The sequence below is a fragment of the Chiroxiphia lanceolata genome, chromosome 22, assembly GCF_009829145.1.
Source record: "Chiroxiphia lanceolata isolate bChiLan1 chromosome 22, bChiLan1.pri, whole genome shotgun sequence".
In the NCBI taxonomy this organism is placed as follows: Eukaryota; Metazoa; Chordata; class Aves; order Passeriformes; family Pipridae; genus Chiroxiphia; species Chiroxiphia lanceolata.
Window position 1 is genome coordinate 5,924,107 of NC_045658.1, and position 947,912 is coordinate 6,872,018.

Here is a 947,912-nt window from a genome sequence, read left to right on the forward strand (position 1 = left end):
GATGGCATTTATCCTGAAGCCAAGCTTCTCTAGTCCCAAAGGCTGCTGGCATAAGGGGGAGAACAGGAAAGCTGCAGAGCTGGGAGGGGAGAGGCTCGAGCTGTCACCTGGGTGTTGAGGCTGATGGAAAATCGGCCTCACTCCGGTCTGAATTCCAGGCTGTGAGCAGAGAGCAGAGCTTGGCCAGCTCTCCTGCAGCTGCACTTGAAGTGGGGGCCAGGAGGTCTCTCCTGATAGGAACTCAGCAGCCACCCTCTGCTTCCCTTTCCTGTTGTGGCTGGAGGGGCTGATGGGTGCTCAGAGGCCCATCCATCACTGTCTTTGCCTTGCTTCCCCCCACCCACCACGCTGAGAACTCCCAGAGCCTGGCAAGATTTAGAGAAGCCTCTAAAAATAGAGCACACCTAAAACACAGCTGATGGGAGCAGGAACTCCCCTGGGAGGGGAGTTGCTCTGTTCCTGACCATCAGTGGGTTGTGGCTCCCAGGGCACGAGCTTGGGAGGGGGGAAATAATGCCCTGGTGGCCTCTCCTTATGCCACCACTGCCTGAAAGGTGAGGCAGGGATGGATGAACAGCACTGTTGTCCAAACAAGCTGCTAAAAGTCACGATGGAGTTAACTGAGCCCTCCAAAACCCACCCAGCAGCTCGTCAGAGCTGCAGGGGCACCAGGCTGTAAAACTGCCTCAACAATTACTGCTGGGACTCAAAAGAAATTGGGGACAGAAGGTAAAATAAGCAAAACAGATGACAAAGCAGCCTCCTGGGGAGGGAATCTGATACCCTTTGCTTTGGTTGTTTCTTTACTGGCTCCTCCCTCAGACACCCTGCAGACAAACAAGCTGGGAAAGCTGTCCAAATGCAGAACCTCCTCTGTGCAGGAGGCTTTCTCTGCCACGTCTGGCTCTTGTGTGTGTGTGGACATGCCTGCAGGATGCTCTACATTGTCTCTTCTCTCTCTCCCAGACTGACATGTTAAGAGCCTACAATTCTTGAGAGAGGCTGAGGGTTCACAAGGCTGAGAACTTGCTGTTCAATGGGAAATAGCAGCTTATTGTGTTGGTGGAAATTCCTCAGGAAACCCAGTTCTAAGGAGATTCTCTTAAAACTGGCCTTTCCCAGTTGTCTGGGCTTTCCTAACAGGATAGAGATAAGGGATAAAAGTCAAGCAATAAGGAAAAGGATCCACTCCAAAGAATAGCCTTTGGTTAAAAATTGACCACTACATCCAGACCTCACTTGTACTGCTTAGAAGTGGGTCCAATTCTTGGAGCTATTTGGCTTCCTAGCAGGCAAAGAGAGGCTACAGTTTGGGTCCAGCTGGGAAAAAGGCAGTAAAATCCTGTTTTGTGGAGGAAATGAAGCAGGACTCTGAAGTCTTGGAGAATCTCTGCTAGAGATTCTCAGGGGTAAACATGAGGGTTCCCCCCTGATCAGAGCCATCAAACCCACGTGCCCTGCTAAGCCCAAGGAATTAGGCTTGGACATGCAGTAGGAGCTGCATGGAGAAGGTGGTTCATCAAGGATTTGGGAATCTGTGAGCTGAATCAGTCACTCTTCCCCAAGTCCTCTGTGTGACCAGGCAGCTCTGAAGCATTTAGGACAAGTCTTCCAGTCTTTGGAAGGAGATGTTGGTCCTCAGGACCTGGTGGGTCCCTGCTAGGGACTATCAGGGGCTCATCCAGGTTTGTGCCCTCCCTCCTGTGCAGTTCCTGGCACTGTGGGGTCAGTTCTTTACAAGCAACATCCACCCCCTTATCTATGGCAGCACTGTCATTGCAAAGCAGGGACTGAGAACACTCTGCTGGGAAAACCTCAGGCCCCAGAAGTCAAAGGTTTTTGCCCATCTGTGCCCTCCTCCCCTGGGGCTGGGGTTGGGCTTGTGGTCACTGCACAGACAATGTGTGATTTGGGGGAATCTGTGCTTTGGGACACACCAGGATGGCTCAGCCTGTGTCCTGCCTGTTCCTTTGGGGGATCAATGTTCCCCACCCTGCTCCTCCTCCTCCTCCTCCTGGGCTGAGCTGGAAGCCGAGGATGAAGCAGTGAGGCAAAGGGCTCTGCCAGCTCCTCCTTGGCAGGGAAGCTGATGCCTGTGGACAGCACTGGCATCTCTGCAGAGGGCTGGAGGATCATTCTGACATCCCAACAGCTCTGAACTCAGCCTGCTGCACACCAGGGCAGCCCTCACAGTAACAGGGAGGGACAGGGACAGGCAGCTGGGCTATTTCTGACCTACCTGACAACAGGAGGCATCCAGAAGCCTCTGAAAGAGCAAAGGTCCACGTTGTCTTTTGCTGTTTCTCCTGGTTTACCCCTTCACTGGTTTGCCCTGTGTGGGGTAGCCTGCTCTAACTGTGAGCAGTTAGGATGAGCCAAAGGAATTACAGCAGTTCCAGGCAGGAGAAAATGAAATCTCTGGACTTGGGGTACTCTGAATTTAGGGTTGAGGCACTCTGAATTTAGGGTTGAGAGTCTAGGCTGCTCCTGCTCTTCATCCCAGAATTGGCTGCATTCTTGTGTTGTGTGACATTTTAGGATGCTTTGGGATAAAAGAGATCATCTATAAAGCTAGACCTTACCTCACTGTGGAGTCATTCCTAGGCACTGGTCGACTCCTGAGAAACATAAAACTGGTGAATGCAGCAAGTAAACACATCTATTTTTGTAGTTTGTCTTCCAAGTCGAACAAAAATAAGAGATGACTTGAGGCTGGAGACTCCACCACACACTGTTAACTGAGAAGTGGCAGCATGGGGCCTGATCCTCTGCTGGGAGTCAGGCTGGCATTTCTGGGGTCAGGGAGTTCAAGTTCATGCCCTCTGGCCATGCAGCCTGGAGCTGTGTAGCAGCTGAGTGTGACTTGGGCAGTGGGATGAGCTGTGCCTGGTCATTTTGGGGGGGGGGGGGGGGCCGTGAGATGAGCTGTGCCTGGTCATTTTGGGGGAAAACCTGGAGCTGGCTGGGAATGCTGTTGGTGTTTCAGTTGCTCTCAGCATCCTCTGCTGGGGTCTGGCCTTCCAGCCCAAGACCTGGTGCGTGGATTCCAGTTGGATCCCTGGCTCCTTGGGTATCTCCCCACCTGTGCTGGGCTGCACAAACCTGCCCTGGAGCTCAAGGGGAAGTTTTCACCCCCGTCATCCTCCCGGTGCTTGTGAAGCCGCTCCGCTTCCTTTCCAAATGGGGAATTTCCAAACTGCCATATATAGATTCCCCCAGCAAACAAACCCGCCTATGTGGAGCTGAAACAAGGCTGTGTTCCCAAAAGCCCGTGTTTGTTCCAGCTGCAGTCATTTGTCTCGGAGAGGATGTTGCATCTCTCCAGAAATTGTGGGTTGTTTACATCCCTGGAGTGTCACAGCAGCCACAGCACGACACCAGAACAAGCTGAGGGCTTGTGCTCTATAAAATGTGTGTACCTGCCTGAGCCTCCCTCAGCAACATCACGACCAAAATGTGGTTGGTTGGGGGTGGTGGGGTGGTGGCTTTCATTTGGGGATTTTTTGTTTTTTCCTTCTTGCAGTTGTCAGTTGATCCTGAGCTGTTCTGTGCCTGGATCACCCCTGGGGGGAATTTTGGCCAAGTCCAAGGCAGGTGGAGAACCTGAGCTTAGCAGTGATGGGGAGCTGAGCCTGAGCTGAGATCTGCAGCCAGAGTTTGAGCTCAGTTTATGCAGGAGCAGATCTGGAGTGACACTTCAAGAGTGCAGGATGCATCCAGGAAAGAATCAGTATGAGCAGGCACCAGCCTTACTGGAAACAGGATTTGCCAATTACTGTAAAGTTTAAAAATAAACCCAAACTGTGTAAAGATCTAATTATTTTCCAGGCTGCTTTTTCCTGCTTCCACCTATCCCAGCAGGACCTACAGGGACATAAAGGCTGAAATCCCTCCAGGCTGCAGGGTGTGAGGCTGAATGGCATTCACATTGATAAAATGGCAAAAAAAGGGAATTATTCTAAGATGAGCAACACTTCCTTGGGAAGTGAGTAATGGAAGGAGATCAGATACCCACCAGCCCTGTTCAAGGGGCTCTGGATGTGCATCTGAGAGCCCTGGGAACAAGACCCAGAGCATTTCTAGATCATTTCCTCAGAACAGGACATTGGGGCAGGAGGAGGATGGGGCAGGACTGTCTGGGTTCGATGATGAGAAGCAAATGGTTTGCAGTGGGGCAACACTTGCTTCCTCCAGCTCATCCCTTCGGTATCCCAGGTCCAGAATCCAGCCAGTGTGAGAGCAGCAAGCAGGACACACACACCAGGAGAGAACAAGGATGAGACTGGACAAATCCTGCACTCAGCAGGGGCTTGGAAAGCCTTTTACCTTCTTGGCTGCCACCATGGTCAATGCAGCAGCACCTGAATGGAATGTGAATCTGTGCAAAAGGAGCTGATGAATTTGCTCAGATTGGTGAATTAGACCATGGTGTGATTTGCTTTGCTGTGTAATTTTTCCCTGGAAAAATTCCTTGCCACGTGAGGCTGCAGACTGACAGCTCCTCTGCCACAGTACCTGCTCCTCCTACTGCCTCAGGACCCAGACTGGCACCTTTGAGGGGGTCTCAGGATGAGAGCAGGGGTATCTCCTTCTCTTGAGTACCTGGGATAATGCTTATCCCAGCCCTTAGGAACCAGTGGATGATGCTGTCACTCATACAGGGCCACATGGGACACAGTTATTGCACAGCCTGATACTGCACAGCTCCTGTGTGAGGCACATGGTACCAGGCTGGCAGGGGAACACCAACCAAGTGCTCAATTAGCTGACTGAATCCATGGTCTCTCAATTAGATCCAATTTTTTAGGCCTGTTCTGACTTTCCACTTGGAGGGTGAGTTTGGATACAACTTTTTTCCACCCTGCACACCCCTTGGCCCCTAACCCCTCTTTGCTTTTTTGGCAATCCCCCGGGGTAGAGAAAAATCAAACTGGGGGAAATATTGCTCACTGGTTTCACAAATCCCACAAAATTCTGAGCATTCCTCCTCTGCTGTTTTTCAGCCTGTCCTGTTGGTCAGGCTGAAACACTCCCTGTGTTAAGGAGGTGATGGTTGATGAGTCTCTTCATAATTAGGTGGAACTTTCCAGCTTTTTCCTCTACGAGTAACATCTTGGATCTGTCCAGAAGCAGCCAAAAACCCACAGGGAAAGAGGGAAAGGGGCTGTTGTCACCTGTAGCTGATGAGTAGGAGCCAGAAGCAGATCCATGGAGAGCAGGACAGCCGGGAGAAGGGTAAGGTTTGGTTTGGTTTGTGTTCTGGCTGATTCTCCTGCACAGGAGCATTGAGAGGCTGCAGCCAGTGAAGGCTGACCCTTGGGGGCTTTGGTATTTGCTCTCTGCCAGACTCTGAGCCCCTCCATCCAGCAAGACGTTTGTCACAGGTTTATCTTTAGGCGTGTGAGTCCCCTCTGACTCAGGATCACAGACCCGAGGACGTATTTAACACCACGCCGAGGGAGACGATCCACGGGCGCTCCGCAATTCCCAGGATCGCTCCATGCCCTCTCCCACCCCGGCAGCAGCTCCGTCCTGCAGGCTCTGTGACTGCACCAGCCCTTCCCCAGGGCACAGCAGGTCCGTGTGTCCCCCCGTGAGCCCCCCAGGCAGGGCAGGGACGCGCTGGGCAGCACTAGGACCTGCGGAATGCTCCGTGCCTCCTCCCCGAAGATTAGCCAATATTCCCAGGGCAGGGCAGCTCCCCAGCCTTTCTACTTTTTTCTTTCCTTTATATACGTGTTTCTCCTTCTTCCAGCTCATTCCAGAGCAGAGAGCTTTGGATTTCTCTGAGCTTTTCCCTCCTTTTTTTCCCCCCCTGGCAGCTGGCCCGCTGCCAGTGTCTCGCAGGGCCAAAGTTTTTATCTGCGGGGATATATTTTTCGAACCAGCCCAGCTGCGCTCAGGCTGCAACCGAATCCCCCGCTCCTGGGGCAAAGCTTAACTCGGGGAGAGGAAGAGCAGCAGGGGTGCCGTGTGTGCCTCTCCTCCAGCTATTCCTGTCAAGATGGATTTATGACTCTAAAAGGAGTGGGGGGGGGGAGGAAGGAAAATTGCCTCCAGGAGCCAGAGCTTACACCACAGCCCAGCGAAACACACGGGGAGGAGCAGCCGGATCCCAAGGCATGAGCAGCGTGGAAGTGGCACCCCGGGATCTGGCGTACTATGACTGATCTTAAGCTTTTCATCTGCCTTCACAGAGCCCAGCTGCTGGATTTAAGGTAGTTTGCCCAGGACCAGGCTTTGCTATGTTGGCCAAGGCAGTGCTTTCTCTCGGTCTGTGGCTGCCGTTTGCTGCGGGACAGGACACACCTGAGCGAGGTGAGTGCCTGGAAAGGCGAGGCATTGCCGTGGTGCTTTCCCCCATTTAATACCTCCTGCTCCTCAGAGCTTCTCCCGAAACCTTTTCAGAATAAAAGCTGAGGTTGTATTGATGCTTTAGGTGTATAGTTATACTCGTGTGTTCCTTTGCAAGGACAGAACAAACAAACAAACAAACCTGTCTAAAATCGCCTATTGGAAATGTTGTCCTGTTTGTTTCCAGTAGGGAAAAGGAAACTGTTTCAAAAACTTGCAGAGTTCAGTGTAATCATATGGAAAAAAATCCTTGCTCCTCACTGTTACCTCTGCACTGGAGGACATGCGTTAAGAGAAGTGAAACCAGTGATTAACACTATCCTTGTCTTCTCCTCTTGCTAATCTCTGTAATTCAATTATTACAGTTTCTCTTTAAAATGCTTTCTCTTGGATACTGTTCGTGGAAAACGACTGTGGGTCAGTCCTGCAGAACTGACAGTGGGAAAAGGGATGTGGAGGAGGTGAATGTCTCATTCCTGGTCCCTGCACTGTGGTGCTGGGCAGAGATTCATCCCACACCGTGGTGGCTGAGCTGGTGCAATTCATTTTTGAACTGCCTTTTTCCTCACAAGTAGAAAAGGTTCTGGGGCTGCAGGGGTAGTGCTGGTTGTGTCTGGTTTTCACTGCACCTGGGAAGTGCAATCCAGTGGGAAAGGAGAGTGAACCTCATGTCTCTGTGGACAGGAGGTCCTCGGACTCAGCGAGCAGCTCAGACTGCTGGGGTCTGATTCTGCTTCTGGTACCCAGGGCAGGCTGTGTCTGTGGCTCAGATCTCCTTGCAGGGTGCTGGATTCTGTCCCTCAGTGTCCCAGGCTGGTTCAGGAATGGTGCTGCTGCTTCTGGCATTGCCACAGCGCTCAAAGTCCACGCAGGCAGCCGTCAGTCCTATTGTCCTGCCACTCTGCTGCCCTGGCAGTGTATGTGGCAGCTTCCCAGGGCTAAAAACAATGCTCAGACCTTCAGGGCATGTGACAGAGCAAGCCACGGCATTCCAGAAGGATTGTGCCTCGCTCCAGAGGCAGAGGTGTGTGCTGTGTTACTGCTGGGCTGCCTTTGGCTGCACACTGCTGGGCACCCGCAGGGGAATGAACCTGGGGGGGGGGGAGATGCCCATCCAGCAGCTTTTTGATGTGGAGCCTCCTCAGCTCCTCTGGGTGCTCCCTAAGGCAGCCCCGAGCGAGCAGCTGGCCTGGGAGGGCTCCTGGGAATGGGATGGTGCTTGTCCAGAGGTGTTGGGATGCTGTGCCGTGATCCCACACCGAGAGGGGCTGTTTGAGAGGTCAGGATGTGTGTCCATAACCCTGTTCCCTTGGGACTTGACCGAAGGTGAAGGATTGTGGCTTCATTCCAGCTGCAGTGGGCAAAGGGAAGAAGCTGCTGGACGGCCAGTGGTGCTTCCACACGTTCAGGAATGATTAGATTGTTCAGGGCAGTGGGTATTGATTTCATGCACCAAGGCAGAGAGTCAAGGCAGAGCATCACACGGTTCCACCACTTTCCTCTTTGGGTCCAGATTCAGATCTCTGGTGCATCAGTGTAAAGTGTGACCATTTGATAGTCTGGGCTTTGATAAATGAAATCAGATCGTCATTACTGGGTTACTCTGGACGAGCATCAGCTGAAAATGATGGGGATGTTGCCATCCCTGTGGGGGCAGTGAGGGAAAAATGAAGACTTGGCCCATCCATACCCACTTTGTAGGGAGCCCTTACTGATCTCTGAAGCACAGCTCAGCACCTGCTGTAATTCCACAATTCCAGAACTCTCGAGACTCCAAATAAAAGAGCAGAGATAATGAAACTCCCGAAAAGATCCTAAGAGGTGGCAGCACAGCTTCCTTCCTGCTGTTGGGATTTGTCTGAAGGGCCGTTTCTCAACCCTCAGCCTGAAATCCGTGGCACAGACGAGCTGGAACCTGCACAGGCAGTTTGGGCTTTTAGTCACACAGGTTTATTGTGCTTGGTGGGGCTCAGCTCCTCAATCAGGTGTGTGATCAACCCCTCTCCCCTGGCACAGCCCCCTCTGATGTGGTTTGAAGTGTAAAACCCCTCCTGGGTGGCTCGGTGGGACACCTCTCTGTCTGGGAGAGGTGGTGCCTTTCCCCTCCTGCCTCTCACTGTGATCCAAAGGGGCCACAGGGAAGCAGAGTCCGTGTTCCTCAGCCTCCAAACCTGCCTCCACTCACAGGAGAACTTTTTTTTTCCCTCGCGTGGCCAAACAACGAGATGAGAAGACAAATGTGGAATGTCAAGCACAGTTAACCAAGACAGGACATGATCTTTTCTGGCTGTAATTATGCTCCACGAGCTCCAAGCCCCACGTAAATCAGGCGTGTGGCATGTGTTCAGGTCCCAGCTGAGAGCAGGGGGAGCTCTGGAAGCGGATGTCTCCTGTCAGCATCACAGGGAAGTCTGGCCAGCTGTTTTTCTCCTGGAAAAGCCAACAGGCAGCACCGTGTCTCCATAGTGACGTGTTGCTCCCCTATCAGTCCCTTCCAAACACTTCTCTGCGTGGCTGATCTGAGTTTATTGACCAGGCAGTGACAAGAGGACCCTGCCCTGTGCTCCCTGTGGTTCCCTGGAGTAAAGCAGAGCGCAGGGACCGCAGTGATAAGAGGTGTGCAGAGTTATTCCAAGCGAAGACCTGACAGGGAAGCGCTCATGGATGCCTCTTCCCTCCAAATCCCGCTGGAAGTGAGAGATCCTCACTTGGCACGCTGCCGAACAGCCAATCATCCCTCCGTCTGGAGCGAGGGAACTGCCCGAAAACAGCAGCCGCTTGCGTAAGGCAGGGATTTAGTGGCAACCAACCTCCACAGCCCCACCTCTGGCACGGATGGCATGTTTGGGTTGGATGCGGGACAAGGAGCAGGAGGAAGGATGAGGGGAAGGGCGAGGGGGTGCCCAGTGGCTTTGGAAGCGTTGCCACGCTCCCGGTGTAGCCTTTGTCTCGATTTTTTTTTTATTTTTTTTTTTACGGGTTCTTTCTGCTGCCAAAATCCGAACGGGAGCGATTTGTTTGCCTCTCATGCAGGGCTAAGTGTTAGGTAGATGGCGTTTGTCTGCATGAAGGATGAGGCTTCTGCTCCACCCACAGACAGTCCCTTCAGCTCCAAAATACACCCTGCCCACCAGTGGGTTTAGCTGTTGTGCCCACCAGTGGGTTTAGCTGTTGGTTTTGTTAACCAGTTGTTAATGAGTTGTTGTTAATCAGTGCTTTCTCCCCTGCAGGCAGAACCTTGTGGTGTCAGGCTGTAGCTGTTGCTAATTAACACAGCTATTCCCAGCTATGCTTAAAGGATGGCAGTGTTCTGCCCAGCTCTCTTGGTGCCCCAGACCTGCAGGGTACAGACCAGAGGGCATGGCTGTGACTCTCCTTTGATGTCCTTCTCTTTGAATGGGGTGTTCCACGCTGGTTTTCCCAGGGGTATTCCCTGTGCAGGTAGTTCTGGCAGCAGTGAGATTTCTGCTTGTGTCTGCTCCCTCGAGGTGAACTCCAGACTCCCCTCCCAGGGTTTGTGCATGTGACCCTGTTGTTTACTGCTTGTGAGCAGTGTCCTCTGGCCACTGCCCCCCGCCCTGCCAGGGCCAGGAGCTTTTACAGCTGTTGGTTGCAACATTTGGGAAGTGAGTGACACTCCTCAAACCAGAGAGGAACCACGATGTCCCCAGGGAGGTGACAGCCGTGTTCCAAGATCTCTCCCTGTGTCCTGCCAGCCAAGTCAGTGGCTTGTACTTCTGCCAGCAGAGAGAAAATAATAGAATATGCTGAGTTGGAAGGGACCCATCAGGATCATCCAGTCCAACTCCTGGCCCTGCACAGACACCTCAACAATCCCACCCTGTCCCTCAGAGCATTGTCCAAATGCTCCTGGAGCTCTGGCAGCCTTGGGGCCGTGCCCACCTCCCTGGGGAGCCTGGGCAGTGCCCAACCACCCTCTGGGGGAAGAACCTTTTCCTGGTATCCAGCCTAAACCTCCCCCCCAAAAAAGCAGAGAGCCATGGCTACGTGTGCTTGCCTTGCTCGTGCAGCCAGAAGCCCTAAACAAAGCCCTGCTGGAATGCCAGTAAGAGTTCCAGGAACTAGTGGCAGGGACCTGTGGGTCACAGTTCAGCTCCACTGCGTGATGTGGTGATGAAATGGCAATTGCTGCAGGCACACAGGAAAGCTCACTGGACTTCACTTTCATTTTCTGCTCAGCTCTCAGTGCCAGGTCACTGGAGGGTGTGTCTGTGGCACGGGGCTGAGCTGTGCTGGTCACATGGAACTGGCTGTGATCCAGGTGCATGGCAGGTCTCCTGCCTCCTCCTGGCCTCTCTAGATTAGTCAGAGGATCAAAGAATCACAGGATGGATTTGGAAGGGACCTTAAAGATCATCCATTTCCACCCCCTGCCATGGGCAGGGACACCTTCCACTGTCCCAGGTTGCTCCAAGCCCATCCAACCTGGCCTTGGATGTGTCCAGGGATGGAGCAGCCACAGCTTCTCTGGGCAACCTGTGCCAGGGCCTCCCCACCCTCCCAGGGAAGGATTTCTTCCTAATATCCAATCTAAACCTGTCCTCTGTCAGTTTGAATCCCCCTTGTCCTGTCACCACAGGCTCTTGTAAACAGTCACCTCCAAGTAACTTTAACCTTCTCCATTTCTGAAGGCTCTGCCTGATTTCTCCTGTCATTCCAGGAGGTCTGGGGGAACTCTGCCATCTCAGCAAACACCTCTCACTGAATTCTCAGATTTGGCACAGAACAACCAGGCTTCCCTGGCAGGCTTTGGGTTCACATCCCTCCTCTAACACTCTTCCCTCTCCCTTTCCCTTCCAGGTCCCCGGCCGCCTATTTCCAACACGGAGGGGGACCTCCTCTTCCTGCTGGACAGCTCTGCCAGCGTCTCCCACTATGAGTTCTCCAGGGTCAAGGAGTTCATGTGGGACCTTTTGCAACCTTTCACCTTCGGCCCCAGAGATGTCCAGACCAGCATCATCCACATCAGCACCACTCCCACCATGGAGTTCCCGTTTGACCGGCACCCGTCTGGCGGGAGCCTGCGGCAGGCGATCCGGGACACGCGGCAGCTCATGGGAGACACCAACACGGGCAAAGCTCTGTCCTTTGCCAAGGAAAAGCTCTTCAGCGGCGAGGCTGGAGCCCGGCCAGACGTGCCCAAGGTGCTGGTTTGGGTGACGGATGGTTTCTCCACTGATGACATCTCGGAGCCCATGCAGCTGCTGAAGGACATGGGGGTGACGGTGTTCATCGTCAGCACGGGCCGGGGCAACTACCTGGAGCTCTCTGCTGCTGCCAGCCAGCCCCCAGACAAACACCTGCACTTTGTGGACGTGGATGACCTGCCCATCATCACCAAGGAGCTGCAGGATGGGATCCGAGGTAGGCTGGTGCGGAGTTGTGGTCACTGGGAGTTTGGAACGGGGCTGAAGATGAGTTCAGATGAAAAAACCACATGACAGTGCCAAACAACCCAGAGGGAATCTTTCAAAACACCCGTGTGTGTGGGCAGCAGCACAATCTCTCTCTGCTGGTTGCCCAGATAAGCCCACCACTAATTTATTTAAGTGTTAATGAAGATGAGTTAATGCCTGGCTCTGCAGGGAGAATCCCCCAAAACCAGTGGTCCTCCTGGGGCCCTTGCAAACTATCCACAGTGCTACAGGTCCAAACATAAACCAGAGCTTTTGGGAGGTCTGGGACAAACATCTCTACTCCCCTTGGAATGTTCCGTGACTGAGTGGGACAAATTCCCTCTTGGAGATGTGTTAGTGAGATGAGCTTGTGTTTGTAAGGAGTTGTTTAGTTGGTAATGAAGGAAGGAGGCTCAGGCAGGGTATTCTCTGGATTCCTTAAAAACCCCAGAAGCCTTTGAAGTGAGTCATGCAGGTCAGGCATCTGTACAATCCCAGCAGAGCAGGAAAATGCCCCCACCTGCACAGGCTGTTAACCAAAGGCTTCCCAAACGATTCAACCTCAGCAGGAGGCTGCTGACTGTGGGAGCGAGGTGTCTGAGCCCCTTGAACTTGATTTTCATATTCAGGGTGATTTTTTTTTCCTCTAAAACGTGTGTCTGTCTGGCTCTGTGCCAGCTGACAGAGGTGGAGGACACAAAGGGGTTTCTCTGGGGTTGTGGTCGTTGCTGTGAGAGGGAACAGGCAGCAGGTCAGATTTTTCATCAGTCCAGGTTTTTAAAGCATCCAGGAGGGGGTCTGAGGAGATCCAAAGCCATACTCTGGACCAGAGGACAGGCATTGGGAAGCCAAGGGCAGTATCCCCTGCTGACCTGCATTCTGCACTGCCCATGGGGTGTTCTCTCCACAGCCCATCACTGTGGGACTGCCCTGACTGCAAAGCAGCCTCCCAGGTGCCTCTGGATTTGTTTGGAATGCTGAGGGAGTTACTATGACTTTGCAGACTTTCCATGGATTTTCTGGAGGTTCTCTCTCCATTGGAAATCCTGATTTAATTCCTTATTTGCCTTTTGCTCTGTGAGTTGGTTGGAGCTGGGTTTAGTGTCCCAGTAACCCTTTCCACAGAATCTTCCCTGTGTAGCAATTCCTTCCTGTTTCCAGCTGTGACCATTTAACAAACCACACGCAGGGACTGTGTGTTCTCCCCCAAACACCCACTTCTCTCCTGTGCATGGGGCAGTGCCAACAGCCCCTTTCCTGTACCAGCCACCACACAGACCCCCAGATGTTTTGTTTCAGTGGTTATTTAGTTTCTAGAGCATCCTGGATCCAGATGGTATAAAACAGCACCCCAAAATGAGAAATCTCCTGCAGCACAAGATGGTCTTGAAGATCATAAGGTCTGCAAGGGTAATAACTACCCTGCTGTGCCTGAGGGCAGCATTCTGTGCATCTACCAGATCTAAAAGCTGGTAGTCTGGGATTTTAATGGAAGGTGAGATTCCCACGTGAATCCAGGGGTTGGTGCTTTAAGCAAAATACCAGACATTGGCAACATCACCTGAGTTAACTTTCTAAAGCCACATATGTCCACTCCTCCCTACCTGGAGGAGGCAGCCCTCAATCCCCACCCCTCCTGCTTCTGGCCCCTGGGAGAGCAGGGACAGGCAGGATCCTTGGCAGGCAGAAATTTGGCCTTTCCAACTGTGGAATGGCCCAGACTGGTTTAATTGTCGCTGCTATCTTCATCTTCATCTCTTGCTACTGTTAAAAAACAGTGAAGCCTTTTGTAGAGGCACAAACAGGCTTTGTCAAGAGTTGCTCTCCACCTTCCACCTCCTTTCCAGGAACGGGGTGTTCTGTGCCTGCTCCACAGACACCCCACCACAACGGTCCCTGCCAAGCTGCTGCTGCCTCAGGTGGGCTGAGAACCCTCTGTGGAACAGCTCAGTCTCCACAGAGAGAGACATGGTGGACCTGAAATAGTGCCAGTGATGCTGCTACGTGGAAGGGGTGCAAGGCAGCAGGGACTGTGGATGGCCGTGTGTGTGTTCACACCCTCTCTTTTTCCTTGGCACATGGTCCCGACACAAGTCTGCAGAAGGCAGCTGCCAGCCAGCCTGGCTATGGCACAGCTGGCTCCTTCCAAGTGGGAAGGAAAGGGACTCGGGCTGGGAAGGAGCACAGGCTCTTTCAACTGCATCTTATATATCAGTGTGTACTCAACAGATGGCATTTGGTGCTCTCCTGGGGAAGGACCAACCTTGTGAAACCAGGGCATTCCTCTGAGGTGACACCAGGTTCTGTGCTTGCACCCACTTGCTCTCCACTCAGCCCCTTGAACTGACAGCTGCTGACTTGTTCCATCCTCAGGCTCCACCTTCTGAGCCAAGTTTTGCAGGAGCCCACGTGCCCAGCAGGCACAAAACATCAGCCACTTCCCATGAGTACTCAGGTCAGGGTAACACATTTCTGATCTCAAATGAAGTCCTGGATAACTTCTGGCGCAGTGAAGGCTTCACTCTAAGTCCTCTGATGTCTTCACCTGGAATTGAATATAAGCAGGTGACCAGAGGGAGGGATCTCAGACCTTGAATATCCACCCTGGTAATGGAGGAGTGTATTCCCTCCCTCCCAGAACCAGAATCCTCCCCCATCCATATCAAACCAGAGAACTAAAACCGTGAAGCAGAAGTGGTTTGTCCCAAATCCCTGCAGCAGAGAGGGGACCATGTACCCAGGGCTGGAAAGGTTCACCTGTTGCCCCTCAGGAAAGCAGCAGCATTCCTGCAAGTCTGATCCTGACCTTGCCAGAGTTCAGAGGATGCCAACAAACTTGTGGCTGCAAAATAGTGCTTCAAAGTCACCAAGAGGCAGGAGGTGGAAGGAAAAGTGTGTCATGAGCTGTCTCTGAGTGTTGCTGGATCTAATACAGGTCTAATACAGGAGATTAACTTGCTGCTTCCCTCTGGGAACAAGGTGGTGCTGGGAAGCATGCCATGGACATCTATTTTCTGGGGATTATTGCCCTCTTTATATGCTTAAGGAATCTGTGATCTGGCAAGGAGGGGCAGAGCTGTTTGCCGTGGGCTTCCTGTGCCCTGTCCCTTTGATGTGCCCGACTTATTCACAGTGTCCCTGAGCCTCCAGGCTCACTTATTTCCATTCCCTGAGCTTTTGGCAGGACTTTTGGCACTGAGGCCTTTCCTCTGCTCCCTGTTCCTTCGTGGCTTGGCCACTGGTGTTCTGTGGGGCTCACAGAAGGGTGCAGCATCCCAGGACCTCTGATCCTTCTCCCAGCCTCTCCACGCTCCAAGCGGGTGGAGTGCTGCTGGCTGGCAGCATGTGGATGGGAGGGCAGGGCACGGAGCAGGCAGGGAAATGTTCCTGCCTGCCTGGGAGAGCCAAAGAACAGCTCAGAGGAAAAACTGAGGCTGTTTTACTTGGTATACAGGGGAGTTGGCAGGGACTTGGAGCAGCTCGGAGGAGGAGGAGAAGCTGATCCTCTCCCTGTTAAAGGACAAGTCTGGGAGTGCAAAGTGACCCCATTTTGCAGGTCTGGGCAGACTTTTGTGCCTCCTTTTTCCTCTGTGCAATGGGGAGCCAGACAGAACTACCCACAGGACTCTATGAAGGATTTAGGCATGAGCTGGAGGGTTCTGTCATAATGTTCCAGGATTGACACTGTGCAGAGCAAATGCACTTCTTCAAGGCTCAGGGTGCTTCTAAAAATTCTTTAGAAACAGAAGAGCATCTTTGTGTTTTCATGTGTCACTCCCCTGGAGAAACAAAGTCCTGTGTGTTTCTGCCCCTCTGGAAGACCAGAGAACAGTGGAGTTCTGCCCAAGATGGGCTTGGGAGGCCACGCATGTGGGAAGGGTCAAGAAGCAGAGGAAGCTGGGGGAGCTGTGAGCATCAGAAGAGGTATTTGTGCCTGGCATTTGGGGTCTGAGACTCAAAGGTAGCATGAGCCTTGAAGAGAAGCCTCTGTGCAGGGGCAGGGAGAGGTGAGATGGCACAAGAGGGCTCTGAATGTTGAATGTCACCGAACAACAGAGCTCTGTGAAACCCCGTGGGCAGTGACCTCAGCTGGGGTGAATTCAGCTGGCTCAGCAATGCTGGGCAGTCCCCAGTTCCTGCCCCTTTCTTCCTGGCCACTGGGCACTGGCAGAGAGCAGGAAGAAATGTAGTTCTTCACACTCTGGGCTGCTTCACACACAGGACAGAATTCAGTGGTTTGGCTTGGCTGGGAGGTGGTTCCCACAGGGAGCTCAGGATGAGCCACACCTTGGTGACTTCAGGGATCAGCCAGTGCTGCTGCCAGCTGCATCTCCCACCCAGGAGGGCTGGGATTTCAGATGTTCCATGTTCTGTGTATTGATTCCTGCCCCCGTTTCCCTTGCAGATGTTCTCCAAGCCAATCGGCTCCACGCAGTCGATGTCACCTCAAGCAGCTTCCGTCTGATGTGGCCCAAGCTCCTCTCCCAAGAAACTGGCTACTACACCCTGGAATATGCCCCAACAGATGATCTAGCAAGGAAGAGGACAAAGCAGGTGTCTGGGGCTCACACCAGCCTCGTGCTGAGCAACCTTGCACCAGAAACCACTTATGAGGTGGCCCTCATTCCTGAGTCCAACGTCCACTACTTCCCTCCCCAGACGACGAGGGTTACCACACTGGCAGGTAAAATGTGCGAGGCTGGAGCAGCTGCTCTGGGAACAAGGAGCTCCCTGTCTCCTACCTGGAGGCTGGAGGAGCAGCTGGGGGAGAGGAGGGTGCTGGAAGCAGGTGTATGTGACTGATGGGAACTCTCTGTGTAAGAGGGAAGGAGAGGGGGAACGCTCGGAGCAGGAACCAGTCCCTCTGTGCAGACCAGTCATTTGGGCCAGAGAGTAACTTAGATTTGTGCTGGATGGCAGCGTGCAAAAAGGTGGCACACTGAAAACCTAAGCAAAGCCAAGGTGAACTTGTGTCTGATATTAATTTCTTGTGAACAAGAACAGTTCTGGCTGTGTAATTCTGGCCAGTCTATGCAGCACAGGTAGAGAAACCAGTCTCTTCAGGCTGAGTGGGGTTGTGCTGGCATGGATGACTGTCAACATCCACTTGCTGGGTTGATTTTCTTCCACCTCCTGAAAGCCAAGTACGGTGCAGGTCAATTATGCTCCTCTGACAGCATCCCTATGCCTTGAATTACATCCTCACTCACATCTCTTTTCATTTCTTCCAGAGGAAATAAGCCCGGCTCAGGTTCTCATCTCAGAGTCTGGGCCACGCAGCTTCCACGTGAGCTGGGCTCCCACGCTGGACAGTGTGATGGGCTACCAGGTCCTGTATGGACCCCTCCCAGGGAACTCAGTGAAGGTGCTGGAGGTGGATGGGAGGCACAACAGCACCGTGGTGGAGAATCTGGCACCCAACACCACCTACCTGGTGACAGTGACTGCAATCTACAGGTCGGGGAAGGAGAAATCCCTGTCAGCCAAGGCGTGCACCCAGGAAGGTGAGTGAGCAGCAGGGAACAAGGAGTCAGCACAAGGAGTCTCTGGAGCGTCCCTGTGTCTTTCCCACCTGCCTCTAGGTGAGGCCAGAGAGCTCTGAATCCAGTTACTGGGGTGGGATGGCAAGGGGAAAGCTGCAGCTTCTGATGATGTGCCATCAGGATGCAGCAGATGTGTGAGGACTGAAGAGAATCAGACACACAGAGTACAACAGATGTTACAGGGGGTGCTGATGCTGCTGGTTCAGCACGAGCAGAATAGACATGGATCTCTCTAAAAGAGAAAGAAAACTACCTTTCCCTCCTGTCTCCTGAATGTCTGTTCGTTGTGATTGAGCATTCAAGGAGTAAAAGTTTAACCGGCAGAAGCTTCTCCTTTGAAGAAATACCTGTAAAGGTGTTGCAGGAGGCAAAGTCCAGCTCTTATCAGGGCTCAAGAGTGAGGAGCTCAGGAAATGACAGAGCTGAGGGTGTGGGAGGTCACAGTCAGTGCCTAATGGTGCAAACAAAAGTACTTTGTGCTGGACAAAGTTAAGGACTAATTAGGCTGAGCTCCTCCAGTGTGGAGATGTAGAGTTATGTTGGGTCTGTGCATCTACTGGGTCTAAAAGCTATTAGTCTGGGATTTAATGGAAGGTGGGATTCCCACGTGAATCCAGGGATTGGATGCTTTAAGCAAAATACCAGACATTGGCAACATCACCTGAGTTAACCTTTCTAAAGCCACATATGTCCACTCCTCCCCACCTGGAGGAGGCAGCCCTCAATCCCCATCCCTCCTGCTTCTGGCCCCTGGGAGAGCAGGGACAGGCAGGATCCTTGGCAGGCAGAAATTAGAACTTTCCAACGGTGGAATGGCCCACACACTGGTTTAATTGTCACTGCTATCTTATCCTTCATCTCTTGCTACCGTTAAAAAACAGTGAACAACAGAAAACAAAGCCCAGGCTGGCTGGCAGCCCCTCCTTGGCCGGGGGGGGAATAGACACACAAATGTCCCACAGCAGTGACACGGATCTTCTTTCTCCAGAGGGCTCCAAAGTGAGGCACCTCCGCTTCGAGGACATGGGCCCCAACACCCTGAAAGCCTCCTGGGACTCTGCTGACGGGCAGGTCCTGGGTTACAAGGTCCGGTGCCGGCGGCAGACGGGCCCGTCCTCGGTGCTCAGCGTGTCCCCGCGGGTGCACAGCGTGCTGCTCACAGACCTGGCCTCGGGCACCACCAACAAGGTCTGTGTGAAGCCCGTGTACAGGAGCCAGCCCGGCAGAAGGCTCTGCCGCACGGTGCACATGCAGCCAGGTGAGCTGGGGGGGGCAAGGCACGTCCTGGGGCCCTCAGCCCAGGATCCTGAAGGGCCCTGATGCTCCAAAACCCAACTCCTTAACACCAGTTTGTAGGTGTTAAAAAGGGCGTTGGGAGGAGAGCTCCTCTCAAATGACAGATGGACAGGGCTTTTTATTACACTTTTTATCACACACACTGTTCACGTAGTCATTAGATGGTCTTGCTTACTTAATACATATTCATTAGTTTGCTTTACGTAATCACACCCTTATTGGAAGTCCTTTTTTTGGTCCTTCTGGGTCTCCTTGCTTGTCTTGACCTCAGTTCTTGAACGGCCACAGCATCGTAGTATTTCACCCCCAAAAACTGTAACGTTTGTTCTTTATCTTGTTTGGGTACACAGAGCTTAGTTTATGTGCTGTTTGTTTGAGTTACATCCCTTATCTAATTCTCTAGGGCTTCTCTAAGATTATGTTGTTCCTTATTTGGGCATTCCAGGATACTGTGAGTGAAGTTTCTATTTCTCCTATCAGCCCTGAGGTGCTGGAGAACCAGCACAGAGAGTGCCTAGAATATTCTGTGCTCATCAGCTGGCTTGTCATGGGGCTTCATCACAGCACCAAAGTGACCAAGGATGGGCTCTTTTTCCCTATTTTTCGGAGCAAGACTCCTCCTAGTGGAGCACATGGCAGGCAGGAGGAAAAGTGTACAGTGGAGACAGTCCTGGAACTACTTTGGGATGCCAAGGGTGGGAATACTGCTAAAAGCTGGCATGGGCACTGGAAACACTGTTTAATTTGGAACGTACCCTTCGCTCTCCAACGTGGCTGGGACCAGGTAACTGTTCAAGCCAGTTACTAAGACACAACACATCTTCTTTCTTCCTCCTGCTGCCCAGAAGCCACTTCCTGCCACGGAACAAAAAGGGATTCTGGATAGGATGAAGTAAGAGCTGAACAGAAGCTGTGTGGCTGTGCAGAAGCACAGCCTTTTTCCCAGCAAGGGGCTGGAGGGAGAGTAAAACTGACCACAGGGGCGAGATCTCTGACTCAGTCAAATTTGGAGAAGGGTGGATAAAGCTGACATTGTATTTCTTGTGTTCTTCCAGCTACAGAGGCCCAGGGGTACAGGCACAGACAGAGAGCGTGACGGACTGGAGTGAACTGATTCCCAGCAGAACAAGGGATCCTGCTTGGACAAAGACTTGGATGAAAAGGAGGGGTCAGGGGAAGCTCAGAGATCATCTCCCAGCCTGCACTGTCCCTTGAGGTGTCCTAGTGGTCGAGCCCAAAGGTGTCCTCAGCCAAGTTCTCTGAAATCTTAAAGGTTTGGCTTGGCTGGGTGGAACAACCAACCTGAATAATAGATCCCAAATCCGTACCCTCTTTTATATAAATATGCCCAACAAATAACAAACAGAAGGCAAAGTGGTGAACCCTCACTCTTGCTTGCTTGCTGCCTGTTCTCTATTTATTAAATGTCAATACAGTTTTATTTTTGCAGCTTCTGAGCACGTTCTAGACTTGACTGTTCACTGCCCTGGCCTTTCATTCAGGGCACTCTCAGAAAGATTCCATGTGGCCAAATCCATTCCTGCTCTCAACAGCCACTGAACCTGGAGTCTGAGAGAGCAGGAAACTCAAAACCACGGGAATTTGCTTTCCCAGTAGGTTACTCCAGAGCTCTGAGCCCTCAGCTGAGCTCAAGGAGCAGCAGTGAGTCCAGAAAAGCCAGACAGCAAGACCATCTAGAGCACTTATTTTTGTTTCTCCTTCAAATGCACACCTCCAAACAGCAGTGCAGCCCTGCCTGGATCATCACCACTGCAATCATTTCACCAAACTGGATGTGAGTCCTGCTGTCAGAGCAGCTATATATGGAGATTAATTAGCCTGTTCTGTGACTAATTACAGGCAATAAGTCTCCAGCACTATCATTCCTCTGCACACACCTAGCACATATTTAGTATCTTGTCCTGGGCTTCCACCCAGTGCTAAGCTTGAGCTACACTTCAAAGTCAGTTTTTTAGGGGAGAAGAGTAAATCTGATTCTTTCCTTTCGGCCCCAGGCTTGAATTTGCTGTCACTAAGCTCCTCTGGAAAGCAGAGCTGGAAAAAACCCACAAATTAAATACTTAGTGACGAAGCAACTGGTCTAAAAATTCAGGGCTTAGGGCTGTAAAGAAATGTAAATACTTCTCTGCTAAAACCCAGATCAGTGGGAACACCCTCCCTCAGTAGCACTTGCTCTGTTTTAAATGTATTGCTTATTTGTCCTACACGTGGAACTGGTTTTTTAAAGCCGTGCTGTTCGTTGGAGAGCCCCATCCAGTGTCACAAACCCTCCCTTAGCTCTGCTTTGGACTTCTCAAAACAGCTCCTTTTTGGAGCTGAGAGGAACTTTATCCCTGGCCTTGTCTCCTGAGTGCTGAATTCATCATCTGGAGGTTTATGGAGCATTTTCCATGGTCTGTCTTGCACAGGAGGAAGGGATGGAGGGAGGCGAGTCACTCATTAACTCGATAAGGAGATTTCCTGTGATTTGTGTCCTCCTTTGGAATGTGCATTTGTGACTGATTAATCTCTGTGCTGAAGGGATGATAAAGCCTCTGGAATCTCTCATGCAATAAGATGATCTTGTTCGTTCTTGCTGTAGGACAGAAATTAAGTTTGCACAACTCCCTGCATAGTTTATTAATCCATTAACATGTCACCCACCCCTCCAATTGTAACACACCCTTTTGAAGACAATTAAATATAAATACAAGAGCTATTGAATGATTACTTTGTTCTCGATGGCAATAAGGGAAAATCTCTGGAGTGTAGCTTTTGTTCCAAGGGTTGAAAAGCTGGTGTTCATAGACTCATAAAAAGCTGGGAAAGGCCTCTGAGATCACCAAGCTGAGCTGTTAAATCATCCTAATTTTAAACGGCTGGAAAGTAAGTGTTCTGCCCATGACTTCATAGTCTGGTTTACACAAAACTTCACCCCCATCCCTCAAAAAATGTGCTGGAAATATATAAATAGAAATATATCAATAAAGTCTCAGCTCCACTAAGAATTGTTTTGCAAAGAGCCAAAGAGTAAATGACCCTGAGATCTTGGCAGAACTTGTAAGTATTTGTGAGCTGATTTTTCAGGGAAATCCTGGTTCAGCACACAAGATGGGTTTCCCTCCACTCCCCTTTCCTTTTACACTTTCCCATTCCCAGCAGTTGGAGTAGGAACCAATTTCCGAGGGAAATCCTACTGTTTATCCTGGATAACCACAGAGATGGGTTTCCCTCCACTCTCCTTTTCTTTTACACTTCCCTATCATCTTTCCCATTCCAAGCAGTTGAATTAGGAGCTGATTTTCAGGGAAATACCAGACCAGCACACAGATGGGTTTCCTTCCATTCCCCTTTTCTAAAGGCTTTTGTGTTGTCTCTCCTGTTCCAACCAGTTGGACCAGGAGCCGATTTCCAGGGGAAATCCATCCCTCTGTCCCCAGCGCGCCGTTTCCCTCCCCGCCCTTAGCAACGCGTCAAACTCCCGTTGCTACGCGGAAGCGCCCTTTGCCTTTCCCCGTGGCCCCGCCTCTTCCCCTCGCACGACCAATCAAACCCCGCACGCGGCGCCGTCCCTCCAATCACAGGGCGGCCCGCCCCGCGGAGCGGGCCAATGGGCGGGCGACCCGCCCCCGGCGCGGGCCAATGAGCGGGCGGTCCGCCCCGCTGCGCAGGCGCGCGGCGCGCCGCGTGCAGCCGCCCGCTCTCATGTCGTGGCTGTTCGGGCTGAACCGCGGGGCCGCCCCGGGTGGCGGCGGCGGCGACGGCGCGGCCGGAGGGGCCGGCGGGGGCCCCGGGGCAGGGACCGGCCTCTCCCTGCCCCCGGCCCCCGGCGGTGCCGCTGCTGGAGGCGCCGGGGACCGCCAGACGCCCAAGGACAAATGGAGCAACTTCGACCCCACGGGCCTGGAGCGGGCGGCCAAGGCGGCGCGGGAGCTGGACGCGTCCCGTGCGTGAGGGGACGGGCGGGGAGGGCGTGGGGTGGGGCTGGCGGGCGTCGGTACCTCAGCGGTGCGTGTGAATGCCCAGAGGGAGGGGTCGGCGAGGCACCGGGCTCTACTCGGGGTGTTGCTTGACAGAAACCTCCGAGACCCGTCTGTGAGTTTTAGAAGTCTCGGCATTCTTTATTCGGTCATCGTTTCGCCAGAGTGCATCCCGAGGTGTCTCCACTGCAGCTGATAGGTCAGCATCACGTGGTTGACTTTGAGCTCCCCGCATTCCTGTTACATATTCATTGGTATTTCCCAACAGCTATTAGCATATATGCTTATCCTGTTAACATATATACATATCCCCTCAGAGACCTTATAAGGGGCTTCTTCAGGGGTCTTTGGTGCTCTTCTGTGCCTGAACACCCTATAGTTCTGCCTTATGACCTTGTTCAAGGCAATTCACTTGGTTATACAGCAGCTGAGTATTGCTTTGGTGGCTGCCTCAGTTCCCCTCCTCATTATCTCTTTGCTTTGCTTGGTTAGCCCTTTTAAATCACTTGGCTCATCCAGATGTAGTTTTTAGGGTACATTCCACTTACATCTCCAAACCCCAACATCAGGGTGTGCCCAGAAATGGGACAAGAGGAACAGGCAGGAACTCATGCCTGGGAAGTTCCCCCTGAATATGCGAAAGAACTTCTTTGCTGTGCGGGAACAGATTGCCCAGAGAAGGGTGTGGAGTCTCCCTCACTGGGGATATCCCAGAGCCATCTGGATGCAGTGCTCTGGGATGACTCTGCTGGAGCAGGGAGGTGGGACCAGATGGGACCACTATAGTCCCTTCCAGCCTGAACTATTCTGGAATTCTGTGATAACTCGTGTCCTGTCGGGTCCTGCTTGGCCTGGGGCAGCCTCAGGCTCCTACCCTGCTCACCCAGGGGTGCTGGAATAGAATCAGAGAATCCCAGACTGGTTTGGGTTGCAAGGGACCTTAAAGCTCATCCAGTCCCACCCCCTGCCATGGGCAGGGACACCTTCCACTAAACCTCCAAGCCCCATCCAACCTGGCCTTGGCTGGACCTTCTCTCCTGGTTAAACCTGTTGGCTTCAGGTCATGGGTGTGCTGAGAAGACTCCTGACCATTTTTGCCAGGGAGGGCTGAATGTGCAGCTGCAGAGCTGTGCTCCAGGGAGCCCCAGTGGATTGAATAGTCTGAGCATCATCTTTCCTGAGAAAAGACCTTTCACTGCCCATAATCTCTCCCTGCTGCCCATTACAGGCCATGCCAAAGATGCCCTCAGCCTTGCCCAGATGCAGGAGCAGACCTTGCAGCTGGAACAGCAAACCAAGCTCAAGGTATGTTGGAGCTTTGGAACTCCTCCTGTGTTGTACACCCAGCCCACCTGAGGCAGCTGCCAGGTTTGGAGGGGCAGGAGTTGAAATCTCTGCCCTGCAGAGGATGGTGAGGTTTTCCTGTTACTGTTCAGCTTCAGCATTATTTGCTGAAGTTATTTGCCTTTTTTAAAAAAAAAAGTAATTCTGGAAGGTGAAGTACAAGCTGATTTGGCCTATCCTGGGACATACTTTGTTTAAAACTTGCATTTCCTGAGTGGTTTTGTGACTTCTAAGTCACTTCTAAGTTTTTTTAACTTTCAGAGTGGTTTAGAAGGTCACCACAGTTTTGAGGGAATGACAAGGGTTTTCTATAGGAAACTGTAAAGCAGTTGAGTGAGTACAGACTTATATATATTTTTTAAAGGGATTTAAGGATTATTTGAGTGTTGGTTGGCTTGGTAGTTTGTTTTTGTTTTTTAAATAAATTGTGTTTAATCCTGAAATGGTTAATTATGACATTTCTTACAGTCATATTTTATGATCATATTTTAGCTTTCTGCTGGCACTGGTCACCTTTTAAGGGCACCACTCTGATTACAGATGGATTTCTTGGAATGTAATTGTCAGTAGGGTTTCTCTGTTAAGTTCATTTGTGATAATTTTCCATTTTAACAGGAGTATGAAGCTGCCATAGAGCAACTGAAGAACGAGCAGATCCGGGTACAAGCAGAAGAGAGAAGGAAAACACTCAGTGAAGAAACAAAACAGCATCAAGCAGTAAGGGAATGAGGGGGAAGCCAAGTGATGGGAGACCCTATTTGTGTCTTCCTTCGTGGAAAAGGCAGCAGTGCTTTAATTCCCCCTTTTGGGGTTGGGGGAAAGGGGCTCATGGGCAACCAGAGGTGTGAGGATGTTCACAGGCTGAGCCCATCTTCTATCCTGGCTTTCTAATGTTGAGCTTGATTTGTAGTTCCAGGCAGCTCTGTCCTCTTGAACTTTTGTTGCCAAGTTATTGAACATCCAAAGGAACTGGCAGCAGCACTTTCTCTCATTGTGTGCTCTTTGGAATTTTCCTGAAGGACCTTTCAGGGAAGTGTTGAAGGCTTATCAAGTGTATTTGTTAGTCTGGACAGTGAAATGGCTCTGAAGTTATTTGGATTTCAGTTCTTAAGTACCTTGTAACCCTATTTCTTTCAAGTTTGATCTGTTTGACAGGAAAAAAATATCTTAAGAGGAGAAGGGATGCAAATCTGAGAGTTCCCAGGGGGTCTGTTGTGGAAATGTTAGTGCTTCCTGGTTTCTTTTAGCATGAGTTACTGTAGTGGCAATAATACTGAAACAGGGAAAATTAAACCTGGCCTTTATGCTGATGGCTCATATAGGGTGACTTTTTAATTTGAGAGCACAGGAGATGAGGGAATTGATTAATTCTAATGGGTCACCTAGCTTGGGAAATGAGCTAAAACTGCTTATTTGGCACATGTTGCTTTTATCCTGTCAGGGTTTGGACTTTGGACAGGGCTGGCTCAGGAAGCAGCTGCTCCCTCCAGGGGTTGACTCTTCACCCCCTGCAGCTCACAAGGCATCATTTGAAGTCAGAGCAAACCCAGTCCTGATTTGCTCCTGAAGTGCCATGTTTTACAGTGGCTGAGGAGATAAATTCCAGGCTGTTCTGCCTTCCTTTTGGAATAGGGAATGATTCCATCCCGTGTACAGAGTTCTCCTGGCTGATGGATATGGACCCTCAGACTGCTTCTAGTTCAGTGTAGATGGCTTGGGTTTATTTGCCAGTGGAAAACTGATAGAGAAATTAATGAGGAACAAGTAAATCTATTAAAACCAGAGCCCATGTGACAGGCAGCATATCTTGACAGTTCTGTTGCTTGCAGTCACCAGTCCAAATAATGTGTTTTAGAACACGAAATCTGTGGTTTTCCCAGTGAAGTAAGTAATTTCTGAGTCAAGAAACACTTATTCTGTGTTTTTATTTCTGTAACACCTTAAAATGAAGTCAAACTATGTCGATTTTTCAGCAGAGAGGAGATTTTGATGCTGGCTGCCCTAAATTTTGCCCTGTTCATATTCAAACTCAACATTGGTTTTTTTTTGGGTGGGGTGGTTTCCTCACTTTATTTTGGTTTTGCACATTTCAAACCTCATTTCCCTCAGGACCAGGTTCTCTCTTCACTGCCAAATCTCTGTGTTCTGAATCCTGTTTTCTTTTTTGAAGAGGGCCCAGTACCAGGACAAGCTGGCACGGCAGCGCTACGACGAGCAGATGCGACAGCAGGTAGGGTGGATTCCTCCTCTGATCCAGCTGGGAATTGGGCAGGAGCTCTCTTAAGCCCAAGAGATGATCTGGAGCTGTGCCCTGGCCAAGTGGCTGGTGCTGGGCACAGTTGCTTTCATCTGTACTACCTGCTTGGCATCTGCAGTGCTGGCCAGGCAAATCAAAGGCTGGGAATTAGGGCAGAGCAGCCAGGAGCGTGGGATTAGGAGATAAATCTGGGAGATGGGGAGAGGAAAAATGCACTTCCACCTGAGCACTAGCTTCTTGAAAACATTTGTAGTGCTTGAACTTACACAAATGCCTACTTGATGGAGTTCTTAAAACTTTAACACATCTTCTGCTGTCATCTCTGCCTGTAGCAACTTGCTAATGAGGAGAATCTGAGGAAGCAGGAAGAATCTGTGCAGAAGCAGGAGGCCATGAGGCGTGGTAAGTCATTTTTCTGTGGCTTGTAAGAGTGTGGGGGCATATGAATTCCTTGTACTGATCTTTGACTCTTTGTCCATATTGGTTGATGCTCCATTAATGTCACATTGGCAAGTAACAGGTAAATCCCAGTAGTACCAGAACTACCAGTTGCTTCCAAGATTAGCTTTAGTGGCTGCAGTCCTAAACATTTGCCCTGTGGTGCTTGGGTTTCCCAATGAACCATTGGCATTTTTTGGTACAGCAACTGAAATAGTGATTTTGCACTGGAACAAACTGAAATAGAACCAGTTTTGAGGAGGGAAGAGAAACAAAACAGCTCCTGGGAGGAGTAGTTGAATCTGTGTCACATCATCTCCAGTAAAAGCCAAATAATGAAGTTTTAGTCTGCAACTTACTTTATTACTTTTGGTTGTTGTGCAATTGTCAGAATTACTGGGTTTGCAGAGCTCCAGTGGGATTCCACTGGGGTACAAGCCTTACAGTTGTTAAGGCAATTTGTGTGTGACTCTGTGGGAACAAAAGGTCGGTTTGCTCCAAGCACAGATGTGGACAGCTGTGCTGTCCTCTGCTGGCTGCCAGCTAGTGTGCTCCCAGCAGCTGAGGGAAGTGCTGTAGCATCCATGTAACAAAACTCGGTGGTGAAACCCTGTAGGAGTGTGTTATTTTACTCCTGTAGTGGGTTATTCTACTCCTGTCGTGTCACCCTACTCAGAGGCACCAAATACAAATGTCAGGGTTAGCCCTGCAGTCAGGATTCCTTGTGACCCTGAAGACAGAGGATGCTGGCTATGAAATCCTCATCCCATCTCCTGGGCTGTTCTAGGTTCCTCACTGATGTGAAAGGAGATTTAATCTTAATGTGTCTGTCACAATCCCGGGTGTCCCAAGTAACAAAGCTTCCAAAATCCCGTTGGGGGACCGGCAGCTCCGTTTCGCTTCTCTTCCTTACAAGGATTCTGCTCTCTGGGATTAAGCCAGCCCAAAAGATTGAGCTGTTCTCCTGGTGGGTTTTTTTGGTTTTTTTTTCAAGCTACTGTGGAGAGAGAGATGGAGCTGAGGCACAAGAACGAGATGCTGCGTGTGGAGGCGGAGGCCAGAGCCCGCGCCAAGGCGGAGCGGGAGAACGCGGACATCATCCGGGAGCAGATCCGCCTCAAAGCCGCTGAGCACCGCCAGACCGTGCTGGAGTCCCTCAAGTACGTGCAGGGATGAGCAGCAGGAGGGCACAGCCTGCCTTGTTCCTTTAGCAGAGTTCTCCCATCACGTGGGAAAACTCGTTTATTCCTCAGGGCTCTGAGGAACGTCGGTGTTGTGCCCCTTGCGCTCGGGGGGAATCTCAGGGAAAGGTTCTTCCCCCAGAGGGTGGTTGGCACTGAACAGGCTCCCCAGGGCAGTGGGCACAGCACCAAGGCTGCCAGAACTCCAGGAGCATTTGGATGATCCTCTCAGGCACATGGTGTGACTCTTGGGGATGGGCCTGTGCAGGGCCAGGAGCTGGACTTGATGATCCTTGTGGGTCCCAGCCAACTCAGCATATTTGGTGGTTCTGAACAGCAGGAATTGTGTTAACAAGAACCCTCTCCTTCACTTGTCTCACTACATTGTCACCTGAATGTGAACCAGAGAAGCTATTTGTAGACTTGTGACTTTTCTACAATTTTTCTATCATATTATTTCAAGTTCCATCCTCTAATATTGAGACTCAGTTACTCTGAAACCCCTCAGTACTTTCCCTTTCTGAACATATGCCATAAAGGTAGAAAGCAGTCTGCCTCCAAAGGGGTGGGTATTTAGATTTGGAATTTGTTAATTTTAGGGCCTTTGAAATTTTGAATAACAAAAGAGCTTTAAATACCTTTTATTGCAGTTCAGCACCAATAATGTATTAAAGAAATAAATACATACCATCTTGTGGCCAAATGCTTTTCTGGACTTAATCCCAGATCAGGTGTAGGCATCAGATGATTATAAATGTATTTGTTGTGTTTGTTCATGTTTTAGTTCCGTGGTGAGCCCTCACTTAGCTTGTGATTGGTTCTGAAGAAGATAATTGTAAAATTGTCTTGTAAATTGTTTCAATTCAGTCTTTGAAATCCCTTTTTCTCCTTCTTACTCTGCTGTTTGCTCACCACAGGACAGCTGGGATGCTCTTTGGGGAAGGATTCCGTGCTTTTGTAACAGACTGGGATAAAGTTACAGCCACGGTAAGATTGTGATACCTGCCAGTAACTTCCAGAAAAGTCTGTCTGTAAATGTGTGTTAAATCAGCTCATTGCTTTGGTGTGTTTATAAACTGGAAGCCATGATGATCTAAAACTTATTTTGCTGCTTATGTTACAACTTGATATCTAATTTTGATGTAGCTGAAAGAGCATTTAGAGTACTGTTGTGTCTTAAATAAATCCATTAAAAGCCAGACCAACATCTTTTCACAGGATAAAAGAGCTTCTTAGGGACACAAAGTTGTTTCTCAGTGTACTTCTTACCACAAAACTCCAGTGAAAATATATTTTTGGCAGCGTGGCTGGTTAAAATGGACATTCTGCTTTAAGTCAGGCACCACCATCTGCTCCACCCTCTGATTTTATACACACAGGCTGGTACAAAAGACACTTTGCCTGAGAGCACTGGGGAGAACAAGACATGCTTTTAAATGGATCCTTTTGTCATCTGTACCTGGGGTGCCTCTGTATTCAGAGCCTTGTGCAGATCAGTGCTTGGTGCTTTTAGCTGTGTATTCATTTGACCCAGATACTGATTTCCTGCATTATGGTCATTTTTGCTTCTGACACGCTCTTGTCTTGTGAATTTGGGACATTTAGGTTAAAAAAAAAAATAAAAAGGTAAGTATGTTTTTGGAAAGGGGATAACACAGCTGGAACTCATATTTTCTGTTGCTTTGAAAAATGGCTATAAGGTAAGAACTAGACAGTTATTTTAGGGTTCCTGTGAATGAGGCAGGAATTTTCATCTCTTCCTGCTTATTGTGTTGCTCTTTTCCTACCTCTTCCTATCCAAGCAGCACCCCAGATGTTCTGCTCCAAGTTTTTTGGGGCTTGTTGTGTTTTTTAGTGGAATTCACTTTGTTCCTTCATCAGAGATCCAGTCCTTTGCATGATAACCAGGTGGGCACTGTAATCAGGCTGACTTTTAGAGTTGGCATGGTAGTTGGGTTCTTGTTTTGACACAGAGCTGTCAGTCTTACAGCTCTGTTTCTCTGTATCTTGTAACATGAATGTCAGGGAAGTCCAAAAATCTGAAATACTTATGTCAGATCCATGCAGGGAGAGGTGTGAGCTGTAACTTTGCTCAGGACTGGTGTAAGAGCACATGAGATCAGTGGTATCTTGTTTTTAAAAGGGAGGCAGCTAAAAAGGTGAAGCCTCTTCTGTGTTCTGAGCTGAATCAGGTGTGGAGGTTCCCTTACTCTTTGCATCCCAGAGCTCCCAGTTCTGAACCCTCCATGTTTCCACCCAGAGCAAAAGTGATGTCACCCATTTAAGCAGAGAGAAAGGGAACAGATGGTGTCTCATGGTTTGTTGAGCAGTGCCATCCTTGTTGTCCTTGGGGCTTTTGACCTTGGGCTGTACTTGCAGGAGAAGTCTGCTTACTTTAAAAGCAATTGCTGCAGTTTGCTCTTTTGTCTATTTGGCCTTTCCCTGATATAAATTATTGGCATCAGCTTTAAGCTGACTCCTAAGCCTGGAGTGTTTCTGCTTCACTGGCAGATCGATGGGAATGTTTCATCTTCTGGGGTTTCTGACAGAACAGTCTAATGCAGGGATGGTAATTCCCATGTAATTTCAGTTTTATTCTTCTGGAGCACCTATTTCCCTGGTGTGTTGGGACTGTCACCTTTAGCAGACATTCCCTGGCTAGTTCTTTCTGTTCCCTCCTGTGCACTGCCTTGGTGGCAGCCCCAATTCAGATGTTTATCCTGTCATCTTTAATTCAGCACTCATTGTCTTGCATGGCGAGGGGTGGTCTGGCAGACAGCACCTGTTTGATATGGCTATTTGTCTTCATTACTCAAGTTAATTAAGTCTGAAAAACCCCACACATTTTGTGCATACCTCTGTGTACAGGACTATATCCTGCCCTTGTGCTTCCTCTGCCTTTCACTGTGCAGGAGCAGTGAATGCCCTGTGAGCAGGGAGTGTGAGACCGTGACTGTCTGCACAGGGATAAAACACCTTACCAAAAATAAACCCCTCTTGCTCAGCATTCGTCCTTGAATCTTAATTCCCCACCACGGGGCCTGCTCCACGCAACAGCATTGCCTTGCCAAGTGCTTTTGTCCTAATCCTTCCCCCTTTTCTTTGCAGGTGGCAGGGCTGACCCTGCTGGCAGTGGGTGTTTACTCTGCCAAAAATGCCACAGCAGTAGCAGGGAGATACATTGAGGCCCGTTTGGGCAAACCTTCCCTGGTGAGGGAAACCTCTCGGATCACTGTGCTGGAGGCTTTGAAACATCCTATCAAGGTAAAGCTCAGCTTTGCTTCTCTGTTACCCTCAGCCAGGAGGATGCAAAACTCCTTTTGCAGCTGGGAGCTGTCAGTGGGTCTCTGAATAAACACAGTGTTGGAGGGAGCAGAGGTGGGCTGAGCTCACTGTTGTTTTATGACCTTTTTGTCCAAGCGAGCTGTTAAAAAACTGTGGCTGGTTTTTTTCTGAGTAATTGAATTTGTCCTCTCCAGGTTGGTAAACGTCTCACCAGCAAGGCTCAGGATGCCCTTGAAGGAGTTGTTCTCAGTGTGAGTACTCTGTTTCCCTGCCTTGCTCCGTGAAGGATGGCTTTAGAATCTAAATAAGAAGGGCTGTTTCCTTAAACTCACTTCAAAAGCTGTAATTCCAGCAATTTTGGAGGCATAGCACCCTTGGGGCACTGAGACCATAAATAAGCTCCTGTGTTCAGTGTGACATGCATTAAGCAGTCTGTTAACCTTTTTTCCTCTGTAAAAAGCAGTTGGAAATCGTAGCTCAGTCCTTGCTCTGCTGCAGTTTCTCTCTGTAGTCAGCATGTTAAGATTCACATTCCACTTGTCCCATCTGATCTCTAAGGATTACTGAACCTTCATCTGCTTGTAGGCCAAAAAGTCTTAAGCACTGTGTGCATTTGCCCATCTTTGAATGGTTCTTAACTTGCTAATTCTGTGGCTGCTTCTGTATATTTGCTTCTGAGTTTGATTCCTGGATACATCAGGCAAATTAAGAGCTCCTTGAAGCTGCTGAGAGAAAATGCTCCTGCAGGAATAGCTTTCTCCCAGTATCCACAAATGCAGTAGTGAATATAAACATGACTTATGAAGGAATTAGCACTGCAAAGTGTTGCTTATGTTCTGACTTATCCCTCTCAGGGCATCCAATAGGAAGTGAATATTTAGGTGTTACCTGTAGTGGTTACTATATTATATTTAGGTGTTATCTGTAGTAGTTACTGCACTGCTTCCTGCACTGCTGCTTTTTCTTACAAAAGAATTGTAGCCAAGTGGACAGAAAATGGAGTAAATCCTGACATAGGACAGGAAATGAGCCTGGTCTGGAGTCAGGAGCAGCTGAAGTTAAGACTTAAAAGCTTGAGCCTGTCGGATGCTGCCTCCTTCTTGCAGGTACTGATCTGGGAACCTGGTAGGTGCAGGTCTCTTGGTCCTTTCTGTTCCTTAAGTTTAACTCTTCTCTTGCAGCCCCAGTTAGAAGCTCGAGTGAGAGACATTGCCATAGCAACCAGGAACACAAAAAAGAACAAAAGCCTGTACAGGAACATTCTCATGTACGGTCCCCCTGGCACTGGGAAGACGCTCTTTGCCAAGGTAAAAACCCTGCCAGGGTTGTGCCAACCTGCATGTTGCAAGGTGCTCAGAAAAACCTCAGGGGCTGAGCACCCTCCCTGAGCTGAAACCTCTTACTGGAGTATTGCTCAACATTGTGTTCTGTGTTGGGAAGGGAGGAAAGGGCAGCCAGGCTGCTCCAGCTCTGAATTACTGCAGTCACTTGAGTTTAGTGCTGAGCGTAGGCAGGAGAGCCCTTCCATCTGGGAAAGGCACTGGGACTTGTGGAATCACAACAGCAGCCACCTCATGTCCACCTCTTTGATTTTATGCACTCATCTAAGGAGAGTCTTTCCTTTCTTTGCTTACAATCCCAGAGCAGAGACAGGCATGGCTTCACTGTGCATGTGCACTGCCAGGATTTGAGTCAGAATTTGCATTTTTCCTCGCTCTTCAGTGCTTGTCCACAAGATCTGAGGTTTCACAAACTTGTTTAACAGTGGCAGATTTGACATGCTGATGCAAGTTGGATTTTTTTTCCTCTATCAGTACATTAAACCTCTACCCCAAGAGTTTTCTGACAGCATGCCACCTAGTTTGGATTTTGAAAACAGTAGAGATGGATAGAAATGGAAGAAATAAACAATACACAAGTTGCCACTAAGTGACTAAAGTACTCCCTTCTCTAAGCATACTTACCCTCTGCTAATTAGCACACTGATAGGAGTAAACTAATTTTGTCTCCCTCATGTTCAGTGGCCTTGCAGTGAAAGGAACTCTCTGGTTTTGTTTCCTTCCAGAAATTAGCTGTGCACTCAGGCATGGATTATGCCATCATGACAGGAGGGGACGTGGCCCCCATGGGGCGAGAGGGGGTCACAGCCATGCACAAACTCTTTGACTGGGCCAACACCAGTAGGAGAGGGTAAGTACATGTTCCTCTGGGTCCTGAATCAGGTTCTTGCTCAAAAAAACTCACCACAGCAATTTAGTTACTGTTACTGAACAGTGCTAGTGCACAGAGGAGGTAACACTGACCAAAGGTGATGTCTGAAGTTTTCCTGGAATGGGTAAATTCTTGCTGCTTGGTAATATTTAAAAAGCTGTGAAAGCTTTTGCTCTTCTGTTCCCTCAAACCCTCCTTGTTTACCTCAGATTTTCCAGATCAGTCATAACTGGATTGTCTGCTGATCTCACCAGGCAGGGGGGGAGATATTGCCCACTTGAAAGCTGGGACACATTTCTTTCATGGTGATGAGTGTTCTGACAGAAGTAAGAAGATTTAGCACAAATGGAGGTGCAACCAGTTGTTTACACTCTCTGAATATTATCTTCTCTCCTCTGCTGCTCAGATTATAAACACTGATAGTGTTTACTTTTGAGTCTCAAGCAGAAGCAGTGAATTAAAAGAAATGAGGATAAGGAGGAGACAGATGCTAAAGGCATTGGCATTAGGTGAAAAAGTCACAAGCTGTTGTGCCTTTAAAAGCAAACTTCTATCTGCAAATAAGCATATTCATGTTGAGGCTAAATCTTGACTCCCTGGTTTTGTAAGAGCATGGAGTTAATTTGCTCATCCTAATGCAAATGGATTTGTGCAGTGCAGAGGTAGCTAAGAAGTTGCTTTGTCCAGCCAGGATGTTAAAATTCAATATAGAATTTTCAGTGGGTGTCAGTTTGGGTTTTGTGCTGTCTTGATCTCAGGTCTTCTGTAAATGTGGCTAACCAGTGATTTATGTGTTCTCTGATTGCTTTAGATGGACATTATCTTGCAGTGTCTGTTTTAATCCTTGCTGCATTTGTCACCTAAATGTTTCTGTTTCCTCTTAAACCAAAAAAAAAAGCAGAGAAATGTCCTAAAGATTTAAATTTTTTAAGCTTGTCCTACCCTGAGGAGCTATAGAAGGGAAGGTGTAAGAATTTAAGGGAGCTTAGAAACAGAAGTTGGAAGAGTTGTGAGGATACTCAGCTGGATGAAGACTACTGGATGCTCCCACTAAAGAATTCTTTCACAGCACTGCCTGGGTCTGAATTTCTCTGCCCTGATAAAAACTTCTGTGCATTTGAACTTCATACACCTCAGATAGCCATCTTCTGAAAGTCCTGATCAAAGGTTACATGTGTCCACATCAATATTCTCACCTCCAGTAACACTGAAGGATTTAAGCAGGTTTTGCTCTGAATCTCCACCAGTTTTAGCTGTGAGTAGTGTTGCCTTTATTAGCTGAAAGCTGTTGTGATAAAAGACACTTCTCTGTAGCTGAGAATGTTTTCAGAGAAGCTGGGGTTGAGTAAAAGATGTTAATAGGCCCTGAAATCCCCTGGAAGAAAGCTGGGTTTGAAGCTTGGCAAGAAGGTAATACAAGCTGTGACAGCTTTATGAGCAGCTCGGTTCTGTTATTGATAAACATCTTTACAGGCTTAGTCTCTTGGGAAGAGCACTGCCCTTGGGTTATAAGTGAATTTATTTTTGTGAATAATTCATGGACTTTATTAATTCACTGCTCCACAGGTAGTAAAACCCTTAGTGCTAGTGTGGTTTGGAAGAGAAAAGAACTCCTCTAAACAACAAAGCAAGTTGAGGAGAGGACTCTGGGTTGAGGTTTTCAGAATGGTACAAGGAAGAAAAATGGCAGGAAGGTGCCATTGTCACCAAGACTTCTTCTGTGCTTGTGTGCCTGTCTTGTACCCCTGCACACATTTCTCTAAATAGGAGGGAATGCTAAAATAAGCACTCTCTGCCTTTCAGATGTCTCGTGCAGCTTGGCAGTAACACACCAGCACTGTCAGATACAAGCCCACTGCCAAACCATGCCTGTGATAACTCCTAGATATTTAAAAATCCAGGGGAGTTTAAGGTCGTGGGCCCTAGAACTGCTTCAGTCTTCTTCTGAACAGCAGGAAAAACAACTCCAGAGGCCTGGGGTCAGATTTATGGCCTGAGGTGTCTCAATCCCATCCCTTTCTCAACTGCTGGGCCGGGCCAGGTGCAATGGAAACGTTGCTGCAGCTCAGTGAGAAGCGTTGCCTGAAGAAATGGGTTTGCTTGTGCAATCCTTTGGGTGTTCACCTGGGCACAGCTCTGGGTGCCTGGCAGTGGGGCAGGAGGGTCCTTGGGCTGTCTGAGCCTCACTTACCTGTGTCCTGTTCCTGTGCTTTCCTCTCACAGCCTCCTGCTGTTCGTGGATGAGGCGGACGCGTTCCTGCGGAAAAGGGCCACGGTGAGTGCTCTCTGTGTCTGTCACCAGCCAACAGCCCTGTTCAGTCTCATTAACTGCCTTCCACTGGCAAAAGATGAGAGCTGGCAGGGGCCTCACTGCTCTCCTAATTAACTGATGCAGAGACAAGACACCAGCATCTCGCAGCTCAATGGAATGAGCATCTCCAGACTGGCTGAGAATCCCTCCCTGCAAAGGATGGGTGGGACAGTCTTCAGGGGGGCTTTGCAGGAGGAAGGAAAGAGGCAAATCTTGAAAACAAGAGAAGGTTGCTCTCACTGCAGAGCTGGTGCCCCACAGGGTGTGTGTTTTCTCCCAGCAGATATTTATCTTAGGGGGGGTTTCATGACAAAACTGCTTTTTATCATTGGCAATCATTTTAATCATTAGCAAAGATACATCAGCATCTTCCCCTGTGCAAATAATCTGTGTTTTCAAAGTCAGTCACCACATTGTACAATCAGTCTGGACCTGCTACCTGGACCCCAGTGGTCTATTTAAAGAGCTCTCCCTAGAAAATTACTTTGAGTGTATAAGTGAATTCTTTGCTCTGGCTTATTGTCCTGCATCTTACTGGACTTCCCAGCTAAAATGGTGTTCAGCAGGGAAAGCCACCTGAGCCAATGGCTGGAGCCTTGGGTTTGGAATCAAGAAAATCACTGGATGAGTGTGGATAAATATGTAATCTCTCTACTGGAAGCTTTAGTTCCTAACATTTCTCCCGGGTATATAAATTGATCCTTTTTCCCCAAGGTATTACAGTGCTTTGGATTCTACTGTAATTCAAGTGCTTGACAATAACAGAACTCCCTTTGTCCATAATGCTGCTTAAAGCTGTGACCTGGCTGCAGAGCCCAGCAGTTGATCTTCCTTTGGATTTCATCTTTGCAGGAGAAAATCAGTGAAGATCTCAGAGCAACTTTAAATGCATTCCTGCACAGAACAGGGCAGCACAGCAACAAGTGAGTATCCAGTTCCAGCCCTTACAGCGGTTGGTGTTTCTCTGGATTGAGGAGAGTCTGTAAAGGGTCTGTGGTGTACAAATGAAAGTTGGAAAGGATATGTGCTGCTGAGGGCTTAAAAAAAATCTGCAGAGAATATCCTCTTTTCAGTTTATGTATTGAATGCAGCTCGGAAATCAGAACTATGGAGAAATTGTTTCCTGAAACTGGGATGGTGTTTGGACACCTTGATTAATGTTTTCTTTTTTGATAAGTTGCTGTTTGTACAAGAGCAGTATTGGGCCCGTGAAAATCAATATCACAAAAGAGAACTCACAGTTGATCCTGGCTGGATGCTTCAGGAGCTCTTGAAAAAAATGCCTCAGCGGGTCCTTCTTTGAGCTGCTGCTCCTCTCCAGTGCTTTGGTGACCTCTTTCCATCTTGTGCATGTGTGTGCAGGAACTTTGGGGCAGATGAGTTCAAATCTGACTCCATTTCTTTCGCCTGAGCTGCTCAGAACATCTGTGAGCAGCACTGCTCGTGAATTTAGGGATCCCAGAGCTGTTCCCTTCCTGGATTTGCCAAACATGGGATTGCAGGGCTGAGCTGGCAGATGTCTGTGTGTGTGTGACTGTCACTGTCCATCCATCCATGCTCACCATGTCACATTGATGTCACCTTCCTGCACAGCACTGCTTAGTTTAACAAAACCCCTTTCCTGGCTGTCATAATAGAGAGGTGACCTTTCCTCGACCTTTTTCAAATAATATTTGATTTTTTTTTATGTGTGTGAACTTTACTTAGTTGTTGAACTTGTACAAAGAAATTGAGCCAACAAGAAAAGTTGTCTCTGTCTGTATGTGGGAAAGTGAGTTTCTTGTGATGAATTGTTCCCTTAGTAGTTTTGAAATGAAATACCTGTTACAGTAACCTCCTGACATTGAAATAAATATTCTGGAAGGACAAAAGCAGGGCATTTTCTGTCCTTGGGGTGTCTTGAACTTATTAGAACCAATGCAGCTCTAACTGGTGATTGTTTGTGTGTAGCTTCTCTGTCACAGGGAGGTGCCTGGGAAGATGTGCCTTTCCAAAAAAATGAATAAATTGTTAGAAAGCAAGGTGTTGATCCTGCAGGAACTTTGTTTTTCCCTTTGGGAGGATAGCGAGTCTCTTCTGAAATCATACATAGAATTGCTCTATGAAGCTGAGTTCATTATTATTGGTATTAAATGATATTGTACTTGCTGTTTGCAAGAATAAATACAATAAATCTTTGCACTGCAAGGCAGGGGGTGGCAGGGGGAGGGTTCTTTCTTTCCCCTGATGTTAAATTGCTTTAGCAGAGCTCTGGTTCTGTTTGGGTGCTGTGGATGCTCTGCCTTCCCTCAGAGCAGTTGGGCAGATGTTGAATTCAGCCCTGATTTAAACCATGAGCCATTCTAGGACACTGAACTTGCCCTTTTGTGATTCATGCACTGCTTTTTACTTCTGAACAGCCTTATTGCTGCTTTGGGCAAGGAGGAGTCCTGGATCCATGAATGGGAGTTCACTTGAATAAGTGTAATGGGGCATGTAAATGTGGCAGCTTTGGTGAGACCCTGAGGAGAACTGTTACTTGAGCAGTGAATTGTCAGCAGCATAACTAAGCAATGTGAATTGCTGGCTTAAACCTCCCAAAATCTTCTTGCTGGGTATCTGACTGTGCCAACATCTCTTGCTCATTTGTATCATTGTCATGATAGAAACGAGCAGTGCCTGAGTATCAGGTTGAATGTCAGCCCTATATCCAGGCTGTGTTTCTGCAGCTTGGGGGAAGTCCTTGTTGGTAGAAAAGCCACAGTTTCCTGCCTCTGTGGCTCTTGGGTTGGCAAAGTTATCCTCAGAAATGACAGCAAGGAACACAGCCCCTTGTAGACCGTGATTCAAACAGACAGGAGGAACGTCGATATTCCAATAGCTGTGGTTAAAAGCCCATGGCAAATTATTATGCACTATTAAGCTGGTAACATCAATTAAAGCATTAAAGTATTGGCACAGGGAAGAAGCATCATTGCAAAGCAAAAAAAAAAAAAGGGGTTTCTAGCTTCAAACTGCAGCAGGAGAGAGCAGGACCTGGAAGCAGCACATCCGTACAGTGGAGCAAAGCTTGGTAAAACAAAGCATCTTTGGTTCATAATGTTCATTCTGAATGTCTCTCTCTGCACACATGAGACTGTTCTAAATAGCCCAAACAGCACTGCATTTTAGCATGGGGCTTGAGATGCTGTTACAAAGCTGTTTCTAGGGCATCTTCATCTTCCCAGGTGATGAAATGTCTTTGGTACCGACCGTGGCAGTTCCCGATGTTCAGACGAGTTCATTGATTTTTGTTTTTATGGTTTTTTGAGTCTTCCCCCTGTTGTTTCATCATTCCAGGTTTATGCTTGTTTTAGCAAGCAACCAGCCTGAGCAATTTGATTGGGCTATCAACGATAGGATAGATGAGATGGTGAACTTTGATCTGCCCCGGCTGGAGGAACGGGAGCGGCTCGTCCGGATGTATTTTGATCGGCATGTCCTGAAACCAGCCACAGAGGGCAAACAGTGAGTGTCCCTGCACACCTCCCACCCTGGGGAATTCTCTTCTATTGCTTTTCTTCTTCTCCTTTTCTGTGTATTTTGTATTTTGTCACTTTAACCAAGTTAAGATTTGGAGAGATGCCTCTTCCTGTCACAGGAGGAGATGCCATCCTAGGATTTTGTGCCACAGTTTGTTGTGACCTTAAAATTTAGGAGGCTTCTGCACTGGAGACAATAATGCAAGTAGGAACTCCTGTCATGTGGCTAAATGTCAACTAACCCTGGTCCCTCTGTCTCCCAGGAGGTTGAAGTTGGCCCAGTTTGACTATGGGAAGAAGTGCTCGGAGATCGCCAGGCTGACCGAGGGCATGTCTGGGAGAGAGATCTCCCAGCTTGCTGTGGCATGGCAGGTGAGTGGGGCTTTCACTCTGGGCTCCTTCTCCCTTTCTGGAAGGTTTGAGGGTTTGATTTAGGAGTCTTGGAGCTTGTCTCCCTTTGAAAGCTCCATTATGTCCAAAGGGTGGTCCCAGAACACTTCTGACTCTGAGGTGGGTGTCAGAGCATCAGCACAGTTCCTCATCTCATAAACAGGAACAGTTCTGATCATCATAGAATCATTCAGGTTGGAAAACACCTTCAAGGTCACCAAATCCATCACTGATAGAAGATCCCTTACTGAATTTCAGTAAAGCAGGTGAGTTTGGGATGGGTTGAGACAGATCATGCTGGCCATGACCTGTGGTCCAGCTCAGGAGATGCCTCGTGTTGTTGCCCTCAGGTATTGACAGCATTAGGGCACTAAACCACCCTGCTTCCCTACTTTGTTCTAAACACATTTGTAGTGCAACTGGAGTAATTAAAGAAACAAAACTAACTGGAAATGGAACTGAAAAAAATAGGTATTTCTTCCATTTATTTCTCCCTGTATAGAAATAAAAAATGCAGTCACTTGGAATACAATTATTCACGTGCTTAACAAGCTTAAGCACTTTTTTTTTTTTAAATCAGGCTTTCATCTTGTTTTGTCAGAGCTGCCAGTTTCTTACTGGATTGTGCATTTTCATGAACTAACCTAGAAATATCAATGTAAGGAATGTGCTCCAAATTGTATGTCGTGTAACTTACTCATGTCTGCTCCCTTTCAGGGATTGAATAAACAAAGCAGCTTTTTGTTTAGTTTTTAAATTTTTTATTTAGTTTAGCAGTTCACAAACATTTTACCAAGTTCGTGCATTTCATTCCTCCTGCAACTGTTTTTCTGCCTTTAAAGGTACAGAAAATATTTATCCTTTCTAATCTAAATTAGTTTAAACTGCAGTAGTCACGAGCTGAGGTCCAAAGCTGCTGTTTGAGGGCTGTTATTTTATTCTTTGGTAGCACACAGCTGGTTAATTTTAGCATGTGAATTTTGTGTTACTGAAGCATATTTCAAACTGTGTGCTGACACCTGCCCCGTGTGTGCTAAAGGCTTTGCTGCCAGGTATTTCCAGTAATAAAAAGTTGTGATAAATGATCCTTTGCTTTTTATCACCCCTTCCTTATCTGCAAGCTTGTCATTAATCCCCAGGAATGACCTCAGCTTTTATCATTTATCCTTTAAGTGATCATGAAGGAAGGGGAAGGTGGGAGTGACTAATTCCTTAGTGTTGCCCTGATAGCTTTTTAAAATGTGCCTCATAGTGCCAGGCCTATTAACAAGGTTCAGTGTCAAATTGCAGCAGGAAGTTCTCTCCTCTCTGCCGTCATAAAACACTCAAAGGGCTTAAAAAAAAAACCCTGCAGGAGAGGGTGGGCAAAAATACACAAATTGGTTTGATGTAGAAGCTGCAAGAAGCTTCATCTGTGTCAAAACCAAAGTTGCTGGTGTGCTGGGACAAGGGGCAGGAAGGGAGGTGTGATGTGCCAGGGGTAGGTGCTAAAATAGCCCAGGTGGTGACTGGACACGTGGACACGTTTCCTTGGGAGATGGCTGGTGGGTGCAGCTGTGAGGGCATCCAGAATGGGATCTAGTCTTCAGCACTGCCCTGGGAGCTCCCTGGGAGAGCTGTTGATCCTCAGGGCTTCTGGAAGTGCTTTTTCAGTCACTGGGTCAAGGAATTTGGAGCTGTGACCGACTGGAGCTCGACCAGAGCTTAACAGAAGCTGTGTTTAGGTCTGGCCACTGAGCTTGGACTGTGGCAGTTTGGTTTTGCCTGTGTAAAGCACCAAGGTGTGGCCCTTCAGTAGGTGTGGTTAAAAGCCTCTCTAAGCAGGTATTTTGGGTACTCTAAACCCCAGCTGATCTCCTGAGTGGTGCTGGTGTTTTGGGGCCTGGGTAGCACTAAGAGAGAACTTGCAGGGATGTTCGTAGCTGGTACAGTGCTCTGGGCTATCAGAGCAGGATTAAGGCTGCAGTTTGACAAGCATTCCTGGCAGTGCTATTCCTGCCTTACATTCCTGCCTTCCTGCTCTCCTTCCCGTGGTGCTGGAGCACCCCTGTGTATGGCTGTGCTGTGAACTGGGTCAGGGAGCTGAGCAGAGTTAAAAATAGCCTGGCAAGGCAAGTTAACTGCATAGCTCCAGTGCTCTGGCACGTCCCAGGGAGGGGGTCAAGGGAAGTAGGGGCTGTAGGAACCAGCATCACTGACTCAAAAAGTGTTCATCAGGCTTCCCTCAGCTGGATGGAACAGCTGTAGGGTGGTTGTGTGCTACAGATCCACTGTTAACTCTTGAGCTGTTGGTCTTTTAAACTCCCTGTATAACTGAATTTTGGGTTCAAGGTGCTGCATGCCAAAGATGGCTGATGTGGGGAATAACCTGGTCACAGAATCATTGACTATCCTGAGCTGGGAGGGACCCACAAGGGTCCTCAAAGCCCAGCTCCTGGCCCTGCCCAGGATAAACTCAATAATCCTCCCCTGTGCCTGATGTGAGCAGCACCTTTGTGAGTGCACACTTGAGTTTTAATCATGTACTCAGGGACCTGATGGAGTTGGGAGGTGCCATCAGCTCTTCTGGCTTCCCTGGGATCATCTCTCCTGGCCAGAGCCGAATCTCAGAGATGGTTTGGGGAAGGCTGAAGTTGTGAAGCAGCTGGAGGAGAAACCATCCCAACTGTCAGCTCTTACAGGAGTACCTGGGCAGCAGCAGTGCCACTCTGCTGCCCTGTGGCCTTGCAGTCAGTTCCCATGAAAATATTTTTGGATTCTTCTGCCAATGTTGCCCTTTAACAAAAGCATCTCAGTTAAACTGAGCAATAGCTGCAGCTTTCCTGGGCTTAATTCCACCATAAGCTGGGCTTGAGATGGATTGCCTGTCATTTACACCAAGTTCTAGTTCACTCTTGTTTCAGTCTGGCTTGATTTGTCCTGAATTTACCAACAGAAAAAAAAAAATAAGATGCAGAAAGGCAGAGAGTGTAACCTCTAGCACTGGGAAAAATATTGCTGTCTGGCACAGCTAATAGTCTGCGTGCTAGAAATCCATTTTAATCTCTTCTGCAGGAGACTGAGCATTCCCTTTTGTCCTTGTGCTTTTCCATCCCCCAGATCTAGCCCTTTAGGACTAGAATATGGACTGGATGCATTTATACACTGAAAAATTCCCCTCAGATCTGTTTATGGTTCTACTCACTGTACTTAAACCCCTTGATCTGCTTTAGATAAAATGTCAAAAAAAAAAAAAAATCAACCTTTCACTATTCCAAGCTGCAATCTTGGAAAACTGTTTTGGCAGCACTTCAGGAGAATTCCCAGGAGTTTTATGTCCCAGTGTGAGCTTCCTGTCATTTCCTTGCCTTTTATGGCACTGACATAAATGCCTTTTTGCTCCCTGAACCTTGTTTGTATTTTAAAAATAGTGCTTGTGTGGGTTTTTTTTTTATCATCAGGCTATTTTTATTATAAATGTGATTCAAAGGATACAGATTAGTCTGACCAGGTTAAAATAAACCATGAGTCTTGGCTGAAATGAAACATTAGGTCATCTGGGCTGGGCTTGTCATCTGTTCCTCCCTCTATTTCCCCACCAAACACTTTGTTTTCAGCTTATTTCGGAATTGGATTTGAGCAATAAACCAGGAATAGCTGCACTGGAGAAAATGGGTTAAAATGTGTCCATGCAGGAGGCAGAGGTATGAATATAAATGAGGCTTGGTACCATTTTTGTGTGTGTGCAAGCTACTCCCAGAAGGGGCAGCTGCTTCTCCCATTTGCTTTCTTGACAGCAAGGGCCTAAGGCTTTCTAAAAATAGAAAGTCATTGAGAAAATCAACAGAGCGTGAACTGCACAGCTTTGCAGGAGGTTCCACAGTGGGCTGGATGGGCTGTGCAGTGGCAGGGAGGAGGGGAGGGAAGAAAGACATCCTCTCTCTGTGCTGTGGAGACACATCAGTGCCTCCCAGGAAAGCACCTTGTCCCTTTTCAAACACCCAGTCCTCCTGCCTGGAGGGGCTGCACTGGCAGGTCCTGCAAAAAAAATAATAGAAAAGGGGGGGTGAGTGAAGACAGGTCAGGCTGTGATGGGTGTTGGGTAAATATTTGGCAGGTTGTGGAAGCTGTGCTTTCCTCCTGGTGGTGTGGAAGTGGCAGGCTGGCTGTGCTGAGGATGCCTCCTGCTCTGCCAGGGAAAGCAGGACAAGTGCTTTTAATGCAGAGTGAATTCTCTGTTTGCAGACCTTCTCCTTCCCTGTGGCCACTGTTTACTCCTAATCTCAAGCAGGAGCATTAGCCTAACCTCTCACTGCTGCCTGAAGGAAGGATTGCAAGGGTTTTGCACAGGGAAGGATCTTTGCAAAGGATTTGATGCTTCTTGCAGGAAAAACCGGCACCTGCCAGCTCTGTGGTTTGTGCAGCAAGACCTTTTGTGAGCTAACCAGTTCCCCAAAAAGGGCTGGAAAGTAGGTTAGAGGAGGCTGAGGACCAACTTGGGTGAGCTTTTGCTCATTTCTTGAAATAATTATTCCTCCTCCAGCGAGGTAACACCAATCTAATAGGCAAGTATAACCTACAGTACTGGGATGGTACCAGTACACCAGCTTATCCTGGGGTTTGTCTTCTCCCTGATCATCATCACATGGACAGGGAGTGCAGGAAATGGTCTCACTGGAGTTTGTTTCTGTGGTGCTTTTGCAGTAAACTTCATTTCTTGGTATAACTGACATTTTGCACCATTAATGATTGATGGAGCCTGTGTGTAATACCTTAGAAACACACTTCAGTCTGTCATGAAAGCCCAAGTTAATATTCCTGACTGGGATGTTGCAAACCCTGCAGAGAGAATGTGGCAGTGCAGGATGTGACAGCTCTGTGGAAGGAGGTGTGGACAGAAGTTTGGGGCTGTTTGGGGCAGGCAGTGTGGGTGTGAGAAGCTGGAGGGGGTCCCACCGTGGGTGGTGTCAGGCTCCCTCCTTCCATAGCTGCACAGGGAACAGGACATGGATTTGCTCTCAGGAGCACTTGCAGGGGGAGGAACCAGATTTAGAAATCTGCAGCCTGGGAGTTGCTCTGTTTCCTTGGAGATGGGTGCAGTTAACAGCATAAACATCCTCCCCTTCCTCGGAGGGACTGACTGCACGTTGTCACCTGCAGGAGGATCGGTGCAGTTCCAGCTGCCCTGGGTGTTGGGGACAAGGGGGACAGTCCTCTTGCTGCAGCTGGAGAGGAGTCACACAGCCCTGCTTCCCCTTGGGGGGTGTTTGGCAAAGATGTCAGGAGTTTACAGCCCTTTCTCTGGGGAGCTGTGATCAGATCTGTGCTGCCTGTTGTAGCAGCTACAGGACCAAGTGCTTACCAAGCAGAACTGGAGGGACAGGGACTGTGGGATGAGTGGAGGGGGGACAAAAGGGAAGGTGCTGTGGGCAGATGAGCACAGGGGGAGAGCTGACACATGAGGAAAGCAAGATCAGTGCATGTTAGACATCACTGCAGAGGTACCACCTCGCCCATGTTCACCCCAGCAGTGGTGTTAGTTCTGCTGTGCGGGTGTTCCAGACGTTTCCTGTTGCCTTGGGTGGGCTCATTCAACCCCCATCCTGCCCCTGTTGCTCTTTACCTTGCTGGCTCCCCACGTGCAGGGCTTCTGAGGCAGGAGAGGAAATCTAAGCAGGCCAAGTGTGGCTGCAGCCTGACCATGAGTTCAGCATTGGGAACCCGTGGCTTTCTCTCTCCTGAAAGCAAAGCTCTTGTCTCTCCCAGGAAATCCAGAGGCAGGAGGGCAAAGGATGTCAGTGACTGCTGCGGGTGCCACTGCTGGCTGAGAACCAGGCTGGGGGTTGTGTTGGGGGGGTGTGGGGGAAAGCATGCATGGAGAACAAGAGAGAATTGCCATCCCTGACCTGTCCCTCCTGCCTTTTCCTCCCCAGGCAGCAGCCTATGCCTCCGAGGACGGCGTTCTCACCGAGGCCATGATCGACGCCCGCGTGGCCGACGCTGTGCAGCAGCACAGGCAGAAGATGGAGTGGCTGAAAACAGAAGGTGCTGAAGAAAGCAAAGGGACTGGCAGGAACCCCCTGCTGCCTTTCCCCAAAGGAACCCCGGTGTGAGAAGTCTGCAGGCTTCAGAGCAACGTGTGTGGGGCCGAGGCCCCGGGAGAGAGCTGGGAGGGTCTTGTGGTTTGGTGGGATCGTCTGCTGAGAGAAGTGTGTCCTTTGGTGCAAGGGAGGGGCTGCTGCCTCAGCCTGCCTTGGATCTCGTGGTTTGAAACAGCACCAGAAAACAACATGGTTTAAACGAGGCAGAAGCAACTGAATTAAAGGACCCCCTTGCTGAAATACCACTGACTGTGTTGGTCTGTGTGGCCTCTCCTGCTGGAGGGGCCCAAACCCCAGATCCTCCCAGGGAGAGCCCAGGGCCTGTCCAAGCCTGCTACTCCCATGTATTTAATGTGTAGGGTTTATGTCCAGCAGAGGTATTTCTCACCTTTTTTCCCAGCTCCATGACCTGCCTCCTTGCTCATGTCCCCACATGTGGCATCACTCTCGTGTTGTCCTTCCCAGACTCAGAGCGGGGTTTGTGTTACAGAGGTGGATTTGGTGTGAACTCACCTGGTTAACTCAGAGTCAACACAGGTAGTCTGAGAGCAGCCCCAGGTATTTTTCCCCCAGGTAACTCCCCTTTCTCTTCAGGAGGTGAGCAGGTAGAGCTCAGGAGGTCTCTCTGGCACGAAGGTGTCCAGCACAGTCTCCAGAGATGAAAGGGGCTTGTTTGCTCCCACTGCTGCCCTCGAGCTGCTCTTGCAACAGGAGTCTTCTGCTGCATTTCTGCAACAGCTGAGAACTGTGTCATTGTCAAGTCCTGAACACGAGCCTGTGTTGATGAGCTGACATTCATTCTGCTTGTGTGCATATAAGAGACAGGTCAGAAAATCTCCTGATTTTTTTTTCAGAGTTTGAACTGGATTTGAACCCTGTGCTCTGCTCTGAGGCCCTTTCTGTAACTACATGGTGCAAACATGACCCAAATTTGCGCCCTTGAGTACCTTGCTGAGCTGTTCTCCTCACACAGGAACTGACAGCAGCCTCTTCACTGGTGGTTGTGGCTGAGCTCTGAGGGACTCACCCTGGCAGGAGCTGGTGAGCCCGGGAGCAGAACCAGGCAGGTCACTGGTGTGCCCAGCTCTGCTGCCCACTGAACACCTGGGCCAGGTGCTGTCACTGCTGCTGCTCCTGTGGAGTGGGACAGGAGAGGGAACTCCTGCCTCATCCAAGATTCCAGGGCAGGGCCCTGTCACCTCTGGCAGTCTCACAGGCCAGTCAGCCCCAGGGTGACTGCTGTCCCTGTGGAGGTGGCACCCAGCTATGTGACACTCCCTGTAGGGACAGAGAATGGCAACCCCAGGCTGAGGTGAGCTCCTCTCGTGACACTGAGTGAGTTATGAGCCAGCAGCACTTTATTAAAATGGTATTTTGTGTTGGAGAGCAAATCTCAGAGCAGATGGATTAGCAGGCAATCCATCACTCCCCAGCTTGGCCTGTGCCAGCTCAAACGTGCTCCCTGTGCTCCAGCACTGCAGCTGGGAGGCAGATTTACAGCCTGGTCATCTCTGTCTCCTCCCAGTTGCCATCCATTGAAGTATTTACTTCTGGATGTGATACACTGGGAGCAAAGTCCCACTGTGGAAGCACAAGGGTGTGAACACCGCACGCTGTGGGACTCGGGAAGGTGGGAGTCTCCCCAGGAAGCTTTTCTCTGCCAACCTGTGTCTGTGTTTGGAATGGAGAAGAAACCCTCAGAGTCTTTTATAATCCCTTGTCTTGGGCGTTGGGCTTTATTTACTGCTCTGCCCTCACGTGGAGTCTGCACCGAGCCTGAGATGTGCCCAGACTTGGAGAACAACTCGTGCAGCAGAATCTTTGTGCAGAAGGACTGGGGTCCCACTCAGGGTCAGACCTGCTCTGTTTGTGTGTGTGGTTCTGTTCCAGCAAGGAGCAGACTGAAGGATGGTAAAGGGCTGGGTCATGGTGGCAGATTTTGGTACTGCTAGAATGGGAAATGTTCCCACTTTTCCCTCTCGCTGCCAAAGCCCTGAGTTGCCTCTGCTTTTCCTGCCTTTCTTGCCCGTGCAGGCAACACGAAGAGGCCCAGGCTGCTCTCTGGAGGTAACTTGCACCCAGAATTTAACAGCAAAATATTTATCTTCCTTTAAAATCAGTTCTGGACCTTGGAGCTTCCCTGTGATCCCGGTGAGCAGGAGACAAGCAGGTGAAAATCTGGGACAGCGTCCTGTGATGTCACATAACCTGGGGGAAATCACACAGCCCTTCTTCAGAGATCAGGACAGGCTTTCCCACACCTTTCCAGCCTTGTTTGTACCTTCTCCTCCTCCTCTCTCAAGCCCCTGCCCAAAGGTGCTGCTCTGCAGTGCCCCAGCCCCTGCCCTGGGGGTACCGTGGGGTTCAAAGGGTTGGAAGAAACACTCAGATGCAAAACATGCAAAAAACTATTTTACTGACAAACAGCAAAGGACGGGCTTAGTTCCAGGAGCTGAACTGGTTATATACAAACATCTTATTGAAAGGGAAGGAATGGCTGAAATACACTCACTCGTTGACCCAAATAAAATCACAGTGTGCTTTTTCTATTGCCTCCCCCACCCCAAGCTCTCTCTGCGCCTTCAGCTGCTCCCTCAGCACAGGTTGTCACCCCTCCAGCACAGCCACTGGAGAGCACAAACCCTTGGGTGACATCTGCCTGTGCAAGTATATGGAATTTAAAAAATTAGCCATTATTGCTTTTCAACCACAGTAGAGATTATTCTGTGATCAGACTCGGAGCAGAGTATAATCTCTCTCTCTTAGTCTCGACGTGTGCTGTGCCTCTCCCTGCCTGATGCATGCAAAACTGGTTTGGGTGCAGAAATAAAGAAAAGAAGGATTAACAATCAGGGAAAACAGCACTCCAAGCTTTGTTCTCGTGTTCTCGGTGCAGAGCACCAGTGGAAAAATCTGCCTGGGCTGAGTGCTCTGCCCTGCAAGGGCTTCCCCTGCCTTGGTCAGTGTGAGCTGGGGGCTGAGCCACCCTAGGGTCACCCCTCCTGGGAACCCCAGGGCTCAGCTCCGAGAGGGGACTCCAGCTGGCAACCCCTTTGGAAAAGAAATGAGTGCAAATGGGAGGGAGGCACTGGAGGAGGAACAGGCTCATGCAGTGAACACGTGAGGACACGCGGCGGTGAGCGCACGGACACGCACGGACACACAGCCCGGAGCAGGATCCTGGGGGCCCACCAGGATCCAGCAGACTGGCAGCCCAGCTCCTCCTTACACCTGCCACGCTTTCCCACTCCTCTGCTTCCTTCTTTGCCCCAACAGCCCCCTGCAGAAAGATCGCAGACTTGGCTTTTTTAATTTTTTTTCACTAAATTCTCTTGCTGCTTCACGTTCTCCTGGGCACCCCAGTGAGCTGGGCTGAGAGGACACCCCATCCTAGGGTAGAACCAGCAATCTTGTGTCCCTGCCCCATCTATTCCCTGCCCTACATCCTGTTACCTCTCACTGAAGCACAGATCTGTCCCACCAACATATCCAGGGTGGAAAACGATTGATCCGAGTGTCTGCTTGTACCACACGCTCTAGTGATGGAAGTACTTCTGTTCTTTCCCATCCAGAGGTGCTCTGGGATTTTTTGTTGGCTGTTTGTGCCTTCAAAGCCTCCTGAACCCAGAAGAGGCCTTCATAACCCACACTCTCCATCAGTGCCACACTGAATATTAAATGCTGCTGGGGTGAGAGCTGGAATGAGACTGAGCTCCCTGTGCCACTGATCCCCTGCCAACCTCCCCCTCCTGCAGGGCACTCTGGAAGGTGAACATCCCCCTCTCTTTTCACCATGTGCTTTCTCCCAAGCTGGGGAATGACCTCAGGTCAGGGCTTTCTCCTGCCTGGGCTCACCTAGACCTTATCCAAGGCAAGCAAAGGCTGTTGGTGTTTGTGTCTGCACTGCCTGCTGTGGGCTTCAACCACCAGCTCTGGGTCTCTTCAGCCCCAGCTCCCCTGGCACCTCTTGCATGGCTTTTTTTTTCACAGAATGGTTTGATCTGGAAGGGCCCTCTGTAATTCATTTAGTCCAATTCTCCTGCTCAAGCACAGCCCCCCAGAGCAGGCTGCCTGAGAACCACCTCCAGCTGGCTTTTGACTGTCTCCAAGGACAGAGACTCCACATCATCTCCGGCAACTTGTCCCAGTGCTCAGCCACCCTCCCACTAAAAAAAGAGATACATGATGTTCAAGTAGATCCCCCCATGTTTTGTTTTTTTGCCCACTGCCTGTGGTGCATCACTTAAAAAGCCTGGCTCTGCCTTCTTTGCCTTCTCCCTCCAGGTATTTATGTACCTTCTCTTCCCCAGGCTGAACAGCCCCAGCTTTCCCAGCCTTCCCTCACAGAAGGGATGCTCCAGTCCCTTAATCACCTTAGTGCCTGTGTTTAATACTCCTTTTGATCAGGGATTCTCTTCTCCCAGCTGAGCACAACCAGAAAATGAGGTAGAATAGCAGTGAGAGTAACTAAAACCACCCCACCCTGCTGTCAGAGCCCGGGACACACGTTCCAGGCTCCCTCCTGGTCTTTGACTGATTATGGATAAAGTGCTGCCAGGTACTTCAGCCAGGATGGGCCAATTGATGTGTCCCTGGCTGGCTCAAGGGCTGGCTGAGCAGTAAGAGGGCACAGTGGACAGATGGATGGATGGATGGAATCACAGGAGACACCTTCCCAAACTGTTCCCCAACGAGGAAGGGTCCTTCTTGTTGTTTTTATGGGCAAAAGGGGTTTATTCAGCAGTGCAGGTACTGAGGACAGGATTTGATTTTAAAAAGGAGCTACTGGTTGATGCAATGGATTTCTCAATCCCCTGCTTTTCTCCACCTGTCTTTCCACTCCTCCCCTTTGCAGCAGCTCCCAACCCCCGGCACACACCCATGGGGTGTGCAGGCAGCCAGACCTGGGCTCCTCACACCAAAAACGCAGGAGAACATTCCCAGTGCCAATCCCAGCTCTGGAGGATCGACATACACAGTTTTAAGCTCTGCCTCTGCTCTAAAAATAGCCCCCAAACCCCACCACCACCATCAGAGCCTCCCTCAAAGCATCTGGCGGGTGAGTGCTGCGAGTGGCCCACACTTCCCACTCCCCTGTCCTGCAGATCCCATTCCTGTGTCCCACAGAGCTGCCACCACAGGCACAGCTGCCAGCTCTGCACCCCCTTTTTCTCCCTCCCTGCCCTTGTTTTGTCAACTCCCTGATGCTGAAGTCACTTGCTCCCAACCGAACCCTTTTTTGCCTGGGGTTGTCTCTGGGTTTGGGTGTTTGTTGTTGCTGTTATTGTTGTTATTGTTTCAATCTGTGGTTGGTTTTTTGGTTTGTTATTTTGTGTGTGTGTGTGTGTATGTGAAGACTGGATCAGAGGCAAGAGAACAACAAACAAGTCAACACTAGTACATCTGGGACAATTAAACAAGGAGAAAACACCCCCACAGCAGAGAGAAGCAAAACAGACACATGCACAGAGGAACAGCAGGACCACGGACAACTGAGCTGACAGCAAGAGCAGCGACCTCACGGGGACTGAGGGACAAGAGAGCACACATCAGACAGGGCTGGGAAGACTCCCACTGGAGCAGGATCAGCTGAGAGGGTGGCACAGGGACAGCAGTGATGGTGGCAGGCAGGGAGAGCAGGGGCTGCAGGGCAGTGACAGTGATGGGGTTCTGCGATGCCCAAAAACCTCCCTCACCTTCTGCTTCTCTGGGGGCTTTGTCACCTCGTTCCTCAGAGAGGGGACATGGCAGACACGTGGCTGTGGGGAACAGCCCTTGTCTATCTTTTTTTTGGCCATTAAATATCTGAGCTGCTCCTGTGCAGGGGGTTCTCACTGCTGCAGCCTGACCTGTGAGGGACCTTATCCAGCCCCAAAACAGGCACAGTCCCATCTCTGCTCCATAGGATGGAACCTGTGGGAGGTTATCCAGCCCCAAAACAGGCACATTCCCATCTCTACTCCACAGGATTGAATCTGCGGGAGGTTATCCAGCCCCAAAACAGGCACATTCCCATCTCTACTCCACAGGATTGAATCTGCGGGAGGTTATCCAGCCCCAAAACAGGCACAGTCCCATCTCTGCTCCATAGGCTGGAATCTATGGGACATTATCCAGCCCCACAACAGGCACATTCCAATCTCTGCTCCATAGGCTGGAATCTACAGCAGCTTCCAGGACTCAGAGGAAAACCCACCTCACACCAGGAGCTGCTCAGCTGTTTGAAACCACCCCTGCACAGAAGATGCAGCAGATCTCGTGGGTCAGGAGTAGAATTCCCTCCCTGCATGGGAAGGAATTTTACTCCATGTTTATTAAGGATGAGAATCAAAGATCTTGTAAGTTCCCCACTGGTTTAGTTTGTGCTGGGACACGTCTGGTTTCTGTGCATTGAAGACCAGTAAATAACTCCCAGTAAATTTAATTGCACTGAGATTATCTTTGATTTATTTTTTTTTTGACTGTGTGAACAAGAGAGAGGCTCATGAGGTGAGAGCTACAGGCCCAAATAAAAAAAAATATTCTGTTCTTAAATAATGGGATTATGTATTGTGTGGGATTTTTTTTTTCTCCTTCTTCCAAGAGCCTCAGGCTCTTCTGAAATTTTGCTGTGGATCAGACAGATCAGACTTAATGAGTGAGAGCCATCACTTTACTCTTTCCAGCTGTCCCATATTTAATGATATTTCAACCAAGGTCAGCTGCTAGAGCAGGGTAGAACCAGGCTTTATATTCAGTCTGACTTTAAGTCACTGCCTTAAGTCCCTCTCTTGAGAGGCTCCAAGTGGAAAGATTATTTAAAGTGCTTTTTTTCCCCCCATAACTAGTTCCAGAGATATTCTCCTTACCATGATGGAATTTTCTCCCCTACAAAATGTTGTCCCACCTGAAGACAAGTTGATAACACAGGACCTGCTCTTCCCTGCCACTTCAGTGTGTGCCATGGCACAAGGAGGGTGCAAAGCTCTGTGTCTTGGAAAGGAGCTGCTCCAGGAAAAAGTCATTCCTTAGATCCCAACAGGTGGCTGCAGACATTCCAGCCACAGGGAACCTGGACTGACAGCCAGTCAAACAGACATAAGTATGGACCAGGCAATTATTTAGGCCCAGACAGAAACTGGGGCTCCAAGAAAAGAGGCCCTAGGGAATAGCAAAGGTAGGAATGGCAGAGAAATGGGAATGTTTGGCTCTTGGGGCTTGTAATTAACTGATCTGACCCTGGGCAAAGCAAATCAAAAAAAAAAAAAACAAAGCCCAAGACACAGAAGCTGAAGCAGGGAGGAAAGAGCTGGAGTGATGGTGCCCTTCTCCCTCCACAGATATTGCCATCAAACAACAGGAGGCCACTGCCAGTGTCAAAGAATCCATGGAATAAATCAGCAGTTTCTGCCAATATTCATCCTCTTTTGTCCTGAGGGTTTTCCCCATCTGAGCACAAACCCACTCAATACAAAATGGTGAATGAAGGAGACGTGATTTTGGGGCTACCATCTTAACTTCTTGGGGCATCTCCCTCCTTTATCCCTCTCAACCAATTCTCTCTCTCCCCACCAGCAGAACAGGACCCACTGCAAGGATCAGACACCACCACACAGGGGCTTTGTCAGCTCCTTCAGGCACCTCTGCCTGCAGGGGAAGGAGGTCTCTGGGTGTGGAGGATGGTTTCAAACCCTCGGTCACACTCAGACCCTAAAACCCACACCTGAGATGTGACTGGGGGAAGCAAAGACAAAACCACATCAGAGCATCCTCATGCTTTGATTCAACCATGTGAACGTGGGACATTTGGGACATTTGGCTCTGTAGAGGAGTTTGGTTTTGGGTCCACATCTCTGTGTCCCTCAAGCCAAGCCCGGACCTGTTGCTGTTTCAGCTCAGGGCAGGAGCACGAGAAATAAGTGTTTGTTCATGTGCAGGGGGAGTGAGACTGTTCACAGGACCCTCTCACTGCACTGCCAATGTTTTTGGGGTGGTTTAACCAGGGCCTCGGGCTCTCCCTCCAAAAGAGGGGGAGAGCAGCTCCTTTGCTCCCAGGGAAGGGGTGGGGGGTGTTTATGAGCAGAGGGGTATGATCGGGGTGCAAAGTCAGATCCAACACCATCCACTCCTCCCTCCCTCCCTCCCCTCCAGCTCTAGTGAAGATCAACAGCACTGACACCACCAAGATCCCACCAGAGGGGTGACCCAGGCAGGGCCAGCCCTGCCCCACGGGCTGGCACCTCACGGGGCCGTTCCCCCGGCACTAAAATTCCCTGGATTGCTTAAGGCAGGTTTCAGTGTATACAGCAACTCAAACAACAAAGCACTTACACATTCCCAGGATTTCCTTCCCTCCACAGCGACTCCCCAAAGCATGAACCAAAGCAAAAAGGGACACTGTGCCTTCCCAACCCGCTGGCAGCAGTGCCCATCCAAACCTGTGACCAGCCAAAGCCATTTTAGGAACAGAAGGGACAGGGCAGAGCAAAACCAAGCCAAAGGACCAAAGAAACAGGGGATTTGAGCTCTTGGACGAGACACTCTGCATCTTCTTCGTGCTGTCCCACCTCCATCCCCTCGGCCAACATTCCCCTCAGGGGCAGCTGGATGTGCAGGACAGCCGGGAATGCCGGGGAAAATTCGGGGGTTGGGGGGGGGGGCTTGAAAGTATAATGCAAATCTCTTTTCTCTCTTTCTCTCTCTCTTTTTTTTTTTTGTTTGTTTTAGTTCGTCTGCTTTTTTTTTTTTTTTTTTTTTTTTTTTTACATATGTACACAAGTCTGACAATAAAATGTGGAACACAGTGCAGTGTCTTGGCTGCGTGGCATCCAGGACTGGCTTTAGTTGTGCATCGTGGCGCGTCCCGGGGATATGGATCAGTAAAATCCTCTCCTCGGCTGGGCTTCCATGGAGGAGCAAACCAGAAGCTGCTCTGGTCCGGCTGGAAGAAGAGCAAAGAAGTCCTTTTTTTTGTTGTTTTTTTTGTTTTTTTTTTTTTTAAAAGCTCCCTGCAGTCTCTGGAGGGGGGGAGGTTCCCTCAGAGGTGCCGTGGGCTGGGGTGCCCGTTGTGGTACAGCTTCTGTTTGATGTGCACCATGTTCCCGGTCGCCTCCTCGTACTGCCGGTGGTGACGTTTCCTGAACTCCTTCAAGTTACAAAACTTGGGAATCCAAGACCAGGAGTTGTCTGGAAGAGCAGAAGGGAGAAGGAAGGTGAGGTGTGACGGGAATGGTGAGAGCTGTGCTGTCCCACCAGTCCCAGCCTCAGCGAAGCCACCCTTGAGCTCCTCCCTTCAGGAGGGAACAGGGACGAGGTGGATGTGGCAGCACTGGCTCTGTCCCTCAGCTCGTGCAGCCTGGACAGTGTCATTTTATCCCCCAGTGGTTCAGCTCTGAGCCCCCAGACCTCCCCCTGCCGTCCTGTTCCACCAGAGTTCGGGGTGATTCCCCCCAAAAATCCCACAAAGGGCAGCTGGGAAGCCCCAGAAAACGACAGATCATGTGAAGTTAAACAACTGTGCTGGGAAATGGTTGGACTCGATGATCTCAGGGGTCTTTTCCATCCCAAAGGAGCCTGAGCCCCAGATTGCAGCTGCCATGAGGTGGCTGTGACTGCTCTGACCAGCCACAGCCTGATGTCTGAGCCTCCATAGAATGTTTGCTATTTTGGGCAATCCCTCCCATCAGGAAGGAGCTATAGGTTATTCTAACAGACCACGATTTAAGCTGATCAGGGCCCAATGTGACATTGAGTCACTGCTAAGTGGTGCTCATGTTTTTCAGGGAGGGCTCCTCATCCTGTACCAGCAGAGAATTTGTACTACCCTACCCCTGTCTCGCACTCCCAGGCACCATTTCTCTCTTCAGAAGAAAATTTCAGCTTTATTCCACAAAGAAATAGGATTCCTTTCTGCTTATTGCCTTTAAAATGGCTAATTTGCACAGATGATTTGAATGAATAGGAAATACCTAAAAGAACATTGCACCATTGGCCAAACCCTTCTTAAAGGCTTAGAATAGGCATAGACAGGGAGGAAAAAAAAAAAAAAAGAAACAAAAGAGATCAATTAGCTTAAATACTAAATTAATTACTAAAAATAAAATCCTCTGCGGTCTCCACTCACGAGGGGTGGGTTAGATGGTGATAACACAACTGCAGCTCACAGCTCCAGCTCTGGAGAACGATATTCCCCTGCTCACCACAACATCTCCTGCCAGCCCTGACCTCATGGGCCCCGAGGAGGTCACAGCAAAGGTACTCTGATGGAAAGCAGGGGGGTCAGGGCCCCAGTGTTGGCTCAGCACCTGAGATCCCACTGCAAACCAGTTAGCCTTCTGCTCTGGGAAACAGCAGCACCACAGCCTGGAGGGAGTCCTGACTCAGAGCCTGCTCACACAGGATTTGGGAAGACTAATGGGAAATTAATATCATTTTTATCTGAGTTTTCAGAGCGAGATAGTCCACTTCCCTAATTAGAATTTTGCAGATAAATCTTCCTCTTGCTCGCTCTCCTTCTCCTCTGAGTTGTAATTTCACAGACACCATCAGTCAGAGCTGGAGACACCGAGATTTATGGGTACAGTGTGAGGGAATTTCAAGCCATTCCCTGGATTAATAGTTTTTCTGTCTATTTTTTTTTCCCTTCCAAAGATTAAAGTCCATGGGGTGCCCGTGCTGAGGGAGCAAACTGAGGAGGGGAAGGAACATCTGTTTATCCTTCTGAGGGTGTTAATTCAGGATGCTGAGCTTACTGGTCCAAAGACTAACTAGTCTGCCCCACACTTTTCCCTGTGGGGCTGATGTCACCACATCTGGACACATCTGGACAGCAGTGAGGGTGGGAAACCTCAGGTGACACAGCACAGATGTCTACCACTGTCATCACAGTGTCACAGGTTTGTGCAACCACACAAGGCTGCTCTCCATCAGCATAAGCCTAGTTGTAAATTGGAAAAATCCAGATTTTTTCTAATTTTTTTTTTTTTATATCCAGTTTTTTGAAGTTTGGTCTGACCCGAAAACATTCTGCCTGAATGTGCAGCCACAGAACCCCCATCACCATCCTGCCCCCGGGGAAAGACCTTCCTTTGCATCCCACACCCCTTTGCACCCACACAGACATTACCCTTTCCAAAGCACAGCCCTTGGGGCTGGGATCCTCAGCTGGCTATTCCCACATCAACATTCCTGCTTCTGTCAGACAATCATGGAATCTCCTGAGCTGGAAGGGACCCACGAGGGATCATCGAGCCCAACTCCTGGGGTAAGAAGGGCTGGGATACATCTGGCCAGACTGGTGCCACACCCACGTGGAATAAACGTGGCAGGAGTGTGGATCTCCTCCCTCTCCACCAGCTTCCAAGGGCAGGGGAAGGGGTTTTAGGGCAGAGGAGGAGCCCGTGGGGCTGCACTTACCATACCGTCGGCTGGTTCTCCAGGCTCGCACCGCGTAGTGGAGAACCCCGTCCATCCACACCAGAAACCAGCTTATACAAAAGCCCAGCAAAAGTCCCAGCATCAGGTCAATCTCCTGCTTGGTTACATTGTCAGTCACAAAGTAATTCTCCGAGGAGTCCACCACCGACTGGTCCCCGTCGTACGGGATAACGTAGTGGACATGATGCCTGTGGCGGGGAACACGCACAGGGAGAAGGGTCAGCGCCTCGTCCACCCACTTATGGAGGGTTTGACACCATCCTCCCAGCTCCTGACACCATTCCAGGGATGTGACGTGCTGTCCTGGCTCTTGGTGCTGATGTCAGCGGAGGAACTGGCAGGGAGGAGGGTGGGAAAGCACAGAAACCTGACCCCGGGAGCTCCCCACGGCTGAGTTTTTCCTCATCAAATATTAAGCAGAGCACGAGGTCGGAGCAGCCACCCCCAGGGACACAAAGGTCACAGCTGCCTGTGTTGGAGGCAGAGGTCACTAATGCCTTGTTCCTGTGAGCACACACGGGCTGGGAGCAGCTGTGTGGCCCTGCAAGGGCCACCACCACTCATTCCCCGGCAGGAGGGAGAACTGTCCCCTCCCTGCTCTGCAGGGCAGCCCCAGGGGTGAGCTGTTCTGCTCCATGTCCCAGAGTGAAATGAGACTTCTGTCCTTCCCATATCAGAGCAGAGAGTGTTCATAGCCACGGAGGAGGCTCGTGAAAGCATCCCTGAATTCCTCCTCTGACAGCAGAGGAAGGAATCCCTCCTGCAGACAAGATCCAAGACCACCTCAGGCTCTCCTGCTGCATGACCAAGGCAGTTTGGGGTGTTCCTCAAGGACCAGGCAGCAATTCCTGCCTGTAGGAGATAGAAGAATCCCTCCCAGCACGGGAGCAGTTGGCAACTCCCCTCCCAGGGCCCTGAACACCTCTGGGGTAAGGGAGCATCACTCCCAGCTCCAGAGCTTTCCAAGGCTTCCATCTCTCTCAGGGGTTTGGAGGGGCTGGCCCTGTGCCTCATGCCAGAAGGGGTGACTGGGTTCATTTGTGCAATGAGGTGATGGAGACCGAGTTTGGGGTGAAGCTGAACTGCTTGGAAACCCTTGGTTAACTTGGAAAAAGCAGGAAAATGGCAGGGATGGAGTGAGGGAGTTGTAGAGTAGGAAAAATCAGGCAGGTCTGTGGGGGCTGAATGGGAGGGGATCAGCAGTGACAGGTCCCTGAGAGCTGAGCCTGTGGGGTGGGAGGATCCCAGATGATGGGGGATGCAGGGATGCAAAACAAGCTGCTCTGGAGCCTCTGCCTCTGCTTTCCACAGCCCAGAGCCTTCCCGGGGAGCAGCCAGGAGCCCCGGGGCCGCCCAGGCTCTGTGCTCAGCCCTCCTGCCCCCTCCCTCTGCCTCCCCCAGAGCTGGGCACCGCAGGGCAGGGGCTGTCCCCGCTCCAGGGAGCCCAGGGCACCTCCAGCACTGCGGGCACCGCTGCAGTCCTGGCACTGGGGGCATCACCAGTGCTCCCAGCTCGGGGCAGAGCTGCACGGGCTCTCCCTGTGCTGCCACCAGCATCCCGAGCATCCCCAGCATCCCGAACATCCCCAGCATCCCGAGCATCCCCAGCATCCCCAGCATCCCGAGTATCCTCAGCATCCCGAGCATCCCCAGCATCCCGAGCATCCCGTCCCTCCCCCAGCCACGGCCCCGGCCCCGCTCCCACTCGCAGGAGAGGAGGCAATCGCCGAGGCCTCTGAATATGCATGAGGTGCAGGTTGCTCGATAATCACGCCTGAGAAACGTCCAAATATTTACACAAACAAACCTCCACTCAAAGGAACCTTCTGAAAACAGCCCTAATCTCGGCGACGACTTAATGGGGGCCACCTGCACCAGAGGCACCGGCGCTGGCAGGGCTGGCACAGCCCGGTGCCGTGGCACGGGGGTGGGAAGTGGGAAGCCAGCCCATCCAGCCGTGTCCAGTCCCCGTTTCCATCCAGCAAAGGGACCAAACTGGGATGCAACAAAAGGAGATGCCTCCAGGCCAGCTCTGATGGCAGCTCACAGAGACCTCAGGGGTAAGGGCAGCCCTCATTTGGTTTTTCCCTCATTTGGCTTGAGAAAAACCCAAGGGAGGAGGGTGTGGGAGGGAGGGCTCCTCAAAAGGGAGCTCTTGCCATGACTGGGAGGGTTCCCATGAACACAGCCAGCTTTGCAGGGGGGGGAAAAGAGAAGTCTCACACACTTCCCGTGTTCCACAATTCCCAAATCCCTACACACACACCTGCCATACTCCACACTTCCCAAATCCCTGCACGAACACCAGTCATGTTCCATGCATCCCAAATCCCTGCACACACCCCTCCCGTGTTCCATGACATGGGGCCACCTGGCAGGTCCTTGACTTACTCCCTTTTGCTTCCTGCAACTCAGGCACAGAATCCACAAACATCTCCCAAAACCTGGGCTCTTTGAGGTGATCCAGGGCTGGAACTCCTCAGCAGGACCTGGTGTGTGTCCCCTCTGCACCACAGTGCCACAACCCCCGGGGGGACCAAAAGCATCTCTGAGGCTCAGAGAAGCAAAACTTCACAGGCACATCCAGGACACAGACCCGATCCCAGGAAGTGAGCACAGACCTCTCCCCACACATGAGGTTGTTTTCATGGACAGTCTCAGCCCAGGACCAGAAGAAGAAGGAGGTCCTGGAGTCCCCCCCTTCCCTCTGCCAAACCCCCCAGTGCTGAGGGATGTGACACACACACAGGTCACACACTTGCAGCACAGCCAGCTGTGCTAACACGGGATCCAGGGCTCTCCTCACACACTTCCCAAGGGGTTTTCCCCCCATCCTGCTCCCTGCACAGCCCTTGTTCCCTTGCTGGGCAGAGGGAAGGGACACAGTCACCTCCTCCCTGCCTTGTCCCTGCTCGGTGCAGGCTGACTCTGCACACTGCAGTGGGATCTCCTCCAGCTCTCCTCGCTCCCTGTGCTCATCCCTGGGCTGGGCAGGGGCAGCTGGGAGGGCCTGGCTCTCCTTTCTCAGCTCCCTTTCTTTGTGCTCACTGTTCCCAACACCCCGTGATTCCACAGGCCACGCTCAGAGCTGAAGTCTCCTTTACTTCATGGGAGGCAAAATTCAATAGAGAGTAAAATCTTTGACCTCTCTGGATCTGGCAACTTAATTACCCAAGTATCAGAAATCAAAGCTGGATCCCAAGTGCAAGTTTCCTTAAAAAATAAAGCCTCCTGTCACTAGAGCTCCCTGGAAAAGCAGCTTTTTTGGGAACCCTGAGCTACCAGGATAGTTCCATACAGAGGAGATCCCAGAGCTGCATTTCCACTCTGCAGAGTTTTCTGGAAAGGGTTTAGCAAAGCTCAGGGAAAGTGAATTTTTCCTGTTGGTGCAACAGTTGGGAGAGCTGGGCTGCAGGGAATTCCATCCTTTGTCTTGCCTTACCAGGATTGAGTGGTGCCCCTGGGATGGGGAGGAGAGCAGGGACAGACCCCCCCAAGGTTCCTGTTGCCACTCAAGTCCTTGGGGATGTCATAGGAGTGGTTCAGACACTGTCACACCAGCACAGCACGTTATTAATAGTGCACAAAGGTCCAGGTCCCCACCACATGCCAAGGGGATTGGAAACTGGAACGTGCCCTGGATGGCTCTGGGATGCAGCGAGGGAATGTGTCACCTCTGTGGGTGCAGGAAACCCCCCCCAGCTCCATGCCAGGGCACTTCCAGGGAGGGCAGAGAGTGCTGGAGACCAGGTTCTGGCTCCTCAGAGCAAACACTTTTGGCCAAACCTTGTTTTCAGAACTGTGGGGTCCAAGGCTGTGCCTGTTTCACCAACCAAAGGCCCTTGAGAAGAGTCAAAAAGCTGCCTCAGAGTGGCACCAGCTCAGCCCTCAGTCAGAGGACTGGCACTGGAGTGAGGTCTCTGGGGTCCACAGCCCCTCTGCTGTGACAGAGCTGTCACACGTGGTCCTCAAAAGCCAAACCCACGTTCTGTCCACATTTATTTACAAGAAAAACATGTCCCGAGTGACCCGAGGGCCAATTCCTGGCAGTTCCAGCCGGTATCAGTTGTCACAACAGATCCAGGGCAAATTATTCCGACTGAGTTCATCACGTGCCACCTCCCCTCACACGTCATGCACGTTCAGCCGTGCCCACCCTCGGGGAATCATGGAATATCCCGAGCTGTGTCCACCCTGGGTGTGCTGGAGCTTCCACAGGAAGGCACAGGAATGTCAGCACTTCAGGTCAGACACACTTCAGGAGCAGAAGGGTCTGGTGAGCAGCGAGTGAGAGACTGGATCTGCTGCTCATCCCCGGCCAGGCAGGACCTGGCTCAGGTGACAAACTGGAGCACAGTGTGTGTCTGTACATGTGTGCCCGAGCTGTAGCAGCCCTGTCCCCACTGCCAGGGTGTGACAAAGGGGGAACACCTCCTCTCCTCCCCAGGACGAGCCGGGCAGTGCCGTGGCTGGAGGTTCCAGTGCCGAGCTGCCCCGAGCGCTATTGTCCCTTCCAGTGACCTTGTGTGTGCTCCGGCTGCTGCAGCCACGGCACAGCACAGGAGCCTCTAAAGAATCCACTGATTTGTTTTACAACACAGAGAACTCCTCAGTGCCTCCACAGTTCCCACATCCCCCTCCCGTGGGATGGGGATGGCCATGTGCCGATGGATGCTCCGGCTCGGCTCGGCTCCCTCCTGGGCAGGTGTCTGTCCCTGCCCCTCAGACACGTCACATCTCCCGGGCTCATCCTGCAGCTGCCACATCCTGGCTGGACCAGCCCATTCCCCATCACCAGCTGCAGCAGCATTTGGGGAATGTGCCTTATCCAGCCCCCCCGGAATGACCTGCACATGGCAGTGCTGCCCTGTCCTGCATCCCTGCCTGACCTTGCAGCCATTCCTCAACATTCCAAACAGCCCAGCACCTCTCAGAGCCATTCCCAGCAGGGTCAGTCTGCACACCAGTGTGGAGGTACCACTGCACAGCTGAAAACATCTCCCTGGGACACAGTACACTGTCACAGCTCCCAGAAGCCCAGGGCAGTCCCAACAGTCTCCAGCACAAGGCAATGAGCATTCCCAGCCTCCCAGCACATCCACAGAGGGGCTGCAGGCAGAGAGGTGTAATGACTTTTCCAGAGTGGCTGGGAAAGGAGGAAACAGAGCAGGAATGTTCCCCATGACAGCAGTGCCACCCTCACCAGTGATCCCAGCATCAGGGCAGGGATCCTGGGATCACCAGCGATCACCAGCATCCCAGCCAGCAGCCTCCTCACACATCCCACATTCCACCCCGTGCCCAGCTGCTCTCCCAGGAAACAGCCCATTGCATGGCAGGGTCTCCATGCACATCAGTCACTCAGGAGAGGTCCAGCATAGCCTTTCCCTCCTGGATCAGGGCCCAGGTAGAGCAGGGCTGAAGTATCCCCGGGACAGGAAGAGCTGACTCGAGGCTGGCCAGGCCCCCAGCTCTGCTGCAGGGTGTTGGCACTCAGGTAGTTCTGACCCTCCTCCTGCTCCTTTCCAACCCTGCTCACGGGAGACACTTTGCCTGGGAGGGAAAGACTCATCCAAGGTCACTCAGAAGGTCAGTGGCAAGGAGAACACAAGCCAGAGCTGCTGAGGTCCCTGTCCTTTCCAGACAAGGGCCTTGCAAGCCCCCCAGGCTGTTTTGCTCCATGCAGGTGTCATCTGTTCCCTCCAGCTCACTCTGCCTCCACGGACGCCCTTTGGTGTTTTTCCTTTGCATGACATCACCCAGCTCCTGATCTGCTGCCAGCTCTCTGCTTCCAGAGAGGACCCTTTGCTGGCTGGGACGGAGAAATTCGGACACCTCTGCAGTCCTGCCCAGCCCTGCTCTGCCCTGGCAACATCCACATCCCAAGGGGGTAGGGCCAGAGCCTGCTTTGCAAGGAGGACCCACCGCGGTGATTTGGACAGCCTGGATGCTCCACATGCCGAGGACAGAGAGTGCCAACTCCCCCAGGGATCTGCTCCAGCAGCCACATTCCTGCACGGCGTCAACAGGAGCCAGCAGGAGTGTAAATGTGGCTGTCACCCCTCCCTCCCGCAGCCAGGAGGCAGATGTTAGGAGAGGAACAGTCCCTGTCACACCCTGCCTGCCTGTGCAGGCTCAGCACCAGCAGCAGGTGCCAGGGCCAGCCCCGTCTCTCTCTGCTGACGTCCTCGCTCCATGCACCACCATCCCTACACCAGCTTCCCTTCCCAAGCAACTGGCAGGACTGTTTTCCCAGTGAACAGCTGTGGATGCTCCCTGCTGGCCCCGGGGGTGCTGGCAGCCCTGCCCTCCTTGGCTCTGTGGCTCTTGGTGGAGCAGCCCCGCAGGTCCAGCCCGGTGGTGACAGCCCACCCGCACGAGGAGAACATCTGCCACCCCTCACAGCCCGTGGGAACATCCATGCCAGCCATCAGAGCAGGAACACTCCCGTGGCAAAGGCACACCCAGCCCAGGCTCGCTCAGAAATAGTGGCTCGGTGGACATTGTCACTCAAAAGACTGCAAACATGAGCCAGCCTTGGCCATGTTTCTGTGCACTGGGCAGGGGAGCAGGGCAGCAAGAGCAGCCCAGGGCAGCATTACCCCAGCACCCCACACCCTCGGTCTCCAGTCCCTGCAGCCTCCAACAGTCACTGAAACTTTGCACGGCACAGGTATCACCAGCTCCCTCTTGGTTCTCCACAAAGAACAGCCACAGCTCCCACCCAATATCACAGACCCAAAAAGCACCTCCCAGGGCCCAGAGAGGTCATCAAATTGCTTCCCTGCTTCTGGCATAAAGTGATGAGCAACACCTTCAGCCTCCAACAGCCCCAGTGGCCCTGATTCCACGGGGATGGGCATGGCAAAGGTTGGGATCAGCCCCCCAGCAGTGCCAAGTATTCAGCCTCCAGCAGCACCTGAAGATGGGGCTTGTTTTCTTCCCCAAATATTTTGACCCTAATGACACTCTCCAGCCACTGCAAACACACAGAGTGCTCATGAACGTGGAAAAAAACCCATATAGCACTCCTTCCACTTGACCTGGGACCTTCTTGCTGGTCAGTGCCCCATGGAGAGGAGAACAGAGTCCAGGGAAAGGCACATCGCTGCCCATGAGGACAGACCCCAGCACAGCCTCCATGAGCTCTTTGAGGAGGCAGTCAGAGCAGACAATGACCCCAGAGCCCCCAAAACATGGACAGAGCCTGGGGCACCCCTGGGTACAATTCATGCTGCTACCTGCCAGCCTCCCACCACAGACCAACACCATGTCCCAGCACCCCTCCTCAGGGAGCAGAAAGTGTGGACAGGGACAAGTGACTCCTCAGCTGGAACTGCAAACACAGCCAGGCCCCATCCCACTGCCAGGGCAGTGGGGATCCAGGCTGTGGATGCTGCAATGGCAGCCTGGCACAGCACAGAGCCCCACATCCCCTGGCACACATCAGCTGGCACGTGGGACACACACAGAGCCAGCCCTCTCTGCCCACAGCCACCCCCAGCCCAGAACAGCTCCCAGCCCCTCACAGGGACAGCAGCTCAGTGCAGATTCCAGTTCCTCCTGGAGAGCACGTCCTGCTGTACACTGGATGCCCAGTGCCAGGTCTGCAGTCCACCCTGGGACATGGCAGACCATTCCTGGGGAAGGGGTCCCCTCTGACACCCCAAGGAAGGGTGCAACCAGGGGAGGAGAGCGGAAGGAAAGCATTTCTGAATGAGTTATTTGGTCTGACTGACACCACGACCCAGGCCAGGGCAGGAGGGAAAACCTTAATTGCAGCAGCTCAGCCCACTGCACATCAATCTTCATTTGTTCCAATTCCTCCTTCCCTTCCATTTCTGCAACATTTACTTATTTTCCCCATTCCTCCCTGCAACACACTGAACTGCAGCCAGCTCCCTCCTCCAAGGACTCCCTTTGGTTATTGGCAAATTAAGTTCTTCATCAAGCCCCGGTACCGCCACTGACAACGCGCTCCAGGACACGGCCCTGCCTGGTGCGAGGCAGAGCTGCTGACGGCTCCCTGCACCCAGGGCCCATGCCCAGAGCACTTGGAGAGCTGACAGCAAGGACAGGGCACATCCAGCACCACCTGCCTTCAAATCAGAGGACCCAAAACACTGGCGTTGGGGCAGCAGGTCACAGGGAGCAGAGGGGATCACACCCCAAACCTGAGCACGAGGCCACACAAGGTCCCACAGCTCAGGGGTGCTTCTCCTGCATCGGGGTATGAGCATGTGGGAGCCGATGCTCAGGAGCAGAGATTGGTGTGATGTCTCTCTTGGCAAGAGCCACTGCTTCTACATACCTGAGGCAACTGGTAAACTTTGCTTGTTGCCTCCTCTCAGATCCACGCTCGACAATTTGGAAGCTGTTTTGGGCACTTTCGAAGAAATGACCTAACGATGTCTGGGGAGAGTGCCATGGCTAATTTATCTGCCTCCACAGCATCTCTGCAGACAGAGAGTTAAGAGTCCCCCTGCCACCTTCTCAGGCTTGGGCAGGACACTCTGCCAAACCACCAGTGAGACCTGACCCTCCTCAGCCCCTCCAGACAACATTAAAGTCTGTTGCCAGCAGCCAATTTTCACCACCACTGAACCAAGCTGTGACGAGGAAGAGGCAGAGGAAAAAACCTAAACTAGCAAAAAACATCAAGAGGACTCAAAAAAAATTAGCTAAGAGAAAGCTAATCCTTGCCAAAACCAAGCCAAAAATGCTGTGGATGTTTCTTGCCCCCAGCCTTCTCAATTGACCTTAACAGGGAGACGCCTGAGGTGCCCGAGGAGCACCAGGTATTTAGGGTCTGTTACTGTATCATCCAGGGCCCTGCTGAATTTGGCCCTGGGGGTGCTGCCTGTACCTTTCTCTGCTGTTCTGCCATGGGAGTCTGGGGAGAAAGGTACCGATCACCTTCGGTGCCTGAAGCAGGAAGGGCAAAGCAGCTTCTCTTCATTAAGCGAAGCACATCCCAGCTCCAGCTCAGCTCCCACACCAGGGACACCAGAGGGATGTGACGCCTGGGAGACAGGATGCAGCTGGTTCCAGAGGCAGCTCAAAGAGGAGTAAAGCTCAGTTTAAACGTTGAATGTGACAAGGGAGGGCTCCCCCAGCATGTCCTTTAGCTGGCACAGCCTCACGCTGCTTCACTCCCCCACAGACAAGAAACTCTCCTGCAGGCTGTGAGTAACCAGGCACAGGAGGGGAGCGAGGCCTCCAGGAGTGCAGGACAAGGATCACTGACAGCAGTCCCACAAGGAAGGGAGAAATTCACCTCCCCAAAACTCAGCCCCCGGGCCCAAACACAGGGAGCAGCCAGATCCCAGCTCCGAGCTGAGCGTTTCAGTGATCACACACGACGTAAGAGTGACGTTGTTTAGGGGAATTCAGCATTCCCAACAGCCATGGGGAGAGCCAGGGATTTGTCCAGTCATAAACTTGTGCACAGCAAAGGCATCACTCCTGGCACAGCATCCACCTGGCTCACAGAACGCTCCACAAAACCACAGCCCAGCCTCCTCGGGGTGCTGTGTCCAGCAGCATCACAACTCTCAGGAGGAAAAGCCACAGGGAATTAAAATCCGATCAAAGATTGCAAAGCCTCAAAGTGACACTGTCCTACACAGCCACACTCCAGCCTGGGCACGGATCCTCTCTGTTCTCCAAACCCCATTTCATTTCAGCCACACGACTGCAAGACCCAGACCACAAACAGGCTGAGGACCATCACGGCCCAGAGACAACAAAGGCAAAATGACAAACGTTTAAATCGAAGTTACTCACTTGGGCAGGGCTGGCGGGTGCACCTACACAAACACGCACACAAAGGAGAATGGACTTCCAAGCCCACAGAAAACTCTTCTTCCGGAAAAAACCAAATCCCCCCCCTCCCTGTGTTCATGCAGGAGCTGGTGAGGAAGGTGAGACACAGCCAGAATGCAAAGATGGTAGCCCAGCCAGCAGCGCCCCGGCCACCACCTCCCCTGTGCCTCCCCAGTGAGACGAGGTGGGAAGGGGCTGGGGGGGCAGGGGGGGGGGAAGATCCTCTGCAGGTGAACTTACCTTCCACAGTTGCAGTGACAAACTCGGTCTTCCCCTCTCAGATGCGGTAAGATGTAATTGTGAAATCTGTCCAACAACGCATTCATGTCCATCAAGCAAGCTATTGCCTGTAAGAGCCCACAACCAAGGCATCTGGTCAACTCTGGATGATGGAATAAAACATTGACTCTAGTTTGATTGCCAAAGACTGAAGCAGTCATAAAGAAAATAATCTTTGGTGTTTACCGGGGCGCACACACATGCACACACACGCACACACACACACGGAGGTGCTCAGGCTGAGGGACGGTGCGGGGGGTGGGGGGGGAGGGAAGGGGAAGGGAGGTGGGGGGGGATGATGGAGGGGAGGGAGATAAGCAAAATCTCTTACCATAACGATAGAGGCGCCCAGGATCATGAAAATCATGGTGTTTGCATTCATGGACATCAATAGGGGATGGCCAGCGGTCGGGTCCGTGCGCCCCAAGCCCGCGGAGGGCGAGCGGCGGCCGCGCTATTCCGCAGAGCCGAGCGCGGGGCGCATCGCGCTCGCTGCCCGCACGCTGCGGTGCGGCGGGGGGCGGCGGGGCGGCGGGGCGCCCCCCGCGCACACACACGCACTCCCCCGTGCCGGGGATGCCTCGGGCTCCCGCGCCCCTGCCCCCTTTTTTTTTTATTTTTTTATTTTTCTAGGACGAACGTGACAGGTAAAAAAAAAATATATATATATAAAAATAATAAAAAAATAAATAATAATAATAATAATAAAAAAATTGGCGCTCCCCCCGTTCGTTGGCCCCCGGCTCCCCCCCGGCCGCGGCCGCCGCGGCGGGTGCGCGGCTCCGGGAGCGGGCACCCGCCGCCACAAGCACAGCCTTCATGCAGCAACTGGGAAGCGAGGCAGCCAAACCCGGGGTGCGGGGGGGGGGAGGCTGGAGGAGGAGGAGGCAGGCTGCAAAAAAATCACCCACTCCGGGGGAGCCTCATTGCATCCTCTCCCCCGACCCTCCCCAAAATCATCCCCGCTCCGGAGCGCTGCGAAACGGAACTGAAAATAAAATATACCCCCAGCCCCCAAAATCAGCGCGCCCACCCGCCCCAAAAATAAGCCCCCGCAAACCCTCCCGGCTCGGGGCTGCGTGTCCCCGCCGCTCGCTCCGTGCCGGCAGCCCCCGGCCCAGCCCCTCCCGGGCGCGGGTGGCTCCGCGCCGCCGGCCGGCCCCGCACGGGGGGAGGGATGCGGGATGCAGGGGAGGGATGCGGGATGCAGCGGGGAGATGCGCCCAGGCAGCGCCGGCCGCCCCCTCCCCACCCCGGGCATTTACCTACGTGGGGAGGCGCTGCTCCGGGAGCGGCTCATGGCGAGCGGCGGCGGCAGCTCTGCGGGCCGGCCCTGCGGGGCTCCCCCCGCCCCGCAGCCGCACGCGGAGCCCCGGCAGCGGCGCTTGGCCGCGTTTCGAGTCCCACACGCCATCCTCACCCCGCCCTTCCTCCGCCCGGGGTCGGCCCCGGCCCCTCTCGCCTCCCGGGGAGGGGGATGCGGGACCGGCCGCATCCCGCGCCGGGGCCCCGCCGGGACCCCCCGCCCGCCCGCCCGGGGGTCCGGGCACGGCCCGTGCGGTGGGTGCGAGCCCCGGGCTCCGCCGCGCACACGCCTTCCCTCGGCACCTCCCTCCGCCCGCTGCTGCCCGCACGGAGAGCGGCCCTTTTGGGGAGGGGGGGTCCCGGCCCCGCGCCCCCCGCCCCGGGGAAAGCGCCCAAAAGGGCACCGGAGGAAGGCTGAGGGTGCCCTGCCCTGCCCCGAGCACACTGAGCACAGCCCACCTCCCTGCAGTCGGCCCCTGAGGAAAGCTGGGATGGTGCAGACATAGGAGACCCCTCTCGCTTTTGGGACACGAATATAAAAAACTTTGTCCCGTCTGTCAAGCCCCAGATGGAAGGGCCAAGGAAGAGGTTGTGCTTCGGGTTCTCCACGGCTTTATTTCACCGCGGTGTCGGTCAGTCCAGCTCAAGCCACGTACAGGAGCTTCCGGGGAAATTAAAAGAAAATAAGTGGCCAGCCAGTAACTTTTTGCTTGTTTGGTTGTTGCTCCTTTTCCTGTGAGCCAGGATGAAGGGAAGCGATTCCGGCCACCACGTGGGAAATGCGTGGTAGCACAGGGCTGGATGGCTGGAGTGTCCTGCAGTGCCTTCACCTCCCCGTCCTCACAGCCCTCCTCAAGGTGAGCTTCACCTTGCTACAGCCCAGGTATTTATTTTTTTAGGCTTCTCAGGGCTGTCAAAGCAGAGTTTCCTGGTGCTGGGTTTTGCATTTTTGCATATTTGTTTTCCTCCTGCTCCTCAGGCCACAATCAGCCTTCTTATGTAATGACTTGTGTTATATAAACTCCATTCTTCAAGGAACAGTCATTAACCTACTACTGGGTATTGAAAATACCAAAATACTGTCACACAATTAAAACCACTAAATGGTGTCCTCAAATTAGAGCACAGATTGCATTGCAGATGATTTTTTTGATTTTTTTTTTTTGATTTTTAATTTAAACCACACACATGAAACGTTTGACGAGCCAGGCACTTCATGCCTAGGAAGGCATCTCTTGCCACACCCTGTCCAACTCCTGAGAGTTCTCTCCTCAACAACCCTCTGCCCTCAGCTACTTCCACTTCTTATTGAGCTCAGAAGTGGATTCTACCACTGATTTGCAGAGCTCAGAAGGACTAATGTGGAGAGAATGCAGCTGGTTACTCTGCTGGTTGCAGAAAACAGAAGCATTTTTGAAGTAACAGCCAAATCAAATCACAGGAGAGAGCAGAGAACCTGAAGACAAGTCCCAAGGAATTGCATGGAAGTGAAGTTTTGCCTGGCTACCAGCCCATGTTCCTCGTCTCTGAGCCATCCCCACGAATTAGGCATTTTAAAGCCACCTCTCCTGGCCTTAGGGGAGCTGGGAGAATATCCCAGATATTTTTCCCATTTTCTTTAAACCAAAGTTTCTCTTGAAATCTTTTGACACAGAAAACAGCTTCGACCCTGTGTTTAGCCACAGTTTTATACCTATACATACATACTTCGTGTACCTCAAACAAGACTAGGACACCATAAAATTCCTGAACAAACTGAGCTTTTAAAATGAGAGGATTTCAACGCAAATGAAGCGTGTGGAGACAAAGTAACTACATAAATGCATAGATTTTTCAAGTTAAATGAGAAGTAACGTGTCAGAGTATGAACAGCTTTAGCTGAAGAACAAGTTATGCTCACAGAAAGCTGAAATACTGACTGTGGATCATTCAGAATACTGACTTCTCCTTCCAGATCATCCATCCATCCATCCTTCTGCACACTGGTAAATAAACAGGTGACAAATGACCAGCTCCAAGTGCTGCTTTGCCTTATGAGCAGAATGTTTAGGATGGAAAGAACTGTTCTGCAACATCCTGTACACTCTATTATGGTTTTAGGCTTCTTAGTTAAGAGATGCATTGAAGTTCTAATTATTCCACACTTAGCACTACAGCAGCCAGAATTCTCTGCCAACCACACACACGAGAAGTGCAACCTTTCTGTAATAAAGAGGACTCTGCTGTGAATCTCCATATACACACAAAACTTGGGTTAAAACATCCTGTGTGGGTTTTTCCTGCCTTCCTGTGAGATAACAACAAAGAGCTCTGTTTATTACGAACGAAGTTGAAAGCAAAACCATTTTTCAAACACTCCCCAGGTTTCACCTTGCCAAGAGCAGAACTCGGTGCTGGTACCGCATGGGGAAGGAAAACTCTGCTCAAAATGCTCAGCACTGTGCCTGCTTGGAATGCCTTTTTAAAGAGATTCAAAGTAAAGCAGTTCAGTCCTCACAGAACCATCTCCTTCCCTTGGCTGTAAATATCCCCATGGTAACAGAGATGGTATCAGACAGACAAACGAGGAGGAGCAGAGGAGGCCAAGGAAATCCATCAAACACAGAGTCTCCAGGAACAAAATGGGACAGGACAAGCCAATTGGAAAACACACACCCTGCAAACCTTATCACAGCTGCTGCTCCAGCTCCCCAGCCCCTATTTGTTCCCTCCACAACATTTTTAAGTATTTTTAACAGACAGGCAAAACAGCACAGGTAATTCAGGGATATTAAACGCTCCCAGGACCCGAGGATGATGCACTGACCCATTTGGACACTGTCCAGGACACGGATTGAGCTGGCAGAGGTCTAAGTTTTACCACAAAGCAGTTGAAACCACAGCCAACCCCCAAGATCCCAGGAGCAGTGAGGTGTAAGGTTTCTTTGGGAGCCTGACTGAGACTTCGGGATTTGCAGCTGCCAAGAAGTTATTTTCCAACAGGGACTTGCAGTTCTCAGGTGTGGAACCCGAAATGCTGCTCTTTAACACCTGTGTGTTCACAGACAGAGGTTAAGCAGCATCACCTCATGATTTACTGCCACACAGACAAAGCTGTCTGCACAGAGGGGTGACACTGACCTGAGCTGAAAGTACTTGCACCAAACCCCTGCATGTGCAAAACAGTTAACAAGGAAAATGAGGTAATTCCTGCAAGCTGCCAGAGGTTGGTGATGGAATGGGAGAAACCAGGAGCACAAACCCCACTTGATGCTGCTTCACTTTGTTTGTTGTCCTCAGCTACCCCAGAAGAGCCTCGTTTGCTCCAAGTTGTTCACAGGTTCCTTTAACAAAACAACTTTTAAGATCCTCTCTTGCCTGTAAGCAACAATGCTCTCTCTACCAGTCACACTTTGAATGTGCAATAATTTGGTCTCACTTTTATCAGTTTGAGCAGACACTTGCTCTGTTTGTGCACACGTACCCACTTTCTGGATTTTGAGCCATAACAACCACATTTACTGTTGCTGTAAGGGAGGAAAATGCTTCTATTCAAAATTGCTTTGGTTAAAAAAAAAAAACCACCCAAATTTAAATTATTTCTGTTGACAGTGGAGTTTGCCATTTCTCCCCACCTTCCTCACACATCGGGCCCTGACTGCTACAGCTACAGCCTCTCAGTTTATTCATCTCACACAGATACTTTGTGTTTTACCTCAAAAAGAACAGACACTTCCTCAGCTGCTACTTTGAAAACAGACAAACTTAGAGGTTTTTCATTTTTATTGGATGCTTCCAACTTTATAGCTAATAATATACAGATACTCAGTTATTTAATTGTTCCATTCATATCCTCAGCCATTCTGTCACATTAAATTTAAAAAAAAAAAAAAAGCCAAAAAAAAAAAGCACAACTGAAATAAAATAAATTTGTAAGCTGGAAAAATACATTATAAACTTATATTCAAGAAACATTCTCTTTATAATTAAAAACCTACTTGTAATAATTAAAGTAGGATTTAGAAAAGAACTTGAATTTCATTTTTAAATAGGTGGCCTTTGTGTATACTTTTCATCATTTCATATGTACAAGCCCAACCAGTACCTCTGCCTACCTGTGACAGAACACCTGAAACAAAAAGACACTGAAAAGGAGTTTTTAAACAAACAAACAAACAAACAAAAAAAGATCAATATTCATTTTCCAGGAAAATACAGTATAATCAGAAATTTAAACACATGCTTCCCTCATCTGTATTAAGGCCTAAGAGACAGATGTGCTTTAATAAAAGCAGACAGTATGAAGAAAAGTCCTTCCACTTTTCTCTTCAAATTCCTGTAACAGCTCATCTATTTCATTTTCCATGTCTTCTGTGTGCTGTATCTAGAAGAGAAAAAAGACTAAGCAACCAGACTCCAAGGATATGATGCTGTTTAGAAAACTCTAAGAATCCCAGGCTTTTGGCTCCCTGGGAAATCTAACCCAGCAGAGGCTGTGCCCAACAGTGCAGCCCTTGGGTGCTTTATTGACATTGCCAGCACTCCCAAATGCACAGATATTCTGCTTTATGTTTATCTGCAGATCCTTCCTTCCCCAACCCACCCAACTGGCACTTCACTAGCACTTTGTTGAGTAGGCAACATCCCTCCCCACCAGCTAAGAACCCTCCAGAATAGCTCCAGGCACACACTGAACAGATGGCTAAAATTTCAAGTCCTTGAACCCTCTTAGGCTTTTTGAATCTGGAAAGGATTTGAGACCAAAATAGACCACACAGGCTGGAGTTAAAAAAAAGAAAGCCTGTTGCCACCCTGGAATAGGTGAACTCCTCAACCTGGGCAGTGTAAAAGGACACAGGTCCTTCCTCTGCTCTCAGTTCCGTTGTCTGAGTGCAGCTCATTTCAGTCTTACACCAAGGGCTGGGGCACCAGTGTTTTGTTCCACATCACACACACAGCCCTGGGGTGCTATGAAACACACCTATAAAGGGATTTTTTTTCAAGAATACCAGGATTCAGAATGCAACTCTGACGTTTAAATCCCACCTAATTCAAATTGTTTCACTTTGGAAACCACGAACCCGTGGTTAAGTTCATCTATTTGCCCAAGAGCTCTGAAAATAACCAGGAGAATCTGGGAACTTACAATCCTTGACATGGATTTTACTGTCCCCTCTTCTGCAATATGCAGCACCTTTCAGGAGCACTAAGCAAAGCCCTGCCCCCTGTGCAGTCCCAGGCACCCCCAGGCAAGGAGCCCTCTCTACTTACACACTGGCAGAGCTCACAGATAAGGAAAGCACCCAGAGTGGCCTCCTCGTGGTTATCCTGAATGTCCACATTGATCACATGGACTGGCTGACACGTCTCCTGCTCTCTGGAATTTAAATCTATTTGAAAACAAAACACACGTAACAGCAAAACTCGGGGTGGAACTGTATCGTGTTTTACACACAAAGTATTAACAAGGTTTTTAAAAATGCACAGGCAATGTCACATCAGTCTTTCCCAAACCAGTTTTTAGAATATTTTTTTATTTAACATTGTCTTACACATTGTCCCTTTCATTTCAAAAACGAGAAATGGATTTTGGACACAGAATAATTCAGATTTGTGGAAGGGTCACGCCAGTTTATTTGCCCTGCTCAAGGAAGGTTACTGCTCACTCTAAAGACCACAATCAGGAGTCTCAAAAATCAAGAAGGATGTTGGGCTTCCTCACCTGGAGGGTTTTAATTGCTCCTTTTTTAAAAAAAACCACTGTTCATCCAGCACTCTGAATGTGACACTGCAAGGTGAACTCCTACAAGTCACATTAAAAAATTCTAGCTTTAATGTGTCCACTTATTAACAGGGGGTGGAGGGGGAAAAAAACCCTCCATCCTTTTCCTACTAGTGGGCCCTTGTACTATTGCTGTGCCTCTCTAACACCCTTCCTACTTGACATAAAAGTTCTCTCCCATCCCCATCCTGCACCTTCATTTTGGCAAACCCGTTGAGGCCTCCACGGGTTTCACACCCAGAGCCATTTGGGCTGATTGTGAAGGGCATTATTACCATGAAGGGAGAGAGATGCACAACTGGAAAATCAGCAAGGGGTTGATCTTCCCCTCCCTTCCTCAGGATACTCACCTAAAACAGAGGGAAAGCCACTTTCTACATGAGGCATGCTGCACTTGCTGAAGGCTCCCTCAAGTGCCAGAGCTGCCCTCAGAACTCACTCACACATTTCAACCCTTCCCTTAAGCATTCAGAACACTGACCCCTTGCTTTGCAGGAGCCCAAATGTGCCCTGCACTGCCTGTGACGTGACCACTGAGGATGGAAAAGCCAAGGCAACAGCCCTCTAAGTTGTGTGTATGATACTAATTGAGCTGGCTGGTCTTTCAGGGTGAAAGGAACCCCTTAAATCCTGTATCCAGCATTTCCAGAGGCAGACAAGGTTTTTCAGCCCAGGAACTGAGTCACTGCTGAGAGCCCAAGGTTTTGGGTGAGTTCACATGGAGCCTGTGCACTGAGATCACGTGGCACCCAACCCCCAGCCCAGATGCTTCTGGCACATCTCACTTTGACTCATTCAAGGCAAAGCCATGCCACGTTTGCACAGTGTTAACAACACTCAGGAGCAGCTTCTCCACCTGTACAAGAGGTATTTAATGTGGATAAACTGCTCAGTAGGTCACAGGAAGCCTTCTGCAGGGAAGGGAAGTTGCATAAGGAAGAGATCTTAAGCCTCCATCAACCCAGAGTGGAAAAATGCTCATCTCATACAACTTGTTGGGTTTTGAGATCCATGGGCATTTCCAAACCAAACATGTTACCTGAGTTTCTACAGATTTCCTTATGTCAGCCCTTAATATTGCTACACATACACACTCCCTGTAGCTGCCAACATCTTTTAGAAACAAGTGCTCATCCATCCCAGGTCTGGTACACAAAGTCTACATCAATGACTGCAAGCTCTTGTCCCCACTGGTGTTCCAGCAGCAGCAGTTGGAGGAGACAGAGGTGGTTCCAGATTTGTGGAGGACTTCAGGGAGGAGGGAGGGGAAAAAAGCACCCAAAGTTAACTTGGTTTATCAGTTCAAGGTCCTTACCTTCTACTACTTGATCATAGACTCTTTCTTCACACGTTAGGATCAAATCAAAAACATCTTTGCAGTTCTGGAATCTCTCTGGTCGTGGCTTGATTCTCTTATTTCTGTCCAACATGTGTAAAATTCCATTCTGTGTGTATCTGAAGTCGCTTGAGTTAAGTACCTTCACTTTAAGACAAGTCACGTTTTTGAGCAAATGACCAGTACAAGTTAAATTATTACTGTATCTTTAAAATAAGATTCTTTCTGTTTGCAAATATAAAGTTCAAAGACCATTAAAGAGACTCCCAAGATGACAGTGTGACCCCCATCAGGGTAATTCATGCAGAGACCTGTCACTGTCACCAGTGCAATGGCAGGACAGCTTTAGGAGGCCCTCAGAAGAGCTCAGAAGGACAACTTTTCTTGGGCAACTATTTTTGTATCCCTAATGTTTAGAACACACAGCCTGCCCTGTTTGCATAAGCACAATGTCCTACATTCACTCCAGGGGCCTCCCTCTTCAAAGGTAATCCCAGGGTGTCTGTGGTGTCACCTGCACAAAGCCCCACCTGGGCCTTGGGTTTATGCAACTGAACTCCCAAAGAAAGTCAAGGAAATAACAGAAGCACATCCCTTAAAAATATCCCAAGATACATTCCCATTTAGGGAATAAGAAAAACACTGACTTTATGCCTGTCAGAGCCTCATCACCGTGTGAAAGGAATCTGTTATGCTGCCTGGGAGCTATATTTGTGCTGCTACTGTAACCTTGAGGTTTAACAACCTGCATCCCCCTTTCAGGCAGGATTCACCAATCCCACCGTTTCCTGAGCCTTCTGGGACACACAGTTCCACCAGGAGCACTCCAGGGTTGACTGTCACACGAATCTACTCGCCTGAGTAAAACCAAACTCCCTCTGAAGGCCAAGCTTTATGGGCAAATCAGGAATGCCAGGAAAGGTTTGAATGGAGAAAGCCTGGAGGCAGATGCACCTCTTCCTTACTTTGACACTGCTGTATTTTTAGCCATCTAAGTAGGTATTTTTACATTCAAATAGCAGCCTATAATTTCTTGAGGTAACAGGATTCTGAGAAAAAAAAAAATCATTAGTAGCAGTACGTGAGGGGTCATCTTGGTTTATTTCCTTGTTGAAAAGGTCACATAAATGTATTTCTTTTCAGAGAACAGTCCTAATATTTTTGTAACAAAAGACCAACAACTTTCTGCCTACCTTTTTGCAGTTGCCCTCTGATAGCTCAAGTTCTACTCCCCCTTGGTAGCCAGATGTGCACCATGTGCTCCAAGGTGTTCTTGAACAGTCTTCAAGCAAACAGCCTCCAAAGCTTTCAAATATTTCAAGTGTTTAAGCTCTGTCAAGAACTGAACCCATCTTTCTACCTATTAGATCTACTTTATGTTGCAAATATACTGGGTTCTTTTGTGTCTGCACCACTGCACTTCAACTACTTCAGATTTCAATTCTGCACCACAAATGGAATGATAAGCTGTTTATCACAAATATATGTCGTCAATTCTCTCTCTCAACCAACTGACTTGGACCACACTTCTTTTCTCCAGGTCGCTCCCAAGCCTTTTACCACTCTTCTTTCCCGAAAGATTTCTCCTTATATTATTAAAGAATTGTCCTTCATAGCCCAAAGCTTTCTCACAAGCAGCTCCTGCACACCAGCACCCACTGCTTCCTCCCAGCACCCCTGTAAACTCTCCTTGGGTTTGTCATGCTTGGGAAAAAAAAAAACCAAACAACACTTTGATGAAGCCATTTCAGACCTCTGGTTATTTCTAGAGCATTTTGAAAATTACTGCATTTTCAAAATACCTGTCAACATCTGGCTGTGCTGCTTTGTTCTGTTGGAAGGGGAGCCCTTTCTGGGCTCCGTGGTCCTTGTTTCTACATCATGCAGTTCAAGGGGAAAAAAAAAAAAAATCCACAACATCCCACACACTTTTTTGGGTTCTCTTTTTTCCCTTTCTAGGATAAAATGTTGCTGGCATCTGTCCCCTAGCTTTCCTGACTGAGCCTGGAGACAGAATTACGCATATTCCAAAAACCCACACAAGCTTTCTGCCTCACAGCCGAGCTTTCTGCTGCCAACTTACAGCTATTTTTTTTTTTTCCTCCAAGGGTCCATCTGCCTATAAAAGGAGACTGAAATAAGCAGTTAAAAGATTCATGACACTTTCATATTTGGTTGCCTGAAATCTTTTTCACCTGGCAGAAAGGAGCACAGCACCCCCCAAGCAGGCAGAGGGATGTGGACTGCCCCCAGTGCATAATCACAACCCAGCTTCCTTCTCTTTGTGAGCTCAGGTGAATGCAGATCCTACAACTCATTAATGGTTTCCACTACACTGCCAGATGTGGAATCACTGAAGTCAGGCTCTGCTTTCCTTCCAACAGATTTTAACTCCATGCTCACCTATCCCGTGCATCTCTGCTCTTTCTCTTCAGCAGCCACTTCTTCAGCAGGTCCTCCCAAGATTTCCACCTGCCTTTCCCTGCTGTCACACCTTCCCTGCCATGCTCACACTCAACAGAACATGCCTGCATTTCTCTAAGAGGCCTTCACCTCCTGCAATCGACTGGCATAGTAAATCCATCACATTTTTACAGGGAGTCCAGCTCAGAGTTCACCTTTACTGCAGTGACTGTGCTAAACAGATCCACAGTGATGAAATCCCTGCCTGACAGCTCAGCAATGGAAAGACTTGATGTAAAAAGGAGATGGTGCAATACAAGTTGGGTTTTTGCAATAGATGCACCAGTGTTGCTCATTCTTATGGACATGGCCAGACCCACCTATTTCTATTGTTTCTGACTGTGCATTCTCTCCTTTTAGCTAAGGACACCCCATAATAATCTAGTGATGAAGATATACAAGTATTTAAAAAAAGGAATTACGTGTGTGTTTGGATAAACCCCTAAAGCTTTCACAGCTTCTGCCACCCAAATTTAAAATTCCTGTCCTAGACACCAGAAATGCCTTTTACCAAACATCCCTCACCCCTCCAACCACTTTATCAATAATTTGTGTCACTGACAGGGTGAACACTTTTAGCCATGAGCATAAAGTCTCTAATCCTGTATGATAACAGAAAAGTGATCTTACTGATCCAAGTATTCAGTAACTTTCATTTTAACTCCCACGTGAAGCTGAAGCTCCCAAGTGATCTGAGCTGAAAAGTTTTGGGGTATATAAATTAATTACATAGTCATCTAAAATCCCCATCCCTGGAAGTTGGTTGGATGGGGCTTGGAACAACCTGGGCTACTGGGAGGTGTCCCTGCCTATGGAGAGAGGTTGGAAGGAGATGATCTTTAAGGTCCCTTCCAACCCAGGCCATTCTGCAAAAATACACTAGAGGCCACTTCATTAAATGTAATTGGGCAAAGAACATTTGCTAAAATGTATACATACTTTTTAGTGCATGGAGGGGGAAATCTTTAAATTAATGGTTGGCACCCAAAGTTTCTACATCTTCAAAAAAAGCTGACATGCTGATTATTCCCTGTGGTGCAGCTGCCACCATATTCAAACATTGCTGTTCTTCTTTGGGAAAACCAGCAGCAGAGCAGAATGCTTCTCACACTTCCATTTGCAGGTCTCTTTTCTACACCATCTAAATTTATTTATTACTACCTGCATTATAAACACCTCACATTGTGTTAAACCCTGCTTGGCAATTTGTCTAGGAAGTAGATATTTCCTTAAAGGATGTGTGTGGGGAGGGTGAGGCTGCCCAACCTTCTTCCACCTTCAGCATCAGCTCCTTTCACAGGGAATGAAAGCCTGAAAATGGGCCTGGGCACTACAAATCTACTTTCCAAGCTCGGTGATTATGGTTGCAAGAACTGCCTTCACTCCACAGCCAGAGCACAAACTGCCTTTCACTTGAACTGAAACTGGGTTGGGTTTAGTACAAACCAGTTTGGTCACAAGTCTTTCATGGTACTCTAAACACTGAACCATTCTATGATTCTACTGGATTCAAAACGAAAAGAGAGTAGGTTTAGGTGGATATTGGGGAGAAATTGTTCCCTGTGAGGGTGGGGAGGCCCTGGCACAGGTTGCCCAGAGAAGCTGTGGCTGCCCCATCCCTGGAAGTGTCCAAGGCCAGGTTGGAGCAACCTGGGACAGTGGAAGGTGTCCCTGCCCATGGCAGGGGGTGGAAATGGGTGATCTTGAAGGTCCCTTCCAACCCAAACCATTCTGTGATTCTTCGATTCTAAAATAGGCCATTCCAAACCATAACAAACATACTAAGCTGGGTTAAGTAACATTTCTGGTAACATCTGTGCCTGCATTAATGACCTGCAAAGAACTGAGCTTGTTTTTCCTTGTGAAGGACAACTACCTGGGATTTTTAAGCTACAAACTGCACTGAGAAGTCCAGCTGAGCCCGCTCAAAGCAGCTGGTCCAAATACAACCACGTGCCAGCCCTGCTCACTCCCTCAAGCCTGGCTGAGCCCCAAAGCTGAGGGTACCTACCCAAACATCAGCAGAAGCAGGAAACATCTTGAGTTTAAGCCCAGTGCTCAAATGCCAATGACTTGTTGGTGCTGAACAGCTGAAACAGTATTTGGAGATGAAAGTGGAGAGAAACAAGTTGTCAAAGGGGAAAAGAAATGGAGCAATGGGAAAACCAAAGACCTGGAGAAGGGATGGCACAGATCTACTGAAGGGACTAAAGGAAGATAAGGATACCAGAGACAGACCACAAGATGACTTTGAAGATGTGTGGCACGTCTGCCCACATCACCCAACAGCTGCACCTCAGCCAAGTGTGAACTTCAAGAGGAGTTTGGATTGCTGGAATGTCCAGTGTTTGATCACTTGGCTTAAACTCCTGCCAAGCTCAGTAAGTGACAGGGACATGTAAAAAAGGAATACAACAGTCACTCAAAACCAGTGGGCAAGAAAGTTCAGAAGTGTCACCCATGACTTTCAGATGCTCTTCTCAGGTTTGGAAAACACTGCCAGGTTCCAGAGGATGAGCAGCAAATGTCGTAGGACTGGGCTGAAGGGGGGGAAGAGCTTTGAGGAAGCTGTGAGGAGAGAGAGAGGTCTGTGAGAGAGAAAGAGTCACCCCATTTAACGTCTCAGGGAAGCAGGGGCTGCAACAGCCCTTCTCAAATTGCCTTCTGCTGCTCTCACTGCTTTGTGCCGTGAAACTCAAAGGTAATTTTCAGCTACCTGGAGTTAGAGCTGGAGAGGGAACCTCAGATAAAGCAAACCACAAGCATTACAACCCCTAAATCAATTAAGCCGTTTCATTTAAGGCATCTGGGAAACCTGAGAACACAATCACAAAGACAGCAGGGCCACTCTGGAACAGCAGCATGCAGGGGAAGCAGCACGCTGGATGAGTCTGCAGGAGACAGTCCTCAGTGCAACACTGGCTTGCAATCAATGCCAGTTTAAGAAATTACAGTCACTACCATGAAAATGGATTTGGAATTATTGTAAGGAAAAGAAGGCATAAGCAACCCTTATGCTGGCACAGAAGTTTTGTGGTAATGGGAGGTAAAGTCTTCAATGCTCCCCTCCTTCAAGTCATGATGAAACTGCCAAACCTGGGCCAATAAATGAAATCATTTCAATTCTAAATGGATTTTACAAGAGTCCTCAGCCTCAGATAGGATCCTGCAGTCAGAATTCCTTAGAGCATCTGTTCAGGACTCACCTTGGCTAAGGAAATAAACCTTCCAAAGACTAGCTGGCAGACTGACAGCATGGCAGAGATGTTTTAGATGCTGAAAAGCACTTAATATTAGATTGGAGTCTGCAGTTTCTACTGTGTCCCTAAGTTCAAACACAAGGGAAATAAAATTTAAATAATATATTTCTGGTTTATATATTTTTAATAATTTGATATCTTTCCTTTTTAATGTAAATGAAGCCAAGATTAAAGGCATTCTGATCAGAAGTCAGACTAAAAAGTACTGAAAAATGCTGCGTTTGAAAGGCCTGGGACTTTGTGAAGTGTGTTGGTCTTATGGAGAAAAAGGGATTGGAATTCAGCTATGGCTGGAAGCATATTGATTCACACAAATGTGCCTCTTAGAAGCCTCTTCAAATCCAGTTTAAACACTGCTTTCCACCCTCATTCCTTCCCTCTATTTCTAGGAGCACTGAAGTACTTTGAAAGACACGTTAAGGAAGAAAATGAGACTTGTACTGCACTGGCTTTGGAAGAATTTTGCCACTGACAGGTAGGCCATGACTTCAACTATTTTTAGCTCTTGGAAGGTCAGGCTTCAAAAAAACCAGAGAAGAATAAAACAAACCCAACCTTAAAAAAACCCCCAAAACCCAATCCTAAACATATCTAAAATAAACCACCCCAGAGTGGTCTCCAGACACAGAAGCTATCCTGCTGACCACTGCAATGACAGCTCAGAACAGAAGCTGACAACTGCTTATCAGCTCAAAATCCATGAGAAAACCTGATAAAATGTAAGACAAATACATGCATGAAGAGCTTACCTGAAGTAGAATTAAATAAGTTACTGCTCAAGACTGAGCTACAAGGCAATACCACATGGGCATCCACCTTCAACATGGAGTTCACAGAGAAGAACCAGATCCCAATCACCAAGATCATCACTACCTTTTTTTTTTTGACAGAAAAGAATCAATATGTCTTCAAGTGAGATGTACCAAGCCAGTTTTTCTTCTTCACTTCTGAAATTTTCCTTCTAACAAGCACACCTTTAGGAACTTCTTGAGGACACCTTTTCCACCCTCCCCTCAATTTTATATCCTCATGTAACTAAGGAGCTAAAACTGGAATCCTATCTACAGTTACAGAGCAGGTCACATTAAAAGAGGAGGTAAAACACAGGGAAGAGAGCAAGAGGCCAGGTTTGCAGGTTAGATGTAGGCTGCCTAGAAATCCTAATTAAAAATGCCCACCTATCTAAGGAAATCATTTGGCATCTTTTAATGTGAGGGTCACAGATACACCAGTGTTGAGAAACAGTCAGGGAGTTAGTCAGCATTGATAAAGGACCCAGGAGCTACTGCTGCAGAATTTTGGTCAAATTTCCATTTGAACAGTTCCTATCCCTGGGCATAAAAGCACCTCCTGATGAAGATTTAAACTGGTGTTTAGCAAGTTTCATCCTTGATTAATTTTTGAGTTCACCTGAAGGCAGGGCTCACCAGTTTTGCTCTATTTTTGCTTCATCTTTAAAGTCACCACCATATAATTAGAATTGAGTCCTCAAACCCCCTCACACAGTTGTAAGGAGCAAGTAATCATGATCTTGGAAAGGTGGATCACACGTGCAAGTACAAGGTGGTGTATCTGTACTACACACACAGCCCCAGAGGTGCTGCCTGGCCATGTCTCCTCCAGATTAGCAGCAGAATCTTTCTCTACTGTTGTCCTAGAAACAACAGAAGAATATTTTAAAAAAGCAACCAAAAGCCACATTCAGAACAGCTTTAAATGGTTTTGTCACAGCCCTCTATTAGGGCTCAGGGAATTTAAATGCTATATTCTCCAAATGCAATGGGAGATGTGGGTACTTATTTTAACTATAAGTTTTAACTACCACATCTTAAAAGGCTTTGAAGTACTTCCATTTTAGAGACACTGTAACCACCTACTCAACCGAATCTCTTACTCCTGTGCTTCTTAAATGCAACATATGCCTTCAAGGTATGTGAGCCTGTGCTCTATATTTCGCTAATTAACTATAATGAAGGTGCTTTTAGTCTCTGTAGAGTGGGTTTTTAATAGTTGTCCCCCCTTTCCACAAGTGAAAGGAGAGGTTCAGTGGATCTTCTTTCTAACACAGTTTTAACCTTGCTCTGAGGGAGGTCCAACACTGCAGCAGCTCTTTGCTGTTTGAAACCACTGCTTTCTGAAACTGGGGACATTTCCTTGGGCAGGGAATGTTCCCTGTCCCTTACAGCCACAATTTCACTGAGTATCTGGTGTGCAGAGTGCCTGGGGTCCCTGCTGGCACGTGGGACTGGATGGAGATCACTCCCCAGTGAGGCAGAACTGGATGCTGAGCCCTCACACTTCCCGTGGCTCCTCGCTGCCATATGGGAATGTCCCCAGGACACACCATGTCAGACCACAGGGAAAGGCTACAGGTGAGAGTCATGTCCACTGAGCTGATGAAAGCAAGGCTGGGGAACAGAACAAGCAGCTCAATCATATGGAAACACAGCTCCTTTTGTTTCCCCACCCCAATCCAAGCCCAGGAGAAGAGCAGGCCCTCCCCCCCCACAGGCCATGTCCCCATGCCCACCACCCCTAGGAATTAAGGCTCACCCAAAAGGACTGAGGTCCCTGGGACCCTGGTTCACAAAAAACCTATTCCACACCTCGCTGATGAGAGTAGCTCTGCTTTTGGCTAAAGTCTTTACCCTCAAAACCCATTTCTGGGAATGGAGTTGATTTCTGTGCTGAGTCTTCAGTCTGAAAACCTCAAATTAGCCGAGAATCAAAAAAGCAAAGTCACAGAGGCAATTGCTCCTGCCCTATTTCCCTTGAAATGGCTGTTGTTTAAACCTGCTTTCCTTCATCCTGAGAAAAGGTTTAACTGTGACACTGCAGATACATTTGGGGAACACAGCAACTGTGTCCAGCATGGAGCAGAACCAGGATGGTAACTCCTACACATGCTGAACGGGGGGGCTGGGCAGGCTTTCTGTTGTTTGGGGTTTTTTTTTAAGTACTGCCATACTCAGGACAGCAGCAATGAAGGATGCAAAAAGGAAATCACAAGTCGCTAGTGCTTGTTAAAATTAATTCTCAATTCAAGTTATTTTCTTTTGAAGCAGTTCTTTTAATCAAGATATGGATATGACATACCTCATTATGTTGGGTTTGCAAGATTTGCCTTTTTCTCTATAGGCAGAGGGATTAAAAAAAAAAAACACCAACAAATAAACCAGCACATCACATGTGATACAGTAAGACTATATCCTACATTTTGATTTTTTTTTTTTTTTAAAAAGATCTTTGTTGAAAAAAAGAGTATCTAGAGTGAGTGCCCCAATTTTGTAGGTTTGTGGGTTTTCCTAAAAAAAAAAAAATCAACTTTAAATATAGATATTTTAAAATCATGCAGTTTGACATTAGTCATGGGTTTTAGCAGTGTGCCTAACCCTGATCACCTCTGCTCTCCAGGATTAAATACGTTATTGGGCTCTCCTATGTCCATTTTTTATAATACACTATAGGGTTATTTTTTTCTTGGTGCACAGATCATGTACCACGAAATCCTCAGTGAGAAGGGTGAGCTCTTTAATGAAAGGTATCCTCTCTCCCAGAGAAAGTATCTGTAAACCTTACCTGGCAGTTTGTCTGAGCTAAATACAACATTAATGTCGAGGTGGTCGCTCTTCCCAGATCCATTATCAGGACAGTCTTTGCACTGAGAGCGTGTGATCCACAGTGCAGTGCAGGCAATGGACAATCTGTGAGTACTGATGTGCTTTCATTCAAGAGCTAAACATGTTAACACACTACAAAAGAGCATTTGGGATGTGTGCATTGTAACTCAGCAATTTACAAGGGAGCATTAGAGGCCCATTGTAAAAAACAAAAAAACCTATAAACTGAAATCATTTTAAGTTGCCAGTCAAGTAACTCTGTTCCTAATGCATAATGCCAAGTAATGAATTACACCTTTCAAGGATGAACCACACCGGATTTTTTAAAGAGGCCATGCCAACAGGGATACAGTTCTTTGTCTTTCCTAAGCAGATCATTGTACATCTGATCATATGTTGTTTTGAAGTCATAAACATTTGGCTTGTCCGGGGCTGGTCCTGGCAGTTTCACGTGAGTCCCTGTGCCAAAGGAGCGAACGCTGAATCCTCGTTTGCTGCAAGACAGAAGGGAAGGGGAGAGGGAAGGCAGTTAGACTGGATGATTTCCAACAGGAAAAGCGCTCAAGAACACAGTGAATTTTAAAAACACCTCTCAGCAATCAGCCAAATCACAACCCAACAGTTCAGCAACCAAAGTGGCAATCTGTGTACAGGTTTCCTTGCAGTTACAACCCAAACTCACACACCATTTCTAAAGGAGCACCTGTATTTGATAGGGATTTTCTTACAATTATGGTACACAGCTTTTTGGATGTTTCTTTTGTGCTTTCAGACATCCTGGATTTGCAAGAAAGCATGTGTCTTGTATTCACTTCTCAACAGTACAGTAGAGGCAGAGACGTTTTTCTCTTCATATAAGAAAGTAAGTAAAACTACCAACTGATCAATACTTAAATGTTCTGCTAAAGTCTCTGTGATAACTACATTCTTCTCACTCTGCTGCCCAAACTACCTCTGGTGTAATTTAATTAGCCCAGGACAAACATTTGTGTGCCTGACACTTTGCTCAAGTGCACTGCAAACCATCCAGTGTAATTACATTTACACAAGGGGGGAGATATTCTGCTGGCTGGTGCCTAAAACTGTGGGGCAAATCAGGGGTTGCTCCATTCCATTCTTATGGACAACCACTTGTTTAATAGTTCTAAGTAAAATAAAAAAGGGAGGCAAGAACCTGCTTATCTTTAGGGGTAATGTCAAAATATTCTTTCTGATTAACTGAAATATTTGTACTTGAACCTCAATACATCCTTCAGTAATATTAACAAACATGACAATATATTTGTTGAATAACAGGACCAAAAATAGATTGTTTTCTGGTGGTCTAATGGACACAGTTACATGGTAAGATACTGTTGCTGTTGTTCAGAAGTCCTGAAACATTTGGGTCTATAATGACAGTGTAACTTCAAACAGCGCAAGACCATGACTTAATCTGTTTTTTAAGGACTCCCACTCCCACCTTCAATGATTTTAGCAGAGGCTGAATGGAGTGAACAATGTTAAAACAAAACAGGCAAACAACCCAATGCCTGTGCCTTCCCACTCCCCACAAACAAACCCAAATTTGTAGAGTTTGCCCCTGAGAACAGTGAACAGGAGACTGGGGACCAGTGCAAGAGTCACCCCTTGGTCAGCAAGGAAATCCAGGAGAAGACACCGATTCAAGTTGCCTGTTTGCTTCAAATGGTGCCTTCAAAGTGATCCAAAAATGCTTCTGTGCACAGACTACTGTGATCAAGTTCTGCCCCAAGCTCAGGCACTGCTCTGCAACTATCAACACTTATTTCCTCTCATTCCTCCTATAAGGACACAGCCCCTCCTTTCTCTTTTCTTGCTTCCCTACTTTTTCCTCCAGCAGCTATTTATAGGTCCCTATTTCTGTAAACAGACAGGATACATGATGATTTTTTGCTTCTTTCTGCAGGACTAATGACTGAAAACGGATGCAAGTGGAAAAAAGTGCAATTCTTTGCCCCTCCCAGCCCTCCATCACATGTAACTGGTGCAGTTATGAGTCACTGGTAATTTATTTTCCCTGCAACACTTCCAGACCCATGTTTTTATTCTGCTGCTTCTACTGGACACAAAGTGAGCCATAATATGTATAGAAGAAACTGCAACGCTAAGGAAATAATTTAGTTTCAAATTGATTGTTTTCTTCTATGGTTTCCTCCTAACTTATATTTTTTTTCTTTTAATACTACTCTTTGAAAGAGGTCTGTTTGCATCACAGGCATCAAAACCCCCCGCTGGAAGTGTCCCTGAAGTTTGGGTGATCTCATATAAAACAAAGCAGAAATCTTCATTTTGCCTTCCACACATTAAAAATTTGTGCCTCCAAGGCCCGTGACCCACTGAAAATTACTTCCTTGAATAGCTGGAATAGGTGTTCCTCACGTGGAATTTCATGCTTTGCACCTTGGCAACTGGTAGTGTCAACTTTTACACTGTTTACACACCAGGTAAAACTGCTACGAAATATTCTGGAAGTGTTTCAACACATTTCTTGCAACAACTGGGGCACAGGGGAGGGAAGGATGCCTGCACAGAGTCTTTATTCACCAGCCTGCTTTTCTTAAACAGCTGGAGAGATGCAGTGTGCTCCTGTGGCACAGCCTTTTCAGGATGCACAACTCCTACAAGACAATGTGTATCCAATATTTGTTCTTGGCCTGGCAAAACTACCCAGGAGATGGAAAATAATGAGCTTCAGCTCTGTCATGAACAGCAAAGGGTAAGGCAGACTAACACACTATCCTAGCACTGATTTCTGGAAACGTGGAGCTTAAACATGAACAAAACTATAAATGGTGCCAAATTTCAGGAAGTTGTTTCTATTAATAGCATCGAGACTGACGTAGATAAACTACCAGGATATTAAGGACAAAGTGAGTCAGTGTATGGATTCATTTTCTGCTCACCTCAGTCCGAGTCCAGAGCTCATGACAATGAGTTCACGTGCACTACTCATGTGCCTGTGAGCATTTCCCTCCACAAACCCTCAGAGCTCCCTGCAAATATCCCCTGTCACCAGGAGACAACTGCTGCTGAGAGCAACACAGCACTGCACCAACAGAGCACTCACACACCACAGGGTTGGTACCACTCAGCTTCAGGTACTGACAGGAGAAATATTAATCTGTGCAGACTGAGGTGTGAGCTTCTGTCCACACCTTTCTTCTATTTCGTTGTTATTTCGAGATGTCCCACGTTCTTATAAAGGTATTTTTTCAGCTTTCTGTACAGTCAGAACAGCACAGCTTCTCTTTACAGTGGCCAGTAGTGAGTATTACTAAACTTAAAGCAAATGCAATGAATGCTGCAGTGCCACTGCAGCTGGTAGTGGTGAGGATTTTCAGGGGACCAATCACTGATTTTAACACAACCCTTTCCACAACATGTAGCAGGAAAATAAATACCAACAGTGCCCTCCTCGTAGGCTGCTTAAAAAGCATACTATGCCATTCAACCAACCTAAAAAACCCACCCCCCAAACAACCCCACACTGCTAAAAGCAGGACAAAAGCATTGGTAACTAACTTTGAATACTACCAACTTGCTGTAATTTGCATTATCACTAACAAGATGTCAAATGAAGTGCTTTAATCTAAAAATCTGAGAACATTTCCTTCTTCTTGAGGGCTTACTAATACAGTTTAAGTAGGAAATATAAATGCCAATATCTCACTGTGTTTAGGTGCTGACAGATGAAGCCAGGAGAGAAGCTGTGACTAACAACTCACACAAACAGCACTGGTGTTCTCTCACAGGGTCAATATTGAACTACAAGTCTTACCATCAATATGAAATTTAAGTTTTAGTTACTGTGGTTTCGATATTTAAAACTCTCCACTGCCACTAAGACACTCCTAATTTCCCAAGACTTTGTTTCCCAAAACAAAGGAATATGTGGCTTAAGTGTGTATCAGCATCCTACAGGTTTTCATTACCAGTAGAACAGAGACTCTGAACTCAGTAACTTCTTTTCAAGGTACTACCAAGCAAATACACACAAACAGAAATGTGGAAGTTGCTGCATAAAAATATTTGGTTACAAGAGAAGAGTTAACTCTTCTGCCTCCCTCCTCTGTGTTTGAGGGAGAACCACAGCCTGCCTACATGATCTGTGGTAACAAAAGACAAAAGAAGGAAAATAAAAGTCAAAAAGACCTACAGAACGTGCTGGGTTTGGCTGGGTTAATTTTCTTCACGGTGGCTTTTGTGTTGGTAACAGAGGGATATTTGTTATTGCTGAGCAGTGCTTACACAGCACCAAGGCCTGTTGTGCTGCTCACCCCACCCCAGCGGGCTGAGGGTGCACATCACATGTGATAAATAATGCAGGATGAGTAAGATGTGACCCGGGGACTGGTTACACACACCCAGTCTGACAAGGAGGAGCGTGTCCTCCTGCACAGCCCTTACTGCTGTTCCTGTTTCCCCTTTGCTTCCATGGCCCAACACACCCCTGTGGTGATGGCTCTTATCCTACCAACAAACTTCACACAGACCTCCAGTCTGACTTCTGTTGGAAAATTAGAACAAAGTGTTTTAAACCTGGTTGATCACAAAATACACAAGCACACACTGAAGGCTGGACCCCAGACTCTGTTTTCTGATAGTCCCCTGCACTTCTGATAGAATTTATATCCTTTAAAGTCTTATAATCCACTAACGACATACTTTAAAGTTTCATAATTCCTCAGTTTCTTCCTCTTTTAATCACGGGTTCTTTCCAACTGCAGTGCAACACACAGCAAGACACTGCCTGAACTGGTGAGGCAGGTGGGCTCTGAGCCAACACAGACGTTTTCCTGACGTTTAGTGGCAAATCACCATCCTCATTCCATGGGGCAGTTACTTCCTTATCTTTATTTTGCCGTTTATACAACTACCGACGTAATTACATAAAATTAAACACTTTCCGAACAAACACGTTTTGTTACGTTTTAATTCAAATTTTTAAGGGAGAACAGACTTTAAAAAAAAAAAAAAACAAACAAAACCCGGAACGTTCCCCTGCCACATTTGCCAACCCTCGGTCACACCGGAAGGGATTTATTTCTTCTGCAAAAACGCGACAGGAAGGAAAAGGCCTGACGCTGGAAGCAAATTTAACTTCGTCATTAGCACTCAGGTTGCAATTACAACTCAGTTTCAGCATCATCAGCAGAAAAAACAGCATCATGTTTTCACGGGTAACATCTGATGCCAAGATTAAGCCTTAAAAGCACGAAATGCTGCTGCTCACAGTAAGATGGCTGCCAGAACCAGATGCTTCTATTATTTATTCCTTCGAAGGCCATTGTTTTTTATTTAAATGTAGCACACAGCCTGCAGATAGTTGTTCGGCTTCTTATGCCAGCTACGTGTATTTCTAATGTGAATGTTTCTTTGCAGAACTTTAACAAAATAAAACCCAACCACCTTCGTCATGTTCCTGCAGTGCAAAGGGAAGATTTAGGGACATGATTTCAGGCAGATCAGGTCTCCTCCTGTCCATCAGTGCATCCTCAGTCTCCCATCCCCCCTCTTGAATTCAGCCAAGCTGAAAACACCTGGAGTCCTAAATAGATTAACACTTATAATCTCAAAGACATTTAACGTTCTGAACCAAACACCTGGCCTGGTTTCCCTGCAAGAGGAAAGGGCTCCCTTTCAGGGCATGGAGTGGTTCCAGTCTTCATAGGATGTTACAGGGTTGGGATGGACCTCAAATGTCGTTTTGTCCCACCCCCTGCCATGGGCAGGGACACTTTCCACTAGACCAGGTTGCTCAAGGCCTTGCCCAACCTGGCTTTGAACATTTCCAGGGCAGGGGCAGCCACAACCTCTCTGGGCATCCCCTGCCAGTGCCCCACCACCCTTCTTCCTAACATCTAACCTAGAAATTTCCCCTCTTTCAATTTGTATTCCTTGTCCCTGTTACTACCCCAGCTCGTGACAGAAAGTCAGTCCCTCTCCGGCTTCCCCGTGGGCCCCCTTCATGTGAAGTGGAAAAAAAAAAAAAAAAAAGTGGGGGGAAAAAAAAGGGGAAAAAATAAAAATAAATAAATAAAAACCTAAAATAAATAAATAAATAATTTTTTAAAAAGGGAGCATTTAAGCTTTTCAGACGTCGAGACGCGGGCCCCGTTTTGGGCCTGTCGAAGGGGCCCAGCCCGCGTTTTCAACGCCGGCTCCAGAGGGTCCATCACAGGGAGGGCAGAAACAGCCGCCACCGCCCCGGGACCCCCGAGCCCGTCCCGGGGATGCGAACAGGACGGTGTCCCCAGCCCTGGCACCGAGCAGGGCCCGCCGTGACAGCGGAGCGGCCCAGGCGCGGCCCAGGCCGGGAAGGGAAGTATCCGGCCGGCAGCCTCTCCCCCCGCTCCCGCTTACCTGAGGATGTTGTGCGCCTCCATGCTGCGGTTCTGGTTGCTGGAGCACACCACGGCCACGCGGAGCGGCGCGGAAGGCATGGCAGCAGCAGCGGCGGGGACAAGGGGGGGGGGAACAGGCAGACGAGCGGCTGCTGCCCGCGGCTGCCGGCCGCGGCTCGCACAAAATGGCGGCGCAGCGCGGCGGGCGGGGACGGGACGCGTCAGCAGGGCCGGGCCGCGGGGGCCCCGAGCGGGGGCGGGCGGCGGGGAGGCGGAGCGGCGGCCGCCGCTCCGCCTCCCCGCCGCCCGCCCCCGCTCGGGGCCCCCGCGGCCCGGTGGCTTGTGCGGTTGCTGGGGGGGACACTGCCAGGAATTCGGGGTCTCAGTCCCTGGCAAGTTTTATATGTGGGTCTCCACCGTGCCCCTCAGGCGCGACATGGAGAGGACGGGGTAGTCCCTCCCCTGCTCTGCCGGGCTTGAACATACTTGTGCGTGAGGGTTTGGGGGGGGCAATGAAGAGTATTAAAACAGCGTATCTTAAAGAAAAAAAGGCATTAAGCTGTTAGAGAGCGGGCGAAGGAGGGTGGTGAGGGGTCTTGAGGGGCGGCTGAGGGCACTCGGGTTCTGTTCGGCTCGGAGAAAAGGAGATTGAGGGGAGACCCCATGGCAGCCTACGGCTTCTTCCTGAGGGGAAGTGGAAGGAGTAGACGGTGATGCCTCTGGCGATCAGTGACAGGACCCGAGGGAATGCCCCTGAGGTTGTGCCAGGGGAGGGTCAGGTTGGATATAAGCATAAAAGGTTCTTTTCACGGCCCCAAGGCTGCCACAGCTCCAGAGGCGTTTGGACAACACCCTCAGGGACAGGGTGGGATTGTTGGGATGTCTGTGCAGGGCCAGGGGTTGGACTGATGGTCCTTGCGGGTCATGAATTCCTCAATCTTGCTGCCTCCTTGGGCTGTGAAATTAAAAACACCCACTTGCCACAAAAAGCAAGGGGTTTGGATAGTTTTCTGTCTCGGCACTAGGTGGCAGCCAAATGTCAGCAGTGGGGCAGCTGGGCTGGGGACATGGAAAGATCCCGAGGGGAAGCGTTCGGATGGAGAATTGAGTCATCCCGAGGAAGAAAATTGGGTCCGACACCCTGGATAATCCCACCGCCATGGCTGTGCCCAGAGCGCTCTGTGCTGAGGGATCTGAAGTGAACATAATACAGACACATGCTTGCTGTTACGATTAATCATGGAATTAGGAGTAAACGCTTGGGCTTTTGCTGAAAACTGCACAAATAAGAGTGCCCCAAAACCAGGGGTTATTTATGTACCCACTGCCTTGTAAAAGGCACGGATTTCAGAATTGTTTTCACGCAGACAGGTCAAAATTATCACGACGCTCCTTGCTCAGCCCAGCCCAATTCCATTTTTCCCTGAGGCTTTCATCATCTTTTCCCCCTTCCACCTCACCCTGCTTTTCCACCGTGGTTTACTTGCACTGTTTCAATGTCAGAAGCAGGTAACAGAGAGCAAGAGAAATACAAGATAAACCAGGACATCAAACAAACAAATCTATTCCCCAGCCCACCTGAACTTCACCAGCAAGCCAGTGCTCTCTCTCCTCAGTGCTTTCTAAAAATATGTTCTGCCATCCCATTGGTATTGTCTTCCTTTGTGCTTTCTGAGGAATTTTTTCTGCACTATCACCTCAGCACTTCCAGTGGAGCCTTTTCCCACCTTTCAGCACCTTCATCACCTGCTCCCACAACCCGCCACTCTCCTCTCTCCTTGTGCAAAAGCCTCGTCCTCCCTCAGCGCATCCATGTAAAACCCTTCATCTAGTTTTTTCCACTAAAAAACCACCCTTTTGTCACTATTCTCTCGATTTTCCCAAAGAAATCCTCCCTTCTCCCCTCAACTGCTCCCTTCTCCTCAGATCTTCCCTCTCACGCAGCCGTTTTGTCACCCAGCGTTTCCAGCCTAAACGTGTCCCCTCAGAGCTTCCTCGGCTCTTCCTGCAAAACCCTCTTCCTCTGGGTGTCTGCTCAGCCATTCCTAATAACCCTGCCTGCTGTTTTCTTAATTCTTACTCTGCAAAGGCACCCTGGAAATCATCTGGTGGTTCTGGGATACCTGGTTAAGTGAATTATTGGAGATGTAGCAACCAGAGCTACGATAAAGCAACACCAGTCTCAGGGTGTGTTTGCTTAGCCTAAAACTGCCAAAGACCTCGTCCAAGCATCACTGCTGTAATTCCAAGCCTTTAACAGGAATGTGACCCTGTTATCTGCCACTTTTTCTACTTTCAGCCCACTCTTCCCAGCCTTTCTTTCAGAAGATCCTGGTGAAATACAGCAGCAGTTTGCTGTCTTGTAAGACTACAACTCCAGGTCTCCATGGAAGCAAAATAGCAGCTTTCACTTGCACCTCCAAATAAAGCCAATCAGCCTTTCCTTTTATGTACCACAAAAAATATCATAATGCAATTAAAAGAGATTCTTTGCCTGAGGCACAGACTGGTTCCTCCAGAAGATTCAAAGCTGGGGTCAGGCTGGGCTTTGAGCTGCTCACATTTAAGCAGTAGCTTTCCTCACATTTAGCACAAGGCAAGGAAAAAAAAGGTTGTTAATGAGCATGTGATTCTCCATTTTAACTCCTGCAGAAATGGGTATGGCCTGATATTTGTACTGGAAATTACTGGATAAATGCAGGATAATGTAACACCTAATGTACCACACGTATGGTACGTGTATGGTATATGGGAGGAAAAAACCCACAGTTATCAGGGGTCAGCAGATGTTTTGCTTGATGTCACATAAAATGAAGCAGGGAATACCCTGATTTTTGTTTCCATACACCAAGATGTGTTCAATTAAAACTTAACCCCCTGAAAATGAATGAGAAACTGAGATATTGTTCTCCCCATCCCATTTATAATGCACGGAATGGAAAAAGAATTAAAAATAAGCCTTTAGAGAATTAGATAGTTTCTTCTATCAGGATTTATATTCTTGTTCTACATATTTTAGTCTTGTGTACCCTCTGCCCAGCATGCTGTTGCATACCTTAATGTTGTCATAATTTTACAGTAGGCCACGGAATCCCATTATGACCAATGTTTGGGCAGATTTTCCCACCTTCAGTCAAACAAGATCTCGAACCATTAAATATTTACGAAGTCTTCATTTCTTTTCATTATTCTCTTAATTTATTAAGTTCAATGCCAAGGTGGTACAAGGCTCATTGTTCCTACAGTTTGATTTTCACATCTGGCAATTCGTGACGAGATGAAGAACAAAACAGTAACACTGGTTGACAGAAGCTGACAGAGATGTACAAAATCAGGGGCACTCTCATGGGCCTGTGCAGAACTGGCTACAGGAAAGGCTGACTTGAAACCTTCAAAAGATCTTTGACCAAAATTTGTCTCAATGCTCTTAAAAACTGATTGCCTTTTCTTTGCCAGGCTGCTAAAATCAAGTATACAGGCAAGGTAATAAACAGAGAACACTTAAACTGAGTCAGCTGCATGTGAGAAAGAAAACAAAGCAAGAATAACAAATAAAAGGTATTTCTGCCTGATGAAATACAGACCTTCAGTTTCTCAGCCACTCCCAAGTTATTGAAGGGATTATGATCAGTACAAATACTGTGTATTATTAAGGATTCCATATACTGTCTATACTTACCCTCTACTACCAAGTTGATACTTCACAAACTACTTTCACAAAGAAAAGCAAACGGGTCATTGACCAGTGCTAAACATTTACACAAACAGATCACACGTGAACGTGACGTGTTTTAACAGCAACACCCCTTTACAGAAGAGTCATTCCCCTACTTTTTTTTGCTTAGGTGCTCAGTTTCTAAGTGATATAAATTAATTCTGTGTTACAGCAGTCAACTACATACAAACAACACGAACTAAAAACTAGCTCACTAAATAAATACCTGACGGTAACTATTTTGTGTATCTATAGTAAAGTTCAAGTAATGATCAGCCCAAGTTTGTTTTTTCTTAAGAAAACAAACAACCAAACAGACAAGACCAACAACCACCAGCTTCAGAGACAAGACCACGAGGGAGATACACTTGTCTATGAGGACTACAGGAACAGATATACCAATAAAATGGGACAAATTCTTAGCACTAAGGCACAATAGAATTAATACTAGAGTATGGCTAAAACCTTACTTACTACAGCATCGAGTGAGTAGTTAATGAGGAGTGTTCCTATGCTCAAAATGCTTGGCTACATTAGTGAGTTCTGTGTTCAAGAAGCGTCTACCTTAGTGTAGCTGCACACAGCATTGCTAAAAGAGGGGATTTCAGAGAGGGACGGTGCTCACTCACATTGTACTTATTTTATAACTAAGGATTGGTTTGTACTTGCTCGACAAAATGGAGTTTTCATACTCAATTTGTCCCTTTGCCATCGCTCTTTGTGGAACTACCAAGATGACAGTTCTAATGGGAGAAAAGCGGGTGTCAGATGTTGATGCTCCCTCGAGCTGACCAGAAACCCCCACTGCTTTGGACAGGCCCCAAAAATTTGTGACCAGCGTAAGGTGGGACACAAAACCCACTTAAGTCACGAGATTTAAGTGGGCCTTGGATCAAACACACACTTAGCTACGGGGTTGGTGGTTCCAGCCGTCTATTCTCCTGAACTTCAAACAACTTTCGCCCACAGGAAAAAAATCTAGCACAGGTCTAAGAGCAGGAGGGTTTAGGTATAGGTTTAAAATAAGGGTTTTCTGGAGAGTCTTCTCAAACAGGCCCTTGTAAGATCTGCCGCTTGCCCTTAAAAACAGACAATTTCTGGCACTTGTGGACCTCTGCCATTGTTTTTTAATCCGCTGAGATCCCATGAGTTCAGTAACCACACACAGCTCTGGCTGAAAAGCCAGCCTAGGAGGAAGAAGAGCTCCAAGCACCGAGGGAAACCCAAATCCTCGAAGTTTAGGAGTGGCAAACCCACGGCTGCGAGAACAGTCTGGAAAACCTCTTCCCTCTCCGGAACGCGCTGGAAGGACGGCGGCGGGCGTGGTGAACCCCTAATCCTGGAAGTTCGGGAACGGCTGCGAGAAGAGCCTGGAAAAACCTCTTCCCTTCCCGGAACGCGGGGAGAACCGGGAGCCGCGGCGCAGCGGGACCTGGGGGTCGCAGCATCCCCCGTTACGCGCGGCGCGGAGCCGCGGCGGCGGCGCGGGCCAGCGCGGGGCTCATGAGGTTCTCGGTGATGTAGGCCACGAGCAGGCAGATGAAGACGAGCATCACGCAGATGGATCCCCCCACGGCCGTCATGGCCACGACGATGTCCCGCATGGCCGCGGGCTCCACGCGGAACTCCACGCACTGCGCGGGCGGCGCGGGGCGCGGCGGGGCGTAGCGCGGGCGCAGGCACAGGCGGTACCGCACGCTGCCGTGCGCCTCGGGCAGCAGGTAGTCGCGACATGCGGCGCCCAGCTCCACGCTGTCGCAGGGGAAGCGCGTGTAGGTGCCGTCCCAGGAGCAGTTGAGCGCGAAGCCGCGCAGGGCGGCGGCGGCGGGCGGGCGAGGCGGCCCCCAGTGCCGCAGCCCCCACTGCAGCAGCACGCTGCCGTTCCGCAGCACGTTGGCCACCAGCGCGCCGCCCGCGGAGCGGTGGGCGCGGCACCCGCGGGCCGCGCACTGGAAGCCGCGGGCCGGCGGGCGGAAGCACAGCCGCGCCCCCTCCGCGCCATCCGCGCCCACCTTGTAGGGGCACCACGGCTCGTCGGGCTCGGGGTCGCGCTCGGGGTCGCGCTCGGGGTCGGCCCCCCGCGCCCCCAGGCAGAGCAGGGCGAGCAGCGGCGGCAGCAGGCTGGGCATGCCGGGCATGCCGGCGGCCGCCGCATGGAGCCCGGGCCGCGGAGCGGGGCGGACGCGGCGCGTTATAAGCGCGGGGCTCCCGCAGCCGCTGCGGGGCCGCCAATGGAGAGGCGGCGCCGCCGTTAACTCTCGCTGGGCTGCGGAGCACCCGCCGCGCCGCCTCTGACCGCCCGGACGCGGGGCTGCGGGGCTGGACACCGCCCCCGGCACCGCTCCGGAGCCCCGCGGGGCCGCAGCCCCCCCGGCTCGGGGTGTCCCGAGGGATGAGACCCCCCCCAAGGGCCGGCGCGGGGGATGCTCGGCCGCCGCCCTCCCTCCCCCGGGCTCTGCGGGCTCTGTTGCGTCCGCTGCCGCTGCCCGGGGCTGCGTCCCCGAGGGGCTGGGGAGCGCGGCTCCAAGCGCTGCTCACTCCTGCCTCTTCCGAGTTGCAGATTTCGTTCCACACCGAGAAAATATGTAGGTTTTGTTTGTTGGCTTCCTCGGGGGGGGTTGCCTTTTTCTGTGTGTGTGTGTTTTGATCAGGTTTTACATAGGATCCTCTTTCAGTTTTTATAGCAGAACATAAGCATTTGTCGATATCTAACTCTGAGAAATGCAATAATTATCACCATTACATGGCTAAACCCCCCCAGAAACGTGCACGTGGATGGTTGGGAGGTGCCTCTGCCCCCTCACCCCCCCCCAGGGGCTCACACCAGGAGGGATGCAGATCCACGGCAGGGCTGTGGGAAGTGGCAGGCTCCCCTCCAGCTGATGCAAAGCTTGCTCAAAGAAACGGGGGTTACACAGACTTTTTTTTTTTTTTTTTTTTTTAATGGTTATACCTTCCAATCCAGGCTACTTTAACCTCTTGGCACTGGAAATTTAAATAAACTCGTCACGGATGTAATACAGAGAGAAAGACACCTCAGGACGTCAGCTGAGAGCAGTGATAACGCTCTGGGTCTTAGTGCACAATGGGAGAGCGAAGGAAAAAGGAGACTCCTCTTCCTCCTGTCTTCTGCCAAATGCCATTTCCTCTCTCTGCAGCAGGACCAAACCCAATCTATCCCTTGGATCTGGAGCCAGCAAGCTGATTGTGCAGCACAGCAGGAGACAGCAGTGTTCCATCCCAGCATTACACCGTAATTAATGCTCTCAGAACGACCTTGAAAGATGTACACGAGCGTATAGGCTTGTCTAAATATGGAAACCAAAGCATTCTAAGGAAACATTGATAAAAATACAGATTTAAGCAGTGTTGGAAGAACCTTTCAACAGTTAAATTGGTAAAAGTTCCTTTAAATCCTGTCTTTTCCAAGTTGCAGGGGGGAAAAAGTGGCATTTCTTTTTGTTTGTATCTTGATGGGGTTTTACACAGGGTCCTGTTCCAGACTGTATAGCAAAATGTAAACATTTGTCTATATTGAACTTGTAAAACAGAATAATTATCATATTGCTTGGTTAAAACTCTCAGAAATGTGCCTAAACGCATTGCTGTGGTTCTTCACTGTGTTACCTGTTTGGAAACATGAGATCTGCAGATTAACTATGTAAGTTTTCTCTTGAAGTGTTTATTAGTTTACATAAGTCAAAAATATAACAAAAAACAACGTTCCAAAGCCTATTTTTATTTCACAGCCTAAACGAAAAACCAGACCCCAATCACACACCTTGCACTTCATGGAAGGTGTTACTTTGCATATAAAGTGTTATTTGTAGCAATGTGGAACTTGTTTAAATAGTTTCATTTTCTGATGCACTGAACAACAACGTAACTCAAGGATCTGGACATCAGGACCCCCTTTTCTGACAGAAAGACTGTCCTTTTAAAATATATAGTCCTTAATGAACTCTTTAATTTAACAATACCAAGTATTATAAGTTATTTCCACATCTAGTTTTTATCCAAATTTAATGGGGGTGCCTGCTAGCCCTTAAAAAGTTGTTAGAAATCTCTTTTAATACCAAGAGCTATCAATCAAAAATTAGGATCAGCACAGAAAAGGATGCTGAAGTTGTAGTTATGGCTGCTCTCCTTGGAAAACACTGCTATCAGAGCAATAGGAGGTGCTGTGCTGCTGAAGGCACTTCTTGGTGGCTGAGGCAAACTTACCTGTGGAATCCCAGCTGGATGCAAAACTGAAGACCTGAAAGCCCTTCCAGAGAAATGTGTTCAGGAAATGGCTGGAGCCAAACCAAGCAAGTTTTGCCTCCTTCAACTTTGTGTGCTTCTCCCAACTACCATGGAGAGCAGATCGCCCTCCAGAGCTGTTACCACTTCCATGACCAGGGAAGAGACCTGGCACCAGCCTCTGAGGGGGCTTATGAGGGTGCTTTGCAGTTCACTTTGAGTTGTGGTGAGAGATCCAAGAGTCTGGCACGTGGTACGGCGAAGGAAAATAGTTGGCACAGCAATGGAAACCCTGAACCCACCAAAAAATTTGTACCAGCACTACAGGTTAACTGCCCCTTCTGCCCCGTGTCCTTCGGCCCTGCACTGTGTCTCTGGGCATAAAACAATTATTTATGCAGGAGCCAAGCAAACCCACATGCTTTGGCTTGGTCAGTCTGCCTGTGCTGGCTTCATATGAACCTTTTGTCTCATTGTTTGTTCTCTTAGTAATCCAGCTGCTTCCCAAGCCCTTCTTCCGTGCCCTAGCCTGCAATAAAACTCAGCCTGGACTTCTCATGTCATCACTTCAAGAGTTCACTGCTCAGGCAAAACACCAGGGTTTGCTGTAAGCAGTGAAGCCCCGGCAGCACATCAAAACCAGCAGCATCCCAACTTGCTTTGTAGGCCTTCAGACAGACCCAGCACCACGGGGTTTCAGCTTTTCTGGTTCTCCTTCGCTGGGTTTATTGTCTCCTGTTAGAAGAAACAGTGAACTAGTATGAAAATGGGGGCAACTTGCTGTAGGCCAGGCAAGGAAGCACCAACCAGCCACAGCTCACAATTTATGCAACACTCTTGCTAATTTTAGTCTTGGATATGGCCAGGGCAGACAATCCCCAGAGCAGAGATGCTCAGCTCTCAGCTAAGGGCAGCATATGACATATGGTTGCTAAAGCATCCTCCTAGCAGGGAGCTTTACATTCAGGCCTGAGTTGCTGCAGTTCCCTCCAAGTCATAACTTCGAGGATTACTCATCCTAGACATGCAAACGCAGAGAATCTGCCTCCTAATCCAGAGAGCTCCTGCAGTCTGAATCAGTGTGCAGCCTCTCCCCCACTGGGCTTCTATTTCCAGTGCTTGATTCACTTCCAGCAGGGGCTGAACTTACGTGCTCTGACAGTCACAGGCCACGGGGAGCACGTGAGAGGAGCGAATGAGCTGCAGCAGGCACAGAGCTGCACTAAATACCTCGCTGGGGCAGCCTGGGCACGAAGGTTTGGCACCCAGGCCACGGTCTGTGGGGTCATGGATCCTGCACTGAGCTGTGAAACAATGACATCTCGGCAGCCCAGCTGAGAACTGGAGGTATTTCTGGTCAGGATGCTCTGAACCAGTAACTGCAAGTCCAGCTAATCTGTTCTGAATGTGCTATTTATAGCAGGCACTGGGGGCCCAGCAGTGTTGCATCATACAGCAGGGCTGGCATAGAAAGGACCAAGGCAGCATTAACCATTTCAAGGCATTTTGGACATCTTAAATGCCCCTGTAGCTTTGCAGTGAGCTCCTCAGTGGGCTACATGGGTGGCACTTGGCTAATAGATCATTTCCTAGACTCCCTGGAGCTGCCACTGACTGCTCTTCTGCCTCTGGCACCTTTGCTTATTCTGACCACTCCACTCTACCCCAGAGCTGGAATTGCAAAGCTGATCATGCTGCTGGGAAACACAAGCAGAAAAAAACCTGAAGAACCAAAAAGACCTATGAAGTGTAAATTTCAAGCTCCATTACAACCAGCGGAAGGAAAAAAATAAAATCAATACTGTCAGAATGAAAAAGACTGAGCTTATTGGGAAATAAATACTCTTTTCCCAAGTGTCTAAAAGTGCTTACCAAATATGCCCCAAACAAGGGATTAAAAAAAGCTTAACTAATCCAAATAGAGAACAAAGATCTCTCCTCTGATCTTTTACCAGGTGACCACATTCAAACCACTGATTTGGTGAGTGATGTCCCAGAGTCCAGGACTTCTGAGTGGGGATGAGAAAGCAGGAGACAGCTCAGACACATAGTTCTTGCACAAGGCAGGGAATGTGACAGTTCTGCCCTGGTAGGATGACTAAAACAGGTCCTGGGCACTGAGATATCATGATTAAGCCCACTCTCCTTTCAGCTGCCTCCTTAAATCCCAGGGACTCCAGCTGACTCATTCCTTCCTTCTACCTGAGATCAGGGAAGATGTCTTTTGGAGATCAGGTAAAGCACCACAGATTTCAATCTACTGCATCAACAGAACACTAGAAATACCCAACTTGCTGATTAAAACCCGTACAGAAGGCGCAAAATTGATCTTAGCTCCCTGTCAAGTGCTGGGAGACTGGAAATGAGCTGAACAGGATGGAATTGCATTAGCTAGGCTGTAAATAGTCCTTCTTTCCCATTTCTTTGCATGGCAGTCCCTGGCACCACCACAGAAGAGCCTGTCTTAGTGCAGGCCAGCCCACACACCTTCAGGAACCCAGGGAGCAGCAGCTCTACCAGGCCAGGATGCACAGCATTAGATGGGGAGGCTCCAAGCCCAGCAGGACAGTCATGGCTCAAATCCAAGGAAAGGAGAACTCCACAGGGTTCTCCTCTGAGTCACTGGGAGGTCTCTGCACCAGGAAGAGGATCCAGCTGTTCACACACACACACACACACACACACACACACACACACACACACACACACACTGCTGGTACTGGAGCTCAGGGTTGGTTATCACCCCTGCACTGCTCCACACAAAGAGCAGGATAATTTCCTCTGACTCCCTTCCCACCTTACTCTGAGGGGAGCAAAAAGGCTGTGTTAAAGAAACACCACTGAGCAAAATGTTTTATGAAGAGAGATTCCTTTGTATTAGCAATCAGTTGAGTAAGTCCAGGGACCGGTTCAGGCACCCCTCTGCTGCCCAGGGGGGTAAAATACCCCCAAAACCCAACAAAAAACCCCCTCTCCAGCTGTGGAGGGGATATGGAAAACAAGAAGGTGAAGAACACAGTAAATCAAAAAGTGCTTCTAAGAAAAGCAGCAGGATAAAATCGTTCCTACAGTCTGGGAGCACTTCCATGCCATCGACCGGAGAGCCAACGGCCCCCACACAGAGATGTAATGCACGTCTGCAAGGCCCCTGCTCAGGGCCTGCAAGAGTTACCTCCTCCTGCCTTTGTTCTGGGCAGTGTTTAAGACAGGAGCCAGTTCCCAGGAGGAGTTCCCGTCCCCTCATTCCGAGAGTATCCCGTTTTCCTTCAGCATCTCTCAGTAGTAGTCGTCCTTCTTGCCACCAGCTCCCTGCAGGCCCGCACGGTCCTTCCGCTCTTGGACAAGCTCCAGGTCATCATTGTCGTCCACCTCACCTCCATGATCCTCCTGGGTGCAGAGGGAACAGCCAGGAGGGGAAAATCAGCAAAACCTGGAAAAGGAGACCCCGACTGGCAGCACACTGTGCTGCTTCCCAGTACAGCTGAGCTACCACACTAGCCCAGCTCAGAAACTTGGGAAAACAGGGAAGAATCCACCTCTGCCAGGTGTGATTGGCAAGTCACTTAGCCAAGACAGAGGCGTTGCCATGATCAGCCTGTTTGTTTTAAGCACATTTAATGTCTTGGCATTCCAATGCAACTTTAACATCTCAGCCTGCTGCCACTGTAGAAGATACCCTACATTCACCACATGGAAAACTGTGTCCCAAATCCCACCTGTGATAAGCAGCAGCCAGCACAGCCTCCAGGGACACTTTTAGGTCCAACTATCCGGTGTAGAGCCTACAAGAGGCCTGGATACACACAGGAAAAGGAAACCTCCTGACACCAACTCTGCTCTGCCCACCCCTCATTTCCCCACTCTCTTCATTCCCAGCAGGCAGCCCAAGCCCTCAGTTCCTCAGCAATCATGTTGAAACTGCAGGAAAAAACTCCAAAGGAGCCACTCGAAAAAGGGCAAAGAGGGGATGAATGAGACTGGAAGAGGACCCCTCATTTCTCTCTACATGAACCAGATGCCTTCTGGGTGATCCTCTCCAGCTCATGCTTGGAGAAACACGGAGATCTTGCCCTGTGGCACTGGCACAACCTGTAATTCCCCTTAGCTCCTGTTTGGGAAGCATCCCACAGCCTGGATGCAGACAGAAATGAGGAGGGGAGACAACATAAAGGGTACTCTGAACCCTTGAAAAAGGGAGCAGAGGTAGGTGGGCCCCAGAGTTGTTCTGGAGATCCACCTCACTGGGCAGGCAGAGGCAAACCTGAAGCCAGTGCTCACATCTGGCTCCCTAAAAGCCGAATCCTCCCCAGCTCCTGGCTCCCAACACTCCCAGGTAACAACCACACCAGAGAGGGAAAGGGGGAGAACCTTGGGGTCGTACAATTTCTTGCTCCTGATCTTCTTGATAGTCATCCATTGGGTCTTCCCTGGGCTTGGCAGGTCTGCCAGCATCCTGAAAAATACAGTCAGACACTGTTGAGAGTGCCCCAGCCTGCTCCCATTCCCTGCCAGGGACACAGCTCTCTGGCATTGGAGCCCTAGGTCTGGAAGACTGAGCTGCGCCAGGAATCAGGGGGAGCAAAGAGACAGTCAGGCAACACAAACCCCAGCTCCTTCCACTGTGGAGAGAGGTTTCTCCTGCAGCAGGAGGGTCCCAGGGCCATTGCCTCAAGTCCCAGGGCTGCAGGAATCTGTGAGTTATTTAGGGAACACAGCACAGCCCCATCTGAGAGCCAGGTATTGATGTCACTAATTCTTTCCACATTTTCACTAATCTCAAGGTGTTACTCTCTCGGTGCCAGCATCTCTCTCTTGTTTGATTTCATTGGCCTAGAGGTCTCTTCTTTTTTTTTCCTTAATCTCACTATTAATCATGATTTTAAAGCCTGACAGAAAAAAACACTCCTTTTTAAAACAAGCAACACTCAGCTGCTTGTCAAAACAAGCCAAGTCTGGCTTCAGGCAGCAAGAAACACTTTGGGAAGTAAATGGATTCCATCTGCAAGGAGGCAAACAAGGAGGCAGAGCTCTCTTGTGTTGTCACTGCTGCCAGGAGCCTGAAACAGGCAGGGCTGCACCGACCAGAAAAGCAGAGACTCATTATTGTCTCTGGCTTTGGTCTCGAGTGCATGAAAAGCCACAGCCCCTGTGCAGGAGCAGCTGTGAGTGAGCCATCCCCTATTCCATGTCTCTGCATCCATGCAGGTGTTGCAAATGCCAGGGGTGACTTCAACAAGTAGAGAGGACAGAGCCAGAACAAGCTCTGGGACTGACCAGCCTGCCAGTTCTCACTCAGAAAGAGGTTTCTCCTGCTTGCCACGTCCTGGCAGTGGGATTATGGATCCATCCAGGAACATGACGTTTTCCTTTGAGTCTTTAAGCCCTCTGCCTCCCTCCATCCACAGCTGGGGGTCCCCCCCTGGCCCTGCTGGTTGCCCTCATGTCAGTCACCTTCAGTGGCTTCTCCTTTGGCTCTTCTTTCACACTGGGCTCCTTGAACTTCTCCAAACCTCCTGCCTTCTCTTCGAAGTCAGGTCTCTCCAGCTCAGCTTCCTCAAACTCATCCTCACCTTGGTTATTGGGATCCTGGGCAGGATCTGCAGCATCATCTGGCATCTGGACAAGAAAAGCCTCCTGTGAGTACCTGGCAGGATATCCCCTCAGGAGGCAGAAGGCTTGATGCCTTCCCAGCAAGCAGAGTGCTGGCTTGCAGCACTTAGGCTGGGAGTTTTGTTTTTACAAACACTACCAGGCTTGGGGAGGGATGACTTTGTTGTCCCTCTGAATCCCTCCAGATCCTGGGTGTTTGGAGTTCCACGTTATAGAAACTTCTGGGTAATTATTGACTTACTGGACTCTCATTCCAAGCTGGAATTGCATCCAGATGACAAGTGGCACCACTATTTTCCAAGGTCAGGTGGGATGGGGCCCTGAGTAACCTGGTCTAGTGGAAGGTGTCCCTGCCCACAGCAGGGGATTGGAATGAGATGATCTTTAAGGTCCCTCCCAACCTAAACCACCCTGTGATTTTATCACTCTACCATTCCTTACCATTGGTTCCTGGACAACAGTCTCCTTCTGAGGGTGCAAGTTCTCTTCCCTCTCAATCACTCCTGCATCTGCAAGGAACAGGCACAGTCAGTGGTGTCTCAGACTCAGTGTCACCAGTGTCTTAACTTTGTGCCAAGCAGGGATCTGAGGCAGCCAACGCTCTGTGTTTGCAGAGAAATGCTCCTCCAGTGCCATGAGGGAAACCATACCCATTTCCAGCTCTTCCTCATCCATCCTCTCCTTCTCTCCTCCCTGCTCAGCTCTGTGATGCTCTTCCCCTCTCCCCTGGCTGGGGGCCTGGGAGCTGCCCCTCTGCACCTCCTGCCCAGGCTGGGGCTCAAACTGGAGGTTCTTTGGGTAACCACGTGCTTGTTCTTCGTCCATCTGGGCATTCACCTTGTTCACTATGTCTTTCCAGCTGCAATGAGGGTATGGAACAAAACATGAACCCCCTGCCTCAGTGCACCAGGAGATATTTCATAAAGCTATTTCACAATGGCAAGCAGAGAAAAAAAAAATACTCCAACACACGCAGAATTTTGTCGTAATTTAACCTTTTGACAAAACTGGCAGATTGTATTAATTGCTGTGATATCTGCTTGAAAGAGAACATTTAACATGCCACGTAGCACAAAAGCAGTTATGCTTCATAAACACAATTTATTGTGAGCTCTCTTACTATTATTCATATGATACAATAACATCTACATGGCAACAAACTCCAGTTCTAAACAGATTCTTAGTCATGCCTCACACATACCCAAATAAACAAATCTAAGGGTTTAGAAAATATCAAAACCGTAAGTGGTCTTTATTGTTCCAACTTAATTGAAAATCGAGATGCTGCTGAAGTAAAACTGTAGAATTTTGGCTACAAGGAGAAAAAAAAACCTCTTTCAAAATAAAGAGGAAAACTGCAACACAAAGCTTTGCAACTGGGATGGATATTTTAACCGGCACCTGTTCATAAAACTCTTGCATAGGATGCATCTGCCCCTGTGCAAACCCAAACAGTGAAAATGTTCCATTTCCACTGCATGGAAAGTAGTTTGAGATCAAAGCAAAAAAATTGAATATCTTCATATTAATTTGAGTGAATCCCTGGGAAAGCCCAGAAGGCAGGGCTGTCTCACAAGGAATGATTTCTTACCAAATATCCAAATATCCTTCCTCAGGGACAGCTTCAGAAGCAAAGAAGGGTAGAGGAAGGGATGAAGTCCCAGTAATAGGGACTCTGAAACATGACTGAACAAAATCTTTTAACCTGGGTGAGTTACAGCAGTCCCTGCCTGGTTTAGCTTGTCCTCTGCATGAGATTTAAAAGTCTGCTTAAGAATATTTCTGTGTTGAAAAGCTGAGAAAGGACAAGTGGCCTTGGCTTTAGCAGCTTTTTAAGCCAGCACACAAAACCTTCAGTAAGTAAAATCCTAACCCAGCCCTCAGCTCAGATTCCCCCCCTTATAAAACCACCAAAATGCAAACTGCCCCTCAAGGGCTCACGTGGAACCTCAGCCACACAAGGCAGCAGTTCCTGGCCTTGGATCTGTGGGCTCTTTGTGCTGTCCTGAGGTCCCTTATTGCTCTTGGCATGGACAAGGTTGGGTTATGTGCTGCTTATCACAGATCTCCCACAGTGCAAACAACAGCCTCCAGCTGCTCTGTAATTCCTTGATGATAGATCCAGGAAAAGCAAAGCACACCAAACACGCCAGGACCTCTGTCCTCACCGAAAAAGCACTTGCCAAACAAGTCAGTGTTTGCATTTTCAGTCTCACAGAGTGATGGTAACCTGGCTGGGCTCTGCATGGCTGAGGAAAGGCCATTGTGCCACCACCACCTCACCCTCAGTGACACCCACACCAGTCCCTCCCTGAACGAGCAGAACATCCCCTGGGTACAACTCCTGTGTCTGCCACAGCAGCCTGGGGAGGACACTGCCATTTGAAGGAGGAAGAAAAGCACAATCCCTGCCCTGGGAAGGTTACAGGTTAAGTGAACAAACAAAAAATAGAAGAGCAGAAAGGGCCAGGCTGAATCTAGAATGAAATCCAGAAGCTTCCTCTACAGATAAAACAGACATGAAATCCTGTTTGCTCCGGTAAACTGAACAGATAGGACCTGGACACAGACAGGAGATAAATAAGTTAAAGGAGGAAGCACTATTTTCAGAGTCCCTTTTTGGATTATGGCCAGACTTTGATGAATTGCAGCTGCAGAGAGACATTTTTTTCCTTTTGCAAAACAAACCAGTCTCCTGCAAGTGCTGCTGAGACAGTGAACAGTCTCCCCAGTGCCTCGCAGCATCCAGTACAACAGGATCCTGACCAGACAACACCAGTAACACCCCAAGGAAAGGTTGTTCCTTCAACCACCTTTCAGGTAGACCCACAATAAACACAAGAAGAGAGAGACCAGGGGTGTCCCTGTTTGGAACCTTCAGCCTAAACTTTGAGAGCAGAAGGGAGTTGTGTGCCACCAACCTTTGCATTTGCCCCTGTCTGTTCCCTGGGGAGAGGTGGTTGTCTGGAACTGCAGGTTTTCCTGCTGCAGAGGGTTGTCTGGGACCAGGCAGGGCCAGCCCAGGAGCTTGGCTTTCCTCGTGGCTCCTCACCTGGATGCGCATCACCATCTTCACGTCCTGGAGAGGAGACAACTTGGGATGTGCACAAGAGCCTAATCTCATCACACACCCCTAGATCTTGCATTTGGGCAGGTTTATGGGCCAGAAAATCCCTTATCAGAGAACAAAGATTCAGAAGTGCTCCAGAACAAACCTACAGCCCTGTCCAGCCTGCAGTAGAACAGGTCCTTCTCCTTCCAAGACAAAAGGAACTAATTTAGGTCCTGTTTGAGCTGGGCCTGTCTCAGGTAGGTGAATCTCCAAGGAAAGAGGAACAAAATCACCTCTAAACCCCCCACCTCACATCCTTATAATAGTTACTGCAATTATAGTCTAGCCACACTGCAATTTATTGTCTTTTTTTAGATATTTACTGTCCTGAAGTCACTCTCAATCAGCCCGGGAGGCAGGGGGGAGCTGATTTTATGATTTACTCTTTGCAGCTCTGGCAGAAGAACTTCATCCCACTCCCCTGAGCCTGGTGGCGAAACCACAAGTGCACAGGAGTCTGAAAGCACCCCAGGGCTGTGGGATTCACACACACACAGAGCACTGCAGCTGTCTGAGTCCTGAGCTTCCCAAGCAAAGCCCCAGGAACGTACGGGGTTCCCGTTTGGGAGGCTGTTCATGGTCCGGGTGAACCTCACCACGTGCCCGTCCCCACGGCGAGCTGGCCAGGCTGGCACAGCCTCTGGCAGCGAGTTGGCATCCTGGGGTGGGGTGGGGTGGGTTAAGGGCACGTTTGGCTGTGGCCTCGGGCCGTCCTTGCTGTAGGAGTTCTGTCCCTGCAGCACCGGGACTTCCGCCGGCCTCTGGAACCCCGAGACCGGGGATGCCAGAGGGACCCCGTTCTCTGGATTGACTGGAAAACCCTGCAAGGAAGAAAGGACAAAGGCAGACTCTGAGCTGGAGGGAACTGGGCTTGTTCCCTGTGCTGGAAACCCACAGGAGCCCTGCAGAACACTCCTACCAGGGTTTTCCTGGGAATACCACACCTTCTGCCTCCCCAGCTGCAGCTGGCTGTGGGCTGGCACCACGGGCTGCTGCCCCTTCCCACCTCCTCCTCCTCCTCCTCTGAAACCTGGCATCTTCTGTAGAGCTTCCTTGAGCTGCCTGAACTCTTCCATCTGGGCCTGAAGGGGTGAGAAGGACACGGAGAAACCTCTCACAGTAACAGGGTTAAGCACCTCCTTGCTGGGAGCAGCCACCCTTTGTGGCCGTCTGTCTGGCACAGATGGACTCTAAAGAGATGTGTTTTATACATAGGAAAGGCTGGAGAAAACACACAACCATTAATGACAAGCTTGTTTTCAGCTTTCCCTCCAGATTTCATGGATATTCTGTATTTCCCCTTTGCCAGTCTTGCATCTTATTGGACTTTTACCCTGGAAAGTGCTGAGCTGTGACACTGCTCCTTTTCCTGATGCTGTTCAGTGCATGAGCCACTGCTGTAACTCCTGCCTTGGCACAAGAATTGTACCCTGGGTCTTAGTTGTGCCTCCCTCTCCTCCTGTGCCTCACACTCACATACCTCCAGGTCAACTTATTTCCTTCCAGTCGCAGCATTTCTCCCTGGATGTGCTCATCTCAGCAGGCCTGGCAATAATTGGCATAATCCAACCTGACAATCCAATTTACTTTGCAAGACAAATGAAAAATCAATTCTCCTGGACTGGTAAGCAAAGGCAACACTTTTTCTCTCTCTCCTGCAGCTTATTTCTTTCAGCTCCAACCCTGAAAAGTAGGGCTTGAAAAAGCCACTCAGGAAAAGCTCCCCACTTCCACCCCGGTTATTTATAGAAAAGTGAGGGGGGAGAGCTTTTCATGTGCTTGCCAGGGTACCTGGAAATGGACCAAATTAGGGACAGGGCTGAGTAGGAAAGCTTCCAAGCAGCAAGGAAAGTTTAGCAGGAAATTAATTCCTGAGCGGGCTCTGTTGATTTCAGTTCCTCCCCCTGAAATCTGACCTTAAAATTAACATTTAAAACAACAAAACAAACCCCGACAGCGCAGCTAATGTAAAAGGAATGAGAAGAAGGTAGCCAAGAGCAGTTCCTGGGATATGAACTTGTAGGATGCTGCTCCCAGTGAGAACAACTCAGATGGATGCAAAGCTCGTGCTCATCCAAAGCCTGTTAAGGGAGTCAGCAAACCAGGCAAGGCCCCTCTGAGCTGCTGTTTCTCTCTGCAATTAATTTAATAGGCTTAAACAAAGACAATCCACCGTCATTTGGAAGTGCTTGAGATGTGTGGAGGTGACAGGAGGCATTCCAGGGTTGGGAATACACTGGTTCATGCTACCTTGAACCCCAGGGACTTGTGCAACATCACCTGTGTTTTCAGCTGCTGGGACAGACTCCAGGCTGGAAAATTTTACTTGTATGGATCTACATTACCAACACCTGTCAGCAGCGGAATACAGCTGATAAGATTTAATAATTAGAGAATATTTGATGTGCATGCAGAGCCCAGGGTCCCCCAAACAGCCCCTGGTGGGTTACCTGGGCATTAAGGAGCTGGGAATGAACCTCCTGGTGGGCCTTCCGAAGGAGTTTGCTCTCCTCCCTGAGTTTAAACACTGTATCTGCAGGAGGAGAAGAAATTTGATTGAAAGAGCTATTTTTGCCAGTGTAGTATCTCCCTTTCTCACTGTAAATTAGCCTGGACCTCACAGATCTCTCCAAGCCCAGGAATTACAGCAAAGCACGAGCCAGAGATGGACAAACCCGATCCATCATTCCTTCCAGCACTCCAAGGAACACCCTTCTCTCCAGAGCCTCTGCTAACCACTGCTCTCAGGGTCAGGCTCTCCCTGTGCTTGCTTCAAGAGCAAGATATTTGCTTCCTCATTTCTCACCCCCCTTGCAGCTGAAGAGCAGCACTCACTGGCCCTGCCTGTGGTGACTGGAAGGTTAAGAAACAACCACAGGGGAGGTCTCTCAGGTCTCCTGAACCCCCAAGATGTGATAAGGAGCTTCCCTCCTCCTTCAGAGAGAAGCTGCCTCTTGATGGCACGAACAAAATACCCACGGCCCACTCACAGAAAGCAATCATGGCACAGCTCTGCCCTCAGGCGTGGCTATTCCTGGGATTTTAAGTAACATTGTGCCCTGAAGCCCCCTGGGGTTGAGCTTTTTCAAGTTCTTTGCACACTCCTGAGTGCTTCAGCGACAAGACACGCCATGTACTGACATTTCACTGCCTTGGACATAATCCTGCACCCTCCAGTGTGAAACAAAGACTGTGTCCGAAAATGTCAGTCCTGTTTCTGTTCCTGAATCTCTCTTAAATCATCACCAGAACATCATGCACTGGGATTTCTCTGCAAACACAGCTGCACCTGCCACCATGGACTGGGAAGGGATTCAGCCCTTTGTTGTGGGCTGAGTTGCACACAAGGTTTCAGCTCAATATTAGAGATATTTCTGATTACAGTGGTATATCTTTTCTTTGTAATGCTCAGCCCTGGGACAGGACATTCTGCCACTGAGGTTGGGTGCTGTGCCCCTGCCTTGCAGCGAAGGTTGACATCAAACTGAGAAGGGAAGGCTCTGTCTTTCCTGCAGCCAGAAGGAAATATGGAATCATGTCCTGTGGGACTCCAGCTTTACCTGTTACCTTGTGTTTGCAGGCAGCTGGTCCAGGCCAGGTGACAACAAGCACAGATGCTGCTGCCAAGACCTCTGACCATGACAGACAGTCCCCCAAAAGAGCCTCCAAAAGAGCCAATCTAGCAAAAAATCCCTCCATTCCACTCTGGCAGCCCTGAGCGGTGGGGGCTGAGGATTTCAGGAACAGAGACAATCAAATATTTAGGTTTCACTTATTTGTCCTCAATTTCCTCCCTTCTAGCCCAGGAGTGCTCATCAGATACTCCAGTGGGCTTTGTTGACCAGAGGAAAAAAAAACAAACAAGACATCATCAGATTTCACTCTTCCAGACCTAATCAAGTAAGAACAGATGCAAACCTTAAAAGCCCCACGATGTAATTAAACAGCAGACTAAACAGAAACCACTCTTTGGGAATTAAAGGGATCAGCATTGTCTACCACACTTGCACCATTAAAGGCATTTTATAGACCCACAACATCAATTGCAAAAAGTGTGTTTGATTTGCTCCCAGGCTCAAATACCAGGATTTGCAGGTTGTTCCTGCACCACAGCTCAGGGCAGGACAATGCTCCAGCTGAGGTCCAGAAGGGCTGCCCACTGTCACACAGGGACATCCCCGGGGTGTTCACAGACCCCTTTGGGGACCTGCAGAGGAAACCTCTGCCCTGCCCTGAGCTCAGCCCTTCAGCCTGGTGCTCCCCCAGCACGCTCACCCTGCAGGCTGGTGACCTCGCTGTCCTTCTCCTGCTGCAGCTGGGCGTATTTCTGGCTGTGGCTCTCCAGTGTCTTGCGGTGTTCCAGCTTCAGGCTGTTGTGCTGCACCTGCAGGTCAAGCAGCTGCTTCTTGACATCGTCGTGCTGGTTCTGGGTACGAGAGAAGCGACAGAGTCAGCACAGGGAGAGCAGTGATTCAGCTGCTGCCCTGAGTGCCCCTGTCTAACAAGTTGCCTGGGGAGGCAGGAGATGTTTGTTCTCAGAAATCCCAGGCACAGGCAGGTATTCCCTGTGTCCAGTGGTTCAGGGGGGGATGTGAAATGCCAGTTAAGCTCCACCTCGGGAAGTGGTTTGGGAGGTCTCCTTGGAAGCCACTAAACTGGAAGTGGAATGTTATGGCAAGTCCACTCCTGCCTGGAAGAGGTGGAGGCTCTGGACACAGGAACTACTCGTGCTCCTTCCCAGCCTCCCTGCACACCCTGCCCTGAGAGCACACGGGCTGTGATATTTGCTGACATCAGACCAAATCCCTGTGGAATACTTCACAAATCCAAGGTCCTCTCCAGAACCCCAGACATGCTGAAGGACTTTACCTGCAAGGATAGTTCCCATGGAGCAGGGAGAGCTTGTGGAAGGACACCACATCCTCTGACAGGGACTGGAGAGAACCCCCATTCCCCTCAGTAACACGAGGATCACAGGCATCGAATTCCAGGATAACAAGACTCTCCCAAGACCACAGCCTGTTTCAAGCAGGCCAAGAACTCAGCAGACAGAGGTGGGCTGAAAAGCTGTTCCCTTCTCCCCTCCCCTCTTGCAGGGCCCAAGAACAAAACATGCAGAAACATCCTTTTGCTCGGACCCGTTGAACCAGAATTCACCTCCTTTTTTTTTTCTTTTGTTTGTTCCCATGGTAACCCTGAGAGATTCCTTCCACATTCAGTTTGTCAACACCAATTATGTATGCAGATTGACTGGCTCTCAGGTGAACCCTGGCCCTGCCACACAACCCCCCCCTCCCCTCAGGGATCCAGACAGTCATTTCAATCAGCCTTCCTGGGAAAAAAAAAATAAATCTTTTCTCTTTTTTTTTTGTTTTCTAAAAACCCCAAACCTCTAAATGCTATTGATGATTGCATTTATCCCCAGGAAAACAAAGTGTCTGTGGCCCAGGCATTCCCTCTGAAGCAATTATCCTCCACTAAAAAGAGATATAGCTGTGCTCCAAAAATACACGTGATGCAGAGGAAAAGGCTGTTGGTGCAGAGGGGTCCCAGAGCCAGGATAAAGAAGAGACACAAGGATGTCAGGTTAATCAGATCACAAGATCTAGAGGGGGAAATAAAGAGCACAGAAGATTCCTGCTTTGATTTTCACAGGCATTAGGCACTTGCAGTTCTCATCAGAGCCCCTGGCAGAAAGCTCTGCAGAGGAACCACTTCCTTAAAATCATTTTGATACTAAACACATCAGAAACCACCAACAGTAGCAACTGAGGATTGATTTGAACAAGAAACTCTTGAGAAATTCAAGGAATTTTAAGTCCTCATCAGCTCAGGTCAATTAATTCCTAACCCATATTCTGCCTGGAAGGTGATGTGCATAATGTGTGTCCCCAGACTGCTCCCAGGCAGGAAAAAGGGAGGGAATGTTCATCCTCTGACAGCAGCAGGAAGCTGGAGAGGGAGATGAGTGCCTTGCCCAAGGTCACAGGCAGCACCTGAGGCTGCCTCCTTGTTGAGCACATGGAGCATCCTCCCTCTCAGCTGCTTTCTGAGCATGGTGGGACCAGTGTGCGCAGACCTGAGGAGGAATCCAAAGATGCCTTTGTGTTATTTGCAGGCAGGAAGTCTGGAACACACTAAACTGTTTTTCAGGGAAGCAATTCAATTACCTGTGGGCAGAACATTCCTGACCCAGGCAGTTCCACCAAGGCCAGGTATCCTGAGGAACCCAGGAACCTCTGCTGTCTTCCCACCTGGCTGCAATGTCATTCCCTCCTCTCCCTCACAGTTCTGCTGTTCTACTCAGGCAGGCAGAAACCACAGGACAGAGCACATGGGTGTTGTGCAGATCATGCCCAGAGGCAGCTGGGCTGAGGGAGTACAGAGACCACGTTGTCGTGGCTTTTCTCTGGTGCTCACACTACAATATGGGGAAATCTTATCACTCAGAAGTCAGATCATCCTCCAAAAAGTGGGAGTTCTTCAGCTCAGCTGCAGGAACTCGGGGCAGCAGGTTCTCTCATCCCACCTTCCCTTTGTTGTTCAGGCAACAGGTAGTGCCCAAATGTGCCAGATCTGTGGCACTGAGGTTTCTGGGGAATGGGCAGGTGAAGGGGGAGAAGAAAAGAACAGTCCCTCAAACCCAGGTATTCCTGCCAGGATTCAAAAGCAGCTCTGTGGACAGCACTGTACAAAGTGGAATCAGTAAGTGGATGCCTTAACCCACAAGCAAAGGAAGGGCACAGCTCGTTGCCAGTTTTCATGTCCCAGCAGTTTCAGGAAGTTCATGTCAAAAATTCCTTTGTTTGAAGCCACCCCCTCCTTGCCTGCCTGCTCCAGTGAATGCCAGGATGCACTCTGCAGAGTGAGGGGAGCAAAACACTTTCATCTCCACTCAAGAGGGAGAAAGGAATTGTGAGACAAAGTCTGGCCCCAGCAGGAATCCAGACAACACAGGCAATGATCACAACTGCTATTTTTGGACCAAGTCAAGGCCCTTGCCCCTCTCTGAGCTGCTGTGCCAGCTCCAGATGTAAATCAGCCAGAGAGGATTCCAGTGCAGGTCAGGAGAAGAGCAGAGGCCAGGGACACCAAAGCCAGATGTGCTGTGGCTTCATGGAACCCTTTGGGACCTGCAGCTTAGCAGAGTTAGTTGCTTCTGTTCAGCATGACATGTCCTCTTCCTAAGGAACGATATCCTGGCAGCAATCTTCCTCCTGAGGAAGCCAATTCCAGTGGGAAGCGTTTTAGCCTGGGCTCCAGTAACAGAAGTGTTGCTCACAGGCTCATAACTAGCAGAAGCTGGGCTAAATGCTGCTTTTTCAGGGTGTGGGGGGGTTGAAATCTCCCACTCTGCAGCCCCAAGGGCTGGTCTGTCTTTCAGCAGCTGTAAATGTAGTTTAAAAAAAAAAAATAGGGTGGTTTGTTTTTTTTCCCCACCCCTCCAATAAAAGGAAGCAAGAGAAAGGGAGCCAGGATGAAATGCTCTCCCTGTCCCCTCGAGAGCAGCAAACCAGAGCATTCTGCTCAGCCTCAGCAGTTGCTATGAGGAGGAATGTTGCTATTGTAAAGCGTTCCCAGAGTCCACAGTGCTGGATAATACCCAAGAGACAGAACTGTACTTCCCTTTTCCCGAAGTTTGAATCCAAAAGCCAGGCAGCTGGAGGTCCAGCTCTGCTCAGGAAATACAACCCAGCGGTGCTAAGGGCTGCTGGAACCCAGCCCTCCTTCTGCAGCCCAGAATTAAATTACCATTTCTCTGCCAAAGCTCCAAGTAAAAACCTTTAAAAACCACCATTGCCAGCCCCGGTTGTGTTGCTCTAACAACAGGAAAATTTAACATCAAGATATGCTCCAGGTAGGGCACGTGATAAGCTATAAAATGCTATAAGCTGCCCTGCTCTGAGCTTCTCACATGGGCTGGAATATGTTGTATTAGCCCAAAAGGCAAGCTACAATGAATAGACCCATTTTCACACTAAGGGACCCAGAAAGGAGCAGGCTGAACAGCAGAATCCTGTGTGATAAAGTGCACAAAGGCTGCCATTGAATGGAGGTGTAGGTGAAAGCTGTAACCTGATACAGAATAAATAGGAAACTCCCCTGGACCTGAACAGTCAGGAAGGAATGTAGATCAACACGGAGTGGTCTCCTCCCTCCCTGCTGGCACTGACTTCAGGAAGCCCTGGGTCCCTGCTAGGACTCTCCTTCCCAGGAGCATCCTTTAATGTGCAGCAGATGGTCAGTCCATGACCCAGCCTCCTCCCTTACCTTCAGGATCTTGTGCTGGGAGCTCAGGGCCCCGTATCTGTTCATGGAGTCTTGCTGGGGAAAAAAAAGGAAAAAAAAAAAAAAAGAGATTCAACAGTGCCACTAGATTCCAGAAAAACCCAAGGCAGGGAGGAAAACCCACCAGAGCACCTGCTCAGCCACTTCACACACACAGGTGGGGACGGGGACCAGCAGAATGTGCAGGGCTGGAAAAGAACCTTTTCCCACCAGCTCATTAACTGCACTCTTAATTCCCATTCAGAGCAGTTTTTCCCAGCCCTCAGCTCTGTATCTAGGCCAGGCCCAGCACTGAAGGAACTGAGCACAGTGAACCCCCTTCCCTGAAGGCTGAGCTCTGCTGGCAGCAGCTGAGGGGGAGGCAGAGAGCAGCAGAGCTGAGCCTGTCGCCTACACACCAAAATTGCACCATTTAACAAAAAATGGATCACTAGGCAATTGAGGGAGCCTAAAGCAAGCTCTGTAACTAGGGTACAGCAGCCAGACTAGGCTCAGCTGGCACAAACCAGCAGTGGAGAGGGATTTATGTGTGCTCACAGAGGGGTCTGGACCAGTTCAGTGGCTCTGCTCATGCAGAACCTGAGGGTCAGGTTCTTCCCCTGTGTCCCCAGGGTTCCACTCTTCACCACAGCACCAACATCTTCTCACAGCAGGGGTGGAAGTCACCACCCCCTGTGCCCAAAGGCTTTGTCCCCAGGGCAGCAGTGGCACCTGAGGGGGCTGCAGCTTGTCCCAGGACATGCAGGGTTACAAACATCCACTGGGACCCACGTCTGGGGACCTTAAAGCAACGTGGCTGATCCACGAAGCAGCACTGTGGAAGTGCAAACTAACCCCCAATTCAATTTATATGATAAATACTCAATATGGAATGAAATATCACCAGCAAATGAGCACAGATTAAAAAAATTCAGATATTCATGGCTGACTTTTTCTGTAACAGGCTGACAGTGACCCACAGATGAAGGGGCTAAAAGCGATTCCCCTTCCCCAGCATCTCATCAGCAGATGCTCTGGGAAAGGAACAAACCCAGCCTTATAACCTAAGTGAATGTGACAGACTGTATCCCAGGGATGCATTTCTTCCCAACCCTCACTGAAGAGTCCTTTTCCCTGCTGAATGAGGAGTCCACAGGCAAGTGAAAATCATTTGACAATCCCTGGAGACAGGAAACAATGGATATGCTTTTCCCCACACCACGTGGTCTTTCTTCTCCGTGTTCCCCGTGGTGTGCCTTGAATTCAGTTTCTCCAGGGCTCTTCTGTGCCATGGAGCAGCAATTCTCCCCTCAGGCTGCAGCACAGGGCTCCCTGCCCCAGCAGGAGCTGGGAATCGTCTCCTGGGCTGTCACACACGGGAGAATGGGGAGAGCAGCTCGAGAACTGCGCAGCCTTTCCCTCAGATGAAGTAAATCCTCACCCACCAGCAGCCTTGCCCAGTGGAGTCAGCCAAAGTTCACCCTGCACCGTGCACACCCCCCCCCCTTAGTGCCTCCAGGCAGCAGCCCTGGCCCCCCCAACCCCGAGGAAATATTTACCAGCATCACACAGACACCCTGAGGAACGAACCTCACCTACCTTCTCCTTGTTGAGAGCTTCCTGAGCTTCTAACTTGTACACTAAAAAATCTGGAAGTGGAAGAAGAGAAGGCGATTTAACGAGCTGGAATTTAACGAGGATCTGGTTTGTATTTTGGGACGGGGTGGGGAGGGGGGGAAGGGGAAAATCAGCCCCTTGCTGAGCAAAAGGCTGCAAGTCAATAAGCTGGAATGCAGATGCTACCAGGAGACCATTCAATGCCCTTGGAAAGATGGGAGTATTTTCCATGAGAGCTGTCCACCCAGCTAGACTGGCCCAAATGTCTTTGCCACTCTATACTCTAGTATTTCCCACTCTATATTCAAGTGCCTCAGTGATTTCCTACTTCAGCACATAAACGGCTACAGTTTGATGTCTCTGAGGCTGCAGGAGGATTTGGGGTGCTCTGAAGTGAAAAGACTTTGGAAAAGAGAAACCAAAGCTTCTGTGAGACCAAAAGGGATGAATCTGCTGATCTCATCTGCACCACCTTCTTAAAATGGGCAGGTCCCATGACTAGATAACACATATAAGGATATATTTGCTCAGTCAGTCCCCACCAAATAGATCAGAGGTGGCAGAAATGCAGCTTCTCCCTCAGTGATGCAGCCAAGCCTGGATGCTGCATGGCAGCACTTCCAGAAACCCAGAGCACGCCGGAGTGAGGAGCACTGGTGCTACTCCACACACCAGTTTTGGAGATAAAAGCCAAGTTATTAAGTTGCCAGCAACAATCAGGTGCAGAGGGGCCTGACATCCAAGCACAGCACTCCACTGAAGGGCTAAACTGTTGGCTTTCTGTTTCCTGTTGGATTTCATGGTCTTAAAATATCCTGCACGTTTATATCTACTTATGTACATCAGCTCTAAAGGATCTGACAGTCTGCATTGTCCATGTGTTGTGGAGGGCAGTGATGCTGATATCATTAAGCACTTGTAGAGCTCAGCATCTTCAAATCACTTTTAGAGGAAAGTTGACATATTTCCAAGAAAAAAAGCATGGTCCAGTGCCAGGTTTAGCCACCACTTAAAGTGCTCAAACAGCACATCCTGGGCACTGTTACTCACAGATTGCACTGAGGACATGAGTGGGAGTGTGAGAGAACAGAACCTCCCTCCCAGCACCTGCCCACGGACAATAAACACATGAGTTCACTCTTCCCCGGGTACAAAGCGGGGCTGAGCTCACCTGGGGGCACTCAGGGACAGCCACACACGGCCCTGAGGCAGGGAAGGCTTTGGGCACAGCACACACCTCTCCCCCAGGACAGCTGGGGGCTTTTCTGGCCACTGCTGGGACACCCCTGCAAGGGACTCACCTTCCTTTGTCTTCTTGTGCTCCCCTCGCTCCTTCTGCAGGGACCGTTCCAGCCGGGACCTGTGCTCGTACACCACTGGGGAGCAGAGAGAGGCAACAGGGTGAGAAACCTCACAGTCCTTCACACACACTTTTTTCCCCCCACATATTTCCTCTCCTGTCTGGAGCAGGGAGGGCACAGCTGGGCTGGAAACCGTGGATATTCACGATACAACAGATACAACACACTGGCCTGGCGCTGTGAGTATTTGCCCTCAGGTTTCGCTTTGGAGCCCAAGTTGTGATGCCCAAGAGCTGCTTTAGTGGCCAAGGGCTAAGCTATGTCTTTGTGGACCAAGTGCCCAGCCAGGGTTAAGGCAGCCAGAGCCTTCCAGGTCACGAGCTGCATGCAGGAGAGACATTTTCTCCCATTCCACTGACTGGCCCTCATGCCAGTGAGGAAAAGAGAACCAGGCAGCTCCCTGACCCATCCCACCCAAAACAGCCCCTGCACTGTGCACAGGAGCAGAGGAGGGACGGGGATGAGGCTGCTTCGTGCAGTAGCCACGTGACAAATCAAAGCACCGTGGAAGCTTCCTGATGGGTGGTGATTTTAATGCCCTCTGACAGCTGAATGCAAACCAAGAGCTCTCCCTGAGCTGGAACAGGCTCCTCATCCCCCTGGCACAGATGGACACCGGGCCAGAACAGCACTGGGCAGCAAGTCAGAGGGGAGAGGTGATAAAAGAAACCTGCTCCCAGAGCCAAGATCCCCCCAGAGCCAAGACCTTTGGGGGCAAGTCGTGCCATAACACACAATCTCCAGGAAAATGAACTAACTAGGGTGATGTTTTTATGCATAAAAGAAGTGGTAATCCATTCCTTGGTGAAATCTTGTCAAGGCAAGAGTCCCAAGAGACTCATGCTCTCGCTCCAAGTGGATCTGTAGAGCCTGCCAGCTCCACTTGGGCCATAATGGAGCAGCAAAGCTCACCTAAATCCTTGATCACTTCGTGGTCCCTCAGAGAGCAGGAAGGACCAGTGCCCTAGGTCTGGAATTCCCACTGTCACCAGCCACTTTATCTCCTTCCTTCTCTTTGTTACCATCCCCAGACAACACAGACAGACTCCAATGGTGAAGATGCTTCCCTTGGACTGAGCCACTGCCTTAAGATTTTCCTCTGGAGCAAGGAGACTCCCACATTCTTCAAACCATTACAGCAGAAATATGTGGTTTCCATCTGGATGGAGGTTTCCCTTGCAGAGCACCGCTGCTAAAGCCATCACTGCAGCTGTCCAAGTGTCTCCTTCATGACAGCTTTATTTTTAGAAACACTTTTCCCAACAGACTACTCAGATGTCACCCCGAGGGCTTCCCCAGCTGAGCACACCCTGGGTGCTCCTTCATGACCTGTTCAAGGAAGTTGTCACCTTGAGAACATCAGCCACTTCCCCAAGGATCTGGGAGCTCTGGGCACTCACGTTTCTACCAGAAGCATCTCACTTCCTTGCAGTCTTATGTAGCAGAGCCTCCTGAGGGCAAGTCTTTGATGTGATGGGAACCTCATACCAGCAATGAAAAGCATCTGTAGCGATGGGCTCATGCAGATACCCAAAGCCACAGATCCTAATGCTCCATCCCAGAGCAGAGGGTTGTAATCTCTCCTGCCATTCCCCCAGGTGTCCAGAGCCCAGAGCAGAGGGGTCCAGCTCTGCAGAGAGCACTGCACACAGTGGTGTCTCTGCTCTCAGGGCCAGGAGCTGGACTTTGATGATCCCTGTGGGTCCTTTCCAACTCAGGATATTCTATAATTCTGTGATTCTCTATTCTATACTTATCTTCGTGGTGGAACAATAGCAACTCATCCAACCAACCTGGCACTTTACAGCTTTGCAGGCCAGGGAGCCAGGAAGTCTTTAACAATTTGCTATTGTGAGGGAGAATGGAGGGTGGTGAGGATCTAAATCCTGGGATTCAGCCAGAACTCAGCACTAAGGAACAGTCACCTGCTGCCAGATGAGCCAGAACGTGGGATTTGAGGTGCTGGAACAATGAAGTTTCTGGCAGTGCCTTGCTGAAAAGACAGAACGAGGTGCAGAAGACACAGGAATTAAAACCAAGGCTCAGGAATTATAAAGTCATCCAACAAGTGAGCCCAGGGCAGGGAGGGAGCCCAGAGCCCCAACTCTGCTGTGCCCAGCACCACAGAGCTGCAGGGAGAGCACAGACACCAGAGCCATGGCCAGATGAGCCAGACAGCCCTGCACTGCAAACCTTCCATGAACTGGCTCCTCTCTGCCAGCCACCAGGATTCTCCCACCAGCCAAATCCAAAAAGAAGCCTTGCCTTTGTTAAATTTGTTGGACCAGCAAGTGTCTTCTCAAAATAAAAAGGGGTAGCCATGGCAACAACTGTATTTAGGAATAGGAGGGGGGACAGAAACCCCAGCAACAGGCTACAGCTCTGCCATTCAGGCATATTTGGGTGGAAAAAATATAAGCCTGGCTCAGCTGTTGGCTTGAGCCTGTTGTTGCCAAAACTGGGGTTCCCTGAGGCTACCGCTGTCATCTTAGTCTCTGAAGAACCAGCCCCTCTCTCCAAGAGGAGCATGAGATGCTGACACACCAGAAAGGAATGTGGGTTAACTTCTGCCCTGCTGATCTTTGCATCTCCCAAACCCAGGATGCAGGTGGAAATCGTGGCTGGGACTGAGCAACACGTGAGGTGTTTGACTGATAGAAGGGATGGAAACAAGCCATAATAGCAGTGAACCAAAACACACATCAGATCCCTTTCCAAGACTGATTGGTTTTTTAAAGCATGTTTCCTGGAGAGGAACACACCACGCTCTGCTCTGGCTGTTTACAAACAGAAATACACAGCCCTGGGCTCGAGCAGCCCTTGGAGGATGTCACATTTGCATTGCAACACTGCACACAGAACCACCAGAGGAGATTTAACCCTAAAAGACATAAACGTCGAGTCACAGATGTGCAGAATTCCTCAGCACTACAGACTCTGGAAACAGTATCGCTGGATGGGTCCACAGAGGTCATGATGGATACTCTGTATTTGATTTAAGCCTGAGGAAGAGCTCTAACATAAACACTGCGATCTAAACCGACTTGTTAGAGAAAAAAAAAAAGGGTTAAATGCATCTCCTGACCTTGAGTGGAACCACAGCAAACAATATTTTGTGCACATAAAATTCATTCTGTGGGCACCCAGACCCGGCCCGTCCTCCAGCACTGCACACCCAACTGCTGGCTCCCCAGGGTGGATTCCCACCAAACCTCTCCACAGGGAGCTCAGCAAATCCCTCTGGAGACTCCAGATCTGGAGACAGCTGCTGGAAACGTCGCTCTGGCAGATGCACTAAGGCTGGGATGACAGACTAGGCAAAGGAGGGAAGAGTTCAGGGATGGAGTAACGTGTGTCCTCAGCCTTCCCTGCCGAGACCTCCCCGTGGGCTGAAGTGCCATTTTCCCACAGTTAGGCATTTGTGGAAGGAGGACAACTGAGGGGAGAAAGGGGGAGGAGGAATACACACACTGCGTTCGCCTTCCGCTCCCCGGCAGCTCCTGCCAGAGGAGCCCAGTGCTGGTCAGCGGGCTCAGAAAAGCCAATTCTTACTCCTCCTCCTCCTCCTTCTCCCCCCTCTATAGGGAGCTGTGTGCCGCGGCATCCATCAGCCCCAAGCATGCCGGCAAGACCTTTCTAGTCACGGATCAGCCTCTTGAGAGGAAGGTGGGCTTGTTTCCTTGCAATGGGCAGCACAGTGTGACAACAAACTTTACCGAAGGATCCCTTCCCTCTCCCTTCACTTCCCGGACAGACACAGGGTAGAGAGCGGAGCCACATCTCGGAGCCTGCCCAGCCAGCCCCTGCGAGCCCTGTCTGCGCTGGTGCTGCTTCACAGAGGTTTAATTTTTACAGCCAAAGGGAGAAGAAATGGAATAGGCGTGACGCAGCTGAACTCGCCCATCCGACACGCTCCGCTCCCCTCGCTGCGAGCAGCGATTCGGACTCACGGCTGTTCCAATTCCAGACAGCCACGGGGGGAAGGAAACGGGCACAACATCTCAGAGCTCTCTAAAGCCAAAGGCTGAACATGCCCGAGGCACCTCGCTTGTGGCTGGGCAGCAAAGCCAGCGGCAGGTAACGAGGGGAGCGAGGGAAGTTCAGGCAGAGCGTGCACACACAGACACACACACAGGGCAGGTCACTCACCTTGGAGCTGCGCTGACAGCGCTTCCTGCTGCTGTTTGTATTTCTGGGCCAGGGCTTCTGCGTTCCGCACCTTCTGCTGCAAGTGGTTGTAGAGGAAAACTCCGGAGCCCAGGCACGCCACGGTGACCAGGCAGAAGGCGGTCTGCAGGAGCCCCTTCTGCCTCCTGGAGCACATGCCGGTGCCCATGGTGGGGCCGGAGCACAGCGATGCGGCGCTGCCTCGCCGGCGCTGCTAAACCATCTGATTAAATTTGCCCAACAGCCCCTTTCCTCCGCAAATTCGTAGATCCCTCTGGAAGACGCGATTCGAGCAGCGGGAGAGGCTCCAGCCGCGCTCTATTCCCGGCTGTCCATCGCGGAGCGGCGCAGCTCCCGGCCGGGGTCCGAGCGGAGCGGCCGCGGGAGCATCCTCGGGATGCGGGGCCCGGGGGGCGGCCCGGGGGGGCTGCGGGGCGAGGGCAGCCGGCGGAGGGGAGAGAGCAGGAGCAGGAGAGGCAGGAGGAGCGGCGGGAGGAGGAGGAAAACTTTTGCTTCCCATGTGCTGCAGCGGCCGGGGGGGCGGGAAGGGGGTACCGCCGCCTTTGGCTCTTCCCACCTCCCCCGCTGGAGCAGCGGCCGGAAAAAATAACCCGGCGGGAGGAGAAGCCCTTGGGCCCCCTCCCCGCGGCTCCCGGGAGGAAGCGGCGGCACCGGGAGCCGGGAGCAGGGCCAGGAAAGCGGCGGCGGTGGCATCCGGGCTGCGGCGGCATCCGGGCTGCGGCGGCGGCGAGTCCGCCCTCCGAGGCGGGAGGGGCCGGGGGGGGACCGGGGGGAACCGCAGCGCCCCGAGCCCCTGGGGACACCCAGGGACACCCGTGGGGGACCCGCAGCCCCTGCCCTGGTGGTGCAGGGGGGTCCCACCCGCCTTCCTGCGCAGAGGAAGCGGCATCGCCGCCCCCAGCCCAACCTCGAGCCCCCGACCTCTCCCACGGGCGGGTATTCCCCTCCCTGATCCAAAGGAGCGGCCACACCCACTGCCGGCACCTGTTGGGAACGGGAGGTGGGTGAGGGACACGGGAGGACATCCTCACGTGAGTACTTTAAGACCCGCAGGGTTTTAAGAGCTGCGGTTTCTTCTCGCTAAAATATGAGCTGATAAAGGCATGAGAACAGCACGAGGAGAAGGGGGTGAGTGGCTTTTTCTTACAGTCACAGAATGGTTTGAGTCGGAAGGGACCTTAAAACTCACCCTGTTCTACCCCCTGGGACACCTTCAACTATCCCAGGTTGCTCCAAGCCCCAACCAGCCCGGCCTTGGACACTTCCAGGGATGGGGGATTCCAAGGTCAGCGTTGAATTTTGGGGAGCAGAATGCCAACCTAAGTGCAGGGCTCCTGCAAGTGAGATTCCTCCTGCAGGAGATTCCTCCAAGACAAAAGGTGCCAGCACAGGAAGCTCAAGCTGCCCAGGGAGTGCCAAGAGTGGCTCACCAACTGCACTTGGGAGACAGAAGGTCAGGGCTTTCTTTCCTGGGTGGAAGGGCAGTTGTTTGCTTGCAGGAGCGCTGTGCTGGAATTGGGAGGTTCCACCCAGGAAAGAAAGCCTCACGTGCAGTTGTTGGGCCACTCTTGGCACTCCATGGATAGGCTTTTTGTGCTGGCACCTTCTGTCTGGGAGGAATCTTCGTGTTCCTGGCAGCTGAGCCTCTCCCAAGCACATGCCTTTGAAGTGGGCTGTTCTCTCCTGGCAGAACCCAAAACCTGCTTTATCAAGGTGTGTGATGCACAAGGTGACCAGATGGTCCCTAAAGGTCCCTTCCAATCCAAACCATTCCATGATTCTGCACTTCATGGCACAGCCAAAGCCTTGCCCATGCTCTGAGCTCAGGTCTAGTTAAGACCCCTGTGTTTATAATGACTCCTGCCTGCACCAACAGTCTGACTGTTAGGTTGGCTCACCTCTCAGCTCACAAGGATTTTTCCCCTGGAATCCTGCCAAGTTCCATATTTCGGGCATCTGGGGAATAAGCAACAATCATAACAATTCTTCATCAGCAATTCCCCTCTGAGAATCACGTGTGGTTTTATAAATGGCAATCAAATGAGCTTTACAGCACTGCAGGGAATCAGCTGAGTGGCATTTCTGGCACCCTAATGTGTCGATGGGAAACCTGAGGCACAGCAGTTCCTGTAAGGTTATGATTTATCCAAAGTAACTTTTTTATGGTGGGGATTTTCCCCTGATGTCTTTGAAGTGGATTTGAGGTGTCTGCCAGACCCTGGGTGAGACTCAGCCTGCTGGAGAAGGGATGATCTGGCTGGTGGTCCTGGCTCTGGGTACAGCTCCCAGAGAACATTACAGACCTTCCTTAATGAATTATCTGATTATTTCAGGGTTACTGCTCAGCCCTTTCTTTCAGAATAGCACTGATGGGATGTTCCATGGGGATTTTGTCTCCCATGGATCACCTGCATGTAAGACCAGGGATAACCTGCTTCACATCTCTCAGTTCCAGACACTTCACCTACCCTGTATCTGCCAGTCTTCCTGTCCCACTGTGTCTTTACACAGAAGTCCTGGGGGGATTGTTGGATGCTCCAGCATCTCTTCAGGCTGTTTGTCAGGAGCTGGAATGTCTTTTGTCTGCATCCTGAGGACTGAGCAGGCAGCCCATGGGATGAGGGCTTTGAGTCTCAGTTTTGCCTCTATTCAGCACATTCTTCTTCTTTTTTTTTTTTTCTCCTGCTCTCATTAATTAGTTCCTGATGTGCTGGTTCCTGCCTGAGAAACACTGGGGATTTCTGAGGCTTTGACAGAGAGGAGTCTGGAAAAGGTTAAAATCCTGAATTAGGGAATGTTTATCTGAGAAAGATTTGATTGACAGAATTTCTGGGATCAAGTACTTTTCTACACTGCAATAAAGGCAGTTATAGATTTAATTCTGTCTTTCTGCACCAGCTCTAGGGTCAGATGAATTGTACAGCCATGGTTAAAGCCAAAGGCTTTGCTTCTTGTTCGTGCTTTGCCAGTATTTGTGTGATTCAGAGGATTCTTCCTTGTGCAAATTACTACAACATCCCACATCTCCACAGGTCTACTGCCACCAGACAAGAGCATTTTTAGGATGATACAGAGGAGGGAGAACCCTGAGCTGAACAAATGGGCCATAGGTGAGAGAGCTCCCTTCAAATCCAACTCGAAATGCTTTGTGCCTCGGGAGATTATCTGATCATCTCCTTTTGCTCCCTCTAATCCAGTGGGTGATCACATCTGCTGACAGCTTTAAAATAATAATCTGAGCAGAACAAGCAATTCCCATGGGAAAGCTCTGACTGTACGTGCTTGTAAAGAAAAATGCCACTCTTTCCCCTTGTAGAACAAACCATGAGTATTAACCATCTGTGCAAGTATTGCAGTCCTGGAGAGCTCCATCCTTTTAATGGGAGCTTTGGATTTCATAGCAGGCGTTTAATCGGCTGGGGGAGTGTTTTCAGCCAGGTTATGTAAATGCTGTCAAGAAACCATGTGTCTGGAAAAGATGGATGTAAGGAATGTGCTAGCAGGAGGCAGAGGGGAGGCTGGATTGTTTCGGGGTTGCAGTTTCACAGCAGTGTTTTGTAAACCTGCTGATCAAACTGGCAACATCCACAACCCTTGGAAACAGGCCGAGCAGGACACTGTCACCCTACAGACCTGATGGGGCTTGGATGTGCATTCCAGGGAGATCCACTGTGGGAATCCAGTGCATAAATGTGGGAGGGAATAGGCTGAGCAGGAGAGGAGTTTGAGGCAGGAGTCCAGAGAATGAGAAATGGCAGGCACAAATGTTTGAAAGATAAAGTGTTCTCAAGTGGGTATCTGTATGTGCATGAATTTAGAGCATAGAAGAACTTGCCAGCACTCCTGGAGGTACCTGCCCTTTCCCCACACAGAAATTCCCAAAGAATTTCTTGCAGGAGTGAAAACGCTCTAAATTAAACCATTCCTAGGGACAGACCTCATCCCTGTGTCTCCAAGGTTTAGAGGTGGGAAAGCTGAACCATTCCTTCCTTCCCATAATGAGGAGAGACAGCTTCTAATTAGGATTCATTAGAGCTGCCCCAGGAAGCCGATGGGACCATTTTTCAGGATTCCTTGTTGGAATTATTTTTCGTCTCATGATGCCCTGTTGGCTCAGAGCTCTCCATTCTCTTCCCCAGGGCCTAGGGATGTGCTTTGAGTCATCTCAGTGCTGTGCCTAAAAGTGGGGATATGGGATCTTGAGAAGCCTTGGTGCTCTCACAGCCCTGGCACACCTCGGGGACAAGCACTGAGCAAACTGTGGGCATGGCCATGACACAGGAGAATGGGAACAAGGGAGCAAAATGAGCATAAACCTTGTCTTTTTGATGAGGTTCTAGGGTCAAACTCATCATCTAGAAGAGTACTAGAAACTGGAGTGCAAGGGGAATTGTCTTACATCCACAATTACCAGAAGAGGTCTGGATATTTTGGTGTGTTACTTGGTACTTGCCTTGAAACATCAGCTCCCAGAGTCAAAGTATTACGAGAGAAACTCATTATTCTTTCAAAAACCAATCTTTATTCCAAGAACTTACAGTGCAGGAAACCTCCACCATATGAGCTTAATTCCTTTGGAAAAAGAAAGCATCTTTCCCTTTTAATTCCACCTCATCTTTCACACTTTGGACTGGAAATCTTCCTGCAGAGGATATTTTGCCTCGAGTCCTGAACCGGTCTGTGGTTTGGGTTAGTTTTAATCCAAAGCAATGAGAATTGGATTCAAAGGGACAAAACCAAACAAGAAGGAGCAAAGAACATATTCTGCATGGAAAAGGCACCACAGCACAGCAACAGCCCTGTGACTCCACTGCCTGTTTGCTTTCAGTGTCACTCACGGAGCCGTTTAAAGGGAAGCCAATGCCCTTTAAACATGTGCAAAGCCTTTACTGCCTTTCCAAGGAACAGACATTTTTATTAGAGCCAGGGAACATTCCAGCTTCCAAAGGTAATAAAAATGCACTGTGCCAGAAAACAATAGCAAACTAGCAAGGGGGGGGGTTGCCTTGTTGAACTGAAGGGCCCTGAAGGATTCTGACCCCACACTCTGCTCAGCCCTGAAGCATCAGGCAGTCAAGTCCAGGGTGGCAGGGACTCCTCTTCTTCCACTGGATCCTTTTGTCTCCGTGTCAGGTTAAAGGCAGAGGTGCCAGGAGAAGTCTTTGCACGTGGTTAACATGGATAAAGCCTCAACTGTCCATTCCAGAGAAGCATTAGTGGAAAGAGGTGGTTGCACTGGAGGGGAGCCAGTGAGGCAGTGGGTGCAGCCCTGCCCACAGGAGAAGAGCTTGGCAGGGCTAATCACAGCCTGCTAGGCTCACCCCCAGATATGAGCCTTCCTCATATCCAAGAGAGAAGGACTTTATCTCCAGTTTCCTTCTCTTCCTCATGGGCTCTGTTCTACGCAGAGAGAAATTGTGCCACAGAGAGAACACTGGCACTCACACTGAAGTTTTTCTTCCTGCACGACCACTGAGCTTTGTGAAGTCCAGTGTTACTATTCAATGAATAACATCTGCTCAAACTCCCTGTGTTCAACTCACCTGCTGTAACACGGGCTGGGGAAGGACTCCAGACATGAGTATGACCAAGACAGCACATCATTCTGCAAGTCTTTCCAACACCTTTGTGTTGCTGGGCTTTATTTCTTCCTTTTCATAAACTAACCCAGCAAGGCATTACCCTACACACCACAAAACATTACTCCCTGCATTTATCTTGCAATATATATTCCAGGAAGTCTGCATCAGCCACAGCATTCTGGATCATCCAACAGTTTCTCTCACCTGTGCCTGGAAGTACAGACATTTTTTCCTTGCTGTGGGTGATTTGTCACTGTGTTCTTGCAGAGGAATTGCTGGGAAAAGCAGAGAACCTTTTAATTGTATTCCCATGTGAGTGGTTGGCTCAGCCAAGGCCGAGCAGGGAGAACACTTCTCAGAGAAAGAGGTGATGGTGGGAGGAGAAACCCTCAGCATGGAGCTGATACAGAACACTCAGCGGCGGATCTGCATGTTCTGCTTCCTCCTCCAGGATTTTCTGCTCTGCCATGTGGCATCCTGGGGTGACACAGAGACGTGAATTCCTCATGATCTCACTCCAGTGTTTTTCTGGGGGAAGCTTCATGCCTGCACAAGCGTTCCCTTGGAATGAGCCAGCCTCCTCAGTTGGACACAGGGCTGCTTTGTTTCACTTCGGGTTTGGTTTTGTGCTATTCAGATAAATGCGTGATACATCGAGCTGGAAAGATCATTTATGAGCAGCTTCAGCTGCCATCCCTGCTTGTGAGGTGTCAGCCAGGGGGATTTCAGGCTGGTTTTTAACACCCCCATAAGCCAAGAGCTGAAGTCATCTCTGCTTTGTCACTGTGTGTGTTAACTGTAGCCATCGACAGATTTATGGTGAGATTTTATATACTGCTTAATCATTGCTGATTTTAAATAGAGTAGACTTTCCTGAATCATGTAGTTGGTTCTGCAGATTTCATTCAGCATTTTTTCTGCACACAGATAAGGGGAACACAGTCTAAATGTATTTACCACAGAGATGTTGAATCTGAGGTCTGCAAACATCTGTTTTGCAGAACAAGAGGATCTCATCTACCACTCAGACTATCTGGGAATCCTCCTAAGGTCTTCAGGAGCCTCCTTCCAAGTGTACACCTACCTCCATGGCAGGGAAGGGATATGTTTAATAGTAAGACTTCAACAGAGAGAACAACATGGAGCTATAAAAATGGAAATCAGCTCCTGTTCTACAGCAACCTGTCAGAAATTCTCTCTGTGGCCAACAGTCAAGTTGAGAACAAGCTAATTACAGAGAGGCCTCTGCATACGAGAGGTTGTTACCTGCCTGTATTTCCAGCTCTGCGTGTCTGACCAGCCCAGAAGTGTTTGAGCACATTGTTCATTTGCCCCCCTGCACTCCTACCAGAGGCTGTATTTGGAGCTAAAATCTGCAGAAGTGCCTGTGACTCTCAGATCCTGTGGCTGGAGGCACAGGCAGCCAATTTGGCTTGCAGGCCCTCAGCTCCTGCACAAAAATGCACGTCCTGGCCAGCGCTGCCTGCAAAGTCAACCTCAAGGAGCACAAACTCTGCTTCTTACATAACACCAAATAATGAACCTTGTGCAAAGGGACTCACCCAGCCCTCTTCGTATCATTTAGACAGGAAAAAAGCCCCTTTAGGGCAAAGTAATTCAAGCCCCTCTCCTGCAGATGATGAGTTGATGGTCAGTGCTCTGCCTGTTAGGTTCAGTCCTTCAGTGCACTGACAAACACCCTGAGGAATGAGGCACAGGACAATTCTGCTGATGTTCCAGCTTTTTCACTGCCAGTTACTCCCCTCTTTCTCTGCTCTTTTTTTTATTTACCATTGGCACGTCCTCCCTACCCTCCAGTTCAGCACAAAGGGACACTGCAGTGTCTCACCTTCCCCGCTGCAGTTTCCTCCCACCAGATTTCACATCTGGGGTGTGGATAGAAAAGAGTGAGGTGAGCCCTTGGAATCTCCTTCCCTGGGCACCACAGGGACAGTCAGGAGCAGGGACTGGGCTCTGGTAGGGGAATGAGGGGATGACCAGCATTACAATGTCTCCTTCCCACACAGTCCTGCAGCAAAGATGGGATGTCCCTTCTGAGACCTTCAGTGCCAGGATTTCATGGTCCAGGTTTTCAGCTGCTGCAGGAGCTGCTGTTTGCAGAGATCTCCAACCCTGGGTGTACAAGGGGCTCGGGGTTCACTGAGGACTGGAAGGGTGGGGCTGTGGGGTGCGGGTTCACTTTTAAAAATTAACTCAGTTTTAAGACAGGACCTGGCAACATTTACAGCACAAGCACCACTCATAAAATCGGGTTGTGTGCTCAGTGCAGCCAGGGAGGCACAAGGACCTAATTCCCCTTGGTGCAGGGAGGAATGAAGCCAAACATTCATTACAGAACTTGACCTCAGGTACGTGAGTAAGTTGTGTGAAACAGTGCAGGAGCAGGGGAAAAAAGGAGGATTAGTTTCCTTGTGTACTCTGGGGCTGGGACCAGGTTCAGCTCTGGTGTAATCCCACTGATTTCAGTGCAGTCACACTTGGGATCACTTTGGGATTTTGAAGGATACTGCACTCACAGGCTTCCCCAAGCATTAGCATTCCAAGGTGGTAGAAATTCATCCCATAATACAGTGCTGAGAATTTTAAAATAATAAAGAAGCCAAGATGCCTGCTGTCACCATTGCCAGCTAATTATAGCAGCACGGACAGGCTTCCCTTGCAGAATTCCATATGCTGTATTCCTCCAGCACAAGAAATACACCATATTAAAGAGGGGCAGGCTGGGAAGACATTTCTGATTTTGAAATCCTTTAACCATGAAGTTAGAAACAGATGAAGTCATTGAATGGAAATTTGCCTATTATTTTTTTATTTTACATATAGCTTTTTTCTCAAGTCTCTAGATGTGCTTCAGTGGAAATGGGCAGAGGGCAGGGGGAGAACTTGATATTTAGCAATTTATTAGGAGTTTCCTTACTAGATTTCTGCACTCAACTCTGGGCTTTAGGCACAGCCACCCCAGAATTCAGGTAGTTTTCCACCTGGCACTACTTGGACACTCAGCAAAGGCCAGAAGTCTGGAGAAAACAGATTGATCCAGTTTTCCTGTTTTTCAGTGATGCTGAGCATTGGATGGATCCTGTCTTAGACATTGTCTGGAGCAGCCATGGTGGGAAGAGGGGACTCCAAATTCACTTCAAACAGCAGAACTGGTGGTACAGGTGATTATCTCACACAGGGAGGTTCTCTGTCATCCCCACCTGCTACAAGTGCTCTTAATTATTCTTCTTGGTACATTTTCCAGTTGTTTTACAGCGCTAAAAACTGTTGGAAACGAATAAAGAGGAATTTCCCTTGGGTTTGGATTCTATTAAGCCGTGGTTCCATTTGCTTCAGAGGAGAGACCTAAATCTGAATTTAGGTCTGAATTGCTGAATTCAGTCTGAACTGAATTTCCTCAAAATTAATTCCCAAAGCTGGGCACTGGATGTAGGTCACTCTCCTTTGTTCTGAGACTCAGCTGAGCTATAAATACCACTCATTTTTTGCTAAAAAGTGGAAGCACACACATCCCTGCTGTTCTATCCAGGTCAGTGCCTCTGAAGGCAGTGCCACAAGGTGTAACTGTGTGACATCCGTGCGGGATCCAGGGAAAGCTGCTGCTTCCAGGCTCTGCTTTCAAGGAGAGAATTCTCTGGACCACTTTGTCCACATACAAATTCCTGTATTAAGCATGCAAAACAGCACTTAGGGACAGTTCTTAGGGAACAGTACAGTTCTTAGGGAAAGTGTCCTTCTATACATGACCCAAAGACACATTTTGGACAACATGGTTTTTTTTCCACGGACAGTTCACCTTCCAAGAACATCACTCTGTTCCTGCTGCTGGTGTTGCCATCACACAGGGCCAACCTTGGCGGCCCAAGTTCTCCCTGTGCCGTGTCAGGAAGCTGAAAAATGTCAAGGAGGCTTCCTTTGGGGAAAAAAAAGGCAGGTTAACAGGGCTAAATCCGCATGGCCTGGCTGACCCTGCAGTGGCCGATAGAAGGTGCTGAACAGGAAGCCTAAGAAATAGTCGGTGGATATTTCTGTGTAACAGCGGCATCCAGTGGGCAAAGAAGGATTCCTGGTAATGTCTTTGAAAAAACCAGGATAGGGCCACGAAAGAGCAGAGGTTTCTCTCCCATATCCAGGGCTGTGCCACCACAGCCCGTTGCAGCAAAACATCACAATGTCCGAGTTTTCCCTTACGCCCAACCTGAGTTTTCATTGCTGCATTTTAACCTATTAATTTTGGGCTGCTGATGGCTGAGAAAGTCCCTTCACAGACAGTCTTAACACATTTTTCCAATTATTTATTTATTTATTTATTTTTTAAGAAAGAGAGATTAGCTGGACAAAAAAAAACCCAAAGAAACAACCTGACACAACTCAGAGCCTGGGCGTGCAAGTTCACCTTTACAACAAGGGCCAGCAGAAGGAAGGCCTAAGTTACCTCTGTATTTATTGAGTGAACCCAAAAGCATGTGGTCCAGATGTGAATGGATCTTGTCAGACAACTGATGCTGGCTGCACTCACCTGTCTCCAATGTATTGCTATATTTACACTAACAAAAATCCTCCTGGACAGAAGCACGCTGAGGGAGGGAAACACCAGTGCATGCTCAGATCCACTTACCACCTTCCTAAATCCTTCCCAGCACTCAGTCTTCACCTCCTTGTCAAAGGGTGGCCTAAAATGCAGTTGTGGTCAGGGCCAGGGCAGATCAATTCATCATTTCACATGTTCACAGTCAGCCCAACGTGTTTAACTGGCCTGGTCAACATCGCTTGTACGCAACCCAGAGGACAAGGGACACCGAGTCCTCCTGCTTGGCTTGATCAAATGGCAGTGACAAGCTTGTTTTTGGACAGGTCCTTTGTACCCTGTAGGCATCAAACTTACAGTAACAGCTACTGTGCTGTGGCACTGTCTCAGAAATTTGCCCTCTTCACTCTCCATAAGCTCCAGGCAACGCTGCTGCCTGATGTCTCTGTTTCCTCTGAGTTTTAGGGTTCTGATCGTGTTCCTGATGGGCAGGATGGGATGGCATATGTGATTTTTCTTTATGACCTTGCTGCCATATTCCTGTTGTGATTGCAGGGTGTTACACTGGCAAGGTCTTACCTCACTTAGCCAGCATGTTTTCAAGGTGTCTCTGACCTCAGCAGGGGTACAGTCAGTTAGTTGACTATATGTGTCCTACCCCAGATAGGAGAGGTTTACATGGATACTGTCATCAGTATCGTCATCAGAGACGTGACACAAACTTGGAAATTGACTCTGAAAGTCAATATAAACACAGTAGTAATTGTGCTTTTGGGTTCAAGGACAGGCTAGAGGGAGCTCTGAGCAATCTGGTCTAGTGGAAGGTGTCCCTGCCCATAGCACGGGGTGGAACTGGATGATCTTTAAGGTCCCTTCCAACCCAAAGCATTCCATGATTCTACAGTACAGGTGTTCAGATTCCTGTGTGGTGGCACTTAATCTCATCCAGGCAGAAGGTTGGAGGCAGGCAGTGGGAAGGGGATCTCAAAGCCCTCCTGGCCACCTGCCAAACAAGGACACAAATCTCCCTTAGAGTTCACACCCTCATGGAATGGTTTGGGTTGGAAGGAACCTTAAAGGTCATCCAGTTCCACCCCCTGCTATGGGCAGGGACATCTTCCACCATCCCAGGTTGCTCCAACCTGGCCTTGGACATTTCTAGGGATGGGGCAGCCACAGCTTCTCTGGGCAACGTGTGCCAAGGCCTCCCCACCCTCACAGCCAAGAATTCCTTCCTGATATCCAATTCTCCTAACACCCAATTTTCCTAACGTCCTATTCCTTCCTTTCTTTCCTAATACCCCACTTCCTTCCTAATACCCCATTCCCTCCTTAACATCCAATCTAAACCCGTTCCCTTTCACCTCGAGCCCACCAAACCCAGGACCTACTGGACTAAGCCATCCTAAAAACGGCCCAAAAAACCCGCAATCCCTCGTTTCGCGCTCACACACACACACACATACACACACACACAGTGCGGTTCGCGCATCCCTCCCGGGGCCGCTCCTGCATCCCGGGAGCATCCTGCATCCCACCACCCCCCCGCATCCTCCGCCGCGCCGGGCGGTGCCCGCGGCTCCCCGGGGCCTCCCGGGAGTTGTAGTCGGCGGTGCCCGGAGCCGGTCGGGGTGGAACTACGGCTCCCGTCGTGCCGCCGGAGGGCGGGCGGGCGGAGCGGGCGGGGCGGCCCCGGGGTCGAGCGGCGCCGCTGCGGCAGCAGCTCCGCGGGGCCACGGCCCGGCCGCTTCCCGGCGCTTCGGCGGGGCTTTGGGAGGAGCCCCCGGGTGCTGCCGAGGGTGCCCCTGGGTGCTGCCGAGGGTGCCGGTGCCCAGCTCGCCGCCGGGGGGTCCCGGGGGGCTCAGCCCGCCCCGCGCTCGGGGCGCTCCCGCTGTTCCGCCACCTGAGCCCCGCCGCTCTCCCCCCGCCCGGGCCGCGCTGGAGCAGCTGCTGCTGCTCCGAGGATGAAGGAGGGAAGGGAGGCAGGGCAGCCGCTGGAGAAGGGCTCTCGGGGTTCTCCGCTCTCCCCGCGCTCTCAGGTAGGTGTGTGGGTTTCCCCCCGGTTTCCCCGCTGGGCTGAGCCGGGATCGGCGCTGCCCGCCCGGAGCGCGGCCGGGGCTGCCCTTGCCGCCTTTAGGCGGGGCTGGGGCCGCCGGTGGGGCGAGTCCGCTGGCTCCTGCTCCATTTTCCTTTCTCCTGGCTGCCCTGGGGGATGTGAGCACACATCCTGCTCCCGAACAGGTACTGCAGGTAAGTCCTCGCTCGCCAAGGTGAGACCTGAAAGGCGGGCGGGGGTTCCTCGGGGGCGTTTCGCGTCCCCGCGGCTGTGCCGGCTCCAACTCGGCACTGAAGCACATGTGGCTTTTTCTTCCCCTCTCCCGTGTTTCCGTGATATTTGCGGTCTTCCCGATCTGACAAGAGGCATGGAAGCAAGGGCCGGACTTAAACCCGGAGAAGTTGATACAGCTGCACTGGAAGCACTAAATGTGTTTGCTCTGATTTCCCTGCAGGCGCTCGGCTGCAGAATTACTTTCTGAATGTAACAAATTCCAATTTCTGCCTCGCTGAGAAACAAGTGAGCCCTGGCTCACCTTCATGGAGGTCACTTGAGCTTGGCTTTACTGCTCAACCTTCTCTCTTTTTGGCTAAGAGCCTTATTACATCCTCTGCACTCCTCTGTTGCTATAGCAGGAGTTTATTTGGCTCGAATGAGATACCATTTTTATTTCTTCTCTCTTTAGTAGCTCCTTGGTCTCCTAAAACTGCTTCCTATGACGAATGATGCAGTTGTTCATCCTTCTAGGACCTTCCTCTGTACTTGATTACCTGTTGAATTTTTCATTCATGGTTTCAGAGTGTAGATGAGTGAATTGTCAAAGGATGCAGTTACTGTAAATAACCCACATTACCCACATTGTTTTGAGTGGAATGATGCTGTGTGACATGTTGATAATGGAAATTGGAAAGGGAAAGCTTCAGTAGCTTTGGCAGAGCTAGAGAAGGTCTTGCCCCCTTTTGAGCTTCGCTTTCTTCTCTGAGTTGTAGCTGTCTAGGTTTGAGTCTGGAGCAGGTAACTTCTGTTGAGCAGGTGATGGTTCCCTTCAAGAAGGTCTTTTCCAACTAACAGGGCAGTAGATGGGGTGTCCCAGCTCTACCACTGGTGTATTTTCAGTACCTTATGCCTGTTTTCTGTACTGATCTCATCTGTTTCTGTGGTGGAAGGATGTAAATTCCTTTAGAACCAAAGTGTGGCTGCAGCACATTAACAGTTTCTCTTTTTTAGGCTTCACAAAGGTAAATGTGTTTGCAATCCCTTCCTCTTTGCACAGCACAGCTCTCTGAGTCACTGACACGAGGAGAATCTTCATACTTGTGTGATATTTGGCTTGGTTCAATTCTCTGCTTATTCTGATATTGCTGTATAGCATCATATGTTTTGACATTTATTTTGAGTGCATGTTTGAAGCTCTGTGGCTGTGAAAATCCTGTGCCAAATTCATCAATAAAGAGTCTGTTATTTTCCTGCTTTGGTCTGCAGTGGCCACTGATCCACTGCTGGGATTGTCTGGAAGAGCTGGGAGGCCATGCACGGCCCCTTGCCACTGTAATGTCTTGGAAAACCTGTGGAAGTGCTGCAAGTGTGGTGGTTGCAGTTGTCTCCTTCCATTTTTACATGGAAAGGGGGATGTGCATGGCCTTCTAAGCTGCCTTGATGAAGAAGTGGGTGGCTACAGACCCCCATGGGCTGCTCAGAGAGCAGTTGTCTCTGGAACAAGCTTGTCTTGTGCCTTGTGTTTGTGTACCAGTGGTATTATCAGCAGTCCTGGTTGCTCACAGAGCCCAGTCCTGGTCTCTCTGAAGTTGAAGGCTTTCTCCAGCCTCATTCAGCCTCAGTTGCTCTGAGGTCGTGTTGTCCCTGCCTGTTCCCATCAAATCTGTTTGCCTTGCTCATCATCTCTGCTGCAGAGCTGCTCCTGGGCTCTGGCAGGACTCAGGGATGAATGTCACCGTACCTCTCACAGCAGCACTGATCATGCCCTTTCATTTTCAGTTGCTGTTTTCCGGGGATCCAGGAATAGAATGGAAAGTCCTGGGAGCAGACAATTTGAGTTCTGGTTGGTTTTCAGGGATTCTCTACATTCATGGCTTATCAAGGTCATTTTTGGAGGGGCCAAAGTGTTGTAATACAATGTGCTCAGAGGGAGACCACCACACTTTTCAATACACTCTCACTAAAAGCTCTGATGGGAGAGAGATCATTGGATACTCTTCTCTTCTTAAGCAAAGAGAAGGTGGAGTTTCTCATTTCTTGAGAGACTTAGAGGATTTAAATATTTCTTTTCTCTCTGTGATGAGAGTTGTGGTGGTGGTTGAAATTTCCAGGAACACAGAAATAGTCTTCCAGCACTTAGACTGGAAAACCAGTGAAGTTACATGTGTGTGAGCAGGAGAGTCAATGGCTTGATCTTACTCATCCACATTCCCTGATGTGACCCCAAGGAATGCAGGGATGCATCCTGGATCATGGGTTTGTGCTCCCTTCTTTCCAGAGACTGGTATGGGCCAGGCTGTGGAGAACAGAACTTGGAGCTGGGATATGTGAGCTTCGTTCCTGGCTCTGCCACCAGTTCCTTGGAGAACTGTGGCTCCATTTCCCCTCTGTGGAGTGTTCCTGTGTTCTTTAAAATGCTCAGAGCAAAAAGATGGCATCTGTAATTGTAAAATGTACAAACCTGTAAGTGAATTGTGTACGTGCTGACCCTCAAACCTTCACTGAGTCCCAGGGAGGGAAGCAACAGCTACTGCTCAATTCCTTCTGCTCCTACGCAGCCAGCATCTCTCTGGCCAAAGGCATGTCAGGGTAGATTAGACTTAAACCTTTTGATCTGCTTTCAGAGCACAGAAAGGGCAAGTTCCAGGCTGGAAACGGGCAGGAGTGCAGTGTTGCCCCTTCTGAAAGCCTGCAGGGGATCTGAAGTCAGTAGGATGAGCTCCAGGGGCTCATCAGAGTCCAGCAGGTTTTCTGCTCAGCTCGCTCTGTACCAGTCTGAGGTAACTACTCTTCATCTGCAAGAGCTGGAGGATGTTGTGTTTGTTCCTAACTCAGAGGATTTGTAATCCCATTGTACCTCCACTGCTGAGGGCACCAGGCTCTAAACCCCTCTGAGCAGCCCCAGCACTGCCTTTTCTCAGCCCACTGTTCAACCACCTCCCTTCTTGCAGGACTTCAGAATTAATTCCTCTTGATTTTTCCACTCCTGCAGTAAGTTAGTCTTTTGATTTTTGCACAACCCGTGGGGATACTTCCTGCCTTCCTGGACAGACAGGGCAATTGTGGGATTAGATTGGAGGTTCATGAACTTTGAAGTGATTTAAGTCGGGTTTTAAGGGTAAATAGGAGTTGATAGCTGGTGTGAGAGAGCTGCAGACCTGAGCCTTACCAGGGCTCAACACCATCAGCTCTGGGCCAGATGGTCTTGCCTCTGAGAAATACATTAGAGCAATGTCAAGTAAGAGCACAGTTGAAATCCGCTGCCAAGACAGATTTCTCACTGTTGGAATATGTTTCTGTCTGATCCTCTATTTCTAGATGATTGAAAATAGTTCTGGAAGGGATTTTGCTGAGGCCACCTAGTCCATCCTTTCCCACAAGGCATGATAAATACACTGAAACCCTTCCTGAAGGGTCTGTTAAGCTTGTTCTTTAAGTAATGGAGATGTTCTAGCTGCCCTGGATGACTTGTATTTGACTTTATTAAGCTCTTTTTTTATATATTATGGCTTTTGTCAGTGTTCTGAGCACAGAAAGACCTGCAAGGGATGCAGGTGGTTGAGTATTGACCTCTTAATGCCAAGGGCCAGAAAATTGATGGTGGTTCTTGGCAGGAGATGGGATGCAATGCTGCTGGATTTTTGTTTTCCTTCTGCCACAGGGATCTTCCATGGGAAAGTTAAAAGACCATTCTCCCGTTTTTTTCTGTGTAAAGTGAAAAAGACCTTGATTCAAACTTAGCAAATAATGTTGTTTGTTTGGGTTTTTTTTTTCCTTAAACAACATTACCTAGTGGTCCCGTGTGTGGGCAGGGAGGGGTGTGTGTTTGTTTGTACTGTAATGCAGTGTAAATTTAACTCTGAAACCCGCTCTTGAGGAAAAAGTGGATTCTCATCAGCCCCAGCTACTGAGCTTTTCTGGGCTGGAGGCAACAATCTGCAAACTGTCGGGTCCAATTAAAGCAAATGGCTGGAGCTGTTTTTTCTCCCTCCTGGAGAGAACACAGTTCATCAAAAGCCAGAAGGAAATTTCATCGGGCTCATGAGCAATTATCTCGTGGGATGTAATAAGAGCCATCCACTAGATGCCCAGTGTGAACTTTCACTTATAATCACTTTTAATTCTCCAGTGGGCAGATGAGCACTGATCTCAGCAATTTGAAGCCTGGAGTTGTTGTGTTCGATAGAAGCTGGTAGAGGGAACTTGTTCTTCTGTGGGGTTTGACTTAGAAATCTGAATTTTGAACGTCCCTGACCTGGCAAAAGGTATTCTGCCTTTTTGTGTGTGGTGGGTTGACCCTGGTGGGCAGCTGAGCTGCTTCCTCACTTCCATCCCCTGGGATAGGGAAGGGGCTGCAGGGGTCAAGTTGAGAAAGCAGGATTTCATTAGTTACAAGGGTTGCTTTGGAAGGCAAAGACTGACTCCAAACATCCCCCCCTTCCTGTTTCTTCCCCATTTTTTATTCCTGAGCACCATGTCATGGTGGTTATCCCTTTGGTCACTTGGGGTCAGCTGTCCTGGCTCTGTTCCCTCCTGAATTCCTGTGCTCTCTCAGCCCCTCACTGGCAGGGCAGTGTGAGGAACAGGAAAGGCTTTGGTGCTGTGTGAGCTCTGTTCAGCACCAGCTAAAACACCCCTGCGTTACCAACCCTGGTTTGGTCCCAGATCCAAACCAGAGCACCATCCAAGCTGCTGTGAAGAGAATGAAGTGAACCCCAGCCCAAACCAGTGCTCTGTGGTGCACCACAACCTCTCCTGGTGGAAGCCCGTGACAGATGTTTATTTTTGTCACGCTGGTGGTGTTTCCCAAAGGTAATGTTTGCTTTTTTATGGTTTAAAGCAAATATTGACCATTGTGCAATCCAGTGAATTTCCTGGTCTGGTCCATTGGTTAGCAGGGAGCTGGTTCATGAAAAGTGCTGTGCTCCTGGGGGATCGTCTGCCTCAGACTGGCACTTTCTTTTTGGCTGATTTTGTTACTCGTGGCTGACAGAAATCCCTTTTCTGTCCGTGGAGCTTGGTGACAAAACCAGTTTGGACTGAGGCTGTGCAGATTAGGGCTCAGTTTTTGAAGCATGTTCACTTCTCTGGGTCTGTTGTCATCGCAGGGGGGTTGAAGTTTGAGCGAAGTGAGAACTGGAGGTTCAAGGTCAGCTCAGTTCAGTCCTGAGTTGAGTCCTGCCATATTTGTCCATAATGAACCCAAAATGTAAGATAGGCAACTTCTCTATAACTTCTTCCATTTTTAGGATCTATTCTGAGCTTGTTTGCCGTTTTTCAGGAAACCAGAATGCTGGGATCAAGCTTCTCAGAAAGGTTTGCCCAAAACTACCGGTCCTGAGTATTAATAAATTTGCCAGTGCTTCCTTTAGGCCTCCATCCTTTAACAAGGTGAAAGAATAGCTGGTAAACCAGCATGATAACCTCTGAAACATTGCTGCTACAGCTTGCAAGGGAAGGGAACGTTCCCCCTCTCACCATAACAACTCGGGTGCTAGAACACAATCGGTGTAAATGGAATGTGAAATTCAGTGTAGGCAAAACAGATCAATGGGCTGGCATTTGCAGAGGACAAGTGTTGATTGCAGAGATAAAATGCTCTCGGTGGGACTCTGAGCAGAGTGCCTGGCTTGGTATTTTTAGCCTTTCCTCCCTCTGTGTGCCAGTGTTTGAGGATGTTGGGATGTGTCCCTGACGCTGGAATGACAAGATATTAATCCCTGAGCAAAGGCGTATTAATCACCTGCTTTATTCTGTTTATGTAATGCAGTTAAATATACTTGGGGAGCAGGTGAGGTTTGGGACATTGAAATTATTTAACCTCACAGGCTTTTTTGGTTTTTCTTGATTGATTGGTTTTACCAGTGGCAGCTGCCCCATTTCTGATTTTCCCCCCCCCCGTTTTTCAGCTGAGACTAATTTATCAGGAGAATGGCTTCGTTTATCTGCTGTTGATATTTAAGCCACAAAAACATCATCTGCTCTTCTCTCTCCCTCCCCTGTGCCAGAGATGGCATTTTGCAAAATTTAGACTAAACAGAATTCCTGACTGCACATGGGAAAGGGAAGGAAAGGATCACTGAGGTCTTGTGGCTCTGCAGTGGAATATCACAGGATCTCAGAAGGATTTGGGTTGGAAGGGACCTTAAAGGTCATCCAGTCCCACCCTCTGCCATGGACAGGGACACCTTCCACTAGACCAGGTTGTTCCAAGGTTCTTGGGCACTTCCAGGGATGGGGCAGCCACAGCTTCTCTGGGCAACCCATGCCAGGGCCTCGGCACTCTCACAGGGAAGAATTTCTTCCCTGTATCCCATCTAAACCTCCTCTCTGTCAGTTTGAAGCCATTCCCACTTGTTCTGTCACTCCAGGCTCTTTTAAATAGCCTATTAAATAATATTAAACTGTTCACTTCGGCCAATTCTGCAAATCCTTTTGCTGGGCTGCAGGGGGGTCAGAGTAGACAAGGAGAGAGATTTACGAGTGGCAGAGCTGGCTGTTGAACTGGTGTGGGTTGTAGGTGAGGTAATAAAATGCTTGGCAAAAGTCTCCAGAGTGGAAACTACTGGAAAATGGAGCTGGGAATGCCAGGGTTCAGGTGTGGTGGGAGGCAGGGAGGGTCTCTCTGGGCTTGGAAGTGCCCAAGGCAGCACACCTGGGTCAGGGCTGGGGAATTCTGGCCTCACCCAGGAGGTGCAAGGCAATGTTTGGATGGTGGTGGGTCCAGAAGGGTTGTTTGCTGTGTGTTTTGCTGGTTTCCTGCTCAGTTTTCATTCACTAGTGATTATATTTGTGGGAGTTGTGTGTATCCTTGAGAGCAACTGCACTGCACCCTGTTAGTGAGAGCTCGTGTGTGTGTTTGCTGTGCTCTCGCTGTGCTGAGGAGAAGGAAGAGTGAAAGGTAAGGCTGCATTTGAGCTTTTTTTTTGCATGGATATTAACTTTGGTAATTAACTGAGCAGCTTTGAGCCTTGGGCTCCAAGGGCTATTTGCTGGTTGTTTGCTGTTATTAAAGAATATGAAAGTATTAGTGGGGGAGGTTGGAGATTTCAGGCTCGAGTGAGCTGCTGTGAAGAGACCCTGTAATAGGAGTTCTGCTACAGCCACCCCCACATGTGTTCAGAAATGATGTGCAGAAATGAGGGAAGTGTCCAAGTCTGAGCCTGTGCTGCTCTTTTGGAAATTTACAATTGCCTAGGGAAGCATCCTCTGGATAGGCAAATCTCTGTAGGGTGGAATAATTCACCTGAGAAGACAATTCAAACTGCAAAATGTGTGTAAGGAAGAGAGAGAAAAAAACCTGCTTTTTTTTTTTGTTGTTGTTGTTGTTGGTTTAAACACTTCCTCTGTTTGCCTTGCTGTTCAAATAATGTGATCCCCGAGTTGCATGCACTGATTCTGCCAACTGTTTACACCACTCCTGGATTATGTTTGCTTTGTATCCAGAGCAGCAGCAACCTTTGTCTCCTGTGAGATGGATATTGGGTTGTTTCTAGAGCACCTTCTGCCTCCAGAGCAGTTGAACATTGGCAGAAATTTGCCACAGTTATTGCAACTGAAGGTGCTGACGTGTTTTCCCTTTGTTCCAGTAAAGTATTATTGGGATTTCCTAGGAATGGACTCACAGATATGCCTGGGCTGCTCTTTCCTGTGTCACAGCAGACAAGGTCAGAATGTTACCTCAGGATTCAGAAATATGCTTGTGTCTTATAATGGATTATTTGTTCATAGTTGCTTTAAATTCCCATGGGGAAACTGATGTTTTCTCTGTGAATCATTTCTGGCAGCTGTACCTATCCTTCCCTGGAATAATTATGACCTAGACAGCATCAAGAGAGGAGTATTTGCTTCAGTGAGTGAAACATTTCCACTTAGGAAGTAAATAATGCTGCTCTGGCAAGGTTCAGCCTGCAAGAGCACTGTAATTCATCTCATAAAGGTTTTGAACAGCCCTTTATTCTTGTTATGCATCTCCCCTGCAGAGCAGATGGGAATGCAGAATGCATTTGGTGCATTCTTGTGTGGAAAATGGAATATTCACATTAGGAAGACGGCCTTGGATCAGCCAGCAAGGGGTTGGTGGGGTCTTTGCAGCCCAGACAACCCTGTTAACTGGAATTCAGCATCACAGGAGCACATTGAGCTAGAGCAGCATCCAGGGGTGGTGGGAAGGGGCACAATGTGGGGGTTTGCCCTGTCTGTAGGTCCCACCTTTCTGGGCCAAGGTTGGTGCTGAGCTCCTGGACTGCTCTGTTCAGGTCACCAGCTGTCACGTGCCAGCCTGCCCTGCTCTTTCCAGGTGGCAAGGGATTATCCTCCTTTGTACTGCAGAGACTTCAATTTTGTGGGTTTGTGGCACAGCCTGGAATGTTCTTTTGTGATGGATAATTGCTGGAACTGGCACTTCCTTCCTGGAAATGCTGGGAGTTGTGATGGAGCCTGTGCTGTTTCATTCATTCATTCATTCATTCATTCCTGGGGAGAGGAAGAAGAAGGTCCAGTGAAATGGCATAAAACCCTTTAGGCTGGGAAGTGTCACTCTGTCCTCATGGAAGATATCTTGTGATATTCATTGTTTCCTTCCCTAAGCATGCAATTCCTTTTCCCTCTGTTATTACCTACCCCACCTTCCTCCTGTTCACTCGGACGAAAACAGGAAGGATGGTGGTGGTTGATTTTAAGGAAAAGGCCTGTAGGAATAACTGAACTACGTTTCTCTTGCACCTTTGCATTGTTGGGTGCTCCCATTTGTTTTCTCAGGCTCTCGACTGGTTCACAGCAGCCTTTAAAAAAAGCAGTTCTGCCTTTTAGTTGAAGGAATAAATAGTCCACTGATCTGGAGGAAGAGGGGATCACACAAATCTCATTAGGCCCTGCAATGCTTTCTGAAAAGGATATTCTTTGATGATTCCTGCTTTCATAAAGGCAGTAAACCCTTGTGCACCTTCAGCTCAGCAATGTTACATCCACCTCCACTGCTCTCAGTGGAAGAGTCGCCCGAGGCATCTTTTGGTGATGATTAGAACGAGAGATGACGGGAGGTTCACGAGGACATTGGGGTTTGATGTTGCTGTCGTGTGACAGGTGTCTGGATGTCACAGGAAAAGTCTGAAGCTGCAGAGGTGCTGAAGCTGAGCAGGAATCGGCCTCTCCCTGCACGCCAGGAACATGATTTTGCATCAGACGACTCCCCCGCACGTTCAGTCGGGGCTCTGGGGCTGAGGAAGGGCTTAGTTTTAGGTTCTTGGTGGTTTCAGTTGCTTTATTGGGGGGGGGGGGGGCATCGACAACACGTCACAGGGCCCGGAGCTGCTCCTCTTGCTGTGTCTGAGCACATCCCTGAGCGGGGCCAGGATTGTCCCCCTGACACTTGTCACCCCGGGCTGAGCTGCTCTGTGTCGTGGTGGTGGGTGAGGTTTGCTTTTGGCACCTGCTCTCTCTGGCCCTTGGCCTTCTGTTGGGTCTCGATTTTCAAATTTTTGAGACAATATTGGATATTAAGGAGGTGGACCCAGGGATGCCACAGTAGATTTTTTCCGGGTCCTAAATGTTGAAAGCCACGCTCTTCTCCTCTGTCTTGCTGTTGTGGTAAAGAGAGAAAGCAGGGTTTGATGATCTGATTCAAATCAAAATTGAGGATGTGATGCATCTGTGTGGTATTCACCTCATTTACCCATTGCCATGGCAACAGTTGGAAAGGCTATCCCAAGCTTTAACTGATCCCAGCACAAAATCTGCTCTGCTTATTGCAGGTAAGCAATAATAGCCCTTCCCTGTTCCTGCTCATTGATAAACAGCAGGGAAAGACTGAAATTTATCTGACGTTGGCAATGTTTTTAAAAACCGCAGGGAAAACAGACAAACGTTTCTTTCAAGCGCAGTTTTCAAACTTCCTGTGTCCCCAAACCGAAACCAAAACTAACTTTGAGGGCGAGTGAAACTCCCCCCTGCAGGGTTAAGGGATGAAGTGCAGTGTTAAGTGATGAGGTGCATATGAAGGGTCTTCCTGAAAAATAGGTGGGTATTGAATTTTTATTGCTGAAATCACAGGGCTGGTGCTTTCCTGGACATTTATTCCAACTCCCTTTACTGGGTTTTTTTGTTTCTGCTGTCGGTGGCTGTTGCATTTATTCCTGAGTTTGGAGTCAAGGGCTGGTACTGGGGTGTGTAAAGACTCCTTGCCCAGTTCTCTTCCCTCATCCACAGAGCTCTGGAAGAAGCTTTTGGATGTTGTTACAGATGATTATGTGCCTTGGAAGTCTGGCTAGTTTGTGTATCATTCCCACCTGTGCTAAAGCTGTGAGGATCCCTGCTTTTAATAAAGTACATTTACTTGAATCTTATCTTTTAAATATTACTTAACTAAAGCAAGAAAGTATTTAAATATTTTACGGATAATCCAAATAATTATTTTAAAGCAAATATTATTTAAATCATCTTAATATAAATAGTTTAAATAATTCTTTAAAAATATTATATTTGAATAAAGTAAGTGTATGTAGCCAGCAGGTCAGGCTTGTCCTGTTCCAGGTTGTTCTGGGAGGGGGGATGTGATGTGCTGGGTGTTACCCACGTGTGGATCCCTGTTTTTAATAAAGTACATTTATTTGAATCTTATCTTTTAAATATTACTTAACTAAAGCAAAACAGTATTTAAATATTTTACAAACAATCCAAATAATTATTTTAAACTGTTCTACTGAAGCAAATGTTATTTAAGTTGCCTTAATGTAAATAGTTTAAATAACTCTTTAAAAATATTACAGTTGAATAAAGTAAATGTGTGTAGTTGGTGGGTCAGGCCTGTCCTGTGCCAGGTTGTTCTGGGAGGGGGGATGTGACGTGCTGGGCATTACCCACGTGTGGATCCCTGTTTTTAATAAAGTACATTTGCTTGAGTCTTATCTTTTAAATATTACTTAACTAAAGTGAAACAGCATTTAGATATTTTTACAAACGATCCAAATAATTATTTTAAAGCGTTCTGCTAAAGCAAATATTATTTAAGTCGTCTTAATATAAATAGTTTAAATAACTCTTTAAAAATATTACAGTTGAATAAAGTAAGTGTATGTAGTTGGTGGGTCAGGCCTGTCCTGTGCCAGGTCATTCTGGGAGGGGGGACGTGACGTGCTGGGCATTACCCACGTGTGGATCCCTGTTTTTAATAAAGTACATTTATTTGAATCTTATCTTTTAAATATTACTTAACTAAAGCAAAACAACATTTAAATATTTTACGAACAATCCAAATAATTATTTTACAGCGTTCTACTAAAGCAAATGTTATTTAAGTCGTCTTAATATAAATAGTTTAAATAATTCTTTAAAACCATTAACTGAATAAAGTAAATGTGTGTAGTTGGCGGGTCAGGCTTGTCCTGTGTCAGGTTGTTCTGGGAGGGGGGATGTGATGTTCTGGGAGGGGGGACGTGATGTTCTGGGAGGGGGGACGTGATGTTCTGGGAGGGGGGGACGTGATGTTCTGGGAGGGGGGGACGTGATGTTCTGGGAGGGGGGGACGTGATGTTCTGGGAGGGGGGGACGTGATGTTCTGGGAGGGGGGGATGTGATGTTCTGGGAGGAGGGGATGTGATGTTCTGGGAGGGGGGGATGTGATGTTCTGGGAGGGGGGCTGTGATGTTCTGGGAGGGGGGCTGTGATGTTCTGGGAGGAGGGGATGTGATGTTCTGGGAGGGGGGGATGTGATGTCCTGGGAGGGGGGGATGTGATGTCCTGGGAGGGGGGGATGTGATGTCCTGGGAGGGGGGGATGTGATGTCCTGGGAGGGGGGGCTGTGATGTTCTGGGAGGGGGGCTGTGATGTTCTGGGAGGGGGGCTGTGATGTTCTGGGAGGGGGGACGTGATGTTCTGGGAGGGGGGACGTGATGTTCTGGGAGGGGGGACGTGATGTTCTGGGAGGGGGGCTGTGATGTTCTGGGAGGGGGGATGTGACGTTCTGGGCGTTACCCACGTGTGCCACGCTGTGTTCCAGGCGTGCTGACCATGCTGCTGCCCGTGCCCGAGCCCCGCCGAGGGGCAGAGCTGTAGGGGTTGCCGAGCACATCCATGGACGTGGAGCCCTGTGCCAGCATGCAGGTGGGCATGCGGGTGGTGCGCGGCGTGGACTGGAAGTGGGGCAGCCAGGACAGCGGCGAGGGCAACGTGGGCACCGTGGTGGAGATCGGCCGCGCCGGCAGCCCCACCACCCCCGACAAGACCGTGGTGGTGCAGTGGGACCAGGGCAACAGGACCAACTACCGCACGGGCTTCCAGGGGGCCTACGACCTGCTGCTCTATGACAACGCCCAGATCGGTGAGTAGGGCGAGGGCAGGGGGGGTAGGGACTTCTGCTTTATGGCAGCACCCAAATTGAGGAGTGTGGCATGGGCTGGGGGCTTAGGAACTCCTGCTCTGTGGCAACACCTAAATTGAGGAGTGTGGCAAGGAAAGGGGGATTATGATCTCCTCCTTTATGGCAACACCCAAATTGATGAGTATGGATGGCAAGGACAGGGGGTTTATGATCTCCTTTATGGCAACACCTAAATTGATGAGTATGGCAAGGACAGGGGGCTTATGATGATCTGCTCTACAGCAACACCCAAATTGAGGAGTATAGCATGGACAGGAGGCTTAGGAACTCCTGCTCTACAGCAACACCCAAATTGATGAGTATGGATGGCAAAGACAGGGGGATTATGATCTCCTCCTTTATGGCAGCAGCCAAATTGATGAGTATGGCATGGGCAGGGGGCTTAGGAACTCCTGCTCTGACAACACCCAAATTGATGAGTATGGCAAGGGCAGGGGGGTTATGATCTCCTACTCCGTGGCAACACCCACATTTATGAGCATGGCAAGGACAGGGGGTTTATGATCTCCTCCTTTATGGCAACACCCAAATTTATGAGCATGGCAAGGACAGGGGGATTATGATCTCCTCCTTTATGGCAACACCCAAATTGATGATTATGGCAAGGACAGGAGGCTTAAGAACTCCTGCTCTATGGCAACACCCAAAATGAGGAGTATGGATGGCAAGGAAGGGGGGATTGTGATCTCCTACTCTGTGGCAACACCCAAATTGAGGAGTATAGCAAGGACAGGGGGTTTATGATCTCCTACTCTACAGCAACACCCAAATTGAGGAGTATGGCATGGACAGGGAGCACAGACCTTGGCAAACCCATCTCCTGCCTTAAGTTTGTGTAGCATTTCCCATCTGTGAGGATCCCCGTTCTTAATAAATTATTTGAATTTTATTTTTTAAATATTATTTGACTGAAGCAAATATGATTTACTTGAAATAAAAGCCTGGCTGGAAGTGTCGGGTGCAGGGACAGGAGTTGAACTCAGTGATCCTGCTGGGTCCCTTCCAGCTCAGCAGATTCCATCACTGTGTGATTCTAAGGGTCAGCCTTTTGCTCCTGCAGAAGTGAGGAGTGAGGCTGAGCAGCAGCAGCAGCAGCAGAGCACACACTGAGCCAGTTCATGGTGAGGAAATTCCTGTTTGCCCCTGTGCAAAGGCTTTTCTTTCCTCCTTTTTCTGAGTTTTGCTGACTTTGCCATTCTGTTGGAGCCTGACCTGACTTTAGGATGAGAGTCCCTCAAGCCAGGAAATGGAGACTTCGTATTACAGGACCCCAGAATGTCCTGAGTTGAAAGGGACCCACAAGGATGATCCAGTCCAACCCCTGGCCCTGCACAGACACCCCAACAATCCCACCCTGTCCCTGAGGGTGTTCTCCAAACCCTCCTGGAGCTCTGGCAGCCTTGGGGCCGTGCCCACTGCCCTGGGGAGCCTGTTCAGTGCCAACCACCCTCTGGGGAAGAACCTTTTATACTGATACCCAACCCAGCCCTTCCCTGGCACAACTTCAGGCCATTCCCTGGGGTCCTGTCACTGCCCAGCACGGAGACACATCACACGTGTTGTACATACACAGGTCACACATATCACTCACATTCTATTACTGCATCACCTTCAACACTCACACAGTCCATGAGTTTTCCCTTTGAGAAAGGTCCTGAGAGCCGGTTTCTCTGGATTTGGGGTGAATCCCACATTCCTGTGCCCTTGTGCTCTCCCAGGTGTCCGTCACCCCAACATCATCTGCGACTGCTGCAAGAAGCACGGCATCCGTGGCATGAGGTGGAAGTGCAAGATGTGCTTTGACTACGACCTGTGCACCCAGTGCTACATGAACAACAAACACGACCTGTCCCACTCCTTCGAGCGCTACGAGACAGCACATTCCCAGCCGTGAGTCCTGGCCCCCGGGGGGGGCTTTGGGGGGGCTCCAAAATGGGGTTTGGACCCCCCAGGGGTGTGCAAACCCATCTGCCAAAGTGCAGGGATGATGCACAGCACCTGACTAGTACGTGTCTCTGTCATTTAGAAATCAATGTATTTCGGCATAATTTATATAGAAATCAATGTATTTCGGCATAATTTATGCAGAAATAAATGTATTTCTATATAATTTGTATAGAATACATATTTCTATGTAATTTACGTAGAAATAAATATTATATGTAATTTATGTAGAAATATTTCTATGTAATTCACGTAGAAATAAATATTTCTGTGTAATTTACGTAGAAATAAATATTTCTATATAATTTATGCAGAAATAAATGTATTTCTATATAATTTATATAGAATAAATATTTCTATGTGATTTACGTAGAAATAAATGTATTTCAGTATAATTTATGGAAATAAATGTATTTCTATGTAATTTACGTAGAAATAAATATTTCTGTGTAATTCATGTAGAAGTAAATATTTGTATGGAATTCATGTAGAAATAAATATTTCTATGGAATTCATGTAGAAATAAATATTTCCATGTAATTTACATAGAAATAAATGTGTTTGTATGTAATTTATATAGAAATAAATATTTCTACGTAATTTATATAGAAATAAATGTAGTTCTGTGCAACTTAATAGAAATAAATGTAGTTCTATGTAATTTATGCAGAAATAAATATTTCTATGTAATTTACGTAGAAATAAATATTTCTATATAATTTATGCAGAAATAAATGTATTTCTATATAATTTATATAGAATAAATATTTCTATGTGATTTACGTAGAAATAAATGTATTTCAGTATAATTTATGGAAATAAATGTATTTCTATGTAATTTATGTAGAAATAAATATTTCTAGGTAATTTACGTAGAAATAAATGTATTTGTATGTAATTTATATAGAAATAAATATTTCTATGTAGTTTATATAGAAATAAATATTTCTATGTAATTTATATAGAAATAAATGTATTTCTGTGTAACTTATATAGAAATAAATGTATTTCTATATAAATGTAAAATATATTCATATAAAAATGTATCTATATTTATACATAAAACAAGATTTTACATCTAAATGTATGTACGTTTATTTTTACATTTATATAGAAATGCATTTATACGTCAAATTAATTTGATATGTAAATGTCTGTTTATATTTTATGTATTTATATAGAAATGTATTTGTATTTTTATATAAATGCATTTTTATATAAATAAACGTGTATTGGGGAGCGCTCAAAATGTTTTTACTTGCTGTATTTCATGATCAAAAAGGTGTGGGGGCTCTGTCCTACAGAACAGTGTAAGGCTGGATTGGGCACTTTTATGAAGCTGCTTGAGAAAAATACAGCAAATAGAAATCAGAATTTTTCTGGGAAGTTTGATTAAGGTGAAAATTAAAAATATTTATCTGCTCTGGTTTTACTTTTCCTCCCTCCCCCTCCAATTAAACAATTTTAGCCGTGGTTTGCTGTTCTCAGATAACCGAGTGGAGGGTGACACTCCCAAATTGCTGGGTCTGAACTGTCCTCTGAAGAACAACAGCTTCTCATTTACCCTTGCACTGCTGCCTCTGGAACAGCATCTGTAATTCTCTGCTCGTTCCTGATCCCTCCTCCTGCCCCGAGGAAGAACTCAAAAATAGTCTCCCCAGTAGTTTTATTTGCACCAAGATGAATCTTTTAATCCTCTTGCCTTCAGGAGAAGTCATGAGAAATCAGCTTGTCTCTGTCGTTGATTTTCCTTTTTGTTTTTTTTGCCTCCCTTTGAAAATATCCCAGTGCTTCACATCTGCCCGTGGAATGGAAAGTGTAATTACTGTGCTAAAGGCAGCGGGGTGGGATTTGCAGCTGCTTTTCCTGCCTTATGGGAAGCTCTCCATGGAGTTAATTACCAGAGCTGTGCCGGTGTGGTTGGGCCAGAATTCCGAGTGCAAGCCAAGGGATGGATGTTTGTCCAGAGAATCAAACCTCGGAGCTTTGGGGCTTGTGTTTATCCACCAGATTAGGATGGTTCTGGAGCTTGTGTTAATTATGACAAGCCAGGCAGATCCTGCTTGGAAATGAGCTCCATGATTTCAGTGTGTGTATATATATATATATATATATATAAAAATAGGCATGTGGGGTTTTTTCTCTTTCTATTAATATTATAATTATCTCCAAGTAGTTACTCAGGGATGCCTGACTCTGTCTTTTCTTTGAGCTGAAGGTACATAATCCTACTCACATTTAAAGAAAAAAGAGAAAAATAAAAAAAAGGTAGGCAGCAGTTGCTGTGAGAGGCTGCAGAGCCCAAATTTTCTTCCCTGGGCATGGGATCTCCCAGCCCTGCAGAGCTGAATTCCCTTGGGAACACCCCAATCAAAAGGCAGATTTTTAAGGCAGTTTCTCCCCAGGACTCAGGGAAGGATGTACCAAGGGCAGTTTTTCCTTTCAGGGCTTGTCCCCACCCTGTGCCCGGACTCTGCTGCTGGAATTGGGCAGGCTGGAATTGGGCAGGCTGGAATTGGGCAGGCTGGAATTGGGCAGGCTGGAATTGGGCAGGCTGGAATTGGGCAGGCTGGAATTGGGCAGGCTGGAATTGGGCAGGCTGGAATTGGGCAGGCTGGAATTGGGCACTCTGGTGGTTGCTGTCAGGGAGAAAAGGGAGCCTGGAGGGTGGCCAGGAGAGCTGCCAGACCCAGTGCTGTCCTGGGTGAGTTGTTTGACTTTCCCAGAGCACTGCAGCACTGCTCTGGAATGTGCTGGAAGCACTGGAGGACTCTTTGGAGGTAGATGCCCATTGTAGCAAAAATCTGATGGTGCTTTGGTGGTTGTTGGGTTGGGTTGTTTTTTTCCTAAATTACTTTGCTTTTTTTTTTTTCTTTCTGTGAGTGTGGCTCATTTTTTTTTCTGTGAATGTGGCTCACTGAGTGGTTTTAGAGAAGATGTGATATAAATTAACTTTATTTGATAAAAAGAAGTCTAGACATGGGCCAGAATGTGACACCCAGTCTTTGTTAAAGTAGCACTATTCTGATTTATGTCACTGTGTGTTAGCAGGAGCAATGACCTTAATGCCAAGCAGCAAAGAAAAAAAAAGAAGGAAAAAAGGAAAAGGGGTGTGTGTGTGACTTCAGGGACACAGCATGAGCCTGTCAGATGTGACAGTGGCTTCTGGGAGCCTCAGTAAGGGGTAAGGGTAAAGCAGCAATAGTTGTAATTGGATAATAAAACACCTCTCTTGCTGTTCTGTGTGGCAGGTACTGCTTCCAGCTGAGCTTAGGGATGGAGAGGAATTAGAAATCCTCAAGGAAGAAGCTTCCAGCTGTGGGAAGCTGCAGTTTTAAAGATGAATGAAGAGTGCATATTGTGGTCCTTAGGAGTCACTCAGCTGTTGGAGCAAACGGGTCAGGAGTGGGTTTTGTTCCAGGCATTTGGCTGAGCTGGATGACACAGTGCAATGAGTGTTTTGTGCAGGAGCTTTTGTACAGGGAGCTGGCAAATTAAATTCCCCAGAAATGCCTTTCAGTGCAGGAACAAGGAAGAAGCAGGAACATCTTTGCTTTAATGCAGATGCAATCCTGTGATTTGTTGCTCTGGTGTTCCAGAGGTTGCTCTGCATTAAGAATTGAATGTCCCCGTATAAGAAATAAAAAATAAGTGAAACAAAGGGCCTGGATCACCTTTGAACAATGCCACAGAAAGGATTTCTTTGGAATAAGTGAGGTCTGAGCTGTACAGACACTGCCTCAGGCAATGCACAGTCCTTTTCGAAGAACAGGAATTGCATGGCTCATGACTCACTGCACTGTTGCTTGGAGCACTCATCTCTCTCTTTTATTTTTATTTTTTTTTTGCTAAATAAAGTAGAAGATAAAACCTTTGGCAGTTCCCTAAGGCCCCCCAAAAATCTGTGTATTTAAAAAAGATACACAGGTAAATGCTGTGTGGGTTTGGGGTTTGCTGTTGAGTGGCTGTGAAACGCAGGATGAGTCTCCTTTGGAGACCAAGGTTGTCCCTCTTCCTTTCTCTGGCAGGGACTGGGGATCTTTTGGTTCTTCAAAAGGAGCCTCAGGAGTGTGTTGGTCTCAGGATCCAGGGAAAGTGCTGTGAAGAGCCCTCAGGAGTGTTAATTAGTCAGAAAGCTGAAGGGGAGTGGATGGAGAGACATCCCAACAAGTTTGACAGCATCCCATAATCTTGGGTTTGAAGAATGAAGTTGGGGTTGTTTACACAGTCCTTGGGTTGCCACTGGTGAGACCAAATGTAGGACTGTGGGATGGAGCTCTCACATCAACTCTTTCTTGAACCAGAGATGAAAGGCTGGGAGTTTCCAGTCCCTCAAGGCCAACACGCTGCTCCTTGTAGCAGGTCACTAATCCTGGGATTTAGGAGGATTTAACCCCAGACAGACGCTGCAGAGGGTTCCCAATCAGTTTTCCAAAGAGGCTTTGAAGACTCCTTTACCTGAAGGCTATTTCAGGTTTTAAAATGACCTGAGTTTGAACCTCTGGTGGCAGGAAGTACTGTTGGGGTTTTTTTTTAAATTTGCTATTAGAGGTAATCTCTTCCTGACCTCTTCCAGTTGTTTTTATATTTTACTGGTCTTCTTTGGTTTGAGTTTTGTGGCTACTGTGGGAGAAGCTCTCATCCTTGGCTTAGAAGGATGAACAGCTGAGTTTTACTGAAGAGCTTTTTTTTCCAGATTTGTGTATCCGTTTGGTGAATATGTGCTTGGTAATTGGAAGATAAATCAGTGTCTGGGAGCAGGGCAGCAAAGCAAAACTCATCAAGTTTATTTTAGGGCTGCAATAGTCAGGCATGCTCCGGTGATTCTGCAAATAATCTACCTCTCATACAAAATATTAGTGTTATTATATCCCAGTGCAAAAGCAGCATTGGAATTTTGCTTGGATCACCTGCTCGGGGATGGGGCTGAGCTGAATTTCAGCAGGGGATGTTTTACCCAGGCTGTTTTCTAGGCTTCACTCACCAATAAATCACAACAATTTTTCACAAGTCCTGGTTTTTTCTTCCCTGGCCAACAATGGAGTTGGAGGAGCCAGCAAACCACACAGGGAAATATCCTGTGTAATCAAGCGTAAGAAATACAAATATTTTCTCACATTGTGTTTTATCCTGTAGTCAAAACAGAGAGTGCAGTTATTTTCAGCCCTAATTCTTAAACCAGCTCTGTCTAGCCTGGTTACCAGCTGGATTTGGAAATCAGATACAGGAACAAGTGCATGCTCTGGTTTGGGTTTGCCAGTGCAGTGCAGACCCATTCAAGGCAGTTTTAATAATCCAGCCTTCCATCTGGGGCTGCTTGGACTGTGAACCTGGACTAATCCAGCAGCTGAGTGACAACTGCTGGGTGTTTGATTACTGGGCAATAAAGGGGATGCAGGTTTATTTACATAGTAACCTCTTCAGCATGTGTTATTTATGCAATGGCAGTTTAAGCTGTCACTCAGAAGTTTTGGTGGCTGTTGACTCAAATCTGACTCTTCTGTGATGATGTATTTGTTTCCTAACCCGTAAAAAATATTAATATCTTAATGTCAAATTATGTATTAATTTGTTCTATCAGTGAATTAATATAATTTTACTCTAAAAAAAAATCATTATTTGCCAGAAAAAATACCAAAATGTCACATCATGTCATGTCATCATGGCAAGGCTTGCCTCCTTGTGCATTGCAGAACACCATTGCATATCCCCACATTAGGGCTTCCCTTGTTCATTTTGGAATATTCTGTTGGATTTGTAGGGCAGGGGTTGCATTTTAATGACATATTTTATCTTTACCTTTTGTGGAATTACACGATCCAAACTGAAAGCAAGAGAAATCTTCACTAAAACATCCTTAGCCTGTGTTTTGAACTGATAGTCATGTTTAAAGGATGAGGACAAGGCATTTTTTTCACTTTGTGTGCTCAGGGGTTCTTCTGTGTTGGTCTGAAACCCTGAGTCTGGTCTGAGCTTTGGAGGTCACCCAAAAAAGACTGAGCTTTTAGCCCAACCCAGACCCGAGTTATAAAGGCACGGCTGGTTTTGTGAAGAACTGCTGCCTTGTCAAGGAAGGACAGGATTGAAAAGGAAGAATCTTGGTAAAGACAGTTCCTGAAATAGGTTTCCGTGATCCTGATCCCTCACCAGCGCCCTTGTCTTAGTCTGGTTCATGCTTGAGCAACCAGCAGCCCCTGCCATCTGTCAGAATTGCCTTCCTTTATCCTCTGCTGGAAGTGCTTCAGGAAAAGCTTTGCTGGGGGGAGGGATTAGAGAATCTAGAATTTCTTGCATTGAGGTCAGTTTTATCTGTGGTTTCTGCAAGGTCTCTGGGTTGATTTTCTTGAGTTCACCCTGTGGAAATCTTTGCACATCCTGGAAGGGATGTGGGTTTTGTGTCTGCTGTGGGTTTGTGTCTGCCCTGAGCTGAAAGTCTTGTTTACAGCTGTGCCTTTCTGAAGGGATGAACGTGGTATTTATGGCCTGCTGCCTTTCAGGGTGTCCATCTCTTCTGCTCTCCAGCCCTGTGCACTGTGCTTGTCTTCTTGGGATAAGAACTTCCTGCAGTGGAAAAGTCTCTTATCTTGCAAAATACTTCAGCCGTGCGTGGTGTGAAGGGTCTCTGACTCCTGCAGGGTCTCAGGTCGTTACTGCAAGTTAAAAGCAGTCTGTTTAAACTTCTCCAGGTCAGTTCATTTGGGTCCCACATCCCTGCAAAGCCAGGGTGACGCTGCTGTTGGAGCTGTGTGGAGCAGAGCTCCCAGGGATGTGAAAAGCTGTGTAAGCACCTCGGTGAAACTTGAGCACAGGCAGAATATCCCCAGGGAGTGGTTCCCAGCCTGCTGGAGAGAGGCATAACTTCATTCTGTGCAGTACACGCTCCCAAGTGTTTTCTGGACTCTACAGTAATTTAATATCGTTGGAATTTGTAGGGCAGAAATGGCTGCAGACTTTGGCTGTCATAATTAACGTCGTTATTAAAGGCAGCATCGCGGTGATTAAATTTATCCCCAGGGTATTTTAGCATCACACGAATGACTTCGGTTGTTACCCAGTGTTTGGAGCAAAACATGTTGAATTAGATTAAAATCTAAGACACATTGGCTCAGGACATGAGGTTCTTACATCGTTCCTGGGTGCTGGTCAGCAGGGTGGTTCAAGGCAGGGTCATTGTTTTTGGGAGGCTGGGGAAAGAAGGTTTTTCTGGTGGGTTTGTCTCCAGCAAGAGGTGGAGTTTCTTAACATTTTTCTTCCTTTCTGAAGTTGGCTTTGTTTTCTTGGTCTCCAGCCACATATTTCACCGAAAGTGGCAGGTTAATGTGAGGGCTGTTGAGATGGGAAATGACTCCTGTTGTGTGACTACACAAAAAGGGAACTTCTGCTAGGAATAGAATGAGTCGTGGTGGCTTTGCTCTTTAAACATCTTGCTTAAGCTTAGCTCAGTGCTTTATTTTACTATCACTGAGGATCTTTGCATCAAAAGCTCCCTTGAGAGAGTAGGGTTTGCAGGAGAGAAGTATATTTTTATCACTCAGTCAGGGCTTGACTGAGAGATCTTTGAATTGTTAGAAAAACATGCAACAAAATACAGTGAAAACAGTGTTGTAGCTGAGCTGTTTCAGACACAGTGCCCAAATCCATGCTGGTTTTTGAAGCTGGTCTCTAGTGCCTGACACAGAGCAGTAAAATGAATGCTGATCAGCATCTCTTTTTAGCTGAGCTTTTCCCTATCCCACTCTCATTATCTCCTTTCATAACAACATCCAGCCTTGCTGGTGCTTAAACCAGGCAAAATCCCAGCCATCAAAATAAAGGGTCTTCCTCTTGCTCCTGTTGAGCTGCAGTGTGGACAATGAACATTCCACCATTATAAGAGCCTGTGTAAATAATCTCTCCCTCTTTTTAAACACATTAGGTTGTAAACCAGAGGTGGGAGATCCGTCAGCAGGTTAAGAAAGGTAAAAGACTTAAGCATTTGGTGGATAAGTAAACAGTAAGTTCAGGCCTAAGCTTTTTATCCTTCTGAGTCTCCACCTTCTCTCTGTAGGTATTAGATGGAAAATAAATACAGTGTTCTGAGGTCAGCCCTACCCCCAATAAGCTTCCCCTCCCCTTGCCCTGTGGAACAGCTGCTGAACTTGGTTTGCTCTGTCTGCTCTGGGAGTTGCCAAGAGCCTGTCAGGCTCCAGGGGTATGGATTGGGGCACCTTGGCAGTCGCCTCGAAAAGTGGATTGTACCCCGGCTGAGCAGCCCAAACAGCCCCCTGAGGATTTTGGTGGCTTGGTAACTCATGAGAAGGCTTTCTGCTGGGGAACAGAGAGGGCAGAGCACGCACAGAGCCAGCAGAGGAGCTGCTGTGACACTATGGGAATTGGAAGCTGCTTTAACAGGACATCAGACCCCCTGTTCACTATCACGTAGGTACCTTCCCTTTGTCCGTGAGCTGGAGGAGGGGGGTGTCTGGAGTGTGGAGTGCAGGGCACATGGAAAGGGTTGGGAGATCCTGGGAATGGTGTAGCCATGGTCTGATCTGCTCTGCTTTTCAGCAGGTGAACTGTGCTGTGCAGGTCAGGGCATGGGATGTGCTGAACTCCTTGTGACTCCAAAGCATTAATGCAGTGGGCACCCCAGTGAAGTCCATCAGCATCCCCTTAAAATGAGGGATAGTCCTCATATGACAGACCTCAGTTGGATCTGAGCTTTATGCAGTGTCAATAATAACAATAAATTCATTTGTTTTCTCTTATTTGATTTTTTTTCCAGAGTCCTGGTGAGTCCTCGACAGAATTTGACTCGCATCACCTTAAAAGGGACTTTCCAGGGGGCTAAAGTGGTCCGTGGCCCTGACTGGGAGTGGGGTAACCAGGATGGTAAGCTGCTTTTAGGATGTCCTGTAAAACACACCATTGGATTTGTTTTTAAACATAAATTACATGAAATTTTATTTTTTCTTTTTGGCAAGTTGAAAGTGCATGTGCTGAGCAGCAGCTTCTGGGGAGCTGCTCGGAGGATGGAGGTTGCTGTTGTTTAGAGTATTAAATATTCCTTGTTTTCTTGGATTGGTTATTTGTCACATATCTGTGACATAAACCATATGCATTCATTGAGGGTGTGGGAGGGAAGTTTTGCTGCTCCTGTTTCACAGATATGAAATCCCCCCCGGGAACCACCCTGGAAGTTCTTGTATAAAACTGTAAGTGTACATGATGATAAACAAAGACCCATCTTTTCCTGAAAAAGCTTTCATTTACAGTGGGAGTAAGGGTTGTCTGACTTTGTGTACAGTACTCCTTTCTGCTCTGGAGTTCTGTGGAATATCCTTATTTGGACACTTTTAAGAACAGTGAGGAGAAATGCTCCAAGGATGGTTTCCCATGGAACATTAATGAACTGTTTGCTGTGGTTACTGGAGAATGGTTTCTTCTTTCAGTAGGATTTGTAACTTCAGGCTGAAAATGCAGAGGGACAAAAATGCCTTTTTTAGAGCTGTTCTTGGGTGTAATGACTGTACTTAATTCACTGATACCAATTTCTGCTAGTGCTGCAGGGTTCAGGAAGCTGTACTGTCCGTTCCTATTCCAGAGCCCCGTTCACACTGTAATGTTTACAGCTCCTTTTGTCCCTTAAGAATTAAGTCAGAAGTTCAAAGGTTTCCAAAGTTGACTCTGCCATTTATTGCAGCTCTGGGTTCAGTGGAGGACATGGATACTTGCAGGGTCTGAGAGCAAAAGCAGCTTATGCTCAATACAGCTCATCCATCCTGTTGAGATCAGATGGACATTTACATGTCTGAGACTCGCGTTGCTTACGATGGTGGTGACCTGAAACCAGTTACACCAGCAAGACCAGTGGGAAGAACCCTAAAAACCCTAAATCCAGCCCCCCAGGTGGTCTCTGAGCAGCACTGCCCTGGTTTTGGTGGAGCTGCCCCCGCCCACAGCAGTTTGCTCCTCCTGTCACTGATAGGACTGGCACGAAAGCCCCCTGGTTTGTGTTGTGCTTTTTAGTCAGATGTGCAGTTAGATGAGGAATTAAACTCCTTTAAGCTGCTAAATTTCAAGACTTTAGAGGTAATTAGAAGCTCTTTGTCCACTCAGACAGGTGTTGCTGTCCCCATTTGGGACTTGCCCAAGTGACTTGGCAGCAGAGTTGGGTTGGGAATCTGCAAACTCTGACTTCCTTCATGAGGTTCAGTGTTCATAAACTGTTGTCTCTTGGATGACAGCATGTCCCATGTGCCCAGCCAGACTTATCTCCACACACATATCCTCCTGTTCTGGGTTTCTCCAGTGTACTGCTCCTTGCTTGGGCAGGTGAAGAGAAGTACCAGAACAAACCTTATTTGCTGCTCTTCCACCTGGCTGGTGTTGGGGAGAAATTAAAGATCTTGGGTGGGTTTTACATCACTGTTTTTTGTCTTGCCACAGTGTGGTGCCGTGACACTGTGTGTTCCCTAACCTAGGCCACGCACACCAGGAGGAATTCTACACAGAATTCAACTTTTTTTCCACATCTGTATTCCAAAGTAGATGGCTGGCTGGCTCTCAGTGAGTTTAACACACTCCTAGCTGGCCAAACCGAGTCGTGTCACGATTTAACTTTCCTGATTTTTCCCTTTTCCCCCCTCAGGTGGTGAAGGTAAAACCGGCCGCGTGGTCGATATCCGCGGCTGGGACGTGGAGACCGGGCGCAGCGTGGCCAGCGTGACGTGGTCTGACGGGACCACCAACGTCTACAGGGTGGGGCACAAGGGGAAGGTGGACCTGAAATGCACCGTGGAGGCTTCTGGGGGCTTCTACTACAAGGAGCATCTCCCAAAATTAGGTGTGTAGAGACAAGTCGCCCGCTGGGAAGTTTGGATGCTGTCAGGAGACACTAAAGCCATTTTGCTTGGAAGGCAGAAAAGCAGCAGGTGGTTTTGTAAAGTTCCTACACAGTGTGTGCCATTGAAGCTGAACATGAACCAGAGTGTGCCCAGGTGACCAAGAAGGCCACCTGATCTTGGCCTGGATCAGGAACAGTGTGGCCAACAGGGCCAGGGAAGTGATTCTTCCCCTGGACTCAGTGCTGGTGAGGCCACCCCTGGAGTGCTGTGTCCAGTTCTGGGCCCTCAGCTCAGGAAGGACATTGAGGTCCTGGAGCAGGTCCAGAGAAGAGCAACGAGGCTGGGGAAGGGACTGGAGCACAAGTGCTGTGAGGAGAGGCTGAGGGAGCTGGGGCTGTTCAGCCTGGAGAAGAGGAGGCTCAGGGGAGACCTCCTCACTCTCTCCAGCTCCCTGACAGGAGGGGGGAGCCAGGGGGGGGTTGGTCTCTTTTCCCAGGCAACCATCAGCAAGACAAGAGGGCTCGGTCTTCAGCTGTACCAGGGGAGGTTTAGGTTGGATATTAGAAAGAATTTCTTTGCAGAGAGGGTGCTCAGCCATTGGAATGGGCTGCCCAGGGAAGTGGTGGATTCTCCATCCATCTCCATCTGGTTTTTAAGCAGAGACTGGATGTGGCATCAGTGCCATGGGCTGGGAACCACAGCGGGGTTGGATCAAGGGTTGGACTTGATGATCTCAGAGGTCCCTTCCAACCCAACTGATTCTGTGATTGATTCTATGAAGAGAAGTGGCTTGTGTGTGAACCTACTGCTGGATTTCAGAGTGGTTAATGAAACAGTGCTGTGGTAAAACCATGAGGTGCCCACAGCCGTGTCCCAGAGAGGGATCTTCTGCCAAGGCAACTCCCTGCTGGAAATGCAGGGAACTCCCACTCTGTCATGGAGAGTTCAACCCAGTGTCAGTTCTGTTAACCCAGAGCTTTTAGTTCTTCAGGCAGGCAGTGGTTCAGCTGGTGTTCACTGTGCTTTTACAGAGCAAATATCATTGCTCTGGTGGACCCAAAAGTGTGTTGGAGGGGACGTGACCAAAGGGAGAGTTCTGAGAATGGAGCTGCCAAATACTTGCCTGGGAGAGAGAGATTAGAAAAAGTGACTGGAAAAGGTGATGTCTGTGTTGGCAACATGCTGCAATTCACATTTAACTCTGATGAAAGGAGACTATTTGTGCTTTTGGACTTGCAGCTTTTCTTTACCAATGCATAATTTAGTTGTGTTTATTTTAATGAGTTGCAGGGTCCATCTTTTGCTCCCCTGAAAGAAAACAATAGGGGGTCTGTTCCCGTGTTTGCAGCAGCAGGATCAGGCCTTTCTCATTCTTTCCTCTCCCTGAGCAGCTTGACAAGAGCACAAGGGAAGGGGAAGGGTTGGATGGGGAGTTTATCCCAGTGGTACAGCCTCCCTCTGCATGGGAAGGGTAGGAGGGGAAGGCACTCCTCAAAGCAAGTTATGTGTCTGCCTGTGGAAGAGAACTTATTTTGGGTGCTGAGTGGGTGTGTCTGCTGAACACCAGTTGTGGGTGACTGAGCTGCTAAGAACAGCTCCTGATGTCTGCCATGACATGAGAGGCATCCTTCAAAGGCATTCCCCGCTCTGGGAAGGGACAGCTTGTCTTGTTAGAGCTGCCTCATATTTAATTCATAGAATTAGAGCTAAATCCTCTTGATTTCTCCACCTAAGGCATTCCCCAAATAGAAAAGGGGTGGTTTTGCACCATTCTACCCCAATTAATGTTAATTTGCGGCCCTTGTTACAAAGCCAGTGAGGCACAAAGGTGTATTATTGCCTCCTGCATGTCTGTGGGTGGTGTTATTCTCCCCAGGAAAACCAGCTGAGCTGCAGAGGAAGGAGAGCACAGACAGACACCCATTCCAGCACGGGGACAAGGTGAAGTGCCTGCTGGACATCGACATCCTGAGGGAGATGCAGGAGGGCCATGGAGGCTGGAACCCCAAAATGGCAGAGGTATGAGGCTGGTAACTCCTCTGGGTAAAGTATCAGTCACTGTCTCAGCCTGCACAGGTAGGCACTGGTTAGGAAGTTACCAGAACATCTTTGTGTAACATGGTACCTCCTGCATTTATATTGAGTTAACTGAAGCCTAAAACCAGATTTTTTTAGTGGTAGGACACTGGAGTCAGATTTATTTTTAGGCTCGGATTTGTGTGACAGTTGCCTTGTGGAGCCCTGCACAAGAGTTGCTCAGAAGACTTGGGAGCAAAAAAATAATGGCAGGTTTGTCTGTTTTTAAATGAGCCATGGACCTTTTCTGGTTTCTGGAATGGTTCTGGATCCATTCCTTACTTGGCTTCTTTGCTAATGGAAGTTATGTGTTCTGTCAACAGTGGGCTCTGTCCCTGGCCAGGGCTAAAATTTCTCAGCCCATATGATATTCTTGGAGCTTAGCCTGTTGTCTTGTCTTTAGATTGAAGAGCTCTCACTCTGCTGTCACCTGTTATCTAAAAAAACCCAGATAGCAGAGGAAGTAAAGATAGAAGTGACACCTATTACTGTGGAACGGCATGAAGCAGTGCTATAAAATTATAAAAGTCACTTTATATATGTATCCTGGCCCAACCTGCCCTGTAGGTGAGCAGCCTTTTTGAAATCAGGCTTTAAAATGTCGAGACAAACTGTGTCATTTCAGTTTCCATGTGGAAGTCTGTTAACTGAGCATCAGCCTCCTGGTTTTCTTCAGCCTGGCAGGCAGGGACTTGGCATCTTCTGGCAGGAAGGCTGCCAGTGGAGCCAGGAATTTTTTATTCCATCCCCAAAGCTGTAGTTTTTGAATGCTGCTCTGTGGTTCCCGTTGTCTGTTGGTTGTTAAAACCTCTGTGCTCCTGAATTCCTGTTGTTGGTGAATGCAGGTGTAGAGAGGGGGATATTAAACAGAGATTTTTACGAGATGTAAAACAGTAACTTCCTGTCATTTCAGAAATTGGTCCTTTTTGCCTCCTTCTAAACTATGAACTTCTCAGGACCTGCCAGAACCAACAATTCTAGAGCACTGCACTACACAACTATACTTTATTTTGTCTCCTCTACCATGCCCCTTTTTTTTCCCTCTCAGGATGTGCTTTGCTGGTATTATAATGCAGAACAATGTTGTGATCTCTGCCCACCTTTGTCATTTGGGAAGAGGACAATTTGTGCTGCATTTTCCAGGATTTTTTTGCACTTTGTATTCCTACCCCCTTCCTCCCCCAATATGCTGCTACTTTAAAGGAGCTTCTTCAGGAGCCTTTCCCTGCTTTTGTAGACAAACAATGGCTGCGTCTCGTGTGAAGCAGGTTTGGGAGCTCTGTTAGTCTGTGGATTGGAAATGCTGGGTAATTTAGCCACCTATGCCTGCTTTCCCCACTATTAAGCAATGTGATTTATTTAGGGGCTTTCCCCTACTTTTTTTTCCCCCCTATCAAAAGTTCATTGGCCAGACAGGGACCGTGCACAGGATCACGGACAGAGGGGACGTGAGGGTCCAGTTCAACAGCGAAACCCGCTGGACTTTCCATCCTGGAGCCCTGACCAAGGTATGTGCTGGGCTGGGCCAGGGCTGGGAATGCTGCAGGGAAGAGCTGCCCTTCAACCTGCTGTGCTGGGACATGGTGTGGCACAAGCAAGTGCTGAAGGGATGCCCTGCTGGGCCAAACACAGTGGGTTTGGGCAGAGCTCCCTGCAGCCCAGCAGAGCTCAGGCAGATGGTTGCAGGCAGTGGGAGTTGGGCTGCTGGGCTGGCCAGTTTGATGAACTTCTGCATTTCAAATGTAATTTCTTCAGGTAAATTCCATTTCTTCATTCCTACTTCTTTGATATGACAGTTTACCTACAGTAGCTCATCCTTCTGCAGCTGCCTTTCAACCTTTTTCCACATAGTTGCCATTTTCTTTTCTTTCCTTTAATTTCGTTTTCTTTCCTTTTGATTTCGTTTTCTTCCTTTTGATTTCGTTTTCTTTCCTTTTGATTTCGTTTTCTTTCCTTTTGATTTCGTTTTCTTCCTTTTGATTTCGTTTTCTTCCTTGTTCCCGTGTTATTCTCCTTTTTTTGCACCTTTGTCTCACTTCTCTTTGATTCTTCTGGATGACCTGAGTCTCTAATCCAGCTCTTCTAATTTTGTGTCTGCATTTCTAAAGCTCATAGCTCTGGCCTTCCCCAGAGGTTTGAAATGTGGATGATTAGAAACAGAGATAATTAGATATAGAAGAAGCTGCTGGAAGACCACAAAATTCTGAAAGACCTGAACAAGGTCACAATGCTAAAAACTCCAGAATCAAGGGAAAATGCAGTGTCAGACTGTTTTGCACAGAACTAGTCTGCTTTGAAAAGTGTGTTTCGACAGTGCTCCCTTCTTAGCTCAGTGAGCAGAGGGAACATCTGGCATATTACCAGAGCAGATAAACTCTGGTTTCCCTTTTCTCTTTTAAATAAAAAACAGATTTAACTCCCTTATTAAAGTGAATTAAAATCTCCAGTGCCAGGTCAGGTGTAGTGAGGAGATGGACCGAGGAAAGCCCCACAGTTTTATACTGGCATTAATTATAAATGGCTTGAAGAAGAACAAAAAGTTAGAAAACTGTCTGTTGCAAATTATTTCCCTACTTAAATGTGCACTTGGCTTAAAAGAGAGTTACCCCAGCCCTTGGACTGTGTTTCTTTGGCAGTGCAGTGATTACAGTTTTACTAATGGTTTGCAGTGCCTTGTTTTCTGAGTCAGTGGGTGTTTTTTGAGTCGACGGGCGTCGTGTTTGGTTGGGTTTCTGGGGTTGTTTTGGGGGTTTTTTTTGTGGCTTCACTCCCCAGAAGCTTATGACTTTCTTTTTCTTGTAGCTCAATACCTTCTGGGTGGGTGATGTGGTCCGGGTGATCGATGACATGGAGACAGTGAAGCGGTTCCAGCCCGGCCACGGCGAGTGGACGGACGAGATGGCCCCTGTGAGTGCCCCCCAGCCCCAGGAGTTTGCCCAAGCAATCAGTGAGAGTGATGGGCTTGCACTGCCCCCCCAGACACTCCTGCTGGTCACTGAGTGCCCAGACCTTGCTGGGGCCCTGCAGAGTCCCTGTTCCCTCCTGCTGCTGGCTCCTGGTGACCCAGTCGTGTTGCAGCACCCAAAGCAAACAGGGACAGGGCAAGTCTGACCAAGGGTTTGGCTGCCACCAGCTCAGATAAGAGGTTTTGCTGACCAAAGTAAACAAGTCCTCTTACGCCCTCCCTAATTCTCTGGAATGAGGCAGGGAAGTGTCCAAGTGGAAGAATGGTCTGATCAGACCAGTGTGGCTAAAAAGTGGGATACAGGTTAATTGCTCCTCCAGGAGCAATTAAACACCCAGAGGAAACCTTTCCTAGTCCCACTTTGGTCAGTTCTCTGTGTTCTTCAAACCACATTTTGTTGTTTCACCACCTCCTTCCCCAGACATTTATAAGGTGTCTGGGAAACCCTCCTGGGTAAAACTGGTGAGAACCCTCTGCTGCCCTCGAAGTGGGAGCTGCCTGTGAGTGTGTCCCTGTCCAGTTCTCCTCACACAGCAGGACTGCAGTTTGGGGAAGCCCTCTTAGAAAACATTGCTTTGGGGCTGAGACCTTTGAGAAACCCCCTTCTCTTTCCTTGCAGACCCTGGGGCACATCGGGAAGGTGATCAAGGTCTACGGGGACGGAGATCTGCGCGTGTCGGTGGGAGGGCAGTCCTGGACCTTCAACCCTGCCTGCCTGACAGCCTACCAGAGGGAGGAGGAGGCAAACCTCATGACCACAGAGAGTGCAAAGGAGTCAAAGAGTGAGAGAGATGTCTGACCCTTCAGGGACCTGGGAACTCTTTGCTGCAGCTCTTTGGGTGGTGTTAAACTCCAGCTGTTCTTCCCCGGACAGAGCTCCAAGACCCAGCTGTGCCTTACTGGGCAAGCCAAGCTGGCCTTAACAGGAAAATACAGAATAAAACCCAGCTGTGCCTTACTGGGCAAGCCAAGCTGGCCAGCTGTGCCTTACTGGGCAAGCAAAGCTGGCCTTAACAGGAAAATACAGAATTTAGGACTCGGAAGTGCTGACCACAGCCTTGCCCTGGGTTCAGCGTTTACCTTGTTCTGTCTCAGTTTCCTGGTCCATCCTGTTTCCTGTACTAGGATACTAATTGTTGAAGGCTTGTGAAATAGTCCCAGGACCGTGTGTGGAAGTGTTGTGAAATCCACAATTATTTTGCCCGATCCGCCCTGAAATTGAATTTGGGATCACATGATGTGGAGAGGGGTCTTTTGGTCTGTTTTGCACATCTGCTCATAAATTTTTTTCGTGGCCTCACCATACTTACATCCTTTAGATGTCAGGATCATGTGGGAGAGAGGACAGACTTGCCAGGGTTGTTTTGTTTTGCTTTGTAGATGGAGCTTGCACTCAAGATAGACTTCAAGGACAACTTGATACGAGCCCAGACTTTTTCACTTTGCTCTGTTTGGAGAACTGTAACACCTCTGTCCTCTCAGGCACCCAAAATTGTGAAGTTACAGGTCCTTTCTGTTCCTCATTCAGGTACTTTGGTGGCTGTTCTGGAGAAGCTGCTGTCCCAGAAGACAGAGTCAGAGCATGCTGGGTGCCTGGTCATTTGTGCAGCCCTCAACAACACAGCCAAGGTCCGGGAGCTCCTGCAGAAATACCCGGACAAGGCAAGTTCTGGAGACATCCTGAATGGCTGTTTTTTGTTGCTTTTCTGTCATAAAATTTTGTGGTCCACTGGGGAGAAGGATGGGAGAAAAACAATAGATTTTTCAGACCTGTTAATATCTCCTAACAGCTGGAAGGTTATTTTGCTTCATTTTAGGGTTAAATGTGCGTATTTTTTTGCCTCTAGTTTGTGGCATTAAATCTGAACTAGAGTTAAGTCCTTACAGCACATTTCCAGAGCTGGCTTTTCCCAGATTTCCTGTGTGGACACTGCACCTGCAGAATGAGGAGGAGAGGGGTTTATCTGTATGAAAACAGGAGGAGATACCCGAGTCTCTGTTGGAAAAGGAAGCCATGGGCTGTGTCTGACTGTGTCCGTCCTTAGATGACCTTGCAAAATCATATTGTTGGAATCAGGAAAGAGAAAAGCTGCCCAGATCTGTGCAGTGTCTTATCTCATGTCTGACTGGAGCAGAGAACTGGGCTTGACTTGTTGCTGAACAATTTTCTGTGCTTGCAGTTTGCCAAACTCAGGATCACATCTCCTGAAATCCGTGCTCTGTCAGGCTCCTTCAGGGAGGGGTTCAGGCTTTATAAACAGATAAAAAAAGAACCACCAGAGAACAAAGTATTTCAGCAGTGTCCTTGGAAACCATTGGTAACAAAAAGAAGTTTTATTGAGGCTGTGTCTGTATGGCTGGAGGGAGCAGCTGGATGTGTGAACCAGCAAAAGTGGGATCAATTGTGAAGGAACCCCTGTGAAGCTGATTTAGTGGATAGTTGTCTGGTGTTTATTATAGTTCTTTGTTTTACAAAGTTAATGGGGCTTCTGGAGATGGGAAGAATAGACAAATACCTGCACTTGTCAAATTGATCCCAGATAAGGAAGTGCCAGGAGTAAGGAATCCATTATGTGATTAGTTACTTTTATTAGATCTCTGTTTCTATTCTGATACTCATATTAACAAATTAGTTATTTCTCTTAGAGTGTTATACCCAGCAAGAGGGGGCTGGATTTGAGGCTCACTTAGTGCAGGTTGGAGTTGCTTGCCAAGGCCTCTCCAGCTTATCAGCATTGTCTGTTGTGTGCAAATGGAAGAAAAGCACAGTGGCCTCCTTGTCTAAATGACTCTCCCATCATTTGGGTGTTCCAAGGGAAGTCCTGCCTGTCCTGCCCTGGCTGCTGCATAGAACCAGCTGCAGGAGAAGAAAAAAAAAAAACTTGTTCATTAGCTTGTTCTCCCTGCCAGTCTGCTGAGGTTTTGTAGCTCCTTCATCTCCTCTCCTTAGCCTCCCACTGGTTTCAATAGCTGCTTTTCCCTTTTTTTCCTTTGCCTTTCACACAGGCTCTCCTTGCTCTTCAGTCTCTTTAATTCTCAACAAATCTCACTGCAGCACTTGAGCTCTGTGATATTCCTTCCAGCCATTGCTCCCAGTGAAGTACCTGCAGCAGCACAGAACAATGGGGGACTTGGCACCTTCAGAGCCTTATGCAAAGCTAATTTGATTTCCTCACACATTTTCCTATTGGGAGAGGAATTGTTGGCAGAGGTGTCAAGAAGTGTTGTGCTTGCAGGCACAGAGTGATTTGGCAAGAGAGCTGCAATTAGAGCCCTGGCTCCTGGCTCTGTTCTCTCACTTCTCCCCTCTCGCCTCCATGTGCTGTCCCCTTCCCCTTCAGAAACGTTCTGGGACAAGGTCAGCTTGGAGTTGGTGCCCGGGGAGTGGAGCCAGCGGGGCCCAGATCCCGCCTGGCAGTTGGGAACCTGCAGCTGTTCCGCAGCCGCTCCGGCCCCGGCACGAGGTCATTCCTCATCTGCTCTGCCTCTGCCCTTCCCACAGGTCGATGCCAAGAACCAGGGCAGGACTGCCCTGCAAATTGCCTCCTACCAGGGGCACCTGGAGGTGGTGAAGGCTTTGCTGCAGGCACATGCCAGCGTCAACCTGCGGGACGACGAGGGGGACACGGCGCTGCACTACGCGGCTTTCGGGTAGGATGCCTGACTCCTTGTGCCTCTGGTGCAGGATCTGAAGGGCTGCAGAATTTATGTTCTGGATATAAATGGACAGTCTGTGGGAAGGATGTGTGGCTGGTGGAGGCTTTTCTCTGATTTTACCCTGCATTAGAAATTGGTGTTTGAGATTAAACCCCCCAGGAACATTTCTTAGCGCACTCCTTTGTCCTCCACAGCAAGGTTTCCATGCTGGGAATTTTGGAGGGGGGAATCAGAACAAGAGGTTTTGGTGAATCAGAAAGAGAGCTTTTGGTGATTAGATATTTTTCAAGGGGTTGGGGGGAGATGATTTGGTTGGTTTGAGATCACTTTGGTTGGTTGGTTGGTTCCTGTAAGTGCATGTGTTTTCCCAAGCAAGACGGGATTTTTAATTGTTTTTTGTCTGTCGCCGGGGAAGAATTCATCAATAAAAGTGGGAAATTCCTGTTGATTTAGAACAGAGGGAGCAGATTCTAGAGCACAAGTTAGGAAGGTTTTGTTGTGTGTGGGGTTTTTTTGATACTAATAAGAAGTGGGATGAAGCCGCAGGGATACAAAACCCGAGAAGCTCAGTTGCTTTTCGAGGAGGAAGAATTTACTGTCACAGGATCAGCTCTAACCTGCTTTGCTCCTTGCTTTTAAATCAGAAACCAAGCTGAGGTTGCCCGTGTGCTCATTGGCAAAGGAGCCAGCGCAGACCTGTTGAACAATGCCAAGTGCACGGCGCTGTACGTGGCTGTGAGCCAGGGCTTCACCGACGTGGTGAGGGCCCTCTGTGAGCTCAACTGTGATGTCAACCTCCCGGTGAGTTTGGGGCTCAGGGGGGGATTTGGGGTAGAGGGGTGTTTGAGGGGTTTTTTTTTCCTTGTGGGTTTTTTTTTTTGAGGTGGGGAGGTGCTTCTTTATGTGTTAAACCGCTTGGTGCTTTGTAGGGTTTGAAAGTCGTTCTCCTAAAATGCACTGCTGTGCGTTGCACAGGAAGTATTCCTTTAAATAGGATTATTTACACTGAAGTATTCCTTCAGTGCTCTGGAATTCCAGGTTTGGGTCTGCCCAGCTCAGTGCAGTGACAGTCTCTGTGCTGGACTCAGGCTCCCAGTGAGAGCTGACCTGCTGTTAGTGGGTGGTGTTGTTGCAACACTCCTGTTGCCAGCAATAAGGAGGGCTGAGATTTTGAAGACAGGCAGTGGTGGTGGCTTGGACCCAGCCCATTTTTAGGCTGTGCTTGTGTGGTTCTGGGGCTGGACTGTGCTGGGTCAGTGTCTCAAAGCTAGCTGGGAATGTCAGCAGCTCTTAGGTGGTTTCCCTTGGCTTCCTGAGGTTGGGTAACCTGTGTTCTGCTTGGCTGTCCATGTGCAGGATTCCCAGGGAGACACCCCCCTGCATTATGCCATCACTCTTGATTACAAAGTGGTTATTGAGATTCTCACTGAAGTACCCAACATAGACTTCACTGTCCAGAATGGCCAAGGCTTCAACCTGCTCCACTATTCTGCTCTGAAAGGCAACAAGCTGTGAGTGACCTTTTTTTTCATTTTTATGGCTTTTGCAGATCTTAGCTCATGCTTGTCTCAGCAGTAACAGGGTGGCAGATGTAGTTCTGGATAGATGGGAAGAAAATAGATATGGCTGGGTATAGCTGTTGCCCTCCTTCTTGCCTTCACAGCAAACTCCTGCCTGCTTTCCCCATCCCATCTCTCTCCTACCTCCCTAGCTTGGCTTGAAAATGTCTGCTTAGTTTCCTTAAGTGTTTGGGTTCACACTTGGAAGGGCAGGAGAAGGTCTGTAGTAAAGACTGTGTCTAACTGAGAGCCTCTGGAACTCTTCCAAGGATAAATCTGCTCATTATTTCCAAAGCAGTGTGACTTTACCCTTTATTACTTTATTAAATGATAACTGAGGGCTTTTGTTATATTCCTGTAATTCAATCTGTGAGTTAGAGGGACTGCTCTGCATCACCAGTGTCAGCTCGTGGTGCTGCCTATTAAAATATGAACATCCATAACCCCTTTTTCCCTGATAAAGTAACTCTTCCCTCTCTGTTAACCTCCAACACTCCAGAGCCATAAAGAAGATTCTGGCAAGAGCTCGGCAGCTGGTTGACTCCAAGAAGGAAGATGGTTTCACTGCCCTGCACCTTGCTGCTCTCAACAATCACATGGAAGTGGCAGAAATTCTCATCAAAGAGGTAAGGAAAAAAAGCAAAACAAACCCACCACGAACAAAAGGCTCCCATCTGCCCCACTCCATCTGCCCAACTCCCAGCACCCCACATTTCTGCTGGGACTCACAGAAATGTCTCTCTGAAGAGCTGGCATCGTTTGCCAGACTGAAGAAGAAGGGTTGGCATTCCCAGAGGTGTTTTCCTTTGGCACTGGCAGAGAGGAGAAGGGTATCTTGGCCAGAACAAAGCGGGTTGGAACTGGAGCCTGCTGGAAAATGTTTGGTGAAGACGGACTCGAGGTTCGGGACCTCGCTGGGCTGTTGTGCAGCCAAACCCAGCAGCCCCAGCTCACTGGGGTGCAATCCCTTCCCTTCCAGGGCCGCTGCGACGTGAACCTCAAAAACAACCGGAACCAGACCCCTCTGCACCTGGCAGTGATCCAGGGCCACGTGGGGATGGTGCAGCTGCTGGTGGGCGAGGGCAGCGACGTCAACGCCGAGGACGAGGACGGGGACACGGCCATGCACATCGCCCTGGAGCGCCAGCAGCTCACGGCCCTGGCCATGGAGAAGCGCGAGGGGGACATGGGGCCCTCCCTCCTTGCCAAGGTGGGCTGGGAGCAGGAGAAATTCCAGCACCCAGGGCAGGAGAACGCTCGCTGTGGGAATGTCAGCGGGATCCGAGGGGGCGAAGGAAGGCGGGGAAACTGTGGCAAGCCAGTCCAGATGGGGAGCATAGAAACAAATGGGAACAAACCTTCCTGCTTGTGGGAAAGCAAATAGGTCCTCTGAGGGGGTGCTTGAATTTATAGCATGGAACTCAACATAGCCAGACAACAATTCATCCCGTCTCCCCCGATATTTTTATTAGCATTGTGCTTCTTTCCTGACATGGGAAAGGTCACGAATCCACTTGCAGAGCCAAGAGTCCTGGGTTTAATTCATGCCCCAGGACCACAGCAATTCATTTCTGTCTGATGGCATGGAAAATATGAGGACAGCAAACCACAGCCACCCCAGTTATCTGCGGGAGGACAGCAGTGTGTGAGAGGTGAGGTGGATCGGGCTGAAGGATAAAGACAGAGTTGTTACAAAGCCTGAACTGGATTTCCCTGTGCTGTTCTCTATTCATGGATATAAAGACCTTGGTTCTAGAAATCAGTGCAGCACATGCCAAGGAGTGGGTGCACTGGAAAATCCAGCATGGATTCATTTATTTATTTATTTATTTATTTATTTATTTTCAAATGATCAGAATAAGCAAAACCATCCATTCCTCCTTTCTAACTGTTGGTGCTTGGAAAAACCCAGTGCATTGGTCATCCATTCTGCTCATTGCCAAACTGCCATTCTTGTGGTAGCAAGAGCTGATGGCTCAAGTGTGTGGCCAAAGGCAGCCAACAGCCAGTCCTGGATGCAGGAAATCTTAAAGAGGGATCTGTGTGTGTCATTCCCAATGTTATTTACAGTAACATCATATCTAGACACTGTAGGGTCCTTCATGTCCAATTTTATTTGCCCTGACCTACACACTCTGGTCTTTTAAGTCATTGGGAAACGTTTGTTGGCTTTAATTTGGGTCATGTACATAAAAATTTTGCTTTTTAAATAGATGTCACTTAAGGCTCTGTGGGCCAGCTTTTCATCAACTGGTGTGTGCTGTGGTGTCTTCACCTGCTTCCTTTTCACCACCTGAAGAAGTGAATGCCCATTACTATGATTTGTATTGATTATCACCAGTTAGGACCAGCCTTATGTACTCCTGTCCCTGGAATGTAAATTTGAATCTGCTGGTTAGGTGCTGAAGGATCTTTTTGTGTTTTCAAAAACTAATGCTAAGTTGCACTTTCAAACTGTAAGTACAGGGTGTAAGACTTTGTTTAGAATTTGATACAGGTCATGTCCATGTAACAGAAACTTTTTGTGCTAACAGAGTGTGTTCCTCCACATGTTTTAGCTGCAGGCTTCTGGCTTTCTTGGAAACGTAGAGCTGAATGTGGGGACTGCAATTGCCTGCTACCTAGCACAGGAAGGAGCAGATATCAATTATGCAAACCACAGAGGAAAATCTCCTTTAGACCTCATTACAGATGGGAGGATTGTCCAGATTGTTAAAGACTTCTCACAGAAATTCAGGTAAACCCTGTGCTCAAGCCAGTGACACTAAAACTCCCCTGCAAACCACAGAGTGCTCCCTCCAGCTCTTCCAGGAGGGATGGAGCATCTCTGGAACACTTGGGGTGTCAGTCTGAGCACCTCCTGTCTCTTCTGGAGCTGGTTGCTGCCCTGTGTTTCTGGAGGGATTATGTGAGGCTGGGTGCTGCCATTGGAAAGTGTTGGGAAAAGCAGATTAATGTTGCTCAGTGCAAACTCAGCCTCCTGACTTCACAGAGAGCCCTGAGGCAACCTGAGGAGTCTGGCCACTGAAGCCAAGAGCAACTTTGCAGAGTCCTTCTGGGTTCTGTTTTACTTTCATTTGATTCTGCAGTTGCAGGTATTTAAAGTCTAAGCAGAGAGGAAGTGCAGCAAAAGGGTGGCCACCAGAACCCACAGAATTCGTTCCAGAGCCGGATAAATGCTTGTTTTTCAGCTGATAAGAGAAATAGCTGAGAAAAGGGAGAGTATAGCCAGTCAAAGATGGCTTTATCTCGGGTTCTGAGAAAACATCTGTTTGCATTTTGACTTTGCAAACATGAAAGCAGAGTTTGATCTGAGGGCACAGACTCGGTCCTGTTACTACTGGAGGAGGAACCACACAGCAGTGCTGTAACTGGCCATGCCTCTGGTCCACTGTGGAAAAAAAAGGTGAAATGTGTCCCTTTAAACATCTAGCATGGGAATTTTGTCAGTGGAGCATATGTTGGATTGAGGCTTTTTTTTGCTTAAAGAATGTCATTTCTTTCAGACTGACATTTCTCAGAACAGCATGCTGGTTTCAGCAGGTGATTGTGCTGTCAGTACCTCACTGCTGCCCTCCAAAAGGGCATTTTCAACCTGTGTAAATATGAGCCATCCTTGCTCTTTTCTTTTTAGGCAGAACCAGTCAGGATCCCAGCTGAGCCGGTCCCAATAGGGCCAGTGAGGGATCACAAGTTTATGCCACTGAGTGTTTGCCAGGGATCAGCACAAAGCTGCTGAAGGAGGATCTGGGGTGTGTGGCTCACGTTTTGTGCTGCTCCTGCTTTCAGGGAACAGCAGGTTTCTTCGGAGAGCTCCACCATCACCTGCAGCCTTCGCCGTGTGCACACCACGCCCAACACCATGACCAACCTCAGCGTGTCCAGCGTGGCCGTGCCCACAGAGTGCCTGGTCTGCTCAGAGCTGGCCTTGCTCATCCACTTCTTCCCGTGCCAGCACAGTATTGTGTGTGAAGGTGAGTCCTTCCCCCTGTTCCTTCCCCTCTTTCCATGTTTTTCTTTCCCGTTCCACCGCCCAGCCTCCTTAGCTGGGCTCCCATAAATCAGGCTCTGTGTGGACACAGAGTGAGCCATTGTGCTGTTTGTGTCCTGAAACAACCCCAGCATGATTTCAGCAGCTTGGGCAGGACATCCAAAGTTATCTGTGAAAAGCACAGAATGTTCTGCCCACCTGCTGGTTGGGACCCAAGGCAGCTTTACTTGTTCTGGTAGATGCCTGCACGATTGAGAAGGAAAGGCAGGTGCCTCAGTTCCACCTGTCAGTGCTTTATCCATCAAAAACCTCCTGAGAAGGATTTCCCTCTTCTCTGGCTTTCACTGCTGTTTGCATTTCAGTTGTTTTAATGGCAGCCTGCTCAAAGATGTCAGCAAGTTTGTTATCTCACAAGGCACTCACAGTCTGACCCCAGGGAATTTGGGATTTTTGTGTACCAGAGCTGCTCCCTTTTCCCCCAGAGCTGTTTGGATCCACAGTGCAGCAGTGCCAGTGCCACAGAGCATCAAGGACTTAAAGGTGTTGTGTTTGCTGCTGACCTAGGAAAGATTAAACCAGGAAACTTAAGGCACAAAAAGCAGGTTGTGGCCTCGTTCCGTGCAGAAACAATCTCTTAATCACCCAGGGAGGCCTCAGGTTGTTCAAAGCTGATGTTCTTGAGTCCGTTGCTTTCCTCTCTGTTCTGACATCAGGGGGCTTAACTGTGATCTCTTCTCGTGTCATTTGTGCTAGAATGCTCCAGGAGGATGAAGAAGTGCATCAAATGTCAAGTGACAATAACCAAAAAGCTGAAACAAGGTAATGTTTGCTGTGAGTGCTGTGGGAGGGGTCCTGTACAGGGTGGGTTTGAGGAGCATTGATGATTTTCAGTGGAATAGCAAAGAGAGTTAATTTGTTTTGGCTTGTGTGTGTGTGTGTGTGCCTATTGCCTTGCCCACCTTTAGAGGGAAAAAAGAACATCATCTCAGGTGTCACAGGCCAAGCTCAACCTGCACACACAGGACATTTAAGGAAGCTTTGCCTGGGTCTGGCTTATTCTGTGCATTGAAAGCAAATATCAGGCTCTCCAGTCTGTTTTCTTATGTGGTGGCTTAACAGTGAAAATTTATGAGAAAGGAAAAATTGCATTTTGTGCAAGCCTTGCCTGTGCCTTGGCTGAAATCACAGTGCAGGGCTGGCATTACCCAGCTCTCCAGGAATCCCTGGGCTGGATTGTTTCAATAAGGCTCTTCAGCTCAGTTCCAGATGAGACATTTGCATGCAGATTTTTGCTGGAGGAGGAAAATCGAGGTCTCCAAAAATACCAGCTGGATTTCCCTGTCACTGATGTCTTCAGTGCTTTGTCCCCAAACCCGCTTCACCTTCATGGATTTGAAACCACTCCTTGCACCACTGATGTGCAAGTGGCCCCAGAATGCTGAGGAAAGGGGCATCTATATTGAATTGTAGAGCTCCCTAATCAAAGGTTAGAGGAGCAGAACATGAGCAGTGGGGCTGAATTAAGCTGAAACCGGGAGGAGTGTGTTTACCTAAGCTGGCATTTGGGGTTCTTTCATTTCACAGAGTTGACAGAGTGACCCTATTTGTGTAAAAGTCAAGATAGGTGATGTCAAGTGGTTTCTTCTTGTTTGACCATGTGTGCCCTGAATTGGCTTGACCAGAAATTTGAGTGCCAGATGTGAACAGGGAGAACGCTGGAAGGATTCCTGGGCTGGCGTGGCAGAACATCCCGCCCAGCTCTGAGCGTTCTCATGTTCCAGAGCACCAAGGCAGGACATCTCAGCCAACATTTTGTTTCCTTTAAAACAAAAAAAAACAAAACACAACCACCTCAAACCCACCCACACACACACACAAACCAGAAGGGAGGAAAGCAGCACTTTCTGGCCAAGTCTGAAAAGCATCCCCCGGGCTTTTAGTTGAGGAATCCCTGGATAAGGCTCAGTGAGGAGAGTTTAGGGGCGGAGTGTGACCCTGACTAACCCTCCCTGGTGCCCCGCAGACAGCACGGAGGTGGAGTGCAGCCCCAGCTCGGAATCCACGGACCAGAGGAAGCTCATGGAGGAGCTGCAGAGCCGCTACCGGCAGATGGAGGAGAGGATCACCTGCCCCATCTGCATCGACGACCAGATCAAGCTGGTGTTCCAGTGCGGGCACGGCTCCTGCCCCGACTGCAGCACGGCCCTCACCGTGTGCCCCATCTGCCGCCAGGCCATCCGAGAGAGGATCCCCATCTTCGTCTAGGGGTGCCCCCAGCCCTGCCTTCCCCCTCTGCCCCCTCCTTGGTTGCGTTTTGGGGGTTTGGCTCCTCCCTGGAGGAGAGGGAGGTGTCACACACACAGCTGGTGTCGGAGGTGGCCCCTTGGCACCCCCTCCCCCTGTGCTGCTCCTCCATCATAAACGACTCTGACCCGTCTGCCCGGGGTAAAAGAGCCCTTTTGGAGCAGAGACACGGACAGAATTCCACATGGAGATGTTCCCCACTGGCATCCAGCTCCAGGACTGCACCACAGCCAGTGCCCTGCAGGGTGGGATTCCCTGGACTGCCCTGGAAGGAGAGGCTGGAGCAGGATGTTCCTCATCCCGTGGCAGGTGGAGCAGGATGTTCCTCACCCCTCATCCCTTGGCAGGTGGAGCAGGATGTTCCTCACCCCTCATCCCGTGGCAGGTGGAGCAGGACGTTCCTCACCCCTCATCCCGTGGCAGGTGGAGCAGGATGTTCCTCACCCCTCATCCCTTGGCAGGTGGAGCAGGATGTTCCTCACCCCTCATCCTGTGGCAGGTGGAGCAGGATGTTCCTCACTCCTCATCCCCATGGCAGGTGGAGCAGGATGTTCCTCACTCCTCATCCCCATGGCAGGTGGAGCAGGATGTTCCTCACCCCTCATCCCGTGGCAGGAGGTGGCAGAGCACACGCTGCACTTCCCCTGAGGAGATCCCAGCTCTCCCAGCTGCCTGCCAGGGGTAGGGAGGGATGTCCTGAGAGTGTCCTCTCTCAACCAGAACCTGTGGACTCCGCCAGAACAGAGGCAAACTGGATGTAATAAGGTCCTAAAGACAGAGCATGTGCCTTAGAGATAAAGTAGTGAACACTGATTGAAGAAAATATGTTGTTACAACAAATATTTCTAACCTCTAAGTGACACTCTTCTTCCATATTTTATTTTATTTTTTTTTTTTTGGCACAACTGTGTGTTCAGAGACTCCTGAGCTTTCTATCCATAATGCCAAAGGCAGGTGTTAAATACTCCAATCAAAGTGTAAAGAAAATAAATAGTTAATAATTAAGAGACGAGAGAAGAGAAGATTAAAAAAAAAAAAAAGGGGGTTTCATTTTTGTTTCTTTGTTTTGCAGCAAAACTTAATAAAATAAAGTATATATTTTCCTGAGCATTAAAATGAATGTACAAACAGTAGCTGAAATGTGGATCCAGCTGTATTGTGTTTTCCAACTGAGTGAAGAAATATTATCCACTGAGTCATCCTGTTAAGTAGCTGTTGGTGGAAGTGTGGCTCGTGTGCCACACGTGTGTGTCTGTGCACATACGTGTTTGTGTGGGGTGTTTTCTCTCTGATGACACAATCATGCCCAAACACACTGTTTGTTACGTATTTGGAGCAATATTTAAACCAAGCAAAAAACCTCCTGTGTTCCTCTGCTCTCTTTGTTCCTTTTGCAAAGAGGTGGCAAAGCTTCTAAAGGAATTTTTTAGCTCCGTGGAGTGGGTGGCAGTTACAGGGATGTTTATTAACTTTACAACCCAGGGGTGTGTTGAGAGAGTTATTTCACAAATTCTGGACTCCTGTAGGTTGTATTCAGCAGGATGGTTCACTTGAGGTTGTTACAGTTTCAGCAGGTTTTTTTTGGGGGGGGCTGTGAAAATGGATCAGATTTAACCCCTAAATTCTCTGCTCAGGTCGGATTTAACACCCAAATAACCTGAAGCTGAGTTGCAGAATCAGCTTTGGTGTGAAATCAGGGGTGGAAATTCTCGTTTCCTTGTATCCTGGAAGTTCGTGTTCATGGAAATTCCTTTGGAGCAAGTCAGAAACTTCCCCAGAACGTTTGCTGTGTTGGGGAGGAGGGGCAGCAACACCAAAGTGCACAAGTGTAAAAGTACAAATCTGAGCCATTTTTATCATCCAGGAGCTGCTTTAACCACTATTTGATGCAAGTGAATAATTTCCCAGGCTATACATTACCCCAGCCCCATGCTAAGAGTTTCTTTTTTGAACACATTTCTTTTACAAGCCTCTGCATAAATCCAAAACTTGTGCTCTGCATAAATCCAAAAGCACTTTGCTAAAGGTAAAAACTGCTGCTGGTCCATCATGTGTGTTGAATGTGGGGAGAGGGGACAGAGGTGGCAAAGTGTTCAGTATCAGCCCAAAGGTGTCATTTTATTCAGGAAAAACAACATGAAGTATCTGCTTCTTTTTTCTTTTTTTTTTTTTTTAATAGTTTCTTTGGGTGCTGAATGAAGAGAGGCTTCCAAGTGATTATTTTCCCTAAAGGAAAAAAAAAAAAAACCCTAGGACAACTGGAGCCTTTGACTTGGGAGCTGTGCAGCTGTTGCAGAAAATTGAGGTGGTTTAAAAATTATCTTTTTTTTTTTCTCTCGTCCTGTCTAATGAAAAGACATTTTTGTAGGGAAAGAAGAGCTCCCCTCAGTTTTGTGATGTGACTTTTTGCAGAACTCAAGCTCCATTTTAAGGTCTCCTGAGCTTGTTTTCATGTCTGAAATTCGCCAAGCTGGGAGTTTTGCACAGCAAAAAAAAAAACTGCTTAAGAGCTACAGAAATGGTTTGTATAAATGTTGTGTTTGTTTTGGGAGTATATTCTTTTATTTTCTGTTATTTTTACGTGTTCTCTCTTATTTTCCTGAATTTTCCTGCTGTGGTTGCTTCTGAGGAAGCACCATTTTAACCCTTTCATTTTCCCAGTAAGAAGAAGGGGAATTTCTGCACCCACCAGAGAAGAACCAGGATGGTCAGTGGAGCCCCAGGAACAGATCACAGGAGGAGGAGCCCCTTTGTACCAAGTATGTTTTTGGCAAACTTTGCCCCCCTACACCAGGCTCAGCTCCATGGGAGGGGGAGGCTTTGCAGGAGGGAAGGAACTCCTGCTCTTTTATCTTCCTTGATGAGCCTGAATCCAATTTAGCTGGAGAATATAAGGCAGGAAAAGTGGGGGAAGATGCTCCTCCTCTCTCTCCCTTTGCTCCTGGTTGGTTTTCTTGCTGGTTTGAGGAGCAGGGAGGCTGTTCCTGCTGCTGAAGGGAGGCAAAGGGGTGCCAGAGCAGGAGCAAATGCTCCTTTGAAGGCAAATATTGTCATTATTTAACTGGTGTGGACAGTGAGCAGCTTTTCTGCTGGATGTTTATCACCAGTTGCTCTCCCACAAACAAACTAGGGAGCTCCTGGTTTTCACTGGACCTTCTGTCATCTCCTGCATGCAGCTCTGTGCCTTAGATATTCCCGAGGTTTTCAGGTGTACAGCTTTAGTTACGAGGTGTCAGCTGGTCTCATGCTTGGCACAGGGGTTTCTAAAGCTCTTCCTTTGGAAGTGTGGCCAAAAATCCACGTTTTACAGACCATGTGAGGCTGAGGGAGTAGAGAGGGAGATTGCTGAAAGGCAGAGTCAGGTAAAGAGCCCATCTCTCCTTCAATTCTGTTCCCACTGGTCCGTGCTGCTCCCAGGATTTCGGGAGGATTGGTCCATCCACGAGTGGATTACAGGTCATTGATAACAGCCCCAACCACAAAACCATCCCCACCCAGGGAAGCAATTCTTCCTCCGTTGTGGATGCACTTTGTTATCTTTGTGATTTGAGGAAAAATTTCTCCCTCATTTCTGAATTTCTCCCTCTTTTTCATTCCTGAAATCCTGCGTGGCCCTGGCTGAGCTCCCGCCTGGGGTCAGGGCTCTCTGGTCACACGAGGTCAGGCCAGTGCAGGCACCTCTGTGAGCTGCAGCTCCAACTGACAGTCAAGCAAAATATTCCATTTTCTTTGCCAGCTGGAGCGAGCCCTTGTTTTCAGCTCATTTGTTATTCATCAGACCGTGGACTTTTCTAGGAACATCAGCAGATGCTGATCACGAGGGGCTGCACGACAGAAAGCGGGAGAATGTTTGGGGGCTGAAGAGCATCATTATTGTTCTCCCCCTCCCTGGGGAAAGCTGCTCCCTGTTGCAGCACGTACAATCCTTTTTTTAGTGGCTGACCCACTGAAAAAGCACAAATTTGAACTGCCATTCCCACAGGAACCCCGGGCAGGAATGTTGGGTTGTTGGGTTGTTTTCCCCACCCCCCCCAGGTTGTGAGCTGCAGGGCTAAATCTGTGAGTGCTTTTAAAAGTAAGAGCTATATGAGGGTTTCCTAATTCTTTTCACATGGGCCACCAAGGAGCTGATCTGTGGTAAATCACATTCACCCCTGTGCTTTCCCCCTTCCTGGCCTGGGGCTGGGTTTGGACCAGTGCCCTGGAGATGAGATGTTGATCCTCGTGCCTTGAGCCATCAGACAGGGGCAGAGATCAGGTTCTTCTTCTTTCCCACCTCCCTGTAGAACTCTCAATCCACAACAGGGGAAGCTGATGGGGGTGGTTTGTTTTAATCCTGAATAATGGGCTCTTATCCATGAATAAACAAGAGGTTTCGTGAGAGGTGAGATTCCCTTGGGACAGTCAGGCAGCTGCAGTTCTAGCTCTGATGGTTGTTCTCTCTGTGGCATCTCTTAGCACAAGTTTGTTGTTGTGGATTGTTGTAATACTTGTTGTAAGGGATTGTTCCTGTGCTGTTTTGGGGACTTGAGTGAAGCAGTGCCAGTGTCCTCCCTGGCCTGGGTACCAGGGCTGGCTTTGCTCTGGGATGGGGCAGAGATGCTGGAAATAGTGCTGAAAATAACATTTAATGTTAACAGTGCTGAATAAAGGAAAGGGGAGAAATACTAAGAATAATCCACAGAAGTGAAAAAGTATTTCTATTTGAGCTGAAGCTTGCCCTGGGGAATGGAGCCATATGTTGTGCATTACACAGCAGCCCCCCTTTAAACTGAACATTTCAGCAATTAAGTGAAAAGAGCAAAGCCAGGCTGAGGTGATTGAACAAGGAAAGCGTGTTGTGCTGTGCAAATGATCCAGGGCTTTATGTTTTCCATAGTCTCTAGTTGGGCATTGTGGGTTTTATGCAACATTCCACATAAACATTCCTTCCCTCCTGACAGCTGGTCAGAGCCTGCTGCTCCAGGGACATTTAGTGCATGCAGGGATCTCGGGATATGCATCCCTGACTGTTTGCTTGGACAATCCCAGCTCCCTCCAAAAGATATCCAGGTCCTGGGCACTGCCAAGAGCATGAAGACAAAGCAAAGTCAGTTCTGTGCCTGCCTCCCTTCCCTTTCCCCATCCCACCATATGGGTTCCCTCAGTGTAATGTGTTCCACTGCTTTCAGACACTGTGCAGAAACCAAAGCCAGGAATGTTTTTCTGTCCAAATATAGTCAGGATGACAGTCCTTGCCTGGAGTCCAAACCAAATATCCTCGCTCCAGAACCTGAGACCTCTGGAGCTCAGCAGAACTCTGAGGCTGCAGCAGCTCCCTCAGAGCTGAGTGTGGGGAATACTTTCACCAGTGACACTGGGAATTCTGGCCAGAGCTGGTGCCCTGGTGGATCCAGGTGCACAGAGGCTTTCTCAGGAGTGGTGTTTGTGCACAGCAGTGGGTTCACGTGTCTCCCTTGGCTCCACGAGCTCCATCTGTGAGCCCTGAATGCCTCAGCACAGGAGCACAAGAGCTCTCCCCACCTCTCACTGCCCCGAAAACTGGGCTTTGTCCTGGCCTTGCTGCTGAGGTGCTTTCTCAGCAAATATTTGGCTTGAACTTGAGGAGTTTTTAGAGCATCCTGCAGCCAGTGGCTTGGTGGGCTTGGATGCACAGGCACTGGATTTCTGGGTGAATGGGCACAGAGCATTCCCAGCACGGGGGGGAAGTGAACTAAGGGCAGGGAAGCAGGATCCTAAATGTCACAGAGGTTGTGAGTCGTCTCTGCAGGTAAAGATTCCCATTCAGCCACTGCATGTGGCACAAGATAAGTGGCTCACAGGCAGTATGGTCCCTTCCCATCCAGAATATTCCAGTAACTCCTGGGAAAAGGGCTGTCTTGGCTGTGCTAACCTTTAGTAACTGCATGAATAAGTATTCAGAAACAATGAGGTCCTAAGAATGCACTGTTACTAAAGCTCTGTACAGTAACTCTGCAAGGTTCTGTGCTGGGAAGTATTTTACAAAAACTTTCTTTACAGTGGGACAAAGGAAATTCCCGGTTCCCTCGGGCTGTGGTTGTGCGAGTTCCCAATCTGTGCTTTAAAGCTCAGGTTCCTGTGCTCCTCTTCACAGAAACAAGGCCCTGACTGTGTGCTTAGAAGATTTCAGGTTGCTCTTCTTCAAGATTCCACCCTCTGCCTCAGGCAAGTCTTTCTCCTGCCCGGTGCCGTGGGTCTCACCCTGCAAGGTGCAGGTTCAGTGCAGTCAGGACTGGTGTGAGATCCCCTGCTCTGAGGAGGTGGATGTGCAGTGCATAAGTTGATTTTCAAGCACTGCTGACTCTTCCTGGCTGGGTGAAAGGCAGAGGCACTTGAAGCTCTTGCGCAGTTCTGTGACCGAAACTCAGTGTTCTTCCAGCACTCTTTGATAGCAATATTTTTCTTTTCAAGCCAGTGCTGTTTTACTGGAGAAGAGCTCTTGGCTGAAGGTTCTGAGCCCCATTCCAAGGCAGTTTTTCGTTCAAGACTCCCTTCTCAATCAGTCTTTGTAGGTGTGTTCTCACCTACAGAAAGCAGCTTGTTCAGGGGGACTCGAGGCATTGATCCTTCAGGAGTTTGTTGTTCCCACTTTCTCACTTGGTGCTTTGATCTGCAGCTCAAACCACAAACGGAGCTGCATTTGCATCTCTCTTTGGAGCTCCAAACAAAGGGCTTTTTCAGAGGGTTCATGCACAGGCACGTTCCTTCTGCCAACTGTGCTACTGGGGAGGGAGGAACCATCCCTAGAAAGCTGCAGCAGCAGCTGAGGTGAGCCAATTCCATGGGAGGTAGAGCCCTGCACCCTGGCTTTCTGCTTTTCATCACAGTTCCAGCTTCCCTTTGTAATTCTATCCATAGCTTCCTTCCATGTTACCCCTTATTCTGTCCTTCTGGTATCTGAACAACTGCTGCACGTTGTCCTCTCTCTGCAGAAAACATGGGTTTTCTCCAGGGGAGAGCTTGGTGGGAATGGAAAGGGAAAATTTTCGTGCAATTGTACACACAGACTCATTGGTCTTATTTATTCTGAGTTGTTTGAAAAGCTCCAGGCCAGCTTTAGTCTGAAAATACATGAAAATTATGAAACGTTGCAAGCTCATGAACTAGGGGGAAAAAATGCAAATGAAACAATTGTTCTTTATTACGATTACAAGAATTTTCTGAAACCTTTCAAATGCCTCAGATACCCCCAAGGAATGTTTTATATGGGCTGGCAACAGACCTACCCCCCCTCCTCCCTGGCATTTGCTTGTGAAACTGGGAGCTTGCAGAGTTCCTTTTCCTCTGGCTGGGCAGAACTGGAGCTGAGGTCACTCCCCCCCTCAGGACCAGGGGGTGACCCCACAGGAAAGTGCAGCTGTCTCTGAAAACCTGAGAATTTCTGAGTAAGCTTTTTAAAAAAGTCCTGAACCAATTCAAGTCTGGAGCCTGGAGATGCCTCCAGGAACCTCCCAGCTCAAGACAAAGTAGCCACTTCCCCAAGTCAGTCTGTGTGACCCCAAAATCAGTACGGTTCTGAAAATACTCATCTTCCTCAGTGTGATCACCCAAGTACACCAGAAACTTGCAGATCCCTTGCTGAGCTTGATGGGAGAGGGAGCTGATGTTTACTTTTCTGTGAGTTTGTAAACTCCTCGAGCAGTTTCCCAAGCAGAGAAAGCCCTGCCTGCTCTCACTGCATCTTGTTTCTCTCTCTCCTCCTGAAGACAAGCCCTTGACAAATGACAGCTCTCCAGCGTTCAGCATCCCTAATGAAACATTCCAAGGGCATGATGCTGGCTGCTGGATTCCCTGTGCTGCCCCCTCCCCCAATTCTTTCATTACATAAAGCTGACAACTGCAGATTTGTCCCCTGTTGATTACACAGTTAAAGAAAGGAGTTCATGTCCAGCCCAGCTTGTTTCACTTTGCTGCTGTTCCTCCGCCAGCCCAAATTTCAGCTGCAGTAACATGATCCCACTTGGCAGAGCCTGAGAGAATCTCTGGCACATTGGGAAGAGGCTTAATGTAAAGTCTAGTTGGTTTTTTTTTTTTTTCCTTTTTTTCTTTTTTTTTTTTTTAATTTTTTGAGAGCTTTTTTTGAAGCTCTGGTGGTTCTGCACAGCTTTGGCAGGAGCTGCAACGGGCTCCTCGCAGATGCTCCAAATGTGAGCACAAGATGAGCTCAGTGCAGGGGATGTCTTAGTGCCTGTCCCAGCTCCCTCCAAAAACTATTAAAGAGAGACATGGACCAAGCAGAAGGACTTTGTGCAGACAGCAGGAAAGGCTTCCCCTCACTGGACAAAAAAAAGAGCAGTGGCTGGAGAACCGTGGTGGGATTTTTGTGCCTGTTCCCTGTGGTGGCTCTGCTGGCGGTTGTGGAATATCCAGCTGGAGCTGCAGTTCAGGAAAGTCAGGTAGGAGAAGGGATCTGATTCTCAAATGCCTGGAAGGGGTGTGGGGTATCAAATACCTGTATATTCTGTTTGGAAGGTGGATGCATTCAGGGAGAAATCTGAATACAGAGAGAGATATCTGATCTAAATAGAGAAATATCTCGTAGGGTAACAAGGTGTGTTTAGGGCTGGTTGAGTCCCTTTTGGCAAAGGATCCCTAAAGGTGATGGTGCATCCCAGTGGAGTCAGGTTGTCAGAGGTGTTTGCAGTCTGGGGTAACCAAACAGTGGAGGCACAAAAAATTTGGGTTGTTTTCCCCCGGAGCTTTGGCTGTTCCTGTGAATCCTCTGCTCTCCCAGCCTGGGATGATGTGGCATTGCATGTCCTGGGATTTCTGGAGCAGCTGAGCTTTCCTAGGAACTCAGGGCTTGTGTAGGACCTAAACTGGGTCCTACAGAACTCTTGGCTGGTATTTACTCTCATTCAAGGTCCATCCATTATTAAGACGTGCTGGGAGAATCTGAATCCAGGGGGAACTCTGGTAAGGCTCTGGGACTTTCAGGAGCTGATCTTTATTTTTGCTTTTAGCTTAAATTTGGCTTTTAAATTTATATTTAAAAAAAAAAATCTTTAAGTGCATCTTCTCCTGGGTTTTTTTTTGTGTTTATGAAGCTCTTGGCACTGGCCCCCCTTGTTTGCATCACATGCTCAAGGCTGTTATTAATTGGTCCTGATTCAGAGTTATGTTATTGTGTGGTTTGAGAGGGGAACTGCGTGGCCAGGAGGGAGAAGGGAATTAATTACAGTCGTTACAGCTCAGTGAAGTAACTTACTGGAGGTCTGACTGCAAGGGGGAATAATGCAGAGCAGGGATGTTGGCCAGTGTCTGCCTTTATATTTATATATATATATATGTCTCATATATATTTGAGATTATATATATAATTTCAACAACAACTATGTGTGTTGTTGAGAGGGAGAACTGAACACCTGCCCTTCTAGTACCTCCCAAGCATTTTGGAGTTTTTGAGACCTTAACCCACAGCTGAATGAGTTTCTTCCTGGGAGTATCTGACCTCTTCAGTTCTTTGTATTCCCAAAGTCTTGGATCTCTGGCACCTGGACAGATCCTTTGATGGAAGTTATACTGTGAATTTTTAACGAGGTCACTCCATTTCTGTCAGAACCCCACGTCTGAGCTGTGCTCTGGGCGCTTCCCTACCCTCCCCCAATTCATTCTGCAAGGCTTTTCTTAATTAAAAGCATTTTGTTGCACCAGTGGTGGGTAGAACTGAGCCTAAAGGAGAACAGAGACAGGCAGAAGTTTTGAGCAAGAGAACTCAGCCTCTGCACCTCTTTTGGTCCAGTGGGTCCCATTCATGTCTCAGGGGTTGATGCTGGGCCTGGGTCACCCTCAGTTTGATTTGGATTTTGAGGATAAGTTCACTAGTGACACATTATTTTAATTGTTTCCCTTTGCCTGTTCAGCACTAATGAATGGCCTGAGGGTTTTGAGCTCAATGGCTGTAGAAAAGACAATCATTTTTCTCCCTTGGGGCTGCAGGAGAGAGCAAATTCAGTGTTCTGGCTTTGCTCAGGAGCAGGAGCATCCAGCACAGGGACAGAGAGCTGCTCACCCCAGTGTGAGTTAACAAATCTCCTGAGCTGGAGTCCAGAGACTGACAGAATTCCCAGTAATCCTGGGCTCTTCCTGACTGATGCCAGATTACATTAATAATGTAATCAACCCCAATACTGGCACGGGATTGCAGAGAAAACAACAAAGACAGAAAGGATTTGCATAATGCTCCACTGCTTGAAAGAACTGCAAAAAAAAATAAAAGGGGAAGATAACTTATTATCCTGTAATTATGAGCTAATCTTCTCCAGGCTTCTCTTGCAGCTCCAACAGACCCTTCACCTTGTCTGTGCTGCTCAAAAGGATGCGAAATTTTCCTTTCATATGGAGGGAAAGTGGCATTCTCAGAGTAGAAGCCACTGGAAGTGAAGGGAGAGAGACAACAGCCACTGCACCCACATCACCTGTGCCTGGGGAGGAAGGGGCAGGGCCTTGAGCTGAGTGACCCAAAGCTGTGATCCAACCCCCTGCCAAAGCCTTTCAGCTCGGGGGGCAGTGCTGGTTCCACCTCTGCTCTCCGGGGTGTCCCTCGAGTTCCTTGTGGGCAAAGACTGTGCTGGGCTCTGATGGTGAGTCAGAGCCAGGGCTGAGCTGCAGGAAAGGCTGAAAACTGCCCTCCTGGGAAAGAAAGAGGCTGAGATTAGATCAGGGTGGAAGGAAGAGTGGCAGTGAGACATGAGAAAGGAGGCTGGTTTGCTGTTGGGATGGAATCCCTCAGGATGGTAAGTGCTGGTGCTCCGGGCACATCTGGCAGCCGTCGCTTCAGGGCTCTTGTCCTCCCCTGCCACTGCCTCACTGTGACACCAGGGACGTGCTGCTTTGGCTCTCAGAGCCTTGGTTCTTCCATGAGGAAAATGAGGACAGCTCTTATTTCCTGTGGAATGTGCTGTGAGGCTGAACAGACTCGAGCTGGTGCAGCTTTTGTACCACAGCTGCCATACCTGTCACTTGGGAAGTGTCCTGGTGCCTCTGGAGCAAAGATGGCTCACAGATATTCAGTGTCTTAGTCCTGGAAAGGGGAGACAGAGCAGGAAGCCATCCAGAAAACCATGTTGGGTCCCATTCTTTTACCTCCACTGCTCAGGATGAAAAGGCTTTTCTAATTGGAGTCAGACGTGTCACTAAATTTGATGTCTTTTACTGTTCGATGGTTTAAATCCTCTCCAGGGTTTCCAGGGCTGCTGTTTACTTTGAAGGCATTTCAGATCCACAGCACAGCTCTTATAAAGAGCTCTCTGCACAAAGAGCTGCCTGTTTTAGTCATTTTTCCAGCTTTACATTTCTTCTGTGGCGAGGCTGGAGAGCAACAGGAAAGCGAAAAGGAAATGAAAACTTTCCAGGCAGAGCTGCAGCACTTGCCGTGGCCAGAAGCCTCCTGAAGCTTCATTTCTGCTCCATCTGTGCCACAATCCAAGAGGAGGGTGGCTGCAGTGCCCTGGGGTGGGATGGTGCAGCCAGACAGGACCATCTTGTCTCCTGGACACCCCCAAGGCAGCTCCAGTTGTGCTCCCCAGCCTGCAGATGTCCTGTACTGGTCTTTTTTACTGCACACTGTTCAGGCCTGGGGTGTCTCCCGTCCCTTCCAACCTACTGCTTTGTCTTTAAGGAAGATGCCACATCCCCTGGCCTGCACAGAGAGGGTTCCTCAGCTTTGCAAAGCCCAGCTTTCCCTCGTCCTCCAGCGCGGAGAAAACGCTACACGATCACCCCGGGGCACTTGAGATGGGACCACTTCAACCTGACCTACAAGTAAGAGGGATCCTGGGGCCTGAGTTCTTCCTGCCACGGGTTTGGGTATTGCCCATGTGGTTATTGCTCAGCCCTGTGCAGGGAGAGCTGCTAAAGCCACTCTGAAATAGGAATAATCCTACAAATGCTGCACCTCTCACTTCAGTGAAACCCTTCAGGGCAGATTCAGGCTTCCTGAGCAGGGACCTCCCTCAGAAGGTGGTGACTGGAGGACTAACTCTGTCATGCTGATGTTTTTAACAGTTCTGTTTGAACCTAAACCATCCCCGAGGGAAATCCCTGTTGGGATTTCGAGATCTCTCTGATTTCAGGAGGACAGAGCTCTTGGTGCTTTTAGGAATCTCTCTCCCTGTTGTCTTTGGGAAAGGATTTCAGCTCTTGGATTATTAGTAAACAGTAAAAAGCCCTTGACAATCCTGGGGTGAGGGAATGCTGTGCTCCTTTACAGGAGCATCCCAAACAGGCTCAGCCTCACCAGAGCCTTAATTGTCCAGGTTTCCCCTCATTAACAGCCTGGCTTGATACGAAACCTTCTGCTCCCTTTAGGGTGTGCTGGGACGAAGGGAGAACATAATCAGCATAGCTAAAAAACAACCAGAGGGGATAGAGAATATACCCAACTTTTCCCCATTGAGGCAATTCCCTGAATGCAGATCTTCCCGTGGGCCAAGGTAAGTTTCCAGGAGCCATCTGTGCATTCCCATGGTACAAACAGGGCCTGCACCAGTTGTCCCCCAGCTCGCCCCGTAGCCTAACCAAAAACCTCTCTTGGGTCTCTCTCCCATGGGATTTAGAGCTTTTTTCCAAAGGAAATAACTTGATAGGAATACAAGTCTGATATTCTTTGGGGCTCTCTTTCAGAAGTTCTACCTGGGAGTATTTTACACCATTGTTCACATCCATGGTAGCCCAAGTGTCAGGAGCAGGAGTTCCCTGCTACTGGAATGCAGTTGTTTCCTCTTCCAGCAACCCTGCACAGCAGACTGGGAGACATCAGGATAAAAACAGTTATCTGAGAGAACCTTGTCTTAAGTGCTGTGCTTGAGAGGAGGAGCAAAAGCTGTAGTGCAGAGCACGTGGTTGTAGAGAACACCAGCTCTTTATTCATCCCCGTGGGGGTTCATTAAACGTGGGTAACATCCAGTACAGACAACACCCGATTTGAACCTGTTGGAGTGAACAGAAATCCTTGTCTGTCTGACAGCGGCCTCCAGCCGGTGTTTGAGGAGGGGAGGGTGTTTTTCCTGAAGCTGTCGTGTGTCCCTGCAGAATCCTGTCCTTCCCGAGGAACCTGCTGAGCGCCAGGGACACGCGCCGGGGGCTGGCGGCCGCGTTCCGCATGTGGAGCGAGGTGTCCCCCTTCAGCTTCAGGGAGGTCCCCCGGCACCTCCCCAGCGACCTCAAAATCGGTGAGTCCCCGAGGGATCCAGGGATTGACTTCCAGTGTGTAAAGCAGGGGGTGGGAGGCAGGAGATGTTCCTCCTGTGCCAGGCGGGCTCGGCCTCTTGGAGGAGGGTTGGGGCGTCCTTTAGTCAGGCAGAGAAACTGCTTTTAGCTTTTATTGCTTATAATTTTCAGAGAAACTACTTTTAGCTTTTAATACTTATTATTTTAGCTTTTATTACTTATTATTTTAGCTTTTATTGCTTTTTAATTTTTATTGATTTTTATTAAAATTCCTTGTTAATATTTAGGAAATCATCATCATCATCATGATTAACGCTTTCTGTGAACCTTGTGGTCAGGAAGCTTTAGGGATTTGCTAAGAATTAACACTCTGCCACTGGGACAGATGGGGAAATCCACAGATTCCTGTCCCAGAAATGCAGAAATCCCCAGATTTGTATTCCACAAATGGGGAAATCCAGAGATTCCTATTCCACAAATGGGGAATTTTGCAGAAGAATAAGAATCTGTAGATTCTTGTCCTGCAGATTGGGAATCTGATTGTTGGAAGGTGAAGTGCCATGCCCAGGGTCACACAGAGCCAGGGCAGGAGACGGATTCCAGTTGTTCCTGGGTTTAGTCTCCCTTTTGTTGATCCCACTGGAGCACTGCCTTGGCTCCCTCCCCTCCCTCCTGCCCCTCTCTTGCTCTGTAGTTGTTCTGGAGTTCCTGGGACCTGGAAAAACATCAGTGCTGAAGTTTTTCTGCTCAACCTCAACCTCAGATGTAAATCCTTCCTGGGATTTATGGTCTGTGTGAGATCCTGATTTCCTGTGCATGTGGCAGCAGGACTGAGACAACCAGCAGACTCCCCATCATTTCGCAACTGGCTCTGGTGCTGCAGGACCCTGCTCAGAGCACATGATGTGCTTCCAGGGGTCTGTCCTGCTCCCTGTGAGCTCCAGGTCCCCAGTTCCAGGGGATGCAGGATGCACTGTGATCCTGCTGTGGTGCTGACAAAGAGATGGGGAGCAGCTCTCACTGTAACTCTACCCCTGCTTATTGGCATTTAAAATAGAACAGTTCCGTCCCGGGGTTATCAGTTCAGCTTCTCTCTTAAAAAAAATCATTTCCACGTGATGTTGCAAGACAAGCTCAGCATTCCCTGCTGGGAAGTAAACTTATTTGTGTCCACTGGGAACAGCTCTAAATCCAGGGGCAGCACGTGGCCATCAGTTACTTTGCATTTGTCTTTGCTTTTGTGGCTCTGGAGGTCGGAAAACACGTGGGATCCCATCAGAGACCTTTTTAGTGACTCAGGAGTTCACTGACCCTGCCAGATCCACTCAATCTGCTGCTTTTTCTTTTTCCACAGGCTTCTACTCCATCAACCACACGGACTGTCTGGAGTCCCTCACCCACCACTGCTTCGATGGCACCACGGGGGAACTGGCCCACGCCTTCTTCCCACCCCACGGAGAAATCCACTTCGATGACCACGAGTACTGGATCCTGGGGAACACCAGGTTCAGCTGGAAGAAAGGTAACAGGGAGTGCCTGGGATTTAGCTTTCAATCTGGGGTTTATCTGACGTGGGAAAGGGGCAACAGAGCCAACTGTGGTTTTGTGGGGGTTTGGAAGCTGCTCCTCTGCCCCGTGACTCAGCTGGGCCAAGGGACCCTGTGGGGTGGCAGGGCTGTTTCTGGCTCAATTATTCCATGGAATTACCCCATAGTTCAGTCTTAGCCTTCAGTTAAAATCCACCCCTGCTGGATGCAGGGTTCAGGATGCTGCCAAGAGGCTTGAGTTTGTCCTGTGGGCTGAGGGGGATGCAGAGCTCAGTGGAGGCCCTTTCAGACTGGAATATTCCTGCTAAAAACCCCATTTCCAGTTCCAGCCCAGGGCTGTAGGAACCTGACAAGAGTGAGTGTTGCACAGGGACAGGCCTTCAAACATTGCTCCTTTGGAGTCTGGCACTGCTCTGTGTCCTGCTGCTGGAAATTAGGAGCATGTGGAAATAATTGGCTTTATTTGGACCCAACAAAGAAGATGAAACTGGGGCAACCTTTGACAGGACCATGCTAGTGCTAAACTATTTCCTCTGGGTTTAGGATTAGCAAACACACTTTACCACACAATTCCAGCTGGTTTTCCCTTCCTTCCAGGTGTTTGGCTGACAGACCTGGTCCATGTAGCAGCTCATGAAATAGGCCACGCCTTGGGCCTGATGCACTCCCTGAACCCCAACGCCCTCATGCACATCAACGCCACCCTGACTGGGAAAAAGACCATCTCCCAGGATGAAGTGTGGGGAATCCACAGGCTTTATGGTGAGGAACCAGGGCTCTAGATCCTGTGGAGCTCTTGTGGTGTCAGATCCCAGCTCTGTTTGTGCTCCTCCTTTAGATTCTTCCCTGTCCCAGCTCCCCCATTTACACTCAGGGATCTGATTAAGTGAAGTGTTGGTTTGTTTCTCAGAAGGAACTCCCTCCCCCAGCCCCTCTAATGCCCATTTCTCCTCCTGTTTCAGGCTGTAAAGACAGATTATTTATGTGCCCAGCATGGGCAAAAAAAGGCTTCTGTGAGAAGCGCAGGAAGCTGATGAAGAAGCACTGCCCATCCACCTGTGACTTCTGCTACGGTATCCAAGGTTTCTTCTGGGATTTGGGGAGGGGTTTTACGTAGAGGGAGGAGGTAGAAGTTATTTAGGGAGAGGCAGGATCTTAATTTCACACTAGAGATCAGTGGGTGCAAGTGATGCAGCTCTAGGCAGCACAACAGAGATGGGGTCTCAGGTATTTAAGGTGAAGGCCTGGAATTAGGGGGCAGCTTTTATGTTTAAACATTAAACTGTCTCATTCCTCTCTAGTTTAACTGAACCAGTGACAGGGGACAAATACCACAGGCAGGGAGAGGGAAGGGCTGCAGGGCAGTTCCTGAGGCAGGGAGGGGACAGAAACACAAGGGGTGTCTCAAGCACAGCTGGGCTTGAGCTGCTCCCAGAAAAGGAAATAAAGGATGTTAATCGTGATCCAGCCTCTCAGTTTTACTGATCCAGATAAGGGACTAATGCAGGATCAGGCCAAGTTGCTGCAGCTGTGGAATTAACTTCAGACAAATAACTGGCCTTAAGATGTACCATGGAACTGGTACCTCTTTCTCCAGCACAGCACTGGGGTTTTTTTAGGCCAGATTAATGGAGAGATGCAATCAATTATAAACTCATATATGAGTTTGTATAACACTTTTGGGACTGTTCATATCCTCTTCCATAGCTGTGGACTAGTTGATTTTTATCCATCTCAGTTTACACATCACAAAGTAAGTTTTTATCTTTGCATGTAAATCATGTTACGTGTCCATCCAAGAACCGCTCGTTTTCAAATTCATACTTTCAAGGCTCCTTAAATGACAGCCTAATTCTGTGCAAGTGTTTTGGAAGGACCAAACTTGCTGATGAGAGCTGCTCACTAACTGCTGCCACTTCCCTCTCTCCTCTCTGGGGGGGACAGAATTCCCATTTCCAACGGTGCCCCCGACTCTGCCCCCGCCAAGGACCAAGACCAAGACGGTTTCTGAGGGCAGGAACGTCACCTTCCGCTGCGGGCAGAAGATCATCCATAAAAAAGGCAAAGTCTAGTAAGTGCCCCATCCCTCCTCCCAGTCCTTGGGAGCCTCTGCAGCTTGCACACGGAAAGGATGAGGGAGGATGGCAAACCTGGGTGACTGGGAATGGAGTTGTTTATAATCTGGAGGGTGTCACTGGCTCCTTCCAGAGTTGGAAGAGTGATTGATCAGAACGTTGCAGAGCTTTTCTTTGGCCTGAAAGCAGAGCTCTCAGAAACCACCAGGAGGTCAAAAAAGGATAAAATCCCATTCTCATACAGAGCACAAAGCTAATTCCTACAATCAAGCCAAATTCCCTGACCCATATTCTGAAAAAACAGAAAAAAAACCTTAAATTGTTTTAGTTCACTGTTATTGAGCTGTTACTAAAACACAAGCATGTTATTTAAAGCTGAGAGATTGGCCCATGAGTTGGTTTAGACTGAGGACCCAAATTCCCATTAACTTTTCCCATTAACTTTTCCCATTAACTTTTAGTGAGATTCAAGCTCCACAATTACTCAGGATTGTGCCCTGTTGCACCTGAAATACAGAGTAAAACTCAACTGTGTTTTCCTGAAGTCCCATCTCTGCTCTGCACTTAAAAATTTATTGGGAGAAAGAACAACTAACACACACGTTGAACTGTGCTAGACATTTGTAGTTTTAATTTCTGTTGTTTTTCTTATGACAGCTGGTATAAGGATAAGGAGCTTCTGGAATACTCATATCCAGGTTATTTATCCTTAAATGAAGATCACATGAGCATCATTGCAAATGCAATTAATGAAGGAACTTACACTTGTATAGTGAAGAAAAAAGAAAGGATCCTGACTACTTATTCCTGGAGAATCAGACTGAAGCACTGACAAGGCCCTGGAATGAGCTCCTTCAGTTCCTGCTAGTTCTGTTTCAAATTGTTTCTTTGGCATTTTTTTATATTTAATTTCCAGTAGTGCAACTGAACTTCTCCATCAGCTGCTTCCTCACCCTGGGCAACAGAGACTCTGAGACTGGTTACTGGAATGTAAAAAACTCTTCCAAATTAGTTTTAATGACAAAGAATTTATCAAGTATGTGCTGTACAGAGAATTAAAAAAAAAAAAATTTTTTTTTTTTTAAAGAAAAGCGTCAGATGGTGCAGTTGAACTGTGTGGATCCCTGGGAACTGCTGGAAAACAGGAGCAGAACTCCATCAGCCACCAGGATGGCTCAGCTGGGCTGCACTGGAGGCAGACTGGGGAAGGAAGAAGGAGCAGTTTAATACTCTGGAAGTGTTTCTGCCCTTGTTTTAGATCCTGGTGCTCTGCAACACAAGAAGTTCTACACAAGCCTAAACCCCAGGAGGAGGGTGTGGGGCACAGCAGCCCTGCCTCACTCAACTCCACAGTCCATCAAGTATCCCCAGAACATCTTTTCCCCCCAAATACCCTTCCCAGGGTTTGTATTTATTACTTTGATCCCAACAGGCCCCGAGTGCTCAGAGCTTGTCCCTCAGGTGTCCGAGCCACAAGCAGACAAGTGATTTCCATCCCTGTCCTCCCCCAGGATGAGGGAAATGTGCCACATCCAGCTGGAAGAGAGCACGAGGAGTGGTTGGCAAAGCTGGGGTAGCAGTGCAGGGAAGCTGGGAAGGGAATAATTCCATGTCAGATACAAACTCTGCAGTCACTCATGGTTTAATCCTTGAGTTCACACAGGCTCTGCTTCCGCGGACTTCTACTTTTCAAAAGGTTACTGAGCTCCCTCTCCAAGGAATCTTCTGGAATCGGGAATGTTTCAGTGACAGACTGGTGACAGAGCTGTTTCTCCTTCAGAAACAGAAACATTCCTGCACAGGGAAAACAACTCAGCTGCTTCCAAACCTCACCCCAACTTCAGCACCTCCTCCTTCCAGCTCCAAGGCCTTTACCCTCAGAAAAACTCTTCAAAATGTACTGAGAGGGATAGAATGTTTATGATTTCTGTTAATCCTGTTCCTGGCCTGGGGCCCAGTTCTGACTGCTTGAAAATTTGGTGTTTTCCAAACCTCCCTTGTTCCCAGAACAGAGTGAGCCCATTACAAATCAACAACTGCAAGGGATGTGATATTCCAACACAGTTCCTCCTCTGGTCTTTCCTGAGATGTGGCATTACACAATCACTACACAAGCTCTTCTTTTGATGGGAAAAGGGCATATTAAAAGAACTTCTGCAGAAAATAAAGTTTCAAGTCTCCATATTGCATCTTTTTTGATTTATAAAACAACAGAGGAACTTCTTTTGCACCACTGGAAATACATGGACAGAACAAAGCAAACAGTTTTCAGCTCAGCAGTGCACCCCAGGCTTCTTCTCTCAAAGGTAACAGGAAAGAAACCTCATAACTGGCACTTTTTTTCTGCCCCAAATATATTCAGACACAAGCAATTCCCTTAAAATAAAAAATAAACTCTATTTACTGTCACCAACATCCAATTTTGCTGCAGGTGAAGCAATGAAATCCTTCACACTGTTAAACAATTGAAAATGTATTTTAATTCTACAAATTTACAAGGAGAACAAAAAAAAAAAATCCAACCCAAAACAAACCCAACAAAACAAACAAACAAACAAAAAAAAACCTAAATAGAAACCAGAAACTGTTCCAGGACTGTAGTTCAAGTTGTCCTTTGTCACAGTTTGTGATGATCCTGGGGTTTTCAGGTAACTCCAGTCCTCTAATGGAATGCAGCAGTTATACTCCACGTGGATTTAGAAAACAGAGCCTTGGAATCTGTGATAAGGTTTGAGTTTTTCACAGGGAAAAAAAACCAAACACATCTCGTCCCCCTGACATGAAGAACAGAACTGGGGCACTCAAATCCACTCACATGAATGGTGCTTCTTTTTCTCTGTGGGTTTTTTTTTCCCCCTCCCTCTTTCACGTTGAGTTTAAAACTTGAGGCTGAAGCCAGGTCCTGCAGCAGATGCTCCCTGGTTGGTGGTGGTCAGATGAAATCCTGTGTCTTTTAGATCATCATCACCCTGGGAAAAGCAAGCACAGGTCACTGATCAGTGGCTGGTTTTTACCTCTCCAGCACAAAAATCTCAACAACAACAACAAAAAATAAAGTATCTCTAAAAGAGAAACAAATGTTTGCTGTCGTGGCATCACAGCTCAGGTTCTGGGCAGGGTTATTTGTAATCTTTAAACATTGCTAGTTCAAAAGTTGGCTTTGCTAAAGGCAGCTCGAGTGTTCCTGGTTCTTGCACCTGCTTTTGACTGCATGGAAAAGATAAAAAAATTGGTAACACACTCTATAAATAAGTGTGAACTGCACTTAGTGAGCATCTGATCAAACACACGCTGCATTTGCACCATGACAATTTTTATACCCCAACAAATCAAGGCTAAATAACCTTTTCAGCTTCCTTAAACTGTTAAATTGGTCACAAAATTGTACAACTTTGCTGAGACATGGAACTGGAATTAAGGCACCTGAGACTCTGAACATGCCAGACTTACATGGGCAGCACAGTCCCATGGATACCCCAAAGGACAGACAGAACACGAGCCTGGCCTTTTCTGAATTCCCCAAATATTGGAATAAATTGGGGATATTTCTACCCCCAAGACCTGTATAACTCACCAGGGATATTTCTACCCCCAAGACCTGTATAACTCTCCAGGGATATTTCTATCCCTGAGACCTGTATAACTCTCCAGGGATATTTTTACCCCCCAGACCTGTATAACTCACCAGGGATATTTTTACCCCCAAGACCTGTATAACTCACCAGGGATATTTCTACCCCCAAGACCTGTATAACTCACCAGGGATATTTCTACCCCCAAGACCTGTATAACTCACCAGGCTGCAGACTTACTTCCCAAACAAATTTGAAGGCTTAGTTGGAAGTGTAAAACAAGGTACACTAAAAAGAGAGTGTTCTGCACTGGGATATAACCAGGCCTGGTTGTGTCCTGGACACAGCAGTGATGGATTTGCCCTTTGGGAAGGCACGGAGGGAAAAGCTGGACTTTCAAAAGGCGAGTCCCAGGCTCCCTCCTAACGAGGCACCCCAGCTTTCCATGGCTCACCAGCTGGCTGTAGCCCAGCCCTCCCTCGGGGGGCCGGGGGCTCGTGCCCCTCTTGACACGCTGCTGCTCGCTCTTGGCCGGCCAGGTGGGGAACATGGAGGGGTCGATGGGCAGGGGGGTCTCCCGGAAGTACTCGTGCTTCAGCCCGTCCTCCGCCGTGATCCGCCGAGCGGGGTAGTACGTCAGGAAGCTGGGGACAGTTGGGAAGGGATCTGAGCCCCCAAAACTAGAAATTTGTCCAGAACACAACTGAGAGTTTTCTGGTGTTCAACAAAGAATCCGAGGACTGGGGATTGGGTTTCATTCTATTAATTTGGTATCATTCCATGACTGGGTATCGGGTTTAATTCTATAAATTGGTTATAATTCTATGACGGGGTATTGGGTACAGTTCTATTAATTGGTTATAATTCTATGATTGTGTATTGGGTTTAATTCTATTTATTTGGTATAATTCCATGACTGGGTATTGGGTTTAATTCTATAAGTTGGTTATAATTCTATGACTGGGTATTGGGTTTAATTCTATTAATTTGGTATCATCTATGATGGGGTATTGGGTACAGTTCCATTAATTGCTTATAATTCTATGATTGCGTATCAGGTTTAATTCTATTAATTGGTTATAATTCTATGACTGGGTACTGGGTTTAATTCTATTAATTGCTTATAATTCTATGACGGGGTATTGGGTACAGTTCTATAAATTGGTTATGATTCTATGACTGGGTATTGGGTTTAATTCTATTAATTGCTTATAATTCTATGACTGGGTATTGGGTTTAATTCTATTAACTGGTTACAATTCCATGACTGGGTATTGGGTACAGTTCTACTAATTGGTTATAATTCAGCCTGGGGCTGACTGTTTCCAACCTTTCACAAGCCAGGAACAAGCTCCACTGCCCACCCACTCCCCAGGAGCCCCTGGAAGCTGCACTCACTTGTTCATGAGGTCGAAGCCCTGGTCGGAGAGCAGAGCCCCGAATCTCTTGCGCAGGTTGTTGTAGGGGTACTCTGTGAAGGTCATTTTCTTCACTGCTGGCAGCTCGTTGTACCCAGGCCAGATTTTTTCACTTGGAGTACCCAGATCCTATAAATTAAAGTATCTCCTTAATAAACTCAAGAGTGCAACCCTTTACTTAGGAGTTGGGAAGTATCCAAAGAAAACAGACAACACACAGATCGTGGTTTTGGTCTGCTCTGAGTAATGAGCCTTTTATTAAGGCTGAATCTCTGTCACAGAGCAACAAGCACTTTTAATTCCTTACTACTCGTCTCTAAAACCAGTCAGAATCCAAAAAACATTAAAAAAATTACCTTAAAAACTTTGTTGATCTGGTCAATCTCTGACTTCCCTGGGAACAGCGGCTTCTGCGTCAGCAGCTCCCCAAAGATACACCCCACTGACCACATGTCTATGGCTGTGGAATATTCCTGGAAAGAAGGAAAATAAAATTATGCCTTATAAAATCAGTGACATACTTTCACTGTTTGGAGGGGAGTGTTGTGGTTTGGGGTTTTATTTGTTTTGGAGGTTTTTTTAAGGATTCTACACTCTGACCAGAACACACACACAATCATTCCCACAGCCCAGGCCCAGGTCTCAAATGTATTTATTTAAAGGTTGTAATTCCTGTGAATTATGAGCAATAGCCATGTACACAAATACTTCAGGATAAAAGGGGAAGGTCTCCACACTGATGCCTCTCTTTTCCACACACAATCAAAGCAGCACAGCTGATACAGCAGGATTTTTTCTGGCATGGCTCTTGTCACTGAACCCGACTGATTTCACCCAGATTTCACTTAATCAGCAGGGAACATTGCCAGGACCTTGTTCTGCTCTCAGGTGTCACAGATTTTAGATTAGTTTAAGAAAAAAAATTAAAATCCCAACTGCCAGTTTGCCCCAATCCATGAGAAGTCCAACGGCACTGACCACATCATCATTCCAAAGGAGGAAAACCCTGTCTGTCACCCACCCTCTGTCTGGGGAAGATGGAAGGTTTTTAGCTGTGTTTTTAGGAGGAATAATACTGAATATTCAGAATTTCCAGCTCTGAATCAACACAAAGAACCAAGCATGCTCATCCTTTGTTCATGATTTATAAAATCCAGTCAGGCTGAAGGGGAGGAACCAACCTTGGCTCCAAGCAGCAGCTCTGGAGCCCTGTACCACAGAGTCACCACCACGGGGGTGTAGGGCTTCAGGGGAGACCCATATTCCCGGGCTAACCCAAAATCTCCAACCTAGAAGGAAAATAAATGGCAATCAGAAACATTTCCAGCACTGGCCATTCACTGTCAGTGCCTTTCTGGCCACTGTGTGGCTTCAGCCTTCAGAAACAGCCACACACAACACACAGTTCCTCAGCTCTTGCCATAATTATGACACAGTGTAATCCTGCAGCACAAACTCTTCCCTAAGTGTGGTATTTTCCATGGAATTCTTACTTTTAAAATGCCTGAATGACTGAGCAGCAGGTTGGAGGTTTTCAGGTCTCTGTGCAGGATCCAGTTGTCGTGAAGGTGTTTGACCCCTCGCAGTAACTGAATCATCAAGGTTTTCACTTCGCCTGGAATGACAAAAAGAAGCCAAATGCATTTATGAGAATAAATGTGCCTTTCATTTTTGTTTCATTTGGAGAACAGGGAAGGAGGCAGGAAGGGGTGTCAAGTTAAAAGCACAGTATAACTTGTACAATAAAAACATGTCACAGAACAAGAGCAGTTAAACCCAGAGTGCTGCCAATAAGGCAAAATCCATTTGGGTAGCTGGAATGCACCCAAATTATGCTCAGAAATTATTGCCTCTCATAGGAAGCAGCCAAAATTCAAGCCCAGTGTTACTTTTCAGTGTAGCACAGGGGAAATTCCCTCAGTTCCCCCTCTGAACACCTCCACACTGGATTCATCAGCCAAACATCACCAGGAGTATCAGCACTCCCATTCAATCTTAATCTGTGCCAGTTTTTACAGCACTAACAGAAAATGCAGGGAATGCTCTGTTCCAAGGAACATGGGACATTAAAGAGCACCACATGTGCTTGTACAAAGCCATTCCCTGACGTCAGAACTGCCATTTGTGTGGGCCAGTTTGGAGGATTTCAGGAGACTGGGGCAAACAGTACCTGGCAGAAAGGGCTGTTTCATTGTTTCCATCAGGCTCTTGAGGTCGTGTTCTACATAATTCATGACAATATAGATTTTATCCATATTACTGCCCACAACGATTTCCTACAACACAGAAACAGACCATCAAAGCCAGCACGTGGTGTTTAAAAAGCACCCAAAAATCAATGTTTTAAATTGATCCCGGCAAGAGGATGGAGGCTGCCACTGGTAAAATCCATGGAAAATGTACTCTTCTATTAAAAAAGCACCTTATTTTTGCAAAACATCGGGTTATGGAGACTGTAATGGCTATACAGTCTTGTGAGGAGCACACAACTGCCCATGAGCTCTGCAAGGATTGCTAACATCTTATAAGGCATTTAAAAGTTGAGGCAATATTTCAAGAACAGAAATACTTGTGAGAAAGAAGATTGTAGCCTTACTCTGACAGTGACAATGTTCAGATGCTGTGCTTTCAGAATAGTATTTATTTCCCTCAGAGAAGTAATGGGAAAGCCTTCCTTCTCCTTTTCCATCTTCAGTCGCTTCAGAGCCACAATTTCATCTGCAAAGAGAACACATTTCCCATCACACAGCTAATTAATACACATTAAGGGCTCTCCCAGCATTCTGCTGTTTAATATTTAATTTACTGTGCTATGTTTTGCCTTAAAATGACCTGCTTGCTGGTAAAGAAGTGTTTTAAACAGATTTTGTTCCTCAATGAAAAATGCAGAGCCATAATTTGCACACAAGTGCAGCCCTCAAATCCCCTGAAGGGAACAGGAGAGCACTGATACCAACCAGTCTTCTTGTCCTTTGCTCTGTACACCACCCCATATGTTCCTTCTTCAATCCTGTTCAAACACTGGAATTCCTCCACACTGCGACACCCCTGAAAAAAAATCAGGGACAACATTTACCCCTCCAGCATCTGGGGGAGAGTTTTGCTTGGGTTTTTTAAAAAGGCACCCAGCAAACTTCAGCAACTTCACAGCTTAGATTTACCAAGAGAATTCATCATTATGGCTACACCATCTTTGGGGGTTATTTTTTTACAGGATTTCTAATGGAATCCTGGACAGAGTCTGTCTTTCAGCAGATTAACTAAATTATTACTAAATTATTAACTAAATTATTTCATTAAATCTTCACTCCTTCACTTTTGCACAGAATGATCTGAAATTTCTGTCACAATGGCAAAGGCAGCAACTTGGCACCTCACACTGATACCTTTCACATAACTCAATTATTAAAAATCTGCTTTTTATTCATATTTCTCCACTTTGCTGTTGGCTACATAAAGAATAACCACCCATCAGACTCCTGTTCACCATAACAGAACTCCTCTCTCACAGGGACCTATTTTCAGGTAGCAATACCAAGGTAACAGAGCATCAATTATATTATGGCATTCTTATCTACATTTAAAAGAGTTCTCCCCTACCTGAAGTGCAGGAAGGTACTTGGGAAGCTCCTGTTTCAGTTCAATGGGAGAGGAAGCTGGGGAGTCAGGAATATAGTCCCCTTCTGTCATGGCATTGGAATGAGGGGATCCCTCCCCTACCTCCTCCTCCTCCACTTCACTTCCCGCTGAATCTCGGTCGAACCTCGACTCTGTAACTTTAAAAGTCAGAATCAGTGGTGGAAAGAGGAGCTGTCTGGAATAATTACATTCAGATTGAGCCAAATGAGGGGAGTTAGACACTGATCACTGCTGAGAAGCCCAATCTCTCCTCTTTGCAGAGGTGATGCTTTCAAGGACTCATTTACAGCCACAGACACACAATTTCCAGTGTCAGAAAAATAAAAACTTTACACTGGAATGAAAGAGAAAACTGACTCAGGATATCTCACTGTGATTTTTGAGGAGAGGACAGGACAAGAGGCCCAAAATGAAAAAGAAGGAAACATCAGCTCATTAGACAAGGATCTGATTGCCTCTAAGCCTTGGAACAGATTTCAAGGAATTTCTGATTCTGACACAAGAATGGCCTTAAAATGCCAAGTATATGATGCCTTAGAATAGTGGCAAAACTGCAACAAGAACTAAATTTAAAATATTTAAAATACTTGTAGAAATAGACTGATTTGGCTGCAAAAACAGTCGGGATTTGCACTGTACCAACTGGGATGTGGTTTCCATTCTCCCGCTCCTCCTCTTCACTCATTTCCTCTTCGCTCACCTCTTCTGCAAAACAGAATCGAGTTCAGCTGCATCCACCCCACGTTCCTGCAGCACCTCGGGAGGCAAATCACTGCTGAGATGCTTTTCCACCTCACCTCTGCACTGCCTCTTACTGGCCAAGCACTCCTGCTTCACTTGGACAGCAAATGCTTCCAAGAGGGAACACAATTCTTACCAGTGATCTGGGCATTTGGGGATGGATTATGAATATTTGCTTATTAATTGTAACTGATTTTAAAGAAAAATACCCAGCCTGTTGTGCCTTTTCAGTAATGACCAGAATGCCTGTATGCAGGCTTCTTTACTGCATTTTTGGTATCATGTTCATTTACTTGTACTGGGATGAAGAATAAATCTGAAATTTGCAACTGAAAATAATTCGAAATCACAGAAACATTTGTATTTCACCACCCCCCAAAGAAGTGCAGAACTGTTCTCTGCAGAATATTTGATGTGTTAGAAGAGCACTTAATCTGTTGGCCTTACACCAGTTAGGAAGACAAAAATGGCTTTCAGGTTTCTGATCTGGCTTCTTAGATGAAGAATTGGTATTACCTCTATACAAAAGGATAGAAAAATGACTTGTACTTGGTTTTTTTCTTTCTAGTTATCTTGACCTGTGAGGTCTCAGCCTACCCTAGACTAAGAGAAAAGGAAAATGTTCAAATAAAACAGCACAGAATGAGAAACAAAGTCATCACAGCCCCTTGTGGGCCCTGCTTTGTGCTGCTCACCTGCTGATTGCTCAGACACTTCCTCAGAATTGCTTCCTGTCTCCTCCTCCTCCTCCTCCTCTTCCTCTCCTTCCTCCTCAGAACCTTCACTGCTGGACTCTTCTTCCTCCTCTTCTGAGCCTGATCCAGATTCTGTTGAGGAATAATCAAACACAGAACTAAGCAGGGACACACCAACGACAGTGTTTCCTCAGCAGAAAAATTAATTACACTTGTACAATTAATTACATCTGCATTTAATCACCTGAGGAAGACTCTGCTGAGCTGGTTTTTCTCTCACTGTCACTGATGTCTTGCAAGTCAGAAAGAGGATCTCTCTCTTCTGGTTTCTCTTCTTTCACTGCTGAAACCACAAAAATTAAGAACAGGGTGCTGACTGAGCATCAGTTTAACACTCTGAACACCCAGGTGAGTGCTGCACTTTCAGCTGGTATTAAATCAGTGCTGAACGTTCTGCACTGGAAATTCAGAGCACTAAAAACAAAATCATTCCATGCTCTGCTCAGTGACAAACAGCTTTTCTGAACTGCAGTGGTGCAGGATCAGCTGCCAAAAATATGGAATATCGGCCTTTTGGTTTTTAAACATGATATAATCCTGAAATTAATTAAAAAAAAAAAAAAGGAAAAAAAAAGGGGGAAAACACCCTGGTAACAAGGAGTGTCCCTAATGTGTGTCCAGATGTGGCGACTGTCAGGGCTCACTGTGCAGACTCTGCTCACCATGACATAGCCCATGTCAATCACTGATGGTTCATTAGGCAGGAGTTTCCAAGGACTTGCTGCCTCCACCTGGAATTCCAGCTGATTCCATTCTGAAATCAGCTTGCTTTGAATGGATACACTTATTTTCACAGCTGCACATGTTAACAGGGCAGACACAGAGCTTTTCTTCTTCAAACAAAGACATTTTTATGTCAATTGTGTAAATTTTCTACCCCTAGTTAGAACCTTCCAGGCACAGGAAGGACCATTTTCTGACTTAGAAATCAAAATTCCCCATGCAACCAGAACACTGCCTTATGCATTTATTTGCTTCTACAAGATGACAATATCAGTGATGTTTAAACTACACTGATCCCTGTAAGGTAAGTTGTTAAGGTAGCTTAGCTCCTAATAAAACAAATCCATCCTTTTTCCATCTGCAAGGGAATTAAACTACCAGATTTTAAAAATTCAGTCAGCTGCTTCTTTCACCACTGAATGAAGTCACTCGCTTTGGAACTTTTTAAACTACTCCTACTACTAAAAAAGGAAAGATTCATTCCTTTTGTCACTTGGCACAATTCCTGCAAAAACCAGCATTGCTTCAGAAACCAGTACAAGTGTTTATGGATGTTCCAGGGTCATGCCACCGTGGCTGAGGTGAGTTTTTAACTGAGTACCTGGGATATATGTTTGACACTAAAAGTTAAACACTACCCCAGCCCAGCTCCTGCTGCCCCCAAGGCAAAGACATTGTAGAGTGGCAGGTTCTACCTGGTTTCCTGCTCTCTCCTTGCTCAAGCTTCTCTCTCTGCTGGCGTAAAGGGCTGCGACTCCAGGGTCTCATTTTTACTTTGTCTCCATATTCTTCCCTCACTGTTCTATGGTGAGCAGAAACTAGGGAAAACAAAACCACAAGAAATTGTTACACCTCCCTGCCCTGCTGAGAATATTCCTGCCTGCCACAGTCACCTGCTTGGAATGCTTTTTGTTTTTCCTTACAAACTAAAGGGTAACAGGGAGGAGCAGAGCTTAACTGGATGTGGGAGAATAAAGGACTGTGATTTACCTCAAATAAAATAATATGGGTTTGTGCTACTTAGAGAAAGCTGCTGCCACGCTTGGAAAACAGAAGCAAGATGCCCTGTATGCTGCACAGTAAACACCCTGACACTAAAGCATCAATGCCAGAGAAGGAAGTGGAAGATTTGCAAAAGAATGAAACCAGCTGAGGTTTAGAAGGAGCTGACAGAACATTTAGAGCAATAAAACCAATCAAATGAAAGGCTATGTAGACTGAGCACTGCCAGCACAAAGCCAAGCACAAAAAGGAGCTGTTTGGTATGAGCTGAGCTAGAAAGCAAAGCAAAAATATGTTTTTTTAATGCTACTCTTGAACAATCTTTGTCACTTGTTTACAGGAATAGGCTCTGATTTTTACCTCTGAAAGCTGAGACAAACAGATTCTTCAGCCAAAAATGATCTGAACTTAAGGCTGCAAGCACCTGACATGCTAAGCAAGTGAGGTTCATGTGTAGAAGTTCAACTGCTCAGTTACCATATCTTCCCCACCTGACTCCCACTACCACATCTTCCATGGGTGAAATACTTACATGACCTCTCCCTCCCTTTGCAATTTATTTCCCCAAAATCCTTAAAACATTGAATTCTGAGCTTTCAGTTTCTATCAAACTGTGTTAGACTCTGATGGATACACACAGAAACACAGTGTCACTGACAGAAACCTTGTTTCTACAGGAAACCAGACTGACAGAGAGGCTGATCAACCTGCCAGGATGTTTAAGGCTATAACTTTATAACCTTGTTTTATCTCCCCTTGCAGAACCTGCATTTCCTTTCCCCTCCCACATAAATGGCCCCCTCACTTTAATTTTTTTTTAAATTCCGGCACTGCCCTAAGTAAAGGAAGTTTTCTATCCCTCCATTCCACCACTGAGTCAGCAGGGAGTAAAGTGATGGTGAGCAGGAAGAACATTTCTGCAGAGCCAGTCACCTTCTCTCCTGGCTTCCCGCTCCTTCCGCCTCTCCTCCGCTCGCCTCTCCCGCTCCTTCTGCTCCCGCTGTTCCTTCTGCTGCTCCCGGATTTTCCTCTCCCTTTCTCTCTCCAGTTGCTCCAGACGGTCTCTGGAAAATAATTATTGTTTGTTACCAATTCAGCCCACGAAGGGAGGGAAAGCTGGTTTGCTGTTACGAACCACTGAGCTCAGTTTCATTATCAACAGCACCACTTGTTGTTCACCAGGCAAAAAAAAAAAAAAAAAAAAAAGATGGAGCTTCTCAGCTGATCCTTTATCCTTTAAAAAACGTGTTTCAAAGACCATGAGTTCTGCATCCCTAGCAGGATTTCAACAGACATTAAGCAAGTTCAGGTCATTAATCCCCCAATGTGCAAATCCAGTTTCCACCTTCCCCCCCACCCCCCCGAATAATTTAGGTTGGAAAAGACCTCGAAGATCATCAAGTCCAACCTTTCAATTATGGTGAAACACCAGCAGTGAATTCACCTCGGAATGTCCCTTGCAATGAAGCACTTAAAAAGTAATTAAAGCCAAGAACCCATTCCATGGACACCACATTCCCAGGAAATACTGGCACCGGGCAAGTTTTCCCTCTGGATTTTTTTTTTTGTCCTTTCAGAGCAATGGTTAGAGATAGATTAGAGGAGGCAGCTGTTCATGTCTGTGCTGGGTGGCCACAGGGGAGGCAGGGATAGCTGTACCTCTCCCTCCTGGAATGCTCCCTTGCCATCTCTCTCCGTTTCTGTCTCTCCCATTCACGACGGGCTTTATCCTGCTCTTCTCTATGTCTCTTCCTACGCTCATGCTCCCGTTCTTTCTCTTTCACTCTGGCATGTTTCCCTAAACAAACAAAAGTTAATTTTGGAGTGTTACTCGTCAGAGTAGTCAGTGCTCCCATTTTTACCAAGCAAAACTAGAGAGGATGAAACCTATGGGAACCTATTTCCATGTTCTCTGTCGTTTTCTCAGTGGGAAAATCCTGTTCTGAAAGGGGGGTCGGAGAATCCAAAGATTAGAAGATCTTGCACAAATACTTGCATTAAAGCAGAAAATGGCTGTTAGTAGCAGGAAGACAAGGTGAATGTTTCTGGAAAGGGTATGCTTTTCCTTTGTAGACAGGTACAAAGATCAGAGCTCAGCCCACTCCCTCAGTGAAGCCAGGAGGAGGCTTATCAGACTGGAAGGAGTAAAAGTGAACTCAGTGTCCCTGTCCCAGAGTGATTCCTGTCCTCTCAACCACAGTTATATCCCTGTCATTGCCATAAGGGCACTAAACATAGGCAAAGAAATAATAAAAGTTTAAATTCCTTTGTCTTATCCACCTTTCTTTAGTCTGTACTTATTGGTATTTACTCTACATGGAGCCTACTTGGCTTCCCCTTGGGAAGCTCCCAGAAACCAGAAGCTTCCAAGTGCAGCAACAACCACCTTCTGCAGAGTGACTTCGGTGCCTGCGTTTCTCTTTCCTCTTCTCATCTTTCCTATGGTGGGTTTTTTCTTTCCGGGACATTTGCTGGGGTGGTTTTATGGCCAAGGAATCATCTTCTTCTCCCCTAAAACACAGCACACAAATAAACTCAGGGAGGTGACAGGTACTGTCAGACTGTGAGTTATTTCCTCTTTTCCCCATTTGGAAAAGATCCCTGGTTTTATTATTTTATGTTCAAGTTGATTTCCATAATAGCCCTGAACCAAAACTGGAACACAACACACTGTTAAGCCTCAACCACTGCTTCAAAAAGTTACCCTGGAGTTGGCCCATCTGCATGCTAAAAAATTAGAATTTTCCCTTCAGATATTTTAAACCCTCTTCCTAAAAGTTCACTGCAGTAACTCCTTCTCAGGTAACAAGGTGATTTTCTCATTCTTACCTGTCTTCCATGGAGTCCTCCCTCCTGTAAGGTGAGTTTCTGATGGTTATTTCCATGCGATGGTCTCTCAGCTCCCCCTCTTCAAGAGAATCCCGCTTGGAATCCCTGTCATCTGACTGATGGGAACACAGGGAAGGGAAAAATGCAATTAAACTTTGTGTCACAGAATGAAAAAAAATTTAAATATTACTTAAATCTTCCATTGCTGGCTCAAAATCCATCCCCAACTAGTTGCCCCCACTCATCTATAAACCACATCCATACTGTAACCAGGCAAATGCAGTTGGACTGCAATTAAAGCTGAACTGCTTTAATTCAACATAATTAACACTGATTAAGGTGGATTGCATTAACTATTACGTAGGCTTTTTTTCCCAGAAGAATTATTTTCTACATAGTCGTACAAATAATAACATAAAAGTTATTCAAATTCATTTTAACCCCGTCCTTCTATACTTTCCTATACTCTTCTATTTTTTGAAAGGCTGTTCCTTGAACTGCAACTTCCAGTTAATCACATCAATTTATTTACCTTTTCTGACCAAAAACTACAAACAAAGCACAGTATAAAATGTAAGGCCAACGAAAATGCAGTTTTCCACTAATACAGGCGCCAGTTCTTACATTTTTCATACGTTTTATCTCTGCCTTCTCCTCTTGCTCCTTCCTTCGCTTCTTCTCCTGGAGAATTTCATCTAAAGTTTTCACTTTCCAAGAATCCTTTTCATCACCCATTTGAGTTGAAAAAACAAAGTCTGAAAAAGAAGGAGACGTCAACAAAACCCACACAAACCACACAGCCCAGCACAGATAAATCTGTTTTACACTGATTTTTTTTTTTTCAGTGCAAACACTCGATGTTCCATCTTCGAGCAAAGCCAAGTGGGGGTTGACTTGTGCTGAACCAAAACCGCCTGGTTTAAACCCAGAAAGTTTAAACCCAGAAGAATGAACACAGAGTTGTTGGAGAGCACAAAAAACGTGGTTTGTGGCCATGGTTTGGTGTCATGTTCTTCAATGATCTCAGACCCGGGGTGGAGGGGGACTAACAAAGCTTGGGACTAAAGGATGTGCCAGTGGACACAAAGGAAGAATTTATGGGACAGAACTGCCAAAATAAGGAAAAAACTAACAAACCCAACACAGCAGCTGTGCTGAAATGAACCCTGAGCGGGTAAAAGGTAGTAAAAATAACAAGTAATTCTAATTCGGCAGGGGGAAAGAGACAACCAAGTCAGAGACCACTGAGCCGAGAAACCCACCGACCCAAAAGAGAGACTGAACGTGGCCATAATTAGCATGAGAAGTGAGAGAATCGTCAAGCAGCACAAGAGAGAATACTAATTTACGAGAGAACTATGCGACTCATAGCAAATAAACGCTAATTCCTTTTGTTGCTACGATGCCTGAACAGCACAAGTTGTGGTAGTTGTGGGGCTCGATTTATGGAACAGCACCGGGCTCGGAAATAAATAATCAATGTGCCAATCGAGCGTGCCATTACTGGCCTGTCTTAGAGCGGGGAATGGACCCGATTTTTGCGGAAAACACCGCAGAATAAACAAACCCCCGGGGGGGGGTTCAGGGCCGGGGCCGGGGGGGTCCAACAGGCCCTCACGGAGCGGTGTCACCCGCGGGCGCGGCCGCTGCCCGCTCCCCCTCAGCCCCCCCGGTGCTCCCTGTCCCCCTCAGCCCCACAGGACCCCCCAGACCTCCCCGTGTCCCCCCTTGTCCCCTCAGGGTTCCTTCAAGCCCCCCGGCCCCACTCACCGCCGCCGCCACCGGGCACTGCGACCAGCGCGGCTCTAACGCGTCACTTCCGTGGCGGGCGCGGCGATGACGCCCGGGAAGTAATTAACCAAAAAAAAAAATAAAAATCTCTAATGAGACGTTAATTGAGCGGTTCCTGCAGCGGCAGTGCGGTGATTAACCGCCCGGCTCTGCCCGTGGGTACTGACCCGGCACACAGAGGCGGGAGTGCAGGCGCCGTCACCGCAGGCGTCCGTTAGTTACCCGTAAACAGGTTAAATTTCGAATAAAGAGCGATGTCAAACAAGTCACATGAGGGGAACGGCCAGCACAACAATGTCGAGGCAGCGTGAGGGAGAAGCGACGTGAACTGAGCGCAAACGCAGCGGTTCTAAATAGGGGAGTTCATGAGGGGGAGCCACAGGAAGGGGCTGAAGGCAGCGCAGGGAAACTCATTATGTGCCGCCCCTTAATTATGAATCCCTCGCTTCGGCTGGGAAACGGTGACATTTGGGACACAGTAACACCTTAGTTACGTTTAAATTTAAATTCACGTTTAAAGGAATTCACATTCAGGGTGCTGTTCCTCTGTATTCGACAGAGGTAAAGCAAATAACCCTCACGGCTCCTCATCGCTGCCTGGGTGTGGCCGCGAGAAACGAAGTGAAAGAAACCCTAAAAATGTCCCGAAAGAGGATTTTTTCCGGCAGAAACGGAACTGCTGCCATCACAAACCGGGGTGCGACACTTGCCGTGGATTCTTAACAAAGAGAAAAAAAATGCTCCTTGTTTACACAGCCAGCAAAGGAGATTTACTGGTATGACTGTGGAGGAAGGAAAGGCCTTAAAAGTGGGCAGACAAGAGGTGGGTTTGTTTAATCTAATAAAAACAGAGGACAGAGAAAAGCACCCAAGGTCAACAAACCCCAAGGAGAACAGGATTGTTGTGCTGCCACTCCGGCATTAAAATGACAAGTTCCAAAATCCTCCCAGGGCTGGGTTTGGGTCACTCAAAGTTTTTTCAGCACTAGAAAAAGCTGGGGTTTAAAATGAAGCTCAAGCAGGTGGTGGTGGGATTTACAGCAGAACAGAGCTGGGATTTCTGTCTGCAGAAATATGATGCAAACCACACTTTTTTTTTTTTTTTGGTAGTTATACTTTCAAAAATCTCAGTGTATTTGGCAGAAAACAAACAAACAAAAAAAAACCCCACAGAGCTCCACGCCACAGTCCACAGCTTTTATAAAAGTGACAAGAGTACAAAAGAAACAAAATACCACAGACACATCACATACAGAATGAGGAAAACCTGGCATTTTTAGGGGAATATGCCCCAGGCAACCAGTCAGGTGTGGGAATGCAAACTGAAGTGAGCATTGGCACCAAACAAGCACAAACTACTGAAACAGGGACAGCTGCTCCAGAGAGGCTCTTGGACACATCTTTGCTCTCTGCAGGAACAGCTCACTAAAGCCAGTGGAATTCCTCACAAGTGGAAATGTAACCATGAGCCTAAATTTCACAGGAACTCTACTGGAAACTTCCTATTCGCAATTATTTTTACCACTATATCCACGCTACAGTCTTCCAGAAGAGTGGCAAGTGTTAAAATCCGCTCATTTGAACTGTTAGTTATGTTCCCAAAAAGTCCATTTGAATGCTTTTGTAGCTACTTGTGCTTTTTTTGCCAAAACTAATTACTAGTCTTGAGAACTTCAAAAAGGAAAGTTAGGATTTAATCTTTGACCTACCACAAAACAGAATCTCCTTTAAAAAAAAAAAAAGAAAACTTAAGAGCAGCAGAAATAAAGATTTGCCTCAGTTTATGGTTAATGTTCCTCCCTTCAGTGACCTCTGTTCCAGATACCTCAGATTATTTACATAATCAGAAATTACACAAATACTTTTACACACAGGTCAGAATCATAACCCTGAGTTTCTAAAAGGCAGCGTTTCGTTGCGCTCTTAGAAATAATACAAAAACCCACCCACTTATTTCCTCATAACAGAAATGCATAATAAAATGCAAGAAATTAAAATGGTTTCTCAGAGAAATACGGAGCTCCTGCTTCCTTTATCACCGAAGTTTTCAGTGTTTTTTACCTCTAAGCAACTGTAAGTATTTAATTCACCACTCCACATATGTGTGTGTGTGAATACTTGCATTTCAGTTTTGTCAATGCATGATCAGAATGAAATTTTAGGAGAAAAATCAGTTTTTATCCGTAGATTTGTCGTTGGAAATAGCTGCTCACCACTGCTCTGGGGCACAGACTCATTCCCAGCGTTTGCTCCAACTAAACAGACACCAGAGTAAGTTTTTATGGGAGAGAGAGGGGTGGTTCCCTCTCCGAATCACAGAATATCCTGAGCTGGAAAGGATCATCACTCCAACTCCTGGCCCTGCACAGGACACCCCAAAATCCCACCCTGTCCCTGAGAGCGTTGTCCAAACGCTCCTTGAGCTCTGGCAGGTTTTGGTGCCCAAAATGCAGGAAATGTGGAGTAACAACCGGGAATTTCAGTTACGCCCCAATTCCATCCCACTGCCAGCAGAACACAGCAAGGGGCCCACGTTTTCACATTACTTTGATGGGGAGGGAGGCAGGAATTGCTTTCCCACGAGCCACTGAAGTTCTTTCACTAATACAGGCTCGGTCATTATTTGCAGTCAAGGAGAGACACTAAAGCCCACGTTTAGCACGTTCCAGGACACCAGGTCCTGGCTGGGGTATCAGTTGGTCAGTACATCAAGGCTTACTGGATCCTCCCCAGGTCCTTCCTGCTGAAGGTCCCGGGATCAAGGGGAGCAAGGCTTGCTGGATCCTTCCAGGTCCCGGGCTCGACCTGAACTCCAAGGAACCCAACGGCATCAGCAGCTGGAGCAACAACCCCCTTTGGGATGAGTTCCTTTGAGTTACACTCGGTCGGAAGAACAAATGGCCATATTAATCATAGGGTTCCAAATCCTTGGGAATCAGTGGCTCTTTGTCCTCAGTGGGACCCTGTGTGGGCTGTGGGGGGGTGGCCAGGTTGTGCAGGGTCTCCTGCTGATGCTGCTTTGCTTTGTTGTAGAGCAGGACCCCGATGGTCACCAGGACGGTGCCGATGGCCGAGAGGCTGGTGATCTTGTTCCCAAACACGATGATGCTGAGCCAGATGGACAGGGCGTGTTTCACAGTGCTGGCAACGCTGCAAGGCAATTAAAAACCAAGGTCAGAAAAAAAAAAACCTTTGTCAGATCCCACACACAACCTCTGTTTTCCTTTCTTTTCAAACACCAACTCAAACTCCACTTCCAACCCCAACCGTTCCATGATTTACCTCCTTCGATTCTTTGCACACCCTCTCCTGCCCAGTGCTCAAGCAGAAATACTGAGCAAGGAGAAAAGGATGTGAAATGGTGCTCCTAGTTTTACCTGAAAGTCACAGGAGAAATTTTTCCCATCAAGGCATAGGCTGTAACACTTTGGAGGTGGAACAAGACTCCATCTATCAAGAGAAGTATGACAATATCCTGGTTGTAGCTGAAGCTTCTCCCACTTTTCCCAATCACAGGCACATCCTAAACAGCAAAAAAAAAAAAAAAAAAAATTTGAAGAGTTTTACATTTAAACTTCAGCAAAACAAAACCTAAAACATACAAGACAGATAATATAAATTTTCCCCTAAAATATATCAGAAAAGCAGCTCTCATCTGACTGAACTTCCCAGTGTGTTCGGCCTGTTTTCTTTTTTGAACACTGATGCACAGCAATAAAATGCCACCATTTAAAGGATACATATTCAACCTGCTTTATTATACTCACTTTAGCTTAATTTTATTTTCAAAGAGTTAATGTTCCTGTACACCATGTGAATATCGACAAAAAGCCAAAAAATATGTAAGATTTTGTTTTCAAGTCTTTATCTAAAACTTCAAATGCACTTGGACAACATTTGTCTCAAAAATCCTGAGATAAACTCGGGCATTTTGAATCAACTCTTGTCTGTATTACATTATTCATTGAAAATCTTCTCTTTTTTACTCCCCCAATCCCTTGCAAAAGGTGAATTCAAATTACCATGAAAAAGATCCAAGCTGGAATAAGCATAACCACTGCAGCAGCACTTGTGTAGAACTGAAGCTCTGGGGCTCTACAAAGGAGAAAAAAACCACTAATTAAAATGATTAAAAGCTTCCTTTTTCAAAGCAAAGAGAGGGGTTTGCCTTTTGTGCTGGCTGAGAGGGCAAATATTTTCAAGACCAAAACCTGCATTTTATCCCATGGTAAAACATATATATATATATATATATAGCTAAAGGTGTTTTTTTAGCACTTTACCCCTGGTTTATGTTTCGTAGTTAAAACATCAGTTTAGTTCTGGAGTTGCTTTCTGCATGCCTAATAATATTAAGGGATGGTTTCTGATTGCAGAATAAGGACTAGTTTCTGTGAAAATGTGATTTTTTGGGAGTTATGCTGGGAGTTGTAGCTGATTATGAAACTCCAGCTGCAGTGGGAGCACAGGGAGTTTCCTTTCCCCAAAAAAATGATTTTAGTGAAGGCTGTCTGCAAACAGTCTGGTGCAATGCAATCATAAATACATGCAGCCCAAACTCCATCCATAATCAAACCTGAAATATTTTTAATACTTACGAAAATCTGTATTTATCTCCGCTGAGAAGTTTTTTGGAAAAGACGTTTTGCAAACTGAAAAAAAAAAAAATTTTTGAAAAAAATCACCATTTACCTGGATTTTAGTTAGGAAAAAAATCAATCAATCCCTGATAATGACAGTTTTTTCCTTCAGGTGAGGAAATGCATTTTCTACAACTAAAGAAAGGAGTTTGGTCTTTTTTAACTAATGGGATCATACTATTTAATCTCATTAATGCTCGTGGATATGAGAGAGAAATTGTATCACCTGTTAAAAATGCCTTTTAAATACCAACATTTAAATGCAGTGTACAGAACTAACTACAAGAAACACTAAAGAAAATCCCTTTATTCCACACACACGGCTCTCCTTATCCCTTACCAGTCCATGATATTGGTGGATAAAGCTGCTGAGAACCCCAGAATGTTGAAGCTGATTTCAGTGGCTGTACACAGAGCCAGCCCTCCCATCACAGGGATGAGGGAGAGATTCACCAGCAATCCTGCAAAGGAAAAGGGGAAAACTCAGCTTAATTCCTGCATTTCCAGCATGTCAGGTACTCTTGATAGGCAGGTACTACTGCCTTTAACTGGAGGAAGGAACAACTGTCATGTGAAAGGATTTAAAAGCAGAGAGGTACCTCAGACAACAGCAGGAGAGTCTTGAAAACAACATGGAAATAAACTCAGTGATAAAATATCTCCTCTGGGAAGGAAAATGCACCAGAGACTGTCTTGGTTTCATATTTTTCTGGTGAATATGAAAATATGAAAATGCCAGAAGAAAGTTCTGCTCTCTCTGTTCACTCTGTGACTGAATTACTTTCCTTCCTCTGCCTTATTCCAGCCTCAAAGCCACCTGAACTGTGTCACCCCTCTGGGAACAAGCAAAACCTCTCCAAGCAAACAGCAAGAGGTTGCACTGGAGTCACAGGGAAATCACACTGGGCTGGGGCCTTTTTTTGGTGGTTGTTTTTAAATCAGAGTGAAGAAGAATTTTAAATTGTCTTTAAAAGGAGTAACACACTGAACTTCAGTTATTTAAGGGCATAATAATGTTTTCTTGACAGAAAAATTACTTCACACCGCATTAAAACAAACCCTTTTTTACTCCCATATACTCTGCTTATTGAGCTCAGAATGATTCTTCCAGCTGCATTTCTTACATTCTGGTGGGCTTTCCTTCTCTGTGGCCAAAAAAAAAATAAATCAGAGTAACTAAATCCCATTGCAACAGTGAAGTGCTCACCAGTGTATTCCCCCAGAATCATCCGAGACATGATGACAGTGAAAATGGGAGCAGAGCTTTTCACCGTTTCTGCAAAGGAAACTGCCACGTTCTTCAAGCTCACAAGGCCCAGGACAACTGTTGCAAACCTGCAGGAGAAGAACAGGAGAAGAAATGAAGAAAAAAAAAAAAACCCTAAGAAATCAATTAGAACGTCAGAAGAAGCGAAGCAGGAAATAAAATAATGCTTTAAGAGCTCCTCAGACACCCAGAATAGAAAGAACTGCACTATAATTCTAAAGTCTTCAATTAGGCTCAGTAGAAAAAGTAAAAATCTGCTGATAAACAGTAATTCACCACGGAAATTTTATCTCCAGTTATCCATCTTTAGTGTAAATTAGATATGCTGCATATTTACCACAGTTTAAATCATTAAATTAATCTAATTTGTCGCTTATTTGATTATTCTTTATCAGTTTTGCAGTGTAAAGGAAACAAAATCATTTATTCTTATTCTCTCCTAGACCACAAACTGATAGTACCCCAGCACACAGCAAATATTGACTTTTGAAAGATAAATATTAATAGCCTGGATCACTTTTGAGGCAAAAAGCTGGTAAATACCAGTGCACTAAACAAACATCAGCCTCAAAAGAGAAGGAGAAGAAAGTAAATGGGAAGAGAAGTGTGTTCTGAAAGAAGGTAAATGTGGTGGGAGGCCAAGGTAGCCAAAAATGTGATTTTTGTGGGTGGGGGGAAATTCTCCAAACACTTTTTAATCAAGAATAAAAAGGCAGAGAGCCATGAAAATACAGCTTCTGTTCAGAAAAAAAAAATCACAAATATTAGTATAGGAAATTTTAGCAACTACAGTGCAGGAAATATTTACCCATTTACCTCATCAATCCAACAAAGAGCATTATCATGATGAAATTGGGGGGGTAAGAGATGCGGGTCTTGTGCTGGTACAAACAGCAGGGAACAAACATTTTTATACAGCCAATGAAGGTGGTTGAAAGCATTTGAACAGCACCTAAAGAGGATGAGAGGGGGGAAAAAATCAGTCAGAAGGTGGTGGGACACAACAAATCAAGCAACCTCAGAAAATTTGTCAGACAAACTCCTGTAGGACTTTAATCTACGACCAAAGTTTCATCTTTCAGCATGTGGAGGAAAGAACAGTGTCAGAAACCCCTTTAAAGAACATAATCACAGCTCACGAGTTCCCAGCCCCAAGATCTCTCCCCACATCTCCCAGCCAGGCCTTTTTCACTTCAGTTGAACCACTCTGTCCCTCAACTTCATACAAGAGGATCTGGTTCTATCAAATCATAGAATATCCTGAGTTGGAAGGGACCCACAAGGATCATCACCTCCTGGCCCTGCCCAGGATCCCAACAATCCTCGTGCCTGTGGAGCCTGCTCCAGCCAAATAAATCTTACATAAATATCTTCCTGGCATTCGAGTGCAAAGGAAAGGAGTACCTAACATGCTGGGCTCTCCTTCCAGCAAGGAGAGGATGTATTTGTTAAGAAAAAGAGTGCAAAAGCTGAAGAAGAACCACAAGGTGAGGTAGATGAGAGCGTGGGAGTTCCAGATGCCCAGGTCGGACTCGATGACCGTGGTCTCCGTGATGGTGATTTTGAGGACGTTCTCCTCGGGCACACTGTCGCTGCGAGCTATCACAAACTTCTCACTCCTGTGAGCAAAGAGGGAGCCCAGGTGGAACAGGGATTTTCCCTTTGGCTTCTCTTCCAGGGGCGAAGGACTCGGTGCCTCCGGAGTCTGAGCGCTTGCCACGGTCGACATGATGACTTTAAGGAATTAATGTTTGTCCTCAGCACGAATCAACATTGACTTAGCACAGCACTTGACTTAACAAAAATATCATGTGATTAATGCTTCATCTCCCATGGCCTGGAAAGGACCTGCACTTGGTCCTCCAAAGAACATCTTGCCCAAAAATAAACTCTGTGCGCTTCTTCATGTGGCCTGTTCCATGTTTTCTGCCTAAGAGGGAGAGAAGGAAAAAGCGTGTATGCTCTGAATGACATTTTAACTCCCTAATGCAGCAAAGATATCACATTTCTCCTGCACTTTGTCAAAGAGAAAAAGACTTGTGTAGTCTTTCAAGACTGGATTTTGAACTCCTCATATCGTGATACCAAGATTAGGCACCAAGAATTTATCTAAGGGAGGTTTCTTTAATTCTAAAATAGCACGTACACACACACACCAGACTTCATGTGGGTTTAAGTTCTTTCTCCTTTAAAGCACATCAACACAGCCTTTCCACTTATAACTAACTCCTCTTCCAGATTCTCCAGTGTCTTTGATCTCAGTCTAAGGTCTTCTTTAACCACTCCACAGAAAAATATTCCCAACCCAGCAAATCCAGGCAGGAGCCTGTACCCTTAATACTGTTATCAACCCGAGTCAAATAAGCAATCAATAATCAAGGACTGTAACTCCCAGTAATCACAAACACAATTATCCTGGTAAATGTGAATTCCTAGGTGAACAAATTAGGAAAATATATCCAAGAGCTTTCCAAACAGACTTGTTCTCTATTTAATTACTTGTAAATAATGCAACATCACTTATTTTGCCACGCAGAACTGCTGTACCTTGCAATTCAATATCAGTACTTGCAATAATTCTTAAAGCCTTTTTTATTAGATCTGACAGAAAAAAGGCAATGAATCATTTGCAATGAAGAGCTTTCTCCTTTTACAGATGGCACAAAATGTGCCAAGTTACAGTTGCAGAATCCAGAGAGCACCAAAACCCCCCCTGTGACCTTCATCCCTCCCCAGCCAGGCAGGGTCAGCCAGTGCCACTCAGGGGTTCAAAGTCTGTGTTGAGAAACAAAGAAACTGCACCTGAGCAGCTGATCTGCAACATCAAAACACACTTTGAATTTATCCCTTTTATTTCTGCAGCCTTTGTCTTACGAGCAAGTGAAAATTGGATGAATCAGATGCAGATGAATTGAGGGACTGGAGCTCTTTTGTTCCTCAGTGAACAAGCACTCGGGGAAATTACATTTTAAATGCTTGTCTCCAGAAGCACATTTAGTGGACAGACAAGACAATGGGCCTTAAAAAGGGATTCTTGTGGGGGAAGTTAATTACTGGACATCTTGGAAAAGCCATCTGAAATGAGATCATAACACTACAGTGCATCAAACAACAGCAGCACAACCAACATTCAATGGCAAGAGAAATACAACAGCTGTACCAAGAGCTACTGCACCTGCCCTGATTCTGGGAGCATGTGAACAGGTGAACAGGACACATTCTTTTCTTCAGGGTTTTTTTTTTGCCCAATGTGGCATCTCAAATGAATCATAAAGAGGTACTAAAGAGTTAAATATCTCCTGTCAGTCTCAATATCCTACAGAGCAGCTGCTTTACAGTGAAATTTTCCATTCCTCACATTCTCTGGTTCTGTTGTTACAGCCAAGCACTGAAGATTTCCATCCCCGTTCCTTTATTTCTTTCCATTTTCCCAGGAAATCATGACAGCAGCAAACCAAGGTATGAGACCCTCCAACACCCTCGTGTTAAACCCCATGCTTGTGTTAACCAGGTTCAACACAAAACTTTGAAGGAGGAGACACGTTCTCCAAGAGAATTTGGTAAGAAAAATGGATTCTTGGCTCCTCCTCCTTTTTCAGGTCTTAAAAAAATGCCCCTCTACATTCAAAATAGTTACCTCAGCTTTTTCAGTATCTTTTCTGTTTATACAAGTCAATTAAAATCAAAAGCAATCAAGCACCATGAAACTCCCACCCTCGGCAGCATTGGGATATCAGGTTTGATATCACTGATTCCACACATGGCAGGAAGCAGAACGGCAAATAAGAACAGAACTACTCCCCTAAATTACTGACCTGCTGGCTTAAATCATCTGGAAAGCCTAAATGGGCTGAAAGAGTTCTCCATCTGGAACTAATTCAGCCTTCCTCCCTCAAGGCCAACCAGCAGCTGATGTTTACCAACAGCTGAAAACGTGGCAGTGGTTGGCAGTTGTTTCTCTTGGATTACACACAAAGCCTCAGTCGTCCAGCTCAAAAGAACCAGCACCATGCACACTGCCTTTTCCTTGTATCTCCTCCAACCTTTAAGTACCCTGCCAGTAACAACGTCGTGTCAAGGTGGAAAGCACATCCACAAAGAACTCTCTGAAGTCAGCTTTACTCAAGAAAAACTAAAGCTCAATTATGCTGCAAGTGCTTAAGGCCAATATGACAGTGAAAAAACAGACTTGTGTCCGTGACCCTTCATGTGTTACACAAGAGGTCACCCAAACATTGCCCCCAGCACAGCAAACAGCGCAGAATTCAGCAAGTTGTGGCTATTAACAGCTTCACTATATTGTAACGATAAACACAGGCTGTAAGCACAATACCAAAACTATTAACAGCTCCCACACGGAGACGATGCCGAAAGATTGCAATAGCTTCAGGACTTTTCTCGCATTCCAACGCTGTTTCTGGTCACCCACTCCTAGAGCCTTCCCTGCCCATTCCGAACCAGCCCCACGCAGGCAACTCCCGCTCGCCTTCCAGTCCCCGCAGAGCATCCCGAGCATCCCCGGCACAGGAGCTGCACCGCGGCCTTTCCGCCCGCCCCTCCGGGCCCAAGGGCTTTCCAGAGACCGCCAGCACCCACATTCCCCTTCCCAGGGCCGGCCGGGGATGCTGCTCTCCATCAGCGCCCGCTCTGCCCTCCCTCCCTCCCTCCCTCAGCGCATCCCGCCCGGCACCTGCGGGCTCCCCGCACGCCGCCGCCGCTCCCGCGGCTCCGGCAAACCCGGGATGCGGCTCCCCGGGGGATGCGGCTCCCGGGATGCGGCCATCCCCCATCCCATCTCATCCCGTCCCTTCCCGTGCCGCGCCCGGAGCGCCGGGCGGGGAGGCGGGTCCGGCCCCGCACCGCCCCGCCGGGGCTGCACCGGGCACCGGCCCCTCGGGGCGGAGAAGCGCCCCGGGCTCGCCCCTTTGTCACCGCGGCCGTTCGGGGGAGGCCATTTTACCGAACCCACGAGGAAACGACCCAAAGGAGCGGGGCGGGGGGTCACGGGGGACACGCACAGCGAGAACCGCGCCGAGCCCCCGCCGCGCCGAGCCCTCCATGGCCCGCGGGGGCGGACGGGGCGGGGACGCCCCTCGGGACCCTCGGGAGCCCTCCCCGGCCGTGCCGGGGAAGTGACGTGCGGGGTGTCCCCCGGAAGCGCTGCGGGGGCCCCTCCGCAGCCATGTAGGTCCCGTCAGAGCGGGGCGGGAGCGCGGCCGCGGCCATGGACGGCAGGTACGGGCGGCACCACGCGCGGCGCGGGGGGGGCCCCGCCGCGCTGCCCACGGCGGGGCAGTGCCGGGGGTGGGGAGGGCGCGGGCGGCCCCCCCCCCCCGCGGGTGCGTGGTGCGGCCCCGTGACCGTCCCGTTGTGTCCCCGCAGCGGCGCCGCGGGCCCGGCGGGGCCGAGCCTGCCCAGCCTGCCCAACCTCACCCCGCGACACCGGCAGCTCATCCCCACGCCCTGCGGGCCCGTGAGTACCGACACCCCGCGGGATCGCACACACCCCCGCGGCTCTTGTCGTGGCGCTCGGCCCAGCCCCGGGTGGCTCTCCCGCCCCTCTCACCGGCATCTCCGCGGAGCCCGTCCCTCCCGGGGATACAGGGTCCCTCCGTCCCTCCTGGAGATTACAGGGTCCCTCCATCCCTCCCAGGGATACAGGGTCTCTCCGTCCCTCCCGGGGATTACAGGGTCCCTGTGTCCGCGTTGTTACCTTGCCTGGGAGGAATGGGAAATGGAATGGGAATGGGAAAAAGTGCCTCTAATCCGTGCCCGTATTAAGGTGGACTGGGGAGTTCAGGTGTCTGCCCTCCAAGGCTTGTCACAGAACGAGCATCTCCTGATAGAGAGTGATAGAATTATGGAATGTCCTGAGTCGGAAGGGACCCCCAGGGATCAGCCAGTCCAACCCCTGGCCCTGCCCAGGACACCCCAACAATCCCACCCTGTCCCTCAGAGCGTTGTCCAAATGCTCCTTGAGCTTTGGCAGCCTTGGGAAGTGACCATTCCTTGGGAAGTGACCATTCCATGGGAAGTGACCATTCCATGGGAGGCCTGTTCCAGTGCCCAACCACCCTCTGGGGGAAGAACCTTCTTTCCTGAGATCAGCCTAACCCTGCCCTGCTGCAGCTCCAGCCATTCCCTCGGGTCCTGTCCCTGGAACAGGGATGGGAGCAGAGTCATCTCTCTGTGTTGAGTTCCTGCAAGGATGTTGCTTCACCTGAAGTATTTCAGTGAAAGAAAATAAGGACCTCACCTCACTGAGAACCCCGAGCCTGTATTTACAGTTCTCTAAAACTGAAAGTCTGGGAATGTGTTGCCTGCTGGACACCCCCGTGCTCTGACAGGGGTACGTGTGGGCACTGACAGTCTCCAGGCCAGGAGATGGGATTATAATGCCATGACCTCTGTGAGGCAGAAAGGCTGGAGGTATAAACCAGGGCAGTCTAGGCTGAGATTAATTACACAATAAAGTTAGACTTCTCCCTTCCTCAGCAATTTTGGACTTTCAGTTCAGTTGGTGGGTTTCTCTTCCTTTTCCCAAGGGAAAACCCTGCACTGCCTCATTTACCCAACTTGCCCTAATGTGTTTTTTTTTAGGAACAGCAACGAGTTTATTCTGCGTTATGTGTTCAGAAATGTTCTTCCTTTCCAGATAAAGCCATGTTCAGAGCTCTCATTCCCTGTGAAGATCTACTTCTGTGTCACTATTTTGTCTCTGCTGAGTGTCATAGGACTCACCATAGAGACACTGGTCCGGCAGACCGAGGAGGATTTCACCATTTCCTTTATCCAGTTGGTTGGAGTTGGTAAGAAACTGTTGGGATTCTGAAACAAATACATTTTTTTCCCCCAAGGTATAATGAAGCAGCAACTGAAGTTTCTTATGTGAGAGGTGCTGAATGTTCAGCTGTGCCAGAAAAGCTTCCAGTTCCCATTTTAATGTCTGATCTCAAACAAGAAAATGTGAAGTCACCTCTCTGTGCTAAGTTCCTGCAAGGATGTTGCTTCACCTGAAGTATTTTATTAAAATAAGAACCTCATTTTTAAAAAAAATCCCTTTTTTGTCTAATATTTTTCCCCCACTGGAAGATCCAAACTTCCTTGGATATTTCCAGTGAGAGCTTCAACAGAAACTTATTTTTGTATTCTTGGGTCCATTTGTCTCAAATAGAAATTACCATGAAAATAATAAACTATTTCAGGAAGTGGCTTTAGCAGGTCTTGGCTGCCAAAACAGTGTGAAAAAGGAGAGATTGTGGGTGTAACACAGTCCTTGCCTTCCAGCTCTCACCCAGAGGGAACAAAGACAATAGCTTTGTTCCAGATTCTATAATTAGACAAATCCCAACAATGCTTTAATTCCAAACCTCTGATTTAATGAGCAGCTCTTCACACAGGGCTCACAAAGCTGCAGTGTTAGAACAGCCTGAAGAACCTGCATATTAAATCAGTCACAGACCTGGGAAGTTGAAGCCACACTTGCCCATCTGTTTTTCCCCCAAACCATGTTTTCTGTGTGGTAGACAAAGACTGACAGGACAGGTGTTTCCTTAAAGAAAAATAGATGCCCTGGCAGTAACAATCTCTTGGGTTTACAATTAGATATTTAATTTAAGGGGGGCTGGGGATTTAATCTGTTGGGAAATATTCATCCCCAAAACCAAGGGGGTGTCCTGTATTTCAGAAATGTGCATATGCCACCTCTGCAAAAAGCTTGATAATCAGAGCTTATTTTCAAATTATCTTTGCAAAATTTCTTCTGATTGAGCAGCTGAATTTGCAAAACAAGGAAATGCTACCTTAAGTCTTTGAGGTCTTCCTGAGGTCAAGAGCATGTCCAAAAAATCCCGTGATTCACTCTGTAATTTGCCAATCATTTTCCACTCTCTCAGTCCCTGTTAAGAGCAGTGGAAAAGGAAGTTCAGTCACTGAAGGTTTGTTTAGACACTCAAGTTACTGTGTTCCTTTGAAGACTTGGACAGCACTTTGTCCCCATGTCCCAGCCTTGCAAAAGTGGAGGGGATTTTACGTGTGGGATCCAGGAAGCAGCACTCTGGAAAAAGAAACCTATTGTTACTTTGGCTGTGGGAAGAAGGACCCAGTGTTTGCAGGAGCATCCTATAAAAGAACAAAGCCTTTTCCTTATTTAAGCTTTGCCAGAACAGCACAGAGTTCACGGTGACAGGTGACTGGGGGGGGTTGATGTGTTTTATAAAAGCAGAACTCAGTTATTTTGCAGGGTGGGGTGTTTCAAAATTTCCACAGTAAAAGTAAACTGAATCCAGTCTGTCCAAGTTCAGCTCAACACACAAACCATGTGCAGTGGCCAGACAACACTGCAGAAGGGTGTGTGTGAGAGTAGTAAACTGCTTGTTAGTCACCTGAATTACTCTCCCTGGGAAGATGATGTCATTTCAGTTCTTTAATAAAAATGGTGCTGCTTCATTTAATTCAAATATTCAGTTGGACATGATCAATGTAGTGCTCGTAGATTAACACAGCCCAGCTGCCAGTTTGGGTGGCTGATACACTGCCATTTGCAAAGAGTTACTTCACAAGGAATTTAAAAATCTAACTGATTATTTAATTTCCTGGGGAGAGTGTTTTAAGTTTCTAGTTCAGGCTCCTTGGTAGGAGCAAAGGCGCTCCGGGCCGAGCAGCCTCAGCTCTGTGGTTCTGCTCAGGTTTTTGGCACCCAGATGCAGCACAGTGGGAAGTTTTGCTGGTGTTCAGTGTGTCCTCACCTGGCACTGGCCTTGCCTTGTCCCCCCAGTGTTCTGTGTGTACTATGTGAGCCGGGGGATCCTGCAGGAGAACCGCCAGGAGCTCATCGTCTTCGTGCTCTCCATCCTGCTCGTGATGCTGCGCTCCATCACCAACTTCACTGTCCTCCCTGCTGAGCAAAAGCCAAAGCTCCTGGTCAGTCTCTCCTGGTTTCCATTCGTTTTTCCTTTCCCCACATGTTGGGTGTGAAAACCCATCGTTAGAAAGGCAGGATGTCTGTGGTGAGGGCACTGCTGACAGAAATGTCGGTTAATCTGAGTTAGTTCCTGTTGAACAACAGGGTGTGCACGTCCACAGCTGCAGGTCTGCTCCTCTGAGCTCTTCCCTGGGTTTCTTTGTGGCAGAATCTGGAAGTAACATAAATATCAAAGGATTACACAGGGTTACTGCAGAAAACACCCTTCACTTCACCTGCTCTGCTTCACATCTGGCCTAAAGTCACATAAATTTAACCTGTGGATAGAACTGGAATCTCCAGTCCATAGGCAAGGACACAGCTCCACAAACACAGCCTTGTGTTTTTATGGGATTTATGGGAACCTGCTGCAGGGAAACAAAGATACAACAGGCTGGGGGAAGATACTGCCACAAGATAACCTGCCACAGGTTATCTTGTTTGCATTCATAGCAATTAAATGTGATACAAAGACTGTATTCTGTGCCTTACTGAGATCTGTAGTTAAACTTCCCCTTGCTGTGCTTCCCAGAAGTCCTTCCTTTTTAATCATGTCACAAATGGGAGAAGGAAGTTCCTTGCTGTGAAGTCACCCAAAAAATTATTCTTCAATAGGAGAGGTGGCAACCAAACTAGGAAGCTGGAGCAGAGGAGGATTTTCCAATTTAGTTTATGTATCAATTGTACATATCATTAAACAGGCTTATCTGCAGCAAATTGGGTTGTTTGTTTGGGTCAATAAGGAACAGGCATCAAAGGGGTGCAGGTTCCTTTAAGATGTGCAGCCAAGTCATCAGCTTATATATTAAACAAGAACCTCAAAGTAAAGCCTGCTGTGGAAGATGTGAAGAGAACTATTAAGGAAGGACTGGCTTTTTTACCAGTCTAACAGTAACTTGAATTACTGTAACTCCTGCTTCCTGAGCAGGAATCATTTCTAGTGTAAATATTCTCTCATCAGTGTAATTGTGAAGGGTGTTTTGCCACTTCAGCCACCTTTAAAGCAGCAGAGGTTTAGTGTGAATGAATGCCAGCAAGGTAAATACAGCCCAGACAAAACCTGTGTCTCCTGGAATTTAACAGGTTATTGGGAATAACCCACTGGAATCAGGGGGGAAGGTTCCCCCCGGTTGGTTTATGCCAACAGGAGGCCTAGAACCAGTCTGGCAGCCTGGTTTCCTTACTCCTGCACTCCTTTATTCCCAGTCAGAAGATCCCAGGTCACCCCCTGTCCCTGTTTTGCCGTGGGCAGTCACAGCCCTGTCTCTGTCCCCCCAGGCCCGCTTTGTGCTGATCCTGCTGGTTGGTTCCTTCGACGTGGTCTGTGCCATCATCCTCATCCAGAGCCAGAGCATGATGGCATTCCGGGTGGGGGGTGCCCTGGAGAGCCTTCAGTCCCAGTACTTCATGCTCAACCTCTGCTTCTCCATGCTCACTTTTGATCTCCAGGCACAGGTAAACAGCTCTGCCCCCCCCCACCTTCCCTTTTTTTTTCCCTCTTATTAGTAATAAGTTAGACAAGCTGAGCTAATTATTAACTCCCCAGAGCAATCTTGCCTCTGTCTTACCTTATAATAATGGTCATATCTCCAGGTTTCTATAGGGAAGCTCAGGTAAAATCCATAAAAATGAATCAACACATGTTTTATCACTGTCCTGCACTAAAGGAGAACTGAAACTTACTTTTGGGAAGTTTCTCCATAAAAACAGTAACATCCAGAAGCTCCAGCCCACCCACAGCCTCCTAAAACAGGAAAGGTTATTCCTGCACAACATCCCAGCTGTGTCCTACCCTTGGGGAAGTGATCCTGGGGTGGGAGAGGGGAACCTGCCCCACAGGGCAGTGGAGTGAGGTAACAACTGGAGTTATAGACAGACATGGGAAGTGAACCCCAAGTTTGTTCACAAAGTCTGCACTTCTGTCCACTACCCTTCATTCTTTACCACTGTGTTACCTTATGCTTTATCTGCCTTATCTTTGCTTCATCTTTGTTGTTGGTATCATGGCACACAGGGGAGTTCCTCTGTCCTGGTTTCCCATTCCATAAGGAAAGATTTTGCCCGACTTTCTGCTGCTGGGGATTTGTGCCAGGTGTTTTTTTCAGTGGCTGCAGGCTCTCAAAGCCGTGATTTTTCCCCATCTCTGCCCCTTCCAGCTTTGCCTGTGTATCCTGCTGATCAGCCTGCACAAGATCACCCTGGTGCACAACATCATCTCAGCCACGGGGGCCCTGTGGGGCTGCCTGAAGGTCACCATCGGCATCATCGCAGTGAGTGTTCAGCTGAGACCCAGGGAAACAACCCCTGAGCCTGCAGGGTCTCACCCTGAGCTCTCCCCCCAGCCTGGGGAGCCACAGCCACCCCCTTCCACACCCCTCTGCCAAGGGAAGGGAGCCAGGATGGAGAAAACCAGAGCCCCAACACCACTTCTAAATCTGTGCCTCACCTGAGAGGGTGAAACAGTCACATCATCATTCATTCTGTCTGAGGGACACAGTTTTATTCTCAGTCCTTGATCAGCTACTTAAGTGAAACCTGTAGGATCACACTTCCATGTTTGGACCTCTCTGACAAGGCTGGGTGAAACTGGGAACAGTCCTCCAAGTTACTGGGGTTGTACAGACACAGAGAGACTTCACAGGCCTCAAATCCTTAGGAAACCACACCAAAAAGGTTGGGTGGTCCTTTATGGGGGCAGCTTCTTCAAAATTCAGGGACAACATCCAGGTTAAAATGAGGATTTGTGAACTTGAAATGTCATTTTTCACATCAGTCAGACTGAACCTCCTCTGAAATCTTGAGACTGTTCCAAGAGTGATTGCAGAATCAGGGCCAGAGTACATCAGATATGTGAGTCTTTTATGACCAGGAAGGAGTTTAGGGGATTTTTGGGGGGGGTGAATGTTTTTTTTTAGGCTCCTTGGCTGTTTGCTTCGACATTCACACGAATTCCTGGCAGCTGAAATGCAGCTTTCCAATTGTTTTGATGGCTTTCCTTGCTAAAAATGGAGGTAGCACCAAGCAAGTGCTACCAAGCTAGCTAACCAAGCTAGTTACCAAGTGCTTTTAAAACACTTTGGTAACTCAGGTAACACAGAATCACCTTTCTCCTAATCAGAGTGATGCCTGATTTCCTGATGGGATTAAAAATGTAAAAAACCTTTCAGCTACTTTCCCCTCACCATCAGAAACAAAGTTCATCTGGGCAGTTGCTGCTCACAGATTACAAGTTCTTTGCTACTCCTGGAGTTGCCTTTAGGCACTAAAAGAGGCTCTGTCCTTGTAAGAAAGGAAAGAGTTGCTCCAGTTAGGTGGCCTCATGTCTTTACATGACTGGCTGGCAGTTCCTTCCCTCTTTCCCAAGTCCCAAGGTGAATTGGGAAACAGAATTCTGACAGTGAAATCCTCTTGCTTCTCCCAGGTTTTAGTGGGACATTTCAGTCCTCAGTGCCTGCACTGCCCTGAAGTAGAAACAAAGGTAGGGAAAAAAGCCACAGGGAGCTTTCAGGCTGTTAACATTCCTTTGTTTTAGAGAAAAACCTGAGCATACCCAAAGAAAAACACCATCACTCCTGGCCCAGCTCAGTGGAAAGCAGAGACTATATTTCCTGCTTAAAAAAAACACCTGGGAGGGCAAAATTACAGCTGAGAACTCAGCCTGACCAACACTTGAAACACCACTGAAAAATCAGCTGTTTGTAGCTTTTACAGAGTATATAACAACGAGTTATAGAGCTGTATGTGTGTCTTGTCTTATTTTACAGATTTTGAAAGAGCTGAAACCCCTGGTGTGGATTTTTCTGATCCAGAATGTCCCTGAAGTGGTGTATCTCATCTACCTGCTGTACACGGTAACGCAGCAAACTCACCTGGTTGGGAACAGCAAGGCTGGAGGGCTCCTCTTCCCTACTGGATCCTCGGGCCCAAAACATCCTCCTGTTGGATCTAAAGAGAGCAGCAGGCACATCCTGCCTCTTCAGGATCCATTTTTCAGGACAGGAACCATTTCAGCTTGATCTTGGACTGATTAGTCACAGGGAGAGGCTCTGGAAGTCTCTGGCAAGGTGTCCAGAATAATTAGGGAAAAATGCAACACAATCTTCCAGTACAAGACACAGAGCTCCTCAAAAATGCCTCCCTTCCTTCACGAGGTCTCAAGTGGTGCCAGAGCATTTGACCAGGGCCTCACCTGTTATGTTTTAAAGGATTTCTTAGGCAGCACCCCCAGCTGTTGATCCTGATGTAGCCAAAACAAGCCCACCCAAGTCCAGTGCTGGGTGTTACTTTGTGATAAAGCCTTTCCCTGTGGGGCTCCAGCACCTCCCACAAGATGTGAAAGGAGCAGGGAGAGAGAAGGGCAAGGGCAGAGCAGACTGTTCACCATGGGAAGGGCTGGAATGCTGACAGTGGCCAGGGTTTCTCCTGCTCCACATCCACAGTCTCCAGACATCGATAATAAAAGTCCCGGGGCTGCAGCCACCCCCATCCTTGGGGTTCTGTTCATCACAGTGTGCAGGCAAACCAGGCCCTTCCCATTACTCCAGGCCTGTTTGATCTGGCACAGCACAGCAGGACACTTTACCCTCCATCATCTAAACAGGAAATTAAGTTTAAAAGCAACCAGTTTGGGTTTTTTCTTCCCCCAAATTCCGCTTCTTTCAGAAATTCAGTGCTCCATTGCATCTTGTGGCTTCCAGGTTTTGGGTGTTGATTGCTTTATGTCTCCCTTTTCCTGCAGGTGATAAGGGAGTGGGGCAAAGGGAATTCCTACACTCTGGAAGCTGCTTTCATTACTGGCTCCTGCATTTCTGTTGCCATTAAATCTGTCCTGTTCTGGGCCCTGCTCCACGTGTACCGCAGCTTTGGGCAGGGGCTGAGAGAGAGAAGTAAGTACCTCAAAAACTTACCTGGGAAGGTTGGGGCCCGTTGTATCACAGTGGAGAGCCAGGAAAATAGGGATAGTCCCAGGAAAAGGCACATCCCTGAGGACCTCAGGCACTTCTGCAGCCTCAGGGTTTACTGGGTTGACCAAGCTCAGAAGCTTGAGTGGAATATGTGTGGTTCCTCCCCAAGGAAAGCTGACACTTGTTACAGTTCCTGCCAACTTTGCCAGGAATCCTGGTACCCAAAAAAATCAGGCCTGTGTGGAAGAATCTCTCAGCTACCTGTGATTTCTCTTACCATGCTGTATAATAACAGAGACACAGGATAAAGGGACCCAGAGAGCTCCTAATCCTAAACAACCCAGACCTCCTTTGGCAGGAAGGGCACTGCTGAGCATTGCTTTGGTGCTGACTGACCTTCCTCTCTGCCCACAGTGTTTTCTTCCTATGGAAGGATCGACTCCTGAGCCCCCCCCCGTGCTCCCCCTGCAGCTCTCACCGAGTGAAGGCACAGCAGGGGCAGCTCTGACCAAGCACCTGATCCTGAGTGGTAAATTAAGGGGCCACTTCCACGGGGGCTGGGGACAACACCACACATTCCTGGATGGTGCTGGAGAGCCACAGCAGGGCAGCTGGGGAGGGCTTGGAGAGCAGAGCAGCACTCAGTGCTCTCACCCCGGGGAGTTCTGGCAGGACAGAGCATCTCCCACTCCTCGTTTTCCTGCTCTTTGTAACCACGGGAGGTTCACAATGTACACATGAGTGTTGCTGCTGTAAAGGTGTTTTCCTGGGCCAGCACAGCCCCAGTGACAGAGCAGAGTGTTGCTGCTGTAAAGGTGTTTTCCTGGGCCAGCACAGCCCCAGTGACAGAGCAGAGTGTTGCTGCTGTAAAGGTGTTTTCCTGGGCCAGCACAGCCCCAGTGACAGTGACTTTGCACCCCCCATACCCCAGGTCTGGGTGTCTCTGTCCTGCCATCGCTGCTCAGCTCAGATTTTACAGTGGAAAGGCCGAGCCCTGCTGGTGTTTGGTGACAGCTCTTCCCTGCCTGGGGCTCTTCTTCCTCCTCTGACTTCAGAACATTTCAGTTCCTTGTTTTTCAGTCCCAGCTACACCCGAGAGCAGCTCACTCTGATCTCCTGTTCCCTCCAGTGTCTCTAACCAACGTGCCATCCCACGCCAGGGGAACTGTTACAAGCCTTTAATACTGTAATTTAAAGTTTGCTATTTTATTGACTGCAACCTTTAACTACTGGCTATTTTTAAATAAAGTACAAGCACAGTGTGTGTGTGTGTGTGTCTAATTATTTCACTTACAACAGCACGAATTCAATGGGAAATCTCACAAGCCAAGCAGGGAAGGGGCTGGAATTCACATGTGCTGTGACCATCAGAGTCCTCCTCAGGCACATCTTTATCTTGTACACTGCACAAAGCAGTTCAAAAATGGATTGCAGCTGATTAGGGAAATCTGCAAGGATTATATCAAAAACTATTAAAAAGCCCTATACAAAATTAAAAAATAATATAAAACATATGTAAAACAAATGTAAATATAAAATTAAATAAATTAAATATGTAAGTATATATTATAATTCTTATAAATACAAATACAAAATAAATTCAGAAGCCCTATTAAAAAAGTTGTATTTTTCTCATCCCAGTCTCCTAAACCTGAATCAAATCTACTTTCCAGGAGGCCCAAGGGGGGCATGAAGGGGTTGGATTGTGTGGCCCCACCTGCCAGAGCAGCAGCTGATGGCTGTGACTTCACTGCACAAGTCGGGGGGACTGTGAATTGTTGCTGAAATGGAGAAACACAATCAAGCACATTCAGGCCTTTTGTGCAGCAGGGCCTGCCCAGAGCAGGACCAGCAAGGGAAGGCTCTGACCTTGCAGAAAGCCTGGACTTGGCCAAAATTAGGTGAAAAAGTGTGTTTTATGCAATAAATAGAGTAATAAATAGCTTTGTGTCATACTGAGTGTCACTGTCCCAGCAATGGGGGTTACTGCTCTGGCCAGGGACAGCAGGAGTTTGTCACCAGCCAGGCAGGAGAAGATGGAAAATCCTTTCTGGAGTGCCCTGTAAAACAAATGAACTCCAAAGCAGCTCCATTACCTGCCCAAGGTGTCTCCTCACACTTATCCAGCACCTGCAGGAGCTGCTGGAAGGGGTGACACGTTAATGAGGAAACCAAAGGACTCTTAAACACAATTAGTCAGAAGTTCTATGAAGGAAGGGTCTGCAACTTGGTCAGAACGTGCAAAGGCAAGGACACAACAGGCAATAAAAGTGCATTTTCAATCTTCATCTTGCTATCCAAATTATCAGAGGTTATTTGATATCACTGCCCTTGTATTTCTATCCCTGGGCCTTCAAAAACACAGTTAATGTAGCCCAGCTACTCAAACACAAGATTTGTTTCAACTTGCACAGCAAATCCAACATTTATTTTGAAACTCTTGAGCCAAGGTTGTTATCAGACAGGTACCCTCAGAAAAGCCCTGGGTGTATTTTAGTAAAACAGATGCCCCTGTTCCATGTCAAAGCCCACCCTGGACATTTGCCCTCCAAACAACTAACTGTGTGTGTGTGTTTTTAATTTGATATTCTCCCCCAGTCAAAGTGCTGCTCGACAAATGCAACTTTACAAAAAGATTTTATTGAAAGGATTGAAAAATATTCGTTTTCAACAATATCCAAAACGAGTTCTCAATGTGTTAACAATATGTAACAGGATTTTTTTTCAGCTTTTAAAAATTCAGTACACTGCTTTATTCCGTGCTACACAGTTGTTAATGACTTCAATTTCTACTAGAGGATAACTTCTTAAAAAAAACCAAATTCATTTCCCAGCTTCCATTTTGGCCCTTTGTAGACTGGAAAGGATCTGCAGGGTACAGGGACACCCACAAACCCCTTGTTTTAGAAACTCCTAATCAGCAAAACCCTATTTTTTTTTTTTTTTTAGTACAGTTTCAACGAGTTAATTCGAATGAGCTACATCAGCAGAACGAGGTTTTATTGCCAACAAACTGAGTGTGCATTTACAGCCTTTTTTTTTTTTTTTTTCTGGTTCAGCTCTGAGCAAAAAATTCACCCACGTGACAGCAGCTGAGTATGAAAATCCCAGTTGCTGCTCAGCCTCCCTTCTCCTGCTTGGGAATTACAGTTTGGGAATTACAGCTCGTGGATTAAAAGCCTTGCCAAGGGACTTTGTACACTCAGATAAGTCTGAGATGCCTGAGCACAGCCTGGGCTGTGCTTGGACACAGAGCAGTTGGGATAAACTGGGATCAAGGCAGCTTTTGGAAGGAAAAATCAAGCCCCAAGTCAGCCCTGCCTGGGGTGGGTGATGCAGCTCTGCCTCGGCTGAGCAGACACCCAAAAACCTCCTCAGCAGGAAGAACCCTCCCCAAGCAAAACTGCAGCAGCCTCAGAGCCAGCAGTGCAGCTGCAGTGGGTGATAAACTGAAAGAATAAATTCAAAGCCAACCCCTAAGGTAGATCTAAAGTAGTTCAGTACACTTTGATTACAGATTCCATGACCTGTGCACTCTGAAAATCAAAAGTCCGGCCACTGAGTCAAGAATAGCTTTACTATTATAAAAAGCATAAATAAAAAGTGCTGAATATAGTTTTATCTTTAAAAAAATACTAGATAAGGCTCATAAATCATTTCACCTTGCCTCTGCAAAATGATTCCCACTTCCTAGTGTGCCTAGAACTCCACTCCTTTTCCACCTCACCAGACTTTTCCCCATACCCTGTTCCTTCTCTCAATTATTGCATGTTTAAATAAAATAGTTTCAAAGCAAAAAAGCCTGACACTTCTACAGTTCAAAAAGTAAACAGTTATCAAATAACTGGATACTCCACCCAGCAAACCCGTAAGCAGCTTCAAAAACAGTGATAAAACAATTACTGCAGATTCAAGTGAAAGAGAAATCCCAAAAGCTTACCTGGATATTCTCCCAGGTACCACAAAATCTGCCTGTTTAGACCAAATCAAACCAATATTCTATTTTACAGCATTTACAAACCGAGTGTTTGTTTCTACCAACACATTTCCACTGTGATTTGAATCGTTAACCAAGAGTTTGCTTCTCTTTTATGGCAAAGTGCTCTCACCTGGATTTAATGAACTCAGACTAGGGCAGCACCCAGAATGGATGAGACATTATTCAGAACATCAGAGGACAAGAGGCCAGGCAGGGTCTGGGAATGAACACACTTCCCATCTCCACTTTGGACCACAGAAACAACGTAAGACGATCAGGGAAAGTTCACCAGAGCTCCTCACTCCCTTTCCAAGGAAATCCCACCTCAACCAGGAAACTAATTCCACTGCAAGACTCAAACTGCAACAGCTCCTGCCCACTCCTTCACCAGCTGATGCAGCAAGACTGAAAAATGCTAAAGTTTGGGTAATTAATGATCATGAGACTGCACCACAGAGAACATAAATGTAAACATTATCCTGGGGTTTGCTGGTTCTCAGGTAAAGTACAGGGCAAACCCTTTTTTTATTTTTTTTTTCCCCCCCAACCAGTTCTTCCGTTGGGTTTTTTTGTTTTTGTTCTTTCAGAAAAAAAAGCACAGACGATAAAATATGTACAGAGAGAAGTTAGAAACCTCTGAAAGCATCTTAGAAAAGGAAAAACACGAGACTCAGAATAATCTTGAGCGCTGAAGGCACCGTTGCTACTCCACTGGGAATGTGTCCTCTCCAATTCTCCAGCCTCCAGAGCAGTATCCCATCCTGTTTTACTCAGCACCAAGAGCTGGGAGGTACATCCATGGAAGTTGAGGGCATTACAGGATATTTTCCTCAAGACAGTAGTGGAACTAGACAATGTTGTAGCAATTGAAGTCCAGATTCTTCCTGAACACTTGGAGGACATTTTTTTTGGTGGTCTCTAATGCTGTTCCAGGGAATCAAACAAAAAGAATTAGAAAAACACAACACGTGGATGATTCCCAGCAGCAGGAACTGCAGAGCTCTAAAAGCAGCTCAGCTAAAAAACCAGAGATACCTGCAATAAGTAATAATATTCGTGGGTATTTCCACAGTGCTGACAGCCAAGGGTCAGCCACTGTTCAAATGGGCACAAGAGACAGAAATGTATACATAAAAAATAGATACTTTTTTGTGCTAGTTCCATCTATCAATAAAAAACATCCTCCAGGGGTGTTTCTTCAGCATTTCACATCTGAGAGCAAGAGAATGTTTTCTGGGCCAGATGTATTTAAGCTAATAAAGAGGAGAGATTATCTTTTTTCTTAAGAAAACTTCTTAAAGCCTTTATATTTGTAGCAGTGTTCAATGGAATTACAAATATACTGAATAAAAGAGGCTGTTTGAATGCCACTCTCCTGGGGTGCATCTACATTCATGCCCTGGGTAAGGGAGAGGCTACAATCAAAGCCGCAGATGTGGTTGTCACTCTCAGTCAGAAAGAATCCAGTTTCCAGAAGGAAATTCACCCTGGACTACAACAACCAGAGCCCAGTTTCTTCCATCCCTACCCTTGGTTGCACAGGAAGCAGTAACACAATTCCCAGCCACGGGATCTCACAGATATAAAAACCACAACCACAGTGCAGGTCCTCGCTGGCAGCCAAAGGCTCCAAAATCCAAGCAGACAGAGGGGGATACTGCCACACTCCATTCCCACGGGTCTGGGGAGATGCAGACACTCAAAATTCTTCTTCCTCCACAGCAAAGTTGTTTTGCTTCTTCCTCACGTTCCAGTGCAAACACTCGGCCAGGCTCTCGAACCAGTCGCTCACGGGGTCTCGGAAGCAGATGGAAGGAAGGGGGTAGCAAGAGGTAGTGATGCTAATACTGCAATAACACAGGACACCTGTCAGGCAGGGCAGCAAACAGCACTCTGGGCAAAACCAAACCTACTCCTGAGCTAACACAGCCCCACAGCCACCAACCTGGGAGAACAAGAGCTCCCACAGCCCAGCCGTGACCAGGACTAGGGCTCAGCTCAGCAGAGCAAAGCCAGGGCTGGGAACAGCTCCCAGCTGCACTGTGGGCACCTTCTGGCACTGTGAGAACACTGAATACAGCCCAGGACACCCTGCAGCCCCTCTGCTGCTCTTCACATCAACCCCACGGTGACACAGGAACACCCAAGTGACAACCTTGGCCCTTAAGTTTCAAGTTTTAACTATAAGCAACAGCACTGAGAGTCCAGAACCTAAACCAGGGCCAAACGTCGTGTCTGAAACCTTCCTGCTCTCCTGAAACACTCTGAAGATGTTTCTATATTCTATAGAACTACTTTAAAGATGTTTCAGCCTCAGAGGAAACACCAGCAGTTCAGGATGGAGTTATGCCAGCTCATACATTTTCCTTCCTGGCAACTTGTCTGGGCCAAGGGGACAAAACTCCTCCTGAATGGCAAATGCACCAGTGACCTCCCCACAGCTGCCTTAAACCCCTGAAATCCCCTCCCATGAGGATGAGCCACCACACACTGCCCATAAAACCTGAGGGACCCTCACACTCTGTGTTCTGCTCACTCAAGGCAGGAGCAAGTGAGCACAAGCATTTCCCAGGTTAACACAGCTTAAACCACGTGGAGATTTTCAGCACCACTGTTTACAGGCAGCTCCTGCTGATTTACATCTGCTAGAACTCCCAAGATTTATCTTGAAGTTAAAATTTATAGATTATTTTTAAAGGCATGCCCATCTCCCTTGCCAAGCATGCAATGTTCACATGCTTCTGTCTGAACGTTTCACTTGCTTTAATGGGAAGATATAAAGAAATTGAACCCTTTTAGTGCTGTTTGTGCTGTAAGAGGTTTATAAAAGTTTGTTTCTTCACCCTTTTAGCAGATGTCAGAGAATGAGGGAACTGCAGGGATCAGGATTTTCTACACTTAGAGATATTACAACCAAAAAAAAAAAGGCTTGACCTGTCTCCATGGCATATTTCCTGCCTCTTCCTTCCATCAAAGGAAACCCAGGCTGTGTTCCTGGCATCAGGGGAGAGCATGATCTGAAAGAGAGAAAGGAACTCAATCCCAGGTCCAGAGCATTCCCCAACCCCCCCCTGCTTCGTTCCCACTCCCCTGGGTTGTTCCTTTACTGCCCACAACATCTATATATTTACCACAACATGTTTACATTTGATGTTTTTAGTTTACAGAGAGAAATCGGAGCGAAGGAGCCGACCTTGAGTTCCACCCCAGCAGGAACCACGATGGGCCTGAAGGACAGGGAGTGTGGGCAGATGGGGGTGATCATGATGGCAGGAACGTTGGGGTGGATCATGGAGGCTCCTGCTGCAGCTGCATACGCCGTGCTGCCCGTGGGGGTGGACACAATGACCCCTGGGGGGGACAGACAGCGAGTTTGGGACTGCATCAGCACCACAGTGGGAGACACAAATCACACAGTCATGAAAATCAAGCAGAGAGCTCGTCCCTCCCAGCAGAACTGCAGCCTGGCACACACACACAGGGAGAAACTCCCTCCTAGTCCCACCTGCCCTGCGGTTTTAGGGGAGTTGCACAAAGTTCTGCAGCTCGGGTTACAGGGTTTTGTAACAGTGACTCTCACTTTTTTTAAGGGTGAGAGCTCTGCAGATTAACTCCTGCAGCCCTCGAGCTGAGGTTGTTGGGAGCTCAGGTTGTTGGGAGCTCAGGTTGTTGGGAGCTCAGGTTGTTGGGAGCTCAGGTTGTTTGCCTCCGGCAAATTCCAGCTGTCCAAGCCAATCCTTTCTGAGCTCTTTCTTGCCTTTAGCCCAAACATGTGACACCCAAAGAAACTGTCCCTTGCCTCCACAAGCCCACAAACAAAGCTTACAACACCTAGTTTGTTCACTAACCAATCAACAAGCACACCTATTTCTGCACACTCATCTTTGCTGCCACAGGGGAACTGAAGCTTGAGATTTTGTTTCCAGGTGAGGGAATCCTGCAGTTAAATAACCCCAGAGCCCAGCTGGAGAGGGGAGGGATGGAGCCCCAGACTCACCATCTCCCTGCACCGTGGTTATCAGGTGTCCATTCAGAAACACATCCACGTTGGACAGGTAGGAGGAAGGACCACGATCCACCACGACCTCGTTCAGGACCTGCCACGACACCAAATGTTACCCCAGCCTGGCACTGCTGCCCTGGCAAGGTGATAAAGGACAAAGGGAAACAAGTTTTCCAGACCTGCAAAAAATTCAGGCTGATTAACAGTTAGTTCCAGAAGCTGGTCACTAGTGGTTTCTCTTTTCATTTATTAAAAAAAAAAAAATAAAAAAAAAATCTTCGCTGTATCTCACTTTAGAGCTGCTACTTCTGTTTTCAAAACAGAAGGAAGGTTGGACTCCATCCTGGAGGTCTTTTCCAACCTAAGCAATTCTGTGATTTCTGTGAAATTATTGCCAAAGCAAAGCACAGCAGCAGCAGAAATGGGCACCACTTCCCCCTCATTCAGTGCCCACCCTGAGTTAGAGCAGCACAGATCAGTCCCACAGCGCTGGGCTAACGAGAGTCAGCTAAAGAAAAGGGGAGAGTCTTAATAAAACAAGCACAAAGCAGTTCAAAAGCAGCATTTAGTTCTTCTGCTTGCTCTGCCCTCTGACCTGATATTGCATAATTTGCTTGCCCACTTCTTTCTCCAGGTTTGCAGACACGACTCCGTTCTCCTCGATCCCGTTCTGGACCGTCATCTTCTCCCTGTGCTCCTTCACCACCTTCACCTTGAGCCTGCTCCTGAGAACCAGAGCTGCATTGCCTGGGGGAGGAACACACACAAAAACATGTTAAATGCAGCAAATCCCCCCCCAGCAACGACCAGCAAACTGTATGAAATGCCAGCCCTGTATTCCTGAGCTTCCAACATTCCCAGTTTCATTCCCGAGGTAACTGGCCACACTTGGTTAGAGCTCAAAACTGATTTTTTAGCAGCAACGAGCAAAATTAAAGTCAAATTTTAACCCAGTCCCTTCCCACTCTCCTCATTATGTGAAATTTGATTTTATAGGGACGTGATCAAGACTGGAAAACGCTGCTGGGCTCGTGTGATCCTCACTGAGACAAAAGCTAAGCTTAAGGAAAATCAGAGCAGCAGAAACATGTATTTAAAAGGCAACATTCTAGAAATGTGGGGATTTTATACATCTTCTCAGGAATCTACTTTGGATACAACTCAATCTCATATTGAAGAAATAAAAGTATTTATTTCCTTAAATATTCTATATTTGCCTGACTTCTCTGTTTTTAAGCACTGCACTGCTAAGAGAACCAGCACAGAGGCTTCAGAGCTAAACTCTATTTCTATGTTTAGCTGCCATTAAACGTGAGTTCTGCATCATCTTGGACTTGTTTGCTCCACAAAGTTATTTCTGAGCCGTTTTCCTTCACAGAACAGCAGCACTGGAAGGGTCAATGCAGTGCAATACTTCTGTTAATTTAATACATGTTTCCCCAGTCTCAATCTTAAGGGAGAACCCAAATGAGTTAAGAAAATTTAATTCATCTTGGGAAAAAGGTACAGGAAAAATGTAACAAATAGAAACACCCCACACCTTGTCCCCTTAAATTTACCTTCTATAACCTGAGTGACTTGGGACTGAAAATTCTCAAAATTAAACGGAGTAAGAAATCCAAGGGATCCCAGATGAAAAGCCATAACTGGAGGGACACTACCCTATCAATAAAGAAAGGAATTTTAAAGCCACTGAATCAAAGCAATTCACACTTCAACTCGTTGCCTGTAAATATTTTGACTTTTAAATTTATTTTTAATATTAATTTAATGTAACTTCAATATGTAAAGTTACTTACTGTAACTTTAATATTAATTTAATGTAACTTCAATATGTAAAGTTACTTACTGTAACTTTAATATTAATTTAATGTAACTTCAATATGTAAAGTTACTTACTGTAACTTTAATATTAATTTAATGTAATTTCAACTGTGCTTAACAAAACCAACACATTTTACATCATTTTCAGAAGGTGAAACAGGAACAAACAGCAAAGGACAAATGCTGAATTCAGTAGCAAAGGGGGAAAAACCACTTTCAAATGCTTCAAAAAGAAAAGGTTTACAGGTTTATTTCTCACAGGGACCAACCTGGAAGAGTGAAGAAGCATAAAGCAAGGTCCCATCTCCTCCCAGGCAAATGATAAAGTCTATCTGATTGGAGATATCATCATAATCTGGAAGCAACATTGAAACACAAGCTTTGAGTTAAGTTGTAGCAACACTCTTCATTTCCCAACTAAAACCAGGGAGAAAAATTCCAAGCTGCAGCACCACAACGTTCCCTCACAAACATTAAAAACCCCACAGCTGGGATGGAACAACAAATGTTTGCAAAAGACACTTTGGTTTGACAAACCCAACCCAACAAAACAATCAAGACAAAAAGCAATAATTGTACCCTCAGGGAATCACTTCCATACCTTCTCTGAAGGTGCAAAATTTCTTCTTCACTGGTCCAAAATTCTCATCATTAGCTATGGCAGGGTCTTCCAACACCTTTTTTTCTACATACACTATCATATTGTTCTCCTTGAGAGAGAGACAATAAGCTCGTTATTAACATCTTAAAAAGCCAACATGTTTGACTCTCCCCACAATCTGCATTAGTTTAAAACATTTAAGTAATATTATAATGCAATATATTATATTTATCATATTACATTATAATATTATAATATTGTTATATTATTTAAAATTATATTATATTTATATTTATAATAATATTTTATGGGAGTGCTCTGCATTTCTTGGTTGTTTTTCCATGTGTGGTTTCTAATTCTCATGAGAATTTTGCAGCGTGCACAGACCCATCTAATAAATTAAACTACAGCCTGGAACACAGATTACAATGGTGCAGTACCACTGCTGTGTTTGTTCAGGGCTTCCAGCTTTTTAAATATCCCATTCCCTGTATTTTGGGACTGCAGAAGGAAGTTTTTACTTCAGTTTTTTGGTTTTTAGCCTGAAGTACTTCAGCACTGATCTTGAGCTCTGAAACGGATTTTACTACATCCAGTGGCAATGGGTGTGAATATTTATATTTATATATTAGATATATATTTATAATTCTGCACATTAAACAGACTCAGGAATTCAAAGAGGTTTAGATGTACATTTTTTTTTATGGTAAAACTGGATTTTCCATCTCGTTACCTCGGTCAGGTACACGCAAAGCTCCTTGAAAGGCTGCAGCAAACTGGCATCACGGATCTTCTTGATCACAAGGACACTCTTGGGGGGTTTGTTCCACGTCAACCGCTGGCTGGCTGGATCCTGGATGTGCCTGGAGAACAAAAACCCCCCAGTGTCACCCTGACCTGCTCTGACCTGCCCAGAACACACCCAGCCCTCAGCACAACTGCCAGGAGAGGCAGGAAAACGCAGTAATTCCCATTGTAATGATGCTCCTGAAACCAAGCAGTGCTTTGATGCAGGAAGATAACCCAGGATTAAAGTGCTGTAGAGCTCCTGGCCCTGCTGCCACGAGGGCAAACAGGGATGGGAACAGCAGCCCCACAAAAGCTCTTGGATCAAACCCTTCCACTGACACCCCCCCTGCTCCCCTCCAGCCTGTTCCAGTGCTCTGCCCTCTTCAGCCCACTCAAAACAAGGAGAAACACTCAATCAGAGGATCAGAAAAAAGCTACAGCGTTATTTTTTCCCTCGTTGAACACTGTAAGTCAAACAGCTTAATGTAAATTTAAAATTCATTTTAATGCCTATATTCAATATACAAGTACAGTAGAAACTAGGTTAATGCAGGAGTCTAATATCAACAAACCTGACAAGAACTGAAGTTTGCAGCACTGATTTCACTGACTAAGCCCAGAACCAGTTCCAACTTCATTCAGACAGAAGCCACTCTGCCTGCTTTCAGCTATACTCACCAGTTCCACGGAGTTCTACTAAATGGAACATTACTCCTAACACACTTTAAGATCTTCATGTTTCACTCCAGGAGTCAGGCAAATGCAACAGCTCCAAAAAAGTCAAAGGCTGAGGCTTTTATCACTTAATTAATAAACTGTGACCTCAGAAGAAAACATTTTTCTCTGAAAAACGTTTCCCCCTATTGAAGTGTTGCAATCAGTCCCAATAAAAAGCAGTGAGGCTTCACAGAAAAATCCCCTGTAAAACAGTTTATTCCGGATCTTCAGAGGCAAGATTTCATCAGGAAAACCCCGTTTCAAAAAAGAGCTTTAAAAGTAGGTATTTGACTTCCCCTTTCTCTCAAAGAGCACAACCACCTGATCCTTTTTTCACTGAGTGTTCACTCAGTTCATCGTAACAGCCTTCAGAAAGCAGGTTTGCAAGCTCTGGTGCTGATGGTCATGTTGAGAGAGACACCAAGACCTTCACTGACTTCTGCCTGTACTTAAAAACTATAATTTTCTGTTAAAAAATCCCTCCCAGCGAAGGGAGTTTAACAATATTATTGATTACACAAGAGAAAAAAACAAAACAAAACAAAACAAAAAAAGTTTTTCTTGTTTTTAGAAGATCCAACAAAACCTCGGGTGCGGTAAGAAAAGGAAATTCACAGTTTGGTCCTCAAACAGTTCCTCAGTTCAGGCACCTTTGCTCCCCAGCTCTCCTGCCCAGGCAGCTTTTCCCTGGCACGTGTCACCCGCAGGCTCTGCAGCCCAGGGCTCCTGTCCCTGGCCTTATATCCCTTATCCTGGGCCAGCCCCTGGGGAGGAGCTGCTCCCCCACAGCCAGGTGAGGAAACACAGCCCAGGCGGGGTTTCAGCTGAACTCAGCTCTGCAGGGCACCTTTTACACCACACAGGAATGAGGAAGCTCAGGGTGCCCTCACCTGAGCCACACCTGCCTGGGGAGGGTTTGGGTGCCACCAGTGTTCTGAGGAACATCACTGTCTACTGAGGGAAAGGTTTGGGTGCCACTAATGTTCTGAGGAACATCACTATCTACTGAGGGAAAGGTTTGGGTACCACCAGTGTTCTGAGGAACATCACTGTCTACTGAGAGGAAAGGCTTGGGCAGGTAAATATTGACTGAAATACCTCACACTTAATGGAGAGAGCAAAGAAATAAAACCTTTTAAAAGGACAAAAATCACGGGATGGCAGAATGGTTTGGGTTGGGAGGGAACTTAGAGGTCACCCAGTTCCCTTTTCCCATGGGCAGGGGCAACTCCCACCAGCCCAGGTTGCTCAAACCCTGCCTTGGACACTCCCAGGGATGGGGCAGCCACAGCTTCTCTGGGCAGCCTGTGCCAGGGCCTCCCCACCCCAAAACCAGGGACTCCTGCCTTGGTCAAACCCTGACATTCCTCGTTTGACCAAGACACCATTTCCTGAGTATATAACACATGGTGTAAAAAGCAACACTTGATACCACCCAACCTACAAAATTAAAATGATTAGTTGCCCACTCAGCAGACACCAACCCTTCCTTTCACACTGATAAGCAGCCTGAAAGCAAGCTTGCCCTAACAATATTCATCCAGAGAAAGTGCCAGAGATCAAACACAAAAACCTCAAACTACCCATTCAAACATCATCACCGAGGGAGGGAGAAGCCTTTCCTGAGATCCCACAGCACACAGAACAATTCCTCTCCCTTTCCTCGAGCTGTCCTGAAGGATTTTTGTTCCCTCGAGTTTGCAGTGATTAAAGTTGCCATTATTGACCCCAAACTGTGGGTTGCAGATCGTGCCAGTCTGGCAGAGCAGCCCCAGGACGGCAAGGAAGCGACACGAAAACCTCCAATCAGGTAAAAACACACACACAGCACTGGTTAGGGGGTGAGGAGTGGGAAAGCAAACTTCTCTTTGCCCCAGAATGAGCACTTACATAATGGTTTTAGGGTTTTGCAGCATACAGGCCTTTGGTCCAAACGTGGTCACTGGGCATGGTCCGTGCAGGGAGCGCGTTCTCCTGAAGGGACAAAAAAAAAAAAAAACAACCAGTGAGTAAAAGAAATCTGGGCACATTTGGCTCCACAGCCACCAAAACCACTTCTCTGGAACAGCTGCACTAAGAAATACAGGGCAAAGTGCATTTCTTAACCCTACATTTATTGTTACCATTCCATTTTGCAGGTATTAACTCTCACATTTCAGGTGTCTGCACCAGCTTGGCTGCTGCAGGCACAGCAACAATACTTCTTTTCCTCTCTTCCTTGAAGATGCACATCTTACCTAAAAGCACACATCTTCAGAATGACTAAACCTGGTGTAAATGCACAGAAAATGGCTCGGTGAGGGCTCTTAATCTCAAAAATGTCCATGCATTAGGTCTCCCAGAGTGTGCCCTGACAAGCATTTACAGCGAGATCTCCAACGCCAAGGCAACTCCTTCAAACTCTTTTGCCACAGTGATGCATGTCCTGGTTATTTAAACACCTTTTTGTTGTTTAAATCCTGGCACTCAATAAATTAATGAAATGCAAACCCTTCAGTTCTGCACGGAGATATCTGCAGTACCAGGCTACAGTTTTGAACAGATTGAAAAAAAAGCTTTTTTTCCCCCCCTATTTATTTATCTCATGTGATCTTTGCCTTCAAACAAACAGGAGCTCTGAGGTGTCATTTATGCTCAAAATGAAGACAGGAGAACACAGGGTTACTCCTGGCTCCAGGATGGGATTATCTGGAGCAAGTCAGAACTCACCTCCCTCCCACCTCCCTCAGCAAATCTGGAAAGGGGAGCAAAACTTGATCATGGAACTGCTGAAACGTTCTGTGAGTGCTCCCAGAATTATTCCATTAAAAAGAAGGGGGAAACATGCCTTTCCTGTGCTTAATTCACTTACCCCACTGCTTGGCAGCCACCATCATTACTGCACTGCCTTCTATTGTGTGTGTTATAAAGCAGCTCAGGCCAGCCCTGTGACTCACTCTTAGAGCTAAAAAAAACCCTCAGAAATCTAATAAAAATCAAAACCAGATCACAGGTTACAAATACATATAATTAAGGAACAAGAGCAACATCTTACTTGTTCCACGTCTAACAAAATGTGAGCGCCCAAGATCCGACTTCCCACCGTGAAAACAGAAATTACATTCGTTTCTCAGATAATTTTTTTTCCATCTGTAAGGCCAGGCATGACTAACCCAGTCAGATAAGAGTATTACTAAGTGTTTTATAAAGTTTGCCTTATCTGCATTAAAGCAGAAAAATGAGCAAGGACTGACATAACGAGGGATCAACGTGTGTGCCAACACGGGCAAGGGAATGATAAATCTCCATCCACTCGTGAGCAATTACACCTGAAATCAGGAGAGTTAAATAACACCCTGGCACAACATCACCTCCCACTTCTTGCCCCACTCAAGCTTCTCCCAGATAACTGTCATTTTTTGCCTTCTTTCAACACAGGTTGAAAGAATTCCAGGCCCCTCCCAGTAACTGGAATTCTGTTCCCACATGAGGCATCAAATATCCACGTCCGACCTTCAGGACGTTCCAGTAATGAATCAATACCTGGTGTAACTTCTCATTGAGGTTTCACTTGGGTTTATTATTTACTCAATAAGATGCCTGCACTGAATTTAAAGTTATTTGTAGTCGGTCTTTGCTAGGAATGAGCAGCAGTGCCCTGAAAATTATACGTCTTTTAGGAAAATCTGCCTGTCAGTTCAGGGCAGATGGGTGACTCCCTCCATCTGAGCACTCCAGAGGAAGCCTGACAGCACTTCCTGGCAGTCTTGTGACAATTTAGCCCTAAATTGAAGACAGTGAATGACTGCAGAGCATCTTAATGAAGAAAAATCTCGGAAGCAACTATCCCAACCCAAAGCACAATGCACAGGGGCCCACGAAGGTCTCTCCTAGCTGAAAAAGCAGTCATTTAGCCAGAAGATAACACACAAAAATTTGGACCACATGGTCTTTTACACAGGTTGACTGAAGTCTATGTCCACAGAGGTTTAAGTGGAGCAAAGGAAGCCCCCCAGTTTTACAGGATGATTTAAAGTCTTATTTATTGACTACACACACACCACCATAGCCAGGATGGAACAGACAGAGCAGAGCCCTCAGCAACCCCCTTCTAGAAGCATTAAACACCCTGAACTACACACACAGAGGGTATTTTCCTAACCCTGCAGCCTCTCCAGACCGAGGCTCTCAGTTTGCCTCCCTGCACCCTGTGATGTGCAGCCTCACCCACCCGTGCTCTGCCTCCCAAGGACATTCCTACCAGCAAAGCAGGAACTCTGGATGACATTCCATGGGCTGGGAAACTCCTCTGTGGCTTTGGCCATGCTTGAGAGGCTCACAGGGCAAGGAAGGTGAAGTTCTGCTGTGCCTCCCATCAGAGCAGACCCACTGCTGCCCCAGCACTGCTCAATATTTGCAGTGGGTCCAAAGATCACGGAATCAGAGGTTCCATCACTGTCCACATGACAAGGGCCTTGCAGTGAGAGTGGAAACTTGGCTCAAAGGAACAACTGGAACCTTCTCAAGGCTGGGGAAGTGTCTGCAAACACAAACTGACTGTGCTGCCTCACACAGAACCTAAACACTCATCACACAGGTTTTAACACAGCCCTAGAGCTCTGCCTAGTGGAAATAAAAGCAGCACTAGAGCATTTGTAAAGATTTGCAGGAGTGTCTCTGCTGTTGATTTGTGCTTTTTTTTTTTGAGACTATGAACTCTCAGACACCTGTTTTGACAGCCAGGCCACTTTTAATAATTATTATTAATTACATTATTATATTATTTTTCTTAGTTTACCCCCCAACCTTCAACCTCCTGCCTTCGCTTTGGAACGCCGACCTCCTGAGGTGCGTTTTAGGGTTATACAAAAGGAGTGAAAACTAAAATCCAGCTAAATTGATCTATTTTAGCAGGAAGAGGAAGAAGCAGGAGCTCGTACCGGAATTCTTTGGTGCTTCCCAGGGCTGGTGAAGCCGACAGACTTCGTGACTTGGACCGTCCCCGGCTGGTGTTGCCCCACTCCTCGTCGTCGTGACAGGCTGAGCAGTGATAGCCAGAGTCTGAGCTGCCCTCAGCCTTGCTGGCACACAGCTTCTCCCGACTCATCTCCATCCTGGAAGCGAAGGAGCCTCAGCCAGAGAGAAATTTGATCCCTGGGGAAAAAAACAGAGGGAGAAGAAAAAAAAAATAAAATCTCGGTATTAGCAAAGCTAACGGGGCTTCCCTTCAAATTCAGATCACTGCTTTAACCCCTGGCTCGGCTGGTACAGACCCAAGGCGCCCTCTTCTCTCAGCAGATTAAGTGCTGGACACCAAAAAATTATTGGAGTTGTGCTTAACATCAAAAAGTGACTGGAACTGCCCCTGCTGCCAAGATGAGCCGTGTGGTTTGGGTGATTTCCCTGCTTTCTGCAGCTCCTGCTCCGTGCTCGGCATCACTCACCGAGAAGTGCTTCAGGTGGGGTCTTCCCAGTGCCCCCACAGTGGTTTTTTAATTGGTTTTTAGCAACTAAAGGGCTTTAAAGCTTCTGCAAGAGGAGCTGGGAGGTACATGAAACACTGAGTTCACACCCACTGACAAACACTTCCCCGAAGGATCCCAATTGGGAAGTTCTTCAAGGTAATCAGGAGACACTGGAATTAAAAATGACCAGTATGTTCCCAGATTTAGAACAGGCTTAGCACAAAGTTGTTTCAAGACCAGCACAGATTCATGTCTTCAGTTACACAAGGGATAAAATGAATTTATTTTTGATACAGAAGAGGAAGGAAAGCTTTAAATATGTGCCAAGGAATGAAGACTCGGGAAAAACTATAAAGTCTCCCATTAGGTGTGTAGTGGTTTGGACACATAAAACCAGAACACTCTAAGACAGAGCATAAAAAAATACCCCAGATAATGAAATAGAAATAACCATAATAAACCTCAGCTCTTCACAAAAATGAGCTTAACTCCAAGCTGAGAAGAGAGAAAAACAAGCTGGAGGACAAGTTGGAAGAAAGTTCTTAACTCATTTGTGACAAAATGTGTCCAAAACAAACACGACAAAACAAGGACAAATGTGAAGTATTTCACTTCCAGCAATAAGCAGCACAAACAGAAGACAAACAGCTGGTTAAAGCCCAGCTTTGCAGAAGTAAACCAAACCAAAACCCAAACTTGAAATAACTGCAGAAGTTCCAGAAATCTCGTATGTAAGTTCTCATTACTTGAAGCGAACAGAACCAGCCTTATCAGAATATAAATAGAAACCAACTTTCAGGGTATGGACAAACACCAAACTATAAACAAATAGTATCCAAGGAGAGCAGCCCAGAGGAACAGCACATTCCTCAAGGCACTGCATTCCGAGACGGGGAAAAAAGTTGGTTCATTAAAAACCTGCAGATGTTTTTCCAACGGTTCCGTCCCTTTGGATGCACTTCCCACTTTGTCCTGTGCAGAGGGGAACTGAGCACCCCCGAAACCTTTAAAGTGGGCTGTGGCTCTGGAAAACAGTCACAGAATGATGATGTTTGGCTGTAAAATCCCCAGAGGATGACATGCTCCACAGTTTCCCAGCATCCCAACTTCCAGGCAACAAAACCATCGATAAAACGCAGCTGGAATTTCAGACCCAGCACTGGCTCATTACTGAATGAGACAGAACCACCAACTAATCAAATTAAAAAGGACTTTTGCTCCTGCTGCAGCTCAGTCACCCCCACAGACAGGTACAATTACTGCCCCCATCAATAATTTATAACATCCTGCACTTGCAGAGGCATCAAAGTTTAGCTGTGGGTTACTCATTGTTCAGCGTCACCCGTGACCAGCACTTGGGAAATCCTCATTTCAACATATTCATAACTCCTTATAACTTAAGACTGGGGAAAAATGTACCTCTATTTTGAGACAATTTAAGCTCAATGTAAAGTTTGTGCCAGTTAGGTGACTAAGGGGGGAGGGCAGAGAACAATAATTTATATAATAAGCAATAAGCAAGGAGTGTTTCCATGTGACTTTGATTGAATTATGTTCATCTGACAGATGCTGACAGTAAAGAAAATCAGATTAGCACAAAAGTGGAAGTAAGAAGGTGCACAGACCTACTAAATACAGCCTAAGAACTCCCTCCATGTAATACTTTCCAATTCAGGCTGTTTTAACTACAGCTTGCACCGTGCACTGTTTAATTAACGTTCCCTCACAAGACCTTTATTAAATAAGCAGACTTGACATAAGGACAAAACTATCACTGAACAGCTTCCAGGACTGGATCCAAAGACTTTTAAACACATGTTAACAAAGCAATGAAAAGGCTGCTCTGCTTTAAATCATGTCCAGAATTTAAAAAGTTTAAGAAAAAAAAAAAACAACTAAGGAAAACAACATTGCAGAATGAAGGACAATTGAGGAACTGTCAACATTCAGTATTAAATATCTGTGATGGTGACACAGGAACCAGGTGAATCACCTCTCACATGGATCCAACTGCAGTTTTACTGTAGTTTCCCATCTCAAATTTCTCTGCCTCTGTGAATTAACACTCCCATGAAGAGGTTTCATCAAATCATCTTTATATAGAGGGACACAATGCCATCACATCCCCAAAAGGAGCATAAGGCTGCAAATCACCAGGGGACTTAATTTTATTTTTTAATGACCTGGGAGCTGTTATTTCTTAACAAACTCTCCCTGTCAAAGGCTCTGCCCCGGGTGATCCTGGTTACAGGATCAGTGCAGGTCCATCCCCACCAGATCCTCACACACCTTCAAGGCTGCAGCATTTCTGATTTCCTGGACACTGAACAGGTATTCAAAACACCTTGTTTTGTACCTTGTATTAGGGCAAAAGAGGACAATGTTCCATCCAAAACTGGTACCACTCACCCCACTGCTACAGAACCCTGTTTGCTGGATCGCTTAGTTCTGTGGAGGTTTCTTTTATGTTATATTTGGCTGAAGGAAGCACTGCAAGAGAGGTTTACCTGCCTTTGACTCTTTCCCCAGGGCACTAAACCCCCTCTCACACGCAGAAAAAGGAACAAGTGTATCAGACAGCCAAAACTTCCTCTCGGTTTGGTTTAGAACTTCGCATTTTCGTGGGTCTGAACAAGCCCAATCCCTCTCTGACAGCAGCTGCAATTCATCCGCCCGGGTTTTGATTACACACCCAAATGCTATTTCTACCAAAAACCAGACGGTGTGACCATCACGTGTGCGACACCCGGGCAAAACAAGCCCGTTTGTTAACCCTTCCACCCCAAAACACCCCCCGGCAGCACCACGGGCTGGGCATTAACACCCCGAGCCCACCGCCCCGCTCTGAGCCGGACCCGCACCTCCGGGATGAGCTGTTATCCCTGCGGGATGAGCTGTTATCCGTTCGGGATGAGCTCTTATCCCTGAGGAATGAGCTGCTGTTCCTCCGGGATGAGCTGTTATCCCTGTGGGAAGTGTCCCGCCCCGGGGCTCCCGGTGGGGAGCCCTCCTGGGTCTGGCCGGAGCTCCCGGGGAGCCCGAGAGGGATGCGGGATGGGGATGCAGGCACGTGGGATGGAGATCCGAGTGGTCCCGGCGGGGACCCGCACCGGGGACACTCACGGGGGGGAGAGAGGGACACGCACCGGGGCAGGACAGGCACCGTGGGGACAGGACACGCACTGGGGAGCCGCACCGGGGGGACAGAGGGACACGCACCGGGAGGACAGACGCCCATGGCGGGGACACACGGACACCGGGACACACCCGGGGGAAAAGAGAGACACGCACAAGGGACACGCGAGCGCCGGGGGGACAGAGGGACACGCGCACCAGGGGGACCCACGGACACCAGGGACACACGGACACCGGGGGGACAGGGGGACCGCACCGGGGGGGACAGGAGGACCGCACAAGGGGGGACAGAGGGACCCGCACCAGGGGGTACAGAGGGACGCGCCCCCTCCTCCCGGCCCGGCCGCGCTCCTGCGCGGGTGGGCGTGCGCGGGCCGGACTCACCGCGGGCGGTGTCTCAGCGGCGGTGCGGGCTGTGCGGGCGGTGCTGAGCGCCGTGCCGGGCGCTGTGCCGGGCGCTGTGCCGGGCGCGGGGCGGTCTGTGCGGGGCGCGGGCCCGGCGCTCCCTGCGCGCCTCCATCGTCCCGTCCCCGCCTCCCCGCGCGCAGGCGCGGAGCCACCCGGGCCCTGTGCGCAGGCGCGGCCGCGGCGGCTGCGCGGAGTCGCCCCCCCAAGTCCCTCATGGCTGGTTAATCGCCCAGATATTTATTAATTAATTAATCGGGGATGGACGGGTTTGTATAGTGGCCAACAGTGCGATCCCGCGTGGGTGCGGGTACACGCGGGAGAGGTGCAGGGTGTGGGACATGGGGCAGCTCCCCTCCGACCACCCCACCACCTCCAGCCATCATCTCCTCAGACCATCTCCCCTCCAGCCATCATCTCCTCAGACCATCTCCCCTCCAGCCATCATCTCCTCAGACCATCTCCCCTCCAGCCATCATCTCCTCAGACCATCTCCCCTCCAACCATCATCTCCTCCAACCATCTCATTTCCAACTATCTCCCTTCTGACCATCTCCTCTCTGACCATTCCACCTCTACCCATCTCCCCTCTGACCCTCTCACCCCGGACCATCTCCCCTCCAACCATCACCTCCTCCAACCACCCCACCTCTAACCATCATCTCCTCCGACCCCCTCACCTCTACCCATCTCGCCTCCAACCATCATCTCCCCTCTGACCATCTCCCCTTGAACCATCATCTCCTCCAACCCTCTCCCCTCAGTCACAGACTCCTGTCCATCCCCCCATGTCCCCCCTACCTGCACTCCCAGGACAGGCACATTGTGCACACCCACTTATCTCCCTGTGTCCTGCGCCCTCCAGCTCCCACCACGCCTTCCCCTCCCTTTGCCAAGGGTGTAGCTGTTGGCACAGCTCACCCACGCCCTCCTCACATCTCCCACAATACCTGTCCTGAACTTTTACCCTCATCTGGCCTGACATCATCAGTTAAATTCTCTTTCTGGTACAAACCCTCTGTTTGACAACACACATTACTGTGTCAGAGTCACTCAAATACAGGCAGCAGGTGCTGAAATGGAGGAAACCATTTTCCAGTCTGTACTTGATCTGGAAAAACAAAAGGCATCTAGATTCAGTTCCTTGAAATCACCAGGAGCTTTGTCACAGAAAAACAGATCCTCCAACAGAGGCAGGATCAAGCCCCTGTATAGATGCCAACAGTAAAAGACTCCTTCAGTTGTGAAACCCAGGCAGGTTTTCTAATTCCTAAATAGCACCTCAAATCAATAGTACTTTAAAGAGATCACAGACTCACTGGATAAATCACATCAGGACAAAGCCACAAAGCGAGAACAAGTCACCCCATGTGAGAATGTGGCAACTGGGGATTTTGTTTTCTCCTTCATGTAGGAGTTTGTTTTCGAGAAACTGGAAGCTGTAAACAACTGACAGTCAGTAAATGCTGAGACAAACTTGAAAAAGAGGAAGCAGTTGCTACATGTGGGAAAATTCCATCGGCCAGGTTACATCACTTGTGAAAGTCCAGGGCTTTGAGTTAAAATGTCACTTCAGTCCTTCTTGCCACAGCCCAGTCTGCAAGGAATTAAGGCAACAATCCACAGTTCTACAGAGTTAATGATGTCTCGGGGTCTCAAATGTCTTTAATGCACTGAAAGAGACTCCCAAACTGTGAAGGGACACGAGAACATGATACTGGGCAGGAATTCAGTGCTCAGTTTTACAGGGTCAAAGCATTAACCTGAAGCCTGCAGTGAAACATTCCAGGTGAGAGGAGCTTGGACACCTCTGTGAGCCACATCTGTCCACACCCAGCTACTGCCCAAGGAGTACACTGTCATCTGAGCTGGCTCTTGGCATGGATTTTCCCAAATTCATTAAGAAGAAAGTAATAAATCCCCACTAGAGCCATTTTCCACACCAATATACAGTGGCTGTTAAAAACCACACATTTCCAGTGGCAGGTTCCTTTTCCCCACACACACAGTAACCTCCCACAGTTACTCAACACTTTGTAAGAGGGATGAACTCTGCAGCACTGAGCACTTATCCCTGGTAATTGGTGGAGATAAGTCTGCTAAGCAGCTGAGCTGGGCCTATTTATAAAAGAGCTACAGCTAAAACAGCAGCTCTGAGCTGGGTAGGTCCAGCCCCGACCTTGGGAGCTCTGCTTGGGAGGCAGGAGGGATGTCCCAGGTTGATATACCAGCTCTTCCCTCCACAGACTGAAGGGCCATAAGAAACAGAAATTTTAGGTCCCTTTTAAGCTTGTCCTCCCCAACACCACCACCAGAGCAGTGTAGCTCAGCTCTCTAATCCAGGTTGTGTTCCCTCTCTCCCAGGGAAAATAAAGAGAAATTTTGGCAGCAACTTGAGAAAAATGAGCATAAAAACATTCTGCTTTTTTTTTTTTTTTTTCTAACGTGGCTCTCAGTTCTTGGAAATATAATTTGACTGGCTTTAGATTAACAAGAAAGATAATTTAACAAAACCGCTGTTGTTTGACAACTTGCACAGAAGATGTGCCTGACACAGAGAGGCTCTGTTCAGTCTCCACCTACACCCCAAACCTGCCTTCAGCAGGAGGTGTTTCCACAGAGCAGGAAACAATTAGCAAATTGTCTCTATTAACACCCAGCAGGGCTGAAGAACACAGTTCTTACCTCTCAGCCTCAATTTCAAACAGTCTCTGATGACTCAGAATTCCTGAGGAATCACGAGAAACAAAACTGTGCCACAAAGTTTTAAATTCTCTTGAAAATGGTGGCACGTGAGTGTGACAAACAAGTTATTTCTCAGTGGTCACCCAGTGACACAAAGGCAGAGAAATGTCCCCAGCATTGCATTCATTGTTCAGGGTGATCACCAACACCTCCAGTCATTACATAAATGTCATTATCCCGATTTTAGGACTGAACTGGATTAATGGACTTGCACAAGGGTTAATAAACCTGTGTCCCAGCTGAGATAAGCAATGGGGAATGTTGCCCTGTAGCCCCACACTCGACCCACTGATGACAGAGATCTCCTTTGATAGCATCAGGGGAGGATTGAGAGCTGCTGGCAGCCAGGAAAGAAGGGTTAGGTAACACAAGTAGAGAGGTTCTGGAGAAATCCAACATGTGGAGGATCAAAAGAGGCAACCAGGACTTACCTCCTGTGTCCCAGCAGGATGTGGAGAAGAGACAGAGCTGTGGAGAACAGCTTGAGATCCAGCTCAGGGGTTTGGGGAGGTGCTCTGTCTCTCCTCGTGTGACTAATGGAGTCTGGGTTTGTGCCTTCAAAACAGATAAAAACAATGACTTTCCTCTTGATCCATTTTGTCAGGGCTGTAATCTCACTGGCACAGGAAGCTGTGTGTGCCTGAGAAGCAAGAATTCTGCAGTTTATAGGTTTCCTACTCTACTAAAAAGAATTCAAAAACTGGTCTGCTTATCACACCATTTCACTGTTCACAGGAAAACTGGGGATTCTCCTAAGGAGGGACCTTGACTCTTTTCAGGAAAGCAGCTCGATTAACTAGAAAATGTAAAAGCTTCCAGTTGCTACAGTTTCCCAGATGATTCTATAGGCAAACTACTGCAGCACTGCATTTTAAACCCGGTTTCCAGTCTGGTCTACAGGCCAGAGGGATGAATTCTGTTTTCTGTAGGACCCCTCTGAAGTCCAACACCCCTTAAACCTGCTAAACTTTCACACTGGCAAAGTCAACATCATCTGCAATTTCAAGTGGGGAGACCAAAGGCAACTCCAGGGAAAACCTGCTCTTGGTTTTCTGTAAAACCCCTTGTCTGGGGAGGTCTGGGAATTGCAGTTGCTTCCTGCCCCCAGGCCAGCAGTGCTTCCAGCATTTATGACAGGAATACAGGAGAGGGGTTGGGATCTCTCCTTACAGAATTCTGGCTCTCAGGGTTTCCAGGCTGATGCTGTATTTGTATGCCCTGGACTGTCATGGGAACACACCCCAGAACAAACTGCTAAAAGATACTGAAGTTGCCATTTCAGCCACCAGCTGGCCCTTGATGGGAGGGCTGATGGTGGTTCTGGGGCTTTTCCTTGCCAGAACTCACCCAAGTCCAGGGAGGAAGATAAACACCCTGTTGTCAGACTGGAGGAAGTTGGGTCACGAGTTCCATGACTGCCCAAACCTTGCAAACAGCCCGATGAGAGACAACAAAACAGTGAAATGGCTCCTCTGCCTTCGATTCCTCCTCGTTACAGTGTCCCCAGTGCCACTGACAGACCCTTCTGCAGCCCTGCAGAGAGCTGAAAGGAGAGGCAAGAATTCCAAGTGGAATGGCCAAACCCTGTTCTCCCACTGCCAAGGGGGAGCAAGGGAGGGAATTGTCCCTGCAGGCCCTTCCTAAGTGCTGTGCTGGGGTGAACTCCTCATGTTCAAAGGGAAGGGAGATGGAAGGAGATGGAAGGAGAGGGAAGGAGAGAGAAGGCTCCTTCTTTTGCCTGGGTCACCACAACAAAGCCTTATCACAACCTGGCTGGTTGCAGCGAGTCCCACTCCCTGTGCACTGCAAACACACCTTCCAGCTGCAGGGGCTGATCCCTGTGAACTCACCCTGAGTTAACACAAACCTCTGCCCTCAGAGTCACCCGGGAGCCCATCTGCAGCTTGGTCATTAACAAAGATTTCCTTGCAGCCCTCAGACACTGCAGTTCTAAGTTCAAGAGCTGTGTTCTCCACAATCAGCAAAGTCACTGACATCATTTTCCTTGGAAGTCACCGCTCCATTGCAGTCCTTGGCTTATCAAACAGAGCCTAATCTTGTATTAAACACTGGTAAAAAACCACCACAAAACAGTCCCTGCATTAAAAAAGTTGCTCTTCCTCTGTTATTTTTTCTTGTAATTGAGGCTTTTTGTTCCTTTGACCTTCGGGTTTGTGCTGCCCTATGAGTTATTTACCAGCACAAAAAAGAGTTCTAAGCAGTGACTTGGGATCACTGTGGGTTTTTTTATTATTATTTACTTATTTTTCCTTAAGAAACCTGAAATCTCGATGGAATAACTTCAAAAGTAAGTGCCTGGACCCCGATTTGCTGCTGAGGGTCACATGGAGCCATCCTGCTTTGCCACATTAAGGCCAATGCCAGCACAACGTGGACCTGAAGAGACAGAATTAATGCTTGGAAAAAAAATTCTGTGCAAAGGGAAAACTTAAATATAATCCTGAAAGCAGGAACATCAAATCAGTCAATGTGATCAGAACAACACAAATGCAGAGGAAATCAGTCTGGAATCCAGAAGCTTCAATGCAAGGTAGGATTAATTCTGAATATAAGCCTTGCATCACACTCTTGTGACTGTCAAAAGCAGACATGAAAAGAGACTGGTCTCTGCCAACTTCTGGTTCATTTGCATCAGAATTCTCTATAGCCCAGCAGTTATTAACTTCTTCTTTTCATGTATTCAACTGCCTTGTATTCTGCAGATGCTCAGATCACAGATGCATTTGAAAACCTCCCCACTCAGCCCCTTTGTTCTAGTGCTCAGAAAGGTGCTGCAGATATCCTTTGCCTTTGCACAAGAGGAAACACACCTGACCAAACACCCCTCACCAAAGAACAGCCCACACTGGAGTTAAATGATCCTTTTCTTCCTCGGGGTAATTTTACAGATAAAAGAATGACACATTCAGACCTGCACCTGCTTTTCCAATGGGTGAAACCCCTGGTCCTGCTCCCTCCTGAGAGTGACCATGGCCCCAGGGGAAACCTCTCCTTTCCTCAAAATATTGCACTGCAAAAAGGACCAGAAAAAAGCCCTGCTCTGCTCCTGGAGGGCTGATTTGTTCTCATGGTTACTGACTGGCTTCACTGAGGCACCAATTTATTTTCCCTCTTCGTTCACAGATGATTTTCCTAATTAGATGTCCAGGCAGCTATTTACAAAAAAAACCCCAGCAAAATCATCAGAGTATCATCCAAAATAACATGGGTGTGTATTGCCCTCTCCCACCAGACCTGTCTGCACCTCATTCCCCCAGGTAACCACTTCTCAGTGTTTCTTTTTGAACCCAGCAGATTCGGTTTTAGTTTCCTGCAAATCCCAATTTCTTCCTGTACAAACTTTCCAGTCCTGGCAGCATCCCCCACTCACCATCACAGATCCCAGGGCTGGTCCCAAATCCTGCCTTCCCTTCCTGTTCTGTCCCTGAGCATTCATTCACCTGCTGGGAGACAGCAGGGCAGTTATTCAGAGAACACTCAGGTTAGTGCTCACAGATCTGGGACTGAACAACTCCAAGGCATGGGAAAGGAGCACTTGGTGATGGGTCAGGGGGTCACACACTGCTCTGCCCCAAGGCAGGGGGGGGTTATCCATGGCATGGCCAGCAGACACCCCTCAGGGCTGGTCAGAGGTGCCACAGCCCAAGGAAGGCACACACAGCCCTTGGGATGGGGGACTTCAGGACAGGACAGGACAAGCTGTGTCTGTCCCCAGGCCAGGGGCACCCAAATCAGGTAGAAGATGCAACTGCTGCTCCTGCTGCACCCCTTAACTCTGCTCCAAACCCCACCCAGACCCGGGCAGTTCTTGGGGGGTCCTGTGCAGGGCCAGGAGCTGGACTCGATGGTCCTGATGGGTCCCTCCCAGCTCGGGCACACTGTGTGATTCCCTGATCCCCTGGAAACCAGGGCAGAGCTGCTGTAAGAACTGCAGCAGTGCCCTCTAGTGCTCCTGGCACCGGGCAAAGCTCATAACTGAACGTTTTAATGAAGCCCAGAAGGTTTTCAAGCCCCAAAGGGGAACCTTCCCGAGCTCAGTAACTCTGCTCCCCCCAGCCCTGGGGCCCCCCAGCCAGCTCAGCTCAGCTTTGTCTTTCCCAGTCAAGTTCCCTGCAGGTAACTTTGAGGTCAGTCTCCTTTGGAGCACACAGAAGGTTGGGTTTACTACTCCTTTACACACTGGTTGTAAAGATTGAGTAGCACAGAATAGTAGCTCCTCCTCATCCTTCATGTCTGTAAATAAGTGAAGGTTCAGGACAGCAGCACATTTCACCAGGCACTGATGAGGGACATGGCAGGAGTTTGTATTGAAGGTTTTACAAAAATATTGTCAATAACACTATTCCCTAAAAACAGCAGCTGTAAATCCCCAAACCCCTGTAAAATACCAGGTGCTCTGGGGGGAATATTCCTCGATACAATTGGGAAAATCAGGGTGTTTCCTGCCCAGCTTTCATCAAACTGGCCTCTTACCACATGCTCTGACCTACTACACATCATAAAACCACTGAAGACCAGCTGCCCTTCCCGTATTTTGGTGCCTCCTTTGCCCTTGGGCCACACCTTGGCATTGCAAAGCATTTGGGATCACTGGGACCAGTCCCCAGGCTAAACTGGGCACCAGCACCAGGTGGCAGCAGAAGCCAAACCTGGTTCTCTGGAGCCTCCAGACACGTTGGGCTCCCTGCAAACACAAGGTTTGCTCCATTATCCAGCACCACAGCAGACTGGGGGCCGTTCTCATGCTCCTCGTGGGAAAATATCATGCAAAAGGAGGCAAATCCATCAGTTATTGATTGGTTATCCATGTTCCCCACTCTGTACTGTGTGTGTAAAAACGTGCCAGCACACACAAAATCCACAGCTAAAAAGCTCCTGCTGAACTTTAGGGACTTGCTCCCTACATCTCATATTTTATAAAATATTATTCTGTTAAAATATATATAATTTTATATATTATTTTATAAAAAACCTCATAAAATACACCTGGAAGTTCAAGCACATTCTGTCAAACATCAGTTATCGTCAGTGACCAGAAATCAAACTACTTAGATGTCATTAACCTGATAAGTCATTACACAGTTGTGACTACAGGGCCAGAAGTCAGACCCCAAACCTCCTCCAAGCCCAGGAAAAGCAGGATTTCATGTTCACACATGGCAGAGGCTCCAATTCCCAGCAGCTGAAGAGTCTGGGCCTGAGCACTCATGCAAGGAAAGCTCCTGAATAATGCACAGCACTCCTGTGAGTTAGTGCTGAAGGCACAGGCTCTGTCAGCATCCCCAGGGGTTGGATTCCAGCAGCAGCAGTGCAGGGAGCTGTCCTGGCAGGCTGGAATACAAATTAGAGTCACTTCAGACTGTTTCAACAGCTCTGGGTTAATAATGGGAGTTGCTGGCTTTGTGACATGGAGAAGGAGGGGAGCAGGGGAGAGATCCAAGCCACTCTCAGATGGGATGCAGCTGCCCAGTTACGTAATTTTTCAGAGCCCAGACAATCATTTTATGGCCTGGCCTCCCTCCAGAGCTGGGTGTCCACACTGCACAGCATTAAAGCCTCCCAAACAACCCCAAACTGGCTTAGAGATCCCTGGGATGTGAGTGCAGAGGATGAACTCGGCCAAACACAGCTCTAAGATCATCCCTCTTCCAGAATAAACTGTAAAATTAGGGATATTTGTGCTCCCTCTGGCTCACACCCAAAGGCACCACAGTTAAGGCTTCCTCCCCTTCCTCCCACAGTGTGTCCTGCTCACCCCACCCTGACCCTGCTGCCATCACCTCCTGGGCTGCCTGGGGTGGTTCTGCAGATGATGGGAACTGCCCAAATCCCTCGGATGTGGGGCAGGAAGGGAAAGGCAAAGGAATCCACGTGTCCCTCACACAGAGCTGCAGCTCAGGGGCTCTCACTCACCAGCACAGGACAAGGGGAAATCCCAGCAAAGTGGAGGAAACTCCTTCCCCACAGGAGTGTGATGAAATCCTTGGGGAGCTTTTGCCTTTTTAGCTGGAGAGACAAGCAAGCACTGAATGATCAAGGTGGCAAAGGGCACGCAGAGGTTCGACATGGAGATGGTTCAGATCAAGAGGCTTCTTTGCAAACCTCACCCTGCAAAAACAAGTGAACTGCTGCTCCTGCTTGCCCTTCAAAACACGAAGGGCAGGGAGGCACTAGAAATATGGCATTAATAAGTTAAACTGTTCAGAATCAGCACGAGAACAGGGAGGTTTTGCAGTTCTTAGCAGTTGTACCACTCACCTTAACTGCCTGTTTTCCACACAAACTGTACTTGAGGAGGCTGGTGGAAGGGCAGAGACCTGACAGAGTAATTTGGGCTCTGAGGGCAAGGGGGATGCAGCTGATACACTGCAAAACAGGCCCGAGGGTTTTAATTTATATTTTTCAGTGGAGAGTGAGAAATCAGCCCTGTTAGTTCAGGCTCTACAGCTTGGAGAGGAACTTCCACTTGCAGAGGATCAGAGCTGAGGTCAGGGGCTGCCTGGCTCCCATCTGGCATTTCTGGTGAAGTTACTCCTGGTGCACAGAGCTGTGACAGGCTTCAAAGAACAGGAATGATCCTTTTGCTTATGAAAGTTTAACCTCCAATTCTGATAAGCTGTTCCTTGAAGTCTATCTGTAATTGCTCCATTTCCTGCCAGCACGTCTGATGCTATCACTTGATTGAAGGAAGCCATGGGAGGAGGGAGATAGAACAGCTCGACAGAGTCAGTTTTTAATTCCAGCATCACTTTTTAGAGCTGCCACTGAACCAGCCTGGCCAATGCATCTCCCTCATTTTCCACCATCTGAGTGTTCTTGGCTCTTTGGCCTCCCTTTAGAACTCAGTCATAACTCATTCCCTGGGCAACTCTCACCCACTTCCTGACAGCAGGAACCTGGGACAAGACTGGCCAAGCTTTTCAGGATGCAGTGGGTTAAACACATGCCTGATGTAAGAGGCAGATGAAATATAGAATTGTTCAATTAAGTGCTGCAGTCATCCTTGGCAAGGCTCCCAGATCTCTCATTAGTGCAAACTGGTGTCCATCACTCCCAGAGCTGTCACTCCTTGAATACTCATTGTTCATTCAAGGCTCAGATCCCCAGCAGGCAAAGAACAGCAGCTATTTCATCACTTAAACAGCTCCTGTGCTCCAAAAGAAAACCTGTGGGGGCCTGAAGGGCCCAGAGGAAACGTGGTGCTCTTAAGGGGAGCTCAATGTCTCACCTTAGGACTCCTCCCTCACCTGATTTTTGTTGCTTTCAGAAAGAAACCAGTGCTAAATTCTCAAACACAAGAAAACCGAAGGCTGAATTCTCAGTGGCTCCAGGAGGTGGATGGCCTTCAGCTCCAGCAATCCACCAACTGTCACTTTAATTCTTCTACTGCCACAGGGTAGGATGAACTTTGTCCCCTCAAGCCCTTCTGAAGAAGGTAAGGTGAGGTGAAAGACCCTCTGGGTATTCTGAGCACCTTCAGTGCACAAGAGAACACAGAGCAAAAAAACCTTGCAGTTATAAAGCCTGAGGAATTTTAACTGTCAGATGTTGTCAACCATTTATTCTAAATTTTGTCTCACTCTTCCCATGGGATTAAGCAACAGTTTGAGGGAGCCAAGGATCAAATGTGATTATTCCCATTGGACCTTGTTTCAGTTTTGCTTATAATATCACAGAAAGTAAATCAATAAAACAAAGATAAGGAATCTATGGTAGAAAATCCATGGAAGGTGAGAAAAATACATGCAGTTACGTGTCATTCCAGTGTGACTCACTGTGCCAAGCACCAGCCAGGGGAGAGAAGGAGCTGCTGCTGCTGCTGCTCCTCACTCACCAGGAATCCTTTTTGTGCAAAGGAGACAAAACCTACATATTAGAATTCTACAGATCTTAAAATACATCTGTTTTTATAAACGAGGACTTGGGATTTCTGTGCTGGTTCTCTCCCACACCACAGTGTGGATCAGGGCAGCCCTCATTCCCATGCAGGAAGGCAGAGGTGCTTCCCTGCTGGACAGCACTGGGATCACAGAGATCTCAGCATGAACACCCTGTCCATCAAAATACCTTCATTAGCAACTCCAGATCCCAATTCCTACTTAGAGCAGAGGAGGAAGGCTGGGAAGAGCAAGGAGTTGGGATCAGAGCTGTGAGAGCGTGTCAGAAATACTGAGAGGGAGCTCAGAAATATTGGGGGAGGCAAGCAGGGAATTACTGGGGCTCTTCATCATCTCCATCCACTACCTCCTAACCAAGAGCTGGATTTGAAGCTGTCCAGCAGACCCTGCTCCAGGCACCAGTGGCTATTTTTAACCTCTCCATCCCCACCCACTCAAGTTCCTACACGAAACACTAGATAAGAAAATCCCTGTTAAAAGTAAACAGGAGGAAAAGCTTGGTTTGTTTGCAAGGCTTTATGGAAAAACCACAACATCCTCAGTGGGCTCTGGAGACACAGGGAGGGGGGGTTTCCATGGACCAGGAACTCAGCCCAGGCTGCTCTGTCACGCCCGTTTTCTCTGCTCTGAGAAACCATTTCCCGGGGTTTTCCATGTTTTCCACCACCAGATGGAGCTGCCCTGTGTGTGCTCCCAGAGACCTCAGCGTGTCACCACCTCCATCCCTTTCGGCCAGACTTTCCCCTCCCTTATCTCCTCTGCCGTTTGAAAAACCTGTGACATCTCCTTTGGGCACTCCCAGCTCCCCAGATGACTCCCCACCTCTCGGGGTCAATCACGTCTCACTGCACTCAGCTCCAGCAAATGGCCTGATGAATAATTGAGGGAGGAAGATTCTCTTTGTTCTATTTTATGACAAAAACTGTCTTGGGTTGAGGCAGGAATTACTTGAATGAGCGTCGTGCAGGGCCTGTGTTTCCAGAGGGCGAGTTTTCAGCAGCCAGCTCTGAGCAATCAGAAGCTCACCCAGGTTTTATTCACATTTCTGTTTTTCCCAGCTAAGTGGTAATTTTACAAACACTGACTAACTATCTCATACATGCTTTAAAAGTACTCCCTGGAGACCTTTTAGCATTGACATTTGAAGAAAAAGCTGAGTAGGCAGTTGCAGAATAATTCAGCTTGGTTTTCCTTTAATGAGCATATTTTGAATGGGCCCAGATTATTAAAAGAGAACATCAACTCCTGATCTGGGATCCCACAGTTTGTTAATATTTGAAGCTTTCCTGCTTCCACTGAAATTATTTAAGCCCCAGAGCAAGTGGTACATGAGGAAACGTCCCTGGTCTGCATGAAACATGCCCAGGGCACAGGCTCAGCAGGCAGCAAAGCACAGCTCCAACCCCGTGGGCAGGCCAGGAATGTGCCAGGGCTGCTCCAGCCCCTGCCAGGAACTGCACATTGTCCCAGCAGCTTCCTGGAGAGAGGCTTTAACCAGAGCAGTCAAGCCTGGAACTGCATCCAGCCACCAATGGGGGGGGGGTCCCAGGAGTTTGGAGATGCTTTTCAGCCCAATTTGGGGGTTCCTGGGGACCCTTTTATCACCCCAATTTGAGGATCCTTGGTGGGGAAGGACACGACCCTTTCCACTCCGAATTTGGGGGTCCCAGGGGTGTTTTCTGTTTTGGGGGTCCAAGATGTTGGGGTGAAAAGGGTCCCCCAAAACACCTTGGACCCCAAAACTGAAGGTGAAAATGGTCCCCAACAGCCCCTGAGACCCCAAACCTGGGTGTGAAGGTCAGGATCAAAGCCCTCATTCTCTCACCCCAGTGACTGATGGAACATTCTGATTTACCAGTGGAAACCTGGATACAGGGAATTCCCATGGGACAGGGCCATTTGGGGCAGGAGGGACAGGGAATGCACTACAGCCTTCCCCTTTCTAGAAGAGTGAAACTGAAATCTATGGTTTAATTTTTCCAAACTTTCTCCTACAGCCCCAACACAGAAAAAACTCAACTTTTCACATCCTTTGGAATTATGACACAGTGGAGTGTAAATCCAGCTCAGATCCACTGGGTATCCTGATGTTTAAGTCACAGGCAGACTCTGAGGATGATATGAAGAGAAGGAACACAGACCATCATTGTGCAGAAACAGCCAGCTGCCGCTGCAGCTTGTTCACCAGTCCCTCCTTTTCTTCTGTCCCCTCTAACCTGAACTCATGGTTACACCTCCACTACAAAGTGTTAATCACAAAACCACACAGGATCCTGACTTGCCTCAGACCAAGTCCCACAGAACTCAGCATGGGTGACAGGTTTTATTATTCTTTATTTACTCTGCCACTTCCCAGAACCCAGATTATTCTATTTTTAGCTCTTACAGGGCATGATTCAATCAGTCACTTTAAGTGTGTCTCACAGCTGATTTCAAACACTCAGGGCACTCAATGCACAAAAGGAAGAATGTCCAACTCACTTTTTTTTCCCCCCTACTCGCAGTAGAACTTCAGATCTTTTAAAATACATTTAATTCACTAAGAAATTAAAGGCCACGTTGGGCACAGAAAATATTTTAAGTCCTAACTCTGGGTACTGAGGTTGAGAACTCTGTTCTCTCTTCCTCCACTCCTCCTTCCCTGCAGCTCCATGAGAGGATTCCAGCCCCATGGAAGTCCACTATGTTACCAGGACCAGGCAACTGTGAATCCCTTTTTAAATCACAAAGTTTCACGTGTAACAGAACCCTCTCTGTAATAAGAGCCAGCTGCAACTGTTTGCATTTCAAATAAATCACAAAGGGCTCCACAAGGCACAAGGAATCACTGTCTTGGTAGGTATTTTATGGCCAGCACGGGCAGGACACAGTGATGTAACACATGGATTTAGACAGACCATGCCTTCATTGATTTTATTACAGCCCAGACAAAGTCACACGTGAGACGTCTGTTGGAATAAAAATATTCCACACGAGTGGGGAAAAAAACCCCCAGTTATACCATTTGGAATTGGAAAAGACAGAACTGGAATTCCCAAATTTAAGCATTTCCAGCCATGAGCTACTTACCAGTGTGTGCAGTCCAAGGGCCCAAGGCTGGCAGTCCATGGCTGCTGGTTAAGTCATGTCACCATCATATTTTCCATACCCACAGCTTTTCAAAGCTTCTCCACTGAGGCTGAGAATTTCCATGTTTGGTATGAAACCAAGCCATGGCACTGGAATTTCTCTTGGTCGATGCGAAAGGAGGGAAAATACACTTTTGTTTGGGTCAGAACAGGAGACTTTACTCACTGAAAATGCAAAACAAACCCCTCAAGTCGACCAGCGCCACGCTGTTAAACCAACCGCTTTTCAACACCTCGTGTCAGGAACCTGCTCCTCTGGGTATGAAATCCTTCCTTAAAAGAATTATTTTAGATAAAATTCTGCCCTGAGCATGAAAATGGCACTGACTTACCCTGCTCAACACCTACAGCAAGGACAACTGAGCTGCTGGGGCCAGATCCTCACAGGGCAATAACAAGATTTCCACTCAACTCTCTTCCTATTAAAGGACACAAAAGTTTTAAGAGAAGTTACCGAGCATTTTGCTTTGATCTCCTCCTTCAGGTGTTGCACCCACATCCCACAAGGGATTTTTGGGATGGGTACCACATGAACCACAGTGGCCACTTGCATTTGGAGTTACCTGCACGAACCATTAACAATCCAAGCCACTTAAAAACACCAAACCATCTGCTTGGGGACATCACTCCCTCCTCTTGCACGTTTAATCTCACAACTCCAATCCTGCCACAGAAGCTGTTTTGTGGGTTGAACAATAAGCTGCAAAACAGATCAGTCAAAACTCATGTCAAACTGCTTTATTACATCTTAAATAACATTACATTTTAATATAGTATCTATCTTGCATCCAGCTTTCTTGAAGTACACTGACTTTAAAATTAAATACAAAAGGTGAAGAGGGATACAGGGCGTGGAGAAAGCTCTACAGAGTAGTTTCATGAAAGAGAGTAAGAGGGAATTCATCTTTTATGCCAAATCCAGGCCTAACGCACAATTACAGCACATTTTTGTACAGAATGTTGCAGAAAAAACAAAATGGAGAAAAGCTACTACTGCTGCTAGGAAGGAGCATTTCTGGATACAGTGAGAAGATAGGAAAGTTTAACAGAACAATCTGCTGTCCAAACACTGCTGCTTTTAACATTTTATTTGAAAAGAAAGCTAGGAAAACCTGCTCATTACAAAAATGACTCTGATCAGATGCAAAGGACTCATCCTGCAAGAGGAACTGGCTGTGAGGAACTGATTTTAGAAAGAAGATGGTCAAGGTTCCCTCCTCCCACTCCCCAGAATCTTTTGTTGACAGCGATTGTTTGAACAGGCTGTTTTGTTTTTTTTTGTTTTCTTTTTCTAAAAAAAAAAAAAAAAAAAAAAAGGAAAAAAAAAAAAAGAAAAAAAAAAAAAAATTACTTTATAACGCTACTCCAAAACGTGCATAGCTTTGTACTGGAGTTCTTCAGAGATTTATGCACAGAGTAGCAACAAGAAATGAATACAGCGACAATGGTTACAGTTTTTAAACAGGTTATTTCTTCAAAGAAAAAACATCTAAGGACTTTAGTCCAATATGCACTTTTTAGCATTTCTACAGCATGCGATTCTAAGAGTAAACCCACCCAATATGGCAAACAATCAAAAAAGGTTTTTTTTTTTCTGTTTAACTTAGAAAGTTCAAGATCATTATTTTCAAAACATTGATTTGTACATCATTTCATACACAAAGAATTGACTCAATACCCAAGTGTAGGATAGGTCTCTTTTGAAAACAGAGATTCCTGGTTGTTGAGACTTATAGGATAGTGTTAGGATATATAAACTGCCCTTTCAAGTGGACAAAACCAAAATAGATTAAAAAAATCAGTGTGGTGAAAAAAGGAGGGGGCAGGAGGGACCAAGGATTGCATTTGTTATCCATAAAAGGTGAAAGGATTCTTTAAACAAGCATTCATTACCTTTTACAGCATGTGCTTGGTTACCTTACTGCTTAACATTATCCTATATATGCCAAGTTTTGTGCAACAATTATCTGTGATACTAGAAAATAAAATAAAAAAAAAATTAGGGACTAAATTTACAGCGTTAACAACCCCCAGATGCTCTGGGCTAGGACTCCCTTGTTTTGCTCAATTAAATACATAAAAGAAATGTATTTAAAAAGGAAACTTGAAAAAAATCCTGCTACAAACATGACTTTTAAAATTTGCAAGTGTGTGAGATAAAAGTCCTTAACTTCAACTTGGAAACTACAGTGAAAGCTAAACTGTTTTCACAATTATGCTCAAGTTTATTTTCTGGTCATGCTTTTATGATAGTGTTTCATTTTTAAATTCTCAAGACAAAAAAAAAAAAAAAGAAAAAAAAGAAAAAAAAAAAAGTGGTCCCAAAAGGAATGCACAATTTCATTTTGCTTACAACACAGAAATTCTTCTTGGAAAGGTAATTGTGCTCTTCATTTCAGCAACAGGAGACGGAGAAGATCTTGCCCTTTGAGTTGGGGAGGATGGGGGTCCGAGTTAGTATGGTTGGATTGGATATGCTATCGTGTTTAATTTTGTTGGGAACTTCTTCCAGTCGTGGAGTCCTCGAGTTCTGCCACACACACACACACACACACACACAAACATTTATTTATTAGGAGCTGCTCTTGGATAAACTGCAATCAAGTTTCCAGCTCTGCTCTGGCTCCCACTGACGCACCCAGCCATTATCTCCCCATTCCACAACGCCACTTATTTACCAACCCGGGCCCAGGAAACAGCACAGGAGAATAAAGGATGGCAAAAACAGGCCAGCAGAGAAATGTCATTGCATACATTAAAGCAATAGCCTTCTAAAAAACCCAACTGGTTGGTTTTTTTTTTCCCCTCAGTGCCTTTCCTAATGTGAATGCTAAGCTGCAGCCCCAGTGACACAGCACTGGCTGGGGCTGGCATAAAGCTCTCTGGACCCCCTAAGGAGGCCAAGCCCTCAGGAATTAATTGGATACCCACCTACTTCAGTTCCAGATCTTGAGGAAGCTGTCCCATGATCCTGTTGCCACTGCCATGCCATCATCAGTCACACCTAAGCAGCTGACACGGTTATCGTGACCGGCGAGGACACCTGGGGACGGGGAACATTATTTGGGAATGTGGAACATTATTTGGGAATGCATTCCTGGCTGACTCCCTGCTTCAGTTGGAGCCACACTGGGGCACGTTTGGATCAGCCAACCCATACAGTCAAAAATCCTGAACAAACACGGCTGGAATGGTTGGTTTTAGGAGCACAAACCCAGGGAAAACCGGGTGTGCTCACAAGGGGGTCATTCACTAAAGGCATTACTCCAAAATCTTCCCTGGATATTCCCCTCTTTCTGACCTTCCCTGGTCTCTGGTGAGTTGGGAAATCACAGCCCTGAAGATTCTGACAAAGTTACACTGCACAGCTCTTGCCATTTCTTCTCCATAAGGATAAAGATCAGTTACATTTTGCAGAGTTTTCACACGTGTAAAACCAGAAGTTAAACTGGATTATGTTATGAACTTAAAGCATTTTTCATCCAATTTAATCTTGCTACCTTTGCAAGCACTTACAAGACAGACTCCTACATCCAATCTATTTGTCAATATGGAGATGTGCTACAATTCAATTATAGCACCATCAAAAAAAGAATTGAGACATTAAACAGAAAAATTAAGGGAGGCAACATTTTCCTCTCTCCCCTTCAATTTAACAGTTTCAAGGAGGTAAAAAGAAAACCTAATTAGGTTCAAGCTCTTCCCAGTCCACAGCACTGAGCCAAGATTTTCTTGACAGACTTGAAATTAATGTTACATGAATTTGACTGTTCACAGGACTCTCCTTGTTCTACCACCAACAGTAAGTGCAGCAATTTGGTAAAACAAAAACAGCACCACGAAGTCTTATAAACTTGTACTAAAAACAGAACCACAAAGGTGTTTAATGGACAATCAGGTATGATACAAGTGCCAAATCTGCCTGGCCAGCTGAAGCCTCAGAACATTTAAATACACATTATATTTGTTCTCATCCCATGTTCTCTGATGAAAATAATGAAACATTTGCAGCCTGATTTGTATCTTTCTTCCTTTTTTCTAATAAAAGTTTTCATTTTAAAGAACTGAAGCTGAATTATCTTATTCTCTGGACCATAAATTTCACATTCATTTCCTCAAAAGATAAACTCAACAGTCTCTCTTGTTCTGCTGGTTGTCTCTACAACTACTGCTACAAACACCAGGAAAAAAATTCCTGTGTATAAAACCAGCAACATTAATGTTGAATTGCTTTGAATAGTTAACACATAAACAAAGCCATAAAGTCTTAAAAAAAAAAAAAATCCCTCCACCCCAACCCCTTGCTTTTAATGGCAAGGGGTTCCAAAGCATCCATCCTTGAGCAGTGTTGTATTTGTTAACAGCCTAAAACAGGTTATCAGAGAGTTCTGAAGGTGAGACACCATCCTTGAGCATATTCCAGTGTATTTGTTAACCACTGTATTTGTTAACTAACCACTGGTCAGCTCAAAACAGGTTATCAGAGAGTTCTGAAGGTGAGACACCATCCTTGAGCAGTGTTGTATTTGTTAATGTCACTGGTCACCCTAAACAGGTTATCAGAGTTCTGGAGGTGAGACACCATCCTTAAGCATATTCCAGTGTATTTGTTAACATCACTGGTCACCCTAAAACAGGTTATCAGAGTTCTGAAGGTGAGACACACCATCCTTGAGCATATTCCAGTGTATTTGTTAACATCACTGGTCACCCTAAAACAGGTTATCAGAGTTCTGAAGGTGAGACTGTGAGTTCTGAGAGGTCTTTGCACAGGACTCAATTCACACATTCAGCATCACAGAATCATCAGGGTTGGAAAAGACCTCTGAGATCATCAAGTCTTTGACTGATCATCCCCTTGGATGCCCTCAGTGACTCCCCCAGCTCCCTGCACAGCCTGTTCCAGTAAGACATCACCCCATGCAACCCCAAAGCCTCACCTGCTCTATCAGCTTTCAGCGTGTCCCACACGTTGCAGTTGAAGTCGTCATACCCAGCTAGGAGCAGACGGCCGCTCTTGGAAAATGCTACAGAGGTGATGCCACAGATGATGTTGTCGTGTGAATAGACCATCAGCTCCTGGTCGGCCCGCAGGTCGAAGAGCCGGCACGTGGCGTCGTCCGAGCCCGTGGCAAACGCGTTGCCGTTGGGGAAGAACTGAGGTGGGGAGGGAAAGAACACACGGGATTGCAGGTTTGGTTCCTCTGTCTCACCCAACACACTGTTTTGTACATACATGAGTGGGAAAAGGAAGCAGCACATGAGAGGACATGACTCTCCACTAGTGGGACATGGGCAAAACCAGTGAGGAATCATAGAATCAGCTGGGTTGGAAGGGACCTCCAAGATCATCAAGTCCAACCCTTGATCCAACCCCACTGTGGTTCCCAGCCCATGGCACTGATGCCACATCCAGTCTCTTCTTAAAAACCTCCAGGGATGGAGAATCCACCCCTTCCCTGGGCAGCCCATTCCAATGGCTGAGCACCCTCTCTGCAAAGAAATTCTTTCTTATCTCCAACCTAAACCTCCCCTGGCACAGCTGAAGACCCAGCCCTCTTGTCTTGCTGATGGTTGCCTGGGAAAAGAGACCAACCCCCCCTCTTCTCCAGGTTGAACAGCCCCAGCTCCCTCAGCCTCTCCTCACAGCACTTGTGCTCCAGTCCCTTCCCCAGTCTTGTTGCTCTCCTCTGGACCTGCTCCAGCCCCTCAATGTCCTTCCTGAGCTGAGGGCCCAGAACTGGACACAGCACTCCAGGGGTGGCCTCACCAGCACTGAAGTCCAGGGGCAGAATCACTTCCTTGGACCTGTTGGCCACACTGTTCCTGAGCCAGGCCAGGAAATAAGGAGCATGGAAGAGCAGCCAGTTTCCACTCACCACCTCAAGCTCCAGAACTATTGTTTAGGAAAACCTGGGAACACCACCCCACAGAGCACATGCTCAGGAGCTGAAATGCCCCCCAGGTGGTCAGTGGTACGCACACAGATGGCGTTGATGTCCGACTCGTGGCCGGTGAAGGTTTGCCGGCACATTCCTTCTCTCACGTCCCACAGTTTGGCAGAGGCGTCGCAGGCACCAGAAACGAAACACCGGGCGTCGGGGGCGAGGGACAAGCTCATCACGTCTCCAGTGTGCCCAGTAAATGTGGTTGTCTGCTGACCAGTTTCTATGTCCCAGAGAGCGCTGGAAAGAAGGGTTCAAAAGGCAAAAGTCAACCCGTCTGTGCTCCCTCAGAAGGTGAGAGAGCAATCCTTCCCTGAACCTGTTCATCTACAGCAGTGCTGAAGCAGAACTCCCTAAAGTATCAACAGGATTGATACTGACTGCAGAAATAAACACTTTTTTGTTGAACTATTTGGCTGTTCCAGGATAACTGTGCATAGAAGACCTTAAAGCCATATTCAATTTTATAATATTGGGGGGTTTAAATTAAAAAACAGTGCAAAAAACTAATGACTGACACTCACCACTGTTCATACACAGAGCTCTTGTGCCATGCAATGACTTGCCCAGTATTACCACAGCTTCATATAAAACAGCAGTGGTAAGGCTACAGCAAGAGCTGAGTCAGCATTTCTCATTTTTATAGACCCACTGAGGATGTGTAATTCTGTGAATTATGTCTGATCTTAAAGTTGCAAGTCAGCAAAATCACCACTACAGTGATAATTAAAGAGCATAAAGGGATGAAACAACACAACCACCTCCTTACAGGCGGTCCAAGCCCTTAAGAAGAGTCAGGCTTTTTAATTTCTGTGATTTCTCAGTAAACCAGACCCATCAGTGGCAGGTTTGCACCAGGCAAACAAGAGCTGACTCCACTCTGATACTGTGCTTTGAAGCTGGGCTGAATTCAAGTGATGTCAAGGACAAAGTGTTATCCAGGCAACTCTAGAATTACAATGATAACTCCTGAAGCAGCTGCTTTCACTTTTAAAGAGTGTAATTTTAACAAAGCCTTTTTGGTTCGCTTTTTTTTTTTGTTTGGTTGGTTGTGGTTTTGTTGTTTGTTTTTTTTTTTAAACACCAACACATATTTAGAAACATATTTTAACCCCATATATATTCCATACTCAGAATCAGTGAACTGATACACATTAGGCATTCAAAGAGACTGACACTGTGTAGGAGAGGTATTTATTAGACAACCTTGGCTTTAAGAGCTGCTGCCTGGGAGAACTGCAATGCTTTTAAGAATTAGATATAATAAAGACACCTATGAAAAAAGATGGAGGCCTTTTATAGTTCAGAAGCCAGTATTTATGAAGACATACACCTACATTCTCCTCAGAAACCCCAGCTACTGTCATTGCAGAATATTTTCTAGGAGCTCTTCCAAACAACAAGAAACCAAATTCTGCATTAGAAAAATCCAAATATGACTTTTGAAGTAACAAATACTGAATACAAAAAGAGCATGAGGAAAGTCGTTAGTTTAATACAGTTAGTTCTGAAAGCCAAACAGTTGTATTAAGAAAGAAAAAAATTGCAATAGCACTTTAACTCCAGTGAAATCACATCCAACTGTCACACTCACCAAGTGGTGTCGCCAGAGCTGGTGACGATTTGATTATCATCCAGGAAACGACAGCAGGACAAGTAGCCTGGGAACAGAATAAAAGGGGCACAAAGAAGGCCTGGGATTACTCTCCCTGTTGCAAACTGGCTGGGTTATGTGCTGCTCCCTCCTCTCCTGAAGCCCAGAATGCAACAGGCAATGTTTGTGTTGGAACCTCCAATGTTCTGGACAAAACGTGGTTTGGTTCTTCACAGATCACACCCAGCCCAGCCAGGGGAAGGGGGACAGGGGGGTGGAATCCACTGGCCAAGCTGGGGAGAGGGGCAGCTGAGCCTGCACTGCACACAGAAACTAAGGAACTGAGTCTGCAAGGGTGTCACTGCACCAGGAGCAACAAATGCTGATAAACCTCAACTGTGCCACGCAACTACTGGGGGAAATTAAACTACATTCCTGGTCAGCACAAAGGCCAGAGCATGGACGTTGGATGTTTCCCAACAGTGGCATCAAAGAACTTCATCTGAATGCTCTGAAGCATTTGTACTCCAGTCCCACCTGCCCAGCCATCAATGACAAAAATCAGCGCCAGCCACCTCCACTTCACACAGCACAAACATCTGAAAATCCCAACTACAGCAAAACAGGAAAACCTGCAAGCATCAGCTTCCAGCTGTGGGGTTTGTTCAATTCTGCAGCAGGAAAACGGTTTAAAAACATTTAAAACCCAGGCAGTTTGCAGCTGAGGTCCTGCCTGAGGAAGGAAGCGTGTCTTTTGAACTGGTAAACTGGATTTGAGAGAGAATTTTTTTTAATTTTCCCCAGGTAAGCTGGAGCCCCCTGAGCAGCACTCACCTGTGTGCCCGGCGAGCTCCCGGCTCACACGTACATTCCCTTCACGAGTTTTCAAGTTATAGATGGAGCAGATGTTGTCCAGCCCACCACAAGCCACGTAATTCCCAGAGGGAGCGTATGCACAAGTCATGACCCAGGAGGAGCGCAGGGGGATGGCGTGCACCTGGAACACACACCCACCATTCATCCACAACCCAGCAGGAAGGTTCTCACCTGTCCCTCAACACACCCTTCTCTTTTTGGCAGAAGGGCAAGAAGGAAGCAGCTGTTGGAGCATCAGAACTATTTTGAGGGTAAACTTGCAGCTATCGCTCGTCAGACTGAGTGATGATGTAATCAAACCTCAGATTTGCCTTCCCTGAATCCAGTTGGATCAGCGATTTTGGTAAAAAGTAAAATTATTTCGTTTCAGCCCTCTGATTACTATTGGTTTATTATAGGTTCAGGAAAATATTGACTTCCAAGCACAGTCAGCAGAAGTGCCAATTCCAGGCTGAGCTGCTGTGAATGAACAAGCAAGGAAATCGCTGCTTCCACTGCCATTTAAATCCTGCTTTGGAAACCCACTGCAGGCAATCAAGCTTCATAGTTAAATAACTACTCCATGTTTCCTTGTCATTCTGTGCTCAAAGAACTTTTTTTAGATAATTATGGAAGCTAAACCTGTTCTGTCTTGTTAACTCATTGTGTTCACCCCTCAAACTTGCTTTAAGAAAGGGCTGATAACCCTTAAAAATATGGTGGTACTTCCTGCAATATTAACAATCTTCCTGAATTCCTTAAGTAGAGATTTCTGTAGCAGCAGAGGAACAGGCAGTGATCAGTGAACCTGCAACAATCAGCAGTTAAAAAAACCCCACCCCCTGTACTAAAACCACAACCAGCTTCCATTTTTGGAATTCTTCTATCAAGGAACTGGTGGGAATATTCACCTTGAGCCATTTTATTTTATCATTAGGGAATGATCATATTTATGACAACACTGTGTTACTTCCAGTGTGTGCTGGAACTGCCAAAAATATTGCATGGATTAATGAACACAGATACAAGAAGTGAAGACACTAATACAGAAATCATGGTGTACAGTGATTATTTTACCTTTTTTTAGTTGGTACAGTAATTTAGATGCAGGCTGAGGCCAGAGGAGGAGGATGAAGGCAAAGGGAGAGGGTTTATTTTTAATTTGCAAACTATATTATTATTCTTTACTTAAGTTATGGATTCATTAGTTTTACAGCTGGGGTTCAACAATAATCCCAGCCTCAGGAGCTGCTGCTGCAGTTGTTTGCTTCTCTCTCCTCTGTAGCACATCATTTGCTCCAGTGCATTGGCAAAATTGGTTTTAATGCCATGAAAATGCATTTGAAATAAAGCCAGTCCCACGGTCCTGTGCAGCACAGACTGGGGCAGCTCCGTCAGCCCAACTCCAAGGGGTGAGGAGAACTGTTGCCAGCCCTGGTAACAGTGCCCATCACCAGCAAACACCAACCACTGTCAAATAAAAGTAAAAGTAGCCCTGAACTGCATCATGTGACTGCACACCCAGAGTGATGACTCACTGGGGATGGCAGGTCTCGCAGCACTGGACTGCAGACAACAAATTATTAGGGCTATGCCTAAATCTCTGACCCCTCTGGTGCAACCTGCTCATTACTGCTTGCACTCTGGTCATCACTTTATCTGCAGCATCAAAACACATCCAAACTTTCTCTGGAATTCAGTCTTTCCCTGTTCTCCATCTGTGGTGCACAGTTCCACACACACTGCACTGAGGGCACTGCTCTGCTCTTTACGTGGGAATTTGTTTGCTCTGGAGAATTCAAAATCTGGACTTTGGTCTGGGAAAGCAATACAGCCAAAATCATGACAAAAAAAAAAAATCCTTTTTTTGCATTTACAAATGAATTACACAGCAATGTATCAGCTGGCCTTACCTTGTTTGTAGTATAGCTGTCCCAAATTATAAGTTTGCCATCCTGGGAGGCACTAACTAGAAGCCTAGAGAGGAAACAAGAGGGAAACACAATCACTGTGGGCAGGCAAGGAGGAACACCTTTGTGATGAACATTTTAAGGGAAAGAGGATGAAAGCAGTTGATATCAGTGCCAATGAGCTTAAGTGAACATCAGCAGTTATCAGGAAAAAAGACAAATGATAATGGAATCTACTCTATTTCCACAGTTCCTCAGAATTCATGTGGTACCATAACTTTGTTTTTCAGGCAAGCAGACAAGGAGTGGCACTTTGGCTTTGAATTTCGAGTTGGGTTACAAAAACATGGACATCAGGAGGGAAACTGTGGCATTCAGTGCTCCTGAATTCTCTTGGCCGTCCGAGTTCTCTTAGAACTGGTGATTCCCAGCGGTACCAAGTCCTGGGCACTCAACTGCCCAAGGAACAGTGAAGCCCCACGAGCTGATCTGTACCCCCAGCACCCACCTGGAATCAGTCCCCCAGTGCATTGCATAAATTTTGGCCAGGTGTCCCCGGAGCGTTCTCCTGGTGCGCATCTGAATCCTCCCCACGGGGTCGATGTTGGCTGTGATCTGAAACAGCAACAGGGGCACTTCACTGCATGTCCCCTGCTCCACAAGCATCACCTCACACACAGTTACACCTGAACAAGCAGCCCAGTGCAGACCATAGTCCCACACTCTCAAAATCAACTGAGCTCTTTAAAACTGCCCAATCCAAAGTTATGTCGTTCTGCGCCGCGGGTTTTGCTCACACGGACAGAGCAGCCCTGCTGCATTTACACACTCCCAGAAATTACTTTGCTGAGGTCGAATCTTCTTAGACTTCTAGGATTTCAGACCTTTGATCCGGGTTTTATGCCCCTGTACAGATAAATGTGGCAGACATTTAACCTCAGCAGGCCCCATGGCTCAGATTATCAGGGTTAACACAACAGCACTGCTGCCACATCCACAGCAGAGCATTATTTTCCATTAAGCAGCAGCAATGTGCCCTGAGTCACTCAAAGAAACCACTGCTCAAGGCCACTGCTCTCAGAAACTGGACAAACACGTACTTATTTCTGGAAGAAAACATCCAAGGGCAAAATAAAAAACTTGCTAAAGGAGGCAAAAAAGGATTCCCTCGCATTTACCTCTTAAACCATACTTTCCTTTTGTAAAGGAGACAAATTTTCCTAATTGCTGCTAAACTCTGAAATGCTTACCTGAGCCAGGGTGGCATCTGCACATGCTTTCCTAGCATCCTGCAAGAGAAGGAAATGAGAGAAATTGGAGGAAATTCTGTACATTTATTCATCTCTGTCGAGTTGATGAGCCCCCACTCAAAGCAAGGTTCAGAGAGCATTTCTGCCTGTCACCCAGACAGGACCCTGCAGCATTAACATAATGCACTGCCTGCTGTCACAACACACCGAGCACTTGACTTTGAAACCTCTTCTTCTTTTGGGAGAAAGGTGACAGGATTGTCACCACAAAGACAGCCAAGACCACAAAGACAGGCAGGCTCTGCAGTCTCCAGCCTTGGAGGTTTTCAAGACCTAACTGGACAAAGCCCTGACTAACCTTATCACTGACCTTATTTTAAGCAGCAGGTTTCTTAACATTAGTCATGGTCTGGCTCAGAAAATCTTCAGCAAACACTCCTTTTGATCTAAACAATTCTGTGCATTGTTTACGTAGCTATTATTTTCCAAACCATATCCAAGACCAAAAAGTAATTTTCTAAAGCAGTTACATGTGCCTGTCCCTTCCTTCATTAACTCTGACACTCTGGACTCATTTAATGCATCATCTCTGTCCATCTCTGGCCCCCTGAGGACACAAAATGACCCCTCATTTGTGCTGAGGACACAATACATACTCTGATTTGGTTTTTCAGTTGCTCGGCCTCCTGGCGTAACTGGTCCAGCTCACTCATTTTCCTGTGCTAAAGGTGTGCTCCACTGCCACCTCGGGAACAGCCAGAAAGCTGAAAGACAGGAGGCAATCAGCACAATTAGCAGAAGCCATAATTTGATATTGCAGGAGTAGACAAGTCATTTCAAACAGCACTTTGATTTCACCTGGAATACAGGCGAAAACACATCTCACACCTCAGTGTGTGACCATCCCAAATGTGCTCAGCTCCCCATCACAGGGAATAAAACATAATTTGGACTTATTTTCTTCCTCCAGCCCCTCTTTTTCTTCTTTTTGCATTAGTGTGTTTCTGATTCAGTTTTGTATAAACTCAAGTTTCTCCATGGGGAACGAGCAGATAACACCAACATCAGACAGGAAAGTCAGACCTTCCCCGTAGGTCTTAGATCAGAGTAAGGAATCCTCCTAGCAAAGAATAAGCACCTCAAAAGTATTTACAGCACTTGCAAACTGCTGTAAAAAGCATTACAAACCCTGTCTGTAACACGGTGGTTATGAAAAATGTTGTTCTGATACCTGGATAAAAGGAGATCAGGCACAAACACTGCTCAGGATTTTACTTGATAACTGCTGGAAAGTCCCTGAGACATCCAGAATGGAGGTCAGAGAAAACATGTTGTCAGAGAAAAAAAAACGGGGTTTTTTGAATGTTAGGGTGAGGGGAGGAGTTTCAGAAATCACTTCCCACAGACATTCCTCCCCTGCTTTCCTGGTGTCCATCAGCAGCAGGTTACCCACATCTCTCCCTGTCTGCCAGCCAGTCAGGCCCTACAAACCATCACTACCCCTGAACCATCCTCAGATTTTCTCAGCCACTGGATTGTCTCCCAGCACAACAACCACACAGATACTTCCCCCTGAGCACTCAACCTCTCCTGAAAAGTCTCTGCTCCACAAAGACATCGCTGGCATTTTCCCTGGCATTCCACGCCTCAAACTCAGCTGCTCTGAAACTTTTTGTTTCAAAATCTGTGCAGCTTGACAGCAACAGAAGATGCTGGAGAAACGTGCTGATCAAGTTTATCTTTTATTGCAGCACAGGATGACTGGTTCCAATTTCAAATACTACACGGAGCACCTGTTTATAAATAAACATGGGCACTGTGTTTTTTAGAACATTTTATTAGCCAGAATTGACCCTTTGCTATTAAATAAAGCAAATGCTTTGCTAGCAGCTTTCCATATTATTCTGTTAAGATTTAATCAGCTTAGTTATCTTTGCAAGCATGAGGGTTTTGTTTTCCTCCTAAAGCCCTTCCCAAGGAGAAAGATGAGGATAACTTCCAAGTTTTTATCCTGTCACAGTAACAGAGAACATACTGTCAAGGCAAATTAGAGCAGTGGAACAAACACCACTGCCAGAAGAAGTTTCAAAATAGTTAAGACTTCAGCATTGCCTAAATATTGCCATCCCCCATAACCACACTCATCTCTCTCCAGATTAGTTGTTATTCCAAACTGAGGATCTCAAGGAACAAATGCCAGATCTTGTCACAGCATCATTTACAAGTTTTATACTATTCTCTGAAGCCAACAACATTTTAGAAAAGGAATTTTACTTGGCTTCACTCCCGAAACCTCCCCTCACACAACTTCAAGGCCCTTTCACTCCCCTGTGAAATTAGGTCTCCTCTTTCTCTCTTCTGGTTCCAGGGTCATCCCTAAGCCCCTTTGAGACTGCTTGTTCAGCTCAGTCCAAAATCCAGTTAAGACAAAGCCCATCCCGGGTGTTTTATTATCCTCCTTCTCTTCTGAATGCTCTTTTGTTCCTCAAGATGTTTTGTTCATGCTACACCTCCCACAAACACCCCGTGGGTCTCTCCACCCTTTCAGCACACCTGCAGTTCACACACCTGGTGGAACAGGAATACACTACCCTTATCATCATAAAGAAACTCTAAAGGCTGTTTTTAAGAATAAACTGCATTTTCTCAGATATTTCAGCTTTTGGATATCCAGTTCTACTTCTGCCATTCTCCAGGTTAATATATAAGCCCATTTCCTACTAAGCAAATACTGACCTTCCCAGACAAAGAATTCAGAGATGGTATCATTCCTATTTCAGAGCAAGAAATTACAATCCAAGACTTAAGTGCTCTGCTCAAGGTCACAGCAATTCACTGATGGGATCATGATAAAGATCCAGGACACCAGAATTCCAGCTGCAGGTACAGGGAGCTTCACTGAAGATTTTTACAAGCAGCTTTATTTAAAAATACAATAGGAGGAATAATCTCACGTCAGTCAAAGCAGACACACTCTCCTTAAAATAGTGCCAATTTATTTCTGCAGGTTTTGTGCACTATGTAATAGAATTCTCTTGCATTTAAATGCAACAAAGCTTCCTTGCATGGAACAGGGAGAGGCCTTGGGAGATGAACCCTTATCCTGGGAAAAAAAACCACATTAAGAAAGTTCACTTCAGAAACCGAGTCCTGTAGTTGCATTCTGGATTATTTAGGCAGAAGAGAGCTTAAAACAAATCATACAAGATCATTTCATGCTTGTGCCTTACTGCTTGGCACAGCCTGCACCCCTCCTGTGCAGCTGAGCTCCCAAAAACGCCCGACTGGGAACTCCAGTGAGTTTGAAGGAAAGCTGATTTTTAATGAACAGCCCCAGCCTGGTGCAGCAACACCCCAGAAAGCTTCCCAGCTCTGTGCAGAACCAGCTCCATCATCCCAGGCAGCACGGAGTTGAAGGAATTTAACAACTGCTCTTGTTCCAGCAGCTCCTGTGGATCCTGCCCCTCAGTCCCCTGCTCATTTCAACGTTCTCTGTGTGACAATCAGGAGCTGAACACACACAGCCCTCCACGGCTTTCCCATCTGCAACACCACAGATCCACGGAAGTTCCTATCCTGGAGTTGGATACACTTTCAGAGTTCCAAGTCAGCCCCTCTGCATTCCAAGCAACTCCAAAAACTCTGAGCTGCCTTTCTGTCAGCATCCATAGGAATTGTTTAAACCACATTTCCACATTCCCTTTGTAGTCTTTGTTGTTTCAACATCAACAGGAAGTTCTAATTCCTGCCAACATGACTGAACTCACTCACACTCAGGAAACGAAAATCCTAACCCAGCCAAGGGCATTAAAATATAGGGAGTTCTCTGAAGAAGACTGCAAAATTTATGGGACAAACAGCAAACTAGCTTGGCTGTTCTTCTATTTCTTTTATACTCAGCCTTAGACAATTAAATTTATGGTAGAAATATGAGTTCCATGGGGGAAAAAAAAGGGCTGCATCCTCCTGTGTCCTTTTTAGCTGTGCTGTAAATCACAGCTTACCAGTATCCTGTATTGAAAAAAATAACTTTAGAAGACCAAGGACAACAGGTAAGGTCAGGGAACTGTATGGGAACACAAAATACTTTTGTCTCTTCTCACTCCTGGTACATAGGAAGTTTTTACACAGATTTATTCCTATTACAGGCAGAGATCATATATTAAATAGTCTCTGCTCTTACTTCTCTGCTCATTGCAAACAAACACAATCAATTATCATTAAGTAACAGATTTTTGTTTCTTGGCATTTAACTCCATCTTAAAAAAAGGTTTCTAGAAGAACCTACAGATGATGATTCTACTCCTGGAGTTTTGAAAGAAGTTACTGAGCTTCTCAATCAAACCAACCTCACAAAAAAAATCCCTCCTCCAGTTCCACAGCCCTTTTTCCCAAAGAAACAGGCAGCAGCCAAACCCATGCTTACCTCTCTCTTTTTTGACTGTGTTGGTGTGTTCCTGAAGGCAGCTGCTCAGCAATAACACACTCACTTTCCCCAGCTCACTGGAGACCTTTCCAGAGGCTGAAGTGCTTAAGTGTCTCTGCTCTAAGCCTAATTCCCCTAATCCTGTTGACCAGCCTATACCTTGTAGGTAATTCTCCTCTTGCTGGGATAACAATCTGGGCACTCTGGAGGCAGTTCCCTGTTCCTCCTGCTCCGAGTGCCCCAAGGCTCTAATCCCTTTTCACAGGTTACTCAGGGAAGAGTCACTTTGTTCCTCTGCTTCCCACATGGGAAAATCAACTCCTGCCTTGGCCCTGATTTGTTACATTCCGTGGGATTATTCAAATCACTCACCTCAAAGGAGCAGCTCTGGGTTTGCTCCTCTAACCTGCACCAGCTATTTTCCTGTGTAAGGGGAAGAGTTATGGAAGCCCAGGCAGTCAGCTGAGTGTCTAAACAACTTGGCACCAGCTTTCTGAACTGCAAAAAGCCTTCTGGAATCTACAGAACTTCCACATATTTCCTGCAAATGGAGATATATTTAGGAGCCTGGGATAATATTCTTATTTAAAGGTAAAGCTCACTGCTCAGAAAACAGTGACAGAAAAATTCCAAGGCTAAGGAAGAACTCCAATTCCCTCATTTCACTGTAACAACTCCAATGTCCTTTCCCCAGCTCAAGCTGCTTATCCAATTAGGTCCAGTTACTGAACCCAAGGTATCATTAATACTGTCACACTTATTTGTAGCCTGATGCTCGAGAAGTGGGCAGAGTATATAAACCCAGACATATATTCCCTGGTTAAATATTATTCCTCTCTAAAACTACCTGGTAAGAGCAATGAGGCTGTGCTTACTGAACACTGTATTTCATTTTCTCACATATAAAAAGAATACAAAAAGAATAAAAAAAGGAGGGAGTCTTCTATCCTCTCCTGTGAATAATCTCTACAGATTAAAAGAAAAAACAGATTTGAAAGCAAAGCTATCATTAAGTCAAATGCTTAGAACTTCTATCCCCTGATGGCCAAACTTTGCTTGCCACAAGATATTTTTAGTACACATCACCACTACCAAAAAGTAACATAATCCCACCGAGCCATTGTTGATGCAAAGTCTGGTAACGTCGAGGGTTTAAAGCTAATTTTTTGTGTATTACCCAAGCACAGTAATTTCCTAAGCAGGTCTGGCAAAATCCCCTTTCTCCTGTGAGCAGCCTGGCTGATGTTTGTTCCCTCCACCTCTCCTCTGCCAACACACATCACACCCCAAGGGGGCTGAGAAGCCAAACCCACCCCAATTGCAGCAGCAGAGCCCCAGTGCCGAGCTGAGGGCAGGGCCAGCAGACAGCTCAGAGCAGGGCATCTGATTAAATGGAGCTGTGCTAATCTAGGAGATACCACAAATCCTATTAGCAACAGGCACAGCAGCAGCTTGGGCATTTTCACAATGACAAAGGAATTACACACAACTCGCTGCCAGCGGTTCCACCTCACGTTGGCTCGGAAAAGCTGAGGGGCTGTTTTTTGTTTGCACAAGTGTATATTGATTTTGTGTTTCGTTTTCAGTCGGGAGAAAATACAGCAAGATCAGAATTGCTCGTGGAACAGACCTGAGGTGTTCTCTCCCGCATTTATATAATCCAAAATAGAAGGGAAAAAAATTCAGGGTGCCTTCAGATCCTGAAGCACACACATCTCCAGAGGGAGATATGGGTAGAGAAGTAAAGCTTGCTGCCTGTTTTTTGAAAAACAGGTAAATATCTAGTAATTGAAACAGATTTCACTGAGCAAATGCTTGGCCAATTAGCAACGTTCCTTCCAGACTCAGGAGCTCCACAGAAACTGAAGTTATGGCCTGGAAGGTAATGAAGATTTCACTGTTCCAAGAGCATTAGTAATAATTACAATTACACAGAATATAAACTCTGAAACTTTTAGGTTCTGTTGAAATAATACTGACACGCTGAAAAGAACATTCTGACAAGAGCCACTTTGCTCAAAAGAAATGTGGCCTTCTTTTGTCAAACATGGTGCAGAAGTAATTTTTCATTCATGAGGGAATGACTGTTCTCATCACTTTATTTATTACAGTTCCCTGCCCCACTGAGATGAAACAGTTTCATCTGTGGTCTCCCTCTGCTGTGCCAGTTCCCTCTCTGACAGAAGGCAGGCAGTAACATCTATTATTTAGCAGGTCTCCTGGCCATTTTAAAATCCTTCCTGTTGACATAAGGATACACATACTAAGGGAGAAAACAGGGACTTTTTGGGCTTGCACGGATCAGCAGCCAAAAATCTGAAGTTAGCCACTTTTTAAAAAGAGCACGTTTCTCAAGCACTAAAAAAAAAAAAAAAAAAAAGAAGTTACCTTCTTTCTGTACTTACATTTTCTCTCACTACAGTAGAAAGGCAACTTCTGCTGTCAAACATGTAAATTCTGCAAAAAAACCACACCAAACCCAGAATTAATACGATTATCAAGAAGGAGCACCGATTGCTGAGAAATTCAGCAGAAATTAAAACCCTATCAAAGCCCAGACTAATTCTGTTAGCTCCCAAACAGCTGGCCTGTCTTCAGGAAGGGAACACAACCAGAAGACTCGCTCGTGTCGAGAAGCTTTTAACACTCTTCTCCCAAGAAAACTCCTGCCATGCTCAGACCATTAATTCCCTTCCGCTGGCCATACAGAAGCCCAGGCCAGCAGAGAGTTTAGGATTGTAACAAAATATTGTGTCACTCCTACAAGACTGTGATTTTCACTGCTCTACAAAGTGCCCTGTCCCCCCAAAAACCAGCATTTGCAAAGCACTGAAATTATTTCTGCTCAGTCCTGTTCCTGAGGTGCATTTGCCTTCTGAGCACAGTTAAATATGAAGATACCTATTTTATCAGAAGTTACATAAACCTCCCACTAAGGAGCTCCAGTGAGAGCACACTGCTCCAAAAGAGTAGAGAAAGTACAAATTGCCACATTAAGGAAATCACACACCTGCAGTCTGGGCCCAGATAATGGTTTAACACACACACACTGGGCTTTGTAGCAAGGTCAATAAAAGGGATTTTGGAACAATTTTGTCCTCTGGCAGCACGAAGTACTATTACAGCTCCCCCCCCAAGATGTGAAACACTGACAATCACTCACACGTGGAAACACGGGGACCTGCCCCTGTCACAGCAGGACAGGGCTGGGGGGATGTCAGGGCACACCCGAGTGCTCCTGTTCAAAGCCACTGTGTCAGGACAGGGGGACTTTATTCCAAGCACAAAGCAGGAAGGTTCTGAAGCAAAATAATCTTAAATCAGAAAGCCAGCCTACAGTTCCACGTCCTTCAAACTGAAATTCTCACATTTCGGATTTTACAGTTCGCTATTAGCTGGAAAATTCACTTCAGTGTCTGGAATGGAGGTTAAGCTACTTAGGATATGGATCATCCTCATCCAAGCTCATTTGTAGATGAACAGTTTAATGCTGTGATTATGAAACCATCACAGTGTAAGCAGGTTTGTTTGTTACTGCCAGAACAACAGAGAAAACAGTAACTCATGCTCAGAACCAAACCCCACTCCCCCAGGCACAAATACAGGACCATGGCCAGCTGAAGTGCTGAAAAAAAGAGCAATTTGGGGCAACTTTCAGAAGTCTTGAGAGAACAAACTTTGCCCACCCTGCAGAGACAATGGAACCTAATGAAATTCTGAAAGGATTACCTGCAATGTAAACAAGTAAATTTATGCTGGCACATAAGAATACACAACAGCAAAGGCCAAACCACACACCATTATTGTCCTGTGCTGCACCCTCATTAATGCAGGAGAGGTGTTGCAGATTTCATCTGCCTTCTGCAAAAAAAAAGAAAAACAAACCAAAAAAAACCCCCAAAAAAGCTACTTTAGCCAGCCTGTAAGGAGAGGAAGGAAGCACAACAGCAAACTTTTCCACAGAGTTGGGTTTTCAGCTGGGGATGCTGAAAGCACCCTGTGATACCCACAGAATGCAGTCCTGGCAACGAGATATTTGCAATTCTATGGTAAAGATGGAGCTCATTTAAGAAAAAAACATAGACAAGCTACTTCTGGGGGGAAAAAAAAAAAAATCTGCATGGCCACAAGCTTCCATTTTTAGCTAAAATGCAGCCTGGTAAAAGCAACATGAAAATTAGAGGCCAGTTCATTCCACACACCACAGCACTGGCTCAGCAAAGAGAGTTCTTGTAAGGAGCTCCACCATTGCCCTGAGCAGCCCTTCCAGCCCTGCTGAGCCCAGAGCTGGGGTTCCTCAGCACCAGGAACGGGGGTTCCAAAACCAGGAGAGAACAAAAGGTCCCCCAGAGCACCTGGAGCATGGTCCAAGTGGTTAAAGCAGCCCCAGAGGTGGTTGGTGTCACCAGTGTCCCCACATCCTCCTGCCCCAGGTAAAGAAGCACCACAGCAGCCTGGACTAAAAAACAACAGGCAAAAGCATCAGCATTGCTGGGTAAAGCTTCTCCACTACAGGGACTCGCTGACTGCTCTCAGCCCAACAGCCTTTCTTCTCTAAAGACACTTCAGTAGTTACTCTGAGTGACAACACAGCCTAAAAATTTATCTCCACTCCAACACGCACCAGAGTACAGGTCCTACACATGAAGACTCTTCTGCAGAAGAGACTATGACTTTTTTCACGAGCTTGGGGAAAGCAGGGAGGAAAACTGGGAATAAAAGGGGCTTGGAAGAGTATGGAAGGCATTTAGAAGTATTTTACTTTTAACACCATAGGAAACCTGAGCAACCCTTCAAAATTAAGCAACTTCCTAAGAAGATTAAACACACTCCGTGCCCCCTCTCCAAAGCCATTAGCTGCATAAACACATTTTATTTCTTGACCTATGGATTCAATGAGAGACTTTAAACCCAAATATTCTGGATGATAATTCCAACCTTCTTAAAAAGACTGCTTTACACACACACTGACTGGGTGCCAAGGCTAATATTTGGACTGCTGCAAAGGCATTCTAGCTGCTTAGAACACACCACCAGCGCAGGCATAACCCCATGTGGGGCCAGGCACCAGACATGTACCCCCCACATCACCACACCTGGGGTCTGGCTCAGCCCCTGGGACAAGGTCTGAGCAGGATTAAGGGACTGGAGCACCTCTTGTAGGAGGAGCAGCAGAGATGTGTTCAGCAGGGGATATAATCACTGTGGGCAGCCTTCTGCAGACACATGTATTTTGGGCTGACATGGATCTCACCCAACACTACTACAAACTAGTTTCCATGACCATTACACCACTTGAATCTTAAAAATGTCTTGCATAACACATCCTCCTACAAAAGTGGCACATAAGGTTGTTTTATTCGGAGCGCTCAACCAGAAACAATTTCACTGGAAAAACCACCCAAAAAACCTACTAGTAAACCTCAATATTACTACTGAGGTAAAGCAGTGATTTCAAATGGAGTTGCTTTGCTGCTCTGGTCTCTCTTCCTCATGAACAGCATCCCACACCCAGCAGGGCTGGCTGCATGTGGGCAGGCAGTTCCTAATTTAGCCTGCAGAAGCTCCTGCTCAGGTACCAACCCCACTCTGACATATAACCTGCAGGGTAGGGAGAAGGTCTGTGGAACCAGCAACTGCAAGTTAGGTTATTAAAATTATTTCTCACAGCCTCCACAGCTGATTATTGCCACAGAACAGTATCTTGATGCCCGAGAGATCACGTGGCCTTGCCAGATCACTGCCAACATCATGAAATGTCAACATGCCACCAGGCAACAGGGATTAGAAGTCTCAAATTTAAAGCTTCAAGGCTATTCTGTATAAAAAAAAAGCTCCCAAACAAACCCCATCCTCAGTCTGATGGCTGGGTTCCTAACTAACAACATAAACAGCTCCAGCAGGCAGCTGGAAACTGGAAGGATGTTTTGGTATCCTCCTGTGTATGTGCTTCTCCAAGAGTTAATTCCCACTTTCCTTGGGGAGTGCAGATCTGTGGTCCAGAAAGCCAAGTCTCTGCTGCCACCTCCTACAAGGGCAGCTTTGAAGCACAACCTATAGAAGCATAAAATAATAATTACAGATTCATAAACCCAAATAGGCTCGAGTGAAAGGATACGACTCCTTCTCATTAATTTGATGTCTTCCTTCTGGGAATCATCTGCCACGTCTGTGATTTCCAGGCACATCAGCACTGAAAAGCAAGCAATACCTTACTGGCAGGTTTGCCAAAACCTGGTGGGGACAGTGCTGGATTGTACAACTCCTCCAAAAGCTTCCTGAAAGCTCTTGTGCCATGCAGGGCCAGCAGGGCTGAGTGTGCTGTGGGAGGTACTGGCTGCTTCTGGTGCTGAGGAATTGCCAAGTTCCCAGCTGGAGCAGTCGCTGTGCTCAGCAGACATTTTTCCCATATATTAGTGTGAAGTACACACAAAACAAGCATCAGGTCCATAACTTAATGCTCATCTTGCAAGAGCCACACTGGCTGCTTAGAGAGCTCACAGATTCCCATTTCCAATACAGTGTGCAAGTAAAATAATAATTACACAGGCTAAAAATACCTGCAGCTTAGCAACCAGATTTCACAAATGCTTCATTATTACCTATAGCTCAATATGGAATTACAGGTCCCATTTCAATCAGGCAGCTTCCTCCAAGGGTCACTGGTGGGGAGATTTTAGGAGCTTTTGTGCTTTTTGGGGAAATGCTTTTCCTCCTGAAGAACCTCGTGCACTTTTCCTGCTCTGCTTGATGTATCTGCAAGAGTCTATTAGGAAAAAAAACCCTTCTCGTGGCTGCACAGAGCACAGGAAAATTGCTGGCTAAAGAATAAAGGTCAGTTCTAGGGTCCTTCCAAAGTTCTGGCCACATTCCTTCATGCTGCAGCCTCATTCACACAAAACAGCAGGAAAAACCAGGCACAGCAGATCTCCATGGAACAGCCCCAAATCAGCCAGCACGGCCTTCCAGCAACCTGCCTTCAGAGAAGCAGTGAGGCAGTTCAGACAAGTCCCTCACTGCTTCCTTTTAGCACTTCAGAATCAAAAAACCCCACAAAAATAACAACAACAAAAGCCCCAGACCAAACCCATCCACCTCAAATAGCTGCCGGGGGGGAAGAAAAAAAAAAAAAGGGAAAAAAATAATTAAAGCTTTTATTTCATAAAATTCGGGGAAGAAACAAAATATTAACAAATCTGGAAACCTTGAAAGACCTTGCAAAACCCAAATTCAGCAAGGCAGTTTCACATTCAAAGTCCCAAATTGGAAAACCAGTGTCTCAGAGGAACACTGCATTTCTGTCTCCTCCAGAGCTGTTACAGAACATGAATAATTCACCCTAAAAAAGTTGATTCCTCAATATGCCAGAGGTTATTACCACCCAGTCACACAACACCTACTGAAAAAAATCACCAAACTGGCTGCCCACTTTGGCTTGCATGCCCAGATTTTCCAAGGCCTGGGGAGCCATCCCTCCCTCCCTGTGTTTAACAAGCCCTTGAAAATAAACCTTTTGGATAGTTTGCCACTCCTCCCGGGCAGACAACAACGCTGGGATCGTGGCAGGACAACAGCTCTGATGTGAAGTGGCTCCTTGGGCCACCACCCCTGAAGAACCCCCAGCTTGCCCCCATGGCACACAGCATCCAACACTCACATTCCCTGGTGCTAATCCCATGACCTACATCCAAGATGGGATCATCCCCATGCAACGTTTAAGAGTAAAAATCTGGACTCTAACAGGTCACTTCATTAATCCTCCCGAAAGGCATCTGTGAGCCATGTGTGCTATTGTTAAAAAAAATAATAAAATCATCTTAATTCTAGGTACAGCAGAGAATTTCTGTAAAAAAAAAAAAATAAAAGAACTGATATTACGAGTTTAACAGATGCCTAAAGCCAAATGCTTAAAATAACCTCTTTTAAAAAGAAGGGTCTTCAGAGATCTTTGAAGTAGTTCAGGAATATTAATAACTGTTGGCACTTCAGCGACCCAAGTCCAAAGATTTCCTAACTACATCCCTTCCATTCTGCCTTGCTCTGAAAGAAATTCCCATTTAAGAGCATCTCAACACTTCCTGGTAAGTGGAAGGCATGGGAAGCTAACTTATTTTAAGAATAAAAATCACTGGCATTTAGTGTAAGTTTTCAATGAACTTCTATTTATTAAATCAAAATAACCCAATATTCTGGGGTTTACTCCTTAGTTCTAATTTATCTACATGCAATTGCTCCTTCTGAAGAATAACACATCTATTGATAATCTCATCAATTTTATCCAACTGGCCAGTGATGTTTTTGTCTTCTTTCCTGACAAATAAAAAAAAACAAAAAAAATTAAAGAAAATCCCCCTAACAAAACAACCACAGTAAGTCATAAAAACTTAGAAACCTGCTTGTGCATAAATTTCTAGGTACACTTATCAAAAAAATACATCCTAAAGAATCCCCTTCTCCAAAGCCAAGCAGTTTTGCTGTCACATACTATGAGACATCTCCCTTCAGACTGGAAAACAAAAGGCAGGTCTGAAGGAGAATATATTACTATTAATTAACCAACAGAGAAATGACTAAGCATTTATTACTAGATGCTTCTATCTGCAGAGCCCCACAGTAACTCAACAGTTGTTTCTGCCTTCCACTGTCATTTTTCACTGCTTCCTTCAACTCTTCTACCCTTAACCTCCAGTTCTGACTGATGTTTCCACTCCATTTGCAGAGCCACCAAAGTGTGTGTTTACCCAAGCAGGGCAGAGCACACACCCCACAGGAATATTGCAGTCTCACTTTAATAATTAATAATTAAAGCCAGGCTGTGATATTGCTGTGATATCACAGAGCAGGGCCACAGGACCAGGATATTATCCCTTCAGAGAACGTGGGATCCCTCGTGTCTATCAGCTCAATCTGCAGGTTTGGGGGAGTTCACAGGGCAAGCTGTGCAGAGCACACTTCCTCCTAGCAGCTGGAAATGGAAGCTCCCACATCATCCCCCTGTGACAAATCAGTGACAGAACCATTACACAGCAAATGAAAACAGTCACACACCTAAATACACAGACTTGTTCCTTTTTAGTACGAGTCAACATTAAAAACACATTTATTCAGGTATCAAACCCAGTTTGTAATCCACAATTTAACAACATGCTTACAGAGCGCTGCAATCCTATTAAGAAACATAATTCTTGACAATTCCCATTAAGTTTACAAATACTGCCTTGTAAAAGTCACTTTTGGGCAAACCAATTCTCCAGCAGGTCTTCAGTTCATTTTCTGTGTCTGAATATGCTCGGGAGTCCTCCCAAAGGTTGCTGTCTCTCTCTCTCTCTCCCCCGAGGATGTTGTGCTCCAGCTCTCTCCAGTCTGTCCCAGTGGGCAGTGACTGGATCCCACTGCTCCCAGTTCTCGGGCACAGGGATGGAGAGATGCAAAACCTGGTGATTACAGCACCCCCTGTTCCCAAAATCCACCAGATTACAATGAAATCCATCAGGTGGATCAACTGCCACTGTCAGGGATTAAAGTGGGAGGGAACAAGTAGGTTCCAGCAGCCTGGATGGGATTTTCTCTCGGCTCTTGCCAACACATCTGTCTTGCCTTGATCTTCACCTTGTTAAAAAATCACGTGCTGGTTCGGATCTCACCAGCACAGTGACATCAGCAGGTACACTGAGATCTTCACTACAATATTTATTATATTAGAGGAGGAAATGGGCGATGTGATCACCTACTTACAACACAAAAACCAGAAACAAAAACAGCGAAATAAACACTAAAACGCTACTAAGAAAAAAATTGGCGAGGCTCTGTGCATAAGCCCAGAAAATTAGCACAAATTCCCATTATTGTGTTTTATATTTCCATAAATTCTAGCCTGACTATTTCAGCAACAGAGGCTGAATCACCCCTTTCGTTCCACGTATGCCAGCTAGTAAAGAGTCAACTGAGTCAAAGGAGAATCAGCTGCTTCCCTAAGGAAAAACCCCACCAACTTCCAGAATGCCACAGTTAGCAACCATGCTTTACACATCCTTCTAAGCAAAACCATTTAAAAATAGGCAGAAACTGCCAATCAAACCAGCACACCCTTGCTCTTGAGCTAAGGGAGGCATTTTCAGCTACAAGGTGATCTTTTCTGGACCACTTTGCCTCCCAACAGCATCTCCCTGGCCCCAGCACGTAGGCACAGTGAGGAGCTCACGTGCTGCCATGTCTCACTGCACCTCCCAACACTAATGAGGAACACACTGTGTGCTTCCAGAGGCAGCCTGGGCTCCAGCAAACCTCAGCTGGGCTTTGCCATATGGATCAGGAGTTCCACCCAAAACGCCTTTCATGGTTAGGATTGAATCCCCAAAGCGCTTCAGCAACGTGGATTCTTCCTTCTGCTCTGGCTTAGAGCAACTTGGTGAAAGAAATCAAGCTTTTACTGTATTTATGAAGTAAAAATACTAATTAAAAAAAATCCAGCAGAAGCAACAAAGGTAACCCCATCTTAGAGCCAGGCTGGACATGACTTCATAAATACCTTCTCAGTACAGCTGCTGTCACATCTGCCCCAACAAAAACAGGGAGTTAAGACACTGGAACAAACCATCTGCTCCTTTGTGCCTCTGCTACACAGGCTGCACAAAGCCTCAGAGATCATCTAAAGGAAAAATATTCACTCTTTACTACTGTGTTAGAGATCTTTATCCAAGCTTCAGCTAACTAATAAACAGAATACATTTAATTCACTGAAATAAGGATGTAGGGGTTCAAACAGCACACTGATCTTCAGTGAGAGATTAACAGAGCACTGTTAGAATAAGTTAAGCTACACCATGAAACAGCTGCTTCCCAGCACCAGTCTGAAGATAAAAAGCATTTCAGTGGACCTTAAAAATCAACAAAATGTATTATATGCATATAGCAGATAAAAGATACTCAGTAGAGATTAAAATATGGCATGAATTCTCTAATCTTTTCACCCAAAATAGACTGAGCAATACTTTGTTCTCTAGCCCCACAATCAACATAGTCCATCTTTAATCAATGTGCAAGCAGCTCCATTAGTTTTGATAGCAATGATTTATACCCCAGCAGCTCATTGATTTCTCCCAGCAATTGCTGCATTTTGATATGTACTGTTTGTACAAAATAAGGTACAGAAGAACAAGAAAAGCAAGGGTGAGACTGAGAAGTCGAGTAGCACAGGAGACCTTGGAGCCATCAGAGTGAGCAGTGGGGTCTGGGAACAGAGGAGGCAACAATGGCCAGTGCTGGCAGGGAAGGGCAGCCCAGGGCCAGGGCACAGCACAGAGGCACAGCAGGAAACCCTCCCTTTCACCCTGGATGTTCTTCCCAGAACACTGCACTGACCCTCCTAAAACCCCTGGCAATAATCTTTGAGTATCACCTCCTTAGGTGATCAAAACACAGAGGAAACATCTTAAATAGAAAAAAAATTAAACAGCAGCAGGGTTAAGAGCCAGGGTGGGAATGAACTAAGGAAGATAAAACTGAACACACCAGAAAGCAATCCCATCTGTTTTATGGACAGGAATCCATGCAGAGTGAAGGTAAGAAGGCCAAGTGTGTTTAACCACAGCAGCAGCCTGGCTGACCTTCCAGGTCAGCTGAAACCTGGAACTGCTGAGGCTCTGCCCTGGCCCTGGATTAAGCCAGCACAGCCCCTCCACCAAGCACCACTCCATGGGTTTTTGGAGCCCCTAAACGCTCCCACCTGGGAACTACTGAGCCCAGGCAGGTTCTGCACAAGTTCCATCTCCCCCCCACCAGCACTGAATCTTTTTGTAGGGCAAACCAAAGTATTTCCTGAAATGCTGAAGCTTCACTATTGTTTATAGTCAGAAGAATAACAAATTTAAGTCAAACTGACCAATTTGACCTCACTGTCCAAAGCTTCCATGGTATTTGAGTTTTCATACCTGAAAAAACACTTCCCCAGCTTCTCCAGGCATCTCTTGAAGACCCACAACTCTGCCAAGATTTTAAATCTGTTCAATTGTTCCTGTTCAATACTGCTCTCTGTGAGTGCTCTCCAGCACTTTAACCACAGCACTGCACAGATAATATCTGACAGCTGCAGTGAAAGCCAGGGCCAGGGAACCTGCAGCACAATTAAACTGCCATGAGCATCAAGCAACCTGTTCTTGATCTTTGTACAGACACCACCTTTGTTACACAGACAGCAGTACCTCCAGTGTCCTGCCACTTCCCAGAGAACGTGCAGCAGGAATAGCAGACATATGTTCCAGCAAAGACAGCTCCTTAATTAGTGCAGCATCATCTTATTTTGAGCACCCAAGGTTTCAGCAGACTATCACATTTACTTTGCTTTTCTAGACAAACAGTGAAAATTACCGCACCAGCCTCCCAGAATGTTTGTTAGGCTATCTGAAAACAAATAAAAATTAAAATATACAGTTTTGGGAACTAATAAAATCCAAGAGGGTCACAAACAGGTTTCTTCTCAGCATCCTGACGCACACAGGCCTGCTTTGTTTAGCACTCTTACTTCATTTACTGGAAACAAAACATATACAAAGTTTTGAATTATGCAGTAATAACTCGTGGTATTTTATACACTGAAACCTAAGTTTACTCTTTTTTCTGTTCTGAGATCCAAGCATTGTTATGTTCAACACGTACCCTGAGCCACGAGGTGTTAACCAAGATGTATCAGCTCCAACACCCAGCTGAAGTTAAATGGAACAGAACTGCACACACATGACCAAACCACACTCACTGGGCTTCACCACAAAGACCTTACTAGAAAATATTAGTGTTGCACACGTGTCAAACTAAGAAATAAGCTCAGGGGCTCGTGCTCAGTGCTGTTCACAGAGTGAACAGATTTCACTCCTGAAGATAACCCAGCATTAACTTTTAAGATCTCTGCATCAATAAAAGAGGCACATTTATACCATCCTGGGTATGGTTTTAACCTTGCAGCTCTGACCCACCTCCTATCCCTCAATTGTCTCGGTAAATCCCTCAAATCCCTGCAAAACTCCCAACAGCTGGACTGCATACAGAGTGTTCTGGCTGTAAAAGGGTGTCCAGGGCAGTCCAACTCCTGCCATTCCAGATGAAAGCCATATTTCCCACAAATTACAGGAGGGCAGCAACACCTCGGGCAGTAGCTTGCAAGGCACAACATCTGGACAGACACAGACACGGCCCGTGATCTCCAAAAACATTCCTCAGCCCCACAGCCTGCCCTGTAACCCTCAGGAAAAGGAAATCTGGGAAAATATCCCCTGTGTTAGCACAGGTGGGAATGAGAGAGTCCTCACAGGAAGGCACAGGCCATTAAATACCGGGCACGTGCATCCCAGTTTCCATGGAAGTCAAAACTCCCAATCTGAAGTGCACAATTTCTGTCAGAGCAAGTGCTGGAAATTCGTTTCGACGTTTCACAGAAATAAAACAAAACCCACTCAGCTTGTCAAGTAACTTCGTGGTTTTGCAAGTAATTTTAGATAACCTCTACTTATTGACAGATTTTAATAAACCCTGAAATGTCAGGATAAACACAAAGCACGTGTTCCTGAAAACACTTTTAAGATGGTTCCCTAAATCTAGGCCAAGACAGGCAAGGCCAGAAAAGCAGTGAGAAAATAGAGATGTATAGAATTAACAGCCCACCTGTAACAGCTAAGCAGGAACACTCTTTATTTCTTACAAACAGAGAAAATAAGCTGGATCAGCTGCAGTAATTAAGGTCACTGTGACAGAAGAGAAAACAAGGCATCGCTTTCCTGTCAGTGATGGTAACTGTGGGGGTTGGCCTTTCTCAAAGGCACACAGAAAGCCTTGCAAAATATCTTAATTTAGTCCCCCATACTCAACACAGTTGGATTCTGTACTAAAGATGAGGAAAATCATCACTGACACCTGACCTGGTAAAATATTCCCACCTCCTCTGACACACAGCTCGCAGGAGTTTGGATGGAGCTCTGAGTTTCCAGAGAGAAGTATTTTGGTTTTACTTCCCCCCCCCCCCTCCCTTTGCTGAGGGAAAAAAAGAGTGAGCTGAAAATAGTGACAAAAATCTATACATAGCTTTTAATATAGGACCATGTTACATAAAGCTACAAAAAAAAAATTATCTAATCTATCTAATTACAGATAATTAATATTTTCTTTTTGGGGGGAGGGCTGGCAGGCATTGCTGTGGTTTTCAAGAAGGCATAAAAAATATTCTCATCTGAGAAAAACATGATAGACAGAACTGGCATGAAATTTTATACAAACCTTCCCCAGATCAAGGTAGAAATACAGAAAAGAAATATTTGGTTATCCCCAGTTCAATTAATCCTTATAATATCTAGAAGATATTTCTCTTCTCCATACAGAACCTTTGGAAACTGCAGTGATCTGACAAGCTGAAATTCCACCTCACAAATTATTATACATATTTTTAATGAAGCAGTTTCAGGCAATGAACTACATTTCACATTAAAATGGCAACTAGATTTTTAATCACTCTCTTTCCCTTCCCTGTATTATCTGCTGCTAATTTTTCCCACGCCAAGTTCTAAATGCAATCTATGAAAATAAAGATTTAGCCTATCTTCACCACCTTCAGTTAGAGCCACCTTATACCTTGTCTCCTTTAAGCTCCCTCAGATCACCTTCCTCAGGTCTTCAGCCTCATTTTCACTTATCCATTATTAGGATTCCAAAATAGACACGGCACAGGAAGATCAAATTTTAACCCTTCAGTGCCACCAAATAAGAATTAACTACAGCTCTTCCCTTAATTAGCATATGGCAAGTGACAAAACCACCTTGTTTTCAAGAATTCCTAATTACCATGGAAGATGTGACAGAGGGGATCCTATTCATTAATCCAAGGCCAGGCATCCTAAACACCTCCAGTACTTTCTAAAGCATTTCTGTTTTAAACCTGCTGGAGGTATTGGTATTTTATTTCAAAAAGACTTAAGTCCAGCAATACCTCAACAATCTGCTTTGTAACTGCTTTCTCAAGCCTTTATTCCTGTGTCCTGTCACCCCCCTCAGTGATTTAAAATATCAATAACCAGGTCAAGGTGGAACAACTGGATGGATCCTTATTTTCCACCACTTCAGGCCAAGGCTGAAAATCCTGGAGAGAATTTTAAAGGGATGATTTCCATGGCTCCCCTACAAGTTGCACTTCCATAATGTCCCCAGAAATATATATATTTTTTTTTGGCTAACACGTAAAAGACTTCCCATGTAGGCATCTAATTGCAGCACCCCCACTACCACAGAGTAAGATGTAAGATATACATAGCAGGCGACACCACAGCCCTGCTCCTTCCAGATGGCACCCAGGAATATTGTCATTACTCCCTGGCTGGGTTCAAGACAGAAAATTCCTGCTTTTTTAAGAATATCCCAGGGAAGGCAAACATCACCCCCTGTAACCAGGACCCTCCAAGTTCCCAGGGCAGCCTCCCAGACAGGCAGAAATATTCCAGAGGCTGATAAATCATAACATGTCCTGTGCCACTCCAACAAATGCAATGGGCAAGCCCTTAATACAAATTGGTAAGTCTTACGAGGTATTAATTGCAAAGAACATGTTTTAGAATGTCAGCTGTTAAAAAAAAAACAAAAAAACAGGGCAAGAAGATCTGATCTTAATGTCCACAAAAATACTTTTAAGTGTTCATTTTTACTCCCAGGCTGATCATCTCCTTTCTCTCTGCTCAGAAATCCTCCAGTGCTTTAATAAAAATGCAGAATTCTGCCTCAAAACCTATCTCGAGAGTGTCCCTGTTTTTGTAGTAGGAAGCCTTGCACAGTAATTTACGTTGATTATTTTGGCATCCAAAGCAAAGGTACTGCTCATAGCCAGCTCAAAGCTTTTAAAAACCTCTTAATGTTCTGCTCAACTACCAGTTGGCTCAAGTATCTATGGATTGTGCATACATTTGTGTTTGGTGAAAAACAAATCCACGCTCACAGAATCCCCAGCACACTGGACACCCTGTGAAGAAATAATAAATGGAGACACTATGTTAAATAGAAACAGAGGGGGCTTGGGGGTATTTTTGTTTTTTATCACGACCTTGGCTAACACTGATTCCAAAACTTTATCAGTGGGGAGAAAAAAAACATTTTGAATGGAGCATGGAGTCTGCACTTGGAGCATCCAAGAGACTCCCTTCAAAACATGTCCCCTTTATCTCCAATCACATGCTTCAGAAACATTTCACTAACACAGCCTGGCTGCTTTCAAGGTTATGCTTTTTTTTTTTTTTTCCCCCTGCAGCATAACCGGTAAAACACCATAAAAAAGGACCCCACCTCTAATTCTGGCACTGCCACAGGCACTGGAGGCTCCAAAGACAACTCACCCAGGCCCAGCTCAACCACCTGAAGGCACAAGTGCCCACCTCCCCCCGGCGGGAAGGCGGCAGCGCTGCCCGCGCCTCCCGGAGCAATACGCTGTGCCATATGGCTCCAAAATGGATATTAAAATTGAGAATATCAATTACCAAGCCACTAATGCTGAGAGCCAAAAGCCAGGGACAGTAAGAATTTAATCCAATTCAGCGCCCAGGACACGAGCCGGGCCCGACGGGCGGGAGGCAAATCCGGCGGCGGCTCCGCGGAGCGCAACCGACTCCCAGTTTTTTATGGCAGGAACCATAAAAGCAGCTCAGTGTAACACTGGCTTAACATCCCTCCCCACGGCCCCAGGGACCTCGCAGGGACCCACAGCAGCAGCCCCAGCTTCAGGGGAACTGGCATCTGCTTTGGCAGGGATTGAGAAACCATAACTAAGTGACTGTTTAAGAAGCAGCAGTTTGGTTGTTTTCCACATGAGCAAACCCAAGGCTCCAGAGCACCAGGAAGTTGTCACACAGCTGCAGCCAACATCTTGCTTAATGTCAGGAAAAGGCACCCTAGAAACACAAATATATATATATATATTTCTACTGCAATTAAATTAATTGCATTAGTTGAAGGATTTTCTTATTCTAAGTAAACTAGTTTAATGGTTCCAGTTTTAAAATTCTTCATAGCTGGAGAGTATTTCTTCTTGGATGGTATCAAGGGTTTCTTCTTGGATGGTATCAAGGGTTTCTTCTTGGATGGTATCAAGGGTTTCTTCTTGGATGGTATCAAGGGTTTCTTCTTGCATGATATTAAGAATAAGGCTCCACAAAATTCTGCACACTCCCTAATTGTACAAAACTTCATTGATTACTTACACAAAGAAGAATTCTCATTAAGTCCAAATGCAACATCTTCAGATTTCCATGAGGCATGGAGGTGATTTAAAAACTGTTCTGCTAAGGTTTCCTGTGGAATTTTAATTTACCATGTTGTCAAAGATTTCATGGTAGGATGCTTGCTACGTACTGACTGAGCAGCTGCAAGGACTCAACAAGGATAAATGTAATTTATCTTACCCAAAACAGAATCCCACTTCACCCTGCTCCTTTCTGATCCTGTACTGAAAGGCCAAAGGAGCAGTAACAAAAAAAAAACTGCCCAAAAATTTCGAGTTCAACAGCACATTAACATCAAATAGATGTTTACGTGCACAGTATTCTCATTTAAAAAACTGTTCCTGAAAAACTAGAGGAATAAAATGCCCTCTGCTAATTTCAGCTTTTTTTTTTTTTAATTTAAAAAATCACCACCACCACAAGCCTGAACTGAAAATCAGCTCTTCTGCTTCCCAGCTTTCTTCTGCACGAACTACAGCTGGGCTACCACAATAAACTAACAAACAACTGATTATACATTAAGTCATAGATAAACAGTACTAAAAAGGTTGATACTACCAAAGGTTTGGAGGTCATTTGAATACGGGAGACATAACAAGTATTTCTTATTTTTCTTGCTGGGAAGTGTATTGTTTTAAGCCTGAGTCCAGTCTATCAAACACTAACCAAGCTATTTTATTTAGGCTACCAAAGCTAAGGAGTTTGGCACTAGAGTGAAATACCACAGAAGTTGCAAATCGAAAGTCCTTTTTTCTTAAAAGATACTGAAAAACACACACAAAAGGCTTTAGAAATTTGCAATGTCATTTTAAAACAGAGCACTTGACAGACACAGAACTGTCTTTTAATACCCCCTAAACCTTTCTTATTCTTGCCCATTAAAAGGACAGTTACCTAGAGGATGGCAATAATTCTGGGTCAAAAGCAGCCTTAAGAGCCTCCAGCTCTGAATTCTGGAGCAGGTGGGAGACTGTCCTTTGTTACAGAAGGATACCTGTGTGCACGGGGGCTCATCTGATGGTCACCTGGTGACAGAGACCCAGCCCCAGCACACAGCCCGGCAGGGCCTTTGGATGCCTGTGCTCCAGGCTTAAAAACTGCTTTTCCAGCAACAGGCTTGACAAAAGCCAGGAGCATTTTGATGGCATTAAGCAGGCACCGCGAGGTAGGAACGAAAATCGTGTCACCCCTTTATCCAGCGAGAGCCTCCGTGAACATTTCAATAAAACTATTTACTCCTCCCACCTAGTTCCTATCTGGAGAAGCTCACAAAAAATTAAGGGGAAAAAAAAAAAAACCACCCAGATTTCTCGCAGCGATCTTCCAAAACGCCCTCCCTACCCCCCCCCCCCCCCCCCAGCCCAGAACAGAAGAAGGCAAAGAGAACGAGAAAGTAAAAAATCTAAAACACAATTACGAAATAAGATCCAGTCTGGCAAAGCTGTGGTGAGGAGGAGTTGAAAAATGAGAGCTGCCTTGCTGCAAACGCCATCTTGTTGCAGCTACTGGGCCCAGGCACAGAGAGATCCATTCATTCACAGCGAAAAAGAGAAATCAAACACACACCCTCGGCTAATCTGCGGCCACCAAAACAACTACACTATTATCGCCCCTTCCCCTTCTCCTCTCCTGGAGCACGCCAGGGAAGGAGAGGAACTCCGAGCCATTACATTTAGAACGAATTTAGGTATTAACGGATCGTCTTCGTTTCCTCTCACGCATTTCACAGGCACACCGACAGCGTTTTGCCTTGACTCACATCCTTCTGTCCACATCAGCTTTTAAAATACGGGATAAAACTCTCACGACTGGGTGTGGATATTCTACGGCAGCAAAATGTGCGATTTTTCAGTCTTAAATCACCTCCCCAAGTTGAGGCAACTATTCTCAAAAGCTGTTTCAATAATCACTTAAGCCTTACATTTACAGCCCTTTCCTCCTATTTCCTCCTGTGGAGACAATACATAATAACGTGGCAGTCGGCATCCTAGAAAGGATGCCTGCCTTAAAACAACGAGTCCCGACCGTGACTTTGTTAGAGAATAATGAAATATCGCATTCGTTAAAATTTCAGTTCGTCTTCAGCAATGATAAATCGACATCTTACAACCTCTACATCATTCTGATTTTCTCCCGGACAGGATTTTTTTGTTAATAAAGCGCCCTGTCTCTCTCGCATTTACATGCAAGGCTTTACACATCTTCCTTCCCCACAAAGCTGTAGGATCAAAAAACCCACACGTTCCATGCCCCTTGCGCGGATTAAAAAAAAAAAAAAAAAAAATTAACGCCGAAAATCCTTACAACAAAAAGCAGGGAACCGAAACGATATTTTAAACAGCATTTTCCGAGGAGGAAACTCCATCTTCCTATTGTAGCAAACACCCTCCATGATCTTCGTTACCGCTGCTACGGGCACACAAAAATATGCAGCGCCGTAATACGGGGGGGGGGGGGACGGGGACAACAAATATGCGGTCTAAATCCATCCTGGGTTGTGATTTTAGCGAGAACAAACCCTTCCCCACCCCTCCCTCGCCCAGCACACCCCATCTGCGAGCCCCGGGCTGGCTCGGGGTGCCGGGAGCTGCCTTACCCTGTTTGTCTCACCCCCGGCTCCTCTTAATCAGTTTTCCACCATTACAGCAGCCACACCATTGCTTCTTCTTCTTTTTTTTTTCTTTTTTTTTTTTCTTTTAACACCCCCCCCCCTCCTTGAATCTCTCTCCAAATATTCCCTCTGCCGGCTGGATCGCTCGGGAAACTCGCCTTTTGTGCCTTTATAAGAAAAGACCCCCCCACACACTCCTCCCCTCCCCAAAACCGTCTGGCGGGGACCACCACCACGGCGTAATTACAATTAAAAATGGAACCCCGCAAGATCCGAGGTCTCCTCCCTTTTCGCCTGGGAGCCTTCGGGAGGCGAATCAGTCCCACCACCACCTTTTCCCCCCCCCCCCCCCCTCCTCCTCCAGCTACAAACACACTTCTTTTTTAGAGGAGGCTGGAGCCCCGGGGAGGGGGGGGGCGACTCCCAGCCCCGCCACGGGCGGGGGGCTCGGAGGGAGAAGGTGGCCCAGGGCCCCCTCCCCGGTGCGGCGGCGGAAGGGGAGGACGGGGGGGAAAAGGAGAGGGAGAAAGGAGAAGTGCGGCAGGAGAAGGAGGAAGCGCGGGGGAGGGGAAGGCGCGGGGCTGAGGGGGAGCCGAGCGAAGATGGCCCCGGGGTGGGGCCGGCCGGGGCTCGGCGGGCGGGAGGCGCCGCTCCGAGGGGACCCCCGCCCTCCTTCCCCTCACACACACGGTTACCTGCCCTGCCGGCCGCTGCTCATGAACCGGGCCGGTCCGTCCGCCGCCCGCGGTCCTGCCCGCGTCCCGCCGGCCTGGGGAAGGGAAGGGAAGGGGGGGCGGAGGAGGAGGCGGCGGAGGAGGAGCGGGGGGAGCCGCCCGCGCTGCGCCCGGCGGGTCCCGGGGAAGGCGGCAGAGCCGGGCGGGAAGGAGGGATCCGCGGCAAGGAAGGGGGGTGTCGCTGGGGCTCGGCTCCTCCTCAGCCCGCTCAGCTCCCCGCAGCCATCGGGCAGCGGCAGCCTGGGCGCGGCGAACCTCCCTCCTCCTCCTCCTCCCTCCGCCCCGCCCGTGCTGCCCGCCCGGGAAACCCCGGCTCGGCTCCCGCCCCGCCCCGGCCCCGCCGCCCCTCTCGCCGAAGCCTCTCACCGGAGGCTCCGCCGGCCCCGCGCAGCCCCCGGCGCGTTCCCTCCAGCCGAGCCTCTCACCGGAGGCTCCGCCGCCTCCACCGGGCACCCGCCCAGCGCGGCCGGGGCGGGCGGGAGGGGCGGGCGGGCGGTGCGCGCGCTCCCGTGCGCCTCGCGGTGTGTGTATGTGTGTGTGTGTGTGCGCGCTCCCGGCCGGGCAACGCCCTTCGGCCCCTCGGGCGGGGCGGCGGCGCCGCACGCGCGCGCGCTCTCGCTCTCCCTCGCGCTCCCGCTTCCCGCCCTGCGCGCGCGCTCCCGCCCCCTCAGCGCGAACAAAGGGCGCGGGCGGGCGGAGCGAGGAGGGTTCGCGGCCGCCCCGCCGGCCCTGCAGGCCGGGAAGGGAGAAAAAAAAAAAAAAAAGAAAAAAAAAGGCTGCGAGAGCCTGGTGGGTAACAAAAAAAAAAAAAAAAAAAAAAAAAAATAAAAAAGGCACGGAACAGCCCCGCGGATGGTGGTGCGGGAGCGGAGGGCTGGCACGGAGCGCAGGGCAGGCAGAGACACGGGGCTCCTTCAGCGTGTGGAACGGGAGGGCTCGGGGCTGCCCAGGGTTCCCACAAGGGTGGGAAGGGAGGGCCACAGGCCTTCAAATGCTGCTCGCAGAGGGCTGGAAAGCAATAAATACCTTGGTATCCCATCCTGTGAGGGAAGGCTGTGGGAGTCGGGCCTGGTTAGTCCAGAGAAGAGAAGGCTGAGAGGGGATCTGAGCAATCCATACAAATATCTCCAAGGCGGGTGGTGCCAGACTGTTCAGTGGTGCCCAAGGACAGGATGAGGAGCAATGGCCATAAAATAAAACACAACAAGTTCCGCCTCAGCACGAGGCAGAACTTCTTTCCATGGAGGTGGCCCCTTCTGGAGACATCCCAAATTCCCCTGGATGTGTCCCTGTGTCCCCTGCTCCAGCTGACCCTGCCTGGGCAGAGGGGTTGGACTGGAGGATCTCCAAAGGTCCCTTCCAACCCCAACTATTCCACAATTCTGTGATCTTTCCCTCAGGAACTTGATGAGTGGCAATCCCGTAGCTTAGAACTTCTCTTTTCCCAGTGTTGGCAATAAAGGTGCTCTCGCAGCCAAAGCTTCCAGAGCCTGCTTTTCATATTCTCCTCACAACATCCATCACTGGTCTGGAAGGGTTTGCACAGAAGAGAAAGTAGAGAAAATTAATTAGCATTAAAAAAAAAATTGCAATTTCTGTCTTACAGACTGGGCCTCACATAAACCAGGCAGGAGAGATGTTTCCAAGATGGGATCATTTCACACCACAACTCATATACTGAAACCCTAATTAATATTGAAAAGTAAGTATTCATACAGTATTGCATCACTTTTCCTCTTCCAACAGGGTAAATCTGGGGGGGGGGGGTGTCCCCCCTTATTTATTTATACCTTGTTAAAGAGTTGACATTACCTGGCTGCTTTTCCTGCAAACTCTCCCCCTAGAAGATTCTTGCTTCTTCAGAATTTAAACCAAACTGTTCCTTGCTGTCGTGCTTTCTGAAGGGAGGTGTGGTTACCTGTAATTAGTAAGGGAAAGAGCAGGTTTGCCAATTAAACTCTAGGAAAGTGGGTTGGCTATTATTCAGGTTGTCTGTTATGAAAAACTGTTAGATCCTGGTGTGGTTAAACCTTGGTTTTGCAATAATCAAATGTTTGTTTTTAAGTAACATTTTTGATGCACCAAAGCTTTAATTTGTCACCCTGAGATTTACAAATAGCAAAACAAGAAGTTTCCTGACATTAGAATAAATTATTCTTGAATTATTGTCCCAAATTGCTTGTATTCCATCAGTAACCGTGGGGAAATAACTTCTCTTCCACCCCTGAAAGAAATACATGTACATGTGCATTGTGGACAGGAATTATCCCACTAAAATCTGTGGAACCACATGTATGCAGATGGGAATGTCAATGTTCTTGAGGCCAGAGATTCATCCAGCACTCCCATCTGGAAAACACTGATTAAATCTCAGTGCTTAAGAAACACCACAAGTTAATTAGATATTTGCAAAGTTTTCTGGAGATTTTAAAAGCAGTTACACACAACATTTAAGTCATAAAATCTCAGGGAGATTTATAGGAGGCAAGTTGCATGATTTTTTTTTTAAGTTAGAGATTGCTTTTAGGCTTAGCAGAGATTGAAATACCCTCTTGGGAATACACCACAATTTGTGAGGAAAAGAATGACCACTTGCTACATCAGGGAAAAAAAATTATATACACAAAGGATTGAAAAAAAAAGGAAGAGAGGAAGAGAAAAATCCCTGTTTTGCAAAGGAAAATTCATGTGTCTTATCAGATTTTGTGGAAAATCTTTACCTGATGCTGGATCATACAGAAAAAAAATCTGTGTAGTGAACAACAATAACATTCTGAGGTTCATAACAAAGAGAAAATCACATTTTGTTACTTCTAGAAAGTGGTCGCACTGAGATTTTGTTAGAAGAATTGTTGTGTGAATTAATTATATAATAAATTATGTCATTATAAAGTATAATGTCATTATAAAGTATACCATTAAAAACTAATGCATGCTTTTTTCTCATTGCACATTCCTTATCATACAAATACTTACTGCTTTTCTTCCTTATATTTCCCTTCCTTATATTTCCCTTACATGCTTTTAGTAGTTGGACAATTATAGTACCTAAATACAGGGATTTTTTTAAAAATAAACCACCCATTCAGACCTTATCCTCTCCTAGGAATCTCTCATTTTCTTGCATCCCAATTTTTGTGCATTCTCTGTTTTCTGAGAGCTGACAGGTGTTTCTGCCCCACAGGTCTGTGCTCTGCCATGCCCTCAAATCCATGGAATTTGGGTAAGGAAACCGAACTATCCAAAGTGTTTCTCCCACACGTACACAGAGCTAATGCTTCCACCACACCTCTCCTTTTGTAAAAACACAACTGTTGCAACAGTTCCTGTTTCTGATGCAGTGACTCAGTTATATCTTGTTCTCCAGTGAAAATGTTGATTGATACACAGTTATCCTGCTATTCGGGAGCGGGATTATGAGGACTGGAAGTGGTTGTTTGCAGAGGGGAGGGTTGTTCCACGTGGGCTGGGTGGGGTTTGCTTTGCAAATCTCACTGGACAAATCAGTTTTGCTGCGTTTTAAAATCTGTCAGAAGAGCCTCACATTGCAGTGGTTTGTTCTGATGCCCTCACACGGCCCTGTGCTGTGCATTATCTTTATTTTTTTTAAATTTCTTTTTAATTTTTAACCTTCCTTTCCTTGCACGTGCACACAGGTCCATAAACTGCCCTGGTTTGTAGTTCAGTGGACAAGTGTGCAGGTCACCAGAAATAAATGGACTGTATGACTTGCTCTGCTTCTGCATACTACAAAAATACTGTTTGTAACTAAAATTCTAGCTGAAAAGATCTGCTAAAACCTGAAGATCTAGTACAGACAACTAACTGACAAACCCAAATATTATGGTTTTTTTGTTGGGCCACTTGGCAGCTGGTGTAGCCAAAGCAAATCAAAACACCTGAAATAAAGGTAACTCGCAGAATTTCACCAAATGGTGACATTTCTCAAACCTGGGGCTTCCACACGGGCCAGGACTGGGTCAGCTCACACAAAAATAGCAGTTTTTCTCCTGAAGCTTGGGTGAGATGTAAAGAAGCTCTGTGAGCAGGTTGCTCCATAGTCCTCGGTTGCAAAATTTCTTGCCCCTTTTTCTCAATCAGCTGCTGTTATTAACCCCTTTGTAGGGAGCATCCTGAGTGAGGTGAATCTTCAGGCAGTCCCACTTTATAAATTGGTTTTTTGCATGCAAATAGCATTGTTGCCATAAAAAAATTTACATATTGTTGTTGTATTGCAATGTATTGCATGGTTCTTATGGTAACTCAAGATGCTCCTGATCTCTGAAGGACTGTCACCATTAGGGTGTACATTATGCTCTGTAAAGAAAAGGTGAAAGATCAGCACTTCTCAAAATTCCATAACTCCTCAGGTGGATTAAGAATACTGCTGAAGTAATAAATAATTATGTTTTCCCTCTTTCTTTCTCTATTTGTGACTTCAGGTAAGTGTTTCTAATAGACTTGCTCAAAATAATAATTCCAAGGACCAGCTCATATCCCAGAATCACACCAGCACTGTCTCCCCTTCCATAATAATTTACCTGCCTGTGTGTCCTTTGATTGCTGTGGTGTGCATTCTGTTAAACCTGGAGAGATCCACAGGGACATTCCCGTGAGTTTGATCCAGTTTGCAGTTCTCCATTTGGTCCCAAAAGCAATGCAGAGCCCTCGTTTCTCCCGACTTCCCACCCAAATTAAATGAAGCTTTTACAATGTTTAAATTTCAGCTTCCTTCCCGAGTCTGTTCAGAACTCTTTTTTCTTAACCATCGTTTTATTTTTCAAACCCTGGTTCAGAACTGTTCCAACCTGCTGTTATTTGCCAGTTCTTTAACAGCTGAATGACAACCATGGCTGCTCCTTCCCGAGGAAGGACCCAGGTAGCAGAATATCAAGATGGTTCATTAAAGGAAATAAATCAGTACAAGCACACTGAACAGAAATGCTCAGGGAGGGCAGGCAGAGCAAAAAGTAGGAGTAGCTCAGTCTCCTTAGTTACATTCTGCATTCTCACAGTTTCTTTCGCTTTCCCTGTTATTATGGAACAAAAGAGTTATTTTAAACGACTTCTGAGAACATCACATAAAATTAGCAAAACTGTTGGAGTCTGAGGAGAATATAATTGACAGCGTTTTAAGGTGAGGGGAACTGCTTCTGAGAGGCTGCATGTAATTCAGGACACAAAGGCAGCAGAGTCCATACACCTGAGTTCCTAACTAATGATCATCAGGGAGATGATCCTGAACTTCTTACCTGTGGTGAGGATTGGGATGGTTGATCTCAGGTGGGTTCAAGGACAGTTGGCTCAGAATTGCTGAGAGACTTTGCGAGTCACTCCATGGGAACTGAGGGACAATGATGTGAAATTACTGAGCCACTAACCCTGGGCAGCTGGTGGAAAGAAGGGAGATGAAATGCTGGGGTTGGTGGAACCTGGATCTAGTTTCCCTTGCAGTCAGCACCAGAATTTTATACTGTGCTAAATTCCTACAGCATGGTACAAATATGCAGGTTTGTGATCAATATGAATATTTGTTCAACAAAATGCAGAACTCTGCTGGGAGCCAGCTCTGCTCTGATCCTTTATTTGTTCTTCATCTTCTAACCTTGAAACATATACAGGTGCCTTAAGGTTGGTCCAAGCCTGTTTGTACACTTCCCAGCCACCAATTCTCCTTTTTTCCCCCTTTTCTTTATGCAAACCCACATTGGGAGAGCCAGAAGATTTGGGGTTTGGGTGGGTTTTTTTTCCCCTACAATCAGAATTGTATCAGAGCTCTCCTCCCTGTGCTGGTTCTTCTAGTACTCAGGTGTGTGTTACGGGTTTACATTTGGTGCTGTACCATTAAATTTGCAAGCTGTAGCTTGGCTTTTAAAAGTGCTCCTGGGAAATAATGTGATAGCAACAATAACGTTATAATAATCCTAGAAATCAGGTTCTACAGTTCTGCAAACACACACATGTGCACCCAGCCAGCTGCACACGTGTAGGTCACCCTCTAAGTCATCTGGTAAGGAACATTTCAGTTGCATGGATGCTGATTAAGCAGTTGGAGTGAAAGCTTAAAGCCTGATATTTCCCCATTTAAAGGGGCTTTCCTCAAGGGGTTAATTGTCTTACTGAGCAACTAACAGAAAAACAACTGGCACCCAGGAGATGCTGAGTTTAAAATCCACCCTGAGAATTCAGCCTGGCTGCTGAACTTTCCATGGTGCCAGGCACACCAGAGCAGTGCTGAAGGTGAAACACACCTTCAGACACAGAAAGGATTTGCTTACCCAGCTACGTGTCAGGTTCCCAGAGAACATTCTTCCATCCCTGCCAGCAGCTTTGGAAAGCAGGTGTATGTCCTGGGGAAGCTGCTCCCAAACACTGGAATTACTGAGGAGAGCACTGCTCTCTGAGAGCCTTACCTGCAGCTGAGGGAGAGAATCCAGGCAACAAAAACTGCATTCATGAAGCAAAAATATTTAGGGTCAGGAGACTTGTACCACAGTCCCTGGAGAATCTCTGTTTAGTCAAACAAAGCCTAATTGCAGCAAAGAAAAGGGATAAGGGGTCCTTAGAAAGTTCAATAGTTATTAATTTAATTGCAATAGCTAGTAATGTAAGATTCAGTAATAGTTACATCCTGTACTCCAAGAGAAAGTATTTATTTGGGAAAATGTACTGGGACTGAGCAAAATACAGTTCAGAAGGAAAGAACTTGCAGCCAAGCTCGACACTCCTGGGGAAGTTCATGTCCCTTGAACAAGGGGAGGGTGGGTCGTTCTGAGTTACAAAAAGAGAACTTTCATGGGACCTCTGGGATTCTGGTACAGCAAATATCCCAAATCCCAGACAATATCCCAAATACAGACAATATCCCAAATCCCGGACACTTGTCAGCAAAGATCCTAATTCTGCAAACCCCTTTCTTGTGAGCACCTGCTAGAAAGAACGTGCTTATAAAATTCATGTTTCCAAACAGCAAATACAGGACAAGAAAAGTTGGAATCTTTCTTGGGTATTTTCCAGGATGTGGAAATATCTGTGTGTGTTTCAGCCAGTGGGAAGTTTCTTGGGAAAAATTAATGTATTAGTAATTAAACAACATGAAAAACTGAGTCTTTATACAAAGACAATTCGATGTGCTGGAAAAAATTAAGCCCCTCTACATGTATATTTTTGCTTAGTCGAGCCAAAACATTTATTGGAGAAATAATTTTGATGGGAAATATTTTGGTAAACCTTAAAACACAAACAGGTTTGGACTAAGAATTTCAAAAGGGTCAAGGGATACATTAAAAAATAGTCAAAGTAACATTAGCCACCCCCTTTCCCCAATGGTCACATGTCACCATGAATGAGCACAAAACATGGGGACAATTTTGAATAAGTGAACTTACAGCAGTATTTTGAACAGCTTAGGTTACTGGATAGTGCTTCAGAGAATAGATTTGTTTCCTCTGAATTTAATATTTTGAAACAGTAATTGAATGGTTTCATTTCTCCACATTCCTACCTTTTATTTAATTTTTTTTTTCCCTATGGATTGTGGGCTGCTGTCATAACGTACCTACAGATAATTTGGTTTGCAAAAGGATTTAAAAAGAACACCTTAGAGAAAAAAAACAACCTTGAAAAACAGGTCATATCAGTACCACCTTACAGTACTAGAAATATAATAACACAAATGTGCTTCTCACCGTTTAAAACGTGAGCTTCTGTTTAAGGTTTCATTTATTTTTATGATCAGATGAGTCCATTTCAATTCTTGCATCTCCCCATAGCTCCATATCGGGGTTTAAATCCTCGTAACAAATGCAGTAGGAATAGAGATGAATGACATTTTCAGTGCTTTTAATAAAACCTCTTTCCAGTGCCAAAATTAATGTCGGGGTGGAAGCTAAAAGCACTCTGTGGTTTACCAATATGCCCCAGTCAGCAGAACTGCATCCAGATACAGCATCCCCCTTTGGCACTGGTAATTGATGCTGCTCCTATTTATTATTTATTAATCTCCTGCTCACTGCAGCTCAGTGACCCTCCTGGTTCCTCTCTCTGGTGTGAATAATGTGGGTGTTCAGCCCTCCCTGCTGCCCCAGGCCAGCCCTTGCACTGGGCACCGAGGTGACTGCCCTGGCTGTGCCTCCAGGTTGGATGTTTTTCCAGCCTGGTGGGAGGCTGGGCGCTGGGAACACGTGTCTCCCGGGAAAGCTGTCAGATGGGATCCAAGGGCACGCTCTGCCCTGGCTGGAGAGACAGGGGAGGTTATTTCCAGTAATGGCTTTGCTGAGCCTGTGCTGCAGCTGAACCCGGCTCTGGGCACTTGTGTGCAGCAGGGAGAGGAGATCTTGGGAACAGAAACACTCCATCCAGGGGACTGACAGAGCTGTAGCTCCCTGCCTGTCCTCTTCCCAGCCCAGAATAGCCCGTGTTGTGGCTCGGGGCAAGGATGAGCTGTGCAGGCTCCCCCTCACGCTGCAGCTCCACGGGGGCTGCTCCAGCTGTGCTGGGGACAGGGACAGGAGCAGGGGCTGCCTCTGCTCTTTTCCCCCAGTATGGCACATTCTGTTCAGGAGATGGGCTGGTGATGGAATAAACTCTGCTTGGAGGAGCTTAGTCACACACACTCTGCCAGTACAGCACGCTGGGTTTGTCAGAGTAGGAGGGAATTTTTGTAGGGAACGTGTACACCGTGCACTGGAGCTCTGGTAGCACAGCCACACATCCCAGAGACAGCTCCACAGGCAGATTCCAAAACTGGAAGCATAGAGAGCTGCACCAGTGCCTTGCCAGCTCAGTTCAGCTCTAGTGAGGGCTTCACTCTGTGGAGATACTGCTGCTGAGATCCCCCTGAGGGCTTTGCACGGGCACAGACACACAGCTCAGGGCCTGTTTCTGCACACTGAGGTTTCTAACACACTCAGGCATCACCATTCTCCCAAACTTAACACCAGCCTCCAGCTATAGTGCCATTCACAGATTTCCTGCCTGTTTTAGTTTGAGGCTCAAGCTTGACCCCGAGATGAGCTCAGTTGGTTCAAACTCACGGGTTCAGTCCCCTATATGAGCCATTCACTTGACCTGGACTCAGTGATCCTTGTGGGTCCCTTCCAACCCAGAATGTTCTGGGATTCTGTGACAACTGGACTGCCTGGCCCTTGGCCTGGTGTGTAGCAAGCTGTTTTTAAAGGACACCAAAGCCTAGATAAAAATCTAAGAAGTGAATTTAGCCCTTTAAAATTCGTGATATCTTAGGCATTGACATGATCCATACCTGGCTTTCCATAGTTTTTCTTGCATTTGTAACGAATTTACATTATGGGCAAATTCCCCACTGCCACGGATAACAGCTTTACCCAATTCCCTGTGGAAATGGGATGGATGTCACCCAGAGTCACCTGTACCCACAGTGATCATCTGTGATTATGGACTGGGGGCAGCTTTGGGTGCAGTTCCAAACCACAGCTCAGCAGCTGAGGAGGTTTTGGGGACACGGTGTTGGCACCAAGAACCCCTGGTCTGTGCTGCCCCCCTGGGACACTCCAGCTGAAGGTGTTGGCTCCAAACTCCCACTGCTCTGCAGCCTCAAGAGCTCTCAAGGCCCGGCGAGGCTCCAGTGTGTTCCCTGCTGCTCTGCATGTAAGGAGGTGGAGGAAGGAAATCTGGAGAGGAAGCTGAACTTCCTGTGACAGAGATTTTAGGCTGGAACCTTCCCTGAGTTCAAGACAATGCAGCAACAGCTTTGGATGTGAATCACTGGAACTCAGACATGCAAGATTTGAAGACAGACCCTTCTACATCCACACCTGTGACTAGAGATTCACGTGCTGCTGTGAAGCCCAGGAACCACCTGACTGATTTTTGGACCTGGCTGTTGCCTCTTCCACCCCCCACCCTGTCTCCTGTCTGCTCAGAAACTCCTCCTTTTTTAGTTTCATTTCTCTGAATGTTGTTTCAGACTCAAAGTAGCCAGTTGGGGTGTGAGGATTAGTCACGGGGCCGTGGGTGAGTGACCCCACAAACCGAGGTACAAAGAGAAGGAGCTCCTCGTGGCCACCTGGAAGGACAAGGTGTGAGCACAGAAAGGGAAGAGAGGTCAGAAGGGCTGTGTAACAGAGCCATCAGCTGATTAGACACATGTACACACTTGCAGTTTTATGTTTTCTAATTATAAATGGATGAAGAAGTCACCAAACTAATCCCACAGATGCTCAAGTTATCCTGGTTTTTTTCTGTTCTCTAATTCTGTTGGCGCGTGTTGCCAGCATCTTGCACGTCAATTAAAGATTAAAGCTTGGAGATTGTGGGGCATAGGTTTTGTACCTAAAATAGCAGGATATGTTAGGAAATCAAGAGGTAGGAATCAATCAGAAACTTCGATTCTTCTTCATTATTATTCCAGCACAGCACTGGGTTTACAGTATCACTGGCTACAATTCACACAAGAAAACAAGGGCAAGTATTTTTCATCAGTGACCATTTTGATTGAAACCCGTGGGAGCAAGGCCATGCTCTGATGAAATACAGTTTTCTTGTTGGTGACAATAAAACTAGAGAAAGGAAGGGAAATAGGTCTTCCTTTTCTGTCCTGGAAGAGCATTATTCCTTACGTTCTTTTTTTTTAATCCAGGCAATTTCCTGTGCTTCTAAAGCACAATGTCCCACAGGAGGGGGATTTACAGAGCACCTTCCACCCCAAAGCACCGGGCAAAGCAGGAGGAAGGTTGCATTTATTTTCCCTGCTTCCCAGCAGCTGCTCCATTTGTGATCACACAGTTCCTGTGGGTGCATCTCCCCTCTCTCCTCTGCTCTCTCTGATTTCATCTTGCCGGTTTTCTCCCCTCTGGGACACAGCTGAGCAGCACCCAGAGGTGGCTGCTGGAATGGCTCGTGGCCAGCTCTGGCTGTGGGAGATGATGCAAGGTCAGGGTGAGCAGTGCAGTAACCCACAGCCCCAGGGGACAGGCACAGGGACCCAGCTCTGCTCCCTGCAGGGCTTTCCTCTGGGCCCACATTCCGTGGGTGAAATTAAGGGGAAATTCCTGAATGACTGAGAGAAGTTGGAGAAAAGATGTGGTTAAATATTCTGATGGTTAAGGGGTTGAAGCATCCGATGTACAAGGAGAGGATGAGCAAGCTGGGGGTCCTGGGCCTCAAGATGAGGTGGTTCAGGAGGGATCTATCAACCAACTGCCAGGGTGAGGAGCAGTGGGAACAACCTAAAATACAGGAAATCCCGTTCAGAAGGCTCCTTTCACTCTAAGGGTGGTCAGAAGTAGAACAGGTTGCCCCGAGGGGCAGTGAGATCCGAATCCTTGGGGAATTCAGAGCTGGAGCAGGCAGGGCTCTGCTGAGCAAGCTGCCCTGCTGAGCAGGGGGCTGGGTTAGAGGATGGCCAAAGGTCCCTTCCAACCCCTGTGATCCCAGAAGTGTTTGCCAATGGAAACTAGAGGCAGAGACATTGAAATTGGTGCAGATCTGGATGCCCAGGATATCAGTGGCAGGGCTGGAGTCTGTCACACTCCAGGATGTTTCTTGATTGAAAGAGAGCCCTACTCATTACTACAGATTTTTCCCCTGATTATTACAGTGGAAAATAACAGAATATATATCCCAGATGGCCCAAACTGGTACTTTACAGCAGGTACAGGGCCTTTTATCAAGGTGAAAAAGCCTTTAAGTGAAATAAGTGTGGAACAAGCCGACCTTCCCACGGCCACTCCGGCTCACTGCCCCCATCTGCTGGGAACAGCCAGAGGGAAACCTTCCCCAAATACACCCGGCGTGTTTGTTTTCGTGGCCGTCTGGTTTCCTGGCTCCTCGCAGCCCTCTTGCCTTCCAGCCCAGCCGGAGTGACCTGGTGTGGGGGCAGAACAGCCCCGCTCTGCCTCCTGCCCTGGGGGTGTCTGACAGCTCCCTCCCGCAGGAGCTGCTGGGTTAAAAGGACACTGCTCAGGGGGGAAAGGACGTTTCTTGCCCCATGGAGCTGAACAAAGCTTCCTGCTCCTCTCCCCTCGGCGAGGAATGTTGTGGTGATGTCTGGATTAGGCACCTGAAGTCCAGGGGCTCTTTCTAAATCTCACACTCAGCCCTGGGTTCTTCTCTGGATCTCCCCCCTTAAGAGGGGGAGGGAGTGGGGAGGTTTTTTCCCTGCACTTCATGTCCCACACAAAGTTCATCATGCTCTGACTGTACCTGTAGTTCATTATGACAGCCCTGCCCACGCTCCAAGTATTCATCCTCAAAATTCCCTGCAGGAAAAGGCAGTGCCACAGTCCCTGTTTCCAGACCAGTGGCACACTGGGGGTCCCAGGGCAGTACCTGGACCTTGGCACTGCCCTTCCTCCCTTGTGGGTGGAAGGAAGGAGGTTCTGCCATAAACTGGAAAGGGAAAAAGCAATGCACACATGGGAACTCAACATCAGGCCCTTCTTTTTTTTGCCTCCTTTTTGAGCTACTTGGGAAAGCACAGTAAAAACTGAGTAAAAAAATCAAACTCCGTAATGCAGATTCAGGAATTTCTACGTTCAAAATAGAAATGGATTTTTTCCTCTCTCCAAGTGCCCAAGGTGTTATTCTAAAAAAAAAAACCAAACAACAAAAAAACCCCAACAACCAAAACCCTTTTAAAGTCTGTGTTCTTTTCTACAGGCCCTTCTTTCCTCCCAGGAAGATTAAAAAGAGCTCTGGCATTTTGTATTCTAAATTTTGACTGACCAGAACAAAATGTTTTCCCAGCAACGTGGTTTTGCGCCTCAGCCTTTTTTGTTCATTGACCTTAGGATGCAGAATTTCATAAAACATTCATTGTCTTCTCCAGTTTTTAGAGCACAATTCCCCTGTGATACCTTGTTCTCATCGTCTGCTCTGAGTAGGATTCCAAGGCTTCTCTCACAGTTTGAATTTTAATTGTGGGTGAAGGGAAGAACCTCTGCTATTTGCAGCAAAATTAGTCAGTGCCCTCCCTAAGCGAAAAGGGCTCCACCAGGTAAAGATGGTTAGAATGAGAGCCAGGAGACAGCCAAGAACCCGCAAAGTGATCGGGGAGAGGTGTTTTGTCCCCAAGTGAGCAGGTTTTGCCCGTGTGTCCCAGTGTCCCACCCTCAGCACTGGCACAGCTGAGGGATCCTTTTCCCTCAAAAAACTGCAGCTGGTAAAGATGAAATGCAGCTCAAAACCAACCCAACCAAACCTTCCTCTGAGCTATTTGAGGACAGCCAGACAAAGAAATGGGTTTTCTCTGACTCTCCCTGTGCCCAGCCCCTGCTGATGCCTCGCTCTGGATGCTGCAGGTTTACCACTTAATGCTCTCCAAAGATCATAATGCATCAATTAGAAAAGCCATTGCAGAGGTACCACTTTCCTTGGATGGTTAACGAGCTTGGCCATAAAGGGATTTGCAACCCGAATTTCATGACAGAGCCAAGGTATAATTTGCTCTGGGCTATAAAGCCCATGAATTATTGAGGCAATTTACTTCCACGTCTGCGTTTCCTTTCAGAGCACAAGTGCTCGTGCTGGGAGTGTGTGTGTGAGAGGAGAGGCAGGGCTGGAGGCTCCAACCCCTCCAGCAGCCCAGCTCCCCAGCACAGGCCCTGTCACACAGCCAGCAAAGGACAACAGAAAGCAACTGGCAAAATGATCATTTTGGGCACACGAGAGGAGAAAAACTGCACGTGAACAGTGCCAGACTGAGGAGCAAACACAAACCACGATGGAAAATGCACTTTGGGTACTCACAGAGAGGGGCTTTTCCCTTCGAGGTGGCACGAAGCTGGTGTGGATATGGTGAGGCCTGAAGAGATCCAGGGATGGAGAAAACCAGCAGCCTGACAAATCAGAACTCTTAGACCCTCCACCCAGCTGAGCCTATAACCTGCTGGGGGACCAACCTCCCACTTGGTGTTCTTTTTAAACCTGCTTCCTTGTGGAAGTGAGGCTTTGGAATCAGTCAAATCCGTGTCCTGCCTCCCCTCCTTCCCCTCTGCACACCCAGCTACAGGCATGAACAACAAGGAACTCTCTCTGACTTATCCAATTAAACAGAAACAGCCCAGGTGATCACTTTTCCATCCTAATTCCTGCTATTTAGCCTTATGTAAGGCAGCTGGGAGCAACATTTTCCAGCTGTGTAGACGAGGATTCAGGAGAGCAGCCTTTCCATCCTCTGTTCTGACATCAGTTCCTTCAGGGGTCCTCTGCTCTCGCTGTTCCCCCATGGGACAGTGGTTCTAACTGATGGACTGGGTTTCCTACACAAAAATAAACCATTCTCAGGGTGGGGAGAGTTCTGTGTTTGCTGCAGGGATTCAAAGAGAATTTGTAAATCCCCTCGTCGTGATCTTTCTGTCTGGAGGGAGGTGACCTCTGCAGTGCTTTGGGCTGAGGGAACTTGTGAAGGTGTAAATAATGACCATGGTGGGGGGATCTGCCCCCAAGGCTGTGATCCCACCCCGTGAGGGGTCAGATGGCTGAGATAAAGGGCTGAGCCATCACTGAGGAAAACACTGAGCTGCTTGTGGTGTGCAGAGAAAGGCTGTGTCCCCACGGGCTGACGGGGGCAGGAGTGATGTGAACAAAGCTCCTGTTTGAGGTAATGAACCACGTTATAAAGCAAGAGCCTGGGCAAGACACGAGGCTGTTCCTTAGGTGGAGAGAAAACCCCAGATTATGCCCTTATTCCTGGGAAGTCAGGGGCATTTGGGGTTTGGTTGGGGTTTTCCATCCCCCCAAAGCAAAGGGACACAGTTTGGCGCACCCCAAAGCAGGAGCGCTGTGCAGGGGAGGGCCGGGAAATCAAACCGTGGGGTTATTCCCATCCTCCCGCAGCAGGATCATCCCTTCCCGAGCCGCTGCTCCCACCGAGCAGGGAGGGACTGCCCTCTTGTGTCAGTCACTGCGGCTCCCTCTGCCTGCTTTCACGTTCCGTTTGTGGGTGAGCTCAGCCATTTCCCTCCAACACATATTCCTGCTCTGGAAAGGCAGAGGCTTTGTTCCTGAGTATTATCCTGGTGGAAAAGTTCCACAAATAGAAACACATCTGCCGTATTTGTGCCCTGCAGACACCCAGGGCTGGGCATGTGTTGCCCTCCCAGCCAGAGACACCCAGACAGTTCCCCTGGGTCATGCCCAGTCTCCATCTTGACACAGGAAAAGAAGACAGGAGAAAGAATAAAACAGGAGAAATATAATTAAGAATGACAGAGAGGAGACACAAGAGAAGCAGATTTGTTACACCAATCAGCCCTCGTAGTAAGGGACATGCAAGTTAAATATAGAGCTGACCCTTCCCCGGGGAGCCACGGGCAGCTCACACACACCAGCGTGGCTGGCAGAGACCTTCAGTCTTAAATCATCAGTGCTCATTTCCAGAGCAGTTCTTGCAGAAATGGTTGGCAGAGAATAACAGGCTTCTAAAAGCTGTGCAGGCTTTTGTGCCCACCACTTCTACTGCTGGTTAATGGCAGACACTGGGGTTTGTGCTCCAGTCATGAACAGCACCAATGCTCAGGCTTTCCTTCCTGCTCCCATCCCACAGAGAATCCCAGAGCAAGGAGCCACCCTGGGCATTGCTCGTGTTCTTAAAGGCAGCCAAGTTAGCACCTTGCTAAAGTGGAATCAATAAATCTCTACTCAGGAGTGGGCAGAATTCCTACCACTTGGAATAGGGAAGGGCAGGCAAGGGAAGGAGCTGGCATTTAAAAACAGCCTCTCACAGCCCTTGTTTTTACCTGGGCTGTGACTGCTGTAACCAGCTCCAAGCTCCCAGGTTTAAAATGATGCCCAGCAGGTATCCTTCTGTCAGTACTTCCCAAAGGACCATCCCTAGGAGTAACTTCTTTGGGCTGTTGCTCAGCCTGTACGGTGGGATTTGTACCCACAGCTTATTCTGGCTGTTTTGTGCCACCCTGCTCCTTCCTGAGCTCATCCATATCCTGAACTGGGGAAAGCTGGCAGGAATCAGGGATTTTCTGTCCTGTGCTGACTGAGACCCTGACACCTGAGCAGATAACAAAGGATAAAGGCATCTTTGAAATGCTTATGGGTGACACTGAACCATGTGTGCAAGTGCCTCTTTGTGACTAACTTGCATTTCATCTGGAGAAAACAAATAGTGAAAGGATCCCCCCCACAAGGCAGCTCTTCTCAAAGACAGGAATTTAAAGATTTACAAAACCTCAACAACAATCCCTTTGGGTCTCCTGACCAACAACCACCAGGTAGTGTCTTTTCTCCTCTGCCTCTTTGTCTGTAGTTGGGAAGCACAAGGAAGGCATTTCCCTCCACACACTCTCCTGTCCCTGCTTGGCATCTCCAGGCTCAGGAGGAACAGGAGCCTTTATGCAGCAGTTTGTGCTCAGCAGTTTTCTGGACAGTTGATGTTCTCAAAAGAAGAGAAGCTGCAGAGGCTGTTCAGTGGGACTTGTGGGGATTCCCCCTTCAGCTCCAGCTTGGGAAACTTCTGTTCTGGAACAACAGCTTCCTGCTTGTGCTGTTCTGAGTGTGTATTCCCAAGGTGGCAGAATTCTCCAGACCTTTCTTATTGCTGGACACAAGGAGTATTTTTTTTATCAGGAGATGAACAAGCATTCACGTCCCACTTCTACAGGCATTTTTAAACTGCTGCCCTTTTACCTCGTTTCATATCCTTGAAGCAGCTTTACCAGGGGATTACAGAAGTCACAGAAAACATTTCTTCTGACAGATCATTGCAAGGGCACGAGAGGAAACATCTTCCCACCACAACCTACTTATAAACCCAAACTCTTCATGTCCTCTTCGATTCTTACAGTCCTTCCCTTCCTGTACTCCCCATCTGAAGTGAGTCACATCTGTGGCTGTTCTTTTGTGGCACCTCCTGAAGTCTCTGAATTTGCCTGTGTTGCTGGATCTCTGGTCACTGTGTCAGGTGGGTCCTGGCTGGGGCTCAGCCCCCCTGGTGTCCCCTGCTCAGGGATGTCCCTGAGTTTCCAGGCCACCTCAGCCCCCTGCTTCCCCATCTGCACGGCTTCGTCATAGGAGGGTGGCAAGTCCAGTGCATAGACACTGTAGGCTGGGGGGGACACAGTGTTCTTATCCATGTCCACAAACACTGCAGGGATCTGCACACTTGGAGGGTACTGCCATGAGCTGTATGCTGGGAAGGAAAAGAATGGAAAATAGAAATAAAACACCTGCGAGGAGCACTGATAAATAACGGGCTGATCCTGCTTTTCTCCAAGATATTATGGGCTCGTTTTTGTGGTGTCAGACACATCACTGTGCATTTAAGCTGTCAGGAGAGAATCCCCCCTGGTGGAGGCTGTGCATTCCCCCAAAGGAAGCAGCCAGGAGAGGAACATCTCTGCATCCCAGTGCCAGTGACTGCTGTGAGACACCTGACCCAGCACAGGGGAACACAGGGGGCTCAGCTGGGTTGGGACAGGAACAGCTGGGAACCCTCACAGCAGAGAGAACTTCGGCTGGAATAGTCCCTCAGGAAAAAATGAGGGAATGGGGAGAAGAACAGGTGGGGGAGAGGTCTTGTAAGAGGTTAACCCACCATGGACTTCATTCTAATCTCTGAAGCATCACATCCTCGTCTCCTGCACCCACTCCCTGTGTCACCCTGGTGACCTCCCTGCATCTCCTGCCCACCCTGTGGGGCTGGAAGTTGTTCTGGGAGTGCCCTGGGAAGCTCCTGTTGTTGCAGGGGCCGGGCTCAGGATTGCAGGCACATGGGGGATCCCCGGGTACTCACAGGTGACGGTGCTGTGGGCGGTGCTGTCGCTGTCGATGCCGATCCCTGCCAGCTCACAGGGGTGCCGAGGGAACGTCTCCGCCGGGAGCCTCTTCCTGCGGCAGCAGAACCTGACGCAGCTCGCTGAGAGCCCGCAGAGCAGGAGCAGGAACACCGTGAGCAGGATCAGCCTGCGGGGAGCAGCGTCACTGCAGGGCTGTGCCTCACTGCCCCGGAGCTGAGGGGATCCCCCTGAACGGCTGCAAGGCAGGCCCAGCCTCCCGGGTTTAGTTCCCAATGGGCCCTGGATCCCGAGTTAGAAAGTTGGATCCCAGACCCTGAATGCCAAGTTGAAGCACTGCTGCCCATGGGGATAATCCGTCCTGGCTCGTGGATGCCACACCTTTGGGTTGTTCTGGCAGTGGGAATGGCTCTGCTTCCCACAGGAACAGAGGGTTTGTGCTTGGAGCGAAATACAAGCACAAACTTTCACAAGTCTGGGGCCCACATTTATAAAGGAGCACAGAAATTATATTATATTAAGTTATATTTATGCCTTGAAAACGCAGTTCTACCTGTAGCCATTGTTTAAGGCTGCAGAGTTCTTTAACAATCTGCAGTGTCCCCAGGGTGATGTCCCAGTGTTTTGGGTCCTCCTCTGCTCTGAAACTCCACCTTCCTGTCCCCCAGTTTCCCAAACAAACCCACTCTTCCCATGGAGGTTTTTAGAAGCCTTCTCAAGCTCTTCTGCATAACTGTGTCTTTTTAAACAGTTCTGTGTATCAGCATGTGCTAAGAAAGCAGAGTATCAACCAAAATGAGTCCAGACTGAAGGACGGGTAAAAGTCCCCAAGTCACTCTGTGTGCTGCCACCTAAGTTAATGTATGGACAGAATGCAAACTGTAAAATGATGTTTGAATGTCTGTAATGCTCGTGTTAGGCAAGAGATGAAGCCACTTGTGACCAGAGCTTCTTCCCCTGCTGATCTTTATTTCCCCCTTTCAGTCACTCCAACAGTTCCCAGGTGTGAGTTCAGAGAGCAAACCCAGCACTGAGGTGGCACCTCGAGCCCAGGATGGTGCCCGGGGCAATGCCAAGACCCAACAAGTCTGTGCTGTGCAAACAGCCCAGAGCCAGCCAAGCTCTGGCTATTTAGGAACAACAAGGAGCCCTGCAGTCCAACTGTAGTGCTCTCAGAAAGGAAAGATGACACAGCCCTGCACGAACGCTGGGCCTGACACCCTATCTGCCCTGGGCTCAGCTAATCCACTCCTCTGGCAGCTCCCAGAAAACAGGAGAAGCCCTTCCCTCCATCCCACCCCGAGAAGTGTTTCCACTCCCCTGCTGCAAGTGCTGCTCCAAACAGCTCCCGATGGCTGCGGGTCAGCGAGCTCAGTGACCAACTCACCAGACGTACCACAGGCTGGTCCAGTCAGACATGATCCCAGGGCATCTGGGAGGGAAGGCACACGAGCCAGGGGGTCAGTAGTTCCAGGGGGGTCAGTAGCTCCAGTCAAACAACGCCTGTGTGACAGGGAATACAATTCCCAGGATTTCTGAGGTGGAAAAGGGAAAGCAGTCAGTAAGAGTATGGAGCAAAACCCCTTTAGGTTTACTTTCAGAGAACTGTTCTTTGTAGCTGTAAAATTACTCCAGCTGAGAACATTCGGACAATCCCTCTGTACAAATTGGCTTCTGAGCCAACAAATGTTTTTACCAAGTGGTGCTTTACTCTTCTTGGGAGAAAGACAGACACGTGCAGGATTCCCAAAAACCAGATCAGAGTGTTGTTTGAAGGTAGCTGAGAGGAGGTGCCTCGTGGCACAGACCTGCCTGACACTGCCAGCCCAGACAATGCTGTGTCAAAGTTACTTTTCCCCAGCTCCGGTGCAGCCAGAGATGTTTTCAGCTCTGTTACAGTACAAGAGGAGAACAGTTTGTGTCACACTTGAGCAGCACAGCTGCCACACTGTACGTCCTGAACCTCCTGCCATGGATTTCAGGCACCAGAACAAAGGTTTTGGCCACGGGGGAGGATCTGGAGTTCACAAGTTGACACTTTCAGAGTCGTTTTGGGAGAGGATCATTCACCTCAGTCTACAGAGCAAGGGCAGCCAAGTCAAATTTGTGAGCTGCTGAGCATCTGAGAGATCCAAATGCAGCTGTAAGGAGTGGCCATCAGCAGGTCACCACTCTGACCTGGTCACGTCCCTGGATCCCGGTGGGAGAGGGTCGGGCAGTGGGTTACTCACCGGTCAGAGCTCTCGCACTTCTCCCAGAAGAGCAGAGCGATGCCCGGGAAGGGCGGGAGCCGGGCCGGGAGCAGCCCCGGCCGGAGGAGGAGCACCCCGAGCACTGATCCCTCTGCTGAGCAGGGTCCGCGCTTCAGTGTCCGCGCTCCGGGGCTGAGCCGGGACAGCGACAGCCGCGTCCTCAAGGACACGAGCTGGGCTGAAAGGAGACACCAAACCCGCGAGGAGCCGGGGGCACATCGGAATAAATAACCGGCATCGGCATCAGCGGGTGGGGAGGGCCGGGCGGGGCAGGGGCAGGACCAGGACCAGGACCGCCCCCTGCCCCATTCCCAGCCCAAATCCCTGCCCCAATCCCTGCCCCAGCCCCAATCCCTGCCCCATTCCCAGGGGTGGGGATACGGAGGGACAGAGCTCGGCTTTCAGAGATCTCCCTGGAGCAGTTTGGGGATAACTCACCCTGTGCCTGCTCTGTGTAAGGAGAAATAAAGGAACGGGAAACCTGGCATGAGAAATGTGAGTCCGAAACAACCGTCTGGAAAAGCAGAGCATTTCCCGGCTTAAAAACAGTCTCGTTAAAACACATGAAACAGAACTGAGAAGGTACCACTGCTCTCTGAAGGTCAGTTTGCTCCAAACTAATTTAACTACATTTCACATGTACAAATTCCTGATCTCCACCCATGAGCCTTTCATTTGATGTTCTCTGCCATCCCACCACACCACCGGGGACCCACACCATGGGAGCACCCAGGGACACAATGCCAGGGAAGCACCAGGTGGTATTCCCTGCTTTTGCTCTGTAAGGCCCAATGGCAGGGAGTCCAGGCCCAGCAGTGATTCCAGGCCCAGCAGTGATTCCAGGCCCAGCAGTGATTCCAGGCCCAGCAGTGGCACAGGGCAGACTGAGCCCAGTGTTTTCCTCCAGGGCTGCTCAGGGTCACGGGGCTGTTGCTCACCCAGGAAAACCTGTGCTCATACGTGTGAAGCAATTGCTGAAGTCACTTCTGGAGAAGCAGACCATGAATTATTCATATGTGTGTGACACTGGTGCTTATTCTTTTACTTTCTGCGTCAGAAATGAGCTGGGTTTGCCTTTTAAGGATTATAAAGACCATCCATGGATGTGAATTGCTTATTAAACCAGAGCTGCATCAGCACGGGATGCAGTTTATGATTTTAGATCCAAATGGGAAAACACAAGTCTTGTGTCCAGTGACCCAGGAGTGATCACAGTTGCAAAAACTCAGTCTGAAAGCAGAATGATCACAAGTGCAGAAAACTTAAGCTTCTAGGAAATGTAGACATATTCCTGAGGTCACACTTTCCATGTTGTCCTCACAAGGGCTCCATCCCTACCGGGGTCCTGTAAGATGGACCCAGTGGCACGTTTAGAATCTCCTGGTGGTTTTAATGCCTGAAGTGCTCTGACTGTGATAACCTGCTTTGGAAGCACAGAATGGAACAGGATCCTGGGCCTGTTCAAGAGCTGAACTTGCAGGAAGACCGTGGCTGCTGTGCTGAGCTCCTGCTGGGAGCTGGCACTGATCCCTACCCAGAGAACACACCAGTGCTCCCAGCTCTGGAATCATGGAATCACCTACAAACCCACCACTTCTGGTCCAGCTCGTCTGTCTGAACTATGAGGGGAATTGTTTCCAGTCACCAGCCATCCCAGCCAATTGTCTGCTTCCAAAGGATCCAAATTATGTGCCTGGAATAACCCTTTGACTCCCACCCGCTGTGCCCTCCCTTGCTCTCTGGGAACTCCCCTCTCCCGGGTCCCTGTCCCCCGGGCAGCTCCACGTGCAGCAGTTTTCCGTGATGGAGTGGGATTTACTGGCCCTTCTCCGGCTGTGGGAGAACCAGCACACAAAATCCATTGTCCCCACCTCCAGCCCAGCTGTGCCAGGGCTCCAGCGAGGGCAGAGCTGTCTCTGGCTGGCACTGCCACCCCCAGCTCCTGCCCCTCCCCTCCCTGATGCTGCAGCATCTGCAGTCTTTAGACTGAAGAGTTAAGTGACTCCACGGCCACTCGATCCATTATTAAATGGGAACAGGTCTCAATGGATCGAACAACTGGCTGGAAAAACAAGGAACCCCCTCATCACTCACACAAGCTTCCTCTGTCACAGGGGGAAGACCAGTTGGAGTATTTCTCGTGACAGTGGCTTTGCTGCTGCTCCTGCACCCCCACAGGAATATTTACAAACAGGGTTTCCATTCTGGGATTGCCTCACCCAGACCGGTGATTTAACAGCCACAGGGGGCAAAGGGCAACACACCCTCGGAGTGGGGGGAGGGAACTTTGTCACAGCTTTACAGTGACTCAGGACAGAGCTGACACAAGATGTCAAAGATTATCCATGTTTCCAGTGCTGACTCCCCGCTCCCTCCACTCCCCACCCTGGGCTGCCTCTGCACTTTTCCCTGAACCAGCTGCTGCTTCCTGACACAAGTTACACCTGCAGGGCCCTCCCTGGAGAGAGGCAGCGATCTCCTCTTAGAATTCAGAGAAAAGCAAACACAGAAACCCAGAGTTCCTGGACAGCCAGGATGTAGGGCAAGGATGTCTGATCACACCCAGGGAGCAGCACAGGCACTGCTCCCCCAACCACATCTCAGCAGGCAGGTTGCACAGGGCACTGTAAGAGTGACTGCCCAGATGGGCTGGAGGAGCCTTGGATATGAAACTTTATTCTGGTCTTAAAAGAGAAAAAGTCAAGGATTTTCCAAATCCTATAAAAAGCATCTGAAATTGGAAAAAGAGACCTTGTTTGAAACTCACCCATGTGGATGTAAACCAAGCACTCCTCCTGGTGGAATGCCCACCTTTGGGAGACACTGGGATTAACAGCAGGTGTAGCTACTTGGGCCCCTCATTAATTCCTTCTTCTACCACCAGATTATTGTCCCAGAGCCAGCTGGAAAATGACACTGGTGGCACCAGAGTTTATGGAGAACTCTGGGGGAAACAGAGCAGAAATATTACATGTCCCTTCCCTCCTGCCTCCCTGCTCCCCTCAGGTACTTGCAACAATCCCCGATGTCCCCACGTTTCCCCAGAGATCCAGTGAATTCCCAGCAATATCAGCCTCCATCTTCCTCTCCGTGGGCAGGGAGCCCTCAGGGGGTGGGAGCACAGGCAGACACAACTCGAGCCATGAACAGGACTCGGTAACACTCCGTGATGTCCCCCTTCAGGGTCAGCAGGGCTGTCACCAGGGGAGGGTCACTGACCTACAAGAAACCACAGAAACCCCCCCTGGTTTCTGTCCCAGAGCAGGGGAGTGGGTCAGGCTGTGTGGTACCAGCCCTGGGCACAGGTTTCCTCCCTCCCCCTGTGGTGGCTCTGCTGTTCCCAGCACGGCTCGTGCAGGCAGGGGGGGTCTGGCAGTGACTGGGCCTCTGTCCCCAGAGTGCCCCTGACTGTGACACTGTCACAGCAAGAGCAGAGCACTGGGCAGGAAACGAGTCCTGTCAGCCCCCAGTGAGTGCTGCAGCTTGTGTAAGAGCCAGGGCTTACCAAGAGGCACAGTGTCAACCTGTCACCCCTGCCAGGAACCCCAGAGCCCCTCTGTGCATGTGACACCAGCAATCGCCTAATTTTGGAACAAGCTGCTCATCCTGCCATCCCACACATCCCACTCAGCTCTTCCAGTCCCCATGGGTGCCCCGGGAGGTGAATCAGAAGGGGCAGTCACGGCCCTGTGGAGATGTTGGGACCTCAGACCAGGCTCTGGGATACAAAAAGGCAGGAACAGCCAGGGAACTGGGGCTGCTAAAGTGGGAAATCAAAAGGCCCCACTGACTTCCAGGAATGTGCCAAAGGAAAGGCAGCCCAGAGAAATGTGAGCAGTGTTGCAGAGTGACCCATGGAAACCCAGCTGTGCCAGGGGGATGCAGCAGTTCCCTCTCGGGGTCACTCAGGGACTCGGAGCTGTCCCAAAACAGCAGCAGCACTTTGGCTCTCGGTGCTCTGTGACAGTGGCCTGGAAGGAGTTATCCCACAAAGGGTGGCCCTGTGTCCCCCCAGGGTGTCCCTGTGTGTGTGTCCCCCAGGGTGTCCCTGTGTGTGTCCCAGGATGTCCCTGTGTGTGTCCCAGGATGTCCCTGTGTGTGTCCCCCAGGATGTCCCTGTGTGTGTCCCCCAGGATGTCCCTGTGTGTGTCCCCCAGGATGTCCCTGTGTGTGTCCCCCAGGATGTCCCTGTGTGTGTCCCCCAGGATGTCCCTGTGTGTGTCCCCCAGGATATCCCTGTGTGTGTCCCCCAGGATGTCCCTGTGTGTGTCCCCCAGGATGTCCCTGTGTGTGTCCCCCAGGGTGTCCCTGTGTGTGTCCCCCAGGATATCCCTGTGTGTGTCCCCCAGGATGTCCCTGTGTCCCCCAGGGTGTCCCCGTGTCCCCCCGTGTCCCCGTGGCTGTCACTCACCCTGAGCTCTGCAGGTGGCGCCCATGACACGCGGACGCTCCGCTCCTGCCCGCGCTCCAGCGCTCCCCGGGGCTCCTCCACAGCGATCCCCGCCCGCTCCAGCTCCGGGAGCGAGTCCAGGCTGAACTCCACGGCCTGGGAACACACAGCACATCCTGCACTGCCCTTTGCCGAACTGCTCCTGCCCCTCGAAACCCCGAGGATCCACCTCGTTCGTGGTTGTCACAAAATACTGTCACAAAATCTAATTCTGGGCTCAAATTCTGTCTTTCATTATTAGGGAAGCAAAGTGCTGCATTAATTATGTTGCTGACTTATTCCTCCTATATCTGCCCCCCAAAAAGAATCTTTTCAACCACGGATGCTTTCATGGTGTAAAGTTTATCACAAACCCTGAAAGTTGCGTTTTGTCATTTACAGAGTAAGTTTTGGACAGAAGGCAGCAGCAGCCACCTGTACCCTGCCAGTATTGCCCACAGCATAAACCTGCAGGTTTCCTCTCCCTCACCTTCTTGGCTGCCAGCAGAGGTGTGTCCACAGCCCCCACCCTCAGCTCTGCCCTGGCTGGCTCTGCAGGGCCCCCTCCATCCACGGATTCCAGCAGCAGGAGAAGGGACCTCACTGGCTCCTGTGGCTCTGAACAGAGACAGTCAAACCTGAGCCATTTCAGCTCAGAACGAGCAGAAATTGCACCAGGATGGGTTTAAAACAAGTGGTGTTGTGGCAAACTCCTGAGCTGGCACTGACAGGGAGATCCTTCTGACAGAGCCAGGTAGGAGTTCAGGAAAAGGAGGTTTTGCATAATTTGCAATTGCAAGCTGCAGTTGTTGCTTGTTTATCAAGTTCCACGCTGGTTTTCCAGCCCATGGCACACACTCTGTGTACCATATTCCATAAGTGTGCATGTGCTTTGACTTATTTTTACCTCAGGAGTCAGGGGTTGCTCACACCCTGACCCTGGACACAGATCTGTCCACAGAAGTCAAGGAAGGATCACTTCAAACCCCTGAAAGTGTGTCTGTTTTGTAACAGGATGAATGGGAGAGTCCAGGATATCTGGTTATACATGAAATAATTTTCTAGACACTTAATACACACCAGAGAACCGCAGAGAGCAAACACATCTTAATAACTTTGTAGCAGTGTTACATTATAATCCTTTTTTGCAAGTAAGTTGCAGAGGTGGACGATCATCATTAAGATACAACTGCATTAAAATGAAGAGAGACCTTTCCTTAAGAGAAAGTTTCCTGCATTTTTGTGTGTGTTACAAACACAGGCTGTACCAAAATGCTCACTTGTTCTGATTCTGGGAAAATTGTCTTCTAATTGCCTTTTTCTTAAAGGAATGGGAGCATTCCCATGTCTCATCACTCCCTGCTCTGTGACAAGGTGTCAGTGGTGGCACTTTACCTGCTCCCAGTGCTTCCTGTGATGCCACAGACGATGTTACAGCCAAGGACTCCACGGGCACGTCCAGGGGAAGCCCCCCCTCCACAAACATGGGGTGTTCCCGCGCCGCTCCCCGCAGGGGGATCTCGTGGGCTGTTTGCTGGGGGGACACAGAGCTTGGGATGCAGGTGCCAGCTCAGTGGAGTGACAGCTCCATGCCACAGCAGCATCAGGGGCATGGAAATCTTGGCACCCCTCCTATGGAATGATCCAGGCCAAGAGGATCCCCAGGGCAGGAGCCCTGCCCTGCCCACTCTGGGCACTGTGCCCCAGGAGGGGCTGCACAAACTCTTTATACAAACGCCACCAAACAGGGCAAAACTTCTCTGTGACAATGCCCAAGGTCTCTGGAGACACAAAGCCCGCAGAGAGGAGCAGTCCCTGCCAGCCCTGCCCTGTCTGCAGTGCTGCTGCCGGGCATTAGTGGTCACTCTGCCCTCGCTGTTGGCCCCCGTGTCCTGGCAGGGCTCGGGTGCCCGCGGTGCCTCCACCTGCCCCTCCGGAGGTGCATCCCGGGCTGCTCCGCGGATGGACCCTCGGCCCTGGCCGCCGCTCCGGCCGCTCCCTGGGGCTCCCTGGGGCTCCCTGCACCTGCCAGCCCTGCCAGCTCTGCCTGCCCCTGCCATGGACCGTCCTGCAGGGACCTGCTCGGAGCTGTGCCCAGAGCTGTGCCCGGAGCTGTGCCCGGAGCTCATCCCCCACTGCAGTGGGGAGGGGACGGGGCCAAACCCCAAGTTGCTGTTGTTGTCAATGAGTGACTGAATAACCAAACCTGAGAAGGGTCAGTGGGCCCCAGACCCGCCCTCCCCTCCCTACACCAGGTCAGGAACATTCAGACTTTGCTCCCATAACCCAGAGGTCTCACCTTGCCAAAGAGCACAACCCGGAGGCGGTCGGAGTAGTACAGACTCTCATGGTCAGGACTGAAGGTAACAACAAACTCCTGGCTCTTCCCAGCCTCGATTTCCCCCTCTGTTGGAAAGACACTGAACACACTTAAGCCACTGTAGTTCTGTGCTCCTGGTAAACAAAAATGAGGGTACAGATAAGACAGGAGGACAGCTCCATCTTACTTCTTCATAAATTTTAAACCCATTTAATTTTTGTTGGAACAGCGAATACATAAGAGCAGATACATGGCTTTGCAGCAAAACAGGGTGTTAGAAACACCAGATAACTCCATCCATCAGTTTGATAAATTCACCTCCAGAGGAACTGAAGCAGCATCATCAAATCCTTCCTATATTCTGACGTGTTTTCACAGAGATGGACATCCCTAAGTATAATCTGTAATAGGCAATTACTGTGTGGGTTTATTCAATATCCCCTTCCTTGTGGGTATTTGCTGAGGCTGCATAAATTTACAGCTGCCCATACTGAATGAATCAGTACAGCTCCTGCTGGGGAGCAAAATGAGGTCTTTAATTTCAATGCTGTGATGCCCCAGGTCTGACAGGGGCAGATCCACCAGGACAGAGCAGTGCTGCTTTACACTGCCTGTGTCTTCAGCAAAGGGAAAAGAGGAAAGAAAGACCCAAGTTACCAACAAACTCTGTTCTCTGCCCAGAGGAGCTGAGGAAGGCCGGGATGTTCTGCCGGTCCCTGTCCCGGGTGGGTGACAGCGAGTCCAGCTGGGTGCAGTAGGGCAGGGCCAGGCTGGAAGTGTTCTGCACCTGGGGACATCCATTCACACAGCAGCATTGGCATCAAGGAGATGGATTCTCAGGCCTGGAGGGTCCATAGCTGGCAAACTGGCTGAACTGATGTTGCTGCATTGCTGCAGCTCTGTGTCCCCCAGTGCCACTGAGGACACACATCAGTGCTGCCCAAAACGTGTCACACCAACCCCACCCCCAGCAGGACCAGGCTCCTCTGAAGTGTCTTCCATCAATGCCTTTGGTCATTGCCAGACTTGGACAAAATCTGAGAGGAGACAATTCATGTCCACTTCCTCCCTGTTCCTGACGTGCTTCCCAGTTTGGCACAGAGGGACTCACCTGGAATGTGGAAGTCACCTGTTCCCCAGCCATGACATATCCCATGTCCAGCACTCCTTCCACAGAGCAGACAGTGCCTGGCACCACCCCGTGCCCAGACAGGCTCAGGCTGAGGGTGGAATTGGCCACCCTGATGTCCAGGGTCTCACAGAACTGTCAGGAGGAATGTCTGGGTTATTCCATCTGCTGAAGGAAAGCCCCCACCCCTCCAACAGACCCCCTCCCACAAATGGGCCATTACAGAACTCCTGGGGTGAGTGCACAGACACTAAACCCAAATGTTGGGAGGGGCAGCAAAGGTTTTCTCATTATTTAGAGTCTCATCCTGGTTGGTAACACGTGAGTTACACACCCCTCATATCTCTCTCCTCCTTCCCCCCATTGCAGTTGTATCTCCTACTCACCCATTTATCCTCCTCTGGACAAAAGGAGATGACCAGGGCTTTACTTTCACCTGGCTCAAGCATTCTAACTGCTCTCACCAACAGGAAGGGGCCGTTGGGATTCAGAGCTGAGAATCCCAGCTAAAAGGGTGCAACTCAAGGAAAAACATTCATAAAGATTGAGCAAAAATATGTAAGAACAGACTCTACACATTGCCTATGTGTCTTCAGTCTGAACTAACCATCTCTGAGCTTCTGAGAGATCAGTAACTCAGAGAAGATGAAGCTGATGCTTCAGTGTCCAACAGGTCCCCTGCAGAGGAAGAGGATGAGGCTGGATGGCAGGGGGGCTCCATGTCCCACACAAGGATACCCCCACCCTCCCTGGGGAGATGTTCTGCAGGGTGATTCGCTTCATGGTCCTGTGGCCTGTCAGGAATGAAAACAGCTCCAGAAGTGATGATGCTCAGTCCTGCCCTCCCATTCCTCCTCTCACTCCTGCTCCTCCCCGGGCCAGACACTCATTCCCTGTCCTTGGCTGAGGCACCAGGCAAAGCTCACCAAAATGCTTTCAAAGTTGTTGAGCTTCCAATTCCCTGCCTGAGACCAAGGCTGCTGTTTCCTGGGCCTCAGCTGCCCAGACAGGCTCCTCATTTTCCACCCAAGTGCCCACTAAGGGCTAATTTCTATCCTGACTTTCAAAAACCCAAAACTATGCTCAGAGGACCCTCCTGTCAGACAGAACCCTCTCAGCACTGGAATTCAGCCTCCATACCTATGGCAATGGCTCCAAAACCGACCGTGTTGTCCCCGCTGTCTGAAGTGACCAGAACAGGAGGGGCCACAGCTGGACAGTGCAGCTCCAGGTACAACGTGTTGTAAGGGCTGGAGAGAGAGGAAAGGGAGCCAGGGAGTAGAAGGGCAGAGCTCTTGGATGGCTGAGAAATAAGAACTACTGCCAGAAATCAGCTCATCTCCCAGGCTGTGACTGCAGGGCTGTGACAGCACCACACGTGACTGGTGCTCACTCTGTGCCCAAGTAGAGCCATGAACTATCTGGCTTCAAGTTCTCACACAATTATTCTTTGAGCTGCTTTGATATTTGTGTCTTTGATTCTTATCCAACTGGTGGGCTGTGAGCACGAGCTTCTACCACTGAGCTATGAAGTCATCAAGATCAGAAAACAAACTTCTCCCCCAAGGGAATAAATCACCACCATTTCCCCCCAGCATTTCTGGACTATCAGTTGCAATACCTGCAGCTCAGGTGTCCAGAGCCCTTCTCTCCAGCAGCCTGTCCACTTGCAACAAAGCAAGGAATGATGTATTTCTTAAAACTCCCACTGAAACTCCTCATCAGGGAGGCCTGGGCTGCCCTGTAAGCATCAGAACTAGAGAATCCACGAATAAGAATCATCTCAGTGAGTGAGAGAGCAAGAAAAACATCAAATAAATATCTACTGAGCTGTTTGTGATTATTGTTTCTTAGTCACACATTCAAAATTGGATGTAACAGTGAAACCAAATGACTGTCAGTAATGGACCCACCCTACAAAGTGGTTGGCTTTTGCTGCCAAAAGAGAATAAAAACTATAAACTCAGATAGCAGATGTTATACTAAAGGTTGCAAAATCCTCAATACAGTTTCCTTTGCTTGAATACATCAAGTATTCCAGTGTCTTCCAGTCCTTCTATGTCACCTCAATGACATGGAAACACACAGGATCACATCCCTCTAGTCCAATATGTGAGCAATACTTTTAAACAGGAATTTTGTTTTATGACCTCTACTGAAAGTATTTAAAAACTATAATTATTGGATTGCAATCAACAGGGGATTTTAGTCAAAAATATCAACACATCCAGTACAGCCAAATCCCTGGTGCTTCAGTATGTATTTACTTCCAAATTCCTCAGATTAGGCAGAAATGTGGCTCTGACAAGTTGAATTATTTGCTGAACCAGGGACTTCAAGTATCAGATTTTGCATCTAAGAACCCAAATTTGCAGGCAGCACATGCTGCCAGTGCTCACTGAGGTGCACACCCGGGACAGTGACTGTCCCAGAGCACATTTCCCAGCAGCATTTCTCTGATGGAGATGACTGTGACTGATGGCACGGGCTCTGCAAACCCTCCACTAAACCCAGCAGTGCTCCAGGCTGCATTTGGGCCATCAGATGGCTCTGTGAGGTCTGTTCACAGAAGGAGTACTGGTGGCAGTTTCTGTGGGTCACTCAGTCCAGCTCTGCAGTTGCCCTTTAAATAAACCCTGGTAGGCTCAGCCCAATCCACGCTCAGCCCCAGCTCCTGCTCCCTGACAGATTCTTTGAAGTCTTCAATCCTTCTGATGCATAAAGGGATTCTTTGCCTCACATGAGAGGGTACAGCTGTGTGGCTCTCAAGCAGCACTAATTTTGGAAACAGCCTCTGCAACACAGCTAAAGCTGCTCCCTCTCCAGTTTGCTTTCTTGTCTACCTACAGCTTTAGTAGATTTATTAAACTACTTATAAAGAGAATGTTGTCTGTGTAGTACAAGATGCTTTTGCTGACTTACTCAGGCTTTAACTCTTCAGGTTTTGGCTCTCCAGTCAGGCTTTTCCTGCCTCCATTATCCCCAGGTTGTTTGGGGATGGAAATGCTCAGTTTCTTTCCCTCTCTCTCTTCATTTTTCTTCTCTTTGTCCATCAGACCCTGAGGGTCATCACTGGGAATCTGGGAATCACGAGTTAACAAAGACACAGCCCAAGGCCACAGAGCCAAGGAGGTGACAGAGGGCACAGAACAAGGGACAGCAGGACTATGGTGACAGCCCACAGACATGGTAGATTTACAGACATTTCCAATAATGTAAAATTAAGTTAAAATGGACATATTTTACCCACTCTTAAGAGAGGAGTTCTGTATCTTATGGGAATTTTACCCATTTATCTCATAACTAAAGACAACCACAGGGGGTCACAAAAGAACTGACCCAAGGGTTGCACATAAAGCCCCAGGATGCTGTAAATCTGCAAGCAGTGTAGAAGCCTTTTTTTTTTTTTTTTTTTTTTTTAAGAGCATTGCAGTTGGCATTTGCCATAAAATCCTCTAGGAATGCTTTGGAAATGGTTAGCAGGAAATGAAATTGCTGCTCAGTGACCTGGCTGCACGTTCAGTGCCACAGCACAGTCCCACCCTCGTCCTCTGCAGGCAGGTCCTGCCCGGACCACGAGCCTGGGCCTCATTAATATGCAAATAATTTTATGATAAAAATACCACCCAGAGAAACAAATCTCTGGAAGTGCCAGACCAGCAGCATGTGCTGTTCTTAGCATTCCTTACTTGAATTCCTGCCTCTGGCACAGCTGCTCTGCTCAGCCTCCGAGCTGCCTCCTCCCTGACGAGCTGCTCCGGCAGCGCGGGGCTGAAGGACACTCGGATGGAGCTTTTCTGGGAATGGGAGAGCACAGCAGGGGTGGGGGCACAGCCCAGCCCTCACCACAGAGCCCCACAGAGCACACACACAGCACAACAGTCACACACAAAATACACTCTTCCCCCTGGGTGAATCAGAGGATCCTTGGGATCAGGTCACTCACAGCTTTTTTGGGAGTCCAGGATGTCACAGTGGGCTGGGTTTACATGACCAGTACCTTTGATATTTAAACATTCTTCAAATAAATCCCAGTGACAAGACTGGGGAAATGTGAACACTCCCATAAAGCATTAGCCAGATTTGGTGGTTCACTCTTGGGTCTGATTTAAAACATTATTTCAAACAATACAAAATATTCCAGCTATTCTAATAATAATTCATGTTTTGAGCTTCATTTATGAGTGACAGCCCTTGTGGAGATGTGATGATCAAAGATTTGGCAGAGCACTTGACATTTAAAGTGAATTTACCTGCCCAGGCAGCACAGTTCCCACAGAAGGTGTAATTGTCACGGGACAATCCTCTGGCACATGGAATTCAAAGGAAGTGGGTCCAACTGGGGCAGGTTCCCCCGTGCCAATCCGAGGGACAGCGTGGATGAGGCTGTTCCCACTCACGTGGGGATTCAGCACGTCCAGGGTGGCTTCAGACACAGAGTTCAGAGCTGTTGCAGCAAACTGAACCAAGGAATGAGACAATTCAAGAGGTGGGTGGACTCCAACTGCTTTGCATGACAGCTTGAATTGTCTAAAAATAAACACATGATAAATTGTCTCAGCATAAAATAGTGTCTTAATCAGCCCGGAAAATAGGGAGCTAATCCTGTAGTCCCTATTTAAGCAGAATTTCAAGCTTGCAATGGGAATTTTGCCTAAAGATGAACAATAATACTATCTATTTTTAATGCACAATTGGCCAGAGTCCCTGCTTGAATTCTTCCTCTGTGAACTTCTGGAAACACATCCAGTCAAATCAAAGTTTATGCCATAGTTATTGCAGCAGCACGAGCTTAATGCACGAAGCATTTGTACAAAACAGAATTCCTTCAGTGGTTCTGCAGGTTGGGCTGACCTGGGAGCTTGGAAATTGGACAAGGATAAACTTGAGGAGGTGTAGGGAAAGCCACCTCAGTAAAGACAAATGTGTCAGCCAAGGAGGAAACCAACAGGCACCGAGCAACTGGAGAATTCCCACTGCTTATCCCAGACTTTCCTCCTCAAAGCAGGCAGGGCTCTAATTTCTGGAGCAGCTTAACGGTGGAAATCCATTGTGATTTAGATTTCCACATCACCTGTATTCAGTCTCTTCACATACCTGTTAATCTCTGTTGTGCAGGTGAGGTCAAAGCTGTACTCTTTTGCCTTGGTAGCTTTAAAGATTATGTCCAATGTCAGGCTCTCCAGGGGAAGAATAACTCCAAATCCATCGTTGGGTTGAACTTCAACAAACTTCAAAATGGCAGAATAAGAAGTTATTAGTTAAATTATCAGTTTATTAATAAATTAAAATGAGACATTACTGGTAAGATTAAGAAAATTTTGTTACTATATGTGGAAGTGGCAAGAAAAGAGAAACCTTCTAGAGAGAAGCTTTGATCTGAGTTCCTGATGAATCTGATTGAAATGCAGATTTCTCATCTCAGTAACTCAAAAGGGATTAAATCCATTAACTCAAGACTTCAGGAGAATCCCTTCCCCAGCTTCTTCCCATCTATGGTAATCACCCTTCTCTAGTGTTTATTTACTCTTCAGAGACAACTGAATGAAATCTGATAAAAATCTCAGCAGTTCCTCCTGTCTGTAAGAGCTGATCCCTGTTTGAGGAGCAGATTCCCCAGTGACAGGGCCAGTTTAATTCCCACACTTGTACAGTGGTTTGTGTTTGAGTTGATGATGATTCAAGAATGTCTCCCCATCACACTTTAAGCTCACCAGGAAACACACACTGTGAAGCAAAGCTTTCACAGAGCTGAAGTTAACAATTTCCTTCAGTTCCCTCCTTGATTTTAATCCCTAAACCAGCAGAGAACAGGAGAATGCCTAATTAAATGTCAGGTTCCTCTAACTCTGATGCCAATGTGCCAAACCATTTCACACTGTGATCATCCTGCTATTATGGAGCTTGAACAGCCAACTTTGTGCAAAAAATACTTCAGCAGACCCAGCCCACACGAACCCAGCAGCTCCTGTGATTAATTTGGCTTCCACATCCACTTACAGTCAGTCAGAAAGTGCCCAGGAGTGGCTCAGGATTGTTCCCAAGGGGTGGTCTGGGCATGGCTTAAAAGCCATCCTGCTTTAAAGACAAAGCCTTTGGGCATTTGGGTGCCAGTTGGGCACATTCCTCAGCCTCAAGGGCACAGCCACATCCCCAGGCCTGTTCTACATGTGCCCCATGAGCACCAGGTGCTCTGTTAGGAGCCTTCTTGGTGTGAAAAACCAGATGTTCTAGTAAAGCAACAGTCAAACCTCCTCCCAGGTGTTTACACTGCTTGGAAAAGGCAGGGGTGTAACACAGTGGGATTCACCCAAACCAGCCCAGAACCAGCCCAGGGGTTTCCATGGTGTTTGCACCCACCAGTCCTGATTTATTTACTCTCCCATTGACACACGTTCCCAGGATCCTGAAATCTCTTTGACAGCAGAGGAGGAGTGTGTGGGATAAACACATACCTCTGGCAGCCCCACAAATCCAAACTCCTGTGGCAAGATGCATTTGTTTGTCACTGTGACATTGGCCTGCACAGCTTCATAGATGGTGCAGTGCCCAAAGTTGATCTCTGCTGGACTGATTTCCAGATCAGAAGTAGAGACAATGGCATGGACAGTAAAATTGACTGTTCTAGCCTGAAACAAATGCAAGAGCACAAGATGAAAACCTCCACCTGTGGGGTGTAAGGACAGGATTTAAGTGAAATGTCATCCAAAAGGATAACTGCAAAACAGTTCTTCTGCTCTGTTCCTTGCCAGTGCCAAGTGAGAGGAGCACTGACAAGGCAGGATTTGACTTTCTGTGTTGCAACCACGTGACAAGAAGCCACTATCAAATCTCTTTTAGCACTTTGAGCATCTTTTACTGTTATCAAACTTCAAGTAGTAAAGAACCAATGTAAGGTTAGGTAGGGTTAAGTGACCCTTCACTAGAATAATTGACATTCACTGCCAGCCTGACAAGCAGCATCACAAACAGCACCTTGTCCACGATCACTATTGTCACTGGGACCTCCAGGATTCTTGTCTCTGCATCAAAATAGTTCCCTGCATCTTCAGGAAGAGACTGCCTGAAAACCCAAAAGTACAGTCAGTGTCATTAAAATATTGTGGTTATTTTCTCACTAAGGGGAATAAGAAACTTTTGATGGATTATTTCTCAACAGAAAGGAAAACAAACCCAAACCTGTTACTTAAGGTCTAAAAGTTTTATTATTCACAATTTTTAATCTTAGCTTAATCTTAATTTAATCCTACTCAAATCCTCCTGTGTAGGGAAGTCTAATTAAAATCTTGCATGGAAGATATGTGCAAGCATTAAGGAAAGTGAAAGAAGAATAGTAGAAGAAAATTCCAATCAAAAATTAGTGAGCTCTGAAGTCCCACCTTCTGACCAAGACAATGAGGATGCAGTCAGGTCAGGAATGCTCTGGACTTGTCCCAGATTTCCTACAGACTGGCACCCACACTGAGCAGGAGTGCAGGGGCTGAAAGGTGGCTGCCAGGGACATCAGATGGATTGACCTTGTACAGTAACACTGGGGTTTTTTGATTTTAAAGACAGGATTTTGGACATACAGGATTTTAAAGGAGGTCACTGAGGTCAGCATCCATTTATCCTTTTTTTTTAAAAAGCCATCCAGTCATTTAAAATTCTGAAAAATTAAAAGCTTACTCTCTAATCAGAATATAAAGCCTCTGCATCTTTGCTGCAGGCTCAGGGTGTGCCCAGCCCAAGCAGGCAGGGTTTCCTGTGGACAATGCTGCCAGTGACCAGCCTGGCTGAGGCACAGCCACTTGTACAGCCCAGAGAAATAAAGGGAGCTCATTTGGAGCCCAGCAGGGCCTGGTTACAGACCAGAGCAGGAGGTTCTAAGGAACATGCAGGTTTTCTGTAGGTGAAGCATCTTGCTCTCACAAGCTCCATTTCAGAGCTCCAAGCCAAGACAATACAAACCTGGGGCATTTTTAGCTCTGCTGCTCTATTTATAGTGACTCACAGCACCAGAGTGAGTTGTTTCCTGTTCTTGGGTCTCCACAATGCTCATGTTCTACTACTACTCATGGAATTACATGCAATTCTTTGATGTATTGTTAAAGAATAGGTAATGAATAAAAATAACACCCACTCATCACCATGGTGATCCAAAATCTCGCTGCTGTTATTTTGCAATAAGGGTGATGTTCAAAGGTATTGGTAAATTATTTACAGATGGGAACTGGGGTTAAATACCAGCTTCCACTTTGTCACGGGGCATTGGAAGAGCAGGAGAAATCAACCTATTTCAAAATAATCCAGAGGGGGGGAAAATAATCGTGACTGTACAGACACAGGAGTGGACTCTCAATTAGCTGCTGTGCCCTGGGGAAAAGGGCCTGGAATCCTTCAGACAGTTCTCTGAAATGGCATGGAACTTGCCTAAACAGAAAATGCTGGCTTCAAACCCCCAGAGAGGTGAGTATTGGAACACCTGCCTGAGCAGGTCCCTGTGCACAGAACACTGGGGAGAACTTCCCAAGCCTCCAGCCAGCTGTGTGCTGCTGGCACTGCTGAGTGGGGGTTTCTCTCTACTTTGGTGTCACTTTTAATGCAGCTGTTCTATTAATAGAGCTCATAATGCCAAATCACTGAGGAGGCCTCACGGAAATGTGTCACTGGCTCAGTCCTTCCCCAGCTCATCGTGCTCCCCACGCACGCACTTCCTCCCTGCATTAGGTCTTTAACTGATCTGTCCCCTCAAACAGCCAGATACTTATTTTGTGTGTCAGAAATGCCTTAATCTCATCAAATCTCCTTTCTGAAGCTTCTCTGTTTTTTAAAGGAAGATTAAGGTTCTAAATCCAAGCCCTGGTTCTATCCACTCCGAGGGGGTAACGGTGCTTAGAGCAGATGAAGTTGAGGAACTCAAATATGTCATCATGTTACAGTTGTTGTAATCTGATGGGATTTGAGATGTTGGGAGAACTGTAAATACTTTTAGTTCTTTGAATACTAACCTGGTGAAAATTTTGAAATCAGTGATTAGACTCTCAATGCAGAACCCAGAAATGCTGAGCACATCACTGAGAATCCAAAATACATCAATGGGACTGGAAAACCTACATCAAAGCAGCAGCAGGTTTGCAGCAGCAATCACTGCCAAAGCTGCTGAAGTATTTGGCTGTACACCAGAATTAATTCCATTTTTCATTTACATTTCTATGTGAAAAGAAATGTCCCACTAAATTCTTTAGGATGGCAATGATGAGGTAAATAAAATTAAAAGTGGTTAACAAAAGCTCTTGTCTTTAAATTTTTAAAAACTGGAATTCCTTGTTTCCTGTCACTGAGTGATGGCTGTATATGTAGATGTGCCATGAAATGGAGAAGAGAAACTTGCTGGGATAAAGCTTTTAGCATTAGGAGATGTTACATAAAACGTCACGTGAAATTCAAGATCAATACCTTCATCTTTTGGAGTAAAATGTGCATGGGGAGGAGAGAGATGGACAGGAAGCCCAACCATTCTTACCTTAATTAGCAAGCACAGGAGTTGCTGTCCAGAAATTATTTAACCAGTGATCCATGAAGCAGCCACCTGCCTCAATAAGCTCTCTCCTGGCTCAGAATAACTTCCCACAGAAGCAGGAGCAGCCCACCAGGAATGCGACTGCTCCGCTTCTCCCACTGCTGCCCCCCAGGGGAGGCACTGCCTCCCGGGATGGGAGCCAAGCTCATTTCCTCCCGGAGCATCTGGCAGCTTTTGGGGGCAGAGAGGGGAGCCCAGGCCTGCAGTGACCCAGCAGTGGGAGTCCAGCCTGCTCAGGGGGAAGGGACAGCTACTCTGCTCAGCTTTGCCACTGGCACCGCCTGAAACCCGGGAAGGTTCCTGTTGGGGTTGGTGTTGGTTACCTGGGCAGGAACTTGAGCTGTGCACTGAAGGCTGACTGAGCCTGGATGTAGCCTGTCCTTGGGAGCAGCTCCAGGTGCTTGCTCAGTTCTTTGCACACTTCAAACTTGAAATGCAGCGTGGTGCTTGCTCTGCAAACAGATCAGACGTACCTGGGGGGCTCTGGGGCCACCTCAGCAACACCCCCTGCATCTCCACACTGTGATCAGAACAATCCCAAGCTCCCTTTGAAAATGAAGGGCATGGAAAACTGCTACAGCAAGTTCACATAGTCGTGTTTCTCTTTTAAGTAGGGAAAACAAGGTTTGGGAAGTACTGTAACAAAGCCAGCTGCAAACAGCACACACAGCTGATCCAAACTGAACCATCACAGCTCAGCACAGTGGTAACTCAGGTCAGGGGGGAGTCAAAGCCAAGTTACTGTGAAATATCAGCTAATTATTTGCTCCTAACACACACTGGCTCTATCTGGATCAACAGGATGACTGGAACCCTGGTGACTCCTTTAAACAGATGTGAATTCACGGATCTCTTGTAACCTCTCCTTTAACAGCAGAGATCCTGCAGGGCTGGAAGTCACAGCATGAGCTGGTCCTGCCAGCTCCTCTGCTAAACCTGGGGATCAATTTGCCCCAGCAGTGGCACACTGGAAGCAGGAAACCTCTCCCTGTTTCCTGAATCGTGGCTGTATCCCAGCCCAGCGACAGCCACGGCCCAGCCCCTGTTTGGAATTTGATGCCTAAGTGCAAAATTGCCGAGCAATTTACAAATATTCCAGCCTGTCATTCTCCTTCCCTGGACTGCTTTCCAAGCTGTCAGGCCAGATGGTCTCCTCTAAATCAACAGCTCCAGCATGTGGGACTGGGAGCCTGCAATGATTTCTGACTGTTGACAATCTAAGAGAATTATATACTACTTCATTAAATCAGTGCAGATTATAACCTGCCGAAGAAATTACTTTTCAAAGTGATTTCTATTGAACAGGATTCTGATAAGGCACTTTCACCCTTTGTGCTGCTTGATTACTGGGGTCTATATGACCAGAGAAAAAAGCCCTAAAAGCCCAGAACAAAACCAGTATTAACAAATAATTTGCAATCCACCAGAGCTTGCTGGGGCACTCCAGTGCCAGAGGTATCTGAGTCCCTTGGAAACTTCATCTTCCAGTTCTGCCATGGATGACAATGTTACAGACAGTGAGATCCAGGCAGGAACCTCCTCCTGGTGCCACAGCAAAGTGTCAACGGCTACGAGAGGGAGGAACTCCTCAGGCCCAACAGAACGATGAAATCTGCCCACTTTTGCAGGATAAAAAGTTGATACATGACATTTCTGCACATAAAGTACATGGAATTTCATCCCAGCTGACTGTACAACAGACAATGTTATACACATACTGTTTGTGTGACTGTACAACAGACAGTCTTTCCTAATGAGGGAGAACTGGGTGATAAATCAAAGCCTTGACTTGCCAAGGTGCCCAGGACAGGATACTACATATTAAATGCTCTTCATTTAGTGAAACTTGGCACAGGATCAGCAGGATTTTTGCCTCAGTTAAGAAGTTTTGCCCTAAGCAATTTGACAGCTTCTATCTTTGGGATCCCCTCGAAATCTTCGGTTTTATTAGGAGAGTATTCTGCTTCTACACTTATAAGTTTTATCCCTGGGTTATCTAGACCAAGTAAAATCACTTACATAACAACCTGTGCTTGTCATATCTGTAAGCTGAATTTCTGAGATAACAGCTTTACTCATTTCTTTCCAACTGTGAAGAATCTCTGCAGTCTGTAATTCTGGTAAGAGGTTTAGCATGGATGCCTTCCCACAGAACCGATCTCTCCCCCACCCTCCCACAAACCCACCCCAAGCCTATTGAAATAGACTCTAAGAAATGCAAATTGTTAAAATAAGAATTCCACAGTGACTGTGCTGGGCTGGGGGAAGACACCCAGCACCTGAAGACAAAGAAATGTTCATGTAACCACTCTAATAATCTCTGGAAGCCAAGGAGCTGGAACATTCTCTTTGTATCACAGTGCAAACAGAACCAGCCCTCAGACATGACTGGCTTGGGCTCAGAGACACTCAGATATTTTCCCCCTGTAAGGCAGTATTTGGTCACTGTCTAACCAGGGGTTCTGTCAGTCCAGGGCACTGCTGAAGGCCTGTAGGGGTCAGGAAAAGCTGAACCCTTCCCATTTTAGAGTAAATGCAAAAGGACTGACATGATTTATCCAACATCGCATCCCAAGCCTGGAAAGACTCTCAGTCTCCTAAGGCTCTCAGGGACTTTAATTAAGGGTAAAATAGCTGAGAAACAACAAAATAGTACTTTATAAAATTTCCTGACTGACTCAACTATACCCAAAGTGCACTTAGTTTTAGACACATTTATCTCCCTAATGTTTAGGGAGCAAATTCCACGTGATGGGACTGTGGGGCTGCTATTCCCTGGGGACTTCACAGCTACACCACAGAACAGGAACAACACAGGGAATCCTATAGGGGTGGGAAGGTGTGTATTGACTCCATAGCTACGGCTGGTCTCGGGAATCTGGGATAGCAGGACAGCAAAGTGCAATCTCCAGCAGTGTGGGACTCAGAGGGCTGTGCCCCTGGAATGCCAAGGCCATGCCCAGGCACTCACCTGCTCCGCAGGGTCACACAGTCCTGGTACAGCCGGTCGTACAGGCAGATCCTGAGGTCCACGTCGGGGTTGGGCACCCAGAGGGGCACGTCCACGGACACCCCCACGGCACTGAAGCACAGCTGGCAGGGCACAGACCACAGTGGGGTTAGTTCTGGGAGCCCCAGATCCTCACTGACCTACACACAGCTACAAACCACAGCTGAGCAAAATACTCTGTTATTCATATTGCAACAGGTTCTTTAATGAGGCACATCTACAGAAATCATCTGAAAAGGAAACCTGAGATGGGAGGGTGTCCAGCAGAAAAAAGGAATTATAGTTTGGTTTGGACTCTTTGACAAAGAACATGAAGGGAGAGCATCTGCCCTGGATACTGAAATGTTTGAAGTGCACTTAGCTGGAGTGAACTGGCCATAATCCAGCACCCCTGGGACTGCAGCTCCTTCAGCCAGCAAAGCAGTGCAGTGACAGCAGCCCAGGGCTGGGCTTACTGAGTGCCCACAGAGCCCAGACCTGCACAACGTGAGCCTGGAGGAGGAGGTGCCCATGGGAGCCTCAGCAGGAATCTGCAGCTCCTTCTGCAGACTGAGGGGAGAGCCAAGGTTGGCTACTGAGCTGCTGGGAAGTTTGTCTTTATTTTTTGGCAAGCTTCTGTGAACTGTTCCAAGCAGAATTTGGCTTCCAATGAAACTTAGAATCAAAATATGATGAAGTGGTAACTAAAGTTGTCATCTCTTCCAGCTTTCACACATCAGCTTCACTACTGCCTGCTAAATAATTCCAATATACCAGAAAGAAAATAAACTACATGTATTGGGAATAGGGGAGAACACTTCCACATTTGTTTCCAGGACATGAGGTGTTTTCCAATATGATGTCTGATAAAATGGGAATATCAGGATTATTTGCATAGAAATTTAAGAAATGAGGAGGTATCATGAGCATCCTGCATCAGAAAGAAGGGTAGGACTTACAAAGTTACCTCCCATCAAACCACATATTACATAATTCCTGGGAAAAGCACAGATCAGAAGATTTTCAACTCTTTTCACACAGTGTTTTGAAGCAAGTCTTTCACAAAATCACTCACTGGTTTGCAGTCTGGGTTGTCAAACACGATCACAAACTCTGCCCTCACGTCCCCAGGGACAGCTGGGACAAACAGCACCGGGACTTTCACCGAGCTGAAGGGTCCAACCTCCCCCTCAGTGACCTGAACAACAAGGACATGCCTTTAATGAACATGGAGAAATTGAAACAAGGAGGCTGTGCATGCTCACACTATACACACACCTTCCTACACCCAGTTTGTAACTAAACTGAACACACTGTGCACAGAAAACATGGGGATCAGAAGATTGTGTAATATGGTTCAGATCTGACCTTTCCCAGACATTCCTCCTGCCCCATCTTGTGTGCTGTCACCACACTTGGTTTAACCACAGAACCACACAGCAGAAAACCAGAGTTAAATTGTGGGAAATGTGGAAGTAAACAGGATCTTTCAGCTCAAAGAAGTCTTTACAGATCCAAAGCAAGGGGAAATGTGTCCTGGGATTTCACTGTAAAAATTCACTGTGATGGAGTGAGGTCCAGTGGGCTTGAAATGACCATGACCTTCAGCATTTCTCACCAGAGCAATTTATCTGATGGAGGCTTAGACTAGTGAAATCTTGTCTGAATCTCAGGACATTCATTACCTTTCCAAGCATAATTTCAACTGGTGTTTCTTCAGGAGACAGTTCCACTGAATCCCGTGCATTGTCTGTGTCCAGGTCTGATCTCACACTCAACACTTCTTGATCAAGTTGTTCTGGGGGGAAAATAAAACAAACACAAAACACAACAAAATGCTGGATGTTTGCATCAATTCACCAAGAAAAATATCCAACAGAGTAGAAGTACATTCCTTGGGGTCAATATTGCAAATCCAGGATTGTACAGCAGTGATGGGGAAATAGGAATGTCTAGAAGGAAATGTCTGCTTGGCCATCCAGCTTTAGTCTAGTCTGGAATTCCACCTTGGACCTTTCATTACAGAACAACTGTTAATGTTTCAGTGAGTTAAAAGATGGAGATGTTACATCCAGAAATGCAAACTCAGATGGAAGTGTGAACTGGCTTCAAGAGCAGTTTTAGTGGGACAAAGCAATGCAGCCAGGAAGACCTGGAAAAACCACCCACAACCTTTGCATGGAACTTTTGGCTTCCTGAAACTGGAATGCTCAATATTGGGAAGAAATGTTAAAGAACACAGATAATAAAGAAATTAAGAATGTCTTTCTTCTACAAGATTGGATTTTATTAAGCACATAGTAAACATTAGGAATGAGATGGAAAATGTCTGAGGAGGTTCATCTTTCTGCTTCCTTGTTCCTAGAATTACAGACTGTAAAAATAAACCTGTCATGTGGATTGCTATTCTGAGAAGTGGGGATTCAGTTGCTGAGACAAGGATGATGTTAACAATTTTGCAATTTCTGAGGCTGGTTGGGTTCTGTGTTCTGGGACTGAATTCTTGATCACTAATGAGAAGTGAGGATCTCTGCTGCTTTTGATATAATGGTGTCAGGACATTATTTTTAGTCATCTTCTGTGAGGCAACACACAAAGAAATATAACGTTACTACCAGAATGATGAACTACTTATTTACTGAGTAACTTTGCAAACAGAACTGCAGAGTTCATTCCAGGAAACTGCAGATGGACAATGCCTGGCCTGGGAAGCTGCAGGGCCAGTGTCCCAAACCAGTCCCCTCACCTGTGGCACTGCTGCTCTGGGGTCCCTGTGGCTCCTGGGCTGCACAGGGGGTCACATCCTCGCCGGGCTCAGCACAAATCCGGACCTGCTTTCCCAGCCCAGCTGTCCCAGGACTGCTGCTCCCCTCCTCTTCAGGGTCACAGCCACTGGAATGTCGAGGGACCTATTGGAAAACACGTATTTTCTCCTGTGGTTGTTTCTTTAAGTTGCACCTGCTCCAATTTAACAAGCTGTTGCAAGTCAGACTTGTTCTTTCTTGCAACTGTTGCATGTTATAGACGGAGAAATATGCTGCACTTTCCAAGAACTGCACGTGCTTTTAGAGCTTTATCAATGAACAGATTTGATTTTTGCTGGCTGCCCCAAGCAGGTAAATAACATAACAGGAGCAATACAATACACTGTCAGTTATTTTGCAAATGACAGAACTAACATTTTTCCAGTGGAAACACAGGCAGTTCTATGTCAAAACTAAGTCTGCTGAAACTAGACTTCTCCTCATCACACCCCTTACTTTACTGCTAGTTTTGCACCAGTCAGCATTTTTCTGAAGTCCAGGAGTTGGGATTTTTAACTACTTTGTCAGAATCTCCTCTTTTAACTATTTTTTCATAATTGTCACGAATGTGGAGAAAATAGGAACCACGCCATAAATTACTAAAATACTTAAAAAATTAGCATTGTTGTTTTCCCCTCTCCTCACAAAATAACAGTTTTTAATTTTATCTTCTGATATTTGGGTCTAACAGATTATAATTGTACCAACTCAAATATACTACAGTTGGGCCGGATGATTTTCCGAGTCCCTTCCGGCCTGAGCTGCTCTGTGACCCTGTGCAGCTCCACCACACCCCACAAAACAGTTTCTGCTCATTCAGGAAATGTTTTTGAACCCACCATCCTTCCAGGGGCAGGTTTTACTGTCGCTCTGTGTGTGCTCCTGTCCCCTGCTGACGCCTGAACTCTGAATCTGGTGCCCAGAGCTCCGCTGTTTGTCAGGCTGATGGGCCGGGAAATCGTCTCTCCCACCACGTGGCTGCCGAAGTCAATGAGCTCTTTATCCAGAGCCAGCTGTGAGAAGATAAACCATTAATTACTCCTGTCCTACATAGCCAGGAATGTCAATTAAACGAGCACCCGCCTTTTCTGATAATAATTATATTATCCACAAGCTTCCCAGAGTCACTCACAACGCAGCTCTTGACTGTACATTGCAGTGGGACAGAAAAGGAACCTGTCTGTGCCACAAACATGACTTCTCCTGCCAGACTTTCATTTATCTAGAAAACAACAACAAAAAAACCCCCATAAATAATTCCCAAAGGTTTAGCCTATGTAGTGGGATGAAAAGCATTTTCATTCATTCTTTGAGTACCATGTTAAAATGTATTTTTACTGAGTCTACATTTCCAGTGTAAAACAGCCTTTGGTAACAGCCTGGATAACTTGATTATAACTATTTAGAAACTTGTTCTCTTTTGGAGGCATTTTTCCCAAATCTACCCTCAGAATATGCCACATTTCAACTTATCAATGCACACAGTTGTCCATGGACAACAGCAGCTTTTCTAGGATGCAGCTTGTTTCCTTGTTAACAGTTAGGAACTTCACTGAATGATGTTTTTAATCAGTGGGTAACAGTAGGATTCTTCTCACTGTGCACTTACCATTGGCTTGAAGGTTACCACAAATTCACAGGACATTCCAGAAGACATTTTGCCAGGTGGATCAAAACTATGGAGATAATGAACATGAAACTCCAAATTAAAGCTGTGTATCAAACCTCCAGCTCCTGCCCTGGTAACAATGGCAGGTGTTTTTTATTTTTTCCCCCTCCCTCACTTGGACTAATTATCACAAAAGTCAGAATGAGTGACAGGTTAAGGGAGGGCTACAGAACCCTGCTGCAACTGTGAGACTTCCTTTTGTTTATTTATAAACAGTGAGATAAAATTATCAATGTAGTTAAACTGAGATTAATTTGCAGTCTCCCAAGCAGAGACAGTGCTTCATTACATAACCTGTCAGCAGGATTACAGGAATAGATTGATGGGAAAGACCACAAGATTGCAATTCCGGCGCTCTGTGCTCCCAGATTGATTTCCTCTGTTTCCTCAGCTTTTTTCCCTCCCTTTCCTGTCCAATTAAACTGTGTTTAACTCAACCCACGAGTTTTACTTTTTCCCCCCAGTTCTCTCCCCTGTCCCACGGGAGAGGGAAGTGAGGAGCTGCTGTGTGGAGTTTATCAGGGTTCACCCCTGACAAGCAGGAATTCCTATTGCTGCAGAATTGGGTTCCAGCTCCTGCACAGGTACAAAGGGAGAACAAGCAGGATGTTCACAGTTAATTTACTTACTGAACACTGATGAAGTCCTTGAGGCACTCACTGATCCCCACCAGCCTGCAGTAATTAACACTGTAGGAGGCATTGGTCAAAATTATCTTCTTTTTGTAGGTTTGACCAACATCAAAATCCTTGGAATGCCAAACATAGCAGGTGAATGTCAGTCATTACCTCACGTTCATGGTCTAACAGAGTCATTAACAGTTTTGTTAACTAACTGAAATTTTAACTGCATGGGAGCCACCACTTCTTTAAGGACATTATTTTACAGTAATAACACATTTACAAACAATACACAGGTAACAGTCATGCTGCCCTTTAAAAAACACAGAACACAGTCTAACAAGGGGTTTCATCATCTCCTCACCTTTCTGACAGGATTTAAACTCCCCTGAGGACATATTTTATAATTTAGGCCCAAGTAGTAAAACTAAGTAGTTTATTTAATCTGACTATAACTCTACTATGAGATTGTTAGTGAAAAAGGCAGGTGCTGTTCCAAATGTCACATAAAGACATATTAAAGGCTGCAACAGAATTTTGATCAAGACACTGGGATACACCTACAGCAGATCCATGTTTATAATCCCCCAGGGAATGGGCACTGACCTTGAAATGAATGCAGCTGGGCTTGCTGTGGAAAGCACAGCCCCTGTGTTCACGACCAGGCACTGTTTGCTTGGCCAAACTTCCAGTTTGGAATTCCTCCATTTTGTTCTCAGACACCTCTTTTTTCAGTGCCCTGATAGCCAGCTGTGTTGGATCCACCTCTTCCTCGGGTATCTGAGAGGGAACAAGCAGAAAAAACAGCAGGGCTGTGTGTGATCACAGAATCTGCAGCTCAAAGCAGGAGAGTCTGCAAAAGGAAGCTTTCAGTACCTGACCAGCCACTGCCAGGCTCTCTCCAGGTCAAACTCAGCCTCCCAACTCCTCCAGGAACAATTTAATTTATTTTTTATTCTGTGCTGTAGCTTCTCATCACCCAACACTATGACATGGCAGTATCAGCTTTTCTGCACCTTAAGAGTTTGTTTCCCCTCAACTTCTTAAACAAATACTCAGAAAAAAACCCATCTGACTTCTCTGGAATGTTGCAGTTCTGGTCCAGGGCTTCTCCATGCAAGGAAAGGAATATATACTGATATGATTTTTTTTCTGACTGAATTTCAAGTTGTTTTAAACTCAAACAATTAAACATCATGTGATGTGTGTCTTCACAGATCTCTGAACTAAGTATTGTTTTCCCTTTTAGACAATAAACTCCTCCAGAATATTGTCAAACAGTAATGACTGACATCTGAATCTCTGCACCTATGTAATAATGTAAAGGCTGCATTTGAACTGCAAAACAGATAATCAGTGGCTCTAAACAAGGTTCTTTTCTATTTGTAACAAGAGATATCACAACATTTACCTTGTGCAAGTCATATTCCTGGCCCCAAAGTCCTGGGAACTCTGGTTCTAAGAGGGTCTTTTCCTTCTCTTTCTCATCATCCCCACTTTCCCAGAGCACATCCTGGGCTGTGTCCTCAGGATTCCCTCCCTCGGGAGCAGTTCCCTCACCAGCCAAGGAAGGAGGTGATGGAGAGAGCCAGGACTCCTGTGAAAGAACAGAAGTTTGGAGGATACAGTTACCAACAGTTACCAGAGGAGATCTTTTATACAAAAATGATGGGTCTACAAAGCTCAGAGGCCAAAGATCTAAAAATCTGAAGGCAGTTGATTCTTAGGCCTTTGCTTACCTGTGCTGTGGCTCCACCTGCACGTGTGCAGGTCTCCTCCCTGCAGGGCCAGGCTTCCTTTCTCTGCACTGAAGGGTCCTCAACTCTACCCCGAGCCTTAGGTGCCCTAAGACGGGGCTGACTTTCTTTCTGCTTGTGAAAAGAAGCTTCTTCTTTCAGAATTCGAGATACAATCTCAATCTTTCTTGATTTCTGCAGTTCTCTGAAAGCTCTGTAATCCAATGTTGTAAGAAATATTAACCCAACCATGGCTGTTTACTAATAATATTATCTACAGCCCAGTTACTTTTGAGCCTTTGAGCTAAACAGCCACGTTGGGTGCAGTGATCATTTGTGTCAAGACAGCAGATTCAGAAGTTATTTACACATTTTTGCACATGAAATATCCTCAACTGCAGTGTTGTAGAAGGCTAATATAGACTTTCAGAGTGTTCAGGAAAGGCAGGAGGACAATTACTCCAGGTATCCATGGAGGGTCACTGAGTTTCCCTCCTGGAGCAGCTGATCTTTGCACTGCTCACACAACACTCACACACCTTTGGGGCTCTGAACAACAGCCCTAAACCAGTGCTCATGTCCTGCAGGACAGACTGTCCAACTGTCCCACACACAGAGGGAGAGGGAGTTCACTCAGACATGGTCTGTTTTCAGAATCTAACTGAGCTCCACCACATTCCTGAGGAGCCCCAGGAAGCAGGTGACAGTTTGATATGGATATGCCACTTACTGTTCCTCTTTTTCGTGCTTTAGCTGTCGTTTATGGAGGAAAATTTCCTGGACAACATTGCCTCCTTCTGCTAGGATGGCTTCCCTCATTTTCATCTCCTCCTTCTTTGCCTCCAAGGCCTTTGCTTTGTTCAAAACCTGGAGAGTCTGGAGCTTTTCCTGTGAAGTCATACAAACCAGTCACATATTTGATTCACATAATAAAGAATATAAAACAGAGAATCTAGTGTTGGTCCCCTTATCCAAGTATAAATTAGTGGTGGGTGTCTCTGAAGCAGAAGCCAATTGTTTTTTATATTCTCTGTAGTCTGTAGGGCTGCTGAGGTGCAGAAAGCTCTGCCTAGGGCCAGGCTCCTCCTCTACCCTTCCAGCCTGCCCTTGGAATGCTGCTCAATGAAGGAATGTGAAAAGATACAATTCTAAACAAATCAGGATTAAATTAAGATCATTCCCTCAGATTCTCTAGAACATAAATAGAAGAGCAAAGCAGCATAGCTCAGAAATTCCTAATTTACATTATTGAAATTCTAAAATAACTGTTTTTCTTCCATATGTTTTCTCCATGTGGGGTATTTCTGCACTGGGATCCAAATAACTGGAAATCCTTCTGGCTGGATTTGCAGAGGACTTATTTGTAGTATGCATTATTTTCCAGAGAGTTCCCTTCCCAGAACAACTAGACTGTTGACAGAATCAGATCCATCAGCACCAGTGCCAAAACCTGCCCGTACAGATCTCCCTCTCCAATAGTTTAACTGGCCCCAGTCTCACGAGGTTTGGTCAGTGATCTGATCAAAAACCACCCCACAGCTCTGCCAGGAGAACTGCAGTTCCTTGCACTAACCCCCAGCAGTGTCACAAGGCAGTGACTTCACTGCCATCCCAGCCCAGCAGCAGTACCCTGTTGGAAGTGATGCTGGTTTTCAGGGAAAGCACAGCTTGTATCCTTCTCTCCATATGCTCCCGAGTTTTCTCTTCTTCCTTTGCAATTTTGTCATGAATTCTGTAAGCAAAGTAAGATCTTTCAGGCTGACATCCTGGAAAGCTTCTGGCTTTTTTCAGAATGTTTAAGCTGACAAGCAGAAATTGCCAGTGTCACCAGTCATTTTTCTGCAAAGCCTCTGTTTGCTGGGACAGTGGCTCTGGGTGCAGGGGGACAGCCAGAGACTCCCAACACAGCACCAAGTGCCAACAGGCTTTCAAATAGTTTGCTCAACAGCTTTATTTTTTTTTTTAAATTTCAATGTCAATGTTCCATGTCATGACATTCACTAGTTGCTAAAATAAAGTAAGAATTTAGGTGTTCACATAACCAATATCTAAACAATTACATAGTGAACTTTATACAAGCCCAGCACATGTACCCAACCCAGAAACACTAAAAGTTAGAAATATGTGGGCATGAATCAAACCTGGGAGTACTGCAGTTAATATAATGGTAAACTAGAAAAAATTAGTAAGATTGATATATTTGATACATTTGTCAGGAAAAGAAACCTTTTTGTTTGTTCTTCTTAATTAGGACCAATTTGCACATGTCATCTAATGAAAAACAAACCAGCACAGAAACAGCACAATTGTTTCCATCATTTTGTAATTAAGTCCTAATATTTGTATATTAGGATTTATTTGTATATAAGTAAAAATAAGTAACAAATGTTTCTTTAGTAGCAAAAGAATTCAACGTCTCAGTAACTACATAAACACAAACCTATTAAGAGAACATTTAATTCACCATGAAGCAGAGCAGGAATCCAAAGTCAGTCCATTTACCTGAGAGCAAGATGCTTTTTTAATACATTTCTGAGGGGATATAGAACAGCAGAGGGCAAGTTTCAAACCTGGATTCTGGTTATACTGCTTCAAACTACTTCAGCTAATGACACACACACACATAAAGAAGTGCTCCAAATGATTATTAATGCCTACAAGTGGTCAGAGCCCTCTGCATCTCATCAACAAGACAGTCCCTTCCCTCCAGGGAATCTGAAGGCCATACTGGGACAGGGAGTGGGTTTTCTGCTTTGCAGGTCCTTTTGTGCCATGTGAGATGTGAATGTTTCCCCACACTGTACCTGTGGCACAAGATTTCCAGGTGTAGCACAAGATACACCTGGCAGAAAAAGCCTGATTTTTCAGTGCCTGAAGTACTGTAGAGCAGAGAAAGGAGTGAAGCCCAACCTTGCTGTGCTTTGCTTCAGGAAGCAGGCTGCTTTCTCGTGGTTCCTTTTGGCATCCTCAAATATTTTTTTCTTTCTTTCTTCATGTTCTTTCTGGGCTTTCTCCTCTTTTCTGCAAAACACAGGCAAGAGTTGCAGCAGGACTAAACCTTGACTCCAACACAATGACACCTAAGGGTGGGGCTGGGGAGTTTAAGGAAATGAGGACATTAGTCTGCACCCCCCACATTACAAAGATAAACTTCACAAAAGCTACAGACAGGCTGACACAGGTGTCTGCTTTCTCTCCAGGAAATCTCGAAGGGCTTGACCATAAGTTCAGAAGGTCCTGGGACCAACAGCACTGCAGCCACATGCACTTAGTCTGACCTAATAAACTTCATTTCCTTCCACACGAGGCACTCACAGCTCTTGTCATTAACAAGTTTATTCTCAGAGATCAGAAATCTTTACCTGCAGGACTGCAAGGCCGCGGCCAGTTCTTATTTTAACTCCAATTCCTCATTGCTGAACCAACACCCAGCTAAGAAACCCAACAAATCCTAATGTTTGAAGTAGCCCCTGTCAGCTCCTGCAGTGTGAGCTGGCTCACAGTACCCCAGGAAGGCAGCACAGCCTGGCTGAGAGGCCCTTACTGCTCCCGGGAGCGGCGCTTCTTTTCTGCTTGCAGGGCTGTTCTTTTCTCCTTCCGAATCCGCCCTTCCCTCTGCTCCTGGTAGTGCTTCTGGAGCTGCTCCTCCTCTTGCTGAAGTTTGTCACGGATCACCTCGTATTTTCCCTGCTCGATTTCTATCTGCCACATCTCCAGCCTTTTAAAACAAAATGTGAGGTGTTTGCACTGAAATATTGGCACTCTTTCACTTGCTGAAGGTGGTGTGTTGAGTAGGGAAGGCTCTGTGGTGAAAATGAACATCTAGCTGTGTTTTGTTTCATTTTTTTTTTAAATGCATTGTAAATCAAACCCTGTTACTGAAAAGCTGTTTCAGACTAAGGTTCATATAGCACATCCCATTTTAAAGACATCAAAATTACTGGTCAAAAAAAAAAAAGAAGGTAAAAAAATAAACCTCAGGGCTCTATTTCTCACATTTACCCAGAAGAAAATACTAAACCCAAGAAAAATTAGAAAACCAGCTTTTTCTTCAACAGTAAGTAACTTCAGAGACAGGCCATAGCTTTTATCCTTCTATGCTCTGCTGAAGGAATTCAGATGTGACAGGGATGACTACATTAATCTGTTCTGTGTACTGCTAATCACACAATAAACAAGGCAAGCATTTTACAGCTATTACACAACACTGCAGCAAACACACTGTATCCTGGAACCACTTGGCTAATCCCAGCTACAAGCTCGTGCCTGTGTTCTTCCTTTGATGGAGTGGCACCTCTGGTACCAAAATACAAACACACTCACCTGTTGCCTTCTGCAAAGGGCAGTTTCACTCTGCCTTCTACAAGTAAATAATTTATAATGTGTGAACAATCAGTTGCAGGCAGCAATATTAGCTCAGCATGAAAATACACAGCACTGCTACAATGTCTTCCTCTCATTCAATTCCAGTCCTGTCCTTTATGCCCCATAAAAACACTACAAGGCATAAATTAGAAGTCTTTATGCTCATGCAGGGATCAGTATCACAGACAGGTTTACCTGAGTCCAGCTTATTTTCCATTTAAAATGAGACCTGTTTAAGTCCACAACTGATGCACAACTCCAAATAAAATCAGAACTTCATTTTTGTGTGCAAAACTAACTCAGGGCTGAGCCACAGCAAGAAATTTCCTAAGGGATGAACCTCCAGACTCAAAGTTGCTCTCCAGATGCTTTGCCTTGCAATCCATGACCTCCAGTGACGTAGCTCAGTATTTACAAGCAACTTCTGTATTGATTCACTTTTGAATCCGTTCAACAGCACATGAAGAAGGTAATAAATACTGGCTCCCTTCACACCCCTTTCTCATTCCCTCACTCACTTGTCTTGGTTTAGTTTCATATCAATTATCAGCTCTGATTCCTTCTCCCTCTCCAGCTCCGAGCGCAGCCGGCGGCTCACGGCCCCCAGGCGGGACAGGGCTGGGCTGGAAACGTGGAGAAGAAACAATCAGAAAGAGATTTCAACTAATAAAAGTTAAAAAAAGCATAGCTTGGAGGCTGAGGAGTTATGTATTAGAGTGCCATTAATTTATACAGTGTCTTATTTAACCTTTCAGGTGTCCATTCTTCACCCAGAGGCAGAGCTTTCTTCATGCTCTCACACATTGGTTGAAATGAAAAGATGAGAATTTTTTCTTAGCTTAATGCAACTATTAATTTCTCATACTGATAAAAGTAGCATTACTACTGAAGATGAGCTCAGGTGAACCTAGAGAACCCAGACTGATTTTGCTTTTAAAATGGCATCACAATATTCCATGTAATTGTCTATAATGGCAGCATTCCCACACAGTTATTTTTCTTCTGTACCCAGGAAAACCAACAGACTGTGCTACAGGATCCACAGTGACCTGACTACATTGAACACAAACTCCCATCCTCTAAATGAAAGTTGGACCTTCTACCTGCAGTTCTCCTCTAACTCCAGCACTGGGAGTACTAATGGCAGGCAGGATTTCCATTATTGCTAAAACACGATGCCTCTGAGCTTCATAAGCCAGAAATCCATCCAGTCTTCTTTCTCCACTAGTCACTTGCTAAATGCAAGAGATTGAGAGAATTGCTTTTTTTTTACGTATCTAGGCCTCCCAATGTGACCCATCATAAGGATAAACACTCCACACTGCTTCTCTGTCTTTGCTGGGTTTTGTTCCTGTCTCTGAGATCCCACTTGCACCACCCCAGGAGGCTCATTTGCATTCAGCTCCTCAGTTCTGCTTAAGCAGCTCTCCCATTTTGGCAGTTCACCTGCCTTTCTCTCTTTCCCTCAGGGAAGCACTAACCTGGAGATCAGCACAGGTTATAAATGCAGCTGCGAAGTTTGGTCACAATACTCTGGTTCCTGGTACACAAGCCACCCACTGCTTTCTATTTAAACCAAATGTGAAGAGTACAGTAAATTGCCTCCCACTTGAGGGAGCAGCACAAGTGTTTCAGAGCAGCTCCTGTATGCAGAGCTACTCCTGAAAGGCATTCCTGCCTTCCACAACACAACAGGAAAAAGAAATGGCATATATAAGTCTGTACATATGGATATATATATATATATCTAAATCCTGACTGAATTGTCACCATGACAAGAGAAAAAGCCATGACCAAAGAACTGCCACAGCACCCTGATTCATCAGACTGAATAGAAGATTGAGACTCTGGCATAGACAGTTGATAGCAGTGGGCTAGGCTGATTTAATACCTGTTGTTACATCTTAAAATATGCCTCTTTCCTACCCATTCCCAAGCTTCCACCTCTTTCTGCACTGGTCTCATTAACTGCACACAGATGAACACAGTGGATGCCTGTGATCCCTGGTATCCAGAAATACTCTCTACCTACACATTGCCAGCCTCCTTCTCTCTCTCTATTTCCATGTCTACACGATCCAGCTGCTTTGCCAGCATCTTGATCCGCAGCTGACAGGCACACAGCTTCTGTCTGCAAGAAACAAACAGAGCACTCACATTTTCTAAGTTCTTTACTCTCTCCAATGAAACTCTTCCTCCTGAGGGCAAGATTCACAGCTAGGATTCCCACAGGATATGGTTTATAGTTCTATAAACTGTAACACTTATTACTGATACAGTATCCCAGTACTTGTCCGTGGTTTATGCTGAGGGATTATGTTCAGTTAAACACTAACCCGGTTTTTTGGACCACCACTTTCTTCTCCTTGACCATGTCATCAAGCAATTTTATGTTCCTCTGTACAGCTGCTATGTGAATTCTCTCTTCAGCCAGCAGAGCCTGAGTGTTGCTAATGTCACCCAGAGAGTGCTTCAAGCTTTCCCTTGGAATTCAAACACACAATTAACAACGAAACATAATGAAAACCTGAAAAGTTACCTGAGGTTTGTTCCATCCTTGTTTTCTCTTTTATTCTAGCAGAACTGTTACAAATACAACCAGTATAAATAATGAAACACGTGAACCCAAACTGCACAAGAAGTTTGCATGCATGCACTTAAGCCAGGATTTCTAGACTTGGATATCTAATGCTGAACATTTACACCCTCATTTAATACATTAATTATCTGTCTTTGTGTTGAAATGCCTGTGTCTCCTCTTGATCCCAACTAGGGTTTGCAATTCTAATGTTCCTCAACAATAGCTTAGAACTTTAATGGGAACATTCTAAAATAGTTTAAAACTTATTTTATACAGCTGGTCAGTTCAACACGACAAAGGAAATTCCTGTTAGAACTGGAACAAGGTATTTACATGCTGGAATCAGACTGGTCTCCAACATCTCCAGAAGTGTCCTTGGTTCCCATCTTGCCACCACCAAACAACTTTTCTTCCAGCTCCTTTTCTAACAGATATTGAAACAACAGCTTAATAAAGAGACTCTGAACTCTAAAATGCAAATTTTTATACACTTGTTGTCAAGTCACACCACGAAGAATCAGAGATGACATTTTATAACATTAAATGTTTATCTTACATGAACTTTACATTAATGTCAGGATTTTTTGAGTTATCAAAACAAGTCATCATTTTCACCTTCCCAGGGTCCTTCCACATCACTGAACTGACCAGCTGCACCTTCTTCTTCTTCCTCTTCCAGAAATGGTTGAGGAGATATTTGCTGCTCTCCCTCACTGTAAGTGAGCTCATGATCTTCCATGCTGACAGGTCTTGCCAAACAACCAGGCTAAGAAAGAGAAGGATGTGTTTAATACATCTAATCTCCACCAACCTGCAACAGCTGTGACTGTCTCCAGAGGTGAAGTCACAGCTCTCAGTAAATACCTAATGCATCTGAAATAACTGGATACAACCATACACCTCCGTGCCAGTCACACTCTGAGTATCAACTTTAATAAATCTCCTACAGAAAAGCAAGGACACTGCCGCTTTTTTTTTTTTTTTAATATAACAATCAGCTCAGTAATAAAACAAACAACCTTCTGAATGTATTTTATCCACTTAGGCCACCACTTTACCCCAAATGATCCAGGCACAACTCCAACAAACACTGCTTGCTCTTGAGTCTTATGCAGTTCTCTCATGTGAACTAAACTGTTCCCAAATGTTGATACAATTTATTAGAATTAAGTAAATTCTGTATGTCATCTAGAATGAGTTATCACCACATGGCTGAGCACTTCACATCTTACTCACCCAGACTCGTACATATGATTAATCTTAACGAAGGTGGCTCAGCTTTGAGTGCATTTATGTAAATCCTTCTGCAGAACTCAAAAAACATAAACTGTAGGAGAGTATCTATTTCCTCTAGTTAAGGAGCAGAGAAAACACGCGCTGGAGTACAGGAGTAAACTTACTAAATTATAGGAACTACCTTGAAGCCAAGCAGGTTTCTCAGACTGGGTTACGCCCGATTTAAGACGTTGGTGGCACCAAGAAGTGGCGCAAACATAAAAATGCAGCAGGGCCCCAGTGCTCTCGTTGTGAGGCTGCAGCTCCAACTCCAGGATAACAAAGTTTTGGTAGAACCGGGCCGAAATGCCCAGCAGGGCCCAGACCCCCCCACAGCCCCGGGCGCTGCCACGGCAACGGCGCCAACCACCGCGCGGGGGGGGGGCCGCGCCCGGAGCGGTTCCCCGGGACACCCCCCCCCCGTGCCCGCGGGGTGGTACGGCCCGCGCCGTGGGTCCGTGTCCGTGGGTCGGTCCGGCCCGGGAATTACTGGGATTTGGGGCAGCTGAGCCTTTCCCTCCTGGATGGATTGATTGCTTGTATTGACTCTCAGCAGTGTGGGTTAATCAGAGGCATCCCCACTGAACTTTCAGCTCTACGCACGTTCATAAATTTTAAGCAAGTTGCGGGCATTATGATTAAATGAAACCTTTCTTGTGAATTCAGCTGACCTTCTGCAATGCAAAGTCCTGTGGATTTGGGGCTGGAGCACACACATTTTAGAGTACTGAAGGTTTCCAAGTTAATTTGCTGGGTTTCCTTTCCGTTCTATTCCTTCTACTACCTCGATGAAGCCCAGGACCAGCTCGGTGGATCCACAGCAGAGCACATCCCTGTTCCCTCACTCTTGGCACTCCACGACATGCTGGAGAAACCCAGCTATTCAAAGATTCACAGGGATTCAGTTGTGAAAACACTGGGACATCATCCACACCAAAATACACCCTGATCTGTACATAGAGACAGATGCATTCTCAGATTTATTTAGTTGAAACTGTTCCTTAATTGTAAGCAATATTTCTGTCATTGTTGGAGTTGCTGTGAGAGTAAGGTCTGGTTTTTGATCCCATGCATATGAGAACATGCTGCTAATCTGAGCATTTATTTCCACTGGCACCCACAGTATAAATTACTCACAGTGACCAGTTTTTTGTCCCACACTTATGCTGTAGGTCCTCATTCTTGAGAAATATATGGACATTCTTAGCTCTATAAATGGTGGAATCTTGATTTCATGGCATCTATTCATATTACATAAAACAAATTACATACAGACATTTGCAGGATTAAAGCTACAAGATGTAGGCTAAAAATATGCAGTGATTAACTGTATAGCTCTCTCTGCAGATCTGGAATAGATATAACTGTGTTAACTCTGAACCTGCCAGTTCCCACACTCCCAGAGCTGGGATGCAAAAGATCCAATATGGATTTTCCCCTCAAGAAAACTCTCGGAAGAACACCTGGAAATATCACTGATTATCGGTTTCTTGTCATATTTTTATGCAGGGTATTTATTTCGTCCCAGTTTACGACTATTTGGACAATTTTCATAACAACAACAACAAAAAATGGTCATGATTTTGTGTCAGTTGAATAACTTGTCTGTAGGGAAGGGCAATATAGATTTTTATCTTCCATATAAATGGGACAAGAGAGAACATATTCAGTTCCTCCTCTCCAGCCAAGTGTGTCCAATTCAAGCCAGTGAACCTAAAGCTTTAAGCTCCAGGAAATGTGCAAAAAGGCTCTGGTTGATGCAACTCTTGCAGATTTTTAAGGCTCTGACCCCCAGTGATCCATCTCGGAGAAAATGGGTAACAAAGTGAGGAGGAATAAATTAAAACCCTGCTGTTTTCTTACTGTGAGGTTAAATTTAGAGGCATTTGTGTGAAGTTCCTTTGGTGCCACCTCAGGATGAACTGGGAAGGGGGCAGGACTGGGCAGTGCAGTTTGCTGGGTGGCTGCACACTGTGCTCCCACAGAGTTGGCATTTCTCTCCCGAACGTTTCCAAGGTGACAGCAGCTCATATATGGAGCTTTCTGGCTTTTAGGCAGGAAGACATGCCAATAATGGAATCTGCATTTTGGCACCGTGGCTCCTATCAATTACATAAGCCAACTTCCCTGCCCCTATGGATCAGTGTTGGACTGTAAACAATGGCAAACACTGATTTGTTGGGCTGTAAACAATGGCAAACATTGATAAGCATCTTCCCAGTGACTCATCCCTACAGATGGATGGACAAGGAATGAGAGGGGCATTTGCTCTCAGAGCATCTCAGGGAGGAATGGCCTGGGATGGCACCAGCTGGGAATGCACCCCTGAGATCAACCCATCTGGGGTAAGGCAGCCATCCCAGAGCTGGAACTAGCCCTGGCTAGTGGGGATTTCATCCCAAATTGGTTGCACAAAGGAAAGGAAAGGAGGGCAGAGTGTCTGGCTGCACTGTGCTTCACGATTATAAAATTATACAGGCTGGGGGAGGAACTGGATGTTCTGCAGAACGTTTGGAGACAGATAAAAACTGGATTCCTTTAGGTGAAAGGGGAATTAATATTGTGGTTCTCCTGATGCTGATAAAACACAGACACACTTGTGTTGGGGCTGTGGGACATTCCCACAGTGCAAGCACAGCACAACCTCCGAAATGAGCTCAATATTCCTGCCGTGTGATTGCTGCTGATATTCCCAAATCTCATTTATAAAAATAGGCATATGTGTGTAATTTGTATATCTGGAGACATTTGGTGATGTTGCCACAACAGTCTTTCACGAGCTGCTTAGGTGGAATCATGGGAGAGGGAAACTAATTAGCCCTGTGGTACAGTTTTTGCCTCAAAATTATATGTGACAATATGACATCTTTATTTTGCTGGCAGCAAAACCACCTGTTCTATTTAGAAAATAATCTATTAAGAATACCAGGTAATGCAGTGCCAGTGCAAAATAAACTGAAATAATGTCCTTCTGATAAGGTTTTAAAATCCTGAGGTAATAAATGACTGTGAAAACTTGTTATTTGGCCCAAATGACTGAGCATGTTTCTCCTCAATCCCATCAAATTGTGCCCTCCAATAAATTGCTTTATGGTAGCAGCTACAAAGTACAGATGACTGTGATCAGGGAAAAACCTGTTGCATGTTCCAGAAGAAAAATACTTGACGGATATTGAAATCTGGGTTTCAATTATAGTAAACATGCTTCAAAGTTGTGACCTTTGCTTACTACTTGAATGGGGTAAATACTTCAAAAATTAGTAATTGTTAATATAGTGATAATAACAACTAAGGATAATAATGTTTAAACTACATTTACTTGTAAAGTTGTCCAGAGGTGGGTGCAGAACATCAGCATTTGACAGCATGAGCCCAACGTTCAAGGTCAGATCACAGGATTTCCATAAAAGCTGGTGCCTGCAGACACAGAGATTGGGGAGAGGCAGGAGTTTAGCACAGTGACAAAAAGGCTCAGGAAACATTTAGTATCATGGGCCATCTTTTTAAGACTATTTGACAGTTCCAAGCCAGGAGCTAAAGCTAAAGGAAAGCTTTAATTATTTTCAAGAGGATTAGATGAGAAAGATTTGGGGAGCTTATTTATTTTGTTTTGTTTTGATGTTTTAATAGCAATTTTAATTGTTTCTTAATCTATGTCTTAGCAATTTTAATCTGTCATTCACTGTAAAGAGGTTGGGATACTCTGCTGAAATTGTAGGAAATTAAATATATTGTCGATCATTATTATTATTTTATCCTCTCTCTTCCCTTTGGCAATGGGAGTTGTTTGAGTGGGTGTGCACATATATATGTGTATATATATATATGTACCAGCCTATTGTTTAAATATGTATTTGTACACAAAACTAACTAAACCCAAGGCTGAATGTCCTTCTTCTGCATAATGTGGGGGAACAATTAAGGTCAGTATAGATCAAATCTAATTCATTTATCTGAGAGAAGTTCCACATGTATTTTAGGATTGCCATTGTATTTTTACTTGTGCTCATGGTCACGTTTGTGGCAGGGTCTGTCCCTTCACAGCACATGTTGTTGCCATGATGTGCTCACAATGACACACACACACACTCACACGTGTGTTCTACACATGTAACACACACAGACACCCTGAACAAAGGGGATTTCCTTGCTGGTTTTACAGATGTATGCTGAAGACATAGGAAACTGTTCTTTTTTACTGGTAAATTAGATGGCAGCTATGTGGCCAGAGAAAAACACCACCAAGGAATTCTCGGCGTACGCAGCCCATGGGAACACCAGCCTTAAAGGTGGGGAAAATGTGAAAAAATCTCAGCTGACAGGATCCCAAAAGTTGTAAATGTGTTCTGTTATACAGAGAGGCAACATGATTCTGTTCTGTGTGTCACTGGGCAAATACCATTAAAAACCTTTTTGTTTCCCTCCTCAAAAGAAAAAAAGCAATTTTCATGCAACAATCCAACTCCTTGAGTTTAAATTTGTGTCTTTTCCTCCCTAGCTGCAGGGGTGGCTATGGAAATGGGCAGAAGGAGGAAAAGATCAGGACAAAAATAGCCCCCCCCATCCTTCTTACACGTTTATGACATGACCTTATATTTGTTGTATTGCATTTGTGTGTGTGCATTGTGTACATCTGTTCCCCTGGGCTGTTATTTCCCCTCACCTACCACCCCTTGGTTGCCACTTGAAATATTGGTACTAAATAATAATACAGAATTAAGTAGATGAAAAGATAAACCCCACACTTTACCCCCAGTGCCTCCTTTCATTTGCTTAAGGTACCTGCACATTCTTTTTTTTTTTTTTTCTTTATGAATATAATTTCTTGAAAATGTCTCCTTCGCACGGTTTCCTTCTGTGGGTTGGTTTTAAAATTGTCATTCGAGATTGAACAGCACCAAGGAGCCGAGGAGGCGGAGGAGGAGAGAAGGAAAGAGCGAATATGGAGGAGAAAACGGAGTTTGACCTGCAAGTGCAGCCGAACCCGGGTCCCGAGGAGCCCCCGGAGCAGCGCAGGGGCCGGGAGTTCGCGAGGCACGGGCGGTGGAAGGCGGACGGTGCCAGCCCGGGATGGAGCCGCGCCAGGGCAGTGTCTCAGTGTAGAGAAGCCCCCGAGGAGCCCACGGGCGGCGAGGCAGAAGTTGGTGGCCCCGGGCGTGCCCCTCCCGATGGTCCCGCGGGCCCGGGACAGCGCGTAAGCGGCGGGGAGGCGGCGGTTTCCCTGAGCACAGCCCCCGGCTCCATTCCCGGTTTCCCGGAGGGATGCTGGAAGCCGGGCTGCAGCTGCGGTGCCCGGGTGCCGCCGGGATGTGCCGGGGGGGCGGCGGGGGGCGGCCGTGCCCGCCGCTCACATGTGGTGGCTCCGCGTCCCCGAGCGCGCCCGGCCCGGCCGCCCCTGCCCTCGGAGCTCCTCCTGCTCCTCCCCGGCACGATGCGCGCAGGACACGAGCGGCTCCGGAGCACTTTGAGTTGCTCCCACCCCGCTCCGTGGGATTAATCCATCCTTTCGGAGGTTATTTTCGGCAGGCAGGCTCGCGGGCGGGCAGGGCGGCCGGAGGAAGAGCCCGCGGCAGGGGAGGGATGCGGGAGCAGGGCAGCGGAGCCGGGCGGGACTGAGCCACCCGCAGAGCAGAGGAGGAGAGCGGAGCGGAGCTGCCCTGCTCCCTGCTCCCGTGCCGGGCTGCCCGCATGGCTCCCGGGCACTGTGGAGATTGTGGGGGCTGCTGCTGCTGAGCAACCATCCATCGCTTTAAACTCAGCCTCAACTTAGCGCAGCAGGCAAGGATGGCAACGCCACTGGAGCTTCGGAGCTGCCAGGAGAGCCGGGGAACCTGGGTTTTGGTCGCCGCTGTCTAATAAATGGGAGTAAAATGGAATTTCTTACTTGGGTTTTTCCTGCCTTGGTTCTACTGTGCACCCAACAGCACAGGTGTATCAGGTAAGAAAACATCTTATCGTTCTTTCTCAGCCTGGCCTCGGGCAGCCGTTCCCTCGGTCGGGGTGAGTGGTGCCAGGGCTGGCTGGGGCTCCCACTCTTGCCCAGGGATGCTCTGTGCACTCCCGGGCCAGGACTGCTTGGAGAGAGCGTGCAGGAGAAAAGGGCTCTCGATTCAAGAGTTTCTTTAATGTGCCTCCTCTGTTTGGTTTTTTTTTTCTTTCTTCATTTCCTTGCTGAGGGTGCACTTCTGCCAACTGAGCAGCACTTTCTTGGGTTAATCAAGGGCTGTGTGTTTAACAGGATGCCCCTGGAATGCTTTTCCCGAGGGCGCTCACTCTAAATTGGGGGCAATCACTTTTTGTTGCACATCCCAGCACGGCCTCAGCCCCTCCAGCAGCTCTGTAGGGGCCTGTTTGAACTCGAGCCTCTTCCATAAAGCCAGCACAACCAGAGGGGTACGAGCTGAATAGCTTTGCTTGGGGCCTCCATAGGCACCCTTAAAACCCGAAAATACAGCCATGCCTTTCCGGTGGGTTCATTAAGTCTGCTGAACTCAGGATGACAGGAAGAGGCTGTCAGAGATCTTAGGGGGGAAAAAAACGTTTGGAGAACGCCAACCATTTCTTAAAATGCTGAATTGTAAAGAAGGATGTATGTCAGAAGGATGTATGTGTGCGGCTCAGCCCCATTTCCTCCGAAGGTGTTAGCTAGGCAACCAGCCACGGGCTCCAGAGATTCTCTCCAGATCTGGAGGCTGGATGTGGAGAAAGCTTGCCATGATTACGCAATGAAAATAGAAGGGGGTGTAAAAAAGAACTTGCTGCATGTAAAAACATGCCCACACCCCCCCCAGAGCAGAGGGGGCTGTGGCATTAAAGGGGTCCTACAGCTTCTGCTTCCCAGACATCGTTCGTACCTTCAGAGGAGTGGAAGAGGCAAAGTGGTAACCGGAGTGAGACAGAACATTGCTGTTACACTTTCTGGAATTAATCAGTGAGATCTGATTTTTTCACCGGGAAGGAAGAGGATCTTGCTTAGAGGAAGCATCAAGTCAACTGCTCTTAGCCAGGACTGACATGATGATTTATCCCGTGACCTTGAGTCTGTTATCCAGGGTCAGACCCTGACATCCTCGTGCTCCAAAGCAATCCAGTATTGCAGTGAAGGCAGAGAAAATGCTGCTTATGACCGAAGGGCACCAAGACCTTGTCCTTGATTTCAATGATCCTGTTTCTCCCTCTGCACTTGGGCCAGCATCGAGGCTTTGGGTTGAAAAGTGATGTTTGAGTACAAAAGAAGAAAAAAATAGAATTTTAAAGAAGAGTCTTCTCAGCCTCTGTCTTTCGAGGTCTGCTCCCGGGCACAGCCACTGCCAGGATGTGTGCAACCTATAATTTGTTGGATACATTATTTTGTATTTGGATTAATTCCCTGGTTACTTGACTTTCTTCCTCCAGTTACACAATAGCGATGAGTTGTTTGTTAAAAATACATCTACTCGTGGCAGAGGGGCAGGCAAGGCAAATTCTAACTTCTGAAATTCCAACTGCTCAGTTTGTAGTTTTCCAAACATGCCAGAGTGTGAGACATTCCATGGTCAAGGGAAGCTGCTCTGTTCGGCACAACAGTTTTCTGCAGATTCAGGATTTAGTGTGGCTGTGGCAGGACACTGTTTAATCCTGTGAAAGAGGAGTAGCCTTGCTCACATGTGTAATTGGGATCTGTTAAATGGAACTAGAGCAAAATTTTATCCTTGCATCAGTAAAAATATTTTTGGTACGAGATGCTTTTATGAAAAGCAGTGTAATTATGGGCAAAACTGCCATTTTAAGGCTCTGATTTTGTTTTCTAAATGCAATGTGACTTGCAGTTATGATGACAGAGGCCATCCAAACCCCCTGAATTCTCTGCTTGTGAGTTCTGTGCACTGTAAATCGCCAGGTGTAAGAAAAACATATTCCAAAAAGGAAGAAGAGTTTGGTGATTTTGGAATGCAGTGGTCGGACACAGGACTTCCCAAAGGCAAAGCTACCACTGAAATTACTGTCCTGGTTCGGCACAGGAGGGAAGGGGGACACACACACAGGGAAATGCTGTTCCCTCACAGCAGTTGGGAATATCCTTCCAGGGTGCTTTAGCTGTGTTTGGAGCCATTCCTCTGTCATGTGTGCTGTCTGACTGAAGGGAATGAGCCAAATTCAACCTAAGGCAGCACATTTTTTTCAGGTAAAAAAAGTAGTAATTTTTTGTCTTCTCGAGACAGTGATTAGTGGCAAGAAATTTGCCATTTATATGATTGACAGGTCTTTGAGGAAAAGACTGTGGCTTCCATTATTTTATCAGGGCTTGATATGCTGTGGATGCTGGAAGAAGAAATGTACCACAGGGCACGAGATCATCTGCAGAGAGACACTTGGGGAATTATTCTTTCATTTGCCTGGGGAAGGAGCACCGTTGATGGGAGTTTGAGGGTCCATGTCCATACTTTGTAATTCTTTATCAAAACAGATTTTAATTCTCTAATTAAAAATAGGTGTATCTTTTATATTTAAGACTCTTCTATGTTAAGTGACATTTCTATACATTTGAATTAATTGTCCTTCTGCTGTGTGTCTCCCTAAACCTTTTACTTATATTCGTGGAAGCAGAGCAGCTTTAACACGTGAATATTTGCAAAGAATGGTCCATTTTCTGTAGCTTAAAACTCACAGAGAGGCTTTGATGTTCTAGAGGTTGCCACGAATTAAGCCTAATGCCTTTTCAATTACATTTCAAAATACAAAACATATTTACAGTGAGCTTCACTTAAAGTCAGGAATGGCAGATGGGAAGGACACACATACTGCTCTGGATAATCCTGGAGTTTGACAGAGGCCAGATTGTTCTCTGACCTTGCAGGATATTCCTTGTCTTTTTCCCAAGAAAAAGTTTTCTTCAGTGGCAATGACACCTGGGACATTTGCCCCCAAATGTTTACTTCACAGAAAATGAAATGTTCTCCACCCCAGTCCTTCAGTCAAACTGGTTTTTCCATCTACCAGGATAAATGATTCCTATAACAACTATGTCACAGTCCCCAGAAGAATCAGGTTAGCAGATTCAAAGGAGAAACAGAAGATGCAAAGAGTGATTTTCCACATCCCTCTGCTCTGTGTGTTTGTCAGAAGGTCAGAGCACCCTCCCTGCAAGTGTGACCCCAAATCTATGCCTCATTGGCCACTGACTTAAAGATGCTGCTGAGCTTCTTGCACTGCTCCCAGAGATTTAGGCACTGCTGTGCAAAAATAATATTGCCAGTGTCATGCCTGGTTCATTCAGCTGCTGTAGTGCCCTCATGGAACCCACAGATTGCCTCTTGCTTGGTGTGATTTGGGGCTCAGACATTTCCTGGTGATAGTGATACACTTCCAGCACCCGTTTTCAAGCAGTGCTCTGGCAGAGAGCAGAGACAGGTCGGTGCCTCACTTCTCTGACAAGCCCCTTCGAGACGTGCTGCCCAAGTGCATTGAGGCTTCTCCTCCAGATCCCTCCACATTAGTGGGATGCAATGGTGCTGCAGCAGCTGGGGGAAGATGTCAGCTCAGACAGACAGGATTTTGGGATATGTGAACTTTTTGTTCTAGAACTGATTGCACTTAGCTCTGAAGGAGATGCATTTCTTTGCTCTGTCATTTGACATTCAGTGCTTAGAGTTGCTTTCCCTAAATGGTGTCAAGAGCAGCTTTATTAGGGAAAGGAGAACTCCATAGGTTTTCCCAGTTTATCTATGGGATTTCCTTTTCCCTTTATCTAATGGACAAGAGAACTCACTGTTACTTTCATCATTTAAACAGCAGTAATCTATTTTCTGCTGCTAACAACGAGCTCGGTCGAAGTTCTCCCAGTGCTTAAATTCCAGATATGAGCATATGCAAATAAATTTTCCAAAATATCTGCTTGAAATGAGATGTGTACACAGCCAGAGTGTGGGAGAAAACCCATCTCCTTCAGCTTTAGCTTTGGGGATGACTTCCAGAGTGACAGGAGTCCACACGACTGCTGCCATTCAGTCAGAGCTCCCCACGCTGGCCCGGTGCAAACTGCAGATAAACTTTTGAGGAGCTCTTTTACCCCTTGGATTTGGCAAATCACTACCTTAATTTCACAAAGTCCTTTTCCTACTAAAACAAGCTTTACAGCAGCTTACGTGGGGAAGGGAATTTGCTGAATCAACTAAGGGGAGTTTCCTTTCTTTTCATCTCTCCTGCTTACTCTATGAAAACTTAATCCCTTCCAATGCATCTTTTCTGTGCTGGCCTTCCTTTTTCAGGTACAATAGTGAATCATATTTTAGGCCATATATAATCCTGGCTGCTTATCAAGGATGAATGAAACTCTCCCACCGTCCCCCCTGTAACTTTAAAGCCCTGGGTGTGGTGTCCAGGAGTCCAGAGGAGTGGCTGGAAGGAGTTATCACAACGTTGTAAATCTGGCCATAGAGTTATTTCAGATGTAATACTTTAATAGCCCCCCTGGTATTAAGTGCACATAGCTCCACTAACTTCAGCACATTTGTCACACTGATGATCTGACCCTAAGGCTTCATTAATAATAGAAACAAGATTTATTTTAATTGTGTCATGGATATTTAAGTAAAACTCCCTCTAGATTGTAATCTGCTTAAAACACATGGCAGGCTACAGCCCACGGTTTCTAACCCGGCTCTCAGCATTTTAACTCCCTTTTAGCTCCTTAATGCCACTAAAATGGAGCCCTGACAGGGGAGCTGCTGCACACCAAGTGCTTTGTCAAAACAGATGAGCAGGCACACGGGGGAGATCACTCCGGGGCACTCACCTTCTGACTCGAGCTCTGTTTGCAAAACACTTCCCAGAACTGGCGGCAGTTTTAGCAACAGGAGCTGCAAAGCACCATCTTCTGCTGAAAAGGCAAAGAGATCTGAGGCAGATGTAATAATTCAAGCATATTGGAGTTATTTGCTCTCATTAGGAAAAGACAGAAAGCACCATTCCTTACCTGGGAAAGGAGCTCAGACGTTTTGCTGGTTAGGAACACCATTCCATACCTGTGGCTGAGACTTACAAGTTACGATTAAGTACATTTTTAAACAAATTTGCCATGGATTAAGAAACTATAATTTCATTTAAGTAAATACTGACAGTTGGATGACTGAAAGACCAGCACATAGAGAAGAGCAGTCTGATAGAAAGAAGTGTTGATATAGTTGATGAGACCAAATAAGGAAGGAAAGAACCTCTGTCAACATTTGTTATAAATCTCCAAAGCCCTTGTCTAAATCAATTATGTTATTCCAATTTATGCAGCTGAAAATGTGGCTCTGATCCTTCCTCAGAAGAGCTACAGGAACCTGAGAAGTGCCTGGGATAGTCATTTGAGATGAACATACAGCACTGTGCTCATGGCAAGGAAATATTATGAACGCAATTTAATATAACATTTTGCTGGGAAGTAATGAAGTTTCCCTTGGAGCAGTGTCCCTGTGCTGTAAGGTCACCAACAGCTTTGACAGCTCCACTAATGCAAGCTTTCAGTGTCTCTGCTGCTCAGAACTCACATTTATACATTGTAATCCCAGAACTCCTTCCTTATATAATTGACTCCGTACATGAGACAAGAATTTTCTGACCAGGGCAATTGAAGATCTTTCTCTCAGTCCCCTGTGGGAGGAGGAGCTGGGCACTGCAGGAGACTCTGCTCCCCTGCTGGAAATAACTGTCCATGCTGAGCTGAGTGCCCGGGCTGGCATATTTTGGGGAGAAAACCCATGTGCTTTATGTGGGTCACTGTCACATGAACAGCCCAGGTTGTGTGAGTGCCAAGGCAGGGTGTGTTTGTGGTGTCTCCCTCTGCAGCCCCTCAGGGGTGTTCAGCCAGTTCCTCTCCCGTTAGGACTCAGATGTATCCCTCAAATGCCACATTTATTGCTGGGCTCGGTGGAAGGTGCTGAGCCAGTGCTCAGGCAGCTTGGATGCAGTACTTGCATTCAGGCCCTCTCAAACCACTGGCAATTCTTCTCTTTGCAAACAGTTGTGACAGATGTTGTCCCAGCCCCTCATTTCTCTCCCCCTGTGCTGTCAGTCACGGCGCTGGCGAGAGGAGTGATGTGAGCAGGCACAGAGCTGCAGATGAAGTCTGCCAGCTCACTTTAAACAGATAATGGGAATGAGATAATCTTGCTTCTGTTTGTAAGAGGTGGTGGAATATCCACACAACTGCTTGGACCGGGGCTGAGGGGCTGCCAGGAGGTGGAAAATGGCAACAAGAACCTGGGCTAAAGTCTTGCAGGAGCAGCACTGGGCCAGCAAGAAGCACCTGCCTGGCAGTTGGGAGATGGTGGTGCTGGGAGGGGGCTGAGGCACGAGCACAAACCCCACAGCAACACAGCACCTCGCAGCCAAAGCCTGCTGCCTGTTCCCCTCGTTCCAGATGTGCAGTTCCTGCTGTGTTCCCCTCCCGTTTGACCGTCCCCCAGCCTCCCTGAGCTCAGCTGTTCCCTGGTTCACTGGGAGCTGGCACAGCTGCATTCCAGCAGCCACAGATGCATTTTAGGCAGCACACAAAGTGTCTTGGTTTTCCTCACGTTTTCTCTAAGTTTCTGAATCTATTTTTCCTACTTTTTTTTAAAAAGGAGAAAACTTCCAAAAGTATGTACTTGTAACTCAGAAAGAGGCCATAGTCTTGCCTGAAGTATGTTTTGATTTAAACAGAAATATCTGAAATTGTTTTCCTGCCTATATACAGTATTTTCTCAGTAAATTTCCAGCATAGCTGATTATACCATATGTGGTCTCCGATGTGAGAGAAGTCACTCTTCCATTTTCTGTTGGTTTTCTGTTTGTAAACGTGGGCAAGTTTCAAAGGACACTTCTTTCCTCTTCCCAGAGCTATGAGTGACATTGGAGACTACATTGGTTCCAACATAGAAATCTCCTGGCTGCCCAACCTGGATGATTTAATGAAAGGCTACGCACGGAATTTCAGGCCTGGCATTGGAGGTGAGGCTTGGATGATAATGTCTCTTTTGTTCTTGCAATCCCTCTACCCTCTGATGCTCGTGTGAACTTCATCCTTTACATGATTAAAAGGTTATGATTATCTTTTACTTGGATTCTGGGAAAAAATAACCATCAACAATTCGGATGGTTTTGACAGGAGACAGACTGTACAACAGCAACACGGGCTTCTGATGCAGTTCTTAGATCACTGACATTTAAGTTGAAGGAATTTTGTATTGCATTATACGGTGATGATTCCTGCACTGCTTGAAGTCATGCTGTCTTAAACTTGGTAGCGTGATTTCCAGAAAGGATTCCATAATTTTTAGTAGCTGTGATTGTATCTCGTGCCCTTTATCACTGAAGTGAGGCTGGAAATTGAGGTAAAAATCAGTAAAAGATTTAAATCTCTTGCTTTAGGGTAGGTTTTGCTTGGAGAGTGTACTTTATAATGGAAAGCACTTTTGTGAACTCTCTGAAAGAATTGAAATCTTGGGTCATTTATATTTTTGTAGGTCCTATGATGATGTCAATGACCCCATTCAACCCTTTTCCCCAGGTCCCCCCGTTAACGTTGCTCTGGCCATCGAAGTAGCCAGCATTGACCACATCTCAGAGGTGAACATGGTACGGTATCAGAGTCTTCAGTTTTGCTTTAAAATACGTTCAAACCCAAAAGTTGTACTGTTCTTTTTTGAGACATACACGGCTCTTGCAACATGTTACATGTAACACTGATGTTGAACCACTTTTTGATAATTTGAGTTTATCTGTGGTAGAAGCACGGTAGAAATTCAAATGCTTGGGCAGCTCTCTGGTTGACTGAGTATAAAAATACTTATTTGCACTGGAAGCAGATCATGTATTTCCAGGCTGATACAATGATTTTTGGCCAAGTCCCAAGACATTACCATTGTGTTTGTTCAGCATCACTTCTTACTTGGGCTTTCTCCTGTCACAGGAATACACCATGACAGTGTTTCTGCACCAGAGCTGGCGAGACGACCGTCTGTCTTACAACCACACCAACGAGACTCTGGGCTTAGACAGCAGGTTTGTGGACAAGCTCTGGTTGCCAGATACTTTCATAGTCAATGCCAAGTCTGCCTGGTTCCATGATGTGACTGTGGAAAACAAACTTATCAGGCTCCAGCCAGATGGAGTCATTTTATACAGCATCAGGTGAGTGAGAAAGAGAGCAAGTGTTCTCTGTTGTGTGCTAACTTCTGGAACAGGCTGTGAAGTAACCACTGTTTTCCTAGGATGGTTTCATAAAATAGTTGTTAATTTAATATGGAAGAAAATCTCCTGTCAGAGACCCCTTTGCTTTCCAAGGATGACAGTGCCAGGAAGGTCTCTTTGGCAACACTGACACACTGTGCAGTGCAGAGTCACTGACCATGTTCAGAATGTCCTCCAAGTGTCTCGGAGCTGTTTGGCAAAGATTCTGCTCTCCACTCTCTATTTTCCTATTCTCTTTTCTATTTCACTGTTTTCCAAGGGGACTATGAGCCTGGTTTAGGCTCAACTTTCCCATCTCTCAGACAGAGAAAGTGTCATTTCCTCACCTTGGAAGAGTGCTGTGGCTGGAACTCAGTAACTGTACTGGAAGTTAATTGTGTAATGTTCTACAAAATGAATGTGCACCCTTGAAATTGTAAGCCCAAAATTCCTTTAAGGTATTGGTAGAAATCTTGGGGACAGTGAAGGTGGTAGATGGAATCAGAGAATTCCTTGTCATTGTGAGAAGTAGCTGAAGTGTCCTCTGAGATTAAAGTCATTTGACTTTTCTTCAGTTCCCTGTCCTTGGGTTTCCCACACTCTCAGTAAAGGCAACGGCCATAAGGGCTTTGAAAAGAATTCCCTTCGTTGCTTTGAAGGTTTCAAAGTTTTCCGTTCAGTGTTTCGAGTTCAGAGGAAAAAGCTCTGTCTGAATGTGACTAACTGGTGTTCCTGTTGCCTGGAACAGGATTACCTCAACAGTGGCCTGCGACATGGACCTCTCCAAGTACCCCATGGACGAGCAGGAATGCATGTTGGATTTGGAGAGCTGTAAGGGCTGAGTACACCTGTGTTTTCTGTAAAGCCTGGGCACGTGGGACTGGGATACTGGAGTGAGCTGGGATGGCTCTGCTTTGGGCAATGAAATGTAAGGGCTGCCTTGAGATTCAGAACAAACAGGAATCCCTTCATTCCCTGTGCTGGGCATTACACAATGGACTTTTCAATGCCCCAGTCCTAAACTCTAGGATTTAATGTAGTGATGATGAGCAATGAACAGTCCTGTTACAAATGTCTGGAACTCTGAGCTTGATGTGAAACCTCGTGCAGTTGTGATAGTCACTGGCATTACTGAGCTTTGCATCAAATCCAGGGAGAACAAGTAGAGAAGCCCACAGGCAAAATTTCATGTGCTGTGTTTTCTTTATAAGAAGAACAAAAAAGAAAGAATTCCCTGCTTTTAATGAAAGCCATTGTGAGTAACCTTTACAGAGCTGTTGAGCTTGCCTTGGCATTCCTGTATCCATGACCCAGAAATCCATCAGAATACTGCATGGATTGCCTTAATTTCTTTGCACTCACAAAGGAGGGTGAAGAATGGGTTTATATTTTGTCCAGCCTGTAGTTTATCTACGATCAGTGTGTAAATCCCACGAGCACGAATAGTTCTGAATGAAAACCACCACAGACACAAGCTGGGGCCACCCAGTTGGTGGCAATGAATCTGGTTTTTAGATCAAGGAGTCCACAGGTCCTGAGGGCTCCAGAGATTTGGGAGCAGCAGTTTTTGAGCAGATCCCCATGCCTGTTAATGCCAGTTTCTCTTTTTCTTTTTTAGCACCGACTTTGTTTTCTAGGCAATTAGCCACAATACCACTTTGTCCTGTCAAAAATAGCAATCTACAGTTTCACTTATGTAATCACCAAGTGCAGAGGCAGCAGGCAGTGCCCCAGCAATCCGTTCTCTCTCCCAGCAAGTTCTGCAGGGAGTTTTTCTGGGGGGTTGAATGCTTGAATTGAATTGGAGGGGTTTGATTTCAGTGAAGCAAACAGCCTCTTTAAACAAATGAATGCTCTAGGAGCAAGTTGTCCACTAACAGCAAAACTAGCAAAGATTGATTGCATCTCACAAAAATCCCCTCACACACATCCCCCCTCTGTCATGTCCCTGGTGTCCTGCATCTCTCCCAGGCAGAATTATCCGGGCTGAATCCCAGCAATGGGTCTGATGGAATTCAGCATAGCAGGAGTTAGAGAACTTCCGCTGTGAGTCCTCTAAGCTCTTAATTTCTGCCTCCAACTTGTTGTTTATTCAGCTTTCTTTTGGCAGATGGCTACTCCTCGGAGGACATCGTGTACCACTGGTCAGAGAACCAGGAGGAGATCCACGGGCTGGACAAGCTGCAGCTCGCCCAGTTCACCATCACCAACTACCAGTTCACAACAGAAATTATGAACTTCAAATCTGGTAACAGAATCTCTCCTCGGTTCAGGGACAATATCTGACTTTTTCCAGCACAGGGAAACCTGCTGTATCTGTAACAGAAAATCCTTCTTCTTAGGTAACTAATTTAAGAACCTGTCAGGTGTCTGATAAGAGTTTTCTTCAGCTTACACTTGTGAAAAGTGCCATCCTTTGCTGAGCCTCCAGGTAGCCACTGTAGCACGTTATGTCCTTCAGCTCTCTCTGCCTGACAAAACACTGTGTGGAGTAGCCAGACAGCACTTGATAAAGAAAACTTGAGGTATAGCTCACATTTTCTTGACCTAATTTGCGACGTCAGATCACGAAAAATTTCCATTAGCCCTGATGTTATGAAGCTTATGACGTACAGTCAGATCAGTCTAATTCTACCCAGCAGAAGTCAGTGGTGTGTGTACGTCTATCACTGGGCTTATTGCAATGTTTGTACAAGATTGGAGTCATTTCTTTCCTGCTGATTTTTCATCCTCTTTCATGTATTCAGATTCTCATTTATGCTGCACATCTCCTCTAAGCTCTTTTTTGAGTTTGAAATTAACTTGGCCTTTTAAAAAATCTAAATTTAGTATCTGGAGGACTTTCTACAGCAGATGATAAGACAGTACACATTTTGAAGCAATACTGTTATTTGAGAAGACTCATGATTTTATTTTCAGATCTGGCATTGATATGACCTGAGACAGATCATTTGACCTATTCTTAGCTGATGAAGCTGCAGCACCTCGTGCAGGGTTTATGGGGACTGATCGAACACCATTCAGGAAAGCGTTCTGTGATCCCTGTCCAAAAGCTGTCACGGCTCTGTGTCATTGTAGAAATGTCATTTTGAGTATCAGTTTGACTGTAATTCACGCAGCCAGAGCCTTCTCTGCCTGCTCTTTTTTCCAGCAGGGCAGTTTCCCAGGCTCAGTCTCCACTTCCACCTGCGGCGGAATCGAGGAGTTTACATCATCCAGTCCTACGTCCCCTCCATCCTCCTGGTGGCCATGTCGTGGGTGTCCTTCTGGATCAGCCAGTCAGCTGTGCCTGCCAGGGTGTCCTTAGGTAAAGCAGGGCCCTTGGGGGAAGGCAGGGAAGGCAACGCCCAGGTTGGAATTCTGCTCTCTGATAATCCTTATTTTAGATGAAAGTGCATTTATGACCACTCCTTTTACTTTTGCAGAAGACATGGTCCTTTAGAAGGCTTCTTTCCTGTTTTAATTTCTGTCATGTTATCAGAGCAGCTGCCTCAGGAAAGAACAGCAAATAACCCCCTAAAGAGGGTTAAAAGCAGTAATGACTGTGAGGCAGATCTATGAAAGAATTCATTTGAAGGAACTGGGACAGTGGCAAAAAAATATTCCTGGTGCTTGTGGATCTGTTTGTCTGAGTAAGGGTTGCCAGTCCAGATGCAAAAGCGTTTGAGGGTTAAGTCTTTGGGTTTGGTTTGTTCTGATCTAGAACAAAACCAAGGATAATTTGTTCAAAGCTGCCTTATACAAATGCAGGTTTTTTACAAGCTTCTCTGCTTTGAAAATCAGGAGCCACAGTATTTGTACTGTGAAAATATCCTCAGCTTCAGATTAGTAAAAGTCTCCATGTATAATACATCGGTAAATCCATTTCCTCTCCTGCTCCCTGCAGGAATAACCACTGTCCTCACCATGACCACGCTGATGGTCAGTGCCCGCTCCTCCCTCCCTCGAGCCTCTGCCATCAAGGCCCTGGACGTTTACTTCTGGATCTGCTACGTGTTCGTGTTCGCCGCGCTGGTGGAATACGCCTTCGCTCACTTCAACGCTGACTACATGAAAAAGCAGAAGAACAAGATCAAGGCGAGGAGGCAGAGTGCAGAGGTCAGTGAGTGTGGTATGGGAGTGACTTTGGCACAGCAGTGCCCCTGCAGCATGGCCTGGCACTGCCTTTGCCCTGTATTCCCCGGGTAATCCCAGTTCCTGAGGCCTTTCACTGCATCCTCTGTGAAATTCCTGTGATGATGCTGATTTCTTACCTATGTCTTTGAATGTTACAGAAAAAAAAAACCTTCAGGAGAGGCAGAAACTCCATTATTCTCCTCTTTCCCTTGCAGATCAATGTGAAGAATGCCATTGTTCTGTTTTCCCTTTCCATAGCTGGTGTGAACCAGGAACTGGCTATTTCCAACAGGCAGCACCGAATTCCCAGGAGCCTGCCCGGCTCGTATGGCACAATAGAAATAGAAACTGGAGAGACCAAGCAGCAGCCAGGCATGAAACTGGATAAAAAGACTGGCCTGAAGTCCCTGTTCAAGCCCATCGACGCCGACACCATCGACATTTACGCCCGAGCCGTGTTCCCAGCAGCCTTTGCAGCAGTCAATGTCATCTACTGGGTCGCTTACACGATGTAAAAACCCAAAAAAGGGATGTTCATGGCCAGAGCTACAAACTCAACAACACTCATGGATTAAAGAGCCCTTGCTGAGACTGAATCGAGCCATTTCTTCTCAAAATGTTTTCCAACGAGCTCAAGACACTTCTAAAGTCGAGAAAGTCCTGCTATGAATTCCCAGAAAAAGCAGCAATTTATTGCTGCTCTGATTTGATACAGTAAGAACTGTGCTGTGCCAGACCATCCCAGCTCCTTCCTTCCTCTAATACCATGAGACGATTTTTCATATGTACATATTTGTAGCAAAAGTTTAACTCTTAAATGACCATGGTTTTCCTCCCCTTTAAGGGTTGATCAGCAATGAAGATTTGGCTTTTCACACTCAGATAATTACCTTTTTTTGTAACGAAAGAGTTAATTCCTCACTTCTGGCCTTCTGTGGGATGGTCTAGGTTTAACAGTAGTGGGAAAGTTGGAGTTTTTAATCAGAAAAATCTCATGAACAAAGTAAAAAGGAATAGAGGGGAGTGGAGGTTTTTCTTAAAATATTATTTGTCTTGGATAAAATATTGAAAAAATTCAGTGCTCTTAGTCACAGCATGAAATAAAATATACTACATCAAATTCTACTGAATTGTTAATAATGACTGTATTACATTTCAGATCTAAGCTAATGAAAGTTTAAACACTTAAACACAGAAATGTTTATTAGTTTAATAGGCCCCAAACATACAAAAATGATTTAGAAACAGAGGGAAAGCTCAGGCTTCCTATGTTGGATTGGGAAAAAATTTAAAGGTGCTTCATAAGGAAGAAACTCTGACTCCATTTTCAGGAAGGACTTTAGAATTTGTTCTGTTGATTGTCAGTGAGATTCTACCATGTGTGCCTCTGAAAATATCCTTTTTGAATCTGTCCCTAAATAGCTGAATGAAGTACAAAAAAGAATTCGTAACTGGCTTCAAGTTACTCGGTTGCTTTGGATATTTTTGCCATTTTTGTTCCAGGTTGACCTGATCCATTAGGGCTCTTCTCTTCCCTTATTCAGCAGGGAAATCTGTAGGTCCTCATACACACTCCCTAAGTCAGGACTTGATCCTCTTGCCCAACTCATGCAAAATAGCACTTTGTTCTGTAAATAATTCCAGTGAACTCAGCAAATGAACACAGTATTCACAACAAACAAGCTCCACAACTAATCTCTAAAATCTCCACAGTAAATATATTGGAATATGGATTAAACCCACTGAAATATTGTTCGTGCAGGAAGCCAATGTGAGACGCTACAAAAGGGAAATTTATTTTGAAGATTTTGTTGCCTTGAAAGTGAGAGGTTGTTTTTAAATATAGAGACTGACACAAAAGCAAATATGAAATGAGAGAGAGAGGGAAAGAAGGAGGCAAAGCAAGGGGCTGAAATCTGCGATGGAAGGGAGAGTGAGATTTGTTCAGTATCAGTGAAGTAAGAGAATGCTTTGAAGAAAAACCAATGATCTAGAGCTGAGCTGTAACAGCAAATATGCTCCACTGTCAGTCAGGTTTAGGTTCACCTCCATCTTTAGTTTCTGTTATCATGGAAAAGCTGTCAGCCAACAGTGTGCTGGAAAGCCTAAACTGCCATCAAGCTGTAACTGTTCCACAGAGTCCTCCCCAAGCCAACCCTGGACTGAGACACCCGGATTCTGCTCCAGGATCTCACCACTGACTTGCTGAGGAACCCCAGTTAAGACCTTGCACTGCATCACCTCCAAAATTGCTTTAATGATGCTGATTTCTTTGAGTTTTACAGAAGACAAACCCTTCAGGAGAGGCAGAAACTCTCATCCTCCAAATGGGTAAGTGCATCCAACTGGTGCTTCCGTGGTGGTATTTGCCACAGTTTCTGAGACTCTCACACACTGAATTAAAGCAAAGTATCACTCTACTTCCACCTTATCCAGAACGCTAATGGAAATCTGCATCTCCTTCAATAATCAGGTAATCAGGCTTCTTTTTCTTCCTCCTGCTTCTCCTCTTTCTAATTTATTTTTCTTGCTGTTTGTTCCTGATGTTGATGCAATGCTACATTACAGAAATACACTATTTTTTTTTCCTAAGTGCGTTTTTGGTCATAATCACTTTCTCCCCCAAGAAATTCAACCTCTCCTGCTCCCTTCTGAATCATTCTTACTGTTTTATATAATGATTAAGTGCAGAGTGGAATAAAACCAGCAGAAGCATGACTTTACCATGCCTTTGTTGCTTTGCCCCTGATCCATCCCCACAACAGCACTACACCCTTTAGAAAGGCCAGAGGACTCATTGTTCTCTGTTACACTTGCATAAATCAGAAATAATCTTGGGTTTAAGTCCAGCCTTTCTGTACCCTGCTGGTTCCTCCAGCTATTAGTTTATTATGTTGCCTGTCAGGGTCAGTGTCTTCTGCTAAGAGTGAAGTTATTGACTGAATCCAGCTAAAGAAATATTCACAGCAAGTTCCTGCAGAGTGGAAATCATAGGAAAAGAATCCGTGATTTTGGAATTAAAGTTATTAAAGAGCAGAGAGCAAAGCCTGGCCCCAGTCCCTCCAGTGAGCAGTGGCTGGTTATTTGGAGTAATTAGCAAGAAGGTGGCTGCAGATATTATAAAGGCAATGTCTAATCTAATTACTTCTGCAGTAATAGTTTGTAATTGTGCACCTGACATAACTCCTTACACTGCAGCCAACTGACTGATCACATGGGGTTATTGGACAAAATTAGTTGCTTCTCCATCTGGGAGACAGTCACAGGCTGCATGTCCTGCTGACTGCTCCAGAAGATTTATTCAGGGAGGTTTTTCTGCACTTTCACTGCAGATCTTCAAGGTGCACAGCTCAGTGTGACTGATCAAAGGCAGAGGTGGCAGCGATCTCCTCAGAAAACCCCAAAGCCAGAATGCCAGACTGTCCCAGTGATGCTCACAGAAGCACAAACAAGAGGACAGAAATATCCCAGGAGGTTGCAGGCAGTCAGGAAAGTGCCCTGTGAGCCACAGATGGCAACGTGTCCATCCCAGGAACGAGGTGGTCAGAGGGGAGAACAGGATTTTGGGTACTGGAACTGCACTTGCATGAGTAGCACAAGACAAAACACCTCCCTCATCAAGAGTGGGATTTTCTAAAATCTGTTTCCAGAGCCAGAAACAGAAAACTCAGATGCCATTCAAACTTTTAAGGAGACATTTCAGTACAGGAGTATGGTGAGTTGATTGGAGTTTTGCATAAATTTGAATCTTCTATATTTTTTTTCACTTAAAATCATCACATTTAAAAATCCTCAGACATTATTACTTTAGATCTATTAACATCTAAAGGCAATTCCCTATTCAACTCTAATTTCATGATGCCCTTAGTAAAGTTAATAAGCCAAACCTGATGTCAGTTGAATGCTGACTGTGGATGGGTTTTACTAGTGTCATAAAAAAAAGTATGTGACAAATCAGAAGGCACCTGAAAGCATTTGTGTTCCTTTCAGCAATTTATAGTTCTGCTCTATGGACTGGCATGTCTGTGAGAAAAGGAGTGGGCTATGTGTTAATGTAATCATTCTAAATGTGAAGTGTTAATAAAATGTACATATACAGAAATTGGAGCCTCTGTAAACTGCCAAACCAGACGTTCCAACTATTGAACTGGAAGATGAAACACATTAGAAAGGCAAATCAAAATAACCCCAGAGATTTCATCCCATAATGCCATCCTGCCTGTTCAGGGCCCAAGGGCTTGTAAAACTCTCCCCTGGCCTTGCCAGCAGGGGAGGAAGTGCCGTTGTGAGCTCAGGAGAGCTTTCTGGGGGGCACTTCTGCAAACTGCTGTGCTGATGGCAGAAAGGGCTGCTGCTGCCTCAAGAGGCTGGAAGGAATCAGAAAGCACGAGATGACAGACGAAGAAATGCATGATGTGTTTGAAAGCAATGCTGGCAGCGAGAGCTCTATTAAGAGGTTAAAATACAGAGATGTCTGTCCTGTGTCTGGGTAGCACTGAGAGCATTTATCCCACTTAAAGGAAAAGCTCTCCCATCAGTTCCTAACTGGTTTGCTAATCCAACAGATAATGTAGCGAAACCAATTTAACTCAGTGAGGCTTCTGCTGCTGGGACAACAAAACGCTTAATACGATTGCTCTGGTTTGAAATACTCCCAGTCATTAACCTAAAAAAGCACTTCCCATCAGGAGGAAAACAGCACCCTGAATGTTCGTCTCTGAAGCAGAATAGATAACAAAAAGCTTATTGAAAGTTTCTGAGAATATTTTTGTTAAAAGAAAAAAAGCTGAAGCAATTCCCTCCTGCCCTCTTTATTACAGCAGCTCAAACCACTTGCAGTGGTTGAAAGCCCGTTGGATACTAAAATAACACTGCCTGCAATGTATGTTACAGACAGAGCTAATTGTTCTTAATGAAAACTGAATAAAAATTTGGCAACGAACAGGTGTTTTTGGGTGGATTTGGTAGCTGAGATGAGGAAGGCACCGTGTCCTAAATGAGATGAACTGGAGATCTAAGCCCCTCGTTATGTAAGGCACCAGGGATCTGCTCCCTCCTTGGACCAGCCTGGTGTCACTGCTGTGCCTTTTGCAAACTCCTGCAGAGCAAAAACAAATCTGAGAGGACAGTCAAGGCCAGGCTGTCACAAAATATAGCACCAACAGGACTAATCAGATGTTATTGGGAGGTCATTGTTCCGTGAAAAGATTGGTCCAAATAAATAAACCCAAATATCCCTCATTTCTGAGACACCAGAAGCCTCTGGAAATGTATCCCTTTCTTTAACTCTCGCAGTACTTCAACTTCTCTTGATCCTCAGTTCTCTTTCCCTTTTTTCCCCACTTGAAAAGGGAAAGAAAAAGAGGAAATTTTCGTTCTCTTTGGCACGAGGACATATTAGGCAAAACCAATATACTCTTGTCCCACAGGTATGAAAAACAGTGAGATTGAAAGTCCTCATTTACAAACCTTTGTACCTTCCAAGGAGTGTTACATAAAAGGCAAGAAACTCAGCCCTGTGATAATTACCCAGCACACTCCCACACAAACAGTCTCCCTGTTCCATTCTCTTGCACTGCACTCTGCAAACCCTTACATGCAAAAAAAGACAGTTTGAGTCAGTCCTCAAATTCTCCACACTCTGAAGGAAACCTTTCTCCATCATTTTGGCCCAAACATCTTTACCACAGTTAGTGGGTAACAGAAGTCACTAACAAATGCAGGGTGCATTATCTGCTCCTTGGGTGAGTCTCTGGGTGAGAGCAGCACAAGTGTCACCAAACTCTCAGTGTTCATTCATGGGGGCACCAGCTGGGGCAGGGAGGACGTTTTCCATTCCCCAGGAGTGGATAACTGGCCAGCTTTGGCCAATTGGAACAGGCATAGCTGCAAGTAGCAAAATAATATATGGGCCATTGAGCTATTCCAGCACTACAATTGCTACAGCCTTAAGATTAAACAAAGGCTGAGTGATGAAATACAGAGTAATCTGTAAAACATCTGGTATAATGCTCCATCCAGGCTGTTCTTCCTTTATTGCTACGTTTCTTTCAGCTTCAGACTAATACAAAAGATCTATTTCTGTACATCTTAAACTTACCATGTTTTTACAGATATACTTAAGATTATCCTACCCTTATCTTCGTGGGTGCAACTTTTACAAATACAAGCTTGTAGGTGCATATATAGAAAAGACAGGAGGGATCTATAATTTTTTAATAAATTACAGTGCATATAGTATTGTTAAATTGAACAGGTTGTTTAAATATCCTGGAAAAAACACACACACACACACAAAACCACAGAGGTTTGATTTTATTTGCTTTTGAAGATATGTAGCTTGGGCTACTCATAGAATTCTTTATCTTCCTGGCTAATGAGGTGTCAACAAGTGAGTTAACTTCTGGTTGCTTCTATCTTATATAAGACAGACAAGTAAGGGAGGTGTTGGTTTAAAATAGCCTTGAAACATTATTCATTTTGTCTATTTTAACATGGGCTGGAAAAACACTAATATTCAAGCCAGCAAGAAAATCTACTAAGAATTACCATGGTGATTTCTGATGTTATGTAGGATATATGCTTTACTCCAGTTTATGTTAAAATATATTAATGCTTTGCCTTATTATTTTCGCCCAAAACTTAATGGCATTTGGCCCAAAGTCATTCCCACTGAACTGAGGTGAAACTAGTACTGGTTGCCCCTTTTTCTCAACAATTGTCTTTAAGAACTGGTTGCCATAATGATTCTTCTTGGGGCATTTAGGAGGGAGAAAAGGAGTTTTTTTGGTCAGCTTTGTCAGAGACAAACAAGTACTTTGTGTCTGATGGCTCAGGCAGTACTTTGGATTAATGCTATCATATCTCTTTCCCCTTAAACTAATTTTTAAGGGACAGTTCTCAGCAGCCTGCAGCACTGAAATAAAGCACTAGGACTTGGAAGCTTTGTCTGCACAACGGTGGTTCCCAGAGAGTTGCCTGGGAATCTCTTGCCATCTGCTGGAAACGTGCAGATGTACATCCGTGAAGGAATTCAGCCTCAAGAGTTCCTGCCAGAGCCAGGGGTGCCACGAAATAATGAAGAATGGCTGGAAAGCAGCACCAGGGATGTTCCTCACTTTTAGTCAAACCCACAATTCCAGAACGAGCTAACTCAGGCTCCCAGCAGCTGAAATACCAGCAGCAGATTCCTGATGATTAAGGTGATTCCTTAATAAATCACCTTCTCCACTGCTATGATAAATCTGTGCCATGACTGGGTGCTGAGGATGAATGTAGAATTATAGACTTATTTTCAAAACAGAACTGGAATATTTGGAAAAAAACCCTCTTTTTTTTAAGCTTTCTCTTTCTCAAACACATCAGTTCACTTCATAGTCTGCTCTTCAGAATAAAAGATCTGATCTCAAGAGATAACAATAATAATAATTCTTAAATGAGCTAAAATTTTAGATGCAGCAAATATCTAATTTAAACCTGGAATAAAATTAAATTACCTGTAGGAGCCTGTCAGCTCTTCAAATCTAGGTGTAGTAGGCAGCAACAGCACAACTTTTCATTAAGGTGAGGATGGCTCAATAGAAAACAAAAGTGCAATGCCTGCCATCTGGAAAAAAAAAAAGGGAAAACAAAAAGCTTAGGAATACACTCAGGATTTACAGCTTGTTGTGTTTTCAAACCAGTTACAACCTTGTTAGCTACTGCACAGAGCAAAGCCAACATCCTCTCCAAAAAACACCATCTGCCCAGAAGTGAGAAGCATCTATTAGGAAATTCAACTGTTTAAACAATTTTGTAATATAAGAAAATACAAACCAACCCCAAAATAAGACTTACAAAATAACAGCATGAGTACTAAGAGAACAACTACAAAATATCTCTGCAAGATGTAAAAATATTATGGTTCAGATTTTCATCAAGCCCTGAAAATGCACCCAAGCTTTTCTCCTTGGTAAGTTGTGCTGGAAAAAAAACCCCAGAACAACCAGGAATAAACCCCACAAAACCTCAAATCACAGTTCTGAAGAACCTTTTATCTCCCAATCCAACAGCTCAAGGAGCTGGAGATCAAAGTGTAGCTTGACCTGAAAGAATTATGTTTATAGTCATATCTTACATAATGTTCTCCATTTTAAGCAGAGAAATTTGGAACACATGAAGATTTAAGGGCCAACTTTGAAACCATATTGACAGTTCCCACTAAGATAAAATTAGCAGAGGCTACACAAATAATTCAGATTGAAGACTGATAGATGAGACCATTTGGTGCATTTCCCTGGTGTCAGAGAAAACGTCTAGACTGATGGGAATTAATTTCCCCACTTTACTTCTACTTAAACTAATGTCAGCTATTATTTATTTGTGTTTTGGAAGATTGAAGAAACACCAAAAGGAGGTTCAGAGCTACAGTGCAAAGAGCTACAGTTGCAAACTCAACACAAACACACCCAAAAGCCCAGAGAGATACTGAGAAAGTGCTAAATGGGGCCTGAAAAGAACTTGAGACTAAGGACTGAATTTTTTCCCATTTCAAAATACCAATTATGACAGCTCAACTCCAGGTAGCCAAAAAAAAAAAATCTAATAGTTGTGACTCCTCCTTTTGGTTTGTTTTTGAAATGTGGTGGGTTGTGTTGCCCAAAGGTGAATATGAACAGATCAAGAAAGGCCCCAAAGAAAACTTTCACTTGGATGGCTTGTTTGCCTGGAAAAGTTTTAAATTGCACAAGGAAATCAGGGCAGGGTAAGCAGTATTTCCACTAGAGGACTCTCTGAGTTCACCATCCCAGCCTTCAGCGGAGGAACAGGCAAAGCTCTGATCTCCTGCACACGGGAGATGTTCCTGCTTCAGTCACAGAGGATTCACGGTTTGGAAACGAAAGATCAAAGGAGCATTAGGGAAAAACACCCAAACCCAGCTTTACAAAGCTAAGGGCATTAACCACCTCACAGACTGGCTCTTGTGAGACCGTGGTTACTCCAACAGCACCAACACAACTCTGCTGTTTTTCTCTCTCCCTCTGCTCTGGCCGCTCTAATACTGTTATTTTATTACCTCTTTATGATAACTGGCTGTGGTTTCCCTGTTCCCACCGCTGGCAGGTGCTGGATGGGCGCTCACAGGGCATCCCACTGCTGGGCTTCTGGGAAACCTCCGGGGAAGCAGCTCTGACAGCTTGGGGGGGGCACACAGGGCCTGTCCCCTCACACCTCTCACCTGTCCCCTCAGCGCTGTCCCCCCATCTGTCACCTGTCCCCTCTCACCTCTCACCTGTCCCCTCAGCGCTGTCCCCCTCACCTCTCATCTGTCCCCTCACACCTCTCATCTGTCCCCTCAGCACTGTCCCCCCATCTGTCATCTGTCCCCTCACACCTCTCACCTGTTCCCTCAGCGCTGTCCCCCTCACCTGTCACCTGTCTCCTCACATCTGTCCCCCTCCCTCTGTCCCCTCACACCTCTCCCTCCTTACTGTTCCCTCACACTTGACCCCCCTCACTGTCCCCTCACTTGTCCCCCCTCACTGTCTCCTCAGCCCTGTCCCCCCTCACTGTCCCCTCTGCCCTGTCCCTCCTCTCTGTCCCCTCAGCCTTGTCTCTCCTCTCTGTCCCCTCACACCTCTCCCCCCTCACTGTCCCCTCAGCCCTGTCCCCCCTCACTGTTCCCTCACACCTCTCCCCCCTCACTGTCCCCTCACTGTCCCCTCACGGTCCCCTCAGCCCGGTCCCCTCACGGCCCCTCCCTGCCGCGCCGCGCTCCCATTGGCCGCAGGTGTTCCCCCCGCGGGCTCTGGTTGGCCGGGACGCTCCGGTCTCCCCAGGTAACGGTTCCCGCGCCGCGATTGGCGGCGGGGGGGCGGGACGCGGGCGGGGATTGGCTCCCCATTGGCCGCCGCTCCCGCCCTCAGGCCGCCATGTTGCCGCGGGCGGGGGCGGGCGCGGGGCGCTGAGGCGGGACCGCGGCTGGGGGGGACGGGGGCACCGGAGGGGCTCTGAGAGGAGACCTGAGAGGAGACCTGAGGAAGAACCTGAGGGGCTCCGGGGGTTCCGCCGCCGCCGCTGCTCCCCGCCGGGGCCCCGCCGGCAGCGAGGCGAAGTCCGCCGCGAAACTTCCTCGCGGGACTTTGAGCAACTTGAGGCCGCGGAAGGTGTTGCCGAGCGCCGCGCAGGGAGCGGCCCCTGCTTACCCCGGTGCGTGGGGCGGGACCCCCGCGGTCGGAGCAGGTAAGAGGACGGGCACGGGCACAGCCCGCTGTGCCCGGGATAGTGCCGGCACCGCCTCGTCCCGAGCGGCGGTGTCGCCTCCCGGTGTCGCAGGCCGGGGCTGAGGGGCCGCGTGTCCCCCTGAGCCCCCCGGGACAGGAGCGTCTGGAATTCTGCGGGTCTCCCCTCCCCGGTACCTGTGGCCAGGCTCGCCCGGACAGCGGGGTCAGGGAGGTGTCTGGGAACACACAGAAGTGTGTGAGGCGGTGCTTTGGAATAAACAGGATGTTTGTCACCTTCCGATCGTAAAGGTGAGTTAAAGTTGCCCCGTGGAGTTCCCCTCCTGCTTCTCTTGGGTGAATTTATAACCGACGTCAATTGACTTCAGTGTTCTATGTATATAAAAACTATTTCTAGTTACTCTGTTCTATGGAAGAAAAGAGCCAGACGCTGTGTTGATGAATAAGTAAAGATTTTCCTGGAGTATTTTCGGCCGAGAGGGAGCTGTTGGATGTTTTGGTTTTTTTTAAGCAAACATCCTCAAACGCTTGGGATATTTCTGTAAAACTAAATTGCACAGGGTATTTTTAATCAATCTCGTTTAATTTCTGTGCAGGTCAGTGGTCTTATACATTTTTCTTTTTGATTTCTTGCTGCTCCATGTAAAGCTATTTGTGTTTCTAAAATTTGACACAACTCATTTGTTTAGCACAGTGTGTGTATATTCATCAAGATTCTGTTTGTTTTTTCATATGCAGCTGGATTGGGAGTCATCTGGAGCAGAAACTCACACTTCACATGTGAAGCTCTTCACTTCAGAATTAGTTATCTGTCTTGAATGAACTTATTTCTACATATTTATAGTTTCGTTTAGACTGCTAAATACAGACCATGCCTAGCAGAATGGGCTCAAAAATTGATTTGAACAAAGACTTCATCAAAGTAAAAACACACTACAGTGGGTAAGTCAGCATGTCCTTTCCTCTGTGTTGTGCCCTGTCTATTTTTGAAGCATATTGAGCAGGAGTTCGTGGTCTGACCTAGTGATAAAGTAACCAGGGCATTGGTGGATTTGTAATTAATGTCAGATCAGGCAGGTAGACTTCTGGGCTATTAAAATACCTTTCAGAGTCCTGCAGCAGGTGATCAGGAAGGAAAGTTAATTTATTCTTCTCTCAGAAGGGGGGAAAATGTGCATAACTGGCATGCAGTTATTCTGGGTGATGGATTATTGATTCCCATGGTCACAGGCAGGTCTAGCTCCATCTCCTGCATCCAGATGCAGTTATTACATTTCATCTGTAATAAAAATGTCACAGCCCTTTATAACTTCACTCAGTTGTCAGTAGAGTCAGGAAGGTTTTATTACTGCAACATGAAATCTGGATTTTCAGGTATGTTTAATTCATTTGCTGCCTCTGTGAGGACCTTGTAAAATAAGGTTGCTTTGGTCTCTGTCTTCCTTCAAGGCCTAAGTTGAAATTGTTTGAGGAGTTAAATATTTGACCTGAGTAGATCCTTAAACTTGAAGTATTTAGACTGAACTTGCTGGCATTTGGTAAATGACTTGAGTGATCTTTTGTGATGTTTTACTGCTTTGTAAGTAAGTGTTGCTACTGCTGTGGTTGTTCTTAAACTTATCTACCAGGTCAGTGCCAAGTAGTCTGAGGTCCTGAGTTTAGAATCCCAGAGCAATTGTATTAGTTTGGTAATGCCAGTTTTCTCATAAATTGCTGTGAAAATGTGTCTGCTTTTACTTTATCTGACTTCAGCTTCCAGCTGTGCCACTGACTTTCAGTTATTTCCTTATGCTTAGTCATTTGATTTTTTTTTTTATGTCTTCATTTTGCTACCTGTAAATTGAAAGTGTAGTAGAATCTGTTAATTTGCAGCTCATTTATCTACAGATTAAACTTTCATAGAAGATTTCCTTAGTAAAAACACTGATAAGGTTTTAGTGGTGGGAATCCATGTCAAACTTAGGTCTTAAAATGTAGAAATTTGCTACTTGAAGGAAAATTTACTTTACAGGAAGTCCATGCAGTAGGAGAGCTGCCTTAGCTCTGTAAGGGAAGGCACTATAAACACCAGTAGAACTGGGTGTAAGTAATTTGGAATAGTTTGCTGGCAAGCAGTGTTGATGTAAAGTCATTCAGTCATTTCCATTAGCTGAGAAGTCTGTAGTGTGTCAGTTTACAAACGAGTTCCAAGCTCCCTGGATTTTGCTTTTGTCCTATTGATCAAATTCTCTGAGTTCAGACTAACTGGTTTTGGCATTATGACCTGTGTCACTGTCATCTCCCTGTCCCCAGTCCAGTACTGCACTCAGCTTTTGAACTAATTTGACTGCAGCAAATCACTGATGCTGGACAGCTTCAGAATTAGGGACAAGCTCCCTCAGGTAGCTGCTAAAATGAAAATAACAGTGCAAATACCATCTTGAAATCCCAGTTAAAGAGCACGAGGAAGTTGTAAAACAGGCGAGTGTCGAGTGGGTCTCTGGAGTCTGAGCATCTCAGGTATTCGTGACTCTGGGTGTGACAGAGTTCCTGACATAGCACAGTGTAAATAACTGCCTGAGCAGATTGCAGAAGGAAGGCAACTTGTGCAATTCTTATTTTGTTATTGCAGTTACTTGATTTATCTGTTTTACACCTGGTTATTTGAAATCACTTCAGTAGATGCAGCTTTGTTTGCTGCATGTTACCTTGGCTCTGAGTGGTGACACACACTGTCTGTCAGTGGGAATGATGATTCTCTTGCTGGGACTGCTGTTACAGAACTCACTGGTCCTTAGCTCTTCATTTAACTATGTAGTGTCCACTTCTAAATATCTTTTCAAAAAGGTCCTGTGGGGTTCTTTAGTGTTAAACAATGAGTGATTTCCACTTATCTGAGCCCTGCCCGATGTGCCTGTAGAGACATTAAGAAGGAACATGGACATCATGAATGTGGTCGTTAATTTACCTGTAGAATGGCACCTGTTACAATAATGTTAGCAATTCAAGGCTGATTAGTATTTGCCAGCCTTGGTTGGAGGTTGTAGTGTGTGTGGCAGTGTTGTCTCACTCTGTATTTTCAGGTTTAAAGTGTGATTGTCCAGTTTCCACAGGCCTACAGCTGCTTGATTGCATGAGTAGCTTGTGGTGGCACTGCATTAAACAATGAGCTGCATTTGTTAGTGACCTTGTCTGGGGGCAAGGCATTGCACCAGCCCTCAAACACTGCTGCGAGAACCAGTTTGGTCTCTTACTTTCCTAAATGCATAAAACATGACTTCTTTGACAGGGAAACGCTCTTAAACTGAGCCTCACCTGACAGCTCTCAGTACTGTAGATAATATGGGGTTACAGGTGTGCAGGTGGTGTATGTATGGCTTCTGCTGTTGTTGTTATGAAGAATTATTAAGTTGCTGTTCTTTGAGAGCCTTACAAAGTGTAGATTAAAGTTACACTTGAAAAGGTAGCAGTGCTTTTAATCTGAATTTGGAACAGTGCAGTTCTTTAAAGTGATTGTCTTAGAGCTTTGCTTGTAATTTTTCTCAGCAAAGGCAAAATGGAAAGTTATTAATGCATATAATTTAAAATGTAAGTTGTGGAATTTAAGTTTCTTAGTTCAGCGTAGTACTGTTCAACTGCTGGCTGAAACACATAAGTAGGCAGAATATGTCATTTAACATTTTTGCTAAAATGACTTGTCACACAGTATGGAAATAGGCAAGTTATCTCAGTCATATTGGGCAACTTCTGCTGATTTGCTGTATTAGACTAAGAGGTGAAAGAATTACACAGGCCAGTAGCCATTAACTACAGAACACTCTCCTAATTATCCCCTGGAAGGTTTTGAAGGCAGCAAAATGACTTAAGTTCATCTACTGTTTCTTCTTGCACTTGTTTTTCCATTGGTTTCCCATAGTCGTTTGAAAAGTATTTTAAAAATAGGAGAAAGTCTAGTTTGTATTGTGAGATTTTGTTCTGCATAATCTCTTTTCCTTTTTTAACCTCTGACCTGCTTTGACAGTCCTGTGTGGGCTTTCATTGTATCAAGAGTTACTGTCCCAAATGCCTGAGATACTGAGGGTTTCCATCAGCCCAGTTCAGCACTGGGCCCACCTTCTCTGAGCACTGTCAAAGTAGAGCACAAGGTGCAGAATTTGAGTCAGATTTTATCTGAATTGTCTTGTAATTACATCTTGTGAGAATTCACCTAATCAAAGCTTCCTCTCCAGCAATGTAGTGGATGTGAGGAAAAGCCCACTGTTTAAAAGGATTTTACAATAATGGAGATTTTACTTATCTCCTGATGGAAGAATTACCTGGATTAAAAAAATTAATTTTTATGAAAGCTTCTCTTTTTTTCTAACAACACTTCAAAGGCTGATAATTATAATAAGGGAACTTTGCTCACCCAGGTAAACATGCATTAAAAATAGGTGATTAACACAATTATTTCCTCCGTACTAAAGTTTTTTTTTTTTTTGAAGTTAAACACTGAGAGATGTAATCCTGGTGACATAGTGGGAGCATTTTATGTGAGGAACACTCATTCTCTAAGTGTGATTCTGCAGTTTAGTGTCCACAGCTGGAACTGTTGGGATGTGCAGGCCAGTGCAGGTGATTTTCTGATGAAACCTGGTGTGTTCCTCTCCTGCAGGGACATCCTGATAACAAACTTGGATGCCTCAATGAGCTACGATGAACTCTGTGATGAGGTGCACGAGATGTGCAACCTGCAGCAGGAGCAGCCAATTACCCTCAAGTGGATTGATGATGAAGGTATGGGGCTGAAGTACTGCTTGGGCATTCTTGGGTTTGTTGTTCATTGTGGGACAGAGAAGGGGCATTGAGGAAACTTGTACAAACAGATATCATATTGTGGAGCTGGTGGTCATTTCTAAATATCTAAGTACAGAGCCCTGTCTTACAAAGCAGGGAGAAATGAGCCTCAAGACATCAGGTTTGCTCACAGTAGCACTTGAATTCACTTCTGGAGAAGTGAAGGCTTTGTATATAACCCATCTGCACCTTGGCAATGCCATGGTCTGCACAACTCCTAGAACTGAATACAGAAAGATGAAAAAATACTAAATTGGTTTGGCTGACGTTTGTAACTTTGTGTTTTGGTTTCTCTGACAGTAGCCTGTACTGCTCTCTTAGCTGTGGAGTGTTTGAGTGAATCGAATTTTAAAGTAATGTCTGGGGAAGGAGGTAGCCTATAGTCAAAGAAGAGTCAGTCCTTTTTAAGATATCAAGGAGTAATTTCAATTATTTTTAAATTTACTCTTCTGATTACCAAGAAAGACAGAGGCAACTCTGCTAACCTGTTTTCTAACCCTCATTTTCGTGGTGGTGTAATAGAAAGTAACCTGATCAGAAGGGCATGGAGGATAATTACCTTGCCTGTGCTCAGCTGTTTGAGCTGCATCCCTGTTAATAAAGGGAGATTATTGCAGGGAAGAAGAAAACCTCAGGAGTTTTGTGTTGGAGGATTTTAAGACATGAGTGCTGCTATCTGTTGCATTGGCTTCTTGAGGCTTACTTAAATTAAAACAACAAATCTCCTCAGTTGCAGTTCTAATAACTATTTTCCTCCAGCCTTGGTTAAATCCATACCTGTACAACCCTTCTTCTAATTCCTGGCTCTGAGCTGTTGAGTTCCAGCCAATCTGCTGTTTTGGCTGCCCCCAGTCCTCCCGGGTTTTGGGAGTTATCCTGTGTCTGCATACGAGTGTTTCCACTTCTTGCCACATGGAATTGAAGTTCGTTTGTCTGATGGCACAAACAGATGTTCTCTTTGAACCAACTAAAAGCAAACAATTGCCGATGGCTTAATGAATAAAGAAAACCTACCAAGAGCTGAAGAAAACAGACTTTCTGTTGGGCTTTTGTAGTGTTTCTTTGTTTTTGACAAGATTCAAAATGTTTAAGCTATGAAAAGCTCACTCATAGTAAAATCCCATAAACACATAATTGAATGTGGATTGTTGATTTGCAGTACAAATAATTCCAATGTCTTTCATGTTGCATTATTGCAGTATTTATAGAGCAGCAGCAGCAGTGGCCTTCAAAGAGGGGTAAATGGGCCCTGGATGTGTCATTTCATAAGTGATTTATAAAATAGTTTTTTAAAAATATGAGATCAAACATAAAATGTGGATGGGCACTGGTGTCATCACCTGGCCTGTCTGTCCCAAGGCCACGTGTCACCCAGGGTGTGCTCAGGAGGGGGCTGTTCCCAGGGGGTCAGGGTGACACCCTTGCTGTTTTCCCTGGCCACTGTGACATACTGTACTTTACGTGTGTCTGCTTAAGGGGATTTGTGGATTAATTACTGAGTTTTAGCAAAAATAACCCTCACAAGGTAATGCTGATAACGTGACCACAAGCAGACAGGAAAACAAGGGGGTCTTTAAGTACAGCTGTTACCTTTTATGTTGTGTTGTCCTGTTGCAAACCAATGTAGTGCAGTTCTATCTACTCAGTGTCAATAAAGTTGGGAGGAATAATTCTGTTACTCTAGTTTGGCTTTGATTGAAGTGCCAGCTTAGTAACAAGTGATTCAAAGAAAGGCAATCCTTGAGGCTGGTGCATTTTTTTTTACTGACTAATTGAAATTCTCCACTGAATTCCTGCCTGTTAAAGCTGCCTGGACCTTTCTTGTCCCTTTAGGTGACCCCTGTACCATCTCATCTCAGATGGAGCTGGAGGAAGCCTTTCGTTTGTACTGCCAGAACAGGGACGAGGGGCTCATCATCCATGGCAAGTATTGCACAGCTCAGGAACCTCTCTGGGATAATCCCAACAGCTGCTCAAGGGGGAGCTGGAGCTGGAGCAGCTCCTCTGCCTGCCCAGTAACATTCCTGGTGTAGCTGGTGCCCTGCAGTTTGCTGTAAGAAGAAAGTGGAGCCCAAAGCTGAACCACAGCAGGCTTTGAGGGGGCTTTGAGTTTAGCTGCACAGATTTAGTAATGCTTTACTCCAGTGTAAGATCCTGCCAGTCTGGAACCAAATTCTGATTACATCATTTCTCAGGCAGAATTATTTAAAGGCTTCCAGAAACTGTCTCTGTGTAAATATACTCAAAAATCATGGAAAAAGGACTACTGAGAATATTTTACCTTAAAAATCTAATGTTTTTGTTTTAGTTTTCCCAAGTATTCCAGAGAAGCCCGGCATGCCTTGTCCAGGAGAAGATAGTGAGTACTAAAATGTTATCAAATTTTAGCTAACTATTTTGCAGTCATGTGGAAAAAAAATACATTAAAAGATTTTCATAATCTAGCATTACAGTTGTGTATCTGTTCTGTTTTCTTAAAAGAATGTAAAATCTTTAATATTTTGTCAAGAGAAGTTACATAAATCAATGTTGTAGCAGTGTTTCAATGTTTCTGAGCATTAATACTGGTTTCCAGTAGTTGATATATTGGGAGAAGGAGAATTTTAGATGCATATTTGAACATGGGCATTTACTTTTGTGGTTCTTTTGGGATTTTAACTTGCAGGGAAAAGAAGGGATGTACTAAAGAGGGAGATACAGCCATTTCAATAAAAAGGTTATTAATCTCTGTAAAAATAATCCTGTGAAAGGTAGATAAAGCTCCAGAGGAAGGACACATAATTGATAAGGTTTACCTGTATTTTAGTGGCCTGAGCTGCACAGGGATAAAAGGATTAAATGGCTGTAGAGTCACTTTTCATTATGGGGGGATGGCATCAGGACATTAGTTCATATCTTGGTAAATGTTAAGGAAAGGAATGGGAATAATTGGGTGCCAGAGGTACCAGCTGATGCTCTCAGGAGCGTGAGGAAAAGCTGACTGAAGAACTTGAAGGACCTTTGCTCTTCTCTTTGGAAAATAGAAGAGGGGATAAAACTAATTGGTGATAAAAGCAAGTAATGCATACTAGAGAAGAGTACTTGATTGACCAGGATTTAACTGACAGACTGGCTAAAAATGAGTGATGCAGTGGTAATAGTTGTGAATATTTTTAATTAGAGAATTAATACTCATAATTGCTCTATTGAGGACTTTCACACAGATGGAGTGAGGTGAAATAAATACCAAAATATTACAGTTCAAATACGATTTTTCACATCTGAACTGCAGTAGGTGAAAGGTTAAATGTAAAAACTAGACAAGTTTTCATGTTCACCAGGTTATTAAAGTTGTCTTTTAGAAAGAAAGAAATGTGCAACACTGTCTGCTGTCCTTGTTCAGCCAATTAGAGAAAACAAAGACTTTTCTACGCTGATTAGAAGAGTTAAAGAAATTTTCCCTGAGACACCTAATTTAATGAACTCATTAAAGGTGTAGATATTCCAGTAGAAAGGCTTTTTGGGTTAATTTGCTGGAAGTTTCAGTTCTCTCCAGCCATGAGCTGAGCTCCAGCAGCCACAGCTGAGTGTGGCTCAGCTGACCTGGTTATTCTGTCTGTAGGGTATTTCTCTGCATTGCACTTGGACTGGATGGAAATGGGATTGATATTGGTGAGATAAAGGACTATTTATTTTGTCAGGAGTAAAATACTGTCCTTTGTTCAGAAAATATTCATCCTGTTTCGAATTCTTACTTTGTGTCCTTATCACTGTAGTTATGTTCATAGGAAACACTTTTAGAAGTGAGAATATTATGTTTGCACTTTTCTAGAGCATCATGTTTGCACTATAAAGGAGCTTGTGAGTTTGCCTCAGGTTTTTTCCAGAGACAAATAAACAGTGAAGCAGTTGCTCTGTCCAAAATGGGCCTCTACTTAAATTAGCAGTGTCTGAGTGTGGACTGTTGGTTCGTTACAGAGCTACAGACAGTTTGAAATGGAGTTTTGAAATAAAACTATTCAATTGTGAAATAATTCCATTTGCAATCCATTGCTCAGACGTGTTCCTATTAGGTCGTGGAGTGACTCTTTCCAGTAGTATGTGATCTTCTGAATTGCAAATCTTTTGTAGTGGATTTCCGTAGAATTGTAGGGTTTTCTTTCCAGCTCCTTCAGAACAACAGTGCTTTGGAAGAGTGCAGAAATACATGCTGAATGGTTTCAATTTATGTTGAAATTTAATGGTACAGCTGCCAGCTGTCCTCACCTTTGTTAAACTGATACGGGTTTGAGATTGTACCAGCCAGCAAAGCTTGAAATAAAATCATGTAATCCATTAATGGAATAAACCATGGGACTAATACTTCAATTCTATTTGCATGACTTAAGAAAAGTTATTTTCGTGCTTGAAGAACCTTTTTTTCTTATACTGATGTGGTGCTGTCTGGGAGACAGAATTTGCTCAGTCTCCGGCATCTGCACTTGAGTTGTCTCAGGGTTCCTTTGGTCCTGAATTTTTGCACTTTTCTGTTGGCACCAGCCCCAGATCCCGCTGTGAATGCACAGCTGCTGGTGTACAACCAGCACGTTTCCCTTCGGCTCCGCTGTGCCCACGGGCTGGGCCGGCAGTGCTGCTGTGCCGAGGTGACAGGACGGCTGAAACCTCTCCCAGCTCTTCCCAGACACTCCATGTGACCCCTGCCAGGCGCTCCCAGCATCTGCTGGACTGGAGCCTTGGTGCTTGAGCAGTGCTTCCTGGGAAAGATGGCAGACTCTGAGACCGCTCTTGGATTTATGGATACTTTCACTTTTCCAGCAGATTAGCTGTTCTTTTGGGACCGGTCTGGAGCGAGGCTGTCGGAGGTGTTTGGTTCCTGTTCCCCGAAGCCGCAGCCCTGATGATCCCGCGCTGTGGATCCCAGCAGCTGATGGGCACTTTTATAACTTAGTTATTGTGGTCTCAGCTTCTTTCTGCTGCCAGCCCTTGCTGTGATTTATCACTCCTGGTGCTGCAGTCATTGTGTAACGCAGCACGTTCAGCCCAACAATTCCATCGATTTGTAGGACTTCCCTAACGGAATTGCCGGTTTTATCAGAAATGCTTGTTTTGGTGACATCAGCTCCTTGACATCCATGCCATGTTTTAGTTTGTGCCTCAGCTGCTCGCTACAGCCTCTCAAGGGAGCCAGTACCACCCGTGCCTGGATACATGAGGCAGAGATGTGAAAGGGAGAGACGGGGGTAACCAGTCTTCCATTAAATATTTGCTCTTAATGTTCGAGCTGATCCTGCCTATTGTCCTTGGTGTCTAATGGTATTCACACAGCAGCATCCGTGGAGTAAAGGGAAAATGTTTCATTTCATACCTACTACCCTGTAAAGAATTCCATGCTGAAGAGGCTAAAGAATAGAATCCAGTGAGTAATGCATGTTTCTGTGTGGGCTCGGCGTGCCGGGGGTGCCGAGGGGGCCGGGGCCGTGGCTGTGTGTGCGTGTGCTGCAGGAGAGAACAGAACTCAGCGTTTCGGGGCTGGTCCAGGCGCCCTCCCTGCCACCCTCCTGTGCAGCCATGGACTGTTACAAATGCAGACATTCCTGCTGCCTCTGAGCGTAGGGATGGGGCTCAGAGACCTCTCGGAATTGCTGGTAAAATTGCTTTGAAAGGACCCCTGGGGAATGTATTTTAGGAGGAAAGGAACGGAAGAGTGAGTGATGCTGCTGCTGCTAATATTGGAGATTAATGAAAGAAATGTATCCAAAAAACCCTGATGGTATGTGCTCAGGGCCTGCTTATTGTAAGATTGCTGATGTACAGACTAATGATTTAGAAGCATCATTTTCTGAGGCCTTTTTGTTGAATTGTGCTTAGTGGATTGTCATAGACGGATGTTTTTTAATTGTGAAATACTTGTTTTGAATTAAGGTTTACTTATTTTTTTAATGTTGTCAGAAAAAACTGTGCTAGTTTACTTCTGCTTAACAAATAGATCTGTGTATTTAGTATTAAAATTCAGCTTAGATTTGGGTAGCTAGTGCTAGCAAATTCTAGGGTTGTTTTGCTGTTGGCTTCGTTAAATAGAGGAATGCAGACTAGGAAACCTTTAAATTAATTAACTAAAGAGAATGAATATGTTTTTAATGTAGCATGACTGTTTTTATTATCTAATATTTCCGGCTGATTTTGCTGCCTTGTTTTTTTGGTAATGATTACACTGTGTTGTGCATGTCTCTGATGCTCTTTGTTTATCTGCTCAGTATTTTAGCATTAGGTGTTTGGACTTCATTTTCCCCCGAGCCATCCTTCTTGAAAATTTCATCATAGGCTTGAGTAAAGGTATCTTAGGACCCTAATTGCTGTTGTGAGCTTTTTATTTTAGGTATAGATACCGGATTTTGCTTTATGTTCTGCCCGATACTATGAAATAGCACTAAAAGGCTTCTTGCTGGAGTAGTGTGGCCTGTAAATATTTTTCTAGCTCCTAAGGCAGATTTTTCCCTTCATTTGTTACTGTATTGGCAGCAGTGATTAGGTTATTCAGAGCACGTGAACCAATTTAATCCCCCAATGAAGAAAGGAACTATTGCCACCATAGAGACTGTTCTGAAGACGTCGATTGGATTGCACGGGATAATTGGGCAATTTGGAATCTCTAGTAACCCTCTCCTGCTTTTTGTAATTGAACTGGGGAGGGGGGAATTCTGCTCTTTCAGTGTGAGATATTCTTGCTTAGGATTTGAAAACAGCTGTGTCATAGTTTCTCAAGAATACCTGAAATCTCCTCTTCTGCCTTTGCTGTGCTCCACGTCTGTGTCATACGTGACAGATGTGAAAAACACACAGACTGTGAGGCAGCACAAGTTCCTGAGAACAGAATTGCAGTTAAAGGCCTGCTTTGCTTATAGTCATTGCATGGTTTTAATTCTAAAACAATTCCAACATCTCTCTTTGCTGTGAAACCTCCGATGAAGAATAAAGGGCCAGGCCTCCCTTTGGACAATTGATGCATAAGATTATAAAGCACAGGTCTGATGGTGAGGTTTGAGATCTGCCCTTAATTAAAGGTACTGCATGTCTTAGCAGATGTTTATATACCAATTTTTCAACTATAAACTAAAAATACAGTGGAATAAGGAATGGTTGGGCTAGTTTTTAAGGTGTCATAGCAAATAGCCTGTGTTCTTTATTTATTCTACACCCCCCCCATAGCTGTTGCTCAGAATGTAGTATAATCATGCAGAAAGGATGTCACCTGGCTTTAGAAAACTTCTCTTTGATGTAATGTCTAGATCCACTCCCTGTGTAATCTCTCATGTTTTCTCCTAAGCTGGTAAATCCACTGTCGATAGATATACAGGCATTTTGGGAAACTAAATGGGCAAGAAGGGGATGAAGCTTTTTGGTTTTGTTGGCATTAGTGAACAGCTGTGAGCCTGTTAAGCCTTAGTTAGGCCTGTGAGTTTCAGTAGCTTGGAAGAGCTATTTAATATGTAACCTCCTAAATTATATGGTCATGGTTAATTATATGTCATTATACTTGGGTTCTGTGTAATACTTTTTGAAATCAGTTGCTCTATGCAAGTTCTGTTTTTTAATGTGTGGCTGAGCCCCAGGACAGCAGCAGAGGCCTGCAGGGCAGGTAAATGTGCTCTTCTGTGTTCAGCTCCTGGATTGTGAGAACCCAGATTTTGGGTGAGACCTCGGGTGCTGCTCCTTTGGAATGGGGAGCACTGGGAGGGAAGCCTTGGCACACTGGAAGCCTTGGCACACTCGGTGTGGTGGCAGCTGTGCAGCCACCAAGGGCCTGCTGGGCCACAGGAATGGATGGGAAATAAAGCAAAAAGGGTGTGCTTGAGGGGTGCTGGAAGGAGAGGCACAGCCAGATCACTGCCAGGGAGAGGGAAGGGTGAGCAGACTGTGCAGTTCATCCTCAAACCACACGGGGAAGGCAGGGACTGGGGCAGTGGAAAAGGGAAAAACTGAGTGGCTCAGTATTGACCAGCAGGTGCCTCATTTGTGACTCTGGAGTCCCACTGCTGTTTCTTCTGCATCTGTAAGGGCTTGTCCTCAAATTGTGAGCTGGGGAGATATTTAAAAGGAAACCAGAAACTATTTGAAGACAATACTTCAAGATTTTAGTATGATCCTCTTGACTTTTCCAGTAACATCCTCATTATAATAATAATAATAATGCTATTCTATGCTTCTTCCAGTCATTTAGGTCATCTTATGTTCTTCAGTAAAGCAGTACAGATGCCCTGTGACTGGCACAGGATTCCCTGTTCTTTACTTTGTCAACTCTGATAAAAAGCTAATTAACTTGAATTTCAATTTCGTTCTAAGCACAGGTTCTGGAAACTTTTGGTAGTTCTGTGATGATCAGCTTCATGTGCAATAGCTCCAAATAGAGTTGCACAGGTAACTGTGAAATAAGGGGGAATTTGGGTGTACAGGCCAGGCCACAGCCAGGGGAGAGTATCAGTGCAAGGAGGCAAGGCTGGGACTTCTACTTGGAAAAAGAGAACTGCTGAAATATGGTACAATTAATGTAAAAATCCTGACTGGCGTGGATTAAGTTAAATCAGGCAACAGTTTCCTACAGGACAAGAAGTGGAGAAAGTTGGGTTGCTCCTCACTTCTTTGGTTGCCTTCTTCAGTAATTCCAGGGTGTGTAGAAGACAGAGGCTTTCTGTTACCAGGTTTTTATTTAGAAGAGAAAGTATTGCTATATGTATGTACTAACACACAGAAGTTTGTTTCAAGAAAACAAAGTGGCCTGCAAAGTGGATGCAGATGCCACAGATAACTTAAATGTTCAGAACTTCAGTTTGATCTACTTCAGTACTAAGTTAAATTAAAGGATTAGATAATTTCAATAAGTACTGGTTCAGTATCTTTCAGCTTGGTTAAATGTTTTGATGCAGCTCTTCAAGGATCTTAATAGAACGTTAAATTCCGTTTTCATTGTAGTAAATCTTTTAATGAAAGTGATTTTTATTTTGGGAGAATAAATGCTGCAGTCACCAAAAGAAGTCTGTGGACTTTCATTAACACTGCAGTGCCAGTTTGGGTTTGGGGTGCACGTGACCACTGGGACTTTGTAACCAGAGGAGCCAACTCCACGTCATGGAAAGGGGTGAATGTCAAATTGCAGGGAAGGTCCAGAAGGGAAAATGGGAAGTTTTTTTTCTTTCCTAAACAAAGATGCTCATCACCTTCCAAGTGTGGATCTGGCACCGGTTGTCTCCTGGCCCTTTTCATAACATGTTCTTTTGAATCAGAGCAACAGCTAGAGCAGCATTTTATGCTGTGCTTGGGACAGCCTTGGAACTGCAGCAGGAGGGGCTGGAAGGACACCCAGAGGTTGTGGTCCCTGACAGGCTCAGAACCAGGACAGTGTCACTGCTGGGGCACATCAGTGACTGAACTCACTGAGGGTTTCTTGCCTAACACTTGCAATACTTTGTTATTTTCAAGTACATCTGATAAATCTCCCATGAAGTCATCGAGCTCTGAGTCAGAGCCTTGCTCCAAGTGAGCTGTTAGCTGTGTTTTATTTGTGGCATTGTGTCTGTAACGTGACTTGTCACCTTGCGGTGCCACGGAGCCATTTTAGCAGCAGGATGGGAGTGTGAGCATCCAGGAGGAACAGGTATTCCAGGAGTGCAGCTGGGACTCCACTGACCCCTTGGCAGTCAGTGGGGAAGGACATTCACAGTGTTGCAGTAAATGCTGGGTAAATATTCCTGTTCTGTGAGACAGATTTGTGTCCTCGTTGGTTCTCTGCCGGTGCTGTTGGTCCTGCACTTCCTTGGTCACCGTTGCTGTCTTAATTGTGCTTTTTTTTTAATAGAGGTTGATCTGACTTTGTAGTTAATTTTGGTGTCTGTAGGAAAAGGAGGATGGGGAGATGGCTTCCCAACTGCAAATCAGTCTTAAATTAAATTAAAAAAAAAAAAAAAAGAAGCTCTCTTCTGACCATTTAATGTTTGCAATAACTGCAAGAGGTCAGAGCACTTAATACCTATATATTAAGGATACTCTTCATTTTCTAACTTCAATTGTACATAGAAGTTTATTCATAATAAAAAGAAGGGCCAGTTAACCCATCCCAAGAATGTCTTTTACATTCTTCAGAAAGCAATTTTATTGTTTCAGTTTAACTATTTGCAAAAAATTACGTAACAGATGAGAAGCAGTATGCTCTCAAACCCTCCAGAATTTACCTTCCCAAACTGGGTTCTGTCTTTGCATGGAATTCCTTTATCAAATCCAGGCTCTCTGAAATACCAATATCAATTTCCCCCTTGTAATTCCGGAGTTGTTTTTGAAAGAATGCTCACTTGTGTGCTCAGCACAACATTAACAGAACAAAACAAAAACTGGGCATTCTGGCAGTGTCCAGCTGGCAGGGCGGGTAATTGGCCTGTAAACAAGTTGTATTAATCTCTGAGAAATGATTTGCAGCAATAGCAAATTACCTCTGTGCTCAGGATGGGAACAGGCTTCATTAGAGCTGCAGCACGGCAAAGCAGAGCCTGGGACTGCAGAGGGGATCATTTCTGGGGCCATCCATTGCTGTGAACCAAGTATGCTGTCATTTGGAAAATAATTGTGCTGCCTTCTATTTGTCCCCACTTTTCCAGGTTCCATTTCCAAAGGCAAGGGTCCCATCCTTTCTGGGGAGGTCACTGTGGAATCGGGGGGGTATCTTCTGTAGATGAGTTAATTTGGAGAGCACACTGAACAACAGATGAATTGCTCATCTATTTATATCCACAATTAAATAGTATTTATTTGAAATTTTGTGAAAAGAACCCCAAGCCTAGGGAATGTCACTGGAAAGCCAATATTAAATGTATTCCCGAGGTTCCCTGTGCATCACTGGCAGTGATGTAGTTGCACAGCTTGACAACAGAGGGAAGAATTGCACAGCAGCAACAGCCAGTTGTTTCACATTGCTTTTTAAGTATTTTGGTTTGGGTATTTTTATTTCTCTTGTAATCTTAACTTGAAATTTTTTTTTTCCCATCTTGGAAGTAGATAAAATTCAGTATGTTCTTTGTCATTAGAATATATATCTGTACCCCAATAAAAATTTGTTATCCCTGTTAACACTTAAAATATATTTTGATTTTTCCTCCAAATCTCTTCACATACAAAATGAGGATTCAGAAGATTTTTTTTTTATTTTTTTCTTAGGAAAAGTCTTGTGTTTAATATTCATCAGAGAGGAAAGATTATTTAATTAGGGGTATGATATCTCCTTCAGCCTGCAAGCAGCTAACTCCAACTCCTTAATGAGTTAACTGATGTGTGCTGTGAAATAAATTAAAAAGTAGCCCTTTTCATTAAGCACAGTAATTAAATAGTCAGGCTTTTGTGGTGGCATTCCTCTGTCTAGGTGGCTGGGATCAGTCCTGGCTATAAAAGCTTGGTTTAGTTATCAAGAATCCCTATTTGTTTTATTCTAAAGTGTTCTGGAAACATGTTCCAAAACATTTTGTTTGGGTTCAAAAGTATCCTTTTCCCTGTGAGATGCAAACGGAGATCAGAGCTTTGTTCACACATCACAGAACACTGAGAGCAAATTGGTTCTTAATTCAAGGAGTACATGTACTGCCATTTATGAATCTGGTTCCTTAGATCTGGTATAGCCCTAGTGAGGGTTTCTGTGGCTGATTGATATTGAAACCCCCAACTCCTTATTATATCCCTGTGGGAATTCCTAGGGAAAGTGGCCTCTTTCCTGGGGTTCCTGCCTGCTCAGTTTTCCAGGGGTTGAGGTCTCTCCAGCAGCACAGCCATGTGGTGGATCAGCCACTTGTCCCAGTTTTGTATCCTCGGTGAGCAAGAATGTTTTGTTCTGTCATACAAATTCAGTTTTATTGTGTACTAATAACAGAATGTGGGATGTAAAGGTGTGTCTCAAAGTGCTCCCAGTTTTCTCGTTTCTCACCTTGGCCCCTTTTGGGGGGGGGGAAGTGGGGATTGATTTGCCTCACGGGGTAAATTGTAGAGGTTCCTACTTTCTAAAGCTATTCTATATTAAGCTCAGTTTTTGTTAGACTGTTGCCTCACAAGTACGTGATATAAAATCCTGCCTTTGATTTAATATTTATCATTAATTAGGGAGGTGACTTGCTCCTTTATTTACAGACGGCATCAGCACAAGCTGCTTGTTAACTTATCATTCCCTTAATATTCCTCATGTCAGTGATAAGCTCATGTTCAGATCACAGATGTATTACGTTGCCTCCATATGGTGCTTTGTCTAATGAATTAATTAACTATTTTGGAAAAAAAAAAATCCCTTGTGAAGATTTTTCCTCCTGGTGAAAAGTCACCCTACAAACGGTGGAAGGGTTTTTTCACTGGTGTTTGTGTTTGGACATATTTTTAGTTAAAAATTGTTACCAATCCATTTAATAGTGCAATATGTGTTTCAGATGCTTGCACAGTAAACATTTGCACATGTAAATAGAGTAGGTATGAATGTTTGGGGATTTGGCACTGCAGAGTTGTGGAGTCACAGGAACTTCCATGCTTTTATGTGTCTTGCTTTGGAAGGACAAAAATAGAGTATCTAAAATCAGCCCCAGTATTGCAGTCAGTGTTCACACATGGTGTGTCAGTAGCCTGTGAGTTTTGGCTTGCTCCATATAATTTAGAATAATTTCTCCACAAAGAAACTTTTTACTACTTGCATTATCATTTGACAGCGAAAATGTCAGGGTTTTTTTCTGTTTAAAAAAAGGCTTCATCTTGGATAAGGTGGATGTTTAAAACTTGAAAGTAACATTAAAGGTGAAAAGTTAATTGCATTAATTTCTGAGGATTATAAATGTACAGTTTGATGCTTTGTGAGGGTGTTTATTGATGAAGTCTCTCAGAGTCTTTACAGCCCCCTGTACCCCCTCAGTGCCCACCTGGATCTGCTGTGGGAAGCTCCTGCTCCAGGTTGTGTGTTAGGGATTGGTTGTGTCACCAGCTCCAATGTGGCACCACACTTAATATTAATTATCAAACTCTAATTAGCCAGTCACACAAAAAGTGCCTGTTTGCACGTAAACAGTGACAACAAAAGTAACTCGGAGTAAATGCTGGGTACTGTCGTGTTTGACCTCTTGAAAAGCCAGGCTTAAACAGATTAAATGATTCCTTGTTATGTTTAGAGTGTATTAAAAATAATTGTAGACCTGTACTTGAACTGCCCGAACAGAAGAAATATTTTGGGTAGTGTCTAATGCAAGATAAAAAGGAGGTCAAATAATGTAACTGCAGCTTTGTAACATGTTTAATGTTGTGTATCTGGAGCGTTATTGGCACCAAGGATCCTTTGTGTGTCCATGGGAAGGGGACAGTGAGAGCAGCAGCGTCACTTCCCTGAGGAAGCTGTTTCTTTAACAGCTCTGTCCCTCTCACCTGAGCTGGAGCAGCCACGGAGCTGTAACGGGATTATGATCATGTGAGGAAAAGGAGACAGGGCTGGAGGAAAGGGAGAGGCAGCGGGGAGAGCACATCCTGCCCGGGCTGTCACTCACGGCCGCCTTAACACCCCCCAATCCCCGGGCACGGAGCTGTGCGTTGAGATTTAGGGAAGCAAGATTGTCCTCGGGCACAACTTGCTTGGCACGGGCTGCGGGTGCTGCTGAGCTGCCATGCTGCTGCTTTACACCTTTCTGGTCTCTTCCCTAGAATCCATCTACCGCCGGGGCGCCCGAAGATGGAGGAAGCTGTACCGAGTGAATGGGCATTTGTTCCAAGCCAAGCGCTTTAACAGGGTGAGTACTGGGGGGGGCTGCCCGGGCTGGGCATTGTCTGACCCTGCTGTGCCGGGTGTTGGACAGGGAGGGACAGCCCAGACGCCCCTGGGTGTGATGGTTCTCTCTGTGCACTGTTATTCAGGTCACACCGAGCAGGGGAGCTGGGAAGGGTTTGAATCTGGGATGGAGTTCCTGCGGGATTGGTGGAAAATATTTATTTTTAAAGTCTCTCTGAAAGGACTGGGTTTGTGACTGTTCACTGTGGTGCATCCTTGGAGCAGCAGTCCCCTCTCCTCTCCCTGCGTGACTTTGATTGCTCTTCTGCATAATCTTGTACCTTCAGGACTTCTTGTCATTCTTAAAAGTCACAGCTCTTGATCTGAGCTTTAACTGTTTGGAATCTGGGGTACTGCATCATCTAAGAGTTAAAAGTCTGGTTTATTGAGCTAAAATACAGCTGCCTAGGGAGAATCTGGCTTGAGCCACATAAGCAAGTGAATGTAGCTTTAAGGCTGAGACCCCTCCTTCACTTATCCTGTTATGCCTGCGTATTGCAGTATATATACAAATGTGCACTTTGGGGAATTCCACTAAAAACTGAGTGTGCTGAGGACAGTTAACTCTTTCATTCGGCAGTGATTTTAAAAAAAAAAAATAAAATTAGCATTTTTTCTTAATGTTCCCCACCTCAAAACTGCACTGAAAGCAAGAAAAGCCCCTTAAAACTCAGTACCTTATCACCAGATAAGTGAAAAATCTGTGTCATGTGTCTGAATTGTCACATGCATTTGTATAATGTGCTGTGGCAACCCATTTTTTTTAATTTATAGTATGAAAATATACTTCTGTTTGTTTGCTACATCGTTCAAACGTATTTCTTTGAAACACTGTGTGAATGCACACCTGCCACATTAATAATGCAGAATGTTATAGATGATGATGGTTTAATTGAAATTAGGCCAGTAGTGAATATACACGTGGAGATTTTGATGCCTTGTTATGATGCTCAAGTGTCACAATCCTACCCAGGACTGCTTTTGTATCTGCATACAAATGACATCAGACAAGTGACATCAGACAAAGACAAAACATCCATTAAGAGAAGGCTGCATTTGGCTGAACTCTGAGGGTGAAGTGTAACCTTCAGTTATTGGGGAAACCCTGGATGTTCAGAAATTATCATTATTGAACCCCTGCTAGGTGCCTAGGAGGGGTTCTTGCTGCTGGGTGAGTCCTGCCCTCCCGAGGGGGATTGGTGCTGGAGTTGCTGATGGAGCTGCTGCTCTCCCTGTCCTTGCAGAGAGCGTACTGTGGCCAGTGCAGTGAAAGGATATGGGGGCTCGGAAGGCAAGGCTACAAGTGTATCAACTGCAAGCTGTTGGTCCATAAACGTTGTCACATCCTTGTCCCACTGACCTGCAAAAGGCATATGGTGAGTTTGCAGCCTGTACAGAGCTGAGGTGGTTTGGTTCACCCTGGCCTGTGCTGGTAGGTGTGTGTCCTGGGTCATTAAATGCTGTAGATTTATAACCCTTGGCAGGGTTTGGGTTTCAGTCTCTCAGGTGTCTGTGGAGGACGAGCCTTTGGGTTGAGAGCAGAGACAAGTGAGGAAAGAAAACTCACGATGCGACTCGAGTGCGCTCAAGCTTGAATTTGACTTCTCCACGAGACATTTGGTATTTTACAGATAGACAGAGTTGTCACTGACAATCTCAGCAGTTGTTCCTTGTAGCCTGTGGGAATGTTTGAAGAGCCAAGGCACTGGTGTGGATTTTGCACTGCTCTTTGCAAAAGGGCTTGGTGCTTTCCTGTTCTTGCCCTCTCAGTTTCTCCAGTTCTGTTCTCGTGTATTCCAGTGGCAATGCTGGTGTCTTCCCTAGGCTTTAAACAGCTGTATCCCTGAATTTTAGCCCTTTCCCATACTCACCCCCAGTGTTTCACTGGTGGTTGTGTGGTTTTCTAACTCAAGACTTAAACCAGTATTTTTCTTTAGTGGTATTGCCTGTGACCTGCCTTGGCATTACTAATTCTTTGCCAATTAATTTATGCCTGTTGCTGCCCCTCCTGGAATAGTCCCACGTGTCTCATGAATGAGACCAGTGTCCACATGCAATGTAAAACTATCTGGTGCTGTGATCTTTACCAATTTATGCAATGCCCTTGCATAATGAGTAACAATTCATGTTTTTATGAAGCAGGAAGGGAACATGCCAGTGCTCTAAATGCAGTCTGTAACATCATGCTCAAGTGTTTACTTTGTTGTAGTTCCATGTGAAGCAGACTCACAAGTCTGAAATAGGAAAAAAGTTTGAATTTGCAGTAAAATAGACCCCTCTTTCTTTTAGAAGACAGCTAAACATCTGTTGCAGTTGCAGAGAATGGCTGATGGAGCATTAAGTGTTTGGCAGGCTGGTGTTATCATGCATTACAAAATGGTAACATTCAGAGATGTTACGATTCAGAAACACTTCCTACAAACCCCAGCTTTCATCCTGGAAGGTGCAGGTGGGAGGTTCTCACTGAGCTGTAGCTGAAAGGCAAGGCAGGGTCACCTGGCAGGGGCTGCATAACCAGTGTGCTTCTCTTTGCCCTGTGTCCCTGTGCTCCCCAAGGATTCGGTCATGCCTTCCCAGGAGCCTCGGATAGGTGAGAAAAACGATGAAGTTGATCTCCCTTCAGAAGACACTGATGGAAGTGAGTACTTTGCTGCCCTGGAATCCCTCTTTCCCCATCTGGAGGCCCAGTTTTCACTCTTCCCAGTTACAAGGAGAAAGTGGAAGCATTTGGTCAACTGTCCAGTGGTATTTAAAGCAAACTGAGCCTAAGCTACTAAATCATCTTTCTGTTTATCAGTCTGTAAGATTATTTCTAAGGAAGGCCTCTGTAACAAAACTACTTTGTTTTTTTTTCCAGTTCCCTACATTCCTTCAAACAGGAAACATGACACCATTAAAGATGACTCTGAGGTATGTTTTTAAAACAGCTTTGTAATTCATACTTACATTCTCTTAATCATTCAGCTTTTTATAAAATAGCTGATTATTTGTCCTGTTTTTTCTGCTACCTTTTGAAAAAGTCTGGGGTTTTTTTTTCTGAATTTTTATTGAATTTTTTCAGATTTCTTCTGTATTTAGCTTTTGTCAGCCCAGTAATGATCCAAGATACTTTTTTTTTTTCTTCCTCCCTTTCATTTGTGCTGGAATAACAGTGATTTAGCAGCAGGTTTGACTTTATTGGTCCTTGCAACAAATGGTGGCTTTGACATTGCCTTGTGTGCTGGCCCTAATGGATGTGCACCCTTTGTCACCCTCAGGCTGTTGGTTCATCTGATAATACATTAACTATCCAGCCCTCTGGGAGGTTTCATATAAATAATACCCAATAATTTATAGGCAGCTCCTGTGGAAATACAAGTGGAAAAACATACACTTGAACTCATTTTTGTTTTCAGCTCTTTTATAGAAGGTCTGACACAGTCTCTGCACATCAAGGATGTCTGAAAAATCCCAGTATGCTTCATTTCTAAAGGGCTTTAAGACATTTCCTTTAAAAGGGTCTGATATGCCCCTCTGAGCAAGGCTGCACCTTTTTCCTTTCCCTCCACTACAATGCCTGTCACTACCACTCCTTTCTCCCTTGAGTAGTTCTGCTCTGGGGTGACTGCCTTATTTTCAGTCATGTCTTTAGAGTTTATCTCAAATTCAGGGATGGAAGGGTATAAATTAACAACCCATCAGAGGGTTTTAACTGCTGCCTGCTGCCGTGGTCAGTGCTCAGGGTGTGTGCAGATATTGAGAGGTGCTGTTTGCTCACCTGCCCTGAGTTCTGCTGCTCTCCTTGTCCCACCTGGCTTTGGAGCTGCACTGAAATCATCTCAGGTATCTGCAGAGAGGAACTGGCATTCTGGGAGCCTTGCCTAGAATCTTTAAGCTTAGAGCAATCTCTTCTAATAGCAGTCAATCCTAGATCAAGATCCTTTATATAAATACTTTCCATGGTTCCACAGAATGCTGATCTGTCTCCAAGTACAGTAGTGTGAGGTCAGATAAAAATAGGCCACCAAAGTGTGTCAAAGCCTTGGATAGATGGGTAAAACCAGAGATGTCCTGGGTACCTGCTGCATTTGGCTGGTTCAGCTGCTCCATCTTCAGTCCCACATTTTCATAACTAGTTCCAGCAAGCAGTCAGGAGGAGGAAATTTATCTTTTTTTAAATAATGAATTTAAAAATAACGTTCCCGAAAGTGTAATATTTCCTGCAGATTCTCACACTTGAGAAATTGAGGTCTGCTTCTGTATGTTCCCTGTTAGGAATCTTCATTTTCATTAAAACTGTAGAGATTTGAACACAGAAACTGAACCCAAGGCAGGTAATATTCATTAGCAAATCAGTGTTCCCTACATTTGGATAGCCTTTATTCATTTGTACTGCAGTACCTGTCAGGATTGAAGGGTGCTCTTCACTTAGAAACAAAGGAAAATTCCACATGGCTTGAGGTGCAAGGGTTTGAATCAAAGCCCATTTCTCGAGGCATTGCCTTCTGCCTTCCAGGAGGGAATGTGAAAATGCTTCACTGGATGAACTAATGCCCTGAAAAACCAGTAACTGTTAGTAAGAGCAAAACCAACAGAAACCAAACACTTGTAAAAAAAAATGTTACAATCAGCATTCAGACCTGTGTCCAGGGCCAAGCAACCTCAGCAGATTCTGCCCCGTGCTGAAAGTTCTCTCTGCTTTAATAGTTACTTGCTATGGAAATGTTTTCTGTTTCCAGCATCTGTTTCTTTTTATGCAGGATATCAAACCAGTCATTGATGGAATGGATGGAATTAAGATTTCTCAGGGGCTTGGACTCCAGGACTTTGATTTAATCCGAGTTATCGGCCGTGGAAGTTACGCCAAAGTCCTGCTGGTTCGGTTAAAGAAGAACGATCAGATCTATGCCATGAAAGTGGTGAAAAAGGAACTGGTCCATGATGATGAGGTAAAACTCTGGGTTAATTGCATTCTGTTACATGTTATAAAAACTTGGGATGCTTTAACAGAAAACATTCAGCTGAGCAAGCAGCTCGTGGGTCAGACTCTTCTGTCGTAGTTTTTCTGACTTTGGAACTCATTTGTCCTCAGCTTGTCTGAGTGAAGCAGCAGGAGGAAATCTGAGAGAAATGTCCCTTATTTGAATAACAGTTATTAATAGTTTTAGTAGAAATTATGTATTAAATATTCCAACCTGGACGTACTGATCTGTAAGTGACGAGATAAATGGGGAATTTGTGCATTTAATTTTGAAAGAAAACAAAGATGTTTTCCAAGGCAAAAGCATTGTCTGTGTGTCAGAAAAGGAGCTGGAAGTGTGTTCTTACAGGCCTGGTGGTGGAGCTTATGTGCAAGAGGCACAGTACTCTGGGATGTTTTTTCCATGACTTCAGAAATGATGATGCTGCCATTTGAGGTCTCTGGTTTTTCTGCTTGCCACAGAAATGCACTGCATTTCTCAATTCTTTTCAAAATCCGGTTAAAATTGTTTTAATACAAGATCTCAAATGCACAAGTTTGGGGGGAAAAAGAAAAATTCAAAAGGGGGGAAAAAAACCCCCTCAACAACCCTTCATCTTTTCCCTGTAATATTCACACTTTTTTGAAAGTAGGATGCTGGGGGAAAAAAGCCCAAACCACTGTTTTAAGTACTATTTGTGTTGGTAGTTGCTCTGGCTGTCATGTTTGCCATTATTCCAGAGGCTGGGATCAGTTCTTCTAAAATCCTCTGGCTTGCTCTTTGTGCTGTTTCCCTTTCTGAACAAAGCTCAGGCTGCTGTGTGGTTCCCTCACCCTTTCCTTTTGCCCTGTGTTTCCAAGAAGGCAGAAGCTGAAGTGCTGTTCCCTGGGTTATGCAGCAGCTTCTGAGAACCAGAGGTAGATGAGAAAAGGCTTTCTTGAATAGTGGCTCTCATAATTACACAGAAGATTGAGCTAATTGGCTTTTCTTTTCTCTGAGATAGTCTGCATAATGAAATTCTGGGGGTTGATAGGAAATTCTCTGAATTCTGGGAGCGCGTGAGATATTGCAAGTAATGGAAATTTCACCTTGTAAGTGTTTCATGGGGAAAGAAAAATCAATTACATAGCAAGGATCAGCGTGTTTCAATTGGCTTGTGCTTTCCAGGGAATGGTTGATAGTGGAGAGAAGTGAGACAGAAGCAAATCAAATACCTGGGCTTCTGCTGTGAAATTTTCCTGTGCTGAGTTTTGTTAACAGTGGTGCCCTAGTACAGTACTAATGCATGAGTACACAAGTGCACTGATTAATTAACTAACTGGGGCTAATTTAAAGAGAAGCTCATTCAGTAAACCCAAAAGGAAGTGGACATATTTATTGCCTTATTCAAAGTAGGATGTTTGGCTCTTGTTTGGATCCAGCTTTACCCTTCCAAGGGGTTGTATCTCCTTGAGTGTCTGAACACAAAACCCAACAGATTTATTTACTTTGATAGTAACATTTCTTGGTTTCCTTTGAGACTTGAGTTTCTCTGGCCATCCCTGCCAGGAAGGCCTGATTTCTCACTCTCTGTATTTGTCTCCACATTGGTTGGAGAGCTGGAAGTATCCAGGAGGATTTTTAGAATAATTATATTTCTAGTGTATTGGCAGGGTGACACATGAGCAGTGCATTGCAGGAGGAGTGAACTTCTACTGCTAAAACTGCCTGGAAGGTTTCAGTTGTGTGGTTACATGGAATAGTGCTTAAATACTTTGTTATCAGGCATCTGAGTTTGCAGCACATTCAGGCTTTGGTAGGTTTTTATGATGTGGTTTTGCACTGGGTATTCAGGACTTGCCCTGTTGAAGGATTAAAGGTATCTGTGATGCTTTTCATGATTTTGACTGGACCAACTGAGCAGGTTTTGGTAGTTTCATTGAATTAAATTTGAATTTCAGATGAGAAGATGAAGTTCAGTTTATGTGAACCTTTTAAAAACTGCAGATTCTCACTGCTTGTGTCACTGGCATGAGTTGCTTCAGCAGCTTTGGGATCAGTTATCTAAGAACTGAATTTATTTCCATGCAGCACAGTGAGCAGTGTATAAAATCCTGCAGATGTCTGATATTTGTAAGGGCTTCAATTCTGTGCAGAACTTTCTCAAATGGTTAAGAAACTTCTCCCTGTGTAGCCAAATGCCAATGTTTAATAACTTCCTCCAGGTTTTTAGGGGGTGTTGTCTTTCTGAAGAGCGTGTGACAGTGCTGGTGTGTGTGAGGCAGCACAGATGCTCAGTGTTGTTCTGGGAATACCCCCAGTGGTTATCCAGCAGGAGTTCTGATTGTTCAATTACTCTATTTCAGGATATTGATTGGGTACAGACAGAGAAACATGTGTTTGAACAGGCATCCAGTAACCCATTCCTAGTTGGTTTACACTCATGCTTTCAAACAACGAGTCGGTAAGAAAGATCTGAAAATTCTTTTGTTTTGCACCCCGTGGTCGTTGTGCTGAACTGCTCCTCCCCCAGCACAGTTCCTGCCATCCCCAGCCGGGGATGTGGGGAGGAAGCACCAGCTGTCCCAGGGATCCTCTGCTCAGCACAGCACAGGGGGGCAGCTCAACCAGGGCAGGGCTGGGGCAGGGCTGGAGGGAGAGCAGGAACAGGGGGAGAACTGAGCTTCCCAAGGAACAGCTCCTGACAATCTGCTGAGGAGGGGCCAGGGCAGTGCTCAGGAGTCTGCTGGAGAGTTCCCTTGGAATCCATTAATTGTGTTATATACTTTCAGATTGTTTCTTGTCATAGAGTATGTGAATGGGGGAGACCTCATGTTCCATATGCAACGGCAGAGGAAGCTTCCTGAAGAACATGCAAGGTACTTCCTACCCCACACCAAGGGCTTGGCTTGGGGTGGTTTGATGTTTGCATACTTAACAAAATGTATTCCATTAAAAAAAAAAAAAAAAAGAATGCAAGCTTGATTCTTAAGTTTAGAACATCCTGCCCTGGGAAAATATGTTAATTTAATTTTTTGAAGGGCTTTTTGAACTAGAGCAAGCAGTTAAGTAGTAGCAGTTATTCCTATTTACTCCTCTTTATTGCTTCATATTTAGGTAATGCCTCTTTGATCTGTTGATAGAAGGTGCAACTATTCTACTTAATTTGGTCTTATGTTGAATTAATATAGTGTTGGCAGGAGAAGATGAAAAATCCATTTTGCACTGCCCTGTGCTACACAAAGTCTCACTGTCACTCTTTTTAAGCTAAAAACACAGATCTTCCTTCCCATGCTTGGAATTTTCAGCAAAAGATAAAAGATAAAGAGCAAATATTTTCTTACTTAGAATAAAAAAAATAATTTCTCATATTTAATTTAAGGAATGGTCTTATAAGAGATCAGTGTCCTTATGAATAAGCATAGCTTGGTTTTGTTATGCTGTTGAAAGATAAAAGTTGACTGTAAAGTGATGCTCCAAGAACAGACATTTAAATTGCACCAGCTTTTGTACCACCTTGATGCTAATGTGGATTTTCTCCTTTTTAATTTCAGGTTTTATGCTGCTGAAATTTGTATAGCTCTAAACTTCCTCCATGAAAGAGGCATCATCTACAGAGATCTAAAACTGGACAATGTTCTCTTAGATGCAGAGGGTCACATCAAATTAACAGACTATGGCATGTGCAAGGTGGGGTTTTCTTTGTGTTTCTCTGTCTCTCTGTCCCTCAGCTGTAGATCTCTCTGATGCTGCATCCAGTGATGTTTAGAGAGCACTGAGAAAATGTATCTTTATCTCCACTCTGGTGTTACTGAGCCCAGAACTTGGCTGTGGAATGGGAAGTTTACTCTGAAAAAAAATACTGTTGAGTAGAACCACATTTGGAACTGGATGTGAGAGAAGGGTTTTTCCCCAACATCCATTTGAAAAGGACTTCCACACTGTTCAACTGATTTTTCTTTTTAAATGTATCAGTAAATAGTGAGCAAAATGTTGTTACATACGTGTTGTGACTCAGTTTTAATCAGCTGCTTTGCTCAGATAAGCTGTGGAGTCATATCCAGTTTTGATACTATGAGTATTTATTTTGTGCAAGGAGGCTCTTTAGACTCCCTCATAACTTGGCTTTTTAAATCTAATGAAGGGAAATTCCCAGAAAAGGGGATCAGCTTTTAATTTATGAAATGATTTCTGCACGTAGGAAGGTTTGGGCCCTGGTGACACTACAAGCACTTTCTGTGGGACACCAAATTATATTGCACCAGAGATCCTCAGAGGAGAAGAATATGGTGAGTTTTGACTACACAACTTATCATTACTGGAGTTGTGGCTTGTTTCAAATACAACCCTTTTTAGATTTCTACATTTCTGTGCTATTATATATTGAGAAAATTGAATGCATATTGTACAGCTTAATTTTTTCCTGAAATAAGAGGGTTTTTTTCTCTTGCAATCACTCACTTCAGCTTCTTTGTAAATCATACAAAACCAATGTGAACATAGCTTAAATCCCCTGGATTTCCACTGCAGCACTGTTGTCTGCAGGCACCTCTGGGGGTTCCCCCACAGGTTACCTTTGTAATCCCAGCTCAGCAAACTCGAACTCCCCCAGTGACAGTGACAGTGACAGTGTGCATGGAGTGAAAGCACAGAGTGTCGGGACTGTAAACCCGGCCATTAATCTTGGTTCTGGGAGCCTTAACACCCACTAATCTTGGCTCCTGGGAGTGTTCCCACCCCCTGGAGAGCTGGCTCAGACTGGGGGGGGGGGGGTGTGGGTGTGTTTGTGCACAGGGTTCAGCATGGACTGGTGTGCACTGGGGTGCTGTTGTTGGAGATGATGGGGTGTTTGTGCACAGAGTTCAGTGTGGACTGATGTTTGAGGTGATGGTGTGTGTAGGGTTGTGTGTGTGTGCAGGGTGGTGTGTGTGTGTGTGTGCAGGGTTCAGTGTGTGTGTTTGTGCACAGGGTTCAGTGCGGACTGATGTTTGAGGTGATGGTGTGTGTTTGTGTGTGTGCAGGGTTCAGAGTGTGTTTGTGCACAGGGTTCAGCGTGGACTGGTGTGCACTGGGGTGCTCTTGTTGGAGATGATGGGGTGTTTGTGCACAGGGTTCAGTGCGGACTGATGTTTGAGGTGATGGTGTGTGTTTGTGTGTGTGCAGGGTTCAGAGTGTGTTTGTGCACAGGGTTCAGCGTGGACTGGTGGGCCCTGGGGTGCTGATGTTGGAGATGATGGGTTGTGTGTGTGCCAGGGTTCAGAGTGTGTGTGCAGGGTTCAGAGTGTGTTTGTGCACAGGGTTCAGTGTGGACTGATGTTTGAGGTGATGGGGTGTGTGTGTGCAGGGTTCAGAGTGTGTTTGTGCACAGGGTTCAGTGTGGACTGATGTTTGAGGTGATGGGGTGTGTGTGTGCAGGGTTCAGAGTGTGTTTGTGCACAGGGTTCAGCGTGGACTGGTGGGCCCTGGGCGTGCTGATGTTCGAGATGATGGCGGGACGGTCCCCGTTCGACATCATCACTGACAATCCCGACATGAACACTGAAGATTACCTCTTCCAAGGTACAGCCCTTCGGGGTCTGGGGGGAGGGAGGAGGAAAATGGCACTTTGAATGGGGGAGGAGGCTTTCCCATCCCATTGTTATCCCACACTGCTCCATTGGGGAGTTGGGAAGCTGCCCACTCCTTAACAGGCAAAACCTTCTTTACACCAGTTACTGCAGTTCTGTAACATAGTCTGGCATGGTGTTTAATTCATATTAAATTAAATGCTGTTTAAAAACACCCTTTCCTATATACTGAGGACACTGAAAGTTTTATTTCCTGTTTACACACAGTAGCAAAAGATAATGAAGTTAACATGTCTCTTAGGAAATCTTCAAATGTCAGTATAACAGTGCCTTGAATTACTGTAGCTCTTTTTGTTTGCATTGTTTTAAATAATTACCTTCCCATTTCCCAGCTGGTACCACATTGAAATAATAACAGTGTTTGTATTGAAATCATGGTCAGTGTCACAGACCAAAAAACAATATTGCTGTTTTTTAACCTGTAACAGTTATTCTTGAGAAGCCAATCCGGATTCCAAGGTTTCTTTCTGTCAAGGCTTCCCATGTGTTGAAAGGATTTTTAAACAAGGTAAATAACATTCTCTTATTTTTAGCATCTGAGAGCTGGAAGTCAGAGCTTCCTGTTGAAAGCGATACAGTTAAGAAGTTAATCTGCTTACCATTAAGAAAATCTGTAAAACCTTGGTATCCTCCATGTTAAAAACCCCATTTCTTACTTGCAAATTTACTGAGGGAATTCCACAGCACAGACTTGATTTGAAAGCCTGCACTTAGTTGGGAAAAAGATAACTGTAGGTTTGCTTATAAACTCTTTTCTGTAATACTTATTGCTCATTTAATTAAGCTGCTTGAAATCTGTAGGACTATTATCATTAATGGAGAAGAGGACAGGAATTAAGCATTACTGAATAAATCTCTTTTATATTTTGAGAATTTGTAAAGTATCATTTAAAAATTAATTTTCCAAGAAACTTTTATTTAAAAAAAAAAAAAAAAAAGGAATGAGAATCCCTTGCTGGCTGTGATATATTCATCCCAGCAGCAGTTTGCACAGTCATGGGAATGCTGGAGTTGTGCATGTGGGCTTTGGGAAGGGTGGACTGCAGTGGCCTGCAGTGTGTAACAGGAGTGTGTCCCACAGGATCCCAAAGAAAGGCTTGGCTGTCAGCCCCAGACAGGATTTGCTGATATCAAGTCCCACACGTTTTTCCGCAGCATCGACTGGGATCTGGTAAAAACCACTGCTTGTGTTCTGGGCTGTTCCAGGGGAAGAGGCTCTTTCCTTTATTCACTGTGTGCGTGTGAACAACCCCACTGCAGCAGGGGGATTGAACTCCACAAGTGTAAAAGCTGCTCTGCTTTCCCTGGGTGGTGGAGAGCCAAGCTTTCCTTCATCACCACCATGGAAACAGCTTCATTCCACAACCAAAAATCTGCCTGTGCTTCCCAGCTCTCAGAAGGGTTAGACTTGGGGGGGTATAATTTCTGAAATATGAGTTTTAGGCAACACTTGAAAGCACTGGTGGAACCATTTGTTCCCTGGGTGCTGTTTGCAGGTTCTGCTGCTGTAAAATGTTCCCCACGTCCTCCCGGGTTCCTGCAGGTGTGGGAACAGGGAAGGACTGTCTGGGTTTGTGCCACAGTTCAGTGCCCCACTGTTGTGGGGGTTCATGTCCCACAGTCCTGCTGGCAAACATCCCAAGCCCCACTGAAGGAGGAAGTGTGGCCTGGCAAAGCCAGCCCTTTGCAATGCTGTCCCAGCACCTCATTGCTCCCAGGGATTAGAAACCTCCTCTGCCTTGCCAGGGAGGTTTGTAGGTGATTGACACAACCCCCAGACGGGGTCAAATGCCTTGAAATGCCTGAGGTACAACCCTGGGAGAGTTTGTCATCTGAAGTGTTTGTGATCTGCCTGTAGTACATTGAAATAAAAAGACTGAGTTTGCCAGTTCCATAACTCCTACAGTCAGTGGGGTCACTCAGGGTTTAGTGACCTGAGCAGGTGTGAGCAGCACCAGTCCCTTTGTTCAGGACGTGGTCTGTGAGCAGCAGGGTTGGTTAGGAAGGGTCTCTCTTGCTCTCAGGTTTTCTTTGGTAGTGCTGGTGTGAGGGAGGTGCTTGGATCCTGGTGGAGCAGATGACTTGCATTTCAGTGGGTTTGCAAGCATAAAATTGTATTGAAATTGGTTTTTTTTAATCTGCTGCTACTTGGTAATTGTGTTCCTTCTGTCTTCAGCATGGAAAGCATCCCAGAAGTGACATCCTAATGTTTGTTGGCACTTGAGCAATAAAACTGCTCGGTCAGGAGCACTTCCCTGTCAGCATTACATTTTTAATACCTAGCTAACAGTTGAAAAGGAGGGATGTAGTATTTCCACAGTCCTGGGGAGCACAGGAAGAGGCAGCAGTGCTGCAAGGACATGAAAGGTTCAGGGGAGAAAAAGCTGCACAGCTTCATCTCCCTTTGAAGCTGCTGCTCTGAACTTGGCTGCAGCTCTGCAGAGAACACACTGACTGCAGAAAGAGCTGAAAACCCCTGGTGTTTGCAGAACTGCTCCTGCAGGGAGGGCTGGCTGTGATTTTGTCAGCCATCCCTTGCTTTGTGTTCCCTCTAAAAGCCCAGTGTGATTTTTTTTTTTTTGGTTGGTACCTCTTGGTACACCAGGTACTGCAGCTTCTGTTCTGCTTTGCAGGGTTTTGAGGGAAATAGAGAAGACTGTTGCATTTGTATTTTGGTTATTGGTCTAAGAAATTCTTAAATACAGCTGGTACTTCTTGGTCACCATTTATGCTGATTGAATTTTTATATTTTCTAAGCTGTTTTTTTGTCTGAAAGCTTTCATATTAAATACCTATTTTTTAAAGAAACTGGGAAGATTGAGGTGATCTGTTCTGTGATATGATTAGGAGAGTGCTGCTCGGGAGGATCAACATGTCAGATAAATTTAAAGCTAAACTTCAAGTAAGTGCTGGGAAATACATTCAGGAGAAAATTAAAAAATATTTGGAAAGTGTTGTCAGTTATTAGAATCTTGTACTCACCCCCTCCATTTCAAAGAAAAAAATTTGACTTAAAAGCTTTTCCAACTCTTTTCAAGTTGAGACAGAAGGAAAGGAGTCTAATGCTGACTGAAAACTCCTTCTGTGAAGCTTGAGCTACATGGAAAAATAAATACAGGGAAAGGGAACACACAGAGCAGGAACATTTTTGCTGGTTTAGTCACCAGAGCTGTGTGTGGAGCTCAGGCTCCTCACTCTGCTCTCTGTGCTCAGGATGGCTCAGGGCTGCTGAGTGCACTCCTGAGTGCAGCCTCCCAGCTCAGGAGAGAATGAAATGGTTGGATTCTTTGGGGTTTCTCTTTTCAAGCACAGAGCCCGGGTTGGGTTGGGGTGTGTTACCTGGCCTGTTCCTCACGTTACCTGGGCATTCTGACACTGCTCTCCAGTAGCACTTAATGCAGTTGGGTTTGTTCTTGGGGGATTTTGTGACTATTCCATATCCTGATTTTCCCTTTCCCATGGAACGTTTGGCAGCTGGAGAAGAAGCAGACGACCCCTCCGTTCCAGCCGCAGATCACGGACGATTACGGGTTGGACAACTTCGACACGCAGTTCACCAGCGAGCCCGTGCAGCTCACCCCGGACGATGAGTACGTGCTGCTCCCCCACCCGCTGCTCAGCAACCACTTAACACAGAAACTGTGTCAAAGTCGCTGCAGAGAGGCTGTGCTTGGTTAGGGCATGGCTGTGCTACAGTAAATTACATTGTACCCTCCCTATCTTGCATAACTCACAGGCTGTTCCCATGAACTAAACCACTGCTTCCCTTTGTTTTTCAGAGATATCATAAAGCGAATAGATCAGTCAGAATTTGAAGGATTTGAATATATTAATCCATTGTTGCTGTCAACAGAAGAAACAGTATGAAGGGATGAGCTGGTTGGGGACAGTGTGACTGACATTAATTTATCCTTAACTCCAGTATATGCATGCGAGGCTGGGACTGCTCACTCGGGATGGAGACCAATGATCTAAAAACAAATGTGCTGCTGAAAATCAAAGAAGAGAAGAACGGTTTTGGTGGGTGTCCTCTGCCACTTAGTGATTCTTGAGTTCTGGGCACTGACACGACTGGCTTCGTTAATGAAGGAATTTGCATTTTGTGCCTGTTTCATGAAGGATTCAAACGTTCATTGCATCCCTGCAAAAGGAGATCATGAGAAACTTTTGAGATCCACACACTTTCTACAAACACTCGATGCAATGAGCTCCCAGTTGAAGAGTATTCCAGTGTAACATCCTGAAGAATAAAATATATTACGGTGGTGTTGAAGCTTATTTTTGATGCCTTTTTTCACAAGTGGTACCTGTCTAAAACGTCTCAGATATATTTAAAAGGAGTTGTGTTTTATTAGCAATCAAAACATAAATTTGGGTACAAGATTTAAGTGCCTAAATGGATAAACTGCATTGAAGGATTATTGCATATTTGGAACGTTCTTACACCTGGTAAGTTCTGCTTGTTAATATTAAGTAACCATTTCCATCTGAAACATACAGTTCACAGCTGCAGCCTGGGGTTTAGTTGCATTTTTACAGAATTTGGAATGCAGAGTGACTCCGTGAGATTAATTCCAAATTAGAATTTACAGTATCGGTTTCCAAATCTGTGGTCTTAAAACTCCAAATTTACCAAAACGTAGAGATTGAAGAGAACTAAATTTGCACACAAAGGATTTCTAAACATACTTAAGCAGTGCCTACACCTACAATGATCTTGTGTTGTATATTAGATTTTTGAAAAGTATTTTTATCAACAGTACAAATATTCAGAAGTAGAGCAAAAGCATAATAAAGCATAGCCTTAAAGTTTAAGTAGTAAATCTAGAATAACCATAAGATAAAATCCATTTTTCCTGATAAAGCACACCTCCTACTTCTATAGACTGTCTGCTTTCCTCAGTGTCCATTAATAACTAACCATTCTGTGTCAGGGAGTGGGATGGTTCCAGAAGTGAGTTTGCATCAAAGTGGGAAATTCCTTTACTGGAAGAAAAACAAACGCCTAAGAAATTGGAAAAAGCAAAAGACAACTATCCAGTCCCCTCTGGGGGAGAGGGGGGTGTCAGGGCAAAGGGCTGCTGCTCCCCCAGGGTGCAGGACTGAGCTCGGGGAGGGTCCGAGGGGAGCCCCCGGGGCTGGGCTGTCCCTGCTGCCCCGGGCTGGCTGGGGGGTCACACTGGGGGCTGGAGAGCCAGGGGGAAACCAGCTCTGTGGGCAGGAAAGGCAAGGGAAACCCTGGGCCCTGGCATCTCCTGAGGGGTGGCAAAGGCAGGACAAATTGGGACACTTTCACTTTGTTTCCATTAACCTCTGGTTTTCTCAGGGTACAGCATTGCATTAGGTGCTGAACATGACATCTTTGGGATTCACATCCGAGTCATGAGGTGCTAGGACCAGACTGCCAAAACATTGTTTGAAGTAATTAATCACTGATTAACAATCTGTTTTGTATCCCCTCATTAGCCACAATTATGCAGACCTGTGGTTGTTGAGTTCTAGGAATCCCATTCAGGTTTCAGTTGTGGGTTTCTCTGTTGGACTGTAGCTTTTCATATTAAGCAAGATGCGTTTTAATCAGCACTAAATAATTTAACTAGTAGGAAATATTTGCCTCAAATGCCTGGACTTTAGATACTTTATTATCTACTAAAGGCAACATTACCTTTTAAATGTAATCTGACATTTAATTACTCCCTTTTCCCCTTCTCCCTCTTTTATTTTATTTACCCTGAATAACTTTTCTTTCAGTGTTTTCAACTCCCCTGGTACTAGAGGTGATCAGGAGTGATCAGAGTGACTGCAGGCAGCTCATGAGTGCAAATGGGGCAGGTTAAGCTGTCCTTTGACATGCCAGGGCATGGACCTTGAAACTGGAAATATTAAGAAACGTGGGTTGGGGGTTTTTTTTAACCTTTTTTTCTAGGTTTCAGAACATTTTGGGAGGGAGGGAAGGAAGAACAGGAAGACACATTTTGCTAAACAAACATTGTAAAGACTACTTGATTTTTATTTAAGAATTTACAGGCATTTACAATGTTGCTGTGTTGCCAAATAGTTTGCTGGGTACAAGTTTGGTTGCTCATGTGCAAGTGTTTGAATAATGTTCTGTTCATGATGAAGGGGAAATTTTTTATATAAAGTACTTGTTTTATAAATAAAAGAAAATGAAGGATGTAATTAAATGTGTGGTTTGGAAAAAAAAATCCTAATATATTACAAATGGATCTGGTAATGATATATAGTTGTCTTATTTGAAATAGTAAATGAAATTCTAGCTAATTTAATGATTGTAAAACAGTAAATATGTTCTTGTAGTTTTGTATAATTAATTAGTTGGGATCTTTGCTGACCAGTTTTAATTGTGCAGAAGATGGTATACTAATCCATAACAGCTGAGATCATTTATATTCTTGCACATCTATTAAAGACTTTAATGAAAAAGTGAACAGACTGTTATTATTTATCAGTAAACTGGGCTGTGTCCAAGGTCTGAAGGAGACCCCCCTGTGAATGGAATCCAAGGAGCCTCCCTGTGTGTTGGTCCTGGATCTGTGTCCTGTACCTGCATCCCAGCTGGGCTGGAGGTTCTGAGCCCCGGGCAGGGGCAGTGACCTGGGGCAGGGTGTTGCTCCTGGACTCTCACCAGCCCTCAGGGCAGGGGGTGCCTTTCCCAGCCTTGCAGTTCCCAGGACAGCAGCTGAGCCTCCTGAGCCCCCTCCAGCCCCCCAGGCTCGGGGTGTCCCCTGTGCCACCCCGGGGTGTCCGGGGCTGTGTGGGACTGACACAAACCAGCTCTTGGCTCCGGGACTGCCTGGACCTCCCTGAGCAGTTCAGGAGACTGGCACAAGAGTTCTCTCTGCAGCTTAATTAGAGCAGTCACGTTAATCACTTGATTAACACCGATACTGACTTAGAAACCTACCCAGAAGGGTGTGAATTCAGCTGGGCTCCTTCGGAGACATGGAACCCACACCCCTTTCTGTGGTTTGGGGGGTGTTTAACAGGGCCACACCCACAGAATCAACGGTACAATTACACTTTCTTACTAAAATAATGAAAAATTCTAAGCTCAAATGACTTTTTAATTAAATTGATTTTCACAGATTACTGGCATTCTTTTCTAAGCAGGTAAACTTTTGGATGAGGGTAACAGTTGTCTCTCTTCTGCACTGAGAGCTTCCAAGCTCTGGTGCATCAGCCCCAGCAGGGGCTCCAGGGATTTCCAGCAGGACACTTTCTCAGGAGCACCAACCCTGATTTCCCTGGGGGTCTCCCCAGAGCACCATTTGCAGAACTAGAACTACTTTGTGTGCGTTTGAGAGGATTTAAAATAAAAAGACCCTCGGCACTTGACCTTCTGCTGAGTTACTGGTTTGTGATCCCAAAGTGTGAGCCGAGGATGTGCTTCCTTGACACATTTTCCCTTTTCCTTCGAGAAAGGTTCATCCTTGGCCTTGTTCCTTTGCTCCCCGTTCTCCTGGATTTACCACATGACGTCTTCTGCACTTTCAGACAAGCACCTGGCCAGGTGCCCATCGATGTCCAGCTGGGAGAGCCTGCAGAGACAGGGTTGGTGCAGTGAGAAACAGTCACAGCCCTTTACTGACGCTTCTTTCCCCTCCCTCTCCCACGTGTCCTTAGTGGGGGGTCACTGCTGTGCCCAGCAGAGCTGCGATCCCTGAGAAACTGCCCTTGCTGGTACCTGCTGCTGAAGGTTTTAAGGGTTAGAAGACCTGCCCCAAAGCACTTTTTTGGCAACTCTGACAGCCTAAGCACTGTGCCATGTGCTGACTGCAGGAGACAGCACAGTTCCTGCTGCAGAGCAGGTACTCAAGGTGTGAACTGGATTAAAGCAGGGAATTCTGACAGATAAGAAGAACTTTGCAGTAGAAGTTTTGTCTATTTTCATTATTTTGTAAATAGGGAATGCATCCAGAGCCAGGTGGGGGGTTGTTTACTGGGAAGTTATGAAAACACCCACAAAACAGAAAACCCCAAACAACTCACGTTCCACTGAACTGCATCAGGCACATGGGACAACTGTCAAGAGCTGAAGATCCTCCACTCTGGTTTTCCACCTTCTCCTCGCAGCTCCCGGCCCCAGGAAGGCTCCCAGGAGGCTCCTCCGCAGGCACAGCTCTGTCCTGCCCCGCTGGAACCTTCCCCTCCTGCGGCTGGAGCTCCTTCCCACCCTTCTCTCTCCTGCCTCCCCTGCTCTGTGCAGCCCCTGCCCGGTGCTGCCGAGGGCTGGAAGCTCTCCCAGAGCCCTGTGCCAAGGGCTGTGCAGAGCTCGTGTGTCCAGGGAGCTGACGTGGCTCGGGACTCGCTCCCAGGTCGGAAATGCCTTTTGTGCCTCCCCCAGCTGCAGTTTTGCCTCGATCTGTGCTGGTTCCCCTGCAGGTTTCCTCAGCTGTGGGTGACACACTGGGAAGTTTATCCGCTTGGCCCCATCCTGTATGTGACTCGTTGCTCTGGGAGCTGAAATCCTTGGGGTTCAGACATTGTTCTGTGTGAAAAGGTGGGAATGGTACCCACGGAAAGTCTCTCATTCCAGCTGTGAAGACCTCCTGCTGTGCTGGACTCCCCTCCTCAGCACCCTGCAGCACACACACCGTGACTCAAACAGATGCAGCTCAATCAATACACAAGGTGAACACACTGCAAATACTGAGAAGGCCGAGCTACAGCGAAGAAAAGAACATTTTATTTACGTCCCTCTCCAGCACCTGTAAAGCAATCAAGAGCTTCCTGGAGCTGATGGAATATGTGTCTTCCCTTAACATTTCTAACTGGGTACAGTGGGGACTCAGTATGTTTCAGAGACACTAAAGATAAAAACAACCACCTCAAAAACAAAAAGTACTTTGTAAGGGCTGATTTCTGCGTTGTGACCTTGCCCAACACTACGGGGCAACGTCAGGGTGGTTCCTGTGTCATTAACCCTCTGTTACAGGCTGCCTTTCCCACTTCCATTCCTCAGGAGGATCCTGGTGCTCGTGGCAGTCACCACCCTTACACAGGTCCCCTCTTCCCAGTGAAATGTTGGAAAGGTTTGCCATGCTGTGCCACATCCTTACATGTGAGATTAAAGAGCTGAAACCTCACAGCTCTGAAGGCTCCTTCAGGTGGTTTCCTCATCATCCAGGGCTGCCACTGCTGGACACGGGACACAAAGTGCAAAAACCAAGGATACAGCACTCTACCTTTTCCAAGAACTCCGGAAGGCTGGGCACTGTGTCCCAGTTTGTGCAGTGCAGATCCTGACTGATGTCTTTCAGTAACAAAACCCAGGTTTTTTCACGCTCATTTAAGTCTTCCTTTTCAAACCAGGGACGTCTGTCAGCTGACGTCCTGGAAAGACAGGCACAGTAGTTTGAGGGTGGGAGAGAGGGAAGAAAATGCTCTGCACTGGTATTAGTTTGCCTCTATTTTTCTGGAACACAAAGACATTATTTAACCTGTAAACTAATTTTCACAGCTTCCTAAGACTTATATAACTTGTGCTGCAATTAAAAAAAAAATCCAATTTTTTTAAAAATGACTGTATAAACATCCTCTTTTCTCCTTGTAACAAATGAGCTGTGGATATTTATTACTGTCTTCACTTCCAAGTGAAACAGTGAAGTGTAGATACTGGTTTTTTTTCTCAAATACTGAACTTGACACCTGCTGAGCACAGAAATCATGGAAATGTTTGCACTGAGGGTGGCAATTGCATTGGTTCCTGCATACTCCTGGCCATTCCCATACTGCCATTTGAAATTCTCTTTCCAAACGACTTGACTTAATGGATCCTAGGAAGGCTTTAGAAAGTTTAACTACAAGCATTAAAAGGGTTTTATGAGAGTAATGCCATAGAAAGACAATTCCAAAAGAAGGATGGATTGTTAATGTCACAATTCTGTTTCCAGCATTCCCACTTCTTCCTGATGTGTTTTCTCGGATCAGTGTCCAGGAATGAAGCTGCACTGGGAAGAAATTAGAAGAACTTAGAAAGTACAAGCCCTCAAAGAGCGGAGTGATGAACTCCCACAGCCTCTGTGGAGGGGACACGGCTTCAAACAAGAACCCAACCCCTCACTGCCTTCAGTCTGCAGGCCCGGGGCCCGCTGTGCTTTATGCTGCAGTTTTGTGTCTGTTTTTTAAAGGCGCTACAGGGGGTGTTTTATGAAATAACCTTTAACACAGTCAGTAATGAGATAATGAGACCCTGATCTGAGGGCTGGGGGTCGGGGGGGCCTGTGCAGGCCCGGCCCGGCCCGGGCGAGGCGCTCCAGGCCCCGGAGCCGATCCGATCCCGTCCGACCCCCCCCGGGCCGATCCCATTCGATCCCTTCCGATCCCCACGGTGTTTTTTGACCCGACCCGGTCCGATCCCCCCCGGGCCGATCCCATCCGATCCCCGCGGTGTTTTTTGACCCGACCCGCTCCGATCCCCCCCGGCCCGGACTCACGGCCGGCGCGGGGGTGTCTCGGGGCCGCGGGCGGGCGGCGCCGCGCGGGGCTTCAGGCGCAGCTTGGCCGCTCCTTCCTCCCCCATGGCCGGGGCTCCCCGCGCCTCGCCGGGGGACGACGCTGCGGGCGGCGAGGTCTCTTCCTCCCTCCTCCTGGCCCGCTGCCACGGCCGCGGCTCTCCGCCCTCAGAGCCGCCCTGACGGCGCGGGGCGGGGGTGGCTCTGAGGGCGCCCTGAGGGGAGGGCGCCCTGAGGGGAGGGCGCCCTGAGGGGAGGGCGCCCGCCCGCCCGTCCGCTCGCAGCCCCCGCCCCCAGCCGTGGAGCTGGGGGCTGGTCTGCCGCGGAAACAGCCCTTTTTGTGTTGGTTTTGCCCCTCGCGCTGTCTGTATTTGCAGCGGTTTGGTGCGCTCGGGAGTGCGGGCTCGGGGCGCTGCAGCCCCGGGCGCTGAGGGCACAAGATGGCGGCGGGGTCAGCGCTGGCCGCCATGGCCCCGCCGAGCCGCGGCCTGGGCCCGGTGCCGCCGCTGTTCACACAAATAATAAAGATTGGGAGCCACCGCTGGCCCAGCTTATCTTTCAGGAAAGAATCTGAAGTGATGCGGTTTGACGTTGCTGGCGGGAATGTCGCTGGGTGGCTCGAAATAAAGAGCGTGTTAGGGGTGGGTTTAAACGCTCGTCTGGCCTTCTCAAACACACGTCAGAGAAATGGTGACACACACTTCGTCCTCCAACAGTAGATGAAGGGATCACAAAGTGACTCTGCTGTTTAAATTCTTCACAGTCGATATGAGAATAACTGTACAAGGTAATAAAAAGTCCTGTTTGATAACAGGTGTTTATGAGGGAGAGCGGGGTACAAAGCGCTCCTCTTTTCCATAAAACCAGTTTATTATTGGTAAAAAAAATGAATCCAAGGTCACATTCCTTTTCTGCAACTGAATTTGTGCACCGCTGGGTGTCTGTGGGCTGTTTCATCCTTGAATTCTTCAGAGCGAACAGGAGGCATCACTATTGACTGTACTAAAGCCACACCTGTGAATTATCGTGTTGATCACACAGCCCAGCAAAAAATTATTCCTTTAACAGCTGACCTGACTTAAAACACGCCTCGAGCAGATCTGAACCTTGAAAGTGGCATTTTGGGAGTCAGAGTTCGAGATTCACATTTCACCTGGACTGGTGGATTCAACCTGAGCAGTGACAGCTCCAGCCAGACATTGGAAACCACATCCAGTGGTTTTCCAGCTGCAGATGATCCCGTCAGTGGAGCCCAAGATCCAGGAGGCTCAGCCCAGCTTTCACCTTTCCCATATTAACTCAGGTACTTCGTGTTTCTGTGAGTTCATCACATCTTTGACTCTATGTAATAACTAATTTCTTAACGCTATAGGAGCATTAATGGGTTTCCTTTTCGTGTGAGAGTGAGGATAAAGATGTTGGAAGTGGGAAGTGTTTGGTTACTGCTGGGATTTGTGTCAGTTTGTACAACAGACAGCCCAGCTGAAAAATAAAAATAATAACAAATAGTCACAGTAGAGTGCCAGCATTTCAGCTGTGTGACGGGTAGACTAAAATGAGAATGAAAATAGGAAAGAAATGACAGTGGAAAAGCCAATTGCTGTCACAGAGACTAACATTTTCCCACTTTAATATCTGTTACAGCTCCTGCAGTGCCAAGGGAACACCAGGACAGTCACAGTGTTCTGCCTGTCATTTTTGTCGCCATTTAGAAGCTGCTTCCCAGTGTGTGCAATGAAATTCCAGGAAATATGTCCTCCTCTCCTTATTTATCGGGAAAGGCGTTCTCCCAGAAGCTGCAGGTGGAACCAGGTAAGCTGAACAGGGGCAAGGGGTGAGTTTGGATCTGAGGGTGTTGGGCCTGCTGCGGAGAGGAAGGTGATGGCAGCAGAGATGGAGCAAAGAACGGCAAGAGGAGGGGTGTGTAAATAAAGCAAAAGTGGAGATTGGAGAGGGGATCAGCCATGGGAGTGGTGGGAAATGAGACAGAGGAGGGGTAGAAATTTGATTTCACAACTAGTTGAAGAAGTGTTTCTTGGGGGTTTTTTCTCAAGATCGCTGTGAATCGTGGCCCAGCGCTGACTGTGGCCACGTGGAGGCAGCAAACTATGCAGAAATGGGGATTTAACGAAATCCGAGGGCAGTGAAAGCGCTTGGATGGAGCCTCCAAACACACTTGTTAGGTGTACCTGTGTTAATGACTGGTTGTGCCACAGGGCTGCTTTTATTCCTGTGATACTTTTATTCCTGTGATCCTGTGTTTTATCTTATGACCCCTGGGATACCACCGTGACAATGCTCTGCTCCTAAACCTCGTGTTGTATCCACAGGTTGATGCTGTTAGGTATGACTTCTCCCAAACCAGCCCTCAGGAGTGCAGCCTGTTCTTCAGGCTGGAGGGGTTTGCTGTGTGGTGCTCTGTAGCATTTCCAAAAGCTGTAATATGGGTGAACATAAAAGTTGGTTATTGTGCAGTAAGGGCCACAAATGAAAGAATATAATAAAAGGAATAGTGAAAATTATTACTGCAGCTTCTGGTTGTAAAAAGCAGAAGGGAAAACCTTGCTTCTGTAGCAGCTGTACTTTGTAGGTGGGTTTGTATTTTGTAGGTTTAACTGAAAATTGTTAGATTTTTTTTGTTATCTGTTTAATGCATACCCATTGTAACCTGTGAGGGCAGGCATGCCATGAATGTTCTCATTCTTGCTCTACCTGTGGATTTCCAACTAGCATTCTAGAAATCTTTGACCATTAAGGGTGCTCAGTATTTTTTATCTGCATCATTCCAGAATTAAGAATACTAAGAATAAGAAGTGTAGACTGGGACCTGTTCTTGGTTTTGCCACTTTGCATAAGGTTGTATCTACTGTTTCTTCCACTGCATGGGAATCCTGTTACTTCTTGCTTGACCTTGGGTCTTGCGTAATTTAATAATTAGAATGTTTTAGGAAAAAAAGTTCTCCTAGGAATGCAGAGAGTAGTCTTTACCATAATCAGCCTTGGCTGGATTTGAGCCAGTGGTCAAGGGATTTGAGCCTGTGGAAGCCAGAATGCTCCTACAGATTATCTGCAGGGATTTCCTTGTAAATGGAGTGCCAGCATGTGCAGTTATCTCTTCCCCGTTGAGTCTCATCAAGCTGCACACGCTTAATCTTTACTTACATGGTCCCTGGTTCTTGCTCTAAAGTGGGCCTCAGTTTTAACTTTTGCTCTCAGGAAGAAGGGGCTATTATAACAAATTCTAATCCTTTTGCAACTCCACAATCACTAAAGCCTATAAATTGCCTGCCAAACAAACCAAGTGATCTTTTCCTGGGCCGAGGGAAAGCGGAGAGTGTAAAACGCAGGTGCCAGCATTTGCTGGGGAAGAACTGGTACATTATCAGCTAATCCGCCTTCTGCTATTTCTGATTTCCTCCCCAACAGCTGCAGCATTGAATGAGAGCTTCTGCATTTGGGAAGAATTAGAAAGCCTGGTAATGCAGGGTCTCTATTACAGATACAGCAGCTCACAGACAGGGAGGAGATTTTTGCTGCCAGTGTAGAATTTGGAGTGCTTGGCATTTTATAGCCTGGAAAAATCGTAATTTTCAGCTGTTGTTATGGAGTAATCAATGAAGTAGAGATACCATAGTTTCTGCTGGGTTTCTCTCAGAGCCTGATGTCACTGCATGCAGGAGCTATTATTTTTTTTAATGTACCACTCTGAGGCTGAAGCACATGGAGGTTTTATTAAAACTTTTTTTTTTGTGGTGACTGATGCTCACAGATAGCTTTAGTCCTTCTGCAATATCTTTGGGTCTGTACTGATAGCTCCTGGGTCTGACAAAGATGTTTGGAATAAATTGTGCCTTACTAGAAAATTGAAACGTTATTATGTTTTAATTATTTTATCTAATCAATGCTTGGGGTAGGAGTACACGTTGATCGTTTTTTGTCCTTGTCAAGCAGTCTGTGACTTCACTCAAGGGTGAGCGTGTCCATTCTGCTAAATGTGATAAAGGACAAAGCCCCAAAGAGACCACAGCCCTCAGAGCAGAGCAGCAGGAGAGCTGCTGCAGCAAATGGGCTTTATGGTGTGTGTCCTGACAGCCCAGTGCCAGCAAATGCAGCCCTGGGAAGAGTCACTTAGTCCAGTGCTAATCACTGTCTGCACTGCAATGGGAAAGGCTGGCTCTCCTCATTAATATGATGTATTACAATTCCAGCCACAGGATGAGGAAAACTGTGTAAGGCTTCCTCTGGCACAGTCAGGAGAAGGAGGATGACGTGCAGTTTCAGTTGGAGAAGTGCAGGCTCATTGCTGTTTCCAGAGCAAGTCACTTGAGTGGAGACAGTTCTGTAGGCTCTCCCTAATTTTAGTTGTAGGAGACATTCTCTTTTCCATGAGGAGTCACTGCCTTCGAAACCTGCTCCCTCTGGGAGCTCAGCAGAGCTGGATTTGTCAACGTGCAGCGTCCAGTGCACGACTCATCCCTTCAGCTCAGCCCTCCCTTGCCACGTGTGAGGACACATCAGTACCTCTGTGGCTGGGGATGGAAAACCCAGCCTTGTGACATTTATATGCCAAGATGGGAAGACCTAAAAAGAGGACTAGGGAGACTAGCATGGCATTTGCGGGTACCAGGTTGCCAAGGAGGCATATTGTATTGAAACAGTTGCCTGGGAAACATTTAAAAATACATTGAATGGAAAAGCATATGTGATGTGCCCACAAGTGTTCTGTGTGAATGAAATGCCATGGCTGATGATGGCACCAAGAGACTGTTACTATTACATGTAAAAATGCTGCAAGTGATGTGTGTTTTTTTCCTCCTGTGGTTTTTTTTCCTGCCCTGTTTGCAGGAGGTGCACCGAGGGAAGGTTGTTTTGCTCTTGGCTGATGGATTAAAGTGGCTGTGGGGAAGGTGGAACGTGCAGGCAGCAGCAGCAGCTGGGGATGGTGAGAGCAATTTGGCTTCATTTAGGCAACCTAAACCAATTGACAAGGAGCCTGCACAATTCCCCCTCAAAAGTAATAACAGCACTGCTCAAACTCCTACAGTATAAAGAGAAATGGTTCTCTGAGCATTACCCTTTAATGGCTGCTAAAATGGGATTGGGAGGCTCTGACGTCATTGCAAGAGGATTTATGTGTAAACATCATGTAAAATGCAGTTTATGATCAAAGCAGGTTGGCAGCTTGTATGAAAAAGTTTCTCACTGGCCTAAGTTTTTGTTTGGGGCACTGAAACAGAGAGAGAAGGAGGGAGAGATTTTCAGAAGATGGCTAACTGCTCTAGTCCTTCCTCAGATCAGTCTCAGTTATTGAGAGATGGTGCTGACAACAAAGAATGATGTCAACAGAACTAAAATAAACAGTCATATCCACTCTTTGTCTCACAGAAAGAAAACTTTCTTCCTATGCAGCCAAGAAACAAGGGAGATGGCAACTATAGTCTGATATCCCTGGGCAAAGGGGTTCATCTGAGAGTAATTTCCAGATTCTAAAATGCATCTCTCCTTCACTAAGAAATGAGTGGCAGGTGTGAGGCTGGGTAGGATTATGGTCACCCTGCCTAATCCTCCTTTGGAGATTTAGAAACAAATATCCTACTCTTGATTTGTGGGAGGCTTAGGATGCCTGTTTGGGAGCCAGTAGGTTTTCCTTGGTCAGGCTTTGTGTGGTACAGAGAGACAGGCGATGTTTAGGAAGGGAGATGCAGCAGAGGAGCTCAGCTGGGTGAGCAGGAAGGTCTAGAGCCCTTGTTGTTGGCAGAAGCTCTGCAAAGATAAGCTGTCTTCAGGGGAAGGCCCCAGGGACTCAGCTCCTGGGAGATGGTTTGTGTTGGGAGTGGGAAGTTGCTGTCTGTTGGGTGGGGGGTGTGTGTGACAGCACACTCTGCTGACTGTGCTGTCAGTGTGGCCAGCCAGGAGATGCTTTGGGGCTGGATACCTCATTTGGGCACAATCTGCTCGGGGTCTGAGGTGATCCAATGATTCCTTTGGAAAACCATGAACTCCTGTGTGTGTCAGTCCAGTCCTGGGATCACTCTGCCCCAGTGTGTGTTTGGTTAAATCAAGTCCTGATGTTTGCAGGCCCCGGGGTGAGTGTAAGCGAGGAGGAGAGGCTGCCTTTCATCCTCCCCTCAGGATTTTGCAATGTGACTGCAGACTGTTGGGGAGGATGTTTCAGATCTCAAACAAAGATGAGCTTTGATGACATGAACCCGTGGGTCCTGTGGGCCAGCCCAGAGCTCCGCTGAGGGAGTCGTATCATCTCCCCTTTTAAAGGAGTTAGACTCCAAGTTTAGGATCAAATATGGCTTGAGGTTTTTGTATTTATTTCTTGCTTGCTTTCTTGTTTGCTTTTTTGTTCTTTGGTTTTTATTTAATTTTAAGTGTATCTCCCAAATTATAGCCTATAGCAGTTTGAGCTCCTCTTGTTTGCTGTGTATCATTCTTTCATTTGAAACCAACACACTGAAGAGCTCCACAAAAAAAAAAAAAAAAAAAAAAAGAAAATCCATAAATCAAAGCTGTGGTAATTACAGAAAATCACCTGACCTGTTTGTGGGTATGAAACCACAGAACAGTGGTGCAAAATTTCCAGTACTAGTGAAGGTGCTGTGATTTTATCCAGAACTAGAATGGTGTACATAATCAACTTAAAATAGAATGTAATTCAACAGATGAGTATGTATTTATTACTTCAACAAAATGTGGATAGGAGGTTTAGTTAGTTTTGCCATTTTTTAAGGACTAACCAGTGTTTTAGAAAGAAAAATCTAGTAAATCTGAAGGAATAATCAAAGCTGTGGAGGCAAGTGTAAATCTTTTCACTGAGAAGGGTGTATTTATTTTCATATTCATTCTCCCTTTGTTCGTCATTAGTGTTTTGATAAAAGAAATACAAAATGAGGCTCTGAGAGAGATGTGCAGTAGCTGACACAACCTGCTGTGATCTGGCTGAGGGCAGGAAGCACGTTTAGTTAGTGAAGTCCTCGCTCTGGTTTGTACCACAGTCTGGTTCCAGCATTAGCCTGTTTTTAGGAGTGTGTCCTGCCATGCTGGAATCAGTTGTTGTGTCACAACACTGGGAGGAAAAGCAGCAGCTTCCCAGCTCTCCGTGGCTGGGCTGTGCCCTGCACAAAAGGAGTGGGTTAACTTATATCCACACCCCAGAGTCACCACCACAGCGAGCTGCCAAAAACCTGGCACCAGGAAACCTTAGTGCCAAAGGAGGGGATGAATCCCAAGAAGCTGTTTGGGCCTAATTGGATTGGCTGGACATGATGAGATACAATCTATGTCCAGTGCAGCTCTGTAGGCAGAAATGTCAAATGTAGATGCTTTTAAGTGACAGCTGCCTCCTGTTCCCCCTCCAGCCACGTGGGATTTGGAGGATCCTGCTCTGCAGGGCTGGGCAGGGCTCAGGCCAGGAGGGATCTGCAGGGAACTGTCCTCAGTGCTTCTGGGGCTGGGGTTTGCTTTCTGTAATTACAGAGAAACCAGAACTGACACCCCCATTTGCTGGTCCCCTCTATTTAGTAAGGGATGTTGTTTTTTCTGAAGTGTTTATCTGTTCAGTGATGATTTAATTTAGGAATTAATGCAGGGAATTTCTGCTGCCTGTGGTGTGATGCAGTAAGTCAGAATACTTAATTACAATGGGCCCTTCTGGCCTTGAAGTAGCCCTTTCTTACCTTATTTCCTACTGATACCTGTTTATGAGATGGAGCACAGGTGCACAGAAATGAAGGATATTGCCTGTGATAACCCAAGACCTGGGAACTGATCTCTGGCCTGTTCACTGGGTCTTAGCACAGGCATAGGACTGATCTTCTTTTCGAGCACTGTTTTACTCCCAAGGGCTTTCAACACAGTGTCTTTCATCAGCTTTGAGTTCCCTAGAAAAAATAAAAAGCTGGGACATCTTTCTGAAAGTCTCTTCCAGAGTACTGATAAACACCAGGGCAAATGCTCGGTCTCCTGTGCCCCAGAGACGTGCTCTGGCTTCAGCACCACACTTAATGACAAACATCCACCTAGTTTACCATGTGCATTCTTTTATCTTAGCTGTTCCCCGTGCACGTTAGGAGATTTATTTCGGCTCCTAATGTATTTCATGTGTGCTAGCTGTAAATATTGTGCTCATAAATCAGCCTGGAGCATCCAGCCCCGAGGCTGGAGACAGCTCACAATAGGTCTGTCTGCCTCACATGGGGAGGCTGAGCCGCTTCTCTGCTTTTTCCATCGCCTGCCTCTGCGAGTGGCGTGTTGCCAGTCTCCTGTCTCACATTAACAGGAATATTATATATTGCTGAATTCAAAGTGTTTTTCCTTCAGGACTGGAGGAATGTAATGGAGCATGCAGCTGGCAGCAGGACGTTATTCCTGGGGAGTGCAGGGAGTTGTCCCTGCCCTCCCCCAGCCTGGGGACACGGCGTGGCAGGGGTGGCACACACAGACACAGCCTGCAATGAAAAACTCACCCTGCTCCCTTCCCTTCACCAGATTCTCTACATTAAACACCACAAAAGTAGCAAGTCTGGAGCATAATCCCAGAACTCCTTTTTTTTTTTTTTATTTTTTTTCATCCCACTTCTAGAACCAGCTCCATCTGTATTCACACCTTCTGACCTCACTTCTTTCATCTGGGAGATGGAAAGTTGTTTTACTCACCTCAAAAGATGTTTTTTGGAGAATTTATTATATACATGAGGACATGTCAGTGCTACAGAAATATGCATTGAATTGCCCCAAAACTAGGGTAGTTACTCCTCATTTTTGGATAGTTTCATTTGGCCTCCTCTCCATCTGTCCTCTTGTTGGAAAGCTTGTCTGCTTGGCAGGAACTGCAAGTAGTTTTTGCAGTGCTCCTGGTAAATTATTGTCCTTTTTACTGATTTTAAGGATCTTGTGCTCTTAAAACTCCTGTGTTTGCATGAAACAAGGCTGCATTACATTGCATGGTCTAAAGCAATCCATATTCAATAAGCTTTTGGTATTTTAATTGGCCTGTTTTTGGAAGTCTGAAATGGGCTGAGCTGCAGGACTAAAACTAAACAGAGTCTGTCACACCAGAAATACTCTGCAGGAGTGTATTTCTTCATGGTGGTACAGCTGAAAACACCACATTTACTGTAATTAGTGCATCTCACCCTTGTGAGCTAATTTATACATATTCAAATGTGTTTCTAGGTGTCTGATTCTTGGACACCATGTTAAACCAGTGTCTCCTGTTGTTTGGTCTGGTCTAATAAACTCTTGATTTGCCTCACGCAGCACATCCCAAAACCATAACCCTTGATTTGCCTCATGCAGCACATCCCAAAACTATAACCCTGCAGAAAAAGCCCTGCTCCCCAGAACAGTCTGTGAGTGTGATGCACATGATGCATGTCAGGAGAGCTGGAAAGGAGAATGGTGTCATCACCTGAGGGGAAACACAAAGCAGAAAGAAACGAGGAGGGGAAATTTTGGTGCTTATTTTTAGACTCCGTGGGTGAGTATTATTTTCAGCTTTGTCTCTATTAATTTCTGCAGAACACAGTGTTAAGGTGTGATTAGGCTTCCTACACAGAAGGTATTGTAGTTTCTAGCTGAGGCTGAAGTGATCACTCCCTGACAATCCCTGGAGAGTCAATACACCCGTTTGTACCGGGATCAGGCAGCGAAGACGTGACTCCAGACAGTGTGGATATATCTGAGACAGCTCCCAGCTGGCCAGTTGGGAAATAAACCTTACACAGGCATTGATGCTCCCTGAATTCACAAAACATTGCCCATGACACCGGGTCAGTGCTCCCTGTAGCTGAGGATCCTCCTCTGGGGAGTTAGTTTAAAGCTGTATTTTGATACGTTTCTGTGGAGCTGTTCTCACACTCATCATCACATACCTTCAGCATCTTCTGTATTTAGCACACGACTACACACTCTGAGTTTCATTGAAGAACATGCTGCCTGTTAATCAGCACTTTATTGTCTCAGTGTGCTTAAAATAAGCATTTTGTCACATTGAAGGAGAAGAAACTTTATTGGTTTGCGTTCTGGCACCGTGCTCCGTGCTGTCAAGTGCTGTCAGTTGGCTTCTTTCTGCAACTTATGAGATTGAAACATTCTGGTAGCAATTTTCACCAGATACATATTGGATGTGTTAGAGAACTACCTCTGAGGTTCCAGAGCACAGGAGACTCGGTGGGTAACAGTCAGATCTGGTGTGCTGGAGAGGTCCCTTCAGAGCCTCTGCCTGCCCTGTGGGACAGGGACAAGAGCTGCAGTCCCCCTGCTGAACAGCGAGTGGGGAGAGGAAGGAAGGAAGACAACATCTTATCAAGGGATCTTCTGGTTTCCTTTATGAACAGCTCAGGAGCAGCTTTGCCCCTTCCCTCACTCGGCATTAAGCGAAGGACTGTGAGAGCACAGGCCGAGCAGAGCTGGGGCTGAGCCTGTGCCTGTGTGCAAGTACCAATCACAGCCAGGGCTGCCTTCAGGCCACATGTTTCTAGTTAGGCTGCAATGTTGTCTTTTAATTTGATGTGGAGGCAGAAGGGTAAATGGGGCCTGATGTTTGCTTTGAGAAACCTGCCAGTGGCCCTGACACCTCTCACCCAGCGCTGAGCCAGTCCAGCTCTGCAGCCCCCCAAACTCAGCAGCACCAGCACTGGTGGCAGGGCTGTGCCTCACACAGGGCCTGTTTGACAGGATGACACATGAAATGTAGTAATTTCCAGAAATGGACAGCCAGGATGTCCTCACTGAGGAGCAAGTGCCACAGACATGTTAAAGCTGCATTTGAAATGGAGCATCAGAAAGGGCAGCAGAGGAGGCCTGAGAATGGACAGGAAGAGCCAAACCCTGAAGTGATGAACTAGTAATTCCCAGACCAGTCTGTGGAACCATGAAGCATATTAATTCCTAAATTCCAGTAATCTCTGAAAAGCTCTGAGGCTTGACTGTGGCAAGAGAGCACAGAAGTGGAGGAAGAATGGAGCTGAGCGATGTATCTCCTCTGCAGAAGATCACACACAGCTTTTGACATAGGCCTGTGTGAGCCTGTTCAATCTGCTTGGGTTCCTGCAGATCTCCTGCTGTAAATAGAGAGGGTTGGGGGCCTTATTGAAGGCCATATGTAAGAACATTTAATGATGGGTGTATACTTCAGTCTGTTATAGAACACATCCCGTTGCACCTCTTTAAAAAAAAAAAAAAATTGAAAAGTTTCTTAAGGCAGGTGAACACAAAATATATGCACGAGATTCTTGTCTTGGAGAATGCAGCAGATTGTAGCTAATCTTGAACTCTCTTCTTAGAAAATAAAGCTCTGAGAATTTAACAAAATGCTACGGAGAGTTATCCACATTTCCAATTCTTTGGGGTTATTTACTGGATTTTATTGTGCAGCAGCTTTTTCAGAAATTGTGGGAGCCAGGAGCATACCATTAAGTCTTGTTTTGAATCACCCAACTGAGAACAAAATGTAGAAAAAAGAAATTATTTGGATTACAAAATGTCAGAAGCATATTGATATAATTATCCCTAAAAGGAGATACTCTAGGAAATAGGATGGATTTAGTTATTACACACATTCATGGAGTAAAAACACTATTAAAGCATTACAAGAGTCAAACAACCAGTGAACCAAAAGTGTAAAAACAACGCTTTGGAAATGAATATTTTCCCAAGAAAACTTTCCAGTAAGAACCTGGGAAACTGGACTTTTTCTTGTGGGGGAGAAAAAGAGTCACATTCCAACTTTAAAGAGACAGTGCTTCTGGAGGACTTACACACTCAGGATGGACCCTGTCTCCTTAAAAACTGTGAAAAAAGAGTGTAAGGACTTCATCTGGGTTTTTTGCCCAGCGTGTGCCTGTTAGGCTTTTTGTGTGTTTTTCCATGTGGACGGTAAAAGTAGATGGGACGATTTCACAACTGCTTCCATTGCTGTCCCTGACTCCTGGCTCCTCGTGGCACTGGTGCCAGTGGAAAATCAGAACCCCCCCTCTGGGAGCAGAGTGCCCGGCACTGGGGACATCCCTGAGCGTGGGGGTGACCCTGTGCTGCCCCTGGCCCTGAGCTGGCTCTGGTGAGGGCTGGGCAGCTCTGCACACACTGCTGATGGAATCAGGAATGCCACTGCCTCCCCAGGCCAGGCTGTGCAGGAGCAGCTCGGGGGCTGTTCTCTGGAGGCTTATTTTTAAGTGGCCCATAAATAAGCAGTGACATGGGCTCTGATGTGTTCCAGCCCCACTGACGAATGCAATTGGGCTTAATTGGTTTCCTTGGTAGTTCTCAGAAAGGGCTCTCAGAGAGAACCTTGATTAGTTAGTTAGTCTTAATATTGCTCATTCCCGACTTCTGCCGGTGGTTCCTGGAAGTTTCTCAAGGCCTTGTTGATTGGAATATAGTGTTGAAGCTGTGCATGGGTGAAGTCCCACCCTCCTGCAGACAAGAACTGGACCTTTTGTGCAGACAAAGGGCTGCAGGCTCCAGGGCTGTCATGTCTGATATCCTTCACTGGGAGCAAATGCACAGGGAAAGGGAGAGTGCAGGAACAGACCCTTCCTGCTCCAGCTCCCTTTCCAGGTGGAAGCACAGACCTGAGCTTGTAACGTACCATGAAGCAGAAATACATATACATATATATATATATATTTATATATTTAACTGTGTACTGCTGGCTGTGCAGCTGAGAGTGTGGAAGGATTCAGGAATGATGGGATGTTTGTATGGCTCAAGAACACCCAGATTTGTTACAGTAATGACCTTTAAAACAAAGTACAGCAACATCAGAGAGGAAACAAGAAAACCTTTTTTAACTCTTGGTGGTGAAGGAGTGACTTCTTTTTTGGATTGGTACCTCTTGAAGTGGGTTAAACTTTTGTGTGAAGCAGCCAGCCATGGCCAATGTCAGGAAAAGGACCATGGGCACAGTATGGGATCCACTGCAGCAATTCCTGTGCTGGAAATATCACCAGCAACATTTGATGTCAAGAAGGCTTGATCCCAAAATTATTGTGGATCAGATGAGTAAGCTTTTGAGAATGGGGGAAAAGGAAAAAAAAGGAAAATAAGGCCTGATTAAAGACTTTTAAAAATGTTTCCCCCTGTGGGATTTTTGACATTCTATCAGCATAAATCAATTCTAATCCAGCAGTGACCATCCTCCTTGCCTGCCTTTTTCTTTTTTGTTTGTTTTTTTGGCTTAGCTAACTGCACAAATTACTCAGTTTTCCTGTGTAGAAATTCAAACAGAGAGAAAATAATCCAATCCCTGGATTTCTAAATTCAAGCAGCTTTCAAACCAGAACTAGTTTTGAGGCAAGAACAATAATCTTTCTGGTAGTGGGTGGCATAAAGAGACTGTTTTTTCCATTTGAGGCTCTTTCTTTTAAACGTATTTGATTTAGATTGATTTAGCTTGGTGTGGGAATTGAAAGTCTGACTGAAACTTCCTGTTCTGAGCTGTGGCTTGAGTGAGTAGCTGGGTGAATGTGTCTTACCAGTCCTGCATCCTCTGTCTTGCATAATGATCCCTGGTTCTCAGGAGTTTCCGACGCCCGCGTGGGCAGCGCGCTCACGGCTGGTTAGAGCACAGGAAATCTGTGCTTCTCTCCAGACCTCCTCTGTTTGCTGAGAGAATTACTTCATCCTTTTCTTCTGCCTCCGTTTCTCAGTGCAGTGTCACTTCTATAAGTGCTCTGAAACCCTGTGGAGGGCTCGTTGAAGCCCTTAAGCAGAGGTTGTACGCTGTGTTCTACAGGTGCTTCTCCGCTGAGGTGCTCGATAACCTCAGAGCTGCCAGTGGGAATAGTCCAACTTGCCTTTCATCCTCAGAACCCACCTCACTGTTCTTTCACTAAATTGGTACTTCTCCTGTTTCCCATGCCTGTTTCAGGATTCTGTGGAATGTTGTGAGGTGTCTGTGACGGTTCAGCCCCGCTCCTTCCCTGGGAGCTGAGCCACATCAGCCAGGTTGGCACCACAGGTCTCTGCCCAGTGAGGGCACATGGGAAGCAGTTCTGTCTTTCCAGGCTCTGCAGGGAAAACCTTCAAGTTACAGCAGCACCCACAGGTGTTTCCCCTCGGTGCTGACTCCTGGTGTCAGCAGCACGTGGCCAATATGCAGAGTGGCTCCCAAGCTGCAAATCCTGCAGGCAGTGTGGGAATGGCAGGGCTGGGAGTGCTGGGGATCACCAGGGCAGGGAAAGGGTCCTGGAACTTCATCCACATGGATGCACTGTCCAGCCTGTGCGTGGTCTGGCTGTTGTGAGCCCATTCACACAGGGCATGTTGTGTCCAGCCATCCTGGTTTAGAGGTGGGTCACCTGATGCCCTGGATATGTGGGATGTGGGGCCATATGGCACCAAACCCTCCCAGAACAGCTCAGACTCTTCAGAGGAATAGCACAGATCCATGCACAGGATCTGGGATACAGGGATACAGGGATACAGAGATACAGGGATACAGGGACTTTGTGTTGATTGGGTGATCCCATTCATGACAAGCTGTGTGTTGAAGTCCATGTCCTAAACACTTCTAGATTTTTTTAAATGCTCAACTAATTCCTTGTTTACACTGAACAGTTACTGCTTTCTTATGTTTTTAGGAAATTTTCCCCTTCTTTTCCTGAATCAATTAATATAAACTGGAGGTCAGAGCAGCTCTTCATGATGAAAATGTGCTGGGTTTTATCTGTTCTCTGACTCAGTTTTTTTGTGAAGAAAATAAAGAAGGAAAGAGTCTTTGAATCTTTTTAGTATAATGAAAAGTATAAAAAACCCGATTCCTTGATGTGCTTGAGTGTGTGATGTTTTCAAGGTCCTCTTTTTGCAGAAAGCTTTCAGGATATTACTGATTATATTGACCTGCTGGATTTCTTCCTGCACTTTAGATCTCTAGTGAGTGATATGTGGAAGCACTAAGCTGAAAACCTATTAAAGCAGATCTTTATGCTTTTCAAATAGCATAACTTGTTACCCAAACCCAGTGTGTCTGGAACATCATCTTAAAAATTCAAATGTTAATAAAGACAATTAGCATGGGTTTGGTGAGCCCAAAATGGAACTTTGCAAGACAAAGCTGGTGACCTTTGACTTACCACTGAGCTTGAGCCACAGGGCCCCCTGTGCTGAGACCTGAGGCCTCTGTGCCAGGCCCTGCCAACACAAATGCCAAGGACAAGTGTGAGGGGTTGGCTGTTCTGTGTCCAGTGCAGCAATCCCTTGGATTTAGCTGCCCAGCAGCCCTGTGCCAGTGCCATGTTTGCAGGGATTGTACATTCCCTCTGAGCATGCTGTTCCCAACCAGTCAGTCGTTTTGCTCCTCAGCTCTCCTTCCCTGACTCTGTGAAATATTTGCAAACCCGTATTTCACGACTGGCCCAGTTACTGATTTATCTCCTCTACTGTTTATCCCACTGGGATCATGTTATTTTTTCAGAGCTGACCTCCCTTGCTCACAAACCACAGCTAATTTGGGTTCATTTCCCTCCCTGCCCCCTCCCCCTGACATGCCAACAGCCATTCCAACTGGCTGTTCACTTCCACCCTGGAGTTGTCACGAGGTCTTTCCAAATTAAATCTCGCAAATGGAAAGCAGAATACGCTTGGCAGTGCCTGCAGTTGGAGATGCAGTGCTGCCCTTTAGGAGGTGATGGTCATTACCAAATGTCAGCTCTGGGGAGATCCAGCAGATGGAAATGCTCTGATTTGGGTTATTTGTTCAGACAGATTCGGGGGCCTTTGGAAGCCACAGCCCTGCAAAGGGAGGGAGACACAGAGCTGTGAGGAGGTGTTTGAGCTGCCCACAAAATCCATTACAAATAAACCTGGATGGCCATGCCCTCAGGGGGCTGAGGCCAGTGCCCAGAGCTCAGCTCAGCCCCCAGCTCAGGACACCACAGGCCTTGTGCTCCCCAGGTCACTGCGGGACCTCTGTGGGAACCAAGTGTCAGCGACAGTAGCTGAAGCTTTTTAGAGGCAATTTTCCCTTGCTTGCTTTTCCTAGAACTGAAATAAAATGAGAACAGGGTCTCTGGCCTGGCCTGTCTCCAGAGGAATGTCATGGATTTTATTAATCAATTATATAAGGAAAATCATTGGGTAATGGGCAGAAGTGACAAAGCATCTCTGTGAACTCGCTGAGTTTTTGTAGCCAGCCCTTTTAAGGACCTCATTGTTTTTGCTGCTGAGGGACAAGAGTCTCTCTGCTCAGAGGCAGTTTAAGTGAGTAGCTCCTTGTGATAAGAGGGAATAAAATCATGGCACGAAAACTTGCTTTAGGCAGGTAACACAGAGCAGGTCATGACAAAATTGTCTTATTTCTGTGCTAAACATGAACCACTCCACTGTTTCCTCTTGTAACACACAGCTCTTGGTATGGCCCATGTCCAGCTCTAATAAACAGTCTTGTAAATAAATATTTCCCCTTTATGGGAGAAGGAGGGGTGACCTGACTTGCTGAAAATGGCCTTGCCAACCTAGGGAAGAACCCAAGAGTCAGTTCTGAAGTTTCCAAAGTCCATCATGCCACGTGTCTGTGTAACTGCAGCTGATCCCAATGTCAGTGATCCCAGGAAAGCAGGGAAAGGCGTGAAAAAGATTAAATATGGATAAGCTGCAGGTGAATCCTGAACACACACAACTCCAGTGTGGGTAAGAATGGACATTTAAAAGCAAGCATTATTATTATTATTATTGATATTGTTCGTTATGGAGCTCTTTTCAGTATGAACAAAAAATGAAAGGCAGCACAAACCTGTGTCACATCCCTCTCATTTGCACATCTTCTGTAACCTGGATGTGCTCCCCATGGAGCTTCTGCAGGCCAGCCCAAACTAATCTGCATGGATCCAAACAGCCTGTTCATTGCTGTGGGTAAGAAGACTGAACGTGGCATTTCTGGATCTTACTAAGCTTTTCTTTTTAGGCTTAAACACAGGAAAGACTTCAAACCTAATTTCTCAGCCTATCGTGCAAATATTATTCCGAATCTTGCAGGATCATAACTGTTTGTATAAAGCTTTCCAGCTGTTTTCTGTTGATAAAAGACTTTAGCTGGGCACCAGGAGATAAGACTGTGGGACTGAGAAATTGCTGACTTAGTCTTGTAATCTTCCCACACTGCATTCCCATAGGGAAGTTATGGATAGGTGTAACTCTGTACAAGTTAATGTTCTAATCCTTGAATCCCATTCAGTGGCTCAGCCACTGAATTTGATGGAAATTCTGGGCACCTGACACATGACAGGATTGTTTGTAGAGAGACTTCCAGTTCCTGGCAGATGTCAGTGCAGAGCTCACACTGATCAGCTGTTCCTCTGGATTTGAGAATGTGGTGTTCTGAGAGCAAACCTGGCTGGAAACTCGGGGACACCCTTTGGAAGGATTCTGAACCTCAGGATCCACGTGGGGAAGAGTGTCAGGACCAAATGTGATTTATGGCATCAAAGCCTTCCTGTGGCATTGCCAGCAGGGATGGCTCTGGAGTTTGGGATGGCCTAGAGCTCATGATCTTTGTTTCCAAGCTGTCCATCCCTCTGCTGGGATAAAGGCCTGTCTTGATGTTCCAGATAACTCTCATTATATAGACAGAGAGAGAAAATTTAAACAGATCCATTGAAAATGGAAAATTAGTTAGACAAATGGAAAAAATGCTTACAGATGGTTTAGGAACACCTCAAATCCCACGTGGTGCAGTGACTGCTAAGTCAGCCAGCAATATTTTATGAATGAGAATTCTAATAAGGAGGGGAAAACGGTTAAAATTTGCCCTGGAGCAACTGTGACTTCCACACCTCTTTTTCTTTTTTGTTCATAAACACCTCTGTCTCCTGCAAAAATACTTGTGAAGATGCTTTTTAATATGGTTTGCTAAGTTTTGTTGCTTGACTTCATTGTTCCTGCAAATCAGCAAATGAATTCCATTTGCAGCTCCCTTTTTTTTTCTGAGACAAGGAATGTTCCTGCCAGGTTGCTGCTCCTCAAGGCTCACCCAGCACTGGAGCCTCTGCCTTGCAGGAACACACAAGTGCAGGATCCCTGAGGACAGAGCTCAGAGGGCCAGACTGTGACAGGTACCTTGTAGAGCTGATCCATGTAAGAACTGCAGACACATTCACCCAACAATCATTCTCTTCCTTTCACTGTAGCTGTCCTGTGGCTGATTTATACCCAACACAGCAGATAGGGCTCTCCCAGAGGGATTTGAGTCAGATCATCCCAGTTTGATGCTGATGGAAGACAAAACTGGGTGTTTCAAGTCGGATTTTTTTCCTGCAGTAGGGAAGAAGAGAAGGGGTTTTCCTCACCTTTGTTTGCTTGTTTATGCAGAAGTTTGTGACTTCTTCATATTCCACACCGTAGAGGACAGTGCTGATGTGAAGCACATGGAGCAAATAAGAAGCCTAGAGTAGAAAAAGCCTAAAACTCAGAGAAGGCTTTGGAGCTGCTGAGAAAATGAGAGGTGACATGAGATCAGGAAGGAAAGGGGAAGGTTATGTCATTAGAGACTGGAATTCAATGTTTTGATGAAACTCCATGGATACAGGAAGGAGCAGGGCGGGTAAAAATAGCTAAATGAAAATGGTATGAGTTCCAAGAATTCAACTCTGAAAAGAAAGAAAGAAAGAAATATATGTTGTTGCTTAAGACCAGGCAGAAGAAGTTACGTGTTTTTATGAAGCATTAGAAAGAATGAAGAGAAAGGAAAGGGGCAAAATTTGCTGACTGCAATTTCTTTTTTTTTTTTTTCCTCGGGCCAAAACTTGGAATTTGGTGTCATGACACACATTTCATCCCAATGCTCAGTGGGTTGGTTCCCAGGGGAGGGGACACTCTGTCAGGAAAGTCATCTCATCCAAACACCGGAGGGTTCTTGGGCTGGGCACATGCTGATGCCCACAGACCCAAAATCCCTCCCTGACTGATACAAACACTGATCCCTGTAGGAGGGGAAGGCCATCACAGAGAGAACACCTTCCATCTGCACAAAGCCAGCAAGCAATTACCTCAAAGTCTCTGGTTTTTTGTACGGAATTGTTTGTGCTCCCCCCCCCCCTTGGAGATCCACGTCTTATCTACAGAACAGAAAGCTCTTACTACAAGAAAAAGAAAGAAAGAAAATCAACCCATTTGCTCCCTTTGATTTTGGTTTTGTTAATTTCTGAACAGATGGTTACACACCACAATGGAAGTTTTATAAAAATTTCCATCTTTTAACTGAGTGCAGGCCTGAAATTTTTCCCTGGTGAAAAAGCAGAGTGTGAGTCATTAACCAGGCTCTGTGTGTCTGCCTGGGATTTTCACTCACTGCAGGCAGAAGAGTCAGAAAGCCCTTCCATTACAGTAACTGCCTTTTTTTCCCCCTCCACCTGGGCAAAAGGCCAATTCCATCATCTCAGCATGAACAAGGAAGGTACAGTCTGAGGAGGGATGGAGTGCACAGACAGGGGGAGAGGCCTTGCTGAGGCCAAGAGTCCAGTCCTGGAGCTTCAACAATTGTCAGAAGGAGTGGCCTGTTAGGATTTCTCCACTCCAGTCTGAATTCACTAATTGCACAGTTCTGGCCTGGGTTTACAAGTGAGAGGTTCTGCTGCCTGCAGAGTGCTCAGCACCTACTGAGTCTTGGCCCCAAATTATCGTTGTGGAGATAGAGAGCCTAAACTTAATCTTTGTTTGGACTCCATTGGAAATCTGGCACTGATTGCTGTGGGACAAACAAGGCCCAGAGATGCTGAGTGTTCTTTTCTGCAGGTCTAGTGATGTGACCTTGGAGGGCCAGAGGACTGCAAGCTCCAGTCTCCAGCACTGCTCATCTTAGTGAAGTTACAGAACTTTGCTGGGGTGGGGGGAAATAAAAGAGATTTTTACCTTGGGATGGATGGATGGATGGATGGATGGATGGATGGATGGATATATCAACTTTCAAGGCCTCTGTCATTCAGGAAAAGATGAGTTAATTATTCTCAGTCTTTGTGACACTTAATGACACGTAGAAAAGATGTGAATGGCATCTTGTTGGATGGCAAGGGTAACACAGAACACAATTTCCCCTGAAGAAATCGCTCACATACCTTATATAATGAATGAGCTCATTTTGCCTGTGTTTTCCAGAAACAATAAAAGTTAGAAAATGTCCCAGTAATTAGAATAAAGTGTTACCCAGATTTATGGTGAGAAATGTGAAATGTCAGGCAATTGAGTGCAGCTCCACACTCACAAATAAGCTTCACATTCGTTAGAACAGGTTGCATTCATTAGGAGGAACAGTGTGGGTCCAGTGCTGGCCCCAGAAGGCAGGGAATGGTTTCTCCTGTGCAGGGAAGGAAAGCAGAGGGGAGGGCAAGGTGCCAGCTGGCACGTTCCCTGATGGATCCTGGTCCTGGTGGTAATGCTGCAGCTTGCACAGCACAGACACCATCATTGCTTCAAGATGGGCCTGGGGTTATGGGAGGGGTGGGAGGGAGAAGGGGGAGAGCACCACTCCCAGCCTGCCACGTGCAGGGCACAGAGCTGGTCAGACACTTGGGAAGGGTGGAGATGGAAAAGGGGATCTGAGCCAGCCTTCCCTGCAGGCCTCCCTCTCACAGTCACTGGCCATTCCTTCAGCACAAGGGCTGTGCCCACGTACACCTAGCACAGAGGTGTATAAATCTGGGCTCATCTCTTGCCTGATTACTCTGCACCCCGTTCTTGTGTCAGAGGAGCACAGAATGAAGTGGGTTTAACCTCCAGAAGTGCTGTGCATACAGACACAGGGGATATTGAAAGTGTAGGGCTGGTGGAAACAGAATTGACACTCCCTGAAAGTCCAGGGTCAGCTCATTTGGGCACTGAAACACCCCCACTGCCCCTGCCTGTGGAGCTGGAGGAGGGCAGGCCATGGGAATGTCCTTCTGATGGGAGGGGACACTGAGAACCTGCTGCCTCTTGTGCTCCTCTCTTCTGACACAGCTCCTTAAAAACTGAGGAATTGAAATGAGAGTGCTTTACATAAAAACTAGTCTGACAGGTGAAGCTGCCTAGGAATGAGAATGTTCAGTGTCTTTTTCCTGAAGAAGAGAACCAGACACTTCAGTGAGTACGAATCTTGTGGGGGACCTTCACTGCCTGCTGCTACCAGACTGCAGGTGTGTGAAGTGGCTGATTCAAAACAGCCTGTCTTGCCCACTGGAGTATGGAACAGGTCTTATAGACAAACCAAAACTCAAACAAACCCCAAACCCCCTCTGTCTTTCAGTGTTGGATTCTCTTCTTGCATAAATTTGATTTGGGTGCAGTTCTAGGAATACCAGTGGAGTTTTGTAAGGAAAAACCCCAGTTTTTAAGTTAAAAGCAGTTGCTTTTAACTTGGTAAAATATTTGGATTGTGATAAAGATCTGCAGGGTGGCCTTAAGCCAGTTGTACATCCTCTCTGTTCTGCAGTTCCACATCTGTAAAATGACAGAATGAATTTGTTTCGTTTTCATTACAAGCTTGTAGGAAAAATCTCATTATGCTAATGAGGTGTGCTTGTGCTTTAATCACAGGTTCATTCAGAAAGCCCATAAATGAAATAAATATGAGATCAACGCAGAAGAATTTGTGAGAAAGGAGTAGAAATCCCAGATTTTCAGGACAGCACATCCCGAATGACTGAAGGGATGATGCCAGCAGTGATCTCCAGAGAGCCCTGGTGCTCTGGGGGTTATTTGTGGCAGACACAGGTCCCCACAGCAACCCCGAGCTCACCTGTCAGCCCAGCAGACAGGATTGCTGCACAGCAAGGGGCAGAGCTCAGCAGTGTCAGACCATGGGGCTCATTCCCTGCTGAGATTGTGGATCTTAAGCTGCTGTGAAGTCCCAAAGGACGTGAGAACAGAGAGCAGGAGCAGAGCCTTGGGGATAACCCAGTGATGAGAGGCTTTCCAGCAAAGGGGCACTTAAACACATCAACATGATTTGTAAATGTGGGTCCCATGAGATGAGAAATGATCTCAGAGAGGTTACAGCAGGGATGTGAGAATTCCCTGGAGTTTGTGAGAGGCTACTGGGGAAGGGAATGTTGGGCCTTACAGCTGCACGTGGGTTCCAGGTGAAGTGGGAGCTGTTTCCAGGGAAAAGCTTTGGCTTGGTGTTCCTGTCCCGTCCTCTGCTGGACGTGGATGCTCTGCCTTGTTTGCAGTGTGGGAAATGAGCCATTCGGTGTTGATACAACTGGCACAAAGTCTGTGCAGCCCTGGGTCCCTGCAGGCCTGTTCTGAGGGCTCCTCTGGGAATCCCAGGAGTTCCAGCTTTATTCCCTTCTCTGACTCGGACTTTTCCCAGTAAATTAATTTTTTTATTGGCGGTACCAAGCATGGTTTTTTGATTTTTTTTTCCCAATGAGGTGTTTGGCAGCATCCACTGGGACATGTAGGTGCAGAGTGTGTGGGAGGGAGGGGCAGCCCTGAGCAACATACCAGGCAACTTGGGACGAAAGAATTCCAGGAGATGGAGAGCTCTTTCATGTGCTTTTAACAACCCCTCACCCCCTGTATTTGCTAGGATGCCTGATGATTTCCTGCAAACTGAATGTGAATTTTAGGTGAGACCAAGCCATGCAGGTCATGTGTCTGCTATGTATATTCACTGTGGAGGTTCTGTACTTTGGAAAGATATAAAAGATACATTGTGGGGCTGGGCTGGACAGAACCAAGAACTGGGGAAGGGTTAAGAAAATATTGATGAATTCTGAATCTCTTCTTAGTGGTGAATACAGTAAAATAAAATGAGTTAGCTGAACCAAAGCCATCAAATACAGCCTGGCTGTCACTGCTGATATGTTCCAGCCACCTCAGGAGATCTTTGCCCCTGAAAGGTGTGCTGTTAAAAAAAAAAAAAAAAAAAAGAATATTTTTGTTGACACGAGTCCATTTCTGACCTTCTCAGACAGTGAAAATTTTTGTTTGGTTCATCTTAAGTAAGACCGATTCATAATCTTTTTTTCTTGTGACTTTTTAGATGTTTTAAATTCACATATTTTGGTACCTATCTCAGAGAAATACGTACCAAAAAAAAGAAAGTGGTCTCTTTAAAAAGAAACGTTTCAAAATTTGTTATGGCCAAAAAAGATAAGTTGGTTCCCTTTTGTGAAATAATTTTCTGTAAGTGGAATCTGCGTGAAATGTTTGATTGAAAAAGATCACCTGACTCTCAGATGATCCTTTTCAACAGAGAGTTTGAAACCTTGTTCCACAGGTTCGGGATAGTTTGGCATTCCCCAGTTTCACTGTCAATGAACTGATCAATGAAAACGATGACCTTGATAAATGAAAACCTCTAAAGGAAAAGAGGGAAGGAAATATCCTGGTCGTGCAGGAATGCTTTAGTTCAGTCCCAGAAAGTCACAGTCAGGACCAAGAGTGTGTGCCACAGCCATGGAGAAGCTGGATACTGGCTGCTCCAAGGAATGTACAGTCTGATGGGAGCTGCAGCAGGAATTCTGACGTGTGGCATTCGCACCCACGCTCCCCCTTCCCTCCTCACAACCTGCACAATAGGCCCTTCCCAAACGTTCTGTCAGAGAGCTGCAATCTGCAGCACAGCCCTCGATAATCCCCAGCTCCTCCTGAGCAGGCAGGCTCTGGAAACCAGGGAGGGCTGGGGGGAATCCACTTGGAATATGCTTTTCCTACGTCTGTGTAAACACACACACAAATAACGCCCTCAGCCTGGGGAGGGTGGGGAAGGTGGGACACGGTGCTGGGGAGAGGCACCGAGTTCTGCGAGGGAAGGCGCTGGGGAGGGAAGAGAATTGCCTGTTAAATATGGAAAATGGAGTCTGCTTTTTGTTCGGGGCCTTTGGAATCTGTGGGTGGATTGGAACTGGCAGGCAGGGAGCAAACACCCACCCACCATAGGGCTGTGTGGTTCAGAAGTTTACAAGAGTGTTTGTGTTCCAGGAGCTGTTGGCCTTGAAGCCAATGGAGAGGGGGAGGAGAAGAGGGAGAGAGTGAGAAAAACACTGTGGTGTTAGGGCCCTTCCTTGGAGATATTCTCCCCCTCTCCTTTCTCCAGCTAGAGGGCTTTGGAACTGGAGCAAGACAAACAGTTACTGGGGGAAAGATTAATGTGATTTTAAGATGTGCAGCGCTCACAGTCCGTCATGGGGAGGCAGAGACCTCAGAAGGCACTGCCACCTTAATCCCACATGACAGCTCCCATCGCTCCCCCTGCTCCTGCCTCAGTTCTGAGGAGTCTGGGGGATGTAAGGACGGGCAGGTTTTGCTGTGTTGTTCCTGCAGGAGTGAGAGTTTGTTCCTGTCCCATCATGGATCTCGGTGCAGGAGCTGCCACTCTCGTTGCTCACCGTCTGGGGATTGCAGAGACAGAAACTGAGGCACAGAGAGACTGAACAACTTGCCCAAGGCAACAGGAAGTCTGTGGGAGATCTGGGAATAGACCCCAGATGTCCTGAGTTTTCTGTCTTAACCACAAGCCCATCCTTCCTGTCTTTTTGGTAGTCCCCTCTGCTTCAGGAATTCCGTTTATGAATTCCACCCATAAACAATCTGTTGCACGATCCAGTGATTTACTTGCATTAAAAAGTCATTTGGAAGAGAACATGGCACCTCTCTTAAAATGAGCTACAGCAGCTACTGCTGTCCTTTCTTTCTAAGGGGTAAGCTTCCAGAGCTGAGAAGTTTCCAAACATCCTGCAAGCAATAGTTTGGTTCTTTAAAAGAACCAGGAACTCCATAAGTGATGTTTGAGTATATCTAGCCCTTTATATTTTAGTGGATTAAAAAAAAAAAAGTCTGCAACTGCACTAAATCCATCTAGGGAATGATCCTGCTGCTGCTCACCACTGTATTGGGTGTCTTTGAAGACAGTCTGGTCGACTGCCACATCCCTGCTGGAATTCACTGGGTGTCTGGTGCTTCTCCCTTGTCATAGTCAGAACCTCTCTAAGACAGGACTGAATGGTGGGAAGGGTTTTCATTCTAATAAATCACATCCTTCAGTTTGAAAATGATGCAATGGATAGATGTCTCTCCCCCATATTATCAAAGGTACCAACACGTAATTTCTGAAGAATATTATTAAAAAGTTATTCTTAACTAAAGCCTTTAAATTAAGGTTACTCAGTGAAGAATATTCCAGTCCTGCTGTCTCTTAATGTGGTAACTTTAGCATCAGGAATCAACAGGGACTGGATGGCCTAGACAGTTGGATCATGGCTTTAGACCTTGGTATTGTGGTAACATCTAACAATTCCACTTGTGGATCACTAAATCCATGTGCATTGTAGAAATAGAGGGGTCCTTCTTGCCACCAACGACTTTCTGTTCATTCTGTTCACAATTTGGTGAAGATTCTCCAAGTGTCTTCTCTGGGTACATGAAGACACAACTGCTGACTTGGCCCAACGGGTTTGGTTCCTGCCTTCTCTGAGCCCCTTCAATACTTCAAGGCTTGATGGCCAAGTTGGGTATGTGAGAGTGGGTTCCTCCCTGGGGAAATCCTGGCTCACAGGCAAGATGGAAGCTCTTATGCAACTCTGACACCTTTGTCCTTTGCTCTGAATTGGGATTTCAGAATCTAAAAGTACAGATTAACAGGAGAGCTCGGTGTGTTCCCTGCCCCATTACACTGACAGTGAATCACAGTGGTGGTGTTTGCTCATTGCTCTCCTCCTCCTCTGTCCTGATGTGTTTTCTCTCTGTTACCCTGCCCTGGGGAACTGTTCCAGAGGAGACTGTCTGAGTGCTTGGTGTCTGTGTCACACGTTCTATAGATGAGCAGTGCTTCAAGTCACTGCTGCATTACAAACAGTACTAACAATTGTCCTGGTGTGAAAGTGCTCTCCAGCCCTTTTTGGCACACAAATCTGACAGAGCTCAGAGATAACAGCTGAAACCTTTTCAGCTTGTTCCTCGTGGTGGTGCTTAGCGCTGGTTGAAATGTTTGTTAGAATTCTGGGGGTGCAGCCCCAGGGAGAAGCCACAGTTTTTTGCTTTGACATTTGACATTGATAGAAAGTAAGAGTATCCCACTGCTGATCTGGATAATAAATCCATAATGGACTTGGCAGTGCTGCTGGGCAGGGGTGTAGATACCAGTGGGCAGTGGGTGTCCGTGCCCTGGTCAGAGGTGTCTGTGTGTCTGTGTCCTGGTCAGAGGTGTCTGTGTGTCTGTGCCCTGGTCAGAAGTGTCCATGCCCAGGTCAGAGGTGTCCATGTGTTGTGCCCTGGTCGGAGGTGTCCGTGTGTCCGTGCCATGGTCAGAGGTGTCTGTGCCCTGGTCAGAGGTGTCTGTGTGTCCATGCTCTGGTCAGAGGTGTTTGTTTGTCCGTGCCCTGGTCAGAGGTGTCTGTGTGTCCGTGCCCTGGTCAGAGGTGTCTGTGTGTCCATGCTCTGGTCAGAGGTGTCTGTGTGTCCGTGCCCTGGTCAGAGGTGTCCGTGTGTCCGTGCCCCGCTCTCTCGGCGCTGAGCCGGTCGGTCGGTAGAGGGAGCCCGGCCCCGGAGTGTGGCGGGGCGGGGGGGGCAGCCGGTGCCCCCGGACAGACTGACAGACAGAGCCGGACAGACGGGACAGACCCGCACTGACCCGGAGGGCCCCGGCGCCGCGGGCGGGGCTCGAGGAACCGACCCCAAGTGCCCGCCCCTGGCTCAGGCTCCCGCGGGGCTCTGCCCACTCAGCCACGCGTGAACGAGCCTGTGACGTGTGTGAGAGCGGGAGCACATGTGTGTGACAGCGGGGGGCATATGTGTGAGCAGGGGGCACATGTGTGTGAGAGCGGGGGGCACATATGTGTGAGCGGGGGGCACGCGTGTGCCGAGCCCAGGGAAGCACACGTGTGTGGATCGCTGTGCCCGCAGCGCTGGGTGGGCTCGGCGGCCCCGGCGGTCCCGGCCCGCGCAGTTCTCGCCCGTCCATCGCGCTCTGCCGCCCGCGATCGCGGGGTGCGCGGGGCGTGTGCCCGCAGCGGAGCGGGCAGGGCTGTGGCAGGGCTGTGGCAGGGCTCACACACACGCTCCGTGCCCGTGCGAGCGCCGCTCCATTTCCCCGCTGCCAGAGATCCAGCGGCGAGAGGAAAAGCCGTCGCCCTCCCGGCCCTCCTTGGCGGCGCGGCGGTCCGTGAACCCAGCAGTTTATCCTCCCTCCCTCCTCCTCCCTCCCTCGCCGGCGCCGCCGCCGGGGCCGCGCCGCGCGCCCGCCCGTGCAGCGGCTCGGCTGGGCCCGGCTCGGCTCGGCTGGGCTCGGTTCGGCTCGGTTCGGCCAAGTTCGGCAGGCCTTAGCTCGGTTCGGCTAAACTCGATAGGGCTCGGCTCGGTTCGGCTCGGTTCGGCTCGGTTCGATGGCTCGGCTTGGCTCGGCTCGGTTCCGCTCGGTTCCGCTCGGCTGAGCTCGGCTCGGCTCGGCTCGGCTGGACTCGGTTCGGCTGGACTCGGCACGGCCCGGCTCGGCACATCCCGGCTGGTGTCGGCGCAGAGCGAGGGGGGAGGCGGGCGCTGTTCCTGGAAGAGCCCGGCCTGGGGAGTTGGTCACATTCTTGGCCGGGATTCAATGACTGAGGCAGACACCAACAAACAGAGGGGGGGAGGCGCAGGGCGGGAGGCTGAGCCCGCCTGCATTAGCTCAGCTCGCAGGCACTCTCAGTCACTGCTGGCGAGAGGAGCGGCGAGGATGTGCGCGCTCTCCCCGCGGCTCCCCACGGCACGCCGACAGCGCCGGCAGCACTAGGGGCAGGGAGGCGACCCCAGGGACGAGGAGCCGTCCCCGGCCGAGCAGAGGGACCCCGAGGGGCAGCGGAGCCGCTCATCGCCCGTGCGGAGCCCCCGCGGCAGCGCCGGAGAGCGGGGCCTTTCCTCCTGCGTTGTTCTCGCGCAGACCGAGCCTTCTGCCGCCTCCTGCTTTCTGCTTTCCTCCCCCGCGCCTTCCTCCGGTGGATATGGACAGAAGGGGGATCACTGCAGAGAAGCAGCAGCCGCCAGAACATATTTGAGCCCCGGGTGCTCGGAGCGTGGCACAGACTTTTTGTGTTTCCGTGGGTGGTGTGTGTGTGTGTGTGAGTGAGTGTGTGAGTGTCGGAGGTGTGGGAGGAGGGATCGGTTTGCCTGGGGGCTGGCTGAGGGGGTGAGTGCTCGGATGAAGACCTCTTTTTGCCGTGATTCTCTGCTCCATCGGGGCAGCTTGGAGACTTGGAGGGTTTGAAATTGTAACGAACCAAGAGGAAAGAAGAGAGAGACACGCATACAAAAGGATTTATTTCCTCTCCGTTAGTGGATTGCTGAGTGGGAAGGAGAAAAAAAACAAGGGTGGGTTTGTTTTATTTTGTTCATATTTTTTTCCTTAAAAAAAAAATCCCTTGAGTGGATTTGTACCAGGGTGGAAGATAACTGGGGATTTTTGTTGTTTGTTTTGGGAATAGAAACTAAAAAATGGAGACTGTAAGTAGAAGCAGCTTCCAGCCTCATCCAGGACTGCAGAAGACCTTGGAACAGTTTCATCTGAGCTCTATGAGCTCCCTGGGTGGCCCTGCTGCTTTCTCAGCACGATGGGCACAGGAGATGTACAAGAAAGACAATGGCAAAGACCCCGCGGAACCTGTACTGCATCTGCCCCCAATCCAGCCTCCTCCGGTCATGCCCGGTCCCTTCTTCATGCCCTCGGACAGATCCACGGAGAGGTGCGAGACCATCCTGGAAGGGGAAACCATCTCCTGCTTCGTGGTGGGTGGAGAGAAGCGGCTTTGCTTGCCCCAAATCCTGAACTCGGTGCTCAGGGACTTCTCCCTGCAGCAGATTAATTCGGTGTGTGATGAGCTGCATATTTACTGCTCCAGATGCACTGCTGACCAGCTGGAAATCCTCAAAGTCATGGGCATCCTGCCCTTCTCCGCTCCTTCCTGCGGGCTCATCACGAAAACTGACGCTGAGAGGCTTTGTAACGCCTTGCTTTATGGTGGCACCTATCCCCCCCACTGCAAGAAGGAATTCTCGAGCACAATTGAGCTGGAGCTCACGGAGAAGAGCTTCAAGGTGTATCATGAGTGCTTTGGGAAGTGTAAGGGACTCCTGGTGCCAGAGCTTTACAGTAACCCCAGCGCAGCCTGCATCCAGTGCTTGGACTGCAGGCTCATGTACCCACCTCACAAATTTGTGGTCCACTCTCACAAATCGCTGGAAAACAGGACTTGCCACTGGGGCTTTGACTCTGCAAACTGGAGATCCTATATCCTCCTCAGCCAGGATTATACTGGGAAAGAGGAGAAAGCTAGACTGGGCCAGCTCTTAGATGAAATGAAAGAAAAATTTGACTATAACAACAAATACAAGAGGAAAGCCCCCCGGGTAAGTGATGCCTGCAGTTTTAAAGGAGGTTGGGGGGAATTTCGGTAACATTCACCGATATACCCGATTTGTTACCAGCTGCTTTTCCGTGGAGTCATTTAGCAATTTTAATCGTGTTCTCCATTCTCCCTGCATGTGCCGTGCTCGAGATGGCACCTTTATTTCTCTGGTTGTGTTCTGAACACGGTGGTCGGAGTTTGTTTAAATTCCGTATGCGTGTTTGTATATTTTACTATACGTGGACCCTGATCTTCGAAGCCCCCCACACTGCCCCAGACTTTATCTGGAAGTACGTGATATTTGGGTCTCAAGGGCTTCATTCAGGGGTCAAGGCAAGGAAGAAGCCAGAAAAAAGGAGCGGGTACTGATGGCTCCAGACACGAGTACATTCACTTTTCTGATCGATTGCGTGTCGCCAGGGAGGGAGGTGGGGGCTCAGTGCCCTAAATGCTCGTATGGAAATGAAATGTGGCTGTTGAGAAAATAATTGTGACAGTAATGCAGGTCACTGGTTTTCATATTAAGTGTGTGGAACGTGAACGGAGAAGTCCCCGGTTTTAGAGTATCCCCGTGGAGCCTGAATTTCCCCACCAGCCTGGCTTTTGTATATTGGATTATGCATGCATCCACAAATGGCTCTGTCCAGGGCCAGCTGCAGCAGCTCCCCAAGCTCTGCCGTGCCGTGCTGAGCCAGACAGCTAAAGCACATTTTTTTTAGGTGTCTCTTGTTTTTCTTTCAGTCTGAGCTGCCTTTAGATCCCAGAATCCCTGGTGTGTGGGTGGGAGGCTGCCTTGGCATCTGGCAGCGGTCCTGCTCCGCGGGCAGCAGTGCCACAGGCCTTGAGGACTCACAGACACCGGGCTGTCTGTCTGGCTCCTGGCGATGGTGCAACCGGCTGGGGATGAGCAGCTCCCTCCCGCTCCTTCCCCCGTGCGAGGGGAAAGCAAACTCCTGCTGCAGGATTGCTGCTTGGGTTCTGCCCCACTGCCAGAGCTTCCCCAACTTGGCTTTGGGTTTCCGTGTCTGGAGTGGAAGGGCGATGCACAAGCCTCGAAAAGAGAAGCGATGTTTAAAGCCCACCGCGAATGTTCAGTAGAATTCTCAATTACCTTACCAAATACCTGTTTAAAGGGGCAGACGTACGCTCTGACTGAAGCAGAGTTTTTGTTTCCAAAAAAATGCAACAAAAAATACCCAGGCAAACGCAAGGATTTTTAAAATTCCACAGCCAGTCTAGGAGGCCTAGAGAGCCCATTGCACTGGATTAAGGAGCAGAGTCCCACTCCTCCAGTCCCAGTTTCTCTCCTGCCCCCGGCTCAGTCGTTGTCCTCACCCCTCCTTTTCCTCCCCGGAGTGTCAGGACGCCGTGACAAAGCTGGGCTGTAATGAGGCACATTATCCCCGTGGTTGGAGGTGGATGTGTTTTTAATGGCTTGTCTATTCTCTGTCAGTCATGTGCCGAGATGGAATGGTGGGACAGATGAACGTGGATGAGAGAGGAGAACATGGCTCTCCAAGTGGAGACATTTTTCATGTTGGAAAAGGAATTTTCTAGGGTGTGCTTCATTTGGGAAGCAGAATTAAGAAATTTCCACGTTCTTGCTCCCGGAGGGTCCTGTGTCCCTGGCTTGGTCATTTTCAGAGTCTAATTAAAATGAATGTTAGTAGTGGAGTGCTTTCCTTTTTCACAAGGCTTTTTGGGTGTTCTCTTCAGTTGTGTGGTTTATCCAACACCCCAGGTGAGGTTGAAGGTGGAGAACAAGAAAAAGATTATTAAATCTTGGCTTTGCCTCAGTTTTTTTTGTGATCTTTTCATAGATCCCAGTTCAGAATAAGAGAAGCACCCTTCTCCCTCCCTCGAAATCTGCATGGAGTGCAGCACTTCTTGCAGAGGGAGTTCAACACACCTGGCAGTGAATGCCAAAAATTCTGTAAGGAAATGGTGGCCATCTATTTTTTTGGAAAATTTTGCCAGAAATCCATCATCATAAAATGTCAAGTCTCCTGCACAGGTTTATTTGGGAGGTGGCAAAGAGTCCGGTGGGGAAGAACAGAGGGGCAAGTGTGTGCTCAGATGATGGGGTACAGAAAACAGAACATTTTATCACATCCTGGGCAGAACTGGGCTTAAGTTTCAAGGCTTCTGAACTGGCCTCAGGGCTCCTATTATTTCAGTGCAGTCCTGAGGAGACCCTGACAGCGCTGGCAGAGTTTTGTACGCTTATCCTTCCTTTTCCTGAAGTCTTTTTCCATTGGGCTCAGCCAAGGGATATCATATGCTAAGGTCATTTGTGTTGTAGCAGTGCGTGCGGGTAATTACGGAGAGATTTAATCAGGCTCCAAGGCTGGGAGGCTGTGGCCAGGGGCAAGGAACGGAGTAAAGTTGAGGTGCTGAGTGAGGAAATGACAGGATGGTCCCATTCTGTGTGTATTCCTGTGGGCTCTGTGAGGCTGTGGGGCTCTGGGTCTGGCTGTCTCCGGGGATGAAAGGGTGAAGCACATGTGTCTTTGTGGTGGGCTTCCTTTTTGATGTAGATCTTTGCTTTGTTCTGTTTTGTACAGAGAGGTGTTTGTGTGCATGGTGTGCCATAAGCTGCTGTGTCAGATTTTGGGTTTTCTGCTCTCAGGAGTGGCCTTTTTGTCAGTTTTTTAAATTTCTTCCTTTCTCTGTGTGTAGACACATTGCTTTGTGTGCTGTGTCTCCCTGGGGCTCTGGTAGGATTTTGGTAGCATGGGATGCATATGACCATTTTTATGGCTGTTCAAGCAGCAGTGAGTTCTTTGACCTTTTCGTGTGTCTTCATGAGGTTTCTGTGATGAGGTCTGTAGATTTCTGCCAGCACAGCTCTGCCTTTTAAGGGTCTGACTTAAATGGAGGAGCTGGGTTGGCACAAGCCCCTGTTGCAGATTCAGCGTAGTGGCAGAACTGCCTTTTTTCCTCTCTCTCTCTCTCTCTCTCTCTCTCTCTCTTTTTTTTTCCCCTTTTTTCCTTGGTGTGGTTTTAAAGCTGTGCTACAAGGCGTAGCTTTTCCTAGATATTTCATTCCCTATGCATATTTCTGTATGCATCAAGTATCTGCTGTGCATATCCCTCCATCTGTACTGGGAGAGGGATGTGTGGATGTCGATATCTCGTCTCTGGGTCAGCCGGGTGGGTTGAACAACTCCTGGTGCCTGGTCTTGCCACTTGCAGAAGCTTTTGTCTGGATCTGTGTGAAGTCAGCAAAGGGTCTTAACCAAAAACTGGAGGGAGTTGTGACAACTGGAGTCCCCAGTACAGCAGGAACCGTAGAGGCCTCAATCGCTTTTCTTACCTTCTTCTAAGGTTTTGATTTTTATATCCTCCCTATTCATGCTTGGATGAGTGATTGACCTCCCATAAGGTCTTTCACCTTCCTGCCACTTCCCAAAGCTCTTTCTTGTCTTGAGTCACATGATAATTTCTCCATTTGGCTTATTTTGTTTCCTTCACTGGGTTTTCCACCTTCTTGCATGCTCATGCAGGTGTTCTGCTCTGCTTTCTCTCTGGTCCTTCAGAGCCTCCCTGCACCAATGTGGCTTTTACTCGTGTGGGTGTCCTGTCTCCCTACCTGTCTCTCATTTCATCCACCACTACTGGCGTGGAGCACAACCACTCCATTCTGGGGTATTTCTAGAAATCTAAAATGTGAATAACTTGACAGGGTTGCAAAACAGGGTCCTAGAAATTCCCCGTCAGTGCCAAAGCCTTTGTGTTGAGCTCAGTAGCTGGTGCTTGGTGAGTGTGTTGTTGTGGGGTAGATCTGGCCTTGGAGTGTCCCTCCCGTGTGACAGACAGCTCCGTGCTGGCTTCACACCGGGATGCTGCCCTCGCCCTGAATTAGTTCAGACACAGCCCTGAAGGCTCTGCTGGCTGCTGTTCCCAGAGCAGGAGGGTGGGTTTGACTCTGTGTCTTTTGAAGCCCCTTCTCCCAGCACTGCCCCGAGCGCCGCTGGCCGGCACGTGGAGCTTCCCCGGCCGGTGCCAGACCCGGCAGAGCTGTGTGTGAGCAGGGCCCGGGGAGGGGGAGCTGTCCCTGCACACCCACACGGCAGCAGCGCCCCGTTCCCACGGTTCCAGTCCCAGCAGCACTTCTATGAAGGAGCTGGAAGCCAGGAGCAGCACTCTGGGTACTGACACACAAATGAGCACAGGAGGCCTCCCACTGTATTTCACAACCCGGCGCTGCCACAACACGCAGCTCGCTCAGCTGGGGAAGGTTTAGCCAGGTCAAGTGTGCAGCTCAATCAAAGGACCAAAATTGCTGCAAGTGGAAAAGCGCAGTGGAGGCGGGCTGTGGGCTTTTAGGTGTTGCCCAGGGGTTGCTGTGCTATGCTTTATGGCCACCTGAAAGGCTGCAGGAGTAGAGCTGGGATGTGTGTCTTGTCCTAGAGTCCTGCCTCCTGGCAGTAGTAATCTTTATTTGTTAATAGGATCTGTCCTACAGTAGCTGTAGCAGAGACATTCTGAGTTTATTCACTGGCAGTGGTGGTCAGATTGCAAGATGGGTTTAATGGATTTATTCGTCTTGGTACAAAGCCACTGGATAAATATTCTTCAAAAATTTTTGCCCAGGGACTGAGGGTTTAGTTGTTTTCTGATGGAGTGCTGAAGTCATGTGTTCTCTTACCCCCTGTTCAAGAGTTATTTTAGAGATTCTCCAGTAAAAATTTTCAAGTCCCTAAAGCAAAGGCGCTGATGGTTTGGGGCAGTAGTTTAGTTCAGAAGCCTTTTACAGCATAAAAGCTGAACTTCAAAAGCAATACCACGCTGAAATGAAATCCCGTGTACCCGAGGAGGTGTCAGTCTTGGAGCAAACATCAGCATTTTTTCCCAAGCATGCAAACAGTTCTACAGATGTTGTGGGCCGAGAACAAAGCAGCAGGTACGTGCATGTGTGTTGGACAGAGAGTGTGCCGCACATGATCTAATGGTGTTGAGTCAACCACGGTTCTCTCTTGCTCCAGAACAGTTCCCGACTTCCTCAAGTCAGTTCTCTTGCATTAGGGAGGGAATTATATGCAATCTCTGCTTTTGAAAATCACTGCCTAAAATATTTAAACCTCTGCCTCTCCCTTCATTGTCTGGGCCGTCTCGCCTCTCCATTTCTGTGGTTTCGGGCTTGGCCGTGTGTTCTGCCCAAACAGTAGCGAGCTTTGAAGCCGCGTGTAAACACAGTTGATGTTTTGGATGTGTCGGGAGCCCGACACCTGGTCCGTGCCAGGCCCTGGGCCCGGTTATCTCGGGGCTGGCTGACCCGCCGGGCTGTGTTTGCACTTGCCAGAGGCGCGTTGGGATCCGTGTTGTCAGAGCATCTGGAGGCGTCTGCGCGAGCGTGTCCGGGCAGCGCGGCGGGCGCAGCCCTGAGCCCTCAGCCTTATCTGCACCTTCCTGCAGCACTGCTGGGGCTCTGGGGCACAGCCAGGGGGTGAGCCCAGCAGGGCTCGGCTGCCTGAAGAGCTGCACTGTCCATTCTCAGTGAGATCTCAGTTATTTCCACCTGTGGAGGGATCTGCATGGACTGAGGGCAGCGAGCAGTGGGCTGGGGATGGCTGGGGATGGAGTTCACAGTGCTGGCTCAGCTGGCCAAACTCCTTTACTGTGGCAGGAAGAACTGTCTCCACGTGTCCATTCTTAGACACACAAGTTTTTTTAAAATTTGGTTTGATTTGCTTGTCTTGGTTTGTTTTTTTTAAAGCACACTTTGGACTTGGCACTGGAATTCCCATTGAGAGGGAACTGTCATGGAGCAGTGGCACTAAATCCAACAGGGGTTCTTGGAAAGAAAGTAGAGCTTAGGCAAAAGTGATTTGGACTGGATTGTGGAGAATCTATTGATAGAATCCTGTCAATTACTAGGCTGATCTATTTTGGCTGAGTGGCCATAGAGCACTTAATTCAAATTGATCTTCACATACAGGAAGCATTACTTTAAAATGTAGTAATATAGCATGTTTTTGTTTTAAATCTGTCAGTTAGAGTATGTGTGTTAATGATACATTTTATTAGGTAATATCTACTTTGTTTACATAAGTTTTATGAATCTAGGTAATGTGTAATATAAATTAATAAATCAGCACCAACTTTTTAATGCTATTTCACTCTATCTGTCTCTAGTATAGGCAGTTTGTATTCTTGGAGAACAATTTCAGAGAAGCAAGTTTGCTCTGAAAAGATGTGCTCTGGTCCCTTACCTTCTCTGTTTTCACTTTGTGTAGTCTTGTATGTCTTACATTTCATTGCCAGTGTAGAGATTCAGGCTCAGATTGTTACTGAGATCACCTGCTCCTGGATTTTCTGGAACACACGAGGTTAATCCCCGGGTTTGGGGCCGGTTCTGCAGCTCTCACTCCAGCAATCAGCCCATAGTAATTGGAACCAGTTCACCCACAAACCACAGCACTCCTGTGTGTCTCAGGCTCCTGCCTGTGTGTTCACTGGCACCAGAGACCAGGGGCAGATTCTGAACCAGAACGTGCCAGTGTTGAGGCAAAGGGGCTTCACAGGGTTTATGGCCTGACCTGGTATTTGCAGGACTGTGCTGAGTCTGAGAACCTGCAGTTCTGCTGCTGCAGTGTTTTCATTTTGCTCATTAGCAAGGATTAATAACCAAGTTTGGTGCTCTGATCCCGGCAGATCTCACTGAATGGGGCAGCACTTTCTCCAGCTGGGAGCTGCACTCAGACTGAGAGGGTTTTGTCTGCTGGTCACTGTGTACAAGACTGGCTTTGAAGGTTTTGGTACAGATCTAACAGGGGCAGTTCTCCCCTTCCCGTATTTAAGATCTGTCCATTTTTGTTTATTTTATTTTTTTTACCAGTGAGGAAATATGTCTGTAGTTGGGATAAGGGCCAGCCTTTTTCTCTGATACAAATTCAAGGCCCATAAACTTGGCCTCAGAGCCGTGTCAGGTGCAGTTGTTGAGCAGTGGATCTCGGTGCTGGGCAGTCCTGGATGACAGGGACTGGCTGTGCTTTGACTTCTGGTTGGATGAGGTGACAAAAGCACTGGCACTAATTTGAGCTCTGATCCTGTCAGAGTGTGAGGGACAGACAGTGCTCCTCTGGAAGCCAGCGGGAATTCCCATGTGTGGAGCTCTTATCAGCTCCATCTCTGATTTGGTTGCTATCACATAAAACTGGGCTTCTCCAGCAGTGGATGCATATTTAACACAACCTGATAAGCTGCATATTCATATGTTCTGGGAAATGAGACAGGTCCTGCCACCCCGGTGTTAGGCAGCCTTTACTCGTTCTAACAGTCCTGTTTAAAGGGTCAGGGAGGATGTACATGAGGCTTGAGATTGTGTGTGTGTGAAAATTGCAGCATCATTCTGTATGCTGGAGGTAAACAGCAAAGGGGCTAATCAATAACTTGGGTTCTGGCTCTGTTGTTTATTGATTTATGTGTGGTTACCTTTGCACATGCTTTGTAGAAAATGTGACTTTTATGTTTGGTTTTCTGTTTGTTTTTTTTTTTTTTTTTGAAAATAGAAATGGAAACAGTTTCTGTTCTGATATGAGAAGCAGTGGCACTGGGAGCACAAGGACTGCTTAGGCTTTAAGGATTAAAAGACCAGCAGCAACATTAACAAAATCAAATCCAGCCTAGTGTTTGCCTTTTCCTCGGGAAGGTTTCAGTGAGGGATTTGGGGGACCCTGTGCTTTGTTCCTCACCCGCCTCCAGTCAGTGGTATCGTTTTAGAGAATAAGGTCATTGACTTGGATTGCTTCTTGGTTTCTCAACCCTTTTCACCAGCCAGTTTGTGTAATGTCTGTCTGAAACATTGAGTAAGGGCATTGAAATAGCAGACAGGATATCAAGTGTTCGGAAGTCTGGGTTAAGTGTAACAGACAGTTCTGGCTGGTGAAAGGGGAGCAGCCCCTGGAGCTCCGGCACAGCTCAGTCTCTGTGGAAACCACACACTCGGGGCTCTGCATCCCTGTCCCAGCTTCTCCCCTCTGTTCCCTCCACACCCAGGTAATTAATCGTGTGTGGGTGAACCTCTTTTCTAGAGATGTCTTCCTCGTTTCTTAGTGGCACAGAATTGTATGTAATAATGTCTCTTTCTAAGGATTACATAAGTTGAAGATGATTTCTCCACTGGGAGAATTATGCAAGTTTAAACTGAAATGTATTTAGAAAGCTTTTATGTGTGTGTTTTCTGACTCGCAATGCAGAGGGTGATTTATTTGCATCCTTAATTGAACAACATCTGTTAGGGTTGGAAGAAAAACCATTTCGAGTGTTTTCACTGCCATATCCTGCATTTTGATGCAGTCCTTTACCCACATTACCTACGTTACAGGTGCTGGTTCTTCTTGCCCAGGTACTGCTGGGCACTCGAGTTGCATGTTCTGGGCTCTGCAGAATTGCTGATGCACACCTGCAGTGGTGTTTCCTTTGAATTGTCAGATGTCACAGAACCACTGGGGTCGGAGAAGACCTCCCAGATCATCGAGTCCAACCTCTGACAGATCCCTACCTTGTCAACCAGCCCAGAGCATTAAGGGCTATTTAAGAAGTCGTTGCCTTTGCTACCATTAAAAAGCCTCAAATACTCCAGCAGTGCTGCTCTTGGGAATCTCTGACCATTCAGTGAGAATGTTCCTGCTGCCCTTCAGCAAACCTGGGCTGGTTTGTGTCACACAGGAGGAGACAGTTCTGCAGTCGGGAGCGTTCACTGAACTGGAAGGGGCCAAAAGAACTTGTTCCCACGGGAATTTCTGTTTGTGTGGCTGTGTCCTGCCCCCCAGAACCTGCCCTCTTCCCCTTCCCGAGGGTGCACAGGTCTGGAGGGCTGTCCCTGCATTTCCAGTGGCACAAGTGGCATTGGGATGGTCATTGTCCTTCCATCCCTCCATAATCCCGGAGTGCTGGGACTTCACACAGGTGCTGGTTTCAGGATCTAGCTCACAAAATTAGTTCTGCTGACTATTAAAAAATACAGGTTGTGCAGGGATCCTGCTGCTTCCTCAGGCAGAGGTTGCAGTAGCACCAATTAGAAGCAGTGAATTACTTTAAATAATTAAAAAACTCTGTAAGTATTAAATTTCTCTGGGTTCTATGTTTTTTCGCAAGTGCCTTTAAAAAGAAAGAAACCCCAACAAAATCCTCAAGATTGTCCACATTTACATATTTATAGTGGTAAAATAGGTTTTATAGCTTTTATACAGAGTAGTGGACTAAAAAGGCAGAAAATACACAGTATTAAGGCTAAGATGTGGTTTGGTTTCGGTAACCTTTGCTGATGTAATGGTTTTCAGATTTACACTTTCCATTTTAGGAATTTTTCATGAAATTACACGTTAAACACGAGTTTCTGAAGCACCATCATTCCACAGCTGGAAAACTCACCTGGCTTGAAAGATAAATGTCATTCCAAAAAAAAAGAAAATAAAAAGAGTTGTCGTTCATAACTCTCCACTGGCAGTTTCAGTTTACTAAGTGAATTCTCTCACCTGTGCTGGTGTGATTTAGAAATACTCCTTTGAAATAACTGTGCTGAGAGTGGTGCTGGGAAAAGTTAATCAGGCTCAGGAGCCCAAACTGCAGCATTAGGCCCCTCATTGATACTCCTTTGTTCCTGTTCAGTCACTAATAAGGAACATGCCATGCAGTGAGTGCTCGCATTAATATAGCCAAAGATTTAGTTTTATTTGGCTTTCTGCCCTTTTTTTGCCACAACAGTGTAGTTCTTTGTAAGACCAGTGGAGCCAGATAACCTTTGGGCCATATTCAGTGGCAGACAGTGATAAAAGTGGTGTAAAGTGCTCTATTTTGCTATCAGTGAATGTGCAGAACTGCTGCTCAAAGGCCTTGGCCTGCAGATGAGGTGTTCCTTTTCTGACACCTTAATGTCTGCAAACATTTCTGTGAAAATCTTTTTTTATTATGGATTCATTGATCCTTCTTTTGCCCTGTTGATTCTGGAGCAAAGATTGTGTGTAAGACTACTGAGTTCTGAGGGGAATTATATTTTTATTATTATATAATTTTATGATTTTATTACATAAAGTTATGAATACAAAGAAAAATAAATTAGTGATTCGTAGGGGAAAAGAGTTAGAGAGAGTCAGCAGTGCTGTAACTACTATTTCCTTATATTTGTTGTATGACTTGCATTCATTATATGTAGCAATAACTTACTCATGTCTTTTAAGTAAATTTGGTCTTTTTGCAGTTTTTTAACAATTAACCCAGCCCTGATGAGGCCTGAATGAATATCATCTGCACACCTGTTTAATATTAAAGATGAGGCATTCAGTGCTTTGTGGCTTTAGCTTGAAATTCAAGTTGCTTTGAGTCATCCCTTTAGTCTTTTGTTTGGGTGGAAAAAAGGAGTGGCAGCGAAGGGCCTGCAGCTAAGAAATGAAAGAGTTGAATTAGGTTTTAGAAATGTTAGTCTTGGCATTTGGGACATTTGCATTTGTACAGATCGTCAGGCTTCGCTCGGTGGATGGAGCAGCTCCGTGCTGGGGGTGACAAATGTGCCCGTCCCAGTCACCCCAGTCACCCCACACCGGGACACTGCACTGGGAGGGTGGCACAGAGCTGGGCTGGGGGGCTCTGGAGCTGCTCTAGGGGCTCTGGAGCTGGGCTGGGGGCTCTGGAGCTGCACTGGGGGCTCTGGAACTGGGCTGGGGGCTCTGGAGCTGCTCTAGGGGCTCTGGAACTGGGCTGGGGGCTCTGGAGCTGGGCTGGGGGCTCTGGAGCTGCTCTAGGGGCTCTGGAGCTGCTCTAGGGGCTCTGGAGCTGGGCGGGGGGGGCTCTGGAGCTGCTCTAGGGGCTCTGGAGCTGCTCTAGGGGCTCTGGAGCTGGGCTGGGGGGGCTCTGGAGCTGGGCTGGGGGCTCTGTGCTCTCGTCTCCACCAGCTCCCTGGCCGTGGGTCACTGTCCCACCTGTATTTCCATGCTGTGGGGCACAGCTGACCTGGTTTTTTTTCCTGCCAGCAGCTCATTCTCAGAACCAGAGAACTCCACTGAAGGCAGATGGAGTCATTGGGACTGAAACTGCTGCAGAAGAATTGCAGTGCTCTCCTGGTTTACTTGTTCTGGCTTAGTTTGTGAAGCTTCATCGGGTCAGGAGAAGCTCCAGTGACACAGAGGGGATGGTGCACGGGGATGTTCCCAGCAGGAACATCTTCCCTGGGATCAGGGCTGGCGCCAGCTGGTGTTCCATCACTGCACTGCTTTGGTGTGTTTATGGTGAGGGTGAACTCCTGCCATCACAGAAAAGAGACAATACTGGAAATGTCTTTGAGGTCCAGACCCCGAGGGTCTCCCCCCAGCTCTCCTGGCCTGGATGCCGTGGGGATGATCCACGAGCAGGAGCTGATGCAGGGAAAGGGGACAACCAGGAGCTGCCCTGGAGCCCTGAGTGCCCCCAGTGGCTCAGCTCAGGGCAGGCTGTGTTTGACTCCACTGAGCCAACTTCTCAGAATGGGCCTCGGAGTGGAAATCACTTCCAGGGTACCCAGTTCTCCTCACTGGTGATAATCTGAGGGCCAAATTCTGCTGAGATTTTACAAGTGACTGTTTGAGTAATTAATGGGATTTCAGTGGAGAAGTCTTATCTCTACATCTGAATTCCACTCTTACAAATTTACACGCAAATTTATAATTTAGGTTTCTAAAAAATTTATCAAATTTGCCCTCGTTAGCTGGACTAATTTATTGGCGCAGTTTTCTCTTATTATAACTTGATTTGATTTCAGTAGAGTCACACAAAACTCCACATATTTCTTTGTTTCTAAGAGGGATGCTCATTCATGTGCTTGTAAAAGAGCAGCTGGATCCCATCTCGGCAGATGTGAAACCCATACATTGAAGTTGCTGTATTTTTTGTATGTGGGTTCTTTTCCTTGAAAAAATTCTCTTTTATTAATTAGACCTCCCCTCCCTTTTGAACTTTTTTGCTCTCTCAGTCAAAATCATAATTCCCTGTGACATCAGAATTAATTGCTGTAGACAGTTTGATGTCACAAAGTGAGTATTTGGTCTCAGAGAAGAGAAATACGGAGACACACAGATCCCGTTTCAGACAAATTTCTTAACTCAGAAAAGGTTGCTTGGTTTTTGTTGTCATTCCAAAAGTTTGTGAAGCCCAGCCTGGCAGGGCCATGGCCTGGAGGAGGGGTTTGCAGAAGTAGGTTCATCATTCCCAGCTCCGTGGCTCCTCTTCCTGCTGCTTTGGACACACTGGTGGTGCTGCTTTTTCTTCTTTCTTTTTTTTTGGGTTGTTTTTGTTTGTTGGTTTGGTTTTTCTCCCCAAGCTCCTTCTCTCGGCTCGGTGCCCGAGAGCATCTCGGGATTTCCCTTTTGCTGAATGAGCTGCTTGTTGGAGAGGGAGGAAGTAAGGTCCCTTCTGGAATAGGAGGGGGTGGAGGGTGGGGAAATGTCCTGTTTCATATGCAAAGCACACTGAACTGAAAAAAACCCCACATGAAACCCCTTTAACAAAACCACCCATGTCACAGACTGGCAGAGCAGCTGCTGGCTTTGTTAGGGAGAATATTAATGTTTCGAAGTCTCACAGAACCTTTTAAAAATGAGATGAAGAATGAGCTTTATTCTTTTTTTAAGACAGAAGCTGAGGTAAAAAAAAATTATCTCCTTATCAATATCTGTGAATGGAATGTGTACACAACTGATGTGACACCAACGTGCACAACAAAGTCAGGAGCTGGGTGAGATGTTGTTACAATCTCAGCTCTTCTTTTGGAGCCTGGAATGTAAGAGTGGCCCTGATCCTTCACTTCTCATAAACTATTGCAGTGGTGAAAGAACTCTCACTGAAAAAGCTGATCATTAAGAGGAACAACTCCTGGAACTGGCCTTTTTTACAGTGTGGGGAAGTTGTGTTCTTGACTCTGAGTCCTCACCCACTTAAAAAAAAATCACCATCTGACATCCTTGGAGCAGAACTTCTGCCAGGCTGGTCTCATCCTGCACCCTTTGGGTCATTTGGGAATGGCAGAGCTGGCAGATAGTTGCCCCTTTTCCTTGGCTGGATGATCTAAGAGTCAAAGCGTTTCTTTCTTCCCTGCTGCAGGTTGGAAAGTTTGCTCAAACCTTCCCTTAAACCCGCACCAAGTTCAGTGGCAGAGAGGGACAGGCATTGATAACTTTTTCTGCTACAGTTACAGAAATTTCTGCAGTTATAGAAAGGAAGGTATTTGGGTTTTTCGAGTAGAAACGGATTCTATTGGATATAAACCCATTTCTGAGAGTTACTGGGAGCTGTGTAGGTGAGCAGATTTATCACAGGTTAAACGTGGCTGGAAAACCTTTGCTGTAGTTCTGAATATTCCTGGGGGAATAGTGGCTGACTGCAGTGGGTTCTGTTCTGGTGTTCCTCACGAGAACATGTTGAAAATTCCTGTTTCATTCAGAAACTTGTGTTGCCTTTTCTTATTACCCTTAGTTTATGTTGCTGAGCTGCCTCCTGCACAAGGAAGTGCTTGTGTAATGCCCAAGCCATTCCCATTCCTCACTGAATGATATGCAAATCTAGTCAATTAAGCAGGGGGGATTTAATTAGCAGTTTAAGTTCATGTGTGAAGTGTCTTGCCTTAATTACTTAACAGTTTTGTTGCAAATTTGCTAAGGTTTTTTTTTTTTTTCCCACAGAACTATCAAAACTGTGATTTTATTTATTTATTTATTTTATTTTTTTGGTAGCATTTTCAAATACTGAGCATTGTCCAGTGCATTTAACCTTTGTATGTGTGTGTCCCTCTCTTTATACAGCTCTTTTCAAGACTGGGGGGACAAAGCAAAACTGTGGTCATTGTCTCAGAGCAGAACAATACATTAAGGAAAAAGAGGAAGGAATTTTGGAGTGAAAGGCCATTTATTTGTTGTTTTTTTAACCAGATGACAGCATTATGGCAGAATCTGTGTAAGGGCCCCAGTATGGTTGTCATGATTATAATAAATGGTGGCTTTTATTTCATGTTCTCTCTGGCCAAGGTGCTTTTCTCTGTCAGTCTGTGGCTGTGTCAGGGGCTTGCAGTGACAGAAGTAACTCAATATTAACACAAACAGGACTTTTTGTGCTGATGTCCAACCGGGTGGGTTTTCATCTCCCATCTCCTCCTTTGGACTCTCTGAGCACGTGGGGGTGGCACCACTGAATGTGGGGATGAGCAGATCCCTGCTGGTCTCGCTTCTTTCAGAAGGCCCAGGAGTGTGTGCTCAGTGATCCCACTAAAGGATCTCAGGCTCCTTACAGCCAACCTTGTTCCTGGAGTGTGGAGATGACACCACAGGACCTCTGGGGAAGCTGGGAAGGAGGGAGCTGGGTGACAGGATGATGCTGAGCGGGATTTGCCCAGAGGAGCCCTCAGGAGCACATCTGGTCTCTGTGGCTTCTCCAGAGGCCCCTGAGTGTGGTGGTGCTGTGGTTTTAGGTGGGAGGGTTTGACTGCAGCCTCACTCCAGGCTGTGGATGGAGCCTCCTGAACCCTGATCCACAGAAGAGCCTTTCTGGGCTGGGCTGGCAGTGTCCATCTGTTGGTGTCCCGTGGCAATGCTGACTGGGGTTCCTTTTAGTGCCCCTTGGCTCCAGGGCCCATCAGGGATGTGCAGGCACGGGGAGAGGCTGGCAAGGAACAACAGCAGCTTCCAGAACAGTGATCCCCAGGGGTACAGGTGTGATGGCTTTGAAGGAGCTCTTCTTTAGGATCTGACAGAACTTCTTCATTTCCCATCAGCACAGTGGGAAGTTTTGCTTATTTGTTTCCCACAAGGCACAAACCACCTTTGACTTTTCTGTGGTGTAGCAGTGACATCCTTCAGTTTAAAGCTTTCAGGCCTGAAAACGGGGCGGGAGTTTGAGGCACAAGGACAGGAAAGCACTGCATTAGTTCTAGTGGCTGGTTCTCACATCTGGGCATCCTGGAGAGGACAGATTGTAAATAATTCAGGGCCCAGATTGAACTGTCTGCAGCAGCAGCGTTGTTACAGTCCCTTTGGTCAGCAGACACCCAGTCTGGGCAAAAGGCTGGGGTGCTCATGTTTCCTGCAGGTCCTTGGGTTAAAGGATCCTGTTTAAAGATTTACTGTAGCCCCTGATGATGGGAAATTCACCCTATTAATAATTCCTTTGATGAAAACAGAAGAAACGTGTCCGAACTCCTCCTTTCGTTTATCTGCTCATTGTAAATCGCTTTTGTGAAGCAAAGCGGTGTTAGAAAGAATGAAAATACTGAATAAAGAATAAAAATACTGCCCTTCTTCCAAGCAGGCACTGAAATGCAAAGTTACCTCCCCCACCCCAACCCCCAGTGCTAGTGGAAATGGTGCAGAATACTGGAATACAAAGTACTTCTCCCTCTCCATGGACTTGCAGTGCATTTTATATCAGCCTGTTCAGGTCTTACCTCCTGAGCACAATGGAAGGGGCTCAAGAAAACAAAAGTTATCAAAAAACATGGGGTGGCCTGACCTGTTTGGTTTCCAAACAGAAGTGAAAAATGCTGGGACTCAGAATTTTCATGTTGCTTTTAAAATTTCGTACCACTTCTAAAAATGTGATAGTATAAAATATCCACTTTTAGCTGGATGTGTTCACTCTTCAGTTTTTGTGTGCTTTTCCACGCTGTGTTCTGGGGGCGTTTTCTGCGAATTTATTGTTATTATTATTAATCTTATTAAGATCCTGCCTCGGTGCCAGGATATTTTTAAAGAGAATTTCTTTCCAGTTCAGCCAGGGCAGCCCCTTTTGTTGAACCTCCTTTTGGATGGTGTTCCCATGTGCTGCAAAGGCGCTGACACATGACCTCGTTACACATAGAAAATCCTAAATGTCCTGCCCCTTGCCAAACCTATCACAAAACTACCCATCACCCCCTTTTCAGGATCCCAGATGGTAAATAGCAGCAGGAGGTGAAAGGGGAGCTTTGTCTCCATTCTGAGGCCTGTTTTAAGTATTCTGTGTCTGTCTGTATCCCTCTGCTTTTCCCACTCTGCCCATAAATTAGCAAGCCAGCTTTCCTGACAAGGGAAGACAAAATGTCCATAAGCTGCAGTAACATCACCTACTCAAGAGGACGTTTTTGAACAGTTTCATTTATTTGATTGTGAGCTCTTTCCTTTGGGCAGAACTGCCTGCCCTGCTCGCTGCAGCACGGAGGGAGAGGCAGCTCTTCCCAAATCCCACAGTGTCTGTGGCTCATGGAGATTTACCTACAGACAGAAAAGAACAAACCAAAAAAAACTAAAAAGAACTGCTTGTCGGGTTCTGGTGTTTTCATAAAGCCAAAGTTGCAGGAGAAGCAGCAGTTCCTGCCGGAGGGGGAGTGCTGGGAGCAGCTGGGAGCTGAGTTAGGAAGGGATTTATCAGGCAGGCAGTGAGGGGAGCTGGGATATGGGCAGTGAGGGGAGCTGGGATATGGGCAGTGAGGAGCTGGGATATGGGCAGTGAGGGGAGCTGGGATATGGGCAGTGAGGGGAGCAGGGATATGGGCAATGAGGAGCAGGGATATGGGCAGTGAGGGGAGCAGGGATATGGGCAGTGAGGAGCAGGGATATGGGCAGTGAGGGGAGCTGGGATATGGGCAGTGAGGAGCAGGGATATGGGCAGTGAGGAGCAGGGATATGGGCAATGAGGAGCAGGGATATGGGCAGTGAGGAGCAGGGATATGGGCAATGAGGAGCAGGGATATGGGCAGTGAGGAGCAGGGATATGGGCAGTGAGGAGCAGGGATATGGGCAGTGAGGAGCAGGGATATGGGCAGTGAGGAGCAGGGATATGGGCAGTGAGGGGAGCAGGGATATGGGCAGTGAGGAGCAGGGATATGGGCAGTGAGGAGAGCAGGGATGGGCAGTGGATTCAGCAGCACAGACAGAGCTGCTGTGCAAATCCATGACTGTTTTTAGAACTGGGATGCAGCAGGCAGGATATTGTCTCTGCACACTTCCCATGGAGTTCCCCTCGCTGGCAGCAATTTCCTCTTCCCTTAGTGCAGGAAAGGTGACGTTGGCTTTTGTGCAGGGGGGGATTCTGCAGGGTGAGGTGCCTCTGGAACAGTCTGGGCAGTATCTGTATGGAAGCAATAGCTGGGAAGGGGGAAGGACGTGGAATTTATACATGAGCATCTCTAAAAACCAGGTATCAAACCCACCTAAACATGCAAGAATAGGTCCCTGCCCTGCCCAGGAGAAGCCCTCTGTGGCTTCTCCTCAAAACACTGATCTGTGCTGCCTGCCTGTGTGTCCTTGTTTGTTGGCACAGGTTGGTTGGTTTTCCTTAATTAAGATACTGCATTCTCCTTATTCTCCCTTATAATTCCCAAACCAGGCTGCATTCATCCTGAACCTGAAATCTGGCAGCTTTTGTCACTCTGAGATTAGTCTTCCCTCTGACCTGGGCTGTAGCTGAAGTAATGACTTTCCATCTTCAGCTGACTGGAAATCAGAGACTGGTGAACTGAAATACTGAAGGCTTAATGAATTCCCTGGATTCCCTGGTGGTTTTTTGGTACATCTTTATTTTAAACTGTTGAATATTAATAAGGAAAGGGGAGTGGGAGTGCAGGGCCTGTTTACTGTCTAGTACTTGAAAGGGATATTCTCTTTTATTTGTTTGTTTCATTTTATGTAGCAAATATTGTTGTAGAAATGCTGTGTGTTTGCCAAGTCCCTACCTAGCCTTTGGATGCCAAGTGGTTGTCAGCTGGGAAGCTGCTGGGAGGGATTTAAAGCAATATTACCTCTTTTGCAAATGTGGCTCTCAAACCAAGAGTGAACCTACTTTTGACCATTTTTTAAGGAGCCTTCAGTTTTAAGTAATGAGAAAGATGATGGAAATGAGTGAGAAGAGCTCATGTGGCCTTTGCTCTTTTTTTCTGGGTGAGAATACTCCGTTTTCCACATTGTAACTTAATTAGCAAAGGTTTTTTCCTCTAAGATCTCCCATGTTTCTCCTGACCTGTAATTCTATGTATAGTCATCATATAAACTAGATCTGATGGGCTCAGTTCTGACATGTTGTGTTTTGACAGCACATTTTGTTCATACTGAGTCAATACTTTTGAAGCTGTAGTTGCTTGGTCACTTTAATTTGACATCTACTCTACTTGCTGCCAAAAGTCCTTTTGGCTTCTGCCCTCACACCAGCCTCCTGCTCCTGTCACCTTCTCTGACTGTCACTGGTGCTTTTATGGCTGCACAATGTGCAACAACTCACCAGGGAATTAATCTGCCTGAAAATGAATTGTTATATAAGGGAGAGCCACAAAACCAAACTGCACAAATGTGCTGGGGAGTGCACAGAGCACACTGGGGTTGGGTGGTTGGGCCACTGGTGGTGGGTGTTACTGCTGGAGATGGACAAATGAAACCTTCACACTTTGGGCAATGCTGATGGTTTATCCTTTGTCCTAAACCCCCAAAATGTAAGGAACAGACCAACAGTGGTGGAAGCCTTGGACAGAACCAAATAATACTTCCAGAAGTACTTGTGTAATTAGTGAACCTCTTGTGCAGGAGCTGTGGTGGGTAAAGCTCAGGTCAGTATCTTTAACACTTGACTGGGCTGTTGCTCTAAACCATGAGCTTCTGGGAATGCATTTTTCAATTTATTTATTTTTTTTTTTAGAAAGGCTTTTGATGGATGAAGCTGTAAAATGAATAGAAATAGTGTCTCCCTCTTCCTTTTCCCTCCTACTCAACGCTCACACACAGTCAGCCCTGGGGTCTTTTCTTTCTGTGTGGTTGGCAGAACAGAGGCAGGGAGAGGGAGCAGGAGACTGTCTGGGCCCCTGGTGCTGTCAGGAGAAGAATGGCCGTGCTGTTCCCGCGGAATCCGAGGGGACAGCCCGGGCTGTGTGTCTGCAGCAGCCAGCGGGCTGAATTAGTGCCATTTAGGCACTGCTAAGAGGCTAATTGAGTCACTGGTACTTGCTGATTAAAACAGCAAATCCAATAATGGATGGATGTGCGTGTTTGGGTTGGGTTCTGTGCTCTCTGGAAGATAAGTGTGTTTGCTGGAACCCTTTCCATTTTGGTCAAGTTATTCAGTAGCTTAAGGAACATCAAAATGTCCCCGTGAATGTTTTGGGGGAGAGCTGCCTGGATGCCCCTCCCTCCCTCCTGCTCTGTGCAGTGGGGCTGGAGGAGAAGGCATTGAAACAGTTCCATTGCCAGTGGCTGAACTCCACCAGTTTTTAAAACGCCTCCTTGAGCGAGCCTTTGGTTTGACGTGGGATAATCGGAATTGTGGGGTGACAGAAGGTAAGGAGCTGAAGCCTTCCCTGGTGGGCGATGCATCTGTGGCACGTGGGGATGACAAACAAAGCCTGCCTTGGAATTTTGGTTGGCATCTCTCTCCAGCCCCCCCACCTTCCAGGGCTGTGTTAGTGATGCACAAGTGGTGCTTGCACTCACTGTATGATAATGGGCATTATCATGTGGGGAAGGAGGATTCTTGTTCTCAGTGGGCTGTGAGGGGAGCACATGGAGAGTCTGTAACGCCGACCTAAACTTTAACACACCCTTGCAATATGTTTTCTCGCCCGGTGCCACTCCTGAAATGTGCCCACAGGCAGGCCCTGCTTCGCCTTTGCTCACAGAGGTTGTTTTAATGATTGTGGCTTGACTGACTTCAGAGGAATTATTGCTAATTTACAGCACTCTGATGGGAGAGCAGGATGAGATCCCTGTGTTTGCCTTTGAAGTGTGCTCGGCTCTCAGGGAGGCTGTTGTGTTGAGGGCACATCGCTTTCAGTGATCCTTTTTAATTTCGCTTTTAGCATTTAAGAAGAATAAGACGCCTCTCAATCTAAACCAGAAGGACTCGTATGAAAAAATAGTGAGACTCAGAGGCGAATGGTGGGTTCAGAACCTTGTGAGTCACTGCGGGGAGATTGACAGTTTGGGAACACGCACGCGGGGGAGTGAGGACGGGCTGCTCAGGGGCTGATGAGATAAGGGAGTCTCTGGGGTGTCGGCAGAGGGGTCAGCAGCAGCGTGCATCTCATTCCAGAGTTAAACTCAGGCGTTGGGAAATGGCATTCCTTGATGGCAAACACAATCTGACAGTTCTCAGCTAGCTACAGTATTCACCTCCTCCTCCTCCCCCCAGCCACGCAGTGGGTGCTGTGGAGATCGTGTCTGTTCTTGCCTTCAAAGCGGCAACGAGAAAATATTTAAAGCCACAAGCACACCTTGGAGGCTGCGCAGGGTAAGTCAGGTTAGCAAGGCATTTATGCACTTTAAAAATCGGGTCCCTGTTGAGGCAGCTCTGTCCTTGGGGCAGCCAGGCTGTTCCAGCTCCTGCTCAGGGATTATGGAGCCTTACCCTGTGCTTCACTTCTGTCTCTTTTCCTCATCTTTCCTTCTTTCTTTCTTTCTTTCTTTCTTCTTCCTGCGTGTGTGAAAGAATTTCCCTCTGTTCGTGGGCAGGCCTGAACTGGATCAGCTCCTGGAATTAACTACACAGGAGTTCATTCATCCCTCCTCTGGAATTACTTGGTGTTTGCTCGGTCTGACTTGTTCATGGGTGGTGTTATTGTTATTCCCAGAGGTGCAGGGAGGTAATGCTGGCTCCCTGGGTAGGGCAGAACACTGAGGCAAGAGACGGTTTTTATAGTCCCAGCTCCTGACAGCACTGAGCTGGGTGACCTTGGGCAGTGACTCCACTGCACCTTGTCCCACTTCTCCGGGAAGCAGCACTTGGAGTATTTACCTCCCTGCCCAGCACGGGTCTTGGGAGGAATTCTGTGGAGCATTTTACATGTACACAGGAGCGTGTTACTGCTGAGAACTGTTGTTTCTCTATGAATATGTATGAAAGGTGCCAAGACGTTACCTCACCTTGGCTTTCACACGTAACTCATTACAGGCTTGTGGTTGCTCTGAATTTAGGCAGTGGCAGAGACAAGGAGTGTTGTCCTCAGAGGCTGTTGACGTACTCAGAAGAGAAAGTGCCAAACAATTTCTCCTTCTCTAATTAGCACCGTGTTAGAAGAAAAATGTGTTTATTGTGAATACGGAACCCTCCTGGTGGCATTTTGGGGATGGGGCCTAGGAAGGCTCCTGCCAAACTCAGTCTGCATCATTTTTCTGTAGACCTTTTTGTGGGGTCCTGCAGGGCAACTCTTTCTGCTGAGGGAGGGGGAGAGATGATGGTGAAACCTTGTGCTGTAGTTTTATTTTTGATTCTCTGACGGGGAGGTTGCACAAGCGCCGTCTCCAGGGTGTCACTCCTCTGGTGTCAAGGAAAACTTCCTCTTTTTAACCAATTCCCCAGTGCAGCTGTGCTGCCTGGAAGGGTGCTCAGAGCTGGGAGGGCTCCCAGGCTGGGAGGGGAAGAAGGATGTGCTCCTCACCTCATTTGATCTCTCGGGCAGAGTGGGAAAGGGGCAGGACCAGTGTGAAGGAGCCCAGATCTGTGATGTGCAGGAGAGTGTTCTGTGGCAGAAAGGAGGAAATCCAGCCATGTGAGGTGGTGCTGGTGCCCATACAGTCAAACCTGCTTATTTTATCATATATGGATACTCCCAGTGCCACGGGAAGAATGTGTGAATTAATTTTTCAGATTCTTTGGATGTTGAGCTCTGCCCGTATTCCATTCTCCTTCCGTTGTCCTGTCTATTAAAAAGAAAAACTAAGGGAAAAAAATAGCCTTTTTGGTGGAGTTGCCAGAGGACTTCCCATCTGGGGTGAAGCTGTTGTAAGGCAGAGGGATGTGAGGCCCAGGTGTTTGTACTGGATGTCCCAGCCCTGCAGCCCAGAGGTCTTCTCAGGTGATGTGAGTCAATGGCATAATGACAGCTGTGAGATAACATCTGTCCCTGCTCAGAGCCAGCAATCTTAGATTGAGTCTACTGTGCTGGCAAGGCAGGTTTAGGTCAGATAGAAACTTGAATAAAGAACTGTGCCTCCTCCTCTTCTGACAACTCTTAGTTGGGGCTTTTTGGCCAGGGCCTTAACCCTCATCTCTAAAATCTCCTTGTATTCACTCCACATCGAGATATAATGAGTTAAGAAGTGAAGGTGTGCTGTCCTCCCCCTCCAACTTGTTGGTAGTTTGAAAAGAATAGGTTTGAAAATTATTTAATTCACTTAGAAATGGAGTTCTCAGTAGGCTTGGGGGGGATTGGTGTAAATCAGAACTTTCCATGGCAGTAAAAAAGTTCCAGGTAAAGCAAATCCTTTGTTTCCTGGGTTGACACACACGGGCACTGACTGGCACCTCCTCTGGGGTTGTGGCTCAGTTCACCTTGTCACGCTGTGCCCAGCCAGAGGTGTCACTTGGCACCTGACTGCCCCGTGCAAAGGGCACAGGCTTTCATCAGAGGGACCTTTTTGTGCTGTACCAGAGACACTGCCCAGTACACTCACCTTTCGTGGCACCTGTGCCTTCCCTTCGACTCAGGGGACAAAGAGGGTTTCGTGTAAATGAGAAATAGGAGTAATATTGCCTGGAAAGCACCACTCAGACCAGTGCAGATGTTTGCTGGAAAGATCTCCTGGTTTGAGGTTAGAATTCTTCCCTTTGAAAGCAAGAGGGGAATCTGAATATGGGCAATTACTCTATATTAAATGTGTTTTCCTAATTTGTGAAGCACCTGGAAGATGCACTGACACGAATGGGGCTGTGAAAGGGTGAGTCTGTGGCAAGAAAAAAGGAATTTTGCAAATATCTGTTGTGAGCGAGGGCTGGTTGTACTGGTATGGAATTGTTCAGTTGAAATGGTTCTTGTTTGAGAAAATTAGAAGGGCTTCATTCCTGACATAACAGAATTGGGTCACTGTCTTTAACTGGGTCATAGGAGTTTCCAGCATGGGAGGCCTCTTACCATGTTTGATGAGGGTAAAGTATTAAACAGCCCACTCCTCTTAACTCTTCCTGCGAGGTGCTGTGCTTTCTGCCTGAAGGAGGGAGGGGAAACTCCCTGCCCTCAGAAATGCCAGGGACTGCCTTTACAGGTGTTTTCTGGGAACTCAGCTGGGAGCCAGGTTTTGGCTTCTGTTGTGGCCAGAGGCTCTCACGCCTTTCACTGGGGGAGAGGGAAAATGCAGAGATATGGAGCTGTGACCCCAGTGCTGGGGCTCCCACCGAATCCTGCCTTAAAAGCATTTGTTGGAGTGGCACTGTGGGAGTCTGGGAAGGGAGTACTGGAGTAAACCCCCTCTCATTAGGGAAAGAGAGAGAGAGTCTCCCCGTTTGTCTGCTTGCTGTGAAAGGAGGCAGTGTCTGCAAACCCAAACAAAACTCCTGGAGCACAACAACTGGCCTCCTTCCATGAGCCAGCCCTGCTCCAGCCTGTCCCTGCTCCATGAGCCAGCCCTGCTCCATGAGCCAGCCCTGCTCCATGAGCCAGCCCTGCTCCAGCCTGTCCCTGCTGCAGCCTGTCCCTGCTCCAGCCTGTCCTCCGGGTACCAGGGGCAGGGCTGTCAGTGAGAGGCTGCTCTTGTGTGTCCGTGAAGCCTGTGATTTGTGCTGCAGCCGGGAGGCTCCTCCAGTTCAGCTCGGCTGGAACACGATGTTCAAGACAATGCTGTGGGATCCAGCTGGAGCTTCAGCGTCGGTGCAGCGTCAGCCAGATGGAAATGAGGGAGAGAGGGCTGTGGGGGATGGGGAATCCCTTCCCTTTGCAGGGAGGAGAAAACAATAGTGACTCTGAAATCCATATTCACATGGATGTCCAGGGTTAAGGGCTGTCTCTGAGGGGCATGTTGGCAGTCAGCTGTGCCAGGGAGGTGTCACTTGTGCTTTGTGTGGGATTGATACGGGAAACAGGGCAGACTGTGGCTCCTCTGGGTCTGGATGGACACTGGCAGAGCTGGAGCATAGTTTGCTCAGTGCCTGTGATCTTCAGAGGCCCCCGTGAGCCTGTGTGTGCAGCTGGACACGCCTGGTGTCAGCCCCACGTTCACAAAGTGCCACACGTGCACATTCTGAAGTTGCCCATCCTGAAGGGCACAGGTGACTCTTGCAAAACTTCAGAATCACTTCTCGGGGCACCAGGCAGTGGGTGAGCAGTGAGAGCCCGGATTTGTCCTTTCTGACACCTCTGATTCCTGCCGATGGAAATGGATGTGCTGATGGATAGCTGAGCACAGAGCTGGGTCCAAGTTCTTCCTCCTGTTTCACGGGATCACTTTGTTCTTTGCAATGGCTGTGATGGGATAAAGCATCGTCTGTTTGGATGAGAGTGAAATGAAGCTTCCAGTTCCTATTTGTGCATGTCGATGCAGTTGGAGTTTCAGATCTCTCTTTGCACTTGATGCCAAAATTTGCTATGATGAAAGTAATTTCACATTAGTAGTTCCTTTGAAGAAAAATCTGTTCTGTTTCATCTCTCACTTGCCTTACAAGGCTGGAGATTGTAAACTCCAGTGAGCCTCTGGAAAATCTGTGTGACTGTGGAGAAACTGAGAGCATCGAGTTCGTGTTTCCATGGAGAGGACAGGGTAACTTCCTACTGCTCCCTGTTCCCAGTCACAACAGCCTTCTGCTGCTCTCCTGAGAGAAAGCACATTCAGCAACCCACTGTCCTTCATATCTTGCTTTAAGTGAACCAATATCCATGGAGTTCATCTGAGGAGAGTTGAAGGAGCTTGGTAGGTGGCTTTTCATTGGAGGCCCAGAATTGCTTGTCTCTCCATTTTCTATGAATTTTCCATCTGAACTGAGCAAAAGCAGAACTACCTGAATGCAGATTCAAAGAGCCAGTTCTGCTTTTACAGAAATAGGATTTAACAAGAAGGAATCTCTCCTCTCCTTCTTACATCGGTTTATTTTGCTCTTTCCTCTTTAAGAGGGGGGGGTCAGCAGGTTCCAGGGAACTCTTCTTGAAAAGACTGAGAAATACTTCATGGCCCCGTTCCTGGTTCAGCAGTGACTTTCAGAACATCTCTAAACCATGTTTCAGGGCCCTCTGAGTAACATCAAGTATTAATTTAACATCACAGAGCCTGGATGGGCAGTGGGACAGCCTGGCTTCTGGTCCTCTGAGGAGCATCACTGGGGAGAGAACATTTCATTCATATAATAAGGGAAACTTTTAAAGTAAGAAAAAGAGGGAGGAGAGGAAGCACAGTGGTGTCACACTTAATGACCTTGTCTGCAAACAGCCAGTAAGCCAGAGGAGATGAATTCTCTCTCCTGGAATAATCCTGGGTCATTCTCCAAGGGGATCAAGACTGGCAGTATCAGAGTTGGCTGCAGTCTTGTATTGGATGCTGAACTGTTAATTAAATTACCCACAGCACAGGTCCCTGGCTAAAGCCTTTAAAAGTGTTCAGCACTCTTTGATCTGAGCCCGAGTATCTTCTGGGAGCAGCTTGCAATTGAAGTCAGATCCTGATGCAAACTGGAGGCTCTCAAGCAGGGCCATACGGGTGGCAGTAAAAAGCCAGTGAACTCAGTGATTTACTGGTCGGGGGTCAGTGCTGGGAAAGCCCCTGCCCCTTCTTTAGAAGTCCCTTTTAAAGTTCTCCCAAACATGCAGTTCCCAGGCTCCCATTCAGGACTCATTCAGAGAAGGAATGTCTCTCTCCCCCTCTCCTGCATGTTCCTGTGGTCCATGTGATCATAAGATGTGTTGCTGTGCTCCATTTTCCCCTGCCTGTGGCTTCTGGGCTTTTGTGTGACTTCTTTAGAATTTCACAAGTACATCACAAGATGCTATTTTGGGTCTCTAGAGGATAAAGAGTGTTTAAGATCTTCAGGATGCCCTTTGCCACTCCCCATTAAGACTGTGGAGAGACTCAGAAAACAACATGAATAAACCAAACCTCTTGGTAAATCTTGGTCCAGCCTGTTCACTTACTTGCATAGATGAGTTCAAAAGGTGTTGCTTCTTTTTTCCCCCGGAGTTTATTTTGATCCTGGCACACAGTTTTCCAGACAGATAGCTCTGCTCCCGGAGTCAGAGGCAGTGCTTCCTCAGCCACAGAACTGGAGCATGTGCCTCAGCCCCCCATTCCTTACCCACCATCCTGGGGCAAAGGAGCAGGAATAAACACTCTGCAGGTGCTTCTGTTCTGTCTGGGGGCTCCTGATGCCCGACTGAGGGATCCTGGGATGTGTCTGAACATTCCCTGGGCTGTATTTGTCGTGGTGTAGCTCCTCAGGTCTCCCACACGGAAGAGTCTGTGCTTCACTCCTCCATGGAACGTGTCCCTTCCTACCCTTGTGGTGCCGCCTGCTCCCGGGATTTGGGTGCCCAGTGGATGACTGTGTTGCTGTGAAGGGCAGGGCCACAGCCCTGCTCTATGTTGGAGAAATTCCTGCCTGGGATGGGCTCGAAGGGCCCCGCTGGCCCCTGCATTCCCTTCCCTTCCCTTCCCTCCTGCCGCATTCCCGGCGCTTCCCGCTCCTGCTCCGGGCTTATGTAACCAAGCGAGGCTGGAGAGGGGTCACCTCAGGTGGCTGTTCTGAGCCGGCAGCGTCTCCTCTCCAGCGCTGTCTGGAAGGATTTGTTGGAGCTGTTTCCAGCAGGGCAGCCCGGCCCTGCTGCGCTTTGGCACCTGCAGCCGGAGCTGCCGCGCTGGGATTGAGGGCACAGGGAGCCAGGGCAGGGACAGGAGGCTGAGCAGGGTCACAGCCCTTTCACAGGGCTCTGCTGCTGCATTTAAAGAAACCTGTGTGTGACATCCCGGGCTGGGGGGCTGCAGCTCCAGCAGCTCCACCAGGAGCCTTTGCCTTCCCTGTTAGTTTGCCAGAGACCATTGGACACTTCCATGTGTCAAAGAGCCCTGGGACAAAGAGTTTCTTTTTCTCTGCCCCTTGGAGGAGTGAGCTGAGATAGAGAACAACCCCGTGGCTTGGCTGTGGCCACACAAGAAGTTACCTGGTGAACCTGCAAACAGAACCCTCTGGTCTGGCTCTGCTGCATCCTGGTGACTTGATGAGCTTTTCCTGCTGGCACAGCCCAGGACCAGGAATTTTTCCCTCCAGTGTGGAATTCTGACCTCCCTGCTGGATCTCCAGACCTGAGGATAAAAGCTGGGTGTGGTGACTGCCCGGCTGTGAGTGCTCAGAGGAAGCTGTGTGGTCAGTGAGGAGGATGCCCTGCCAGCTTCCATGGATCCCCTGCAGCCTGGGATTAACCAAGGGGAGACCTGGGAGCTGCCTGTATGGAGAAAATCCCTGTGCTGCCTTTGGCCTGGTGAGATCTTGGAAACACTCATTGCTGCCCTTTGTACACAGAAAAAAACTAAGCAGGATCCTGTTTGGTAACACGGGGCCTCTTTGAAGAAGTAGAAAATCCAGAAACCAACCTCAGTGTTGGAGGAGAAAGATAAAAGTTTGGATGATTATCAAAATGCCCTGAGCTGAGTTCAAAGCAGAGTTTCTTACCAGTGTAAATAGCAGGGGGTGGTTTAAATACCACCATCTCAGTGCTCCCTCCCATCCTCAGAGCTGCTCTGGAAAACAGAAATCACGTTTAGCTTTGGGTTTCCCCCTAAAATGCGTTGCACTTTTTTGTGGGAGAAGGACCTGGATGGCACAGCATGTCAGGGGAGCTCCCTGCAGAAACACACTTTGCAAACCAGGATTTACTTCAAGGATGGTGTGTTACTTCATGGAGAAGATGCTGAAGGAGCTACTTAACTGTTTACCTAAACCTCTTAATTACAGCAAGAATTGACTGTAAATAAACTCAAACTTTACAAGTCTTGCTGTACAGTGAGCCTGGAATTCCTGTCCCTTCCCTCTGGCTCAGCTGTACGAGGTTGGACTGGCTCGTGGCTGTTCTGGGTTGAGCTGCTCTGGGCTCATTTGTCACTTTGCTAAGGAAAAATAAGGGCTGTATTGGTAAATTCTTATTTTTTTTTTTTAAAGACAGTGAGTCCAGTTGTGTTCAGGCGCCACTATAAAAGGTATCCACATTCAACACTCCCTTTTCTCAAAATGTTCCCCAGCCCTGTGTTAATTAATAAAACCCCCCTCTTTTTTCCCTCCATGTTAACTCATTTATGGGCAAAGTGCATGTTAAATTCAGTAAATAACTTCCTGTGTTTTTATAGGTATTTTAAGAGTATCAGAGTCTCTGGCAGTGCTGGAAGGATTCATGTGGTCTGTGTTTAGTGTTGGGATGTGAGTTACATGCATGCAGTAAATAAGAGGGTGGATCAGCCCTTCTGCTGACCAGATGTTACACGAAGAGACAAACAAAATACAAAATCCTAAAGCAAAAATGGCAGGAGAAAGGTGTGCTGAGAATTTGCTTTTCAGCCCAAGGTAGATTTCACAACGAAGAGCAGGAGAAGTCATTATGGCCAAAATAATGTGTGCTTTGTCCCAGGAGTGAGTAAGGAGAACTCCCTCATGGGAACAGGATTAGAAACCCTTCTCTTGTACTGGAAGCAGGGAAAGGGGAAGAGCCAACAAAGATGAAGCTGAATTTCCCAAAGAAATTCTTCCTTCCAGAACAATGTGTACCTCTAAGGCAAGACATGAGCAAACTGAATCATCCCCAAGTGGGACAGTTGGGAAATCGTGTTCATATTCCTTGGTTCTGGTCACTGCAGAAAATTGGACTACCTTAACCATTATATTCATTTCTTTTGGGGGCTCAATAATGAGTTATTTACAGTTATATACATTTATACATATTGCATGTGTGCGTGTATACATATATATATATATATGCAGTTATGAAGTGTGTTTGAAGTTGTCTAATCCAACATACTGTGTTGGTTTTGTTGCACTCTGGGTTACTTGTGATCCCTGGAAACCTTTGGGTTTGTTATTTAGAAAGAGTAAGAACAGGAAGGATCACAAAGGAAAGGGAAATAATGAGCATTGCAAAGTCTTCTGCAGAAAACTGTATCAGACCAGGATGAATCCATACTTCAGTGATGCCTGAACCTGAACAATCCGCATGGAAATAGGAAATTCTCCCTAAAGCAACCCAAAGTCCCCATTTTTCACGTGTGACTGTGGTTTCCTCCCAGCACTGGTGAGTCTGTGCTCTGTGTGAGGATCTCGCACTGGACACCCCAATTGAAGAGAACACCTCAGGCAGCAGAGGAGCAATAAAATCCAACTGAAGTATGTGAGAGGAGAATCAATTCCCTAATTAAATCTGGGTGATAAAAATTAAGATACCTTCCGAGTTCCTGTCTGTAAAGTTCACCAGAAGTTAAAGATGTGCATAATTGAGAAGCACGGAGTTGAGGCTTTCTCTGCGTTTGAAAGGCTGAATTCTTTTCTTTTTCGCTTTCTTTCTTTCTCCCCCTTCTCTGCTCATTAAAAAGGTGCTATTTGTGGTCATTAGGAGGCACCGAGAGCAATTAGGTCCGAGTGACCTTCGTGATAGCTATTCAAGACAGAAGCTGAGGCAGGATTGTGTTGTAAACAACCCCAGAAAGGGGGGCACACTAAACTTTATGGCGTGTTGGTATGTCGGGGGGAGATTAGAGGATGATGCAGTCAGCATCCCTGTAAATCTTATTTATCACTCGTGTGGGGGAGGATGCCGCATCTGAGGGGAATCCTAGGACAGCGAGGTTGTGAACTTTGGGGTTTTAGCAGTTAAAATGGCAGAGGGAGTAAGGGCAGAAACAACAGAGTAAGGCCAAGTGACTCAGCTCTGAGTGCGAACTGGAAGTCAGAAATGAGTTAGAAGTTAAAAAACGCCTCATCAGCTGTGGTACGAGAGGGTGACCAGTGTGCACATCCACGGGCTCAGCTGGATGTGTGTCCTGGCCCGGGAGAGGACGGAGGAAGGTGTGGAGTGACTGCAGAGATGCTCCCCCAGCACGGACTCGGTCCCTAGGGGTGACTGCAGAGATGCTCCCCCAGCATGGACCCTGATCCTCAGGAGTGATTGCAGAGATGCTCCCCGAGAACAGACCCTGGTCCCGAGGGGTGACTGCAGAGATGTTCCCCCAGTTGGGTCCCGAGGGGTGACCCCAGAGATGCTCCCCCAGCACAGACCCGGTCCCGAGGGGTGACCCCAGAGATGCTCCCCCGGTCCCGCGGGGCTCGGGGGCTCCCCCGCGCCGGGAGGGGAGGAACAGGGGGGGAACAGGCCCGGCCCCTCGGGTTTTATGTGGGGTCAGGGCAGTCACAGGGCACTCTCAGCAGAATCCACCATCTGGCAATCATAAAACGAGTCATCACCATTCCTGCGAGGAGGATGGTGAGGAAACAAGCTGCAGACGATTGTCGTGGGTGCCGGCCCCGCACAGACACCTTTATGGCCCGGCCCTGCCCGGGCTGGGTGTCTGCGCCGCGGGTCAAAAGTTCAGCCCGGCCTCTCCCCCTGCTTTCTTCTTCCAAAGATGGGAATTAGGCAGCGGGCTGGAATGCCGAGAGACTGTAAAATGGCTTGTGCTCCGAGCCCCTCCTACCCGGCCGTGGGCTCCGTGCGCCGGGAGGAGGTTGGGCAGCGCAGGCTCAGAGTGCCGGGATCGGGATTAGACACGAGCCCGGCTTTGGGGAGGGAACACGGGAACTAAACGTGAGCCCGGCTTTGGGGAGGGAATACGGGAACTAAACGTGAGCCTGGCTTTGGGGAGGAAAGACGGGAATGAAACGCGGCTCCGATTTAGTCAGGGAATTCAGGAATTAAACGTGAGCTCCAGCTTTGTCAGAGAATTCAGGAATAAAGCACAGCTCCAACTGTGTCAGGAAATGCAGGAGTTAAACACAGGTCCGGCTTTGTCAGGGAATTCAGGAATTAAACCCGTCTTGGAAGGAGTGAGCAGGCAGCTCTCGAACAATGAGCTGGTTGGGTACTCCTCTCTTTTTTTCCTGAACACAGTTAGTAGGTTATAAAAGTTGTTCTGCTGCTGTAGAGACCTTGGAGGAAAACTGGAAGGTGAGGATTTGGGGTCTGCTGTTCAGAGCAGGACATGAAATCCTTCCAGAAGGTGTGTTGTCAGCAGAAGTTCTGGGCAATCCTGTCACAGCAGCAGGTGACACTAAGGGGGAAACACGTCAGTGATTCAGCAGATCTGGTACTTCTTAGAATTCTACCGTAGGAAAGTAAAACTCGGAATAACTATATAAGGAGTCCTCTTGTGCTGACTTGCACTTTGTGTACAGTCAGAGCTCCTCCCACTGAGCTCCTCACCCTGCTCGGACACCCTCACTGCAGGAGCAGAATTCCAGCTTGGATACCTTCACTGCAGGGGCAGAATTCCAGCCTGGACACCCTCACTGCAGGGACAGAATTCCAGCCTGGACACCCTCACTGCAGGGACAGAATTCCAGCCTGGACACCCTCACTGCAGGGACAGAATTCCAGCTGCCAGATGTGACAGGAGTAACATCTGTCTGACAGAGACACTTTGAGCATGACCTGAATGCCACAGTGGTTCTGATTCTCCTGCTCCTGGTGAAAACAAGGAGCACAAGGAGCTGCCTTGGAGCGGGCAGGGCAGGGGCAGGATGGGGCTCAAGGCATTAAAACAACTACATCTCAATTCAGAGAGCAGTGTCTGAAACCAGGAATGAGTAGAAAATACAAGGGAGGTTAAACTGTGAACGTGGAGTATTTTTAAGGTGATGGATGATAAAAGAGAGATAGATGATAAAAGATCTCTTTTCCTAAAGAAGAGAACTTGATTAATTTCTTTGTCTGAGTAATAAAGAGCATTTTAAACCGGCCATACCTGGTTAATATGAATCATTCTATAAACTGTTTTTTCCTCCCACACAGCACAGAACCTCCAGATTAACAAATATGCTGGAATGCAGGAGGCACATCTGGTCTGCATTACTGTGGGCCCGGCTGCAATCACATGAGAAAGCTACCTTGGGTTTTTATGTAGAAATGTTTGTATTACACAAACCCCTGTTGCCAGGCAATTTTTATTAAAACAGCCAGTTTATGCTCAATATAGTGTCCTGCTGAGGAGCTCGGAATGCCGTGAAAATCCACGCACAGCTCCCATTGTTCCAGCTCCAGGGGCTGAGGGTGACCAGAGGGGTGATGGGAGGAAGGCTGAGCTTTGTCTGCACTGACACCTCACGTTTTGGAAGCTCCAGTTGTTGCTGCCTTGCCTGTCGCAGTCATAGTGGGTTGCTGAGGAAGCTGGGATTGTAACCACCATTTTGCCTGGATACTGCAGGTTCTAATGACATGGAAATGAAAATATCACTGCCCAGGCTAAGCTGGTGCTCCAGGTGGGCCTCGATTCCAGAAGTGGGGAATGAAACCAAAATGAATAGTAGCCAAGGGGAACATGGCAGGGTTGGTTTTGAGGGCTGGAGGGTTTCTAATGATGCATGGAAGATTAGAAATGCTTACTTTGAAATCCCAATTCTCAGGACATAATTTTAGAAGTTGCTTAGGATAATTCTCTTAGGGACTTAAAATGATTAAGATTTACCATGTGCTTTAAAGATGCTTCACATTGGAATACTGATCTGACCTGACTAGCAGTGCTTCCCAGAACTTGAGTCTAAAAGTGTTACTCTAAATCCAGAAGTTTGGCTTGGTGAAGTTTGGGTAAATAAATAAATAAATAAATAAATAAAACTTCCTCCCGTGCAAAGCACGTTCATGCAGACACACTGGGGAAGTGTCTGGTGAAGCTGGAAATAATACTGGCAAAACTGTTCTTTCATCCTGCAAGAGTCAGAACAGTTGGTACTCGTGGCAGATCAGGAAAACTTCCCCAGCATCTCCCAAGAGCTGAGTCTCCAGAGCTCGGGATGGTTTTTTGCCTCTCTAACTGAGGGTGTGCTGCAGAAACTCTTACCCACAGTAAAAACCTGAACAAGTGGCACCAAAGGTCATGAGACAGGAAGGGGAAGGAGGAGGTTCCTTGGGTTGTGTCAGTCACAACTGTCTGCAGGAAACCACAGAAACCTGCCCCAGTCTGGGGACGTCCAGTCACAACACGTGGCCTTGGCCAAGTGGTTCCTTCCTGTCCGGCAGCTCTGGACAGAGAACTCTCTTCTCTTCCCCCCACGGGGAGCTCTGGGAGCTCTCACACATTCCTGTCCTGCCCTGGCAGAAATGGTCCTGTTTCAGTTGGTTTGAGAGTGCTGTTTCCTAGAGAAGCAGAGACTGATGGATGGAGTGGCTCCAGGTTGTTCCTCCCCTTCCAGTGCCCTGCCCTGCATTCCACAAAAGGGACATATTTGCATGGGGATGGCAGTTCCTGTCTGGACTGGCCAGGAGAAGTTGAATGTTGGGTTTGCTTTTTTATTTTTCAAATAAATACGACAGTCCTTGATGCTTTTTGTCCTCATCAGGTGGAGAGCAGTTTGTAGAATTGGATCCTAAGATTTTACACATCTGGGATCCACAGCATGCTGTGTTCACATGGAAAATCTGCATAATTTAACCTAATGGGCGAATTTAAAGTCCTGCAGCTAAGTCAGTGCAGCTGTACTTGGAATGTGTGCAAACAGACTTGATAAGAATGGTCTTTTTGTTCGGATTTGTCAGTTAGGAACATTTTAAAATTAAGTATAACACCCACAAAGGGCGAGCCTGTTGCTGTTGACACCGGTCTGGTTTGACACTGGTGCAGCTTTTCGGTGTGGGGATGATGTTGGTGTTCCTTTCCTCACCAGCAGTTTAATTGCTCCCCTTTACAGAGGAGGTTTAAATCTCCAGTGCAGTGTGTGCCAGGCTCCTGACACGCATGACAATTGAACTGTGTCTTTTCCTGCCCGCTATTTAACACCACCACTGGCATTTAAAATCACTTAGGTTGAATGACTTGGCCCAGCTGAAAGCGGTGTTAGGTGCAGAGATAAAACTGAGGTAATGAAGTTGTCTTGTTGGCACAGAACTGAATTTTGCCCTTATTGCAGTGATAATTAAAAAACCCACCAGCCCTGTCCTGTAGCAGGCCTTGTACAGCTTATTAAATCCATATACAGCCCTGCAGTGAGGTGGTACTTTATTTATACTGAACATGCTCATTATATTTAATTTTTTAGTGCAGGAGCCCTGTTAGAGCTATAGATGTACCACCTTTTTTGAACACATTTTCTTGGCACAAATTGGTGTGTTTTGTTGGTCTGTCACATCAAGCAATATCCTTGTCAGTGCCAACTAATTGCTATCAATCAACTGCTGAGCACAGAGGCTGGTCTGAACGTTTATTAAAGCCTGTTAGAAAGCACAGGACACATGATTCCTGCTCAGCTAGGAGGATGGGAGGGTGGATCTGGAGGAAATAGGCTGACACATCCACGTCCCGCGTTTCGGGTGGGTAGATGGAGCAGGCGGGAGTGATTTATGTCAGGATTTAGTGCCTGTCACTTGGGAGCGAGTGTGAAAGCGGTCAGGAAGAAACCAGCCCTCCCTGATTGCTGCAGGGACCATCAGGGACCATCTGCTGGCTCACAGGCTGCTGGCAGAGCTGCTCCTGGGGGGATGCTGGTGCAGGGCAGCGAGGAGGGCAGGTGATGTTCACACAGCGCAGCTGAAACCATCCCCGAGCATCCAGCCCGGGGAATTCAGGGCATAACTGACTCCAGCCTGAATTTCTCCCTCTGGTTAATTCATTTGCTTGCAGGCTGTTCAGTTCGGGGTGTGCTGCTCTTGGGTTGTCTTGGCATCCACCCTGGTGTTTAAATGGCATACAATTTATTAGGATAACGGTATTTGTAGCCCTGTTGTCCGGAGCTGTGCCTTTCCTCATCTGCCTCGTGTGCTGCTTCAAACCCGGGGGTCTCTTGAGAGGCCCCGAGTGGGGAACTCCCAGTTGTGCCCAGCACCTCCAGGGTGTCGATGCAGGGCTCCAAAGGTCACAGCTCTTGTGTGTGTGAGCGTTTATTGCCCTCCAGTCGGTTCTCAGGAGTCCCATTTCACCACCATCATCAGCCCTGGCCGGGGCATCAGGCAGGTCAGGGGTGTTTTATCTCTCTCTTTATGACTCCCTGTGTTTTTTTAGGAGGAGCAGTTCATTCCTTCTCTTTCTCACAAGCTCAGTTGAAAGTTCTGGAAATAACGTTGGCTGTCGATGTCTGAAGCGTTTTTATTCGTTAAGAGCAGCTGAGTGTTCACCTTAATTTTAAAACAAGACATAAAGCTCAGAGCCCAAAGCAATTGCAGGACTGCCCAGCTGTGTGGAATAGCAGCAAACGAGCAGGGCTGCAAATGAGGGACAAACAGCTGTGCCTCGTTTGGGCCTCTTTTCTAACAACAGGAGCCCTTTTTTCAGTGAAAGCCTTTGTAGGCTCCAGTTTACTGGTGCTCAAGACATTCATAAACCATCTCAAGGGCCCTCAGGATTTTTATTTTTTTTCCCCCATTGAAAATATGAGACATAATTCTGGGAAATGTGACTTGCTGTGACAAGAGGCACAAAGAAAATACACCTGAGTTGTGAGGAGGAATGAACAGGTTTGGGGAGAAGGAGGAAGAGTCACACTCCCCCTCCCCCTTTCTCTTCTCTGTCTGTGCTGGATGGTGGAGTTGGGTGAGTAACACATATTTTGTGTCTTGTATTTAAATTGTGAGGGTAGCTTGGGGAGGTTTTTCCCAGATAAATGTCTTGATTTCCAACTGGAAGATGTGTTTTGTCCTTGCTGTTCTGTTCTAGAATTCTAGTTCTAGATACTGGCACCTCTCTGCTGTTGTTTCTGGGATCTGGAAATTCTTATCTGGGATTTCTTGTGCTTTGGGGACTTCGTTTTATAATAGAAGTTTATTTAAAGTAAGCAAACAAACAGAAAGTGGACAAATCATCATGAAAGCACTTGAACGGCAGAGCTGTGGATTATTCCCTCTTGGCAGAAGACATCTGTCTTACCATTCCTATGCATTGTCATCAGATTGCAGTTTAATTTCCTTGTAAACAGTATAGGAAAATGTTTTCCAAGTGTATTCCTGGGGGGCTTTGCTGATAACAGACAGTAAGAGGGCATTTTCCTGCGAAAGCTGCTGTTGTGCAGTGCAGAATTGGGATGGATCTGCAGAGAAATATCCAAGAGCACTGATTGCTTTGCCCAGGTGGACTGTTAGAGGAGTGCACGTTCCCCAGCTGCATATTAACTTTCATAATTCGCTGGTATCTTTCCTAATCCATCACATTTGCCTTCTGAGAAAATCCCTGAGAAGTTTCTAGAAAGAGAGCTGGGATTTTGCTGATGGAGCCCAACTGGATCCACGACAGAACAGAGCCAAAATATTGAAATAGGGCTTTAAATTTCAGATAGTGCTTTACAAACAGGCTGTTGCTTTGGGATAGTGGCTTTTCCTTTAAAATTAAGCAATACAAGACCCCAAAAGAAGCATTTGCTCATTAAAATATGAAGGCTGTGAACAGGCAAAAAAAAAAAAAAGAAGATGTGTTTAATCAAGATAAGGATCTCCATAGGAAAATCAGGGGGGTTGTAACACATACCTTAATTTCTGTGTTCCCTTCTCGTGCTTCCAGGGAATCCTTGGTTGTCCTGGCTGGAGAGGTTGGGTTTCTTGTTCAGAGGAGCTGGGTTTGCACGTGGTGTTGGAAGGAGAGGCTTTGCTGAGGGGCTGTTTGAGAGCAGCCCCAGGAGGGAGGAGGCCCAGGCTGTTGGTCCAGGCAGGGGCAGTGCCGTGGGATTTGGGTTCTTCTGGAAATGTGGTTTCCAGGCAATTGGCTGCAGAGCACAGGGCCCAGGGGGCTCTGCAGGGGTTTGCACTGCCAGGTGAGGCTTTGTTTGCTGCAGGCTTGAATTTCATCATTTTCAAGGCATTAATTCAGAAGCATTTCAAATATGCATTTTCTCCCTCCTCCCCAATTAAAACAAGACCAGCTCAAAGTTTGTCAGATCTTGGCTTTCCCCCCTAAGCCTTCCCTTCATCTGTAGGCCCAGAGCTGAGCTGGACCTGTCCTGGGGCTCCCCAGCTGCTCCTTGGGGGTGTCCAGTGCAGTGGGTTGTTCACTATCAAAGTTCAGCACCTTGGCCTCTATTGAACTTTTCCCTTTTTGTCACGAAATACTGAAAGCGAGGAAGTGAATATTTGTTTTTGGTTGTCCAAACCAAAGCCACCTCAAAAGGGTTCAGTTTCTGGGAAGCAGCGAGCCCTGTGTAGGTTTGTAGGTATGTCATAGAGTGTTCCACAAAGTGTTATTCAATCCTGGTGTGTATTTTTAGTCACAGTTTATTTGTATTGTGGTAGAAATTGGAGGTAGTAAAAACAGAATAGATGTTCCCACTGGTGGGAAGTTTAGTACACGAGCCCAGAGCAAACTAATTGGGTGCAGTAGGTGGGTGGGTGAAGAAAACCAAACCCCCCCAGCGAGCAGTGGGAGATGTGTCCTAAAAGCAACCCCAAACCCTCGCCAGATCCCCCTGGCTTGGTTCTCAGGCCAGAGCGATTTCTGGGCTGCAGAAAGCAGCAGTGCCATTGTGTCCCAGGAAATAATGATCCTGCAGCATTCCCATCCCACCAGAGCTGCCTGTCACCCTTTGAATGTGGAACAGATCCATGCCCAGCTGCACTTCCAGAGGAAATCTGGACAAGGTCGGGTCATGGGGAGGTGTCCCTTGGCTGGGGAACCAGGTACAAAATTATTTGCTTTTTTTATTTTTTGGTGTACCCAGTGACAAGAGCCTGGTCTCTATTTGTACACAACTTGAAAGCAGAATGATTTGCATTCGGTGGCACAGACACCAGAATGGACATATGGATTGTTTTGAAGGAAGTGAAAGTTGTTTTGTTTCTGCAAACTGGAGCGGTTAAAAATACCTTGTCAAAAAAACCTCCCAAACCTGCTTTTCCTTCAGGCAGTTCTGTGAGGGCTTGTTCAGGGGTTAACATTGCAGGCTGGAGTGACTGGGAGTTGTAAGAACCCTTGGAATGTGTAAAGAGGGGAAGGATTCTGTAGATAAGGCTGAACTCTGAACTCGGGGCACAATCCAGTTTATGGTTAATCTCCCCCAATAAAAGCAGCATCAGCTGTGTGCCCGAGCCAGGACAGCAGCACCTCCTTCCCCTGGGCAGAGAAAGGAGGCTCTTGCACTGGGGAGAGGGCACAGACTGTTCAGGCTCATGGAAGCCAAAGCCTCTTGCAGGGGAATTGGGTTTTGAGGGTGGGTGGGTTTTTTTCCCTCTGACACCCCCACGATCCCCCTGCCCATTTCTGTTCCTGTGTCACTGGGAGCTCTCCCAGGGACTGTTGTGCAGCCATGGAAGCAACAAATTTGGAGTTATCTGTTTCTGTACAGGCAGGGAAGAGGGGAAGAGAGACATCCAGAGGCATCCATTGCAGCTGTGCCTTCATTCAGAAATGTTTCAAAGTGGTAAAAATCTGACTTGGACATGACTCCAAGTCCAATATTTTATCAGGAGAGATCTGTTACTTAGTTTGCGTCTCAGTGTGCTCTCCTTTTTGGGATTGTTGTGGTTCCCTCCTGACTTCTGAAGGTTCTGAAGAAGTAAAAGTAGAAGAGCTTGAGAAGGAGTAGGTTTGTGTGACTCTTGTTTCCTCAGACACAACCCTTTGGTTCTGTGGCAGTCAGTCCTGTTTGTGTGTTCAGCCTTAAGTATTTTATGTGAGGATAACCTGAGTTGATTCTAGAACACAGGAAAAATGGTTCATGAGTCTAACACAGAAGTAGGATGAGATTATTTCTGGGTCACAGTTAATCTTGATTACAATGGTCATGGAGTGAACCTGAGGGTGTTTGAAATGTGGGCCTAGAGCTGTTTGAAAATCTGCAAGGGAAAAAAAAAGTTACATAAACTTTAAATCCAGGCATTTGCATTCTTTTCCAAAAGTTGCTGGTGAGTTTGGCTGGACTGCCCAAGGCAGCCTGAGCCCCTGGTTGTTAGACAGCAAGGACTGGGCAGCTGGGGACAATCAGGGCTCTTTATCTTGATTTTAGCACCTGATGTTCATTGAACTTGACTCCTGCTCCCTCCAAAATGAAGGCACTAAACCCACAGTGTTACCTAAACCTTAAACCAGTCCCACAGGCACAGCAAACTGGGATTTGGTCATACCTGGAGCAACATCCCATCACCTTCCTGAAAGCAGGAGATTGCTGTGTCATTCTGATTCTCATTTACTCAATCTCTTCCCTTTGTCCATCATTCCAGGTGATTTCCTGACCTGGGACGTGATTTCTTTTCTGACAGTCAGAACATATCAGGGTGTGGGCCTGGCCTGGACAGTTGGTTTCCATTCTGGGTTGCTGCTGAGTGATGGCCTCGAAATCCTTGTCTCTGTTAACCTGTCTGCAGAAAGGGAGATAAGGCTGCTCACAGGCTCAGCTGAAGCACTTAGAGGGTTATCTCTTGTGATAGGCTGCTTGTTAGGGGAGGATAAAATGGCTTGAGAGCTTGTGCCAAAACCAGACTGCACTGAACATTTGGAGAAAATGATTTTAATTTAAATTTTCGCTCTTGCTGCTGGTGGGAGCCAGAAGGGAAGGAGCACTTCAAAAAGCAAGCCTTGCTTTTCCCTTCCCAGCCTCGGGGAAGGCAGGAGTGCAGCAGTGCCCATGGCAGGGGTGCAGCCCATGGTTCTGATGGCTGAGGTGGGGGGATCACTGACAAGGCTGCATCTTATTTAAACCGAGTTTCAAACCCTGCTCCTGGTGTTAAAGAGCACAGTCCTGTGAGTGCAAAAAATACTCTGCCATTGCTTTTCAAACGGGGCCCTGCTGATCTGAGCCGAGGCTCTTGCTTGGAAGATTCCTGAGGAAAGGATTGGACTTTGAAATAGAGGAAAAAACACCCATAGGACTCTAAATTATACAGTACCTTGAAAGAATATAGGGCAGGGATGGCAGAGCTTGTTGTGGTTGGATGGGAAATTTATCATTAAGGGATCATCCCTGGTCATCCCAGCTCAGTTCCAGTGCCAGGCTGGGTGGTGGTGTCAGGGATTGAGGGAATCCTTGGGAGAAGACTCCTGGGCTGCTCAGGAACCCAGCCCTTCTCCCCTGCCCCTGTGGGCACTGCCCAGGGTTCAGAGTGCTGGCTCTGAGTCACTGCCCCAGTAGGACCTTCCAGAGGGAAACAAAGGCTGGATGCTGAGCTGGAAATGCTGTCCCCGAGGTTTGTCTGCACTCACAGCACTGCTCACACTCTGCTCTTCAAAGGGGCTCTATTTTCACCCCAGTTTATGCCCCCTCCTCTCCCCCCCATTTTTTTAAGCCACCATTTTCTTGCTCTCTAGGTTTTTGTGGGGTTTTTTGTCATTTTTTGTCATTATATCATATTTCTCGGTGGAGATGCTTTTTTTTTCCTTCAAAAAAAAAAAAAAGAAAAGAAAAAAAAAGAAAAGAAAAGCAGCCTCTCATCAGAGGAATGTGCAAGCAGAGTACATTTAAGAGCCACATTCTGTGCTGCCATGGCAACCAGAGTTTTAAAAATGATACCGTCGGTGTTCCAAAATGATGCAACCTACAATGAACATCAGGAATAATTAAGAAAAGTCGTGTGTGCTCCACGCTCAGAAGAAATGATGAGGGGACCATTTCTCTGTGGGTGTTTTTTGCCCCCCTCCAAGTGATGTTTGCTGTTGTTTGGGGTGTTTTTTGCACTGTGAGTTCTCTCACAGGGCTCAGTGGCAGGTTTGAGAGACACCTCCCCATTTTTTTTTTTTTCCCCTGAGGGGTTTTCTGAGGTTTTCCCCTGCCGAATCCATTTAGTTATTTACTTCAGTAACTGCAGAGCTGGGATGGAGCTCTGGGATGAAGGTCCTGTCCAGCCAGTGCTGATATCCCCAGCCAGGGATTCCTGTCACAGCCTGCAGGCTCTGCCATCACAGAAAGGCCCTGCATTTATTATTATCCCTTTTTATGCTTCATCCCCATTTTCACTGTGCTGCCAGCAGTGGAGAGGGAGCAGTAAAACCTGGGAGTCCCAGGGGGGGATGATGGTGCACGGAGGAGTCAAGAGGGCTTGCAGATGGCAGAGGTCACGAGTTCAGACCCTTCAGTGAGGGGCAGAGGAGTCTGAACTTGTTAATGACATGACTGGGATTTTTGGTGTGGGTAGGGAGAGTGAGGGGCTGGGACAGAACAGCAGCCCAGGCTTCCTGAGAAGTCTCGTGAAGCTGAAATGTGACTGTTTTGCTGCTAATCCCATGAACTGGATACCTTCTCCTGCCTCATCTTTTCCCAACCCAAAAATTAGCTTTTTTTTCTAAATAAACTGTTCAGTCTGTTTAGGAGAATAAGATTGAATCCCGCTGCTTGCCAGACACCAAAGAAGAAACTATATCTGCTAATTAAATTACCCAACCCAAAGAGCCATTCAGGTTCCAGACAGGACTGCTGCTCTGGGGTGAGCTGGTGCATCTCCAGTTTGAGGAGAAACATTCCTTTAGTGGGCAGTGGAAGGTTCTGCTCTTTTGCTGGTTCCTCAGATCTTTGTTATCAGCCAAACTAAGTGTCTCAGACATAGGTTTGTGCATGAAGGTGGTTGTAAAACACCAAAATTAGCCCTGAATTCCACTTCCTGAAAAGCTGTTAAGTTTGTCTTTCCTTTTCCTGCTCTGCATGTGTCTGCTCCGTGTGCCCAGACCCAGAGCAGCCTCGAGAAGCAGGTTCTGCGTTTCAGGGCTGTTTAGTGAGGATCAAATAATAATAATAATAATAAAAGGAGAAGCCAAACGACAAACCCAAAGCAGGCAGGGGCAGGTGGCACGAGGGCAGCTCCCTCCCATCTGCTGGAGAGGGGTGGGATGGCACATCCCAGCAGTGCCTCCACACCCCACACATCCTCCCCCTCCTTCCAGCACCCACCCCACCCGGGCAGGCAGGAGGAAGCAGCTCTGTGGTAACGTGGGGTTCCTTGTTCCCGACTGCTGGGGGGGAGCCTGCAAGAGAACACGGAGTTCATGCCCCAACCACTTCCCTAGAGTCTGGTATTATAAGAATCTGATTTCTTTCCTCTTTTGCTGACGAGACAGATTGAAAGTGTATTTTACGGGCACACCCTTTCAGGTTTCTCTATCTCCTCGCCTGCATTAATTTTTAATCACTTCCTCCAGTTGACATGCAACAACGCCTCTGAGGGCTGGCTGCATTTACTCACAGGCAAGTGCTGCTCAGCCTTTATCAAAAAATCTGAGGTGACGTGACCTTAAAAACTTCAGCCAATGGATTCTGGTTCCAGCCCCACTGGAGTGCAGGGGCTGCAGGGGAGCAGCACCAGCCCCCCACCATGGGGTCTGTCCATGGGAACTCCCCTTCCCTGGGGAGCAAATCCGGGCTGCTGGGCTGTCCTGGGTGCCTGCTAGCAGAGGGTTCCTTGTGCAGTTACGGAGTGGAATATGGAATAATGACACGGGGTGATAATGGAATCATGGAATTGCTGCCCAGTTCTCAGGCAGGAATGGTCCTGCTGGGTCATTAACCCCGCTCTGAAGTTTTAAACTGCCCTTAGTTCAACAGGCAAAGTGAATAATCCGGAGGATGCCAGTGTCTGGATGTGGATATGTAGTCAAAAGGTCTCCATGAAATGCTCTGTAGATGATTAGAGATGCAGTTTGATTTCCCAGGTGATGTGCCAAATTCATTCCAATTAGGACATGTAACTAGAAAACCAACATGGGGGAAGGGTGTGTTGGGTGTGAGTGACCTTCCCATGTGAAATGTGTGCCCGGTGTCTCGAGGAGCAGCCGGCCCTGTGTTCATGGGCTCTCTCTGTCACACCGTGTTCCAGGCTCGGGGGGCAGCCCTTGGTGCCAGGCCCTTGCTCTCTGACAGCCTTTGCTGCTCCCTCAGGGACTGAGAATTTGGGTCAGAACCCTGAAAGAGGCTCCAGGTGACGCTGGGGGTGGAGCAGGGGACACCCAGAGAGCAGCACAGCCCGTGTCCCTCCCCAGATGCTCCCGTAACCCGCTGCCGGGGCTGCCTGGCCCGGAGGCACGGCAGGAAGTCATGCGGTGCTGCTGAATGGATTTGCCTTGGACATCGTCCCAGCCAGGGAAATTGTGTGACAATTTTAGGGCAAAGGTTCCCCTTGGGTGACATTCGACAGTATTTCAAATATCCCGTGTGCGTTCCCGAGCCCGTCCCTCCTCCGCCTCGGGACAGATCGGGCTGTGGGGAATTACCGAGCGCTTGGCTGGGGGTGACCTGCAGTGACAAAGGAGTGGCTGGGCCGTGTCTGCAGCGGCTGCACCTGGCTGGGGAGGAGGGACAGGAGGGTGAACTGGGCTGGGGAGGCACAGGCAGGTGCCTTTATGGGACCCGTGTGCAGGGACCTGCATGGAGTGGGATGCAGAGGCCAGGGATGGAGCAGGGCTCCCCCCGGTTCCTCAGGGATGGAGCAGGGCTCCCCCGGTTCCTCAGGGATGGAGCAGGGCTCCCCCGGTTCCTCAGGGATGGAGCAGGGCTCCCCCGGTTCCTCAGGGATGGAGCAGGGCTCCCCCGGTTCCTCAGGGATGGAGCAGGGCTCCCCCGGTTCCTCAGGGATGGAGCAGGGCTCCCCCGGTTCCTCAGGGATGGAGCAGGGCTCCCCCGGTTCCTCAGGGATGGAGCAGGGCTCCCCCGGTTCCTCAGGGATGGAGCAGGGCTCCCCCGGTTCCTCAGGGATGGAGCAGGGCTCCCCTGGCTCTTCCAGGGATGCAGAGTCCAGGGATGGAGCAGAGCTTCCCCAGCTCCTGCAGGGATGGAGCAGAGCCTCCCTCCCAGCTCCTGCAGGGATGCAGGGGCCAGGGCAGAGCTGGAGCAGAGCTCCCGGGATGCAGGGGCCAGGGCAGAGCTGCCCTGTTCCCCCGGGCTGGAGCAGAGCTCCCGGGATGCAGGGGCAGGACGGAGCTGGAGCAGAGCTCCCGGGATGCAGGGGCAGGACGGAGCTGGAGCAGAGCTCCCGGGATGCCTGCGGGATGTGTCAGCGGCGGCAGCCGGGGCGGCGGGCGCAGGGCGGAACAGCCGCAGTCTGGGCTCCAGCCCCGGCTAGACTGGAGAAACTTATAATTGAGTTCCTGAGCCTGCCCTCCCCTCCCTGCAGCTCAGCTGAAAAACACCCTGGCTCCCAGCCATGCCCTTTCACAGTGACCTTGCCTGCAAATAGCGCGCAGGAATTTTTACAGGCGCTGTGCACTTGGAAAAAGGGCTGGGGGGCAGGGGGGGACCCGGGGAGGGGGTGCTGGTCCCGCTGGTTTAAAAACCAAATCCATCAGCCTCCCTTGTCAGCCTCGCCCCCTAAAAAAAACCCCACTGAGCCCATGAATTGCAAATTTCGTTTCATTGTGCTTCCTCCTTTTTACAGTGCTATAGATTAATTTCTCTCTCTCTGATGGTATGACAGATTTTAAGTCTCTACAGATTGATGGAGCTGATTGGTTTAAAGGGAATTGTTTTACGTGGTGGCAGGGTGATATACACTGCATGCTTAGGTTCCTTGCACATAGAATTATTCTTTGACATGTATGTAAAAAATATGTACTTAAAATACAGGGAGAGTGAGTGTGTGTGTGTGTATGAATGTATAAAAATGTTCCTCCATCCAGTTATGCATGAACATAATGTAAAATGATCCTGGTAATGGCTGTCTCCTTAGTGTATATACATAAAAAGCAGCAGCAACCACTGGCTAAAAATAACCCCAAATTCTTCTCTCAGATTACATCAATTAAGCTCAGAACATTTGATGTAAAAAGTTGGGCAGTTCAGTTCTGTTTAAGAATCACAGGTTCTGGTGGGACACGGGGATGGGGACTGAGAAACCCCCTGGGCAGGGACACGGGGCCACCCTTGGCCCCTCCACCTTTTGCCACCGGGATTAACTCAAATGATGAACTTTTCTGGGAGGGACAGTATGCCCGTGTCAGCACAGGTGTCACGGGAGATATTCTTGCTGGAGCTGCTCGTGCAGCCTCTCGGGTTTGAGGGTGTTCAGCACTTTGCAGGATCCTGCTGTTCACACGTTGCCACCTTGTTCTCCGTGCCCGGGTCGCCTCGTGTAACGTGTCACTGGTATCACCCTCTTCAGGCGTGTGTTCAGACCTCACCACACAAAAGGGAAAATTGATAATCTAGAAGTGGCTTCAATTAAAACTTGTTTTTCTCGTTTGCTCTCCCCGTGTTTGTGTCTGGGGCAGCCCCGCTCCCTGTAGTCAGCAGAGCTGCTTTTCACTGCTCTCAGAAGTTCAACTGTTGCAATCAAAGGTAATTTTGTTTGTGCAAGATACTCATCTCCAAAGGAAGGGCCAAGAATAGGGGTGAAAGAGAGGACAGCAGGCTGATGACTTAAGTGTTCCTGTCAGGCCTTTCTGACAACCCCAATAATTCTTTAATGGCTTCCTAATAAAGGGTAACATCATTATGTCTGAGAGGTTTTTTGGATCGCTTTTCTCCTCATTTGCTAAAGGGGATGAACAAGAAGTGGTCAGAACCAGCAGACCTCTACCTGTGTCTCCACGCTGTGCTGAGATGTTGCTTCAACAGTGTCTGAGATGTTTTTAGCTCTTATACAGAAAGGGAGTCACAGACTACATGTCATTGCACCTAAATCGACTGCAGGATTCACCAGGACATGTTATGCTCCTGGCACCTTCTGTGTAAGCACCCCGGAGTCTCCCCAGAGGGTTTTGATACCTGAGGGATCAAAAAAAAAAAATAAAGAAAGAAAAGGATTCTTCTGTTGCAAGATAGAATTTGCTTGGTGTGACTCTCTGAGACATATGGTGCAGCAGCACCTGTTTTGTAAGTATGATCTCAGTGCAGAGAGAGCAGATCCTCGAGAATAGAGGAAATTTCAGCTCTCCTTCCCAGAATTCCACCTGGCTGCCACCTGCTCCCACATTTAATTGGCCTTAGTCCCTTGGCTCCCCACTCCGACCGCAGGGTAGGCAGGAGGAAGCGGAGACAGACAGGGAGTGTGCAAAGTGTTGTGGGGAAACAAAAGGGACTTGGAAAGAGCAGCTCGGGGAGGAGCTGGGCTGGGTGTGTGAGTCTCAGTCCCCAGGGGACAGGGGCTGTCACAGCTCCTGGTCCTCCTGGGCCAAATAACCTCGGTAACTGGGTGTGGAACATGTGGCACCTCTGCAGGATCCGTTGCCCCTGTGTGGCTCCGAAGGTTCCATCCTTCCAGTTCTGTAGCACAAAATAGTGGTGATAACAGCTGGGAGTATCCAACTGTGGCTGGCAGTGATTTCCACCCACCAGGGATAAACATCCCGACAAAACTGAAGTGTTTATTTGCATGTGGATGTCGCTGCTTGGTAAATCCCAACACATCTGGTTATCACCACTGAGATTTGCCAGTAAAAAGGAGGGTGTTTTGCCTCGTTTTTCCCAGAACAAAGTGAGCGTGGCTGCTCCTGGAGGGGAGGTCTGGGAAGCTGATACTCAACGGATCTCATTCCTCCTTGGCTGGGTTCACCCCCACCCCTGCCGAGTTCAACCACCTTTTTTCACTGACTGAGTGTGACCACAAATATTTAACCACGGGTTCTGAACTCGCTCTAACCACACTGGTAGCCGTGGTGAAGACGAGCAGCTTCGGAAGGAAAAGGTGGTGGTGACACATGAACCTGGGCGGGTCTGTGAGCTGAGCACTTGTTTGGAGCACTTTGTCTCTCTGTCTCCCTTTCACGTGTGAACCCTGGACAGCCAGCTGGGGTGAGGGGCTCAGAACACTTGAAATGAGAACTTTATATGGGCCTTGGGTCATGGGCAGAGCTGGTGAGGCTCAAGTGAATTCTTGGTGAGGCCAAGATTCTTATCAGTGCTGTGCTGTGAAGTGAGCAAGCTTTCCCTTCTGAATGAGGCCTGCAACTGCTTATTGTCCTCCAGCCATCTCTGAAGTGCTCTGCATCCATTTCTGCCACTGAAAACACGCAGCTCTGAACTATTCTGAGCTCCCTGAGCCCAGAATTCCACTGACATGTGTTGGGAGAGGCTTCTCAAATAGCTCAGGGAAGCCTTTTTCCATCGCCTGGTTTCGCTGTGCAGCAGAGCTCTGGGTGTCATTGCAGCACCTGGTTGGTGGGTGGTGGGTGGACACCTTGTCCCTCTGCACCTGCAGGAAGAGGGAGCAGAGGGATGTCCAGAGGAGGGACCTGGCTGTGGTGTGGGGACTGCAGAGAGTTTGCTGGGGAGCACTGGGGCCAGGGAGGCACCCGGGTACTGGGAGGGGCTCTGGCTGACCTGCAGCACTGAGTTAAGGTTCTTTCTGTGTTACTGCACTTTCACTTCCTTGTCTAGAAAAGCAGCAAACTGCAGCTGAGCACTCCTGTTATTGCCCTGTAGGCCCCGTGTGCAGCAGTGGGGAGAGTCTGTGCATGGAGGAGATAAGGGAACCACCTCAGCTGAGTGAGAATTAATTGCTTTTGCTTTGGGTCTTGAACATTCTTTTCCTGTGTATAAGACTGTAATGGTTACTTTAATATGTAGAGGAATATATGAAGTTGTCTTTTACCTTGTGCTCTGTTAAATTTTGTTTAACACCTATGGGAGATGGCAGGAAAGGCAGGAACCAGGCCTGAGCTCTCCCATAGTTTGTGCTGCCTATAGGAGGGAATATGTGCAGTTCTTAGGGTCTGTCCCACAGTTTGTGGGTACAGCCATGACCTGGAAGGCTGCAAACACACCCCCACCCCCCTGTTACACCTGTGCTGGGGCTGGAGCAGAACCTGCTCCTTTACAGAAACCATTTGGATAAAATCTATCCCTGCAGGGCCTTTTTGTTTACTCTGAGACTCCTTTATGCTGCTGTAAAGAGGTTTTAGTGCAGTTTGGAAGGCGCTGCACAGCCCGTCACCAGCTCCCGAGCACACAAATGGGGACAGTGCCAGCTGTTCTCCAGCAGCTCAGATCCCAAGGCCCAGCTCTCCCCCGGGAATGGAGCACAGGGATGATGCTGAAATGCAGGAGCAGAACAGAGTGGGGGAAAATCACGTCCCAGTCAAACAGCATTAAACATTCCCAGTGCCAAGTGTGTGTTATCCAGGGCTCCGAGCAGGGCAGAGAAGGAAAGACCAGAGCCTCGGAGGAGCAGGGGGTGTTCACAGAGGTGTCTGAGCCCACTCAGAGAGTCCTGCAGGGTCTGTTTCTCTGCCTTGTTTTTATATTTAGGGACAGTCCAGCTGCAGGTGCAACATCTCTGACTCTGCACTGAGGCAGCCGGGCAGTGTTGGGTGTTGTGGTGGCCTGGACAGGGTGCTGGGTGTTTGTGTCTTCCCGGGATCCAGATTCCCATGTGCTCCATGGGATGTTGTAGTGAGGAGTCTCACAGTTGCTCGAGTGGAAGCTGGGACTAAGGATATGTAAATTTAATTCCTTAGCCACATAAATCCTCTGTAAGTATGATCTAAATCGTGTTAATCCAGATCTGTAAAAAGGGGCCTTTCTTTTCCTTTTCTTTGGATTTAAACTCTTTGCAACAGGAACTGCTTGTGTGTGTGTGTGTGTGTGTGTGTGTTCGCAGCACAGGTCTGTGAAAACTTCTGCAGTGTTCCTGCTGAAGGAATGGGACCCACTGGAGGTTGTTACAGAGAGAGCAAGGTCTCGTCAGGGGACTGAGAATTCCTCCTCCTGCCAAGGAGGAAGCCAGGGTAGAGATTGCCTGGTGCTGTGTTTGATTGCAGAACAAAGAAGGAAGTCATTAGGCCACACCCTTTCTGTGTTCCCTTCCCCTGCACGGATGTGAATTTGGGACTGAGACCTTCAGAATCCTAAAGGTTGGGGGTACTCCTTCCCTGGAAGAACCAGAGGGGATGGTGCAGAGCCCTCAGAGCTCCCGTGCACCAACAGGACCCGGGTTTGCTGCCAGCTGAAACAAGAAGTTCCGTACGAGTCTGGTTTTCTCCTTCCCATATTTCTTTTTTCCATTAGCTTTAGAGTCAGTTAATGTTTATACAGACTGAGTCACTCATCCCTACCCAGCCACCAAAGAATGCATTTAATTCACAGCTCAAGAAGCAAACTGAATGTTTAAATTGACTCAACCTTTGAGGAGGCTTTGATCCGCTCTGGAGCAGTGACTAAGTGAAACCAGGGGAAGTCAGACTGCAGTGCCCAGCTCACGGCTGGGCTGGGGACCCTTGGCACAAAGAGCCCTGAATGTCACAGCAGCTGGGGAGTGGCACTGGGGGCTTTCTGCAGGGCACCACAGTGCAGAATGGCTGGGCAGCAGCCAAGGGAACACCACGGCCGGGCCTCTGCAGGGTGGTTTTGGAACTGCCAGCCCCTTCCAGGGCTCGGATTTGGATACCTTGGAGGGATTTAATTTTCACAAAGTGCTGAACACACACGTTCTGAAAAGAAACAGGGCACTGGAAACTTGTCCTGTGCGAAGCCTCAGTTGTTGCTTTTTTCAGGGCATGTGCTCCTTGGTCAGATTTTCAAATGTCAAACCAGTGGTATTGAAAGAAAAGTCAATCAGATGTGGCCAAAGACCAAGGCATTAAAACGAGCCTTTTCTGTGCTGTGCCCATCCCATTTGTCTGTTGTCCATCCCTCTCTCCCGTTGTTCCTTGCACCTCTGGAGCACTGAGGGCTTTTACTGCAGCTGGATTGAAGGTGTAAATAACTGAGCTGTGTGTGGCTGGCTGTGGGAAGTATCCTTGATCTCTCCTCTGGGACTCTGCAGAGTGTGGAATGTGTCCTTTCTGGGCTGTAGTGCCCCGCTCGTGTCTCTGCCCACCATTCCATACTGAACCAAGGGCTCCAGAGCCTTGCAGAAGGGGGGGAAATTGTCTCTTTTGAGCCGTGCAATTCCTGTTGTAGGTTTTCTGGGGAGCAGCCAGAAATCCCTGCACACTGCCTCTCTCTTCTCCCTCTTATGCACACTCTGTCTCTCTAGCTTTTCCCTTGCCTTTTGTGCCAAGAATGTGGTGGGGGAAGGGGGAACCGCACAGGAAATGCCTCTTCTTTTCTCTAACGACATTTCCAGCTGCATTTGGATGGGAGAATTCGAGGAGGGGGAGAGCATCAAATCAGTGGAAAGTTGTTCGGCTGCCAAGTCAAACTGGTACATTTTAGCTCTGGAGACAGTGGAGCCTTTTCTCCTGAATTTTGGCCCATTTTTAAAGTTCCGTTTTTGGAAAAGCAGGGGGAAAAGAAGTTAGTGACATCAGCGCTCCTGGTTTTTATTTATATGCGTATTTTTTCAGCAAAAGTAGAGCTAAATTGTAGCTTTACTTTTAAAGGTTGAAAGTGCAGCGGGTTTAGGAAAGCTCGAGCAGGGTGATGCCTTTTTCTTTCACAGCGAGGAGTGTCTCCCTGCCTCTCCATCTTTTATCCTCCTTTATCCACCCACCCACCCACCAGCAGTGCCAGAACCTCCTGCTCTGGGCCTCCCACCCTTCTCCTCGGTGTTGGTGTTCAGTAACTCTGCTGTCACACCTGGGGCAGGAGCTGAAGCAACACCCTGCACTGCAGGATCAGCCCTTTCCCAGCAGCTGTGGATTGATCCGTGCAGGGAGAGCCCCACAACTGATGAGGTGCCAAGGAAGCAGAGGGGGCAGTTGCAGAGTAGAGGAGTGGGAGGGATGCAGATGGGACAGGAGATGAAAGGTGCTGCAGCCAGACAGCAGGGTTTCTTCTCTTCATCTTGGTCCAAGGAGGAGGAGGAGTTCTCCCCGAGCTGTCTGAAGTGTTGCAGGAGATGGGCTCTGCCTGTGGCAGGCTAAATTTGGAGTTTATCTCTCTCCTTGGTTCGGTGCCCAGCATCCTGAGATCTTTTGTTCAACTCATGTTCAAACAGTCTCCTTTTTGTGGCTTGTGAGAGTAAAACTTGTGGTGGCCCTAACAGGAGTGTAGGGAAGCACCAGAGTCCTTCCACTGGTGACTGTGACAGTTTTAACTCTCGAGCACCGTGGATTTTGCAATTGTTTGCCTTATAAACTGTGTTTCTTTGAGTAAGGTGCAGTGAGACATCAAAGCTCTGCAGCAGCTTTACCTTCTGAAAAAAAAAGTATATAAAAGGAGGAGGAAAGAGGGGGGGGGGAAAGCAGCTTGTTATTAGCAGCCTGGTTGTCTGCATTTAGAAAACCTATTAAAAATGCATCATGCTGAGGAGACAGTCTGCACAGTGTGTAAAAAAGATGGGTTGCAATAATTCTGTCTCGGTGTTTTGAACCACAGCCTCAGACAAAATACACAGGATGGGGAAGGGGGGGGGGAGTTGGGAATGAAATTCTAAGAAAAGTTGTTTATTGCAGTGCAGAGTGTCCTGGAGTGGAACCAAATGCGTGACTGTGTGAGGGCAGGAAAAGGGGACAGGGAGGATGGGGGTGCAGGAGATGCCCCTGTGAGACTGAGATGATCCCCTGGTGAGGGTACAGTAGAGCTGGAGTGGAGCTCAGCTGGATTGATCCCCGTCTCCCTTGGGCTGGGGTCAATCAGAGCTGGCTTTCTGGAAGTCACATGGCAGGGCATTGATGGGAATCTCCAATATGATTTAACTGGAACACAGGAGTTGTTTGATTCTCCTTCTGTGTGTTTGTTGAGGTTAACAGGGTGCACAGAGGGAGCAGAATGTCTACAGGAAGTGGGGGGGATGGAGAGTCCAGCCTGTGAATTCTCTGTGCCTGAGGGACTCTGCTCTGGGTCCTGGAAAGGCCCTGGCACAGAGTTCAGGTCACCCCCAGCAGGGAGGGGGGATCAGTCACCTGCAGGAGCATCCTCGTGCTGCACAGGAGGGCCCTGGTGCCCCTCAGGGACTCACACCCTGTGTTCAGGTGTCCACAGGCCTGGCTGGTCACACCCCCAACGTGCAGCATCCACAGCTGTGGGTCCCAGGGGTTTTCCCCCAAATGTGCAAGTTGCTGCCCGTCCCCCACGACTGTTCTCTCTGGCAGCACGGCCGAGCAGATGGGCTCTGCTGTGGTGCCAACTTCCCTGGTGCTGCTCCACAGCCTTCTGTCTCTGCTTCCAGAGAGGAGAGGGGAGGGAGTGCTGGAACTTCCTCCTTTCCAGGGGTGAATCCCCCTTTGCCCCGAGGGACCCCACAAAGCCAGAGGCACCAAACTTGCCCAGCACGTGCCGTGTGTTTTTTCACAGCCTTCAGGGCGATGCCCTTGGCTGTGAGCAGCCTCTGCCCTGTTTCTTCTCCTCTCCAAAACGCTGCATTCCTTTATCTTTCTGCTCCCAAGCCTCTGGGGCCTGTTGTGTTGTCCCTCTGTGCTTTCCAAGTGCACGGGGGAGGCTCAGCTGTGTTTCCTGCAGATTGGGAGGGAAGGAGCAACGAGGGAGCTCTGAGCCTGCCCCTTCTGATAGCAGGAATTGTTTTCACTTGGCATTTCCATATTCTGTAGCTGTGCTGTTTTTCTTACCTAACACTGAAGAAAAACTCCTAGTACTGCAGTACTGGGAGTTCACTGGTTCTGACCTTTGGGAAATCTTTTTATTCAAAGGTTTGAGGTACCTTGTGTTTGTTTGAAGGCAAACAAAAAAAAAAAACCAACACTGCAGAAAGCCCTAAACTGTGATAAATAATTTCTTCCATTTATTACTTTTTCCTTGTTCTCTCTTTGCATCAGTTTGTTGTATGAAGATTTTTCTTTGCTGAAATGCAGTAATGGAACAAATTAGTGTCCAGCAAGGTGTTTTCTCACAGCCTCTCCCCTCAGAATTTCATTTTAATATTGGAAGCAGTCTCCTGCTCTTGCAAGTATAACTCCCTGTGGCTTAGGTAAAGAACTGTCTGATGGCTGCACTTGGTTTTGGACACACAGCTGAGCTGGTCCTGCACGCCAGCTCAGGGTGCAGGCCTCAACTGGGGAAGAGTTGGGTTTTGCTCTTACTGTGCTGGCTTTTTGTGGCAGTTTATTGTGTCCTCTCGTGCCTGTTTCTCCAGCTGCAGACAGTGAGTTACAGACGTGTTTAATTTGTGTGCATTCCCACGTCCCAGGTGACGTGTGTGGGGATGCTCTGAACTGTCCTGACAAACTCAGGGCCATTCTGGGCACATTATTTCTTCTGCTGGACTTGAATTGGTCCCTGATGATCTGTGCTGGGCACTGTCTCATGGTGCCACTCTGCTGGTTTGATGTGTGCAGGGAGGCTGCTGTGGAGCAGGGTGTGGATCCCAGCCCTGGATCCATGGGACTGTGCCTTTATCCCGAGCAGTACCTTGAGGGATCAGATGTGCCTGGCAGCCCCTGGCTATCCTGGACATTTCTTTCCATGTCTCCGTGCTTCTCCCCAGCCTGCCTCGGGCCAGGCTGTGTTTGTGGAGCTGGAGGTTGGCTCAAAGTCGCTGTTATGGCGGTTTCTATGGAGGAAAAAAAACACAGGGGTTGCCAGACCTGGAAGAGTATTAAAAAAGGAGAAGAAGGAAGTGGAGGGAGGGTGGTGAGGGGAGTGTGGGGTGGAGGAGAAATGTGATCCTCTTGTGCTCCAAAGGTAGAAGAATCTTGGTTTCACTCCCCTCTCCCCATCTTTGAATCCTCAGTGGTGGGGTTTGACTTCCCGGGCTCGCAGAGTCAGGCTGAACTCTGGGTGTGATTCCAGCAGGGATGGGTTCTGCCCACGGAGCCAGTTCAGGGGTGTGGGGACCCGGTTGGGGTTCAGCCATAGGGGATCCCAGCTGTGCTTTAGGTTCCTTCCTATCAGAGCCCCTGGTGCAGAATTGGGTGATAACAGAGCGAGTGTTTCATCCAGGAGGTTCCAAACCCTCCCTTGCCTTCCTTAGGTTTTTAAGTCAGTCCCGACTGTGCTGTGTTAGGAGCAGTTCCAAACTGCTCCCCCTCCCTTGCCACCTCCCCTGTGAGCTGGATTTCAGGAGGTGTGTTCCAGGTGTCCCAGCAGAGCCTCTGGCAGGGATGAGAGCCCTGCCCCGTTGTGTTCCTGGCAGGGAGCGGGTTGGGCATCCCACTCTCCCTCTGCCTGCTGCAGGACACGTCTCTCCAGGTCCTGACTCTGGGGAGTTCTTGCAGGTTCCTGTAGAGCAGGAGGCCTGACGTGTGCTGAGAGGGGTGCAGAGGGACCAGAGCAAAGCAAGGAGAGATCATCTGCCCTCAGATTCATCCCTGGCCTCCAGCCTCCTGACAGATGTCAGTGTTAAATGTGTCACTTTGTAGCTGTGGTTTTGGGTGATTCTGAGGCTGGTTTGGGTGATTTTGTAGCTTTGTGCTGCTGTCTCCCTAGAGATGAGACCCCCACCCTCAGCTCCCTCACTGAGCCCAAGGCAGCCCTGAACAAGGGCTGGTGGTGTCTCTGCAGGGTCCCAGACCTCAGCCCAGCAGGAAATTCCGGGGTCTTCAGGTGCCATGATAATAATTCAGGCCTGGGCTGAGATCCTTGAGATTTGGAAACTTGTTGTGTGACCAGACCCGGAGCTGGTTCCAGGGAAGCTGGGAGCAATTTATGGTTTTGTGCAGAAACCAGACAGAATTTCTGTGGTTTTTTTTCCCCTGAGTTTTGGTTTTATTGGCCTCAGAAATAGTCATAGGACGTATACAGGCATATAGAGCTGAAGTGAAAAAACCCTCAGTGCAGTTTCTCACGGTAGAATATTCAGTTGTTCCTCATTATAAGGAATATTCCCCCTTTCTGAGACTCAAAGGTACCTCTCAGAAATGCTGAGTCACAGAACTTTGGTATTTTTGCCTTTAAAAGAAATCCCCAGCTCTGGTTTGTTTAAACTTTCCTGTGTTGATAAAAGTCACATTTTGGGCTCTTCTTTCTTCCACATTTTACATTAGAAATCAAGACAAATCAAGGAACCAATTCTGTACTCCCTGGACATAATTATTTTCACCTTAGGGCTCAGTATAATTGCTTTTACAGGTAGATAGAGAATATTCTCAGAAATACTCAAAAAGCATGATCTATTTTATATATTTTACAGAGAAAAGATTGGGTTTTTTTTAAAAAAAGGAATAAACTCACCAGAATCTTCTACATTAACAGTGAACTTAAGATAAATGTGTGTTTGCTTCAGACAGCCCAGTGTGTCTTTTCTTTTTTGCTAAATAGAGGTGATTTTATTTTCCAACAGTGTTGTAGCTGTTTGTTCTATGCTGTTGTGATTTTATTTTCCAACAGTGTTGTATCTGTTTGTTCTCTGCTGGTGTGTTTACCTGGGGATGGGGCAGGTGGAGGCATGAGACAGACAGACAGACACATATATATATATTTAAAAAAAAAACAACAACACAACAAACAAACAGGGATCATCCCCTGGCTGACAGAGGGAGGGAGTTTTGTGCTAAGAAGAGATGGACTCCCAAGGGATTTTGGTGTTGGTTGAAGTGTCCACACCTCTCCTTTAGACCCTGGCTGTTCCCATTGCATGTCCTGGTGTCCTGTGGGGTGTCCTACCATTTCCCCCGCGTCAGTGGGAAGAGCATTTCAGCTGCAGCCCAAAGGTCGGTGTGGAGAGGAGCCTGGGAAAGGAGGAGCTGCTGCCCACGGTGGTTGGGTTGAGAACAAAGCCTGGAGCACTCAGCCACATTCCCCCTGTTATTTTGACAGTTCAGACACCGAACCGCAGGAAGGGCCGCTCCAAACATCGGGATTGCAGCGTGGTCTGGAGGGTGAGCCTGGAGGGTGAGCTGTTCCCGCTGGAATCCTGCTCTCAGCAGCCCTGCTTGCTGAGCTGGGAGAGGGTCCCTGCTCTGAAATGGGGGGTGTGCAGGGGGGCACAGCCAGGGAACCTGCTGGAACTGCTCCACCCAACAATCCCCGTGGTCCCGAGCTCTGCCCTCAGCAAACACCGGCCCCAGCTGGCAACTAAAGCTGGGCAAGAGTTTATTTTTATTTCTTGGAATTCGGTAGACCCTGAAATCTCTGTTAAATGTTAACTTTCAGAAGACACACACATCAGCACTCTGAGCCACCGCTGGTGGAGAGAAGAAGAGATTATAGGGAACAGAAAACAAGCCAGACTGTGGCCTTTCCCAGCCCTCTGTCCTCCCTCCTCTCGTGCCATGTCTGGGTGACCTGCAGAGGAATCTGCAGACAACTGTGCCCCATCATGGAACCACGATGGTTCCCTGCTAACTGGGTTAAGGAGAAGCTGTGCTGGTGAGGATCCGATCCCATTCCCTCTTCTTTTCGGAGTGTTTTCGTTTCAGGGAGTGTGGTGGTTGCCATAGGAGAAGCCCAGCAGTTCGGGATCGGTTGCTGGAGTGTTGACTCATAGATCGAGTGCTAAAGAGGTGTTGGAGTCTGTGGAACTGTTATCAGGAATGGCACAAAATGTCTCTCTTGACTCAGTTTGTAAACTGCTTGTGTTTAGAATGAACAAAGAGACCTTGTTAAATAGGTAATTTTTACCTCAGAAAGGAAAAAAAACCTATCCAGAATTCTAGTTTAAGTTTAAGGAGTTTCTCATTCAGATGAAGCTTCTTCCTGTAAAGACCTGAGAGAAGAAATGTCTCCCTATTGCATTAATTTTAGGAGTTTCAGCTAGTCATTTTAATATTTCTTTCCTCTTTCTCCCCAACAACAATTTGGAATTATTCCAGGTTCATGTCAAACTAGGACGTTGGATGACAATTGAAAGAACTGAATTTATGTTGAATCTTCTCCCTCTTTCTGAGTAGTTGTGGCTGAGGAGGATGATCTGTGCAAGGGAATGGTCTGAATTCCCCTCCCACCCCCCAAGTTTCAGATTTGATTTTCTGTGATGGTTCTGCAAATCTGGAATGACTCCACTGACATCATCTTGGCATTCATTTGTTGACTTTTGTTTCTCCCTGTGCTAATAGTAGTCGGTCCCTCTCTGATCCCACGCTGTGATTACAGGCTCCATTTCACAGCAACACCAGCACCAGATTCATTATTATTCGTGCTGGAGTAGAGGCTGGAAACCAGAGTCACGACCTCCTGTGCCTCGTGCTCTGTGAATGCACCGACAGGCAGCGGCTTCCTCCTTGAAATCTAATTTAGCAGAAAATGAAGCAAATGAATGAGGCTGTCGAGGGGAGGACAAAGGTAACGAGTAGGTGCAGCAGAGTGGAGGTGGCTGTTGTGCAACCTGATTGTTTTATTGTAATGCCAAATACAGGGATATCAGAGCAATCCACACCAACTTCCTTCACTTGGCTCGGCCTCTCAGTTCACCAGGATCAGCCCCTGCAGGGATCCTTCCATGGGCTGGGAGATTGTGCCCCAAACATCTTCTGCAATAGATACTTCATAAAACCAGGTTGTTCCTATTTGGGAAAGAAGAGAAGTGACGGCACAGCCGCATTTCTGGAGTCTGGATTTTTTTTTTATTCCTGCTGCTTGTTTTAAAGATGAATTCCAAAGCACCTCAGCTATGCAGTAGAAATAATAATAATATCTGCTCTGCTCTGCCCTCTCCCCGTTCCCACGTGAGCTGTACACTCCTTTCCTCCAGCTGGGCACGTTGGGCTGGGGCAGAAACATTGGCTTCTCCCAAAGCCTGGTTCTAGAAGCCTTTGCTACCCTGCTGTAATTGGGAACACTTGAAACTGTGACTGGTCCCAGCAGCTCGGGGAGCTCTGCTGGGAGTGTTTATAGAGCATCCTGGAGTCTCAAGTGAGGCTCCTCTGGCTCCTAGGATCCGTTTTAATTTACACAGATGTTTCTTCATCGTCTATTCTTTTCAGGCCGTTGGAATGATCAACAATTTAGTCTAATTGTGCAGGCTGTTTGGGCTGTGGGGCTGTTTATTTTGTCTGTATGTCTGGAATAGTCACTCTTTCAAGGACTTGATTCCACTCCACAGACCTCACATGATTTAAGAGGAATGGGCTGTGTTTGCTAAACCCTTGCAGTGATGTGCCCTTGCTGGGTTTCCTGGCCCTGCTGGGCCAGGTTCTCCCTCCTGGGCTGGGGTGGGACAGGCAGTGCTGACAACTATTACCTGGAAAGGGCTGAGACAGGGCTCTCACTCTGCTCACAGAGAACCATTTCCCTTTTCTGGAGATGCCTGCAGTCAGTTCCTACATTACTGTGTCTTATTTTAGCCTCCAGAATTCTCTGTGTGTCTTTGGGACAGCCCTTGCAGAGGCTGTGGGTCAGAGCACCCAGCTCCAGTGCCCCCAGTGTGTGCCAGCCTGGATTCCAGGGCCCTTTCAGTTCAGGGATGTTTTCCCAGTCCAGGAGTTGCTTTCATTGAGTTTCCATTGCCTGGTAAATAACAAAGGTGGGTTTTGTTGTGGTTTGCCTTCTAAAAATATAAACTATTGGTAGTATGATGTTGGTTTGTTTGTTTGTTTATTTGTTTTCATAATTAAGGTATTGATTATAAACAAATATTTCTGGCAGATCCCGAGGCTGGCAAAGAACCAGCTCAGTGGGGTGGATCCTTGGGGAATCCAGCCTGGGACACCTCAGTCAGTGGAGATCCTGCCCTGTGCCCATGATCCCTGATAAAAATGGGGGTTCTTGTGACTGAGGGAGAGTGAAGAGAAACTAAAAAAGCAGTGGAGTAATGATTCCCTTTTTAACAAATCTGATGGAACTTTAATAGCTGTAGTCAAACAACCCTTCCTCACCTCCCGTGATCATGATAGATAATCAATTGTCTGGGGCAACTGATGTGTAATAAAATACCAGTTAGTGCAAGAAAACCCAATGCATGGACAAAGAGTGAGCCCTTAATGACTATAAGACTATTATTTAATCCCTGTATGTTCCCTTGAGAGTTGGAGTTTATAGAAATGTCCCAGACTACAATACATTAGGTTTGCAATTCACAGCTGGTTTTCACTGGCTAGAAGTGTTTATAAAATGACTCAAGTATTGCTTTTTAACACAAGCAGTGAATTTATGTGTGTGTGGCATCAGGAGGTGTCCTGGCCATGGAGCTGCTCGTGTCTGGAGAGTGCTCTCAGCTGCACTGCTGGAGATGGGGCAGAGGGGGGCAAAATTAACTTTCTTTTTTTGGGAGTGCAGCCTTGAACTTCTCCCCCCAGACACCACGACTTTATTCAGAAAAAGTGTTAGTTTTCCTTATTACCTATTTGAAAGCCTGCAGACCACCTGATGGAGGCCTTTTATGGAGTAACATTTGAAATATATAAAGTTGGTGGGTTGGTTTGTCACTTACTGTGTTTTTCCCCAGCCAGATGTGGGACTTTGGGGGCTTTTGGGAAGATTGCTCTGTGTGTGTGTGTGTGTCTGTGCTTCCCACCACACAGCTGGGCAGTGCCCACGTTTGCCCAGTTATTCCCAGTGTGGATGCATTGCTCTGGGCTGTGTTTTAGTCCTTAGCCTGAATTTTCCTGGTGATGCTGTGCTTGGGATGGGAGGTGTCAGTCAGGCCTGGGGGCTGGAGCACAGGGGGAGTTGTGTATCCCATATTTACTGTTGGGATGTGGAGCCAAGGTGGGCTGGGAACACCAAGAGCGACCAGAAATGGGACCTGACCTTTTCAGGACCAAGCATTATTCCAGCTGAACATTCCCAGGCAGCACAGGACTGGGATCAGGAATGGGGAAGGTGTGTGATCCCAGAGCAATAATCAGTGCTTTTCTGGAATTCCAGTGCCACAGCCCCCCCTGACTATCAGCTGTAGATTTGGGGAGCTGGCAGCTGCTGTTGGCTTTTGTCATTCCATGAACTGTTACGTGGATTGAGCTGATTTTTAGGTAAAACTCTGTTTGAACAGAGGCACTGAACCACTCTGAAGACAGGCTGTAAAAATGGGATTTCTCTCTGTTAAATATTCAGTGACCTGCAGGCTGAGCAAGGCTGAGGGTGCGTTTTGATGGCTGAGGGCTGATGTTGTACCTCTGAAATATTCCCTATTCTGTTTTATTTCACTTTTCTCCTACAACTGTGGGCAGTAGCATGTCCTACCCCTTCCCAGCCTTCCAAAAGTTCCTTGAGTTCCCTTTTCTTGTTGCTTTACCCAATGTTCTCTTCCTCCTCTCCTCCCGATTTTCATCTCTCCTTGATGTATTTCATCATAATCCAGCTGTTATGTACAAGTCATCATCCTGTCCCAAACCATGAACCTTTTACCTGGGGAGAGAGGAGAGGGAAGTTTGAAGGAGTAGGTGCTGCGAAGGTTTTATTTTGCATGGTTTGGTGTGCCAGCTCCCAGCCACAGCCAGCACTGGGCTGGCTTTGCACAGGGGGTGATTTAAAGAGATCCCCTCTTGCTGGACACACTGGAACTTGTTTCCTTCTTGTGACTCCTTCTCCTTTATCACCTCCCAGTTGGGGTACTTTGCACCAGATTGCTCTTCCTGACATTCCTCCTGCCAGTCTTTAGGGTCATTGGCTGGTGGGAAGAGCTCTTTCCTGTGGCTCTGCAGAGGGTGCTTTGCAATCCTGTCCCAGCTCTGGGGACACTTGGCACAGAGGTGTTAATGATGGGCTCCTCCTGGGGGGTTCAGTGGGTTTTTCCAGTGAGAAATTCATGGCTCTGCTCTGGATTTAAGCCCTGATCCCTCTGTGCTGAGGCACCTCCAGTGCTGGGAATGGAGCTGGGGAAGGGGAGGGTCAGGTTGGACATCGGGAGGAATTTCCTTATGGAAAGGGTGGTCAGGCCTTGGCAGGGGCTGCCCAGGGAGGTTTGGAGTCCCCACCCCTGGAGGTGTCCAAGGAAGGCCTGGCCATGGCACTCAGTGCTCTGGGATGGGGGACAAGGTGGGCATCGGGCACAGGGAGGATCCATGGGCTGGGAGGGCTTTTCCCACCTCAGTTATTCTGGGATTCATAGTCCAGTCTTCACAGGCCTGTGTGGTACCCAGGGTTTGTCCCTCTGCTGTTGTGGGTGGCTGCTGAAGTCAGAAGTGTTAGTCCTGTCACAGCTGAACGTGGTCCATCTGCAGCCAGTCTGCAGGATCAGCATTCCATGGGAATGTGGCCAGCTGTCCTGGAGCACAGGGATATCAGCCCTCGGGATGGACAGTGTGCACGGGGCCTTAATGTGCTCAGGGGGACTCCTCTGGTCCTGAGGGTGCTGCAGGACAGAACCCACATCCCTGGGTTTAGATCTCTCAGCTTTTCCCTGTTGGTCTCCCAGAACTCTGACATGGCTTGGGTTAAAAATGTTTTGAAGGCCCCTCATGTATTTTGTTTCACTGAAGGTGGGAAAATGTCCAGGCAGTGATTGATGGTTTTTTGGAACTTGTTCAGGTATTTTACTTCACTGGGATGGAGAGGGTTCCTCCACTGGAATTGGATCCAGCCTTCCCTGTGCTGCAAATCTCCTGCTGGCTCTGCACTGACTTTTTGCTCTTACATTTATAAAAGGAGAAAGAGAAAAAGCAGCAAAAAGCGCAGCAGACCTGAAATAATTCTCTTGATTCTGTGTTGAAGATGAAATTTAAAATGAAAATGCAGCCAAACAGGTGAGTTAAATATGAGCAGTCAGCGTTCGAGGACGATTCCTTCTGGGAAGTTTTCAGTGAAAATTAGAAAACTTCCCAAGTTCAGGATTTCTGAGGGCCCTGGTGAACCATATTCTGAAGGTTGTACTGAATGCTAAGCCTGAACTGGGATCTCATCCCAGGAAAAAAGAGATGTGAACATCCCTGAGGGGGTTTGGGACAGGCGTGTCCCAAAAGCAGCAGATTTGCAGCAGCAGAAATGATGGCAAAAGCCCTCCTGCTCTCTGTGCAGAACTTACAGTGCAGGCCTGGAGCATCCTTAATGCTGGAGCAGCTTTCAGGCAGCTCTGTAATTTGGAATGTGAGTGACGTCAGTTCTCCTGGCCATCTGGTTAGAAAATCTAGTTGTAACTGAAAATATCCAGCCCTTTTTTTCTCCATTGCTAGGTGGTGACTACACACTTATGTAATGTCACAGCTCGGATTCCTTCCCATCCTGGTGATCTCTTCCCAGAGCTGTAACAGGGGAGGGGGCTCAGCAGCTCCTCACCCCCAGGCTGGGGGTTGGGAATGGGATCCTCTTCCCTCTGGTCCTGTTTAGGGGGTGACCTTGGACAAGTGAGTTCTGATTTTCCTACCTCAGTGTCCCCCAGTTGTTGATGACACTTCCCATCTCCCAGGCATTGTTGGGATCTCTGAGTCACGCCAGGAACACTTGGCGAGGCACAAGGCATTGTTAGAATGTGCCTGTGCCTCCCTGCTCATCCCCTGCCTCCCCCCTCACACATCCAAACATCCCATTTTAGTGCTGTTCCTTAAATACCCGGGGATGTGCTCCCCCTGCACAGGTTGTAGACTGGGTTAGAAAACTGGATTGATGGGAACTGTGCATCAAAATGCACTTTGTGGCACGTCTGGCAAATAAAGGGAGCAGAGCTGTCAGCCATTTCCTACAGCAGAGCTCACAGGAGCCCCCAGTACTGCAAACACTGCTCTGCAAACTTAATATTCACATTAAACATCCCATTTTTATTCACTCAGATTCCCAGTAAATAGATTTTTCAAGCAGAATAACCATAACACCCCGTGATTCACATTTGTTTGGTGTTTCCTCTAAGTTTTAGGGAAAAGTAAAATCTTTTTGTGTCACTGATCCTTAATGCCAGCAGAGTCCTGGACCAGGCATCCCCTTAGTTCCCCCCAGTGCAGCAGTGCCCAGGAAAAGAGAACTGATACCACTGGGGACAAATATGATGGAGAATTTGCCAGGAGGAGCTGGAGTTCTAGCATCTAGGGGGAGAAAAAGGGATTTTTTGCATATTCTTTTTAGATTCTCAGGCCATGCATATTAAAATTTAACTTGGAACGGAAGGAACTGCTCCATTCTGTTATTCCAAAGGAGTGTGTGAAGGGGAAAAACAAATGATAAATAAAACAGAAAACAGCTTGCTCCGTGGAGTTAGGAACTGATGACTTGTTCTGCCCCCTCCCCTTTTTTTTTTTAAAGCAAACACATTACTGGAAATGGCAAAAAGGTAAAATGGGGTTTGAATTTGCCTTTGATAAAAGGGCAACTTGCTTTGATAAAAGACTTTCAGCTCCTGTAAATACAGTAGTGGTGAAGGGAAAGTTGTGTCACTGAATGCAGAGGTACCCAGGGTTTACTCTGCCCTTACAGGAATAGATGTCTGTGCTCTGTGTGCCCCCTGACATATTTGCTCATGTGCCACCACTCCTGTGCTCCCAGGAAATAAATTAGGAAATAAATCAGTCGTCAGCGGATAAATAACAGCGAGGAAAAACTCCCAGTGCTAAGGAAGGTTGTGATAGGCAGGAAATGTGCTCATTTGTGTGATAACAGAGCCAGTCACTATAACAATAATTTATTTTTTTCCCCCTGGAAGCTTTTCCACCTGTCATGCATAGCTGAAAACTTCGCAGTGGCTGTTCAGCTGGTTCCAGCACCCGCTCCTGAAACAGTAAATCTTTGTGTGGCATCTCCCCTTACAAGGCACCATTTTGGGACATTAATACTGAGCTGGAGCTCCAGAGCTTACATTTATTTTCCTAAAGCCCTAGAAAGAATGATTTCATATTGGGGGGGGGGGGGGGGGAAGGAGTTGGAATTACTCAGTCGTTGGGTTTAATTGTTCTGAACACTTCCAGTGCTTCATGAGCAAATGTGCTGAGGAGATGAGCAGTGCAGTGGGAAATGTGATGGAAAGGTATAATTTGACCACCTACCACCAGCAGCTGAAAAGCAGTTCCAGGGGCTGCCTGTCTGTCAGGATTAATCACCGGCTCATTACGGAGGATCCTCGGTGTTCACTCTGCAGTCCTTCGGGAGGGGCTCCAGCCATCCCCAGGGGTTTGCAGGGACAGCCCAGCTCTGGGTGCACAACAGCACCTTTGGTTTGCTGCAGTTTCGGGGCCTTCTGCTGTGGGAGCTGCCCTGGAATGGGGAGGAGGGCTGGGAGGGCTGGAGGAGCCCCCCCTGCCCAGCAGCACGTCCCCAGACAGTTTATGGCCCCCCTGTCTCGTCCTTTACCTCCAGCTGAACTCTGCCGGTGGACGTGGCCAAGTATTTCATTTGGACAAGAAAAAAAGGAGCATTATTGAAAGGGACTGACCTTTCCATCACCCTCCTCTGTCGTCATGGTGCTTTTATAGCATTTCTCTCGACCAACCCCTTCCCTTTTCTAGACCACAATAATTCCCCTCCTCCTCTCAGCCCATCCTCCCTGGGGACCTGGTGGTTTCTCTTTATTTCCACAGACACCTGCCCCGCTCTGCTCCTTCCTTAAAATCCTCTGGGCTCCTGGCAGAAGCCAAAGTGATCAGCTTTGGTCCATCAGCAGGGCTGGGTTTCACTCTGCTGGTGCTGAGCAGGCTCAGGAGAGGAGCAGGACCCGAGGAGCCTTTGCTTGGGAAGAGGATTGAGGGGATTTGTGGCACTTGTGCTCCTGGAGTGTTTCTTTTATAGGTGGAGTGGCTTTTGGTTGGTGGAGCAGGGAGTTTAGTGCCTTTCCTCTGATCTACAGTCCATTTTGGAAGTGGGAAATAATCCCTTTGAGCCTGAGAACTGACTGATAACAGCCCAGGGCTGGCACTGAGGGATAATTCAGGCAGAGCAGGTTTGTGCCGGACACGTGTCCGGAGGTGAGGGATGGAGAGGGAACGTGTGGCCACGGGAAATGTGTGTGTTGTTCTGAGAAGTGCAGCCTGAAAATGAGATTCCTGACTGACCCTGGGCACATAGGAGACACACTTGTGTCAGTGCAGTGGTGACAGTGAAAACATCAGTTTATTGTATCTCATTTTTATTTTCCATACAAAAACTCCTGGCCAGCCGAGAAGTTGAACAGCCCTCGTTTAAAATGACAGATTTACACAGTGTTTGGGAAGGTGGGGTGATTCCATGAGTTTGTGTTGATTTTCAGGGGAAAATGAGGTGCACTGGGCGTGGCACCGAAGAGTTCTGGTTGTCGCTGGGTTTCAGGGATTACAGGATATTCTGCAGGAAAGAATTTTACTTGTCCTGCTTCAGCATGTTTTGCCCAATTGGGACCTTTTGACTGTCGTAGTTTCACATGGACCCAGCAGGAATCTGTGCATGATTCCAGGTGATCCTTTGTGTTGCTGCTCTTATTATTGGACAGTCAGTGTGTCCTGAGACTATAACTCTGAGAGACCTGACTAGTCCTGTGGATACAAACCCTTTCTCCTTTGCACTGATTCTTTAGTCTCACATGATTTTAGTGTGGAATTGAAGCTTTACAGTTCCCACAAGATTCAAGCCAAGCTCAGGCTCAGAGAGGGGTGCATGTTTAAATACTGATCAAATGTTTCTGCTTAAAAAACCTGGCAGGAATCCTGTGGTAAAGTAAGAATTCAGTGAAAGCATCACACCTGTGCATTCCTTCAGCAAAGATTCGTCTCTGTGTGCTTGGAGAGGTAAAAACTAGGTTTTGCTCTGATTTCCAATGAACGTTACAATTCAGTAATACACAGCTGGCAGTGACCTAGGGCTGGAATCAACTAACAGCTCTGTCCAGGGCCTCTCTGGCCATTGGAAATGTTTTTATTGCAGATCAAATGTGCTTCTGGAATCATAAGAAGGGGTTAACATTGTTCAGTCCCTGGGGTGACACCTTGACAGGTGAGAGCCGAGTCCTCGGCCAGCCTGTGTTCCTGCTGGGTTTATTTTGCACCTCTGCAAGTTTTAATCTCTGCAGTGATCACTCTTCCTGAACATGAGGCTTGAGTAGGAGCCAGGGAGAGGCAGAAAGGAGGCAAAGTGCTGCCAGGTTACTCCACCAGCCGTGTCACTGGTTATTGATGGCCCATGGGCCGGGAGCCAGGATTCCCCGGCCTCTCCCACATCCAGGGGATGGAAAAGGGGGAGAGAGCCAGACAGGAACATTGATTGTTCCTTCAGCGTGATCTGACATCAGAGCAAGGGGGAAAACTGCAAGCTCAGCGCTCCACTGGGGGCACTGGGACTCCATGGAATGTACTGGTGGCCTCCTTCCCTCCCAGAGACGAGTCTGTGGAATCCTTTCCAGGGATGAACAAGGGAATGTGTGTGAGTGGTTCAGTTGCTCAGTGTCCCAGCAGGGCTGTGTGTGCAAAGGTGACATTAGTCAGCCTGTTGATGATTCCTGAGCATTGTAATCTCCTCTTAATAATGCTGTAAATAAACCCCTCAGAACGGGAAAATCGCAGTGAAATGATTCAGGCGTGTGGTTGGAGGGTGAAACCTTGAGGGCTGTGATAGGGGATGATGGCTCAGCCACCTGTACACAGCTTGGTTTATTTATAACCTGCATTTTGGGGGCAGTTTTGGGCATTTACAGGTAAAACACCTCTGCCCACGGGAAGGAGTTGCCTGATCCCACCCCAGGGCTTTCCATGTCCTGGGAGAAACATCCATTGGTTCCCTTGTGGTCCTGAACCAGGACACCGTTTTTGTCCAGCTGAAAAATGTAATCATTGAAAGGGAGCTGTTCATTAAAGTGATTCTTCAGCCTCATTGTTTTGTGTGGAGGAGAAAACGCCACAGAAATAAATCACTTTTATGCACGAGGCATGAAAGTGTTGTCTGAGATGTGAACAGATCTCAGTCAGCCGACGTGAGCGAGCTGGGAGGAAAGATGCTGAAACATTGTCCCTCTGAACAGGGACCAGGCTGGTGCTGGGGCTGTGAACGGGTTTCTGAGGATGTTTTTTACATCATCTACTTCAGGACGAGTTGCAGTCCAAAAGTGCCTTTCTGTCACTGCAGGGGTGTCGGGACAGGTGTCCCAAATACAGACAACTCCCTGTAAACCTCTACAGTCAGGTGATACCTGTGGGGATCCCAGCTTTAAACAGCCACATTCCACATGTGCTCGGGTTAGAGCCTGGCACATGCACTGACTCTGAGAACGTGGATGTGTGAGATGTGTCAGGGAAAGGAGCAAAGAAAGAGCAGCTCTTTTGGAATGTCCAGTTTTGGAGAAACACTGTCACAACTTCAGTCCCCTTTTTAATTGAGCTCCGTGTTGAGGAAGGTGAGCTGAGCCCTTTGGAGTTTCCACAACTGCAGCTGTTTGGAAGCTGCAGAAAAAGGTTTGGAAACTGAATGTTCAACACGTAGAAGACAAAACTCTTGAGCTCCATCTTGAATTGTTTCCCAGCTGGAATTAATAGTGTTTAACCCTATTAAAGAATTAGGAAAATTAGGTTCTTTGGGGTTTGTTTTCTATGAAAACATGAGTCTTATTTCTGTAGCACTTTCTGCTGGAAAATGCCAGAGCCCTTTAGGAATTGTGATCCTGTTTACAGGAGTGTTTACATTTGATTTACCTAAAGCCTTTCAAATAACATCACTAGCAGAGCCAGGAATAAAATACAGTAGTGCTTGACCTTCAGGCCTGTGTGTGACTGTCACTGCTGCCCTAAAGCTGAGAGACACATCAGTCTCCAAATGTCACAACAGGGGCAAGGGGAGGTGCTCTTATTTTATTTTAGTTTTTTTTCCTAGGAAAACAAGGAGTTATTGGAAATATCCACAAGAAGGGCACGTGCCCTTCACATCAGCCAGGGTGAGGTGAAAGCAGGTAGAACCAGTGGGGTTTGCACAAAACCTGGGCCTGTGACCCTGGGTTTAAAAGACCTGTGCCTGCTTTAATTCAGTAGATCCTAAAATTGGGCTGTTGGCATTTCTTTGTTCAGTGCCCTCACTCCCACCAGTGCTCGAGGGCCACGTCATCACCCCTTGTTAGGAATTCTGGGTCTAGACTGATACACAAATTAAATAAGGTGATTATAAAAGGAGCAAAGTTGAGGTTTGAGGGTTTTGGTGGATTTTTGGCCAGCTTTAAAAAGGGTGAGAGAGAGCACAGTATCGTGACTGTTTTTCCCCCATCTGAGAGCTGCCTTGGCTTTCCTTGCACACGGGTCTGGCTCTGCCAGCACATGATTTTAGTACCTAATTCTATTAGTCATGACCCAGATCAGCTTTAAAATGGTTAAAGGCATAGAAGAGGAGTAGGAGTAGAGTGTCAAGAATAGCTTGGAAGAAGATGTTATCCCACATACCAAGGAGTTGGTATCTCAAAGGTGTCACAGAGATGGAAGTGAGGAGAGGACTGAGCTGCCAAGTTGGCTTAACAAATAAATACTGACTTCCAATGGCACAGGAACTTCCAGGGATGGAAAATGCCCCTTGGTGCCCCTGGTGCAGAGCTCCATGGAGCTCAGGAGCAGCTGTTCCTGTGCTGCACCCCTGGAAACAATTCCCACCAGCAGCACCAGTGTTTGCCACGTTCAGAGAACAGGCTCTAGAGCCAGAATCCAGCATCCTCCATCCTCAGCTCCAGCACTGAGTGAGTCACTTGGCTGCTTTTGTTGTGCAGTTGGAAGATGGGAACAGGGCTCATGGATTTGATGCACAGCTCGTTGGCTCTTCATACAGGTCACGATTGAAGTCCCTGTAAAATTAGGCCTAATTTCTGAGGCTAATTGTCACTAAAAAGGCGTTTTTGGCCTTGGTGTTTGGTTCGCTCCGTGTGGAGCTGTGGAAATGCTGCTCCATTTACATTTTTTATAATCCTGTTTCTCACCACTCCAAACATGCCATCGTGCTGTCTTTGGATGGATGAGAGGAACCACAGACCTACAAAGCAGCAAGAGGAAAACTGTAGGAAAGAATGTCAGGAGCGCTGACGGGGTCTGAGGGAGCTGGAGGTGCTGGGGGTTTACAGTGGATGTGTTGGAGCGAAGTGAGTGTCAGAAAACCCACCTTGCAGGGTGGCTGGGGGGTGTTAATGCATTCACATGAAGTGCAGCCTTTAATTCATTTGCATCTCTGAGTTTCTTGGTGCTTACCGGGAGCTTCTCACCCTGTTGAGAGGAAAGGTGACCCGGGAGGAGCAGATTTTCGAGATGTTTTGAAAGCACACATTTGCCAGAGTTAGATTCTGCTCCACTTTGGGTTTTCCAGGGGGCAGAGCTCCGTGTTGGAGCTCTCCCTTTAAGGCTCGTGGTTACAGCCCCTGCTTTAATCGCCACTTGGATCTGATTAAATCCTCAGCCACAGAGAAATCAGCTTAGAGGAACATGTCTCCTGTTGAACCTGAGAGCAGCAGCAGTTCAGAGAACCAAGCCAAGCCAAATACCATTAGAAACAAATGAGAGCTTCAGCTCTGGTGACGTGGAGATCACTGAGCTCTGCTCTGCCCCGGGGCACTGCAGCCTCTGAGGGGGGGATTCCAAACTGCTGGGGGGGCACCTCTGCTGCAACCACGGGAAACCTGTCCCAGACAGGAAGGGAAACCTGCTTTGGGCTGGGATTTTCATTCTTGTGCCTGCTGCCTCTTCACAGTGTCGGGAGTCAGGTGTGTGTAGGATGGAGAACAGGGAGGAGTTATTGTGCTTTCCCTGGGAGTTGGGGATCAAATGAGTTTTAATCTTCTTTCAATCTGTCTGTCGCCTTATTACGCTCAATCTCCTTTCAAGATGTTATTCAAATCCATATGTGGGTCTCCTTACCAAGATTATAACACAAGAAGTATCCCATTAAACAATTCCAATGGCACCCTACAAAAATCCTTAATCTGTGGATCAATATTAAAGCTGTATAGAGAAAAAAAGGGAGGCAAACATCACTTAAAACAAGAAATGTGTCTCTCTGATCTTAGATGTACCCTAATATTATTCTCAGTTTAGGTTTCAGCAGGTTCTGTGTTCATCCTTACTAGTACAGGCAGGGAATGTCTATCACTGGCTGCTAATCTTAAATTAAATTTACTACATTTTTTATATTGATTCACCCAATCATTTGAGTCAGCAGGACTACAACACTTCATCCTAGAGTGAAGATTAGGACCTGTTTCTCTCCACCCTCACATGAAGTGGGAGTCAGGATCTGTGAGTCTTGGTTAGAAAAATTCTGCAAGAAAGGTCAGTCAGGGAAAGCCAGAATTCCAACAGGTTTGTCCCAGGAGAGAAATTCAACAGAGGAGAGGGATCGGAGAAAATGAATTTCACTGGGTTGCCTCAGTTTTGAGCTGAGTTTCTGCCCCTTGCTGCACCTTAAAGCCTCCAAGTGCCTCCTGGTCAGCTGGGGGCACTGGCAGAGGTGCAGGGGGGTCAGACCCAGGAATGTGGAGGAGCTGGAGGTGTCGCTTTGCCTGTGAAGTTCTGGAGCTGCAGGGGAGGAAAGGCCTGTCCAGGCCCAGCCCCGGAGCTGCCCCAGCCCGGGCGCCTGTTCTGGGCAGGCAGCAGCTCCCAGAGCCACGAGAGAGGCAAGGAGACAGAGGGCCCCAACCTATTGTTCCCCCTCTTCATTCCAAATAATCGTGACTTCCATGACCTCCTGGCTCCTTCCCTCCGAGGAGGATTTGGGCACAGCTGCTGCCCTGGACAGCTGAGCCAGGCGTTAGTTATTCCCCAGCTCCCTCCTCCTGCTCCCACAGCAGCAGTGGCAACGACAAACTCCCTCACAGAATTAATCTGTATTGATTAATAAAGGTTTGGGATGCTGTTCAGTGTTTCAAACACTTGCTGCTTCCCTCCTCCTGCCGTTTGCTGCTGCACCATTCCCTGTTCCATGTGCAGCTGCTCCTGTTTCTGAGGAAAGCTGGCTAAGCCTGGCCTTGCTGAGCACAGGTTTGCCAGAGGGGCTGGATTTGCAGTCTGGTTCAGTTCTTCTCCCTCCTCACGAGTCTTGCTGTCACGGTTGGAGGAACCTGCACGAATTTCTTGGACAATAATCCCCCAGCTGCACGTGTGGAGCAGCTTTGATGGCTGCAAAGGATTTTTGCCTTAACGTGTTTGAGGCCTTTGAAGCTTTTGGCTGTTCCACCACATAAGTTTAGTTTATGTCTCCCTAAAGGTGATAGTTTTTGTTTCCATTGCTGGCTGGCAAGACTCTCCTTGAGGTGAACTTTGATTTTCTCAGCCTCAGTAGTGTTCAGGTGAAATGTCAGCTTCCCTCTGCTTCACACTTTCAACGCTGAATTTACACCACAGACTGTATTTATACCTGCAGGCTGTGTGGTTTTTCCTTGGGAAGACAAAAATCTACCCTGTCTGGGGTCATCCCTCCACCAAACCCATCTCATCCCCTTCTGCTGATGGACATGTGTACCTTGCATGAGGAGATGAGGGATTTTTAGCCAGCCAGTGACCCCTTGTCCCGCTGGGACAGTGACCAGTGTGACACTTCACTGCTTTTCCACTGCAGGGCTTGGGCTTCACTTGACATGGATGTGTCCCATTCCCCCTCTAGGTTAAGCTGTTTGGGGTATTTTTATGTTCTGTCTCAGAAAAAAACAGAACAGAGAGATCCTTAATATGAGCTAGGTAAGGGTTCAGGGATTGGAACTGGTGATGTACAGTCTCAAGGTAAAGCAGGCAATAAATGAAATTAAATTCAATGCCACCTTCTAACAGTAATGTCTGACCCATGACTTTGGCTGTCCAGGCTCTCCTTTTTCTGTTGGGTTGCACAGGTGTGGGGGGTCAGTCTGATCTCAGATTGTTCTTTGCTGTTTGGTTTGTGCCCTCTTTTGGTGTTCCAGTCCAACAGGACACAGCAGTATAGTCTGTAAATACGTGAAGTCCTTACACCAGTTTGTTCTCAGAGCTCTGTGTTTCTTTAGATGTCCTTTAAGGCAAGTGAAGCTCTGGCAGTGTAAGAATGGTTAAATTATCCTTATGGGGATCTTCAGAGATCAAAGCAGACCCCGGGATTACCCAGCCCCCAGCACTGCATTGTAGTTTGGTCCTTCCCGAGGATGTGACGGATCGCGCTGGCACCGGCAGTGACACCGCCGTGGATGCTGTGCTTGGATTTTCCCTCAGCCTTCCTGGGACATGTCAGGCCATTTTTCCACGCAGTCATCTTCCTGCTCTTCGTCCTTGTCCCTGCCCAAGTGCAGGCACTGCCAGAGCCCAGCTCTGCTCCCTGTGGTGCCCACACGGACGGAACGGCCCAGGAACACACACTGTCCTGCCCAGCCCCCTGTGCCCAAACCTGTCCTCTTGGGAGTGGCTGGTTTGCCCTTCCTTCCTTCCTTCCTCCCTTCCAGGGGCAGAGAAGCGTGTGTCTGTGTGCAGGTATTTGGCAGTTCTCATGCCAACCCCTTCATCCCCGTGATCCCCGTTTCCCACGGACCCAGCCTGGGGTTACTGAGTCCCTGCTGTGCATGATCCACCCTCACTTCAGCTGCTGCCATCAGAGATCTCCTGTCCCTGCTCTGGAGGTGGTGTGAGCTCTGTAGAACCTGTTGCATGCTGGATGTTTGAAGAGGGCACTGAAATGCAGGGCCTGGACCCGTGTGTGTCCCTGAGCAGTGACATTCTCTTCCCACACACCTCATCTTCCTCCTTCAGCTCACACCGACCTTACACCGTTTTTTTTCATGGATCAGGGCCTGATTCAGGCTTTTCCTTGACCCAAGGCTTTTAGCTCAGGCATCTATTGCCAGTTTATACTACAGGTTCTACTCTGCCCAGGACATGGAAGGCCACAAAGCTCTACTTCTGTAAAGTCTTGCTTTGTTTTGGGGTGGCTTTAACCCCACAGCACTTCTCAAAGCCCTGTGTGAGTCAGGCACTCACTGCATTGAAGGCTGCTTTAGAAAAGTTCAGCCCAAGTGCTCTTGAAGTACCAGACAAAACAAGAAAATAAAACACGAGACCTTGAGGCCTTTGTGGTGCCAGGGCTGAGCTCAGCCCCGTGCTGGTCCCCGTGGTGGGTTTGGTGCAGTGTCGGTGTTGTGACAGCAGAACTCAGGAGCAGAAGGATAGAAAGGCAGATCAGACTGACCCCTTGGACATCTTGCTCACTTTGCAGTCTATGAGTCGCTCGTGTTGACAATAAGGAATAAAAGATCCATCCCGTGGTGTGGGGGAAGGGACCTTGGGGTTTGGAACTCCAAACTTTCTCTCAGCTCCTTTCTTTGTGTGTCTGATCCCAGGCTGCAGTCCAGATTCCATGGTGGTTTGTAATTAAACCCAAATTTCGAAGGTTCTGTGGAGTTCTCGTTGCCTACCAGGTCAAACCAAGTCTGGTTTCTATCACGGAATATTTCAGTTCACTTACCCCTTGAGGAAGTCTGGGAACAGACAGGCCATTCATGTTGAACAGATGACCCAGGCCTAAAAAAAACCCCTTTTTGTCTGTTAAGCTTATGGCTGAGATATTATGAAAACGGCTTAATAATGTGCCCTAACATTTATACCACACTATTTTCTTACTTTAATTTTCCAGGCAATTAAAAATAATTGAAAGTTACTGCCAAACCCCCTGAAGATATACTTTTTCTTTCAAATAAGCTTATTTTCATACTTGTGAGGTCACCAGATATTTATTTGACCATCTTTATAGGGGTCAGGCACGTTACACACACAGAATGGGGACGTGGAATAGAACTTGCATTGTAACAAGAAAATGAGAGGTGGGAGCCAAAACCAGCACAGGCCGTGCCCGGGGAGGGTCGTGTTTATTGCTGGGGCACCACAAACACACCGGCCCTGGGCCTGCATTGTGCAGGTCAGGACTAAAAGCTGGGTCTGTGTTTGAAGCCTGTTAATGCTGGAGAGGTGCAGCAGAGGATTGAGGGCTCTGTCAGACACCAGGGATGAACTGGGGCCAGGGAGGGCTCAGCCGAGCAAGGGCTGGCCTCTAATGGCTCCTTCTGGGGGCTCTGGGCATCCTGACAGCCCACATGGGGTGTGTGGGGGCAGAAGGCAGGATGGTGTTGGTGGATTTGGTGTGTGCAGCCAACCCTCCCTGGTGTCTCCTGCTAACAGAGCTGTGGCAGACACGGCCCTGTGGCTGCACGGTCACTGCTCTCACTCACTGCTGCTCAGCCACTTCTCCCCCTAAAGGCTTAAAATCTGTCACTGCTACGAGAACTGAAAGCCTTCTTGTAGTGTCCCAGATTTCCTCCTCCTGTCTGTCCTGTTCCCCTTCCCCTTTTCCCTTCACATTATCTTTTGCTGCCTCGTTGGATGTTACACAGAGCGGGTTTTTGGAACGTTGTGTCTCTCTCTCCCCCCGTATTCCCATACACTCCGTGGGCATTTCCTCTGAGATCCCTCACCTGGCGTGCAAAGGGGAGTTTGTGCTGTGAAAAGGGAAGGAAATGGGTGGGCTTTGTGTCCAAACTGTGTCTGTTGGGTGAGACAGTTTGCCAAAGGCTTCTTCAGTGTTGATGTTCACGTCGATCTTCCCCGTGTAGAGAACAACATTTCCACAGAACCACAGAATGCCCTGGGCTGGAAGGGACCCACAAGGGTCACCAAATCCAACCCCCGGCCATGCACAGGACACCCCCAAGAATCCCACCGTGGGATTTTGCTCAGTTATTTCAATTTTTTTGGTAACCCTTGGAATGGTTTCTCTTCTCTCACCGTTACCAGCCCTTTCAAAGGACAAAAGTCCTTTTCTGAACGTGTCACTCCTGCACTGGTGGATGGCGCGGCTAAAATTAGTTCTGTTTAGACAAGTCACTCGCTGGAACATAAAAGGTTCTTCCAAAGCAAACCCTTTCTGACAGAGCAGAGCTGCTCTGCTGCTCGGGTGTGCCAGAAAGGCTGAACTCAAGGGCCCTCTCCTCTGCTTCCTCCCTCCTCCTCCTCCTCCTCCTCCTCCTCCTCCCTCCCCTCTTAAACCACCCCTAACCCCCCCCTTAACTCAGTGTCTGGTGGAAAGAGCATGTGATGCTTATTTCTAAAGGCAGCAAAATAAGCTTTGGAAGTCTAAGACTGTAATTGGTTGTCTGCCTTTATCCCGGGAGCTCTGGGGACAGTTCACAAGTAATAACTGTTACTTAAAGTAGATGAGCTTCTTGTGGCTTTCTTGGAACTGGAGAGCGCGTTAGTTCTCGGGTGCTTAGGGAAGCATCTGCCTGTCTGGAGCTTTCAAAACATTTTGTAAGCAAGGAATTTGGGTTTTTCCTCTCTTCTGTGTCCGGATGGTGAGAAGTTACTCCCCAGAAAGTGGGTTTTTACAGCAGTGGCCTCGACTGAAAACCGAGTTTTTCAGATACTAAATTGGCTCAGTAACTTAAAGCCACTGGCACCTAAAATATCCATAAGTATGTGGTTACTGCTCTTCTCCTTCAATCATCCTCTGGTAAAAGGGCTCCAGGTGGTGATTCCCCTGAGGCCTGGCTGCATTTTGCTTCCTTGGGTGGGGGTTTTCCGTGGCAGTGTTGTAACCTTAATAGGATTTGTAACTATTAATCCATGATCAATGTATCGACTTTCACTGATACATATGTGAAGCAGTCTTGGGTTTAAAAACTGCGTTGTCTGTTGGTTAGAGCAGAAGATTCAGACTCTGGTGATGTGTTATGGTGACTGTGAATATATTTGAGCTCATGGCAGTTGTTTCTCTGCACCTCATTGTAGCTGGGCTTCAAGGCAGAGAGCCTGGCTCCTGGTCCTCTCCTTGGACACAGAAACTGCACCTTCCAGAATGCTCTCAGGCTTCCCTGTGGTCACCTCAAGTACATTAAATGCCAGTGAAAAACAAGTGTGGGGCAGCCCCAGGGCAGCGCTGCCTTTCTGCAGCCCCAGGATCTCGGTTGTTCTGGGGTGTTGTTGGTGCCCAGGATGGCACCACAGCCCAGCCAGATGTGCTGACAGACTGTCTGTGCAGGGAGGGGAGATGGGGCTGCAGGGCAGGCTGGCAGGGACAGCCCTGGCAGCAGTGCAGGTGATTTTGGGTCACGGTGGGGTTTGCTGAGCTCACTGGCTCTCCAGCTTTGGAGTAATTCCTGGGGATGTCCTGAGGCTCTTGTCCCAGGCTTAGGCTGACCAAAGGCTCTGTCCCTTGCCCTCACCCTCGGTGTCACACGCTCACACACATGTGCCAGCCCGGGAGAACCAGCCTGGCACAAACAGGGGATTAGGGGATGAGGGAAGAGGGGGGTGAGGGGCTGTGGCCTCATTTTGCAGCCAAATTGGGAGAGGTTGTTAAAGCAGGGCTGCTCACTGACTGGGCTGTTTTCTGTGCTGCTGTCCTTTCCTCCCATAACTAACAGAGCTGGGTAGTGGTGGCTCTGCAGCTGAATCAGGAGCAGGCTCTGTGCCCCAGGCAGCAGAGACCCCAAATCAGGGCAGGCTGGAGCTTGGCAGCTCCATGCCCAGGTACTGCAGGAGGGATGGACAGAAGAACACCAAAGGCCCATCAGTTTGGTCAATTTTAGAGCCCCCTGTCCCCTTTCTTGGCTTCATGAACTGGCTGGTTGCTGAGTTGGTGCTCAGAGAAGAACACTGGGTGGAAATCACAGAGGGAATACTTGTCCTTTTATGTAGCATTTGAGACTAAACTGAGATTCTTGGCTGGCAGAGTGGACGTGTCCCCACAGCACAGGAGGAGATGCCTCAGAGAGAGTTTGGAGCTGGAACTTCAGTGCAGTTACAGCAGGAGGGCCTTGGTTGCCCTGCACAGAAAATGTGAGGAGAAAACTGTGTCCACAAATGGCTTTTTAATGCCCAGAACTGTGACCCCACAAACAATTCAGCGGCAACTGGGCAAAGCAGATCTGGTCACAGAGGAAATTTTGGTTCTTCTTGATGAATCTGGTGGCATCACTGCCCCCCCCTTGGTTCCTCCCCACTGCCAAACACGCTCCCTCTTTCCCTGGAACACCCATCCCCGTGTGTGCAGTGCAGATCCCAGTTGTTTTCCTCGGTCCCTCTCCTTCCCCTGGTACTGACAGGGCATCCCAGAGTTCCCAGGCAGCTGCTGCCAAGAAAAACGACCCGAGGAAAAGGGACCATTCTTTCTGCTCAGCCCCTCTGACCTGGTTTGTGCTGCTCTCCAGCCCTGGCTCTGCTCAGACGCTGGGAAGTGTGAGTTGAACTGTTTTGTTTTGTTTCAAACCACAGGGCAGGGAATTCTTTTCAAGCTGCAACTTTTAGTTTCCACTGGAAGGGCAAAACAGCCTCTTAGCCAGTGGAAAAGAGACTTCCAGTGGCATCAGCCAAGAGCCAAAAGGCAAGTACATGGTGTAACAAATGATCAGCTCCTTTCAGATGCTGCTTTAAAAGAAGAAGGCAAAGGATCAGGGGGTGCTTTATTTGAGGGGTGTCACTCTGGCACTGGGGGAGCTCTGACAGCCACGTTCACACGTGGCTTTCACTTTATTTCTGGCTTATCCCAGTGTTCCCATCCGTGCAGGGGCTTCTCCCCACGGTGGGTTTGTGCTTGTGCTGCTCCCTGGCACAGGGAAGAATCACTTTACACAGGAAAAACTGGTTGTGTTGAGCCACCACTGAAGATTCATAGACTTTTGAGACCCAGAGAATGGCTGTTAAAAAGTCACTGTAGGAGATGTGGAGAGTTTTACGGGTTTATAGGATGAGATCTGTATCAGAGAAGGATTTTGCATGATAGATGTACAAGGAGGACAGCAAATTAAAAGAATTGTTGTTGAGATCAGGGATTGAACAGCCAGGTGGGTGTTTTTTGTCAGTGCAAGTTTCCAGCACGAGCTGCATCCTCGTGATGTCCCAACTTCACTGAGACTGGACTTGGGAAAAAGGTCACAAGTTGCAGTGAAGTCCCAGAGGATCCCAGAAGCTTCACCAGTCTGTGAGAAATAGAAAAGGGGTGAGGTTTGCCTTTCTTCCCTCCATTTCCAAATGCAGTTTGTGGATCTGGGGTCTGCCTGGGAGGTGGTTGCTGGCTTTGCTCTTGCAGAGCTCACTAGAACTGTGTCAGTGTTTGCTCCCAAGGATAAGTGCAGTCATCAGATGTCATCTGGCCTAATTTTTGTACTAAAAGAATAAAAGGAAAGAAATACTGAGACAGGAGAGAAAAGGTTTTTTTCTCTCTTTTATGCTAGCCAAGGAGCTTTGCAAGTGGATGATGACTTATGCCAGGGGCTGTGCAGAGTGTTATAGAAAATAATTCCAATTTGCCTGTGCAAGATGAATTCATCAAAGAGGACTTGTAGGACTTTGCTTTAAGCTGAGATGGTGTCTGAAATAAAACAGTCCAGTCTCTTTTCACTTCTTCTGTTGCAAATTTTGGATGTGTTTCCATAGAAATTAAAAGATTTTCACACAGGTGTGAGAAAAACTCGGCTCCCGGTTTTTTAGCTGGACTGACAGAGCCATTACCCCTTTCCCTGGAGTTCTTCTGGAGCAACTGGGAAGATGTGTTTACTCTGCAGCAGGGAGGGGACATCAGACCCTTGCACAGGCAGGAGATCCCTCAGGAGGAGGCAAAGGGAGCCCTCGAGGCTCTTCCACAGGCAGGGGCAGCTCCAGGAGGGATTTTTTTCCCCAGCTCTGCTCTCCAGTGTGGTTTGTGAAGATTCCCCACGGGTCAGACTGGGGGGACACACTGGCAGCCAACATGTGCTGTGAAGGCAGGAATAGAAAGCAAATACTTCCCGTAATCACACGTCCCAAAATGACAGGGTAAAACGAGTGCTTTGTGCTTCCACCAGAGCAGCGAAAAATGGGAAGATGGAAAGCCTGGATTCCTGCCCAATGGAACCAAAATTGTAAGGAAAAGAAAAATAAAACAAATGCTCCATACGCTCCCTGGCAGTGACACTGCAGTGTGGTGGGTTTTCTCTCTTTTGAATGCCTGCAGGAGACAAGCAGTAAATCTTCTTACAGCACAGCTTTATTTTTAGCTCTTTTTTTATTATCGGGACAACCCTCCCCAGCTTTCAATCTGTACCTGAATATATTTATTCCTTTAATCCACGTGAAAGTGCAGTCCTTACAGAGACCTCTAATACCTTATTAATCACTTCTGGACCGCGTCACAAAGAGGCTTTGGGAAGCAAGTGCTCTGGCCACCCGTCGACGTGCTCCTGGAGGCTTAAAGGATGGGCATGAAGGGCCCCTTTCCCACATGGAAGATGCCTCCTTTGTGCATTTTTAAATTTGATTTGAACTGGAGATCTGAAAGAAACCTCAAGGCAGCCAGAACACCCTCCCCTCCTCAGCCTGTTCTTAGAGAGACTCAGGCCCACGAGTTGTGAAGGCACCACATGGAGAATTCCAAGGTCAGTTCCCAAGTTCTGGAATTTTGTGGTCTTGGAAGCCTCCTGAAGTAGCTTTTGAATCCTTGGCACTTCTGAAACACCATTTACAGAGCTGTGTAACATAAAGATCCTTGTGGAGCAGGAGCCTGGAAAGCCTGACCTGGGTGCTGCTGAAGGAAGAGCTGGGACTGACCTGGGCTTAAAATGAGTCTTTGCATCCTTTCACTGCCAGTAAGAGCAGGAGGTGAATGTCCCAGCACCCTTTAAACATGGGCACGGGGTGTTTCCCATCTTACATCAGCTGCTCAGCAGTGTCAGACACCGCTCTGTGTCACCAGCAAACCGGGAAAAGCCCCTGGAACAGACCCTGGAAGTTTCTAAGGATGCCACACAGGATGCCGTGATTCCTGCTGGTCTGGTGTCCGTGTTTCCCGTCCCTCCTCAAAAGGACTGGACAGGGCCAAGGGATGGATTCCCAGCCCTCATCCAAGCACTGCAGAGCAGCTCTGTCCCTTTAGCTGAGGGTCCCTGCACCTGCTCCCAAGGCTCTTGGATGCTCTTGGAGCTGCAGGAAGAGCTGCTGCATCTCCAGGGCCGGGCAGCAGAGCCAGCAGTTCCCATTCCTGCACTCACCCCATGGAAGAGCATCACAGCTGGCCTGGGAACGGGGACCAGCACAGAGACACGGGCCACTCACCAGCTCTGTGTTTGCAGTGAGGTCTTGGAATTCAGTGCCAGACTCAGAGCCAGTTACAGGGAGGTTTTGCTGACAGGGGGGAGATCAGGATTTGGAGATGGGCTGATTTCTGGAAGTATATTCCTAAGCTGAAAGTTCCACAGGCTTGCAGGCCTCCTAAACATTTTCAACTCGTTTCATGTAATGTTTTCACTCTCAACAAGGCCAAAGGAGCCCTGTTTTCACTGCCATGTGCAGCCCCACACGTGACACAGCCCCGTTTTTGGGCACGGCAGGGCCAAGGATGAGGAGGGAACAGAAGCCTTTGCTCAACCCAGTAGAGAAAAGAAAGTGAATTCCCTCAGGAGATGTATTTGGGTAGATGTTCAGGCACCAGGAATCATATCTGTGAGCACTCCCACACCTTAAAACGTCAGAATTTCTTCTGGGCCCATTTTCTGTCGTGGTTGCAGGAAGAGTTGCACGTTCGGGTGCCCGACCTGGACCTGCTGGTTCTGCAGAGCACCGGGCACGGTTTGTCTTTCTGAGAGGGGGAGAGGGTCAGAAATTCTTTCCACTGGTCTCATGGTCTGTTACTGTAATACTTAATTGAAGTAGAAAATTTGATCTGACATGTCAAATGTGGCCCTGGTTGGCTGGAGGCCAAACTGAGCCGCCTAATTTGGGTTTGCCTTAAAATGGCTGACATTATTCATGGGCCCCAATCTCCCACTGCAGTGGACTCCTGACATCTTTTTTTAGCAGCTTTGTAAATCCCTCTGTATCTCTTTTTCCTTGAAACTTGTTTGCTTCAGAAAGCAGCAGTCCCAAAGCTTAAGAAAACGTTTCCTGCAGCGTTTCTGGGCCCATTTGTGTCCTGAAGTTTCTCGTGGCTGTGGAGTGGAGAAAATGTACATTCACAAGTGGGTGTGCCCAGCACGGGGCCCATTTGAGAGCAGATTGTTAAGTTGCCTCCAATGGAAGAAAAAAAATGAACAGGAAATCAGGAAATACTTATTTCAGTCTCCCAGAGTTTGTGTTCAAGGGTTTCATAAATCATATGTGAAGATGGCAAAAAAGTTACATCAGATTTTCAGTATTTCTTTTGCAACTCTGTGCATTTCGTTATTTGGCAAAGAGAAGAAATGGAATCAAATCATGCCCATTTGAGCCAGTACCAAGGTTTGCTGGCTGCTGGGGCCAGAGGAGTGTTGGAGTGGGGTATCTTGGTGCCTGGAATCTGTCCTGGAGTGGGATGTAATGGCTGAGTCACCTGGAGAGGAGATTTTGTGTTCAGTGACTCGTCTTGTTCCACATCCGAGTATCTTCCTGTAGTTGAGAGCAAATTCCCTCCCGCCTCCTCCAGAGTCAGAGCCTGCAAAATTGGAATCCAATGGCTCCAGGCTGTGGCCAGAAGGGTGGTTCTGGGTCCGGAGTTTCAGGGGGAACCTCCATTTCTTGACTAAAATCAACATGCAGTGACTCGGTATTTCACAGACCAGGGGGAAGCTGCTGGAATTATTACATTTGTACACTGCTAAGGTGGGGTTTTTGAAGCAGCTCCCAAGAGGCAGCTCCTGTCTCAGCCAGCAGCTGATCCTTGTGAGCACAACGGGACAGTGGGTGGAGAGACACCGGTGGAGGTGTCACAGCAGCTCCAAACCCACATTGGCAGCAGCCCTTTTTTGGGCTGCACCACATCAGGCAGCCCTGGTTTGGCAGGATACAGGAGTCCCGTGGTGGGAGATGACTTAAGTTAGAAAACCCTGCAGGCCCTGCTTAGCACCTCCTTTCCTCTCCCATTTCCATGTCTCTGGGGGAGGTAGACCTGTTTCCCCCCGTGCACACACCTCCTTCACTGCTTTCTCCCGAGCTGCAGCTCCTGTTTTCAGATCAATACGGGCTCCTGGCAACGAGGTTAAGGATCATTTCCCAGGTCTGCTGACAGGTTTTGTGCTCAGAGCCCTCCTGGCCCTTGGTGTCAGCCTGGATTTAGAGGGGAAGGAAGGGGGGGAGTGGAGAAAGCTGGAGATGAGCAAAGGAGATCGTTCTGTTGGAACATCTCCCCTGCAGCCTTTAGGGAATGGACTCTTGCTCCTGGAGATGGGTGTCCCGTGTGCCGTGGTGTCCAGAGCGGGGATGGCCCCAGTGTGTGGAGCAGGGATGGCCCCAGTGTCCGGGTGGGAATGGTCCCCTGTCTGTCCCCCCCGGCCGGCACAGAATGTCCTGCGGGCGGATGGCCGGGGGAGGGACGGGCTCCGTGCTGAGTCCTGCCACCTGTTGCCTTTTCCATTCCAAGCCCCCCTTCCTCCCCACCCTCCACCCCGACTCCCCTCCCCACACAGCTCAGCATCCCCAGTGGATAGGGCTGGGATCAGTGGGCACTTGCCAAATACCTTTCTCGTGCTGTCACTGATTCTGCACAGGCAGCATCTCCGAGAGCAGGAACAAACCTCCTCCAGTGCATTGTCCTGCTCTGCAGAAAGTGTTCCAGAGTGGGAATGCCTCTTCCTAGCTGGGTCTGAGCAGCCCTGGGGAAGCCTGAGGCCGTGCCCAAAGAATCCACTGCAAATCCCTTGGAGTTGGCATCTGGCTCTGGCACGGGCTGGTTGTAACTGGGGGTCACACCCCCCCTCCCCGTGGGATCCTTGCTCATCTGCTGTGCCCTCAGTGCCAGGGAATGTTGTGCTGAGCCCTCTGGGCACGGTGTGATGACGTTCCTGGGCACGCTGGGCAGGGTGGGTGTGTGCCAGAGGGACTGGCAGGAGCTGGGCAGCCACGGGCTGCAGCCACAGCTCAGGCTCCTGCCCTGCTCCTGTGGGAGCTGCAGGCTGGGCACGGGCTTGGGGCTGTGATTTCCTCCTGATCAAGGTGTGCAAAGGGGTGGGATGGCTGGAGTTACAGAGCTGCTGGGTTGGGACTCTGTAGAAGGGCACTTGGACAGTTCCTCAGGTACAAGGTTCAGTAATCCCCTGGAGAAGCAGCCCCTGAGTTCCCAGCTGAAGGTGCCTGGAGGGGACTGATTTTCAGAACACAGGACGTTGGCAAATGAGACCCTTTCCATCACTGGCCAGGAGACCTGAATTTGGAGCACTTCAGGCTCCCAGGATGTTGCCATCTCTGTGTTTTACACTCACCTGTATCAATGCTTGTTTGCCCACAGAAACCACAGAGGGGTGTAAGGAAGAAAAAAATTAATGCAAAATTGAGGCTTTAGCAGTTCCTGCAGCGTGGTTCTGCCACCTCACTGGGAGCCAGGGCAGGGGAACATGGAAAGGTGGAGAGTTTGGAGCTGCAAAAAGACAGAAGGAGGGACAGAAATGGAGGTGGAACGTTTCTTTTATTATATCTGGTCATGATGCAGCACAGGGTCCAGAACCTTCTCCCTCCCTGCCCGTGGAGGTGTTTGTGCTGGCAGGGCTTCCAGCTGGGATCCCCAGAGCACCAGTTAAACCAGTAGTTACCAATTTTTTTGCAAGCCACGCTGGGACTATAGGAATTTTATTCCTTCACGGTGTTGAAGGAAAGGGGGTTTGCTTGCCAAAGGGCTTTCTTGTGCTTGAGGATGATTTATGGGCCAAGCTGAGCCACTTGTGGAAAAGGCAAAGCAGCTCTTGGCAGCACCCCCAGAATCCACTGCAGCTGTGGGGTAGTGAAGTCATCGGCATAACAACCACTGCAAACAGAATAACAAAGTCTGGTCTGTTCTCGTTTAAAATAATCTTTCCAGTTCAGCAACCACATTAAACTTACCTTTCTGCACACAAAAATCATAAAGGGCCGACAGTTGTGTGCAGTGTCTCCCTCAGGTCACTGCCCCTGTCTCCTGCACCCTCCACACTGCCCTGGAGGATCTCGAGGGAAGAGATGAGCTCTGTTATGTCACAGCTGGTGTCTGCCCCTTGTTTTCACTCCTTTGTTTGGCCTTACAGGACAACACCCAAGGTTTCTTCCTTTTAAATACAAATTTGGCTTTTGCCTTATAACCTGTTTCTAAGCTGATTGCAAAGTGAGGAATTCTGACTTTGGTTTTTCCTGCCTGTCTTTGTTTCAGGTCTCTTCAGATCCTCCTGCTTCCAAAAAGCCCAAAACAGATGACTCTGCTTCCCAATCTCCAGCTTCTTCTGAGAAGGAAAAACAGTCCAGTTGGTTACGGTCCTTATCCAGTTCATCCAACAAGGTGATTGTTGAATATTTTGTAATTGAAAGATCAAATTAGCACATGGCATCACTTCATGGAGTGGGGAAATGAGGAGAAAACGAGAGAACCAACCTGCCCAGGTTTTCTACATTAGCACCATTTCCATCCTTCTCCTGGTCAGCATTGAGCTGCACAGTCCCCCCGTGTCCCTGCCACCCTCCTGTGCCCACTGACCCGGACTGGGACAGGGAAGTGAGGAATTCCCTCCTGCATTTGAGGTGCAGGAATCCTGCAGGACTCAGGAGCTGTTTGTGGTCCCTGTGACCTGCACAGAACTCGTTGGCCCAGAGCACACACGAGGTTTTCCTGGCGGGAGCAGGGCCTGGCCGTGGGGGTGGTTGTGGGGACGGTGGGGTGACCCTGGGGACCCAGGTGTGACCCTGGGGACTTGGGTGTGGCCCTGGGGACCGGGGTGTCCCCGTGCTGTGACATGAAGGACTGTGTGTGTCACTCCTGTCCCCAGAGCATCGGGTGTGTGCACCCCCGGCAGCGGCTCTCGGCGTTCCGGCCCTGGTCCCCCGCGGTGTCGGCCGGCGAGAAGGAGCTCTCGGGCCACCTCCCCGCCCTCATCCGGGACAGGTAAGGACACATCGAGGGGCAGCTTCCTTCTGGGTGGATGGCTTTGTCCCTCCCTCACTGCACCACCATCAGTGGTGGGATTGGTGGAAGGGAAACCAGGAGAAGTGTTGGTGGTCTCTGTGTTCATTAAATGAATTTTCTGGGGTGAGACCTGCTGTGAAAATGTGAAAATGCTGTGTGTCCCCTCTGGGGACAGTCACTGAAGTTCTTGGGCTTTCATCTAAAGGCAGTGGAGTCACTGTGTCAGGCAGGTGGTCAGGGAGCATCCATCCATTCCCATCCATTCCCATCCATTCCCATCCATTCCATGGGCGCTGCAGCAGCTCCCTGACACAGGCTGTGTTCCCAGCACAGCTCCATTCTTAGCAGGTTCAGGAGGAATTTTAACACATAACTGAAGGCACATGGTGTAGGAGATGCTGGATCAAAGATACAAAGTCTTGGCTGTTCTTTTTGCAAAATCCTACGAATTTGATGTTGCAGTATCACTGCTCTTTACCACAGGTGTGCTGGTTGTTCCACCTCTGGTTTTACACAGGGGCACTTGGGTGCTGTGTCCAAATCACAGACACACCAAAGGCTCTCTGGCACTCCATGGCTTTCCTTTGGGAAGTGCTGGTTTGAGCTCTCAGAATGTTTGTGGATGGACACAAGTGCAGGGTGCAGCTGGGCAAAACAACAGTGCAGGAGGAGCAGGAGGGGACAGTTGTGACTTGCGGGCTCTGGGAGGTCCCATCCCTTTCGTGCCCTTGGGATACATGGCACTGGGAATGTGATCCCTTCCCAGCTGGGTGCTCGGGGTGTCCCTCATCTCCAGGTTTAATGAGAGCAAACACTGGCAAGTGCAGGTTCTCAGCTGGTGTGAATCAGGGCTGGAGATACAGCAGGTTCTCAGCTGATGTGAATCAGTGAACTCACCATCATTCCAGTGCCACACACGGCCTGGGAATCATTCTAAAGCCTAGAACCTGACCCTTTTCTCCTTCCTTTTGCCTCCTGCTCTGAACCAGCTTCTACTCCTACAAGAGCTTCGAGAGCGCCGTGGCCCCCAACGTGGCCCTGGCCCCCCCAGCCCAGCAGAAGATCGTGAGCAACCCCCCCTGTGCCACCGTGGTGTCCCGGGGCAGCGACTCCCTGAGCTCTGCCCAGCCCAGGAAAAGGAAACACGTGGAACACGTGGCTGCTCCCGAGGCCACGGCCCCGGCCCCCGAGGAGGACAAGGAGTCAGAAGCAGAAATTGAAGTAGAAACCAGGGAAGAATGTGAGTGGTGGTCGTACCTGCCTTTGTTTTAGTGTCTTTGGGCTGGATCTTTCACTGTGCAGCTTTTTGGGTGTTCAAATGGAATTCTGGAAGCCTGAAGCCTCAACGGTGACGTGACTTGCACGGTCACAATTCAGACAAATTGCGAGTTGGTCCCTTGAGTCAGGGCTGCTTTTGTGTCATATTTCAAGTATCACAGTATAAAACAAGCCAGGTTTTATTGTCTTTCTTTTTTTTTTTTAATTGAATATTGATAGTGTCTGTATAAAAGGGCCTCAGCATCTTTTGAGCTATACAATATATATATATATATATATAAAATATATATCTCAGAATATGCTGAGTGGGAAGGGACCCACAAGGATCATTGAGTCCAGCTCTTAAATATGAGTAATATATGAGCTGTATGTAATACATGTATTGATTTTAGACATTTTTAAATTAATGTTTCCATGTTTCTTTTTTCCAGTCACCTCCTCCTTATCCTCGCTCTCCTCCCCATCCTTCACTTCATCCAGCTCTGCCAAGGACATGAGCTCCCCTGGGATGCAGCCCCCGGTGCCCGTCAACAGCTCCTACGAGGTGGCAGCACACCCTGACTCCCACAGCAGCGGCTTGGAAGCTGAGCTGGAGCACCTCAGGCAGGCCCTGGACAGTGGCCTGGACACAAAAGAAGCCAAAGAGAAATTCCTGCACGAGGTGGTGAAGATGAGGGTGAAGCAGGAGGAGAAGCTGAACGCGGCCCTGCAGGCCAAGCGCAGCCTGCACCAGGTACTGCCACCCCTCCTACCCTGCCCTGCTCAGGGGCTCCTCAGGGGCACTGGGGACCCTCCTGGGAAAAGGGAATTGCCTCACTTATCCCAAATAGCAACAGCCTTTGCCAGGGCTCTGTTTGTAAATCCAGCCGGGAAACCAAAGCACAGGGACCATTCCTCCACCTTTAAGCTTTCCACCTGTTTTTCCTTGGGTTATAAATCCATGGTTACCAAAATCAACATCTTTTCATTACTTGAAAAAGTCTCCTAGTCCAGCAGTTTATTTTGTTTTCATCTCACTGAACAGGAAACATTTCTGGAGGCTTTAGCTGGAGTTTTAAAAGCTTTGTGAAAACCCTGCCATGTCCCAGCTGAGGGAGGGTGTTCCTGGGGCTTGGCCACAGCTGAACTGAGGTCTTTGTCAGGCATCCCACTGGCTTCAGTCAGGGAAGCAGCTCCTTATTTCTGGAAATCCTGGACACAGGGGTTGTATGAGTGATCAGACAGAGCTGCAGGTCAGTGCTGGCCATGAGCTGAGCTCAGTGGTGGCTGAACTGGTTTTTGTTTGGGCTGGGACAGAAGTAGTGCAGAGAAACAGAAGATACAGCCAAGGCAGGAGATTTGTGTGTCCTCTCTGAGTATTCTGTGGAGCTGTTCCCAAGCTGGGACAAATCCATGGGATGGTGCAGATAGAGCATGGGAGACACATAACCAGCACTGGGGCTCTTTGGCTTGTTCTTAGTTACCCTGAGCAAATCACTTCATTCCCTTGTGTTTCAGTAAATCTGTGTTTTATTTTATGTATTTAAAAGTAAACTTTTATGAGTGATATATATTTAAAGCTAATTTTAAAATATCTAAACTAAATAGTGGGTACTTAAAGCGGGAGTTAGAGGAAGCAGTTGCTGCAGCAGAATTGAGTGGTGAGGTGTTAAGTGTCTCTCCCCATGTCAGGGGGAGAGGGTCTCTGGTGTCTGGGCACCGTTTTCCCTTTGGGAAGCTGTGGGTTCCCAGTCCCACACACAGAAGGTCCATGTGTGTGTGTTTCCAGGGGCTCTGTGTGCCCTTCCAGAGGCAGGGCCGTGCTAACAATGGCCTGGCTGGGAAGTGAGATTGTCAGAGTGCATTTCCCATGCCCTGCCTGCACTGTTACTGCACAGAAACCAGGGCTGGACAGGGAGGAAATGCTGCTGCTGGGGGAAAATAGATCCTCAGTTTCTAATTTAACCATTTAGGAGACAGACCTGCGAGCCACAGCTCTGTGCTTATGATGAACATGGACTTTAACAACTTAGGAGTTGCTTCCTGTGTACCTTGAGGTTCCTTATCCCTCTCCCATGGATTTAGATTCCAAGGCAGCAGCTCCTGTTGAGATCCTGGATGGTGGGAGGGGCAGTGCCCAGGGCAGAGTGTGGGTTCAGTTCAGCTCCAGGGAGCCTGGAGTTCTCCAGCTGTTGTGACAGGGCAGTCCATGGGCTGGTTGCCAGAAGACTTGGAGCTCACACCAGTCATTCACAGCACCCAGGGTTAGAACACACACAGTTTGTGTTTTGAACTTGCCTTGAGCGGATTTTTGGGGGGTTTGGTACAATGGAGCTGCTGCTGGTTGTGAACTTCCCTCTTGAGCTTTGCTGGACACAAAGGACACTCACAACCTGCACTTACCATGTTGTGCATCTCCAGTGCCTCCAGTTCCAGCCCGGCCTTTGCGGTTGGGGGGTTTGGAACGCGGAGCCGGAGCAGAGCACGTTGCTGGGAGCTCTCTCCAACAGCACTTCATCTTTATTCAGGCCCAGATGGTCGCAGCCATTCTGCTTGACAAAGCAAAACGTGGCTGCACCCTCGAGCTTTTTGTTATCCAGGACTTCAGGGAGGCTGGAGTGCAGGAACCCCAGAGGATTTAAAGGAAAAGAGCTTGTACGAGGGTCAGAGCGGGGTCCCGGCCGGCGGGAGGTGGGGATGGGGTTTGGATCCCAGGGCTCTGCTCCCCCTGCTCACACCTCCCTCCTCTGTGCCCAGGAGCTGGAGTTCCTGAGGGTGGCCAAGAAGGAGAAGCTGCGGGAAGCCACCGAGGCCAAGCGCAACCTGCGGAAGGAGATCGAGCGCCTGCGGGCGGAGAACGAGAAGAAGATGAAGGAGGCGAACGAGTCGCGGGTGCGGCTGAAGCGGGAGCTGGAGCAGGCGCGGCAGATCCGCGTGTGCGACAAGGGCTGCGAGGCCGGGCGGCTCCGAGCAAAGTACTCGGCCCAGGTGAGGCCCCCCGAGCTGGGACAGCCCTCCCCTGTCCCTGTCCCTGTGCCTGTGCCTGTCCCTGTCCCTGTCCCTGCCAGAGCGCGGCTCCACCGCCCTCCCAGGGACAGCCGGGGGAAAGCGCGTCAGGAAAGGGCAGGACTCCCAAAAACGGGGCACAGGGACCAACTTAAACTCTTTGAGTTTAAACTCACCCCCACGGCCCTGCCACACACGGGTCACCCTCGGCAGGCTCTGCCTCCCAGGGGACATTGAGCTGCTGCCAGAGGAGCTCTGGGAGCAGGGGGGTGCTGGGCAGGGTGTTGTCAGACACAGGAGCTCCTTGGAGCCGGTGCTGGGCCTCAGGTGGGAGCTGCAGGTATTTGGTGTGGCGGCTTTAAGGGAGGAGGGGAAGAGGAAAAGCAGAGCCCTGGCAATCAGAGGCTCTCTGATAACGGGAAGGGGAGTGGCCCCTGTGCTGCTGAGACACGTCTGAGCAGGAGCAGGAAATGATGTGGGGCTTCCTCTCCAGCATCACAGGATGTCTCACTGATAAGGGGTGTCCAGACTAAACAGAGCCACGCCGGGAGCTGCTGCCCTGGGCGTGCCTGGCTGTTCCCAGAGCACACAACCCAGGCAGCAGCAGGGCAGGTGAACCCCTGGGCTGGGCTGGGTGTGCTCCAGCTCTGTCCAGCCGGGCACTGGGGCTGCTCCAGAGCCTGTGACAACAGGGAATTTCAGTCTCCTAAAACATCCCCTCCTTGGGAAGGAATAAATGACGTTTCCCAAGCTAAAAGGCTAAAATCACCACAAAAAGAACTCAAGTAGCAGAATGTTCTGCAGGTTTATCTTTTCTGAAGCCAGGACTGCCAGGTTGGCAGCATCCCCTGGTGTTTGATTCCAGCCCTGTCACGGCCCCCCCGAGCCCCCCAGGCCCTCCAGCTGTGCCAGAGCTGTCTCTACCTCAAGAAGTGACAGGGATGGTGTAAGGAGTGACCAGAGTTCTGTTGCATTAAGGAATTCTTAGGCTATGTCTTAACTCTGCTGGCTTTCACCTCCCTTGCTGGAGCTGGAGTCACTGGGAAGTTTCAAAGCTCAGCAGCCCCTTCAGGGAAAAAAGTACAGAAAAGAGAATTCCTTCCTTGCCTCAATCCTGATAGTCTTACCCCTGAAGTGCACGGTTTTGTCCCTCCTCTCAGCCTGTGCAGAGCTCTGTGGTGCAGTGCAGGCTCCTGAGGCATCCCCCTGTCTGCTCTGCCCCCAGATCGAGGACCTGCAGGTGAAGCTGCAGCACGCCGAGGCCGACCGGGAGCAGCTCCGCGCTGACCTCCTGCACGAGCGGGAGGCCCGGGAACACTTGGAGAAGGTGGTCAAGGAACTTCAGGAACAACTGTGGCCTAAGTCGAGCAGCCAGCCCAGCAGCGAGAGCACCTCGAGCCTCATGGAGAACTGAGCCCAGAGCAGGGCAGGGCGGGAGCGGCGCCGGCAGGGCGGGCGCGGGGGGTGTGATGTGTGAGGTGTCCTGGCACCGGCGGGAACACGGACTCGCAGCAGTTGGAAGGCAAACGTTGTTACCCTCTAGAACAGAAGCACTGAATTCTGCCTCTTTTTTTTTTTGGTTTTTTTTCCTCCTTCCCGATCCATATAGCACAACATCTTACTGTGCCTAGAAAACACAAAGTGTTTGTAAAACAAAATACTTTTAAGTCCACAGCGAGAATTTTCTACTGACAAACTCGGAGCAAGTGGCGGCGTCCAGCTGAACCCAGAGTCCAAGGCGAGCAGGGCAGGGGGGTTGTGTTCTCCTGCCCGTTGGAACATTTTGGAATTGACAAAGCAAACCAACTTTTCTTATAAGCTATTTAAAATAATTCATTACACAGACTTGGTATTAAAAAAAAAAATTAACACGATTTTTTATAATGAACGTTTAAAAGCAAAACAAAACAAACAAAAAAAACAACAAACCTTCGATGCACAATTTTTAATGACTTTATAGGCTTTGGGATTCTTTGTGCAGAAGCCCCTCTCTGGTGATGGTGCCATGTCAGGAGCAGTTTTCCAGCCATCTCGGAAGCCAGCGCGGTTCCATCCCGTCACGTGGGGGTGGGGGAAGTTTAGAGTGCTTTTCCAAGTTGATTTTTTTTTTTTTTTCCTTAGAAAGAATTATCTTGATTTCCTGCCCTAAACACAAGAAGAAGGGAAGATGCAGGAGCGTGCAGGGGGTGGGGAAGGAGGTGGTGTTGGACTGAGAGCCCCACGGGCCCCGCGTGTGCAGCCCACGCCAGCACCTTGGTGTGTGCAGAGACTTCATCCAGGAGCACTTGAGCTTTGGGAAAGGGAAGAAAGAAAGGGAGGAAGGAAATGGATGATCAGTTGGTAGAGGAACAAAGCAGAGACATCTGTGTGTTGAAGTCATTCTGAAATCTTCAGCTTTCAGTTTTCTGGAAAACTCATCTCGTTGCACCATCTCGCCGTGAGTTCAGTATTTCCCTGCCCATCCCAAGCTGCCCGTCAGGATTCCTGTGCCCTGGGAAGTGCAGGATTCCCATGCCCAGGGAGGTGCAGGATTCCTGTGCCCAGGAAGTGCAGGATTCCCGCGCCCTGGGAAGTGCAGGATTCCTATGCCCAGGGAGGTGCAGCCTCGGACACCACAGACCACACCACCAACGGTTTTGCTGCTGTGAATAAGCCACATGGGTTTTTTTTAAAAACCTTTTTGTTTTTAACAAGAAGCTCACGTTCATGTTGGGGTCCAAGCCGCAGCCCCGGGACACGACGCAGCCATCACTGCCCTGGGGGTGGTGCTGAGTTTTTTTTATATTTTTTTTTTTTTTTAAACCTGCACTTTGTCAGAATCTTACTCTGCATTTTATTCCCTGTTTCTGAAACCAAGCATTCTAGATTCTGCCCTGAGAGCTGTGCAAACCATGAACCCAACCTGCCAGCACTGCCACCTCCCATCAGCATCTCCACTCCACAGAGGAGGATCCAGCAGGTCCAGAACATCCCAAGCAGGAATTCACCAGACCAGGGAACTGGTTTTGTGGCTGTATCTGACCCAAGCTGAGGATCAGCTGAGATGCTCCCAAAAGTGCTTAACAAATAAAGCTGGTGCTTTACTGATCAAGAGAAAAGTTATTTTCACCCCTAAACTCTCACCTCTGACACACTCAAACGTGAAAATGTGATCTGGGGCTGCAGATGTGCCTTCCAGCTCATTTATCCTCTCAGCATCTTCTCTAGGCAATGCTGACACTTTTTTACCTTAAAAGAATAAAAAGAAAAGAAATAAAAAAAAAAAGAAAAAAAAGAGAACCCCCCTATGCATCATCATACCCAGAAGTTATTCTAAACAAAGGAACATATTTCCAGTAATCTTTATTTGCTTTTGGACATTAATGCAAACTATGTAAGCTTCAAAATTATTTCCCAGTAGACAGAAAGCGGCTTCCAATCCTAAAATTATGGTATTTACTTACAGTACATTAGAGAGATTTTTTTTTTTTTTTAAACAAGAGCTGTTTGCTTGAAACCATTATAATAACCATTATAATAACTGTGAGCATTAACAAAGAAGTTCATATATATGTTTTAGGTACAAAAAAAAGAAGAAATACGAAAGGAGTGGAATTACTGAGACAATGTAAAACTGTTGGGGGCAAGAAACAGTCACACCAAGTCCATGACCTGAACCTGTCTGTGGATACAGGGGTTGGCCCTTGTGTGTTTGGGAGGCTGGAGACTGGCTCTAGGTGCAGATCTCCTTCTAAAGTGCAATGCAAAAGGAATTTTGATTATGCTTGAGCAGGTTTGTTTTTGTTTTTTTTTATGTGGGGTTTTATTTTCTTTGTATGTTTTTTTTTTCTGCGATTATTAAATCATATGCATGGATTAAACTCTGCCATATAGTCATTAATGGGCATTATTACTGTCTTATGTAAAGGGGTTCTTTTGTTATGCAGTATGCAGAAAAATGTTCTCAGCCTTATGATTTCCAGAGCTGTATTATCCACTTATTTCTTCAAGGGAAACTAAACAGTTGTGTCTGTCGTTACCATTCTGTGCATCTCCAGTCCCTCGTGCTCTGCTTTGCTGCCCTGCTGGGAATTACACAGAGAACAGCCCTGGCCTTGCAAATTCAGTCTGTTTGGGTTTCCCCTGATCTCTGATAGTGTCTCTCCCCTTATAATTCAAGAAAAAAAAGGCAGCCTGTCCATCTCCAGGTGTTTTTTCCCAGGAAAAGCCACTCTCTTACCTGTGGGTTCCTTTCCGTGTCCAGGGGAGCTCTGTGGCTCCCAGGGCTGGAGGCTCCCACCCTCCTGAAGGAAGGGAACCTGCAGGATTTTCAGAGGAGAAACCAGAACAGTGTCACCAACAGCCAGTCACCCCAGGCAGCCTCCCCTGGGCTCAGAGGGGCAGGAAAAGGCTCCAGAACAAAATTCCAACTGGGGGTTTCCTGTTCTGCCCCGGGTTGGTCACTCCAGGAGGGCAGGACCTGCAGGGGACTCACCCTGCCCCAGTTAAGACTCCACAATATTTGGTCCTTGGGAGTGAAAAGCCATTTCCATAAGTTAAGGTTTGAAATCAGTGAGATAATTAAAGGTGCAAGAAAGGTGGGGACAAACATTGTCCAGCAGCAGCCAAACCCCAGGAGGGGCTCACAGGGAACGGCTTAAACTGTTGGGAATCTCCTGAACACATTTAACAGTTAAATTGTTATTTCTGCAGAGTGTGTAACGTGTTTCTGATTCAGAATAATTAGAACTGTCCCTGTGGCAGCCCCAGAGACACTGATGTGGGGAGGGGGCTCTGCAGAGACAGCCCCGTGTGTGAAGGTGCTGGAGGAGAGGGAGCTCTCTGTGTAATTTCTGAGGCTGCAGCACCTCAGTCAATCCCACTCACATGGAATTCTTTCCCTGCTGCACTCCCAGGGCTCCCCAGCCCCGAGTGCAGGAGCTGCCACATCTCTCACTTCATCTGTGCTTTAGTTTCCTTTAAGAAGTTCAAAGGGAGAAGAGGTGTTTCATACAGGCTGTTGACTCTCCCTGTACTTACAAATATATTACTACTTGTATATTCAGTTTAATTACTCCTTGTTTCTATTACTGAACGAAGACTTAACGAAGGGAATAAAAACCAACAGCAATAACATTCATATCTATGGAGCAGCTAACTCTATACATAATATTCTGCTTTTCAAACAGAACTAGCCAATGTAAAAAAAAACATTAAAAGTAAATTCAACATGTAAATACTTTTTTTCATTTTACACTGTTGTATTATAAGTGTATATGGTGTTTACTTTTTCAAAACTCTTTCTTACCTGGTAGTTGTCTTGTTTTATGAGTTGTGTTTTTAACTGAGAAGAACCTTTGCTGTCTGTTAGGAAAAAAAAACAAAACAAAACAAAATCTTTTTGCAAGTTTTCAATGTGGGTTACAACCTTTCTCCATCATTTGCATTTTACTTGTCCTTATTTTCACTGTAAAGTATTTTATTACCAAAAGGTTGATTTTGTTCCATTTTGCCCTCTCAGCAGTCATGTGTTTTAGAGAGAAGTTTTTTTTTGTTTTTTTTTTTTTTTTTGTTGGCTTGGTTGTTGTTTTGTTTTTGGTTTTCTTTTTTTTTTTTTTTAAATCAAAAGAACTCACAGAAATGACATTTTTTCAATTGAAGAAAAATAAATCTTTACATTTATAATAGCCAATAGCATTTCAGCACATTTTTGTTATCCTGGTCTCTCCTATGCTGCTGCTAATGACAATATTATGACTTACTCTACTATTCTAGAACTATTTTTATGTAAGTAATGTATGCTTTCTTGTTTATAAATGCCTGATTTAAAAAAAAATAAGAAAAAAGCTTGGCATATTTATCTATTTCGCTGTGTACCTTGATAGTCCTTTTCCACCCCCTTTTCCACATCCCCTCCCCCCCAATGCAGATAATATTGTAAAATAAAGGACTTTATGAGATTATGTATGAAAATAGCTATGCTTATATACCACAGTGACTGAATGTACAGTGTATAGACGCATTACCGAAAATAAAATTGTTTGTCCAGAAAACACTGACGGGCTCTGGGCTGTTCTTGGGGTGTCCCGGGCTCAGCCCCCAGATGTGCTGAGGCAGCCCCTGGTCCTGCTCAGGGAAAGAACCTTCCCCAGATCCTCTGCAGGGACACTCCTGGAAGGAGGCTGGAACCGAACTGGGAATCCTGCATTCCACCGCCCGGGGAAACTGGGACACGGGAGTGAAATGTCCTTGGGACAGTGAGAATTGGGAGCACAGAGGGGTTTGTTCCAGGCCAAAGAAAGAGAAATGCAAGAGGGGAAAATGCAAAAAGCAGAAGATGGAAACATATGTGAGAGTAATTCTCTCCTGGGTTTCTGAGAAGTGGCTGCAGAATTTCCACAGCCCCGGGACGTTTCTGAGATGCCCTCAAAGAGCACTGGAAAAGCCAGAGAATGAGCAAAGGGCTTGAAAAATAAACCTCTGCTTCTTATTTGTGCCTCAGCCAGCCCTGCTCTCCAGGGGTGGGTGCATGTCCCAAACACAGGCCCACGTCATTCCCTTGGGAAAGGCTCCTGGGCCCCAGATCCCACCCACTGCTCCTGGGAGTTTGAGTTCTAAAATTCAAAGTTCATTGACAGTTACCTTCTGCACAGCTGACACATCTTAAGGTTCCTGATGTTCTTCAGCAACACACTCAGAGGAACTTGGTTCCACAGGCTCCCCACACAAGGAATACAATTTCCATAGGAATTCCTCTGCCCTCTATTCCATGGGATCCCTCAGCGTTTGGGATCACTGGAGGAGCTGGTGCAGGGCAGGACTTGGCCCTGAAGGAACAAGCTGGTCCTTCCCCTGCTGGTCCTTCCCAGAGAATTCCTTCCCATGGAATTCCTTCCCATGGAATTCCTGCTACAAAACAGGAATTACCAACCAGATTTGGGTTGGTAACAGCGGAGGCTGCAAACATCATTCTGTGCTCCATCCCCAAGGACCTCTGAGTGCAACCCCACAAACTGGGAAAGCCCAGGCCAGCTGTTGGGTGTTTGTGGTTAAGGGGGTAACTGGGTTTTGAAAATTACTAGTTTATTGATTTCCTAACTAAAATTATCTATTTAAAATTTTAGTAACAATAATTTAATTACTATCTGCCAGAATAACTTCAATTTACTCAATATAACACCCAGAACATTGGGAATGAGACCTGAACCTCCTGCAAGGAAGGGACAAAGGCGTGGAAAATGCCGGGAATCAGGGAGGCAGCAGAAGCCCCGGAGTGTTCCCGGTGATCTCAGGGAGCTCCAGGCACTGCCAGGGAAGAGCAGAATCCAACCAACCCCAGCTGGGTGACGTACACGCCCCTGGAATTTTTATGAGCTGGCTTATGTGCACTCCAGCCTACCTGACTGCACTGCAAATTCCCACACACTTTTATTTGGGAGGGAACAGTTTCCACAGCTCCCTGGGCTGGGCTGAGGGAGCAGAACTGTCCTGCACAGCATCTGGGGGGTCTCTGGCTCAGGGTCTGCAATTCACTCCTGTGTTTGTTGAGTCAGCTCCTCAAGGTGGAACCTGGAGAACTTCATGCTTTGAGTGCTTCCCCAGAGCCATCCTGGCCCAGCTCTCCCAGTCCTCTGGTTCCTCCACCTCCCACCCCAAGGTTCTTCCCTCTCCCTTACCTGTGACCTGCTGGAGAAAAACTGCACAGAACAAGAGGAAACCTGCAGGGCTCAAAGGAAAATGAGGTTTTCCAGCCTCAAAGGAGGTCAGATTTGCAGTGTCCCCAGTGACACTGTCCCTGCTGGGGCCTCCGTGGATCCACATCCCTGTTTGCTCATGGTCCAAGCAGGAATCACCCACCAAACCTCTCCACAGAGGCACTGGGGGCCTTTGCAGTGTCAGCAGAGGCAAAGTGTCACTTCCCAGGCAGTGAAGCTGTTCAGAATTCCTAAACCCAGCTCCTGGATTTCAACATTGCTTTGTGAGAAGAGTGACCAGTTCCTTTAGTTACCTCTCCAACCCACGAGGGGAGTGCAGGAGCAGAGGGACTGATGAGGGGGAGGTACCAAATCCTCCCTGTTACATTCCCTTGCATGTTAAACCCAAACCCTGTGCCCCAAATTCCAGCCCCTGCCTGGCAGCAGCTCCAGGATTGCCCTGCAGTGCCAAGGGATTCATCACACAGGGCAGTTTTAAGCAGTGGAGCTTTCCTAGTCCTGGCTCTGCAGTGGGCAGTTCCTGCAGCTGTGCTGATGTCAGCCCTGCTGCTTCCCCTGCAACCCTCTGCATGGAAAAACCGGGATGGGATTCCAGCTACACCAAGGAAAGGACGTGGGATGGGATGTGAGGCCGTGAGCAGACACAGGGATCTGTTGGAGAAAAGGTTCCCTGTGGGAATTTCTGAACTCCTCGTGCCCACCCCAGTCCCGCTGCTGTGGGTGGATTCCCAGGAAGTTTCCAGGGAGCAGCAGCTCCCACTGCCCTGCCCAGCCCGGGGCACAGCACACACAGCCCCTGTGCCCAGCCCAGGATCCCACACTGCTCCATTCCCAGGGCAAACACCCCTGGGGGAGGCACTGACTCCCTCCCTGCACTCCCTCCTTCCCTCCCATCCCTTTTCCCACATCAGCTGCCACCTGTGGCTCAGGCCCTGCTGGTGATGGATCCCTTGTAATTGCTCTGAATGGATTATCCCAGCCCTGGAGAGGCATTCCCAGTGCACAGCTGGAATCAGGAGCACTCACACCCGGGGAAGGACTCGAGCAAGAGACAGCTGGCTCTGGCCCCTGCCTTGTCTCTCTGCTCTTATATTAAGCCTAACTCGATTTATTTATATTTTTAATACAATAATATCTAGGACAGCCACTGAAATCAGGGTCCAGATGGGCTCAGTGCCATCCCAACCCCCAGAACCAAACTGTGCCTCTGACAGCAAAGAGCACAACTCAGGACTCAAGAGGATTGACCTCCCACCCTGCTCAGACCTTGCGTTTAGCCAAGTAAAAACCCACTCCTTTCAGTGGGTAACAGTACCCAAAAACTGGGAAATCAATTCATGCATATTCTGGCAATTACTGGTTAAAAGAGATTAGATGGAATGCTTCTCTCCTTACCTTACTGCTGCCTTCCTCCCTCTGCCAGCAGTTTGTTTACCAAGACCCCAGTGACACTCTAATTTGTATGGCTGGGGGGAGAAAAAACATGAATAAACAAGTGTGAGACAGATTGTTACACAGGAACAAAATACAGCAACTGTACTGCTGTACATTAATTTTTGCAATTTTCTGTAGCAGCCCCAGTACCGAGGGGCAGCAGATCCACATCCACGGGGCTTAAACTGGAAATGGGACCAACATCAAAGTGTTTTGCCCTGCAAACTTTCACTGGGGTAACATGAGGAATAAAGGGAAACAGCAGTGCCCTGACAGGACCCAGCAGGGCAAAGCTGACCCTGTTCCATGTTTTCTGCCACTGCAAGGTCTCAGTTGCTGGGGTTTCCAGTTTTCCTCTAGGATTCCTACACTATACACAGACCATGGATTGTCCTCAAGGAGCCAGGACTCAGGTGCTCTCACCCCCTTCAGTCTGGTGCTGGTGCCACCCTGGATTTCATTCCTGCAGCACCACACTTTGCTCAGCCTGGTCAGGACACTCCCGTGGGCAATGGCACCTCCACGGGACAGGTTTGGTATGAACCGTGCAAACTTCACACTTCCAACCTTCAATCCAACCAAAACCCAAATCCCACTCTGAAACAAGTTCCATCCAACACCACATTCCAGCCCAAAGCTCCCTCTGCAATCTCTGACAGCAAAGTGAAATCCTGGAGCTGAGGAGGAGCTGCTGTTGGTGCTGGGCCAGCAGTGGGACCCTCCTGCTCACCCCACACTCCCTGGCCAGCACATCCCCTGAGGTGATGCCCAACCCCCAGAACTCCAGGGAATGGTGCCCCAGGATGTTCCCTACTGGTTTGTTGTCTCGGCAGAAATGGACAACTATAAAAAAGAAGCTTTTTTTAAAAATCATCCGACACGAACCCTCCTCCCATTTTTGCACCCCAAAAGCAGCCCGTGGGCAGGGGAGAGGGGACAGTGGGTTTGGGAGCCACAGTGACACCCTGGGCTCGTGCAGCTGGGAGATAACGTGCTGTGCAGGTCACTGGCTCTTAAGCACTGTGTTATCTGCCTGTAACACACACCTTGTTGTGTCTCACTGCTTAATTACAGCTGATACACAGGCCATAATATCGCTTATCATTAGCCAGAGGATGACAATTACAATTTAAGATTAAACTGCTTCCTTTTTTCCTTCAGCCAAGTCTCTGTGACACTTCCCTGCCCAAGAAAGGACTTGCACATGCAGAACAAATCCACATGTTAATTGGTGATGTGGCCTCACAAGGATGTGTCATTTTGGGAGCACAAACTGCACGTGAACACCACGAGCACTGACAGAGCCCTGAACCTGCAGGGGCAGCAGGGCAGGCCTGGGGAGCCCCAAGGCAGCAATAAAACAGTGAAATCCCGGGATGTGCAGGTTCCAGCCTGGGCACTGCCTGGAGCAGTGTCTCAGCCTGCAGCCAGCCCAGTCCTCCCCTTCAGCCACCCCTTCTCCAGCCACCCTGCACTCCCTCAGCCTCACCCCTCCATCCCTCTCCCTGGCTCTGGAAGGGCTGTCCCAGTGCTCTGGGTGACCCAGGCAGAGCACCCACCCTGCCCCTGCCCCTCTCCTGCACTGCTGCAGAAACCGGGCCCTGGCTCACACTTGATGTGAAAAAAAGGTTTCCTGGAATTTCTGAGGGCTTTTGTCAAGAGCCTTTGTCAGGGCTCCTGTTTCAGAAATGGACACAGCTGACAGAGATCCCGGAGCTGGAAGCAGTTTGGACTATTAAAGGATCAGCAAAAAACGCTGAGTCTGCACAAGCTGAACTGTCATTAAGTAGCTTCTCCCTCCCCACAGAGCAGGGCTGTGTTACTGTGCACAAACACCACGAGCACGCAGAGACTGCTGGAAAATATTCTGCATTAAAACCCACAGAGGCCTGAGAGCAGGTTTAACTACTGATCACCACCAATAAAGCTTAAAGACTGAACAGGGACTGCATTTCTGCACCCCTGCTGAGCATCTGAGGTGCCCCCAGAGCAAAGCCTTCCCCAGCTGAACACAACTGTGATCACACAGGGTTGGGATGCCTCGGGATGTCAGAGGGCAATGGTTTAAATCTTGTGCCCTGTATTTTGTCAACTCCCATTTATCCCACCCAGCACAGGGGTATGACACATAAATCTTCCAAAAATGTGTTCTGATCTTTCACCTACAGTAGATTAAAAATAGCCCCAAGCAAGAGCTTTCAGCATTTTGTCATAGCAATTTCTCCATCAAATAAGATAAATCACCAGCTCCATGGGGAAGGAATGAACCCACCCAGAGACCTGATAATGAAGGAGGCTGAGTTCTACCTCCAAGAAGTAGGAGTTGTGCTCCTGCTGGAAATCCCCACTGAGCTCACGTTGCAGCCCAGGACACGTCAGGCCCATCCAGGGAGGCTTTTCTTTCCTCCCTGCACATCTTCCATTTAAGCCTCAGAACAGTTTGGGGAGCCCAAGCAAAAGCCTCGAGCCCTGTTTTGGGTTTTGCAGTCCCCTAACACGGCTTTGGGCAGAATGCCCATCGCCAGTTTCATTGAGACAACAACAACACTAAATGAAAGATGAGCAAACAAAGGAAAACTTGCTCATCACAATCATACTGAGAGATATCTGTGATTTCTGTCACTCATCTTTTGGTATATTGTTGGTTATTCACATTTGGGTAGAACTTGGAGGATGGAAGGGAGTGTGAGGTTCAGCCCCAGCCCCAAGTGTTTTGTGACACACCAGGGGTGTCAAGGGAAGAGAAGGGCATTGGGAGGGACTGACTCCTCCACCCCACACAAGTAGGTTATGGGAACACAGCACATCTCCCAGAGCCCTTCCAGCACTGGAACAGGCAGCATTCCCCCTTTCCTTCCAGCTGCCAGTCACCACAAGCCCATCTTATCTGTATTCTCAGGATAAATCCCGGAGGCATTAGGGACCAAAGGGCTCTGACACAGAGGGGGACATCCAGGCACAGAGGGGGATTTCTCCCTCTGCTCATGGAGCTGTGCAGGATCTCCCATCCCTCCCACAGCACGAGGATCCAGTGGATCTCAATAAGAGGCCCAATGTCCTGCCTGTCCCTCTGTCCCTGCCTGTCCCTCTGTCCCTGTCCTCAGCCCCACACCACGTTTCCAGGTATCAGCAGTTTATATGGAGGCAATGAACTATTCTCAGGCGTTATAAACGTTTTACAGGTCGGGGCACAACACAATCATTTACTAAAGCAGCTTTTAATCATTGACCAGCTGGGGCTGAATGGGGCTGGGTGTGACCCCAAGGCCTGGCATCGTGGCTGCCCCACTGGAGACCGGCCCAGGGATCCCACAGTCCAAGGATTAACCACACACCCGAGGGCAGGGACAGCCAAGGTTCCCAGCCAGGAGCTGTGACAGGTCAGAGTCACAGAACCACAGTCAGAAGAGGGAAGTTCACTCAACCTCCTGATTTCGTGAGCCAAATGTCTCAGATCTGACTGTTCATTATCTCCAGTTCCAATGATGGAAGCAATGGGATGATAAACATTGGTAGGGATATCAGGGATCACAACAAAGCTCCTGGTATGGTGCTGCAATCTTTAAGTCCCCTGAATTTCAGGCATCCTGGTGCTTTTCTTGAAAACCCAGGAGTGTTTCCTGCCCTCTCTGGAAGGACACAAAGGAACAGCTTTATTTCCTTGGCACTTTTAGTGGGATGAGTAAGAAAATCCTAGGTGAGCTCAAACTGCTGAATGTCCTGGTATTTTCAGACAGCTCAAATGCTTCTACAACACAAGAACATTACGGAATATAAAACATCTCTTTACTGTAAAACCGACGCCTTTTTGCCCTGGCAACAACCTGCCCATTGATGGAGTTTTTCCATGGATTTCTTTTCCCCTCAGCATGAATTCCAGTCCTGTGCCCTTATGCCATATTTCAATTATCCATTACACAAGTGATCTTCCTGCGTTAAATCTGATTTAGGGGAGTTCACAACAAGGGGGATCTGCACAAGAGCCCTCCCTGCAGCAACCCATCTTCCCCTGCCAGTTTTTCCCAAGCTTCAGGACCCCTCGGGATTTGCTCTCCCATCTCCTCCCGTAGCAGGTGGGTGTTTCCCTCACGGAGCTGTGCAGCAGCAGAGCCCATTTCCACCCCGACCATCTTCTGTCCTGCAGATTCATACTTAGGTGATAAATCAGCCACCCTCCAGCTCTGATCTTGGAGCTGACAGAGCCCAAGGGTTGCTGCACACCCGCTGAAGGGACTGTTCTCTCACTCAAGCACGTGCTGGAACACTTCCCTGAGTGGAGAGGGGTGACCCCTGGGCAGGCTGGCCCTCAGGGTGACCCTGGAGGTACCACAAGTGTCTGGGCTGTGTTTGTGCAGCCTGATAAGCTCTAATCTGATCGAGACTTCCCCCCACGGGTTGCCTGCGTCAGCCAGGGGATATTCCAAGGGTGCTGCTTATCTGGCTGAGCACAAATGGAAACTCATTCAGGGAACTCAGAGATAAAGCTGGGGAGGGACACAGGAGATGAGGTTATCACAGACACAGGCAGGCCTGGAAAACCCCACCTCGTCATTAGAGGGGCAATTAGAAGATAAAGTCATGATAGACCTTCAAAAGTTGGACAGGTGTCTCATTCCAGTTTGAGCCATTGAATGTAAAGCACTGATGAATCCTCAGAAATTTGGGTCCTAATGGCACTGATTTCAAAGTGCAATCAAATTTGTGTTATGCTCTTCTAAGAAATTGTTCCCATTCATTCTTTATGAGTTGTTGGAACAAATGAATCTGCAAATTTAGGTTATAAAGTGAAGAACCATGAGGGAAGGACTATCCATATTTCATATTGTGAAGGAACACCAGTTCCCAGAAGGATCCCAGCACCAAAAATGAGCCCTTCAGTTTGGGGTGGGACAACAGTTAAGGCACCTTTGTTCACTCCCCATACAGTGAACACTCCTGTCCCTCTCCAGCTGACTCAGTGACTGCTCTGGGGACTCACTGCCTCCAAAAACGTCTCTCTAAATTAAGCCACTGCTGACTAGCAATGAAACTTCAAACAAAAATATTTCCCTTCTCAAGACACGCCAGGGCTAAAGGAAATCTAAAACAACTCTTTCTTCTTCCTGTATCTTGAGAACTCCCCTGCAGCAGAGCCCCAGCCCTGCAGGAGGGGCTGTGTGAGACCCAGCCCAGGGCACTTTCATTTCCCCAGCACTCAAACGCTCCCATTCCCTCCCTCCCAGCAGAGCTGGGCTCGGCTCAGCCCCTCTCTCGGTTCTCAGAGGGTTTGTTTCCCACAGCTGCTCTTCGGCCAAGCTGTGAACGAACCTGAAAATTCATTTGAAAGCCCCTCTCTGGTTTCTTATGCTTTCACAGTCACAGAACAGCTCCTTCCTCAACACTTGCACCCCCCTGCAGGGAATTCCCCCAGCCCAGGGGGAGAGTTACCAGGAAGGCTGGGAGACCCTGAGAAGGGTTTCATCTCCAGCGAGGCACAGAGTGGTTCCCAGTGAGGCTGGGACATGCTCTTTTCCAAGATCTGGGACTGTTGTGGAAGTTTGGACTTGCAGAGTTTGGTGCCCTGGCTCTGGAGCCCCTGGGAAGGGCCCTCTCTGATGAGTTCTGGGCTCTGGTACAGGGTTAAGGTTCTACCAGAACCTCACACAGACTCAGCCCCCAAGTTCACACCCCAGATCCCCCAGGGGAGCTCTCATTTTTAATTCATTTTGACAAAGCACACAAACTTCAAATTGCTCCGAATGTGCATGTGAAATCTGGATGATCATCTTATTATAATTATGTGCTATTTGTAAATATATATTGTCTAGAAATCCAACTACTTATATCAAGGTAATAATTAGAAAAAACCCTGTAAAATGAAAACCCACAGTAACTGTTGGTTTCTGATGAACCCACAGGAAAAAAAGGATGCCTCCATTCTGCATATTGAGCTCATGCCCGTTTCATTTTTACAACTTATTTCACATTGGCCACTGCCCTGCTTTTCCTGGACCCTCAAATAAACAAAGAGGTGAACCTAAGACACTTCTTTGTAGATTAGCTCTCAAAACTGTCGTGTTTTGGGGACAGGAACCTCCCCCAACACATGAATACAGCTCTAGAGCAGCACATCTTTGATCTTCCCTTATAGCCAGCACATCACAAAATAATTAATATTGTTCAGAAGTTCCTTACACATTCACACACTCTGCTGCATAAGAGTTCATGCCCGTGAACCCCTTTTTTTAAATCAGTATTTCTGAGTGATCAAAGGAAATCACTGACACAGAGGCAGCTCCAACGACACTCACAGGAGCATAATTTAAATAAACACCGTGTAAACAACCTCCTGAGACATGTTCCCCTCCTTCTGGGGAAAGGAAAGGTGACAGGAAAGGCAGAGGGGGGAGGGCTCAGCCAGATTTTAGCTTCGTGCAGCAGATACTCAGCAGGGCATTAAATGTGCACAGGAATGGCCCCAAACATCCAGGGCAGCTGACACAAAACTGTGTGAGAAACCTCTCGGGTCTCTGAATCCGGGGGACTGGATATAAAACTACTTCTTGGGAACAGTCTCCAACTCCAGTCCCTACCTGGGAGCAGTTGAGAAAAATATCAGCTTGCGTTGGCCAAAATTCTGCCAAGCAACATTCCAGCACTTCAGCAGTACAGTATCATGTTCCACGTTTGAGGAACATTCCCGGGAACATTCCCAGGCATCCTTGACTTTACTAGTGTGGACACAGCCTGAGATTTCCAGATGCTCACTAGAATGAAGTTTTGGTACTTGGACACTGTCATCTGAACAGAGAACCCAGGCAAACAAACAAAAGGGATTTATTATGGCAGAACTGAATGTTGGAGTTAACAGCACTTCCTAGGAGGGATTCCAGGGCCGGTCTGGAAGCAGCTCCAGGGAGCACTGGCCAGAAAGCCATGAACTCGTGAGACTTTCACTTCTTTACTCCACCCCCTCACTCCAGCACTGCCCTGGAACAAACAGGGACAGCAGCACCTGCAGATCCCACTCCAACACCTCCAGGGCAACATTCACCCGGGAATCAGAGAGGGATCTCCCAGCAGGAACCCCCACAGCTGAGATGGGAAATCAGACGTGTCTCTGCCAGTGAAAGCACACACAAAGCAGAGGTTCCTGCCCACAGACCTGAGGTTTCCCTTCTCACCTCCCTCACCCTCCGAGTCCCCTTTGATCAGCACAACCACTGTGTCACTTTAACACAGACAGACACCAACTCCAGCTGCACCTTTGGGCTGTGACAAAAAATTCCACGAAAACAAAAATACTCCATGATGTTCAGAAAGGCAAACAGAACTGGAAAAGGTGCAGAAAGTGGAGAGAAGGATTGGGAAAGACACAGAACAAACTCAGTGAAGGAAACTGCAACAGACGCTGAAGGTGAAATAATTTGACAAACAGGAGAAAAAACATCAACAAATCCTACATAAAAAGGTAACTCTCGAGCACAGGACCCTGAGCCCTGGAGGTGGGAACCTGCACTGGGGAGGGATCACTGTGCATTCCATTTGTTCTCCTCATCCCTGGGCACAGCACACGGAATTCTCGTGGACAAACCTGCCTGGCACTGTGTCTGCTGTCATGCTGGTTGGGTTTATCCAGCCTGGAGAGGAGCAGTGGGAAGGAGCTGGGACCACGGGATTCCTGCCATCCCTCCCACAGGGGGCCTGTTCCCAGCCTGCCCTTCATCCAGAGCTGCTCCAATGGATTGGGCTCCAACCATTCCTGGGCTCCCCAGCTCAGCTCAGGCACATCAAGGTCACACAGTTCCCTGCACACTTCCAGGGAGTTTGACCACAGTCCAGTGAAGGAAACATCACTGTCACTCACTGCACAGCAGAAAATCACAGTGGTTTTGGTTTTGTGTTTTTCCTGCATGTTTTTAACATTCCTGAAATAATCTGGTTCACAAAACATTCGTTTCCAACTCAGGCAAAAAAAGCACTGTCAGAGGGATGTATTCAGAATAATTAATCGGATTGGACAACATTTTCATATAGAAATACTTTTAAATGCCTGAAAAATCTTGAGAGTCATTTGAAACAAGAAAACAGAACTTTCATCTGCTTCCTTTGATTTCTAATTCCTGATGTTCTTGGATCACGTTTCCAAGAGGTTTTTTCCTCCTCCAACTTCAAAAGCCACAGAAAACTCAGCTCTTTAAACACAAGCCCAGGAGTCCTGTGACATGAATGTAGAGGTGGGCTTGACAAAAACTCCCAAGTACCACAATGTTAAAAACCAAGGAGTTGGCAAAATACCTCAGATTTGAGGAGGTGAAGAAATATGAGTGGCACTAGACGGACTCGAACAGCTGTACACATTGCAACCCAAGATTTTAAAATTTCTGTCAAAATATTGCAGTGCAAAACCAACATTCTCCGTGGAAAGCAGCTATTTTCGGTGAAAATGCTATTTTATCAAAACTCTATTTTCCATTAAACACAGTTTTGACAGAAACTTTTCGACTCTCCTTATTCAGTGTTATGCTCTGTAGCTGGAACTGTTAGCAGCTTTTAGGCTGTTCTCTACAACTGCAAAGATTTAGAGGGACTTGGCAAAGGCGGAAAACAGAAAAAAAAAATCTGATTTAAGACTCACATCTCTGTCCCTCCGTATCACACATCCCTGGAAATTATTTCCATTGAAGTTTAATAGGATACACGACAGGCACAGAACAGCAATGCTACTTCAAAGCTATTAATACTTCCTTTCTTGACTTTTTTTCCCCCTCTAAAATGTATTGGCAAAGCCTCTCTCCTCTATGAGCCCTGGATATTTCCATTTTGGCTTAATGGCCTGGGGGGGCATTTGTTACCCAGTCAGGTGCTGGCACCACTGGTCAGGGTGTTGATTTGGGGAGTTCTGGGGGTGGAGTTGCCCCCTCCTGTCCTGTGGGATTTGTGGGCTCTGCTGGAATTCCTCAGCGCTCCCAGGCTGCTGCTCCCTGGGACAGCATCTACAGCTCAGTCTGAACCAAAACTGGGGGGAAACAGGGAGTCAGGGGGTGCCAAACAGCTCCTTGGAAAATCAGAACCCACTGTGGGAGAGGAGGAAAAAGAAGGACCAGAGAGCTCTTGAGTATCATGTGTTGCAGAACTTTTTTCTTTTTTTAAGCTTTTTTTTTAAGAGTCAGGCAGAGCCCAGGCACAGAACACCCCAGACCCAAGGGAATGAAAAAGCCAAAAAGAAAACCAAGCCTGAAGTGGATGCAGGGGAAGGATCTTCCACACTGCATCCCTGCCTGACTGGCCAGTAAAGGATGCAGGGCAGCAGAGGCTGTGTCCAGCCAGGGCTGTGTCCAGCCAGGGCTGTGCACATGAGGACACTCAGCAGGTCCTGCTCACTGTCCCTGTGGAGCCCCTCAATACCCACAGCATCATTAGAATCCTTCCTTCCTGCAAGGCAGCATTCCCAGCCCCTTCCAGCTCCCACTGCCCCCACACCAATGACAGACTGACTCCGAGCTCCCACCTGCATAAATCTCCTACAGACAGCCACAAATATTTTAGCTATGCTGATTTATGGGAGCCCGAGCAAGACCAAACCAGGGGATCCATCCTGTGTGCTCAGGGACTGATGGCTCCCTGCAAAGCTTCCATTTAAAGCACTGTCACTTCTGCAGTTCCAGAGAGAGAGAGAGAGAGAGAGAGAGAGAAAAGAGGAATAAAATAAGATGCAATAATGCAACTTATAGCAGCTCCTGGGGGAAAAAAAACCCCAAACATTTGTGCAACCTGATTTCTTCCAAGTTTTCCTGCATAAAATCCTTGCTACTAATGGAAGAAATTGTCTCTGCTGAGAGAGGGTGTGAAAAAGCTGCAGGACCCTCGAGCCCTCCTCCTCTCCCCATCCCATTTTCTGACTTCAGCTGGCCATGGCAACCCTGATTCCCAGCCAAAGGAAGTTGCCTTTTTAACCAGTTCTTTGTGGCTGATGTTTTGCTGTCCATGGATTGAGAGAATGAATGAATATGGGGATTCCCTACTCAGGTTTAACTCCATCAGTAAACAAAGTCAGGCTGTAGCTCCTGGTTCCAGAGCTGTTCATGGCAAAGACCAAGCCAAATTCAGTGGGATAAGCTTTGGAGGCCCCCAGGCTCAGGAAACTCCCCTTGAGCTCAGAGAACAGTCAGCACAGATGGGATGGGTCCAACAAGGACGGGAGAGGGACTGTTGAGTTTCCTCATGGGAGATAAACAGAAAGAGCCAAAGAGTGCCCAGCAAGAGCCAAGGTGTGCCCAGCAAGAGCCAAAGTGTGCCCAGCAAGAGCCAAAGAGAGCCCAGTAAGAGCCCCGCCAGGTCTGGCTCAGTCTCCACGCTGGGAAATGGCCCCACAGAGGAGCCTGAACTCATTTTGGGGCTCTGAGAAAAGTTGTTTTGGGGTTTGTGCTTTGCTCAGGGACACCAGCAGGGAAGAAAGAGAAAGAAAGAGGCATAGCTGGTTAAAGAGAGCAGCAAGAGATATTTTATCTCTCTGGAATGCAGAGCAGGACAGGCATAGCTGAGCTGCAATGGGTATTTCAGGGTATGTTATATTGTCTACATGGTCTATTATACAGAACCCTGGGCTCAATTTCCTCTCTAGGGCCTCTGAATAATCACTTCCTTTCTCTAGCCCTTAACTTCCTCAGTCAATAAAATGGAGAAAATTAAATCTCCTCTCCTTAGAAATGCATTTAATGACAAACCTTTGTGTAAGAGCTAATTGTGCAGTATCATTAATAAAGGAGAGGAGCAGCTGCCAAGTACCCTGGGATTTTCTATCCATATCAGTGACAAAGTTATACACATTTTCTTTAAGTTTTGCATCCAATAATCACCAGTGAAACTTAAGAATACCTGTTCTAACAGGAAACCTTGCTATGATTAAGAAAAAAAAAAAAGAAACAAAACAGTGGCAACATTCTGTACTTGTTTTTATCAGCCTGCCAATCCAACTCAAAGATGTGAAAAGAAAATCCTGATTTGAGAAGGAAATAAAAAACCCCAGAACTCAGTGAGAGCCACCCCAGTCAGGCCCAGGTGACTCTCCTGGACCTCAGGGTTCCCCAAGGTAAAAAACCTGAAATGTGGTCCCACAACTTGCACGATCTGTTCAAAGACATGATACAACCCCCAGAAAACCACGGGAAAGGCAGAGAACGGGGTGAGAAGGATCAGTGACAAAGAGCTGGATGGAAAGCAGGCTGGGCTGGGCAGATCATCCCACCCAGGGCTTTGGTGGTCGCAGCTCTGAGCCCCTCAGCTCAGTGCCCAGGCAGGGGAACGAGGTGGGATCTCTTCCCTGCATCCTGGAGGCAGGAATGGGAAATAAAGGAGGGGTGCAGGGAGTCCTGGCAGTCCCCAGAGCTGACCTGCCTCAAAGCAGCCCCGGGCAGGGCAGGGGCAGGGTCGTGCTGGGAAGAAATTGTTGCTGCTCCAAGCCAGCCCGGCAGGGCAGGGCTGCTGCTGGGAGGTCACCTGAGCAGATCCACTGCAGAGCTCAAAGCCCCAGAGTGACCTACTTCACATCTGACAATGAAATGAGATGCTGGGAATGGTTTCCAGAGAAGTGCCAGGTCCCTGACTGCAGGGAAATCTCAGTGTAGTCAGCACAGCCCTCTCTGCAACTGCCTGCAACCGTTTGGGTCAGAAACCTGCTAAAAATACATTTTAACCCATTGTTTGTTGAGGTGAGAGACTCACAAAGCACACGGAACCAGAGAGAAACCACACCAGGAGAAACGTCATTGGGATCACTTTCTGATCTCAAACTTCTGGAAGTAATTCCTGAATGAGAACAATTTAAACCAGAAATTAAACCAGGGTGTGTTTGTACAACTGAATAACTGATGAACAGCCACCTAAAATAACGGTTTGGGAGGGAGATTTCAATAAATGCCATAAAAAAGCCATGGCCAGCCTGGAGGGAAGGGTGAACTACTCTGGACGTCCTAACAAATGAAATGATTTAATAACATCAGCTAGAGCAGCTCACTCACCAAAACTTTCATAAGCTTTAGCACTTTATTTTATTCACTTGAGGATTCCTGACAGCTGCTAAGATGCTTCCCAGCTACCCAATTAGGGCAGAGGAATGGTACAACTCCAACCATTATTTTCAGCATTTGTCAGAAAATTAAAGAAAATGATCGTGACTTTTTTTTTCTTTTTTAAAGGAAAAGGTGTGATAGCTGGCACTGAAATGCTTCCTGAGCAGTGGGGCTAAGGAAGTGTTTGCACGTGGCAGACAGGCTGAAATGTGGGTAAGAAGAAACCCCTGGTGGTTCACAGGGCTGAGGGAATCACTTCTCCAGACAGCCACGGACAACTGGGAAGGTCTGTTGCAGGTTTTACCTCTGGCTTGGTTAAATGTGAGATGTAAGATTATCAGATGTACTGCAGGGAGATAAAACAGTACAGAACAGAGACAAGTCTGGGCTGTTTAATGAAACACCTTCTGTTAAAAATTCATCTGCATGAAAGGGCTGTGCCTGCAGAGCAGAGGGTCTGACAGCAGCCTGGGGTTGGTACTGACTGAGGAGTTCACCCAAGTACAGATCTCTCCCATCTCTGGATGAGAGACAGAGATGAGTGTCCTCTGGAGAGGACACACTACACCAAAACCTGGGCAAAACAGGGCCCACCCCTCTGTCCTGCTGCCCGGGGCACTCCATGGCTTGGCTTTATGACCAACCTCCAGCCCGGCTCCGCACAACCAACACCGGGCACCAGGCACGGGGCCAGGACTCAAAAAACATCAAAACCAGACAGCTGGGGGGAAAATGGGATGTGCTGAGCCTCATCCTTAACTCTGGAATCCCAGAGGCTGATGTGGTGCTCCCAGCCAAGCTGCTGGTCCGTGTGTGGTGCTCAGCAGAGCCAGGGCAGGGGGTGGGTGCAGGGCAGGCCCCGGGCAGTGCTGGGGGTGCTGGGACAGGGAGTGTGTTACTGCCCCGTGCAGACAGACAGAGCTGCTGCAGCAGGGCAGCAAACCCCACCCAAGGGCTCTCTGTGAGCTTGGCACCTCTACACAGATCCTCACCCCCCCCTACCAGTGCTCCTGGAGCTGGGAGATGGCAACAGCTCCGGGGCTTGTCCAGCGGGACACGGAACAAAAGGCTGGAGCAAAACCACCCCGGGTGGGAGCTGCTGGTGCTGCCTGAGGGGTGAACTCAGCCACCTTTGACACCTCAGCTGCTCTGTGAGGCCGAGGCACTGCCTCTCACTCACCCTGAAAGGGAAGAAGGGGCATTCTAGAGGAAGAGCCAGGAGATCTCAAGCCCAGGGACGTGTTCTGAAAGGCTGGGCCGAGTGGCAGATGCCCGTCCGGTAATTCCTCCTGCCTTCATCTTCTGAGCTGTGCAATAGCTGTGACTAATATCAGTCCTCCCACTTCTCCAGCCTAGTCATTTCACTGATATTTTAGAGTGTACCACACTGTGCTGACATGCCTCCACCCTCTGCGAGCTTTCCTGTTCTAGAGAGAGACACAGAGAGAATGACTCACGCAGCTCTCCTACTATCCCAGCCTTTTGAGCAAATTCAAAGGAAAGTTTTAAAGGTGCTCTCTTGATTTGGGAATGCCTGGGTGGGGTTTTCTTTTTCTGCGTGCGCTTGTTTTGTCAAACTACATGTAATTTTCCAGCCTCTGTGATGCTGAGACATTTTAATAATTCATGAACCTTCCTGACACCGTCAAATTGCAATTTGGAAATGTCAGAGGTACCCACTGGTAGAGGCATTTGTGAATGCTGCAGGAAAGGAAATGGAAAAGGAGAAGGATGGTAGAATTAGGTTGCTAAATGCCACGTCTGGCTTGTGCTCTGTCTGACAGCCATAATTAAGAGCTGAGGTGGTGGAAAGAGGAAAGTGAAAAACCTGAAAGCAAACGGTATAAAAAAGCCTGATACCAATGCTAATTGGTTACTTTGGAACATTCCGAGGAAAAAAGAAGTGCTGGAGGTCGTTATTGAACTTTCAGGATATTTATGCCACATTTCAGTGCAGAGTATTTTACCACCAACCCCGGGGGCTTTGAGGCGACCTACTTGTGACCTGCAGGGTCCTGGAAGAAAGATAGAGAGGGGCTGTTGGCAAGGGCCTGGAGTGCCAGGACAAGGCAGGGAATGGCAGGGAATGGCTCTGGGTGTCTCCAAACTCGGGGCTGTTCGGGAGGAGCGGGCTGGGCTGTGCCAAGGGGGCAGCCCCTGCCCAGAGCTCTCCATCCCAGAGCTCTCCATCCCTCCATCCCAGAGCTCTCCATCCCTCCATCCCAGAGCTCTCCATCCCTCCATCCCAGAGCTCTCCATCCCTCCATCCCAGAGCTCTCCATCCCTCCATCCCAGAGCTCTCCATCCCTCCATCCCGGAGCTCTGGGACTCTCTGTGTGGCTGTCAGCGATGGATTCCCCGCTGGTTTTTCCAAATCCGTGGATTTTGCCCCGTCAAACCCCCCGGACCCCACAGCCCCCCGAGCCGGGTCAGAGTGTCCGGGATGGGAACCGCGGTCCCTGAGCGCAGCCCTCGAGTCCCCGCTCCCAGCCCCGAGCGCGGCTGCGGGGGGAGCACAAAAGCTCTGCTGCAGAACCACAACAAACTTCCCCAAAAGCCCTTGGCGGGTACAGCGGGTGAAAAGCCGGGAAAGCCTTTCCGGTGCGTTTTTCCTTCCCGCAGCCCCCCGGAGCCGGGCACACGCACGGTCCGTGTCGGCAGCGCCCAGGAGTGGCGTCTGTCCCGGTGGGACTCCGGGCCGACATATGCCAGTGACTCACCCGAGCGCCTGCCAGATCATTAGAGCATGAATGCTACTTAAAAAGGGAAGAAAAAAAAAAAAAAAGGCAGCCTAATAGAAGCTTCTGGGGGGAAAAAAAAAAAAAAGAAGGGACACCAGCAAACAGCATCAACAGTCGCAGCCAGCCCCCTCCTCCTCACAGCCGGACTGTTTGTCTGACCCGGGAGGCAGCATTTTATCACTTAGAGATTGCGAGTTCGATTGCAGAGTCTAGGCTGCTGGCTGGCTGGATAATTTGTCTCTCAGCTCGGAGAGAAATGATGGAAGTCAATTTGACAGCTGCGAGGCTCCCCAAGGATTCCAGACCCAAAGTGCACAGAGCGGTGACAGACACGACGATGCACTGAATATCAATGAGGCTCTGCCTGGGAATAGTGCTGAGGCAACACAAATTGCACATGTTCAGCTGGAAGGTTATCACTATCATTAGAGTTATTAATTATTGTTATTATTACTTCTATTATTAAGACATAAGAGAAGCCAGAAGCTCCTCTTGATCTCACAGGAAGCAGATGAGTTCCCAGCTCTGACCCACACGCTGCCCTTCAGGTCATGCAGCCACACAGATGGAATCCCAGGATCACTGAGGTTGGGAAAGCCCTCCCAGCCCATGGATCCCCCCTGTGCCCAATGCCCCCCTTGTCCCCCAGCCCAGGGCACTCAGTGCCATGGCCAGGCCTTCCTGGGGCACCTCCAGGGGTGGGGACTCCAAACATCCCTGGGCAGCCTCTGCTAAGGCCTGACCACCCTTTCCAGGAAGAAACTCTTCCTGCTGTCCAACCTGACCCTCCCCTGGCACAGCTGGAGGCCGTTCCCTCTCCTCCTGTCCCTTGTTCCCTGGGAGTAGAGCCCGACCCCCCCGGCTCCCCCCTCCTGTCAGGGGGTTGCAGAGAGCAAGGAAGTGGAGCTCCAGAGGGTTAAGGAGATCCTGCACCAGGAACAGCTACAGAGCTTTCCACCAGCTAGAGAAGCAAAAGTCCTTGGCCTGAGGTCAGGGAAGAAACTGAGTCACTTGGCCCCAGCTCTGCTGGGAGTGGAAGCTCCAGTGCCTTCCCTTCTCACGGGGCTGGAGCTGCCCCAGGATCCAGGGAGGGTCCGACTGGAGGCACAGCCAGGGAAGGCAGAACCAACGGGCGAGAACAAAAGTATTTGTGGCTCTGGTGTGTGTTCAGACCAACACCACAGACCTGCTGAGCTGGGAAGTGCAGAACCTGCAGCAGGATTTGGCCCTCAGTGCCATCCCACTGCAGTTTATGAGCTTAAAATAAGAACACACAAGTCCCTCTCGCTTGGTTTCTGGGATGGGTGGCAATAAAACTGAACATCCTCTGCTGCCACTTGCAAACACAGGTGTTCTCATGTGAAAGCCAATTTAGATTCTTTGCTTATTCTGACTTCCCTGGCAAGCCTTGGGCAGTTGGCTCAAAAATCTTTAAATCTGAAGTCAAATGCAGCATTAAAAAAAAAAAAAAAAAGAGAGAAAGAAAAAACCCACCTCTAAGCATAATGTCTTTTGTGCTCATATTCAAAACTATCCTTTTTTTGCCATTGGAGAGAAGAGGGGTCAATTAAAGCAATATACCATAACCTGCTTACGTAGCAAATTTATTCCTGAAAAACAGATTTACAAGGGAAACTCAGCTCAGTGGCAACACCATCAATTCAGTCAGGAGCAGCACGATTGTTTGGCTAAAACTATGGCAACTGCACAGACACTAACATGCGATCCTGCTTTATTAAATCAAACCTCCAGTGAATCTGTTATCACCATAGTAACACTTAGTTATTACATGGAAACATGTGGGACTACAGTTGGATATTGGCATCTGGTTCACATCTGCACAGCCTCTCCTTCACATCACTAAAATCATAATCCAGGCAGCAAAAAAAACTTAAGTAAAACTACTTTAAAGCCAAGTCCTGGTCTCAGGTGCATTATATTTAGTGTCCAGGTCTGTGGTACGTACCCTGTGTCTGGGTTTGTAATTAGGGCTTGGTGTGGTGTTTGGAGGTTAGTTTATGTATCTCCTAGGATGCAAGTGCACACGGTGTCAGTTGGAATAACATCCATGCAAAAACTGCAAAACCATCTGATAATTGCCACTGCCCCTCTGCCAGGGGCTCTCCAGGGCAGGTCTGCAGGGGCTGCCTCGAGCCCCCCCCAGCTCTGAGCGCTCCCAAACAGGGCTGGTTTGAATCTTATTTATTTTAAGCCACCTGCCACAACATTTTTCCTGTCTTCTGCCTCCCACACAAAGTGTGGCACTTTGTATCCCGACCAGTGGCATTTTGTGAATAAAGCCCAGAATTCTGCAGCCTGAGGGGAGGGGGAGGCTCAGGGCCCCCAGATCTACACATGGTCGGGATGAGAAGTGGCTCAGTTGTGTCACTAGAAAGATATTCCTGGGCTAAAAATAATAGGAAAAAAGGAAAACTAGTGGTTTTCTTTGGGGCTAATAATAGACTATGATACAGGTCTTTTTTCCCCCCCTTTGCCACTGAAGCCCACACACTTCAACTCCCAGTAATCAGCTTCCTAGATTTGTAGTGAAAAGATGGAAACTAGTAAATACTCTTCCACTCATTTAAACATAATTTCTTCCTTTTTTGCAGGATGTAGAAAAATAAGATGGAACAAAGTATTGCACACCATTCAAAATAAGCCTGTCCTTGCCTGAGCAGAGGAAGGAACAGTTTCAAGCACACTAAAATTTTAGGGAAGTCGGTAAATTGAGACTTGTATATCCTTGATGAGTCTTTAACTGCTACCACAGACAGTCTGAGGGAGGTTGTGGGTCACAAAGAGACAGGAGAACTCTCGAATCCATGAAATGTAACAGCCATGAAGCTTCTCACCTTTCCAGAGGTGCCCAGGTATAAACACAGCCCACAAAATACCTGCCCAGCCCCAAGTGCCGGGGCTGTGGCAGCCACAGAGAGCCCAAAGGGCCTGGTGGGATCACAGATAACCAGCCTGGAGAGACCTCTGAGGGCACTGAGCCCCCTCTGCTCCACCCCCAGGTGAAGCAGATCCACCCCCAGGTGAAGCAGATCCACCCCCAGGTGAAGCAGATCACCTGGAATTAGTGCCCATCAAGGGGCTCCTCTCCCCAGCTGTGTGAGGGAACACCACCCGGGGAAGGTCTGAACTGCAGAGCTCCCCGAGCAGGTGAAGCAATGCTGGCACTGTTCTGGCACGAGATGAACATCTCTGGTGTTTTACACACACTCACTCTCTGCAGCCTACAACAAAAAGCACTATTTTGGCTCAAAGCACTGCCACAATCTGACATTCAGAGCAAGAGGCCCTCCAGTTCCCAGGTGCAGGCACAGACCAACATCCACTGCACCCTGCTAGTCTGCAACTGTGCCTTTGGGTTAGAAAAAAGGGCCAGTACCCAATCAAAGAGTTGGCATAACACACAGCACCACTGAGGGTGGACAGCAGAGAGAACAACAATGGGGAGAGGGGTTCAAATCTGCAGCTTTTTTTGTGCTTTTAGTCACGTGTTGGATTTATAGATACTTTTTCTCTTTTAACATAAGATCTGTAAATCCCTCCTGCCTCCCACAAAAAGCAACAGGCTGCAGCCAGTCGGAGACACGATCCCTCTGCTCTCTGGACAAACCCAAAGTTACAGCAGTGAGAATCCAACCCGAGCCAGGGCAGACCCTGGGGGTTACTCAGGAGCCCTTGGGCACCTCGAGCTCCACTTGCCCAACACACACACTGCAAGGAAAACCCTTCTGGCTCCCTCGAGGTGACCCAGGCGAGGGCAGGGACCTCCCAGGGCTGCCCCTGCCCTCCCAGCACGGCTCAAGTGCTGTGTGTCCACTGGGCTTTCCTCAGCACAGCTCACACACAGTGCCTACTTTAAGGTTCCTTCTTGCTTATCCTTTTTTTTTTTTTTTCCCTTTTTACAGAGCAAGAGAGGCTCAGCAAAGGTTCACAGTGAGCAACCCCACCTCTGAAAGTAAAAAAAAACCTTGTACATACCCCTGCTAAAGCCAAAGGCAGCACCACACCAGGACTGGTCCTGTGCTGCTCCTCTCCCTCTGATCTCTGGTGCTCCCTTCCTCACTACTCAGTTCACCTTCCAGGAGAACCTGCTGCTTCCTAATGGCAGTTTCGTAAGCACCTGTGAGAGAACTTAATTGGAACTAATTATCTGTTGGTTGTCTGGGACCTGAGGAGTCACAGCAATTACTTCAGTCAAGAAACAACCTGGGGGAGGGCGTTGCTTCTTTTCAGCAAAACGAACTGAGCTACTCCATGAAGGAAAGTTCTTAAAGAGATGGAACCTGTCAAGTGTAAGTTAAACACAAGTCAGTGAAATCACACCAGCCAGTGATTTATTATTGCCATAAATACACACATCTCTAACAGGAACCTGTCTGTGCTCATCAAAAACAGGTCTTCTCCTGCCAGTTCTGGTGTGATTACAGAGTTGTTTGTTACCAACACAGACGAGGCAGACGCTGCCATGAAGATACACAAGCAAAGGGAATAAGATGAGAGAAAGCAATCTGGCATAATTTTGGGCATGGGTCTAATTGGGAGTTATTGGTCTACACTGAGAAAAAAGGAGAGGCAGAAGGGAGAGGTTAAAGAAAGAAGTTCAGTAGAAAAGGCTGCGAGTTGGAAGAAATAGTTGTGAGCCTAAAGCAGAAAGAATTCAATGAACACCACAGAAAACTCTCCGGTGATTTACAGCTGTACAGTTCTCATTCTATGAAATAATGGTAACTGAAATTAAGTCCTCTTTCAACACTACAGGACATTTCCTTTGTGAGGGAGATGGATCCTGTAAGAGCCCCAGTGAAATATTGCTGTGTTCAGTGCTGTGTTCAGCCCAGGGAGCAGCAGCAGCAGGGTCTGTGTGCCTGTGTAGCACAGGTGCATCTGAACCCAGGCTCCCAGGAGAGCTGCCTGAGGCCAGGCTGGTGTTGCATGAAAAGAAGAGAAAAGAAATATGTTTAAGTCAAAGCAAAGGTAAATTTGGCTGGACTGCTGCCTAATGGGAGGAAGAAGGAATAACACAGCTCTTTAGGAGCAGCTCTCCAGTGGTTGGACTCCCCTGCAGCACACGTGCTGGGGGAGATGCAAGCCAGGTATTTGTTTCCAGTTCTGTTGAAATGCAGAAAGAGAAGGCAGCCCTCCTGGAAGCAGAAATAAGTAGTTCAGGACAAAGCAAGGAAGTTTACAGAGGAGCTGTTTTAGGAGCAGCCAAGGTGGAGACGGTAAGGGGATGATATCAAGAAACATTAATGCAGTATTTACACATTCTTAAACCAATTTAGCTCTGACTTCAGTGTCTGTGGAATCAAGCAGAAGGTGACCAAAGGAGGAGACAGTGATGGTATTCAGTGATGGAAAAAAAATGCCAGTGGAAGGATTAAAACTATGATTACACTTCTAGGGCAGGACTTGTTTTGCTGGAGGATGCCTGTGTCAGTGTTGGATGGATGACAACAGGCAAGATTCTCTTCAGAACCAAAATATTATTATTAGATTTTCTTAGAAATCAGCAGTGTCCCCTTGGCAACGGCTCTGGGCAGTTCCTGAGCTCTGGCTCCCAGCACACGGCCTGAGCACCCCGAGGGTCTCAGCCTTGCCCTGCCCTCCCAGGCCCTTCCAGCCACTCTCCACCAGCCCTGGGGACTCCCTGGGACTCCCTCAGCTGGGACAGCCAACACTTGGACTTTCAGGTAGCTCAGACTCTGCTGGATAAGACCCTTCATGCGTGAAATCCAAGAGCACAGCCGTGTTTCAGGGCAAACTGCACCCGTAAAATCTTTATCGTGCCCCTGTCTGCTGGGGAATCTCCATTAAACTCGATAAAAACTTTTGATAAAACCCACACTGAGAGCAAAGAACAATGAGGGGGAGGAGAAAAGGCCAATTTTAACAGCTTCTATACGACTTCCCATAAAATCCATGGTTTTCCTTTCTGCATAATTTACACAAAGACCTCGGAGATGATAAATCAGAGGAGAGGGAATAAAAGTTTATTTGCATAAAATGGAAACCGAAAAAATAGAACTACACAGAATACATTATATTCTACTCCAAGGAAAGTCACAGACCTGTTTCTATAATCTTGGGAAGGAAGCCAGGAGGACTGGAAATACACACAGAAAGCTTTAAACAATTGATCTTCCTGGGAGGTTCCACTGGTACCTTTTATCCTCCTGGTATCCAGATGTTTCAGAAGAGACCCAGAAGTGAAACACTTGTAGGTTTCTAAGGAATGAGGTGGAGAATCATTCCCTTCTTCCCCTCCCATCCTGCTACCAAGGCACCTCCCTGGCCTCCAGGGTGAGCTCCCTGCAGCTCCTGCCCCCGGGGTTGGTCCCAGCTCTTCCCGAAGCCTCGAGGGTGGATGGAGCTGGCAGGGAAAGGAGCTTCCTGAGGCAGAGCTGTGGGCTCTGAGCTGGAGGACAGGAGGGGCAGGGGCTGCTCTGGGCACCGCTGGGGCTTCCAGAGGAGGGAGAGGAGAACATTTGGACAATGTGCACTGCGAGTTCCTTGGGATGCCTTTTAACCCCGTGCTTTGATCCAGAGCTGCTGGACGTGGCTGCACCTCAGGGAGGGCTGAGGTGGTGCCTTCACAGACCCGAACCTCCAGTCCCACACACAACACCCCTGCTCCAGCCCTGCCCTCAGGAACGTGCCTGCAGTGCCCCCAGTGCTGCAGCCCCCGGGCTGGAAGGCATCAGAACCACCCCCAGAAATTATTTAACTGTGACTGCTGAGAGGTCAGGGTGACTCTGTGACTCTCCCCCATTAGCTGCAGCCTGAGGTGCTTTCCCAAGAAACATCTCAGGGAAGAAAAACCCTCTGACAGCCCCCGCCCCCTGCCAACAGGAAAACTGGAGCATGGCTCTTTAAAAGTAGCCTATTTAGGCCACAGATGCTAAATGAATTCAGCAGACAGACGGAGTAATGGAATGTCAGTGTTCCAGTCTGCTGCCTTGAAGCAATAGGGGTTTTTTATTATTAATTTCTCCTCTCATTTTCCAATGCTGCCTCTGGGCTCCATGCTTTAGATGCAGTATTCTTGTCAGTCTCGCTAACCCAATTTGGATATAATTAAATTTTAAAATATTAAAGGGATTATAAATACTTCCCACCCCACTTCCCCCGCCCCTTTCCCTTTTATGCTGTCCCTCTAAAACTGCTGAATTTTGCTTCAGGACTTAAAATGTTGCAGAATCTGATTTGTTACTGCAGTTTCCTTTGCAAAGGCTGGAGAATATCTGAAGGGAAAAAAGCCCAGAGTTAATTCCAGTGAAAGGTGCCCAGGAGCTTTATGAGATGAAGAGCTTCCTGCCATCCTGACATCTTGGAACCCGATCTCACTCCCACTTAAAATCAATGTTAATACTCTCAAATTTTTAGAATGGGAGAAGTTTTGAGTCCCATTTGGGTTCCTCCTAATGATGCAAACAAGGTGTGGTTTATCCCAGAATCACTGAGGTTGGGTTCCTCTAGTCCAGCAGGTTCAGCTGCAGGAGTTTGCTGAGGGCCACGTCCAGTTGGATTTTGAATATATCCAAGGCTGGAGATTCCACAACCTGCCTGAGCAACCTGCTCCAGTGTTTGACCACGCAGGAAAAAGCTGAATTTAACAAGGGGTAGTGAACTTTGGCATTTAGTGATGATGCCAACCTTTTCAAGCTGGCTTAGCACCTATGCCATGAAGCAGAATCCAAACCCCTGGGTTTTCTTCTCAACAGCTGGGAGAAGCATCCAGATTTGCCAAAGCTCAAACCCAAGTTTCTCTTGCTGAGAACAATGTGTAACATCCCCTCATTACACCCTGTCTTGAGAACAACACAACTCCCTGTTCCCCTCGTGCTCGTGGATGGAGGCGGAAGCTGCTGCTTGCTGAATGTCTGGACACTTACACAGGATTGTAGATTTTTATGGCTGGGCAGAGCCATCTTGTGTAGCCCACCTCAGACACCAGCATCAGGTATTTTCTCCTTTTTCTGTGCCCCAGAAATAGACTGTAAAGCTTTAGAAGTCCTGGATTATTCTGATAGCACTCCTCCAGCTCTGACTGTTGAGATCTTTAACAGAGAGCTCCCCAGGTTTGGGGAGACAAAGGCCCAACATGAGTACCCCAGTAGAAGATTTCCTAATTCCCGGCCTTGCCCTTTTGTGGGTCCAATGTGCTGCTGTTATTTTAAGGCTCCATCTGGAACAGAGCCCACAAAAGAAAAGATGAGACCGTTATCAGCTCGTCTCTACCGTCTTAGTCCCACATTTCCATCTTGAAAGGATCAAGTTCAGCCTCAGATCTTTCAGGGTCACCAGTGGTTTGTTTCAACAACTGTTCTCCAGACCTCAGGGAGACTCCACCAGGCAGTTTTGTTTATGGCTTCTATTTCCTGTATATTCTTCCCATTGATTGCATTTCCCAGTTCCTGCCACGGCTCGGGAGGAAAATCAGCAGTTGAGGTTACCAAAGGGAGTGCAGTGTGTCACACAGAGGGGATGCAGTGTGTCACACAGAGGGGATGCAGTGTGTCACACAAGGGGATGCAGTGTGTCACACAAAGGGAGTGCAGTGTGTCACACAGAGGGGATGCAGTGTGTCACACAAAGGGAGTGCAGTGTGTCACACAAAGGGAGTGCAGTGTGTCACACAGAGGGGATGCAGTGTGTCACACAAAGTGGATGCAGTGTGTCACACAGAGGGAGTGCAGTGTGTCACACAGAGGGAGTGCAGTGTGTCACACAGAGGAGATGCAGTGTGTCACACAGAGGGAGTGCAGTGTGTCACACAGAGGGAGTGCAGTGTGTCACACAGAGGGGATGCAGTGTGTCACACAGAGGGGATGCAGTGTGTCACACAGAGGGGATGCAGTGTGTCACACAAAGTGGATGCAGTGTGTCACACAAAGGGAGTGCAGTGTGTCACACAAAGGGAGTGCAGTGTGTCACACAAAGGGAGTGCAGTGTGTCACACAGAGGGAGTGCAGTGTGTCACACAAAGGGAGTGCAGTGTGTCACACAAAGTGGACGCAGTGTGTCACACAAAGGGAGTGCAGTGTGTCACACAGAGGGGATGCAGTGTGTCACACAAAGGGAGTGCAGTGTGTCACACAAAGTGGATGCAGTGTGTGACACAGAGGGGATGCAGTGTGTCACACAGAGGGAGTGCAGTGTGTCACACAGAGGGGATGCAGTGTGTCACACAAAGGGGATGCAGTGTGTCACACAGAGGGAGTGCAGTGTGTCACACAGAGGGGATGCAGTGTGTCACACAGAGGGGATGCAGTGTGTCACACAGAGGGGATGCAGTGTGTCACACAGAGGGAGTGCAGTGTGTCACACAGAGGGGATGCAGTGTGTCACACAGAGGGAGTGCAGTGTGTCACACAGAGGGGATGCAGTGTGTCACACAGAGGGGATGCAGTGTGTCACACAGAGGGAGTGCAGTGTGTCACACAGAGGGAGTGCAGTGTGTCACACAGAGGGAGTGCAGTGTGTCACACAAAGGGAGTGCAGTGTGTCACACAAAGTGGACGCAGTGTGTCACACAAAGGGAGTGCAGTGTGTCACACAGAGGGGATGCAGTGTGTCACACAGAGGGAGTGCAGTGTGTCACACAGAGGGAGTGCAGTGTGTCACACAGAGGGGATGCAGTGTGTCACACAGAGGGGATGCAGTGTGTCACACAGAGGGGATGCAGTGTGTCACACAGAGGGGATGCAGTGTGTCACACGGAGGGGATGCAGTGTGTCACACAGAGGGGATGCAGTGTGTCACACAGAGGGGATGCAGTGTGTCACACAGAGGGGATGCAGTGTGTCACACGGAGGGGATGCAGTGTGTCACACAGAGGGGATGCAGTGTGTCACACAGAGGGGATGCAGTGTGTCACACAGAGGGGATGCAGTGTGTCACACACATTGTGTGGAACACATGAGCTGGGCTTCATCAGAGCCCAGGGATGGCTCTCTGGGAACCTGGACTTACTTCAGCCTGGAAGGAGTCAGCACATCCCAACCTAACCCAACCTTATGTACTGACTGAGATGGAAAGTCCTGACACCACTAAGAAAACCCCAAACAACCAACAAACCAGGCCGCTGGACCACTTCAAAGGCTCTGGGGACACATGAAAGAGGGCAGATTTGTGCTTTTTCATATCCAGAAAATATAGAATGTGGAAATAGTTCTGTGTTGAACAGGGGCAGGGCTTAGTGACCTGGGTGCTTCTGACAACACACCAGTGAAAATGTCCCTGAGGACTGGTACAGAAAAAGATTGGCACATGATGATTTTATCTGAACCTGAATTACAGTGATTTACAGCTTGTAGTTTACTGGAGCAAAACCTATTCGATTTTTTTGCTCTGTTCTACAATATTAAGGGAAGTAGTTTGTTTGGGGCACCCGAACTCAGAAGAATGTAGTTCTGACCCTTATTCAAGCGAAATCAGTAGGTACTGCTGGGCAAGTGACCCAAGTATCCTGCACTGCTGGAAAAACCAGACACTGGTGTGCACCCTGGAATAGCTGGAAATGTCTATCCAGCACTTCTGAAGATGGTGCTTCTGTTAGTCCATGAAATAGCTGCTGTTCTGTGAGAGGACACAGAGATATGTGCCTTCGATTCCTTGAAGTTCTCAGTTCTCACAGAATCAGTGACTGTGTATGAACCACCCGTTGTACTGAATATTTAGGTCAGACAAAAGCATGCAAATTGGCAACATGGTATGGAAAATCGGGGCCATTCTACAGATTTCTCTGTGGCAGGAAGACTCCTCTCCATTACTGTGGGATTATACAGTTGTACAAGCACGAGAGCCTGTCTGGAACCAGGGCTCTCCCGGCTCCCAGTCCCCGGCTGGGGGGTGGCAGAGCCCTGGTCTTTGTGCATCAGGCACAAAGGGATCCATAACACAGGGAGCTAAACTTGGGCTGAGGAAAAAAGCTCCTCAGAGCTCGCAAGTGCTGCCATACGTTTTCATTCTGGAGCACGCTAAGCACAGATCTGGGGAGTCAGCTCCCACCAACCATCTGGAGAGAGAAGTCACTCAAATCCAAGTGCTGAACCTGCTGTGGTAGACAATCGGTGCCAGTGAACCACTCACTTACTCTCCCCCTGTCTGTTTTCCTGCCTTTTGCTGCAATAGAGCCTTAAAATAAAATAATCTGGCTACCACTTTCCAAACACCCGCTTCCAAACACCCCAGCTCCCATCTGCAGAGTGCACTCCATTCACTGGGCAATGTGGGCCACTGCCACAGGAGCAGCTCTGCTGAAGGGCTGACCAGAAGGGAGATGCATAAAAGGGAAATAACACGTGGAGAAATTGCCTTTTCTTTGCCGAGCTTCCTATGGCCCCGTGTTAAACCCTAATTTCTGTTTCCTGTCTCCCCAGTTCCTCCCCTGTGCTTAATGTCTCTTCTGACTCCTATTAAAGGCTTCCTGGGGCTGAGATCCTGGGAACCCAGCAAGCTCACTGGGTCTGCCTTATGAAAAGTGACTTTAAGTGCCAGGGAGGGTTTAGCAGCTTTGAAATCAAAGGAACTTTCAGCCACGTTGCCACGAATTGCTTTGTTGCCTGTAGTCAGCAAGAATCAGTTTGAAGATTTCTGGAGCCTGAGGGTATCAATTGCTTTGTTTTTTGCCTCTATCAAATCCATCCTCCAGTGCCTTGTGTTACTCTGCAGGCTGCTCCGGGACGCTCAGCAGATGCTAAATGGGGCACAAGAGACACATCAAGCCCCTTGGCATGTATATATTTTTAAATCAAATAGGCAGACATGGGCAAAGGAATCTGTGATGGTGAATCAAATGTTCCTGGCTTGCTGTGCTGTACAGAGTCATCCCTCCTCCCCGCAGGACCAGGCAGTAACTGAGTGACTAAAGCCTAAATAGCTTGGGATAAGTGCTCTGGGCCTTACTCATGTGAGTACCAGTTCCAGTGGGCTCACTGGGACAGCTGCTGCTGTAGCAGGTCATTTCATGGTTGAAGACATATGGAAAAGATTTGTAGGTGGGAGTAATCTAATGAGAACAGAATACAGATTATCTCAATTACAGAAACAATTGGGTGCACATCAGCTGGGCAGAACAGACAACCAGGATCTGGAGTGCTCTTTCCACAATGGCAGCTCCTGAACAGGAGCAGGAATACTGAGCAATTTAATAACACTGGGATGCCCCTGCAGACAAATCATCTGCCCAGAACTCCTCTGAAGTCAGAACAGATTTACGAAATAGCGACCCTAAAATACCAGTTCTTAGTAAATAAATTCCTGCTTGGAACAACTCCATGACAACTCCTTGTTCCCTTCCATGACATCCTGCTTGCAGGGCAGTGACTGGCCCGTTCTGGTGGTAAATCACTGGGTGACAGCAGCAGGAGCCAGCCCTGATGCTGCTGCAGGGCCTGCCTGGCCCCAGGCTCAGGGACATGCACAGCCCCTGTGAGTGAAGCCTGTCAGTGTGTCCTGGTGGAACAGGGCCAAGCTGCTCCATCCCTCCGTTCCCTCGTTTCTCCCGCAGCTCTCGCCCTCCAAAGAGGAACAAAGCTCTCCCCTGCCTGGCCTTGCTGGCTGTGGAAAGGGGCTGCTCATTACTCAGTAGGTCCCTTTGATGAGGGCAGCACGTTGGGAAGCCTCTTGCATGACCACTGACCCAGCCCTTCCTCCCTCTTCCTCTTCCCACAGGATATTCCTGCGGGGACAGCCTTGGCTCTGCTGGGAACCAGGAATGAGCCAGGATGACAGACCCAGGGGCTGGGCTCCTGCAGGCAGGTTGGGAGAGCAGTTGTGCTCAGCCCTGGGAGCACAGGGCTGGGGGATGCCCAGGAAAAGCAGTCCCAGTTACACTGTGGGGTCTGTGCTGCTGTCACAGACCCAGCTCTGAATGCTGGATCTCGGCTCTTCAGAACATGGAAAGTTTAAGTGGAAAGAGAAACTGTGAAAAGTTTACAGGAAATGGGAACACGGGGATGTTCAGTGATTAGGGGGGAATGAGCTGGGAAAGTCCAGAGACTGCAAGTTATGGACAATTAAAGCCTTTCCTCATTGTTTGCTCAGGCAAATGTCCCAGAGAAGTCAAGGCAATTCTGCCTTAGCAAAGAAGAAAGAACTCTGCCTTCCACCAATGACACCACCCTTTTGTAGGGACCTTTCCTAGAGGAGAGAAGCCAGCACAGCAATAGTGGCAGCAGTGGTGGCAGTGAATCTCTCCAGTGCCAGCCCTGCCTGGCTCTGTGCCTCCCTCAGACACGAGGGTTCAGTCCCAGGGGCCTTCAGAGCCCTGGGCTCTGTCCCTGGCAGTGCTGGGAGCAGAACATGCCCGGTGCAGCCTGTGCTCCAGGCTCATTTCCCCTCCTTCACTGACAGGAGCATCAAGTGCACTTGTGCTCTGAGGTCTGTGCTGTATAAATATCCCCAGGAAATAAATAAATGCCAGTGCACTTGTGCATTTCCCTCAGATATTCTTCTCCCCAGCTGCTGTGCTGACAGTGCTTACCAGGAATCAGGCATTTCATTCTGGCTCACTGTTCTGCTGGAGAGAGATGGGAACAAGATGCTCCTGAGGCAGGGGAGGGGAGGGTACAATCCAGAATGCTGGTTTGTTTATTTATAGATGCACACACACAGACCTATGGAGGAAATTGGAAAATAATTCCTCACCCTGCAGCTGAAGGGGAGAGCTGAAGACTGGAATTCTATTCAGTAGAAGACTTGAGAGAGAGTAGAGGGGAGAGTTTAGGATGAGGGTTTAGCACCTGGCAGCACAGCAGGCTTGACTTTTTTTTGGATCCTTAGTTTATATTCTGGTGTTGTTAACAATTAAATGAAACCTATAGGATGGAATCACCTCATTTATTCTCTTACATCAGTCTGTGCATTCATGTCTGTGGTGTGTGATCCCTGGCCCCACCTTGCAGTAAAACTGATTTTCATGCCCAGAACTGTCCAAAACTGAACACACAACATCTGTTTGGCTACATTTATCTGCAGAGCCACCAAATTCTTGGGGCCTGACCCAGAGCTCTACAAATGCCCTTAAAATTATAATTAGTTAATTAGGTATTTCTGAACATCACCAGAAGACACAAAGTCAGGCTTCTATTCTGCACTTTTATGTCTTAGGTAACTGTGTCACCTTTGGATGCCCTGGTGACCTACCTAGAGAATAAGGATGCTCACCCACCCTCCTGGAGACTGTGAATTAAATATTGAAATGCAGTGGCATCCTGTGAGTCCTTTGGAGCAGAGACACTGAGGATAGAAACATCGGGCTCGTGCATCCCAGAGGAGCTGTGCTGCTGTGCCAGGGCAGCCACTGCTGCCCAGAGCAGCCCAGAGCCTTTACCCTGAGCCCAGCAGTGCCCACGGGCACATGAGGCTTGGCTGGGCTTGGCTTGGTGTCCACACGTAGGGCTGAGCCAAGGGAAAGCCTGGCCAATGTGCCTGCTCTGGCACTGCCCCACAGCCAGTCACAAGTGACCTTGCAGTGCAGGTTGTCTCCTGGAACACGGGCATTCCTGCTCTTTCCCTGGAGACCCTGCCTGGGCAGCCGTGGAGTCACGTCCCACCCAGTTCTCCCCCCGGTTTGGGGGTGAAATGTTTGGGGATTAGAAGGTTCTCTACTATGCAGGGGGTGCAGGATTGGGTGAGCAGAGCTGGGGTTTGGGGCTGGTTCCCCAAAGGGAGACAAAGCTCCTCCACCCAGCTCTCATCCGTTACTGTCAGGTCATCTGGTTCAATCCCTGATAACAGCAGACACACACTACTCATTTCCCTGGCAATCTGGATTCTGCTCTTGACATCAAGTTCACTTGCCAGTGCTTCTCCCTCCCCATGGCCCTCGGACTGGGCTGAGTTGCCATTTTAGCTGGAAAATATCCAATAAATCTGAATTGATGGAGACTAGTCCATAAAACATCCACAGCTGGGGTCTGCAGCACCTTCTATTCACTGTTCTCCTTGTTGCAGAACTTAACTAGAGGGTTATTCGTGACAAATGAGTGCTGCATTTGTTATTTTTTTTCAGTTTTGTCCATGAGATACACCCAGGATTGGAATGAAGTTGTGCACAGACATCAGTTTATGGAAACAGGAGATTCTCATACTGGCTTTGGATCAGATGGAACCAGCCCACCCCTCCTGCATCGACTCCTTGCTGTCCCTTGCACTCACCCCCAAAGCATTCAAAGAGAGCACCTCTTTTGATTTTTTTTTTTTTATGTTGTCTTAAATGGATGAAAAATGTAGCATGAAACATGGGTACATCCTCTGTGATGGGATGTGTATCCACAGGATTGCCTTGACCTGACACAAGGATTTTTGCCAGACGATCCCACTCCAGCACCTGAACTGCAGCACAGGATTCCCTTCCCTTTTCCCCGTTATCCTTTCACCCCGAGCCCAGGCGTGTCCTCCGGGCCCGGCTCAAGGACGGGCTGCCGGGCTGAGCTCAGCCCTGACCTCCCCTCCTCCCGAGCCCGGCTTTGCGCGGGGCTCTGTGTGTTTTGTCTGGTGCTAATGAGCCGGCCTGTGTTATCTCCAGTGTCATTTTAAAATTAAATTAACCCCAGACTGTGGGTGTGTGTTTGCATGGCGATAGGAATTCTCTGGGAAGGAGGATGCCTTGGGCGCACACACGGAACCTGCAAAGCTTCTCCGGCGGCTCTGGCTGCTGTGCTGGCTGGCACCACCCCAGGGAGAGTGTGCCCATGCATCACAAATCTGCTTTTTGGTTCCCCTTCCACCCACCCCTGAGCTGAGCTCTCTGCCAACTCAGCTTCTGTATAAATCAAAGGGAAATATTCTCCCCCTCCTGTTTTTTTCTTTTCCTGAACAGATTGGATGTCATTATGTGCAGCTGAGCTCGCCGGGGCTGGCGGGGGAGGAGGGACAGGAGGAGGGATGGGGAGAAGAGACGGTTTTAGACAAAATGCTCACAGTCCATCAGAGGGGGAAAACAGCCTCCAGCTACAAGTAACCAGCACTTCACACACACACTGATTTACTGGGGAAACCCAGAGAGCCTTAATATTTAAAAATAAAATAGGGAGGGAGGGAAAAAAGAACTAGAAGGGAAGGATGTTATCGCTGGGGATGGAGCTGGGATGGAGGAGCTGGATGGCACAACACCTTCTCCAGCCCTCTGACTTATTGGGGTGCTCAGATGGGCATTTGTAGAGCCCATGGAATCCTACAGCATCATGGAGAAAGGCTTCTAGATCATCCTTTAGGTGGTGAAAAGCACCCTCTTCCTCCTCCCAGCCCAGTTGTTCACTGTGCAGTGCAGGCAGTTTCCCTTCATTACTGAGGGATCACCTGGTGAGAAAAAGGGAAAAGAAAGGGAAAGGGAGAAGGGAAAAGGGAGGAAGAGAGAAGGGGAGAACAGGAGGAAAAAGGGGAAAGGGGACAGGAAAAGGAGAGAGGGGGAAAAAAAGAGGAGTTAGAGGGGGAGAGAGGGAGAGAAATAGGAGGGAAGGGAGGGCAAAGAGAGGAAGAGAGAGAGAGAGAGAGACAGACAGAGAGGAAAGGAGGAGTGTGAGCCAAATGCATGGCATTCAAAAGAAGCAGCTTTCAAAAGCTTTGGCTGGGATGCAGATTTGCAGAATCTCTGGACCCATAATTCCCTGGCACACAAAGCTTGCTGGAGGCATCAATGTGCCCAAAAGGGGCTTGCAGAATAAACAGCAGATAAAAAAAACTAACACCCACAACAAGCCTATGAATTAGAGATGAAGGCAGGGGGAACAGCTGTACTTCCAAGCTGCAGGTGACCTCATTGTGGAAGCTGTGCCACAGCAAGGCTTGTCCGTGTCCAGTGGTTCTGAAATAATAGGTATGGACAATAATAGCTGGGGGGGAGAACACATTCCCTGGCTGTATTAAAGAGCAGGTAATTGCCCATCTCTCCTGCCAGCTATAGTTTAATCCAGAACTAAATTACTCTGAACATTCTTACAAAGTTCTCTGTTCCAGCATCTCCCAAAGCCTCCGTTGACACTCCGAGGCCCAGATTTTTCCTTCTCCCTGGTGCCTGCAAAGAATATCACCCAGGGACTGGGGGATCCAAACCAAAACACTGGAACTTTCCACTCAAAGGACCCTGAAATGTTTCACAAAGTGCTGAGCCCACTCTGGGGGACAGAAGGGGAGATGATGCGAGAACTGCCACATCTCCACAGCTGTAGATAAGAGAAAGTGGTAACTTCTAATATCTCAAAACCTCAGTCTTCTGTCATTTACTATGAGAGGAAATGATTCCACAAGGAACCAACATGGATCAAGGATAGCAGCCCACATCCTTGTGAGGTGGCTGCACTGCACAGACAGGGTGAGGGAAGCAGAGCTATGGCAATAGATTTCCAACTGTTCTTTCCTGCTGGATGTAGGAATGCCTCAAAATGCACTAATATTCAATAATCACCATCTTCCCAAACACATGCTATGCCATGACCAGCTTTGCCATGAAACAAGGCAAGTTTTTAGAAAGCTGGCTCCTTTACTAATGAGCAATGGAGGATCAAAGTCTGCTCGATTTTTGGAGAAGAAAATGACAAAGTATAAAAAACCCACGTGGGAATATGAAACAAAAGCATTCATTAAACATTGCTTCTGAATTGGTAGTTTTTTGTTAGAGGGAGATAATTCCAGGGCTATTTGAAAAAAAAAAATCAATTCCAACTGCAGTTGGTGTTTGTTGTGCAGAGAATGGGAATGGTCTGGCTATAAAAGGGGCCCTGGTTCCTTCCGAAAATGACCGTACAAGTCCACGCTCAGCTCTGCCACAGGGCCATTAAAAATAGTCAGGGATCACGTACACCAAGTCACAGTAATTTGCTGCTACCAAAATAGTTTACAGTATTTAAAAAAAGCTTAATCTAGAGACCGTTCTCTTGGCAGCAGAAATCTTCCCCGTGCCAAGAGAAAAATAATTTGCATCCTTGGTGTCAGTGGTGACACTGCCACGGTGCCTGAGCGCCCCGGGAGAGGCAGCCAGCCCAGCCCCGCTCCCCGAGACAGAATCCCTGAAAATAACAGGGAGAAGGAAAGAAATCCTCCTTGCAGTGGCACCAGGGCTGAACGTGACATCAGCAGGTGGTGACTCACCCCTCAGCTGCAGCGTTTGTCTGATGGAACACAACGCTGGGTTTGGGGCTGGGCTCCTTCCCCCTCCATCTCCATCTGTGGCGAATGGGCCACGAAGAGTTAAGTTTTCAGGGCTATGGTTGCCTTGGTATTATGCTCTCAGCTGTGATCAGCAATATGTAACAAAAAAACAGTACTTAAGTGGTTTTTCTTTTAAGTATTCCCCACTGTAAATGTGTAATTAATTAGCCTTCCCCTTCCCCCTTGCTCACACATCCAGCCCCGCGGGGACCCTCCCCTCTCCTTCCTATCAAATTCAGACAGTGACTGGGAGCTGAATTATTCATTCAGCTGTAGGTGTAACACAGCCATTTAAGTGATTTAAAGTTCAAGCAGTCTTGCTGATGTTCAGCAACACACACACACACACACAAAAGTTTAAAGGGAAAAGCAGAGCCCAAGTTCTCTTTTCTTAACCCACTTGTTTGGTTACACAAACAGGGCACGGTTTTGTGAATCAACCTATTGAATGAAAAAGGGATTTGTGAGAACGTCACATCAACCAGAGCACCTGTCACTCATTAAGAAAATACCACAATTATAAGCATCAGTTGAAGCTTTTGTTCCAATATGTCTCGTTGAATATTCTCTGCTGTGATAGTTAATTTTATGCACACTTTGCTGGAAATAGATGGCAAGTGAAGTTCATACTGACAATCACAGAAATCACATTAAGATCCCTGTTTAGTCCTCATTATCATTGTATCAGAGAACCTCATGCTAAAAATTACGTACAGCCAAAGAACAAATTAACCATAATTAACGACACTTCGGAGCACTTCTGATTAGATCTCAAACTGCTTCAAAGTCTTTAATTTTCTGAACATTTCTGCAATATCAGGCAGTGTTTTCAGTCCTATTTTAAAGCTGGGGTTGTGAATAACAGCACATGAACCTTGTTAATTCTGGGGGATTTGGGAAAGTTCCTTCCTGCCCCAGGAGGAGATCCAGCCCCCTGTGTCCATAACCCCGCTCTGGGATCAAGATGTGCCTCCCAGCGTCCTGCACTTGGGGTTGAACGTTGGTTTTCCTCGAGGCAACACCCAAAGTCCACGGCAAAGAGCACAGTCAGACCCAAACTGTGTCACCAGCTTGGTGTCCCCATCCCTGGGGGGCCAGCAGGTCCCAGAGTGGGCTGTGCCAGGAGTGCTGCCTGCAGTGGGATGTGTCAGTCCCGAGGGATTCCAGCAGTGGGTGCCAGTCTTGAGGCCTGGGATTGCATGAAGTGTTGCCAGTACTTACAATTTTATTAGCAGCACCCTAATATGTGCTGTTTCTCTTGAAGATGCAGCTGCTTGAATGTCATCTGAATACCTCAGCCTTTATGAGAAAGTGTTCTATTTTTACAGCCATAATTATGCCACTCAGGATTTTGAAGTACAGGCTTATGCCTTTATTAGTATAAGATTGGCAACGCTGAACTTAAAAAAAGCCCAAAGCCTGAAATACCTGGAGGTATTTTAGGCAAAGGGAAAGCTTGAAAGAAATGGGTGTCGGGATTGTTGCCCTGACTCCTGCTCTGCAGAGTCCTTCACACACAGAGTCAGGAGTGAAGGGAGGGGATGTTGGAGGAGCACCAGGAAACAGCAAAAGCCTTCAGGAATTCTGGGGGAGGGTCATAACTTGGGGCTACTTTAAGTTAAGCAACAATTCAAGGCTGCCCAAATAGGTGCTCTGGGTTCTGGAATGCAGGATGGATCAGAAAACTGAGTGAAGTCACTGTATTACCACCAATCTTTAGGAGAGCTGGAGGTTGCAAAGTGCTGACCCACATCAGCCAGGAGCCAACAGAGCTGAGGAGCCCCTGGCAGGGCTCAGTCCTGGTCTGCACCACCTCAGCTCCCTCTGGGATCCCACCCTGCAGCTGCTCCTGCCCACACAGACTGCACTGGGGAACAAGTCTCTTATTTCTGTGCCTCCTTTCTGCTCTAGATTTGAGTGGCACCATCCCTTGACTAGAAGTCCCACTTGCTCAGAGTGGAGTTTTCCTGATAGTTTTCTTTCTATGAATTGCTCCATCACAGGACTGTCATAACAGACTGTTTGCCAATTTGAAATCCAACAGTTTGTCTGGTGTAAGTGTTAAAAATGTTGTCTTGGCAGTTGGTTTTTTTTTTTTTTTTAGTTTTTTGGATTTTTTTTTTTTCTTTGCATTAAGTGACTTGATTTTTTTTTCCCTATTCACTTCAACAGTATGTCAGGGAATTGGATCATTTTAGTAGCCTGCTTTCTTTCTTTCACTTCAAATAAAACTCAACACTTAACCTATGAATTCAGAGTAATTTTATTTTAACTATATAAGCTCTGCAAGACTCAGCAAGTTTTTTTTCGCTGGAACTTATAGTCATAGCTGGCAAAATATAGTGAATTGTTTTGAAGTGGAATTAAAACCAAAAGCAAGATAGACACGTGTTCTGTGCACTGAGAATGGAAGATCTGAGGCTAAGACTTCCCCTAGACTTTGGGCTGAGATGAGAATCCTCTGTGATGACTCAAGTCAGGTTCTTTTTAAATGATCTTTTACCAGACTAAAGCTTTACAATCTGATTATGATGAAGGAACCCCTTCATGCCTGTGGTCTCTAAACCCCCTCAAACCCACTGACCTGGCTGTCTCTGATGGCCCAGCCTGGTCCTGACTGTGATTCATAGTCTCATTACTTCTGGTGAAAGGGTCCCTCGTGGCCCAGGGTGGTGCTGAATGAGAATTTCCACAGAGTTTGACATGGGGTGAATTTCGTGAAATTATCAGAGAAAATATCAGATAGGCCACGACAGAAATTCAAAATTAGTAATTGCAATTAACCCCCTGCTAACAAAGGGGGAAAACCACTTTACAATCTCCTGGGAGGTCTGAGTAACTCGATGTCCAGGAGAAAGCACTGAGGTGAGAAGAAAGCCAAAGGATACCTGCACAGGCTGCAGGGACAGGAACTCCAGACACACCTCAGGACAAAAAACAAGGTCCAGAAACCCAGAACTTTAAATTCTTCCCTTAAGGATAGATGAAAGAATCAGCTTTTAATATCCTAAGCTTTTGGAAGGAGAGAGCCACAGAACCACTGATTTCAGTGACCCATTTTTATCAGGGCTCACTGTTTCATCCAGCCCAGAGCACAGGGACACACAATCATCTGAGGGCATCAGTGTGTCTGTGAACTGCACCATCCTGCTGCCAGGGGAAACACTTACTGGTTCAAAACCAGAGCAATATGAGACAAGAGCAATTCTGCTGAAGAGCAAGCAGGCAGTAAGTGTGCCAGAGAAAACTGCTGACCCTGCATTGTCAAAGATACCCAGAACATCCTGAGCTGGAAGGGACCCACAAGGATCATCAATATCCAGCTCCTGGCCCTGCACAGGACGCCCCAGGAATCCCACCCTGTACCTGAGAGCATTGTCCAAACACTCCTTGAACTGTTACCGGTAAGTAAGAGCATAAATCAGTAAATAAGAGTGTATATCAATTATTATCAGTAAATAAGAGCCATGAGACCCCGCTGCTCTCAGTTTATCTCTGGTTTTGAGTGTAAATCACTGAAGTCACACCAGTGTTAAAGTCAGGAGAGTGAAGAATTAGGGCTCCAGAGGAGATGTGAAAGACACACCAAACATCACCAGAAGAGGGTTCTCTCCACTCCTGGGAGCGTGGAGGGGGTGCTCCAGCCCAGGGGATGTGGCAGCAGAGTCTGTGTGTATCGTACCTGTCCAAACCCCACACCTGCCAGGGCTGTGGGGAGAAATGATGTCAAAAGATAGGTCACAGAAGCCCTAATTTCAAGTTATGAGGAGGGTTTGTGAGAGAAGGTGCCTGCCCTGACTTCCCAAAGCTCTTGCCTTCCCTCTCCCCTGCCCTGGGCCGTGGCCCTGAGCTCTCACCCGCCGGCAGCCCTGGGAGCGGTGACGCTCCTGCTGCTCTCACAGTGAGCCCTGTGTGCGCTGTTTCTTCTCCAATGATTCATGACTCCCACTTCTCACTTCATCTGCCTTTGTTTTCCTGTGCAGGGAATGTGTCTGGTACATGGCACAACGTGCTGTGCTCCCGCCAGCGCCGTGACGGCTCCACGCGAGTGTCAAGGTAACGACGGCGGCACACACACGGCTCAGGGTGGAAATGGGCTGCTCAGGGCTTGGTTCCACTCCTCTGGCCTTGTAAAATCACACAGAGCAGCAGCACAAACACTCTCCCCACTGAATCACTTTTTCTTTTACTTATTGCGCCCCTGAACTCATCTTCAGCAAAAGGCCTCCCCGGTACTTCACCAAAAGCCTCCTCCCTGTGACAGTAAAATCCAGACATCAACCAGTATTTTTTCTACACCAGCTTCCAAAAGTCTTTACGAAGAAACAATGAGACTCTATAAGGATGGAAAAACTGAAGCACGGAATCAGATAATACCTTGGCTAAGAGCAGTCAGCAGGCTGCTGGAGGAGCTAAGAATAAAATCCTGATTTCCTGATGTTTAGTCTGATCCTCAGTGAATGGGACTCCCTCACGCTGAGAAGGTGCTCAACGATGAACTTTATTTATATATTTACTATTCAGATATGGCATGTTCTCACATCTCTTTATTTTCATGTTAATCGTGTTGTGGATCTTCTCCACCCACCTCCCATTTCCTTTGGTACATTTGTTCTGTAGCTATTTGTGTAGAAACCAAGCAATTTCTGCTCCACCTGCTCATAAACACAATGAGAGAGAGAACACAGTGTTACAGCACAGCCACTGCCTTAGCAACAGATTACAGCATCCCTGGGAAGGAACAGGGACCTTCTGGAGAGGAGGAGTGCCCTTCATCTCTCTGAAAAGCTACCGCAGGCAAGTTCTGCCTTTAATTATATCTCCAGCCAGCCCCCCCCTTAGCTGTAAGCACTCAGTGGTTGTAAAGAAAGAACACAAAAGCTGAGCAGAGTTTGCTCCTCGCACTCAGGAAAGCCCAAGTGGGGTTGGTGAAAGCTTGTGAGCAGACTGGCTCCCACAGAACATGCAGACACATATTTGAGCACTCAGTCACGGCGGGTGTAAATAATTCATTCTGCCGAGATCCCAACCCCCTGGTAGCTCCCTGTCTGGCAGGACAGCTCTCCTAGGGATGTACAAAAGGCAAGTAAAGCACAGCCCACAGCCCTTGGCTGTCAGACTGCAGGCAGCTCATGGATCTGGAATTGAAGTCAGGAACCCTCCACCCTACGGGAAGCTGCTGAAAAACCTCAGCCAGAAGTTATTGGCCATGGTGGGATGTGCAAGGGCTGGTCTGGCAGGGGATGTCTGACAGGCAGGCCACCCTTGATACATCCTGTCAGAAAAGTAATCATGACTTGGTGGACCCGTGATCTCAGTGCCACCTTGAAGTATTTTTAGAAAGGCCAATATTTGTGTGAAAGCAAAGCTGTTTGATTTTAGCCCTCTCCCAGTCCATCCCAGGAGGTCACACGTGTTTGACTGGGAGCTCTCCAGCAGCAAGGGTGATGTTCCTGGGTTTGCATTAACAGAGTCCTGATCCTGGGAGGAGTCTCCAGGCAGAACAGAGACAGAAGATATAAAGACTACAGTAATAACTTGCAGATATAGACGGGAAGAGGGGTCACCTACATTGTTAAAAGGATGAGATTTGGGCAGCTTGACCCATAAGGGAGACACAAGTCAGAGAACCACATCTTCCACCTTGGATCCCAGAGCCCTGAACTGACACACGGGAACGATGATATAATGGTGGGTTATATAAAAGGTCAGTAGTGACATATAACAAAAAACAGACAAAAAAAATCTTCTTTTTCATTGTCTGGGGATTAGCTATTTCATTAAGCTGTCTGCCCATATTAGAGAATTAAGCCTATTATCTGCTGAAGGATTTTGATGCCGAAAAAAAGAGGTCTGGGCTTAGAGCTCATCTAATCATTTTATGACTGGAAATATGAAGCAAAACACGGATGAGGTAAGAGGAGATACAGAAAACCTCTGGCCCAAAGGCAGGACTGAAAAGGTTGTGGGAGAGCAGTAAACTTGTGTGCAGAAGATGTTTAGTGCTCTCAGTGGGCATCTCACTCAACACAGGGGCCCTGAAGCTGCAAAAGACACAACCAAAGGCTTTCTGAAGTCCGGGCATGACACCTTCTGCGGTCACCTGGAGCTGGTTTGGGCAGTGCCAGCCCTGGTTTGGGGCAGTGCCAGCCCTGGTTTGGGCAGTGCCAGCCCCGAGTTTGGGCAGTGCCAGCCCCGGTTTGGGCAGTGCCCTCCTGTGAGTGGCACGGAGCCGGCTCCCAGGGCCCGGGGGCTGTCTCTCGAGGAGGGAGGTGTCACCCGGGGGAGGGTTTGCACGGGCAGCCCCCGGAACGCAGCGAGTGCCGCCGTGCTGGAGGAAGTCCCTCCTCTGACGCACTGACACCACCTGTCTCTTTACACTTGATGGCATCTGTTGGCATTTTTTATGTGCCAAGGCATTAATACCAGAGCGGAGCAGGGGAGGCAGATACCGAGTTCTTGGGGACCTGGAGTGGCAAAACCACCTCAGCTGTGCTGGGTCAGGGGATGGGGCTGCTCATGGGTATCACCCCCGGCAGCAAAACACAGCAGGTCGTGTGTTTGTCTCCTCTGCTTGAGGTACCACTTAATAAAACATAAGTGATGGGGGATTAAAATGCGTTGTCAGGGAGTAAGACAAATTATCTTAAAAATAATAAAGACTTTAGTGCCAGGATCAGGTACCAGATGGGTTGTAGAGCAATCCTTGACTTGTCCCCAAGAAAGGTAAAGCAGACAAGCTTTCCTGACATTGCTCAGTCAGCCATGAGGCACCACCAAGAAGAGGCAGATGGTCATTCCATCTCTGAAACTATCTGGTCCTCGGCCTCTGCTGGGAATATGTGTTGAGGTGCCAATTACCAGCACTTTGAGTAGTGCCTTTTGTGATCCAGCCATTAATTTAACCCTGTAACAAGATCTATAAAACTCGTTTCACAAAGAATGGCAAAGAAGGCAGGATACCAACAGGTTTTGATAAACATCCAAAATAAATAGCTATAAAACCCAGCCAAAGGCATCAAAAATAAATCAAGAAAAAAAAGTGGAACAAATTGGTGCCATGTTGCTGACAAGCAGCTCCACTGAAGATCACATGAATCTCCTTTTAATAAGAGGAAACAGTTCAGAAACCCCTAATGAACCTCTAACCAGAGAAAATAATTTGAAGAGACAAGTGTGTTCTCACTCCCACAAAACATCATTGAGAAGAGGGAATGCTCAGCCAGGACCATCAGCAGCCAGGTAAAGCCTGCACTGCCCTTCCCTGAGTCTGTTTTACAGATCAGTGCAGGAGTGCAGCCTCTAGTGCTGGCAATATGGTTCCTTTCAAAATCCACTGAAGTTTGCAAAGGACTAATGAAGGGATCCCAACAGAGCTCCCCTTCTGGTGGCACCTGTCAAGCCTGTCCTTGTGTGAAAGTGCTGAATAAGTCAGGCCTGCCTGGGCTCCCTCAGCAGGGAGGCACATTGTAGAGTGCTGTGCTCTCTGGGGACTGGGGCTGCCACCCCACAGCCTGGGCACTCCCAGATCCCCACGGCAGCCTATGGAGTTACCTGTGGCTTTGGCAGTCTGGTTGGGACCAACAGTGTGCAGAGAATCCTCCTGTGCCCTTCCTGGGGAGATCCTGTCTCCTCTTTTGGGGTGTCACTCTCTGGGGGGATCCATCCTCCTCCAAGGCCCAAGGAGGAGGTGCTGGATGCCCTGTTTGCACTGGGATGAGGGTGTAGCTCCTCACCTGGGCAGTTTTAGAAGGTGCAGGGCAGTGCAGGAGCAGCAGTGCTGCTGTGCCCTCACTGCTGTCCATGTTTGGGGCTCAGGGTGGGTGTACAGGACAGGTTAGAGCAGAGACAACAGGACTGCCCCAGTGGGGAGCATTTCAACTGATGGACCAGGATGAGGGCTCCTGATAAGGAGAAGAAGAATCTAAATCCCAGTGCTCTGGGGTTTCCATTATCTATTTAAAGCACAAATAATGGCAAATAACAGCCTGTCTCCTATCAGGTTTTACAGGTAGTTTGACACCAGGTTTAATCTCACAGGACAAGCAACAACACTTGGGAAGATGCAAACATTTCAGCTTCTGTGCAGTGAGGCCATCTGACCACACACTGGGGGTTCTGCTCAGGTTTTTACAGCCCACGCTGAAGTCTCTGTCCCTGGATGTCAGCTGTGCTTGATGTTATTACAACAGCATGTAATACAATTGTACCTGCCTGCCATGACAAATGCCTAGTGATAACTGAAAAAGAAATGGCAATGCTGGTCTGTGTACGAGGTATTCTCCCATAAATGGTAAAAAGGAAGAACATAGATTTACTGGTCAAGATTTTTCTCTCACTCATTCTGGGTATCAAGAAAGTAATAATGTCATGACTGGAGAACCTACTGTGATGGAAGGAGGAGTACAGCCATATTAAAGTTCAGAGAGGCACAAAAATTCGGTAATACAGAGGGCACAGTGATGGAGAAACATTTGCAAGGAGAGTGGAGGAGAAAACCAACTGCACCTACTGAGTTATCAAACCCAGAGTGACCATTAGCAGTGTAACAGGAAAATCAAGTTGCTTTACAAAACAGCATAAATTCAGTCTGAACAGGACTCTGTAACTTCTGCAAAGACACAGGGAATATATTAATTAATGGCTTTAGTCATAGCACTGTTGTTGGTAGAAGATGTTGAGAAAAATGTGTAAACAAAGGAGCCTTGGGAATGTCACAGTAATTTAAAGTACATAAACCTTCAAAGCACTGCCTGTGATAGAGTGATACATTGTCTTATAATTGGGCAATTGCTTTCATTCCATGATATAATTAGCACACAATTATGGTTATGTGAAAAATCACTCCATCTCCCTCCCTTCCAATTTGTGCTGTTTAATCTAAGCAGAGAATGTCTCTTTTTTGCTGTGGTACCAGTGGGTAACTCCATCCCCACTGCCCAGCTGCAATGGCAGAGCCTCTTGCCTGACTGATGGAAGGGTCAAATATTCCAGAGGGGAACTGAAATCAAGTTATTTGGATAAAATATTTGCTCTTAATACTTTTTTGCACATCCTAAAAAGACACCCACTGCTGCCACAGCCTGAAGTTCAGCACGAGCCCCTGTAACCAAGGAAGCCAAACCTGCAGCAGAGTTTAGGTGCCCCCAGTGCCCGTGCTCTGCTCAGGGCTGTGCTGAGGGAGCCAGTTTGGGCTGCAGCCCCTTTTCTGAGGGCCAGTGTTCAGCCAGCACCACAGAACCACGGGGTCACTGGGGCTGGGAGAGACCTCCAAGGTCACCGAGTTCAACCTGTGACTGACCCCTCCTCGTCACCCAGAGCAGAACACTGAGTGCCACAGCTCTGCAAGGTCATCTGCCCTCCAGAACGCAAATGTTTTGATGAACCTCGTGAAAAACGTGGTTTTCAATGCGCAGGCTCTGCTCGAGCTGCAGCACATGCGTTAGACCCTTGTTCCTACACGTGTTCTGTTGTGTCTGGGGATGAGTTGTCTCTGCTCTTGACTCCTTCCCTCCCAACGTGCTCCTGGTGAGGGTTGCTCCGTGTCCCTGTGCCCAGCAGAGGCTCAGGGCTCTCTGCACACTCGGACAGCACCCGGTGCAGGAAACAATCCCGGCCATTGCCAGAGTTACCATCATTTCCTGCAGCTGAGAGTCCTTCCCCGGGTGAACTCACCTCTGCAACTGCCTCAGAAGGAGTTTTAATCTTTAGTAGAACTGTCTGGATCACCTTCAGCGAGATCTTAAAGAGCAGAATTCCTGGGGTGCTTGTTTATACCCCAGAAGAGATCAGTGCTGCCTTCACACTGCCCATGGGCACACACCAGTCTTTCTCCCCAGATATTCCCCAGACCCGCCCTTCTCCCCACAAACACACATGTACCTATCACCAGATGCTCCTTCTTTCCCAGAGCAGTCACTTCCCACGTGTACCCATAAAGAGGGGCAGGCACGTACAGAAATTTAAGGGAGGGGAGAAATGCATTTCAGATGGAAAAGAACAACAACAACAACAATAAGAACAACCTCTCACACTCTCTGTACTCACTCCTGTGGGAGATATTTATCCATGGGAAAAGCTTTACAAATTCTAAGTAAACGAAAAAAAAAATTATATTTTCATAACATTTGGGAGGAAATGCATCTTAATGGAAAATAGCTAGAGAAAAATAATAGCAGCTAGTGAGCTGAAGGAACTATATTCTCCCTGACATGCAACAACAATAGAAGCTAATGCGAGTCATTTGCAGAAGGAAAAGTGAATAGCTGTGGCATATTTGCAAAGAATATATGGCAGTTTACCAGAGGCAAAGCTCCAAAGAATACCAGCTGGGACATAAGAAGGGAGCTATCAAAGGAGGAGGGAGGTATAACGGCATCATGGGATGGCTGGCACCGGTCCCATGGAGCGTTTCATGGAATGAGGCAGAGCTGAGCAGAGCTGGTGAACCAAGGTGGGGGTGTCACTCACAGTGGCTCATGGCAGGGGGCCAAGGAAGGCACCAAAAACACGCATGTGGGGCTTTGGAGCATGTCTGCAGTTGGCAAATTTACCAGCTATTAAACCCCAGTCGTGAATTGGATTTTATTAATAACTAGTCTCCTATTTCCATCAGAAAACATTTACTTCAAATAGGATTTAAAAATCAAACCCTTCTAATTAGAACACTTGTAACTTGTGGAAAATGACATCCTACTGGCTTTGCACTTTGACCTTATTACCAGCAGACCAGGATGACCCATTGCTTTGTGCCCCAGCCTGGCACCTCAGCAACACAGAGCCTGGGGAATGAGGAGGCATCCAAAATGCCACAGTAACATCCCATTTGTCTGGATGCTGCCAAAAAGTTGATTTCCACGTTTGGATATGTCTAAGTGAGGAAGCTGCCTCTGCAGTAGAAGAAAAGTGCATCCTAAATTTTGGGAAAAAAAAGGTGGATAAACTTATTTCTGGCTGAATGCAGATTTTAAGCAACGCGAAAAAACTGTGCGTGATCCCCACATTCCAAACAGCATTAATTTTCAATCCCTCAGTATTTTGTTTTCTCCACGAGATAACTACAGCAGTTATTAATAATTTAGGCTTTGAAAAGGGAGCTGTCTGGGTTTGCAAGAGAAATTTCTCATTCATTTATGCACAAGGTAAAATCGGGGCAAAATATTGGGTAACGGTTCAGAGCCAGGTGATTTCAGCTCCAGCTTCTCTCTGCAGCGAACGGGCTGTCCCAGGGAGAGGAGAGCCCTTGGACTCCTGCCTGTGCTCCTGGAGGCCACTTTGTCCAGGTTTGATGGAGCACCTGGGAATTGAGAAGGTGCTGGAGGACAGGTCTGAGGGGTTGGGGCCCCTGACTGTGGAAGAGCCCCTGAACTGAATTTCGAGGCAGGAATGAGCTGTGTGACAGTGAATCCACTGCCCTGCACGGCTGCAGCTTCCCCTCAGAGCAGCACAGAGCTGGCCCAGGGACAGCAGCTGCCAGAACTCAAATTATGACACACTCCAATCCACTTCCAGAAGTACTGAGGGCCTGGGTTTTATTCTCCAGGATATTAGTGACAGTATATTTTGTCACTTCTTAAAGAACATTTGGCTGCAGCTCTAGGATTCCTCTTTTTTAGGATTTCACTGAGGGGCTCAAGAATTACAACAAATAGCTTGGAAAAGACAAAAAAGAATCCTGTCACTCTACTGACTGTAGTTAGGGTGCAGTTCACTGCAGTGTGGTGGTTGGTGTCCCAGAAATCATTCCTCAAGTTCATACTGTGATATAGCAGGAAATAAATCTGAGCCAACCATACAGTTCCCATTCCAGTGTGCTGCCATCAACCGGTACGTTAATCCCATCAAAATGAGCTTCTTGGGAAGAACAGAAGTTACACTGGTGGGGGGAAAAAGGAGGGGGTAAGTTTCTAAGTGTTAGTAGAACCCACTTCCCACTCACATCCCCAGCTCCCTAAATTACAGATACAAGATCTGTGTTCGAATTACTGACAAGGTTACCAGCTGGAACTTTACACTCAATTCAATTATTTTATATTGTACCTTCAGGCTCCATTCCAGAGTGACTCTTAAAGAATAATCAGACTTATTCAATAGGCAATCAAAATGAAATTACTTTGTGTAAGTACAACGAGGTTACACACTTGGTGCAGTCTGTAAGTTATGTGCTGCTGATTTTCAGGGCTCTAAGATTTTGACTCTGATTATCTGTGATGTGCAGGACAGAATCTCCTCACAGCTTCAGCTTAACCTTTTTATTGTCTCCACCACACCTTGGATAAATAGGGAGAAGCCAACAGTGCAAACAAATTACAAAGCAGCTGAAAGTGGTGCTTTGTATTGGAACTACTCCTAGAAGCAGCCCTTGATGGAGTGGCCTCCTCCAGGCATTACCAAACCTAACTCACACCTCAGAGTAATGGTTCTTTAGCTTGAACTTCCAGATACTGCAATAATTTGAACCAAAATATAAGATTATATTGATTTTCATGCAAAATTAGGGTTCTCAGCTCTGTATTTTCTAGCCCAGAAATTTGTCTCTTGGAAACACAACAACTCTCCACTTGGAGATGACACCAACCCCAACCCCACAGTTGGACTTGAGCCCCACTGAGCTCGAGAGGTTGGGAACGTGTCCAGAATTTAAAAGGTATCACTGGGGATGTCTGAGCCGAGAGCACCCGAGGAGCAATCTGCAGGAAATGGTCAGGAATTTCGGCGGAGGAGCTTTGTGGGATCGCACTCAGTGGTCCTGCAGCTTTCCTTCCAGGAATGTAAACAGCTCTCCCTGCAATGTCTCTGTTATGTCTCTGCTCCGTTACAATTTCCTGACCAGGGCAGCTGCCAAGAGCACGGGAATGGAGCCATTGGGAGGAGCAGCTCCATCCCTGGGATCTGAGCAGGCTCTGGGAGTGCAGGATCACCAACCCTGCAGGACTTGTACCACTGCTGGAGACACAATGAGGGCGTTTCGTTATTCCCACTCCAATTTATGTAAAGACTGGGAGGTTGAGCTCTCAGGCTGGTGATTCTTCAACACAGGCACAGACTTCTTTAGGTGAGACAGAGCATCCCTGTGGATGTGGCAAGTCCTGTGTTCCATGGGAGAGGTGCTGGCACAGCCTGGCCCCCTGCCCTGCCCTCAGCTCCCCGTGGGCACTGCCCAGGGCCCAGAGCTCTGTGAGAGGAGCAGATCTGCTTTGCTGGGCCGCCACAAGTAGGTGGTTGCACAGTGTTTGGCTTTGCATTTTGCTTCAGTGTTTTCAATTGCGCAAAAGGGACACAAGAAATTGGTAATAAAAATGGGAGTTTATATCAGAAGTGGTATTTTGCATTTAATTTGACTAAAAAATAGGACTACACAAGATATGGTATAAAAATTGCTCTTTGTTTGTGGATTAGTGAGATTAGAGGTCGGAATTTTTGAGAGTTTAAATGCACTGTAAAATTACAATATAACATTTGATTAAATCCACAAAGCTTTACTAAAGCTCTCATGGCACTGAGACACAACTATTGCCTTGGAAGGCCCCAGGATGTGCAAACCCAGAGCTTGATGTGGTTGTTACTTCCAACCAAACTACAAGGATAATGACAAATTATTAATTGTGTATCATTTTGATAAAAAATCATTAATCTGACTTTGACAGTGGCCATAAATAGGCTGAGCAGTTTTCAAAGACTTTGCCTGTCCTCCTACATAGTGCTTTCCTTCATGACAGCAGCTGAAAAAAAAACAAACTCATTTTCTTAATACATTTAGAGTTTGGAAATGCATTTTCAGTGAAGTAGCTCATCCTTCCTCTTGGGCCATTGGTAATGAAGTTTCCTGGCAGTGGAAGGTCCCCTTTTCCACCCAGCTGGTTGCCTGCAAGGGGATGGATGAAGGTGGGTCAGTGAGCTGCAGAGTCTGAGCCTTGGTCTGAGGGAAGGAAGAGGATTTGCCTGGGGCTGATGTTGCAGAGAAGGTTTGGCTGAGGTGACGCTGAGGCTTCCCTGGGGAAAGGGGGAAGCAGGCACAGCATCAGCTGTTCCCTTTGTTTGCAGGGCAGCTGGGAATGAGAAGGGGGAAAACCACCTTGGAGCACTCGATTTAATGGAAAGAAGAGACAAAAGTACAGAATAATGAAAAAAACTGGCTGAAATAAAATGTCCCATGGTCTTCATTCTTGTCTCCATTTTGTTGTTCCTTCCTTGGCCTCACAAGGTTTGTTCCAGCTTTACATCACTTGGAGAAGTTGCTCTGGCTCTCCTTGTTTTCCACTTGGTACAAATTCAAATCAGTTCCCTGTCCTCTCGTCCCAAATCATTTGGCTGCTTGTTCTGACTGTAATCCTGACTAAAGATAGGCAGGAACCAGAGAGCTGAAAGATAGTTCTCCTTAGAGACCTCACTTCTCTCTTTTAGCAGCTCTCTCAGAACTCTATCCTTTGCCATTTAGCCACCTCCACAAAACAAGAAGTTAATGGCAACAACTTTTAAAATTGTGGATTTTATGATTTTATGTATGCAAGCTGATGTAGCAGGAGAATAGCAACAAATGAGAAATGGCAATTAACACTCCCGGAGTAAAGCCTGCTATTTCTCCTGTTCCTCAGCCTTTCTCTCACAAAATGCTTTCAGAAAGAAGGCAGCTGATTCTAGCAAGCAAGAATACACATTTCATAATTCCACTCCATTGCTTTTCCAAAACCAAAAATATGTAGGAAGAACATTTCAGTATAACTAATTAGCAGGCTCTGTGTCCTCATCCCTGTTAAATCAAGGGACATCTCTACAAGACTCCTCATCCACGTCTACTTCAGGTAATGAAATAACAATATTTAAAAGATTAAATTGCTCTTTTTTTCCCCACAAAATCAGAGTCAAAACGATTCTGGAAAATGAGCACATGTTCCTAGGGAACACAATTCTCTGCAACTGTTTCCTTCCCCAGAAGTGGCAGAAGTGATTTCTTTTTCTGTGTGTGCTGTCTGACTCGTGCCCTCCTGCCCTGGCAGGGGCTGAGGGCTCCCTGTGCTGGTTCAGTCATCTTTGGCTGCTCACACAGACCCACCGTGTACAGGGAGTTTTGATAAGATCCAAAGGAGCTTCGTTGTTGTGGGAGCTCCTCCAAATCAATTATTTGGAAATTTCAAACCTTTTGAAACTTGCCCATCATTAATCTCTGAGATAACATGGCATGGAATAATATCTGCTCCACGTAGATCACACAAACAGGGGAAACATCTGGGGCCCTGTGCCTGAATAGGCTTTGTTCACTGCTACTTTGAACAGAGCTATGAACACATTTGAGTAGGAAAGAAGAGCTTGATTTAATGAAAAAGAAACTCTTTGGTAATGCAGAGAATCCCTCTAAACTCCAAATCACTGGAGAGTTCTGGGGCCATTGCTGTTCACTGTCCATGGAGCCAGACCCTCCTGTCTGTGTGGAGTTCAGCCCTGCTGCCATAGGCAGGCCAGCCACCAGATGCTCAGAAATACTCATTCCTCTGCAAATTAGTTCACCTCATTCCGTGGCCAAATCACTCACTTGTCAATCCCCCTTTGGCCTTTGCAGTTAATGGGATCTGCTCTCCGTCGCTCTGCGGGGATTTCTTACTCCCATTATGAAAGAGAAAACCCCTCTCTGAATTCAAGTGGAATTCATTTTCCTAAATATACAACCACAAGTTGCCTCTCTTTTGTTTTAGAGTGGTAGATTGGGGAGTGTTTTGCATTGATTACGAATGAAAGATGCCTTTAAAACTCGGAATGAAAAATGTGCTGCTTTTCATTCAAGTACATCCTGAAATGAAACACCTCCTGGATTTTTCTCAGTATTTTCTCTGTTTACCTCTCCCTTCTATATCCATGGTTAAAAAGGTGGTTTTAACCCTGGGTATTCTACAGCTAGAAGTGCAAATGGATGTTTACAGGCATTTTGCAAAGAGCAGACCTGACATGAGTCCCCCTGCCATGGCCTGGGCTGAGCCCAGAGCACCATCAACACAAACACCTTGAGGGAGTTACTCCAGAGCACTGAAAGAGCCACTGACACAGGTTCCTTCTCCTTCACTCTGTTGAGAAGCTCTGCTACAAACTGTGGCCAAGAGACCCATCCATTTTATACTTTAAACACGTGCTTCTGAGCTCCTTCCCGGGTTGGGCCCAACGTTCCATGCCAGGCCTCCTGCCATGTGCCTCATGTAGTTTATAGGAACCTCCAGGGCTGGCTTTAATCTGCTTTCCCAGAGTCCCTGCGTTCAAAAACGTGTGCACCAGGAAGAGAGGGGAGGAAAGAGAGACGAGAAATCAAAGCACAAGGAGAGCTCACTTATGTAAATGTGAGTGAACCCTGATGTGAGGGCTCGTCTCGCTCTCAGGCCTCAGCCCTTCACCTCAGGTGCTGGATGAGGGGGGACCGTTTTCCCCTCTGGATTGCGTAAATGAGGAAGCTGTTCCCTCCGTGGTCCTGGAAAGACATATGTGCTTCATTATCTGGATTCCTTGTATTGTTTCAGCTTGTCGTTGCTGGCTGGGAACACGCAGCCTTGAGCTGTTCCCATTTTTAAAATGCACTTTTTTCTGCCCCGGATTCTTGCCAAGTGGAGATTTAAGTGCACTATTACTTTTATAGAAGACTATTAAGAGTTATTAGATCCCATTAGGGCAGACTATGCTCTTTTTTTAAAAAAAAAAAAAGAATCCTTTCCTTTATTTTTGAACAACCATTTATACTCATTTAAATCTGACAGAATGTTTGTATCAGTGCAAACACAGTTAATTATATCTTAGATCTGTGAGAACCTTTTTTGTTTATTTTTTTTTTTAAATGTTTTACTAGTCTCCCCTAAAGACTGTGTTTGACTTGTGTGGCTTTAAGGCAAGTCTGAACCATCATGGGTGCGAGGTGCACTGGGTGTTCTGGCATGGATGGCAGTAGAAGAGTTGGAGAGAAGCGATGGAAGGTGAATCACAGCCTGATCTGTGTCCATGTTCTCCCCAGGTCCAGATGAATCCTCAGCTCATGGACACCGAAACTTCAAAGGCAATCTTTGCATCAGGAGAAGTGGGATCAGACCCTCCATGACAGGGGGAATGTGAGCTGGTGTTACTGGCAGAAGCCACCACTCTAAGAACTGCACAAATCCCCCTTCCTGGGTGGTGGTGCTGTTGTAAGGACAGGATTAATGCCTGGATTAATTGCTTGTCTCTTCCAAGTTGACTTCATGCCTCCTCCTTTCCTTGCAGTTTACACCCAGTTCTCCAGATTTCTCTGCGTTGCTTCTTTGTCTCAAGCCAATTTCAAATGAAATGAGTCAAAAACGTCTCAGAGGAGTAAGGAATTAGATGTGCTGACACTGTGTTTTCCGAAAGCCGTCTGGGAGCTGAGCTCTGACGTTCTCCCTCCCCTCATGGCAGCATTTGCTGTATGGAACGTTCTCGGTAGCCCGGCCCTAAGGGTTTGATCTGCTTCAACTCTAATTTGTATAACCCACTTTGGGAAGAATGATATGTGTTCCTGGAAAACATTCCCTTTCCCTTCTCATCCCTTCCCTTCTCGAAGACACACTGTGAGGAGATGACTAAATGCTGCCACAGGAGGGAGAAAAACAAACAGGAAAGAATTAAAAGGGCCTCGGATAGGGCATAAATTATTCAGCTTTTCCCCTCCCTGAACTCTCCTGCAGCCAGCACATGCACAGCACCTCCCTCTGGATGAGCCTTTGGCAGGAGCAGCAGATCCATTAACTCTCCAGCACTTGGCCATGAGGAGGATCCTCCCTCCAGAAAACTTTGCAGGAACTTTTGCTGCACGGCTGGAGTAGGCAGAGGAGGGAGAGAGTGGGAGGGGGAAAACATCCTGGTTCTGTGAGGAATCATGTTTGAAATGGCTTCTCAGAGCATAAAGCAGGTCCAGGATTAGCAGTCATTGTTTAAAAATGTATATGCTCCTGGACCTGAAGAGTTGGTGCAGGAAGAAAATGTGGTTCTACTTTTGATTTCATTTCAAAGATTGGCTTAACAAACCAATCAGCCACGTGAAGCAGCAAAGAGCACAGTTCTCACAGATGCTGGTTGGCTTTTTTCTTTGTTGCTCTTAAGACATGCTCTGAGGAAGGCAGTGGGAGCACAGTAGTTCTGTCTTGCCTCAGCTTGGGCCTGTCTTAACCTGGTCCTCTCTACTTGGGTTGTAAAGCCCTTTGGTTTTGTCTAGACCAGGAAAAAGGGGTTTCTTTCAAGAACTACAGCTTGGTTGAACTTGTTTAACTAAACAGAAGCCAACACTTGACCAGCATTGGGATCGCAGTGGAGCAGCTTTAGCCCAGTTCAGGAGATGGAATAAAACCAAATTAGGTCAACTGAACCAACTGCTTCAACTTTTTTCTTAAGCAGTCAGGCTTTGGAAGTTTGCTACAAGTGACAGACTGAAAACCTTGGGAAACTTCTGAGCATGGATCAGGCTGAGCATTCCCAGGTTTCTTCCACCTGGTTCCACCTGGAAGAACAGGAGAAGAGGGGAAGCTCCACCTTAGTGGACCATTCAGCCTTAACTTACCCTTCAATCTGCCTTGAAATTTGGCTTTTCTTTGGCATTTGGGCATTGCCTGGCTGAAAGGCCATGGAGGAAGTGATAATATGTTCTAGATTACAAAATATGGTGGTAACAGGGCTGAGACCCACTTGACTTCTGCTCTGCTGGAGTCTTGGATGAGGGAATCATTCCATTCTTCCCACAAGGAGGGACAATGCCATAGGATTAGCCTCTCCCCTGCTGCTCTTTTTTGTTTTGAAATCTTCTTTCAGAAAATGTACAGAGTAGATGATAAATTATTCTTCCTACGCCAGGAATTTTCCATTTTGAGTTTTATCTGTTGTTGGGTTTTGGCACCATTAAACCGTTAAGGATAAATTTAAAAGTAATTGAGAATCTGGCTCCCTGGATTGTAGTTTGGGGCTTTCCTGCAGAACAGGAAAGGTTTGGGATTCAGGAAAGCTCTTTGATTTTTGATGAAGCTCGGGAGTATCTGTTGTCTTTGCAGATAACTCACTTTACCTGGGCACTGATTGTCTTTCCTCTGCCTTTCCCCCTCTGCACTCTGTGAGTTTTCCAGTAAGGCTGATGAGCTTCAGAAAGGCAGAGAAGAATTAACATAACATGGAAAACAGTTTGAGGAGAAGGAAACCAGCAAGGAGCCCTCAGCATTCTGCTGAAAATCCTGCAACCGAAGTCGGGAAGCAAAGGGATGTTAATCAGAGGACATGTAGCAACCAAGTTGAAAAGCTGTTGGAGAAGAAAGAGAGCAAGGATTTAACACAGAGGTCAAGAATTAGATTTGGGAGAGTCACAGGACCTGGAAAGAATGTTGGATGAAGTGGAAAGCAATTTAAAATTGTTTATTTTATATTCTAACGGGGTCTGGAAGTGAATATATCACAGTGAGATGGGGTGCATGCATGTGACAAGGAAATCGGGTTTGCTTCAGGAAAGATTAAAGAACTATCATCTAATATCAGACCACAGGAAGACAAAACAAGCTATTACAGAAATCCAGCAGGGAAATACTCTGGCTGTGAGGCAGGTCCCACTGCTGTCCTCTGTCCCCCAGACTGTACAGGATGGATTTTTAAAGAGTTTACACCTCCTCCTCTTTGCTTTCCTGACTGGTCTGTGTGAGCTGGAAGGAACACCATCTGGACAGGTCAGTGCAGCAGCAGTGGTAGTTTACAGAAGCTGGAACAAATATTGGAATTATAGTTGTTCTTTTTTTCCAAGGGAAGGAGAGGAATGGAAATGGAAAAATGTTGGTGAAAAAAACCCATGCAGGGCCCAAACTTCAGAGCTGAGGAAGTCTGCAATGGAGAATGTCGTTGAGACAGCTGTGCTGGGCCTTACCTAACCTGGGGCTGACCAAGGCACTTCCATGAGGTCATTCCATTAGCCTGTTGCTCCAGCCCTTGCTCCTGACACCTATTAAATCTGCAGAGCTGGAGTTTGGGGTTGTCAGGGCAGCACTGCATGGGACACAACAGAACCCGTGGGCACGTGGGGCAGGGACACAGACCCTGCCCAGAAGCAATTTGTTCTTTTCTTGGCTGTCTTTTCAGGATATTTCCTTCTATGCACATTTCAGGGTTGGTCTAGAGAACCAAAGGAATAATTTACTCTCTGTTTGTGCTGGTTTATGCCAGGTGAAAGCAGAAAAGGTGGTTTCAGGGCTTGCAGGAAATATCCCTCTTGGTTTCAAAAGAATAGAGAAAGGATTAATTCATATTCATGGTAGTCACAGGATCTTGCAAGTTTCTGGTGTCTTGTCCCAAAGGAACCCAGAGTTACCTGCTCTACATTTGCACTGTAGACAACAAAGACCTTACATAACATTTTATGTTGATTATCCTCAAAAAAGTTTTCTTTGGGACATCCTCTGAATATCTCTCAATGTCCCTCCTTTCTAGTCCTCAAGGGAACAGTTTCCCACTCCCTTCTGTTTGGTCCTTCCCAAAAACATGAGTTCAGCATGAGGCACCTGTCCCACACCCTCCTTCATCTGCCACCAATCCCAAAATCTGCATCCAGGAACTGCCTCCTCTGCTGCCTCCTGTGGCTGGAGAAGCAGAGATGCATCCTGCCATGGTCATCCTTCCTGACAAAGGGCAATCATTTTGAGTGAGTCTTTTATTGAAGTAAAACCTGACTGGCAACTAAGAGACTGGCTAATAAGCTGCTTCTCACTTCCACCAGGAGCCTTGAAGTGCAGGACAGAATCCAGGAGAGATTTTCTGGAAAACGAAGAGAGGCCCAGTAAAGTCTCTAAGCCTGGGCAAGTCAATAAACTGTCACAGTTGCCCAGAAGGAATTGGCTTGTCTTAGATAAACTTACGAAAGGCCCTGAAAAAACAGAACTTTTTTAAATGGCAGAGATTAATTTTCTGACTTCAAAGTCGTATTAATGCAGAGTTTGGCTGAGGTTTCCTGTGCAAGCAGTTTCCCCCCGAGCAATGATTTCAGAATCCGCCTTGTTTCAAGGCTGGCATTTGCTGCAGCTGCAGACCTGGAGTATTTTCGATCCCCTCTGAGTGCTGGAACAGTATCCAACAATTAAACCACAACCCAAAAACAATCAAACATCTGTTTGGAGGCTGCTCAGTGACTGACGTTCTCCTGCCAGCAAAAACACTGGAGCTGCTGAGTGATTCCTGTCTTGTGTGTGTGGATGTGCTGCCTGTGTGGATGTGCTGCCTGTGTGGGGTTTTGTTCCTCCCAGCAGTGACACTGGGTGTGTGGAAATATGCTGAGGAGCATTTTTACTGCAATACATGGATGTGCCCCTGAGTTTATTTGTGGAAGTATTTTTTGTTGATATGAGCACACATGTTTGAGTATCAGCTGGGGACTGGTGTGCTGGAGGTGGCTTTGGAGGAAGCAAAGGAGGATGAGGACTGTGAGCCTGGGCTCAGGTATGTGTTCATGGAATGCTCTAGGTTGGTGTGTGCTTATTTACAGGTATCTACAGTTTTTATTTGGGGGCAAAATTAGGGTTGTGGCTGTATGTAGTTTCAGGTAGAGACAAGTATTTTGGAGAGTGGACATGTGTGTGTGGAGGGGATATGTATGTGCACATGTGGGACTGGGTCTGTGCTTTTTGGTGGGTCCTGCACCTTTGAGATCTGCCATTGAGCTGATCAGCTCCTTGGGCCAGAGGAGTTGATGTCCTTCACTGCAGGCCCAGGGAGGGGATCTCAAACTGCTGGCAGCACTTCAGAACTGGGTTCAAGGGAAGAACCAGGGCTGTCCCTGATGGGATCTCAGACTCTCTACATCAAACCCCCCTGATTTCAAGAAGTCTTGGGGCTACAGCAGAGGCTCTGGGGATGGTTCGACTCCAGGGCTTTGGGAACAGGCATAGGGTAAAGAAATTATGTCTGTCTGCTTAGAGGACAAATTCCTCTCCTTCCTAAAAGCACTTCCAGACTCCATGCAGGTAGCTGCTTTTGTCCTATTTTATTTATAGCCTTCAAATAACCACGGGCTGTTGAAAGCACCATGCAAATGGCATTTATTCCCAACAGGAACTCCCACCCTATAAAACTAAGACCAGCCTTTGGAAAAGGCAATTATTCCCACTGCCAGCCAAATGACAGCTTGTGCTGCTCCTACCAGCTCCCCCCGGGATGCCCAGGCTGCTCTTTGCCATTTGTGGTGGCTCCCTGTCCCTCTGTCCCTGAGTCACTGCAGTGGGTGCACGAGGAAGCATCAGCCCCTCGAGTGACAGACCCTGGGCCACCCACGGCCTGTATTTCGGGAGCATTCCGCTGTCTGGGAGGGAGCAGCTGGAGATTTTTGCTTTAGCCCATTTCTCAAATATCCTCTCGCTGAAGTATAAGAACAGGTTGTTACAGGAAGGAAGGATTTGATGATCTTCCCACCGTGAGCCCCACAGCTTAACTTATTGCTATAGCCACCTATTCTTCTGTACCAGCACTATTTTTCTTTTTACCAGTTTAAGCTGAGAAAGTTCACCAGAAAAGAGCTTTGCCTCAGAAATCAGAGGAAGTTCTGCTGCTCACAGAGTACAGGGGGCAGCAGTAAAGCACAGAGAATTAGCAGTTTCTGTTGTGGCTGCTGCCCAGGTGCTGGAGAACACAAAAGCAAATTTATCTTTGGTCAACAAAATTTTGTCATCCATCAAATGGGGAAAGGATTTACTGTGGTGGGAGAGAGGCTCATGCAACATCCTGTCTCCCACTTTGAGACACGTGAACTCGAGTGACAGAAGGACACTCGTGCTGCCCCACAGGGTGCTGCCTCCAGGGCTGGCAGTGGCAGAGGAGGCAGGTGCTGTCCACCACGGAGCAGAGAGACTCCTCTGTAATGCACAATGTGATTCTCACTCCTCCTTTTCCAACACAAGACCCCTCACCAGGGTATAAAATGAGGATCCTGACAAGAGGCCTTTCGTCAACATCAGCAGCTGCTCAACTTCTAACTCTTGGTTTCCCACAAACTCCAGCTCCAGAAAAATATGAAGTGCAACTTTAGGAAGCTCTCAGCTGTCTACCACTTCACTCATTTCCATAACAGATGTGAAATAAATTTTGGTCTCTCTTCTATTCCTGTCTTGTCTGTCTCTAAATTTTGAGACCCTGGAACTTTGAAGTGTTCCCTTAAAATTCATTCCTTTTTTGTTGCAGGAGTTTTGAGTGATACTTGAAGCTCTTTTACTTTGTCAATTAATACCCTCCCACTAATTAGTCCAAACCTCAGAAAGCCCCAAACTTTAAATTTTGGCTCAGTATTCAGCCAACCAATAAATAATGTGAGAATGTGAAAACAAACAGTAAGAAACAAACTTACTATGGATGTGATGTCCAAAAGATAAAGGTGTGGTGTTGCTCAGTGAAAACATAACAGGATGAATTTAGGAGCAATGAAATGAAACAAAGCAACAGGAAATCTCAGGATGACTACTGAGAATAATGTGTTTGAAGCTGGTGGAATAGTCACCCCTTGGAAAGCACAAAGAACTGCCACAGGTATGGACGAACCAAGGAATGCTGGAAATGGGCCAGCTGTGTGCAGATGTTACTGTCACAAACATGGGCTGGACTTGTCCAGGGCGGTTCCTGCAGTCACAGAAAACCACATGGAAGTTCCCTGAGCTGCCAGCCCTTGGCTTGTCACCCCCCTGCTCTGTGCCCCCATCCCCAGCCACACTGTTGGCATTGTCCTGGCCCTGTGACACAACAGTCCTCTTGTTACGGCAATAACCTGGATCAAAAATCCAGCATTCCCTTTGGGAATGATACAAAAGAGCACCTGAGCGTCTCCTTGAGGAGGTGGAGGTTATTCAGACCTGGAGAGGTACTTGCCATGCAAAGGCTCATCCAGGCTGAGAGGAGCAGCTTCCCATGGTCTGTCCCGGGGGAGCAGGGGTGTCAAATCCCCACATCTGCTGTGAGCTGTTCAGGGAGAGCCATCCCTGCCTGCCCAGCTGCCCTCCCATTCACTGGCACTCCACAAGGAGCTGCTTCACAGTCCTTACTGGAAACAATGGGACCTTTCAGGGATGAAATCAGATCTTGACTCTGATAGGAAGGCAGCTGGGAGACACAGGAAAGCTTCTGCTCGCTGTCTCTTCCTTGTCTCAGGAGGTTTGGATTCAAGGAATCCCAGTCAAACACCCACAGCCCCTTCAGAGAGGTCAGTGTTGCAGAGGAGGCTCTAAATGCACAGTCCCCTGCAGGAAAATATGTAGGGAGAGGATAAATAGCTCACGGTTTTGATGGATAGAGGAGGGATATGAGTATACACAGCAATGGATGATAGAATATAAAAAGAAAGAACCATAGAAGAGCACTGAATTCCACTGCTTCTTCCATCCCTAGAGCAGCCCCCCTGCTTTGTGAATGTCAGGTCTATAGAGGAAAAAATGGTTTTCATGGTATTCAAGCACAAGACCTGCACTCAGGTGTCACTGCACTCACCTGGACAGTGAGGCAATAACTAAATCTGTGTTTGGTTCCTCTGGCTACAGTTCATCCTACAGAAGGACTGCACAGCAGTGACTCATCTGGGCTCTTCACAGGCACCCCGAGACTGAGGGACATGAGGAGCTGCTCCCCCGATGGGTGAGTGAAGAACTGCAGGGCAGGATGGCTCAATAAAGGGCCATGCTGGGGGTGCAAACATCCCCCCTGACAAACTGCCTAAACACGACTTTCAGTTGGGATAAAACCCCTGCAGTCCCATTGACATGAGCTGGCCTTGTTTATTCACCCCCTGAAACTGTTCAGTTGTCAGTGGGTGCAGATTTGCCTCCCTGACTCACATGGTGGGATTTGGGCGGTGGGATGTTACTGACAGGTGAAGCTAGAAAGACCAAAACGTTTTATTTGCAAAAAAAAGGGCAGGAGGGAGATGTGAAAGTGAAATTCTTTCAATCCCATACAAAAGAAAAAATTCCCCTTAATCTGAGAAAGCTGACTGTTTCCTTATAGCAGAGGAAAAAATGTTCCTGTAAGACTTAGGTTTGGGGTTTTTTTCCCTAAACCACAAAGTGCAATGACTCCTAAGCTTTTCAGCCTCACTCCCAGAGCAGAAGTGGCCTCCCCAGGAGCCCAGCCTTGCCTGCAGTCAGCTCCTCTGGCCCTGATCGCTGGGCTGGCTGAACAAGACACGGGTCAGGTTGTAACACACCATCCTACGATTGTTTTATTGTGCTTTCAGCTTCCTGGAAGGCTTCCAGCAGTACCAGGCAAGGAAATGAAATCTTCATCCCAAGGAAAAGATCCCTTTCCAAAACTGTTAATCTTTCCTTATGACATAGTTTGGAACACAAACATCTCCAGAGGGGGTTTGTTCGTGTCGGGGACCAAAGTGGGGTTGTTACACTGGTACACGTGTTAACAATAACTCAGGCTTTTATTTGCCCTGTTTCACCAGCACAGCTGCTCTTGGTTTTCCTGATGGCCCCACCCAGGGACACTTGGAACACGAGCAGACACACGTATGTATTACAGGGAGTGATGCTTTCCATCGTTATTGAATCTGGGCTTCCCTTAGCATGCAATATTATCATAACAAACTCATGACTACACGCTTTCTGTCACTGTATAAACTCCATTTATGCTGCAATCAGCAGAATTAGAAGGCAGATTTGGTTTCTACATATCACTTCTGATTAATTTTTGCATTACAGAGACTGAAGACAATTCCAGAGCCTCTGGATGATCCAGATTCCAGCCATTTGCAGGTCAGTCCACCAGCACGTTCAGTGAAGCCATTTCAGTGTTCCAAAGAAATGAATGCATGGAGAAGCAAAGGCAACAGAGACTTAGTAAGTTTAATTTTAAGTGTTTTGTGAGTGATGAGTGTTTTCTGAAAAAAAATCCAAGAAGTGAGATACAACACAAAGAACTAAAACAGGGTGAAATTATTGGAGGTCTGGAGAAATTTGCTTTTACTAAGATAACTATTAGTCCAAGAAAGTTATTTAATATCTCAAAAAGATGACTGACAAGTGACTTAAATAGATCATGCAAGATGGAAAGATTAGACATCAGCTGACTCTTGATTCTAGGAAGAAGCAATGGCTTTAAGAGGAAGCCAGGAAAATTTAAAATCGGAAATGCAGTGTTTGGATGAAGCCCTTGGGAGCTCCCCTGTTCCCCACAGAGATCCTGTCTGTCTTACCCACAGTCCTGTGTATTCCCCTGGCACACTGATGAATGTGCTTCAGGAAAGTCCTACCCTTCACAAAGGCCACCCAAAACTCTATCAGCCCAACATCACAACTTTGCACCTTAAAATCAGAACTGCACGAGGACAAGTGACACATGACCGGCCCTGCAAGGAAATCGGATGGAAGGATCCACTTCTCGCCCGGATTCCTGTTTATCCAACATCTTCCTGACTGATTCTGAGCTCGGGGTAAATCTCCAGCCTGGGCTCTGCAGGAAGTCAGAGCAGATGATGGCAAATGGGTCCTGTAGGTACAGATCTGAATTTCAGAGCCACATTTGGCAGGTGGTAATTAATGTACAGAGGGCAAACTGTGTCTGTCTGCACTGTCTGAGCACAGTGACAGCCCAGGGGAAGAGGCAGCACCACCCCTTCCAGTGAAGAAACCCTGGATGTCAGTCCGAAGGCAGGAGCAGAGTTTGGTGGGTCAGATGGAGGCAAGTTCATCTGAAGCATTTCCAGAAGGATCCACACGGAGCCTGTAGCCTGTCTGACAACATCTGAAGGGCTGCAAACACAGCCAGTGGCTGCAAGAGCTCTGAGACAGGAGCCCCTCTGGGTCTGGACAAAATCCTTACAAATGAGGAGAGCAATGTTTGTGTAGAGGAAAGGACGGGATCCATTAGATCAGCGACAGTTCATGCTCCTGACAGTCAGGAACCAGCAGAACGGGGGTTGGTTTGTTCCTTCCTTTACTAGAGAGATCTTACAGCAAAATAAACACTGCAAACTGAAAAATAGTTTACAGTGATGAACTCTGCTAAATCCAGCCTCTTTTACAAGGGAATACCAAAGCAGATTTTAAACATTTGGCAGCTTATCAGAAGCCAGAGGAAGATTAACTGTGTGAGTGAAAAATCAGGCTGAGAAACCAAAACCAGCTTTTCACAACGAAGGAGAGCCAAGGAGGAACAGAGTCTAAAAAGCATTTGGAAAGAAATGTTAAGATCATCACACTCTTAGGAAACAGATCATGGAAGCAAGAGGGATTTGAATTCCTTTTGGAAGTGTGCAGGTATTTTTTTTAGGTGAGACTTAGCCTGTGTGGCAGCACAGGGTCACTCAGAAACAACAAGCGCACGGGTGCTCGCAGGGGTCCCTGGTGGGGTTGTGCACAGACAGCACAGGGACATGAGGTGCTTTGTGTCAAAGTCACCACCATGGAATGCCTGACACTCCCAGACTCCCTGGCTGGTTTGGCACATCCCTGCTGCTGCTCCAAACCTCTCCCTGGCTGGGGAATGCCACACTCACAGGACCCTGGGTTAGGAAAGGCTTCCTTCTGGGTGCAACAAAACACAGAATTCATTACCGCTCCATGGTATTAAAGAACAACATGAAAAGTTTGGGTTTCCAGCTCAGTGTTCAATTCCAAATACAACAAACATATTCCACTTCCTACATTCCCATGGAAATTCCAAAGCCTACAGACTCTTCACTTGTTTTTAAACATTTGTGTTTGAAGTTAAAAAGCTTTGCCTCCCCTTTCAGAGGTGCACGATCCCTGCATACCTCTCTTACACTTCCCTAGAGGAATTGGGACTCCTAAGTGGAATTCACAACACACTTTGTGCCTTCAGCTCTGAATTGCCACAGACACTGAACTGTCTCCCTGTGTCCCTGAGGCTGTGGTGGAACAGCTCTGAGAGTCCCAAAGATAAACAAAGGTTCCCAGTAAAACCTCCAACTTGCTGTATTCCTTTTAAGGAACTTTAATTTTTCCAGTGCAGTTAGACAAGGCATTACACACATTTCAGACACACTTCTTCACTTGCTAGAAAAAAGAGAGAGAAGGGAAGGGGAGCCAAAACCTCTCTGACTTTTTTCTGGCTGATCTCAGCCGTAGGAATTCCCCAATCACGAAAATGCTCGGCTCTAGCTGAGGAAATGCTGTTGATTAGGAAAAATGTTCCAGATGTTAAGTGAAAGCAATTTCAAGAGGAAGGGAAAGTGGAAGAGAGAGAAGGCATGTGAGGTGACCCCACCCTGGGCAGGGAGCACAGCAGGGCCCTGTCCCCTCTCTGGGCTGGGGTGCAGCTCTCACACACTCATCCCGGGCTGTTCCTCCCCCTCCTGCAGCAGTCAGAGCTCCATTCAACCCCAGCAGCTCTTTGGAGCCTTCCTGATTTGCATTATGAGGTAAACACACAAATAAATCAGAATTCAAGTTTTATAGGAATTTTTATACAGAATTTTATGTCAAAAATACATAGAATGTTTCCTCACAATTCCCATGCAACTTCTTCTGCATGTCCTTACAGGACAGTCCCTGACAGATCCAGAGGGATCTCCAAGGGCATGGATGGAGTTGGAACAGCAAGTTCTTCAAGAGAAGACACTGCAGTCAGAGTGAAGACAAATGTCTTAGTTCTTTGTGAATTTAGTTAATGTGATTTAACTCTTGTGGGGTTTGAGGAATGGCCAAACCAAAGCAGTTCATGTCCATGGGGTGAACCCCCAGTGCTCACGGAGGGTCCTTCGAGTCACCAGGTCTGGAGCTTGGGGCCTGTCAGAACAGTGCTGCTTCCACTGGATAGTCAGGGACAAGGAAGGAAAGAGAATTAAAGCACTCAGCCATCCCAAGGGCCTTCCTTTCCTTTTTCTAGAAACCTAAAGGAAACTTCTGAAATCAAGCTCAGAGTGGCAATGACTCGTTTTCATGATGAGACCGAAGTGTGAAAACCATGTGCTGAGGGTGTCATTCTCTCTGAACCCCAAATTTTAACCTAGGACTCAGCCACAGTATTTTTCAGAAACACAATCTGCCCCTGCCATGTAAAACTAAGGCCAGGCAAGGGAAAGAATCCTGGGAAAGGCTTTGGAGTCCCTGCAAAGGAACTGTCCAGAACTGAGCTCAGCAGCTCACTGGAGAACGTCCTGCAGGGAGGCAGTTGGAGCTGGCAGAGCCCATGGACAGGATGACCTCATAGGATTTTTCCACCTCTGATGTCTGTGATTACGTAATCCCACCTCGATATGGGACCGGAGGAGTTGACAGTTACATCTGCAGCTTCTTTTAAAAAGTTATTGACTCTGCCCATGGAACAGACCAAAAATTCAGGGGAAAAGCACCAGATGAGCATTAGGAAATGAGGGTGTGTATCAAATTCACGTTAATAATACTTCTTAAAAGCCGTAAGTGGGAATGAAGATGCAATGAAAGCAAAGGTTGGTCTCGGTTTAAGAGCCCAGTGAAGATGTGACCAGATGATGCTGAGCAGAAAGATGCTCATTACGTAAGGTTTAGCACTTCCACAGAGCCAGGAATAAAGGGCTTGAAATTTTGGGTTTTCTTCAGCACATAAAAGAAAACGTCCCTTTCCAAAGCAGAACTGGTTTCCAGAATTTCAGAACTCCTCTGCTCCTGCAGGTGTCCTTGTGTAATATATTTTCTAACGCATTTTTAAAATTAAAAATAATAAAAACTCTAATGGTGCTTTCTTGGCCATGGAAATCAGAGCAGTTATGAAAAAGCAATAAAGCAGCCTTTCTCTTGTAGCTGCCAACAACGCCAGAAACATGTTTGCTGGAACTCTGACCCCTTACATAGAAAACATTAAAACAACTGCAACTTGATACAATTAACTGGTATTAGATTCAAAGTTTGTGAGGCCAACTGGCTTTTATGATATATTTCTTGGTACTTACATACTAATGGAAAAACTCCAAACTTTTGAAAAATATATTCCAGATAGGCTGACTGTTAACTTATTTTTTTAAAGCAAATGCTTTAGCAACTGCTCATCCTGCCTGCAAAGGAGGGAAAGCAGAGACACAGAGAATTTCTCCTGCTGTACACCCAAGCAGCTTTTCTGTCTCCTTCAGAATGCATTAACAATGGCAATATTTGAGGTGTTATGGATAAAGCTTTCACTGCACTTCTCAACGTACCTGTACCACAGTTGTAGCGTTTCCCAATCCTTCCCTTCATTCCCCAGCTGAATATGGAGACAGGTCCATAAACCTCATTCCACATCACAGAATGCCAGACTGGTTTGGGTGGGAAGGGACCTCAAAGCCCATCCAGTTCCACCCCCTGCCATGGCAGGGACACCTCCCACTGTCCCAGGTGGCTCCAAGCCCTGTCCTGCCTGCCCTGGGACACTCCCAGGGATCCAGGGGCAGCCACAGCTTCTCTGGGCAGCTGTAACTCCTGTGCATTCCTTCCACCCGTGTCAGGAAACAAGGAATGGTGCAGCAGCTCTGAAGGAAGTGTTTTTAAGGTGCTGCCTGTATTTCACTGACACTGGAAAGCAAACCCCACTGATCTGTCCCTGAGCCTGGGGCTCCTCACATGCAAATCCTCAGAGACCCTTCAGCTGCAGCTCTTGGTGCTCCTCTGAGTTACGAGCAGCAAAGGCATTTCCTATGGAACCTGTGAACCTGGAGGGTGCCAAGGAAAGCAATCCAACATCTCCTAAAACTCAGCTTTTCCTGCCTGTGTTACGTGTTCCTTTGCTTGGCTCTGGGCATGCAAAAAGGACCAGAGCAGGGGGGATTTGCTGTGCCCCCGGTGGAAAATACCTGCCAGCTGCTCCACCCCTGGGGCTCTGCAGCCACAGGAAAGGCTCTTTAAATATCTCTGCTCCGTGGGCAGTGTGGCTCTTGGCCCACCACGTGTTCTGTGGATTCTGGAGAGATAACCAGGGCTGCAGGTTGGTTGTTCTCCAGTGCTTTTACAGAGAACAGTAATTTACCTTTTTAATCTGAACAGCTTCTAATCGCTGGGTTGTTGATTCTTCTGTTTGACTGTGTGTTGGATCATTTATTTATTTTAAGAGTGGAAAAGCTCCTATAACTGCTAACTAGACAGACAAAAAGAAATTAGGATGCCCCAGATCAGATAAAAACATTTTAAGCCCTTGAAGAAGTAAAACCGAATGGATTTATGAACAAATTACTCCAGCTCTCTGAGTAATCAATTCCAATCACTATTAATAATATAACTTTTCCTTCAAAGAATTACTTTCACCTTATAAAGTCAAAGCTTGAAATCTCCTTAATCTTTAATAGAGCCTGCAACAATTACTACAATGCAGAGAGGACCTACAAATTGGGAGCCCTGTGTGATTATCTCCTTCTCCAACCAACTCTTTTGACGACCATAAATAACAGTAAAATTACCATAAAAATTAATAGTACTACAGTTAAAGAAAATCATTATGTAAAGGTTTATGAATTTTGCAGCCATTAATAGGCATAAGTTAATGAGCCATAGGCTTTCCAGAATAGGAGATCAGAGACTTTTTCACCAATGAAACTTTCAGAGTTCCAAATCCTTCAGAGGTCACCAACTTCAAAAATGGAACAGAAAGTTACTGTTTGATACTAATGTGAGTAAAAATGAAACAGAAGCATTAGAGCAAGTACCATTCATGGAATTTGAAGAGTCTAATAGAGCAAGGTCAGGAAATCTACTGTGTCAACAACTTGGAATGAAGAAAGATGAAACTAAAATATCCAAGATGAATAAGAAGCATTTTGAATACTCTGTGTGTTTAAAATTCAACTTGTATCCATTGTTTTATCATTGAAAAAGTATTGGCAATTAATAGATTTTGATCCTAGAAGGGAAAGCCTCAAGACTGTTCTATAACAAATGGTATGAGATAGTATAAGGATGGCATTTAAAAAAATAATAAATCAATTTGAGATCTACTATTGAATGTAGGTGGTAAGAATCATACCCAAGCAAACATAAAATGGTTTATATGTCCTAGTTATCTTGTTACACTTTGAATTACAATTACAAAACATCAGATACCACATCCTAAACGTCCTTAGACATTCAAATTTTACATGTACATTTTTTATGGTAAAACACAACAGACAAAAGATAAAAATGACTTCGCTTTAAAGCAGGGGGAAAAAAACCAACCCACCCAAAAACCCACCCCACACGTCCCAAGAGTCAAGTTAAAGATTCAGAAGTCAGGGCTAGGAGGGAAAAGGAAGATAAATAATTTAGCACTAAGCATAACTAAAGCCTGTCAGTCTGCCAGCTTTAAGAGAAATAAAAAGGTTTACAAGGATCCTGAGAGTTTTTACAGAACCTCTGGGGGTTTGAAAAAATAAATCCAGAACAAGCAAAGAGTTCTGAAGTATTCTGCATAAACAGATTTTAAAGACACTGCAAGAATAAAGGCAGGGAAAGGTTCCTTTAGCTCGGGCTGGGGCTGTGCCCTGGTGTTTGCTCTCCTCCATCATCCCAACCTGCACCATCTTCACATTATTTCCTTTTACTTTAATGTTTTCTTCTCTCATTGCTTTCTTTTTTTTTTGCAAGAAGAATCTCCAGCGAGGGCCTTTGAATCACATAGACCCAGGGTTAAACTGCAAAACCTGCGTGTAAAAACCTCAATTCCATCTCATCATCGTGTTTTACTTCAAACCAAGCTGTAACCTTGTACTTCACTGCTCAGACAATGTTAACTGGAGGAGAATCACGGAAAGGAACCACGTTCATTTAAGACATAAAGCAATTTTGAATTGCATTGATTACAGTGATCAGTCTATCACTTTAATGTCATCTCAGCTGGCATTTATTAAAAAGACATACATGTGACAACCCATTGATCCTTAACACTGCAGCTGAGATAAAAAGTCTATTTGCAAAGGAAAATTACTTCTTTAATTAGAAATGGAGTATCATTTTCTCTTTTCTTTGTTAGAACTTCAGCAGCCACGGATCAAATACAGCAGGGGAGGGGCTCAGAACCTGCCACTCGTTTGATTTAAAAGTCTTCAGAGTTAATCACTCAAAATTGTACAAATGAGCACTTGAGCTGGGAAAGAAAACAGGTTTATTCCTCCTGTATGAAGGCACTTCCAACTCACTGCTGCTTGGGAAAGCTCTCAAAGGAGAGCTTTACTTCTGGGTGGACTTTGCCCCTGGGTCACTCCTGCTCTACACGTGGAGCAAAGCAGCAAATGAAGTGTTCCACACGCTGCCTGTAGGGTTTCAGTGAGTTAACTATGGCTGAACATCCCCCTCTCCCAGGGACAAACTGCTGAGAGAGAACCCAGCAAACATGGCCAAAGGATATGCTGTAGAAATCACTGAATCTTGCCAGTCACTGAATGTACATGGAAAAAACAAACCTCAGTCCCCCAGGAGATGCTCCACGAGCAGACAAAATGATGGATGTGTGCGGGGCTCTGGGGATGACACGCTGCTCTGAACATTCCAGGAGCATTCCTTGTTGGTGAAAGGAGCTGTGAGGCCAAGTAATTTAATCTGTGGACCTATGAAATCCTATTTTTAACATCGTTCTCTCTTTGTACAAATCCAAAGTTACATTTCCTACAGTGTTTCTTTGGTTCCAGGGTTGGACTGCCTGATTCTCCTCAGAGAACTGCCTTTTATAATGAATGATTTCCTATCAGTCCCCCTCAGACAGGCAGGGACATCTCCACACTCTACAGATGCACAAACCATCCTCCTGCTCTTCTGGCAGCTGGATTTTACACTCCACTTGAAAAACACGGAATTCAACAGAGAGGGGTTTAATTTTTTTAAGTTTTCAGGGTGAAAACCACAAACTCATACTGACTACACAAGTAAATCTCCACATTCTTGTGGATGGAGACATTTTATATGCAGTGGCATTAATTCTGGGTAATTAACTCACACTCCATTTCCCCTATCAAATAAAGTCAGGAAAAATCAATGCACTGCTTATTTCTTAGCTGAATCCAGAGTCTATATGGTAAAAAAATGCCCAGACTAAATGATTATTTACAACAAAGGTCTCCAGATTCTTCAGATTCTTTTGTGCAGTATGTAACCTTTCAGATCTGCTTAAATTGCTGCCTACAAATAAACTACAAGTAACTTATCATCTAGCCATTAAAATAACTTAATTGGATTGCTATTGGATATTTAATTGGCTTCTCAATGTTGGTACAGTATCTGCCTATAAAACTTTAGATAATATTGCCTTAATTCCTCTGAGTAAACTATCAGTTCTCTTACAACAATAGACAAAAATCTCCATTCCAGTTTTAACCTTCCCTTGGGTACAGATTAAAACGTTCAGGTGGCAGATCTTTATTTTGCTATAAACCCTCCAAATACTTCAGAAGTATGAAAAAGCTTCTGTTCAGGAGGGTGGAATGATTCGAGCTGAGTGATTTTTATATCCTTGGTTTATGAAAGGGAAATTATTCCCAGGAGCCTGGAACCACAAAGCAAGAGCCTCAGCACCCAGAGCTGCTCTGAACACAGGGCACAGTCGTGTGCCCAAAGAGTGACTGAGGTGAGGAAATCACCGCCTGGAATTCATCTGCTCCCATTCCAGAGCCTTGTGTGGGATGATGCAAATCTAATCTAATAATATCAGGATCAAAGATGAGTGGAATAAAACTTCCAATTTTAGATGCTCTTTCTCTGCAGGTGTGAATGTATAATGACTCCTCACCACTGGCAGGAATCCCGTGATTTTGTGCTCCATGGCAGCACTTTCCACCATTCCCTTTGGGCACAACCTGCCCGGAGGGTACAGCAGAACCATGGGGGGCCAGGACGCTCCTCTGCATCACCTGCTTTGCCAGACAGCTCCCAGGAGTGACCCTGATGGAGCTCAGCAAACTCTGGGAATGGAATAACACGAAGCAAAGAACCCACAGATCATTTACCCAAGTGCTGTCTCTGACATCCTCCTGTGTGTCCACGCCCCGGGATTCATCCCAACATTCAGAGCATTTTAAGCCCAGGTTAAACAGAAAACCATTACTGGGTAGGGTAGAATTGCACTGTGGCTATTTTTGAATCCTGCTGTCTCAGACAAATGTAATGAATCAGTTGATGTCACCTCAATTACCATGTTAGCTCTAATCAACAGAATTGCTCTTCCCATCCACTCCTTGTATGGAACTCTCTGAATTAGATTTTCCAGTGGACAAACCCACCCTCTGGCAGACTGCAAGGGTCAGGATTTGACAGAATAAGGCTGGATGACTCTATTTTAATCGAATATCAGATCATTTTAATGGTACAGGAGGCATTTCACAGCAATTCATAGTGATGGTTCAGTGTTTAATTGGGAAGAAGTGTTTATGTGCAAAAGCTACACCAAACACGGGGAGGGGATCATTAGACAGCTCCAGAAATACTGCCTGGAATTAAGGTACATTCCAGTTGCAGCACAAATTTCCAAAGGTTTCTAGTTTTGTCATCTTAGCCCGACATTCCTTGCTGCACACCCCAAGAACTGGTGGATGAGGATGAGCAGAATGCCTTGAGAAGGGTTCCTGAGTACACATGGACAGGGCAAAGGCAGCGTGGAGAGGGTTTGTTCCCTCCTCCTCCCTGGGTCTAGGAACCCTTCCATATGCTGTGTTCTATTTATTATTTCTGCATTGCATCAGGAGGGAAATATTCACACTGAGCCACAGGGATTAAAGACTGAAGCTCTAGAGCAGTCGGATCACATCCGTCATATCCAGCTGTTTTCAATTCCAACACCTCACACCTGCTTTTATTTATTATTCCTGGGCTAGACAAGACAGGGCTCATTTTTCAGTCCTTACAAGCTTTCTTAGGAAAGACACAAATCAGTCTATTCCTTCCCCTTGTGCCTCTGCAAGAGAACATTAAAGCAAAGCCCTGACACGGCGAGGACCTGACCCACGGGAGCCACTCACACCCCAGGCTGGACAGCTCCGTGTCCTCTCCTATGGGGACAACATCCCAGTGGAACAGGAACACCATCAGCCACAAAACTCTGTGTCAGCACAGCCCTGAACCCCCCTCACTCCCACAGATTTCAGCTGCCTTGTCTTCACTTGCCCTGGAAGTGGAGAGGTTTGGGTGCTGAGGAATCCTTCATGCAATACTTTAAGCAGCAGGTTCCCACTTTTGCTCACTTCCAGCTTCCATTCCAAGGAGCCTGTTTGCTGAATTGCCTTCCTGTTCCCTGTCAGGAGATCACACTGCCTGAGCATTTCATTGTCCTTTATTATGGAGTAATTTTTCGAGAAAGGGACCCAGAAGTTGTTCCTTTTGCACCCCTCTCTCGTGCCACAGGCCAGTCCTACATTAGGAACTTTCTAATTAACTGCACTTAACTTACCAGGCTTCCTTGTACTTCCTGCACAAACACTTCCCTGAGTGCTTCCTCTCCCACCCCTGGCACAGCAGGTTATTGTTTGATGGAGCAAACTTGCATCTTGTTTGCAATTCACTCACCTCGTCTTTTGCGTCAGCCAAGCGCACAGAAAGTCTTCCCACACCAGATCAAAACAGGCCCTTAAGTTCATCAAACATTTGAAATTCTTGCACGAAATTTAGCACTGAAGCACAAAGCGTTATCATAATAAAACACATTAGGAGATGCTGAACACAGTTGCTTTAAAAGGCAACTCTGCCACGTTGCTCTTTAAAAAATCAAGGGTACTCCACAAGAAGAACAACTGTCAGTCCGAATCCAAACCCAGAGGGATTCACTGAAATTTGGACAGCATGGAACAGGACATACCTAGAGCTGCCACAGTACCCACGTGCTGCACAGCTCCCCAGTTTTGGGAGGAGTAATGCCACTCCCCAGACAGACACCGAGGCAATTGCCCATGATACAATGTTAAAAAAAAAATAGCTTGTACGTTTTGCAGTAGCATCAAGTCTCTATTCAAGTGTAAAAAAATTAATTGACTCCATCTGTATTGGCCTAATGACTGATTAAATGACTAATCACGGAAGTCTTAATTAAAATCATTTTTCTGTACAGAAGAGGATGGAGGGAGGAAGGCAATCATTAATGTGTTCTAATGCATGTCACATTCCATTTGTGCCTGTTCCTAACAGCCAGCAGATGAGTAATCACTCACAAGGTCATCCTGCAAACTTTCTGCTCACATCCCACTGATGGCAGCAGGCTCGGCTGGGCTCTGCTCCTTCCCAATCACAAGACAGGTAATTAATGTTGCTCAGCACAAATAACACAGGGAGCTGACATTTCCAGCCCAGACCCACACAGCACTTCCATGTTCCTCGTGGATTGACAGGGATCTCCCTCACACCGAAATTCCACAATATGCCAGGAATTTTTCCTGCATGAATAAAATGACCAGGCAAATAAAAGAATCCTTTTTAAGTAAAGCAGGATGGCAGTGGGACACTTATTTTAAGTTTTATTTGCCAGCCACCTGACGACCCTGATGCATAGTGACCTCTGCTATGGAAAAACAACAAGAGCTGCTTCCACCTCAACAGCTGAGAGGGAGCTATTTAAAACAATGTATTAAAATGTCTAGGAATAAAGAAGTGTGTCTTGAGGTCAGAGGAACCACTGCTTTCCACTGGCATGTAACTCATCCACAGCACCTCCACTTTGTGATGAAACATTGCACATGAAATATTAAAGTCCATTAAAGTCCAAATGTTTTTTTTGCTGCCTGCTGTCCTGAAATTGTAGAAATCTTTATTTGCAGCCACGGCAGGTCTGTGTGGCATTGGCTGCAGCAGCTTGGCATGTCCCAGGTGACAACACACTATCATGTATAAAACAAGGCTTTTTATAAAGCTAAAATCAAATGTTTCAATGGGGAAAAGGAAGATGGTAGAGCCCTGCCATATATCAACAAATGCCCAATTCTACAACTTTCCTGTCCTTCAAATTCCTGAATTCAAATCTGCAGCACTGGTGTGAGCTGCAGTTCACAATTAGGGGCCAAGGAAGTTCCAGTCCTTCTAAAATAATGGAACCAACTTTTAGTACTGACTAAGACCCTTCAATTACTGCTTTTCCTAACCAGAAGCATTCTCAGTAACAATCCTGGTAAGGAGATCTCTGCAGTGACAGTGAAAATTCACATCCTCCTGTGTTATCCTGCTTTAACAAGCACCCAGCTGACTGAAAATAGGGCTCAGAATATGGAGGGACAAAAAGGACAAAAAAGATGGAAAGAATCTTAAATCCTTACATGACTCTGTAATGTCCATTTTCCCCTTTTGGCCTCATTAAGTACTACCCTGGCTAAACCAGTCAAAGTCACAGAAAAATAGATCTATATCAACCAGCTTCATCCAGATTTCAGTTACATACAAATTTCAACTATTCTGAATTAATCATAACACAATCTTGACCCTACTTACCACATAACAGAAGAAAACAAAAATATGTGACAACAAATCTCTGCTTGCAGTAACTGTCAGTGTCACATATGAAAGAAGTTCATTTTACTAATAAAGGAAATGGAATTGAGTGATAGATTTAAAATTAAATTCAGCTATTCTATAAATGTCACTCAGAGTTTTAAGGTGGCTCTCAGGGCTTAAAACCAGCACTGAGACTCAAATGTGCCACTCTCTGGGCTTCTGGGGAATTAATGGAGCTCAGTTTTATCTTCATTTGAAGACACATACATTTAAAACAACCACAAAATCCATCACCACGGCACCAGAACACGCCAAAACAAACAACATACAGATGGCACAGGAAATCTTTCAAAACCTGAAGATATTTTAATGGAATAATTCAACACAATCTGCACTACTCTGCTAATGCAAATGAAAACTTGCACAACTACCTAAATTACAGGGTGGTGTGCCATTCTTAATCTTCTCAGAAATGTAGGAGTTCCTGTTTCAATCATTTCTATTGTTTGAAATACACACTGTGATAATGGAGCCACTGCAGGCAGGGGCTGATTGGGGGTGAAGCTAATTAATAACTCGGTGTGTGCCCTGCTGTGGGTTGGAGGGATCAGCAGAGGTGAGATCCACGGTGAGACACCTGCCAGTGACCTGTCTGAGACTCAGCACTGGGCTTTTCCTGCACACATCGAGCATTTCGGTTGTTCCTGGTCTTTAATGGGAGAAAATACATAAAAGTCAAGTACTTCTAGAGCCTCCTGGGTACCTGAACCCTCCTCAGCACACAAGGACATACCCTTCACATCACAGGATGGAAGTCCATCTAAAAATTAGGATCTTGAAGAAAGACAGACTTTGGACTTCTTTGTGTTTCTTCAAGCACTAAAACAAGCACTAAAATGTCTTATGCCCAAAGACAGACCACACAAGATGATATTTTATATGAAGGCATCTTCAGCTATTCTAGATCCATAAATCTGGGAATTTGCAACTCCTTAGGCCACTTAGTAGGATAAGCAAACCAGGTTCAGACTGAGGGGTTGGAATGCAGCCACGTGAGGCCATTCCAGTTAAAAAACCCCCCAGTCTACACTGGATTGCCTGGTCACACTGCAAGAGTGAGGGACACACTTGCTGCATGTGGTGAATGGAGCTTCTTTTGATGTGCTTTAAATAGTTCATAAATCACAGACTGGTTTAGGTTGGAAGGGATCTTAAAGCCCATCCAGTTCCACCCCCCTGCCATGGGCAGGGACACCTCCCATTAGCCTGGGTTCCACACCTCTGATTTCTGTGGTCAGCCAGTGCATATTGTCCTGTCTGCTGTGGCCTGAACATGACTTCTCATAGTGGTTGAAGGTGAGAAAACATCTTGTCTGCTCCAGAGAAACTACTGCACCTCAGCGGGGCCAACGTGACCAGCCCCCGGGATCACCGTGTCTGCTCAGGGCAGCGAGTCCCACCATCATGGTTTGATGCTTTGCTGAACCAGTGACAAAGGTGACAATCAGTCACCAGGGCAGACCTGCTCAAGGCAGCATTTTAAGAGCTTGTAACTATTGTGCAGCAAAGAAATTAAAGCAAACACTGAACAAGTTTCCAGTAATAACAGGCTGTAGTAAAAGTCACGTTCATCACAACCCAAATAATGGGAAAGTTAAACAACACCTTTCTCTGAACTGCTGCATCTCCCACCCGTGTCAGAGGATCTCCACCTCCCTGCTCACTGTGTCAGCTGAGAAATGCAAATGAGCCCTACCCTATTCCTCTGTTTGTTTTGTACAGTGAGCACAATTTCTGCCTGAGTCCAACTGTATTTCCTCTTTGTGCCACACAAACCTCATTTACCAGTCATTCTTCTCCCCGTGAAGAGATCCATAATGAGGAGTCTTTCTGCCATTGCCCTGCTCCTCTGAGTCAGGAGTTTTCATTTCCCCCCAGTCCTTGCTGCTGTGGCTGCAGTTTCATTGCCTGCCATCTCCCACCACAGCCCTGCTGGGAGCACATCTGGGGCTGGGGCAGGGAAGGAGCCAGGATTGCTCCCGGAGCTGTTCATCGATTAAACAGTTACTGAAAACCAGAGGCTTTATTTACTGTGCTCTCAGATGGCACTCATAAAAAGGAAGGTTTATTCACTCCAACTTGAAATGACAGTTTACTCTCGTTAGTTTATCCAGTTAGTTAATTCTTGCCTATCAAACAGAAAAACTGTAACACTGGTGTTGTTTTCAAACAGTGAAAGCACATCAGTGACACCACTGAAAACCTACAGCTGGGGGTAACCCTCACCACAGAGGGTCAGAATATACTTTCAACACCTAATTCCACCCCAGACTTTCAGTAAACTCAGACTGGTGTTTTTTGGTGGTTTATTTTTGCAGAGAGCAGAGATTTTCTGTGCTTGCATAAACAATAATTATTGCATTGCCATAGCTCAACCCACCATTTCAAAATTTGACTAACACAGTAAGCAGAGAAGTTTTTCCTCTCTAGGTAATTATTTTCTTTTTAACTGTGTGCATCCTATGAAATGCAATTATGGAGGTTTGTTTAAACACAGCAGTCTCCAAGTGGCAACTTTGGATGTAATGGCAAGGTTAGGTGTAGTCATCAGAGCAGACTGCAAAACTTGGCTGGAAAAGTTTTCCTACCTGAAAAACCAGGCAAAGTAGATCTGATGGCAATTGTAAAAGTGTAGTGAGCCCCCCCATACCTACATCATTAGAAAGATCTAATAACACAAAAAAAGCACTTCAAAAAGCTATCCAACCACCAAAACCCCACCACCAACCACTCTCCAAAGTGAAGGGCTGAAAACCGTCCTTGCAAGCACAAGCCAAGGTTATGAAGGAACAAAAGGTGTATTGGCATAAAATGTGAAGGGCAGTGTGAGAAAAGAGGGGTCAGGGAACCAAAAAGCAGGGTCCTTGTCCAGGAGGGCCCCCCCAGCCAGAAGTGGGGGATTGCAGGGCTCAAACCTGCCCTGGGCAGGAGCAGCCCCCAGCTGAGCAGCACAGTCCTGGTTCACACGTACCTGCTGCCTTCCCTCCTCCCCTGCCAGACTGTCATCCTCAGCTTTCTCAGCAGATCTCCTGCCACTTGGCTTTTTGCCTCCTTTCTGCAGGGGAAAAAAAAAAAAAAAGACGTACTTCTGTAGAGCTTCGGGAAAGTGCCAAAACTGGTGTAATTTATGATGTGCTAGTGTTTTCCTTTGCATTTGTAACTTAAGAACAAATGCAAAATCATCAGCACTTGACTATGCTGGGGTTTGATTTACATATATTAAGATTCTCTCGTGATTTCCTATTATTTATTTCTGTAAGCAAAATTGGATCCTGGTCACTAAACTATCAGCATCCCCTGCAGTGAAAAGACAAAAGCCAGAATGTACAACTCAACAGTCAAAAGAATTTGAAACCAGAAGCTGGAACAAATTGTCTGATCTGAAGCTCTCATCTGCTCTTCCCTTTTGGAACATTCTCACTGGGAGTGAAGCAAATAGTTATCTATAAATAGTAAACAGTTATCTGTACCTGAACTTTGGGAATGGGCACATCCTACTTTCTCAGTTCAAACAATAGGATCTAGGCTTTTCCCCAGAATTTTCCCAATACAGCTTCAGTTTGTAGAACAGGTTATTTTCTGGATTATTTCCTGGAATTCAATGCCTACATCATTGTTTTCCTCATTTTAATGTATTGTATCCATGCAAATATGGCATTTTACATTAAGGCTGAAGAGTGAAAAGAAGGGTTGTGTTCCCCCTGCAATGCTTTATCCCACCTAGGAGACCTTAAATAAGGACTTTCCAGCTGGGAATGCTGCAGTTCTCTCCACAGGGCTGTAACTTTATCATTATAAGGTGTGATAAAAGTTAAGTCTTTGCCTCTGCAAGGACATTAAATAACATCTTTCTCTCCATTAGCTTTTGCTGTAGTAGCAGTATTTATTCTCTGGGCAATGAGTGAGAACCACACTCCTTCCAGGATAACTCCAGGCTCTTAATGCACCAACAGTTTCAGAAAGGTTCCTGTGTCACTAAATTTAATGTGGGTTTAATATTATTATGTTGTTAATTGATAGCTCTTGTGCCACACAGTTTCAAAGGAAATGTTTAAGAGCCTCTTAAACATCAGTGAAGTCCTACATTTGGATAATCCATTTACTGAAAGAATTCTTCATGCCAATCTTCAGCTGAAATAATCTCACAATAAGCAGCTGTTCAAAGAGTTGTGTTTAAAATCAATGGTTTCAAGGTGCCTGACAGGGTTTCACATCAGCCATCTCAAATTTACACACCTACAGTGGTATTTCTGTGCTCCCACATTACTGGTAACGTGGCACAGGGAGGTTTAGGAAGCAAATGGCACAGCCTTGTGCCAGGCATTAAAATAAATTCCCGTTTCACAAGCTTTCAAGAGAAGCTAAAGCATCTAAATCAGAGAATCACTCCTTAAGTCCCCCCTTCATGTTAATTTTAATTACAACAATTACTGCTGCTGGCAAGACAAAGCTCCTGTGCCCCCTCTGAGGGCTGAGTGCCAGCACAACGACTCCTTCCATAACCACCCTTCAGGAGAGGGCAGCTTGACCTCTCTGGGAGTGAAATATCAATTAATTATCTTTTTACAGCCGATTCAATTACAGCACACGAGTCACTTGTGCAGGACATCAAGCCCGGAGTTGGGGGTGGGTGGGGGAAGGAAGGAGAAGGCACTGGCAGGGAAGAGCCCTCAGAAAGGCTGGGGGGCAGTGACCCCACAGAGGCAGGGAAGTGTTTGTTCACATCCCACAAAGAGTTATTCTCTGGCTGTAGCAGGGGAAATGCTGCAAGATCATCCTCGTTTAACTGAAGTTTTTTAAAAATACAGGGTTATTGGTCCTAAGGGGGGATAGACATTTCATTTAAAGGTGACCAGACACACTGCATTAGTCTTTAATGCTGGAGTCAATTCACCAAAGAGATTTGTTCATTAAGGAGGGGGGGGGGGAAGGAGATAAAAGATGATCTATTCAGCAGAAAACAAAATATATTTAACTTTTGTTAAATAAAGTACTGCTGAGGACTATTTCACTACTGGACTGATGCCAAAGAAAATTATCAAGTGTGATACATCCCAATAATGCACTCAGCAGAACAGTGGTATAGAAGCAAACATGCTCTAATTTATGATCCCATTAGCATTGCTGCAGAGGCCAAACTTCTGAGAGCACAAATAAACACATCAGGACAAGCAAAAAGTGCAAGAGTGTGCATGCAAACAAACCCCAAACGTGACTCTATTTCATTTATAGCTTTGGCAAAGTGAAAAGGGGAGGTGGGTGTCAGGCCCTTCTTGCAGGCCACAAGGGACAGGACGAGAGGAAACGGCCTCGAGTTGGGCCAGGGGGAGTGTTGATACAATCCTTGGAAATTAAAATTGAATTCGACTGGTTTTGAGTAAAAAAAAAATTATTTTACAGTGAAGATTATAAGAATCTTCTATTTTTGACCCTAAATTTCCCTTTTTCCTCTGTATAGTAACTTCAGTTCACCAAAGATTTTTCTTGTGAGAATGACTCTCATCCATATTAAAGCATTCTGTGGAAACAAAGACTTCACTCAGGGGGAGGGTTCATCAAACCCACTAAAATTATAATCATTTAATAAATGTAATGACTGCTCTGTATTTAAAATATTTTCCCAGGCAGCACTTTAGCATATTGTGTATTCCAAACAAACTGCTGTTGCATAATCATTAACTCTGCCCCACGTAGATCTTACAAAGAGTATAATGAAGATTCCAGCAAAGTGAAGGATGCTGAGTTTTCCTGTGGATGGCAAACACACCCATGTGCCCACTGAGATCCCAGGATGGTTTGGTTGGAGTTGCTGGAAGGACAAGCAGTGCTGTTGTCTCATCCTGAGGACAGCAGGGCTGAAGGCAGCAACGTGTCCAGTGTCACTCACAGGATCTGGGCTCGGAGCACAAACCCTCCTTTTCCCTCCATTCCCACGTCATATCCACTGGGTGGGGATGTTCCACCAAACAACTTCCAGGGACTACCAGACTAGAATTCCCACAAACACCCAAACCCAAAGGGACTTCTCAAAACTGCACAGTAACTCTTGAATCAGAATCTGCCCAGTGAGGAGTGATTTAAACTGTGAGTCTGGAAAACTCCCCTGGAAATGAGGGGAAGAATTCTCCCACCTCTTTTCTTTATTGCAGATATGATGTCAGGTTATCTTTGGTTCCCAGATTTATGGTTTTGAGTGTTCTCCAGTGCAGTTTGAAGGGAATTGCCTGAGCCATCCCTGCTGCCCAGAGACAATTCCAGAGCTGCAATTCCAGCACCTGCACTGCATTCACTGCACTGACATTCCCAAGGGGCTGGGGCAGATTCCCCACTGACAACAATTAGCATCAAAATGTTCCCCAGTGCAGAGCTGTGGGTGGGAATTACAAAAGGTTAACAGACTAAATATAAAAATCTTTTTGAATATAAAATCAATGCGCTTTGTTACCGAAATCTGGGTACTGTAATTTAACCAAAATAGGGATTAGAGTCCCTGGCAATCTTCCACGTGTGTGAGCTGGGCTTTTCTTTGAGCAAAATGCTAAACAGTCAGTCTGAAAGTCTGAAACAAAACAACCCAAAGACCCAAAAGAAAGCATTCTATACTTCTTTTTCTTTAAAATTTTCTTAAGCTCAGCACCAAAAGGAACCCCACACCTATCAGGGCTCACAGTGGTCCTGTTATATGGGCAGACTCAACGACTCTGTGATTCCCTTTGCCCTCACCCAGCAGAACATATGAAATGTCAGATTAAAAGTAATCTGATTTTGCAGCAATTCTTTATCACTGCCCGCAGGACAGAGGGGGCAGAGGCAAAACCTTTTTTTCAGCAGAATATTTGTCTGTAGTGGAAATTACTACCAAGTCTTCAAAGAAGACTCTGATGATCCTCAGGCTACTTCTAGTGATGATGTCAAGAGTTTTAGCACCAAGGGCTTCAGTGGAGATGCAGGAAACACGTCTGGGGAAGTGGCTTTGAAGTTGGCTCAGAGGGGCTGACACAAAATACAAAATAAATCATGTTAAGGCTTGATCAGGCAAACGCAGATGTCAAAGGTAAAACTCCTACACTTCAGCCATGAGCAGGTTCAGGTCCTCAACAACGAACCAAAGAAAAGTAAAAGCAGCAATTCTAACAGAAAAAAAGAGTGGTCCCCAATATGTTTGGAAAATCCAGTACTCGGGACTTCTCATTTTGTTTTTAAATGTACTTATTTGCTGTTGCTTCCAATTATGGACATGATCATCTAAGAAGCACAGTCTTATTTCTGGTACCAAATCCTTATTTGAGGAAGAACCCCCCCATCATTCCTGGCACCCATGAAAACAATGTTCCTGCCCATTCCCTGGCAGCACAAACACGCACGGGACTGACCTGTGGCATTCTCCTTTAAGATGTTCTCCCTCTTGGAAACACAAGTGGTGAGTCAGTTGTTATGGTAACTATTTTCCTTTTTTTTTGACTAACATATGACAGCCTGTGTGTCATCTGATGCTGTTCCTGAATTCAATTACACATCCACTTTTGTCAAATAGTCTAAAAAGGGCTTCTTGGATGAAGAAATAGCGGGGACAAAACAGGACATTTTCACCCAGGCACGCGGTTTTAATCCATTAAAATACTGATTATGTGATTAAATTTATGGGTCCAGTCAACTTTTTGTTAGCTCAGAGCTACGACATGGTGATGTGAAGAGCAGCCCGTTTTTGTTCCCTTTTTTGTCAAACAAACTGCCTGCAATTCCATGAGCTCCACTCTGGGAAATGCAGCCTGGTGTGCCTTGAGTCCTGCTCAGCCAGTGATTTTAAGGTGGGTCTGTCTGAGCTGTTGGTCCTTCTGCTTCAATGATCAACTAAAAGGAGCAGTTGCTGCATCCCCTGAGTGGGTTTGGTTCCCCACTCAGGTCCAGTGTTACCAGTTATAAACCCTGATATTACAGCATATAACTGATATTGGGATCCTCACAACTGTGGGAGGAGGGAATCCATTCCCTGGGAATGGACCCTCGCAGCAGGACCTCAATGAGATGAATTTTTAGGGAAACTTGGTGAAGTCAGCGGGTGAAGGATGAAAAAGCACCAAATAGTGATCATTTGGAATTAGATGGTGGAACACTTAAGGCCAAGCACTTGAACCTAAAAACAGGAGGAGCCAAACCCTGAACTTTTTACAGCTCCAGCCTTCTGCACGGGGACCCAGGGAAATGTTTGAGTTGGCCTCATCCCCCAGCTCCGTGCGCTCCCAGCCCTGGTTTCAATTGAAACCTTGTTCCTGAGTCCTGTAAATTCCCCTCAATTTAAGACCTGTTGGACAATAACGTTCCTCAGTCCAGAAATATGAAAAATATTTCAGCTGATGCAGTAGAAATGTGATGATACAGAGCAAATGGAAACCAGAGGCATTACAGAGATCTGGACCAGCAGCAACATTATGTCACTGCTATCAGTGCCCAGGAATTGTTTTCTTTATTGCACTGGGATATCTTGTAATAACATCAGGAATATGGAGGAGAACGTTCCCCCCCAGGCACGCACTGCTTCCATCAGAGGGGCAAACTGAAGCAACCGAGGGGAAACTGCTGCTCTGAGTCCATCTAATCCTACTTTAGGCAGTCCTTAATACCTTTTCTAAAAGGTCTTGGAGAATAATTAATACCTTAACAAAAAAGTCCTAATGCTTAAAGCAAATCATATTTTCTACATTTTCTCTGCAATGTCATCTTTCCAAAAACACCAAAATGCCTCCTCCTGAAGTGCTCTTTTTCTGTTGCAACATATGGTGCCCCATCCAGAGAGCCACAAGATATTTTGCTTCTAATTGATTAAATTCATGAGTCACAGACAGGATTTGCACAGGGATTGCAAAAGCAACGCCTTGTTTTTCCCTGATTTCCCACAGTCACACAGGTGGGACAGTCACCTCTGCAGCCCCGGCCACCAAAACCTTCCTCAGGAGCCTCAAATTTGGAACTTCACATCCAAGTCACCAACTCTTCTCATTTTCTTACATGGCCAGGAGTATTTGGGGTTTTTTTCTTAAAGCTCTTGCTGCAGTCAGGGCACCAAGAGAACGTGTGTTATGGACACAGAGACTCTGTGAATTCCCGTGTTCCCAAACTCACAACAGAAGTGAACAGAAGCCAAACCCACCACCTTTAGAATCTTCACTGAACAAGGCAAATCAGGTGTTTCTGGAGGGAAAATGGGGGGTTGACACTCAGCTTCTCCCTGCTCAGAGTGGCAGTGCTGGAACTTGTCACTCCAGCACCAAAGGACTTCCCAGCTCAAAGCAGCTGCTCAACCACCACAAATCAGACAGAGCATTAAGTCAGGAAAAAAAGAAACATTTCTGCCTCCACCATCGGCTTGAATCCTTTGTAAAATGGGGAAATGGCTTTGTGTGGTCATAAAAGCCTGCGTGCCTGAATATTCCCAATTTTCCCTGAAACCAGCACTCCCACAGTTTGAGATCCTGGAGCTGCTGTATTTCTGGGACCAGCCTCACATGTCAAAGTTGTTACTGGAAGTTTGTGAAGTACCAGCAGTGTTTCTGAACATCAGTGAAGGGTATAAAGTCTGGGCTCCAGATTCAAATTTTAGTCCCTATTTCATTCTTGGTAAAAGAATTAAGACTGTAGAAATTATTAACTTAAACTCTTTTGATCTTACTGCACACCACTATGCTTTACTTGATGAAAATAACTGAAAAGAAACCCCAGGAGGGAAAGATTTCTCTTATAAAATAGAATAAATGTCCTAAAATTATTTTGTTTGTATTTTTTATGAGAAACTCAGCACTTTGCTAAAAAAAAAAAAAAATCACTAAGAAGCTGCCTGTTTGTATTACAAAGGTTGTCTCTTATATTCCTGAGTTATTTTACTGCTGTGCAAAGATATTTTTTCCTTTCTCAGTTAACTAAAAAGCTGAGCAGCCAACTAATCCATTATCTTTACTCCCCATGCTGGCTGCTCCAAGCATCTCCTGCTCTACACTGGGTGTCAGATCCAGATCCTGGCTCTGTCTCCCTCTGGGAATGGCAAATCAGCCACTGCAAATCCAGAATTGACAGAAACAGGAGATTTCGGTTCCCGGCTTCCAGATGCAACACATGTCAAAAGACAGATTATACACCCAGAGCCAGGGAGAGAAAGGAGTTCTGACAATTTTGTTTGTTTGTGCTGATAGGTTTGAAATCTTAGTTAAGTCCAAATATATGGAAGAAATCACCATGACCCCATTAGGTGCTCAGTATATTGAATTTACAGCTGGGAATCCAGCAGAAAACATACATTAAGCATCATATTGAAAACTACCTCTCCAACAACTTAAGTCTATTAGATTGTGTCGGACTGGAGATGGAGTTGACAAATGGGGGGTTTAGAATTCATTTAAATTACTCCTTGTGTTTTCCAAGTCTTTTGAAATGCTGTACAAAGTTAAAGCAGTGACTTTCCTAATAAACAAAGAATCAAGTTTCACAGCTTCAAAGAAATATTTCACTGTAGGGTCTATTTCATCTGGTTCTGCACTTCGAATAATTATTGTGGAGTATTTACAATTCTGACATCAGCTATTATCCTTGACAAAGAAAAAAAGAACAATGTTGCTGTAAAAATATAGAGAGAAACCAAATGCTGGGTGAGATTTTTGAAACAAGTTTCAGTGAGATTTAAAGGTTTTTGGCTTCTTAGAAGTACTAACACAGTCAGCAGCTTCCAGAGACTTCAATACTTCAGAAACCAATTATTAATTTAGGATTACAAATCAGTATTTAGAAGGATGATTTTTATGGTCCTAGTTTTTGTAGACAGAACTTGCTGTACCCTCCTTGAATAGTCAGGAGCCACCAGGTGGGGCAAGGGAGGGCAGTGAAGAGCTTGCACTCTTTTTAAAGGCTGAATATTGTATTACAAAATTATATTTGACAATCACAAAAACTCCCCAGCATCTCAAAAAGGTATTTGCCACTATTTTAGGGAGTAACACTTGCACATTTGCTGTAATTTATGAGGCCTGGTTTTGGGTTACTCTACACACATGTTACTCAAGGCAAATAGAATGAAGTTGTCTCTGCCCCACTGCTCGAGCACGGGAGTTAAAAGCACTGCTCTCTTCTGGCTCTTCCAAGGAACTCAAGGTTGGTTGCAGACCTGGATGGGATTGGGTGGTTTCTGATGCCAGCCCCGATTTCCACACCATGTTTATTCACAGCTGATCACCAACAGAGCAACAAACAAACAGTGAGTATGTCCCAACTATCTCCGAATTACCTCTCACTGTTACTGTGGCACAACATCACGGACTCAGGTAAAGTTTCTGAGTATAAAACCTCATCCCTGCACTCCCAGCTCCTGTCCCTCCCCGCTCAGGGGTCGGGGGCTGAGGGATGGGGGTTGTGGTGGGTCCAGGACATCCCCTCCCTGGTGCTGCTCCCTCCTCAGGTGTTCCCCTGTCCAGCAAAGCTCCTCCACAACCCACAGCTCCTGGTGGGAGAAGCTGCTCCTGCCTGGGCTTTCCATGGGCAGCAGTTCCCCCTGGGAACATCCCCCCGCCCTGCTGTGGGGCCCTCCATGGGATTATTTCTTGCATTCCTTTCCCCCACTCCTCACTCCTGGGCAGTGGCAAAGCAAACTTGCCTTCCCAGAGGGATGGGAAGAAGATAAATTCACTCCCTTTAATGAAGGCACTTCCTTCCCCAAAGCCAAGCTATCATTCTGCCTGCAATGCTTATCTAGATGTTTAAACTGAAGTCCTGTGAATAACCTCAAAAAGGCATTTTAAAAAGATTTAAAAAACAATTAAGTTTTTGCAATAAACAGGAATATCGTGCTTTCTTAGTGCAGAATGTAAATGATTGCACTGCCGAGAAAAGGGAAAATTAAGTCTTCTAAGTACCCAATGAACAGGAGAGGAACAAATTTCCTCTCTTCAAATATATCCTTATAGTAATCTGAAGAGAATACTCCCATGATTGTGTAGCGATTTCTTCAAGACCTATTCAATTCCTTATTGTTCAGCTCACAGTGCCAGAAAAAAGGGCCTGTTAAAGTTAACATCTGCTAACTAATCATGGAACAGACCATCCCCACATTCCAGAGGGTTTGAACATTGCTATGAATTTTGATTACTATCAACTTTGGCTGGATTAAAGAAGCACTTTACTGTGAGACTCCTGAAACCTACAGAAAGTTATTCCTTTACAGGAAATGCTTCTGAAACCAAACATTTTTATTCTGGGTTCAGAAAATGTGACCTAGAATCACAAGCATGTCTAGTATTAAAGGTAGAAATAAATCAATCAGGTGCATTATATTCCTCTGATTTTTGTTATTAAATATTTAATTTTGGGAGTGTTAACATCCCACAGCAGAGATTCTGAAGTGCAAATATTCTTTAGATGGGCTGTGCTGCTGCACAGATCTGTCCTTCTGAGTTCCATTCCATATGTTTTGCTGCCTGACACCAAGAGTGCATGCACACATGCTGGATTTCAAGTGTTTTGGATCATTTCCTTTGAGGTGATACATTCATATCTGAGTGAGGCAATCCAAAAATGTACTTGTGAGCCCCTCTTGACCAGCTGTGCTCGGGTTGGAACCGCGTGTGCTGTGCCAACAGTCCCCTCACACAGGAGTCAATTGGATTAGACAAGCTCTCCCTGCAGCTGGGGAGTCCATGGCTCTGCAGTGGGATGGGATTTGTTCCTGCTCTGTGCTTATCAAACCAGAACCTGCTGAGCAATTCTTTACTGTTTGCAGTGACAGAATTTACACTGACTGGGATGACTCTCTCATACACACACAGGCCGTGCACACACACTCACAGCTTGTTCTTTTCCTGTCCTTCCAGCTTCTTAATTCCAAAATGCTTTCAGTTTAAAATTAAAAATCCACATTATTAAACCCAAAAAACCCCACTCTCTCATCACAGGAATAAAAATCCATTACAAGAAGACTGGACTGTAGCTCTGCATTTCCTTTGAACGAGCAGCTCCCTCGCTCCAGGAAAGGTCTCTGTCCCTCCTGCTCCAGAGAGGGAGCTGTTCTGGGAGAGCTGAGAACTCAGAGGGTGCTGAACACTACAGTCAGATCATACTCATCACAAGAGGGACAACCAAGGCATTATGTCCAAGTCCTGTTAATAACTGGAGGGCACAATGAAGGTCTGAGCCAGCCTTTGAGCCCCAGCCCATCACAGGTGTCACCACGACAATTGGCCACCGCTCCCTGTCCATCCAGGACGTCATTTCCCCACTGCCCCTTTAAACAGAAACCCACATGGAACTGAAATTTCGACAACACCACAGCTAAATTATAAAGAAGGGATTATTTCAGCCAAATTTCAATAGCAAAGTGGGTGGTCCTCGAGGCTTTTTATAAATACCCTTCCAACATTTTTGTGAAAAGTTGAATAGGGGACCACACAACAACCAAGGATTATGTGGCACTCCTCAAAAGGGGAAAGGGAGGAGAATCAAACATTTCTTGCCCAAGGTTTGTTACTGTGGGATACTATTATGTGAAGCCCTTCAGTTCATATAGAACATCGTATTAAATTACATGGCAAGAATGAATAACTGCTTTGTCACATACAGAATCACACATTATTTTGCTTTTAAAGGTTGTGAAAAGTGAAATAGTGTACCAAATTCAATTCAAAAAAGCCTTGGTTATTTAAATCCAGTCTGCATTTCACCCAAGGTATTCCCTTTGCAGAAAAGTTTAAAGACTCCTAAGGCAGCAGAGCCAAATACCAGGGAATCTTAGGAATGAGCCAATTAAAGTCTCCAGCAACATTAACCTTGCCCACGTAACTGCAACCCAGTGTGATGTCATGAGGAAGGTGCAGTGTCTCCAGGGTCCCCTTTGCCACCCAACACGACCTTCAGGTGATTAGTTGACAGCCCCCATTTCAGTGCCATGGACTGACACAGGGTCAGGCAGCAGAGGGCACGGCAGGAGCACAGGTTTCATTCCAGGAGGAGCAAGTGTAGGATTGCACATTGTGGTCCACAGCTCTGTTCCAAAGTATGTGTAAAAACCACCCTGCAGCACAGAGCTGGCACTGAACCTTAGTGTGGGTTGTTCCATATCATTGGGAGAGTTCAGAGTCACAACTGGCACAGAAATAATCAGACAGTGGGCAAAGTGCAGTCAAAAGTCCAGGTATGGGAAGTAAAACAACTCAGTAACAAACCTCACTGGTTTTGTGTGGTGCTAAATCCTGCTCAGCTGTCAGGCAACATTCTTCCAATGTTAGAGTGCATAGGGAACCAGAGAAGGGGAATTTTTAAATCTGCAGTGGTCATTCTTCTACAAAGTTGGATATTTGGCTTTTTGTGTGGTAACAGCAGAGGTACCAAAAAAGTGCTCCTATAATTCTCTAATGTGTGTGAACCCAGCTGAAGCTCCAGATGGATTTAGTCAAAATTCTGTTTGCACCTTTAGCACTTACAGGTGTGCTGGAAGATGACACCAAAGACAGAATATCCTTCTGACACCACGTGCTCTGGTCTATCCCTTCCATCCCCTCAAACCATCCCCAGCAGTTATCCCAGGGGAGCAGGGCTGTTGGGAACTAATGTGCACAAGCTCCACATTCCACTGGCATTCCACAACCTCCTCTGCCTCAGTGGAAGGGACCTTCAAGCAGCAGGCAGTCAGTTATCCAGGGTGTACAAAACAACTGGAAGAGGGTTTAGAAGAGACTCAGTGTCACTGGAGCTCCATCTAAACTATCCATGAAATCACAGGGGCCTTCACTGGGCATCAGCGCTGGGGTTCAGCTCCCTGCAGGGAGGGGAAAGGACAGGGGGTATAAAAGATGCCACCTTTCCCAGAGGTTCCTTCTCACTACCTGGGAAGCACTGTGCCTGCTCTCAATCACTTCTGCTGATTGCCTGCTATTAATGTCACTCATCCTCCCAAGTAATTAAGCCACCTCTTTCTTACATGTGCCTTTGTCTCTCCCTGGCACATTTCCTCGTCTAATCCTCTTTTCCAGATGGCATAAGGACACGGGAGAAGTGTTGCTAAAAGTTGCTTAGCAATGCAACACATGCAAGGGTTGGAAATGCTGACGTCCACACAAGCACCATCTCCCCATCACACATTTCTGCAGAGAGACAAAGGCGTGAACACCCGCAGAGACACCGGGGCCTCCAGGAAAAGAGCCACCGGTGCCCAGAGGGAGCAGGAACGGGGCAAAGGGGAAAGGCCCCAGGCTCCCAGGGATGGGCTGAGTTATGCTGAGGGGGGGGTTGTTTGTGTTGGGGTTTGATTTTCAATGAGAACTGGAAATTCTGCTTTAAACACACCCAAATCCTCGTGTTTTAGCGAGGTCCTGTGTTTTCTGTGATTCCCAGACACAGGATGCCACAGACACAGAGCCACTGCAAATTACTGAGAGAGACAAACCAGAAAGGGATGTCCCACCCCTGGGAGTGTCCCAGGCCAGGTTGGATGGGGCTTGGAGCAACCTGGGACAGTGGAAGGTGTCCCTGCCCACAGCAGGGGGTGGGACTGGATGAGCTTTAAGGTCCCTTCCCACCCAAACCATTTTGGATTCTATGAAGAGTTCATGACAAACAGGAACTGATGAAGGCAAAGCTGTTTATCATCAGCTCAGTATCAACCCCAGAAATCCTCCTCTCCTAGGAATCAGTGATAGGGAATTTGTTCCTGTAACTGCACAGTGTAATTGTGGATTGTTTCTGAACTCCACAGTAAATGTGTTTATATGGAATTTATTTAAACTACAATTAAATGTTATGGGTAATAAATAAGAACATTTAGTACGTGAACAGTAGTAATTTCACAGAGTCACATTATCATATTAATTCATTTCTGCAGCAGCCTATGAAAACAGGTTGGCATGAATCACTTTGTGTTTGAAAAACCTGAGATGTTACAGATTTATTCATCTGAAACAACTACTTCTAAGAAAACAAATAAACAGTAGTAAATGAAGTACAGAAATTCACACGCAGCTGTACTCAGGGTAGTCTCTTACTAAACAGAATTTAGTGGTGCCCTCCACAAGCAATTAAAATAGTGCTCAACACTTACTAGTGGGGAGACTCATTCAAGGCCCTTATATCAGCAACAGCATTATTTATATTTTTATAACATACATCATTGTATTGCAAATATAATCAGGACCCAGACTTATTGTATCTTCAGATTTCATATTATCCACTCGCATCCAGCATAATTCAGAGCAACCGAAATGCCAGAAATTTAAATGATTTGCACCAGAACTGAACCTGTTAACAGGTGCATCCCACAGCAGGGCTCCCTCTGGGGAGGGGGAGCAGCAAACACAGCCAGAACACAGCCAGGGACAGGGGGGAACACGGCATCTGCTTCCTGGGAGGTGAGGAGACATCACAGAGAGGAAACCCTTTCATGGCAGAAATGAGTGTTTTGCTTCATTAACCTCTGCAAACTTCATTCACGTGTCATTGTTCCCTTTCATTCTCAAATGTGTGCACATACAAATGCAGGAAAACCAGACAGGCCACCACAGGTCACTGGGGTTTGTTCATTTATTTATTTTTAAAAGCAGCTTTCAGGCACTTTGTGTTGTTTCATGTCCCCTACTGTTCAGCTGTAGTTTGTATCTTGCACCTCTTCACAACATTTTTGCCCAATGTGAAATCAGCTTTATGGTTAAGCAGGAGATAAATCAGAGCTGTTTGTTATTATTGGGACTCCTCTGTTGACAGCTGTAATTATTGCTTGTTTACTGGACATTTCATCAACCTGAACCTCTGAAGGCTCCCAGACTACAGCGTGCTATTAACTGACAGCATCCACTCATTAAAAATTGCCACTTGCCAGACTGATCTAAAAATCCAGCCCTGACACTGCTGCAGCTAAAACAGGACAAATTCAGCATTAATGCCATGGTTCAGTGTGCTCTGTACCCCACAGCAGTAATGCTGGGGTACCCTGGGGCTCGAAATATTTGCCCGTGTTCTCTTTGTTCCAGCAGATTACTTCAGGATGGCCAAGGTACTGTTTCAGTAAAGGTAGAAAAAAAACCCCAAAACAGAACAACCAACCCAGATTTTTTCCAAAATTCCTACAGTTTTACACAGTTTTCGAGCATAGAGCTATTTGTAAGATGTCTGGGTACACTGACTGACCAGCAATAGCATCTGACATTCTGACCAGCGAGACGGATTTCAAAATCTCACGTTCAAAGCCTCACGTGGACGAAGCTGACAGAATTCTCAGATCCTTCACTTGAAAATCTGCCCTTTTCTGGGCTACAAACCCAGGTTTACCATTTGTGTTATGACCAGGTTTGCGTCCCCTGCGCTGCCCAGACATAATTCCTCTAATGACGAGCTTTAAGGTCCCTTCCAACCCAAACCATTCCAGGATTCCCTGACTCTAATGAGCTCTCACATATTTCCAGTTTATTCCACACTATGTGGGCTCATGTTTTGCTGGAAGTGTGCCCTGATTTTTGGTGGACTGCAGTGTGCACTGATCCATTACCCCAACGGGTGAGAACTGGTGTTTATCAAATCCTGTGCACACAAACCCCCAGATTGACTGATCACATAGTTTTTATCAGGTTTTCATTGACAACAGCTCATCAAAGCAGGGGAAAGGTTAAAATTGCAGAATCCCATGGCTGAATCACTCACCTGCGAGGTGCAGGTTTGTCTTAGATCCTCCCCAGAAGGCTGGTCAGCTCTTCCATAAACCTATGGGAACAGGTTAAATAATAAGTAAGTAAGTAAATAAATAAATAAATAATTAAATCTAATGAGGTTAAAAGGGAACTTTAACCTGTTATTTTGCCTGGAAATAAAAAATATTCATATGTTTTTATTGTTTCATGTTATGCCATATAATTTGAAAGCAGTATGTGATGAGGAATCACTTGCATCAAGGGGGTGTCTTTTAAGTCATATATAATAATATATATATATACACATATACACGTAAATATATAATATGTGTAAATAGATAAATATGTATTTATTATATATACCTATGAATATATTATATATATTCTGTATATTTTTATTAGCATATATATAGGAGTATATGATTTATTTATCTATATATTGATATATCTACATATTTATATATTTATATATAAGTGTAAAATTAATATATGTACTAAATAAATAAATAAATATACACCTATATTTACATAACATAAATACTAGATCAACATTCAGGAGTGTCAGGACATTTTGTTGTCACTTTTGAGCACATATTGAGTGTAAACTTTAGTCCCAAGTGCTGCAGTGCCAGAGCAGCCACCGAGCCTGAAGAATTTACCGATTCAGCCCCAAAAGAGGTGCTGGGGAGACGCCCAGTGGTGCCCAGGGGAGGTACAGAACTGTACAGACCAGCCCGTGATCAGTGAGAGGGGAATAAATGAGGATAAACTGTAATAAATTCGAGGGCCCCCCCCGTTTGTTTGTCAGTGTTTCTGTGGCACCGGGACAAACCCACCACAGCGCGTGTGGGGACTTTGTGTCACCTCTGTTTCTAACGACTGTTTCTCATCTTATCCTACTGATTTTCATTCCTAAGCGTTCACGTGTTCATGGAATAACACACTGAAATCCTTAAAACTTTAAAATCCCTTAAACACCTTTTCGCCTCATTTCGTGAGGCGGCTCTGCTCGGACCCCCTCAGGTCGGGCTCGGCTCTGTTCGGCTCTGCTCGGCCCCGCTCGGGTCGGGCTCGGCTCTGTTCGTCTCTGTTCGGGTTCCGCTCGGGTCGGGCTCCGTTCGGCTGAGCTCGGCTGGGCTCGGTTCAGGTTCGGCCCCATTCGGCTCAGTTCGGCTAAATTCGGCTGGACTCGGTTTGGGATCGGCTCCGTTCGGGCTCGGCCCTGCCCCGCCCCGCCCTCAGCCCCGCCCCCCCGCCCGCCGCCGTCCCGCCATTGGCCGCGTGCCCGCGCCCGTCCTCAGGGGCCGCTTCCCATTGGCTGCGCCGGCGCGGGGGGCGGGGCCGGGTGCCCCCTCAGGGCAGCGGGGCGGGCCCGGTCGGCGCTCGGTCCCCGCCGGTGCCGCCCCGCCCGCTCCCGCCCGCCCTCACGGCCCGCACCGCTCTCCCGCCTCCCCGCCGGGACCGCCCCGCTGCCCCCGGGGCCAACTGCGGGGCCGCACTCGGGCTCGTCCCGCCCCAGCCCCGGAAGCGGAAGCGCGTCCCGACGGTGCCGCCATATCGGGTGTGTGGAGGGGCGGGAGCGGAGGAAGGACCGGCCCGGCCGCCTGTGAGTACTGGGGCCGCCCGGGGCTGAGCGGGGCCGCGGGCGGGCACTGCGGGACAGGACACCCCTGGGCGGGGGGGCGGAGCCCGGGGCGAGCGGCCCCTCCGGGGTGCGGGGGCTGCGCGGGCTCGGGGCCTCCGGGGGCCTCCCGGGCCGTGTCCCCGCTGTGCCGGCCCCGCTCCAGCCGCTCCCCGCTCGTTGGACCGGGCTGAGCCCAGCCCAGGCCGGGGAAGTCCCCGAGAGCCGCTCGGGGTGCTGCTCGGCTGCTGCCGGAACGGATAAAATGAAACAGTGTCTTTTTTTAGCGTGAAAAACCCAACCTGTGCCACCGGCCTGGTCGTGCCCCGTGGTTGTCCATTCACCCTGTTGCAGTAAATCACTCCAGTGTGTTGCTCTTCGAAGGTGTTTCCTCTACGAGATAAGGAAGGCTGTGCGAGCAGGAGTGTGGGTTTGCTGCCGATGTCCTCCGTTTGTATTTTAACTTCAAGAAAAACCTGTCTCATAATCAGAGCTCTCTGGAAATTCGGCACGTCTGTGTGTCACCGCAGAAAGTGAATGTTTTTACTGCCCCAGGTTCTGGTTTTGAGCACTCAGCGGTCATGTTTGTAGCGACATTACCATAACAATTGTGGTGAAAAGGGCATCTATTAAGGTCCTGCCTTCACCTGCTGGTGTTTTCAGCAGAAGAAACTGCTTTAACATGGTTTAGTTTTAGCAGCAGCCTCAGTTCGTTTGTTGTATTAATGTGAGTGTGACTTTCTGATTGTTGGCTGTGCTGAACAGTGAATTTATGTTACATCTGTGAGAAAGATGGAGAGAGGCTTTGGACGAGGGCCTGGAGGGACAGGACAAGGGGGAACGGCTTCAAACTGCCAGAGGACAGGGAGAGAGGGGATGTTGGGAAGGAATCCTGCCCTGGGAGGGTGGGGAGGCCCTGGCACAGGTTGCCCAGAGAAGCTGTGGCTGCCCCATCCCTGGGAGTGTCCAAGGCCAGGCTGGACAGGGCTTGGAGCAACCTGGGCTGGTGGGAGGTGTCCCTGCCCAGGGCAAGGGGTGGAATGGAATGAGATGGTCTTTAAGGTCCCTTCCCACCCAAACCATTCCATGATTACAAAAGAGGGATTGCAACTGGTTATATTAATTATTCCCTTAAACCAATAAAACCCCAGTGTTCTTAACTGTAGAGAGCCCCTCTGCAGTAGAACAGTGTCAGCTGGTTGTGTTTCTTGGGCTGCTCTGGAAGAACTGTGTATATGAGAAACAGTCATACATAATCACATATAAAGTAATTTTTTTTCACCCAGCAAAATCCCTGCTGCAGCAGGAAGCCTTCAGGAGCCTCACATCTTGATCCTCCACTTGCTCTGCACAGGGTGGCATTTACAACACTGTCACCCTAGGTCTGCTTGTAGCCCATATTTGCTATATTTGGATGTATCTGGACAATTAATTTTGAGAATGTGAGAGTTTTCATTGGTCTCTGGTCAGTAGGCTGAATATCTTTTGGTTACAGTCTTTGATACTTCAGGACTTCTAAAAAAAAAAAGAAAAACCAGAATAAAGCACAAAATGGTGCTCAGCTGAGCATCTTCTGAGTAACTTCTGCCCTGCAGAGAGTGGGGAGAGGAATAATCACTTCCTTTTGCCTGTAGTGGAAAAATCTGTATATTGTATGAATTTCTGTTTGATTCTTTTTTTTCTTTTCAGCTCTACCTTGAATTAAAGTGGACTCAGCTCCTGGAGCCTCCTGATGAAACCCCCTTAGATTTTGAAGTGTAGCAGGACTCCTTTTTTTCGACTTCCTAATGATTCCATAGGATGTAGTTTTCGGATGTTTACAGGAAAAACACACAACTTTAAGTTTTTGTGCCTCCCCAGATTGTCCTTGGTCCCAAATTTGCTGCAGCAGTCACTTGTATTGCAGCATCTAAGATGACTTACTGGTTTTTTTATTTATTTATGTTCCACGCAGCTTTGTTATCCTCTGAGGCTCTTGAGCAGGGCTGAAAGTGCTCCCAGTATCCCAGGGTTACATAGTCCCACCCACAAATGAGGATTCCAGGAAGTAATGTCAGGGATTGCTTTCGGTGATGTGGCAAAACGTTTCTGTTTGGAATCGAGTTTATTTGGCCTGTACCTTGAAGTTTGCTGTGAAACCCAGTTAAACTTAACTGATAAGGAAAAGAAAGCTCTTAAATCGGTGGCAGAAGCGTGGACTGAAAAATACCCCCCTTGGTTAATGGTTTTACTCGAGTTCAGGCCCTTTGACTGCTCAGTTTTGCTCCTGCAGAAAATTTTCCTGCTACTGCTCAGCTCGTAATGCTCAAAAGACAGAGAAACTCGTTGCCTCCTTTCTACTGTGAGCAAAGTTCTGAGTTTGGTGCCTTGGCAGAGTCTGAAAGCACTGATGTGCAGTCCTGAACTTCCTTGTTCACTGTCTGGTTACTGAGCATTTAAAATCCAAAGCAGCTTTAAAAAAAAAATATATATATATATTTATTTTGGTTTTGTTCTTTGCCTTTAGAGACTGAGGGGGCAGGAGGGAGGTGCTGCAGGTCGTGTCTCACCATTTAGATGTTGTAACTCAGCCCCTGCCTTAGCAAAGGGATGTCCAACCAGGCTCCTTCCTGCATTTCTCTATGGGTTTCTTTATTTCCCTCCCAGAATGAACTGCACCCTGTCTTGCCTTTGTAAAACACCCTGTTCTTTGCTGTCTTGGACAACTACTTTAGAAAATTTAATTCATTTTTGCATAGATGTCCCCTCTTTGAGAACACTTCGTTCAAAATGCTTGTTTGGAACAGTGCAAGCCAAAAGAATATTGTGTGTAAATGCTGGTGCAGAGAATGTGCTTTAAAGCTTCCTGAGCTCAGATTTTGGGTCTCAGTGTTCCCTGTGTCCCACGTTTTGTTTCCACAGCCACCATGTCAGAAGGGGACAGCATTGGGGAGTCTGTGCATGGAAAACCCTCCGTGGTCTACAGGTTTTTCTCAAGACTTGGACAGGTTGGTTTGGGGAAGGATTTTTCTGACTGCTTTGGGAGTAAATCTCACTGTGGCTCCTTAAGCTCATTACTTTTTGGGTGAGTTGTTAAAATGCTAAAATCTTCAGATTTCTTCTGAAGCCTTTAAAAGCTGATAAATATTATTACAAGTAGCTTACTGGAATGTTGAAGGGGTGCATGTGTGAGACTGCACAGTGAAAATATGTGTTGTCAAAAACAAGGAGTGGCTTCAGATTTCAGGTCAAATTCATCTTAAGGAAGGTAACTTGCATGAGATACAGAAATGTTAAATTGCTTTACAATGCCCCAAGCATTAGGGGTTTCATAAAAACATGGAACTTTTCAAAGTACAGTTATGTGTGATTCAGTTTATTAATGAAGAACACAGATATTTCACGTTACTGTGCTCATTGTGCCTCCTGTGTTTCTCATGTCCCTTTGTTTCCTCCCAGATCTACCAGTCCTGGTTAGACAAATCCACCCCCTACACCGCCGTGCGATGGATTGTAACGCTGGGGCTGAGCTTTATCTACATGATTAGAGTTTATTTACTGCAGGTGAGCACTGCGCTTACTGCCAAGGGATTTTTACTTATCACTCCTGGCCTGTGTTTCCTGCTAAGAGCATTTTTGAAGCGTGGTGTTACTTCAGAACCACGTGTGGTGTCCTTTAGCTCATGGTAGAAGGTAAATTGGATAACCTGGAGAGAGAGCAGCTCTTGTGTACATGAGGGATTTGCACTCCTCTTGTGTTCTAAGACTTGTTTTGATAGGTGAGAATTGTTAATGTTTTTATGTAATATTGTTAATATTGTCAGAATTGTTAACATTTTTATTTTTATGTTGTTAATATTCTAGTCCAGAAACCTTTCAGTTAAGGTGAGGATGTAGAAAAGCTTCTCAAGGAAGCAAAGAACCCAGTTTATTAAAAAAGAAGTATCAGCAGATGTCTTTCAGGAAGACTTTAACCGTGGCTGTTCCTCCCTCCCTGTGCAGGGTTGGTACATTGTGACATATGCCTTGGGAATCTACCACCTAAACCTCTTCATAGCTTTCCTGTCGCCAAAGGTAGACCCCTCTCTAATGGAAGACTCAGGTATGATGGAAAGTTCATTTTGCCACAGTTCAGAACTTAGTCAAACTTCCAGATCCCTGATGAAGTCTGTAAAGATGTGCAATGTCAGCAGGACATTGTACTTCTTAGACTTGCAAAAAATCTGTGCAGCTTCACATCAAGAGTTACCATAAAATTTGTCCTCTCTTATGTGGGACTTGAACATATTCCATATTGTATTAGTTTTCTGTGTTCTGAAAGGAGGTTTATGTGACTTAAATTCTCCCCATAGTGACCTGGCACTCATCTCTGTTCCTTATTTTCTTTTGGGGAATCAGTGCTTAGTTAAACTGTAACTGGGATCTAAGTGTAACAGTGGAAACTGGGTGTGGATTCATTCTGTGATTTTTTTTTTTTTTTAGTTTTTTTTTTAAGATAAAAAGTAAAAAAAAAACCCAGGAGTCTAAATAGTGTGGAAAGCTACTGTGAGGGGGTTTGTGGTTTGGTTTTTTCCCTGTTATTTTCAGATGATGGTCCTTCCTTACCTACAAGGCAAAACGAAGAATTTCGGCCTTTCATTAGAAGGCTCCCAGAATTCAAATTCTGGTGAGTGGATCCGTCTGCCCGTGCTCTGGCTTTGAAAAATACAAATATCTGCCTCTCATGGGTGGTAGCTGGGCTGGAAGGATTGACTGTGGCTGTTGTTTTCCAGGCACTCTGCCACTAAAGGAATCCTGGTTGCCATGGCGTGTACGTTCTTCGAGGCTTTCAACGTGCCTGTGTTCTGGCCCATCCTGGTGATGTACTTCATCATGCTCTTCTGCATCACTATGAAGAGGCAAATCAAGGTAACTCCCCAGCAGCAGGGAGCAGCTTTTGTGGGGGCAGGAGGTGCAGCTTTGTTCCAGCCTGGCCATGCCCTTGGCCGTTCAGGTGGGAAATGTGCTGCACACACTTCTGGCACTGCAGCAACTCCAGCAGCCAGCACCTGGACATGAGTTGTTTGTGTTGTACATCTGCAGCACTGAGCAGCTTTTATTCTCACTTTCAAAAGGTTTTGATTTTAGAATGCAAGATCAGGTCTTTATGCAGATTCTCATCCACTTCCTGTCCTAACTGTGGCTATTTTTAATGAAGAGGTGTGGTACCATCTCTGGTGGGTGAAAAGGGAAGTTCTGACGAGTTGGTGCAAGAAAGTAGGTGAGGGAAAGAGGAAGCAGAACAGAGAGACAACTCATCCTGACCATCTTAACAAGTTACTTACGATTTGTTGGCATTTTAAAAAGCTATTTTTTTCCCCCAGACATTCAGAATTTTGGATAGGAACTGTGATTTGAGTGGGAAATTTAAGATTAAAGTGTAGTAAAGAATTAGTTCCTCTCTGCTCTGTCCAGTTTCCTGTGGTCCCTCAGTCAGTGACCTTCACTGTACTGTATGAGTTGTTGGGTACACCCAAATTTGAGATTTTTGAGGCTGATCTCATACACCTGTTTAGATTTAAACTGGTGTAGGACTAGGTATTTCATTACCTTTACTAAGAACTGCCTTTCTAGGGGACGATGTGCATTATAGAACATTTTGTCTAAATATTCCCCAAGTTTCTTGCCTCAACACTTGATGTTTTCTCTTTGCAGCACATGATAAAGTACAGATATATACCCTTCACACATGGCAAGAGGAAATACAAAGGGAAGGAGGATGTGGGGAAGACCTTTGCCAGCTAGAGGGAGCAACACCCTGTTGACCAGTTCTACTGCTCACTAAAGGAACGATTTTGAGCCATTGTAACAATGCCTTTTTTCTTCATAAAATGATTAACAGAGTGGTGACAAAGCAGTTGAATTTTCATTTTACGAGGATCTTGCTATTTTTATCTGAAGTATCAGCTCAGTTTCTTGAGGAAACTGGCATTCTAACCAAATTGCATTGAGTTTATTCTCTTTTTGGAAGAAGTTGGAGAAACTTTGGATAATCCCACGGATCTGGGATAACGTATTCCTTTCAAGATCCATTGCACTGGAGAGGTTAATGGCCTAGAGCTGGATGTTTTTACGTAGTTCTCCTGCTCACCATCACCCTGAAGTGCTGTGCACATCTGTGGAGGAAAGTGTAAGCTGGCACACGTGAGGCTGTTTTCTGCTTCGGGGCCGTGTGCTGTTCTCATAGAAACCTTCAGTAGACTTAAATAGCTGCAGAACTTAAGCCAGTTTCCTAAATGCATGGTATTACTGAGTTATAACCCAATAGGTAGGAATAAGAAATCTACTAAATTATGGGTTTGCAGTAGGGGAAAAAAAAAAACTCATTTAGCTTCTAAAGCAACTCGTTTGTGTTGGGTTTCAATGCCAGTTTCACTGTTCCATCTCCGAGCAGATGCTAAAATTGGGCTCTTTCGTGATGACTCAGAACTTTGTTCAAACTCTATCACAATTTCCTTTGAGGACCTGGAATTATAAAAATATATATTTTAATTGTTCTTAGTTGGAGTTTCTTTCGTACTTAATGGTTTCATGAATAATTTAAGCTGACTTCCTGCAGCTCCACAGCAAGTACCCAAACTGGCCAGGACAGACAGTGGTGGGGGTTTTAACACAGATTTTCATTTTCTATGGGGGGGGGGGAAATAAGACATAAATGACCTGCATGTAAACTTTTTCATGTGATACGACTGCAGTTTTATTAAGTGACTTTTTAATTCCAAAATTTATTAAAAGACAGTGTTCCCCTTTACTTGTTCTCTATCTTTATATACATCTATTGATCTAACAGCATTTATGGCTCCTTTCCAGTAATGGTTACCCTCAACTTACCTTCATGCAATGCCTTTTCCAACTCCTCAGGGACCATTCACTTGCAGAAGGTAGGAAAAGATGAGCTTTTTGAAGATTCTGAGTGGAGAACAGTGGCAGCTTCAACAGACACCTAATTGGGAAATAGATGTAGGCACCTTTTCCTCTGGTTTTGTCAAGTGAAGTCTTTGTGGAGCTCTGGAATTCAGCAGTCCTGGGAATATGACAGGTAGTTTTAGCTCACATTGACCCGTTGCTTTCTGTTTGTTTGCATGTGTTTGTTTTATTAGCAGTGTGGAAACTAGGAATGTAAACACTTAAAATTATGGAAACAGGATCCAGAACAGGCCTTATAGAAGCACCAGTCGTGGATGTGGTTTGTTGCCTAAAAATGTGAAAGCCCTGACTTGGAGAAGCTGTTTTCAGGCTTGCTGGAGTTTCTGAATAATATGGACCAATCAGGGAGAAAACCAGGATGTTTATTAGTATTAAAATTCCCAACTGGGATGACTCCTTCTGAACAGCTGAGTGTTAACAACACTTTTTAGAAACATATTTTTAATATGGTCAGGAACCGTGTCCAAAGAGACGAAAGGGTAGAGGCAGAGAGGGCTTTATTTGCAACCCAGGACTGAAGTGCCACCTTGCATGGGCATTTCCAGTTCCTTGAAGCCTTTCCCTGGCCCAGCTGGGGCTGTGTGGCAAGTACAGAGTGGGAGCTGAGGCCTTGTCAGGGCCCAGGACGGGTCTGTCCTTCACAGCTGGTAGTGCCGTAGGTAGATCAGCTTCTGGGGATGGAACTTCTCTCTGCACAGTGGGCACTCTGCCTGCAGAAAAGAGATCAGATACAGGACAGACTGAATAGTTCTGCTGAAAAGTTTAAAGACATCCAAATATAACTTCAGCTACTTTTAGAAAATAATCAGCATCCAAACTTCACAAACCGTTTTTTCAGTCCCGTTTGTGGTACAAGCTTTTGCCACATAAAGCACTCTGAGCTGGCCCAGTTTAAGCTGCTCAGCTTATTTATATATTATTTAAATGTATTTATAAATATATTTTATATATTTATAAATATAATTCCCCTATTTATAAATGTTTACATGTAACATTCACAATGTAATGTTGGTCGTTCTGTTTCAGTAAATATGTCCTGGTAACTCTGGGTGCCTCAGTGAGGGAAGGGGTTCGACCAGCCAGGCTGAGGGGTGTTTTCAGGTGGGATTTCAGCAGTGTGTGCCTGTCCCTGCACTCACCCTGGTGTTGCACCAGGCAGTGATGCACTCCCAGCAGAAGAGGTGCCCACAGGGGGTGGCTGTGCTGTGCCTCCTCTCCTCCAGGCACAGGGTGCAGCGGGACTGGCGCCCAGGGGCCTTGTCCTTGCTCGTGTTTCTAATGAACAGAGTCACAGGTTAATGATGCAGCCTGCCTGGAAGAGAGATTTGGTAACACCATCCTAAAGTAACCACCATCTTCAAGTATTAACCCTTGCTCAGAACCACCAAAGCATGAAAACTAAGAGATGTTTCAAACAGCTAGGAATTAACTTTGCTAATGAATTAAACATAACATCAAGTTCTAACCTAAATGAGTTTGTCAGTCCCGTGTTCCCCCTGTCCATGGCAGCTCTGCCATTCCCACCACTGCTCCCCCCTCTTTCCCAGTAAGTAAAAACCACCTCTCACTTCTGGTGGGCGAGGTTGCGGTGCAGCTTCCACTCCTGCCTCGCCCTCTGCTTCTGTTTGAAGCTGTACACCTGAACTCCGATGGTCAGCAGGAGATGGAAGAGGGAAATTATTCCAAGGAGCTTGTAACTTGTCCGGACACTCTGATCTTCTCCCTGCAGTCCTCCAAAATGCAGCTGTGGGATTCACAGAAACAGAGATGTGGTTTTATGAAACTATTCCTCCCCCCCTTTCAATAAACTTGATTTGGGATTCTCATTTGTGTCCAAAAAATTGACATGTTTGTAGGGCTTCTCAAGCTGCTGTGTCTGAGGAGGTCTGATCACCTTCAGTCAGCCTGGACTTAGCTGCTGTCTATGCAGGATCAGTTGTCTGTCTGTCCATCAAAACAGCAGCTTTGCTTGTTTTGATTTTCTTGTGTCACTGAGTAAACAGTCAGACACCTCTTTTCCACACCAGCACTGGGAATTGTTGAGGAGTCTTGTGCCTATAGGCATTTCTGGGCCAGTGCCTGATGGTTTTTTTTGCAAAGATACAAAATTAAGCTCTTCTTATAGAAAACTGCTCTATAAATGTGCACTGGTTTTTGTTCAGAACTATATTTCAGTGTTTCCTGTGGATTTATTAAGTCCCTTCTCACTTTTGGTGTATTTGTGGCAGACACACTGAAGTTACACAGGGTCAGAACTTACAGCTTCTGACATTCACATTTATTACCTGTAACCTCTCGACTGCAGGGATGCAAAAAACTTCCCTCCCGTTATAATCCCCCAGAGCCAAATCCCTATCCCTGTTACACACGTGGCATCCCAGGAGAGGCCACAGCAGGGCCATGGACACCAGGCAAGGAACACGTCACTCACATATGAGACAAGGAACATGTCACTGACACATGAGACATGAAACATGTCACTGACACGTGAGACATGGAACATGTCACTCATATACAAGACATGGAACACGTCACTCACATATGAGACCAGGAACACGTCACTCACACATGAGACATGGAACACGTCACTGACACGTGAGACATGGAACACGTCACTGACACGTGAGACATGGAACACGTCACTGACACGTGAGACAAGGAACACGTCACACGTGAGACAAGGAACACGTCACACGTGAGACAAGGAACACGTCACACGTGAGACAAGGAACACGTCACACGTGAGACAAGGAACACGTCACTGACACACGAGACATGGAACACGTCACTCACACATGAGACAAGGAACACGTCACTCACACGTGAGACACGGAACACGTCACTCACACGAGACATGAAACATGTCACTGACACATGAGACATGGAACACGTCACTCACACATGAGACATGAAACATGTCACTGACACATGAGACGTGGAACACGTCACTCACATACGAGATGCCCGCGACCCTTTTCGAGAGGTGGTAGAAGGTGCCGTGGATGTAGAACAGGGCCAGGTGGAGCCGGTGCAGCAGGGGGATGGATTGTTTCAGGACATACACAGCCTGGGAGGCAGTTTTCCTCTGCTGCTCCGGGAGCTGCCGCAGCCACCTGCGGATCCAGCTGCGCAGGAAGGTCCTGCTGGGCAGGGCCGGTGCTGGGCCGCTCCCGGGGCTCCGGGACTCCTCACCCTCCTCCTGCAGCTCGTGCTCCAGGTGCAGCAGGGCCTTCTCCAGGCAGTAGGGCACCACGGTGTGCAGGGAGATGAAGGCGGCCCGGCGGAGCAGAGAAGGCACCTTCTTCCTGCTGGGGTCGACCTGAATGATGTTCACGTACTCCTCGCCCAGAGTCTGATACCCTGGATAAACGTGCAACAGAGAGCAGGGTGAGATGGCAACTACAGGATCCGCCTGTGGGGACAGGCTGCTCAGCTCTCACAGCTCAGCAGGCTTTGCACTCGGAGAAATAATTGCATTTTTTCGTGTTGAACAAGTGTTTTGGTTACATCAGCGTCTGCAGCATCGGTATCAGCAGCGGATGGAGGACTAAAGCGGGGTACCTGTCAGGGTGTCAGACAGCCCTTTTGTAAAAAGCTTTTGCTTTCAGAAGAATGTGACTCTGTGCTGATAAAGTGCTGTATTTGAAGCCAAACTTGGGCAGTTTAGTGGTTTCATGTTTAATAAAAGGTGTTTAAACAAACCCCCTCTTTAAAAAGAACCGTGGAGCAGCCTCAGCAGGTGATCCCCAGCACAGCCGCTGTCACGTATTGGGAGAAACGAGAGAGAAATGATAAAAACTGGTAGCAAAGGTTACCTGAGAGCGTGGTGAGCACGAAATAGGCCACATCGGAGAGCAGCTCCACCTCCCGCCGCCACTGCAGCCACGGCCGGGCACCTGCGGGACGGGGCCGCTGTCACCGCACCCGTGCGACCCGGGCGCTGCACCAGCCCCCTCGCCCCCTCCGCCCCCCCGGGCATTACCCGCCAGCCCCCGCAGCGCGGTGCCGGCCCCGCTGCGCAGCCCGGCCCGGTACAGCTCGTCCTTCTGCCCGCCCCGCACCAGCCGCGCCGGGCCCGCCGCCGCCATCGCCATCGCCCCCCCGCGCGGACGGACACGGCGCGCGGCCCGAGCGGCGGCGGCACCGCGGCACCCCCGGCACGGGCGGAGCGCCCGCGCGCCGCGCAGGGATATCGCGTCACCGCGGCGGCGTGAGGGGGCGGGAAAAGGGCGGGAAAAGGGGAGGGGAAAAGGGGGAAAAGGGAGGGGAAAGGGAGGGGAAAAGGGAAAAGGGGAGGGGAAGAGGGAAAAGGGGAGGGGAAAAGGGGGAAAGGGGAGTGGAAAGGGGAAAAGGGGAGGGGAAAGGCGAAAAGGGAAAAGGGGAGGGGAAAAGGGAAAAGGGGAGGGGAAAGGGGAGGGGAAAAGGGGGAAAGAGGGGAAAGGGAGGGGAAAAGGGAAAAGGAGAGGGGGAAAGGAGGGGAAAGAGGAGGGGAAAAGGGAGGGGAAAAGGGAAAAGGAGGGGAAATGGGAGGGAAAAAGGGGAGGGGGAAAGGGAAAAGGGAAAGGGAAGGGAAGGGAAGGGGCACCGGGGCCACCTAACACAGTGCAAGGGCAGGGTGGGGTGTTTGGTGTCTCACAGCTCCCAAGGGCTCCCGGGCGGGCGCAGAACGCCCCGGTCCCGCACGAACACTCCCGCTGGCAGCGGGGGCGGCACGGACGGCGCTGGGGATGGTTCCCTCCGAGCTGGGGAGGGTTCCCTCCGAGCTGGGGATGGTTCCCTCCGAGCTGTAGGAGCGATGGAATTAAGGGGAAGCGCTGGGGCGTTTTATGTACCGCAACAATAGAGGGCGCGCCTGCCTAAGGAAAAACCCCGCAGGAAAGGGGCTCCGGAATGGGACCTTCCCACATTAACTTTTGAGGATCTGCCGCGTCCCAAAGTAAGAGACTTGAAGCTGCCACCCTAAACGACAACATTAAAAAAAAACAAACCAACCCAAACCAGAATTAAAACTAGTGACCAATCCTTGAATAATTTCGTTCGGAATTCCAATTCGTTCCCAGGTGTTTCGGTGTTTGTGGTTTCCACGGTGCCTCTCACGTGTCTCAATTGCTGAAAAAAACACCAAACATGGGAAGAGAGTGACTGAAATTAGAGCACTCGATAACTTTTCTCACCACAAAGATATTGGTTGCTATTTCGACAGGCAGAACAACAAGTGCATCCTGACTATAGTTTCATTTTGCTGCTGACTTAGCTTAGGGCTAGATCCAGGTTGTGAACATTTGTTAGAGGAGTCAACCCTCGTGCTAGACATTTGTTCTCTGTATGAGAGAGAGGTGTTTTATTAAGTGGGCAGGGTACATATTTATTGCTGTTTTATTTAGGTGAGTGAATACTGTGTTCTCATTTCATAGGTCAAGAAAGCAAAGAAGAGCTTGAGAGCTTTTTTTCCAAAGCTGAAATCCTGGCTAATGACCACTTAACTATTAGATTGGAAACCATTTATGAAGCTGAAGACAAGTTCAGGCATCTGAAGGTCAGATTTTCACTCCTTAAAAGTTTGTTATTTGGGGGGGATTGTGTGGTAAATGACACTCTATTTCTTGCTGGTGGAGTTAGTTATTTTTAACAGCACAGTCGAAGTGTGGTTTCTGTGCAGACTTAATTTCCATGGGATGCTTCTCTGCTTTTCCTTCTAACAGACCCGACAGGGGAGTGAGTTGCTGCACCGACGTTACCACAAGGAAGTCCAAAATGTAAAACAAACTCGGTGCACAGCAATGATTAACTTTTCCTCCCACAGGCTGCTTGTCTGTGCATTATAAAATATGATTTTACCTCCGCAGACCTGTTAGGAGAGAAGAGGTTCGGAGTGCAGCTTTCAAACAGGGCAGCAGGCAGATGTTTCAGTTCCCAACCTGAAGAACAGGTTCTGCAGATGGAAAGGGAACGAAACGTCTGTGCAGGATTGTTACCACCCTCCGGTCCCTTCTGCCTCCTCCCACTTTGAACTTGTTACCCTGGAGCTGAACTGTTTGAACAGGGGCTGTAAAGCCGCTTTGTGATCAGAGAGCTGAGAGCCCTCAACATGTAAAACCGGGGCGGGATTTCGCTCCCTCCCCGCAGGTCCCTCCTCCCGTTTTCGTGCCGGGGATGAAGGTCCCGGTGTTCCGCGCACAGGAGCCGGGACAGCCCGTCCGCCCAGGAGAGACAGAGGTGTGTGCTTGGGGTTTGCTTGGCTACTTTCTCTTCCAGCGAGCATTTTGTGTAGTTTTAACACTTTTCCTCACTCTTGGGCGTTAGGAACAAAGTTTCTAAGGGGCTACCGCAGGAATTGTCCAGCCTTGGGCTTGCAAGAGTTTGCTACTACTTTTGCTTTTGTCTCTTGTTTTTTTTTAAGGAAGAGAGAGAATGGAAAGAGCATCATGTCTAATGCTTGTTTTATTCTGGTCCTTGGAATTCTGTTAGTCCTAGGTTTTTAGACTCTCTGAGCTTGTAGGGATGAAGCAAACTTCATTTGTGATTCAGGTTTAGACTTTTCTAACTGGAGAAATGCATTTTTCTGGTGTGAGAAACCAGTGCATTCACTCTGAAGTGATAACCTGAGCCCTGAGCTTTCACAGGTGTGCTGAGCCAGAACGAAAAGTGACTTGGATAGGAGAGGTTGGATGTAAAAGAAACTTCAGGTATTTAAATAAAATACTGGTTAAGCAATATAACGTGGCTGGTTCTGTGACTGAACAGCAAAGTCTTAACTTGGAAGGAAAGACATGCACAACACTTTGAAAGAGTATGCATTTCTTTTTCTCTTTTTTTTTTTTTTGGCATTCTTTTGGGCTATGGAGAAACATTTTTATGGCAGGAAAGAACAGAAAATTCCGGGTTACAATTGCAGAGATGTGGCAAACAGTGAGGATGGATGGATTGCCAGTGCTGTGTCTGCTTCCAGTGCCTCGGGCTCCAGAGTTTAGATGTAGGTCTGAAACATACCCCGAATCCTCAGGGTGATAATTTCTACAGTCATGTTTTGTTTCATGGCAGAGGTGGGTTAACTGCTAAAAAATAACCTAGAAGTAAAGTATGATTCACTCCTGGCTGTGGTTAGTCTGAGATAGGAAGCTGATGCCATGTTCAGAATGTAGCTCAAAGTTAACTCGCTTCTTTATTGTTCAAAAGAATGTGGTCAAAGTTTTGTCTATTAAGAGAGCTTTTTCTGTCCTTACTGAGCAGGAAGATACTTCAGCTGGGGAGAATTGTCTTTTGCCCGGTAAGATTAGCTGTGGGGAACAGTGTAGTGCAAATGAAGGACAGGGTTTGTGAGGGAAGGTCGGTGAGGGCCGAGGAAATGTGAGTTATCTCATTGCAGGCCAGGCTGTGGGGGGCTCCTGCCTTCCGAGGACCTCAGGGCCAGTGTGAGGGACAGGGAGGAGTGTTCCTGGGCTCTGAGCTCCTCAGCAGGACCACTGCCTGGTACAGGTTCTGCTCTGGGGCACTGAGGGCTCACTGTGTAAAGAACTGAGGGCATGACCAGGTACAGACACGTTTGACACAGCAGAGCAGTTAACAGGGGCTTCTTTATTTAACAAACTCTCCTACCAGAACTACCTCTGTCACAGAGAATATATAAACCTGTACAACTGAACCATGAAACACTAGGGGCCTGCTGACTCTTATCTTCAATGACTGTGTTGGGAAGATGTGCTCCTGTATTTTGATCATTCTCGGCTCAAAAAATCTACCATTCTGATCATTAGTTTGTCTAATCTTTGTTAGTCTTGGAAAGTTTTTTTTTTTTGTCCTCCCAGCTTATGGAGATTCTCCTCTTATAGAGCCACAAGTCTTCTAGGGCCACAGACACATGGATTTTTTTGTTAACTCATGCCTTGTTATTGGTAAGTAAAAAAGACTTTTCAAGGGAATATCTTGCCTGCAAATTTTGGTGAAAACCATTAAATTCATGCCCTAGAGACCACTGCAAAATTTTTAGTCATGCGTTGCTTCTGGTTGCTTTTTGTTCTGGCCTTGCAAAAAAATGATGACAATGTTCTAGTTTATGGCCAAGCTCCTTCTACATTATCTGAAAAGGCTTTTGTTTTTTCTTTATGTGGCCTTCACCATTTCTGTAATTTAGCTGAATTAAAAGCTACTCCACACTCACCCTAAAATGTCTGAGAGCACCTTAGTGAATGGTGCTGCAGGAACAATAAAGCATTAAAACATATAGAGTGTAGGGTTCTGTACTTTTGATTTCAGAACCCCACAATGTCACTTTGGTTTTGAAATAAATTGCACAGAGCCCTCAGTTCCTAGATATATTTTGAAGGGGCCAAATTGTTTGTGAATATCACTGGAACTTGTTCTTGTTCATTTGTCCAGAGCTGAGAAAATGGCTGTATAAATGAACTTGAGTGGGTAATAGGATGAGACTGAAGAGATTTTTTGGTAAAGACAGTCTCTCAGTTACTGAGGATCAGCTGAACTGACTGCAACACAATTTTCCTGCACCCAGATATCTCAGTTCTGTGTTGGTTATCTCCAAAATGACCCACTTCTTCCCATGATGAGCTTAAATTAATCTGATCTTACGATTGAAATAGAGCTTGGAAGAAGAAAGAATCTTCTTCCCCTTACTTCCATTGTCCTGACCTTGCCTGGGAGTTCATCTCTGCTCCCACGGCTCCCCCAGGCTCTGTGGATGGTGGCAAACCCTCCCATCCCTCTCTGGGGTAATTCCTGAGGGCAGCTGTGGAAGGAGCAGCAGGAACAGGCCAGGTTGGAGCAGCTGGTGGAGAGGAAAGCCCTGTGTGACAGGAGCCAAGCCCTGTGCCAAGGGGACAGCTGTTAGTGACCACCTGGGAGAACATCTCAGCCCGGGGTTTGCTGCAAGTCACTATGGAATTCTGGTCTCCACTGTCTCTGAATCCACGGGGAATTTCCAAACCTCTTCTTCATTGTTTAATCTGCCTCTGGGGGTGGAGCACTTCCCCTCAGCCCAGTGGGTGCACAGCAGAGTCATTGGAGCAGTGCAGGCTGTGACAGATCTTTACACAAGCTTAGGCAGAGTTCTGAGTTTCCTGCCTCCCGTTTTTCTGTGCCTCACTGTCTGTCAGGCACATGAGGCTGGCTGAGGGGACTCCTGGGTGCAGACAGCAGGGCAAGCACGACCTGAGCGAGGTTTGCAGGTCCATCTGCATCAGAAACACAGCATGAAAGTTGAGAGACTGATTTTTGTGTACCTGGTCCTGAGCTGGCCCCACAGTTTTTATTGTTTATCACAGCCTCACTTGTTTCCAGTTAATTAGGGAATGGCTCCTGGAGACTCTTCTGACATCTTCACAGTTGTCAGGGAGCTCTGGATTGCCTCAGGAATTACAAGGGAAATCAGGTGGGAAGGTGAAGGAGCTTTCCATGTTGCCATTGCTGGGAGAGACTGAGGTGCTGCAGAGCCTGAGCAGTTCCCATCCCCTCGGCTGTGTTTGCCAAGGGCCGTTATGCACAAACTTGCAACTCTGCTTTTTGTGTTGAATCTGGTGTTCAGAGATGTCTCTTCCCAGCTCTCCCTGCAGGACTGCTTACCATAAGGTAACTTAAAAGAAGCTCCTCCTTGCCCCTTCTCCCCTTCAATGTGCCTCCCCCCCCAAGCTTGTTATTCCAGATTTCCCGGTGCCCTTAGATGCTGGAATGTATTTTCTGGAAGTTTTCTCTGCCTTTGACTGAAAACATGTAATTCGTGTTCTATTTAATTAAACAAGAGCAGAGCAAGGAATGGAGCCTGAGGAAACAATGGCAGCTGCAGTTGAGGTGCCTGGAAGAAGCTTTTATTGCCTGCAGAGGAGAACCTCAAAAACACAACTTTGAGATGTGTTATGATGATGTTGTTTAGTGGGATTGCTGCAAGAACGAAGTGAGATGTTTTCTAGTTGGTTTGGTGTGTCAAGGATGTGACCACACTGGGTTGTAGGAGGCAGGTGGCTCTGAGGGGAGGGAGAGGGGCTCTCAGGTGGCTGGAAGTGCCAGGAAGACTCTCATGAACTGCCTTGGCTTGGGAGTGAGCCTTGGCTAAAGGTGGGGTTTCCCAACTGTTGCACTGCCCACTTAGAGCTGCCCTCTGCCCTGGGCATGTGGGCTCTGGGTGTTCTGTTTGCAGAACACTGAGTGGGTTTGGAGCTCTGTGCCTTGGGCAGTGAGATTGCAGTCTGTGGGTTTGGGTTTGGATCCTCTGTTAAATAACTTTATAGGCTTTTTGTCTCCTACAGTGACCTGTCCTACTTCTGTGGGCTTAGACAGGTTCTGAGGGAGATGAGGTTATGGGAGTAATGTTATTTATTGACTAACGAGGTACTGAAGTCCGTGATAAGGTGGTGAGCAAAGCAGAGCTGGACTTTGACATTTATCGGACCAGGACTTGCTACCTTGTATTTCCCATTTGTTCACGTCTCTGTTTGGCAAAATGAGAATGGACTGAGTGGTTCCCAGACCCCTTCCTGCTAATGAAAAAGGAGATTCATTAATTTAAGAAATTAGTTTGGATGGTTGGCAAAAGAAAACATTTAAAAAATGCAGCCTCCTCGTGAGGTTGCCAAGTGTGAGCATGTGTTTCTTGTCTGCAGTGTTGGGGTCTGGCCCTACCAGGCACCCTCAGAAAGCTGATTGTTTGCCACTGACTTATGAAAGGGACACAAGTTGCCACCTTCATTCTAAGTCCCCCAGCACAAGTTATTCTTTAATATCAGTGCAGCAATAAACTGCTGCATGGAACTAAAGCACTTTGGTTAAAGCTCATAGGCATTATTCTTAAAAGAAATTCCTGCTCCTTTAGATGAGTTTGAAGAAAAAAAAATAATAATAAAAAAATCAGTCTTCTGGACAGTGACCAAGACTGGCAGCATAATTGACAGCAGGAACATTATCAGAATTATAGATCACTTGATTACAAATGGCATTGGAGCCATAGTCTATCTCCTCCTCAGCATGACTCACAAATTCCCAAGTGAGCAGAGCCATTTCCAGAGTATCATTTCCCATCTGTCTCCAAACAAGGAGATCTTCCTCTCCCCATTTCTCCTCTGAGGCTGTTCGTTTTTTGTGGTCTGTAGTACAAAACCTGTATTTTCAAAGTACTTTTGACTCAAGCTATTGGGTGAGATTCAGAGCTTTGCTTAATGAGTTCCTTTGCTCTTCTAGTAGAAATTTCCAGTCTTCCCTTGCTAATATGAAATGTAAATGTTCCTCAGAAGCAAGAGGCTGTTGTGTGCTGTTTCCTTTGTCACTTCAGACAGTCTGGGAGCTGGTGAGTGATAAATAATGCTGGTGAAACCGAGAGAGGTTTTGGCAATTTGGGATAAATAGAGAAGGGGATCAGAAACAAGTCCATCCCCTATATATAGAAATTGTTGCAAATGCCACGTTTTGTTTCATAAAGTCATATGGCACAGTCTCTGTGAACCTGAAATCAAGAATTTGGGTTTAATAATGTCTCCTTCCTTGCATAAGGAATATTCAGTTACATCATTCAACAAAAATGCAGGGCTCTCTGGCATGTGCAGCTCCAGCTCGGGCTGCAAGGGGCGGGTGAGGAAAAGCTGACAAATGTTGAGAGTTCCTTTCAAGTGGGATGACTCTGTTCTGGGTGAAGGTGAACCCATCAGGCTGCCAGCAAGGTATTCCCAAGTCCTCTTTTCCTGACTGCCTTTTCCCTGCTTTCCCCTTCCATTTCTGACTGAGTCCTTTGCCAGAGGACTCGGTGGCATGTCAGGGTGTTCTGTGTGTGCTCTGTCCCTTGGGAAAAGCAGTGTTGGCTCACACCCTGAGGTGTGGGCTCACCCCCGTTCCATAGGACTGCACCAGACTCCTTTCATTTGGCTGCTCCCCGGCTGTGCAGTGACACGCCCGGGCGTGCAGGTTATCTGGGATGGAATTGCCCGGGAAAGGAGCCGCATTCCTCCAAACGAGCAACGTGGCAGAGGGAACCGCAGCGCAGCTTAAAAGCAAACCCGGCTCTCACATTTAAACGCTCTAAAGTAGTTTCTTTCCTCTCCCATTTGGTAACACTTTGATCTTTTATCCACTGATCTGCTTCCTGATCAAACCGTTCAGGTTGAAGTGCCTCAGTTTGTGTTTCATCCCCGCTATCAGGGTGTCTGCTCTGGGAGGATATCAGAGCTTGTCTGAGTGCTGGGGGATGCCACACAAAACCTCCCTGAACAAAAGCAGGTCTTGTGGGGTTAAGCTTTAATACTGCAGTGATATAAAAATGGCTAGAGGATTATTGTGGCATACACAACTTCTTTTGTCTGTAAGTGATATGTATCCTGCCTCTAGGGCTCAAGTCCCTTTTTTCCAGGGGAATACAGAACCTCACACAATAACACTCAGGTAGGGCTCTTAGCCTGAGCAGGGTTTAAATCTTGTTGGTGTGGTCTGAACAGATAGAGTTGCTCTCTTTTGGCTATTTGATGTCTGCTGTCAATGAGCAGTGCTGTTCTCAGAGCCAGAGTGCTTCCCAGTGTAACAAAGATCAAATATTTTCAGAGAATGTAACTGATATTTTCCATTAGACAATCTTCACAAGAAATTTTCCAGGGAAGCCAACTGAGCTCCTTTCATTTACTTTAATAGGAAGTCTGGCCCCTGAATCTTGTTCTGAGATACCAGTTTGTATTTTTAAGGATTAATGGTGTGCTTTTCCATTGGCACATGGGGACATTCAGTTTGCTGATTTTTTTGTAACAATACAGGTATTCTGAACAGAGAGGGAGGGGAAGAAGGGAACTCTGAGGACCTGTAATAAGCTGTAAAAGGCAGGGCTGAGTGAAGAAAGAACACCTTTTGTATGAAAACAGATGTTCAGAGATCAGCTGCCTGAAGTAGCTTCACTTTCACAGCAGAAAAAAAAGAGTAAAGAACATGAATTTGATGTAACTCAAGGCAGTAAAATATTTAAAGAGCCACAGAACCGTAAAGCACTGCAGCTCATCTGCTTTCACTGAAATGGTGCCAGTCCATGCCAGCAGGAACATCCGTGCCCAGTCACTCTTCCTCACCCTCATGGATATGTTCTTTGGTGTATAATGAGTCACAGTGATTGAACTTCCAGCACAGGAAACGACCCTCCAAAAAACCCCTGAAGCAAAGAGGTGAGAGAGTCTGACAAAGTAACTACCCCCCAGTTCAACTCTCTGAGAAGGACACGGGCTGATCTTGTCTTGTATTAAAGCAGTTCCATCTGCCCTGGGAGCTGTGGCTTCCTGCACTCACCTCAGGGTTAAACACCCAGTGCACACGTGCCAGAAATGGCCCTCTGTGGCCAGTGGCTATGGAATTGGGGCTGGGAGCTGCCCAGAGCAGAGGATCCCTCACAGGCTGTGGGACAGTGACTGCCCAGAGCTGCAGTGGAGCAGCTCCACAAGTGCTGTCGAGTGCAGTTTTGGCTTTTGCAGTGGACACAGCTGATTTAAATTCTGAGATGCCATCTAATATCTAGTTTTGGTTCTGTTCTAAAAAAACAACTCAGCTCTGTGTGAGTAAATGTATTTTTGATGTTGATTCAAGGATTAGTTTAAAGGAAAAAAAACCCCACAAACATTTATTTGGGGATGTGCAAAATGAGTGCATGGAAATGTCTGAATTGCTTTTGTTCAGCCTAAAGCAGCATGTTTGCTCTGTATTCCTTTAACCAATTATGTATGTGTCAGAGAATGATGAAGGGGTACAATTACAGATGACAGCACATACAAGGGTATCTTTGATAATCTACTACCTCCAGTCAGTTTGTGAAATCTGCCCTAAGTTTATAATCTTGGTTTTGGTGACTCCAGAATAAACACATTCTTCACCAAATGAATGTCATCCTCTGATATGCCCAAAACTCTTTCAGGGCCACGGGGATGCCCCCCCTGAGCTATTTGCCATTTAAATGTGGAAACAAATGATTTTACTGACACTGAATTCCTCCAGGACTAATCTTGCTAAGCACTGCTGTGCCGTGGATGAATTTCCATGCATTTGGCTCCACACGTGGGTGTTACTTCACTGACTGACATGTTCCCTTTCAACAGAGGAGGTTTGGACAACACAGAGCATGGAGAAGGTGGGGCTTGGTGGAAAGATAATGGCAGGGAGGAGGTGACTTCCCAAAGAAGCTGAATGAGGGACCAAAGACAGGACAAGAGGTACAGCTTCAAACAGGCAGGTGCTCCACCAGGGACATCTCTTACTCAGGGTTTGCTACAAATATCTCAAACCCCCTCCTCTATTTCTGCTCACTGTAAATTAATAGTGAGCCTCATGGCCCTCTCTCTTTAAAATAATGTCAAACTGGATCTGTGCTTTCACAACACAACATGTTAGGGCAATGTTTCAGAGCTCAGCTTGTAATTACAAACTGAAGGAGACTCCCAGAGATTCAAACAGTTACCAGCACCAGGTAGGATCCCAGGTCTCTGTCTGGTGTTTTGGAGTGAGCCTTCTTTGACCTTCTTTCTCTGAGGAAGGTATCCACTGAGAGTTTGGGAAAGCTGAGTCTCCTGTATCCAGTGGGCAGAAGATAGGTGGGAAAGGGGAAGGAGAATGCCAGGCAATGGCAGAGGATGCAGTGCTAAAACAGCAGGTAAGAGGAGAAAGCAGCTTTAGGGGTGAGAGATGAGTGAAGAAGCCAACACCACACAGAGCCCTCAGAGCTGTCCTTTGGGAATACAGCTGAGACAGTCACTTGTTATGCAGAATGACTGGGTCAGGTGTATGTGTATCTGTTATATATATGTGTGTGTGTGTATAAAACGAGCAGTTTGGCTTCTGGAGAAGCTGCTGCTGGAAGAGCAGAGGTTTCTGTGACTACAGAAAATACTGGTGGGAGGGAAAGAAGAGTTCTGTCTGCTGGGGTCAGTCCATTGTAAGTTATCCAGCTGTGTTCCTGCAGTAAATATTGTACAATAAACACTTAAAGTAAGTTTCACTATTTACAAAAATTGTCTTCTCCAGGTTAGCAACATGCAGGAGGTGCTGGGAAGGTACAGGGAATGCTGGTGACTCCTGTGCTCCTGGGAAAGGCCATCGCACCCCTCCCGTCAGGGCTGAGCTCGCTGGTTCTTCCTCCACTCTGATACCATAAACTCTGTTCAATGCATGGAATATGTGGCAGCAGGATTGAAGCAGGACAGTCTCCTGAATGTGGAATTCCAGGGAAGACACTCACTGTCCCTTCCAAAGCAAGTCGGCAACATCCTGAAATTGTTGCTTTTTCTGGGATATTTTTATTCCTCGCCTGACTCTCTGCAGATATCTGCCCCGAGTTACTTTGTTTGCTGGGAGCAGGCTCTGTTGCTCTGAGAGCTGGAGATGGCTCTGCCTTCTCCAAAACCTGCAGCAGGGGATTTGACACAGAGGGAAGACTCCACGCTCCACGACAGGAACTGCTTCCGTTTCCTCTCTGCAAACAGCCTCACGGGAGGTAAGTGGAAGGTTCCTGTTCCCTCATCTGAGAGTTTGGTACTGAGAAGAGATTCTTTTCTTTTCCTTCAAATCGACTTTTATTGAACTGAGATTTCATCTGGGACTTCTAGTTCTCTTTAAATTGGAGGGAACTGTGCTTGTGTGTTCCTCAGTCCCTTTTTTTCTGTGTGGTTGGTATGGTGACTAAAATTTGTGTAAAGTGTGTTAAAAAGGCAACCACTGCCTTGTACACTAAGGATATCTTGGAATCAATCTTTCTTCTGTCCTTGCTTGTGCACTCTGTGAAGTTTCAGTCACATGAAGGGACCCTCATCTGTAGAGTTCCTAAAATTTGAAAAAAAGGAGTAAATTAGTGTAGGCTGAGACTGTCAAGAGATTGCAACTTTTTTCCTTGATTCTTTCAAGTGCTTCTGGAAAATCTTTCTTGGAGTTGATGAGACTGGGATTTACAGTGCCTCAGGTTGTGGCTCTGTGCCATGAGGTCTGATCTGAGCTGAGAGAGGCAGGGCCCAAAGAATAACTATTGTTGGCTGTTGCTCTTTTTTCAGTGTTGACAGCTCGGCAGAGGAAAATGAGCTCTTCTCTTAGGAAGCTCTGGAGATTACAGATGTGATTGTGCACATCAAGTGCAGACTGGAGATGGGTAGGAGGGAGGGAATTGTGTAACTGATGTCTGTGGCAGATGAATCTGTGCTATGGGAGAGATCTGAGAGAGGAGGAGCTGTTTTTTTGCATTTAAAATAAAAAAAAAGAGGTGATTTAGCTCAATATTTAAATCAGAACTTCATTTATTCAACACAGGACTCATTTGCTGTAAATGCATTTCATTTACTGCTTACAGTCATGAAGTAGACAACACTAAAAGTTTTGGCTCACAGGAACTAACTTCACAATCTTGGTTAAATTTCCAGCAATTGTGAGATCAGTTTAGCTTTCTGCTGGCTTACAGTTTGGGCTGATAAGTATATTTTTTACTAGCTGAATATATCCGTATGTATCTTTAATACAGGTGTATTAAAAATAGCCTGTCAATGAAATATAATCCATGATTAACTGTCATTACACTACTTCTTATCTTTCTTATACCTTTAGTATTTTTCCCTGGTGGAGGTAGCCATTGTGTTTTATCATTGTCTGAACGTGCTTCTTTCCATGAATCGATTTGCAAGAGGTTTGGAAAAGGGAAGTGAAGAAATGTAGAGGTGCAGTAGGTGCATTGCACCCCTGGCACTGCAGCAGTGAGATGGTGTGTCCCAGCTGTTGCTGTATCACATGGGCTGGCTTTTAGGGAACTCATTTTTTATTTGTGGTTTGTTGACTGTGCATTCCATACTCCTGCACATAAAGCTCTGCCAGTGTGCAAACCTGGGACAAAGTGCAAAGAAACGGCAGGAAGAGCTGGAGGGAGAGAAAGTCTGCATTGTGCACAGGCAGCACTTCCAGCATTCCAGTGCCAGTGGGTCTGGACCTGAACAAAAGCTGGTGTGGGCTCAGGAATCCCTTTGCAGGCTGGGTCAGAGCACCCACTGGAGCTTGGCCTCACCCCCCCATTAACTCTTTCCAGGACTTGTTTGAGTGCAGGGACAGCTCTGATTTCCCTCCCTTTGCACTGGAACCAATGCTGAGCAACCTGCCCAGACTGACCTGGCCCTGCTGAGCTGCTGCTGGGGCAGCTGGGCCCTCACAAATAACAGCCTCCCACATGGGATGCTTTCCTTTGCTTGCTTGGGTGAGTTTATCTGCAGGAAAACTTAGGAAATGATGGAGCTGGAGAGTAAAATCACTGCTTGGAGTAAATCCAATGCAGTTAAATAAAAGCTCCTCAATTGATCATTTGGCCCCAGAGTTTCATAGCTACCTGCAATCTACTTCTGTACTTACTCCTCTTAGAGGGCTTGGAGCTCTTGGCACTCTTGTGCAGCTTTGAGATGTTTTATCAGTTGAGACAGTTTTCAAAACTTCTTGCCTTTTTTTTTTTTTTTGGAGTAAAAACCTCTCTTGTCTGCGTAGGTTGTATATGGATGAGGCAGAAGATTGCTATGTAAAAAGGAAATCTGAGTGGAATGCAATTAACTTTTACATAATTTGATTATATATAATGTCATTAAACATTATTACAGCAGCATTGGGAGAGTCCAGAATCCAGGAGGTATATGGCAAATTCGGTAATCCTCTATTTTTCAAATACGCTCTGACATGTCTAGACTCACTCTTCCCTTGTAATCTGATGAAAGAGTGCTGTGCACAGACATGCAAAATCCTGTTTGCTCAGATATGTGGTACCAGATTAGCCTGGAAAAGGACTGGAGCTGGCCCTCAGCTGGGGCTGGAACATCTGCCTGCCTGGGAGAGCTGCTGCCCTGGCAGGGCTGGCACTGGGGGACCTGCAGAGGTCCTGCCAGCCCAAACCTGGTACAGGCTGAGCTGAGGAACAGACACAGGGGATGTTACTGAACTGGCACCAGCTGTCTGAAAGTCACTTGAATTCAATGGAGATTTCTGTGAAACTGCCCATCAGTTAAAATAAAGTGTGACCTGATACTGTGGCTCTACCAGTTCTGCTTGTCCGAGTGAGTGAGTGAGGAACAGCACCTGCTCTGGGTTTGGGTTTTGGTGGAGCAGCTTGAATCCAGTCTGAACACTCTTTGGTGTTTGAACTCGTGATTCCCCTCGATTTGTTACAGCACAGACAGTGGGTGCTACAAAACTGTGACCCCGAGTCCTGAAGTTTTTGCACAGTCTCCACTTGGTTGTGTTTTCCACCTTTTCTGCTCCCTGAATGCAGGGTAAGGCTGTAGTGGAACAAGCACTGCCAGCTGCTGTTTGTCCTCCTTTTCCCTGCAGAGGCAGAAATGCACAAGTGAGGTTTGCAGAATGCACCATTGTTTCCCTTGTTGGCAATGTCAGCTTATACTGATTTATGTTAATGAGCCTACGGACTGTTGTAATAGAGATATAAGTCTAAGGATACAATCCTGGGCTGCTCAGCAGACCCACATTCTGGTTCTGATTCTGTTACTGACTTCTTGTTTGTCTGCTTTTGTAACTTCACCCTTCTGTTGTCTCTTATTTTGATTATAAATGGGAATTGCACAACAGACACTTCCCAGTCATGTTTGGGTCTTTATTACCTATTCTGAAATACAAATAATAATAATAATGTTCAACCTCAGCCATTCAGGACTGAAATAACTATGGTAAGGTCTGCTAAGCTTTGGTGTCTTGTCTTTCAGCTGATGTGACTCATATATTCCTGTTTTCTGGCATTGAGGAATGTATATTTGTTTCCTTAATGAGATTAGTTTGAATCAAATGAGCTTTTTAAGATTTGTCATTTAGCCCAAATAGACTCAACAGGCAATGAAAATCTATCGGGCTTTCTAGATTAATTTCTTCCTTAGTTTTGTTTGGTTGGGGTTTTTGTTTGCCTGGTTTTTTTAGTGAAGTGTATTGTAATGTAGGTTTTGGAGGCTCTGTGCCAAGATGCCTGAAGGTGTTTAGTCTCCTGACTCCTGCGGGGGCACAGACATTCCCAGTGCAATCTGTTGGGGGGCAGGAGCCTGCTGGTGAATTGACACCTGCAATGGGGCACTTTGTCTGCAGTTCACACAGCCTTTGGCCCTGGAGAGGGATTTTGGTTTAGAGTCATGAAATACTGACAGCCACCTTCGTGGAGTTCTGTTGGGATGAATGTGTGGAAGGTTGTGAATCTGTGGATCTGTCCTTCAGACACTGCTTTGGTCGTGCTCCATTGGTGGTGGGAATGTTGCAGTTGGGCCTCACCTTTCTTTGCTCTGTGCTGGTCAGTCGTGAGACTGTAATAAAAAGGGGAGTGTTACCTGCATACTCAGTTTATAAGGCAGCTCTGCTGCTGTGGTAAAAGTTAACTATGAAATGAGATAACAGGCACTGACTGGACTCTGCTGCAGCATCGGTGTTTTTTCTGGATTAGAAACTACATCACCTGTTACCTTCTGTTTCTTCTTCCACCTCCAGCAAAATCTCCCCCCTCAAGCATTCCCGCTGTCCCTCTCACGCATCTGCTGCTGCCTGTACAGGCTGTGGGATCGTGTCGTGGGACAAACCCCGCCGGAGGAGCAGCCCGGTTGGCACACGCGGTCCCGAGCCCGGGCTGTCGCTCGTCCCTGGGCTGTGTCTCTGTTGCCATCTGCTGGGGGAGCGTGTGCTCCGAACCGCCCCTGCCTCTGCCCGAACCTCTGCGGGGCTGCAGAGGTTCCCCTGCCTCGGAACCCGCTCTCCGGGTGCTGCTATTCCTGCCAGCACTCGCGGGGTTTTACCCAGAGGAACAGCTCCTGTGTTCCCTCAAAACCGCTGCGAGGCAGAATAGAAGTTCTTCCCAGGTGGATCTGGTAGTGGGGAAGTTAAGTTTCTTTATGGTTTGATTCTTTGAAACTAGTGAAATACGTAAAAGCAGTGCTCACTCAGGTGGTTGGAATAAGTACAGTATGTTTAGAGGTGGTAAACTAAGTTCTGGATCGACTGAACCAGTGCAGGAACAATTAAAAATACAAATATGTTCCTTTATTCATTCAGATGGGCCCTCAGCCCGTGTGCTGTCAGAGGTGGGAGGGGAGCAATTCCAGTCTCCTCTAAGGGAGTGCAGCTATACTGGCATTACCTGTGGGCAGCTCTGGAGACACTGCCATGAGCTGTGAATGAGCCTGTCAGTCAGAGCTGCTCAGGAGATGCTGCTCTGGGAGGCACCCTAAGCACAGCTCAGTCTCTCCCTCTTTCTCACAGGTAAATTATTTGTATCTGATGATAGCTGTGGTAAAACTAACCCCCCAAAGTCACTGAATGCAAATACAGGTGACTCTCAGCCTGTGGGTCCTACAGCCTGCACTGTTACAGGCTGGCTTTGATTTGCACTGTCAGTTGGGCAGAGAGTGTTTTAAAACCCAGACCATCCCTGGCTGTGATACCATGAAACCTGCCTGGCTCCCAGGATTGCTCAGCTCCCAGAGCATTTCAGTGCCCTTCATCTCCAAGCACTTTTCTATTTATCTCCACATCAGACTCTTATCTGCCAGTTCGATCTGAGGTTAAAGGCTTCATCAGGGAGAGGAATGCTTTGTTTCTCCAGAGAACAAATAACTGCAGTTGTCTTCTGAAGCAAATCACAGTGGTTTTATACAGTTATCAAACTGTGAGGAACTGCCTGATGGGTGGCTGCTGCCTTCTCCCAGGCAAAGCCAGGAGTCTTCACTGGCTCTAGGGTGAGGAAATGAGAATGCTCTTAGCTCATGAGCTCAGAGCTACAAACCATGAGGTCAACCTGTGAAAAGAAGCTGTTCCATTACGGACCTTCTATGCTGAAAAAGCTCTGCACAAAACAGAAGAGCTGTGAAGAGTTTAGACAAGAGTCAATGAGATCATTTTTGGCAATATCAGAACCGTGATATTTCCCCGAAGTAATAATCTTTTCCCTCCTGAAGTGCTGAAGTTCCAGGCAATTGGCTCAGTGAAGAAGACAAAAGATTTTAAACCTGTTTAGAGACTGTTCTAATCCCCTTAAAACTGCTGTATCTCCTACTGAACTGAAAGGGGGGGTGTCTATTCCCACTAGGCCAGCAGGGTTTGTGATTGGATCTAAGGAAGAGGAAACTCCAGGGTTGTGTCACAGTGAATGAACTGTGTTTACATAGGCAGGTACTTGGAATGTGTGAGACCATTAGTGAAAGTCAGAGGAAAATTGTTCCAAGAAAGTGTCCTCCAGCACCAGGCAAGTCTTTGTAAGAGTGGCAGATGTAGGAGCTGGGTTGCTGTCAAGATAATGCTTAAAAATCCAGAAATGAAGCTTAATGAAAGTTCAAAGTGCTCATTTGCTGGAATGAAATATGAAAATATAAATAGAAATATGTTAGAAGCCCTGGCATTCAGATCCATGATTGCAGAACAGGTTTTGTTCTCATTTACTAGCAGAAATAAGGAATAGATGGATGACAAAGTACTGTTTGAAGGAGGGGGATAAAAAGATCTGTGCTTTAGCCAGCATGCTGTCCTTCAGAGGAAAATGGTTAATGAGGAAAATCTAGTTCATTTGATTCATTTTTCTCATGGAGCTCTAAGTAAAAAGTTGCATCAGAGAAGTTTTACTGTGAGCAGGGATTAAAAAGTTAAAACTCTCAAGAGATGCAAATATCTACAGTGTTTATAAATATATATATATATATATAGAGAGAGAGAGAGAGTAGTTCTCCCAGGAAAACACTAAACCTGTGGAAAGCTTTGCAGTCCTGGTTGATTGTGGAGCTGGCTCTGGGGTGTTGTTACTCAACTGTGCTGCTTTATTAGAACAGGGGATTGAGGAAGTGCAACAGGATGGTCCATTTTCACCTGCCTGTAAATTCCCATCAAAGGAATGCCCAGGATTCTCTTCTGCTGCCTCGAGGATCCAAGTGTCTGGGGGGAAAGGGAATGTGTACAGGTGCACCCACATTTCATTTTTCTAGCAGCAGTGCATTTGTGTTCTTTGCAAATAATTTTGTTCAGTTTTGGATGTCCAGGGTCAGAGGCTTTAAAAAGAAGTGAGCATTAGTTGGTGGAGAATAAATCTCTGTTAGAGATCTTTCTGAGTTTTAGAAGCTGTTAGTGACTGGGCAACACAGTAGACTTAAAAAGTTCACAGGATTTGTGGTCCAGAGTCACTTTGGCATATTTGAAAAGGGGCACCTCGTGTGGTTGTAGGAAATCACGGCTGTGGCAGTGTCTGACTGTGGTTCCTAGTCAAGCACTGGAAGAGAAAAGCAGAGAAAACCTTAAAAGGAGGAACAGGAGCATTAAACAGCTGTCATAAAGAATTCCCTGGTGACACATTTCAGTGTCAACTGGCACGAGAGATCCCAGGAAGGAGATGTCAGTCAGGGAAGAGTTAATTGTTCCAGCAAAAAGTAGTTTAGATCAGATCCTACCTCTTCTCTCCCCCGCTGCCTCGGTGTTGTGCTCAGTGAAGGAGCTTGTACCATCACAGCACTGACAGTGACTCCTCAGTGACTGAGCTAATAAATGGGATGAAACTTCAACTGCCTTCTCACACGAACACACAGAGGGACTTGCAGAAGAGGGAGCAAGGCGGAGGGAAAATGCAGAGTATGTTTATGTTCTAACACAGGCAATTGAGAAAAATACTCTTATTTCTCCAAGACGATGGATTTAGGAAGCCCATCGCAGAAGCACAGTAGGTGGATTTACTCTTTTTATTGCATACACTGGAATTTTAGCTAGAGGATAAATTGCACTCGTGCTTGTGGGCTCAGTTGTTGTTTAGTAGTACTTTGATACCATCACATTACTCTTCCTTTTTTCTCACTTGCTCAGAGATATTTAGCTGTTTGACCCTGTTTGTAAGAGGGTAATATTTTTCAGATCTTATCAGCACACTGTCATTCCAAAAGCTCTTTTATCTTTAGGGAGGCATGTTTTATTAATTATGGCCATAGTATCTAGATGAGTGTGAAGACTGTTAAGTAAATGAAAATCCACCCCACTTACAGCAAAGGAAACGTGCACTGCTCCAGAGGAACGGGAATGCTGGAGACACAGCAATTCCCAGCTGTTCACTCACGGCAGCTCCAGCAGCTGCAAACACTGCATGTGAGTGTGCCTGGCAAAGTTTGCTGATGGAGGAGAGGAAGGATGGCTTTTAATAAGAGGCTGCAGCAGAGTGCCCTGTGCTGGCCTCTCCCCATCACTCCCTAACACCATCCACCACTGCTCCTGGAGCAGGCACACGGGGCCGAGCTACCTGTGCTCTCAGGGGTTACAGGAGTTCTGCTGAGCAGACTGTGCACTCACTCTTATCTTTGCCTGTGGTGCACAGTTCATCAGGGCCATTAACGTGTGTAGATGTCAGATATTCTGCAGTGGGGTGTGTATTTCTGGGGCTCTGTGTGTTTGTCAGCTCATGCCTGTGCAGAGGGGGGTGTTCTCCTGCCTGTCTGTCGGAGGCTCACATCCCCAGTGAGGGTTGTAACACTTCAGCTCTCCCGTGTGATGAGCCGTTCTGAGGAGATAATTAATCAGCCAAATGACTGACAAGTAAATTACAGCCAGCACAGGCAATGCATCTCCTGGCAGAAGCACCTGCAGGCACTCAGGTGCTGTGCAAGCAGGTCTGCAGTTCTATTCTTGCATTTTTCTTCTCTCTGTGGGCTTTATATAACCTTCCCCACTCATCTCACATGCACTTGCACAGTCCTACTGGGATGATTAATCCTCCTCGGGAAGAGCTTTTTAAATAGTGCAATACCCGATATTAGATTCAAGCTTCTTACAGGCTGGGTAGGGATAAAGTCTGGATTCTGTGCACTGGGAATCGTGGTCATGCCATCCCATAAATGAAGTTGTGGTGTGGCAGCGACTTTGCCAATGCCTGTCACGGGCAGTGGGTGCTGGGTTCCTTGCTGGGTTCCTTGCTGGCTGTGCAGCCCCCGGCTCTCCTTCCCTGGGGGCTCAGGGCAGTGTCTGTGCTGGGAGCTTTGCTGGGCACTGCTCGGGGCAAGGCAGGGCTGACTGCGGGCACCACCCGAGCTGGGCACGGCTCCCTCCTCGGGCAGAGCAAGGCTTGGCTTAATGGTCAGTTCTTCGTGTGAGGAGCTGTGGAGGTCCCACTCTCCCTCTTCATTGGGGAAGGTGCATAAGTCGGTGATTTCGGGACGAGACAGCGCAGCCACGGGCTGAGCTTCCCCGCCACGCGCGGTCCGTGCGCCCGCAGCGCATCCCGCTGGCAGCGGGGACAGAGCGGGGGGACAGAGCGGGGGGCCGGCCCTGTGCCCTCCTCGGCATCAGCGCTGCCTCCAGCTCTGCCTCCCCAGCACACCGCAGGTTTCCAGCTCGAGATCCAGCAGCGTTCGAGGGCACGTTCCTGCTCCGGAGCCTGTGATCACAAAGCTGCTCATAAACTTAGAGACTCCCTTCAGCAGCCCTTCATCTTTTTTTTTTTTTTTTTTTCCACATTTGCAGGCTTTGTATTTTCAAACTGCATCAGTTCTTGTGAACCAGAACTCTGTCTTTGTTGGTTGGAATTAACGGTGTATTTCTGGTGAAAATTATCAATTCGCTGGTGACCTTCACTCCCAGCTCAGCCTGGCACAAGGTAGCAAAGACCTTTGGTAGTCATGTTCTTCTAGCAAGTTTTTCATCTGGGGTTTCATTCTTTCCCTGCATTTCTGGGCCAGCTTTCATGCCACGTCCCTGCTGTTTGGCCATTCATGTTCCTAAGAGGTTGGTTCTAACCCTTTTAAAAATAAACCCCAGCTGAGGTCAAGCCTGGCAGCACAGCTTTGATGCTTGCTGCTGGAGCACAGGATTCAAAGTTGAGTCCCCCACAGTTCTCTCCTCCCAGCGCAGTCTCTTCATTTATTCATCCATTATTAACTGGTGATTTGAGTACCAGATGCGTTTGGGGGCATCCATAATTCATCACCGAGAAGGAACAAACCGTGGCCTGTGGACAGTGAGGACTGAGCTAAATTCACTGGGTGTTGGGGGCAGGGGTTTCCCTTAAAGAGAGAGCAGTGCCAGGGCTTGGCCACCTGTAAGGATTTGGATCCTGGGAATTCCTGAGGGCTGTGCCTGAACATGAGAGGGCAAACCTAAGGTGGGTCTGGGTGTCACTGAGAACACTGAAGCTGCTGCTGGCAGGTTGTGGTTTTGGAGCTCAGGCTGCCTGATCAAATCAGCTGAATTCTGTGCTCTCATTTCATCAGAAGGGAATGGCTGAGAGGGGTGACAGCAGTTGGAATTTGGCAGTGATGAGCAGAGATCTGTGTAGGGACTTGACTCGCAGCAAGTTCCTGCGCTGAGCATGAGCTGCATCAGCTGGGTGCTATTTGTAATCTGTACTCCATGAGGTGCATCTCATCTACAGTGTATATATAAGAAATATATACTGTATACTAGCTCAGAAGTAATATATACTGTACACTAGCTCATGTGCTTTTTCAGTCAGTAACTGTTTCGATGAAACAAAACATTTTGGTCCAAAATACATGTATTATTTTGGGAACTTTCCTTTGTGGAAGTGCTGAAAGAAAGCCTTTCCAATTCTTTTCACTGTTCTCTGCTGCAAAGCTGAGAACACTGATGTTTCTGGCACCTGAAAGAAATCTGAGCAAATATAGTTCTTAGAAGACACAAACTGAGACTTGTAACTGGTGTAGAATAAATATAATCACTAAAAGAAAGACGGGGAGTTTTGGACCAAAACTTTCCAGTCCCATCTGCTTTAATCCCGCCTGTGCTGGTCTGTGTTTGTCAGGCTGAGTCCCTGGTTCCTTGAGGAGGAGAAGCAAAGGGAGGCTTTGGCACATTTGCTGCTCCTTGGAAAGGAACTGTAGTTTCGGTCCTGAGTCTCTCCCCTGTCTCACTGCAGGCCCATCTGGGAGGGAGCAGCGTTCTGCTGGAGGTTTTGCAGCACAGCTCTGCCCCACTGCTGGTGTTTTAGAGCAGAACACTTCACTGGTGGCACTGGAGGAACTGAGGCACCATCAGTCCTTTGATGCATTTTCTTAGTGACCAGCACAGATCAACACATCCCTTCTGGTTGTGTTCTCGGGGTGGTGTGTGGCCACAACAACGTGTCACTGCAGTTCTGCTCTGGAATTAGCACAGTCCTGAGGGGAGGGAAACACTGCCCATGGAGGTGCAGCCCTCCCAGTGCTGTCTGGGAGCACAGTGGGAATGACCTGTGAAGGAGATGGATCTGGGCCTTCCCAGGCTCCTGTGGAAGGTGCCGTGGAGCTGCCTATGGATGACAGGACAAAGGAATGCAATTGCTTTCTACAATAAATGGGCTTTGTATTTTTTGTAGTAGTCTCTGACTGCCAGCTGGGAGGAGGGGGAAGGGAAGGTGAGCTGGCTCACAGGTATGAAGCAGAGCTCAGGATTTTAGCTGTGTAACGCAGTTTCAGTTCCACATCTCCCTGCATCTTGCAGAGGAACCTAATTTTTTTAAATCTCCACAGGCTTCTCGGAGACAGAAGATGCTAATTTTAGAAATGTGGCAGCTCGTCTTCTTCCCCACCCCCTTCCATTTGCTGCCAGAATGCTTAACAATCCAGTAAACAAGCTGTAGGAAAAAGGGGAATAACCTCAAGAGCTGAGGGTGGTGGCCTCTTGTCAGTGGCATTTTTGGGGCAGGACTTGCCCCCTGCCCGTGGGTCTTGAGTTGGGGGCCAGTTTAAAAATAGCAGAGTAACAGTTGAACTGACAGCAAAAAGGAGTATTTAAAGGTGCAGTGATCGTGGCTGGCAGTCCCTCCACTGACCTGATTAATTCTGCACCAGTACTCAGGATAGTCTAAATTAAAGCGTTGCGTAAGAACAGTGCTGGGAAGTAAAGGAACAAGCCCAAAATTTTCCAGTGGAGCTTGGATATGTCTTGGTGGGTGTTTGTCTGTACCAAAAACCTGAGGCGGGAATTGCACCTTTCTCACAGGGAGTTCATCATAATTACAAAATGCAAAGTACATTGGAACAACTTCTGATTTGAGATACCTTTTCACTGTGCAAAAAGGTGTTGCTGCACCTGAATAAGAACCCAGAGCCCAAATCAGTGCAGACAGTGAACCATGATTCCCACACTCTGTGCTGCTCTCCTTGTGTCACTGCACCTTTATCCTCTGCTCTCACCTCATGTGTGAGAGCAAAGTTTGGAAAACATCAATCCAAACTCAAATGCATCAGGGTTGCAGCTCTCTGAATATCAGGCCTTACGGGTTTGTCCTCACTTTTGCAACAGGTGGAGTGGTCTGAGTGTGTTTGGTTGAATTTTCACAATGGGACTGTTTATTTAAGAACTTCCCATGCAAAGCACCCAAAATCGTTTTGGCTTACAGAGGCCTGGCACTTTTGGAAGCCTTTTGTTGTACCTGCTCTTGTGGGCACTTGAAACTGTGTGTGCAGAGATATGTAGGAAAACATTTAAAATTAGGCATTTGTTGCTACTTCAGAGCATCTCTGTGACTAAAGGTTTTCTGTCAGACCTACACAACACACACGTGTGTGTTCAGTTTAGAAAATTGGCTATTTTTAAAGTAGGAAATGTGAGGCAGTGAAGTGTTCATTACATTCAGAACACGTGGATAATAAATCTGCTTAAATTTAACATGCATCCTAATTTTGAAACACCCTCGAGTGTCTGGAAAGTTTAACAAAGCATGAATGCCTCATCTCCTTCGTGCCTGCACAGAGCAATGCATTTATCCTTCCCAATTTGTTTGGAACAATGGAGCAGAGTGCAGCACAGCTGCTTCTTGTGGCTGCAGCCATATGTGTCTGCTATTGCTAATTAGTAATCGATTCCACCTCGCCCTGCCCTCTCCGTGTCTGAGAGCTGTGTCTGTGCTCAGGAATCCGTGTCACAGCTGTGACTGAATGAATTGCGAGTTTTGATGTCGGGGAGAGAATTAGCTCAGGAGATTTTGTCATATGTGTCAGATGTTCTGAGTGCTGTCTGCTGAAAAATGAAATGATTAACTCATTTCTTTGCTCCGTTCCCATCCTTGGGTGTCTCTCGTCTCCAGCACACAGCAAAGATGCAATTTCCTGAGAGCAGGTTTTTACCTGTTTCCAAGGACCATTTATACAGTTCAGGCAGCTGTGATTCTCTGCTGGTTGTGGTTGTCTTGTGCCTTTTGCTCAGCTCTCCCTCAGTGCTGACACGGCTTCTTGGCGGCAGCAGAGCTCTGCAGACAAGGGGCTGGAGGGCAGGAACCTGTCAAAAGCTCAGAGTGTGAGTGTGCTCCCTGCACTGCCAACAGCAGAGACATGGAATAAAGCAGATGTGCTGGGCTGCACTCAGGCAGGAGTAGTGATGCATTTCTGTTTTTAAGGGGAGAAAAAAGACTGTGTGGAGAAATAAAGGGGTCTGAGGTGATTTAACATTGATCTCCGAGGGCCCTGTCTCTGTTGCTTGGATGCCTCTGTGATAATCAGGCCACTGTAGGTTTAACACCTCACTGGAGGAACTGGCAAAACTAAGTGGAAAAGACAGGGAAAGTGTTGGGAGGTGAGAACAGCAGTGACAGGGAAGGGAAATGATCCTCAGGATCACAACTCCTTCCTGGGATACCTGTAAGATCTGCCTGGTTCCCGAGGGCAGGCAGGTGTTTGCCTGAGGACTCTGGTTGTACAGACCTCCTCATTTTGGGGGAGCAGTGGCTGGAGGTGAGGCCTCGGCAGAGCCACAGTCACTGTCCCAGGTGGGGTTGGCTTTGTGTCCAGGCTGGTTGTGGTTTGTTGGACGTTTAAAGGTGCAACGGAGAGAGCAGCTGTACAGCCAGGGATAACACAGCATTTCACTTGCCACCTGTAGAACCTGAAGGGACAAAGGGGACCAGCAAACCAAGGGCTTTTTTTTTCACATTTTCCCTTTAATGACCTGCAAAGAAGCAGCACGAATTCCAGCAGCAAACACGTGTCTGTCAGCAGCTGTCGCTGCAGCAGCTGCAGATTTTATCACCTGCAGACAATGTAAACTACTTACTGCTGAAGTGTTTGTACTTAAACAAAGTGGCCCAGACAATACTGTTTCTCTCATTTTCAGATACTTAGTCAGAAGTTTACAAACACGTTGGAAACTTGTTTATAAAGCACCACAGGAAATAGAAATGCAGCATAAAGGCTCACGGTGTCTGTGGGGCTGGGGTTGTGGCACTGGGGGTTGTTCTTGTCACTGAAGTGGTTGAGAACTCAGGACTAGTTCAGTGTGTGGGTACTTGAGCTTTAGTTCTAAAGGCTTTCTAAGACCCCAAAATCTATTTGAAACTGTCTTTCCCTTCTTTCTTCATTGCCTTCCCCCCTTCTCTGCTAGACACGAGCATCTTCCCATCTTATGTGACACAGATTTGCTGGGAAGAATGTGTGTTCCCTGAAAACCTTGAACAGCCCGAATGGGCCTTCACAGGAAACATGACACCAAAACGCTTAAGTTCTTCCAATCTCTGAATTAGAGAAAGATCTAAGACTGAAATAACAAAGAATGCATGTTGTCTGTTCAGAAATGCTGTGGTGAAAAAATTACCCAGCACCACGGCACCTCACTGCACAGGAGGGCACAGAACTTACTTATGCAAAGCATCTTCCTGGGATGTGCAGCACATCCAGAGCCAGTCACTCTGCCCCCTGTTTGAGCTGAAACTGGAGAAGGTGTCACTTGCAAGCTGTGAGAGTTTTGATAGCAACCTTCAAGGAAATTGTTGTTTTGGTTGAACAGACTGTTGGTGGTTGGTTTTACTGTTTCTACCCCACAAAGATAATTTTGTTTGGAGAAGCCTGTCTTGTACACAGTGTGCTGGGCTTCTCCTCTTCTCTGCAGAAGGCACATGTGAAGGTAGCTCAGGCAACTGGGGAGAATTTCAAATTGCAGAAAAGAAGAGGAAACTATTTCTGCACTAGACTGTGCATCCCCCTGGCATCATCTGGTGCAGGACCGGAAATCCATCCTTCTGCTGGATGTTGTGGAATTTACTGTCAGCTCAGGATCGAATGTATGGAAGGATCCTGTAGTTTTCTAATCTGGTTGTGTTAGTCTCGGTAACTGTCTGTAAACATTTGGCAATCAAACCTTAATTTGAAACTTCCCAACTCTTCATATGTTAAGAGAATGGTGATTTTGTTCTGTGTCTTGCCACCTGCTGTTCTCTTCTGTGGCAAAGCACATTGGTAACTATGGGAACAAAAACTTAAGAGCAGACACCCACATGTGTTGAAGTTGATTTATAGAAGGTCTTGAAGTGATGCCACGGATTGTGAGACAGGGAAGTATCTGGATGGAGTTTGATGGCTTTCAGTGAGGGCTCAGGGTTTGGCTTTCCCGAGTTGTTCACGACGTCCCTGGAGCTGTGGATGTTCCACTGCCCACTTTGTCTCTCCTGTGCTGGAACGTGCCTGTGCTGCAGTTCCCATTTGTCCCCAGCAGTGCTAACACTCCTCCCCTGGGCTGGGCAACAAGATGTACTCTTTTATCAGGAAATAAGTCTTAAGAGTGTGATCAAATGTGGCAGCTGGAGCCTTGGGATGAAGGATGTGTGTGTAGGTGAGTGTGTAGTTAGGTGACAGTGCAGCCCCAGAGCGTGTGGCACTGTCACCAGGCAGAGCTGGGGGAGCAGTTGGAGCTTAGGGAGTTTGTGCTCCTGCCCTGGAAGTGCTCCATTCCTTCCCAGTGGGATGGTGCTGTGGCAGTGATCTGTGGCAGTGATCTGTGGCAGTGATCTGTGAGGGACCTGTGTCCTCTCTGGATTGGGGATCTGGAGCTGCCAGTGGGTCACACCGTGGGATGAAGCTGCACCCCAGTGAGTGTTGGGGACACTGATGGGTCTGGCTGTGACTTCCAGGGGCATCCCCACAGCAAGAGCAGAGCTCTGGCACATCGTGGCTCAGCTCTTCCAACATCACATCCTGCTTTCTCTGCATAGCTGGGAAAGTAGGAATTGAGAGAATTCCTGGCCCCTTTTAGTCCCTTCTTAGGACTTAAATCTTTGTGATGTGACAGCACCACACCACAAGTCGCTCTTCTGCTCTGGTTGGTAGAACCAGAGAGCTGGGAATGGGCAGTGAAGGAATTGGGGCATGCTATGCTCTGGATAATATGGATCTGACAACGGTGGAGGTTTGTTCTTGCTCTCCAAACTGGAGTGCTGTGACCTTTCCCTGCCACTTATGCACTTCTGGTGTGAATTTGAGTCCACAAAGGGCAGATCAAAGTTTGCCATTGATTTCAAGAGTCAGCACATTGGCTTCTCATAGGGAAATCTCCTGTGGTTTAAACTACTTGTTACTTGGAGTGAGAGATTCTTTTAATGTGAACTGCTTTGGTCTCTGTGATAACTCAGTCTGTGTTCTCCTTACTTCAGAAAATTTGCATGTGCTGTGAATGCCTTCAAATGTTTCTCTGGCACTTGTTCTGTGACCCTGTTCTAACTGCACAGCAGAAAACTACCAGAGAAATAAAACCTTTTATTTTATGAAATTGATGTCACACATTACCCAGATACTGGTGCTGAATCTCTTATAGTCTCACAAGTGAATATATTTTTCTTTTTAAAGGAAGTATAACCTGGTAAAGCTTTGCTCAGTTTGAGGGGCTAATCAGTGAATTAGTTGATCAGCTTTAGCTGTTATCTTTGCATTTGCTGTGTCTCTTGATCAAGTTTTAAGGAATAGATGGTGGTGGAGATTTGTCTCCAGGCAGTGTATTGAATCTAGCCTGCAGTGGGAAGGCTTCCTGTCCCAGTATTCCCCAGAGATGTTGTCTTGGAGGCATTTTCTGGGCCTTGGTACTTGCCCTTTCGAAGTGAGGCAGTGATGTGGTGATAACCTGCACTTCCTCCAGGAGATGAGAACAGTGGCACAGAAAGGGAGTTACTTTTAGGATAAACCTGCAGTATTGGCCCCGATAAGCTGACTCTGAAGTGCAGTGGATGCAGGAGGAATAGCCCAAATGGAATGTGGTGTAAATATATGATGCCCCAGAGGCTCCTGGAATAAGTGCTCCTGGATGGGTTGCTCAGGAGATGAGATCAGAGCTAATGCTGGAAACCACTAAACAAATGGAATAATGTTTTATTGAAAGTAGACCTGAGCCAAATCCTGAAATCATTCCTAAGATGGGAAGGACCATGGCATTCGTGTCTAAATGAAAATTGTAGGGGGGTTGTGTTGGATCTTGCAAAGATCTTGATCTTTCTGGAATTCTGATGGTATAGAGTGAAAACAGCAGGACAATCCAGCTGTAACAGAGGAGAGAATAATTTTTTTCCAGTCCTTTATCAATCCTGTTTATTTAGATTTCAAATGCTCAAAGGCATAAATTCTTTTACCCTTTGTATTTCAGTGGCACGCAGGACAGGCAGGAACTGTTCCTGGTTGGAAATTCTGGGCAGCACCATCATATAAATGTTGAAAATCTTCTGCAGAATGTAGACAGAACTCAAAGGTCTGTGTCTGCCTCCTCGTGTGTTGTGTTTTGGGACACAGGGTACAATAATGGGTATTGTTTCCCAGACGTTTCCCATTCATTCTGTGTTAATATTTCCTTGCAAGTTAAAAAAGGAGGGAAATACATGGTCTTTGCCAAGAAAAGAAATCAGAGAGAAGCCCAAAGAGAACAGCTTGCCTATTTTTATCAGCAACTGTAGACTTGCTTTCTAAACTTGAGAGAGTCTGGGAGGATCCCATAAGTGTGTATCATGCTGGAGGGACACAGGGGAGGCATTAATAAAAAAAGAAAAAATTATTTTCTTTTCCTTCTTAAATGAAGCAGCACCCCACTGGTGTTTGCTGCCTGCTCAATGCAATGCACTCCAGAGGAGTTAAAAGCGAGTTATCCTTTATTTCCTGACATCCACAAGTTTTACCTCGAGTTCTTTTTTTGAGGGAGTAAAGCAAAAGACATCCCTGCATCCTGCCTGAGAGCAGGGAAGCAAGGAGTTAACAGCCGGTTATCCCAGGTGGCTGAACACTTGGGTTGCAGGGAAGGGCTGGGAACACTCGCTGAGCTCCTGCGCTGCTCTCTACCTGTCAGCAGCTCCTGATCCACTACTGAACGGGGAATAAGGGATGAGCCTGCTCAGCCCAGAGGCAGGAAGCTTCCCTGGGAACCTCGGGATGCTGCATTAGAGACACACGGGCAGTGCTCCCCTCCTCATTCTCTCAAAGAGTCTTTTGAGATCCCAGGGATGTGCATATGGTCTGTGCTGCTTCCTCTGGTGTCTTCACTTGAATCTCTCACTGGAATATGGATGATGCAAGCACAATTAAATGCCTCAGCCCAGAGAAAGGTAAGGGAAAATGTTTATTTGAATCACCCTTTTCGAGGGAAATTAGTTTTGCTGTGGAGAAAAGTGCAGTTTACAAAGCTTTTTTGGGCACTTGTCTTGTCTTATTCAAACTTAAATGCTTGAAACAAACTGAGCAGTTTCTTAAGGGAGCCTTTGCTGTACCTTTGCCTCCTATCACCACAAAGCTTAAATAATGAATGTATCTCTAATGGCTGCTTCTTCCTGCGTGAAAAGTGCAGCCAAGGAGCACACCAGGTATGTTCATGTTCCTTCTCTGCTCCCACCAGAAGAAAGGCTTTCTATTTTTAACCAGAGACCTTCTGCTACCCACATGGGGAGAGAGGCAAGAGACACTCCAGTGCTGTTGTGAAGTCAGATGTATTGTTTTAATTTTTAAAAGCAGGTGATTTGCTGCTCATTAGGTGTAGTTTCTTTACACCCATCCAGCAAGAGAGCACAGAGTCAGTCGGGGTTGAAGTTGTCCCTGGCGGGCTCAAGGCAGGGCTGAAGTCCGAGGATGCTGGAGCTGGAGCACTGTGCTGCAGTGTCCTGCATGCTCAACTTGGAGCTCAGACCTGCACTGATGGATGCCTGAGCAATCCTAGGGATTCAGGACCGAGTCTCAAAAGCCCAGGTTTTATTTTTAAAAGCTTTATTTCCTCGTTGATTTCTTGAGTAAAAGCCTAGAGAGAGAAACCCTTCCCTGTGATGTATTTTAATTGACTCAAATGCCCAGCTTGTCTCTGTGCATTTTGTATCTTGTGCCTGTTAGGCATGTGGTTTTACAGGAGTTATGCAACAAGTAAAGAGGGCTGTGTTCAGCTCTGTGTGTTCAGAAAAGCCGCTCTGGGTGCTCTGGGTCCTGCTCTGACACCCCCTGTGTCTGTGGGGAGGCAGAGCAGGAGCCTCACTCCCTGTGTTTGCAGCTGTAGAATACTCACTCCCACATTCCTGGATCCCTTGCTGTATCTTTTGAGGGACACACTCATTAAAGTTCTCTTTCCTTTCCTAAAAATGTTTTCTAGGTGAAAACATCACATAGAAAAAGCTCCAGTTGTGCGTGGAAATGGCCATTATTTTTTCTGTGTTCTGTGACCATATTGGAAATTATTTTATATATTGATAAAAATAATATTAAATCCAATAATATTTCTAGTCTGTGACGTATTTAATGATTCTGAGAACTATGCAAACCATTCAGGTAATTAATCAAAGGGTCCCAGTCTGCATCAGAACAACAGGAAAATGTTAACCAATATTTTCCTCTGAGACTTGTTAAGAACGAAGCAGAGATGATGAGATGCATTTGGGCATTGTCAATATTTATTTAAATAGCAAAAAAGCAGATTTTAAAGCTTGGCAGAAGAGTTTATTTACTTGTGCCATATTGCTGGAGTAGAGGCTGGAGATTTGGAAGCATGGAAGCTTTAATTGAACTGGATGCTAAATAGAGAGAATGGGGAGAAACTATTTCCTGTGTGCAAGAACTTTTCTTGTTCCAGTGAAAGAGGGTGATTTTCTTAAATCTTCAGAACCTGGAAATTCCCAGGTTTTGGACTGAGTTAATCAAAATGGTACATTTAACATGGAATCACAGATGGTTTGAGTTGGGAAGGACCTTAGAGCTCATCTGGTTCCACCCCTGCCATGGGCAGGGACACCTCCCACCAGCCCAGGTTGCTCCCAGCCCCATCCAACCTGGCCTTGGACACTCCCAGGGATGGAGCAGCCACAGCTTCTCTGGGCAACCTGTGCCAGGGCCTCACCACCCTCCCAGGGAAGGATTTCTTCCCAATATCCAATGTGAACCCAGTGTCTGTCAGTTTGAATCCATTAACATACTTCTGTTGATTGCATTTTCCAACTGAAGTGTTTCAGGGCTGGAAACTGAAATAGTTTGGTTTTGAAAATGTCGGGATGGGACACTGAGTATTCCTCATCTAATTATTGTTCTCTGAAACGTGGTGTACCAGTGTTGGATCCATTTGCACTTTAAACAGACAGTGTCCTCAGGGAAGGTGTGATGGAGCAGGAACTGTGTCACCCAAAGTCCTTTTGGCTTCTCACTGCTGGGTTCAGCTTCCAGCTTCTGGGAACAGGTCGGAGAGAGAGGGGCTGTCCCTGAGGGTGCCCCTGGAGGACCATCCCTGGAGCAGTTACTCAGGTTTGTTCCTTGCTGCAGTCAGGGAGGCTGAGAAGGGCTCAGTGTGTGTGGTTACACCAGCCCAGGGGCTCTGCCAGACGGTGTCCTCCTAAGCCAGGGAATGGAGGCACCTGGAAAACCAGGGGGGAACTTCCAAGGACGAAGGCTCCATGAACTGCAGCTGCAGGCAGGGAGCTGAATGAAGGTTCTTTTTGAGGGCTCCACCTTCTTGCTGTCATCTGTAGCATTAAAAGGAAATGGGATTCTCCTCTGACTTAAACCAGTGGTGATGCAACTGGAGCCAGTGATTCCATAGGATATGAAAGCCCCTGGAAGTCGTTTGTTAAACTATTAAAACATTCCTAGTGAGAGGCACCAACACCCTGGGTCTCAACACTTCAGTGTTCTGGAGACTTGCCACTCTCCTTTTCTAAGGGGTTCTGGCTACCTAGAAGCTGAATAGTCATGGATGATGATCCAAACAATGACTTACTCCCAGCGATTCTGGAATGTTCATCTATCACTAAAGAGACGTTGGATACTGTCAGTGCCACTGGGAGAAGGACAGGCCGTGCCCTGAGTGAAGCATCTTGTCTGGGAAAGTCCTTCAGGAATGTGACAGCTGGCAAACACCTTCCAGTGGAACAGCTCACGAGCTGGAGCAGCAGAATTTCAGCCTCCAAACTGCAACAGGCTTTGGGAAAGATCAACACCCAGGAGTTCTCTGCTTCCCCAGCATCACAGCCACTCTTCCTGCCTTGTCACTGATGATGCCCTCACTGGGTCTGCTGGTCTAACCCTCAGATAGAGGTGGGTTCCAGATGTCTCGTCTTCAGTTGGATTAAAAAAAAAGGGAGAGAAGCATTGCAAAGAAAATGTCACGTTATTGTGAAGTGGCCAACTTAAAATTAACTGATACCGTATGGGCTGATTCCTGTGATTCAAATCCCTTCTGTCCCTGACAATCATTTGCAGGGGGAATGTGAATTCAGTTACCTAAAAGGGAAAGCTTTCCCATTACAGGGAATTGCAGAAGGAGGGATAATCAGTATTGGCCTCTGCAGGTCTAAAGACATTATGTGGCAGAGAGAAACTAAATTTTCTGGCGTGACATGGCCTGACATGGAGTGAACATGGACCAGCCCACACTGAACAAAGTCCAGAACTGTTAGATGTGGATCTCTGTGGGATGTTTTCTGGAGAGCCCATTTTCCCAGTCTAGCCAGTGAGCTGACTCTTTCATATCAGCCTTCAATTCCTGCTTATCTTCTGCTCTGATCCCTGGGGGGAAATGAATCTGTCAGGCTGCTTTGTTTCAAACTGAGGTGGATATTGGAGGCCGCAGCAGAAGATAGAAATACATTTCCTGGAGGAGCCCAGGAGCAATTACTTCACTTCCTGAGTGTTTACCTGAACCACACTGGATCCAAGACCAAATAAAATTGGGCAATAAGCTCCAGTCCCTGACCCTGCTGTGGGCTCAGCTCAGCAGCTGCCCTCACTGTGCAACTGTGCTTCTGTTGTTGGTAATCTCCCCTCTCAGGGGTTACAGCAGGGGGTTCCTGCCTGAAGAAAACCACAATTATGGTCATCTTTCAAGCTTACAAAAGGAGCTGCCATTGGTTTCTAAGATTTACAGATGCTGGGTTCTGTAGAGTGATATATCTTTGAAGGGAAAATTGACAGTAGAGCCTCATAAGGCTGTCTCCTGGATGCCACAGAAGCTGAGAAAGGCACTGAATGAAGATGGAGCCTGGCTTGTTCCTAGAGCCAGTGCAGCTCCTTTCTTCCCATCTTTCATGAAACTGGAATATATTTGAAGAAGAGTCTGTCACCTGTTTTAAAATGTACATGGCACAAAAGGGAGGTCTAGAAAAGTTCTGAATTTTTACAGATAGATTATATTAAAGCTCACCCCAAATAAGGACAAAAAATTTTGGGGTAAAATCAATCTATGGTGATACATTTCAGCCTCAGGTGTCTTTTCTGAACATCTTTCACCTGTCTGGTTCCTGTACCCCTTTTGCCTTGGATTCTTGAATTCTTAGAGCTGTTTTCCTAGAAGGTGTGCAATCACACTGATGGATCTGTTCCCTCCCAACCTGCCCTAATCTCCCTCTCTGTGTTTATGGCCCATGTCACTGAACAGATGGTCAAGTGCTGAAAGATCTTTAAATGTAAAGAGTTTAGGTTCTTATTTCAATTAAGTGTGTAGGGACATTGTCTTTTACAAGCCAGAGGTTGGAGACAAGGTGACCTTAGAGCAACATTTATAGTCTTAAAACCTTTGTTTTATGCTGACGTTTTCTACAATCAGCAAAATTTCATTATTGCAGCTTTGCAAGGAGAAGAGTTCAACAGCTCAAAACACAAGGCCTGTCCTCACTTAATTAAAATAATTGCATCATTTTTTCCAGATGAGCCCAAGAGAGCTAACCATCACGGCAGAAGGCAGAGTAATTGTTGTCATTACACTGGTGCTGCCAGTGGGTCCCAGTTCCACAAATATTCCTCCATGTGAATGAAGTCATTTAAGGGATTTTGCAATCAGTTCATTTTATAATAATGCAGCTTATTAAACAGTTTTGGGAAGGCCTGGGAATGCTCATGGCTGTGGTTGTCTAAAGCAGCTGCCTCAGGCCTTGGCCATTGAGAATTCCAGTATGGAAAGGATGCACGAGGACATGGCTGGCACAGCCACTGCTGCTTGTCCCAGTGGAATTAGGGGCCCTGCAAACTGATGGACACTGCAGACAGATGCATTTCAGTCCAACTGAGTCACTTGAGGAGTATATTCCGAGCCAGTGCACAAATATTGAGCTTTGGAGCACGGTGGGTGAGGCAGAGAAGCCTCATGCAGGGAATAACCTGCATTCCACTTGCTGCGGGCAAGATGTGCAGCTCTAATCTGGAGGGTGGATTACTGTGCTTAGAGGTGCTGTCCAGATGGCTGGGAATAGCCTGCAGCTCTGCCTGTGGCCAGGTCAGAGGGCAGGGGAGTGGAGCTGTGCTGGAATTAGGGAAAAGGCAGCTTATGCACAGTTGGGATGAGGTTGTGTCCCAGCGGGTGCTCTGGCAGTGGGGATGGTAAGAGCAAGTGAGAGGGAGAGTACAGATAACTGACCATGTGCCAGATGGCACTGAAACCTTCTGCTTCCTCCTTGTACTTGGTGACTTCTGCTGTGAGTTGCCAATTATTATTTTTTTTTCTACAGCCATTAGGAGTTAGATTTCCCTGGATGGGAAATAGGGATACCTGTATTCCAGTTCATGTGTGTATCACTGACACCTGTGTTACAGTTCATGAGTGTATCACTAATAGCTGTGTTACAGTTCATGTGTGTATCACTGACACCTGTGTTACAGTTCATGAGTGTGTCACTAATACCTGTATTACAGTTCATGAGTGTATCACTAATAGCTGCCCAGGAGTATTTTAGAATCAGCCTCTTGTGCCGGGGTCACTCTGTTAATCTGGTGAACTGGGTCTCTAGTGTGTCCAAGGAAGGGTGAAGGGAGTGCATGGCTGTGAAGGTACAAGTCTAATCCTTGTGGATTTACAGGGCAAATACACCATCAGCTCTGTAATATTTAATGTCCCTGGCAATCAGGATACTGAAGTTTTTAGTTTTGGTTTCTCCACTTTGAGGGCTGCAGCTGTTTCCCCTCGTATTCCAGAACTGTTAGCCCTTCTCCCATCCCTTGGCGGTGAAGTGTACATGTTGGAAAGGAATCCCTCCCTCCTGGTGGATGGCATTAATGAGAACCCCACTGGTTTCAGGAGGATCTCCATTTTGCTCCTTTTCTCCACCTCCCAAACCATGTGTGTGTTGTGCTCCTGTGTCTCCTGCAGATGCTCAGTGTGGGCTGGAGTCTGGCTCCTCTGGCATTCTTGAGGCGAAGCTCTTCTTTGGCGAGACTCTGACATCCCAGCATTGTTCAAGTGTTCCCAGTTCCATTTTTAGCTGAGCCACAGGCCAGCCTGCAGGCTCAGGCACTGCTGGTTTTCAAACCTTTTCTTGTGGCATGAAAAGCCTTTGTTACACTCAGACAATAATAAGTTCCTGAAGCACTGTGGAAAGAAGTCTTTAATCTCCATGTTGTGTCAGGTGAGCAAGATTTCTCTGAGGATGTCAAGTGAGGCAAGAATAGAAACCCATTTCAGTAGGCTTAGGTCCTAAGTCCTCAGCTCAGTGTGCTTAAGAGTTAGGAGAGGGATTGTGTCCCATTTAACCCTTTGTTGTTTCCTGTGGCTTTTCCACACTGTTGTCCAGGATCCATCACAGTCAATAAACAGAGGAGCTTTCCAGAAGATTTTATTTCTCTCTGCTTGCATGATCATTTTCTTGGGAGGCCTGAAGGATGGATTGATAGTGTCAACTAAAAGGATTTTAAATTAACCTTTCTAATTTTAACATTGAAATAGTTCTTCTTTTCTGGTGCTAGAAATCCCTGGCATTTCTCTGTACTGGCATAAAACCGAACTCACATTTGAAGTCCTGCTTGTGTAGAATTCTAATTCTAATCTGTAAACTAATATCTTGGGCAATGCTGCAGTGGGAGTTACATTTCACTCTTTTTCTCCCTCTCCCGTGTCCCCAGGCTGGTAACACATCAATGGTTAATGCAGGCTCTAGGATGTCCTGGCAGAACGAATATTTGAATTTATTTAGCAAATCCAGAGAAGTATGTGATGGAGCAGGCGATGAAGCTCACAGGTCTCAGGTCCCATGCTGCCCCTGCTCCATCTGAAGAAAGGACCAGGATCTTTGGAATGAAGCTTCCTGGGTTCCCCCTCCGGGGCAGCAGTTTTCTGTGGGATGGATGTGTGCTTGTGAGCATTTACAGGCTCTTCCCCTGATGACAGTTTGCAGTCATTGCAATAAATTACTCTTGAAAGGTGCCTCGGGAGGATGGAAGGCTGTGGCTGAAGAGTTGGAATAAATTGTGGCAAGAGTGTCCGTGGCATTACTGGCACTGCTGAGCCCTGGTGCAGACCCAGCCTGGTGTTCTTCGGAATTAATCTGTGGTTAAACTCAGAGTCCAGCCTAATATAAGAAATCTGGGCATAGGTGGTGAAATAAACAACTTCTAATTGAGAGTGAATCATCTCTAGAATTAACTACTCTGAAGCTTTTTCAAACTCTGAAAGGAGGAGTAGGAAGCACTTAATGAATGTGTTTTTAAACGGGCAATTTGTGTTCAGCTCATCAGGGTAGAAGCGTGTGAGGCTCCTTGTACAGATCCCAGATGGCAGCAGCGATTGTCTATTGTGCTTAAAACTTAATGTAGCTTAAGAGGTTGTGATAACCTGAGTGACAGATTGCTGTATTTGGAGTTTGATGGATGCATTTCAAATGGGACGAGGTAATGACTTGGTGCTTTCTAGAAATTAATCCTTACCTGCTTTATCTGCCAGTTTTGGAGCCCCTCACTGCTCCTGGCTCTGGTGCAGCAGTTTCTCTGAGCAGTGGAGCTGCCTGGCTGTGCCCTAAACAGCTTCTTCCACGGGCTGTGTCAGCTGGCAAAGACATTCCTAAATAGGCTGTGAGATGGAAAGATGCTTCTAACAAAGGCAGAGAAGGAGGAGAAGGAGAAAAAGAAAAAGAAGAAGAAGGAAGCATTTTTTTATACCTTTTTTTTTTTTTCCTCCAGCTGTACCGTGTCACCTAAATCCCCTGACTGGATAGGGCAGGAGCACAGCTTTAGGATTAGTGCGTATGATGGATTTAGGATTTGAAGCAAACATGTGTTGCTGTGTTTCCATCGTATCTGGTTTTTGCTGCCTGGAGAGAAATGTTCTCTCTTTTATCAGGCATGGCCATTAAAACACTGAGGAGACCCTTCAGAGAAAAGAGGAGGACTGGTACAATGATACCTTGAAGAGCTGTATGAGAAGAAGATGTGATTGTTCTTTTATTTCCGGACCTGGAAAGAGACTGAAGAGCTCATGCACCTGGTGGGATTCCCAGTGAAAGGCAGGGGTGGCTCAGGAAGGCAGAGAGGGGAATGGCCTGTGCTATTAACTTTGCACTTATTTACTGCAATGGATGCTGTTGGCTGGATTTGAAGAGCAGGTAGACACTCAGGAGGTGGGACTTGCAGATCTGTTGGAAATCAAACAGAGAGAAGGGTCATCTCTGTTAGGAATCGCTGTCGGGAGGAGGAAGCGGCTGGAGGAGCCACAACTCTAACTTGCTGTAATGTCCTGATGGATGCAGCTGGGAAAGTACCAGAGGAAAAAGAGTATCAGCAGGAGGCCTTGCTGTCCAGAAATGGATTCATCTACATGCCAAACTGCCTCATGGCCCTGCCCGTGCCCATCATGTGTCTTCTTTAAACGCTTGAACTGAAACCCCCCCAGTCCTCCGGAGCAGACACAGAGGTACGTCCCACGGAATACAAAGGATTTTGCTGGGATTTTAATATTCTAAGTCTGGAGCACGAAGGAGGTCTAAATTTACTGTGAAACTGTTCTGTAACAACCTGAAAAATACCACTGGATTTTGGAAATCACCTGTCATTTTGGTTTTTTTCCCCAATAACATTTTGATGCTGTTACATGGAAAACGTGTGCTACAGAACCTTGATACCTCCCAAGGCCGTCGGTGCTTGTTGTCAGCTCATCTCAGGCATGGATGTCTCAAGGTCTCCCTTGCTGTGGAATAAGTTCTCAGACAGGGATGTCTCCAGGTCTCCCTTGCTGCAGAATAAGTTCTCAGATAAGGATGTCCCAAAGTCTCCCTTGCTCCGGAATAAATTCTCAGAGAGGGATGTCTCCAGGTCTCCTCTGCTCCGGAATAAGTTCTCAGACAAGGATGTCTCCAGGTCTCCTCTGCTCCACAATAAGTTCTCGGTGGCCCGTCTGGCCGAAGACTTTTTCTGGGTCGGTGGCAGCATCGTGGCTTCCCCGAGGTGGAAGATTGGCCACTTTGGTAAGGTGCAGGCTGGGCCCGGGCACTTCAGTGAACTCTTTGGAAGCTTTCCCGTTTAAATCTGACGTAGTGACACCTTTTTTCAGCAGCAGAGTGGGGAAGTGGAAAAGGAGGAAGGACGTGAGGCAGCCCCAGTGCAATGTTGTGTTTTGTGGCTGGTAGTGCAGCTCTTTCTGTCCTCAGCAACCCCTCATTTATAACTTCATTACTGATTTCTTCCTGTTCCTCAGGAAAAGCTAAAGCAAAGTTGTACATTCTGACAGGTGCAGGCCTTTGGAAATTTTCTGTTGCATAGAATCTGTCTCCCTCTCCTTACCCACAGGGAGTTAGGTTTGTTCTCTGCCAGGCCTCGTACACCTCTTAGCACATTGATTTTTCATGCAGTATTTGTAGTTTAGAGTTTTTTTAATGAGTGTTTAGAAGTATCTCTGCTGTATTGTCCCACGGCAGGTCAGTGGGCTCTTGGGAGGTTGTTCTCTGAATCCTGATTCACAAAATTCTCAAGCTCTCTGGCTCTCTCTCCTGTTTGGGTCCCCTCCTAGCAGCCTTTTGTTTAAATAGGTAACAAACCCAGCAAACCTGATTGGAGGTGGCTGGAGAAAAGCACTTTAATAACAGTCTTCTTGAGCCACTCATGCACGTGCAGTGAGGAGATCTGAGCAGCCTTGACCAGAGCCACCTGTTCCTCTGGAGCCCTCTTTTGTCCCACTCATCTCTCAGCTTCACCAGTCACAGATTGTCCTTAGCAAGGAAGTTGCAGGTATGGATAGCTTAGAAACACCTGGGAATTATAGCAGAAGTCGAGAAACCCCATCCTACTGTGCTTGTGCACTTCGCTGGGCCCAGATGGCTGCTGGAGTCTGAGCTGAGGGCTGGAGAGCTGACAGCCTGCCCTCCAATTAAGCACCCTAATTTCCACAGGATTAGGAGCATCTCTTCTCCCATTAACATCTCATTTATTAGGGATTGTGCGCCTTAGGGATGGATTTGGTCTCCCATTATCTCCTGTACACTGTGAACACTGTCCCAGCCATTGCTGGCAGAATTATACAGAAATTTTCTTTTCCAAAGACACTTCCAGATTTTTTTGGCCAGTGAACAGCAGAGAGTCCTGGCATTCAGTGAGGCTTGAGCCAGTGAGAGCCAATAAGGGGGAGAAAATTCTTACACTAGGAATAGGATGGTTGGTTTAAAAGGTGAGAGGGACCTGCTTACAAGGCTGGAGGAGTGCAGAATGAGAGAAATGAAGATTAATGGGGTTGGATGGGACCTATTTTTAATTGGATCCAGTGTAATGATGCGAGTCAGCCTGGTGTACCTGGGCCAGGAACACCACAGACAGGTCACCTGCAGCCTTGGCAAAACATCTTCCTGACTGTTCAGTGAACAGGATTCCCAACACCCTGTACTGGATATGTGATATAGATGTATAGATTAGACATATGTGTATTACATATTTGATGTGCTTTCGTATTCTTATATTTATGTATTTATTTTCATGAATATTTGATGCCTCCTACCTAAAGTGAAGCTGATATTCCTGGCAGGAATAGCTGGACCAGCCAGCTCTGGGGTTTATGTCCCAATGAACCGCTTACGGCTGCAAAACCATTTCCAGCGAGACTTTTGAAAAATGGGGCAATTATTATCTCCTCAATGGATTCTCAGTGCTGAATGTGTGACAAGTGTGGGAGTCCTCTGTCTGTGTGTGGGAAGGCTGTTTTGGTTTGGGGATATTTTAAGGGGACAACTTGCCCGTCCGGTGCTCGTGTACCACGGGGGTTTCTCTGGGCTCTGTCGCAGCCTCGGGGGGCCCCGAGGAGGAAGGGGTCCCTCAAACCTGACTTTCTCTCCTTGCATTGTTTAGGAGAGGGGTTGTTGTGAAGCACACAGGGGTGCATCCCCCCAGGGTGTGTTCTGGGACAGAGCCCACGGGGTGTTTGGTGCTGCCCTCTCCCTGTTCCTGGGGCCAAGGTGTGTTGGGCACAGCGCGGGGCCGCTCGGACCTGGGACGTGACTCTTTTGACAAAGCTGGTCCGTGTACAAAAATACTCAGTGACTCAATCCTTCTGACTTCTTTCCATCCCCACATGCTAAAATACTCCCACTCCTTCACACATTTTACATCAAACCCAGAAACCTCCTAGAAGACAATACTGCTACTGAACCATAAATAATCAGTTTGCAGACATTAGAACATCTTTCTAACAATAGGCAGGGAGTTGGTCTCTTTTCGCCCCTTGTTTCAGGACAAATTGTAGGGATTTGTGGTTTGAGTAGTTTTGTTATTTATTGCTACTTTAAAACTTTGTGTGGTAACTATAGCTGGTACTAAGAAGTATGAAGAGTCCCTGTGCATGTTCTTGCTGCATCAGTCCCGTGTGGAACCGGGTGTTCCACGTTTCTGTTCCCTGCTCTGCTCTCTCAGTGCTCTTTGCTGCAGTACAGAGATCCATCTTCTCTCCACGCCTGTTTTGTCCAGATGCAAATTGAGGCAACTCATTAGAAGAGAACTGAACATAAGCTGAATTCTGAAAAAAAAAAAAAGGTACTAATGAAGTGGAAAACAGAAAAACCTTAATTAAAGATAGATAGGAGCCATTTCTTCCAAAAAAAATGATTCATTGCAAGACTGGGGGATTTTTATTTGAAGAGTAGAAATGGATCCTTACAGAAGGAATCTGAACAATGGTGAGGAGAAGCAGTTCAGCTTGTGTTCTCAGCAGTGTGCTCTTCTCATTTACATGCTGGGAAGGATCTCAGAAAAAAACAGGTGATTTTCTGTTTGATGTAAGCACCACTAGGATTTTATTTCTTTTCTGCTCTGAACTTTCAGCGCTGCAGACAGGGGAGGGGGTGGAAGGCTCTGTTTCCCTGCTCCACCTCAGTCTCCTTGGTCTGGCTGCCCAGCAGACACCTCTGCATCCCCTCCTGGGTTCTGCTCCCCACTGTGTCGGGAGGAGCCTGAAAAGCTGCTGCTCTGACACAGCAGGAAGAGATTTCTTGTGCTTTCCTTTGTCACCAACCCCCAGAAGATCACAACAGATACTGGAGCATTGGGTCTGACCATTCAGGCAGGACCAGGGACCAGACCTGGGCTCAGGGTGTCCCCAAACCTTCGCTCCCATCGAGGATCAGCAAAGCCCAGCCCAGAGTGCAGCTGAGCTGGAGCTGCAGGAGGGCAGCTGGGAGGGGCTGGGGGCTTGGGGTGGCTTTGGGTGACAAATCCTGCCACAGAATGAACAGCTGCAGTGGAAAAGCAGTCCAAGGATGCTTATTAAAATTTTAACAGCAAGGAGCATATTCTGACTTCATGTGAAAGCAAAGCAAATGTGTGTTACATAAAGTATGCTTCTATTTTGGTGCTTTATTATTTTCTGCTTTGTACCAGGTGTGATCTTTGATACTTCTCCCTCATTTCTTCAAATAAGATTATTTATTGCTATAATTTCCAAAGAAGAAGTTGGACATTTAATGTGATTTTGAAGTCTGTGTGATTAGTGTTAAGAGAAATTCTTTTATTAGCTATTTTGACCATTTTCCCCCCCCAAAACCCTGTAGACCTTGTGAAATAAGTTTAAGTTTTCCATGATTATTATCTCAGTAAATTTGAGAAATATTTATCTTCTGAATTGGAAGGAAAGCAGGTGTTGGACACTTTGAAATGTCTGGGAGAGGGTTGGGCTGAGTTTGGGTCCGAGGTTACAGTGAACCCCAGAGGTGTTTCTGGCCCGGCACTGGCTTTATGACTAATTCCTGCTGACCACAGTGATTTGTCTGAGGGCAGCTCTGATTGAAGCCAAGGGATCAGCTTTAAGAAATATAAAATGTTAAACGAGGGATTATCTTGTTCTTAATTCCACACCTTCTCTCCATAAATATTTTATTAACATAAACAATATACTCTACAGAACTGTGGCTTTAAATTTAAATTTTCTTTTATTACAGTGACCTGCTTTCAAATCAAAATGTTGAACCTTCTTTTCTGGAGTAAATTAATTGACCTTGTCTGAACACGAGCTCTAGAGCACAGCAATGTCAGTGCTTTTCCCCATTTCTTTTTACTCTACCTTGCTTCTCTTGGATGCATTTGATTTTGCCTGAGAGGTGGACTTGAACCAAAGAATTGTGTTGGTTTTGATGCATTTTGGAATACATGGAAGGAGTGTTTTAATTTGGACACTGTTTCATCTTTAATCTTGATGACAAGATTGATAAAAGAGAGCTGACCTCAGAATCTCCTTGTATTTACTTATTTATAAATCTGGACTCACTAGAATGTGTATTACATGTATTAGTTTTCATTCTTCTATCCAGCATCTCAGTAGTAATTTACACTTCTCATCTCTGGGTCTGAAAAAAAAAGACAAAACCAACATTGGACACGGTAATAGTTTTAATTTTACTTAAACAGATCAGGCAGAAAAGCCACGGGAAAATCGGGTCACAGGCTCTGCTCTGTCACTATGGGAAATAAATGGGAGACTTGGCAGAAAATATGAGTCTGCATTTCTTCTGGGACAGAGCCAGTCGCTCGCAGTTGGCACTGAAGCTGAGCTCAGTCCTTGCAGCAGCTGGAGAGCAGAAAGAAGCCCCAGCCCTGGCTCAGCCCCAGGCCCGCTCCTGGGGCTTCGCCTGCAGGAGCCTCAGCTCTGCAGCAGCTCCCACGGAGGGCAGGGACCCCCAGGGCAGAGCAGAGCCCCTGGAGGAGCTGCCCCTTCACTGGGGTCTTTGAAGGCCACTGCACTGTCTGTGGTGCTGCCAAAGCTCCAGGAATGGGAAGGTTTGATGTCCAAAGCACAGTACAGGTGAAAGGCCCCTGCCAGGACAGGGGGGGTCTGAGTGACGGGGAAGAAGAAAAATCTGTCAGGTTCTTGCCACTGCATCTGGAAGCACATCTGTAGGATCAGTGACTTAATCCATAGGAACCATGGGACCTTGCTGGCCAAGGATTCCAGTGTCCAGGTGAAACTGTGTCCATCACAAGGTTTACATGTTGTAGGAGCTCAGATGAAGCATTTGAGATGCTCGAGAAGGGCACATTCCTTGTGCTGGCTCCAACATATGGACATTCCATGTCAATTAATATGGGAGTGAAAACTTCCACATTTACAGGTAAGTCCACAGTTGCCAAGAATCTCCCTGGCTCTTTGATGGTACACCTGACTTCTTAGTGCAGGAAACCTTGTCCTGTGGCTTGAACTGTTCATTTGGCAGCTGCTTGAGGTGTTTTCTTCCTGTAAAGGCAATCTGAAGGGAGCAAGGCCTGACTCAGAGCTCTCTCTTCCCTTCTCTCCTCAGTGGAAAGATGTATGAGCTCCATGCAGGCAGGCACCCAGATGATCAAGCTCCGTGGGGGATCCAAAGGGCTGGTCCGCTTCTATTACCTGGATGAGCACAGGTCCTGCATCCGCTGGAGACCCTCCCGCAAGAATGAGAAAGCCAAAAGTGAGTGTCAGCCACAGAGCCCCCCCTTCTCATCCCTCCTGGGGTCTTGCCCTCCTGGCAGAACAACAAGCATGAAGGATTTGGCAGTTGGAAGTTGATCATTGGCAGGTGATCAAGAAGAGTGTTGTCGCTGAATTTAAAGGGCAGTGAATGATTTTGTGATGAATGATTTCTGAGGGTTAAGTTGCTGTTGCTGGCTGTGCAGGTTGCAGGGGTGTAGGATGTTGTAAATGAGCAGAAGGCAGCCCCCGTGTGAACTGGGGCCCTTGAGGTGAGATTTGGGGTTTCTCTGTGGGATTTCTGTGCAGGGTGACCCATCCTGGCTGCCCCAGGGGCACTCACACAGCCATTAACAGGCTCCGTGCTTTGGTCATTCCAGTCTCCATCGACTCCATCCAGGAGGTGTGTGAGGGGAAGCAGTCGGAGATCTTCCAGCGCTATGCTGACGGCAGCTTCGACCCCAACTGCTGCTTCAGCATCTACCACGGGGACCACATGGAATCCCTGGACCTGGTGTCCTCCAGCGCCGAGGAGGCCCGGACCTGGATCACGGGGCTGAAGTACCTGATGGCAGGGATCAGTGACGAGGACAGCCTGTCCAAACGCCAACGGACCAGGGACCAATATCCTTCCTGTGCTGCCTGGGGGGGTTCCCCAGGACAGGAGAGCTGTGGATAGCACTGGCATTCCTTACAGCTTTGCCACAGGTAAGCACTAGGCTCACAGCTTCAGAGCAGTTCCCATTGTACTCCCTGTTTCCAGAGGCAGAGGAGTCCTTGGAGAGGACTGTTGTGGGCAGGGTTTGGAGATGAATGCCTGGAGTGGACTGAGAACCGTGCAGGTGTGTTCCTTCATCTCTGACTCCCGGTGTAAAAACGTCCATTTGGTTTGGTTTTAGGGGACAAAGTGAGATGTAAAATTGAGATTCACTCAGTGTGTTCTGTTGTGCTGTGCAATGGCCACAGAGCACAGCCTGTCTAGAAACCGTAACTGAACTAACATGAGTAGAGTTAAATATTATCTTGAACTTTCTTTCATTTCCAGTCTCGTTTACAGTGTTTCCTAATGTGAAAAAAATCATGTGAAAAAAATCAGTAATATCCCTCAATATTCCACGCTGTTCCTTAACCCCTGTTCAATGTGGTTGAAGCAGACCTTTGATGAGGCAGATAAAAATGGTGATGGCAGTCTGAGCATTAGTGAAGTGCTCCAGCTCATGCACAAACTGAATGTGAACCTGCCCCGACAGAAAGTCAAGCAAATGTTTAAGGTAAGAAATGGAAACATTTGTGTTTGTTTTTTTTCCTGAAAGAACAAGGATTTAACACGAAACCCAGCAGGAGAGATTGCAAATACTTCAGCAGCTGGGTTGTTTCCACTCTGCTGAGAGATACTACACAGGCCATTTGGTAGATTGAGAAGAGCTCCAGAAACACGTCATAGATAAATTGTTATGCACAGATAAATTGTTATACACCAGGTACCTCCTGGTGTTACACAACATGGACACACACAGTAGTACCAAGATTGCTTTTTTTGCTGTACTTTTTGATCAGAAACTCAGTCACGTTTCCTCCTCTGATTATGTTCTCTGTAATAAATATTATCCAGTAAAGTATCCAATATCCTACAATAATAAAATACCCAGCATGAAAATTTCTGTATCTGTCATATTTTTGCACTGCTAAGAGCTGTTTGTTTGACATTTCATTCTGCTGACCTTGACCCAATTTAGTGGGCAGCTGAACAATGGAGATGTGGTGCTTTTGTCATCACAAAGTCTCTCCAGGGACCAGGAAGCCTTTATGTGAAATCCCTGATGATTTTTTAATTTTCTTGCAAAACTAGTATTCTTCCAGGTATTATCAGTTTATGGCTGTGGATTTAACAGATATCCCCTCAAAACCTGGATATAAAATTGGTTTCCAGGTGATGGGGGTCCCAGTGATCTCCTCAAGAAGGTGTGGGTGGTGATTCTGGCAGACACGTGCACGCTGTGTGCTGTGCTGCAGGGTGCACTGCCCTGCTCCATTGCCATGGATAGCAGAGATCCTCCAGAGGGTTCCCTGGGGAACAGGAAAGACCCTAACCCTTGTTTCTTGGCTCCTGCACTAATGTGTGAAGGCAAAGCTGTGCAAAGCATTCGCATGACAGCTCAGCCCGTTCCAGCAGGCCGGGCAGGGACAGCACCGACCTGCTGCTGGTCTGGGGTTTGTCCTCATGCAGGGGTTCGTCTGTGCAAAGGGGGTGCTGGCAGCTGGGTTCCTGACTGCCCTGTTGCTGTGTGTGCAGGAGGCTGACACGGATGCCAACCAGGGCACGCTGGACTTCGAGGAGTTCTGTGCCTTCTACAAGATGATGTCGACGCGCCGCGACCTGTACCTGCTGCTGCTGACCTACAGCAACCACAAGGACTACCTGGACAGCGACGACCTGAGGCGCTTCCTGGAGACTGAGCAGAAGGTGGGCCCGAGCCAGGGGGAGCAGTCCAGTGTGCTGCCCTTCTGCTTTGCCTTTCAAACAGGGAGGGAACTTCAGCGTTGTGCATGTGAAAAAACAGGCAGCTGAATGTCTCTTGATTTTCACCTTGTAGGCTGGCATGACTATTTCTTCAATCTTCTTGCTCTCACTACCTTTTTTTTTCCCTGTAGGCTCTTTTGTTGTGCCCCTAAATATAATCTCTACAGTTTCTTTCTTTTTTCACGTGTTCTCTTAGAAAAATTCCATCAGCATCTGTCTGTTCCCAGTGTTCAGTGTCCTGGAGCGAAGCCGGTGCTTCTGTCTCTACCTGGGACTTAGTGCACAGTCCGTGATGAAACACTGAATGGCTTTGTCACACTATCTCAGCTTGTAAAGTTTTTGTTTTTCAAGAGCTGTTGAGAGAATGATTAATGTATGGAAAGTTTTTTAAATACTCTGTAGTCCTAAGAAGTTGTCTCTGAGTGCTTTAACTCCAGTGCTGCAGGAACAAATGCACTGACTGGTGTTTGCCTTTTCCCATCCCTGATCTCTGCTGAAGCTGCATCCCCGTGGGTCAGAAATGCCCATCAGCTTCAAACATTGCCTAAGAAGTGAATGCCTAAAAAAGCCACCTCTCTGGCAGTTTTTCTTTTTGGATAAGTGGGGTGTGTTTCCATGTCATTGGTCTATTGATCCTCCAGATGGTGAGAGGAAAATGAACACTCGCCACAGGACACAAATCAGCTCAGCTAATTACTGACATGGACAAATCCTGCCTGGGGGGCTCCTCTCCCTTGCCTTCCTCACACAACATGTTCACTCCATGCCAGAAGAGCCTTATCTTTTGAACCCAGCAAATGGATCGTGTATCTTCAAACCCAGAGTCAGAGGCTTCTTAATTCCTCTTCTTCTACTTCTATTTATTAGGTTTTAAATCACCCCCAGAAAAGGCACTGATCTGGTGGCAGATGTGCTGGTGGTTTCACTTCCCCGTGTTGCCAAAACAGTCCCCAGTGTGGTCACTCCATTGCAGTCCCCTCTGGTGACAAGGGCTGTGTTTCCATGTCATGGACAGCATCTCACAGAGAGGATTTGCTGGACCACTCAGGACAGGAATGGGAAATAATAGCATGGAGAGAATAAATCAACAGTAGATAGCAGGAATATGAATTAATAGTGTTAATAGCTCAACAAAAATGGCCCTGTTTTTATAAATGACAACATTTCCAGACAGCATTTCCAGACATATATTCCCCTTTGTACTCTTTTCTTTTTTAGTTGAGAATGCAAAGCAACCTTGAAGTTAGCAGATTCTTCCTGAGAACATTATGTCCTGAATCTCTGTTTCCCTGCTAGTAACAGATTTTTCTGTCTGCTGCATAAAGATGAACCTTTTTTTTGCTTTATTTTAAAGTAAAAAAACCCTTTGATAATGCAAACTAATCCTTTAATCCTACAGGAGAAAAAATCCCATTGGTTTGTGACAAAGCTTGTTCTGTTTGGATGCTCTGTGGTGCCTAATAACAGATCTGACCTACAAAGCAGGACTCTGTGATCAGGCAGCTGCCAATGGCACAGAACTGCTCCCAAAGTGCTGCCTCTCTGATCTGCCCTGACACTGATTGACAGGAGTGAGAATCCTGCTGGGAACTGGAAATCCCAGGTCCCACTCGGGATAATCTACCCAGTGGTTGGACTGTGTGCAGAGGGAAGGGCTGAGAGAGGCTCTGATTAATAGTTAACACTTGGGTTTTGCTGCTGTTCCAGATGACAAATGTGACTAAAGAGCATTGCCTGGAGATCATCAACAAGTTTGAGCCGTGCCTGGAGAACAAGAAGGAGGGAGCCCTGGGGATTGATGGTAAGCTGCTGGTGCAGGGAAAAGACAGCTGCTTCAATGCTTAGGAGAATATTGCTTTTGCTTGCATAATACATAGTCATAGATTTTGTCATGTTGTGCAGTGTGCTTCCAGTCTTTTTGGTTTCTTAGTATCTATTATTTGCTGAGGAACCTAAAGGGAAGTTGGAGCTCTGTGGAAGAGTTTTGACAAGTACATAAGATGAAGCAGCAATCACTGAAGGTCCAGATGGAACTGGATGAGTCTTTATTTGTGCTTTTGGAAAATATAGAAATACAGTAGAATTCAGTTGCATCATTCCTGCAGGTATTTTTGGAAATCCATTAAGTGTTACTAAGAGGAGTGATGTGCTCCAGAGTAAATGTGTGAAGTGGGATGATGGATTGGAATCTGTGGGGGTCATGCCTTCCTGCCCTTTGCTGCTGAAGTCTTCACTGTGAATATATCCACACTGTACCATCGGGGGGGGAAGCTGTTATTTTGGGGACTGACTTTTCCCTAAATAGTAAATCTTCTGCCAGATCTTACTGAATCCAAGGAAAGAGTACATTCCTCAGGCATTAGCTTCTGTGCAAAAGTTCTGGGACCTCTGGAAAGTTAGTCCTGCCCATTTCTGTGGGTGTGTTGTCATCCTGAAAAGTGGCAAAACACAGGTTGTTTGATTTCCTGCATGAAGGAGTGGGTAGTTTCTGGTATAGAGTGTAAAGTGGGGTTTTTTTTCAAGAAATGATGGTTGCTTAGGATGGATTCAGGTCTGTTCTACTTCCAGACTAAACTTTCAATTTACTTTAAAGCTTATTCTAATTCCAGTGAGGGAGCAGTGGATCTTCACTCCCTCCTGTGTCTTCCTCCTAGGACTGACAGATGCAGTGGGTGTGAGCTCACCATAACAGTCATGAGCTCACATGTTGACAGGTGTTTAGAGCAAATCACAGTGGGTTTTCAGCAGCTGCCCTGGCTGAGTGGGATTGACTGAGGAGCAGCCGCTGGCTTTGCAGGGAGAGGAGCTGATGCCCTTCCCCTCGTGGCTGTTTGCTGGCACACACTGTGCTCTCTCCCCTTGCCATGGCAGCTGCTCTCCCTTGGTTGCTCCCCTGTTTTCCCCCTGGCTGTGTCACTGCTTTGCTCGTTGATTGTGGGGCCTCAAGAGCCTGGAATATTTGTCTGAGCCGAGTTCCCTGCACTGTGTCCCCGTGCATTGTTCAAAGAGCTTTGGCTGCTATTTGTGTTTATCAGCTCTTTTCCTTTAATAAAACTTTCATCAGCACAAAATGTATAGCCTAGAAGAACCATCATAAAGGTGACATTTTATCTTGTCACAGTCAAAGGAAGTGCGCTGAGCCCTTCAGAAGTTTGGCAGGATTTTACACGGGCACTGTTTTATTTATGGAATGAGTGAAATGTCAGGAGCATTAGCAGTCTGGAAGCAGAGACCTGTCGAATAAAGGCTGGCAGCAAAGCCACGGTGGGAATGGGAATTTGAATCTTTCCTTGGTGGTGAATGGAAAATATCTGGGGGCTGCTTGAAGTGGCAGTGACAGTGTTTAATGTTAGCCTGAACTGTGGCAGTGTCTGTGTGTGTGTGCACGAATGTGCACTGGGGGTCTGAGAGCAGCAGTTTCACACGAAGATAAAATCAGAACTTGCTAAAACTTTGCTTCTCACCAGCAGTGGTGATTGCAGTACACAAATGGTCCAGGTGCTGCTGTCTGCAGGCTTTGCAAGCCTCCCACTGCTTTGGAAAAACATTCCTCTGGTCCATCACTGAAAGTCCTGCAGTTAATTGATATTTTGGTGTCAAGCCTGGAGTGAACTTTGGTGTCTAAAGTGACATTAATGCAGTTCTGCAGATCTCCCCCTGCACATACATGTTTGTGCATGAGCTGTCGTGTCCAAATTCCAGGGAGTAGCTTGTACAAGGCAATGTGTGTTGACATTCTTCTGGTATTTTCAGGAGAAAGAGGGGAGAGGAAAGTACCTCCCTTGTCTCAGACTGTGTTGGGCCACCAGAGCTGTCTCCAGGCAGTACAATACCACAGACCTTACAACACTTCACTGAGGAGCAATACCAGGATATGACTGCAGATCTCTGGGGGCTTTTATGTGCCATGTGATTTGACGCCCCAGCAGAATCTTTTGACACAAATTGTAAGCCTGAAGAGGAAAGGCAGAGCAGGGAAAGCGTGCAAAGCAACTGGAGATTTCTTGAAAAGCAGCAACCACGCTTGGTCGTGGTGACAGCTGGAGTGTAGTGATGCTGTTTCTTTATCTTACATGTTCATGAATGTGTTGGTGAACATAGGGATGAATTTTTAGGCTGGTTTCAGGACTGTTACAGCCACAAAAAGGACAAAGCTGTGTTACTGACAGTGCTGTTTGTTCGCAGGATTCACCAATTACATGCGGAGCCCGTCAGGGGACATCTTCAACCCCGAGCACTACCACGTGAACCAGGACATGAGCTACCCCCTGAGTCACTACTTCATTACCTCCTCACACAACACCTACCTCATGGGAGACCAGTTGATGTCCCAGTCCCGGGTGGACATGTATGCCTGGGTGCTGCAGGCCGGCTGTCGCTGCGTGGAAGGTAAAGGGTGAAAGGGAACAGTCAGTAGGATCTGTTGGTTTGTTCCTCTGCAAAGGAAGAGTCCTGATTTCTGCAGGAGACATGGTGATATTGGGTAGAGGGAAAAGCCAGGGAAACGGTGTCTTCCCTTCATAAAGAACAGCAAAACTGTGCTGTGATATATTGGACAAATTTTCTTGAGCCTGGAAATAAGGCAGAGGTCTGGGGAGTGTGTCCTGTCACAATACTCCTCAGCACTGCTTAAGTGGAGTTTTTTTGCTTGGGGCTTTCTCAAACATCTGGTCACAGGAGACATCAAGACCAGGGAGTTCCTGCTGAGGGTGTTCAGCACAGTGGGGAGGGAGGTTCAGCTGGGGGTGGGAGGGAGCCTGGCCCCTGCTCTGGCTGGTTGCTGCAGGGAATTGCAGGGTCTCAGTGTTCCACAGCTGGTGGCCCCAGTGTGCCCTGTCTGATGGGGGCTCTTGTTTCTGTCCTACAGTTGACTGCTGGGATGGGCCGGACGGGGAGCCGATTGTCCACCATGGATACACTCTGACTTCCAAAATCCTCTTCAAAGATGTGATTGAAACTATCAACAAATATGCCTTTATCAAGAACGAGTATGTATCCATTGTGCCAACCTCTGAGTCCCAGGGCTGTGAACGGGGGTGTTCCCTGGCATCCTTGTACAGGCAATGAGTGCAGATCCAACCTGCAGAATTCCTGGCAGAATTCTGGGTTGTTTTCTGAGGGGAAAGCCCTCAGAAAGCAGGAACAAGGCAAGGCTGAGTAGGGCGTTCTGCACAGAGGGGTGGGGCTGGTTTTACTGCCGCTGTAGAAGGTAAATTAATTTATCTCTGTAAAAAAGTTTCCAGTAGCTTCCCCAAAGCAGCCCATCTGCCTTTATGAATAGAACTAAACTTACACTTAACTTTCAGACCAGGTGAACTTATTCCGAGCCTGAAATTTTGCAGTTTACCTGAAGACAGGGTAAAGAAATCAAAGGAGGGCTGCCAGCAGAATGTATGGCAATACTTCTGAAATTGTTCCATTCTTAAAACCTTTGCAGAAAGGTTACCTGGGACCACGTCATCAGCTGGGACAGTTGTGTCCTGCAGACATTGGCTGGCTGAAAGCCTTATTTTTCCTGATGAGGAGCTAACGAGGGCCAGATGTCAGGATAGACATAATTGGTTTTTAGTTAATGAATCCCTGATAATTCATCCCTACAAAACTGCATTGTGCACCAGCTTTTGTGTTTATCCTAGAAACTGCATCATCTCTAAGCAGAAATCCATCTTCAGAGTGGTTTTATGTGGCACCAGCCACACTGGAGTAGATGTTTCACAAATCTTACTTTGATCTTCCCTTTCAAACAACCAGGCATTGTTGTTCCTTGGCCTCAGCCTGAGAATCAACAATAAATGACAGCAGTAAAACTGAGTCTAGAAATTATCTCACTGTCTTTGTAGCAGAGGCTTTGTCTGCAGGCTTGCTTGTGTAACACTGCTCTGTTGCTGATTAGAAAAGTATTCATGGAAGAACTGACACAACAGGTTCATCACTTGGTTGTTGGAAGTGGGAAGGTGAAGACAAAGCCCCTTTGGGGATCTTTTCAGTTCTTGTAGCTTTTATTTACTTTTCTGTGTGCAAGTACAAAAGGGCTGAAGCACCAGCTGAAGAGGAGAGCTGATGGCACTGGCTGTTTGGGTTTTCCTTGTGAATAGCTTGCTGGATCTCTGGTAGGAAGTGGAGGTCAGGACTGAGCAGTGTAGGAAGGTGACAAATGTGCTCTGGTAAAAAAATGCATCAGATCAGGTTGCAGAAGTTTAATTTTCCTGTGCCTGTCAGAAAATCAGCCATTCAGTTTGGAGGGAGCAGTCGGGTATCAGTGCCATTCCCACAGGGATTTATCTCCCCTGTGGGTGTCACTGGTGGTGCTGTCACAACAATGCCCAGGCAGCAGTGACCCTTCTGTCCGTGCTGTGAGAGCTGAGTTTGCAGCTGGGGTGGCTCTGTCTGTGCCAGGTACCCTGTTATCCTGTCCATTGAGAACCACTGCAGCATCCTGCAGCAGAAGAAGATGGCTCAGTACCTTGTAGAAATCCTGGGAGACAAACTGGACCTGTCCTCTGTGCACAACGACGACTCCACAAAGCTCCCTTCGCCAGCAAGTCTTAAAGGAAAGATCCTGGTCAAGGTGAGCACCTGCTGCACTTGTGCTGTCCCTCCTTCTGTTTGTGGGGATGGTGATTCCTGCCTGGCTGTCCCTTACACCCCAACTGCAACCCTGCCACAAAAAGCAGTCCTTGAGAACTGGTACTTAAGGTTCTGAACAGATGTCTTCTCCATCAGTAAGAGCCTGGTTGTGTGCTTTGAATAATTTCTATTAATTTTTTTGAAAGGTGTGATAGCAAGAGCTGCATGAAAACCTGCCTGTGTGTGATGGTTTTATTTTGTAGGGCAAGAAACTTCCAGCCAACATCAGTGATGATGCAGAGGAAGGAGAAGTTTCTGATGAGGACAGTGCTGATGAGATTGATGATGACTGTAAACTAATGAATGGAGATGTAAGTTAAGCTGAATGTAAATGGTCATCAAGGTTTCCCATCCCAGTGAGAAGAAATCTTGTTTTCTGGAATGAGGATGTGGTCTATCTTTGGGGTTCATCACAAGTGTTTTGGGTTCTAAACCTTCATGGGGACTGATTGGACAAAAGCAGCAGTTCATGTGGTTATGTTCCAGGTCTGGAATTTTAAATAGTCATATCTCATGATTCTTCATTGCATCATGGTGTTCTATCCCTCAAATGCAAAAAAGAAACAAAGATATTCCACTTACAACTGTGGTCATTGTTACAGAGCATCCCTTTGCTTAATGCTGGGCTTAGCTGATTTTTACTGTAAAGAGGTGTTAAGAAGGGAGAATACTTTAATCTCTGCTTGCTTCAATCTCAAAATCCCTTGTTTCTTCATCCTTTTCAAAAGGGTTTTTTTTTGTTTGCTTGTTTTCTCCCTTTAATCTTCTGGCAAGTGCCATTGCACCTCACAGAAACAACATAAATACACAGCAAAACCATTTAATAACATAAACCAGATTGCCTTGGAGAGAGATTGCATTCTCAGTCCTCTCTCCCTCAGGCTGTTTCCTCATTTTGTATTATGGATTTGATCCTTTTCATCTCAAACTAGAAGAGAAACTTCTCCTTCACGACTTCTTTGAGAAGAAGACTGCCAAAGGAGAGAAATAATGGCTTTGTTTTTTTCAAGTTATTACATTTTAGCATATCACTTTTCAGTCATTTACAGCATTGTCTCTGTTGCTGCAAGGTTTACTGATGCTTCAAATCTGAGATTTTCTACACCTGGTTTGCTTTCCAAACCAGATTTTGAAGAGCTCAGGAAATCAGAGCTTGTTTCATGGCAAATGTAACTGGGAATTCTTAAGGCCCACTGAGAAAACACAATCTGTTACCCCTCAAAAGCACTGGGATTGGGAGTGGAAAAGAAAACTCTGGATTTCTATTTTTGTTTCCCCCACTTCCTCACATGGGCCATGATGTAACTATGAATTTTCCATGAAAAAAGGGGCTGATGGAACAGAGCAGAGATTTGACTCAATAGGTGCTACTGTATGTCAGTCCAGTGCAGTCTGGGGATCACCTCAGTAATAATTATTTCTGGGTTAGCACATGCCTGGTTTGGAACAGACATTACCTCTGAATAGCTCTGCTGAGGGTCAGTCTTGCTTTAATTAGAACTGTTTTAATTACTTTTTTTTAAATGACTTTTTTCATCACTACCTGGTTTAATGATTCTGTTCTGTCTGTAGGCATCTGCTAATAGGAAGAGAGTGGAGAATATAGCAAAGAAAAAGCTTGACTCACTGATAAAAGAATCCAAAATCCGTGACTGTGAAGATCCAAACAATTTTACAGTTTCCACTCTGCCATCATCAGGAAAGGCTGGGCTGAAATCCGAGAGTAAGAAGGTGAGCATGTTTTATTGTACTTGTGTTTATTAGTTTACTGAATCCATACATTATTGACTTCAGCTTCCTAGCTGAATTCCTGCAGTTGATAATGATGCCAGGTGAACATCACTGTCAGATACACAAACTTTTTTTTCTTGCTCACACAGCAACTGGAGCATGAAATGTACACGTGAAAGGACTTCTCAGCAGAAGGACTTTGATTTTCCATTATAAAAACTGCATATGAAAGTTGAGCTTTATTTTTTCCCTTGGCTGTCTATGTTCCCTGCATTTACATTTGTATCTTAATTTTATATTAATGCTAATTTGTAAAAATGCACCCGGCCCGCAGACTACACTTCATGAATCTGAGGCATTTTCATTTTAGGCTTTGTAATAAGCCACAAAAAGCTTAAGAAGATTGTTCCATGCAAATGAAAAGCAGTGGAGGTCTGCCAGTAATAAGCAGGTGTAATAACCAGGGATTAAAACTAAAATAAGGATGAGAACTAAAAATCAGCTTCCCAAAACATTCTATGGCTCGAGTTTTGTATGTAGTTTAAACATAATGATTTACAGGATCTCTCAGTTATTTTTGTAAGAGCCACTGCGGGACCTGGAGAGTCCTTTAGCCCAGTGCTGTGTGTGTTAAAATCGCCTCTCTGCTGGTGTTCAGCTGCCCTGCCTGCAGCACTCAGTCTGATCTGCTGTGTTCTTCTGCCTTTGCTGCTGCAGAGCAAATTGGAGGATGATGTGGAGCCTGGGGAGGATTTCAGCACCCACAAGAGGCACAGCCGCTCCCTGATGGGCAGCTTTTCCAAGCGCAAGGTGAGCCCTGCCCCAAGCACTGGTTTCTGCAAGGTGAGCTCTGCCCCAAACCCTGATCTCTGCAGGGTGAGCCCTGCCCCAAACCCTGATCTCTGAGCCCTGCCCCAAGCACTGATCTCTGCAGGGTGAGCCCTGCCCCAAACCCTGATCTCTGCAGGGTGAGCTCTGCCCCAAACCCTGATCTCTGCAGGGTGAGCTCTGCCCCAAACCCGGATCTCTGCAGGGTGAGCCCTGCCCCAAACCCTGATCTCTGCAGGGTGAGCCCTGCCCCAAGCACTGATTTCTGGGAGGTGAGCCCTGCCCCAAACCCTGATCTCTGAGCCCTGCCCCAAACCCTGATTTCTGCAGGGTGAGCCCTGCCCCAAGCACTGATCTCTGCAAGGTGAGCCCTGCCCCAAACCCTGATTTCTTGGAGGGGTTTTTTCTTTGCACACAATGGAGAGGAATGTCACTGCTGCACTGCTTGCAGCACCTGGCTCTCATGCTGCTCTCTGAGCACACAGGCTGGGGAACTGCTTAGCATGGTGCATAACACACAGTTCCAATTTCCATGAGGGTCTGAAAGCATCCACGGTCCAACTGAAAAAACCAGGAAAATTCAATTGGACCTAACTGAAAAAAAAACCCACAGAAATTCATTTGCATCTTTCATCTGAGGATTTGTGCTTCCTTCATAACGAATCTCAGACCTTGGGCTGAGTTGTCCCCATGTGCTGCAGTACCAAGTGTTACAAAAGCTGTCATTTTTCATTTTCTGTAAGTAACACACTCATTGGCATAACAAAGCAGAAATGTATCCAGCTGCTCAAACCTTGATCACACAGTTATGATATTACAGTTTTATTTCCCTCTGGCACAGAAAAAAGGAAGCAAATTGAAAAAAGCATCGAGTCTGGAAGAGGGTGAAGACGACTCGGATTCTCAAGGGAATTTAGCCAGGAGCTCTGTACACTACAGCAGGTTTGTTAACAAGTGATTGGACAGTTTTGTTTCTAAAAAAGATAACTTACATAATTGCACCACTAAATAGGTTTGCTTCAGGTCAAGATGCCAATTTGTTGGAGGCTGCAGGCATCTGGTGTATGGGTAGAGAAGAATCTGGTGTATGGGTAGACACAACACCATCAGAAGGATCTCTTGGTGCAGTTCAGACTAATTAGCAAAGCACAGTGGACCTTTTATGCATTTTGAGCTCTTAGTAGCTCATATATTTCTTTGCCCTGATTTATTTTAAAATACAAAAGATGACATTTATCCCTTAATTAGTGGGAAATTAATTAGTCTTATCTTTCTAGGATAAACCGGCAGAAGAAAACAATGAAGCTGTCCAGGGCCCTGTCTGACCTGGTGAAGTACACAAAGTCTGTTGGCATCCATGATGTTGAAAGTGAAAGTAGGTTGAACTAAAAGTCTGCTGAAAATAATTGCTACACAAAGAAATTGAAATGTTTTTACATATCTGCTTATTAAAAGAAGACTCCTTAATGAAGATTCAGGTCATTCAGCTTCATTTTCCCAACCATAACTGCTCCAATAAGCACAGCATTTTGCTGTGATACCAGGAAAGCACAGTTCCCTCTGAGTGACATGCACTCAAATGATGCCTGATGGTTAAAAGGAACAAGCCCCATGTAGTTTTGCAAGCTTTATCTGGATAATAAATAAATAAACAAGGAGATTAGCTCTAATCCCCTCCTCTCTCCCCTGCAGTCTCTTCCAGCTGGCAGGTCTCATCTTTCAGTGAAACCAAGGCCCACCAGATCCTGCAGCAGAAGCCAGCTCAGTACCTGCGCTTCAACCAGCACCAGCTGTCCCGCATCTACCCGTCCTCGTACCGCGTGGACTCCAGCAACTACAACCCCCAGCCCTTCTGGAACGCGGGCTGCCAGCTGGGTGAGCAGGGCACGGCTGGGGGGGTTCTGCCTGGGGGGGTGTTCCAACAGGAGCTCCAGAGCCACCTCTCAGAACGCTCAGAGTGCTCTGCTCGTCCCGCCTCACTGGCCGCTGGGTCCGCCCTGCTGCTGTCTCTGTTGTCCCCTGGATCCCCTCAAACACGTGTGCTACATCCAACTAGCTGTGTGATAAATGGAAACAAGTGAACTTCTCAGGTGCAGGAGGACCTCAGAGCTGAGCTCTTTTGGAGAGCTCCTCTCCCTGAAGATGTGCTATATGTCACGAGAGAATTCTTTTCCATAAGGCACTCGAGTTTTTGCATCTGAGAAGTCAAATCTGAATCTGAATTTATTTTTTTTTTAACAGTTGCACTGAACTATCAGTCAGAGGGGAGAATGCTGCAACTGAACCGGGCCAAATTTAGTGCCAATGGGAACTGTGGCTACGTCCTCAAACCAAACTGCATGTGTCAAGGTAAGGCAGACGAGCCAAAGCAGTGGATCACTCGCTGCAGGAGAAGATTGGGTGTGGGCCCTTGTTAGAATTTGTTTATAAATGCCTTTGTGATGCTAGAAGCAAATGAGCCAGAAGGTATCTGTAGCAGAAGTCATGTTGCACTTCTTTCTCTTTATGTGACTTCCCATTCTTACAGGTGTCTTTAATCCAAATTCTGAAGACCCACTGCCTGGTCAGTTGAAGAAACAGTTGGTTCTAAGAATTATCAGTGGTCAACAACTCCCCAAACCACGTGATTCCATGTTGGGAGACAGAGGAGAGGTACTAGACAATCGGTTCTTGTGTTGCATAAGGTTTATTTCCATATTGCCTGGGCTAAGGGTAAGGATTTCACCTCTGCAGTTATCTATCAGGAGTCACAGAACATGAGTAAATTGGGTCATTGCCATCCTTAGAAGTGAAGTTTTCTTCACTTCTAAGCAGTGGTTTGATGTTTTTCCTCCAACTGTCAACACAGTGTATCCAGGAGAAACAAAAACCAGAGAGAATCTTATCAACATCATGAACAATTACAGATGGCTCAGGACCAGTAATTACTGAGACAATAAAGTACAATGCCCACAATGTAAAAGCCACGTGTTTGAGTTTCATCTTTGTCACTCATTTTTTTCAATATTTGTTACGTTTTGTTTTTCAGATCATAGATCCATTTGTTGAAGTAGAAGTTATAGGCTTGCCTGTGGATTGCTTCAAAGAACAAACCAGAGTAGTTGATGACAATGGTAAGATTATCTGGGGTTTCATTTTTTTAATGGCTGAAACTTCCTCTTTCAGGCAAGTTTTGTCCATAAGGATTGGAGTAGATGGGGTTTGGTGCCTATTACGACAAAGCACTGACAATTAGATTTAAGCGTTTTTTATGTTGATTAGACTTGGATCTTGAATTGTTTGACTAAGTTGGTAAAATGTACTGAAGGTCTTGGTGTAAACCAAGTCATTTATCTTCTCACTGGGTATGAGAGAAGAGTGTTTTGAGCTTGCTGTGGTCAAAAGTAAGTCAGTTTGTCCAAACCCCTGCTGAAAGCAAGACCAAATTCCGATAAGATCCAGCTCTGTTCCTTGCAAATTGTTGTTGTGTCTCCTGCTGGGTCCAGGGGCAGTGCTGGGTTCTGCAAGAACACGATCAATCTTTTGGGAGAACTAGAATGGCACTGCACTTTGGGCATTCCTTAGGTAGGCAGCCTTCTCTCTTCTTGTTCTTGTGACCGAAATCCCTGAAAGCTGATCCTTCACTCCCAGGTTTTAACCCCATGTGGGAGGAGACGCTGGTGTTCACAGTGCACATGCCAGAGATTGCCCTGATCCGGTTCCTGGTGTGGGACCACGATCCCATCGGGCGGGATTTCATCGGGCAGAGGACAATAGCATTCAGCAGTATGATGCCAGGTAAGAGAGGGGGGGAAAATCCCAAATTAAAGAGCTGGGACTTTTATCCTGGGGTAGCTGAAGGTGCAAATGCTGGATTAAATTGTGTGTGTGTGTCTGCTGCAGAAGTTTCTAGTTAGAACAGGAGAGTGGAGTGAACAGGAGAGTGGAGTTTGGACCCTGAGTCCTCTGCCTTGGTCCACCACTGACTTACATGGGGATGAAGACTGAATCAATTAACTCCAGACTTTTGGGACTAGATTTTCAAAAATTCTCTTAAGCAGGGTGGCTAAACACTGTGGGCTCAGCAGGCTACCACAGAGCATCTTTATTGCAGTTACCTAATACTGCTTTTTCCTCCATTTCTTTGCACCAGTTTTTGAAAACTACCAGAGTTCTCATTGCTCTTATGACTATTAGTAACAGTTTAATACAGAACATATAGTTACCCATTCTAATGATGGGATCCATGTTATTAAATGCCATTTTCTGACAGTTTCCCATTTCTGTTTTCAGTCCAGTCTTATTTCATGTTAAAGCTTCTGTGTCTATTTTTCTTTCCTTCCAAAGTAAAGAAAAAAGTTTGTGTTTAAGATTTAAAGCAAACATCCAGTCTCAATAAACTGACCTTGGACGAAATGTTTACACTCTTAAAAATGGACTCTAAGTCCCCAGGAGAGAATGTGGTAAAGTTTAAATCATGGATTGACAGCAGCAATAACAGAGCCTGGATAAAACAGGACATGGGGGTTTTTTTATGAAATCAAAGGGGCAAGAAGAAACAGCAGTGAAGTTTGTCAGTGGTGTGACTCAGGTACCTGAGTGTGGCAAGGGGGTGCACAGCCTGGATGCTTCTTGTGAGGAGGGGCTGGAAAAAACCTGCTTGCCTTCTCCTGCTGTTTGCAAAAGGAGAGTCTCCAGGTGCTCCTCCTGCCCCCTGTTCCCACTCAGCTCTGCCCACTCTGTTCCAGGTTACAGACACGTGTACCTGGAAGGCATAGAAGAGGCTTCCATCTTTGTGCATGTGGCCATCAATGACATCTGTGGTAAGGTGAGTGCCTCTGGGAGGTGTGGCACAGCTTGGGCACCGGAGGGAGCTCATGGGGGTCTGTAGCACACTGGGGAAGCCCAGGGGGTGAAGCTCCAAGCCAACAGATTTGTTCACTCAGAGTAAACTTCATCTCTGTGCTTGACACGGTGAGACCCTTCTGAACATCCACGGAGATGAAGGAAAATCATGGGGAAGGTTCCACCAGAGATTCCTGCAGTGCCTTTTTGGGGAGGCCGTGGAGGAAGGTTATTTCCTTGCAGCACACACACATTTATCTAAACCAGTCTGGTTGTGGCCAGCCCTGGAGGTGCACCTTGCTGAGCCAAAGCTGCACACCTGAACCCTCAGTGCTTGGTGCCTGCAAAGCTTGTGCTAAAAAGGCTCTGCCTGATGCTTTCGCATTTTAAATTTAATTAAATTCTTCAGGGTTGTTTGCTTGCGTTTTTTTCCATAACAACACTTAAAATGCAGAGGAAAAGTGATCCTTGTAATAGTTGTTGGGCGTATTTACGCTCTTTGTCTGTTATTAAGAGTGTGTTTGCTTCACATGCAGGAAAAATACAACTCAGGGTTCCATATCTAAATTCCCATGAAGGTAAAGCCCTGACTTCAAATTTTTCCTAGGCCAGCTAAAAACGAGAGAGCTTCTGTGCTCGCAGAGCACTGCATTTAGTGCCTTCTGTGGTATCAAAGTCAATGAAATTCAGGCAACAAAGCATCTTGCAGAGCCTTGAGCAGCCCAAACCGAGCTGACCCCGCAGCACAGCCCGAGCTCCCCGCGGTACCGAGGTGCAATTCCAGCACCGAGACTGCAGGAGGAGGCATCCAACAGGCTGGGAATGCCCAGCTCCTCCTCGGGACGGGCGTTAGAGCGGTTCTTAAAAAGGAGAACAGCTTTCTGAGCTGCCAAATTTCAATCCCCGGTTAGTTAACTGCAGCTGCCAAGTCACTGCTCGTGACAGCAGCGTTGGATGGAAGGGGCAATGCTCATAATCTTTGTGAATGTTTTAAGTGTTTTCAAGTCAAATCTTCTTTGGCAATATTGCAAGGCATTCTCTCTCCTTTTATCCTGACTTTGCTGAGCCTTTCATAATTATTTGCTCTGAGTGGCTTCTTCGTGAGCCACTGGCTGGTGATAAAGTTTGCAGTAGTGTGACCTGCCCATTTAAACTTGGGCAGCTATTTTGAGGACATAGGATTTTCTTGGTAGTGTTTAAACAACCAAAAGGCCCTTGTGTGTCACGGTGTCTCCTCCCTGTCCTTACCCATTACCCTCCAAACTACTGCACTGATCTGTTTTTCCAATTGCTTTACTCCCCTTTCATGTTCTGTTAGACATCCCTTATTGCTTCTCATTATCACTGCAGTCTCTTTGGGTTGGCTGGTTTTAAGAACCTGGTCCTTTGCACTGACATAATTAAAATATAGAGATTTGGAAGGAAAGCTGGTATATAGTTGTGTTTTTTTAATTTATAATTTTTAATAAAAACTACTGAAAATGTGGGACAAACATTACACAGCCCTTTCTGCTTTGGTCTCTCTCAGTCACTTTCTGCTTTGATTTTTGGTTAACAGAGTTCTGTCAAAACTAGAATTATTTCTTTGTTTCCCCTCTCTTAATTATGGGCCAGTTAAAAATCAGCCCAGTTATCAGCCTGGTTTTACCCCTCCTTTATTAATCCAGAGACTCTAATGCAAACAGTAACCTTTTGGGGCGTTTTTATAAATGGAGATATTCCACCAGCTCAGAAGCTTGATATTACTAAAGCAGAGTCTTCAGTTTTTTCTCACCTTCACTTGTGTGTAACTGGAATCTCTTCCAAGATTGCTCTGTTTCCTGCAGAGGCTTTTCTCTGTTTCTGTCTCTTCTGTGGTCTGTTCATGTATTGCAGAATTTTGGTGGTTTTCTAGGTGTGCCTATCTCTGAGATCCTCCCTCACTGTTATTTTGCCTTTGCTCTGTCTGTTTGTGATTTCAGTGGGCTTCTCTATGTCAAAAAAGTCTCCTTTTAGAAGCAGAGCGTTTTTAGACGCCTCGAAGGTACCCCCTCCTGTCCGGGGAGGTGCAGTGACACCACCACACACCTGCATGCCTTAATTGGTAGCTTCATTAGCATCGATGTTCCTTATTAGCATTTTCAAGCTCTCCAACCCGCGGAACATGAGTTGTGACATTTGACTTGGTCAGTTCTGTTGGGTCCTTGGCAGCCAGAGAGCCCTCCCTGTGTGAGGCAGATCCAGGATAAAAGTCCCTCCATCCCTCTCTCATTTGTCTGAGTGTCTCCCTCTCCTGCCTTTTCTCTCGAGTGCAACAACTCAAACCCCCCCTTTCCCATGGAAAAGAACATTAACACTGAACGTTTCTAAATTGTGGAAAAGCCTCTTGTGCTGGTTTTCAAGTCTCCTGTGGAGAATGACACAGCCCTGCAGCAGCTGGGCTGGAAGCTGCAAGCACAGTGTCCTGGATCTCCCTCACAACTGCTCTCTTTTTGGTTTTTTCCTTAGTTTAAAACTTTTTTCCCCTAAGTTAACCGAATTTGCCTTTGGATTCTTGAATCACTGCACTGATTCAAGCAATAGTGTCCAGCTTAACAAAGCTGCACCAAACAAGCCAGAATGAACCTGGGGCCCTGCACTGCGTGTCACCCATTCCATCAGTGCTTTCCTTTTCTTTTTGGTGAATATTATTTGTGTGTGTGCTTGTGTGACAATTTTTTCTGGGTTTTGCAAATATTGTCTGATTTTTATAGCAAAAATTCATGTACTTGCCAACTTGTCTCACAGTAAGCACAGTAATCCAAGCAGACTGTTCAATAACCTGGCTCTCACAGAAGGTTTCCCAATATTTAAATTACAATTTCTTTGCCTTGTATGGGAAAAATCAATCCCAACCTTCTTTATCTTATCCTGAGGGCCATTATAGGTCTCTTTTTAATCACGTGCTACTCACACTGGAGATTGGCACGTGGTAACTAAACTTCAGTCAATTGTAAAAGTAATATTGTGAATGCTCTCACTGGGCCGGGTGTCAGCAAACAAACCTCGATGCCACATGGCAGGTAGGGCAGGACATGGGGGGATAAAAGCAGCTTTTAGCCCGGGCTCTCTGCACAGGGCAGCCAGTGCCTGTCCATTAAGTCCTGCAAGGCAGAATTGGAAATGCAGGAACATGCACTCAAATATTTATTTGGGGGTGAGAGACCATTGTAATTTAAACGAGACATTTCTGTGCCATTGTTTGGCACCGCAGAAATGTGACCTCACACGACATCCCCGGGCACACACTGAACTGGCAGGGGTGCCAGCGGGGCCGGGGTGCTGAGCAGGTCCTGCCACGGGGCTCTGACAGTGCCTCTCAATCCCTGGCTGATGCACCCGGGGTTATCCAGCTGCTAAAGAGAGTCGGATCTAACCGGGCAACAAAGAGAGCAGAGGAGGAGCAGGTTAGCAGGGAAATACCTTTGTCTGCTGTGAGGGATTTGTGTGTTCGAGGCTGTGCCTGCAGAGCTCCCAACACTGCTCCCAACATTGACCTCTCGCTGTAAAAGTTGGCAAGTGCACCTGGAATGCTCACAGGAATGCTGACACTGCTCCACTGACATGTCAATCACCTGTATGATGGTGGGAGATTCATGATGGTGAATTTGTATGTTTAGTGCTTTAATAAGTACTGAAGAATATGAAGAACTGTATTGTTACACTGACTAACTTCCCTTGTTTATGGTGTGTTTCCTCAGTGATGAAAACATACTCGAGTGTCTTTGGATAAGTGTTGTATGGTAGGAAATTACCACAGAAATTGAAATATTTGGTGATCATTTGCCTGCATATAGTTAGCTGCTCTTCATGATAGTGCTCAATTCAATTGAAGGGTAAATCTCCTTTAGACTGAAAAAATATTCTATATTATGGCCAGTGTTTATTTCCCAGCAGTTCCTAGAGAATTCATTTCCAGCTTGTAATTTAAATGCATATGTTTTGGGTGAAACTGAGAAACTCTTCAGCTTTCAGAATGAGATCCTTGTAGACAGAAGTAATTCCTTTTTTATTGCTTTGTCTTTTCAATATCTCTCATGTTTATGCAGATGTTGCAAGTAGCTACATGCTAGTAAGGGAACGATGGCAAATACAGAGATAAGTGTGGTTGGAAAATGTTATCTAAAAACATAACTGCCAAAAAAAAAAGAGATGCGATGTTTTGCAAAGCTGGTGTTAGTGATTTTTTCCGTTTTCAGTCCCTGTCCTATTTCTGGTTTAGTTCTCATGCTGATGGCAGGAATATGGCAGGAGACTCTCTGTGTGGATGATGGTTTGTTCATGAGCTCCAGTGCCCAAGGGCAGAGAGTTGTGTTAGCGCGAAGGACTCTATATCAGTCCCTCTGTATTTGTCTTGCAGGCCAAACCAGCTCTAGGTCTAAAAGGGCTGTTTCTCAGAAGTCCAAAGCAGGCCTCTCTGGACAGTCATGCTGCTGGGCAGCTGCACCGCAGACCTTCCTTTAGCAGCCACCTGCTGCGGCGCACGGCCAGCGCCCCCACCAAGAGCCAGAAGAAGAACAAGAAGGGCTTCCCCGAGATCGCTTTTGACACCAAGGACACCGGCTGGGACGGGGCCGGGGAGGACCGGGAAGGGGACGCCGCCTCCCAGCCCCGCTTTGTGCAAGAGCCAGAAAGTGCTTCTCCATCCCCAGCTCCCCGAGACGGTGCCGGCGGGGAGGCGCCCGGCCAGGGGGGGAAAGGTAAGGCCCAAGGGTCTGGCAAGGGCCAGAGCCAGAGCTGTGCCCGGGCTGCCCTCAGCGAGCCCCTGCCCCGGGCGCGGCGGGTGCGGCCGCAGGAGCCCCCGGGCGAGAAGCAGAGCGTGTTCGCCCGCTGCGCCATCAACAGCTCGGGCAGGATCGGCGTGGCCACCAACTGCATGAGGTGCATGATCGGCTCCAGGGACGGCCCCGACCTGGAGGGCCCGTGGGCAGAGCCCTCTGCCAGGCCCGCTGCCCACGGGCAGGGTGGCAGTGCCGCTGCAGAGGAGAGGGTCGAGCTCAGGACCTGGGTGGTGAGAGCCCAGCCCAGGCCCCAGGCAGACCTGCAGCCCCGCGGCAGCCCCGGCCCTGCCGACGACCCCGCCGGCAGCACCCAGCCTCTGGTGACCCCAGGGAAGAGGAGTGTTGACTCTAAATGTCACGGAATTAAGGCTCACTCCCGGCAGCGCTGGCAGGGCCAGTCAGGTGGCAAGTATGGAAGCACTGTCAACCTGGTTGCAGCCAGCAATGGCTCTATATCCTCCAACTCCAGCAGTCTAGAAAGCCTTGGAAGCCCAGAATTCCCCAGGCACTGGTCTGAACCTTCTCGAAGGCAAGTGGGCACCCTACAGAGGGAAATGAACGCCTTGTTCGTTCAAAAGTTGGAGGAAATTCGAAGTAAATCCCCTATATTCTTTACTGGTAAGACCAGATTTTCTTCACCCTTCCCCACTGTAGATCACGTCGTCGTCTCAGCTTCTGCATTAGCATCTTTACTTAGAGGCTCCTCTGTGTTGTTTGGCTGTCAAGAGCTCTTTTTTTTTTATTTTTTTAATTTTGGCAATGACAGAAAAAAAAAATCTGCATAAATATTTTTCTTTTATTTTTTGTAGACATGTCTGGTCTAGATCAGTCCTTTCCATGCCTAGTGAACCATCTGCAGTAGTAACACTGTCAGTAGTCCATGAGTGTTTGGGTTGTCTGTTCAGGGTTTTTTGTTTCCTTGCTTTTCTTAGTGAATGTGGTATGATACTAAGTCAATTTTAAGATCCAAACCAGAGCATTGAGTGAGATTGAATATGGGAAACCCATATCAGCAAACAATATTTCCACTGTCAGTCTTTGTGTTTCACTGGGGGATGACCACACCAGGAATGAGATGTAACCTGTTCCTTCCTCAAAGAACTTGCAGAAGTACTGCCATGAATTCAGGGACTCCTGGATGGAATTCCCTGCTCTGGGTTATTCAGGAGATCCCATTTAATAAGCACAGCAGCCCATTCTGATCCTAGATGTGTAAATTCCCAGCATACAAACATTTATGGATTCACTCAGTGCTCCACAGGTGCTCTGCCCGTGACCTGAGGGCACAGTTGCACAGCACAAAGCAGAGTGTGAGCTGATGTTCCCTGACATCAGCCAGCCTGGGCCACTCTTGGCATCTCCCATTGCAAAGCAAAATGTGTCCAGTTAGGGCAAAGCTGCTAAAACTGCCCCGTTCGATAGTTGTTTCAAGGCAGAAATAGGTCTGTGGTCACTGGGACCGTGAACTGTGTGTTTGTAAAGATGGAAAATGGAGCAGAGACTATCAAAATATGAATTGGAAAATGGCTTTTTTTTCTCCTGATTTGGCAGGAAGGAGAGAGAAGGGAAGAGATTTTGACAGGAGTTTTCTGTTTCATAGAATTGTAAAGAGGAAGTAAAGAAATGGAGCTTTTGGCTGTGACTCTGAGAGCTTCTCTTCAAATCCCTCCCCCTTGTCCTTAATTGTCCAAGGAATTTGGGCACTGATGGTTCCATTTTCAGGAACAGGGAAGTGACTTTGGTGTTTCTTAAGATGTAATTCTTCTCTTAGTAACAGATTCTGAGTGGGCTTCTTTGAAAACCCCATCCAGAAATTTAAGATATTTTATTTGTTTGATCAGTTCAGTCTGGTTGGGTGTCCACAATTTTTCTTCTGGTTTTTTTTATAGCTTTTTTTTTTTAGTGTATTTTTCCATTATCTGCTCTGAGCTTTTAGGAAAATACCAGGACAATGGGAGGGGAGATGTTTGCCGCTTCCCGTGACTTGCACTTAATCCAAAGCAGCAGAGCTCTTTCTGTGCCTAAATTATTGGCATCAGGCTTTTCACAGGCTCTGAGTGGTGTGACATATGAAACCATTTCCCATTATCAGTGCCAGCTCCCCCGCCAGCCCCCCGAGCCACTAAACAAATATTGTGATATGCTTGAAATTTGATTAAATCCATCTGACTTCCCAAGCATGGAATCAGCAAACCCTCCAAATGGTGAAATGGTGCCTTGGCCTGGGTGCTGCTGGTGCAGTGACAACCCCTCTGTTCACACAAACAGCTCCCTTCCCATCCTGCAAGGCCGTGCCTTGGGCCAGGAAACCAAGGAAACAGCCCCTGGAGCGGGGTTGCACTTCGGAATCAACATTCTGCTGCTGGGAAGTGCCCCCAGGACAGGACAGGAAACTCGAGTCTCTCCTTCTGCCTTTATGGCACAGCATTCCATTTTCCAGGGTTTTGCCTTCCAAGTGTGCCTCAGTCTGTGCTGGATGGGGAAAAGGGGGCTCATTAGTCTGATCAGCTCTGGGCTTTTCCTCACACTCCTCCAGATACTGGGAATCTGGGAATGTTGAATTTTGCTTATGGGCACGTGTTCCTTCTTCCCTTCTGACACTCCCACCTGATGCCATACAGGGGACAGTCTTTTCCTGTCACTGAGCTTCTGGTCGCTGTGCCGGGCTGGAAATCCTGGTGCTGAAGGAGAGGCAGGGATTTCCTGGGCATTTTTTTGGTAGTGCAGGTGATTGTTTTTCCAAAGCAATTGGAGAGGGCTTTGTAGAAGAGGAGATCAGGTTCGTCTGAGCAACCTGCTCTGGTGGAAGGTGTCCTTGCCTGTGTCAGGGGGGCTGAAACTAGATGGTTTCTGAGGTCCCTTCCAAGCCAAACCATTCTGTGATTCCATGACTCCATTCCCCAGTCCAGTGAAGTGCATTTCTTCAACACTAACAAAAATTGTTTGTCTTCTTCTAAGACAAAATGATGGACTTAATACTGTCCATTTATGGATTCCATTGAGTGCTCTGGTTGGTCAGAAATTCTTAGGATCCTACAGACATGTGTGAATATTCCTGTGTGTCTCCTTTCCCTCCCTCAGCACTAATTTATCCTGTTATCTGCACCTGCCTTCCCTACATTAACTGGATTTTTCCTCTGTTCTGTCCTATTATTCGACATGCACACTCTCTCTCTCTAGTTAAGAACTGAAAGGACAAGCAAGTCAAAGGTAACTGTCTGCTGAGTGTCCCTGGTTCGAGCCCCTTGTTGCCTGTTTTCCTGGTTTGTGTTTGTTCCCTGCCCTGTAACTCCCTGCTCCTGTGTTCCTGAGGTGTTGTCTGGCTCCGTGGTGCTTTGTGAGCTCTGGAATGCATGGCTGCCCCGTGGTTTGGAGGTGTGGGAAGTGGTGTGTTTGGCATGGTTGCTTTGGCCCTTAGGGTACAGCCCATAAATATTGCAGGGGGATGGAGCATTTCCTCCAGGGAATTGGTGGCTGCAGTGATTCCTCAGGGCTGTACTGTCAGCCTGCTGTTCGTGAACCCTCTGTCTGTAGAGCTTTTGAAAAAGGAGTTGCCAAGTTTTTTTTTAGGAGAACAAAGTCTGTTTAAAGTTTTTGGTTTGTTTTTAAAAGTCCCATTGCCAACATTCCACTGTGTCATCCGGGTCATTTGTAATCTGCTCCACGAGTCCTGTGCTGCTTCTCTTCCTGAGTAATTGGTCATTGGGATCGTGTCTGGTGGTTGGGCACTGGTGTTCTGATTGTTGTCCATGGGCTGGTTGGGATCTGATACACTGACCTCTGTGAGAACTGGAAGGAAGGGAAAGAGCCGTTCAAGTGGTGCTGGATAGTGGAGGAAGGAAACTTAGTTTACAAAAGGGGACACAGAGGACACAAGTTGCTGGGTACTGTTGTTGTTTGATAAGAAAACCAGAACAGTCATATGGTGCTGCTGTGCATGGACTGAGATTCCTGAAACAACAGGGCTTTGGGCAGCTAAAACCGAATGATCAAAGATTTTTGCTGCCTTTAGCCTGGCGTTTGAATTCATAAGTTATTTTGAGAATCATGATTAATATACACAATTACTACCTTGAAAACAAAATGACAGCGCAGAAAAAATAAACCTGAGCATGAACTGTGATTTGTGAGAGGTAATTAACCCCTGTATCTCTGTTTCTTTCTTTTTCCTCTCTTTCCATGCTTCCCAAGCAGACGTCTGCCGTTTCTCCATGCAGAGGTCAGTCACTTCTTTGTGCAGCCTAGAAACCATCACAGAGGAGCCAGTTCTTGCCAATGAAACCCATCACTGCAGCCTTGTCTTCCCTCTGCCCGTTACTCCTTACAGTGACTCTGAAGAAGGGTCTGTGTCTGACCATTCCACCGAGGCTCGATCAGAAGGAAGCAGCACATCCAACCAGCCTCAGGAATCTCCACTCACCAGAGAACAAAGGACAAACCTGGCTGCAGAAGACCAAGTGCAGGTTGTCCCAAGAGCAGCTGACACAAGTTTAGTAGCCCAGGAAGATGAGAGGACTAGCATGGCAGGACGTGTCTCAGAAGAAAGTGGCTGGACACGGGTGTGCAGTAAAGCTGAAGGTCAGTGTGGGTTGGCAGCACGTCCCCAGGAAGCCAGGCTGGCAGTGGCAGCAGATCACAGTGCTGGCCAACCTGCTGGAAACTACCAGGGGGAAAACCACCAACCAGGGCAGGTATTAACGGACAGGAAAAGCACCTCTGAGTCCACAGGGCAACAACTGGGGGCAGCGGCTGTTCTACCACAGCAGAGCAATGGCACGAACAGCACACAGGCAGACACTCCCCAGAGGGGCCGGGCTGCACAGGCTCTGCCTGTCCCTGTTCCTCAGCTGAGCTCTTCCATGACAGCCAGGAGGGCCAGGAGCGCCGGCCCGAAGGCGTCAGAGCCCTCAGGGCCGGCCCAGCCTGCGGGCAGCCCGTCCCCAGCAGCAGAGGTGTACTGCGATGCCACCCTCAACGACCGCATCTGGAGCAAGCTGGACGGCAGCAGCCACCGGGACAGCCTGTCCTCGTCCTCCAGCATGTCCTCCAACGACACCGTCATCGACCTGTCCCTCCCCAACCTGGCCCGCAAGAGCCTCCCCGACCTCGGCCTCCGCCAGGACCCCCTGGAGCCCTTGGCCCTCAGGAGGGGGCTGCGCCCACGCTCGGCCACCTCCTGCAGCCACGAGATGCCCATGGTGAGCAAGAGCAAGTCCAACCCCAACCTGAGGTCCGGGCAGCTGCCGGCAGATGAACTGTGCCCTCGGCCTCTGGCCAGGAGCCCTCAGGACGCCTTCTCGTCCATCCCCAGAAGGCACACCTGGAGCAGGCTGTACATGGAGAGCCTCAGACAGTCTTCTAACAGATCCAAAGCACGTGATACGGTTGGGAACAACCAGGCAAAATCCAAGAGCCTGGGAGACCTCACCTCGGATGACATAGTGTGCACTTTTGAGAGCAAGTACCGCAGCATCAGCAGGAGCTTCGTCACGCGCTCCATGCGGGAGCAGCGCCGCTCCTCGGGCCTGAGGGCCCCCGCCAGATCCCGGGACGAGCTGACGGAGCAGCTGAGGAAGCTGACAGCCTTCCAGCAGGAGAACGACATCACGTCCCCCATCAGCGTGGAGCCCAGCGAGTCGGAGGAGGAGGGGGAGAGCGTGGGGCTGCTGCGCCGCTCGTCCTCGCGCAGCCAGAGCCGCGTGCGCTACATCGCCAACAGGGCCCGGCAGGCCCAGGAGAGGCAGCGGCTGCAGGGGCTGGGGCAGCTCGGGGGGAGCCCCATCGAGGAGAGGGGCAACCCCGAGGGGGCCTGCAGCGTGGCCAGGGCTGTGTGCATGGACGTGGCTGCTCCCCCCGTGCTCCCGGCCCAGCCCAAGGCCCAGCCCGACTGCAGCGCGGACACCGAGGTGTTCTTCATGCTCAAACTGTGACCCGGGGGCACCCAGCAAGGCAATGTTTACACTCCTGTCACAGCAGAACACAGCCCCGAGGGGCACAGAGCAGCCTCCCATGGCCCAGTGCTTCCTGGCCTTCCCTCGCCTCCAAGGGTGCTTAATATCAGGACTCCAAAAGAATAGATGAGTATTCTTTTTTTAATTACACCTTTGCCAGCCTCCAGTTTGGCCTCCTTTGCGTGTGACCACTTCTTGCATCTGCAGTTTGCTCTGTGCAAATCTCCTGGTCTTTACTAATTTCAGTAATTCTTCTTACAATGGGTAACCTTGATGTTTAATAGCTCGATGTGATGCTAACGACAGCTAAGGTAAATTTTGGTCTTACAAACTGTGGATCCATGAAAGGAGGCTGGACTTCAAATCATGTTCCCTGTTCTATTTTCTGGAAGAGTCTGAGGCCTCTGAGGGTGTCTTCTCTGGAAAATAGTCAGAATTGCAGTGGAATTAATAATGTAGTAGATAAAGTCCGTCTTCCACCATGGACCTGCTTATTTCAGTGAAAATCCATATTTTCTCTTTGAAGAAGAGCTCTCTTGTTCCAAAGCAATGCTTTTTTAAACCCAGCTTGTTTATATATATAAATATATATATATATATATATATAGATCTGTATGTCTGCACATGTGTGGGCACATGCACACCCTGAACCTGAACTGTGGCTGGTCTTTGTCCCAAGGCATCATCTGAGGGAATGAGACAGGAGAGAGAAGGGAATGGGGAAAACTAGACAGGAAATACCTTCTGCCTGGACTTCAGGCATGGCTGAGGAGCATGCTGGTCTCCTCTTGGAACAGCACTGTCCCTTCTGATGGTATTTTACCAATGCTGCTGTACATAGCACTTTTGGGATAAATTTTACTATTTCTGTATTGCACTGCCATGCAAAATTTTCAATGATATGTTTAAAAAAGAGAGATATTTAATTTTTTTAGATGGACATATTTAGAATTAAATAACAGCCTAAACAGAGTAATAATTTTCCCTCCCCACTTTTTTTTACTTCTTATTTTTAATGTTGTCGTGTCCCCCCCCCCAATTACGATGTCATTTATTACAGATGTACATTTTATCAGTAATGGAGAGCAGTGTTTACTGAGATGCATTTAAAGAGAAACAGAGGTTTAATTTTATTTCAGGCTGCATAGAGTCCCTATTATTGAGAGGATATTTTACCTTTGTAATGATTCTTTTGCGTATATTGCAAAATCTAAAGATTTGTTTGTAAACCCACCCTTACACTACTAAAATAAACATATTTAACCTTCCAGCTGTTGACTCCTTAGCTGTAACCAAACACTGCGGTTTGTGATACACAAACACGGTTAATTTCACCTGCTTTGTTTGAAAACTTCCTCTGTGGTTGACATTTCGTTTCCCTCTTTTTCAGAGCGGTAGCCAGTTCAGACCCAGCTCAGGTTTTCTCAGGTCCAGCAGAACATGTGCAAGTCTTGGCAGGGACTGACCTCCTGTTGTGTGAGCCTGGCTGGGAGGAGGGAGATTCCAGGGGAGCTCTGTAATTAGCAGCCAAACAGAGAGAATCCAAGGAGCCAAAGGATTCTCTGACAGCTGTGCCAGTGGCACTGGTGGCCCCGTTGCATCACTGAGGAGCTTTGAAGTCTGGCTGGAAATGCTGCAGCCAAGTTTTGCTCTTCACTTGTCTCACTCAGAGCTCACTTCTGTTCCTGTCGCAGCAAAGTGCACAGTGCTGGCTGTTCCTCAGCTCACACTCCCCCTGGGAGGGCTGTCACTTCCCTGGGGGCTGAGAGGAGTTCTTGGCTCTAATTTTAGTATCATTTGACACTTCCAGCATTTAAACCCTGAGATATCACAAAATAAGGTAACTTTGTGGTATCACTGGTGTGGAAGAGGGCTGGAGGGGTTTAATTCTCTGACTAAACCTTTTCAGATGGTCTTCAGTATGTTTTGCTTAAAGATGTTCCCTCAGTTTTCCACCCTGGCTCAGATCTTCACTGCTTGTCTGCAGGATTTAGATGAGAGGCCCTTGAAGTTTGTGCAGCACAGGTTTTGGAAAGGTGCCCTGAGGTGACCCCACAGTATCACAGCAGTCCCTGAAGGAAAGGAGGTACATGTGCAGCAGAATGTGTGATCTGCCCAGACGAGCCTCACACTGTGTCTGAACACAAAGCAAACCTCATTAACATTCTCCAGACAAAAAGTCACTCATGTAAAACTTCAGCTTTGGGCTGAAAAGCTGCAGGGAGTTGCTCTTTTTTTTTTTATTATTTTTATTTTTAATGCTTTTTTAACTTTAATGTCGAGTACATGCAGCTCACCAGCTTTAGGAAGATAATGTTCCAAAGGCCCAGGTGCCCCCTCAGCCCGGGCTGGTCCTGCAGAAGCCACTCCTCCTCTCCCAGCTATTTAAACCAGCACGGGATGCCTGGGATCTGAGCTTGTCCTGTGCCCTGGCATCGAGCTGCTGCTGCCCACAGCCGGACAGACGGACCAGGAGAGGCCGAAGGAGCTGCTGTAGGTGAGAAACTGCCTCCAGTTTGTGCTCTGGGTCACCTGGAAGGGTCAAACCTGGTGCCCCGGGCTCCTTCCCGGCTGAGGGGTGTTCATCCCTCCCGCTGTGCCTGCTGCCTTCCTCCAGTGCTGCTCTCAGGGACTGACAGGGACCTTTTGGGTGCATTTTGAAAGGCTGAAAACCTGAGGAGTGAGAGCTGACTCCAGCAAAGTGACTTCTAAAATCCCTTGGTTTTGCTGTAGAACAGGAGAGACCTTTGTGCCTGCTCAGGTGGGTGTGAGGGATGTGCAGTGGTTCATTTAAGCACTTCCATTAAGTGGAAGGAGCTCTTTACACCCTGGGAGCAAATTAACCCCCTCTGCCCTCCCAGTTTTCTCCCCAGCTGATTCTTTTTGTTAAATGGTTCTGGTACTAAATTAGAACTCGGGATGTGCAAAAAAATCTTTTTTACAGGTTTACACTGCACTTGTTCTTTCAGCTAGTCAGCAGCCAGCGTGTTAACAGCTCTTTCCTTTCAAGGTGATGCCAGCAATGTATTACCAGCTCTAAGTTTTGTTTTTTGAAGGAGGCCACTTGAAAGAAAGGTGATCTTGGAGCACGTACCAAATTGTAAGGGAAAAGGAGCAATAATTTAGGTTAAATCTCCCAGGAGAAGTGCAGTCCCTCCCTGCCCGGAGATGCTGCTACGTTTCCTTTCCCTGCCTGGCTGGGTGATGAACCTGCTCAGGTTTTGTGCTGCCATGAGTAGCAACCACTTTTTGGAAAATGTTGGCTGGTCCACAGCTCCTTTGCTCTGGTCCTTTCACAAGGATTGAAATACTCCCACCTGGAAGGGGTTTTTTTTACAGCAACAACAAAATCAGCACTGAAATTTAACCCAGAAAAAAAAAAATTCTTGTGTGTAGGTTTTATTAATTTCTCTCATTAGGTGGAAAATATAGAGAAAATGAGTGAGGGAAAGTACTGAGTTGTAATGGCAACAGTTTTCACAGGAGTGCAGGTTTGGGGATGTTTCCTAAAATCTTATGAGGTGACATAACTGGAGCCAGTGTTTCTGAGCATCAGGCAGAAATAAATAATCCCACATGTAGGATTTTTTTGTCTTTATACTCTCATATATGGTACGTTTTCTTGGGCACTTTTGTTTTTTACAGTTTCTGGGGAAATGATGTCCTGAACCTTGTTTGACACTATGGCAACAAATACAACCAAGAATATTGGAGTGTTTTTAGGCTTAGTACAACCTGGCATTGGTTGGGTTTGCTCACTCTGCTGCTGATTTACAATGTACAGTTATTTGAAGCCCTGCAGAAAGTTTGTTGCGGAATTTGAGATTTTAAAAAAGTTAATAAAAGGGCCTGATTTCACCCAGGGATGAGGAACTGCAGGACCAGCTTTGACTGCTTGCCTTTCGCCCCCAGCAGGAAGGTTCCTGTAGGCAGGAGGAATTTCTGCTCCGATGGACAAAGGTCTTCCCTTCACCATCCGTGTGGTTACAGCCCTGCTGCTCCTGAGGGAATCGAGCCAGGCAGGTGAGGAAGGTGATCCAGAAGGGTTGGCTGCACCCACAGCTGGTTTGGTTCTTCTTTAGAGTGTTAATTCTTGCAGTCTTTAACTCCCTGTGCTTGCAGGATTCTGTCCTAACCTAAGGGTTTGCTTTATTGGTTATTGTGAGATCCCCAGGGCTCACCCTGTGCCAGCCTCTGACTGGCACCTCACCCCCTTGTGAGTGCTGCTGCCAATGTCCCTGCTGCTGAGCATCAGCTGGCAGAGACCAGGGGCATGAAAAGGCCAGAAAAGGGTGGTTGGGTGTCCCTGAACACTGTTGCTGTGGGTAAACTGCACTTCTGGGAGCCGACTGTCCCTCCAGCTGCAGCAGGATGAGCTGAGGATGGGGAGGAAATCGAGGTGAGGGGCCAGTTCTGAGCAGTCCTGCAGCCTTTTCCCAGGATAAATCTCCCCCTGGAAGGCTGGGCATGCCCAGGGTACGAGGGGCAAGGGAAAGGCAGAGCTCTGCAGCCACAGTCAGTTCCTGCAGCCAAGAATGGAGGGATGAGCTCCTCTCCTTGTGCTTCTGTTCCCCTCCCAGCGAGGCCTCGGCTGTGGGAGGTGTCCCTGCCATGAGCTCGGGGTTGGTGCTGCAGTTTGGTCCCTCCTGGGCCTTTCAGGAGGTCTCACAAAGGGGCTTTGAGCAGCTGCACCCCTGGGGGAGCTGCAGCCCTCAGAACACACTGTTTTCTTCCAAGAAACCCCACAGGTCTTCAAAAAGGGGCCTCAGAAAGCTGTTACTGGCTTTAATAAGTTTCTAAAGGGAGACAAGAGAACTCCTTTGTGAAGATTTCCAGCTCCCATGGAGAACTGTGGTGGAGAGGGGAAAAACAGGTTTTGTTTTGCAATAATGTAGAGTTCAGCACGAGGCCAGAAAATGCAAACCCAAATGAGGAATAGTAAATACATAATGAATGAATATGCTGTTATATTTAATGAAAACCTCATAGCTTTTACTTGAAACAGTGAAAATACCCTACATGGTTTTTTTTATCTTGAGGGATTTTTGGCTTTTGCACTGTGAATTCTTTGATTCCAAGGAGCAATGCTAAGCATATTCTAGAAAAATCATCCTGGGTAATTAATGAGCCATATATTGACAAAATTGTGGCTTTAATTGTGCATCTCAGATGCAGAACCTGTCACTAGTAGGGGAAGGGAGGAGTGTCTTGGAACTGGGTGGTGAGGAGCTTCTGGTTGTTCATGGGGCTTTTCCTCAGGGGATGGGCACTGCAGGAATGGGGGGAATCAGCTGTGTGAGGAAGCAGCAGAGCTGGTGCTTCCCCTCCTCAGGGATGGCAGTAGGGAAACAAATGGACTGTGCAGGATCCATTCCCCAGGGGTGGGTGACAATCAGAACCTCCTGCAGCCCCACTCGAGCTGTTCTGTCTCTGCTTCCCTTTGTGCTGTGGAGGAGGAGTCAAACTCAGGAGCCTGTGAGTCAAGGGTGAATGTTCTCTTTATTGAAGTGCACTATGAAATGGGGGTGTGAAATGTCACTTTCTGTAAATAAAAGCCTGGCAAGAATCTGATTTTGTTGTGGTGTTTTTCCAGGAGCTGGGAGGAATGATGATGCTGTGAGTAAGGTATGTGTAAGTTCATTGGTGCAGAGCTACTAATGAAGGTGTAGGTGCCAAAGGTCTTAATTCAGAAATAGATGTGGTCATGTTTTAAATACACTGTTCATGGATGGCTGTGTGTCTATGCTTTTTTTTTGTGTCTTGAGCTCAGTGTTCACACAGAAGTGAATCCATGTTTCCTTGCCTCCTGTTCTCAGGTTTCCTACTGTTCTGTGTCTCCTGGAATTGCACTCTAATGAGACCCTAATTGGCTGCTAACTCTTGTCTGCAACGTGAATTTGTCTCTTGGGAAGGCTCTACCGCTATCTGAAGAATTGTGACAACATTTAAAGTGATTTTTTATTCGGACCAGGCACTGAAGTGCAAGGCCTGTGACTTGTTGCTGCCGGGGAGCAGCGGTGTGAGGTCACTGCAGCTCAGGGGCAGGTTCAGAGCTGGCTGAACTCACACACCCCTGACACCCCCGGGCTGTCAATTAAGCCCCAGCCTGGTGGGGCCATGTCTGGGCTTTTGAAATCCAACTGTTCCTTCCTTTTTTTTTTGATTTGCAGGGCGTTGACTCAAGGGGACAAACTGAGGGGCTTCCCACGCTGACTGTCACCACGATCCTGGTAAGGCAGTGACACACAGGCAGGGGCAGAGCTGGGATTGCACTGGGCCCTTTTTTCCCCCCCCATATATTTACAGGTGTTTTTTTGGGCTGGCTTTGACACTTATGTCCCTGTGTGGGGGTGTTTCGTGGCTGTGAGGGGGTGTTTCGTGGTTGTGAGGGGGTGTTTTGTGGCTGTGGGGGGGTGTTTTGTGGCTGTGGGGGGGTGTTTTGTGGCTGGGGGGGGTGTTTTGTGGCTGTGGGGGGGTGTTTTGTGGCTGTGAGGGGGTGTTTTGTGGCTGTGAGGGGGTGTTTTGTGGCTGTGGGGGGGTGTTTTGTGGCTGTGGGGGGGTGTTTTGTGGCTGTGAGGGGGTGTTTTGTGGCTGTGGGGGTGTTTTGTGGCTGTGAGGGGGTGTTTCGTGGCTGTGGGGGGGTGTTTTGTGGCTGTGAGGGGGTGTTTTGTGGCTGTGAGGGGGTGTTTTGGGGCTGGGGGGGGTGTTTTGTGGCTGGGGGGGTGTTGCAGCTCCGTGTGTCCCCCTGCACAGGAGGATCCCTACGTGATGGTGCGGGGGGCAGAGCTGGAGGGGTACTGCATGGACCTGCTGGGGGCCCTGGCGGGGATGCTGCGCTTCCAGTACCGTGTGAAGGTGGTGGGGGACGGGCAGTACGGGGCCGTGTCCGCCGGCGGGAACTGGACCGGGATGATCGGGGAGATCCTCAGGAAGGTAACGGCCCCTCTGTGCTCCTGACCAGCTGCAGCTCTTGGGCTTTCTTAGTTTGCTCAGAGTTATCCTGCCTGTGGTGCAGGACGAATGGCCAGCCAGGCTTGGAGCTGGGTTTGGCCCAAAACACAGATTTGGAAACTGAGGCACAAGGAGACAGTGGCCAGGGCAGGAAATGGTTGTTGCACCAGGACACTCCCAGTGCAGTGCTCGTCTGCCTGAGGGGCTGCCTGGCTGTCCCTGCACTCTGGGAGATCTCAGGCATCTTGGCAAAACTTACCTTGGACTTGGTCCCAGGGTGAGACTTGTGCCTCGCAGGATGGCAAAAACGCCTCAGGCTCTTCCAGGAAGGAAGAGTTACCCTATGAGTTACCCCCTGAGGTGCCATTCCCTGTGGCTGATGTTCTGCCATCTGCGGGTGGCCCTTCAATTAAACCTCTGTGCCCCTCTGCCCTCCCTCTGTGCCCCTCTGCCCTCCCTCCCTCTGTGCCCAGCCCCGAGCCATGCCAGGGGAGCAGCTGTTTGAGGGGCAGAGCTGCTCGCTGGGCTGGAGGGTTGATTCTCTTCTCTCTCCTCCTCCAGGAAGCTGACATTGCAGTGGCCCCACTGACAGTCACCTCAGCCAGGGAAGAAGTGGTTTCCTTCACCACCCCCTTCCTGCAGACTGGCATTGGAATCCTGCTTCGGAAGGACACTGTCTCTCAGGAGATGTCCTTCTTCCACTTCCTGTCTCCTTTCAGCAAGGAGACCTGGACAGGCCTTTTATTTGCTTACCTGCTGACGTGCTGCTGCCTCTTTCTTGTCGCCAGGTATAAATTGTTTCACAGAGTTTGTTCAAGTCAGGGGCTTTCTCAGCTATCAAGAGATTAGTTTTTAAGAAAGCACCAGGAAGCATTTTGCTTTGAGGAACCTTCTGTACGGGTACAGTACCAGGGCTCACAAAGCTTGAGTCCTGTCAGATTAAGCCAACAGTAGGAGTAGGAGCTCCCCAGGAGGAACACCAGGTCCCTTGATGTGGATTATTTATATTTTTTCCCCGTGAATGTCTGGGTTTATCCTGTCATTTTCCCCCAGACTGAGCCCCTGTGAATGGAACGAGCCAAAGAACGAAGAGAACCACTTCACCTTCCTGAACAGCCTCTGGTTTGGAGCAGGAGCACTCGCCCTGCAAGGTGAGCTGGGAGGGTGAAGCAGCTCTGGGTGCCTCTCCCTCCACACGTCCCCTCCCCGTGATTCCTGTCTCCCTGTGGTGCAGGAGTGACCCCCCGGCCCCAGGCGCTCTCGGTGCGGGTCGTGGCCGTGGTATGGTGGCTCTTCACCCTGGCCCTGCTCGCCGCCTACATCGCCAACTTCACCGCCCTGCTGAGCTCGGGCAGTGAGCAGCTCCCCATCCAGACCTTCGAGGACCTCGTGAAGCAAAGGAACCTGGAGTTTGGGACTCTGGAGGGCTCCTCTACCTTCTACTTCTTCAAGGTGCAGAGAATCTCCTTGTGCACACACGCGGGGGCTGAGCTGCCCAGCTCGTGCCTTAGAACACCCTCGTCACTCTGTGTTTTCCTGGAACACTTCCAATAATAGGATTGTTGTTCTGTTCATCTCTCCTTCCCCCTTTTCTCACAGAAATGCAGGCAGAGAGCTCTATTTTTGTTGTATGTTCTCCTTTAGAAAGCACCTCTGCCCTTCAGGGGCTGTCCCCGTGAGCTTTGACCAGGAGGTGCTGCCTGTACCCATGCCCTGTAATGCTGTGTCAGGGACAGCCTGTGCTCACCAGGGCTCACAGGGGGCTCAAGGGGCAGTGCTTTAAGTGCTCTTGTTCTCCAGATTGTTTTACAACCCCTGCACACTCATGCACTTTTTTGGGTGACCGTTTCCCACCTCGGTTTGACACCTGGTCTTTTGGGCTGCAGAACTCCAAGAACCCCATCCACCAGATGATCTACGAGTACATGGAGAAGAGGAGGGAGCACGTGCTGGTCAAGACCTACCAGGAGGCCGTTCAGCGCGTGATGGACTCGAACTACGCCTTCATCGGGGAGTCCATCTCGCAGGACCTGGCGGCCGCCCGGCACTGCAACCTCATCCGGGCCCCCGAGGTCATCGGGGCACGAGGCTTCGGCATCGCCACCACCCAGGGTGAGTCCTGTGCCCCACAGCCCCTGCCCACGGGGTCAGGCTCTGCAGCCCCACACGGGCAGAGCAGAAGGCCTGGGGTAGCCAAGGCCTGAGCCTGTGCTGACACAGTGCAGGGGATGGACAGACAGAACCATGGCTTGGCAGGGGCACCGGCAGGGAATTCTCACTGGCACCCAGTGACTCTTCCTCTGAACTGTAATTAGCAAATGCTCCCCTCTCCCTGGGGTGTCCTGGGTTCCTGTGGGTGTTTGCTTCTGCCTTGTCCCAGGAGTGCCGAGCTCCCACTGCAGGGAGCAGTGCACAGGTTGCTCCTGTGGGGCCTGACTGCTGATCCTTCCCAAAGTTCCCCCACCTGTGGCCAGGAGGGGGTGGTTGGTAGTTGTGTTCAGTGAACACCTGCACACGGGCTGGCCCCGCTGGTGGTGGAGCAGCCAGGGTGACAGTGGCTGGGATCTCCCCCATCTCTCTCTCCCTCTCCCTTCCAGCCTCCCCCTGGACCAAGCCCCTGTCCATTGCCGTGCTCAAGCTGCGGGAGCTGGGGGACCTGGACTACCTGCGGAACAAGTGGTGGGAGAGCAGCTGCCTGCGGCAGAGCCGGGACCGCTGGAGCCCCCTGGAGCCGCCGGCGCTGGGGGGGCTCTTCCTGGCCCTGGGCGTGGGCCTCGCCCTCGGCGTCCTGGCAGCCCTGGCCGAGCTCTCCAACAGCAGCCGCCTCACGGCCGGGCACGCCAAGGTGGGTGTGGGTGTGCCTGTCCTGCCAGTCCTGTCCCTCCAGGGCTGCACCTCCATCCTGCTCCTGCTCTTCCTGAGGGGGAAGGAGGCCGTGCCGTGTGTTTATCCCTTAAAGCACCAACATTTCATAGCTGGGGCTCTGGGATGGTTTTGTAGCCTGAACAGGACAACAATTAAAAACAGCTCCCCATATCCCCCCCCAAAACTGAGTAGAAACATTACCTGCAGTCCCAAGACAGCCAAACTCATTCCGATGTGCTGGTGTAACAGAGGACAGCAATGATCAGTAACAAGTTTATTCTCAGTTATGGCTGTTCTTAAGTCATTTGACAAGCAGGAAAAGACACATAATGGAACTGCACCAGTGTCTGAGTGTGCCCCTTGGTGCTCCTGTTCCCCATCCATCCCAAGGGCTGGGCTGTGCACATGGAAAAGGGGGATCCCGTGACAGAGAACAACCCACCCACCCCCTTCTCCCCTCCTTCTGTCTTTCAGAAATCTTGTTGCTCTGTTTTCATAGAAGAGATCTGCACCCGTCTACGTATAAAAGAAAAGGCCAGACCCAGCCAGGAGACGTCAGGAAAGGCAAATGCTTAGGAATGTTTTGCTGAAGGGATGGGCCTGTGTTAGGGTTGTACCATGTTCATGTCCTAGGAGCTGTGTCAGTGTAGAAAGATGTTTTTCTGCTAGTCTAGAGTAGTGGTTTTCTAATTACACACAGAGCACTTCTGGAGTGGTGGTGGAGCTGGATACAGAACGAAATCAAGGGGCTTGGAAGAATTTTAAATTGACAGGGGACAGAGTGGAACTGTGACAGACAAGGGAGTGAAGGGCGTGGTAGAACAGAGCTGAGCTGGCCAGTGGTGGATCCATGTCTAGGTTAGGAGTTTACCCTGTAAGTCCATAAATGCCTGTAGGAGTAAGTGACTGGGGACAGGTTAATGGGAAGCCTCTGCTACTAATTAGTGTGTGAGGTGCAATCTGGGAACATTAAAGCTCTTGTCTGACTGTTGTGATCAGGAACAACAGCTTAAGCATTTCAGCTATAAATAGCCTGTGTTCCCTCTCTGAGCAGGAGATGCTGGTTGTTGGGAAGGTCATTCCTGAATCAGAGCTGACAGTGCTGTTGTGTAACCCCAAACAGGCCTTCCCTGCATCCCAACCCCAGGAAGGGGAGCCCCTGCCACTAAGGAACCACTGGAGTTAAGGAATTCCAGACGTGGGCTTGTCCTTTGTCCCTTCCCAGCACAGGAGAAGGGTCACTGTCTGGTGACAGTGTTTTGTTCCAGTTAACCAAGTACTGAGGATGAGGGTTGACAGTGGAAATCCAACAAGACTAGAGCAGGGGGTCCCCACCTGGGAACAGACAGGGAGTTCCCAGTGCTGGGAAATGAGGGCTGGTCGTTATCCCAGCCCAGGACAGCTCCAGCTCAGACACAGCCTGAGCAACATCTATGGGGGAGAAGGTGGATCAGTCCTTCCATCAACTGAACTGCACAGAGCAGGAGAGATTTAGGTAAGTTTAAAAGCTGAAAATGCAATGTCAGGTTCACTTAGCACTTAAAATCTATTTGGTGCGTGCCACGTCACTGCTGGCAGAGTAGGCAGAGATGTATAAAAAAGGTTTCATTGACATTTAAATATATTTCTATATGAATGTCTCACAGAACAAAAAAATAAAGTCTTTTCATCACAAATACTGCAGCATTAAAATAAACACTTACCAAAATAAACAATGAGTGATATACATATATATGTATTTGAGTGTGTAGACTATAGAGTGAATCATATTGTTGCTTTTTAAGTCACAAAAGCACAATATAAATACGGAATTTCCTGTGAACTCTTTTTCCCCTGTTGTAATAAAAATACATTCTTTACAGTTAAAGTAAAACTAGTGCAAGTCCATCCTCTGCTGCTCCCAGCCCATCATTTACATGGCACTTCGTACTTGAAGATGACACTGAAGATCTTGCCCCCCAGGCGGTCGGCGAGCCAGGAGTTCTTGATGACGGCCAGTTTGAGGCTCTCGCACCTCAGGGCCGCGTAGTAGTTGGTGTGGATGGCCCTGCCCATGCCCTCGATCACCACCAGGTCCGTCTGGCGCTCCCGCACCAGCGCTGCCAGCCCCGCGTCCAGGCGGCTGCAACGAGGGGGGGTCAGGGCTGCACCCCCCAAACCCCCCCTGCCCCTCCTCCTGCACTCCAGGGGCTGCTCCAGGGGCTGCTCCACGCACAGAGCGTGGCACAGGGAGGGCTGGGTGGGATTATTGATGCCCTTGAACGGGGTCGCTTTAAATCGAAGGGAGGTGACTGAGGTGTCACAGGATCACTGGATACCCTGAGCTGGAAGGGACCCACAAGGATTGTCCAGTCCAACTGCTGGCCCTGCACAGGACCAGCCCCCAGAGCCCCACCCTGTGCCTGAGAGCACTGTCCCAACACTTCCTGAGCTCTGTCGGGCTTGGTGCTCTGACCACTGCCCCGGGCAGCCTGCTCCCCTCATTTTAAAGCTGCATTAAATGCATCAGAATTGGGATTTTTCCAGAGCACACAGGTAAGTTCTGTCTCCAATAGAAAAACTAACCAAAAGTAAATAGGTTAATGTGAAATGCTGCTCATTGCCAGGGGATTTTTGGTCACTGCAGGACCTGCCATCGGCCATAACCTGACCAGCTGCTGAGGGACCCAACAACGTGAACACAGACACCTCCTTAGGGCCTGGTCAGTGTTACAGCTCTGTAAATCCACACTAAACAACTCCTCATGGGTGTGTGAGTGACTGCCATCAGGAAAGGGGGCTGGGATGCTCCAGAGCCAATCCCTGGCCATCCTGCAGCTGAGGGAGACAAACAACAACCCTGCACTTTGCCCACCTACCTCAGATCCAGGCACGGAGAGCTGGAGCCTGTCTGAACCAAGAGCAGCTTCTCATCCCTCAGGGCAGAGCTGTTTGTTAAAAAAACAGACAAAACCTTTCAGCAGGGTGGTGCACATCTGGGAATGAGCCAGTCCTTTCCTGCTGGGACTCTGCTGGGAAACACCAGCCAGTGTCCCAGGGATACTGTGTGTGTGTGACATGGATGGGTTTGCCTCTATTAACACAGACAATTTTTGGTTTAGTAGCTTGAGCACTTCTCAGGGAAGACACAGACAAGAAATACGATTATGGGTGGCCAGGAAAGATCCAATTTCTAAATTTTTCACCTCAATGAAAGCAAACCCTGTGCCCTTGGCTTTTGTCCAGGCTGCAGGTTTCAGGCCCTATGAAACCCAGCTCACTGTGGGCTCAGTGAGTGCCAGGGGCTCTGTTTCCCCCCCTGCATGACCCCATTCCCTTCTTACTGGATCACGGGGTCCATGGCTGCGATGCGCTCGGTCACGATCAGGGACTCGCTGTAGGTGACGTCGTTGAGGGCAGGGCCAGAGTTACAGGCCAAAATAACCTGAGGGAAGGTGGCAGGAGAGTTCACAGTGAGCCCCTGGAGTGCCAGGTATTTGAGTTATTCCCGATTTGGCACAGAAGAGCCAAACTGAAGTGTCCTGCTGGAAAGGCAGCTCCACCTTCCAGCAGTTCCCAGAGCTCCACTGCACAGGAATTCCCGAGGAAAACCACTCACCTCTGTCCCTCTAGAAAGGAGCTCTCGGACAAAAGGAAAGACTCCTAAAATTATGTCTATTCCACTGTTATCTGCGAAAATTAAGGCACATTTATGAGGAGGACCCTCCTGCAAGAGAAAACCAACGCATTCAGGATGGAGCACAAGTCACTGCAGGGAACAGTCTGTTATGTACAACTACTGGCTCCAAGAGCCCACACTTGTACCCTCAAACACTGGAGCCTCTGGGTCTCTGTAGCAGCAAAGTCCCAGCACAGCCTGTGACAAACAGGAGGAACTGGGGCCCTGCTGGTGTCTAAAACACCTCGAGTTCCTCTGCTGTGCCTGGAACAGGGCTCTCAAACTGCAGCAGTCAAACCTCCACCTGCCACTTGGGCCAGGCCCAGCCCCAGGGTCAGGCTCTGCTGTCCCTGCAGGTCCCACTCTGGTGGGCAGCAGTGCCCAGAGCGCGCTGGGGGTCAGGACCTACCTTGGTGGGTGCTCAAAGCCAGCCTGGTGCTGGCTGAACAGGATTCCCTTCTGCCAGGAAAGGGCAGGATGGACTGCTGGGGGCAGTGACATCCTAAAATGAAAAGATATTGCCTACTCTCCATTAACCTCTTAATTTATCCTCAATCTGATGCTATGAAACTTAGTTCACAGCAGCAGCATAAGTGAAAAACACTTAATTCCTAATAAAAAACTGACAGGACAGTGCTCGAGGTTCCTCAATTATCCCCGTGACACCAGATTAGCTGATGCTTTGCTTTAGGATGTAACACACAATGATTTGCCACAGTCTGCTCATCCCAAACCTTTGGGCTGCCATTTCCAACTGAGAGATTTACACAGAGACACAAGAGTGTTTCAGTTAACCTTAATTAAACAGTAATAGAGATCACATGGGGAAAAAAGCTTTGCTAATTGATAAGATAATTATTTCCAACAAGCTCCTGCATTAATGACAGTTTAGATTGCCTGCTCAGGGGCAGGAACAACCCAAATGCTACATTTGGCCCCAGGTTTTCGAACTCAGGGGTCTGGTTGTACAGAAATAAGTCCCTTGTAAGGAGAGGACACACTGTGGTGTCTCTGGAGCAGCTCCAGGGGCAGCTGGGCTCCAGTTCCTGTGGGAACTCAGGGAACCACCTCACTAAGTAACCAAGTGTCAGACTAATCCCTTTATTCCTTTCTTTAGGGTGAATTACTGGGACTGTGTTACCAGGGTTTGTTTTGCATTGTCTGAACAGTTTGTTAGATGTGTTAAACCCCCAGGATCAATCAGGTGGTTTGATGATGAAGTATTTAATGTGTGGATTAAGTGGTGTCATACCTTCAGTCTCTGCAGCCACTGGCTGTAGGAATCTTCCAACCAGGGACGTTCTGTGGCACAGACAGAGTTGGGTCAGCATTTCCTACAGGCACTGATCCTTACAAACAGCAGTTCTGCACATTGTCAAAGCAGGAGGTTCACTCTACATGTACTGAAGCTTTAAATCATTTGAGCTCAGGTTTCGAATGTTAAATGTTTAGATCCAAAGAGTTCCTGGGCTCTTAGTTGTGGGAATGGCTCAGTGAGAGCAGCCCTGAAATGGAATTTCATCCTAAAGCACTGGAGCCTCTGAAATGGCTCATCCTGGACTGGGGGTGTTGGACCTCCCAGGGCACTGTCCCCTGACAGGGACAGAGCTCTCTGTGCTGAGGCTCCTGCTCAAGGGGGGGAGGTTTGCAGGATTTAATTCCTTTGGAACACAAACAGGAACATTCCACCCAAACTCTGGATCTGTATTTCGATAACCCTAACAAGTACTAATGGCTCCTTGTCATGTGGGCAGCAGAACTGCCAGAACAAACATTCCCACTCTCTTCTGCTCCCTCATTTACACAACATCCAGCTCCAACCACCACCTGGATCCCCCTGTACCTTGTAGCTTTGACTTGGCTTCTTCAAATCCAAACTGTGGCTCAGACTCCAGGACACTGCACCAGGAGAGAAACAAAGGGGCCACAGTTACACACCTTCACCTCACACAGCTGTAATTCAAACATTTCTACAGCGGGTGCTCAGCAATTTTACTGCACTGGTTATTCTGGGGGGGTCCCAGGACTGGGAAACAGAAACTTTGTGCCCATGTTAAAGACAAAAGGCTCAGCTGGACGTTAAATTTGAGTTCTGATGCTAAAAGAGAAACGTTCAGCTGTCTGCCAGAGGCACAGGGTGGAAATGGAAACTTCCCCTCACACAACACTTGGGAGCAAACATCCAACGCTTGACTAAGGTGAAACACAAACTACAGTTACAGCTGGATTGGTGCACTTCAAAAAAACCCAAACAAACCCACAACTGGACATTCTGTAGCTTAAAAGGTGCTGTTAAAGGATGCAACACCTACTCTGCGACTGCCTTTGCTCCCCAGTCGAAGACATTCCCTGCCAGGAGTCCTTTCACCAGAGCAAACTGCCTCTCCTCCCAGCCCAGGGAATCCAGGGACTCTATCACACTCTGGAAACACTTTAAGGCTATTCCATTTTCTTTCTGCTTTACCTGTAAGACAGACATGAAATGCTGGTTTATATCAAAAGTTTCACACCCATCCTTGGCTGTCTCAGTCCCAAGAAGGTGCTCAAGCATCTCGTCTACACTTGTGGTCTCTCATGGACCGACAAGTTACAATTATCAGTGTGCTTAGGATCAGGGAAAACCTTGCCTGGAATTCTAATAAAGATCTTCATTAGAGCCAGGATATGATCCAGGATATGTGTTGTCCAGCCTGTGAGGCAAGAACTCACCTTGGAATAGGGATCTGGAAAATTGAACTCGTTTAAACAGTGTTCCCTTGTATCCAAGAGACTCCTCACTGTCAAGGTACCATATGCACTGGAATAAGGGAGAAAAACAGATCAACTACTTCAAACAGGAAAAGTTCTTCTTCTCTGTTTCCTCCCTAAGTCACAGCACCTCACACAAGCACTAAAGCTAAAAGTCTCATGTGCTAAACCCTTGCCCTAAGGGGTAAATCTACGATACAGATTATTTAAGTACAGGGAGAGAGGATGTCCAGAGCAAGGCCAGATACTTGAATTAACCTGCTGCCCTTTTTAATAACCACGTACAAATTTTTAATAATGAATTTTCTGCCAAGGCACAATTTTTCTGTTCAATTCCAACACATGAAATCCAAAAGCTCTGTGCAGAGAACCCGAGGTTTGACACAGCAACTTGCTGCAGCCTTCAGCCTGCTTGGCTTTCAGTCCTCTCAGCTCCACACCCTGCTTTGCTTCGGGTGTGCTGCCTCAGAGGAAGCAGCAAGTGATGCCAAAGGGAAGGTAAAGGCACTTACAAGGGCTGCTGCCTCAGTGTCTGGAGCTTGTTCCAGTATTTCTGTCGGAACTTCTCCGCTCTCTCCTGAGCATCCACGGAGTCTGGCTGACTGGCTGCAGCTCGCTTTGCCACCTGGGACACAAATGGGGCAGCACTGGAGTTACCAAATTAATTCTTCCTCCGTGTGACTGCTCTGAAGTTCAGCCTGAGAAATAACCCCTCCATCTGCCACCCTGTTCAGTGCCTGGGGCCCGTCTGCTCCCTCCCACTCAGCACCTCCCAGCTTCCCTTCCCTGCAGCCACCAAAGGGCACTTTTAATGCCTCTTTTCCCAAAAGATTTCAAAGTTTATTTTCCAGACTGTACTTTCAGAAATTAAACACAAGTTCTAACTGCTCATAGGAGGGGAAAACATCAAATGCACACACACACACACAGAAGGAGAAACAGGCAGAGCTGTTGGTCCACATCGACCCCTTGTGTTCTCTCCTTGTTTACTGCAGGGACTGACTGAACCAGCCTGAGAGCAGAAAAAAGAACTCATGTCTGAGTCAGTCGTGCTCTCCCCATGGAAGAGTGGCTGTGAGGCAGCAGGACTGTCCCCAGAGCAGGAACAATCCAGGGATCTCTGGCCTTTGGTTGTATAACTGCCCTGCTTGCAGCTCTGTACAGAGAGGTGCAGGTGCTATCAAAGTGAGAAAATGCTTTGAAAACACCTGAAAAGCAGCACCACAGGAGAGGAACACTTCTGCCTTTGAAGGTGCCAAGCACTTCCTTAGGAGCCTGGGACAAAGTCAGGTGCCTCTGCTGCAGGAAGAGGGGCTGCACTTACAGAGGGGTGACACAGCAGCAGTATTTTGCAGGATAAACATGTTGGTTCACAGATTTATTTGCCAAATACCTGTGTCAGCCACAGGACTGTTGTGTGACACTCACCCCATCCAGGGCCTCCTCGAAGCAGGTGAGCCAGTATTTTCTGGCCATGGCATCATCTGTGAGGTCAACAGTGTCTGGGATGTAGGTGGAAGGATCTTTCAGCAGTGGCAGGTTCACAAGTGGTCTCTCCAACCTGTCCATTTCCAGCATGTCAAACTAGGTGACAAAGGGAAGGGATTGATTACAACTCATTCAGAAGTGGATTCAGAGCAAGTTAAACAAGTACAAGGGCTGTAAAAGTCCAGCCACAGTTAAGACTGACAGAGTTGCAGACAATTTATATTATTTATCCATGCCCACCCTACAGGCAGGAATTATCAAGTTTTATGCCAGTTTTCCTGTGAAATCAGAATTACTGTACTGTCAGTGTGTTTGAGAGATGACTGAGCTTGTGCTCTTCTGTCCCATCATATATTTGTCTTCTCACAGGAAGTGAATCAACCCTCCTTAAAGACAGTGGAACATCAGATTCCAAACTCTGAAGTGTTTCAGCTGTAGCAAAATCCAGCTGCTTCAGAGAAAGGGCAGGAGACAAACGTTCCCCCCTGGTTTGGTGAAGGAGAATAAGACCAAGTTGGTGAAGGAGAGTGAGACAAAGTAGCAGCCACAGTCTGTTCTATGAGAGGACATCAAACACCACACAAGACACAAGACAACATCACAGGACTCAAGACACCAGGTCAGTCACTTCTCTGGGCAAGCAGGTCCCAGGGCTGGAGAACAATGACCTATTCCCACACCACCACTGCTAAGAGAACACACAGCTCTAGGAAGGACCCCACATACTGTACCACTCCGTGTTCTCTGCATGGGGTAAACATCAGGGGATGTGCTCATAAGACCAGAACTCCCAGCATAATTCTCTCCCCAGCTGTACTGGTTTGGATCTAGAAAAGAGAAAGACAGAGACACACATAATCTGAAAATAAAACTGGAAATACTCCTGTGAGTGAGTCTAGAGCCAGCACCCCTTCTGAGCAGCTGCCTCACTACACAAGCCAGCTCCCCTTGTCTTTAACAGCAAACAGCATTTTTCCCTCTAACCCCCAAAAGAAATGTTTCAACCACTCAGTGAATTACCTGCTCCAGAGAGCTTCAACCTGAATGAGACAGGAGACAATTTAAGTTCTACAATCATTATTTTTTACCCCCTTTCCTTGTCATCAACCAGCATGCCTTCAAAGCACTATCACTGAGCACAGTTTCCTACTTCTAAATCTAGATCCATTATTGACAAAACAGAATTACAGAACTCTCAAAGCACAATATAAGTTTCATAGAAACACTGAAGTTACTTCTAGATTTGTTTGAGAAAAAGTTTAATGAGCTCAGGTGTACAGTACATGCTGCAGAAGCAATGTCTCTAATTCCTCAGTAGCTGTTTCCTTGCCCATCCCTAGGAAATGGGTATGAACAGAACTCCACATCCATTACTCTGAGGTGTATCTGATACTACAACTGAGTACCATGAACAGCCTCACTCTCTGTCCCACTATAACTAAGGCACTGCCTGGCTTTGCCATTGACAAGGGAAAAAGGAAACTCAAATGGCAGAATTCCAGCAAAGCCCCCTGTATCCAGGGAGTGCTGGACAGGAGGGTCTCATCTGGGAGGCTTCTCACTCTCAAACAAACACAGTTTGGAGATGCTGGTCTTCCTCAGTACATTCACTGAATTCAGAAGTGGCTTCTTAAAGAGGGGGAAAGTTCTCCAAAACCACATTTCCCCGGTGGATTTAGAGTTCTGACTGCTCTTGGCAGAAGTGCAGAGAAGAGAAGAGCCCAATCCTGCTGCCTTCTCAAAGGTGAGCAGGAAATCCAGTGAGAAATTAGGATGTCCCTGCCAGAATGTATAAACCCAAAAGCCCAGCATCTGTGTTTAGTAGTGCCAAATGTATTTATTTAGGCAACAGCTTACATGCAGCCTCTCAAGAGAAACTTGGACAGTACACTGACATTTCAGAACACAGCATATACAGAACAGAGCAGTGCTGTACTTACTGTCTTGTTCAGCTCCTTTTAAAAATGCCCCAATGGCTCCCAGGTAGCCTTCATGTCTCAGGAACAATGCCTGAACCTCTCCCTGCCACAATATGAAACATTGCAATTGGATGGTCCCTGAGGGCTAACAGGCACTTCTTTGTCACTAGTTTTACACTTAAATTTAATAGAAACAACTAGAAGATGGCAATATTCATTTGTGCTACATTCTCACACATTCAGTAACTTTAAGTGGTGCTGCTGACTCGGCTCGAGGAGGAGCTGCTCTCACACATCACTGCACAGCTCCTGCACAGGGTGGGGTGTGCCAGGGCTGCCCACCAGAGCACGGGGAGCCAGTGCCTGCACTGCACCAGCCATGAATATTCAACTCCTCTTGCTTGGACAGGCTGGAAATCCAAGGGGGTGTGATTCCCAGGCTCAGCGTGTGCATCCAACACATTTGAGACATTGCTCACTACCCTTATTTCACTGTTCAGCCACATGCAGACACAGTGTATTGTCCCTAGGCAAGAGCTCCCCCATCCAAACAGTTTAATTGTTAATATAAAACCCGGGAATGCTGGGGAGAAGGACACCCTCCATCCTGCAGCAGGGCCCCTCAGCTTTCCCAGGCTGGGTGAGACACGGCCTTCTCCAAGGAGGTCAGCAGGGACTGTGGGAACAGCTCACCTGAGGGGAGCTGCAGGAGAACAGCAGCTCACAGGGGGATTTGGACTGGACACAGAGCTGCTGATTAAGTGACTCTTACAAGAACCTAAAGCTGCAGTTTTGCAATAGTTTTCTTGGAACCCAAAGTTTTGCAGAAAGGGACCACAATGGTGAAACAAAAGGGAAAAAAGCAGCATACAGGAGTCTCTTGCCTGAAGCACTGAGATGGGAAAAATGGTGTCATCTACTCTACAAAATTCCAAAAGTGCAGGAGCTCATCTACCTGTAATAGTCATTAATGAGCTTTTGGGCTTGACCTTTTTTCTACTGAAAAATCGTCAGTATTTTCCACAGCTTCAAAACCTGCAAAGAACTTCAGCTTGGTTGATTTGGGGTTTGATTATTTTTAACAACAAACAACAAAACCCCACTGATGCCAACTGCTGTCTGGGCAGAACGAGCCCACGCTGCAGGGCCTGAGGGTGGGAAGGTGCAAGTCAGCAAGAGGAATTGAATAATGATGGTGGCTATCTAAGAACACAGTGAAAACTCATCACTGGGCAGCTACGAGACACTGTCAATCAAAAATAATAACAGAGGGAGGGAGAAAAAGGGTTGGACACAACTCCCAGGCACTTCACAGTGATTTTACCCCTCCCACAACACAGCCCTGCCTCAGTTACCTAAAGAGCAGCCCTCTGAGCTTTACTTCATGTGCAAATCCACTTATTAAAGCACCTAAACATCCTAGAGAAACGACTAAACACGTGCCTTTGCTACAGAACAGTCTGTGTTCCCCTCACCTTGGAGAAGAAGTTGATGCTGTAGGTTATTGTGCGCATGGTGACGGGGTGGCCCCGGATGAAGAACCCTCCAAAGTAGATCTTATCCAGGTTGTGCAGTTTGGCATAGAGGCAGGCCAGCTGGCCAATGTCATTGCTGATCATGTGCAGTAAACTTTTTGCCATATCTTCTTTGGAAAACTCTTAAAGGGAAGGAATAGTAAAGCAAATGAAACGCGGCTGAGGGAGCTCACACGGACCGTGCTTTCCTAACCAAGAGCCTACAGCTGGGGAAAGGAAAACACAGGTACTTCAAACATGGAGGAGGGTGCAACTGGCTGAAGGCATCAGGGAAAACAAACTCAGTCTCTGTGAAATGTTTCTGGGAAAAAAAAACCTGCTGGAAAGGCCAACAGGAAATGGCAAGAATCCGTTTCTTCTCTCTAGGAACCACGGACCATCAGCCTCGACCTGAGAGGCACTGCAGGCATTTCACTGTAACACTGAAAAGAAACTGCAAATTACAGCAAACCCCTGCCACAGGGCCTTTTTGGAGCCCAGAGAGCCACATCTCTGTCCCACAGGAATTAATCAACCCTGGACTAACCAGACTCCTTTTTTTCCCTTTTCCCTAGACAGGCAGTCCCAAACTGAAAATCCAAGTGTCTGCTTGTAAAGCAGCACCAGATATTTCTAATAAAATGCAGACAAAACACAAGGTCATGAGAAGGAGTGTGATTGTTCTCAGCTCTGCTCGTTTGAGCTCTACAAAGACAATTCCAGGGGCCAGGGGGGGTGGCTGGGCAGTTGTTGCACCCCAGTACCTTTGTCTGCTGTCGTGGACTTCCCAAAGCTGCTGGCTATGAGATTCCCACTGAGCCCCAGGGTCTGGTAGGCACCTCCATACACATCCTTCACCAGCATGTCCACGTTGGTGTGCTGGCCCTTGGAGGCCAGTTGCAGCAACTCATCAAACTTCTGAGGACGAGAAGCAGAGTTAGCACAGCTTTCCTGGACAGCCAGAGAACCTTGCTCAGAAACCCGGGGTATTTTTATTGACCAAAACCAGGGGGTTTGGCTCGCCTTATAATCAACCCTGCCAGTAAAAGATAGATTATTTCTAATTACAAGGATTATCTAGAGTCTGTGTCTGATCAGACAGACTGATCTTGAGCAGAGCTCCTTTAATCTCCCTTCTTATCTGCAAATCTTTTGTTGAATTTCCCCTGAAAACTAGGGATGGGTCTGCACACATATAACAGCCAGAAGCCTCGTGCATCTCATATCTTGGAATGAAGTCAGAAACACAGTAACTAAGAGGAAACAGAAGTATGTTTCCTTGAAACATGAGAGAAAAACAAAAACTTTGAGAAGAAGAGCCTCAGTGTGCTTTTACTGTTGCAGAATGTGTTGATGTCCCTGAAATTAAACTTGCAGGCAAGCTGCATTATCCCAATACTTAATTTATAACTCTGCTACCTTGAATTTCTTCTACAAAATCAAGACAGAACTAAGAGCAGGCACTGTCATGTTGTAAGATTCCTTCTTTAAGAGCATCAAACAAAAAGCACAGAGAAGCTGTGTCCTTCCTTTGACATTTCCTTATCTGGTGCACATGGAACTGCACCTTTTCCTACACTGCTGCCATTCAGCACACTCATGTGAGGCACGTGGCTCTTTGGGACAGGAAAGACCAGCATGATGCAAGAGCTGAGGAGGGCAGCACCAATTCAGTCCTTGTCCTGGTAGATCACCAGCCTGGGATTTAAGTGAGGAACCCCTGAAACTGTACACTGTGACAAAAGAGGCAAAATTCCTGCTCTCTGCTCCCAGACACTGGGCAGTAATTGGGTGTTCTCTGCTTTGTTTCTGCAGACACTGCTGCAGAAACTGCTTTCCTACACAAACTGCTTAAAATAGCTATTTCTCCCTATTCAGAGTTTGGCATTCCAACATTCCAAGCCTCCTCTGAGCACTCATTTAATCCCATTTAAAACAGACACTTGGATACCTTTGTTTTGGTGAGCAGTGCTCCAAGACCCCAGAAGGTTCCACCTCCAATTGAGCTCCCTCCAATCCACTCGAATTTGTCTTCTGTTTCTACCTGTCAATCAAACAAGGCAGATTTCTCTGGAAAGCCCTGGGATAACTCTGAACACACAGACTGACATGGGAGTGCAGGGTTTGGAACAGTGGAATTAGTGTAACTGTTTAACTGTGTCAGCAGCAGGTTTACACATATTTACACCACAAACAGTTTTTGAAATCTCTGTATTTAATTCTTGGCCACTAATCCTAAATGTAGATATTAAATAGGGTCTCATCAACAGTGTGCCAAAACAGACATTAAAAAGAAAAAAATCACTTTGATCTGACAGCCTTTGTCCTCATCAGGTAATTTAAGAACTTCTCTAAACACCAAATTAAATGTGATTAAAAAGAAATTATGGTAGTGACATGGAAAAGCATTCATAAGGCTGTAATAGAAATAAATGAATTTTTTTAAAAGCATTATTTTGTTTCCAAACCTTGCATTACCCAAAAAGAAACAGTGAGATGTTTGAGATTTGCCTTTATCAAATTCCCCAATAAATCCCTTCAGCAACCACTCACCTTCACTATGGAAACCCCCGAGCCAATATTCACCAGCAAATAAGGGAAAATGTTCGGGTGGTTTGTCTGGAAGCGGAATTCTGTGTCCGAGTCCTTCTGGTAGGCAAACACTTCGTGGGGGATGTTCCTCAGCACAAAGTTGCACCCCTTAATTAGGCAGGTCATTACATCTTCCTTATCAACCCTGAGGGGGAGGAAGAGCCTGGCATCAGTGTCCCAGCCCTGCTGATAACCCACTCTGCTTCTCCAGCAGCAGTTTACACAGAGCTCACAAACAGAGGCTTTCACACCACGTGGCAAAGGTCCAGCTCCCTGGAAAGGGGAACCCTCCCCATGCACATGTCCCAGGGCTCCCTCTGTGCCAGCCTGGAGTTGTGTGACACAGGAATGTCACTCATGCTGTCACTGCAAACAGTCCTGCCCCCTCTCTGGCTCCTGTCCTCCCTCCTGCCCTGTCCCTGCACTGCTGCCACAAAGTAGGTCAGGAAGCTGAGCTGGACATTAAGCTAAGGAAACAATTCCCCATCATGGAATAATTGTCTATTGCTCTTCCCCTGCCTTCTGATAAAGGACAAAAGGCCTCCTCAACATTTCAGCACCTGTTTATGACAGATCCAAGGGACTGTGAGGAGCCTACAGCTGGGATTAGCAACAAGAGGAAAAGAGACTTGTCACAAGAATAGCAGGATTGACAACAGGACATATCCTGAGCCAGGAATCTGGGAAGGTGATATGTGGTTTAGATAAGATGAATGATAAGTCAGCTACCACTTACTGACTTCTGTTGACATCTGTGTCTATGTACTGTCACTGATTCATGGGAAATTCTTACATGAAACACCACAAACCTTGTGGAAAACACACAAACACAGCTCGGTGACTACAGAATGCTTCATGTGTGCCAGGGTGGAGAAGGTGCTGCTGCCTGGGGACCAACTGACAATGTCATGACCAAATGAAAACCAAAAGCGGCTGCACCACATAAGAGGGGATATTGCCTCCTTGTCTGGATTAATTGATCCTTGTCTTGAATAACTGCTACTCAGTAACAGCCAATAATGTACTGATGTGGGCTGCTGTGAAACAGAAGTTACCAGAACCCCAGCTATCAGAAGAAAGCAGTTTGCAAAGGCAGCAGGGAAGCAGCTGAGCACAGACCTTGAGAGGCTGAGGGATGTACTGCACAGAATCCCAGCCTTGAAGTTCTCCACAGCAACACCAGGTAATCTTTAGTATTGGGGTAAATTAATGACTTTTTGCTATAATTGCAGTAGATTTTTAGCTTATGGTGTTTGATAATGAAGTTTGAACAGTAAATTTCTGATCTGTGAATTCGTGGGGCTGCCCTTTTGTCTCCTGCAAGCCTGTGCATGGAGTTTAGGTAGGAGGTATCTAGTGACTGTATCACATTAGTTAATTCTGAGCATGCCCAGGAAAATGTTGGAAGCTTTTGGAGTGGGAGTAAGTTAAATCCTTCACAGGAAAGAGCTGTGATAATGCCCTGCTTTCCTCTCTTCCCTGCCCCCCTGTGCTGGCTCAGCTCCTGTGCTCCCTCTGTCAGCCCCTGATATTGTTATCTCTGGGACAGGCACTGCTGGGTGTGGGTGGCAAAGGGAAGGGTGGCCTCTAAAACCTCAAAGGAGAAGTACATTCCTGTAACTGAGTTTAAACGGTTCCACTTACTTCAACCCCAGCTTCTTCTCAATAAGATCTTTGAATTTATAGGCACCACCACCTGTGGCTTTGATGACTTTTGTCTCTGTATTAACAAGATGGTCTTTGATGAAATCTAGGCAGGTTTCAATGTAAGTGTTCTCAAATTTAATGAAGTGAAGTCGAGCTGTGATCTCTTCCTGAACAGATATTTCATACAAGGGCTCATTTTCTATATCCTTTAAAAGAGAAAAGAATTTCTTACAGATCTCTCTTTGAGAAACAAGGTTAAATGCTAAACTACTGAACAGCAATACTTGTGCTTTTTTTTCCCTTGAAACTGTATTAATGCCATTAAACATGACACCTGAAGCTCTGTCAAAGAAGGTTAGAGTTTCACAGGTCTTAATTCTCCTTAAGCTGAGATAATCAATTGTCCCATGCACCAGACATGCATGAAACCTCTCTGGATGACAAAAGTTATGTCTGTGTAGGAGAAGGGTTTTTTTACAAAAGTACCACTCTTACCTGTCTTGAAAATAACTATTTCAAACACTACCTGGCAGTACAAACACCTCCAAAAAGTTTTATATAGAACAAGTTATTAAATGGGTTTTGGATAAAATTTCTGTTCTCCCCCTGAGAAGCCAGCCCAGCACCTCACTCTTGTGAGTCAACCCCCTGCAGCTGATCCCTGCTGGAATTCTCACCTTTCCAGAGTGATCAAAGGATCTCACTCGTGCCACTTTGTGCTGCACAGTTGAATAATAAGCCAACTTGGTTAATGAGCCACCTGTTCGTAAAGAGATGACAAGTTATGATTAATGCCTCACCTTAAACCACAGAACTCATGCTCATGCCAGAGTTCTTGGCTCTCCAGGTCTCCTCAGGTAAAGCCAGACACAATTAAGGGAAATGCAGTGAGCCAAGGAAGCCTTGGCCTGGTTAACCCCCAGTGCCCCACAGAGGGAAAAGCTCCACCAGCTGAGCTTGTGCCCAGTGCTGGGGGCTGACTGAAGGTGAGCAGTGCAAGTTCTTAATTAGCCAGGCTGATGCATGTAATGCTGTTATTAACCTCGTCTGGAAACTTTCTGGAACCCCCCAAATCTGTTGCCTGTAAGAGGATTTTCTCACTGGTTTTGCCACAGCCAAGCAATGAACCCTTGTGCACAATCAGTGTTTCAGCAGCACCACTTAAATAATGTTCCTGATAATACTCTTAACCCAGGACAAGTCTGCAATTTGTGGCTGGTTAGAAGGTGACTCTGTGCACTGAGTAACTATTTCACAAGGTTCTTCTTGGCTTTGGGGTAAACAATGCTCAGAATGGTGTTTCTCAAGCCCAGAAGTGCAAGTCTGAGCAGAGCAGCCTCCTCACCCTCTTCAGGCCTTGAGTCTGCTCATGGCAATAAAACTTTCAACTCTCCTCTGGAAACAGAACTCAACCCCTTGACCTGTCTTTGCATCTGACCTGTAAAACTGAATTTTTGAAGTTACACTGAAAAACTTCAGTGTTTTCCACCACATTGCTGAGTGCTCCAGGCCTGAGGGTAACTATGACCAACTTCTGGGTTAATGTTAAAGTCCTGAAAGTAAATAAAAGCCTGGCAATGTCAGATCTTAAATAATGGCTAAATATGGTGTCACTGCACTCTGTGCCTTATAATAATCAGGAACCAAACGACAATCCCTTGTGCTGATGGCTTTGCCTTCATAACAGCACTGTCAGCTCTTCCTCAGTGCTCTAATATTTTTATTGGGAAAATATTTGCAACATGTAGCCTGTGGGGTTTTCTTTCCTGACAACTTGAAGTGAGGCCAATGTAGAGTGATCGTGACAGACACTTATAGTTGCAACACCAATAAAACTTCCCTGACCTGGGATCTGATTTCAGTGTCCCAGCCAATGCTTTAGAGCTTCTGATAAACAAAATCCACAGTCTGTTCTGCTGGTGAGGGTGCTCTGAGCTTCCCTCCACCCCTCTGAACTGAGGAATCACGAAGCTTGTGTTGGAATGCCACGTTTGTACAACACTGACAATGACACAAATGCTCCACCAGCTCACTCATCACCAGATGCATGGTCTGCAGAGCCATGCTTTATACATTATCCCCTTCCTCTCCCAGTTTTTAAAGACTTAAATCCATGCAGAACACCAGCTGAGACACGAAGCCAGGTTTTATAACTAATCCCACAACTCTAATTCCACTCTGACCCGCAGAAAGGGCCAGTTCCAGCTGTTATTTTAACAGCCCTGAAACCAGCAGTTTCTGAAGGAGCGAAGCAGAGCAGACAGGTGACACGACGAGGTTGTTTATTGTGGTGCAGGTTTCCTTCCCACCCCGCAGTGAGTCTCCAGCACACGGAGCAGTGTTAACCTGAGGAGTATTGCCTTTTTTTTGGGTTTTTTTTCCCCCCCTGGCTTTTCTCCTAAATAGTTCGACTGACCTTGTAGCTGTAAAACAGAAGCAAAACGTGTGACCTGGCACTCGTGTGGGTGTGCACGGAATGGCCGCTAATCCCTGCCCGGGTGAGCTGTCCCCGGGCTCGGCGGTGTCCCCGCTGTGGCACTCAGGTGTCACCTGCCGTGTGTCCCCGTCCCTCGGTCCGGGATGTGTAAATCGGGGCCGTTGTGTGCTCGGGGTTAGCACGGGGCTTTTGGGGTGCCTGAGGCAGCCCCTGCCCCCCGCCAAGCCCCGCAGCCACCCTGCCCTGCCCGGGCCGTGTCACCGCCGCCCTCCACGGCCCTTTTCGTCTCTTCCAGGCTCTGGGCCGGGCTTGGGCCGGGGGGCTCCGCACTCGGGCCTGGGGCGCTCTGAGGGGGAGCAGCCGCCGCCCCCCAGTCCGGCCGAGCCCCCCCTCCGGTCCCGGTGCCCCGAGCGGGTCCGGCCGAGCTCTCCCCGGTCCCGCCGCCCCCCGGTCGGTCCGGCCGAGCCCCCCCAGGCTCTCCCGGTGCCCCCCTGCCCGCCAAGGGCAGCCCCGGCCGGGCCGCCCTGCCCGAGGCCCGTTACCCGCGCGGGGCCGGCCGGGAGCTGTAGTTCCGCTCCCCGGACTGCTCCGCGCCGACAGCGGACAGCGGGAATACAACTCCCGTGGTGCTCCGCGCCGACAGCCCCGCCGCGCGGCCCGCCGGGAGCTGTAGTGCCCTTCCCGCGCCCCGCCACAACCCGCGGGCCGTCAGTGACTTCAAATCCCAGCATGCCCCGCGCACACCACTTCGGCGGGTCCCCTCGGCGGGGCCGCAGCCGCCGCCCGTCCCCCGCCGCCCCCTCCTCTGTGCCTCCAGCCTCCCCGCCCGCCGTCCGGTTACCGATGTCAATGGCGAAGCGCTTGGCGTTCTCCAGGTTGCGGAAGATCTCGTCGGGCGGGAGGGTGATGCTCTTGTCCAGGCTGCCGTGGCCGTGGCCGCCGCCGCCGCTGCCGCGCCCGCCGCGCTCCGCCATTTTGAACGCGACCCGCTCCCTCCCTCCCCGCGGCCTCATCTGATATGCAAATGTATGCGCATAAATCTGCATAATATGAGGCCAGGGTGCGCGGGGCCCCGCCCACCACGAGGGGGCGGGGCCAGAGGGAGAGCGGGGGGGGCACAGGGGGAACTGGGGGGGGTAGAGAGACCCCGGGATGGGGGGGACACACAGACACGGAGAGACCCCGGGATAGGGGGGACACACAGACACGGAGAGACCCCCGGGATGGGGGGGACACACAGACACGGAGAGACCCCGGGGTGGGGGGGACACACAGACACGGAGAGACCCCGGGATAGGGGGGACACACAGACACGGAGAGACCCCCGGGATGGGGATCTGGAGGAGCGGGAGGTGGTGAGACCCCCGGGGTGGGGGCAGAGACACTCCTCGGGGTGAGGGAGGGTGGGGAATGGGTGCAGAGACCCCCGGGGGGCTCTGGGAGGGCCGGGAGACTGCTGGACACGCACAGATATGGAGCAGCTCCACACGTATCCCCTTCAGCCAACCCCCCTAATTTTAATTAAGGGGTTTTAATCCACCGCATTTCCGAGTGTTCTGTGGCTTGGGCTTGTCCCCAGGAACGTGGAATGTGCCATGGAGTGCCTTGGAAAACTCCATCTCTTAACCAGAAGCCCTCTCTGTGTTTGGTGTCCCTGCCTGTGACAAGGGGTCAGAACTAGGTGGTCTCTGAGGTCCCTCCCAACCCGAACCATTTCATGATTTTGGGAGTCAGGCATGAGTTCACCCTTGCAGTGACCTTTCTTGGCTCTGAATTCCCGAGGAATTGGCTGCACGGGCGTGCTGCTATTTTTGTCTGGCATTGAGGGAGCTGGGGTTGGATATTCCCAAGCTGTGGATCCTCTGCTGTGGAAAACAGCATTGCAGGGGCTCCTGATGGACACAGAACTGGTGGGAAAATTCAGTGGCAATGTCTTTGCTTTCACTGAAATCTGCCTTGTGTCCACTGACCACAGGGAAAGCAGCTGTAAAAACTACTCAAAAAAAGAATAACTTCGAATTTATTTAACAGGTTTTTATTTATTTTTGAGCGTTAAAATTTTCTGCAGTTTCTGAAGTTCAACATAACTCTGACACAGGTTTATACATTGGTGCAGCTCGCACAGAACATGTCACAGCATCCTCCAAGGACAGTAAGGAATTCCCATTTTCCCCTGGTAAAAGGGTACCCAAGAGTAAATATAATTTATACACCTGCCTTTCACGGAAGACTTTGATAAATATTCCTTGTAAGCTCGGCAGCACGGCCGTAACTTTCTCTCCTATAAGGACATAAAAAGGAGCTTCAGCCTTTACAAAAGGCACACACACACACATCCTGAACCTCACAAACAGCCCTGGTCTGTGAGCAAGACATCCCGAGGAATTTCCTCTACATGGTTTGGGTTATGGTTTAACCATTTCCAGAGCACGCCCAGCACAGACTATAAATGTTATAGAACCCCTGATGGCACCGTGGGAAGGGCACATTCCCAAATGTGTCCAGTGAGTTGCTCTGAGATCCCCCCCCCCATCTCCAGCCACACTCAGGTGTGGATACCCTGGGACACCGGGGGGGAGTCTCAGAGGAAAAGGCTCCTCCTGAACGGACACTTTTGGGAATTCTGTCCTGCCCACCTCAGCTTTCCCAGAAGATATACACGGACAACCTCACAGAGGTTAAGAACAGCCGTCGTTCCTCTCCGAACGACCGTTCCCAGCCCTCCCAGCGGGAGGATACAGCTCACATTCCCTCGGAACCACTCGCTCTCCACGCGATGGGATCATCCCGGTCCTTCTGGAAGAAGGGAAGCAACACATCCGAGCAGAGCAGTGCTCTGCGAAAGGGAAACATTCTTCCCTACTCGTGAGAGGAGTGGGGGGACCTGTCCAGCAAGTCACGGGCTCCTCTGGAATACCAGCAAATGTCCAGGGATCATGGAAGTGGGATGGTGAACTGCCAAGGCCTCCGGAGGCTGCGGGAGGGATTCGGTGCTGTGGGATCGGCAGGGGGGGAACCAGAGTCCTCAGGTGCCGGTTGTGACCTCCGGAGGGGGCAGCTCGGCTCCATCCCTGTTTCCGTGCTGCTGGAACGGGCAGACGGGGATCGCGGGGCTGCCCTGAGGCTCTGGGTGCGATGATCCCGCCGCGGGCTCGTGCCGGGTGCTGGAAGGGCAGAGGGGAAGGGTTACAGAAGGGGAAGGGTTACAGAAGGGAAGGGTTACAGAAGGGAAGGGTTACAGAAGGGAAGGGTTACGGGGGAGGCTCCGGCCGGAGTTCTGCCCGACCCTAAAGGCGCTGGGTGTGCCGGGGGTACTCACCTCGCCCCCCCCGGGACGGCTCCTTTCTCCAGCTCGGAGTCGGGCCGGTGCCTCCGACCCCCTGCTCCAGGAGCAGCCCCAGCTGCCCGAGGCTGTGTAAATCCCGTGCCCGGGCGGTGCCCGGCGCCGTTCCCGAGCTGTAACACAGGAGGGGAAGGGGCCGTGAGCAGCGAGGCTCCCCCTCCCCAGCTCCTGCCCCCGGCCCTGCTCGGTGTGAGCGGATACTCACTCTGTGCTTCCCTCGGGGCCTCGGGATTCCCGGGGAGAGCGCCCCGCTATCCCAAGCGCTGGTTCAGCTCGGGCTGGAGCACGGAGCCGGGATCTCCCCTATTTATACGCGGGGGCCGCATACAAATGTCTGGGTCCGGAGCGACTCGCAGGTTCCCACAGTCCGCAGCCAATCCCCGCGCGGGCGGGACAATGGGAAAGCATCCATTACAGCATGGCAAATCGGCTGTGAATCGCCTGGGGATAATACCCTGCTCCCGGAGGAGCAGGTGGGCTGGGGAGCGTGGGACACAAAGGGGGCTTGGCACCGCTGGGGAGGGAACGTGGGAAAGCGTTGGCCGGCATTATCACCCAGCTCCCGCCTGATGACACCGCGCTGAGCCGCCCGTTCCCAGGCCGGGCTGGAATAAGGCACGGAAAACTGATCCCGGGAAGAGATAATGCTCGGTGCCCAAAGGAGAGGTTGAAAAGGAAAAGATGCAGAATTAGAGGGACTAAAGCCTTTCACTGGCATTAAACCGTGCTTACATGAATACAGTACCAGATAATTTTCAGGGCAACGAGGGACTAAAATCGAGGGGAAGAACCCTTCAAACAGTTTGTGCTAAGTAGTTAGCCTGAAATATTTTCCTCTCCATTGTTTAAAGTCCCTCTCTAAGTTATATCAAGAGCTCTTCCTTGCTTTTGTTCGGGTAATCTGGGCTTTCCTACAGCAGCCCGTGACATGTAGTGATTAGGATGCCTTTCCCAAACATGTCCTGTTTGATTTCATGCCACTTTGTAAAAGCCTCACTGTTCCCTTGGTCCTGAGTCTCCAACTAAATATATTTCTCCCTTTACAGACAGCTGAGGTGGAGTGAAAAGTCAGTTCTTGTCCATTGCTTTGCTGTATTCTCCCCTTGCAGAACATGGCACAGGCATGAGGCCACCCTGTGCCTCTCTTCAGTCCTGGCCTTGCTCATCTCTGTGCCACGTGTGTTCAGTGTTCAGGCAATGAAGGGGAAAGGACTGGGCAGGGTCCTGGACTGAAGCTCCCTTGCTGAGATATTTTTTTTCCAGGTTATGTGTCCCGCTCCGGTCTGCTGCCCCCTCCCAGCACCACCCAGTACAAAGCCAGTCACCTTCCAGATCTGTCAGTCAGGTGTGTGAGGCCTCATGTAGTTTTTGAATGCCTGTTTCTTACCACTACAACATTGATGAAAACTCTACTTATTTCCTGTGTCAAAAACCAGAAGGGAAACCTCTCATTTCCCTGTCAGCCACAGTCAGCCTGTTCCACCTGCCCTCAGCAGCCTCTGGATAACCCAAACCTGGCTCTGTGGGTACATGGACAAGAACATGTTCCAGCACACAGAGGGTTGTTGGATAAAAAGATATGGTCCTGCAAAGGATGATCCTGTAACTAATTATCAACCTGAAGCTTTCAAAGACCCTTTTTACTGCCTGGCTTCTTGTGGAATTCCATGGGTCAGCTGTTCTCCCTTCCCAGCCCAACAGCATTTTAGGTGGATCACTTTGGGTACAACAATTTTAATTCTTGTCAATCAACTACAATCGATCAAGGACTGTGAGTACTATTCAAAATCAGTTCCTTCAATTATTTTGCCAGCTTGTAATCAGCATTATTCCTTGGAGCCAGGGCAATCCCTGCATGCTCCTTGCTGTTGCTGGAGCTGGAAGTGCAGCACGGGGCTTTCTGGATCCCTCCCGGGGCCACGTGGGCTGGAAGGGCCAGCAGGTCCCACATTCCCCCTCTGGGAAGGAGCAGGTTTGCAGGGAGGGAGGCTCTGACCCAATTTTCAGCGCTGGAAATACGGAGTGAGCGGTTTTAAATAATGCCACGCTGTCCCCAGCACAATGGCGTGGCCTCCAAAGGGCTAAACCAGCTCCGGTGATTAAAGCCTGATCCCTGCCTTGCAGGGCCGGGCAGATGGTGCCGCGGGCTGTCCCCGACCCTCCAGGCACACGCCTTTTGTCGGCAGTTTAACTCCCTCAATGGGCGACGTGGGAAATCCCGGGAGCTGTGGGCTCGCACCATCTGATGGGGATGGGGAACCAGGCACACACAGCAGCCCTCTGGGCTCCCCACATCCCAGCTTCCCCCTCTCTCTGTCCCTTGGAAAGGTGCCACTAACCTTCCACCCCCCTGTGCCTGCCTCACCTACCCTCTGACACTGCTGGGGGGTGAGAGGAATTCCCTGTTTAGTAAGACCTGAAAACTCAATGCAATGATATTTCCCAACTGATGCTTCAGAATAATAAACTGTCCAGCCTTAGGCTGTCCCTACAGGATATTCCTTACGGGGCTGGGTGCAGTAGGCACTTCCTGCAAGGATTTCAGGAAGGAAGATTTATGCTGTGCTGCAGTCCAGTCTCTTTTTGTTAAAAGCCTGTAACTAGTTTGCTCAGTTTGGGCTTTTTTAAAACTTCTGCTCTTACAGCAACAGTCTGTCCCACTGGAACACGTTTGTGGTCCAAATCCTTGTCACTGTGCTCCATGTCTGTGGGAGGAGTTTGTGTCTCTCGGGCTGTTGCTGCAGAGCCAGAAAGATGGACTGTCTGGGGCTGGTTCAGGGTTTTTCCTGTTTGGGGAATGCAGGATTAAAAGAGACAAATCCCCAGAACTTCCCAACGTGGAGTTGACTAAGGAATGTGACACAATAATTCCCTTCTCTGGAGGGTGGTGTGAGGTCTGGAGCTGCTCCTCAGAGAGGACAGCAGTGCCCTGAGCCTGTGGGGATCTGGGAGCCAGGGATTGCTGTGAGCTGAGGAAGAACCACTCCAAAACTGTCCTCATAGGCATGGCAGTCCACAAATCAAAGCAGCTGGAGGGCCCCTAGCCTGAGGAACTGGTACTTTGGGCCTTTCTGCTCCTGGTTTGTAGGTGGTGATTTCAGCCCAGGTGTACACTTGCTGCACAGACTCTACACAAAAGCTGCTCCCAGTTTAACACCACTTGGCAGCTTTCTTAGCCCATCTGATCCATGGCTTTCTGTGGAGACAAACCCAGCATGTTGCAATGCAGCAACAGGTCTGGAGGGAGGTGAACTGTCAGGAAAGAGCACAGAAACCCAGAATTTCATTGTCTCTATTATGCAGATTTTAAAATCAGTGTCCTGTACCTCCGCGGCTGTGCTTCCAGCTTGTACCAATTTCAGAGCATTTTTACTTTAGACCATTTCCTACATTCATGTCAGCCTGTCTCCCAGATGCTATTGATGGCGTTTTTAAAGAAATAATTACGATTTTTACGTGGTGTTTTTTTTTTTCTCTGCCTTCCTTAAATGGTTTAAAATCTTTCTGACAGCCCCTCTCGAGACACCTATTTAGTGTCAAAGAGCATAACGTTCCCAAGTTTTAAAAGGGCCCTCGAATAATACTGATCGATCAATGTGCTCCTTGGGAAAATAGCTCTCCAGATGGTCCATCGGGACAGGAATTGCTGGTCGGCACAATGCGGAGCCAAAGAGCGGCACTAATGCGGGCTGTTGTGAGGCACACGCTGCCTTTGTGCCCCTCTGAATGCCCCAAACGGGGAGGAAAGTGTGGGAAACTCCGAGAAACTCAGGCCCACACTCTGAGGTTAATAGGGGCTTTGTCAGGAGAGTATTCCTGAGCTGTGGGATCAGCATAATAAACAACATCTTCCCTAAGGGTGGGAATGTGTTGGAGCAGGGGAGGGTCGCCCCAGGGGACGGGGTGGGGAGCCATAAGAAGCTTTGAGTTCAATTATGAGAAGTGATAATAATTAATAAATTGTAAACAGACCCTTTGCCGGGCTGGGGAAGCCCGAGGTCTGGCTTTTAGCTCGGGGGTAATTGGTAAACTAAAGCCCAGGGGGGGCAAGTCTGTGGCTGGTGAAAAGCAGAAGGGGAGCGTTTGCCCCAGGGTGGATCTGAGTCCCCGGAGCAAAGGGAGCCTTCCCGGCGGGGTTTGGTCCCTTCCCACTGCCCAGGAGGAGGCTCTTGCTGTTCCTCTCCCCTCCACCGTGGTTTAAGGCACTGCAGAGGTGCTGCCGCGGGGACACTCACACAGGGGGGGTTTGGGTGGAATCCCATCCCCAGGAGGGCAGCGGCCTCTCCGTGCCACGTGTGACCCTATTCTGTGGGGCACAGTCAGGATGTGATGGGCTTTGGGGCACATGGCATCCCAGCTGAGTCTGAACTCCCCCAAACCGCCCTAATTAGGCTTGATTTAAAAACCCCCAGGCATGGACAACAGCTGGAGTTTTGCTGGAACTCAGAAGCTTGTACTAATTGACAACGACAAGTTGAGCACAGTGAGGCAAAGTGACTTTTTCAAGCTCGCTAAGCAACCACATAATCTAAAAATATCTCTCCTGAATTATTTAGCACTTCATTAGGAAGAAGAAGCTACCTGCAGCATTGGTAGAGACCTGTACCAAAGCCCACCTTGCACTGTGTTGGCAGAGAGGTGAGGAGCACTCGACCAGCTTGTGCTTTGGGGGCAAAGGAAGAACCAAAATGATCCCTGAACCGTAATGAGGCAGAGCAGCACGTTCCTGACCCAGCTGTCTGGCTTTTTTGGGGGTTTTCTGTGTGAGTAAGAGAGGGTTTCATCACAAGCCAAACAAGGACTGGCCAGGCCCAGCCAGCAGTGTTGGGATGTGTTTGGTTGTGTCCCCTCAGCAGATCTGAGGTTGCTCCCAGCTTAACTGAGCAGCTTTGGCAAGATCAGGTGTTCAATGTTTCCTTTTATTTGGGAAAAAACCCCTTATTCTGGAAATGAAGCTTTTCAAGGGCACCTCTCTCAGGGAATCTGAGGGGAGTTGAATTGTTGAGCAGTGGTGTTTCCCGCTGTTCCTGTATCTCTGTACAATGAGAAGGTTCCCTGTCATGTACCCAAATCTGTGTGTTCCTGTGGTTAGAGAGTGGCTTTGTGAACTGATTATTTGTGCAGATTTGTTCTACTTTGAAGAGAAGGGAAAATAAAAGGAAATAACTTAGGAGAGGAAATGCTTTTCAGTCTCTGCTGTCTAATTATGGAGACTTCCAGCCTCATGTGGGCACATTTCACTTCAGTAAAGGGAACAATTTTGTTATTGCCCAGCAGAATTTGTGTCATAAAATTAAAAGACAACACAAACTAGTTCACCCCAGTGCAGGTGGTTCAAAGGGGGGAAGATGCCCAAGCAGAGGCAAGTGCCAAACTCTTTGGAAGTTATTGGGAGATTTCCCTGAAGCTCCCTCACAAATGGGCAGAAAGCACAAGACTGAGCTTGGTGGGCAAATTAACGGGGGAAGTGAAGTGGCTGTGAAATTAGGGGTTTGTTTAAGGCTGAATGGGTTTCTGTTAAGTCTGAAAGGTTGACACCTCTCAGCACCTCACTTCAGCTTCACCTCCATTTCGATTTTTGATAATTTTCCCAGAGGTTGCTGCTCTACAGGATCTGCAATCCTGCTCTGCTGAAGGAATTTTGCAGATATAAAGTATGTCCTGGAGTGAAGAGCTCAGCACTGTGACACCTCCTGATGGCTTCCCCACTGCAGGGGAGTCTGCATGCACCCAGTCCAGCAGGATGAGCCTTTTGAATCATTTCAAACCAAAGGATTAATGACTAAACCCATTTTTATTGTATTGTACAGTGAAGACACACAAGTTGGACATCACACAGGATGAATACATCATAACTTTATAAAAGCTTTTTAAGCTCCTTAGCATGTTCAGTGAATGATTACAAAGTACTTATTGCCTCCCTTCCTCCCCCTTCTCCTTAAGGTATAGCTCAGGTATTTTCCTTTACAAAAGGCATCAATTATCCCTCAACTGAGAGCAGCACAAAGTGACATGAAGAGAATTTTCCCCAGAGCTGTCTGTGATCAGCACAACTCCCTGAGGACACTAAAAATAGCAGAGGAGCTTCAGAAGAATCAGCATTTCTTAATAACATCTTTCACTCAAAAGGTAAAGGTTCAGTCCTCTCTTTATGATACAAAATACATTCTCCAAAGGGCTCCTTCTTGAGGAAGGTCAATACATCACCAAGAGACAATGGAGCACTTGAACCAGTGACCCGGGGAGTCAGCCCAAGGATTCCCACTGCCAGCCACGGGCTCAGCAGCCTCTGATGGAACCTGAAGGGCATTTGCTCTCTGAGATCACCACAGAACTTGGTCCTGTCTTTGGCCAGGAGCCACCAATAAAAGCAACAAATTTGCTGCAAGATACACCCACAGTCCTTCACTATGAAGGGAAACCACCCAGCGACCCTCATTTCTGGTGACAGAAAAACAATAATCCCCCCCTCCCACCTTTGGAAAGCAACGTTTCCTACTTTAAAGAGGAACTAATAAACCACAGGTCCCTCTAGTTTTTGTAGCAAAACATGGGAACAGAGTTCAGCAGGTCTACCAGGGCCTCCAGATGGTGGGAGCAGCAGGCAGGCTCTTCTGGGCAGGCTGTTTTCTGGGGAGCACACAGGGAGACAGGGGGGAGCTGCGCAGGGCCGGGGAGTACGAGGGCTCTGAGCCCAGCTGGGCTTTGCAGAAGTGCTTGATGAGCTGGACCTGGGTCTCCTTCTTGGGCTCGTAGTAGGACAGAAAGTGCATGGCCTCCTTGAGGCACCGCAGGTACCCGCTGTTAAAGTCCTGCTCGGGGCTCTTGGGGGCGAATGCTGGAAGAGAAGGAAAGAAGCAAAGGCAGTGGGTTAAGACCATGACCAAAACACGGGACAGTGGTGATTTGAGCAGTGAATTTCTTTCAGGAGTGCCCGAGCCTTGCTCGTGTGCCTGGAGCTGGGGTGTCCCAGCCCTGGGGAGCAGGGTCAGGCCTGTGGTACCTGCTCTGCACTCACTTTGCTCCTGCAGCTGGCTCTGCTGCTTCAGGTAGCTGACAGCCACCTCCAGGATGTCGGCTTTCTCCAGCTTGGAGTTGGGCTGGTGCCTCTGGAACTCCTTCTCCAGGAGCAGTTTCAGCTGCTCGATGCTGCTGTTAATCCGGTCCCGGCGCATTTTCTCCACCACCGGCTTCCTCAGCTGGGAGAGAGGGAGCACATCCTTAGGGATTCTGTGAGGCCTGACCCGATGTCCCCCCTGTGCCCTGACACACATGCTCAAAGATGCTTTCATCTGGTAGAAGAGCTGTGAGATGCTGCCTACCCATTCCCTACTCCATTTAATTTTTTAAAATAATTATAATCTTCTTTATCTCTCTTTAACCTATTTGCCTTCCCCCAGACCACTTTCTCCCTCCTATCCCACCTTTTCTCATGTCATATTTACTTGCCAGGGGCAAGCCAGCCTTTCCAGTCCTCTCAAGGGCTCCACTTACTTTATTCTTTTCCTTTGGCAGCAGTTTCTCCTCCATGTGGATCATGAGGGTGTTGCTGGGAGCCATCCCGGGCGCTCTCAGCTGGGCACAGACCCCGCTCAGCTGCTGTGCCGAGCACGAGGGGATGCTTTGGCAGCTCCCGAGTGCTGTATTTATAGCCGGGGTGCCGGGGCAGATACGTGAGTGTCGGGATCGCCGGTGTTTCCCACAGCCCCGCAGCCAATCCCGGCAGGCGGCGGGACAATAGGGGAAGCATCCATTAGTGCACGGTCCATTGGCTGCCAATGCCCCGGGGAGAATAACCTTCTGCCCACGCTGCTGGTGGAGTGTGCGGGCGTGGGGAGCTGGGAAAGCACCGACCCTCCAGCTGGTTGTCTGGGATCAATGGCATTCCCGAGGCCCCGCATGTGCCGGGTGCAGGGGTGGCGTGGAGGAGGCACACTTTTGGGGCAAGGCGGGAAAAGGCCACGAGGAGCCCTGGTAGGGATAAAAATCAACATCACCAAGGACATCCCTGCCCTCCCCAGCCGGAGTGTGTGTGGGAGGTGTGTCCATACAGCCACTGCACGTCAGTGGGTGACCCAAAGTGTGACCAGTGTGGAGCCCCGGGTTTGTCTGCAGCACATTTTTAATGCTGGGGAGAAGTGACAGTCAGGGTGGAGGGGTGTTGGATGGATGGGATGAATAACTAGGGAATGGGAAGCAGTGGGAATAGTAACCTCAGTTTCGCTCTTCCCCTTAACACAGCGGGCTCTGTGAGTGTTCCCAGTGCCCCCAGTAAGGAAGCCCACCCCTCCCAGCAGAGCTGGGCTATGCCCAGTCACCCCATAGCTCTTGCTTTCCCCTTTCCTCCTCTCTCTTTCATACAGACATTTGTAGGGATGATGGTTAAATGGGTTGAGGAATAGCACCAGATTCAGCCTGGAATCCTGGGAAGTCTTTGGAAACCAGAGGTGTGTCATGAATGGGATTTAGCAGCTGAGGCCCATCTTTGGCCCTCAGCAAGGAGGTCAGTTGTGCTTCTTGCCTGAGGTTCCTGATGTGCTCTGTTCTGCCCTTGGACCTGCTGCAGTGCTGAACATCAGGTCTCAGAGACCAGCCTCTGCCTCCCTGTGTAAACCTTCCTGTGTCATTCCCACTCCATTTTCTAACGTGGAAAATGGGAACAGAGCTGCTTGCTTGCATTGGCATGGAGATGTCGGTGTGAATTAAGCAAACATTTCTTTTGTGACAAAGGCAAGGGAAAGAATGAAGCTGTGAGGGCACTGGAGGTCAGTTCTGATTTTGTCTTATGAGAAAAATCTCTGCCTGGATACAGTCCTTGAGGCAGCACTGAAAATAACCCAGAACCTACCTGGGAAAAGCTGTGCTGCACCTGCCATCTGTGGGTCCAGCCCCAGGCAGAGGCGTGTGCTCCTCCTGCTCCTCCTGCTCCTCCTGCTCCCAGCACTCCACTGTGCACGGAGCGTGGCCGAGCATCTGGGCACGGAAAGGGAGCAGGGAAGTGTGCAGGGAGGTGAGAAAGCCAAAGAGTTTCTTACTTGGAAATCCTGAAGTGAAGCCCGAGGGCAATGGGCAGTTGACAGGAAGGAGGGAGGTGTCACTGGAAGAGCCAGGGATTCATTGTGCTGACCTGAATGGGCTCAGCGCTTTGTGAAGGGCAGATGTTGTCCTTGGAGCCCTTTATTCCCTGTGTTGTGGGAAAGCCAGGAGACAAGACATCTCATGAACACTTTGAAGCAGTCAAAGGATTATGATACAAAATAAGATACAGCTCAAAGACCATGGCCCAGCTCCTGCCAGCTCTAATGAGGTGTTGCCTGTTTTCCTGTGCTCTTTGGCTGGCCTTCCTCCAGGAGCTGGTATCCCGTGTTATCCTTTTCCTAGCAAGGGAGAAATGATGGCCTTGCAGGCAGGAGCTGACAGGTAGGCATGGACCAAGCTGGTTGAAGAGACTCTTCAGTGTCAAAACCCATCTTTTTCCCAGCTCCTGAGAAGCAGCCCTGACCTTTACTGCTGTGTTAGAACTGATAGCCAGATGGTCTTTTGGGAGTTGGATTCTTTCCCTTTAAATCATTCAGGCTCAAGCACCGTCACTAATGTCGGGAGTAGTTGCAAGGCACACTTCTATTGTCCCAGCAAGAAGTGTTATCAATGGGGGAAGAGTATGGGAAAGGCAGAGAAATCCAAACCCACACAGCCTGGCGCTAATGACTCCTTTGTGGAGCTGCTGCTGTGGGGGCACCATGAACTCTGTGGCTTTTTCACCCAGGAAGGCTGAAACACGCCTGTTTCTCCATCCAGGGGCTTCTCCAAGCTCTGTGTGTACCAGGAGAAAGGGGTGGCAAGGGGCAAGGGGCAGGGACAGTGGGTCACATGCAGGGGTGGCTGCAGGAACGCCGAGCTGAGCTGCAGCACGAGCTGTCCCAGGGCTGCTGGTTTGCTCCACTGTCCCTCGGTTTGCTCTCCTGGGACATGGGGGAACTTTCCCACAGAGCCCAGTTGGAACTGGGAGCTGCCCTGTGTCTGTGGTGGGAGGCAGGGACAGGGCTGAAGTGGTTCTTGTTCTTTTCTGGCATCACCTGGGGACAGTGCTGGGCACCTTTGGGAACGAAGAGGAGGAGCAGGGCTGGGCTCTGCTCCTTGGCTCTGGAAGTGCTCAGGTGGCCCCTTCTCCCTGTCTTGCAGAGGAGTTTCTTTTCTCCCCTCCTGTTGGGAGCATTCCTGGGAAGGCTTGTTCCCCCAGGAAAAGGGAAGGGTTGTTAGGATCAAGCCAGCTCTGATCTCACTTGAAGGGTAATGTGCTGGTGGCAGCAGCACTGAGGGGGAAGAGCAGCAAAGAGAACACCTGCCAGGGTCCCAGGCACACACACCTGAGTGGGAATTGTTATCTTTGAATGCCTGAGGCACTGTTGGGTCTGTATGTCACTGCTGGGTGGACCTATCCTAATGTTTAAGACTCCTGGATTTCAGCAGCACAAATCCCTGCAGTATTACCATATCCCTTCCTCATCCTCATGCTCTTCCAACTGGCTCTGTGGAGGTTCTTGGCTAAGGTGTGAAAAGACAGGGCTCTCTCTATTTGAGTGACCCCTAATGATCCTCTGATAGTTTTTAATTTAGGGGCCAGTGCTTCCTTTGGTGTCTGAGATGAAGATCCCTTTCCAGCCCCGCTGTACACACAACCCTGCCTCCCATGGTCTGCTCAGGGTCCTTCAGTGACGTGACATTCTACACACTGAATAGTTTAAAAATTGTTTGCCTGGAAGGCCATATATAAAGAAATTATCATGTAAAACTTGCTATTCAGGATTGGCTTCTGTTCCCACAAGACAAGCATAACTCTGTGTGTGAACCGACAGAGTGGGAGTGCAGGGAAATCTGCCCTTCCAGGGGAAAAGGTTATGTTGTTATTGCACCCATTGTGTAAAATATTCCATTAAATGTCATTAGCATGGCATTATCTTGCCTCCTTTAGACATCAGAACCCCCTCAAAAAGGGGTCTTAGTACTATAAAGTACATTCTTCACAGGTTTAACCTTTTTTAATTAGTTTTTCTTCAGATCCAGAATATTTAATATGCTGCCGTTCCCAGGTGCATGGGTGAAGGAAAGAGGACTTTGATCATTAAGAAACGTCTGAGACAATTTGATCTGCGTTTTTAGGGTTGTTGGAGGTAAAAGCAATTTCTATAGCTGCTTGTGTGGTGACCCCCAAACAGTCATGCACCAATGACATAGTCCTTCTACAGTGAGTATCACAAATAATTAAAAAATAAGGAGAATTTATTATTTTTCTGCCCAGCTGAAATTCCCACAAGTCACCTCTCGGCATATTCAAGAGTGCACAAGAGGGATTTATTATTTCCTGGTATATTGACTCTGAAAGGTCTGGGGATTACAGCTGCTTTGCACATGAATAGCTGGAGTGTGTTGTACAAAAGGCATGGTCTGTGGGATAATGGGGTTGGATGTGGGAAAGCGCTGACCCTGGGGGAGAGCAGGCTGGTGCCTGATGGCAGGAATCAATTATGGCTCAAAGGAACACATTGCCCCGGGAGCAGGCTTGGCGGGAGCCACCATGTTCGGTGTTTACCACCCTCCTCCTCCGGGCCCGGATAAAACAACCGCGGGGTATATCCTGCCCTCCTGCCCGGCCCCGGGGGCTGAGCTGGTGATGGCTTTGGGAATGGCACCATTCCCCACCTCAGGAGCAGGGCTGGCACCCAGCAAGGATCTCACACGTGCTGCCAGATGGGTCTGAGGTTTCTCTCCAGCACCTCAGATCCCGAGTTGACCACCGGGAGCACACGCTGCCCAAAGTGCCCCGGAATTCCCCATCAGTCACCTCCTGTGCCCTGGCCAGGGAGGGACAGCCTGTCCCTGACAATGCCGAGCAGGGAGCAAACAGAAGCTGCTGGGTTCGTGCCCTTCCCGCATTGTTTTGGGGGGGATTTTTGGAAGACGGTGGCATTCAGCTCTGACAATGGGCTCTGCATCTCCGGGTGTCTGGCACTGCTGCCAGCCTTTCAAATGTCAAATCTGGGCTTTGAGGAACCAAGAAATGGGCTGAGTGTCATAGGAATTTAACAAAAATGTTTGATGTTTCTAATAAAAATAAAAGGATTTTGATGGGAGAGGGTTTACTTACATTTTGGTTATTTTATTGAGTATTTAGGCTTTGGACCAACATCGTTAATTTTTGGTCTTTATAGAATTATGAGGCTTGGACGTGATGTCCTGCTGAAGGCCATAAGTATTTTGAGCCTCCTGATAAAAGTCACAAGACTGAGCAAACAGTGCTGCCAAGCTTTTGGCAGGGAGCAGGTATCCTGCAGGGAGGATATTTCAGCAGAGCAGGTTGAGAACCGGGAATGTGGCTCCTGAGGTCTGGCCCCAGCAACCACTTGCTGTCCTTGACAGGATGGGAATGGTGTGTCCGTGCCAGAGGGGAGGGCAGCACCTCTCCCCGGGCAGGAGCAGCAATTAATCCCATCTGCATGTGGCAGATATTTAATCACTCAGACTCCAGCCAGGGCAGCGTTTGGGTGGGGGAGATAACAGGCACAGGCTTCCCGGGTGTCCCCCGAGCCTCTCTGATTGTCCCCGATTGAGGTTTGTGACCTGAAGCTGACTCTCCCTTATGCCCCAGTGGATTTCTCCCCTTCCCTCGAGCTCAGCCTGAGTTTTGGGGTGAGTTTTGGGGTGAGTTTTGGGCTGTAAGCTCCTGTCAGTCCCCATCTGTGGAGCACAGCAGACCTGTGTCTGGGGACAGTGTCCTGGGGCTCGTGGCAGGTCCTGCCCTGCCAGGCAGGTGGGTCTGGGAGGCCTGAGGAGCACCTTTGCCATGCTCAGCTGGCAGCAGAATGAAGAGATGGTGTCTGATAAAAGCAGGCACCCACCCTGCGCTCAGGAGGTGGGAAAGCTGGTTCTGAGCAGGCAGGGGACTGGCAGAGGGACACTCACAGGAGCTGCCAGGCCCTGGTGCTCACAGGGCAGGGCTGGGTGCCCTCATCACCACCCACAGGGCAAGGTGTGCTGTCAGATTCCCTTATAAACTCAGGAGGCCTTGTAATTGAGGGCACACTGAATCCCCTCCTCCAGGGAGGGCCCAGCCCAGGATAACCAGAACTGCTGGGAGCAGAATTCCATGGTGCTGACAGACAGACTGTCCTGACCAAGGACAGCTCTGGCTTTGGCAGGTCTGCAGGAGCACAAAGAAATTAAAACTTCTTTTACTCTCTAGAGAGATGAAGTTATTTTCTGTTGAACACATCATTAAGTATTTCCTGCTCAGGGATTTGAGAGCATCTTCCTCTCCAGCCATTTCATGGGCTTAAAGAAATTATACTAAATAACATTTTCAAACTCCACTGCTGAACTTGAAGGCAAAGAACTTTGGTGTCTGTTTATCTAAGTGGTGTGTGGCTGTGAGTGTGGTCCAGGCTGGTATCCCAAATTCTCCCAACAAACAAGGGAGCTGGTTCCTTTCAGAGATCCAAAGCTAATTAAAACAAAAGTGGGTGCTGAGCACCTTTGCAAAACAGATGTCTCAAACAGCCACTTGAGAAGCCCCGTGACCTGCAGGCTGCTTGAAAGCCTGAAACCTTGGTTTTCTCCTCTCTGCCTCATTTTCCTGCCTTTGTAAAACATGGCTAATAATACATCCTCATCTCGCCGAGGAGGTCGCTGAGAATTCATTAGCTGGTATTTGTAAAGCACTTTGAAAATGCAAAGCCAGTGCATTATTCCTACTCTTCTGGATGCTTTCCATGTTATTAAAATCAGGATTTCAGAAAGGCTTATCGGGGATCAAAACAGCATCCCAAACTTGAAAGGAAGCACGACTGTTAAACCATCAACTGTCGCCTCCCCCTCCAGCCAGATGTTAAGCCCCAAAGAACTGAAGTGGCACAAGGAATTACTTTCCCAAGTTCCCCCAGCTGGGCTGACAGGCCTTGATCAATGGTTTTCTCCACGGTGAGGGCTATGCAGATGGTGTGCCCAGAGCAAGGTTTCTGTGGAGCACAAAGGGAAGTCAAACACCATTTCTAATTCAGCTTGTAGCATGGCACACTTCCTTTATCCTCCTCCTGAATGCCCTGAATGGGAGAGCAGTGTGGGAAACTGGAGGGAACTCCACACTCACCGCGTCCCCCGGGCTGGGAGACACCCCTGTCCCCAAAGCACATCTGCCTGTGACAGCCAGGGGGGAGAGGAGTGACAGATCGAAAAATCAGATTATAAAACATGCACGGAGGGAAAGCAAACCCCGAGGAAAAGGAAAAAAGGGAAGGAAGATGTGCAGGCAGGAGGAAATTGCACCAGCCCAGGAGCAGGGAAGGGGTGGGAGGGAAAGCAGTGAAGGGCAAGGAGGAAAAGCAGGGAAGGGTTAGGGGGAAATGACAGGGAAGTGTCAAGAGAAAATGCAGGGAAGGGCAGGAAAGAAGTGCCATGGAAGGGAGCTGCAGAGCAGAATTTTGCCCATCCAGCACTCAGGCCAAAGGCTCAGGTGGTTTAGATCTGCTCTGAGGCTTCTGAGCCACATCCCCTGCTTGCTTCTTCAATCCCTTTGATTTGTTCAATATATCCTGGCAAACAAGGTGATTCCTATGGACCATGAGGGACCCAGATGGAGCTAAGGGAGCTGGGCCTGGCTTTTAAGAAAATTAGACCAGGTTTTACCCCAGCAATACTAGGGGGAGGGTCTTCTTTTCATTAATACTCCTGAACTACTCTGTGTTGCTTGGGTGAAAAAAATGGGTCAGACCCGGGTCTGGTCTTGGTATTTGGCAGGAGAAAATTCAGCCTCAAATTTTGCTGGCTGGGTTTTGGCAAATCTGCTGTAGGTGTAGAGGTAATTTGTATTTACAAGTTTACAGAGATCAGGAAATAGCTCCAGAGGTACAAAAGCTGCAGGGCAAATCTTGGAGCCCAAATTCTCTGTTGGCCTCAGTGGGGATCCCAGCTTGGGATTGGACCCATTTTATTTTCGACTCCAGGACTGTAGGACTCAGCATGAACTAAATACCTTATATTTTGTCTTTCCCATTCCCAGTTCACCTCTGTCCCTGCTCCCAAGCCTTTCACCTCTCCAGGTGACTTACTAACATAGGGCTGTGGAAGTTCTCGTACTCCGGAGTTTCCCACACCATTCCCTAACCACATTCCCTCCCGTCACAAAGGAAGTGTGCCCGACTACAAACCACATTAGCAACGGTGCTTGGCTCTGTTTTGTGTTCAGTGGGAAACCCTGCTCCCAAAAGGCCATCTGGGCAGCACTGCAGGAAGCACTGGGAGCAGGGAGCATCTTTGAGGGACTTGGGAAAGCAGCAGCATCTTTAAGTCTTCCTCAAGGGATAACATCTGGCAGGGATGCTGGGGGAAGGCTGATTGCTGATGCCCTATTTCAAACATCCAGATGCAGTATTTTGGGATCCTGATGAGTTTTCTGTGCAATGCTGTGTGTGTTTGGAACCGCAGTAGGAGGAGTGTAAGTCCAAATTCGTTCTCCTTAGTGCAAAGTCCATGGATTCTGCAAACTTTATAATAGGGAGAAATTCTTATTATCACTTTCTTTAGGATTTCCAACCAAAGTACAGCATCTATTTTGGGTAATTGAGCATCTAATTTGAGTAGCTCTTCCAAGATGGTCTAATTTTTCCCCTCACAGATTGTGAAACAAAAGAGAAAATAAAAAGTATATGTTTTTATTTCATATGCTTTAAAATTTGTTTCTGACACAGAGTGAGGGAGTAGGAGCCTCAATAGATTTACCATGCAAGGGAGATTTTGCTACATTCACCTCCCAATATTACATTGAATATTGTAATTTTTATTATCACATGCAATGTAAATATGTGGGACCTCCAGCCTCCATAGTTAAAGGGAACTTCTCAAGGCCACAGAAGATTATCTGACATTCATCCTGCTCAGTTGCAGGCTCTGAGTTGGTTTGGATCTGAAAGGAGAGGAAATCTTGAGCACTGACCCCTTGACTGTGCCAGTGCACAACCACTACCAAGAGCAAGGAGGGTAAGGTTGGCATGACTGTTCCCATGGAGTTAGTGTAGTAATTATGCAGGAATTGAGTGGAGAAATAAGAGGAAAACAGCAACTGTCTGTAGCAAAACTGCCAGTGGCCCTGCAGATCACGGGACTGGCACTTTTCTTCCTCATGTGCTCAATTAACGAGCTCAAGAAATGAGTTCCAGCTCCAGAGTTTCTGTGTCAGGGAATCTCCCCAAGAGGGACGTGCAGAGAACAGGATTGGTTTCAGAGGTGGCATTACACGGGCTCAAAGACAATCCACAGGCTTTGAGGAGAACATGTGAAATGGTGTCACAAAAGCTTTCCCACAACTTGACATAAAGGCTGGGGAGCTCAACAGCTGCTGCTCTGAAGGGAGAGAAGGAGCCCATTCAGGGCAGCACAATGGGGCTGGGATGGCAGAGCCTGGAGGAGCTGCTTTAAACCTTACCTGGGCCTGCAGGAATGAGCTGCAGAGGGAGAGAATGTGCCTGTGTGCTCTGTGTGTGAGCTCACACTGACAGACATGAGTGACCACACACGTGTAGTGATGTACAGAGGAACACACATGTATTAATGTCAACACAAGCAGCATTTACTGCTGCAGGAAGAGCTCCCCAAATATCAGCCCTGACATTACTTGGCAGATGAATTGCTGGCAGATCTGGTTCAAGTTTTCCAACAGGAATCCCTGGCTCTGTGTTTATCAGACACAAACAGTGACACTGTCAGCTCTTCCCACTGCAGACACCCCCTGAGCACCTCTGTGTGGAAACTGGCCCTGTGGAGAATAATGAGGAATCAGGAATTCGATTTCTCATAAGTTTGTGGGGATATAAATTTCTTCTGCAGCCAATCTTCCTTAGTGCATAGACTAAAAGAAAATAATTAGAGAAAAATGTGTTTTGTGGAGGAAGTGAGAAGCAGCACACGAGACTGAGCTGATCCCCAGACATCCTAAGACCCTTCTTCACACATATTTATCTTGCAGGTATTTGGAAACAGAAACATAAAATGCCTGTAACATGTCTTCAGAGTTTTCTAAAGGGCTGCATGAGGTACTGAGGGAAGAGAGCAAAGACCAAACCAGAAAATGTTTTCAGTAATTGCGTGTACTTAACATGAAATGTATTTATTTGCAGTAAGCCAAAGCGGAAAAGCTGTTTTCTGTTTCCCATGGGCAAAGCTGGTGCCTGAGTCACCTGTGGGAGAACCACTCCTTTGGCTCATGGAGGAAACCAGGTGAGTGGATTTGAGGGATTTCTGCTCCTTCTCTCAGAGTGCTGGGAGCTGCTCATGTGTGCATGTGCCTTGTCCCTGCTCCATGTGCCTTGTCCCTGCTCCATGTGCCTTGTCCCTGCTCCATGTGCCATGTTTCTGCTCCATGTGCCATATCCCTGCTCCATGTGCCTTGTCCCTGCTCCATGTGCCTTGTCCCTGCTCCATGTGCCATATCCCTGCTCCATGTGCCATATCCCTGCTCCATGTGCCATATCCCTGCTCCATGTGCCTTGTCCCTGCTCCATGTGCCTTGTCCCTGCTCCATGTGCCATGTCCCTGCTCCATGTGCCTTGTCCCTGCTCCATGTGCCACATCCCTGCTCCATGTGCCATGGCCCTGCTCCAGCGTGTGCCTCAGTGCATTCCCAGGGGCAGTGCAGCCTTCCCGCCATCAGCAGCTGACCTCCTCCTCCTCCTCCTCCTCCTCCTCCTTCCTCCTGCCTGTGAACCCCAGGCTGCCCCTGGAATGCTATTGATCCATGGCATTAGTCAGCAGCCTTTCCCATTGAAGGCCAGCTCTTTCCCAGCTCCTGACACGTAACTCTGATCCCAGGCTTTCACGTAGCACACACTCCCCACCTGCTCATCTGGGAGAAGGTCATTATCCGCAGGCTATTCACTGCCACTGGAGCATGCAAGAATAGCTGCTTCTCCCATTGTGCTTCCCACCTCCCGGATTGGCTGCGGACTGTGGGAAACGCCACCGAGCCGCAGACCCACAGACTCGCCCTGAGCTTGGGCAGTATAAATACCAGGCAGAGGCAGCTTCCAGCAACACGTTTCTCCTGGATTCCACTCCGAGAGCTCCCTTCCCTTCTCAGGACAGATGGCTCCCAGCACCGTTTTCTTGGAGCCCGACAACCTGCTGACACCAAAGGAGAAAAACAAAGTAAGTCCTGGCACAGCCTGGCAGCGCTCTCGGCTGCTCCTGGAGCATTGACACCAGCTGAGAACCCGCCCCACACGGCTTAGGAGCAGGGATGGGCACCAAACAGCCCTGAGGGGTGACAGACAGAGGATCCTTTAATAACAGGTGTCTTTTCCTTTGCTTTTTACAGCTGAGGAAGCCGGTGGTGGAGAAAATGCGCCGGGACCGGATTAACAGCAGCATTGAGCAGCTGAAACTGCTCCTGGAGAAGGAGTTCCAGAGGCACCAGCCCAACTCCAAGCTGGAGAAAGCCGACATCCTGGAGATGACTGTCAGCTACCTGAAGCAGCAGAGCCAGCTGCAGATGAAGAGTGAGTATTGAATTTTGTTTCATTCTCCATCTTACTGCAAATCTGTAACAGTTGTATTAATCCTAAGCCATGAACAACTGCTTAAACTAGTCTTTCTTCCCTCTCCCTCTCTTCTTCCCTTCTCTAGCTGCAGGATCCTTCCATAAAAGCTCCCAGTTTGACTTCAGAGAGGGCTATTCCAGGTGCTTGCAAGAAGCTTTCCACTTCCTCTCTCTCCATAAAGTCCGAACTGAAACCCAGACCAAACTTTTAAGCCATTTCCAGAAGAGCCAGTCGGCTGCTCCGGAGCTCTCCTGCTGCCCTGGGAACGCCAGCCCCCTGAAACAAGTGTCTCCAAAGGACACCTGCCCTCTCTGGAGGCCCTGGTAGTCGAGGAGTCCTCTCTGCAGGGACCTGTGACAGTCCAGAGGAAGGATCTGACTGCATCAGATAGTCCAGCTCTGATCCTCTCTGCTGTAGGGAATTTTATTTCCCCCTGTATTTTGTTTATGTGTGAAAGAATGACACACTTTTGACTTTTTTGGGATCCTTTGGCAAAAGTTGTGGTGTTCTGTTTGGTGTGGAAGCTGTGTAGGCACTGCTGCAGTGCTGCCCAGGCAGGGGCAACGTCTTCAGAATGAAGGAGGGTGTTTGTAAATGTTACAGTTGTGATGGACAGCAATTGCTGTAGGAGATTTTCTCTAATATTCCCTGTAACAGCCACCAGCTTTGCTCTGGCTTGACAAGTGACTTGGGTTGGCTCACTCACTCCAGAGGAGAAATTTATTCCCTTTGCTCCATGCAGACTTGGTTAAAGTCCATTTCCCACTGTTTGCTTATCAATTGTGCAGCATCAAAAACGGGTTTGGTTTTAGTTTGGATTTCTCCCCCATGGCCCTTTCATTGTTCTGTATATCCAGTGGGAGGGATGACCAGGAGTTAGGAAACTATGTGGAATATTTCTACTCTTTGATGCTTTTTTCAATTTAGAAAAAGAGTATGTTCCTGCTTTATGTTAAAGAAAAGGTAGTAAGTAACAGGCTTGATTTGTCAATGTTATACATTCTGGGTGTAAGCTATGCTTTTTTAGCATTTTCATTATAATAATGATTTTTATCTGTATTGAGTAGTTGAATTCCTGGTGGATGGTGTTTCTCCCAGTGCTGGGACTGCCCTATGGCTCACGTGCATACTGTGTATGCGTCTCTGTGTGTGTAGAGAGCAATAAAATGCATTTGTGTGCAAGCCGTGTGTGGTTCTGTCCCTCTGAGGGATGTGCAGCTGCTCGCACCCCTGGGAAAGGTTAATGTCAGCCTTCTGAAGAAATGGTTATTTTTGTGAAGCTCAAGGAACTCCCATTCGTGTCTACTCTGTATTCTCGTGAGTCCCCCCTCACCCCAAGGAGTAAGAAGTTCTCCTGGCACCCAGATTCCCTCAGCTGAGTCCTGCTGAGCATTTCCCTGGTCATGACCCCTCACCTGAGCAGGAGGGCCTCGCACCTGCCCAGTATCCTCCCTCCTTCCACACGAGTTTCTCACAATGAGCCCCCTAAGCTGGGGTTTGAGGGGTTGTTTGCCACGATTTGAGGGGCTCGTTTTGGGGTTTGAGGGGTTGGTTTGCTGGGGTTTGAGGGGTTTGTACCACGACCGGAGGGGTTTGCTCCAGGTTTTGAGGGGTCTGTGGGTCAGGATTCGAGGCGTTTGTGGATCAGGATTTGAAGGGTTGGTTTGCCAGGATTTGAGGGGTTTGTACCACAACTCGAGGGGTTTGTTCCAGGTTTTAAGGGGTTTGTGTGCCAGGATTTGAGGGGTTTGTTCCAGGTTTTAAGGGGTTTGTGTGCCAGCATTTGAGGGGTTTGTTCCAGATTTTAAAGGGTTTTTGTGCCAGGACTTGAGGGGTTTGCTCCAGGCTTTGAGAGCTGGGTTTGTTTGCCAGGTTTTCAGGTGTTTGTGTTAGGTTTTCAGGAGTTGGTTTGCCACGATTTGAGGGGCTTGTTGCAGGTTTTGAGAGTCCGTTTTGTCGCAATTTGAGGTATTTTACTGACTTTCGGTCCAGCTCTCTCCCCGCGGAACTCGGTGGGGAGAGGGGGAAGCCACGGGACCGCCATGGGCGGCACGACGGGGCGGCGGCTTCTCCTCTTCCGTTCGCTTCATGTCGACCTTTCGCTTTCGATTTCTCCGGGCCGCCTTGGGGGACGGGTCCCGTCCCGCATGGGGCAGGGGCCGCGGGGCAGGATCCCGCCCGGGACACCATGAGGCTGGTGAGGGGGGCCGGGGACACCCGCCGGGAACCGCCCCGCGGGCCGGGGGTGACCCCGAGGGAGCCGCCCCACACCGGCCGGGCGGCCCCGGTTCTCGGGGGGTAACCTGCGATATCCTTGTGTTGCCCCGAGGTCCTCGCCATGGTGCTGGTCACGCAGCTGGAGCGCTCGGACTCCGCGGGCTGTGAGCCGGGCGAGTACCCCAGTGGCACCGAGTGCTGCCCCATGTGTGCTGCGGGTACGTACCGGGCTGCCTGCCCCGCCTGCGCTGCCTGCTCTGTCTGCTCAGCACCTCGGCTTGGGGTGGCTCCCTCTGCCTCAGGGACCACGGGCTGACCTACATCAGTGGGCACTGGCCATGACTTGCCCCACGTCCGTGGCCATGGGCATCCACCTCAACAGGCAGTGGCTATGGGGTGACCCACCTCAGTGGACAGTGGCCATGGGGACCCGCCACCGCTGCCGTGCCCGCTGTGCCCTGACAGGAACCAGGCAGCCCATGGCTGTGAGTGTCACCCCAGGGTATCCTCTGCCGCCAGCTCTCAGCCCTCACCCAGTGCCGGGCCCTGTCCCTCCCTTGGGAGCCTCCAGAGTGGCCGTAACAATCAATAATCTCTGCTGGGGTGGTTGGTAAAGTCACAGTTTCCAAGGACCTTCGTTTTGTGCCCCGGTTTCTGTTTTGGGTTATGTCCTTGCTCTTAGGATATTTCTGAGGTCCTTAATAGTTCATCTGTAGTATTTAGATGTGGTTGGGTGCCAGTGTCAGTCCCTGGCCACGTGAGCTTTGCTAACGGAGCTGTTTCTTTGGGGATGGTTTATGGTTTTTAGGATGGCGGGTTTTCAAGCACTGCACTGCCAGATCCAGCACAACGTGCATACCTTGTGTGGAGGGGACCTACACGGATCACCCCAATGGTTTAACACGCTGCAGGACATGCAAACTGTGTGATGAAGGTAAGGAGGATGCTCAAGAACCAGTTTAAATGGATTTTTCATGCCTTTCCATGGATACATTCTTCCTTCTCCTTTCTTGCCTCATTTGCTTGACAATCAGTCAATGTGAAGAACAGGCTCGTGTCACTCTGCAGACATGAGAGTGCTGTGAGCTGTGGGATGGAAGGGAAAAACTGACAGGGAGCTTCAACTGGCACCACTGAAAGTTTGATCTGCAGCCTCTCTCTTACATTATAGCCTCTCTAGATTATAGTGAGGTGTCTTGGAGTACTGGGATAAGGTAGGCCTGGAAGAACTTGACTAGGACAGCTAATTTAAAAACATCTGAGCTGGGAGTATTTTGCTTTTGCTGTGCAACATTTATGACAGATGTAAATGTGAGCCAAGGTGCTGCCTGAGTGAGGAATGGGGCCTCTTTCCACATCCAGAGTTCTGGTGCTCTTCAGCAGTGCATCAGGACAAGGCTAAATGTTGTCTTTTGCTTTGGGTTGTGTTTCCCCGTGTCAACGCCGTGGCTCTGTGTGTGTGGATTTCTCTCAGGGGCCAACCTGGTGACAGCAGCAGCCTGTACCTACACAAAGAACACAGTGTGTGGTTGTCGACCAGAGCACTTCTGCAGCTCCTCTGGGCCTGAAGGCTGTGAGCTGTGCCAGCCCTACACTGTCTGTGTGCCTGGCACTATGGTCAAAGAATGGGGTAAGCCAGCAGGGCGTCAGTGCCACCAGCAGCAGAGCTTCCCTAGGGAATGCCTTTGGAGTTTGGTGTGCTGTGGCCAAGAGCACTTTGTGCTCTTTGGTGGTGTGCAAAGGCCACAGAAGGGTGTGAGCTGTTGTGTGTGGGGAAGGGTCTCTGCAGTGATGGCTGGGTCACTTCCAAAGGCCACGCTGAACTGAACTCTCCTTAGGCAGAGGCTGAGGGGGAAATCCTGGGGGCTTCTTCCTTCTAGGTACAGCCACCAAGGACCATGTGTGTGAAGTCTGTCCTCCTGGCACCTTCTCTTCAGCCAACATGTCTGTGGCCTGCACACAATGGCCCAGGTAAGCAGCTCTGACTCCTTGTGGGTGAGTGGCTGTTCTCTAACAGCTGGTCCTGCATTTGGGTGTGTTCCAAACAGCAGTGTCCTCCTTGCAGTAAGGCAGCAAGTGTGGAATGCTGTTCCTGTGTCTCACTCTTCACTGGGAACAACTTAACTCCTGTCTTTATAGACTCCTTACCGTGACAGGTTTCAGGCTGTGATCTGAACTTGTCAGTGCAGAGGAGCCCCTTGGGCAGGTCTAGCAGAGCTGGATCTGCAGCCATGGAGAGCAGCAGCCTCCTGGTACTGGGGTTTCAGCTGGCACATCCCTTAGCTAGAGTAGAAGAGGTGAGAGTTTGCTTCTGAGGAGAATCCTTTTGCAGTTAGAGGCATTAAAGCAAAGAGGTAAGAGTGAGGTGCCATCTGGATTAGCCAGCAAGTCAGCAAGAGCCTTGGGAATGGTGCTGGCTGTGGAGGTGTGATGTTAAAACCAGGGCAGCAGTTCCAGAGCAGGGTCTGCTGGCGGGTTGTATCATCACAATTATTTCTTTCCTCACATCAGACTTAAGGAGCAGGACTCTTACCCAGCAATCATAGCAATCGTCCTTGTTGTGATTGTGGTGGCTGGTGCAGCTGCTCTCGCACATAACTGGCAAAGGAGGAAAAGGAAAAGTTATGCACCACGTAAGTACAAAGAGTGTGACTGTAAAGGGGTAGTTTTGTACCATTACTCTGAAGAAGGATCTTGGCTGTTCAGCTGAAAACTGAGCAGCCAGTCAGAGGAGGCTGTGAGGCAGCTGCAGTGTGTCTGTGTCACAGTTCACCGGTGTGAGGGGCCTCCCATGGGGCTGTGCCTGTGCCCAGAGTGACCCTCAGTGCTGCCCCCCTGCCTGGCACAGTGTGGGTAGGAAAGGGCATTAGTAGGAGGTTCCCCTTCCTGCTTGTTGATGGGACTGTTTGCTTTCCTTTGCAGCGGTGCAGGAGTCCGAGGTGAGTATGTGTCTCCTTGCTTTCTCTTTGTGGGGAATGTGTTGAAGTGTGATTTGAGAGGGGCCCAGCAGTGGCTCTTGGCCTTAAGGAAGAAGCCCAGGTGTGTGTGGTAGTAGTGGAAGGAGCAGGAACTGCTGCTAAAAGCTGCTAAAACCTGACTGTTCATACTCTGTGTTTTCCTCTGATGTGTCCTAAAGCATGAACAGCGTGGTCAGGCTTTGAGGTTCATGGAGGAGAAAGGGGCTCAAACAACTGTTCCTGTGCAGGAAGTCGGTGCTGACCCTGAAGAAACCAAGCCTGAATCAGAGAGTCTTGTTTCAGCCACAGCAGACAATGGGGATGGTTAAAAACAACCAAGCACAAACCCTTTTTTTCTGAAACTCTGTGAAGGAAAAGTCAGGCTGGAAATGAAAAGGTGATTTTGCAAAGAGGGTCCTGAAATATCCCAGTGGCATCTTGTGAAACATCAAGTCCTGTACAAGCTGAGTGATCAAGGGAGTGTCATGAGCGGCTGGAAATCTCTTCCCTTTTCCATCCCCTTCACGGAGCAATGGGCTGTGTGGAATGCCTGCAGTTCTCTTTTTCTTCCCCCATGGACAGCTGACACTTGGTACATATTAATTATTCCATTATTGGGGGAATATTCTATTCTATTATTGTTGGGGGGGGAAAAACGGCGCTTTTTTCCCTTTTAAGCTTACTGCATACATAACAGACTTTTCAAAAGCATTTCGTCCACACTTTTGTTTTATAGCTGGGAAAAGGAACTGGGCACAGCACGAAGCATATATGTTTTAATAAAGAAAGTTAATATCCTATGTGACCACTGTGTTTTTAAATAAAGTTTTTATTGATGAGAACCCCTTCTCTCCAATACCAATGAATTTGGGCTTGTCAAACCCATCCCAGGGCAAGAAGAGGTGAGCTCAGACCTTCCTGTCACATGAGCAGCAGTTGTCCTTTGTCAGAGGAGTGTGGGCCCACCAAGGAGGGTTTGAATAATCCTGGCAACAGCTGGGTTTCATTGCTGCCTGTGCTTTTGGTAACCCGAACATCTTCTGGGGGGTCTGAGTGCAACTGGGTCAAGCAGTGGCAGTGCTGGGAGGACAGGAGGAGCTGTGAGCAGTCCTGGTGGGCTGGGGCGCTTGGTTTTGGGTCAGGTAGTGCCAGTTGGGCCTCCCTGACATCTTCCTTCAGCCATGGGGTGTTTGCTGGTTAGTCCTGTGTGTGTGTGTGTGTATGAGTGAGCAGGATTTTGTGGATAGAGACAAAGGTGGCCCCTGAAGTGGGCTTTGAGGGTTTGGTATGCCATGATCTGGGGGTTTGTTCCATGATTTGAGAGGCTGTTTTGTTTGCCAGGAGGTTTGTTTGAGAGGTTTGCCAGGTTTGGAGGGGTTGCTTTGCCGCAATTTGAGGTATTTTCCTGCCTTTGGGCCTAGGCCCTGCCAAAGCCTCCCCTGCGGTAGCGGGCCAGGAGAGCAGGGAATGGTGTGACCGTTACGGGCCCCCTGAGAGGACTGGAGGCACAGGTGCCCTGCCCTGCCCTTCCTGCAAGTCAGTTCCTTTCTCTTGGGCATCAAGTGGGGCCAGAGCCCGTCCCACCCTGTCCCACATGTGGCAGCAGTTGCGGGCTGCGGGGAGGCCTCTGAGATGGCGGCAGCAGCCTGGGCAGGGTCCCATCTGTCTGGTGAGTGTGGCCATGAGGGAACAGCCTCGGTGATCGTGAGGGAACAGTCTTGGTGGCCATGAGGGAACAGGCTCTGTGGCCCGGAGGCAGAACCCGGTTCTCGAGGGATAACTTGGTCCTTGTGTTGCCCTGAGGTCCTCGCCATGGTGCTGGTCACGCAGCTGGAGCGCTCGGATGCCGCGGGCTGTGAGATGGGCGAGTACCCCAATGGCACTGAGTGCTGCCCAACGTGTGCTGTAGGTACGTACCAAGCTGCCTGCCCTGCCTGCCCTGCCTGCCCTGTCTGCCCTTCCTGCTCTGTCTGCTCTGTCTGCTCAGCACCTCAGCTTGGGGTGGCTCCCTCTGCCAGTGGCTGTGGGGTGACCTGCCTCAACGGGCAGTGGCTATGAGGTGACCCATCTCAGTGGACAGTGGCCATGGGGACCCGCCACTGCTACCGTGACCACTGTGCCCTGACAAGAGCCGAGGTGCCCATGGCTTTGAGTGTCACCCCAGGGTATCCTCTGCAGCCAGCACTCAACCCTCACCCAGTGCCGGGCCCTGTCCCTTCCTTGGGAGCCTCCGGAGTGGCTGTAACAATCAGCAGAGTCTGTAGGATGTACACATCCAAAGCTCTGGTGCTGTTCAGCAGTACATCAGGACAAGGCTAAATGTTGTCTTTTGCTTTGGGTTGTGTTTCCCCGTGTCAACGCCGTGGCTCTGTGTGTGTGGATTTCTCTCAGGGGCCAACCTGGTGACAGCAGCAGCCTGTACCTACACGAAGAGTGCAGCGTGTGGCTGTCGGCCAGGACACTTCTGCAGCTCCCCTGGGCCTGAAGTCTGTGCAGTGTGCCAGCCCTACACTGTCTGTGTGCCTGGCACTATGGTCAAAGAATGGGGTAAGCCAGCAGGGCGTCAGTGCCACCAGCAGAGCTTTCCTAGGGAATACCTTTGGAGTTTGGTGTGCTGTGGCCAAGAGCACTTTGTGCTTTTTGATGGTGTGCAAAGGCCACAGAAGGGTGTGAGCTGTTGTGTGTGGGGAAGGGTCTCTGCAGTGATGGCTGGGTCACTTCCAAAGGCCACGCTGAACTGAACTCTCCTTAGGCAGAGGCTGAGGGGGAAATCCTGGGGGCTTCTTCCTTCTAGGTACAGCCACCAAGGACCATGTGTGTGAAGTCTGTCCTCCTGGCACCTTCTCTTCAGCCAACATGTCTGTGGCCTGCACACCAGGGCCCAGGTAAGCAGCTCTGACTCCTTGTGGGTGACAGCAGTGTCCTCCTTGCAGTAAGGCAGCAAGCGTGGAACCCTGTTCCTATGTCCCACTCTTTACTGGGAACAACTTAACTCCTGTCTTTATAAACTCCTTACCATGACAGGTTTCAGGCTGTGATCTGAATTTGTCAGTGCAGAGGAGCCCGTTGGGCAGGTCTAGTAGAGCTGGATCTGCAGTCATGGAGAGCAGCAGCCTCCTGGTACTGGGGTTTCAGCTGGCACATTTCTTAGCTAGAGTAGAAGAGGTGAGAGTTTGCTTCTGAGGAGAATCCTTTTGCAGTTAGAGGCATTAAAGCAAAGAGGTAAGAGTGAGGTGCCATCTGGATTAGCCAGCAAGTCAGCAAGAGCCTTGGGAATGGTGCTGGCTGTGGAGGTGTGATGTTAAAACCAGGGCAGCAGTTCCAGAGCAGGGTCTGCTGGTGGGTTGTATCATCACGATTATTTCTTTCCTCACATCAGACGTAAGAAGCAGGACCTACTCCTATTCACAGCAATCCTTGTCTGTGTTATGGTGGTGTTGACTGCTGCAGCTGCCTTCATGGAAGCCTGTCAAGGGCTTCGAAGGAAAATGAGAAGTCGTGTGCCACGTAAGTACAAAGAGTGTGACTGTAAAGGGGTAGTTTTGTACCATTACTCTGAAGAAGGGTCTTGGCTGTTCAGCTGAAAACTGAGCAGCCAGTCAGAGGAGGCTGTGAGGCAGCTGCAGTGTGTCTGTGTCACAGTTCACCGGTGTGAGGGGCCTCCCATGGGGCTGTGCCTGTGCCCAGAGTGACCCTCAGTGCTGCCCCCCTGCCTGGCACAGTGTGGGTAGGAAAGGGCATTAGTAGGAGGTTCCCCTTCCTGCTTGTTGATGGGACTGTTTGCTTTCCTTTGCAGCGGTGCAGGAGTCCGAGGTGAGTATGTGTCTCCTTGCTTTCTCTTTGTGGGGAATGTGTTGAAGTGTGATTTGAGGGGGGCCCAGCAGTGGCTCTTGGCCTTAAGGAAGAAGCCCAGGTGTGTGTGGTAGTAGTGGAAAGAGCAGGAATTGCTGATAAAAGCTGCTAAAACCTGCTGTTCATACTCTGTGTTTTCCTCTGATGTGTCTTAAAGCTTTAAGAGCACGGTCAGGCTTTGAGGTCCATGGAGGAGAAAGGGGCTCAAACAACTGTTCCTGTGCAAGAAGTTGGTGGTGACCCTGAAGAAACCAAGCCTGAATCAGAGAGTCTTGTTTCAGCCACAGCAGACAATGGGGATGGTTAAAAACAACCAAGCACAAACCCTTTTTTCCTAAAAGTTTGTGAAGGGAAAGTCTGTTTAGAAATTCTTTCGTGTCTGCTGAGAATTGGTTTTACTTTTGGTGGTCAAATAAGAGACAAGTCAAGAAGACAGTTCTGACATTTCCTTCTGAAAACTCCAGGAGCACCCAGCAAATCCACTACTGGTTTTCTGTTTGCTGTTTTGTGGCTGGTCTGACTGTGTCATAATGATCAGTAAAGAGAGGAACTGCGAAAGTACCAATTTTTTTTCCTGACTTTTTTTTCCTCTTTGGTAAGTTCTTTAGTAGCTGGTTAATGTTTCATTAACATTGGATATTTTCCAACATTTCCAACTGTAGAAACTGGTAATTGTTAACTCCTTCTTGTCTCTCTGCAATGCCTGTGCATGGAGGGTCCATTGTCAATAAAAAAAGCTTTTTGAGCAAACTTTCGAGATAAAACCACATCCCCAAGTGGAGAAAGTTCAGAGAACAATGACAGGGCACCTTCAGCCATCTCTGTACTACAACCAACCTTCTGCTAAGTTGTGTTTTAAGGGTTTTTTTATTGTCTAATGACTTATCTTGTTGCTGAAGGCCCTCTGTCATCCTACTGCTGCACCTGCACCTCTGTGACCTGTGGCTTTTACAGGCTGTGTCATTTTTGAATTGTTCTGTTGGAACCCTCTGGATCTTGAGGTGTTTGATGTTACTGTTTTACTGAGGTGAATCAGCTGATAATAAATTTGTTAATAAAGTGATAATAAATTTACTGAGGTAAATAAACAGCTGTGAAAACAGGTGAAGATCTTGAGGAGGGAAAGGAGTTCAGTATTACTCTTGTTCAGTAAGTTTATCATTAGGAGGAGGGATTTATTAGTGTTGAGGCAGCAATTGCTCCAAAGATGCTTTTACAAAGAAATATCTGTCCTCCAGCCCCATAATTACGTGACTTCCAGTGACTTCACTTGCAGGTAGAAGCTGCTGTAGGTGAGCTGCGAGCTCTGCACAGCCAGGTAAGGAGGTGCAGCACCAACCAGGGCCACCCATCCACCAGCTAGAAATGAAATGTTTGGGTGCTCCCATAGCAGGGTGTTTAATGTCTGCACCAAGAGTGTGTTCCACGGAGCCTGAAAAAACACTGCTCCTGTTGGATGTGTCTTTTGGTGTGTTTTGGAAGCCGGGTTTGTCGCCAGGTGGCAGCATGAGAGAAGGAAAGGCTTGATGGTCCTCGTTCTGGAAACCACCGGGATCGTCCTCCTTTTCCTAAAGGTGTAATAAAGCTTCCCTGGTGCCTAATTGCCCGCAAGTCTAAAATGCAGCGAAACACCTCTGGGTACAGGATTTCCCACTAGGCTGAAGTGTTTTATGATTATGAAAAAGTAACGCGGTGGTCAAGAGTAGTTCAGTGCCCTTTCCTGGGCATTTGGAGCCTGTCTCCTCTCTCCAGTCCTGGTTCACCGCGGTCATCAGCGGCTGCTGGGAGGTGGGGCTGTGATGGGGAGGGGAGTGGGAGGGCAGAGGGGGTACAACAGCGGAGGAGGGGGGCTGTGAGGGGAGGTTGGAGTTCTGTGCACTTGGCACTGACACAAACTACAGCTGGGAGGAGCCTTCTGCAGGTGGGAGGTGGGATAAACTCAGATGAAAAAATGAAGAAACTTCCGTGTGCTGTGATGATCACTTGGAACAAACCCTCCCAGGCACATGTTAATTATCCTTTACCAGGTGATGTGCCAGAACCCCAGTGGCCTGTCTTCAGAGCCAAATGATTCTGCAGAGTCAGGACACTGGCCCTGTGACCTCCTGCCCCTGAGCCCCAGGGCTCTGAGCCCCTTCCTGTGCCTGGCACACACACCCTGCTGTCCCTCGCCCCAGTTCCCTCCTGAGGGGCAGTGACCCCTTCCCAGTCCGGGGCTGGGCAGTTTCTCAGTCCCTCTGCTGAGACTTGAGTGAACAAACGTGAAGAAGGCAATTCCCAAGGCCAAATCTGGTGTATGAACATGGTAACAAAGCACAACAACTTGTATTTTAGAGGTGGGCTCTGTGCCAATCTGACTTTACAGGATCAAACCTTTTGCCAGTGGGGTGCTGAGATCTGGGAAGCAAAGGAATAGTGTGATTTAGCACTTTGGAAGCACTAGAAACACGGAATATCCTGAGCTGGAAGGGACCCACAAGGACCATCATGTCCAACCTGTGGCCCTGCACAGGACACCCCAGGAATCCCACCATGACTTCACACAAGCAGTTACTGCCTTGCTTTCCAGGGATTTCTGTGCTAGAAAGAAAAGCATTTGCTGAAAGAGTATTTAAAATTCACTTGAAAGTTTAAAATATCCACATTATGGTAGGATGTTTACCAAGGAAAGCCACCCAACCCTCTCCGTGGGGAAATCCTTGCTGAATTGGCCACTGTGATTTTTTTTCTTTTAAATTTTATTAAAAATTAATGCATGTTACATTTTCAAGTGTAAATACTGAAAAATAGCCTATGGCAAAATGAAAAGGCACAGGATTAAAACCAGCTTAATTGTTTCCATGGATACATGTTTTGCTATTTGGCAAAAAGTATTTTATACACTTTCTACAAGAATAAGCATAATTTTAAATATATCTTTGAAGGGTGGGACCCTGTAATTTTACCATGAAGACAGAATTTGTACTCCTAAAATGTGATAATTCTAGTGATATGTCACTTGAAGGTTGTTCTTTGGAGCAGAGGAACTCAAGTGCAGGAGGAGAGTGCAACAGGCATCTCGACACGGGGCTCACTGCGTGACATGTCATGACAAATAGCGATCTCTGACAGCAAAGCAAAGTGCAGGGGTACACACAGCACAGTTTACAGCAGCTCTAACCTGATTTGGGGAAGAATGCACCAGAAAGTGGATCAGAACACTGGGAACAGATCAGTGAAACACCTCAGACAGGTTTGCTGAGCCTCAGAAGGCGGAGCTGGCATATTAAAATTATTGTTCCTTTCTGAAAAATAGACTTGTGGCTGTTTGTTGGTTTTGTTTTCCCTTAAGCATTAGTCCTTGTAGCCCTGATGCAGTGTCTTGATAACAGTCGGGATGTCGTTGGAAACAGTCGCTCTGGCCGGGAACACCCCGTGGGCTCCGGCCCAGCCCCGGCTCCCTGCGATCCCCGGGTGCTGCCCAGGGGGACTGGGACAGCTCAGTGCTCTGGGTCCAGGGTTCCCACTCCAGCAGCTGCCCCGTCAGCCCTGGCTGGGGCTGAGCAGGAGAACACCAGGCACGTCCCTGCCACGAGCCGTGTGTGGTGGCCCCGGAGCGGGTGACCCTCCCTGTGCCTGGGTTACCACACCCGGCATTTCCCTGCGGGGTGCATGGCTGTGCCCTTCTTACAGTGGAACACCTCGGAGAAGGCTTCAAAGTTCTGCAAGGATCCCATCACCCTAAACAAAGGGAAGACACTTGTCACCATGGAGGCCCAGTGCATGTGCTCTCCAGCCATGGCAGAAATCCTGAAAGCTAGTCTGGATTTATCTGCTGTGTTATAAAACTCTCCTTCTGGGCTGTCTTGGTGCAAGGGGGTGAATGAAGTGAGTTAGGAGTCAGTAAAACCCACCTGTACTTCAGAGGGCTGTGCACATCTGTCTTTATGGACTGGCTGGCATATTCTGGTCTGTAGGAGCCACACCAAACCTGGACAGGGAGCATTAATAATCAGTGGGTCAGGGTTTCAGGGAGTTCATTTTGGGAACATTCTCACTGGTTTTCAAAGTTTTCCTAAGAGCCATCCCAGTTTGTTATGATATCACTGGAGTATGTTTTATAGAGAGGTAGAATAGATACAAATATTTACTAATTAGGTTTTGTTTTTCAAGGTCTCGGATCAAGATCTCATGCTTTGGGATCAATCTATCAGCAGGTGGTTTCACCAGGTGTTTCCTTTCTCACATGAACTGAAATCTGAGAGCCTGGGGCACCACCCTGACTGTTCTTACCTGGGCAAAATTGAGGAAGAAAAGCTGTTTGTGGGACAGGTTCAGTCCAGGAAGCTTTGGCTCCTTCCCTTCCCGCTCCAGCCACTTCAAATAGGCCTGGAAATGATCATAAATCCAACTCAGAGGAGCAGCAGGAGGGGGATATTGAGTGTTTTATTGGGGTGGCTTTAGCCACAATATAAATGAACCCAACACGTTTCCCTTCTGTACTTCTGTGGGTTTTCTCTCTCTAATACAAATAGTAAAGAGAATTTTATGACAAAGCTGTCAGCATAAGCTCTGTTGACTTCATTGACTCTTTCCACAGGAATTTGTATCTGGAAATAAAGTGTTAAGTCTCCTTCACAGCTCTAGAGTGATGACTTTTCTCTCTTCAGGTAACTGCTCATAAAATAGCAGATATCAACCTTGCTCAATGTTAAATCCATTACCTCTTATTGTTACACAGTAATTGGCCAATTTGCCTTTTTTAGCTATATTGACATGATGGAGACAAGTTAATGTGTCCTCACGCTGGTTAATTCCCAGTGTTCTGTTTCTGCAGCCTCTCTGTTGCTGAGATAGTCCCAAAGCACATGAAACAAAAGGGAGAGCTGAGGGTATAAATAGATCCAGCACCACAGAACATCCCAGGATTCTGTAAGCAGGCAGTTTGTGTCATCCCACTCTGCTCCTGCATACCTGTAATGGCTTTTGAAACAATTCTAACAAAGTCATTGATTGGAATGTTGTCCCTCAGGGTCAGAAATGTCAGTTAAGATTTCTGAAAATCCAGGGCGGGCTATGAGCACCCTTAACTGGTGCCATACTCAAAACACCAGAGATAAAAAAGTTGCACCAGGACATCTGTAGGGGCTATTTGTAGGGGAGAACTTTCCCTGCTCACCCTGGAGCTCCACCTTTGGGCTGCTCCTGGGTCCAGGAATGGCAGGTCCTACTCTGATTGGATCCATGGGGACAGAAGCTTCTAGACATATAACTGAAGCTTTAGCTTTTTGCACGTGGTAATAGCATGTTAAGTGTCATTTTCTTTTTAGGACAGAATGGGTTACCCCACTGCTGGGTCCCAGGTAAGGTTAACTCACAGTGTGTTTGAGTTACCTTGTAGGCCTGTCGGACTCCTCCGTTATCTGCAATGTTTTCTCCCAGTGTGCTGATGCCACTGACCTGTGAAAAACAATCATTTATTTACTCCATAGCCAGTAAAATCAGCAACTCTGAGAACCACAGGCTGAAGCACAGTCGTACAACACAGACAAACAATGGCTTTGTACTGGGGCAAGACAGGAGAGAATAAAAATTTAAAAAATCACAGGGAAAAAGCTGTAGATTAGAGACCATCTGTATGAATGTACCACGAACAGGAGCTGGGCTGGTGCTGGGCAGAACCTCCCTGCACACAGCCTGGGCTTGCTGGGCTGCTGTTGTGCCTTGTTCCCAGAACAGCCAGCTGTAGTGTTTGGGGGGTGTGCTCTGCAGGGATTCCCTGTTCCCAGCCATGAGGAGAGGGGGTGGTTGTTACTCACGTTCTGCCCCCCCGCCAGCTCCCAGGTGTAGTTCCCGTACTGGTGCACCATGCACAGGGACTGCTCCTTGAAGTGCAGCGCTGAGAAGTTGCTCCACCAGTCCAGCATGTTCCCATCTTTATCAAAATTCCTTCCTGCAGGGAAATCCAAGTTAAAAAGCAAATTTCTCAGTGAGAATATGTTGGAGCCACTGTTCCTCCAGGGCAGCACCTGGGATGTCAGAGCTGGGCCCTCCCTCCTCCCTCCTTTGGTTTGGATGCTCAGGAATGTTTGTGGCACAGCTGATCCCCTTTGTCATGAGGGAATGGACAAGATCAGCTATGATCTCTGTTTTTCCATGATTTCCCATTCAGTCAGCAGCCCTGACTTCAGCTATACCACTAAGGCCTGGTTTTATTTCCAGCTGGATTATGCATCATGGAACAAAACTTCCCCCACCTTTGAGGTAACTGAGGTGCTTGTTCTGTGTGTCCACGTGACATAACTGAGGTTCAGGGAGAACTAAAAGCTGGAATTGCAGTTCTGGAGTTTGTTTTCTCAACTCTCTGTCTAGAGCAAGGGTTTTGTCTGCTCTAGAACTCGATTTCTGAGGCTGTGTTGTGTGCTTATGTGTCATCTGCACAAGATTAATTACCATAAAAAACCCAACTTGAAGAAAACCCATGTGTAAAAAAAAACACTGACTTATGGAATCAGAAGCAAGTTTCTGCCCCAAACATTTTTACATGGCATTCAAGAAAGATAATAAAGTCAATTTATTTCAAGCATTCGTGTTGAAAAACAAAATCTCCTGGGATTTCAAGACACTACTGAAAACTCTTCTGTCCCAAGAACATTATTCCCTGATTTCCTTGTGCTCTGGGAGCCTGTGCATCTGCTTGCTTTGTGTTTCTGATCTGATGATGCTGTAAGAGTAACAGTTTTTCCTGAGAATTGCCATTGCCTGAATTTATCTTTGACATCTGCTCGTTTCCTTTGTGCCCTGCTTTGCCCGTGGAACATTCCCTGCAGAGCCATCCCTGGGGTGTTCCCGCTGTGCCTGAACTGCTCCCGGGCAGGGCTGTGACTGTGTGTGCAGGGACCTGCAGTCCCAGCAGTCTGTCTCTGTAATTCCCGACAGGGGAAGGGGTTTGAGCTGGAATAATCCCCTTTCCCAGGAGTTTGAGCTGAAATAAACCCCTTTCCCAGGTCTCTCCTCACCGTTGTCGTCGAAGCCGTGGGTGATCTCGTGCCCGATGACCATCCCGATGCCCCCGAAGTTCAGGGCCTGTGGTTGGTGTTTGCTGAAGAAGGGGGGCTGGAGGATCCCAGCAGGAAAAACTGCAAAGAGGGAGAGAGAGGGGGAGATGCCATGAGGTGGCTTTATTTTTGCATCCTTGGCAGACAGCTTGTTTGCTTGGTGTAAGGGTCAGGAAGGAACACAAAATATAAAGTGATTAGAAACAAGCTCATGCCTCCTGTGAAATTGTTTCTCTCTTGATAAATGGAAAATGACAAGTTAATAAAGGTTTAATTTGGCACATCTGCAGCTACAGTATCTCCCTGTTTGAGGCCCAAGCATCATTTGCATTAAGTTTAGCCTAATTTGGTGCATAATGTTTGCTGCAGTGAGTCAAGAACAGAATGTTTAGGAGCTGTCTTTTGGAGACAGGCACAGTTTGTGTGCAAGAGCCATTTTATAGGGGAACTAATGGATGTGTTATTGCTTTATTTGGGTTAAGGAAACGTTAGAAATCATCTGCTGGTACCAACAAGAGCTGGGGTGTAAAACATGCCCAGGAGGGATTCCTACAGACACCAAGGGCACTCGATGCCAGTTGAGCCCACAGCTCTGCAAAAACCCACCCAGCTGCTGTGTCAGCTGAGGGCTTTGCCCAGCTTTGCCTCTGGATGCAGAGCTGCACTGCTGTGGGGCTAAAAATGCTGAATTAGTTCCATGCAGCAGTTTAAAGCCATTTGAACCTACCTATCTGGTTCCTGTTGGGGGAATAGAATGCATTGACCACTGCAGCTCCGATTATCCATCTAAAAACAAACGTTGCACACAGTGAGTAGTGATTTTTATTTTTTTTTTAGTCATTCTTTTAATTTAATTATTGTTAAAAAAGTGTGTATAGAAAAGGATGGTAAGGAAATAATCCTTATTTGGATTATATATGTGTATATAAAATATATATTATAAGGAATATATATATATGGATATATAATCCCTACAAGTATTATATATATATATATATATATATACACACATATATATACGGACATATAATCCTTGTAAGGCTTATATATATAGTATAAGGAGTATATATAAGGATATATAAAGAAATATAATTTGCTGATAAGGAAAATCCCTCTAAGGAAATTGTATAAAGAAAGGATTAATGTAGGGAAGAAGGGTGCATTGAGCACAGCTGGAAAGAAATCCTGATACCAGGAAATACCTGCTGGCCTGTTTATGGGCACCTCTCATCCAAAATAATTCCCAGGTAAAGTGAGAGATGCTTTTCCCCTGGAATGCTGAGCAGCCACACTGGTGTGGAAGGTGGTGACTGGTACCAGCTCTTCCTGACACTGTCTGGGATGGAGAATTTCCATGACACTGTTTCCCTGCTCCCCTCCTTGCTGGGCTGTCAAAAAGGTCTGGCACTGCTCTCCTGTGCAGTATTTCAGTGCCATTTCTGAATGTGAAACATCTTGAGGAAGGACTGGATGGATTGCTGCTGCCAGAGTCAGTGAAGAACCTGCTTAATTCCCTGACTGCCTCAGCCCCAAGCGCTCTCAGCTGCCCACAGCACGACCTACACACCCTCCCCATTAATCCAGAACTTGGACTGAGGCTGTAAAATGCTGGCTGGGAACTCACATGTCTTGGTCAACTCTTTCTCGAAGTTTTTTCAAGCTCTTCTGGGCTCCAGCTCGCAGGTTTTCCAGGATGTTTTCAAAGTAATTGTGTTCACTGAAGTTTAACTAAAGAAACAGAGCTCCAGGTGCATTAGTAAGCTGTGCAGAAAGAGGGACTCCTCATACCACTGGATGTATCCTCTGCAAGATGTTTTTTGATTGCATGGTATCAACCAAAAGTTGGCTCCCTGCATGCATTTATTTATTAATATGTTCTTTTTACTGTCCTTGGAAAGGACAGTTGTACAGGTATAAGAATTCCAAGTGGCAAGAAAACAAGTGGAGGCTTTTATCTTGAGATACTTGGTGAGGTGTACACAGGATACTTACATTGGCATATTCCTGATCCAATTTGTCATTCTGATCTTCCAAAATGTAATCTGGATAGCCAATTTGTTCTTTGATTGCCATTGCCTAGAAGAAAAGAATTTAGTGTTTCCCTTTAACTGTGGTTTTTGTCAGTGTGTGGTGGATTTTCTATGAAGTTTCAATACTTTATTGAATAGAATAGTTTAGTTGGTTTTTTTTTTCCCTTGCTATTGGAATGGTGCTGATGGTCCTAAGGTCAATTAAATGTTTTCCCTGGGGGATTGCATTGTATCCAATTGCCATTCTAGTTGATGTGGGCTAACAAAGGATTAAAAGGAAAGGACAATGTGATAAGATAATGGAATAATGAACATTGAAGTATTTTCCTCCATTTTGTAGAGGAACTGGAAATAGAGATACTACAAAATTCCAGATATTTCATATTCATAAGGGAATCCTGAAGTTCCCTGTTATCTCTGACCTTCTCCCTGGCTTTCTCCTTGGATGCCTCATCCATCCACTGTAACTCATCCAAGGTCTCCACGAACACTTCGCGGATCTTCTCTATCAAATCTCGCACCTAAAAGAGAACCAGTGAGACACGAATCACTCACATGATTTACATCTCCCCAGGCAGAGCTAAGGAGGGGTGAAAAGCTTCCTGCTGAAGCCTGTTGTCCCCAGATTCTCTGCTCTAAACCACAGTGCTCAGCATTCCAAAGAGCATCATAACCGAGCTCTCCTTCCTTCCCACTCTTGGCGTGGGGGGGGATCTTGCACAGGCAAAACATTTTGGGGGCTCAGACGGGAGGGAAGGGGCTCTGTGGGCACGGTGGAGGTACAGTAGTACGAAGGGTATAAACTACATACCATCCTCTTGCTCTCACCAGCAAAAGTCTCCCGGACATACATCGCTCCCACCGCGCTCTCCATGTTGTTGTTGACGTAACTCACGCACTCCCTCCACCGTGCCTCCTCCAGCGTCGTCCCGTAGAGAGCCTGCAGCACCAAGCACAGCTTTGGCCCTGCCTGTGCACCTCCAGATCCTCCCCTAACCAGCAGCTTAGCCTAAGGCAAAGGTTTCCATTGCCACCCCGGGGTTTGTTTGGGGATTACGTGACTTAACCGCGGCATCGCGGGATGGTTTGGGTTGGAAGGGACCTCAGAGCTCATTTAATTCCACCCCCCTGCCATGGTCGTGTTGACAAGGACTTGCTCTGGAGCTGCTGGGCTCTCCTCCAGCCCAGCTGTCCAGGCAGGGAGGAAATACCTTCCTGTAGCTGGCCCGGGCGTCCTTGAAGCGCCGGCTCAGGCTGCTGACGCGGTCGATCACCAGGCGCCAGATGAGGTAGTTCTGGATGGTGCTGTGTGGGAAAGCAGAGCTGAGCTTAATCCCCTGCAAAAACCAACACCAGTGCAGCCAGCCAGAGGGGGAGCTCAATTTTGGATGGAGATAAGGAAGCAAATGACTGCTGCCAGTCCTGGGTTTCATGGCATCTGCAGGGGACTGTTCTCATTTCACTGGGGTTGCCCAGCCCGAGGACTGGACTGTCCTGTGTGCTCAGGGATTCATTTCCTATTGGTTTTCCTTCTGGAATGTAACGAGACCTAAGCCTGTGATGTACTTTTTGCTTCCCATTTGACCTCTTCTAAGCAAGCAGCAGGTGAGACACTTGGTGCTGAAGTGCTCTGAGGCTCCAAGACCTTCAAAGACATTTCCCATATTTTACAGGGGTGTCATTTTCCTTGGAGAAGCTCTGGCAGAACTAGAAAGGGGGCCCAATGATTGACATATCCACAATATTTCTGTGAGTTTTGATGGCATATTCTCCAGTTTTTTACCTTGCTGAGTACTTGGAGATGATTGCCTTCAGCTCTTGCAGGTAGGGCATGCCATAGACAACCACCTCCTCCTCTGGGTCAACCTGGACACTTACTGAAGACATGACACCTTGGATGAAGAAGGTCCAGTTAAATTCCTAGGCAGACAGAGAGACATGCCAATGGTGGGTGTTTAAGTGCCTCAGTAACTGGGCTTTCTACAGTTTTATGGCCTTGAATGTAACTGTAGTGTTGTTCAGTAGAAAGAAGCTTTTTAAGAGACTGAAGACAAGATTAAGAATGGGATTGATTTTATACCTCTTTGTTGAGTCACTGACAAATTCATGAAACCATTTCCATTGGAATTAAGAGACTGAAAGTATGAGACTGCTCATTGGGCACTTACATTCAATGCAAACTTTTCCTGTAGCTCTGTTAAGGTCATTTTGTTGTACAACAAGGTCACATCGTGCCTCTCCTCTGCTGGGGTCGTTGCCTGAAGACATTCACAAGGTTATTACTGGACTCAACTGGCAGAAATATCAGTGGCTGAAATCACATGCATGTGCACAAATACACACTCCAATAACACCCAAATAAACCATTTTTCTGGGGAGAAAGGAAGCTCATTTGATGGTGTCCAGTGCTGCTCTCTAAATTTCAGTGCAGGAACTCTGGTCCCTGCTATTCAATAATATTTTAGTGACATGCTGAGCCAAGTGGTTCCCTCTGTCCTCTAGAATGGCAGAGGAAGCTCTGGGAGATTTTCAGGGGGCTGAAGGATTTTTAAGGATTTTTTTAAGGATGCAAGGGAATGAGCCCTGGTGTTCTCACAGTGTGTGTTTAGCAGAAGATGAGTTATCCTGCTTTAGAAGAGTTCCAAACATAAACACAGCTAGGACTGGAGCAGCACAGCAGTGTACTCAGCAGACAGTTATAGACACAGAGACACTGATTTCTGGGCTGTTCATGGCACAAAAAAAGTCTTCTTCCCCTGTTTTTTGGGCCATAGGTTTTGTGTTGGGTTGAAAGCTGCTGCACAAACAGCAAGAGATCTGCCCCCCTCATCCCTCACCCCCCTGGCATCCTGAGCTCTGGAGCTCTGTACTCACATTTGCAATCTCTGTTTCAAGCTCCATCACCTTTGTCATCTCCTCTTGGACAAAGGAGTCGTCTCTAGACACGTTCTGGTCCTCCCGGATCATTTTGGCCACGGTGATCATGAACTGCAGATAAGCCTCTCTCACCTGCACAGGACACAGGGGGTGTGGACAGTATTGAGGGTTGTTTTTTCCCTATAGTAGATACCACTGCCACACCTTGGAGCTCAGTTGAGCCTGGAATACCCTGCAGGGCAGTTCCCAGCCTCAAAACACACTTCCTGCTTCCCTGTGCAGGGCAGCCCTGGCACTCTGAGTTAGAATTGCTGAGAAGGCTCCGTGAGTTGAGTTACTCTGTGGGAACAGTGATCCCCACCAGCCAAAATCCCAGAGTAAATGTGGAAGGTTTGAGTTCTCTGAAAGCAATACCATAAATCTTCTCAACTCTGGTTTCACTGTCTGAGACAAAAGCTCTGTCTCAGACAGTTCCAGTGATACCTTTGCTTTATTTCTGGAGGGAGGTTCTGGCTGATTCATGCCCCAGAAAGGGCTTTGAAAAGATATTTGGCTGCTGAAGGAGTACTGACCCCTGATGCAGGAAAACTTAATGTTACCTGTTCTTCTTGCACACTTTTCTTCCTCCAGAGACCTTGGAAACCAGTTAAACACAGTAACTGTTGTGAAGTTGTGTCTGGGCACTTACAGGATGATGATTTGTGGATTTAGGCTGAGCCCTTAATCAGGCCAGACTCCCCCAGGGCTCAGGAGGAGCTTTGCCAAAGGATGCTGGACTAAGCACAGGGGGAGTTTGGGTCATCAGAGTTGGGTCATTGTCTGGGGGCAGCGAGCTGGTAAATAGCAAATAAAAAGGGGTTGTGTCTCCTCCTTAGTCATTAGGATTAAAGACACAGCCTTGCCCACGCTGGTTTATGGCTTCAAATTAAAGCTGTATCGAGTAGAGATGGTTTTCTTTTGCTAATCTGGGATGGTCTCTGCCCTGTACCTGATTTTCTATCTCCTACAAGTCAATCTATGTCTGACCTTCCTGCACCAGTGCATCAACACCCCTCTTTCCTGCTGTGACTGCTCTGTCCAGGTGACACTGGCAGGACAGACTCCTGGTTCAGCAGCTCCCAGCACAGCTCCCAGGAGGTTGTTCTGGATCAGGAGTTGGCAGCTTGTAAAGGTGCCCAGAAGGTGCAGAAACAATCTCTTACAACCTCACAGGGCTGTATTTAAGCTGTATTATGTGTGAGAATATAGTCAAATACACCGAAGCAAGAAGCAAACTCTTCCCACTGATGTTTTCATCTGCCCTTACAACCACGAGACAAAAGAGTCTCAAATGCTGATTGTTGTCCCTCTGTTTTCCCTTCCATTCTTGTTAGGAAAATTGGTTTGATGTTGGGCTGCAAATACTCTTTGTTAGCATGACATAATTGAGGGAAATACAATGTACTAAAGCAGAATTTTCATCTTGGAAACAGATAAATTATCTGGCTCTGTTTGCAACATCTTTCTGTGTATTTACAGAAACAGTGTTTTTGCACAATCAGTGCTTTTGCCCCGAGCATTGGCAGAGAAAAACAGCCAGAAAATCATCTCTCACAGTTTTCCTGTAACTCTGGGGAAAGGGGAGAGTAGGTGGCAGCAGATTCTTACTAGCTGAGTATCAGTGGATTTACAGGAAGATAGAAGGGAATCCAAGACAACCTGCACTGAAAATGTGAACCCTGTCCTTCAGAATTAGAGACTGTTTAATGATTTTATTTTCCCATAATATTCTTTATGGTTGGCCAGTTCTGGGGAGGCTTGATATTTATACAGTTGTTCAGTCCTTTTGTAAATGTGACAAAATTTTGTCATAATTAGGAAAAAACGTAGAAATGAATGTCACAGTCTAACTCTGACTGTTACATGCCCTGAAGATTCATATATTTGAATTTTCCAAAGCACAGGGATAAGTAATAAAGTTGTTTTAGTGGTGCATGGTAAACAAATTACAAGGAACACTCACCCTTTGATAGTTGCCCCCATTGAAGTAGTAATCCCTGGATGGCATTCCCAAGCTTGGCTGGTCAATCTGAAGGAAAACACATTTCTCTGGTTAGTGATGAACAGGAACTGGGGTTGTCCAAAGGAATCCTTGAGAGGCAACATGAGATGCTGTTCCATCCTTCCAGTGCTGGAATGACACTGCAGCCAAACAGCCAGAGAACTGCAGCTCTCCAGGGACTGGGGGGAGATGGAAGGTACAACTTTGGTCTCTGGATTTTCAGGTAAGGACAGGATGGATCTTAGTGTGAGTTACTGAGCAAAATCTTTCACTCCCCATTGAGATCCAAGAATAGATTTGGGCAACTTTTCTAAGTTGCTTGACTTGAGGGCTGGACTTGCTGCATGAACAAACTCTGAAATAATATTGACATATTTTAGACTCATGGTTTCCTGCTACATGTTAAACCTCACCATAATTTTGTAAGTCACAAGAATTTACAGCCCTTAAATGCTGTAAATCAGCAAAGTTCCATTGATTTTTATTTCTTTTACTGAAAAAAAAAAAAAAGCTGCCATAGAACCTTTCCCAATATTTCTTTGAGACAGGTCTGTCACTTGGGGTACAGAGCTGTTCCCTGCACTTGGCCAGTGCTGTGCTGTGGGAAGCTCATCTGTCTGCAGTGTGAACAACTCTCCACTGTGATTCTGGGATGTAAATAATGCCCTGTAATTTTTGGCTCACGTAGATGATGTGCCTGCTGGAGTCCCGGTCGTCGTTCCACACGAACATGTCGATGAGGACACGTTTGTTAAACCTGGAGTTCATTATGGACAGTTTTTCTTCCATGCTCCAGCTTGGCTCTGGGGGATAAAAGGGAGAACAAACACCATTTATCCACCTGTGTCAGGACTGATTGAAGTTGTGCAGTTTGCTGTGCTAAAATTGTTTAGATCTAATTCTCTATATATTTATATGTGTGTGTTAAATACGTGTGACCCCCTGACTCTTGTTGATGAAGAAAAAGTGAAAATGGGGGATTTAATTCAGTGACAGTGGCCTCCCTAGTGCAGGAAATGATTCTGACTGCTCATCATTGAACCCTTTCAGGCTCAGCATTACCTTTGGTCTTATTCCAGTCTGCAGAAGCCACTGGCCAGTCTCCAACCATCCTTAAGGCCTCCAGCAGAGGCAAAGAATCTCGCTGCTCTATAAGGCCTGAGAGAGGAAAGACAAATGCTGTGTTGTTTTCACAGAAAAACAGGTAATGGGCCTGACAGTTTAAATCTGAAACTGAATTTGTCACAGTCCAAAAGAAGAGACACCATGAAACCACCTGTCCCCTGCATCAACCTTCAGAAAAGCAATGAAAACACTTCTGAGGCTCCAGTGCTGACTGCTACTGGACTGGTTTGGGAAGGATGGACTGGGACAGGTTTGTGCATTCTGAAGGGAAGGTTTTGCTTCCTCCCCAGGGGCAGGTACCCAGCCTCCATCCTTTCCCCATCCCAAATGTGCACATTAGGCCTTAGTGATGCACCCAGGCACCTTCACCCATCTGGAGATGAGCTTTCCAGGCAGGTCCACAGAGGTTAGACAGGTATTGGCTGGACTGAACAGAACATTGGTGCTTCTGTACACTCAGTATGGAACCTGGGAATCAATGGAACAAGAAGAGACTCACTCTCATTCATGCATGACTTGTAAAGGATTTTGGCTTTCTGAAATGCCTCTCTGTCCCCTTGATCTGAAGTCTCCAGCACACCTGGGGAAGGAACCATTGCCATGAGATCTGTGCCCTGGAGAGCTTTGATCATTTCACAGAAATCCCTGAGAATTCAGGGCTATGATAAGCACTTGTTTCTGTAGCCTGCAATTACTGTGAGACTGGAGAGCCCTTTAGAGGAGCTATTAATGGCAAAAGTGTCAGGAGGAAGGATGTGCAGGCTCGTCCTGCTCCTTTTGAAGTTAGTACCAAATCACCTCTGGCTAATTTTTAGTGGGAACAGGATGTTCCTACAAAATGGGGGCAGTAAGGGATGTTAGAGATTAAAGGACTAGAGAGAAAAAACCACACTCCACACTTCTCTCTGCAGGGTTATTTCTCTGTGTGATGTGCAGCCAATAACCCCTGACACCAGACACGAGTGTGTGAGGATGGAGTCGCCTCGTTCCCACCTTTCAGGATGATCTCCAGCTCGTCCCTCAGGATGTCGAAGATGCTGTACCTGGAGCTGGTCTCTGGGATGACATGCCTGCTCAGCCAGCCCCCACAGGCGTACTGGTAGAAATCCTGGCACGGGTCAGCTGCGGGGTCCATGTTCTGGATTATTCTGGCAGCTGGGGACCAGAATTGGAGAGCTGAATCCCACAGGCTGCCCAGTGACCTCTGGCACTGCCAAAGCCTGTCAAGGAGCTGCTTGGCAAGAGTCATTCCCATGTATTAGGACTTGAAGGATCCTATTTTCTGCTTAAAAATGCCTGGGAGCCTCTGAGAGGCAGAATAGCTCTCCCAGAGCACAGTGCCCTGCAGGCATGGGGTGCTGCCCAGGGCTCCCCTGTCTCCAGCTCAGGTACTGCCTAAAAAAACAGTGTTCCAGGGGGGAATTGGGAACACCCCTGCTGAAGCCTCACCTCTCCTGAGCTGTAGATGCCAAAAATAAGAAGGTGAATACCCCATGTATAGAATGCACTCACAGAGAAAATTCATTCTAAAGGGATTCTTCCCATCCCAAGGCACAGACTGTTGGCCAGTCCATGTCCCTGGGGCTCAGGCCAGAGGGCTCTTGGCCACACTGGCAATTTTCCTGTACTGCTTCCTTATGGATGATGCCCCTTGGCCAAGGGGAAATCTTGTTCCTTTTCAACTTCTTCAGCCTTAAAGCCTGAATTACCTTTTATTCAGGTTCAGCACCAGCACATAAAACGCCCCCTGTGCAATAATCCCTCCCAGGGACCCCCTCACCTGCCGTGACACAGCCAGGGGTGGTGCATATGTTGCCTGAGTTGGTGCCATAGTGAGTTCCTGCAGGGAGAGGAGTGAGAAAGGACATGGAATTAGTTGTTTAGGAAGGAAATTGCCACCGAGGCCACTCTGCCAGAGCCCAGCCTGTGGCAGCTCTGTTGGTTTGAGAGTGAGTGAACATCAGTGCCAAGGACATTGAATGACAACTGCAAGGAAATCTTTTATCTGGAGATTTATGAGGAAAATTTATTGGCAGCAGCATTGTAACAGCATAGACAGTGAGTTTTAACTCTCCTGGAAGGAGAATGAGACCATTTTTTTCTACCTGCTGCCTCCACAGACTTTCTGATGCAAACTCAAACTACCAGATCCCTTTCTAGGCAATCTGTTGAGATGCTTTGAGCATCTGAGCTCTCATGATCTTCAAAGTCACCGTGATCAAGAGATTTAAACAGGGGGTAAAAAGCCCAGAGCTGCATTACTGCCTTCCCACTGCTCTGAGCCACCAAGATCAAATTAGGAAAAAGAAATTATTTTTATTTCTTGAAGTGTCTGTGTATGCTGGGGAGTGGAGGAGTGACAGACTCGTATCTGGGGTATCTGAGCCCCCCAGACTGAGGAGTGGCCTTGGTCCTGGGAGAAGAAAATGAATTCTGATGGCTTAATTTCCCATTTGTGAAACTGGATCAGCTTGATATCCACTTATGTTAAACAGAGAACTACTTGGTTCCACACTGGAAAACAAAAGTTGATACTTTTCAACAGGATTAGACATTTTTTAAACTTCCTTTTTTGATCCTTGCACTGGGATGTTTGCAGTAAAGAGTTACTAGAGAATTTCTGTCAATGAAAGCAAGTGCTTTACATGAGAGCAAACAAGATTACAGTAATTCAGAGAGAAATGAAACAGTGGGGGAGAAAAAAGGGCTTTGAAGTTCATCAGTGGGAGCCACACAAAAAGCCCCCAGCTGAGCACATCTGCATGAGAATAACTGTGTGTCTGGTGTTGGGGTCTGGCAACCTCAACATGGGATGAGCAAAATATGGGTAAAAATGTGAAGCTTCACATACATGGTTTAGCTTTTTTTGGTTTTGGGGTTTTTTTTTGGTGTTTCTGTCAGGGGTTTTGGGGTTTTTTTGTGCTGGATGAAGCTAAGAGCAGTTTTTGGAGTTTCCTAAATTCTCTATTAATTAAACAATTAGCAAAATCTAACCTAAAAGCCCAGGGTATTTTCAAGGAAAAAAAAATAAGAGTTTTGAGAAAAGAAACGAGTAGTTCAAAGGCAGAGGGAAATTCTCTGTAAAGGAGCAAAGGTGAGACAGAAATACCTGTTCTACAAGATCTCTGTGCTTCTCATTGTTTCTCAGGGACCAGGCAGGACTCAAGTGAAGCCTTTTTTCTTTTATATTTATTTTTTTTTTTTTAGTCAAAGCTCCTCTCTTTGATGTAACCTGACAATGTCTAACTCCAGTTTCTGGAACCCAGCTGCTTTCAACAAGGTTCAGACTCCCCCCTTCCCAAAGCCCTGGGGACTGGGAAGCTGTAACTGAGCTGGATAACCAGGGGAGCCAGAGCTGGGTTGGACACTCAGGGCTCTGAAACTCTGCCATGAAACCAGATCATGAGGAACAGCTGGTGAGGGGCTTGGAAAGTGTCTCCTTTGTCCTTCTCTCAGTTATGTCCTTTATTCCTCAGCCCCTTTCCTGGCACAGACCCCACCTGACCTGTGAGAGGTGACCAGCACTGCCCTGTCTGGCTTTGCAGGGGGTTTGTCAGGTCTTTGCTCACTCCACTGAGCCTCTGTCACCTGCACCTTCAAACAGCTGCAGTCAAACAAAAAAGTGCACCTTCTGCAGCCTCAGCCAGCCAGCTCTGCACTTCATTTTGTCAGAGCCCTTTGCTAAAACAAGAGCCCAACTTTTCAGTACAAATACAGACAATTCTCTGTATTTTTCTCCCCGGTCAGACGGTGCTGACAGGTTGAGTTACAGTGACATGGAGGCTCCTGCTCTGACATCCCTTTCAGTCTGACACAGCATCATCAGAGAATTGATCAGGGAAAAGAAGCTTTAATGGAGCCAAATAAAATGACCTTGGCTGTGGGACTACTGAAAATGGAAGAAAATGAGGGAAATGAAGCAGCTCCAGATGCTCCTTGGGAGGTGAGCGGCTCACCTGAGAGATGGCAGAGCTGGGACGAGCTTCAGACCCCTCTGGGCTCACTGTGGAGAATTTTACTGTCTTAATTTGCCTTTACAAGAAGCCACTGAGCACTGTCACGTTCCCTGGCCAGCAGCAGGAGGTGGGGATGACTCCTGAGAGCTGTGGAGCCCTGCAGGCCCCTTCAGCAGCTCAGCTTTGGAAGGGCAGTTATTTTTTTTTTAAGTACAAGTTGCTTTTCACAGCCTGACTGAAGCTCCCTGTCAGACAACAAAAGCAAAGCAAATCGCTGCGTGGGGCTCTGGAGCTCACAGCTTGTGTTTAGTGTTTCCCCACAGCACGTTTGGAGGAGCACAGATGGCTGGGGATGGCACACACGGGAACAATTAGAGCCACAGTTGTCACCATGTGGGAGCTTTACCTCCCAGCACCTTCCCTGTTCCCCAGAACTCCTCTGCAGAAGTGCTGTTGGCACTGCAACCTGCTCTTTTTGCTGTCAAACCAGCGGATTTTTCGCAGCAAACAACACAATTGCCAAATTCAGGTTTTCTTTGTCGGAGAGGGTGGTCTGTACTGGCTGTCAGGATCTTCAAATGGAGCCCAGAACACAGGTGTTTGGTTTTATTCCACCTTCCTTAGGATTTCTGACCTACAGGCAGGGCTGAGCCAGGATTTGTGTCAGACTCAGTGAAGAGTGTTTGCAGCCCTGCATGTCCTGTCACCCCACAGTGACACACCCATGGAGCTCCCTCTGACTTTGACTGAGAAGGGTCTTGCCACCCAAATATCACCACGACTTGTGTGTTAGCTTGTGTTAGCTGCCACTTCTTTAAATTCCTCATCTGCTCTGAGTAGCTGCTTTTAATTAATGAACATTCATCTGGGCATCAGTGCAGGAGAGGAGCAGAGCTCAGCCACAGCCCCCTCTCACAGTGCCAGTGACCAGTTCAGATATTGCTCCTGGTCAGCAGGTTTGTGTAAATCTGTTATTCAAGTGTGCAAAAACCACATTCACAGCATAGAAAATGCAGGAGAAAAATGTGGTTTTTTGGAAACCCCCGGGGCGAGGTGTTGCTTAGACCAAGGGTTGGATTCTTCTCTGTTTATAACCTAAGAGGACAGAGCAGAGCACGACCTTGAGCTTCCCAACAGCCAACAGGGACAACCTGAGGGGATGCAGGCACACAGAAATAAATATCTGTGAGTCTGGCTTCTGGGAAGGGAACTTGGAAGCCAGAAAGTGAATAAAATGTCAGTGAAACAAGACATTATGGGACCAGCAGTTGGGTGAGGATGGAAGGGGTTGGTAACTAGGTTGCCTGAAGAAGTTGCTGACTGATTTGATGTGTCAGCTACAATAAGTGCTGAAATATTCTTCAGACTGTAGCCTTTCCAACAAGTGCTGAGATCTGGAGTTTGGTAAATATTTGTGGAAGGGAGTTGGGAGGGAGCTGTGGAAAGGCTCAGAGCTGAACGTGTGGGTGTGATGGAAAGACTGAGAGTGTGGAGTGTTCAGGTCCAAACCCAGTGACTTCAGTCCTGTCTGCTTCCCTTGCTGTGATCACCCAAATATTACTCTGTTCTTCCTATATTTTCCTTTAGCTTGTTCAGATAAGTTTTTTTGGGCATGAAAACTTCCTTGGATGTCGAGCATCCCCAGGCTGCCTCTAGGACTGTAGAACTGCACTGCTGTGAGAGCTCCAGTGTTTGTGTTGGCTGGGAATAGAGATAAAAATCCCAGTCAGCTTTAACAGAACTACAGGAATTACTGCTGTACCCAGGGGCCTGTTTCATGCACCACAATGCTCCTCTGTGAGCTCTGTGCAAGCAGAACAGAAATAGTCTTCCTGAACCACAAAGCCCATATATGCCTTTCTGTATAAAAAAAAGAGACAATGTAAGGCAGGACAGGTAATCCATCTATCTTTCTAATTTAATTCTCTAATTTAATTTCTACTTACTAGCTAAACAGAATTATTTGTTAGAGGCTGGGTAGTGCCAGCGTGGTCAGGGATGTACAGAGATGAAGTGGCAGATCTGAATCTGCTCTTAGTGGACAATCCAGTGTCCTGTTCTCACCTCAAAATCGACATTTGAGTGAAATTAGAAACAGAACAACCCCAGGATAACACTCTGGGTTCTATCACATGAAAGCTGCTCGGCTACACTGGTTTTCTCCTGTTGCTGTGTGGGATTTATGTTGCACAGCTTTGAGCCACAACTGCTTTTCCCCTGGTGAGTCTGAGGCTTCAGGCTTTTGGCTGAGCTTTGGGAATGGGCCCCGGGGGTGACAGCAAAACAGGGCCAAGGGGAGCACTGGGACAAAACTTTTCAAGACAAAAAGACAAATGTTTCTCCTGTAGGAACAGCCTGAAGAGCTCTTTGTGCCCCGGCTTTAGACCCAAACAGGGCACACAGACACCCACTAAAAGGTGACGTTTCTCCTGCTCGGTTCCTACCTGGAACTTCCTAAAGCTGGTGGCTGCTCCAGGGTGAGCCCACCCCGGGGTGTCCCCTGGTGCAGGAGATGAGCTCTGTGTGCTCAGGGGGAGCAGAGGCACAGAGGGACTCTGGGTCAAACCCCCTCCATCCAGCTGGGAGGAACCAGCCCAGGACAGGCAGCACATCAGCTCTGCAGTGCCTGGCTCTCCTGCTGCCCAGGAATGTCTGAATCTGGGAAACACCTCCAGGGAGAGTTTAACTGGTGATACAAGAATGCAAAATATTTACATTTTAGTCTTGTTTTCTCCCAGAGAAGCTTTCCAGCAAACAAACATAGTTAGCACTGGCTCCCCCCCGTGTGTTTGGGTGAGACCAATGTGTGGCCAAATATTAACACCTGAATTATTCAGGCAGTGAAACCCTGCAGAGCTCAATATTTGATACAGAAACTCCTCCTCTAGTACCTTTCCTGGGGGAATTTCTTTCCTCCCATCTCCTGAGCTGGTAGAACAAACTTTCTGATGAACTTCACGAATACCAAACACTCAGATTTCACCTGACATTCAGTGGCTGGTAGCAAAAGGAGTGAACAATAAAAAGGCTTTTCCCAGGAGTTATTGCCCAGAATTGTGCAGTGTTTCCCTTACAAGTGCTGAAAATGCAGTTCCCTGCAGCGGAGGATGCAGAGACAGGGGAAGGACACAGCAGAGCCTTGCTCCAGGTTTGCTATTCCTGCTTTGGTTCTGTTCTCCAGCGTTTTAGCTGAGATGTGAATCCCAGAGGCTTTAATGGGAATGACAAACACAGACATTTGATGCTTCACAGGATTTTAAAGCAGGTGTGCTGGTGGGAAAAAACTTCAGCTTTAGTTCGTGTGCTCTGCAGCTGAAATATTCAGGCAGAACACCTCAAAATAAGGTGCCTCAATGTCAGCAAGACGTTTGCACTAAAGTCACTGAATCAAATCACACTCAGAGATCCAACTGCCTGCTGGAATATTTAAAAAGTCTCTTCTTTCCTCAGCAGAAAGTGGCACTGTTTTTTAAAGCTTTCACATTGTAATAAGCAATTTCCCCTTTAGAGAGGTTGTTTTAAAAAGTGTTTTAAAGCAGCTGCTCCTTTAAAAACCCTGACAATGATGACTCTTGGCTTGTGCTTCTATAAAATAAGGAACTATCAATCCTTACACACAGACACACACCCTCCCCCTGAAACAGCGCAGCATCTTTCTCAAAACAATGCTGAATTCAACAAAATGCATGGAATTCATTGAAAACACAGAATCTTACATCACATAATTTAAAAATTAAGTAAAATCCAGCACAATCTCTATGCACAAGCTGGGAACAAGGCAGAGACAGCCACATCCCTCACAGAGGTGACTTTACTGTCCCCCTTGGAATTTTATTTTTATTTATCTCTGAAATAAAAAAAAAAAGAAGAAAAAGACTTGTATGCTGTTTGCAGAGGGAAGAGGAGAATCATTCCCAGGTTCTTACCTCTGCTGCTGGCGTAGAGGATCACCAGGGCGACGGCGGCACAAGTCATGAGGAGCAGCAGGACAGCCAGACCCAGTGCCACAAAGCTCCAGGGCTTCTTCCCAGATTTCGTCGATTTTTCTACAATATCCATTTGGCTTTCTGATTTCCCCATTATTGTAACTCTAAAGCGGGGAGGGTGAAAAAAAAAAAAGAATTAACGGCGCGGCTAAATCAGCGCAAGGGTAAAAGCAGGAGAAAGCAGGGAGGAAAAGGAAGCAGAATAAAAGCAAAGGGAGAGAGGAAAGTTCCAAATTATTACATGTATTTGTCCATTTGATTGTCCACAGATTTGCCAACCTCATTCTCCATCTCCCGGGCCGTGTGTGCCCTCGGCGGGGCTGCGCTGGACTGGCTGCTCCGGGCTCCCAGTGCTGCAGCGCCAGAACTTCAGGAGCCTCTTTGGGAAGTGTGGAAGAGTCTCATGACCAGGTTGGGCAGCTCCTTTCTCCCGAACGGGGAAGGAGGGGGAAAACTGCCGCCTTCCACTCCCCACTTTGGAAGTCTCTCGCTGTTTTGAGGAATCCCTTCCGTGGCTCCTTCTGTGGCTCCGTTACCAGCCGGGGAATCCACCCCCGGATCCTTCCCGGTGCCTCCGAGCGGGGTCTCCGGCGCGGGCGGAGGGTCTGGAGGGTGGGAAGCTCCCGGGACACGCGTGGGCTCCCGGGTGTGCAGGAGGCTGTGCCCGGCAGCCCCTCGGAGCCCCCCGAGCCATGCTCGGAGTGGGAGCTCAGCCCTGCGCCCGTCCCGGCTCCAGGGAAATGGAAAAGATCCCAAGCCCGGGCAGCCGCGGGAGGAGGGGTTGGAGCGGAGCGGGGCCGGAGCTGCTGCGGCTTCTCCCGAGAGTCCCCCCGGCTTCCCGCAAATCCCTGCCAGCCCTGAAGGGCCACAGGGGAGGGGGCAACCCAGCGAAACCCTCCGGCTGCGCGGCTTTGGGCTGTGTGGGAACGGCTTGGGTTTGGGAACAGGATTTCTGGGCTGTTGTGGGCAGCGCACCCTGGTCCCTTGTGCTGCCGCCGGGGAATCCGTCTGCTTACAACCGGGAAAGATAAAAGGGCAGGGAAGGCATGTGATTCCCCTGGGTTTGGTTTTGTTCTTCCCCAGAACTGGCTCTGGAGCGAGGGAGAAGCGGGTCGGTGTTTGGGGGTTTTGTCACCGAGCTGCCCGAGTTCACAGTGGATAAATGGTCAGGTTGTGCCTCTCCCGACCTGCGCTCCCAGCCCCGCGTGTGCTCGGGAGGAGGTGCCGAGGGCAGAGCAGGGATTCCTTTGTGGCAGCCCTGATTTGGGAATGTACACACAGTGTTCCAAGGGTAGGAAACAATGAACACCAGTTTCTTCTGCCAGGAGTCCAAGTCTCCTCTCCCAGTCAGGATTCTGCCTCAAAATCCCTGTGAGAATTTGCCTTTTTTTTTTTTTTTTTCCGGAGTCATGTTATCTCAGGCTTCTGTCGAGTGTGAAGGCAGCTATTCTCATCCCACCAGCTGAGGAGGAGGATGAGAACACAGGGATCTGAAAGGCACGTGCAGATCCTGGGTGTCCATATGGGAGAAAAAGCTGCAGAAGGCAGGGTCGCTCCTGGGGACAAAACTACGCATTTAACGAAGATTTAAATCATCCCTCATTTCTGTTTGCAGAAAGCTCTACAGCTAAAAAATACTTGTTTCCTGTGTATGTGGGTCTTCCTCACTGCTGAGCAGTTTTACTGGTGGCTCTGAGGAGGGTCCTCCTGGTTGAGGTTCATAGCACTGCAACAGGCAGCTGTCTCAGGATTTAATGGAGTTATTTTTTGAGATTTAAGGTAGTTATTCTTGTACCATGGCTATAAAGTACTGCAGGGTATTATTTTGCCCATTTTGGAGTTGCAGAGTCGAGATGCCAAGAATCCAAGAGCCTTATTCCTGCTGCTGGGCTGTAAGGAAGTAAAAAAAAACCACAAAACCCAAACAAAACAACCCAAAAAACCCCACAACCCTTCTGTGTGAGGAGAAGCAGCAGTAACTGTAAAGGACATATTTGCAGAATCATTAATTTTGATTGTCTTGAGCAACTTTGTGTGGTCACTGGAACAGGGCAATCCATCATCCTGACAGTGCAGCAAGGTCCCTGTTCTGCTCCCTGCTTCCAAGGGGACAGACCTGTTTTGGTTTCTGACACTCTCAGCATCACCTTGTAGCCCCTGTGGCAAAGGAGACTTGATGCTGCAAAGTGGAATGGGGTTGTTTTGTTATTTACTTTTTCCTAAATCTCACATTCAGCTGAATTATTCCCCATTGAATCACTACCTGCAGGAATTTCCATGTGCTGGTCTCTCACCTGCTACTCGACTCCACAGTCCATCAGCCCCTCATTTTACCAAGCAGCTTAAAAAACATCATCTCTCTTGCAGTACAGAGAAGGTGAACACTGATCTGGGGAATTTTTCTTGCAGAAATTGAGGAACAGTGGGGGTTTTCCGTTCTTGGAAAACATCCTCTTTCCCCAAAGCAGTGTGGACTCAAAACATCTGAAGCAATGAGGCGTTTGCTGTTTGGGTTGGGCTGCTTTGAAAGGATTTTTCCCTTTTTGCTTACTTTGTAACTTTGTGAAGGAGGTTCTCCTGTTACTGGAATTTGGATGTGTAAAGAGCTCTCAGTTACAGTTTGGAAAAAGCCTCGAATCAGAGATTTTTACACTTGGATCCTGGACGGATGGGGCTGGAGCAGCCAGGCTGGATGGCTGCCTGCTTTTAGGATGTGTTCACTGCGAACTTCAGGACTCCACATAGGAATATTCACTGAAAAGGTGCTTCCTCAGACATAAGCCTTCCCCAGCCACACAGAACTCCCGTGGTTCCTGCAGAGAGACAGGGAGCTGCTCTGCAGTTTTATGCAATGCTTTTCTCCTTGGGAAAAATTCTCAAGTCTGGGAGGAATTTCAGGTCAAAGTGTTCCAGCCCTGGACAGCAAATAGTTGAGCTGGTGCCTCACTTGCCTGGGAGGCTGTATTTGAATATTTTTCTTTTCATATTTCCCCTGGAGAATCTGGAATAACCGTGGCTATACCTGGGACACTGCACTGGGAGGAGATAGGAGTCAAGGATAAGATAATACTACCTTGCTCAGGAATTTGGCTGTTGTGCCTTAGTTCCCACAATGTCAAGCTGACCTGCAGCTCTTCCTTTAGAAGGAATTGATTCTGGAGATAAAAATTGTGAAAAGCTGTTCATTTTTCTTCCTCTGTGTCTTTGCTTTACCATCAGAGGTTGGGCCTCAAAAGCTCTGTGCTTATGAGGATATATTACCCAATATTCTTATAATATATATATCTGATATTTGTCCATGAGGATATATTACCTCATTCAGTTCCCTGCCATCCAGAGGTTTTGCACAGTCTTTAGTCTTAGTATTGATGTAATTGAATGTTCTGGGCCATCTGAACAGCTGATCCCGTGGCTGCTGCTCCCTGAATGCTCCCAGAAATCCAGGGATGCCCAGCAGGGCAGTGATTTCCCAGCCAGAGCTCTGGGCTTCTCCTGCAGGTATTGAACAGCTCCATCAAAGGTACCAACAGCTCAGTGTCCTAAAGCAGCCAAAGGACGTGGTAGCATCTTCAGTGTGATGTGTCTTAAGTGTTGTTACCATGGAAACAAGGTTTCCATCTCTCTGTGTTACACTCCTTGCAGACTGATCCACACGGAGATGTGAGGGGAAATCACACACCTTTGGATGTCAGGGGTTGTAGTTTGCTCTGAATCCTTTGCCTGTGCAAAAAAAGTCCCCTATAAATAGGTTTTAGGCAGTCCTGTGTCAGGGGAAGTGCAAAACCAACTCTGCAATCACTTCCATGTGAACTGCAGGTTCCAGATGACCAGCGAGTGTGAGAGGCAGAGGGATTGAGAGTAGCTCTGAAACTCCTCAGAGACTGCTCAAAACCTCTTTTATTGTTTACCTCTTTGGTTTTAGTACAATAAAGAACCACGAGTGTGGAAAGAGAGCTCTAATCTGTCGTGATCTGTGTTTCGATGTTCAGGTTACACAAAGGTGTATTTCTTCTGCTTGTATGAATTAATCTAAATAGGAAAACTCACCTGAACCAGGATTTATAACACATGGTCAGATTCACTCTCAGCATCCCTGGTTTTGTTCAGGAACCAGAGCAGTGTCACTATTCCATAGTCAGATTTAAATGAGTCTGGAATATGCATTTACCTTAAAGATGGGAGAGAATCTGAAGCTCTGGGGTGACATTAAAACAAAAAGCCCAAGCAAACAGCCTGGCCCCAGTAAATCAGCACCACGCCTGGCTCCAGGACAATGGCTGGATGTTCCCTGTGATTTATTGGAGCAGGGCTGCCGAGCACAGAGGATAACTCATTGTGCTCAGACATAATGGGTCTGTCTTCGGGAGCCGGTGTAACCCTGTCATCTGTCAAGCAGCATAAAAGAAATAAAACCCAGCACTGAAATATCTTCTTGGAGCTGGTTGGCTCCCAGCTGTGCATGGTGGAAATAAGTCCTGGTAGAGGCACAGCTGAAACAGGTTAGAATTGGGAAAACCTGGAAGTTTAGGTGATGTTTCAAAACTCTTCTCTCACCCTCCTTTTAAAGATGAGCATCTTTGGAACATCATCAGAGCAAAAAAAACCAGCAGACATTAGTGCTGTTGGGTGTGCAAGGTAAGCAAGGATTTCTGCCCTGAATTTCTCAATTCATGCACTTTGCAGAGACAAGCAGGAAAAAGGGGAAGGTGTCTTACCTTGGTCTGGTGGAGGATGTTCCTCAGCCGCAGAGCTCAGGTGGCTCGGGTAGTTTCTGGGGTGGAATTGAGGTGTTTGTGCTTTCTGGCAGCCAGAAATAAATGCTTATTCATGTTCTCAGCATTGATGCCTCTACCAGTGATGGAATTGCAAAGTGCTGTGCCTAAATCTCCCTCTCTTTCCGTTGAACACTCACTCACTCACAGGTGCCTTCCAATGCCCAATGAATTAAATGCTGAGGCTTCTCAGGGAGATTAACCCTTTCCATATTGGAAATCACTTCATTTTACATCCAGACTGGAAAACAGGTTGTGTAGCAGGCACAAGCCCTGCTGCCTCTAAGTGGACAAGGTGACTTCCTGGCTTATTAGCATTTATTGCTTATTAGCATTAGCAAAGTCTCTTCTATTACAGCAATTAATCTTTAGGAAAGTCCTCATTTTCCACCATGTGCTTTACTTTTTCCCCCAAGAAGTTTTTCAGGTACCTATGGCAGGAAGACTTCTGGAATGCAGTGTCTCCTTTCCACACTTAATTTCAGTGCAGTGATGAGTATTGCAATTACATTCTTAATACATTAATAGTACAATTATATGCACGTGACTTAAAGGGTGTATTTTTTTGCCTTGTTTTGCTGTGCAGGAAGACAGATCACAAACAAAATGAAGATATTTTACTTTGTTTTCATTGACTGAGCACGTAGAAGTTTTAGCTGTTCCATTAAATGCACTGTTTAGGTCCTTTAAAATGACAGAAAGAATTCCTGTTTCCAAGGAAATATATTGTTGTGTTTTAGTTTGTGGCCATCACTCCTGGAAATTGGGATTAGGAGTGGGTGCTGGGTCTGGAGATGCAGAGAGGAATCTGGCTGCCCAGCAGGGAGGGATTTGGATTCCAGGTGCCCCTCTGTGGTTGGAGTTTTCAGTCAGGGACTGGTTGGGGTGTGTGTGGTTCCCTCAGGGCTCAAGGACGTGTGTATTCCTTGTCCAGCAGAGGCTCTGGGGCTCAGAGAGGCAGGGCCCTGCCTGTCCAAGGTGCCTGAATGTCTTTATTATTCCCTAACCCTTGCCATTGCCACCAGAGCAGAGCTATGCAGGCAGTGGGTGTGTGGGATGTTCCCTTGTCCCTGCCCAGGGTCTGTGCCAGGGGAGCTGCACAGACACACGAGTGGGTGAGGGCACAGGGCAGGGGGTGACCTTCACCAGCAGCCCCCACTGAGACAGGGGCTGGGGACAATCTGCAGCTCTGTCACAATCCTGTAAAATGTACAAATAATGTCAACTTCAAAGCACTCTGTACCCAGAGCTACGAGGGGCTGACAAGCGTCTGAAAGAGAGCATTATCCCCATTTTACAGATGAAAGGGAGTCACACAGAGAATCAAAGTCAAGATTAGATTAATAGGCATTGATGCCAGAGGAGCTATTATGTCTTGTCTGGCATCTGGCAGAACAGAGCAGAGAATTTCACACAGACTGCTCCATTAAATCCCCAACCTCTGTTTGGGCTTAGAAAGAGACCCCCAGAGCTGACACAAAGACACTGCACCATCTTCAAGCAAGTTGTTTGTGGGGCACTAGTGGAAGTTCACATCATTTCCCAGTATGAGTTTATTTAACTTCCTGCTGCCTCATTTAGTTTTGTTTGAATAATATTATCAAGAGGCCCACACATCACCTAAAATTTCCTTTGCACTTCTGCTCCCCAGAGACAATTATCAAGCTGATGCTTCTCCAGCTGCACAGGGAAGACAAGGGGCAAAAGGTGCAAGTTGCACTGGGAGAAGTTTCATCTTGATATGAAAAAGAATTGTTTTTTTGACTCAGTGAGAATAATCAATCACTGGAGCAGTGGCAGAGTCCCCAGCCCTGGAGGTTTACAGGATTTACCTGGGCAGGGCTCTGGGTCATCTCATCTGGGCTCCCTTTCCCACAAGATGTTGGCTCATGAGATCTTTTGAGGTCCCTTCCAACCTGGGCTGTTCTGTGATTCTATCAAAAATGTTTAGTGGAGAGAAATTGGCTTAAAGGGTGTGTTGGGTCAGGTCTTGGAGACCAACTCCAGCACCAGTTAGAGTTGATTTTCCCAGTTTCCCTGTTGAGAAGTGATTTGGATCTTTCAAAGTGACACAGTCTATTCTAAACTGTCAGTTTTGTGGCATTTTCCCCTACATCTCTGCTTGATGTGTGATTATATTGCAGTTCATCAGTCAGGTTTATTAGTGGACTTAATTGGATTGCATTAGCTGGCATTTAAGCCATCCAAACCAGTTGAGAATGCAATCAATTAAAACATCCAAACACATTAATAGTGCAGACACGGGGTAATTTATGTAGATGGCTAATTACCTGTTTACTTCAGTAAGCAGGTTTTATTGCCCAAGAATGGACAAATGATGCATGAGAAGAAAAGAAACAACATTGCAAGAATACTGTTGGCAAGGCTGCAAAAAATAAGAAAATGGCAGGGTATAATTGTCCCTATTGTTAAACTCTGCAGTGAAAGAACAAACCCTACACCGTGACAGGCACTCAGAGGTGTTCCTAATCATTTAGGATTTTAATGGGAGTTCTAGAGAACACAGTGAGTGTATTACCAGGGTTGGAATGTCTCATAATGGGACATCTGAGCTTTCTAAGCAATCAAGATGCTCAGTGAGATGGTCATTTTAAGTGGGAAAATACTAATCCCTGTCAGTTTTTCATTTCATCCACTACTGATCTGGATCCAAACCCGGGGCTCCCTCGTGGCTGGAGGTCCCTGTCCCTCACACTGGGTGAGGTGTGGTTGGTGTCTGGTGCTGGGCACCTGCAGCACTGACCTGGAGAGGGAAGCACAACTGAGGGGCACAACAAAATGGAAAGCAAGGACTGGAATGGGATCATTAACATCCTCCTGTGCTTCCTGCTCCCTCCTACAACCCCCCTCTGGCTTTGCAGCTACATTTTCTCATTGACTGTGACACAGCTCAGAACGAGCCCCACAAACTGATTATCAGACGCTGCTCTTCATTTCCTTTACAGTCCCCGGGGAAATTCCTGTGCTCGTTTATTCTCTGCAGCTCCTGGCTTTTTGGGATTGTGCAGGGAGCACACAGACACAGAAATGATTGGGTTGGGTGGTGAGCCGACCCCAAAGCCACAGCTGAGGTGGCAGGGTTTGCTCTGCACACAGGACAGGTCCTCAGGGGCTGTCAGGAACACGGGGTGGGCTTGCCAGAGCCTCAGGGAGGTTTTGGCCACGCATCACATGCCCAAGATAAACTCTGGAAGGGAAGAGAACTGAAAATGAAATGGTTACAAGTGTCTCAGGTGTGTAGGTTCCACACTTGACCCGAGGTGTGGTACCCATGGGGTCGGTGGCACCAGGCTGTGACACCAGGGAGGACCAGGACTGGCCTTTGTCCCTCTCTCAGTGAGAAACCAAAAATAACATCACTAATCATGGCTGGTTTTTCCACTCTCTGCTGCCATACTTTGGGACTGGCTCATGTTCTCTAACCTCACCATTTGGGTGGCAATTCCTTCCTCCCCTGCCCTCATACATCCCCACCTTCTGAGTGCCACAGCCACCAATATCAGCTGTCTGCCTTCCACCCTCCAGGCACTTTTGGGAGCAAATAAACCAATGCTCCTCTGCTTGGGGTGTCAGAGTTGCACACAGGTGAGCTCTGCAGCATTCCTTGGCATCCTGCAGAAAAAGTCACTCCTGGAACATGCAGCAGGAGCGGGAGGAGAAAGAGTCTTCTGAATCCCACAGTTTTGGGATGCTGTGCCTGCTAAATAATGAGTCATTTTTCTTCAGGTGCCACTGAGAAATGGCCAACTGAACCAGCAGATTCCAGCACAGACCAGTTTATCTGAAACACAGCTGAAATAGCCAAGGCTGCAAAGGCAGAACACCCTGGCAGTGATAATTCCATGTCACACATCAAATTGATGGTGGCAGCGGCTCCTCGGAGCTCTGGCAAATTGGAAATGGCTCAGTGCAGCAGCAGGGCCATGATAACACAGTCCATCTTCTGCAGGGAAATGATAGTGAAAGAAATGGCTTTTGGATTAGCTGTCATTAAAGTGAAACATCTCCCTCTGCAAGTGGAGTGCAGTGTCCTCACCCGGGCACCGGGAAGCTCATTAACAGCCCTGGGTTTGCTTGGCCCGAGCCAGGGCCACACTTCCACAGGGCTGGGGAGCACAAGGGCTCAGGCTGAAAGTCAGGAAGACGAATTCCCAGGAGATGTGTCAGCTTCTAAAGCAGTTGCAGAAGTTGGCTGATTGTTCAGACTCTCTCAGCACCCGGGAGCACATAACCAAGTGAGATGGGAAAAATAAACGGGAGCGACAGGATTTTAGAGGAAATGAAACCTTTCGAGGTCACAAAAGCTCAAAGTTTAGCTCTGCCTGAACTCGAGGAACAGCTTCCAGTCGAACAGTTGATTCCAAACACTTTGCCATCATTTCTAAGCTGTTCTTTGCCTGCTGGACTGCAGAGCATGAGGTCAGGAAACTTTACTCATCTGACTGTGTGATGCAAATATTCTCACACTTGATTTTCCTTTTCTGTGCTTAGAAGGAATGTTGGATACTTCAGAGAGGCAGAACTGGCAGGTAGCTGTTTGTGTAGGAGCATTCTGAGCCATGGTTTCAGTTTTCTTTCGTTATTCATTACCTGGTGACGATGCACAACGAAGTCCTCTGTGTTTTAAGGTTGCAGGATACTTTAAAGGAACAAAATTCATGGAGAGAGAAGAATTATTTGTTAGTGTCTGTATAGAGGTCTGAGTTGAATAAGCTACAGGTATTTAACCTTTCCTTGGGATGGCTGTAGCTTCAAGCTGGATTGCAAACAGGTATCCAGTTTCACTAGTTGTTAGGCTGCAGTCTCTTCCTGATTACATTCGTCTTGATTCACATAAATATATTTGAATTCTTCACAGTTTTGTAGCATTTACAGCACCAAGCCATAAGGGTATGTCCTAAAGCACTAAAGAGACTCTCTATATAGATTCCCTCTTTGAAGTATTCAGCCATGGGCTGCATGCACAGAGTGAGGGACAGATCTCAAAGCAGTTGGAAGCAGCTCCACAATCTCCACGAATTGCAGCTTAACATTAAAGAAACCTACAGAAATGATCAATGCAGGGTTTTTTAGCCAGATTCTTCAATCAGAAAGAAGTGGAAACAATAGCATCTTGCTGCCAAACAGGGGGAAAAGTACTCATCAGTGTCACTGGGATTAAAATCAAAGTAACTCTTCTTGAATTTGAAGGGAAAGAAGCCCAGTCTCAGCTGTGCTCTTAGGGCAGAAAAGGAACATGCAGAGAGGGAAAATGAGAAGGGAGATGGAAGGTTACAGATGATGTCAGTGCTCTGGGGTTGATTGCATGGCTGCCGAATGAAGTTTCACTGGATTGTTGCCCTTGAGACAACAATATAAATAAAAAGAAAAGGCTCACTCTCCCTTTCATCCCAATCAAAGCAGGAGAGCAGTTCTCAGCAGTGCTTTGATCTTTGTTTTCAATAGTAGTTTCTGTTTTTCTCCGTGGTCCTATTATCACACTCCAAAAACATCAGGAGAAGTCACTCGGAGAAGCCAAAACAAACAGAGGAGGTGGTTGTTTTGGGTCCCACCTTGTTTCCTCTGTGGGAACCCTCCTGAGCTGAGGGTCCCCCTCGCACAGGTGAACCCCCTGGATGTGCCAGCACTAAATTTGGGGTGCTCCCAAGTCCACCTGTGACGAAACCAGACACATGACAGCAGGCAACCCCCTTCTGAGCATTCCAGAGGCTGATTCCTGTGCTGTTCCCTGTGGATGGGGAGGGATGGGGGAGTGCTGCAGCACTGAGAGCAGTCCCAGCAGCAGCACCTTGGCTGCTGCCCCCAGCCCCAGCTCCTGCTGCACATGGACCATTCCTGGTGAGTTCATGCTCCAGCTTTGGTGCTTGAATATCCAGGAGTGTGAAGGATGGTGTTTAGCACCTCTGGCAAACACCTCTACAGAGAGATTATTCCCATTATCTACTCTGGCAAACAGAGACACAGGATCTGGCAGGCCCAGGTGAAGTCTGGAGTCTGGCTGCCTGTGTGCCCCAGATAACAGGGCAGCACTCCCAGGACTGGATATCTCATCTCTGTTGAGTCTCATCCTTCATATTATCTATTGCTTTACTGTTCTCTGGGCCAGTAAAACAGTTTACTTGGCATCTGTGCTGCTCCACTGCCCAATATTGGTGCTGATCAGTGCAAATCCACTGCACTTTGACAAGGGCAGAGCCTTCCATCCAGGAGTGGGTCAGGAGAGGGGTGTTACACACATGGTCCTCCACAAACACATGACAAAAGTTATTTTTGACTGATCTTTTTGACTGGCTTGTAAAAATAAAGCCACTTAACTGAATAGTATGTGTTAGAGCTAATCAGATGTCATGGAAATACATGATTATTCATAAGCTGCAAGCCATTTGAATGATTTCCTTCACTAGGACTGGAACACCTGTGTTAGAGTTAGTTCAGTTTAGCCAGAAGAAAGCTTTCTTCCCAAAGGGGAGTTTGCATAACGCACAATAAATAATTTTAAAGAACTATGAATACTGCAACTCCCTTTTCCCCCCATGGCTCTCTTGGTCAGTTTTGCTTCACCACCTGAAACTTTCTATTTCTCTCATCCTGCTCGGCGTCACATCTGTCACATATTTATCACGAGCTCCTCGTCTTTCCCTCGCTCCTGCAGCCTCACAAACAAACCACGCAGCAACCGGAGAGCGGAAAATCCCCGAGCAGGGAGATCAGTGGATGCTGCAGCCCGACGCCTCCCGCCTCAGCCTCGCCCTCAGCCTCTGCAGCTCGGGGTTTTTATCAATCTGCAGCCCGCAGTCGGTGACCTCCCAGGCCTGTTGGTAGCGCCGCGTTTGGAAGCTGTGCTGGGCGATGCTGAGGAAGGCCCTGGCCAAGGCCTGGCTGCCGGGGCGCTCCGCGATGCTGCCCAGGGCCGCGGGCCGGTCCAGCTGCAGGGCCTGCACGTACTGCTGCACTGCCGCCTCCTCCCGCCCCGCGGCCAGCAGCAGCAGGCCCCTGGAGCACAGATCCCGCGCTCGTGTCCTCGGGCTGTGCCCGCCGTGCCCCCGGATCACGGTGTCCATGTCTGCCAGGGCCCGCTGGTGCTGCCCCAGCAGCCCGAGGCACTTGGCCCTGCGGCGCAGGGAGCGCGGGCAGGCCCCGCCGGCCACCACGGCCAGGGACAGGAACCCCAGGGCCTTCTCGTACTGCTGCCCTTCCACCAGCACCTGGCCCTGCTGGGCAGCCACCTGTGGGCACAAAAAGACTTCGGGTTAGCTACAGAGTGGAAAAAAACCAGGGAAACATCCGGGCTGGATGGGTCACACACACAGACACCGAAAAAGCTTGGGTGTTTTTCAAAAGTTGAATCATAGAATCATAGAATCAGCTGGGTTGGAAGGGACCTCCGAGATCATCAAGTCCAACCCTTGATCCAACTCTGCTGTGGTTCCCAGCCCATGGCACTGATGCCACATCCAGTCTGTCCTTAAACACCTCCAGGGATGGAGAATCCACCACTTCCCTGGGCAGCCCATTCCAATGGCTGATCACCCTCTCTGGAAAGAATTTCTTCCTAATATCCAACCTAAACCTCCCCTGGCACAGCTGAAGACTGAGCCCTCTTGTCTTAGTGATCACTGCCTGGGAGAAGAGACCAACCCCCACCTGGCTACAAGCTCCTTTTAGGTAGTTGTAGAGAGTAGTTGCATCCAGTTGCAGAACTAACTCCATTCTCTGGTTTTGCCTGCAGGTGTAAAACTCTTGGATCACTTGCTGTTATCTCAGGAGTTTCTGAACCCCCACTCCTCTTTCTTCCTGCATGTTTGCTTAAAAGTTTGTCAGAATTTCTTCTGAATTCGTTGGCATTCCTCAGGAATGATGAACAAAAAGCTGAAGGGACCAACCTCCCCACAAATGTCTTCATGTGCTAATAACAAAGGTTTTGGTCTCTACCGAAGTTTACCCAAGCTGGAGGATAAAAAGGCCAGCTGATGTCTGTGCTAATCGTTAATCTCGACTGCAAGTGAATTCTCTGCCCCTGTCTGAAGGGAAAAACAACAACAGGAAAATAGAGAAGGCAGAAAGAGCCACATAATTTTTAGGTTCAGGGAGGTCAATAAAGAAAACTCCATTAGAACTATTTGCCTCAAATGGATTTCTCATTATTTCCCTTTATTGGTAATAAATAAAGCTTTTAAGGTGCTGCAGCAGAGTGAATATTTAAGTTATAAACAAGGCTGCCACCAGCAGTGGGGTCTTACAAAAGGCTGAGCCAAACAGCAAAGGATAAATATTTTCATCTCTCTCATTTTGTGGGATAACACTCCCTTTTGGATGCTTGTGGCCCCCCAGAACCCAGCTAGCCCAGCCACTGTCTCAGGAGCCCCAGTGGACAGCCAGGTCAGGCCTCTCAGTCTCTTTATGTGCCTTTTTATTTTGGTTGACTTTGATTAGAATTGATTGTTGTTGAGCAGGACTGAGGAAAACAGCTCTGGATGAGAGGGGTCAGTGTTGCAGGGCAGGTCTGAGCACCTCGAGTGAGAGCAGTGCCAGGAATACTTTAGCCACTCCTAATGGTTTGTGAGGAATTTCACCCCAGTCATTTTGTTACAATGTATAGAATATATATAAATAATATACATATGTTTTGCTATTTTGCTATATAAATGTAAAATTCTTTATATAATAATATTTATTAGAGGGTCTCTCAGCTTCCACATGTGGAAATAGCAGTGGGACCTCTCCCCAGTCAGTGTGAATCCCTGGCTTTAACAATTCTGGCTGTAAATTGTGAGGCAGCCTGTCCAAACCTGCCTCAGATGTCTGTACATACATTTAAAGAGCAGCAAGCTTAGTTTGTGCTTTGAAATGTATTTAAGACAACCAGTCAGTGCAAGTGTTTCCTCAGTGGCAGGGTTTTAACAAGGGGTCAAGGTGGAATTGCAGCTGGCAACAGAAGATGTTTTTTTCCCCTAGAAATTCCAAAGTTCTAGATCGCATTGTTCCAGAGAACACAGTGCAATTCCTCAAAATACCTTGTGTTTGTGTAGTTAAATTGTCACTTGCAGCGTTTAAAGTGCATTTGTTGTCTCAAAGGCAGAAGAAAATACAATTTTTGTTGTTCTGCTGGGTGACTAACCTAATGCTGAAGGTTTCAGCAGCATTTTGGGTTACTGTACCCATACAATATTGCATTTTTTAACTGAGCCACTGCTTCCATTTCTTCACATTTCCCTGGGAGTCCCCAAAGTGTGAGCAAGCCACAGGATTCTGCATTTCTTGCTGGACTTGGGGGGAAAAAATTATTCAAACTTGTCACTAAATGTTTGATTGTGGCTTCCAGAGTGGAATAATTCTGGTCCCAGCTGGAAAGGGCTCTGTGTGAGCCTGGTGACTGGGCTTCCTGGGTCAGGTCTCTGTGTCCTTTTCTTCCATCTCTTTACCTCATCGAGTGATAAAGGACTGAAAATACACATATTTTGGGGCCATTTTTGGTTCCAGTCCCCAGTGACTGATCTTGTGCTGCAGGTGACCAAGGTCCAATTCCTCAGAAAGAAAAGGAGTGAGGAGTTTCATGGAAATGGAATTATGGCCAAGGGTTAGTCCCTGAGCAGCAAATCCCACAAGATGGATTGATGAACACAGAGCTTTGGGAGAGGGCTGGATACTTTCAGAGCAGTCTGGAGTAAGTCCTTCCTTCTTCACCTGCACATTCCCTGAAGGAATGTGAAATGATAACTTCACCTTGGGCTAAGGCCCTAATTCCATCACAGACCATACAGTTTTAGAAACCATTTTTGTAGGGGTCTGGGTATCCTCTGGCATGTCCACAGCTCAGAGGATCCAGTGAGGAGTTGGGAACCTCTGACTTAGGAAACCAAAGGGTTGAAGCTGCACCACCAGCAGCAAACTCCCTTCCTGTGACCTTTTGCAGCTTAATAAATCTTTCAGATTCCTATTCCCATGGGGCTCTCCCAGTTGTTTACAAATTTCTTTGCGTGGGACCCCTTAGACTATAAATAAATGGGAGAATTTTCTTGCTTTGTTTTTCATGAAAAAAACTGAGAACATCAAGGAGCTCTCTCCTTCCTCCACCCTTTCCTATTCAGCTTATGGGGGATTATTTTTAGCCCTTCAGACCAGACTCCAGGGTAATGATGACACGTTTCTAGAACCTCCAAACACTCTAAAACAATGTGGCAGAAATGCTGCTGTGCTGGAGTGCTGAGACTGAGGGCTGGGTGTTAAACCACTCCACTCTGCTTTGCTGGGGGTGACAGAAAGAACAGCCTCTCCCAGGGTGTGGCTGGGAGCCATGGCAGAGCAAGGCCATCGTTTTGGCACTAATTCTGCCTGTAAATGTATTTTTTCTTTTACTGAGATCTTCCTTTCGCTCCCAAACTGGAATAACCTCGCAGGCAAAAGGAAGTGCTGCTGGGAGGGGCTTTGAGACACCAGGCAGGTGAATGAACCAATTCCTTCCCCACCCCAGAAAGTAAACACTTATTGTCACAAAATACATAGAAAAAGACCCAGATGCTTGAGCTCAAATGTTTACTCAGTTGAGCAAAAGCAGAATATAAAAGAGACTAATGTTTTCTTTTCAAACTTCTAACACTGGTATCGAGTTCCAGTTTTGAAATCAGTCCTGTTCACCCCTTTTCTCTCAAGTTTGCAGAGAAATCTTTCATTTCTCTGTTTCAAGACAGAGACAAAGAGCCTCTCCCATTTTAAAGGCTTCACTCACCCGTGGCACCAGTGGGTTCTGACACAGCAGTGCAGTTTAAGCTATAGAAAAAGCAGTTTGGGTGTTGGGGTTTTTTTGTTTTTCTCCTTCTCTTTCTTCTTCTCTTATTGACAGCACAAGAATTTCCCTCCTGTGTTGTCTCACAGAGCAGCATGGGTGGATTTAGCTGAGAGACTTCCCCACAGAAGAATGATGTGGCAGCAAGGGAAATTCAGCTGTAAAATGCATCTTCATTTACAGACACCTCCTCAGGGCCTCCACAGTCACAGTCTCAGCTGTACCTTTATCAGCTTTCCAAAGTGGAAGATTGCAAATTGGCTCCGAAACCTTCCAACTCTCCCCCATAAGACTGAACTTTTTACATTATTCAGGAGAGAGAGGCTCTTTTCTCTGTAATGGGGCACGTCTGGGGACTGGTAAATTAATACTTGTTTACTTATATCCTCCTGCTGTTTTGTTAAAATACATCCCAAGTACTCCCCTCGATGCATTAAGTGTGTCAGCATGTTGTTTGTTTTATAACCTGGGAGAGAGCATAACAATATAAGTTCTCACTAGGGTGCACACCAGCCCCAAATTGAATCAAAGGAAGCAAACTGCTTCTCAGAGCACAGAGCTTCTGGGTAATCAGAATTGCAGATGCTTGACTGAGTGTTAAAACTCCTCACCATCAATCTCAACTTCTCCTGTCTTATTACTGGAGATTCTTTCTTGGAGCTGGGTGATCTTTGGGGGAGAAATTTGAAAAAAAATGCCTGATTATACATATTTGGGTGGACTGGAGCAATATGGGTGGACTGGAGCAATATCATTGCTGTACCCAATAGTTTTAGCTAAGAAAACCGACCTCAAAGGCCAGTAATGTTATACAAATGTGAATATAAAGGTCTTCCCCCACACTTCTGCTCACAACAAGGCAGGAAATAATCTCTACAGCCTGATTTTGCCTCCCATTTCTTTCCCCACAGGTGTGGATCAAGAAGAGGGTTGTACCTGAGCGAGCTGCTGCTGCTGCTTGGTGTCCACGAAGCTCAGGAGAAATTCCAGCTCCCTTTCATCTCTCTGGGCCAGGGCACTGAGTGAGTGAGCTGCTCCTGCCACGTTGCTCCTCTTCAGCTGCAGCACAGCCAGTCGTGCCCTGGCAGAGTCCTCAGTGGGGCAGTGGCCAAAGGCTGCCTGGAGGTGGGTCAGGGCCTCCTCACACCTCCCTGTGGGGTGACACCAGCACAAGCTGCATAACCCATTCCTTGGGGGGAGAGACACCAAGGAAATTCCCTAAAGCAGGATTTAGGAAGCCTGTCCACAGCCCACACCTAAAGGTGTTAATTACTTTAAACTCCTTCCCAGAACATTTCCAAGCTTCTCTTGAGAAGTGCTGCCCAGAACACACTTGGCCACTGAACATCCACTTCCTTTCAACTCACTGCTCACTCAGCTGTGCCAAAGGGTTGGAACTCACCACTTGCAATCAGAACATCTGTGTAGAAGATGTGATATTGTGCAGCCTTGCAGATTCTGATCAGTGCTCTTGCAATCACCAGGAGGTCCCTGAGGGTTTCTCCCTTTGAGGTGTCTCTGGTGGCCACGAGCTGGGTCAGCGCAGCCCTGCCGTGCTGGAGGAGCCACCCAGTGAGCAGCTCTTGGGCTTCACCCTTCAGGGACAGGATTGCTGGGATCACTGCTCCTGCCTCCACCTTCAGTGCTGAGATCAGATCTTGCACTGCCTCCTGTGGAAAAACAACACCAAGAAATGAAACGGAAGCAATAACTAAACATTGGTCATTTGTTCCTTCAGGTGCTTTCAGTTCTCTGCTGTCCCACAGAAACTCTTTGCTCTGCCCTGTCCTTGTCCTGCATCTTTTCCATTTGCAAAGCTGGTAGAAGGGCAGAGAGTCAGGTTTGGATGACTGTTTGCAAAGTGTTTGGAACTCCTTGGGTTATCACTGAAAATCATGACTAAGGTTTAGCTTTCCTCCCTCTACTTGGGAAAACAGATCAGTGATGTCAGGTGGGCTGCTTGTACACCCAGCCAAAATCAGGGTCTTTCACTGCCCAAATTCCGTGAGAAACTTGAATTCATGACGAACTCTGGGATGCTTTACACTGATGCTGTTTAACACCCTCAGAATAACCCCCAGGAAATCAGCACAGTGGAAGTACCTTCTGCTGCCTCAGAGCGAGGAACACGAACCCTCGGCCGCTCAGAGCCTGCACGTTCCTGGGATCCTCCTTCAGGATGGCATTGAAGTCAAAAATAGCAGTTTTCATCTGCCCCAGGCGCCCATAGCACCGAGCCCTGCTGAGGAGACAATCCCCAGCACCACCACCTGCAGGACAGGGATGCAGCCACAGTCACTCAGGGATACCCACAGGAAGCCAGAGAAAAATTCCACTTTGCCTGAGGATACTTGAGGAAGTGCAATGAGAGGGCTTAAGTGGAAGTTTCCTTTATTTTTGTTGCAGGTGGAATTCTTATCTCATATTATCACTTCTGAGTTGAAAGGGAAAAATAATCCTTGTGGGGTTGGAATAGGAGCTGCACAAATGAGAGGAAAAGCTTCCAAGGAGGAGATCTGTGGGGATGGGAAAGTGGAGGCACAAAGCCATTTGGCTGCTTTAATGGAGTCAGAATCACAGAATAGTTTGGGTTGGAAGGGACCTTAAAGAGTCCAACCCCCTGCCATGGGCAGGGAAGGTACACTTTGTTTGGGATAAATGAGTAATCCAGATGGGACCGACTAATTCCCTGCAGAATTAATATGCACTGGGATTTGGGATACTAAGCTTTTTTTTTTTTCTTTTTTTTTTCCTCTGCTTTCACATAAGTGCTGCCCAAATAAACACATAGAGCTGACAGTGAAAATCCTGGTCCATCCACTCCCTGGCTGCAGAGCATTTATCTTCCTGCCATCCACATGCCCCTTCATTTCAAGGCAATTTCGATAAGGATCTTAACATGCCCAGGGTTGCAATCCATAACTGTGGCGTCCCAATACTGCATGATAAATCATCAGTGCCACTGGAAATATGTTTTCATAGGAAGGTCAGCAAACGCAGCTGCCTGCAGAGATGAGCCAGCAGACAGGCTCCAAGCAATTCTGTTACAGTAATGAGCCTTTTTCTCCCTCCTGATATGCTCCAAAACTCCTGTACCAAAGGTTATTATCACTCTGGAGCTCGACCAGTTGGCTCCTATAAAGACAATCTCTATTTCTCAACAAGCATCTGTTCCAGCAGGTGGGGAGCTGATAAGCTGGAACGCAGGGGCTGTGAAATGGAACCATCTCCAAGCAATTAACAGGGTTTTTTCCATTTTCATGAGCCAGTCTCTCTTCCCCTCAGTGCTGCTGTCATAACATTTGCTCAGAGTGAAAGGCAGATTTCCATACAAACATGGTTTCACTTGGAACACGCCAGAAGCATTCCCGCCTCAGCCTGAGCTCTCTCCTCGGGAAAAGCTGGGACAGGGATCCCATGTAAGTGGCTGCACTCACTCTTTGCACTGGAACTGCACAGGCTGGGCTTTCTGGCAGGTGGAGAAGAGGGGCTGACGTCCCTGCAGAACTGAACTGAACACTTGCAACCCACTCCAAGGAACTCACAGATTGTTCACTTATTATTTATTGTTTTACTGCACCTTTCCATGGTGCAGATGACCCTGCTGTTCCAGACTTCTCACTGGGGAGATGGCAGATGAGAACTGGCTGGACATTCTGTCCCACCCACTGGTCTGATTTCCCCTAGAAGTCCATCTCCATTGGTACCCTGATGCCCTACCTGCAGCAATAATTGCACAGGACAGGTAGGCAATGGCCTCTTTGATGTGAACATCCTCCTGTTGGCTCTCCAGGATGGCCAGTGCTTGGAAATGGCAGTGGGTTTGCATCAGCTTCCTGTCCTCAGCCTGGAAAATGTCCATGATGGGCAGGAGGCAGGAGGTATCTCCAGTCCTGATCACTCTCTGTAGCAGCTTAACAATGGAAGAGAGAAAGGCAGCAGAGGAAGACTTGCATGAGGAGATGTGAAGTTGTGTTAAACCACCTGGTGAGACCAGTTTGCTCCCACCCAGCGCTTCCCCACCTTCCCCTGGGGCTTCTCCCAGCCACGGTCCAGCCAAGGACAGGAATCTCCTATTTAACTCCTCAGCTGGCTCTGGTGTAAATGCATGGGGGAGAAAACATCAGTTCTTGTCTTTTCTCTCCACCACTCCAGCTGTGGAAACAACTGTGGGGAAATGCCTGGTGCTGCCTGGTTTGCTTTGGGCAGCATCTGCTCCAGACTGGCAGGGAAGTGTTTGTGTAAATGCAGGTGAACCACGGGAGGGTTGCCCCAAAAATAGAACCTTTCTGTGGCACAGAAGGATTCCAGTGACCCCCTTTGACTGTAAAATCAAAACTAGTGAGTTAATGGAAGGTCAGGGAAGTGCTGTGCCTTTTTTTGGTGTTGTTATTGGGAATCTGGGAAAAGTATGGATTCAAATCCACAAAGTGTTTTCCTCCTGGAAAAGAATCTTGCCTGACTTGTGGTATCTTTGCCTCCATTTACTGCAGTGAGATTCATAAGCAAGGTTTTACTGCATTTCCTGTGGAAATGAATCAAAAAATGTTTTCTACAGCAACCAGCAGGTACTGGATATTCAAATCTGAGCCAGGGAAGCCAGGACAAGAACAAAGTTATCCTGATGCACCAGACACATCCATTGAAAGTTATTACTTTCTCTTTTTATTAATAGATAAAAGTGTTTGGCTTCCCACAGGCAGGTGGGATGAAAACATTTTGAAGAGAAAAATTTCTGGTGACGTGTGTCCCCATGCAGAACTTGCAGCAGAAGCTGCAGATAGGAATCTGACTTCCAGGGGCAGCACATGGACTCCAATAAAGCCATGTCGCTCATTGATAGCCTTCCCGAAGGCAGCAAATCACACCAAACTTTTACTTTTCACGGGGAGTAGAGAAGCGGTAACGGTAAAACCTTTCTCTTTAGGGTTAGCGTTTATGTGGCACTTTAAAAAATGCAATAGTTCCCTCTGATGGCAGAACCCGGGAATTCAGCTTTGCAATCCCCGGTAGGAGGATGAAACACGCTGGAATGTCTTCCAGGGTTTCAAGCACGAGCATTAAAGGAAGAAAACTGCAGACTGGTATTGGAGGTTTTGAGCCTTTCCCCGCCCTCCTCTCCAGGGCTTCGTTGGGATAATCAGTGGGGTGGCACTGCTGCCTCCTTTTCTCTGGGGGAAAATCACCAAGCCCACAATATTGTCCCTGGGGACAGGATGCTCAGCCATGCTCTGCCTGCTTAAAGTCTCTGCTGAAAAGAGCCATGAGAGGAATGGGCTGGATTTAGCTGAGTCCTTGTGTGTCCTGTGCTGCAGACAGAAAGTCCTGTGATTCTGATGCATCTCAGGCCTGTATTTAGATCTTAAAACTTTTGCTAGAGGTTGCATCACCTAAACCTCATGTGGGCTCCAAATTCCACCGTGTCAACAGCTCTCCCTCTTGCTGTTCCTGGAGCTTCTAACAGCAAAAAGTTTAGTTATAAAAGGACAATGCACACAAACCACCGAGCAAGAGGATTAATCTGTAATTTCACTGAGGTCTGGGACAGGCAGGACCAAGCCAGACAAATGTTCAGGAGGGAATGACCCTGAAGGGGAAGCTTTTCCAGGTGCTCCTTACCTGGTTTCCATCACACACAAACCCTTTCTTCAGCTGCAGCAGTGCCAGCCTGGCCAGGACAGGAGCCCTTTGGGGGTTTCTGGAGAGGGCCAGCGAGAGCAGCCTGTGGGCTTCTTCTGCACGGCCCATCTGGTACAGGGCGTCAGCACAGAGGATCCTGGAGGCCTCATCAGCAGTGTCCAGCTCCACCAAGAGACAGGCCAGCTGGAAAACCCCAGGGGCATCTCTGGAGGGGAAAAAAATGACACAACAAGCCATCTTCAAGGTCAGGAGTCTGCCCAGCGCTGTTTGTTTCTCTGAAAATGAACTGAACTGCCCCCTGGGTACCTCTTCTTCTGGAGCATCCTCTGTCCTTCCTCTTGGAGAACTTTCAGCAGCAGTCCCCTTTGGTTCCATGGCACATAGGACTTGATGGTGAAGATGGTTTCTTCCAGCTTTAACTGGCAGGCTGTGATGTAATCCAGGGCTGTCAGGTAAGAGCTGCCACCAGCAATGCGGACGAGCCCACGGCCACACAAGGCTTTAATGCAGCTGTTGGGATGTGGGGAATCGTGCTCAATGACCTTCTGAAAGTCCTGCAGGGCCTGCTGGTGGTCCTGGGCGTGCAGGGAGCAGAACCCTCGCAGTGCCAGCAGGGTGTTGTGGTAAGTTCTCTGCTCCGCTGCCAGGAGCTGGTCACAGATGCCCAGGGCAGCCTCGGGGTGGCCCTGCAGGAGCTGGCAGTCTGCCAGCCGGACACTGAGCTCCCTCTGGGACCCCGGGCAGAGCTGCAGGAGGAGCTGGATCATCTGGATAACAGGAGGGAGCAGTTCAGCCCCACGATTGCCCCTGAGCTCGGTGCGAGCACGCACGGCCTCCCTGTACGCTGCAAACTTCCCCTCCAGGACAGTTCTAGCCTGCTCTTCAATCTTCTCGGTGTCACAGGGCGAGAAAAGCTCTTCAAAGTGTCTCCTGGCCTGGGCAGGGTTTGCAGCAAAGGCTTCTGCTAAATCCTGCATCATTTCCTGCATCCATCCACCCAGGGAGCAATAGGCAGCAGCCCGTTCCAAGAGCAGACCCAAAACCGCCTCATCTCTGAGCTGACCAGCTGAGAAGCCCTTGAGGGCCTTGGTACAAAAGGCCACACACTCCTGGAATTTGCCCTGTTTTAGGAGGTGAGCTGCCTGCAGCCTGCACACCCAGACATCCCCCGGTGCCACCGCAGCCAGGAAGCCATAGCAGCTGCCCAGCCACTGCTCCAAGGAGCTGCAGTCTGGGCTTTCCTTCTGGCATGTCGAGAGGTAGCTGGAGAAGGCCTGGATGACCCGTGGCAGGTGCTCCCCTTGCCTGCTGCACACATGGGCCGCCGCCTCAGCCCCATGAAGCTCAAAGGCTTGGACGTACCCTGCCACCCCCTCCCTGAGCCCTGTCCCCGACAGCACTGATGCCAGGGCCCTGAGCAGCAGCAGCTCCATGGGGCACCCCCGGCCAGCCTGGAGCAGGACATCACATCTCCTGAGCACCTCCTCCGAGCACCCTCGCCGCAGCAGGGCCTCCAGCTCGTACAGAGAGGACACCACGTTGTTGGGGCTCAGGGCGGAGAGGAAGATGGCGGCTATTCCCACACTGAGGGACACGACGGCCAGGTTCCTGCTCTGGATCCTGGGAATCTGCCCCTTGCCTCGGCACCAGGTCTCCAGAGTGGCAATCACCTGCTCCCGGAGCCTGCTGTCCATGCAGGTCACCCTCTGCTCTGCTGTGGGGGCACAGCAGCTGAAGGCAGCCAGGTAGAAGGCAGTGGCTGTGGGCAGGTCCTGCTGGGCCAGGTGCTGGTCCCCTTCCCCACAGAGCAGGGCAGCGAGCTCCTCGGGGGACATGCTCTGCCCCCTCACTGGGCAGCATCACACTTGTGACAGGGCTGGAGCCTGTAAAACAGGAATCATAGAATCATAGAATCACAGAATCAGCTGGGTTGGAAGGGACCTCCGAGATCATCAAGTCCAACCCTTGATCCAACCCCGCTGTGGTTCCCAGCCCATGGCACTGATGCCACATCCAGTCTCTTCTTAAAAACCTCCAGGGATGGAGAATCCACCACTTCCCTGGGCAGCCCATTCCAATGGCTGATCACCCTCTCTGGAAAGAATTTCTTCCTAATATCCAACCTAAACCTCCCCTGGCACAACTTGAGACCATGCCCTCTTGTCTTACTGATGGTTGCCTGGGAAAAGAGACCAACCCCCACCTGGCTCCCCCCTCCTGTCAGGGAGTTGGAGAGAGTTCAGGGTGAGGGGCTGCAGAGCACAGGTGCTTCTACTTTACCTCCTCCCAGCTGAGGGACATGATTGCTCATGTCCCTCCAGGTGCTGTGAAAAGCCAGGGGTTGGGCACTGAGAGGTTTCTTGAGGAGAAGCAGCACGGAGGTTCTTAGTCTCCAGCCAGGTGAGGTTGGCTGGGAAGCAGCCACACAGCCTGGGCAGTGCTCCCTGCCCATGGAACATCCAGGACGAGTCCGGGCTCCCACTGGGCTGTGCCCTCCCTGGCTGAGACCCCCCCCTGTGATGAACCTTTAACCATCGCGCCGGCACGGGGGAGACGGGACCGCTCCTTGATGCTTCACCCCCCGCTTACCTTTTCCCCTCGCCTCGGCAAAGGAGAAGCGAACTCGCAGCGGGAAGGACGAGGCTCCTGCGGCTCATCCCTCACCTGTGCAGGTGAGGGGCCCTCAGGGGACGAGCCTGGGGGTGCGGTGGGTCCTGGAGAGCGGAGCTGGGGTGGCTTGGGCTGAGCTGAGGTGCGACGAGGCGGGGAGGGAGGGAGGGCAGGAGCGGGCGCTCTGTTGCCTGGAGACCGCAAACACAGCCCGGTCCGTGCGGGGATGGGCTCGGGGACGGTGCCCGAGCTTCTCCTGCCCCCTCCCGGGACACTGGGATGTGCAGGGAAAGGAGCCCGAGGGAGAGGACTCCCCTGTCTTAGGGACAAGCAGCTCCTCCCCTCAGGGAGGGTAACCCAGGCTGTGACCCTCAGCAAGACAAGATACAGGGAATTACACAAACTGGTGAACTGTGGTGTAGCCTACACATTTAACTTTATTGTTTAATGAGAAACCATATTTTTAAATAATAACCCTTATGTTTGATTAACAACAGTGGTTTTTAGCAGTAAATCAACTATGTTTTTAGGAGTATCCAGCCTGGCAATGTCACTTTAAGCCAGGGCCACTCTGGAGCCCAACTCTTTCCTTCTCCATGTTCCTTGACATTCAAAAGAGGAAAAAAACCCCTCTATGATGGATGGAGATTTTTTTGACATTTTATTAAGAGTTTGCTCATTATGTTGATTTGATTACTTTCACTTTAATTACCCTAATTAGCCATCAAGATATAATATAGCATTGCTGTCACATCGGGCCACAGGTGATATTGCCAAAAAAGACTCGAGGGCATCAAAAGAGCCAGTTCTGAAATAGAAATCACATTAAAGGGAGCTGGGCTGATCAAACACCTCTGCCCCTCCCTGCTGGGGTTCAGGAATTGAGCTTGTGGGAATAAAACCGAGACCGGAGCCTCCGATGGATCGTGGTCCAGGCTGCAAAAATCATTACCCATAATTTGACTTTGCTGCATGACTGAGTGGTCTGGAAGTTGCTTCCAGCCATGTTTTGCCTTGTAGATCCAAAGAACGTGAGGATTGCAGTGTCCCCCATCCATCATTTCCAGCAGAAAGAGTCCTGGTTGGGTTTAAGAGTCCCCTGTGTTCCCTGCTATACACAGGTGGTTTAGGGGATGCTGTTACAACCTGTGGGGAGGCATTGTTCTGTTGTCTTAGGGTTTTAGAGCAGGTGGTACAAATACAACCAATTGTATGTTGTGTATCAAACTTCAGCTGAAATTAATTTAGGTTCCTAACTTTGGTCCTTGAATGAGTAAGAGGAACAGCATCTAAGGAGCTTGGTGCAGATGGAAAAATAGTATTTTCCTGAGGAGTGTGAGTGGAGCCCAGTGTGAAAACCTGTTGTTGTAAGTGGTGGAACCAGGGCTGTGACTTAAAGGCTCTACAGGTTCTTCTCAAGCCATCAGACAATTTGCTGTTTGTTGTCCTGTGGGGTAGGTGTGACAAGCTCCTTTTCCAGGATCACAGAAGCACAAGGAGGGGGAAAAGTGGGGAGATGTTTATGCAAACATTAAATATTGAGTATGCTGCACACTCATCAAATAGTAAGTATGCCACAATAGCTCCCTGTGGTGTCTCTGATTACAGATAAATTTTTAAAGGGAGGTGTGTGTGTGGAGGGGAGTAAACACAGCACAAGTTTGCAAATTTTGCTTTTTCCTGCTTTGCAGAGCAGTAGCTGCACTGACATGTGTGTGCAGCAACCTGTGTCAGAGACACAGGGCTGAGAAATCTTGCACTTCTTTCTTTTGAAGGCTCTTGGTGCCTCCAGTGTGTGTAACAAATCCCTTCCCTCAGGCTTTTAAGTGTCAGGTGTAGCTGGGGCTGCAGGTGAGAAACCAGTAATTTGGTATTGAAAATTTGTCTTAAAAGAGGAAGAGAATGAATTTTCTTTGACAGAAAGGAGTGTAATGGTGTGGGGCAATCTTTGATTTATCTGAGTGTCATTCTTCACTCTGAGCTGTGCCTGGGTTGGAGAGCAGACACCAGATCCTGCCCTCCTTCAGGCTGAGGATTCAGGCTGGGGAATGAAGGTGGTTTGTACTGAATGAGGCAGTGCCCACAGCTCTGGTGATGTGTGAAACCACGGGGTGAAATTTCACCCCCAGGCACATTCAGTTCCACACCCATGGTCTGCCCCGAGGGTTGGGCTGCCTGTGGCTCCAGGGTCAAACAGAGCCGGGATATTCTTCTCTCCTGAAGGAAATTTGCACCCCTGGCACCGTGTTCCCCCCAGCTCTGCTTTCCTTTGGGTTAGAACAGCAGATCTCACATGGAAACTGAGCTTTGCATTGGCAGATCTGCTTCCTGATGGGATCTGCTGGGAAAGGGGACATGGAACAGTTGTGTTCAGGACATTCTCAGCCAGCTGTCTGTTCCACAGACATTCTCAGTGCTGTTCTGTACCACAGAAGCATTTAGGCCTTGGAAAAGACCTCCAAGATCATGGAGTCCAACCTTCACCTTTTCAACTAGACCAGAGCACTCTGGATCTGGTTGGTCATTACCAAATTTACCCCTTTGCTCAAGCTTCTCAGCAACACCTTGAGGAGTGAGTGCCAGTCTTGGCTTTTCACTTGGCTTTCCAGGCTTAAATGTCAATGTGGCAACACATGAAGCACCCTGGTGCTCTCTGGGTGCACAAAGGTGAAGGTGTGTGGACACAGAAAGTCCAAACCATCTCTTTATGCACTGGACTGTCTTGATCTGGGCTCACCCAGTAGGACTGATGATGCAAAGGACTGCAGGGCTCCTGGAGAAGGAGCAGGATTAAGATGCACTTGAGTGAGATTACGAGAAAAGCGTGGTTGTTCCATTAGAGAAAGAAATAATCCCTTTGTTTATATTCTGGAGATTAAAGCAGCAGCAGCACAAAGCACCCAGAGGTCACCACACACACAGACTCTGCTGCCTGAGTTGTCTGTGCTGGAACTGTGGGATTCAGCTGTGCAGCTGCATAATTTAATGTGTTGTCCCTGTGCTGGGAGTCCTGCAGTGGCTCCATGAGAGGCAGGGAAGTGGATCTGCTTATTCCACAGCCAGGTGGATGTGCTTGACTTTGAACAGAAATGAGTGGGGTGAGTGAAGGAGGTTCCCCTATAAGGTTTATGGTGTTTCCTTACTGTGTTCATGGACCTGCCTCCCCTCTGATGCCACATCCCCTGATACAAAGGCTGGAGGGTAGAAATTTCTGGCTGAAATCACAATCAGTTTGGAAAAGACCTCCAAGATCGAGTCCAACCTTTGACTGGTCACCACCTTGTCAACCAGATCATGGCACTAAGTGCCATGTCCAAGTCTTTAGTGCCACATCCAGACATTAATTTGGTGCTTGTAAAGAGCTCTGAGACCTGTGGGTGGAAGGTGGCAGAGGCCAGAGAAGTTCTTAGCTTGGTCATTTTATAGTCTGACCCCGTGAGTCTGGATCTGGGTATTACAGAATATACCCCCTGTAATCCTGTGATTTCCTGCTCTGAGTTCTTCCACTGCCATTTCCCAGCCCAGACCTGCAAGTACAAGATTTTCTAGATGGAAACTGCTGAGATTGAGAGCAGCTGGGCCACGTGTAACCAGGAAGCAGGACTAACCTCTGGAGAGCCAAACTCTTCCACTTCCCAGATTTCACACCTCTCTCACCCAAATAATCAGCCTGGCCAGGCTGATTTTCCAACCAGCTCAGCACATCTGTGTCCTGTGAGGGTGTTTGGAACAGGTTCACTTGAACAAAGTCCTCAATATGCCAGGCAAGTGACAGTCCCCCCAAAATGAATGCCCTCTGCTCCCATTCTTCCCAGTGCCAGTGGCCAGTGTCACCTTTCTGTTGTGTATCCCATGTTTATTTGGGATATAAGCACTGGGAGCCAAGGATGGTGCCTGGTGTGATGAGTGTGATGGGCTGAGTCTCAGAAGGCACCCCCAGCACTGCTGTAACATGTGTTAACCAGCCCACTTTATTCCTCCTCTGTTAATATTGAGGCTTGACTGCTCTTCTCTCCTCTCATTCCTTCCCTCCCTTACACACAGACAGGGCTAAGGAGACCTTGTTAAGGGATAACTTGCCTGGTTATGCTGTTTCCAACTCGTGGGTTTGGAGTAGGTTTATCAACCAGCCATGGAAACATTAATCACCCAGAAAAATAGCACACACTGAAATGACTTTTCAAAATGTCGTTGGTGTAATTATCATCTTGGCCATTACATTAAATGCCACCATTTATAACTGTTATGTTTAAGTATGCAAACAGTAATTAACTTGGTAATGAACTGAGGACCCCTGTGCCTCTCTTCCCTCGGCTAATTTGCATGTTAATTATCATTAGCAACCAGGGAAACAAGTTATAAACAGCTTAATTAGCAGCTTAATCATTTTTACAAGAAAACGTGCTGCACTTTGATACACGAGCAAGGGTTGGATTAATGAAGTCAGGGGAGTGTGTTCAGTGCTGGGCCTGTTCTGGGACAACGTGGGGCCCCAGAAATGTCCTTGCACACCCACGAGCACACCTGGGCTCAGGGCTCTGCAGGAGGAGGCTCTGCCTGGTTACTGTCTGCTTGAGGAGTTCTGAAGTTTGGAAGAAAAAACAATTTCCCTTTTTTTTTTCCATTTTGTTTCCTTTTCACCAGAAATTTTCTGATGATTACGTGAGAAATTTAGGTACAACTTGACTATTTGGTTGTTGTGGTTTTTTTGTACAGGTGGTTATACTTCCATTCCCCAGTTACAGTATAAATAAAAGGTAACTCACATGCTTTTTGAAGATGGTTTTTGCTTCTTTTCAAGACTTTTTAATTACATTCAGGTGTTAAGAGGAGAGGTGGAATTGGGTCTTATTCCTACAAAGGGCATAATCATTAAAGGAAGGCAAATCCTAATAGGAAGGAGGAATGCAAACTGGAGGTTATAGGTGGTGCTGCCCAGCGTGTCTGAGGTGGTGGATTTGGATTTCTGTGCCTATTCTGACACCCTGGGTGGGTAAAATATGTCAATGAAGCTCACCCTGTTCTCTTAGAGCAGATGAAGTGCCCCTCTGGGAATTATCCCCCACCAGCCTGCCAAGAGCACTTCTCCTTTGGTCCAGGGTCAATCGTTTGATGAGCAGCAATAGGAATTTTGCCACAGCGTGAGAACACGTTGTCTAGGGAGGTTGTGGAATGTCTGTCACCAGAGATTTTGGGAATGGGGCAGATGAACATCTGCACGGGATGGTTTGCCGTGAGCGGTCCTCGGCAGCAGGGGGGGCCAGTGCACCGCCCGGGAGGGCCGAAAATGGGCACTTCTGGGAACTTTTTATTATCATCATTATTATTATTTATTTTCATTTGGTGTGATTAACCGGGGCTAACACAAAAGCAGGAAGCTGATACCTTGTGAGGCTTCAGCACACAGAACTTGCAGAATTCACAGCCACAGTGAAAGAGTTAATGTTGTGTGTGGGGGGGGCATCAATGTGTTTACTTTTCCTGTTTTTTGTGGGTTTGTTTGTTTGTTTGGGTTTTTTCCCCAGACAGAAATATTTTTATTTTTTTGACATTTGAATTTGTCTGCTGGTGTATCACTGGCCCTTGCCGATTCAAGATAGCTTGTAAGGATGGGTGAAAATCTGAATGCTCCCAGCTCAGGCAGGTTGAGAGTTGCTGTGCTGGCAAGTGAAGAAGGCACAGCTCAGAATCCACAGTCCTTGTAGGTTATTGTGTAATTATACCAAAGAAAACATGGGAAATGCTGAAAGGGGAATGAATTGTTGCAGGAGCCAAGGGTGGCAAGTCTGGAGTGCTCCAGCTCCAGAGCCCAGCAGTGGCTGATTTACACCAGCTGAGGATCAGCCCTGTGCACTTTATCTGCTCTGCCACTGCCCCGTGGAAAGGCAGCCAGCAAAGGGAGGGCTTCCTGTGCTATGTTCCATAAATCCTTTATCAGGCCTGTAATCAGAGAGCAGGGCTGGATGTTGGTTTGGTTACGGTACCTGGAGCGAATCTCTATATGTTAATTTAAAGCCATAAAACTGCAGCTTTGGGTTTCGGCGCCCTAATTGAAACTTCCTCGTCTTGGAGGCATTCCTTCCACCACAGAGGGGTAACAGTCATCGTGGAAAAGAGAGAGGTAGATAACATGAAAGTGCAGTGTTTCAAGTAACCCATAAAGCCAGGAGAGCTCTGACACCTCGTGCCAAGCTGAAGGATCCCCAGTGGACTTTCTGCTGACTTTTACAGGCAGTCCAGTACCAGCTCCACAAGGAAATCCGTGTCAGAAATGTGGTGTTCAGTGTCTTTTTTTTTTGTCAGAGAATGTCCTCATTTGCACTGTTGCTGTGAGGGGCACACAGAGCTGGGCACAGCAGGGCCCATGGCACGGTTGTGGCATTTCATTGTCCCTTTGATATTTGGCTCTTCTGCCGTGGAGGTGCTGCTGAGAGCAACAAAAGAACTGAAAAGCGGGATATTTGTGCTCAGAGTGTTAGATCTGGATCCTGGAAAGTGTCAAGGCAGGCACTGACAGCTGCAGATTTTGTCCTTAAAGTCTCCAACTCGTTAGCCAGTGTGGGCCAGGGCAGCATCCTCTGGAGGTCAGGGAAGGAGGGTGGGCAGGAGGTCCAGGCTGGGCACTTGGCTCCCTCCTGTCGGTCTGCACTTCCCTCAAGCTCAAGGTGTAAGTTCTGCTCTTCTACACTCACCAACCCCCTGGTCCTGTCTCCAAAAAACACCAATAATGCTTGGGCAGGGTGTGGGACCTCGTGTTTGGAAGCGAAGCAGGAAGGATAAGACAGCAACAGCTGCCAGACTGTGATCCAAGGGCTGCAACAGATCAAAGGGAAAACTAAATTATAGATTGATAGATGCCTTCGGTTTATAAGTTATTAAGCACCAGGTAACAGGTTAGATTAATATTGTGCCTGGAGGTTTCTTTTTGCTTCTTTTTTTTTTCTTCTCTCTCTCCTTTTTTAAAAATCGGAGAAAACAAAATATTTTTCTAATTAAGTAAATCTACAGTGCTTGCTAATGGGGCCCGTCTGTGTGCTTGTCAGGGCGCGGGGAGAGCTGGAATAATGATTTTATTTTTTCATTAAATAGAATTATAGGCAGTTACTCAAAGCAACTGTGAGTCTAATTGAAAGAAAACCATTTCTTCTTAATTTACTTTCACGGTTCTGGATGATAAAAGAGTGCGTTCGCTGGAAAATTAAATAAAAAACACCACATGAGGAAGCTCGAAATAACATTGCTCAGGCACAGGTGGGCAGAGGGAGCACGGGAGTTTCCCTGCTGGTTGTCAGTTCAGATACTGGTGCTTCCTGGAGCACCCAAAAGGTGCATTTCTTCCCTCTCGGGGCTCTTCCCGTGTTTTCCTTTCACTTCCAGGACATCCCTTTGTTTTCCAGTTGGATCATCCATCATGTTAGGCTGGACCCTTCCTGCAGGGTTAGATTTTGCCCCCATGGATGGCAGCAGTCAGGTATCAGTGCTCAGCCCAGTGATTCCTGACTGTTTTGGGCACCGGGATCCCCAGGATCAGCAGGACAGGAGGGATGTGAGCAGGCTGAGTGCAGGACTGGCTGGAGCACTAACCCAGCCCAGGACAGTGTTGCCCAAGCCCAGAAAAACATCACTAAATGTGAGTTTGAGAGGAGCCAGGTAGGAAAGTCAGCTTGGGTGCTGAAGCAGAGCTGCTCCAGGAATTATTCCTGGTGCCGTGTGGGAGGGGAAGCCTGAGGACAAGGACCAGAGACAGGGTGTGAAGTGTCCATCAGAGACCTGGGGCTCTGAACTGCAGCCAGGGCTTGGCAAACACGGTGCTCAGGTGAAAAGCCCAGGCCAGGGCAGTGGGATTTGCTTCCCTGGTTAGAATTCCCTTGGTTCCAAGCCCTGAGCTCGTGGCTGCACCTTTGGACCGGGCTCCAGGGGCACCTCAGACCTGCCAGAACCTCCCGTGTTGGTTGGGTCCCTGTTCTCCTGCCGTGAGCAGGGCAGGTTTGCCCGGGTCTGTCTCAGCCCTGAGGGACCCCAGGAACCCCCAGGCAGAGCCCAGTGCCCTGGTACAGGCACGGGAGGGGTTAAGAAAATGGGAACTGATTAATTCCATGGCCAGGGTCCTTCCCTGGCCCTGGTGCTGCCACATCTGGAAGGGTCACAGCATCAAGGCAGGGCTGCAGTGCTGAGGAAAGGGTCTGTTTCCACTAACCATTTCTGCTACTTCTTACACTAAGTACTTCCTAAAAAAGGCCCGGGATAATGTTTCACTGGGGCTGCCGTTAGATTTACGGGGATCCCATTTGCTCCAGCCCTTGGATTCACTCAGCCTGGGACAAGATGAAAACCAACCCTTCCATTTCCTTTTTTTTTTTTCTTTAGGAAATTAACTGTGGCTTTTCTGCTAATGAAAGTCCAGAGACACTGAACTTATTGGGGCTCTCTGCTGGCTCTGTGTGTGTGTTTGATGTGTCTTCAAGGTGCACCTGAAGGAAACAAGGAGTTAAGGCAGCTATTGGCAATTAGCACTGAACATTATTCTCTGCCTCTTATAAATGCTTGTGTATACAAGGAAGCCAGGGCAGGGCTTGGAATTGTCACTTTGGGAAATGCTCAGTCTTTTCTGTTTGAAAATAGGATAAAGAAAAAGGCAGTGAAAACTTTCTGTGAAACAAAAAATATTTTGATTCGTGTCTGTAGATGTTTTCTCTACCTATAAATGTGATCCTGTGACACCAAAAAATCTGTTTCATTCTGGTTTCATCTTTATTTCTTCACATTGTACAATACTAAACCAAAGAAGTCATTTCAGAAGAAAACTGGAGTCTCCTTGTTCCACTGAAATATTTCTAAGAAATTGTGTTTGCAATTAGCTTTATTTGGGAGGAGCTTTTCCTTACAAACTGTTCTGCTGCTGATGCCATGAGATGTTCTGGGCAAAGAACTTCCCTGTGATGCTCCTTGATCAGCTGTCTTGGGTCAGGACAGGGCAGTCAGTCAGGATGATTCAGAGCAATGGGACAAGATATTTATATTTTTCCCATCAGCAGATTTAGTTAGGAATTTTCTGACAAAAAGGGTTTTCACTGCAAAGTGCTGGCTCAGCCAAAATTATTTTTCTTCCATCTCATTCCCAGAAAACACTACCTTCTTTGTTTCCTCCTGCTGCTGGAGAATCTGGGCCTCTGGGATCAATGGTTCCAGTGCTGTCCCAGCACAAGCATTTTCCCCCCTTTGGAAAATGTGAAGCCTTCCAGGTAGGCTGGAGAACTGGACACCAGGAAAATCCCCACGGAGGCAAAGTGAGCTCTGAGTCTGGGATCCTGCTGAACTCTGCCTTGAGCTTGATTTGCAAAGAACTTACCAGAAGAAGGGAGTCCTTTTGTTTATTTTTCAGCAGTGTCTGAAGGGATGGGGTTGGGTAGAGAGAATTCCCAGTCAATGGGCTCACTGTGCTTTTCTGCTGGTTACAACTGGGAGGAAGAGATCACCAAGCCCTTGGAATTAGGTCTGGTTTTAGGTTTGGAAACACACTTCCAGTGCATTTTGTTGAGATGAACTGAAGTGGTGTTGCTGACTCTCCTGTTCTTATTAATGTAGAGGCTCCCCCCCTTTTGCACATCCTGTTGAAGTGCTGTGAGGAATAACCAACGTCCTGGGAACCACCTGATAAATGCTTCTTTCAAAAGAAAGATTTTTTTTTTTTCCCCCCAAACTCCTTAATACTTTCATAATCTGAAGGATAATTTTTCTCCTCTATAATCACTACATTAAAACTTAATACCAAGTATTAATATAACAATACTTAATGGCAACCTGCACATTATTCTAAACGTACCTGCACTGCAAAAGAGCTCTGTGAGCAGGAGAGGATTTAACTCTTTCCCAGGCCCTTGGGGAATAGCAAAGGTGGAGTTGCTGCCTCAAAGAGCAGTTTGGCTCTTTTTTTTTATTTGCCTAATTGGCTTAAAACCACGAGGCTACTGTTGAAAGTTATTGTTTTAAATTTTGGATTTCGAAGGTTTACATTTCTAATATTCAACCGGTGGTCCCATAACATAAAGAGGGAGCACCTGGCTGTAAGGGAAAACTCAGTCTGTGAACACAGACAGGCAAAAGCTCTGGCTTGATAGAGTGCTGAAACTCAGGATAAAATCTGTGTGGCTGAGAAATCCATAAAACCTCAGGTCCACTTAGAGGAAAGAACACAGGAAACAAATATTTCCAGGCAGGTTTGGTGCTGTGGGTGCCTGACTGGCTTGTTTGAGTGTGTCCTGAGGAACTAAAAATGGTTAAGAGCCAGTTCTTTCACAATGTACTTTTAATAGAATCACTAGGTGAAATATTCTCACCTGGAAAGGAGCCTGTGCTGAGACGGAGGGAGGGGAAAGAAATTAGAAAAAGAAAATAAAGCAGCAGGCAGTGGGTGGCAAAAGGGAGCGAGGGACACAGCGGTGAGTGTGAAGGATGACTTGGAAAGGAGAGAGATGCTATTGAGGAACAGCAGTAGGAAGGAAAAGGGGGGGGGAGGGGAAAAGCAGGAGACATGGTAAGTTAAGTAAATTCACATTTATTTCTGCGAGCATTTGCTCCAAAGGCTCTTCCTGCCCTGGCTGGGCAGGGGGTGCTTGGCCACCCTCCACCCCCGGACACAGAGCGGCTCTGTGGGAGCGCGGGGTGAGCGCCCGGTCACGGCTCCGGGGGCTCCTCCAAAGGCTGCCCACGGGCTGCACTGGGAAACCCAACCCCACTGCTGACTGAGGGTCATCCCCAAAATCCCGACAGGAGCTGCTCCTGGCCCTGGGCAGCCGTGCTCAGGGGGGGTTTGTCAGCGCCGTCCCGCCAGTGTCTCGGTGCAGAAAGGACAGGGCAGAGCATCCAGCTGAAATCCCACCCTGCCCTGCCAGGGGGATGTGCCCCGAGCTGGGTCCTGTTTAAATCAGGGCCCTAAATATCAGTGCCAGTGAAAGGCTTTTCAGCACCAGGGAGGACAGGAGGGTTTTCACCCCGAGCTCCCCTCCCTGTTCCCTGCACAGAGAGCAGATACCTTCCAGCTCCTTGGGACTACAACCAGCCCATTGTTCTGGTCCAGTGGGAGCCGAGGGGAACAACAGGAGACATTGTTGGGGATGTGGTGCTGGAGCTTTTTAAATGTGTATTGTGCTGAGAAGGCCCTGGGCATCTGCAGAGTCACTGTGGTGATGTTACTGCACAGCCCTGAGGAGGCTCCTGTACACACAAATCTCTCTGTTTTAACAAGGACTTCCCATTTCCCATGGAATCCTACATGATCTCAGCTCTTGGGGCTTCTTGAGGCAATAGCTGTAGTATTTTAATGATAATGATCTGTTGTATTTTACCTGCTGTGGACTCCAGTCTTTGGTGTCTTTCATGGCAGTTGGTGTTGGCATATTCCACAGGCAAACAGTATTAGCACTATATATAATATATAAAATATATAACATTTCTTATTATAACTGGCATGGTTGTTCTGGTCCAGTCTCATTCATCTCTCACTCGTGTGTAAGATCTTCTTTGCTTCTGAAGTGTAATGGTATTTAAGAGAAGAGCTGATCCACTTTCTGTGTCCATTAAGAAATACATTTACTACCATATAACCTTTGGTCTTTCATGCAGGATGTCTGTAATTTTAAAGAAATTTTGGAGATTTCACTTGAAATCCCCTGCAGAATTTATTTGGCTTTATCACCTGGCTTTGACATATAAATAGTAAGCTGCTTTCTGAGGTGGGGAACACCTTCCCCACCATGTGAGTGAGCTGCAAGGAAATATCTCAAATATAGCAAACCTAGTACTCCATTCAGTCCAAGTCTTGGTTCCTTGAACAGGCAGGTAACTCCCTCCTTCCAATGGGCAGCTCCTCCCTTTGGGATGTAGGATGTGCTGGATTTTTGGGCAGGTGCTCTCACCCTGCACCTCTGGAATTGGCAATAATGCCAAGCCAGGAGTACAAAAGTTTGCTAGGAGAGGTCAGTCCCTCTGAGAGCTCCAGAACCAGGGAAGAGGTTTTAGAATATGATGGAGGTGGTTTTAGGATTTATTTTTTTCTGGTGTTGAAGTTTCATGTGGTTTGGTTGAAAGTTTTTTGAAAGGGCTGTTGACTTATACAGGTTTCCCACTGACAGAGGCTCCTCTAGCCAGGATGCTCTAAAAGAACTAGTAGGAAATTAGAGCTTGATACCTAAATTTCATTGATTAATTATCAGTTACTGCAGGTGGAAGAGGCTGAAACAAGAGGTGCCTCTTATGCCAGTCATCTGTAAAGTTGCTGGTGAGCCCTGAAGCCCTGATGGTGACACAGAGCTTCCAGCTGGATGACATTTTACGCACGTTTAGGGTGTCCTGCAGGATGTTCTCCAATCGGTCACCATCACTCACAATGTGCTGCACATATTAGCACACAGTTTACAGTCAGGCACAGGAACACAATTGCAGAGCAGCTGCTCTCAGTGAGACACAAAGGTTATGGCTCTGTGTACACAAGCAAGCTGTGAAAGTTCCAGCCATCCAGCTCCTTCACCCTCTCGTGCTTTTAAAAGCCAACAGAAGCAGAAACAAATAGTGAGTTCGCCTCTCGTTTCAGCCCTGGAAAAACATTTGAAAGCGTGGAGTGAAAGGAGGGATTTTGTTTTTCTAATTTGATTCCCATTGCTGCAGCTGCAGCCAAAACCTTTGGATTCTGGAAAAAGTTCAGAAAGTGCTGCTTTTTGGAAGAGGTCGTGTTTATTGGAAAATTACATCTTGCCCAGTAAAAACTGACAGTGTAAGTACTCCAGTCTATTAAAAGCTACAGAAGACACAGTTCAGGGTTTATTTAATGATTGCTGCAGATGGGGTTTGGGAACTTGGAGCCTGGCATTGGTGTATTGGTTTTGAGATTGTGCTCTGGGAACACAGAAACCATCACTGTTTTATTAGTGATCCCTCTCATCCACCCTCATGGTTAAACTAGAACTGCCTGGCACAAGTGGGCTCTGCCCAGTAACTGGTAACTAGTTTTTCCTGAAGAAAAAGGTATCAGAGGTCAACACAGCAGCTTAGTGAGATCAGTGAGACACCACAACTGAGGGAGCCCACAGCTGGCAGGGCTGGGATCCTGTTCTGGAAGTAGACTCTGGCTCAGACTCGGGCATGACCCCGTGAAGTTTCCTGGAAGTCTTTGGATTATGGAACAAAAATACTTTGTGTGGAAAGAGAGGAGCCACTGCCTCAGAGATGTTAGGCCTGACTTAAACTCCATCAGAATGTCTTGAGCTATCAGCAGCCTTTGAACTGAGCCCTAAAATCACAGCCCATCCCTATGGAGGGAGGCAGTGCACCATAACCTGGAGCTCTAGGGAGCACAGGGGCTGTTCCTCATCCTGTCCTGCCCATGAGGAAGGAATTCCATGAGGATTCCCTCTGCTCAGGGGATCCTCCCATTCCTTTCCCACAGGGTGCCAGGTCCCTGCAGAGTGTTGGAAGGCCTGGGCACAGCAGGACAGATTGGGTGGGGTTGGGTGGCCTTGCTCCTGTTGTCTTGACCTCCTGCAATTCTGCTCAGCCCCAATTCCCTGGGAAAACATGGAAGCCTTGAGCCACCGGAATGCTCTGCAGTTGTGTCAGAGGTGTGAGTTCAGCCCAACCCTGCTGCAGAGGTGCCCACTGCCTCTGGGCTCTGCACCCTCTGACAGGCTCATTGCCCACGGTTTGTCTGGGGAGCTTTTGTGCCAGGGGAGTGGAAGTGTTACAAAACTCCATGTTAAGTTTTGGTTCTGGGGTGTGTTGGCTGGAGACTGAATGAGATTCCAGGTATCCATGTAGGTTCTGCTCCCTGTCTCTGTGCCTGACCTGCCATTGGGCGACTGTCTAAAAGCCAGACTCTCCAAGGATTTTGTTTCTTCTCACTTACTTCACTGGCTCCTGAGGCCTGGATAAGGTGGATAGAGACTTCCTGTGCTTTTGAGAGGAGCTGCCTTTCCCCTAAACATCAATTGCAGTTTTACTACAGCCAGCAGAAAGTGTGTGTGTGTGTGTGTGTGAAGACCTTAATGTCGCAGCTGTTTAGAACCAATTCAGTGTAATTCAGTTTTACAGGCAGTGTTAGGCTAAATCCAAATCAACATTGCTTTCAGCAAAATGCAGTTATAATTCTTTTGGCCTGCTAGCAGAGTGTGTGTTGCCATATTTGCCTTTCAGAAGCAAAATAAAACACGACATTTACTGACAGCCTGCTGCGAAAGTGGAACGGGCTGGTCTGGGTTACGCGCGGGGGTTCTGGAGCCAATCCGTGATTGCTCCTGATTCCATGGGCAGAGCTGCCACCAGAACGTGACCTCTACAAGGAGGAAAACTCCTCTGAGAGGAGGGGCTGTGGTCTCTCGTAAGGAGATGGGGATGTTTCTTTCAGGAGTGATGATTTCAGCTCATGTGATGGAGTGAATTTTGAGGCCCCTCCAGGAGGCTTTGTGAGAGCTGACACTGAGGGGTGTCAGTGCTCAGCTCAGAGCACCTCCTCTTTTAGTCTCCTTGTGCTGGGGTCACACTGAGTCACCAACCTGAGAAGTCTCAAAGGTAGCTGTAATTCTGATAGTTTCACAACTGGTAACTGGAGAAATCCAGTCAGTGGTATGTGGAATATTGTGAGGCTCCTAGGACACCCTCAGGGACCATCCCTCAAATCCAGGGTCCTTGCTGGTCACTCGGTGTCACTGTTTGTTTTCTAAGAGTTCTTCCTGCTGTGGGCAAATGGAACCATGGAATGGTTTGGGTTGGAAGAGACTTTAAAGCTCATCTTGTTTCATCTCCTGCCATGGGCAGGGACACCTCCCACTAGCCCAGGTTGCTCCAAGCCCCTTGGACACTTCCAGGGATGGGGCACCTCCAGGGTCTGAGTTACACAGCTGTTACAGGGGTTCATTCTCCACTGGGAATTCCCTCGTTAACCCACACCCCTCTGGACTCTGGACTTTGTCCCACTCAGCCACTCTCCCATAACCCTTTTCCCTCTGAGCCCTTTGCCACCCCCACTGTCAGTATTTGGGCAAGTGAACAGTGTTGGCTGTTCTCCTCCCATCCTTCTGAACCTCTTCAAACCTTGTCACGCTACTTTGGTGATAAATAGTCCTAATAAATTCTTTAGTAGTATGAAGATAGGTTATTACTCATCCCAGCCAGGCTGTGAGAAGATCATAAATCTGGAACAAAAGCCATTCCTTTGGTTGGAGAATCCAAAGCTTCCCTGTTCAGAAGGATTCATTTCCACCGACCCTCTCAGTTAATCATTCTCCCAGTCCTCATAAATATCCCGGGCAAAGGAAAAGAATGACCTGTTCTGGCTCTGCACAAAGTGTGTGTGTTGTGTGGTGAGTTTTCAGTTCTAAACATCCTTGCTGGTCATGATGCTGCATTCTTTGGCTAGAGAAAGGTGAGACTTCCATTGCCATCCACCTGGAATGACAAAGGGGCAGGTTTGTGGTTCCAGAGTTGAGCTGTGTTTGTTTTGGTGATGTGAAAATCTGTTCCAGCTTCTGGTTACTGCAGTGCTTGGTGGTTTTGGTGCTTGTAGCCCAAATTGTAGAACCACTGGTGATTAAGGAGACTGTGATCTCCCCTGTCTTCCCCTCATCAGGTAGCTCAGTGCTGATGAATCTGCTCTGCCAGGGGGGAAAACCCTCTTCTGTTCTGTTTAGAAAGGAAAAGGAGGATGGGAGGGTCATTCTGGGGGGTGTGTGCCAGTGCTCCAAGAAATCCAGAGTGACCTTTGGGTATGGAAAGGAGGGAGGTCACTGTAGTGCTGCTGGGCAGTTGTGCTCAGGGCTTACAGAGGAGTTCCAATGAATGTGTGCAGGGGAGCGATGCCACGACTCTTTTATGCCCCCAGCTTTGACCCAAGCAAGGAATAAATCACTGTTCTGGGGGAACACAGAAGCCATTGCCTGGGACCCTGCAAGTCATGAGAAGGAAGTATTAAAAAAACACAAAAACAAAAACAAAAAAAAAAAACAAGGAAGAGAAGGAAAATTGTCTATTTTTAATACGTGGTTTGAGCACCAATATCAGCCTGACTTTGCCCTGGGATCAGGACCCAGCTTGGGAACCAGGGAGCACTGTCTTTGCCTTCACATAACCTCATTAACTCCATAATGTTAAACACATTCTCCAGCAGGGCTCCTGGGCCGTGTGTCCCTGTGCCTTCCTCCCCGGGCAGGAGCCCATCTCCCAGACATCCCCGGGATCCCCTGGCAGGGACGGTCAGCGCTGCCCTCGGCGCGGTCGCTGCCCGTGCCTGCAGATCCCTGAGCAGGTACACCCCGAGCTCCAAGACAAACAGTGCCCTGGCCCCTCTCTTCTCGCAGGGAGCAGCCCGTGAAGCCCAGCTCTGTGCTGGCTATCGTGCCCTCTATCGCCTCCTCGCAAAATGTAATCCAGAAAATGCTTTCATGGTAACCTTAGACTGCGGGGAGCGGCGATAACATCTCGAGGCCCCCGTGACAGACAGGAACTCGCAAGCATGGAGTTAATAATGCAAACTTTCAAAAAATGAAACTGGCAGAAGGAGCCGAGGAGGGGAATAAAAGGGGCCGGTGTGGCTGTAATTGGGACCATGTGAGCTTCCTTAGAGAGGGATTAAGGCAAAGAGACAGGCCTCGCCCGCGAAGATTAGTTTCAATTAGACGGGCTGGAGGCGAAAGTCAGGACTTGGTGAAAGATTAAAACAAGAAGGGAGAAAGTTTCCATTGCTTTTGCTCCAGGCCTGCACAAGAGGGTTCAGTGAGATCATGCTAATTGAAGGCAAAGCTTGCATGGAAGTTCGGAAGAGCTCGCATTAATTGATTCGATGCTGCGATTCTTTTCTTTATCCGTGGTGTTCTTGTGGGTTGTTCCTTTTTTTGTTGTTTTTTTTTTTTTTCCTTTCTCTTTCAAAACCACCCCCCGACTTTTCCTGTGGTTAAAATGAAATGTGGTTAAAATAAAGAGAAGTTGTGGGTGCCCCATTCCTAGAAGTGAAGCAGAGGGCAGTTGCCTGGTGCCATCCAGGCAGTGCTGTGTTCCCTCTCCCTGATCCCCCCTCCGGTTTAGTGTCAGCTCTCAGAACCAAATTGGTGGTGTCATTGTTGCTGCTGCACAGCTGAGAGCCTGGTTTCACAAATTAAAAAGCCTGTGCTCTTGACAGATCTGTTTTTCCCGCAAGAAGATCCAATTTAGGGCGTTATTGAAAAGTCCTCTCTGAAATGTACGGTATGGGAATCACCCAGGCTTGTGTTTTCCAGTTCTGAGGTTGAGTACAGCAAACAGATGGTTTCCTTATGGCTTCCACAGAAAGGAGCTCTTCAGGAAATGGGAAACGGTGTTTTAGTCCTTCTCTGCCAGGCTGGATCCAGCACTGGTGTAATTGGGATCCTAGGGAGGAAATTCTGGGTTTTTTTCTCTCCTCCTGCCTCTCTCCTCATTACTTCCAGTTTCGGTGGAGAAGGAAATAATGGAATAACAGAAACTGGGATCGGGGAAGATGGGCTGGTGTCGTCAGCTAGTGCAGAGCTCCTGTCTCTGGTACAGCCCTCAGTGCTTTGTCTGGTTCCTAGTGCTGAAATTACAATTACACCATTTCCTTTAAGAGGAAACTATTCCAAATATGAAAAGGTTTCCATGTTAAGAATTTTCTCCCCTGCCCCCTTGACAATACTGAGAGCTATAGGAAAATGTATATCCAATCTTTCTATATTAGATCAATATTTTTATTCCATTAAACTTGTCTCTGAGGGGCAGGAGACATCATCTTTTGCCAGATTTCTGTATCAGATTGTCACTCTGAGGATTTCTGTTGCAGAAAGCTTTGGAATTACAATGCCTAGTCAATTAGAGTTAAATGCATTTTCACAGCCGGCCAGAAAAACATTAGCACTAATCAGAAACATCGCCCCGACAGGGATTCCCAGAGAGGGTTTGTGTTTTGTTGTGCTTTATGAAAATGTTCTCTCGGCTAGAAACATCAAAAGACAACCCTGAGCGTGTTCAGCTAAAATATGAGGAAAAGAATTTGAGCTCTGGCTGCCCAGATCTGTCTTTCTCCCAGACGACGGTTGATCGGGATTTTTAGGTTCCAGCTGATCTATGGTTTGGCAGGGGAGGGCCCTCCCAACATCACCCTTTGCTCCCATCCCTTGTCTTCAGCCCCACACATGCACATTTTTTGGTTTCTGTGCCTTGGATCCTGCTGCATTTTTTGGGTTTGGGATGAAGTGAGACACCAGGCACTGATTGCTCAGCACCTTTTCATTTGTCCTGTTGGGAAAGGCAAACCCTGCCCTGCAGGATCCCACCTGGGATGGAGGACAAGCTGCAGGGGTGGCACTCGGTGTGGAGCCCTGTGTGTGCAGTGGGGACTGTTTGCTTTCCTAAATAGCCCTTTTTTAACATCCATGCACGTTTTTACATCACCTCAACGTGTCTTGGCATCCCTTCCCTAGCAGAGAACCTGGAACACTCCAGCTGTGGCTCAGGGGGTCTCTGAGGGTCCCGTGCTCGGCCGTGCCAGGACCTGGCCCTTGTGTCTGCCAGGTTTTTCCAGCTATCCAAATGACACTGTGGATGCTTTTTGGGTGGATTTGAACCTACCTGTGGTGTGAGAGGTGCAGTTGCCTGAATGCAAAATCCAAGAGTTTCTAAGACTGGGCTATTGTTTAGCCATAAATAAAACCAGTGAGCAGAACCAACTGACATCATCTGCTACCCCAGAATGGCACCTGGACACAAGTAGTGCTTTGTGGCTGCAATATGTCTTTTACATGGAAACATTGACAACATTCCAATTTTTCCCCGTTAAAACCTGGTATCCCTGTTTTCCTCTCCCCATTTACCTCCCTTCAGCCTTTTTTTTTTTTTCTTTTTTTTTTTTTGGCCTGGAGTTATTACATGGAGGGCTGATAAATGGATGCTGTGAATGAACGTTTTCCAAACGCTGTAGGAACTATTAAGAAAGTGGTTTTCCTTCTTCCCCTTTTTAACTTCCCACACTCCTCCCTGCTCCCACCCCACAACTAATAGCACACAAATAGCACTTCATGTAATTTTGGCTACTCTCCACTATTCCAGGCAGACTTCAGGAAATCTCTTGATTTATAGTTGGGGCATCCAAAGGCAGCATGCTGCCTGCTTCCTTCAGGGATGCCTGTTGGTGACATTTAGTGGGGTTGAGGTGCAGTATTTCAAATGGGCAATATCCATATTTTAGTCAGATAACTCCGTGTTTATACTCATAAATTGATTTAGTAATGAAATAAGCTCCTTTCATGATGCTTGCTGGCTTTAGGGGCTTTGTTATGGTACACCCAGACTTCCTGAAGTTTAGTTTACCAAAGCAGAGCCAAAGTTTTCTGTTCATACTCCCATAAGCAGTCCAAGTGAATTCAATAGGACCATTCACATTAATAGGTAAAGCAGGATTTGGGACTGGGTTCAGAAACCCATGGAGCATGTGCAGGAGGCTCCCTGTCCTTGGGTTCCCTGTGGCTGCTGTTGGCTGCCCCAGGGACATCAATCCTGGAGTGCTCAATGAGATTGTTGGTTGTGGAGCTGTGGATCTGCTCTCCTGCAGATGGGATGCTTGGAAAGGGGCTCCAGGCCAGACCCAGGGCTGCAGCTGAGGGACTGGCCCTTGTGTTTGGTTCTTGTCCTCCCTGTGGGTTGGTGACACTTCCCTGGTGACTGTCACCAGGTGAACTCTCTGCTGCCTGGGGGGGTGCAGGTGCCAACTGTGCCCGGGTTTCCTGCACGGGAGGTGGGTTTGCAGAGGGCAGGCAGCTTGTTTGTGGCAGAGAGGGATGTCATTAAAAGTGGGAAGACCTGGTTTTCAGACTTTCTTATCCCACTTCCCGCAGTGAATGAAATGTTGGTGGAAGGACACACCTGGATTCCTGCAGTGGCTGTGACCCAGGATCAGGGGGTTCTAGTCCCGTTTGGAGCAGATTCATTTCTCTGGCAGTGTCATTCCAGAGCTTTAGTCCACATTAAAGACTAAACATTCGCTCCTTCTAGAGATGTTCTAGTTTTCCCATCTGTTAGCAGAGGAAACCCCCCTCTCTATGAAGTGCTGGAGACAAACCCCACAGCCTTGGCTCTGCTGAGTGCTCTTTAGAAGGGTCTCAACTTTGGATAAAATAAAGCTTTATACTATGAAATTATTAATATTATGCCAAAATAATGTTATTCCAAACTGTGGCATCCTTGGACAATTCTGGGACATCGTTTCCCACTGAGAGCAGCAAGGATTTATCTGGTTGAAGGATTACTTGGGATTCTGCCCAGAGTTAAGAGCTTTTTTTATTAGTTTAGACTTGTTTTCGAAGGAAAAGAGTAACTGCACTTACAGGTTTTTGGAGGATGTAGCTTCATGTTTCCCACCAATTTCAAAAGTATACTTATCAGTAGACAATATTTCTTTCTCCTACCTTAATATACTTCTGCTTAGATTGTTTCTTTTCTCCTTTATCATTCATTCTTTATCTTAAAGGGAAAGAATCCCCCACAAACTGTGAAACAAAGGAGTTAATCTTTTCCCACGACATGCTGCTATTTCTTATATCTGCCTTACTTATTACGACAGCAGGTAAAGCTTCTCTCAAGAATAAAATCCACCACGCTCACAGAGTTACAGAAATCAGAAAGTTTTTAAATTAAATCTGGCAGTCCTGAAGTGAACAAAACTCCCTGATAGTTGTGCTCCCAAAAGACATAATGTGAAGATACCATGTTATATGGGGCTTTTAAATGTACTAATAGGAGCTGGAGGATAGTGGATTGTTTGCCATCTGATATCAAAAATGGCTCAGCAGTTCAGAGCAGGCAGTGAAGAATTTTTTATGGCACAGAAGTGGAAGGGAGAGTCCCAACAAGAGGACTGTAAACAGCCAAAACCGTGGGTAACCCCGTGGAAGGAGACATTAGTGTAATAAATTTGATTTTTAAGGACTCAACCCATTAGAGGAGCTTGAAGAGGAAAATTTAGTGAAGAAATAGAAAGCAGGACGAGCTCTGGGGACTCTGTGTGGGACTTGGGCCTTTGTCTATTGAAAAAATGGCCCAAACAGCCCCTTCTGCTCTCCCACTCCTCCCACGGCTCCAGCGAAATTCTCGGATCGTGAGGGCATGTAGGGAACAGCTGCTTATGATCTCTTCACAAGTGCTGGGTCACTGGTAAACAACCGTCCCCCCACCCCCTCGGAGAGGGAGGGGGAAGAAAAAAAAGAATCATACAAAAAATGTATTCATTTTGCTGATGATGAAGAGTAATGAAGAGCACGTGCACCCCGCGCAGGGGAGAGAGGGAGAGAGAAATGACAAATTAAATCATGTCTCGTTTGACAGCCCTTTGAGTGTAACAGATCCGCACTTGTGCGGGGTGACAGCGGTGATTGATACGCGGGGCGCTCGCCGGGCCTTAAACACACACAGCCCGAACAAAGGCTCCTTCAGCCCGGCCTTGGGAGGCTGCAGCAGCCCGGTGCTGCCCGGGGTGAGCACCCTCCACACGGCCTGTTTGCCTTGGCAGCCCGCTGCCCTCGCCGCTGGGACGGCTGTATTTGTTTTTGTGATCCTTAAAAATATTGTAACCCAGTCAACCCGACAGTCATTTAAGGTAATTTCTGGTCTGAACGGCATCTATTTTCTGGAGGCTTTACAATAACGTGCGTTTGCTGTGGGCCAAATTCTTTGTGTAGGTGAGCTGGGTTTCTGGGCTGGATTCAGAGCTGTTTAACCAGGGGGGAGTCACAGGATCCGGGAATTTCTAATAACTCGAAATCTAAACCTCCTCGATGTCTCAGGCCATGCCACTCACAGAAGACAGTCAGCATGGCAAAACAATATGCTTTTCTTTAGCTTTATTTGTGTACAAACCAACCAGCCCACAGATGAGCTATTTTTGATTGTGGTTGGTTTTTTTTTTTTTGGAGGGGGAGAACTTGGTCTGAGGCAGACTTTGAAAATTTCAGCCTGAGCAGGTCAAGGTGTTAAATGTAAAAGGGCACTGCTGTAAAAAGAGTCAGAGTCTTTAATTATCAGTGTTTTGCTGTTGCACCACAGGAGCATGGTTATATGGGGCTTTTAAATGAACTAATAGGAGCTGGAGGATGGTGGATTGTTTGCCATCTGATATCAAAAATGGCTCAGCAGTTCAGAGCAGGCAGTGAAGAATTTTTTTATGGCGCAGAAGTGGAAGGGAGAGCCCCAACAAGAGGACTGTAAACAGCCAAAACCATGGGTAACCCTGTGGAAGGAGACATTAGTGTAATACATTTGATTTTTAAGGACTCAACCCGTTCAAAGCCTGGTTTGTGGGGGAACATCCCATCTCCCCCTGGCCCAGCAGCTCTGAAGGGACAGGAGGCAGTGATGGTCTCTGTCATCTCTAGGAGCCCTTGACCCGCGTCTTTGTGTTTCTGTGAAGTTATTTATCAGCAGGGGGGAAGAACCAGCCCAGCTTTTAGCCAAATCCATGGGCTCTGGAAATCCAAGGCCCTCTTTAGCCCGGGGTTTAGGAGACGTTTCCCTAGGTATCAGCTGTGTCTGTGCAGGGACAATTCTGTGATCCAGCCTTTCATTTGGAGTATCTTTACTGCTTGTCCCGGGCCCTTGGCTCCATTAGGGGTAGATGCCCAACTCTGTTTATTTAGGCCTTTTTAATCTGACAGTTCCAATCAAGCTAATTCATCCGAGAGAGACCAACCATCCTTTTATTTATTTTAAGCTATTTTAGCAAGGTAACCCAATCCAGACCATCTCCATATCTTGTTTACAAGAGCAGCCACGGTGACAACATCTGTCCTGTGTAAAATGTCAAAAAAAAAAAAAAAAAGGAGAAAAAAAAAAGAAAGAAAAGCTAGCAAAAATCATAGAGGTATCAGAGATGTGTTCGGACACATGTGGCAAAATGAGCCTCCAGCATCGTTGTCTGCAGCATTCAGAGAAGAAACAAGGTCAGAAGGAGGTTTCAGAGCTGTGGTATGAGAACCCAAGGCCCTGGGCATGAGGCCATGGAGTGTTCAGGGGAATTTATTCAGTGCTGGGGGTTGTGGCTGGTCAAGAAGCTTTTGCACAATGCTCTCAGGCACAGGGTGGGATTCTTGGGGTGTCCTGGCCAGGAGCTGGACTTTGCTGATCCTTGTGGGCCCCTTCCAACTCAGGATGTTCTCTGATCCTGTGAGTGCTGTGCACAGGTAGAGGAACCTGTGGAGGAAATGGTTGTTTCATGCTCATAAAAGGGAATTGTTTATGAGGCAATAAAGACAGTTTTTTCCTGGTGGAACTGACCAGATGCATCAGCAAAAGAAGGTTAAAAGGAAGGAAAAATTCTGTAAAAATCAGGTTTTGGGCCCAGTGTTAACAGAACAGTCAGAAAAGGGTTTGTGATTATTGTGATTATTTGCATAGGAGACCACTCCTGGACTCTGAACAGCACTAGGGGGTTTTACACCTTGCTGGTGAAAACTGCTCATTTTAAATGATGCTATGAAGTTTTTGCCATCCAGTAAATGAGGGGAAGTCTGGCATAACTCCGCTCTGAGGGGTTGACTCACACCAAAGTGACTCTTGGAAGCCCAGCAGCAGTGTGAAGGAGGGAACTGGCTGTCGGGGTGACAACACTCCCTGGTCCCCAGAAGGGAGGGAAAGCTGAGCAGCTCCCATTGCTGGGATGCCTGGGCAGCACTCGGTGGCTTGTCTTGATCCTCGTTGATCCCTGAGAGCTCTTGGATTTCAGGAAGAGGTGGAAGCCTAAGGAATTTATTTGTCACTTGAGCTAGTGATGACCATCAGGAATGAAACCTGCAGAGTCCATTATTGTGTTGTGGGTTCTCGTTTGAGTTCAGTGCTGCACAATGTGTGGTTTGACATGAGCTTCATGTGAGTGGAATGATCCTTATCGACAGACTAGGGAATAATATGTATTTATATGCACAGAACAGGCTGTGCAGTGGCGATGGCAGTAACATGCTGCCTCTGGGCCTTCCTTGGCTCAGCTCTGACCTGGCAGGGTCATCTCTGCTCTATCCAGGAGAGCACACCCTGTGGGCAGGAGCTGGAAGAAATTTGGTGTTCCTATATATTTTTATATATAAAAACAGTAAAACAATCACTTTGCAAATCAAAATTAAAATGCCTGTTTTGGTCAAAAATATCTGGATATCTGATTGGTATCTCTTTGCTACTAAATCTGCCAAAAAAAAAAAAAGCTTGTTAAATTAGAGAGAGGCAAAATTGCCCCACTGATCCTTCAAATTTCAACAAAACCTTCCAGGAATAGATCTAATGAAAAACACTGTGTATATGTCAGCGAGGCCAAACATACCTGAGAAAACTCTTTAAATGCATTAAGACCCAGCTTTGTGATACACATAAATGAGCCCCATCTGCTCTTGCTGCTGCACTTGCACCCATTGTGACAGAAAAGATTAAAACAAGATACCAACATAAAAATCGATTGATGCAGCAGAAGCGAGTGGGAACTCCTGGAAGGAGATTGTTAGATAGTGACTGCTTGGAACAAATCCAAACCCGGCTGCAGCCCAGAGAAATTGGCTTTGTGTTGTTCCATGTTTTCTGTAATGCAAACCAGTGTGTGTGAGGGGGGTGGTGGGATGTGATTGTCATTAGGAAAAGCTTTTGCCAGCACAGTAGCTCAGACACCAGGGGATAATGCATTACACACTGATGCTTTCCAGGACGTGCATTCCCTGGCAGTTGGGGGCTGTTTCCCCCCCGAGGATGTGTTTCTGAACCACAGTTTCCCACAGGGTGTTCCCCTGGCACTCCAAGGTTCAGAGGGATGCCTGCACCTTCCCGCGGTTCCTCAGGTTTCACCAGCACCTCTGAGCTTGGTGGGGGCTTGGGTTTCAGACAATGAGCTGAACAATGGGAAAGAGACCCCCTGTTCCGGTTAGCACCTGATCCCACCCCGAGGAAGGCTCACTCCTCACTTCAAAGCTGGTGCCCGTCGGGACACCCACGGAGATGAAAGTGCCCGGCAGGGCTGTGACACCCCTGGAGCAGCACCACTGGAGAGGGGACCAGTGGAGGGGCACTGGGGAGGCCACACCTCGAGTGCTGTGTCCAGCTCTGGGCCCCTCAGTTCAGGAAGGACGTGGAGGGGCTGGAGCAGGTCCAAAGAAGAGCAGCGAGACTGGGGAAGGGACTGGAGCACAAGTGCTGTGAGGAGAGGCTGAGGGAGCTGGGGCTGTTCAGCCTGGAGAAGAGGAGGCTCAGAGGAGACCTTCTCACTCTCTACAACTCCCTGACAGGAGAGGGGAGCCAGGTGGGGGTTGGTCTCTTTTCCCAGGCAGTGATCAGCAAGACAAGAGGGCTCGGTCTTCAGCTGTGCCAGGGGAGGGTTAAGTTGGAGATTAGAAAGAATTTCTTTGCAGAGAGGGTGCTCAGCCATTGGAATGGGCTGCCCAGGGAAGTGGTGGATTCTCCATCCCTGGAGGTTTCTAAGATGAGACTGGATGTGGCATCAGTGCCATGGGCTGGGAACCACAGCGGGGTTGGATCAAGGGTTGGACTTGATGATCTCGGAGCTCATTTCCAACCCAGCTGATTCTGTGATTCTGTGATTCTCTGATTCTACAATTCTCAGCTGAGGGAGCACACCCAGAGCTGGGTGCAGGTTGGGTCTCTCTGGGGACCTGGCTGAACAGAGGATCACTGGTCACTGGTGGCTGCTGAGGGAGTCCTGGGGCTCAGCCTCGCGCTGAGCGGTGCCAGCACCAAGGGCTGGGCTCAGAGCCAGTGCTCGTGTGCTGCTGGGCCCTGCCCTGCTGCACTTCCAAACCCATGCCAGGAATCCAGCTGGCTGTGCTCCCTGGTTTGCCCTGTGCTGCTGGACATGGCCACGGTCACCCCACAGGGAGCAGGTGCCGATGGCTGCGAAACTCGACCCGCGGCGACCCGACCATAACACAACCCAAAACATTCCACTGCAACATCCCAAAATATTCTATTGTAACATCTCAAAACATTCCACAGCCCAAAACATTCCACTGTAACACATCCCAAAACATTCCCCTGGCCGGGATGTGAATGGGAGCCTGCACTGTGAGGTTTTCTTCCCTCAGACCTGGGAACCCCGGTGGTGTCTGTGGTTTTGTAAAACCTCTCATACTTTATTTGTTTTTATTCCTCCGCTGGCCCTTGGGTAGGGATTACTTTCAAACAAGCTGGTTTACTGTTTGCATAACACAGGCTTAAATTCAGTTAGAAATAGATCATTTTTCAGGTAAAATTCCCCAGAAAATAATTACAAGTATTTGGGGGTGTTGGGGAAAATGTCAGAAAACTTTCTTGTTAAGGTCTGGTGACACCTGGCAATTAAAAATAAAAATCCATTTCTTCATCCAGACCTTCCTCCCTCTCCTTAGGGAAAAATTAAACTGAACTGCAGAAGTTTCAAACATACCTCTAAATCCAGCATCATTTGCTTCTGGGTAGATTCTACATTCTACAAATTATTTCTTCCTGGGAAAGTGTTTCGGATTCATATTAATGAGGATTCCATGTTTGTGGTTAGGAGAAATTTAGTCTTGTGGCTTAAGCGGCCTCAGGACTCTCATTAAGTGCACGAGGTTAATAATCTAAACTAGCAGTTAACTAGCTCTGGTCAGCAGAGCCTTATTGCTTTTGGCTGGGGTGGGCTCAGCTGGTCTCTCATCCCTCGCAGTGCCAGGGATACAGGTGGAAACAAGGAGAGCAACCCGGGGGAGCTGCAGAGGAGCCATTTCTGATTTTAGCACTGGGGGAGATGTTGGGAAATGTTTGGAGTGGAAACAGGATACTGCTGGAAAAGCAAGGCTGTGTGGGGATGGCTGTGAGAGGAGGGAGGTGGTTCTCCGGGATGAGCTCTCCATTCCGGTGTGGTTTGGGCTATGGTGGTTTGGGATCCTTGTCCAGCTCAGGCAAAACCCTCTTTTTTTTTTTTTTGTGGGAACAAGTGGTTGCTTTGCTGCAGCACAAGAAAAATATGGAGAACTCCCAGCTGTGCTTGGCTCTGTGTGGGGAGGCATTTTGTGTGTCCAGAGACTCCCCTAAAAGAAATCATAGAATTACAGAGCATTGGTTGGAATGGATCTCTGGAGATCCTCTGTTCCAACCTACTGAGGGAATAGAGGGAAAGGCTCCTTTTCCTGGGCCTGCTGGTGCATCCTTACTGCACACCCTGGGATGTGGTTCACCCACCCACCAGCAGGATTAAGTTGCTTTGTGGGTCAAGAGCTTGAAAGGAACAGCTCGGGTGTTCCTGACAGTGAAGAATTGCTGCAGGAAGGGGAGGGCAGTCACAAATTAGCTCTGTCCTTCCACAGCCCGTGGAAACTTTAGTTTTAATTGCACAGAACCCAAGCAAATTAAAAAGAAGCAACCAAAACAGTTACCAGGCTGGGTTCCTGCAGTGTCCTGACAGGTCCCAGAGGCCACATCCTCCCTGCCTGAGTTTAGAAGGGTAAAGGCATTCTAATCTTTGTGCAGTTATGGAGTAGACTCTGTTCCCAGTGGAAAAAACAGGACATGATCAGATATCTTAAAATCATGCCCCCCTTCCTTTTTAATGTGTTTATTTCAAGGATACAGTTTATTTTAGCAGATTCCTCCCGTTGGAGTATCTGTGGATTTATTTTCTGGCATTTTGAAAAAGGGATTCCAAAATATCCAGGAAAATAAATTCCATTTGGTTTCGCTAAACACCAACCTGAGAACAAGTATCCAGAGTGTTGTCTAGAAATCCAAAATATTATTGTGGAGAATCAGGCAGGGTGTGGACTGCCCACAGGGTCGTGTGTGAGAGAAGATCTGCTTTTCACCAAGGCAGCACCGTGTGCTGTCCATCCCACTGACACCAGCTCATACCACTCTGAGCTGGGTTTGCAGTGAGCTCTGTTTGCTCCAGGGGAGGTAAAAGAGGAAAGAGGTTCGTTACCCACTCATTTTGTAAGAGAGAAGGATGCTCTTGCTGCCTGCAGCTCACGTGGTCTCCAGGCTGACAGGGCTCCTCTGCTGCATCAACAGGCAGCTGAGTTTGGAGCAAGTGCCCTGAATGCTTGGGAGCCCCACTTAATGCAGTTTGGGTCTGTTTTGAAGCCTCTCTCTCCTCATGTCACAAAAGCAGGCTCTGCACTAGCAGTTCCCCTTGGGAAGAAGTGCCTGGGACTCCAGCCTAGCCATACATCTCTGTCAAAATCCCTATGAATAAATTAACCTTTCTAAAGATTAGTGCACCCTAATACCTCAGGGTTTTTTTCTTGTTTTTTAACAGAACAAATGCTAAAAATGCCTTGACAGACCTTGCTGGGTTTTGTGCTGTGGAGCATCTACAAGGGATTATGCTGTGAGTGGTGCAAAAGGCACAGCCATGTGATTGTGGGCAGCACTGACCTGTCTCCTCCTCTGGAGAAGGGCTTTAGTGTATGGCAGAACCCCCAGTTCTGAGGGGGAAATCCTCATTAGGGCAAATAATAAAAAAGCTAAAGAAAGCTCTCCTCCTTTCCCTTTTAAAACCCCTTGAATTCAGGCAACTGCCAGTGCTTCACCCCTGTTGGTTCAGCAGAACAAAGACACGACGTGATTTGAGCACCTTTGAGGATCTTGGTGGCTCCACTGACACTGGGAGAGCTGAACCTCTGGTGGCCAAATTCATGTGAGAAACAATGGGCTCAGTGTCAGCAGCCCCTGTCCTGGAGGCTTTTCCCTGCTCCCCTCCCTGACTGCAGCCCCTGTTTTGGTGGGACAGCCCACGGGGGGGTCAGGTATCTGTGCTCTGTTCTCCTGCCACTGAAGTGCTGCAGTTGAGCTGAGCCTTTGCAGGCGGCCTGGGCGGAGGGGCCATTCCAAAGATGGCAGGGAGTGTTTTGATTCCTGATCCTTTTGAGATGAATTATGGGGAGGAAGCTGTCTGCTATCAGAGGAATTAGTCAAATTCCTTGTCAGATGTGCAACCCCATTAAAAATGCATTATCTGTTTTCAAAGCTTAAGTGTGGGTGTTGGTTGAGAGTCTTTAAAATATTATTGTAAACTTTCACTGAGAAAAAGTATTCCTGAGTCTTTCATGAAGGCTAATCCCACTTCAACTACCGTAAACCAGCAACTTCTGGGGTGGCCTTCTGGAGGCCAGAGCATGCAATAATTCTGGGAAAAGCCCCCTGGAAGATGCACACATTTGTTTTAGGACCTTGGTAGCAGCTCTCAGCATCAGACTGATTTGTTCTGATAATGATTCTGTGTCTGCACAGCTCCTCAAACTCTCCATTTGCTCTTCTGTCTGGCATCTGAAGTTCAAGTAGTTATCTGAATCCAGGTCTGAACTCAGCTTAAATGAGACCCCCCAGCTCTGGTTATAGCAGAGAGTAAATTCAGAACTCTGGAATGCACGTGCTCCCAAACTGAACAGGTAAAAGAAGGAATCTCAGTCTTTGCAGACTGTACCTGTGGAGGGAAGCCACAAGTTTTTCTGTGAAGGATTAACAGAATATCCTAGAGCAGACAGTGTCACTCAATCCTTGGAACTATTTTAGTAAACATAAAAAGGTGGCATGTAAACTTCTTAAAGTAACTGTTGGTTGCAGAATCACACACTCCTTCCTAGCTTTTCTTGATTTTGAGACATAAATAGGATTTCCAGGAAACTTGTAGACTTTGATGTCTGTCACTGACACTCACAACTATAAAATGACTCCAGGTGGATTTCCAGGAGTCATGGCAGGTCAGAAGTGGTGTTCTCTGGCCAGCTGAGCACTTTTGCACAGGTTATTTGCCTGGACCTGGCTCCTTGGGATTGCTGGTGTCTGAAAACAGGGGTAATTCCACCGTTTTTGTTTGCTTCACCCACCACCTGAGCACAACTGGGATGGCCAAGAAGCTGCAGATTGGTCTGTATGGCAAAGAAAAATATTTCAATGATAAAAAACCAGGGTGATCACTTTTTAAAGGAAGGAAACAACCTTGGCTGGCAAGGGCTCCTTGCTAGGGCTGTGCCAGCACCGAGGACATGTTTCAGGCTACTTTGTGTTTCTGTTCCATGTGAGGAGTTGGCAGAAAACAGACAAATTCCTCAGGTCTGGCTGGATGCTCTGGCTCCATGCAGGGACCATGTTTCCTGCCTGGGTCTCTGGCAAGTGAGTCTCTGCAACAACTCCAGCCCTCTGTGTCACTGCAGGGGAACAAAGCCCAGCTTGGTGCTTATCTCTTGAAATACCTGTAAAGTTCTGGGTTCAAACTGCTGCAGACATCACCACCAGTCCACCTGCTAAAATATTTTGCAGACAACGAGGTGTGTAAGGGGTACATGCACAGGAGGAATATTTGGGATAATATGTTGTCTTTGATTTTATTCTGATGGTGGATGAACTCCTGAGAGATCATATTAGCACCTGTAATCAAATTCTGAATGAAATAAGTTGCGTGGGAAAGCGAAAACCAGCTTCACCCTTTCTTTAGACAATCCATATAAAAAAATCAGCCCAAGCTTAGAGTTTAAGTAGAGTTTTTTCTCTCTCTTCTGCTTAATAAATGGAGGAGCACCAGCAGATATTCTCATCTGCCCTCCCAGGCTTGGTAAGCAGAGAATCTTCAGAGCCTACAGTGATCTTTACCTTGCAAAATGTCCACCACTCTCTGCAGTCTCAGACCCACAGAGTTCACAGTGCCACAAACATCAGGGACAGAGCCCTGCCTGACACTGTCTGGACAACCCTGTAACCAGACAAAGCCAGAAAATACAGGAATTTCCTTGTGTTCTCTGTACTCACAAGCACAGCACAGGTGGAGCTCAGCCCTGTGTTAAATCAGGGACCCTCTGAGGCAGCTGCAGCACAACTTGGTGTGGAGCTGTAAAGCAGAGTCGGTGGCACTTTAACGTTTCCTTTGCTAGAATGGGTTTATCTCAAAATTTTATGTTATTTCAACAGTGTGGAGTGTTTACCATAAATAGCAGGGCCTGCAGAAAGCCTTGTTGTAACACCCTTCCTACTGTGAAGCAGCAGTACCTCAAGCCTGAACCAATTTAGGGAGGCATTGGCCATATGATTTTAATATTAACAAGTGGAGCAAATTTGTGAGTGGGTTGTTGGCTGGTTCCATAGCCAGGGGCACCTGCAACCCATCAACACAGCTCCTCCAACAAGGTGTCAAAGCAGAGGCAGAACAATAACAGGAGTTTGGGGCGTGCAGGGATCACTCAGCTGGTGGGGAGGTGTTAACACGAGGGAGGAAGGGAAACATGGTGGTGAAATGGGTTATTTGTTGGTTGGTTGGCAGTGGCACAGCCCTCGGGTGGGAGAGCAGCAGGGCAAGGGGGGAAAGGAGGCTGCAGTGGGACTGTGGCTTCCAGGGGAAGGACCTGGCCACGACCTTGTTTTGTGAAACAGGGGAGAGCTGCCACTGCACGGGGGCTGGCACAGGGCTGGAGAAGGTTTTGATCTCAGCACTGCCTGAAACAAAGTGGACTCTCTAAAAGCCACCTTAAACCTTGTTCTCCTCAGGAAGGGTCCTTCCCAGCCATGTCCTGAGCTGTTACTTGCATTTTTTGCAGGGATGTAACTTTTTGCTGTGAGATCAGCACATTGTTCTGTTCTTTCCATTGTGTGCCAGCCTCAAGTATGGATTTTCATTTGTCTGAGTAAGCACAGAACTGCAGTGACACAGTCCAGGGCTGGGCAGACAGGGGCTGTCACAAAAACATAGGGCTCTGTCATCTCCTGATCTCACCTTCCCCTCTGACAAACCTCTGGAGTGCTCTGTCCTGCCTGAGTTCCCTTCTCTCTGTTTGCCTTTACCTCTGTTGCTCTGTTTCTCTGCCCAGCATGGGAAAGTTGGAGCTTTTCAGCCTGGAGAGGAGAAGGGAGTGTAGAGACCTCACAGAACCTTCCAGTATCTGAAGGGGCCTCCAGGGAAGCTGGAGAGGGGCTGTTCATCAGGACCTGGAGTGACAGGACAAGGGGGAGTGGGTTCAGACTGAAAGAGGGGAAATTTGGGTTGGATATACAAAAGAAATCCTTCCCTTTGAGGGTGGTGAGGCCCTGGCACAGGGTGCCCAGAGAAGCTGTGGCTGCCCCATCCCTGGAAGTGTCCAAGGCCAGGTTGGACAGGGCTTGGAGCAACCTGGGCTGGTGGGAGGTGTCCCTGCCCTTGGCAGGGGGTGGGACTGGATGGGCTTTAAGGTCCCTTCCAACCCAAACCAATGATTCTCTTGCTTAGCCAGTCTTGACTGAGCAGGGTCTGTACCCTCTGGTTCAGGTGGTCCCTACAGGTGTGACCTTTACTGTGCTCATGGTCCCTTTTCTGCACATCTGCAGTAACCCACCTTCCTTCTCCCTGCAGATGAAGCCCCTGAGCCCACACTCTGCTTTCCCAGTCCCTGTTTCCTGTCCCTTGCAATGGCCCTTTCCCAGGAGGGAAGAAAATAACCTGCTTGTCACCAGTGGGGATCTGTTGGTTTGGCATTGTGTGAATGACTGGTTTCAGCAGAGGCTGCTGGTGTCCCTTGCCAGCAGCCAGGTTTTGGATGTTTGCTTTGGGAACATTTTGTGGTTGGATGGCTGTGTTCCATCCCACATGTACACACGGGCAAACCCTCCCCTTTAACAGTTCTAAACAGTTGGACACTGGTCAAAGGGGCTACTCCCCTTCTCTTTAATACCCTGAAATTTTGCATAAAGTACAGAACAATTTAGTAGCAGGAATGTGCAGGTCCTGCCAAATGTATGATTTTGTTTTATTTTATTTAAAAAAAAATGCCTAGCACACAAACTGAGCCTTTATTGGGAAGGAGATGTCGAGAAAGCAAAACTTAATTGACTCTCAGACTGAGCAACTGGAGTCATGTCTAAAAGCAAAGCTGCCTTTTCCCTCAGTGTGTTCTCGTACTGGAGGCCAGTTTCCACTCTTATTTGCATGAGCTGAAACCACAGTAACTCCACACACGACTGTGCCAGCATGGCTTGAGATTAGAACTGGCTCTTCAGCTATTTCCAGCCTTGTTTTCACTTCCTCAGTCATCTGATTGCTCCCAGTGATGCCAATCTGGTTCCTGGCCCGGGCCACGCACCAGGGGCTGGCTGAGCCACAGGGCCTCATGTCTGCTCAGCACCTCCCAAATCCAGAGCTTTTCCTGCTTCCTGGGGCAGCAGATGAATGTGTCAGGACATGTGTGCTTGGGCCACTTAATTTTATACCCTGGATCATTTGTCCAGGACCAAGCCCTTCAGCACTGAACTCACACTCCTTTCCCACTCTCACCGGTGGCCCCAGGAGTGCCAGGGGAGCTGCTCATGTCCTTACACATATTTATGGTGAGCTGACATCCACTGTGTAATAAAACCACCCTTTCCAGACCTATTTTAGCTCTAAATATGTCCTTCAGGTCTCTGAAAGGAGGGCCTTTTCTAAGGAGAGGCCCAGGAAGAGCACAGCTCAGCCTTCCAGGCATTTGTGATTTCAGGGCACCTTCTGGCTCGTTGCACAGTGGGTTCTGTCCTGGGTTTTCATGCACAGCCTGGAGAGCACTGAGGATCTCTGGTAGCACTTGTTGGTGCTCCACAGATTGTCTGCTCACATGATGCTGGCACACTGCCTTATTTCCAGCTGCTAAATTGCATTCAAAGGCCATTTAAAATACTTTCCTAATAAAACTTGCCTATAAAAATAGTTACTATAGCTGCTGCAAGGATGTTCTAGGAGCTGCTCCAAAAGACAGTCCCCACTGAGATGAGATCCACCCTACTAAAAAAAGCTGAGAAACTTCAGCTTTAGCAGAATTTCAGCAGAAATGAGCAGCAGCAGCAGCAAAGTGGCAGTAGAAGTGTTAATCAAACCATAGGCTCTCTTAGTTAATGCACAGTCACTGCTGGTGGATCAGATAGGGAGCAGGGCTTGGTGGGGAGGGTTTCTGAGCTGTTTAAATATGTTACAGCTTTGCTCTTAAAGTAGAAGAGCTCGGATTAATTGAGTAAGTGGCACTTAAGAGATTGCAGGTTAGGAGGATGCAGAGTGTGGCTAAACACAGCTTGGGTGTTCGCTGCCTTCTTCCTCTTTAAATCCACTTTCCCTGGAGCTGTGGGGTGAGGACCCAGCAGATCCACTGCAGGGTTCATTGCCAGTGAGCTGAGATGTGCAGCTGTTGCCATGCTTTGATCACAGCAGACAGCAGGACAAGCAGGCCCAGTGCTGGTGCAAACTCCTTTTTTACTCAGAACCCCCTCTGTGTGAGCCCAGTCTGGCTGCTTGGGCTGCCAGGAGGGGCAGGGAGGGCTGGTACAGCATCCCCATGGCAGATGGTACCTGCTGAGTCTTCTTTCTGGCCAGGCATAACCTATTCCCTGTTTTCCATTTCATGCCAGTGTCCAAGTGTGCTGGAAATGCAATTTTTGAAAGAATTATTTTCTCCTCATGCAGCAGAAACTCTCCAGAGCTGACACCTTCCCTCTGAGCTTGCTTGCCATGTTTCCTTTCCCATGGAGAGGGAGTGTGTCTCTGCCCCAGCCTTATCCAAACAACTCACCTGGTGCTTTAACTTGTCCCTCTGTCATTAGTTCATCCAGGAAAATCCTTCCAGGGCTTTCTGATTGGCATTTTGGAAGCCTCTCTTCTATCTCAGTGCTTTGTCCTTTTCTTCACGTTTGACCATGCCTGGTGCTCATGCCAGGATGCCACAAGCAGCCCAATCTCTTTTCTTCCTTAGGACTTTTTTCTTCTGGGTCGTTCCAGGGGCAGTTTTTGATCTGGACTCCCTTTACCATGAAGGGAAAGAGTAAGAGAACAAACCCTCAGAGAGCTGCTCCCAGTTTGTGGCCTGTCCAGAGCTGGACACCTTCTTGTGTTTGCAATGGGGATTTAGGGGCAAACATTACAGGAACTCCTTCTTTAGAGACTTAAGGATAGCAGGGCACATCTCCAAAGGGGCCTGGAGCTCTTAGAAGCTTTTTACTGTGCTGCACCCCAAAAAAAAGTGGAATAGTCTGATGGTGCCCAGTGGCTGCTGGAGAGCCAGAGTGGTTTTTCCTGTGAGTCCCTTTGGAAATGGGTGATTTTTTTCTGTATCACCCTCTTCTTGCTCTCTCCTCAGCCTGTACTCGTGATCTCCTGAGAGAACACGTTGCAACACTTTGTTCTGTGCTGAAATCAGACCTGGGACATTCGGGGCTGGTGCTCATAAACCAGCAGTGATGGAGCAACACGAGGTGCAGGTTTTCTGGCTTTGGAATGGGCTCTGTTCTGGCTGCAAGTGGAAAGTATCTCATCTGGGAATGCTGAAACATCGATTTCTAGGGCTAGAAAATTGCTTTCTGCGAATTTCTTCTGTTTTTTAAACTTACCTGGCTTTGAAATGTGTTAAAAATGCAAATTTTTATACTGCTAATTGGGCTATTTTAGCAAGACCTAAGATGGCATAAATGGTCTCCAAGATGGATTTCTTCATTTTTGTTTTTATGGAAAGCTGTAATTCAGGAAGTGATGGGCTGGTATTTAGTGAATTCTGAGCAAAATATATAAAGCTTTCCTTTCAAAGTTGTCTAATTCAGGCTCAGAATGAGATCTTTCCATCCTGTCTAATTTCTAACTGTCTTAGTTTTTTATCTGACATAAGAGGGATAACAGAGAAGGATATCACTGATTTCATCCTTCTGCCTTACCAGAACATAAAACTTCAGACTTTTGGGATCATTAACTAAACTAGATCTGTCTAAGGCTGATTTGACCTAGATTATCCAAATTAAGACAGAGATTACTTGACTAAAGCTGAATTTTTTCTGAACTCCCATAAGTGCTGGAAACACAAATCAGCTCTTAAGTGACATTTGTGCTTTTCCTCGTGTCTGTCAGTGCGACTGACATTTAGGGCACCCTTAACCATATGATTTTTATAAGTTTCAAGCACTGAGGCGCCCATATTAACTTCAGTGATGCTCAGCCTGCGTGGAAATTAGACTAAAGATTTAGGACATCGCTGCAGGCACGCAGATTTTAGTCAAGCAAAACTGTCAGGGTTCTTGTCTTGCCATCACCATAACACTCTTTGCCAGCAGGTGGGGTTCCAATCCTGTTAAACAGACCTGGGAAAGCGCGGCCGTGAGCGCTCGCTCCCCTCGCCCTCCCATCCCCAAGCTGGCCACATCTGGAAATGTTTGATTTGATATAGTGTCGTTTTACATTGCAGAAATGAGCGTAAGCGGTTTTTTAACCCACCAAGTGAGAAACGTGATCTGGGTTTTACTACCGACCCCTTAAATAAAAAACAGATCGCTTATTAAACCATTATCTATCAAGGATATGGAGAGAGTTAGAAATATCCCAGGATCAGAATCAAAATTGAAACGGACACTTTTCTGTCTACTGTCCGACCCTGGCAGGGTGGTGCAGGAGTGCAGAGCTCAAATCCCTCAGCAGAGGAACAACAAATGCAGGGAGACAGGAGAAAGGAGCAGCTCAGCTCCTCCAACCCAGCCTGGGCTGGCTCTGACCATTCCCACCCAAGCCCAGGGCACTGCTGATGGAAAAGTGCAGAAATGTGTTATCGTGTGCTGCTCGTTATCAGGGGGGGATAAAATCTTCCCTGATGAGCTTGTTGAGCAGCACTGGATCAGGGAAGGTCAGAGCATCCCAGCTGCCTCCTCTGTGTGGGTAAAACACAGCAAGAGGAGCAAACTGCCGGCCAGGCAAATGGATGTCAGGAGTGCTGTGCCCTTTGAACGGGGCAGTGTGGAACCCTGGGTGAACTGCACTGCATCTCCAGCCCTTCGGGTCCCAGTTTGAAGGATGTGCTCAAAAACGCAGCTGACTCAGTTGTTTTCCCCCCTGTTTGAGAGATGCTTCCTCCCTGATGAGGGAACATCCCACTGGCTTTGGTAGCAAGGGCAGAGGGACTTGGCTCCCTGTGAATTGTGACAGTTGGCATCTGAAACGAAGCGAAGATCGGATCTGAGATGGATTTTTGCCATCATGTTGCATTTAAAAGCTCGTGTTACTGTGGCTGTGTTACACTGCACCACACTGGGCCTCGTGGATGTGTCCCAGAGCTGCCTCCTGTAACTGTACCCGGCACAAATGCACCACAATGCCCTGGAAGGGGCTACTTCATGCTTGCCAGCCAACACCTCAGCAGGGATTAAATCCACCAAAAGTAGGTATGTCCAATTGTTCCTTTGGATCAGCAAATAATTCATTACTCACATTATCTTTTTTTTTTTTGGAAGTGTCACTCCATGTTGTAAATCACTGCTGCAAATGCCAGGGTGGGGATTTGTTTTAAAGAGAAAATTAAATTTTAGGGCCAATTCACACAGTAGTTTTCCCCTCGAAGCAGAGCTGCCCATCTCCAAAGGCAAAATGCACTTGGAGGATTTCCCTCCCTTCAAGGAGGGATTCTCCATGGGTGCAGCTCCTGCCTGGGCATAAGGGATCATGGAATATCCTGAGCTGGAAGGGATCCCTAAGGATCATCCAGTCCAACCCCTGGCCCTGCACAGACACCCCAACAATCCCACCCTGTCCCTCAGAGCGTTGTTTAAATGCTTCTTGAGCTCTGGCAGCCTTGGGGCCGTGACACTGCCCTGGGGAGCCTGGTCAGTGCCCAGCCACCCTCTGGGGGAAGAACCTTTTCCTGGGATCCAACCTGACCCTGCCCTGGCACAGCTCCAGCCACCAGATCCTGAGGGATAAGCACAGCAGCTGGAGCTCCAGCAGCTCCCTTCCTGAGAGCAGGGAGGTGACTCCATAGGGTCACTCAGGTGGGAGCTGCTGCCCTGGGAGGGATGGCAGGTCCCTTCCATCCCTTCCACAGGTCCCTTCCATCCCTCCCATCCGTGTGGAAACAGAGGCTCAGAGAGGCAGGAGATGGGAAGAGACAGCCTGGGATTTTGTGTGGCAGCTCAAATTCCTGCCAGGGCACAGAGGAGGGGAGGGAGGGGGCCAGCTGTGCCCAGGCTGTGCCCAGGCTGTGCCCTGCTCCCCAAGGGGGTGAGAACCTCCATCCTTCAGCACAGCAGCTTTCCAGGCTCAGGGTGTGTTGTGGACTAAGAATTTCCTCAAGAAATGAGTTTCTGACACGCTACTGAAACTGGGGAAAGATGTAATCCAGGTGACACCCTGTGCCTGAATGCCTTTTTTTGTTTTGTGGGGAAGGGAAGGTTGTGTGGAGAAATCCCAGCACCTGCCAGGATCTGAAGGAAGCCAGAGAGGGGCTGCTCATCAGGAATTGGAGTGACAGGACAGAGAGTGATGGGTCCAAACTGAAAGAGGGGACATTTGGGTATAAGGAAGAAATTCTTCCCTGTGAGGGTGGTGAGGACCTGGCACAGGTTGGCCAGAGGAGCTGTGGGGCAGGTCTGGGGGGCACATCCAGAGCCTGTGGACAAAGCTGAGCAGTGGCCATGGCACAAGGCTGGCATGAGCCCACCTGGGGTCGAATTCCCAAAAAGGATAGAGGCACTAATGTCTGGGTCACAGAATCACTGACTGGTTTGGGGTGGAAGGGACCTTAAAGCCCATCCAGTTCCACCCCCCCTGCCATGGGCAGGGACACCTCCCACTAGCCCAGGTTGCTCCAAGCCCTGTCCAGCCTGGCCTTGGACACTTCCGGGGGTGGAGCAGCCACAGCTTCCCTGGGCAACCTGTGCACATTAATGACACGTGTAATTAATCTCAGGATGTGCTTTTCCAAAGCCTCTGGGTTAATTCCAAAAGGAGGATGTGTACAGGCAGTTATTACCATTTAATTGCTGCTTTCAATAATGAGCCCAATCCAAGGCATTTTGTGAGTAGAAGGTGATGTGGAATATCCTGAATATCCTGAGCTGGATTGTCGAGGATCATCAAATCCAATGTCTCTGTGTTGGCCTTGTTGTTGTGGCATCATTCAAACTGATGGTTTGTTGTTGCTGGGAGTGTCAAGAAGCTGCATTTGTTGGGAATAAAGCAGGATTTATTTTCTGCATTAGTTAATGGCACTTCCTTCCCTCAGTCTGCATTAGAACTTGAGGGTACAAATCTCAAGTAGAGCAGCAAAACCCTTAGTAACACTTTAACTGGATTTATTAGGTTTGTTTGCTTGAATAAACCTCAGAATCCTCAAGCACTTTCTTCTCTGAAGATTAACAAGGAACTTGGTTTCCTGACACTGTGATTTCAGCACATGATGGGTGTCTTTCTCCCTTCAGAGACCCCAACCTGTATCTCTTTTTAGGTGGCACAAGAGGCATCAGTCCCAAAGTGTGCCCCTGTACTGGGGAGTTCCCAAGCTCAGGGGTTACACAATATTCCTCCAGCAGGTCTTTAAGTCACTGCATTCAAGTAGGTTCAAGAGATTCTAAGGGCACATAAATCTGTGTCACCAACACACACACACAAATTTGCAGGATATTCACACAACACAAATACTGCTACATGCTAATTTTAGAAGCCATTTTTACATCACCAAGAGTGAAAAACATCACACACCTTTACTGTGAGCATCAGTTGGGAAGAAATAATACTGTAATTTTTGTACCTGAAGAAAAGTTTATGGCTATTATTTAATGCCTGTTACAGCCCAGTTCCTATCTGTGTGTGGAACTCGTTTGCTCTTCATGTTTCTCCTTGTGCTTTCCATTCAGCCTCTGCCATCTCTCCCTCTTGTTGGCCTTGCCCAGGTAATGAGCTGGTGAACATTTGGTGCCAATTAGGGGAAATTCCAGGCTACTGATACAGTTACAGATGTTGATTCTCAGAACTGTGTGAAACGCTGGGACCAGGTTCTGACCCATTCCTTCCAGAGGAGACCAACACCAGTGACTTCAGCTGAGCCCCTCCTGATTTACAGAGTTATCCCCAGTAAAGCCCCTGGCCCTGCCTATTTCCCTGGTCCAGTTCTGTTTGCCTTGGGGGATTAATTATCCTGCAGCTTGAATAGGGTTGACTATGAGCTCCTGAACCAAATGCAGGTCTGAATATGCTTTACTAGTTATGAGAAAGACCCTTTGGATTGTGTTTGGAGCTTGGGATTCAGAGGTTGAATTCCAGCTGCAGTGACCCTAGGCAAGCTGCTAAACCTCTCCTCTATGCTTATCTATTCCACTTACACCACAGGTACCTTGTTTTGCTACAAAACCCATAGGTTCTGCTTAGGGATTTTAATTTTTGAAACACTCTGAATGCCTCCTGTTGAAATTTATTCACTTTGAACAATCTTTTCATGCCTATATCGAAAATATTAACAGCCTGTTTGTGGGGGGAAAAAAAAAAGTTTCTATTTCCATCTGGAAAATGACTGAAGGGTATGTACGAAATTAGGGCTGGCCTGTTGGAACATTAACAGATTTGTCACACTCTTAGTCTCAGCTAATCCATGCAAAGTTGGGAAGAAAGCAATTCAGTGTGGATTTGGGAGCTCCTTCACTGGGTGAAGGGCTGTTCAGAATGAAGAGCAGGGGTGTCCTCAGTGCCTCCCAAACTCCAAGATGATGATTTGCACCTGAAGTCACCTGTGAGGGAGATCTGCTGCATCTCATAGAAGACAACTGTTGTACCTTTAAATCTGTCCCTGTTCAACCCAGCACAGATAAATGGAGTTCCACAGTGAGCCACTGATGGCAGGATCCCCAGGAAAAGGCATGGAAAGGGCTGTTGATGGATCTGGAAGTCTGAGAAAGGGAACCAAGCAGTTGAACACTGCACATGCACCTGGGTCTGTGCTCCCTGTGCCCTGCCATGGCACCAGCTGAGTGCTCCTATTCCAGCCAGGTCTGGGGACAGAATTAGACTGAAGTGTCCAAGTTCCAGTGTCTTTGTCACAGCTGAAGCCCCCAAAGTTTGCTGTGCTGTGGGTAAATATGCAGGAGGCCCAATCCTTTGTAGTACCTTGTGCAACACTGATCAACCTGGAAAACAGGCAGAAATCAGGGAAGAGCAGTTCTTCTCCCTGACTTAGACTGAACCTACTATTTTCTCCAAACAGGTCTCTGTTTGAATCAAAATTGGATAAGATGCAAAGAAATAATCACAAATACCTGTAATTTCCCAATCCATATTCAATCAGAGAAGACTTAGGAAATCAGTGCATTTTGCTGCATTTCCCTCTGCATATACACAGTTAAGGATGGCAACTATACTTCCCACTGAAGCTGTGCTTTGGTCTCAGGGTATCCCTTTTTAATTTCTGCTCCTGTAGCATTTATCCCCAAACCTTTCTGCTTGGAACCCGGGGTTTCTGCACACCCCACACTTTCTGTGTGGAGCACAGGCCAAAAGAGACAAAGGCTGAAATGCAGAGGCTGCAGGAGGCTGGCACTTTTGTAGTGTGGGTTTTGTTTTCTGGGGTTTTTTTGTTGTTGCTGCATTCCAGTTCTGATCCTATCTGCTGTATCAGAGCTTGGCTTCACTCCCTCATGGTTTGATGTCCCAACTTTTCCTTGTTAGCACCAGGAAATCATAAGCTTATAGTGAGTGATAGCCAGTAGGTCTGGGATTGATTACAAACAAAAATCCTAGATAAGATCATAAATTTAACCCATCCCTGTGATGTGATGGTATCAGGATTCAAGTGCGTCTCAAAGTTGTTTCCGATTTTCAGCCACTTCATCTGGTTTCCATCCATCCCAGCTGGGAGCGAGGTACTCTCGTGGTGGACTCTAATCCATGCCAGCCTGGCTTGGAAGAAACCCTTGTTTCTGTTATTATTGTATTATAGAATGGATAGAAATGCTTTAGACAGGATGGACATTTCAAGGAAGATCAGTTCAAGCACCGCTGAGATAAAACTGGCTTGAATAAGATCACAGGGTTGCTTTCCCACCCTGCTGCCATCCCTCCCATTCCCTTCCTCGGCTTTAGCTACATCTGAACAAATGCAAAATGGTCTTTTAACACCCTGAAAGTCAGGGGACAAACACCAGAGACAAAATCTGTACTCGATAATTGCGGTCGGTCCTGGCAAACCCGAACGCTGAGGTGTTGAATGCCCATTTCTCCATTTCAGGGAGGGATATTTGTGCTCCTTCTGGAACTGCTGCTTATCTGTTTTTACATTCCCCCTCCATCTGAGCTGCCAGCTTGCCCTGCCGTGAGTGAGTGCCAGGATGCAGCCCCTGTGCCCGGGAGCAGACCCAGCTCTCTGCCCTCGGCGGCGCCGCAGCCGATGCTCTCCCACATCCATCCCCTCGCTCCCACATCCATCCCCTCACCCCTGGAACCAGGTGATTTAATGTTACTGTTGCTTTAACGGCCTCATCGCTGCTCTGGCTACACAGTAGTTGTCTCCTGTGTGACTGTGCCTGGGAAAATCTATTACTGGAGTGCCATTAATCTGAGGCTGCCGCCTCTGGCACTTTCTGACTCTTCTATTTAATGGGCCTCTGCTTCCGGAGCTCTGGAGACCTGCTGTTTTCCTCTCTTGATCAGCTTTGTTTAATTATCAAAATATTTGATGCAGAAAATTGACATTAGTTGTGAAGGTTTCTGCCTTCCTCCTCCTCGCAGCCCTCCCTCCCAGCTCTGGAGTGACATTGAGATCTTCGCCTGTTCCACCTTCACCTTAAAACAGCAAATTTGGGGCAGGGCTGTTTGCTCTTCTGGGCAGAGGCTGCATTAGTGAGCCCCAGGTAGCTGCTGTGACCCCTGTGCTGGGCAGGGACAGCTGCACCTTTGCCTCCTCCTGTAGCCAGGTGGCATTTCTGAAAAGCTGAGAGAAGAGGAGCCCTGGGGGTTCCTGGGCCTGGCTCCAGGCTGAGCTCGCCAGCAAATGAAGGCTCAGAGAGATTCAAAACCATGGAAGTCCCTTAGAGCTGAGATCTCCACCCTGGCTTCCTACCCTGTTGTCAGAGCAGGAAGATTTAGGTTTGCTTGCCCAGTGACCACGTTCCTCATTCCAGGACTTTGGGGTGGGCCCGTGTGAAGCAATATTTAATGCTAAAACCATGATCTGGGGGCAATACTGATACCATGGGTCAGCACCTTCACAAGTGGAGAAGACAAAGCCCTGCAGAAGTCCTGACAGGAGCAGAACAGAAACATCATGGGTGAGAAGGCAAATTCAAATTGTTCAAATTCAAATTGTTCTCACTGGACACCCTCAGCTGCTGGAACAACTAACAAATAGAAAGGGTAGGTTTTCTGTGCCTGCAGTCTCTGGAGTGAGACTGGATGCCACGTCCTTTTCCCAGTAGAACTGGCCAGGTTTAGTGCAGGGTGAGAGGGGAAGTGCCTGGGCTCTGCTGTTCTCCTCAGCCCAGAGGAGCTGGTGTTTCTCTTTGGGTTTTGAGTCTCTGCTCCTCTCAGCACTGCCTGGCTCCAGAGGCAGAGCAGCCTCAGAGAGGGTCCCAAAGCATTGTCACAAGTTCTGTCTCTTGTTTCTGCTGCCTCCCTACAAAGAGCAATGAGCACTGAAATGTGAATTACTGCAATTTGGGACTACTGGGAGCCAAAGCAGGGGAGCTCTCTGTGTAAGGATGGAACACCAGTACCAGTGATGTTCTTTCTCACATGTGCCTCTTTGCTCCACAGCACTTGTCCCTCACTGCTGCTGTTACTGCCCTCTCTTTCTCCATTGCATTTGCTCTGCTGTCTTCACAAGACCCAGGCAGACCATAAGGAAGGTGAGTAAAGTACAGCTGGGGCCCATAAAAGTTATCCAGTTCACTGTTGCAGTGACTTTCAGCAAGTAAATCACATTCCAGCAACAATTATCCCTGTTTACCAGCAAAACCTTACCTGCTGTTGTCACCCTCAAACTGGGATTAATTGTTGCTTCATGTTTGTGTAGTTTATTTGGGTCTCACCACGTATATAAATATTATTTCCAATTCCCCTCATTAATTTTTTTCAAAAGAATTACATTTACTAATTAATTAATATTAGGAAGCTCTCAGAGTAGCTGGGATGTTTGAAGAAAGAATTTTACAATTATAAACATAACATTTAATTGAAGCCAGAACATTTTGCAGAAGGACATGGGTTCTGATGAGGAAGCTTCTGGGCACCAGAGTGTTTTCTTCAGCCAAAGACAAAGGGACACACAGGGGGAACAGGTGACCAGACACAAGTGAATTTTGTCACTGCTCAGATGATTTTGTTCTCACCCCCTGCAAATACAAACAAGTCCAAGGTCTCCAAACCTTGCAGTGCTGTGTCACAGGATTGCTTTGCAGCTGCTTTTGTGCTCAGATGACCCTGCCAGGAGAAGAGAAGGGTCTGGGCTGAATTCTTCCCTCCCTCCCAGCTGAAGTAGGGAACACACCCCTGATATTGTGCAGCAGACAGCCAAGTGTTACTCCCTGGGCTCAGGTTTTTAGCAAATTGTCATTAGAGCTTCCAATCTGCCCTAAATAAAGGGGCAAATTGAAGATTCATGCACATCGACCAGTCAGCCACTAGTCCTTGGCTGTATAATAAAAAAATAATAAGAAGAAACAAGGTTTATGGGCTCTTCCCCCCTCCCCCTCCACTTTGCAAGGTTTAATCTTGTGTGGTTTAAATTCTCCAACATCTCTCTTGCACTGCTTTTATACCTGGAACATTTTTGTTGCAGCCAGTGAAGTTTCCTGTGTGTAATTCTGTATTAATCCATTGCAGGCAGCTCTGGACCCCTCGGATAAATGGTGAGTGCACTGCAAGAGATAACGAGATTCTGCCTTTCCTTGTGAATAACCACTGCTAAAAGATCAGTGATAAACCTCGTGCTGTGATAAAGCCAGCCTGGTAGTGGGTGTTCACTGCATCACACATTCGGGCACAAGAAAAAAGAGCACCTCGAGCTTCATTTATACTGCAAATGAAAATAATCATAAAGATACAAACCACCAAGGTGCAAAACGAGTTTTCCAATTCATAAGCACAAGCCACCACGAGTTAAAACCTCTTGGTTTCTTCCCCGAGTGCCCCAGGCAATAGTTTTCATATATATTTCTCCATGGTCAGAAGTCAGAGCAGACCACTGCTATCTAAGACCTTGACTTTTTTTCCCTGACAGTTACAATTATTACAGCCCGGGGGACTCATTTTCTCAGTCTGGCCACCCGCTGACCCAGCCTGCAACCAGAATACACTTTAAAACAAACAAACACCAGCTCGGCTCCCCTCTCCTCCTCCTCCTCCCCCAGCTCTGGAATATTTTTACACCGCGCCCCTGCAGAAGGATATTAACCACTATTGCTGAAGGCACAATCACATTATCAGCACCATTCCCTCTCCCTTTCTCCCTCTCCTCCCCCCCAAAGATAAATTTTTTATGTTGCTATTTTCTTCTCTTTTGTATTTGGCATTCGATATTTACGTGATAAACTGCAGAGCTGCTGCTAAATGGGCCCTGATACAACTTAATAAATACATAACAACATCCAGACTGCACCGTATTACTGCATCCCGGGCTGCCAGGGAGCCTGGGAGATAATGTCTGCTGAGGAAGTTAAGCCTTACTATAGGGAAAATAGATACTTTCTTATTCTGGAATAATTAATGGCATGAAAGGAGCTGGCTGACACTCCTGTCTCTCCCTGTTTGCCTTTCTGAAGTGCGCACACACACACACAGAGACAGTGTTTCCCTCTCCCATTCCCTGTGTTGGAGCACCAAACTCCTCGGGGTGCACAGGAAGGAAAACACAACCAACAATTTGTTACTTGTCTCCCCTTGTCTGCTGTCTCAGCCAGGGAAGGTCCACAAGGAAAGCCTGGCATTTGTGGGCTGAACTTTGGAAGGAAGTGTGTGTGTGGAGCTGCCCCCCTGACCCGAGGGGAGTCAGGGAGCACAGCGAGACCAAACCGGGGGCTGGACCTCACTGAGAGAGACGTGAGAGGGGACAGAGCACAAATGTACAGACAGGAGGAGAAATCCCAGGTACAGACCTGTGAGGGAGGTAACTCACCTTCACCTGAGTTGCACAAACCTTTCTCTGTTCTCAGAGTTTAATATTTCTAAAGCTTTTTTTCCAAACTTCTAATATCTCTAATTTTTTTCATTTTTTTTTTCTTTGCACACAGAAAGCCATTTAACCCAGGTAACCGTGGATTGCACGGTGGAGAAAATACTCCCCCATATATGCCAAGCACTGACCAACATTCAGTGAGAATCATCACTCCAAGTCCTGGAAACATGGAATCATAGAATCCCAGAGTTTTTTGGGTTGGAAGGGCCCTAAAAGATCATCCAGTCCCAACCTCCTGCCATGGGCAGGGAACCCCCCTCAGATCCCGTTTGGTCCCAGTGAAGTTGTTTCTTCAGGTGTAGGTCCCCAGGCATCCCATTAACCAATGCTGGGATATCTTTTTATGGAAATAGCATTTCCTTGTTTAATTCCTGATGATGAGCCTGGTCAGAGAGTCAGTGTGAAGAATGAAGGTGACCTGTGAGGATTGAACATCCCTGATCCACACGTCACTTTAGTTCCTACACTGCACACACAGGTGTGTTGTTATCTCTCCAGGAAAAAAAAGGAGAAATTATTCCAGAGTTTGTATCAACCACAGAAGAACATTTTAAAGAAATACTTCAGCAATCTCTAAAATCTCCCTGGTTTTGGTAGGAGCAGCTTTTCCTGTGATAACACAGGTGCAGAGGATGAATGCCTGCACTGACACACATCCACGCACGGACACATGGGGAGGCACATTCAGGAATCGTTCCTCTAATTTCCCCCTGCTTTCCTTTCCCAAAATGGCTGTCTTTTCTTTACCACAGTCTTTTCCAACTGTGTCCTAATTGCTGAAACCTCCAGCATAAAGTACCATCAACCAAAATGAAGCGAGGCAGACTCACACAGGCTGCAAAACTTTGCAACACAAAGCCCCCGCACAAAGAGTTGGGCTCTATAGAAACCCCAGTGAATGCCAGGAGGAATCCCAGAAAACTTTGCACGATGCCTCAAAATGCACCCCAGGGATCCCGAGCTTGTTACCTCCTGACACCATCTCTGTAAAGGGAACGCTCCCAGGGCTCGGATTCCCCCGGGGTCCTGCGCATTCAGCACCGGCCTTGGGGAGTTTCGGGTCTCACAAAGAAGACAACGAGGACCTTTGATTGCCCCGTTGAAGCTCCTGGTAAGCAGCAGGTCACCTCCCCGCAGCCCCTCTGAGCCTGGATGTGAAGGTATTTTCATCCCCGCTTGACAGGTGACTGTTTTACCAGACGGGGTTGTCAGTGCTGCTGGGGGTTATCTGGATTTAGCTGTAGGCAGGAACTGAACCACAATGAGCATTCAAAAAGCTCACTGTTCTTCGTTTGTTTAGAGACAAGCCATCTTAAACTTGTTTGAAGCCTTTTTTATTGAATTCACACTCTTGTGCCAAGCACTGAAAGATTTACTTTGGCTATTGCTGGAAGATGGAAAGCATATGAATGCGTGGCCGGCTGCCAGCTGCGGGTGAGCTCTGAAAGCTGCGCTACAATGGAGGGTTACAGGGAACAAATGTGAATGCGGCGGGCAGACGTGACTAAAGAGGGGCTTTGGCATTCAAAGAGCTGCCGGAGGTTTAATCCCGCGACTGAAGTAGGGTCAGGAGATAACACGTTCTAACCTGGAGAGCTTTTTCCCCGGGCGGCAGCTGAGGAGGGGCGAGCCACAGGTACCCACGTGCGCGGTGCCAGCTGCTCCCTCCCCTCCCGGCTCCTGCTCCGCCGCGCTCTCCATCTGCGGAGCCGGAGACCCGCTTGGACTCATCCAAGGCAAGGTACCCCAATGGCTGTTGTGTGTCTCTTGCAGATGTTGCCGTAATTTTGTTGTGGTACAATTTGACGTACGGCTCCCCGCTGCATCCGAAAGGGGCACATTATCTCAATTAATGTTTCACAGCAAACACGGCACTGATAGTATTCATGGGACTAAAGACTATTACCATTTGCATGGTGACTAGCACAAGAATTATGACTATGTGTGTTTTCTGCAGCAAAATTTGCCCTCAGGCTCCCTTTTTTTTTTTTTTCTCCTTTTTGGCTTGTGACAATGTTCCCTTTTTCTTCCTCCTTCTGTTTTGATTTCTACTTAAAGTTTTATGGCTCTGTCCCCTCCAGGGTGCTATTATCTTGTATGCTAATAGGGCTATGCATATTCTATTAGCGTTGTCAGTGTGAGATAAGAGGCACATTCTGTAAGGAGCACTCAGGGGGTAATAATCCCAGCAAGGGGTCTCAGTGTTAGTACATTATCAGTCATCTTCACATTTCAGTGGAGCCTGTTTATGCACCTCTTCAGCTGCGCAACTCAGACACTGAAAATTGCTGAATGTTTACGGAAACTGTTGTAGAGGAACATAATGGGGTTGGAGATTGACTTGATAAAGGAGCCTTCTCCCTTGTCGCTTCCAGATACACGACGTTTGGAGCTGGATGCACTAAGTAGGATAATATGTTCTAGGGCAGTTAGCAGCTCAGGGCAGGGGCAGGGCTGTGCTTCAAGCAGTGGAGCAGCTCTCTAGGAAAAGATCTGCCAATAGTGCAAACAATTCCTCAGAGCTTTCTCTTTCTTCTCACCCTTTACCTGAGAACACTCCCAACGCTCACCTGGGAACACTCCCAACACTCACCTGGGAACACCTCCTTCACATCGGCAGGAAGGCTGATGATCTTCACACTCTTTTGGGCTTGAACTGGAACAATTAGAAACAAGTAGGACCCACAGAAAGAAAATTAGTGACAGCACATGAAGGGCAAATGAGTAACTATTTGCAAGTCTTTGGTAGTTAAAGAGCATTCCTGGGTTGCAGCAGCGGGCAGTGGTGTGTGAAATGGGTGTCATGCCAAGGTTTTCCTCGGCTGGTGTGGTTCCTGTGGTTGGATGGAACTGTTGTTTCTCCGGGGTCACTCGTGTTCCCACCAAGACTTGGCAATTTGGGGCCAGGAGTCCTGCTGGGGATGGACATCTGCCCTGCTCCCACCCTCCAAGGGGCACTTCTTGGATGGGCAACCAGCAGGTCCATCATTGACAAAAAAAAAATTGGTCTCTTTTTCTCCTCCTCTGACAGCACAGCTTTGAGGAAACCTCTCACAGTGTCAGATATTTTTTGTGGAACTTGCAGGAGAGAAAGCAAAGGACAGTGTTAGTTCTTTGTATGTTATGTTAGAAATCAATGTACCTAAATGGCATTTTAATGGGGTTTCTGCCTATTTCTCAGTAATGTGGTTACTTCTGTTCCAGCAGTGGTAGTGGACTTATTTGCTGTCTGGCACCTGGATTATGATGGGACTCAAAGTTATCATTTAGTTGTGCAAAGGATGGGAAGAAAAAGGGGATTTTGTGCAATTCTTAGGTGGGATCTGTAATTAGGTCTAAAACTAGGGGCTTTGTAATAAACTCGGTGCTTGATTTTGCATAATCAGGGAAAATTTAGGGAAAAGAATCTAATGGAGAAGGAAAAAAAACAACCCCAGAGGTGAGGAACTAACCTCATATTCAGAATGAAGGAACAAACAATTTCCAGAGACAGAGAACTTCTACTGTTCTAACAGTAAAACTTTTATTTTCTCTATGAAGTAGAACAGTAAATGCTGCCATGGGCAAAGCCTTTAGGAGAGCCTGAAAATGTCACTCAAGCCATGCAAATTTCTAAATGCAGAGGTGCCTGTTGGGTGCTCTGAACTCCATTCCTGGGCAGCAGCAGCTGTGTGCTGGCTCCAGCAGGGAGAAAAGGGCTGCTTTGGATCACTTCTGCAGCCCTTCAGATTGCACATGGGTATGAACACTCACTCCTTACTTTAAAAATATTTGTCCTTGACATTTCCAGACACATGGCTCACACCAAATGTATGCAGCTCCATCTCCTGAGGGTCCTGAGATTAAAACCCCTGCTTTCTCACCTTGTGATCTGGCATTAATAGCTGATAGAAAAATCACATACGTGACTGACATCTTCCCAGAAATGTGAGCCTGTGGAATTAATGAATGCCATGCAGGAAAGCAGGGGTCAGTTTGGAAATAGGATTTCTGTTGCCAGCCATCCAGTCATGAACTGGACAATCTGCCGTTCATTTTTTCTGCTTTAGCATTGAGGAAAATTGGTCTGGAGAATAAAGCAGGGGGGAAATGAGCAGCTCTGCTCCTCTGGCCACTGGAGGTTGATGGACTCGTGTAACTTGTGGAAATCAGGCTGACTCCTGTTTCTGTGCCCTTAGCACGTTCCTTGGCTGCTCAGTTCTTTATCCTGCTGTTTATCCCCGGGATAAATCTGGAAATCTGCAGATCCAGAGGCTTCTGTGGCTCGAGGGATTGAAGGACAGACCCTGTGTGATGGTTGGGGTCAGTGGGGACAGACACTGGGGAGGGTGTCCTCACCCTGTCAGTGGGACAGGGAGAATTCCAGCCCAAAAACTCATCAGCTGTTTGAGACACCTGGGGGATGGGACATGGAGAACTCAGTCCTGGGGAATTTTAAATCTCTTTCAGCAGGGCAGTACAGGGATGTACCTCGTCTTGTGGTTCGGGGAACTCCTTTCCCCACAGCAGTGATAATATTTTCATTACTTGTTTTCTGCGTTTTCTGCTGTATCTGTCTCCAGATTTGTCAACACTGGTCTTGTCAGTGTGGTCAGGATGAATTGACATTAACATGCTGAAATAATGTTGTTCATAAATGAAACAGCTCAGCCCCTGTACAACCTTTGTCACCAGCATGGATTTAAATTGCTACAAGTTATGAGCAACTAGTGATGATCTCCATGAAAAAACCTGCACTTTCCAGGAAGCTAAAACATTTCATCAAAGAAACAATGTCTTTCTGGGTAGTTTTACCATGAGATAAAAACTTGGAAGCATTTTCTTTGGAGGAGACGGATCTCCTTTTCCCTTTCCCATCTTTCTGTTTATCTGTTTTCTGTCTGTTTTCAAGAGCAAATGAAAAAAAAAAAAGAGAGATGACAGATACAAAGGGAGCTGGAAGAGAAAGAATTGAAAAGCTTTCAGTTACACTTTGTTTCTTGGTAGTAATTTGAACAGAAATACAGAAGTGCTGCACACCTTTCACTGGAGGGTGACGTGCAGGCAGCTCCACTCCCCCTGGGCTCTGCCACAATCAGTCCTGTTGCTCCTGGGTGCACATTTTTGGCTTCCACGGGGAAAATGCAGAACTCCTGGGTCTGTCAGTAAGCCAGAAAACAAGTGCAAGAGGGGAAGAATGCCACTGCTGCCTTTTTGACATGTTATCAGCAAAAAACCCCTGTGCCCTGGTCCCTTTCTGCACCCCCATTATCCATGGGCACTGGGTGGCACTAATGTGGGCAAGGGGGGCACATCTGGGCTCCCTCTAACTGGGTCCCTCCCTCTAGGTGTGTGTGAAGGAAGGTTTGATCTAACCAGAATTAGGGTGTGTTCAGGTAAAGCAATCATTGTAAACAGGTTTATTTTTTAAAGGGTCAGAATTGCTGCACTGGTAAGAGGCAAAGGGACAAAACTGGTCAAATACCCAGGGCAGACCCATCTACTGTTTTCTGAGAGTTTGTGATTGTTTTGAAGCAACTCCTTGCAGAGGAGCTCCCAAAGCCCCCGTTACCTCGGGCTGGGGGCTCTTTGGTGGTGCAGGAGAAGCTCTGAGCCCCCAGAGTGCCACAGCCAGGGAATGTCCAACTCCTCATGGAAATGAGCTGGGAATAACCCAGGGGCTGAGCCCTTCCTCCCCCAGAGCTGGGCAGGAGTCCCTGTGCTGGGGGACACGGCAGGACCCCCATTCCCTCCCTGCCTGAGAGCCATCCCACTGCCATCTATCCCACTGCAATCCATCCCACTGCCATCCCTGAGCACAGGAACATTGCACGGGCAGAAATGTGGAAGCAATTACTTTAAGAGCCGTCTTTTGGGCAATTCCCAAAGAGACATCAGACCCTGTATTTATGAAGCCTATTGCATCGGGCCCTAATGAAGCAATTAAGCAAAGGGTCCTCTGTGTTTGATCTAAATGTGGTAATTTTTACAAAAACATCGCCGAGTGATAGATACCCATAACTCAGAGTCCTTAATTGTACTTAATTTGTTTGGAATACGAATGTGCATTTAATTAAGCCGGGGCTTTGCCCACATGTTTAAAGAAGGGCTGTCAAGGAAAATTAAGGCCCAGTTTGTTTTCAAAGTTACTGGTTTTTATCAGGCCAGGACAGCGATCTTCGAACAGAAGGTTACAGATAATTAGGCAGAGACCTCAAGCCAAAAAGAAAAAAAAATAAAATCCAGAGACACTGTACAGCTGAGAAAGCAGGAAGGGAAACCCCTTGATGAAGAAACATAAGAATGGGCTGTTCACGTAAGGAAAGTCATGCATGGCTGGGGTTTGGTAAATGGGACCCGTTGGCTCCAATGTGGTTTGTGTTCTTGAACTCCAGCACTGGGGCCAGAGCCCAGTGGGGTCTGAGGGCAGAGGCAGCTGGTTCCAGGTCCAGGGGACACGGGGAGCCCGTGGCAGCACCGTGGGATGGGGAGGACACAAAGCATTCTGGCTGTTCAGTGGATTTCCAAACATAAAGACTGGCTCTGAGAGCTGGTTTTTAAACATCTCTCCCCCAAGCACGGAAATACAGGAGGTGCTTGTCGTCCCCTTGGGAAGAATGTTAGTCTGGGCCATGGAAAGGGAGTTTATTCCTTGATGATGCTGAAACCTGTGGATTTAAATCTGTTTTTCTGTTCTGTAGCGAAAAATTAAAGAGTGCAGTTAAACATTAAGAACGCTTCAGCACGTGAAGAAAAGGTGATTTTTGATACTGAAAAATTGGTTTCTTGGCACAACAGCAAACAGAGTCCATGAGTAACCCCTGCTTTGGGGCTCCTCAAGAGTCACACACGGGCTGTCAGCTCCTCAACACAGCGTTTTTAGTGCCAGGGTGAGACATTTGTGTCAGGAGATCCTTATGGGGGAAAACAGTTGTCGTGGTGTTACCTTGAAGTTTGAGCAGGCACAGAGAGAGGGGCTTGTCTTCAGAAAGGGGGTACATCTGAAGCAGAGCTGAAAACTGAGCCCAGATTCCCCACACTGAGGGAATGGAGGGTCTGATGGGGGAAAAATCGTGTTTTCTGGAGAGTTTTGATGGGTCACTGTGCTGATGACAAGGGCAGGGGCCTTTAATTGTGGATCATGAAACGTGTGGAGATTCAGGAGATTCTGAAACAAAAATTGTAACTTCTTCATAGTATTATTTCCTGATTCTGGAGAATTAACCAGTTCACTGCTAAATGAAGCTGGTGGCTCACTGTGGGATGGTACCTGCCCTTCTCCTCTTGGGTGGCTCAGCTGAAAAGCTGGCAAAACACCCAGAACAGCTTCAGTCCCAATTTAGTATAAAATTAGTCGACTTAAAATAAACAGAATAAAATCAAATAAATCCTGTGGCATTAGAGCTCCCTTGGCTGGATCACCGTGTGCCTCACAAAGATTTATGGCACCTGTCACTGGAACAGAAGGAATGTCCAGCTCAGATGTGGCAGGGTCCTGCTGGCTCCTGACATGACAGGCATGTGAGAGTCTGGAGATCCCAAAATAAGAGGCTAAAGGGGAAAAAATGCTGTGGGAGAGCAGGAGGGTGCTGAGGGGTAGCAGGGAGGCAAAACAAAGGCAGGGAGGTGGTGAACTGTGCAATCCTGGGTGCCCTCAGCACCCCAAAGCCCTGAGGAGGAGGAAGAGGAGAAGGAAGAGGAGAAGGAGGAGGAGGAGGAGGTCACTCGTGTTTGATGTGTCTGCTCAGCACATTGAACCAGTTTGCAAAGGCAGGCCCAGAACACAATTCTTCCCGTGGTAAATGAGTGTGTCAGCTGCTTCACCCTCTTACGGGTGTTTAAAATTTTTGCAGCAATAACAGAGAATTTGAAAGGACATCAGAGGTGGATTTACGGGACTCCTGGGAAATCAACTGTTTCCTGTTTCAACAGCTTCTTCATCATAACTTGCTTTCTCAGTCTCTGAATGATGTTCTATTAATCTTGGTGTGCAGTGATTACTGCTAAATGCAGAGCTGGGCTGAACCTCAATTTGTGAAATAACCTTTTTTTGTCTCTTCAGCGAGTCCAACCTGGTAAACTTTGGGCAGAGGTCTACTGACCAAGTGGGTAATTGTGTTCCAATGCATCCTGTGAATAATGCAGATAAAAAACCTCCAGTGAATAATTCATTTTGCCTCCACTCATTTTGAATTAGCCTATTCATGTATGTATCCTTTCCAGCCTGCCTGTCTCCTGTGTGTGTGCATGGATTTACATAGCAATGTTGTAATTCACAGGTACTTAAATATCAAAGCAATGGAGCTGCTACTCCCTGCATGTGTTCCTGACTATTCTGGGGGATTGCATATGTATAAATAAGCATTATGTGCTGTACCATAAAATTCAGGGTTTGATTGCAGATGAAACATGACACACTATTTGCTGCTGTGATGGCTATCTAGGATTAATATTAAAAAACTTGCAAATGAGGGCAGATCATTTTGGCCTGGCTATAAATTAAAGAACAAGTATTTTGGGTTAGTCAGTGCTCAGGTGCCAGTTTTCTGTGAGGATATGTATTGCCAAAAATCAGATTATTCTCGCAACTCTCCTTTTACCTTGGCAGTGACTTCTGGATCCTCAGTCAAGCCAAGCCTGTGAGCAGGAGGAAGGACTTGCCTTTAGGGATGGTGTTCCCTGAGGAATGTGGACAGCTCTGGAAATGCCTGAGCATCACTGATAACCTGCCTGCAGCTCAGGAGAGGGTGTGGCATCTCCTTCACTGGAGACATTGCAGAACAGTCTGGACACAACCCTGTGCCACATGCTCTGGGGTGACCCTGCCTGGGCAGGGAGGTGGGACCTTCCAACCTGACCCCCCCTGGGTTCTGTGAACATTTGCAGCAGGTTCATGTGAGCAGCAGAGGGAAGGCAGGAGCCTGTTCTCTGGTCGGGTTTGTCCAAGGAGTTCTGAGGAGCCCCAGAGTTTGTGTGGACGTCTCGAGTGCTCATGGCTCTGCCCTGGCTCTGGAACAGGTACCATCCACATTTCAAACTGTTGGTGGGTGTGGGTGGACTCCTTGGTCAGGCTGCTTAGTTTCTGGGGGCCGAGGTACCATGAGAGCCGGTGGGACTGACTCAATGGTCAGGGCTCCATGGAAATTCCTGAGGGAATCTGTTCCCAGTGCGTTCCCCTGCCTCAGACAGCCAACAAGTTGTGAGGATGCAGCTCCTAATGAGGGCTGGCAGGGCAGATGGTTTATCTGTGACTGCCTGGGAGCTCCTGCTCTGCAGAGAGAGGCAGACACTCGTTGTGTCTCCTCGTCCTGGGCTTTTCTGTTTCCAGTCCATTACAGGTGACAAAGCTGATGAGGAGCCTGTCTGTCATCAGTGTCCCTGAGGGGAGAAACCTCATCCCTTCCTGTGCTCATCCCACAACTGTCTGCTCACGCTTTTCAGGTCATGCTGGGTGAGGAGAAACTCCCCTGGGAGCTGGATCCCAGCCCTGCCAAGCCCTGTCCCACACCCCCTGCCTGGCACTTCACAGCCAACAGCAGCTCCAGGACAAACCTCGTCCCAAGTGGGGATGTTGGTGCTGAAGATAAATCCCTGCCCATCATTTTCCAAATGGATCCAGAGAATATGAACATCCCTGACCCCCTGCTTGTGGGAAAACCACCACAGCAAACATTGCTCTGGACCCACCACCCAGGAAAGAAGAAAGGAAGCAAACCCCTGACAGCTGTGGCCAGTCATGCACTATTTTGTGCAGCCACGTGTGGGGCATCTGCAGCTCCTTTAATGGACAGAATCACACCCCTAACCCAGCCCAGGTCACCCTGCACGTGTGGTGGGAGCTGCTGCTCCCCCCGTGCAGCAGAGACAGCAAAGGGCAGATCTGCCCAGGGTTTGCCTGCAGCCAACAGGGACCTGCCAGGCCAGGCCAGGGGGATCTGAGGGCCAAAGTGACCTGTCTGTGACCACCAGAGATGCTGCAGCAGAGGGGGGGTGGATCATGGGGGTTTGCATCCCAAAGCATCCCTGTGACCAACTGTGACAGGAATAACACATCCCCATTTCACTGCTGCTGGACCTGTGGGCTGTTCACTGCTCTGAGCCCCAGCTCCAACCAGAGCTGACCCCCTGTGCCTCTGCCAGCCTCCCAGTGCTACTCTCCAGTGCCCATTTATGAGGAAGAAAGGCAAGACAAACATATCTATTCATATGTGTGTGTATCTGTATTTGTTTAAGTGTTCTCCCATATCACACTGGTGAGAGCTTCCCTTTCTCTGGCTCCATAATACCCCCTTTTTCCTTTCTTACAGCGATTCTAACTCAGTTTATTACAGTTCTCTGTCTGATATTCCAGAAATTATTTTTCTAGGGTTAATCCCTAACCCCCAGCAATACCACTGGGAAAGCTGTATGGCAGGCTTGAAATAGTTCCTACTTGGAGTAAGCAGCCTTTTCAAGTCTTTATTTATAATTCACGGATTGGAGAAACTGGAGCAACAATTTTGGGGTATAATGCATTACTCTGCTGTAGTTTTGTCTGACAGACCTGTGCTAATTACCCTGTGTGGGTTTGATAGAGAGCCAAGAATGGGTTGTAGAAAAATGTGTATCACTAAAACTTAGGTCCCCGAAGCCAGAAGTAAAACAAACAGTGAGAGATCATTATCTGAAGCAGACCCTTGCTAGCTGGGTACAGAAAAAAGTCATTCCCATGTTTTGTGTTTCTTTTTTTTTTTTTTTTTTTCCCCTTTAGATCCAAGCAGTATTTCTGTCTGTCTTTGGAAATACCTTGATTTTGTGCAGTCAGGGCAGACAGTGCAGTTATTCTCCTCCTCCTTGGAAGGCTCTGCTGTGGACTCTGTGTGGCCTTCAGTGAGTCACTTAACCTTCCTGTGCATCAGTTTACTCATTTGTAAAAGGAGTATTATAATAATAGACACCCCTGGGGGCTCTTCCAGATTTAAATAATTAATGTGGCTAAAGCAGTTTGTGAGCCTAGATTATAGGTGCTAAATAAAGGCAGTATATTAATATTTTTTTACTCCAGCTCCTCATAGAAAAAGCAGAGCAGTAGCGTGGTGTTGGGTTTGAAGCTGGGAGTTAATGTGAGCACCAGAGTATGTTTTCAGTTCTATGGTCCCAATTCAGCAGAGCTCTTAAACCCATTTTTAATTCTAAAATGCCCATTTTCCCCCCCAGTGTGCCAAGCTGTAAGAGCAGTGATGGAAGGGGAGGGTCAGCTGTGCACGTGGGTGTCTCTGTGTTTGTCCTCCTGCATTTGTGACCTCAGCAGGACCATCCTTGCCACAGGAAAACAGCACTCAGGATGCCTCACCCGCCCTGCAAAATTCATCCAGGATGCAAATCAATAAATGTAACGGGAGAGAAACTACAAGCTGTGCATTTCCAGGGAGGGAGGAGGGTTTGTGGGATGGATGGAGGCTGCTGAGCATGACCTAATGCCTCAGGAAAAAACAGCAGCCCCAGACCTCAGCGTCCAACCAGTCTGAATATTGAACCAGAGGTCCTTGAGTAATTGTCCTTTCTTCACTCCGGGGGTGAAAAGGGTACATTAGACATTCACCAGCAGCAAATGGCACCTGACATCTCTTTAAGTGAAAGTCAGCTTGGAATTTTTTTTAATGGCCAAGCATAAATCTTTTAAATTATAAATCAATAAATAGTTAATTCAATAATAGGAATCTTTTAAATATTTAATGAGTCATATGCAGAATGGCTCTATAACTGGATGTTGATGGAACTGTGTCAAAGGAATTTGAATCAAACTTTTCTAAACTCCCCATATTAAAATAGTTATTGATTCAAACATAACCTATGAGGGCTGTGGCAAAAGCAAGGGGGGGCTGGAGGGGCTTGGCATACATTTTCTCATCCAAGAAAACGTGAAACCAGCAGCTCATTTTTAATGATGGATTCTGGAGCTGTTCAGGTTGTGTTAATGCTCCCGCCACAAAAATGAGTAAGACCCTACACAGACAAGATTCTCTGTGTGCATATTCATTAAAATTCTGGTTTAATGGCAGCTCTGCTCTTAAATAAAAGCTGTGGCAGTTGCCTCTTGTTAAAGGGCTCTGTAACCAGCAGGGTTACCCAGACAGGGATGTTCTGAACTATCTCCACTGGAAACTGCCCAGAAGTTTAGATTTATTTACCAGAGTTTTCAGGTGAAGGACAGGGGGAGTTGTATCTATGGACACTGGAGGTGAATTTGCTCCTTTCTGATTTTCCCTGAGCAGATCTGTAGCCTGTGTTCCCTTACAAACTACTGTGCTGTTGTAACTCAACACCCTCCTTAATCACCCCAAATTGGAGGCATTTTGTGCTGAATCCTCAGCCCATGGTCAGTGCTCTGTTATTCCATGGCAGAGGTGCAGTCTGACCTTCACATCTGGTGCAGTCTGACCTTCACTTCCCAAATTACCATCTGGTTCATCTCTTTCCAGGTGAAATGGTGGCAGGATGGTGCTGAGAACAGGCCGTGGGAGCTGCTCCTGTGGGGAAATCCAGACAGGTGAGGAAGGCACAGAGGGAGGAAGGAAGGAAGGAAAGGATTGTCTGCAGATTTGCTGAGATTGGTTTTGCAGTGCTGCTGAAGGACAGGTAAGTTTGCTCTGGGAATATTTAATGGGCATTCAGTGCTGTGTTTTCCAGAAACAGGAATGGTATTTGAGGGGGAAAAAAAGGCTTTAATCATAGCATTGTTGAGGTTGGAAAAGACCTGTAAGATCATCAAGTCCAACCATCAGGTTTGGACCTTAATGCAAGGCTTGTTCACCATTTAAGGAGCTTCCTGCCTTGAAACCCCTCAGCAAAAAAAATTGGGGTGTCTACACTCCTTCACCCAAGGCAGCAGTGAAGGCATTTGATGTTGCCTCCTGAACTAATGAAACGTGGTGTCAGGAGCTCCTTCTGGTGACACCTTGTTGTACCCATTACACAGATGGTTTAAACTGGTTTGTGCTCTGAGGAGGCAAAGCCTGACTGCCCAGAATTGGTCTCACTGCCCTTGAGGGGCAGCCAGGACCAGCCAAAGCCCAGGTCCAGGATTAGCTGAAGCAGGACCTGCTGTTTGTTCTTCCTGTGCATCTGTAATCAGTTGTAGTTGGTTCAATATTTGCAGCAGATTAGAGTTTCATTTATATTCTGCACACCTCTGCTCTCTCCTCTGTGTGTGTGTGTGTGTGTATATATATATATCTCTCCAGAAAAGCTGCCTGCATATCCTTGTTGGTTTTTTTTTCCCCCAGGATGACAGATACTGTAACAATGGCAGTAGATTAATATCTCCTTAATCAGCCAAATGAACATGACATACAAGGGTGACAGCTCAATTTGCTGCTAACAGATTGTGCCTATCACAGCCCTTCCATTCCAACTGATGGTTATTTCTGGAAGAGATCATAGGCTTCTGGGAGGACTCCACGAGCTCTGAGGCTCCCATTAAATACATCAAGTAGCACATAGGTGTTACTCACCCGCCTGTCAGGACATTCCTGCCTGGGGAATGAAATGAGCCTTGACACGAGCAGAGGAGGGACACGAGCTGGGGAGGTGGCTCGGGGTGGTGTTGGCTGCAGGCTGCTGCAGGGCCCTCTAATTCTTGGCATTTTTGGTTTGCTCATGGCCTGGTCCCTGTTGAAATGTGGCCCAGGCACCGGGGCTGTGTCCTGGGGAGGAAGCCCAGGAGGGGCAGCGATCTGGGGAGAAGGGACACGTTAAATCTGAGCCCCACAACTGGCTGTGCTTGGGGTTTGTTTGCAGGTGGGATTTCAGGAGGATCTGGTTTCTGATTCTGAAATCCAACCCACGGGGTTGAATCCAAATCTTCCTTTTCCTGCTTCCTGTGGTGTTTCAAAGGAAGTGACCCCAGGGACTGTGCAAGCCCCATGCACGGACAGGGGTCCCTCCAGACCTCCCAGCAGACTCACTCCAGCACACTCTGCTCCTCCTAGCAGTGGTTTTCCTCAGCTCCCAGCAGTTTGCTTCACTGCAGGCAACAGACATGTTTATTTTCGAAAGATAAAATGCAAGTGGTTCGAGTGGAAAAGGTTTCCAAGGCAAATTTGTCAATATATTACTGAAACAATGGCATTAAGATACATCTATAGGATTGTAATTATGAAGCTCAACCCTTCCCAAGGAGGACTCTGTCATTCCCCGCACTTGCCACAATTTCTGTCATACAAATGTGTTCATTATTTTTATCATTTTTTTTCCTTCTTATTACAGGTTTTGCCATAAGAATAACTCATCAAGGTTTTATGACTAATAAATTCTCTAAATTACAGTCCAAGGATGCATTACTTTAATTTTTTTCCTCCATATTCTGCTTTTAATTGCCATGTTATTTCCCACTTGAGTTTTTTAATGACTCGTTAGGCTTAAGGGGAAAGAACAGAATTGAGTCCCACCAAGATCTTGCATCAAGTTTTGGACACCTCAGAAGGGAAGCCTTACATTAAGGGAGGAAAAAACGTGACTTGTGTGTCTCGAGAGGAGACTTCAAATTTGAAGTGTTGAGGATATTCAAACAAAGCAAAAACCCTTAGGAAAGGCCCAGAGCAAGTATTGTTCATTAATTATTTGAGCAGTTATTTCTAATGAGGAATGCAGTCAAGATGTCCGTGGTTTTTGCAAGATATAGATACCTGCACGACCTTTAATGTGTAAATAGATCTCCCGGGAGCATTGCAGAGTTCTGAAGACTAAATTTAGATGTGTCCTTAAAAACTTCATGAAATCAGGACTGGAGGGAATAAAAGGTGACATTTTTGGTTACAGATTCTTTCTGTGGGCTTTGTGCTTTGCTGTGTGGAGCTGACTGGGGGCAGACAGGCACCTGCTTATCTCCCTTCTGGAATAACAGGGGACACTGAACCCACTGCCCTTTCCAGCAGTGCCAGGAATGGGCTCCCAGAGACCTGCTGTGGTCTGTGGCAGCAAACTGTGTCCATAAAAACACCTTTTCAGGTACAGCTGCAGGAGGGGGTTCCCAGCAGCGGGGAGTGACCACCAGCCAAAGGTCCTGCTCATCCCAGGGAGTGCCAGCTCGTCCAGGGATCCGAGGGGACGTGGCTGAGTGGTGCTGGAGGAGCAGCCTGTTTTGGGTGGAAGGCAGTGAATATCCAAAACTGGGGAAAAACACGAATAGAGTGTGGAATGTATTTCAGAACATATCATAGATATTTAAGAAAGTGGGAAACCTGTTAATATTAATAGACATTATTTGTTTTGTGATTGCAGCAGGGACTTGGCTGTGCTGGGTGCTCTGTAAGGACACCGAGTTTGTCCCTGCTTGGGACACGTCACCACACGGGATGGAAGAGCTGGAAGAGCTCAGCTGCTGCATTTCCAGGTCCTGTCACTGCCGGGGGCTTAAACATTTTAGGAAGACCTAAAGAGTGAGTTAAACCCCTTGACTACACGCCGGAAAATCAGGAGTTCACTCTGTGAGTACCCTCCGAGCCGCTCTAGAGGGAGGCAGAGAGCCACTGCTCCGGGAACACTCCCTGCTTTACGGGCACAATCAGCAGCAACAAAAAAGTGCTCTTTGTCAGGCGTGTTTCAGGTGGCAGCGCAGGTCCCGCCAGCGGCAAAGTCCTTAAATATTCCCCTCCATCACTGGCTCAGCAGGATTTGGCTCTTGCAGGAGCCGTTCAGCACTTCCCCTGCAATTGCAGCCCCACGACTGGAGTGCAGAACCAGAGGGTGCTGCGGGAAACCGGCTCAGAATTGGGGTCTGGCTAATCAGGGCTGGAAGTCAGAGCAAAGTAGTGCCAGTCCTCCCATCTGGGCTCCCGGGGTAATTATTCCTCACGTGTGAGTATTATTTAACTGCACTCCTCGGTATTTCTCCTCCCTCTGCTGACCAGGGGCAGTTTGCTGTGAAATTCTTCCCACACGGATTTGGTGATTCCAGCGGATTCTTTCACTCACAAAATCACAAATTTGGGAAATTTCACCCCGTACCCGGCGTGGGATAAAATCCATCCTCACTGCAGCTAATCAGCTTCAGCCCAGGTTTTTCAGAAAATCTTCTTCTAAAACATTTTTACTTGTGGATTTATTTTTTTTTTCCCCAAACCCTAAACTGGGGCAGCAATAGAGTTGCTAAATAGACTTTATTTAGTATCCAGATTTTTGATGTATCTGTGTTCCTGCTGAGGCCTGTGCTTTATTGCAAATTAGACTCATCCAGAGCACTGTCCACTGTGATGTGGCCATTCCCTACATCCTGTGCCTTGGGAACTGGTGGAACTGGCCTGGCTCTCCTGCTCCTCAGGCTGATTTGAGCCTCACAAAGTCCTGTGTGTGAAGACCTGAAATGCAGTTCACCCACAGCACACACAGTGTAGAAATCTGCAACTTGTTAGCCAGGAAAATTCCATCCCAGGGAGCTGTGGGTCACACAAAAGGGTTTGCAGAAGCACTGCCCCAAAATGATCCCACTGCAGTCCCAATTCAAGACCCAAAACATCTGCATGTGGGTTTGCAGGCCATGGTTTCTCTCTGGTAACTCAAGTCCTAATGTGCATTAACTGTTTAAAACCAATTTCGTTGCAGTTAAAATTGAATATGACTGTTAGTCTAGAAAATATGGCCTATTTCCTTTTACTAGTTAGCTTTTAAAGGTGTTTTACAATTCAAATGAGCCATGCAATTAAAGGTGACATTGCCAAAACTGGACAGACTAAAATTAGACATTCCTGCTGTGTGTTAGAGCTTGGCCCACATTTAGATCATGCTGTCTTTGGGCTGTACCTGTCTGCTCCAATCTTATGAGTCAACAGGACACTGAAATGTTCCAGAATCCTGTTGTGTTTTTCTATTCTTTCTGTCTTCCAGGATTACCTGATCCTTCATTCCCTCTGCATGCTCAGTGCTCCGGGCACACTCACACACACTTGTGCACACACAGAGCAGGATGGCAGCAGGTTTTTTTTGCCCTGAGAACTGGGAGGCACTCGGTGGTTGTTGCACTCATTGGCTTGACCACCACCAGCCCTTCATTGGAAAGGAGCCCTGCCTGAAATCCCTGAGTTGCCCATCCCAGAGCAGCAGCAGTGGGAGGGTCTGTCTGTGCCTCTCTCTGATAAACCAGGGGCTGGGGGGAGCCCGGGCTGCACTCAGGGATCCTGCTTTGATCTGGAGTAGCCCGGGTGTAACACTTGAGTTACAAGGCTGTTGAGAGAAGGGTCCCCCTCCACCCAGGGCTGGGAGCTGGAGGAGCACAGGGGAGGTCACTGACATCCTGCCTTCTAAATAGCCCTGTGCACCAATTAATGTGTAATTGTGCTGTCCCTGGGTAATCGGTGCCACGCTGCCGTTAACATTTAACGTGGGCAGGATTCTGCCAAGGTTTGGGAACAACGTGCTAGTGAGGAGACTCCTGAGCCCCCCAGTCAATACCTCGAGGGAAATTAGAAAGTCAGAAGTGAGGAGAATGCCCCAGAAAATGCCTGTTGTGCTTTGAACACAGGATGTGGCCATAAGGAAAATCCTCCCTCGTTTCAAGCTCGGCTCTGTGGATTTAATAATGGCATTCCTTGGAATCAGTGAAGTTGGTCATGTCCTCTCCCATCCCACTGTAAGGTTGGGGACCTTGGGTGACTTGTCTCATATCAGTGCATCTGAATTGCCTGGAATGATGGTGTTCCCTGTTATCAGGAAATAGCTTCTTGCTGGGAGAGGGGGCAAGGCTTTGGCGTTCCAGCTGTGCTCTGTGTGTGTGCACTGTGTGTGCAGGGATGTGTGCACATCTCAGAGTCAGGAACAGAAAGGATATGCAAATTCTGGGGAGGGGGGAAATGGTGCAAAACTCCCAGATTAAAATAACAGAAAGTGTATTTTAAGTTCCCTGGTGCAGCTCCCTGGCAAGACATGATTATATTCCACAAGACACAATAATGTGTTTGTGCAGCACGTTTCAGGTGCTTTACAGTGTGCTGTTAAACTTCTGTGTTATAAAATAGCACAGGAATATGCTAAACCCTCCTGCACTGATCTTCCCTGTGTGTTGTTGCAACCTGTCCCTGGGAACAAGCTCCCAACCACCTGATCCAGGAGCAAGGACCGTTCTCTGAAACAGGAGGCACTTCTTACAAGACAAGATCCAGCTCTTTCCACGTCCCTTGGAAGCCCAGCCAGTCCTTTGGGCCAGTGCTCTGACTGCAGCCCAGGTTGGTAGCTCTGCCTGCTGAGTGACCTGTGTGAGCACAGCTCCTGGGCCCACTCCAGCTCCTGATGGAAAGGTGCCCAAACCTCCTGGCAGGGCTGGAGAGGGATTAGTGGCCAGGAGAGCTGGGGAAGCACCACGGAGGCAGAGCCCACTCCCATGGGTGGTCTCCTCAGGTCAGGACACGAGGAAGCCTCCCTGGCTGTGCCAGGTGTGGTGGCACCCTTCTTACCTCCTGGGAGTGCTGGGGGGCTGTTCAGGGCACTTGGAAAGCTTAAATCCACCCTCTGATGCCACAGGGAGCTCCAGCCAGCCAGGGATTTTCTGTAGAGGTGATTCCTGGAGCGAATGAGGGGTTTGTGGAGAGTGAAGAAGTTGTAAAAATAACAGGAACTGGGATGCACGTGTCTGAGGGTGAAGATAATTTACCACTGGGATTGTTTCCTTAGGGACACGGGGAACTCTGCACCTCCAGCAGCCACACCAGTGGGATTGGAGCTTCCCTGCACCCTCAGGTGAGGAGCCAAAAGTTCCCTCAGCGTCTCACCCCCACCTCTGCCACTGCAGCAGCAGGTACAGATGTGTTCCCTGGCTCAGAGACACGTAAATCCCGACTGACAGGGAACAAAGCAGTTTTTAAACTTTAACGAGCAGAGTAATGGAAATGAAATACAAAGGGAATGAAAAAAAAAATTGACTAAAATGTCTTTTTATTTTGGTATTCTGCAGCAAAAAGTGTGTGCACTAAATAATAAATAAGCCATGCAATGTTTTTACAGCTTCTTTCGTATGCGTGAATATTTAAAACATGCAAAAATGTGGAATAGGCATTTACTGGGGACAAAAGAAGAGAACTGATTTTATGTACAGAGAGCAAGATGGGAAAACCAGAGAGATGCATGTTTAATGGATTGCTGCTCACAGAAGGCAGATATTTCCAAGTGTGAACATATTTGTAGACAAACCAATCTGACAAGTCGGCTGGGGGATGATGTATTACAGCAGAATTGGCCTGGGAAGCAGGATTGTGTTGTGTGGGTGCTGCTGGTGTAAACAGTGCCTGGGGGGCTGGCAGCCAAACCCTGGAGCCTTCCAGCTCCCACGGGGCTGCACAGACCTGGGGGGGACCTGGCAGCTCCTGGGCTCCTTTCTGTGCCTTTGTTGGATTTATCCATGTTTTATATGTTCAGGAGCGGGACTCTGGTGATCCAGGAGAAGAGGAGACTGAGGGGAGACTTCACAACTTCTCTGTCTGCAGCTTCCTCCCGAGGGGCAGCTCCAATCTCTGCTCTGGGTGAGCAGGGACAGGACCCAGGGAAGGGCTGGAGCTGGGACAGGGCAGGGTCAGGTTGGATCTCAGGGAAAGGTTCTTCCCCCAGAGGGTGGTTGGCACTGCCCAGGCTCCCCAGGGCAGTGTCATGGCCCCAAGGCTGCCAGAGCTCCAGGAGGGTTTGGACAATGCCCTGAGGGACAGGGTGGGATTGTTGGGGTGTCTGTGCAGGTCCAGGGTTGGGACTGGATGATCCTTGGGGGTCCATTCCAGCTTAGGGTATTCCATGATTCTGTATTTGAAGCCAGAAGGGACCAATAACTGTGACCCCCTAAACTGGTGTTTAGAGGGAGGGAGGGAGGGAGAGCAGGAGAGAGCTTGGGGGGCAGGACTTTCTGCCTGATATGGACCAGAAGGGCAGAGGGTTTCAGAAACAACAGGGATCACAACAGGGATCACAACAGGGATCACAACAGGGATCACAACAGGTCTGTGTGGAGCAGAACTGCACTTGGCAGGGTCAGAGAGCCCTGCACAGGCAGAGTCCTGTGTCAGGGAGTGCAAAGGCAGCCCTGGATGGTCTCCTGGTGCTCTTTGAGGTCTGAGTTCAGCTTCTGCCTCAGCCACCTGCTCCTGCCTGAGGCTCCCCAGGGACTCCCCATCCCTGGAAGAGGGCAAGGCCAGGCTTGGAGCAACCTGGGCTGGTGGGAGGTGTCCCTGTCCACGGCAGGGGGGTGGAACAAGGTGGGTTTTAAGTTTCCTTCCAACCCCAACCGTTCTGTGATCCTGTGATGCCTGCACTGACCTTCCCAGGAGGAAGGAGTGACGGGCTGGGGAAGTGAGTGTGAGTTTGTCAGGGACTTTCTCCATGGAATCTTGGCTCGTTCCTTTGTGCTGGGAAGTAGCTGAAAGCAGAGAAAGAACAGCCTGTTGCCCTGACTGGCAGGGGCTCTCTGCTCACTGCTCCTTGGCTTATGGTTTAATGCTTCTTTAACTGGATTTTTTTTTTTTCCTCATGACTTTTGATTTCTTTCTGCCAACTTTATATTTTAATGCATGTTTTTATGGAAATATTTATAGTGCACATGTTGCATATAAAACACTATCATAAAGCCTTTTTGCTGCAGTCCTGTTGAAATAAATGATGTTATTATTATAATAATTTCATAGAGTTATATCTGTTCTGTAATGAGAAAGACCTGTGGCTGCTTGAACCATCAACCCAGGCAGGTTTTACAGCTTTCTGTAGCTACAGTGACCTCATGGAGCTGCTGAAGCTTTTAAAATACTCCATTTCCCAGCAGAAGTGGGCACACAAAGCAGAAGTGCTGCCCTGCGTCTGTCTGAGCCCTGACCAAGAAATCAGCATGGGCTTAATGCTGCACACAATGTTAATTGTATATTTTGTGATATTTGTTACTGCACCACCAAAAATCCTGCTATCTCCCTCCCAGATGAGGTGCCAGGGAAGCTGCCCCAGTGAGATGGATGGATGTGTTCACCTGATAATGATGGATGGACCTCTGGACTCGTAAAGGACTTTTTCCTCTACTGAAAATGAGTCCAGACCTGAAATTACAGAGACTTCTTGTCCACCTTCAGCTCAGCAGACACTGAGTGGTGTTTCTCAAGAAGGACAGATGTTGGAAGGCTGACACATGTGCCTGGGGAGCCACTGTAAAAAGAAAAGGACTAAGTATGTGAACATCTACTTGTGTAAGTTTATATAGATGTGTGTGCCTGTGCGTGCACACTCCCAAGCTTTAATGATAAATCTGCAAAGGGCTAAAGCAAACAACTGCAAAGCACTGTGGATTTACAGGAGATTTTAAAAATTAATACTCAAACACGAAAATGCTTTATACAAGAAAGAAACCTTTTAGTAACTTCTCCATCCTAGAAAAAAAAAATTATAATGAATAATTCAAGTCCGTGCCAAGGAAAGTGATTTGCTGAACAAGTGTAAAACAAATCTGGGGGTGAACTAGTCCAGATCACCCAAATTAACAGTCTGGGTCAGGAATGAGAGTAAAGCAGGAAGGCCTCTGTAATATTGTTATTAGTGGTGTTCTTTGTTATCATTGATCTTTTTCAGCATCACTGTGCCACAGAGCCCCGGGGATGTTGCTGGTGTGAGTGGTCCTTCAGGAACCCATCAGAGGAGAGTTTCAAATGCTTCCAGTCTGGTAAGTCAGGAGCTGGGGCAGGAGGAGGCATCACAGCTGGGCTGGCAGCTCTGCCCTGCTGGGATGTGGTCAGACAGGGAAGGTCCAGCAGCAGGTTCACATCAACTTTCAGTTAAAAGTAGTAAAACACTGAGTGAAAGGCACCTGAACAGCCCTGGAGTTCAGCAGCCTTTGGGACTCTGTGTAACTGTCCATGTTATCCTGCAGAATTACCATAAGATTGTTTAATCTTTGCAGAGACCACAGGCAGGTGACCCTGGAGAAGGTGCTGGTGTTCTCTTATTCTCGGTTTTGCAGTCAAATACTTCCCTCAGTCCCTGCTGCTGCCTTCCTCTGCAAGGTCAGGTGTGAGCTGAAGTCCCACGAAAAGTGGTGAGATTAAATCTTGTGCCAGGAGAGCTTTGCTGGTTAGAGCTGGTTTGTCTGTAGAACAGGACCCAAGTTTGTTCTCTTCAGAAACAAATGCCTCAGTTATCCCAGAATAACCCCAAGACACAAGCCAGCAGTGAGTCTCTAATACAGGGTGCAGATAACAGTGTAGATTTTAGAAGCGTTTCAGACTCAGTTGGTGTCATTTTGGAAGCAGCTGCACCTGCAGAAGCACCTGCTGTGTCCTGTTTGCCAGATCTTCAAACCAGGAGTTGGGTTCAATGGCTGAGGCAAAGCTGAGACTGAAACTTGAAAGCAGGAAGGGCAGGAGGTCACTGCAGCAGGTCAAGGTCATCCTGGGAAAGGCTCCAAGGGGACGTGGTGGGAGAGTTCCAGAGAGAGCAAAGAGGAGGCACAAACAGAGGATGGAACCCCAGTGAAAGTGTTTAGGGATGGATGGATGGATGGATGGATGGATGGGTGGGTGGAGAGAAAAAGCTGGAACTATTTTGATTCAGTCTGAGCCTCCACATAAATTGTTTTTATATATTCACTGTATTGATCTCCATTTACTCTCTAATTTTCATAAGTTTCACACCCTGAGCATTTATTGTTGCTCTTGCTATGCTCAGGTACAGGAATTGCCAGGAGTCTAATTCCCCTTTTTTGGAGGAGATCAGTCCATGTGCTCCCAACAATCCTCTGGAGCTCCCTTCCCTCCTGGCTGAGAGTGACTCAGAGCTGGGTGAAGCCACCTCAGGTGAGGAATTTTGTCTCTGGCGAAGGCAGCTCCAGGTTGCCCATGGTTCTCTGGAATTTCTGTCCCTCTGTGGTGCCTGTTGAAGGCCCATTCTTGATTCCATCACCTTCTTTCTGACCTTTGGGATGGGGCTGCTCACGGGTGGGGTGAGGAGGAATTCCAGGCAGAAAGAACCAGTGTTTTCTGCCTTGTCAGTGAGCCTCAGGCCCAGCTCCATTCGCTGCCCTGGGAGCAGCCCTGGCAGGGCTGTGTGGTCCCTTTGGAAGCCCAATCCTGTTGCTGATTCCTGCAGGGCCTCGGCACAGACCGAGCCCTTTCTCTGCCATAAAAGAGCTGGGTTTGCATACTGTGCTCTGGAATGAGCCCCTCGGAGGAACAGGCTCCATAAAGTTTTTATAACCCATATTTTATAAGGTACAGTGGTCGAAAGGACATTTTTGGTGTGTGTGTGTGCACATGAACCAGGCCCATGCACAGGTCATTCAGCCTGGCAGGGCAGGCTGCACCACAGGCTGTATAACCTGACCCCAAAGGTGTGGATGAGAGTAAATCCCTGGGGAATGGAACTGGGCTGGTTAGAGAGACAGCAGGAGTGTCCAAGGCCAGGCTGGACAGGGCTTGGAGCAACCTGGGCTAGTGGAAGGTGTCCCTGCCCATGACAGGGTTGGAACAAGAGGATCTTTTAAGTTCCCTTCCAACCAACCCAAACCATTCCATGATCCCATCAAATGCCTTCTGGTGACCACTTGGCAAAACCCATGTTGGCAGCCTGGGCTTGGTGCAGGTGAGGTGACCCCGAGCCAGGCTCTGGGAAATGGTGACATTTCAAACACAGCCATTTTAAAGCAGGTTTAGAATTTGCATTTTAAGGAGCCACATGTTCGGCCTCAAAGGCTGGAAGGGTCTCCATCCTCCTCCAGCCCTTCTGCTGCAGAGGTTGATGTGTCCCATGGCCCAGCAGCTCCAGGCAGAGCCCTTGGCCCACCACAGTGCACCTGGGTGTGCACAGAAGGTGTAAAAGCTTCTTGTAGAACTCTCTGTGGAAGAATTCCATAAAGTTGTCTCCAGTGCTACAACTGCAAGGCGGGAGAAAATTTGCTCCCAGTGTTTTGTAGTTAAAAAAAAAAACCCACCCAAAACATGATTCTGCAACACTAATTTAGACACGGTGAGGATTTTAGGAGTTGTAAGGAATATTACCTGCCATAAAGTTCCAATGGTGTTGAATTTACAAAAAAAAAGGCCTGATGTAAAATCATACTGTCAGGAACAATTAGCCATGGTGCATAAAAAACCTCTTACAGAGATTACACTTCCCAGATTGTTTTACAGAAAAACTTTGTGTTAATGTTACGCTTTGAATGCCTTTTGCCATGAAACATTTAAGAAACAACAGTTTATAGTCTCTGATCTTTACGGTTTGGAAGAATGAACACTCTCCTCATGTTAGGCCAAATTGATGTTTTAAATTCAGGAGAAACCCCATCATGGTATAAAAAGGAGAGAATGTCCTGAGAAGAAAGTGGTCAAATCATTCCAAGATGTTATGGGTTTAAGGGGGTTTTTTCAGCTTTTTTTTTTTTTTTCCTACGGAAAAATTTTCACGATCCTGGGCATATGGTCAAAAAACACAGAAGTGAGATATTTTTAGACAGGCACATTTGGGATAAAATTACCCACTCTGGTGTGCACAGGGACAACCTGGTCTGTCTGCAGCACTGGGCTGGATGCAGGAGAATGTGCTTCCTCCACACTGCTGGACTGGGCACTGATGCTGCTCCAGCACCGTGGGCTGGCTCGGGAAAATGTAAGGAGAAGATGGAATTCTTCTTCCCCTGCATTATCTGATCCACTGTGTGTCCTCTGTGGCCACGTGTGATCCCCACACCAGGCTCGGGGGACACCCACTGACCACCCTGGTGTTGTGGTAGAACAGGCAGGACCGAGCACAGACACCCCCTGACTCACCCACGGCAGGGACAGGGGCTGGGGAAGGGGGTTCCCAGGCAGGTGAGGGACCCTCCTGTCCCCCACACCCCGCAGTGCTGCAGGCGAGCTCCTGGTCATGGTCCACCCCTTGTGCCTCCCACCACCTCCTGTCTGCTCCTGCAGCTCAAACCCTGGGCAGGGATTCAGGATCCAGCTCTCTCAGACTGGCCTGGGGTTTTTTTGCAGCCCTGTCAGCACCCGGAGCCAAGGCATCCCTGGCAGCTCGGGCTGGGCTCTGTTTGGCCTCACGCATCATCACCAGCCTTGCCAGTTAATTGAGGAGGAGGGTGATGATGTGTGAGGCAGAAAAAGCCCAGCCTGGCCTTCAGGTGCTGGGCACAGACACCACAGAGGCAGGGAAAGGGCTGTTCCCACTGTGAGTGAGCGTGACCTGGGAATCCTTGGGGCTGGAGCAGAGCCTGGGCTCGGAGGGGTTTGCTGCTCAGCCATGGACGGGTTTGAGTTTGAGAAGCTGCTGCAGGAAGGGGTTTGTGTCCCTGTGGGCTGTGCTGACACACGGATGGAGCCTCAGCCCAGGGGAGAATCCTCCCCAAACAGAGACTTTTCCAGCCCATCAAGGGCTGCCCTTCAGCTTGGCCTGGCTGTGAGAGCCGTGGAGTCACGGAATGGTTTGGGTTGGAAGGGGCATTCAAAGGTCACCTGGTCCACTCCCTCTGCCAGGAACAGGGACATTGCTGACTAGACCAGGCTGCTCAGAGCCCCCTCCAGCCTGGCCTTGACCTGAGGGTCACGTCTCCAAACCCCCACAGTTCCCTGACCCCTCTAAGCTGAGAGATCTGGGTTGACCAGACCTTCGGTGGCTGCCCTGGAATGTGCTGCTCCCCCTGGCAGCAGGACGTGTTTCCTAGTGCAAACCCCAGTGCTCTGGTGGAAGGGGCAGAGCTCTGTGCTCTGGCAATGCCTTGCAGCTGCAAGGGTGGTCCAAAGGGTTTTATTCTACACCCCGAGGCTCTCCTGTGCCCCCCTGGCACCCGGGAGCTCCAGGGCACACAGGAGGTTTCCATTCTGCCTCAGGAGGGACACATCAGTGTCCCTGGGGTCACAGCCCTGCATGTCTGGGGGTGTCTGGGGGTGTCTGGGGGTGTGCCTGGGTGAAGGTGCCTCCCTGGAGGGTTTTGCTTTGGTTTAGTTCTCTTTAAGGGGTGCCCTGGTCTTGGTGGGCACACGAGTATTTTTAGGAGTGGCCAGCAATACCTTGGCATCAGATTAATAAATACATACCAAGATGAACTCTGTGTGGGATTTTCAGTTCCCACCACCCCATATTAGGAGATGTGGGACCAAAATAACTGCAAAAGCCTATAGCCATGCAAAGAACACGATGTAAACTGCAGAGCAGGGCACAGATGGAGGCACAAGCACCAGGAATGCTCAAAGGCCACATGTTTTCTGGCAGCAATGGGAAAGCAAACCTCCCAGGATCCTGGAATATGTGTGCAGGGAAGCACCAAGTGTGTTCTGGGGCAACCCAGAGTCTGCAGCAGAAGTCCCCCTGGGTGACATCATGTGCTGCTGCTTTGAGCTGAGAGGGAAAAGGTTTTTCAGGATAGAACCAAACTATGTCAGGCTTTGGGTTTGGGGATGACTGAGCCAGACATTGGTCCATCTGTGTTTCCAAGGGTTGGTGGCATCACATGCAATCCCAGTCCACCAAACACTCACGTGTATGTCACGAGCAGTGTGAGTAAAACCAGTGAGACCCCCCTGGGACTCCAGTCATCCCCCTGCCTGCAGGCGCAGGTTTGCATCCAACACACAGGAAAGGCAGAGAAGGAAGGTGTGTATCCATGAGGAGGTGAAAGTCTGGAGAGAGCTTGGCTTCTCTTTTGGTGTGGGATTTAGAGTGACTTGTGCTGCTCAGCAAGGCCAGAACTGGATACAAAGCAACAGTCTTTCAAGGAAAGCTGGATTTTTGGACTGGTCCTCATGGTGTGGGATGAGCTCAGTGCTTGGACAGAGGTGCTGAACACACAGAAAATCCATCCTGAGCCCTCCTGGAAATGTTACTGATTGCTCCCTTTTTTATTAGTTTATTTATAAAACCTCAAAGTCTCATCCCAAAAGGCTTCACAGGACACTCTGAAAACTGAAAATAGCACAGTTGTACTCGTTTGTTAAAGTCCCTGAGGTCAGATGGAGGGTGGGCATGGTGCTTTGAAGGTGGGATTGCTCCAGAGGAAAGCAGGAGTGCTTCTTTCAACTTCAGGTGATGTGATATATTGGTCAGGTCTCAGAAGCCACAGTGCTTCCTTATTTCTGTAGCTTTGATCTAAAAAGTTGTTTATTTATGTTTTATTGAACTATAAAACATCCAGTAAACATGCCTTGTGCTTTTTTTATGTTCTACATGAATTCTGTCATGAAAACGTCAAGGAGAAATAATGAAGATCTTTATTGTGCTGCTGCTGGTGTCTTCTCTGGGAGCTCTGATGCTCTGTGTTTCTGTTCCTAGGGCTGGGGGATCCACAAGGGCTGCAGATGTCCTGCCTGCTGAGCAGCTGGGGGAGAAGGAAGTTCTTCCTTCTGAAATCCCAATGGATACAGTACCCAGGGCACTGTGAGAAAATCATGGTTTGATATTTCTCTTTGGATTCCACTTGGTAGTGTCTTTGTCTCATATATATATATATATATATATACATACATACATATATATATATACATATATATATATATATATCATGTCTGTTGGTCCTTCCCCTACAAAATGTGCTTTTCCAAGACCACTGTCCTGAGTCCTTTTGGGGTGCTGGAGCAGGGGTGGTTCAGAGATGTGAAAGTTGGCTTCCTCCCCACTGGAACGGGGAGCAAAAGGCTAATTCCATTTTACAGTCATCTTTGTACCAATATAGTTTGTGTGTTGTGTTTGACCTCCTGTAACAAGGTTAAACCACAGGGATCCCCTTGAGAAGTTGCTATTCATCTTTTATATGTGAAGATTTTCAAGTATAGAAAGGGGATAAACCTAATACGGTGTTTAATGGGAAAAAATTATGACACCAATAACACATCTGTGTCTGTAATTTCACAGGTTTTCTCTCTGTATATTTATATATGTATATATGTATAATTTAATATCAGCCTCAGGGTTGTGGTCTCACATGTCATCAGCTTGCAGGAAACTGGATCCTTGGACTAAGTATCAGATGAGTTGCTAATGTTTGGAAAAAAAGCAAAAAAACATGCTTTGGGTCTCTGTTTTATGGCTGTTATTGAAGTAAGAATTTGTGATTGTAACCTGACGCTCGCCCTGCCAACATGTTTTCATTATTGTCTGGATAATTGAAAGTGCAGGCAAATTTGGGTGCTGGGGGATATTGCACATGAAGGGCTTGCTGCTCACCCAGCTGAGTGTTGAGGTGGCTCACATGAAGGGTGAATATGTTTCAGCATTCAAAGCAAGGCTTAAAGGCTATTTTATCCCCCCCCAGCAGCAGCCCAGCCGTGGCTGAGGAACGTGGGCTCAGTTTGGCTCCAGTTCTGGTTGCCCAGCCCGGGCTGTCACACTCAGCTCTGCCCTCTCACAACCTGCACTTTGACTTCTCAGGCTTTTTTTGTCACAGTTCAGAGTGAACTGCCCATGAAAACGTGTTATCCCCTGGCTGTGTAAGGAACTGTGCCAAGGGAAAGGAGCTTCCCTTTGTGGCAGGACTTCTGGGAAGGGTTGTGAGCAGAACCCTTCTGCTCTTGGAGAGGCACCAGTAGAAAGAAGCTGCTGGATCTTCACCAGCTTGGAAAAGGAAGTTTAAACATTTCTGTCCATAACCCCCCCCCCCAGTTCTTGTAGAATTTCTGCTTGGTTTTGTTTGTTTATGCAAAAAGGGATGATCCTGGTCCAGTTGGTGACTAAAAAAAACCCCCAGAATCTTGGTTTGTTGGCAGGAATTGGTATTTATTGAAAATCCTTGTAGCTGGAAGGGCAGATGATGGGGATTTAATGCAAAAGGTGGTCCCTGTGTCAGTGAGACACGATGACAGGGGCACCTCTGTGCCACAGTCCAGGCCTGTTCCTGTTCCATGGGTAAACACATGACTCAAATCCCCAGGATTTATGGATGGAGCAGTTTCCCCACTACGTGAACCCCAGAGCTGACACACGTAGAAAAAGGTAAATGAGGTTTGGGAGTTAATCCCTATTAACTGGGCATAACTGGGAAATTAAACCAAACACAAACTTTGGGTGGCTTTGGAGAACACCTTGGGACTTTGCTGCCAGCTCTCTGAATCCTTTAATTAGATGCACGTGTCTGTGCTGACAGAAAAGCAGGGCTTGGTCACTCATTAATCTTCACCCACTGGTTGAGTGCAGCCCCCAGCCCACGTGAGGCAGAGCTGCTCAGAGCTGACCCACTGCTTGGGGGAAAAGCCTTTGAACAGTTGGGAAAAGCCAAGTCCATCTTGAGTTCTGCAAGGAACTAATTACCTGCCTGGGCTCTCCCCACATACCAGCTCCCACCCCCATAAATCCCAGGAGCAGCAGCCATCCACCAACGTCCTCCACACTTCTCTTCTGAATCAGGTCCTTTATGTGCATCTCAACTTGCTCGTGGAAGATTCATGGCCCGAGCTGCCTTAAGTATTTTTGTTATGAATAGGAACCCTTAAACATTTCCTTCTCATTTAATTTATCTTTTTTTTTTTTTTTCAGGCTTTCAGCGCTGGGTACAAGCTAGAAATAATGGGAGGTGAAGCTTGTCCCTGAGAAAAAAGCCTTAAAATAATAAAGTGTACACTGGGAAGGGGGAAATAAATCACCCATTACCAGTAGTACAATACCAGTAGACACCAGTATCCCTGTGTATTGAGCTGGCTCCATGTTTTGGGGCATGAGGAGAGCAGAGAGGTCACCACTCACTGTTGGGATGTCCCGTACCCAGAGGAACCATTCCTCTTCTCCAAGGTACTTGGTAATAATTAATTAAGTACTGGTGATTTACTTACACTGGCACCAGTGGTTTGGGTGTGTTTTTTTTTTTTTTTTTGCCACGTGGGCAGGGAAAGGTCAAGCTGTGGTTTGAATTAGGGGTTCAAACAAATCTGCTCAGCTCAAAAGGAAACGGAGTTGAAAACACTGCCTTCCTCCCAGTCAGGTATCCCAACAGCAAACTGGGGAGATTTCACTTGGAAAGGGATTGTGGGTTTACTAATACTTTCACTAACACATTTTGCAGCTTGGTGTGCCATTCAAGTTCATAACAGAGCACAAAATATAATACTAATAATATTTAGGGCTTAAAATGGAGCTATGTTTGGAGTAAGTTCACTGTTTATGGCATCCTGAATGCAATAAGAAAGGGCAAAATTTGAGAAAAGCAGATGAGGTATAAAATAGGCTGTTCCAAGTGTACAGAAATCCCTTGAATTACACAGTGGGCAAGACCTGTGTGCTCCTGTGTATGGAACAAGTTTGAGATGCAAGTCCTGACCTGTTGCTTCGTGTGCAGTTGGGCCTGTGAGTGAAATAACAGACTGCTTTTCTCAGCTGCTGAAAGCCCTTTTTTAGGGGCAATTTGGTTCTCTGCCTTTTCAAAGGGAAATTTTATCCATCTTGTTTTCCAGTGTGTTCTGTTTACTGGTGACAGACGGACTTACAAATGTGCAACTCGTCACCGGAGCGGGAACGACCCTTCCCGGGAGCAGCTGGGGCTGTGCCATGAGCATTTTGGGGGGGAAAAAGGGACATTTTTTTCCTCCTTTAGCCAAATTGTGCTTTTCATAACTCGGTGACGAACCTCCAGTTGTCCCTGGGGGGAGCAGGTCCCACCCTGTGGGCGAGCTCCCCTCCCTGCCTGGTGTCTGCTCAGCTGCTCCAGCACCTCTGCCAAGCCAAGTGTTGGGAATGAGGTGCCTTCCCAGAACTCCAGTCACCCCCAGGGCTGCTCTGCTTCCCACTGGCTCAGGAGAACACTTTTCCCTGCCTGTTCCAAACCAGGCAGGGAGGCTGAGGACAGCCTGTGTGGTTTCATCTAATCTGGTGCTGGAACTCCAAGCGTCACGTCGGGTGGCTGTGATTTGGAATGTTAACCACTAAATCACTTAGAGGAATTTATAATTCACCTCAGCTATTGTGGGATTTGGTACAATAAGATCATTATTGCCTTGAGATATCCTTCAGGTCATTAATTTAAATTAGAAATGCCTTCAAACAGGATATTGTGCACGGCTCCTTCCATAGATCTTAAAGCTTAAATAAACTCAAGAAATACTTCCTGCCAGATATTATCTTGGCAAATGTGGATCCCCATTTCCAAGCAGTGAAATACCTGGCTGTGGTTCTTGAAAGAGGCATCTCATTAAGGGGCAGATGAATTAATTGGGCTAATGATTTTTACTGGTTTGAAAGGACTAAATTCTCCCCTAAGTGAACCACTTGTCACTGTTCTTTGGGGATTTTACACTGGAGTGGGGGGGTTTGTTGCATAACTGGATTCAGACTAAAATAACTGTGACCTTGCAAATGAGGTGGATGTTCCCTGTGGAAGACAACTCCTGGAGTAGTGGGGCTGTGGTGGGGAGCAGGAGAGAGCAGTGTGAGGTGGCAAAGTGCTGAGGCTGAAGGAAGGACTGGGGGGAACTGGATGTGATGGTTGAAAGGAGATCAAAAAATGCCTTAAATATCTGATGGGTGGAATGGTAAATGATGGTCCAAAAATGACTTAAACTTTCAAGGGTGCAGAGCTGTTCTAGTGCAAATAGAGGGTTGGGGTGAAGGCAGCCTTGAGAGTCGAGGCTTTGGCTCACTCTGGGGAGGGAAATATCACAGTAGAACTAATTTGCCAAACTGAATTGATGCAGCACCAGCCACCAGAGTCTGCAGTTCCTGCTCCTTGAGTGGTGGGGGTGGGAATGTGCCATGAGCAGAGCTCAGGGACTTGGCCTCTGCAGCCTCATCACCCAATGCCACAGCAACCTGACCTAAAAAACCTCACCCCAAAACTTAATATTAAACTGTGCTGCCAGGATCAGCAGGAAAGACTCAGCAACATTTAAATGAACAGTTCTGTCAGCCACAACTCTGGCTTTCTTAGTGGTTTCAGTCAACTGTTCCAGCCTCTGGTTGTTATTTCTTTCAGAGTCTGGATTTCCCTGTTCTGAACTAGGATTCCCTCCCATCCCTGGTTTCTGTTAGAGCTGGGTTTTGAGAGGAGAACTGAGCTGTCAGTGCTCCAGGCACCCGGAGAAATCCAGCCTTTGGGGCTGAGCCTCCAACCTGCTGATTGCAAAGGGACCTGCAGGGGTGTCTGCAGTGAGTGTTGGGTGATCACAGAGCTCCACGAGCTCGGGCAGCTCCAAAACCCTCCCAGGACTGGGGTGGGAACCCTCATTCCCAGGAAGAAACTGCTCCAGCATTCGTGCCCTTGGTTTAATGATGTTTTTGGGGTTTCCTGGCCAAGTTGCTGCTCAGTGCTGAAGAAAGGCATTGGTTGGCTGGTCCAGCTTGTTTCTTAGAAAGTTTGGAGGCTGATGGCTGGTTGGGGATGTATCTGACTGGATTTTGCTCTCTAACCACCCAGAGCTGCCCCAGTCCTCCCTGTTGTCTTCCCATTTCTTGGCTAACTGGGGAAAGCTCCTTGGCAGCTTGCCACGCTGAGCCCCCCCAGCCCTGATTTATTATCACCAAAACCAGCTGCAGATGTTGGCCAGGCCAGGGCTCTGCTGCCAATTAGGGCGTCTCATGCAGAGATTCCTGCTCGCTGTGCCTGGCACCCAGAGCAGAGCCTGGCTGAGGGGACTGGGCCATAAAAAGGGAGTTTAAAAACAGGGAAAATGGGTTTCACCTGGGCAGGTAGTGGCTGATGGGAGGAGGAGGAGGCTGGGCCAGATTTTGGGGGTTTTGGCCATTTCTCAGGACTTTCACTGTACTAATGAACCCTAAAACTTCACACTCACCCAGCCCCTGTGTGCTTTGGGGGCTCAAAATTCATCTTGGGTTCACTGAAAGTCTGTCTGAACTTTCTCATATTGAGAAGGAACTTGCAGTGAAGTTGGGCTGAGCCTTCAGCAGTGACCCAAACCTCCTGCCAGCCCCTGTGCCTGGGGGAGCACCTGGGACTGTGTGTTTGGGCTCTAAGGCCAGTCTGGGAATGGGGAGCAGAAGCGATTTTCAGGGAACTCTTGAATGGAAACAGGATCATTTTCAGCTGTGGAAAGTGGAGAAAGAGATACAACACTGAAAATGTCTGTAAAGTGGAGACCAGCTCAAGTTAGATATTTCCTTCTGCTGTTAATCCAATGTTTAAATCAAACTGGTCACAAATCTAGATAATCTGACTCAAAATTAGGCTGATATAAAACATGATCCCTTTAATCCCTTTATTCTACTTCTATTACATTTTGGGCCTATGATCTTTATTGCAATTTCAACCATAATTTCACAATACTGCCTTTCCAGTGTTCTACACGTTAGAGCCACACGACCTATTATACTAAAAAGGCTGGTCTATGTATTATAAGCAAGATGAATATCACCAACTTAGGTTTCAATGCTGTGTGCAGCATTGCAATTGCAATTTGGCAAAGTTAAACAGAGCTGAAAACTGTGTGAATTAAATTGGGAAAAAATTATCACAGGGTAGAGCGAAATGAATGTGTGAAAAAATTGTGGAAGAGTAAAATCTGAGACAGTTTTAATCATTGATCTCATTAGCACCTGCGATGGGAGGATGCTTCTTTGGATAAAAGCAGTCGTGTCCCTTTCAGCCCCAGTAAGAAGCCTAAATAATTTATTTTCCCTTAATGCAGTGTTTTTAATGGTGTCTGAAATTCAGCAGAACAAAATCTGAAAGGTTTTTGCTACTAAACAGTTCTCACACCCCTTCTCAATATCGGGTTAATATTTATGCTGTGTCCTGAGACTTTCTAAAAACAAATAAATAGAAATCCCGGGGAAAACTTAAACAAGCCTTTCCCTAAATATTTACCCCTTCTACTGCGTGCCCTTGTCCATCTCTTTATGCTTGCTATAATTTTTAAAGTTAGTAGGAAATAAATAAAATCTTAGAGCGTTAGTTTATAACTCCTGTCTTTTGGGCTCTGGGTATTTGATTTAAAAGCAGCTCGTGGTGACCTCCCCGGGTATCGAGTGTTGAGTGCTCCAAATGAAATGCAAAAGCTGATCTCACCACTTGGCCAAGTTGGAAGGAGTTCCTTGGGCACACGGGCGAGATCAGAGCCCATTAGCAACCAATATTAGATTAAACGAGACTAAACATCACCCAGCGCGATTTCGCTGCTCCGAGTGGTTTCTCGCGGCTCTGATGCAAAGCTCCTCTTCTCCGCCGTGCTCGCCGTGTTTGGTCTCTCCCGGGGAGCTCCCGGAGCTGGCGCAGGATGCTCGGAGGGGATCCTGCACATTCGGGGCTTATCTGCAGAGCAATCTGATGCCACGGCCCCAGAGGGACGGAGGGGGGGGAAACCTGATGACTGGGCTTTACTCGAACTTAATAGCGACATAAAAGCCCCGCTTTTCCCTTTCAAGGGCCGCAGTGCCCCTCGCGGGGAAGCCGCGGTGTCGCCTTTCCCTAATGCGCCAGAGGGGCAAAACCCTCCGAGCTCCACAGCCCCCGGACGGGCTGGGAAAGGGGGATGTTTGAGCAGGGCCACAAACACATCCCCGGTGAAACCAGGAAAACCACCTGGGCACTGCTAAAGATCCCCTGGCAAAGTGGGCACCAGCTCTGGGCACCTCTGGGTGACGCTCGTGGGATGAGGCTCTGGGAGAAGGATCCTTGGCTTGGCTTGGCTTGGCTTGGCTTGGCTTGGCTTGGCTTGGCTTGGCTTGTTGGTGGGACTGGGAACAGGTTTCTCCCAGCAGGAATTGCAGTTTGCCAGTGGGACACGTTCCCTGGGCTTCAAACATTGTTTTGTGGCAGTTGGTGAGTGTTGGGTTCCTCTCTCAATTCCCATTTTCTCTCAAGTGAGATGACATGAACATGTCCTGGTTTTTCCCTGAGGGAGTGAAGTGATGCTTGGCCAGGTGAGTTCTACCCAGATCTCAGGAGTCCACAGAGAAACAACAGAACAGATCAACACAATCTCCTGTTCTCTTCTACCTGTGTTCTGGGAGAAAAGAACCCAACCAACCCACTCCTTCAGCCTCAGGATTTCTGCAGTGCCAGCCTTCCAGGCCACCAGTGGGATTCACAATCCCTGGGGGGGATTTTTTTTTTTGCAAACCAAATGTGATGTTCTGGTGTGAGACAGAAATGTTGCCAAACCCGCTTTACATCCAAATGTTTCACAGAGCTGAGTCAGACTTTCCTGAATTTTTGTTTCAGAAGGAAAATGTAAGCAAAAAGCTGTGGCAGAATGAAATAAATCCAGGTCATACCGTTATCAAGTGTCACTATGGATTTTCAGGGATTTCTTCTAAAGTTTTCCAGTAGAACCAAATATTCTGTTAGAAATTTGAAACTGGAGTAATGTTTTGATGTAATAAAATACTTCCATCAATCCAAGCTTTGAGTTACTTAATTGATTTTGGTATTTTGGAATTTTTGCTCTCGGCTAAAACCCCGAGAATTTTAAAATCTCAGAGTTCTTTATGAATTGGAAAACCCTTTTCTGCATGGGCCTGATCTTCCCTTCCTATGAGGTGGTGCACAAGTCTTTGAGCAGTTCAGTGAGTAGTTTACACCAGGCACCTGGTTATCTGGGTGCCAATGTGCCATGGGATGAATTCCCACCAAGTGGTTTTTGTAGGGTCCAAAGGACGTCTCTGCAAAGGAGGGAATGGTCCTGAATCTCCCAAACCCCAATGAAGTGCCTTAACCACAACATTATCATTTCTTTTGGTAACTCTGTGGTATTTGGTATTTATTAGTGTGTGGGTTTGGACAAAGCATAAACTGCTTGTGCAGAGCAGTTGCACTTGTGTTTGGTAGAACTGGAGACAATATTTGATGACTTAGGAGGCCTTCACAGGTGATTTCAATCTCTCCAGCTTTAAATAGAAAATCACCTGCACCTGGAGCAGCACCCTTGATAGCAGAGTTTGTATCAGATGTGAGCAGCAAACCCCACCCTGTAACACACAGGAACAGAGGCTGGGTGGTTCAGGATGGGATCCTCACCTGCTTTGTACAGAAATGTTGGATTTCCTAAGGTGCTGCATGGTGGGAACTCCCTGGGTGACCAGAGATGGTCAGAACTGGGGGCAATGTCTGCAAAACTGGGATAATTCTCCAGAGTGTTGCTGCTTCTCGGCCAAAAGAGGAATCATTCTGCAGCTTCAGATCCACAGCAGGGCAGGAGTGATGGAGGTAAGAGGTGCATCTACTACAGGTTGTTAACTTAAGTGTTGTTCTGCTACCAGCAATTAATTTGGGGGAGATACTGAGGGAGAGACTGAGTGGAAAAAACACAGTGTGGAACAACACGGGGTAAAATCTTCACCCTGTGGAGTGGAGAGTGTAATCTCTCTGGAAAAATGGGAATTAGCACAACTGTCCCTGACAAGAGAGGAGCCAGGAGAGGCTGGTGGGCCCAGCCAGGCTGGAACATCTCCTCAGTGCTCTGGCTTTAATTGAGCTCTTTCACTGCTTTAATAATGTTTGGAGACGGGGAAGTGGAGGAGGTGGCTTCTGTTTCTGATAGATTCCTTTGCACTGAGATTTAATGGATTAGCCAAAATGATGTGAAAAAATGGATCTCTGATTTATGACCTGCAATTTTTCGCTTACTGCAGCATTTTTTTCCCCTCAATCAGTGTTTTCCACCCTGTTAAAGTCCTGTGTGAATAAGTGCTATGTTGTGTTTCTGGATTTGCCCGGAGGGCTCATCAGACGACCCTTTGCCTACAGTCCCCACCAGGCCATTTAAACAGGAAGTTTAATTTTATAGTATTAAAAAAGAGAAAACGGTACTTAATTATCTGGCTGTGAAACAGCAGTACTCTTTCTTAATTTTAGTAGCTAATAAAATGCTGTTCCTGCAGTTAACTACTTCTGGTCCAAACGCTCTACAATTTTGGCTATTTGAATAGAATATTTTATGAACTGTTATATATTGCACTACAGTTTTTAAACTCTGCTATGACATATTTCTCTCAAGATTTATTAGCATTTTTTATTTAAAACAATATATTAAAGAGAGGAGAAAGAGTAATCTTAGCTAAAATTCAAATATTAGAAAAACATAACATAGACCAAATCTTTTCATTTAGCTTCCCCCCCCTCCCCTTCTCCTCTCCCACTGTTGCTATAAAAAAGTTTTTTGGAACAACAACCCACACCTGCATCATTAATTCAATATGTCTTCCAACATGACTCAAATCATAGTATCAGTTTCAGGGGCCATTTGCTACTTAAATGACTTTATGAAAACAGAACAATGAGCTGCCCCTATGCAGTCCTGACTCTGGCTAAAATAAACCCTGAGATCTTTTATGTCCCTGTGCTTTTACCTCTCTGCTCACAGTTGCCTTTCTGCTGCTCTCCCCTGAGCACACAGTTCAGGGTGATGTCTGTTGTGTGCCACTGTCCCTATAAGGTCCTTCATGCCCCAAGCCCTGCTCTGCCTGTGCCCAGGCACAGCCCCTCTGCAGCTTTGCTAAACTGGAAATTGTTTGGGGTAAAGGCCTTTTGTCACAGCCCAGGCTCTGAGGGAAGAGACTCCCTGCTCACAGTGGTGAGGCTGGGAGGGTTTTTCCCCAGTTTGAGGTGCTGATGGAATGATGCAAATGGAAGGAAGGGTCAGGAATTGTGTTGGCTCCAGCACTGCAGTAGGCTGAGGGTGACCACTGGGAAGTTTTTTGCCCTCAGGTCTGGGGTGGGAGAGAAGCCCTTTAGAAAGCAGGTGCTGATCATCCCTTGGCCTCAAGTCCTGCTGGGAGGGTTTTGATCAGATATTAGGAAAAACTTCCTCATGGAAAGGGTTGTCAAGCTTTGGAACAGGCTGCCCAGGGAGCTGGTGGGGCCACCATCCCTGGACAACGCTCTCAGGCACGTGGTGGGATTGTTGGGGTGTCCTGTGTGAGGCCAGGAGTTGGACTTTGATGATCCTTGTGGGTCCCTTCCAGCTCAGGACATTCTAATGGTTCAGAAAACACGTGGATGTGGCACTTGAGGACCTGGTTTGGTGGTGAACGTGGTGCTGGGGCTGAGTTGTCACCTGGACTTGATGGTCTGGGAGGTCTTTTCCAACCTTAATGATTCTGTGATCTCCACACATAAACTGCTCCTCCTCTGGTGCTCTGCTACAGGGGGGGTCCCTGTTGTAGCAGCTGGTTCTGAGGGCAGGACCTCTCACTGCAAGGGGACGTGTCCCATGTGTGTCACCTGGAGCTGTACAGAGGTGAAGGAAGGTCCCTGGGTGTCCTGTCTGGTGAGGAAGCAACTGGAATAGGTGGCCCAGCCCACACAGTTCCTTGTGAGTCAGGTTGCTCATGAAGGAAATTATTTATTTGCAGAAGGGCTCAAACTCCAGTGAGCACCTGCTGGATCTTGGCTGTCCCTTGGTGATGGGGAACACAATTCCTGCTGCCTCCCACTTCCAGGGAAAAAAGAAGCTCTTGCCATCAATTAGTGGAGTCAAGGCTTTGGGGGAAGCATCTTTCCCAGCTGGGACTTAGCTGTGTGCAGTCAGTTCATTTGCAGGCTTTGAGAGACTCGGACAACTATCAATATTAGCCTTGCAAGGACATTGTTGCTGTTTCAGTGTTTATTGGGAATTATTTGTCATGGGACAGACAATGACACGCTGGCAAATGGTTTATTTTCCTTTCTCTGTTCTTCAAACACCCTTAACACCCTTTCCTGCCTTAGCTCTTCCTACTCCCAACTAGAAAAGGTTCCCTTTGATTTAGAAAATAAATGGGGTTGTCATTAATGTATGGTGGAGCCTGTTAGGAAGCTGTGCTGGAGATCCCCCCTCACCTGCCCTTCCCTGTGCACACACCCAGGAAATGCATCCACCCATCCCCAGCACTGCAGGAGTTTTATTTGGGTTGGTGATGCAGTTTCCTTGCTGCTCCTCACATCCCAAATCCAGCCATGGATTGCTCGAAGGGGAAAAAGAAAAAAATGTGCCTATTCACTGGCAAAAAGCTGCTGCTTATTTATATCCACCCTGGTTTAGTCCCCCCTAATATAGACATGTCTGAACATCTTCCCAGATCTATTTCGAGGACTGTGTGAGCACAAATATTTCGTGGATGACAGAAAGTGGCTTGTTGGTGTATTTTAGAGTCTTCAAGGGCTAAATTGGGCTTGGATGGGATCCAGGGTTCTGAAGAGCAAAGGCACTGGGGAAGACAGTCTGTCCAGCCTGGCTGGGGAGGTTGCTGGATGGACTGGGCCAGGCTGGTGCTTCGCTGCAGGGCAGGGGATGGGGAAACCAGGCTGGGCTGTGACCCCATATCAGGTGCAGATGACAAAAGGGAAGGCCTCACACACATCCTGCCACCTCTGGGGCACGAGGAGAGGGATTCCTGGCTGTTATCTGGGCAGTGTTGGAAAGGAGGGTGTTTAATAGGTGTGCCATTGGAATGGAAGGCACCCAAAACTGGCTGGGCAAAGAGCCCCTTGTATGACTGTACAGGGAGGGAAAGCACAAGCTCCAAAAGCTGCTCAAGTATTCCTGACCATCAAACTTCACCTAAATTTTAATAAGAAAATGTCACTCCTACTTCTGAAATCAGGCCTTGACTTTCTGGGCAAGGTCTGGTGAGAAGTGGTGGAGATGATTCTTGGCAAGAAACCAGGAACTTTCTGGCTTCCAAAATTGTCTTGTACTCATAACTGATTAGATTGAACAGAGTCTTCATATTGGAAGGCCTGTAGTGAGAGAATTAAACTCATCTCTAGAGCTCCAGCCTTGGCTTTATCTTCTGTCTCCTGTCCTCTCCACTTCTCCCCTCCCAGACCCAAAGCTCTGCTTGTTCCATCCAACATTCTCAAATCCTCCCTTCACTTTCAAGAAAAGGCTCCAAAGAACTTCTGAAGGTCAGACTGTGCCCTTTTGGTCTGTAATAGCAGTGCTGCAATAACTTGAGGTCTGTGGGGAGTCCCTGACCCACAGAACAACTTTGCCTCAGTGTGTCTGTGCTGGTGATGCTGGTGCCTGGGTGCATCCAGAGGGAATGATGTTTGCAGGAAGCATCTGGAGAGTTCAGGACATGGGGAAATGTTAAACTGTACAATTTTAGTGAACTTTCAGTGCTCACTCTGTGGCTGTGTGAGAAAGAGGGCTCAAATCCCCCCAGATCCACTCTGTCCCACAGGGAGCAGGTCACCTTTTGGGAGCAGGAGGCCTCTCTGGAAGGAAGAGCTTAACCCCAGAGCCTGCTTGTAATTTTTATATGAAGCTAATGCCCCATTATTGGTGCACTGGCCAGCTCTGGCTGGTTGCTTGCTGTCCTTTCAGACATCCCTCAGTGCTAAGCAGCCTCCAGTATTTACCCACCTGAACCTTATCAGTGCCCGCACTTGGTAACCCGGAATCATTTGCTATTATGGAGATTTCTTTTCTTTTTTTAGTTGACACACTCATTCTCTAAAGACAACAACCCAAATGAGCCTATTAGGGCCCGGAGCTGCTGGGCCAGCCCTGCTGAGCAGGCTGAGATCAGAGTGTTTGCACTTCGAATTTGCTCAATTGGTCCTTTTCCATTATTGGACCTGGATGGCTCCTGCTCCCGCCCTTGTTCTCTGCATTAACTGTCTATTCCCTTGTTTACCCAGGCCGTGTTAAACACCTGCTTATGAATGTCAATTTGTTCTCCAATTAGCTCTGCCTTATTGACTGCCCTCAGACTTCCCAGCTAAGCTTTCTGAAGTGCCTGTCGCTATAAAACTGATTTGTTTAATTTTTTAAAGGGATATAACTTTAATGTGTCCTTTTATTTTGCAGTTATCTCGGTTGCCCATATCTAAAGTCTGTTTGTGGAGTGGGGTTTGCTCTAATAGCTTCATATGTGTTAATATTTTGTGACAGTTTATGTACTTAACTGGTGCAGGGGACACATTAATTCTCCTCTCCTGGGTGGGAGGCACTGGCAGGGACCCGCTAAAGAGACACAGATTTCCCAGAGGTCTGAAAGGTAAATGTTGGGGACGTTTTGTGGAAGGAAAATTGAGGGATGCATTGGCTTGAGCATCTCTCATATTCCCTCTGCCACATCCAGGAGGTATTTTCCTCTGCAGGACTCAGCAATGTGCTGGTTTTCCCAGGCAACTGGTTCCTGACTCTTCTCCAGACTGTCTGCTTGGTTTGGAATTGCTGTTTCAGTGTTTATTGGGAATTATCTGTCATGGGACAGACAATGACATGCTGGCAAATGGTTTATTTTCCTTTCTCTGTTCTTCAAACATCCTTAACACCCTTTCCTGCCTTAGCTCTTCCTACTCCCAACCAGGAAAGGTTCCCTTTGATTTAGAAAATAACTTCAGGGCAGGTGACACTGCCAACATTTCACACTGGGCTCTTGTGGCATTCAGCCCTCAGATTTTAGTGGCCATCAGCTGCTGGGAGTCCAGCCTGGTGACCTGGAGAAGTTGAATAAGATATTTCTAGTCTTTAATTTCCCCCTTTCTGCAGCAGACTGCCTTTGTGTTTTAGCAACTGCTGTTTTCTTTTTAATACTGCATCTCTCCCAAAATCCCTGCACAGCAAATATTGCACCCAAAATATTGCTTTCGCTTCTTGGTGTGGATATTCCAGGTCTGTTCTGACTGATTGCATCAGTGCCACTACTGAGAAAAAAAGCACAAATCCAGGTTCAATCCAAGCCAGTCAGTCCAAGATTTACCCTGTTGTGGAAGTTGAATCTCCTGTGTGAAAACACCATGTTCCTCAGTCATCCTTAGAGCTTTGCTTTTCTTTCCCAAGCAAACCATCAAAAAAAAAAAAAAAGATTTGCTGAAGAAATATCTCTGGGGCAAAACCACAGAGAATTCTAAGGAAGGGAGAAAAACAAAGGCTGAGTGGGTTTTGCTGCTTTTTTAATGAGTAGAACTGTATGAGACAGGTGTTTTTTGGCATCAGAGCAGTGTCAATAAATGGCTTTTGCAGTTATCTAAATGCTTTGGCTGTGCTTGGGCGTTTAATCTCTTGTAAAAGCTGTTTATTGCCTTCTGTGCTGCTCTGCGAGGCACACGTTATCCCTTAAGTATATGAATGACACAATTAGTCCTCTTAGAGACTTACCAAAATACTGCTTATTAAAGGTCAAGCATAAAAATTCAGATGCCACTCGCCTTAATTAAGAGACCCAGCCCTCGTGCACAAAGATCAGTATCAGCCCTGGAGGGAAGTGGGTGCTGGGGAGGATGGAGGGGATGTGGCTCTGGGGGGTAAAGGCTTCCTGGCCCCGTTTGGTTTCCAGGTAACAAATTGCCAGCACCGAAGGTGTTCCTAAAAGTCCATTTCGACTATTAGTGATCTTCTCAAAACAGGTTGTTAACTTGAATATGCTGTAAAATGTAAGTGGCATTTATAGGTGGCATCACAAAGAAGGGGCAATCAAAGCTCATTAACACTGGAGTTTATAATTGCAGATTACTGTAATTTGTGAGTATTCAGGATTTAGCAAAGGGTGTTATTTCTACCACTGGGGGCTAATGAGCGGTGGGAGATATTTACTGTAAATTTATTCCTGTGTTCTTCTTTAGCAAATGATTGGCACCAAATAAAGACTTTGGCCTTTGGTTTGTAGTCAGGAAAAACATCCCAACGAGTGTCACACTGAATTCTGCTGGGGGAGCCCAGACCTTCCAGGTAAATTGGTGCCCACCTGTGTTCACCTGCTTTTAGTCCCTCCCTCAGCAAGGAAGGGAATCAGGGAACCCTGAAATCATTGAGGCTGGAAAAGACCTTTAGGATCATCAGGTCCAAGCATCCACTGAGCTCCACCATGTTCACACTAAACCATGTCCTCACTGCCACATCCACACCTATTTTGGACACTTCCAGGGCTGGTGACTCCACCACTGCCCTGGGCAGCCTGTTCCCATGTTTTACAACTCTTCCCATGATTAAATCCTTCCTAATATCCAACCTGAGCCTCCCCTGGGGCAAGCTAGGGCTGTCTCCTCTCATCCTGTCCCTTGTTCCCTGGGAGTAGAGCCCGACCCCCCCCCCCCCCCGGCTCCCCCCTCCTGTCAGGGAGCTGCAGAGAGGGAGAAGGTCTCCCCTGAGCCTCCTTTTCTCCAGGCTGAGCCCCCCAGCTCCCTCAGCTGCTCCTGAATTTGCTTGTTTTAATTAAAAACACAGAAAATAAAAATAAGACATATTCCTTCATGGCTTTCAGGTACTTGCCAAAGGCAAGTAAGTGATGAACAGAGGGGGACATGAGTTCATGTCTGTCCTTTGGCTCAAAACTTTCTGGTCATCTCTAGTATTTACTGAAAGGAACTCATTTGGTTCCTTTATTTTCCATTTTTTAATTGCAGGCAGCGAGGTAAATAATGTTTTATAACCGTACTTTGATGGGCAGTGCAGGTGGCTCTGCCATCAGTGTTCAGCTGCTGGGGGTACATCCACACTCCCCAGTGTTTGAGCTCAGCCCTGAAATTATTTGCTTTCAAGTAGCATTGGATTGGTACCATGAAAGGCCTGACATTGTCCTGGCCATAAATTAGGAAGGTGTCCTGACCTTCCATAGAGGTTAGAGTTGAGTTACTTCAAGTTTTAAGGATGGTCATAATTAGGGACTTGAGTGTGCTTTGCATGGTCTTTGGGAAGGGTGAATTCAGGTCCCCTGAGCTGGTAAATAACTGTGAGCACTTCTGCCTTGTGCTGATGGAAAACAAATGGGAAAACCAAGAGAAGAGCAGCTTGGGCTTTTGTCCACGGGTCTGTTCTTTAGCACCAAGAGTCACTTTGCTGTAGCCTGGTTCTAATTGCTGAGGTGGATCAAACCTGTGGTCACATTGCCCTGATCATCACTCAGAACTCTCTGTTTCCCCACCCTGGCACTGGAGTGTGTTCAGTGGCTGCAGCTCCCTCCAGCCCAGGGCAGTTGTGTCACAGTCCCAGAGCTCTGGGGCTGCCTCTGTTCTCTCATCCCTGAGAACTCCTGGCTGATGAGTTCAATCCTTCCCCAAGCCTTCTCCTGAGGTTAAAAATGAGTTATTTTTCAAAGCAATGCTGAACTCCCGGGTCAAACCAGAGGGAGCAGTCCTGGGGGGTGAAGGGAAGGGATCTCCTCAAGGCAGAGAGAAAATAGGCTCTGGAGTGGACAAATATCAGAGTATTCTGACAACCAGCCACATATTCAGGACACACCCCAGCTATTTAAAAGGTGAAGACATGTTTCAGCCTTGGAAGCAGTCAGAGGGATGCACTGGGGCTACTTGAGCCTCCTGCCAAGCTTCCAGAGCATCAGAGATCCAGCTCCAGTGTCTGCACCAATATTTGCTGCAGCAAAAGTGAGCAGCCCTCCTAAAACCCCCAACCCAGCAGCATCTGTGCACTCCCAGCCACCATGCCTGGGGAGAGCCTGCAATTGCTGGAGATTTTTTTCTTTGCAGCAATGACGTTAAAAGATGCACCAGTTTTATTTTTTGACTGCGTTCATGGTTCACAAGCAGAAAAAAAAAAAAAATGCAAACCCCCCAATTTAAGTCCTTCAGCCAAAAAAAAAGTCGATTTGCAAAGAAAAAAAAAAAATAGCAGCCAGTGCTGTCCTTGACAGATGTAGTTTGGCTCATTTTAGGAGACATCCCGAAAGGTGAGCTCGGAAGGATGTCATATCTGACTCTTATCTTTGAATCCCAGATACTTATGTTTATTAAAATCAATATAATCCATTAGCCTACATTGTTTCCATTTTTAATAATCTATTGATATATTGCCTGGGCTTTTATGGGACTAAACAAATTTCCTCTTTATGTGCCCTGTAATAGCCGGAGGTCAGGCTGGTTGAGAGCAGTTGCTGTATATAAATGTTTATTTACTGCCTGACTACTGATTGAGAACATATCTGGTCCACAGGCTTCAGATGGCTTTTAAACTAGAGATTTATGGCTTACTTCCTGTTTTCCAGACACAGTACACCATTTTTAAATAAAGTAATGAATGCAAGGTATTGTGAGAATAACAGCCAGGGATTGCCCCAAACTCCACGTTTGGGAGCAGGGACTGTCAGGCCCCCCTCTGTTATTTCACCAGTCGTTTGGTTTCTGTTGGGGTGGCTTTAGGGGTGTTAAAAACCCTTCTCTCTGAGTTGCCTTTGTGCCAGGATGTCTTTGTGCTCTGGAGCAGCTCGGGTGCCCCCTCAGCCACCCCCTGGCCGGGTTGGGAATCTGAAGGGAACAACCTGCTCAGCTTTTGCCCATTGACTTTCAGGCATCTTCCAGCAGCTCCTCTTCTGTTAACCCCCACTTCAGCAAGGCATTTACACTTAGGCTGGGCTTTACACACGGGCCCATGTCCCTGCTTTGTGTGGTTTCTTGCCTTTTTTTTGCTCCTAGCTGACAGCATCCTGCAGAACGTGCTCGTTCCTGAGTCCCTGAAAGGAACTCCTGCCATGGCCCTGTTTGCCTTGGAGCTCTGGCTGTGTGGTTTTTGGACACCACACACGACACAACAATTAACCAGGCGTGTCCCAGCCCTGTGTCCCACGTGGGATGTGCATCCACCTCATCTGGGAAGTGTTAAACATGCTCTAGTCCTTGCTCCTGCCACTTCCAGCTGTATCCCAAGGAACGAGCACCAAGTTGCTTTTAGGCTTTTGTTCTCCAGGAGTGTGATCATTCCTCTCCCCAGCAAAACATGAATCCTTTGTCCCTACATTTTTCACTGCATTATTGTGATAATAGCACTTACTAATATAATATCTTAAATTGGTGATGGCAAACAAATGACTGATTTCATAGCTGTGACAACGGGATCCCTGCAGTCAGATGTTTGCACAAGTTCTTGGTCTCAGGATGAGAATTTCAGTTCCAAATCATAATTTCATACAAGAAAACTGGCCATCATTTAGGACATTCCTGCCTCACAGGGATTCTTCCATGTGTAATCCCCGATAACCCAAATTTCTTGGCAGCAAACGGGCTGTGAGTACGAGAGCAGTGGGCTGGAATTGTCCCCTGGGGGTGGGATCGTTCCTTTGTTTGTTTTTACAATTTTCATTCACCCAGTGAATATCACTTCCCTCTGGACATGATGTGGTTTGGAGTCATTGTTCCAGGGATGTTTTACATCCTTGTGGGAATCTGTTGACTTAAGAGCCCAAGTGCAGCTTGCAGGACTCAGTGATTTAAGTAGACAAACAAGTAGCAGCTCTGCCCCTGCGAGTTGGGGCCTCAGAGCTGCTTTGCCTCATGTGCTGAGCTGGGCTGGGCATCAGTGGGGGGGTTTTCACTGATTGCAGAGTGTGTGCATTCGGGGGGGGTGCATTTATTGCTGTGAATGCCTTTTCTCCCAGACCACTTGGTGATTTAGGTGTCCCCTTGGGGGTCAGGGGCTGGTGACACCGGGACTGAGGGGGCACAGGGGAAGCCAGCTCCCACTTGGTTGGTTGTTATTCCCACTGGCCAGATCTCTGGAGGCTTTTGAAGCAAGTTCTGTCATGGTGTTACTGTGACTGTGCAAGCTGTGGACAAGGTGTTGTGCCTCCCTCCAGCTCAAGGGCAAAGGTTCTGGGTTGCTTTCTTCGGTCTGGGGTAATTGCACCTGCTCCAAAATCCCCAAAGGGAAGAGGACTCGTGATCCTGAACCAGCTGAGCTGCATTTTGCTGTTGGGATATCAGGCACTGCACAGGGTGCTGCAGCAAACAAGGACCAGACCCTCCTGAGGTGCTGCCCTGCTCAGGAGCAGCATCCCCCGAGCTCCCCGGCCGTGTGTGGGTCCCAGTGCTGATGTCTGCCCCTAGGTGATGCTGTTCATCTGTCAGGGAGCCTTCCCTCACTGCGGGGATCCCAGCCTGCCTTTGGCAACAACCGGAGTATTTTGGGGATGCTGCAGCCTGGCAGGAGTTGGGTCAAAAGTGCCAGGAACTCTTTTTCTTGCAAGGAAAGGAGAGCGAAGGGAGGTGGCTGCAAAAGCGTCATGTTGGAGTAGCCCTGACCCACAAATATGGGTCCTTTATGTGATTTTGGTGTTTATTTTTGACTCACTGTTCCATTAAAATGAGTCCTGATGAAGGCAGCACAGGGTGGGCTGTACCTGCCTGGGGGACACAGAGCTTCTGCTCATTAAAATGTGTCACAGCAGACATGACTCCCCAATATTTTGATTGATCACTACCTGGCTCAGCATTTTCTATAATGAAAACAGGGCATTCCTTATGGATTTATTGGCACCAATAAAAAAGCATCAGGGAGGGGCTCGGTGATTCCAGGAGCATTCCCACCCTGTCTCTGCATGGAAGCACCACACTGGCACAGGGAGAATCTTTATTTCCCTTGGATTGTGAGGAATGGATCTGGGGGGGGGGACTCAGAAGGGGCTTTTGGACTCTTCCCTTCCTTCTTCCATCGAGGGCTCAGTTCCACACCCGTTAGACTCAAGTGGAGAGGGAGAGATTTTAAAGGGAATTACAGATGCAATAGGTACTTAACAGGGTTTTCAAAGGCACCTGGGTGTCTAATTCCCATTGATTTCTCATGAGGGAATTGGCCTTGGCTCGGAGGATGTGATTCTCAACCAGAGGCTCTTCCATGTGTGGGTCCCACTGACCTGCAAATTGTTTGGCAGCACCTTGGACATGAATATGAGCACAATTGGCTGTGATGTCCCCAAGGTACTGGATCATTTCTCTGTTTTTACAACACCCATAACATCAGTAAACACAGTTTTCCTGAAGGATGATCCAAGGGGTTCCAAGGAGGGCTCAGCTCCTGCCTGCTTTGGAGAATCCTTGACTTTGATTTATAGAGAGAGCTGCAAAAAGTTAGGAATCTTCCCATTCTCTTCTGGAGCAAAATTTGGGGTTTGCCTCAACTCCTCAGTCACTGAGAGGAGCTTGTTGTGCCAAACTGAGCTGTGGTGGAGTGACCCAAGGCTTTGACACCCCAGCTGAGCTTGGCCTCCAGCATTCCCTCCCCTTCCACCTGCAGCAAGCTGTCCAGCTCCTTTGGTTTGGTATTAATGATTTCCTGGATGACAGGATAATCCAAATTAACCCTTAACTGCCCTGTAAAATCAAAGTAGGCAGGAGTGCACCCGGGGATTTTGGGCCTGGGTAGCAGGGCTGTTCCAGAGCTGTGGCAGCAGGTTCTGGTGTGTCGTCTCCTCCTCCCTCTCCTCATTTTTGGGAAGGGTCTGGAGCTGTGGGTGCTGGAATGAACACTCTCCAGCAAGTGCAATGTGTAAATTTTCAAAAAAAAAATATTCCACATGTGGTTTGTGTTTCAGAACCCGGAAAATATTATGAAAGCAATAAAGCATCCCTGGTGCAGCAGCTGGGGAGGCTCTGCCCCTGTGAGGACACACACTCCCATCTGGCCACGTGTCAGTCTCCAGCCAGCTCGTTCCAGGAGAGCCAGACCCGGGGTCTGTGCTGCCTGGAGCCAGGGAGGTGCAGGGAACAGTGCAGGGAGCACAGGAGCAGCAGCTGACTGTGCCCCCAAGAGAGCCTGTTCCTGCCCAAGGGAGGGAACAAAGACCTGCCTCCATCCATGGGCTTTGTCCTGAGCCCCTGAAGCTGCCCCAGCACCACAGAGCCTCGTCCAGGGGGATGAATGAAGGTCCAGAGAGCACAGGTGCTTTCTGGGGTGTTTGTCACCCACAGTGACCACGTGGCTCACGTTGTTTCCTCGTGGGGATTGGATGTTTTGGCCCACAAATACACACTGACAGACTCTCAGTGGCCTGAGGGGTTGAAAACAGTGTGGAGTCATAGAATCACAGAATGATTTGGGTTGGAAGGGACCTTAAAGTCCATCTGTTCCACCCCTGCCATGGCAGGGACTCTTTCCCTGAGCAGGGTTGCTCCAACCCTGTCCAGCTTGGCCTTGAAAAAGGGCCCAGGAATCATCATGCAAAGACTCAGGAAGGAATAATTACCTGGTGAGGTTCCTGGCAGGCTCTGTAACAGGGTGAGGACATTAGCAATAGGATTCCTGTGCTGTTGTGGCTTCGGATTTAATCAAAGCTCCAGTTAAACAAATCATTGTTTGGGGAGCACGGACACTTCATTTTTTTAATAGCCTGTGACCTGCAGTAGAATTTAGGTTGGGTGTTAATGACCAAAGGTTTTGCAAGTAATTAAATTTGTGGAAAGCGCTGTCCCTGAGAGGCTGAGGGTGTTTTTGAGAACAGGCTTGTGCCTGTGTGTTGCTGAGCCTCAAACTTCAGGAGGAGAGCTGTGAGTAACGTGGACAGGGCTGATCCTCATCAGTCCAGGAGGCTCCTTCAACCTGCTCAGGAGTTACACACACCACTGTGCTCGTGTTCCAGGAACTCAAAATACTGTGAAAATATGGATGTGACCATCTGATCTTCTCACTGGGCAAAATAAGTGACGTGAATATATGACATGAGATTTAACTCATTCACTTCATAGGAAAAGGTTCAATGCGTTCAAGTTGAGAATCTCGTGCATGTTATACATTAAGTTACTCGTGCTTTACAAAGAGGAGGCCTGGGCTATGTGTGTAAAATAGTGCACTCCTAAAATGTGGGTCTGTAATAAGGGCATTGTCTTAGGATTTGTGCACAAGTCATAGTGAACCTGCCTGTTATGTTTCAGCCATTCTGGTTTTTATAAAGTCGTTCTCATCTCTGCCCAAACCTTTGTGCCATCCTTCAGTTGCCTGGTGGACCAGGGTGTTTCAATTCTATTGTTGTGCCTGTTTGAGCATGGTTCAAATGGGAGATGTCACAGATCAAACAAGAAGCAACTCTAAGTTCTGCCCAAGCTCTCAGGTCCTGGCAGTGTCCTGCAGAGGGTTTTCACTTGAAGTAGGGCTTGAGCCCTCCTGAAGGAGCTGCTTTGCCTGGGAGTTTCTCACTGCTGGATCCTGCTCCTTAGCAGCCTTTCCTCCAATAATGAGCACTCTCCTTTAAAAAGGGAGGGTTTGCATCTGCTCTTGTGCCCTGGCAGGGGGCTGTGCTGTGTCACCCCTCACACTGGACAGGAGGGAGATTGGAACCTGGACTGGGCTGGGTGTTGTGGCTCTGAGAAAGGCTTGTCTGTGGCTCTGGGAAGTCCTCAGCCAGAACAGAGACATTAAGATTGTAAAATACGAGGAAAATACTTTATTTTCTTTTTTTTTCAGCAAGAAGAAGGGATGGGGAAAGGTTGTAAACACACAAACTCAGTGCATTTACAGCACTCTGTGCTCCAGCTTTGCATGTGAGGTTCCCCACTGTGCACTGTGTCTTTAAAACACTAATGGCCCACTGAAAAAAAAAAAACACACACCACCAAAAAACCCCCCAAACCCATGACAGTCCACCAGCAACTAGCACACTAACAGGTTCTCATCTGACACCAGTAGGGAACCGAAGATATTTTATTATTTGGAAACTCCATATAGGGAAAGCCAGCCTTGAATCTGTCATTACTCCAAGAACCGCACCTCCCCTGGGAGTTAATTATTTTCTTAAAATGCAACTTGTACTGTTAGTTTAAAACATTCCAACTGTGTTCGCACTCTTTAAATCTTCTGTAAACCTTAGAGTTTAAATCACTTGCAGATAAGAGTAATTCTATTAGAAAAAAAAGGTTCGGTGGAAGGGGAAAGAGAGGGAAATAAAAGGGCATTGATAGAAGCGTCCTTTGGGTGCCCATTGCCCTGTCACCTTTAGAACTTGGCAGGAGCTGCAGCCCACAGTAACTTTATAGGTCCTGGCACAGAATGAAACAAAATAGGTGCATGCCACATTTTCCTTCCAAAAAAAAGCCGGGCAGAGACTTACCTCCTTTGTGAGGGGCTGAACATCTGAGGGGCACGTTAAATTAAACCAAAAAAAAAAAAAAAAAAGGAAAAGGTTAGTGGGGCTGACAGGTCAGAGCCTTTCCTGGGCTTCTATTTTGAAAGAAGGTACTGGGCAAAGGGCTGGGATCACCTTTGGGAGCTGCAGGGCTTGGGGAGGTGTTTAAACGCTGCCGCGAGGTTCGAGCACCTCAGCTCCTCTGGCTTTGGCTCCTTTCGCTGCTTTCGTGGGAATTCTGGGGCATTGCAAGTTTAAAAGAAAGAACTCCTTGCTGTGGGTTTGCCACACGAGTGAGGCAGGGAGAGGGTGATGCTGGGTCTGCCTGGGCAATCACTCGTGTGCTGTGCTGGCCGGGCTCCGAGAGCTCCAGGGAATTCGGTGGTTCCAGAGCTCGGCTCAGTTCTGGTCCCTCTTGCCCTCCCCAGCCCCTCTTTCTCTGTGTGATTTGTTTGGGCTGAAAATCGGCTTCCCAAGTTCTTTAAGGGCTGTTTTTCTCTTTTAACCAGTTTTCTTTTGCAAGGGTGTCTTGGCTGAGCTGTTCTTTGAGTCAGAGCCTGTTCCAAGCACCCCACACCTGTGAGAGCTGTTTGGAAAAGGAGGGAGATGGGCCAGGCAAAGAGCTCACCCCTAGTGATGCTGTGGGACACTGGGACTTTGGTGGCACTGCTGTAGAAGAAGAGATACCTCTGGTCTATGGTGATCTGCAGAGGCACCTTTGATGGTTGGATGTTGCCTGCTGGGGACAGACACAAGTGGTGAAAATTGTGTTCTCTGGGAGCCAGCACAGAGTGTCTGAGTGCTCCTGTCACCTTCTAAATACTAGGAACTGTCACTTTGTGAAGCAAATCCAACCCTCCCCTCTGAAACCCCCTGGATTTGGTGGGGCTGTCACACTTGGACAGCCCTAAAACTGGAACTGACCCCCAGCCTTTCACTGGGGCTGAGGGCTTGGATAGAAGGAGCCCCAGTTCCCCCTGAACAGTGATTTGTGCACATGAAAGCACTGCACAGAATCATCTTCTCCTCTCAAGCCCTCAGAATCTCAGCTTCCCCCAAATTCATTGATTATTACCTGCTCAGGTAACTGTGGGGCACATCTGGCTCCGAGATCCCAAATGTGAGGCCCTGCACCAGCAATATATTCTGTGGTTCTGTGATACACTGATTGGAGTGGCTCCAGCAGCAAACTAAATCTCAAGGTCTTGGGATTTGTCACTGGAGGAAAAATGGCCCCCGAATTTTAGAGTTTGAAAAACTTGTTCTGCAAAGAAACACCCGTGATGGAACACGTAGGCTTGTCCAGTGCTCCTGCCTTGCTTTAGTGGGTGCCCTTCTGGGGACCCCTGACCTGAAGCAGGGGAGGTAACAGACTTCTGGACAGTTCTGGAGCCATCAGGCTGTGGGGGATGAGGGTGAGGGTTAGACCTGCACACACGGGAGGTGGTGGATCCTCCCTCGTGTCTGGGTGGGTCAGTGTTGGCCTCACCCTCCTCCCTCCATCCCAGTTCTTCTGCTCTGTAGAAACACCTCCCTCCATCCCAGTTCTTCTGCTCTGTAGAAACAGCACTGCTAATACAAGCAATGAAAGAATTTCATCCCCCCCAGAGTAGCCTTGAATGAAAATTCTTGCACACAGGTTCAATCAGAAGAGATCAAAAATATCTTCTGGAGTGATTTGTGACTTTCTCTGGTTCCCTTCAAGCAAGTAAAGCATTTCCTACAGAAGGATTCTAACACAAAGCACAGAATAGTCTTTATAGAGATGACTATCAGAGGAGAAAACACTCATGATTATGTTTTTAGGCAGAATAAACGTGTATAAAGGACAAATTTCCTCTTAAAGCTGAACTGTGTGTAATGAGACACAGGAGCCCACTGAAAATAATGAGCTGTTAAAGAAATAAACAGTTAAAATAATAACAAAAGGCTAAACAGCTTTGGAAAGACAAAAAAAGGGGCCAAATGTGATATAAAGGCATAGTTCCTTGCTTACAGAGAGTAAGGTGATCTGCTTGAAGTGCACAAACCTGAGAAGCCCTGGGTAATATCTCTGCTCTTTGCACAGTTTACCCAGACAGGCTAAAATGTCCTATTAATAATAATAATTTGCATTCAGAGCTTGGAAGTGCTTTGCAGACTCAAAATCTCTCTTTCAAATCTCCCAAGGAATGGAAGTGATTCCCTCTGGCAGCTCTGGGGCTGATGCACAAACCTGCCCGTGCTCCCAAGGAAGGTGCTGGTGGGATGAGGGGAACCTCCTCGAGCTGTGCCAGGGGAGGTTCAGGTGGGATATGAGGGAAGATTTCTCCACTGTAAGAGTGGTTAAACACTGGAACGGGCTCCCCAGGGGAGTCACCATCCCTGGAAGTGTTCAAAAAGCTGGAAAGAGCTCATTGCTGGATGCTGCCTGCTTCTTTCTTCTCACTCAGTAAAATTTACCCACTGGCATTAATTCCCATCCCAACTTAAAGGGAATTTCTCATCCTACTGGAGCATAAAACAAGGAGTAATTAGTTTTAATGTATCTCCAGCCTCTTCAACAGAAAAGAAAAATCTCCTACCCTTGGCTTTCCTTGGTGGGACCAAGCCTCATTAAGGTTCTCAAAGTTGAAAAAAAAAAAAAGGCAGATGAAAAGAAATGTGCTTTGTGTGTGAGAGAGAATTCCCTCTGTGCTTTGCTTTTACCTGCTTTTCTCTTTGGTCCCTTTGAGTGTTCTCCCTTCAGAACACAGAGCAGAGCTGGGTGTGTTTGACAGAGCAGATGCTTCACAACAGCAAACAAGTGCCAGAGAGTCCTGCTGAGATGGGGCAAAAAGGCTCGTGGAGCTGGGGGGAGAGGTGGAAAAAAGGTTTGTGGAGCTGGGGGGAGAGGTGGAAAAAAGGTTTGTGGAGCTGGGGGAGAGGTGGAGAAAAGGTTTGTGGAGCTGGGGGAGAGGTGGAGAAAAGGTCTGTGGAGCTGGGGGAGAGGTGGAGCACTGTACCTTACTGGAGAGGTGAGGCACCCAGGGAAGTCCATCCCTGTGCCAGCTTTCCTTGGCCATGCCTGCAGAAATGTTAAGTGCTATTTTTCACTTCTCATTCGCTTGTTTTTGTTTCTTTTCCCCTCCTGGTCCCATTCCAGGACTGTTGAGTGTATGAGGATGCAAGTAAAGGGACATTCTCTGTTGCCTTAGTTTTGTCAGTTGGAAAGCTTCAAAAGTTAATATTTACATGAAATGTTCCACAATTCATCTTGCTTGGTGCCTTGTTTGTTTAACATATTGAGGTGATGGCTGTATTTATTTTTCTAAACTATTTACACCTTAAGGTACTTCAATTTTAACAAACCCCATCATTCTCCAAGCCCTTATCACAGTTGTTAAAGATTTTTTCATTAGTTCTATAATTACACCCTTTAAAAACATGTATAGGTATTTCTCACTTCAGGACAAGAAAAGGCATTTTAACATAAAAGTTTTTTAGAGTGAGTAGAAAATCAGACTTTTTGGTGGGTTTTGGGCACTCTGAGGGGTTTCAGAATAAAATACATTTCAGATGCTCCTGAAAGCATTAGAACATTTAATTCCACAGACCGGTTCTTCAGCCTGCAGAGATCACTGCAGCATCAGGGGTTTGTACCCAGGGCACAGCCTGACCAGGTGTGTTCTCCTCAGGACTGCTGAATTCCTGGGCAGCTCTGCAGGTCTGGGGTTGGCTCCATGGGCTTCCTCTGCGAGGGAGGTGAGAGGTTCTCAGCACTGGCTGAGAAGGAAGAGCAGCACTGCATGAAATAACATTCTAATCAGAATTCCCTCCTCACTTAAACTCTGTTTAGACGGACAGTTAATTTATCTCTGTTTAAGTGTGGAATCAATCCATCCATCAAAGCCAGGAGAGCTAATTAGCTGCAGTCAGAGCAGCCCAGCCTGGACACACTGCTGGGTGTGGAATGCCTTAGGAAACTGCCCAGGGACACAGGGAACTCCTCCCTGCACATGCCCCAAAGCTGCCCACGAGGCTCAGGCAGGCTCTGCTGCCTCTGCAGGCACTGGCTTAGCCAAGCCTGGCTCACACATTGCTCAGGGATGAGAGGATTCCCAGAGGGAATCCAGGCCAGTCCCTTCCCCTCTGGCAGAACCTGAGGTGGAGGAACGTTCTGCACGTGCAAGGGGAGTTTGTGGGGTGGCAGACTGAGCCCAGAATGTTGTGGGCACTGCCCATGGCATCACTCTGAGCTGGGCTGGACCCCAGCCTTGACTCCTGGCTGCTGTTGGTGAGGGACATCCCTGCAGAGGAGGGGTTTGGGGTGAGGATGGATCCATTCCTTGGGATTGAGGCTCCCCTGTGCCTTTGGAGTGATTTGTGCCCTTGGTGCCGGGGGGTTCCCCCAGTGCTGCTCTTGCAGCAGCCCCAGAGCTGGCTGGGGATGGTGCCATCCCTGGGCATTGTTTTCCACCCAGTCCCTGCTCCCATTAAACTCGGTGTCCATTAAATCCCAGCCATAAAGGGGCTGATGCTCCATTTGCCACGCTCCAAGCCAGCCTGCAGTCTGGGTTTTCCCGACACATGTTCCACGTTAGCTGTTTTCATTGACTATGAATCCATAAAAATCCATGTGGAACAGAGGGTACCCAGTGCAGCCATGTCTGCCTGACTCCTTCCCATTCTAATTGGGTAGCAAAGCTGTTTAATAGAGTCTGTGGAGTCTGTTTAACTACATTCTGCCAGAACAATGCTCTATTCATGTTCTCAACAGAACACTAGTGATTGGACTAATATCTTTAAACTAGAAAACAAGTCTTAATTGGAACAGATGCTGCAAATACCGATGCAAATGGCCAGCTCTGGTGTGATCAAAACCAGGTCCAGTCCATTGATTTGTTTTTAATAGCAGCTTTCATTTTTTATTAGTGTACACAAACCTCACTAACACTATACAAAAAGTCAGTAACAATATTCTGAAAAATCATCTTGTTTAAAGCAGACTCAGCCCTGCATTGTTTCTGGCAAGGTGCTGTTAAAGGGTTTCCGTCCTGTTTTGGCAGATCAGGTTACTGAAACACTCTTCTCCACTTTCTTCTCTTCCAGAGTTTGAATAATCCCGGTGATTTTCGTAAAAAAAGCTCTTGCTGTTACATTTAATAACCTGTTTAGATATTCACTGACGTTGCAAACAGACATCCAGGTTAGATTAGGCTGAATAAACCCCCAGTCCTGGTGAGGACGTGTGTGTTAGGTGGGGACTGGCCTGCTTTTGGTACCTGCTGGAGCAGAACAGAGCCACTCCCAGCCAGGGACCTTCTCTCATGGCATTTTTTGGCCTGGGCAGGCCCTGAGATATTGAGAATACGATGCTTTTTATGCTGAGAATAAAAACCTTCTGGGATTTTTCCAGAACAAATTGGTTTTGTCTTGAGGATGTGTGAGCTATTTGATAGTAGCAAGAATATCAAAACCACTCAGAGCAGAGAGGAATTTGTTATGGCACACCTGGCGCTGGGGGTAGTTTATGGGTCTGTGTAGGCAAATATTACCTCAGTAGCTGCTACTTAGAACTGGAAAATATTGACATATATATGTATGTGTATACTGGTGGATGTTTAAACTGACTGTGAGGATAAGATGCTGTTTCAGTCAAAATCCAAAGAGGCACTGCAAGCAGGAAAAGAGCAGGAGATGGCTCTGGTCCCTGCTTTCAAATCTGTGGCTTTGTACTGGTTTTTATTTTGGGAACTTGGTCTCCTTTGGCTTTGCAAGTGAATGAAGAGGCTTTTCAGACATGGGGGTGTGTTCCCTGCTGCCCTGGTGAGGCACAGCCGAGGGTGTGGGTGTGGCACAGGGAGAATGACCCCAAAATATCCCCAGTTGCAGCTCATTTGGAATCCAGAGGGTGGTGCCGGGAGATGTTTTGGGGGTGCAAAGCTTGGATTTCAGGCAGTGGGAGCCTGTGAGGAGGCTGCTCCATTCACCCCCCCACCCAGAGGTGATGGACAGGTTAAATTCCAGGGGATAGACAGGTTAAATCCCAGGGGATGGACAGGTTAAATCCCAGGGGATGGACAGGCATTGTGAGCCCCAGCTGTGCCAGACAGAGGGAACCCACCCCCTCAGGGGTGCTTTGGGGTGTCCCAAGCACAGCAAAGCTGCAGCTTGGCTGAGCTCCTGCTGAGCTCCCAGCAGAGCCAGCCCAGCTCCTGGCACAGGCAGGGCCAGGGGATGGTCTGTCCTGGCACAGGCAGGGCCAGGGGATGCTCTGTCCCATCAGGGGTGTTGAAAAGATGTGACATTTGAGGAGGGCTGGGCACTGATGGGATGAAAACAAGGCTCCTCTCCCGACCTACTGCGGGTCTGGGGTGGGGAGATGAGACCTGGGTGGGTTCCAGGAGGGGCATCCCAAAAGAGACCTGCACTGACCCTGGGAAAAGGAGGGCTTGTCAGACACCCCCAGCTCTGTAAGGGAATGGGAGGAATTGTGCTCGTTTGCCCAAAGAAAATTCAGTTCTGTGGCTCGATGTATCAAAAAAGAATCTTCTCCAAAAGGGCTGCTATGGAACCATCAATGGCAGCAGGGAATTGGGGGGCAGTGGGGAGGTGTTTGAAAGTTGGTCTCTTTCTCGATACAAAAAAACTTTGGTTTAAAAGCAGCTCAGTACAAAAGCAGTAAATTTCTCCTTTTATTCTAAAGAACATATAGAATTCTATAGGCTTGTAGCCAGAGAACTGGCTTGGATTTAGGTATTTAGATAGTTAATGTGTGAATGTATGAATTGATGAAGCCTACAGATAATTATTCAGAGGCTCTAAAATAAATGATGCTCTGAATAGATTTGGTGAGCTCTGTTACTTTTATTTGGCTCTAATACTGCTGTAGGTGTGTGTAGGAAAAGAAAAAAACCTGATTATGAGCAGCTTGCTGACAGTCACTGTCACTGCCTTAGCTTTCATTTTGCTGATTTTTGTGCTGAAAAATACAGATAATTATGGTTTACCACACTCCTGAGCTCTCTGTACCATGGCCAGCAACATGAGTTGCTCCAAGCCCTGTCCAACCTGGCCTTGGACACTCCCAGGGATGGGGCAGCCAGAGCTTCTCTGGGCAACCTGTGCCAGGGCCTCCCCACCCTCACAGGGGAGAATTCCTTCTCAGCTTGAGGCCATTCCTCTTACACTTTCCTACTCCAGTTCTGAGCCAGCAAATCCAGAAGGGCTTTTGCAGGAGGGGAGTGCAGAAGGCTTTTCACCAAAGCCAGGCTGGGAACCAAGTCCGATGGTAACTTGGAAAACACGGGTTTTTCCTCTGAAACCACTTCCTTCTTTCACAGGGACTGGACCCACCAGCCAACAACACTCAAGCAATAACCATTTTGAAATATAGGTGAAAATTAAAGAGAATAAAGATCCCTAAGCCCTGGGAGCTGTGAGGAAGGCAGAGGGTGGGAAGTGCTGCAGGAGCAGGACTGAGCTGTTGAATTGCTGAATTAATCAAACCCGACCAACCAGGCTCCCCCTCCCCGGGTGCTGAAAGGAGCCCGGGGTTCTTGCATTGTCTTAGTGGTTGCTCTCTGCTCCCAGATGGGCAGATAATAATGTTGGAGATGATTTACTGCCCTGCACTCGGTGTTCTGGGAGTTTATGGAGATCAAATCACACAGTGAGCTGGAAAACCCTGCCGGTCGTGGCGGCTGTTCCGTGGCTGCTGCTGGCAGTGGGACCCTCCTGGCGTGAGGGGGAGTCTGCCCTGTTCAAACAGCAGTGGAGGCATCACGGTGTAGTCACTCCCATCGTTAGGCCGGTTTTGCTAGAGAGGAAAAAACACCCACAAATAATAATTTAAAACAATAAAATTAGTTGTTTCCTCGCTGCGTTCAGCAAAGAGCTCCCGGTCCCTTGGGGAAGGAGCCTTTGCAACACTGTGAGGTGTAATTGTGGGTTCCTCCCCAGTTGTCTTTATTCCTGAATTTAGGTGCCTTCCCGACAAGGGTGTCCTGGGCCAAGTTTATTAACCTCTGATCTGCAAGCTCAGGGTGAGGGGTAAAAAAATCAGTGCTTGGGAAGGACAATTTTCTCTTTAAGGGGTTCCTGAGATTTTAGTTTTGAAATTAAACTTCTTTCGCAACACATCCCAGACTTCAGACTTCTGGGCTGATTTTGCAATCACTCTTCTGGTTTTAGTGATCTTTGTTTGGTACAAAAAGAATTTGAGCTGCTACCTAAACATCCCAATCCAAATCTAAACAGAAGAATCGAATGTGAGGGTTTGCAAATATTCAAGGGAAACCCTTCAGTTTCTATCCAGAGACAAATCTAATAAGCTGAGAATAAATTAATTCTACCCCAGCTGAAACCAGGACATAACCTGGTTACTTTTTATTAAAGGAATTTTTAGTGACTACCATGATCCTTCTGATTACACCCTGATTTTGCCTAAAGAAGTTGCCAATTGCTCGTGATTTTTCAGCCAGAGGGATCTGTTCCTGCACTCATCCATCTGCATTAGGTGCTTTTCCGGTTTCCATAGTAACTGGGCAATTTAACATATCTGGCCTTACAGTATCTTACAGAGAAATACCATGTCCATTTTATAAATGTGCAGCCAGAGGTGCAGGGAACAAAGTGATTTGCCCAGGGTTACAGAGTTCATCTGCAGCTGAATAGGGTAAGAACATTGCTTTTTCCAGGGCTCCAGGAAAATGCCTGAGCTGCCAGGCTGGCTGTTCCCAGGGAGGTGTTTGCTGGATCAGATCAGCTGAAGGTTGTGTCCCAAGTGTTCTTTTTCTCAGACTTGGAAAAGAGACTTTCAGAAACGGAGAGGTTGGGGTTTGAGCGGCGCGGGGCAGAGTGAGTAATGAAACAAGAAATCAAAACTTGCACGTAATGTATTCCTGTGGCATGCCAGCCACATTCCTGGGATAAATAACTCCCAATGAATAATTCAACCAGCGTCATCAGCAGGGCACAGCAACGGGATTGGTTTCTAATCATTTGGCCTTTTCCTTCCTGAAAAGTTCAACCCACATTCAGGCCCTGATGTTTTCCAGCTCGGGGTCTGGGTTTTGCTTGTGGCTTGGCCAGAGATGGCCCAGGGTCAGGTTTGTGCTGAGCACCCTCACTTCTCCTTAAAACCTAAAGAAGCTGCAGGGATTTGGCCTCTTACCTGCTGCAAGTCAAAGCCACCCTTCAAAAAAAAAGAAAAAAAGCACCTAGAGTCTCGAAACCTTGTGAAAATAGGAAAACATTGAAAGCTGTTGAGGAATCCTGGATTAGCTGAGCACACACCGAGGAGGGAAAGGCTGGTGGCCTTTGGAACAACTTCTCACATTAATTTTCTTCCAATGCTGACAGCTTTGATTTATTGCCTTGAGGCTGGTTAGAAAACACCCAGACATGAGTGAAGCCAGGAGTTATGGAAAGAAAAGGGAAATCTGGTAAACACAGTGATGGATAGCACTGGTACAGACACTGCTGTGCCCCCAGACATTTGCTCCCAGTGAGGACGGGTGTAGAGCCCTGGCAGCACTGCCTGGAATTGCTCCCATAGACCCACCAGAGAGGGAGCTTCTCTTGGGATTTGCTGCTTTATCACCTGCCAGTGGAGTTTTGGTGGTGATTTCTGCATGCAAGGGGCTGTTTGAGATCGAGCTGGTCACTGACTGTCTGCGCTGGGGGAAAACCAAATTTGCAAGTGCTTCCTCCTCAGAAATCAAACCAGCTGATTCTTTCCCAACAGGAATATGGTGAAATCATTTAAGGAGGTTTCTCTTGGCCACCAAAATTGTTTGCTGAGGATCCCTGGCTGCTCAGGGCTCTCCCAGCCCTTTGCTGTATCAAATTCCTGTTTACAGAAGAAGAGCTGGTCCTGCAAACCCAAACGAAATAGCTGAGGAGCAACAACATCCTGAAAGTTACCTTTAATTTCATCAATGGCTTTAAATATTTAGAAAGTACAATGTAAACATATTTAGAGCAGGCAGACAACCTTCTTGATGCCCAGAATTGCTGGGATGTATAACAGTGAGGCAGCTCTGGGGGTGTGGAGCCCTTTCAGACTTTCCACCAAAGTTACATATTCCCGTGTCGTTGCAGCTCTTCCTCCAGGCAAAACCACTGGCACCACGTCCTGAAATGTTTCTCATTAGTAAACTTTTCATAACCTCCCAAACTGCCCTGTGGGTGCCAGCTGGAGCTGCCCTTGGCCGGGGGCTCCCGGGCTGTTGGTTTGGCCGGACCCGGAGGATGTTCCGGACCAGCTCCCGGGACATGGGACTGGGTTTGACCCGAGGCCCTGGCCCAGCTCCAGGGATCCTGCACAATCCATGGGAATGCTTTCCACTTGTCGCTTCCATCCCTCAGACCCAGCTTTTAGCAGTTTGCTCCCCAGTCTGAGTCCTGCAGCCCTTGGACACGGAGCTGGTGGCACTTGGCCCTTAAAGTAACAATGAGATTCCAGAGCGGCTCAGGGAGCATTTAATGCTGAACTGACAGCCTGCCAAGGGTGAGAGGGCCCTGCTTTCCCTTTTTACCACTGTACAGCCTCAAAACTCCCAGCAGCTCTGATTTCTGTGCCAGAGGCTCTCACCTGCACGGACCCAGAGCCGGGGGGTGACCGGGCACAGCTCTCCCAGCTGGGAGCAGATGTTGGGGCTTTGTGCCACCCACTCACCCCAGAGTGCTCTGAGCAGGGGGTGGTGCCCTTGCAGGATGACAAGAAGTGCTGTCCTGCTGTGGTTTCCATGCCAGATGTTGGTGTTTGTGCTGGGAGGGGTCAGTGCAGCCCGGAATTGCCCACTGGAGATGCAGGAGGTGATGAGGGAGGAGGCTGCAGGGGTTCAGGGCTTGGGCACTGCAGCAGCACAGAGCTGGAGAGTTATTTCAGAGTGCAGTCACAAGGCCTCCGTTCTTCCAGGAAAGGTTAATTTGTGGGTGGTGATTGGAGCCCAGGTTGGTGAAATTGTTTAACCTGATTCAGAGCATTCAGAAAATTAAAAAATATAAGTATTTCCCTGGACTTCTCTTCGTTTTCAAATAATCCAGACTATTACCTTAAACATATAATTTTTCAACCAAGACTTTTGTTTAGGCACAGTTTATAGCATTTCCTAGGTATAGATCTTATCTGCTTTTCTCCAGCATGGAAAATAACAAGTGAGCTCTGAGTAGTTCTCAGATGCTGAATTCCAAAACATTGGGATTAAATTTGAGTCCCAGTGGGTCCTGCACCTTCCCAGTTGTTCATCACTTGCAGGGTTTATTACATTTTAGATGATACTATTAAATCCAGCCACCCCTGGAGATGCTGGTTTGACTTTGTGAGTCTGAAGAGCAGAAGGCCACAGAAGAGCCCCCAGAGCTGCTCCAATTTAGCAACACAGTAATTTAAGTTTCCTTTAAAAGAACAACGATTGGAACCTTATTTACATTTCAGAATTACTTTGCAAATTTAATTTCCCTTCCTCCATATCTTTTAGGACTCCAAAAATCTCCTCTTGTTGCAGCTTAAGCCCATCTCCAGCACGTGGAGATCAGAGGGAAACGTGTGGCCAGGGAGGGCTGAGCTCCTGGAGCTGCCCATCCCTGGGCTGAGCCCTGACAGGGATCCTCACACACACCTGCTGGGCTGGAGCAGGGAAAACCTGGGCTGCAAGGAAAACTCAAAAGGAAGATTTGGGCCATGTGAAGCCCATAAAAATGAAGGCAAAAGGTTTCAAAAGTACATGAAATCCAAAGATAGGGTTGGATTTTTTTTTTTTAAATGTTTCAAAAATGTTGAATAGTAAAAAAAAAAACCCTCAACAGGAGTTTAAATAAACACAGGCAAGTGAGTCAGGAAGATGATATAAAATCATCAGGAAAGGCTGAGTTTGTTTTAATACAGGGATTACTGTAAACACTCGGAGTGCATGGTAACAATTTGTAGCCCATGTGTTTTGAAATATCATAACTGGTGTCAATAAACACATTAAACTTCGACTTCAAAGAGCTCTGTGGATGTTTGGAGTGTCAGGAAGACATTGCAAAACGGGGATTTGGGATGGAAACGTGTATGGGAGCAATCAAACACAGCTCCAGTGTGAGGAAAGGGATCTTGTCAAGCTGTTAGAGTTAAGCATCTGTGATGGTGATTATTGCTTCCTACACCCAGAACTGCTCCAGCCCCTGAGCTCCTTCCCACTGTCTCCCTCTCCTCCCAGCCTGACCTGCCTGCTTGTCTCTCCCACCTGCCCTGTCTCACTTCCATGGCTGGATCCTTTGGAGCAGGGTTTGTTTCTCCGGTCAGGGAAAGCCCGACTGGTTTCGGGCACTGTCTCACTGGGGAGCATCAGCTGGATTTGGGTCTGTACCAGGATCACTTGTGGCACATCCCCACGTTGTCCCCACAGGCTGAAGGGCTGAGTGGGGGACAGAGCTCCTTTGTGTTTGCAGTGTTGTGGGAATTACGTTATTCCCACATTTCCAACGTGTCTCTCAGCTTTGAGTCTGCCCTGGCACAGCTCTGGCCATTCCCAGGTCCTGTCACTGCCACAGAGAGCAGGGATCAGAGCTGTCCCTCGGGAGGGAGCTGTGCAGGACCTGCTGGCTCGTGGGATGGATGTGCTGGTCTCAGCCCAGTTCCTCTGGTGTCTCTCCACAGCTCCCAGAAAATGAACCATCTTTCCATTCCTGAACGAGATCTTGTCACATCAGCACGAGCCAGAGCACGAGGTGAGCACGAGGTGTTTTTGATGTCTCACATTGTCTCACCTGTGAATTCAATTTACTGCACTCCAGCTAAACACCAACAGCCATTTCCCTTATTGCAAACCCTGCAGTCCCCAAATTAATTCACACATGCCCTTTTTAAGGTGAGGTGTGACAGAACCAATCTGAGGGAGCAGATGAGCATTCCCATGTCCGGGTTTAATCATCCCAGTCAATATTCCCTTGTTTTAATGCTCAGGCTCATGTTCACAGGGGAGCCCCTCCCTGTGCCCCATCCATGTGCACAGCAGCCAGGATGAAATGGAGCTGGAGTGGGATGTTTGGAACAACCCCTGGAACACGGAGGGCGCCTGTTGGCATTAACAGAGCAGCGTGTGTGGGACATGGAGCACACACTGGGGGATGTTCACAGGTATTGAGGGGGTGGGGATGGTGCTGAGGTGGCATTAGGGTTAACATTAACACCAACCTGCTGGAATGGAAGCAGGGTGGAAACAACAGACACAGAGCTGGTGTTTGTCTGGGGTATGAACATCCCTGTGCACAGAGGGCACTTGCCTGCATTTCAAACTGCTGATTAATCCCTGTCTTTGTCTGGAATGTGCCCCTGGTTCATAACCACCTCCCTGCAGCAGTTGGCACCTCTGCCATGGGAGCTGCAGGAAAGGGTAATTAAGTTTAATGGGAGCCACCCTTGCTTTGAAGCTGCCCTGGCTTTAGGGCCACAAGGAGAAGCAATTAAACCCCGGCAGCCACGGATTCCAGCTGAAGGTATAGAGTGATTTATTTATTTTTTTAAAGGAAATTTCCCCTGTAAACGGATTTGGATTGTCAGATCTGATTGGATTCAAAGCTGCAGAAATTTCCTTCTTTGGGAAATCTTCTCTTGAAGCCAAATGAAATTACTATTTCACTTTTGTGATTTCACCAAAAATCAGTCTTTAAATTAAGTAACAAGGACAGGGAAAAATATTCCAGAATGCCATAATCAGTGCCAAAGATAGTTCTAACTATTTCAGCATAATTTCTGGGAGTTTCCCATAAAGGATCAGTTGGAAAAGGTCTCATTCCAGTGCAGACATTATTTGGAAAAGCAAACTGGTAACTCAGTTAATACTTACAGGGAGGTGAAATTGTCCTAATTTTCACCAAGCCTTGGAAATATTTGCAGAGTCTCAGCTAAGCCAGAGGCACATGTGAAAATCTCATTGTTTTTCATCTCTCTTCCCCTCCACGGAGTTTCCAGGTGTGCACACACTGCAGGGATGCAGTAACTCCTGCCTTGGAGTCCTGTGGGGAGCAGCACACCTTCTCCAATGGGAGATTCTTCCCTCTTAAGGTTTCTGGGATACCTGGGGTTCGTATTTTAAACCGGCTCTCCCATTATTTTTGACCTCATTAAAAACATTTCCTTTAGAAACCCAGCAAAACCCCAAACAGAATCCAAATATAAATCAATGCAAATGCAATTACTGTAACCGACCTTCCTCTGTGCCTCAGGGTCTGGAAAAATCCATTGATTCTCTGCTGTAATTTATCTGGGAAGTAAGAACACCCCGTTTCACTTCCAAGTCCGAGCCCTGAGTCAAACGCTCCGGATCCTGGAGCAGCTGCAGGGACTGGGAGTGAGGAGTGATGGGAATGAGGAGCACTGGGAGTGGGGAGCACTGGGAATGAGGAGCACTGGGACAGCAGTGGAGTGGTGCCTATTTAGCACTGGAGGATCTGGAAGGTTCTGGAGATGCTCTGCCCCAGCAGCAGAGGGTCAGCCCCTGCCCTGGGCAGGATGGCTCCAAGCTGCCAGGAATCTGCACCTGGATCTTGGGTGTTATCTCTGGTCCCTCTGTTGGGTGATTTCTGCTGTTGTGGGACACCCCAAATGCCAACTGGTCGTGTCTGGGGTGAGTCACGATGACTGTTCTGTTGTGGAAGGAAGTCAGACCTAAAAGGGTGTTTTGTCTTTTACTTTCCCAGTGGAAACTGGGGCAGTGACACCCTGGGATGACATGGAGAAGATTTGGAGATGCCTCTATGAACAAGAATTCAGAATGAAGCTGAGTGAGAGGCCAGCCCTGCTGAGCCAGACCCCCTCAGTGCTTTGTGCCATCAGGAACAGGAGGGTGAGAAGATGTTTGGGTGTGTCTGGGTGCCCTGTCCCTGCTCTGCCAGTGCCACCATCCCTGTGTGCCCATGCCCAGTTGTCAGGGATGTACAGGAGAAGCTGTGCTCTACTGCCTTAGATCCCTGCCAAAATATACAGGAAAAGCCTGAAAAGCTTGTGTGTGAGCACATTCTCCCTGATGGAAGGGCTGTCAAGGCAGGAGGGCAGATATTCCCAGCTCCTGAAGTGCCCACAGAGGCAGAAATCCCAGGGCCAGGGGTTGGGAGGAACCGCCCAGCGTTGTGAGCAGATCCAACATCCAAGTCCAACATCCCCAGGAACCTGCTCAAATTGGGCAGATTGACCCTTTCCCAAGGTTTCAAGGAGAGGCTGCTGAAGAAGCTCCAGGTAGGAGTTCCCAACACAACTCATGTCCAGGCTGGATGTGCTCCCTGTGGATTGTGCTTCCATGCTTGGCAGCTTAAGAGCATTTAGGAATATGTGGATTACCAGGGGAGACTATAATGAGGTTGGACCAACAGTACTCCTGAGAAAATGCTTTTGAACATTTTGGTGGGACCATCCAGGATTTTTTTTAAGTGCCAATCTGAACAGCTGGAGAGCAGTTAATAAATCAGTACAAAAATAATTGATTTATAGTAAGTGATTTTATAGCTTAGTAAAGAAAGCTCCCTTGTGCATTGGGTTGAAGAAAGAGTCCTTGTTCGGAGCATTTTTGCCATCCAAGATGTTGGTTTTAATTCTAGAAATGTGTTGATCCCTGCTAGAACTGCAAACAGTTTGTCAGACTTTTAAACACTTGAGAAGGAGCCCCTGCACTCCTGTGCCCGCGGGGACTGGCTCTGTGCCACTCCCTGTAAACTGCCAGGGAGGGCAAAGAGCCCTCTGAGGGGGAACCAGGGGCTGCTGACCCTTCCCCACGGCCCTGGAGGTCTCCTGGAGGAGCCCAGGGGGGACTGGACTTCTGCAGTTGTTTTTTGCACAGGAAAAAAGTTGATGTGGTTGTTAAGGCAGAGCTCTGACCCCCAGAAGATCTCTGTGCTATTGGTGGGATTTGCTGTGTCACATCCCATAAAACATCGCCTCTGTTTGTCCATCCGTGGGGTTCCACCAATATTCCAGCAGAGGGACTATGTGAGACTAAGTTTAGATAATATAATGTTCATTAAAGTTAGTAAATTAGAGAGCACAAGGTGAAAGGTGTCTGGTTTGGGTGGATTTTTAGAGTACTCCTGAGTGACTGTTTTGGTGTCAGGCGTCTGAGGGATTGGTCCTGAGCTGGCATGGATCCTCTTTGGGAAAAGCTGAGTCCATTAGGAGAAAGTGTTATCCCTCTGCCTCCTCACTGAACCCTGGGGAAAGGGATGATCCTGCAAACTTTTACTGGAATTCCTAAACAAATCTGCCTTGCTGAGCTCGGTGTTTATAAATAATCCCACCAGTGTAAATACCCTGGCTCTGGGATTGGATTGCCAAAGTGAACTATGAAATTCATGACAAAGGTGTGAATCTTCAGCAATGAAATCTGCATTCAAACAAACACCTTGAAAACTCTCTATTTACAGGGCTCATCTTTATCCCCCTGCAAGTGCTTGCACTGCTCCCAGTCAGGCAGGAGAAATTCCCCCCTAATTCGGGAAAGGGATTTGCACTGGGATTTACACATTGTTCAAAAACTACTGGGGAAAAAGGGACCCTGAAGATACGTTTGGGAGCTTCTTGGATCTGTTCAGGACTGGCAGGCAAAGAGGAGCAGAGCTGGAATGTGGCTCGTTAACCCCTCGGTCCGGGCTGGCTGCGCTCGCTCAGCCCCGGAGGGGACTCTCCAAACTCAGGGATGCCCTCTGCTGCCTTGGGACCGAGCAGTCACCTGTCACCTCCTCCCGCTGCCTGCGGGAGCATCACAACGCTTTTGCTTTCCTACGAAACATTCCCAAGTGCTCTGAAGGAGGCACAGAACCCTCCGAGCCCCGAGCTCTCCCTGGGCAGGGCGAGGGGAAGGTTCACCGGGCTGGAGGGACCAGGAGGACGATGTGAGCACGACAGGACCCACCAAGCCTCCTTTTCCCCATGAGCAGAGTGAAAGCACAAAGCAAAGAGCTGGAGAAAAGCACGAGGCTTTCCTGCTCCAGAGGCTCCACAAAGCTGAGATCCATATTCCTCCATCAACTTAAGGCAGGTGTTCAGAGCACTTCAGAGCTGTTGTGAGATCAGAATCAGCAATGGGGTCTTTCTGCTCCTCCAGAATGTCACCTTTTAGCAGCCCTCTGGAAATGGGTAAACAAACAAGGTACAACTGTGGACAGTTTAAATATTTCACAGCTCACCGAGTTCTGTGCAAGGAGGGATTTGCAGTGGCTGAAGTGTTTGGGCTCCTGCTCCAATAATCTAATGCAAATAAAACAAAAACAACAAAAAAGGGCACAAAAAAAAAATCTGATGCAAAATAAAAATGTGAAAAACCGTGCTGGAAAGCAGAGGGGACCTGAGTGAGGGGAATGGTGCAACCCAAGGTGCTGTCAGGAGGGAGAGGAGAGAAGGGGAAGAGCAGGAGAGCTCTGCAGACCCAGTGAGACACAAACTGTGCTCACACAGTCACAGCCAGCAGAGCCCCCCGGGGGCTTTTAGTGAGATTTCACCCTCACAGAGCAAGACATGGCCTGATGTGCTCCTGGATGGGTTCATTGGCACCGAACTCCTCTTACATGGAGGGACCTGGTTCAGCTCCTCCCAGCTGAGGCTCCTTCACAGCCCCTCACTGCAGGCCTGCAGCACCCCCAGCCTGGGCTGTCCCATCCAGGCACGACTTTGCTCAAGGACACACCAGGAGATAGCAGGAGCTGGCACATGTTCCTTGACTCCAGCCTTGTTTCAGCCTCCTGGTCACCTTGTGTTGCCATGGCTGCACAGGGCACTGGGAAGTCATTCCCTCAGTTATAGTTCATTTCTGCTGTGAAGGCTCTGAGGTCCCACTCATTTGGGACCTTATTCCTTCAGCCCCCACACCACAGGAAATGAGCTGCAGGAGTCCTTCCTTGGATGTGTTTCCACCTGTGCTCTCCCTGTGCTCGGGATACACCGAGGATCTAAATTGTGAATTTGCCCAGGGAGGGCATGGAATCAACCTCTCTGGAGACATTCCAAACTCACCTGGACATGTTCCTGTGTCACCTGCCTTGGGCTGAGCTGGGTGATCTCCAGAGGTCCTTTCCAACCCCAGCTATCATTCTGTGACTCTGTAAGTGCCTGGGATCCTTCCAGGCTCAGGAAAGCAGCACTGGTCAGGTGAGCAGAGCACTGGCTGCAGGGATTAGAGAGTGGGAGCCAAATGCTATCACCCAGAACATCCCCCCCCTTCCTTCTTCTCCCCCAGCTTTCCATGCTGACCATGGTGTACATGGTCTGGAACATCTCTTGGGTCAGTTGGGGTCACCTGTCCCTGCTGGGTCCCCTCCCAGCTCCTTGTGCCCCCCACTCCACTGCTGCTGGGGTGCAGTGAGGAGAAGGGAAGGCCTTGGCTCTGTGTAAAACCCACTCAGCAATAATGAAAACATCCCTGTGTTATCAACACTCTTTCCAGCACAAATCTGAAACAGCCCCACAGCAGCTACCGGGAGGAAAATTAACTCTCTCCCTGCCAGAACCCGGGAATTTTTTCCCTCCCTCCCCAAGTCCCAGTTAAGTTTCAATCCAGCAGCAGCTCTTTATTTTCTTTTAAATGTCAAACAATTCATCATTTTGCACTTTGCCCATTCCCTGTGAATGTAAAGGCTTTGTTGGCACTGGGGAGTGTCAGCCCGGGACAATGCACACCGACTGCCCCAAACAAAGTGGTTCCTGTCACCCTGCCCACTTTGGGCTGTGAGCTCTCCAGAGCTGTAGGAGAGCTCTTGCTTTCTCCCTCTCCTCCCTGTTATCACACAGACTGTAAACCCCCTGGGTTCAAATATACACAGTTGTTATTCCAGTGTCCTGCCCCCTGCCCTCATCCTGTGTGGGTGCTGGAAGGTGCCCTCAGCCCACCTTGCAGGGCTCCAGGAGGGTGGGGATGGGCAGCTTGTCCTGAGAACAGCTGGATAGAGGTGCCAGGTGTGTCTCCTCCAAAGGGGGACAGGGGAAAGGTGGCAAAGGAGCATCCTTTGTTTGCCCTGAGTGATGCCCAGGGCACAGCACAGGGAGCTCAGAAAAGCCAAGTCCAACCAGCAGGGTCAGGTGGGAATTATCCAGGTAAATCAGGTGTGTCTCCCCCATCCCTGGGCAGAACGAGGAGATGCCAGGCAACCTGGCACTGACACACCCAGCAGCTGCCCAGGGCAGACTGGCACCTGCCAAAGATGCCCAGAGATGGAGCTGTACCTGTCCCAAAGACCAGTGGGGACCCAGCACAGCCTGGGATGCCTGAGGATCAAAGAGTCATGGAATGGTGTGGGTGGGAAGGGAGGTTTAAAGGCCACCTAATCCAATCTCCCTACAATGCTCAGAGTCCTGTCCAACCTGCCATTGGATGTTCCCAGGAATGGGCCCAGAGGGGCTGTGCAGGGACAACCAGAAACAACCTCTGGGACATTCAGGAATGACCCGAAAGGATAAAGGTGTCACCAGGAACAGGTGAATACCAGCCCTGCACTGAGTGTGAGCAGCTCCACCCGAGGATTTACCCAGCACCTGAAGCTCCACCTCCATTTCTCAGCTTTGGACTCATCAGGTGAGTAGCTATGAGGGGTTTGATATGGAAGAGGGAAGAACTTTCCAGAGCTTTTCCAGGTGGAGATGTCCTCACGTGGAGCGAGCTGCAGCTCTGGGTGAGGGAGTCATTACACACAGACCCACACGTGCACCCACACACACACACACTGATTTTATTAAGCCATTCCATGCAAGTATTTTATGTATGTATATTTTTTTATTTGGAAAACTTCAGAGTGCTGTTTTTTCACACACAGTAAAGTTAGCTTTGCTGAGATTCATTAGTCCCCTTTCCCCCTGTGTGTAAATGGATCTCTCTCAGTTATGCAATGCAAGGGTACACAACCATGAAAAGTGCAGAGCCAGCCAAAAAAAGCATTGTTCTGAGCTTGGACGTGTAAAATATTCATATTCAATAATAAAAAATAAAAAAAAAACCCAGCCCTTAATAAAAAATTCACGGTGCAAAATGTGCATTGTCGCTCCCTCCCCGGGGCTGCAGCTGCCCCCAGCCCAACGTGTTCCAGGGGCTTTCACTGCCTTGTTTTACTCCATTAATTCCAAACCAATTCACCCCCAGACATCCCAGGATTAGGTGCCTAAATTGATTCTGATTTCTCTGAGGGCAGTGGATCCGTGGCTGCAGTAATAGCTGGCAGGAGCTGAGGCTGCTCAGGGCACCCAGGGAGGAGGATGGAGGGGTTGTCCCTGTGCTGGTGCCACGTCTGGACCCCCCATGCCATGCTGGGCACGGGCACCCCAGCCAGCTCCAAACAGGCAGGAGAGGTCTCTCAGCAGGATTCCTGGGCCCCCTCCTTACCCCTGTGTCCTGATGACCAAGTTAGCCCAGGGCTGGTGGGGGTGAGCAGCTCCCCAGGGAGGAGGGAGCACGTTGGGAACCTGCTGAGGGGTCTCCAACCCTGCAGAACCTCCCGTGGAGCTTCACACCCAGGGCACAAGAAATTAAATAGTCTTGCCACTGTTTTGCCAAAGAGAACCAGAGACAGGTGGAAGTAAATGCCTGGCTCGACTCCAAACCTCCCTGGGCAGCCCCTTCCAGTGCCTGACAGTCCCTTCTGAGAAGAAATTCCTCCTGGAGGATGTTCCATGGGGTTTGAAGGTTCTGCAGAGGCCGGGTTGCAGGGGACTGTGAGGGAATGAAGGTGCTCAGGGAAGATGCTTCAAATGCAAATCATGGCAGGAGCATCTGCCCAGCACCAAGGCACAGGGAATAAAGCAAATGAGGTCACATTAAGGACACCATGGTCGTGTAACAAAGTTATTTCTCACGGAGAACCTTCTGCCCTCTCCTGAGGAGCATCCTGCAGGGAAACAGCCCCCCTAAATTCCCTGCTTTATTTATGGGGGAGATTTAAGAAGGGATAACACTCAAGCTACCACTTCCCAGCCCACAGCTCCCTGTGGCCAGTCAGCTCCTGCTGAAGGAGCCAAGGCTGCAGAACCCCCCTCTGTGCAGAGGTGGGACCCGAACCCCATCACCTCCCGGAGCCCCACGGGGGGGGACAGCCCTGCCTGTGCCTCAGAGAGCTGTTCCTGCCCTGACAGGGCCCGGGGAAATGCA

At 47.5% G+C, this 947,912-nt stretch overlaps 30 protein-coding genes and 3 long non-coding RNA genes across 95 annotated transcripts; 16 read left to right on the forward strand and 17 right to left on the reverse strand.

Moving 5' to 3' along the window:
• Nucleotides 1-5,707: 5,707 nt before the first annotated feature.
• Nucleotides 5,708-21,334, forward strand: VWA1 (von Willebrand factor A domain containing 1). The gene is made up of 6 exons (XM_032709184.1): nucleotides 5,708-6,318; nucleotides 11,176-11,739; nucleotides 16,177-16,455; nucleotides 17,003-17,275; nucleotides 18,303-18,572; nucleotides 19,666-21,334. Exons 1-6 carry the CDS (start codon nucleotides 6,246-6,248, stop codon nucleotides 19,704-19,706), a joined length of 1,500 nt encoding a protein of 499 aa, XP_032565075.1. The 5' UTR covers nucleotides 5,708-6,245; the 3' UTR covers nucleotides 19,707-21,334.
• A 965-nt stretch (nucleotides 21,335-22,299) lies between these two features.
• Nucleotides 22,300-45,829, forward strand: ATAD3A (ATPase family AAA domain containing 3A). The gene is made up of 16 exons (XM_032708736.1): nucleotides 22,300-22,556; nucleotides 23,819-23,895; nucleotides 24,550-24,651; nucleotides 26,105-26,164; nucleotides 26,524-26,593; nucleotides 27,624-27,789; nucleotides 28,728-28,797; nucleotides 30,919-31,074; nucleotides 31,290-31,346; nucleotides 32,277-32,402; nucleotides 33,161-33,285; nucleotides 35,530-35,581; nucleotides 36,470-36,540; nucleotides 38,936-39,103; nucleotides 39,381-39,489; nucleotides 45,420-45,829. The coding sequence occupies exons 1-16, from the start codon at nucleotides 22,316-22,318 to the stop codon at nucleotides 45,597-45,599; spliced, it is 1,830 nt and encodes a 609-aa protein (XP_032564627.1). The 5' UTR covers nucleotides 22,300-22,315; the 3' UTR covers nucleotides 45,600-45,829.
• Nucleotides 45,830-49,563: 3,734 nt separating this feature from the next.
• TMEM240 (transmembrane protein 240) lies at nucleotides 49,564-68,562 on the reverse strand. 3 transcript variants are annotated; one of them, XM_032708741.1, is made up of 4 exons: nucleotides 68,372-68,562; nucleotides 67,068-67,174; nucleotides 56,982-57,190; nucleotides 49,564-54,752 (listed from the first exon to the last, which is right to left on the reverse strand). In XM_032708741.1, exons 2-4 carry the CDS (start codon nucleotides 67,157-67,159, stop codon nucleotides 54,604-54,606), a joined length of 450 nt encoding a protein of 149 aa, XP_032564632.1. In that variant the 5' UTR covers nucleotides 67,160-67,174; nucleotides 68,372-68,562; the 3' UTR covers nucleotides 49,564-54,603. The 3 variants fall into 3 exon arrangements, with proteins under 3 accessions (XP_032564632.1, XP_032564631.1, XP_032564630.1); XM_032708740.1 differs by lacking the exon at nucleotides 68,372-68,562 and adding an exon at nucleotides 67,438-67,712; XM_032708739.1 differs by lacking the exon at nucleotides 68,372-68,562 and having other exon boundaries at nucleotides 67,068-67,327.
• A 3,593-nt stretch (nucleotides 68,563-72,155) lies between these two features.
• Nucleotides 72,156-91,417, reverse strand: SSU72 (SSU72 homolog, RNA polymerase II CTD phosphatase). Its single transcript, XM_032708737.1, has 5 exons — nucleotides 91,236-91,417; nucleotides 85,202-85,345; nucleotides 75,488-75,627; nucleotides 73,662-73,780; nucleotides 72,156-72,774 (listed from the first exon to the last, which is right to left on the reverse strand). Exons 1-5 carry the CDS (start codon nucleotides 91,313-91,315, stop codon nucleotides 72,673-72,675), a joined length of 585 nt encoding a protein of 194 aa, XP_032564628.1. The 5' UTR covers nucleotides 91,316-91,417; the 3' UTR covers nucleotides 72,156-72,672.
• Nucleotides 91,418-94,391: 2,974 nt separating this feature from the next.
• Nucleotides 94,392-97,121, reverse strand: FNDC10 (fibronectin type III domain containing 10). The gene has a single exon (XM_032709294.1). It carries the CDS (start codon nucleotides 97,067-97,069, stop codon nucleotides 96,386-96,388), a length of 684 nt encoding a protein of 227 aa, XP_032565185.1. The 5' UTR covers nucleotides 97,070-97,121; the 3' UTR covers nucleotides 94,392-96,385.
• Nucleotides 97,122-100,916: 3,795 nt separating this feature from the next.
• Nucleotides 100,917-123,958, reverse strand: LOC116797528 (Golgi integral membrane protein 4-like). Of its 2 annotated transcripts, none has more exons than XM_032709135.1 (14): nucleotides 123,291-123,958; nucleotides 119,082-119,156; nucleotides 117,763-117,812; nucleotides 116,167-116,220; nucleotides 112,171-112,321; nucleotides 110,346-110,428; nucleotides 108,840-108,977; nucleotides 108,447-108,716; nucleotides 107,705-107,862; nucleotides 105,434-105,642; nucleotides 105,225-105,292; nucleotides 104,625-104,789; nucleotides 103,555-103,626; nucleotides 100,917-102,560 (listed from the first exon to the last, which is right to left on the reverse strand). In XM_032709135.1, exons 1-14 carry the CDS (start codon nucleotides 123,475-123,477, stop codon nucleotides 102,450-102,452), a joined length of 1,791 nt encoding a protein of 596 aa, XP_032565026.1. In that variant the 5' UTR covers nucleotides 123,478-123,958; the 3' UTR covers nucleotides 100,917-102,449. The 2 variants fall into 2 exon arrangements, with proteins under 2 accessions (XP_032565026.1, XP_032565028.1); XM_032709137.1 differs by having other exon boundaries at nucleotides 102,410-102,560; nucleotides 103,542-103,626; nucleotides 123,291-123,595.
• Nucleotides 123,959-135,338: 11,380 nt separating this feature from the next.
• Nucleotides 135,339-178,599, forward strand: MIB2 (mindbomb E3 ubiquitin protein ligase 2). Of its 3 annotated transcripts, XM_032709019.1 has the most exons (21): nucleotides 135,339-135,499; nucleotides 147,728-148,048; nucleotides 149,827-149,998; nucleotides 158,817-158,923; nucleotides 160,683-160,877; nucleotides 162,755-162,897; nucleotides 164,355-164,462; nucleotides 165,757-165,861; nucleotides 166,539-166,701; nucleotides 167,448-167,581; nucleotides 169,422-169,570; nucleotides 170,221-170,377; nucleotides 170,933-171,087; nucleotides 171,635-171,761; nucleotides 172,115-172,345; nucleotides 173,694-173,872; nucleotides 174,925-175,109; nucleotides 175,880-175,945; nucleotides 177,150-177,739; nucleotides 177,778-177,891; nucleotides 178,046-178,599. In XM_032709019.1, exons 2-19 carry the CDS (start codon nucleotides 147,802-147,804, stop codon nucleotides 177,389-177,391), a joined length of 2,865 nt encoding a protein of 954 aa, XP_032564910.1. In that variant the 5' UTR covers nucleotides 135,339-135,499; nucleotides 147,728-147,801; the 3' UTR covers nucleotides 177,392-177,739; nucleotides 177,778-177,891; nucleotides 178,046-178,599. The 3 variants fall into 3 exon arrangements, with proteins under 3 accessions (XP_032564910.1, XP_032564909.1, XP_032564911.1); XM_032709018.1 differs by having other exon boundaries at nucleotides 177,150-177,891; XM_032709020.1 differs by lacking the exon at nucleotides 177,778-177,891.
• Nucleotides 178,600-185,490: 6,891 nt separating this feature from the next.
• MMP23B (matrix metallopeptidase 23B) lies at nucleotides 185,491-195,553 on the forward strand. Its single transcript, XM_032708954.1, has 8 exons — nucleotides 185,491-185,847; nucleotides 189,072-189,214; nucleotides 190,484-190,623; nucleotides 191,976-192,143; nucleotides 192,766-192,930; nucleotides 193,131-193,241; nucleotides 194,113-194,239; nucleotides 194,901-195,553. The coding sequence occupies exons 1-8, from the start codon at nucleotides 185,677-185,679 to the stop codon at nucleotides 195,073-195,075; spliced, it is 1,200 nt and encodes a 399-aa protein (XP_032564845.1). The 5' UTR covers nucleotides 185,491-185,676; the 3' UTR covers nucleotides 195,076-195,553.
• Nucleotides 195,554-196,421: 868 nt separating this feature from the next.
• Nucleotides 196,422-210,874, reverse strand: LOC116797423 (cyclin-dependent kinase 11B). 4 transcript variants are annotated; one of them, XM_032708944.1, is made up of 20 exons: nucleotides 210,693-210,874; nucleotides 209,547-209,677; nucleotides 208,923-209,038; nucleotides 208,480-208,604; nucleotides 207,753-207,891; nucleotides 207,027-207,157; nucleotides 205,787-205,909; nucleotides 204,553-204,648; nucleotides 204,309-204,440; nucleotides 203,512-203,577; nucleotides 202,834-203,003; nucleotides 202,191-202,281; nucleotides 201,830-201,951; nucleotides 201,404-201,509; nucleotides 200,727-200,848; nucleotides 200,415-200,522; nucleotides 199,590-199,706; nucleotides 199,214-199,362; nucleotides 198,270-198,459; nucleotides 196,422-197,212 (listed from the first exon to the last, which is right to left on the reverse strand). In XM_032708944.1, exons 2-20 carry the CDS (start codon nucleotides 209,655-209,657, stop codon nucleotides 197,120-197,122), a joined length of 2,307 nt encoding a protein of 768 aa, XP_032564835.1. In that variant the 5' UTR covers nucleotides 209,658-209,677; nucleotides 210,693-210,874; the 3' UTR covers nucleotides 196,422-197,119. The 4 variants fall into 4 exon arrangements, with proteins under 4 accessions (XP_032564835.1, XP_032564833.1, XP_032564834.1 ...); XM_032708942.1 differs by having other exon boundaries at nucleotides 202,834-203,009; XM_032708943.1 differs by having other exon boundaries at nucleotides 204,553-204,651.
• Nucleotides 210,875-211,820: 946 nt separating this feature from the next.
• LOC116797425 (solute carrier family 35 member E2A-like) lies at nucleotides 211,821-222,311 on the reverse strand. 5 transcript variants are annotated; one of them, XM_032708949.1, is made up of 9 exons: nucleotides 221,581-221,706; nucleotides 218,025-218,550; nucleotides 217,437-217,572; nucleotides 216,561-216,688; nucleotides 215,694-215,814; nucleotides 215,312-215,365; nucleotides 214,736-214,808; nucleotides 214,091-214,236; nucleotides 211,821-213,863 (listed from the first exon to the last, which is right to left on the reverse strand). In XM_032708949.1, the coding sequence occupies exons 2-9, from the start codon at nucleotides 218,347-218,349 to the stop codon at nucleotides 213,620-213,622; spliced, it is 1,227 nt and encodes a 408-aa protein (XP_032564840.1). In that variant the 5' UTR covers nucleotides 218,350-218,550; nucleotides 221,581-221,706; the 3' UTR covers nucleotides 211,821-213,619. The 5 variants fall into 5 exon arrangements, with proteins under 5 accessions (XP_032564840.1, XP_032564844.1, XP_032564843.1 ...); XM_032708953.1 differs by lacking the exon at nucleotides 221,581-221,706 and adding an exon at nucleotides 222,187-222,311 and having other exon boundaries at nucleotides 213,620-213,863; XM_032708952.1 differs by having other exon boundaries at nucleotides 213,620-213,863; nucleotides 221,639-221,754.
• On the forward strand, nucleotides 221,545-231,748 carry LOC116797427. 5 transcript variants are annotated; one of them, XR_004360654.1, is made up of 10 exons: nucleotides 221,770-221,855; nucleotides 222,003-222,093; nucleotides 223,276-223,429; nucleotides 225,397-225,542; nucleotides 226,861-227,037; nucleotides 227,739-227,852; nucleotides 229,347-229,433; nucleotides 230,321-230,468; nucleotides 230,901-231,301; nucleotides 231,359-231,748. XR_004360654.1 is itself a non-coding variant. In XM_032708955.1 (9 exons), exons 1-9 carry the CDS (start codon nucleotides 221,845-221,847, stop codon nucleotides 230,930-230,932), a joined length of 960 nt encoding a protein of 319 aa, XP_032564846.1. In that variant the 5' UTR covers nucleotides 221,770-221,844; the 3' UTR covers nucleotides 230,933-231,748. The 5 variants fall into 5 exon arrangements, 3 of the variants coding, with proteins under 3 accessions (XP_032564848.1, XP_032564846.1, XP_032564847.1); XR_004360655.1 differs by having other exon boundaries at nucleotides 230,901-231,244; nucleotides 231,302-231,748; XM_032708955.1 differs by having other exon boundaries at nucleotides 230,901-231,748.
• Nucleotides 231,749-233,519: 1,771 nt separating this feature from the next.
• On the reverse strand, nucleotides 233,520-251,413 carry NADK (NAD kinase). 4 transcript variants are annotated; one of them, XM_032708945.1, is made up of 12 exons: nucleotides 251,363-251,413; nucleotides 247,319-247,532; nucleotides 244,290-244,373; nucleotides 241,627-241,756; nucleotides 240,894-241,002; nucleotides 240,562-240,647; nucleotides 240,028-240,130; nucleotides 239,064-239,215; nucleotides 238,463-238,562; nucleotides 237,659-237,816; nucleotides 237,400-237,482; nucleotides 233,520-236,312 (listed from the first exon to the last, which is right to left on the reverse strand). In XM_032708945.1, exons 2-12 carry the CDS (start codon nucleotides 247,489-247,491, stop codon nucleotides 236,165-236,167), a joined length of 1,326 nt encoding a protein of 441 aa, XP_032564836.1. In that variant the 5' UTR covers nucleotides 247,492-247,532; nucleotides 251,363-251,413; the 3' UTR covers nucleotides 233,520-236,164. The 4 variants fall into 4 exon arrangements, with proteins under 4 accessions (XP_032564836.1, XP_032564839.1, XP_032564837.1 ...); XM_032708948.1 differs by lacking the exons at nucleotides 247,319-247,532; nucleotides 251,363-251,413 and adding exons at nucleotides 245,251-245,364; nucleotides 246,640-246,784; XM_032708946.1 differs by lacking the exons at nucleotides 247,319-247,532; nucleotides 251,363-251,413 and adding an exon at nucleotides 246,640-246,800.
• A 14,485-nt stretch (nucleotides 251,414-265,898) lies between these two features.
• On the reverse strand, nucleotides 265,899-302,178 carry GNB1 (G protein subunit beta 1). 6 transcript variants are annotated; one of them, XM_032708960.1, is made up of 12 exons: nucleotides 302,107-302,178; nucleotides 283,561-283,612; nucleotides 277,386-277,493; nucleotides 276,730-276,768; nucleotides 275,988-276,094; nucleotides 275,483-275,546; nucleotides 273,549-273,711; nucleotides 272,715-272,781; nucleotides 271,159-271,360; nucleotides 270,116-270,332; nucleotides 268,107-268,218; nucleotides 265,899-267,705 (listed from the first exon to the last, which is right to left on the reverse strand). In XM_032708960.1, the coding sequence occupies exons 3-11, from the start codon at nucleotides 277,440-277,442 to the stop codon at nucleotides 268,112-268,114; spliced, it is 1,023 nt and encodes a 340-aa protein (XP_032564851.1). In that variant the 5' UTR covers nucleotides 277,443-277,493; nucleotides 283,561-283,612; nucleotides 302,107-302,178; the 3' UTR covers nucleotides 265,899-267,705; nucleotides 268,107-268,111. The 6 variants fall into 6 exon arrangements, with proteins under 6 accessions (XP_032564851.1, XP_032564849.1, XP_032564850.1 ...); XM_032708958.1 differs by lacking the exon at nucleotides 302,107-302,178 and adding an exon at nucleotides 301,702-302,039; XM_032708959.1 differs by lacking the exon at nucleotides 302,107-302,178 and adding an exon at nucleotides 300,992-301,172.
• A 322-nt stretch (nucleotides 302,179-302,500) lies between these two features.
• Nucleotides 302,501-305,064, forward strand: LOC116797429. The gene is made up of 3 exons (XR_004360656.1): nucleotides 302,501-302,533; nucleotides 303,347-303,442; nucleotides 304,925-305,064. It is a non-coding gene; the product is annotated as an uncharacterized LOC116797429 (long non-coding RNA).
• Nucleotides 305,065-316,894: 11,830 nt separating this feature from the next.
• Nucleotides 316,895-321,832, reverse strand: TMEM52 (transmembrane protein 52). Of its 3 annotated transcripts, none has more exons than XM_032709293.1 (4): nucleotides 321,701-321,832; nucleotides 320,866-321,004; nucleotides 319,469-319,638; nucleotides 316,895-318,865 (listed from the first exon to the last, which is right to left on the reverse strand). In XM_032709293.1, the coding sequence occupies exons 2-4, from the start codon at nucleotides 320,886-320,888 to the stop codon at nucleotides 318,555-318,557; spliced, it is 504 nt and encodes a 167-aa protein (XP_032565184.1). In that variant the 5' UTR covers nucleotides 320,889-321,004; nucleotides 321,701-321,832; the 3' UTR covers nucleotides 316,895-318,554. The 3 variants fall into 3 exon arrangements, with proteins under 3 accessions (XP_032565184.1, XP_032565181.1, XP_032565183.1); XM_032709290.1 differs by having other exon boundaries at nucleotides 320,857-321,004; XM_032709292.1 differs by having other exon boundaries at nucleotides 320,857-320,972; nucleotides 321,701-321,823.
• Nucleotides 321,833-324,377: 2,545 nt separating this feature from the next.
• Nucleotides 324,378-368,472, reverse strand: CFAP74 (cilia and flagella associated protein 74). 3 transcript variants are annotated; one of them, XM_032709284.1, is made up of 44 exons: nucleotides 368,298-368,472; nucleotides 368,155-368,215; nucleotides 367,975-368,055; nucleotides 361,352-361,482; nucleotides 360,520-360,617; nucleotides 357,326-357,469; nucleotides 356,574-356,691; nucleotides 356,259-356,349; nucleotides 355,681-355,827; nucleotides 355,377-355,475; nucleotides 353,863-353,967; nucleotides 352,524-352,697; nucleotides 351,890-352,000; nucleotides 350,609-350,711; nucleotides 349,710-349,867; nucleotides 348,983-349,193; nucleotides 348,655-348,840; nucleotides 347,850-348,023; nucleotides 347,253-347,371; nucleotides 346,564-346,630; nucleotides 346,087-346,176; nucleotides 345,794-345,967; nucleotides 344,897-345,059; nucleotides 343,836-343,948; nucleotides 343,226-343,348; nucleotides 342,133-342,254; nucleotides 339,485-339,613; nucleotides 336,575-336,662; nucleotides 336,055-336,228; nucleotides 334,697-334,830; nucleotides 333,853-334,129; nucleotides 333,289-333,396; nucleotides 332,522-332,679; nucleotides 331,221-331,355; nucleotides 330,740-330,849; nucleotides 330,338-330,393; nucleotides 329,986-330,105; nucleotides 329,582-329,734; nucleotides 329,128-329,257; nucleotides 328,450-328,604; nucleotides 327,546-327,684; nucleotides 326,641-326,768; nucleotides 326,133-326,267; nucleotides 324,378-324,940 (listed from the first exon to the last, which is right to left on the reverse strand). In XM_032709284.1, exons 5-44 carry the CDS (start codon nucleotides 360,556-360,558, stop codon nucleotides 324,827-324,829), a joined length of 5,274 nt encoding a protein of 1,757 aa, XP_032565175.1. In that variant the 5' UTR covers nucleotides 360,559-360,617; nucleotides 361,352-361,482; nucleotides 367,975-368,055; nucleotides 368,155-368,215; nucleotides 368,298-368,472; the 3' UTR covers nucleotides 324,378-324,826. The 3 variants fall into 3 exon arrangements, with proteins under 3 accessions (XP_032565175.1, XP_032565177.1, XP_032565176.1); XM_032709286.1 differs by lacking the exons at nucleotides 360,520-360,617; nucleotides 361,352-361,482; nucleotides 367,975-368,055; nucleotides 368,155-368,215; nucleotides 368,298-368,472 and having other exon boundaries at nucleotides 356,541-356,691; nucleotides 357,326-357,535; XM_032709285.1 differs by lacking the exons at nucleotides 360,520-360,617; nucleotides 361,352-361,482; nucleotides 367,975-368,055; nucleotides 368,155-368,215; nucleotides 368,298-368,472 and having other exon boundaries at nucleotides 356,541-356,691; nucleotides 357,343-357,456.
• On the forward strand, nucleotides 362,734-380,433 carry GABRD (gamma-aminobutyric acid type A receptor subunit delta). Of its 5 annotated transcripts, none has more exons than XR_004360694.1 (10): nucleotides 362,734-363,138; nucleotides 370,042-370,154; nucleotides 370,714-370,781; nucleotides 371,116-371,336; nucleotides 372,124-372,206; nucleotides 373,486-373,623; nucleotides 374,527-374,682; nucleotides 375,262-375,473; nucleotides 375,707-377,964; nucleotides 378,824-380,433. XR_004360694.1 is itself a non-coding variant. In XM_032709287.1 (9 exons), the coding sequence occupies exons 1-9, from the start codon at nucleotides 363,071-363,073 to the stop codon at nucleotides 376,004-376,006; spliced, it is 1,359 nt and encodes a 452-aa protein (XP_032565178.1). In that variant the 5' UTR covers nucleotides 362,734-363,070; the 3' UTR covers nucleotides 376,007-380,433. The 5 variants fall into 5 exon arrangements, 3 of the variants coding, with proteins under 3 accessions (XP_032565178.1, XP_032565179.1, XP_032565180.1); XR_004360695.1 differs by having other exon boundaries at nucleotides 375,707-377,822; XM_032709287.1 differs by having other exon boundaries at nucleotides 375,707-380,433.
• A 5,070-nt stretch (nucleotides 380,434-385,503) lies between these two features.
• PRKCZ (protein kinase C zeta) lies at nucleotides 385,504-421,319 on the forward strand. Of its 6 annotated transcripts, none has more exons than XM_032708885.1 (19): nucleotides 385,504-385,712; nucleotides 386,450-386,653; nucleotides 390,345-390,466; nucleotides 392,360-392,449; nucleotides 392,835-392,885; nucleotides 404,201-404,286; nucleotides 405,569-405,700; nucleotides 406,881-406,962; nucleotides 407,182-407,234; nucleotides 409,064-409,252; nucleotides 411,610-411,707; nucleotides 412,036-412,122; nucleotides 412,798-412,933; nucleotides 413,445-413,532; nucleotides 414,683-414,802; nucleotides 415,299-415,378; nucleotides 415,952-416,041; nucleotides 418,345-418,460; nucleotides 418,650-421,319. In XM_032708885.1, the coding sequence occupies exons 2-19, from the start codon at nucleotides 386,583-386,585 to the stop codon at nucleotides 418,735-418,737; spliced, it is 1,779 nt and encodes a 592-aa protein (XP_032564776.1). In that variant the 5' UTR covers nucleotides 385,504-385,712; nucleotides 386,450-386,582; the 3' UTR covers nucleotides 418,738-421,319. The 6 variants fall into 6 exon arrangements, with proteins under 6 accessions (XP_032564776.1, XP_032564777.1, XP_032564779.1 ...); XM_032708886.1 differs by lacking the exon at nucleotides 385,504-385,712 and adding an exon at nucleotides 385,759-386,002; XM_032708888.1 differs by lacking the exons at nucleotides 385,504-385,712; nucleotides 386,450-386,653; nucleotides 390,345-390,466; nucleotides 392,360-392,449; nucleotides 392,835-392,885 and adding an exon at nucleotides 395,525-395,921.
• Nucleotides 421,320-421,937: 618 nt separating this feature from the next.
• On the reverse strand, nucleotides 421,938-425,571 carry FAAP20 (FA core complex associated protein 20). Its single transcript, XM_032708901.1, has 4 exons — nucleotides 425,328-425,571; nucleotides 424,077-424,224; nucleotides 422,881-423,470; nucleotides 421,938-422,429 (listed from the first exon to the last, which is right to left on the reverse strand). The coding sequence occupies exons 1-4, from the start codon at nucleotides 425,411-425,413 to the stop codon at nucleotides 422,357-422,359; spliced, it is 897 nt and encodes a 298-aa protein (XP_032564792.1). The 5' UTR covers nucleotides 425,414-425,571; the 3' UTR covers nucleotides 421,938-422,356.
• Nucleotides 425,572-427,049: 1,478 nt separating this feature from the next.
• On the forward strand, nucleotides 427,050-548,990 carry SKI (SKI proto-oncogene). 2 transcript variants are annotated; one of them, XM_032708884.1, is made up of 8 exons: nucleotides 427,050-427,157; nucleotides 453,725-454,646; nucleotides 537,947-538,072; nucleotides 538,557-538,672; nucleotides 539,683-539,933; nucleotides 540,403-540,704; nucleotides 542,708-542,938; nucleotides 544,182-548,990. In XM_032708884.1, exons 2-8 carry the CDS (start codon nucleotides 453,735-453,737, stop codon nucleotides 544,368-544,370), a joined length of 2,127 nt encoding a protein of 708 aa, XP_032564775.1. In that variant the 5' UTR covers nucleotides 427,050-427,157; nucleotides 453,725-453,734; the 3' UTR covers nucleotides 544,371-548,990. The 2 variants fall into 2 exon arrangements, with proteins under 2 accessions (XP_032564775.1, XP_032564774.1); XM_032708883.1 differs by lacking the exon at nucleotides 427,050-427,157 and adding an exon at nucleotides 452,844-453,611.
• LOC116797404 lies at nucleotides 545,756-642,137 on the reverse strand. 3 transcript variants are annotated; one of them, XR_004360645.1, is made up of 9 exons: nucleotides 642,048-642,137; nucleotides 641,083-641,142; nucleotides 626,396-626,479; nucleotides 552,046-552,116; nucleotides 550,619-550,621; nucleotides 549,578-549,826; nucleotides 548,244-548,299; nucleotides 547,176-547,254; nucleotides 545,756-546,184 (listed from the first exon to the last, which is right to left on the reverse strand). It is a non-coding gene; the product is annotated as an uncharacterized LOC116797404 (long non-coding RNA). The 3 variants fall into 3 exon arrangements; XR_004360643.1 differs by having other exon boundaries at nucleotides 641,970-642,109; XR_004360644.1 differs by lacking the exon at nucleotides 550,619-550,621 and having other exon boundaries at nucleotides 641,970-642,109.
• Nucleotides 642,138-642,521: 384 nt separating this feature from the next.
• RER1 (retention in endoplasmic reticulum sorting receptor 1) lies at nucleotides 642,522-649,459 on the forward strand. The gene is made up of 7 exons (XM_032708903.1): nucleotides 642,522-642,675; nucleotides 645,592-645,677; nucleotides 646,129-646,233; nucleotides 646,672-646,771; nucleotides 647,257-647,335; nucleotides 647,442-647,577; nucleotides 648,364-649,459. Exons 2-7 carry the CDS (start codon nucleotides 645,597-645,599, stop codon nucleotides 648,451-648,453), a joined length of 591 nt encoding a protein of 196 aa, XP_032564794.1. The 5' UTR covers nucleotides 642,522-642,675; nucleotides 645,592-645,596; the 3' UTR covers nucleotides 648,454-649,459.
• A 519-nt stretch (nucleotides 649,460-649,978) lies between these two features.
• PEX10 (peroxisomal biogenesis factor 10) lies at nucleotides 649,979-653,764 on the reverse strand. Of its 2 annotated transcripts, none has more exons than XM_032708900.1 (6): nucleotides 653,661-653,764; nucleotides 653,451-653,520; nucleotides 652,589-652,995; nucleotides 651,204-651,379; nucleotides 650,775-650,910; nucleotides 649,979-650,345 (listed from the first exon to the last, which is right to left on the reverse strand). In XM_032708900.1, exons 1-6 carry the CDS (start codon nucleotides 653,727-653,729, stop codon nucleotides 650,274-650,276), a joined length of 930 nt encoding a protein of 309 aa, XP_032564791.1. In that variant the 5' UTR covers nucleotides 653,730-653,764; the 3' UTR covers nucleotides 649,979-650,273. The 2 variants fall into 2 exon arrangements, with proteins under 2 accessions (XP_032564791.1, XP_032564790.1); XM_032708899.1 differs by having other exon boundaries at nucleotides 653,451-653,531; nucleotides 653,618-653,764.
• A 663-nt stretch (nucleotides 653,765-654,427) lies between these two features.
• On the forward strand, nucleotides 654,428-725,959 carry PLCH2 (phospholipase C eta 2). 8 transcript variants are annotated; one of them, XM_032708873.1, is made up of 27 exons: nucleotides 654,428-654,571; nucleotides 655,050-655,171; nucleotides 655,338-655,851; nucleotides 657,465-657,527; nucleotides 663,693-663,806; nucleotides 664,615-665,083; nucleotides 697,265-697,411; nucleotides 697,791-698,034; nucleotides 698,552-698,681; nucleotides 699,704-699,874; nucleotides 701,639-701,732; nucleotides 704,117-704,320; nucleotides 704,799-704,919; nucleotides 706,328-706,499; nucleotides 706,762-706,869; nucleotides 708,131-708,289; nucleotides 709,007-709,099; nucleotides 709,959-710,059; nucleotides 710,395-710,492; nucleotides 710,810-710,992; nucleotides 711,359-711,466; nucleotides 711,645-711,769; nucleotides 712,146-712,230; nucleotides 712,748-712,894; nucleotides 713,845-713,924; nucleotides 718,320-719,358; nucleotides 722,935-725,959. In XM_032708873.1, the coding sequence occupies exons 6-27, from the start codon at nucleotides 664,972-664,974 to the stop codon at nucleotides 724,668-724,670; spliced, it is 5,457 nt and encodes a 1,818-aa protein (XP_032564764.1). In that variant the 5' UTR covers nucleotides 654,428-654,571; nucleotides 655,050-655,171; nucleotides 655,338-655,851; nucleotides 657,465-657,527; nucleotides 663,693-663,806; nucleotides 664,615-664,971; the 3' UTR covers nucleotides 724,671-725,959. The 8 variants fall into 8 exon arrangements, with proteins under 8 accessions (XP_032564764.1, XP_032564765.1, XP_032564763.1 ...); XM_032708874.1 differs by lacking the exon at nucleotides 663,693-663,806; XM_032708872.1 differs by lacking the exons at nucleotides 657,465-657,527; nucleotides 663,693-663,806.
• Nucleotides 725,960-726,960: 1,001 nt separating this feature from the next.
• LOC116797400 (probable glutamate receptor) lies at nucleotides 726,961-736,183 on the forward strand. 6 transcript variants are annotated; one of them, XM_032708896.1, is made up of 11 exons: nucleotides 726,961-727,188; nucleotides 728,607-728,714; nucleotides 730,285-730,307; nucleotides 730,862-730,921; nucleotides 731,445-731,624; nucleotides 732,204-732,430; nucleotides 732,696-732,793; nucleotides 732,877-733,094; nucleotides 733,529-733,754; nucleotides 734,240-734,487; nucleotides 734,982-736,183. In XM_032708896.1, the coding sequence occupies exons 2-11, from the start codon at nucleotides 728,642-728,644 to the stop codon at nucleotides 735,081-735,083; spliced, it is 1,455 nt and encodes a 484-aa protein (XP_032564787.1). In that variant the 5' UTR covers nucleotides 726,961-727,188; nucleotides 728,607-728,641; the 3' UTR covers nucleotides 735,084-736,183. The 6 variants fall into 6 exon arrangements, with proteins under 6 accessions (XP_032564787.1, XP_032564786.1, XP_032564785.1 ...); XM_032708895.1 differs by having other exon boundaries at nucleotides 726,970-727,184; nucleotides 728,604-728,714; nucleotides 730,285-730,316; XM_032708894.1 differs by having other exon boundaries at nucleotides 726,970-727,184; nucleotides 730,285-730,316.
• PANK4 (pantothenate kinase 4 (inactive)) lies at nucleotides 734,767-753,518 on the reverse strand. 2 transcript variants are annotated; one of them, XM_032708880.1, is made up of 19 exons: nucleotides 753,352-753,518; nucleotides 750,751-750,833; nucleotides 750,071-750,279; nucleotides 748,388-748,571; nucleotides 747,786-747,878; nucleotides 746,599-746,752; nucleotides 745,796-745,977; nucleotides 744,342-744,423; nucleotides 743,128-743,228; nucleotides 742,342-742,497; nucleotides 741,426-741,538; nucleotides 740,875-740,962; nucleotides 740,478-740,629; nucleotides 740,009-740,064; nucleotides 739,418-739,467; nucleotides 738,106-738,213; nucleotides 737,831-737,931; nucleotides 737,366-737,434; nucleotides 734,767-736,629 (listed from the first exon to the last, which is right to left on the reverse strand). In XM_032708880.1, exons 1-19 carry the CDS (start codon nucleotides 753,482-753,484, stop codon nucleotides 736,416-736,418), a joined length of 2,328 nt encoding a protein of 775 aa, XP_032564771.1. In that variant the 5' UTR covers nucleotides 753,485-753,518; the 3' UTR covers nucleotides 734,767-736,415. The 2 variants fall into 2 exon arrangements, with proteins under 2 accessions (XP_032564771.1, XP_032564772.1); XM_032708881.1 differs by lacking the exons at nucleotides 734,767-736,629; nucleotides 737,366-737,434; nucleotides 737,831-737,931; nucleotides 738,106-738,213 and adding an exon at nucleotides 738,575-738,667.
• An 8,907-nt stretch (nucleotides 753,519-762,425) lies between these two features.
• LOC116797620 (transcription factor HES-5-like) lies at nucleotides 762,426-763,413 on the reverse strand. Its single transcript, XM_032709320.1, has 3 exons — nucleotides 763,348-763,413; nucleotides 762,872-763,052; nucleotides 762,426-762,691 (listed from the first exon to the last, which is right to left on the reverse strand). Exons 1-3 carry the CDS (start codon nucleotides 763,411-763,413, stop codon nucleotides 762,426-762,428), a joined length of 513 nt encoding a protein of 170 aa, XP_032565211.1.
• A 10,529-nt stretch (nucleotides 763,414-773,942) lies between these two features.
• Nucleotides 773,943-775,619, forward strand: LOC116797535 (transcription factor HES-5-like). Its single transcript, XM_032709160.1, has 3 exons — nucleotides 773,943-774,045; nucleotides 774,215-774,395; nucleotides 774,523-775,619. Exons 1-3 carry the CDS (start codon nucleotides 773,983-773,985, stop codon nucleotides 774,762-774,764), a joined length of 486 nt encoding a protein of 161 aa, XP_032565051.1. The 5' UTR covers nucleotides 773,943-773,982; the 3' UTR covers nucleotides 774,765-775,619.
• An 893-nt stretch (nucleotides 775,620-776,512) lies between these two features.
• On the forward strand, nucleotides 776,513-784,025 carry TNFRSF14 (TNF receptor superfamily member 14). Of its 7 annotated transcripts, none has more exons than XM_032709156.1 (8): nucleotides 776,515-776,634; nucleotides 776,767-776,872; nucleotides 777,463-777,588; nucleotides 778,129-778,284; nucleotides 778,535-778,625; nucleotides 782,991-783,118; nucleotides 783,408-783,424; nucleotides 783,621-783,704. In XM_032709156.1, the coding sequence occupies exons 1-8, from the start codon at nucleotides 776,626-776,628 to the stop codon at nucleotides 783,624-783,626; spliced, it is 639 nt and encodes a 212-aa protein (XP_032565047.1). In that variant the 5' UTR covers nucleotides 776,515-776,625; the 3' UTR covers nucleotides 783,627-783,704. The 7 variants fall into 7 exon arrangements, 6 of the variants coding, with proteins under 6 accessions (XP_032565045.1, XP_032565049.1, XP_032565047.1 ...); XM_032709153.1 differs by lacking the exons at nucleotides 782,991-783,118; nucleotides 783,408-783,424; nucleotides 783,621-783,704 and adding exons at nucleotides 779,166-779,287; nucleotides 779,577-779,593; nucleotides 779,791-780,416 and having other exon boundaries at nucleotides 776,533-776,634; XR_004360678.1 differs by having other exon boundaries at nucleotides 776,513-776,634; nucleotides 782,991-783,424; nucleotides 783,621-783,699.
• A 2,155-nt stretch (nucleotides 784,026-786,180) lies between these two features.
• MMEL1 (membrane metalloendopeptidase like 1) lies at nucleotides 786,181-811,476 on the reverse strand. Of its 3 annotated transcripts, none has more exons than XM_032709221.1 (23): nucleotides 811,231-811,476; nucleotides 806,456-806,619; nucleotides 800,354-800,413; nucleotides 799,567-799,728; nucleotides 799,073-799,153; nucleotides 798,511-798,606; nucleotides 798,133-798,251; nucleotides 797,410-797,475; nucleotides 795,405-795,539; nucleotides 794,699-794,788; nucleotides 794,314-794,450; nucleotides 793,742-793,835; nucleotides 793,342-793,470; nucleotides 792,953-793,051; nucleotides 792,493-792,576; nucleotides 792,125-792,228; nucleotides 791,228-791,286; nucleotides 790,462-790,581; nucleotides 789,262-789,395; nucleotides 788,837-788,902; nucleotides 787,736-787,831; nucleotides 787,357-787,433; nucleotides 786,181-787,183 (listed from the first exon to the last, which is right to left on the reverse strand). In XM_032709221.1, exons 2-23 carry the CDS (start codon nucleotides 806,607-806,609, stop codon nucleotides 787,084-787,086), a joined length of 2,262 nt encoding a protein of 753 aa, XP_032565112.1. In that variant the 5' UTR covers nucleotides 806,610-806,619; nucleotides 811,231-811,476; the 3' UTR covers nucleotides 786,181-787,083. The 3 variants fall into 3 exon arrangements, with proteins under 3 accessions (XP_032565112.1, XP_032565111.1, XP_032565110.1); XM_032709220.1 differs by lacking the exon at nucleotides 811,231-811,476 and adding an exon at nucleotides 806,795-807,218; XM_032709219.1 differs by lacking the exon at nucleotides 811,231-811,476 and adding an exon at nucleotides 806,757-807,217.
• Nucleotides 811,477-811,835: 359 nt separating this feature from the next.
• LOC116797621 (tetratricopeptide repeat protein 34-like) lies at nucleotides 811,836-829,056 on the reverse strand. The gene is made up of 7 exons (XM_032709321.1): nucleotides 828,038-829,056; nucleotides 827,711-827,936; nucleotides 825,812-826,004; nucleotides 824,195-824,361; nucleotides 823,494-823,761; nucleotides 823,028-823,242; nucleotides 811,836-818,534 (listed from the first exon to the last, which is right to left on the reverse strand). Exons 1-7 carry the CDS (start codon nucleotides 828,718-828,720, stop codon nucleotides 818,016-818,018), a joined length of 2,271 nt encoding a protein of 756 aa, XP_032565212.1. The 5' UTR covers nucleotides 828,721-829,056; the 3' UTR covers nucleotides 811,836-818,015.
• Nucleotides 829,057-872,419: 43,363 nt separating this feature from the next.
• Nucleotides 872,420-874,927, forward strand: LOC116797539. Its single transcript, XR_004360679.1, has 3 exons — nucleotides 872,420-872,527; nucleotides 873,834-873,925; nucleotides 874,902-874,927. It is a non-coding gene; the product is annotated as an uncharacterized LOC116797539 (long non-coding RNA).
• Nucleotides 874,928-930,545: 55,618 nt separating this feature from the next.
• ACTRT2 (actin related protein T2) lies at nucleotides 930,546-942,188 on the forward strand. The gene is given in 4 exon segments (XM_032709323.1): nucleotides 930,546-930,567; nucleotides 941,721-942,062; nucleotides 942,065-942,082; nucleotides 942,085-942,188. Coding segments are annotated over 4 exon segments (486 nt in total).
• Nucleotides 942,189-947,912: the final 5,724 nt, after the last annotated feature.

Excerpts from the sequence above, each read along its gene's own strand:
- MMP23B (XM_032708954.1), top strand. The coding sequence starts at position 185,677 with ATGGACCAAGCAGAAGGACTTTGTGCAGACAGCAGGAAAGGCTTCCCC. Across the intron at positions 185,848-189,071 it reads CTGCAGTTCAGGAAAGTCAG|GAAGATGCCACATCCCCTGG; the intron begins GTAGGAGAAGGG and ends TTTGTCTTTAAG. Across the intron at positions 194,240-194,900 it reads CATAAAAAAGGCAAAGTCTA|CTGGTATAAGGATAAGGAGC; the intron begins GTAAGTGCCCCA and ends TTCTTATGACAG.
- LOC116797400 (XM_032708895.1), top strand. The coding sequence starts at position 728,642 with ATGGACAAAGGTCTTCCCTTCACCATCCGTGTGGTTACAGCCCTGCTG. Across the intron at positions 733,095-733,528 it reads CTACCTTCTACTTCTTCAAG|AACTCCAAGAACCCCATCCA; the intron begins GTGCAGAGAATC and ends TTTGGGCTGCAG. Across the intron at positions 734,488-734,981 it reads TCACGGCCGGGCACGCCAAG|AAATCTTGTTGCTCTGTTTT; the intron begins GTGGGTGTGGGT and ends TCTGTCTTTCAG.
- PLCH2 (XM_032708873.1), top strand. The coding sequence starts at position 664,972 with ATGGCTCTGCCTTCTCCAAAACCTGCAGCAGGGGATTTGACACAGAGG. Across the intron at positions 699,875-701,638 it reads TCCTGGAGACTGAGCAGAAG|ATGACAAATGTGACTAAAGA; the intron begins GTGGGCCCGAGC and ends CTGCTGTTCCAG. Across the intron at positions 706,870-708,130 it reads GTAAACTAATGAATGGAGAT|GCATCTGCTAATAGGAAGAG; the intron begins GTAAGTTAAGCT and ends TTCTGTCTGTAG.
- MIB2 (XM_032709018.1), top strand. The coding sequence starts at position 147,802 with ATGGACGTGGAGCCCTGTGCCAGCATGCAGGTGGGCATGCGGGTGGTG. Across the intron at positions 149,999-158,816 it reads GAGACAGCACATTCCCAGCC|AGTCCTGGTGAGTCCTCGAC; the intron begins GTGAGTCCTGGC and ends TTTTTTTTCCAG. Across the intron at positions 175,110-175,879 it reads GCACAGTATTGTGTGTGAAG|AATGCTCCAGGAGGATGAAG; the intron begins GTGAGTCCTTCC and ends CATTTGTGCTAG.
- FAAP20 (XM_032708901.1), bottom strand. The coding sequence starts at position 425,413 with ATGGGGGAGGAAGGAGCGGCCAAGCTGCGCCTGAAGCCCCGCGCGGCG. Across the intron at positions 423,471-424,076 it reads TTCCGGAGTTCTTGGAAAAG|GGTGCTGAGGAGGGGAGTCC; the intron begins GTAGAGTGCTGT and ends TGTGTGCTGCAG. Across the intron at positions 422,430-422,880 it reads CTGATGCAGTTCAGTGGAAC|GCTCTCCCAGCTGGACATCG; the intron begins GTGAGTTGTTTG and ends CTGTCTCTGCAG.
- TMEM52 (XM_032709290.1), bottom strand. The coding sequence starts at position 320,888 with ATGTCTGACTGGACCAGCCTGTGGTACGTCTG. Across the intron at positions 319,639-320,856 it reads ACCAGCCTGTGGTACGTCTG|GCTGATCCTGCTCACGGTGT; the intron begins GTGAGTTGGTCA and ends TGCTCCCCGCAG. Across the intron at positions 318,866-319,468 it reads CGCCCACAGCACCGTCACCT|CATACAGCTCATGGCAGTAC; the intron begins GTGAGTACCCGG and ends TTTCCTTCCCAG.
- CFAP74 (XM_032709284.1), bottom strand. The coding sequence starts at position 360,558 with ATGCTGATGTTCTGCACCCACCTCTGGACAACTTTACAA. Across the intron at positions 355,828-356,258 it reads GACCAGTCTGATTCCAGCAT|GGAAAGCTTGAAGCACTCTC; the intron begins GTAAATACCTTG and ends TTGAATTCCAAG. Across the intron at positions 347,372-347,849 it reads CCAGCTGCATTCATTTCAAG|GATTTTGATGTTGGTCAAAC; the intron begins GTCAGTGCCCAT and ends TGGCATTCCAAG.
- PEX10 (XM_032708899.1), bottom strand. The coding sequence starts at position 653,729 with ATGGCGATGGCGGCGGCGGGCCCGGCGCGGCTGGTGCGGGGCGGGCAG. Across the intron at positions 653,532-653,617 it reads CGCGCTGCGGGGGCTGGCGG|GTGCCCGGCCGTGGCTGCAG; the intron begins GTAATGCCCGGG and ends CCCGTCCCGCAG. Across the intron at positions 650,911-651,203 it reads CGCAACCTCGCCCACCAGAA|AAACACGAGCAAGGACAAGG; the intron begins GTGAGAGGTGGT and ends TCTGTTCATTAG.
- ATAD3A (XM_032708736.1), top strand. The coding sequence starts at position 22,316 with ATGTCGTGGCTGTTCGGGCTGAACCGCGGGGCCGCCCCGGGTGGCGGC. Across the intron at positions 27,790-28,727 it reads ACCGTGCTGGAGTCCCTCAA|GACAGCTGGGATGCTCTTTG; the intron begins GTACGTGCAGGG and ends TGCTCACCACAG. Across the intron at positions 32,403-33,160 it reads GGAAGACGCTCTTTGCCAAG|AAATTAGCTGTGCACTCAGG; the intron begins GTAAAAACCCTG and ends GTTTCCTTCCAG.
- LOC116797427 (XM_032708955.1), top strand. Across the intron at positions 222,094-223,275 it reads TCCCCACGCCCTGCGGGCCC|ATAAAGCCATGTTCAGAGCT; the intron begins GTGAGTACCGAC and ends CTTCCTTTCCAG. Across the intron at positions 227,853-229,346 it reads TCACCATCGGCATCATCGCA|ATTTTGAAAGAGCTGAAACC; the intron begins GTGAGTGTTCAG and ends CTTATTTTACAG.
- SSU72 (XM_032708737.1), bottom strand. The coding sequence starts at position 91,315 with ATGCCTTCCGCGCCGCTCCGCGTGGCCGTGGTGTGCTCCAGCAACCAG. Across the intron at positions 85,346-91,235 it reads GAGGCGCACAACATCCTCAG|CAAACGAGGATTCAGCGTTC; the intron begins GTAAGCGGGAGC and ends TCTGTCTTGCAG. Across the intron at positions 75,628-85,201 it reads CTTAGGAAAGACAAAGAACT|ATACACACAGAATGGAATTT; the intron begins GTATCCCTGTTG and ends AAGCGACTTCAG.
- LOC116797620 (XM_032709320.1), bottom strand. The coding sequence starts at position 763,413 with ATGGCTCCCAGCAACACCCTCATGATCCACATGGAGGAGAAACTGCTG. Across the intron at positions 763,053-763,347 it reads TGCCAAAGGAAAAGAATAAA|CTGAGGAAGCCGGTGGTGGA; the intron begins GTAAGTGGAGCC and ends CCTCTCTCCCAG. Across the intron at positions 762,692-762,871 it reads GAGCCAGCTGCAGGAGCAAA|CATTCGCCCCCAAGAGCCCC; the intron begins GTGAGTGCAGAG and ends CTTCTCTTCCAG.
- GABRD (XM_032709287.1), top strand. The coding sequence starts at position 363,071 with ATGGAATTTCTTACTTGGGTTTTTCCTGCCTTGGTTCTACTGTGCACC. Across the intron at positions 371,337-372,123 it reads GTCATTTTATACAGCATCAG|GATTACCTCAACAGTGGCCT; the intron begins GTGAGTGAGAAA and ends TGCCTGGAACAG. Across the intron at positions 374,683-375,261 it reads GCCTGCCAGGGTGTCCTTAG|GAATAACCACTGTCCTCACC; the intron begins GTAAAGCAGGGC and ends TGCTCCCTGCAG.
- SKI (XM_032708884.1), top strand. The coding sequence starts at position 453,735 with ATGGAGACTGTAAGTAGAAGCAGCTTCCAGCCTCATCCAGGACTGCAG. Across the intron at positions 538,673-539,682 it reads CCCGCCCTCATCCGGGACAG|CTTCTACTCCTACAAGAGCT; the intron begins GTAAGGACACAT and ends GCTCTGAACCAG. Across the intron at positions 540,705-542,707 it reads CCAAGCGCAGCCTGCACCAG|GAGCTGGAGTTCCTGAGGGT; the intron begins GTACTGCCACCC and ends CTCTGTGCCCAG.
- LOC116797528 (XM_032709135.1), bottom strand. The coding sequence starts at position 123,477 with ATGGGCACCGGCATGTGCTCCAGGAGGCAGAAGGGGCTCCTGCAGACC. Across the intron at positions 117,813-119,081 it reads GCACAAGAAGACAAAGGAAG|ATTTTTTAGTGTACAAGTTA; the intron begins GTGAGTCCCTTG and ends TTCCACTTCCAG. Across the intron at positions 108,717-108,839 it reads TGCAGCTGGGGAGGCAGAAG|GGTTTTCCAGTCAATCCAGA; the intron begins GTGTGGTATTCC and ends TCTTCCTTGCAG.
- LOC116797621 (XM_032709321.1), bottom strand. The coding sequence starts at position 828,720 with ATGCAGGAAATGATGCAGGATTTAGCAGAAGCCTTTGCTGCAAACCCT. Across the intron at positions 824,362-825,811 it reads CTGTGCAATTATTGCTGCAG|GTGGTGGTGCTGGGGATTGT; the intron begins GTAGGGCATCAG and ends CCTGTCCTGCAG. Across the intron at positions 818,535-823,027 it reads AGCAGCAGCAGCTCGCTCAG|GTGGCTGCCCAGCAGGGCCA; the intron begins GTACAACCCTCT and ends TTGTGCCCACAG.
- MMEL1 (XM_032709219.1), bottom strand. The coding sequence starts at position 806,806 with ATGGAGAATGAGGTTGGCAAATCTGTGGACAATCAAATGGACAAATAC. Across the intron at positions 793,471-793,741 it reads CCCGGGCCAGCTACAGGAAG|GCTCTCTACGGGACGACGCT; the intron begins GTATTTCCTCCC and ends TTGGTGCTGCAG. Across the intron at positions 787,832-788,836 it reads GAGTCCGACAGGCCTACAAG|GCCTATTTGAAGTGGCTGGA; the intron begins GTAACTCAAACA and ends GATCATTTCCAG.
- TMEM240 (XM_032708739.1), bottom strand. The coding sequence starts at position 67,267 with ATGACTGCTTCAGTCTTTGGCAATCAAACTAGAGTCAATGTTTTATTC. Across the intron at positions 57,191-67,067 it reads TGTCACTGCAACTGTGGAAG|GCATCATGTCCACTACGTTA; the intron begins GTAAGTTCACCT and ends TCCCCGCCACAG. Across the intron at positions 54,753-56,981 it reads GAGAACCAGCCGACGGTATG|ACAACTCCTGGTCTTGGATT; the intron begins GTAAGTGCAGCC and ends CTGCTCTTCCAG.
- FNDC10 (XM_032709294.1), bottom strand. The coding sequence starts at position 97,069 with ATGCCCGGCATGCCCAGCCTGCTGCCGCCGCTGCTCGCCCTGCTCTGC.
- LOC116797423 (XM_032708941.1), bottom strand. The coding sequence starts at position 209,657 with ATGGGTGATGAAAAGGATTCTTGGAAAGTGAAAACTTTAGATGAAATT. Across the intron at positions 201,952-202,190 it reads AGCAAAGGACAAGAAGACTG|ATGAAATTGTGGCTCTGAAG; the intron begins GTTGGTATCAGT and ends TTCTCTTTGCAG. Across the intron at positions 201,510-201,829 it reads TGAACATTGTCACTGTCAGA|GAAATCGTTGTGGGCAGTAA; the intron begins GTAAGGCTACAA and ends TCTGTGTTGTAG.
- PANK4 (XM_032708880.1), bottom strand. The coding sequence starts at position 753,484 with ATGGCGGAGCGCGGCGGGCGCGGCAGCGGCGGCGGCGGCCACGGCCAC. Across the intron at positions 744,424-745,795 it reads GCATCAACTTCTTCTCCAAG|GGAGAGGTTCAGGCATTGTT; the intron begins GTGAGGGGAACA and ends ATATTGTGGCAG. Across the intron at positions 743,229-744,341 it reads AAAAGGAGCTGAACAAGACA|ATCCAAACCAGTACAGCTGG; the intron begins GTAAGTACAGCA and ends TCTCTTTTCTAG.
- TNFRSF14 (XM_032709153.1), top strand. Across the intron at positions 776,873-777,462 it reads CTGCCCCATGTGTGCTGCGG|GATGGCGGGTTTTCAAGCAC; the intron begins GTACGTACCGGG and ends TATGGTTTTTAG. Across the intron at positions 778,626-779,165 it reads GCCTGCACACAATGGCCCAG|ACTTAAGGAGCAGGACTCTT; the intron begins GTAAGCAGCTCT and ends TCCTCACATCAG.
- LOC116797535 (XM_032709160.1), top strand. The coding sequence starts at position 773,983 with ATGGCTCCCAGCACCGTTTTCTTGGAGCCCGACAACCTGCTGACACCA. Across the intron at positions 774,046-774,214 it reads CACCAAAGGAGAAAAACAAA|CTGAGGAAGCCGGTGGTGGA; the intron begins GTAAGTCCTGGC and ends TGCTTTTTACAG. Across the intron at positions 774,396-774,522 it reads GAGCCAGCTGCAGATGAAGA|CTGCAGGATCCTTCCATAAA; the intron begins GTGAGTATTGAA and ends TCCCTTCTCTAG.
- LOC116797425 (XM_032708949.1), bottom strand. The coding sequence starts at position 218,349 with ATGTCGACCGTGGCAAGCGCTCAGACTCCGGAGGCACCGAGTCCTTCG. Across the intron at positions 217,573-218,024 it reads AGGAGAGCCCAGCATGTTAG|GTGCTGTTCAAATGCTTTCA; the intron begins GTACTCCTTTCC and ends CATCCTCTTTAG. Across the intron at positions 215,366-215,693 it reads TCCACCAATATCATGGACTG|TTTGCAAAACGTCTTTTCCA; the intron begins GTAAGGGATAAG and ends TTTTTTTTTCAG.
- NADK (XM_032708945.1), bottom strand. The coding sequence starts at position 247,491 with ATGGAGATGAGTCGGGAGAAGCTGTGTGCCAGCAAGGCTGAGGGCAGC. Across the intron at positions 241,757-244,289 it reads CAAAACCCTAAAACCATTAT|GCACATCCAGGATCCAGCCA; the intron begins GTAAGTGCTCAT and ends TTTGTTCTCCAG. Across the intron at positions 240,648-240,893 it reads ATTTTGCACCTTCAGAGAAG|ATTATGATGATATCTCCAAT; the intron begins GTATGGAAGTGA and ends TGTTGCTTCCAG.
- VWA1 (XM_032709184.1), top strand. The coding sequence starts at position 6,246 with ATGTTGGCCAAGGCAGTGCTTTCTCTCGGTCTGTGGCTGCCGTTTGCT. Across the intron at positions 16,456-17,002 it reads GAGGGTTACCACACTGGCAG|AGGAAATAAGCCCGGCTCAG; the intron begins GTAAAATGTGCG and ends CATTTCTTCCAG. Across the intron at positions 17,276-18,302 it reads CAAGGCGTGCACCCAGGAAG|AGGGCTCCAAAGTGAGGCAC; the intron begins GTGAGTGAGCAG and ends TTCTTTCTCCAG.
- PRKCZ (XM_032708885.1), top strand. The coding sequence starts at position 386,583 with ATGCCTAGCAGAATGGGCTCAAAAATTGATTTGAACAAAGACTTCATC. Across the intron at positions 392,450-392,834 it reads CGAGGGGCTCATCATCCATG|TTTTCCCAAGTATTCCAGAG; the intron begins GCAAGTATTGCA and ends TTTTTGTTTTAG. Across the intron at positions 414,803-415,298 it reads TGAAGATTACCTCTTCCAAG|TTATTCTTGAGAAGCCAATC; the intron begins GTACAGCCCTTC and ends AACCTGTAACAG.
- RER1 (XM_032708903.1), top strand. The coding sequence starts at position 645,597 with ATGTCAGAAGGGGACAGCATTGGGGAGTCTGTGCATGGAAAACCCTCC. Across the intron at positions 645,678-646,128 it reads TTTTCTCAAGACTTGGACAG|ATCTACCAGTCCTGGTTAGA; the intron begins GTTGGTTTGGGG and ends GTTTCCTCCCAG. Across the intron at positions 647,336-647,441 it reads CTCCCAGAATTCAAATTCTG|GCACTCTGCCACTAAAGGAA; the intron begins GTGAGTGGATCC and ends GTTGTTTTCCAG.
- GNB1 (XM_032708960.1), bottom strand. The coding sequence starts at position 277,442 with ATGAGTGAGCTGGACCAGTTACGCCAGGAGGCCGAGCAACTGAAAAAC. Across the intron at positions 276,095-276,729 it reads CAGATGCCACCCTGGCTCAG|ATCACAGCCAACATCGACCC; the intron begins GTAAGCATTTCA and ends TTGCTGTTTCAG. Across the intron at positions 273,712-275,482 it reads ACAGCTATACTACAAACAAG|GTGCACGCCATCCCCCTGCG; the intron begins GTAAGGCCAGCT and ends TGTGTGTTCCAG.